Raw genomic sequence first — 1,153,433 nt, 5'->3', positions numbered from 1 at the left:
AAAGAAGAATCTTCATGCTTCTTCCCCTGTTAGAGGTCCATCCTGAGACCATGTGAGCTTTAAGTAGAATTGAGACTGTTATATGAAACTGTACATTATTTATCAAAATGACACAATTTCTGAAACCATAAGTGACAAGAGGACATTTTGTGGTCTCTGACCAGAAAATTGATGGGCCCACCTCTAGGCTTTTTACAGGAGCTGGGAAAGAATTGGCCCCACAAAGTGGGTTTGAATGGGCAAATGGGGAAAAGAAGAGGGTTGTGTGTTGAAATCTAACTGAGCCGAAACTCTTTTTGAATATAGTGATTTGTATATATATATATATTACATGTGTGTATGCCTTTAAAATATACAGAAAACATCTATGAATCTGTCACTCCAAAACAAAATTAAAGCATTGAAATTAAAGCCAAAGCCCCCTTTGATTCCTGCCACTGTCTTCAGCACCCCAACCTATGCTGTGAGATTATACCTTACATTCATATAGGGCATTTAACTATGTAAATTGTTTTTTTCCCTTTTCTTCTATCTCCTGTTATTTGATCCTTAGGACAATTCCTTGTAATACTAGGAGCAAAATGGTCTATGAATCCATTTTGCAGTAGGTAAGGCTGAGGCTCATAGATGTTATAGTTGTGTCCCTCCAGGTGCTCACATTTGCTTAGGGGCATCAAGCGCTCAAGCCTCAGGCCATGTTGCAGTCAGGATGGATTTGTTAAGCAGCCCATCTCCCAAGGACATCAAGGTTTGTCTTCTCGTTCTTCCCCTCCTCCTTGTAACTCACCCTTCAGAAGGGAATCTTTGCTTCTTGGTATGCTGACCCTCTCTGCAGCCCCTGCATGCCTTCCCTGTTAATGAAAGGGCTGGCATTCATACACCTTAGTCATTCCCAATTCATTTTAGTGGACCAGGTCAGCCAAGCCAACATTTACTCAGGCCTGAAGCCATTGGGCAGAGTCTTTTACAACATCAACAGCAGCAGCCAATGAGAAGACTTATTTAGTTCAAGTTCATTGCCTTTTGGCGTTGCTGCTCGAGGTCTTTGGGATGGGTCCATGGCATTCCTTCATAAGGTACAATGGCCACCTCTTGGGCAGCTTGGGAATCCCACAGATTCATACAAGGCCACTTGGTGTCATTTCATTTGGCACTTAAGCCTGGAAGTGACCCCTGGGCTTCTTGGAGGATTTGGAATCCTCACCTTGTAGCTCAGAGTGGTAAATTCCTCATTATGTCCTCCAGCCAACTCCATCATGGTCTTTAGAGGAGAGAGGCGTTAAAAAAACAAAACAAAACAAAACAAAACAAAACAAAACAACAACCACTGGGAGGATTCAGGAGAAATTTGTTCAGGTTTTTTACCTTCCTTTCTTGCCTTTTACAATTCAACTTAAAATTCTAACCAGTTGAGGAAATGTAGTGTCCACAGTTAGAGCCATCATAAAACATACCATCTAAACCAAATGAAGCATCTAGGACTGTCTGGAGGAAAATCAGGACAGGACTTACCTCTATTCTGGTGTATCACCCATGCTGCTTTTTGGCTGAATTCATTCACCTCTTCCATATACTCAATTTATTAAAAAAAAATCCAAAATTTGAATTTCCCTCACACTGTATAACCAAGTTATTTGATTGATGAATTTGTGGTTGGGGTATCCTAAGGCTGTCAGAATACTATTATCCTGTGAGCAAAGATTTGGAGTCAGTTCTGAGTCCAAAATCTGGATTTGGCATTTCTGTAAGTGAGATCTTGGCCAAGATATTACTTTTTCAGAAGAGGCAGTTGAGAGTAATGGGGAAGAGAAGGGGATCTGGAAATAGAATGGCTGGGTTACAACCCTGGCTCCCTCACTTACTAACTGTGTGACTCAGGCAAACTACTTAAGCTTTCTGTGCTACCATTTTCCCATTTTTAAAATGGGGATACAAGTAGCACTTAACTTTGGCAAAGTTAAAGACACAAAAATCATTTGCATTTCCATACATTAACAGTGAACAATCTGAAGAGGAAATTGACAAAACAACCCATTAATAGCATCAAAAAATAATAGCATCCAAAAAATACTTAGGAATAAACTTAATCAAGGAGGCCAAAGACATACTGAAGTTAAAATGCAAATACCTGGAAAGACATACTGTATCATGGATTAGGGGGCTTACTATTTGTGACATGGCAGTATTCCCCAAAGTGATCTATAGATTCAATGCAATCTTCATCAAATCCCAATGATGTTTTTTACAAAAATAGAAAAATCTATCCTAAAATTCATATGGAATATCAAGGGACCCCAGACAGCCAAAATAGTCTTCAAAAAGAAGAACAAAGTCAGAGGTCTCATACTTCCTGATTTCAAACCTTCCTACAAATCTACAGCAATCAAAAGAGTGTGGTACTAGCATAAAGACAGGCATAGAGACTAATGTAATCGAATAGAGAGCCCCCAAATAAGCTCTTGCATATGGGTTTTCAATGAGGCACCAAGATCATTCAATGGGGGAAAGGAAAGTTTTTTTCAACCAAAGATGATGTGCACATTGGATATCCACATGCAAAAGAACGTAGTTGGACCCTTACCTTACACCTTTCAGAAACTAACTCAAAATGGATCAAAGACCCAAACCTGAAAGCTTAAACTACAAAACTCTTTGAAGAAAACACAGAAGAGAAGCTTCATGATATTAGATTTGGCAATGATTTCTTGGCTAGGACACTAAAACACAGGCAACAGAGGAAAAATAAGTTGAGTTTCATCAAAACAAAAACTTCTGTGCGTCAAAGAACATGATCAACAGAGTGAAAGGGCAGCTGATGAAATGGGGAAAATATTTGAAAATCATATATATGGGAAGGAATTGACATCCAGAATATATAAAGAACTCTTACCACTCAACAACAAAAAATAACCCAATTAAAAAATGAATAATAGACTCAAATAAACTTTTCTCCAAAAAAGATACCCACATGGCCAACATGCACCTGGAAAGATGCTCATCACTGTCCATTAGTGAAATGTAAATCAAAACCACAGTGAGATATCCATTAGGATGGCTAGTATTTAAACTAAACAAAACAAGCAAAAACAAAGCAAAAATAAAACAAAACAAAAACCCAGAAAACAAGAAGTATTGTCAAGGATGTGGAGAAACTGGAGCATGGGTGCAGCGCTGATGGGAATGTAAAGTGGTACTGCTGCTGTGGAAAACAGTATGGTGGTTCCTCAAAAAATTAAGCATAGAATTATCATATGGTCCAGCAATTCCACTTCTGGGTGCAAACCCCAAAGATTCAAAAGCAGAGATTCGAACTGTATTCATAGCAGCATGGGGAATATTGTGAATACACAACAGCCAAAGGTGGTAGTGACCCAGGGTCCATCACCAGATGAATGGATAAATTACATGTGGCATATACATAAGAGAGAATATTATTCAGCTGTAAAAAGGACTGCAATTGTGGCAAGTACCACAACACGGACAAACCTGGAAGACAGTATACTAAGTAAAATAAGCCAGACATAAAAAGACAAGGACTGTATGATTACACTTATATGAAGTATTTGGAGGACTCAAATTCACGGAGGCAGAAAGTAGAATGGCAGTTGCCATGGGCTTGGGCTATAGGGGGAGAATAGGGAGTTATTGTTTAATGAATATAGAATTCCAATTTGGGAAGATGAAAAGCATTCTGGGGATGGATGGTTGGATGGATGGTGGTGATGGTTGCACATCAGTGTGAAAGTACATCATGCCTCTGAAGTGCACACTTAAAAAGAGTTCAAGTGGTAAAATATCTGTTATGTGTATTTACTGCAAAAAACCAGCACTTACATGTAGTGCTGTCACAGGAATTAAATAGTTTAATATATCTAAAGCAAGTTTAAGCAAACTTCTCCTATAAAGGGCCAGAGGGTAAATATTTTAGATTTTGTGGGATGTATGGTATCTGTTACAACTATTCAATTCTACTTTTGCAGAAAAACACTCATAGACAAACATGCATGGCTGTGTTATTAAAACAGGTGATAGACCAGTTTTCGTCCACAGGTCGTAGTTTGCCGACCCTGGTCTAAAGCATTTAGAATAGTTCCTGGCACAAAAGTCTTATTTAAATATTAGATATTACTGGTACTGCTATACAGTGTCGCTGTGAGTAATTAAATAAAATAATGCATAAAAGTGCCTGGCACCCAGCATATATGATCTAATTTATAGCTTTTGAATCGGGACATATTGAGGATACGTCATGCCGAGTTTGAAACTTGAGATACGAATTAGCACTCGGGGCTGACTAACAGAAGTGAGGCAGGGCACAGGAGGACTGAGTGAAGTGTGAGTTTCCCTTAGATGGAGTAGTCCCCCCACAGCTTGGATAGACCCTGCCTCTGAGCCTGTGAGGTTCTTCACGTTGACTGCTGGTCCACGTCATCCCTCAGCGATCCAGCAGACCCATCACCAGCGGCTGACCAGCCTTAGTATGCTACGTGTGGAGTGGTTCTCAGGGTCCTCTAGGACCCGCGGCTTCAACATCGCTGGGGAGTTTGTCAGAATTGCATGCAGAAATGCATGGGTGCCTCTGATTCTGCCAATCAGATGGGAGAAGTGATTGCCTCCCATCTTGCCTAGATAGGGTTAGAGTTTATGGTTTGCCAGGGGACAGGCTGCTTTTCACCACTCTGACCCGACACCTCTCCCCCACCACAAGGGCCGGTGCACGTGAGATGTTAGAAACGTATGTCCGAGGGCGAGCACATAAGTGAAGGGTGGTTTGTCCACATCTTTGATGTCATTGCTGCGCCGACATCTTGTAAGTGATTGGGAGATAGTCCCTCCGGTCCCCTGGTGGGGGTGAGGGGACTTCTGATGGCGAAAGGCATGGCAAGATGCTCAGTGAAGTGGGGTCGCTCAAGGTTGAGCAAACCTTCCAGTTGTGCTCAAGTCTTAAAGCAAACCTGGCCGTGGCATGAATTAGGCCTTCTGGGACCTTCTTACGGTGGCCATCTTGCCAACATGGGGGGAGTGGGGGTGGGGTGGGCATCTTGCTCTCCCTGTTCTCTTTCTCTCTGAACTTGGTTTGGTGGTGGTTTTGGCAGGGTCTTCTTGGTGGGACAACTTCAGGGTGGAGAATTCTTCAGTTGGCCGTATTCCTCAATGAGCATTGAACACATTGACAGATGGTTCTCTTCGCGCTGTCCAGGAGCACCCTGGGCCGTGAGTGTATCACCCCTGCATGACCACAGCCCTCTGTAGCAACAGGGTCACCCCTGCAGAGCAAAGGCCTTTTGCTTCTTTGCAGAGGCGCGGCCCGGCAGGGCAGAGAAGCCTGGAAACATGCTGAAATTAAGGGCACTCTGCCTTGAAGGAGCTGGAACCTGGGCCCCCAGGTGTCTCCCAGGTAAACTGCAGAGCACAGAGGTAGGAACATACCAGGCGAGGCTCACAGACCTGGTTATCTGTGATGCAAGCCGGGTCTGTCATGGGAGGCAGCCTCCCGCGGGCCTGCAGCAAACGTCCCTGGATCTCTGCTACACTCCAGGAGCCAAAAACACAAGCCAAGCCGACAAGAGCAGGGCCTTTGCACTGAACTCATCTTGTGCCTGCTGCCAAACACTTCACATTTGGAAAAAGAAAACATGCTCTCCTAAGACCTTTTGCAGACCACAGTCAAGATCCCAAAAGAGCAGAGGCAGAAGAGGGGACTGTTTGGACACTTCCATTTGGATAGATTTCCCTGTAGGAGAGCAAATTACAGGGGGACACAGCAGATACAAATGCCCGCACGCGTTACTACCTGTGATAAAATAAGGGGTTTTTGCTGATTTCTCCTCTTCCTGTCTTTCTGGAACTTGGGTTATGCATGGGTCTCTAGTGGGTCTTCCAGATCTTTGTGTTGGGATTCAACTGTGATTGTTTTTTCATGTATTATTGTTGATAGTTTTGTTCTGGGGAGGGATGAAAAATGATGATTGTCTTTAAAAGAAAACTTACAAAGCAGATATTGGTTCCTTTCTGTCTTGGCTAGGGCAGTCTCTATTTCACTTTGGAGATTCTGGAAGGAAGGAGTGGGAGAGAGGAATGCAAATTAAAAAAAAAAATGATCCAAATAACGAGTCCCACTTTTGTGACATGTGAGTAAGAAAGGACTGGTTGCCACTCTTAATGTTGCTAAGTGCCAGTCACTCGTCCTGCAGAGGTGGGCAAGGTGGTGGTGATGGGGATCCTGAGGGAGAAGTTCGCTCAAAATGAATTCCATTAACACAGCTACTGCCAGTCAAAAGGACTGAGCCCCCCTCCCCCTGCCCCTCACTGGCACTGCATTTAAAGACCTTCTGATTCACCAAATCTCCCTGTCTTTTGCTCCCGATGTCTGGTGCTCCCGATGTATGGAATGTGGCATGATGTTTTTCATTTTTCTACTGGAAAAAATAAATAGGACAAAGTTTTAACTGCAAGTGAGACAATATGACTAATAGCAGTTAATACATAGTTGACTAATAGAGCATCTTCTGGCTAATGAAGAACATACCAAGTCCTGAACTCAAGGTGAAAGGCATCAAGATGCCCACACCTCAGACATTACTGACTTACCACTAGTCCCTGGGATTGATGCCAAGTGCTTACCTCTGTTCTGGGTGTTCTCAGGGATTCAGACTTAAATACACTGTGGTCATTCTTCTCTGTTGGCCTCCTTGGAGACAGACATTCTTAATTAACTTGCATAAAGTCTGGACTCTGAGGAAGCCTGATGGGCGCATACACAAAGCACTGTAGGACAGGAGGCAATGGCTCGAGCAAAGGTCTGGAGGTGAGAGTGAGCAGGAGGTGTTTCCCGAGAGGAGGTGATTCCAGTGTGTTTGGAGTGAGGATGCTGGGCATATAGTGGGACAAACATGGTTGGCTGGGGAATTGGAATTTTATTGCCTTTGAAAGGGGGAGCCTTAGAAATTTCCTGAGGATGATAAGGTGAGATGTGTGTTTTGGAAATGAAACCCAGTGTAACATGTGGAGGGGGAACTGGGAGAGGCTGGCAGGCAGTGGACTGCCTGCATTATTTTAGGCAAAAATATATTGACAGGAGGCAGGAATATATTGTGCAGCTGTTGTGGGTTCACCGTGCGGCTGTGTTGGGTGGTGATGGTGAACAAGTTGTTGATGGCCCTGCCACGGGTGAGAGCTTCTGGTTGTTCATCTCAAACCATGATTTGTGAGGATGAGCTCCTGAGGGTCCTAGCAGGTCCTCCCCATAACCTCCCCTGAGGGATGTGGGCAGCTGAGGCATCTGAGGAATGAAGAAGGATTGCACAATTGGATTTTTCACCTGGGTCCAACCCAAGGTCTGGTACCTTCAGTGCAAAGATCTAGCTTCTAATTCCATCAAGGAAGAGATTTCTGAGCTGTTCTCATTTACAGCTGGAGTCCTAGGCCCCTCCCAAAGGGGAACAGCCTGCTTTGGGAGCCGTGTCCTGACCAAGGTGGGTTTTGATCAGAAATTCAAGGGCATCTCCATTCATTGTCTCACCAAGCCCTTCCTACATTGCTTGCCCTTCATAGATGTAATTTCCTTTCCTCTATACTCTATTTTATCACCAATTTACTGCTGACAAAACTGGGGCTCAGAGAGTTTCGGAAACTGCTTTGTGCTGGTTTTGCTTCCCAGTTTTAGTAAAAATAAATCCATTAGTATTCTATTCTATTAGTATTTGCCATTCTGTTTGTCTCTCTGTTAACATGAGCTTCTCTCTCTCTCTCTCTCTCTCTCTGACACCTGTTAATCCCTTCTCTTTATCTGAGTGTGAATGTTTGTCTCATTCAATATTTTGGGCACTCTGTGACTCTTTCAATCTGGAAACCCATACTATTCAATTTTGTTGACATCTCTTGTTTGTCTTTGATATCTTGTTCTCATGGTCCTGCCGGTTGATGGCTCCTTACTTCCTTGACTGCCATTTTGGATAGGTTCAGTTGGGAAGGAGGTCATGAAAGTGCATGTGTGTGCCCAGGCCCTTCTGTTATACAGGAGCTCCTTTAAGCTATTTTCGGTATTTTTCCAAAACTCTATCAGAAATTGTTGGTTGTCCAAGCTAATGCCAGATAGGCTATTTGGAAATAATAGGCTAATTAGAAGGCATCAGTTTTCCAGCTGCGTAGAAACCCAACTCAAACTGGCTCAGGCCAAAAAGGAGGATTTGCCATCTCATGTAACTAAAAGGTACAGGAGTTTCTAGCTTCAGGCTTTCAGGCATAGCTGGGTCCAAATGCTCAAAAGTTGTCTTTAGGACTCAAATTTGCTCCCAGCTCTGTTTTGCTCCTTGTTAATTCCATTCTCAGATAAGATGGCTGTCAGCAGCTTCAGGCTTACAGCAGCCCTTCTCACAAGCCCTGTGGAAATGATGCCTCTTTTCAACAATTCCCACAAAAGTTTTAGAGTTAAACCTCTCATTGTCTCTGATGATGCCATTCCTAGGGCCTTGGTTGCCAGTCTGTCCACATTAAATCATGTTTATTGAGAGAGAAAACAAGTTTCCCCAAGAACAATCAAAGTACTGAATTCAGAAGATGGGGAAAGGGATGCTGAGCAGTCAAAAAAGAAAGATATCCACCCATGGAGCTCTAGGGAACCCCTTGAAGGGTTCTGAGAGGTGGTGGGTCAGAGGGCAGGGATTGAAGCTGGATGGCGAGGACTCAGGGGAACCCAGGCACCCAAGTTAAGAACCAGTGAATCGCACAACTCCAGGGGGCATTCTTCATGTTGTAGGCTCTGTATAGATAGGCCATTCACCCAAGCTCCACTTCAACTAGGGCAACTCAATTCTTATTCATTTTATGGGGGCCACCGTGGGAAATTTTAATGCAACAAAGTTTGAAAACCATTGTGTTCATCTAAAGTGATCAAACGCTGGAGAGGCGGGGATCCTGGGAAGTTGGCGATGTGAGATCCATAAGCCTTGGAAGGGACCATCCATTTTACATCACAAATGGTGGGTGGGGGCAGAGGGTTTATAAACAGAAAGGTGGAGGGGCTGGGAGTGGGGTTGGGGATTCATGGTGGGAGCTGAGACAGGTAGTACTGTTGGTGGACAGCCCTGGGGCACTGATCCTGAGCGTCACCAGCAGGCTCAGGTGGGAATTCCCACAGGAGCCATGGGCTTCTTATATGGCTGTGTCCACAGCATGATTTAGAACATCTGCATCAAATTACGAGAGGCCTGTTTTAGGGCCTTGGAGGAGTTATGTCTCCCCTCGCCCCTTGGGAAAAATAAAGAAAAATCAGAGGATATCACTTGCAAGAGAAACACTAGGTGTGGTTTGAAGCCACCGGAAAGCATCACAGAAAGTTTTGGTGTCCTGTCTTGCCTTTTTTCTGCCCCTTAATGAGCTCTTAAACATCTGCTGAGTTCCTGGCCCTGTGGTCAGCACTAAAGGGGAAGATCTAAAACTGCATGAATGTTTTCAACAGTAATTACCAAGGTGCCCTCTGCAGAACTTGCCCTTCGTCCAGTGGTATGCTGGTAAATGATTAAAAACCATTTATTTGGGGGGTGGGGAGTGTGTGGGGGGTGGGGGAGGGAGCTCTGCTTTGTAGCTTTTGCTAATTTCTGTGGTGTAAATACCCCGACCACGGCTCCTTTCAGGTTACTGATGTGACATCATTGGACACAGGGTTGAGAAGGGAAACACAGCAGCATACCATCTGACATATCTTCACTATGTAGATACCCCCAAATGGTTAATAACCTCAAGTGTAGATAATAGCAAAATGTACAAAAATAACTATGAAGTGATGATCTTGAGTATTCACTATATTTGTTTTTAATTCAAGTTAAATATAAATGTTTATAACTTAATTTATAATAATGAATTGTTGAAAAGTTGGTTCACAGAATTCTAGAAAAGTTAACAATGGGCTCTCATGAGTCCTTCGGGCCCAGCTCCAGCATAAGAATGCCTTGTTCTACTCATTCTGGCAGGTCCCAGGGTTTCAGCCTATTTCTCATTCATCTTTGAGAAGCCTCACCCCGCAGCAGATTCATTGCCCAGATTGTAAGTGGTCAGTTTCTTGGATGTGCTTTCTGTAACGAAGGCAGGAAGCCTGAGTTGTTCATCTGTGTCTCCCCAGGGTAATCCAGAAAGGCGTAACGAATGTTTGATGAGTGAATAAGTGAGTTGACAAGTGAATGAGTAGCTGCTGGCTGCAGGGATGTTGTGAAGGCTTTGGAGGTGAATCCCAGGTTCCTGTGCCACATTGTTACCACTCTAGATGCCTCTTAGTCCCGGTAACCATCATCTGTGTGACCATCTGTTTAATGGCTATCTGTATGGCTGGACCATCCTTCCATGAGGACAGGGACTGTATCTGGCTTTTCACTGCTTCAGCCATAATATGTCTGGCACACAGCAAATTCTCAATCAATACTTGTTAGTTTTGGCTGACTCTACAAAGTTAATGACGCTTTGTTAAATTATAAAAACAATACACAAATGCATACTGTTGGAAAAATATTCTAACATTACAGAAAAGGCTAAACACCTGTTGAGCAGCCCCTAATCTAAAATATTTCCATTTTGGCAAAGCGACCACAGAAAGCAGTATGATATATATCCTTTTTAGTTTTGGGAGGTTTTTTGTTTTCATTTACTTACAAATATATCTATGGAAATATATGACATTGTCTTGAGATGTGTACCCTTCCCCTGGTTTCCTCCAGTGGTTGTGTCTTATATAAATATACTACAATATCAAAACCAAGAAATTACATTGGTAAAATGGGTGTGTATAGTTCTAAGCCATTTTATCACGTGTAGATTTGTGTAGCCACCACCATAATCAAGATACAGAATTATTCCATCGATACATTATTCTAATTGTTCCGTCACCTACTCCTTTCAAGTCACACCTCTTCGCCATCCACTATTCCCTAATCCCTGCCAACCACTAAGCTTTTCCCCATCTATAATTCCGTCATTTGGAGAATGTTATTTAAATAGAATCATACACTATTTGATCCTTTTGATTGTGTCTTTTCATGCAGCATAATGCCTTTGCAATTGAGGCTTTGTGTTTTTAACATAAACAATACTGTGTTGCAGATGCTTTTAAACTGGACAGTGTGGGGGCGCCTGGGTGACTCAGTCCGTTAAGCATCCGACTTCAGCTCAGGTCATGATCTCGCAGTCTGTGGGTTTGAGCCCCGTGTTGGGCTCTGTGCTGACAGCTTGGAGCCTGGAGCCTGCTTCAGATTCTGTGTCTCCCTCTCTCTCTGCCCCTCCCTCACTGCGCTCTCTCTCTCTCTCTCTCAAAAATAAATAAACATTAAAAAAAAAACTGGACAGTATGTTGCATAACCTTCCCCTTTCAGGATATTCAGATGTATCTAACTCATTCTGTTATCCTGTTCTAGTCTCATCACACCGTCATGGTTTCCCTATGAGGGGAAGCCTGTGCGTTTGGCTTTCCCTCAGTGCTGCTGGCAGGGTGAGAGCTTTCTCGCCAGCACCTTCCCGCAGAGGCCATCACCTGGGAGTTGTGCATAGCCACCTCCTGGAGGTAGAAAGAAGGGCATCAGGGAGAAGGTATCTCAAAGACTCTGTGGAGGAGTGTCACATCTGTGAGAAAGTTCTCATGGTTCTCTAGTCTCTTCTGTTTAAATCTTTTGCTAGGAGGTGACTTTTCCTACCACTCAAAAACAAAAATGAGCCAGAAGAGGAGGAGGAAAATGGATGAATGTTTTTCCAATTGCTCACTCTTGTCAGTGGGTAATTCCCATGGCAGTGATTTCTGCCTCCAGTGCTCCAGAAAGACCCCCTACACACACACACACACACACACACACACACACACACACACACACATATTGAGGGGTGTAGGAGCAGGTGATGAAATGCCAGTAAGCCTTCTTTTGCTCTCTCTGTAGTAATGAGACCATTTCCTGTGTGGTAAGTGGGTGGGGGCTTCCTACAAGCACACGGTGCTGACTCTCAGGACCTTGGGTGTAAGGTAACAGGGTGCAAGTGAGACTCTGGGAACCCTCCTGTGAGCCCCACTGAGCCAACGTGAGCTACCAGTGCTTGGCTGTATCCTGAGAGGACCCTATCATGGTTTTCAGGCCAGAAACCTTTGGCAAGCTTCATGCCTCAAACTCTAGGACCCAGGCAAGCCTGATTTGTAGACGCCAGGCCTGGGCCTCCCACAGATTCCTTCTCTGCCTCCCCACCCTTCTCTTGCCACGCTCTGAGCCTTTTGTACAAAATCTTGAGCCTGGGAAACTCAGAACTTTATTTAGAGTTTTCATATTCTTTGGAAGAATAAAATGGAACTCATTTTAATAGACTAAACCAGGAATCTAAACTGAAAGCAGAGGCCATGTAAACAAAACCCTTTTATGTGGTGGCTCCAAATGAGTTTACTTTAACAAAAACAGGACAAGTAAATAAGTGAGGTTTACAAATATAAACTGCAAAGTTGCTGAAGTGTGAGATAAATTGTCTAAGGCCCTTCTGTTTAAATTCTATGGCCTGGCATTTCTCCTTTTGAGCTCCTATCAGAGGGAATCAGGGGAGGAGAAAATGTTCTGTACAAAAGAATTTCCCATAGAGGGCCCAGCCAATGATCTGATTAGGGGACCTCGTGTAGGGGCCTGCCAGGGCTAGTCCCTCCTCCATCCAGGACTGGTGATATCACCTGAATGTCCCCACCATGTAGAATCGACTCTTAGAAACAGCCTGTTCTGTGACCCAAGAGAGCAACTCAGTGGTGGAAGGGGCTAAAGAGTGGACCTTTAGAGGGATGACAAGAAAAATTCCATTAGGTATCCCTGTTCCTTGAGGGGAGACTTCCCTTCCCTATCCACCAAGAAGCATAGGTTGTGCCTAGCAGGTGGACCTCATTATGAAGATGTGCGTTCTTGCCAGAGGGATTGCTGACCTGGCATTCAACCACTCTCCCAGGGAAAAAATCTAAACATGGCATGAGATTTCATCTGGGTGGTTCTGAGCCAGTCAATTTGATCCGGAGGGGTAGGGATCAAAGCAGTACAAACCTACGGGAGAAGGCAAAGAACAGAGGAGGGGTGGTAAGAGGACCTGTGTGCCATGGTGTACTACTGAGCAGTTAACAACTGGCTTTTGGGCTTGGGTGGAGAGCGCTGATTTGTGATGTTTCTGGATTTCCATGGTGTAATATTCCCAATACAGGCAACTATCAATGAGAAATCACTCAGCTCACAAAATTTGAAAAGTATATTGAATAATGGGGCTCTCCCTAGCTGGTATGAGCTGTCTCCAGCACACCACTGCCTGCATGGTTTAGGAAGGTGGTCTTAAAATGGGAGACAATGCCGGAAGAGAGATGTCTGGATCTTTTCCCTAGCGATTTAGAGAAACCTACTCTTTCGTTTTTGTGTGATACTTAAAGTATTCAATGTCTGCCTGCCCTTCTAGACTTGCTGGCAGGATGCATCCCTCTGGGTTATTGATGTATTATATCTACCACAGTGCCTTGCACATCTGAGGGGCTCAACACATTTTTTGACTGGTTCAGAAGTCTGTTGAATGCTAACAGCACCTACTAGATGCAAAGCACTGAACTAAGACCTTGACGGAAGCACCTAACTGTATCTTCATGGCAAGCTTCTCAAAATATGATAGTGCATCACATGGAGGGTTGATTACAGATAAGGTTATTTCATCTCTACCCCAGATCTTGCCCAGGAATCTTCATTTAAACAAACTTCCAGATGGATTTTACACAAACTCAAATTTTAGAACCACTCTCTAATGTGGTGGATCTTATTTTTCTTATTTTAGCCAAGGAAACTTGGGCTGATTAATTTCAGTAGCTTCCCCAAGGTTAAACATTAGATGACTGGCAGGTCCAAGAAACCAAACTGGGTCTACCAGATGACAAAACTAACTGGTAGGCTAAATGGGTTCCCGCAAAATAAAATGGGAGAACTGAATGAATGAATGAATGAATGAGTAAATGAATGAATGACAGATCTCTCTAGTGGGTATTCACCATTTGAGAGATGAGAGCAGAGACAGACAAAGCCAAAAGGAGTCAATTATACTAGTTTTGAGGTGAGGTGATGAGGCCAGGCTTAGAGTAGAGATTGTGGACACAGGTTGTAGGACATTGTAATAATGGTTCAGTGTTTTACTGTGTATCTGGTACTGTGTTTTACATCATAACCTCATTTAATCTGATACCAACTAACAGGAGAGATACTATAATCCATGTTTTACAGGGTGAGGCTCAGGAAGAACAACTCACTGAGTTCACCATTGGGAAGCAGAACAGCTGAGGTTGAAACTCTAGTTTTTCTGAGTCTATGCTTCTTGGGCTCTGATAAATTGGGATTCAAACTTATGCACTGTAACTAAAAGAGAAGGTGAAATCCATCTGGAGGGAGAGTGGAGGCCAAGTCTTAGGTAGCCGGCTTCCTGCCAGTCCCAGTGAGGTGAGCTTTGGCAATGGTTGGAAGAAACACAATGGAGGTCCACCAGTTGTCACAACTCTAGAAAACATGAGCCTGTGTCTGGTTCCTGGAAAATGTCACCATAGCTGGGAGCACTCTCAGTGCTGTGTGGACAGATAGGTATAAGCCGGCAAAATGATTTTCTTATGACTCTTCAGTAGCCCAATTGGCTACATTCTGTCTTCTCATGGCCATGTACAGGTCAAATAAGCCAGGAGCATCTCTTCTCAGAACTAAGACCATTTCATCAACAGTAATTAAAACTTCAGACTGCAAGGGAGGTGGCTTCTAAAGAATGTTACATCATCTTTTCCTCTTCATTATCATCTTCCCTACTTAGAGCTTTGCACAGAGCTAATGACAAAGCTATGAAAATAAATGTCTTGCAGGCTAGAAGAGGCACGTATACGCTTGGTGTGGGGGAATAGAGTGGGAGAGTCTACATCCCACAAGGAAGATAGCCCTTCTGGGAATCATTCTTGAATCCAAGTTTGGAAGCAACATGACACAGTATAATTAATAGACAGATCAGTGTCTGTAGAGGCTTTCCTGGGAGAACATCTGGGATTCTTTGGGTGGGAAGAAGGTAGGACATGAGGCTGAGGGGAGGGCATCAACTAAATGCCTTTGAAAAGTACATGATTTTAAATGACCTGCTCTTGCCCTCTTTCTTCCTAAAACATAAAAGTGTGGGGGAAATGGGTAGCTGTCCTGGATCACCTTTGGGAATATGAATTGGTATAATCTCTCTGAAGTGCATGTTGGTAAAATGTCACAATGTTTGACTACTGACTGTTCTAAAGCACTAGGGTTTTGGAGTTGTTTGTTACTGCAGCATAATTTATATCCATCCTGACTAAAACACTAGGTAGTAATTTACATTTAAGCAAAAGTTATTTGCACCCTACAATAGAACCCTATGCACCTCTAAAATAAGGAGATAGTTGCACCTTTATTGATATGTAAGGCTGTCCAAAAATATGTTTTTAAGTAAAAATGGCATGACACCATATAGCAAGCATGGCATGATTCCAGTTTGGTAAAGTTAGATAAGCTGTAAGGGGTCATCTACGTTGAAACACTGTGCTGTGTCTTACTAATCTTTCCCTCTTGTGGCATCTCTAACAGACATTGTCTCCATGCTGGCCCCAGGTCTCTGGTTCTTAGGTGGACTGTTTCACGGGTTTAGCTTCTCAGCAGCTCCCGTTTGTATACACCATAAGCATGCAGGAAGCCAAAGCCTATAAAAGTCTGATCTTTGTTCTTGCCTCATGACACACATCATATGTGGGTTCCCGGCACCACAAAGACCTCACCGCGTGCTGAGTTGTGTGAAAAGTTGATGCATTTGGGAAGACACCCCCCCCCCCCAACTCCTGGTGTGGCTCATTTTCACTCTGCCGTTCATCACAGTGCGTGGTTGCCCAGGATTTGTGAAAAGATGTTTTCCATGTTTGACTGCTTCACACAACTCTGTTTCATGCTGTACTCTAATACCACCACTGCCAGTCAGAAAGTGAAAACTTAGTCTCCAGCAATCTCACTGCTGCCTACTGGTACTGATTGCTGATGTGACTGGCGTGTGGTTTTACATGGCTTTCCCAGCTCTCTTGGCATCATGTAGGCAAAATCCAGGGTGGTTCCATCAGTATTTGCTTGTGCAGCCAAGCATCTAAGTTAGTAAATGTGGGTCTCCCAGTCTTAGGAATACTTGCGTGAATACTCATTTAATACTAAAACTGCTACTACTGATAACAGTAACGACGGTAGTTATCTATCACTTATTGAGTGTTGACTGAGCAGGGTCCCATGCTAAGCACTTCATGCGCACTATCATATTTGATAAGAGTAAGATAAACTGAGCTTCATGGGTGGAGATGCTGAGTTAAGATGTAAAGTCAATGTGCCAGACCCATTGAGTTTGCAAGGGGCAAAGCTGACATTACAATCCAGATATCCTGGACTCCAGATTTTGAGCTAGAATTTCTCACTCTTGGTCCATGGCTTGGTAATGGTGTGGCACATGCTTTAAGATGGTCCTCACCCCTCACCATGACCTCCCACTGAGTCCTTAACATCCTGGATCTGAGCCAGTGAAGGGAATGAGAGAGAAGAGATTGAGCCCATCAGTGCACACACACAAACCTCAGCATTGCTTTCTGTTGATACCTCCCAGAGATCACACAGAGCCTGCCTGGCTGCTTCAATCACTCCATTGATTAAACCCATCTTCAGCCGTGCCCATCAGGTATTCCACATCATTATATAAGATGGCTTCCAAATGGAATGCCCAGGGGCCCATTCTTCCCCTCCAGCATAATAAGTGCTTTCCTTCTCCCAAGAGGCTGCCAAATGAAATGGAGGGAAAACACTAGTGACTTCACAGCCCTGCAGGCAATTGGCTCATTTCTCTTTGGCCTGAAATTTTCAGTGTGAAAAAGAGCAGAGGAAACCATTATTGTAGACAATTCCACCTTCCCTCTAGCTTTGCTACCTCTTCTATAAGGCCACTTATGCAGCCCAGTTGGAACATCCTGGTCTCTATCCCACCAGTGAAGTTAGAACAGTAGTTTCCTTCTCTTAGGACCAGACCCAAACACCTTATGATGTCTGATGGGGTCCTTTATAACCTGGCCTGTGTGTTCAACTTTTACCATCACCACCGCCTCATGACTATTATCCCCTTTGTTGAACTGTTTCATCAACATACCATTTCGTCAACATACCAAGTTCTCCCCAACCTCTGAGCCTTTGGCTGTGTCATTTCCCTTCCACCTGGAACACCCTGTGTCAAAACTGTATCCTCTTTACTGGGTCAACTGAGCTCATCCTTTAGGACTAAGCTGTATCACACTTCCTATGGGATGCTTTGGCCAACTACTGCCCTCTCGAACACCCTTGTCTGGAGGAAAGGCACTCCCACCCATGTCCCCAGCTCCTCTGTGCTTTGTACTAAAATTATAGGGCTTATCATACCATTTGACTCTTTGACCCTTTCCTGGTGCTCTCTGACCTTTTGATGATTCCAAGTAGATCTATACAAATTTGTGAAAGGAGTCTCTATGCAAGAAGAATTTTTTCTAATAATGCCTCTGACAAGTGGACCTGACTTTTCTGTAAGGCTCCTGGATTGCTGGCAAGCTATGGTGGTTTTCTATTGTATGTGTTAACTGAATGGAGGAATGCTTTTAAATAAAGGTTATTTGGTACAGATTGTTAGTGCAGTGGAAGGCGTAACTTGGGATTCTGGACTGTAGCTTCCTTTTTTGTTTTCCATCCCCTGCAATGTATATGTACTTGAATAAAACTTTCTCATTGTTGAGAGGGAGAGGGAAAGAGGGAGAGAAGAAGAGAGAAGGGAGATTACAGATTACATGTCAATCATTTTCACATATTCACTGTGTACTGCCAGCACCTTAGGTGACCAGCAAATGATGGACAGCATGGTAAAAGGGAGGAGTTCAGTTGTACAGGTAACTGAGCCATCATCAGCATTCGTAGACATTTCAGTTCTGCGGTCTTATCTTTGATACTTCCTGCCTCTGCAGGGAAGATTTCTGCCCCCATCAGCCACGGCAAAAACACACACTGGTTATCACTAGCCTTGTATTTTCTGATACTGAGTTTTCCTCCCTATTCCTGCTGATGAAAACTTTTGCTTTTCTCCTGGGTTTCCAGCCTCCCTACTCCCACACTGACTCTGCTTGCTGCCCACACCACCCCCCCCCCATATCCTCTCTCCTGTATCTGTTCTTGCTTTTCTGTGAATGCATCACTTTTGGCAAAAGCAATGCTCCTGGCCACCCTCACGTTTCCATCATGCGGAAGTTCCCCTTCCAAATGTTACAGACACAGGGTCATTGAGCACACCCCTGTCTTTTGCCCCAATCTTACACAAGCCCAAGCCACCCCTGAACTGGTGGACCACCCCAGAACCCTCTTGGATGGTCTCACTGTCCCTGCTCCCCTGGGAAGGACGACACAAAGAAGGCATTATGCCAGTCTTTGTCTGAGTATGTCCCTCCTACCATATTGCTGCTGTTGCCATAAGGACCAGCTAAGAAATGTTTATATTAATTCAAATGCTCATTGGGGTGGGTGTGCAAAACCAAACAACACACGCTGTGGAAAAGTTGCAGGTGTGCTGTGTGAAGAGGATTAAGTCTGCTGTGTACAGCCTTGTTTCTGTGGTGACCACATGCACTGCTCTCCTTGGAAACGTCTGGATTTGGTTTGATTTGCTGTGCTGGGTTTGTCAGAGTGTGGGCCATTTCTGGAAATGTCAGCATGGTGAATGTCCATCCTTTGGTCTGCTGTGCCTCTGTTTCTCTCTCTCCTTTTCTTCTCTCCTCCTCATTCACCACCCACCCCCCACCACACACACAACACACACACACACACACACACACACACACACACACACGTACACACATGCAAATGCACACATACACGCACTTATTTTTAAGGATAGCTTCAGCCTCTTAGGGAGACATAAACATAAAGCCCCCTCTACAATGAGGAGGCTGCATCTGAAAAGAGCCGGCTGGGCACTCTATGCTGCACCAGAGAGTTAACTGAGTCTGAGTGGACAAATATTTGAGCTCAGTTATGGGCTGAGGCATTTTTGCGGGGTAACTTGGAATGCCCATGGGATTCTCTTCCAATGGTGCATAGCAGCTGGAGTGTGGCCACTGGGGAGCTGGGACCACCTCTGGGGAAATCTGCCCACTCCTTAGGTTGTTCTACCAAATGCCCATACCAAGGTCTGGTCCCTGCTGGGTGACCCTGCACACACTTCATCCCATCAGTGAGCATCCAGTCTCATTTATGAGTCTTCTCATCCTGCATATAGCTGGTCTGGGTAATGAGGTGTGCCCCTCGAGGGCAGGGTGCATGAGTGTGCCTGGGTGTATGTGTCCATGTGTCAGTGACTAACTGAAGTGCTCTTGCTGGAACAACTCTGCCAATTGGCAGCTTTTATCCTGGCCAGGTGTGTTTGTCCTTGGCCATGCCCACAAAATGTCTCTCCTTTAAACTGGGAAGTTTCTTCCCAACTTGGTGAGAATGGAAAAAGAGCCCCAGTGTTCTGAGGGCAGGGGTGAGGGTCTTTGGGCCCTGCTTCCCCCAACCCCCCCCCCCCAGAGAGGAACAGTCAGACCTCCAACCCCTTGCTGGGGTGGGGGGCTTCAAAGGGCTGAGGCCTGAGGGCCTGTTCACTCATCCCTAAGCGTCCATGCACTAGGACCTAACAGCTGAGGGGTGGTGGACCCTCCTCCACAATGACCTACTCTTCAATCCAAAGCCCCCAGAGAGGCAAGCAGGAGCAGAGCAAAGGCAACCCCTTCTGTAGGAAGATGAAAGCCCACTCCCTCGTCACCCTGACTGTGCCTCCTGCCTTCACACTAAGGTCGCCCGGTGGAGGTTCTCTTCTTTGATGAAGCCGCTGGCACAAAGAACATTGTATGGGGCTCACAGAGGCAGAGTCAGGGCGAGACCCCTCTAACATGAGAGCCTGGGAATAAGAAAGTGCCAGGAACTAGGAAGGCCCTTTCAGTAGTTCGCCTTTCTCAAAAGAAGTCATAAGGACAGCAGAAGACATTTGCGCCCCTCTTCCTAGGAAATCAAGCTGTGCTATTTCATCCATGCTGCGAGGGATCTCACCCTCAGTGGCTGCAGGGGAGTGCAGGGGGAGCAGAGTTCACCTCCAGCATCCCCAGCCCTGTCTCCATTCCTCTGTCTCCTTCTCCCTGAAACTGAACTCTGCTGAGTTGGGGACCATAGTTCTGAGCAGTCTGTGTCTCATCTGCTTTCCTCTGTGCACAGATCCCTCCTAACCACCCCCCTGACTTCTGGTTGTGGAGTGGGTCTCTGGAGAGAGCAGGGGGAGAGTCTTTGTTTACCCTAGTTACAGCCAGGTGAACGTCCATTAGCCCTGTTGGGTAAATGGGTCCTTTCAGACTTCTCCAGAGCTTCTCTTGTGCCCCATCTCTTCTCAAAGTGTTGTTGTTATTTTTTTTTTAACAATCCAGCTCTTGGATTCTTAGGAACCTCTAGCTTCCCTCTGTTCCAACCAGTACAATCTACCAATCAGAATCTGCTCATTCTCAAAGTCAGAGGGTGTTCAACAATCATCTATGGGGCTGATTCCCATGTCTGGCAGGACCTGGGAAGCTCTGGTCCATCAGGCCCTTCGGTGATTCTCTATAAGTGGTCACCAGATCCTGCTGGGTGGGCCATTGCTTTCCTGTAACTCCAAAGCCAGGAGGTTTGGGTTTGGAAGTGTCTGTGCCGCTTAGTAGCTGTGTGATCTCGGGAGAGTTACTCAAATTATCTGAAAGTCAGTTGTCCCTTCTAGAAGCATCTTGAAAATCATAATACCTCTCTTCAAGGATTGTCATGAAGATTTGTCAAGGATTGTCACAAGATTTGATGTGTATTAAACCATTAGTGTGGTACCTAGCACCTAGTACCTAATAAAAACAAATGTCACAGGCTGCCATTATGAATATTATGGCAACTATATTGATGAGTAGATCCTTTGATTACTTCCTCTCAGCCCTAGATCACCAGAATTTGAAAACCCATTCCCCCTTGTTCCTAGAATTTCTTGATTTTTTTTTCTGCTTTGGTCTGTTACTTAGTGTCTCCTCCTTCCTAAAAGAAATAGCTTTGCTGCCTGTTATTTTCTAGTAAGTTTACAGTAAATCTCTCTGCGCTGTCTCTACAAGGTTTATCATAGCTGTATATTCACTGAACCCTTTCTAGAACATAGTTTGTCTTCTACAATGAAGTTTTCATTAGGGGCACAGACTGTGCCCCTAATATACACAGAAATATGAGCTTAACACAGAAATATAAGCCTAACAACCTTTCAGCCTCCTTCACCTGGGGTCAGACTTACGCCCTTGACTCAAGCTATTTCCACACTTTCCTGGCATCTACCACTTCATTCCAACCCCATCTCTCTCAGTGTATGACCACTTCCACGGTTACCTATATTAGGAGGCAAACTGGATTAGTGTAAAGGACTTGAGAACATCCCCAAATTCTAAGGCTCACTATATGCCCGCACCCTCCTGCTGGGATCTGTCCATATGTCAACTTCTGGCGGGGGAAGTATTGGCTTTTCCATGATAGGAAGGTGCCCAACAGCTGCTGTGGGTGGTCCCACTATCCTGGTCTGTAGCTGGGAAGGTTGGGAAGGGCACTCTCTCACCCTCCAGCAGCTTACATGTGGGGGAGGCCAGTTATGTGGACATGCACACCCACACACCCTTTCTCATTCAGTACCTCAGTCCTTTGTTACTGGCAACTGAGCTCTTCCTTTCCTTACACTGAAATGCCAATGTCAGTACCTGAGTTTGGTCTTTCCAGTAGAATGCTGTTTGTCCGTTCAGACTGGCTCTCTTCAGGGAAAGGGTTTTTTTCCCCCAGAGTTCAGACTAACTCTCTAGGACTTTGTATTGGGTTTGGAGACCAAAGATTCCAGAAAGTAGGGTTGATTTTCCTTGCTTTACTCTCTGTGATTATAAGTAAACTTCTTCCACTCTTCATCCTTCTACCTTCACCTTTCATTCTCAATGTCATTATTGTCTTCATGGACTTGTTACTTTCCTACATGATTATAATCACTTGTGAACCCGCTTGATGTTTCTCTCCCCTCACTAAGCTGTGAACTCCACAGGAACTTTTACCTCATCTGGAGTTTTGTTTTTCATTTTTTTTGCTGCTGTTTTATTGTACAGAACTGGCTGTGATACATAGCAAGCAGTCATTAATTTTGAATAGGAAATGAATGAAACAAGAAAGCAAGCAGGATTGGATATCTATGAATCCCCTGGCCAAATACCATGTTTAATATCCTCACTAATATCCTAATATCCATTCCCTACAGGGATTTTGTGCAAACAACATCCCAGAGTGAGCTGTGAGGGATACCAGAATCTTCCCAGATAGATATATTAACTTCACCTTACAGGAAAAGTAAACAGACAAACAAACAAACAAACAAAACATTGTGTTCAGGGGCAGAATAGGTGTGACTGGAGGGACACTAAGAAATATATCTGACCCTCAGGGTAACTGCCCAACCTTTCTGGGAAGGGTAAAACCTTTCAACTACTAGTGAGAGAAAACCTTATCAGACGAAGTGTTGACTTGAATTTCTGCTGAGGGACAAGAGACAGAGAGCTGGTTTGAGAGTAGGATGTGTTGGCGAGCCAGATTTTCAGAGCTCATCAGTGCAAGAGGCGAGGGCAGTATGTCACTGGGTGGAGGCTGAAAAGGTACCCCCCAGTGATAGGGTACAGAGCCAACCCAGGGCTTGATACACAGCTTGTCTGATGGAAATGCCCCTTACGTTATCTTGCTGACGAATGCCTGAATTCATGTTGCAGACGAGAAAGGAGCCCACAATCAGACCCTGGCTTGGGTCCAGAAGCCAGTTAGGCATAGGAGCTGACTGTGGGAAGTGGGGCAAAGGGGAATCCCGGACATTGGCCTGGAGAACCAAGGGATGGTGCTGGAATAAGTTCCAGGGATGGGTGAGGGCATAGGAACAACCCAGACCCAGAAGATCAGCCATGGGGTGTGGGCTCCATCCTGTGAGATAGAGCCCAGGGGTTGGGGAAGGCAGGGAGGAGGCGTTCCTTGAGGCCTTGGATGGAGGGGTCAGTTTATGGGGCGCCTGTGGCTTTGCCTGTGGGTGGAGAGGGAGCTGTTAATGGCACTGAGCTGATTTAGACAAATAAAGATTCCTTTCTGAGGCTTCTTGTGTGTTCTTCCTCCCCAGCAAGGTTGCCTCCCCCTGGGTGAACCTCCTCCTTGCCCCATGGTGACCAGTGCAAAATTCTTAGTACAGAAAGCACTTGGTGTAGAGGTAGGCACCCCGCGGGCTCTGTGGTCCTCCATTCCAGATCCTTCCTCGGCCCCAGGGGCCATCCACCCTGTGACACTTTTTCAGGCTCTGAGATAAGTCACCTGAAAACATTTAGTTGGGCACGGTGGCTGTGAAAAACTCCAAGGCAGTTTTAGCATTCAAAGAGAGAGACACATTTCTAGTGCGTGCAGCCCCGAGATCCATGTTTTACAAGATAGCTGGGCAGTGCCGAGAGGGGCCTCCGTGTTTTTCATATTTTGCCTCTCCCACACTCGTGGCCTGGTGGGCGGCTTTTACTTTAAAGTTAGAAAACATTCCAGCCCTTGCCCGTTAGTGTGACTCCTGATACGCCTCATAAACTATTCATAAAACAAAATGATTCCAGTCCGAGTTGCTTCCCCGTCTTCCTCCTCCTCCAGATTGATTTTCCCCAGCCTGCTGTGCCCCTCCACCTTCCTGGTTAACCCTTGGGGGCCTCACTTAACGAGGCATTGCAGCCCAATGCGGGGTAATGTGGACACAGCTCCACATGCCTTCACGTGAAACCTCCCCTACATGTCAGTCACCTCGTTCCATGTAACCTTGTCCTTCCCTACAGACCCTGGCCAGTCCCTTCCCTCTCGTTCCTCAGCATCAGGGGTATGCAGAACGCTTGTTAGCAAGGTGGCCCTCTTCTGTGCTCCCTTGTCCCAAACACATAGGGCCTGAGAAGTCCTGAGAGGGCTGTGTGGCCATGGGCTGTCCCAGGGTCTTCTGCCCATGGCCACAGGGTGTGACTTTTAGAGAAAGGCCACTCGTGGTGACTCACAGGGCTAGAAATGAAGATGGAAGTTGGTACATTCTCCCTTAACCAACTGTACACTTGGTGAATGGGACACTTTGCAGCAGATCTGGGTTCAAAGCCTGGTTTTGCCACTTCCTTGCTGGATGGCCTCCCTAAGTTTTAGCTTCCTGTCTGTCTAATCCTTCCATTCATCCATCCATCAGTCCGTCCAATAATTAATGAGTACCTACTATGTGCCAGGCCCTGTTTTAGGCACAAGGACTTAGAAGTAAATAAGTTGATGAGTTCCTGTCCTCATGGAGCTGACCTCCTAATGAACCAGGAAGAGGAAGAGGATCTGCCTTATGGATTTAACTGTAAAATATCTATTAGGTGGAGCCACAAGAAATCGCCTTTTTTTGGAGGCAGGCTTTTCTTTTTTTTTTTTTTTTAATTTTTTACTGTTTATTTAGTTTTTGAGAGAGAGAGACAGAGTACAAGCAGGGGAGAGGCAAAGAGAGAGGGATACCCAGAATCCAAAGCAGGCTCCAGGCTCTGAGTTGTCAGCACAGAGCCCGATGTGGGGCTTGAACTCACGAACTGCGAGATCATGACCTGAGCCGAAGTCGGATCCATAGCCAACTGAGCCACCCAGGCATCCCAATGGAGGCAATCTTTTCAAGGCTGTTTGCGTATCAGTTACTTTATATGAATCAAACATCTAGCACATAGTGGGGCCTCAGGGAAGGGCAGGAAATGAACATCTTCTGCACAAAGAATTTACATGCTCCTCACCGAGGGTGAAACTGTCTCACAAATGCCTAGTTCATTTGATGAAAAATGCAGTTGAAATCATGTATTATTTACAGCTCATGTTTTTTTATTAAGTGTTATGAGCCCATGAAGTCTTGCGAAGCAGCTGACAGGAAGTAGCTTGTTGAGTTTTACCCTGTGTTTTAATGCTCCCGTCCGCTAGACCGTATGACCAATATTTCAAAATACGCTGATCCTTTTCTTGAGTAAATCAGCAGAGCTTAAAACAGACTTTGCATTATTCAAAGCATCCGTAGGGGAAGAGCGGGTGAGGAGGAAGACCCTGTGTTAAACATTTATGTCTCACGGCCGAATCGCAAACGTGACCCATCTTTACTAAAACCTCTCCAAATGGCTGAAATACATTTCATACAATGAGTCTATTTTTTCCCCTCCAGAAAATATACAAAAGCAGGTGTCTAGACTTCCTGGTGTGTTAAAAAAAACAACAACTCAGTTTGTAATGTTTTCTTGTTTTCAGGTGCAGTTAGGGTTGTTAAGAAAATATTGACAGAGCTTCCCAGGGATTCACGTTGCTGTGGGATTTGGCTTTCCAGGACTGCAAGGCAGGCACCGACCGCTGCTCCTATGACTCAGGGCTTGGGAGCAAGGGCCCCACAACCAGAGGACTTGGCTTTGCATCTTGACTTTCATACTTTCTAGGAGTATGACTGTGGTCAAGGGGTGAGGAAATAAGACTCTGCTTCTTTAGAGAAATTTTAAATTCTCATGGCCAACTCATGCATAGAGAAGAATGAAATCAGAGATAGTGATAGATCAATCTATGCCACTTCAAGCTGACTTAATCTTAGAAGGTTATTATAGAAGGTTTATAGGGACGCCTGGGTGGCTCAGTCAGTTAAGCACCCGATTCTTGATTTCCACTCAGGTCATGATCTCGTGGTTAGTGAGTTTGAGCCCCACATCGGGCTCTGTGCTGACAGCGCAGAGCCTAGTTGGGATTCTCTCTCTCCCTCTCCCTCTCTGCTCCTCCCCTGCTTGTCCTCTCTCTCTCTCTCTCTCTCTCAAATAAATAAATGAATTAATTAATTAATTAATAAAAATAAAATATTTAAAAAGATAAGGCTTATAGAATTGAGAAAACTAAGGGTAGTCTAACTTCAGTCATGACTGAGTGCAGGTGCTCAAATAGTCCATCATAAGCCCTCAGCTCTGCTTTCCATTGTGTTGGTTTCTTTCTCAAGCAATCTGTCCCCAAGTGATGGCAAACATGATCCCAAACAGGTCTAGACTCATGCACTAGCTTCACAACCCAACACAGAAAGTCCTAGGGTCAGTCTCATTGGCCTGGCTTGGGTCATACACCCATCTATGAACCGGTCACTGCAGCCTGGGGGCTTGAATGCTCTTACTAGCCAGATGTGTGCAGGTCCACGAAGAGTGAGAGGGAAGGGACAGATGGAGACAAGAGAAAATATGGCTTCCTCTAGGAGAAGTGGTAGGCTCTTCCCAGAAAGGGGTAATAGATGCCAGTAATGGAATGATAGATTTCTGCTGCAGGATGGCTTTGGGAAGAGGTTATGTGTGTGTTCCATGCCAAGATGCTACAAGTGAGGAAACACAGAACTGAGAGCTGGCACAGGACCCTGGAAGCTCTGAATGAAGTTTTAGTTTGCAGTAGAGAGTGGTAGATTCATGGTAAGCTTGAGTAAGAAAGGGACGGAAGGGACTACAACGAAGGGAAAGGAAAACAAAGGCAAAGAGGAAGTGAGGTGAGAGAATGGGGACATGGAGAGAAAAGAGCAAAGGGAAAAAGCAGGTCAGAGAAAGAAGAGATGTGAAGAGAGAGGAGAGAGAGCGAGAGAGAGCAAGCACAGGATCGGAATTATTTGTCATGATATTTTTTGTTTCCCATTCTTTGCTTTCTCCAATTCAGGACTGTTCCCAGACTCTTTCAAGTCTTTCCACCAGTTACCACAGTTCTATAATAGGCACAAAAATACCTGTCCTGCCTGTATTAGGGAAGCCATTGCAAATAATCTAAGAAATATGAATCGCCCTCCAAAAGCATTACATAAGTATGAGGTGCATGGTGGTTTGTGGGAGAGAGAAGACTTCCAAATAAGAGCCCCCACAACACTCTACCTCCAATGCGTGAGTCCTACGCTGCTTATAAAGGGGCTGCTCTTGGAAGACATTGAAAATAGTTTTTAAAATATCCCCATTCCTAATTATCCTCTACTTTAGTAGTAGATGGGGCTCCAGTAATGTGCCTGGAAGTATAATTCCATGAATTTTTACTTACGTGTGTGGATAATTTTTTTTTTTACACCTGCTTGGTAACATACAAAACAAAATACAGAAGATTTCCAGCATTCTGGATGGTTCCTTTGGGCCTGTTCCCAGTCAGTACTATTCCTAGTAATATAGTCCCTCTTTTAGCTTCTGTCACCATTGATCAGTTTTGCTTGATCTTGAACTTCTTACAAACGGAGTCACACAGTAGGTACTCCTTTATGTTTAGTTTTTTCCCAACATAATGTCTTTGAGATTTACCCGTGTAGTTGTGTAATGTCAGTAATTTGTTCTTTTTTTTTTTTAATCGCTATGTAGTAGTCTTTTTTTTTTGAGAGAGAGAGAGAGAGAGAGTGAGAGAATGTGTGCAAGTGAGGGAGGGGCAGATGGAGAGGGAGAGAGAATCTTAAGCAGGCTTCACACATAGCATAGAGCCCAACACAGATGCAGGACGCATTCTCATGACCATAAGATTGTGACCTGAGCCGAAATTAAGAGTCAGACACTTAGCCAACTGAGCCACCCAGGCGCCCCTGTAGTATTCTATTATATTGATATATGATGCTTTATTTATCCCTTCTCCTGTTGATAAACACTTAAGCTGTCTCCAGTTTGGGGCAATTATGAATAAAGCAGCTGTGAATTTTCTTGTGCATGTCCTTTGGTGGACATATATTTTTATTTCTCCGGCATGTGCACCCAGGCATGGAATTGTCAAGGCCTAGGTTAGATTTACATTTGGTAGGAATAGCTAAATATTTTTTTTTCTAAAATAGGTTATTGGTTTAGGCTCCATCTACACTGTGAGTTTTACTTGTTCTATTATCATCACTGACACTTGGTATTTTCAGACTTTTATTTTTAACCATTCTGGTAGGTTGGTAATAATGTCTCTTAGGGATTTTATTTTTCATTTTCCTGAAGAGTAATGGTGTTGAGCTCTGTTTAGTATGCTTATTGGACATTTGGATGTCCTTTTTTGTGAAGTCCCTCAACTCTTGCCCATTTTTTTTCTATGTTCTCAGACTTTTTTTTCTTATTGATTTGTTGGAGTTATTTCTGAGTATATTCTGAATATAAGTCCTCGGTTAGATTTCCATATTTTGTATATATTTTCCCACTTTCCTCATTGTTTTGATGGTGTCTTCTGATAAACAAAGTTTCTTGATGTCAATGAGATTCAGTTTATCAATGTTTTTATTTTACGGTTAGTGCCTTTTGTGACTAGTTTAAGAAATCTTTGCCTATTCTAACCATTTAATTTTTCATAACTTGCTCCCTTGCTGCCTTTAAGCAACAATTGCCACTAGAATGAAAAATGGTTTTCTTAAACTCAGTGGATTCTAACATAGGCCCAGGCCCCAGGGGTAATTATTAGAAAGCATTACATTGAGAGAAGCTTGCCCATCAGCAGGGTGGAATAGGAGTGTATCAACCCAGACCCTGTCAGCTGTATGTGCTGAGACTCCCTGTGAATGGATGTGAATGGAGCTAGCTGGCCTCAGAGATTACTGGAGGCAAGGACTCAGATGACCTAGACTCTGTGGTTCTTTTTCTTCACTCTTCATGTTGACTTCCTCCTTCAGGCAATTTGGAGAAAGGAGGGAAGGGAAGATATGGTACTTATTTTCTTGTGTTAACATCCTAACAGGTCTGTGAGCAGGAAGGAAATCCTGGCCAATGTCTCTAGCCTGACTTGGGTCATGTGGTTGGAATAGAGGTGTAATATGATTGGCTCAACCTGAGTCATGACCCCACCTCAGTAGCCAAGGAGGTAGGTTCTGTGACCAGAGGAAGAGGCACTGGGAAATCTGAAGGGATAGCCATCGGTGGAGCTGCTAACAAAGAGAAGCCCAGTTCAGCCATTGAAATGCTGAATTATGCCACTTTGTTTTTAATCAACCAATGGCACAGATTGTCCTTGAATGACAAGCCCATCCCTTCATCTGTCCACCCATCCATCCATATAGTTATATTCTGGTTGGTTCTTATATTATTTGTGGCTTCAGACATAAACACATACCAGTTGATAATGATAAAATTGAAGCAAAAATAGGGAATCAGGCCCAGGAATAATATGGAGAGACATATGATGGTGATGGTTAAGAATATAGGAGACTGTGAATTCCACAAAGACAGAGAAGGTCTGTCTTCATCTCAATTCCTAGCCAGAGCTTGGTGCCATGTGATAAATTGGGAATTTATTTCCAAATGAAAAAAATCAAAATAACTACAATCTAATATCTCCTTTATCCTAGGTAGTTTGCATATTTTGTTTTTTCTTAATGTTGTTTCTAATATTTTATTTAGGAAAATTTTCAAGTGTCCAGAGATGTTGAATTGAAAACATGGTATACTGATAGTCACAGACTCACCACCTAGGATAGAGAACCAATAAGAGTGGCCTGTTGATTTGTTCTGTTTCTGTTACACACGTCATTTTAAATCATTATAATAATTTGTTGTGAGGTAGCGGCTAGTATTCCCATTTTAGGGAGAAATAGAGACTCAACAAGAAGCTCACAGTGCTATAAGCTGCTTGGACCTAGGTTTCTTCAACTCCTAAACCTGTTACTTTCCATATGCAATATTGCCTCACACTGAATGAACAAACCTGGATTCCACCCCTGGCCAATGGTCCTCTTGCCACATCTGTTCCCTCCTTCGTACTCCATGCTCATCTTCTCAGAAGAGATACCTGGGTCCTGGAATGTTCTGGAGTCTAGAAAAAGGCCACCATTGCAACCCTTTATTATCAGCATCATAATGCAGAAGGACTGCAAGCTGGCTTAAGCCCAGAGGCAATTTTTCTGTCTCTTCTAGTGCTTCTCACACAGCAGGTCCTGTAAAGGTTTGTATGCTGGAATGAACAAATCTGGCCACAGGCAGGATCACTGGGGAGGTGAGCTGGAAGTCTATTATGTGAATCCTCACTGCATGTTTGTTGACTGACTGCCATGTCTCAGGCACCATGGTACATGCCCATCGCCCGAATCTTCATTCAGGCCTTGGTTGTATGTCCCCTGCTTGAATGGCCTGCACTTCCCCTCATCAGTCAGTTCTTTCACCTCTCCTTATTTTTTATCACAACTTGAAATATCATACATATATATTTTTTGTCTACCTGTTTATTTTGTCTCCCCTCACTCCCCTGACCCCAGCCTCATACACTACAAAGTATGTATTGGAGGGGAAACTATACCTGTCTACCACAAATGCCTGGGGCAGTATCCAGAAATAATAGGTTCTCAATAAGTATTGGCTAAATCATCAACTGAATTGGCTTACGTTTTTTTCTAAACCTGTAATGTGGACTGAGTCTTCTACTAAGCTGTTATTATTTGCTAGGATCTAAGCATTTACTATTTGCTACATACTAAGCCAATTCAGATAAATTTGGCTTATCTGATTTGTATCTCATAATAACTGTATGAAGGTAGGGTGATTTGAGGAAAGTGAGGCACAGGGAGGGTAAATAATGTGGTTGATCTTACACAGCTGGTAAATAGCAGAGTTGGGGCTTAAAATCAGGTTCTGACTCCATATTCACATGTACTTTGGCTCCCGTTCCTGAAAGCTCTTGGTCTTGTGAGCAAGATTTGGCCAGTTGGCTACCAAGGGAGGTTTGCCTGGCAGTGGGCACCACCTTTCCTGACATCTGGGGAAGAGGGTAAAAGAGGAGCTCCCATTTGTGATCCTTCTAAGATTTCCTTGTGAGAGGCTCAAACCACAGGGATGGAATGAAGGAGATCAGAGGCAAGGATGCTAAGTAAGCTGAAGGAAGGATTTCGGGGACCTTCCTGGGTACCCCTTGAAAAGAGAACTCTTGGGGGAGCTGGAGGGCTTGGACTTGATTTTGCCGTTTTCTCCCTGTGACCTTGAAGCAGGTTCCCCACCATCCAAACTTTGGTTTCTTCATCTATAAAACACAATATAGTAATCCCTGGTACATACATAATAATCACTCACTATTGGTCCTTACTTAAATGTTAACAACATTACTTTAGTTATTGATGCTATTAATAATACAGCTACCAAGACTAGTCATGTACATTGGATAAGAAACAAAATTAGATACCCAATTTTGGCTCGGGCACTCTTTGCCAATACTTCTCTATGCCTTGGTGGCTTCACCTGAACTCTGGGCTTACTGGCACCTGCTACTGTATGCTGACCTTGCAGGGCTCAGTGTTAGACAGAGCTTATGGTATTTAGAGAGGGCAGAGGGAAGTACACAATGAAAAGTTTGTCATTTTCACTACAGTTGATATGAGAGGGGGAGAAGGAAAGGGAAGGCAGGGTCTGGAAGACATGCCCTTGGCCAATCCAAGACCTACCAAGATCTGTAGCAGTTGGAAGTGTTCAGGTAATGGTCCTGTGTCAGGGAACATCTTGTAAGGGAAGTGCCTTTAATTGATCACTGTAGAGCCAGCCAGTTCTGAGAGGCTGCCTGCTGGACATAGATTATTTTTTGTTCTGGCAGGCCCAGGTCTGGTTTGATAAGGCAAACGACAGATGAGCCTTTGGACAAATTCCGAAAGAGCTTCTCGTTGGTAAGATGCCATGGAGTACAGCCTGCACCAATGGTGCAGAATTTTTCTTTAACGTCCAGTGTACCTCATGTTCAAAATAGTAATTGAAATGTATGCTGTTTATTACATTCACATATGTTTGTAATCAAGGTACAACTCTGGTGGATGAGAAGCAAAAAGCTATAATTTGCTGCTTCGCATCATAGCTGTCGTATATTCATTTATATAGCTTTATTTATCTTCTTCTCCATAAAGAACCTTCCATATTGCAAATTTATTGAATGGTTAATGGCCTAAAAGTATGGGGTTCATTACAGAGCGATGTATTTATTGCAGTGTTAATTAAATAAAAGCATTGTAATCTTTCCAAATTGAACAATTATGTTCATTTAAACATCTTAAACAGAAAAATCTTTTATATACTAATTGAGTTGCATAATGAAAAGCATGTGTAATGGAAATTTAAATCAAAACAAATACTGAAATAATTTGAACAATTTTTTAAAAAAAATAAAATGTCTACCTCCATCTTTATTGGAGATACTCTAACGGCCAACTCACTCTCAGAACTCATGACCTCTGAGCAGAGTATATGGTTACAGAGCCCATCGGCCACCCTCACATACCAGCTGGCCAACCCTTAGACATCAAAGTTCTGGTTGGCTACCAGCCGCAGCCCCTGACACTCTGGCTGTTAGCCTAGATCCTGACAGGCTGGCTTGAGGCCTATAGGCCGAGCTGACAGCCTTTTCTGCAGAGTCTGATGAATGGTTTCTGGCAATGGATGGTTATGTTCTGACTGCCTGTGAGGGCAGTACCCCATCTAAAAAATGTACACTGTCTCTCCCAGCTTGCCTGGGGTTGGGGCTTCAGAAGTGCTTGGTGATGCTGATTTTTTACACCCAAGAGGGGTCTTTATTTGCTCTTGGAATCTCAACTCCCTCCCCATCTCTGTCAGGCTGTGAGGGTTGGTGACAAAAATGGGGTCATCGTCAGCATTAAAGGGATTAGCTTTATTGGTGCACTCCAGTAAAGATTTTTCGCTGCCTATATTTTGTGGCTCTATCCCATGCTTCAGTTATTTAGGGCTAAATCTTAAAGTAACATTAAGATGGTAGGAAGGGGTGTGGAGAGAGAAAAACAGGCACATTTTTCAACTAGATGCTCATTTCCTGGTTCCACAGAAGGATTTATGTGGGATCCTTGGTTTGCCCACGTCTTATTCTCCTGTTTTGAAATGGTCTTTAGTTTAGCTAGACTCCGTTAATGCCGTGTCTTGCATACAGGGCAAAATGCAGGAGGGTTGCCTTCCATTTTCTGACACCTAGAGGTTGCTGGGATTATCAAAAGGCTTAAGGATAAATCACTGTACTAAAACCTTCAATTATTAAAAGGTAGCAACAGTAAGTTGCTTTGGAAGCAAATTCTTGCCTGCCTTATCCTTGGGATGAAGATTTAGAAACAGGAATATCTAATAAAAATCTTCAAACTGACTAAATACATTAATAAAAAAGGCTTATAGTGGCATAAGTGAAAAAAATATATATACTCTGATTAGTCATTTGGTTCAGGCACATTTTTCTTCTGTCTCATTCATGAAAACTTGCCCGGACTCACTCAAGCCAAAGGGATTTAAGTGGATCCTAAAAGAATGGAGGTCAGCTCACTATGTCCAAGGCTATAGTGGTGAGGTTGACTGAAGGGAGGTGAATGCACTACACAAATGTATATATTTGGCTCTGTCAAAACTTGGATAAGAGAGTATCAAGGCTGGATTCTGTTTCTCAAGAGAGTCTGGTCACTTGTGCTACTTTACAGATAAAAAGGAAGAGGCCATTCAAAGGAGAGCCATGTTAGAGCCATGTTAGCATGCCCTTCCCCAGTAAGGCTCGGCCAGGTTCTAACTTCCGAGTAATCTCGGGATGGAGTGGGCTCCATGCCATTGATAGGTGGGAGCGTGGACACATTAATAGAAGATTCTGCCCTTTGACTACCTTCTCTATGTCTCTCACAGACCAAGTACTGATGCTCCCTGCTCATTTGGCACTTAACTTCTTTTCTCATGTTTTGGTCAAGTCCAAGCAACCATTGAAGGGTGCCATTTTGCAGAAGGTGATAAAGAACTAGCTCCAGGTTGAGGATGAGAAGGTCCTGAGATATTTACCGAAAGTCTGACCCATGTTTTACTTCTAGTAGCATCCTCATTTCAGCTATGAAGTTTTGTCTGGAATTTGCCATAAAAACTGTCAGGAGCTTGAGATATCTTTGAGGAATAAAATTATTATTATTGTAGTAGTAGTAGTAGTAGTAGTAGTAGTAGTAGTAGTAATGACTTACCTAAGATCAAATGGCTAATAGATAGCAGAACTGAGATTACTACTTAGGTAGTTTAGATCCAGTGTCCACACTCTTGACTCCTATTCTAAACTAGTTCTATATCAAACTAGTTCTTTGAAGACTAACTCTGTTCTTATGTTGTTACTGATGGTGCTGATGATGACATGAGCAGCTCCTTATGGATTTACTTGTGTTGCTATTTCATGGACAGACACACTGAGGCTGCGGGGGTGGGGGGTGGTTCCCAGGTCATATAACCCATAAGTGGTAGTTTCCAACCTGGGCCCAAGATTCATAATATTGTACGTTTTCCCCTTACCATACCTACACCTCCTCTCCTCACCTGTAAAGGGAAGAATTGACTGATTTAGTCAAAATGAAACCCCCACTGGGAAAGTTCACTGGTCACAACTACAGGAGAGGAGGTATTTTTCATCCCAATAGAATGGATGCCTAGATCATTTGCATTCAGGATTTCCAGAGCCAGGGCATTTCTCGGTTGGCACGAGTAACTGGAACATGACCAAGTAGTTTTGAGAAACAATACCCATGCTGATCATGATTCTAGTCATGCTCATTGTGCACCATACTCTTCATCCAGCTCCAGGGGAGTCAGAAACACTGCCTTCCAAAGCTAAGGACATCCATTCAGTCAGTCACTCAACACATTTATTGAACTCTTACTAAGTGCCAGTCACTGTTCAAGGTGCTACTGACAGAAAAAAGAAGGCCTCTTGGAGCTCACATTCCAGTTGGGGGAACAGATTCTAAACCGACTGAAGCCCTTGAGCCCAGATACATTTTTCTTCTCTTTCACATTCAAGATTTCCATCTTCAAACTAGGAATAGTATTACCTGCTTAGTTTTAGTGTTGTGTGCAGTCTTTGTGCCAGGCAATGTGCTGGGTGTTGGGGATAAAACAGACAAAATCTTGCATACCTGGACTTACAGTTTTGAATTGAGAAAATAATAAATAAGTAGAAAAAATTATAGAATGTATTCAATCTATAGAACAGGAGTCAGTAAACCTTTTCTGTAAAGAAGCAAGTAGTAAATATTTTTGGCTTGCAGGCCATATGTTCTCTGTTGCAACTACCATTGTCGTTGCTCTGTCATTGTAGCATGGAACCAGCCACAGACTATGTGTAAATAAATGGATGTGGCTCTGCACCAAGAAAACTTCCTGAAACCAGGTAGCTCACCAGATTTGACACTCAGCCCATCATTTAGTGACTCTTCTCTAGAAGATAACAAGGTGGGAACCACTCAAGAGGGTTTCCGGAGAACTGTTCCCTGTGGAGGTTGACTTTTAAATGTAGTGCCAAGAGAAGAAGAGTTGGTTATGGGAAGCAACACTCCAGGCAGGGGAATAGCAAACACAAAGATGCTGAGGGTTAAAGAGAATAAGGCCTAGCAATTGGCTGAAGGCTGAGTGACAGGTATACCAGAGGTGTGAGAGGAAGGGAGGTGTGAAATGGGCTGAGGAGATATGCAAGGAACCAAGGACAAGGAGCCTTGTAGGCCCTACATGAAAGACAGAGGGTACTTATTTGTCTACTGAAATTGGGAGATGGGCTATGAGCATTTCCTTCTACAACAGGGGTCCCACTTGACCCAAAGAAGCCAATCTGTCCATGGTTAGAGGGGGTATCTTCTCTCTCTCTCTCTCTCTCTCTCTCTCTCTCTCTCTCTCTCTCTCTCTCTATCTCAGAGGGTGATGATGTGGAAGAATATGCCCAGGGTCAACTGCATGAACCTGATTTCACTGCTGGGGTTTCAAAACCCCAATCAGTATTTTGGCCCAATTCCCTTTCCGTGATGGCTGCTATTTAGAGCTGATAATTGAGCACAGCTATTATTACCGAGGATGAGCAAATCTCAGCGGTTCACAAGTTCAGCTCAGATAAGCAGTTTAAGATTTTGTTTCTTAACCTTCCCTCTTGAGCCGACGTAATACTCCTACCTTCCCATCTTCCTTACTGCCCAAGGCCAGAGCTGCAAATCCTCCAGTCTTTGGACATTTATGTAGCCACCCTAGTTTTGTAGTGTAGCTACAGTATGTTTTCTTTTCCACTGCATTGCTTACTGTGAGTATTTCTCTAAGACTCCTCATTATTGGGTCCTCCCCAGACCAGCTTCACACGTACCCCTCCCTCTGAGTTGCACTTCTGCAGTTAGCTTTGTACTGTGGGGAAAATATTTCTAATCAGTGGATCACTGGGAGGAAAGTTGTCAGAACAACACAAAAGATTTTTGAGCCTCTGAGAACTTTATTTTCCCCCTGGGATCTACTGAGATCTTGCCTTCCTGCCCTTTATGGGATTTCAGGGGATAATGAAGATGTATCCTGCAAACATTTTCCAATCTTATGTGTCCCATGCTCATGGCATGTCTTCTGTTGCCCGGGTATATTTTTTCTGGATTGGGTGAAATTTTGAACAAAGATTCCTGCTTTTATTTCCGGAAGTTTTGTGCGTCATTGTAAATCATATGTAATTATGTGTATAAGAACCAAAAAAAGAAATATTTGGGTTGGAACTCTGAAGCTTTGATTTGGCCACTTTAACCAGTTAGAGCCAATTGAATGGAGTCATTTTCAATATCCCCCTAAAGGTAGTTAAGTAATGGTAATGGGGCTTTCCCAAGGGGATTGAGAGAGTGAGGTTCATTAAGGAAACAAACTAATTATCTTCAGTGAATGGATTGATCCAGGACAACGTGGTGTAAAAACCTTCTCATCTTTCTTTGATAAACAGAAGTAGCTTCTGTATGTGTGCGTGTGTGTGTGTGTGTGTGTGTTTGTGCACGTGTGTAGCTACAGTATGTTTTCATTGTCATTCGAATGAATGGATATTGTCATTCGAATCAGCTTTTAAACAGTTCTCAAGGAGATACCCCACAAAACAGGCAGGTGATGTTGAGGGGCAGCTATTCAGGCTGGCATGTGGGCACGTTTCCATAGAGAGCACATCTCCTCACCTGTATAAGTTGTGTTTTGCAACTGACAGGAGTAGTAGTTCTTGCCCACTGCTCTTGCCTTCAGTGGTTGCAGTGCATGTGGAATCAGAGCATGTAAAGAACACTTCTTCCTGAAGCATCTCTTGGTTAGAAGTAATGGTTGCTAGCAATGTAAACAGATTTTGGTGACTTGAAGCCTTGGGGAATTTATTAGAGGCTACTGGGGAACTCACAGAGAGCAGGATGAAAAGCTGGAAAGGTGGGAAAGCTCCAAGAGCTGGTGGAAGTGCCAGAAAGATGGGAGCAGGAAGGGAAGCAAAGCCAGGTCAGCCTTATCAAACAGGGTTGCTATTCTGGGGTCTGACCTTTGGCCCTTGAGTCCCAAGACCAAGGTTCAAGGTCCCAGGAGAGAACCTTGCCCTGTCTATGCTGGATCTGTGAAAGGTGGGTCTGTCTCTGGTGCTTTGAATTCCCTGGAGGAAGGTGGTACTGGCATCACACTACAATGGGACCATGGGAAGAAGTTACTTCCTGGTAAGATATTAGAGTAATTAGGAAATTAGTAAATTAGGGAGAAAATAGTTGGTGAGCAAGTGGGCAGAGAGAAGGACAAGAGAGAGGGATGTTTTGTAGAAGTCTTTTCTGTTAAGAGAAAAACTCATAGGTAGATGCTGTCTTGACCTGATATCTCCCATCTCTACCAAGAGAGACTGCAAATTCCAAGTTTCATAATTACTTTGTCATTCAGTGGTTTTCTATTCTATCTTTCCTTCTGATAATGGCAGTTGGGATTAGGGGATTAGAAGGAGAGATTGGGGGACACAGACAAGAATGGTTTGGCCACATTAAAGTTTCAGAAGGTAATACATTGATGTCAATATAAATTGATGTTTCACACTTAATTCATTCTTTTTTTTTTCATGGCACCCTGGTTCACACAAAAAATGGAATAATTCATTAATTCATTGTTATTGAACACTGACTTTGTAAAAGGCAACCCTCTCATATTCTCGAAAAAGGGGTCACTAGGGATCCATGAGCTCATCTCCTAGATAGACTGTCAGATCTGCAATCACCCATAATAAAAGGCAGAGTGGAAGAAATAGCAAAAGGACAGAAGTAAAAGGAAGGAGAGATAATGCCCAGTTGGAGAGAAGCAAGAGACCCTGCCTTGAAGCCGGGGAGTGCCAGGCATACTGTCTATACTACAGGAATGGAGATGCAGGTACACGGAGGTACATGTGCATGTGGAGGTCCACACGTGTGGGTCCATAGATGCTTTCAGAGAGGGTGATAGTCAAAACTTCAAACTGGTACAGCAAGGCCCTTTGGACACTTAACAATTACAGGTTCCACTGGCCAGTCCAGCATACCATTGTGTAATGACTAAGTACCAGCCATGCTTATAAAGATATCAGAGGTATCTCTCTTATACAGGCTTAACTTAGTCAAATTGAACCATGCCCACCCAGATAAATTCTGGGTATCATTCCCTTCAATTGGGCTATGTCATAGGTATGCATGGGTTAGGAAATGATGATTCTGATGATTCCTTTTTCTGTCCTGGTTCTGTAGTCTATCCCTTAGTGTAAGCATCAGCCTATGGTGAGGGCAATTCTGCTATTTAAAAATCTATATGGTTTGAACAACATGGCCGTTAAGTTCAAGCCAACTACTTTCTGGGGTGCTCCACTGAAGAAACAGAAATCTGTTTCCTCACTGTTGGATAAATTGGCTACATTGCCCTCACTTGACAGAGCTCCATCTATGGATTCTACTTCGTGACCAGTTTGAGGGATACAGAGGGAAAGGTCAACTCTTGGCAAGTTTCACCTTGCTACCTTTAGAAACAAGCCCCCCGCTAGGGGCAGCTGAGTGGCTCAGTCAGTTAAGTATCAGACTCTGATTTCGGCTCAGGCCATGATTTCATGTTTCATGAGTTCAAGCCCCACATTGGGCTCTGCGCTGACAGCGTGGAGCCTGCTTGGGATTCTCTGTCTCCCTTTCTCTGTCTCTGCCTCTCCCCCTGTCATGTGTGTGTACTCTTTCTCTCTCAAAATAAATAAATAAATAAACATTAAAAAAAAAAGAAACAGGCCCCCCTAATGTAAGCTTTACTATACACAGCGTGATACAGGCATGCAGATAGAATTAACAATAGGTCCAGTATGCAACTTATGTTTTCCGGTGGACCATAGACATGGGTTGTGAGCCATTTTGATCTTTGGGGCTATAGCTTTTAGTGGCATTTCCCTTTTGCCTCCTCACTTCTTACCCTCTGGAACCACCCCTTTACTTCCAACCAGACTTTTCTACTTATGTGACCCCACAACACCTCGCTATGTTGGTGCTAGACAAAGAGGGGAGGTTGGCCTTCTGTGGCTTTCCTTCATAGCCAAGTCCAACATACATTCTGATTCTCCTCACCCCTATACCATATGGCTTTCTTTTCAAACTCCATGTCCAATCAACTGAATGGAGTATTCCCAGCCTTCTTGATTACGTATTCACATCAGTAAAAAAAAAAAAAAAAACAAGCAATCAATCAGTCACTGGTCAATACCCATCATATATATATGGTTATTTGTAAATGTGTGTATTTTCTTTCCTCATTGCTAAGTAGAGTCAAGTGGTCAGAGCTTGGACTCAGAGCTGGGACTTGAGTCCTGGTTCCAGTCTTTGCTGACTTTGATCATAAGCAAACTAGAAGAACCCTCTCTGTGTCCTGGGTTCCCCAATGGTGAATGTGTAGAATAATAGCACTTACCTAATAGGATTATTGTGAGGATCAATTAAGTCAATATGTGTGAAATGCACAAAGTCAGTGCTAATCGTTAGTGCTTCTTTTTATTATTTTACGTCATGGCAGGGTTCATTGCCAACAACAGGGAAATAGGGGAGTTCTTCCTTCAGAGGTTTGGGACAGTGTGTTTCTGGTGTTACCACTGCAAGAAGAGATTCACTGCAAAGGAGCCACAGTGAATTATCCCATGGAGTCCTTGTGATGCATGGAGGTAAAGGGCTGGCACTCTTGACCCATGAGGCATTGCGGAGACAGAAACTGGGAGCCTAAGCAACTCTGTGCATTTCCTCCTGGAAAAAAGCATTTCATACTCTGCCCTATCAGCCCACCAAACAAGACATAGTGTAACCTTAACTATGATCCTAGCTGGGAAGGTGAGGCTAGAGACCCAGAGTCAGGGTGGAGGGAGCAGAGACAGTAAGATCTTCTGGATTAGTTGGCAGTGATCAGTTCTGGGCTCTCAGTCCCCTCCAGAGACTCTGTTTGAGGTGAGCGTGACCTGGGCTTGAGGGATAAGATCCTTAGAGGACTGTTATTTGAATCAAGTAAGAGGCTGTAAATGAAGGTGCAAAGTCCAGAGCAGGGGGGTGGTGACCTGACTCTAAAACACAGCAAAGTGTCTAGCAATGGCATTAGTAGATGGCCCATGGATCCCTGTTGTGTAAGCAGTTATCGTAAAGGACAGAGCTGGGGGTGGTAAACTGACTCCATAGCCCTGTACAGTGTCTAGCAATGGACTTTAAATAGTCCATAGATTCACTAACATGGTAAACGATTATTTGTGTGTTTGAGTTGTGTATCTCAAAAATGGCTAGGACCCATGGTGATGAAGAACTGTGCAGATTTAAGGTAGGGATCTCTTTCAAGGCATGCTTTTTAAAAGATAGGGGATAGAGTTGTTTGTTTGTTTCTAAATCATAAGATAACATTGGATTATCTCACCAAGCAGTGGAATTTTAATCAAAACATTGGCTAAGATGTAATTCAAGAAGAAACGTAATATTCTAGAAATTAAATAGAGCATCATCCCAATATTGTGCAGGCTGTCTTATACCACTCTCCAATCTGCAAGATGGTGTGTTTTTTTGGCCTCAAAAAAAAAAAAATGTTGTGTCCGTTCCCATGTTGCAATTTCTTCTGGAATTCAGTTTTAAAAGAAGACAAGCATTTATCTTATTGAACTATTAACACCATTTATCTCCAATTTATAAAATGTCTGCCTTTATCTACCTCCCTTCGGCAGTCATAGCTATCACCCCACAAACACACACGTATCACAAGCTGAACTGCTGAACAAACTTATACAAAAAATGTCTGGGAGTTATAGAGTATTTTATCTGAAAGCTTTCCCTGTTGCATGTTGAGCATTTTTTACTATCTGGTTATTATATTTAGTGGTCATCTTAAATGACAGATCACTAGAATTGTAGTAATTGCCTACACCAGAAAAGATCAGACATCACTGGGAGGTTTCACGTTTCATTTGTATCCATGTAATTGAGTGAAGTCATACAAAAACAGGGACGAACTATGTGTCCTTTGCTCCTCAGTGTGGACAGGGCTCTCATCTCCAAATAGAAAATTCTTGCTTCAGAAATCAGTTAAGGGTTTGATCAATATTTGATTCAGAAGCTCGATTTAAACCTCATGGGATCGAGTGTACAAAATCATTTTAATGTATCCAAAACGCCTCCGGGTTATCCCAGGGGCAAGCAGTGTCCCTCCCGGGGGAAGCTGACCACTAGGCTTTCCAAGAGCAGCTCTTGCATTTCTCTTGGTGAAAAATTTGGCTTGACTGTTTCCCCAATAGCATCCCCTTTATGAAATGCAAATTCACACTCTCATTTCAAATCCGGGTGAATACTCAGCACATCGAATCACTTGTTTCAAGGCCAGGCATAGAGTAGCAACCTATCAAGTGATGACATCTTGTAGATGTATTGGGTCCCGAAAAGGTGTTTGAAACAAGAATCAAATTAAAAAATGAGTGGTTACATATGTGTAACCGATTCTGTTGCAAGCCATTAAGATGGAATGTGTTGAGGCCGCCATTTGCCTCCATTCCAGAGACCCTTTCTCTGCAAGTGTGAATGGAGGCCGGGCCATTTTCTTGGCTGTTTGGGTGGGAGATTGCCTGTTCCATTTGAATTGGGGGCAGGACTCAACTTGGAATTCCAGTCCAGGGTTCCCATTTGTGAGAAACATGATCGCAGAGGTAATTATTTGGCTGCTGAAATATTGCTTTTCAAACGTGAGCCCTCCTTTTTTGTTCTTTTCCTTCTTCTTCTCTCTCTCTCTCTCTTTTTTTTTTTTTTTTTTTTTTTTTACAAGATCTGTATCTATTTTATCTAAACCAGCAGTAGTCTTAGCAGCCATTTCTCTTCTCAGGGAGAAATGAACTATCAGTTTTTCTCAGGCTTGAGCATTCTCCCACCTGTCCTCAATTTAATGCACAAATGAAAGCACATAAATCTTTGTGACATTTTGGCATAAAGCGCCTACTTCAGATGACTCCTTTAGGAAACTCTGAACCCAGGTGTTTGGTTTTTGCATAAACTTTGCAAAATGAGAATTGTAACGCGACTGTGTACACACACACACACACACACACACACACACACCTACACACACCTTCCCAAAAAAGTGGTCACATTTGAAATGTGGGGAGCTGAAGGGATGTAGGTGGGGGTAGGGGAATAACATGTGTGCAAACTTAATATATCTTTTCCTCACCTTAAGTTGGACCCAGACAGTTAAATTATAATTACAGCCCCATCTGGAGGGGGAGAAAGTACAGTCCTCAAGTGCTCCAAGCCTTAGCCATGGGTACTTTGTCAGGTAAAATAAACACACATCCCATTTTCACCCTGGGGTCAAACTCAACAAAGCCATGAAAGATGGGACACTCATCAAGGACCAGATTGTGAAATGGTCAGAATGACAGCAACAACAGGAAGAAGGAATAAAATGGTTGGTTACTTCTCTCAAGCCAGATGGCTCAGGAAGTCTGCTCACAGCTTACCTTAAAGGGATATAAATCCTCAGCAAAATGCATGGTGGATTGGTACTTCTGCCGAGTCTGGTGGGTGGGATGAGAAGGGGGCCTTCCTTGTCCAGAGAAATTAGTTCTGAGAAGGGCAACGACCCAGGCTGGGTCATGGTCTTCCCCGGAGTGTTTTAACTGGATCATCTTCTCCGGTCACAAAATGGTGAGGCTATAAAACACTTGGTGACTATGTTCCCTGCCCTGTGAAAGACGCCAGTCTTGAGAATGGAGGTGACACACAGAGAAGCAGAGAGGAGAGAGACAGAGAGAGTCCTGGGTGTATATGAGTCTATGGTTGCAGGCATCCTTGAGGCCAACTCATGCCATGGTTTCCATGATGTTCACAAACCAGTATATTCTCTCATTTTGCCAATCTAGCTCTGAGTGTCTGTCACCTGCTGTCCACAGAGCCCAGTCTGAGACATCAATCAAAATGAAATTTATGAGAAGGTTGTATTTCTTTGATCTAATAGTATCAACGCTAACAATAATAACTGCTGACATTTACTGAGGACTTACTATGTGCCAAACCCTATTCTAAGAATGTTATATTTACATATTATTTAATCCTCACAACCTCATGAGATAGATACAACTATTATCTATATTATACAGATAAGGAAATTGAGGCACAGAAAGGTTAAGAGACTTGTCCAAGGTCTCACAATTAATAGGAGGAATGAACTTCAGACCCAGGCCCCAGAGCCCACCCAGTCTTTTAACCATCTCCTACTCTACCTGTGTGCAAATCATAATGATGGCTCACACTGTCACTCACACCAACTTGCAATTCAGATACGTGTTCCTGAGCGAGAGAGGAGTGGAATTAAAGCCAGAGAGATCATTCCTAAATCTGTACACAATTCTATCTATGCCATAGCCAAAATACCACAATTAACCGATCTCCTGTTTAATGGAGACTTTGAATTACTGTAGCCTTTTATTTTCCCATAAGTTTTTCCTTTTGTTTCTTTGAAAACTGTGTGTGTGTATCTTAGGGGAAGACGTTGTATATGAATGTGCATGAATGAATGAATGAATGAATGAATGAATGAATGAATGAATGAAATTGATAACACGTGGATCCTCTGTGGTTCACTTAGTGGTCCTCTGACTTGAGGGGGCATCAGAAGCTTGTTAAAACCCAGATTGCTGTTTCCTGATTTGGTTTCTGATTTAATGGTTCTAAGCTGAGTTAGAGGATTTGCCTTTCTAACAAGTTCCCAGGTGATGCTCATGTTGCTGATCTGGGGACCACTGACCTATGGCAACTGCAGCTGACTGATTTGTAAGCACGTATGAAACCACCGGTCAATTCAATAAGATGAATCAGCCAATTTGGTTATTTAGGTACACTGCTGATAGTTTAGCCTAACTGGTTTGTGTTCCAAAATGGGCAGATCAAGGTGAACACATTTCAGGAGTTCTGAGATTAATAAAATGGCATATGAAAGTATTTGACATTTATATAGGCAAGGAAAATATTAAACTATTATCTTTTTATCCAATAACTTATTATATAAAAATAACTTGAGGTGGTGTATTGCTATATGTTGTCTAACTGAAATCATAGCTCTTCATCACTATGATTGGTGCCAAGTGGTTGTAAAAGGCTTTTGTATGTGGGTACTTCCTAGTATGTGATTGTCTGCTTGTTTTCACCTGCAGCTCCTCACAAGCATACAACAAGGAATGATCTCACTGGTAGCATCCTTTGTGTTAGCAGATACTTGTCATGCACATAAGTTTTGGTGAGCTGAGCTGATTGATGTCCTTTTACTCTCTTAATTTGAATTATTTTCTTTAAACAGACCAAAAGATAGGTTTGATCCAGAATTATGATGAATTGTGTCCTGGGGAGACAAATATATCTTCGGGGATATCAGGCGAACTACAGGCACCTACTTTTTAATGCAAACCTCCAGTATGAGGGGTGCCTGGGTGACTCAGTGGGTTAAGTGTCTTACTTCGGCTCAGGTCACGATCTCACAGTTTGTGGGTTCGAGCCCCGTGTCAGGCTCTGTGCTGACAGCTCAGGGCCTGGAGCCCACTTGGGATTCTGTGTCTCCCTCTCTTTCTGCCCCTCCCTCGCTCATGCTCTGTCTCTTAAAAATGAATAAACATTAAAAAAAATTAAAATACACTCCAGTTTGAAAATTTCCTCTCCTGAAGTGTTTCTTAGAGCCAGCGAAGGTGTCCCGAGTGTACTTACGAATTAGTCTAACTGAACAAAAAAGACACGAAGCCAAGGAATATGTTAAGGAAAATTTGCTTTTTAAAAGAAATTATTATTATTTGTTTATGAGAGGGATTGGCCTGTAGTTTTCTTTTATAATGGCTTCGTCATGTTTTGGTGTCAGGGTTATCCTGACCTCATAAAATGAGTTTAAAAATGTTCCCTTTCTTTTAACTCTGAAAGAGTTTACATAAAATTGCTATTATTTCTTGTTAAGTGTTTGGAAGACTTCACCCTTGAGACCATCTGAGCCTGGAGTTTTCTTTGTAGGAAGGTTTTTAGTTAAAGCTTTAATTTCTTTAACAGATTTCTTATTTCTTCTTGTGTTAGTTTTAATAAGTTGTGTCTTATAAGAGTTGTATCCATTTCATCTAATTTGTCTAATTTATTTGCATGATCTTTTAATGTCTATATAATCTGCAATAATGTGGCTTTTTAAAATCCTGGTATCAGTAATGTGTATTCTCTCCTTTTTTTCTTGATCAGTTTTGCTAATTGAACAAAGGTTTATCAACTTATTTTTTCAAAGAATAACTGGCTTTGTTAGTTTCTCCTTTTGTGTATCTTTGTCTATTTCTTTGTGTTCTGCTTTTGCTTCTATTATTTCCTTTCTTTTACTTTCTTTGAGTTTAAGTTGTTAATCTGTTCATTGAAAGGAAGCTTAGGCAATTTATTTTCACTGTTCTTTCCTAATGTATGTATTTAAAGCCACAAATTTACCCCTAAACACTTGTCAAGCTATATCCCCCACATTGTGATATGCCACATTTCATTATTCAGTTCAAAATATTTTCCAATTTTCATTTTAATTACTTTTTCAACTCATAGGTTATATGGGATCGGGTTGTCTAATTTCCAGGCATTTGGAGGTTTTCTAGTTATCTTTCTACTATTGATTTCTAGTTTAACTGCACCGAAGTGGAACACATACTCCTTTGAAATTTGTTGAGATTTGCTTTTGGCTCCAGCATATGGTCTATTTTGGTGAATGTTCTATATACACTTAAGAAAGAATCTGTATTCAGGAGTTATGGAGTGTAAGAGTTTTAGATCTATTTAATTAGTGAAGTTGGTAAGAATCTACTTCTTGAAAAAAGTAGATGAAGTTATTTCCCAAAGTTTAAGGGGTAAGAGAGCCATATTTACTGAGTTTTTATTCCTGGAATTACACCCATCAGCAACAAATCATGGATATTTGCCTCCCTTCCATCTGACTGCTCAGTGTTGCTATCTTGATGTGTAAGGAGAATTTCAAATTAATATGCCTTAAAAAGAACTCCCGATTTCCTCTTCAGATCTGCTCCTTTTCCTGTCTCCCCATCTCAGTAAATGTGCCCAGGTGCTCAGGCTGGAAACAATAGAAATTGTCCCTGATTTCTCTCTTCCTCATACAGTCCTGTCTTCACCAGGAGGTTCTGTTCCCTCTGCTTTAATATAAAGATTTTAAATCTCTAATGGGATTGCTCCTTGTGACCCACTCTAAGCCCCTGCCATTTCTTTAGAGGATATTAGAGTAGTAACTTCCTCATGGGTCAGTCTGGGCTTTTTTTTTTTTTTTTTTCTCTTCTCCCTTCTCCACAACCAGACCCTGCCACCTCTTGCACCAGGACATGCAGCCTCTATTTCTCCTGTAGCAATTACAGGCATTTTCAAAAAGGAAATCAGATCAAATCACTTCCTTGCTAGAAAACAAAGAAACAAATATATATAATTAAAAGGTTTCCCCTCACACTTAGAATCAATTATCAAATCCTTACTAGGACCTATGAGGCCCTTGGTGACATGGCCCTTCCTCCCTCTTGAAGCTCATTTCTTCCCCCTCTTGCCTTGCCCAGGGCTCCAGCCTCAACAGGTCTCTCGTGCTTGGAACATGTCTAGTTCATTCTCGCCTCAGAGCCTTGGCCCTTGCTCCTCCCTCTTCACAGAATGCACTTCCTCCAGATCCTGACACAATTCATTCTTTCATTTCCTCTGTGTCTTGGCCTATGGGTCACCACCCTCTTCAATATCCAACCTACCTCCTCTAGGTTGTCACTCGTTCTCCAGTTCTTCCAAATAGAATTTTCTTCCTAACACTTAGTAATACCTCTTGCTACTTGGGGGTTTATTTCGTAATCGTGTTTCTCTGTCTTCTGCACTAGAATATTCCAGGCGGTCAGTATCAACTTGGTCTGTTATCGCTGAAACCCAACCATGTAAACCAGTGCCTGATACAGAGCAAAACTTCAGCAAGTACTCTTGGTTGGATGAATGTAGAGATGGACACATGTAGGATCAATGTTTAACGGAAAAAAATACCTGTTTTACATCCATTTATATGTACTGGTTAAGTTCATACTCCTTTAGATAACATGAGCTTATTCCTGTTCTAATTAGAAGGTTGGTTTATAAAAGGTTAAACCTCTTAAAATCATCTGTGGATTTTAATGTTTCTAATTCAGGTGGGAGTTAGTCGCCAGTTAGTTTGAGTTGGTTTTCTTAAGTTTCTTAAGAGACTATGTGCATAGACATTCATTTCGGAAACAAAAGTAAAGAGAATGTACCTAATCCATGAGTAGACTGGATGGTTTTTTTTTTGGGGGGTGGGGAGGGGGTGTTTAGGGGAAGTTTTTCCTTCTGTTTTCTGTATAACTTTGTGTACATTACTATCTGTCCACCACTATCAGCAGGATGGGCTCGGCCTTTATGAACATTGCCACAACTCTATAAACCAAGCACGGATGTTTCCGTTTTCCAAGTGTACGGATTAATTCAGAGAGATAATAGATGTAAGCTGGCATAGCTGGAAAGTTACAGGCCAAGACTTTGATTGTCATCTCTCTGTCCCCAACATTGGTGCTCTTTCTGCTGAGATACGTATTGCCTCTCTTTTTTTATGTTGATTATGAAAATAACCCCAAGATAATATTTAGGAGTTAAGGGTAGAGACTTCCTGCATATAAATACTTGGGTCTCATGTAGTAACTTGCCCATCGCTTTTCATTATGACTAGGCAGGCCTAGAGTTTAGAATTTTCCTTCTTATGTGTCCTTATGCCTTCCCCTTTTCTGTGTACCTCACTAAATTTCTGCCAGCCTAGTGGAAGAAACAAGATGTTTCCAATTATTTTCATCACTCAAGTACAGTTGTGCAATGGATGGTTCTCATCTGATTGTCATTGTGTGATGCTGCTTCAGACCAGAAAGCCCTTTGGGATCTTGTCAGATGTCAGTGGTCCCTATTATCACATAGTGTGTGCTTTTACTAAATTCAAGAATTTGTTCAAATGTTCCTTCCCCAGAGAAGCCTTTTCTATCATCAGCACCTTCCCCTCTATTGCCTCGTCTTACTGTATTTTTCTTCATAGCTCCTATTGCTAAGTGACCTTCTATTACACTCTTTTAAAAACTATCTTTCTCAGGGTGCCTGGGTGGCTCAGTCAGTTAAGTGTCCGACTTCAGCCTAGGTCATGATCTTGCCATTCCCGAGTCTGAGCCCCGCATCGAACTCTGTGCTGACAGTTCAGAGCCTGGAGCCTGTTTCAGATTCTGTGTCTCCCTCTCTCTCTGCTCCTTCCCCACTCATACTCTGTCTCTCTCAAAAATTAAACATTACAAAAAAAAAAAAAACTATCTTTCTCTTCCACAAGAAGAAAATAATTTCTGTGAGGACAGTGACTTGGTCTAATCCCCACTGTCTTCCCAGGGCCTAGGATAGAACCTGGCACATGAAAAGGCCCCGAGAGACTATTTATCAAATAAATGAATGATGCCTCCACCCTCTGACCACAAGACTACACTGAGCTCCATATGGAGGTGGAGATTCATATTTCTGGCTTCAAGGCATTGCATAACTACACAGAATCACTTCATAATAATGCCTTTATTCTGTGGTCATTAATTGACATAAATCAGTCAAGCTGGGGATCAAGTTTCCTAATCTGACCTGCTAGATAAAATAATCTTATTCTAAATACATGTTCTCAGCAATGTCAGAACAGGTTAGAATGATGACTCTCAAACTTTGTTCCTGCCAGTTGCTGGTGTTCAATAGAGGTGAGCCTCAGAAACACCTAAGAAATAACCACCTTTAAATGTTATGATGGTTGTCTTCTCCCAATGCAGAGGATGTATTGCTGAATATCATTTTCTTAATTGCTGAACATTAATCTTAATATTTTCTTAATTGCTGAGAATTCTCCTCTCTCACAAATTCTATTTAAATATCTATTTAAATATCTACCTGTTTCAGTTACCAATTCAATAGTAGCAAATACAATTTCTGAAAGAACTCCGAAAGGTCGAGGTACATGTATTTTGACCATATGGTATTTCTGAGGAAGTTTGTTCAGGCCCTGGGAAGGCAGCAGTAAATGAGATTAAGTCCCTGCCCTCATAGATATCATTTCAATCCTGTTGGATAGAATGACAGTTTTTCAAAAAGTACAATATTTAGGGTTGAGTTGTGAAATCGCATATCCGTAACTAGCCATCGTTTTAGCTAGAAAGATTGTTCCTAGGTCATGTGCTGGAAAAAATGGTATCAGTATTTCCTGGGGTTCTCTAGAGAGATCATAACTTCCAGATGTTCTTTTCCTGAATATGTTGGGGAGCACTCATGTAAAAAAGGGGTCTCTTCAGCCCTGGGCTCTGGTGTTCTAAGCCGGGTGGTTGGGATTCATGATGTCGACCCTGCTGCGGGTATTTTAGCTACAAATTTCACCAAACCTCTGTTGCATATATTTGTTTACTCAGTCTGTAATAAATAGCTCAATCTACAGAGATTTCATCTGAATACAAACAGTCCCAGCCTTCAGAAGACTCTCCAGCAAAGCTCTGGGAGTGCGTGTGTATTTTGGAGTAATCATCTCCAGGCAACACTGGTCGGTCCTAGAAGTTGTCATTGCTGTCATCTTCCTGAGAAATTCTCCATCCTTTTGAATGCTCATAAATGGGCATTTTCATGCAGAGTACATCATTTTGAATTGAATTTCAATAACTCTTCCAGTGGCTGCCTGCCAGCCTGACAACGTCCGTCCTTGTGAAATGAGCCTCAGTGAGTCTGTTTGGAAGCATGTTGGCTTTGGTTTTAGCAACAGACGAGGCTGAGTCCAGAAAATATTTTGTGATATTTATTTTTATAGCATGAATGAGCAAAACATTCAAGAAAGTGCTGATGGGTCTCTAATTCTCAAACTCTAGCTTAGAAAATAGAAATTCGGATTCTCCATTTTACCTCCCAGCCCCACCCCATTCCTCCTTTTTTTCCAATGGGGGCTGATCTTGCTGGCTTTGGCAGAAGCAGGGATGTGTTGAAATGCTCTAAATTACAGTTAATGTGATATGATTCTGTTTATCCTTGTCCAACACTGTTGAACCTACCAATTTTTCCCTTCTTGGCGTCCCATGAATTAAGGCAACCAGAGGATAGCCAGTTGGAAGACTGGGCCATTTTCTTTTTCAGTCAGAGTAAAAGACAAGCACAACTGATGAATGCTGGCCCTAAAAAAAAGGATTTTTCACTTTGACAAGATGTTCAGAAAAAGCCCAAGATACTGCCCTATTTACTATTGAAGGAAAAGGGCTATGTTCTGGGATGTGAGGAACTGAAAGCATGACTTAATTTCCAAGGGGGGATTCACACCAATAAAGTTTAAATGGAAAATGTTGAGGGCTTCACAAGTATGAACTGAATACTAAAGAGACAGCTGCCATCTTTGAATTTTCTCATTCAGAACTGGAAGGATCACCTCAAGCAGATAGTCACTGATGGGGTCTGACTGCCTTACATTTGGCTTATAAAGAGCACTGTACCTTCGAGAGCAAGCATCTTGAACATAAGTGACTCAGACACTGACTGTCATAGTGCTAAATGGCCAGTGTGACTAAATTATTCAGCTGCCAACCACTGGGTTTGTTGGTAAGATATGGAATTTATCAGATTTTTATTAGAAGTAAGAGAATTGATAGAGTTTTGCTTTCATGTCAGTTGATGTTTTGAGAAGGGGTTGTACTTAGAGCTGTGGAATTCTTTTGGGAGAAGGTTAAAAAAAAATCCACATATGTGGTCAAAACTAATAATCATAAAAGAAGAAAAGGTCCAAACTGAGCATTTTCAGATCTGACTTGCTTTGACCGTTTCACAATCCAATTTCGGTTTGATTAAATGAACAAGAGGGAATGGCGATGGCTTTAAAGAACAGTGGAGAAAATTTTAGGGAAAAATCCATTCTATCCTACAGTTAATAATTGGCTTTAAAAATGTGTAAGGGGTGGTTAGGAAAATGAGATGTGAATGTAAGAAAAGAGGTCAGGGATGAGCACTTTAGGGTTTTCTAAAGCAGGGACCTATTGCTATCTTGTGTGCTTAGAGAGAAATGACCAGTCCTCCAACTCCCCTCTCCCCTCCACACAAGTTTTCTGTGATGGTTCTGATGACTCAAATTCTTTACATTTGGCTGGTGCCTTGCATATTTGCATATATTCAATGAACAAGCAGAGAACTTCACAATTTGCCAAATGCCGTTTTAGGCGCTTTGCAAATATCAATCCAGCTAAATCCTCATGACCGGCCCAAGAGTTAGGTGCTCATATTTTCATCTTGCCACCATTTCCATGAGGAAATAGAAGCACCTGATGGTTAAACAACTTCATTCACCTATTGAAGCTCTCACAGCCTCACTGCACACTCACTGAGACCTTACTGAGCACAGACACTGAACCAGGTGCTGGAGGCTCCAGAGGACTGTGACTTAGCCCCACCTTCAAGGCATTTTTGGAATGGTAGAGAACAGGCTTCTAAATAAGAACCCACACTAGAAAATGGTAAGAGAGTGATAAAACTATGTGTAAAGTTCTCTCCCTGACATAGCAGCAGCTTGATGCACCGCTAGCATGGAGTACTTTTGCTTGTGTGATGCCGTTCTTCAGCCATGCCACGTATTATTTCCTCTACTCTGACATTAACCCAAAGGGGTATTCATTTTTCAACCAATACCCACTGAGTGTCAATCCTAGAAGAGGCACAGTGTCTATGGTTATGAGACTTGAGTCTAGTCAGAGAGACAAGCGTTCATCAAATATCGCAAAATATCGATGAGATGGGACGACTGTGGTAAGTGCTACCAAAAAAGTGACAGAGCTAGAGGAGTGCACCCTGGAGGCGGGGGGGGGGGGGGAGGGTTGATCTCTCAGAAAAGGCAGAGGGGGCTTCTCTGAGGATGTGACCATCTGAAGGGCGAAGAGGAATTAAACAGGTGAGATGCGGGAAGTATTCCAGCAAGAGGGAGAAGGACAGTGTGCAGAGAACTGGATGAGCTTGAAAGCAAGTCAGGAGAATGTGGTATGATGTGAACAGGAGAGGTCAGCCCCAGAAGGCCCTTAGAAGCCATGTGGGGAGGGATGTCATCCTCACCACAGCACTGAGAAGCCATTGGAGTGTGTGGCATCTGGAGGGGCACAGTGCTGATGGGCATTTTAAAAGATGGCTTTGGCTGCATTGTAGAGGGTGCATTATAGTGAGCCCAGGATGCATTATAATAGATTAGCTACTAATCTATTATAATTATCAGATACAAATCTAGATAATATTGGAAAGAGATACTAGCATGGTGGCTGTGGAAATGTACAAAAAGGCAAAGACCTGAGAGATACTTTGAAGGTCAAACTAACAGGCTTGCCCTGTGGTAGATATGGGAATTATTGGAGGATGAGCCATTTTACAGATGGGAAAGCAATGAAGAGAGAGAGATTGATTAACTCTCTCAAGGATGCAGAACTGCTAGAAGAATCCATCTTCAGAGCCCTTGGGCTGCTGAGGGAGTACTTTTACTCTTTGTTCTTTGAGAACAAAGAAGAGGGAACTAGGAACCTTGGCTGGGGAAGCTGAACCAAATTCTAAGAAGGAAAGAATATTTGATCTGGGTTTTGCAGAATGAGTGAGGGACAGAAAATGAGGCATTTGGGACAGAGGAAATTGTGTAAAAGCAAGATAAGGGGACTTTAAGGGGTGAAGAAAACTCTATCTTGATTTTGGTGGTAGTTACAAGAGTGCATACATTCATCACAACTCACCAAACTGCACTTAAAGCGGGTCTATTTAATAAGCATTTTTGGTGCTTAGGCCTTGATCTCTAATACCTTTGTCCACTGAAAGGAACCAGGGTTCTTCAAAGACATGGCTGCCTCTGGGACTGGAAATGGTTTGTGTAAGATGAGCCTGGAACATTTTGTTGTCTTAGAAAGTAAAGAAGTGATTAAAAAAAAAAAAGGCAGGCATATTACAAGGGAATTATAGCTGACTTGAAGGGGTTCTGTTGGCCAAATCTGGGAAATTTTGGGCACCAAAATAATTAAGGATGGTAATGAATTATAAATCATGGAGAAAAACAGGAAAATGGGAGTCTGTGCTACTAATAAATACATACATGGGGGAGGAGAGAAGACCTTATTTACAAAAGAAGGCTGAATGTGGGCTGGTATATGTGGAGAGGGTGCTGGGAGTTGGGAAATCATTACTTTGCATCCTCTGTGATAAAGTTTTGTTCATTCAAGAATCATCAAAGGGCACAACTAAATCCACAGGGATATTTTGATGAGGAGCAGCATATTTGAATGATCTCAAAGAATCTTTCCGTGAATTGCTTAGGAGTTAGTTGCAAGGGACAAAGTAGTGAGTATACAGTGGAGACACTGGATAATGTTTTGGGTGATTAACATGAGCATCCACAATAAGGCGGATGTGATTGTGTCTCCAGATGTAATATTCATATCCATAGTTCCGGTTGTTGAATTGAAATAGGATTAAAGCAAAGGATATCAAGGTGTAAGTTCAGATGAAAGGGAAGACAATAGCCAATGAATTTATTTTAAAAAAATGCTCATCCTAGTAATCAGGAAAATGCGATCAAAGCAATGCAGTATTGATTTTTTTCAGACTTCTATTATTTAAATGACCAATGATTTGGAAAGGGCATGGAGACAAGTGGAAATTTTCATTCGGTTTGCATGAGTGCAACTTGCTAAATCTTTTTAGAAGCTAATTTAGTGCTATTTATCTATGGTAAATATCCTTACCCTTGGGGCAACTTCAGGTCTAGGACTTGATCCTAGAATACTCCACTAATTATATGCAGAAGAACATTTGTTCTAGTGTTGTTTGTGATAGAAAGCAATTAGCAACTGTACCAATTATCTATTGCTGGATATAAAATGTAGTGGCTTAAAACAACACACATTTAGTATCTCGGTTTCTGTGGATCTGGAATCCAGGCACAGCTTAGCTGGCCCTCTGCTTCAGGGCCTCTCACAGGCTGCAATTAAGGTATTGGCTAGGACTGGAGACTCATCTGAGACTCCAATAAGGAAGGATCCGCTTCCAAACTCACATGGTTGTTGGCAGGATTCCGTTACTTGTGGGCTGGTGGCCAGAGGCTGCCCTTAGTTCCTTGCCATGCAGGCCTCTCTATAAGCCAGCAAAAGAAAAGAGTCTGCTAGCAAGAGTCAAGTTGCAATCTCTTCTAACCTAATCATCTCATCTCCTTTGACGTCTCCTCTCCTTTGCTTTATTCTGTTGATTAGGAGCAAATCACTGGGCCAACCCACAGTCAAGGCAAGACAATTACACAGGGGCACAAATACCAGATCACAGGGGACCATCTCAGAGTCTGCCCACCATGATGCCCAACTGTCCAACAAGAAAAACTAAGGTTTAATAATTCATTGCAGTGCCACACCATGGGAAACTCTTCAGTAGTTAATAAGAATGATGTCTGTCGCTATGTGTGTGCACAGGCTTGGAGAGATTTCCCAAACCTATTGCTAAGGGGATAAAGCAAACAAAGCTATTTTTCCAAAATGCAACATGGTTATGTGCACATATACATGCATCCAGATGCAAAGGGAGAAGCTTGGGAGGAGGCAAATCCAATCCATCGATGGCGGTTACCACTGAAAAGAGATGTGGGTTCAGAGTGGAGGTGGGGAATAAGGAGCAAGTTTCTCATTTTATTCATCAGACTTATTTATTGTTTGAGGGTTTTTCTTTTCATAGTGGGAATATATTTGTGTATTGTGTATTTGTTTCTAAAAAAGAACTTGTACTGGGAAGCTGGGGCTTGGGTCCAAGAGCGTTAACTTTTGAAAGTGTAGCATGCTATGCATCCGTGTGTCCCAGCAGTGCCTGTTTATTGTGCATGTTCTAAAGGTTTGCTCAGTTTTCCATCACAGCTTTTTCTCAGATGTTTGTGACTATGCTCACAACAAGGAGGCTAATAAGGGCTCTGTTGTCCCAGACCCGGGAGCTGCTCTGGAAATACGCAAGTAAGGAGGCAATGAGCTGGCAGCTGGATCCTATCGAACACTCTTCTTTCCCAGACACAAAGGAAGAACCACAGTAGCCACCCAGAGCGTAGCCTGGTGCTGTGGGCACTTCTGGGAGGCCACAGGACGGGATGTGGGACAAATAGTCCCTGTTGTGGTTTGTCTTTTTGTCGGTTCCACGACCCACGTTATCATCAGAAGATGAGCCCAGGCTCCCGCGGTGGAGGCGCAGTTTAAGAGCCATCACTTGCCGGTGACCTTGGGCCAGCTTTCTCATCCCTTTGTACCCCCGTGGCCTCATCTGTAAAATGGTGATGGTGATCATCCTGCTATCCAAGTTTTGCTGTGAGGATTAAATGAGCCAGTACAGCCGAGGCCCTTGGCTTAGTGCCCAGAACATGTTAGGCATTCCAGGAAGGTTAGCAGCTGCTCTTGTTGATGTTGTTGTTTATGGTTATCAACAAAACTTGGCATTTACTAAAAACTGGGTTCCCGTTCCTAGCTCTGTGATAAGTGCTTTCCATGCTTTATCTCATGGAAGCTGCCCAACTTTCCAGGGTGGAAGCCACCCTAATCTCCCTATTTTGTAGACACAACTCTGAGGCTCAGAGAGGTGAAGGTCGTTCCCCAAGTTCACAGACTGGGAAGCAGCGATGCCAAGATTTGAACTCAGGTTTGTGTGCCTTGGAAGCGTCCCTTGACAGCAGTTCTCCATTTCTTCCTGAGAACCATATTATTTTGCTCTTAGGCTGTGAGGAAAGGTCCTTCAAGCACTAGAGAGCTTCGGGATGGACCAGAGCACTTAGGAGAGGACTAGACGGGAATCTCTGCTGTAGAGATACAACAGAAACATGAGGAGAAATGGATGCATGAACAGTTGATGTGGGATTGGTGGGGAAACCAACCAATCAAGGAGATCAAAAAGTAAATAAAGATCAATTGAATTTGACTTATACATTTAGCATGCTTGATGTGTGTATATACAAAATATTTGCACGGAACAGAGAATACCCATTCTTGTCACACAGATGGAATATTTACAAAAATTAACTGAGATTTCCCCTTTCATCTGTTGGTGGAGAGGCAATGCCACAAAACTATAAGACTTCAGGGAGAACCACTCAAAATGAACTTTCTAGAGTATGCCTACTGCATTCCGTGTGAACTTCCAGATATGTTTACATATACATGTCTTGTTTCATTTTAATGAAGAATGAAAATACCACCTTCATTTTACCTCTGAGGCAACCAAGGGCCAGATAATAATCTACCAAAGGCACACCATTTGCAAATCATGGCACTGAGTAGGAAACCACAGGGGGCTTCCTTGTTTGGAGGTATAGCAGCTTTTTTCTTTCCATGTTTCATGTCTGCTCAGGAGTCAGAGGTTCAGGGAGATCGTAATGGAAAAAAGTTTCTTTTTTTAATATATTTTTAAATGTTTATTTTTAGACAGAGGGAGAGAGCGAGCAAGCAAGAGAGAGAGAGAGAGAGAGAGAGAGAGAATGAGTGGGGGAGGGGCAGAGAGAAAGGAAGAGAGAGAATCCCAAGCAGATTCCTTGTTGTCAGTGCAGAACCTGACACGGGCTCAATCCCATAAGCGTGAGATCATGACCTGAGCTGAAATCAAGAGTCAGACGCTAAACCAGCTGAACCACCCAGGTGCCCCTATGGAAAAAAAGTTTCTTGAAGTTTTCCAGATACCCTTCTTTTCCTCAAACTTGTTTTTTGAAATAAAGCTTCAGACTTTTTTGAAATGCAAGCCTGATGATCAAAAAGACAATGACAAGTGTTAGCAAGGATGTGCAGGTGAAACCCTTTTACATTGCTGGGAAGAATGTAAAATGGTGCAGCCACTTTGGAAAACAGTTTGGCAGGTCTTAAAAATGTTAAACATGAAGGTAACATATGACCCAGAAATTCCACTCCTAAGTATCTACACACATCCGTGCAAAAACTTGTACAAGAATGTTCACTACAGCATTACTCATAACAGCCAAAAAAAGAAACAACCCAAATGTCCATCAACTGGTAAATGGGCAACAAAGGAGGTATATCCGTACAAGAGATTAAAAGGAATAAAGCACTGGTACATGTTACAAAATGGACAAGTTGAAAATATGCTAAGTCAAAGAAGCCAGTCACAGAAGATCAGATATTGTACAAGAATGCTTACATGAAATGTCCTGAATAGGCGAATCCATAGAGATTGGTTGCCTAGGGTTCTGGGATGGGCAAACGGGCATGACTGCTGATGTGTGCTGTGCATGGGGTTTCTTTGTGGGGTAGTGGGCAGCGTCTAAAATCAGATGATGATGACGGTTGAACAAATGTGAATGCACCAAAACCTACTGAATTGTTCACCTAAAAAAAGGCAAATTTTATGGTATGTAAATTACATCTCAATAAAGCTGTTAACACCAACACAAAGGAATGTAAGCCTGACTTGCCAGGATGCCTTGCCTTCTGAACATGGAATGGAGCCACTCCTGTGATTTCTTATGTGAGGGTGTGCACCCCCTGGGGGAGACGCCTTTGGGTGGAGAAATCAGCAAAGACCTAAGAACAAGGCATTGGAGCCTAAAAAGCTGAGAGCCTCAAGTGCGCCTTGAAAATGAAACAGATTTGGGCATATGCAACTAGGATATTCTAGATGAAAGGAATGGTGTGAGCCAGGCTCCAGAGGTGAAAAGGCAGGAACGGAAAACATCGATCAATGTCGTTTGAATTAAACAAAGGAGACATACCGCAGTTTTTAACCATACTTGCAAATACAGATATAAATGGCTTTTGGATAACTTTTGTATTGGAAGTCAAAGGAAAAATAATACAAAAACTTAATAGAAGTTCATGTCATCAGTTGGTAGGCAACGTTTATTCTCCCCAGCAAAATGTATCGATAATGGCTTCCATGGAGAAATTAAATATGGATCTGAAATTGCTAGTGGCCCTTTATTTAATTTAATCCTAGTATGTCTGAAGACAATTTAATCCTAATGGGTCTGTTTTCAGTAATCGTATGGCCTTTCTCTTTGGCTGGAAGTCTAATATGAGGTGGCCACAAGCAAGCCAAGCTCAGATTGGTAAAATGTCCTGTAGCATTTCTTAAGAGCAGACATTTGCCCTCTCAGAGAAGAGCCTTCACAGGACAGGTAGCCCAAGCAATGGCTGTCTTAGAGCCTTCAGTGGAGATGATTCATTCCAAGCCCAGGGCAAACCAGGAATCCTTTAATAGAAAGATACATTAAAAAGCTTCGAGATCCTGTCCCCTCCGTTGACATGTCTCAGCAAGCTTAATATCCTATAAATTTTCTACTTTTGATTCTCTGCTCAAAAATTCTATGGTTTTCCATGTTGAGCCACTAAAAGCAGCAGTGAAGAATAGAATATTTCAAGGTCTCATTAAATTTCCTACCTCGATATAGGACTGGAATAAAGCTCACTAGGTAAGGATGAGTCCTGCTCTTTCCAGAGACTGAATCTGGAAAGAGAACACAGGTATGGTCACCAATTAAGAAGAATTGAAGAGATCATGAGTGAGGAGAATCTTGAACCCACCAACCATGAGGTCTTGTGTAAGCAGAGGACCACGTGGATGCTTCAGGTGTGCAGGCAAAGGTGGAATGGGGGCAGCAGGTAAGTAGACGGGGGGGCGGGGTGCTGAGAACAAACACTGTCGCTTCTCACAATCAGACTTTGTGGGAGCAGAGGTTTGGGTTCCTCCTACCCACAGAGAAAGACTTGGGATCAGCATTCAGAAGGCTGGCAGCTGGGGGGTGTTTCATGAAGATGGTCTGGTGGAAAACTGGGGAAGAGAAAGTGAGGGGTGATACCTGGTAGGGCCATATGGCCCAACAGGAGGCTTAGCTCTTTTAGGGCAACAGTAAAGGAGGGGCCACCCCACCAGAGCCCCCTCTCCACAAAAGAAGCAGACAACAGAGAGAGAAGGTCAGGTTTTATATGCTTATCCAGGATGTTGACATCAGAAAATGGTATTGAAATTTTAGCATAATATAGGTTTGGGGAGTGAGTTTGGTTTGTATATGCACATGTATGAACGTGGCGGATGGGTGTCTGTGACCATGAGTGAGAGGAGAGCATGGGTGAGTTATGCATATGGACTGATGTGTGCATGCATGTGTGTGCCCAGGCAAGGGTGTGAAGGTGTACCTGGGCACATGTATGTGGGTATGTGTGTATATACGTGGCAGGTGTGCATGTGTGTGTATGTATGTATGTGTGTGTGTATAGGGGTCAACAGAGCACCATATCCTTTTTATTGCTTAGGGTTCCTGAGATTCTGCTCCTGGTGCAACGTCTGTGGCCAACATCACAACTGCCGCCCCAATCAGTGATAAATTCCACCTATGAGGGCCTATCCAAGCCAGGCGCTTTGCACACGTTATTTCTGCACAAGTCCTCACAAGCTGCCAGGTGATGTAGATTGTAAAATCCCAACTCACAGCTAAGGAACATGAGATCTGTGGTCCCCCTCAGCTGTGGGGCTGGAATTTACACCCTGTGTTGCTAGACACTAAAGCCTGGCTCCATCTAGGGCACCAGGACTGGATGACAAAGGGGTTTACTGAATTCTTTGATGGGCAAGAAGTGAAGAGGACCCCCTGAAGGGAAAGCTTGAAGGGGGAGAGGTATTTGGATTGGGAAACCAGGGATAAAACACCGTTGTTTTATTTATTCCACATTTGAGTCCCATAACTGGGCCAGTTGGTTTGGGCGTTCCTTCTTCAACAGTAGCTGAACTGCCTCGAGTATATGATAGGGAAAGAGGAAGGGGGGTGGTGGCAAGTCCTCTTTGGCCTCTCAAATCAGAGAAATATGGTTTTCTCTGACTCACACAGACAGGTTCCTGGGGCTATCTGGGGATGGAGCCTCCAGGCAGGCTGATTTGAACTGCTTCCAAACGGATATCATGCTTCAAAGAGTGGCCCCTGTGGGGCAGAAGCTGAACCTGAGCTCGGGAGGGGACAAGAGGGCTGGAATTCAGGCAGCCCTCCCCTCCCCCAGGCCCTCGAGGGTTTGTTTAACCCCTCAGGGGTGCTGTGTGCCTTCCTTGTCAAGGTGGTTTGTGGCTTAGTGAAGCGATATTTATAGAGTGCTCTGTGATTCTTGGGCGAACATTCGTTTTATAAATGAATGATCAAATTTATTAGCAATGAGTAACTAACCCGTCTACATTTATTTTGTTGATAATACAAATTTACAAGGTTTTAATTGCCAGTTTTAAAACCCCAAAAACCCATACATAAATACATGGGTAATAAAATATCTTCTCACTGTGCCCTTGACTTCTGTAGTTACATGAGGGCTTATGAGGAGGGTCTTGAAGGAGGTTTCACATGTAATCACAAAACTTGCCATAAAAGGATGAAGGGCCAGAAACAGTCTAATTTAAACCTGGTTGGTGGTAACTCCATGTGTTTTAACCAGAATTCTCCTACCTATAACTATTATTAACAAATTTCCTTGTAATGCTTATTAACATAAATATTGATCTCCCTTGATTTCTCTTGTTATCTCATGGAATGCCCTACAGTGTTGCAGCTTGGAGTTTGGTTCCCAGACAGCAGCATGGGTATCACCTGGTAGCTTCTTAGAAATACAGGATGTCAGGCCTCGTCCCAGACTTACTGAGTCTGAATCCGCATCATAACAAGATCTCCAGGTGATTTGTGTACACATCAAAATTTGCTATCTGCTGCATTGAAGTGGTTATATCCTCTCCCATTTCACAGTCAAGGACACTGAGTTTCAGAGAAGTCCAGCCCCACAGCCAAGCTGGATTTGAATCCAGTCTGTTGTAGTCTACTGAGCCATCAGCCAGATGCTGCAGGTGCACAGTGTCCACACAAGAGTCCAGAAGCGTGGACTTGCAAGGACAGTGATGACAGTCCTGGGCCCCCAAGGTAGTGACTTCACTCGGCACTGGTCCATGGGTTGTATACTCAGCTGCTTTTACCTTCATCCTTTAGACCTGCTGTGGGAGAAGCTTGTGATGTCCAATCTCTGCACAGCGCACCTCAGGGAGACCGAGGGATATCTTAGAGTTGTGACCAAGGGTGGTCTCAGGTAACATTCTCCTTCAATGGCAGAAACGATGGTCGACTTGTTGCTTAAAAAAAAACAACAACAAAACAACCTATTTTAGAACAGTGATATGAATCCCAGAAAGTTAGACAATGTGTGGGGCCAAAGTGGAGTGGTAAATTGATCATATTCATTAATAGCAATTTAATAAATATTTATTGAGTGTTTACTATGTGTCAGGCACTATCCTGAATGCTGAGAGTAAAGGAAAGGTAGAAAGAGGAAGGAAGTTTAACAAGTGAGATGATTTGTACCTTCCCTGTGTCTCTCCACCAGACCCAAAAGGAAGTCAAATCAGTTCTCTGCCTTAATATAGAGTTGATTAATGCAATTGTCAATTAGAGGGGAATTCTTTCCCTCACTATTTTCCTCTGTTATGAGCTCACTATTTCCCTCTGTTATGGTGGCCTTCACTTAATCTGCTCTCACTCTGAATGTATCTACTTAATCTAAGACAAGAGGTCTCCATTTATGAGACTGAACATTTTTGATGTCAGCCGAGGTCATATTCTAAATATGAAGAGATACTAGAGTACATGGCCCATATTGGGCATCCCCCAAGGAACCCCAGACTCACTTTGCCTACCTGTTAAGTGGGTAGGTAAATACCCCCTGTAGTGATGCAAAAAGATATGTGACTTGGGTGACCAGAAAATATGTGGATGCTTCAGGAAATAAACTGGCCTGCATATTCTCCAAGAACTGTAAGAATGTCTGCAAAGCTGCAGTTGCATTGCAGTAATGGAGAGGAAAGCAAACTGACCTGGTGTTGGAAAGGAAGGAAAGATCTAGATCATGAAGTTTACGTGGTCCATCCATGAGCTATTGACAGCTGAACCTCTCCATTCTGAACACTCTGGTAGCAAACCTCTCCTTCTGCACCTTATTGAAATCATTCAGGGTGCCTTCTGAGACTGGGGCCTTCTAAATTTATGACCTGTCATCTGAAACTTTCCCCTAAGGGCAAAGTTCCTCTGCAAGGAATGCCCTCATTGAGTGCCATTTTCAAAGAGTTGCATGGAGGCTGGGGGAGGAGAGACTCACTTTTCCAATGGAACCACAAACAATGGGACTTAAATGGGCCAAACCTCATCCAAAGCTCTGAAAACTACCCCTGGAGGCTCTCTGAGGAGTGGGGCAAACAGACAAAGACCCTTCACAATTGCTCTTTGTTTCTAATTTTATTAGAAATTATTTTAGGATTATTGAATGAATAGGCATTTAGGGATTTAATTTCATCTTTCTGGGTGTCCTCTTATTAGATTCCTGGAGCCTAAACCAAACCCAGGCCACCCAATAAACAAAACTTGGATGTCTGGGTCACTACCTGGCTCTGTCCTTCCACAGATTCAAAACATAATTATGGGGCAGCATTAGTTGAGGGATTTGAAAATGGGCAAAGTCCCAATGAGATCCCTGCCCTAAAGGTATCTTGGATAAGGCAATTGATGACAAATATCGGGCTCAGATGGTGAGACTGGATCGTGTCCCATGGTTCAAACACGGAGATCTGGTCTACTCTTATGTTTGGGGTATTCCTTCTATATGTACATGGATTTTGTGGAAAAGGTAGATACAAAAAAAGGTATATCTATGAATATGGTTTAGAATTTCTAACCATACAGAGTGAAGGGATATTTGGTGTGTGTGTGTGTGTGTGTGTGTGTGTGTGTGTGTGTGTGTTTTCTCTAGCACTGACAAGGCAAACATTGTCCCCATTCTCAAAAGAACTTATACCACATTAGAGAAGTGGCATAACAACAAAAAGTAAAATAACAATGTGAAATGTGGTAATTACTAGGAAATGACTACAGTACTGTTTTCATTGATGTTTCCTTTTTTACAAAAATTGCAACTTCTATGTGTGTAAAACATACATTAAGTCCAAGTCTTCAGAGAAAGAGTAGGGTTAGAGAGCAGAGCATCAGGCTGACAGAAAAGGTGGGGGTTGAGTGAGTAATCCAGGAAGACCTCTCTGAGGAGGTAGCAGTTTGGTTGTGATCTGGAGAATCAGTTCTTAGTCGTGAAAGGCATGGGCAGCAGACTTACAGGGAGACAATAGAACATGTGTGAAGGCCTTCAGTGGAACCAAGATCCAAATATTTTCCAAGAACTGGAAGAATGTCCACGAAGCTACAATTGCATTGCAGTAATGGAGAGGAGAGCAAACTGACCTGGTGTTGGAAAGGAAGGAAAGATATAGATCATGAAGTTCACATGGTCCACCCATGAGCTATTAACATGATCTGCCTTTAAGTTTTAATAGCACCCTTCTTGTGGCTGTATGGGTAACAGAGCTTGGGGGTTGACAGAGAAGCAAAGGAGCTTTAAAAGTTGTTCAAGTAGTTGAGACCAAAAATGGCCCTGGTCCATCATGATGGAGTTGAACCGAAGCAACTCAGAATTTGCATTGGGTATTAGAGTGCACAGGATTTGTTGATTCTACTGGATACTGGTAAATTTTCAAGGATGCTACCAGGCGTTTAGTTTGAGTTCTTGAGTGGATCAGTAGACCACAATTAACTAAGATTGTGGGAAGACGTGGTTTGGGGGAAAGGCAAAGTGCCAACAGAGGGCCCATTATCCTAGAGTCATGACTATGCAGGCTGCAGAAGAGCCGCCCTGGTCAAGATGTTACTGTTGCTCTGTTTTGGTTCATCAGGAAAAAGCCATTCTGAGTGATTATTGATGTCTGTGGTGAGCACAGGTGGAGTATGGCCCAGTTGGATATTTGTCATCTTTACCTTATCAGATACAGGACACTGCCCAGTTTATAGGGCTCGGTCTGTTGACAAATCTGTGTTGAAGCCCTTCTCTTGCCAGGCACTGTTCTAGACGTTGTCAGGACATATCGAATGACTAGGTAGCAAGAACCAATTACAACGATTTCCTTCAAGTTTTTTTTTTTCCTTCAAGGTTTAATGCAGGCATCATCGATGGAGCCAAAAAGCATTCTGTTTCTTTGAGAGTGGTTATGTGCACTATTCTTAGATGGTGTGCAGATGCCCGTGGCTGGGAAGACTCAGACTTCCTCTAGAGTCTGGAGTTTTATACACGTGGCAACTCCCAGTTAAATGGGGCAGACATGAAAATTTGCAACAATGGGATAAATACTCTCTCCACAAATCTTTTTCACCACTTTAATACTTGACTAAAAGTAGTCTTGATTTTTGCACTTGGAAGGTCTTAGCTGTGGACTACTAAGGGTAACACTCTTTTGATAGGAATAGGATCTCAATTTCAGAGCTTATTTCAAATATCATTGGGTCCAAGGCCAAGTGCCTTGTGTCATTGGCTGGTCAAACCATACTGAGAACGCCCATTACAAAAAGATCTTTATTGCATTTTATCTCTTTAAAACAGCAACCCTTTTTGGCAGCTGGAGCTGTGTTCTCTGGATGCAGTTAGTCCCTATAAAGGAGGCTCAGGTTTCTGACAGTCAATCAGGACACAGGTGGAGCCGGTCTGTCCTCCCCCCTCCCCCCTGCCCCCCCCACCCCCAACAGCCTCCTGGCCTAGGCTAAATGGGGATTTAGTGGACCTCCTTGGGATTTGTCAGGAAAAAAAAAATCACATTTCAAGTGGGAAGAAAGTCAATCCAGAATCCAGGAAGGGAGAGGCAGCTTATAATAATAGGCTCTTACCTCTGTACTGGGCTTTACATTTCACAAAATATATACCTGATTCTATTTGGTTCCCTCTCCAAAATATCCTGCAAGTAATATATTAATTTTCTCATTTTACAGATTTGGAGGGCAAGGCTTACAAAAAGAAAGTGATTTGACCAAAGGTGTAGACTAACAAATGGGACTTCTATTCAGATTTGACTTCAAATCTGACCTTTCAGGGCACACTTTATGGAAAGTAGAAGAGAACTAGAACTTACTGCATTTTACCTTGTGCCAAACACAGTGAGTACAGTGCTGGGGCAGAGAAAGTTAGTGTTTACAGCTGTATTTGTCTTAGCTGATACTACTCAAGGGGTGGTGTTTAAAACAAACAAACAAACAAACAAATATAAACCAATGACACAAGAATTGAAATTGATACTGGAATTTACATGTGGCCTCTATCATAGAATGATTTAGAGCAAGGGTCAGCCCATGGGGGCAAATCTACCTGTTTTTGTAAATTATAGCTGATGGAAACATAGCCTCGCCTATTCATTTGGGTGCATCTAAACCACCTTTGTACTGCCGTGACGGTACTAACTAGCTGCAAAAGAAACCCTCACAGCCTAAAGTGTTTACTATGTAGCCTTTACAGAAAAAAAAAAATTGCCCACCCCTGATTTAGAAGACTTTTTTCATCTTGACTTCTCATCATAAACTCATTCCTTTTTTTAATGTTTATTTATTTTTGAGAGAGAGAGCATGACAGAGAGAGGGACAGAGGATCTGAAGCAGGCTCCACACTGACAACAGAGAGCCCTGTGTGGGGCTCAAACTCACAAACCATGAGATGGTGACCTGGTCTGAAGTTGGACACTCAACGGACCCCCCCAGGTGCCCTGATGAACTGATTCTTCAAGGCCTTTTCAAATAGGGATTGTAGTGAAGGGTAGATTACAAACTGGCTACAAATATAAATTTAGTATTTAAAATCCTTGGATAAGATCTCTGGGATATCCTCTGAATGTGAGGTTAGAGGTGTCTGAAGCATGGCATAAATGTCTGAGAATAGTAAAAAGAGAGAATTTATCCACATGGTATCTGTTAGTGTCACCTTCATGGATGGAACAATGGAGCAAAGGAGTTATAGACTGAATGTGTGTGTATCCCTCCTCAAATTCATATGGGGAAATCCTAATCCACAGTGATGGAGGTGGTGCCTTTGGAAGGTGACTAGGTCAGAAGAACAGAGCTTCATGAATAGGGCCAGTGTCCTTATAAAAGAGACTTCAGAGGGGTGCTTGAGTGGCTCAGTCAGTTGAGTGTCAGACTTCAGCTCAGGTCACGATCCTGTGATTTGCGGGTTCGAGCCCCACGTTGGGCTCTGTGCTGACAGCTCAGAGCCTGGAGCCTGCTTCAGATTCTGTGTCTCTGTTTCTCTCTGCCCGTCCCCTGCGTGTGCGCGCTCTCTCTCTCTCTCTCTCTCTCTCTCTCAAAAATAAATATTAAAAAAATTTTTTTAAAAAGAGATTCCAGAGAACTCTCTCATCTCTCTGCCATGTGAGGACATGGCAAGAAGACCACCCTTGATGAACCAGGAAGTGGGCTCTCCTCAGACACCAAATCTGCCAGTATCTTGATCTTGGATTCCCAGCCTCCAGAATTACGAGAAATGTTCATTGTTTAAGCCACCCGGTCTATGGTATTTTGTTATGGTAGCCCAGACAGACTAAGACTGGAATGTATTATTCAGAGCTGGTTAAGTGTTTGGGAACAACCCTCATCCCTCGGTGTCCTACCTCCCTTTCTCACGTCACAGCCCAATATAAAGGGGGACCCAGGTGCTTCGTGTGTGGCTGTACCATCTTGCAGGGCCTCGGAGACCTCCACTCGATCCTTTGCATGTATCCAGCAGGAGAAAGGGGAGGAAACCTGAGCAACAGGGCAGGAAATTTTAGGGGCCGTTCCTAGAAGTAACACACATCCCTTCTGCTGACATTCCGTGGGGAATTAGCCACATGTCCGCACGTGAAATTGGCAAATGCAATTTAGAAGTATGCCAAAGATGAAGGGAACAGAGACACTGGTGAAGAACTAATCAGATTCTACCTCGATGATCTGTAGGAGTCAAGTTCAGTGTTTTTGGTTTACATGCCCCCTACATGCGAAGGAGTCTACTTCTTCCTTCTTTCCTCCTTCTCTTCCTCTTTCCCTCCTTCCCTCTCTTCCTTCCTCCCTTCCTTCCTCCCTTCTTTCCTTCCTCCCTCCCTCCCACCCTCCTTCACTTCCTTATTTGTTTATAGTCTTATATGTATAGTCTGGTCCTTGGTCATGATGACTACCAAAAAAAAAAAAAAAAAAAAAAAAGAACTAATCCCTGTCCTATGCTCTGTGTTCTTAAGTTTACCTAAATTGACGGAGGAAAAAATAGAAACAAATAAATGCAAGAATCCTACCCTTACTATAGCAACAGTGATGGAGAGCGGGGCTTGGACACCGGGCTTGAGGGCGGAATGGATTGAGAACATTTGGCTTATGCATGTGTGAGTTTAAAGTGGTATTTAATTAAAAAGTTGCAAGCTCATGAAACAAAGGGTTTTGTTTGGCTCTCCCTTATATAATCCCAGTTTCTAGGAAACAATAACTTGTGATTTATAGGTTCCCTTTTCACAAAAGTATGGAAGTTATATGTAGCTCATGTTTAAATGAGAAAAAAAAATTCCCTGATGGTAACTCATTATCTGTCTGGCTAGCAAAGGACAAAGGACAAATCCTGGAACATCTTTCTTTGCCATTTTATATTTATGACACATCCTGTTGGTAAAACATTATTCTCAAGGCAGGCTCTGGAGTTTATTATTTTTTGTCTTCTCATTTCATGACTGCATCATTTTTTAAAAATGCCAGGCCAGATGGAAGCTTGCTTCCTTTAGGATCAGGGGTGGAAGAGGGACAGTGTGAAACCATGGATAATGAACCCTGCAGCATGCTACCCACTTTTAAGGGAAGATGGTCTTGTCTCTTTACAACTCATGGGCTTTGCGTGGCCTTATTGGAGTTTATTTTAAGGAATGTTCTAGTTGGGGGTACAGATTGGTGTAGAGGCACTTGGAGCTCCTCTGAGAGTCACTTCTTACCTCTTCATGGACATTGCACCATCTGAAGTTCTTTTTCGTGATGTTGGCCATTGTGTATTGTCTGTCCATCTCCTGCAATGAACCTCCGAAGTCTGTGGGTGGGGGTGGGGCAGGAGCCTTGTATGACTTATCCATTGCTATCTCCCTTGGTGCCTAAAACAGGGCTTGGCACATTGTGTGCGCTCTTTAGTATTAGGGGTGAGGGAGACGGCACGGATGAGTGAGTGAGTGCATAGTGGTAGGGATGGATGACAGGCACTCTATCCCCCCCACACTGTTGTGTCTAGAGGAGATGAGAAATGCACCCCAAGACTTTGTGCCTCTCCCGGCCTGAGAGCGGTCAGCTACCATTGATCAGGGCCCGTGGATTCGTCTTCATTAATCACTCTGGAAAATTCCCACCAGAACATTAGTGACAAAATTGTGTTCCATTGACTGAAACCCTAATGAGGGAAAGCGTCAATAAATTCTTAATTTGTCCCTCAGGGAGAAAGTACAGTGATTGTCTGTTTAGAAGCCTTAGTTACTACAGTTTAATCCTGGCCTGAAGACATTTGGTCGCTTTCTTGGAGTGCTGTGGAAGGGGAAGTGTTTTCAGAAAAATATTTGTTCTTCCAGATTTCACTAATGAGAATCCCTTCTGAATAGGAACCAAGTCAATAGGATGCCTGAGAATGAACATTTCACTACCCTCCCAGCTGCCTCTATGGATATGAGTCCACCATGGTCCTGGGAAGGTCTCAGATGTGGAATGGGAATCTTTCCTTGTTCCTGTGAATTGGTGGGGCTCTGCTTATTCTCCCCACGGTCATTCCTAGAGGCAGCGAGATGCAGGTTACCCCTAGAATTGGAATCACAGGATCAACACAAACCAGCTGTCAGACCTGGGGCAGGATTCGAACCTTTGCTGTCAGTTTTCTCATCTAGAAAATGAGGATAATGGGAGCATGAGTCTCCTACATCGCTGAGGGAATTAGATAAGACAGGGCTCTGTGAAGTGTTTAGCATAACACGCAGCACCTACTAGAAGCTTTGCCCGTGCTATTTGCTGTTGCCACGTTTATTATTATTCCGGCTCCATGAGGAATGCCAAGAAAGACTGAACTTTTAATAGAATGTTATAGAAGAAGTTGAAGCATCACAGTAGGTTGAACTGGAGAAACGAGAGTATCTGTAAGTCATAGAGTTTGTCTTTTTGATCTTCTGCCCCATTTTAGACAGGACTTCAGAAAAAACACGATTTTAAGATTCTTCTTCCTGGCAAGTCTGAACACACATGGCCTATTACATCTATTACACCTAATGGCATCGCTGTAAATCCCAGCAATTAGAGTGTCATCATGGTCTAAGGAGGACAATGGATGTGCGGCATGGCAGGTCACGCCCCACATCCAGAGCACACAGCAGACATGACTAATTGATCAGGGCCCTCTTTCTGCCAAGCCTAGACTCACTCATGCATTCGAGCACATCACTCCAGAATCTCTCTGGTTAATTAGATAATGACACATATTTCCCTCCTAAATAAAGGAGGCCATACAAAGCACGGGTTCTGGTTCTGGTTGAACCACTAACCAGCTGTATGGCATTTAACTTTGTTTTTCTTCATTATAAAGCTTATGTTTTATTAAAGCTCAAATAAACATTTCCCCATCCTCTTCACGTGTACTTGGGGAGATTGACAGGAGAGAAAAGCCGACGTTTAATGGCAACTTAACCCACATGGAAATGCCCTTTAAGCTCTGGAGAGAATTGGCTCAAAATCCCACCTCATGACTCGTGGTACATCTGTTCCCCTGAGCCCCCGGGGATGTTTGTGACCATGGGGCAGGGGGGCGGGGCTCTTGTTCTCTATCCACATTTGTCTCAAAACTGCTGCTTCTACTTAACATTGTCTCATGCACACCGTCCCCTGTGGAGTGTGCTGACCTGGCTGAGGGGCCTTTCTAGGCTTTTTTCTAGATTTACCCCTCCCCCCATAGCACCCACCCTCTAGCGGGGATTTGTGAATGTAGTAAGTTTGGGCAGCCGGAGGTGGGTTTGCGTATTGGCCATCCCGGTTCTACAAATCCATTTAACTACTTTACCGCTGAGGTATTTTTTCTTCCCCTCTCCTCCCCTTTTCCTTTTTCTCCTTCTTTTTCTTTTTTAAAACTCACCACACTACCTCTCAGAGTTCTCTGACCCCTTCCCATATTCTCGGTGACTTATCTTCTTCCCACTTCTTTCCTGGGCACAACAGCTAAAGTCAGAATCTTTCCATTTGAAATTCAGCTCTACTACAGACCTCCCCTGTGTCTCCAGATCTTGCCTTATTGGTACCCTGTGGTAACTTGGTAGTGACAGCCCCTTCCCTCAGAAGAACTTTAATAAGTCATTAAAGTTATGTCTACATGCATTGGTGTGTGCCTACATGTTGCCTCTTAACATTCTATCCATCCTCCCATTCCTCTTCATTAATAAGGGCCCTGATTTTTAGCTGGCTCGTTACCATCTGGTTAAAAAAACAAAAAACAAAAAAAGCCCTGCTTCCTCTAGCTTACCTTGTAGCTTATAGGAGCCAAGTAACTAAACTGGGATTTAGAGAGAAGGTTTGTGTGGGATTAATGGGAGGTCTCCAAAAAAGGGAGAGAAGGTCTCCTTCTATTCCTTCCTTTACTCTGCTCTCTGGAATGCTGACAAGATGGCTAGAACTCCAGCAGCCATCTTGTACCATGAAGAGAAGGGCCCATCTTAGGGATAATGACACGGTGTGTCTGATGACTTTGTCAAGCTGCCTAAATGCTCTAACTTCCAATTTCGTATCTATTGAAAATAAAACGTCTACCTTGTTTAAGCTCCTTTTATTCGGGCTTTTACATCAACACACAATTCATTATTTTCAAAACTTGTATCCTCAGGCCTCTCACGTTTTATGCCAAAGTACCTATGAGATGCACTCTTCCCTCTATAGACACACACTCATTTTTATTTCTAAACTTGAATGGGGGAAGCTGTATTCTAACACACAGATGGGTTGAATGGTAGAACAGAGATACTCTGAGGGACATAAGAATATGGGTGCTACTGACAGTCTTCTGCCCTGAGCTAAACCTCTGACCCAGGGCAAGAAGATTCAAATGGCTTCCGGAAGACAGTGGCAGGCAGGACATTCCAACGCTAATGTCAGCCTTATAAAGAAGACAAATGAATGTGGTACTGAGGAAGGCAACGAACCCCATTATTCCCACGATGGGCTCCTGGGGAAACCGCAGACAGTTTTGTGGTTCGGATGACAGACGTCACCCAAAAGTTGAGGAGTTCATATCCACTGAAGTGCACATTTAAGAATAATCAAAACATAAAACAGATGTCAATATCAAAATACTGAGTGTGTAGTCCCCAAATTAAAGTCAAACGTGAAAAATACGTTGAACTTAAAGCATGCATTCTTTTCTTTCTCAAATATTCCACTGCTTTTCCCGATGGGAAAGGGTTACAAACATCTAAGAAATCACTGGTTTTGCAGTGGAGTTTTACCACTGCATGTACCTCCACCTGGAGCCACACAGGACTTTCAGCTGGTGGCTCCTTCACCTCACCTGGAGAAACGTGGGTTATTTAAGGCCTCCTAAGAGCTGTAGTCAGTTGATTTTTTCATTCATCTGTGGATGAGGGAGACTGAGAAGACTTCTGGATTCGCTAAATCCAGACACAAGATTTTGTGTGAGAGTCATTGTATGTTCCTATGGGTGGTCATATTATTCTCATTTTAAATTTGGTAAACAGTGATCACATACTGATCGTAATGGGAAATACTGCAGTCTCAATGAATGCAAATTCTACCCTTATTTTCCAGCACTGCTTAAGCACCCAAGTCCACCATGCTCTCAACCACGAGTGATTTCCACACCTCTCAGAAAACAAATCATCCTCCTGATTAAAATAACCAGATATGTGCATTTTGAAACTATCAGTGCAGAGAAATGAAGAAGAAAGTAGGAAATTACCCCAAATCCTACCAAATACAGATAACTACTGTTCGTAGAGGGTGAACATTTTCCTCAGACATGTGCTACAGGCCAGTGCTGGCTTATGCTTTTATTCCAGTGTCGATGAGGGCAGGAACTTTCTCTGTCTTGTTTACTGGTGCTCCCCACCATGCCTGGCAGGATATCTGGCACAGAGCAGGTATTCAAAGTACTTATTTTTGAATTTGTAATTTCACATTTACATGCTGCTGCTTTTTTTTTTTTTTTTTTTTTGCCTCACATGTTGTAGATATCTTTCCAAGTCAAGAAATGCAAATCTACAACATAATTTTTTAAAGGCACATGTTTTATCGGATATTAAATATTAAGTTTTGCTCTTTGTGCCCCACGTGGGCATGTGTGTGTCTGGTTATCTTCTTAAAACATATTCCTGTGAGTAAAGGTATTTAGTCAAAGGTTACACACATTCAAAAGTCTGGCACATATTACCAAACCATCCTCCAGATGATGTGCATGGATTTTCACCCTCACCAAGTTAAAAAATGGTCTCATTGTCCCCCATCCTCCCCTAAACTGGATAGTGACATGTCTTTGCCTAGCTCATGGCTAAAAACGTTATATCAATGTTAGTTTGATTTGTATTCATGTGATAATTTGTAAGCGCGAACATCTTTTCACGTCCTCATTGCTTCTTAGTAGTTTAAATTTGTTATTTCTTTTCTCTCGCATTCCTAGTTTGCGTATTGAGCGGCCTGTCCGTCTTTTGATCATTGATTAAACTATGCATTGGTTTATCTGTTTTCCTGGGCTTTCAAAGGATCACTTCTTGCATTTTCTACTATACCAATCCTATTTTATCTTTATGGATCCCTCCCTGTGCTTCCTTAGTTATTTTTGTAGTGTGTTATATATATATTTTTATTTTTTAATGTTTGTTTATTTTTGAGACAGAGACAGAGTGTGAGTGGGGAAGGGGCAGAGAGAGAAGGGACACAGAATATGAAGCAGCTCCAGGCTCTGAGCTGTCAGCACAGAGCCCAGTGTGGGGCTTGAACCCACAGACTGAGAGACCATGACCTGAGCCGAAGGCAGACACTCAACCGACTGAGCCACCCAGGCGCCCCCCCCCCAGTGTGTTCTACTTTTGAGGAAATGCTCATCTTGCTGTTTCTACAGTTTTGTTCTAATAACGACTGTGTGTGAGGAAGGACTTTTACCTTACTAGTTTTTGCTATTTCCCTCAGAATTTGGGGTGAAATGTTCTCATTTTGTTTTCCATATGTTTTGCATTTGTGGTTTTGATGTTCTCTTTAACGTTAGAGATGTTGTAGAGATTTTTTTTAATTTTATTTTTTTTTGTTGGACAGGGAGTTTGTTGTTAGCAGTTTTTGTTCTTTCATGTATTTTGTGTTTTGTTACATGTGATTAAAGAGTGCAGCCTGTACTATTTTTTACTTTCTGGAATTTTTAAAAAAGTAATTTGGAACATTTTTATACATGCTGCCTGAGTTTACTAATATGTATTCTTGGTTGTAGGACAGAAAGTGGATATTTATCTAAATGATTACACTATTTAAATCCACTTCTGCCTCTTTTTTTTTTTAATGTCTTATTTATTCTGAGAGAGAGAGAGAGAGAGAGAGCGCAGTAGAAGAGGGGCAGAGAGAGAGACACGCACAGAATCCAAAGCAGGCTCCAGGCTCTGAGCTGTCAGCACAGAGCCTGACGTGGAGCTTGAATTTACGAACTGTGAGAACATGACTTGAGCCGAAGTTGGACACTTTATCGACTGAGCCACTCAGGTGCCCCTCCACTTCTGCCTCTTAATTTCATTTCTTCTTGACCCCACCAGAGGGGGACTAGAGAGGTGTATGAAGTCATCTTTCCTCTTATTTTCTTGAAGTTTCTCCTTGTATTTCCAGCAATTCTTACTGTGTGTATTTTGAGGCATCGGCGGTGACTTCTTTGGCTTCTATAAGTTGACGGATGGTCTGTCTCTTCATGACCTCTCTGAATTGAGAAGAATATGCACTGGCTGATTTTCTTATACATCCTTGAGTACAAATGAGGAAACTGAGGACCAGAAAGTTCAAGTAAGTGGTAGGAGTGCAGGGTCGCCCAGCAAACGTATGGACAAGCCAGGTGTTTCTGCCTTAAAGCCCACACAGCCTTAACCTACTGCTATCATCCTTTCCTGGTATCTAATTCTCTGAGACACCTACCTGGTCTCTTTTCATTTCTTGAGTGACTTGCCTATTCTGCATAGATGCTTGTACAATTCTCTTGATCATTTAAGTACAGTAATTTTACTGAACTTTTTTTTTCTCAACATTGTTTGATATATATCAGTTTTTCCTAGGATCTGTCAGCCATCTCTGTGCATACACAGGTCTTCCTCACATGAATATTTGTTTTATTCTAATAAAAACAATCACCTATTATTCATTTTTGGATCTAAAGGATATAATATATTAAATTATTATAATATATATTTAATGTGCAGAATATATATGTGTATGTGCATTGCCTTTCCCTGTATAGCTACCATTCTTCCTTTTTAACATCTTTTTAAAAATCTGGCTATTAACGTTTCCAGTCTTTTTATTTTTCAGTATATTTATTTATTTTGAGAGAGAGAGAGAATCCTAGCAGGCTCGGCAGCTGTCAGCCGAGAGCCGGACTCGGGGCTGGATCCCATGAACTGTGAGATCATGACCTGGGCCAAAATCAAGAGTCGAACACTTAACCGGCCGAGCCACCCAGGATCCCCTTCCTTCTCACATTTCATTATTTGCTACATTTCATGTGTTTTCCAAGCCCGTTTCCTGCAGCAGTGATTGTGCTCCTTGCTTTGCATGTGGTTTTATGTCCTATAAAAGCATTACTTTTCCCTTATTTCTTTCCTAAATTTTGCTAAACCCTTATTCACCATATCATTTCATTTTCTTACCACATTTTGGCCATTTATTTCACCCACGTGCTTTAAAAATTATTTGAGAATTCAGAACAATTGTCTTTTTTTTTTTTTCAGTTGAAATTCTTCTAAAACAAAACCTTTTCTCTCCCTCTTTCCCCTGTCTGCCTGCCCTCTCTCACTCTTCATGCTGCAGCCCTTTCCTGTAGGGTACTGGGGGTGGGATGCAGCATTTTCTTGTAGGGAAATGCCAGTGTTTCTTTCTTCTTTTTCTTTCATTCTTTTCCTTTTATTCTTGTCCCCCATTCATTAAAAAAATTTTTTTTAATGTTTATTTAGTTTTCAGAGAGAGAGACAGAGACAGAGTGTGAGCAGGGGAGGGGCAGAGAGAGAGGGAGACAGAATCCGAAGCAGGCTCCAGGCTCTGAGCTGTCAATACCGAGCCTGATGCAAGGCTTGAACTCATGAACTGTGAGATCATGACCTCAGCCAAAGTCAAACACTTAACCCACTGAGCCGCCCAGGTGCCCCTTCCCCATTCAGTTTTTAAAAGTGGGTCACAACTCTTGTACCACGTGCGATTTGGGTTGGATGTTGTTATTCCTTCAATTTCTCAAGCAAGGCAGCCACTGCAGTTGGTAACTTCGCCTCGGTTTGATTAACCTCCCATTTTGTTCAAATGCGTGCACCAGAAACCACCTCGCTTCTTGATTGGTTTCCATCCCAAGGACTGGGTATCATTCAGATTTCAGTTTTTCCCATCTGTGGTGTGAGCAGGCTCCTGTATGGAGTCAGAGTTTCAGAGAAACCCTGCAGCTAGCCAGCATCTGATTTGGTGTGGTTACAAGCATTTTCCTCCTTTTAATATGACTCTTTTGCTGCCAGGCATTGGTTAAAACACTTGCTGTTGCAACATTGTTACTTACTTGGCTTCTGCCGTGCCAGGCTAGAGAGACGTTTACTGAGTTTACCTACTCCTCCAACTCCGCCCCTGTGACCTCAGCATATTGTTTATGGGCTGAAGAAAGGTGACCCTAGAGGGCACATTGAGGAGTTTACTCTCACGGGGTCTTCCACTGTCCCCAGTACCAAGCCTTCTCTACTTTGAGACATTGGTGGATATTTTCTGAGATTCCTTGGCTTGTTTTCAACCAAATCTGTTCATTCCTTCCAGAAGGAAACAGTATGATTTCCAGAATCTTCTTTGCATGTGGTGCCAATAGTTTCATACCTAAGTGATATTTCTGGATATTTAAACTGTCACATTGGGACCATTTCTACCATTAGTGTCAATAATAATGTCTTTGTTACATTTATTTCTTTTGATTAATCTTTGTTCCACTTGGAAAGTGAAGTTGCATCATTTCTAGGCTTCCTGTACCTTTGCACCCACGTTTTCCAGAATTTTCCTCCCCTCCTGTGTAACGTTGAGCTACTTCAGGTTTTCAGCATGTTTGTTTTTATCTGCCTTGTATTTTAATCACGTGTATATTTGACTGGTGTTGCTCAAACTGTCGATGGTTAAGGACAAGTTGTTTCTTAGTTATAAAACACTGAGGACCCTTACCTTTCTAAAATACAGTAAGTATTGCATTTGTAGAAATGAATGAAGAATAAGACATAAAATGAAAACTTGAATTTTTGCTATTATTCAACAACTATCACATTATTTGCTATACAACTTTCTTTTTTTCAAGTTTATTGTTTTTGAGAGAGAGAGACAGAGAGGGAGAGAGAGAGGGAGAGAGCATGAGCAGGGGAGGGGCAGAGACGAAGGGAGAGAGAGAATCCCAAACAGGGTCCACACTATCAACACAGAGCCCAATGTGGGGCTTGATCCCGTGAACTGTGAGATCATGACCTGAGCTGAAATCAAGAGTCAGACACCCAACAAACTGAGCCACCCAGGCACCCTTGGGCACAACTTTCTAAATGCTTCCTCTCATTTTTTCTTTCTTATTCATCATGGAGGGTCACAAACAACCCATAGGCCAAGCACAGTCCATGGAGCCCCACTCTGAGTAGCTTCACTGCAAGCCGTTCAAGAGCAGGGTCAAGGTGTTGTTAATCCATGTGTCCTCCTTAGTGCCCACTGAGCTCTATGCCCCTAAAATAGCTTCTACTGAAAAAAACTGTTGACTGTGTAAGTAAGACAATAATACAAGTAGCAAGTGCCTCTTGAGGTCAAAACTCTTAAGTTTATTCATGACCCGCACAACTTCCTTTTGCATTGGAAAGATGCAGGTGCTATTGCTTGGATTTATGGCCGAGGCCCAGAGAAGAATGGGTCTACACACAGGAGGCCCTTTTATCCATGCTGTTTTATTTGACCCACGGCGTTTTCCCTCATATGCTGTTTCATATCTCTGCAGGGAGTACAGAGCATGGTGTGAAAGACGAGGCAGGATATTAACCGGACCAGGGCCTGGGCCAGGTGTGAGCATTCTGTCTTCTGTCCGTCACTTTATTTATCATCCTTCTCTTGAGGACTTTGTGAGGAGCCTCTGATTCCCAGTCACACAAACAGACTCTGCGCTTGAAGAGCGTGTTGTGATGAAACACTTATCGGGAGTATTACCGTCCCTGAACTAAGAAATAATGATCAAGCCGATGTGTTCTGGGGTATTTCTCCCCGGGGCACTGGTTTACTAACTTGGGGAGAGGGCTGAAAAACTAGCCCCAGTCAGGGTAGCAGCTGAGCCACAAGTCAAACATCCTGGGTGGGGAAATCACAATGAATGCCATAAACAGGAGTGTCAGTCAGAGCCCAGCTCTGGTACCAAATGCCCGATGGGTCAGCAAGGGCCTGCCCTTGACTGATGGGGAAGAAAAACAGAGAGAGAGGTCTTGATAAGGTAAGGCAGCATGTGTAAAGACCACAGCAGGCTTACATTTAAGGAGCTGGGGTGATTCAGAGGAGAGAGGACCTTCAGGGGCGAAGGGCCACTTCCCAGAGTCTTGACCTACACTGTCAGCCTCAACTGTAGGTGTGCACTCTAAGTATTTTGTCTGCGGTCCTCTCTTGACTAGTTAGATCCCTCCTTTGTCATGCCAGGTGGCAGTCTCGTTTCGCATGTATTTTTCTCATATTTCTCATGATTACATTTATGGTTTCCTCATCTGTGAGGTTGCTAAGTTTTGGTCAAAGTTGTTGCTACTGTATATGTAATGCATGGAAGAGTGTCTGGCAAATAGTAGGCATTCAATCAACAGTTCGCCCTTGCTTCCAGATTTCTGGACCGCACTATCTGGAGAAAGGCTGTCCATTGTGATCACTGCAGAGCTTCATGTTGAGTTCCTATTAACACAGAGATGAGAAGGTACAGCCCCAAAGGGCAGAAAGGTGATTGAGCCTAAGGATAGTAAATGACCAAATTATCCAGAATCAGTACAGAAGAGCTGATTTGTTGGTAATTTCAAAGCATTGTTATGGTTTTCTTTCCTTTGAGACAGGAAAGGGACTTTATTTCGTAAGAAGCTTCATATGAATCTTTCCAAAACTCTATAACCTGACATATGGTTTGATAAAAATCTGTTGGTTTAATGAGTGACCCTGAAGAAGCCATTCTCATGTCAACATTTCCTCCAGGGAGACATTGGGTCTGTTGCATTCAGTGAGTTTGGCTAGTTTAGAATGATTTGGTGAACTGGCACGAGGCTTAGGGAGAAATGCAACCAACTTGGAGTCTTGAAAAAACAGCCAGATGGGGGTATCATCAGGGTTGCTCGGGCTGTATTTTGAGGGAGCTTTCAACACTAGGTTTCATTTTGTAGCTGGACATGAGAGTTACCACTGTCTAGACTAGTGGTTTTCAACTGAGGACACTTTTTGCGCCCCAGGGAACATTTAGTGCTGTCTGGAGACATCCTTGATTGTCACCACTGGGAGGAGGAGGGTGATGCCACTGGCATCTAGTGGGTAAAAGCTGGGGATGCTGCCAAACATCCTACAATGCACGAGACACCCCCGTGACAGAGCTCCATCAGGTAGTTTAAGAAAACCTACTCTGCACAGATTTACAATATAAAAGGCAACTCTAGGGACGTTATTCCTAAAGGCTTTTCTCTGAAAGAGAACTTGACAATTATCAGCTCAAAGACCCTTTGTACTCAATTCCAGCCTTTAGTGACTGCTGGATCTTTGAACTACGTCTCTGTATCTGTGCTATCTGACTTGCAGGCCCTGGATCGTAAGCTCCCTCTCCATGTACAAAGCAGGTGTAGGCCAAGTTCTTTAAGTCCCCTGCCCTAAGGCTACTAACTGTTTAGCTGTTGCCAAGCCTTGCTGGCAAGCCTAGGTCTTTACAACACAAAGCACTTGAGATTGGTGCAATCAGAAGGGGGCCATAATCTGATTGGTCGCTACCAGGGGGTGGGGGGTGGGGGGGGTGTGGATGTAAGGCAGTGTGGGAGGGCTCCAGGTTCAAGGTGTAAGGAGCCTGGTGGCTTCACCAGCTGACAGTGCTCAGCTACTCTCCTCACCCTCTTTGCTGCCTTTTGACATGCTCTTACCACCCAGGGATTCTATCACACTAGCTCCAGGCTACCGAGGCTTTGCTCTTGCCAATTTGCAGAGAGTTCTTGGCCTAGCAGACCAGTTGGATGAGGGCCCCTGGAGCTAGAAGGTGACTTTCATAAGGTGGCTTAGTGCTCTCCACCACCACCTCTGGGATGTGCTTTAATTCTGCTCTGACTAAACCACTTCACATATGGCTAACAAAAGAAGGCTTTTGTTAACATTCACTTGTGGCCACTCTGAGCAATGACAGAGATGTCACCAAGACTTTTTTTCAACAGGTTGGCTTGTGTGTTAGCTGCCTACAACTTGGAGGATGTGAGGTCGTCCCCAGGACGTGTAGACTCTTTTGTTTACACCCTGGATCTGTGAGAGGTGCAGAACCTTCTAGCAGTCCAGTTCAGCAAACACTAATGGGGCTTCTGCCACGTGGCCAGCATTCACAGATCCAGGCCAGGGCAGAGGAAAGCATGGCCAAATGCAGAATGCACAGGAGGGGAGCTCAGCTCAGCTCAGCATGGGGCAGCAAGGAAGGGGTGGAAAAGAGTTCCCGGCAAAGGATCTGAGTGGGAGGCTCAAGGGATGAGAGCAGGGAAGACTCCCCTGGTCATGAAGCGCAGAAACCATTCAGATGAGGAGGCATTTTGCCATTGACGGTAAAGAGTGAACACCCCCATTTGCTCTGTTCTTCCTTTTAGCTTCTTGCATGCTTATCCTTCCTTCCCTCCCTCCCTCTCTTTTGCTTCACCTTCTCATCTGCTTTCCTTTGGCTACCACTTCTTGGAATTACAAGATGCCTGCCCCAGCCAAGCCCCATGCCTCCTCTTTCCCAATCCTCAGTAAAGCAAGCACTGTGGACTTAAATTGTCGAGCTTACAGCACCCACAAACTATCAAACTCAATGCAGTGAAGTAACTATAAACGAAACAGATACTCCATTCGGGACTTTATAATCAAGTAGTGGAGAAATACACATACGTTACAATTATTACCAACATTATAGCACAAGATACCTATTGTGGACCAGGCCTAGAGGAGACATTTTATGGCCATTATTTGAAATTGTGATACCACTCTTTAAGACAGGCCTGTTTTTATTTTAACAATGAGTTATTGAGGCTGAGACATTAGGGGTAGGAAAGAACTTGTGAGACACTAGCCCGCAACAATCTGAAATACAATATTTGGTAATAGAAATCTTTTTTTAAGATAAAAATTTAATATATTTTTCTGAAGCTTTGAGGGCTACTGTCATAAGGTAAGAGAAAATTTTGATAATAGTTTGATAAAAATTTTGATAGGATATAATTACAAGCCCATAAATCACATATTTTGCATGTAAACATTTGGTATATCTCACCGATCTCATTGCTTAAAAAACTATATTGGAGTTCATGAGGGAAAAGAGACAAGAGATAAGGAAGAGTCATAAAGTTAAAGATCCAAAGATTGCAGGAGCTGTGGCAGATGGATGAATTTCTTCCTGTGGAATTTTCCAGTATAACCATTGGGTCCCATAGGCAGTGTCTGCCCTTGAAATTGGACTTGGAGGAGGTAGAAACATCTTGTATAGTGTCTATCGGCTGTTCCTATTGTTATGAATTACCCCATTTACTAATTATTATTAACTGTGATTTGGTGAATGTTACATAATTTTCTGAACCTTGTCCCCTTATTTAAAAGAAATATAGTTTAAAATAATGACAACCTTTTTTTAATTTTGAGAGAGGAGTGAGAGAGAGAGTGTGTGAGCTGGGGAGAGGGACAGAGGGAGAGAGAGAGAATCTCAAGCAGGCTCCACACTCAGCATGGAGCCCAATGTGGGGCTCAATCCCAGGATCCTGGCATCATGACCTGAGCTGAGATCAAAAGTCAGACGCTCAACCGACTGAACCACCCAATGATGACCTTTTGATTCGTTGTAAAGATTTGCTGTAAATAGACATACAAATGCTTAGCACAGTGCCTGCCATGGAGTAAGTTCTCAAAAAGTATAGGTATTATTACTGAAGTTTGCCTGTTTATGGCTTGCCCAAGCCAAGAGAATTCATACAGTGGATTCTTTTTTTTTTTTCCAGGAAGGTAAAAGTCATAAAATTCCAAGTTACACTTAAGTATGGATTTGAGACCCCAGTCGTTAATATTGATGTCTTGATGTCTACATCCCTCCTTCTTACACTTGCCCTTCATGCCCCTCCCACTCCCATAGCTTTGCTGCGTTTTCTGAATGTTAGGTTATGAAAGTATTTTGTTGCTGTTGTTTTTTTTTGTGTGTGTGATATGGAATCCCCCCTTTTTTTCCAAATAAAGTTGCAAGCAGAGGGCTCATGTATAAAATAGACTAACGCAGATCTGCTGTCTTTGAAATGGGGTGAGTGTCTGCTCCTGTTTCCTCCTCATTTTAATATATATTTCCTTCTCCATTCTGGGAAACCTGGAGGTGTTTCCAAAGGAACCTTAGGATTTCACTGAATGTACCTTAAGAACCACTCATCCAGTAGAAACTATGCTTTGAAAAGATCATCTTGATCTGAAGTGCTAATATTAATAAAGTGAAATTTTTGACATAGGACAAAAAGAACCACTCAGCTCTATGAATGAGATACTAGTATTAGTTCTGAGATTCCCTGTAGAAATAGTCCTGGCTTAGCTGGGAGTGGGGGAAGGGAGTGAGAAAGGATGGATTTCCCTATGGTCCTCCCACTACCCATACAACATGCACGAGATAAATTTCCCTGGCCAGTATCTGGCTGTTTAGGACTCCAAACGTCTACGTGGAACCGGAGCATGTAATTGAGTCACCACGTATCTCCAAATATTTTGATATTTTGGTAATTTGCCATCTCCCCAATCGTCTAGCCATCCAACCCGCCTTTCCAACTACACAGCACAGTTTCCATCACCATGCCCTTGTGCTGAAGATTTCCTCCTCCTGGAATAATACCCATCCTTCCATTTCGGGCTCTCTGACTCACCCCTCCTCCAATGCCTTCTCCATGAGCTCCTCCCCAATTTCTGGGGCCAGATTTTGTGTCTTTTGTGTGTTTGTTCATTTATGCCTCCCCCACATTCTTCTATCTCCCTCACATTCCTATCTTGCCTGGGGCAGTGTCTTACACAGAACACACAGGGAAATGCTCACTGAATTAAACTGAGCAAATGCTATGTTGATCAAATCTTGGGTCAGCCGCCTGCGTTTTTCATCTGGCATTGCTTAATTAGCTTTTCTACAAAGTCAAACCAGGGAAGGACCGTTCCCAAAGAAAAGCCAAAGCTTTTCTTTCCTAATTCTTCCCTTTGGGTGTCCAGTGGAGACTGGGCAAGATATAATCATCCAGTTTCCTTCTTTAACAGCCCAGTTTTATTCAGCTTGATCCTAAACTTCAGCTAGAGGCTGTAAAATTCCTTTTTGAGTGAGACCATTTTCATCTTGGTTCTCAGTGATTATAATGAACTATTGACCATCTGTTTGTTCCTAAAAAGTTAAGCTAGCTAGTTTGGGTGATCTTATCTATTCACGATATGGCAGATCTTCTTAAGCCTGGTATTTCCTGTGCAAATGCTTTATTTTGGATATTTCAGCACCTCTTGCCTGCGTGATTGCAGAACTGAGGGAGAACTGTTGTTTCAATCAAGGACAATGCTGAACAAAACTATTTCAGTGGGATAAATTATAAATACAAACAATTTGTTGAGAAATATATTGCATACAATGTTGAGTATTAAGACAAATGCAAAAATAAATACCATATTCTAATGAGGGAGACAGAACCCCTGTCCTCAAATAGCTAATCAAATACAAGGCAAGAAATGCTGGCACGCGATTAACTAGAAACATCCCTTTGTTGTTTATATGCAGTTTTGTGTTAGGAATTTATGGCATCTTACAAAAAAAAAACATACAATGCTGGGGGGGCGGGGAACATGAATAAGACAAAAACATGAATAAGAAAGATCAGGGAAATAGAAAACAAAGTCAACTAGAGCCCAAATCAAGGCCCGTTCATGAAATATACCCCCTGGAAACTACAGGAAAGCAAGGCTATCTCTGTGGCCCACAGAAGGTATACCCAGTGAATGGCATCTAGTAGACAGACAAGTAAACACGAGATGAGAAAGGCACATTTTCCACAACAAAACCACATTTGGAGAATCCAAAATTTGAGGCCACCTTCTCTAGACCAGACTTTACCCAAAAATTGGAAGCTGAAGACCCTGCTGCCATATCTTTCCACCTGGGGTGATTGTGTTTTGTTTGAAGAAAGGAGATGGCGAATATGTATTACAGTCTTATTGTACTACTCTAGTGGCTATGAACTTTCTAAAACATTTCTCTTGAATTACATCGTTGTTACATTTTATTTTGGAAGATAGGGCTTTTCCCCCCCCTTGTTTATAATTTTCATCTTTCCAACCGAAGGCACATAGAGAGCAGGAAACAGGTATTGTATGTCTTTGTAAATTTCTTTGTTTCTTGAGCATAGAGTACAATACCTTGGGTGTAGTGGGCCCTTAATGACATTTGAAATTTTTATTTAATTGGACATCAACAAGTGCTAACTCAGTTTGAGATAGGACTCTACTGTACAAACACAGATGATTTGTGACAAAGTTTCATTTACATATTAACAGCAGTGGAGTTTAGAAAGCCAGGGTGGTGGGGCGCCTGAATGGCTCAATTGATTAAGCATCCGACTTCGGCTCAGGTCATGATCTCGTGGTCTGTGAGTTTGAGCCCCGCGTCGGGCTCTGTACTGACAGCTCAGAGCCTGGAGCCTGTTTCAGATTCTGTGTCTCCCTCTCTTTCTGCCCCTCCCCCACTCACGCTCTGTCTTTCTCTCTCAAATATTAAAAAACACTTAAAAATTAAAAAAAAAAAGAAGAAGAAAGAAAGCCAAGGTGGAGAAAAGATATGTCACTGTGCATGTGCGTCTGCCTTACCATTCCGTCAACCAAAGTTCATTCTTCAGCAACATGATTCGGACTTTTGTGATACCAAATTTGGAGTAGGAATAGAGGAAATTAAGACATGAGTATCAGGAGGAAAGAGGGTCTGATGTAAAAGGCAAGGACTAAGGGCTCTGGGACATTGGATGCAGCTTTTGATGGAGAATATTGATGGAAAGAGAAAGAAACTTTCAAGTATCCATGGGGCAAAAATGAACAGAAGAAATAGGATGATTTTTAAAGAAATATCATGAATGATAAATTATGTCTTTAAAAAGTGTTCTTTAAGAGAGACAAGTCAAATTAGATATACATTTTAAACATTGTCATTAATTTTGGCTCCTGTTGCATGTTTATTTGAACATGCTAGACTAGGATTTGAATCAGACTAGGATTGCATCTCATGTGGGAACCAGCTAAGTTACAAAAAAGTGATATATTTTTACTTCAATACAGGTACTCTTGGTTATATCAGTCATAATGAGAGAATTAGGAAATCATGTGGCCAGGAAGGAGTGGAACAGAGCAAAACTCTTTATGCACTACCCCAGTTTCTTTGAAAGACTAACTTGAAAGCCTAAAAGTAGTAAATTTCATTAGTCAGTTAATTCAAAGAGCAATGAGAGAGTATTTTCATCTAGTAAATGAGCAAATGTTTTGAGAAGTATCCGTATGTATGAAACGAATTCTGTTATGAGTTTTTAATCCCCAAACCCCAAACATTAAAAACCCATATATAACTGGTGAGATTATAAATTGAATCAGGGGCACCTAGGTGGCTCAGTTGGTTGAGCGCCCAGCTCTTGATTTTGGCTCGGGTCATGATCCCAGGTTATGGGATAGAACCCTGCATTGGCCTCCAGGCTGAGTATGGAGCCTGCTTGGGATTCTTTGTCTCTCCCTCTGCTCCTCGCCCCTGCTTGCATTTTTTCTCTCTCCCTCTCTGTCTAAATTAAAAAAAAAAAGTGTGCTGTTTAATTTCAGCAAATTTGTGAATTTTCCAGTTTTTCTGTTACTGATTTCTAACTTCTCCCTCTGCGCCTCTCCCCTGATCACATGTGTGCTCTCTATCTCTCTCAAATAATAAAATCAGAGCTTCTGGAAAATAATATGGCAATGTATATCAAGAGCTTTAAAAGTATTTGTACCTTTTGGCGGAATAATTATTCTAAAGCAGTAATAAAAAATGGAGTCAGAATATGGAATATTATATACTCATTAACATAGATTTTAATGAATATATGAAGAAAGTAAATATTCATATATAAAAAATGACTTCACTTTAAAAACTTGCATACTAATACACCCACATGACAAAAGGCTATGAGTAAATGCTCCAAATATCAGATTTTGGGATTATGGGTGAGTGGTTTTTTTGTTGTGGTTTTCCTGTTTTTTTTTTCTTTTAAAAATAAAATCTATATGGATGGGTATGGCTTTAATAATGTGACAAAAATAAACATTTTGGGAAAAAACTAGTTCATCACCTAGGCCAATCTCATTCATTTTGCCTAACAAAGGATTCTGTTAAAATTTCAACCAAAAAAAAAAGTTAACATGCAGACCTATCAAATAGATTTGTCACTGTCTCTTCAAAGAAGGAAATTCTGTTTCAAATTCATCCTTAGCCCAAAGCAGCTAATTTGATTTTATCAGTCATCAGCAAAGCCCTTACAGTAAATAATTTATGCATTTTTGTAGCTCCATCCCTACAGGGCAAGGTTCAGAATTTAATGGAAACCATCACACCGTTAGACTGCTACAGCTCATCTAAGAGCCTGAAGCCTGAAGTATTGAGCGGTCACCTAGAGCATGTTCATTTGATCTGACAGCATTAGAGAGGAATGCAGCAGCGGAAACAAGGCAGGGGAATCCCACTGTGCACACGTCTGCCCTGGGACAGAAGAGTTGGAGAAGAGACGCACGGATGCCAGTGGCAAAAGCAGGTGCAAAGATGATTCTCCAGCAGATGCCCGTGGGTGGGACATTTTCATAAAACGCTGAGTAATTGTCAGCCCCAAAGTACCTCTCCTGCAAGACCTGCCCAGCTCAGCCCCCTTCTCCTGGGCGTCTGCTGTCGCAATGACCCCTCCTATATCTCATTAACAGTCCCTCATCTCTGGCCTTATCTAAAATCATGCCTGAGGGGTGCCTGGGTGGCTCAGTCGGTTGAGCGTCTGACTTAGGCTCAGGTCATGATCTCGAGGTTTGTGAGTTCAGGCCCCACTTCGGGCTCTGTGCTGACAGCTCGGAGCCTGCAGCCTGCTTCGAATTCTGTGTCTCCCCCTCTCTCTCTGCCCCTCCCTGCTCATACTCTGCCTCTCTCTGTCTCTCAAAAATAAATAAATGTTAAAAAAAATTTTAAATCATACCTGTGCTTGTCTTCTGTGGCTTTTCACTTTGCTTTCTTTCTGTTGCTTGGTGTGAGAACTGAATTTAATTTGTTCATCGTTAAAGGCCTTTTCATCACTAGATTTCTTGGGAAGTTCTGACACTTGTTTATTCCCCTGACAAGTCAGTTTTGAGGATGAATCGGATGTGGTTTGTCAGACGCTTTGAAAACAAATCTCCTGGCAGCGAGGGAGTTGCTACGAAGGGTGTTCCTGGCTTTGTTTCAGTACCCAGTTTCGAAGACAGGTAGAGAAGGAGGAGCTGTTTTATTTTTAGAAATATCGTCTCAGCTTCATGTCTGTTGGTGAGAGTAACAGTGGTAAACACAGTGCAGGGATGCCTTTAGAGATACAAGGGCTACAGGGATTCAGGCGATGGTCTGTGTTAAGAGAGATTTGTGAGATGCTAGGATAAAATACAGATGCTGGAATGAAACCTTCCTGCAGAAATGGTGGAGAGGAAAAGGTCTATTAGACTCCTTAAGGCGCCAGCTCTCTGCATCATCTCCAGTCTGCTCCCCCACCCACCTCCTTTCACCAAGGAGTACGAAATTAAAGAAGGTGGGGGTGCAAACTTCCGTTTAGAAGATGAATAAGTTCTGGGGGTCTAATGCACCACATTGTGGTTAACAATAATGTATTATATACGAGAAACTTGTTAAGGGAGTAGACCTGAAAGGTTCTCACCACCAAAAAGAAATGGTAATTATGTGATATGATAGAGGTGTTAGCTAACACTACTGTGCTAATCATTTTACATTTTATAACCGTATCAAATCAACACACTGTATATCTTAAACTTACACGATGTTATGTGTCGATGATATCTCAATAGAGCTGGAAAAAAATTTTATACTAGACAAGGTGAAATCCAATGTTTCACAGCTTTTATCTGACTAGGAGAAGGAAGCAGAGACAGCAGGTGACAATCTCATGAGTACCATAAGTCATGTTCTAAACACACCCAACGTACAGAGATAAAAAACAAAACACAGAACCTTGCTTATTATAGGACCTCTCAAATTTCAGGTGTCTTTCAGGTATTTCCCAGACTGACTGCCCGTCTAGACTGCCCTTCAGGTTGGCACTGGTGGTATAGGGCGTGCCCCACCATCTATTGGCCACCTAGCTGTGGAAGCATGGCAGAATGGGTGCTGTGCTCACTGCCACTGATTACAGCTTCATCCAGGGGCCCATGTTGTCAGCCTACACCATGTCTTAGTCATTCATTCATTTGCTTGTTTATTTAGTACAGGAGTGAAGGGATGAGAGACATCACCTTATTCATGATCTTTTTATTTTTATTATTATTATTTTTCATTTAACCCATGCCATACCCATGCCTGGCTTTGGGCCAGGTAAATCTATGACTTGGGTTCCTCAGGGAGCTAACCTTCTTGTCAGTGTTACCTAAACATATCCAGTTACCGTGGCCATTCCTACCAGTGAGTAGCATCCTCCTAGTTACATTCTGGTGCAGAATTTTTCCCTAGCTGTAGAGGGTCCCCTGGTCAATGATGGCTTGTTAAAATGATTCTCAGGGCTGCCCCGGGATCCAGAGTCCAACAGCATTCCCAAGTGATTCTAATGCAGGCATTCTCTTTCATTCACTCCAGTATCAGCATAGTGGTTGGGAAAGTGGTTTTAAAATCAAATTTTCCACTATTCTTCCGTTTTATCCCGAGAGCATTTCTCACCGTGCCTTTGTTGCCATTGTTCTACTCATCTCTTGGGGCATTTTTCCGCAATCACTGGGCTCCTTAACCCCCAGGAATAAGTCATGGTCTTTCCTCCCTTCTGCATGTGGGCATTTCTTAACCTTGACTCTGCCCTGCTCTTCCTTTCTACTATCACCGTGGAACTTGAGAAAACTAGCGGATCAGAGAGCCCTGAATTCAAATCCCAGTTCCACTCTCAAGTCGAGCGAGGTGGGCACGTTTCAGAACCACCTTCAGTTTCCTGGTCTGTAAAATGGAGATTAACAACACTGCGTACCTCATAGGGTTGTGCTGAAACATAAAGAGTTAGTGCATGCCAATATCTGCTAAATGGATAAAAGTTTAGCGCAATGAGGACTCGAGGTGCTAACTAATCATTTGCAATATTCCTGTTGTTTAATTCAGTAGGTGTATATTCAACGTTTACTAGGCTTATTATTGCTTTTGAATCACCCATTAGGGGAATTTTTCATTTTCTTCCCAGACAGAAGTGTTTTTAGCCTACATTAACATTTCCTCTTTGCCTTAATGTCTCCCTTTTGGATCATTGTAAGCTGTTTCCATCTTCTCTTACAGCTTTTCCTTTAAACAATGTTGCTAATATTTTTGCTTTTTTGTTTTTTCTTTTTTCCTTTCTTCCAGTTCAGCATATCCTGCTTCTTGCCACAGGTGCTGGAAAGAGAGCAGCAACCTTTAGTAAGCCAGTGACTATGACATGGCCAAGGTACATGCTTTCCCTTCAATCAAGAGGCACTCAGCGAAGGCCACCTTCTAATAGGGAGGTAAGTCAGCCATGTTTCTAGGGGAGAAACAATTAATTCCACTAACATTTTACTTGAATTTTCACTCCCCCCAGGTTTATATATGTTGCCTACCACTTTCCTTTTTGTTATCTTGTGCTTAGGTAATATTTTCCCCCTTTCCCCCCTTTACCTTCTCTATTGATTTAAATTAAGCTTGGTTGGTATTGCTTTAAAAAGAAAACGCAAGCTTGCTGGGTTGGAAGGTTTTTCCAAGGCCTCTCTGCTCTAGTAAAATCCTATATACGTAGGTCTTGTGAACCAACATTATTTTTGCTGTACAAACACCACGTGCATGTTCTAAGACATGAGTCCTCTGTGTAAGATCCTTTCACACATGCAAAAACAGCTGACATGTCAGCACTTCCATAGAGTGAAAACAAAAGAATCCTGGTTCAGAGAGGTCAGGGCTGCTCTACTGGGGCCAGTGCATGACTTACCTTGACCTTCATCCCCTGCATGAGCAATATGATGGTGGATATTCCAATTTTATAATTTCTTGAGCATAGTCTGCTCCCAAAGATGTGCCTCAAATTTTCAATTCCTTCAATGGAAAAAGTGTTTGTTTTATATTGTTATGTGATGATATTACCACAAACTTAATGGCTTAGAACAACACATTTACTGTCTCACAGTCTCTGTGTCAGGAACTCAGGCATGGCTTGGCTGGATCCTCTGCTTTGAGCCTTGCAGGACTTCAAAGTTGCTGGGGCTGTGGTCTCATCGGGGTGAGAACTTGCTTCTAAGCTCACTTACCTCATTGGCAAAATTCAGTTCCTTGCTATTGGAGGGCTGAGGGCTTCTTGCTGGCTGTCAGCCTAGGACGTCATCAGCTCCTAGAGGCTGCCCACAGTTCATTCCCACATGGGGTTCCCCAATTTGGCCTCTTAACTTCTCAAAGCTAGCAACGGGGAGGGAAGGGGGAGGGGAGGAAGAGGGAGAGGGAGAGAGGGAAGGAATGAGCTTTGTGGTAACAGAGCAGGGAGGAGATCTTAGGGAACCAAAATAGGGCCATCTTCTTGAATATCAGCTGGGAGGAATTTTGTGGATTTAGCACAGCACTGCCCAATGTGTGTATCTGCTTTACAGATTAAAATACAATAATGCCTGGCTTACAGGGCTATTGTGATAACCAATCAGATAGCAGAAAGTTCTCTGTAAATTATGTAAATCGCCTTAAGGACACACATTATTTCCATGCTTATAGACTCAAGGGAACAAAATTTACCCTATTTTGTAAAGACTTACATATAAAGGAAGGGATATTTTAAATTTCATAAGAATATAGCAATTTGACCTACTCTTTGTAAAATATTTAAATATTTTGGAGAAAGTTATAGTTCTCTTGATGACCATCTCTAATCCTGCCCCTTCTGCAGAGGTAAACATTGTGGTCAATGAGTTGTGTGTTTTTATTTACCTTTTAAAATTTTGTGCATTTATTTACAGATTACTATAAATGCACTTAAAGAAGTATTTCTAAAGCTAGCATAAAAAAGTAAATGAGATCAGTCCCTGGATATGTTTTCCCATGCTTTTTATTATTGAGGACTGAGTTAATTAATTTAATTAACTTTTAGAATAATCTTAGTGTGTGTGTGTGTTTAATGTTTTATTTATGAGAGAGAGAGAGACAGAGCACAAGTAGGGGAGGGGCAGAGCGAGAGAGGGGCACAGAATCTGAAGCAGGCTCCAGGCTCTGAGCTGTCAGCACAGAGCCCGACCTGGGGCTCGAACTCACAAGCCTTGAGATCATGACCTGAGCCAAAGTTGGACGCTTTACCGACTGAGCCACCCAGGCGCCCCTCTTAGTGTGTTTTTTAATTCTCATATAGCATATTTTGTCCACTAAATACTACTTTAAGAATCTTGGTGAATTTTGGGGAGTCTGTCCTAAGGAAATGGGTGAAGGGGGTCAAAGATACAAACTTTCAGTTATAAAATAAATAAGTCCAGAGGATGTAAGGTGCAGCATTGTGACTATAGTTAATAATACTGTGTTGCATATTTAGAAGTTGCCAAGAGAACAAATCCTAAAAGTCCTCATCACAAGAAACAAACATTTCTTTAATAACTATGTATGGTGATGGATGTTAACTAGACTTATTGTGGTGACCATTTCACAATATATACAAATAGTAAATCATCCTATTATACAGCTGAAACTAATATAGTGTTGCATGTTAATTATACCTCAATCAAAACAATACAAATAAAAGGATATTTAGAAAGTTTAAAAACATTACCTATTTAAGAATCCCTGTCTCGGACCAGGGTGGCTCAGTCAGTTAAGCATCTGACCCTTGATCTCAACTCAGGTCATGATCTCATGGTTCGTGGAATCAAGCCCCATGTGGGACTGTGCTGACAGCACGGAGCCTGCTTGGAATTCTCTCTCTTCCTCTCTGTCTCCCTGCCCCTCCCTCATGTGCTCTGTCTCTCTCAAAATAAACATTAAAAGAAAAAAAGAATCCCTGTTAATTTTTGGGGGGTATATCCTAAGGAAATAATCATCAAAGCAGCAACTATATATATATGAAGATATCTATCAGTACACCATATATAATGATGAAAGATTGGAACAAGGCAAATATTTAACAAAGAGGGGTGCCTGGGTGGCTCATGGTCAGTGGAGCACCTGACTTGGGCTCAGGTCATGATCTCACGGTTTGTGACTTCGAGCCCCACATTGGGCTCGCGGCTGACAGCACAGGGCCCACTTTGAATTCTCTGTCTCCCTCTCTCCCTGCCCCTCCCCCACTCACTCTTTTCTTCTCTTTCTCTCTCTAAAAATAAACAAACATTAAAAAAACAATTTCTAAAAAAATATTTAACAAAGAAATTGTTAAATAATCATATATCATATCTACACACCCATGTTCACTGCAGCATTATCCACAAGAGCCAAAATATAGGAACATGAGAACAGCCTTAATGTCCTTCAGGAGATGAATGGATAAAGAAATATATATATTATATATATATTCTATCATAATTGTATATGTTATATATAGTTATATATATGACATATCATATATATGATAGAATATTATTCAGCCATAAAAAGGAGGAAATCCTGCCATTTGTGCTAACATGGATGAATCTGTAGGGCATTATGCTAGTGAAATAACCCAGAAGGAGAAAGACCAATACCGTATGGTTTTACTTAGATGTGGAATCTTAAAAAAAAAAAAAAAAGCAATTTCATAGAAACAGAATAGAATGTTAGTTGCTAGGTGTTGGGAAGAGGAGTTTATAAAGTGATGTTGATCAAAGGGCACAGATTTTCAGTTGTAAGAATAAGTTCTGAGAATTTAATATACAGCATGATTGTGGTCGTTGTTAATAACACAGTATCCCTTATTTGAAAGTTGACAGTAGATTTTAAGCATGCTCACCAAAAAAAACCCAAAAAAACAAACAAAAAAACCAAAAAACAAAACCCATGTTGACTATGTGAGTTGGTGGATGTGTTAATTACCTTCATCTTGGTAATCACTCTACAACATTTATGTATATCAAATCACCACACCATACACCTTAAATATGTACAATTGTATCCGTCAATTTTCCCTCAGTAATGTTTTTTTATTTTTTAATCTACAAACTGGTTTGGTTCTCATTATTGCTCTGAAAAAAGTTCTCTCATCAACAGGCTTTTAGCATTTTTTGTTTGGCTGGTTGATTTGATGTGTTTTTGCAGAAATACTGCAGTGACCGTTCTCGAGCGTACTTCCTTGCGTTTATTTGTAAATTTTCTGTGCGGTAAATACTGTACAGTAAGCGCTAAGGTGCAAAGTAGAATGTCTACACCATAGGGTTTGCACAGTTTCAAAGTTCATGCAGAAAGTGTATGCTTCCAGTCTGGGGTGAGGGGAGGGACCCAACATAACTGCATGATTTCGTTCAGTGCTTAATCACAACACATGCTCACAACCTCATTTTGACAGCTTCTCTCATCCAGTTTCTGACTCTCTCTTCTGTGGAGGAAAGAGCAGGCAGAGCCAGTCTATAATCTTAACTCTGCTGCTCCCAGATGCAAGAGTCTCTCTGAACTTCAGCTTCCTCCTGTGTAAAACAAGAATAATATCTACTGCCAAGTGCTACTGAAAAATTAGAGCCACATCTAGCACAGTACCCTAGCACACAAAAGATACTAAAAAATATTAGCTCCCTTCCCTTAATTACCACTTGTATGCATGTAGAGATCATGGAATTAGCATGTGTGGTCAGAGACGCAACTTAAATCCACACCCTAACTGGAGCTGGGATCTACAGTGATCCTGACCAGACCTGAATCTACATGTCAAAATCCCAACATTCCTTGAAGGTCATCTAGGACCTACTCCAAATGCCATCCCAAGCAATAAAGCCTGGTCAAGTTCCTTCAGAGTAGACATCTCACTTTGCATTTCCTAGCACTCTCCTACCCCTGGCGGGTTTTGGGACTCTTCCCTTTATACCCCGATGGAGTTCTGTGTATCTTAGATCCAGAGAACAGCTTCTATTCCATGATTCCTTTTCCTGTCTCATTATCCATTCCATTTTATGAAGCTTCATGACATAAAGTGAAAATGAACTACATGATTATTGCCTATTCGATTCTATCACAAGTCAGGTAACAATTCTTTCTTGGGTACGTGGTAGTTTGAGTTTGGCTTTGTAAAGGTAAGTTCTTTTTATTTCCCCTTCCAGTTCTTTTCTTCCTTCCTTCCCCTCTTTATGATATTGGACGAAGTGCAGCCCTCACTTTGCTTCTAGTTCTCAGTCCCATGTCCCTGGTAGGGGACAACGTGGAGAGAGTATGGTGGCATCTTGCCTGTTTGCTGCTCATGTCTCTACATCTTTTCATCGACTTTGCCACTCAACAGTGTTCATATAGAGTCTAGCAAAGGAACAAGCCTCCTGCAGCCCCATGTTACACCTGCCTTTAGTGATTGTTACTTATCCCCATGCTGAGGGGTCCTCTCTGACATAAACAGGCCAAACCAGAGCAATTCCTGTAGGAGTCCTAGGGAAGGTTGCAGATCAGGATACACAGCGAGGGTGAGTGCGCAGTGACAGCCTGGCACCGACTCGATCACATGTCTGTGTTTCTTGGCATAACAAGCCCAGTGGGATAACCTTACTATTTCTATCAAGTGTTTTAGAAAGCAGTTAAAAAATAACTCGGTACATGAAGCTGAGTCCCAACTCAATGTAAACTGACGCACCTTGTCTATGTGATTCATCACTTGGGAAAAATTTACTGAGTCACTGCTTGGTGTCAGGAATTGCTTGTGGGGTTGAGAGACCTTCGTCCCTGGTACACATTCCTCCCTGTCTATTTCTGCTGCAGTGATAAACACTTAAGTTCTAGTTTATAAAATAATAAAAGTTATAATTTATTGGACATTTATTATTCCAGACACTTTGACACGTACTTTGGCTACTTAACATATGTTATTTTCTTCAGTCCTCGTTTAAACTCCTTGAGACAGTTACATTCACTATCTCCATTTTAATAGATGCAGGACCTGGTGTGGAGAGAGGTTATGTCACTCCCCACAGACACACAGGTAGGGAGTGGGGACACCAGGGTGAGCTCCTAGGAAATCTGCTCTCACTTCGTGCCTGGAACGACCATCTGACTCCCTGCCTCAAAGCACTAGCCTCAAGGATCCCATTCCTCTTCAACACTGAAATTAGAAGGATCCTGTTTAATCTTAGGGCTTGTTGTCTTTTCCCAAGTTCTGCCCAGGGGACAAGTTTCTCCCAGAATCCCCATTTCACTCCTTCAGATGGCAACCCCACTTTACCCAGGTTGCCTGTCCTGTTCCACCAACTGCCTGCCGCCATACGTAGACCCGGTCCCATCTCCCTTTCCCCAAAGACCAGACCATTGATTCATTGATTTAACAAGAGATTACGAAAGCCTTTGGAAAACAGAAGGGGATTAAAATGCACACAGCAGAACCTCTCCACAGACTTCCCACAGCACCTCCCCTGCTGGCCTGCCACAAGCCATCGAACTGAGGGGCTACCTTTTTTCAACTGTTGAGAGATCCCCAGCAGGCACCTCTGCCCTGGGCCGCCATTCTACTAAAATCTGTAACAAGCAAACCAACCATGAGATCTTCCTCCAAAAGGAAGCATAATCTGCATCTCTGTCTCCGCCCCCAAAGGTTTTACACTATTATGCAGAGTCCTGTGCTGTGCGAACATCCACATTAGAAAAGGTTCTGAGTTTCTTTTTGCAGAACCAAAATGCTCTCTGAACAACTGTCCATGCCCTCCACTGGCAGCTGCTCCACAAACACAGGTGAATTTAAGGCTGCTGTCTCTAGACACAAGGATCCACCTGGAAGCTTTAAAAAACCATTTGCCCCATTTCTAGCCATAAAGCTTTGAAAAAATATTAGGGCTCAGTGTCATTCAGGACGCCCAGTTTTACACTGATACAGTATTTCTCAGCTGTGAAAAAACGTTTCCCATCTATTATTTCCTTGTACCTAGATCAGTTGTCACACCTGGGGAGACCATGCCACACCTTTTCATGTCCCTACACTGTATTGATACTAAGTTCAAGTAAGGCTGTGTTTACCTATTTTCCTAGGTTTTTCCTGGATCCTTTTCCCATCCCAGAGTTATTTCTTCTCCAAACTTCCTCTTAGCTAAGGCAGGATGTTCGACTGGATTTTGGTAACTCATGGGGAATCTCATTCTTAACAAAAACCATGACGGTTCTTTATATAGGATTTCCAGGAACTGACGAACATTCTTTTGCTAATAAACTTCTTGACCACAACTGGTTCTGTGCAGGTGTGCATTTTTAAACAATGAACTGGCAGTTCAAATGGGCTTAAACCAAATCCCACACAAAGAAGTATAGTTTTATACACCGAGATCACTGTGTTGTTTGTCCTCTCTGCTTTGTCTACAGCGAAAAGGCTTTCAGAACTCAAGCCTGGGGTGTTTCCATAAATCACCCTCACACAAAAGGACTGCACTTTGAAATCATTCTGGTTCCTCTTCATTCTTTACCTGGCTTTCAGGGTAGAAGGGGGCTGAGGGGAGAAAAGGAGGAAAAACAAATCATTATTGATTCATTGATTTGTTTCAAGGCATATAGGCAGAAAGGCTAGGCTTGTCTCTTTCCCATGTGTGGGACAGAAATAAACCTGAAGCCTAATCTTCAATCTTATAAAATGGAATTTGTGAGCCTGCCATTTGTGAGGAAAAATGAACATATGGTCCATTGAGATATGCCCCTAGAAGGTGCATAAATTCTCTCAGGTCAAAAGTAATAGAAAGTATGTTACAGTGATCTCATTTTTTCCCCTTGTATGTGGGTGGAGCCTGAAAAGAGACAAGAAAACAAAACACACAAACAAAACAACAAAAGTTCACTTGATAGCCTCTGTTCCACTTACCTGTGGGAAGGTTTGGGTAAGTTTTGCCTGGTTATTCACATTAAGGCTACTGTATTTATTATCTTCATTATGAATCCAGTTTTAATACACTTGCCCATCTCCAAGAAGCCTGTCACTGTGCCTAATAGCCTTTGAGAGTCCCAGGTCCCAGGGCACCTGATTTTCAATCTTTGCTTTTTCCTCCTGTGGCATGGGAAGGGTGGCTCTAGTCTTTGGGAACAGAAAAAGCTTCCAGAGAGAGAGAGAGAGAGAAAGAGAATGAAAATGATTCTTTCCCTCCAATAGCATAACATCTTGGTTTAACATTACTCATGTAGGGAAACAGGAAAGAAATTAATGGATGAATTTATTATCACAGTTATTATCAAGTAACCACAAGCCCAGGTCTGGTTTCATGACTAGCACTAAATCTGCCCTTGGCAGTGTTTCATCACCAATGGGAAATCTGACAAGCAGGCAGAGAAACCAATAGGATTTTAAAATGTTTTTTGAATTATCCTTTCGATATTCAAAACCCAGTTTCTGTAAAACATAGCAAGTCTTATCTTATGTGCAAACTTGTACTCATGACTTATTTCCCGTACACGTAGTAAATTAGCAAAGCGTGCTCTAAATTTGCTGACCTTTATCAAGATAAATTCTCCAGAAGGATAAGAATGAGCTCTCTCCTTTTAAAATCCATTCCTGGGTGTCTTCTGGCCTGGAATGCAAATTGGGTGCCTCTCACATTTACATGCAATTGTATGTGAGGGCCCTTAATCAAGAAACCCAATCAAAGAAGGAAGTCTTATATCTATAGAGACAGAGTCTTGAATTAGCATAATGCTATACTATTTCTATACTGTTAGAAAAGGAAAACACATTTTTCCTAATTTTCTTCATTTTTCATTGTGTGTGTGTGTGTGTGTGTGTGTGTGTGTGTGTATACACACACATATATACTTCCCAGTGAAGTCTGGCTGAAAGATCTCCTTACACATTAAGTGAATCCAGCGGGGAATAGTCTGGCTGGAATGCTTGCTGGAGTTTTGATAATGACACCGCTGCTGTGGCCGCACTTTGTGAGTTTCATGTTGAGTCTTCAAACTTACAACAAGCTAAGTCACCTAAAGAAATAACCTCAGTGCAAGTACAGCTTGAAGGACTCAAGCTTCAAGGACTTGAGCTTGACTCAGTGCTTGAGGACTCAGTGCTTGAAATTTGCAGGATATATGTGCATTCGTTGCTTATTTGAGTTTCCTGTCGATTCTCTGATGTAGATGCCGCAGGAGTTGTTTTGCGTGTTTTACAAGGGAGGGAGCTGTCTGAAAGCGTGTGAGTTTCTTGCTCCGGACCAGCTCTGCCGGTGGTGACAGAATCACAGCGAGAACCTGGGTCTCTCATCACAGATGTTGCAAATGCCCAGGGGAGGTCTTTGCAAACCCAGCAAGAAGGAGCAACCATCTGTCTCATTCATCTTGGTGTCCCCCACTTTTGGTCTGGAATAGGTGATCAGAAAACAGTTGTTAACTAAATGAGAGCACCAGCAAACTGGAAAGGGAGAGAGTAGAGCAGTCATGGCCATGGCACGCTGCATTCATGGGTCGCCCTCCCCCTGTAGCAGCCTAAGCCATTGTCATGTGTCCAGATTCAGGAAAGGGTAGCCAGGCTGATGTGTTGTGGACTTTGTCATAAGACAGGCTGCTCCTGGGCTTTCTTCTGCTGAGTCCAATTCACAGGCTTTAGGCCACTTCTGTACTGAATGTGAACCGACAGTGCCATGGCTCAAGCTGGAAGCTGTAATACTCATTAGCAGTTACTTCCATAGCGTTTGCATCAGCCAAACAGAAGTGCTAAAACACATTTGCACCTAAGTGACTATGGGTCCATCAGTTCAATGTCAACAGGAAGTATCAGACAGGGATTAACGTACTACAAACCCTAAGCAAAAGATCATTCAGATTTCATGAGACTTCCCATGGGAGATACGATAGCTATGCCCTGTTCTTATTTATTGCTCAGCAATATGTACTATGTGATCCCATTCCTTGAAAGTGATGCAGGTCACACACTCTAGAAACTAAACTGTGTGCAGCAGATACTATAGTTTGCTGGAATTTTCACTATTCATATATTTCCTGCAACAGGATGGAAGTTTGAAGCTCTTTACCTGACACCGGTTCCATTTTCATTAGTATACTGCCAACCCCATTACCTAAGGGTAATGCTATTAGGTAATGAACCATAAGGTAAAGGTGGGCTGTACAAATAAAGAAAAGTATCCTGGGATGAACTGTTCTTACATTTAAATATTAACTGAATCCATTCCTTTTTTTTTTTTAACCTCTAGACCATAGTCAATTTTTTTAAAGTGACAGGTAACAAAGATTATTTTAAATAAGCCGGTCCTTGCTCAATAGTCTAAAGCTTCGGCTGTACGACCCAGGCATGCTCATGCCCCAAATTCCAGGCATGAGCTCAGAATATATTATATTATAACTCACAGACCTCTCCCTTGCCCACCATTAGAATTTTAAGTCCCAGGCTAAGACTAGGTCTCTAGCTGAGTACAAATTTCAGTGGGATTTGGAAAAATCCTTTAAATAGATTTTTATTGGTTTTTAAGAACAGGGTTATTTTGTGTTAATAATGGGCATACATTAGGCTTTAGATAATTGCTTTATGTAACTTAGAGTTTTGGCTTTCAGCTAAATAAACACTCTATGTGTTCACAGGTGTATTGTCCTCAAGGGCACTCGGCTTTTAAGGGTGGCAGCTGTTGCCAAGGTGTGGCTGATACAGTTCTGCATATAATTTATTGGAAACAGGTGCTGGCTCATGATGAAGATAGACAGGAAACTAAAGCAGACAACATGTTTAACCACCATTAAAAAAGTTCAGGTTCAGAGAGACAATGTGTCTGAGATGTTTGGAGGATGTTGCCAGCATCCCAGTGCGAGTTTAAAAGCTCCTGCAGATCAGCATAAGGAAGAAATTGTACATGAATTTCAAGCAGCCTAGCCTAATGAGTGCCTGATGCTATCCTGCCAGATTTAATTGATTACATGAAATTTTTTTAGTTTGTGTAAGGCTAGCAAAAAATTATAAAATACTTTCCTAAGCTAATTGTTAAAAATTACTTTCAAATGAGGTAATAACTGTTAGTTTTCAATTATCTGGACAGTGGATTAGGCTACAGTGTGTTTTCTTTATGCTCAGAGTATTTGCTTTGGATTCTGTCTGTGGATCCTTCCATGTCGGGAAGAGCTGGGGATTAGTGTCCACAGGGCGTTGGTGCTGGCTAGGGCATTGAGGCAAGAGACAGGATCTAGCAACGTGGGGTCTGGATGCTCAGCCTCTCCCTTTGGATATTAATGTGCTATGGAGTTGGTTAGCAGGCTGGGGCATGGCCATTCTGCCCCGTGTGTCTTCAGGCCCCATGGAGGAGTAGAAATGGCCTGGAGCCTCCTCACTCCAGGAGTGAGCCCTCAGAACCATGGCTTGCCTCAACTCTCCCCCTTCCCAGGAAAAAATGAGGAAACATGTCAACTCATGCTCTGTGAGACAGTCCCCCCTGCGAAGAGCCGTTTGTGTATTTTCCCAACTAATCTCCAGTCTATCGGCATGCTACCTAATACACATGTGCAGTAAATATGCATACTAAATACAGCTGAAAAAGAAGTTGTTAAGAGTGCGTGCGCAGTTTTTCAACCTCAAAAATCTAAATATCTTGGCCATTTACATGTTTAAAAAATACCCACAGGCATTAGACCACATTACGTACTAATGGCCTGCCAAATTTCGTTTTTGGGAAAAGAATCTACATTTGAGTTACAACACACGAGTGTAAAAAAAAGCAACTGAAACAACAAAATTTGGTTAAAAACATTTTTCGACCCCTGGGCTCAGAACCTATGTGCCAAAAATGTTGACAAAACTTTATACCAACACCAGCGGGCATGAACGGTTTAATATCTGCTTTATGTGAAAAATCATTGACAATTTAATGCTTGCATTAATTTGAAAGAATTTTATGCAGTAGGTAGAAACTTTTTACATTACCATTCCTAATCTCTACCAGGCTTCTTATTCCCTTCTCAGGGGGAAAGTGACTGACAGGGCTGAAAAAAGCCAAATCTGCTGAAGGGCCCATGCAGCTGTTTTTATCACCTTCCAGCAGCCCCATCCCTGCCTGAAACGCAGGAATTTGGTTTGCATGCTGCTCAGAGCCTTCAACGGAGGTTTAGCATAGGAAAGCAAATAGCTGATGTAAAAATAAACCTTTTATTACAAAAAAAAACTTTATAAGGCCCCTTTATTTAGAAGGAGAGCCACTCAAATAAATACACCGTTAACAAACTTATATAATGAATAATAATATATACTGTCGCAAGTGATGAAATGGAATCCTGCAAAACAAGTGCTGAAATCTGATGATTGATTATCAAACCTATAGGATAAATAAATCTTCTCCAATTAATAGCTAGACTCGGGGATGGGTTTCTATAGAAATACCCCACAAGAAAAAGCGCCAGGCACAGAGTTTCAGGGAGAGTCGAATCCTGAATGCAGCAGGACTGGGCTTGCACACAGCCCTCTTTCCAGTGTAGTTATGAGCCTGGAGATCGTTGTAAGATGAGTCCACCTTGCTGATGGAGAAATATGGCGCTCTCCATCAGAGCTAATGAATTATCCAAGCCATTTGGCCCCCACGTGTCCAAGTATCAGAAGAAGGTATTTTTAATTTATTAAAAAGGGAATTGAGAACCAACCTGGTTTCCTTGAATGTGTTTCTTGCCAACAAACCAATGAAAGCACCCATTCAGAAGTTTTTATTCTCTAGTTTTGGTTTCCTAGCTTTGTATCCTTATTCTTCTCTCCGAGTCAACGCGGATAGCCCAGTCAAAAGCTTCTTATTGATTTTGGAAGGGAGCTGACTTCATGTTTGTAACTAGCCGTGCTCTGATGTCTAGGCAGCAGAGTTATGGGGAATAACGACTAATGTGAAATCCCGAGGGCCAGCTGCACGCCTCCAGCTCTCCCTCCACGTCATTTAGCAGTGTCTTCGTTTTGAAGCAATGGAAGAAATGTCTATCCAGAGGTCCCATGAATGCTGCTTTGTGACTGTGCTTTACCCCTAATCTTGCACTAGAGAAGTTTCCATGGAAACGACCATACGTGTTGGACTAGTACTATGGTCAGCAGGGAGAATAAACCTTACAGATCTGTTGGTCCATCTGAGCAGCTCTCCATCCATCCATCCATCCATTCATCCTAATCATGTCCTGTCTGCTTGGTTTCTTCCTATGAGGATACTGCTAAGTCTGTTCTCTTCTAGGGTAGTGTATTTATTAAGCATGTCTTTTTATTTTGATGCTTTGACATGTTGGCACTTTGTTGACACTGGAAGAGCTGACCCTCCCGGGGCTAGCTAATTTTTAGAGAGAGCAAATAACTCACTAGGGAACGTGCCTTTCACATGCAAACCAACCCATCTGAAACCCAAACTTCAGCCACCTCTCACACTGGGGTCATTATCTTCCTGCCCAAATCACCCCAAAGCCAAGTACCAGATAACTTGGGACAGCCCCAGTGCTCCAGAGTCCACCAAAATGACTCAAATTAGCCAATCTAAAATCTGTCTAGCCTGCTTACCCTGCTCTTCCCATTCCTTCCCTTGAAAGCACCAATAAAGGTTCTCGCTCATATTCTCCTCTACGCCCTCTTGCCTCCTAACTGACCCTGGCACTTCCTGGAGTGGGCCTGCATGATGTGGCATTGTCCCCTCCTCTTGGGAGCTGTAACAAACTATCTTCTCCATAGCAGTTGTCTCCTGATCTATTGGCCTCATTATACCTGCATAATAATAAAATCTGCATTTCAGTCAGGTGGAATAAATAAAGAAACCTTCCTTCAGAGCCTCTAAGCAGTTCTGGTACAATGAAAGTAGCCCTGAGATTGGAAGTCAAGAATCAGTCCTGGCCACATCCTGTGCACAACTGGGTGGCTGTGGCCAAGCCATCTGACCTTTCTAAGGTTCAGTTTCCACTTCCATCAACATGGACAGTTCCCATTTTGCTGGATTTTTGTAAAGATCACATAGGTGCTCGTGAATAAAAGACCCAAGTGTGTGATCGGAACAGAGTTGGACCTACCGTCATTCCCTTAGGTAACTTCTTCTTTCTTGCTCAAGTTTTATAAACCCTACCTAAGGCCCCTTCTCCTGTGCATGATCCCCATTTTGCTGGTGGGGCACGGAAGCCCACATTCTCACTCTATATGAGTGATAGAGTGGACGGTAGTGGTTGAGAGCACAGAAAGCAGAGTCTGATTTCTTGGGGGTGACAGCTTCACTCAATGACTGGGTAGTCATAGGAAAGTTACTATTCTGTGCGCCATGGTTTCCTGATCTGTAAGATGGGGTCAGTTCCCTACTCCATAGGATGTTTTTGAAGTGAGTAACACACTCAGAGAATCGTGGGTGTCCTCTTACTGTGAGCAGCTAGGAATAGGGTCAGGCACGGGGTGCTAGCAGTATTCCAAACACAGGTACTGGCAGACTTCTCATGACCGTGATCCTTGAGATACCGTTGCAGTGACCTCCTATTCTTGCCAAATGCCATCTCTCTGCTCATCTGCCTTCTAGCGATGGGGTGGCTAGTTTAGCCAGGCTGCTTCTGACCTACATATAAAACACCTTTAGCTAAACCTTAAACGAGAATTCAAATATTATGTGCTGATGGAACTTGAAACCTGAACAACTTTACTGTTATGAATGAGATGTTAAAAACCAGCAAGCACTAGGTCCTGCAGGTTTATGAAACGATATAAACTGGAACTCTGAATAGGTTGTAAACCACCCAATATTTGAGGTGATTTCAACTGAGGCCAGCCTGAGGCTGAGCTGAGACTTACGTGTCCTTCCATTCAATGAGAGTGAGGTTCCTTCTCTCTTGCCCACCGTTTAATTCTCTTTCCCCTTAAGCAACATTTCCCGGTGGATATTTGCAAAGCATTGCTGGGCAACAATGACAAATAGTTCTCATGAATACTGGAATCATAATCAATCAATCAATCAATCAATGATTGAAATGCTGATGTAGCAGAAGGCCACGGGCTTCAGAGCCAATCTGAGCCAGCTTTGAATGTAAAGGCTAGTAAGGGTGCACATTTGCCTTCTTGAGGCCGTTTGCTCATCAAGGGAAGGAGAGTAGCAAAGTAACCTTGCCAGGTTATAAACCCTGGCTACATAATAACAGCAACCATGACAGTTAATACTTGTTGAGCACTGACCACTAGCCAGGCACTATACTAATTCATGTTCACCCAAGCAACAACCCTACACAATGGTTGTCACTATTATTATCACAGTTTAGAGATGAGCACCCGGAGGCACAGGCAGGTAAGGTGATAGGTGGAGAGGATCTGAACCAAGGAGGGTGTCTTTAAACACACGGTTATGGGGTCTTTCAGGAATATGTCCTCAGAGTGGCCAATGCACATTTTTCTTTGGAGTCTCTGCAACAAGGAGTCTCAAGACCCCTCCCATCTCATCCAGCTCTTTTCCACTCATGAGCCCACTGCCCACCCAGTCTCGCTGCCAAATCCCTTCTGTTACCAGCTCATATCTCTGAAAATGCAATATTCCCTCAACTCCCAAATTCAGGCTTCAGGAACTGGTGGAAATGGAAGAGTCCAAAAGGCCAGGGAGGGGGCCCGGCTGCCTAGAGAATGGGCCCAGGGAAACTTGGAAGCGGTGCTGGAATGAGTCAATCAGTCAGCAAGTATTTATTTAGTGCTAGGCAGCTTGGGGGATATGGAGAAATTATAAGACGCCATCCGGTCCCTGGCTGGATTTCTGGCTGGGTTCCCCACATAAGAACCGGGCCTGGAGCTGGGGCCTGCCCAGCCTGTGGAAGGCTGCCATGGCTTGGGAGACCGGCTGCCTTCTGGGGCAGCAGCGGGTGGTAGGGGGAGCTGGGGATGCATAGGCCAAGTCCCTGTCTCAGCAATGCTGCTTGCCACAAAGGTTAATGTCACCACGTTGGACCTCAGTTTCTACAACCATGAAATGGGTTGTAGACTGGTCAGTGCTTGCCCAGTCAGGGTGCAGCAAGGTATTGAGAAAGTTCACACATGGAAAGTGGTTAGCCCAGTGCCAGGCACATAGTCTGCTCCACAAATAAGGGCTCTTATTAGGAGGCATTGGTTGCATTAGACAGTGAAAGGATGTGTGTTCTGACTCACATCCTTTTACTCCAGTCCTTGCTGTGGCAGCCACTCAAGCCAGATACACCTAAGAGCCTCTTCCTCACATTCTGTCTTGGGGCTCCTCTGACAGGGGAGGGGAGGGGGTGGCAGAGTTCCCAGGAGCACTCTCTGTGGGCCTGGGAGTGGGAGAAAGTTAACATCTTTGGGGACCCTCGACCAACAGGGGACAGAGCTGGTAGAGAAATACCCCACCCTTCTGTCTTTCAGGTGGATAATTCTGAGATACATTCTACACAGCTCCTGCAAAGGTCTGGCTAGGTGGGACCAAGACCCACCATGGAGGCCAGCTGGCACACACCCTCATATTTGCTTTCCCTCTGTCCCTATTGTATCCTCCCCACTCCTCCCACCTGTTTACTGGGAGTACTCTCCAGAATAGTGGAGAGTGTCAGACCCTGTCTCAGGTTCTGCTTTGTGTTAGTGGGTGAGGAGCAAGGAGTAGAGGGGAATGGGTGCAAAGAGATGGTGTAGCATAATGGCCAAGAGTTGGGCGAGGCTTGGGTTGGAACCATGGCTCTCCTTACTACTGGCTGCTTGAAAGAAACCAGATGTCTCTGATCCTATGTGTCATCATCAGTAAGATGGAGATACTATGGTACTGGCCCACACAGTTGTTTTGAAGATTGGAGAAAACAATACATGACAAATGCTCAGCCTGTGCCTTGTGCAAAGAGCTTGGTTCTCCAGAAGCAGCCCTGGAGAGCAGGATTTATGGGAAAGTGATTTAGTGGGAGGCGATCCCAGGAGAAGCCAGATAAAAGTGGGAGAGGGAGGGGAAGGCAGCTAAGCAAGGATATCAGGCAAAGTTACACCAAAGATAATTTTGGCTGAATTCCCTGAGGAAGCTCTGGAGACAGTGTGGTCACATCTCAGAGAGAAGTGGCGGCTAAGTGAGGTCAGGTGCATGGACTCCAGGAGGCTGAGGGCAGCCACCCACAACAAGGCTCAGGTGCAGGCTGCTGGGAGTGAACACACACTAGGAGCTGTGTGCAAGGAAGTGAGAAGGGATCCAGGGAAATATGGTGGACACTGACCATGTCAGCCACAACATACTAGTGGCGGTGGTGTTTCGGTTATTATACTTTTGTTTTTTAAAATATGTCTTCTCGAATTATAGAAGAGCCAGCCTTTAAGAGCATGCAAAGCACCAGCTTCCTCAACTCCCTTGGGCCTTTCCTTCCTGGATCTCATCTTCACTGAAGTTCACATGGCGATAGCCTCTCTGAAGTCCCAGTCTCCTGCATGGACCTCTTGCCATCTGTCAATAGTGGCTCAAGAATTTCCCCGGCCCACAGGTCATCAGGAGGACTGCTGGGAGATGCCCTGGGGATGGAGGCAGTCATTCTTGGTCTCTCTGAAGCTCCGTACATTCAAGATCCTCTCCAGGTCTCCAGTGGGGACCACATGGGAAGGGCAGGTGGGTGGCTGGCAGTAGGTGCGGCAGGGAGACCAGGCTGGAGTTGGAGGTGGTTAAGGTTTTACAGATGAGACATGATGGTGGTACCAACACAGGCGGAGGTAGGAGGAAGAGAGACAAGGGAGTGGATTGGAAAGTTATTTGTTGATTGTTTGGCTATGGGACACGAGGAGGGCAGGAGGCATTGAAAACGAAGCCCTGGCCCTGTTTTCTACTTGGGCATGGAAAACCAGAGGAGAAGTGGGTTTCCTTGTGAAAGACCATAGCAGTTTGGGTCCCTTTTTATTTGAAAAGTATTAGGGACAAGCGAATTGAGCTGTCACTGGGCAGATGGGTCTGCAGCTTGGTATGGCTGCAGACTGGAGCCCAAGCTAGGATTCCCATCATGGAGGGGCAAGCCGGTGGTGTGGCCTGGCCCACTGGATGACTCGTGGGGGAGCACGAGGCACCAGTGACTCACGTCTCTGCCCTGGACAGTATAGACTTGGTTTCGCATCACTTCCTCCACTGTCCTTCCAGTCTTACTGCTCCTGGCAATGGAGTATTTCAGACATAGTGTTGACGGGCGTCCCTTGGGGACAGAGTGCTCAGGGCAAAGGGCAACGGGCTACTGCTGTCTGCTCCCCAACTTCCCCCAGCCCGGCTCTGCCCCTGACACTGCTGGCAAGAGTGGCTCCTCCTGGGTCTCTCTAGCAGGGAACCCTCAGACTCTTCCTGACTCCTAAGACTGGTCAACTTCTTTGATTACTGCCATAGGGCTTTATTGCCTTTCTTAAAATCATTTATCTCAGCCCATAATTCTATTTTCCTTCATCTCATTATTTGGTCACTGTGCACACTAATTTTTAAGCTCTGCTTTTGTTCACTCTTACATGCTTTCTGACAGAGTAGAACTTCAGTAACTATTTATTGAGTGAATGTGTCCCTCCTGGTCCCATCTCTGTCTTTGATAACTTGGGTCCAAAACTGAGAATGAAGATTCTCAACAATGTAAACCATCCTCCTTCCTCTTATTCTCTTCACTAAAACCATGCCAAAAGTGTCTACACTTCTCTCCCAGTTCTCTGTTCCATTGTATGTGTGTTCTTGGTTTCCAGTATGTTCTGAGTTTCCCACTGGGCAGCTTTAAGGTCTATCTCTCCTCAGGTAGCCTTGTGAAGCCAGTGGGCTTTCTCAGTGGCTTAGGACACGGATCATCGAAGCCAATCTACTACACAGCTGTCAGAGTCTGAGGAAACTTTAATTACAGAAAACATGGACGTTACGGAAGGCGTTTCTAAGCTTTTCAAACTGTAGGTTCCATCTGGAAAATTTCAAAAAGGTTGGCCACGTGGTGTATTCCACATTACATAACCTATGCCCAGCTCCCCTGCTTATGTTCCCAGACGCTCTGAAAAAAAAAAAAAAAAAAATGTTCACGACATTTTTACCCCAAAGTATCTGGGGTCCTTATGGAAAACCTTCTCAAAATGTTCATGTCTATGCTCAGATTCAATATGTGAACCCTTTGCTTTCTTCTTTGAACGCTCACGTGGGAATAGGATCTTGGGCTGTCTGAAGATTCCTTTAGTCCTTGGCCTGCCCCATGTCAGGTGGTAATCACCACTTTAAAACATTGAGATTAGTGCAGTAAAAAAGATTTATGAATATTAATTCATTTTATAGCAGGTCATAATGTGAGCTGGAGAACAAACAGAGTATGGTTTCATTCCAATGCTTTAGCGCAAACAAGAATGGGGTTGCGTGTTGTGGAAAATATTAGTTGGAGATGCTGGTTTGAAAACCAATTTGTTTAGAAGGCTTTAGCTATAACTCGCCAGACACCCTGAATTTGTGGGGAGTCTGTTCTGGAAAGTAAGGATCATGAATTTTATAGCTGTCATGTTTTTCATAATCGGCAGCATTATCCAAAAAAAAAAAAAATTTAAGTTATATTCTTAAAATGCAAACCACAAAATGCTCAAGTGGCTGCTATTAAGAAGAAAGATGAGTCCTTTTCACACTTTCTAGAACTGGCTGTAGTTTGAAAGGTTGAACAGTCTTGCTGGCTGGTCACTACTCCACAAGCCTACCGTGCTCACCCTTCCCTGAAACTGCTTTCGGAAGTCCCTGGAGTGTCACATTCAATGGCTTCTCCTCACCATCCTTCCACTATTGGGCATCCTTGATCCTTCTTCCCTGACTTGCTTTTCTTAGCACCAACAAAGAAAAACCTGAAAGACCATGTAGCCACAATTAAGGGGACAGACTGGATTTGGCCAGGTTACGAGGGTTCAAATCCTAGCCCTCCCCTTTACCAATCGTGTGATTTCATACCAGTTAGTTAACTTCAGTGTCCTCATCTGTAAAGTAGAGGTAACAATAGTACTCAGGAAGAGTGAATGATTCCATGTACGTAAAGTATTTGGAACAGTGCCTGCTACATAGTAATTGGTCAGTTAACTCTCATTGTTTGTAACATTGCAAGGTGGAGGGTAAGTCTCACCTCTGCCTGAGAACTTTGTCTATGGTATACTTTTGAAGGAAATGTCTTTCTTTTTAAATTTTTATTTATTTACTTTGAGAGAGAGACAGAGACAGAGACAGAGAGAAAGCATGAGTGGGGAAGGGGCAGAGAGACAAGGAGAGAATCCCAAGCCCGCTGTATCGCCCTTACTCCGCACTGTCAGGGTATAGGGTTCAGTCGCACAAACTGTGAGGTCGTGATCTGAGCCAAAATCAAGAGTTTTGAGCCACCCAGGAAATAGATTGAGCCACCCAGGAAATCCATGGAAAAAATTTTTCATTTTTGATACCTGAGCCATTAATCTATCTGTTTAGGGTTTATGTTTTGGGGTCTTAATTAATAAACCTCTCCTATCTCAAGGTCATAAAGACACTGTTTACACTGTCTTCATTAATTCTATACTTTTAACTTTTGCATTTAGTTCTTATTCCACATAGGGCTTCTTTTTATTTGGTGTGAGGTTAGCAATTTAATTTTTCTTTTCCATAGTGAGGCTGTTTTCCTGATTCTTTTTACCAGATAATCAGTCCTTTTTCCCACTGATTTGTGGTGCCATCTTTATGACACTCCAAGTTCCCTGCGGTACCAGTAGTCAGTGGGGGTGTTCTAATTTGCTTTCTTGGCCTACTGGCCTGCTCCTATTCTATTGCCACACTGTCTTCATTACGATTGCTTTTTAATGTGTCTTAAACCTTGGCAAGAAGAATCTCCCTACCTTTCTCTTTCAAAATGTTCTTTGCCATTGAAGAACCATCATTCATTCATATATATATATATATATATATTACATTTCTAAAAAAAAATCACGTGGGGCGCCTGGGTGGCTCAGTCGGTTAAGCGTCCGACTTCGGCTCAGGTCATGATCTCACAGTCTGTGAGTTTGAGCCCCATGTCGTGCTCTGTGCTGACAGCTCAGAGCCTGGAGCCTGCTTCAGTTTCTGTGTCTCCCTCTCTCTCTGACCCTCCCCCGTTCATGCTCTGTCTCTCTCTGTCTCAAAAATAAATAAACGTTAAAAAAAATTTTTTTTAAATCATGTTTGAAATTTTTATTGGAATTGCATTAATTTTCAACTACATTTGGGGCATACTAATTGATATAATTTCAATGTTAAATTACCCCAACCTTGGACAGAATATGCAAGCCTTCTTTTATGTCCTAGAATAAACTTAAAAATTTGTCCATAAACATCCTGTGCAGTCTTTATTAAATTAGCAAATAGATAATTCATAGTTTTAAAATTTTTTAAATTTATTTTGAGAGAGACATAGAGAGAGAGACAGACGGCATAAGCAGGGGAGGGGCAGAGAGAGAGAGAGAGAGAGAGAGAGAATCCTAGGCAGACTCTGCACTGTCAACACAGAGCCCTGTGCAGGGCTTGAACTCATGAACTTGTGAGATCATAACCTGAGCCGAAACCAAGAGTTAGACACTTAACTCACTGAGCCACCCAGGTGCCCCATAATTCATACTTTTAATTGCCATCATAAATTTTCTTATTTTCTTATCACAGTTTTTCTAATAAGAATTTGCTTTAGTAGGTGCACAATACTTGTTACTGTTACTAGTTTTTAGTACTTAATCTTGCTTACCATAAACTTGCTGAACTCCCTTACAAATTCTAATGGTTTTCTCCTAATTCCCATGGATTTCTAGGTAATGAACATTTTGTCTTGTCCTTTTCAATCGAATACTTTTGTTATTTATTTTTATCATGTTACTGATTTTCCAGATATTTGGAATAGCAGTTGTTTAAGTGGTAAGTTTTATCTTGTTCCTGACCTAAAAAAAAAAATGCTCATAAAATTTCTTTATGTAAATTATGTTTTCAACGGATTTTGGTAGATAAACTTTATCAGATAATTTCTAGTTTTCTAAGTTTTTTTTTTCAGATAGGAATAAAAAATACTATATTTCTAGTTTTCTAAGGGTTCCCTCCCCACAGAAATGGTTGTTAAACTTTATCATCCTTTAATTCTATTGTGACCTTGAAGTCTTTTTGTCTAAAAAGGTGAATTATGTTGCTCATTTTCCTTATGTTGAGTCATTCTTGAATCATTTTAATATACTTTTGGAAATATATAGATAATTTTTCTTTTACACTTTAAAAACTAAGTACAGAAGTTAAATTGACATTATTATTATTATTATTATTATTATTATTATTATTGTCTTAATCTCTTTTTATCTGCTTAATTGAGCAACCCAGACTTCCTACATTTTCAGCTTTCTAGGACAATATGTGTGTGATAGGAATTACATATTACTCACCTCCTCTCTAAAACCTTCCATGTGTGTCATTTATCTTCATACTACGATCTTTCTTGTTTCTTTAGATTTACTCTGTTGTCCTTTTTCTACCATCATTAGATGACCACCTAGCTTATTTATTTCTCAGTCTTCTTTATTTTCAGAATGTGTTCATAGCTATAAACTGCACTCGAGAAACTTTGTTGGCCACATCCCACAGATGCTAACATGCACTGCTTTCATTATCACTAAGTTGTGCAATTTCCTTTTTTGTTTTCTATTTTGCCTAAGGTCTGTTTGATAGTAGATTTATTTTTTCTTAGTTTAGAGACACATGGATTTTTATTCTTAGGTAACTCAATTTTATTAAGTTGAAGTTAGAGAACATTGTCTGATATGGAGCCTTAGAAATATATTGATACTCTCTTTTTTATCTATTATGTAATTTCTTTTTATGACTGATCTATTTATTCCAGAAAAAAAAGTGTGTATTCTATGTCTGGGTGAAAAATTTTATATACATTTATATGTATAACTTCCTAATTATTTTATTAACATCTTCTATATTCCAACTTATTTGTATTGGATTTAGTATTTCAGTTTCTAACAGCAGTGATTTTAAATCTCCAATAGCATTTTATTTCTGTCTTTCTCTTAATTCTCTTACCTGTTGCTTTATGTATTTTGCTTTTGTGATTACGAGTGCCTCTGGATGGATGGATATATATATATATATATATATATATATATATATATATATATACACACACACACACTTTAAAGCATACATATATATACTTTTTAAATGTTTATTTTTGAGAGAGACATACAGAGCGTGGGTGGGGGATGGGCAGAGAAAGGGAGACACAGAATCCAAAGCAGGCTCCAGACACTGAGCTATCAGCACAGAGCCCAACACAGGGCTCAAACTCAGAAGCTATGAGGTCATGACCTGAGCTGATGTCAGACATTTAACTGACTGAACCACCCAGGCGCCCCTGTTTTTGTTTTAATTCAATTTGAGAGTTTCTGTCTTTTGACCAGTGTGTTTAATTTATCCCATTTATATTCATTCTAATGTTGAATATATTAAGGCATTTTTGCTATTTAACATAATTTTTAACTAACCTTTTTTTGTTTATACCTTTAAGATCTTTTTCTACTTTTCATTAAACAGTTTTTAAAAACAATTACTAATTCTATTTTTATTTTTCTCTGGTAAGCTCTAAACTTTTTAGTGCTCATACTTTTATTTCTTTTTAAAACAATGCTTGAAGCTTATAAATATTTATATATTCTTCTTTTATAAGTGGCTACTCCCCTGTCACCTAGTTTAGTCTCTCCCAATTTCCACCTTTATATCACCCCTGTAAGGATCTGCAACTGAAGAATTTTATTAATTTTGAATTTATAGAGCACAATATTTCCCTTTAGACTCATCTAAGTCCATAAGGGAAAATTTCTATTTAATCTTCCTTTACAGTTTAATCACATATTACATTTGATTAATAAAAGTTGTTATGAGAATAAAGTAAGAAAATTTATATAAATTGTTTAGAACATCTCCTGGATTCCAGTAAGTGTTCTCACAACAGTTTATCAGTATCAAATGATGTATAAATGTTTTAAAGCATATAATGACTGAACTCAAAATTTCCTTAGACAACAAATAATAGATATTCCTAACGATAATCTTCTCTGGTCTTACAAAATTATATGTAAAACTGTGTATACGAGTATGTGCTATATATTTAGGCTATGCACGCTTTTGTGAGGAGCATGGCTTTTCATAGTATTCTCAATGTATTTCATAATTCAAAGAAATATTCTAATTAACCCACCCTCATTGTAAAGATCCTGAAGCGAGAATAAAAAAGGACAAAGTGATGACTAAGATGCAACAGTGAGTTGTTAGAAGAACTTAGAATTGCACACTGCTACATGTTTAGGTCCTGGAGAACAGTTGCTGTCTGACCATCTCAAAGTTGAATCTCAAGAACCTAGCATAGAGCTTGGACAAGGTAGACACTCAGTATGTACTTGATGAAGGAAAGAATATTTGAATGAAAGAATAGTGCCAGAATCAGGACATTGCTGAGCTACTTAGATCCCAGGATGCAATTTATGTCTCAGCACTGAAAGCTGCTTTGTTTTTATTTGGCATTGATAGACACCAATATGAAAGTGACAGAGGTGTTAAGGTTCTCTGACAAAGATTTTAAAGCAGCCATGTTAAAAATGCTTTCAAGGAGCAATTACAAACATTCTTGAAACAGATTTTTAAAAATAAAGTGAAAAGTCTCAGTAAAGAAATAGAAAGTCCCAGGAAATAAATAAAAGATATAAAAAATAATAATAAAATACTATAACTGTAATTTTTAAAAAATTCAATGGATGGCCTTAACAGTGAAATGGAAGGCATAGAGGAAAGAATCAGCAAACTTGAGGATAGAAAAATAGAAATTATCCAATCTGGGCAATAGAAAAAGAAATAGACTTAAATAAATAGGCCCTTAGGACTTGTGGGACAATAACAAACAATCTAACATTTGTGACATCAGGGTCCCAGAAAGAGAGGAGAGGAGGAAGGACCAACAGAGTACTCAGAGAAATAATGACTGAAAACCTCCCAAATTTGGCAGGAGACATGAGCCTATAGATTCAAGAAACCAAGAGAATCCCAAACAGAATAAACCCAAAGAAATTTACAGCAAGACACATCAAACTTCTGAAAACTAAGATGAAAAAACTGTGAAAGCAGCAAGAAAGAAACAATATCTTACCTATAGGGGGAAAACGTTTCAAATGACAGTAAATTTGTCATGAGAAACAATGGAGGTATAAGAAAACATCTTTCAAATGCTTAAAGAAAAGAATTGCCAACCTAAAGTTCTATATCCAGCAAAAATACTCCTCAAGGAATGAAAGGGAAATCATACTTTTAATTTGAAGGAAAAACAAGAGAATTTGTCACCAGAAGATCTACCGTAAAAGAATGAGTAAAGAATATAAACAAAAAGAAAGTGATAAAAGGGGAAATGTTGGAACAGCAAGAAAGAACAACAGAAAGAGTAAAAATATGGGTAAATAGAATTCCTTTTTCTTCTTAGATTCTTCACAGAATTTATGAATTATGCTTGGCAGTAGAAGCACAAATTCTAACACTAATATGGGTCAAAATGTATGTACAAGAAATATTTAAAAGAACTATGTTATATTAAGACAATTATATTATAAACAGTGAAGGTGAAGGGCAGTAATGTTTCTACCTTTCACTAGACCTGGTAACATATTAACACCAATGGATTGTGATAAGTTATGTATATATAATGTAAAACCTCAAGACACCACTAAAAAGCCCTATTTAAAATACATTCAAAATACTATAGATAAACCAAAATGGGATTCTAAAAAAAAAAAAGAAGCTTAAAGTAACCTATAGGAAGTCATATGAAAAAATAGAAAAAATATAATGAAAAGCAGACAAGTCAAACACAAAACAAAAACAAAAATTACAAAATGAGCAAAAGATATGCAAAGACATCTCACTGAACAGGTTATACACATGGCATATAAACACAAGAAAAAATATTCAACATCATTAGCCATCAATGAAATAATACCACACACCTACCAGTAAAATGAAAAAATAGTAACACCACCAGATACTGCTATGGATGTAGATAAATTGGATCATCTGTACATTGCTAGTGGGAATGTACAATGGTACAGCCATTCTGGAAAGTAATTTGGCAGTTTCTTAAATGAATAGACACCTAAACAGTCAACTTCCACTGACCCAGCATTGCATTTCTGTGCTTTTATCCTAGAAAATGACTGTATCATTGTCAATACCCTGGTTGTGATATCGTTTTGCAAGATGTCGCCACTGGAGAAACTGGGTAAAGGGCACAAGGGATCTCTTTGCATTATTTCATGTGGATCTATAATTATTCCAAAATAAAACGTTAAGAAAATAACAAATGCAACAGCAGCCATTTCTCATCAGATAAAATGTAACTAAATTTTGCTTTACTTTGTTTCACTAAATTAGTTTTACTAAATTAATTTACCTGAACTGAATTGGTTAGTTAAGACATCTGGTTTGCTGGCCTTGCTGTACTTTCCGCGCCCCCCCCCCCCCCTCCGTCCACCGGCCCCAGCGCTTTCAGGAGAGTAACCCAGGCACCTTCACCCTGCCCTGCTGGGTCAGACTTCCTGACCTCATCCTCAGAGCCTTATTCCCTTAGTCATTTAGCACTGGCGGGCATTCTGGGTGAGACCACCTGTCCGTAATGACTCAGTCTTACCCATTTAAATTAAAGGAATTAAAAGAAACAGACACAATCCAGTTTCATTAATGGGAAATGGTGAAGCCATCATAGCATCCTTAACAGTGATGAAATACAAGAAATAGAGTGGAAATCTAGTTTGACCAGCCAAGGAAATGAAAGACTAGTAAAGACAAAATGCAAAAACAGTAATGATCCATTAAAAAACTGTGGTTTGGTGAAATAGTGCTGTCTGAGGTTTACCATTAGAGTTGAGAACTTTCAAGAACATTTATACAGAACAGCCATCTAAGACTGAAAGAACCGGGCTGCATAAAACCGGTTCTATCTTCCTAGCATTCCTAGCCTGCCTGCCTCCTCAAGTTAGTCATGCCATAAAGCCGTGGACCTCCTACCACTTTTTGACTGTTTCAAACTCATTTTGTTACAAGTGTGAGACTCATTTCATGCAGGGTTTTTATTGAAATCTTGCTCCTAGGCAACTGGCCATTTATAGCATCCCTGAGTTTCCTGCCTTTACATACATGATCACACAGCACCTCTGGCATGAAAACAATTGGCTGTGAGATCTGGTGGGCAGATTTTCTCAACCACAGAATGGCATTTTGGGTCCTTGCAAAGTAAAACTTAGCTTTGAGGGACCAGAAAGATGAATACAAGAATTCTGATACATTCATATGTTAATATTTATAGCCAGTTTTTGGTTTGTAAAAATTAAATAGGTTTCCTACAGTACCTACCTTTGACTCCACACCATCAAAAGTGGCTTATTTAGATTTGTCTAACGTCTGATATTTAATTTATATATCCCTTTTTAAATATATATAATATATATATATATAAAACATACTAATACATATATGTAATCTGTTTTTGTGTATATATCATACTCATATGTAATATCTATTGATGATGATTCAATACACACAAATTATTTATTGAACCAATATGAAGCCAAACCCAGATATAACTTGAAATAAATGCTGTACCTTGACCTTGTTATCATCATAATTTGTCTTTATTGTTACAAAACCCTATACATCACATGGCACATGTAAGAAAGGGAGAAGAGAAGTTGATTTATAGTCTCTCCAACAAATCATATTCACATCCTTTCTTGGAGACCCCTTGACCTCTACAAACCCATATGTTATCTGTCCCCTGTCCTCCTAGCATGTGGTCACTGGCTGTGGGCAAGGTCTACACTGGGGGGTTTGTTTTGATTAATGTAGGGTTGGCTCAGATTCCATGTGGGACCCGTTGAGGCTGAGCCCTCAGGTCTCTGAAACTACTGAGAAGCGCGCACACACAGTCAGGGGGAGGGGGGAGGGGAGTTGGGGGGAGTGGAGAGAAGTGGCCCTTAGTTCCAAGCAGTTTTACGGTCTCCGTAGTTGGAGCTATTTGTTCACAGTTAAACAAATTGGGTTTTCTGGAGGGTGTGGCTTAATGAAGATGGGATTACTTCTGAATGTCCCTGATTCTTTGGAGTTTGTCTTAGGAATTGTCTTAGGAAATAAGGAATGAATCAGAGGGGCAGGTAGTTGGAGAGAGTTCTTTTTCCTCACTGCCTCCAGAATCCAGCACCACTGAGAGTGAGGACAGAGGGAGCATCAGGAATACCATCTCTGGCTGGGACCCTGATGGCCTAATAGCAAGGGCACAGGTGACACTGACAATAAAGTAGAGGAAAACACGGTGGACACTACCTGACAGAGGATCCCTCCTGGAGACCGTCTCAGACCACTTTGTTTATGTATGGGAGACAGCAACTGGGGAGACTTAGAAGAAACTGCAGAGCATTTTGGAAGGGCAAACCTGGCCCCAGAGGTCCTACCACTTGGAGTCAGAATCATGGTCATTTGGGAGTTAAATACAAACATGACCCCATTTTATCATCACTGGCTGATGAAGCATGAAAATTTGGTATATGACTACATGTACATTTATGATTTTTTTAGTAGCTACACTATTTCCAGTCACTATAATCCTTACAAAAGCTTTGCAGGGCAGATATTGTTCCCATTTTACTTATAGGATTATCGAGGTTCAGAGTATCAAGTAGTTGGCATTAGGTCACTCAGCTGGATAAGTGATAGGTCTATCTGTCTTCAAGGGTTGGGATGCATTTCCTCACTAGCTCTCCACCAGATGTCCAATTCCGGGCTTGATTCCAAAGAACGTGGGAATCCTGCAGATTGATGGGCATGCAACACCTTGAATCCCACTTTAAAGCTCACTTGAGTGGTGGCTCTTGACTCAGGCTGGCCAGTCATCATTCTTTGTCCTGTGGGATGAGGGGAGAAGTGTGTCTATGGAGTGGGGGAGGAGGAGTTTCCTAAACGTGGTGATGTTCTGGATGGACAAATCCTCACCTTTCCACTGTATCTTCCCACCTGAGGAGAAGTGATGTGTAACTGGGGGGGTTGGGGGAGTGAGTGAGGAAGATTGCATTGTGCCCAAGCAGAAGCTTCTGGAGGCTTGCCTAGAAATGATTCATTGCAATTATCTCCAGAGCGTGAACCCCTGGGATCGAGGTCATCAGCCCTTGACAAGAACAGATAACAAACTTGTTTCTTCCCAGACCTGATTCTTCAGACCAGTCTCAAGCAGACCACCCCTTCCTTCTTCCTTCCCCTGACCTGGAAAACCGTCCTCATTGATGAGTAACGGGATTGCCACTTCCAGGGACGCTGATTCTAATCTGCCTTGTCAGGTCAACCTAGACCAATTTCTTTGTAAGAAAGCTGCTCAGAAAGTTGATTTCTTCAAACAATTATATAGCAAGTATTTGCCATTCCCTTAAAAAAATGATACGATAACACAAATGATGTTAGAGAATGGGGACCTACATCATTTTTACTTCCCCTGTGGCAGGCAGTATGAGACAGAGATTAGGCTGGGGTGACGTGCAGTGTGTATTGCCCACATAGAAGTGGCAAAATCCATTTAGCTTGAAATAAACGGTTACCATTTATAATTAAACTTTCAAAGGGTTGTCCACTGATTGAAAAACATTATCCCCTGCTCTTGTTTCCAGCTGTATTTGGAGCTGATTGGCTAATTTAGGGGCAATATGCCTTTGATATTTGAGTCGTTGTTCACTTTAACTTGAAACAGACATGCTGGGAAGAGGAAGTTGGGCTGGTGATGTGCTAATTCTTGTTTGTGATTTACCCCCGAGGAACTATAAGAAACCTGCAACTTATTGTACATTAAGAACTGAAACTGGAGACGGCCACATCTGGTTTGTTGGATGCCTCCCCCACCCCTTTTTAAAAATAAAACAGCAACTCAAAATGCTTAGGCTAGATAGTTTGATTATAATGGTTAATTTATCAGGAATAAAAGTTTGGAGGTGAAAGTTCCCCAGAGAGAACCTGAGGAGTTTTGCAAGAGGGGCTGAAAGCATTTGTAAGTAAAGGAAAAAAAAAAAAAAAAAAAAAAAAAATATATATATATATATGTGTGTGTGTGTGTGTGTGTGTGTGTTATGGAATTTCTCAGAAATGTTATCCAACAAGGTAAAGCTTTTTAAAGTGCATTCATGTGTCACAGTTGAAGGGACAAGGGGCTCTGAACTGCTGTTAGGCCCACTGTTTCGTATAGTTTTGGTCTCTCATGAGGCCTCAGGGTCCTGAGGGAAAAGTAGGGTGTGTTGGATTGAGGTAGGAAGTAATCAGTTAATAGGGGCCAAGTTAGGATATTCGTGGTCTCCTTTCTCCATTAAAAAATAATAAAAATTATATTTTTAATATGTTGGTATAAAGACAAATATATTAACATTATATATAACATTTTATTTTTTATTTTTTAAATTTATTAATTTTGTGCAGGAGGGGAGAGAAAGAAAATGAGAGAGAGAGAGAGAGAGAATCCCGAGCAGGTTCTGTACCATCAGTGCAGAGCCCATCACGGGACTCGAGTTCACGAACCATGAGATCATGACCGGAGCCAAAACTAAGAGTCAGATGTTTAACCGACTAAGGCACCCAGGCGCCCCTATATATGATAACATGTTAAGAAACTCAGTCATCATAATGTTCTAATGCAATATTTTTTTTAAAGAGAAAATCACTATTCATTCAAAATATCCATGATGAACAAAATATCAATAAATACAGGATCAGCTGTATGTTGAAGTTTTCTGAAGCTCCCAGCTGTAACCTCGAGACTCTAGGGAACACACATGACACGGGAGAGAGGCTAATGGCACAGAGGGAAAAGTCTGCAGTGAGAGCCCTGAGCTCTGCATTCTAGTCCTGCCTCTTTCTTCCCCACCCAGAAGTGTTGGGTATGATCCAACCTTTTTCTACTTCGTTCAGTGGATGTCTCTGAGCTTGATGGAGGACGATATTTTTACCACCAGCAAAACATTAAACAATTTATTGTAGGTGGTCAACTAATTAATCTTTTTATTTTATTTTACCACTTTGCACTTGCTTTGATGTGTTTTGTTTCATGTGTATTAGAAAATCTGAAATGAGCACATTAAAACCATAGTTTCATAGATAGTATCAATGAGGACAAGAGCAAATAAAAAGAGAAAACAAAGTGTGGATGAAAATAATTAGCCAGTCAATATCTATTTACAAAAATAGCTGTCAAAAATTCTCTGAGTTCTCCTGATGACGTTCAGGTAGGACTGCCTGGGACAGGGCAATGACTTAGTCACACCTGTGGCTTCTTATCTTAGCTACCCTTTCTCAAATGGAGCCACCTCATGCATGTGACTTAGCTTGGTAAGCCTCCCTTTATGTCCTCATGTGTAAAAGGAGGTCCCGAGTGACTGTATCTACTCCATGGAGCTGTAAAGATGAAACAAGATAACCCCTCCAAGACCTGTGGCCCAGACCCGGCACAATGTAAGAGCACAATCCATGTGAGCTCTATTGTTATCATCATGGCACCGAAGTCTGTATTACTTGATTTCTCTACAGTGAACATGCCTTGCCCTTCTAGGAAGAATTAGCAAAAAAGTTATTTTTAACCTCTTTCACCACCACTAAAAATTGAAATGCATAGATGTAGCCCAAGGTGATGGGATAGATTAGAAAGACCACGGGCTTTGGAATCTGAAATGGTTTGGTCTTGCTCTGCCGTTTGCCAGTGCGTGTTCTTAGGGGAGACATGTAACATCCAGCTTCTGTGACCCAGCTGGAGATTGAGGAGAGTACCTGCGCCTAAAGGAGAGCCGTGAATATTGCCGGTAGAAAATGAGTTCACGTCATCTGATGGGGTTTGGCAAATCCACATTTCCCTTTCTTCCCTGTCCTCCCTTCCCCCACTTTTCCCCTCTCCCACTCCTCCCCTCCCCCTGCCCTTGCTGCCCTCTTCCTCTCCCCTTCCATCTTCTTTCCTTTCCTTTTCTTGCTTTCAGTTTTTTTCTTTCCATAACATTCTACACAGTTTCTTATCCTAGTCACCTCAATATCTTGCCTGCTCTGTTTTTTTCACTTGCCTTTGAGATGTTCCTTTGACTTTAATTAAACTCAAGAGCCTGGAAAATGTATTCAGTCCTGTCTTTTTTTTTTTTTTTTAAAAAAAAGGCAAGTACAATTTCCCGGCCATTTTTTTTCTTTTTTTACTGTCTACACTCTTTTAAAGCTCTCAATGACTGTAACCTCTTATTTCATACACCTTTTTTTCCCATAGTCAACCAACTTGGCCTCAAGTCAATTAAATGGTGATTTTTTATTATTTTTTTTAATGCTGGGGATAAAGAGGCTGAGCAGAATGAAAAGGATCCAGTGGCAATCAAAACGAATGGCCCCACATTTTTAGCCCTTCTGAAAATGATGTTTCATTTAAGAGATGCTTTTGACTCTAGTCCAGACCAAAACAAAGCAAGGTCAAAATTTCCTGAGAATCACAATGTGGTGAAGCCTGGGATTTATCAGAAATATCTTTCATGATGAGATTTCCAGTTCATATTTCCAGGTGTGCAGAGTGTTTTCCCAGAAGTTTAATGACAGAGCCAACAGGGTAGGTGCTTGCCTGATTCAAACAGGTAAATAGATTTGTGGTTTCCCATCACACGTGGGTTTTATTGATTCTACTGTTGTTAGTGACATGGGATTAAAAAGATGTTGAAATGAACTCACCATGCATGGGTCCTAGAGAGAAAATCCATGACTCACATGGATGAGTCTTAATGAGTGTGCCTAACTACAGGATTGTGTATCTCCTGGGAACTTCAGCACTTAGAAAAGAAGCAGTTCCTAAAGAATGGGGGCAAAGCCATTTATGAAAACTCCAGCCATGATTTAGGAGCATACAAGAAGATGGTGAGGGAAGAAGGAGAAACCAAGTGGAAAATGCAAAGAGAAGAAATTAACATTCTCTGAGCTTCCATGGCATGCTGGGCACAGCATCCATTTCATGGTCTCTAGAGGTCCACTAGGAAGGTATTGTCTCTGAGCAACCCCTACCACAACCACCACTCACTTCCTAGATGAAACTAAGCTGGAAACCCCAAACAGCTTGCCCGGGTTTTTATATTCAGTTATAGGTGGCGACGGTGGGCTTTGAGATCAGGCTCTGAAGGGTAATATATGTACCTTTCCACCTCATGTCCTATACATATTGAAGAAAAATACTTTTTAAAATTATTGGGGATTTTATTAAGGTGACACAGAACGAAAACAAGAAAAATAGAAACTTATAATTCTACAAAATATATATTTGACTGTAGCTAGGGTGGAAATATATCATAATGGTCAAAAGAAGATGCAGTAGATTAATGCAGATTGGTTTGATTCCTTGTTGTGCTGCTTAGGAGCTCTGTGACTTTGGGTAAGACAGGTGACCTTCGTGAAACTAGTTTTCTCATACGTGGAAAAAGGTGCTAATGGTACCAACCTCACAGGCATTATGTGGCAGTACTCCTGGTGGTCACGAATGCAGGAGGAGCACCTGGCTGGCTCAGTTGGCTCAGGTCATGATCTTGCGGTTTGTGAGTTCGAGCCCCGTGTAGGGCTCTGTGCTGACAGCTCAGAGCCCGGAGCCTGCTTCAGATTTTGTGTCTCCCTCCCTCTCTGTCCCTCCCCTGCTCACACTCTGTCTCTCTCTGTCTCTGTCTCTGTCTCTCTCTCTCTCAAAAATAAATAAACATTAAAAATAGATATATTTTTAAAGAATGCAGGATTTGGATGAGATCTAGATTTCCCACTTATTCCTTATGTTGTGTGTGTTCCTGGGCAGGTCACTTAACTTCTCTGGTCTTAAATTTTCGTGGTAAGTAAAATGCAGATAATAACACAACACTTTTATGGTTAATGTAAAGATTAAATAAAATGTTAAATGATGAGCCCAGTTCCTGGTATATAATAAGTTCTCGGTAAATGGACACTAATATTCTGATTTTAAATAAAGATGGTTTGCATAGAAGAAACCAGAGTCCTGTGACACAGCTTTCATATACTGGTGTCTTCCTGAATTTTCCATGATTCTGGGGAGTGAGGGGCATCTTTGCCTGTAACAATAGAAAAATCACATTTTCTGAAAGCAATTTTCTTTGGTGATCTTTTTGACCTCAAACAAGATAGTGTTCCACCTCCTCTACTCAACAGACTTAGGAGTAGAAGCTATTTTACATGAGGCCTCCCAGAAAACCAAAATCAGTATTTGAAATGAAAATACTAGCATTTTGTTGGAAGCTCCAAGGTTCCTGTGGGGGCTGGAGGGCGGGATAGGGGGTTAGGAAAGGGTATGCCAGGGCCAGGGGCCAGCCCTCAGCAGTTCGCACTGCACCTTGTCCCTAACTCTTCTGGGCTCAACATTACAACTGTCATAGCAAAGTCCTTCAAGGCAACTTAACATCATAAAGTTGAAATCCCTCCTGTCGCTCCTTAAATGAAAATAAACTGGGGGGAATTAGTAAATATTGCAATAGCACATAAGCGGCGTCTAATTTAGGATTCACCGTAGACTAAAATCACTGTTTACAAAAATACTGTCTAGGTGCCAGGTACTTTCAACAAGATTCCTTACATGCAGGAAGAACACAATAAGCATGTTTTCTATTTGAATGCCAAACTTGGAAAGGTTGCCTTATTAAAAATCCCAGTTCCCATGTTTATATAAATGCCAGGTGTTTATAAAATATCATAGTTCATAAATATTGTTCCTCCTCAGATCATCTCCTACTCGGCCTATGTCTTCAACATGGTACCAGGAAAAGTGTCAGAACTTGCCAAAGTACTTTGAATATGAGAATAACGTGTGTTTTGGTTTTTAATCAATGTATAAACTCCCAAGAACAGTGGAGACAAGCCAAAAAAATGGACTTGTCTTTTTAGGAGCTTCCAGTGAGGAGAAAAATCCTCCAGAGAGGCTCCCAACTGGGTGAAAAATGGTTGGAAATGAAACTAAAGTTTAATTGCTTCTCCAGGAGCAAAACCAGGCATGGAGGATAAATGGGAAATGGTCTTTGAATCAGAGCATCTATACCAAAGGATCCTCAAGAGGTGTGGGCTTGTAGGATCCTTTCCCCTCCTGGAATGTATTTCTACTTCCTATGTCTCCTGTCTTCCTAACCCCTACTCTAACCCATCTGCAGGGTGGGGAAGGGGGCTTCCTTTCAGAGCCAAATTTTGGCCCCAAGAAGGAATTTACATAAGAATAAGGTAATTTTGGGATTGTCTCATTAGCAACCTGCAAATTAAGCCTCATCCTGTCTGCCAAGTGGAGAAAAATTGGGGATACTTTGAACACCAACTTAGTTAACTGGTTTGTTTCCTAAGCGTGTTTCCTGGACCAGCGGCATTGACATCATCTGGGAATTTGTTAGAAATACAAATTCTCAGACCTCCTCATCAGACTTAATCAGATACTCTTGGGTAAGACTCCATGACGATCTGTGTTGCAAGCAAGGCTTTCTGGTGATGCTGATGCAACTAGAACTTTGTGAACCACTGGCCTGGTTCATTGGGTCATTGTAACACCCAGGGCCATTCCTGCTGAAGATCCTAGGGTTCTGTTTATCAAGTGCTCACTACCCTTTACATGTGGGATTTTGCTTAATCCTTCCTGCAGCTTTTGCGGTTGGTACTAATATTTTGTCATTTTACAAATGAGGAAACTGACATTCATGGAGTTCAAAGAGATGACTCAAGATCCGTCAGTTAGTAAGTGGGGCAGTTAAGACGTAAATCCACATCTATCTCCTAACATTCTTTACATGCATGATGATCGTCTACACAGGAACTCCTGTCCCATCAGAAATATCTGCTTTATAAAAGGGAACTGCATGAATGACGTCAGGTCTAAGAAAGAATGTCAGATTATAGACTTAGAAGAAATTTCGGAATTCACTCTCAAAGTTATGTGTGAATTCTCTATAGCAGTGTTTCCCAAAGTGTGCTTCACGGACCACTGGTTCAAAATAAAGTGTCAGGGCCAGATAAGTTTTGGGAAATGGTAGTTTAAATTTTGCTAATTCAGTTTCTTAACAGCAGCACTTCTCAGCGCTGTTAATGAATATGATCAGGTCCAAGGCGACTCCCTGAGGGTACTGTGTATATGTCATGTCTCCTCTCACCAACTACAGAACTAATTTCCCACAGACTATTTCTTGGATCTAAAAGGCCACAGAGTAGGATTTTGGAAGCCCTGTTCTATACTATGCTTTGGAAAGCAGCATCCAGGCTGAGGCCTGCCTGGAAGTTCTTTATGCTGCGTGGCAACCTCTTTCTCAATCAGCTTCTAGCCACTGCTACTTATTCTTTCTTTGGCAAGATTGAGGGACTTATTCTTTCTTTGGCAGGGCTCTTTCTCATGTGAGCTAGTTGAATATAGAAGCTCAAGTACTGCATCCTGCACTCAGCCTCATTTCTCCAGGGTTCAATTCTCTGGTCTTCCTGCCGTTCTTCAATGGCTCCATCCATCCCCTTTAGGGTGGACTACTGCAGTAGCCTCATAACCAGCCTCACCTCTTCTGATCGTGGTGCCGCTGCTCATCCCAACAGTAGCCCAAACAGAAAATATAAAAGTATCCTATCCCATCCCTGCTTAAAACCCTTTGATGGCTCTTTACTGACCTAAGTGCCCTTCCTACCTGAAAATTGAACAATCCCTTTTATTTAGGAAGCTCCAATTACACTTGCCTCTCAGTTCCTTAAATGGCTCTTTCCCACTCCCGGACCTTTTACTTTACTGTCGCCTCATCCTGGAATGATCTCCCACTGTGTGTTGACACACTGTCTCCCACTAACCTCTTGGGTCTCACTTTAAATGTCACTTTCTTGGAGGCCTTCTGAGAGAATCGATCTCACTTAAGAGCCCTGTTATTATACCTCGCCTCAACACTTTGTCCTTTCCCCTCATGGCACAGCCCATGCTTCCTAACTCGGTGCTTGTGTGATCATTGATTTAATGTCTGTAGATTTAACATTCAAGAGGCAAATAATCTGCATATCTAATAAAGACCCCTGTGCCTTGCATATGGTAGGCTCTCCAAATTTTGAGGTGGATGTATAGTTGTTGGTCTCTAGAACCCCTGTGCCCCATTCTCCACCTCTGTCTTCCACAGAGTGCACCTGGTGCACTCTGCCTGAGGTAGGTTAAATGCAACTATCACCTCTCATATCCTGGATATCATGCTTCAGTTAATGTAACCAAAGACCAAAGTAGCTTTTCCAGTGGCTGCCTCCAACCTTGGGCTCACATTAGACTCACATTAAGTCCTGAAACACACCTAGCTCTTTCCATATGTGTTCTCCTATGGTATAACTTGCCCAGGCTAAACATATGCTGTGAACCCCTAGGCCTCAGCACAGATCCTGTCTCAACATCTGTCATCCACTTCTCTTTTTTCAAGTGGGAAGTCCTGATCACTTGCACAAAGCTAGGGGGAGGAGTGGAGACCAGGGCCTGTGACTTAGAGCCTGACAGGCTTCCCACTAGCTCAGCACCACCCTTGGATGGCAGTTCCTGTCTCAGTTGCGGGTTCCTGGTGTTGTACCCCTGATGAAAGGAGAGCTATTTGGGCAGACCACCCACGTAGGCTGACATGAATGGGAGCCCAGTTTGACTAGAGAAACACCATGATTCCATTCTTACCTGTGCTTGATTCTGCCCATTTTGGGGTCCCCTATCTCCTTTTAGAGGACATATATCCTCATCTCCATATTCTGGACCTTTCTGAGTTAAGTGGATTTTCTTCTTCTTCCACGTAGCCTTTTTTTTTTTTTTTTAATTTAAATGCCTCTGCATTAATTTCAGTATTTAGGGATTGAATTAAACAGAGAGGAGAAATATGATGTTATGCTTATGAAATATGAAATACATGTGATGATTAATGATTAATGATTAAAATTGTAGTCTTTAGATCCAGACAGAATCAGGTTGGAATTCTTGCTTTGTCAATCAGGTGGTGTAACCTCAGGGAAGTTATTGAACCTCCTGTGAGCCCCAGGATCCTCACACACAGAATAGTTCAAATGGGCCGTTCAGAACTAGGGCAGGGTTCTAACTGGCACTGTGCTTAGCAGGATAAAGGAGGGCTAGAGCTCTTGTTGTTTCTTCTTATTACTACCAGTCAGTCTCTGTTATGTCTTTCTTCCATAGCTAATTGCTGTATGAGAGGGGTCAGCAAACTTTCTGTGGAGGTCTAGATACTAAATGTTTTAGGCTTTACAAGCCATGCAGTCTCTGTGGAAACTGCTCAGTTCTGCCATTATAACATGGAGACATGTAAAGACAACATACAAACCAATGGGCATGTCTGTGTTTCAGTAAAACTTTATTTGAAAAAGCAGGTTGTGGGCCGAATTTGGCCTGTAGGTTGCAGTTTACCAACCCCTGTCCTACAACTTCACTTTTAGTTGCCTATTTGATTGCTTTGAAAACTTCACTCTTGGTTTCCATGCTTTTTGACTTTTGGCCTGAAGGAAAGGCAGGAATCCTTGTCACCGTGACCATGGAATTTTTAGTTTTGCCAGATGAATCTCTGTGCTATTTATGGGAAAACCTGCAGATAGTCCAGGAGGAATGATCCCAGTCAGCCAAGAAAATATCCCTTCTTGGGAAATATCATGGGGATGACACAGCCAGTTTGTGGAAGGAGGACAGGAAACTTGTCCAGTCAGTTGAAATGATAAAGATAAGGTTCTGCAGCAAATGCCAAATTAGAAGAGGTTCAAGTAGCAGTTTGTGAAGAGGAAGGAATCAAATGTAGTTTGCTAAGGGGTGGCTGGCTGGCTCAGTCAGTAGAGCAAGTGACTCTTGATCTTGGGGTTGTGAGTTCAAGCCCCACGTTGGGGGTAGAGTTTACTTAAAAATTAAAAACAAATCAAACAAATGTAGTTTGTTGAGTTTCTCAGCCAGCTATAAATTTTCTCCATTAACTAGGATTGCATTTGGCTGCTTGTAGCTAAAATCTGACTACAGTGGCTGCATCAAATAGATTTTATATTGATAACCTAATGGGAAATCTGGACACAGCCAGCCTGCCAGGGAGTTGGGGGGTGGTGTAGCTAGCTGGTCAGGGTTTCAAAGACCTTGGATCCTTCTAGCTTCCCTTCCTGTGATCCTTAGAGGATGGTCCTTGACTTCATGGCCACAAGATGGCTGCTATGCCTCCACACAACAAGTGCAAATTTCAGGCTAGTAAAATGTTTCTGTCTTAGGAACCATATGCACATGTCTACCCTTAGCTGCAAGGGAATCTGAGGGCACACTGACACCTCAGACAAATCTGGGGTTCTCTTTTGATGGGAAAAGAAGAGTGGATTTAGGGGAGGCAATAGGAACATCTGCCACATTCTCCAAAATGGCGACACTATGCTGCAAGGTGGCTAAGAGGGGGCTCTAAAATCAGGTTGACTCGGCCAGGTCATCATTTCTGAAGGGGAACCACAGTATCTCTCTCATAGGGTTGTTCTTATGAGTAGACAAAATAATGCATGTCAAGTGTCAAACATTTATTATCATTATTATTTTTAAGCTACTGCCCCCCGCTCAGAAATTGAATTTTTCTTTGAACTAAATGATTCTGTAGCAGCCCACCCATGACCTTCCCAGTGAAGGAGCCAGTGCTGACACCATCCAACCTCTTAGTTGTTGTTGCTTTCAACATAGAATGGTAGAGAATGATTGAAAGCCTCGAATAATTCTGTTTGCAAGAGTCCCTCAGAGACACTTGAACCAGTTTCTGAAAAAGAGTAAGCATTTGCCAGGCAGAAAAGAGAAAACCAGAAAGGGCGTTCCAGGAAAAAGAAACAGAACAGCATGTTCAAAAAAGGATGACATGAAAAAAGAGCATGCTACCTCATTATATCACCTGGCAGCCATCACTTCTAACTGCAGGATGTCAGTGGCATCTTTCCAAGGATCCCAGAGGCATGATGAGAGGGCTATGGGGCAAATACAGGGCTGCCGCTAAGAAAGATGAGCTCTTCTTGAAAGATGTATGTGTGTCAAATTCGGGGCTACCTGTTCAAGAAGGATTTAGACTATGTTTTATTCTGCACTTGCTATCCCTGGCTTGGAGTCAGTGCATTACGCTAACCCTCATGTGGTACTATTCCGATAACTTTATGAAGGAAGTGTCATAATCCCTATTTCATGTGCGAGCAAACTGGGGGTCAGGCAGGTGAAGCTGTTGCCCAAGTTCACCCAAGCAAGTGCGTTCGAATCTTTGGGTGTTCTCTCAAGTGTGCATCTGTTATCTCTCCGAGCAAGCCAGCCACCTACCCCCTCTGTCAGAATTTTTATATCATCTTTATGTGGGAGATGGCAATGAAGTTTCTCAAGATTGAGAATTTTAGGGCTAGAAGAGCCTAGATCTGCATCATCCAACAGATTAGGGGCAAGGGGCTATGAACATTTGAAATGGCTGTATAGCTAGTGCTACTGATGAACTGTGAATTTTATTTAATTTTAGAAAATTTTAGTTTAAAAATGGATGTTTAACTCAGGTAATGGAAAACTTTTTTTTTTAATGTTTATTTATTTTTGAGAGAGAGAGAGAGAGAGAGAGAGAGAGAGAGAGAGACAAAGACAGAGCATGCATGAGGGAGGGGCAGGAAGAGAGGGCGACACAGAATCCCAAGCAGGCTCAGGCCCCTGAGGTGTCCGCACAGAGCCTGATGCAGGGCTTGAACCCACGAGCAGTGAGATCATGACCTGAACTGAAGTCCAATGCTTAACCAACTGAGCCGCCCAGGCGCCCCTGGAAAACTTTTTTTTTTTAAATGATTTTTTTTTAAACGTTTATTTATTTTTGAGACAGAGAGAGACAGAGCATGAACGGGGAGGGTCAGAGAGAGGGAAACACAGAATCTGAAACAGGCTCCAGGCTCTGAGCTGTCAGCACAGAGCCTGACGCGGGGCTCGAACTCACGGACTGCGAGATCATGACCTGAGCCGAAGTCAGCCGCTTAACCAACTGAGCCACCCAGGTGCCCCCCTGGAAAACTTTTAAATATGTTTGCCATCACTTGGGTATGGGAATCTATTTTTTTTCACCCATAAATATCATGAAATCTAAATGCTGATCAAATATGATTGATGAAAACCTAGCCTCTGAATTGATAAGAATAAGACACACCCTGGATTTTGAAGACATAGTACAGAAGAAATAATGTATAATATGTCATTAATAAATTTGTATGTTGATTCCATGTTGAGATGATAATATTTTGGATATATTAGATTAAATGGAATATATTATTGAAATTAAATTTGTCTGTTTCTTACTTTTTCAAACATGACTACTAGAAAATTTAAAATTATTTACATGGCTAATATTCTATTTCTATTGAGCAGTGTTGTTAACGAGAACATAAGTCCAGGGCACCTGGGTGGCTCTGTCGATTAAGCGTCCAACTCTTGATTTCAGCTCAGGTCATGATCTCATGGTTTGTGGGAGTGTCAGGCTCTGTGCTGATAGTGCAGAGCTTGCTTGGGATCCTCTGTCACCCTGTCTGCCCCTCCCCTGCTTGTGCTGTCTCTGTCTCTCAAAATAAATAAATAAACTTAAAAAAAGAGAACACATTTCACCTTTCAGGCCAGGAAAACTGGCTTCACTGTGTCTGGAAGAGAAGTTGACCACTGGACAGCAGCAGATCCCATCCACATCTTTGTCTCAAGTGGTGCAACCTTGGGCAGGTCGCTACACTTCCATGGACCCACTTCTAAAAACGGTAGGATTCTTGGGGCGCCTGGGTGGCTCAGTCGGTTGGGCGTCCGGCTTTGGCTCAGGTCATGATCTCACGGTCTGTGGGTTTGAACCCCGCATCAGGCTCTGTGCTGGCAGCTCAGAGCCTGGAGCCTGTTTCGGATTCTGTGTCTGCCTCGCTCTCTGCCCCTCCCCAACTCATGCTCTGTCTCACTCTGTCTCAAAAATAAAAAAATAAACGTTAAAAAAATTCTTAATGGTAGGATTCTCTCACACACCAAGTATGCATGATCCCATTAAAATCTTCAGAATCTCAAAGATATTAACCATTATAGGTCTATATAAAGAGGGAAATTGGAGTTTAAGATCTAATATAGTTTAAGATCTAATTCTAGTATAGACTTGTTTCAAAAGCTAAATAAATTAGTAATTATTCTTATTGGATACGGTAAAGTATATATATGTATGTGTGTGTGTGTGTGTGTGTCTGGCTATACACACACACACACACACAACACACACACACACACAAACATATATCTCACATGCACAAATATATGGCACTATTCTTATTTCCATATTTGAGATAGGAAAACTGATTTAAGTAACTTGCCTATAGTCACTTAGCTTTAAGATGTAGAGCTGGGACTTAGAGTGTAGCATGTTTGATCCGAAAGCCTGTGTTCATACAGACTTCCTGTGATGTCAGTGCCCAGAGATCCTATGTAACAAGCCCCTTCAAAATGCTCGTTCCTTTTTTTAGTCAGCTGTACACACATGGACAACAATTAGGTCTGTGCTAAAATGAGAAGGAATTCAAAGTCTGGATGCCCAGAAATCTGCACAAGATTCAGGGAACTTTGAGGTGGGAGGCTATGAATTAGCCTCCCAGACCAAAAGGAGTGCCACCCATTTGTTAATTTGATTTTGTTTAGGTTACTGAGCCATGATTCATCCTTAATTGCATTGTTTCGAATGACTAAATAGTCTAAGTATTAACCAACTGCTAAGTGGTTGCCCAGTCTCAGTTTAACTAGGACATCTTCAGCTTAGGAGTCATTAAAATCAAAACACTGTTGGCGCTCCGTTGGGTATTGGGTGATCTGCCGACTGAATGGTGGTCCTGGTGCCTGGAGAGGCAGAGTTCCGGCAGATGAGGAATTGTACCCCTTCTGTCACTGTTGGCCTGGGTAGAGTTTGCACCCCTGCCCCCCGCCTTTCATCTGGTGTTGAAAATTTCAATTGATAGAATGCCAGAGGACACATTGATTTGATTCAGCAGATTGACCTTCTTTCTGACTGTGGACCTTTGCAAAGTATTCTGCCAGAAATATTTTGAAACTTGATAAAGCACAGATAGACTTTCAAATTAAAGGTATGATTCTCAGAACTTAGTCTACTGAGCCTCAGAGTCCTTATTTATCGAATGGGAATAATAATGTGAGATTGACTCTTCTCTAAGTATTTAAGCAGAGAAAATGAGATGATGGTTGTTGGAAGAGTTTTTAAAACAGCTTATCAAAATGTAAAAGATTGTTGGTTGAATATTAGTCATTTCCAGCACATTTGTGGGTGTCATTAGTCTTTGAACATCAAGCATACCTATGTTAAACCCCATATCACCTTTCTAGCCCTATATTTAAACTAGTAATTTCAAAATACCCCAACAACTTGTGAGAGACTATCAGGAGCTGAGAAAGGATGTGAACTTGGGATCCAGATATGGTTGTTTTCAGGACACATGGACTGAAGGTGAAAGAGCTTATCATCAGGATGACAATACCAGGTCAACAGGCAAGCTTGGTTTTGACTATAGTTTGAGGGTCCAGCACACCCCACATCTAAGACTGATATTTCCCACATGTTAGTACGCAAAAAAACCACCTGGAGTGAGTGCTAAGACACAGATTCCTGGGCCCGGTGTCCAGGGACTAATTCCGTGGGTCTGGGATGGGCTGGAAAAAGTCCATCTGTAACCCAGTCCCGGTAGATGCTGATACTACTGGTCCACAGATGGTAATTGGGATAGGACTGTCCCAGTGAATCCTGTATATGGTCACAGCTACCAGGATGGTTCGTTCTAGCCAGCCTCAGATCATTCATCTACCTGGACAGCTGGCTAATGCACCAAGGCGCTCCCTTATCCAAGAAATAGCCAGGCCCAAATTGCCCCCTTTCCCATTCATCTGAGTGAGTGCAATGGCTCCTTGAGCAATCTCCCTGTCTCAGAATGCTCTTATGACCACATGTAAATTTACTTATAAATAAGCGCAGGTGTGAACATGCAAGAATCCACTTACCATGAAGACGGACAGATTTCAGAATAATGTCCTTATATGACAAATACCCCCACCCCAGGACGGACTGTAGAGGGCTTAGAAAGGAAAGCCTGGATGGATATTCACATCTGTGAGCAAGCAAGAAAGAAAGCCTCAGTCATTCTATCCCCCTCACAATCCTCAGCCTGCTTATTGTGAAAAGGAATGGTGGGACAGTGGATCCATGAAAGGAGCCCTTTGACCCCTTCCACACACTGAGCTCCTGAATCAGGCTGGTGTGTTGTAGACCCAGGAACATCCTGTAAGGCAGAACATCTGGATGGGGCAAGAAAGGGATTGATCACATGTACTTGTGGCCTGCTTCAGCTGTCTGGAAGGAATAAAGATACTCCCTTCTGGAACATCAGAGGAATCTGAGCATGCTGCAAAATGAGTTTTATTTTGAATTCGAATCTAGGTAAAACGTCCTTAATTTCAGGTGACAACACAAAGACCTGCCACCAAGAGACTATGACAATAAAAATTTGTGTGGAGGACGGTGCCGGGGAGGAGACATTTGCAGCAAATTACAACAATGTTAGGAATGTCAGGCTCCTGGTTAGTGGAGCATTTGGTTGTGGGTTGTTTTAATCCAACTAAATACTAATATGCATATCTGAGTTCATTCACTCTCCGGATTAGCACAGTATCATATTAGCCTAATATAGCTTTAGCCTAATTTAATGTGGAAATATTAACTCAGGGAATTCCTTTCATGACATGGTATTATTTCTATAGCAATTTAATATTTTATTGGTCTGAGACAATGCAGTGCCAATTTACTTCCCTCCCAAAATACACCCTAATAAATGTGGGATTTTTTCATTCTAGCTATGGTTTCAGGGCAGCTATTGGACAAACGGAGGCTCAAGTCTTGGTCCCCACAATCAAACATCTGTGTCTGCATCGCCACCCAGGCTCCCTGGGATTGTTGATGGTCTGTTTGCATACCTTTATTTCTTGCCCAAGGGGAGTCAGATGGGATGGCTACGGACTATCCCTACTCCCAGATTCTAGGATTGAAAACAGAGCTATAATGTGCCTGCTGTATCCCAAGACAGGAGATGACCTCACCCTTCCGGGCTCCCTGGAATCCCCATGAAACTGGGCTTGAGACTCATTTAAGTGGAAAAGTACAAGCATGACTGAAAAGGAAAATGTCGGTTGGGGTCATGTCGATGTCAAGGTCCTAGAAAAATGCTGGAAGTCATATAGTTTTGCCAGAGCAGAAACTTGCTGACCCTTTTCCTCAGAGCAAGGCCCCGTCCTCTTGCCCCCAACCCCCAAATACGCTGGAGTCTGAGACTTTGAGAGAGGCCATGCTGGCCTTGCACGTGATAGATGGCTGCCACTCAAATACCTGTCTCCCATCAGCTCTGTCTCCAAAAGAGACTGCTGTACATCTCCTCCTTCCAAACCCCTGACTCTGATCTTGATCATGCCCTCATTAACTCTTGCCCAGGCTTTCGAAGTTCCCTTTAAATTGGGTGTCTTTGCCTCTAGTGTTTTTCCTTCCAATCCATCTTCTGCCCTGCTGCATGATAATCAATTAATAATATAGTTGGGAATAAGACACTCCTCTACTCTAAAGCTTTCCATGGCTCCCCATTGCCTATGGAACAAAGTCCAAATCTTTATGGTTTTTAAGGCCCCGGCTGCTTTTCCAGCTCCCCCCTACACTTCCTCCCTCCTTCCCTCTAAGACTCATGCATTTTCTTTTTCTGCTTTAGCAAATCAAGAGATCTCCAAATGTACAATGATTTTCCCCATCTTTGGTCCTTTGCTCATCTTGGTTCCTGCTGGCAGGAATGTGGTCCTTCATGCCTTTTGGGCTACTGTTCAAACTTCAAAGCCAGGTTCAAATTCCATGCTCCCCAGAACATTTTCTCCATGCCCCCTATTTAGAATTAGTCAATTTGGAGCACTTACATTTGATTTGTATGCTGTTTATTTTTGTGCCTATCTGGCTTCTCCAGTAGCCTCTGCAGTGTTAAGAAAAGAACCCTTTCTGGATTATTTCTCAGTGAATCTCCCACATAAAATGCTCACAGTAAATCTATGGAGACACAAAGCCCTTTACCTGCCCCACAGAAATTATTTGTATATGCCCGTCCATTCTCTATCAGCACAGATTTCAATTACTTCCCACGTTCTTCTGGACACTAGCCATGTTGAATATTGAAATCATTAATATAGTCCCTGATGGCTGTTTGTAGGTGTTCAACCATCACTAGGCAAAATCTCTGAGATTATGAAAGGAAAATTTCTCTATTGTGTAGAGGGTACCTCTGGATAACTTCTACCTGGCACAAGAAAGGCTTTGTGGCCAGCCTGAGTAATTATTTATTATCAAAATAGTGACCTTTGTGCATGAGATATGAGGGCAGGGTAAGAGTGATGAATACTGAAAGCCTGGTTAATACTGTGCCTTAGTTTGTATTACAACTCTGCCTACACTTTCTAGCTGCGTGACCTTGGCCAATTTATTTTACCTCTGTGGCCTATTTCCTTGTTTTAAAAATTGGACTATAGGGGCGCCTGGGTGGCTCAATCGGTTAAGCGTCCGACTTCGGCTCAGGTCACGATCTCGCGGTCCGTGATTTCGAGCCCCGCGTCGGGCTCTGTGCTGACGGCTCAGAGCCTGGAGCCTGTTTCAGATTCTGTGTCTCCCTCTCTCTCTCTGACCCTCCCCCATTCATGCTCTGTCTCTCTCTGTCTCAAAAATAAATAAATGTTAAAAAAAAAAATTTAAAAATAGGACTATAATAGTACCTGCCTCCAGGGCTTTTCTGAGGAATAAATGATACAGTGTATATATAAAACACAGTAGAGGGCTTGGTACTTAACCGATGTTCAGTAAATGCTAGCTGTTGTTGTGATTATTTATCATGACCATCACCATTATGGATTATTTCCCCCTCATTCTCTACTGCTGCTCTGTGAACATACAACTATCTTACTACTCAGTTATAATGTGTTCAAATAAATGATCCATAAATGTTTCCACACAGGCCATTTGCTAAATACCATGACACTTAATTTATTTAGAGTCTCTTATGCCACTTAGTTATTGATAGTCTGTAGCCTTTTATATCTTTACATCTTGTAAAAATTACAAATTTTTTCCAAATAAAGGTTTTGCCTACACAGACTCATAGGAGGGTAAGTAATTACATCTGGACCCACATCCTTCTCTGTCCCCAAGGCAGACATTGATGGTCAGTCATGGTGCCCTTGCCACTGACCCCAGATGTGACTTTCCTGTCCTTCCAACACAGTGCTTCGGCAACAGCCACCAGTCAGAGCTGACATCCATTTGCCATCCTCTCTAGTCCTCAGCTTTTATTTTCTAGTTTCCTTCTCTATCATCTTTATGGCTGACACTGCACAGAATTTCTCTGGAAACCTCTGGGGAAGGTCCATATTGTCCTAGTTGAAGTTTTTGCTGTTCTCTTAGAAGCTGTCAGGAACTAGATAGTTTGGAGTTTAGACAGAAGGTTGACATTCTTCTTTGGGGATGATTCACCTGGCTCTCCTTTAACTCAAAGAAAACTCAGCCAATTTTCTGCATTAATGAGGCTAAAAGAAGATGATCCAGACTCATTTTCAACTGAGATTAACTTGAGCTCATAAATACCACCTTAACTCTTAAAATACTGGAGATTAGGCAGTAGTTTTCTCCTTGGATATGGGACTGTCAGGTTTCTAATAAAGAAGGGAGCCACATTTAAATGAAATTTCAAAAATATTCTTTGTCTTTTCTGAAATTTCTGAAAATTCTATCTCCATGTGTGGAAAAAACCCAATGCTAGGAAAAAGCCACTTGTGATCTCACAAGTCAGGAGGGTTGGACATACTCATTGGCTGGTGGCCTCTGTAAGCTCCCACGAAGCCAAGGTCTTTTAGGTACCATGGTATGATCAAGACCAAAAAGAGGTATTTCCCCAAATAGAGATTTAAAAACAAATTTTAAAAATGTTTATTTATTTTTGAGAAAGTGAGACAGAATGTGAGCAGGGTAGGGGCAGAGAGAGAGGGAGAGGCAGAACTCCAAGCAGGCTCCAGGCTCTGAGCTATCAGCACAGAGCCCTACGTGGGGCTCGAACTCACAAACTGTGAGATCATGACCTGAGCTGAAGTCAGATGCCCAGCTGACTGAGTCACCCAAGCCCCCCCCCCCCCCCAGAGATTTTTTAAATCACTTCATGTGGTGGTACAGGGGATAGAAGATTCTAGAAAATCGTTTCCCTTTGTTTTGGCAAGCCTAACAAAAATGAATCATATTCTAACTGTACTCTATAGATAGCTATAGATAAAACTATAAAACTATAGATAAAATTAACTCTATAGATAAAACTAGCATTCATTGATCCCTCAGACAAGGTTGTATATCTAGAGTTATGGCAGTGATTTGCCCCAGAAAATTCCCTGTCGGTAGGAAACCTACAACCACTCCATCAATACATGTGCAAGTGACATGCACATTCAGAATTTCCAGAAAAGGACAAAGAGATATGGATTCTAACACTGCTGCAGTATTAGCTCCCATGGAGGTGAATATCAGACTACCCCTACACACACTGTGCTGCCTAGCTCCTCACCTCTCCTTCCCCTTGCTAACTCCTGTTCATCTTGAAAAGTCACTGCACTTTTTTAAAAATGTGTATTAACATTAAAAAAATGTTTTAGAGAGCATGTGTGTGCATGCACACATGCAGGGGAGGGGCAGAGAGAGGGAGAGAATCTGAAGTGGGTTCTGTGCTGACAGCAGAGAACCTGATGGGGGGCTCGAACTCATGAACTATGAGGCCATGACCTGAACCAAAGTCGGATGTTCAACCTACTGAGCCACCCAGCAGCCCCATGACTGCACTTCTTACCATCTCCTAGTCACCTCCCCTGCTACCTCCTGCCTCCCAGACCTGATGAGGGAGCTCTCACCATCTCTATTCCTTCCCCTGATTTCCAAACTCCCTTGCAATACTCTGCTGTCCTTAAAGCAGCACGTTTACTATTGACTGTTGTCACTCCATCATCAATACACTGCTGAAGCATTGCAGTTGTTCAAGAACTATTTGTTGGGTGAATTATTTGAATGAAGCTATTTGGAGAAAACTTTAAGTCTAGGGGGAAAACATTAACGGAGCTGCAGATCCCCGAACTATCTCACTGCAAGAACCATCTCCTTGCAAAAGAAACACAAAGAGCACAACACAGAAATACTTCTTTATGTGAAATTCCTCTGGAACTTGACAATGTGAATTTGATTTTATCACAAGTGGTCAGGATTACCCTTTCATCTTACTCAGTTTATCCAGTCTTCTGGGCCAGGTTGTGTCAAAGTCAGGGACTAGATACCTCATTTTACCCACAACATGTGTCTTCTTGCTCCAGAGTTCTTGCCATTCTCTTTCTCTGTCCACACAAGGATCTCGTTTAAAAAGCAAATAAAATGTGAGCATTCAATCCTTTGGCTGGATCCGTTGACTACGTGGTGCCAGGCAAAGGGCTTAGTGTTTTTTGTTTTGTTTTGTTTTTAGTTTGGTTTTGTCTTTTGTTCTCTGAATTTAGCATCATGTGAAGGCAGAGCATAGCCTAAAGGTGTACTTAAAATGTTGTCCTGTTCCTGAGCTTATTCAGACAGGCCACAGAAAATGGCACCCTTGATAATTAATGCCCTTAAAGAAATTCAGCACAGGCAAGCAACTATAAACAAGAAGTTATTAGTCAGAGAACATGCTTGCGACATGAACATGGAAATTCCCATGTGTCTTCAGAAGGCAAGAGAAGGAAGATGCAAGGTTCTCTGGATAGTTTCATTATTATCTTTGTTGGTGGTTTTATACGGAAGCAGAATGCCCATCGCCATCATTCCAGCCCCTTCAGCTAGCTTGAATTCCTCTTCATTTATAAAATAAAGTGTTGACTGCAACCTTTAAAATAAGCCCACATCTTTGCTTAATTACAGATTCTATATAAATTAGTTTAGCATTACTGAAGGTATCTAAGAAAGAAGTAAAAAGATTATTATCCTGTTAAAATGCCAATTAAAGATAAAGAACAAGTGTGTAAATGTACATCCATATCTTGGGAAGAATCTGTGTTTAAATCGCCCAAACTCACAAAACTTTTTAAGAATGATGCCAGTGCACTGCAGAAAGAAAAAGTCAAAAGTGGTTGAACATAAGACGTGAGTGGTTGAAATATGGTTTAATTTTTTCCTCCTAAATCTTCCCCGCCACTTTGGAAACTGATAAAAGATTTGGGTTTTTTTTTTAAGAAGTTGACCTCATTTTTAGTTTATTTTCTAAAAGTAGAGATGTCTTTACATGTGTTTGAAAGTATGTCTGTCAAACCTTTGGAGGACTTTTCAGAATGAAGAAAACTACAACGCATATCTTACCAAATTGTTTGGGGATTTTCCGCTTTTATGTGTTTGGGCATTTTTCCCTCTTAAACATCAAAACCTAATAATCGTGGCGGAAGGTTAAATATTTTCCATACTTTGTTTCTGAAATTTGTTCCTTACAAAGAGCATATGGGGGAAAGAAATTTGCACACCCAATCTATTACCAGTGGTTACCTCTGGGGTTAGAAAGTAGGATCTGGGGTTGGAGGCAGCTCAAGGGGACTGTTGCTTCTTTTTCCATTTTACTTACAATGAAAATGTACTAGTGGGCCACTTGTATAATTTTTACAGCCATTTGATAAAGAAAAAAACCCCATCATATTTAGAGGAAAAATATCTATTTGGATAACTGTAGAAGTTCTATGTATCCCTGGTTTCAACATTGCACATAGGGTTCCAACACAGAAAGTAGGGGCACATTCCTATCTGCTCTGCTGGTAACACCCCCCCCCAAAGCATTTCTGTACCGAAAGTTTAAATAGAAGAATTTGGGGGCGGAAACGGGAGGGGTGGGAGGCAGAATGAAGAATCTGTTATCCAGAATGGAAAGTTTCTATTTGGGAAAACTTTAGAATTAATACTTTGATAAGTCATATCAAGATCATATTGAATTCATTCTCCCTAATGCCAGTTTGCTTTAACTCAATATCCTTAGGAAAAACAAAACTATGCTTTCACAACATTATCAGTCCATTTGGGGGGGGGGGCGGGCTTTAAAGTAGAAACTTAATTTTGCACGTAACGGCTACATTCAAGAGAGTACCTTGTTTAAACTCCCAAGTTTCTTAGGGGCTAGGGGTGCAATGTAATGTTCATTTAACTTAATCTGTTCTCTTTCTACCAAAACACACTATCCTTTCTTGTCGGAGTTTCACCCCACCCCAGCCCATGTCCCTTTTCACCAGGATGTGACGGGTTAAAAGCTGATTTGAAGAGCAAAGTCCATTTGCATCCCAGACCCTGGTCTCCAAACATCCAGTATCATGCGGTGTTTCATGACCATGGCATGCCCGTCATCTCATTCTCCAAACAAGGGACGTGGGGATGAATGGGGTGGAGCTTTTTATTCTTCCAGGATTTAAAACTATGTATACATACAGCAAGCAGCTGGCACAAGTCCTCTGTAAGTGTGTGTGTGTGTGTGTGTGTGTGTGTGTGTGTGTGTGTTATGGAGAAAGAGTTGGATCAAACGAGTCGTTTCCTGTTCAGAACAGGACATAAGTTTCATTCCATGAAAGGAAATATAATTGATTCCACTTCCATCAGCACATCAAGAGGATGGCCGGTAACTCACTTCCTCCGGGCCGGCTGGGGGATGATGCAGTCCAGGGGAAATGATCCCCTCCCCAGGCCTGAGACGGGGCCTGGCTGGCCTGGGAAAGCACACACCCGCACAGCCCCTTGCCCCTTGTGGTCCCCCTGGAGTCTGTCAACGGTCGAGTTCTGTCCTTTTTCCACACTTGGGAGGACACATGATGTCCCTCCAGGTCCTGCAGTCTGGGTTTGATTAAATAATTATAAACTCCCAGCAGCAGATCTATCATTTATGTTCCGAAACATGCCAGCATGTGTCTTTTGTGGCCATGCCAGCCAATCGTCAAGCTGCTCTCGTTATTGTCACTGAGAACACAGTGGTTCAATGTTTGTGCTAGTGCCTGGATTTTGGCGATAGAATGTTGCCCAGCAGCGTGCTGCCCGTGCCAACATCACTACAGAACTTCATAATAAATCCTTTCTATATTTATTCAGTCTACCACTCTGACACTGAAATTGCCTTTTATGAGCTTATGATTGGAGGCTCCCATTTTCCACTCCTAACTCTGGGTGATTACATATTCTAACAGCAAAGACATCAAGGCTGTTGTCTGCACATGCAGCATAGCAAGGTGGCTGTGGTGGGTTGGGGGAAGGCCGGGGACTGGAAGTGTGCAAGAGCTGACCGTTCATCCCACACAAAGGAAGCACAGAGGCCACCTCTTGAATCCGTTTGCTTAACATGCTTAAAATTTTCCACTTCCTCCACAGCGAAAGCCCAAAATAAAGTTGTCAAAATAAAGCAGTAATAATTCATAGTAATATGTTATCTCCCACAAAAGTGCAAAGGGAGGTGGGAGGATACCACCTAATTGAGTTCAAGGAATATTTAGAGATATTTTTAGTTCTTGGCTTAATTGAGCCACAAATGATCTCTAAATTGTCCCCATTTGAAGCATATAAACTTGGACAATAACTGAAATACCTGAAGGGAAATTGCCTACTTTCTGTGTACACGAATAATTTTGTTAGTAATAATGTACATGGCCAGAATGATCTTCCTATTCTGTGATTTCACTAATGATACCATACGAAGAAGCTTCTAGAAATCATGATGAATAACAACAACAAAACACAAGCTACGTTTTGGAAAGAGAACGATGTGTCTTCTTTTATTTTACATAGTTCTCTACAAAAGAGTTCAGAAAAAGAGGAGTATACATGGCTTACGTGTGTTTTCATTTTTTGGAAAATGATCAAAGTCACTCATCTGGTGAGAGAAGTGTAATGAAATGAGATAATAATGATAGTGAAAAGAAGCTGTATAAACTGATGGGAGAGTACTGGAGTCACGAAATAAAATTCATCAGCCACTTCTTTGTCATCACTGACTTTCATTTGCACTTACCTTTACTAAAACACCGAGGACTTGGATTGGGATGTAGATGAAATCTGAATCTCAGAAGAGCTCCTTTATACAAAGGTAGAGTCAACTGAGGGTTGGGTGTTTTGTTTTTACCTCTCCTTTATATGGATGTATATTTTTTTATTTTGAGACAGAGAGAGAGAGAATGCATGCACATGCCTGCATGCTGGAGTGCCAGAGAGTGGGGAAGGGGCATCGGGGAGGGCAAGAGAAAGAGAGAAAGAGAGACAGAAAGAGGGAGAGAAAATCTTCAGCAGGCTTCACGCTCAGCACAGAGCCCAACATGGGGCTCGATCCCACGACCCTGAGATCATGACTTGATGAGTCATGAGTCAGATGCTCAACCGACTGAGCCACTCAGGCGCCCCTTTTACTGCTTCCTTTAAAAGGATGATCTAAACATTTCCATCTAATGCAGAAATGCAATACTTTATTCTACCATCATGCAAAGGGCTCCAGATATGGCATTTTATTAAGAGATTGGGTTTTAGAAGGATAAATATTAGTGAAAGATATGTTAAATGTGTATAATTCGACATCTTTTTTTTTTCAAAGTGAAAAGGTCCTATTTTCCAAAAAATATAAATTGAGTTATTGCTTTGTTTTTGAGATTCGAGATAGAACTTTTCTCAAATATAATTCTTCGTGATACCACATTCACCCTGACACTACTTAAGTAGTGTATTAATAATTTTGAAAATGAAGTCAAACCTTCTTTTAAATAAACTAAAACTTCAAAATTAAATCACTTCCAAGTACATCAACTTGAAAGTATGCTACTATTCTACTGAGGCAAACTTAAGTTGGAGAAAAAGGGATAATAAAGGTATTCCAGTGTGTATTGTTCCGTAATATATAAGGGCGGTTTCTTTAGGTGAATGTTTCTGGGGGAAAGTTAGGGAAAAGCAAAATCTTTGACTAGACTAATAGTCATGACATGGACAGAAATATGGTTTTGTTCTCCCTTAGCTTTGTATAGTTCTTATGCTTGTAAATGGAAAAGACAAACAATTCTTAAAAGAATACGTATTTTACATGTAGAGCATTTAGCCATTTGTAAGAAAAGCTGAGTTTTTTTAAGTGTTTCTAATAGTGCTTAAATAGAAAAGCATCCGTGTGTAGGACTCTTTTTAGCCAAGCATTTGGGATGTGCTGACTCACATCCCAAATTGTGCAACTGGCCACTAGGGGGCCTTCCTATCGGTTCTCTTCATAAAACAGGGAAAAAAATTAATATTAAAACAGACTGCAGAGATGTACCCCAATATTTTCTACAACACCCTTAGAAATGGCTGGTTGAGAAGTGACAAAAATGCCATCATCTGATTATTCAGGTAATATGAAACTATTGATTGATTCTTCCCCTTCACTGAACTTTTTTTTTTGGAATTCAATTGGCTTTTACTTAAGTTTTTTTTTAGCTCAAACAATGGTTGTTTTTTCTGCTTTTTATAATCTTCTTTTGCTGATTTATCCCAGAGTTTGAAGTTAGGAATTTAATATAATCCAACCAGTGCACTGATTCAGTCGGGAGGAAGAAATGGAGTCTGTTGAACCTAATGAGATGTGCATGGTCGCCTGAGCCCATTTTAGTCTCCACAAACGTCTACACTGCCTCCTCAAGACAGGGAGACCATGGTGTGATGTTCACCTGGCAAGCCTTTGTTGAGCACTTAGATATTCTGGGTGCCGTGCTTGGTGCTGGGCTACAGATGGACACCAACATGGTGTAGCTATCCTCACAAAGACAGAGAAGCACATAAGCCTTTCCAAATACGAAATACTGAGCAGCGGGAAAAAGTCGTTCGAGAAAAAATAAGATAGAAGGTGAGAGGGTCCTGGTGAGAGATACTGGGTGCCGAATGATTCAGAAGAGGTCCCATTTGTACAAGGGAGGAGGCTGTGGGAGGCTGGGGTCCAGCAGGTGGGGCGGGGGTGGGGGCGGTTATAATCGGATCCCTGGGGGCAGGCCGTGCCTCCCTGACCCAAGCAGCTGAGTGTGAGTTTGGGAAGCCCTGGACACATTGAGACTTCCCTGAACCACCCATAAGGTTGGATTTTAACCATGCTGGCTTCTCCTCCCTCACCAGATTTTGAGAATGCTTTATACAGGGACATTCAAAAGTTATGTGATTGCTCAAAAAAATCAATGGTTTTTATTGAGTGGGTTTTTTTTTCTTTTGAATGCTTATTTATTTTTGAGAGAGAGCACGAGCAGGGGAGGGGCAAAGAGAAGGGGACAGAGGATCCAGAGCAGGCTCTGTGCTGACAGCAGAGAGCTCAGTGTGGGGCTCAAACCCATGAACTGTGAGATCATGACCTGAGCCGCAGTTGGACACTTAACCGACTGAGCCCTCCGGGGACCCCTATTGAGTGAATTCTTGACCAGAGTACTTTGATAGATGGCATTTTTGTCCCCAGGTTTTAAAATACCTAATGATTTATTAGCATGAAAAATCTTTCAATATATTAAGTTAAAAATGTTTTTGCAAAATAGCATCTTTCTTTTTGTAATACAGATATCTATATGCATAAGAAGATGGGCAAGACAATCCAAGGATGATATTGCTGGTTAAATTATGAGAATTTTAATTTTTTTCCTTTTTACTTTCTGTAACTTCTGATTGTCTGCAGTGACCCTGAAATGCTTTGCCATAAAATAAAATTGTATACATTAAGCAAACTAATAATAAAGAAAAAGAGATACTGCTAGCCTCAGTGGAAAAATTCCATTTTCAACCGAGATGAAATTTTTCCTTGTAAATATTTTGTTAAACATTCATGTGAGGAGACTTTCATCAAAACCCTTAGATAATTTATAAATACCCACAAAACCACTAATATCAAAATATTTTAAAGACTAAAATTGAATTTTCCTTTTATAAACAAAATCTCTTCCACCTATCAATTCATCCCAAAAGGGAAATTTATAAAAATAATACGTCATTTTCAATGTAAATATGTATCTATTTATTGACTTCCATGTTAAAACATGTTCCTTTAAGATTTGTTTTTAAAATCGATTTAAAAAAAGTTTAAAAAGGGGGGGGATGGGCACCTGAGTGGCTCAGTCGGTTAAACGTCCAACCTCGGCTTAGGTCATGATCTCATGGTTTCGTGGGTTCGAGCCTTGCGTCAGGCTCTGTGCTGACAGCTCAGAACCTGGAGCCTGCTTGGGATTCTGTGTCTCCCTCTCTCTCTGCCCCTCCCCCGCCCATGCTGTCTCTCTCTGTATCTCAACAACAATAAGTTAAAATCCATAGCTCTTCTGAATAGCACTGCTTCCTAATTTGGTACAAATTGGGTGACTTCTAACTTACATCAGCCCTCCAGAGTACATTTGAATAGCACACAGCATCTGAAAGTGCCCCCAACATTACCCTTCCCCCATCGCTCAATTGTTCTTTTTTTTTTTTTAGTGTTTTTATTTATTTTGGAGAGAGAGAGACAGACAGAGTGTGAGTGGGGGTGTGGGGGGAGCAGAGAGAGAGGGAGACACAGAATCTGAAGCAGGCTCCAGGCTCCTAGCTGTCAGCGCAGAGCCCAACCCAGGGCTCGAACCCACGAACCTTAAGATCATGACTTGAGTGGAAGTCAGCTGCTCAACCAACTGAGCCACCCAGGTGCCCCTAAGATCTTGTTTTGAGCGGCATTTTGAGAGCTTCCCCCTTGCTTTTGTGAGCTGTGCAACTTTGATCTAACTACTTGTTTTCTCTTTCTGAATTCCCTTGACGTTTGATCTTCCACTTATTTGTTTATATTTAAGAACACAAGTATTGAATAATAAAGTTGGGTTGTTAAAACTACAAACATGTCAGATAATGGTAGGTCCCTTCCCTCTATTTTCTTTTCTCCCTGAGGTGACACCGCTGTCGTATTATGTGGCCGCTCTGTGGTGGCGGTTTTTCTATGCGTTTACATCCAGAAATATATATACCTATGGAAACCAATTGTTTGGGGTTGTTTTCTCTTTTAAACAACATAAGCGGAATCATATTGTAAATATCGTTTCACACTTTCTTGTCCTCAAGAGTGTATCTTAGAGATCGGTGTCAGGGCACATAGATCTATATCATTTAAAAATATTCTGTCTTGAAGACCAAATTCTTAGCCCTTTTTGGGAATCTCGAGTTTGTAAGGAAGTTAATTATCAAGTGATCCAAATATGCCATTTCGAATCAGGTCAGACAATGTCCAACCCTTGCTTTGTGTCAATCTGGAGAGAAACAAGGTATCCTCCCTGCCCTTGAGGGAAATGCAGGGTATTTCTTAAAAGGGGTAGAGAGGTACTAAACCCAGGACCATTAACTCGTCTGCCGTACCATACATTTAATGGCAGAGAAAAAAAGCAGTTTTACTTAAGAACAAAATAAACTCCGGGCTCAAAGACACAGAAGCTGAAAGGAACCTCGGGAGGTCATCTGGATTTATCCTCTACCTGTAAACAATTACCCAGCATGGAAAATTAAGTCTCAGAAAAAAAAGGAACACCCAACTGAAACCTTGTACAAACCCCCTAAAAGTCTACTATGTTGCCCCAGACTCTGTCATTGTGTTGCTTCCTCCGCATGCTTTCCGTATCTTGGGTTTTCTCCATGGCTTTAGTAAGGAAGAGTCTTCTTATGTTTTCGGAATAAAGGCTTGCTTGGTTTACCAACCCATAAAGGAAAGTAGGCAGCGAGTTTGTGGAAACACCCGTGAAGAGGCGGAATGTCCTGAGAGGAGAGGCAGGGCGGATGTTTGCTTGGTTCTGAGACCTGCCTCATGGGGGAGGCAGCGAGGAGTTGCCACGGTTTTAGGGATCTTGAGGCGAGCTCCCACCCCTCCATCTGAGGCTTTCCTTCATTCAGGTGCTCACACTTCTCAGAATACTGGGCTTGGCTTTCTAAGAACTGTCAAAAATGAAAACTCGTGGGTGTGTTCAGTGTGCTACGTTGGCTTGCTAGGAATTGGAAATAGGATGAGGGTCGGACTCCAGGTGAGGCATAAATGTAACAGTAGGACGAAACCCCCACAAAGCAGTGGGCAGCCTGTGAGCAGTAGGCAGTACGTTCAGTTATGACTCCAGTGTCCCTGGATCCTGGCAGACAGACGGGTGCTTGGACCACAGGAACAAGCCGGGAGGAGCTTTCACAAATCCTTCTCCGGTCTCCAACAAACACTGAGCTTCAAAAGAATGATCTTTGGAATTAAGGAGGAAGTTTTCTTCCTGAGAAAATGAAGGCAGTTTTTTTTTTTAAATTAAAAAAAATGTTTTAATTTTGAGAGAGAGAGAGAATGAGCACAAGTGGGGGGTGGGGGGCGGACAGAGAGGGAGACACAGAGTTGGAAGCAGGCTCCAGGCTCTGAGCTGTCAGCACAGAGCCCGACGCGGGGCCTGGAACCCACGAGCTGTGAGATCATGACCTCAGTGGAAGTCAGACACTTGACTGAGCCACCTAGGTGCCCCAGTAGGTCCTTATTTCTGACTGCAGAAGTTATATAGATTTTCCCAGGTCTCAGACTATTCATATCTAGTATGTCTTATCAAAATCAATCAGCCTGATTTACTAACAATAGTAATTTTCATTTTAATTGATGAGCAAATGGTATTTGCAAATTAGTTACATACAAATAGAATAACACTGAAATTTTACTTAATGGGAAGACAATTCTCCAAACCAGAAAGCTTTCATAAAATCATGTTTAATATATTTGTTTCAAAATATGACAATTCTTTCGACATTAAAAAAGTGAATGATATACAGATGCCAGATTGATTCTTAGCATCTTTCTTACTATGTTACTCTGAATTTATTATTTATAAAGCATATTTGTTTTGAGAGACAGAAAGAGCATGAGTGGGGGAGGGGCAAAGGGATGGGGGAGTGAGAATTATTTTTTTAATGCTTATTTATTTTTGAGAGAGAGAGAGAGCATGAGCTGGGGAGGAGGAAAGAGAGAGGGGACAAAAGATCCAAAGCAGGCTCTGCACTGACAGCAGCGAGCCCAACGTGGGGCTTGAATTCACAAACGGAACCATGAGATCATGACTTGAGCCGAAGTCAGGTGTCAGATGCTTAACCAACCAAGCCACCCAGGTGCCCCAACATATTCTTGATGCAGCTGAGAATTTAAGATTTATCACTTATAGGGGTAGAGAGGTAAAAGTTAGATGCATCTACTCTCCAAAATGCAAAATAGGGCTTCCCTTAACTTGGGCTCAGTTTACCTCCCTCAAGTAGCAACCTGGATATACCTTTGCTCACACCAACCACTCGCTTTATGAATTGTCCGTACTCCTCTGAGCCTTAGTTTTCCAAACTTGATTTTCAAGCCTTATAGAGGCCGAAGGGATCCTGAGGGACGCTGTCTGGCAAAGGTGGACTGGAGACCCTATACGTTGAACCATAGCCCAAGCCAGGGCACCCTTGACAGGGAGTGAAGAGTGCAGGACTTTGAAAGGCGCATAGAACAAAGAGTCCGGAAAAGGCTTTGGAAAATAGCAAAACCGTCTACAAATATTTTAGTTTTATGTGTGTTTAGGGAAGGACGAATATCAGACAGGATGTGATCTGACATTTAGATTTCATTCTGTTGATGAACTGCAGATTTGGGAGCATGCAGGCTACAGTGTCCAGTGCCATTGGCAGCTGGCTTTACATAGGACTGATGCTCGCTTAGAAAAGAACTGTCAAAACAATTTGCTGGACTTCCACACTCTGGATCTCGATGAAAATGTAGTGGCAAGGTGTTCTGGATAAAAGGATCCAAATATGAGAAGCCAACCTAGATTTCCACCTTGTATTGACCACTGGTGAGCTGTGTGACCTTGAGCGAGTGACCTATCCTCTGCGGTCCTCTGTTTTCTCACCTACAAAATGGTGCTAATATCAATAATGACAGCTATATTCATGAAGGGTTAAATATAGGCGAGGCATTGATCTAGAAAGACTTATTATCTCAATCCTCACAGAAAGTTTTAAGTTTGAAATTGCTATTTACCAAAATCTGAATGGGTCAAGTGGCTCCTAGAGCTAGAAAATACACGGTCAACCCCAAGATGAAGTCGCTCAGGTCCAGAGAATGTCCTCTGACCTAGAACACCAGGGGAATCAGGCGAACCTAGGTCAGGACTGGGTCGGCTTCAGGTTTCCCACAGGCTCTGCTCCCTTGCTACGGTGCTGAACAGAATTCTTTCTCTGTGTCCCACATTCCCCATGGACAAACTAGGAACAATAATGGGAGCTGCTGTGTGGCATTGTTGGGAAGAGTTAATGAGTTAATGCATGTTAAAAACTCACGACAGTGCTTGGTGAGGACTAGATGTGTGCACACATGCCGTTATTAGCACGTTAGAGCTCATACTCTTCAATGATGGGGATAGGAGCAAGGATTAATTAATATGTGTAAGTTACCTGCCTGTACATAATAACTACCCAATACATTATTTTCTTCTGGGAGATTTTGTGCTGCATGATTTAGATGCTGGAGAGGCGGGGACCACAGGATTCATGCTAGGGGAAAGAGGAAGAGTTTCAGTTTTCCTATCTTCAGGTATCAGTCAGAAAGTTCTGTCTTTAAGCAGCTGATCATACATGACTTCTCATCTGCCTATAATAATGGCTCATGTAATGACACAAATGAACTGGGGAGTGTTTAAAAGCCCATCTTCTTCCCCAGCCCAGAGGGAGAATCCTGTGGGGGGAACCTCTGTTTCTTCCCCTCAGTACTGTCTGTAAAAGGATAGGGTGGCTTAGAGGGTGGGAGAGGCTGAGACAGTCTCCATAATATACTCAGTGTAGGGAGAGGAGAAGGAAAGACAGCTGCCATTCTCAGAACATTGCAGGGCTGTGTGCACGTGTGCATCTGGATGGATACAGTGCGCCCATGTGCATGTGGGTGTTGTGAGTGCGTGTGTGTGTGTGTGTGTGTGTGTGTGTCTGTTGGGGCTGGGGCAGTTCCAGTACAGCTGCAGGGTCTGGGGGAAGGTGGAATACAGGAAATGGGATTGCAGTCAGTATTGCAAGAACAAGCATCTTCTTTCTTGTTTTCAAAATACAGGAGTAAAGGAGCTCCAATCCTTTTTATTACTGTTGGCTCATTAATTGTGTTTGTGCAACCTTGCTCCTTGGAGACCAAGTAGTCATGTGGCTCAGTAGGGTCTGGAGCCCCTCCCATCGGCTGGGAAGTGTGCGAGGACCTCTGGGTTCAGCAGGGACTGTCAATTCTTCCTATCCTTGGTCAGGCCCTGTGGCAAACGGTGTCTCAGGGAGGGCTTGGTCTCAGGGGACCACAGTCAGCAGCTGGCAAGACAGGCCAGAGAAGGAGGGGGCAAAGCCAGGGAGGCAAGAGTTCAGAAGCGAAACGAGTTTTCCCCACAACCCAGGCTTCTTCCCCACTGCCCTACAAAATGACAGCAGGCCCACTCCCTTGCTCATCGTTATTCTATGTGTACACCAAGGAGCGGTGAGGCTGCTTCTGTTAGCACTGAGCAGACAGCCCTTTCTTTTTTTTATGTTTATTTATTTATTTTGGGGGGGGGGGAGAATGAGCGAGCAGGGGAGGGGCAGAGAGAGAGAGAGAGAGAGACAGAGAATCCCAAGCAGGCTCCGTACTGTTAGCGTGGAGCCCGGCGCCGGGCTCAAACTCATGAACTGTGAGATCATGACCTGAGCCGAAATCAGTAGTGAAACACTTTACCAACTGAGCCGCCCAGGCGCCCTGACAGCCCTTTCTGATGGAAGTGTCACTTGCAATGGAAGCAAGCTGGCTCCCAGTGTGCAGATGAGCTTGTTAAGGATGGCGTTTTAACAGGGAGGAGAGAAGGCTGTCAAGGAAGAGGGAGAGACTCAAGCAGAGACAGGAGCCAGCCTGACTGGGCTGCCTGGTCCAGAGGGAACAAGGACAAATGGGGGAGGAGGGGTGAAGGGCTTTGGGCTGCCTCATCCACACCATGGAGGTTCAGGCACATTCTGTCTGGAGCACTGGTTTGGCCACACAGTTTTGATTTTCCAGAGTCTTTGTGGGAGAATGGCTCCTCAAGGGTTCCTTGGGTGTGCAGGTGGATGGTGAGGATGGCTGGAGTAGGCTCCTGACTCAGTCCATCTGGGAAGCTCATCAGTGGATCCTTTGCTGTGGGGATTCTAGCCTTCCATGCACTACTCAGGAGAAGGGTCTCAGATGGGCATCATTTTCCAATCTTGGACCACAGTGTCGTCTCCAATATATGGTAAGAACTATTGACATTATTCTGGACAGACTCCACAAACATGAGTGCCTGAGTTTTCCCAAGCTACCCTGATGATCCAAGTCCCATGCCGGCCTGTTGAAAGTGTTGCTTCCTGAGTTCCGCCTAGATCTCCCCAAGTAGGAATTACAGGGGGGAGAGGTCTGGGACTATGGATTTTGAACAAGCATCACAGGTAATCTTTATCTGTACAGTCTGAGACAATCATGTGGATATTTGCGGCATTATAGCTGCTCCCTGCTGTCTTCCCTGACGGGCACACTAGCCACCTGTGGCGGCTAAAGTTGGAGATAAGACATAAGGGTCCTTACCCTGAAGTAGGCGTGTGCAACATCTAACCCTCTTCCCCCACCAGCTTAGCGACATCACAAATCAGTAATTTGACACTTACTTGGATTACTTTGGGCAGAGGAAATCTACACTGCAGACACAGCTCCAACCCAGAAGCCTTCAGTCTGCCTTGCTCTTCCCCTCCATTCTCATGCTCCTCCCTGGTCCACCTTCCTGCTGCCTCTGGGCGCCCTACCATTTTTAACTCCAGAGGTTGGCATCTTTCACGTGATAGCTCAACCTCCCACCCCAACCTGAGCTCAGCACTCTATCTCCTGAGAGAAGTTTCCCAACAGCACACGTCAGCATCGTGTGGCTACTGCACCATTCTTGGGCCACCTAAAAGAGTGTGGCCTTATTTTGGAGGTTACCTTACAAGTTTGTACTAAGAACCTGTGAAGCTTTGAGTGTATTTTTAATTGGAAAATATTGTACAGTTTTATTAGTTTTCTATTGCTGTATAACAGTAACAGTATCAGCACAAACTTAGAAGCTCAATACAGCACATATTTATTATCTCACAATTTCTGTGGATCAGAATTCCAGGCATGGCTTAGCTGTGTCCTCTGCTTAAAATCTCAAAAGGTTGCAATCAACATATTGGTTGGGACCATGATATCATCTGAGGCTTGACGGGGGAAGAGTCTTTCTCCTAGCTCACTCGGATTATTGACAAAATCGTTTCTTGTGGTCTTTGTAGGACTGAGAACTTAAATTTCTTGATAGTTGTTGGCCAGAAGTCACCCTTGGGTCCTTGACATGTAGGGTCTCCCAACACGAACAACCTGCTCCCTTAGAGCAATTAAGTATGGAAAGACTGAAGCAAGATGAATGCTACAATCTTATACACATGCAATCATATACATATGATCACATACTTCCCATCACCTTTGTCATGTTATATTGGTTAAAAGCATGTCACAGGCCCTGCCCACACTCAAAGTCATGAATACCAGGAGATAAAGGTCACAAGGGTCTCCTAGAGTCTCTCTGCTATAGTAGTCATCACTGATTGAAGTGTCTGCCCAACCCCGAAACAATACTCTTTTTAAGAACTGGGTCGACCTTGGCAGCCATATTTGTGTGATGGGAGTCTGCACTGTGATCAGAGTTGACTGAGGTACATACAGGTAGAGATCTGACCCAAACTGAAGTAATCAGATCCTTCCAGGATTTTGGCATTGGGATTTACAGACAGCCCATTAGTCTGAACTGTTTCCTTTTAAGGAAAAGGGCAACCTGTTGTTGGGTGACCTTCTTCCAACACGTGCATATGGGAGGAACAGAGAGAATGAAGTTGAGCAGAAATGAGCATGAGGTTGAACTGCAGAAAAAAACAGTAGGGATGGAGAGAAAATTTTGTCTGCGTTTCCAACAGCTATGCAGAGGCTTGTTCTAGTTCCCCATATAGCCCAGTGACTTTTGAGCTTCAGGTCTCTTCCAATACACTGTGAGTAAATTTTCTACTTTGCTGAGGCTTGTTCATGTTGGCTCCTGTTACTGATCAAGGTAAAGAACTGTGACTGAGTTGAGATGTCACAGTGGGCCCGAGTATCCTTCACTTACCATCTGTCCATCATCCGCCCACCTGCCAGGTACACTTAACATGAAGGTTCTGAGGTGACAAGAGCAAACTGGACTCAGGATCCCCACCCTCACCAACTCACAGCCCATGGAAGCACCAGGTAAGCAGAATGACAGGTGGGAGGTGCTGAGGAGTACTGTGAGGGAGCACACCCCTGAACCCGTGAAATAGGTCTTCCAGGAATGCTTCCTGGAGGAGGTGACTAAACCAAGATCCACAAGGTGCAGAGGAACTAACCAACAGCAGGAGTGAGGAGAGAAGGTTGTTCTGGACAGTGGGGTACGACATGTGCAGAGGGGACAGGAGCATGGCAAATCTGAGAATCAGAGAGCCTCGTGTGTGTGAAGAGACCTTCCATGGAAGTAGATAAGGAGGCTCACATTTTACATGTCTGTCCCTCAAAACCATTACCTCCTTGAAACTAGGGACTGCGTGTTTTTATTATTATTATAAATGTCTAGCTTGGCACTTAGGGATTTATTAATTAAAAATTGTGTCTGGGCATTTTGTTTACTTTTTCTTTATACAAATTAAAATCTATTCCTTTTAGTGACCAGAGCTATGACTTTTCACAGATGCATACAGCTATGTAACTACCACCACAGAACAGTTCCACCTCCAACAAATTCCCCTCGTGCTGCTGTTTGTGGCCAACCCCTCTCCTTGCCCTTGCTGGTATTTACATACATAGTATTTTGTTTGATTTTCATATCCACCTCCATGGTCTAGATAGTATTCTCTCTATCTGACACATGAGGAAAGCAAGGCACAATGGAGTTTTCTTCCTTCTTTCTCTAGTTTCATTCTGGAAACTGGGTGATTGGCGTGTGAGTAAGGGGTTCCATTCTCTCAGATCTCCAGTTAAGACACTCAGATTTCTCAGGTCACACACAGGAAAAGACCAAGTCAGGTCAGAAAAAATTCATTTCCCAAGACTTGGGCTCTGTGCTGAAAGGATAGAAGAACAAAAAACCAGCATTATCCCTGGGTCAGCTCTGTCTCTCCTGGCCTTTTGCTGAAGGGCTAAAGGCACACGTTTTCACAGAACCAGTAATATGCAACCTTCTTCATAAGAAATGTTAGGACAGCTGGCTTCCAGATCCTCCAATTGTTATATCCTTTTCAAGAAATATCCATTAATTATTTTTAATCATCTCTTGATTTTACCAAGAAGGTCATTATTCTACAGGCAATACACTGATAACTTGGGGGAAGGTTTTCATGTTGCTCTCTTCGTGTGGTGTGGTGTGGTGTAACTTTCTTTGTCATCAATACATACGTCAAACAGACTAACCAGAATATTTCCCCAGCCACAGCATATGGTTGGGTCATGCAAACAACCATCGTAAATCCTCTTTGACAATGGCCCAAAATGATATCGTGACCTGGTCCCCTTGGAATCCAGATTTATGAAGATCTGAATGTGCGAACAGAATGTTAGGAGCATGGGTTTTTAAAAATGTGCCACGTGACTACGTCTGTCTCTTGGTATGGCTACTTGCCTCCATATGTGGCAAGTGAATGAAAAATACGTGCAGAGGTATTCGAAAAATTCTTGAGGTGCCTCTAAATAAGCTTACCTAGAGTTCAGCGCAGAGTAAGCACCCAATAAATATTCGTGGAGTGAGTGCAGGAAGGAATAGATGAATGAAGTGGAGCTTGACTTACAAAATCATCTCATTTTTCTAGGAAGCAGCTCATACTAGGAAGGCATACTTGGTTGCCTTTCCAACGCCTTTCTCCCTTTCCTATTTGTCAATGCACACCCAATTTTGGTTCAGAAAACCTCTCTATCCCCAGCTCCAGGGGTAAATCTTAATTTACTCTAAGCCAATCAGAGCATGGCATTTTTTTTTTTTCATGGAGCTTGTGATTGGTCTGGGAATAGACATGTGACCTTCTTAGCCCAATCAGACTGAAGGAGATGAGTTCAAATTATGACATGGGGGAAAGTTTTCCGTTCCTTCTGAAGGGGATGGGCAAGGAAGCCAGTTACTGTGTTTGCTGCTCTAGAGTTTTCTCTCCCATGTAAACAAGACTCTGCATGGGCCGCCCTACTGACCCTCTGACTTTGAAGGGAACTAGATTTGGTTTGAGGCTGGTGCCGTACAAAACAGAGTGGGACAGAGCCTCTTCCTTGATAAGTAGTTGAGCTCCTGAACCTTCCTGGAGAACACCCAGATTCTGGACCACTTGTTATTTGAAAGAGTGATTTCTTTCTGATTTAAGTCAACTTGCGTTGGGGTTTCTGCTGTTTTCCCCTGAAAACAAAACAAAACAAAACAAAAATCAAAATAAAACAAAAAAAAACTAAAGCAAAAGCTTGAACGTGAGAAGAGAATAAGAAAGAAAAGAAGAATGAGCTTGGTTATTTTGTGTGCTTTAAATAAGTAATAACATCACCCTTTGCGCATACAGCACATGTAAATGTGAAGATCACTTTTAGAACTTTATGGCAAGTACCACGGGGAGAGAGAAGTATTGTTATGCTGATTTCACTCAGGTCCTTCAGGGAAGCCTTACCCATCTGGAAAAGAAGTCCTCCTTGTCTAGTTGGAAGAATTGAGTATTTTTCTTTCCCTTGCTAGTTTTGCTCGGTTCTTCTGGCAACATGGAGAAAGAAATTTCTATCCTCACATACCCCACAACCCTCCCATGTTATCAGCCATTCATACAATTGTCCCTCTTACTAGTCAATGAAACTTAGAAAACACCTTACCAAATATTCCTTTTGAAGTTACTATAAGCAGGGTGCCATTCAAGTTACACACAAACATAAAATGACTCTTGGTTACAAAGAGTTTATCTTCCCATTGGAGTGACAGGGCATAGTGTTGGAAGACCTGAGTAAATAGAAATACAAGACTGTGTTAATCATCAAAAGACCGTATGTCATGAATTCCTGGATGAAAGGAAAACAAAGTAGCTTGAATTCAAACACATTTTTGTCTCTTTCCTCATCGCCATCCTTTGCTTATAGGGCTGCAGTGGTTTTTACGTCTACCTGCCTCTACGCCATGTGTGACCTGATCCGTTCTCCACACTGAAATCGGTGAGATCTTTGTAGAGAAGCAAAACAGACCATGGCATTTCTCTGCTCTTCCTGTTGTGAGGGCTACAAAAATGCCTGTCCAGCCTCTGCAGCCCAGTCTCAAACTGTGCCTTATCCTATGTTTTATCCTATGTTTCTGTCCCTCTGGGGGCTTCCCAGTCCCACCCAGCAAAGGCCTTCATGTATGCTGTTTCCTGAGCCTGGAACACACTTCCCCCTCCTCTCAGCTAGTCAACATCTACTCTCCTCGTTCCAATCTTGGCTCAAGCATCTTGTTCTTAGAAAAGTCTTTTCTGACTTGGCTGAGTAGGACAAACAAACCTGCCACAGGCTCTCATTGCACCAGGAATCTTTCCTTCACATTCGCCCGGTTGCAGTGCTATGGTTTGTGTTATCATTTGAAACATCACCTATATCCTATGCACGCCTCCAGGTGGACAGGGGTTTTATCTGCATTTACTCACCATTGAATCTCCAGAGTTTGACACAGTGTTGAGCATGTATATGTATAGTTGCTCAATAAATATTTATTAAAAGAGCGAGTATATAAAAGTACAATTCACACTCACTTTGAGTCAGACACCATGCGACAAACCTAGCCACATCATCATTTACTCCTTGAAACCACCCTATGAGAGAGGTGCTATTGCTGTCCCATTGTATAGCTGAATATACAGAGGCTTAGAGAGAAAATAATGTGCTCAAAGTCATATGCCAAGTAGGTGACAGAGCTGGGATTCCAGCTAGGCGCATGGCTTGCTTCAGATACTGAATTCTTAACCATGACCTCCACCATGCCTCACAGATGAAAGAAAGCTTAGAGAGTTTGGAGGGCAAGAAGCTTAATGAGTGCAAGGAGTTTGGGCTAGTCCCATGTTGCTCAGTTGGTTGAGCATCCAACTCTTGATTTCAGCTCAGGTCACGATCTCATGATTTGTGAGATCGAGCCCCACATCAGGCTCTGCACTGATAGCACGGAGCCTGCTTGGGATTCTCTCTCCCTCTCTCTCTCTCAAAATAAATAAACTTAAAAAAAAAAAAAGGCGAAATGGCTTTGGCCAGAGAGAAAAGGTGCATAGCAACACTGCTGGCATAAAGATGCCTTTGAATGGAGCTTCCCTGCTGACTGTGTGAATTAGAAGATGACAGCCCATCCTCCCTGCTGATGCAGCCCCATCCCAGGACACACAGGATGATGAGCCAGGCACTGGCTCGATGTTGGGTCCTACTTCCCCCCTCAGCTGGGCGCTTTGGGGCAAGGCACAAACCACAGAGCTGTTTGCAGCATCACGCAGGCATAACAGCAAGGAGTAAAAAATCCATTTGGCTAGAGTGGATGCCTTTTGGGGGCAATGCAAATGTCTAAGACTTGCACTAATATAGGAGCTGCTAGCCACATGTGGCTAGGTAAATTTAAATGAATTAAAATTAAATTTAGCATTCTGTTTCTCATTCTACCCACTTTTCAACTGCTCGTTGGCTACATGTAGCCAACAGCTACCACACAGCACAACACAGAGAACATTTCCATGATTGCAGAGAGTTCGGCTGCACGGCACTGGTCTATAAAGCAAGCCGGAGCCAGGGTTTACAAAAGGGAGCTCAGCCTTCATGCCATGGGCCATGGGGAGTCACGAAGGAGCTGTGAGCGACGAAGTGGTCTGACTGAGGTAACGGCGCTGGGAACAGTAATAATTATCATTTACAGAGAGACTCTGATGTGCCACATAGAGTATAAGGACCTCACAAGCACGATGTTACTTCAGCTTCATGAGAGCTCTACAAGGCGCATTTATTATCTTCATTGCATAGGTGAGAAAACTGAGGCCCAATAAGGCTAAATAACTTACAGCTGCAGGTCTGTCCAACCCCAAAAGGCTTTACTTTGCACCAGGCTCCTACTCTGTACCCAGATTAGGCTGATCGTGGGCGTGTCTCATTCAACAAGGCAGAGAGGGAGGGCAGGGCAGCCTCTGAAGTATTCTAGGCAACAGATGATAGTGGCTTCAATGGGGGGTCATGAGCTTCCTTTGTAGAAAGCTTCAGATGTTCCTTGTTCTCTGTTCCTGGCCTACAGTTTGCTATGGTCTCCCTCCTTTCCTCCCTAGCCATTAATCTCAATGGGCTACATTTTCTTTGGAATCATCTTTGCTTATCCTTTTGCTCCTTGTGTTGGTGTTTTCAGAGAAAATTGTGTTTGCATTAGGTTTTAACCTAATAAATTTTTATCCCTGGGAGGACGCCTCCTGCCTCATCCTGCCGTTAGGCCTCCCCCTAGAGATCCCAGGACACAGCTGGAGAGCTTGTGTGGGCCCCACCATGAGCCAAGCCCAGAAATCCCATCTGGAAATGTACGTGGCAGAATCCTTCTTTCTTCTCCCGCACCACCCCCCCTTCCATAAATGGAAATGCACCAATGGATCCCACTTCCTGCTGGGACACCGGGTCTTTGTGCCTTTTGCCTTTTAGCATTGAAGGTAAAGGTTTCACATGGAGTGGTTTTCTCTTCATTGCAAGCGATAGCACACCTGAGTTTAAGTGTTTCAGCTTCAGGTGAGTCCCGTCTAGCAATAGATATGGGTTGGCCTTCCCCTAGTCTTGTAGACAGAGCTGGTTTCCGGTATTTGGTTTCACAGGTAATGGGCAAGCAGACCCCCATGAACTCCTCCAGGCAGTCTATGAGAGGAACTGTTGAGCACCTCTGTGTGACTGCTGGGGAAACTGAGGCACGGGAGGAAGGAGAGAATTCCACATGCATCAGAATTAAAGAATGAGAAAGAAAACCATGACATCCAGGTTGCCTGGTCATGCTTAAACCACAACCCACACTTGCCTATTTAGTTACAACAAACACAAAAGAGATAAACATAGATGTAAGTTAGTCTAAACACCAAATTATAGAAGTTTTTCCTCTGATGTCTAGTCAGCCATCCTGACCCTTATTGAAGGATAAACCAACTCACAACAGCTGTGGACAATTATTTACTGTAAGTCAGAGACTAAAGAACTTGGATAATGAAGTGAATTCAGCATTAGGAGGAGAGCAATGGGCTTGGTACCAGAAAATTACCTTTTAAGTCAACTCTTGAAACCCAAAGATCAAGGTACCGAGTTCACGACAGAAGAGGTGTGAGAAAAGCCTAGGATGTGTGGAGCAGTGGGCTTTGCTCACACGTGAGGGGGGTTACAAAAATGCACAGCCACACCTGCACCTTCCTCAGCCTAGAATGGTCCGGGAAGACACTCTGTGCAGATGCTACCGGAATGATGTGTCCCTCGCTGTCCATAAAAGTGATCTACAGCTGGCTGTGGAGTTACCCAGCCGTCTTGGCTACTCAATAAGAACCAGATTTGGATTCCCTCACTCGGGCTGTCAGATTTTACAGCCACCTGATGGTCTCCCGGCAGTGTGGCCTCTCAGCAAGACACTGAGAAGTGGGGGCTCAAACATTTGGCATCCAAAAAAGGGACAAAAGCTTTGCATAATTCGGGAATGAGTTCAGAGCCAATAGCATTTACGCTCCATGCCAGGAGAGCATTTTAAAGCCAGTGAGGTGCCTCTAAGCCAATAAGGTGCTATTACCTTTAAATACATCGCTTTGGCCCTTTGATAATAAGTGGTATTTTAAAGTATTTGAAAAATACCATCCACAATTTCAAACAGGATATGTCACCTCTGCACTTGAAACTTCCAAGAAAAAAAGAAGCTTAGCTTGAAGTTGATGTACTTAATTAGAGACATATAATCTCTCTCTCTCTCTGTCCCTCATCCTCACCTGTGCTGCAAAATAATGGAATCTGGCCACCCTGAGTGTGGCAAGAGAAGCAATGAAGCTACTGAATTTCCTCTCCAGGGGCCTCCTACCTAGAGGCCAGCCCACAGTGCAGAGAAAAAGTTGTTATAAACACTCTGCATCCACTGAATGGGGCTCAGACCCATGATGCCTTCCAAAGCAAGCTGTCACCCTGAAGAGAAGCTGAGGACTTTGTGTTCTAGAATTTTAAACAGACCACAAAAGCCACTTGCTCCCAAATTGAATTCTGTGTCTGAACTTGAGAACGACTGTGGTCCTTATGATACAGATGACAACAAGCAGGGAATGTCATCATTGTCCTGGGCAAGATAGTGAGCATAATAGCATAGCAACAGAATAAGGTATAACCCACCCCCCAAAACAAACAAACAAACAAACAAACAAACAAAAAACCAAACCCACAAAACATAAAAGACTAAGAACAAAGTCTAGAACTAGATACTGAGGTTCAAATCCTGGCTCTGCTCCTTGCCAATTGTGTGTGACTTGGGCCCACAACTGGAACTTAAGTGGTTGATAAATCCTTAAAATTTTGGAATCATGACTGAGAACTGGAAGTAACGTGACCGTCTTGTTCAACCATCATCCCATTAGCCTCACCCATGATGGTTCAATAAACTCCAGAACTGACAATCCTAAGCCCTTCTCACTATTTCTGCCAGAGAAGACCATGCTTGTGTCCACAGTGGCAGAGGAAGGAAGAAGAGAGGAGGGGGGGTCTACTGTATCTCTTGCCAAATACATTGTTCTACATTGGGAAGTATCTGAGAATCACCCACGTTTTGAGGGTGGACAAGAAAGTAGGCTTAAAGTTTAGGAGCTTAGAAGTTTAACTGGCAACTAAGAAACGGCTTATTCTCTCTCCCTCCTTCCAAGATGCAAACTCCTTGTTTCTGGAGTACGACCATGCTGCCTTTCACTGTTTACTGTATACAGCCTGAAGTTTATGGTGGAATACAAATTTTCCAACTGGTCTACCCTATTCATCCAGTCTCAACCCTTAACTCACATCTGACCACACTGGCCATCTTCTGTCTCCTAGCATGTCACACATATCCATAACTCTGGGCTTTTTATGCTATTCCTTCCACTTGCAAAGGTCTTCCCCCCTTTTCTACCTAGCAAAGCCCTTCTTACGATTCAAGACCAAGGCCAATTTTTAACTCCTCTGTAAGGTTTTCCTAGGCACTATCACTAATTCTAATAATAGAAAAGTGGAATACCAACTAAGTGTTGAGCACCATGCTGAATGCTTTCCATGTTTATCTCTCATTCATGAATTCTCTAATTCCATGAAGTAGAGACCACTATTATCTCATCTTCAGATGAGAAAACCAAGTCTCACCAGAGTTAAAGAACTTGCCAAAGGTCACAGCTAGTTAGTGGCAGAGCCAGCATCAAGTCCATATCTGTATGACTCTATGACAAAGTTCTTCCCCATCTGTCCATACTGACTCTCCCAGTAAACTTTACTAACATTTTGGGTTACATCATTTTCCCAGTTTAACTTTGTATCTTTTTCTCCCCTGATACATTAAAACTCTGGTTGTGTGTTATTCTGTTTTGTGTCTTTAATACTTAACTCAACTCTTGGCCCACACCAGATGCTTCACAGAAATGTGTTTAATGTATTGGATGGAGAAATGGATGCATGGCTGAAGAAACGAATGGATGGAGGGAAAGAAAGAATCAAGAAAGAAATATTCAGCTTCCTCAATAGGTACATATTCTGAACAAGCTAACCCCTTCCAAGTACACCAAACATTGTGTTCCATAAACGAGAATAATACTGCCTGAAAAATGTACCTAGATATTCAATGTATATTTTACATTGATCTTGGACCTTATTAATGGCAGGGTATTCAAAGGAAAGTCAAATCCATACTATGTACACTGATGGCCATGGAAGAAGAGCCTAAAAATGTTGGACAAAGCAGAAAACATCAAGACCAGGTTATGACCTTGAAGAATGAAGATACATGCTCTCTGAGATCAGTATTTGAAGTTAAAAAAAAAAAAAGCCTTTATGTATTTCTCATGACTTGAGGGCCTTGTCTTTTGCCATGTTCTCTAAGGAAAAAATCTCACCCACAGATTTCAAATAGATAAGCTCACTGCTGCTACAAATTCAAGTGTTTAGACCACATCAACTTGCTTTTATTAAGGATGCATAAAAAGATCTAGAGAAAATGAGAACAGATCTTAGCCTTAGGAAAAAAATATATAGGGCACCAAACAGACACATTAGGGCAAGTTCAGAAGTCAGTACCTGTGGCTCAGTGTTCGACTTGGCCTGGCCAGAGTGTAAGCCTCTTCTCAGAGCATCTGAGCCAGTGTGGTTTTCATTTGGTGTTTTCAAAGTGTGTAGGCAACATGAGAGGCAAATGTGAGTTTCTGGGTAGGGATAGAGGGAAAATAAGAATTCTGAGTGATATATTAAAATACAAATCTCATGGTCTGCAAGGACTAAATGCTTTGAAGCAGCATCACATTTGGAACCTCCGTGGGGTGGCCATGTCCAGCTATGATGTAATTTCAGGTTGGCCTGTGAGGGAAAAGCCCGGGACCCTGCCTTGATGTGCTCTCAGTGTGGAGAGGCTGACCACTTGCCTGATTGCAGGCAGATGGGAGGTTTGGAAGCTGGATTAGGTAGAAGCTTTCTGTCATTTGACCCCCAAAGGAATAAGTTGAGACAATGTTGTACAAAGAAGTCAATGATTCAAGCTTTGTAACCCCTATGGATATCTCAGAAAAGAATGTGCCTCAGTTCTGAGTATATGCCAGTGCTTTGGGTGGATGCCTGAAGGAGTTTTCTACCTTGATTTTCTCCAGCTAAATTTTGGAAGAAGTGTTTATAGGTTCAGCAAATGCCCTGTACATGCTCCCACATCCTAAATATGAGAAATAGCCATTGCTTCCAGTTATGGAGGTGTTCATTGAGTGTGAGAGACTCTGCCAAGGGCTTGATGTGATACTGCCTCCTTTAATCTTCACAAGAAACTCTGTGAGAGAGGTGCATGTTTGGCCATTTCATGGATGAGGGTAATGAGACTTGTCTAGTCCTTCCATAGTAGAGGCAGGAATTACACGTGGGCTTGTGTTCACACCAAGCTTCTCTTTTGCTCCTACCATAATGCAATACTAGCCACATTTTCACACATTTATTCAGGTCTCCTCTAGGTTCTTGATGGCCAGGACTGTGCTTCACTCTCTTGTGGGACCAAGCAGTGCAATGTACATACAAACAGCTAAATAAATTGATGAAACCTTTTTTCTTTTTTTAAATAAGGACAGGTATAGCATTTTTCATAAGGTTAATGTGACCTATGCACCGAATCCAACACGAATGAATTAAGAAAGGAATTATGGAAGACTCGGGTGGGACCATGTGAAGGTACCATTTTATATCAAGATATGTTGAACCTAGGAGCCAAACAAAGGGTATTTGTTGCTGGAGGATAAATGTTCTGTTCATTCAGGAACCAACACCACTTCAAAGACCATTTGTTGGCTCAGTGAGAAGCTGTTGCCAAGGTGAAGAGTCCCTATGTCCCAACTGCCCATAAACATGTCTTCAAACAGCAGGAAGGAGCCGTACAAAATGGCTGTAGTAGCCAGAAGAGGCAGTGGAGACTCAGGAAATGGATGCGTCTCCCTCGGTAGCACTGACTGAGCCAGGAAGGGTTCCACGTGCCGACTGGCCAAGACAAACACAGCCCAGCACTGACAGAGAGGCAGCCATTGGGGAACAGCTGAACCACCACAGTCATGCAGCCTCTCAAAAGATTGTTGCCGCAAGAGCAAAACCATGGCCTGTGGCTTCCTGCCGTCCTCTCTGGTACACAGCTTGGGCTTCCAATGACTCATGGCCAGTGGTGTGCCAAGATTTCACATCTCATCTCTGATGCAGCCCAACCTGCTCAGAGCCATGGCCCTTCCCACCGCTTCCTCCTCCTGAGGAGCTTAATGAGGGGGTTAACGATGAGCAGGATGTGAGTGGACATCTTCACACGAGCAGCCTGGTTGTAAAACTGACCGTGCACAATCACGGAAGGACAAAGTGGGGGGTCAGTAACTATCAGCTGTGCTGAGCCAAGGCTGCTATGTCTTAACTCTGCTGGTTGTGTGGGGAGGAGAAGAAACTAACATTTATTAACTTCAGGCCTCTAGAGAGATGGTGCGGTTCATTGGTTAAGAGTGTGGGCGTCAGATTGCATCTGGCTTCACCACTTACTAGCTGAGTGATCCTGGGAAGTTACTTATCCTCTGAACCTCAATATTCCCATCCAGCAGAACAAGGGAGAATAGTAGTATCTACTCCACCAGAGAGTTCTGAAGATCAAATGGAGATGATAAATGTAAAGTTTGGTAAATGTTAGCTTTTATCATTGTTATTATTGCCACTGATTAATCAAGTCTGGTTGGTGCTGGAGCTGAATAACAGAAAGAATTATTTCTGAGGAAATTAATACCTGTTATTGAATAGAATGCTTTATGGAAGTTGAACGCTGGACTCCAATCGGAAGTTGGACGAGAGCCTCCACCCCAGCACTGACTGTGTTCTATGGGTGATTAAGCCCAAAGACCTTTTGGGATCTGTGTATACTTCAGGAACAGAATGACCACAATGACCATCTGACTCCCCACTTGACACCATCATTAATGATCCAAACTCCAGTCACACATGAGCCTGCTATTCAATTCTGCCGAGACACATTGATGGCTTATCACATGGCAGGCACTTCACTAGGCATTGGTGTTGGGGAGGAAAAGGGTAGGGAATATAACAGTGAGGGGTAAAGCACAGCCCCTGTTTTTTGAGATGTTAGTGGGAGAAATGGACACATGTACATTCGACTATTATGAGGTGGGTAAATCATTATTCAAGTGCTGAGACAAGCTACATGGTGGATACCTGTGAAGTCTTCTTAGGAAGGTATTTTGAGATGGATTTCAGAAGTTGATGTGAGGGGGAAGAAAGCAGATTAAAGAGATTATCTCTTGTACAAGCAGTAGCCTATCGTGGAAGGAAGGGATACACTGGAAAACAAAGTTTAAAAGGTGGGGAAAGACCATGTTCTGTAGACTTCTATCAGGCAGAAAGACTTGGGACTCTGTTCTTTGTTTTGGGAATCAATATGCATTGGGAATATAGGCCCAGGCATTGACACTGAAGAGAATGTGAATCATGGCTCTTCCGGTGTATACAGGGTGGCCTTCAGTCTCCTCATTGTGAAGATTTCAGAGGGTTGTGGGTGTACACAGGCTGCTCAGCACAGCATCTCAGTCCGGTAGCTCTTGCTATCATTGCCAGCAATCAAGATGCTGTTATAAAAGCTTAGGGTGAAATGATGAGGCTCTGGACAAGGACAGTGGAAAATAAAAGAAAGGAATGTGCCTTTCAGAGGCACAATAGGGAAGGTAACAGCCTATGGGGGTGTGAGAAGTGAGAAAGGAGGAGTCAATACTGCCTCAAGGATTCAAGCCTGGGAAATGAGGAGTTTAGGATGGCATTACCAATGTAATGGAAAATTCGTGGAAAAGGATCTCAGTTTTGGGTATAGTGAATCAAAACTGGCTGGTAAGTCCTTTAGGTTGGTCTTTCCCAGGGGAATTTCAAATGCAAAGGTCTAAATTTCAGTAGAATTTTTAGGATAGGTGACTTAGATTAGAAGATCTTATATGTAGATGTAAAGTCCAGCTTGAGAAGATGTCCGTGTAAGGGTCTTTAAGAGCAAGAAAGTTCATGGGGAGTAGAGAAGGAATTAGACAGATACCATGTACCAGAAATAGAATGAGGTGGGTTTTCAAAAGGGCTGCGGTGGTCTGCTCTGCAGAGAGAGGTGAGGCCGTTAGCTTGTGATGGCTTACTTGAGCATCTCAGGCGAGTGCAAGGAGGAAGCTAGTTTGTAAGGCATTATGGAAACCACAAAGGAGGGGCATGCTGTGTGCCTCATTTACAAAGAAGATCAGAAGTGAAAGGAATGTGAGAGCCTGAGAGAGGTTAAAACCAATCTACAGCAAGGCAAGAGTGAGTTTTGAATGGCAATTATTGGAACAATTTGTAGGAAATGTCCACTGGAGAAAAGAGGAAGATGCATAAGAGGAAACAGGCTCTTGATGATTTAAGGAGAAGCAGGAAAGGCACTATGGTGTCAGGAGGGATGTTAGCTTTGGAGCAAACCAGGACCACATCTTACATGAAATCCAGAGCAAGGAAGAAAGGCTGTGTTTTAAGGCAAAGATAATTTTAGTTGGGTAGTTGGTAGAGTTTGGTTTGATGTATCTTTCTTTATTTTCTAGTAAACAGTATATTTACCTTTAATAATTTAATGAACTTACATAAGTTAAATACACACACATACACACACACACACACACACACACACACACACACAAACATGGAGTGTGATTTTCTCCACTTAATTCTCTTGAAAGGCAGAGCTGGGGAACAGAAATAACCACAAGAGTTGACCTGGAGTCAGGAGACCAGGCTAGTCACAACCTCATTAAATCTCGGTAATCTGACCTACACGAGGAGAATGCAGAGCACACTGGGGTTCAAATGAGATAATGTATGTTTCTGGTCTTATAAAATTGATCTGTAATTAGCTAGCACTTGTTATTTTGCTCATGACTTGAAGAAAGAACCATGTCTGAGACATGAGCAAGGTGGAAAGTTTGTGCCGTGCTTTGTGCTATTGGTAGATAGCGTGTGATACAGAGGAAAGCGAGGCTATCTAGAAGTCAGTTCTTGTCACATGCTCTGAGAAATGTGCCACTATAACACTGGGGAGACTTCATGAACTTTCCACTAAGGAAGGCCCCTTTTCTCCCGACTTTTTCCAGTGATGTCTCCAACATGGTTTGGAATGACTCAAGCTTTGGGACTCTTACCACTTCCCTTGTCATGCACGTTTGCCATTTCCCAGATTTCACCATTAGGGCATTTCCTGAAATTCAACCCAATGTGTTCCTTTTTTTTCTGATTTCAAAGAGGATTCTGTTTCAAACCTCAGCTGTCAAATGGGGAACCCAACTGTGAACAGTAGCGAATTTGACTGTGACATCAGAGTTTCCAATGGGAACCCGACTTTCCATCCTGAGATCCAATACCCTCCTTGATTCAGTATTTTAAGAATAATGCACAGGCTTCCAGACCTCACTGAGGTGCCATTGCTGGAGCCAATAGCAGCAGGACCCCAAATTTCCTTTGAGGTTGGCAGCCTGCAAGGACTGCCTGCCAAGAACCCCTTGGAACCTCATCACCTTTCCAAGACCCTGTTTTTAAGAAGATCAAAGTATTCTCCTCATACTGGTGAAAGCCAGAGGTCCAGGTCAAGGTGAATGAGTGTGGGACTCTGAAGGAAGCTGGCAGAACATCAAAGAAGGATTGGGTGGGACCTGAGTCCTTTCTTTGAAGACTCTTTTGCGTTGTTTCTCAGACTTTTTCAGTCTGACACATCACTGAACTTGCCTCTGCTTCCATTATAGTCTTTACAACCCCTATTCAGCTGCCCATTAGTTGAGTCACCTGATGCTTGAATTCCTCAGGTATTTCCATGTTCCAAAACCTAATGAACATAGATACTGATTTATACATATAGAGAATAAATACCCATGTCCACCCACATGCACCAAACATTTTATTGTAAACCCTGAACTCACAATTTAACTTTCTTTCCTTTTATTCTGGAAGTGCTTTGCTATAGTCCCCATAGCATACTTAGTTGCACATCTCCCCCACAAGACTATACATGGCCTGAGGGGTTCTAGGTAGTTTAGCTGAAAGCATCTTTGCTGCAAGCATTTTCCCCACAACCATTTTCACTGCATAACTAATTGGCCATAAGGCAATTCTGGTAGGAGTCAGGGAGAGGGAAGAAGGGAGGGAGCTGTCTGTGGCTATAAAAGGCTATAAAAGGGTAATGGAACTGTTCTCTATCTTGACTGTGGCGGTGGCCACACACATGTGATAAGTACCATAGAACTAAATACACACAAGCTCACACAAATGAGTGCATGTAAAACTGGTGAAATCTGAATTACATCAGTATATTTTATCAATTTCCTGCTTGAGGTATTGAGTTGTGTAAGATGTTACCAGTGGGGAAACTGGACAGAAGCTGTAGGGGATCTCTTTGTATTATTTCTTATAACTGCAGGTGAATATGCAATTATCTCACAGTAAAAAGTTAAGCAACAATGGGCTACTTCTCATTTGTGCTGCGTGTCCTACGTAGTAGGATTGGTGATTCTAGTTCATGTGGGTGGCGTGGGATATTAGAGCCTCCACCATCTGGGGCATCACCAGTCACCCCGTCAAGGAAAGGGAAAATAGCAAGTTACTCTGTGGCTCTTAAAGGCTTCCAGCTGGTAGTGACACACTCCTGTTTCATTGGCCAAAGCCAGTCCTTTGGCCCTCCTAACCTCCAAGAGGTAGGGAGGCTTAGTCTTGCCATATGTCTAGAAAGAGAAGAATCAAAATATTGGTGACAGTACCAATGATCACAGCTGTTGTTTAAGATGAAATAAATGGTTAAAATATTCATAAAATATTTTGCATTTGCCTCATCATGTGACCAATAAGTGACTTCTGCTGAATGATAAATCAAATATAGGGAAACATAAATATGAATATGACACCAGTCACTGTGTATAAAACTTTGTATTGGGCCTGAGTTTCATTTCTTAGAGAAAGTATGAGCTTTCTGAAAAAGACAATGAGAATATTAAAATATATTTTTAAATGCATCTGTATAACATGACCATTTCTCCTTGGCTTTGGCTCTTACTTCCAAGTGCATGTGAAAAACAACTGCCTTTTACATTTTCATAGAAGTAGTGCTTGAACTGACCTTTAGTTTTTCAATCTGAAGGCACAAATGGCCAATTTAAGATGTATCTCAGATGTACGTGAAAGTTTCTACATGTTGAGGGAGGCCACGTGGAGGGCATCGGGATGGGTGGGCACAGGGGGATCAGAATGACAGATTTCAGTGGACATAAGTGTGGGGCAAACACCAGGAAGGCCAGGAATTTGCTAGGAAAAGGATAGTATCAGTCAACAAATAACCAGATTGCTCTGGAAATGACCAACTGAATGGTGTGGTTTTAAAAAATTAAATCAGATACCTCGCTACTTGTACGTATACCTAAGATATGGCCTTTAACTTATACTTTGTCAGAAGATAACTGTATTGATCAGTGTTGCTTAGGAATAGAGACAAAGGGAAACCTACCTTTATGGAGTGTCTATTCTATGCTGGTCACTGTCTATGGCAGCCACCTTTCATCTGCACAATGCCGCTATCAGCACTGTATTTTACAAATCCACAAAGAGAAGAGTGAAGTTATGCACCTAGAGCTGCCAATGGCACCCAAGACTGCCTGACTCATTCATCACCAGTTCCCTGGGGGCAGGACTGTGAACAAGAGCACCATGACTGTGTTCAGGCTCCTTTTCCAGACTTTGTTAAAGTGCTTCCTTCCATGATGCCTAAGCTTCAGCCAGAGGACACCTGTCACAGCTCCTCAGGCCTAACCTTCAAAGCCTGACCTCTGCTCTTTTGAGAATGTTGTTCCTCCTACCTTTTCTTCCTTCTGTACCCCAATTCTTATTTATTTGGAGTCCTTGCTCATGTACTATCTCCTTCAGGTCTTCCTACATCATTGCCTTAAAATATTATAAATACAATGCAAGAAAGGAATGAATGAGTATGTGGACACAGAATATCTTCCCATAAAAGCAGTGCTCCATTCCTTCTTTCTTTCCACAGTGATACTTCTCTACTGGAGGTGAGTAGCTATTTCAGCTCAATTCAGAAAACATGGATTGAGTTCTTCCTATTGCAAAACTCAGTGCCCAGAAGACTGGAGAATACAATGGTGGGTAAGACTCAGCCTAGCCCCTGTTCACAATCCCACAAATAGCAGAAACTTTCTGTGAAATGAGCTCGGATGCAACTTGAGTGCCCCTGCCAAACTCTCAGCTCCTTGAAGAAGGAACTACATTTTCAGAGCTGGGACTCCACTTCATGTCTTTTCTAAGAGAAGTCTGACTCACATCCACATCCTTCATCAATAGCAAAGCCCAGTGCAGAATGACCCCATTTGTAGCCAAGTCAAGACCCGCCAGGCTCTGGGATGGATGGCCTCATCGCCCAGGATTGCAAATAGCTTATTGTGGCTTCAGCTGGTCCAAAATGATAAGGTTAGAAAACCAAACAATATTGTTCTGAGTGTTCATAAAAATAAGCAGAAATTAGAGAAGCCTTAACATTAAGAGTTATCATTTATTATTATAACCTTGCTCATTTCAAAAGTGATCCCAGAACATTTAAAAAAATTATAATAAAATAAGATGGCAACATAATACTACTATTTAAAATAAAATCATAGATTAATACCAGAAAACTCCAGACTATTCCATTTAATTTCATGTAGGGGAGTCTTTGAAATTAGGTTAAGTGACTCCAGGCTTTTTATTTATAGAAGCAACTTGGATGTTGGTCTGAGAAGTGAGATACTCAAGTTTTTAAATAAACTCGAGTCACAGAGAATTGTAAATAATGAAGAACCATGTGGATGAAAAAACAAATCTTTTAAATCCCCTATCTAATTGATAGGAAAAGCATTTCATATTAGATAAAACCTAATAAAAATATTTAAAGACAGGATGTAAAAATTACACACACACAGACACACACACAACCTGTACCAGGGTTCTGTATATTGACGGATAAAAGAAGGAAAAAGGAAAATGGGAAAGAAAGTTGCAGTGCTATAATAATTTTAAAAAAGAAAAAGCAAATCCCCTTCCTTCCCCAAGAGGAACCATAGAAATGAAGCTCAGGGTACAGCCTGGCTGAGGGCCCAGCCGGCCTGTAGTGTCCCTTTGTTTGGATTAGCAAAAGGCGCCCCCACTGGGTGGACATGGCACTTTGAACACATGACTTGGCATCTGAAGAGACTCTATGCTAAGAAAAGGTACTTCAGCCTCCAGGGGATGCAGTCTCACCCGTGTGCTGAGCGCCTCAGCCCCCAGCCCCCTTGAAGTCCAGAGTGAATTTCACAACTGCCCCTGCTTGCCCAGCAGCATTTTGCATTAAATGGCTGGAGTCCTCATTCTAGATTTTGGGCTAAACCTCACCTCTCTGAGCTGTTTCTTCTGCAAAGTGAGAGGGCAACGCCCGCTGGGACCTGCTCCTAGGCAGGAATCAGATGAGCTTACGGATGCCATTCGTGGGAATATGCAGACGCACTTCATTAAATAAGCCGTGTTCCATTTACCTTTCAGGGAATAAAATGCTTTCCCTTTTTACCTTCTAATGCATTCTTATTTGATATTTTAAAATGTATTCACTCTCGGAGCACCTGGGTGGCTCAGTCGGTTGAGCATCCGACTTCGGCTCAGGTCATGATGTTGCCGTTCATGAGTCCGAGCCCCGCGTCAGGCTCTGAGCTCTCAGCACAGGCTCTGTGCTGACAGCTCTGAGCCTGGAGCTTGCTTCAGATTCTGTGTGCCCCCCACCTCTCTGCCCCACCCCACTTGTGCCCTGTCTCTGTCTTTCAAAAACGAATAAACATAAAAAAATTTTAAAGTGTATTCATTCTCACGTTTGTCTTCAGTTACGTTTGTTTCTTCAAGTACAAATAATAATGATAAGCCCAAAACACGATAATGATTACCAGTGGCTGACGACTTCCTGGTGCCCCAGGCATTGTGCCAAGTGCTTCCTATAACTTTCTGGTCTCATGTCATCTTCACAAGGTGGGAATGTCATTTCCTCCGTTGTACAGACATGAGAAGTGAGACCGAAGGGTTAAGTAACCAAAAAAGCACAACCAGGGTTTGAATCCACATCTCTGTGATTCACAGCTTCTGCTCCCAACAAATGAGCCTCTAGATCTGCTCATTGTGGAAAATCCGATAAGAGATAAGCAAAGAAGGAAATCGCAATCACCCTTGCTGTCACTTCACTGTTACCATAATGCTGTTACCTTCATGACACTGCTCTAACATTGTAGGATGGCTCCTTTTAGTCGTGGACTCAATAAAAAAGAGAATGAGGTTTTTTTTCAACAGTTGAGGATGTGACTATTAATAGCTAGCCTTCACCACCAGTTTAAGAAGGAGGGAGAAAGACTAATATTGTCTGCATTGTAATTGCTTCCTCTTAGCCTCTGCAAGTGCCATTATTATAATTCCTAACATCATTCCTAGAATCATTTGTTCTTGTTAATAATTGCAGCAATAACCATTCAGAATCTCTGCCGCTTTGGCAAAGGCAGTCGAGGAAATATACATTGTATTTAATTAAGTCTCTATTAAGAATAAGTAGAAGGTGCTTAATCATGTTCATAAGCCTGTAACTACTCTCCCTTATCAGAGACTCCACTCGGGAGGCCTGTCGCTTCTTACAGTTGACAGGCTACACATCACGCCCTGAACTGCCCCGCCGCTGCCTTTGAAAAATATCGCCAGCAACTCGTGCACACCATACCTCCAGATGTTGGGCTCTATTTATGGAACCCATCATGTGCAGTTCATCCTGATTTCAAAACACCTTCCCAATGTCAGAGCACGGACATCTTTCTTCGGTTCAAAATGTCTGATTCCCTTGGTGTGAGCAACGCCAAGAGTTGCTCGTTCAAAAGCCCAATTGCTCTTCCATTGTTTTTGTCTGGGGATGGCCAAGAGAACTTTTGAGAGATTACTATGTGCCAGGCAGTGGATTGGACATTTAAAGATGACCTCTTTTAATGCACAAGCCAATCCTTTGAAATAGTTAATACCCTCATTTTATTAATAGGGAAACAATCTTAGAGTGATTAAGGGTTCTATTTTTCCTAAGCACACAAGAATCCTAGTAGCACATTTTTAATTACTAAACGATACTACCTCCCAGGTTGGGCATTAGCCCCAAGGAGAATAGGATGGCGGAGTCCCTGCTCTATCACCCGCTCTCTCTTCAGTGGCCTTCTGGCTCCAGTGAGTCCAAAAAGAGCACTCCCCAATAGTATTTTTCTCACAGAAAAAGAACAAATGATTCTAAAATTAATATGAAACCACAAAAGACCCTAATTAGCCATAGCAATCTTGAAGAAAAGGAAGAAAGCTGGAGGCATTACTCTTCCTGACTTCAAACTATATTACAAGGCTATAGTAATCAAAACAGTATGGTATTGGCATAGAAACAGACACATAGATCCAAGGAACAGAATAGAAATCCCAGAAATAAACCCATACATATATGATCAATGAATTTGTGAAATTGGAGCCAAGAATATACAATGGGGAAAATAGTTCCTTCAATAAATGATATCAGGAAAACTGGACAGCCACATTCGAAAGAATGAAAGTGGACCACTATCTTACACCATACATAAAAATCAACCCCAAATGGAGTAAGACTTGAATGCAAGGCCGGATGTCTTAAAATTCCTAGAAAAAACATAAGAGGTAAGCTCTTTGATATAAGTCTTGGTGATGATTTTTTGGATTTGACACCAAAAGCAAAGGCAACAAAAATCAAAATAAACAAGTGGGACTACATCAAACTAAAAAGCTTCTGTAAAGCAAAGGAAACAATCCACAAAATGAAAGGACGACCTATGGAATGGGGAAAAATATTTGCTAATTATATCTCTAAGGGGTTAATATTCAAAATATATAAAGAACTTATACAACTCAATAGAAAAAAAAAAAAAACCCAACTAAAAAATGGACAGAGATATGGAATAGGCATTTTTACAAAGAAGACATACAAATGGCCAACAGGTACATGGAAAGGTGCTCAACATCATTAACCATTAGGGAAATGCAAATAAAAAGCACAAGATATCACCTCACACCCGCCAGAATGGATATTAACAAAAAGACAAGAAAGAACAAGTAGTAGTGAGGATGTGGAGAAAAGCAAATCCTCGTGCATCGTCAGTGGGAATGTAAACTGGTGCAGCCACTGTGAGACACAGTACGGAGGCTCCTCAAAAAACTAAAACTAGAATTACCATATGATCCAGTGATTCCACTTCTGGGCATTTATCCAAAGGAAAGGAAGTGACTATCTCAGAAAGATCAGCACCCCTATATTCATTGCAGCATTATTTACAATAAAGTAGACACGGAAACAGCCTAAGTGTTAATGGGTAAGTGGATAAAGAAAACGTTCTATATATCTATAGATATCTATATCTATATATCTATAGATCTCACATTTTCTTTATCCACTTATCCATACACACATATATATTATACATATACAGTGAGACAGAGAGAGGAATACTACTCAGCCATAAAAAGAAGGAAACCTTGTTCTTTATGACATGGATGGAGCTAGAGAGTGTAATGCTAAGTGAAATAAGGCAGACAGAGAAAGACAAATGCTCTATGATATCACTTATATGTAGAATTTAAAAAACAACTAAATCTATAGATACAGAGAGCAGGTTGGTGGTTCTCAGAGGCAGGGATGGGGGTGGGCAAAATGCGTGAAGGCAAAAGATACAAACTTGCAGTTATAAAATAAATTAAGTCCTGGGATATAATATACCCAGCATGGTGACTTTAGTTTAAAAATACTGTATCGTATATTTGAAAATTGCTGAGAGAACTTTAAAGTCCTCATCACGGGAAAACTATGTGTGGTGACGGATGTTAACCAAACTTATTTTGGAAATCATTTTATAATATACATATACATCAGATCATTGTGTTCTATAGCTAAAAATAATACAATGTTATAGGTCAATTATGTTTTATCTGAAAAAGAGAGGGTGAGAGGGAGAGCACTCACTTCAGTAGAACCAGAATTAGTTTATTGGTCAAGTCCATTATCTTCATATTTTACCATCCCAGATCTGAGCCATGATCCACTTCTCTGTGCCATGATTGGGAAGTATTTTGGAAAGTAAGGGAGAATTCACATAGCAATTCCAATCAACCCAACACAGCTTGTTGAACAATTAAAGGAGCTGAAAATTACACTGTATTTGTAGAACTCTTCTAGAGTTACGTGCAATTTGGGAACAATACCAGAGATCAGATATGACTCTATAAGGGAAAAGTGGCCCCTGGCACTATTTTTCACCCAGATACATCAAGGTAAGCTTGTATTACATCCTCGCTTAAGCTAGTCTCAAAGGGAACAACCGGAGGGTTGTGGCCATGCTTGCCTGGTATCACAACCCTCCCAGGGGCAGGCAGCCCTTGGGTCCTCGTGGGAAATTCACATGCTCATGATTCCAGCTGCGCAACGGACGTCATTCTCACTTTGTCTCCGCTGGTGTGGGATAGCTGAGGAAATGATACACTTGTCATCCTTACTTTCAAGGGAAAAAAAGTCTCTATTACAAGGCTATCTATAGTTTTCCAATGTTTTCTCAAAGAAGGAAAAAGAGGACGTGTTGAAAGACACGGCTGCCTGTGGAACTGCTGAGTAAATTTTGGCCAGTTTAGCATAGTCATGAAGCTCCAAAAATATATTTTTTCCTGGTCCAAGGGAGAAGGAAACAGCTCCACCACTCCGCGAGAGATGTGCTGGACTTGACAGACCAAGAGGAAACCCGCTTTTGCCGCTTTGCTCTAAAGTGTTTCCATAAGCCCAAATTTCTGGGTGGTTACAAGTAATTTGCTTCAACTTAATTTCTTTCATTCAAATCTATGGAAAAAATGCCTGTCATAGGGAATGGAAAATAATTAAGACATTAGCCTTAGTGTTGGATGTTGAGACGGCAAGGACCCATTAGCTTACATGTTGATGCTGAATTCCAAGACTGTCGAACTTGAAGAACCCAGTGAGCCCCTGTCCTAGTCCACTCTTTAAGCTCCTCACCCCTCTGTTCTGGCCTTCCTCTTCTCCAGGGCTCTGCTGCTATCTCTTGAGTGAATTAACTTTGCCAATTCTGAGGATCCTCCTTAGTAATCTATTCAATATGTGCACTCCCTTTGGAAGAAATACAGTAGTCTGTGTGCGTTTCCTATCTGCTCCTAATTTCCTATACTGTGAATTATGTCATCTAGTTTTTGTGCCGTTGCCAGTGGGAAAAGGCTGTCTAGAGCAATCTGGTCAGACTGCCTCATACCCCGAGAAACACCAATTAGATCACCGCAAAGTTGACTCACGCCCAAGAAGACCAACCCCAATTTCCTCTAGTGTTCCTTGTCGTTTGAACATTGAGCCCTAGGAAGGCTCTTGGATAAGTCATTTGACCCACAGTGCTTCTTCCAAGATCTCATGCTATGGTGGGTCAGATTTGTACACATCTTACAAAAGTAATGGAAATATGCTGAGATAGTAAATCTAGGAAGAGATCTATTCAGATTATGGAGGGTGGCTTTTGATCCAGGCAGGAGATAAAGTTTTATTGTTTTTTGTTTTTATTATTATTTATCTATTTAAAGTATAATTAACATACACTTTATATTAGTTTTAGGTGTACAATATAATGAGTCAGCAGGAGGTAAAGGTTTTGGATTCTCACACTTCTGAATTTAATCAGAGCAGCTGTAGAAGTGGAAAACCCTTGTGACTTACAGACTCAATAGGTTAGGAGTAATGTAATGTCCACACCTACACAATCAGTGAAGAGTAAAAACGCCTTCACATCAAATCATGTGGATACTTGTTTCCATTGTTTAGTTTGAAGCCCATGGGCAAAACACATAATTTGAAGCTTTTGAGAAGTATTTTAATCCAATCTTGTCCCTTGCAGAATCCAGTTAAGGGGGCAGAAGATTAATCTCCAAGACTCCCTCTGGGATCCCTCTAAGATCCCAAGAAGTCACATACACAATCTGGTCATGTCATCCAGAAAAGTGAGAGCCTCTTTCCTACACCTCACCAAATGCTTCTCCCAAAATACAACCATATACGCTTTTCAGTTTCTTGTGATTCCATCCAGAAGCATAAAAGTACCCTATATGTATCTGCTTTACTGTATAAAGATAATGTTAATATATTTTCAACTAACAGGAATGTACTCAACACAATATTTTTTACTTCTTTTCTTTATTAATTTAATAACATATCTATCTATTATTTATTTATTCATTTTGCTAGACAGAGAGCGTGAGTGGGGGCAGGCAGAGAGAGAGGGAGAGAAGCCTGAGCAGGCTCTGCACTGTCAGCATGGAGCCAGACATGGGGTTCAATCATATCAACCATGAGATTATGCCCAGAGCAGAAATCAAGAGCCTAACGCTCAATTGACTGAGTCACCCAGACCCTCCCATTTAATAACATATCTTAAAGATCTTTTTAAAAGAGCACACACATATCTTCATTGTTCTTTTTAAAAACTGTATGACATTCTGTAATGTGACCGTACTTTCATTAATATTTATTAAAAAATGAATCATTCTGAAAGTATTGCACGCACATCGCTAAAGTGCACAGAATTACAGAAGGACACATAAGGGAAATTAACATGTTTCTCTATTTCTCCATACCCCCTGAATTCTAATTCTCAGATCAAATAATTTTAATCCTTATACCAATTTCTTCTCCATAATTCTGAATTATATAATAACATAACTATCCCTTGATGTTTCAACCTTGGATGTTTTCTCTTGAATTCCTGAGAACTCAATCACTTACTTGTCTTTTGAACGCCAACCTTATACCACAGAGCTACTCACCCCTTTCTCTGATGAGCTCCAATAAACCTCTCTTGGATATCACCTGGATTTCCATTTTACTGCATAGTATGAGATGGAGTGAGATCTGATCATAATAAAACGAGATCTGGCCAAACAAACAAAAAACTGAGCTTGATTTGCAATTGGCTGGGTGATAATATGAGTAATGCAGAACAATAATAATCACTAATATCAAAAACATTTAATATCATGAAAAGAAAATCTTGGTCCCTGCTTATGGGAGGCAGAATGAGGTCCCTGCAAAATGTCCTCATCCTAATCCCTGGAACCTGTTACTATGTTACCTTACATGGCCAAAAGGACTTTGCAGACATGATTAAGGTTATGGACCTTGATGTAGGAAAACTATCCTGCATTTTCCAACAGGACTCAATCTAGTCACACGAGTCCTTATAAGTGGGGAACTTTTCCCAGCTTCAGGCAGAGAATTGAGGCGAGGAACAGCCTTCCTGTTGCCGGCATTGAAATGGATGGAGGCACGGGGGCCCGGTGAGACCCATCCCAAACTTCTGACCTACACACTTGTGAGGCTACTTATTAAAACAGCAAAAGAAACCTAATATATCACTCTATGTTGTTTATGGTCCAGAAGGGGGAAAAGAAAGCAAATTGGCAGTGAAAATACAGCAGGGAATCTTAGGGGGTGCAAGTGATTTGGCCCTGGCTTCATACTCGAAAGGAGCCTCAAATCTAAATTTGACTTTGTTGCTAAATGACAATACATATGCATATATGGTCATTGTTTTATGAGTACATCTGCCTGGTTTAAATAAACCGATTTTTAAGTGTATACAAGTAAATAATACAATTTTGTTACCTTTTTAAAAAGGCTTATTTATTTTGAGAGAGAGAGAGAGAGAGAGAGGCAGAGGAGGGTGGGGAGAGAGAATCCCAAGCAGTCTGTACGCTCAGTGAGGAGCCCAACACGGGGCTTGATCTCACAAACTGTAAGGTCATGACCTAAGTGGAAATCAAAAGTCAGACACTTAACCGACTGAGCCACCCAGGCACCCCAGTTTTTGTTACCTTTTGAAGCATTTCTTCATGTTTTAATATATTGCAGATCCTCAAAGAAAGTGATCTGAGCTTCTCTCCTGACCTCGTGGTGTGTAGGGGGAAGGTTTGCCTCCTGCCTACACTGAAGTGCTTGGGAAAACAGCAGCATGCAAAAAGCTGCTGGGTGGAAGCAGGATGGTGTGTTCCACTAGGAAGGAAGGACCATGCGAAGGTCAGTGGTGAAGACAGACATCATGGGCACACAGGACCGGAGAGGAGACCACTGTTTCTGGGGGTACTGATAGGGCATGTGTGTATAGATGATGCTGGAGACTCAGGCAGGGCCCGTTGGTGTAGGTCCTTAGCGGCTGTGCTTGGTGCTTGGACTTCCCCCTAAGGGTAGTGGGGAGCCATGAAAGGTAGAAGCAGGGAGGGGAGGGAAGGGTGGCGTAACAGGAGCCACACACTTGTATCCTCTCTGGCATTACTCCCTGGTTGTAAATGGATGTTGCCATTAGCTGCTCCTTCCTTCTCTACATCTTGCCTCTCTTCTGGGAAATGCTCTTGTATTTTTCCCCACATTTTATGATGTTTTATTTTTAAAATTTTCTAACAGAAAAGTAACGCATGAGATAATGAACACCCACAAACCCATTTCCTACATTTAGCAATGCTACCATTTTGCCATTTTGAATAATCTACTTTCTTTTCCTGATACTGAAGTCAATTACAGACATGAAGACATCTTGTCCTACAAAAGTTCAACATGAATCCTGAAGAAGGACCTTGTTCTACATAAGCCCATGTCAGCGTCTTGCCTAACGTAACTGACAATGGCCCTATTATCATTTAAGCCCAGTCTATGTTCCCATTTCCCTCATTGTTCCCCAAAATCTCTTATAGCTGTTCTTTGTCTAAGATTCAATCAGTCATGCATCTTATTAGATTATTATTTCTCTTGAGTCCCTTTGAATCAGCATAGGCCCTCATTAGCACCCTTAGTTCATTTTCCCAAGACATTTCAACTTGTTAAAGAGATCAGGCCACTTGTCCTGTAGAATGTCCCACCTTCTGGATTTGTTTAATTGGTTCTTCACGGTGTTGATAAACTCGTTGCCTCCTCCTCATTTCCTGTAACCGGGCTTTAGGATCCTTAACACTTTTGCCATGAATACTTCCTTAGTGATGCTAGGTACTTCCCACTGCCTTCAGTTAGGAACCCATTATGTCTGGTGTCCCCACCACAACACATGGTCAAATCAATCTCTACTTAAGGCAATGCCAGAGACAGTTTTTCCACTTCTGAGCTGCAAGTGTCTGTAATAATAATACGTTAGCACCATGTGTATCCATTCTTGATTTATATTTGAATAGGGTTATTTTATGGGGGTTGCAAAATGGTCATATGCTTTTTGATCCAGAGGCGGGCTAAACCGTGGGAGTGATCAAATACTTTTGTCCAGAGGATCAGCTAATATGGAAAATCTCTCATGTCCCCCATTTTCCTTTCTTATAGTTTTGCTTCTCTGGGTGTTGTCTGGAAGGGGCACGTTCAAGGTTGTCAGGCCTCATGTCCCTCCCTGCAGCCCATGCACACGCACACACATACCTAACCAGCAACTGAGGCTGCCTTTCAATCATTGACAGAATTGCAGCCAGACAGCCAACTTCCAAGAGTAGAAGGTGTAAGAGGCCGCAGGAAGCATGGAGCCCCCAAGGGGCCTCCTCTCGCATGCATGGCCCTGTCACGAGAGTAGTCAACTGCCCATCTCCTGTTTGTTTTCTGGGGATCACCCAGCCGAGGAGGAATGGGGCATAAGAGATTCATTCAGGCCTAAGTTCACAGCAAGGAAGGAGGTCCTCACTAGAGACCCCAGAGACTTCTCATGACAACGAGAAATATTTCCAGTGAAATGCAGAGGAAGTTAAACTGACAGATGGTTCTTCTTCTCTTAATGGAGTTCTCTCCCAGTCAACATCTCTGCCTTCTCTCCATGACACACGCGCTTGGCAGGGCTGCCCAGAACTTTCTTGTGAACGGGGATTCTGTTAATTAAATACCACTGTGCTTCCGGGAGACGTTTTCTAGGCAATTATTGATTCTGATTCAACCTTGTGGAAAGGTTCCCCCACATTCTTGGGAGACCTCCCTGAAATGGTAACCTTCCCCCAGTCTTTTTTTTTTTTTTTTTGCTTTTACTATTTTTTTAACCTTCTTTGTACATTTGGAAATTATATGATCCTCTAATAAAACCAAAATGAAAATAATTGGGTTTCTCAATGGATTCAAGTATTTGTTCATTTCCAAAACTGGAGACATTTTATCATTTTAGCTGCTTCTATCCCCTCTGCAATTTTAAATTGTATACCTATTGGCTGTTATTTTCTCCAGTTCCTCAACCACTAAACAATTACAAATACAGGGATGCAGCTCAGGGGGCTTTCATGTGGCTCTTTTCTCTGGAAAAACCACTGGCTTGGCATCCATTGGCTCAGCATGTTGGCCTAATATTCTGTCTGCTAAGGTAACATTGTGGTTTAGCAAAGGAAAGGGAAAAAAAATACAGGGGAAGTGGAATGCCACACTATGGTGTAAAAGACTTGCTTTGAAAATCATTAAAGATGCCTCAAGGTTCGGGAGGTCTATGATTTCAGAACCGATGAATGGGGGTCAGTTCACAAACCCCTGGACATGATAAAGGCTATTTTGTGGGCCTTTGACTTGTGAATTTTCCTGGGAAGAAGGGGCATGACTTTCTCCAGCTCTTTAAGGGGTTCATGATCCAACAGACGAATGCGATTTTCAGTGCTCCAGAAGACAGAGCAAAACACACTAAACAGAAAGGAACTGAAGAACAGAACAAACCTTACCGTGTGACCTCCTCAGATGACAGCCCTCGTGTTGCCTGCTGTCTGAGTGAAATGAGCATCACCCCCTTTCACTCTTAAAGAGTCCTCCTGTGGATGGCCTCCCTACTTCTCACCACTCTATTGGTGTAAAACCCCCACTCCCCTCCACCGACACCATCCTTTTCCCAGTACCTCTGCTTAATGAGACTTCCTACTAAACACAGATTATGTCTTTTTTGGCTAAAACTGTCTTAGAAATGGTGATAATGGTCCAGATTATCAGATCATAAAATCCTGCAGGGTGAGTCATGCCAGGATGTGGGGCACAGTCAGGGCTATGGGAAGACTGTTCTATAACATCGTCATCCTGCCCAGAAACCACCTTGGGTGGGGTGCAAATCAGGTCTTTCATGGGGCAGGTGAGGGCAAGGGGGACAGTGCAGAGAAATGAAGCCTCCTATTCACAAAGGATAGTCTATCTAGACCTTTGCCATCATACCATACAACCTTGGGGGCAGAAGGGATGCAGGAGACTATAAAAATAGTTCTTGGGTACAGGACATATTTTCTCAATGTTTTTAATATACAAGAATTTGAGGAATTAAAAAAAAAGAGAACATCCTAGGTCACTCTCAACCTCTGGAAAGCCTCAGACCCAAGATATGTATTCATTCATCCATTTAAATATTACCTATGATGTGCCAGGCACTGGAAGTACATTGTGAGCAAAGCATATGTGGGTTCCTGCCCTCCCAGAACTCACAGCTGGTCCTTGTGTGGGGCACACAGAGGTGTTTTAGAGGTGACACCAAATGGCAAGCCCTCAGCACAGTGTAGGCAATCAATTAATGGTCTTTATTAATGTTATCCATTTCTGGAACTAGCACAGCCTGGCTCTTTACTTTGAAAAAATAGCAAATAGTTTAACGTTATTTCTTTTATAAGACATAGTTAAATAATTGATATTTAATTGCTGATATCTACTTTTAAAATGAGAATCATCACTACAAAGAATTGTTTTTACTGCCATTACAATAATGCATTTACAGCTAATTTCCATCCTATGAATGCTTAGACAGATACATTAGTTTATATATATATCCAAAAAGTCAACTACACACACACACACACACACACACACACACACATACACACTCACACACATCTAAAACAATGGAAAAAAGGAAAGACAGATATCCACACATCTTTTTCATAAGTAATATTAACAATGGAGGCTAGCTTCTGGGTTTTTTGTTGTTGTTGTTGTATTTTTGTTTTGTTTTGTTTTTCTTGTTTTAGAAAATGTTCCAATTACTTAAAGAACTTGACAATTACTTTAATGAAATATAATAATTCAGGAATTTTCATTTGCTATTGTTAGTAGTAACTGGGGCTGCTTAATTAATGCCTACCTTTAAAATCAGAGTGTCATTTTGAAAAATGGATGGGAAAGGTTTTTGAGAGTATTATTTTCAGCAATTCATCTTTCTCTTTGGAAATAGCCACTTCAATAATAAACCTGATCTGAAATGTGTTGTCTGCACTTGGTCAAAGTACTTTGGGGGGTCAGAGATTTCACAACTCTCTAATCTCTGCAAACTGCAAGATCTTTCCCAGCCCAGTGTGATAAATCAAATTAATGTCTGTAATTACAGCCCAGGAAAACGGGAGACAATTGGTTCAGAATGAGCTGGCCCCTTTGCAAATCATGACCCTTCTATTTATTGTATATATCATGCTTCCTCTTAGGCGTTTTTATTTGAGGTGTCTGTAATTAATGATATGGTTCATTAGTTGGAGAACAGCTCATGCATCTCGGTAACACAGTAGTTCACAGCATCGTGGGATTTAACTGATTCCACATGGCCCCAAATATTTCCTTAATAAGGCCCTAGCGGGAATATTTTGATGTGTACATAGCAAATGACATATTTCCAACCAAGAGCACACAGCGAAGATATGGTATGCTGAACGGTGTTATTTTTGGCTGATACGTAATTATTATCAATTTTTGGCTGATACATAATTAATATCACAAGCTGCTTCTACTAGCCTTTTTTCCCCTTTTGACTTTTTTCAGACTCAGGATGATGGCATTTTAGGCTATTGATTAGAATGTTTTTGTGCTTGAGTTACTGTGGGTAAACTGAACACCTGCATCGGTGTGAGCGGCTTTAGTCTTTTTCCTTTGTATTAAATGCAGCCCAGACAGCAGGGAAAAAGCCTAGTCCTGCCCCTTGCTGTGAGACATCCACTTTGTTCAGTGGATCCCAGCTCTGGTTTCACAGCAGGGCACTCCAAAAACACCCTATCGCAGAGAGCTTAATTTAATTGGTCTAGAGTAGGGCCCAGGTGTCAGTATTTTTTAAATCTCTCCCTGTGTAGGGGCGCCTGGGTGGCTCAGTCGGTTAAGCGGCCGGCTTCGGCTCAGGTCACGATCTCGCGGTCCGTGAGTTCGAGCCCCGCGTCAGGCTCTGTGCTGACAGCTCAGAGCCTGGAGCCTGTTTCCGATTCTGTGTCTCCCTCTCTCTCTGCCCCTCTCCTGTTCATGCTCTGTCTCTCTCTGTCTCAAAAATAAATAAACATTAAAAAAAAAAATTTAAAAAAAATAAAAAAATAAATCTCTCCCTGTGTTAAGAGTGTCTTATGTATCTTGACCCTGAAGCCATCTTTTAATTTTATTTTTTTTTATTTTTTAAATATTTATTTATTTTGAGAGACAGAAAGATAGAGAGCAAGCAGGAGAGGGCAGAAAAGAGAGAGAGACACAGAATCCCAAGCAGGCTCCACACTGTCAGCACAGAGCCTGATGCAGGGCTCGAACTCCAGACCGTGAGATCATGACCTGAGCCAAAATCAGGAGTCAGATGCTTAACCGACTGAGCCACCCAGGGCCCCCAGTGAAGCCATCTTTTTAAAACATTAGGTGGGTTAAGCCTTCATAGCTTCCCACTATATTCACATGGCATGCAAGCCTCTTGTACCCTTGAGACCCTAAATGGCCCAGCCCCTGACCTTGCCCCATCCCACTACCCTGGCTGTGCTTTGTGTGTTGCTACTTCAATCACAGAATTCTAGTCTGCCTCAGGCCTCCACTCATGCTGGTCCCTCTGTTTCCTGTGCCTTCTATCCTCCCTTTGCCAGATCTGTTCGCTGTTTGGGTCCCAGCCTAAATATCACCTGGCAAGGACAACCTTGCATCTCGGTAAAGTACGTCCCTATGATTCTCTTTGCAGCCTGTGACTCTCCTCCTCGGCATTTGGCACCGCTTGTACTCAGGATCTGTTTGTGACACTTTGTGTAACATCATCTCTCCTCCCAGAATGTAGTCTCTGCAGGGCCAGGGACCCAGCCTGGGTGGCTCCCTGTTGCATGCTCACCGATCAGTGCTTCATGTGACAAAGAGGAGACAACAAGCTCTGAGGCACCGACGGAATGCACGGATGCCCACAGCAAGGGCAATGCAACATCATTCAATGATGTAGAGCCAGAGAAATTGAACATATATACCAACTTAGCATGAATAGTGAGGACATGGCTTAAGTGGTGACTCATTTACAAACATCCTGCTTTTCTCCAATAAGACTTTCAGAAAGCTGAGTGCAAGTTCTAACAGTTTAGAAAATCAATCCAACTTTAACCTCTTTGAGTTTTAAGACATTTTAACATAGTTGTTAGCATGTCAGCATTTCAACTATGAGAAACAGAAAAGTGAAGGTTTGGGAGAATGTGTTTTTGCTGTATTCCTCTGTTGGAATTCCCCCTCCCAAGTCATAAAACAGGTAAAATTAATTCAGAGCATCTACTTGAGTGGCTAGGTGTACCTCTCAGTGATATTTATAAGCATTTGAATTTCATCCTTACTGGTCCTCCACCCTCCAAAGGGAATGTAAGAGGAACAAAGGATTAATTCAATACAAAAATAAAATCTAACTCCAAGGCTTTGCTACTTCCCTGGGAATAGGTGTTTGTTTGTTTGTTTGTTTGTTTGTTTGTTTTTAAGAAGGAATGCTTGCACTTATTACGGTATGATATGACAGCTGTACCTTTCATCTGAATTCTGGAGAAAGCTGCCTGATTTTTCAGGAAGAGGTACAGAGGAGGAGAGAAGAAACCTACGTCCTGGCCTTGGATCTGCCAGTGAACAGCTGTGTGACCCTGGACCAGTGCTGTTGGTCCCAAAGCAGAGAGAAGAGGGTTGGACAGAGAGGCTGTCAAATCCACACCTGCAACATGTTTGGTTTTATTGCTTGAGATAAGTGGTCTCTCATGAGAAAATATGAAAACTTAGCTCCTCTCTTCCTAGTAACCATCAAGAATGGACCAGGAATAGGGTGAGGAGAGGGTGGCAGTTGCCCTAGAACCCGGAACTTTAACTCAAAGTGTTAGGTTTAGCCCTTGGGTGGGATGAACTTGAGTTTTTTGTCTGCTGAGACCATCTGGGAATAACCCTTCAGGGAAAAGCCCTCCAATGTTACTTGGTGGCAAAATGCTTTCAAGAGTGAGGCCCACATTTCTTTTCTGTCCCCAGTGACTCCAAAGGAAACTCTGGAGTTATTTTGTCGAAGTTCAAACTTAACATTTCCCACATTTGCACGTAGTCCATTTGAGTGCTTCTCTTTACCAACATGCTTTGGCTGGACCGAACATGCTTCTCTTTACCAACATGCTTTGGCTGGACCGAACATGATGCACCTTCAAAAATGTTGGAAAAATAAAATGATTGACTCCAAGTGATTTCAAATTTGATCCCTTATTATTACAGCTATTTAGATAACTGCCTTGATCTTCACAAAGAAGTGTGAAAAGCCAGAGATGTAATTACTCTTCTCATTTATATTTGGGGAAACCGAGATCTCAACTTAATAGTCACATCTGCAGGAAGGCCACCTTCTCCAAAGTTCTGCTCTCCATCCTCACCAATGAGTCTCCTTTCTAGGAGTACCTTTTAAAGGTACTATTAAAATTAATTTCATCTAGTTCTTTTTACTTTCTTAATGTTACTATTAGAAAATTTTAAATGGCAGATGTGGTTAGTATCTGTGGCCTGCTGGGTTAGAAAGCATGTTCTTTGGGTTCCAGGACCAGGTCTTATGCACGCCAGCTCTTAGCCATCAGTTCTCACACACCATACCCCAGTTCTAAGCTTAGGATCTGATACACATTCAATGCCCCTCCACGCCCAAAACAAAAACACTACTGATGAAATGAACGAAGCAACAACCATGTCAAAAAGCTTTGTAGAAATTTCCATATGGATCCAAATGGATGTAAGCTGTTAACTAAAAACAGTTCATTAAAAAGCTTTAAAAAGTTTATTTTAGAGTTTGCTTGGGACTGCATCTATCAGATCACCATTTGTCTGAGACCCCTTCCATGGCATCTCAGAGCATCCATGGTGAGACTCAAAACCATGGCCAGAAAACAAATGGCTTCCAGGTACTCTGTGTACTTTTCTGCATGTTTCTGAGACTAGCCAGAGGAGACTGAGGAAGTTAAGGCTTTTGCTGTAGGCTGACTATGGTTTTGGAATCTTGAGAGGTTACTACTGGGTCAGTATCGTAAACTGCTAGCCAGGAGATCTCTTTTACTAATTGTTTATCCCTCTGGCTTGAGACTTTGGCCAGCCACTGATTCTTGGTGTTCCTGGTTTCTTCCTCAATGAAGGACACATAACAATATTTGAACTGAGTCCTTTAGGGGATTGTTGTAAAGCTCCCTGGTGAAGTGATAACCAATATAAGGCTGTTTGGAAACAAGCAGCATTTGTAGTACAGCAATGACAAAGTAAAGAAAATAAAAGTGCCTCATTTTGAGGCACCTGGGTGGCTCAGTTGGTTGAGCGTCCAACTTTGGCTCAGGTCATGATCTTATAGTTCTTGGGTTCAAGCCCTGCATCGGGCTCTATGCTGACATGACAGCAAGGGTCCTGGAGCCTGCTTTGGATTCTGTGTCTCCTTCTCTCTCTGCCCCTCCCCTGCTCACCTCTGTCTCTGTCTCTGTCTCTGTCTCTCTCTCAAAAATAAACAGACAGCAAAAAAATTTTTTTGAAAAAGTGCCACATTTTGTCAATAGTAACTCAAAACCTTTTTGCATTCACAGAGGATATTCAGAAACTTTTTCTCAGGGATGAAAACAAAAGTTATTTCTTTTCTAAAAATTTAATTTAATTTGAGACAGAGAGAGAGAGGCAAAGAGAATCTTAAGCAGGCTCCACACTCAGCACCAAGCCTGAAGCAGGGCTGGATGTCATAACCTTGGGATCGTGACCTCAGCCCAAATCGAGAATCAGACACTCAACCGACTGAGCCACCCTGGCGCCCCAAAAGTTATTTCTTTAGGGGAATCACACTCACTGCAATTTCTTTTCCTGTTTCCAAGAAAATGTCTTTGAAGTTAATAAAGAAAGTGTCAAGAGTACTCCCAGACAACTCTGATGGACACTGGCTGGGAAAAGTTAGCTAGTGCTGATGTAGATGAAACTGGAAAAACCATTCTTTCCAGACTCTTCACCCAACTGAACAACCTGCCAGGGAAGCCACTTCAGAGATTTGACTTTTCGGTTCTCTACCTTCAGTCCATTATATATATTTTAAATGTAATCCAGCAAAGTGTAACAAATAAGACTGTTTATTGCCTTGATGTTTGTTCTTTACGACTCATTTTAGACACACCGACAATGTAAGTTTGTGAGGAAATATTGGGTATAATTTTAAGCACCCAGATTTTTCAAATAAAATTGCAAACGTTAAGACTGGTATGCTTTGCCTATGTACACATGTTAAATTTGGCAATAGATCCTGTTTCCAAGATCTCAAACATGTGTGGCAATTTTTCTAGTCTCAAAGCCAAATAAAAAAATCAGGGAGAGGGGATAAATATATATAAATTCTTCCCATCATGCAGATATTGTTTTGGCTTAAATTGCTGTTTGTTAATGAAAATCTAATGCCTCGGTCTTCCATGAAAGAAAATGCTTAATTTATATCTCTAATTTTGAAGAAGTATTTGTCCCTCACCCACACGTACCTGTATAGTCTCTAGTCTGACCTGAATACTCTGGTAAGAGTAGGAATTATTTTTCCTAAGAATCTATGGCTTGCTTAGAAATGCAATCCAGACATTTGCCCTTCCTGGATTTCAGATGTGTTGGTTGATTTATTTGCTCTGCTGGAATTTCACCTAAAGTCCTTGAGTAATTTTCAAAGTTATCTTTGTCAACTGGTGATGTTGGAGTAACATTGATATTGTGTTCAAGTACCCCAGCATTCATCTGGGGCAACTAAAACATTTAACTATAACTCTTTCAAGGGTTTAAGATTTTGCGTCGACCCTTATCTTCAGCAAAGGTCTTTAAGACAACCAAAATGATCCTAACATAATTGATATAACTCAAAGAATACATTTCAAATCAGATGAGCAGGTGTTGGATTGGACTTGGGGGTTCTCCAAGTCTTGGTGGTAAAGAGATGGTGAATAAATATTTTATAACCCAAACACTGTTGCTTACCAAGTGGGAAGTTGACAATGTGCTATAGACAAATACAACTGGAATAAATGTTTGGGGTGATATAAAGCTCAAATAAAACTGACTTCTAATTTTTAGTCCTTCATTTCTACACTTTCCTAGCTCTTTATATAAATGCAAGATACAGCTTCGTAAATATTTATTCCATGGATAAATATAAACAATGAATTGAGCGTCCTCAGAGCTGGTATCCTGTCCTAGTACAAAACTGATCTAACACTAGACGTGCACTGTTTTCTAGTCACATCTTGAACAAGTGGTGAGTAGGCCTTGGTCTTCCCCAGCTGGGGAGGAATGAGCATCCCTAAATCTGTTTTTTTCTTCTAGGTAGCTGTCTCAACCCTTGGTTCTCATGTAATGTTTATTTTCCAGATTTGAAATCTAGATTACCCAACTCTCATCCTTTGCACAGTAAAGAGGATCATTTTCTCACATCCCCCAAGTTTTTTCTGATGTCCCCAGACCTGGACCTGAGTAATGCCTTCTACTTCAGGTTCCCTTTTGGCTTGTTTCCTGGTAATTCCAGGGCTGCTTCTTCAGGCATTGTTAATGGCGATTAACTGCCATGGTCCCCTCTGTCATTTTTTTTGACCCACTGGCCCTAGCTGAGTCTCTCATTAATTCTGGACCCTCTCTTTTCAGAGAACAGTGTTGCCTCCATTGTCTTTTTTGGGCATGGCTTTATAAACTTGTGAGAAAGCTACTTTTCTCTTAACCTTTATTTTGGAGGCTTTCTCTTTGGGTGACGGTAATCCTATGATGAATATCTTCCTTTTGCTGAAGGAAGCTGGCTTCTGGGCATGTGCCATTTGTCTCTGTTTCAAGGTCTCACACCCCTTTGCAGTAATCTTTTCCAACTGAATTGGCAGTGTTCTTATCGTCAATGAAAACAATAAAGATTAATCGTTGGTCCCTTCATGCTCTTTGGTAGATCATTAATCAACTGAGTTTCTGTATTGTGTAGCATCCTTGGACCCGACCTACCTATTTCCATGGGACAGATCAATCATTACTGCTTAGTGAGTACACTCACTCTTCCCCAATGACGTGACTCACATGGCGCCATCTGCTCTGGGCCTGACTCTAATCTTAACGATTTATTTCATATGAACTTTTCCTTGCTACCTGATATAGACAGAGCGTGCTCTAGGAATGAATCGATGAGACACCCTCCGTAGTGTCTGGCACATGCTGATCTAATCTGGATTTGAATCCGGGTGTGTGTCATCTATGCTTAGGCCTTAGGTCTTCTTAATTTTTAGACCAATTCTATTATTTCCAGTCACAAGAATAAAAAGGGCTTCTACTGAAGGAGGGCTTATGACTTGCCCTTTTATATGTATACGTGTTACATTCACCTCTTTGTTCACACTTCACAACACTGTGAGGTGTGTATATTACTACTGTACCATTTTGCAGATGAGGAAGTGAAAGTAATGAAGAGGTAGAGTGATTTGCTCAAGATCACAGAATTAGCAGTGCTATGTTTGGCTGTTGTTGACACAACAGCATTTCACAAGGCATTTGCAACTGACCCTGGACCTTCTGTAGATTAACTGATGTGATTAAGGTAGCCATATTGTTCTCATTCCTGACCTTCTGTCCTTCTCTCTTTCTGAAACTCAGAGAAATGGGTCTTTATTCTTCCCTTAGTCTTGATGGTTATCTCCCTTCTCAGCTAAAGATATTAAGCCAGCTGACTCTGAGCCATCTGCTCATGAAATTTTGCCCATTGCATTGGCCAGAGAACTTATGCACAATTGTTTCTCAGGACTCCAGGTTTCATAAAATGTAATGAGCTTCAAGGCCCATTCAGATCCAGTCATTCATATACAATCAACGTTTGAAATGGGCACCAGCCCACGAGTGCCAAAAAGTCAAGAAGATGCTTGTGTGGGTTCCTTTAACCCTTTTCCAGTAATAAAAATTTTCATCTGTGATCAGTTTTGTATTATAATTTTTTTTCCTTCCTTTTTTCAAAGTAAAACTGGTAATAAAAAGCAGAAATGTCATCCGGACAATAAACTCTGCCTAGTCTTCAAAATCACCCAGTAAGTTAAGGAAACAGTTAATGTATTAAACAGAGTGTAGGAAGTGGACATACATAAATTAACTAAGCTTCTGTATTTTGTTTTAACTTTAAAGGATATTATGAAGGCTGTAGGCACCCAGGAAAGAAAACAGCCTGGCAAGGTCCATTCCCCGTCCCCAGCCCCCAGCCACCCTGCATTCCAGGGGAACTTAATTAAAGTCTCTCGTGTTACTCTCACATTTGCCGCCTCCATCCTGACTCTGTTGAAAGAAGTTCTGCCCCAATGATGGGTCAAGGCATGAGCAGGCATAAATTAAATGGTAACCAGCAGCTCCAGGTCAGAATGGGGGACCTTGGCCCAGGCATGTCTTTCACCCCTGGGGATCCTGAGGTGCACCCTGTGCCTCTCTTGTCCTTGGGGCAGGAACTGAAGCCCCAGCGTGAGGAAAAGAAGAGCATGAGAGGTGATGGGCAAATTTGGAAGAGCCTATGGCTCATGGCCACTCCCAGTGGGTGGCTGCAGGGATGTGTTGTTGGAGGAGAGAGACATCCTTCCTGATGATGTCTTTTGAAAGTTGAGGACGTTACTGAGTGGGAAGACAAAATAATCCTCCCTTGTGTAAGAATCTCAGATATCCCGAAGCCCCCTTAAAACAACTGTCTGAGCCCTACTACAAGAGGCTTGTTTATTTTTTATTTAATATTGACTTTATTTCACAAATAATACATATTCATTGTTGAAGTATTAGAAAACTCAAATGAGCAAAAATTAAGTACATGGATACTACCTGATGTCTTGCCCTCCTCCCCATTCCACCTAGATAACTTCTGTCAGCATTTTGTTGACTGCCTGTCACGTCTTATTGCTTTTAAGTGGGTGGGGGCAGGGAGGGGATACATATACTCCCAGAATCCTCTTCACACACCAATGGGATCAAATGTTTTAGACCCTTTTCCTCTTAGTAGAGCTTAAAGCATCTTTCCATTTCAACTGTTATGACTTGCTCCTGATTTCTGTTAAAATGAAATTGGGATGAGCAAGCTTTCCCTTAACATGTGTGGATCTGTAGCCTGGTTCATCCAAGAGAGCAATAGCAGGCTGACACAACACACGTCTAAATATTTTAAAGTTGTTAAATGAGAACTCTTTTGTCCTCTGATCTTAGTGAGCACGACTCTAGGAGAACCCAGAGCACCATGTCCCAGTTTAGATTCCTCAGTTCCTTGAGTTCTATGTTAGAACACAGCGATGCAGAGTGAGCTGGCCTTGGTCCTGGTACCCCACTTCCAGCCCCAGCTCATCCTGTACAATAAGGGGACTCTCACACTCCTGTGGTCACTGCCTGCTGTCTACACTGTCCTATGTCTACACTGCCTGCAAAGAGACAACCACTAGGCTCAGGGGTGGGCATACCATTGGCCTAGACTGCCCTCAGGCAATGGACCTGGGAGCTCAGGACCCTTCCTAGAATCTGGGTACCTGGCATGTGGTCTAGAGGGAGGGGTGCAGGGTAGCCACCCCATTGGTTTGGGCTTCTTCACCATGAAAGAAAGGGCAAGGCTGGCTAGAGGAGGGCCAGAGGAGGCCACTGAAGTCAAGGGCCTGAGGCAGGGTGGAACTTGTAATCCGCATCCTGGTGCACTATTTGCACTTTTTCCATTGTTTCTACAGGTGAAAAGTGCATGGGTCATATCAAAATAATGACCATTTTAAGGCATTAGTAATGATGTTTTTGAAACATTTTTTTCATTATGTCCATTATTAGATAGAAAAACATTTCCTGAACATTCCCCCAATAGCTAACGATCTTGAGAAATTCATTCTAAGTTTGTGGATTCTTTTGCATTCTATACCTGTATATTTAGTTATCTGGAAATTCTATTAGCATTTTCTTTCTTTCGCTCATTATACATTTGAATTATTTATCTTGTGTCTTTGCACCAACCACAGTGTATAGGACAAACAGAACAGAGTGGTACTAATCTGTATTGCTGTCTCTTTCCCCATCACATAAGAAAAGCTTTGAACATTGTGTCATTGATGACACTATACCTTCTATGCCTTTTGCAGAGACTGGGCTGCAATCTTCCTTTCTAGAATGCTCTTATTAGGTTTTGATATCAAGTTATTCTGGTCTCATAAAATGAGTTAGGAAGCACACCCTGTCTGTTCTCTGCAAGTTCACATCCCATTTTTCCATCTCTCTGGGTGTCATTCTGGTTATTGGATCTGGCTTTTCTTCCACTTCGCTTTTCAGTTGTGTCCAACATGCTGAAATGAACTATTCATTTCAGTTCATCTGTGGTTCATCTTAGTTTCCATTGATTTTATTTCTTAACTTCCTATTGTCTCATTGAAATTATTTTTTGAACAGAAGCTCATCCTTAAGAATCCCATTATCTAAGCCTCTCTGGATTTACTTCTATTATCTGTTATTTCTCTTGGTTTTTTATTCTATTGTCCTGTCTCCTTGCCTGGGAAGGAGAATCAGACTAAGTCACAAGACCAGCCCAGATTCATGATGTGGAAAAATAGACTCCACTGCTTGATGGGAGGGGCTGCAGCCACATTACAAAGGATAAGGATCAGATCAGCAAAGGTGTAATCCGTCAACATTTTGATGGATTGATTCCTAATTGGGAATTGATCTTGTATTTAATTCCCACTTGTCTTAATACTGAGTAACATTTCCCTATCATCCACTCTCATATTAACAAGTATCCCTCCTTTTAACACTTATCACTCTTAGAAATTTTAGATTTATATAGGAGTTTCACTGGTTCAGAGGCATCTTTAGCACCACCTTTAAAAAAAACTTTTTTTAAGTTTTATTCATTTTTCAGAGATGAAGAGATACAGAGCACGAGCAGGGGAGGGGCAGAGAGAGAGGGAGCCAAAGAATCCGAAGCAGGCTCCAGGCTCCCAGCTGTTAGCACAGAGCCAAACACAGGGCTCAAAGTCACAGACTACGAGATCATGACCTGAGCTGAAGTCGGATGCTTAACTGACTGAGCCACCCAGGCTCCCCAGGCACCACTTTTTAAATTAATAGCATTTTTAATAAGCCACAAGGTGTAAGTAGGTAGCACCTGGACTTGCCCACTGTGTACCGCCTTCTCAGTCAGCACATGACGTGTGTGAGGTGCAAAGTAAATATCAATGGAGTGAAAAATAAAAATGAGTATATAGCCTACCACGGGAGAAAGTTACCACCACATATTCCCATTTTTCAGGTGACAAAACTGAGGACCAGGGAGGTTATAGAGCCCATAAGTGATAGTTCTGCAATCTGTCTGATTATAAAATCAGTGCTGTTGGCTACTGCACACCCTGCTGCCATGACAGACCTCATGGGTTATTTGGTAACACAAACATGGGGTATTTGGTAACAAGAAAACCCAGCAGCCCAGAGCTGGCATTTTCATGTTAGGCTCCTTTGTGGATTGGAATCGGATCTTTATGAAAGATAAGACATTTGGACCACTACTGGACCACCAACCATTACCCAAGTCATTTAAATGCTCTGTCTTGTTTTCAGTAGGTACTACCAGCTGAGAAATACACCAAATGTATTACCTTTGGAGCACAGGGGGCAGAAAATGGCCAATTTGCCATCTCTTTCTCTCTCTCTTTTTTTTTTTTTTTTTGACTCATGAATGATTGCATGTGGCAGAAGGCAGTTTACATTCAGAAATTTCCCTTTCACACCTGTCAGGTCAGTTTCTCAGGGTCATTAATCCCTACCAAACCACAGCAGCACAGTCTGTTCAGCTCATTCAGTCTGTTCTCAGTATAAAGTCAGTGGGGGACAAAGTGAAGATGGTCACAGTGTGGCCCGGTCGGCCAGTCAGAAGTCTACAGAACAGCTGGCCGCCCAGGCTTGATCCTCAAGAGCCCTGTTATAGAAAGCAACCTTGACTGAAATATTCTTTCACTGAGGTTTGGCTTTGGAGGAGTTGTGACCATGCCTTTTACTAGCTGGGAGAACTTGAAGAAAGTTACTGAACCTCTCTGAACCTCCATTTTATCATCTGTAATATGGTGATGGATGATACCATCAACCTCTGAGGGTTAATTACAGAATCATAAAATATTAAGCTTCCTGGTCGAAATGAGTGTTGTTTTAGCCTGATCAGCATCACTTCCCTCTTTTCAGGAACAGTGCCCCATGTCACCTTTGGGGGAACATTATTCCTTGACACTTGGGCTGTGGGTTTTGGACTGGCCTATGTATGCATGGCTCCTGGGTTAGGACATATGATTCATTCCTGGTCAACCAGGAAATTCTATCACCCTGACCACATTCCAAAGTGACTGCTTCACAGACAGGCAAGTGACCAAATACAAGGAGACAGAACCCAGAAGAATGCAGGTGGTGAGCTGCTGTCTGACCTCATGCCATCAACAGGGAGCCTGGACATGAAACCAGCAGAGAAGACAGAATGTGAAGATGGACCAGAGAAATCCTGTTGATATCATTTCGGGTCCTGGATTCAGCCACACCTGAAGGCTATACCTGGACTTTTCTATTAGCTAAGCCAATCAACATCCATTTTCAATTAAGTAGTGCTGGTGGAAGTTTTTCAAAGGGAAAAAGTGGATCTTCATATCCTTACCTCATTTCATAGAGGAGGAAACTCAGCTTCAGAGATGAGAAGTAGCAACATGTATCTGGGCACTTGGTGAAATGTGAACTTCCTGTATAATAATGGCCTTTGTCATTGCCAGGCCCTCTTCTCTTCTCTACACCTGCCCACACTCTGTTCACCCTGCTTTGCTTCCCTTCTCTCTTGGTCCCACTTTAATTCAATTCACCTGATCTTCCAAGCACAGCTCAAGTTCTTTCCTCTGGAGATGTCCTTGCGGACCTTGCCTCGTGATGTGTCTCAGGCAGGTTAGCCACAAATGCACAGCTTTCTCTCTCTGACCTGTTTCTCTTTTGAAGTCTGGGTGCCTTAAGAAGTTTGGCCAAGTTGCTCAGACACATTAAAGGAATTGGAACACTATAATTCTTGGCTCCTGGTGTTCAAATTAGGCATCTTTTCCTGCTGATGGACTGAAATGTATCGGTCACCAATGTTAAAATGCTTTTTAGCAAAGAGAGTTGATTAAAAGTTAATTCATGAAAAACACAAAATGTTAGTACAATAGGGAATGTGTATTGAATCTGGCCTTTTCCCCATTACCTTCATGCTATTTTCTCTTCCTGTTGCCAGAGAAAGAGATGGCTGGACTCCATCTTGCCTTTTTTGATGAGCAATTCTATGGAATTTCAAAGTATCCTGTCATTTCTTCACTTTAAAAAATATTAATGACAAAAATAAGATGAATGCAAACTGAACTATAAAGGAAACTCTAAAACAATAGGAAATAAAGGTGACCCTCTGACTTTGGGATGGAGAGGGCTTTCCTCAGCATAGGGACAAATGCAGAAACCACAAAGAAGTGTGACATTATAAAGAGGTATGTATATACACTTGGTATATAAATAAAACTACTATAAGCAGAAGTAAATGACCATGATAAACGTACATGATAGATGAATGGTATAACTTTTCCAGCATCAAGTTCATTAACCAACTGAAAGTGAACAAAGGACTTGAAAAGGAAATTTACAGTAAAGTGGGGGGAACTATTGATGGCCAATCCCCGTAGTTAAAACACATTCATCTTCACGTGGGCTCAGGCGAGCCAATTACAAAAAAAACCTGTAGTCATTTCTTTGTGTCTAAAATTGAGAAAAATGTGTTAAAATGATATCTTGTGTGGTCGGAATGCAAAGGATGAGCATCCAAATATGTTCCTGGTACAGACTGTGAAGGGTAATTGAACAGTAAATGTCAACATCAGAAATGGACGTGCATTCTCTGTGATCCTGTAATTCTGGAGGAATTTATCCTGAGAGAACAATCAGAAAAGATTCCTGCACAAAAAAAAATTTTTTTTTTACCTCAGCCATTTATTATCCTGCAAAGTTGAAAATGACTTAAAAGTTCACCGGTTGCACATTGGTTCGTTAAATTATGATAAATGGTCCATTCACATGATAGATATGATTAACAAGGGTGATGAAATAGATCTGTATTCATCGATTTAGGAAGTTATTCCAAGTGAACTTATGAGTGAACAAAGGAAAGCCACAAAAATCTATGGGATGTCAAATTTTTAAAAAAGCAATTCTATTAAATACTTGGAGAATCACAGAAACATATATAAGAAGGTGCTAATATTGTTGATCTCTAGATTGCAACATCATGGGTGATTTTTGCTTTTGCTTTCCTGTGTTTTTCAAATTTCTGTAATAAACACGTTACTTTAAAAATTACAAGTATTTTGGAGGTGCCTGGGTGGACTCCTGATTTTGGCTTAGGTCATGATCCCAGGGTCATGGGATCAAGCCCCATGTCAGGCTCTGTGCTGAGTATGGAGCCTGCTTGAGATTCTCTCTCTCTCTCCCTCTGTCCCTCTCCCCCACCCCTCTCTAAATACACAAGTAAGCAAGTAAGTAAATAAATAAATAATTACAAATACTTTTTAAACATAAGCTGCATGCCTTCACATTTATTTCCACCAATGCATCTGATGCCTGTGTCTGACAGACCGCATCCAATAAGGATTTATACGCCGTCGGGCTTGCATCACATGCCAGCATATGGACCACTTGGGCCTCCTCTTTTTACCAGGACTGGTATTTGGGGGCACAAAGAGAGATTTGCTACCTACTCCATCCATCCACCAACTGGGTACAGGCACCATAAACATTGTCATTTCCCAAATGGAAGAAGGTATGGCTTTGAAGAGCGGAGCCTTTAATCAGACAAAACATCTCACTTTGCCCCAGTCATTAAACTGACTTCAGAGACAAAGGCCCAAGGCCTTCCATCTGTTCAGTTTGTGTAAAGACAGTCAAATGATGCTGAACACTAGGGATACCGAGTGTTTATATTAGAAGTAATGAACTGAAAGCAGAGCATCTAATCCTTTCCCTAGCCAGGAGGTACTTCCAACATTTTAAAAGTCTTTTTTAAAGAGTAATAGAACTTTATAAGCATATTGGTCCTTTCATCTCCCAGAAAGTATACTCAAGGCATAATTCAGACCTTTACATTAGATCATATTAAGCCTAATTTGGTTCTTCAGCTCAGCAAAGAGCCCGGGGGTCTTTAGGAAGTTGTAAGAGTCACAGAAGTTAAAGAACCTGACTTTTTAAACAAACATGCATCTTTCCCATATGATAATGAATGTGTTGAATGTACTGCCTGGGGGGTCTTGCCAACAGATTGAAGGGTGTGGGTAATTCCAGCAACAAAGGAGGGGGGAGTGGAGAGCACACCCAGCTGGTTTCTCCCACTGGATTTCCATTTTAGTAGGAGACCTCAACTTCCTCCTTTTAATTTTCTAGGCAGTGGTCATCCTGAGGCCGTTTTTGGCGAGCCAAGAGTATATGGCAACTCTGGGCCCCGAAATTCCCAAGCGGCTTGCCATGGGGACCTGACATTTGATTCTCAAACCAGGGTGACTTTCATAATCTTGTATTCCAGACACATCTGAGATCTCAGATGATAGTCATGATCTGATTTTTTAAAAGAAAAATGTGAGAGCACAAACCTCGCCAAAGGTACATTTGTCACTTGTGGCATAGGCTCTAGGAAAGCACCAGGCATGGGCTCCTGTGACAGGCCTGTGTTCAAATCCTAGGACTCACATTACCTCACTGTTGTGTTCTGGGATGAGTCGTTCAACCTCTCTGAGCCTCAATTTCTGAGGGAAGAGGTGGTAATATTTGCCCGGCCTCCCTCACAGAGTAGGAAGAGATGAGCTCATAAATGTGGAAACATTTTTGAACTGCAAAAAAGCTGTATGTCACGTCTATAATGCCAAGTTTTGCTGTTTTGCCAACTTCTTAGGCGGCCAAGTAGGAAGTGTTGGAGACTGAAGAACAACGGTCAGTGAGCCACAGAGATGCTCAGAGCTGAGCCTGGGGTCCTGCAAGCAGTGTCTCTGGGTACACTGTAAGCCTAATTCCACCTGCTGATGGAGTCATCAGTCACTCTCCCAAGCAGCAAGCTCCCAGGACTAAGTGCCTGTTTAATGACCTGAAGTTTTGTTGCAATGACTATTGCTCAAGTGCACAAAAGCTGGCTGTTCCTCTTTCCGGGATGGGGAAATCTTTCCAGAGAGATTCTGTTGGCTAATGGGATCTTCTGAAGGGGACTTGGCCCACAGCCACCTTCATCTGCCTCCCCTCCCCAGGTTGACTCTGCATCTATTAGCATGAAAAATGGGGAAGTGATTGGGCTTATATCATCCATAAGTTAGCTTAGCTGAATCGAGATCATTTGTCTAGTGCGCACATTCCCGAGGCCAAGGGAGGGTTGCCATTCTCTTTTCCAGTGAGGTCATCCTCCTTGTCTGCAGCTTTGACATCTAGCTAACCAGGGCCCTCACCACAGACTGCGTGTTAGCAGAGAAAACAGCCTTTCATCCAGGAGTGACAGGCCAACTTCGGGTTTCCTTCCCTTTTCTCCATGCTGTTCCCTTGGGCTATATGATCTCCGCCTAGGCCGGGTTGATAAGACCCTTAAGCCTCAAACAGGGGCTCCTCTCTAGGCCCTGAAATGTTCTTCCCCAGGCCGGCCGGGGAACACATTTTCCTTTATAGCTCATTTTGTTTTTCATGTGGTGTGGCTTGCAGAAAGCTTTTCTTTCATGATGGGCTGGCTGTTCATGACTCTCAAAAAACACAAGATTTGATCAAAAGGAATGGAAGCCATATAACGTCTGGTGCCCTGTATTCAGAAACCCAAATGTGCCTCAAATAGAAAGGAAAGCTCATGACGCTGGGATCCTGATAAGCTCCATGCTAATCTCACCGTTCCAGGTCCCAAGTTGGACGGGAGATTTATCATCCTCCTATTGTGTGCCAAGCTATACTGATGTGTGCTGGAAACTTCACTATCACCCTATCTGGTGGGTCCTCTCAGACCACTTTTGAGATGAGGAACCTGAAGCCCAGAGAAATGAAGCGGCTTGCCTAAGGACACACAGCAAGAAAGTCAAAGCCAGATGGGTAGTGCCCACGCTCTTTGCACTGTTCTCAAATGTCGCTGGCTTGTTCCCTTATTCACTTAGTTCACACCCACTGAGCACTGAATGCCAGGCACACGTGTACATCCTGGGGGTAGAGCACTGAACAAGAGACTGGGTTCCTGCAGAAATGAACAAACCAAGGATGTTGGTTTGCAAGGCTGGTAGGGACTTGAAACCCCTACAAACAAGTGACAGAAAAGAATGGACGGCTGGAGCAGCACCTTCAGCTGGGGTGGTTCCGAGACAAAACACAGACCCCAGACCAAAAAGTGAGAAGTCAGCCATGCCACCTCCTTGAGAAAATGCTCGGCAAGTACAGAGCTCTGAGGATGGGGCAGGGGCGGAAAGAAGGCCCGAGGGTCACCAGGCCATAGAGAGCAGGGCTGAGTGGGAAGAAATGTGTTTGGAAAGGCAAGCAGAGGTCCCGATTATGGGCTTGTGGTCGGCGATCGAGTGTTTGCATTTTATTCTGAGTGGGATGGGACCCCATCTCAGGGTTTTGGGTAGGGGACTTATCTCATGTTCTAAAGAGATCGCCCTAATCTCTGTAGGGATAGTGGCTCTAGGCAGACAAAAGGAGGATAGGAAGACCAGGAAGGGATTTGGCAAACACCGGTGGCTGAAGATTTTATACATTTAATTAATTTCACATCTGTGAACTGCTTTTCCTCCAAACATACAGCTATATATTCTCTATTCTGGCATAGGGCTTGAAATCAATATCCACTACTTCATTGAACACATAGTGTATCGGAAAATGAGAACATCCTCTCTGGTTATGGATAGTCGGCATCAGAGCCAGGCAGGGTGGGGATGATGTCCCTGTGTTGATATAACTGGGACTCCTGGCAAAATCAAAAGGGATCTGAGGGTTAGATGATGGGATGTGTGCTTCCTGACTTCCTGATTTTGAGGGTTTTATCGTGGGTACGAAAAGAACATGCTTAATGGGCGGAAAGGCACCATAGGGTGATGGAACCTCAGGTAGGCAACTTACTCTCAAATGGCTCCGGGAAAAAGTTCTTTGTACCCTACTTGCAGCTCTTCTGTAACTTGAGATTGTTTCAAAATTTTTTTAAAGTAAGGAAAAACAGGGACGCCTGGGTAGCTCAGTTGGTTGAGTGTCTGACTCTTGATTTTGGCTCAGGTCGTGATCCCAGGGTTGTGGGATCAAGCCCCACGTTGGGCTCTGCACTGACTATAGAGTCTGCTTAGGATTCTCTCTCTCAGTCTCTGTCTCTGTCTCTGTCTCTCCCTCTCTCCGTCCCCTCCCTACACCTTTCCCCCACTCACATACTCACTCTCTAAAAAAACAAATAAAATGTAATATAATAAAATATTTAAAAAATAAAGAAAAACATACATTTTAAAAATGTACTTCTCATCTCCTCAGATCCAAAATCAAGCTGAATCTTAAACCCTGACAGATTGTAGTTTCAGTTGCCTTTTTTCTTATTTGTAGGCTGTCATTTGATGGAAGAATTGTCACTTTGGGAGTAACTGCTTTCTTCCTTTGATTTTTTGCTTTATCCCATAGAATGGAATCCACTTGACCCCCACATTCAGCTATGACTTAAAAAGAAATTCCACAACAAGTCAGAATGAGGATTACATGTCAAGGATAAAGGCTAAGAAACACATTATTAAATCCTAACTTTATTAAATCTTAACACTCAGACAGTTATCTCATGAAAACAAAAAGAGATTTGCAACTTTCTAAGCCAATTGCAGCTTACTTCAGGACTGTAGAATGAAGTCCCTGGAGAATAGATTCTGATTTTGTGGATATGTAGAGGCTCACCTCTGTGAAGGAAAACAGTTATTGTCTTGGGAAAGCTATATAAAGTGGGAATAATTAAATTGTCAGTCTTTCGATAAGAATTACGAAATTTCGGGGTGCCTAGGTGGCTTGGTCAGTTAAGTGCCTGACTTGATTTTGGCTCAGGTCATGACAGAGCCCCGTGTCGGGCTCTGCACTGGGCACGGAGCCTGTTCAGGATTCTCTCTCTTCCTCTCTCTCTCTACCCCTCCTTGACTCAAGCTCTTGTGCTTTCTCTCTTGCTCCAAAAAAAAAAAAAAAAAAGAATTATGAAATTTGAACAGTACAAAGAGATAACTTTAGACAGTATTTATGAATTGGCTACACCTAATTGAGAATAAAACAAGCATAATTAACTGCTTTACAACTTAAGTAAAAAAAAGAAATCATTCAGAAGTGGATGTTTCTCTGACACTTTCATCTGAAGCATTCTGGTAACTACTGTTAACTTTAACCACTTCAAATACTTTTAAAATTATATTGCATCATGTTAAATTACTTACATTTGTTGAATGCATACTCCTATAAACTAGGAGACTTATTGGATGTGTACATTTGAATGTTTCTTTCAAAGATTATTTGGTATAGTGATCTCCAGATTTGGGACTTTTCTGGGTAAGGAACAATTCAACAATTTAAATTGGGAGAACTGCAGAAAGTTTATGATGTTCAATTTTGCCAACCAAGGGCATAAAATACAAATAAATTAAAGTACTACCTTTACACTTTTATAATCTCAGAATAAAGGTAGTCCTTTAAATGGAATACGTTTAATTTTGTGAAAACTTACAAGAGTTTCCTTAGTTTTCTTTCAAAACCAGGAACTGGTAGACTCATTTTCATTACCAGCCTTGATGGCCCAATGAATGTTTAGAGATTCCTAGTTTGCATCAGCTACCTGATTCTGCAGATGCTGGGTTCAGAGTGGGGCTGGGACTTGCCTAAAGCGAGGCTGCCATTTAAGAGAAGACCAAGATCTTGCACCCAGGCCCCGTGAGTCCTAAGCCAGCGTGCTTGTCACTAAGCCCACCAGTTGGCTTTACATAGTTCTATTGGTTAGATTTCCCTAGGCTACACTCAACAGAAAACTAACCTAAATTGGATTAAATAATAATAAAGGAAATGTGTTGACTCTGGTAATGGAAAAATCCAAAGGATAATTTCAGGCAAGGCTTAATCCAGGATTTCACTTGCTTTATATTGTCATTAACCCTCCTAACCATTCCAGAGAGTTCACATGTGGCTACAGAAAATCCTGTTCTTATGCCATTAAGTCCAGGGCAATGGAAACTACCTCTTTTCGTACTTCCCACACATCCTGAAAGTGATTTTCTTAGATGGACTCACATGCTTCTTTTTAAGTCAATCATTGGTGCTACGTGGGGGAAATTGATGGTTTAAGTCAATCAAGGCTTGTTCTGGAGCTTAGAGTTGAGTCAAAGCCCCATAAACTATCCAATTGACAATGGGAAACAAGTGGTTTCCCAAGGAGGAATCAAGATACTGTTTTATTTTTATAAAGGTGAATTAACCTTGGACAAAAAGATAAACACAGATGTGTGTTACATTGGGTTAGATGGAGACACTATTCTTAAGGAATTACTTTAAATTAATTTTTTTAATTAAAAAAAATCCTTTCATGCAAAAGGACATGGACTGTGCCCAGCTTGTTAATGGCTGTAACTTCAGCACCTACCGTGGTACTGGCACGTGGACAGACTTAAATAGAAAATGATGGGAAAAAATGGAAAAACTAGAAAAGTACAAAAACGTTTCATATGAAAAGTTACATTAATCCCAGTTCATGTTAATGTTCATAATTCCAGTCTAAAAATAATGACTCTTGAAATGTTGGGATAATTCCTTCCTCTTTTTATTCCTATGTAAGGATGCACATAGCTACTTGTACTTAGCAATATAATGTTCACTGGGATTTTACCTCAATTTTATTTTTCCACTTAGTATTACACTATATACACATCCTAAGTCATGAAAATAACTTGAAAGCACAATTTTTAACAACAGTGTAACATTCAATCATAAGGATTTAGTGTGCATTTTTCAAACAATTCTTGTCTAAGAGATAGTTGTTTGTTTCTAATTTTTCACTATTGTAAATAAGGCTGCAAAGAACGTATGTCTACCAAACCTTTGTGTCTTTAAGAATTGTGAGTAATGCTCATAATTATACTTTTTCATAAACAAGAGCATTTCCTCCCACCTTGCATTCTTGTGTTTTTGCTGACAAGGATAAGGACTAAAGACAAGAATTAGAAGAAGAGAAATGAGCTAAAATCATTTTTTAATTTCACTTTCACAAAAATTAACTTAAAAAAAAGACAAGTAGGTGCTCAAGAGAGAAAATGAGGGAACATTGAGTGTTGCTGATCAGAAAACAGAAACACTGGATTTTGGACGGGTGACTCTCTAGGAGAGGAATGGCACAGCACAGTCAGAATTCTGTGGTGAATTGCATAGTGCAGTTCCCCCTTTGCCTTCTCTCCCTGAGGCTCCAAAAAAGCAACACATTCTATAGTTGGGTGTTTTTTAAGTTGGACTTATTTTTCTATTGGAAGCCTGAATTTGACAGGAGATGAGGAAAAGCTAAGTCCCACTTTTTCAATTAGATATTCATAGGAAAAACAGCAGGAAGAGGGTAGAAATGTATACTTCCACTAGCAGAGAAGGCAAGCGCGCTGGGTGCTTTTTTTTTTTTTTTTTTTTTTTTTAATGTTTATTTATTTTTGAGACAGAGAGAGACAGAGCATGAGCAGGGAAGGGGCAGACAGAGAGGGAGACACAGAATGTGAAGTAGGCTCCAGGCTCTGAGCTGTCAGCACAGAGCCCGACGCGGGGCTTGAACTCACGAACTGTGAGATCATGACCTGAGCAGAAGTCGGATGCTTAACCGACAGAGCCACCCAGGCGCCCCTAGGTGCTCTTTTGATAGAAGCTCTTAACATTTGCGAAAAGCAAATGTCCTTGTGAATTTCCTTCCAGGCATTTTGGTGTGGAGGATGGATTTTATTGACAGATGGCAAATTCTAAAGTAGGGCACCATATGTTTCTCGTAGGTCTTGCCCACCCTGGTCTGGGCCAAGATCAAGAGGCAATGTGGAGAACTTACTATGGCTTCCACAGTTGAGCTGAGCCTGGACTGCACCACCTTACACACTTGGGTTCAATGTTTTTATTTCCTAGGGACAGTTTGCACGATTTTCCTGAGAAAAAATCACATCAAAGCAGCGTGGGGAGGGGAGGGTGTTCCAAGAATATGATATGGATTATGTTCTACCAACTGTCCACACAGTAAGGATGGAGGAGGAGGGTTATGGGGAAAGTGTCCACCTGTTCTTCTAAGACCTCAAGAGCACCTCAACCTGAGTGTGCTGGGGCTAAAGAATATGGCACATTCTGTGAAACTAAAGGGAACTACAGAAGCACACTGACAGAGTTCACCTTGACCTGTTTTTCTGTCACTTCTATTGCCTGATCTCTAGTAAACCCCAACATATCCCAACAGGCCAATGATACCCACATATTCTCCCATTTTTGGAAAAGGCCAAGCAAGACCACGTATTCCATTTTACGGCCTAGGACATCTGAGTCACTAAACCTTATCCTAACATAAAACCTCAGCTGAGAATGTATACCTCCTTCTAATCTGAAACAGTTTTGCCTTAAGGCTTCCTTCTTGAGACAAAATGGGTGCTCATGAAGCTCTTAGCCAGGACTAGTCTTCCTGAGACTGTTTCTGAGCCTTGCTTGCTGCTAAGTGCTTCTTGTAAAATATGGTAAATGTAGGGCCTCAGAAATGCTTTCCTTGGGGGAGGGAAGAAGAAAGTATTGTGCAAGATAGACAGCTGAGCACACATAATGATTGCCATATGTCAAAGAATTTCAAGCCTTTAAAATGGACGTTGGCAGTACTTTGCTAAGTGTTCCCATAAAACGACTGCTTTTATAGGTTTCTGAGGTCTTAACAATGGAAAACATGGAGTCCTGATCTTTCTGTATCTTGGTTAGTTTTACCATTCCTTTGTTCCAAGGACTTGGGACTATCTCCCCTTGGCACCAAACAGACTCTGATCTGGATCATCCAATTACGGGTCACGAGTTACAATGAAGCATTTTCCCATGATAGTCTCAATTTTATTTAGCCTTTAAGAAGTAGGGAAAATTTCCCTTTAAGTAAACCTTAGAGCCCTTGGAGCAGAAACTGATAAAAATCATGACCAAATGAACAGTTTGTCTGGCTTCCTGTGTGTTTCTTCCTCTTCAGTGGGAAAATGAGGTGATTAATTTGATAATGAGGCAAAAATCCTTAGGTAGGAGGAATGTCCATAAATAACTTCATTTGTATTTAATCCTCAATCCTGGAAAATTACCTCTGAAGCCCTCCACACAATCTAAACTGTCCAAGTTGCTTTCATAGAAAGAAGCAAAGATTCTTTTGATGGCCCCAAGGAAGAGTTTTGATTAAATTCTTCAAATCAGGGAAATTGAGTGCTCTTTATTTACCTCTTTGCAACTTATAAACCACAGCTTTCCACCTCACAAAGACTAAGAAAGTTTTCTTTTCTATGTAAAGGAGAATCCAGCAAAGTCTTTGTTCTCCTGAAACTTATGTCCTGACCTCAGAGACAGAAATAAGAGAATAAACAGATGGGATCTCTATGTCATTTACTAAGCACTGTTAAGGAGATACGCAAGAGTGTGTGCAAAAGGTGAATAAAAGGAAAGTTTCCTTTTGAGGTGAGGTGGTCAGCAGAGGACTCTTCAAAAAGCTGATATTTTATTGACACCTGAAGGATGTGAGCCATGAGAAGGGTATTCAAGATAGAAGGAACAAAAAGGACAGGACAGGGGCACCTGGGTAGCTCAGCCGGTTAAGCGTCTGACTCTTGATCTGGACTCGGGTCATGATCTCACCGTTCTTGAGTTGGATCCCCACATCAGGCTCCACGCTGAGTGTGGAGGCTGCTTGGGATTCTCTCTCTCCCTCTCTGTTTGACCCTCTTCCTCTCTTTCTCTCTCAAAATAAATTATTAAACTTAAAAAAAAAAAGCAAGATTAGGACAGAAGTCCAAAGGCCAGAAAGGGCAAGGAATAAAGACTACTGATGTGGCTAGAAAGCTGTGAGCAAGGTGGGAAAGCATGAGCTGAGGGTGAAGACACATAATGGTGCAGCTGCTAAGGAGACCCTACTGGTCCTTGTTGGCCATGGAAATGAGTTTAGCCTTCAGCAAAATCTAGGTAATATTAAAGCCTTCAAGGTAACCTGAAAGACTGAATCTTTGTGCCTGGGATTTGGAAAGCCATATGCCAGTAAAGAAAAGCTGTGCCATAAGAGGTACAAAAATGATGAGTTTGCACAGAGAAGGCATAGCACAGAAATGCCATTTACAGTAGTCCCCTCACACAGCTTTTATATCGTAGAAAGAAGCATGGGTATGTATCATCAGCACCTGTCCCAACCCATCCAGTCAATGTCTTATCAGTCTGTCTCATGTTGATGCTGTAGTGTAAACAAGACAACACAGAGCAAATTCAAGGCTAAATGACTGCTAAATGAAATTGCAAGCTTTGCAAAGGTCGAAAAATTTCTTGCATTCCTTAAAAGTTGAAGAATCCAGTTAACCGTATCCAAAGCCATGGACCAGGGAGGATTGGGAAATAAACCAAAAGAGAAAATCAACCACTTTGAGGCTATAACTGGAGCTTTAAAGAGAATGATTTGAATATCAAAGATTAAGGGGGACCCTTAGGAAAATTTGTGAAATCCTTGAGTAATTTTGAAAAAAGAGAGAAAGAGACTTTATAACAATGTTGCAAAAGTTCAAGGCCAAGTTGACTTTTGCTATTATACAATTTTGTCAGAACAACTGGAATAGAAACCACTCGACTCATACTGTATATTTTCTGAGAGGGCAGAGTTTTCATCTAGCCCTCTGTTTTGATCTATTTTGTTAAATAGTAAATAAAATAAGCTTGTTTTCATAATTGCTAGCTTTGTCTTTCAAGTTAAAGCCCCACGTAACATTTTTTATAGTTTATTTTGAAAATTCAGTCCTTATTTTTGATGGATTCATGTTAAGTAGCATTTTTCCAGCACTAATTATCTTTGGATAATGAAGACCTTCTGTGCACACAGTTAGGAATGTGCTGCCTCTGCAGATTAAGATGGCAGCCATGAGTCACTTCCCCATGCCCGAGTACCTTGAGTTACTTGTTGAAGAGGAAGAAGACACTTCTGAGTATTCATACTCTTCTCTGGTCCTTCACCGTGTGTGAGGGGCTGTCTGGGAAAGGAAGAAACCTGGGTCTAAGACTCACTGGCCACAGTCCAGCCAGCAAAGGAAGACACTTACTCTGAGGGAGACATAGTTTTGCTTCACAAGAGCTTTCAGAAACTACATTTAAAATTTCCCTGTCCCAGGGATTTTCAGATGTCTGGATAACAATGTAAAGGCTTCCCAGATGGAAGATGTATTCTCTTCAGGAATTACAATTATGAAATAAGTACTTGCAACTCCTTCCCACACTGCCTTTGAGAATGTCTTTCTGTGGACACCTCTTCAGAAAGTTTCTGAGGCAGGGCCAAGAGCTCAGGGCATGGTGTCCAAAAGATTTGGAATCGGATCCAGTTTCTCTACTTCCTAATTGGAAAGCAGATGTACCCTCTCATGTATCACAGCTAGGAAGCTGGGCACTGCAATACTAATCCCTTTAGAAGGCAGATAGGGAAATGCAAATCAAAACCACAGTGAGATTATTACTTCACATCCACTAGGATGGCTATAATGAAAAGGACAGATGATAACGAGTATTGGCAAGGATATGGTGAAAATGGAATATTCATACAATGCTGGTGGGAATGTGAAATAGTACAGACACTTTGGAAAAATTTGGCTGTTCCTCAAAATATTAAATATGGTGTTACCACATGACTCAGCAATTCCACTCCTAAGTATCTACCTAAGAGAAATGAAAACATATATCCACACAAAAACCTGCACACGAATGCTCACAGCAGTATTGTTCGTGATAGCCAAAATGTGGAAGCAACCCAAGTGTCCACGAACTCATGAATGAATAAACAAAATGTGGTATATGCATAGAATGAAATATTATTTATTAACAAAAAGGAAAGAGCTACTGACACATGCTACAACATGGATGAACCTTGGAAGCATTATGTTAAGTGAAATAAGCCAGTCACAAAAGACCATGTGATATGACATGTGTTATATGATTCCGTTTACATGAAATGTTCAGAACAGGTGAATCTATAGAGACATAAAGTAGATTAGTGAGTGCCTAGGGATAGGGGCAAGAAAGTGGGGGCAGGGGGAGTGACCACTAATGAGTATGGGGGTTTCTGTTTGGGCTGATGGAAATATTCTAAAATTAGATCATAGTGACAGTTGCACAGCTCTGTGAATACACAAAAAACTATTGAACTGTATATTTTAAATGGGTAAATTTATGGTATGTGAGTTATATCTTAATAAAGCATTTAAAAGAAATCAATTGGGTATGACAATAGGACCAGTTCAAAAGTGTACACCTGTAACTGAATTATGGTGTTTAGACTTTGAACCTTAATTGACACATCAAGGGCAAATCCTACTTTGTCTTTCCCTGCCCCCTTCCTCTATTATTACTTACCATCACTGCTTTCAGCAATGGATACACCAAGTTCTGCCTTCTATTTCTTCCAAATGGGTTCTTTGAAAGACTCATGAATGATATATATGATTACAGACAAAGCCCCAACTCTCATATATTGCTAGCAACCAGCAAGCAAATGAATCAAATTAATTTTAAACCGGCAATCTCAAATATTTACAAAGTCTGTCCTTTAATGTCCATCGTGTTTAAAAGTGGTGTTCTGAAGGACTTACTGAGTCATGATTGCATAATGAATCCAAGTGTTAAGTTACTGGTAATTGGAAAGGACCCAAATGAAATTAATTCTAAACCCATAATCTTATGAGTTTACAAACAAAGGTTGCACTTTAATTCTGGTGGGTTTAGAAGTTTTCTCCCAAAAACCTTGTTCTTTCAAGAATAGCAGCACCTTTCACCTTTCCCACACCAGCTTGTTTATCGTCAGATCTCAGAATAATTTCATTCTTTCTAAAACCCAAAAAAACAGTCCTAGTTCCAAACTGCAATTCATTAGGAGAGGTTCCATGGCATTTGTCAGACCTCGTGCTGCGTGCTTTCACTGAAATGGGGCAATGGTCTGCATTCACTTAAGATGGCTACCATGTGGTTGGGAATTTTTAATTTGAGATTTGGAAAGGGAGTAATGTGAGGTCCAGACGAGGACCTCTCTGCTCATACTTGTGTCGATGGAGGTACAGATGGGAAACACAAGACCTGGTTCTGATATGAATCCTGGCAGTGTAAAGTGAGTCAGATCATGACTACAAGCTAAGGCCTTTGAATTTTATTTGGTGGACATAAGCAAGCCCCTTGAGGTTTTTAAATAGAGAAGTGGAATAAACCAAGATGGTTGTTAGAAAAATTTATTTTGATCTATGCCATCCGTTTTGAATAACGGATGATTGTAGTGAGTGTTTCCTGTATGCCAGGCACCATCTTTACACCTGACCACCTTACTCACTATCATTGTCCTGTGAGGAGGCCTTTTATTATCCCTGTTCACAGGTGAGGAGAATGCATCTCAGGTTAAGAAATTGACCTGCAAAGCCAGGATTCAAATTCTTATCTAGCTACTTCAACAATTTATACATCCTTCCTGCCCCAGAGGATGGTGCTGAGGCAGCAGGGCCAGGAGGCTGTCCTTTCAGTGAGACGTAATAAAGGCTTGAAGCAGATGGAGGTAGGGCAGATGGTAAGGGAGATGCCAGGTGTGGGAGACAGGGCAGGAAAGGGATGAATGGGGCTAGGTGATTGACTGATGGGACCTTGAGATCTTTCTCTTTGTTTCAGCTACTGTGTGAGCAACAGGAATGCAGAACCAAGATTCTCCCCTCTCCTCAAGCAACTTCCTCTCTAGTCCTGGGATGGGATCCATACCATCAGACAAAATCAGGGCTGGGTTCACTGGATGGTAAACCCACATGACTGGCAGAGATGGTAAAGCTGGAAGGGTGGGTCAGAGTTCCACCTGTGAAGTTGGTATAGGATGTGGGTAAGATTGCTCTTGCACTCTTGCAGATAGAAGGTCTTAGGGACTGAATGTGTGTGTCCCCCCAGAATTCATATGTTGAAGCCTTACCCTCCTCCATACCATTGCACTGGAGACAGGGCCTTTAAGGAGAGGATTGTTAAATTAGACCATATGGTGGGCTCTCATCTGATAGGTCTGCGGTCCTTATAAAGAGGAAGAGACACCAGAGATTGCTTTTTCTCCACCATGTGAGGACAAAGTGGGAAGGTGGCCGTCTGTAAGCCAGGAAGAGAGCTCTCACCAGAAAATGGGTCTTGATCTGGGATTTCCAGACTCCAGAACTCTGAGAATATGAGTTTCTGTTGTGGCAGCCCCTTAATCTATGGTATTTTGTTATCACAGCTCAAGCAGACCAGCCCAGAGGATTCCTTCAGTGCCTGTCCCAGGAATGACCTACCTTCATGGGATGGGCAACCAAATGAGGGAACTGAGGCATGTGGCTATGCTGTGTACCTGATGCTCTGGCACTGAATGAAAATATTTTAAGAGTATAATCTTTAATATATGTTAACTAGATTTGTGTTACTGGGTTAATCAGAACCTGTCTACTCTTACTTTTTGTCCACTTAACTGTCATATTCTCAGAGAGGTCAATTCAAGTCCCTCTGCCATAATCTTTATTACCAATCGTACTCCCTATAGTTCTGATTTATTTTTTTAAGTTTATTTATTTATTTTGAGAGAGTGAGTAGGGGATGGGCAGAGAGAGAGAGAGGGAGGGAGAGAATCCCAAACAGGCTCTGTCACATAAGGGGCTCAATCCCATGAACTGTGAGATCATGACCTGAGCTGAAATCAAGAGTCAGATGCTTAACCAACGGAGCCATCCAGGAGCTTCCACAAGTGACACTTCTCAGTGTCCCCTTCCTTTTCAAAGCATACACATCTCACGGCTTCTGTAACAGGGCCCTCTCTTATTTTTTCCAATTGTTCTGGTCACTACTTCCCATCCCCTTTGCCCATCCTTCCTTAGCTCTTCAATGCTGGAGTGCCTCATGGTCCTAGACCCTCCTTTTCTCATGCCATAGGTCTCCCCAGACTCACACTGCTCCCACTATAAACGGATGCCTTTGAAATGTGATCTTCAGGTACAACTCCTTAACTTGTGGACTCATTTTTCTATTTACTGGTTGTACATCTTTATTTGGGTACTTGGCAGTGATCTTAAGCCAGGTAAGCCCTTTATGGAACTCATCCCTTTCCACCCACTTCTCCCTTTACTTCCCAAATTTACCCTTTCTTCCATATTCCTTATTTCAGTGAATGGCACCGCCATGAACCTGTCTGCCAATCCAACAACTCAGATGTCATTCTTGACTCCGTTTTTTCCCTCACCCCCACAATTGGACCATAACTACATTATAAATGTGTCCACTTCTGTCAGTGCCCACTACTAGGTTACTGCAATACCTAATAACTACTTATTTTCCTTTTATTCTTGGCACCTCTGAACCCTTCTCTTCTCTGTGTCCAGAATGAACTTCCATAAACTTCATATCTAATAAAGTCACATCCAGAACTGTCCTAAAATATTGACCATTGATTTATTTGGTCAAAACCTGAGCTTTATTTGTTTCCCACACTCATATACCGCCTCCAGGCTCTGGCAAATTCTGTTTCCCTTCATAAAACTAAAGTCAGATCTGTACACAGGCTTTGGCGATATGAATGTGGGATCAGAACTGAGATACATTCCGAGTGTACAATTCCCAAAAAGAGGTCAGTTTGGTAAAGACTGGTGTCACGTTAACACGATCCTGCTCTGAATACATAACTAAACTTCAATATCTTAACCTGGGGGACTGTATGGGGAATTTTGGAGATTCATCAGGGTTATCAGATGTTTAAATGTTTACAACCATGAAATGTCTACGATGCTGTTTGACATAAATGAATTATATTGGGACTTAATAGAACTAAAATATTTTAAGATATATTAAGGCCATCTCATCATTAAGTGGCATAGTTAAGCACAGAACTGTTCTGTTACAAAATTAGCAATACAAAGAAATACTGTTACTAAATTATATGAAGAACAACAACTTTCCCCAATCAGTATATTTGTTAACAGCATGCTAGCACAACAATGGTGCTGTTACTCAATATTGGCTGGCAATGACTTTCTACTTCTGAAATACTTAAGCTATAGGCAGAAGGCTGTAGAATGTCATGGCATTATTGTTAGCAGTACTGGAGATTATGTCACCAACTGGGCAATATAGTAGCTCACAGGACAGCCACTTTATTATTATCACAGCTGAGATCAGGGCAGTCAGCTATGGTGATATTGTGCTATCATTGCTATCGTAATTACAGGTAGAAGAGCAAGGAACGATTATTGTCACTGACGTATAATCCATTGAATAGAGGAGAGCACAGTGTGGTGTGGTTATGATTAAAAGTATACATTGTGTGACACTGACTAATGACATTGAGACTAGTATGACCAGTAGTAGGAGATAGAATTATTGTACCTATTCTGTTAAAAGTGATGAATGTTATAGTCTACCAATGTGCACAATGGAAGATTGTTATTTCTGTCACCATGCTCATATGGGACACAGTGTAGGTTAGTATAGAATATGGCACAGAAGAGCCATATCAGTGTTACTGTTCAGAACTAAATTTTAAAATTAAAATAGGACAATCTGTAGGTTATGCTGTATACTTTTTTTTTCTTTTTGCCAGCTTAACAGCCAACGTAAAGTAACCAAATCCCAGACAGCCCAGGATAAGCAGTAACTGCCACCAACAGAGGCATGGTGTAATTTAGGATGGAATGGTTTGAAGTGGTGGGCAAACGAGTTAAAAGTAGCATTAATAGCATTAAACAGAAGAAAGCAGATAAGGTCAATGCAGTATAGGATGATATGCAGATTTGCTTTAACAAAACTGGTGCAAGTAATTGATAGCATATAAGGTAGTAGTATTATCTCGAAGTACCCCAGCAGTATGATAATTGCCAGAATGAGTATAAGGTATTAATAGTAAAGATAATTAACACAGTATCAGCTTATAACTATCGAAATCACCACATCCTATGCAATCAGAAGGACTCCTCTTTTAGATGGATGGTCTCATTGGAAGCACAGAAGAACACTGTGACATAGGTCCTGACATTAGCTCCCCCCACACAGATGAGAAAACAGGGCTAAAGCTATCAGGTTCCTTGAGCAAAATCACATGAGAAGTAAGCAGTGAAGCTGTCACTCGAGCCTAAGTGTGACTGTCTCTGACTTCACAGACCTTGTGTTCTATCCTATTCATGATATTCCCTTTGGTAATGTCAGAGTAGTATGTAAAATATGGTATACTGTAGGGATAGCAACACTGACACTATAATACTAATAAAAACTGAAGCAGTTCTGAATTATGGGAGGTTGGTACTTGGTTGTTACAAGTTAAGAAACGGTGCGTGTTATATTTTAGTACACGTTGTCTAGTAACAAATTGATGCTAAGCAATTGTGACATAGCCCCATCGAATAGAAGTGTTGCTGTCCATTTTGAAGGTAGCGATATATTATGGTACCAGTGTTGTTTCTGGATTTACAGAAATGAAAGGAAACGTGTAGATTACCATGTGCCCTGACAGTAGAGGACGTACATGATAGTAGAACACTATGACATCCCTGATTAATAATGTAAAAGTGTAGGTGTCGTCACGGCGCACTATTCGTGTATTATTGCACTGTGTGTATATGCACTATATCTTCTTGCACTGTGTCTACTACATGCATTATATCTATTAAAGAACAATAACATGGCTGATTGTAAATAAAGGCAGCACAGCACATCTACTTGTATAAAACCATACATTACAAATATTGAGATACTCATACTATGTGTGGTCACTCAAAATCCTGTTTTATCACTGTACTAAACCAAAATGCATTCTGGCGTATCAATTTTGTAAATATTTGAACACTGTATCTTGTCAGTGAATACTTGCTATTTGAATGTTAGAAAAGTTAGGTTAGTATCTTTTGCTAAAATTACGGCCATCACACACTAGTTACTGTAGTGACAGAATCGCTCCCAGCTCGTAAGCAAGTATGACATGGTTGAGCAGTATCATCGCAGATGCTGAAATTATAGGACCATCGGATACAATGGTCCAGCAAAGGTATTGCTTTCAATATCAGAGATGGCAGAGAGCCTAAGTGACTGCTCACAGTGTCAGGCACTTTGCAAGGCAGTAGCGATAGAAAAATTAGGACGTTACAATCCACTGTCCTGCTTTGAGGCACAGGGATGTCTGGTTAATGATTTCACTGTAAACACAAAGCGACAATGGTTGATTTCCAGACACAGGATATATGATAGTGTCGACCAGTGGGCTCCAAAGGGCACTTTTGTTGTTGCTACTAAAACTATTGGCCGCATTAGCATAGTAGCTATGTTGTTTTCATACCTAGAAATGAGGAAGGATTCTGTACAAGGGAGGCGAGTGTTACTGTTATAAAAAGTAGAAAGACTGTAATTGTGCTGTCACTACAGACACTGATGAAAGTATTGTAGAATCGTGATGTGTCAATCTTTCTGTTAAGAGAGTATAACAAAACGACACAGGCGTAAAGCTGTGCCAGCATTACAGACAACATAACGCAATGTGGCTCTGGAACTGCTCTTAACCGAGGCTCGATGATGGCACGTGGTGTGAAAAAAGCCACGTGGTGAAAGTTGACTTGGTGCCAGAATGAATGGAACACAGGCTCTAGGGTCCATTGAGCTGCCTTCAAATTCTGGCTTTGTCCATTAGAACCTGTGTGACGTGGCCCAGTAGTATAATTCCCGAACTTCACACCTTTCGTCTTCAGGGTGCATCTCTCCACAGCTCGCACCTGCTCTCTCATCGTGTAAGGGATAGCGTGGGCCGTGGTCACCAGGCAGAGCCGTCCATGGCCAGCATGCTGAAACTGCCCCATCCCCACCCTGAGCCTATCGCTAGAGCTGGCAGGTTGTGTGGCAGCATAACTGAATGGCACATTCAAGGACAATGTACAATTATTCATAAATAAAAGGGCCGTGTGACTGTAGCTTAGTACTCGTCTTGATGCTAAGGTCACTAGTGGCATATCATGCCACGGTGACAATATCTTACTAAAAAAGATACCACTCGATGTTTCTGTCTCATAACTCACTTATCGTTACCTATTTGGAGCTAGGGTAATTACAACGGGGTTGTTGGGAGTGGGATTTTGTGGTAGGTTTTTTGTCAACAGGATTCTTGGCAGCCTACCGCATGGGATGCAGCAGTCAGATCATGCACCATGTAAGAGTTTAGGGCTGCACAACGCATCCTAGGCTGAGAGGAGGGCCTGTCCTGCAGACGGCACCTGCTGGCACCGCTACGTGATTCTATGCTTCACTTTATTGCATATAACTGTGGGAATAGAAATGACAGTACACTGTGCTGACCTGCATTATGCCAGCCTATACCCTTCATCTTACACTCAAGTAGCAGGATGGCCAGCACACTGCAGTGAGCTGCGCTCTTTGTATTTGCAGTTACGTGAATATAAAGACATCAGATTATACTAAGCTACTCACAGGGCTTGAAATAGTGCTAGCCTGCATGACGTTAAAGTAAACATCATGCAGTCACATGTGCCCCACAGTAGCTCCGACATGGATAGCCCTGACGCTTCTCCACACACATGCCTGCAGGCCGCAGGGATATTTCGAACTCACCGCACTGCAATAGCTTCAGAAACTGTCAGCGGCGATACCGTAAGTCTGGGGGCTGACAAACCATGGCCCACATGTCAGATCCAGCCTTCCATCTGTATTGCACAGTTTGCAGGCTAAGAGCGGCGTTTACGTTTCCCAAATGTTTGGGAAAAACTCAAAAGAAGAAGAATATTTTGTGGCATGTGGAAATAGAGGAAATTCAAATTTCAGTGTCCTTAAAGAAAGTTCTGTTGAAACACGGGCTCTGAGGTGCTACAGTGGCAGAGTTGAAGAGTTGCCACAGGGACGATATGGACCGCAAAGCCTGAGGTATTTACTCTGGCCCTCTGCAGGGAAAGCTTGCTGACCCATGGTTAAGCCATTCTGCATTACCCGAATGTGTACGTGAGTACAGACTACTGTGTTTTGAATGCAGAGAAAAAAAGGTAGCCGTGGTGTCTTGTTACCATATGCTCTTTGTAATCATAGTTAACAAAAATTTTGCTCTACCGGTGCAAATTGCCTTTGTGTGTCCAAATGCTGCTGAATTATAATCTCCCAAAGTAGAAAGCATTGCCATCTTGACTTACTACCTATCTGAGGGGGCTGGGGTCTGCCGCTGTGGAGACCTATGGTACACAGGATTGGTACCTATGTATATGGTGCGTAGTATGGCCATGGTTAAGGGCAAAGGGCATGGAGTAAGGCGCTGCCTCGTACTGGCTCTCGCACCTTTAAGTAACTTGCTTGTTGAGCCTCAGTTTCCTCATCAGGAAATGGGAACAATAGCAGGTGCACAAAACAATGATGACAAGCGCTCCACGTAGTACCTTGTAAATAGGAGGCTTTGACAGATGTGGGTGGTTTATTTATGCAGGGTGCCGCTACTTCCTGGGCGTCACTGAAGTTGAGGAGTAATTCCAAGCATCGGAAATACTGCTGTGGACAGGACAGGCCTCCCTCACAGGGTGTGGGAGGGGAATCTGACAGTAAACAGGACCGTGTCAGCTCTTGTGAGTGTCAGGCCATAAACGAAAGAGAGGTGAATGGACGGTTAGTAGGTGTTGCTGGGTGTTCACTGGAAGACCGCTGGGGTCTGGATGGCAAGGAGGATCCTGCATCTGAGCTTTGTGAGAGGTGACATAGCAGGCTTGCTACTGAATTGAGTCTAAAGTGTAGCATCTCACACTATGTAAGGGATTCCTGACATTGGTGGGGCCAACATCCACAATTCTGATGCCACACTCCTTCTGATCCAGAAGGAGTCTATTAATTTGTAAAGACAAAACCCCGTGACTGCTAAAAGATGAGAGCAGGGTTTCTCCGCTTGAGCCCTACTGAGATACCTGAGCAATTCTTCATTGTGGAGGCTCTTTTGGTCTTTGTAGCACGTTTAACGGCATCCTTGGCTCTACCCACTCGATGCCAGCAGCACCTTCCCTTGCCTTAAATTTTGACGAGCACACAATGTCTCCAGACATTGCCAAACATCCCCTGGGGACAAAGTTGTCCAGGGTTCGTAATCACTGGCTTAGGGGAAATGATGGCTGCAAAGCCCCCAGCAGGAATTACGGTTGCTGCAGCTGGACACACGTGGCTGTCATTTACTGGAAACGTGCCCTTGTCTCTCCCCAGCACATGTGCACCAATTGGGAGCGTCTTCACAAAGCTCCCAGACTGCAAATGCTACAAACACCCCTCAAGTGTCTGTCAGATTATTCCAACCTCCAATATTGATAATCACTAAAATTGTGCTCTTCTGGGGCGCCTGGGTGGCTCAGTCGGTTGGGTGCCCAACTTCGGCTCAGGTCATGATCTCACAGCTCATGGGTTTGAGCCCCACGTCGGGCTCTCCGCTGACAGCTCACGGCCTGGAGCTTACTTCGGATTCTGTGTCTCCCTCTCTCTCTGCTTCTCCCCTGCTCACACTCTGTCTCTCTCCCTCTCTCAAAAATAAACATTAAACAATTTTTAAAAATTAAAAAAAAACTGTGCTCTTCTGTCTATAATTATAATATTTTACTACATGTCTCTTATAACATGACAAATGGTATTATCCTCTGTAGTGCAGTACTGTTCATAATTTAAGTAAGAATGCTACATTATTACTTTAGAGTACTACGTTGTTCCTAAACCTGTGTTCTTGTCTGTGCTGTGTTTTACTATTCTACCCTCAATGTATATTGTAAGTATTCTACTATATTTTTATTAATTTTATCTATTCTATAAATATATTTTGTATGTAATTATATATGTATATCCATGAATATACATATGAAAACTTTCTACCTTTTTGTAAGAATATTGCTACCATGTTACACTATAATTTGTAATAGGTGCCTTCTAAATCTGTTACCAATTACAGGAGACTCCTGAACAACATGGGTTTGAACTGTGCAGGCCTGCTTATATACTGATTTTTTTTAAATAAATACTGTACATAACTGTGAATGTATTTTCTCTTCCTTGTGATTTTCTAATAACATTTTTTCTTTTTTTTCTTTAAAAATTTTTTTTAACATTTATTTGTTATTAAGAGACAGAGAGAGCATGAGTATGGAAGGGGCAGAGAGAGGAGGAGACACAGAATCTGAAGCAGGCTCCAGGTTCTGAGCTGTCTGCACAGAGCCTGATGTGGGGCTCGAACTCACAAACCGCAAGATCATGACCTGAGCTGAAGTCAGATGCTTAACCGACTGAACCACCCAGGTGCCCCAAAACATTTTTTCTTTAGCTTATTATAAGAATGCAGTTTATAATACATATAACATACAAAATATGTGTCAATCAACTGTTTATGTTATCATTAAGGCTCCCAGTCAATAGTAGGCTATTAGTAGTTAAGGTTTGGGGGAGTTAAAAAGGGGTTGGTGCCCCTAACTCCCATGTTGTTCAAGGGTCAGCCATATACTGAATGTCAAAGCCTATAATTTCAGTAACTAGTTGTAAGAAAGGAAGGCATGAGGAGGAAAGTCACTTTCCCAAGGTCATAATACTATATAACCCTATTGTTGAGATGAGACTCTCTGAGTGATGGGCTGAGAAGGAACAAGCAGATAAGAGAGTCTCTAAGGAGTTTGGTTTGAGAAGCTGAGTCAGTCAGAAGGAAAGAGGTTGGTGGAGGAGGATTGAGATTTCTGCTCTGGACATGTTATGTTGGAGAAAACAGATATACAAATAGATAAATGGAGTGGCCAGTCGACTGGAGTCACTGAGAGAACTGAGAATCTGAGGCACAAGGTGGGTGGTTCATTCACATGAAGGTGATGCCTGATGATGCCATAAGCCAAGAGTGTGACCCAACTATGCCATCTTCATGTCACTAAAAATGATGCCACACCATTGCTGAGAACAAGGAGTGAATTTATAGATAGTGAATAGTGAATACACAGGGAGTGAAATTATAAATGTTTATTGGACACTATTTTGTATCATTAGTATTCAGCTACGGGCATTATTATATATTCGATCTACTGTTGCCAGTTCTTTAGAAATATAAAGGAGAATGGTGGGTCATGTCACGTTCTTGTTTATAAAAAATACACTATGGTTGTTTAGTGTACATATAGTGCATTTTGATACTTGTGAGGGCAACATATGAATTTATTCATACACTTAGTGCACAGAAGTGAATAATATCAATGACCACGGTGGTTGTAATACTAGATAGCCCCATAGTTGTTGACATTTTGACAGTCAACATGTTATAGTATTGTTACATTGTCAACAATATGGGAGGCATTAGAGTTTCAGGAAATAGAGCAATGTAGTATTATTTTTCCTATAAATACTGGCATCATTTCAGGAGAAGGCAGGGTAATCACATCAGTTTTTCTACAATATCAACAGAATAATGTGGGCTTTTTTTTTTTTAAAGCTTAAGTGGCATTCTCCCCATGACTTTTAGATGTCTGTCTCATAAAATAAGGCATTCTCGATTCTAGTGAGGCATGGAAATTATTCCACTTTATTTGGTAACCACGATCCGGTGGAATCTGTTTTCTTTGGTTCAGGATCCAGTGTTTTAGGAATGCCTTACACGTCTGGGTAGTTTCACATCTTGTAATATTTGAGATCTAATTTCATCCCTTGTTTATGGGGAAAAAGCCAGAAGCCAAATGCTCAAGCAGAAGCTTGAGAGTCATTTGTAGTCATTGTTCTCTTCCTCCATCAAATCTTTTCAGAATGAATTCCTCGCATTTATGACTTTATTCCTCTTCCCACATAGTTCAACACTCGAGTATCTTGGGAGCTCGTGTTCCCATCCAAATTATGATTTCTACTGAAGTTTAGTTCAAAAAAAATTATTCAGGGCTCTTTGTAATAAACGCTTCCCATGAAGATGATAGTTTGGTTTACTTCTGTAAACATTTTTATAACTGCGAGTGAAGCACCTAAACAATTGTTAAATATTTGTCTAGAATCTGCTTCAGAGCAAAGTCTCTGCCAACAACCGCCCTTTCCCGGTATCTGGAATGGGTGACTTTTCCATGCGGTTCTGTCTGTATTCTCAGCAAGAAAGCAAAACTCGAAAGATTATGATTTTAATATACTTTATTTAAAAATTACACAGTTTTAAATTGGTTTCAATGGGTTTCAAGCAGAAGGGACACTGCCCACTTGCAGCCCCGTTTCTGATGAAGGGTGATTATCATGTAGCAAACTCACATTTGCATGACTGGCAAAGTAAAAAGATAACTTTTTTTTTGTCAACAGATCTTTAAGAGTTTATATCACGCACAGTTTAAAATCATGAGATGCTGATGGTTGGACTATATTTCATGTCTCCTATGTCGCACCATATTTTGGTTCACAGTTTATCCATAATTTAGCATGCCAAGAGAACATCTCAGTGTCACCTTGAAAAGAGCATCAAGAGCAGAGGGAAGACGACAAGGACCATCTTGGCCTGCAGGCTCGGTGCACCCCCACACTCCCTTGCATTCTCCTACAGGGAAAGGCAGGGTCGGTTAGAGCGAGATGGATTCCAAGACGCCTTCAATTTTCTGAGCTACATCGAGTCCCCAGACCTCTCCCCGCACTCTCCAATGGAGGAATCAAGTCTTTTGGAAAGTAGATAACACAAAGAAATGGACTTGTCTAAATTTCATCAAGTTTGTGATAAGAATCTCTGATTCCAGTTGTTAGTGCCTAAATGTTCAAACTTATTCTGTGCGTATTATTACACAGAACATTCAAGAGGCAAAGGGCTGGTGGTGGAGCTGTCTGTTGTGATCGAATTAGAACAGCCGAATGTTGCCCTTCTAATGTCTTCCTGTCAGAATGTAAGTAAAGGTTGACATCCAAGGGGCCTGATCATTTCAGCACCAGCTGTAAGAGGTTTCGTGGGCCTTCTTTCTTTATATGTGGGGAAAGGAGGGCTTCGTTTTATAAAAATGAAATCACATTACGTAATCCTTTCTGCAGCATGCTTTTTATCCACGGGTTGATGGCAACTCTTCTAACTCCATTTTTCTAGCTCTATTTTATTATCGATGGGCATTCATTATCTTCTCTGTTCTCTGTTGGTATGAACAGTGCTGAGTGCAGGTCACTACCAGTCCATGGTCCAGGCCTGGGCCCCTGCCTATGGTAAAGATGCCCAGGAGTGTGAGTGCAGGGCGAGGGGTATTCTTGCCTTTCATGGCTGTAGCCGGATATTTCAACATCACCTGTCCGTTCTGATCACCCAGTGACTTTTAGCTTTCATGCCCTTGGCTTCCTTTTATATGTACTTGTTTGACTTTTCAATTTTAAAAATTTCTTTAATGATTTGGCTTATAAATGATTTTCTAAGTTGTATAAATTGGCTATTAACTGTAAATTCTCTTTTTCCATAAAAAATTGTAATTTTTATATAATTAGATAAATTCTGTTTTTCTTTCACAGCTGTCTGGTCTTGGATAGGAAGATTTCTCCAATTCCTAACATTTCTTGTGAGACTATTATTTTACCATTTAAATCTAATGTGTATTTTCCGCTTTGAATTGAACCTTGGTTATATCTAAGAATTTCTATTCTGTCGTACTGACCTCATCTTATTAGGTTTAGAAACTTAGAGAAAAAAAATACTAATTTTTGAATACTTACATCTATTTACCGGAGAAAATTATCTCATTAACCCCAGAAGATTTCTACTCTAGTGATTTTGGTTGTCTACATAGACAGTCCTGTTTTTAACTGAAGTGACTTTAGTGTTTGGGGACTATTAGTTTTATTTGAATTTTATATAAAGATTTTTTTTATTTGAATTTTATCACTGAGTTTTACCAAAGACCTTTCCAGCATATATCTGTATAATATGTTGCTAGTGAACTTTCCTTTGAACATAGAAGCAAACATTCTCAGTCAATTCCAAGTTCTTATTGGTCCTATATTGACTTTAACATCATTTGCTAGGACTTGGAGAGTTTAGGAAAGATGAAAATTATTTGCTATTTAAAGGTGGACTTAAAGCCAGTCCATTGGCTTTGGTGGCATTTTTAAAAATAGAGATTTTCCCAGTATCCCTATAATAATAATTGGTCTAGGCTAGCTTTCCATTTCTCAAAGTGGGGTGGAGTTAATTTTTAAATTTCTATTATTTTTGCTAGACCAGAAAGGGTTTTTTTTTTTTTTTTTTTGCCTATGGCACTTTGGGGGGTATTCCTTTTTCAGGTTCACCTTTCTCGGTGCTGAGTTTAATTTTCTTGTGATCGTCGCTTCTGGTGTCAATGGAGGGCCTTTGTAGTTGTGCCTCCATGCGGTGGTTATCATCCCCCCGCAGAAATCGTGACTCTTAATCTGGTATCAGTATTGCCATTTCTGCTTTACATGAATTTCTCATCAATAAAAGGCTGTCTAAAAGTAAGCAGGGGAAAATAATCTGAACTGCAATTTGAAATAAGTAAACCAAGATGGTCAGAGCCACGTTGCGTGTAACAGTGTGAAGAGAGAGAACTACGGTACGTTCGTAATAGGGAAGAGAATAAAGAGGCTTTGAAATATGTATACGGACACAATAAGACCCTTAAGCACAGACTAAATAAGAAGGCACTGAGGGACTGAAAGTAAAGTACCATTAGCCTTCCTTTGATTTGCCTGAAAGGATTGTTTCTTCACAAGTAAACTTCTTAACTAGAGTTCTTTGCCAATTGTGAGATTCTCATGGTGAACCTGGTAGAAAAAGAGAACAGGAAGGTCTCTCAGACTTACCTCAGGATGGAAGCCATGACAAGACTCGGGACGCCTTCTGATCTTCTGGGCCTTTAAACGTTCACACTTAAGGGATTCGTTATGTTGACTGAAGTTAAGGCATATTGCTAAGATGTCATCACTTTCCCTTACTCTGCATTTTGAAGGTCAAACCTTGGCACTGCACTCCCTTCATGACTCCTCTCTTTCCAACAGTGGAATGGCTGTCATTTCCCCCTAATATTTCTCCCCCAGGTTTCCTTCCCATAGATCCCCCTCCCTGGCTTCAGCAGCAGTAGCTGGACCTACACACAAAAGGATATACCTGATTTCAATGGGGGCCATGGTGATGGGGGTCACGGACTCACACAGGCAGCTGCTGTCCACCACCACCATGAACAGATTGCTGCTTGGGATTTGCTGGATGACAAAGGACCTGTTGGAACATGAAGCACAGACAGTGGGTGGTCATTTACCGTCCATCAAATTAAGAATCCTGAGGAAAACTCCCCTGGGGAGTTAACTACTATAATATTTTAGAAAACAGTTTTCAGAGACTGCCTTACTACTAAAGTTGCCTCCTTCCACAAGGTTCTTCACGGTTAAATACCAAGCTTCATTAAGACAACAACAGTGCAGGAAGTGTAAGAAGACAACCTATGGCTATGGTGACACAGAGGTCATAAAACTCACCCTGGGAAGACTGGAATGTTGCATGTGCACAACAGGACAGTCAGAGTTGGCTAAATCATCTCAATTTCCAAGGCCTAAAGGCTTGGGCTTTTCCAAGCCTTGCTTCCTTCTCCCAGTTTGCACCTGAAGTTCCCAAAAGGATGAATAGAATATCCTAGACCCTTCCTGTACTGCTTTGCACAATGTCTGCCCAAAATAGAGGTACGGTACTGGCATGAGATGGATGCTGGTTGTTGGGGAGTTCCACAGTTCTGGGGCCACGTGTGCCAGTGCTCAGGCTGTGGAGCAGCTTTGACATTGGGTCCATCAGTACAGCTAGTCCAATGGAAGTAAGCCTAATGGTACCTCCTCTCTCATCATCCAACACAGTGAAATGACAAAGTAACGCCACCGTAAAAACACTCCTGGAACAACAAATGCTACTGGCTCTGTGGAGGAACAAATTAGCAAACAAAATCCCATATTCTTCCAGAGCAAACAGAGTAGCTAAATATTTAGCTACAAGCCTAGAACTCCCATCGTATAATTTTTCATGACATTTCACTAAATTCAGTTCAGTCAGATGAAATAGACTGTAACATAACAACATAGTCAATTTCCCCATAAGTTTTTACCTCCATTCATCTTTCTCTCAACAAATTTGTTCTATTCTCATCACAGTTTACTAAAATCATGCAATGAAAAAGAATCCTCTGTTTTGTGGGAAATTATAATGAGGAGAAAGGACTACCTTTTCATTTTACCCAATACCACTTCATATGTTGAATTATCCAAGAATGGCTTGGAGATTATAACACAACCCGTTTCTTGTCTACAAATGCCTTCACCTGTTTATCTAATATCCTGAAATTATGGTTATTGTTTTTCTTTCTCCATAGGAAGGAACAAGACATGACTTTCCTCAAAGATGCTTCCTCAATGCCTACACCATACTCTGGAACATGAACTCTCTGCCCTCCCACACTCTCCACAACTCTGTCTGGCTTGAGAAAAAAGTTTGACTTTGCTGTCTCATTAAGGCTTTAAAATTGTTGGCTTTACCTTCCCCTTTTAGCACTGGGTACCTTCTCACCACTGCAATGACACTGCCCTAGCAGGTGGCCTCTTTATAATGGATTATGCCTATGAGAATAAATATAACCTACCTCAGATGGTGCTCATCAGAAAACCAAAGATTTCCATGTTGGGGGCAGGCTAATAGAGTCTAAATGACCAATGCAAAACCAAGATCATACAACTCTTTAAAGAACAAATGATTGACTAGAATACTAACCCAAATGAATCTACCAGATGGCAAATAAAGGAAAAAGAGATTTAAAAAAAGCTCCACAGGAAGAGAGTATTTCCCCATTAAAGAAAAATTTGACTTTTCTTTTATTAAAAGGGCCCATTCAAGCATGAGTGAAACTTTAGATCATCAAAGATACAGACCAATCCTAAAATCTTCTCTAGGAAGAAATTACTTAAAGAATGAGAATGACACCAACTTCTCAATGGGGGACTTTAGATGAACAAAACAGAGCAACAAAACTTAAAGTTTTGAGGGAATGGAAAAAAGAAAAATAAAAGGTATGTCAGAGCCCAGAGGAAAATAGATTCTAACTAACTTGAGATACAGGTAGAAAATTGTGTTTTAAAATTTAGGGATAATTACTGAGAAGAAACTAAAGAATGAAAATCTGATTAATCCAAGATAGCATGGTAAATAACACACACACGTGCAAACACACACACACACACACACACACACACACACACACACCACCGCCAGTATAAGATTATTACCAATCACAATAAATGTCTGTCGGTTAGATTCACTTATCAAAAAAGCAGAGACTCAAAAACATTAATTTAAAAAAAAGGCAGAGACTCTTAAGCTGAGTTTGCCAGAACATCAGCATTATGCAGTCTATAGCAGATACTCCTGAAACAGAATGACATGGGAAGATGTGAGGATACACCAGAAAAATACTAATGACAAAATAGAGGGACAGGTTTAGTAAGATTCTCCTACAAATATTCAGAGGGAAAAATCTTTAAGATGTAATAAAGAAATAGTTCATATTGAAAAACAGTATAACAGTATAACAAGATAGGACATGAACGTTTACGATCAGAGTGTACAGATTCATAGAAAGGCCGCAAGTGATTGATGAGTATATGATCTATTAAAAAATGGAGTGAAGACTCTTCAGATCTAAGCAACAGAGCATATAAGCTAATTTCAAATACAGGGAACAACTACACAGTCCAAAGAGCTGAAAGCACCAATTACATGTTCTTCTCTCTTTTTAAAAAATTTTTTTCTAATGTTTACTTATTTTTAAGAGAGAGAGAGAGTGCACGCAAGTGGGGGAGGGGCAGAGAGAGAGAGGGAGACACAGAACCTGAAGAGGCTCCAGGCTCTGAGCTGTCAGCACAGAGCCCGACGCGGGGCTCGAACTCACAAGCCGTGAGATCATGACCTGAGCTGAAGTTGGATGCTTAACTGACTGAGCCACCCAGGAACCCCCATATTTTTCTCTTAGGGTAAAAATACAATCAGAAATTAATAGCAAAAAATATATAAACAGTGGAAATTAAAAATAAAATTAAAAACAACATTCCATTAATCTTTGAGAATTTAAGAACAGCCCAGACTCAAATCTGTGCAGTATGACCTTAGATATTTTGTTTATTGGGAGGGGGGAGGAAGTTTGCCAACAAATGAACTAAGGTTTTGGATGGAGAAGCTGGAAAAAATACGAACGCAAGCCTGCACCTGTGCCCCTATACTTGGTCTTCCCTCTGGTACCCTGGGTTGAATACTGATGCCTCTCTCCTAAGCCAGCCCTCAGACTTCTCCAAGGATGGGGCTGATGGAAGGGAAGAGAGGTGATCATTGCATAGTTACCTTTGACTACCTGCCATTCCCTTCAGTTCACAAACATGCTATCACATCTCTCACCTCAGGAAAAACAAAACTCTCCCTTGACCTCACCAGAGCCCTATTTCTCCCTCCCCTTTTATAGCACAGTCCTGAAAAGAATTCTCCAGAATCTGGCCACTCCCCTGAATTCCTCCATTCACTGCAATTCTTCTGTAGTCCTTACCATTCGACTGAATTGGTCTTGTGAAGGACCCATGACCTCACCACCTTTCTTTTCCCGCTCCAGTGCCTCTGCTTCCTCCTTCCTTGCTTACTGTCTGCCCCTCACCACGGACTGCAGTTTCCTTGGTAGGGAGGCTGCATCTGCCCATCCCCCACCCCTAGAGACTTCCCCCAGCACCCAGCACTGGGACTGAGCAGATTCTCAGCAAAGATTTGTTGACTCAGTGACAAAAGGAATTTGTGAAGATAAAAGCAGAAGAATAAATGCAAATAAAACTGTGAAGATAACTGAAAGACCCAAATTCTGGTTTAAAAGAACACTGACATAAATCAGCCTTTGGCACAAAAGAAAGAAGTCACAAAGTCACATTAAAACCCAAAAGATCCAGAGGCATTTAAGCATTTTAAGTGACTATTATGTACACCATTGTAAACAATTTGAAAACTTAGAGCAAACACACCTTTGGGGATAAAGTATAAATTATCAACATTTGGCTAAGCTGTAAAAACATAAGCAGACCGACTGCCATGAAAAAAACCCTGAAATGTTCATTGAGAATCTACCCACAAGTGCATACGACCAAATGACCCACAGAACGGATATCAGTGTGTTCATAGAAAACCCATGTGAACCCACTGACCAACTATTGGAAGAAAAGAACTCAGCAAGCTGACCAGTTACATAATTAGCATATAAAACCACAGCCTGTCCCTGACACAGGCAGTAACCAATGAAAAAAACATTTTTGAAATAAAGAACCATTGAGCATATCAATAATGACTATGAAATGCCTAAGAATAAATCTAGTAAATGACTTCTTTATTAAGAAAATGATCTTCTTTACTGAACATAAGAAGACAAACTGAGGGGCACCTGGGTGGCTCAGTCCACTAAGCATCCAACTCTTGATTTTGGCTCAGGTCATGATCTCACACTTTGTGCGATTTAGCCCCATGTTGGGCTCCGTGCTGACAGCACGGAGCCTGCTTGGGATTCTTTCTCTTCCTCTCTCTGCCCCTCCCCTACTCACTCTCTCAAAAATATAAATATAAACATTAAAAAAAAGACAAACTAAGAATTGGAAGGAAGTACAATGGTTGTGGAAAGGAACACATATATGAAAGATGTCATTTCTCTTTCAATGGACCTTTTAATTCAAGCAAAGGAATTCAAAGGGATTCCTATTGGACTGTCGATGGTGTTTGAAGTAATGACCCTAAGATTCATTCAGAAGAGTAAATATAAAGAACAGTCTGGACAATCATATAAACTTGTTTTAGAAAAAGGGAAGCAAAGCCAAGGTGCATGCCCTAACCAGTATCAAAACCCATGAGAGGATTTACAGAAGAGGCAACACAGCTGGACAACTGATACATAAAAAGGGGTTCGATCTCACTCAAAATGAGAGAGCATAGAAGTTACAGTGAGACTAAAGTAACGGAATGCACTTTCCACTAGTGGATTGGCAAAAATTGAATCTATGGTCATGTCATGACGGAGTCTGAAGAAGTGAACATCCTTCTATACTGCCGGTGGGAAAGTGAACTTCTACAGCCGTGAGGAGAAAATTTGTTATTACTGCAGTGGACATGAAGTAGAGCTCATTTCTTCAGTACTTTTACTTCTCAGTAAGAGCCACTCTTGTGCCGGAACCAGCAAGTCATGTGTAAAGATGCTCTTGGTAACATTGTTCATTGAGAAGAGAAAACTGTGAAACCCACCTCAACGTCCATCAACAGAGGGAGGATTAAGTAAGAAGCAGTGTGTCCAATCTGTGGTCTACTTGGCACCAAAAGAAAGGGAAAAGGAGATTGTTTATTGCTGTGAAAGAATATCCCCAAACACAGTAAGTGGGGAAACAATGTTGGAAAACTATAACAAAGTGTGGATATTCAAGAATATTTAGAAATATTCATTTAAGAGTATTTAATTCTGCTACAGAGAACAAGAAAAAATAAGTGGGGTGGATCAGATGTATCCAATGTGCCAGTGGTAGCAGATCAGTAAGCAATCCACGATTCCAGGTAGTCACAGAAAGAACAAATGGACGAAACAAGTAGACCCTCGTGAGTTGAACGCAAAGAGAACAGTGCATATGAAGCGTCTTCCTAGCAATATGAAGAAATGAAAGTATCAAATGAAATGAAATATTTGTAAGACATAAACTATGTCATCTCAAGAATTGACAGTTCTCATTTATGGCATCCTTAAATCAACCCATTGGCAACTCCCATTCTCTGCCTGAGCCACGCAGACAAGAGTCATGGCGGCTCGGTGGTTGGAAGCAAGCTGCAGACCCGCTCTCTCTCCGATGAAGCGAGCAGGTACCGGTCCGAGTCACCTTCTGTCTGCTGAGCCCCTATCCTCACCCTCAAGTCTGGCCCTCTTACCATGTCATCTATGGGAGAGAGAGCAAGGGCAGTGGTGAGAGGAGGGGAGGAGGGGAAGAGACTAACAGGGTAACTGTCAAAGCAAATGAACTTAATCTCTAATGTTAAAGTTCTTTAGAAGGAGACCGTGTTCCTGTAGTCTTAAAACATTTATAAAACAGGACATTATGTGAAGGGCAGAGTATTGACACTTTTGTTCTACAAAGGAGAAGACTGGGACTCAGAGAGGGTAAGCAAACTCTTACTGAAGCTATGTGAATGTAGACCTGCTTGTGCCCATTTGGAGATGGGGGAACAGGAAGCTGGATAACTTCCTGGATCAACAGGGGCAGACTGCAAGCCTCGGGGCCGGGCCCATGGTGGGCCCCAGAAGGCGGCACACCTCTTGTCTTGTATAGGGACTCTTAGTGCTCAAACTCCTTGAAGGCAGACCGAGTGACGACTCACTTAATGACAAGGGTAAGATACTGGTTTTAGCACACTTCCCCTCTTAGTAAAAGGCTCCCCAAGCATTCTCCATGAAGTCCCATGGCAAACTTCTCTTTTTCGCTCAAATGCTAGATGATTCAAAGCCCTGCATGCAGCTATCCTGAAGCGGGGGAAACAACCCCCTACAAAGGATTTGCCAGCGGAAAGATTAACTGCTTTTCCATATTTTAAAGACTTACTGTCTGCTTATTAACATGGTGCTTCGGAGGGGTCTGGGCAATGTTAGCTGTACATTTATGTGCACAACGTGTATTTATGGCCCAGGGTGCAGGGTTGAACTTCATAAAACACACCTCCATCCAGCTGGGCCCAGCAGCCAGACTGACATCATTGTGCAGGGGAACTGTGGCCTGGTGGGTTTGCTTGGGGGCCAAAAAAGGCAGCAGGGAAATGCCTCAACAGAGAATCACAATGGCGGTTTCTAAGCAGGGATAGGTCAAACTGTGTGAAATAAATTAGGTCCTCCAGGGAAAGAGGAGGGGAGAGGGAGGCAATTTTGATGTGTCCATTGCCGGAACTGAAATAACGCAGTCCTCCCTTTTCCACTGGCTATACACTGAGAAGGACTAGCGGGGAAAAATGATGTGATTTCAAGACAGCTTCCCCTGGCAAGAGAGACTATTAGCTGCACGCTGTCCACTAAGAGGGGCTCTGCTGACCACATGAGGAAAGCGACCTTGCAGCTTCCCTAATGCTCTCCCCGGACAAACACGCGTAATGGGAAGGGCTCAGGGATAAAATACCCAGAGGACCCACAATGCACATTTGGAGAACTTGGTTGGCTTGTCTTTTATTAATTGGGTACAAAACTGTAGCTTGACAAATAATTGGGGCAGGATAGACTATTTTTTTTTAATTTTTTTAATGTTTATTTATTTTTGAGAGAGTGAGAGAGAGAGAAGACAGAGCATGAGTGGGGGAGGAACACAGAGAGGAATCCAAAGCAGATTCCAGGCTCCAAGCTGTCAGCAAAGAGCCTGACGTGGGGCTCAAACTCATGAACCACGAGATCATGACCTGAGCTGAAGTTGGTCGCTTAACCGACTGAGCCACCCAGGTGCCCCCAGGATAGACTCTTTAAAAAAAAATTATTTTATTATTTTTTTAATAAAAGTTTTTTTTAACATTTATTCATTTTTGAGAGGCAGAGACAGACAGAGTGTGAGTGGGGGAGGGGTAGAGAGAGAGGAAGACACAGAATCCGAAACAGGCTCCAGGCTCTGAGCTGTCAGCACAGGACCCGACACGGGGCTCGAACTCATGGGCTGCAAGACCATGACCTGAGTTGACTTGGGACGCTTAACTGAGCCACCCAGGCGCACCTAAAAAAACATTTTGAAGTCTTTCACCCTTTATAGATTTTCACCATTGATACAATTCCCAGATTTTATCCTGACATGAAATAAAAGACAATGAAATAAAAGACAAAAGTCACAGGGGATTCTCAGTCACAGTACTATTCTCCAGATGGCCTGGGTACACAATTCTGGCTCTCCAACGGGATTTTACTCTTGTTAGGGGTAGGACGATGCCTATCCTCCCCCAATGTACCCCAAAATGCCCTAAGTGACCTAGGCCCATAACTTGTGGAGAGCAAACATTTGGTGACTGTTTAAATTCAAACCAGAGATTAAATATTGAGGATGTGTTCCAGTAGAACTCCAGAGCCCTGCTATGGAATAGCATGGGGAGGGGCGGGGGAGCACCAGCACCTGCTCATGCTTAACCCAAGGGAGGTAAAACAATGAATAGCAGCGCCTCACCTGCTCACCCCCAAAAGTGTCAGGACTTAATAGAAATGTGAAACAGTTCCCTCCTTCCATCCTTCCTTCGTTGGCTTGGTTTTCCTGCTATGTTGAATTCCTGCTTTCTCATCTCTAAATGATATCTTGTACAGACTCCATAACACTCTGACCATTTTAGGTTAGTACAATTAGGCCAGTCTAGTTAACTGCTCTAATTTCACTCATAGTTCGAAGCTCTACACTATTCTTCCTTCAAGTTTCTAGGTTCTAGCCTCTTCAATAATTGGGGTGGGAAAATAGAGCAGTAAAGAGGCAACATCTTCTATTTACCAGGCTGCCGGGCAACCATCTCACCACGGCTTGTTTTCTTACAACACAGCCTAGCCTTTGGTGTTCTCGGTGCATCCCAGCATCCAAATGTTGGCTCTCTTGTGAGGTTATGATGGATTCTTCAGAGGACCAACAGCTCCTCAACATGCCCCAATGGGCCCACCCATGCAGCTCCTACCACCAGCAATTACTGCCAAACTTCTTGCCTTGTGAGGACCTCCTCTGAAGAGCAACCGTCTTGTTGGGTTTAAGCAAGATGACAGCTACTTTCCACACTGCCCACCTGACCCTTGGGAAACACGTATCTTTGCTGGCCCAGATATAGGCCACTTCAGAGCTGCCCCTTCGCCAACCCTCACCCTTTCCCTCCAGGTCTCTCCCTGTTCAGACAGACACAAGGATATATTAGTACATCTATCACCTAGAAGACATTTGACCAGTGCTGGACTTGCCCTTCTTCAGGCACCCCCAAAATATAGAAGAGTGTCTTGGAGCATCCCCCCCACCCACTGCCCATCTGACTCCCAGCAGGAAACAGCGCCCCCTAGAGCACCACTTTCCATGAACCTGATCTCTCATTAGGCCCTTCATCAGTGCTCACATGGCAGACCAAGGCAGGCCAGCTGTCTGCCCTCAAATGGGCTTGGAGGTGGGGAGTGGGGGCAGGATTTCCAACTCTAGTGCCAGCGAAAAGGCTGTTCTCTTTAGAACCTGCGGTGCCTAGTGTCACTTCGTCCTCACCTCAACCTGGGGCTACAAGGAAACCCCCACTTGATATCCTGTTCATATCCCCTGTAAATCTATTCATGGGAGGCACCTTGCATGGAGTTGGAAAAAAGCCAGTGCTGTGGGATATGTTCTGTAGGTGCCCAAAAGACACTGAACAAAAATCTTGTCCCTGAAAACAATCTTTAAGAAAACAGGAATAGGCACTTGATTGAGAACCAAATTTAGCATCAGGTTCAGGACAAACTGCCCGGAGCTGTCTAATTAGAGTTGGAAGAAGGCATGGAAGCTCACGGTCCCTCCATTATTCATCCTTGTTCTGACAGTGCCAGCCTATGCAATTAAACCAGACAGAAGAGGGCTGATTCAATGTTGGAACAAGGGGAGGATTCACAGGTACCTAAATGTCACCTCTGCTCCCAAATCCAGTAATTCTTGCCCCTTTCCCCCCAGATCTCTTAACAGTACCACCATCTATCGAGTCACTCAAACCAGAGATCTTGACATAATTCTCAGCATATTCCTCTTTGAACATCGCCATGGGCTCATTTGACCGTCTCAAGCCCACCCCCGCTGCCCTCCTGGGGGAGCATGTGTAGTCACGCAAGGACGTATACTCAGGAGGGCTTGTCACTTAGGGTTTACTACTCTGCAGTACTATCTTGAAATTTATTTCATCTTTACATTTATGTTCTTTACTTCTCCAAGTAGGACATAGCACCTCAGTCCAGTGATTAGTGTAAGGGAGAACCCACCAGCCACTGGGCTGCGCACCCCAGAGTAACAGGGTCAGGACCTGGGGGTGCCTATGAGGGTCTGTGCTTGACCAGTCAGAATCCATGTGTCTAAAGGGAGCACAAGATCAGACAGCAAATAAATAGTATCCTGGCAGGTCAAGAGATAACACAGGAAGCAGGAAAATGTCTTACCTTTTAGGTAACTTTAATGACACTTTTTTCCTGCTTTTTGAAGAAGCAGCCCACATTTTCATTTTGTACTAGGCCCTGCAAATTCTGTAGCTGGCCCTCCCAACCTGCATCATTTGTAGCACACCTCCTAACCGGCTTCCCTGCCATCAGCCCCTTTCCATTCTTAAGGTGACAGTGCTTCCCAAATGCAAGGCTGACCACACCATCCCCCTGTCTACACTAACTGTCCACGGCTCCCTTAGCATCTACCCAATGGTCTGCACAGGAGGGAAGCAAACAAGACCCAGTATGATCAAGGCTGGCCCTCCCTCCAGCCTGATAGCTCTAAGCCAACCTTCTTTCCCAACATCCAGACACGCTCCCTACCCTGGGCCCTTGACTGCTTCATGCTTCTCCTCCCTCAGGGCTGAGACCCAGACGGAGCACGTAAGAATCACCCAGGGAGCTTCCTGTTTTGTTTTTTTCAACTGATGCCTGGGCCACACCTAAAACATATTCTATTAGAAGCCTGGATGTAGGGCCAAGGCATGTATATATTTTTAAAGCTACCTAAGTGATTCCAGTGTGTTGCCAAGGCTGAGACCCAACTACTGATCAAAAGGAGTGCTCCTCAAACCTTAGGTACTTGACAAATGACCGGAGGATCTTGTTGAAATGCAGATTCTATTCTGGGGCTCTAGAGCCAGGTCAATGATTCGCCCTTTCTCACCTGCGTCCAGGTAGTGCTGATGCTGCTGGCTCAGGAACCAGCAGCCACCTTTTCCCCACCCTTGGAGAACCCCATTTCAGTTCTAAAAGGCTTACTGAATGTTGCCTCCTCCATGAAGAACCTCCTCTCTTAGCGAAGCACGCCCTCCATGCTCCTATGGCATACTGTAGATACCTATAGCATCCGTGTAAGACACATACACTTCTACACACATGTGGAATGAGATACTCAGAGCCATTTTAACCCCCCTGGTGCCACCAACTGGAAAAGGAGGGAAGGATAGATGCTTTCCTCTAGGCTACATTTGGAATGGTTTGAAAACTGTAAGCTATGGAACTTGTAGAAAATTCTTTTTTGGTAGCCCAGGGAAATACATGGAAGTTAACCTCTAGAGCAGCTAAAAATGAGGTTCAAGAGGCCTGTGTGGGTATCAGATAGGAGGCACAGGACACACACATTAAGAAGCCAGGAACAAACAAAAACCTTTTTTCTAGTATGAGCTCAAATCAAAAGTCAGAAAGACAAACGCTTCAAATGTTAGGAGTTGATTGGCCACTTGGCTGTTACTCCCCCTCGGGCCCCTTGATACAGCTTATTCTAGGGCTGGTGGCAGTAGAGATGAACTTACTCAACAATACAATACCATGAGTAAGCCAACTAGTGTCTTTTCTCACTTTCTTCTTTCCTCCCTCTCTCTCTAGCTCCTCCCCTCTCTCATCCCCTTCCTTTGTCCCTCTAGATGGCCAGACAAGGAGCTATCTTATTTTTTAATTCAGGGGATTTTGTCTATTAGACTTCCAAGGACAAGACACAGACTTTTGCTTTCCATGCATCAGCTCAGTATTAAAGTTCACTGAATAATGATGGAAAAATAGTCAAAGATAAAAATATAATCCAAAGTAGCACAGGTTCCCTGGCAAATGACTTGTACAGAATATAGTATGAGGTTTAAGCAGCCCAGAATGGTTTATTCTAAGGATTCTGCAAGAGCCAAGCCTCCTTGCTTCTGATTGATTTCAGAAAAGAGGGCCCTGCCTAAGTGCTCTAAAGCAGTCTTCTTTGATATCTAATCTCCCTTCTTTTGATACCAATATCCTACTCTGTTCAGGAATCCACCCTTCCTTCAGGCAGCCCAGGTGCTTCTGAAGAACTAGCCCTGCCCAGGCATGTTACCTGAGCCTAAGCTGATTGGTACAACTCCTTCCCCTGAAGAAAGTGACTGGTTCAGAGATGGGCATTGGACCTAAGTTATTCTAATCAGACTGAAACCCAGTATGCTTATCTCTATTCCCAATACACAAAGGAGCCACTGATAGCTTTTCTTTGCCCATGGATCCAAGTGTCTGCTGGAAAATTTAAAGAGAAAACCCAAGTCTTGGTGACTAACCTTTGGGAAACTAGAGTAAGCCTTACCCGAAGGCTGCATCTCAACTTTTCACTTTATGGTTTCATCTTGCTTGAGTTGAGCCTTCTTTTATTTGTAGTAAAAGAATACTAGGTGATGCACACCTAAATTCCTTACGATGCTCAACATGCTGCCTGATCAAACTGTAACTGGAAAATTCAGGCTTTTGGGAGTTGAGCCCTAGAAGCCATCAGTTTGGTTCCCACCAAATGTACCTTGGATGGCCTTCTAGGAACCAGACTGGTCAGGCTTCTCTTGCTCCATTTCACTAGCAAAAGAAACGTGCTACGTTTTTATAGTTAAGAGCTGAGATTAAATGGAGCAAACATGCTGTCTTTGTTATACTTATTTATTCAAAAATGTATACAATGAACACATTATGGCATTCCATTTGTGACTTGCTGATGAGGACAGCACACAAAAAGCCTGAGGCGTGCTTTGTCTACAAGGCACAGTGTCCCGTGGAGATAATTATTATATTGCAGACAGATGAGTCAAAGAGAGCCATGACAATGACTTCCACTCATCCTCAGAACCACCAAGGATCCGTTGAGATTTTTGGTGCCAACCCAGAGCCTGTAAATAACTTCAGCAGCAAATTCTTTGGCATTATCAGCCCAAGGCAGGTGGCAAGGAAGGGTATTTTGTGTCTGAAAAATGGGTGAGAGAGCCCCATAGAATAAAAAGAAAGAGGGGCCCCAGTTTTCTCATACTAGAAGAGAATTTCAAAAGAGCTAACAACAAGAGAAATTTTCAAACGTTGGCTATTTTTTTTTGTTGTACTAAGGTCTTCCATAAATCCTCTTAATTATGACATGAACCATTTTCTTCTAATCCCTTAAGAAGAGTAAGGAATTTATTAAATATCTTCACTGCAACTATTAGTGTCTTTTGTTCCAAATAATGAGAGTAAGAGCTAATATGTATAGAGGGCTTGCCTTGTGCCAAGCTCTTTCTCAAGCGGTTCCCCTTTAATCTTAATACCTACCCAGAGAGTTACCATCTTCATTTATTCAAGCTTTGAGACGTTACACATTTCCAAGTATAAAACCAATCAAGTATCAAAGTATCGAACCTCTGTTTTAAACCCTACAGTATGACTACTCACCAACACCATCATCCTTCCTACCATCCCAGTCATCACCATCTACTGCATACCTACTGTGTGCAGTGTGTGAAGGTCTTTTACTGAAAACTAACTACAGAACAACTCCATGAACCATCCAGGTGATGTTATTCCTAATATCAAAAAGGCACCCGAGGCTTACAGACCTTCAAAAGTTTGGACCCATAGTGGTTTAAGGAGCACAGGTAATAGGCTTCAGAGCCATGGCCAGGATTTAAGCTGTCAGACTCCACAGACTGCCATCCACCCACCGAACATCAAAATTTCCTGTGGAAAATGTTTGGACACAATTCACCGATAAACTAAGAGCAGAGACTTTGTCCTTAGACCTTCAGGGGCCAACTGAACATTCCCTCGGACTCAACATTTATAATTTTCCATTCCCTAGCTCCATACTGTCTTCCACAATCCCCCTGTGAACTGCCATGTTCATTTAGCAAAATACAGCAGCAGCTGTATGAACCATCATCCTCATGAACCATCAGGAGGCCCAAACAGACTCAAAAGAATAAAGCATTCACTGGGGAATTAAATATCTAATTTTAAGTAATCTGACAAAGTCAGACCTGGACCAACAATACTTGCTTTCTAAAAGACTGGACATCTTGCACTACATGAAAAAAGCACTTTGTCCAGCATACTATGTTGAGGGCAAGAAAATAAATAGGCTAACTATGAGGCTAGTTTTGCACAGGGGAAAAGAAGGACTGGAAGGAAATATAGCACTCTTTAAATCTCCTTACCCCCCAGTTTACAGATGAGGAAACTAGGTAGCTTCCCTGAAGTTATTAGGCTAATCAGATCTGGAGCTGGGATTCCAATCCAGGCCACCTGGCTTATTTCTGAGTGGTGAGATTACGTGTGATTTTACTTTATTCTCTATGCATTTCTCTATTGTTTAGTTTTCTACAATGAGTAGGAATTGCATTTTAATAAGAACTAAGAACCGTGAATAACTTTCTATGTTTTAGACTACAGACACACATATTTGGAAAACTAAGTCTCTGTGATCAGCACTTTGCTTTACAATCTCAACAGTGAACCACGAAAAATAATAAAAATCAGAGTGGTATTCCTCCAAAAGCATTCATTGAAAGAACATGGAAGCACCTCCTTAGTTTATAATCTTGCTGTTCTACTCCATGTACCCAATGTATATTCTTGGGGTGAGTCCCATCAGGGAAGCCTCTCTGAGTCCCTCTATCATATCAGCTTTAAAACTACTTGGGTCTATAGGTGGAGATGAATTCATTTCTACTGATTGAAATAAAGGCTGCATCCATGTCTATCTACTCTGATTCTAAGCCTTCTGAATTCTATATCACCTGGCTTTGAATCAATGTCCCAGGGACAGAGTGAGACAAACCAGGTAGCATGCTATATTTTCTGATCTAACTTCTGAATTCAATGCTTCTAATAATTCCCACGTCTATTCAACAGCCCCTTATCACAAAATAGCAAGATTTTCATTTTGAAGAGTACAAATACTGAGGTGGGGACCTACAGCCATAGGGAAATTTCAAGAGAAACAGATATATCCCAGAAACACTGCATGAAAGGCAATGCTCTTGATTTTAAACATTGATGTTCACAGAATTTTTTTGTGATGATTGGTGATCTACTCCAACACAGAGGGGAAAAAAGTCTCTCAGAACAAAAATCAGAACTAATCTCCCATATCCACACAGAGAATATCAATACAAAATACAGGGTAGGAATAAAATGGAGGAGGTGGGAGATAATAGGAAGGACTAGAAAGCTGACTGGTTCAAAAGTCAGTGGAGTTAAATCAAGCTCCCCGTGTGAAACCACCTACTTGTCACCTATTGTTCCCTCCTTCTCTCAGTCCTAGTTTTCCTATCTCAAAAGTGATTTGCCTTCCAAATGTCACATTCTAAAATCACATCCTTGTTTCCACCTTGCACAAAACTCTTTAATTTCTCCAGCCTGAGATAGCAGACATGGGTTATTGGTAACCCCATCTTTCTCTCCCTTTAGCTTCTACTCTGCCAAAGGGAAGTAGATCTTTCTTTTAAAAAGGAAAAAGCAGGGGCGCCTGGGTGGCTCAGTTGGTTGAGCGTCCGACTTCAGCTCAGGTCATGATCTCGTGGTCTGTGAGTTCGAGCCCCGCATCGGGCTCTGTGCTGACAGCTCGGAGCCTGGAGCCTGCTTTGGATTCTGTGTCTCCCTGTCTCTCTGCCCCTTCCATGCTCATGCTCTGTCTCTCAATAATAAATAAACATTAAAAAAAATAAAAATAATAAAAGGAAAAAGCAGTTCAGACTCAAAAGTTAATTAAAAAAAATTCTGAATGTTCAGTTAACCTAGGGTGACACCTCTAAACCATTTTTAACTAGCACAGTCAACTTCTACACAAGACCAAAGTGAAAAGTTTTAAAGGGTAAACACTATATTCCAGAGCTAGGGGCAAAACGAAACAGACTCACCTACAAAAGCCTAAAACCAAGGCACCAAAAGAGCAAAATGATCCCTGGTAATTTAAATGCATAGTGCAATAAAACTTACCATTTTCCAGAAGAAGATAACAAAACCCAGGGCATCTATAATACACAATCCACACTATCAAGTGTGCAAAAATTGCAATACATGTGAAGAAGCAGTAAAACGTGACAAAAAAGTCAAAAGAAAAATTACTCACTAAATACAAACTACTATATGACACAGGTATTAGACATTGCAGATGTGTAGGTAATATGTTATATTCTTATATGTTAATGAGCCTAAAGCCATGGGCATATTGAGCAGAGAGATGGAGGAAACTTCAGTAGAGACACAGAAACTATGTGAAAGAACCAGATACAATTCCTAAAATAGAAAGAATAAAATATCTGAAATCTAAAATTCCAATTTGAGTAGCATTAAAATCATATTGTACATGTTAGAAAAAAAGATCAGTGAATTTGAGGTCAATAGCAGCCATCCAAACTGTAGAACAAGAGAGAAAAAAAATATTGAAACAAAAATGAATAGAACCCCAATAAGCAATGACATAGTACCAAACAGTCTAACAAATGTGTATTTGGAATCCCGGAGTCAAATAAAGAGAACATGGGTCAGAAAATACATAAAAGAAATATTGACTGGCTTAAAATGGGAGAGAGGAATAGGGAGTATATTGTCATAATGCATGGACACTACACATGAAATCATTTAATATTATGTGAAGGCAGACCATGAGAAATTAAAGGGGTAGACTGTAAACCTTACTGCAACCACTGGAAATCCAAAAATGGTATAAATAATAAGGCAGTAGCAGGAAAAACTGGAATCGTAAGACAATATAAAATAAGGTAGAATAAAAAAGAGGAAAAAAAACAAATAAGAGGAACAAACAGAAAACAACCAGGAAGATGGCAGATTTTAAGCCAAACATATCAATAGCTGCACCAAAAATAAATACCTAAATAAAAAGCTGCACAGTGAAGGAAACAATCAACAAAACTAAAAGGCAACCTATAAAATGTGAGAAGATATTTGCAAATGACATATCTGATAAAGCGTTAGTATCTAAAATATATAAAGAACTTGTAAAACTCAACACCCCCAAAATGAATAATCCAATTAAAAATAGGCAGAAGACATGAACAGACATTTCTCCAAAGAAGACATACAGCTGGCCAAAAGACACATGAAAAGATGCTCAACATCACTCATAATCAGGGGAATGAAAATTAAAACTACAAGGATAGATTACCTCACACCTAGCAGAATGGCTAACATGAAAAACACAAGAAACAAGTGTTGGCAAAGATATGGAGAAAAAGGAATCTTCATGAACTGTTGGTGGGAATGCAAACTGGTGCAGCTGCTCTGGAAGACAGTATGGAGGTTCCTCAAAAATTAAAAATAGAATTACCTTATAATCCAGCAATTGCACTACTATTTACCCAAAGAACAAAAAAACACTAATTCAAAGGGATACATGCACCCTGATATTTATAGTAGCATTAGCAACAATAGCCAAATTATGGAAAAAGCCCAAATGCCTGACTGATGAATGAATAAGGAAGATGTGGTTTATGTATACAATGGAATATTAGCCATAAATAAGAATGAAACCTTGCCATTTACAATGACATGGATAGATTTAGAGAGTATTATGTTAAGTGAAATAAATCAGAGAAAGACAAATACCATATGATTTCACTCATTATGTGTAATGTAAGAAACAAAACAAACGAAACAAGGGAATGAGAGAGAGAGGCAAATCAAGAAACAGACTCTTAACTATAGAGAACAAACTGATGGTTACCAGAGAGGAGGTGGGTGGGGGATGGGTGAAACAGGTAATGGGGATTAAGGAGGGCACCTGTCCTGATGAGCACAGGGTGATGTATAGAAGTGCTGAATTATTACACTGGACACCTGAAACTAATATAATACTGTATGTTAACTAATTGGAATTAAAATAAAGACTTAAAAATAAATAAATAACCTAAACATAGCAATTAAAAGATAAAAACTGACATATTAGATAAAAATGTCAGATCCAACTATATCCCGTCTACAAGAAACCCACTTTAATTATAAACACAAAGATAAGCTGAAAGTGAAGAGATTTTAAAAGATATACCATGAAAATGCTAAAGAAAAGGAAGAGGGGTAGTTATATTAACAACCACCAAAGGACACAAAGTATACTTCCAGTGCAAGGAATAGTACAAGCTTAAAGAGGGACATCACAAAATGATAGGAGTCAACTCACCAGAAGTCATAACAATCCTAAATGTATATGTACCTAACAACCAGATGTCAAAGTAAATGAAGCAAAATCTAATTGTGGACTAAAAAAAAAAATGCTAATCCAGAATGATAGTTGGAGACTGCAACATCCTTTTCTTGATAGCAATAGAGCAAGTAGACAGAAATTCAGTAAGGGTATAGAAAATAGCTTTACCTATTGATATATATAGAATAGTCAACAACAGCACTGCACACACACACACCTCTCTCTCTCTCACTGTGTGTGTGTGTGTGTGTGTGTGTGTGTATATATGTGTGTGTGTGTATACACATATATATGTGTGTATATATATATACACACACATACATACATACATATATATATATATATATATATATGTATATATATATATATACACACACACACACACACACCATATATATATCTTTTTTCAAGTCCATATGGAACATTCACCAAATTAGATCACGTTATGGGTCAAAAAGCAAATCTCTGCAAATTTAAAAGAATGAAAATTATACAAAGAATGTTCCCAAACCATAATGAAATTAAATCAAAAATCAATGACAGAAACATTTCTGGAAAATCCCCAAATATTCTCAAATTGAATAACACACTCCTAAATAACCCTAAGGTCAGAAAGGAAACTGCAGGGAAAATGAGAAAATATTCCGAATTTAATGAACAATAAAATACATAACACATAAATATTTATCACAAATAAATATCTGTGGGATGAAGTTACAGAAGGGCTACAAGGAAGATTTCTAGTAGTAGATGCTTATTTTATAAAAGAAGAAAGTGCTTACATCAATAATCTAAATTTCCATCATAAGACAAGGAAGAGAAAATTCAAAACACGAAGGACAAAGTAAGTAATAAAACTAGAAGAACAATAAAATTGAGAACAAAAAACAATAGGGAAACAATAAAACTAAAAGCCAGTTTTTAAAAATGATCTACAAAACGAGCAAATCTCTAGTCTGTTTTTTGTTATCAAGTAAAAAAAGAGAGAAGATGCAAACTAAAACTATCAGTTATGAGAAAGGAAGCAAAGAAACTATCAGTTATGAGAAAGGAAGATATTATGATCTATAATAATACAGATATTATAAGGATAATAAGAGAAAACAGAAAACAACAGCCCGTCCTTAAAATTGACAACATAAACTAGACAAATTCCTTGAAAGATGCAAACTACCAAAGTACATTCAAAAAGAAGTAGTTAACTTCAATAGTCCTATATTGATTAAAGAAACTGAATTTGTAGTTAAATTTTCCAGGGCACCTGGGTGGCTCAGTTGGTCAAGGATCCAACTTCAGCTCAGGTCATGATCTCGAGGTTCATGAGTTTGAGCCCCACATCAGGATCACTGCTGTCACACGAACTCTGCTTTGGATCCTCTGTCCCTCTCTCCCTCTGCTCTCCCCAACTCTCTCTCTCTCTCTCTCTCTCTCTCTCTCTCCCCCTCCCTCCATCTCTCTCTCAAAAATAAATAAACATTAATTTTTTTTTCCTACAAAGAAATCGCCATGCCCAGAAGTCTTCACTGGGAAATTCTACCAAACATTTAAAGAAAAAATAAAACAGACTCTGCCAAAATTTTCTAGAAAATAAGAGAAGGGAGAACATTTCACAAATCTTTTTATAAGGCCAGAATTATTCTGATACAAAAACCAGACAACAATAATAACAAGAAAAGGACATCACACAACAATAGACCATAATAACATAGAGCAAAAATGCCTCAGCACAATAGTAGCAGTTTGAATCCAGCAATATATGAAAAGAAGAATACATTTTGACCAAGTATGGTTTACCCCAGGAATACAAGGCTGGTTCAAGATTCAAAAATCAATGTAATATACCATATTAAAAGACTAAACTAGGCAAACTGTATGATGGATTATCAAGAAGGATGACAATTTTTTTTTACAAACCTTTGTATCGTTTTGTGATAACAAATTAGGAATAAAATGGAACTTCTTTAACCCAAAGAAGGGCATCTAATGAAGCTAATACCAGCCCTAATAATAAAATCGTAAATTCTTTCTGTGATATGACATGAGAAGGTTGTCTGCTCACATTCTCCCACTCAACATCACTCTGGAGGACCTAATCAGCATAGTATGGCAAAAAAAAAAAAAAAAAAAAAAAAAAAAAAAAAGAAAAGAAAAGAAAAGAGATAAAAGCATACACATACAATTGTCTCTATACACTTATGACATCATTTTTCTACATAGAAAATCCTAAAGAATCCACAGGAAAAATAAGTAGAAGTTAACAAATTAGCAACGTGCAGTATACAAGCTCAATCTGAAAAATCAATCATGTTTCTATATACTAGCAATGAAGAGTTGAGAATCAAAATGAAAAAAGTATCATCTAACATGGCGGCTAAAGAACAGGAAATATTTTGATATAACTATAACAAAATATTTGAGGGTCACCTGGGTGGCTCAGTCAGTTAATTGTCTGCCTCTTGATTTTGGCTCAAGTCATGATCTCATGGTTTGTGGGTTTAAGCCCTGCATAGGGCTCCATGCTGCCATCATGGAACCTGCTGGGGATTCTCTCTCTCCCTTCCTCTCTGCCCCTCCCCTGCTCTTGCTCTCTCTCTCTCTCTCTCTCTCACAATAAATAAGTAAACTTAAAAGAAATAGTTGTTAAATCTGTAAGCTAAAAACTATAAAACACTGATGAAAGAAATCAAAGACCTAAATAAATAGAGATATACATATGTATGCCTATGGACTGAAAGAGTGACTGGCATTATGATGTTAACTCCTCCCAAACTGAGTTATATAGTCAACCTAATTTTAAACAAAATCCCAGGAGGATTTTTGAATAGAAATTGACAAGTTTACTTCAAAATTTACATGGGAAGGCAAATGTACTAGAATAAACACAGGTATTTTGAAAAAGTAAAAAGTAAAAAGTAAAAAAAAAAAAGGTTAAGGATACTTATTACCTGATTTCAAGATTTAATATAATGCCACAATAATCAATACAGCTTTATACTGGAGAAGAGATAGACACATGCATCAACTGAATAATATAGAGTCCAGACATAGAAATATAATAATTTGATTTTCAAAGAAGTACAAAGGCAACTCAGTGGAGAAAGGATTCTTTTCAACAAGTGGTAATGGAATAATTGGATATCCATATACAAAAAAAAAAAAAAAAAAAAAAAAAAAGAAGCTCACTCTACCTCTCATCATGTACAAAAATTAATTCAAAATGGGTTACAGACCTAAATGTAAAGCTAAAGAGCATAACAATTTTATTTTTTTAATCTTTTTTTAAAGTTTATTTATTTTGAGAGAGAGAGCAGCTAGGAGAGGGAGAGACAGGGAGAGAGAGAATCCCAAGCAGGCTCCACACTGTCAGCACAGAGCCTGACGTGGGGCTTCAACTCACAAACCATGAGATCATGACCTGAGCTGAAGTTGATTGCTCAACCAACTGAGACACCCATGCACCCCATGAGCATAACAATTTTAGAGGAAAGGATCAGAGAAAATCTTTGTGGTCTTGGGTTAGGCAAAGATTTCTTAGACATGAAAAAAAATGCATGTTCCATTTTAAAAAACCAATTAATGGAATGTCAAGAAAATCAAGTGATTTCTGTTCTGTGAAAGACACTGTTAAGAAAATGAAAGGACAAGCCACAGGCTAGAAGAAAATATTTTCAAATCACGTATTTCTACAAAAGACTTGTATATAGAATATATTTAAAACTTCTCAACAGGGGCGCCTGGGTGGCTCAGTTGGTTGGGTGTCCGACTTCGGCTCAGGTCATGATCTCACGGTCCGTGGGTTCGAGCCCCGCGTCAGGCTCTGTGCTGACCGCTCAGAGCCTGGAGCCTGTTTCAGATTCTGTGTCTCCCTCTCTCTCTGCCCCTCCCCTGTTCATGCTCTGTCTCTGTCTCAAAAATAAATAAACGTTAAAAAAAAAAAATTAAAAAAAACAAAAAAACTTCTCAACATTCAAAACAATCAGTAAAAAAAGAAAACAACCCATTTTTTTTTAAATGGGCAAAACATTTGAACACACATTTCACTGAATATGTGGATGGCAAGAAGGCACATGTAAAGAAGCCTAAAATCATTATTCATTAAAAAAATGCTAAACCACAATGAGATGCTACTATGGTACTCTTAGAATGGCTAAAATAAAGATAAAAAAATATTAATGAGAAAACCAAGAGCTTGCAAAGATGGGGAGAATGCAAACTCCCATACATTGTTGGTGAGAAGGCAGAATGGTACAGCACCTTGTAAAACAGTTTGGTGATTTTTTTACAAAATGAAACATACATTCCATACAATTACCATATAATCCAGTAATTCGACTGCTAGGTATTTATTCAAGTGAAATGACAACTTTTGTTCATAAGAGCACCTCAATGTGAATGCTTATAGTGATTTATTTATAATCACTAAAAATTCCAAGCTGCCCAAATATATCTAGATTGGAGAATGGATAAACAAATATGGCACACCCATACCATGGAATATTGTTCAATAATGAACAGGTACTACTGATACAAGCAATAACATGAATAAATGTCAATTACATTATGCTAAGTAAAAGCAACCAGACTGAAAAAGTTACATTGTGTATGATTTCACTTACATGACATTCTGGAAAAGGCCAAATTATAGGGATAGAAAACAGATCACTGTGAGCCAGGAGCTATGCTTGGGGATGGGTTGACCACATGGGCACCTCAGAAGAATTTTCTAGGGTGATGGAACTGTTATATCTTCATTGTGATGATAGATATACAACTATAAATACTAGTCAAAACTCACAGGACTCTACACCAAAAAGGGGAGAATTTATCATATGTAAATTTAAAAAATGAATAAAAATACAATAAATATATCATTAAACATCAACAACAAAAGAACTAAAAAGCAAAACCAAAATGTATATGTTTCCAAGAAGTGTATTTTTTTCTAAGTTTGTTTATTTTGAGAGAGAGAGAGAGAGAGAGAGAGAGAACGAGTGGGGGAAGGGCAGAAAGAGAAGAAGAGAGAGAGAATCCCAAGCAGGCTCCAAGTGCAGAGCCTGATGTGGGACTTGAACCCACAAGCCAAGAGATCATGACCCGAGCTGAAGTCAGATGTTAAACCGACTGAGCCACCTAGGCGTCCCCAAGAGGTGCATTTAAATAAAAAGTCACAGAAGATTTGGAAGTAAAAAGATGGTCAAAGATACAACATGCAAATACTAAGCAGAAGAAAGCTAGTTTGGTTATATTAATATCAAAGACAGGGAATATCACCAGCAATAAAGATGGCCATTTACTAATAGTGAAAATAACAAAGTTCATCAAAAAGACATAAAAAATCTAAGTGTATGGAAACCAATTTGACAATAAGTTATATTAAAAAAGTCTAAGTGTATGCAGCTAATAACAGAATCTCAAAATAATGAAACAAAAATTTAAAGAATGAAGGGAGACTACTCCAACCCCAAATTGCCAAATATGCATTCTTTTCAAATGCATGTAAAATATTCACCAAGATGGCAATATAATAGGCCATAAAATAAGTCTTAATAAATTTAAAAGGACTGAAATCATACAGAATATACAATAGAACTGAAGTAGGCATAAAATATTAAGAAATCTAGAAACTCTTCAAACATTTACAAAATTAAGCAGTATACTTCTAAACAACACATATGGCAAAAAGGAAATTATAGACCAGAAAATATTTTTAACTAGAAGACTGTAAAAAAGCAACCTGTCAAAATCTGAATACTGTTATCATTCTTAGAGAGAAATTTATAGATTTAAATATTTATATTAGAGGAGAAAAATGTCTTAAAGGTAATGATGTAGGGCTTTTACCTTAAGAAATCACAAAAGAGCGCAAATACACCCAAAGAAAATAAAAGTAAATATAAAGATGAAAACAATAATCGATGAAACAGAAAATGAACAATAAAGAAAATCTCTAAAAACTAAAAAAAGATGGTTCCCTGAAAAAGGCAAAAGACAAACCTTGGAAAATTATTTGCAACATATTTTACTACAAGTAATATTTCTAATACGTGTAAAAATCTGCAATCTCACTTCTAATAAGGGAAATTGAATTTTATTATTGAAATTGAAATTTATTATTAAAACTATAATAAAAACACTCTTCATGTGTATTGGGGAAAAAACCCTGAGTTTGACAATACTCACACTGGCAAGGCTAAAAAGTAACAGGTTCTCACTCTCATACTTTGCCGGGAGAAATACAAAATGGTACAACCTCCATGAGAATTTGGCAATATCTAGAAAAATTATATATGCCTTTTCCTTTCATCCAGCAATGCCACTTCTATGAATCTATCCCCAAATATTCTGCCAAAAAAGTTGTTATGTATGTGTTAAGCTACTTATTGCAAGATAATGGTAATAAGAAAAGACTGGAAACCACCCAAATGCCAATCAACAGGAGAGTGAATAAACATCTATAGCCACACAACAGAGTCCCACTAAGTAGCTGTGGGAAAGAATAAGGGAGATCTCACTCCCCAAACTGATGAAGAAAGATCTACAGCACATATAATATAGACAGTTAGGTGCTTAACAGCATATGCTATGCTTCCTTTTGTGAAATAAAGGGAAAAACCTGACTACATTTCTTTTTTTTCTTATATTAAAACAAAACAAAAAACAAAACTGGAAAGCTAAACCAAGAGCTAACAAAAATGAGGGAGAAAATGGGTGGAGAATTGGGGATGGAAGTGATGTGCCTCTGAATTGCATCATTTCATGGCTATGACCTTGATACCACGAGCACATTTTATGTAACCAAAAAAAAAAAAAAAATCTTCCTCAAATTTAAAACAAAATCCCTTATTGTATATGAAATTGTTGGCATTACCACACAAAGAAAAGAAGCATTTCAATTGACTTTAAAACACAGTATTTGCAGACTAATTCCATCTTGGGATCTAGCCTAAAAACAAAACAAAGACCACAAAGAATTCTTAAACAACACATGGTCATGCTATTGTTAGCAATAATATTGGTATTGCTATTTCAAAGTAATTTTATGTACATTGTAGCTTGAGCAAATGATTAATATGTTAATGTGGCTACGGGCTGAGATTTTTAGTGTAAGAGTAAACCAAAGTAGCTAATTAAAAATCATGCAATTTTGAATTGGAATCGGAATTATCCAGGGTAGAAGCCCTGGATTTATTTTCTCTTTCTAAACAAATATATGTTTCCTGGCTCTTATTCCTGAAAAGACTTAGAAGATTTTGGCAAAGCCATGGTAATGAATAGTTGGGCCTAGACTGTGGTCTCTAAATAATATCACCCAATAAACAGAACCAAGGCTCCCTGGAAAATAGCTGATTCCAGATCTGAAGCATAAAATGTATAAAATAAGTCTAGAATATCTTGTTTATGCAGAAGCTAAGGAAAGTATCAGAGACTAATGAGGTCTTGTCACAAAGGACACAGGGATCAAACTGAAGGGGCTCCCGTGAGCCAAGATGAAAGTTATAAATCAAAACGACTTTAAGTCTGCAAAGAATTAAAATACATATAAGTACATCTAAATCCTTAAGTTTGTCATGTTATTTTAAAAGCTAACTTGTTCATCATTAAAGTTGCTAAGGCACCAAGTCATAATTCTGAAAACTGATAGACACAATCAAGAATGTATCCTGCTATCAGTACAAATTACATTTTTAGGCAAGCAAATCATTCATCATTCAGAAAAGACTGCAGAATCACCGTTTACAAATTATTTTCAAATCTTCTGGAGAAACAGTGGATCCAGGAATGGATCATCAGTGGATCTAAAAGCGACTGAGGGCAACTTGATAGGGTCAGGCTGACACATGTGAACCCAAGGATTAACCTCAGCATCGCTAGTGTGATGAGGGTGTGGGCCATGTGTGCCTCCTGATACCATGTAATAGGAAGTAAATGGCACTTCCTATAGAGTATTTATTCCCACTGAAAGAAATTTGATCAGAATCTAATCAGTGTCTATATCTAACCACCAATTTACAGAAACTACCAGGAAAAGAGACCCATTAAACAACACCCCCGGAAGCAACAGGTCAAGTCCAGAATATATAGAGCATCCTACAGGACAAATGACCTCACAGCCAAAGGCACTGCATGCAATTCATTTGGTTTTGCTTCCAACAAAAATAACTTTTATACTTTTTTTAAACTTTTACACTTACATGAAAGCAACAGATCCCACTTTAAAAAACTGGTGAATCTTGAATATAGACAGGTTGTAAGATAATATTTAAGAGCTACTATTAATTTTATAGGGTGTTATAATGGCATTGTGGTTAAGAAGTGTTTTTTAAGTCCTTTTATGTAAGAGATACACTATAAATACTCTAAAGTATTTACAGATGAAAAAATATGATGTCATGGATTTGCTTTCAAATACTCCAGCAAAATAATAATAGCAGTACTACTAATGATTTAATAGTCATAAGAAGAATGTAGATGGGGTTACCTGGAACAAGATGGGTAAAACATCGGTAGTTGTTGAAGCTGTGTCCTAGATGCATGGGCTCTTTATACTATAATTCCTCATTTTGCATGATTATCGTATTACTATTGAAAAGGCTTAAAAATTAATCTTTTCCAGTGAGCATTAAAATGTCAAAAAGATTTATATGTCCATGTTTTTTCTGAACTCTAGCACTTTCTGCATGTTTTCCCCTTAGTTGATCTACAAACTATCATTTGTGACAGATAAAAAGAATACCACAGTCCCACGCACTGGGGCATTTTCTAAAGATGGACACTGTTGAGAAGGTCCTGGTACTTACTGTTCTTTGGATTCTAAGGGTAGAGTGATGAATGCTTAAGTTTTTTTTACGTTTTAAGTTTCTTTTAATGCCTCTTTTAAGTTTCCCTATGGTCCTATTTTCAAGAAATGTATTTTGGGAAGGTGCTAGAAGGATCTTTCAGTGTAGCCAATGTGTCCTTCCAGTTTTTTTTTTTGTTTGTTTGTTTTTAACTAGACAGTCAAGAGTAGCACTTCTACTTTATAAACCCAGTCGGACACCTGATGACTCCTTCCTCTTTGACACAAAGCTCTAGGTTACTATATCCTACAAAACTTCCTGGCTTAATAGTTGCATCAATATATTAATATTTATGAATTCAGGATATATATTCAGCATCCTAGCTATTTCATTTTTCTCAGCATTATGTCCTTGGCATCATCTTATAAAATCCCAAGTCATGATGGACTTCTATCTCATTCAGTCTGTAATGGAAATTATTAGCCTAAAAGAGTGGCTCTCCAGATGGGTTTTATGAAACTATCTTGCCAAATATTGATGAATGCTTGGTGAATTCCCAGTTAAAAAGAGCTCAAAAGCTTTATTCACTACAGGATTTCTCAGAGCGTTTAACAGGCTAACATGAATTCTAACTTTCTATGAGGAATAAGGAATAATAGCATTTCATACTTGTCAATGCGTATTAATATATGTGTATACCACATTCCATATCTCTAAATATTCTTACATGGACACACATCACTTAGCTTCATGCCTATAGATAAATATTCCTATGTCCACGTACAGCATTTTACCGAATGCTATAGATGAAAATTTACATGTGTACATACAGCATTTCATGTCATATTTGTCAATACACGTTCATATATGGATATATAGTATTTCTCAAACCCACTGGACAAACATGGCCTGAAGAAGCCCAAGGATAAAAAAAAAATTGTAGGGTGAAAAATGGCAACTGGTATGATCACCGTAATAACTTAAAGTGGGTGGTGGGTAGACAAAAGGTTTAAAAGAAAATAGGACACATTCATAGACCTTAGTATGGATTTTACTCTGACTCTTCTAGGCACCATGACCAAATTGTTCAACCTTAACAGAATTTGATTGCTTGAAGTTTTTATGTCTATTTGTACAAAACAACCCAACTTTTAGAAGCAACTACTTTACCACAGGTGGTAGTGAGTGGGAGAGTCTTCAAAATCAGGCAAAATAAATTGTTACAGGGATGCAATGACTTCTTGGGAAGGTCATTCAACTGGTTACAAGGTCAAGGGCAAGAACCTAACTGACCTGATTTTAATTCCCTGGTGCTTACCACAATGTCTGTCACCACACAGGTGCACCGGGAACAAATTATTACACAAATGGAATGCATTTAATAAAATATATTTAATCTAGAAGCAGCAGAGTTGTACTTTCCAGTTTTTGGCTTTAAAAAATATATATGTTTAATGCTGGAGGGGGGAAAAAAGATTACTTCAGAGGAGGAAAGTGACATCACAGATGATTTAGAAAAAGAAATAAAACCTAACACTAAAATGAGAGGGGAAATGTCTGCCATGATACACTAAGCTGTTAATTTTCTCATCCTTTAAAAATCATCGTGGTGGTAATCTGGAGAAATCCATTCCTGTTTACTTTTTTCCCTTTCTAAATTGACGGCGATGACTGACTTCCTGCATCCTGGCTTCTGTTGTTTACAGTTGGGCACACCCTCTTGCAGGGAGGTATTACCTGCTTTCTCCAAGATCCTAGGATACAAGTTCTAAAATTCCTTCTCTCAAAGATGCCAATGATGTCTGGGTGGATTCTGTGCAGATTTTCCTGAAGCCCTTGGCTCACAGCTCACTTATGATTCCTCATCCCTTTTCAACTGTCGGTCATCTTCCAAAAATTCAACTTAAACACTAGGTTAGCCATCTTTCTCTGAGTCCAGTTGTGTGATAACAACACCTCTGGGTTGCAGCCCTGAGCACACAACAGTTGTATGTACATCACTACAAACCATCTCTGAATCTTTGGGGAGGGTGAAATGCACATGAAAGTTTTGTTACTACTTCATGCTTGGTTGCAACTTCTTTTTTCTTAGTTATTTCTGGCTTCTTCTTTGTGTTTGCCAATAAGAAAAAAGAGAGAGGAGTCAAACTTCCGGCAATGGAGTCAGGAAAATACTGTCACATCCTATTGTATTTATCCTCGAAGATGCTCCAGAAGCCTCCCAGCCTGGCTGTGCATCAGCATCACCTGGAGAACCTAGCCAAAATACAGATTCTCAGACCCACCTCCTGGACACTGGGAGTCAGCAGGTCAGGGTGAGACCCAAGAACATCCTTTCCCACAGGCACCCTAGATGATTCTGATGAGCCTTGTCCTATGTTTAAAAACTACTGCGAAATATTTAAAAAGAAAAAAAATAGAACAATGACATCATTTTAGAAAGTGGGAAATAAAATTCCTTTGCTCACTGTGACTATTAAAAATAAATCATATGGGATGTTCTAAGAACATAAGATGGAGATAATCATAATAAGGAGAATTGGCTTGTTATGTGGTTAATAGCCTACGCCAAATGGTTTAATCAAAGTGCCCACAGGTCGGGCCCCCTGAAAAACAGCCTGTCGAATTTTACTTTAAAAAAAATTTTAGGGGTGCCTGGTGGCTCAGTCGGTTGAGCATCCGACTACGGCTCAGGTCATGATCTCGTGGTCTGTGAGTTCGAGCCCCACGTCCGGCTCTGTGCTGACAGCTCAGAGCCTGGAGTCTGCTTCGGATTCTGTGGCTCCCTCTCTCTCTGCCCCTCCCCCGCTCATGCTCTGTCTCTCTCTCTCTCTCTGTCAAAAATAAATAAAACATTTAAAAAAATTAAAAAAAAAATTTAGACCACTGTTCAGAAAACACTTGATGAAATCGATGTTACATCTCCAGAGCAAAGTTAAGTGGAGAAGTCTAGCTAATGTGCATTGAAGATCTCTCTCCCCAGTCAGCTCCATCACTGGGGCTAACATAGTTCAACCTCTATCCTAGCCCATGAATTACAAGATGGTTACCTGCATTCACTGCTTCCCCTAATGTAGCGATGTGGAAGGAGAGCATTTTTAGATTGATCCTAGATACCCTGACCATCCATCTTTCTTTCCTGGCATGCAATTTGCAAGCCTAGAAAACAAGGTTGCATATTATTTGTTTTGCCTCCTTTCTTAAAAGCCAATTCAATTTTCCAAGCTTGATAGGCATGCATTTGAAGGCTGTGCAGAGACACAAGAGGTGATGAATAGCCTAGTCAGGAAATGGCTGGAATCAATAGCATTAGCATAATTTATTTGAGAGACGGACTGTAGGCTAAATAAGCATTCTGGACCACAGAGGCCAGCTCAGAGAACTGTGTGAATTTATACACCTGAGCACTTTATCCTGTTTTCATCAAGGCTCATTAATCTCAACAATTTTTCATGTTGCTTTAATTTTTCTGATTGGTTGTACTTACAGCCATGCTCACACATTCAGAAAGTGTTTCTGAAGCTCATTTTTCTGTGACCCCCCTCCACCAGCCTGTGTAACGTCATTTCAGTGTTGCTTATTAAGTTGAAATAATTAACTTGGCACCCCACTAGAAGTTGATACTTTTTGTTAAAAGTGGCCTTAAAAAAATCATCTAAGGAGGTTTATAAATGATTACTAACAAAAGTATTAACTGTGTAAACCTGTCTATCACTACTGTACTTTCTGTTTTTCTTATGTCTTAGGCTAAATTGCAAACAGGCTTCTCCTCTATCACCTTATAAGAAATAAAAGCTTAAACCAAATTAAGTTTCCACCCTCAGCTGGCACCACATCTTCCCGGAGCCGGTGTTTTGGAAAGTAACTTCTCTCTATTATCTATTCTTTATAAAAGTTACATCATATCCCTGAAAATAAGCAACAGAAAAAGGAATCAAAAGAAAAATAAACATTTATATATCTGTAGCATGAAAACTAACTGTCATCAAGATTTATCTTCACAAAGAATGGTTCCGGACTCTTTTACTTCTAGGAATTGATACTAAAAGTATCATTACATGGATACATGGAGTTTTAAGAGTAAAGACATTCATTTGTGATGTCATTGCTTATACAACAAATATTATGAACAGCCTAAATGGGGCTGGTTAAGGAAACTAGTAAACCTACACACCGTGTCGTTATTTTAAGAATTTATGTTGCAGATTTATTTCAGGGCAATAACATATGCTCATGATGTTTCAAATTTTAAAAAAGCACGTTATAAAATAATATTTATAATATTGTGCCATTTTTGAAAAACAAAATAAAACAAAAATAATTTACAGAAAACATGAATGAAAGCAAACACAGCAAACATCTATCAGTGGTTTTGCTTCTGGAGGATGAGACTACAGGTAATTCTCTACCATTTCCATAAGGCCATGTATGACTTTGTAATGACAAAATCATTATGATGAGCTCTGTTTTTCACATGATACGTGGGCTAAAAAATAGTTAATATTGTTATTCTATAAGTTCAATATAAAAGTCGAATATCTTAAAAGAAGAGAATACCAACAGACTAATAAGAGGAAAAGAGAAGTAAGGGCACAATTAGAGAACCCACAGAGGGAGAAATGTAAGTGGCTTTAAAACATAGAAAATATATTCGGCCTCAGTCATTAAAAGCAGAGTTAAGATAACAATGATATTCCATTTTTCATCTCCCAGAATGGCAAAGGACACAACATTTTGGTAATGCGCTATGCCGGTAAGAGTATAACTAACGTAAATCCTTTATGAGGATTTAGGAATGCAAATTGGCTTCACATCACCACAGTGCATTTCTGCAGGGTATATCAAAATCACAAATATGCATACACTTTGACCCATCAATTCTTCTCATCATTTACCATACAAATAAATTACATAGTGCATGAAAACATTCCTTTCTACTCTGCTTCAAGTAGCCAATGTTTGGGGTCTAATTGGGGTTAAATGAAAATATCCCTCCCAATGGAATCTCAGGTAACCCCCCCCTTTTTTAATAGAAAGACAAATCTATGTAATGATGTAAAGATAGTTTCAGATATATCAGGTGGAAAAAAAGTGAAGTATAGTATGTATACTATGTTCTCATTCCTGTAAAAAAAAAATGAGTGGTATTAAAAAATGTGTGCTTTTATTTGCATAAGACATCCTTGGACGGGTGCACTAGGACCTAGAAAGAATGGCTGTCCTCTAGACAGTATTCAGGGGTAATGGGTGGTGGGAGATTTCATTCTCACTGCATATCCTTACACTATTTGAATTATTGACTATATTTGTATATCATACTTTGTATAATCGCTTATTTATGTGTTTAGTTAATAGTTATTTTAAAAGTTACCAGCTATGGGGGAGATCCAATTCTCACTGCATATCCTCATATACTATTTGAATTACTTACTATATTTGTATATCATATTTTATTTATGCATTCAGTTAGTTAATAGTTATTTAAAAAATTATTAGCTATTGGGGTGCCTGGGTTGGTCAGTCGGTTGAGCTTCCGACTTCAGCTCAGGTCATGATCTCGCAGTTCGTGAGTTCGAGCCCCGCAATGGGCTCTGTGTGGACAGCTCAGAGCCTGGAGCCTGCTTCAGATTCTGTGTCTCCCTCTCTCTGCCCCTTCCCGGCTCATGCTCTGTCTCTCTCTCTCAAAAAATGAATAAACGTTAAAAAAATTATAAAAAATTATCAGCTATGGAGAAGAAGCAATGTGACAGAGAAAAATTCTTAATAGGCTGTCGCCTGGGCTTTGCATCTGGAATCAGCTGCTTTTTCCCTGTGGGACATTAGGCAAGCACCTTCCCTTCTCTGGACCATCCTCTCTTTTCCTAAGGAGAATCACAAAGTTCTCTTTTCGCTCTGGGTATTCTGAGCTTTTAGTTGTTTCCAAAACACACACATATTTGTTTTCAAATATCATACAAAATAACAGGTGTCTCAGCTACTGGAATTACAAACACACCCTGTCCTCTGTTGCTCACCTACAAGGCTCTTGGGAAACTCTATCTCAATCAACACTTTTCTGAATTCTATTTTATATGCAAAGCTGTATTTTAAGTGCTAAGAATACAGGAATTAACATGACATGCCCCATCTATATTGAATTCAGTAGAAGACTGAGCCATTGAATACCAACTAAATGCCAGGGGCTGGATGAAGCTTTTTAAAAATAACTGTACCTTGTAATAGTCATATCAACCCAGCCCCCCTGTAGACACTATTAGCATCGTCATCTTTCAGATGAACAGATGGCAACTAAGATGGGTAATTCACTCACAGGCAAAGGTCGCCCAGTTAGGAAGTCATGGGATTAAGAATTCAAACCCAGGTTTGCATGACGACACCAAAGCCTGAACTACTTTTTACCACTGTTCCAGCCTATTTCACCTGATTTGGTGTGTGAGGAAGACAAAGAAACACATGCTTAAACAGCAATGCACTAGGCACTGCAAGAAACCCTCCAAGTAGGTCAGATGGAGAAGTGCATGAAACTGGTATTCAGGAAGTATATGGCTCTTGTCAAATTGGATGTTTGTAATTTCTTCCCATAGATCAAAAGAATTGGTAGAATTGTCAGTTTCCCAAATAAACCTTCATGGTGAGATGAACTCGGTCTGACATAGGTGACTTGGTACTATGATGGAGAGGCTTTTTCCTGGATGCCAGAGGAATTCTCTATCAGGCTTAAGTGTCAGGAAGATGCTGATCTAACCCAAATCTAGAATTTAGCAGCTCTGTAACACTGGTCAAGGGCTTAACTCCTCTGAGCCTCAGGTTTCTACTTGGCAAAATGCAGAAGAAATGAACAAATGGGAAGAACAATATACATGGAAATAGATATGAAGCCCTTAGCAAAAAGTAGACATTCAATAAACAGAAATCATGTATAAATTCTCATGCAGGCTGGGAGGTACTCAAATAATGCAGGACTGCAGGGGCAACCTACTTCAACAGAAATGGAATCATTCCTGAAATATATAATTTGTTTTCTAAAAGTCAGTAGCAGAGAGTTTTGTTTGAGAAGCATCTGCTATAAAGATTCTAGCCTGAGAATTTCTCCCACATCACTCTGACTGATCACTTACACCTCTAGTTATGTGGACCATGGGTGATTCTGATCCTCATCTTATAACCTCTCCACCCATTTTTCTTCCCAATGCGCAAAGAACCTTGGTCATTAACCAGTGGCTGATGTGTTTGTTAAGGATCTTGGGCTATATCTTCCTAGGCATGAAAGGTGGTACTGAGGTTAATGCTTGCCTCCACCCTAGGTTGCCAAGGGGTTTTCCTGTCAAAATCATAAGCAATCCTAAAAAGGTGGAAGTGGAGGTCACCTGAAAGAGGGAGAGAGAGAGAGAGAGAGAGAAATGCCAAGTCTCGAAGAAAAGCTGATCATTAAAAAATGAATTCCCTTCTTGAGTATACAAAATGTCCTGTGAAAAAGTGGTTCGTGTCTAGAAATTTTATGTCTATATTCAATATGCTGCATTTCAAGCAGCATTTCTGCTTTGATCCTTTGAGCTCCTTTAATACATCAGATGGGTTTTTAATACCCATAGGAATATATAAACTCTTTCCAAGCTAAACAAATGGAGGGCAAGCTGGAGAGTTAATAAACACACATCTATAGGGTTTTGGCAACTTGCTAAGCCACTTCAGGTGCAGCACCGGGCAGCCCAAGGGAGGAACACAGACTGCTCTTTGAGGTGGGGATGGTGGGCGTCACAGCACAAACAGCCATTGGGATGGAGACAATGCACCGCAGAAATGCAGCTCGAAAACGTCAATGGTGTGGACACAGCTCTGCACTCCTCCATTCCCCATGCAAATAAACATTCTAAAAATACTCCTTGGCTATGCTGGTCTCCTACCCTCCGGCATGGAAGAGGAAAGCCTCACTGTGTTGTGAGCCCAGCCAAACTTACATATGCTCCCACCCCGCTTTCCCACACGTTAAGAAATGCACAAATGGGAAATTGTGAGACTCATTCATGTCAGGTAGAGACCTGCCTACTCATTACAGACATGCGCCCCTCTCATTTTGCATCACGGACTAGGGAGGGAAAACAGTAATTTACAACATTTCCTGTACTAAAACCTCTCCAAATACTGATTATCAAAGGGCAAGTAAAGATAGCAACATCTACACAACCACCATTCTATCTGGAACCTCAAAATTGTAATCGTCCTTGTGTTTGCAATAGGGCACCTTTCTTCCTTTGAGCATCTGAGAAAGAATCAGTGAAGTCCGGTCTCCACTAAAGTACCTCATTGAGTTGAGATCCAGAAGAACTGGTAGGAAATTCAACCAGAGGTTTTAATCCCAATTATTCTAATGCCTCCGGGACATATTTTCATCTTCCGGCACTATTTCAACAATTCAAAATACAGCTCCCACGATAAGCATTTACCTCCCTTTCCCCTTTTTTAAAGTTTAAAGCCAGCATGTTTTTAGCAACCACACACACACAGCACTAACTAGGTTGTTGACTGTAAGAGCCAGTATTGAATTATTCAAACCTGGCACCATACCCGTAATATGAAAAGAAGGCGGCCCTTTATTAAGGGTAAGGGAGGAGTGGCACATTCTCAACATTAGATGACCAAGTGTTGAGAAGCTTCTAGATTGCATATTCATGTTTTAAATCTTTTGTGTTGGAAAGGAATTGCTTTTAGGATCCAGAAGTTATTCCTACCACCTTTCTGAGCTGTAGAACAGGAAGCCAGAACCTAGCAAGGAGGAGGTGGCTGGCTTTCCTCCACCATAGCTGGGGTGTGACACTGTAAAATTCAAAGGGACACAGCTCTGTATATTACCAGCCAACATGGCAAGGTGTAAGTGAGTAAATGACACCAAGGGAAAATTTGGAGAAAAAAAAATGCACCACTCTCAATCTCCAAAGGGAAGAATTTGACCTTTGGTGTTAATCTCATTGTAGAATGGAAAGTTGTCTTGTTTAGAAGTGAACTAAGCCCGTTGGAAAGGGCCAATGATTATTTCATGGGAAATTGAATCACATTTATTTACACATTTTAAACAAGATTGAGTACAGTAGTTTGGCAAGAATCTATAGAGCAGGAGATACAAAAATATTTCAACAAATTAGTGTATGCTTGCAAATTAAGTGGTTAAAACTGTTACATTTTAACGCCTACAAATTACATTATTCATGACACTAATGTACTCCCACTGGCAAAGTCTGTGTCCAATTTGTGTAATGAAGTATCTGATCACTATTGAATATGTGTAGTCCTTAATTCAGATTTCCAAAAATCTTTTTTTTTTTTTTTTTTTTTTTTTTTTTTTACGAACCAAGAGCTCAAGTAGATCCAAGAAGTGGCAAAAATCCAAGATCCACTTTATCTAGGACAGTCTCATTGGAGCAAAAACCTCACCAACTACTTTTCCTGATTGAAACTATTAGTTTTACCTTCCGGGCTAAGAAATCTGGAAGAAGAGCCTGACTGGAGTTCTGTGGTTTTCCTACATCCCTGTCAACACAGATGGGTTTGTGGATTGTGCTCCATAAAAATATCTCCCATTTATGCAGCATTTACTCTGTGCTGGGCACTGTGCTAACTATGAGGGTTATACTTTTTTTTTTTTTTTAACCCACACAGAGATCCTATGAGGCAGGTCCTTGGGGAGATGAGCAGAGACCAGAACATTTAAATAACTGATTAAAATCTTTGCATGATTAAGTGTGATAGCCCAGACTGTAGTCCAGCCCCAGAGCCCAGTCTCTTAGCCTTGACTCAGGAAGGCACCGTGTCTCCATTGTGCAATGGATCCATTTTACAGGTCGTTTCCAGAAGGCCCACTGGTAAGAACACCTGCAGGGCATTTGCTGGGAACAGTCTGAAGACTTGCGGTAAAACACCCACCCAGTGTGAGACCCCAACAGGAAATTGGAGAAGTTTGCAGGAAAATGGAATCCCTGAACGATGGTTCTCTGAACTGGAGCCCACGAAACATGTCAACGCAGCTTCGAGACCAATTACTTTCTTTCAGTTTAGCGGACAAATGAAAGGCTCATGGGGAGAAGTGATGAGAGAAGGAAAAGTGTAGCCACAGCTTTCGGGGCTTCCAAGAAGATGAGCAAAGCTTGCGTTCTGATCCCAAAGTGAAACTGATGGCAACATAATTTTTATGAAAAGCGATGAGTGATACGACCCCCCCCCCAAAAAAAAGGACATCCGCACACATTTATACACACACACACACACATACACACCCAACAAAAAAAATCTAATTTGCCTTAAAAAATGAATATCTTGCCAGCATTGTAACGTGACAAGGTTTTTAAAGCTCAGGCGTTGTATGCATTACACATGTTCCCCTTTACTCTTGATTAATTATTTTTCTTAACAGGCTAGAAGTAGTTAATTTAGCCATTGATTTTCATTCCAAGTGGATCCCCGTCTCAGCAAAGGCTGGGAGGGTATCAAGAAGGAGAGAAACGTATCGGAAAATAGTAAAACATTACATTCTCTTTAGATCCCCAATTTCGTTCAACTTGTTGACAGTCACAAATGCCCAGAAAATATGGGCTGAGTTGTTTTCGATTGCTGTTTGAATAACAGATTAATTTAATAATCAGTGGGATATTGAATGACGAAAATTATTGGTTAACGCAGCCAAACCACCAACCCTAATGACATTCTTATGTAAATTCTTATTTTCTTTTAGGCTCCTGCATTCTTAATAAACCCTATATTTTTGAAAATCCTTTTTTAAACATTGCATACTGTCCTTCTGTTATACTATAGCTGTCTATGGCATTGACGGCTAGATGTCCACTTCCAGAGTTGCCAATTTGAAGGTTTCTATGTAGAGCAACTGAGTCACCTCTTGATGTATTTTCCATATAAAACCATCGAGTGATTCTGGAAACAGGCACAAAAACAGGGTTAGGAGCAGTCGGTCTTCAAAGATTACCGGAGACCAGAAAGACTTGGACGATACGGCCAGAACCACCTGACATGGTTTCCTGAGTTCTAGCAACATGTTTAAGCAGCAAGGACATCTGATTGCTTCTAAGAGATGGGCAGATTGTTGGTGACAGTCCACAGCAACATGCAGCATGAGGCATGTTCCCGTGGGAAGCGCACAGTTCCCTGGGATCGCTACTCTATGGTTTGCCATTGCTTGTGGAGGAAAGTAATCGCTGCCTTGAGAAGGGTTTGTAATGGACACAGTTTTGTATGTTCCATTGCGGGAGGCGAGATGTTTTTCTTTGAAAAAGATCTTAGTGCGTAATTTCTGAAATGCTATAATTTTCACCAAACTCCGTTTCCAACTCACTCCTGGCCAAAGGCTGCAGAATTGTGTTATTTTTGAATGTCACTGCCCCTGACCTGAAGTTACCTACAAAGTTGGTCAAGAGTTAGTAATTGTCTTAGAGAACCAGTCCTGTAGAATCTCACTCTTTCCAGGCAGAGGTTGACAAATTTCTACAGGAATTAAATGTAAAGCAGACATGTGAATTCAGCTTCCTGGTTGACAGCAAACGTGTAGGCCATTGTCCTGAAATATCTACCAGCTGTCACCAAGGGAAAAATGACAAAATAACATTATTTTTCTCCTTAACATATTTCATTCCAAGAAGACGAAGATAATTTAAAATGTAAGTTGTTATCTTCATATATACTTTGAGAAATACTCAGATATATCTTCTAACAAATTTCCTTTCATAAGATGGGGAAAGGAAAGAGGGAAAGGGATATGCAAAAGATAATAAAAGACTCGGTCCTTCAAGAGCATCTGAGACTATTGTCATGAGCCTGTTTTGTATGATATGAGAGTTATAGGATGATTTTTGGATTAGAAAAAAAAATAGTCACAGATTGGTTTCTCACTCAACTAGTTACCCCAGCTGATCTGTCGATTTCTAACCCTTAAAAAGAGGAGGAGATGGAGGAGGGGATACAAATGGGTTTTTTGCTCTATCAGGACCAGAGTCGGTATGGGTGTGTGTGCTGTGCAGGGGAATGGTGGGCAGCATGGTCCTTCTGAATCATGACTTCCTGCCCAAAGAGATCACCACTGCCGCTCTTATTGCTGGCATTTTTCCCATCCCTCCTCACCTTCAGCTCTCTGTTCCAGCTTCCCTGAACTTCTAACAATCTGTGAACAGACTACTATTCCTCTTATCTACACATGGCTCTTCCCTCTGCCTGGATGTTCTTACCTACTGACTCCTTTGTATCCCGGTGGTCTGACAATAAATGCCACTGCTTCTAAGGAAGCCTGTCTTGACCACCCCAAGCCTCCCTTCTGTGCTTCCATGCGACATATACTCGATAATCCTAGCCCTAAACATGGAGTGTTGACATTGCCTAGTTACCCATCTGTAAACTCCATGAGGGCAGGAATTGTGTGTGCCTCATTTGCTTCTGGTCCCCAACAATGTGGCCCAGTATCTAGGACAGAACCAACAATAAAGAAATGCACGCTGAAGTCCTGGGCTATATATTTTTTCCAAGGCCTTATTTTGTTCTCTAAGCTGATTCCTTAGAAACTCCCCTCAAGGTCACTAATCCGTCAGCCCTCCTATCTTATGAACTGATTGCCATCTCCCAAGTTAGACGTGAGAAACAAGTAAAAGCAATCACTGACGTTAGAACTCAAGACAGTGGTTGTCATATGGTAAAAAGGAGGCTGCACCCAGCAGGGGCAGGAAGGGGTCCTCCAAGGGGCTTGCAATGTTCATTCCCTTCTCAGCCTGAGTGCTGTTTAAGTTAATTAATCTGGTTTGTACACTTTTCTGTATGTGCTACACATCAATAAAAAGTTTAATAAAAAAGAAAGGGAAAGCACAAGTCCCCATTCTGGTCCCTCAGAGAGAGAGAGAGACAGAGAGAGAGAGAGAGAGAGATCTTTCTTAAGCAGGCTTCATGCCCAGCATAGAGCCCAAGACAGCGCTTGAACTCACCACCCTGGATCAAGACCTGAGCCAAAACCAAGAGTCAGATGCTTAACAGACTGAGCCGCCCAGGTGCCCCTACTTTAATCTTAATCAAACGGCATTTGTATTTTTGGCTTTTAATTACAAGTCAATAAGGAAAAACATTACTTGCCTTAGCAATCATCTATCTTGGTTCTATTTGTTTTCTCATTTAGAATGGAAATGAGAAACCTAAGTTAGTGCACTAAATCTGATTGCCTATCATGCACTAAGAGATGCTGGCCGCCAACTGAATCTGGAGTTAACAACTACTAAGAATATAATATCCCTCTGGTCAAAAAGGTTTGTAGTCATTATAAAGTCAGTGGAGTCTACTTCACAGAGCCACAGTGCCATGACTTGTCAATAATCCTTACTTAAGTCATACATGAACTTTGGCCATCAGAGGTATATATATGTTGTACCTTTTTCTACAGGAATTCTACAGTAGTGAAGTGATGTTAGACTATAAAAAGGAAACCCCACATTTTAACAGAATACCTAACGGGGGTTAAAATCTTTGCATACAGTTAGTATAGCATTATGCTAGTATTAAATGTGGCTGTTTATTGATAACTTACTCTGTCCCAGGCACCATACTAAATTTGCAACATAAATTTTCTCACTTAATTCTTTAAAAAAATGTTTTTGTAATTTTTATTCTTTCTTGAGAGACAGAGACAGAGCGTGAGTAGGGAAGGAGCAGACAGAGAGGGAGACACAGAATCGGAAACAGGGTCCAGGCTCAGAGCTGTCAGCACAGAGCCCGACGCAGGGCTCGAACTCACTGACTGTGAGATCATGACCTGAGCCGAAGTCAGATGCTCAAATTACTAAGTCACCAAGGTGCCTCTTCCCACTTAATTCTTATAAGGCTATCATATGCTTACTATTACTATCCCCCAAATTACCCAGGAAGAAGCTGAGTTTCAGAGAGTTTAGGTTTTTGCTCAAGGTCACACAGCTAGTGATTACGGGAGTTAGGACTCACACTCTGAGCTCCCTGATTGCACAGCTCCTGTGCTAAACTGCTATACGTCCAGGGTTTCTTGTGGAGGCTCCAGAAAGTCCTCAGTCCGAACAGTGAACTGGAACATGGTGGATTAAGCCAATATGGAAGCCATTCTCTTTTAAACACAGAGACATGCTGTATGAAACAGTTAAACAATACAAGCATGTTTAAATACAAAAGAATTTACAAGACAAGATACCAAAGGCCAACTTGTACATTTATAACTAAGTATAAAAAAGCAGATAATCTGGTGCTTCTGGGGTCTGAACAGGAAAAACAATTATTAGCATGAGAAATCAAACTTTAAGCCGAAACTACATGCTGCCTAGGAAAAATATTTACCGTAATTATATGATGCAGAAACTCCTAAACACAAAAACTTACGTAACGAGAATTCACAGGCAGTCAATACTAACAGGATGCGTGATTAAAGTCCAACTGTAAATCTACTGTGAAGGGAGACTCGAGCTCTATTCTGTTCCCACAAAAATAATAATTAATAGTAAAAATCAGTCCATGGTCAAAGATGACAGAATACATGAGCAAATTATCTACCAGGAAAGAAAGAAGACACAAGCGACAAGGAAATTGGTGCCCTGCCCCCAACACCAAGTTTAAAGTGCAAAAACAAACTTAAAAAGTCTATCATTAGGTACAGAAAATTCAAGAATAAGACTCTTACGTCTTATTAAAAATACACAGATATTTTAAAGTTCACTTTCTTGGGGCGCCTGGGTGGCGCAGTCAGTTAAGCGTCCGACTTCAGCCAGGTCACGATCTCGCGGTCCGTGAGTTCGAGCCCCGCGTCAGGCTCTGGGCTGACGGCTCGGAGGCTGGAGCCTGCTTCCGATTCTGTGTCTCCCTCTCTCTCTCTGCCCCTCCCCCGTTCATGCTCTGTCTCTCTCTGTCCCAAAAATAAAATAAAAAACGTTGAAAAAAAAAATTAAAAAAAAATAAAATAAAATAAAGTTCACTTTCTTAGCGACTTTAAAGCATGTGAGAATACACAGATTTTTAAAAGAAACAAATAAAACATGGAGAAATAAGGAGAAAGACATCCATATCAAAAACTCAATGGACTCTAAGCGGTGGACTAGGCACAATCAGAAGGAAATCAGTGAACTGAAGTTTAAGGAAATTACTCAGAATAAAGTACTCAAGCACACAGAAGTAAATTTCTGTCTAGACACATGATGGTGAAACTTCGGAATATCAAAGAGAAGCCCTTTAAAAGCCCTCTGAGGGGGGAAACACCAGAACACCTATAGAGGTGCAAAGCTAACACTCAGGACACAATGGAACAGTATCTTTAAAATATTTCAATTTAGATAGCATGGAGTTAAATGATCACTGCAGAATATAGAGCACATAAAGCATTTCAGACAAAGAATGAGATAATTTACCACTCCTAGATCATTCCTGAAAAGAATTTCTAAAGTACTGTAAAACAAGAAGCATGGTTTTTAAAAAATAGGGAGTAAACAAATTGGCAAACATCTCATTTACTACAGGCAATAATAACAACATATTTGGTCGGTTAAAAACACAACATAGTTAAAATGTTAGGAAATATCACAAGAAAGAGATGGGAGTTAATCCAAGTTAGAGATTTAAGAGTTTGTTCTGGAGGAGGGAAGAGACCCTGAAATATGTACCAAGGTTATGGATAAATATCACAAGAAAAGAGTGTGTAACTTACACGCCAGTAAGGGAAAAATGGAATAGAGAAAACTCAATAGATCCAAATAAAGGCGAAAGAAGAAAGAGAGAGAAAGAAAAAAGAAAGAAAGATAAAGAAAGGAAGGAAGAGGAAGAAAGGAGGGAAGAGGAAGAAAGGAAGGAAGGAATAAAGACAAAGAAAGAAAGACGAAGGAAGAAAGAAAAGAAAAGAAAGAAAGAAAGAAAGAAAGAAAATGCATGGGGATAGAAAGCCTATAAAATGATGGTAGAAATAAATTCAAACTTAGCAGGAAGTATAATAAATCATAATATTAAATTTCCAATAGTAGAGATAATAAAAATGCCAAATCCAGCTCTATTCTATTTATAAGACAACATCCTAATGCAAAATGACAAAAAAGAAAGAAAGAAAGAAAGAAAGAAAGGGGGGTGGGAAAGAAGGAAGGGAAGTTGCAAATGGAGGGAAGGGAGAAAACATGCCTAGGAAATATTACCAAACAAAGAAACACTGTACTTGTGCTATCAGCAAACAAAATAGACATTACTTTCCCATAGAGTGGGTGATCACATAGTGATCATAGCAATGATTTACCAGTCTTGAACAGGGATGTCCATGATAATAGCCTCCAAATATAAAAAGCAAAGTAAAATGAATGACATGAAGGAGAGTAAAAATCCATAAGCCTGGGGAGAGCCTGATATCTAAAACAGAACAACAACAGTTTTGAAGCACAGTTAACACATTTGACCCAATGGATCTATATTAATCCCTGTCCTGAGCTATCAAAGAATGAAACTTGCTTTCAAAAACACTAGGACAAGTGCTAGAAATCAAAGCAAGTCTCTGCACAGACTGAAAACCATGTGTTATACAGACTGCAATGTCATTTAATCAGAGATCAATTAAAAAAAAGATAGTTTCAAAATCCATATATTAGGAAATCTTAAAACACTATTTAAAAATTTACAGATCAAAAATATGGTAAATATTAGAAAATTATCCCAGCTGAATAATGAAAGCCCTATATAAATTGAAATGCAGAGAGAAATTATACATATATATATATACATATAATATATATATATATATATATATATATATATTATATGTATATGAATGGAGCTGCAAAAGCTACACATCAAACACAATATGATAGAAAATAAAAAAAAAACAGAATAAATCCCAAAAACACAGAAGAAGGATAATAATACAGATAAAAAGCAAATAAATGAAATAGAAAGTCAAAGAAACAATAGAGAAAATCTAACAAGCTAGATGATAGTTCTTTGAAAAGAGAAAAAAAACAAACATCTCTATTAGTAAGAAGAGGGAGGGAGCAAAGGAAGGAAGAAATGATGGCAGGAGGGAGTTAGGGAGGGAGGGAGAGAGACAGAGGGAGAGGGTGGAAGAAAGAGAGAGGAAGAGGGAGATAGAAAGGGAAGGAGAGGGAGGGAGAGTGAAAGAGAAAGAGGGAGAGGGAGGGAGGTGGATGGAGGGGAAAGGAGGGGAAAAGAAAAGGAGGGGGGAAGGAGGGGGTGTTGAGAAGAGGAGCTGTGGGGGGGTATAAGAGAGAAGAGAAGGGAAGGGAGAGAGATTGATTTAAAAGAGGGCAAAATCACAAATACGGCAGCATTTTTAATCAAAAAAGAACACTATTAACAAATGCATGCAATAAACGTGAAGAGCGGTATGAAATAGGCAATTTTCTAAGAAATATAATTACCAAAATTGTTTCAAGAAGAAACAGAAATTCCAAAGAGATAGCTAAGCACTGAAGAAACTAATTCAGTAGTTGAGAATTTACTCACACAGAAAAGCAATCAAAAAACCTATCAGTCGTTCATAGTTTTATGGGTAAATTTTACCAAACCTAAAAGAAGCAGATAATTTAATCTTACACAAAATGTTTAAGATCCGAGTAATTTTGTGACAATAAAATGACCTTAATAGCAAAGCCTAATGACAGTATATGAAAGGAAAAGTATAACCCAATCTTCTTTTTGAGCACAGATGCAAAAGATTAATATGACATGAACAAATGGACCTAGCAAGATAGTTTTTGTTTTTGCTTTTTTGTAATCATGACCATGAAAGACCACCCTGGGAAAGAAAGCATGTTTTCACACTAGATAAGCCATCTACCATTGAAGATACTACAGGGGTGCCTGGGTGGCTCAGTTGGTTAAGCATCAGACTTTTGACTTCTGCTCAGGTCATGATTTCACCATCGTGAGATTGAGCCCCATGTTGGGGTCTACCTGGAATTCTCTCTCTCCCTTTCTTTCTTTCCCTGCTTCACTCATGCTCTCTTTCTCAAAATAAATGAATAAACATAAAAACGATATTTATAGTATATACGATATATTTCACAGTTTAATTTTTTAAAACATTTTTATTATTGTAACTCAACATCTTAAAATTATTTTAGTAATGGATGTAGAAAAATGTTTTGATAAAATTAATATCCATTCTTTTTTTTTAAATTTATTTATTTTTGAGAGAGAGAGAAACAGAGTATGAGCAGGGGATGTGAAGAGAGAGAGGTAGACACAGAATCTGAAGTAGGCTCTAGGCTCTGAGCTGTCAGCACAGAGCCTGATGCGGGGCTCGAACCCACAGACCATGAGATCATGACCTGAGCCGAAGTCAGATGCTTAATCGACTGCGCCACCCAGGTGCCCCAACCTCCATTAAAGTTCCAAACAATAGCAATGAGAGCAACAAACACCCCTGAAGAGGTTTTCTTTAACTTAATAAATGGTTAACTACCAAAAATCTAAAGCAATTCAGGAAATGGATAACTGTTATGGTTGCATAACATTGCAAACATATTTAATGCTCTTGGACTGTGCACTTAAAAACAGTTACAATGGGGGTGCCTGGCTGGCTCAGTCAGGGGAGCATGGGACTCTTCATCTTAGGCTGGTGAGTTCAATCCCCACATGGCTACAGAGATCACTTAACAAACAAAGAAACTTAAAAAGAAAATCACCATCAAAATCTCTTTAACAGTTACAATGGTAAGTTTAATAGTATTAATATTTTACTACAATCTAGAAAACTCAATAGCATACCATATGATATTACTTACATGTGGAATCCAACCAAAAAAATAAATCAACAAAACAAAATAAAACTCATAGATGAAGAGAACAGATTGGTGGTTGCCAGAGGGAAAGGGGGTGGAGGGGGATGAAATGGGTGCAGGGAATTGAGAAGTATGAACTTTCAGCACTAAAATAAGTAAGTCATGAGAATGTAATGTACATCATGGGGAATACAATCAATGACATTGTATTAACTTTGTAAGGTGACATATGGGGGCTAGCTTTATTGTGGTGACTATTTCATAATGTTTACACATGCTGAATTGCTAGGTAGTACACCTGAAACTAATATGATATTGTGAGTTATACCTCAATAAAAAAAAAAACAAAACATAGCAAACATCATAGTTAACACGGAATTATTAGAAGAAATTCCTTTTAATTTTTTTAATGTTTAGTTTTATTTTTGACAGAGAGACAGAGCATGAGCAGGGGAGGGGCAGAGAGAGAGGGAGACACAGAATCCGAAGCAGGCTCCAGGCTCTGAGCTGTCAGCACAGAGCCCAACGCGGGGCTCGAACTCACACTGCAAGATCATGACCTGAGCTGAAGTTGGACGCTCAACCGACTGAGCCACCCAGGTGCCCCAAGAAGAAATTCCTTTAATTGAGGAACAAGATACAGTTGTCTACTTTCACTGCTTCTAGTCAACAATCCTAGTTACTTCTAGGCAACAAAACAGTAAGTATGGAGGTTAGAAAGGAACATTTTCACAAATGATGTTAGTGTGTATGAAAAAAAAGTCCAAGAGAAGCCACACACAAACTATTAAATCTAAAAGAGCATTTAGCAAATGGATACAAGATATTCAACATACAGAAATCAGTGATGTTCTCATATTCTAGCAATTACCAATTAGAAAAGGTAGTTTTAAATGTATGCCATTTCTGCTGGAAGGGAAAACTATAAGCTTTCAAATTATAAATCTAACATAAAATTATAAAACTGTATTAGAAGACCTGTAACTAAGGAGACATACTTAGTTTATAAATGAAAAGTTCCAAGATTATAAAAGATAGCAATTATCTTCAAATTAATCTATAACTTACAGCAATTTTAATCAAAATCATAGCATAATTCATAGAAATTAACAAGCTGATTACAAAACTAATATGAAAGAGTAAAGAGACAAGAATAGCCAAGACAACTTAGAAGACTATATGGAAAAGGTATTTGCTCTCTTAAATATCAAGTCATACTATAAGCTATAATAATTAAAGAGATACGGTGTTGGCATCATTACTGACAAATCATAAAACCTAGAAACAGATCTGTGTAGAACTAATCCTATGACACAGGTGCCATAATAAATCAATTAGAAAAAAAAAAAAAAAGACCATTCAGTAAGTAGTGACGGTCAATGGGGCAACTATATTGAAAAAGATGAAATTAGACACTGCCTTATGCCACACACACAAATAAATTCCAGAGGGATTCAAGTCCTAACTGTGAAAATCAACACCTTGAAGTGTTCAGAATAAAAATACATGAGAACACCATTATGATAGGAGGGCAGTGACTAATTTCTTAAGGCACAAAACACACAGATCATAGAACAGAAGAATAAATTAGACATGAAAATAAAAGTAAAAGAAAATGTCTATGCATCTAAAGACATTATAAAAAGTGAAGAGTCAGATGAAGGAAAAGGAAAACACACATATAAAGCATACAACTGCAAAGAAATCGTATCCAAAACATATGACACCCAAATCAGTAAGAAAAGATTCACCACCCAATAGACAACTGCCAACAGGAATGAAGGGGTAAGAAACTCAGATGATCAATAAAACCATTAAAAAAGGCCCAAACTCAGTAGCAATCAGGGAAATGCCTAGTAAGCTACCAAATTTCATTCCCCATACATCAGATTCTGGTGAATCCTGAAGATTTCGTGCCTTCAGGAAAGACATCTAAGGATCTTTTTCCAATAGATAGCCGAAACGGACAAATGTCAACTGGGAAAACACCATCAGGACTTTTTCCAACCAATGACAAACCTGACTAAAAATCGTATATATTCTAGGATGCATTCGCAAGCACTCTGAATGCTTCCCAGATTCTAAATGATCTCTCTAACAAAGCCAAATGATGTTTCCTCCAAGCTGGTGGAAACGCTTCCTCACACAAGAGGGCAGCCATGTTTCCATCTCTCGCTGTGATCCTGACCACGCCATTCACACTGGCCCATCTGGGAGAGCTCTACACTGAGCAGAAAGGAGGCGGGAGGCTTACTTAGAGCAGTCTTCACAAGCAATGTTCCCTGAGGTTTCCTTGATGGTGCGCTCAGAGACAAACGCTGGATACTCTGTATCACAAGGTTCCAGGGTCTGCTTCAATTTCTGGGCTGCAGGGATAGGGGGGGGGAAAGAAAAAGATGAAGAACACAGGCACAGGCTTTATTGTGACTGGCAGCCTACAGTAACTCAGAACACAGTTCCGCTCCTGCTACGCTGTGATTTTTCTAGGCACAGCATAATGCATTATTTTCTAATTAGTCAAGTGATTTCATCTGCCAAGCAACTCTATAAGCTGTAATTCCTCAAGCAGTGTGTTGGCTTCATCCACTATCATTTATGCATCACTAGAATACTTTCTGGGACAACATCAGTCAACGGGTCTCTGCCTTCAGACGTACTTGAACTTAGCAACAACACATATGTATATCTGAATAAATGTATAAAATACAAGTTACACCATATTATTCAGGGTGAGACAAAGGTCATGATGCAATTGTGTGGTTTTATTACAGAAACAAAATTGAAACATGGAATAGTAAAATACGTAATGTCTTTGAACCACAGCCATGAACCTAATCCTACTATTATGAAGTTCCTTGTCCAGTAATATAGCACTAGATAAGCCTGGTACATAGATGAGCACACAGTAGGCACTTGGTAAAGTCTCTGTGGTTCGTAAAATAATAAACAAGTTATGTCCAGTGGGCACGTTCCAAAACCTCTTTAAGTTTCCTTTTTTTTTTTCAATGTGCAAATTGGGGATAATATAGTTTCTCTATCAGTGAGTGATGTGAGAAGTACATGAAACAATATATGTTGAGTACTTAGTACAGTACCTGGAACATAATGGGTGCTGAGTATCAGTGAATAATAATAAATAGTAACAACAGTAATAGAAATAAGAATAACACTAGCATTCTAGTGAAGCCATTGTAACATTAAAATGATAAGGATGCTAGATACTAGAACACAGCAGTTAAGGTGAAGACTCTGAAGTCAGAGGAGTTTGGCGTACAAATGCCTGCTCCAATGCTCCCAGCTAATCCTCCGTATTCTCATCTATAAAATGGAAATGCTGATAGTACAGGTTCTTGTCACTCATTAACATCTTACCAGTAGAATGCTCCAATAACCAATAGTTTGGAAACGAAAAGTTTCCAATAACCAAGCTTTGTGCAAAGTTTTTGGCTGATGTCTATACAGAAATATAAACACATATTTATAAATATCTAGAATATATAATTTATGTTTTCAACTCCAAAACTCAATAAGATTTTAACAAAATGATGTGTTGACAAAGTCTCAAGTTGTATTCCAACGACGGTTGGATGTCAGAAGCACGGGTACATGTTTTGTGGAGTGTCTATGTGGAGGCAGCTGGCACTAAGCAAGGCATCAAAGGATTACTAAATGCTAAATGAGCATTTGGTAACCACTAGCTATTTGTTGGGTGACCAGGAAGCCATATTCCAGGCATGTATATCCTAACGTGATTCTTTTTCTCATATAGACTTTTCACTGAGCTTTAATTATTTTGAGGAAATTGACTGGGGGCTTGGGGTTGAAGCATATGCGTTGTAATTTTTCTTTTTTCTTTTTCTTTAATTTTTTTAAATGTTTATTTATTTTTGAGAGAGACGGGCAGAGAGGCAGAGCACGAGCAGGGGAGGGGCAGAGAGAGAGGGAGACACAGAATCTGAACCAGGCTCCAGGTTCTGAGTCGTCAGCACAGAGCCTGACACGGGGCTCGAATTCACGGACTGTGAGATCATGACCTGAGCCAAAGTCGGACGCTTAACCGACTAAGCCACCCAGGCACCCCGTAATTTTTCTCATCTAAAACAAAACGAAGTAGATTAAATCAGCTTGTTTATGTAAAACATGTAATTTCTAGAAACTGGTCACTGATATGAAGACAAAATGCCCATATAACTCACTGAGTTGTTCTGAGTAATAAACCGACTAAAGCAGGTACAGCTCTCAACCGAGGGATACATGCACACACTTCCACAAATATGCACGCGCATACACACACACACAGCCTTCACGAAATGCTGGCTGCTAGAGAGTGTTCCTATCTACATACCAGGAGTTGGACTAATTACATAGTAACTAAGGGCACAAATCAGGGGTCGTGAATCTTGCCACTGCTGTGTGACATCAGGTGAGTTTAATCTCTATACCTTAGCGTTCTCATCTGTAAAATGGGAATAAGAACACCAACCTCATGTGGTTGTTTGGGGATCAGATGAATTAATACATGGGAAGTGGCTGGCACAAGGTGAGGCCTATTTAAGTGAACATGCTGACTGCCACAGGACAGCATGTTATTAGATGGAATCCTCAGAAACTGATGGCCTTTTTGAACCACTGCTTTTTGGTTAGAAAGAGCCGATGGCTACCTTCCCGATGTCTGGCTCCACTGCCAGTACAGCACTGGCGAGTGTCATGCTCCCAAAGGCGTAGGTCCGTCCCCTGTGCCCTGCGGTGCTAGCTGATAGCAAGTGTCATCACGTGCTTGCTGGATAAATGAGTAATTCTCCTAAATGGTGCTTTTCAGGCAATCAGACAAAGGAGATGTAAGCGTCTCAGGCCCGCATGACAAATTGCCTGCCTTCAGGCGGGAAAGCAAGGTCAGTTTAGGTGGCCAGTGCCCAACAGCAACAGCACAGAGAGGCACCTGGTGGGAACGCCATTCACTTCCCAGTTCTCTTTCGGTGCCTCTGATTTCCTCAGGGGAACATCTTTGATGGTAGGGAGGTTTCCCCACCCTCCTCTCATTTTCATTTTCTTTCATTTGCTCTCCCCCCCCCCCCATTTTGTTTTGTTTTGTTTTGTTTTGTTTTACCTAGGAAGGCCACACATAAAGCACAGAGATACGGCTACACTTCCCTGACGCTTTTTATTTTCAGGATTCTTATGTTTACAATTGATTCCTTTGTATAGCAAATGATAGTGACTTTTGATTTGGGGAAACTTCCTTTTAATGCTTAAATTGTTTGAATTTCAAAAGGTAAGGCCATTAAAACGAAAGAAAGTAAAAAAAGAAAACAGCACAGATGATAAGAGGCGACAGCACCCATATGCAGGTGGCATACAGTCACTGAATGACGGTAACGGCCACGTTTATTAAGAAAGTGCTCCATGCCAGATGCTGTTCTGCTTTACATGTTTTAATCTATTTAACAGTAAAACATGACAAAAAAAAAATAAACTATAAGGTAGGAACAATTGTTTTCTCTGATTAGTGAAAGGAAGAGAGAATTGCATAAATCGCCCCAATTCATCCAGTGAGTGTGTGAGTGGGTGAGCCAAAATTTGAACTTGGGCTGTCTGCCTCCAGCACACATATATTTAACTGCTCTGTGAAGTTTGGCCAATGAAAGAAAGGAAGAAGGTCTGTGGGGCGGGCTGAGATGGGCAGCACACATGATTTAACTAAGCCCAATAATTGCACCATCTCTAATTGTAATTGTCTGGGCCCAGTTACAATGGAATGAGTCCAGCGCTCTCAATGGTGAGGCTCATTTGGCTCTGATCCTTCCTGGAGATGAAATTCTTGTTCCTTTGACAATTGTAGGGCACCCATACTGATGTGGCCACAAACTGTTGAATCCATGTGCAACACAACTACAGACTGGCTGGAAGTTGCTTGATGTGCTTTTGGGAAACGTGTGAATGATCATATAAAACCATGGCCATATTTAATCTAAATAAGATGGTTTACTACGAAGACCTTCCTTTGTCTGGAGTGTTATGGACACCACATATATTTGCCAGTCACTACCATTTATCTATGGAATTTCGAACCAATAGCTAAGGCTGCCAGTAATCTAACGGGCGCTGTTTTAGCCATTAGGCATTTAAAACTCATTAGCTTACAAAGGCAAAGGTAGAAGCAGTCATGAAGCTCAGCTAGACTGATTCCTTATTTTGCAGAAAACCGGGGTTCAGAGAGCAGACATAGCTTGCCTTGAGCCTCACAGAAAGTGACTCACCATGACCATCATTTACTTAAACACCGCCAGCAATGGGCCACCTGGGTGGCTCAGTTAAGCGTCTGACTTCAGCTCAGGTCATGATCTCAAGGTTCGTGAGTTTGAGCCCCGCGTAGGGCTCTGTGCTGACACCTCGGAGCCTGGAGCTTGCTTCAGATTCTGTGTTTCCCTCTCTCTCTGTTCCTCCCCTGTTTGTACTCTCTCCCTCTCTATCTCTCTCAAAAACAAATAAACATTAAAAAAATAAAAAAAAATCACCAGCAGCACGTTCACAGCCAATACTCAGTAAGCACTTGCTACACCCCAAACACCGTGCTGGGCCCCTCGTGTGGAATTGGTCCTCACCACCAATGCGGAAGGTCTGGGGCTCTCCTGTTCTACAAAACGAAGAAACTGTAGTCCAGGGAAATAAAGTCACACCGCCGTGAGTCAGGGAGCCCGGATCTGCTTCTGCATGGTCACGGCCCGGAGCGTCCCTTCTGTGCTGCCACACCGCTCGACGTCCCATCCGGCCAGGACCGGCTGGCTCCAGCTGGAGCCATGACCTACCACTCACTCACAATGCAGCACCGAATGGAGCATCCACACAATTGAATTTCTTTAATTTTCCCTTAGCAACAAATGTCCCTGATGAGAATAACTGACTTGGGTTCACAGTAATTATGGACAGACAACTGGGAATGAATAGAGTTGCCATTTGAAAAGCTCTCCTCGTCTTTTGTCTCTGTGAATGCACCCCCATTCACACTCGGTGCCAGCAAGCTCCATTCTCTCTGTGCAACTTCGCCAAAATGATACCTTTGTGATAATCAAGCAGAAATGGGCTTCCACAGTCCCCTTCATTAAGGAAATGAAGCAGATAAACAGTGTAATTATGGATTCCATTTTTAGCTAAACAAAGATGTATGTCTCAGCACAGGGTCTTTGTCTAGTGAGGGAGTGGTAAATTTAGAATGAAGAAACCTTGCAAGTCAGTATTTCTGTGAAGCTTGAAACTTTTCTCTCCTTACGCTGGGTCTCACATTTACATTTATATTTGACAAAGATCTCCAGCAGCCCCGAGGACGAGTTCATTCACCCGCTTTGATTCCATTTCTTCATCTATAAAATGGAAAACGTCAGCCACGTCCAGCAGAGGGCTATAGGCCTGGATGAGACAGTTCATGTGCTTCACACGGGGGTTCAAGGAAGGCAGGCTGCCTTGCTCGCTGCCACCTAGCTGAGCCCTTGGTTTAGGTCTGAGCCCTCCGTGACCCAGTAGCTGTCTGACTGAGGGAGCTCAGGAAGGTTTAGTGACAAATTTCAGAGGTCCCCACCGCTCAGGAATGCTGAAGGGGTCTGAAGATCATCCAGTGCCAGGACTCTGGAGATGGAAAAGCACTACACTGTACACGGGCTCACCGTGTGGTGATGATAGAATCATGTGGCAAGGTCTTTCCAATATCTGGGGGAAGGTCTCACGGTGCAGCACAGGGTGACATGACTTGGAAATACCTATTAAAGAACTTGTAGAAAAGCTTCTAAAACAGAAAATGGAGAACTGAGGCATCACATTAGTCCTGTTTGCTAACATTTTGCCCACTGTTGGTCCTGGTACAGGGGGAGCAGGGGAGAGGGGGTGTGGAATTTCAGAATGGGAAACTGCATACATTTCCCATGAGTGCAAAGACCATATCCTCTTCCTTATTCTTCACCCCCTACCCTCTACCCTTCAGTCTACGCCGGGGTTTTGCAGCAGTGGCACTGATGATACTCTGAATAGGATGATTCTTTGTTGCCAGGGACTATGCATCGTAGGATGTTCAGCACTATCCCTGGCTTCTACCCACTGCATGTCAGCAGTATCCCCACTCACCCCCACTTGTGACAACCAAAACTGCCTCCGAACATTGCAGTGACTCCTGAGAGAAAAAACTCCCCCGCCCCAGGTTGAAAACCAGTGGTCTAAGCAAGGATTACAGTGACTAGCACACAACAGAAATTCTAAAACTGACCGTCAAATCTGAAGGACCAGAACAAGAGCGTGGGCAGGGCCTGTGGCAGCAGGTCACCGGGAAGGGGAGCAGGCTGCGGTCAGAATGGGGGCCATGGTGATGCAGGCTGGCATGAAGAAGTGGGGCATCCTCACACTCACCGTGGAAGCTCCTTAGAGAAGGTGGGCAGGCACCCGGTTGTGAAGAGGGCGCCAGGAAGCAAACCCTGAAGACGACTGGCCACTGCCCTCAGCACTGAACGCACCCCTGAGAGCGAGCCGCGGTCTCAGCCAAAACAGCCACCATCGCCCCACATGGGAACACCACCTACCATGTGTGGAGCACTCTGCTGTGTGCCAAGTCTGCCCGTGTGCTTTGTGTGCACCAACCAACCCATCATTGTCTGTGCTGACCTGCCGGGACACCGGAACCCAGAGAGACTGTGCAACCTGCCCAGAACTAAGCAGCCAGCGGGCAGCAGGGGAAGGCTGCCTGATCCCCGACCAGAGCACTTCACCTGGGCAGAACCGCCATGCTCTGGCCTCCCGGAGCCAAGCAGAGGGGACTTGTCCCCGGGAACTGGCGGTGCCGTGAGGGCAGCCCTTTGACCCACTTGTGATCCATTCTTTTGGCCTCTACTGATCTTCCTTCTTCCATTCCTCTCTTTTAATCTCATTTTACTTTTTTCCACTCCTAATAGTAAAATTGTGGAAAAACTAGTGGAATAAGAAGAGTAAACAGAAAAAAAGATAGCAAGTGCCCATTTAGCAGGTCCCTTCCCAGCCCTCATTCTCAAATCTGGTGCAATTTTAAACAAAAGCAGGTTCACGCTATAGGTAACATTTCCTTTGGGGGACATAATAGTCTTTTCTTCCTAATTCATATTTTGTTCTGTGCTTACTGAGTCCCCACTGGCTGCTCACCCTATTTATTTAACTCCCTATGCCCCCGTTCCCCCCATCATTGGATGCTTGTCCGGGGTACACACTGTTTAGCATATTGTTTATCTTGGTATGTTAATTTCATGAGCAGTTTCGATCTTCTTAAAAAGTTTTCAGAAGCAGAATCTTGGTAAAGGTTCTCTCTGCCTCTCTGTGGATGGGCTGTCATTTATTTTGAAACGTCCTTACTGTTCACCTTTAAAGAGTTACCTGTATTTGCAATCATCACTTTCTTAGTGATGATCATCCTGTCATACATCCTTTGTTCCCACCCCAGTTTATTTCCTTAGGCTAGATCTCTAGAGGCGATGTTATGGACATGCAAAGCAGGTACCAAGCCAACAAGAAGGGGCAAGTATGGAGCCCACACACTGAGGGTCACCAGGACAGCGTGTGCATACGTGTGTGAGAAAACAGGGCACAAAGGTGTTGTTCCACTGCGCTGTCAGCTTCTGAGAACAGGGTCAACCCCAAACATGTTTGGGTCAGGTGCACTGTAATCAGAGCTCATCGAGTGCAGCTGGATGCGTGCACCTCTCTGCAGAGGTTGCCCCATGTCATCCTCTAACAAGAAACTAGGGAGGTCCTGGATTTAGGACACATGGTCCTATTTGTAAGTCACAAAGCTACGATGACAGTGGCTAGAACAGTCATACCCGGCAAAGGAAAGATTTGCCAGGGTATTCAGTAAGTAACCCGTGGCATTGAGCACCTACTATGTACTGGGCACCAGTTAGGTGCTAAGGGATACTGATGCCATCCAGAAACTCTGGTTTAGTGTGAAACAAACTGGGACAAGAATGGTGCAGAAACGCTGGGGAAGTGTGTGAGCTGACCGGGACGAAAACAAGAAGGAAATGCTACTAACTCTTCCTGGAAGAACTGAGAGAATCCTCACCGACTGGCGTCTCAGGGGATGGGGGAGGAGATGCCAGCATCTGGGGAAGGCTGCTGCATTACTCATCTACCTCTATGAAAAAGACAGATCATTAAAATAATAATAATAATAATGATAATAATGGCAGTAGTCTAGCCTAATTCTGGTTCCTTGCATCCCAGGGAGGAAAACAGACATGAATGAATGCACACAGGAAAGGAAGAGCAGAGCATATCTGGGAAACAGCAAGTGCCTGAGCAGGTGGGGCGGATGGCTGTGAGACGGCCCTCATTAAAGAGCACGGGTTTTGTAGGGCCCGGGGACTTGACTGTTTATCCCTGTGGTCAACACTGTCTGCACTGTCTTCATAGTTAATTACAGCTACCTGTTTTGAGTCACCACGCTCAGCAGATAGCATGATTTATCATTAAGCACACACACATACACACACACGTGATAGGAGATAAATATTATTTATTATGTCTCCCATTTTGCTTAATGTAGGGAAACTGAGTCTTGAACATCAGCTAATTTGCCAAAGGCTAACCTCGGAACCACGACTCAAATCCACCTTGCTCTAATTCCACAACTCACACCTCTACAAGAGTTTCCATGAATCATCAAATCGCTGAAGGCTTTTGAGTGGGGAGACTATGACTAGATTTGTATTTTACGAGGCTAATTGTAGCAAACAAACAAATAAAAAACTAGAGTGGTTATCCATTCGCTGAGACTGAAAAAGGCAATGTGTCTCCCTTAGATTCTGAGCACTGCTCGCAAGCTTTTTGAAGAATTCACACGTGCAGTGTTTGACTGCAAAGTCTTAGTGAAGGAAACAGGTCAGGGTGCACATTCAACACGGGAGGAATGAAACCCGTGGCATTTCTGTCAGACTAGATGGTGCTGCGGTCAGCACAAAGGGTGCCTTTTGCTGACTGAGCTGAAAAATCATCACTGGGTCCCAGGTGGTTTATGTGAGCACATCCTTGATGAAAAGTGGCCAGTGACCCCAAGGCTTATCAAGTTGAGCTGGGAAACAAGAACCGGCTGCTACTTACCTGTGGCTGTCGTATCTGAGTGCCACCAGCTGCAGAGGTTAAATTCCACCAGAAACCTGAACAGGTAATGCAAAAACCCAGTGTTACTCGGTCATCTGCCCCAGACAGAACAGTGGCATTGCTCCCCTCATTTGAAAGAGGAACATCATTACCCGAAGCTATCAGTATGGTTGGTTCTGTTACTACCGAGTTTTCACTGGGCTTTCTCTTCCTTGGGAAAGGCTATTTTATCACCGATGCCGGCCCAACACTGAAAGCGGGTTTACCTAGACTTAATAACTCGTTGAGAAATATCCCGCTTGTAGGCAGAAATAGTTCTCCAGTTATAGTGTGAGTCTATAGTAAAAAATCAACTCCGAAGGGCTTCCTCTGCCTTGGTGCAGAAATACAAATAACATATTCTCTACCTATACTATGATCTGCCATAATAAAGGAAGCTTTCAAAATTTATACTGCAATGCAAACTTGTTCAGCCCTGTGTGTGTGTGTGTGTGTGTGTGTGTGTGTGTGTGTGTGTGTGTGTGTGTTTGAGTGTGTGTAGGCATAAATGGAACAAACTTCTCTTTATGAAATTACACCACAATACAACTTCAGAAAAAAAAATCAAAATCTCTCAACTGCCAGTACAAAGAAATGCAAAAGTAATATAAACCATTCTCCAAGTGAATAGAGATAGATCAAAATTCCATCATTTCTTTTTCAGGCTCATGGCTACTACCTAGAGCAACTCATAGTCCATCAAAATCTCACTATTCTCTGTTACTGTTGTTCTCTGCCTCTTAGATACATAACAGAAGTGAATTTGAATTTGTAATGTTGTTAAATTAATATGGGCTACAATAAAGCGATAAAGACAATGGCTGTTCATTAAATGATAAGAAATCTGCCTCCAATCCTCAGAAAGTGGAGCCTTACTGGGGAAAATAAGAATCTGAGGGTCGGATACAGCTTGAACAATCTGGTTTCCATGCTCATCCATGGAATTCTTCCCTTTTCTGGAACACAGTGCTTCTGTCATGTGTCCAATACGTCTTCTGGGAGTCAATCAAGGCTTTCATCTTTGAGCCATTTCAATCTGACCTAAGTCACAGATGCATCCAGCATCCTCCAAATAGGAACACAGTTTGACAGGGTAAACAATTAATTCACACCTGAGCAAAGCCCCCACCCGCTGGATCATGACTGCACAAAACCCCTGTCCGGGACAAGCCCCCCCTCTTCTGCACATGCCAGCACATCCAAAGGAGCACAGTGGACAGCCCCAGCAATTTGTCCTTCTGACCACAGCCCACCCAGGCTGCATTAAAAACAGCCAGACATCTATGTTAAATTTAACACTAACCACAATAAATAAATTTGGTTTGTATATTACAAGCTGTTAGTCTGCTAAACAATGACATAAGGGCATAAGCAGTGACCATGAATAACTTAAAGATAATTTTTTGGTCTCAGCTTTCAATACTTGGAGATATTCAATGAGGTTATCTCAGAGTATTCTGAATCCAATGCTAGTTGAAAACACGGAACAGTCTTCCACTTCGCTTTATGATACAAAAGACAAGCAATATTACTTTTAAAAAATGCAGCAAATTATACTTACAAGACAAGTTCTGTCATTATCCATTTTACTGCAGCAAGGAAGGCATGATAAGGCTGAAGAGAAGAATTCAGTACATTGAAAACAATGCATCACATATGAAATGTGTAGTTTAACTTAAGGCTTTACATAAAGACAATGTTATTCTTCTAGAGAGATTGATATCATGTTAAAAAACAGTGAAGCTCTAGCTAAAAGAAGAAAATGGTTGGATACTGTATCCTAAAACTAACATTTTAAAACTTTGAACTTCCCTGTAGTGAGATGTGATTTACAAGTAAAATAAACATGATCTAATATAGGGGTTATCTCTGGGAGGAAAAAGGAAGTTCAGCAAATGATGTTTAAACCTTTACCCTCCAGGGGCTAATATTTTGCAGCCTGATGCTGAAGGGCTCAAGTCATATAACTAATTTCAAATGGTAATTCACAGATCTGCCTCTCAGAAAGGTGATTCCCTGTTCTCCATCACTGGATGTCATTCACTGAAACTAGCAAAAGTTGCATATACTTCATTTTAATGTTGCCCATGAGTTATGTAGGGCTTAAGCTGCCTTTTCTCACACATACATATTTGGACTTGAAAAAAAATGACAACCATATAAACATGTGATTTTATCCTTGCTGAAAATCCCCTGCAACTCTCTAAAGGACGGCAACGACAGCCCAATCTTTATTTGAGAATATTTTAATTTAAACAAGCAGTTGTATTGTTTACTCTGTGATATTTTCTATGTGGATAATTCAATTTCCTGAATTCTGGAAAATACCAGGCCCCCGTCTCAGTTGGTTCTCTGAATCTACATGTGCCAGATATTTGATTAGTGGGTGCACTTTGAGAGGCAATGACACTGGCAAAGCCCTTGCCACAGAGGGCAGGTCTAGAGAAATCTTGGAACCTTTCGTGGTTGCGTTCAGGTGTCAGAGAATTGAAATGACAAATCCTGCTTTCTGAAGTTATGGCTGTTTAATCCTACCCTCTGAGCATTTGGACGGTAAAGACTACAACTAGGAATGGGGGAATTATCCAGCTTTAAGTGAAACAAAAACCGACTTACATACCTCTAACCATTTTTTTGAAACTTCCCTATTTCAAGCCAGTAAGTAAATGAACAAAACAACAGTAATGACAGTCTACTGGGTTATTCTCAGCCCACAGGGATTTCAGACTGGATCTCTTGCTCTGATTTAATTGAGCATGTCAACATCATTCGGTGAATCACAGGGCTCTCAGGATTAGGGTCAGATAAGGATGTAAACTATTAACTATTTCCTAAAACTAAATGCAACTTGCTGTCTTATGGCTTTGTTATATTTCTTATTGCTTGAAAAACAACCATCTTTTTTCAAAAAGACCCTGGTGGTCAGGCCCTGGGATAGTTCTGTGCCTTTGTACCTGCTGGGATGGGTAGTGACATTTCTGCAGTCCTTGGGTCCCTGGGAGGAGGGACTGAATAGAGGGATTAGGGAGGCTCTGGAGGTGGGGAGGGGTGGGGGGGGGGCGGGCAGCTCCCCCAGGGGCCAGGGGGAAGAGCACTCAAGCATTGTGTGCCAGACGCTGGCTCTATGTATGGGCACACAAAGGGATTATGTAAATACAGGATTAAAAATTTAAATGGCACATTATCATTCAGAAGGGTAAAGCCATTGAGCTTTTAAGCCTAATGATGAAAACATATCTTGGGAACATTTTAGGTCTAGAAATAGTCCTGCTAAAGCTAGCTAAGTTGGATTTGGAAAGACATGTTGATTCTCACTAAAAAGTGGTATTTTTTCAAAGCATTCAACTTTCAGTTCCTAGTTGCCTCTCAGAAATTTTCCAGCTCCAAATCATCTCTTACTCCCTCAGTGTAGGAGAACTGTGTTAAATACTGGGCTTTTAAATAATCCCCTTGCAAGATCTTACATCTGCAAATGAGAAGGTGTGTGTTTATATCCTAAAAACCAAAATGGCTCATAAATTTTGTGTTTCAAACCAGATTTTAGGTTAACTTTTGGAATTTACAAAATGATAACATGTGAAGCTTCTATTTATACACATAGGTCGGGTTATATTGAAGTATCCTGTAACTGTTGTTTTTTTTTTTCCCCTGTGTTTTCAGGTGATGGGTGGCCAAACTTACATTGCTTGTACATCGTAAATTATATTTTCTAACTGGGAGCAAATTATAACGGTTAATTTCTGGCAGTGTGAAAGCCTGCTTCTAGTGATACAACAGCTATATTGATTGGTTCTCAACTGTGACACCACTGATGGAACCAGCTCCAGCAAAAGTGACAAGGAAGCACACCAGCATCCTGATTAGGGTAGAGAATCTATGATCGGAATGTGAATTTACCCACAGGCTCCTCCTAGGTCTCTTCCAGACCCGAGGGAAGATTTCTGCTAAACCAAACTAAATTCTCTTTCATATGGGAGAGAATCCACAAATCTTCTCCTCTTTTCTAGCCATCAAAAGGGGGTTGCTGCATTCATTCATCAGTGACTTCAGACCTGCTTGTCATTCATATAATCAGTGGGTTTGGGTTTGAATGGAAGTGGTTCTTCTTCACCAGTAAAATCAGGAAGCACTTTAAAACATTCATGGTTTTGCAAAAAGATGAACTTGATTACCCCAAAGATAAAGACCTGCTCGCACACAGAGACAGATACAAACGTGCCACTGTTTTGTGGGTGACCACACTGTACTTACATCCAGTAGCCCGCTGGCACTGTCACTGCTGTCCTTGTTGGCCCTGCACATGGCTTGATAGTCATACAGGGTAATTCTGTAGGAAAGAACAGAAAGGAGGGTCACTAAATGGGAAGCTGTGTGTGAACCAGCACAGTGAACTCACCACACCACCATCAAGTGCAGCAGTGACAAACACAAATAAATACAGGCCTGAAACAGATGACAAATCAGGAACATGCAAAGTCTAGGACTGGAGACACAGGCACATCACACTTGGAACTTGAAGAGGAAGGGAGTAAAGGTACTGGGGTTGAGGGGAGGAGACAGGGATGAGATGAAACAGTCATTTTGGTTTAAACAAGGTTGATCTGCTTGGACTAGGATACTCCAGAGGGACGATGCTGTTCTGAACTGGATTCTGGGCCCTGGAGGGAACCCACTTGGGCCATGTGTCCAGGATTGAGGAAGGCTGGGAAGGACCACTTTGAGTTCAGAACTGGCAGGATCCTCTGTCTCTCTTAAGCACTAGGAAATATCCCTGGACCAAGATAAGCACTTTGACAACTAGTTGGAAACTAGTTGGCTCCTTGGTTGTAATCCCCACCACTCTCCACTGCCACCACTATACCAGTGACTGTATGCTTGCTTTGGAAACAGTGCCATTTATGAAACAAGAAAATGGATGTTTTTTTTCAATTGGTGATGAAAGGACAGCTCTCATTCCCAGTTATGACCTTAACTCAACTGTCAAGATATTTCACTCTATAATTGTTCCAGATATTTTAATTCCTCATCAATAACTTTACAAAGAAAGGAGAATGGCACTTCCTGGTAGCAAGTTAAAGGTTCTAGATGGAGCAAACACCTTATCCCACAGGCGACATGCCTTCTCTCCTCCTACCAGCTCCCCTTCCCACTACTCTGGTGTCCCAAAAAAGAGACACTTAAGGTCCAGCCTGAATTACATAACAACTGCCAGGTGACATGTTAACACTGCAATACAGGAACTTCTAAATGGCTGCAAGGGATGCTCCCTACAGGAATTCCTTTCTAGAATAATACAATGCTAACCATGGAGCGTACTTAATGCTAGGCTGGGGACGGGCCCTAGAATAGAAGTTTCATGCAGCAGGACTATTGCTGGCGCAGGGCACTAGCCCAGCACCCAGCACAGAGAAGGCATTCACTTTCAAAAGGGTGAATGCCTGAATGATTGTCTGATTGCATGAATCTTGAAGAGATGCCATCACAACTAGATAGAAGAGGTCAAGTTCAAACTAAGAGGAAAAAGCTTCCTCCTCTAGACAATAAGCTGGAAGCATCACACAGATAGATTAACAAAGAACCATCTACGGACACCAAGTAGAAGACCGGCCATGTGTGATCAAATCAATATGGAAACCAGCTCCTGACCAGCATCACATAGGTGTCTTGGGTAGCAGAGTCCAAGAGGGCACCAGTGGTCAACACAATCTCCCAGCAATCTCCCCAAAACCTCTCCCTCATCAAAACATTTCTTGCAGTCTTGCTCACTGTCCTCTGGCTATTTTCTTTACAGCAGATGCCAGAAGAAACTGTGTTTATTGAGACAGGAATGAAGCCCATGAACCAGCCAAGCACCTGGCTCAGGGAAGTCCCCAAACAACCCTGATGCTGCCCCAGCCACAGAATCAACTGCAGACCACAATGGACGATTGCATTCAGTCCCTGACTTCCCCACTATGCCACAGTCCACACTTCATCTGCAGGATTTCTGCAGGTGTCCCTGAAAGGGCTTTCTAGGACTTGGCAAGAATTATCATTGGCTTCATCCTTTTCATACCTCTCAACTCCGTCTCTACAGCTAGAACTCGGGCCAGAGCATGGTGAGAGGCAGCATGGGTTGAGTGGAACGTGCCTGTGTGTGGAGTCTTGTAGACAGACACACAGCATGGCCTTGGTTTGCAAGGTTAGTTTCCAGGTGCCATTATCCAGGGTGTAATCTGAGCAAGATGCTAACCTTCTTCTGAGGCCTCATTTTCTCACTTATAAAATGACTCACAAAGATGTTCTGAGATTTAAATAATCAGACATGTGCAAATATACTGAAATACACTATGTAGTATGCTAGATTTGTTATGATCCTTACAACAAAAGGCCTTATTTTGTTCTTTGTTGGAGTTTGGGACCTTTTAAAAATTTTTTTAATGTTTATTTATTTTTGAGAGAGAGACAGCGTCAGCGGGGTTGGCGCAGACAGAGAGGGAGACACAGAATCTGAAACAGGCTCCAGGCTCCAAGCTGTCAGCACAGAGCCTGATGCGGGGATTGAACTCATGAACCATGAGATCATGTCCTGAGCTGAAGCTGGACACTTAACCAACTGAGCTACCCAGGGGCCCCTGGAGTTTGGGATCTTAAAGCTATGTTATTCCCAAGGGCTCAAGCGATTGGCAGTGTGGCATAATGGTTAAAACATTAGCTTTGAAGTCAACATCTGAGTTCAAATCCTAACTCGGTCACTTATTACAATGTTGTTTCATCTTGTTTCGCTCTCTCGGTGCCTCAGTCTCATCTGTAAAATGGTGAGAAAAATGGCTACCCTATGGGTTGGTTGTGGAATTAAATGAGATGATAGACACAGTGCGATCAGCCCAGTGTCTGGTACAGAAGAAGCATTCAACAGAAGGCAGGGCTGCAGCTGCTGTTATAATTTATTAGTCTGGTTTTCATTGCCATGATTAATTAATGGGGGTGGTGTTTAATGCAATGGGAATTGACTCAGGCTTTACCCAGCGGGTTAGAGGATGGGCAGGCCTCCGGATTTTCTTAGCTCATTGGCACACACGAGGCAGCATAAAACTCACACTTCATACTGCAGTATAAGACACCTTCTGGTGCCGTACTGGGGTTATCGAGGGATGATGTGGGAACTTCTGTCTGTGGGCCTTACAGCTGAGGACCATCATAACAATAGCTGATGTCTACGGAACTCTACTTAGCAACCATGAGCAAGGTACTCTTGGAAGCACGTTCCTACCAGATAGATTCTAATCATCCCCATTTCACAGAGGGCCAAACCAAGTCTCTGCTAGCCTAAGTAATGTGCCCAAGTTCACACACCTAACAAATGGCAGAGCCAGAATTAGATGGGGGTCAGGCTGAGTCCCCTCGTTCTGCCTTCTGCTCAGAAGCAGTGATTAGAATTCAGCCTGGTGCCCTCTCCCAGTCTCACTGGAATGTCACAGAAAATGCTGCCCAAGATAAGGTCTCAGGACCAAAGTCCAGAATCAACTTTCAAGTCAAGCTGAGGGGCTGTCTGGGGTCATCGGGCCAGGACAGACCAGCTGGCTGCGTTAGCGAGAGCCCCCTTGGTAACCACCCTCACAGGAAGCTCGGGATTCTCCTGGGATCATTTTCAAAGGCTCTGGTTTACTCGGTGAGGCCAAACTCAATTGCCGTGGGGCGGCCTCCAGGCCAGAGATCCTGCCTTTCATTTCACAAGGAAGCTTTCCTGATCCGAGTGCCATTGGGGAGGTTACAAAACAAGCCTTCCCTGTCTTCTCCACGCTTAGACAGCTTTAACTAGATGTTGCAGAAAGAGAGACTTCCAGATTATTACCCTTTTTGAAGTGATTTTGTTAGTTTTAAATAACTCCATTTTGTGGCTACCTGTATCCTGTTTGGCTGATTAGAGCTAAAGAACATGATAATTGCCTGCTTTCATTCGGCTCTAAAATAAGCCCCGAGCATCGTGCCCAGCTGAGACTGTGCTGCAGTGCTGCGCTCGCAGTTTATTCTTATTACAGATGGCATGCTTTGGTCCCCACGACACCCCCACGCAGGCTGCCCTTGGAGCTTATCATTAGCATCTCTGTGCCCCTGACGGGTCTCTCTGAGACTCTGGCGGAAGGCAGAAGCAGTCTCTGAAGAAGAAACTCAAACTGATACAAAGAAAACCTAGACAGCCTGTGTGCCCCTGTGCACTGTAGGGCCGTGGATGACAGGCCCGTGACATGGGGACTTGTTGAAAGCTATTTTGCTGATTCTGCTCCTTTCCAAGTAGACAAAGATCACAACCAAGAAAAATATTTCTTCTAAGAATTAGAAGTTTCCATTTCAGGGGCGCCTAGGTGGCTCGGTCAGTTAAGCATCCGACTTCAGCTCAGGTCATGATCTCACCGTTCATGGGTTCGAGCCCTGCACCGGGCTCTGTGCTGACAGCTCAGAGCCTGGAGCCTGCTTCGGATTCTGTGTCTCCCTCTCCCTCTGCCCCTGCCCTGCTTACACTCTGTCTCTGTCTCTCAAAAAGTGAGTAAACGTTAAAAAAAAAAAAAAAAAAGTTTCCATTTCAAAGGCATGAGCACAGCTAATTTAGACTTGTTAGTAACTGTAGGGACCAGCATTTATTAAACACCTACTGTGTGCCCATGAGGCCGGGTTCTTTACCTGTGATGGCTCATAGGATTAGCTCTGGCTACACTATCTGCCTAAACACCAATCCTGAAACAGCTGAATGTTTGCAAATACAGCCCTAAAAACAGGACAGGGAGGCATTCGACATAGACACTCACTGTATTTACACAATTTTGAATCTAAAAGTGTACGAAGCAAAGTGAGTGACTTGCTAGGGCAACATGTAAAAATACATATTCTTTGTTGAACTATAAAAGGTGGTCTCGGGCAGCTTCCAACTTGCAAGTGATAGGGCACGGAGCAGAGACCCAGAAAATGCTTAACAAGGCCACTGTCACCATGGGAAGCCTTACTCGTTCTTACATCTCAGAAAACCAAGAGAGTGGAAAGCTCAATCTGTCGATCTGAGTGTTAACAGAAGGTTCAAAACGTGCTGTCCCTCCCCTCCTTTTCACACTGGTGGCCGTGTCTTCCCACAGCAACTTCCTACAGAGACTGCACTGCTCCCCAAAGTCAGCCCAGCACACGGAACACAGCAGAGGCGTGGAACCTACATGACCCTGGCCCTACTGCTTTTGAGCCCCTGGCTGGAAATCACTGACACATCGAGTTAATGAGCACCCGTCATTAGCAGAGAATAAGCGCCACGTGGCCACACCGGCCAGGAGCCCAGCCCACAGGACGCTGGGGCCACCAGAGTCCAGGGCAGAACCCTGAGAAGCGAGCCTCCTTCATCCGATAGATTAAGCAGGTGATCTGCCAGCACCAAAGGCTTTTCATCAACAGGTGCTGATAACATAAAACGAAGCAAAGTTTCAGAGAGTGGTCGTGCCAGCATCTCACCTAGGTAATAAAAGCAGTAACAATAAGAAATAATCAATTACTTTCTGCAGCATGGAGGCATTACCTCTTGTGTCAGGGGCATGGTTACATTTTATAGGTGAGGGAACAGGCTCAGAATGTGCAATCACTGCTCCGAAGTTATCACAGCTCTACTAAATGGAGGAACCGCTTCGGTCCTGAGGCAAAGGATAATGGGTAGGCACGGTGGTAAGAGCACGTAACTGGCAACTGGTTTGTCCATTCACCTGCCCCTTCCATGAGAATTAGCTCAACTGAAGGGGAAAACGGAATCTCGATGAATGCCACATAGAAAAGATTAAATTTCTTTGGCCTCTTTGTTTAAGAAATAGAAGGAAACAGCTGAATTCTGCTTGGGGAATGAGTTGAAGCAAAACCCATTTGCGGCAAGAAACTTAGATGCTGGGGGGGGGGCTTCCTTGGGCTCTGCCAAGTTCATGAATTCACGTCCACATTTCACAGCACTGCACCACAACAATTCCTGTGCTGCACACAGCATGTCAGGACCTCGGGGAGTCGGTGTTCCTGGTGCCATTATTGCCATTGGTCAAACGCCACGGGTGTTATTGAGTGTTGCTGCTTGTATCGCTCGGGGTCAGGCATCATGGACAGATGAATCAGTTGGTGGCTACGACCATTTGTGTTTAGGACTGCACTGGGCATGTGAGGTGTGGGGAGAAATTGGGGAGTTGTAAACAAAGCCTCATCTTGGGAAGATTTTCCAAGTGGATATCACCGGAAACCAGATTCAGTATTTAGAGGGTGTTATGTGGGCTGAAGGAACCAGGCACGCTGGATGTGGCTGAGACTATTAGAGTCTCCCAATGTCCATTCTCCTGTTTTGCCAAGCAGAGCCCCGAGTTTTTGCTATGTACATTTCCTAGGTTCCTTTGTAGCTAGGTGAGGCTGTGTGGAGTGGGAGTATTGTATGGGACAAAATACTTTATTTTTTTGAAACTTTTTAAATGTTTATTTATTTTTGAGAGAGACAGAGTGTGACCAGGAGAGGGGCAGAGAGAGAGGGAGACACAGAATCCGAAATGGGCTCCAGGCTCTGAGCTGTCAGCAAAGAGCCCGACACGGGGCTCGAACTCACGGACCGTGAGATCATGACCTCGGCCGAAGTCAGATGCTGAACCGACAGAGCCACCCAGGTGCCCCTGGGATAAAATACTTTAATAAATAAACTTTATTTTACTTTAATAAATAAGATTTACTTCTTAAAGTAAGTTTTTCTTAAAGTTTATTCATTTATTTTGAGGGAGAGAGAGGGAGCAGGAGGGACAGAAAGAGGAGAGAGAGAGGATCCTAAGCAGACTCTGCACTGTCAGCACAGAGCCTGATGTGGGGCTCAAACTCACAAACTGTGAGGTCATGACCTGAGCCAAAACCAAGAGTTGGTTGCAACTGACTGAGCCGCCCAGGCACTCCTTATTAAAATAAATTTTAATCAAGAAATTTTATTTGGCCTTTTGGACCTCCCTGGATCCTCATTCTGCCAGCAGAGATTGCAGATGTGATGGCTGGAGCTAAGCAGCTATCTTGGACCATGAAGTAACCTTGAGTTTAAATGCCAATGGAGGAAGGTAGAGAAAAAAGATATGGTCATGGGTCTGTGATGACAACAAATTTGTATTTTCAGACTTCCTTCATGAAAAAGAGAAAAAGGCTCCCATGTTCTCTAGCCCCTTGTTATTCTAGAATTTCCTATTATTTCTAGTAGAACTAACTCCTAACTGATATATTGGACTCTAAGTTTGAAAAACTTTCTTTTACTACCTCTTGGAGCAGAATAAGCATAAATGTGAACAAATATTTCCATAAGAAATACTTCAGTTTGCTCCAACTAGGGGAAAAGACATGTGGGGATTAGGTAAACGTGGTCTGCCATCTGGAATCTGAGAGACAACAGTTCACATTCCATGTCCCCCACTCACTACTGTGGGTGAACTTGGACAAGTTACTCACATGCTCAGCCACCACTTGCAGGTCTTCATGGTCAAAGGGAAATAATGACAGTAGTAACTTCGTGGAGTTGTTATGGGGATTAATTAAGGTAATACACGTAAACTCCTTGGAATAATGCCCGTCCTGTAATTAATATTCAGTAAATGAGGCCTGCTGCTATTATGATGAGGACGAGGGCAGCGTTCTTCCTGTTGTCATTGGGGATGCTCAGGCAGGCAGCTTGAGGATTTTAAAGAGTGATGCACTGGAGTTCTCATGTCTCTGCCTTCCAGAAAGTTTGGCTCAGAAACACACTTGTTCAAGCCAATCTGTCTTCTTGTTCCCTTCAATGCCACCTCTGACAAAGCATACTTCTGTGGAAACGGTCAGGTCAACAGGAAGCCGGGAAGCCATTACATTCATTACATGAGTGTTGAGTATTAGACATTGGGGGGGCAGTCGGCATGAGAGAGCAGCCATCCAAACATAACAGGCTTCTCCTTTCACACTCTCTAGACTGAAAGGCCAGGACATTGGCTGAAATGCAACGTGATTACCAAGGACAGGGAAAGCTGCAGTCACCGGCCACGGAGCCTCTACGGTTCCATCATGTAGAGACAGGAGAAGAAACGTCCCAAGTCCTGAAGTCTACCTGACATGTCACCTTTCTAGAAAGGCAATTTAGAGAGCAGAAGGAGCCACCACAGGGAATTCTGCACAAGCCAACTATGTTAATGAATGTGTGGGGCGAGGTGAGGAAGACATTCACCAGGCCCCATAGGGAAAATGTGGTGGTGGAGGGGTGAGAGCTCAGGCATGTTGCACCAAGCACATAACACAAACAAAACTGTATAAAGCAAAACACACACAGCCAAGACAGAGAGGACCTATCAGTAGCTCCCAAAGCAAAAACAGATTATTAGCAAGCGGTCCGTTTCTCTGCAAACCAAAGGCCAGGCAGGACTGATTGGTCTTTGCTTCCTCAAGCTGAATTCGATACACAAATAAAGGAAGACCTTTTGGCAGAAACCACAAAGATAAAGTTTGGTAAAAGTACGCATTACTCCATTTAACCCCCACCTGCAGGTATACACATCCTTCTTTCAGTTCTATCTTGCTACTGAGAAAACTGAAAGTTAGTGAGTGAATGCTGACCAATGTCAGACAACTCCAAAGTGGACAGCACCTGGAATGGTACCCTGGTGCTCTTAACTTAGTATGTCTTGACCCTAGCCATGCATGAGAAGCACATGGATACTTTCAAAGAGCATAAGTGCCTGGGCTCCATCCCCAGATGAATTTCATATGAATCTTTGGGGGTACAGCCTGAGCACAGGCATGTTTTAATAGCTCTCCAGTGAGGGGTACCTGGGTGGGTTGAGCAGCTGACTCTTGATCTCAGCTTAGGTCATGATCCCAGGGTTGTGGAATCTAGCCCCACATGGGGCTCTGCACTGAGCTTGGAGCCTGCTTGGGATATTCTCTCTCTCTCTCTCTCTCTCTCTCTCTCTCTCTCTCCCCCGCCCCTTCTGCCCCCCTTCCCTGCTTGAATGCTTTTTCTCTCGAAAGAAAGAAAGAAAGAAAGAAAGAAAGAAAGAAAGAAAGAAAGAAAGAAAGACAGGCACCCAGGTGGTTCAGTTGGTTACATGTCTGACCCTTGATTTCGGCTCAGGTCATGATCTCAGGGTTTGTGGGACTGAGCCTTGCACAGGGCTCTGCGCTGACAGGGTGGAGGCTGCTTGGGATTCTCTGTCTTCCTCTCTCTCTGCCCCCCCACCCCCCGTTCATTTGCACATGCACGCACATGGGCACACGCACACGCAATGCACTCTCTCTCTCTCTCAAAATAAATAAGCATTAAAAATAAATAAATAAAAGCAAAAGCTCTCCAGGGATGCTGATTGAGTCCAGGCCCACAGGCCCATCCCCAAGGCTGTGCTGTGGAGGTTAACTGTTGCACAGTAACCAGCTCTGGGGAGTTTTAATGATTAAAAAAAAGAAGAAAATGAAAAAAGAAAAAGATCAGACATTTGGAGCTATTATCTAAGAGCTAATCTCACATCCTGCCCGCAATACTCTGCAATCTGCCGAGCAATTTCACATACTTTGTTTTAGCTAATTCTCACAAAATCCCGTAAGGTCCATATTTGGGTGAGGAAGAAACTGAGGCTGGGAGACGGGGAGTCTGTGCAAGGCCACACACGGCGATTCTGGTGCTCAACCTAGAGTCCTCTTAGCTCAAGTGCAGTGTGTCAAAGAGGCCCCATCAGGAACCATGGATACTCTCCTATCTATCTATATGTATATAAAATATCATTTTATATATAAAACATATATACATACATTTTCAATTCTCCTGGATATTTGACATTGAATTTGAATCACTGGGGACAAGAAGTGGGGGAGACACATGAATTCTAAGAAAAATCCTTTGAAACGAGGTGTTGTCTTAGTAATCCGAAGAGGGGTGACATCACTGCCAATGACAAGAGAGAGAACCATGGGGTGTGGATTTTGAGAAATAGGAATGCAAGGCTCTTACTGGCTGTGAACGTGAGTGCAAAAGAAAAATAGCTACGCTGGGAAACCCTACATGAGTCACCATTCCGGGGAGTCTACTTACTCTCTGTGATAAGAACGAAGAAGTATTTGAAGTTCTCTGTCTGGATTTCAACGCAAAAAGCTGACCAGGCACATGGTAGATCTCATGAGAAAATACACGAAGCCTGAAAACATGGTTTGGTTTAAAGATTTATCAACTTCAGCTAAAAGAAATCTGGGTGATGCTATCACTCAGCTGGCCTCCCATCCTCAAAGTCCTGCTTGCCCTGATAAGACACTGCTGAGCCAACATCTTCCTCAAGCTCCCCTTCACTTCTCAAACAGAACAGGAAGAAGCTCCATGCACAACTCAATGCTACTCTACACAGAACCAGGTTAAGGGCAGACACTAGAAAATTCTCTCTGAGCTCAAACTGCAGGCTGTTTGAATCCAGCTCTGTTACACAGAGACTTAGGGCAGCTTCTTAACCTTTCTAAGCCTCATTATTTCCATCTGTAAAATGGGTATATTTATACCCAGGGCCAGCGTCATGGGCATACAGCCTGTGTCATTGCACAAAACCCTGTACTTGGAAGGGCCCCAGGCTTCATTGAATATTCTGCTGTTGGCGGTCTTGAAATTCTTAATAGGTTTTGAACAAGGGACCCCGGATTTTCAGTTTGCACTGGACTCTACAAATTATGCAGCTGGTCCTGTTTATACCTGCCCCACAGAGTACTGGAAAGTGCTGCAAGAGGTAAGATCTGTCAGGTGCAGCTCAGGTCTGGTGGGGGGTAGGTGCTCCTGGAAGGTAGCCACTGTGACCATTACTTTCACACTGCTGAAGCTATTAGTATGTTATTTGGCCCATCATACTATGTCACACGTAAGCTGGGTAGACAGAGTCAAGTCAAAGACTGAGCTAAAGTGACAACGAATGACCATTTTGTCTCTTAGATTATCTGCACACACTGCCATGGAACCTTCTTGAAGCTCCCTTGAGTTGGTAATTTGCACAAATCTGTGGCTTCCTTCCCATCCCCATGGTGCTGTAGACACAGAAGCGGATATTCTTTCCCTCTGATGATGCTGCTAAGTAGAACGGCCATCCGGTCACCAGATAAGTGAATACACAATCAAGGCAAGAGTCCACTGTCATGTAAACAAGCATCATCTTGCTTTAGAGAGAGAGGTGGCAAATCTGGACCAGGGGAGAGAGACAAAGGGAAGGAGACAGAGGGGGATGGTGTTCTCTCCTGTGAGCTCTTTCTGGAGAAGGTGGTTTGTAGGGTTCTTGTCCGTGAAACTCATGTTTTAGGACTGGATACAACCAGATCAAATCAAGAAACCTTGTGCCATCCTGGCACTGTCCAAGACACTGAGAGGAGAGAAGATGGGAAGTCAGTGAATTCAGGGAATGGGTCCTGGGCTTTTCCCCGGGTTCAATCACGTCCCCAAAGCAATTCAGCCTCCAGGCATCCTGTGTTCCGGGGTGGGGCTCGCTTTCACGGGGACCACAGCTTCTGTTCCAGAGCACCATCAGGTACTTTGGGCTACCTCTTTTCAGTGCTGCTGAAATACAGGCCTTCCCTGAACAAAACGACTGTCACCCTTATGCTCTGAGGACACACTGCTTGCTGTAAAAGGCAGGGGCACCGCAGCACCCCCAACGCTGGAGGCCCCCTCGCCAGGCAGCGTGGGAAGCCTTCTGTGAGGTGTGTGGATGCAGAAGGAGCACCACCTGGTGCCAAGCAGAAAGCGAAGCCAAGACTGAGCAAAGATCCGCAGCGATACAAATCACAGCAGCAGCTAGCCATCACTGAGCCCTTAATATATGCCAGGCACTGGGTACGGGCCTTCTGCTTATTATTACCCCATTAACTCTGACAGCATCCCATGGAAGTAATTATTATTATCACCTTCATTTTCCACATAAGGAAACCAAAGCTTGGAGAGGTAACTTGACTCAGTTCTAAGGCACGCAGCTAGTAAATGTCAGAGTCTGGATTTGAATCCAATCCATCTGACTCCAAAACATAAACATAAACTCTCATTGCTCTGGTGGCCCCTGTGAGGGCCCCTTCAAAGAGGCCCATGATCACTGTCAGCTAACTCCCAGAGGACAACAGATACTGTTACACTTGTGTCAAGTCCCTACTCCTTCCCTTTTCTCAAATATGTTAGCTACTCTCACAGCAAAAGAAAGTTCTAGATTCATGCCAACCATGCTTCAATCACATGAAGGAGAAGACTGGGGATTTACAATCCTACTACGACCTTTCTCTTTCTCCCACCAAGCTTTTTGAAAGGAATATCCAAGAGGGAAAAGGAAAAAAAAAAAAAAAAAGATTTTGTTAAAGAAGTTGAAAAATATGCTTTCGAATGAGAAACACGTGTGTGATTATTCTCATCTTTTGTCTTCCCCCACCACCGAGTCGAAAGCAAACTAACAGGACACAAATGCACACACATCCACGTCAAGATAGGAACAACCAGTGGTGCCCTGCAGGGCAGACAATCCAGACGCTGCCCTGGGAAGCTTTAAGAAGCGTTGGAAAACTCCACAGCAACCCAAGCCCAGCTCCAAGCAGGGTTTTCAAGCACGTGTAGCAAAAGAGGAAAACACTGCACTTGAATTTTAAGAAAGGGAATTGAACACCCCACGGCAGGCAGGCTGGGGGCAGGCAAGTGAGTGTCAGAGAGCGCAGAAGTGCTGGAGTTACGCCAGTTTTTTATATCATTTCTTTTTTCCCCTCCTTCTGGCACAAACAAGCTATGGAATCTCAAAAATTGGGTCATCATTTTTGAATTCCCTGCTTTCAGCACAGCGCTCAGTTGGTCTTGTTGACTGGCTCAAAAGTCCGATTTCCTGAGCTAACACTTCCTGGCCATTCAGCTGCACGGAGTAATGACTAGGGGCCTGCCTTTCCCACCAGCAGCAGTGGTTCTCACAGGCGAGCTGAGGTCCATCCTTGTAGTGCCTGCTATTATGTATTTAACGGCATCAAATATGCCCACGAAAGCACCGCTTCAAAGACTGTCATTTCCTGTTGACTCTGGGGTGGGGTGGGGGACATTACTGACATCCTGATCTCCTTGGGGAGATGGCTTTTCCCATAGGCTTTGGTGTCCCCCAAAGCATGGCCATCCTGCCCAGGAGAGAGTGGGGCCAAGCGGAAGCTGTCATACACAAGCTTCACTTAGGGTCAGTGACAGCGCTCACGACCGAGGTGCCAGTAGAACTGGGCACCATCTGGGTTTTCTTCTAGCAGCAGATTTTAACTTCCCTCCATCTGGGGGCAGGTTTTGAGACCTTTCACTTGATTTTCCAAAATTATATCGGCAGGTGTCTGTCACTTTGTATCCCCCATTTCCAGATTTCTAGCAGCCTTCCCAGTTTGCCAATGTGAGACAAAATACAGTCCTCCTTTTTAGCCAGCGGAAAACATTTCCTATGTCTTTGCAGCCACTTGCTTGAGACTGCTATCATTGCGTCCCAGCGAAGGCTCTGACTCCAGTATTGGCCTCCAATAAACCCTATTCTGGGTGAACAGGAAACCCATTGTGAGCTGAGTTTCTGTGACTCTTAACACTCATGCAAGAGGCATCGAATTTCAGCAAGATCTTCTGAAGTATGAACACCCGTACAAACCAGGCAGGGGTCAAGTCTGGGCTTGCTTTATTTGACCTTGGTTCGTTTTATTTTATTTAGGCAAACTTTTCCAGGGGGCGCAGGGGACCATAAAATCCTTACCTTTTAAAGGAGCCCATTGTTAACAGTTTGTTCATCACGGCCCCTTCGACCTCGCCAAAAAAGTCTCCAGTCTGCGGGGAAGAAAAGAAGACCCAGGAGGAAGTATAGATAAACAATGTGCCCAAACACCAGAGAATAGAAACGGGCGCAGCTCTGTGTTCTGGAGCAAAAGGCGCTGTCACATTAAAGTGGAGTATGTCCTCACAATCAGTAGAAGTGGTGGGATTACGCAGCAGACTAGAAAGCTGACGGGAAGGTTCCACCGTACGCAGCACGTGCAAAGAGCGCCGGCTTTGCAAACCGCATGCGGAGCGCTGGAACTGAAATGCACACGCATGCGCGCGCACACGCGCACAGACATGCGCGCACACCACCCCCCCCCCCCCCCCCCCGGATGCAGTAAGCCTTCATCTGCGCTCAGTCTCTTGTGATTAAAACCCTACTTCGTAGAAAGAAACAGGCTATGAGAGGGCTTCCCAAGCAGTAATAAAAAGAATTGTTTATAATTCCTGGATGACCTGTTTAGGGAAATGTAGCCGTCCCCTTCATCGGCCCTATAAATCTCCTGCTGTTGAGAATGCATCTATTCTCAAAATCACTTTCTGAAGAGCACTCGCAATTGTGTCCCTGGGCAGTTACCATGTGGACAAATCAGGCAGCCCAGGGTCCAGCCCCTTGAAGAGGCTTAATCAGACCTCTAATGGCTCACCCCTACGTCCCCAGGGCATTTAGGGCGTAGCAGCCCTTCCCCACCACCTGATTGATGTTTTTGCCTCAGACCAGCAGCTCTTGGTGTTGGCTGAGATTTGCATACTCTGAATGGTGGGATGAAAAATTAACGTCCTTGCCCATCCCTCCAGGCTCTTGGAGCCACAGTCCTCCAGGTCTCCTGGGAGAGGGTGTAGGCAGTACAGCTGAAAAGAGCTTGGGACAACAGCCTTCTTCTGCCAACACCCTGGAATGAGCCAGTGTAGACCAGTAGAGAACCCCCATGTCTACGGTGGGTGCTCTAAGGATTTATTACTTCTGTGTGGGGTGAGTGGAGGGCATTACCGTCAGAGCCTGAATTAATAAATTCCATAGGCTTTGTATTAGCTAAATCCCGATTCAAATTACAACTGAGTGACCTCAAGCATGCTCCTGGGAGTTTTCAGGCAGAAAGGCATAGAAAGACTTTGTCAGAAAGTCACGAAAGAGAAGAGGAAGAAGAAGGAAATGACATTTCACTGACTAAATATGGAGCATTGCCTCTTTCATTCCAGGGACAATCGGAATCTTTTGCAAAGTCTATGAGTGTGTGCTGCAGCGAGGAGCTAGGACATTTGTATTTTGTGTGTGTCAATATGCCAGTGTCAATGGAACTGGTTGTTAGATGAAGAACCACCCTAATTGGGGTGCAGGAAACCAGACAACATCAAACAAAGTCAGGCAGAGCAGGCCAGCTGGCTCCCTGGGCAACGCTGCAGGGCTGTCCCAGGGAGAGATCCAGCAGGGAGCAGAGCTCACGTGCAGGCCTGGACTGGGTAGGAGTGGGTCACACTGTGGGCCGGTCGAGAACCCCCAGGGACCAGGCTCCTATCTCAGCCCTCCATCATCCTGGTGGGAGGACAGGGTTCCTCCTCAAAGGTGGTTAATTTGGATTCCTGCCCCACTGACTCTTGAAAGTTTGGGTTTTTTTTCTCCCAGCCAAACAGGCATATTACCATAGGCCTCTGGGCTCTTGCACTCTCTCAGACTGGCTTTACATCATGGGCTCACTCCTATCTGATCTTTACCAACTGCCCAATGTCCAGTGATGGTGAGCATCCGAGGAGACAGGCTGTGGGCAGTTTAATTTCTAACATTGTAGCTTTTCTCTCATCACAGGTGCATTTAAGATTCCCACAACATTTTGGTGGATAAGAAGGGAAATTCAAGCACAATTCCACATGTGACCCAGAGCCAGTTCTGATAAATTAACAAGGCACTGAGGTCAGACTCCTTAGCAACTTAAGGACAATTAACTAATTTATTTAGGCATTAATAGCCCTATCGTAGTGTTGACTGCTAAAAAATTTCAAATGATTTAAATGGGACTTCATTATAAAATGGCTGTCAATCATCCTTTTACAGAGCCCACCAGGAGGCTCAGGCAGGTAATGTGAGGCGCCCCCACCCCCAAACTAGTGAAGGAAGAGAGCACGTCCCAGAGACCATGCACCTCCTTCTCTAACGTTCCTTTATCATGCCACCCTGCTAAACACATCTGTGTTTTACCATCTCTGAATAGGCTAATTTAATTTCTAATTGCAGAACAAGTTTTTCTGTGCATAGTTTTAAAGGAGAAACCTGGGGCACGCTGGCAGCTCAGCTGGTTCAGCATCTGACTCTTGATTTCTGCTCAGGGCATGATCTCATGGTTAGTGAGTTCGAGCCCCGCGTGTGGCTCTGTGCACTGACCACATACAGCCTGCTTGGGGTTCTCTTCCCCCACCCACCACCCCCTCAAAACGAATAAATAAACTTTAAAAAAGACAGAGAAACCTGTTTTCTCCATTACAATGCTATTGTTTTGAACTCTTATTTTGATTTCCAAACACAGTGGAGATTTCTGGAGATTTCTGTTCTTGGCCCCATTGCTGAGTGTCTTCCCATATCTTTTCCCTTGCCTCTCACACTGTGTACAGCTCAGTCAAATGAAGAAAATTTCTTCTCTCTTTCTGGATCCTTTTCCCTCAGTGTTGAGTGTTGACAGCCCAAGTTAATCCCTGAACCCAGATAACTGATTTTTAAAAAGCAAAAACCAGAAAGAAAGTCATAAGGAATAATTATGCTGGAATGTGTGTGTGTGTGTGTGTGTGTGTGTGTGTGTGTGGTGTATATATATAGAAAAAGTATTTAAATATCAAAAGGAGGAAACCTCCTTCAAATTGTCCAAACTCTTTAAGGCACCTCTACTTTTGAGGCAAAGTGTTCTACAAATTGAACATTTTATGAGTGAGAAAGCAGACCCTGGGCTCTGCCCCACCCCCACCCCCCAACTGGGAGGTAAAAACTCTTTGGGGCCTGTTGAGAAGCAGGCTGTGATATTTTTAGAGGGACAGAAATAAGGGTTAATAATCTCCTGCTATTACTTCTTAAATATAGATCATTTTCTCAAAGTTTTAACACCATCCTTTGTTCCCCTCACCTACGCCCATCCTGAGCTCCTTACTTTGAGTTGGTTGAAATTTCTCACTCACCTGGGTGTAGTCTTCAGACACCAGAATAAACCCATTATTGTCTATGAGGTAACAGTTCACAGTCTAGAAAAGAAAAAATACCACAGTTTCAACTTTGGATCCTCCGACTGCTTTTACACAAAATGACGTACTTCCAACCTGAGAGAAACCTACTGTAGGTTGTTTGGGGGGGAAATTGGAAATGCCTGTTGGCTCTAGGAGTTGAGGCCATGGTTAAGCTAACCCCAGTGTTTACTTTGCAAAACTGACAAACAAAAACAAAACACTAAGGAAGCCTTGAACATCCCAGATTAGGATAAAAAGAATACATGTTAAAAAATTAATTACAGTTTATCTTCCTTCCCCCACCCCCCACCCCCACCCCTTTCTATGACCTGAAGACTATTTCCCAGGAACAAAGTGTTCACAGGCCCCGAGCCTGCATGCGTCGTGGCTGAAATGCAGGCTGTTTTGAAAGCAAAACGCCAGCACAATGTCATTACCCTAATGATGTATTAATGAAAACACTGTGTCGGCTCAGAAGACCATCAGGGGACCAGGTAATATTTTTTAATTTGTTCATAGACTTAGGCAGGGGGGAAGGGGCAGACTTCTGTTAAAGGGGCCCCTCAGGCCTCCTAAAGGTTTTCAAACTGTGTTTTTAATTGGGAGCTGGATTTGGGGGCAGGGCTGTTAGCTTTTGGTAGCTCAGACTTATGAATTGTAGACAGCAAGGTAAACCCAAACCTCTGCTTCCCCCACAGTACTTTAATCTCAAGTGAATGATTTGCTACAGGCTAAGTTTTAATTACAGTGCTGTGGGGTTTAAACTTAAGGTTTAATTCCATCCTTGATGTAACTCAGTTTCTATTTATTGCAGCTTTACATACCGACTGCAACATTTAATTTGTAACATATCTTTACCCTGAGCTAAACTCCCCCTAGCTCCGGGCCACCACAGGGCTGGTGTTTTCTGGGACATTTGCCTATCTGTGGAGTTGTTTTCAGGCAGGCACAAAAGTCCAGCAATGAGTTGGTCCGAAAGTTTCATCCTTTATTACTAGGTCGTGGTGGGGAATCAGCAGAAACTTAAAAGCCATGCTGGCACCTTTTATAAAAGAGTTGGCTGCTTTGGTGAGTAATCGGGTTTTTCTCGGTTGTCCAAAGAAGGTTGAATGAATGACTTGGGTAACCAGGTTCCACTCTTGCTATTTGAAGAAGCTCTTTAGCTGTATGGACACTACTTGGGCCCTGTTGGGCGGGAATCTTGAGAAACCTTCTCCATCTTTTGAAGATAGCATTATGAAAGCAATCCCATAGAGCTGCGCCATCCAACATGGCAGCCGTTAGCTATATGCAGATTTAAATTTAATTTTTTTGTGAATTAAAACTCAATAAAATTAAATATCTAGTTCTTTGGGTGCATTAGTCACATTTCAAGTGCTTTGCACTACCTTGGCTGGTGATTATACCTGTGGACATTTCCATCACTGTAGAAAGTTCTCTTGGACAGCAATGCTGTAGATTACACTAGTACTCCTATGAGTTTTAAGCCAGGCTCCCCTGGGTCATGTTAGACAAATCCATATCTTTGTTTATTTGAATGTCATGATCCTTTACTGAAGCAAAGGGAGGCTAACCTCCATTCCATTAATAAATATACAAGAACAGAATTGGCCTCCACGTGTGGGTATTGACTAAATCCTCCCAGTTCAGAGAGAATCAAAGTCATCATACCCACCTCCACCCCTAATTATAAAATTAGTTTCCACTCAAACATGCCTAGCCAATGAGTACTCTTGCTATTACAGGGTGACTACCTCTCCGTCTAATGTTGTAAATAATGGATAGTACAAAGCAGGTACAAGGCCAATAGATATAAAAGTCAACTGAAAATCTTGAGAAAGAAGGATGCTTCCATGAAGTCCATGAAAGTGATGCTGGCGGTAGCTCCAATCACACGGGAAGACACTGGCAGGTTAGACTCTCCCAGAGCAATCTCCCAGAGCTCTGCTAGCCTATAGTCTACACATGCACTACTGATCCAGTCATGTGGGTCACATTAGTCTACATCCTACCAGAAATAATTGAAAGAGGAACAAGAGGGCCAGCCAAGGCTCCTGGAGGATTATATGCTTCAGCTTCCACTTTCCTCACAGGTGCCTCAGATTTTGCTCCAACATAGTGGGTGGGCTCCTGGGTAAGGACTGAGGTATGACACTTGTTTCTTCTACACCAAGTACAAATTGGCATTTACTTCTCGGGCTATGTTTCCATTTAACATTTTTTTTCATTCATTTCTCCCCCCCCCCCCCCCCCCCCCCCCCCCGCTCCAGCTCCCCCTTAAGTTAGGATTCCATGACAGGAACTTGGTGGCAGAGAAGACCATGCTTATTGATGGGTAGCTTTGAATTTCATGTTTGCACTGATTATAAAAATACTTGGTCACCCTTTTAAGCAAGAAACAGAATGGCCAAGGTTGTGATACAAATCACTGAAAAAAAAACCAAGGTCAAAATCAAGGATGCTGTGTCATTAATGTGACTATGATGATTTCCTGAAGAGGCAGCCTTACCAGCAAGTGCTTAGATTAAATGATTACTGGGAAGTGTGGTGTAGGTGAGTTGGCCCACGGACTTAGGTGAGCAGAGTACCAGGTTATGGGGCAGTAAGGACAGAATTGCCAGATTCCAGTCTGATCAACTGTTTTCTCTATGTCTCTTTACAACAATTAATATTCAGTTGTCTTCTCCATACTCCTTTTCCTCCAATAAAAGAAAATAGAGGAGATATTTTCTCAGTTTTCTGTCACTATGCTACTTTCCCCACAAACTAAGCCAAGCATCTTAGAAGGTGTCCACTTATCACCCTGTCCTAAGGGTGGACAGTCAGACAGAAGGGCTTGGAGGAAAGAGCTCTACATTTTGACAGATATCGTAAGTGCCTATTCAACAGCCACCTTTGATAAAACATGTAGGGATGAGGTTGTTTGAAAAAAAATGCAGACAGGGAGAAAGAGAGGCAGAGAGAACTTGATTTCCTTAAAAAAAAAAAAAAACAAAAAAAAACCTTTCTTGATGATGATTGGATAAGTCAAGATTGCTCAGAGAGGTCTGATTCCTGTCCCAAAGGCAGATCAGGTAGATACCTGAGGTTAGAGGCCATGGGAATTGGGCAGTCACAGGTGGTAAGGGAAGGCAATGAGGAAGGGTACTTGGGAGTAGGAAACACAGCACCAAGGCTGTGTTAACCGGAAGGTGGTTTTAGCCCCCAGGCTAACACATCCACTTCAGAATCAGAGACTCCGACCAATTGCTATCAGTTGACCTTGAGCAAAGTCTTTACCACTGTGAGTCTCAGGTTTCTTACCTAAAAGGTGGAGCTAGCAAGAACCCTTTGTTAGGTTGCTGAGAAGATTAAATGAGAGAGTGCAAAGTGCTGAGCACAGTGTAAGGTGCACGGGGCACAGTAAGTCGTCAAAAACCTGTGCTTGCATCCACTCAGCAAACAGTGTTTATTGATCACCTACTATGCGCCATTTTTATCCTAATTAGTATCCTAATGCTATGAATTTAGAGTTCCTCAGAAAGGGAAGCTGTTCCATTGTTCATAGCAAGAGGTTGTGCAGGCAGGTAGGCTGAACTTTGTTGCTTTCTGTTTAACCTTTTTCTTTTGGGGGATGCCTTCTGCCTGGTTTGGTTGGTGCAGGCTGAGCAATGATTTGAAACAACTCACTTAGAAGCCCAGTCTCATACTGCCTGTTGTTTTCATTTGTGGGGAGAGAGAGGAAGAGAGACAGAGGGGGAGGGCTGGTTCTTCCATCTGAGGGTAGGGCCTGGGTCTCTGCATTCCAGGTGTGCACTGTAAGGGGTCACTCCTTACTACTTTTCTCCACGTCTCACAATTTCAACCCTAATATTTCAGCTGTAGAGCAGTCTGACCCTTACTTCACACCACATGATGTATCTATTCATCACTGGCCAACTATCTTTATCAAGATACTGTCTTTTAAACAATTTGTTGCAAAGTGGTTATTTTGGAAAGAAGTGCTTGGTAGGATCCCCTGTGCCCTTGCCCTCAATAGCTACTGCACTGACTGTCAAACCCCCTCCTGACTGGAGTCGTTCTAGACATGGAGGCACCAGGTGGCTTGGATTTAGCCCTTCCCGAGTCTGTCCTACTTCGAGGAGACCCTTCAGATTCCAGAGGAAATGCCTACAAGGCCTTACAAAATCCAGTCATTGATTATTATCTTGACTCCTCTGGACAAGCAAGGGTAGCAGCTGCGCTGGAATACGAAGTTTTAGATCCACTCACTGCCCCCAACATCTCCTCCAAATTGCCCCAGTAGGGGAGAACGTTCTCATCTTCCACTCTCCTTGCAAATATTCTGGTGCTCTCATTAGGAGAGGGAGGCTGTTGGAAAGATGAGTGGGAGAAGAAAATGAGAGTGTGAGACAACGGTGCCACAGGTCAGGCTGAGATTAGAGGTGGGCAGGACTTTCCTTCTCCATTTCCATCCGAATGCCAACCACGCTTGCATAGAGTGCAGTAACCTCGGCCACGCCAGTGCCTTGCACATGGTATTCTCTGCCCGTGAAGCTCTTCTCTGGCTTCAGGCACTGTCTTCAATGTCATCTCCTCCCTCTTCAGTTGACCTACATGTTATCTCCTCAGAGAAACCTTCCCAGATCCCCCCTTTCGTTTAATTCACAGCACTTATCACAGTGGATAATCACGTACACTTGTCTCCCCTGCTAATCAGTCAGTTCCAGTAGGAAAGAGGCCATTTCTGACTCTACTTCCCATTGGATCCCCAGGGGTGACATAAAAGGGCTTAGGAAACATGTCTGGAGGGAATGAATGAGTGTGTGAAGTACTACCTCTGGATCTCTAAAGTTGACATTCACCCAGGATGGAATGGAGCTCCTCCAAAGTCTTCAGTCAGACCCACGGCCAGGCCCTCCAAGTCACATGGCTCAGGCACCGCCTGGGCCAACTAAGGATGTCTACTCTTCCAGATGGGAAGATATCTGGCCATACTGACTCCACCCAGCAGCCCAGGGCACTCCAGCCAGGGCTCAGGGAGTCTACTGATGGAGGGAGACAGAGGGGCTGGAATGGGTCCAAAGCAAAGCGTGTCTGATAAGTCTGAGGGAGTTGGGCCAGGTCTTCAGTGCAGAGGAGAAGCCAGAGCATGTGAACTTAATGAGTCCCCACAGCTGTTTTTAATGGGGACCTCATCACTTGAGGGCAGTTGGGGGAGAGGGAGGGACATGGTCTCAAAGGCTTAATTAAAAGTCATGAAAGGAGAATGAGACATGGAAAGAGTGTGCTGAAAGGTGGGAAGGGACTTTGGTGGGAAAGCAGGACTGGCATTTCCATGTGAAACTATGTCAACTGGTTGCCTGAAGCCAAACTTAGAGTCAAAAATGGGGAATGGATGATAGTTTCACAGTGCAGGATGACGATATTTGAGCATCAGATCAAGTTCAGAAATGAGAGCAAACTCAATGTGTCATTTTCCAAGTATGTGGGCCTTTCCATGACATTCATAGGAGGGCTTATCCCAGTGACCGCTGAAGAAGATCATTAGCGGTGAGGAAGGCATATGTGCTGTGCTCACTGGGCCCAGGGGAGGCTGCCAATACTCCTAGAGGGCATATGCCATTGCTGTCTGAGGTTTTAGATTCAGGGGAGCCACTAACTCTAAGGGAAGAAAAAGTCTGTTGACATTTTTGGTTTATAGCTGACCTTTATTGAGTGTTTACCATTTGCCAGGAACTGTACCATGCATTTTCCATGTATTATCTCATTCATTCCTTGCCATTACCCTGTGAGGTGGATATTCCTATCCCCACAGAGAGGTTCAGAAACTTGCTCAAGGTCGACAGCTCATTACTGTCAGAGCCACAATTTCAAGCCGGCTGTTCTAACTCTGCAGCCTGCTCGTTTAACCACCGTGCTATATCACCTGTGAATTCAGTCATTGAACAACAAATAGATAATAGATGTTTCTAACTCTGGTTAGTGGCACCCATTCCCACTTACTTTTATATGTGAGGATGCACAGAGGCAGTGAGGATATAGGAAAATGACTGCCTCAGGTTTTATTCATCAAATTATTTAACTATTCATCCATCTATCCATCCAACTACCCAGGAACCAATCAACCAATCAACTCTCCAAAACACCATCCATCCCACCAGCCAACCAACCATCCATCCAGTCACCCAACTAACCAACAAACTATCCTTAGTTCTCTTGCCATAAATTGGGATTAGTAATTGTACCTACTATATGAGTGAAGGGCTTAACACAGGGTCTCGTGGCACTGATTAATCAATATTATTATTGAGCTATGTTGTCTTGAGCTGAGTACCCCAATATGATAATAAATGTCTCAAAGGCAGAGGAGAGGTTTGAGGCTTCTTGAGTGTCTTCTGAATGGCATTCTCTAACTTACTAGAGGGCATAGATCATAAGGTGTCACAAAATGTTCTTTCCTAAAGGAAAATTATTTTCGATCTGATGGTCAAAGAAAATTGGACTTCTGCTCAAAAGCTAATTGATTGGCTTTTAGTCTTTGGATAGTGATTCATATAACAATGATCTTTGGGGACTGAGCCTTTTGTGTTTAACTTCATCCCGGTTTCCCTTTTATACTTCTCTCCTTGTTTTTGCCTACTTTTTTGAAATATATTCCTAATCTATGCTTTCTGTGTTGACATTATATTTGGTTAGGATTTGTTGAATCCCTGTGGTAACCAGAAGGAATATAAATATGATTATTTATAAGTCCTGGTTTATGTATTGACTAATGTTTTAGTTACTGCAGCAAAAGAAAGGCTACCTGAGCCACCACGGAAGGCCTCTACATACCTGCTTGCTCCAAATCATGGGGCAGAGGGTGCACAGGATTAAATGCTGTGAAAACATAAGTCTGAGGGGTAAATTTATGGCAGTGGTACATTTTTTTCTCTTATTGCTCACGGGTGGGATTCAAATTCCTCTTCCCCAAAGAGCAACAGAGAGAGAGATAAAAAGAAAGGGAGGGAAGGAGGTATGGGAGAGAACACTATGCTAGAATAAAAAATCCTGAGTTTTCAACTCCTTACATTTTCATCTCATTTATTACATGAAATTAAGCAAGCCATTTCTCTGATCCTCAGTTTCCCCCTCTGCCAAATGGGATGATCATTCCTACCCATTTGATTGGGTTACTACCAGGATGAGAAGAGATAACATATGGGGCAAAAGCTTTGAGACTTGTCATATGAGCTTCAAATGGCAGCAATTTGTATTATTTCCTATAAAATGCCAAAATTCCAAAAGTGCCATCCGTGGGACATTTAAGCACATTTTTCAAAGTCTTATAAACTATTTCATTAGGGGAAGAAAGAAAAAAAAGAAAGAAAAGAAAGCAAATGTGCTTGAGTTTTTGGAGCTTGGTCCAGAGCAATCTGTCAGACATGGCTCCTTTTACAGAGGCACTTCCTCTTTGAGAAGGCACCCTCTGTCACCTCCCCTTGACCAGGGCAGACACAGGGCCAGGGGCCCTCTTACCTCGTCATCACAGCTGATGGAGCATTTGCCATCCAGAGAGGCACACTGTGGGGTGGGGGGAAAGCAAGGGGAAACGTATTGTTACTTGGACATTCCAGAATTTGCTATGGCTGCCACTTAATTATTCAAGAACAAGCTATTTCCTTGCCTTTTATGCAAAAACCAAATTTCATCCAAAGGGAATGCTCCAATGGGGCACCTGGGTGTCTCAGTCGGTTAAGCGTCCTCTTGATTTCGGCTCAGGTCATGATCTCATGGTTCGTGGGGTCAAGCCCCATGTTGGGCTCCAGGCTGAGGCTGAGATTCTCTCTCTCCCCACCCCCACTCTACCCCTCCCACATGCGCCCGCATACTCTCTATCTCTCTCTCAAAAAGAAAGAAAAAAACAAACAAAGGAAATGCTCCAAGATGAGTATTGTCTGCTTTCCCTAGAATCAATACCAACTCCAAATAGTCATATAAAAGACAATTTTGGGGGGAACTGACTCGTTTTCATTTTAATTTATGTTGCCTATTTTAACTTATGTTGCCATTCAATATTGATATCTTTTTAAGATCTCAAATCTTTGAGTAACAAAAAATATCACTGTGTGAGTATTTAATTTACAATTTATAAAGGCTAGTGACTCTTTAAAAACACTCCTGTCTTAGTCTATAGTTTCCTAAAGTGTTTATTTAAGTATTTATGTAAGAAATAATATATTACCCCAACATTTAGAATTGGGGAAAAATGGCCATTTCCACTGAATCACTACACAAATACTACTGAGATTGCTCGATACAGAGAACACAGTGCAAAGAAGGAAGCCTTCCAGATTTTCCAAGGCATAGAAGCCCTCTCTGGTCAAAGAAGTCAGATGCATGCTTAGTCAGATCTAGTTATGCAAAGGCCTTCAAAACTGCAATAAGGAAATTCACAAATAGATAACCAGGCACCGCAAAGTTAGAAAAAAATCACTGTGGAAATTCATAAAAGTCACCAATAGTTAAAAGAAAAACTGCTCCTTTGGAAGATGACTATCTTGATTTCACAATTAAAACATTTTGTAGGAGCAAATTGCCTTCTTTCCCAGCATGTGCTGTCTAACATGCTGACAGCCTTTTATTTTGCAGTGAAATGAAAGGTAACCTGAGCGGCCAGCAGTTCATTCTACAAACATTCATCGGAAATCTGGCACTTTAGGCTCCGGGTCCCCAAATGTGAACACCTGTATAATAACAGTGTCGCTAATGCTTCAATACGCTGATTATAACTTACCTGTCTGCTGGCAGTCCAGAACTTCCTCTGGAAAAATTCAAGTTTCATCTGAATGCCTACAGCTGGGACAAATTATAAATAAAACAAGGCATTAGAGATTCCTTCCCACAATTACTTAAGATTATCATTGAAAGTTATCTGTCACGGGGAAAAGCTGATGCAAGCATACCAGATAAGAACTTAAAAACTAAATTTACAGTGAAGCCTACAACTAAGACATTTTACCTTTCAGGTAAGGAATTCTCAAGGCTAATTATATGCACAGAACTGTTGATGACTCTTTGGAGACACGTTACCTGTGTGTTTCTAAAATTCATACACTTGTGGTCACTCCCCTCCCAAACCCAGGCTAAAAACAGGAATGAAAAAAATAAAGTCTATTTCGAAAACGATTGCTTCTTCTGGGTTCTTGTTTCAGTTATTACTGTATGAACTTGCATGTGTAAAATGTATACTATGCATGTGTTTTTGAGATACAACATTTGGAAAGCACTTGTCACGAGGCTGGAGTTTGGAAGGGAGTCACTTTGCTATGATGTGACTTAGTTAAACTGGCCCCCAGTATCCACATCTCGATGATTTTCTCTCCCCAGGAACTTTGAGGGAATTACGCAATTCTGTTTGGCCATGAAAAGCTCCCTTGAGCAACAGTGCATGCCAGTTCCAGTGAGAGAAACATACAGAGAGAGAAGTTAGGAAAGTGACTTGAAACTTTGGGAAGTAACATTTGGTGGAACCTTAGAATCAGGACATGAACAAGCTCACACTGTTTCTCTCCCTGAAGCCAAAATGATGTAACTCTTGAAACCATTTCGGAAAGTGCTCAAGGCAGAGCAGAAGGCTCATCAGATGGTAAGAAGATGTTAGAGGAGTTTGGAAAGAAAGAATGCGATTCTGTGCTGGAAACACTGGATTCCACGCGGGACGCCATTGGTCCCAGTGCAGTTCTGCAAACTTCAGTCTTTTGCACACCAACTTCCCTATTTTTGCCACATCTGCACACCACCAGTATTGTTATTTATCTTTCCACACGTTTTCTTTTACTTAAATACCTAAAGTAACTTCAACCTAAATAACAGTACCCATCAAAGGAAAGACATGGTTGGGGTGTGGGGGAAGTTCACTCAATACTCTTAAGATCCCACATGCCACCATGTTTAATCCCCCAGTTAGGTAATCATTGCCATACTAACTTCAGGAACCTGAAGATTTATGAAAGTCTTGGCCTGTTACTCTTATAACCATCAAGTGCATTCCTACTTATTAGAAAAATTGTTGAAGCAAGCCTGAGAGTCAAGGTTGACTGAGGTATGCACATTTGGAGGGACTCATCTTCTACCTTTGGACTTAGAAACTCAGACTCTAGGATAAGGCTAGAGTGAACATGGCTGCAAAATGCAGAATGGGAAGTCTCTGGAATGCACCATCTCAGCACTCTGGATTCACGTGGCTTTGCTCAAAGCATTCCCCACCTTCTGGACCATAAGCTCTCAAAGGACAGGCACCTGATCTTGCTCCCCATTGGATTCCTGCCCCCCCAGCAAGGTGCTGAGCATGTAGATGACCCATCGGTAAATGCTTGCCTTTTAAAAAACCTTTCAGGTGACATTACAGTCAGTAGTTATTGAGAAAAAAGAGTAATATCAATATGAATTATAATCACATCCAAATAGAGGCTTTGCGGTGGTAGTTCTCCACATGTTAGAACCCAGGGAACTTTTTTAGAAAGGACTGATCCCTGGGGTGCCTTCTCCCTCCACACCTAGACCATTTAAACTAGATTTCCTCGGAGTGGTGTCTAGGCATGGGTAGCTGAATGAAGATTTTTTCGTTTAAAGTTTATTTATTTATTTTAAGAGAGAGAGAGAGAGAGCATAAGCAAGGGGAGGGATGGAGAGAGAGAGAATCCCAAGCACGCTCTGCACTGGCAGCATAGAGCCAGACGTGGAGGTCAGTCTCATGAACCGTGAGATCATGACCCGAGCCAAAATCAAGAGTTGGATGCTTACCTGACTGAGCCACCCAGGTGCCCTAGCATAACTGAAGAACAGCCTCTAGTGATTCTAATGGGCAGCCAGGGTTGAGCACGGCCGCTCCACAGGCCTTAGTAAACCGGCTGTGGGGGACCTGCCACCACGTGGACCACTTTGTCAGACTGCAACACAAGCTGCTCTTCCTGGCCCTAGAGAACATTTCAGAGAACACCTCAAGGAACGTGATTTTGGAGGTTGGAGGCTGTGTGCTGCTATTTCCAATAAATCTGACCTTCCCAAATGCCTCACAGGCCGTATCCTCGTTGGGGAGGGGCCAACCGAGGGCACTGCAGAGCAGGCTGGGCTTTGCTTAGATCCACAGCAGGCAGAGGTGAGGGCCTGCCCTTAAGAGGCGACTTGGAGGAGTTTCTCTGGTTCTACCAACGACAGGGAGGGTGCGGGCAGCAGAGAGCTGACTTCAGGACAGAGGGCCTCACGTTGCGACATCCACTCACTGGTGTCTAGGAGGAGAGTGGAGGTGAGTTTCTCTCTCGTCTTCCGTGTGCTTTTCTGTGTGGCTTCTCCTTGGCATTGGTCCCCAGCCAGCTCGTCCCAGGCTGGCAGTCAGTAATTCTAAGGCCACTTGTGAGGACCATGGCCAACAACCATGGCAGGCTTCTAGATGCTAAAGGATAAAGCAGAGGGCTTCCTGAAAGCGTCACCCCACAGTGGCCTTTCCATGGTGTCTCTTGTTCCGGTAGCCCAGAGTTGCCCCTGGCCCACCCATCCTCACCTGGGTTCCCCATCAGCAGCCCGTGCCCTTTCTGAGAACCCCTTCTATCCTTCTGATGGACGCCCCCCCCCCCAATTTTCACCTCCCTAATGAAGCTTGCTATTCCCTCCTGGGTGTTTATCCATCTCACATTCCTGAAGCCTGCTATCATCTGCCCCTTTCAGCCTGCACCCCAGTTCCTCAGAGTGCTTTAATCTTTCCTCCTGAGTCAGCCCCTCCATCCCATTAATCATGTGGGCTGCTTCTCTCTGATCCCCCTCCAGCATGCTGTGTCCCTTCCCTGCTCCCGATGCCCTAAACTAGACACCGCTTTCTTTGCTCCTCATTCCTCGCACCCCCATCTGGGCCGTGAGGTCGATGCCACAGGGCTGTCTGAAGTCCTGACTGCCACATCTGCTTGGTTTTGCCCTGGCTGTGTTTTTGCTGGCTGACCCCCTCTGCCCCTGTCAGCAACTCTGGCCCCTGGCTCCCGGTAGCACATCTGGTTTCGTAGCATTTTCGCCTACAAGCTAACGTACTTCGCTATGATTAAGAGAATCACAAGCTCATTGGCAAGTCAACTCCATGACCATTTGTTCAGTGGTCTTCCCTATGCTGAGCTCTCAGTTGGGTGCTCAGGGGAATGAGAACACATAATCCCATGGTGTCTAGCTGTGGTGTAGCCACATGGTAAAGGCAACGTCAGAGACTTCACACAGGGCTGAAGAGCACAATAGATGGAGCGGGTTTGGCCTGGGAGAGCTGGCAGGAGCTTTGTGTAAGGTGACACCTGGAGACCTGACTGGCAGGAAAAGTAAGAGCAGAGGCAAGATGGTAATCCAAGCACGGAAACAGCGCAGATGAAAGGATGCAGCCTTTTAAAAGACCACAGTCTCTTCTGAGGCTGAAGGAATGGGAGTGGGGGACATGCTTGTGCAGGTTGAGGTCAAACGGCTGAAGGTCTTGAATGTTGGGCCCACGCATCTAAAGAGTCTCCTGTAGGCCTTGGGCCAGATCCAGCCTCTTTTTATAAATAAAGTTTTATTGGAACACAGCCACATGCATCTGTTTCCACACTGTCTATGGTGTGACGGCAGTGCTGAGTCATTGTAACAGAGACTGAATGGCCCACAAAGCCTAAAATTCACGTTATTTGGCCCTCCACAGGAAAAGTTTGTTGACACTTGCTATGGGGTCTGAGGAGCCATTTAAGATTAAGCAGAGATATGGCAGGACCACAGATCGATATTTTAGAAAGTCCATGATGGAGGCCTTGAAGAGGAAGTACTAGGGAAATGGTCCAGACAGTGGGAGACGAGAACAAGAGGTGTTAGGCACCTCCAGCCACTTGGTACATTTGGCTAATGATCTTTTAAGCATGAAAATGATTTAAAGCAGAGAGAAAAAACACACACAAAAAAACCCCACAAAAAAACAAAAAAACCTAATACCACCCCTCACCAACGGCCACTTCCCCGCCAAACAGACAAAAATGCTTAAGGAGCATCCTCTAGCCGACTCTATTCAAGAAAACAAATAGGAGCTTCCACAAACAGAAATTTAGATTCCTTTCACTATTTTCCTTTATCTTTGTTTCACATGGGTTTTTTTTCCAACTCTTATCAGAAGAAAATCATTATTACTTCAGCAAGTCCCACTCTCTTCCCCCACCCCCCACATATCCCAAATGGAACCCAAGATATTTGTCATGCCTGTCTATTTTGCTCTTTCAACAACATTTTAAGCCATAACAGTATACTCTGATTCAAGTCAATCTTGCTAATTTAATAAGGAAAACAAGGACAGAAAATGCTTTAGTGAAACCCAAGTCCCAAAGAGAATGCAGAAAATAAAAACACCATTCCTGGGGTTTGAAATTTTTTAGACAGTCCAGAAAATCATCAACATATTTCTCCTGGAGCTCATGGTTCTCCTCACTTCCATTTGAGTACAAAAGCTCCCAGACCCCCTGTCAGGGGCTTTCACCATGACCATAGAACAAGAGCCCCTTTTTCCATGACAGCATCGGGTGGTACCTTACTCACCTTCAGGAGTGGAATAGACCCAGAAAAAGGTATCCTTTGGGGCCCTTCCCAATGTGCCAATATTGTGTGTGCCTCTAGGACAGTAACGCCCAGATACTGGGATGGTCTTTGGAAATCAGCAAAACAACAAAACCATTTTTGCGAGAACTGCCATCCCAAAGAGCCCCAGGCCCTTTCACAGGAGATGATTCAGGCATCTGGAGTACTGACATCACTTTTGGTTTGAATTACTCAGGTGACTTTTCCTGTAACTCTCCTCAGTACTCCAGGAGGGCCTCGGTACAGATTTTCATCCCAGCAATGCAGACCACATACCTTCAGTGAAGTATCTTCCAGGCTTCCTCCTTCCTCAACTTTGTAACTTCCTTACTACCTACTTCCTCCTCCTTCTCCTCCTCCATATTTATCAGAAACCCAGTATGTGCGAGGGGGTGGGTGTACTGATATGAAGACAAAACAGCCAGGGATGGGGACCTGGAGAGGGCAGTCAAATCACTGAAAAGAGGATGGCACTTCAGGATTCCCAAGTGGATATAGATGAGCACAGAGCATCATCCATGCACCTAAACATGTAGCCATTTCACGTGGGGATGTCAGTGACTAGTGTGCTTGAATCAGGACAGACACCTCAAATGCTCCAGTTCTGTGCTGTCCAGATTGGCGGCTACCAGCTACATGTGGCTATTTTAATTAAAATAGAATAAAATTAAGAATTTACTTCCAGAGTTGTGCTAGTCACATTTTCAGTGCTCAATAGCCACATGGGGCTAGTGCTCCCGTAGTGGATCGTGTAGCTCAACAACATTTCCATCATCACAGAGAGTTCTGTTGGACAGTGATCACTGATAGCAGGAGCATCAGAGAGGAACTGGGTATTAGCACTCTTTAAGGATCAACGGTAAAGTTCTCCACAGAGCTGTCCACGCTACCCACTCCCTGGAGGTGCAAGAAAGGAGGATGACTTAGGTATGGAGGATTTAGATCATTTAGAACCGCCAGTGTGAGAAGACCTGGATTTACAAGGGGAAGTTGGTAATTAGTTTGAGAGAAACCCAAAGAAATCAATGCAATATGCTCAATGTGGCTACCACCCCCAAGATTTATTTATTTTGCTTTATAAAATTTGAGAATACAAATTACATTTCCAGTGCTATTATATTCAAATGCATTCAAGATGAAATCATGCATGCATCTCATATCAGGTTAATAGACATGCATTCAAGTGTAATCCGAGACCCGCCAAAGAACAATGTTACATGTAAAATTAGAAATAAAATAACTTTTTCATATTGTACTCATTTAGAAATAATTTTCTGTGGGCTTGGCCTCAACTTGCAACATACCCCTAGGAGCACAAATCCGGTTTGTAAAATAGTGCTCACCATGCCTGGCACGCAAGCTCACACAGACACCCCTGCTTCCATTTGCCCACTCTCCCAGCCATACCGTATATTCAGATACACATTGAGAGCTCATCCAGGAGACAGAAGAACAATCCAGCCGCCAGCAACCAATTATAACCAGGAAAAGTTTTACTGAAAGAACTGGATGTGAACCCTGTTTCTAAGACTGCTGTGTGCAAAGGATGTATTACTTCACCTCTCTGTCCCTGAAAAGACAGTCATACCAGCTTTAGCTTCTGCACAGAACTTTTGCGGGATGGGGGGAAATGGTACAAAATAAAATGGTGTGTATTCGAACACTCTAAAGGCTTGATAGTGTTGTCAACCTTCCTGCTATGATTTGTTCCCAGAGTTTTTACCCGTTATTCTTGTATTTCACCACTACATACAACTTTTCGTGCCAATATATTGAGACTGAACAAAAAAAATCCACCCAGGATAAATCCATCCTGTTCACTGCTAGAAATGTCTATGGTATAATATTGGTGGGTAAATACTGTACTAAATTATGATTCCAAAGAAGGGGGATAGAGACCATATGAGTCCTGGCAAGATGAAGCAGAAAACACAAGGTGATGATTCTCTTTCAGTTGAGCAAGCTTTTAGAATGGATTCTGCCCCCCCCCCCTCCCCAACATTAAGGAAAGCTGTGCTCTATCGTTCAAGCCCTTCATGCACCCCTTCTGGAACTGTGATCACTTATGCACACTCAGGACAAGGCTAGACAGGTCTGCATATAGAATCCAAGAAGTTTAGTGTCCCCAGTCTGGCAGTACCAGCTTCATGTGTTCATCCAACAGGGTACCTAACAAACAAAGCTTCTCAACAGACTGGTCACTGATGGCAGCATGTGACAATTATTTCATCCCAGTGCTCAGGCAGAGAAAGGTTCCAGAGTGACCCTGAGTTAGTGTGGCCCATAAAGAGAAGTCTTTTGTAATAGATCCAATCCATTGATAGGGATATGTAGACAACTGCATCTTTATCAGAGAAAATTGAAACTATAATAAGTTAATAAATAAAATATCTGCTAAGAATACCCCATGTATTTCATTACTTAAGAGTGGGACTTTTATTTTGCTTTTTAAAAAAATTAAAAGTTTTTTTTTTAATGTTTATTTGTTTTTGAAGGAGAGAGAGAGAGACAGAGAGTGAGTGGGGGAGGGGCAGAGAGAGAGAGAGAGAGACAGAGAGAGAGAGAGAGGGAGACACAGAATCCAGAATGGGCTCCAGGCTCTGAGCTGTCAGCACAGAGCCCAATGTGGGGCTTGAATCTGTGAACTGTGAGATCATGACCTGAGCTGAAGTCAGACGCTTAACGGAGTGAGCCACCTAGGTGCTCCTAAAAATTTTTTTAAATGTTTATTTTTGAGACAGAGAGAGCACGAGCAGGGGAGAGGCAGAGAGAGAGGAAGAGAAAATATGAAGCAGGTTCTGCACTGTCAGCACAAAGTCTGACACGGGGCTCGAACCCACAAACTGTGAGATCATGACCTGAGTGGAAAAGACACTCAACCGACCGAGCTACCCAGTCGCCCTGAGTGGGACAAGTTTTCTCAAAACCTACATTCTACAAATATATGCTGGCCATACGTTTGTTATCTCTTCCAGAAAATGAGCTCCTGCTGGTTACACTTCTCAAGCAAGGTAGTGACTATTTTTACTCAGCTGGCTTAATATCGCCCATTCTGTCCTCAACCCCCTTTGACAGAGCCCCTGATTTTTCGTTCCTTTGTGTACAATGGCAATGATTGCTAGCGGTGACAGTAACAAGGGCTGGCACATTTGGATTCCAACTTGCCTTAATTAACGGTCAACTGTAATAGCTGTTAGCCAGGCCACATTTGTTTAAATGTTTTCTTCTGTTTATTTTCAACATAGTTAATTGCAAGCCGAACTAACAAATGAATCTGCATGTCACTTTTGGGGGAATATTTCACGATCAACGGGGGGTTTGGAATAAGGCCACTGTTCTGGGGTGTTGAGGAAAAGAATTCTAACCTTCCTTACATCAAATACAAGCCCATTCCAGAGGTCTGCTAATGTCCAGGATAAATGACTTACCACATGAATAACAATTTAGAGCCGTAATGTGAATTATGACATAACTCATCTGTTAAATATTTCATGTGAAGATTTTAATGAATTGCATGATGGAATGTTGGACAAAAAAGACAACTGAAATCCTGGGACTAATTTGTGTGAAACTGAGAACAGAGTATCCTCACCATGAGGGGGAAGGAAAGGCAGCTGTTTTCATGTCCCCCTGGGTGTCAGACAGCCAAGTCCAAAGCCTTTCTTAAAAGATTATAGGGGAGAGAGAGCAATCAGCAACAACCGTTTGAAAAATATTTAGATCAAAGCAATATTTGTTTATTATAATCTTGGTAAAGCCTGAACATTAATCTCCAAGGTATGGTATTATTTCAGAAATTGGGGGGGGGGGGGCGGAAACAACATCCTCAGAGCAGTAGACACACCTCATATTTTAGCCTATGCCAACTGAAGAAATACAATGATAAAAGGGGAGGAGGTGTTTTAAATACATCCCCAAACCGAGTGCATATTTCACTTCTGAAGTGTTCTGTGTGGTACAGTGCGGGAGGGGGGAGGGGTGGACTGTCTTGTACATGCTTTTAAGTAACAAAGAGCCCCATGATGTACGCCTGTGGTAAGAGAGAGGGAGTGGAAACAGGATTCATTATCACTCGATTGACAATGTGATAGCAAAGATTTTCTTTGAAGACTCATAGCTGTGGAAGCCTCTTTTAATCTGGAACCATCCCCACCCAGTCTGTGGCTGGCTTCTGGGAATGTGTGTAGGAAGGCCTCATCAGTTGCCTGCAGATTTCTTTGGTAATCGCTTTGTTTTCGTCCTGCCGAAGCTTCTCGGGAGCAGTCACCTCAGGGAAAGTGTAATAAGTGACAATTATGAATGTTTCCTCCATTTTGATTCTAATTACTTGACAGAATCAACGCTGAAAAGAATTAGCGGGGCCGTGGGATGGAATCATAACTTCCTTTTCACTCCTGAGGTAATCTGGAAGCATTTTTCCAGACTCCATCTGAAGAAACCTATATTCCCTCAGCTTTCTGAGGCCACGGGAGCTGGCATCGACTATTTTTTGTCACATTGTTTTATGCTCACAAAACTCTTCAAATAATATTATTTCAATAAAGTTTTGGAGCCAATACATTTCTAGAGTCAATTCCCATCTTTTCAGCCTTTCAGAATAAAACATTTAAGCCTCAGGCTTCATTGTATTTTAATCAGGTTACACAAATCAATGTCCATTAAGAAAATTATAAGCTTCCAAATTATAGCTCCCCAGTTAATAATTTCTTATTAGGTCACCACCTAATAACAGTTACCAAAGAGATTATAACAAAATCAAGGGTCAGATTTCCAAACATTTCAAAACCCATAATAGAATGGTCACATTTATTTGCCAAACACCTCTGAGTTGGATGTTTGTGACTGTATTTAATGCAAAGCAGTGCTAAAATATCCACGTGGGTGGCTCACAGGGCTGGAGGGACACATCCAGCTCCTCTGAGCCTTCGGCTCATGTTCCAGGGCACAGGGAAGGAAGGGGACTTGGGTAAGCACACCCAGCTCATTTGAGCGAGCCTGAGTCCATCCCAGAGCTCCCCACCTCAGATCTTTCCAGGACTGGGTGGGAAGGGCGGTGAATGAGAAACAGCCCTGTGCTGGTATGAAGGGAGCAGCTCAGCTCAGCTGATGCCTTGTGGGAATATAGTCTGGATGCTATAGGCTATTCTGATGCTGAAGGAGAAGCTGAAAATCTAGATTTCATATGCAGACAATTCACTGAAAAATTCACAACGGTCTCTCATAGGGTCGCCAGGTAAAATACTTCTGATTTGCGACATCTGGCAACCCTACACTGAGGGTCACGCGGCGCATCCCAGGCAAAGACCTGGGGTGACCTCTGTTGCAGGCTGAGCCCTGAGAGCACTGAGGTACTTGTGTCCTGCAGCAAAACATCAGGTCTGGGAACCAAGGCCGCCTCCATCAACATGACTTTCGTGACTTTGCTCTTTGTTCCAGAAAATTCTTGCCCAGAAATGTAAGGCCGTAAACAAGTAAAAAATACCTCATGATTTGCTTGAGAAACTTCCCCCAAAGCAATTTATCTGAGCAACAGACCACTCCTGACCATAGGGAAAGTGCTCATTTATCAAACCAAGACTTGAGAAGTCCACCATCCTTAAAGCAGCCCAATCCCAATCCGATCCCACACTGAGAGACCCTCCAGACCCCAGAACCCTAGAAATACCTTTTGACCTTCCCTTATGGGGGCATATTAAGACCCTGGCAGGGTGGTGTTCTCCTTCACTGCAGGAGGGAACAGCACTGACTTTTCTTGGTCTACAGGATATTCCAGTGTTTTTTTTTTGTCTACACAGGCAAACCTGCTTTATTTTTCTTCAAAGCATTTATCGATTCTTGGCAGTAAGTTATATTATGTGCTATTTATTGTGTTTCATTCCTACCTGATGAGGGGTAAGCCCCTCGAGGGCAGAGGATGTTTACACCTGTATTCCCTGTATCTAGGAAACGTGCCCAGCCCAGGCAGGCCTTGTGAATACGCATCAGTGAATGATTGGACAGTTGGATGCGGTGCTGATGGTGACGTCAGCTACTCTCAGACAGTTTACTCTCTCAGGAGACCCACCTTTGCTATTCAGGTGGTTTGCACACTGTCCTGAGGGAAACGGAGAGCCACGGAAAGGTTCTCAGCAAGGGACAGGTGTGAGATGTGAACAGATCTTGCAAATGCCGGCAGGTGAAGGTGGGGACCGCCTGGTTTCTGTGAGGAGGTGAGGGATGATGGACTCGTGGAGCCAGGGGCACCGGGGATGGGACAGAGAGGTTTGGTCTTGTTGCTGGCTGCTCCTGACCCAGGGAAGTCTAGAACCCGAGTTTTGCCATCGGCACGTCAATCTCATCTACATCTTGCCAGATACTGTCTACCCCTCAACCTGAAGGCTCTGTCATTTTAGCTTAGTAAGTGTCAGCATGTTGTGATTTTGCTTGCATGTGAATCATTTCATGAAACATGTTCCCCTGCTCACCAGACATGTCTTGGAATTACACACAGTATATTCCATGATGGAAATTAGTTTATAAATCAAATCATAGGAATTATATCACATAATAACCATAGGGGCACCTGGATGGCTCAGTGGGTTAAGTGTCCCACTCACTCCCGATTTCAGCTCAGGTCATGATCTTATAGGTCATGAGTTCGAACCCTGCATCGGGCTCTGCACTGATAGTGCGGAGCCTGTTTGGGATTCTTTCTCTCTCCCTCCACCTCCCTGCCCTTCCCCTGTTCATGCTCTCTCTAAGTAAATAAATAAACTTTAAAAAAATAATACCAGTAATTGAAGCTTTAGATACTGCACAGCCAATCCTCACGGCACTGTACAAGGTGAACAGTACTCCCAGCCACACTTTACATGTAAGAAGACGGAGAATCAGAGAGGTAAGTTACAGGTCTAAGCATCCCTGTCAGGAAGTGATCGTCAACTTTGTTTTCGCCTCACGGAGCAAAGCCAAAGAGGTTTCCACAACTGTGAGTTCTAGCACCTTCTCTCTGTGTGTTTTTGTGGGTGTTTGTTTATTTGTTTTTCAGACAAAATGCAGACTGGAGGTTTCAAGAGAAGTCACCCATCATTCTCTATTTAAACAATCCAGAATATTTGCACAATTATCAGAATGTTCAAATTGGTTCTGTCTTTTCCAGATATCGATGACCGATTTGTTTAGGTGATTGGCCCATTACCTTAAAAGCCTCTGAGAACACACTGCTTTCTCTGCAGGTACAGTTAGGGGAAGTATTCAGTAAAGAGGCAGGACCCAAAGATGAGCAGAAATTTATGAGGACCCAGGGACCGGGTGAAGAGGGAGTGTGGAGGGAGCATTTTGGACCACATGCAAAATCCCAGCTGGGGAGGAGTTTATGGAGTCCGAGAGCTGCAAGAGACCACCTGCAAGGCCAATGCAGGTGAAGAAGCTGAACGCCCCTGGTCTTTCTAACAGGGGCAATGAGCAGGACTCGATGATGTTCAAACGAAAACTGGTAATTATCCTGGGGATATCTCATCATAAGCAGAATCGCACACTTCATGACGCCCTCAGAGTTGTGCATCAACAAGACCGTCATTCTCCATCTGTACCCAGTGTCTCCAGTTCATCTGACATAAAAAGGACAATAATGGAAACAGTCAAAGGAAAACCATGTACTTATTGAGTGAGCTCCTGCAGCAAGGCAGCCTGGGAAACAAGGCCAGCATGCCACTGGGCCTCCTTCCCTCCAGCCATCTAGGTACCGATTCCAAAGTCAGACACCTGGGTGGCAGATGGTCTGGCTGTATCAGACCTGCCCAAGGCAGATAGGCTTCCAGAACAGCTGTGCACAAGGTGCTTATGAGCAGGGAGGGAGAAGAGAACGAGAAGGCAGACGGCATTCTGGAGTAATGAAGCACTATTTTTCTTCAACCACTTGGAATCTCAGGATCTTAGAATATTTGGAAATCAGCCTCGGAGTGAAGGATACAAGTTTTGTACTGTAAGTTAATCAGGTGGATGTTGAGGATGGAAAGGCCATCTTCTGTCATAAAGTGATTGCTCCCAAGCACGTGGCTGGCTACACCTGAGTCTCTCATCTGGGTTCCTGGACAGGTTTTCAGAATAGGGTGCACTGGTCAGATCCCTGTACGTGTCAAAGGGGGGCTGTAGGGAGTGGGGGTGGGGGGCAGGCACCTCCTTTTCTGCTTTGGTAGGAAAATGCAAATCCTTCTCAGCAAGACCCACACCCCAGAGCCCTCTCTGTAGAGCCCTCTGTGTAGACGGGGGTCTCAGTGGTGAGCCGGGTCCCTCGACACAGACCTTATCCTTTCCACGAAGGTTTCTTGGTGCCTGCTACGCTTTTAGTAAAAACTGAGTGAATGAATAAATGAATGAATGAACAAGCAAATGCACTGTGTTCCAGGCACTAGGCAGTTAATCATTTGCCTTTCATGCTTTCTTTGAGGGATAACAGTTTGAAACACAGTTGTTACCAACATTCTTCCCAGTTTCCTGGCACCCCCTGGCTCTTCTCATTCCCTCAGCTAAAGCATTCCATGCTTAGGGCCTCAGGGAAGGGAGGGCACAGAGAAACTCAGAGAACAAAGGAGTAAATTCTGGATTTTGAGTCTCAAAAATGGAGGCCTCGGGGAATCTCAGGGTGGGAGGGGTGGCTTGGGAATTGCCTGGGCTGGTGCCTCTCCCTTCCACCCTGCCTCCAGCCCCCCAAACAGACCTCTCAGGAAAGATGACCTGACCAGAAAAGGGAAGAGAATCCAAGGTGCCCGCGGCCTGAAGGAAAGACTCACGCTATGATGTCCCGCAGGTGTCTGCCTTCCCCTCCTCTACCCTATTTCTGAAACCAAGGGGACTCCTGGAGCACAGACAAGTACTCCCCAGCACACACTCCTCTCTCGAGGAGGCCTGGGAAGAGGCAGGACACTGGAGCTTGGCCTCTTGTAGCCTTGCTGCTGCTGGGAATGGGAGGGCCTCACGGAGGCCACAGACGGCCAAGCCCAAGCCTCCCCACAGGGCCCAGGGAGCTGCCTGACTCCGGGATGACCCTTGCGTGGAATGAGGCGGCCACCGTGGCACTGACCTGTGCACAGGCCGATGACAGAGGACCAGAATGAAATGGCCGCGTGATTCATGATTAAGCCTCCCCCAGCCTTCGATCTCAGATGAGCCCTGGGGGAAAGTGGAGAGAGAAGCTGGAGCCACTGGAATCTCTCCCAAGGGGGTAATTGAGGCTTCTGTCCAGATAAAGCTGCACTGATGGCTCACCTGAAATACACGGGCTAGAATTCACAGTCCTTTCTTGTTCATGACTCAAAAGCACAAGCAACGTAACAACAGCTGGGGACCTCAGAGAGCGGGGGACCTCAGGAGTGCGATCTGATGCAGGTCTGAGGCCTCTCCCCATAGCTGCTCAGGGCTGGGCTCCGTGCCCCTTCTCACAGGGCCCCTCACCTGTAACGGTGGCCTGGGCAGGTGTGCGAGCCACCCCAAACTTCCCAGCTGCTTCCCCATGGGCAAGGAGAGCAACGGACATAGCAGCTTCCTGCTTACCTCCTCCCTTGCTCTGTGGATACTGGACCTTTCAACGTGGACCCCAGTCTTTAACTGAAGGGATTATGGATGTTCCTTCTACAAGAAGTGGCTTTGGGGGAACAGGGTCCTCTGAGGGCCCCACGGTAATGGCCAGTACCTCTTCTCTCTCCATTGTGGGCCATGTGTCCACCGTGTGCTGGGGGCTCAGCGCTGCCCCAGGGCCCCGGTCCCCTCCTGTGTAGATTAGTGCTGGGGTAGCTCATGAGTCCCACCTCTGCAGGGGAGAAGCCTCAGCAATGTGGTTAGGCCCATCATTCTGGTAGTTCCAACTGATTTCTTAGTTGCCATCTGTGTCTGTTTCCTTATACTCATATCTGGGTTGGAAAATGTCAGATGAACTTGGGTCTGAGTCCTGCCTGGTGGAGTGCTCCCTCCTCCAGTCTGCACAATGGGACAGCAGTCGTACACCCTTCACAGGATTGTTGTAAGACTTACATGTGCTCATGCGTGTCATGAGCCTAGCACAATACCAGGCACACAGTGACTACTCAGTAAGTGTCATGTAACTACATGACATACAGTAAGAGCTGTGTAGATTCAATATGCGTGATATTTAATATAGTAAATATCCTGCATTATTGCCCTGGAGCTCAGCCTCCCCATAGGTCTTCCAGGACTGACACACTGCTGTCACTTGACAATACGTCAAGGAGTTCTGGCCGCTCTAGCAGAGGCCCCCGTTCATCCCATTTGCTGGCCTGGACCCCTTGCAGGTCCCATGTTACGTACAGGGACACAGAGCTTCAACTCCCCATGTGATGTTTTATCTTTACGGCTAAAAGTAAGTTAAGGGGACCTGGTATAATCACGACTACCTAGAACATTTTCAACTCTGCTGAGAGCTTCTAACATCTGAAGATTTGATAAAATCCTCCCAGGCAGATACTGTCCTTGTCACCTTCTGTTTTATAGCTGAGGGCACAGAGGTTTCTGAGTAGCCAAACTGAATGATTCATAATAGACAGTTCCACTTTGGAAGCTGGGAGGGACTCCGTGGGGGAGCTTGGATTTGAACTCCCATCTTCCTGACTTCAAGGTAGAAGACAAATCCCTAAAATGAATGAACCGGAGAGAATTGCCTGAAATGACTTGAAACCCCACTAGCATTATCCGCCTTAACTTTTCCAGCAATTTCTTAAGGGACGGGCTGTTCTGTCCATTTTAAAGATAAGATGCAGGCAGTTAAGTGACTTAACCAGGGCTACACAACTGCTATGACTGGGTGGACCCAGGATTCAAGCCCACACACCTGACCTGAAGCCTTCAGCCGTTTCCCCTTAGTTCTCAATTGGGCTGCACCCACCCCTCCCTGCCCCGAGGGGTCTGTTTCGGAGGTTTGTAGTTTGTCAATAACTGGAAGGCCCACAATTCACGGGACAGGCCTCCACCCCTCACCCCAGTGCTTGCAAGTGCTGTACTGTGATTGATGCGCTTGGAAAGCATAATCCATATCTGGGCCTTGAACTGGATTCCACTTTACATCTAAATACGAAGACTGTCTTCCATGTGGAATTTTCTAGAAATGTAACTACAGTTCTGTGAAAGAGAGAGATGAGTGCATTTTGTTTTGCCTACGACTTTACTATTTCAGAGACCACCCCCCCTCCCCATCACCAGTGAGGCAGGGTTTGGGGCTGAGATGTCCCTACAGCAGCCCTTGCATTTACCTACAAAGATCCCATGCAAGCTCTTGACTACTTCGTTCTGTCTCTTCCTGTAATTATGCCCAAACATTTACATACTAAAGTATATACTATCATATTATAAACTACGGTTCTTTCATTTCTTGATACTAGTGTTGGAGCGTGCTTTAATTTTTGTTTGTTTCATTCGGCAGCATGTGGGGAAACAGGTTCTATTTTCTATGCATCTCATTTTGGGATAATAAAAGGGATATTACAGATTATTAGTAAAAGGGGGCCTTGGATGGATGGGATAGATTTGAGAGCTGTCCTGGCTTCAGTTTCCCTTCTACCACTGGGTCTGGTGATGATTCCCCCTTCCTCCCCCTCACCCCAGGCCCCCACGACCATTCTGTCTGTGGCTCCCCTCCCCTCATCTTGCCTTGAAAGCACAGACTTGGCTGGGCTAAAACCTCACATGTCGCCAGAGCTTCCTCTATTGTTTCCCTTCCTTTTATTTTGGCCTCCATCAAGGTGCAAGATACTGATATCTGAGGCTCAGTTCAGATGGATTTCCCACCTCTGAGGCGAGCCGTGAAGGAATAGCTCCTTCCGTGCTTAGAGAATCGAGGTCCTAGACAAGGGAAAGCTTCTCTGGGGGTCGCTTTGCCAGAGTCTGGAGCTGGGCAGGTCAGCTCTGCGGCTGGTTCATCCTCTGTATCAAGCAGCACTGTCTGTGAATTCCAGGCAGGCCGTGCAAAGGAACGGAGCCCTGCACACTGCTTTTTCGGGCACAAGGCATCTTAATTATAATTATTGTCAGCACTTATGTCTCTGCCTTAGGAGACGAAGAGGGAAGGAGGGAATACTCGGCAATTTCACGGCATACACCAGTACCCTAGAACGAGGAGGGGGTTGCAGAGTGAATGAGCAAGGAATCGAGCCCCCAGTAGATGAAAAGGGGCCTTTGTAGTGGCTACAACTGTACATTAAAATAAATCTCTCCTAGCACTAAAATAACATCTACATTCATTTGGGCCAGTGCCACATTCAGCATTTAAGAAATTTGACAAAACATTGCTTCAGCATGTCGAAGTCTGCCAGCTCACAACAAAACAAGAAAGCTACCTTGGCTGCATGGAAATGCTTCTCCCGGTTCCCTACTTTCACTTATGACTCCCATTTTCCGGCTGCACTTAAAAGAGAAAGACTGTGCTTTTTTCAGGTGCCAACCACTTCACGTGGCCCTGAAATGGGCAGCAAATTGCTGCGGGAGGTGGTAAACTTCAAGAGGAATCTTTCTCTTTTCCCCTGAAGGAAACTACCAGAGACTCTGCATGCCTGATAAAGCCTTTAATAGCTAGAGAAGCGTTATTTGGGGTGGCCCTCAGGTAGACTAGACGTGAATAATGCCTCGTAAAAATAATTACCTCTACCCAGAGCAGAGTGCACCAGATGAGCTTGGCGGAGGCCCTGTTTCCAAGAGAATTGCAGGCAGAAGGGATCTTCCACTGAGGATCCAACAGGGTGTCTTTGTCTGGGGCAGAGACCACAGTCACTTCTGTGGAGTATGTCCCTTCAAAACCAGTTCTGCATTTTTCTGACTGAGACCCTAACAGTGCTGGGAGATTTCTCAAGCTGCCTGTTGGTGCTTTACAGCACAATTAGGCCTGAAATAAGTAACTGATCCACTTGTTGGGACTGTTGCTAATGGACCCTGCTCCCAGTGTGGTCCATCTGGTTGTGGATTATGGGTAGATTTGTACAAGTTTAGAGCTGGAATGGCAGAGTGAACCATTGAACCAAACCTACTCATTACACAAATGAGTAACTAGAGGTCCAAAGAAGTTAGCAACTTGCCTGAGATGATTCAGAGATGGCCCAGACTGATCCTGACTCCAGCTGGGCTGGAATAACAGCTGTTGCTTTTGTCAGCTGAGCATCCACGTCCCCTCTGATGGCTGGCAGAACCCTCCCCTCCCCCCACACCCACACCATTTTCTTTAGGGAGCTGTCCTGCCTCCAGTGTCAGTCCGTGGGATTTGTGTAGGGTTTGCCCCCTAGTGCACGAGCACAGGAACGCATCCTCCCCTCCTCTTCCATAGTCAGGTGGGCCCCGATCCAAGCTTTGCCAACGACAGCCAGCTCCCCAGGACTTTGAAAGGACACTCTCAGGAAAAAGGAGGCTTCTTTCCATTGAGTTTGCCAAGCGGGGCAAATGAGAGAGTCAGGGGCACCATGTGAGGAGGGTCTGCTTGAGAACAGGGCTGACACAAAGACAAGGGAAACGAGAGACTGAGAACCCTGGTGAGTTCAACTGAGCCCTAGATCCAACTGCACCTGAAGCCAGATATAGCTCTAGACATTTCAGTTACGAGCCCATGAATTTCCACCTATCCCAACCAACCAAACGATTAACTTCCTTTAACTAACTGATTTTGCTTAAGCCGCCTTGAGTTGTGTTTTTTGTTTTGCTTGCCATGGATGGCATCCTGACGAATGCAGCTGTAGTCCAGGTTGGTGGCTCCTTCTGATAGGAGGTGGGCAACCAATCTTTAGGTACAGAGATCTATCCCATGAGCACTTCCACACAGACTGTCAACTACCACAGCTGACAGCAGCACTGGTGTGGAGAGCAAACCTGTATCATCCTGTTGTCCTTCCTGATTTCATGTCAGGCATCCCTAATGAATCCTGCTAACTCCTTCCTAAGGACGCTCACAACACACCCCACGCAGCTCCCCAGGCAACCACGGCCACCATTCAGCGCAGCCAGGTCGGCATGACCACAATGGTGCTCATGACAGATTCCTTGCGGGAGACGTGGTACCTTTTCCCAGACCAGGTGGACACACGTGGGCCCTTTAACGGCTCTTAGTAACCACACTGTGGGCGATGAAGAAGGCAAACACATGTGTCTCCATGAAGGGCCTCATTGCCAATTTTGGGGGAGTATTTTCATTTCTTCCCATTGACAATTTATCAAGAATCTTGCAGTTTTTCCTGAGGCAGGGTGGGACAATGAGACACTGAGTCGTCTGAAATGGCCCTTCACCTCACACCGTTCTGAAACTTTACCAGGTAAAAAGTTTCCCTGTCTCACCCCCTCATCCAAACGACAAGGGAAAAGTGGGAGCGGGGACAGCAGACTGGATGACAGTGTACCAATGTCACAGGAAGTTCCAGGGCGCCGATGGGTGATCCTCAACCGGACATCACCACTTCCTCCTTAGGAGGCCTGTCCTGCATCCAGGAAGAGACGCTAGAACTGCATTTCCCAGAACGTCCCCCACGCTCGGTTCCAGGTGAGAGTTTGCCAAGAGAGGGCCAGAGCCAGATGCGGGAGGCAGCAACGAGACGGAGGCCACGATGACCTGGAGGCAGCCACAGACAAGATGTGCAGTGGGCAGCTCACAGCATGAGCTCTTGGGAAACATCCGCATCAGTGCTTCGTGACCCGCATCTCCTCACCCTTCAGTGACTGTGAAAGCTTCTGGTTCCCTGTATTCAAGCCCTTAATACTTGCAAAACCTCGACTAGCTTGTGTTTGTTCGCAGGACCACATCCTGGCTGATAGAGTCAGACGTCCTATTTTCAGGGGGATAGCCAGCAGAGAGACTCCTTGTGCACACTGCTAAATGTCTGCCACCTCTACGTTGTCAGCAGGCTCCAGGTGCCCTGGGGGGCCAGCCAGCACTCAGGATGCCTTGGATCCATGCTGCTCTCCCACAGACACAACGGCATCCTGCAGGTCTTTGAGGAAATGCCCCAGCGACTCCTGCAAAGCTCTATCCTGCACTGGTACCCCCAGCCTGACTCTGGGACTCCTTCCTTCCTCCCTGTCCAGCCAGTCCTAGCTAGAGTCTCTGGTGTCCATTGTTTTTCTGTTTCTTAGCACTGCTTGGAAGATTACTCCAGCCATTTTCTGTTCCTTAGTCCAGTGGAAAAGTTGAGAGGCAACACAGAGTAATGGTGGGCTCAGGATTAGAATCCAGCACCTAACTTCTCTCGGCTCAGTCATAAAAGCTGTGATGTAAAGTTCGATCTAGCATGGCATCCGGCACACAGTGAGAGCTCAGTAACTGGTAGCTTATACTATTGCCCTAAAAAGAAGACCATTTTCCTTATGGGGTTCCAGAAAGGGTTAATCATGACCCTTCTCCCAGCCAGAGTTGGCAATTTACTGTCCTCTCCCGAGCAACAGGCTATCAGACCCACAAAGTCCCCTCGGAACCGTCTTACTACCTCACTTCTCTGTCACCAACTGCTTCTGGAACAAAACAGTGAAATCCTCCTCGAACTGATGCCGCTTAGAGCCAGCAGCAGCAGAGAGCCGCCGATTCTCTGCCTAAGGCTCTCCAGGTAATCTTAAATGCCCCCTGGTCACAGGCAGATGGATTTCTCACAACGCTTGGCTATTTTTATCAACAGAGTATTACATTTACAGCTAAAGATCACTCACACCAGAGCTCCGTGCCTTAACAGTAATCTCAACTGGGGACTAACTGGTCCCAGGGACTTGTTTTTTCTTTTTTTTATAAACTGCACCTGCTTCCAAAGTTGCATTTCTTACCTTTTATCTCTTTGTTTCACATTTAGGAAAGAATTGGACCTTTTTCATTCGGTGGAGCAGAGGCAAAAATTAACATGCTTTTCCAGTATTGGGAAGAACCCTTACTCCCCCTAGGTTTGGAGCGGGTTCCCATGAAAGTTTGTGGCCCCTGTCCTTGGTGTTCTGCAAAAGGTATCGGGGCAGGTGAACCTGCTTTGCCTCTTTGTTAGATCAGACTTTAAATTTTTCATATGCACCGGAAACCTTATTTGTAAAAGGCTTCATCTTTTCCGCTGTTAATGGTAGCTCACATCGCCTCTACCTTACACCTTCTCCCCCTTCTGTACCTCTTTTCCTTCAATAAATAGTAACTGAGCATCCCTGTGCTGGGGGAATAGAGCGAAGGGTATGACTTGCTCAGCCCTTGTGTTCTCAGGGTTTACAGTAACTTCTAAAGCTATACGATTATCACACAACCAGTGACCATTGTGGGTGGTTTGAAAGACACGTGCGGAATGATACAGGAGGATAAAAGGGGGTGCCCCGCCAAGTCCTGGGGGTCATGGGAGAGAGGACTTTCAGTCTGCAGCCTGGAGTGGGAGGGGGGTAGGCAATAACAGGCAAAGAGAAGTGAAAGGGAGGAACATTTGAGGCTGAGATCCCGAGGTGGAAGTCTGAAGAAGTGAGAGACTCTCAGTACACGTTCATCAATGTGTATCGCTTTTTATTCGTGTAGAGGCTCCCACTTCTATTCATGGCAACTTAGAATCAAGGGAATGTGATAATGAGGCAGGGTAAAAATTCTCCTGTTATTTGGAAAGAGCTGGTGAAAGGGAGTGGGGCGGGACCTCTGGGAGGAGGAAGAGCTGCAACGTGGGGTCTGGGCTACAAGTTAATGGCACCAAAGTTTGGAAATGATAGATAAGTTGCCCCAGGTCACGGTGCTAATAAATGGAAGAGCATGGAGTGGCCTCTGTTCTCTATCACTATATACCCATGTCATTGTCCATGTTCTGTAGATGTTCACAGGCTCCTGGGAGAAAGAGAGATATACTCCTGAACTGGGTGCAGAAGAGAGGGGCCCAGAGAAAGGATGGCATCTGAGTATGGGTAACTGGTCCCACTTGGTCACTTTCAAGGCCAAGACTGTGGAGTAACACTTAGAGAGCCAGATGCACTAGCAGTTTTAATCCATGCACTGCCATGGATAGGCTGGAGGGCACAATGCTAGTAGTTACCAACATACATATTCTATTTCACACGTCACTAGTATGGTCTTATATGGTCCTGAAAACTGCTAGTGTCCAGATGACGTAGGGGTGAGGAGCTGAACCGGAAAAATGAAAACCTGCACTGAATCCCACTGATTCACCCAACAGTAAAACCCATTTGTGGGGAAATTTTCCAATAGGATTTTAGCTTTAGTTATTAAGAGCCTCACTTTTAAATAAGAACTAAGGCACACCTATGTGTGAAGGGCCTTCGGCATGAAAAAGAAAGACAAAAAGCCGTCAGAAAAATTAAATGACTTAGAGTTAGCAGCACAGACAGCAAGAAAAAAACAATAACTTTAACTACAACCAATATATTCAGAGAGATCAAAGACCAAAGACCACAGTGTATCCTTGGAAAAAGACCATGCTGCTCTAAAAAAGAACTGTTGGAAATTTGAAAAAAAAAAAAAAAAAGCATCAAAATAAACACATAAATTTAAGAGTAGAAACAAGTTAGAAGGAGAAAATCTCTCAGGAAATAAAACAAAAAGACTTGGAAAAATAACATGGGAAGATTTCCTAGAACTGAAGGGTATGCATTTCTAATACAAAAGCGCTTGTAAAATGTCCTGCACAATAAATGAGGAGGAGAAGAAACTGAATCAAGGAGTCTCAGGACACTAGAGACAAAACGTACGTTCTAAAAGCTTCTGGGATGAAGGCTGGGCAAGCCTGATCATAGCAAAAGGTCCGGAATTAGAATGGCATCGGAGTTTTTAACAGGTTAACACTGGAAGGCAGAAGAAAAGACAGCAATGCCTTGGCCATTCTGAGGGAAAACGATCCCACCATGGAATTCTATATCCAGCCAGACGATTGTTACGTGTAGGAGCAGAATTAAGGCATTTTCAGAGCTACGAGGACTGAAAACATTTTACCTCCCTTTCTTAGAAAATGAGCTGAGAATGTTTGTGAGCAAAAGGAGGCGTTCAGTCAAGGGAAAGGAAGGCATGGGTCTAGGAGAAAGAAAGAAGACGACAATAGAGGAACGTGGAGAGGAGAAATCACAGGAGCCCAGCAGCTGGATTGGAACAGGACCCTCCGGATTGGAACAGGATGGTGGAGGGTGCCAGGAGCAAATTCTCCCCAAATACTGGTGGATAGTTAGCAAATAGTAGTAACTGGCACCTAAGATGGTTGATGAAATACAAAGAGAAAAAAAAAGGGGCTCCTGGGTGGCTCAGTCGGTTAAGCGGCCGACTTCAGCTCAGGTCACGATCTCGTGGTCCGTGAGTTCGAGCCCCACGTCAGGCTCTGTGCTGACAGCTCAGAGCCTGGAGCCTGCTTCCGATTCTGTGTCTCCCTCTCTCTCTGCCCCTCCCCCATTCATGCTCTGTCTCTCTCTGTCTCAAAAATAAATAAACATTAAAAAAAATTTTTTTAAAAAAAAAGAGGAAAAAAAATACATGGGTAAAAGGAAAACAAAGCAAATAAAAAGGACATGGGGATTTTTTGATCCAGGGAAAAAATACTGTAAAAAAGGAAACACACAGTAGCACACTATTTATCACAGTAGGGGATACACACAGGTAGTCCTCGTGATATAATCACTATCTAATTGATAAAAAGCTATGAGATAGGTATGCAGCTGTGGACTATGGACAAGGCAAGAGGAGATGATGTAAGAAGTCCAAAGTACCACGTATGAAAGGAAGTAAATAAGTAATGTCTGAAATTCAATAAAACCCAGCAATCTCAACTTGCTAATGAGAAATAGAGATGCTAAGAGAGGCAGAAGCTTTTGCTTCTAGGTAGCAGGACTAGGGGCTGGGAGTAGGGGGTGGTGGAGGGTCGGGGCCTCTTTTTATTCTTTGCAAACTTTTATAATACTATTTAATTTTTAAAATTTGTGTTCATAGATTACTTGGATATAAAACCAAGTTGATTAGAAAGTGAAGTGTTAAGGGGAGTAAATAATCCAGCAGATTTAAGCTCCTGGCGCCAGACTCAGGCCTGAACCTCTGTCTCTTGAGTGTATTCCTCTCTGTGCCCAAATAAGGCGTGTGTAGCCGGAAGGCATAGCCGCTCTGGGAGCTGGATGGAAGAACACAGGGAGAAGTCAAGTCCTGCTCCCTCTTTGGGCCAGGGTCCAATCTCTGAGCTTTGCCTGACCCCACATAGCATATCTCTGTCTGGAAAGTGAGTCACAGACACTCTGTGACCTTAGGACCCACAGACCACATATCCAGGGACCATGCTGGCAGGAGATGTGTAGATGCACCTGGGCAGGGGCACGTTTGCCTATCACTGTCCCGTCACACAAGTCTTTCTACAGATGCTCTGGGATGCCATGACTAAGGTGTGAGTAATTGGCAGACTCTTGCTAAGAACTATGCGGTAACCCCCATCTGATGTTCGTACACGACTGAGGACATATTCTTGCGAGAAGGAAACTGAGCCCATGAAGAGCACATCTGCTCTTTTTTGGGTGGAATGGTTTCCAAATGAATCAAGAAGTTTGCTGACAGACAGCTGTCCTTGCTGTCCCACCGGGCTGAAGTGTATACCATGGTGAGCAGTTTCCATTTTTACCACCGCCCAGGCAGGTGCAAGCTGAGCTGTGGAACTGTGGGGTGGGGAGACTGGTGCGTGGCCCTGAAGCTCCTGCCCAGGGTCCCGGGAACGCTCGACCCAGCGCCTCGCCTTTGTGCCCTTCCCTCAAGAGGTCAAAGGCATCCATGGGAAACCTCATAGTTAGAATTCTACCAAGATCCCATTAGCAGGAAGAAATTATGACCTTAATAAAACTTAATCTTGTAACGTCCCACAAACCGTTAAATATTATGGGTTACCTTCTCTTGTCACAAAAGACAATGAGAACAATATGGGGTGTTGTGTGGGGAGCAATGATACATATTGAAAAATCCAAATGTCATCGAGACTTTATTTACTGCTCACCCACATAATCCCAGCATTATAAAACCGATGAACAATGAATGGAGGGGGGAAAAAACAGACAGACAGAACCCAAGTCTTAAAGCTTCATCTCTGTGCCAATAAGTAGTTTGAAAATAGTGTCCGTCAGGATCCATATGTTTTCTGCATGTGTAAGAATACTCTTACACAGGGGGCTTACTTCATAACTGAGATTCTTTTTCATTTAATTCAGTCATATTAGATTATGGGGCTGATTATGATCATATCCACAAATCAGTATTTTAACAGAGTTTCCATGGAAACACTATATGCCCCTGTTTTTTAACTTTTTGGACAAGGCTTTGCCTGTTTAACAACTTGAACAAGTTTGACGAGGGCAACATGTTTTGTTTAAGTTTCATTAACTGGGGCCAATATTTCCTAATTGCATTACCAGGAGAAACATTCACAGCATTACTTGTACCATGGAAAACCTCTTCTGGTCCAGCGTTCGATTTGCTTTAATCACTGGAGAACAGGAAACATACCAGGATTGCCTTGTCTTATCAAGTTTTAAATGTGTTAACTGGTTTTAAATCTATGAAATAATCTCCCTTATTAAGTGACAAAGTTAGTCTTGTTAAGAGGATCGCCATTTATGGCGATATCCATTTATTTCCCCAAATGCAAACATACAGGTACCTTTGGCTCCCTGCTAGAGAGGTGAACTCCTTGTGTATGAACGCATACCCTTTTCTGCATATGGATTTCAGAAACATTCTACACTCCCTGAATCCTCCCCCACCCCGCCCCCCACACCCACAATGGTGAGAAAAATAAGAGTATCACGCAGAGAAGAAATGCAAAAATAATGTCCAGGAAGCAAGAACTTTTCATAATACAACTTATTTTCCTTTCCTTCTTTCTTTTTTTCTTGTCTTTTTAGACATTGACACCCATATGACCAGAGACATTTACTTCCAACAGTCCACAATTTGGAAATGGCCTGTAGGAAAGTTTTTGGAAATCCGGTACTATATAAAGACATGGGGGAAGGGAGCTTTGTGGACCGAAGTCAGAGTTCACCCTGACAGCATATAAAACATATGGCCCGAAGCTCCATGAGATGTCTGAGTCTGAAATGCTGGTGAAGCTTAATAAAATATCAGCAAGGAATAGTTTAATTTTACAGCATTAGGCACTGAGGCAGTAATTTGAGTGGGGCAAGCTCTATTTCAATACATCAAAGTATACTATACTATAGGGAAGCTGAATATATTTTTAAAAGACATACATTCCCTACTCAGAATTACTTGACTCAAAAACTTTGCTTTCTAAAGGAGGATAAGTAGAAAACAGTTATGGTCTCCCAAGAGCTACCTGTCTTACTTTTTAAACTATGGATATATCTCCAAAGCTAGCTGATCTGTTTCCAGGCTGATGCCTTTTATTCAGGGCATGCGGTTTCAGACAGACCAGAAACCAGCATGGTGAGTGTGTGTTTCCTTCCCGATCACAGGAGTCCAGCCACCCAGTGGGTTGGGTCCCTTCCATCTGTCTTCTGCCCTCTTTCTGAACTGTTTATCTGAGTCCCAGCATCCTCTCCTCTGCACTGTGACCTACAAGTCCTCAGTATGAAGGGGGCTGCTATTCTACCTTCCACTTTGTTCCATGCTCTGTCTTCAGTCTAGCTGTTCTAAAGCAAGCATGGCCAAGGGGCTTTGTTTGCATGGCTGTCCAAACACTCGCCTGGGTGGAGGGGCAAGGTGGGGGGGGGGGGGTCCATGAACTGCCATGCTTCTCCTGCTACCGGTCTACAGATCAAAGGAAACTCTCCCCTTCCTGCCCAGGATGAACAGAGGGTGGGCCTGTGGGGGCGGCTTCTGAACAGGGGAGCAGCCATGACGAATATGCCCGAGATCTGACTGATAGCAGTGTTCTGGGGATGGACCAGATTAGTGCTAACTCCATGCACAAAGTAGCCTGCTTTCCTCACCTCTGCCCCAGAATGCTTTCCCCAACCCATGGTCACAGCAGAGAGGCGGCAGGCTCGCCCTTTCTTTCAGTGGCCTTGAGAAGCATGGGGCAGTGGGGAACTACAAGGGAGGCCATCTTCCCTGGCGGGGTGGATGCATTCTTTCTACCCAGTCTGTTTTGCATGGGCTGTCTCTTTTAGGGCTTTTCCTTGGCTTGTCCCCTGGTGAAGGGAGGGGTCTGGGAAAAATAAGTCCAGATCAAAGGGCACAGGAGTTGAAAGGCTTTGAAAGCGGGCATGTTGGGGGTTCAAGTGTCAGCTCTACAACACACAAACTCATCTCTGGCAAGTGACTCACCCCTCCTAAGACTCGAGTTTTTCCACAGTCAGATGTAGAAGATCACAGTTCCACTCCTGGATTGGTGGAGGAACTCATGATCATCTCCAGGTAAGCACCCTGAGTTGGAGACTCTTTCTTTTTAGGGACTTCCTATGTCTGTCAGAGCAAGCAACTTCTAGACATAGAAAGAACTAAACAAAGAATAAGCTGCTAAGTAACAGCGCCCGTCACCGCCCATGTGACAGAAAGGAAGGACAAAATGGGGAGGCAGAGTTAGCTTCCTGCTAATCCCAGACTGCCGTCTGCATTTGTTACTCTTTCTGATGGACTTCCTCTGGACCAGATATCGTCTTCTTGAGCCTGTGGGCATGCTCTGCTAGAGCGTTTCATGAGACACCCTGTATGAGGCCACTGCTGGCCTGCCGCTCCCACAACCCACACCCCCCCCCCCCACCAGCCCTGCAGTCACAGGGAGCTTTACCCGGGGGTTACTCGTGTCCAAATGCAGGAACACAAAAAGCCTGTGCCACCCCGCCACCCTGGCCCCCGACTTTTCTGAAATCCCATTTCTAGTGCACACCATCGTTTTCCTGTGCAAATGCACAGGCCACAACTTAACTCCTTCCCGATACGTCCTAAAATTGTGTTTCTGTTTTTGCAAGGCCATTAAAAAAATAATAATAAAACATTTATTTTTATCACTGTAGAAAAATTACCATGTTCACAAGGACAAGGAGAAAGCAGCAAGTTTACACAGGATGTAGAAGTCTGGGGGTAGTGGGCTGAGTCCGTAGCTTCCTAGGACACGCTGTAAGTGTTCTCCTCAGCAAAGTGGCCCTTGGCATTGTGTGCCAGACTTATTAGCCAAGTTTGCACAGGGCAAGGCTCTACTTCAGGAATGGCAGCTAGGATTATGTTAGCATGATGCCACCCACTGCCTGCTGCTGTCCGCCTTTGACCCTGGGCTGAAAAGGATTCTGAGGTGATGCTGGGCCCCATGGGGCTGCTAGTGGGGCCACTGGGGCCTATAAAGCAGGTAACTGTGGCACTTATTTACCACCCCTGGTCTGTTGGGTATTACATCCACAGTGACATACACACGAAGCTCAGGAGAGGAAGTTCTGTTGCACCAAATGTAGCCTGTGAGTGTCAGCAGGGCTGGCTCGTCCTCGATCACCCTGGACTCAGGAACCGGGGCGGGGGGGGGTGGGGGGGTGGGGGGGCGGGGATGGCAGTTCCATTCTGCCGCCTCTCTGGCACATGTGGAACAGACTTGCCACGATCCCAAACTGTAAGTAACGGCTCAGGATTTGATGAACTTGTACTGAGATTTCGTAATGCTTACAAAACCCAGGCCCTCTCTACCTCCTCCAAGAAGCATTCTGAGGACGGCGGGATGCGTCTGTCGAGTTTTGAGTTTCGGTAAAGTGGTATAGCTGTCAAGGACCCTGCGTGGGAGGGGACAGCGCCTCCCCAAGTCATCACAGTGTGTAGTGCAGGGCCCTAATCTCGCCCCCGACCCTGGGCAGCAGTGTTCCCACAGAGGCACGTGTGTCTGAGGCACAGCTTTTCAGTCTTATTAAAAAACCCAGTGGAAGGTGAGGCGAGGGGCTCAACACCAGCTCTTCACCCCTCCTCCAGCGTTTGTTCGCCGGAGGCCCTCCCCTCCCCCTCTCTGCTGTGGCCACACTGGCATCCAGGATCTCCTCAGGCTCTGGGCCTTCTCTCTGGTCTGTCGGCCTGAGGCCGTGTCTTTACCCGGAATGGCCCTGGTCCCTTCCCTTCTCCACCCTTCAGATTGCAGCCGGGTTATAACATACAAAGGGTGTTGCCCCCCGATCCCCAATCAGATCCCCTGACTCTGTTCTATGACAGCACCATGTATCTCCTCTTCCCGGCCCTTTGCAGGGCTGTGGTTTCTCGGATATTTGTGTGGCTGTGTCACGGATGTCTGTCTCCTCGCTGGACCAGAGGGGCATTGGGTTGCAGGTCTACTTATTTTGTGTCTTATTTTCAGGCCTAGAAAATCCCTCAATGTGGAACTTAATAGGTAGGGAGCACTCAGCAGATACGCTGGACACGAAATCGGCGGCAGACTTTCAGAGATGAGACGAGCCAGGGGTCAAGAATGAGAGTACCTCTAATACACCCTGCTTTTAACGTAAGAGTGCTTTCACCTTTTGGAGACATTTAAAGCACCAATAGGAATAGAAATTCCAGTCTCTGAGAAGTAAACGTGTACACTTCCCATTCTCAGGACTGCCTCCGTCGATTTAACCATCTTAGCTCTCGTTCACACCCAGCAGTGGCACACAGCTGCTTTTCCAAATGCCTTCCTGATAGACGCAACTCAAGGCCATGGCTAGAAACTTACAAACATCAGCTGTAGCAGTGGAGAGCGGTATGCGGAGTTTATTTTCTCCTCCGCCCTCATTAGAATCACAAATGAAATGCTGACAACACATGAAGGAGCCTGCTTGTTGAACACAAATGTTTCCACTCCTATCAACCTCGAAACTCCGATAGTCCTGCTTCCTGATGAAAGCTAAGCGGCTCTGGGGAGCTGACTGCATGCTTTCTCTAATTACACAGGGATGGGGTTAGGGGCCTCCTACAGGGCGGGGTGGAGGGGCACTGGCTAGAGGAAAGATCAGTGGACAAACCCCTGAAAAAGCAACAGCACAAGCATATAGCAGGTGGCCCGAGTGGGCTTCTTGAATGAAGTGAAAGGAGAAGAACATCACTCTTGCACCAGAATGGGGAGTTGCCCTGCCCATTATAAATGTGGTTGGAAGCTGCACGGATGTCAACACAGGACCTTTATTTTGCAAACGAACGTCCTTCCTGAAGGTGCAGTCACGTGACATCAAGAACCGACTTCCTTTTGTCTGTGGGGCTATATTGAGGACAATGAGATATGTCCAGCACAAACTCATTTAGATTGAACTGATTCTAGTCAGATAACACATACATATGCGTGCTTCATAATCCAAGAAGATGGTGAACTCTGTCACACAAAATGCTCCTTTGCCTTAACTTCCTCATTTTTATTCCAAATAGATTAGTGTTAAGTGCTTGCAGCCTGAGTTTCTAGTTGGTACATGCCATACAGACAGAATAATAGAGAAGATAATAGCTAATGTCTATTGCTATGTGCAAAGCCTTTTTTTTTCTCTCACATTCTTACATAAAAGTATTATTTAACCTTCCCTGTGAACCTGCCAGTTGGGTTCCTTTGTACAGATGATGAAATTGAGGATCAGAGAGGTTATATGACTTCTTTAAGTTCTCAGAGCCAGTAAATGTTGGAGGCAGCCTTTGAACCTGGATGGTTTCATTACATAGTCCATGCTTCTAATAGGGACACTGTTCTAAAATGAAATAATGGGGCAGGTGAAGTCTGGAATAAGGAAAAGGAGTTCTGAACAGTCCCAGATCTAGAACTAGCGGGTTACGATGTAAGTCCTGCCTGAGACAATTGTGTTTTCTAGAACATTTCCAAGCAACAGGTATCCAACAGTTAACATAGAGCGAATCTTAGAAAAAGGCAAAACACAGACTCATTATTGTATCATAATGTACACACACTAAACTGTAACTTGAAAATATGAAAACACATTGCCATCTATTTCAGAACCTGGACTATCATGTTATCATAGAAGTACAAAAGCAAATATAAATTCACCAAGAAGAACTGCACAGAACACTCATTTTATGTGTATAACGTGAGTAAACAATCTAACATGAACATAAATTTGATTCCAATTTATATTCCTGGGGCAGAGACAAAAGCGGCCCATCAAAAGATCTAAGTAAAACAGTGTGTCAGTGCGAGGCTTTGGCCAAGCTTCCTAAGCTGCCATGTTTCTTGGTCTTTTTGTTTCTTTGTTAGCTTTCTATCAACCAGCATCTGTCTGTGTTTATTCCACCAGCCGCATGAGCTCACTAATTACCTTTAATCATACTTATCTCAGATGCATCTTTATCTTTGCATACGTCCCAAATGCAGGCAAACTGAGTGCTGGAAGGCTGAGGTTTGCAAGACACTGAAATGTGAAGTCTGATCTTCCTCTAACCTTGGCAATGCAGAGTTGATGGGCCAAAACCAAATCAAGCCAAACCAAACTAAACCAAAACATCATCTAGGTCTGCCTCTGCTACTAGCCAAATGACTTCTGAGATGTGGTTCCTGGAGACCTGGACGGTGTTAGGGTCCAATAAAGTCATGTGCAGTCTTCTCAAGGGTAACAGATTCAAGGTGATGAGATGATTAGCATTGACTCTGATATAATAAATAAAGATTGCTCAATAGCACCCCACAAACAGGTAAGTTCTTTGAAGGCCAAGGGTCAACGTGCTATGTCTTTTCTAGTTCCCATGGCACCTTAGCTCAGACCTGGGTTCTGTGGACAAGTGGACACTGGAAAGCAGTCTCATACACTTGGCCGTTGTCTTCCTTAGTTTTAGAGAGGTTGAAGGTACACATTTCATGTCTACTACTCCACCAATATTATCAAATATGTCAAGGCCAGGTAAAGAGAGTTTAAACTCTATGGATAGGCACATATGCTGAATGACCCTAGGTAGCCCTATGTAGGAATTTTTACTTTATCAAAAGGCAAGACAGAATGAAGAGGTATACGTATCCTTCCCACCTTTACACTAGAGAAACCATGTAACAGCCTTGATTTTGTTCTTATTTTCTGAGTTAGGTAGGGCTTCCGGATAATTAAATTTGTAGCTTACTGTCAGAAAAAATGGACTGTATGAAAATTAACTCAAGGCAGTAAATACATAAAAGTTTAAGTTCCCTGATTATTTTACTTAACACGGCCACTCACAATCTGCATATTTGCAATAAATATGTTGGACACCTTGAGCAAGTTACTTTTATGAGCCTTCGTTGTTTTTTTTCTTTTATTTATTTACTTAGAGAGAGAGTGAAAGTGCTAGTCGGGGAAGGGCAGAGAGAGGGAGAGAGCGAATTCCACACAGGCTCTGCAATGTTAGTGCGGGCCCGATGTAGGGTTCAAACCCACAAACCATGAGATCATGACCTGAACCAAAGCTGGACGCTTAACTGACTGAGCCACTCAGGTGCCCCTACTTTTCTGTGCCCTAGTTTTATCATTTGTTCCTTCAACATTCAACATTTATTTAATGAATTCATTATATTTAATGAATTCATTATATTTAATGAATGGTATTGTAGAAACTATGGGAAGAAATCAAAGAAACCATCTTAAGCTTACAGGCTAGTGAGCTGTTGTCACCTTTAAGTGAGATATTGCAAATAAAGTGTAGAGGCAGAGATTGCTAATGCTCTAGGATGCCTCTTCTTCCAAGGCACACAGTGAGACTACATTACCCAATCTCCCTTGCTGTTAGATATGGTCATGTGATTTCATTCTGGCCAATGGAGGGCAAGCCTGGTGAGAAGTACTGTTTCTAGGCAGGGCCCGTGCCTGATTCTTTTCTTTTTCCATGGTCAGCCAGCTGATGGAGAGGGTACTGACAACTAAAAGGAATGCACAGTGACAAGACCAAGACAGAAGGAGGCTGCATAACTGCATAAAGCCTGGCTCCCTGGTAACCTCAGCACTAGACTGTGATAAGAGCAATAAATGAGTCGTGTTAAGCCACTGAGATCTAGAAGTTTACTCATTATAGTAGCTGCGTTACATTAAGGATTTGTATTTAATCAGTGCAAATCTTCAGCAACATCTGGCCCATTGTAAGCACTAAATAAATAATATGATGGCCATTTAAAAATATATTCCTAGTTCACTTGCTAAATGTTTTATAAGACCGAAGAGAAAAAGAAAAAAAAGAAAGAAACAAGGAAGGAAGGAAATAATACTGAGGTCTTTTATATAGATCTGTATAAATTTTATACATGGGTGCCATTTGGTCATCTACAACCCTAGGGAAATATTTCCAAATGCCAAATTTCTTCCCCAACCAAATGAAATTTCTGTGTGAATTTACGGTGCCAAGGTCTTTCTCTGAGCTATACTGGGAAGCAGCTGTCACTGGCCCGGGGGCCTCCCCCGCGCCAGATCACTGCAGCACCTGCTTTGGATGGGGGCCCACTGATGGGGACGGGGGAGTAATTTGCCACAACTTTTACCAAAGCAGACATTAAAACTGCGAGAAATATTCCTTGTGTTATAAGGTCTGTTCACTTGTGGCAATCACTTAGCAGAGAAAGACACGTATCACTTTTGGGGCTAATTCTCATGGAGTGAGGCAAAGGGAGATCTAGGGACACCTCACTAGCACACAGAACTCAGCTGGTCACTGAGAACAGCCATCTCAAATATTCCAGGAAACAAGATGCCCCTGTACTTTCTGCTTAACAAAAGTCAGCTCTTCTCCTTTGTATTTTTAAAATCACAGATATAACATGTTTGTTGTAGCAAGTTGAATACGCAGAGGTATAAACAGAAAAAGTTAATTTTCCTCTCTTCTTAATTATCCCCACCTTCTGGGCAATTCATATTATTAGTTTGGTGTCTGTCCTTCCCCCACTTATTCTTTCTTCAGACAATCAATGCACATCTTTAGGGTTAATCTTTCCACCTCTGCACCTCTGACTTTTTTTCTTTTTTTGCAATATAAATAGCATTACATAATGCATATTCCTGTTCAAATTGCTTTATTTAACCTAACAATTTATTACGAATACCCTCCTGGGTGAGTATATTTAGCTTTAACTTATTTCTAACAAATAGTTGTATATTACCTGGGAGAAAGAGCTGTTACCCATTTGCTGATTTCAAGACATCACTAATTCCAAATGTTAATAATTGTTGTTGTTTTTTTTTTTTTTGGAGGAAGGTGAAATGTTAAAAAGACCAATTTATATCATATGGTCTTTAAATCATTAAATTCCTAACTATATTAGGAAATGTTCTGACTTACAACGGGCTAAGCATATAAATATATGTATATCTTAGCTTTATATAAATGTGAATGTATAAATTTATATATAATGTATAATAAACGTATAAATTTATATTTATATATTTTTATTTATATAAAGCTAAGAAATTCTTGACATCTCAGTGCAGCAGTAATGAGAATATTATTCCGAGGGTGTGTCTGAAGCAAGTTCCTGCGTAGGAAACTGGGCTCTCGACTGGGTGTCTTGGTACCAGGAACCCTGCTGGTGGAGCCCTCCCCTCTGCAGAGCAGCCTGGCCTGACCTGACATCTGGCATCTCTGTTAGTCTTCTGCACGCACAGTTGTCTTGCCACCTCTCAGATCTGGCTCCCCAAGGGAGAGAAGGCCCTGCAGGCATTAGCATGCCAGTCACCCTCCCTCCCTTTGTTCTCTGGGCTGAGGTCAGACGGAATAAATCAATCAGACTCCGCATCCAAGTCCTTCAATGTCCGAGAGGCTTCCCCTCGAAGTGTGCCCTGCCCATCTTTTAACCGCTTGTTAGAGTCAGCAGGAGCAAAAAAGAACCAAGGAGCCCCTTTGGGTGGTCAGCCTCTGCTCCTAAGAACCCATCAGCTGTGTGGGTTCTCTGTGTGTTCCCAGGGTATTGACATTTTAGGTGAGAGCAGCCAGTCCAAACTCTGTGGGGCTAGTAGGAGATGCCACTTTTGCTCATTTTGCTCTGCCAGACCTGTGCTGTGCACTTAACATGTATCACTCGATCCTTCTTGTGTCATATGAGGTAGCCACTATCTGCCTTCTACAGATGAGGAAGCTCAGGGTCAGAGAGAACCTGTGGTTTGCCCAAGGTCACCCAGCTCCAGAGTAGAAGCAGCATGAAACTGTGCTTCCTCGCTTAGCCACACACCCTGGCTTTACCTGCAGGTTTCAGGACTGTCTCCCGTTTCTCTGCAGGTGTCCTGGCCCCCTATGCTCAGCTGTGCTGGCAGTGGATTCATCTTTCCCAGGCCCCTGGAGTCCACGAGACTGGGACCCTAGTTGGACCCTGCAAGACACAGCTAAACAGCTCTGCTGTAACCCAAAGAGTCAGTCAAACTCTTTGTCTGTCCAGGACCCCTAACATCTTTAACTACAGACTCTTTCAAGTCCACTCAAGCATTCTGATGAGAATGACAAGGTTTCAGACATGAGAATGCCCTAAAAATCATCCTTTCCAGCCCTCTCAGTTTGTAGATGAGGAGACAGGCTGGCGGGTATGTGCAGCTGAGTGGGTAACCTTGGTGGTGGAGGAGAGTGACGGCAGTGGCTAGGGGATGGGTTCGAGCAGGGCTTGCAAACTATGACCTGTGTGCCAATCCAGTGCTCCACCTGGTTTTGTAAATAAAGTTTTATTGGAGCACAGGCACATCTTTTTTTTTTTTTTTTTTTTTTTTACAGACTGTCTATGGCTGGCTCTGCACTACATCAGGGTTGAGCAGTTGTGACAGGGACTGTATGGAGACTGTATGGCCCTCAATGTCTAAAATGTTTACTATCTGGCCCTTTACACAAAAATGTTTGCTGACTCCAGGGAAAGACAGAGACACACAGGTTGATGCAAATTACTGGTAACTTTCTAGTTCTTAGAGTGAGAGTTAGGTTCATAGGTGTGTGTTATATGATGATGCATCAATGACTGAATGCTACACTGGTCACAGATCATCTAGGAGTGATTATTATTAAATTCTGTGCACCTGAAAATACATAGGAAGGAGGGAGGAAGGAAGGATTTAGCCCTTATTAAGATTTAAATGGCTCTCTGTTACCTACACCTGACTTTCCTCCATGGTATCACCGGTATTCCAAGAACGTTGTAGAAAAGGACAAAAGATAGCAGGCTGGGTAAAGTGGACTTTTCAGGGAGGGGGCAGGATGGTTATATTGGGTTCTGTGAGACTGGAAGGGGCATGGCCAAAGGAGGCAAGGGATTCCCAAAGTGCAGGCTCTTAAGGATGGTCACAATCCGGTTTTTCAACTTCATTCACAAGGGTCCTCCTCCCTCGGTCCCACCAGCGTGGCATGAGGGCCCAGATATCCTGGTCTTTGGTCAGCGTCTTCCTCCTCCCTGTCGAGTCAAGGCTGTGCTTTGGACGCTAGCAGCATAGAGGTCCTGCCAGGCATTCTCATGGGTAACCGTGAACATTTACTAAAGCATTCAGGGCCATGACACGCATTGCTTGCTTTAATTGAATCCTTGGAGCAATCTTGTGAAGCCAAAAATATCACTATCCCTGTGTTAAAGATGAGGCTATTAGGATCCCAGAGGGAGACTCACTCGCCCAGAGACATCGGGCTGGTGAATGGTGAAGCTGAATCCAAATCCAGACCCATCTAATTCCCAATCCCACACTCAACTGCTCTATTACACTGCCACTTCATGCTACATCAGTAAAAGCACGGTTTTCACCTTCCTTGCAGTCGCCTTGGGCGTGGGAGCATTTTGGCCTCGCTGAGGAGAAGCCTCAGACACTGAAACCCCACCTCAGCAAATGACGGGGGGGATTTGCACATTCAAAGAACGTTCCAGTCCCCAGTGGGAAAGCTCCCAGCAGCTTCAACTAGGGAACAGCCACAGTTCATGGACACCTGGTGCTCATGGGGCAGCTTTATTGTTTCAGACGTGAAAAATGAGGGAAGGGCCAGAACCTCAGCATCAGGGAAATGATGAAAGACTGAGAAGTATTTCCAAAGTCAGGCGAACCGAAAGGTCAGTTCGGGGGGAGAAAGCAAAGGAGCAGCTGAGAAGTATTTGTGGCACCAGTGAGAAGAGACTGTGATGTCCACTAAAGGAAGCCATGACTATGAATTTCAGAGCATCAAGACCCTGTCAACACAAGCTAATCCCTACGGATGTTGGCTGAATAAGACGAAACGAGTGCACTGTGGAGACCGTGTCAGCCTCCAGCAGGCCAATTTGTCCTCATATTACACACTCTGCTGGCTCTGTTGCTAGACCCCCAGATCGAGGAGCCACGGCGAGCGTCCCCCAACCCGACGGGGGTTGACACAGCATGGTTAATAAGTCAACAGAATTCAGAAGCCACCACCGGATTAAGAAGGCAGTTTTATTTCAGTGCCCTGGACTTCAAGCAGATTAAATAATCAAAAAGGCTGAGCCATCGAGGTCATGTTTGAATGCTACAGCTGTTCACTGAGGTTTGACAAACATTCTCTCTGGGGCTCGCCATCTGAATGGGAAAAGCAAGGGTGATCTTGGGGAGGCCGACACTTTAAGAAAGAAGAGGGGTCCAATCAAAAGATCCTCTTATGGAAAACAATCCCAGCCAGATGGAGACGGTGGAAGCATTGCTTCAATAAGCAGTCTCCTGGAAGCCACAACCCTTTGCTGCATTGAAGATAAAGCACAAGCGGGATTCAGAAAAAGTGAATGACAAGCTGGGCTCTGGGTTTGCCATGCCCTCGGTTTGTTGATCTGCAGATTAATAGAGGTGGGCCACGGGTTCAGCAAGGAAGCTTGCGGAGATTCAGTCATGAAAGGTGAGCCATGATGAATCCCCTCCTGCTTTAGAAAAGTTCTCTGTCCGTGAGAGGAAAGGGGTCCCTTCTGCAAGGTATCTGTGGGAAGCCTACTTCCAGGTTGTATTTCCCTAAAGACCAAACAGATTGAGAAAATGTCTCTAGTGGGGAATGTATATTTGTGCCACATTGGGTCCAAAGAAGGGTGTGGGGACAAATGTGCTCAGCTATCGTTGGATATGCAGTCGGCATGCTGCAGGCCATTTCATAGAAAATACAGCGCTTCAAGTTGGAGTTCACATATCGTCCCCTTGGGCAGGTGGGGGAGTGGGACCTAAGGAAGAAGGAACAAGCTGGATACAAGCTCAGAAGGACAAGGCTTTCATTAATAGATTAGTGGACTCTGTGGAAAACCTGTTCTCTGGCTTCAGATTAGATTTTGTGCAACTAATTGATGCCTGAGCCCCATAGCCCTCTCCCAGGAAGATGTGTTGGCTTTGAAAAGAGTCATTTAGATTATTTGCAAAATTACAGAAAGGGAAACAAGGATTTTGCTCTTTTATATTTTGGAACAGGGAAGGGGACTCTGATGTTCTATATCCCTTGAGCTAAACTAAATGAAGCAGAATTTTCAGAAGACTCTCCACATATCTTCCCTGTTGCCCTAGGCACTGTTCATATCAGTAGAGAATTCAGAGGCCCAGTGCATTGGACAGCCACATTGTCTATTTCCCTACTCAAGGCCCAAAGCAAACAAACAAACGACCTCTTCTAAGAGCTCTCTCTATACGTAGAAAACATCTTGAGTTTTAAATATTATTGTGTGGCCTTGTGAATTCCTCTGCCAATTTAACAAAATGTCCTTGCCATATTTTGAAATTCAAATCTCTGGAACAAAACAGGAAGAATTATAGCTACTCTGGACAATGATCTAGCAGTATCTAAAAAAATGTCAATCCAGCATCCTCTCTGAACTTTGTGAGGAAGCTCCTGTTGATTCCAGAGACCTCTTTGTAATTTCTGCATGGTCAGGTTGTCCCGTGCAAGGCCGCTCTCTGCAGCATCATCTGTAGTGAAGGCAAGCAGCAGAAACTCAAATGCCCACCAGTAAGGGAATGGCTAAATATTAAATCTGGCATGGTGTCACCGTGGAATTGTCTATAGCACTTAAAAGGAATGAACAAACCCTCTAGATATCTGTATGGATAGGTCAGCTTTGAGTGAACAGAGTAAATTGCAGAATGAGATGTGCCAAGGACTATATTTATGTAGTCTTAAAACACACTATATAAAACATCATGTAGCGTGTGCGTGGGGGGGGTATAAAAGTTTTACAGGTGGTAAAACATAGCAGATAAGGATCCTGGCAGACTCTGGAAGCAGACTGGGTTCAAATCACGATTCTGCTACTCATTGTCTACGTGACCTTGGACAAATGATTTAGCTTCTCTGTGCCTCAGTTTCCTCACCTTTATAATGGGGATAATAATGAAACCAGATTTACAAGGTCATGAGGATTAAATGTATAAGATTATATATATAATGCACTTATAATGGTGCCTGGCTCAAAACATGGGATACATGACTGTTTGCTATTGTTGTTGTTATGAAGTATTGTTTGTTAAAGGCCTAGAGGGATATATTGGTGATGGTAGGGGTGAGGAGGGTTCATGCTGGAAAACATCACTTGGGTGCTAATCAAAGGGATTTCAGTAATGCTTTGTTTCTTTAAGTTAAAAGAAAAAAGAGGTGAAAAATATGACAAACTATGAATGATTGACAGAACTTTGTTATAGGAATATGGGTGTTTGTTACATGCTTTTCTGCATTTTTAAAATCTCTTGAATAAAAAGTAGAGATGATAATCATTCATGGAATTATACCTGCAAACACGACATCAATATATAGGAATACTGTAAACCTACCCTATCCAATATGGTAACCACTGCCACCATGTGGCTATTTAAATTTAAATTAACTAATGGGGCGCCTGTGTGGCTCAGTTGGTTAAGCGTCCAACTTCAGCTCAGGTCATGATCTCACGGTTTCTAAGTTCCAGCCCTGCGCCGGGCTCTGTGCTCACAGCTTGGAGCCTGGAGCCTGCTTTGGATCTCTCTCTCTCTGTCTCTCTCTCTCTCTCTCTCTCTCTCTGGCCCTCCCCTGTTCATGCTCTGTCTCTTTTTCTCAAAAATGAATAAATGTAAAAATTTTTTTTTAATAAATTTAAATTAGTTAAAATTAAATACAAATAAAAATTCAGTTCCTTGGTTGCAGTAGCCACAAGAGCTCAGTAGCCACATGCAGCTAACAACTACCATACTAGACAGCAAATACAGAGCATTTCCATCACCACAGAAAGTTCCATTGGATGGCACCGATCTGGAGCATACCTTTTGGAAATATGAATATCTGACTGACCCGCTATTTTTCTAAACTTCTGTCCTCATGTAATTCTGCTGCACCCTACAACAGGCATGTGCCCCCAAGACTTTTTTCACCTTTCTATTTGACAGCCTTCCATCTCCCTATTACTGAGCCACCAAGAAAGTATTTTTCCCGAGGCCTCTGACCATAGTTAGCACAGAGTGTGCAACAGCTGACCACGCTGGGGAGGAACCCAGCCCAGCCCGACTTTCCTAAGTATGGGGAGTGACAGAATGTCTCGTACAGGTTTGTAGATGTTAGCTGGCTCCGAGTCACCGTCCTTGTGATTTCAAAGGGGGGACAAACACTGACATCACTTGCAGATTGGTTCTGATCTCAATTTCTTTTTGTTGCTTGCAGGTGAACTGCTTCTGCTTTCCAGTGTGATCTTCCTGCTCCGGGTGGTGTGTGGCTGCCCCACGAGGTGCCACTGTCACTCACCCTCACGGGCTGTAGACTGCAGCCGGCAGGGTCTGGCCGAAATCCCTCCCGATTTGCCTCCTCAGACCCTAACGCTGCACTTGCAAGATAACCAGATACACCAGCTCCCTGCTTTTGCATTCAGGTCGGTGCCACACCTCAGGACCCTGAACTTGTACAACAATTCCCTTTCAGATCTGGCCCCTGGAGTCTTCCATGGACTTCAGCACTTGCAGGTCTTAAACCTAACCCAGAACTCCCTGCATTCTCTGGAAAGCAGACTTTTCCATTCCCTCCCACAGCTGCGGGAGCTTGATTTGTCATCAAACAACATAAGCCACCTTCCCATATCCCTGGGTAAGCCTTGGGAGAACCTGACGGTATTTGCAATTCAACAAAACCAGCTTCAGCAGCTTGATCGAGAGCTCCTAGAATCCATGCCCAACGTGAGGCTTTTATTTCTCAAGGACAACCTCTGGAAATGCAATTGCCACCTGCTCAGTCTTAAACTCTGGCTGGAGAAATTTATCTATAAAGGTCAGTAACGTCTATCTGGAACCTCTCATCTGTGTGTTACCGGCTTAGGATGAACCTCATCTGTTGTCTGCATTAGAAGGAACATCGAGGAGTGTGTGAGGGGCCAGTGTAAGCTTTTTCACACTGATGTCATTTCATGGTATGGCAAGAGAGGCAGTGAGTCATTAGAGACTGTTTAAATTCAGGATTTAAATGCATCTACAAACATGATTCACGGAGACAACTTTCCACTTTTTGATTAACAACATTACTTATCTGAGAGCTGCAGGCCCCTAAGAAGGAGGGAAATTCAATCACCCCCTCAATAACTGCTCAGCTCCAAAGTGGCACCAAACTCTAATTTTCAAGTGTGATCCAGCCTGGTCTCTCCTTGGGAATTTCCCCCTGTGTATGCATCTACCAATTTGATAGCTACAAATCTTCCCTAAGATTATCCCTTCTGCTTTAGCAAATACCACTGTTATTGAAATTGGATGCAATAGGGACCCCTCTCTAAAGTTGTTTACTATTTCTTCACCAGATGATAAAATCAAGGAAAAAGAATCTAAAATATTAAAGATGGGGGCTCTGGAAATCACCCAGAGGGTCACCAAACTACAGCCCAAGGGCAAAATCCAGCCCCACTCCTGTTTTTGTAAATATTTATTGGGAGACATCCAGGCTGATTTATCATGTCCTTAGCTGTTTTGCACTATAAAGGCAAAGCTGAATAGTTGTGACAGAGACTATTTGGCAAAGCTTAAAATATTAACTATTTGGCTCTTTATAGAAAAGTTTTCCAATCCCTTCTAACTCAATGCTAGCCTATAATCAATGGGAAATGGAGGCCCAGAGATGATCAGTGACTTCTCCAAAATGACGGAGTAGAAGCACAGATAAGAATAGCATGAATGACTGTTGGGTCTTGGCCATACATTCTTTCCTCTATAGCACAATGCTTCTTTCCTCTTAACCTTCAAGCATCATTCATTCATTCATTCCTTCATTCCTATACTTGAGTGCCACTTATGTGCCAGGCACTTTTCTAGGCAATGAGAAAATGTGAACAAGAAAATCTCTACTATCATGGAGGTTACAAGCTGATAACAGAAACAGATGTTAAATAAGATGGCCAATAAATATCTAAGTTCAGACAGCACTTGGCACTGGGAAAACAATGAGGCAGGGTGAGGGGAGAGACAGTGATAGGATGGGGGTCCCACTGCAGACAGGAAGGACAGGAAAGACCTCTCCAAGGAGGTGACATGGGTGAGCAGAACCTGAACAAGGAGGAGAAATGAGCCATGAGATAATTGGGAAAAAGGATAGAAAGTGCAAAAGGTCTGACAGGGGAGTAAGCTTGGCTTGACTGAGAGACAAAAGAGGGACAAAAAGTGGCTAGAACAGAGGAAGGGGCTGAGAGAGCAGAGAGATGAGGCAACACAAGTACTCAGGGGCCAGGTCAGGTAGGAATGTGCAGAGCGGGCTGAGTCATTTGGATTTTATTTTAGATGAAATGGAAATCCCTTAAAGAATTCTAGTCAAGGGAACAATATCTAATTACATGTCAAAAGGTGACTCTGGTGACTCTAGGGAGAACAGACAACAGGCTGCAGAAGCAGCAGCAAGGGGATTAGGGGAGAAACTGATTTCAGTCACCCAGGGAAAAGAAGATGGTAGCTCAGACCAGTGTTATGAGAAATGACCAACTTTGGGAGATACTTGGAATACTGAACAGATAGAAATTGCAAATGGACTGGAATGGGAAATGAAGAAAAGAGAGTTTATTATGGGAAAATCAATTTGTATTGTCCTGTAAGATTGACCACATAAATAGTGACGCCAGGGGCTGATAAGGGACAGACCTCCACTTCCCATTGATTATAGGCTAGCATTGAGTTAGAACAGGTTGCAGTGCAGGTCTTGATGCTGCCTTCTTTGGCAAGTGGGCTAGTATATGGGGGAGACCATAAATCGAGAGTTGAATTTGGGGCGAGTCAAGTTCAGGATGCCCATTATATATCCAATATATACCCATATATATTGTGGGTGCTGTTGAGTTGGTGGCTGTATGTTTGAGCCTCTAACTCAGGAAGCTATCAGAGCTATAGACATGAATTAGGGGATCAGAAAAGTCTGGATGGTTGTAGCTGTCACATAGAGGGAAGGGGGATAGAACACAATATGAGTTCAGACATACAATACTGATACTGAACTAAGAATCCCTCTCAACAATATAACAGCAAATAGCCTATCACTAGCCAAATAATCTTCAAGTTGACCTACAACAGGGGGCATGCAATGTGGCAAAAGTCATTCTAATAAAAGGCTGCAATTAAAACTTTTCACACCTAGAGGCAAAGTGGCTTTAGCAATTGTGTTCTGACTAAATTCTAAGCATACACTAAACCATCACAGAAAGAAAGTTTTCATCAAAGAACATTTCTTGACAAAAGATAGTTGCCAGGTCCAGGATACTAGAAGCAGCATGGGCTAGAAGAAAGCTCCCCTACTCTGCCACAAACTCACAAACTTTGACCTCTGGGCACATTAATGTCCCTCCCAACCTCTCAGCATCACCAGGTGGAAGCTGACAGAGTTAAGCCAGAAAGTTCCTGGAGCACATTCTGATTCTCAGATTGCATCATGAACAATAGATACTGAATAAGGCAAAACAGATATTGGTCAAGACCTTATTTTTTAAAGGCTACATAAATAAATACAAACACTAACAGTATTAGGACGGGCTGGTGGATATGACACCCGTGTCAGTGATGAGCACAATTAAAGTCTGTTGCTTACTCTCGTTAGAACCAAGGGGCGAGGTGGGGCTGGGTCCCATGCAGTCATTCATGGACATAAGCCCCTTCCAGATTCTGATGGTGCCACTTTACCATGTGGCCTCTAAGGTCACCATCAAGTGGGAATAGATCACATGGAGGATTAAGCAGGTGGTTTTGTGGCCTGAAAGTGGCATTCATTATTTCCATGGGCCAGAACTAAGTCCCCAACCTGACTACAATGGGCGGGGAAATTTTGCCTTCCTGTGGGCTCAAGAGCCAAAAAATGTGCTTTCATGAATACCTACTAAACATCTCCTTCACAAAAGGAGGCACATAGATTTTGTAATCTGTATTCCTCTCTCTCCATTCAAGAGTATTCAAATCATCTTCTTGTCAATAGCTAACTGTAACATTTACAGTTAGGTATTGTGTTAAATACTTGACATACTTCACCCAACTGAACCTCAGAGTGATCTTGTGAGATGAATTTCACCATTACCCTCCCCTCCCACTTTCCAGATGAGCAAGCAGAGGCAAAGAATGACCAAGTACTTGCTTATGGTGGCACAGCTAAGTCACAGACTCAAAATCTGAATCCAATTTCTTCCAAGACACTGGTTAAGAGTTACCGGTGGCCAGATAGGGGATAATGAGGGCTCGGCAAGCTGCAGCTTCTTGCATTATCAGCTGCTATGAATCTAGAAGGGAGGGGGCCTTTCCCTTGATGACGCTCAAGCTGTCATCAGCAGATTTGCCTTTTGGGGTCATGGCTGAGGAGATGGTAGTGGAAGGCTGGGAGGTGAATCCCAAGGACACAGCTGCACAGGTGGCCAGGGAGCTCTTGGCAGCCATAGCCTCTGACTTCCAGGATGTCCCTGGCTCCAGCCTGTGTATTTCCTCAGCACTCTGGGTCCCAAGGCCATGAGTCCCACCCTAATATTGATCATAAGGAAGCTTTAAACTGGAGAAGATACTGTGTAAGCCTGGAGTGATGGGGTGGACCACCCCAGTCTAAGAATGGGTCAGCTGGTAGAATTGCTGGTCCCATGGCTGGCAGCCTTTCTTTCCCTGGGGGGCGTCTCAGTGTTCTTTGGCCAGTTTAAATGTCATTACTTCTTCTTAGACTTCATTTCAGTTTCTGTGGCCTTCTGTCTTATAACAAGTTGCTGGGCAGAGGCATGAAATGGTCCATGAGGCAGGGATCTATAGTCTCAGCATAGCCTAAGGACACCCAGGGTTCATCAGGAGCAACCACCCTGTACCTCTGGCCTCCTGCATATGAGCTCAGGAAAGGAAGAAATACTTCTGATACCTTTTTGCTCTAGAGTTGGGGCTCTTGCCTCAGGGGATTACTGAAGAAGCCAGGAGGGACCTAAGAGACACTAGTCATAGGCCATTCAGTTTCAAGCAGTGGTGACCAAAAAGTATGGGTTGAATTTTGCCATAGCCACTAATCCCAGTGTGACCTGGGCCATGATAATGCTTGCACTACAAAATGGCCCCATCTACTCACAGGGCCTTGTAGGACTCTGCTTATGAGACCCAGACAGTGGACAGAAGCTGTGCAACAGGTTATAATTACATTGAAGTGACCATCTCCTGCATGTGATTTTTCTCACATAATTCCATAATCCACCTGTGGTGTGTACAAAGAACCTAACTTGGCCAAGAGTGGTGCCAGGCTTCACAGCCATCCTGGGGGAGGAGTTCATGGCAGCTGGGGGAGCTAAGCTGGGGGAGCTGAGGTCATGCAAGCCAAGTTCTGACTGGTCAAAGGGCCTAACTGAAGGTCATTGTGTTTACTCCACTGACCTCAGGAGGCTCCAGAGGAGAGGGAGAAAAGGGAGGAGGAGGTGGAGAGAGGCTGTGAGTGCAGTGGGAAAACTGGGATCAAGAGGAAGGGCAGGGTTTGAGTGCTGATCCACCCACTTATGGCCTGGGTGACCTTGGACAAGAATTACCCATTAGAGCACAGTTGTGAGGACTTCTCTAGCAGCACTTTGTAAACTATCGAATCAGATACAAATACGGTGTTTTAATGGCAAAAGATCTAACCAGAGAAATCAATTTGCCAGAGGTCAAACAGTAAATCAGTGGTCATATGTGGCCAGAATGAAATCTGTTAGCTCAGTGCTCTTTCTAGAAAACAATTACTGGTTACCCAAATCCACCCCCCACCCCTGAACAACACTAGTCTACATACCTGAGGAAATCAATCACCTTACAGAGAATGGAAACTGGCTCTAATAACGCGCTGGAAAGTTCGGTACTCAAATTACTGAATGTTCCAAGGCCCGAGGAGACACATTAATTGTACTTAATCCCATGAATTAAACTAATATTACTGTCAAAGACACACAAACACTCAAAAGGCCATTGACCTTCCCTTTTGGCATCACTGAAGACAGGTGGTAGACACATGGGGTCTTTGTAATTAACACATAACATCACAGCAAAGGACATTTATTTCATTTACCTGTTGTTTCAGATTTCTGGTGGGAATTTGGTACAGTACCTGTCTCGTGGGGCGGGGTTCTTTGGGGGGTGGTGGTGATGAGTGGCAGGCATATTGTGCCTCAGGTTGGCCTCCAGTTCCCCTTCTTGTCAGCTTCTACAGGGCTTTTCCCTCAGCATTTATCAGGTAGCAGTGACTTGGATTCTAACGAATTCTTGGTCATACATAATTGCCCATTTAGTGTGTAACGTTTCTAGCATTTAGCCAACTTAGAAATCCTAAAGTCATAAAGTCCTTTGACTCCAAAGATGGGGAAAAAGGTGCGTTATAAATCATATCTGCCTAAGCTTTTGCAGGCTGAGGATTTTGGAATTCAGTCCTACCAGACTCTGTTGTCAGCCTTTGCTTTTGTTTTTTAAAGGGGGAATAACAGACAGTGTCACCTGTGTGTCACCCGACACCTGGAAGGGGAAGGACCTCCTGAAGATCCCTCATGAGCTATACCAGCCCTGCCCTTTCCCTTCTCTGGGTGTGGGGACATGGGGGGTGCAGCAGCTGGGTTCTGCCCACCGGCCGGGCCCCGGGTCTCCTGAGAGCCCCAGCACGGGGCAGCGAGACCACTCGGAATGTGAGCTCAAACCCAAGCCGAGGCCGGTTAACCTGCGTCACGCGGTGGCCACCGTCGTCATCACCGGGGTTGTGTGTGGGATCGTGTGTCTCATGATGCTGGCGGCCGCCATCTACGGCTGTACCTATGCGGCTGTCACAGCGCAGTACAATGGGGGGCGCTTGGCTCAGACGGACGAGCCTGTGAAGATGGAAGGGAAAGGGCCGCATGACCTCGCACAAGCCTGAAAGCCTCCACCTCAAAGAGGAAGAATCACGTTAGGCCAGAAGAAGTCGGGCTGATGCGTTCACTGTGACGGTCTCATTTTGCTTTTTTCAAAAGGAAAACAAAAAACATCCCCAGGGAAAAATTATGTTGAGATTTAAAAAATACCATGTTGAAACAGAGACAATACTTGTGCTCTGCGTCTGAGAAGTTACTGCAGTTACTCTGTGTGGGGGAAGGCCGTACCCTGCGAAAGGGAAGATCTACCTCTCAGGTACTCTTCCCTGACTTACGTGGCTTTAAAGAGCATCAGAAATTCAAACACACGCACTAGTCCTCATTCCCGGGAGCTTTATGGTCCACTGGAAAACTGCCCAATTTTGAGTGCCTGGGAAGAAGCTGGCTATCTTACCCGAGGGGCACTGAATGCCTCTATAATTCAAATTCATGTGAGATCAGTGATACTTTTAGATGTTCTGCATGTTATATATTTAATGGGAGAGTCTGTTGGTTGGGAATTGCATAGCTTGCCACAAGAGTCAGATTATATTTAATTTTCTAAATCAGAAAACCATTTGGGGCTTTCGAGGCCACAGAGGAAGAGGAGGGTTCCATGTCTGGATAATGGGACTCAGGCTCAGGGTCTGGGGAAGTTTTCTGATGCAAGGGTAAATAACATATAAACAAACACTAAGAGGATGGGGAGCTGGAATCCAGGGCACATGTTACCAGAAGGCTGTATCCACCAGGCGATTGGAACCTTCCATTTATAACTCTTACAGCAGGAACAAATTTAGGGTGGGCTGAGAGCAAGATAATGGCTTGTGTGTATCTGTATCTACATACATAGTGCACTGAGTGCACAGACTTGTACAACCACACCCACACATAAACATACTCGGAGCAATCAGTTTACCCACTAATGAAATGCAGCCGTGGCAGGGTGGAAGCCAGCAGCTGTTGACCACCACCCAGATTGTCTACTCAACACTCTGGGGTAGGAAGTAGGAAGGAAGTCTGGGGAGAGTGGAAATCATCAAGAGACTCAAGTTAGGTGGCAGCAGCCATCCTGAATATTGTTTGGGCCTAGGTTTAAAAAAATCAGGTGTGGCCTGCTTTACTCCATGGACACAGTCCTGAAGAGTTGCATGCAAAGTGAATTTTTGTAAATTAAATCATCATTTTAATGCAGTAGGGGAGCTCGCTATTTAAAGGAACCTTTCATGGAATCTTTCTGTAATGGCAATAATTGGCTCCAGATTTATGTATTTTGTAAATTTGCATTTTCTCATGTTAGGTTTTCTTAAAATGTCATCTACCTGCTCTCTCTCATGAATCCGTATCTCACACTTAGAGTCACCTGTTAGTATTAAAATCATTTTACAGAGAGGAGTTAAGGACATGTCAAAAGCAGAGAATGGCAAATATAGGGTCAGCTGTCCCTCCAGAGGCCTTGACAGACATCGCTAATCAATCCCAGCACTCCTCCCAGCTGAGCCTTGATGCAACACAGATGCCTTCTTAAGACAGCACTGTAGGCAACCAGAACTAATCAATTGGAATTGGTTCAAAGGATAAAACACATTTGCCATTCAGGGCACTGGCTCTACATTCACTCCTTCAGGCCATGTAAAACTCAGTTTGGATCCTAAATTAGTAGTCCATTCCCTAACCTGGAATGTGAATGGGAGGTCCACACAGGCAGGAGTTATTTTCTCCCTGTCTGATGCAGCCAGAGCCTTGGCCAATAGTATAAAGAGGCCAAGGGAAATACGGATGAACCTACCACAGCCCACCCTGCAGGACACACACCTATGCACCCCTAATCATCACAGAGGCCATCTACACCTGCCCACAGAGACTCACAACTAGTGTGGGCCCCACATACCACAAGCTAAAGATGGACCATCTTCTTAGAGGAGCAATTTTGCTAAATGATTTTCTGGGGGCAGTGGGGGGGGGACGTATCAACTTTGATGTTAATTTTTTTCTGAATGTTAAAATAAACCTCGATATGTTGAAAGTAGATTGAAAACTCATCATGGATTTTAAGATCAAAAACAGACCCCAGAGAAAGCTGGCTGTTCTAACAACTCCATCCCAAGCCCTGGGGCCTCTTTTCTGCTCTGCCTTGGGAGGCACTTCAGTGGGCAAGGCTAAGCATCCAGTCTAAGGACACAGTGGTTATTTCCAAGTGAAAAAACTCATTCTTGCCCTTGTCCTGGGCTGTAAGTCCTTGGCCAAGAAGGCAACACAAGAAAGGAAATTTAGAAGATCTTTTCATATGTCGTCCCAATTTCACCAAACCTTTCCAGAGCTTGCACTAGGTACCAGGCACGGTGAGAGGTGTTTTTGTGAGCATCGGTCATGTAATCCTGGCAACCAGCTCCGAGATACTTCAACAAGTGTTACAAAAGCTGGGTGGTACCCAGGCCAATAACACGTGCTTCTTCTCACCACTGTGACTTAAGATCGCGAGTGCACAGTGTTCTGCCGGAGGTTTGGTGACACTGCAGGTCAACCCCGATCCCCCACCCACAGTGGTTACATGAGAGAGCTTCCAATACGCTGCAGAAAACCCTGAATGTGGCTAGAATCCTCACTCATCAACACCCATGTCCTACTAGATTTCTAAGTACAGACGATAACTCAGGCAAACAGATTCCTGTTTTATGAATAGTCTTTAAGGCAAATGATTAAAACAATGCCTATGTATATTCAGATTTTGATCTTTTGCCTACAGTCACCACAAACAGCAGTTGGCAATGAAAATAATTACTTACCCTGAAATGTCAACAGCCTCTCAGCACAGAAAAATATAAATCAAATTGTTTAGATTAACAAATGCAGAGTTATCACTTGCTAATATGAGAAATGAAATGTTTCAACTACAAAAAACATCGCAGATGAAAGACCCAATTTGCAGGGTATTCTGTGAGAACCACAAATTATCTTTCACAATGACTACAGCTCATGAGGGGTAATTTGAAAACGCCTCATAGATTATTTTCAGCTGCTTATTGCTGCTGTCATATTCATAAATCCCCCTATACAAATGCCCTTCTATCATAGAGCCTTGATAAAGGCACGTTGTGGACAAAATTCATGCATGGTATGGATGGATTCTGAGAAAACCGTCTAAAATATTGTTTTTCATCATACTGAGTGGAACAGTATGACTACAGACTGGTGATTTTTGTCTTGCCTGAGATCATAAATTTACAATAGCAGGACCCAACGGATGCTATGGCTGTCTGAAGTGAGGCATATAAAAAGGAAGTATAAAGAATAGACCCTGCCTGCAAATAGAAACTGTAGAGAGAGAAGACCTCGCGGGAAACTGATACCTGAACAGCTTTTAAAATTAAGGCAAATACCCCTGACTTGCAGGGAGAATGTTGTGCTTACGATGGATAAACTGTCCAATGGACAACTGGGTGTTTTATTCTTCCTCACAAAATTCCAAGACTGAAAAGTGATTCACATGATTTCCTCCTGAAGATTCATAAAAGTCCAGTCCCATTGCCCGAGTTAACCAAGTTACCCCAGAAATAAGACACTCTTGTCTTAGATCCTAAATATCAAAGGAAGTAGATAAATCAATTTCTAAAATAATCTATGTGTAGTACACATTAATATAATTATATGACTGCTAGAAACCTATAACTTTTAACTGGAAATCAGGAAATAACTCTTTCTGGTTTGGTTAAACCTACTGTTAATGGACAGAAACCTACAAGCAAATGATGTTCCAAACCCTACATGGCATCACTGGGATGTGGTTTATATGCATAACTTTAGGGAACTATCAAGAGAGGGTGCATGCTCATGAGCAGGGAAGGGGCAGAGGGAGAGGGAGAGTGAGAATCCCAGGCAAGCTTGGTTGCTTTCTTTCTTTCTTTCTTTCTTTCTTTCTTTCTTTCTTTCTTTCTTTCTTTCTTATTGCTCTAATTGCAATGAAGTCTCAAAGAAACTCTATTTCCATTTGGAGAAGTGGCTTCATTGTCTACCACTCTCCTTTCCGATTCTTAACTTTTCACTCCACTGATAGTAAATATCCATTTATTATCAGGATGTCACCAATTACAAAGGCCCATCAAGAAGACCCAGAAAAGGAACTAGAGGATTGGGAGTTGAGACAATCCCTAGAGAACATTTAGTTTAGACCTGACAAATTTGGGATAGCTGTGACCAGCCTCCCTACCCATGTTAGGCATTGAGAATAGATCACGGAAAATTTATCTCCTGAGCCCAGCCACTGCCTCAGAATCCTTTTAAATCTGTATTTTCAGTCCCCAGTACTGATTACATAGAGTTAACAATAAAGATTAAACCTGTTTTCTACCCTGATATAGTTCTGTGTCCTTAGTTTACAAATGGGAACTAGAAGCATGGAAAAGGAATGGGACTTTTCCAAAGTCACACAGATAATTAATTATTGGCTTGACAAATGCAGGTGCAGGAGCATGGGGTTAACATGGATTATACGACCAAACCCCCATTATTCTTCATGCATTCTGTGTGAACCACAGTATCAATATGAACTGATATCAAATATCAGTGTGAACCACAATAACAGACTACGGCATTATCATATTAATTATAGTCCTGCACTCAACCTTTATTGAGCACCCAATTTGTGCCAGTTGTTTCCCAAGTGTAATGCTTTCATTTTCCCTAAGCCTTGTATTGACCAAAACATGTAGGCATTTGGGGCGCCTGGGTGGCTCAGTCAGTTGAGCATCTGACTTAGGTTCAGGTCATGATCTCATGGTTCGTGAGTTTGAGCCCTGCATTGAGATCTCTGCTCTCTCTCAGTGCAGAGCCTACTTTGGAGCCTCTGTTTCCCCCTCTCTCTGTAACTTCTCTCTCTCTCTCTCTCTCTCTCTCTCTCTCTCTCTCTCTCAAAAATAAATAAACTTAAAAAATGTGGACATTTTACTGCTACATTACAGATAAAGAAACAAAATCACTGGATTTGGATTATTTGTTCAAGTTCACACCATTAGTAAGTAGTGGAGTAGGAATTTGGATGCAGGATCTGGACACTTTCTGGGATGTGACTGGTTTGAAGAAGTCACAGTTGAGATGCTTTCCTGGCACTGCTAGCACTGACCTTAAAATATGGCAGAGAAAGGAAACCGATCCACCAGCCAGTGTGTCACTGCCAGAACTCTGGTCTCACCAAGACCCAGTAAATCAGATGAAAAGGCTGAGGAAAATGAAGATCCTTATATCACCCATGACTCTGCTGAGCTGGAAAAGATGTTCTTAGAATGGGAATGTAGAAATTCAGCCACACTCACTCGCAGCTACTTGAGAAAATGATTAAATTAGACGCTGCCTAATAAGAAGTGTTGCCCATTGAAATACTCATGAATACAAAAGTAAAAAAAAGTTATGAGGATCTAGAAACTGAGAATACAGGTCAATGAGATCCAAGCCTCCAGGAGGGATATCCAACATCCAAAGCAGAGATATGGCTCATCAGATAGATGAGAGGGATGCAAAGGAAGACAGTCTATGTACCACCTATCCTTATTCTGGTATCTTTCTCTGAGACATGGACTTCACAAACCAGACGGAAACCACTTCCTCCCATATAAGATGTCTGAGAACATTTAAGTCCTACAACACCTGCCATTAAGACCTTGCTGTCTTCCTCCACTAGAGATGAAGAATCTCAACAGTGTAGCATATAATGGGATGATAAAATGAAGAGAGTACAATGAGATAAGCACAATGTAGGGGCTACAGCTTTTATCTATTGTTTCTTACAAGGAATGAAAACTACAGATGACTTTGGTTTACCTAAGTAGACAGATCACCAGGCAGTAGGACATGGCGTTTCTCACTGGTCCTGCAATGCCACTCTAGATGGAGGACACCTAGACACTGGACATTTGTTTAGGGGCTGTGCCTATCAACTAGCCTTCTATCTTAGTCTCCAAGGTGTGATTTGAAGTCAACAATAAGGGACCCCTAAGGGGAAGTCATTCACTCTGTCCATCAGCAAACATCCCATATTTAAAAAATTTTTTTTAAAAATGTTTATTCATTCTTGGGAGAGAGAGACAGAGTGTGAGCCTAGAAGGGGAAGAGAGAGAGGGAGACACAGAATCTGAAGCAGACTCCAGGCTCTAAGCTGTCAGCATAGAGCCCGATGCAGGGCTTGAACTCACAAACCGTGAGATCATGACCTGAGCCAAAGTTGGATGCTCAACTGACTGAGCCAACCAGGCATCCCGCAAACATCCCATATTTTAATGGTGATTAAAATTAACAAAGAAACCTAAACAGAACCTCCTGAAAGATATTTTTTAAAAAGGAACAAAGGCAGCATTGCCCACAAGATGCAGAAGAAGCATGAAAGATCTATTTCAAAAAATATCCTAGCACAATTTTTAAAGTTTCTGGTTGGATTTGGTGTACATTATACCCATTCACATTCCATTGGCAACAAGATGTCATATGGCTAAGTTCAGACTTAAGGAGCACAGAATCATACAGTGTCCAGTAGGATGGCACAGGGAGTGACCTAGCAATAGGCAAGGATATTCAGTCCCCTTATAAGAAAAGAAGGAGGGGGGCTCTTGGGTGGCTCTGTCGGTTAAGCGTCTGACTCTTCATTTCAGCTCAGGTCATGATTTCACAGTTTGTGGGTTCAAGCTCCATGTCGGGTTCCTTGCTGACAGAAGCCTGCTTGGGATTCTTTCTCTCCCCCTCTCTCTCTGCCCCTCCCCTGTCTGTGTGCGCATATGTACTCTCTCTCAAAATAAATAAACTTTAAAAAAAAGAAAGGAAGGAGTAAATAATTGCAAACAATCATAAAATAATGACAAATAATAAAATAATAATGGCTAATAATAGTAAATAATAAATGAATAAAATCTTCCATAGTCACCATCAGAGGTACAGAAGAAACATTAGGACATATTGAATCAGTGATATAGAACACTATTACAGGCATATTCACTCCTGGAATTCAAAAGAAAAAATAGGGATGAAAGCAACAGAAGATGATAGAAATGAAGGAGAAATGGTAAAGAACTAAAATATGGATACTTGGTTTTCCCAATAAACAGATTAGAACCTGCCAAACAGAAGGAAAGAAAATCTAAGACATCTTTCCTGAGCTAAAGAAAAACTCCAATTATATAGATTGAGAAGGGCTTCCTATAAGAGAGATAAATGGAAAAAATATTAAAAGTTAGTCTAGCTTATTGCCTGGTACATGAAAGTCTCAATCAGTATAAATTAGAGAAAAAAACACATAAATGAAACAAACGAAAAAATTAAATATTCCAAAGTCTAGAAACCAAACAAAAAAACGACACTTAACAAGGAACCAGACTGAGCTTGCAATTCTCAGATACGCAACCGTTTAGGGAGCATGCCATCCATGCATTGTTTTTGAAGAAAAATGACTCAAGACCTACTTTAATTGATCAAGGGATGAATTATAAAAACAAGGGGAAGGGGAAGGGGGAGGAGAAATGTGAGAAGAACTGAAAAATGTGGAGTCCTGCCATTCAAGTGCCAGCAATAAGCACCAAATCAGTTAAAGTCAGGGGTATGTCTGGTTTAGTTAATATGGTTACAAAACAATGCAAAGTCAAATAATTTGATAAATTTCTAAGCACCTTCTGCATGCCAGGCAATTTTCTAAGTATCAGAGATGAAGGTGGGAATAAGAGATATAAAGCATATGCCCCATGGAACTTAACATCTCCCAGAAGGAGAAGATAATGACATAAAATCTATGTACATCAAGTGGTGGAGAAGTAGGTATGACGGGCACAGAGTACTGAGGATATGGGAGAGGAAGAGTTTCTGTTTTATACTTGGTGATCATGAAATCCCCTCAGAAAATAGTTGAGCAGAAACCGGAAGGAGAAGATGGAACCAGTGGTGAAGATATCTGGAGGGAAACTGTCCCAGGGAGAAGGCACAACAGGTCCAAAGGCCCTGACATATGAGCACATTTAATGTGTTTGAAGAATAATGTAAAGGTAATGTGGCCAAGTGAACAAAAGTCGAGGCAGAAGGAGCTGAGGTTAGAGGGTAACGAGGAGTCCAATCATGTAGGACCCTGTGGGTTGTGGCAGCTTTTCAGATGATTCTTGAAGGTACTCATGCCCTTTTTGAACTGCCTCCCCTTGAGGGTGGGCTGGAATACACAGTGACTTGTTATAGCAAAAAGAATATGAGGTACACATCATAGAATATCACTTCCAGGACTAAGTAACAAAAAAACTCTGGCTCCCATTGTGCTCATTCTCTCCTGCTTGTTCTGAGGAAAGTCAACGCCTGTGGAGACAGTCACATGGCGAGGATGTCAGGACGGTGGCTGACCAACAACCAGCTGCTAAGCTTCTCATGAGTGACTGCAGAAGCATTTCCTCTGTTTGCTGAGCCTTCAGATAAGACCACAGCCCCAACAACATTTTCGCTGCACCCTCATGAAAGACCCTGGGCCAGTACCTTGACTGCAGCCTTTGTGAGAGACCCTGAGCCTGATGACCCAGTTAAGCTTCACCCAGATCCCTGACTCGTGGAAACTATTAGATAATACATATTTGTAGCTGGATTCCATAATGTGGAGGTTATAGGTGACCTTGAGAAGTGCTTCACTGCGGATGAAACTTGTCTGGGGTGGGTTCTGGAGAGAATGAAGGAGGGGACATGTGGAAAAATCCTATGGCATAAGAGACCGAGAAATGCATGACACAAAATAATTCAATAACAAAAATAATTTTGGCTTAAAAACCTGACTATATCAGCACAAATCTGGAAGTTGGTAGGAGTAGGCTAGTGAAGCAAAAGCATGGAAAATGACCACAAACTATGGTTTCATTCCAAAATTTTCTTTTTTTGTTTAAAGACAATCATACACTCCCATCGGCCTCACCCTGTTCACATATAATTTGTTCTTAAAGTAGGAATGACAATTAGACACTTATCCTGGTATCATGCAGAAATTTTCATCCAGAATAGAACCTAGGAGCTCTTGGTGGGTGCAAGTCTCTGATCCGCATTGTCCCCCTTTCCCACCACCAACCAGCCAAAGCATTTTCCATGAGTAAGAGAGTCCTCAGACTGACTGGCAGAGCATTTATGCTCCTACTGCAGACTCTGCTGATGTCCGTCCTTCTCCTCCAGGAGGGGAGATTCAGGTCAGCTCACTTTTCCTCTGTGGGCACTTCACTTAGCATGAGTCACATATTCTAGTCTTAAATAAGATCAAGATCCCAACAAGGTCACTAGGAGATTTTCCTGGATAAAGGCAACTAAATAAATCCCCAAATCTCTCATGATCCATGCTGGGGGGGAAAAAATCCCATAAACTGTTTTCCACCAAAGCATGTGAGGGCATTTCCAATGCTCTACCGAGCATTATGCTGATTACACTGTTCAGAGGTTTATAAACTAGAGCGAAGATTAAGTAAATCACTGTCTTGACTGACAATGAGAGCATATATTTTTAGAAAGCTTAGGATCTTTGATTGGGATTTCTGTGTAACCACATATACAAAAACATTAGGCACAACTGATGGGCACCTTCTGATACATGAAGCTCGGTCTTCAACATTTACTTACATAGCCTCTGATTTAAATACCCACTTCATTTTTATAAAATAAAAAGATGTTAAATAAATGAAGGAACAAATCAGTGTTTTATGTTTTTTTTAAAAAAAAAATAGATTGTGACATATTTTTTTCCAAAGCAAGAGTTGGCAACTTTTGTCTATAAATAGCCAGGTATTAAATATTCTTGGCTTTAAAATACACATTAAAAAAAAAAAAAAGGGTGGCTCGGTTGGTTAAGCGTCTGACTTCGGCTCAGGTCATGATCTCATGGTTTGTGAGTTTGAGCCCCGTGTCTGGCTGTTCTGAGAGCTCAGAGCCTGGCACCTGTTTCGGATTCTCTGTTTCCCTCTCTCTGCCCCTTCCCCACTCACACTCTGTCTCTCAAAAAATGAATAAATACACATTAAAAATTTTTTAAATATTCTTGGCTTTATAGTCCATATGGTCTCTATCCAACTACTGAGGTCTGCCATTTTAGCAGAAAGGTATCCATAGACAATAAGGGCATGGCTGTATTTCAATAAAATGTCATTTACAAAAACAGCTGGTAGACATCAGACAAAGTACTTATATCCAGAATATGTAAGGAACTCATACCTCAATAATAAAAAGACACATAATGTAACTTAAATATGGGCAAAGGATCTGAAAATAAATTTCTCTTATGAGCAAATTCAAGTAGCACATGAAAAGATGCTCAGCATAATTAGTTATTAGGGAAATGCAAATCATTTCACACCCACCAGGATGGCTAAAATAAAGAAGACAGACAATAGCAAGTGTTGAGCAAGATGTGGAAAAATTGGAACCCTCATACGTTGCTGGTGAGACCGTAAAATGGTGGAGCCACTCTGGAAAACAGCTTGATAGCTCTTCAAAATATCAAACATAGAATTACCATATGATGCCAAAATTCCACTCTTAGGTGTCTACACAAGGCAAACGGAAATATGTATCAACACAAAAACTTGTCCATGTCCACTGTCCATGAGTGTTCATATCAACATTATAAATAGCTAAAAGGTGGGAGCCCAAATGTCCATAAACTGATGAATGGATAAATAAAATGGTGTATGTACAAACAATAGAATATCATTTGGCAATACAAAAAAAACCCCAAAGTATTGACACATGCTACAATATGGATTGACCTTGAAAACTTAAGCTAAGTAAAAGAAGCTGATCACACAAGGCCATGTACTGTTGTGATTCCATTTATCTGCAAAGTCCAGAAAAGGCAAATCCATAGAGACATAAAGTAGATTTGTGGTATCCTGTGGCTGGGGTAGGGAATAAGATATCAAGAATGAGACTGTGTGTGTACAAGGGGTTCTTTGTGGGATGTTGAAATTGTTCTAAAATTAGATTGCGGCGATGGTTGCACAACTCTGTCAATACACTAAAATCCAATAGACTGTATACTTTATGTGGGTGAGTTTTTACAGTATGTGAAATATATCTCAATGAAGCTATAAGAAAACCAAACAAAACAGACTGCAGCCTAGATTTGGTCCCATGGGCTGCAGCTGGCCAACCTCTGGGTACATGGGGACATGAAAGTGTGAGTTTCAAAGTTTTGTGAAACATGTCAAGATACTGTAATGGTATTTCCTATGCAAGTTCTCACAGAGAACAACACATGACAATAAGCCCTGGCTAGTGAGTAGTGGCGGGTGTAGCCAACCATCATTCTAACAACAGAAGCAATAGTAATGACAGTTTAGCAGCTACTCATGATTGAGCACTCACTGGAGGCATTTGCCAAACACTGTACGTGTATTTATTTATAAGCAAATTTATTTCTCTCAACAAGAACCCCAGAGGTCCCCCAAGACAGCATCTGGGTGTAAGTAATTCTCCATTATCAGTCAGTTCTTTCCTTTTCTGTGATGATGAAACAAATCCCCATCTTTAAAAACTAGGCTGTTAGAAATCCAGCTGAAGCACCAGTCAACCTCATTTTACAAGAGGGGTGAAACGGCCCTGGGCTCACTGCCAAACCCTCAGTTCACATTGGCTTTAATGCCCAAATCACACCATGACCTCAAAAAGAAGGGTCTTTGCTTGCTGATTCAGAACACACACAAGCAGAGGAGAGAACCTGTTATCCGAAAGTTCTGCTGCTGATTTTTGGGTGGAGGACATGTTGGAGCTTTTGATAAGGTTTATAAAAGGACGGTGACTCTTGGCAGTGAGTGTCCTGGAGAGTTAGCACATGGGATCCAGTTTCTCAAATTTCTGGGCTATTTTTATTCCTGGAGCAGAAGTCCTTACCGCGCCCCCATCCCTGGCTACCGTGGCATGCGGGGCAGCTGTTCTCTGTGGCAGACTTGATCTATGGCATAATTAGTAGCTACATCATTAATCCATTTCTATGAGGTTTGCCGTTGTCAGTCATACTGGCTTAGACCTCTTTTTGCCCCTGCATTGCTCATGTTTGTCAGCTTAAAAAAGGAAAGAGACAGAGAGAGAGAGAGAGAGAGAGAGAGAGAGAGAGAGAGAGAGAGCCAAATGCCAAACACATAGAAAAACCCTATCTTATAGCTAATATTTAGAATGAAGACCTGCCTTGGGTCCCCCACCTCTCCCTGGGTCATCTGCCCACCTGCCCATCAGTCCTGCTTTAAGATCCCAGCAAATACCCCTGAAACCCGAGAGGCTTGTCTGTGTCTCAGAGTACCCACCTGGAACGTGGCTACAACATGTGTGAGGGATCTCATTCAAGATTCCTGGACAAGTTTGTTCTGTCTGCCTGGAACGCCCTGCCCACAGATCTTTGCAGATGGCTGCATCTCACCATTTAGGACTCTGCTCATGTTGGTCCTTCCCTGACCCACCCTACCCCCTGATCTGGAGAAGCACTGCCCCTACCACAGAGCCAAACGTACATGTGTGAAGATGGGCACACATCCCTGCCTTTGCCACTGCCAGCCTCACCTCATCTCTTTATCCTGGTCTATTCTCTATAGAGCATTTACCACTACCAGTCTGCCTGGCTCCTTCCCCCCTCCTTCCCTCCATTCATGCGATACTTGTCTGTGGTCTATATCTCCTACACATATGGAAGCTCTCCATTGGCAGCAACTTGGTTTGTCTCAGTGTCTTCAGGGAGTGCCGTGGCATCTGGGTGGAAGGATTCTTCCTCGGGCAGCTGTCCCCCGGCCTCCGGGTACAGCATGCCGACGGTGCCCTCCTATCGTATCAACCAACAATCCCTCAATACACTCCACAGTGATGTCTAGGGTGGCTGTTCACAGCTGTATCCCCAGCAAAACATACACGGTAGATGCTAGATACACATTTACTGAATAATTTAATTACACAATAAAAAAATAAAACAAAATCATTTATAAAGGAGCCCAAGAAGGGAAAGCAGTGAATTTGAAAGCACTAAAAGTTGACGTTTGCCTGTCATTTCTCAATCTCTCCCCTCCTGACATTTTGGACCAGATAATTCCTTGTTGTTTGGAGGGGCTGTCATGAGCCTCAGAGGATACATAGCAGCATTCCTGACCTGGACACACTAGAGGCTGGTAGCACCCCCCCTTGAGCCAGTTGTGACAAAAATGTCTCTGCATGCAATCAACTGCCCCATGGGTTTGAGGGAAATGCCCCTGGTTGAGAACTACTGGTTTAATCAGTAAGTACTAAATGTCTGCCGAGATAAAACACTCCCTTTGCTCAGATCTGACAAACTAGAGGCTTATCTACACAGACTTGACTCAATTCCTCCCACACTAGATAACTCATTTATATCAAATATGTGAAATCCCATCAAAGGAATGTTGTTAAACTAAGTATCTACCTATAACATTTTGCCAACATTATTCATCCAGTTCTAATGAAGAGTACATATGAAATAGTCCGTGCAGTTTAAATATCATATACCTGACAATAGCTAGTGGTCAATGGGAATTTCATCTCTTTCCTAATTAGCTGGTTAAAATGAGATCATCTGTCCTAATATCAAGCATTCCCCTTACTATACTGTCTAGAATTATGCAAATTAGATCACATAACTCACATTTTCAAATTTCCCCCAATGAATGAATTTAACATGACCTGTGTTTCTTGCAGAGAAGCAGACCAGGAGGTCAGAGCCCTGTTCCCACTCATTTATTTACTAAAAATAATCCAATTTTACACTTGAAATCTGTTTTAAAAACTGTTTCTGTAGGAAAACAATGCCTCTGTGGTCTCTAATCTATTTTTCTTTATGTTGATGATCAGATTGGCTATTATAAACATCACTTTAATGCTCAGACCTCAGAAAAGACATTTACTGACATAGAGATTAACTACTGGGCCAGCACTGCTGCCATTAGGATGGAGTGCTACACAGTTTTTCTATTTCTTAAAATATCCATCATGGTCTGCATCATATCACCAGGGCATGGATTGGAGTTTTAGCTGCTGCCTACTTCTCTTAGAGTTTCAGTCAAATACTGTGTTCCCGTCATGTGGATGGTAAAACTCGTAAACTTATGGACCTACACAGAGCAGATGAAAATGAAGCCCATTTTCCTTGATTCATCTACTGTTTTGACACATTTACCACATGTCAACCTCCTTTGTGCTCAGCGCTAGGGATAAAAAGGTAATTGGGACAGTCCTTGCCTTTGGAGAGGTTTTTCATTTCAGTTAAGAAATCAAACTGGCACATTTGCAGAAGAGGTTTTAGAGTTTGATGTGCTAAAATTTACATTTTAAAGCAAATGCAAAAAAAAATCAGAATTTATTTTCTGTTATTTAAAAAATCCCCAATCCTGAACTTATTTAGAAAAACTGAGATTATGTACTGTGTATTGTCAGAGTCCAGAAGGACAATGGGGGGTGGAGGGGATCAGACAAGTTCCCTGCATAGTTACACCTTCCCTGATGGCTCAATTCTTCCCTCTGTGCGTTTCTTTCTCTATGTCATTTCCATCCCCTAATGGTAGAATCGGTGCCTGTGACTGTTGGCCGATATGGCCCAGTGTCCCACGAAGAACAGCGTAGGGAATTAACACCATGATCTAAGTAATTTATGGAATTCAAGTCAGTAATAACAAAATGAGGGCAAAACAGGTTTCTACAAGTTCAACTCAATTTATAGAATTCTTATTGAGGATTAATCTACTATACTTCAGAACAGGGGTTCTGTTCTGAGGAACAGGAGGTGAAAAGAACAAAGTTTTTTACCTCCAGGACCTTCTAGGTAATTATCCAGCTTTTCTCTTCACCTGTCCTGTGTGGACATGGCTTTAAAAATAACTGCTATTTTACATGTGTTTGGAGGGAAGAAGAGAATGTCATTATGGAGCCTGGATCTTATTCATGTATATCTAGAGTGCTTGGTAAAGGAAGGAGTTCAGGAAATACTCAGTGAATAAATGACTGAATGAATGAATAAGCTTGAAGGTAAAAATAGGTTCCCCCAAATTCTAGCATTTTTTATACTTCTTCATAGTCCAGTATTTTGTTTTCTCATTTTACCCCCAAATCAAGCCAGAGTAAGGTGAAAGAGGTAATGATCCCAATGTTATTTGAGATAGACCTTCGGAGACCCAAGACCACATATTCAGTAAGTTACAGAGTGAGTGACAAACCTATGTGGACTTTACAGTCCAAGGTTTGCATTGCTAATACGAACAGAAAAATGGAGGAGAGGTTTGTCATACACAGGAGGCTCCAGGGCTCTGGAGAGACTTGGTAAGCCAAAGAGAAAAGTCCTACCATTTCTTCCTTTGCAGTGGGAAAGCAAGTAAGAAAATTCAGCACACTAGTGGCAGCTGGAAAGCTGGCAGATCCCTCCAGAGAAGGACTGTAAGCAATGTCATGGGCCAAAAAGATGGATGGGGCCCATTTATGCACCAGGCTGATGTATAAATGGAATCCTTCCCAGTTTGACTGCCCTTTCTGCAAAGATGTCATTGACAGATGAGTATCTAAATGTTTTTGTTTAAAAAAGAAAACAAGACAAAAGAAAGAAAGAAAGAGAATAAAGCAAAAACAAAACAAAACAAGAAACTCTTTCTGTCCCAAACAGACACTGAGAGCCAGTGAACATGAGAACACCCGAACAGGCTTGAGAGCTGGCCTTTCAAAGGTATCCTTGATAATCATTTGCAAAGTTGTACACCTTTCCTTCCATATACTTTTCAATTGAACACAAGGATTTCATTGAGACCCCAAATTACTGCCAGTTGGCCGTATTCCATCTGCAGTTGGAGGCACACTGGTGGGGAAGCAGGCCTGCTCACATATTCATCCTAAGTTGCCAAAACAAGGCTTCTTCCCCAATTAAAATGACCTTTTTTTACTTTAGAGTAGTAAACAATGTCTACTTAATTTGAGGAAAACACACAGAAGAAAGTTACCGAAACTAATCACACAGTGACAGGATGGGTGAGTCAGAGTCAATGCAATCTGTGGGAAGTGCTGAGGAGGCCACTCTGCTTTTGGCGACAGAAAGGTCCTCTTGAGGTCATTGCCTTCATGGTGCCTCCTCCATGGCAGCCTTCAAGATCAAACTGAGCAAATCTGTTTTATCTTACACCTACCAAACACACTTTTAAAAAGAAGGTTAATAACTACCAGTTTTAAAAGGTAAGTACTAAATACAGCTCCTTCGATAACCTTGCTTCTTCGTCTTGCTCTGTAATTATCTTGTGAAGACAGGGACCAGGTGACACACACTGAGTAGCAGTAAACAGGAGGATGTCTCTTCCACCCACTCACAGCTGGACAAACCGTGTCTTGTAAGCTGCCTGTGTTCTCTGGCCATCTGTGTAACTCAACAGTAGACCAGCATAGACAAATGAACCATTTTGGAAAACTCACGTTCTTCTCCAGACTGGATACACGGTACCCAGGCTGAGTCCACATTTCATCCATACTGAGCCAAACAGACATTTACAAAACAATAGGCATTTGGAAACATTTGAGCTTAGTTTGCAAGCTTAGACAAAAGTGGCTGGGATGGGCACCACCACCTTAGGGCTGACACAGAGCATCCCTCATGATGACTGAATGAGAAAGCTAAGGAAAAGGTTTTTTATTTCTTTAATTTTTTTTAACATTTATTCATTTTTGAGAGACAGAGAGAAACAGAGTATGAGTGGGGGAAAGGCAGAGAGAGAGGGAGACACAGAATCCGAAGCAGGCTCCAGGCTCTGAGCTGACAGCACGGAGCCCGATGCGAGGCTCAAACTCACAGACCACGATCATGACCGGAGCCAAAGTCAGATGCTTAACCAACTGAGCCACCCAGGCACCCCATGAAAAGGTTTTAAGAAACTTCCAAACAGTTGGACAGTCGCTTTGGTCAGGCCACATCTTTGACAGCTGCTGCACGTGGCCCTGTTCCAGGGAGATAACATGCCTCTAGAACTAGCTGGCTGGGTCACCCTAGAGGTAAGGAAGGCTGACTTCCTTTGAGCAAAAATAAACCCTGCTAAGTTACATGATCCTGTCTCCTACTTTCTTCAAGGAACATGAGATGCTAAGTGACAAAATTTAAAGACAGAAGCTGTGAATCCTCAGAGCCCTTATCTCCTGGCTGATTAGTTACAGGTCTGCCTAGTTCAAGATGATCTACAGGTCAGATACATAAGATAGTCTTCCTTGCCATAGCCAAAAAGCCAGGAATAACCAGGGAAATTGCCCCCAGGTCTTTCAATCCCTGCTAATACAATGATGACACATAGACTAAGTCAGAAATAAAGTGGGGAAAGAAGCCTGGTGTTTTCCAGCCAGAGAACAACCACACTCAAAACTATCTGCTCCATTTGCAATCCTTCCCACAAATATTCACAGTGTACAGACACAGCAGTTGATGTTCAAAGTCCCCCTACAGTACAACTTACTGAGAGAGGTTGTCTGGAAGCAGAACAACTCCCTTTGGTAAACCTAGCCAATATCAGGATGGAATTTGGAGGGTCTCATCCACCCTCCGCCAATGGATACGACAATGTCAGAAATAGACGACATGCCAGACAAGCTTGTAGACTCCATTTTTGTCAGCAGCTGTCCCCAGAGGAGCGCCTGTGGCAGTTTCCAGCCCTTTAGGCCAAACACCACCAATGAAAGCCCATCGCCGGCCACAGATGTCTACCGACATTCTTGAGAGTGAGAGAGATGGCAAAAGCCAGAGCCAGGGTTTCTTTGACAATTTAAGACCCTCCATCATGAAATGGTTTGGCGTTCACCTGGTCCCAAACCTGGCACCTACAGATACATCTAACTTCAATTCCTCAGCAGGATGAGAGAGGTAAAAATCTCAGGCTCTCCAGAGAAGGCACATTTCGGCTCGTGTGTGCCTAAAACAAACCCACAATTGCCTAGTATGCCCACTGTTATCCTAATGATGTAGCAGTGGGAGATATGGAGCTTACTTTAAATGAGCACACTGCCAACTTTCAAGAAATTCTCCTCTGCACGCACGAACAATTTCTTACTAGTTTGAGCATAAGAGTACTGGGAAAGATTTCTGTTGTCACAAAAAACACAACCAGTCAGAATCCTGAATTGGTGAAGATAACACCAAGCTAAGGAAGAAGTACGTGTTAGCTTTTGGTTCCTTTCAAAACTTATTTTGTGAAGAATAAACATGCTGCACAGAAGCAGTTCATTGGCCAGATAAATGGATGCCATGCTTATTTCCATTAATTGACTGAAATCCATCCTTTACCTGCTACCACAGGAGATTTCCGTTCATCGAGGAGCTGAATGGAGGTACTCGCTGTCACCACATTGCTTTTGTTGACTATTCCTGAAAGAAGAAAAACCATCACAACAAAAATGGAGATGGTTGTGTGCCCAGGTTAAGAGAGTAATCATACTGGCCCATGGCCACCAATTCTGCAGATTGTGTTAGTACATGGTTCCCAGACTCAGAGTTGGCCAACTCTGTTAGGCCACAGGTGCTGTGTAGACAGTCCTGTCAGCTGAAGGAATCAGTGCACTGAGTTATGACTGCCACACTGGGGGCGGGGGAGGGGGGTATCCAGCCTCTTCACATCAAAATTATTAAGCACCACTGGAGGGACCACATTTCTCTTGTGATTTGTGGTTACTAATTACAGTGTTTACTTGTGATAGTGATCATATTTACACTGCCTCTCTAAATACGGCTGTGGAGAGCTACATGAGATAAAGTTTTGAAACTGTTTTACAAGTTGGGAACTTTAGTTTTGGTTTGTTCGTTACAACTTTACTGATTTATAAAATTCTAATTTCAAAACCAGTTTTTCTTAGCAAAACCATTCCAATCAGGGATAGACTTAGAATTTAATCCTTACTCCAAACTCTTATTAATGTGGTAACAATAAGGCATTAGTATGAAGACATTTTCAATTACTAACAATGGCTCCAATATCCATAAATTAAAAGACCCTGAGCACAGGTTTCAACCGCCTCCCCCCCTTGGTTGATAATTGTTAGCACAATGCTTGCCTTATAAAAAAAGGTGTTCCATGAATGGAATCCAATATGAACTGGGAAATGGAGAGGGCAGACCTGAATTTGAATACGCTTATGACTGAAGCAACTGAGAACCTTCTCCTGGCTCAAGCCTAAGCAGTAATAAAAACCAGCTTGTTTTCCAATATGTGCAGGTAATCAACACATGGTAGAAACAATAAGACAGCTTCATCATAACACTTGTACTTGGTGATGTTACATTCTCCGAACCAAAAGGAAGAATGAAATCTCCTAAGATGTGAAGTCATCCTTAACTTTATCACGAACAAGGTAAATTCCTTTGACAAGCCCGCTTGCCAAAAACCAATTCTACAACAGCCTCAATTAGCCAGAATTTGTTTTTCCCAGACATAAGTCTCTGTAGGGAAAATGGTGAAGAGTAAAAGAAGAAACCCATACAAGGGGCCATCATTCATAAGCACACATACACAGAACACTTCGGGGATTGCTCTTTTTTCTGACTGCTCCTTTTCTTTGTCCAGTTTTGAGCAAAATCCACCCTGCCGGAAAAGAAGAACTTCATGCTTGCTTCCAGTCCAAATCTAGCAAGCTAAGTTCTTTTTTTTCTTTTTTTTCTTAGAATACCAAGACAAAGAAAGGAGCATGAGATTGCATGATAAGAGAAGACGTTGACAGGTTTGCAGCAGAATGAGAAAGTTCACTGTTCTCTCGGTTGGTATTTTCAGCAATAAAGTGTCATACAAACAAACATAAAGAAAGAGTCTTAGTCACCCGGACATTTGTATCTGAGAACACACGTGTGTGTGGCCATGGGTGCAAAGGAGTACAGACTCCAAGAATTTCAGTTTTTCCTGGAAGGAAACTAATTGATAATCTTCTCTAAAATTCTACCTGCTCAGGGAATTTCTACAGTAACATTTGGCCTTTCCTTGAATATCTTCATGAATGAGAGACTCTCTTCCTAATGAGTCCATGCAACTAGTTATTAGATAGCTCTTGCCAACGTGTCTTCTGCAAATTTTGAAAGCACTCTTTCTGAAGACGTTTTCATTCATGGAAATGAGCAAGTGCTAAGAACCAAGGAAGGGGCTTTGACACTAAGCACCAGAAAACCGCCACTAGGGCTGATTTCAGAATGCTTGAAAAAGACTAATATGGTGGCTCTAATATAAAACATAAGTATAGACTGAACTGTCTAAAGCAATCCAAGTTTATAGAACTAGGTCTTATTCATCTCTGAAGTTGCTACAAGGCACAGTCAGAGCCTTCCACAAAATGAGCACCAAAAACTATCAGCTGCGTGAGACAAGAAAAAGCCAAGGACAATCGAAAAGTATGTTCAGTGTGTTTTGCTTCTAAACATGGTTGAAATAAGATGGTGTTCAGTTCTTTTTTGGAGGGAGGCAACCTTAGTTTTTTTATAATATAAAATCTTAGGACTAGAAAAATCACAGGTTATGCGCTTTTCCTGGGTCACCGCAGCCCTCTGTCAGGAGATCACAAGTCTACACAAAAATCTCAGCTCTCACTCCTGCATGTTGATTTGAATCAATTTAGTTTCTGATGGGGGGACTGTGGGCCTCCAAAGTGATGTGATTCACTGAAAGTTCTGGCAAAGGATGTTATGTCTGCATGAATTTTCTCCAAGTGGGGCCATGATAACATTAAAAAAAAATCTACTGAGATGTTTGTATTCAAATTCCACACAGTAAAAAGTACCAGTCCTGCTTTGTGAAATGCTCTTTTCACACTTCAGTTAAGCAAAAGCTTCATTTTACTTGGGGCCATTGTATTTATGAAACAGGTCAATGGTTCAGTGCTGGGCCAATATTCAGCATTGGTCCTCAAGACAGAACTTGGCTCCCTCCAGCATTCAGATGGCCCCCACTACACTCTGCATGCAATGCCCGGGCCAGCAGGACCAGACAGACAGAGTCCCAACTCTAACAAGGACCCCCACCTGTGCTGAACGGGATGGAGTAGACGAAGCTCCCTGGAATCTGCTCCGCAGCTCTTCGGTACCAGAGAGGGAAATGGTCTGCGTTAAAAATGTTCTCCTTGTCTCCAGCTTTCAGAAAATCCCTGGAAATGGAAAGGAATAAGAACATGTCAAAAAACCACAAATAATCCAATTAAAAAGTGAGCAACGTACTTTTTCATTTTTCCAAAGAAGATATACAAATGGCCAACAGGAACATGAAAAGATGCTCAGCATCACTCGTCATTAGGGAAATGCAAATCAAAACCAAAATGAGATATCACTTCACACATGTTAGGATGGCTATCACCAAGAAGACAAGAGATAACAAATGTTGGTGAGGGTCTGGAAAAAAGAGAACGCTGGTGCACTTCGTAAATTGGTACAGCCAGCCACCATGGAAAACAATATGGCGGTTCCTCAAAAAATTAAAAATAAGACTACCATCTGATCCAGCAATTCTACTGGGAATATATACAATGGAAACAAAAACCCTAACTCAAAAAGATATTTTCCATTCACTGCAGCATTATTTACAACAACCGAGATATGGAAACAACCTGAGTGTCTATCAAAGGATGAATGGATAAAGAAATGGTGGCATATATACCACACATTCCACACAATGGAATATTATTCAGCCACAACAATGAGAAAATCCTACCATTGGCCACAATATGGGTGGAACTTGAAAGCATTAAGCTAAGGGAAATAAGTCAGACAGAAAAAGACAAACACTGTAGGATCTCACATGTGGAAGCTAAAAACAAACAAAGAAACAAAGACAAACAAGCAAAAACCAAAAAACCACCAAACTCAAAAAAAAGAGATCAGATTTGTGGTTACAAGGGGCAGGGGTTGGGGGATGGGGAATGACAAGAAGGTTATAAGACAACCTGGGGACTACAGCTAACACTGCCGTGTGACCTACAATCAAGCTGTGAAGAGAATATTTCCTAAGGGTTCTCATCACCAGGAGAATTTTTATTCTTTTCTTTTTATTGTATCTGTATGAGAAGAGAGATGTGAAGTAAACCTACTGCAGTAATCATTTCACAATATATGTAAACCAAATCATCATGCTGTACGTCTGAAACGTATACAATTATACGCCAATTATTTCTCAATAAAACTGGAAAGGAAGAAGAAAGAGGGGGACGGGGAGGAGGAGGGAGGAGGTGGGGGAGGAGAAGGATCATGTCACCACTCAGCAAGGAAAAGCCGGATGTGGGTATGTCCCAACCACCTTTGTCAGGTGAAAACAGTGTTGGCTTTCTCAGTGCAGAGAGAATCTGTGTAGCATCATGCACCCCAGATGGCTCAGAATTACCCTGTAGAACTCCAGCAGTCAGACTGTCTGTGGGTGAAATAATTTTTCCTAGTATGTCCAGTGAACGAATCATCTTAGCATCTAACGCAAGCAAGCAAAGCCTCCAGAAATCGTATCACAAGACCAAAGAAAGGGTAGTCGGAAAGCTGTCTTGCCTTACAATCCATACACGATCACATACCCTTGGAAAGATCAAATTAAGTAGATTTCACTCTTCTGAGAAAAAGTATAACAGAGGTAGCAGTGGGCCCTGTGGATATCCTTGCTCCCTCCCTCCCTCCACCACCTGCTCTCCAGCCAACAGGACTGCTCCAGCTGTCTGTAAATCCCTTACCTTGCCCAGCCTCCTGCGCCCACTGCCCACAGTGCTTCTCTCTCTCCTGAGGCCTACCCGCACTCTCTTCCCCGTTTCTTCCTTTCAAAATCATATTCCCTTCACAGTGTGCCTCAAATCCCACCCACCACACAAATCCACAGAGACATTAGCAAGTTCCTGCCCCACAGCCTTGGTCTCTCACACGGCCTTCTCCTTCCTTGGTCTTACCTGCTCTGTCATGTCCCCGTCCCAAACCTCCTGAAGTCTCTGAGGAAAGAAGCTTTGGTTCCCATTTTGGCTCCCTTCACAGAGACTTACACATCCTCAAGTTCCAGCGAATGTTTGTTTGCTTCACTTATCTCCAAAGACTCATGTTTACTCTCCCAAGTGCCTCATCTTGGCTGAGACAGTATAACTCGGGGGAGGAAATGACTGCCTGGCCAGTCCACAGTCTTCAGAGATCTTGCAGGAAGGGAGAGCAATCAAGGGATGGAAAGGACAGCAATCAGGGGACAATGTGTATGCAGGGAAAAGGCCACTGATTGAACCAGAAATGGCACCATGTTGTATCCATCAGTTTGCAGTGTGAAGTTGGATCACACAGACCATGGAGAGAAATACTCAAATATTCTCCATTGTTATAGCAGGGTTGAATTTATATGCTAAGTTGTAACAAGTTGGGTTATTAGAAACTACTTGAATTGTCTTCTAGCTCAGGAAAGCATTCTGTAGTTTTAGGGTATGGCCAGGCACTGATCTCTTGATCTCTTTCTAAGATGCAAAGCTACCTCCTAGAGGAAGCCCGTGCCATTGGAGGCCACCCTTGAAGTTCTCAGCATAGAAATACACCTCCTTCTAACTTACACTAGTATGTTCTAATTCCTCTCTAAGGGCAGAGACATTATTTTTCTTGACATTTCCAGGGCCTGGCACTCATCAGGCACTCAGCGTGTGCTTAATGATCACATGATAAATCAAATCTCATATTCAGATAAGAGCTTCTCAAGTATTAAAAGCAATTTGCTGAAACTTTTCTAAACAGTATTTCTCAATTCTTTCAAATTGCCACATCAGTATGGCCACGTTCCTATGTAAAGGCTCTCTGCTGTCATTCAAAAGGCCAACTGATGATGCATGGACCTCTGAGTTATTCAGTGCTGGGCGTAGGGAGTTCCAGGCTTGAGGTCACAGACAAGCTCCTCCTGGCACCGATATATTCAGTGGTAATGTTTCCTGATCCTAAAATCAATAGGACTCACAAATATTGAAATGTGACCTTTTGCTTTTTTTTCCCCCATCAGACACGAGATTTTTCATAAACCTGACTGCGATAGGTGTGTGAAGGAGACTCTGCTATCTAGTCCTCGGTGGGATGAACAGCTGTATTCCACACTGGGCCATGGCACAACCAAGCATTTTCACTTGTGGCATTCCTATTTGGTGGTGGGATGCATATAACTACGGGGAGGAAGGTGCCCTTCTTATGCAGCAGTTAATGGTACGGGGGGCCCCTTTCCAGTCCTGGAAGGTGAGGCTAATAGCTTGGTTAGGAGGTGTGAGGTGGTTTTCACTTAGACTGATGGAGACATTTGAGGAAGGCAGGCGACAGGCTTGGAACACGGCATTACTGAGTGCCCAGTGGCTGCTGCCCAGGACCAGACCACGCTGGCACCAGGGCAGCGAGCAGGAGCCTGCAGGGCATGATCTCCATTGGCTTTGGTGTTCACATGAGAGGGTCTGGTTGCCAGGAAACCCTGTAGGTCCCTGATAACTACCAAGTGGTGATTCAGAAGGAAGTAGAAGGAGAGAGTTGGTTCTACAGAATCTCTGAAAATGTTCTTCAGGAAGATAGATCTTTCTAGGTAAGATGAAAGCCTACCTGTAGATACTAGGGGCTGTTGTGGTGTTGTGTGAGACCAGTCTAGGTTTTAGGCGCAGACGAATGACCTTGGGTGAATTACTTGGGTCAATCACTGAATCTCTGAACCCCATTTACTCATCTATAAACTTATACTCACTGCGATTCTATCAGAGTTATGTATACAGTATGTAAACTGAAAATGGCTCCATCAAGTATATGGGATTTTTAAATCTCGGGAGCTTCTTTTGTTCTCTGTGGGTCACATGGAAGCTGTGAAGCAGTCATCGCTTAGACTGCCTTTGTGTGCTACAGGTGTTCCAAGAGGCCACACGGAATGCACAAGATTCACTGCTGACATTAACGGGTGCAGAGGCAGGGACAGAGCCCTTGGACTAGAATCCACGTGCTTCCAAAGCAGATGGTGGTGACAGGAGGTGGCACCTCAGTGTAGCAGGCTGATGCTAGTACCAGTTAGTTCTGCGGCAGGGACTTTATATTCTCTAGCACTCTCCCCACAGCTTGGCACTTTTCTCGGTATGCCTTATTTAAAAACAGAAATTCGAAAAGCTTTCTAGCCCTATCCAAGAGTATATCTGGACAGTTGGACCTTAACAAATGCCGTCTTCTTGGACAGGGTAGGCAGGTACAAGACCCTAAGACAATGGAAATTTTGGAGTGCCTAGGTGGCTTTATCAGTTAAGTGTCTGACTTTGGCTTAGGTCATGATCTCACAGGTTCATCAGGCTCTCTGCTGTCAGCACAGAGCCTGCTTTGGATCCTCTGTCTGTCTGTCTCTCTCTCTCTCTCTGCCCCTCCCCCACACGCTTTCTCTCTCAAAAATAAATAAAAAACATTTAAAAAAATAGAACTCAAGGTTCTGAGTTCAATATGAGTCAATGGCATGAGTTTCTTGAAGACCGAAGAATCATCCAGATAGCCAGTGTCTACTCACTCTGGGTCACAGTTGTGTCACAGGGAGCAGAGCTAACCCTTACTTGCAGATATTTTTAGCTTCTCAAACTGGTTTTACATCCACAATTTTTTTGATCCTCACAAGAACCCAGGGAGATCATCACTGCCACTTGCCAGGGACACAGAGCAAAGGCAACCAGTGGGATGGGCCAGACCCTCATCCCAGCAATCCTGAGCGTGACCTACAGGACAGACTAGCAAGGTGCATTGTCTTGTTGTGATTGTTCTTCTGGTTTGTCTGTTTTATCTCAATACAAACAACAGCCTTCCTCTTGAGCAGGAGAAAGTCAGTGCCTACATCTCCTTCTGCCTCTCTCTAGGTTCCAGAAGGAGAAGGTGATGTGTATCTTGTAATTTCTAGTCCTTCTAGGAACTTGCCCTCCGGAAAGACAATTGAGCAGGGCTAAAGGGCTGAAGAGGGCTTGGAACAATCAAGTCACAACTGTAGTCAACTTCCTAAATGACAAATTTGAGATGCTGAGAAAGAGTCCTCAAATGGGCCAGTTCATGAACCATCTAAAAATCTATTGATTTCCCACTTACCAGACTTGGTGTTATAAGATCATATGGTTGGGACAGGGCCTCACCTAAGAGGCAAGAACGCTGCTGACCGGGGCTTGCTGGGACAGGAGTGTCCCCTCCTCAGGTCTCTGTGAGGTTGCCCCCTTTCAGATTGGTTGTCAGCCTGTGGCCTTGTCATTCACCCCCAGGTATCCATACATCAGGGTGTCTGAGGGCCCACAGTAACGTCTGAACCCTCCTCACATGCACTTGGCAAACTGTCTGAATCTCGGACTCCATTTGTCGCTCGCCTAATAATGCCTCTTACTTCAGAGAAAAAAACAAGCAAGCAAACAAACAAACTGAGAAACAGTAATCGGGCCAGAAAGGACTTCCCAGGCCCACACTAGCTCTGGTTCAACACCAGTTTGAAGAGTTAAGACCCTGTTGCTCTCTGAAGATACAGAGGCTGCGCAGTGATTTCAAGGACATCTGGGTACTGGACGCTCTCCCCATTGTCCATCTGGGTCTGTTTGGCAACACAAGGAAACACTGTCCAACCCGTGTCCCACTGGACTGCCCACTCCTGGGTGTGGGGCTCTGCAGGCCCTTAGGCACAGTGCAGAGGCACCGAGGTTTATTAAAGCGCACACAAACAAATAAACAACAGACTTGAAACCCTGATTCTTGGACAGGCAGGAATCCCTCCGCAGAGCTGCAGAGCAGCTGAATGCCCTGGAGCCATCCATCAGGAGTCCTCCTTCTGGCCGCTCCCCCAGCAACCCCTGGGTCGCCAGATTCTGCGGTGACTCACCAGCGCGGGAGAGGACTCCAGGACAGTGGGCGGAAGCCAGCAAGCATGAAGAAGAAAGGGTTGCGGAAAGGCCAACAGGCAGGCGAGCACACACGCCGGGGCCTCCGTGGTAGAACAGAGAGGAACCATGTCAGCATGCCTGGGGTGGCCTGAATTTTGTTTCTACTGCTGGTAGAACCGAGAAGCTTAAGCATCCCTTGAATTTCCCATTTCAGGAGCTCCCTGGGCCCCTGCAGGGGAGCCTTCCTACTTACTGATTGGTGAGCTGCTCAGCCCCAACAAACAGGTTGATCCTCGAGAGGCCCGTACGAGTGCCGAGGAAGGCAACCTCCACGCCCTTGTCAGAGTTCCTGAAACACAGCAGCAGACAACAGGAGGTTGCGTCCAGACAGTAAGGAGAGAATGGCTTTTGCATTTTAAGACTCATGGACTGCTTTATGAAAAAGCAGTTTTTCATAAAACCTGAAATTTTAAAAGAAATTATAGAAACACACACTCACACACACACGTATGCACACCCGCACCAAGCACGGAATGCAAACTCACCCCTTACAAAAGCATTTTTGGTAATTCTCGCAAGAAAAACTAAGAACTCCATTGAGTTCTGAGAACTCCAAAGCACCATGAACAAATGCACCCCCACACTAAATAGGTACATCTTTATCTCAGGGTTCTGAGTGCAAAGTCAGAAGAGCAGACAGGAATGGGAACGGCTTTATGGAGAGGAAGAAAATCATCACAGGGAACTTTGCATTGATCTACCAAGTCCATTCTTGGTCCTGAAACCATTAGTGGAATCTGCCATCAGTGAAAGTACCAGCTGGGCCACTGGGTCAAGTCTGTAGTGACCTGCAGCCTGGAAATGTCTAGGACCTGAATTCTATGCTGTTTGAAGTCACTGACTTGTAACTTCTGCCAGAGCACAGGCCTTCTTCTTACCACCATCCCCAGAGATGATTAAAGAAATGGCTTCTTTAAATCCCTGCAGGATACCACACATAGGACCCCTAAGAATGGCCTTGGCAAAGGAAACTTATTTTAAAATCCACTGAAGGAATTTTTTTTCAACTTTCAAGGCAAATATTGTATACGTTTGAGCGTGCTAAGGATTTTCTCAATGCCTACCTCTTCACAAAAAGTGAGTGGTCTTTCTCCACAGATACATAATTTAATTCTGTGATAAAAGTATGAAGAGAATACTGTTTCTTGAGTTTGCTTCCCTTCCCTCAATGCTAGTAGCCATTTGATGCGAAGCACTATCCATGTCATCTTCAATATAAGATAATTTGGTTACTTGATCTTTGATGGTAGTCAAAGTGGCTGGTACTACCTTTAAGTATTTAAGGGGTGAATAAAAACCAACACTATGCATTTGTTTCTGCTTGCAGCCTACCCAAATTGGAAAGCCAGGCTGCCCAATCAGTTACAGATGTGGACTACAAAGCAAAGCTACCATTTTGGAAATCTTTAGCATGTGTTAGGAGTGAACCAGCAATCTTTGCACGGGATTTTGAGTTTCATGAGAGCTTAAAAGAAACATTTCCACATCCACCAGAGAAAGCAATCGCTGGAAAGGTTTTGACTCTTTCCCAACCTCCCAGGGAATAGAAACCATGTTAGTAAGCAGTCTAAGGACACTTCCAAGTATAATGAGAATGGTGATCTCTCTTTGGGGCTCCAGACTCCTGTATTAAACTGTCTACTTGGGAGACTTAAGCTTAAAACATCTAGAAAAGCACTATGGACACATTCAGTTCCAAACCAACTCTTCTTTCATTGTCGTCTGTCCTAGGAAATGGTACCAGTATCTGTACAGGCATTCGTGTTGTAAATCTGAGAATGACCCTTGAGAGCTCAGTCTCCCTCCCTTCACTCAGTGGACCATCAAATCCTCGGCGGCGGCGGCGGTGGTGGTTCTGAAGCATGCCACAAGTGGATCTTTCCTCTCTGTGCCACAGCCACTGCCTTGGTCTGAGTGGCAAATCCCTTGGAATGCTGTAGAAGCCTTTCTTATTGCTCTTATCCCATTAAACTATTCTTCACATAGCAGGAGGAGGATATTCTTTAAAAATGCAAATATGATCATGTCCTTCTTAACATCTTAAAATGTTCTTAAAATCATTCAGTGGCTTTCCAACACTTGTAGTATAGTAGCCGAAATCCTTCACCTGACTCCCAAGGTCCTGAGCCATCTAGCCCCTCTGCACCCTCATCTGCCAACATCTTCGAGCCTACCTTCTATATTTCAGTTCCATTGGCCTTCTTTAAATTCCTCAAATGTGTCAAATACTATTGTACCTCAGGACGTTTGCACAGTTGTTCCATTTTCCTTAGAATGCTCCCTAACCCTTGAACTAGTTTCTGCTCAGAAAGGCCTTCTGTCTTTCATCTCCACTCTAGGTCTTGTCACAGTCTGCACATCCTTACACTTCTTTCAAAGCAGTTATCAAATTCTTAATAATCTGGGATGCTACACACCACAGGTAGCAAGGACTGTGATGGCAAGGACTGTGTTTGATTGAATTACTCCATTTCACCAACACCTAGTCCAGCGCCTGGCACACAACAGATATGCAATCGGTGATGCATGGATGAATGAATGATAAAGGAATGACAATGAGAACAGAATGAATGATAGGATAGAGAAGAGGGTATACAAAAGGCAAGGTAAATGAATGAATGGAGCTAACGAAGAACAAAAAAGGAGAGAGAACTAAATAATGTCTGACATGAAGGTATAAGGAAAAAGGAATGCTTTTTCTTTCTATTTTCAATCTTTAATAACCTACTTCAATTAGTAAAATAATAATAACATTGATAAGCTGCTGAAGACTTTGACAACAGCTACCACTGCCCAGCCCCCTCTCCCTGCGTCCTCTGCCACAGAAAGAAAACCACAGGGTTATATCCTGACACCCTCATGAAACAGAGCTCTCACTTCCCCGTCCGACTTATAACCCGGCCTGGCCCAGATCCCAAGTCCCCTCCAGACTGTGAAGTACAGGGGGCCATGCAGGGCAAGAAGCTAAGCCCTCCTTCTGCCTCCCTCTCCCTCGCCAGTGCCCCCCACCCCAGCACACCAAATTTCATGTAACGCTAACGCTCAAATTATATGTCAAACCCGGGAGCTTGCCACCCAAGCCCGAGCCGCTAATCTGCTCTAGCTCTTGTGGTTTGGAGCTTTGGGAAAAATTAAAGCACTTTAACACCAAGCTCCCCAAACACTTTAGTTCTTTAAACCATAACCATATTTCGGACGGCTTGTGGGGAAATGGCCAGGAAAGGGGGACACGTGCAACCACTTACTCAGATTTGTTGAGGGCAAGACTGGTCCAATATGCTTCAATGGGAGCGCTCACCACGGCATCAAAAAGGACTTCTTGTATCAATTCTTTATCACCTATTGGGAGGGACAGACTTGAGAAGATGGCTGTGGCTGGGCCCCAAACGGGGGCACGAGAGGTCTCGCCGCGCTCATTTGCAGTGTCTGCAGGCCACTCTCTCCTGTGATGTGTCGCGTTAGGCATTAACAACCTCCCACCGGCTGAAAATATGGGTCAGTTCTGACAGCTGATATGCCCGCAATACAGGGCCCCCCAGAGCATCTGGATGAAACGATAGTAAACAGAGAGTCTCGGGTGTGTCACACTTCGGTTTTCTGCTTTCTCTTCCCATCTAGGAGTTGATGCCATAGACCGGCATGTCTTAGAAAGTTTGCTCGGTCCATCCGCACTTCTGTCCTCTACCTGTGGTTCTTCAGGGCCCTGCTCCCAGTCGTTTGTAAGAAGAGAGAGGGATGTGATAACTAAACACTCCTGGGACTCCTCTATTTTGTGACACCTTCCATCTGGTAGGACTGTTTGTTTTTTCCAATTTAAAGCAGGAAACCTGCCCCTATCCAAAGAGGGAATCTTGCTGGGGCTCTGTGGAAGAGGCTAAGGAGTCAGGGGGATATCATGAGTGCAGCAGAGGCATCCCAGAGCCCTCCAATCACTCTGCAGAGGGGCTAACTGTCACCTACAGCCGGCCAGTCCTCACCTTGATGCTGGCCAACAAGACAATGGCACTTTGCTCTAAAAGCAAAAACTAAAAATAACTCATCACCAAAAAGACAATGGACATAGTGAGACATAGTTACGTCTTGGGATACCATATAGTAATTCAAACAAATGCATCACAGGTAAATGATCAACATAAGTAAATCTCAACAATGCAACGAGTGAAACACAAGTTATAGAACAATACACACGTTATATCGTAGATAATATAATATACCACATATAAATTTTAATATATAAAATAATGAAAATAATGGCACATACTATTCATGGATACCTATATATACGTATATACATATATATGCACACATATATACATCTGTATATATTACTATATATAGTAATAGTATAATATAATAATGTAATAATAATATAGATAATATGATAGTATAATTGCCTAGGAGTGACAAATACAGGAGGGTAGCTTTTTCTAGGAGGGAAACGGGACCACACGGGACTCAGGGGCTTCAACATTATCTGTAATGTTTCATTCCTTAGAAAGCACCTGAAGGAAATAGGGCAAAATATTAAGATTTGATTAAGCTGGATGGTAGATGTAAATTTTAAAACATATCTCTATCCCTTTGTTTTTTAAATATGTCCTTCAGAAAGTCAAAGAAAATGAAACAAAATAGGCTTATATGATGTCCATCTGATCTTTTCTCTACTAGAGCATGTCCCCAAAAGTAAATCCATTCCATGAGGATGCACTTTAGAAGCTAGATAAACGTACTTCCAGCTCTCACAGGGCTGCTGTGGTTAGTCTAGGAAATAATATAGGTAAAGAACCGTTCACATCAATGAACAAGTGCTACCTGTCGGGGGTAGGGGCAGGTGCTGTGCTCACTGCTGGCAAATCTCTCCTCGCCCAAACTAGTCGCTGTAACTAACTTAGACCCCAGTCCAGGGGCTGCTCTTGTACTTGGTGAGCATCAGGCCTGCTGCTCTCTCCCTGCCCCCTCTGCACTGGCCACGGGCCATTTCTGACTCACTGAGCTCCCTCAGAGGCCCCGTGGTAAGAGGAGGGGCAACAGCACATATACATCATGAGGCAACATGTGTCCGTGATGATTCCACTCTGGAGGGAAACAGACCTCGAGTAGGCCCTGAGATGCCGCCAGTTCTGTTTCCTGCCCTTGTTTCTCATGTAAAATAAGGGAACAGATATTCACAGTCCCCTCCTAGTGGTAGTTTCCATCTTACTCAGGTGCTTGACTTAAATGGTCCAGTAGGGGGGCAAATCCAGTGCAAAAGGCTAGAATGAGACTGGGGTTTCTGCATGGTTTCCAGTGGCCCACATTCTTCCTCCTGCTTCTCTAGGAAGCAGACATTTGACTGATCATCTCTACTGGAGCAAAGCTTCCCTTGAAAGCTGAGGGGAAGTACGGTTTTTGGTTCATTGTGTACTCTGGTGACACGCACACACAGCACACTCACATTGGAGCAGAGGTTCTTTGCCTTTGAGGTAGAGCTTGATGGCTTCTAGCTGAGATAGATGACGGTGCTCCGGGTGTAGGTCAGTGTTGCAGTAGGACCTGAGAACATGACATGGGCCAAAACAGGAACACGTGAGTATTTGTGGCATCGCCTTCCTTTGCCTTTGAACCAGTAGAGGTAGGGAGGGAGTATAGAGGATTTGAAATCAAAGATGGCAACAAATATCCATGCTGATGAAGGATGGTTTAATTCTTACCATTCATCTGCCAGGGATACGTCAGGGTGCTCTAAGTCATGCAGGCCTGGAGATCAAGGAGAAGGAGTTAATGAGTAAGGATCACCTGCGTGGGGCACGGACACCCCTCAGCTTTCATGTGCTCTAAATGCTTGAGGACAGGGCCATTGAGTGGTGATGGGTAGGCACCAATGCCAAAGATATCTGCCCATGAAAAGGGACACTGGACAAAGGAAACCAGGCAGATCTCTCTCCCCACTTCCATCTCCCTAGACCACCACTGCCGCCTTCCCAGGCTGAGTGTCCCAGGAAAGCCTGAACTCCATGAAGATAAATGACACACCAGTGAGTTCCGGGGGACAGGTTTAGTATGACGGTGGAAACACTGGCATTGGAGCCCTGCACGGCCTGAGCAGGGAGCTGGGCTGGACCACTTAACTCGTGCGTGACATTAGCAGGTTACTTTACTTTTCCAAATGACGGTTTCTTCCTGTGCAAAACAGGAATAATAATAGTCTCTAACTGATGGTTGGTTGTGAGGGTGAGATGATAGGTTGAATGATATGCAATTGTCAATACTCAACTGTTTTTTTTTTATTTTTTTAATGTTTATTTTTGAGAGAGAGAGAGAGAGACAGAATGAGCGGTGGAGGGGCAGAGAGAGAGGGAGACACAGAATCCAAAGCAGGCTCCAGGCTCTGAGCTGTTAGCACAGAGCCTGACACAAGGCTCGAACTCACGAACCACGAGATCATGACCTGAGTCATCGTACGTTCAACCGACTGAGCCACCCAGGTGCCCCAATACTCAACTGTTTTTGACCAGCAAAAGTTGCTAGTTGTTACAGGATCCTAAGTAAAAATGTGCCATCAGTCCAGAAAGGTAGCTGGGACAACCGGGGCTTGCAGGGAATTGGGGAGTTTTTACAGAATGCTCCAGATCACTCTAGCTCTGTGAAATAACTCTTTCATTGTATCTTCATGTGAGTTCATTTTGAAGGCTCATCAGCAGACACACACTTGTGAGTGATGACCTCAGGAACTCAGATGATGCTTATAGTCTGTTTGAGGATGTCAGAGTTTCCCAAATGGCCAGCAGTATCTTACTGCACTCAGGATTCCAGCTTCTTCCTCAAATACAAATGTAGAAGTAAATAGCCAAACACTAGATCTAACTATTGCCCACCCTGCTTGATTTTACAGGAAGTAGGGAATACATTGGACAGAATATCATCAGACAGAACTAAAGTGTCATTTCCTGGCTCCAACACCAACTGGTTGAATGACCTTGGGGATGTCACTTCAACTCTTTGAGTTCTATTAGTCAGAAGATGTATATGACAGAGTCTACCTCATAGACTCCAGGAGAGGGTTAAGTGGGGCAGGGATGAGTCCCTAGGACAATCCATGCAGCCATGCATGCATCTATCCATCCTGTCTTCCCTTTCTCCCTCCCCTGCTCCCTTCCTTCCTTCTTTCCATATATGTACTGAGCATCAACTCTGTGCCAGATACTATTCTAGGCCCTGAGACTATACCAGTGAACAAAACAAAATCACTGCCCTCACAGTATTTGTTTTCTAGTGGTGGAAAGAGAATAAAATTAAAAGACATAACATATCAGTTAGTGATAAGGGCTATGAAAGAGAGTGGAATAGGATAGGCAGCACCAAGAGATGAGAAGTAAAAGAGAAAGAGTTCCAATTTTGAGTAGGATAGGCAGGGAAGGCTTCACTGAGAAAGTGACTTTTAAGCAACGACCTGAAGGAGGTGAGGGGCCGAGCCTGTAGATAATGGAGTGTGTGCTCTGGCAGAAGGAATAACCAGTACAACAGCCCTGGGATGGGCTCTCACCTTCCTGGAATATTGGGTTAATGATGTCAATTCTATTTTTATAGTTTCTGTTCTCATCAACCTTCATCCACAAAGCCCACTCTGCCTCTATTTCATAGGACCTATAGATAAATCTCTGATGGGAAGATTGTTCTGATTGTTTCCTCTATGAGTTCCCAGGCCACCAAGGAAACTGAATTGTTCTCTAAGTTGCTCATCTCTGATTTGGGTCCTTCTGACACAACCACATCTACTGGTGACTGACAACATGGACAATAATGACATAAGCTCTAATTTATTGAACGACTACTATGTTCTCTTTCTCTGTGTATGTATATAATGGCATATATGTATATATATGCATGCCAAGGAGATTCAGAAGAGAAACAATTTCAGCAAGTGGAACTATAACCCATACCTTCAGCCTCAGTAGCAACTCCTTACATTTTGAACAATGTCTACCTGTTGACCACCTTTGTAACATATGACAATGGGAAAGCATGTTGAAAATTCCCACATTCTGTGGGGCAGCATTTCTTTTTTTTTTTTTTTTATTTTTTTTTATTTTTTTTTTTATTTTTTAATATATGAAATTTACTGTCAAATTGGTTTCCATACAACACCCAGTGCTCATCCCAAAAGGTGCCCTCCTCAATACCCATCACCCACCCTGTCCTCCCTCCCACCCTGCCCTCCCTCCCACCCCCCATCAACCCTCAGTTTGTTCTCAGTTTTTTAACAGTCTCTAATGCTTTGGCTCTCTCCCACTCTAACCTCTTTTTTTTTTTTTTTTTTTTCCTTCCCCTCCCCCATGGGTTTCTGTTATGTTTCTCAGGATCCACATAAGAGTGAAACCATATGGTATCTGTCTTTCTCTGTATGGCTTATTTCACTTAGCATCACACTCTCCAGTTCCATCCATGTTGCTACAAAAGGCCATATTTCATTTTTTCTCATTGCCACGTAGTATTCCATTGTGTATATAAACCACAGTTTCTTTATCCATTCATCAGTTGATGGACATTTAGGCTCTTTCCATAATTTGGCTATTGTTGAGAGTGCCGCTATAAACATTGGGGTACAGGTGCCCCTATGCATCAGTACTCCTGTATCCCTTGGATAAATTCCTAGCAGTGCTATTGCTGGGTCATAGGGTAGGTCTATTTTTAATTTTCTGAGGAACCTCCACACTGCTTTCCAGAGCGGCTGCACCAATTTGCATTCCCACCAACAGTGCAAGAGGGTTCCTGTTTCTCCACATCCTCTCCAGCATCTATAGTCTCCTGATTTCTTCATTTTGGCCACTCTGACTGGCGTGAGGTGGTATCTGAGTGTGGTTTTGATTTGTATTTCCCTGATAAGGAGCGACGTTGAACATCTTTTCATGTGCCTGTTGGCCATCCGGATGTCTTCTTTAGAGAAGTGTCTATTCATGTTTTCTGCCCATTTCTTCACTGGGTTATTTGTTTTTCGGGTGTGGAGTTTGATGAGCTCTTTATAGATTTTGGATACTAGTGGGGCAGCATTTCTTATGGAAGATCCCACAGAAGTGTGGTTGCCATCCCCAAGAAACTCCTACCTTCTCCAAGAACAGAGCAGAACAATAATTGTGCCATGGCCCTTATGATCAGGACCCTCTACTACTTGGCCCAAGTGGAAGTAGCTTTCTCAGGCTCGGGTACTCCAAGTTGGCAGGATTGCAAGCCCTCTTATTTATAGAGAACCAACAAAGAAAGCAAGATCTGACCTCATTTGTGTGGATAACCAGATAGTCTCCCCCTTGCTTGGGTTCAAACTAATTTCTTGCATGGTGATTATAGTTAGCTCTGAAATTCTATGACCTCTCAGCCTCACAGCTGTGGAACATACAGGGAGAGGTGATGGCTAAAGAAATGACCCAAAAGACAATGCAAAACAACTGTGTGTGTGTGTGTGTGTGTGTGTGTGTGTGTGTGAGAGAGAGAGAGAGAGAGAGAGAGAGAGAGACAGAGACAGAGAGACAGAGAGAGACAGAGAGACAGAGAAAGAGGTAGGCCCATGTACTGAGGATTGGTTGAGGAAATGGACACATGAGATGCAAATAACCCATTAATAATCTCTCTCTCTATTGTTCTGACCATGAGCTGTTCCCTCAGCTTCACCTCAGATAGTTTAGACACGTATTTTCTGGCTTCATGGACAGTGATATCCACAAAGCCACACATGGCTCATACAACCAGAAAATTCTAGAAGTTAAAAAAAAGCAATTTCTGAGAACACATCCTTTTAAGTATCTTGCCCAAGTAACAAAGTTGTCTGCTCTGTCTTATGTGTCTCTGGGAAAAGAGGCCATATGATTGATTAGCTCTGAAATGGGCACAACGAAAGCTTTCAATATTCTTTCGAGTCCTTAAGATCTCACAATGACTTGTGAGACAAAGACTCACACCTGTAAAACAATGCATGCTAGTTGGCAGTAGACCAGAGGCTGGCTATGGAACTTGGCATCTCGGGATCGCCAATCTCTTCACTCTCCACTACATCATTGGAGAGAGCCCCAGGGTCGTCCAGCTTCTGGAAGTTCACCACATGCACTTGTAAGCAGCTCGAACCAATTGGAACTGGCTTGTAATCAACCTTCCTGCTCTTCACCATACTTTCTGGGGACACCCAGAAAGAGCACTGGTCTGGTCCTGCTCCTTCTGTGGAGATGCAAAATCTAACACCCAGATTGGGTGAGTGACTTACTCAGGGCCACTTGGGGAGTGGAGACTTTCAGAGCTCAGCCTCACCCCTCCCTGTGAACTGGTGATACTGGGGAAGGCAACTTCTCTGAGCTACTGGGTTGTTGTAAAGGGCAGTACGGGTGTGGCAGTGGTTTAAAAGTTTCAAGGGCTGTAACAACTGCTACCGTTCATTGGGAGTTTGAGTACGCCTATGCTTTATGAAGACAAGAGGACCTGGGAATCTAAAGGTGCTCCTTATTCTTTCTGACCTAGCTATATCATTTAAATGATCATATTTTCCCCCTTGGACCTGGGCTGCCTTGAAGCACAAATGAAATCTGTGGCTCAACTGTAGAAGACTAAGGCTCGCATACCGTTGTTTTCATTTTATTCCTCCTGGGCTTGAATTTTTACACTACTTTGTATTTTTCTTGGTCGTGATTTTTTATGCATGAGAAGAAGATAGTTGGTGGATGATCCTATGAGTTGGCTCAACAGGTTTGTGGATTAAAGCAGAATATAAACAAATGAAACCATAAAGAAAGCCACCCCTAGTGGGGGGATTCCCACCGTTCAGAAAGCAAGCTCACGTCAAGTGAGCAATCAGTTGAGTCAAATGCCCAGGGATTGGAGAGAGGGTTGAACAGATGAGCAAGATCTTTTGTGAGCCCAATGGCTGGGTCTGGGGCCTTTCCCCCATCCTAAAAGATAAAACGGGTCAAAGCATCATCTTACCTTCTTCAATGGTTACATTCCCTCGGAAGAAATATTTCCCATGGCCTCTGGAGAGCGCCACACCTAAGCTGTGCAGAGAAACAAAGCAGACCTTGAAATCCATGGCATTGACTGGAATAGACTTGTGGGTTAACTTTTTATTTTCCATTTTCACATTTCCACTTCATGTTCTGTAAACAATTTTTCCAACAGTTTACTTTCAAAACCCCACTGATTATAGTTGGTGTTCGTTTTTCTTAGGTTCAATCAGCCGCTTCAAAGCAATTTCTGATTGGAAGTGCCAGCAGCCATTGGCTGCTCTTGTGCATCTTGAAAGAGGCGTGGCAAACTGCTAGCCCTTCTCTCGGATGCCCTCGAGAGAGCCATACGCCCTGGTCCTCACCACTACCTTACATACTCCTGCCCTACATTCAGCCACAGATGGGTCTTTCCAGACCCTAGAGCTTAGGACTAGGGAACCTTCCAAGGGTGAACATAAAAATTTCCACTACCACTAGCATGTGGCCACATTATTGCATTGTGGGCATCTGTGCCCAACCCTCTCCCTGGTCTAATAGATTTTTCCCACTCTCACGAGCTTGATTTAAGCTCCTTTCTAAAGTAAGAGAATCTATTTTGAAAACACAGTCTCTTCATTTGGCGGTCCCGTGTTCCCTCGATTGCTCTGCTTCCAACTGCAATTAAACTCGGGATCCCTGGCAGTCTATGACAGCGATGCCATCGTTTATTTTTCAGGTTAATCTATAGTCAGTACATTCTTTCTCTCCTTAGCTCTGGGAGGCACCAGCTTGGGAATGTGAAGCAGCCCCACTGAAATAACTTCCTACAAAAGTGTTACAGCAGTAAGGTCACAGGAGCAGGAGACTATAGAATGCCACATGCATGTCTGAAAGCAGGCAATGGGGCAAAGCCATTTTTCAGGACTGTTACAGAGAAATAACAGGATTCAAAGGTAGACAAGCACAGAAGTACACTTCAGAGAAATTAAAATGGAAGCACAACACGTAAGGATGGATATGCTATTTCCTAGTTTGAAGGCCTGTTTTTTGATCATGGAAATAAAAGGTGAAATGGGACTCACTGGGCAGCAAGTTAGATAGATGGTTAAGGAACCTGGTAACCCTCTGAACTGGTCTCTCCACCCTTAGTTGGAACCCCCAAAGCTTATTTGCTCGATAATGAGATGCAAAGCCATGACAAATTGAGTGAGTCTTCCTAGGTGAGCCTGAACCATCTTCCCCCTTCTGGAAAACAGAAACAAAAGCAGCCTGGGAAAAGCCCCTTCCTCACTCTTTCCAGCCTTTCGGCAGGGTGTTTGGTTATCTTCAGATGACGAGCTCTGAGAGCGTCAGCAGGTTTTGTACAAACACAAGTGATGGATCTGATGGAATGTCCATGTATTATGGTCAGCTCTACCTGAAAGGGGTACCCTTGATGTCTGTATAATAGTAGTCATTTGTCATCACCAAAACCCGTTTCTAGATTGAAAAAAAAAGTCGTAGAGAGAAGAAAACATGGTTAGTCTGCTAGGTGACGTTTTCAGAAATAAATAAAAATAAATGGACACGCTATGATCACGTTAACAGTACTACATGAATCTTGTTTGAGATAAGTAAAGACAAGAGAAAAATGATCTCAGTGAAAGATATTTATTCCAGATAGAGCTTTCAAAGCTAATTTTTCACAGTGGTTTGTTTTAAAGTAAAGCGGCTAGAATGTTTGAGAAAAATGTACCCCTTTGTCCACTGTCTTCTTCACCTCCATAGAGAACTTCCCAGTCTTTCGGTTCACCATGGCGTTTCTTAACTGAAACGACAGAAGGAAGCTGGTATTAGTCCTTTCCTAGGTTGCATGCCCTCTGGGCATCTTGCGTCCTGCAGCTAGGGAGCACATTTGGTGGTGCATGCCAAGCACCCGCGCTCTAGAACAAGGCTTCTCCAGAGTACACATCCAACAGCCGCTATACCAGGGGAGAGAGGCTAACAGCGTCAAATGACTTTCGACTTCAGTTTGGGGTGCTCGTGTAAACCTCGAGGCAGCCCCAATGAAAAAGCCTGGGCTATGTGGACGACGCCTGAGAGTCAGAGAATGGAGCCCCAACGACCGCGAAAACACTCATGAGGGCAAGAATGTCTCTGGGGACAAGTTGTGTTTTCAAAAAGGGTATTAGTTTGTCATGAAGAAATCGTTTTTCAAAACATAATCAAGTTAAAGATATTTTCCTACATGGTATTTTTTTAAGCCAACCATTTGGAAGACAGCGATTCGCTTTCTATGGCATGAAGCATCTTCAAATGCTCTCGGAGAAATCTGAGCCAGTTAATGGTCTCGCTTACGGTTCACGGGCAGTGACAGGGCAACCCGGTATCTGAGTTCTGGAGGTCCCATCTAGGGACAGTGAGCCTCATGCTCTCCTCCCGCCCCTGGCTGACCTCTTCTAATTATGTGTGGCCCTTCTGTGGGTTCACAGAAGGACAGCAGACACAGTGATGAAAGACATGGGCACCAATGGGAGACGAAGGGTATGCCATTTAATGGAACAGGAGCAGATGCTAACATGCCACAGCCTGTCAGGAGAGACTCTTTCCTGGCCTTGTGCTTGTTTTTTTTTTTTTTTTTTTTTTTTTTTTTTTTAATTCTTTCCCCTCTTCTCTCCTCTGAGGAGCTTGACTAAGATCTGGCCGATAGAAAACTGTAATGTTTGCAAGCAACCTAAATTTGATTCGGGGCTGTCTAGATTTGGGTTCACATTCCCGTCTTCTGTGAGAGAGAGTCAAAAGCATAATTTTTAGCTGGAGGCATGTATAAAATAAAACATATATTTTACTCTAGATATTTTTTAACAACACATAATGGGCATTTCTGGAAATATTTTCCCATTTTAACTTTTGTGGTTTTGGATGGGGAGAGCTGGTCCTAATTAAGTCTACTTTCTAACTTTTAAGAACGGCTCGATTTATCTTTAACATGGTTTTCATTTTTCCTCTTTCTGGTGCCTGCCTAAAGCCATTTGGGACCCTCCCCTCTCACATTCCCCAGGCAAGTCGGAGATTAGGTAAGCTTCTCCATGAGTCCCTACCACCCCGCCCCCAACCCCCAGTAGCACTGAACAATCAGCATCATCCCCAGGCGGCTCCAAGGCCAAGGTCACTGATACTCTCTGGAGGCAAATGGTTGGATGATTAGTCTGGTCTTTTTCTTTTCTTCAATTTTAACAAAAACAGATTACACTTATTGAACACCTACTTGTACGCAGAATAGCACTATAGTTAGGAAGTGGACTCCAGAGCTTACGATCTTGGACAACTCGCTTACCCTCTCTGTGTCTCAGTTTCCTTTCCTGCAAAATGGAACTAACGACAGCACCCAACTCACGGAGTTGTCATGGGAAGTAGATGCACTGATATTTAGAAGACAGCCTCGTCCACCCTAAGCACCAAGCACATGTTTGTTGTCTACCGTCATCACCTCCAATCACTGTCATTACCATCCTCCCCCTTCCCTTTGATGTCAGACCCCGGTCAATAGCTTAAGGAATCAGAATTCAAGCTTGAGTTTGCTTGACCACAGATGCCCATGCTCCAAACCGACGTCTTTCCAACTTTGACTGTGAGCCACATAAGAAATACACCTTACTCTGTGATGCACTCTGATGTCTCTTAATAGGTTTCATTGCTTGGAAGTGCTGCTCATGAACAAATAACGGATTATGGGAACCCCCCCTGCACCACGCCCCCCTCCCCAGTTCCGGTGTTAAAATCGTGGCTCTTTACAACCTGCAGGTCAGCCCAGAATGAAAAAGGGTCAGCCCATGGTAAAAAGAAATAACCCAGGATATCAAGACTCAAGTCTTACTGGTGACACAGACCACTGTTCTGTGACCTCTCTGTGGCTACGTTTACTCCTCTTTCATTCATCCCATCAAAAGTGTTCTAAGTGAGGCCTCCCAGACCCCAGGATCCCATCAGGTGCTGCATAATGGTGTTGATCAGTCTTATAAAGCCCAGACAATACTTACTTGTCTACTAAGCTCTTACTATGTGTCAGGTACAGGTTTTAAAACCCTCAAAATAAGGCACAATTATTATCCCTGTTTTATAGGTGGGGAAACTGAGGCACAAAATGAAAAAACTTGTCTACGGTCATACAGGCTCTCTGCCCCTTAAACCCATGTCATTATTTTTGTTTCTCAAATCAGGAGAGAAAGCATTTGGACAAATGTAAAGCATTCATATACAACTGTAGAGCATGAATATAAAAATAATGTATGTTATTTCTGGATTTTTTTTTTAAATCAAAGAAAAGTTTTAATTTAAACTTGACCATGAAATGTCTGAGGTGGCTTTTTAAAAGATTATTATTTAGAGAGAGACAGAGAGAGCGCACGTGAGTCAGGGAAGGGCCGAGAGAAGGAGAGAGAGAATCCCAAATGGGCTCTCTGATGACAGTGGGGCTTGATCCCACAAATAGTGAGATCATGATCATGACCTGAGCTGAAATCAAGAGTCAGATGCTTAACTAACCAAGCCATTCAGGTGCCCCACCAGTGTGAGGTTTTAATTTTCCAGTAGGCTCTCCCATTTGGTACTGTGAACTAGGGCTGACAGGAAGGTGGTTTCTGTCCTTGTTGCCACAAGAGGAAAGGGGGTTTTGTACTTTTTCAACGGACTGAGTGATGGGAACAGCACTGTAAGACTGAAACGGTCTAGAAATGTCACTTTTCCATCTGAGGAGACGGAGGTTTGACCCCGCACATCCTACAGTAAGTACAGCTAGCGTACAAGACAGGATGGCAGAGGCATACGCGGAGCAGAGACCAGAGTGGTGGGGCGGTAAGGAAGCTATATACCCCAACCAGGCCAGGAAGGGCGTGATCGACGGTGCTGCTCAGAGCTGTCCAAATAGCCCTTGAATTTGCCACTACCTGGACGAAAGCGATGAGCAACTGGAGGAATGAACATGGCCTGGTGGAGGAAAGTTTCCCAACAAGTCTGGGTGTGCCCATATGTTAGCATATTATGTAGTCATTAAAAAAATCACCCGTGCAGATGTTCCACTTAATGGTGTCAAAGAAGAGCAAATTAAAGCATCAATGATATACCTTTCTTTTTTCCTATCTGATGCAAGTGTGATAATGCAGTGGACATGAAAGCAGCTTTCATCATAGTGTAGCTGATAAAATAAAGGTCAAACCTCTCCGAGCTGAAAATAGTTTTCTGGTGATGGTGATCAGGCTCCCCGGTCGATGAGAGCCATCCTCCTTCCCCTGGCCCCTGCGTTATCCAGGTCACATGTGTTTCCCAGAGCCCCCAGTGAGTCTGTCTCTCTCGCCTGCACCCTGAAGCTGAGGCAGCTTTGCTGACCATTCAAAGCACCCATGCTCAAGCTAGTGGTCATGCTTCTGGTCCCATTGGGAGCCTACAGCTCTTCCTCCTGTGTTAAAGCTCACTAAGGAAGTTTCCCTCATGTAGATGCTCTGGAAAACAGTGTGGAGGTTCCTCAAAAAATTAAAAATAGATCTACCCTATGACCCAGCAATAGCGCTACTAGGAATTTACCCAAGGGATGGATACAGGAGTGTTGATGCATAGGGGCATTTGTACCCCAATGTTTACAGCAGCACTTTCACGAGCCAAATTATGGAAAGAGCCTAAATGTCCATTGATTGATGAATGGATAAAGAAGATGTGGTTTATATATACAATGGAATACTACTTGGTAACAAGAAAGAATGAAATCGGGCCATTTGCAGCAACGTGGACGGAACTGGAGGGTATTATGTCCAGTGAAGTAAGTCAGTCAGAGAAGGACAGATATTGTATGTTTTCACTCATATGTGGATCTTGAGAAACTTAACAGAAGACTATGGGGGAGGGGGACAAAAATTACAACTGGAAAGGGAAGGAGGCAAACCATAAGAGACTCTTAAATACAGAGCACAAACTAAGGGTTGTCGGGGTGTGGGGGAGAGGGGAAAGTAGGTGATGGGCACTGAGGAGGGCACTTGTTGGGATGAGCACTGGGTATTATATGGAAGCCAGTTTGACAATAAATTATATTTAAAAAAAAGGAAGTTTCCCTCAAATATTTGTTGATCACCTTAGGTTTTATGCATAAGTATATAATGATACCTTATCCTGCTAATGGTGGTTTGTTATCCACATCAGAACACGAGCCTCACCTTTCCTGGTGCACAAGTGGCATGCACATCCAGGCCCCCAAAGACATGCAATCTGGGCCACTCCAACAGATTAAAGGGGAAAGGAGAAGCAGGAGATAAACAGGTCTATCATTTCCAGTAAGCATTTACCCAGAATATGAAAACAGACTCGGGCACAGAGCATCTGTACAACAAAATCAAAATCCTCTCTCTCTCTTTCTCTCTCTTTCAGGTGGGCTGTGCTTGGTTTGGGGTCCTGGGCTCAAGCATGAACTGCAGAGACACTGGAGTAGGTATAAAAAAGAACAACCTAAATGGGCACAGTTCTCAGAAATTTACCCCGGGAGAAGAGGTTTATGGGGCTTTAGAAAGAAGACACAAAGGACATTTCCTCCAGAATCATCCTAGGTAAGGAGAAACATGAGTTGATTGCAGGACTGTAGACAAGGCTCACATTGCAACAAAAGGATGTCAGTTGGACCAGAGGCAGGATCTGACAGGCTGGTAATTGCAACAACCCCCCATGGCAAGCTTTTGTTTAGCATCTGGGTGCAAGGACCCCCATCTTTGCTGCACCACTCAGGGGAGGATACTATGAGAATACTGAGGCACTGATACAGTCTTCAAGGACTCTTGGACGCAAAGGCTCTCTCTAAGGCATACCAATGTGGTCAAGAGCTTTGGGGCCAGACTTCCTGGGATGGAATCCATACTGTGAGCCCGTGGACCAATCAGTTCTCTGTCTCAGTTTCCTCACCTGCAAAATGAGGATAGCAATAACACCTACTTCAAAGGACCATTGTGTAGAATAAACCAGGTCATCCACATATAGCACTTATAGGAGAGCTGGCTTGCAGGAAGAATTCAAATATATGTCAGTTACTATTATTTATATTAGTTTTTTTCCTCTTTATAGGAATAATAATGTTCTCTGTGGAGAGTTTGGGAATGACTAACAGGTAACAGAAGTAAGAAAAATATCCTCACTTCTTTCAACCTTCTCTGGGAATTCATAACCAAAGAATAAATGCCATTTTAAAAGCTATTTTTTCCTTCCCAGAGGTGATCAACACCAGGGATTCAGGCTGGGCTATGGATGGCTCAGCCTCGCTTCTTGGCTCACGGCTCCCTGAAGGTCTGTTCTACTCACTGTGTTGTTGATGTGATGCCTAAGTCACCTGGAGCCTGGGCCAACGGTTCTGCTCATCCTCCTCTAAATGGTTTCTAATTTCTTTCTCTTTAAAAAATTTTAAATTTAGCCAGTCTATTTTGCACGTGTTTTAATAGTTTATGTGACCTCACATCTTTTTTTGGAAGGACACAGGGTCTATGTTATAAATACCGTTATTTTATTCAACAAGAGCCGAGCTGCCAAGAGAAGTAGGATGCACCTTCCAAGATGTTCTCTGCAGCTGGGCAGACTCAAGCTGCTTCTTCCTCAGTTGGCCCTGCTTGCAAGGTGCTTTCCCAGATCTTGACCAAAAGCCTGCCCTCTGCTACTCACACGCAAACCCCAGTGGTGGACATATGGGCAGGGTGGATCCTGTGTAGACTTCACAAAGATGCTTTGTATGGGTTCCAGCATTCTCCAATCAATGAAGTGCAAATCTCTAGGAGACAAATGGTGACCTGGGTTTCCCCAGACATGCTGGTGATGAAGGAATTGACACTTTGAGTATGCCATGTTCCTCAAAGAGACGAGGCAAGGGACCCGAACCAGGAGACAACGAGAGACCACTGTGAGCAGAGTAAGAACACTGAACGTGTAGGAGATGTGGGAATTCTGAAGGTGGACCCCCCCCCCACCCCGCCCAGTCCTATGAGTCAGATGGAGGTGAAGAACACGCTCAGGAGTCTGGGAATCTGGGAAAAAGATGATAGGGCAGGGAAACCACTATTAATAAGAGGAGATATTAGCTCATTGAAAATTAACTGGAGCATAGGTGATGGATAAAGTGAGCCAAGTAATAAATCGCTTCCACGCAAAGGAGAAGTGAGAGCATCATCAGCTCTGTGCTTAGGAGCAGAGGACCTGCTCCCTGGATGGGAGGACTCTGAAGTAAGAGCAAGCATACTCCAGTTTGCCTCCCACGTTAATCAAAATGGATGAGAGGAAATTGATGGAGAAGCATGTTGACAACAAGGTTCCAGCCTTCTGGGAAAGGAAACAAAAAGGTCCAGGGAGGTCAAAATAAAGCAACTGATAAAGTAAAGATGGAAGAGGAAGGAAAACAATGGAATGCACCCTTCAGACACTCACGAGACAATTTAGCAGCTGTAAGTCCACGGGACCTTCATTAACGAGAAGGTTCCCTGAGGATTAATGATGATGAGAATGGTATGAAGAATAGCCACCACTCATGGGCCTCACCATGTCTGCACAGTGGTATAAATACCTTTTCATCACTTGGCATATTTACACATTTAAGATTCACAACTGATGTAGGTACTATTATCATCATACTCATTTTACTGGGAAAAAAGAACAGAACAACAAAATTGAGGCACGGAGAGGATAATTGCAGGCTTGGGACCAATAGCCAGCAAATAACTAACGTGGGATCTGAACCTAGGTAGGCTAATGCCTGGAGGGGTGCCCCTCACAACTGCGCTAGCCTGCTTCTTGGGAAGAGCAGGTTGAAAAGGAAGGGCATGGGCATCAGGCGCAGTACAATGTAAAGACCCCAATGACCACGTTTAAAAGAACAAGGAGATGTAAACCGTACCAGGTCATTGAGCTGACTTGACATCAGGCCACCAGCCCCTGGGAAAAGAGGGCAGGTTAGGAAGTAGCTTTTAACCAATCAGCCATTATTTTGTTTTAACTTGAGTTTAAAGAGTCTTAGTACAGATGAAGAAGGAAATTGGCTAAATTTCTAAAACAGATACACCTCTTGCAATTTATAGGCAAGGAAGAGAATCCAAGATTTATGCTAGCTGAGATGTCCAGGGAGTAGAGGACTTGAAGAGAAGAAAAATGACAGCCAGAGAACAGTGATGCTGGCCATGTTTCTGAAAGGCCCGGGAACCCAGCTGGGGAGTCCAGGTGGTTCCCCTCAACAACCCTTTGGGAAATAGGACAGACTGAGGGACAGAAACATTTGTGTCTCAATGGTGAAACTGCAGAAAGAACCCTGGACAAATCAGGGAGGGTGAGGGCAGAGAACCATGGCCCTGCACGGAGATACCACAGAGAAAGGAAAGAACAAGGATCAAGGCAGGAACTCATGGGAAGTGACAATTTAATTAAGGACAGTCTGCCTACATTCATGCAAAGGCAGCCATGTCGAACAAATCTGATTTATTGAGGAAGTAACAAGAAGACAGACGGGGTTAAGTCTTGGGCATAAGGAAAGCTTTTGATACAGTGCCGAAGGCTGAATCCGCGCGGGAAAGAAGCGTGTGTGCTGTTGGCAGTGTGGCCAGGATGGGGAAGGCTGAGACTGCCCAGGAAATGCACTGCCAGCCGTGCAAATGGGAGGTGGGCCTGCTAAGCCCTGGGCTGCTCTTTAAAAAAAAAAGGCTGGCCCATGGTGTCCCTACAAGTACACTGTGGCCCTGACTTTGTGGTGGTTAGAGCCTTCTGCTGTCTGGCCAGGCTCCCCTGAAGGCAGCAACACCCCACAAACGGCACTGAGGAAGGGTCTGGATTAATCCACAGCAGAAGGGACCAGACAGGAGCTGGTTTTGGCCAAATGCACAAAGCAGGCCTATCTGCAGTTTTTCCAACCAGCAGGAGAGTTATAAACCCCAAATGCCATCAAAAGGGCCCACTGTCTCCATGTCCCTGCAGTGGCCACCTCCTAGGATGGCCTCCAGGTACAGAAGTGGGTACAGTGGAGCTCCCTCCTCATCAGTCACTTACCACATCATCCCGGTCTTCCCACTCTACCTCCGAGAGGTCAACGCTACTGTAGTTAGGTTTCCTTCGCTTTTTTCCTTCCTCGTACTGGCAGGGAGAAAAGGAAAAGAAAACAAAATATTTCCATGAGATCAGCAGCCAGGGCAGCCTTTATCTCCCCAAGCCCCGTTTCTCTGACAGGAACCATGAGTAGAGAGATATTGATGAGAAGCCCGGCAGGGCACAGTCCTAGGGGTTTTAATAGCAGGGAAACCGAGGCCAGTCGCTCTGAGCTGGGGAATAACAAGTCAACTCTACTTGATATGAATTTACCTACTGGACTCATTGGCTCCAAAAACGCCAGAAACCAAGCAAAATTTCCCCTCTGCCTGGATGGTATGTGTGTGGAATGGGGGAGATCCTTCTCTACTCCTAAGTTTTAAAGACCACCCCTTCATGACATAGGAAAGGGCTTTGTAGACAGTTTACCAAACATCTAGTCATAACCCTTTGTTTTATAGTTCTCCCACCCCTACCTCCTGTCCCAAAGCTACCCCCTAATTCCTTGGCTAGGAAACAAAAGTACTGATCTCCACAGTTGGGCTCAACATCCTGGTACCATTTTGTAGACACACAGAACCTTCTACTTCGTATCATGCTGTCTATAGCAGTACTGAGCTAAGCGCAGCTCCTTTACCTGGAGTAGATGTGGGTACTGGGAATCCCTGTCAGATTTAACGGCCATTAGGGCATTTTTCTGGAAAAGCTGATGAGTGCATTAATAACTGGGGAAGTGGTTTTCATTTTTTCTCCCTAGATCACTGGTGTTAGTCACCCTGCAAGCCTACCATTTTACCAACTGGATGTTCCTGTGTGTGGATGGTCCTGTGCCTCAGGGCCTTTAATGCTGGTTGTTGGGATGTTTATAATGTAGGAAAGTCTGCCCTCTACTGCAGGCTAAAGATAAGCAGCCCCTTTACAAGTTCATAAGATGTGGCTGATGGCATACTAGAAAAAAATATGTATGTATGTATAGCCTTTTTCTTTTTTGATTTTGTCTCTAAACTGGTCATCTTTGGATTGAATTGGTAAGATTTTAAATGAGATGCAGTGTCACTGTAAGTGTGTTAAGACCATAAAACCACAGGTTACCATTTTGGACACTGCTTGTCTACTGCAGAGACAAGGTGCTGAAGGCACATGGGTGTGAAGGAGAGACTCACTGCCAGTGTGTTGAACCAAACAGGTCTAAATGGGCCCCCAGTGGAACCCAGGGAACAGAGGCCAGACAGGGTAGTCACTGTAGAGCCAAACAGGGCCCAGTGGCTTTCCTCCTCTCTTGTTTTCCCTGTCAAGTGTATTTCAGGAGCGCTGAGACCTCTCTGGAAAGTGCCCACTGCACCACTCAGGAAGGCTGCATTGGCTCCAAGGGGCAGTGGGCTCAGGTCACCCAGGTCAACCACCCTTCCTCTCCCGGCTCTCAGGCTTTCCAATGAGCAGCTGTTCATGGCCAGTTTTACGACATTGGATCCACTGCAGATGAAGAGGGAGGGAAGTGGTTCCCTGCAAAGCTGCTGTAAATGACAGCAGATTCATGGCTGGATCCTGTTACGGAAAGTTCGTGTGCTCACAGAAGCTCTGACCCTGGCAAGTGTCAGACTGGGGCCAAGTGGGAGGAACAGGAATGAGGTCCATGGGGTTGTCACCCACAGCTTTCAGTGAGGAGGTGTGATGGGGAAGGGGGCACATGATGCTAAGTAAGACTCCACATGTCCCTTTGAGCAGCAAGAGTCAGAAACTCTTGGGCCTCTGTTAACTGTCTAACGGCCCCCATGTTCCATTTCAGTAAGAATCCTACTCCTAAGAGCCAGGAGGAACGCCAGAAGCTCATGCAGCCCAGCCTCTGGCCACTAAGGGCAAAGCCTTTACAGTTTCTTGGGCCATGTAACACTAGGTCTACACCATCTTTTTGTGAGAAGCACTTCCTTTGGTCATTACAAAATTCTCCTTTATTTATTTACTCAAATACATTTATTGGACCCCTAGTGGGGACCAGGTACTAAGGATATAAATAAAGCCAGCTAAATAGGCTTTCTTTCTTTTCCAAGGACTGGCTCGCAGTTCATCACTCTTAATTCTGCTCCACCCCCCCGAAGGTCAATGTATTGCCCACCATGCATATTGGAAAAGAGCCCATCACAAGTTCAATAACAAATTCCATGACACATTAGATAACATGATATAACCAGAGTGTGCAGGACATCCCCACTCACCACCAGCCCCCGACCAAATTTTCGTGTCTGAGCATCATGTTATTTCAGCCACTCCTAAAGAAACTCAGGAAGACTGCTGAGGTCCTGAGCACCAAAAGTATCCACTTGTCTTTTGTTAGACAAAGTGTTTCTGCCACTCACTGGGCACATGATCTTGCACAAGGGGCCCAGTGGCTTCATGTTCCCCTTTTCTCACTTGCAAAATAAGAGAAGCAATAGTACCTCCGTGGCAACGGTAGATTGAGAGAATGAACTAGATAGTGTGTATAAATTGACAAACACATTTCTGGCACAGAATAAATCCTTAATATGCTAGCATGATTCCTGAGACCCATCATCTTGGCCAACAAGATCATGGGTCTCGTTGTATACAGTTGGCTTCCATGTCATTTCCTTGAAATGAAGGAGACCCAGTCAGTGATCCTGCTCTGCAAACCATAGGCAGGAAGGAGGTGTTTGTTGAAGATGGTTGTGTCAGAGAGTTACAGTCATGCACCTCCTCCTGGTGTGTATCTTAAGCACCAAGACTTGCGTACTATATACCTCAGCTGGGACTTGAGACTCTCGCAGCAGAAAAATCCATACCTGTGATAAAGAACCCAAGTCCTTTTAGATGGTATTTGGCAATTTTCTAATGCTTAGAGAAGCCTGGCCTTCTGACCACTCCCAGCTGTCAAACACTCAAGAAATTCAGTACATTGCACTTTTGATATTCAGAGAACCTGGAGAGTTTAGAGCGTGAGGTGAAGAAGCATTCCCAGTGTATTGGTCCACAAGCCAGTGAGTCTAAATAAGTTAGTTTCATTGAAGGAAACAGGCAGGACTGGGGATACTTGCTCTGGAACTCCATTTTAGGAATAACTCTCTCTCTCCTCTCTCAAAAATCAATAAACACTAAAAAAAAAAAAAAAAAAAAAAAAAAAAAGAAGGAAAAAATAAAAGAAAAAAAAAAGAAGGAAAAAAAAAGAAAAAAAAAAAAGGAATGCCCCACCACAATGTCTGCTTAACCAGGTATGTGAAACCAGTCTGAAAGACTTCCCATTTGGGTCTTTGTTAATGGTCTCCCATTAAAGATCAAGCAGTAATGTAGAAGAGTGATTACTCTGAGCGAGAGAAGAAAAAGTCAGTGGCTGTTGCATAAGACAAAACAGATTGAGGGTGGTAAGTAAACTCAAGCATAATGACCCTAGATCCACCTTTATTTTTTCTCCCATTTAGAAAGCACATTGGAAGGCTAGAGATTAGACTTCCACGAGGAAGACATCTGTGCTGTGCACTGCCCCCACCCATCCCTCACATTTTCCAGGGCAATCACCTTGCTTTCTTCCAGGGGAAGATCTTGGGCCCTATGCCCCATAAATATAGTTCTTGGGAAAGCAAGACCATCCTGGTTCAGAGGTGGGCAAGTGACCTGAGCATGTAAGGAGACCCACATCTCTCCAGGACACAGAGATTGGTTCAGAGCTGGGTATATAACTCATGCCAATCCAGATGAGACCCAATCTGGGATGCTTTCTTGGATTTATCTGGATAAAAGAGCTGTGCATCCACTAGCATCATTAAGGTGGTAGGACGTGAACTTGAGCTCCTCATAAACATCTCTGCTTCTGCTTGGAGAGAGCCTTCCTGAGAATGAAGCCAGTGCAGAGAAAGCAGAGAAGAGACAGGAAGAGAGTCCTGAAAACATGGTGTGTGTGCCTGGATCAAGCTGTGACTGAAATCTTTATGCCCTTAGATGTTTCAGGTACCAACACATTCTCTCCACATTACCCCCTTCCCTTTCTAAATATGTTGTTTTAAAGCTGGTTTGGGTTTCAAACGTAAGTAGTCACTGGAGTTGTGATTTGTATATATTTAATGCCTTTATTATTTTCCTTGTAAATGAACCACTTTTAAAGTACATTTTAAGTGAAGTGTTCCTAACGGCTCTTTAGGAACATGTGATTTGCAAAATACCTCACTGTTAATCAAGATAGACTACTATGTTTGAGCATGGCTGATCCCCTACTTTCTCCCCGAGAGGACACATGGGAGGCCACAGTGTAAGAGTGACAGAATGAGAAGTAAATCTGACTCCCAGGCCAGATCTCCCCTATCCCGTGGGATTCAGCCTGTGACACATCCCGGATCCACCAGCCCCACTCCCTGCTTCCCTGCGTGAGGATCTCGTTACTGGGGCTGAGGCATCGGATATGGCATTTGTTAGTGTATCTATAAACTGTAACTTCCTTTGAAAATGTGATTAACGAATTGCGAACGGTTTCCAAAGGTTTATAAACAGATACTTTGAGAGCCACGGGTAGGTTTGTAGTTTTTGGTGCCTGTTTTATGAAAAAAATATGTGGGGGAGAATTTAATAAGGAAAGATATTCTGTGCTATGAAATACTTTGAGGTGGAGTTTCAAATAAAGGCCAGATGTGGTGAACACACAAACCAGCCCGTGGCCTAGGAGGATGGGACAAGATGGGCACCCATCTGAGGGGCAAGCTGGAGCCATACAGGAGCTGCCTTATGTGCCTGAACCTGACAGGTGGGGGTTAACTGGCTGCTCCTGAGTGTTCTTGTGGGTTATCTAGAGATGGACTTTGGAAGCATAATGGGATGGGCTGAGGTGATGACCATGTTCATGTGAGTTTGAAAAAAAAAATGTCTTTGCTTTTTTTTCTCTGTGTGTGTGTGTTGTGGGGGTGGGGGGGGGGAGGGGAGGAAGGGCCAGAGGAGATCAGCTACACACATCCACACAGCCTCTGCTAAACAAATATTGTGTATGCTAATAACTGATAAATTGTACGTGCTGCTCCACACTGCCAACAGGAAGGAAGGAGATGGGGTGGGAGGCCCACAACTGGAGAGGAAGAAATCTTGCCCAAAGCTAATGCCATCTGGTACAGGGGTGTGGCCAAGGGCAGGGAGCCAACCATTGTCTGGGCAGATGTTCTCTCCCAAGGAAAGCATGGTCCTCAGCTGGTGAACACCTTCACCATCTCCTCCGAGGCCCGCGTTTCCTCTTGTCTGAGAGGCCAAAGTGGTCCTTTCAAGGAGAAGGAAAGGAGGCACATCTTCTCTCCTCCATGCACAAGACAGCAGGGCCTGATGGCCACCAGGCACGTCATTCCTTCACTCCCTCAGCCATTCGTTCCCTTATTTGCTCATTTACACACCCACATACCCCAAAATACTGTTGGATACTGAACATTTATCAGGTCCTGAGCCAGGCCCAGGTGAGCCTGGGGAAAGCATGGAGAAGCTGAGAACGGTCATTTCCTGCACTCAGGTTGTAGACGGTGGTTCACTGCTCATTAATCAGGGTGGTCAGAAAAGCAGTAGAGAGCAAGGCCCTAGAGTCAGACTCTGGTTCTAGTCACACACACACTGTGTGCTCCAGGGCTGGTGTGCATCATTTCTCTGAGCCCATGTTGCTCATCTATAGGATGCAGGTAATAGCATTCAGCTCACAGGGCTGGGATGAGAAGCAAATGGGTACACACATGGTTGAGTAGGGGTATGTCTTGACAAACAGTCTCAAGAAATGCCTACTCGGCAAACACCAATAACTGCCAAGGTCATTACTGACACCTGAGATGTGGCAGCACCTGCCTCAGCCCTGGAAAGTATGCTCATGGGATCAAAGGTTTCTTAATAGTACGGTCCTTTTAAAAAGAGGCAGTTCAACCTGACATCGTGGTCCATTCTTCTCAAGGTCAAAGCAAGGGTCTCAAACACAAGGTCTCCGGTTGCCATGGCACATAGCCTTAGAGGAGGTGGCCCAAGGGAATGGGAGTCTCAGTGGAAACAGAGTATCGGTGACTCCTGTCTACAATCCAAAAGGTTTAAGCTTTGGCTGTTTTTTAAGGTGTTTTGTTTTGTTTTTTTCTCTCTCTCCCTTGATTATCCATGTAACAACTGCTCACTGTAGAAAATTTGGAAAATACTGAAAAGTGAAGGAATTGAAAAAAAATATATTGTGTTCACTATCACGATACAGCCATGCAGGGATCCCCACCCACCATTCTGCTATCTGTTCCAAAGGGAAAGTACTTTGAAGTAGTTACAGCTTTCAGTCTTCTAAGTTCATTGTTTCTCCAACAAGGAATTCATAAAATGTAGCAACCAATCTGTTCTGCTTTCCAAGTGACTGCCTTTAGCAAAAAAGAAAAAAAAAAAAGCAAACGTTTTCTGACAGCTACCTTCCCCCTCACCTCCTAGCATTCCTCAGGAAGAGTGAATGCCCTTCTTCCAGGAGCCGTGCTAAATGGTGTGCCTATCTCCATGGAAGGATAACCACTTCACAGACGCGCAAACGCAGAGCCCAGGGATGCAGGCCACGTGGTGGCATGGCTAACTGGCAGTGGAACTGGGATTCCACCCCATCTTTGCCTGGTTGCCCAGCCTCGGGTCTTCACCACATTTTGTACTAGGCCTCCCTCGAGGGTGTCTCAGCTCAGATGGCGACCACCCACAGGACGCAGTAGGCGTATTAATGGATGCAGAACCATGCCGGAAGCCAAATCCCACCAGTCCCTTGTGCCTCCACTGGACGCCAACTCATTCAGGCTACCCTGAAACTGGCCTTCGCGGCCAGGGGTACACCGATTCAGTTTTAGATTGAGAACAACTACAATATACTGAGTGCATGGAACCAGGATCATGGCACATGCCCAGTGTACACAATACAAGGCCCAATAGCCAACACCTGACTCAGACCCTCAGAGAAGCCTTGTAGCATCTGATGGTACCATGGTATCTAGGATTTCCTTCAAAATGGTGCTGGCCCTTTGGTTGCACCACCCCATGCGGCTCAGACCTTTCTAGATAAATTTGATGACCGGATGACATAGACATGCCAGGGGACAAATACCAAGGAGTTTGTACGTAGGGATGAAATCCTCCATGTTCATGGGTAGATGAGAAGCCCAGATACACTGGAGGGAAGCAGGGAGGGCGTGTCCAAAAGCAGCCGGAAGGTGGGAGAGAGGCAGCAGGGCATGTCGAGACAACAAGCCTTTTCCTTTTTCTACCAGGTACCCTGCTCTTATTAATTAATGTTTTTAAGTGTCTCAAAGATGAAAAGTTCTACATGCTCTCCTAGTGTGATTACAAAATCCTTTTGATCGCTGTAAAACTAAAACAGCCTTGGTATTTTTTTAAAAAACAACAATTAACAGGCTGCTTTGAAAACCCCAATGACCTTTATCTTAATCAGTGTCCTCTGAGTCGTGGTGAGTCACCCCCATGGTGTGTGGGGAGGAAGTGGTCTCACTCCACCAGCGGTTTTGTAGGCTTCAGTGTGGCTGATACATGGCGGCTGGATCTAAATTCCCATTCTCAGAAAGCCAGTCTGCCTTGTAATAGCAAGAGAGTCATGAAAATGAAAAGCGTGCTGAGTAGTTGGGGCAGGAGGAGATTTGGTTGCCAGCAAAGGGACTGGGAAGCGGAGACTCTGACCCAGAGAGAGGGGAGCTGTCTGCAGGCGTCTGAGTCAGGTGAAGGGCTTTTGCTAAGAAAATACCAGCCTTGAGCACAGAAGAAAGACCATGATGCTACCTGCAGAGGAAAGGTGAGTGTGGGTACCTGGAAGTCCGCCCCACTGATTGGTTAGAACACTCTGGACAAAACCCACACTACAGTCTTCTGGGCAAAGGTTAGATGCAGGACAACCTTCAGAATGAATGCCCAAGTTCCAAACAGAGTTGCTCCGAGTTCTCGAGCACAGACAGTGCCATATTCCAAAGCTGATTTCACATAAAGCTTTCAAATAGCTGGGTCGTTAGGAAATACTATCTAGGATAACAAGAGGACCTCTATAATTTGAAAGTATGTCTGTGACAGTTGACAAGCAAACAATTTTTTATGCATTTACAGAACTTTATTTGGCATTATTCCCCTGAGCACTTAACTGCAGCAAAATACCCTTGGGTATTGAAATGTGTCAGACTGTTTTGAACATGTACTATAATTGGGCACCAAAAACTGCAGAGACAATGCATTTTCTTATTCACCCAAGTGAAATAAAAAACAAGCCTCAACCAACAGTGCCACAAAACTGTGGCACATTTGCCTTCCAGAGGTGCTGCAGCTGCCCATTCACACAGAGAGAGCTCTCTGCTGCAGGGTTTCTGCCTGTGGTCAGGGACATGGGCCTTCCTTGCCTGTCACCCCTGTTCCCATCACCTCTCCTGGCTCAGTCCCTGGGAGAAATATTCCAGTCCCATTGGCTCCACTTGGAGGGATGATGTTTGGAACAGAGAGGCCTCTCTCAATGTTAAGGTTTCTGTGCTAACTGGCATGAAGTGCAGGAAGCTGGCAATGATTTGCAAGTGAAAGAAATGGAGGGAGGAAGAAACTAGGGAAAGGAGTCCTTTCTTGCAAGCCAGCTACCATTACCCTTGACTCTGGTTTATGCCTGCGATGATATCAACCTACATCAGATAGCTAAGCCTTCACCAAACGTGTGTGTGTATACGATTTTATTAGAGGGCTATGTGGCGTGATAGTTTTCTCTTTTTCTGCTAAAAGTTTTAAAGATACTTGTGAAGGAGGAAAAGACATAAAGCGATCCACCTCTGTGCCCACATCTTCCATGGAAGTTTCTCTGATCCTTCAGCTAGAGTCTGTCTCCCTTTTCCCCTGGGGTGGCCCTTGTTTGCACCTCCCTGAGGACACAAGAGTTTTTGTGATATAAACATGCACATGTCCATCTTTTCAACCCATCTGCTTTCTGCCCCAGCCACATTCTCATCACCAGACTGAACAGGTTCTCATTCATCACTGATCCATCCATATCCCACTAGACTGGTGACCCAGCAAAATGTTTAGGTTTGATTTTTTCTTTGCAGATGATTCTGATATACAGTCTTTTTTTTTTTTTTTAATTCTGGATGCATGCTGGTCTGAATAAGCCCAAGGGACTTCTGATGTCACTCGTGACTCATAGGAAAACCAAAGGTCCCCCGCAAGGCTGACTCAGTCCTCTGAGTCTTACACTTGTCTGTGATCATGGAGATGTGGGCAGAAGCTAAAAAGGCAAGTAGAATCAGAGAAAGAGGCCAGTGGGCCAGGCAAAGCAACCAGGGCTCATCAAACTGCCATATGCAATGTTTCTATCTTTTCCTTGTCTTTTGAAATAGAGTCATGTCTCTCCATCCCTCTTGCCATCAACTTAGTTTCAACCACCATGATACCTACCCACCTTGATGAAGGTGAGTGTCTTCTAAGCCTTTCTGCATGGAATTTACCTCTCTAGTCCATGCTCCAGGGTCCAGATGCCAGAAGGGAAGATTCTTCTGCAACCCAAATCACCACTTGGCCCAGAATCCTCATGGCTCCCCATGCCCTCTAGGATGATGTCCAATGTTCGGGAATGCCACAGTCCCCATCACTCTGTCTGTTTGCTGCTCTGACCTCTCTCTCTGTACTTCCTGCCTGTCTCTCTATGACTCCCCAGCTAGGCTGAGCTGACTGCTAACTGTATCATTATCGTCCTTGCCTCCAGGCTCTGTATCAACCACTCTGTTTCCAACAGCCTTCACCCCAACTCAACATCCAGTGGCTCCTCAGGACTTGACAGAGACATCAGCTCATCTGGGAAGTCTAGTGCAGAGTTGGTTCAGGTCCTTCCTGTGTTCTCCTGAGCCTCCTGTGGTCTCTCTGTCCACACCCATCACATCTCCCCAACTAGGTCCCAAGATCTCCAGGAAAGAGGCTATTTCTCATTCAAGATTGAACCTGCAATGCCCAGGAGAGTGCCTGGCAGAAGAGATTCACCATGAATATTTGAATATTTCAATGAGTGAAGAGAGTCAATGAACAAATTAGGATGTGAATATAAGCGAATATACTTAATGAACACATGTAGAACCCACAGTACGTGTCTGGCCAGTTCTAGACCTTTTGTGAACATGAACTCATTTAATCCTCAAAACACTCTCAGATAGTAGGCACTATTTTTGTACTCATTTTGCGGCACAGGAAAACAGAGGCCAGGGAGGTTGAGCAACTTGTCCAAGGCCACACAGCTGGCAGATGAGGCTGAGGGAGACGGCTCTGCCCCACGGACAAACATGTACCTGAGGCTGCTGTCTGGTGCCTACCTGAGATGTGTCCTGTGATGGCACAACAGAAGGATGATGATGGCAAGGTGACGTGGGATCACAATCAACCAGCTCCCTGCCATTCTACACGGAGCAGAGCTGAGCTTCAAACAAATTATTAACACTCAAAGGAATCTTTCCATTAAATATATATGAATGTACTGTTCATACTTGTATTTGAACCTGGATGCAATGGGCTCCATGGAAGGAGCATCCCAGCCGTATGACTCTCAAGCCTGCCCCAGTACTAGGGAGTCAGGTAAATGCTTGCACCTGCCCCACTTACTCCCAAACCCTCCTCCCGGAATGCAGATAGAAATTTAGAAACTCCAGGTGAGACTTTTGGTGAGAATCAAGCATTTGGCTCCTTGGGTTTTTGATTTGATTTGGAGTACTCAGTGTGTGTGTCTTCCCTCTAGATGATGTTCTAGACTTGACTCTGGCAAAGTACATCCGCAGGTCTGCCTAGGGTGAACTATGTGCCTCAGTCAGACTTTGGTTTTCTAGTCACGGGGTCCAAATGAGAGAAGCCTCTGTGGCTACCGTAAGTGGAAATGGCCAGTGTCTCCTTGACTTGCTCCTCAGGGGGTCTCTGCCCTTCTGAGAGGAGAGACAGGCACAGAAAGCCTCACATTTCAAACTTGAACCCAGAGCTTCCTGGGTTGAGGCTGGCAGGCTAGCCACTCATTTGGGATTTCTGGCTCTGGCAAGCTGCGTGAGTACCCAACCTTGTGAAATTCCCAGCTATGGGCTAAAGAAATTCCAACTATTGGGTGCCATTCTACTATGCCATCATCTACTGGGGGGCTCACTGGGGCAACAACAGGGGTAGATCCCATCCCAAGGAGAAAGGGGCAGTGAGGTTGAGAAGGGTTTGAAGCAAGAGCCCTACCTGACTTGGCCAAACTACTTTCTTGCCCAACTGTATTAGTGTTCCCCCTCACCCTGCAAACACCCACAAAGGATGTGGAAGTGGCACCCCGGAAGTGTGTTCAGAGATACAATGATGTGCGATGGTCAGTCCAGCGGTGGTGGGCATTATTAAATTATGGTGCCCAAAAGCCCATGGTGTCAACTGTTTTATTTGCATTCTTTGGGTCTTATCATTTAAGATCATGTAAAAATGACAGCTGCTTATAATTATTTGGAGGTTGGAGCTGCAATAATTAAAACCATCTGCCTTTATCTTACCGCTACCAAACTTAACCCCAAGAGGTTGGGTCTACTGAACTTCAAAGAGGGAAGTAAGAAATAAAAGAAAACTCCGCACATTACTAACAAATTTCTTGTGATTCATTTAAATGTATAACCAGTTATTCCAACAGCCTTCAAACCTTTAATTATCTTTTAAATATATATAATTTGGGACTGCTAATTAGATAGCAATTTAATGCTCTCATGGGGATTCAGATGCACTGTCTTTCTAAAATGTAAACTCCGGGAGGAATAATCATTGGCATTCAAATGATTGAATTCTTCAGTTATTCAAATGAGTGTGGGTATTTTCACTGTTGGAATCATTTGAATATTCTGCTGTCGGCCCAGCTGTAGGGTTTAAGGGACTCCTGGAAGAGCAGGGAATAAGGCTAGGGTTTCTCCCTGTCCAAGTCCAGCCCTCTGGAGAGAAACCAGCCAGGCTCCTTGGGAAAAGCCTAACAACACTCAAACAGCTCAGTTAAGGCTCCTCTGAGATACAGATGGTTCTGTTTTCCTATTTTAAGGAGGAGCAAACTTTCCGGGAATTTACAGTTATGAAAGCTTTAATGCTTGCTTCGCAGGCGCTCTCCATGCTGGTCTGCCTGCTATTGTCTGGGCAGTTAACATTTTAATTAATAACTCCCTCCCGGCAACAGGCTGCTGCAGACGGAGGAGGTGAGGGCCTCACTCTGCCTTGAGCTTCCACTTCCTGTGTATTCCTACCCCCGTTGAGATGGTCCTTTAAATTATATAAAGATGTGCATCACATGCAGAAAAGCAATTGATCAATTGATGACACTGGGTAATGATAGAAGCCAGCTCTCCCATCTCAGACTCACAATATGGCTAGGGTTTGCATTCCTGAGCGGGGGGCTAGTAGCTAGCAGCTGAGGCTCATTTCCCCCACGAGGGGAAGGAGGTGCAGACAAATCTATAGGAATTTTTAAGAGATCATTATTCAACACATTGCATGTAATTACATTTTGATGAGCTTTTTATTGCTAATTCATCATCCAAGATGGGGCACTCTAGATATGAAATTAATCTAGTAAAACAAAGGTCAGAGTGTGTCCAGTGTAAAGAAAGGCTTTGTCCTCATCAAATCCTTTTGCCAAACAATAAAGCAGTTGAGAATGTTATCTCTAAACCGAATTCCTTTCACCTACCCTTGATTAGTAATAGCACAAAGCCAAGGCTCCCTGGTACTTCTAAGCACAAATGTGGATTCTGCAAGTAAGCTGGTGTGATGTGAATTCATGTGCAGGAGCCCGAAATATAATGGAAAATGTGTCTGATGGCATCGTGTTAATGCAAAAGGCCATGGGGGCACACGCAAAACTACATTCGAAGCTCTAGTCTACAGCAAATCAATTTTTCCCAAGAAATAGCAGTCCACTGGTATCCTGGCTTGAGTTCTCTCTGAAGCGGTCCCAGAGCCCTGGATTCAAGGGCAAGGTTTTTTACTTGGGAGGGGTTCTCAGGAAATACCTGTAGGGATGCGGCAAAGTGACCCAGAGACAGAGACGGGCAGGTGGCCAACACAAGGCACATCATCGAGCACATGAGCACTGTGGGCACCCAGAGCCGAATCCCATGGCCAGGCTCTGGGAGCTGCTGTTGAGGAGCCTTCTCGAGAGAGCCCACCTGTGAGGGGCGGGGGGAGGGGGGGTGCTCACCAGTCTCTGGTGGGGGGTATGCTAACTCCCTGGCACATCTGGCTTGCTGCCTCAGAGGAGTGCACTCTGAAAGCCAGAGGAAGTCTTCAGCCAGGTGCTGGCAGCAGGAAGCCAGGCTGGCATGTGTGGACATGGCAGTAACTGAGGGGACATGAGCAGAGTATTAAAGGCAAGTGCTTCACTGAGCTTCTTCCCAAGTAGGACCCTATCACTCCCCAGTGACCCAGTCACTCCCCCTTGTGCTTTGGAAGTCTGTCCTAAATCCACCCAAAGATTCCAGACTCCGACACACTCAACATGCCACACCTCAGCGTCTTTGCTGACACTCTTCCCTCAGCCTGAAAGAGCCTCCAACATCTCTGCACAGTGATTCTCTTTCCTCCCTCAGGGGCTCAGTGTAACAAGCCATTCCCAGGAAAGGCTCTCCCCGACCATCCAACCAAGGGAGGTGCCTCTCCCTACTTTCTGTTTTCTCAGATCCTTGTTTCTTTCGGAGAGTTTATCCGAAATGTGTAGTACTTTTTATTTATTTGTTTACTTACGAACTTTAAAAAATGTCCATGAGATTGTAAATGGGTAACGAAGGGGAATTACGTCTGTCTCATTTTATCACTAGATCCCCAGCCTCTAATAGAGTGCCTGGCCCAGGAGTAGCGTCCAATGAATGCAGGCCAGATGAGGGAGGAATGGGAGGGAGGGGGGAGAGAGGGAAAGGAGGTGGGAAAAGAAGAGAGGGCAGGGAGGGAGGGAGGAAAAGAAAAGAGAGAAGAAAGGAAGGAAGGGAAGGACCCAGAGAGAGAGGAAAGGAGGAGGGAGGAGGAGGGTGGGAAGAGCGGGGGAGGGCGGGAGGAAAGATTCACCACTCCAGCAGTGCAAGAATGAGCTTGTTATGCATCTGGTGTCTAAGGGCCCTTTGCTGCTCCCAGCTGTGCTGGACTGGATCACAGACTGTGACCTCGGGCTTATAGGCTGCAAACCGGCTCCCCGCAGCCTTTTCCAGCCACCCCTTCCCTTCCACAGCTAGACACCAAGTCCTTTTATAAATTCCACTTCTTGTCAGTATTTTCACCCTGGTGCCTAATAATATAGTGTGTCATCAGTTTCCTAGATGTGAGTCTTCTCTCCCCACTTATTTACCATTCCATCTCTTCTGCGAGGTACCTCACGGGGCCGTGCATATACAAGGGTGAACAAAACACAATGTGATCAGCATTCAGGTTGCTGGTCATGCAGATGCAGCAAGGGGCGGATGTGTCCAGATATTTCTATAATGTAGTGCTGAGACCAAACTCAAAGGCCTATGCAAGAAGCCTGGTTGGACAGGGAGAGACCTCTTTGGGGAGGGTGGCGGGGGGCAGGGGTGCACACTGTGGGTTCCCTGAGAGCTGAGGCCAGGCCACACCCAGCAGAGGCTCCCAGACTTGGGGATTTCACTGCTGTAGCAGCTAGGCTGCTGTTGCTGTAAGCAACAGATACCCATTCTTTTTTTTTTTCTGATTTTTTTTTAACATTTATTTTTGAGAGAGAGAGAGAGAGACACAGAGAGAGAGTGGGGGAGGGGCAGAGAGGGAGGGAGACACAGATTCTAAAGCAGGCTCCAGGCTCTGAGCTGTCAGCACAGAGCCCGATGAGGGGCTCGAACTCACAGATGGTGAGATCATGACCTGAGCCAAAGTCAGATGCTTCACCGACTGAGCCACCCAGGAGCCCCACCAGATACCAATTCTTAATCACTTGGGTAAAAGGGAAATTTACCGGAAGGTATAGGGAAGCTCTTTGCTCCCACTGCATTGAGAGATAAATACATAAATGAATATGAATGAATGAATAAACAAGGAACTGACAGAGTCTCTTGTTCTTCTTTTTCCTTCCCCTTCCAACCTTCCTTCTTCCTTCTCTCTTCCTTCTTTGGCAGAGTAAAGACTTAAGAAAAACAAACCTTCAGTCTACCCTTACCTTTGTATCAGTGGGGCCCCAGCAGGAAGCACATGGCATAGTCACGCTGGCTAATTAAGGAAGGTTTAATAAAGAGGCTATTGTAACGGTGTGGGCAGGGTGTGGGAAACTAGAAGAAATGATGCAGTCTCCCGAAGCCAGCAGTAGCGGGGACCCTTCTCTCACTCTTCCTGAAGGGACAGAGGAAAGGGCACTGTTCATGTCCTGAGAGAGAAAGCCACAGAGACAGGGAGGCAAATGTGACTTTAGATTGGGTGCGGCCAGTCCCGGGGCCACAGGGCTGAATGTGCACTCCGACCCCACCCGCCTGTCTCTACCTCTAGTGGGTGCCCCCCAGGAGCCAAACCCCAGCCGCTGCCCAGCGCAAAAGAGCCCCCGCTGAGTTCAGTTCAGGGCAGTGTACGGGGCGGCCTGAGAGCAGAGACAAAGGGGGAAAGTGTCTGCAGGAGTGCCGGGAGGCTCTCCAGCCCAACTTGCATTCTGTGAGGGATCCTTATAACGCTGCTTCACAATTAATTTTACGAAAAATGACCAGGCACATGTCATTGTCCATAGTCATCCTTTGGTTTTCCCCTGAAGACTGACCCAAATTTGCTGTCTGACCGACGGTCCTTGGCCTAGGCATCAGTTATTCCCTTTGAGATGGGTACCACCGTCATGCGGGGCAGTATGAGGACTTAAGAAGGCAAAACACACGGAGGTGCTCGGCCCAGAGGCTGGGTCCTGACCCGCTAAGTAACAGCTGCATTGTTACCACCAGGTCCCTGTCTGCTCAACCCCATCTACGCCCTGAGTGTCCAAACACACACGCAGCACAGAACTTGGGGGCCCAGAGCCTGTTGAGTCCTTGAGGTCTGCACAGCAGAGGGCAGCTCCCAGCCCACAGAAATTCTGGCACCCCACGACCTGGCATAACCCCCAGGTTCTCTCCAGGTAGAAGCATCCCCCACTCGCGGCACTTCTTCCACTCAAGTGTCCAGACCAGGGCAGTTCAAACAGTGCCCTCAACAATTTCATCAAGAGGAAAGCCATGCGGGGCTCTGTTTTCTCTTTGGCCAAATGATGTATCTCAAAACGAACAGGCTTGCTACACGGGGGTCACACAGCCTTGTTCGTTTTTTCTCAGAGAACACACTCCTCTGAGCAGATACACTCACTAGGCAACCCTTAATTCTTTCTTTTAAACTAAACGGGATAGATTCAGACCAGGAAGCCGGAGTCCCTGGGCTGCGCTCTGAGAATGTGCCGCTGGCAGGGACGCCATCCACGAGGGGACCCGGCACAAGGCGGTGCCCGGGCGCCACCTACTGGGGAGTCTCCTTCAGTTCATCTGCTGCCTGAGCGGAGGGCGAGGAGGCTGAGAAGGAATTCCGGCACTTGGGAGAAAGGTTTGTTAGGCTAGGCCCCCACTTCAAACACCCTCACGGGAGACTGCATGGTTCTGAGACCAGAGAAGTCGTGTGTCTGGCCAGGCCTGAGGACAGCGGTCCTGGGGAGGGTGTGGGGTCCCAGGCTGAGTGGGGTAAAAATGTCCCCTCGGGTGGACTGTGGATACAGTTGATGTGCATACCACCTCCTCTGGGAAGCCCTCCTGCATTTCAGGGCAACTTTCCTTGAGAAAAGCAGACACTCCCACTGTGAGCCCATAGCTCTTCTTGACTTTCTCACTGTCGGGGAACTCTTGCTTTGTGCAGTGAACTTCTGTGGGCAGAGACACCCTTTTACCTATTTCTAGGCCCCTACTAGCTAGCACGGTGCTTGACTCTAAGAACATCTGATGAAAGCTTGCGGGCAAGCAGGAGGGCAGAAGGAAGGACAGAAAGAGCAGAGGGCCTGACCAATCACGTGTAATTCAATTTCTGTGCCTGATGCAGGAAGGACTCGAGAAATGTCTGATGGGTGAGTATGTGGTATCTGCACTTTTCATTGATCGTGGGAAACTGGTACCCAGACATGTAATCACCAACATCATTCAAACACCATCAAAGTGACTCAACAAATAGTTACTGACCATCTTTTCCATGCAGCAGAAAGATCCCAGGAACCCACAGGGACAGTAGGGGAAAAGCTGAACACATCAACCTTTCCCACAAGTGATTAGTGATCTAAAGAAACTATAGCAGGAGACACGATGGAAAGGTGATGAAGGAAGGGTGTGGCTCCTCTGGTCCAGGAGCAGGGGTGACATCTAGATGAGGCCTGGAAGGTGAGAACAAGCCCGAACAGCCACGAGTGTATTTGGGATGAGATTCCAGGTAGAGAGAAGAGCGGGAACAAGAAGGGTTCAGAGCAGGAAGGAGCTTGGGGTGTTGGAGGAATGGACAAAAGGGCCAGAGTGTGGCCAGAACACAGGTGAGCACTGTGGGAAGCCACACAAGCTCAGGCAGAATGGGGAGGTGGAGTGAGATCTGGCAGGGTGCTGCGGTCACAGCCAGGAGTTAGGGTTTTACACTGCACGCCAATCTGAAGCCCTCCCATGACTGATGTCTCTGAAAGCAGCCCCTGACGTGCAGAGTGAATAATGCCACAGTGAGCAGGCGGTGGGGACGGGCAAAACCAGGTGCCCAGAGTGGAGCAGAAAGGGGACAGAAGCCCTCTGGGAGAGACAGAACAAACGGTGGCCTGACCAGGGGGTACAGACAGAGAGAAGGGGGAGGGCTTGGAGCACATTTTGGAGCCAGATCCGACAGCATGTGAGGGGGGGATGGCATGGGGAGGCCACACCCACACCCGTTGAACTAAAAAGAACCCTGAGCATTTGCACTGAGTAGGTGTGGCTGGGCAGAAGAAATGAAGGAAAATGCACTGAGGTGTTCTGGTATAAGGATTATCCACAGTAATAAAACCAGGAGATGTGTGGGATGGGAGTCAGCCCTTGCATAACCGAAGATCTACACAAAGATAGATCACATTTGAACTCCGCATGAACGTTTTTTGGAATGATACAGAATCTCTTCACATGGTCCATTGCTCGTGCTAGATCAGGTGGATCTGGACAGGGGTTCTAATAGTACCCCCAACTTTTAAGCTCCTATTTAAACTGGTGTTTAATATGCACCGTCTCCTTAGCATTCCACATATATTTACATGTGCCTGTAGGAATGTCCACTTGATTCTTTAGGAAAGGGTTGCAGTACAAGAATGTTTCTATTTATTAGCACATCCACATGTTGATCCACGGATTCAATGACCTTCTGCAAGGGCCCATCTATTTGTGCAATAGCAAAAGGACAAAGAAAAACGAACTGCCCAGGTGGCCACAAGAACAAAGCAGCAGGATCAACATCGAGAGTGGGACAGTCAAGGGGTGACCCAAGGGAAAGGCTGGTGAGATCAGACAGACCTCGGGCTGTGGACAGTCGGTGCCTAGGACAGCAGCACTGAATCCCAGAGAGCATGGAAAGCTTCTGTCATCGGTTGGGAAGATGACATGGCTATCTGCACAATTTGGGCTCCTTCAAGGTGACAGAACAACAGAAATGGTTGGGGCATCTGAGTATTCTGATTTAGAAAATCTGACAGCTCAGGCTCAGCCAATGCGGCTTGCACCCCCCGCCCACTGGCCTGTGCTTCACAGTTCGGTTTAGGAAGTCTGCGTGGCTTAGGAGTGAACTCACACGGCTGCAACTGCCAGAGCGGCATGGCCAAAGCCAGGAGCCCATCTGCCCTGGCCACCAACCTCATGCTCCTGAGTTCCGAACAACTCCCTGCTTCCACTCTGCAGCTTGGGAGGGAGGGGCTGAGGCCACAGGGGAGGGGGCTAACTGGCCATCCACTGTTTGCACAGACCCCCAGGATGGAAGAGCCATAGGAGATGGTGGTGGTAGTGAGTTTGTTCCAACCCACCTGCAGGAAAGGGGAGGATCTACCATTCATTCTGTGTAGAAGGGACCAAAATGTCTGGTCATACTCCAGACCTGTGCTGTCCCATACGGTAGCTTCGAGTCACACGTGGCTCTGGAGCGCCTGAAATGTGGCTCGTCTACATGAGATGCTCTGAGAGTGTACAATACACATCAGATTTCAACAATTAAATTTTTTTTAACGTTTATTTATTTTTGAGACAGAGAGAGACAGAGCATGAACGGGGGAGGGGCAGAGAGAGAGGGAGACACAGAACCCAAAGCAGGCTCCAGGCTCTAAGCTGTCAGCACAGAGCCCAATGCGGGGCTCGAACTCACAACCGTGAGATCATGACCTGAGCTGAAGTCGGCTGCTTAACTGACTGAGCCACCCAGGCGCCCCAATACACATCAGATTTCAAACACTAGCATGAAAAACAATGGAAAATAATACTTTAATAATTTTGTATGGATTATCTATGGAAACTATAAGATTTCAGATATATCGGGTTGACTAAAACATGTTCTTAAACTTAATTTCACCTGTTTCTCTTTTGCTTTTTTTAGATGTGGCCACTGGAAAATTTCAAATTCCATAAGAAGCTTCTGTTTGTGGCTTGCATTATATTTTTACTAGACAGTTCTAGTCTAGACAGATTCTAACTATAATCGTCCAAAGATGAACATGTTATTCATCCATGTGGCCTCCTGGTCACTGCCACCTTCCAACCGCTCTGTCTCCCATTTCCTAAAGATCCAACCAATGGAGCAGAATTCAGCACATGTGACTTGATCTGGGCTAGGGCTCCTGGTTCTGGAACTTTCTAGTCACCTTACCACTTTATCATTGGGGCCTCAGCTTCCTGTCTATCACATGGGGATATCTGCCTTCCCCACAGAGAACTGGAGCTCCTCAGCCTGGCACGTACAGTTATCTGCAGTCTGACTCCAGGCTGCCTTCTCTATACGCCTGCCCAGGATTGTCCCCACAGACACCCTCCCTGTGAGCCTCTGGGCCTTTCCACAGCACCTACTCCTCAGTTTCCTATCAAATTAATTAATGATTGAAAGCTTTAACACATATAGAACACTTAATAGAACAATAATAGACATCAACAAATGTTAGAAAAACCCACTAAAACCCAACAACAACGATAACAAACACACAAGAATGCACTTTTTCCTAGGAGTGTCTATAGTTACTCACCCACCCAGAGTATACAATCTTATCCATCCTTTTAGATTTTTGAGTTCCTGGAGGCGGGACATGTCTTTGTAACCACCCCAAGCAGCTTGCTTGGGCCTAGAACTTAGTGGATGCCTGCAAACACCGAAGGAACGGCTGAGGGTTTCTCTCCGTCATTCCCACCTCCTGTCCCACCCACCACAACACCTAGTGGCTGATGCGATTGGCAAATTTTCTTACAGAATAGAAACCCTCTAGCATCCTTCCCCTTCTCCTGGGCTCACAGACCCAGAGCAAACAGCTTTTGGCAGATGTCAACATGGTCTCCGTGGAAAGGAGTCCTAAATTTTGCGTGCCCCAGGCTTCTCTGTGGAGCCCTGCCTGTGCTGTGGCTGCTGGAAAGGAGCCTTATTTGTGTTCTTTTGGTGGTTTGACCAGGTCCACATTCCAGGCCTCCTTGGGGAAGGAAATCAACTCAGTTGACCCTTTCGTCTAAAATGTAGGGGCAGATGGATCGCTAAAATCTCAGCAAAAATCGGGTCATGTTAAAGGCGGCACCTTCCCAATTTTATTCCCCTCAATGCCCTGTTGGGCAAGAGAAAAAGAGATATAGTCAGGGTTCCACGTTAAAAAAAAATCCACAAATGTTTGGAAAATAAAGCACAAGAAAACTAAATCTAATGTTTATTTATTTTTGAAAGAGAGAGACGGAGAGAGAGAGAGAGAGCAAGAGAGGGGCAGAGAGAGAGGGAGACACAGAATATGAAGCAGGCTCCAGGCTCTGAGCTGTTAGCACAGAGCCCAACAGGGGGCATAAACCCACAAACCATGAGATCATGACCTGCGCCGAAGTCAGATGCTCAACCGATTTGAGCCCACCCAGGTGCCCCAAGAAAACTAAATCTAACAGCAATTCTGCTTTGAAAATATTTTTAACCTGAATGTTAAAGAGTGGTAAAGATCCAGAAAAAAACTTCCAGATGTCTAAGAACTACTCAAACAGCATTCCCCAAGGTCTAACTTGAGTCCGTCTTGCTGTGGTGTTGGCCCACTCCCCACCCAGAGGGACCTGAAGACAGACACAGCAGCCCCCACTGCCACACGGGACCCAGCACACCTGGCAGCAGGTAACATCTGTTGCGTGAATGCCAGTCTATCAGAAATCACAAGGTGGTAGCAAGGATAGAGTGGCTGAGAAACACTTGGAGAAAGACCAAGGAGAGCCCAGTTATCAACAGAGAAGTATTATTTTAGCAGTTTTGCCAATTAAACCAAAGCAAGTCTGCTGAGTGAAGGCTCCTATATCTGAGCTGTTTTTGGAGACGCTTCATGATTCACACCCAACTCACACAAGATTAAAGAAAATACTGGATAAAATCAAGCCAAGCATTAAGTTCAAGGGGAAGATTTTATTGGACAAATTAGAAAAATATTGGTATTGTGCTTCAGAGAAACCCACTTCTTTCCTCTGGCTACAGGGGCAGAAACAGCCCCCGTGGCAGATGGAGAGGGAATCGGAGTTATTTTAAGTGAGCTTGCGCCATCCTCCTGTGCTGGCCACAACCCCACGCTCACACCCACCGTGCTAATCTGGCAGCCTTGGCCAGAATCACGGAGAATGAATAAGGATTCGATTATGTGGCTGGGCTGGGGAGAGACGAGTCTGTTCCCTGCCCCAGCTAGCCAGGGTGGCTGCTGGCAGCTGGCTGTCCTTGGCCATGCGGGAGCAGTCTGAGCAGGGCAGATGTATGGCCTGGTGCAGATACCAGGTTTCCAAGGCAAGCTCACAAGTTACGTTTTTCAGAAGGACCCAAAATAAGTGGCAACGAACAGTGGCTCTGTCCAGAGTCCCTACTTTGTGCTGAGTGGGCTGGTGCTTAGAGAGAAGGTGGGAGAAAGCTTTCTGCTTCCTTTGTTGGGGTAAACAAAACTGAGACGGACAGGTCACTTGTTCATGCCAGAGCCAGTGGCATCCCCTCCATGCAGATGGATGCCCAGCTAGGTAGGGCTCACAGAGAACCTCATAGTAAGATTGTTGTCTACCTGCCTTCCGGAGCTGGCCTTGAAAACAGAGTGTGTGTGTGTGTGTGTGTGTGTGTGTGTGTGTGTGTGTGCGCGCGCGCGATCCCTCGCCAATGTTTCTCATGACAGTCTGAAGCAACTGAATAATCAAAAAGGGTCCTTTAGATCCTCCTAAGCATCCACCACCACCACATTCTCCCAATCTTTCTAGGAGCTGAGCACAGATCGATAGAGCCCATATAATATGAATAGGATGTGGGTATAACCATCACTGTCCCCACCATGTCCCAGGGCCAGCTTTGTCACCCAAGGCTTTTGCATGCATTATCCCATTTACTCTGACAACAAAGCTGTGATACATACATTATGGTTATGGCACGATTACAAGAGAAGATGAAGCTCAGAGAGGCTGTGTGACTTAGTCCAAACCACACAGCTAGGATGTAGCAGGACAAGAGTCAAGGGGAACCTGAGAGTTGCTAAATTTGAGTTCCTCCCCCTTCACTGCCGTCTTTTGCCCAGGAAGAAAATGCAAAACTCGAGGCAGAGTCAACATCCACTAATCGATCACATTCAGATGGATGAGTTCAGATAATCCTCAACGGCTGGCATTACTCCAAACCTCTTCTAAGTATCCCAGGGCCTCAGGGTCAGAGATAGATAAATGGCTTGGCCATTCCTTATGTTCTCATCATGGATCAGTTGCAAAACCATTCATCTGGTTTGGATTTTCACAAGTGAGATGCTGGGGCATTTGCTTGGGCCATCCTGCTTATGGGAACTTGACCTTGGCTATCACTTCTGGTGAAACCATTCAATACAGTGTTTCAGCAGTGACAAGAACAGAAATGATTTGTATCTGTGAGCATTTGCACTGTCACGGGCTGATCAGTGCTGACTGGTTGCCCTGCGTTTCTAAGAGCGTTTTGGCTGCCTTCTCAGTGGCCACAGCTCTGGAAAGTGCATCAGATGTACTATTCGCAGGCAAACTGTTTGCTGCATGACCAGGGGATATAAAAGACCAGGAAGGCATTGTGAGTCAACTGTGCTTATGGGAGCTGCTCATTGCCATTGCTGCAGAGAGAGAGAAGTTACCTTGGTGACTTCTGACGTCTGGTTCCATTTCATCCCTTTTTAGAAAGCTGATAAATAGGAAGCCAATTCATTCACTGGCAGAGGATCCAGGTTTGATTGTTTTATTGACTCTGCCCCACTCCAATTGGAATAAAGAAGCACGAGGAGCCCATACTCAACCACAAACACATAACTCCTACCACCCCAACAGACAGCCCTGAGTGGCTTGGAAATGGGTAACGGGCAAAGCATTTTAGACTTAGCTATATTTTAAATATCCTTAAATTAGTAAGTTTCCCAATCAGACTTTTCAGTAATTCTGAGTTCCATTTGGAATTAGCTGACCAGTTAATCCTTTTCTGATAAAAAGTTTGTTGAAATCATATTTAATTACTGAACTTATTACCATAAATCCCATCTTAAAGCATGCATATGGGATCCACATGATATGGCCAGAACTCCATTAATACCAGGGAGATTAGAGCAAAGTTGGATGATGATGCCGTTCAAATATGAGCTCTTTCCAGACAATGATCCACGCGAGAAACAAACCGATCCCCGTGATGCTGCACTGACAAACATTTGCATGGCAGGCAGTGCCGCTATCTGCTGAGCACGATGAAAGAAAAAAAGGACGTGTGCAGTGGCTGGGTGCGAGCAAATGCATGTGTATTTTGCTGGAGAAAACCACCTACACCTTCTTATCTTTCAAAAGCAGAGTTTACAATACTGCCTTTTATGATTTTACATTTTTTGTAAAATTAGCTAAATACACTCAAACCCAAAGGGTTGCCCTTTCATCACGTTGCATCTGGTCCAGGGACAACGAACACACTCATTGCCACTGCCCCTCCAGAGTCCACAGGGGATACCGCCAATGGACTGGGGCCTCCCACCAGATGAGCCTGGCTGCCCTTCGGACTCCTCCTCAACACAATGCTCCAGGCAGCCTCTCCCCGGGGATTAGGGTGGACAACGACACCATGGGCTGTGCTGGATGAGGTCGGACCTCACTCACTTCAGAAAGAAAACGGTTCACACATCAGGTCACCAAACAATGCTACTGGATATGGCTTAGGCAGGGAATGGGAGAAAATCTCAACTGCTCCAATTAAACAAAAATGGTATTGTCGAATACCTTCAACACAGGAGGCACTGAGCTTAGGCCATGTGATTTGGGGGCAAATCCCACCGTAATGAATTTCTAGGGATCCTGGGTCTAATTTGTTGTGTCCAATGTAACGTGCAGTAAGTGCATCTGGTTGGAGTGAGAGGGAACATTTGTTATATAAAGGGATCCATTATGATGGGTTTTGGGCTGTCCAGAGTTAAAACTTTTTCCATGTGTTGGCAGGTGTGAAATAAATAAATAAATGCACTTATTTATCTATTTATTTATTTATATGTAAAAGAATGATCATAAATATATTTATCCCACATTACTAATGTATTATGCGTCAAAAAAAACTAGTTATAACCTATTAAAACAACCTTTAGGAGACCGTGCTATAAGTTAAACTTTTAAAGTAAACACCACTGCAAAGTGTCATCACTGTAGAACTGAAGAAAATCTTTTAAAATCATAAGAGGAGAAACACAGAAATAGGTACTTCTCTTACCAGTGGTCTGAGTTCTGGATGCGTCAGGATATATCCATTATTTGTGATCGCAAAGGCATAACCATGAATCCCTAACTGTAAGAAGTGAGAAAGAAACCTTCATTAGCTGGCTCCCTGGTGAATTCACAAAGCATAAAGCAGCCCGGCATTTAGTAATTTACAGCTTAAACTTGGCATTCATAACCCTTATCAGCACAATATTTCATTAAAATGAATGCAAGGCGCTGATCCTTGACATTTGGTAGAAATGAAGACCTGTCACAGGATAAGCTCAGCAAATAGCACAATTTAAAATGTCATATCCTCATGTTGGCATCCAAAGGCCTTACTTTGATTTATTTAAAACAAAAATAACTCCTTTTTTTTTTTTTTTTTTTTGTACAGAAAGTAGCTGATGTTTCTGGTAGGACCCTCTGTCGAAGCAAACAGAGTTTTATCAGCCTGGGCGTCTTCCGCCTCTTGATAAGGAAAGGAAAGAGGAGGCCCCATCTGATGCACATCTCGACTTGCTACAAGTCAACACCCATGGGGCCACCTCGAGCATGCCCCGAGGGAGTCCTCTTCCATAAATCTTCAGGGAGAAAGTGTCCCCACCAGCCTATCCAGGAGCCTGCCAACTCCTTTTACATCCTTTCGTCTTTAAGTTTCGAGGCTGCCAAGCTTTTCCATGCATGCTTCCATCGACACAAAGCCTGGGTAATTTTCTATGCAGAGCCTCACTTAATTTATGTTTTCTGACCAAATGGGACTATGAGAAATAGTTTGAGAGCAATGAAATGTTTTATTAGCTTTAAAAAGTATGTAATCAAATTTAACACTGCACTTATTTAAATAATAATCCCGGCTTTTTGACAATATTTCTATTACACAGTTGACTGCACCCATTGGCTACAATAAATTTACCTACAAATCATTCATGTATTAAAATGGCCCCTGGCATAAAACCCGTACTGATCTCTCTCTCTGAAGAAAGAAAACGTAGCCCACTTTTGCCAGAGCAGTGAAAGGAGAGAGGAAAAAATATCCTCTATTTTTTTTTCCGACAAGTTATTTCATAGTTCTGAGCACTCATTGTTACCTTTCTTTCAAATTCTCTGCCGCTCACATTCTTGAATATGATACTATTAAACGATCCAGACAACACAGTTTACAAACCAGGAATGACCCTGTCTGCTTGTTAGCTTAACGTCAAGGTGATGTGGAATTAACTTCAGAGAATTTAACACCGACAATTAAAAGTTTCCCTTGCATTACATAAAGCAAATATGCACGTGGTAGTCAAGGGCAACAGACATTTTCTCCTGGAGTTACCTTGCACAGCAAGTCTTAATAAGATTCTACAAGACTTTAATGATAAAGTATATTTCATTATGCTGTGAAAGATAAACCAGAGATTTCCTACCCTTTGAGATGTATATTGTCCCTTTCATCTTGTCTCTTGGAAAAATGTCAGACACAGTCAACACTGCATTAATTACCATTATTATGTCTCAGTGTAATACAGACTGAAGGGGTCAAAAAGGACTCAGAGAGTTTGACTTTTTCCATTTAAAGGCAAAAGTGGTATTTGATGGGAAATTCAAATCCAAAATTCGACCAAACAAGTGGTATTTTATAGTCCACTAATACATTCAGTGCCTTCTAACGTACATTACTTTAGTTCTCGGTTTGCTTGTAAGAGGTGATACTCAGAAGAAGGCAGAACTCCTTGTATGTGCTCTCTTAACGCTCTTTACTTTTCTCGGATAGTATTAATCAAAATTACAATAATTATTTGTGAGGCTGATCGTAAGGAATCAAGACATCCGTCAAGCAAGACCTTTGATTATTTAACGCCTGCCTCCCTACCTGAATACAGGTTCCATGACGGCCAAGGTCAAACCATGTGGCCAAACTGGTGGTTGGGATGGAGGAATGAGGAGCAGGGAAAGGAGAAAGAGGAAAAGGAGAAAGCGGGAAACAATGAAGGGAACTGACTGGAGCACAGATCACACAGAGCCGACCTTCTCATCCAGGGCCCTCCCCCATCAACCAGCTGCTCTCTCTGCCTCCTCCTTGCCCGTGGGTGCCCACTTACCGGAATCTGCCTTTGCGGTGCCCACGCCTCCCACCGAGATGCCACCAGAACAGAACTCCCTTCTCTACCGTAGCCAGTGGCCTCCCGACTGCTGGCCTGCCCTAGAGAAAGCTCTCTTGAATCTTCCCAGTTGTAGGACCTGACCACACTCCCTCCCGACACTCTGTATTCCTCGCCCCATATACCCAGCTATCCTCCTTTTCATAGGATCCTCATCCTCTGTCCACCCTCAAGCACTCTTTTCCCCACAAGTTTCCAACCCCAGTACCCCTTGTCTGCTTTAGCTCTCTCCCCACTGGCAGATCCAAGTGTCCAACTGTGTGTTGGGCATCTCTACCTGGACATCCCCCAAGTACCTCGGAGTCACCCAGCCCAACATGGTGTTCTTTTCTGCTCCTCTCTGTGGGGGTACCACCCATCCACCTGGACTCCTAAGTTAGAAACTGGAGCATCAGCCTTAGACTTCTTTATTTCTTTCAGCCCCAACTTCTTGATCCAAGTAATCACTAATTTTTCTTGTAGAAATTACTCATATTCAGGGCTGCTTCCCTACCCCACCATCCACGTAGGTTTAATGTGACAGACTTCCACAATGGTCCTAACTGTTCTTCCTGCCTCAAACAGAGGCCCCAACAAAGCCATGCTCCAGACTGCTCAAAGTCAAAAGTAACGCCGACCCTGTAGCTCCCCTGTGTAAAACCCACTTAGGACCTCTTGGGGCCGGGCCCCTACCTAAGTACCCATCTCTACCTCCTTCTACTCATTGCCTCTTAGGGCGCATGGCACTGACAGTTTTCTCTTCCACCCACACCTTTGCTCGTACATGCCAGCTGTCCAGAGCACCTGTCCTTCCCATCTCCCCCAGCTAATGCTCACCCATGCTGTAAGCCCAGCATCAGGATCATGTCCTATAAGAAGTCTCTCCTGACTCTCCCTATTGTACCCTCCTTTCCATACCATGTTTCCATAAACCCTGAGAATCTTCCCATTACTTCCTTCATCCTAATGCATGAATATGGGACACCAGCTTTTTCTGCCTCTCAGCCCCTAGCTGGTTCTTTCTCTCCTCTGCCTTGTTCTAAAGGCAGTCCCCCGACCCCCATTATGATGGGCCCTTTGTGGGGATGGACCATCTCACTCATCCTGGACTTCTACAGCCCCTAGCATAACATCTGGCACATGGCAGGTGCTCGAGTTGAGGTTCACATGTATTTAAGACATTTAGCGCTTTACCGAAACATCTAGTTCATCTTTAAAGTTTGAACTAAAGTAGATAATAAAAATGAGCCGAAAAGGGGAAGCTGATGTGCCATGGCAGGTGCAGTTCAGTCCTTTGCAAGGCTGTACCTGAGAAAGTCTTCCTGACATTCAGAAACTATCTGGTGAAAATCCTTCTCAGGTGGGTGGCATGTGGCTATAACCTAATGGAGATGTAAGAAAAGAAATCCTAGGTAAGCCTCGAAACACATTCTCTGGATAAACTTCTCAGAAAACCAAAAGCTTATAGTTAAGACAATGTCCAAGCTTTGTTGCTGGCCACGCATCAGTATCCCGATGAAATCTCTAGTTTTTGTCTCCTCTGAAATAGAACTAGTCTTCCGGTCCGCTCTCATGTGCAGTCCCAGAGAGTAGCAGGAACGAGTCAGACACAAGGCCTTCCAGTACGTGGGGCTGCCAAAGGGCCCTCGTCCTGAAACATGCTCTCCTGGAGGCCAGGAGCCTCGTGGTTCAGCACCCCAGGGAGCGAGGTGCTTCCCTTCCAAGAGCACAGACTTTGGGCTAATGAAGTGAACCCAATTATAAAATGGCTCATTATGTTAACAGAGGCTGTGGTGTCTGGAAGTTATTGCTGGGGTGTCTGGAATTCTTAATAAAAATTACAGGAAGTCTGATTGCTTGTGGGAAAATCTATGAAGCTAAGGGAAAAGAAAGAATTCTATCTTCTGGGAAAACCCCAAGAGCCAAGAGCTGACTCATCTTTACAAGGTGTTAATCAGGAGGAAAAGGTGTGAGCCACACTCTGCTCCCTGGAGCTCTCCTCTCTTGGATGAGAGAAGCCTGTTCGGCTGTGGCTGTCCCTGGCTGACGTACCTCCTTTTCCCAAGGCTCTTTGTGGGAACCAGAGAAGGGACAACCTAGGTTAAGGCATGTCGTACCTGTGTCTCCCGTTCCCAGGGGTCAGGCTGGGAAATAGGAGTGAAATAGAAGTACCTGTATTTCAGGCCCTGTGGTTAATGTTCTGCAGCTGATCTTCCTCTAATCTATTGTTCTATTTCATTTCATTTATCTTTAATTAGCTGAGTTACGTTGAGAAAGTTATTGTAAGTATCCTCAACTAACAGTGGGGCCAAGTGGTACCCACTTCAGGGAACCATAGTAAGGATTCAATGGGAATAGTGCATATAAAGCCCTTTCACCATACCAAACACAGTAAAAGGCTCAATGAATGTTTTATTGTCTTATTTTATTCCAACTATTATATTATTTTTAGTATTTTAACTATCATTTCAACTACTGCTATTATTACTGCCCTTTATTGTTCCTAATGGTTTTAGGGCAATGTGGCTAAAATCATGGCTTGCTAGCTGTGAGACTTGGCAAACTACTTAAGCTTTATGTGCCTCAGTTTCTTTAGCTATAAAAGGGGGGTAATGGCAAGGTCTACCTATTAGAAGGGAGATGATGCTATAAAGAGCTCAGCACATTGCCTGGTAGAGGAAACTGTGAGGAGAAATTGAGGCACAGGGTCATCATTATTACCTATTATGTTCATACTGTCTTTATTGTTGGGCATCTATCAAGCAGTGGCCCTGTACTTGAGTTTCTACATCTTCTCATATGAAATAAGAGATGTCAGGGGGCACCTGGGTGGCTTAGTCAGTTAAGCATCTGACTTCGGCTCAGGTCACGATCTCACGGTTTTGTGAGTTTGAGCCCTGTGTCAGGCTCTGCACTGGCAGCATGAAGCCTGCTTGGGATCCTGTCTCTCTCCCTTTCTCTGTCCCACTCCCACTCGTGCTTTTTCTGTCTGTCTCAAAGTAAATACATAAACCTTAAAAAATAAAAAAAAAGAGGTGTAAGAAATGTTTGCAAACATTCTGTAAAGGTGGGATGCCCTTCCTTAAACACTGAGCCATAAATTCTGGGCATCTGGGTTTTGGGGTTTCAATAAAAGTAAGGTCCACTATCTTTCAGCGCCTCAAATCCCTCCCTCATTCCTGTGGCTTTCTGTCTCTGGGGGAGCTACACAGTTTTCAACACTTGATTATGTGGGTTTCGATCAACCAGCTGTCCTATCATGCCTCTGGAAACCTAACTCCAACCATAAAAACTTTGGTGGTGGATGAAGCTGGTCGTCAGTGGCCCAGGGTGGCAGGAGGACAAAGGGCCTTTGTCATCTCAGTAAAGCCAAGCAGGAGTGTTCTTTTGCTAAGGAGGTCCCCTTTTGTGAGCCTGAACACCTGATTTTAGCTCAGAGTTCATTTCCTCTTGTTAGAAGGTGACTTTTTTTTTTTTTTAACGTTTATTTATTTTTGAGACAGAGAGAGACAGAGCATGAACGGGGGAGGGGCAGAGAGAGAGGGAGACACAGAATCGGAAGCAGGCTCCAGGCTCTGAGCCATCAGCCCAGAGCCCGATGCGGGGCTCGAACTCACAGACCGCGAGATCGTGACCTGAGCCAAAGTCGGCCGCTTAACCGACTGAGCCACCCAGGCGCCCCTGAAGGTGACTTTCTAATTTTATGAGCTAAATGGCATCAGCATATGGGAACAGACATGACTTCCTTGTTCAAAGAAGTTTCCTCTTCTAGGAATGGAGCAGATGCCAAGGACAAGACAGGAAGTGCTGGAAAGAGTCAGACCCTCCAGTCTGGGAGAGCACAGGACATGGGCTTATGCATGGTAGCCATGGTGCTGGTGTCCATGCTGAGAGGAACCCAGAAGGCAGGAGTGAGGCAGGGGCGTCCATCGTCCCAGGCTGAAAAATCCCCATGGTCCTCACTCCTCAGCTGCCTGTCATCTTCCCATGCACGATTTTGCTTTCTTAAAAACAAAACAAAACCCAGAGTGTGGGTTATTTATTTTATGTGGCATGTAGAGCTGGTATGCAACTTACTAGGCCAGGATCACTAGTGAGAGCCAGCCCTTTCAAAATTTCTTCCATCATTCCAATTTATCAAAGAGAGTTGCCACTTAGTATATCTTTAACACTTGCCTTTCATACTACCTTAAAAGAGAAAGAACAGATCTCAAGTCCAGAACCCTATATTATCAAGCAATCATTTAATACTATTTTTTAATTAAAAAATTTTTTATAACATTTATTCATTTTTGAGGGACAGAGAGAGACAGAGCACAGGCAGAGGAGGGGTAGAGAGAGGAGACACAGAATCCGAAGGAGGTTCCAGGCTCTGAGCTGTCAGCACAGAGCCCAATGTGGGGCTCGAGCCCAAGAACCATGAGATCATGACCTGAGCCAAAGTCAGACACTCAACCGATTGAGCCACCCAGGGGCCCCTATTTTTTTTTTTTACAATTCTTTAATATTGGCCAATGACACTTTGTTCTTTGCAAATGGTTAAATGGTATTTCCCTTTACAATTTACTTAAGTGAGGAAAGTTTTGAGTTGATGTACAAATGGACTGTTATGTAAATAATGGTGTAGATGGTATATGAACAAGGCAACAAATCATGAAGTATTACATGAATGGCTTAGATCTGCCCGAAGCGCATGGGTCTAGGAGTGACACAGACCTGGTTCAAATCACACTCACCACTTCCTGCTCAGGTGGCCCGAGCTCTGTGAACAGAAGCCCTATGAACACGAGTTTCCTTATGAGAAGAATGGATACAACAGCACTGCACTCATCTGAGGGGCATCTGGTGCCACGATGTGGGTAATGCACTTTGGACAGTGCTGAGTACTTGGCAAATGTTATCTGCTAATATTATACCATGAGACTCTCTGCCTGGTACCACAAATGGTGTTTTAAACAGCCATTTTATGCATATCTCACTTTGCATCCAACCCTCTGAGAGATGACATGATCATTTTGGCTGCAGTCATCTGCTCAGCTGATTTTCTGGGACAAGAGTTTACTGCGATGCCTGGTGACTGGCTGAGCCATTGGCTTGCTCTTATCCTGACCCTCTGTCAAAAGGTAAGGCTGTCCTTGTTGTCAACTGCCTACAGCACATGACCTCGTATCATAAACTTTTCCTCAGGTCTTTTAAAATTCTTGGAAAACCCCACTGTTAAAAGTGGCAGAGGATCCCAGAGTATGCTCAGCTCGTCATTCAGTTAAACCATCGTTTTGTTGGCATTCCATTTTAGCAAAGGTCCAATGGATGTGAAGCCCATAGTTGCTTGAACCTGGCACGGAAAAGATATGAACAGCACTATGCTGGCAGCATCCCACACGAAACAGGGCCAGGAGGCCAGGAGTCATTCCCATCACCTTGACCACTGTGTTACCATTGTTCCCAGTTAACAATAATGGTCAATGCTTCACGCAAGTCTATGAACAGGTTGTATTGTTATCACTGGACAGAAGAACTAAGGATTTGAGAGACATGTCCACCCAGAACTCCTCAGGGATGGTGCTGGGACCCCAGTGTATCTGCCTCCAGAGCACTAACCACTGCCTTCCTCCTACTGAGGTCCAAGAAGATCTCTGGGCCCCTCACAAGTGTGGCTAGGCTAGGAATGGACCCTAGTGAGAAGCTCAGCATGTCAGAAGAAGGTGGTAAGGAAGGGGGACTGTTAGCCAGTTAGCAATCTCAGACTCCTGGCCCAAAGGAGCTTGCCTCCCTCCATACTGGGGCAAAGGGAGCTCTTGTCAATCTACGAGTGGGCCAAAGTAGAGACAGGCAAGCCAGTCTGCTTGGTGCTGGGGAAGAGGGGACGGGTGTGGTTTCCATCCTCGTGCAGTTAGGGGAACTGTGTCAGTCCAAGGGACGCCTCTCAGGACTGGGGGTGGGGCCGTTCTCTGTCCCCTCCTGCACTCCCACACCTGTGCACACACCGAGATAGCTCTTGGGCAGTTCCAAACGCATGGCTGTGGTGGGGCTTGAGGGGACTTTCGTCTCAGCACCTTTACATTTGCTTCTCTGTAGAACTGCCGCCAGAGAACAAGTGAGCTTTTTCTATATGGGGTTTAAGGACTGTCTGGGCCATCTTTTTCAAAGGTCATGTCAGTCCCTGGCTCACTTGTGTATCAGAAAAATATAATGATCACATCTCAACTTACGACTTCACACGTGACTGTTCAGGCTGGGGTCAGAGGAACTCATTAAGAAAATCAGCAAGTCCACTTAATGAAAAAGTACCCGTGTTGCTCAGTACCCATGCAGGAGGTTTAAGGACAGGGCAATGCCACTTGATAGTGGCAAGCAAAGGCTGAATTAGGAAAACACATTAGGAAGTGGGGTGTGGAGCCTGGCTGTATCGGAAACCAGGCCCCTGGTAGGTCTATTGCTCTGATTTCACTAACGTGCTGATTTAACCACAGCAATATACCTGGAGCAGCCAGGGAACATAAGCAACAGTTGGTGTCATCCTCAGGGACCCCGAGATGGCTACTGCCACTAGTCACCTTCTTGGTGACTGCCCGCCCTCTGCAATCAGCCCAGGTGGCAGTGCCGTCCACCAGCTTTGGGTGGGTGCTTGTGCCGTGCTGGCCTGCCCCAGACACAGCAGACTCTGGTTTGCAGATGGCTGGGAGGTCACTCTGGATAGAGCTGGGAGGCCTGTCATGGAGACAGGGGTAGGTCTAGCTGAGGGTGGCACTGTGATGGCCCATGAGAGGCCCTCTGTTCCCAAATGTAGAAGCACTAAGTAAACTGAAGAAATAGTGCCTGTAATAGAGTGCTGGGAAGTGCAGTGTGGGCCGGACAAAGGGGCAAGCATGGCCGGCACCCTCATCCCAATGCAGGGCTGGCCTCTCATGTGGAGTGGAGTTCTGGCATTTCCACCCCAATCCTGAGTCCCTTCCATCTGAGCTCCTTCTCCACTGCCCATGCCTTACAATGCTCTTATGCTGGTCTTCACTCCCAAAGCAGTGGCTCACCAAGGTTTGCTGTGTCCTCTTTGCTCCAAAATTACCTACTCCACTCCCTTAGTTACCCCCAGAGTCAAGAAAAAGAAACTTATAATTTTCTTAGTGCCATGGATTTTAATTTAGCATTAAGAGCATTAATTTGCATGTACACCATCGCCTTCCAGGATAGAGGGTATGCGTACGCAAAAGCGTCAGAGACCATTCTCCTTTGTGCCCCATTGGGTTCCTGCTAAGAAGTAACATATTTTAGAGGGGTCTCAGATTAGGGTGAGTTAGAACTGGTTTAGAGGACCATCAGAGATGTAGGACCCGTGTAGACCCATATAAACATATAGACTTCCATGGACCCACACAAACCTGGGTAGCATGTGTAGACCTAATCAGATCTGCGTGAACTGTTACTGTTCTTACCAAAAAAAAAAAAAAAAAAAAAAAAAAGCCTACCAGAAAGAGAGTAGAGGGGCCTCTTATTTCATGTTTCATTACCACTATGGCAGGTTGTGAAATTATCTTGGACACTTGGCCCTTGACTATGAATTAGGTGATGCATTACCTTGTATTTGGGGATGGTCTTCAGAAGCTCTTTCACTGGGACATCTGTGCCAACCACACCCAGAAGAATGCCCTTTGATCTCTGTTGGAAAGCAAACATTAAGCAATAACAACAATAGTAAGTTACTTTGGTAGAAGGAATAGAACCTAGTGAGAAGCCACACACCATAGATCACTGTCTAGTACCTTCTGTAAGCTTCTAGAAATCAAGGATTAACCCAGATCTCTACAAGGCCCCTCTTCTACCCGCCCCCCCCCCCCCCCCACTCCATATTGCTAGACAAGAATGGTAGCTTCTCAGGCCAAACACTCATTACCATACTTCTCAACACACGCCTATACCAGGATGCCCTAATAGCCATCTCTTCTCGCTCCTGAAAATTCAAAATTAATGTGAAGTAGCACAAAAGTTTCAGCAACTAAGGACTGTGACCATTAACCAGTTTATTTTAGGGGAGCTTTCTACAGGAAAGACTTAGCATGTTAACCGCTTTCTCAATTTACACTGCCATCTGGTGCCCAGAGGAAAGAGATAATAACCCTCACATTTGTAGCTGTGTATTGGCACCAAGGACCAAGGTGAAGGAACAGGCCCCCAGGACGGGTCCTCGTTTCCAAAGTCAGTGTGATGCATTGAAACTGTCCAGGTCAGAAAGACCTTCTGGAAGAAGAGACACATTGCTACTGTCTATTCTTTCTCCCCAGTTCAAGTCCACCTGGAACCTCAGAATTTGACCCTTTCTAGAAATAGGGTGTCATTGCTCTGAGGTGAAATCATCCTGGATTTAGGATGAGCCCTGTATCCAGTGACTGGTGTCCTTATAAGAGGACAGAGAGACCCACGAGAGGAGGAGGTCACATGGAGATGTAGGCAGAACTTCCACAAGCAAAGGAATATCCAGGCGCTGGAAGGATCTTCCTTTAGAGCCTTCCAAGGAAACGTTGTCCTAGCGACGCCTTGTTTGGGGGCTTCTAGAATCCAGAATGATGAGAATAAATTTCTATTGTTATAAGCCACCCATTTGTGGCCCTCTGTTACCACAGCCCAAGGAAACCAACACGAGGCTGGTCACTATAAATCGGGGAGGGGTCATTCGATTCTCTCCGGGTTTTTCCTTCCTCTGGTCATTGTTCACTTAACTTCGGGAAAAGTGTTGCATCCTATAACATGACACCTGCCGGAATTCCTCTCATCTATTCTTGATTAAAAGTGAGGACAAATGATATATCCCCTATCCTCAACACAAATAAAGAAAGGTCACCAGGGCTTGAGTCAGAGGGTATCTGAGATAGCAACCCTCTTAGCATCAAGCAGGAGCACAGCCGCTGTACTCACGGTTTCGTTCTGCTTACTAAACACAGGCATGGCGACCGTGGTCATCAGGACGAGGCCCTGATCATCGGCAAGCTAGGTGGAGAGAAAAGCCAGTTACCTGGGAATGATCTGGAAACCACAGATGGCTGGAGGCCACGGCCCTCGACCGTCTCATCCTTTCCTGACCAGGGGCCACTGGGAATGGACCAGTGCCCACTCAAGCCAGTAGCCTAGAAGAGAATGTAACATCTCTCTACTCTGACTCAGAGATAAGGATCCCAGTCCATGGCTGCAGAATCAAAGTCAGTCGCCATCGATCAGTCCAGATATCTATTACCGTATTCAGCCATTTGGGTTCAAATAAAGCCTTGTTTGGATCATAGTGATTCATTTCATTTTATTACCACAGATTGATTTTATTCTTTTATACTGCAGACGTTTATGTGCAATATGTGCAATATGAATGCTTCTCCTTAATCTGAAAATTGAGGATCAGAAAACACGAGCATAAGGGTTTTATGAATTGCCCCTGCTGGAAACAATGGAATCTGGAATCATTTATTCCCCCCAAGGTAGCCAAGTCAAGGCCCTTTGGTAGCTCTACACATCTCTGTGTGCCAGTCCCAGACAGAAAACAAAACAAAACCAAAACACAAAAATAACTTGATCATCTGATCTCTCAAATCACTGCTAAGAGGCTAACATTTCTCCTGAAATAACAACCCTTGAAATACGGCAAACGATACACTTCCGTGACCATCTGAAGTGCATACAAATGATTGAGACCCACCGTCACATCTGCTTTTCACATCATGTTGGGAGGCAGGCAGAAACCCTGACCCTGCCTTAATAACAGATGGGGAAACAGAGTCCTGGAACACAGTAGGCATTGGTCCAAAACGACCCTGGTTTTAATTCTCAGCTTTGAACCTTTATTAACTGTATTTGTTAAGCCTCCATGTCCTCATATGAAATAATGCCAATTATTCCCCAGCATTGTTGCCATGATGATAAAATGTGAAACTTCCCAGCATTGTACCTGGCATAAGGACATGCTCGAAGGATGCTGGTTTCTTTTCCCTGTCTGAAGGTCACATGGCTAGTAAGTAGCAGAGTCTAAAGTGAGATCAAGGCATGTGACAGTTCTGACAGGGACCAAAATTAGGATGGAAAAGTCTGGTGGGAGAAAGATCCCTTCTGGTTTCGCAGTCCATTCTAGCCTCAAATGAAGCAATCTGTGAACGAGAATCCACTATCTTCAGTTTACGGTGCTTTCTGATGTGTACTTCTCCACAGCTTAGTTCCGTAGAAAAATCAGGTATTATTCCCTCAATCTTCTTGGGAAGAGGCATTTTATGGAGAAGATTCTAAAATCTAGGGGTTCCCATGGGCTGAGGTCTCCATGGACTGGCTGGCCTTTGGAGAAAAGGTCATTAAACTCAGTACATCTTCCACCAGTCTTGTTCTTCCAATAGATTCCTTGAGCTATAGGGTCTCAGTACTTGCAGTGTGGTTCACAGAATATCAGCAGAATTAGTGTCTTAGAAATGAATAATCCTGAGCCCCACTCCAGACCCTCTGAATCTGAATCCTTATTTTGATAATTGGTATCCACATGAAAATTCAAGGAGCATTATTATAGGGCAATCCTTTTTACCATCAATACTCATGATAGCCAAAGAGAAGCCTGTAGGAGTAGAGAAGAGCTCCTAACAGAGACATATGGGGCCATGTTCTGGGTTTACATCTCCAAGGTGGGACCTGTATTCCTCCATTGCGAGATGAGGCAAGAATCTCATGTTCACTCAAGGACTAGGAATTCCTGGCGTGATGGTTAATTTTATGTGTCAACTTGGCTAGTCCACAGTGCCCATTGTTTTGGTCAAACACCAGTCTAAATGTTGCCATGAATACATTTTTTAGATGCGATTAAGCAAACTCTGATAAAGCAGATTACCCTTCATCCTGTGGGTATGTCTCATCCATCAGGTCAAGATCTTAGGAGAAAAAACAAGTCCCTCATGTAAGGAAGAATTCTGCTTGCCTACTACCTTCTGATGCAAGACTGCACCAGCCCCTCCTGCCAGAATCTCCAGCCTGCCAACCATCCTACAGATTTCAGATATGCCAGCCCCCACTATCGTGCAAGGAAATTCCTTACAATAAATCTCTCCCCCCCCCCCATACAGATGATATATATCCTACATATAGAAAAAATAACTATCTATCTATCTATCTATCTATCTATCTATCTATCTATCTCCTATGGTTCTATTTCTCTGGAGACCCCTGACTGATACACATGGTAATCATGTAATCTATTATTTGGGGCAGCCTAATTTGGGTGTAAGAATAAGAAAACAAACTTACTACTATATCATAATATTATTAACTAAATAATATTGGCCATGAGATGGTAATGACAGTTTGTGAAAACATGGTTCCAACATCTTGCTAAAAATACTTAAAGTATCTACGACCACCACTGGGGGTATGGAAGGCCATTTTCAAAGGCAGAACCAACACACTATAAACATCTCTCTTAGAATCAGAGATCTCCCATATTCCTCCTCCTTGATTAATCCTTAATGCTATACAGAAAACTGATTTGAGCTGATCCATAACCCTGGGCAACTTCCACTTTGCAATTCAAATCAAAATTTCAAGTGATGCCAACATGTATCATGGATGAAATCAAAACACACCATTGACAATAATGAGAAATGAAGCTTTTTCCTGCAACCAGTAAAAATCAGCTATAAATCACTGGTAATTGTTCTGGCACAAATACAAGATCGTGGGAAACTAACTTCAAAATATTAAGTCAGAATACAGTATCAGCGTCACTCAGAGGCTAATTCTAAAAGTAATTACGGCCTGTCATTACCTTAAAAAAAATCCCCATAATGTTGCATGTGAAAAACCATTCATTTTTTTTAACCAAACCCTGGTAAACAAAGGAAATGCAGTGATCTCAGTCTAGCCACTATCTGTGAGCATATGTACTCTCTCCCCGGTGTAGTTATGGCCCAGATTTGGACTGGCTTGGCCAGAACCCTAAACTGTAGTCTACTTGATGTATATAGCTCACTAGTGTGGCCATAAAGGCTGGCGGGGCCTGAAAATATCACATGCATGACACTAAGATGTTCCTCTGCACCCACCAGCTCCATCTCTCCAGTCTCCACAGATCTGGGGTCTGCGAATCTTAAACTGTCATGGAGAAGAAAGTTAATTTGTGCTGTGAGCACTTTATGATTGAAAGGTATTCTATAGTCCTGCCATAGGAAATAGCAGCCATTGGCAAACGCTTTTTGTCCAGACCACCAAGCAGGAGTTATGCAGCCAGCCACAGCCAGACACCCTCTGTCCCCACACACTAGGGGGTCCTTGCTTTTCTGTGGCCCCCTAACCTGTAGTGGCTGCTGAGGCAAGAGCTGCTTATGATTCATACACATGGCTTCCAAGAAAAATGCAGATGTAGAGTCAACATTCATTTTCCAAAGGGTAGGAACGGGAGAGAGAGGTCACCATGGTCCATCTGGGAAAAATCCCATTAACTCAAGTCCAAGTGGGAATCCTAAAATGAACTCCCATTCAATTACATTTGCCCAGGCTTTGAACGGGCCTCTGAAAAGCTTGGTTTTGGTGCTCTGTTGTATAATAAGTGTATATTATTCCATATCCTTCATTTCCTATGCTACATAATGGGGACCGTTCTGGTATCAAAGGAAATGATGAATAATAATACCGAACATCTGGTTTATAAAACACAAACTTGCTCAACAGATTGACTGCTTCCTGTCAGCTTCCCAAGTTAATCATACATGTGGGCTCGTATGAATATGCATTTGGATTCATGTGTGAGGTACATGTAGTGATGCCAGTCTTCTACGACTAATGCTTGATTAGTTTCCCACCAGTGGCACTAGCTGGCAGTGCAGACAAGTCTTGGGTATGGCCCCAGATAGAATAACCACCAGAGTTCTGGTCTATTGCTGTTGCTGCTGGTCTACTCATTGATTCCCTTGATAAACATTCCTTGAACATTGGCTTATGGGCCAAGTTCCATGCCATGTGCTGGAAGATACCTAGGCATGAGATAGAGGTCTTACTCTCCAGGGACCCTAAGTCTTCCAGAAGAGACAGAAAAGCAATGGGACAGTGGGAGAAGAGCTGGCTGAGGTGGCCACACTGGGTCTCACTGCATGAGCAGAGAAGCTATCTTCTTCAGGACTAGCCTGGACTGAAGTAAAAATGTCCAGCATTTACTGATGTCTGTCAGGGTTTATGTGACAGATTCAGAATGCTTCCTGAAATTCAGTTTAACAAAACCAGGCACAAATCCCTGCTACATAGCAGTTTCATCCAGTTGCTTTGTAAGAATATGTATCAGTGGAAAAATGAAGGGGGAGACATTTTTCAAAACTGCCCAGTACTTTTTTTTTTCTTTTTTTCCCCTCAAATACTACTCCCTTTCTTTAGAGAAGTCCTCTACATCCCTTCATCAACAAGGTTCTCTTGGCAACTAATGTCTCCCATCCCACATGTCACTGGGTATGGAACCGAGGCTGAGCCAACCAGGATACTACACACCCACACACACACACACACACACACACCCCGCCCAGGCCACCTGGTTTTTTTTTTCCTCCAACATGGAGCTAATAGGAGAAACTCTCTACTTCCCTTCGTGGATAGTTATAAGAATGTAAGACTGACAACCATGTCCTTTCCCCATAGAGAAGGGACTGAGAAAATAAAGAAATAAAGTCAACCTAGAGACAGGAGGAGAGGTGTGTGTGTGTGTGTGTGTGTGTGTGTGTGTGTGTGTGTGATGGGGGAGAAGGAGAGGCAGAGAGGGAGAGGGAGCAAGGAAGAGGGACAAGGAGAGAGGGAACCAGTCCCTGGATGCCTTCATCTCTAAGCTCAACCCCATTCATGCTATTTTCCATTACTGGGGTCCCTGGGGCAATGTTTTGTTTTTGCCCAAGTGAGTATGGATTGGATTTGTAACTCTAATAACAGAAGAATCCTGACTTGCACAAGTGCCAATATTGACTAGAGAAAAACCTAGGTAGCTACAGATACTCAGTGAAGTGGTCCCACGTACCTTGTACAACCCACACAGGGAGACATTGCAGAAGCCGAAAGGGCCAAAGGAAAGATAGTCCCAATATGATGAGTGGCTGTGTGTCCTTTCCACAAGGGAGGAAATTTAGGTATCCCTAAAGTACCCAAATACTGAATGGCAATAGGCAGTAATGGGTAGCCATCTGGGGAAATGATGACTCTTTATGATGGTATAAAAACTATTGTCATTGGGATTTTGTGTAAAACTTTCATAACAAATAGACGTTTGCCTGCTTTGAGAAAAGAGCCTGCGTGAGAAGTTGCAGAACCAGAGTCTGCTTTGACAGAGTTGCAAGAACCCACTGAGAAAGAGGACAGGAAGGGAGGCAGGTTGCAGGCACTGCCGGGCCCTGGCAGGGCCCTTTCCATTGGGACAAGTTGTGGCTCCAGGGATGTCTGGGCATCCATTTGAAAGACACCGTTACGCTGTCTTCTTCATGTCTCCACTCATAGGAAGTTTGCCAGGATCAGTGGCAGGACTCTGAGTCCCCTGCAGCTAGAGATCCCTGAGGGTGAGTGCCAAGCCCTAGAGGAAGGAGGAGACCTGGACATTGGGCCCTAGAAGGCATTTGAACAAGTGAAGGGCAGTCCTCAAATGGGCTGCCAGGTGGTTTTCAAGCACAGCCTCCTGACATAGCTGCTCAGCCCTGAAGGCTTGGGCTCAAAGAGAAGTTGGTGCAGAAATGGGGAGCTCAGCTCAGGAAAAGAATGGCTCTAAGCCAAGAACAAAAGCCAACTCATCAACTCTTCTCAAAGATTATATTTCTTCTATACTTTGCCATTCTTATGTTTGTGTTTTTCTTTTTCATTAAAGCCAATCAACATATTGACTATGTTAATGGAGTACCTGATATAAACGTATACCCTAATAATAGACATTTTATCTATGTGTACATAATTTGTGAGTACACAGCTGCATTTCTGCTGTGTCTTCCTTCCAACACCTGGGATTAACACCAACTTGCACTCCATGAAGGGACACTGCCACCATCTAGTGGCAGTCCGGGTGAATTACAGGCACAACGTCCTGGGAGATGAGCCATTTCCAGAGGGTAGTCTTTCAATAAAAATGTATTTAAAAGGCAGGCAATGTCACTTAGTTCCCCACCCAGTGGAAGCAAAGATAGCCTGTCTCAACTCATGGTTCTGTTAATAAACTCCACCTTGACAGGGAAAAAAATAGTACCAAGGTGGAAAAACAAAGCTTTGTACATCTTTAAATAGAAGATGAAACATTTTAAAAGACAAACTATTGATTCTTTAAGGTGCATAGGATCTGATAATGTGTCAAGGGAGTGAAGGAAGGGGGAGGTCTTCTCTCTCCTCTCTCCATGAGCTTAAGTTTACCAATGACCTAGGAATCCCCAAGGGCCACTCTTTCAGTAGCACATGATGGGGGGCAATGGGAACAAGATGGGAACAGACGGCAGCTATGTCCTCAGTTTTTACACTCCATAGCAAGGGGAGGGTAGATAGTAGAAAACCACCAGAAAAACACTTTGTACAAATTAGTGAGAGCACCAGGGAGGGAATCGGGGAAACACAGATCCAGAAAAGGATATGTGAGCAGAATATGTGGCCATGTAGAGACCCTCCACAGAAACAAATCCCTGGGCCTTCCTTTTTATTCCAAGACCAAAAAGTCCTCTATACCTACCCTTTCAATGCCTGCCTATGGCCCCTTCCCCAATTCTCCCACTCCTTCCCTCATCCCAGCATCCCTTATCTCTAATATTGAACTGAGATTGGGAGAAAAAAATCTAGTATGAGCCACACTCAATGATGGGTCTTAACTACTGTCCTGGATACACACCTCCTGCTGGAGATGCAGACACTTTACAGAGGAAGAACGAGTGAAACCCACTGAAACATGAAAACTAAACCCTATTGGTGCATCTTATGCCTGAAAAGGGTGCATGGTATCAGCATTACCTGTTTGGCTGATGTTAACATCATCTGACTCCATGAATGTTACTCTTATTTAGATTTCCACAGCTGTTAGTTATAGTCATTAAATTTACTGGCTGTTTCAATAGTGACCAGTTTTAAATGAGAGGCTTTACACATGTATACATATTTAAAAATACAGTTGCTCAATAATCTGAAATGCCATTTTGAAATGAGAAGAGAAAGAAAGAATAGCTTGTTTCTGTGATAAAGCCAAGATTTCTAAATCACCTTGCTGTACCTATGTATCTTTGATCTTTTTTTCTGTAAATATCTTCTTTGTATGGTTGAAAATTTTAATAAAAGGAACATTCCCAAGAATTTTCATATACATAAAGCATTTTATAAATAAAACCACTCAACAGCATGTTTGCAATGAATATTAGTGCCTTAAAATAATAATAATAACAATAGTAATAATCCTATTCAAACAAATCTTTTTTATAAAGATCAAAATACTCCATTAAACAAACCATGGTAACACTGACATGAAAATCCTATGAGAATAAAGTTTTTATATTCTGGGTTAAACATATTATGCTTGATTATAAGTATTTTAGATGTTCTTTATAGTAAAAGGTTTACAAAAAGCAGGCATTACTATTTTTAATTGAAGGAATGGTTCTTTCAATGTAAGCGATATGAACTGTCTGCCTTTTATGATACTATGCATGTGAACTGCTTCCTTTTTAAAATCTAGACAATTTTAAGAACACCAATCATTGTTTAGATTCTCATTTTGCACTGGCATCTTTCAACATTTTTGTAAGATGCCTGAATCCTAAATAACATAAGGTATTAAAAAAGTAGCAGTGGAAAATAAAAAGAAATAAGAGTAAGTCAATCTTCCAAGTCACATTTCCCCTTGCTTTGCATTCGATTGTCTTGGTAAAGTGCAGTCACTCAGTCCTCAAGAATGCTCCACCAATGACATTTTCCTTTTAGCTGAGACATTTCTGCTTCTTACTGAATCATTATTCCTTGCATCTGAGATTTGGAGACCCTGAGTTCTTATGAGATTTATTGCACTTTAAGTTGTCTCAATACAAAAGTCAACAGATTTCCCTCTCTAAACTTTGCATCTTGTATGAACTCAATTGTTGAATTTGTTTGTCTTCTCTTTATTGTTTTAACAACCTGAAGACAACTTTGTGAGAGATAGTGCTGGATAATGATGGAACATCTGTATGATAATCTCAAAATAATGGTCTTCTAATAAAGTTGTTATTATTTGGGAAAATTTTTATGTTGTTTCTTCTTTTCCCAACATTTCTGAGATATGTCATTAAGCAAGGAATATGTTTTATGAGTAAATATCTAAACAGAGGGAAGATGTGGTCTTTGGCCAGGGACACATATATAAGTAAACCCATGGGCAAGAGAATATTACACATCAACGTATCTGAAAGCTATTCTATGAAACCGCTTTGTTTGTTTATTAGGGTACAACACGTTTATTTCAAGAATGCTCCAGAATAATGACAATAAATATTACCATAGGGCACTGGGTTTTGGCTAATATTCATGATAAGCTTTGACACATACCTGACCCCGCCCCCCCATAGCTGAGCATTTATATTTTCACAAACGTGGTTTAGACACCTCCCAAATAGATGCCTGAAAATACAGTCAACTCTTGGAGCTTTGGGCCCCTGGGATAAAACCTTCCTCTTGTTTAAAGACCCCCTGAAACGTCGCTTCCTCCATAAAACCTTCCCTAACGAAGTGGAAATGGGAACCAGATGTTCTCAAACTTCACTACAAAGATAATCATATTTATTCTACAACCTAAGATACCATCTAGGACCAAATTTGTGCAAACTGTTAATACAGCAGTTACTGAACACTGTAGCTAGAAGAAAAACTGAAAATTCGGTAGAGCTTGTAAACTCCAAGGGCAGAAGTTGGGAATGATTCCTCTTTTTATCCATAGCATTCAGCACAGATATGGTATATAAGAAGCGCTCCGTACATGATCCCAGAATGAATTTATTTCAACCCTGCCCTTTTATTTATTTTATAAGTGAGGTCCAAGGGGGAAAAGAAGTCACAGAGAATTGGTACCAGAATGTGGACAAGACAGTCCTTTTATATTCTGTGGCCACTGCTCGCTCATGGCTCCTTCACTCAGTATCTTTGTGCACTGTGCCTGTGCTAGTGTGGTGACAGACTATGAGAAGGTTCTGAGAAGCTGCTGCTTACATGCTGCTGCTGCTACTGGTAGGGACGGAATGTTCGTGATGTCCAGCCAATGCCACAGAGATAAAAGAAAATATTTTTTTGTTTTCTTTTTCTTTCTTCTTTTTTTTTTTTTTTTTTTTTTTTTTTTTTTTTTGGTAACAGCTTAGTTGAACACTATGACTTCCTTGGAAAGCAGCACAGAGAGGAGTAATGAGCTATAGGTGCACCTGGAATTAAATCCCAGAGCAGGTTACCTAAACTTATGGAGTCATTTTTATTTATACATCCTTCCATCCAACCATCCATCCATCCATCCATCCATCCATCAATATCTATAGCCAAGCACAGATTGCTATTACCAAACATTGCTTTAAATGTTTTTGTATTTACATAGCCTTAAATTTAACCCTGACATAGACCTTGCAAAGTGTCCATGCCCATTTTGTAGCTGAAGAAATAAAGGCACAAAGTACCTTGCACCAGTTCACAGAGAGCAACAGGATGGGGATTCAGGCTTTGGCCCAGGTGATGCTAGAGGCCCTGTCCCAATCACTGTGCCCTCAACTTCCTTTCTGTAAAGGACAAAGACAAAGGTTGTGTTTTGCCTTAAGGAGACTGGAGTGCAATAAAAGAGGCAACCACACTAATCATCACTAAAGCAGGAATACCCTCCATAGTTCTTGGGAGGAATAAGTGCAATTATAGATTTAAAGCACCCAGTACAGTGCCTGGCACATCCAACAAATGCTCTCCTAAGGACCATTCTTGGCTAGGGGAGAGAAGTTCATTAGCTTCTTCAGAATTCAGCCACTGCTCTACTAAATTAGAACTCCATCCATCTCTCCATTTCAATTGCATAAACACAATAGAAAAATATTACTCCTTTGTCCCATGACAGAACATCATGACTTTCATAGCTAAACAAAATGCCTCAGAACGCTGTTGGGGGTGGCGGTTATTGTAATTGTAAACATTGAAGGAGGTTAGGAAGGAAGCATACTGGGAAGGAAACTGTCAGGAGGAAGGGGCTGGGGAAGAAGGAGACAGATGCTTCAGAAGCACCCAGCCTCCAAATGATCTACTGTGTCCCAGGCCTGGGCAAACATGGATGGGGCCAATCCAAGCACAAGGGTTCATGATTCAGCAAGTGGTTCAATTCTGTGAGTCATTTCTGGAAAAAGAAAATCCATACCATGGCATTAGTCCTTTGCCTGACATTTTTCTACTTTATGAAACTAGGTTGGGTTTTCCAAAATCCTTCCAGTTAATTTGAAGGGATAAACATCTAACTTTCTGTTTGTGAACTTGCTAGTCGTGTTGCTGTGCAGGATTGCACAACTGCTCCAGTTTACCCCAGAGGGCATTTCAGTCGACTCCTTTGGCATGAGTTATCTGAAAGCTCACACAGAGCCATCCCTGCAGTTCTCAGGGAACCGGGCTACATTTGGGTTTGTAATGAGTATACATCCACTAATCTGGGGTCTGACCAGCCAATAATGTGGAAAAGGGATCAGGCAGTTGAACTATGACCAGACCAACTAAGTGACTCAGTTTAGAAAGACAAACTGAAAAGACAGTTGTTTCATTAAAATTAAAATTAAAATCAATTTTTATGGGCAGAAACAATACAGGTAGATAAATTCCGCAGGCAAAAATTGTAATGGTTGGTATCAAAACATTATGCTCCCCAAAAGTAAAGAAAGTGAAGGCTATGCCTATGAGTGTATAGTGTGTATGTGTGTGTGTGTCTTTTCTCTTAAGTAATACATGGCATTTTTGTACCACACCTGCCACACAGGAAATCCTTACCTGTGAGGACCCACCAAGGAAAGTTAGCATCAGTGATTTGGCATTGATTTCATATAGACTTGGCTTAGATTTACATTTTGATATAGATTTGGTTTCCAGATGAATAATTGAATTGTATTGACTTTCATTAACCCTGTGTTGGAATGGTGTTCTTTACTGGGCCTTCTCTCTCACTTCCTCTTTCCTATAGAACTAATGGAAACATAGTAACACAACCAGAAAATAAATGATTTTCTGATCTAGTCCATACTCTCTGGGCTGCTGATTCTTTCCTTCATTCAGGTATTCCATGAAGCTGCCCCCTAAATGATACTCTCTCTTCCAGGGCCTTGACCTATAAAGTGTACATTCATATGCTGCTTTCAAGAAACACATCTAGTGTGTCAAGTGATAGATACAGTTGTCCTAAATCTACCAATAAATACAGAGGAGACCTCACAACAGCAATTCTTTGAGCTCATTATCACCTTTGGGTCAATAAGTATGCCCTGTGGAATGGCATCTAGAAGCAAGGAAATCAGAACATCAGGTGTCCTGTGATATCCTCTCTTGAAGAGGAAGCATAATGTCAGTTATGGTGACATTAATGCCACCATAGCCCACTTCATTGGCTTTTTTATTTATTTTTTTATTTATTTATTTTTTATTTTTTTAAATTTTTTTTCAACGTTTTTTATTTATTTTTGGGACAGAGAGAGACAGAGCATGAACGGGGGAGGGGCAGAGAGAGAGGGAGACACAGAATCGGAAACAGGCTCCAGGCTCCGAGCCATCAGCCCAGAGCCTGACGCGGGGCTCGAACTCACGGACCGCGAGATCGTGACCTGGCTGAAGTCGGACGCTTAACCGACTACGCCACCCAGGCGCCCCTTCATTGGCTTTTTTAAATAGCTCTTCTCAATCATCTGCCTTCCTTTCTATGTAGAAGGAAAAAGAGTGTCTATACTTGAGGAGGTGAGAACAACTCTAATGAAAACAATTTTTTAAATTACATTGTTTTTATTCAGATGTTTCTTCAATTTTTGAAAGAAAAGGCTGTTTCATCTTAGTAATGCTATCAGTAGAGTTTGTATTTTTCCACATCTCAAGACAGCCCTATTTTATAGTTGTGCTTGATTTAAATAAATAGTAGAAAACATTCACATACCTTAAATACATGAGAATTTTTTTAAAGAAGAATTTGAATTCCTAAGACACTAAACATGAAGTCTGGGGCTAGAAAACATTGAGATAGTAGGGATTTTTGAATCAACTCTTGGTTCTTGGCTTTACAAAAATATCTACTTTTTTGCTCGTTTTTAGAACACCAGATTACATCAGGGTTTCAAAGCCATTTCTGCTTTATTTGTATCAAATTTGTCTCTCTTAAACAACGTATACTACTAGCATAATGGGTAGTATTGCTTCTGCCATGGCCAGCCCGCCCTCTGGTTGTGTAGTCAGTGTGGATACCCCTGGCAAGCACCGTTCATGTGCTTCTCAGGAGAGTCCTGCAAAGGGGATGTTTTCACCCCATCATGACAAGGAGAAAACCAAGGCTCAGGATGATGGTGTCCTGGTCCCAAGGTTCCCAGGCAGAACTGACAGGGCTGGGCCTCACCTCCATCTTCAGCTGACACTGAAGCTGGTCTTTGGACAATTGGGCTCTCTTCCCTCTGCCATAAGCAATGCAATGGCCCCATTCTGTCATGCACACACACCACTAAGGCCTGCACTGCGCAGTAACAGCACTTTCCAAATAGCAACCGGGGCAGAAATCACCCTTACCTGCTCCATTTTTCGCTTTTGAAAGCCAAGGGAGTCTTTCCTTTGAATCAGCCCTGACTGAAGCATGAGTAGGACAGGCAACACCTCCAAATGAGGTTTGTAGAGCGTAGGTAACCCCCAGGGTTCAACCATGCACCTGCATTTCCTTGGATTGCCCAGACTCAGATCAGTGTTGCTCTAAGTATCTGATATGGACTGGGCCTTAGACTAAAGATCAAAAATGACTTCTTTCTGTTAGAAAATGAACGTTTTTTGATAAACAAAGGCACTTTTTAGATTGTCCCATGTAAGACAACACATCATTGATAAACTGTCCATCTTCTGTTTAGAGCTGTTTGTACCAAGAATCAATGTAATTGTATGTGTGTTTTTTTAAAACCGAGTTTGGATTTCCCAGTTTTTTATATGTTTCTGGAGTGAGTTAGGTTTACCAAACAATTATTAGGCTAAGCCTTATTCGTCCATTTAATGTATTTATGAGTAATGCATTTAGTTCACTGTTATTATAAATATAGCTAATTACTTATAAAAATACATGCTCACTGCACAGAGTTTGAAAAGTTCAGAAATGTATCAAGAATAAAGCAAAATAGGGGCGCCTGGGTGGCGCAGTCGGTTAAGCGTCCGACTTCAGCCAGGTCACGATCTCGCGGTCCGTGAGTTCGAGCCCCGCGTCAGGCTCTGGGCTGATGGCTCGGAGCCTGGAGCCTGTTTCCGATTCTGTGTCTCCCTCTCTCTCTGCCCCTCCCCCGTTCATGCTCTGTCTCTCTCTGTCCCAAAAATAAAATAAAAACGTTGAAAAAAAAATTAAAAAAAAAAAAAGAATAAAGCAAAATAAATACTTGTTCTTCTCCCAAGAGAGAATATCCCCTATTAGACATGCCTATGCATTTCTTTCCAATTATTTTTTTTTATTTTGTTAATGTTTATTTATTTTTGACAGAGAGAGAGAGAGCAGAGGAGGGGCAGAGAGAGAGATGGAGACACAGAATCTGAAGCAGGCTCCAGGTTCTGAGCTGTCAGCAAGAGCCTGACATGGGACTCCAACTCACAAACCATGAGATCATGACCTGAGCTGAAGTCAGACACTTAACTGACTGAACCAGCCAGGCACCCTTCCAAGGATGTTTTGTACATCTGTATGTTTACACACACACACACACACACACACACACACACACACACACACACACAGCATAATGTACATAAAATGTTATATTCTGATTTTAAAATTAATTTGTTTCTTACATTATTAAATTTCATTTTGAGCACAATTTTATAATGGCTACCTATCCTTTGGAACCTTGGTAACTTTTGTCACCACTTTCCTATTGCTGGGTATTTTGGCTCTCCTTTTCCTCAATATAGATAAAATTGCAAGTCACTGACCAATTTAGGTTAGATTCTTTCTACAGAAGAGGATTACTGGGTCCAAGCCTGCAAGTGTGAAAGTTCTTTATATGTACTAGCAATGTATTTTTGGAGGTTTTTTGTCTTGTTTTGCTTTTTTGTTTCTAACCAATTTTTATGCCTAACAGGGTAAAAGTTAAAAACTAAAAAAAAAAACCTATTTTTTCATACTGAATTCTGGTTCTTACCTTGCTTTATCCTTATTATAAACTATAACTTTCCCATGAAAGTTCTCATATACATGAACATGGGATGAAACCTGAATATTTTTTCCAGATACATAACTAAACACATTATGAGGTTGTTTAAAATGAGCCAATTAGCTTTTTAAAACAAGAAATGCAAATAAGCCTCCTGCTTCTGAACGGGGGACCCCATGGTCCCCCACTGGCCCACATGGGACTTCAATCGGAGGAGCTCTTGTGTGCTGCTCTGCTGGCCATCCCAACCATTGGGAAGCCATGCACTTTGAATCTGAGCATCTTGGATTCCTGTATTTATAGTCGCAAACACAGAGTTGGAGAGGACCACGGGAGAGTGGTTGGCCAAGACTCCCATGGGTATGAAACTGGCAGAGTACATCTCCTTCCTCAGCTGGTCTGGACTGCCACAGATAAACCCACACAGAACTACAGTGGGGAACAAACTACTGGGTTCTGTGATCACCCTTCTGGTTCAGCAATATGCTGTGACTCTGATCTCCACAGAGTTCCATCACACTGGATACGGGAAGTGGCAAGACTTACTGTGGTTTCTGCTTCCCTTTCCTTATTCACAGAATGGATCTACCAATGTGAGTGGTAGCCCACCGTGCTACCATCTTTCAGACTCAGCGTTGTCAATCTTGCCAGCCCCAGCTTGGGAATACATATAAAAGATGCCTGTACATGTTCCTCTAAAACAGTAAATGATAAGGGGGGAAAATAGGGTTATCAAAACAAGATATAATAATTTACACACAAAGCAAGTAAAGGTAAAAGCAAATGAGTCATAAACCAGAACCAACCGTAAACTGTTACCACCTCTCAGTTTTGCACTTCATTTGCATGGATTTTGCCGGTTATATAACTATAATGAAACACTAAAATCACTAGACCTACAGTTCTATGAAAACAGCAGCCTTGCAAACTTTCAATTTTCTATTTTCAATGACAGTTAATTCAACATTTCAAAGTACGGAAGTTAAATGAGGCGAAGAATGATAGATGATGCCCCCGATTGCTGAAATCTGATTACACAGAGATAAGAACAGGCCAGATTCTACTTGCACAAGTTTGTACCTAAAGAACGAGACAAATGAGAGAAAGAAGGGAAAAAAGTAAAAAGGGAAGAAAAACTTGGCAGAAATGAATGCTTCCATTTATCCCTCCTAAATAGAATATAAACAAGGACACAAAGAAAATGCAAATGGATTCAGGATCCCATTGACACTCAGAGGGGGATATTAATAAACCAGTTCCATCCTGAAAGAAAACCCAAAAATCGACCTCCATTTAAGAAGCTAATTTATGCACTCCTGAGTCCTCATACAAGTTAAGCAGCACAGAATATCACAGCAGGCCTAGAACAACAGATCTTGAACCCTGCTGTGTTTGTTCAAGAAGGCAAGTTAAGCTATTCCTAACAGGAAACAAAATATGCAGTCGGGCTATTAAACAGGGATCGTTTTGCCATACTGTGCAGCCCTGAATGCATCAATTGCTGTTCCAAACAGGATTAGAGATGTGGTTTTCTTTAACTATGGTTTTGAGAAAAATGCTTATGCCTGCTCAGAATTCTCAGACGGATATTAACTAATATAGTGCCGGGCAAGACAGAGCACTTTGGAAACCTTCAAGAAACTGTCTCTGGCAAACTCCTAAGTGGTGTGAAAGTAGCACAAAAAGAAGGGAAGCAGGTACCGATGTATGGAAAAGTTAACACACGTAAACAGCCAAATTTGGAATTGCCCAAAGAGTATTTTTGCCTTTAAGTATTGAAGGTCTCAGTCTACAGTGATGAATCATGCAGTGAACAACCGATGTTTCGTTCCTATAGATAAAACCTACCTGAATGAACATGCAGCTTGAAAAATGGACTATTTTTGCTATGAATGACTATTGAATGTACATTTGCAAATGGTTTTGGGTAATTCTGCTATGTTATTATTATAAGATAGGACCTCCCAGATATTTTTGTAGAAGTCAAGAAGTACCATGTAAAGAAAAAAAAAGGCAAACCTTTCTTACATATGGACCTTTCTTCATTGTTCAAGAACAATCAATCAACTGGTTTAGAAAGTGGTTCAACTTCCACTAAAAAGAACAGATTTGTGATGGCTTGAGGGTGTCAGGTCTGTATTGCTACATCGTTTTTAACCAAGACTTCAGGACACTTCACTGCATTTGGTGAAAATATTTAATATTGATCAGGCATTTCACCAGTTACTACTATCCCAATGTGGTATCAGGGATTGAAATTTATGGATAGAGTCTAGAAATTATCTCAGAGGTGCTTAAGAATCACAGGAAAAACAAAAAAAAAATTCTTTTTTGCAAGCCACTCTTCTAGAAAATAGTCATAAACTAGAAGATAAGTCTTGAAAGGTCCTCCAAATATCAGAATTATGAAAACCATAACATACAGACAACAATCATTAATGACTACTACACATATGAGGGACACCCAAATGGGACATTTTTAGTGATAGATCAGCTAAGAGATTAAAGTAAACATGTTTACAGAGACATAATCATTTAAAATATTTATGGAGAAAACAGTTGCAGATGATACAGAGAGATTCCAACAAAAACACAGCACAAATGCAGACACCATATGGTCCAACGTATACACCCATGACCTCATGTGAAAAGCAGGCCAAAGACGTAACAGCTGGAGATGTCTCCCCTTTACCCCCAGAACAACAAACTCTTGGGTTTGGAAGAGGCTCATTATAATCATGGCCATGGATGGGTGAAATCTATGGATAATGTCAAAGACTTTGGGAAGGAATCTCTCAAAACAATTGTCCCTGGAAGCCTTTGCTTTGTTGAGGTTTCAAGCCCTATCCACATTTCCTGCTGACTCCATGTAAAAGGTGAAGTCAGGTAATGCAGAGATTTTAATGAAATAAGAAGAACGTCACATATCTCCCAGGCTCTTTTGTCATCTCCTGATTATTCATCAGGCTTGAATCAGAACCACAAATCACTGCAGAGGCCCAAGACCACCACATCACATATGATCTGCTGCTCCAAATCATACAAAATGGTAATAGAAATTCTAAGTTGTTGAAGGCCAAGACATGCAAATGGTAATAGAAATTCTAAGTTTGTGAGTGTCTAGCATATGTCAAGTTCTATACTAGGCACAAGTAAGAGAAATAACTCTCATAACAAAACTGGAAAGCCAGTCTATCATTCTTGCTAAATAAAAGAAACCTAAAGCTTAGATAAGTTAATTAACTTGCCCATAGTCACAAATGGATGAAGGCTGGAATGGAACCCACCATATTCCTTTGTTGCTCAAGCAGCAAGACAATATTTTGAAGGGGGGGGTTGCTGGTGCTCATAAGAACCCCATCCTTCTAGCAAAGTCCTCTGTACGTGTCACTGAAGTAACACTGGGGAAGGGAGAGGAAGAACACGAGGGGCACAGATACTCTTATATCAGCAACTGAGACTAGAAGCCCTGAGGGAGGATGCCTTCCATCTGCAGTGTGACTTTCCTCAACTGCCCTCACCTTCTAGCCCAGATACCAGAGGTTTACATTGAAACTCCTTCTCCAAAGAGCTGAATTGCCCAAAATGACTCCAAGGAGTTCTGAAACCATTTCACACAGGGCTCTTAATAAATTTTAAGGTAAGTACCTTTCTTAATTTTAATAAAAAGGCAATTTGTAGCAATGGTGAGGAACAGGGGGAGGAAGAGCTATTCCTTGTGACACAGGGCTGCAGAGCAAGTTCTTGGGCAAGTCCAGCATCTTTTGGAAAGGCACTGGGGCATCCTACTCAATTCGAAGTTTCTATTTGCAGGGCATGTGACGTGAGTGACAGAAGGAAAGAGGTCAGGGAGCTAAGTGCTATTGAAGAACCATATGTCCCAGCAACCTTTATTCTTACCATATTCTGTGTTGGTTTGTTTTGAACCTTGTTTTAAAATTCCATGGCTGATGGCACCTCATATTCATGAGGAATCTTCTACAACAAAATGCTTCTGTATATAGATCAGATTAAATTTGATGAATAAATGCCAGTAAATTGAGGCCAGTCCAGCTTTAGGCACTGAATTTGGTAAGTCTCTTTACAAAGAAATTTCAAATGTGGGCAATTAAGAAAGCATGACCTATTAAAGATGCCAATCCTTCCAGATAATGTGGAATTCTGACCATATATTTACCCTGGAAGCTGTTGTTCTACTCAAATACTTTAACTTTTAATGAAGTGTTCAGTCTTTTTGTGATGGCACTGAAGTGTAATCAAACATTACCACAAGCCAAGTCACACACTAGCATGTCTCGCCTTGTTTAAATATCTCAAATATATTTGAGTAATTGTGTAATGATTTCTAGGCCTCTGGTTGTCCATATGGTCTGAACAGACTGCCTTTTGTAGAGCAGTTGTGCTATCTCTCTCAACAGGAAGGAATCAGATCATCTTTGCTCCAAACTGGAAAGCTTGGGAGGTACTGCTTACAGTTCGGGGAGGCGTCTTACCTCAACTCTTGAAACAAAACCAACCCACATCTGGCCCCCAGAAATCACTGTGTCTTCTGGAAATCCTGCTTGTGTTTGTGAAATGTCCCAAAACAATGCAGCAGGCATCATGTGTCATGTTCTTTTCCACAACTGTCCTTAGGATATGATGACATACCATGGGGACAACATAGCAAAGCCAGCATGGCAATCACATGGAATCTTAGTAGACAGAGAATATTCTAGATGGTGGAACCAGATCATCTCAGACAGACAATGAGGACCAGTGAAAGGGTCTGACATTGGCAAGAACTTTGTTCTAATGCTCTACATGTGGTACAGGCAATGACACAGGCAAAGGAGCTACTGATTTTGCAATTAATGAAACCCAAGAGGAGTTTTCAGAGATTTGCCTTAAGAGCCCAGAATCTAAACTTAGTTACTGGGCCTTACAAATTTTCACATTAGCTGTATCCCTAGGAAAGTACCTCAGGGAAGAACTGGAATACCATGTTTGGAGGAGTGTGCTAAACTTACTCTTGACCTATTATTTGAGAATTCTTAGCAAAATGGTTGGGCATAGAGTTGCCCCCAAACCACTGGTCACGAGAGGGTTCTCTGATGGGACTAATTTGGCAGGGAGACAGTGGACCGATGAGTCTGTCGGCCTTTCTGCTCCTGCCCAGCTTCAGGCTTTTGAAGTTGGAAGAGGAAAACCATTTCACTGGTCATGAACAGAACCAAATGCACAAAATCATGAAGACATGCACAGTTCGCGAGTTCTGGGGATGACTGAGATGTGATGGAAAAGAGTTTACCTTTTGTGCCTGAGGGAGCTGAAAAATAACGGGAGAACAAAACAAAAAGAAAAACAAGAAAAAAGCAATCATTACATACAAAGTCAAGATTAACTGTAAAACTTCATTTGGTTCCCATTGGAAAATGGGAAAACGAATATTGGGAGAAAAATAGGGAAATAAAACTAAAACCAAGTCATTTTCCCAAATTAAGCTACGGTGCTGATTATTTGACCTGCTATCTGAATCTGTAGTATCAACAGATAATCTGTGAGCACAAGCTTTGGGAGTCATCATACTCAGGAAGTGAGTTTAGGTTCTTCTGTTCAGTGGCCCCAAACACACATTTCTAAGACCCAGTTCCTTTTTCCTGTGCACCAGTGGTTCCCTAGTGGTGAAGGACTGTTTGGAGACATTTGTGATTGTCAAAGCCAGGGAGAGGGGAGGGAGCCAGAGCTATTGGCCTCTAGTGGGTAGAGACCAGGGATGCTGCTAAACATCTTACAATGCACAAGGCAGTCCCCACAACAAAGAATTATCCAGCCCACATGTCAATTGTGCCAAAGTTGAGAAACCCTTCCCCATGTAAAGGTAAGACAGCTAGAAGCATGTTCTGTTTTTAAAGTCAATTTTTCTTGCTTTGTAACACATTAACTGTTCCCTTTATTGGTGGTTAAGGAAGCAGGCACAAGCATTTGTGCATTTGAAGTAAAGCTAATATTCTAAGAACAACGAAAAGGCAGTCAGTCAACCCATAAAATAAGACATAATAGCTTTCCCAATGGTACAGGCAAGAAACTGAAATTATAGATATGTGGAAAAAAGATGAACATTTACAAGACATACTTGTCTACTTTTCAACATTGAGACCATTAGGCTGTGGTTTAATGCCACCAGATTTGTGACTGCCATTAGAGTATGCAGTGTTTTGAAAAGCATTTTTCTAATCTGAAATGGAAATAACATTATCCATGTATTAAATACTGAATCTAGGAGTTACATAGTTTTCAAGACTTCCTTCTCATCATAGAGCCTAACATTTATTGTGTGTGAACTTGTCACCAGGCACTGCGTTAAACATTTTATTTGCATTATCCCACAAATCAAAGTGTCCCAATACTAGGTACCCTTATTATCCCCATTTTACAGATAAAAACAAAATGGAAAATAGAGAGTAAGTCATAATACACTGTCCCACAGATAATAAATTGTAGAGCTGTGCTAACTTTAGAATGTGTAAATTCAACCCAACGCACACAGTAAAGGCCACACTCGCTAGGAAATGAGATGGCCAACTTTTCTCTCTGTCTCTACAGAGTTTATAACATTGGAAGTGCTAGAAGATTCAAGATAACTAAACCACACATCCTAGGGTCCCATTTGAACCTTTTGTCCTTCCCATTCATTCTGCCCTGGGAAGAATGCTTTCTCTTCATATGCACTAAGACGAGGGCTTCCTACGGCCCTGTGCCAGCGGATGGAACCCAGCAAAGGACAGAGGGATAGACCCATACCAACAAGATGCCTTGTGTCTCAGAGACATCTCCAGAGTGACTTGGAAAATGTCCATAACTCTCCAACACTCATTTTTCAAGTAATTTTATCCCCAAAGGTCTCCCAATTTAAGAAAAAAGGAATAGCATAAGCATGCTTTTTTGATTCTTTCCTCCTGGTTATGGTGACCGCTATTGAAAAAGGAAGCTCGTGAGTTCCTCCAGTGTTTCTTAGGGGTTCAGAAAATAGGTATCAAGTGGTGAGAAATTAAGCTGAAAATGAGGAATCACTTCAAGTAAAGTCTCTGAAATATTAAACATTTTTTCATATGACGAAAAAGAAACCTTGGAGACGTGAACATTAAGGGAATGATAAATGCATGTTTCCTTAGGAAAGCATTTGTGTTGAATCACAGCTTGTCATATGAAATGCACGGGGGGCCCTGAGGATTACAAATGTTTGATGAACTGAAAAATAAATACCAAGGTTCAGTCCTGCACAAACTGCTGGACTTGACAGGCCTCTGAAAGGAGAGCTACCCTTTCTCTCTCTCTTTCGGGAAGCTTTGTCCCAGTCAAGCAGGAAACACCTCTTTTTGACTCACCCATTTAAGCACATGGGAAGGAAAATGAGAGACTAGGCCTTTGTGGTGATGTCCTCAGTTTAAGACTGTCCTCAAACTCTCCACAAAACATATATTTTCCTCAAGAAATAACTCATGAAAACAAAGAGGCACTTTCCTATCGGAGCCTTAAAGGAACAGAAATTACAGCTTGCAGTGCCCTCAACAGGTTGCACCTCTGAGAAGGAGCTTCAGAACAGAACACAACAAATTCAGATCAGATTAGCAACAGTCACAGATGCTACTACTTGGGAGCCGGCTCTCCTGACGGCACATCATGCACCCAACAGTCACAAACGGTATACACAACCCTGAGCTGGGAGCCTGACCAGCTGGACACTGGGGCCTCTGGCTGGAGTCTTGAAGCACATGCCTTCCAGCCTTTGGCCAGATGCTTGTCTGTTAAAAGGGATGGTGGAAGGAGGGCTGGGAAGTGGGCCAAATCTTGGATGGCCAATAGGTTCTGTCTTGAGAGCCAAGACTGACTGATTTGTAATGGCTGTCTGGAGAGCCGTGTTGAGAAGGATTCTGAAGTTATGTCTGAGTTTTGTTGGAAAGAATGTAAGAGCCAAATGGCAATGTCCTTTGTGGGCTAAAAATTAAGGAATGGCAAACCATATCCCCGGACATGATGATCTCTCAAGGTCCCACAGCACTTTTTTCTTTGTAATTCTGAGCACATCTATGATTTATTTGTACATAATCTATTTGTTTAATGTCTCTCCCTGCTGGGTCACAAACACCATGAAGGCATGAGGGTATTGATCCTATATGTAAGTCCTTATTATGTTTTCTATGCTGTGCCTGTAACCGGTGTTCGCCTTGTTAAAGAAGGTAACGTGTTACTAGGGTATACCGAATGCAGATGCTAGGGAGAGAGAATTGGGGTAACTGCCTTGGATCCACACGAGCCCCACAAACACACCAAGTTGATAATCAAAGTTGACAGCTTTCAATAGAAAAAGAGATATCTCTGCCAGAAGGGTAGACGTGAACACTCGGATTCCCATATGCCTGGCATGGATGTCTGTATACATACGGGCTGCCTTCCTGGTCCACGATACACGTAAAACCAGGCTGGGAATTTCTCATCATCATGTGGCCTGAGGTGAGGCAATCTCTCTTTTGCAAAAGCCACCTTGTTAGGCATTGTCAACCAGGCTCTGTGTCTCTGGATCTGTTTCTTCACTTAGTACATAAGGGTTTGCATGGGCAGCTTCAGGTTCCCTCCAGGCTAAACAACCCCAAGCTGTATGATTCTGTATCTAACCACACACACCCTCAAGCCACTTTTTAAAAGGAAGGGCAGAGAAAGAAGTATGCTCTGGGCTCACACATTCCTAGAGAAAAGCTTGGTGCAGGATGTATCCATGGGACACTTGGTATTTGAATGTGGGAAAACTGAGAAAGTGTCATTCAAAAGAGAATGAAGGAGAGGGAAGGTGATGACGATGAAGGTGGCAGTAATAATAGAATAAGCCACTCTTTAGTGGATACTCTCAGTGGACCAGGTACTTGGTTAAGTGCTTTTTATCTTGAGCAATGTTGGTCCTCACAGCAGACCTCCGGGTTAGATAGTAGTATCATCTTCGGTTTAGAGATGAGAAAACAGATAATATTTAGAAGGGCTAAGTACCTTGCCAAGGTCACCCAACCAGGAAATGCTTGAGCTGGTGGTCAAAGTCAAGTTTCTCTGCAGCCCTGCCTCTGCTTTAGCTATCAGGCTCAAAGTGCTTCTTCTCATGTAGACAAAGGGTATCAGCACCAACCCAAGCTCTTGAAGGACTTAGGGACTTCTCAGGCCATTCCATCTGGGCATCTCCCATACTGGAAAGCGGGATGAGAAATTCCAGCACCACCCCTTATGGGAGAGCCTGGATGGAGACAGAGAATCCAGCTTACCATATTTCTCAGCATGTGGTGCATGATATACCATGAGCATAGATACTTACCATACCCTCTCCTGTCACAGACATTTACGCTTGTTCTTGCCTCATCCTGGGACTCTCCCTCATACCCCTCCCTGCTTGCCTACTTCTCTGGTCAGTTGTCATTACCTCAAAGAAGCCCCGTCTGACCTCTTGCATCATATGCCCTCGTCCCACATAATACCACATGCCTCCCATTCGCAGTACAGTTACTTACAGTAACTGCCGCTCTGCCCTTCTGTTTTGGTTAACAGCAACCAAACATTTAGCCAGAGTCAGCTAAATGACCCTGTAAGAGCTTGATGTGGCTAGGTGATTCAATCATGGTCAATGAGATATCCATGGATATGACTTTTCCAGATAGTGTCCTTAAAACGACTCCTTCCATCCTGCTGCCAGTAAGACAGATGTGATGGCTGGTACTCTAGCAGTTATTCTGGACTATGAGGTTATCTTGAGGATGGAAACCACCCATTAGGATGGTGCGGACAGCAGTAATGACAGGCAATTATAACAGCTATAGCAAGCTATCCACCATTCTAAGTGCTTCAGCTATATTAATTTATTGAAAACTCACAGGAACCTTTTTGGGTGGGTTCTATTATTTCCCCAGTTTTGTAGATGATGAAACTACAAGGTCACATGGCCAGAAAGCAGCAAAGACAGGATTTGAGAAGGGAGACCAGTTTGAAGGACAGTGGACAATCCAGGTAAAAACAAAAAAAAAATGGAGAACTGAATCAGGGTGCTAGTGGTGGAGGTGGCAGTGGTCTGACCCTAGATCTATTTGAAAGTAGAAATGATGGAGACAGAAATGAGAATATAAAAGAAGAGGGGCAACTGGGTGGCTCAGTCAGTTAAGCGTCTGACACTTGATCTCAGTTCAGGTCATATCTTGAGGTTTGTGGGATCGAGCCCCACACTGGACTCTGTGCTGACAGTGCAGAGCCTGCTAGGGATTCTCTCTCTCTCTCCCATCCCCTGCTCTCTCTCTCTCTCTCTCTCTCTCTCAAAATAAATAAACAAACTTAAATTTTTTTTAAAAGGAGGGACATCAAGGGTGCATCCAAGGGTTTTTGGTTCAGGGAAATGCAAAAATGGAAGATCCATTTACTGAAAGGAAAAAGACAAAAGGAGGAGCATATATGAGGGAAGCTTTCCAGATTGACAATTTTAGCATGTCTCCTAGATTTGCAGGCAGAAGTAGAGGCTGGGCAGCATGGTCACTGACAGTATGCTGATGAGGTCACTGACAGAGTGACTGCAGATAAAAGAGAGCTTGTGTTGGGGACAGAATCAGGAGCATCCCACCAGGTAGAGGTCTGGGAGCCAAAGGGAGCCAGTGAAAAGAGTGAGGGGTAAGGAGCCAGGGGGCAGGCAGGAGATTGGAGAGGACTGGGAGTCCCTGAAGCTACATAAAGGTGCTTCAAAGCGAGACAGTTCCTCCACCACGGCAATGGAGTGTTTTTGTTTTAACTTTCCTCATTCCCTTCATTTCTATCTCAGAGTCTGCACAGAGTCATGGGGCAACGGAGGGGATGTGCATCCATCACTCCCACTCAACGAAGTTCCAGCATTGAATGGACTCCTTTTTAAAAATAAAACTCCAATTAAAGATCTATTGATCAAAACAACACATTTCACTATGAAATATGTAAAGACCAAATGAGAAACAAAGTATTTTCCTGCCAACTGTGTAAAACAAAAAAAGCCTGGCTTACATATGTTTCTTCCATTTGTAAAACTGGCCTTTTGCCTCAGGCTTATGAATGAACGATAAATCCCTGCTAGCTGCAAAGGTTCCTTGTGTTCGTTTATTTCTCTTGTGCGTGTTTGCATTTAAAATCTTCCATTCTTCTTCATTAAGCAATGTGGATAAAGATCCCTATTCCTCTTATATATCAGCTAATTGGCTCAAACTCCAAAACCCACACACCAAGAAGGGAAGGTCTCTGATGAGCTAAGTAAGATCTGGTGGTGTAGTTCCTGTCCCACATCCATCCACTCTGCCACCCCACACCGAGTCACCACTGTTCTCATCCATCTCTTCACTTTGACTCCTCCCCAGCCCCGTGTCTATACTGCATCCAAAATAGTCTAAAAGTATAAACCTGGTACTTTGCCACTCCTGTTGTCCACACCTCACTTGCCTCAAAGCCTTTGTGTGCCTATTTTCTCTGAATGGCTGATGCTCTTGTCCCCTGTCCATGTCAGTTCCTTGACCACCCCCCAACAAACCTGGCCTCACCAGTTCCTACCCATCTGTCAGATTTCAGCTCTGGTGGCACTTCCTCTGACTGAAGTCCCTATCTTAACCAAGTGTCTTGCTATGACATCATATTGTTGATTCCTGTCTTAGCATGTATCACCTTCTGTAATCTTCTTGCTTACTTTTTAGTTACCTCTCCACATGAGCATTTAAGATCCATTCAGGGGCCATATTCATTGTTTTGTCACCAGGGACTACACCTGTACTGTATGTGGCCCTTGCTACTAATTCAGTACATGTTTGTTGGAGGGGTAGAAGGAGAAAAGGAAGGAAGGAAGGAAGGAAGGAAGGAAGGAAGGAAGGAAGACAAGGAAAGGAAATTTAATGGAAGGGAATGGAAGGGAAGGGAAGGGCAGAGAAGGGAAGGTGGTGAAAGGAAAGGAAAGGAAAGGAAAGGAAAGGAAAGGAAAGGAAAGGAAAGGAAGGAGGAAGAGAGGGAAGGAGGAAGGAAAGAAAGGAAAGAAGGAAAGAAAGGGTAGGGGGACAGGAAGAAAAGAGAGTTGAATAAAGGAAGCAGGAATGAAGGAAGAAGGAGGGAGAGCATTAGAGTATGATAGGCCAGGTTTCAAATCCTACCTCTACCACTTAGTAGCCACAAGAACATGGACAGAAATATATTATCATTGAGTTCCAGATTTCTCATCTATAATGCTGTAATAATAACATCATTGCAAGGGATTAACGTGAGGATTAGGTAAGAAAAATGCTGAGAACCTACAACAGCCACTGGCGCACAATAGTTGTCATTTTTACCCCTTGACCTTGTAACCTCTGGAGTTTTCAGAGTTGGCCCAACCTTACAATGTGTGAGAGATTATACCAATAACCAAGTACCTCATGGTCCACAAATGAGCCCACAGACCTGAAATCACAATCTCCCTCAGTGCTTTATATGAAGTGTTATATGAAATTATATGAAGAAGTGATAAGGCCTGGATAAGGTGTCTTAGGTGTGTGACTCTTAATGGATGTATGTCTCTTTGCTCTCAGTAGGAGCCCCTTCCTTTTGTAGTAGTCCCCATTCTCTGGGTAAGGCTCTGCACGAAGCCCTGTCATGTGGACAGTACCAACCAATTAATCACTCTACGCTGGCCATAGCAACTGGCTCGGAGTGGACATGTGATCTAAACTAATCTAGTGAGGACTTTTATAGAAGTAATCAATAATTACATCCTGCTCCCCATTTCTCTCGTCTTCCCTTTCCTCTCTTCACTAGAGTGTGAGAGGACACACCTCTGGGACCAGTGCACCAAATGGGGCTGAAGAGTAAAATCTATGGAAGGTGTGAAGTTATAGGGACAGAACTTAGTGCCACCGGTGTCATTTGAGCCCATGCCCATCCATGGGAGTTAGTTTTCTAGTGGCTCCCAGCTTAGTAGGAGGTATGAGGACATCCTGAGTGAACTGAGTTCTCATTATTCCCATAGATACTTGCAGCTGGACACTTCTAGTATACACCATAGCTGCTCACAACTAGATTTTACTTATACAAATCAAGGGAGTCATCAAAATATTTCTGGATTGTTTGTTCAACTTCAAAAATACTCGGGAGCAATTTCCTCAAAAGATTTCCAATGACATATGTGAAATTTCCTTTCAAAATTACAGGGCATCATATTTTGGTCTTATGAAAATGTCAATTAAGTCAGAAGACAAAAGGTGGCTTTTTGTGTTCTCGTCCTGCTCCACAGAATCTCCTCCCCACTTGGCACCCTGTTACTCATCTACAATCCCTTATTGAGGCCACCCCTCCAGCCTCATGGCTTTGACTAATCCCTCCTCAAGGTGGTGATGATAGGGGAAGAGGAGGAGGGAAGAAGGAGAGCAGTGATGGAAGTAGACAACCCTGCAGAGTGGAGGGCAAGACTAAAAAGAGGGCTAATAAAAGAAAATAAATATAACTGCTTTTTCCACCTTAAAATCATTCAAGTCCCTATTGGAATTTTTGCTTCATATTCTACAAGTCCTTTAAGCCCTGTTAGAAAGACTCATTTGGAAGAATGGTTCTCTATGTATTCCAAATTGTCTTGCTTTTATCAGTTTGAGTGTTATCTGACCATCTACAACTTAATGATTTCTCAAGATCTAGTTTGGGGTATAGATGGAATTTGAACTTATTTTTCAAACTGTGTTTAAAAGCAAGACAAACATGGACAGAAAGACCTTTCTATGCAACACATTTCCTTTTTTAAAGTGTTTCGTTAGAACAAAAGTCATATAAGCAATGCATGTTCCTTGTAGAAAATCAGATATCAAAAGAGAGGTAAAAGGATATTTAAAGCCACTTATGATGCTAACATCCATTATTTCCCTTGCATCCGTTGTTATTCTTAGTCAACATTATTTTAAATGACTACACGGTATTCCATTATTTGAACAGATGATAAATTACTGATTGGTTTCCTTAATATTGGCTACCTAGGCTGTATTCTCTTTGTCACTAATGCAAATGACTGCAATAAACATCCTTGTAGTAAAACTGTTACACACACTATCAACTTTTAAAGGAGTTGAATTATTAGTTAAAGGGCATTGCATATTTCAGTCCATGTACTTTCAAGAATGTTGTTCTAATTTACACTCGGAGCAGGATTCTCTCTTTCCAATATCCACTTCACCACCCCTAAGCCAATTCTAGGTGTTATCATCTTAAAAAAATCTTCCAGTAGTTTTTAAAGGTTAGATTATAGGGATGAACTTTTTCCATAGTCCAAATGAGTTAAAGACAGAGAGGATATTCAACTTTAAAATTCCTGAATGGCCAAAGGGTTAGCTCTGTTGCGGGTCTCCAGAGAACACGGCACTGCTTACTGCAGACTAGCACCTTCAGGTTATTTAGTAGAAAAGAAGTGGATTGATAACTAAAGGTCAGATTTTTCAAACTTAATTTTGGATCAAAAAAATCTGGTGTTTTTGTTGCAGCAGTAGACCCTTGCCTACATGAAAGGCAAGACTGCATAAATTATTCACTTGATGGCAGACATTTTTGGGGGACGCTGGAAAATGTGGATTATTAATGGGCAGACCAGAACAATTCTCACATTACATATAGCTAAGGACTATCAGCTGGGGGAAAGCCCCAGACATTTTGCTTGTTATAATGTTCTAAAAATTCTCACAATAAGAAGTCATTTCTCATCAGACTTGAACTCTGCATTGTATCGGAAAAATAAGTTTCCAATTAAAATTGTCATTCCTCAGCCTTATTTTGTGTGGTCATCTTGCTGAAAAATTATCTGGAGTTCTGGCAGTGTGGGGGAGCCCAAGGTCCTGCTGGTTTCCTGTGAGAACATGGGTTGGTAGAATCAAAAGGAAATTTGGCAAAGTACAGATAAAACCACCACCATGATGCATTTGTATTTCCTGTTTGAAAACCACATTGGTTCACATGGCAGTCCAGGGATCCATGTAGATTAAGGAGGATCTTATAGGGAAGGAAGCTCGTTTCTGCAGCATTCACTTTGGAAATATCTGAGCAGGATGCAAACCAACTCAGACCTTCTCCTGAACTCCCACCCTACCAGTGTCACTTTTCAACATTGTGACTGCTTCCAGTTGGATGCTCTAAGCTGCTGGTTTTAATTAAAACTTAATTTGCAAAAATGTTTCATAATTTATGCATGTCATATAACTCCTCTGAGACTATGAACTTGGAGCCAACTCAGGGCCATATAAGGAGATGTTGTACTGAGAAGGTTGTGGGAGGAAAGGGATGTAGGAGGAGAAGTACCAACAGGGGTGCAACAGAGGAAGGTACTGATACTTTCTTTCAGCTTCCCATCACCTGGATCTGCAGCCACCTGGGAGAGACATGGGTCTTGACGTCTGGAAGCAGAGAGCCCATTTGGCAGGTCACAGACTTAGAGAATCTGAAGGGTCAGCAGTGGCCAGAACGGTCCTCCAAGGAAGGTCTTACCAGGGGAGATGATGAGCCAAAGAACTTGAAACCCTCCAAAAGAGACGAATGGGTTTCCACCCTCTCCACAAAAGGAGACACTGAAAACCCACAGAGGAAAAGTAACGAAAACTCAAGAGTCTGCAGTGAAGCCATTACTTCACTCAACAGATGTCTTCCAAGAGAGAATTTGCAGGGATCTGCCAAACTGTTGAACCACAAAGAAATCTGTAGAGCAACTTAACTAGATATATTAGGCCTCCAAGAAAGATGACCAGAAAGACCCTCCCCTCAATACACATCCTTTGTTAATTATAAAGTGAATGACTCTCCAGTCACTCTCCACATCTACTGTGGAAAAAAATATATATACATATACAGAATTTAACACAGAAAAAATCAAAGGGGACAGAAATGAAAGTACACATGTATTCTGCACACTTACAAAGAATGGGCCGCCGTGTCAGTACTATAGTCTTTAGTGGCCAACATGATAAGCAATACATTTCACTGATAGATGATCTCTACCTCTAGCTATAACTCAAAGGTCCTTCCATTTCCTGCTGCCTATGAAAAACATTATTACCTATCAAGCAAAAGCAAGAGACTATATAGTTTCTCTATCATGCTTGCATCTCACAGATGTGAACACATTAAATAAACATTTAAGAAAGAGTAAAGGTGTGAGCTGTGGGTGACAGATAATCCTCTGTTGGTGTTCTCAGTTAGGGGATCCTTCAGGAAACTCCCCACTCGGTGATTCCAGCCTGTGAAAAGTCTGTGATTCTAGTTTATGAGTTCTTTTCTGTGAAAACATCTACAAGCATTTCCTTCTCTTACATATTGTTTTCACCTTGGCCCAACACCTGCCAAAGCCATGTGTTGAATGATACTAGTTCTCTTTGTGCATCTGGGCACTTTGCAAGTCAAGACTGGATACTATTTACTAACAATGAGAACTTGCACATGCTGAGTGGGTACTTACTCTAAGCCAGGCCAGGAGTTAAGGGCTCTGAATGCATCCTCATGAGAAATTCTCCCACAACTCTAGGGGCCAGATATAGCCATTTACATTCCAAAGACAGGAAAAGGAAGACTGACTCCAAACCTTGTTTTTTGACCCAATAGGATAAACAAGTCACATAATCCAATTAGTCTTCTTCTAAAAGCTTAGAATAATCTATTGATGGATAATGAAAGGAATACAATATAAAAATAAAAATTAAGTGGTCTGCTTGGCAGTAGAACAGAAGGGAGCTTTGTCCTCCACTCATGCCTGCTGACACACTGACTCCCATAGTACTTCAGGCTGATATTGGTTATGTCTAGGAAGAAGGAGACCTATTAATATGCTGCAACTGCTGACCTCTCAAAATACATTTTGCTCCTCACCCCCCAAATCTGGTGTTTGGCGATCTTTAAGTACTTTTTGCCAAACACATGTTCCTACAATTTTGAAGTCCGTGTGTATTTACAGTGGAATTTTTCTCATGGTCTTTATTAGCTTATAATTAAATCATAAAACAGAGTAACTCTTATCAAATATCTTTACTTCCTAGTGCCTTTTTTGTTATTATAGGATTTTCTTTCTCTTAGTTAAGAAAGTCAGGTCTTACCACTGACACTTGGGCCCAAATCTCAAAGAGGCTAATAATGTACTTCTGAAGTTCACATTTTTTTAAGTTTATTTATTTATTTTGAGAGAGAGAGAAAGAGAGAGAGTGGGAAAGGGGCAGAGAGAGAGGGAGACAGAGAATCCCAAGCAGGCTCCGCACTGTCAGTGCAGAGCCCAGTGCAGGGCTCGAACACATGAATTGTGAGATTGTGACCTGAGCCAGAGTCAGACACTTAATCAACTGAGCCACCCAGGTGCCCCTGAAGTTTGTATTTAAAAGCAAGAGGAATCCAAATGTTAAAAGCTGAGCTACGATGCTGTCATTTATATTGAACTCATAAGTTAGGTAACGTGATTAAGGAACAAAAAAAGCAGCATAAATAAAATAAAGAGGACTATCAGGGCGCCTGGGTGGCTCAGTCAGTTGAGCACCTGACTTCAGCTCTGGTCATGATCTTATGGTCCATGAGCTCAGCCCTGTGTCAGGCTCTGCACTGACAGCTCAGAGCCTGGAGCCTGCTTTGGGTTCTGTGTCTCCCTCTCTCTCTGCCCCTTCCCCACTCATAGTCTCTCTCTCTCAAAAAATAAACATTAAAAAAATTAAAATAAAAGGGACCATCTCACAATTAAACTGACTTAGTATAGTATTACATTTAAATAAAAATGATCTCAATGTCATTTCCAGTAAATTGTTACTGTCTTAAGAAGTTAAGAAAAGATATGAGCATTATTCTCTGGTAACAGTAATCTAAACCCAATATGTTTGTTAATTGTGAATACAAATAAACAAGTGAAACAATTAAATTAAGGGATCTTGAAGATAAAAAAAAACTAATCAACTAATCATCATCATCTTTTATTTCTAAACTTCTACTGTGGTCACAATAGAATAACTAGTATTGGATTAGCCCTCTTGACACAAACAAATAGGTGGAAAGAATACATACACAAAAAAGTCCTTCGATATTGGTCAGCAATTGGTCACTTTGCTTCCAAGAAGGCAAAAAAGTGAGGTGAGACTCATGATCACTCCAATATTCTTCCTGGTGGCAGTTATAAGACCCTAGGGTAGGGTGATTGAGCCCATGTAAAGCCTAGTAGTTGTGCTGAATTGAGGAAGAATTAATCAGAGTTTATTGAGGCTGAGGTGGCTGAATTTTTCAAGGTAGAGAACTGGAGAGAGAAAGCTATACAGAGAAAGAGCTCCAAAAACTGACAGGGAGGTCTTCTTGAGTCTTTGATTTAATGCTAAAATAAGTATGTATAGTATGAAACTCCACAGGACTGGGCAAAACACAATTATGGGGGTGAGGGTAGGGTAAGGAGGGGAACTCCAATAAATTTTAAGTTAAAAATAAATCTGTTGGTCTTCAACCATGGTTAGAAATTTACAAGTTCCAGCTAGTCAGAAGAGAATTCTCTGTTAAATACCTGGAACATTTGGTAGGAACTCCAGGGAAGTTGTTCCTAGGATTACATCTAAACTAGCTTTAGACTGAAAGATACATCATACCTGCCTAATCAAAGCTTAAAACAAAGCATTTAAAAGGCCAAGCTCAGACATAAGTAAATTAACTGGCCACTAGAACAGAACTCAACACTCTTTAAAGGAAGGCCACAAAATCCAGACACTTAATACCACATGCCCACAATCATGATATCATTATGCCCAACAGTTAATAAAAAGAAAAAAAACCTACTAAATACAGAAACAGGAAAATGTGACTCTTATCAAGGAAAATAATCAACCAATAGAAATATACCCAGAAATGATGCAATTGGGAACATCACTTTAAATAAGTTATTAAGGATATAATCAAGGATTTAAAGGAAAACTTGAACATTATGAAGAGAGAACTAAATAGTAAAAACAAATTCTAAAACTCAGTAAAAATCAAAATGAAATAAAACCCCTAGACTGGAGAAACATAGTACTTAAAAAAGAAAAAGTCCACTGGATGGCCTTAAGTGCTATTTAGATATTTCAGAAGGAAATATCAGTGAATCTAAAGACATAACAAAGGAAAAAATTGAAATTGAAACAGAGAGATAAAGGGGGGGGGGGGAGTTTAAAAGAGTTTTAGTAACCAGTAGGAAAATATCAACCAGATGAATATATGTGCCATTGAAATTCAGAATCATGTACAGTGGAGGACAGACCAAAAAGAAATTTAAAAAAATGTGGCTAAATATCTCAAATTTAGTAAAATTTATAAACATGCCACTGCAAGAAGCTTAATAATCAAGCAAGGGGTGCCTGGGTGGCTCAGTTGGTCAGGTCATGATTTCACAGTTCATGGGTTTGAACCCCATGTCAGGCTCTGCACTGACAGTTGGAGCCTGCTTCAGATTTTCTGTGTCCCTCTCTCTCTCTGCCTCTCCTCTGCTCTCTTTCTCTCTCTCTAAAAAATAAATAAACATAAATAAAAAACCTCAAGCAAGAGAAACACACACAAAAAACTGATACCAAGGCACAGTATAATAAATTTGTTGAAACCAATCAGAGCAACAAAATCTTAAAATTAACCAAAAAATAAATTTACATATGTATAGTACAAAGATAAGAATTATCACTGGCTTCTCACCAGAAACAACAAAATCAGATAATAGATCCACTGGTTTAAACTACTGTAATAAAAAAAAAGTACATTTAAAATTCTATATCCAGTGAAAATATCCCTCCAAAATAAGGTGAAGTAAAACATTTCAGACAAAAAAAAAAAAAAAAAAAGGAGAAAATTCACTGTCAGCAGACTTGCACTTTAGAAAAGATGTTTTAAAAAGTTCTTCAGGCTGAAGGAAAATGATTCCAGATGGAAGCTTGATTCTATGCAAAAGAATAAATAGGACCAGAAATGGAAAATATGTGGATAAACATGAGATTCTTTTCCTCACTTTTAAATTAACTATTTTAAGCAAAATAAAAACAATGTATTGTGTGGGGTTTATAATATATGTGGGAGTAAAAAGTATGATAATAAAAGCACATAGAATGGAAGGAGGGCATGGGAATATACTGTTGTAAGTTGCTTCCATTATGAGAAAGGGAGACTGTGAAAAGTTGAAGATGCAAATTGTTATATTAGAGCAACCACTCAAAAGACACAACTAAGAGGTACAGCGTAGCTAACAGGCAGATAATGGAGATAAAGTAGTCAGGGGCAACCAACCTCCCATACAATCAGAAATCCACATATAACTTTTGACTACCCAGAATCTCAAATATAAATAGGCTACTGTTGGCTGAAAGCCTTACCAATAACATAAACAGTTGATTGACACATATTTGTATTATATATATATACACATAAATATATACCTATAATATGTATTATTATATATATACATATATATATAATGTTCTTTATTCTTATAATAAAGCAAGCTAGAGAAAAGAAAATGTTATTAAGAAAATCATCAGGAAGAGAAAATACATTTATAGTACTGTACTATACTGTATTTATTGGAAAAAAGCTGCATATAAGTAGACCTAAACGGTTCAAACCCATGTTGTTCAAGGGTTAAGTATATACATATTATCTATATTTATGTGTACACATATGTACACCTATAAATACATATAATACATACACTTATTTATGACAATATGGCAGATTTAAATGAAAAGAAAAATAAGAGAACAGATTAGATACCTATTTGTAACAACATAGGTAGACTTGAAACTAAACAATAGAAATAATTACTTTAAATGTAAATGGATCAAATACACCATTTAAAAAGCAAAGATTGTTAGACTGGATAGAAAGAAAAAGAGATCGAACTATATTTTGCCTACAAAATATGCCTTGTAAGTAAAAAAAAATGTAGATTAAAGGTAAAAAATAAATGGAAATATATATACCACAATATATAAATAAAACAATATAAAGCAATAATCACAGAAAGTTGAATGGCTATATTAATATCAAACAAAATAGTCTTTAAGATGAGGAATACTATAAGAGATAATAAAAATATTCATAATAATAAGTTGGTCAATTCATCAAGAAGACATAATGTGTTCTCCTCATAATAGAGCTTCAAAATACATGATGCAACAATTGACAGAATCAAAAACTGAAACATATGAATTTAGAATTTTCACTAGTGATTTCAACAATTCTCTCAGCAATTCATAAAACAATAGTCAGAAAGTCAGTGAAGATATAAAAGACATGAACAACATTATCAACCACTTTCACCCAATTATTATTTCTAGAACAAGATGCACAACAATTGTAACATACATGTTGTTTTCAGGTACAAATATGAAATATCCACTGAGAAAGTCTGGGCTATAAAACAAGTGTCAGGAAACAAAATTATTGAAATAATAGGATACATTCCCTGAACACAAGAGAATCAAAATAGAAATAAGTAACAATAATGCATCCAGTAAAATCTGGAGGTATTTGGAAAATAATACACTTCTAAATAACCCGTGAGTCACAAAATCCTTTCATCACAAGAAATATTAGAAAATATTTTGAACTGAATAAAAACAGAAATGCAACTATCAAAAGCTGTGAGATGTGGCTAAAGTAACTCTTAGAAAGAAATATATGGCTTCAAATGCTTACGATAGACAAGGAGAAAAGTTTAATATCAATAGTCAAAGCTTTACCTTAAGAAACTAGACAGAAACCAAATTAAACACCACATACTCAGAGGAAAATAAAGAAATAAACAATAAGAACAAAAAACAATGCAACAGAAAATGGGTAAACAAAAAGTAAAATTGGTGAAACCAAAGGCTGGTTCTTTGAAAATAACCCCCCAAATTGAAAAATATATAACTAGACTGAACAAATTTCCAATATCAGGAATGAAAGAGGTGCTGCCACCATAGATCCTAAATACATTAAAGGTACAAGAGAGTATTATGAACATCCTTATGGTAATAAATTCAACAACTTACATGAAAACAAATGAGCAAAGCTGATATAAGAAATATAAAAATCTAAAAATCGCTAAATCTATAAAAGAAAATGAATTCAGAATTAAGACATTCCCCACAAAGAGAGCTCCAGGCCCAAATGGTTTCATTAGTGCCTGTAACAATATTCAAGGAAAAACAGAGCAATCTTACACAAGCTTTTTTGTAAGATAAAGAAATACTTCTCAAATCATTTTTAGGTGGCCATTGTCAAAACTTGACAAATTACAAAAATAAAAATCACCACCACCACCACCACACTACAAACTGATATCCTTTGTGAACATAAAAGCAAAAATCCAGCAATATATAAAAAGGAAAAAATCATGACTGAAAGTGCTTCTCACAGGAAGGCAAAGTTATTATGATATTCTTACAACTGATATCAATCGGTATAATTTGCCACATATAGAAGATTGCATTTGCCAAAGCAGACCATAATAAATATCTCCCATGCCATACTCTACTTACAGTAAATTTTTAAAAATTTAAATCCAAGTTAGTTAACATATAGTATAATAATGATTTCAGGAATAGAATTTAGTGATTCATCACTTACATATAACACCCAGGGCTCATCCCAAGTGTCCTCCTTAATGCCCATCGCCCATCCAGCCCATCCCCCACCCAACACCGCACCACTAACCCTCAGTTTGTTCTCTGTGTTTAAGAGTCTCTTATGGTTTGTCTCCGTCTCTATTTTTATCTTATGTTTGTTTCCCTTCCCCCATGTTCATCTGTTTTGTTTCTAAAATTCCACATACGAGTGAAATCATATATTTGTCTTTCTCCAACTGACTTATTTCACTTAGCATAATTCACTCTAGTTCCATCCATGTTGTTGCAAATGGTATGATTTCAATTTTTTCATTGCTGAGTGATATTCCATTGTTGTGTATATACCACATCTTCTTTATTCATTCATCAGTTGATGCACATTTGGGCTCTTTCCATACTTTGGCTATTGTCAATAGTGTTCCTATAAATATTGGAGTGCATGGGGCCCATTGAATAAGCATTTTTTTTTTTATCCTCTGGATAAATACCTAGTGGTGGTTGCTAGGTCATAGCTGGGTCATAAGGTAGTTCTATTTTTAATTTTTTGAGGAGCATCCATACTGTTTTCCAAACAGTATAATGTTGGCACTCCTATAAAGTCTATGTCCCCACCCCTTTGTGATTGCCTCAATAGAGAGTACAGGGAAATGGTACCATGTGACTTCCATGGTTAGATTATAAATATGCACTTCTGCCGTGCTCTGGAAATCCAGGCACCATGTTGTGTGGAAGCTCAAACTAGCCCACACAAAGCGATCACATGGAAAGACAATGTAGGTGTGGCTAGTAGAAGTATCTGGCAGACAGCTCATCTAAGGTCCTAGTCAATAGCCAGTACTAACCACCTGACATGTAAATAAAGATGCTTCCATGTGATCTAGTTCCCAGCCACTGAGTTACCCTTGTGGTTGAGTCTTCGTAGTGTGAGGACCCCAGATATTGTGGAGTAGTGGTGAGTCAGCCTTGATGTTCCCTGGCCAGATTCCTGCCACACCATTATGTTCCAGGGTGTTTACTAAGCAACAGGAGTAATAGAAAGTAAGTACCATAATCCCTGTTTTACAAAAGAGGAAACTTCACCTCATGAGAGTGACTTGAACAAGCTAGTGTGGGTGGTAAGTGGCAAAGCAACCCAAAGACACTGCATGCAACTGATCTAGACAAAAGGAAGTCTGAGTGTGGTACCACCTCATTTACCAGGGTTGTAGAACAGGGCTAGAAGAGGCTTTGGTGCCATCTTCACAAAACCACGATCTGTCCCCAGTAACTCCTCTTCTCTCAGGAAGACATCTGAGGTCAGGGTTTGGTATGTATGCATGCAGCGAAAACCAACTCACTATTAAACCTTTAGCAAAGATATATCCCCAGTGTCTACATTTTCAAAGCTCAAGTAGCTCAATCAGCCATGAATTCTGGGCATTTATACAAGACTTGGTTGAAACACGAGCTTAAGGAACTCTTGCCAAACAGCTGCAAAGAGTACAGGAAGTAGAGGAATAAAACCTGTTACAGTCTTGGCTCGAACTGCAGAGCAGCACAGGAGATATCAGGGGGTGAACCAGCAAATATTCATGATAACAGGGCAAATATAATTGATTCATTTCCTTCCTAGAAAGATGACTGAACTCAGGACGGTTGAGATGGGTTGGCATTTTCTATTTTCTGTTGCCCTCTCCTCTGCTCCTCCCCCACCCGGGGAGTCTTTTTCCCCTTGATACAAACATCAGTCTATTATCCACAGAGATACAAGTCCTCTAGCCCAGATCTGAACAAAATCTCCACACTGCAGAAAAGTAGCAGGATCTGCTTAGATTCATAAGGCTGTTAGATCTAGAAGGGAGCTGGACCAAATCGCTGCCTTTTGCCTGAACAAAATCCATCCCTTCTTTGGTAATAGCACTTTGGTTGGCCTATGAGACAGAAACCATCCCCTATTCTCAGTCCTGGTGGTGAGACTGGGGCTGACTCCCTGCTTCCTGCAATCCAAGGGTAGACATGTGACTCACGCCTGTCCAATCAGAATGCTCCATCCTGATGCCCACTGTGACTGGTTCAGGCACGGGGTTGAAGCCTCGAAGAGTCAGCACCTGAGCCTTAGCTAGAACTCAGAAGAAAGGGATGATTTTCTTCTGGGGACAAGGGGCTCCACTAGTAGGATGTGAAGGAGCTACTGGCGACCGTCTTGATATCACAAGGTGAAGGGATCTCACCTGAGAATAAAGCCACACAGAGGAAAACAGCCAAGAGACGGCAAGAGGCAGATTTCTAAGAACATTTGGGCACCTGAGAGCCAGTGATGTCTGAAGAGATTACACACTGACTCTTCAGTTTTATGACGGAGTAGACCCTCCTTAATCATACAAGTCTGGCTGAGCTGGATTTCTGTCACAGCCAAAGAGACCTGTTTCGCTATGACAGCATATTATCAATTATCTACACCAGCGTTTCATGAAGTCAGCTCTGTGGAGCCCCCAAATTCTGTGAACCAGAGAGTGATCAACAGGGGCTTCTGACCCCAGTTTTGTGGGAGCTGCTGTTTTTTTACATGTGGTGGATATGATGATTTCATTTAAACAAAAGAGTTTTGCTAATTAAGAGTGAAAAAAAAAAAAGACAGCTATTCAAGTTCAACCATCTTATTTTGGAGGTCTGAAAGACCTGAGTGGCTTTGACAAAGCAGTTTGTGACAAAAGCATGCCCGGTCTCTACTGATCCACTCAGCTCACCTCGCATTATCCCCTAATGCCAAGGCTGAAGACACCACTTGTATCAGCTTTGGGTCTTGCTTCTGGGGTGGAAGCCTATCTGTGGCTTTCAGGTACTTCGCCCGGGCATGCAGGAGGGCCTCACACGGACTTCTGGCATCAGGTTACCTCCACAACCCTGAATGCAGAGCTCCATACTGGTCATACCCAGGTGCCACGCTTGTCAGAGTGTATCATGGATCACAGATTCTCAGGGAACTAACCAGTAAAGGAAAGAGAGCCCCATCCTGAAATCTTGGTAGGCTTCTGTCACTATGGTGGAAGAGCCTCTTTAAGTACAGTGAATGGTGTCACCTCCAAAAGCACCAAGCAGGTGTGGTGTTTTTGTAGTTTTAAAGATCACAGTATGGGACAGCTTTGATCAGAACCATCTTCTTTGACTTCTGCTGGGCTCGTGAGGAAGTCCTGCCTGTTTGCCAGGGAACAAACTTATTTTTGTACCCACTGCCTGTCAGAGTAAAGGGCAGAACTTCTTTTCAGTGTTCTAAAATAGCGGTCTGGTTTTTGAAAAGGCTTTTGGAATCTATCATCTTTAAAATTAAAAAAAAAAAAGCAGAATCTGGTCACTTTTGAGACAAATTAATTAAGTCCCATCTGTCTCAATGTGGCTGCCCTCTATTTTGAAGTGGAAAGAAAGAGAGAGGATCCAAACTGGCAATAATGTCCTTTTAATTGAATAAACCAACACTTTTCTCATTCTAATGAGCATAAACTGCTTACAGAAAAGATTTTATTTAAATTACCCAGAGTGATTACTTTAAATGCACAGTTTGATTAAAAGCTACAGTCATAAATAATTAATTTTTCTTTTTAAAAGAATTATGTAAATTTAAGCCATGAGGCTAAAAATGGAAAGTGTCTAATCACATGTGAATTGCACTTGTATTTCTCTTCTTTGCCACTTCGTCACTATGATTCTGTCTTCCCACCTGCTCTGAATAGAAACAATGTCTGTCCTCACTCACCATGGTCCAGGGTGGTTCTCATACCTTCTGCCAGTTCTTCATATTCCTATTAAACACTGAGTGAGATCAAGAAATGGGTGAAAATAGCTTTGTGTCATGGCCCAGATAATGCCACATGCACATGAACATTAGTAAATTTGTGGTGATGGAGGGAAAACTGAATCAAGTGATCTGGACGTGTTTCCTGAGCATCTATCCTGTGCAGGAATTCTGCTGAGTAGAGCGCAGAGGAGTAAACTCCTCTTTGAGGAACTCCATAGACTATCCGTAACAGAAAGTGAAATAAAGGCTAAATAAAGGATAAAGACCAGACATAAAAATCTTCAAATGCCCAGGGGCAGTGACCAGTTAACAGTGCACAGAGAGAAACACCACAGAAACTAGGACCTTGGGCTTCCGATGAGGGTTTTCAGATCAGACAGTCTGAGATTCCATAATCCCTTTCACCTGGTGACAGCAACAGACACCTCTGAGCACAGCCAAGAAAGAGAAGCCCTGTCCAGATGATGGGCTGTGGCCACAGGACTGCAGGACACAGAGAGCACTGCCAGCTCTCTGTGGCAATGAGCGCACAGTGGCAGGCTCTATAGGTGCAAGCCTGGGGGACATGAAGGGTGAGCCCTACCTAAGTGCAGAGAGACTGAGATGGGTTCTGCTATTCTAGCTGCAGGAGTTCTTGTGCACAGGAAAGCAGGTGCCAGAGGCTTCCATAATTTGAGGAAGATGGAAGTGGATCCTGGAGGGCAGGAGGTGAAGGGGGCAAAGCAAAATTGTGAATGGCACAGTCAGGCAAAAGGCATTTCCAGCCTCTAGCAGAATATTCCCTTAATTTCATTTGGCCATCAGCTACATTTACAGTATTGAAATGCAAACCTCTAGGCGGTATGTGCACCCTATGGGTCACTGTAGTCCCCCCACCCCCACCCCAAGCACTCCTTTTTTATACCCAGAGTCCTCCATGCATATTTCACCAGCCGGGTCCCTCTAAATATTTACATTGTGCCCCTGGATGATAAACAATATGTGGGTGTTCCATTGTCAGCCCACAGTAGCAGCAGGCAATCCTGCTTCGGCTGCCACAAAACCAGCCGGTGGGGGGTGGGGGGTGGGGGGAGGCCGTTTCCCAAGGAAGGATGCTACATCAGTTATCCCTACAATACCCCAGCAGGGCAGAACCTATCTTTATCCCTTTTGTATATGATGAAACTGGAAACACAGAAGGAAGGGTTAAGCAAACGGTCCCAGATGACACATCTAAGCGACAGAGGACATTCGAACCCAGACCCGCTAGCTCCAGCGCTCTGTTCTTAACCGGCATGAGACACCCCTCCAGCCTCTGTAAGTGGTACAAATACCTTATTAGGAAGGGAAGTGAAAACATTCCTCACTCTCAAAGAAGTTGGACTCCTTCTCCAAACACTCCATACTGCAATTTTTGGGGGAGACCACAGTGGGTCGATGTCAAAATGCAGAGGGATAGACACTGATGGTCTGCGTGCCTTCACTTCTCAGCCGGACAGAACTCTTGAGCCCTAGCTCCATTCACTTTAGATGGGACTCAAATTGGCTTCGCTGAATGTGGCCATAATCCACTTTTGGTTTAGAGGAGCTTTAGAGAAAGCTCTAACAGCTCATATAGCTAGAACTAAATAGCAATTTAATGAGTAATGAGTAAATGAATCAGAGGCACAGATTAAATTTCCATCCAAATAACCATAGGTTTCTCAGTTAAGGGGAGAAAGCATGCTTGGCAAAACAGTTTGACTTTGGCCATGGCCATGTGGATTGTCACAGTCTGCTTGCTGAATATGGTAGTGCATACAGATGTGGGAGAACATGGACCTCGGATGTGCTCACAAACCTCCTTCAAAACCAAGCATAGGATAACTTTACAGTGTCAGGAATCACCACATGGTTATCAGAAAGGAATTCCAATATCACACCACTCTTTTTTTTTTTTTAATTGTTTTGTATTTCTTTTTTGAGACAGAGACAGAGAGCAAGCTGGGGAGGGGCAGAGAGAGAGAGAGAGAGACAGAGAGAGTCAGAGAGACAGAGAGACAGAGAGAGACAGACAGACAGACAAACACACAAACTCTGAAGCAGGCTCCAGGCTCCGAGCTGTCAGCACGGATCCCAATGCAGGGCTTGAACTCACAAAACTGTGAGATCATGACTTGAGCCAAAGTCGGACGCTTAACTGACTGAGCCACCCAGGCGCCCCAATATCTCACCACTATTAACTGTACATAGAGAGCAACCCAAGGGTCTTTAGGCACAAGGCAAGTGTCTTCACGCTCACAGAACTCACTGGTTTTACCTTAAAACATTCACATTCTACCACAGAAAGGACAGTTGTTTTTTGTTTTGTTGGTTTTGTTTTTGTTTTTTAAACAAATACCGCTAAGGGATATTTGGAAAATTATTCATGGTTTCAATGCCTCTGTCTCATCATCTGCAAATGGAGATAACAATAACACCTATCTTGTAAGACGGTTATATTATCCTATGTAATGATAGATTTAATTTTATATTTAAATACATTATTAATGTTACATGATTTAGAGATAATGTGACATAGAGTTATGTGTCAAGCTTTTTGAAGTGTGCCTGGCCAATGGTGAGCATTCAATAAATGTGGATGTATTTATTATCATTATTTTGGGTTGCTCAATCAGTACTGCATGCACCTAGGCATGTTTTTCTTCATTTAACAAAGTTTATTGGGGTGCCTGGGTGGCTCAGTCAGTTAGGCATCTGACTTCGACTCAGGTCATGATCTCACAGTTCATGAGTTCAAGCCCCACGTTGGGCTCTGTGCTGACAGCTCAGAGCCTGGAGCCTGCTTTGGATTCTGTGTCTGCCTCTCTCTGAACCTCCCCTGCTCGTGCTCTGTCTCCCTCTCTCTCAAGAATAAATAAACATTAAAAAAACAACAACAACAAAGCTTATTAAATGTCTTCTACATACCAGATACTAAGAACTGATTGAGAAGTCTTTCAGCACTAAATATCTGGAAATACTTGCTGGGGGTAAATTCAGTGTACTGAGTCAGTAGTGCAATGGCTATTGTAATGTAAATATTTTTACTATCCATAGTATCACTGCCTTAATTTTGTATTACATATTATAGTTTATATAGCATCTGGGCCTACAATATAGGGAAACTGAGGTCTAGGAGAAGGAAGTGATTCACATTGGGCACATGGCCAATGAAGGGCAGAGCAAAGATTAGATGTTAGTCTTTAAACTCTGATTCAGTGATCTCTTTCCCAATAGCCTTTCAGTTGTCAAGAGCTTCAGAAATTCGGGGGGGGGGGGTGCACAGTGTTGAGAAGGACAAAGGTCAGTTCCTCAGTATCCCTACACTTCCCATTCCTTCTGACTTGGGGAATTTCAAAAGTGATTTTTTGAGACACCACTGACTGTTTCCCCCAATGGATACTAAGAATAAGGCAGTCACTACAGAGACATTAGGAGTCTTGAGGGCACTACAGTGTCTGGGCACTGTGACAGATGTTCCCCCACATGTAGACACTGAGTACTTGAGGACGTGGGACCTTCCTAAGCAATCAGGGAAGGAGTATCTGGGTTTAAAGCCCATATGGAGATTCAGCCAACCGTAGTCACCTCAGCAGATTGAGAAGTGGTTCATGATGACTCATTGTTGAGTAGCAGCCTTCTTTAAGATCATAAAAGCCCAATGCTGGTAGGATCCTCAAAGGCCTTATGACCCACAGCTATGTCATGATTGACACATCAGATCAGATGGTTAAAGGATTAAAGAAAATATGGAGCCAGAGAATCCAGCAGAATGCCCATTAATAAGGAAGTTCACGGCAACTGCAGTAACAGCACTGGGGACAGTCTAAAGTGGTTGTGATCTGAAGCCTACGGTAGAGAGCAGGGAGTTGCTAAAGAAAAAGAAGATGGTAAATAGCTCCCTTCTGGTTTCAGAGATAGAAATCAATTGTGCTTTTGGCCCAAATTTTTAAGAGAGAACAAAAGATTGGTGGGTGATTTAGATTTCTTAAAAAAAAAATCCTAAAGGTGCCCTAATTAATGGTAGGGGTTTGAAAGATTTTATGAAGCAATGAATTTGAGCTATTAAGTTAGATTAACCCAGAGATTCAGATCGTATTGTTACCTTGATACTGTGTTACCCGTAACTAACTCAGATGAGCTATTTCAGAATTCAATTACTCTGAAATTCAAGGCAATCGTCATGACATGTGTTGTGAGTTTTGTATACTTCCTTAAATACGTGTGTGCAGGAAACACCCAAAAGGGCTCTGAAACATGTGGGAATGGTGAGATTTGGTTGTTTTTATCTTTCTTTCTATTAACTATTAATGAATAAAAACTATAGTTCTTTCAAATAACAATGCCTTCTGCATCTTAATATATGGAAATCTGAAAAACAAATCATGTATACTAAAAGATCACAAGTTGAAGTCATATATTCATATGAACATTTATATGAGTATTGGATATGCAGGCCACGTGCAAAAATAAATCCGATACAAGCTCTCTGAGAGATCACCCACCGTATGGGTCCCTAGTTTTAATATTCATATGTAGAATCAGTTGCGGGGATGAATGTTTAATCACGCATGGATCATATGAATGCAAAACTGCAAATGGTTTATCCACAGTGTTGTAACTTACTGATAAACTCATCACATTCACATCCTTTTTTTTTTTTTCAGTTTTAAGCCTATCAGAACTAATAATGCAGTCCTTTGCTTTTTATTTACTTACAAAATATCTACTAAGCATCAGCCCCTGAGCCAGGGAAGAGTACTAGGCATGGTGACTTGGTTATTACTCTGGGCTTGGATGGTACAAATTGGGAAGGCATGGAGGTAAACTGAAGATAGCCATACTGTGTAAGCGGGCCATGAAGCCAGAGCAGGGATGGATGGGTGCCTGGAAGATGAGCTACTTAAAAAGAGACTTATCAGGGGCGCCTGGGTGGCTCAGTCGGTTAAGCAGCCGACTTCGGCTCAGGTCATGATCTCGCGGTCCGTGAGTTCAAGCCCCGCGTCGGGCTCTGTGCTGACAACTCAGAGCCTGGAGCCTGTTTCGGATTCTGTGTCTCCCTCTCTCTGACCCTCCCCCGTTCATGCTCTGTCTCTCTCTGTCTCAAAAATAAACAAACGTTAAAAAAAAAAAATTAAAAAAAAAAAAAAAAAAAAAAAAAAAAAAAAAAAGAGACTTATCAAATGAGTAAGTGTTAGGCAAACAGATTCAACTATAACGAGAATCAAATCATGTTGCCCGAAGTGGAGATTATTTTACTTAAAAGGCATCAGAGTACACCATTCCCAAATATGCTCCTTTGGCATCAGGATTATTTTGAGCCAAAGGCAACTGAGAAACAGCAGGTGCGGGAAAAGCTCTCCACCTTCCCCCCTTTCTGCCTAAAGGTAGGAGGTACAAATTTCCCTCTGTGAAGGTGTCCCCCCTCTCCTTTCCCATACCAGGAGCAGGAAAATGGCTCTTAATCATGGGAGACACTCTCATCACCCCAGAGGCCGCATCAGATTGCAACTGCAAAACAAACTTTACCCAAATAACCCAAACTTCCATTCCTTCCGGTATATTTTACCTTCCCACCATTTATCGCCCATAGAAGCCCAAAGTCATTTTCCTTTGTCTTGTCACTTCTCCACAAACATATCACTCATTGTTACAATGGTGTGTAAGCCCCATTTCCATCTTCCTACCCCCAGGCCTAACTGCCTGTTTGAGTCTTTACCTCTTTTCTCTGAAGGCCTCCACGTGCACACATAGTAAACCTTTCTTCCTACTGACTTACCTTTAGTCAGTTTAATTTGCAGGGTCCATATCATTAAACCTAAGAGGGTAGAGTAAAAAGTATTTTTCCTCCGCTATATACCATTAGTGTATCCCTCCTACTATTTGTATGATATTGTGATGGATAGCGGGAATAAAATGTCGCCCCCCCAACTCAGAAAATGTCAGTCACTACCATGCATAATTCAGTGTAAGCCAGAGAGACATAATTTTAAAAATAGCCCAAGCAATGTGTAATAATAAGCTGTGTGAAATACTATCAAGGAACAAGAACTGATTCAATGAGAGAGTAATAATTTGGCAGTTAGGTCAGGGAAGGAATCTGTAATTTAAGACCCAAAGATTTTTTTTTAAGTTTATTTATTTATTTTGAGTGAGACAGAGACAGCAAGAGAGGGGGTGGGGCAGAGAGAGCGGGGGAGAGAGAATCCTAAGCAGGCCCGCACTGTCAGCACAGAGCCCACGTGGGGCTTGAACCCACGAACTGTGAGATCATGACCTGAGCCCAAGTTGGATGCTCAACTGACTGAGCCACCCAGATGCCCCTGAGACCCAAAGATTAAGTGAGAGCCAGCCAGGAAACAAGCAAGGGCCCTGATGGCGAGTGGTAGTGGGTGATCACCTCCAAGGAACTGAGACAAACTCAGGGAGAGAGCCTCGTGGTGTACAAGTGGAGCCAGGGGACCAACTGGGAGTCTACAGGCATGGTCTAAACAGGAGAGAGGGTGGAATGCACATTGCAAATGATGAGGGGAAATCTGAGATGTACTTGGGGAGTAGAATCAATAAGACTTGTATCTCAAACCCAGTGGCATTCACTGGGTATTCGGGCCACTATTCTTTGTATCAATCATGGCTGTCTCCAGTAGGCCCATCCCTCTCCTAAGTCAATGGCATCTTTGTATAATATGACATGCAAAGCAGGATCTGTGTTTGGGTTTATTGGCTTCTGAATGTCCCCACAACAATGATTAAGTATTTTGTTTGCCATTTAGGTAGAGAGAGGCAATGCACAACAAGAGAAAACTAGAACAGGCTCATATAGCTAGACTAGACCTCAGACATCTGGTCCAGCAGTTCTTAACATTTGTGGGGAATGATGGAAAATTATACCTGTTCATGTACACATTTTGATGGGAGGGATCACAGACTGCCTGAAATTCATACATGGCTAGATGCAGATTTTGAGGTCCCCTGTTCTAGACCAATCTTCCCATTGTTCAGGTGGAGAAACTGAGGAGTAAATGTTCTATAACATAGACAAAGAGGGAAGACCAGAAGTGTTACCTCCTGACTCTTTCGCTGAATTGTGTAACCTATGGAGCTTCTGGCAGAAACATACATTTCAGCCAAGGTATTCTAACAGCGGGGCTTAGATTTACATGATCCATGGGGAAGCACCATGGTTCTGCTGGTGGCTGCTGGAATCTTGGGGAAGGAGGGGGCTTCCAGGTCTCCAGCCACCACTGATTCTGATCTGCTCCTGTTGGATTCATTCCATTGCAGACGACCTCACCATCCTACACCCCCTCCACCCCTTCCCAAGAGTGTACACATGTAAAAAACTAGAACTTTCCCACGGTTTCCCCTCCAAAACTACTCCTCTGAGGCCTTTGAGAAAATGTGATGGGCTGCAGCATAGAAAATAACTTAGAATTAAATAAGAGCTATCCTTGCCATTGAAAAGGTCTTCAGTTGTTTTGTGTCTCTGGGGTCAGGCCCATGCCCTCTTGCTAATAAGCTCGCTGGTCCCTGTCTTCTTGCAGGAGGCAACACTGCTGTTTTTGCATTTGTCTTATTTTCCTATACAGAGCAATTTTGTTCTGCCCCTCCTTCATTCCAGGCACTGACCTGGGGCTGCTCTTTCACATCCTCTAGGCTTCAAACCTTTCCTGAGGAATTCTGATTTGGAGGTGAACATCTGACAGTGATTGAAGGTCAAAGGAAGAGGTTAAATCTGACTGTCTATTCTTAAAAAGTAAAAACAACTTAAGTTTGTTTATTATTTGGGGGGAAGAAAAAGCACAGTTCAGGAATGAAATGCCTGACCCCATCCAAAGTTGCATGTGAGCAAAGGTTCAGACACAGCTAAGGACTCAGCCCCAAGGTTAATCGGACCCCCTCTTGGAAGGTCTCCAGCAGGAGCCTCATGTCCTGTTGCTCATGCAATGCAGGGGGCTCCCAGACTGCTCAACTTCCTAGAGTTCCAAGCATAAAACGCTCTGTTATGGCTTGCCTTTGGGACACCTTGGCTTGTTCAATTTCATACTTGAAGTTTAGATCTACTTATTAACCCACCGCCTGACTCACCTGACTACCTATCAAGGTGGCCAGACCTTCCAGACAAAGTCATTAAAATTGCCCCCAAGGAGTTTGATTCAGGACCCTTAATTTCCTTCAGGGGAGAAGCTGTGTGCGTATCAGCAACAGCATATCATGATTTTTGACATAGTGATGGCAGGCAGTTGGAGTTATATAAATTATAGGATGTGATTACAGGGTTGCTGTGATAACACCATCGAAATCCTTTTGTGATGCATAACATTCAAAATGCAAATTCCAGGATATTTATAAGCCCATCAAATAGAATTGTTACGACTCCTTTTAAACCCGGGAATGCTGGGTTTCTTTTACAAGGAGGATGAGCTGAGTTTTCCTTCTGTCACTTAATACAGCACAGAGAACTCTCCATGTGAGACATACATACTGCAAATTTCAAGTTTCCTATCTTGTGCTGCCAACACTATGAAACATGATTCAGGACAAATCAGGCTCTGGTGTCTTCATATCTTAAAAGCAGGCACTGTGAGCTTTTCAAAATTCACGAGAAGCAATGTAACTCAGGCTGGTGGGAATGGAAAGGCCATTTCTAATCTCACATCAAGCATTGTAAAGACTCTGGCACTCTGTAATGCAGTCCGTTGGGCTTGTGCCTCCTCACAGCACATGTATATGAGATATCTGCCCACATCCCATGGGAGAGCAGAGGCCTCACATCCACGCAGGCGAAAGAGGGCTGAATGAAGCCCATTTGTTCCATTAATTATCTCAACTCTTCAGGCAAATTCCTCAGTCTCCCTAAGTCTTGGCTTCCTCATCTGGAAAATGGAGACAGTAGGACCCACTGACCAAGGATGCCAAAGCACACTTAGCAGGATCTGGGGTGCATGTTAACTGCCCCCATACTTGCACCCATTTATTCTTGCCATGCTGCATGGGAGGCCTGGCCTACTGCACTGCAGAAGCATCAAAAAGGATGCTTCTGAAGATCACCACTAGCTTTTACAGTTCAACCATTCCTCCCGGGCTTTCTGGTTCACTCCTGCTGGCCACAGCACAAGAACAGGACCATGGCAGATTCCGTTACCATAATTATGCCAACGCTGGTTGTTGCTCTAGGATGCTGCCATAGAAATTTCTGAGACAGTGACGGCCAAGGGCATCAGTAGAATTTTTTTGTTTCCTTTCTCATTCCCAAGAATGGAATGGAGCTTCCAGGCAAGACACATGGATATACCCCTTAGGGTAGAGAGAGTGGCTTCAAAGAATGGGAGCATCCAGGGATTCCTCTCTGTTGGGAAGGGACACATATACATGACCCTCTTTACACCCTTTTTTTAGAATGTCAAAATTTGGGAAGTCTAAAATGAAAAGAAGGTAGAATTCATTCCATAAGACTCTGTGTACAGAACAATAAATAATGCTACTCTGAGTTTCTAGATAAAAATGATTAGCATTTATATGGAGCACTTGCTATGCACCTGGCATGGTGCTAAGCAACATTATCTTTTTTAATCTTCACAGTCTATGAGATCGGCACCATTACTATTCTCATTTCACAAAGAAGAAACCTTGATTGTACAGTTGACCCTTGAACTACATGGGTTTGAACTACACGGGCCACTTCAACATGGAAACTTTTGATAAATATTAGAGTACTGTAAATGTATCTTCTCTTCTTTATGATTTTCTTAATAATATTTTCTTTTCTCTAGCTTACTTTAAGGTAAGAATATGGTATATAACACATATAACATACAAAATACATGTTACTTGGCTATGTAAGTTATCAGTAAGCCTTCTGATCAACAGTAGGCTAATAGTAGTTAAGGTTTTATGGAGTCACAATTTATACATGGATTTTTGACTACAAAGGAAGGGGTTGGTGCCTCTAACCCTGCATTGTTTAAGGGTCAACTGTGTACAACACTATTATGTGGTAGGTAACTTACTGTAAAATACTTTAGCATAGATGATGTGAGTGCATATGCTGATTTCTAAAAAATGTTTATTGAGAGAGAGCAGGGGAAGGGCAGAGACAGACGGAGAGAGAGAATGCCAAGCAGACTCCATGCTGTCAGTGCAGAGCCTGAGGTGGGGCTTGAACTCATGACCCTGAGATGATGACCTGAGCTGAAACCAAGAGTGGGACACTTAACTAGACTGAGCCACCCAGGTGCTCCGGATTTTAATCTATGTCTTAGAGAAAGTCAACTGCCTTAACCAGAAATACATATTCTGGCTAGTAGTTAAGCAAAAGGCAACACGCGCTACCATTTATCTCTGACCAGCAGCAGAGGTTTTGTCAATTACCATAACAATGGACATTAGAAAGGATTTTTCATTGGTAAATTGGAGATTTCCACTCTACATGGATTGGTTAACAGATTGCAGAAACCCCGCCTTCCTCTGCACGAGCCCACAAAGGGTTTTGGGAGCTCAGCAGATTCCATCTTGAGAAACAGCATGTCAGGTCTTCTTGTTAAACAGACTTAGCCTTCAGCTGCTGACTCAGGCTTCTCAGTCACCTGACTCCAAACAGAAGGTTAACTGACACCTGCAAATAACACGTTTGTTCTGATGCAAGATGCCATCAAACATCTGAAAGGATAGAGATCTGGGACTTCCTGGAGCTTTCAGAACATTTAGTTGACTTGTTCAGGATGTTAATAAATGTTTGCAGGGATGGCAGAATTTGCCCGAGACTTGTTTTCACCATAACGTGGTAACAGGATTGCGAGAAAGACAAAGTACGACCTTGCCACTACATGTTGGAAGCTACCGATAGCTTTAAAAAAACATCTAGTAATTTTAAATTACCTGATTGGCTTGTATTATTCACTTCAGAGACTTAGACTGTATTTCCTAGAAATGACACCCTGCTGTCTAGCATAGGGACTGACCCTCAGCTAAGTAGGTGTTTGCCTAATAAACTAGGTAACCTACATCTGGTTTCATAGGCTTCCCCAAACGATGGCCAAAGAGTAGACTCTCCTATCTACTGACACGACAGAAAAGGAGCAGTTCAGCTGGATACAAGGGCCATGAAGTCCAGACACCCTCCGTGCTCCTAATTCAGCCCTAGGTTGGATTATCATCACAAGAGAAATGGGAAACTGACAAACTTGATCTAGATTCCATGAAGTCTGGGGAAATCAACAGACCTTACAAAAATGTGTGGTTCTGCCAACATGGCAAAGGGCTGCTGTGAACCTATTGGCTACGGCCAAGACACAGCTCTCAAGGCATCCCTGCATTCCCAGCCACCAGTTTTCTTTTCCAAGTTTATCCTTGTTTGCATTCAGTTCAACTTGGTCGAAAATCTGTTCTTAATAATATTAATAGTTAAAATTAAGATTATTTTAACCTCTAAATAACTTATGTTTAACAAAACCACACTATTTTCTAAGTAAAAAGACCCACACATTTTAATAACAAAACAGAGTCAGAAATCTCACTTTAAAAGGAGAGCTTTTGCAACACAATACGGTTTGCTACAAACGTATTGTCATGCAGTGATCGATATTTCTTGAGAATTCCAAGCTTTCACATAACAGAAAACTAAATAAGAAGCAGATTGTCAAGTGCTATGATGGTGAACAGCTGCCAAAAATCTCTGTTTTTTTCCCCCTCATTCCGTTAGTATTCTGTTGCAAAAGTTATATTGAAACCGTAATTCATTAAGGATTTCTCAGCATCTTCTTCAGAAAACACACTGTGATTCTATCATATCAGACTTTCTGGGAATTTTCCTTTCCAGTGCGGCCCAGAGTAATTAACTTGGCCTGAATAAAGATGGTAATTAAAAGCAGACAGCATTTATATTTTGATGGAGAATTGAATGCTAATACTAAAGAAGCTCCATGGACCAGAATATTTTTCCCAGCCTCTCCCAATATCAAATGTCTTTGGAGTCCACCTAAATTATGATGATGCCCTACCAAGAAAAATCACATTCCACTCTTCATCCATAGACCATATCTTCAGCAAAAAAACCACTGTTAGGAACTTTTCCATCAGACCTAAGTAATGTAGTATAAACAATGTGCCTTAAGCAATCAACCCTTTCCCCAACATATTGCTCTTAACAATATGCATAGAAAGGGAACATTGCAGAAATCTGGTTCACTCCTGAAAGTTCCCTGTTCTTCCATCTAAAATCAGTGATTTCCACTGAGTAGATGAGGCTGGCATTCATATAAACCAGCTGTTTCAGACCTGAACTTGACAAATAAGACAGCCATATTTTGGGGACAGTATTTTAAACTCTACTTGGTACAGCCATCCTCTTTGTAGCCAATATTCTATACTATTTCTTTCCTACTTCTTGGTGTCTCATTGGATGTTTTTAGGAGAAATACAGCGTAGAGTGAGAGAAAAAAGCTCTAGTGAGTAGTAAAAAGAGGCTGGTGGTATATGACAAACAACATGCTACTTTATTTCACTTTCATCCACTTCCTCAAAGAGTTTACAGTTCAGGGAGATAAAAAATGTACATATGCGGAATTTCTGATATAGTACAAGATTCTGGGATGGTGCCAGATGATTTAAGAGCACATCACAAGACCAGAGCACCTGGGTGGCCCAGTCAGTTAAGCATCGGACTCTTGGTTTCAGTTCAGGTCATGATCTCATGGTTCACTGGGATCAAGCCCTGTGTCGGGCTCTGTGCTGACAGCACGGGGCTTGCTTGGGATTCTCTCTCCCTCTCTCTCTGCCCCTCCCCTGCTCTCTTTATCTCTCTCTCAAAATAAATAAATAAACATTTGTTTTTAAAAAAAGAGCATATCACAAAAGCCCCATTTGAGACTAGGGGTGGATCCAAGGAGATCAGGACATGCTTCCCAGAGGAGATAGTGATGGAACTGAAAGTGAGGGATAAGCCCAAAAGGCTCCCAGCTGGGGTGGGAGGAAGAGGCTGCTTCTTGCGTTAGGTAGAAGAACATCTTAAGACTATGAATCTGTGGGTAGGGTGAGGCTGCACAGAATGGAGAAAAGCCAGGTTGAAACAGAAGAATGACAGGTGAACAGGGGTCAGGTTATCAAATGATTCAAATTTAGGTCCCCCTTGAGGGTTCTGAGCCAGTGGTGAGTCAATCCACACTTTAGATCCTCTAACTTACTGGTTGATAGCTAACATAGCTCAACCATTTGTGAAGCACTTTGCAGCTGGGCCTTGAAATACTTTCTGAGGCAGACAGGAAAAGTCATCTAATTTAGCCTCAGGATGGTCCTCGAATGTGTGAGGACAGTCCTTCCCAAGGGTCCTTTCTTAGAAAACCATGGGAGGTGAACTGATGAACAAGCAGTGCATTTGAATCTGTCCTCAAAGGAGGATCCTTGACATGGAAACAAATGCTCGTTTACACGGTGCTAGGTGAGAGAGAAAGAGACTGGGATGAATACTTGCTCCTGCTTCATCTTGGGTCACCGTCAGTGTGATTGCTTTGGAAGAGAAATCAATTACAAGAGTGTTGAACAGTTGTTTCCATCAACCAGCAAAGATGTTGATGTTCCAGATTTTTTGAGTAAACATAATGGAAATTGATTTGAAAACACGTTCCTTTTGCCTGAATAAACCATGTCTTTGTTTTTCCTTTCTTTGTTCAGAACTAGAGAGAATTTCCCCTGAGGCACTGAGCTTCCTGCTTGGTCTGGACATTTAACAGTAGTGTGTATCATCGGCAGAATAATGCTGAAGGAGCCCCCAGTTGCTATATCACCCACAGGCAGTTGTGAACAGCCAGGAAGGAATAATGTTTTAAAGTCAAGAGGCAAAGAATGGTCCTCTGCCATGTTTCAATAAAAGTAGCTGAAGAGCCCAGCTAGGTGAAATACTCTCATCTATGGTATCTGTGAGCCACGGTCACAGACAGTACATCTGCATTTGGCACAGCAATGCTTACGGAATGAAAGTAAAAGAATTACATCTTTTACATGGAGAAAACCCTGTGTGCAGCAAGAGAAGAGAAACTGGCAGCTGATATCAAACCACAGGTTGATTCTCTGGGATTATTTTAATTATTCTTCATGCTGGTAATAAGAGGAATGCATTCGTTTTAGTTTAAACCAGGTCGGTGCGTGAGAATCAGCTCTGAGAATCGAAGGTGCCCAAGTATTTGGGCCATTAAGGGGGAGAAAAGCAGTACAGGTTTAGTTGTGGTGGCCAACATACCTCCCTCAGCTCTCAAAGGACACAAGGGAGAGGGATTCCTATCCCCCATGTAGCAGACAGGTGGATGGAGGAAGGGCGATGTCAAGATGTGGGAGGCAGGGAAAGGACTGGGAGATATTTGTTGGAGCAGCTGGAACTAAAAGGAAGCCATGAGCCTGGGGCTCAGAGAAGAGGAATGAAGATACAGTACTGAGAGTTAGTATTAGAACCTAGTTGGGGATGCAGCTTATGGAAACTGTGGATAGAAAGACAGAGGTCTAGAAATGTTACCTCCTCCAGACTCTGGTCATTTCCTCTTGCTTAAAAATCTTTCCTACAGAATCTGTGATCCACAGCTCTGGCTGATCTGTTTCCATCATATGACCCTTCCCTAGCCACAGCTGATTGGATAAGTGGTAGACATCTGACCTCAATGGGATGGTGGGATGGTGGGTTAGAGTAAGTTATGCAATTTGCTCAGAAATGAACTCATATCACAAACACTGAGCCCATCTGTGTCAGCTTTGAATTGGGATATCATGTTAAGCAGGACTTAAAGAAGACCGTGTTTCACCTGTGAATAAGGGTGGCCAAGGGAACTGGTCTCCAGAGAATATAAAAAATACAGATATTTGAGGGAAAAAGCACAGGCAATTTGGTTTTCTAATACAACCATGGGCACAACCTTCCAATCCCCATAACCATCTCTCCTAACTGGACCCAACCCAGTACCTTGATATAAGCTTAGCGGCACAGCAGATAATCCACAGCAGCGAATTCCATTTTGCCATTTTCAGAGACTGATTCACTTATTACTCAGAATACTACCTAGGTTCTTCAGTGCCAAAGAGAAGCAAAACAGTGCTTTGGAGCTTCCCTAAGCATTCAGGAGGTGGCCAAGCAACCAGGGCTCCATGGCCCTACTCCCCACATCCACTAGAGCAGCTTAGCTTCTATATGTATTATACACCAAGTGTCCATGGAAACATTTCACTAGACAAAGAGCTCTACTGCTTAAAAACATGGCACCATAGGGCACCTGGGTGGCTCAATTGGTTAAGTGTCTGACTCTTGATTTTGGCTCAGGTCATGAACTCATGGTTCATGAGATTGAGCCCTGCATCAGGCTCTGAGCTAACAGCATGGAGCCTGCTTGGGATTCTCTCTCCCTCTCTCCCCCACCACCCACTCTCAAAATACATAAGTAAATAAACTTAGAAATGAAAACATGGTACCATAATGAATATCATACTGATGGAATACATGATCTCAGGCATAGATTAGTTTGGGAGTCTACAGACAAAGTCTATGCAGGACTCTGTACCTTGCAGCCCTCCCAGTATCAACTACCTTTGGGACTGGTTTCTTCCCCACTCTGTGAGATTCCAGCCATCAGTTAGCTCCACCTCACCTCTCAGAATGGGGTTGTGACCCAAACAGACATTTTATGGATTTGATATAGATGCTGGAAGAGAAAGGGAGAAATCAAGGGTATCAAACAATGAAAGCTAGTGGATGGGAAAGGTCGTGTTTGTCATCCTAAAGAGTGGGAAACTGCCTTCCCAAGAACTAAGCCAAGAAATCAAGCAATTCATGAGATTCATTGGAAGTTGAAAACACAGGAGTGATTTCTGAAGCTAGTCATGCCTCAGGACAGAACTACACAGGTATCTTGATTCCAGGAGCTCACGAATTCCCTTTTTGACCTTTGCTACTTTGAGTTGAGTGCTCTCACTTGTACACAAAGAATACTGAATAATCTATTATGCTAAATGATTATTCGGGCTTAATGGTCTTATCCATTTCTATAAGATCTTATCTATTTCTAGAGCCTGTCCTTTCTTTAGGGACAGTTACAAATTATCATACCATATAGCAGAAACAACCATAAATCTAAAAATAAAAAAAAAAAACTCTTAAAAACTAATTTTTTTCATTTTCAGCTCTAAGCATTTCTATTAGTTGACAGTCATCCATAATGTATCAGAATATCTTTCCTGAAGATAGTACTTTTATACTTTGAATTCATAGTTTCACAACATGAACTCAAAGAAAAAAACAAGGTTGAGCTAAAAAAACAAACAAACAAACAACAACAACAACAACAACAACAACAACCCACTATTTAATAGAGAAATCTAGAATCAAATGGAAAAGAAAAATATTTGGATAAATATAAATGACACTAGAAATCAGAATGCACTCTTTTTAACATCACCATCTCCTGGCAAAAAAATAATTATAATAGTAATCTGTTTCAATGGAAATAAAGTACTATAATATTTATAGTCTGTGCCAGAGTTATAATGACTGCAGGGGCAGAAGTGAAGTGTCACAGCATGCTCCACATGTTTTTAACACGGTTTCTAAAGGCTCTGGAGGCTATTAAATTTAATGAACCCATCTGCTATGAAATAGAGGTCCCAACGTAATCAGTTTTCTCCATGCCATGTAATGCAGATGGCATTCTCTGTTCCACGACCCAGCAGGATGGTTTATGTTTCTCTATACGTGTGTCTTTTTGTTTTGACGATTTGAACTCCTTTGATATGCAGCGGTGTCTTGGGAAAATACTGTAAATTCAGTTTCCAAGCCCCAACAACTTCTTTATGATGGCTTCGACCCCCTGAGTAATTGCTTCTAGGCAGTACGATGTAGCTTAAGGCAATCACCCAAACGACTCCTAAATGGCCTAGGTACCATTCCTAGATGAGAAACTGAAACAAATGTGCAATCTATCAAATGCGAAGCATTTTCTCCCAAGTTGGACTTAGTGGGGGGTGAGGAGGAAAGATACACGTCCAATTTGCAAATGCAACTAAATTGGTTTGAAAGTTCCTACAAATTGCATACTGAATTGCATTACCAGCAACAGGGAGGGGCAGGAGGGCTTGGTAATGAATTCTCATTATTTTAAATGGTCACATTCCCACTGTTTCTAAAAGACTTCTTTGCTTCCCTTCTGCTTGTCACCATGGTCTGTGGAAACTCCCCTGGAGGGGTTGATCAGGGATGCTGATGCTTCCTCAGTTTAATGCAGCGTCTACCCTGCACAGCAAGTTGGGTAGCATTCCCAAGATGATTAAGTCCCAACTGGAAAGCACAAGTCATTTGCTTACAAAATGGAACAAATTCCATTGTTAATGATTTTTTGCTCTGCACCTAAGAGATAATGACTGTGCATGACTTGTATTCTGATAAGAAGCCCATGAATTTCAGAATTCTGGTGTTTGCTGTTTTGTCAATTAATACATGAGATCTTATTAGATTAAACATAATTAATGTTGTTAACATTAATTCATTTATTTGGGCTTCACCGGGAAAGCAAATTGAATAGAACAGCCAGGCAGGAAACAGAATATTTAATCAGACGGGTAGTAATCAGCAGAGAAGACAGGCCCTGAAAGGAAAATTCTGTCAGTCCCGATTCTAGATCAGGCTTAGTTAAATACAATCCTTGACTCATGTGCAAGAATCTATATTTAGGCTATATAGACTTTTATCTTTAGCTTGTCCAGACCCCGAAATGTATGAATCAATACATAATTAATAAAAAGGGAAAGTACCACACTCACGGGTCATTTTAAGCTATCCATTTAAGTATTAAGTCAATTACATGATTATATTTGTTGCTGCTGGGTCTTCAGCCATAATGACTGATGAGTCAACCAACAGGAACTCCTTTTGCCTTAACTTCCAGATAATTAAAGAGAAAGAAGACTTTTAAGACCATGTTAAGCCAACTGGTGGAATAAAGTGTCTATGTTTACTAGATAATCAACAAATACCTACTCCTTCAGTATTTGGTAGAAATGATATTAATCAGCAGGTCTGGTTAATCGTATCTGAGTCCGAAACAAATCAAAGCCACTTTCAGACTACAATGTCACAAAGAGACTCAAGGCTCTTAGAGGCATTAGTGGTAAGCAGCAGTCTTATGATGAAGAGCAGACATGGCTGCCTTGAGACTTGCTTTTAATAGAGAGTTTGCAGGAAGGAGGAGGTGTTGGTTGTATTTCCTTCCAGCATGATCTTTCCCTCTCAGACCACAGCATATGGGCAGTCTGTTGCAATAGGCAGGATTCTAAGACAGCTCCCAGGATTTCTGCCATGGTAGGTACATGACCCTTACAATTCCCTCTCCTTGAGTATAAGTATGATGGGATATCATTAGCGTGATTAGGTTGCTATCAATTGACTTGAAGTTAATTAAAAGATTATTGTGGGTGGGACTGACGTAATCAAAGAAGGTTCTATTTAGAGGGATGCACTCTTGCTGGTCTGGAAAAGAGCAAACAGCATCGTGAGAACTGCCTCTCATTGACCATGTGGCAGGAACTTTGGGTTCTAGGAGCTGAGAGCAATTCCCAGATGATAGCAAGCAAGAAAACAGGGACCTCAGTCCTATAACTGCAAGGGATCAATTCTACCAACAATCCAAATGAGCCTGGAAGAGGCCCTGAACTGCAGATGAGAACTATAGCCTTGGGAGACCCTGAGCCAAGGGACTTAGCTACCTTGTGCCCAGACTCCTGACCAATGGGAACCCTGAGATAATACATTTGTGTTACTTTAAGCTGCTGTTTGTGCTCATTTGTTACATAGCAATAAAAACGAACACAGCTATCCCCATGATGCTGATCCATGACACAAGAGCATGTGGGTCATTCTAGCTGGAAATCAAAACTCTGCACATACCAACTGCTGGCCCTCCTCTCTGTATTTGGTAAGGTCACTGTCCACAGAGCTCACAGTTCCCAGAGGCTACCAAGAGGCAATAAGATAGGAAGCAGATACTAACCTGGCCATCAAACCTACCACATCAACCTGAGAGAGAACAAACAAATCAAGGTAAACTTACCCTTAATGAAAAGGAAGGAGAGAAGGAAGAAAGGAAGGAAGGGAGGAAGCAAGGGAGGAAGGAAAAGAAGAGGAGGAAGGGAGGAAGAGAGAGAAAGAAAGAAAGAAAGAAAGAGGAAGAAAGGAAGAAAGAAAGGGAGGGAGGGAGGGAAAATAGCTAAGTACCAATTTCCTCTGAATATATGGAAGGCTATTTCTCCCCAGTCTTAGAGATACATGGCCCACAGTTGACACATTGTTATTTTCAGCAATAATCTGTAGAGTCTTTCCAATGCATTCATTTACATATCCACAGAAGTAACAATTTTCTTTTAACACTCATTAAGTTATGGGTTTCAATAATAATTAATTTATACAATTATGATAAAATAACAACTAGCATCAACAAGTTTGGGAAGTCTGAATATGAAGACAACTAACTTTGAGTAAGCTCGCAACTCAACTTGGAACAGTTGTGTATAAACTTCTTCTACCAGTATGGCCTCCAGATCCAGTGTCCAGTGTGCTTTGGGCAAGAGGCACGAACTGTTTCACTGAGCCCATTATTTGGTAGCCAATTGAGAGAGCTCCTACCGTGTTTCCCTTGCCTTGGGAAATCGGCCAGTACTTACTTCCATGAGGCTGTGGGGACTGGTCTGGATGGTGCAGCACGGCTGCTAGTCCTTCTTGGGGACAGTGACCCTAGACATCAACCCCAGATATTAATGCCCCACCCACAGTAGGTAATTACAGTGAAATGAATTCCAAGGGATTAAAGTGCATCTCTAGACGAACAGTGCTTCCAAGGGACTCATTATACCTAAGTGCCAGATTCTATTATCAGAAGGGAATAAGCCGTATTGTAGTTACCAGCCCAAAAAAGGAGAACATTTCCAAAACTTCCTATAGCCAAGGAGAAAAATTCCCACTGGGCTTCCTGAGTTTGGGAAAGGATGATAGGTATCATTTATTGCATTCTCACCATGCACAGATGTTTAATCCTTAATGTCAACCCTGGAAGTCAGGTTTTATCCCCACATGGTAAAGGAAGAAAACAATACTTGAAGAAGCTAAGGGACTGACTTATGGTCACATAGCTAGTATGGTATAGACATGGAATTCAGACTGGGTCTCTTTTAATGATAAATTCAATGCTATCAGTTAATAAACTAAGGTAGATTGTAAATGCTTAAATATATATACATATACATATATGTATATACATATACATATATGTATATACATATATGTATATGTATATACATACATATACATATATGTATATATATATAGCCCAGAGCTGCCAATGCTACCAGAACATTATGAAAATGGGGTCACCAGTTCCAATGTCAAGTGCTTCTGAATTTGGTGTCTTTCATTATTCCATGGTGGGACATATTAGGGCACTGCTGGCTTGAGACTGTCCTGAACGTGTCAGGATGGTCACAAACTTGTCTTGCTTATGCTGCCTCCCTGCCATTTATCTTGTGGGTGGTTCCCAAGTTGGACTCATCTCAGAATTTCCACTCTACAGATAAGTTCAGCATGCAAATCCTCTTTTGAGCCCACACACAAACAACAGGGGCTTTTGTTCTTGTCCTGGCAGAATCCAGGCCCAGACAGAGTTTGAAGAGATTGTTGCTTCCTGGCCAAAGATGCAGCCATGGGAGCAACAGCTTCTTGTCCTCACTGAACAGCGGTAGAAAGAAGGAAGATGGAAACCCCAGTGTCTCCCCTGACCCAGCCGGTTTCTCAGCCCCACCAAGATGAGAAGAGACTCTCAGAATGTTCTACTGGGGGAATTATTTCTCAGGGCTATTTGCAAAGACACGACAGAAGCTTGGAAAGCACAGAGGTGGTGCTGAGCTATCATTCATAACGGCGGGGGCGGGAGGACGCTAGTTTTATGTCTATCAAAGGATTCTTGAGGAGGTAGAATAAATGAGCTCTGTTATCTTGGCATACCATTTTACTCAATTATGAGCGACTTAAAGCAGTATTTTATTTTTAAAGTAAGCAAAGATGATTATGGAGAAGAAATGCAAATTTCATAGAATGTTAGAGATAAAGCACAAGACTTCAAAGACATTGCCTCTGAAAACTTCATGTCCAGAGCTGCTCCCAGACCATTTATTTTTGCCTCTGCCATCCAGAATTCTTTCATGGAAAAGTTGGAGTAGCAATGGGTTCTCCTGATCTCTTCATTGCCTTTCATATGTAAACGTATATATGTATGTGCATATACATATGTGTATGTAATTTAATAACTCTAGAACTATTGATTTAAGTGATTAGCATTATCTAAAGCAAGACATCATATTAATAAAAATCTTTGCCCTCTTCCCTGACCTTCCACCACCATGACTTTCAGGTTATGTATCCTCAGCCGGCATACTCTATGAGTATGATGTGTCCTTTCCAAAGGCACGCCATGCCTATTTGCTTCTCATTAGTGACACTAGTATTTTTAAAGTTTATTTATTTATTTTGAGAAATAAAGTGAGTGAGAGAGCAATAAAAAATGAATAGAGTGAGAGAGCAAGGGAGGGGGAGAGAGAATCGCAAGCAGGCTCCATGCTGTCAGCTCACAGCCCAGCATGGGGCTGGAACCCACAAATTGTGAGATCATGACCTGAGACGAAACCGAGTCAGACGCTTAACTGACTGAGCCCCCCAGGTGCCCCTAGTGACACTAATTTTGATGACCCACGCCAGATTTTATTTGGATTCTCCCACTGTGTAGAGACTATTTTTTTTCCCCTCACACCTAGTCAAAAATCTCTGGGGAAGATCTTTGAGATGATGAAAATATCCTGCTCCAAATCTCCCCCTTGGTTTAACTTGCACCGAGGCCCTTTTCCCTCACCCAGTCTTCAATACAATGGCAGGAAAGTGGTGATCTTCTGTCTCCATGGTTCCCTTGACATTTATCAGTCAGCGGGGCACTGTGCACCATGCCCCTGCCCACCTACTTCATCTGTTCAGTTCATCTCATTGACATTTGTTTATCTGTTCACTATCAGTAAGAACACATGGCTTTCCGTTTTACTCCACAGGTTATACTCCACTACTGTCCCTTTTATTTTGAGGCTCAAACTGTCCCAGAGCTGACCAGTGAGGGCCCCTTCATACTGACTCCTGTGTCCTTGTGAGATGACCTTACTGTTGTTTTGAGCACTTCTTAGTTTCTGGCATAAAATATTCTAGGCTCTTTGGTGGGGGGTGGGGGGGGAGGGAGGGGGGCAAGGGGTACCTTCCCCGCCCAAGCCCTGAAATTAGCAATTTCTCTAAGAACGCTGGTTTGTTTTAGTGGGGAATGGTTTTAGGAAGCTAGGATCCGGGTTCTAGATGTGCTCACTGCTACTGGGGTGCCACTGCTTAGTCTAGGCCCTTTCAAGGGACAGAGTTGGGGTTTCATTCTGAGACCTCCCATCCCGTCTTATCCTGCAGGCATCTGTTTTATGTTCCTCATCTACACATTTGCTCAATCCTACCATACTCACAAACCAGATTCAGATTTGCTAGGCCCACATGACACCACATGACACCAAAAGGAGTTTGGTGTCAGTTCTCCTTCCCGCCTAGACTGAGGGTAGTCTGTTCAAGATTTAACATGGTGCCTAAGTTCTATATTCAAAAGCGTACTGCTTTTTCTCCCCTTTTTTGGTAATATTTTTAGTTCATATGAAATTCAGTTGGATTCATTTGGTTCTGTTTGCATTCACTATTAGTTTTCCCCCCATTCTTGTCGATTGTAATTTTTGAATGCATAGGACATCAACCTACTTTCAAAAATCCAAGCTATGCAAAACGGTGTACCCAGAGGTGTCTCACTCCGTTCACTATCTCCTCCTCTGCACTTCCGCTTGTCGTAGGTAACTGATTCTATGCGTTATCCTTTCTGTGTTTCTTTTTGTAAAATTAAGCATATATACCTATACCTTCTACTTCCTCTTCTTTCTGATACAAAAGGTGGGACTCTGTTTATACTCTTACATTTTATTCTTCTTACTTGGCAATATATCCTGGAAATCCTTCTATATCTACCAGGAAAACCAAATCATCCTCATTCCTGTTTTTCATATTAAGATCCATGATGTGTATGTACGATGGTTTATCGTAATCTCTCTCTTATGCTTGTGTATTTAGGTAACTTTCAGTATTTTGAAATGACATGCATTTCTGTAATGGACAAACCTGTGCACATGTATTTTCATATTGCTGCAGGTTCGTCTTCAGAGTGCATTCCTAGACGTGGAATTGCTGGGTCCAAGGATAAATGCAAATGTCCCTTCATAGAGCTGTCCCCATTCTCTTCCCACACACAATCTAGGAGTGTTCCTTTTCCCACAGCCTCATCAACAGAGGGTACGGTTAGGCTTTTAATTTTTGCCACTCTGATCGATGCCAAATTGTATTTCACTAGGGTGTGCTTTTCATTTTTCTTGTCTTTCTACGAGTGAAACTGTACATCTTTCATATGTGGAAAAGCATTGTTACTATTTTGTAAATTGTTTACTGTCTTTTGTTCATCTTTTAAAAATAGGAATATTAAGGTATTACCCTCAATTGTGAAAAGTTCTTTATATATTAGGTTATTAATGACTTAAGTGTGCTCTATGTTGCAAATATTTTCTCTCATGTTACCTTGTGCCTTTGACTTTGCTTATCGTGGTTTTTGACTTATCAAAGTTGGTTTTCATTTGGTTTTGTCTTTAAGGAGTTAAACTTATTCATGTTTCTTTTCATTGCATCTGGATTTTAGAGTCATTGCCAGAAAGATTTTCTCTGAATCCAGGTTATAGAGGGATTCACCCAGGTTTCGTTCAAGTGCTTGCATCATTTCATCTTTTACAGTTTGGACCACTGCTCCACTTGGATTTCTTTCTTGGGTAGGATGTGACAAAAAGAACTAGTTTCATCTTTTTCTAAATGGCCATCTAGTTTTCTCAAAAGCGTTTATTATGAAAACCATCCTGACCCCAGCGATCTGAGATGACACCTTTATCTATACCGAATTTTCATATGTAGTTGGATCCCTTGTTTTTTTTTTTTGGACCTCCTATTCTACTGACCTATCTCTCGGTTGCTGGTACCACTATGTTGTAATCATAGAGGCTCTGTTTTATAGGTCTTAAATTGATGAAACAAATAAAATGCCTGATCAAACTGGCTGATCAAACCCTGTTCAAACCACTGGGTGACTAGCTCACTTCATTCTTGGCAATAGTCACATGGCTCCTTTTCTTTAAGGCTTTTTCCTGCCACACTCAACCACACATAAGAGCATCAGTGCTGTTGCTGTGGCTGTTGTTGTTAGTATGGTGCCCACATAGATGGGGCAGCTTAGCTATTTCATTGCCGTGATTTTAAACCAAACTGGGGTCAGACTACGGAAATGATGAATGCCCCAGGTCTCCCTGGCAACCAGAGAGGGTTTTTCAGCTTAGCATCCATCTCTATGCAAGGTGATTTCTCCCAGGGAAGGGGCAGGCCACCATGGTGTCCCCCAAGTTGGGTCCCCATATGCTGTTTTTGCCCTGCATTCACCTACAGCTGCCAGAAATGCAGCAAGAATGAGAGAGCTCATGGAGAGAAAAGCCGGCCCACCGCAGCCATTGAGATCACTCCAGAGGACAGCTGTGCCTGGGTTACAGTGATTAATGTGATGTTAATCCCAACAAAAACGATGGGAGAGAGGCCCTGTGAGAACATTTACAATCAATAAATGAAAAATGCCACTCCCATCAGACTCATTATCACTCTGAAAAATCACCCTGAAATTACACAAGAAACCTGGCCATTGAGCCATTACTAGATGATTGGCAAAGCTCCTCCTTTTACACTAATTCTACATCAGATTTTTTTTTTTTTTTTTTTTGCTTGGAATTTGCTTTAGAATGAGTTCATGGCCAGAGTTCCAACATCAATCCAGTGCCTGTGTAACCACCATTGAAGCATATTCTCACTCGTCTCTGGGAAGAGAATGCAGCTGTGGCCTCTACGGCGGCTCCAATTCGCTGTTGGAGCTAAACGTTGGTCACTTTCCCAAGCTGAGACCTCAAGATTCATCATCAGGACTGGGCCTCTCAGATGGCTAGCACTGAATCTAACAAGCCCATAATAACTGCTACTGATAGAATCTGTACACATATGGGAAGGAAAACAAAGTGCTGACCAGACACCTGCCAAAAGTGCTGGTTACATTCTGATGTTATGATTTTTCACCAACCTTGCTTGCCCAGAGGACCAACACAACTGTACCACAAAGGAAAATGTCATCAAACTCCATTATTGAGGAAGAGTTACAGAACAGCCATTGTAAAATTAATGAAAGAAAACCTCACTCAAGTGGACTTGGATGCTAGAAAGGGAGACCGGTCAGAAGAACTGTCAATCACAGACCCAACAGAAGACTACTCAACAGGAAAGGATCACCAGTTACAGGCCCCAACAGGAAAAGATGTACATTGCATCTTCTACAAGAAATCAAGCACCTTTGCAACCCAGCCAATGGGAAACCATCATCACCTTGAACTCTTGCTTCTCTCCAGTGGATTTTAGTTCAAAACAACCCCTCCCAACTTTTTCCTTTTTCTTCATAAAATAACGTTGGACTTGCCTACGGTTTTGCTGTAGCTTGCTTGTCCTGGATTGCAATTGTCTACTATTCCTGAATAAACGCATTTTTGCTGGTCAAACAACTGACAGTTTTATTTTTAAGGTTAACACCATCTTCTGGAATTCACAGAGGAAAACCCTCAGGCTCTCCCCCAAGGGCCCCAGGGACTCACAGTGCTGTCGATGTAAGCTTCAGTCCATACCACGTCGTGCTCCTGATCGATGACTTTGGGCCGGCTGAGTACATGCAGGTATTCCATGACATTTTCCTGCACATCAGCCAAGGTGGAGATCTGGGTGAAAAATCCTGCCGAGAGAAACAAGCTTAATAGCAGGAAGAAGTACACTGCAGAGCAAGCATAGGCCATTCCTTCTTGGCCTCTAGTTAACTTCTTTCATTTCTTTTCCTTTCCTTTTTATCTTTTTAATTTATTTTTTCAATGTGTATTTGTTTACTTTGAGAGAGAAAGCATAAGTGGGGCAGGGGGAGAGAGAGAGGGAGAGAGAGAATCCCGAGCAGGTTCCACATTATCAGCAACAGAACGTGACCTGAGCCAAAACCCAGAGTCAGATGCTCAACCGACTGAGCCACCCAGGCACCCCTTTTCCCTTTCCTTTTTAAACATCGTATCTCATCTCTCCCATCACCCACTTCATGAGTAATATGTTCATGTGATATTGAAAATATAATCAAGCAAAAGGAGTAAAATTAAGATCAACCATAAACCCATGTCTCAGAGAAAGCCCCTGCTAACCCAATAAAGAAAGTTCACCTGGACTTTTTCCCAACACATCCACATATACACATCCACATGCACCTTCTCTGTAAGAAATGGGAGTCCTCTCTACATGCCATTCTGGAGCTTTTTTTTTTTTTTTTTTAACTTTAGTGACTTTATTTCCAATGGGAAAACTATGAACCACAAAATTTAAAGGCCATCTCATTTTTATAACTGTAACAATAGCTATGCCGAATGTGAAGGGGCATAAAATCTACTGAACACTCGGTAAACAAACTCTGTCTTGTTTGTTCTTGCAACATGAGGAAGTGGGCATAACTGTGCCCACTTTCAAGACAAGATGACTGAGGCAGACGAAAGAGATGTGCTTCGCCCAAGTTCTCACAGGTATCAGGCAGCAACCACCGAAGGTGCACCCAGGGTTAGGAGTCTCTTCATCCGCTCCTTCTGCTCCAACAGAATTTGGCCCTTTGTGTGTTTGAGGCGGAAACTCCAGCTCACATGCCTCATGTGGTCACCAGACCTGCGTTTTGAATAGGCTGGCTTGACATGGTTTCTAAGTACCAAAAAAAGTCTTCAATGTGCTATCATCTCGTGATGGGGACACCGTTTTGATTTTGAGCTCCTCTGAGTCCTGTTGGTTTCGCCATGGGCTAGGAGATGTTAGCAGAGGAGGCATGAGCTGAGCAAGGTCTGGGTCGCCGGAGTGGGGGGCTTTCATTCAAACATTTCTGAAAGGCTTTTGTGGTGCCCCGCACTGGAGAAGCAGGGATTAACAAGATCAGCACGACCTCCTGGGGCCTGGCAGGTCTGAGTAAACAGACAGCTGCAAAATAGCACGGTCAATATTATGCTGAAACCCACACCAGGGACAGTCCACTAAACCCAGCTACCCCAAGGAATGGTCAGTGCAGCTGGCCCCTGGAGGGTGAGGGCCCAGTTAGCTAGAGGGAGACTGTATCCATCACAGCAAGGGGTGTGAGTGAAGACCTAAGTGGAGAGTCAGGCCCCTTCTAGGAACTGAAAATCACTCCGAATGGGTGGAGTAAGGAGCTGGGGGGGGGGGGGGGGCTGGAAGTCAGATGCTGTAAGATCAGAGATGAGTGGGGGGGGACAGTTACATAGGACCTTGGAAAGGAGTTTAGACTTTATCTTCCAGGCAGGTAGTCATGAGAGAATTTTAATAAAGGGGACACTGACGGACAAAATTTATGTTTCCTCCCCATGCCTTTCAATAAGGACCCTTACAACTAAGCTCACGCCATGTCCTACTTGCTAGCAAATCAGAGAAGGCTATGTATGCCCCTGAACCAGATCCGTCACAGCACTTGCTACAGTGTTTACAGAACCTCTCGTCTAAAACAGTGCCCGGGGTAAGGAAATGCCTGCCCCTCTGTTGTCCAGAATGGGCTAGAACACTCCCAGGGCATTTCCAAACAAAGGCCAGCTGGTTTGAATTTGCTGTGCCAACCCCAAACCAGGTTGGGACCATGTGGCTTCTGGCTTCCTGATGACAGCTCTGCACAGTGCTAATTAACATGCATTGTCACTCCTGTCCAGGGCTGGGGCCTCTCCCACCCCAGGGGAAACAGGGCCCCAAAGGCACAGACCGTGAGTGCCTGTTCCAGCTTGTGGCCTGGGAGGGGGCCCATGTGCACCTTGGCACTCCCTCTGAGGTCAGGCACTACAGTTAGGGACATCCATCTGGGATGGTGCTCCCACAAGGCTTCCAGGTGGCCCTTTCTTGGAGGCAAGGTGGGAAAGGCAAGATTAAAGAGGGCTGCTGGGTGACAGAGCATTCATGCTATCATCCCTTTATGCACGGCAACTGCAATCACAGTGTGACTGAGCAGAAAGCATTTCATCTCTCCTCTAGCAGGCAAAACTTGGGCTCTGAAGGAAGGGTGTTAGGTCCAAAAACAAGGCACAGGGGACAAGCTAAGAGAAGTATTGCCACATTGAGAGGAGAAGGAGAGAGCTGAAAGTTCTGGACCATCAGGGCACATGGGCGAACAATTCACAGTGTAGAGCAATTCCAATCGGGGATCCTGTGCCAAATGTGCACTGAAGACAGCATCTCTTAGGAGGAATTTTTCTTAGTTGTCTGTATTTTCATTCGAATGCTCAAAGCCAACAGTAAAAAACCCTGATTTGGGTTTTCCGAAATAGGGCCAAGAGAAGAAAGGGAATGAATGTAAGGAGGAGGATGGGAGAGAGATCATTAGCATAGGAGGGAGTAGGAAGGAAACACAATCACACATTTGGAAGGATATTGAGCTGGGACACCATACTCACTTGGCCTTGCTTATCATACTTAGAGCTCTGAAAAGCTGGCTTCTCCCCAGAGCTACAGACCCATAGCCAACTGTATACCTGACACCTCCATGGGGATGAGTAACAGGATTCTCAGGCTCAACTTGTCCAAAGCCAACTCCCAATTTCCCTGTCCAAACCCATTCCTCTCCTGGTGGGTCTTCCCCATCCTAGCAAATGGCGCCACTGCCCAATTAGGCCAAAAACATAAGAATTATCTTTGATAGCCATCATTTCCTCACCACACCCCATAGCTAATCTATGGCATGTTCCTCTGGCCCTGCCTCTAAAATATATTTAAAATTCTGTTTCCCATCTCCATTGCTCCCAAGACTCCATCATCTCTCCCCCAGAGCCTCTCACGCCTCTCCCTCCTTGTTATCTATACTCCTCATGGCAGTTGTATGGAATGTCTGTAGGTATAAAGCAGATCACCAACTCCCTTCTTAAGGTCCTAACATAGATTCTGTTTAGAGTTACAGTAAAATTCAAATTCTTACTCTGACCACCAAGACTCCCCATCAACTGGCCCCTTCCCACCTGGGTGATGGAATCCCCTTCTGTACTCCCATCCTTGCCCACTGTTTCACCTCACTGGCCTTTTGCTTCCTCTCACAGAACATGTTCATCATCAACCCCACCTCCGGGGCCTTTCACTTGCTGCCCCTTCTGCCCAGCATACCTTTTATCCTCTTTTGCCATGACTGGCTTCTGTTATCATTTGGAGATGAGCTGCCTGAACTTATTTCTTTCGATTCACTCCACCTTCCCTTTATTTGTTTTACTCTGTTCTCTTTCACTGGAATATAAACTCCATGACATGTGACAAAAATCTGGTGCCTATCTTGTCCAGAGCAGCATTCCCCAAACCAGGCACAGGGGTCTGGGGGAACCAACAGTAATGTAGGGACATTCATGAGGTCCGAGTGTCTCCCTGCACCTGGGCCACACAACAGCCTAACTCGTGTGCTCACTGTATACAGAGGAACTTGAGCTCAGTAACTTGTCCTGGATCAATTCGAATCTAGGTTCATCAGATTCCAAAACCTTTGCTCTTCACCACAGAAGACACTGCCTCTCCCCGTATTGGGAAGGGTCAGGCACAGCTGCTCAGAGGTCCTGCCCCAAGAGGGTGACTCTCGTGGGCTGTTTGTGTCTCAGTGGCTGAGAATTTGAGGATGGGGATGGGAAATGTATAGCTCTCCCCTGAAGTTCCTGGGAACTGCTCAATGATTAGCACCGAAGATCTACTGAAAAGGTCACACGTCACAGTTCTAACTTCTATCTCAAAACATAGACCAGGGATGCAGATGTATAAAATGTAAGAAAAGCTGAAATTATAAAAATACTACTAATAATGTATACTGCAAAGCTAAATGCAAATTTATCATCTAGCCCCAATTCATTAAAACTTAAAAACTTTCTGAAGGCTCTTTTTTGTTTTAAAATGTTTTCATATAAGTTTTAGTTAACAAATGTACCTTTTGATGGATAACAGGAAGTCACTGAGGGCTGGCCGCTTTGGCTGTAACCATAGGTGCTTCCCTTGTTTTCCCTCCTCATTCTCTGGACTGGCCACCTGCCCTCCTCCCTCCCCTCACTTTCATTTCTTTTAAATTCTAGCTCGTGAATGTTTATTCTCTTCTTTAATGTGCTTTTTTGGACTTCATAGATCATGTAAGAAAACAGAATCAGCAATCATTTGGTAATTACCAAGGACTAATTAATGCTGAAATTAGCCATCTATTACAAGTGGTCTGCTCATTTTTCTACATAACATCAATTTATTTACCTTATTCCCTTACACAGCCTTCTGTGAACTCTGGGTTACAACTACTCAATGCGATAAACCACAGGCAGCCTGGTGCTTTGTGTTTCTGAGATTTTACCACCCTTACTTTGAGATTTCTTAAGGGTCCTTGTCGAAAAGATGCCTCTGCGTGAGATGCTCTGTTGGCACATCACTTGATACTCAGCTTTGTGGTGATGCCAGAGGCGAGGGCCCTGTAAGTCAGTCCTCAGTGGGAGACTCTTTCTGTGCACATCGCATGCCGGGGTCCCTGTTCCATCTTTGGTGTGATGGACACTGCTCCTAGTGAGTCTTTTCAGAGGCTTCTCCCCGGCCCGCCTCTTAAATAAGACAAGCTGAAAACTAGAAAGCCAAGATTCCAGTCTTGTCAGAGCAATAAGGTGGGCAGCGAGGTCGATGGTGTGACCTTGTGTGCATCTCCTAAGGAAACAGCAGTGTTCTCGGAAGACCCTCGCAGTGTTCTATCTCCCTCCTCCCTGTCAACAGCACACACTGCTGAAAAAAAACCCACTTATTTCTGCAGAAAAATGTAGTTTACAAAGTGCTTTCTGTCTCCACAGTTCTTTGGACTTTCACAAAGACCAAGCAAGAGGTCTACTGAGCCCTGAGAGACGAGGGCTCTTCAAGGAGTTGGGAAGAACCCATTGGGAGAGAATGCCCCCCTGGACAGGGAGCCCAGTGGCCCTGGTGGGCATCGTTGTCAAGTGTGAAGCCATCGGAATGAGCCCCAAACCTCAGATTTAGGAGCAAGCCTTTTCCTTTGTGAATAAAATTACATTTTTAATTTCAAATCTCATGTTAGAAAAAACTAATTTGAAGGATCATGCGGTAGAGCTAGGAATGCTGGCTTGTCTGCAGCTCTACTGCTGAGCCAACTCTTCCCACCTCATCTCCTCTCAGAGCCTTAATGTCCCCATTTGTAAAATGTCAGGAACTGGACCACACGCCTGCACAGGCTGAGGCAGGATCACTTCTGGGACGCACAGGCTGAGTATAAATCCTGGTCTAGCCTTTATGCGCTGTGGCATGTTAAAGTCCTTCCTCAAACTCTAAATTCTGTTTTCTAGATTCTCCCATATGATGGGAAACAAGCACAAGTCTTCTGTGAAACAGGACTATCATCCCCCCAAAGAGAGGCAACCCTACAGCCTGGTGAAGAGTTAAGCTTGGGCTTTGGATCAGCTGGGCCTGGATCCTGGCTCGGCCACCTGGTGGTTGCTAACCCAGAGCAAGGTGCCAGTCTCTCCAAATCTGCTTCCTGCTCACGCACCTCCCAAAGCTTTACGAGGTCAGAGATAACACACCAAAGTGCTCTGCATTCTACCTGGCATTGAGTAAGCAGTTTGGTGTGCTTAGCTGTGGTTTAACAACAGTAGCCCTGTCTTCCTCTTCATCACCATTACCCTCTCCCCTCCAATCCTCATGTTTATAGAATGTGCACAATGGAATATTATTCAGCCATGAGAAAGAAGGAAATCCTACCACTGAGACAACATGGATGGCCCTTGAGGGCACCATGCTAAGTGAGTAAGTCAGACAAAGAAGGACTAATACTATATGATACCACTTATACATGAAATCTATGTGGAGTCTAAAAAAAGCCAAACTTGTAGAAGCAGAGTAGAATAGTGGTTACCAGGGGTTGGAGGAATTGGGAGATATTGGTCAACAGGTATAAAATTTTTAAAAATTACATAAATGTATCTGAATGACATTTTTGCCTTCTCCCACCTGCTCCAAAATGGCAAAAAGTTACAATTTTCATTTTCCCCTCAATCCCACCTACAACCATTCTGGGCTCATAAATTTAACAATCTTTTAGGGGACAAGACACTTGGAAAGGTATGGCGAAGCTAAGGATTTGGGGATGGAAAAAGACTGTGGGTCTGAGTGCTCGAGGAGGTCTTAGGCCACCAGTTCTCTCTCAGATCAGGAGAAAATGACCATTAACCCATCAAAAAGGGACAAGCTGACCAGAGGGACAACCAAGAGAGACTCATGGGGCATTTCCATTTGACCTAACGATGACTGATGGGTTGAGAACCCAAACACAGAGCCCCTTCTTTATTTGCACAGCTGGAAAACACTCCCTCCACCACGATTTCTGAAGGAGAGTCAGGCATTGCTTATTTAAAATCTTGGCACACTGAACATTAGAGAAGGTCATCACGGCTTTATGGAGTATCTGGGCTAGTCGGTCCCTCTTTCCAGTTTTCCCAGCTCACTTGTTTCTCCAATAGTGTGAATACAGAGCTTTAAGATCCACAAGCCACCCTACAGTGGCAATGATTATTTTCAAGGGTTTAAAATGATTTGCCTCTTTGCCTCATTAGGGCTGGTTCCCTCAAGATAGGACCTAGTTATGCATAAAATGAAACAAACCAATGAGATCCAGGCCTCTCTGGAGTTTGCTAGTAGATTGGACAAGACAGAGAACCCCTGCAAGGGGCATGAATGTCCCCAGGAATCCGTTTCCAGGGGACAGTGTCTGAGGTGCACTGACTGAGAACTGTCTCCATGGTTACCAGACTCTACTGGTGCAGATAGTGGGTCCCTGACTACTGACCTGGGGAAGAGGTGCTGGCCCTAGGACTCCTGAGTCACTTCGGTCAGTCAGCCAGCAGACTTCTCCTTGGGCTCCCCTGGGCTCCCCCTGTGTCTGTTTTGGTCCCCAAATGCTAATGCTCCATTTCACTGAAGAACTTGGCTGACTCAGGGAGAAAATATGTAAGGGGGAGCCCCCTCTGGACCTCATGTCACTTGAGATGAAAAATGTTATGCTGCCTCCATACTATAACAATCTGAGACTATAAACAATGATTTAATTAATGACCAGAGAAGAATACTTGCTCACCGATGTTACATGGTCTGAAACCCCATAACTGACGCAACGTGAAGCCAATGTTTATATGGGCACAGATGACTGGAAGCTAACATTTTGGTGGCGACTGTTACTTTGAAGAGTGGCAAACAATGACATTTTATTCACAAGGCCCTTTAGAAAAGAAGCAGAGTGAGGAAGGCAGACGTCTTGAGACAGACTTGCTTTGGCAGGGAAGGAAATGACTGGATTTGTTCAGGAAGAGAAGGAGAATCACTGTGGAATCTGATGGCCCAGCCAGCAAGGCAGCTACTGTTACCTCCTTGGGTTTTCCAAGTTGCTGTACTCAGAACTTATAAATCTAAAGGCCTATATTCTATATCCAGGCCCTGGAATACTCTGAGTTGACTAAATTGTCTTCAAAAGGATGCCTCAAAGCTTCTTATAAACAATGGCTAAAACTGAATTATGGTGTAATATTAGTTGATTAAGACAAGACTTCAATTTGAGTAATTTTCATCAGCTGGACACAGACAGATACAAACAAGAACCCATGACTAAATGCATCCTAGCTGATGGGAACAACTACAATCCAATGTGGCAGGAATAACAGCAACATTTTTTAAAAACTTGAAAATGGAAAGGAACTCTTTCTTTTCAAGACCACAAAATAAAGGAAAAAATGGGAAAAGTGTAGTTCGCTCAAGGTTTTCAAATGTCAACAAAGTTCCAAAACTTATTTCAAGAATGGCCTCTTCACTCAGAGGAACTCTGGGATCCACTGAACCCCCATATCTTCATTGCCTATGTTTCTCCTATACTTTGCCCCAAGTGAAGCCAGATGCATTATCCTGAGACAATCAGAATTGTTGATACCTTTTAGTGAGGCCAGCCAGCCACTAAACTAAACTAATTGTAAAATGTGTTATGTTAGTGCTTCAAGGAAATGTTAAAAACCTTCCATGCTGTTCTCTCCTTTTAAGATGAGGGGATTGACACGGGCTTAAAAGACTGTTCCAAGTAGAAGCAGAGAATTCAAGACAATGTCAAGCAAAGGGAAAGGCGAGAAAGGTTTATTTGGTTGTCCATGCACCTTTTCACCACTCATGTCCCACACCTGCCCATTCACAGTGCTAAGCCCCCGCAGAACACATGTATTTTTCTCTATGGGATTACCTCCACCCATGCCCAATTCAGCTTGGGGAGACCTGCTCCAAGCTTGGGGTCATCATCTTTTCTGGGGGAATGAAGGGACTTGAAATCAGAATTTAGAATGCTGACCAGTCTCAAGTGAAGAAGATACAAACTCTTCTTTTGAATATCATGTCTTGCCCACAATGTGTTGTGTGGACAGAGGAGTGTGCACGGCATGGTGTGGTCATTTCTAGATGTGCACACACCACAGCGGGCAGAGGGGGGTGGTCTGTCTACAAAGAGGAAGAATGTCATGGGGTGCAGAAAGAAACCAAGGAAGAAAGGAACTGAAACCAGCCTCCTGGTCCCTCATGAAACATGAGCTTCTCTTCCCGCTCTGGGCTCTGAGTCACTCCTTTTCCTCTCCAAAACACTCCTCTTTTTAATTTCAGAGAGCAACTTCAGCTGCTTGCAACTAAAATAACTTTGTCTTAAGAGCTGGGGTGTGCAAACTCTTCATGGAGTCCTCCTTCCTCCACTAACGTACAAACATTGGAACTTTTTTTTTTAATAAAGCATGGCTTAAGAGACAATATTAAAAAAGACCACCTAAATCTATCAAGACTAGTTTACTATGTGATAGGACATGCCTTCCTTTGTAAATGTGTATAGCCAATTTACTCATTTTTCAAACATTAAAGGAGCACTCACTCTGAGTGAGATAGGAGTCTGGGCTCTCCCCAAGTGCTCATGATGAAATCAGAGTAAAAGCCTGTTCTCATAGAACATGTAGCCTCCAAGGGGAAATAAGACATGCCTACAGATCAAAATGGCACCAGGAAATAATACAGGACATGTATTTGTGAGGCACTGCACTACCAGTTTTACCTGCAGAACCCCATTTCAGGCTCACAACAGTGTCGGGCACGTGTCATCATTACCCCTGCTCTGTAGGTGACACAACTCAGACCCAGATAGGTCTGGTAACTTGTCCATGGGTGGTGGATGGTGGAGGCTAGATCTGAACTCAAGGAGTCTGGGTTAAGACTCCAGGGGTTGGACTTGACCAGCTATTTGCCTCCTCTGTTTTGCCTTTTTGATTGTGTGTAGCATGAAAAGAAGCCCTTTACTGACTAGTGGGCCAGTTACCTCCCTCCTTCTGTCTTCCCCAAAGCATTGTTTCTGACACACAACAGGAGATTATTAAATAATAAACCTCGGAGTATCGAAAAGGCAACAATTACTGAGCATTTACCATGCCTCAACATTGAACCAGGTACCTAATATACACCATTTCATTAATCCTTACATTTAAAAGGAATCAAAGGAAGAACTATTATCCACATCCTGATTTTGGAGATTAGAACATTGAGGCAGGTTAAAAACTAATTCGATTAGTTAAGTAGGCTAAGTTATGCTATGGGAACATATCAAACTGGAAATCTCAGTAGCTTAACACAAAGGGTTATTGATTATACTGGCAGCATGGGCTGGCACACAGCCGGGGGCAGGGGGAGTAGAAAGGCCTCCGTCCCTAGTGGTCACTCAGGAAACCGGGCTGATGAAGTCATCTCATGACTATTCCATCCAGAGCATGGAGTTTCAGAGTTCACAAGGGCAGGAGAACATTGTATGGACACTATCATACTAGCTCTAATGCGCTTTAGCCTAGGAATGATGCAGGTTGGTTTTGCTCACGGCCTACTGAACCTGTCTTGAGGCCCCAGCTAACTGCAAGGGGACTAGGAAGGTGGAGTGAACACACGGGTATCTGGTGATCAGTAAAGTACTATGCCATCGTAATCATCCCAAGGTCACCCAGCAACTAAGCGGCAGAGTGTAGAGGGTTAACCATTCCACATGACAATGTCCTCAAAATTTGTAAATGTATTTCTGGAGATGCTATTATAAGTTATCAAAACTCATCTAGAAACACCCAAACATTGTCTTAGAACTCATAGCCTTCTCTTAGAACTTTCTACTTTCTCAGGACCATCCCAATTTTGGCACATCCGAGGGGAAGTTACTCAGAGCCAAGCACACAGGGGGAACCTACCTTTGTTGGCACAAGCCATCCACTTGAGATTGTCTGCAAAAGCAGCCTCCCGTCCAATGAGGTAGGTGAAGATGCGGACCTGAGAGGAAGAGGAACACAGGCATCAGTGGTGTTCACCTTTCACTCTGCTGCCCCAGATCACATGCGTGGCACACACACATGTGGTTTACCTCTTTAATGCCCCAGGCTTCCCATCTGTAGGAACATATTTAAGACATTTGAAGTACAGTCAGCTAGAAATATATTCAAAACTCAGGCCTTTGATCTTTTAAACCATATGGCACTGGTGGTGGTTGTTTTTCGGTGTGCAACACACGACAGAGGAGAGCAACTTGAAATGGGAAATGGCAACATCACGGGTCTGGGTTTGCTACAAACATATGGACAAGGATCGTCCAGGCCTGGACCAAATCCGCAACCATTTTCCTCATCCACACAGGAAATGCAGGGTATGCTCTTCCTGGGAATAAACGCCACCAAAAGACCCTCAACATCCCTCTCCCCCAATGGTGAGGACAGGCTGCAGAGAGTCTTACCATCTGTGGTGTCTGGCGTGATTTTAGGAGGTAATTAAGTGGGACCAGAGGCACGGCCTGTAGCCAGGAGACCAATGGGGACTCTTTCTTGCCTTCTTAAGCATTTGGTTCCCAAAGAGTAGAAAACACATGTAAAACCCTGTCTCTCTCATTTTCTACTGCTTTCTCAACTCTCTCCCATGAGGCTAGTATTCTCTGAAATAGAGTACAATCCATCCCCCAAAGTAGTACTTGAGGGTAAGATGGAAGAAGAGGAACTAAAAGGGATACAACTCTTGAATTCAAATTTAAAATGGTACATGGCTGAAGACTGCACAGTCCAAACAAAAGTCTTCTGGTGGGCCAAGGATGGTGCTGTGGCTACCTCTTTGTGGCTCAGTTAATGAAGACACACTATCGGATGAAGACACTGGATATGTGGTACGAGAGGCTTTACCAGCTGGTGTCCCCCCAGCCCGCTGAAACTGGCTCAGGCATCCCTATTGCCCCTTCAGTGCCTTTATTATAGTGTAGATAACTAGTATCTTGTGTGGTTATGTCTGTGAGGTTGATTCCCGCTAGCCTGTCCACCTGATGCAGGGAAGGAAGAGGTGTGCCTCTTTCCCCTGGCTATGTCCTGATGGAGCACAGCTCAATATATGAATGGGTAAAAATACACGAATGCTCCCAGCTGAGTAAAAAAAATGCAGATTGTGCTTTCTTTTATTTATTTAATTATTAACTTTTTAAGTAGGCTCCATGCCCAACATGAGGTTTGAACTCACAACCCCAAGACCAAGAATCATGTACTCTACCGACTGAGCCAGTCAGGCGCTCTAGATTTTGTTTTAATTATAAATACCCTCTTCTCTGGGCACTATAGCTTGAAAGCTAGTTTAAAGAGGTGTGTGTGTGTGTGTGTGTGTGTGTGTGTGTGTGTGTGCGCGTGTGTGTGTGTGTGTGTGTGTGTGTATTTAAGTTTTTATGTATTTATTTGGAAAGAGAAGGAAGGGGAGGGGCAGAGAGAAAGAGAGGGAGAAAGAAAATCCCAAGCAGGCTCCGTGCTGTCAGTGCAGAGCCCAATGTGGGGCTCAAGCTCAAACTGCAAGATCATGACCTGAGCCGAAATCAAGAGTCAGATGCTTAACTGACTGAGCCACCCAGATGCTCCTAAAGAAATGTTTAAACACACGTTATCATTACATAACCTCAGCCTGTCCTCACTTGTGTGCACGAAGGCAGTCATTTCATCCATCACAACTCCTCCAAGGGTGCTTCCTGAGTGGGTGAGCAGGCAGAGAGAGATTTGCCTCTCTTCATTCCCCTCACTCTCTCCCACACTATTCCCAATGGAGTCACACTGAGAGAGAAAGGATATGTCACTTATTTATTATTATTATCATCATCATCATCATCATCATCATCATTATTATTACTTAAATTGGGAGATTCTGGCTTCTCTTGGAGGAAAAAAGAGAAGAGTCAGTTTCACGTGGCCAAAAGTGATTATCACTGACCAAGCCCTACATAAAGTCACTTTCTTGTTCACTTTTCCTGCCTGGCCACTGTGGGCATTTAGCTGAAGATGTCTGATGTAGGTGGTAGCTGAGGTCCAGTTAATTAAAATGATTTGCTTAATTTCATCTAGTCCTGGGTCATCTGAGTTCAAGCCCCATGTCAGGCTCTGCGCTGACCATGTGGAGTCTGCTTGAGAGTCTCTCTCCCTCTCTCTCTCTCTCTCTTTCTGTCCCTCCTCTGCTTGCACTCTCTCTCTCTCTCTCTCTCTCAAAAATAAACAAATAAACTTAAAAAAATTCATCTAGTCCTGCCTTGGGATAACACTGGGGCCTCCTCTCAATCTCTTCAAGATGCTGGGTCTGTCCACATAGAAAACCCCAACCAGCCCCATGGCCCAGAGCCAGCACCCAGAGGAGCCAGCACTGGAATACAGTGTTTTGAGACCCAGACCCATGCTTTTTTTTTTTTTTTAATAAGTCCTCACCTTTCATTTCAAATTTAAGCTGTTTTAAGGGAAAACCCTAGATTGATAAAAACTTCCATCCCCACTGGCTTTTAATGAAGCAGAAAGCTTAAAAGATAGCTCTTCGTAAATGAAGCTAGGGGTCTATCTTTGCAGGCAAATAGGAAAAGATGTGGCACAGAGCAGCCCGTATGTTCGCATGCACCAAACCTCCTCTGCCATGCAGATTAAGAACCTCAGGATAAACTGAGTTCTCTCTCAGCGGCATGGTTAAAGCTCCAGCACAAGGCTGTGAACCACTAGCAAGACTTCTATAATCCCTCACTTAAAAAGATGGCAACCCATTTGGAAAACCAGCAGGATCGTGCCAAACTTCAGGCCAGACATGACTGCTCAAAGAACTGTGCTAACAATAACCACAATAATGGAATCCAGCATTGCAGCCCCCACACCCCCGCCATGGCTCCTATACCACTGCTGTGACCCCTACCTGGCCCTGGGAACGGGGCCCTGGGTCAGGTACATGCTAAAGGATTTATAGGCATCATATTTATTTTGTTAGTTTGTATTTTATTTTACTGCTTATGAAAGAGGATCAGAATCATGTTCAATCTTTCCATTTATGTGGCGCCCTTGGCTCCCTGGGGGACTGGCCTCCTTATCTGAGTAGAAACGGCATGGAAAGGACTTGTCACATCTCTGCCTATAAAATAAACATCATCAAACAATACTAGGTCCACACCCTGGATTTCTCACAATGATGCCTTTCAACTGGCAACAAAAGAGAAGGGATTTTTACTCCAAAATAAACATTTTGGAGAGCAATTTAACAATATCCATAGTATTTTTTATTTGTAATTTTTTCAGGCCCAGTAATTCTATCTCTAGGCATTTATCTTATAGCCAAGATAACAACAACAACAAAAATACCTGTAGGAGCTGAGCAGGTATCAAAGATGACAGGAAGTGATAGGCATATGGAAAAACTATAGAGTTGAATGTCTTCATAAAGCCTTGTAATTTCATTTTATACATTTTCACCAATACACAAAAATGGTAAAGCTACAAGATTGTTCACCTTCATTATTTGTAATAGTCAATAACTGTTAGAGCTTAAGTGTCTCTTGATAGCTGAATGGCTAAAAAAAAAAAAAAAAAAATTACAGTCCATTCACAGAGCCGAATACCCTGTAGATATGTACTCATGTAGAAAGACATCTGGTATAAACTGGTGAGGGGAGCAAAGGCAAGTTGTAGGATATGGTATAGCACAGAATCCTATTTTTCTTAAAGGGGACTTATACTTTTTATTTCACAAATGTCTCTCTCATTTGAATGTTTTTACAAATGAACAAGTATTGCTTTAATAATTGAAGATCATTCTAAATGAGCAGAAAGTAATCAGAAGGCAACTTCTTGAACCATTCTACAAGGACCTAGGAAAAATCAATGTAGCACTGAAAATCCAACACAAGAGATGAAATGTGGCCATTAAGACCCAGCCCTGCATTTTCCATGGGGGGCTGCCATAGTCCACCGCTCAATTAACTGAGTGCAAAAGCTGGAGAAGTAACACAATCAAATCGCTCATTTCCATCATTAGCAGATTCTGTAATCTGATAGATATTATTTCCAACAATTAGAGATTTCTTCCCCAAGAAGCACCTTTAAAGAAATGTTCACAAGTCTGCCTTGAGGCCAACTACTTTTCAGATCAGAGGTGGTCTTGAAAGCCAGGTTCACAGCACAGAATATCGAGGGACAGAGGCACCACACAGTTCAGACCACAGCAGGAAGGACACACTGAGGCTCCCCAGAAAGCCAGGCCTTTGTGTTCATCATTTGCAGGCATGAAGGCACCACTCTCATTAATGCAGCACAAAGGCAGCGGGGGAAAGTCTGCATCAACCTATTAGTTCATTTTGATCTCCCATTTAAGTTTGTATGGTCTTTAAGTATTCTATAAACCCAATTAAGCTTAATAAAATTTAGAATGTGGACATTTCTAAGTTCAAAGTCACTTAATTTAATCTGCTTAGTATAAAATTTCCCAAGTGAAACAAACAAAAATCTCAATCCAGTTTTCCCAAAAAACAAATCATGCTTACTCATGTAGATGCAATTCCCACCAGAAAATGTGAGAGGCACCATTCCTCTCATGGTGAATATAGGTAGTTTGAGTTTATAATAATAATGAACCAAATCTCTTCTTTCTATAGCCGTCAAAATAGGGGACGAAGAGTGTCTGCCAGTACACCTATCGTGGACACGTTTTACAGCCAGAAAACAGGCGGCCGCCAACTCCCCCACAAGTCCCTTTGGTAATGAATGGGACATGGTCAATGACCATGCTTTTGAAACAGTCTGAGTGTAACAGGTCATCCTCCATCTGTCACAAGTAACTTCTGAGCACCTACTATGTACCAGGGACCTTTCTTGGTGTTGGGGATAAAATGGATAAACCGTTAAAACAAACTCTGTCTTTAGGGAGTTTACATTTTCATGGGAGTAAAACAGATAATTAATGGCAAATTCATATCTAACATTTATTTGTTGGATTAAATGCTTATGAGGAAAATAAAGCACAGTAAGGCAATGGAGAGTGATGAAAGCTGCAAGAGAGGAAGGGAAGCCCCCCCCACCCCCTCGATAATGTGACATGTCATCAGGGATCTGGACAAAATGGGGTGGGAGAGGCAGAACAAGACACATGGCTATTGAGGAAGAATGCTCCAGGTGAAGGGAACAGAAGGGAACAGAAAGTCCCAGCCACTGGGACTTTGAAGGCACCAGTGGAAATGGAGTGGAGTCAATTAGCAGAGGTTGTAGAGAATGAACTTGGATAGACAACAGGGCCCTTGCAACCACTGTTAGAGAACAGAACCACAGAAGGGACTGAGTCGGAGTCTGATATGAGCCACATATAATCTTGTAAAAGGTAAGTGTGTTTATAGTGTAGAGAATGAGAATAAGCCATGAGAAGTCATGCTCAACTTGGCTGCTCATTTGATTTTCCTGTGATGTTCTTACAATTCTGAAGACCCAGGTCCCATCCAAGCACAATTAAATAAAACCCTCTGGAGCAGAGAGTCTTTTAATCTCTCTTGGTTCCAATGTGCAACCAAGTTTGAGAACCACAGCCATAGGGAGACAGGGTAGAGCAGAGACACAAAAGTAGGAGGCCACCAAAGTGGTCCAGGTGAGAGATGACAGTTGCTCTGGCCAGGGTGGGGAGAGTTCTTAGACTTCACCGAACATCAGGATCACCAGGGGCCTTGGATCACATCTTACCCCAACACCCACCCTCCAGAGATTCAAATTAAGTAAGCCACAGATCTACATTTTTAAAACAGCACCCGTGGTAGGTCTGACATAGGTAGACCGATGCCAACTTTATTTATTTATTTATTTATTTATTTATTTATTTATTTATTTATTGCCAATGTTTTAAAATAACAGAGAAGATGAGCCTTGAGCAAAGGGAAGTGGAAGCAGGAATTAATAAATCAGTGGAGCCATTTCCAACAAAGGTATTTCCATACATTGCTAAGGATTGAGGCTAAACTTCTAGTTTATAATTTGTATGTGGTTTAAAAAAGATAGAGGAGATGGATCAAGAAGACATTTTTTTTTAAGTTTGTGTCAATCCAACAAGGCAGGAACATCAGACACCAACCAGACTGGGCAAACAGGACCAGCCATATGCAGTTTCTTTTTTCCCAAGAAAGGGCAGATCTGTGCCCACATATCTGTAGCTGATCTTTACACCCAAAGCACTGCTCCTCAGAATTACAATAACCCCATTCTTGCTCCCATGTACAGAGGAAAGAGCTGAGGGCAGCACATTTAGGAACCTCCAAATACATACTCTCCACATTTATTTTTTAAAAAGACTATGTTTTATTTTAAAATAACATTTACTACAAATCTAGTACTTATAAAAAACTTATAAAACATGGATCCTGAGAAACTTAACAGAAGACCATGGGGGCGGGGAAGGAAAAAAAAAAGAGAAGGAGGGAGCCAAACCATAAGAGACTCTTAAAAATTGAGAATAAACTGAAGGTTGATGGGGGGTGGGAGGGTGGGTGATGGGCATTGAAGAGGACACCTGTTGGGATGAACACTGGGTGTTGTACAGAAACCAATGTGACAATAAATTTCACATTAAAAAAACATGCAATCTACATGGATTATATGTATAAATGGCATTTGCTAAAAGAATCATCGAGTACCTCTGGGGGCCCACATCCATGGGTTCCAAATTTTAATTCAACTAAGTGGCGGCCTCTGCAAATGAATATGTGCACTTACTTTTATGTCTTTGCACCTGCTCATGCCCCTTCAGACTCACTGCCCAACTCAATTATTCCCTAAAATACCTTCAGGATTTCTTAAAAATAGTCTATGACTTCAACTTTAGAAAGAAGTCTCCTGATGTCTTTATGTCTTAAAGTCAACTTACTATTACTGAGTATGTTCTTGCTCTGTATCTTCACAAGATATATTCCTAACCAACTTCTCTTATTTGCTCATTCCTATGAATTATGGTGCAGAGAAGCACCTCTGAATAAAATCTTTAACCTCTAAGCAGAAGATGAGGGCTGGAGCTTGATTATTCCCCAAATGCTTCATAAATGACTGCCAATATTGTCTTCACGGAAGCACTGCAAGAGTAGAGGCAGCCCTGGAGAAGGCTGATGCCAATGGACACAGTTATACTGAGCAGGTCGCTTTAATCTAGAAGCCATCATGTTCATAATAAAAGGAGAAACATCCTTATCCAAAGGCTGAGAGAGGCGCATAAGGTAACACTGTCCTGAGCAGCAATATGAGGGGACAAATTGAATTAAATTACAAAAGTAATAAAATTTCAACAAATGAGTATCATAGATCATTATGATAAATGGACTGTCATTTGGGGGATGCTGTAAGAGTCTGTATAATCTCTTCCCTCTCAAGCACAGTGCCTGATACCTCATGTGTGGTACTGAAATATCACAATTCAGAAAAAGTGCAATTTGGGAATCTTCTGAGCAGGAGGATGCAAGTCTGGTTTTATGGGCATGTGTTTTTTCAAGGTGGAGAAGGTGTGTCTGAATCGCCCAGAGGCTGAGCTGAGTTAGCACAGCAGAGCACAGGTGCGACGACACACTAATCACAGAACAACAAGTAGTCAAGCTACAAACATCCTCAAAGGTGGGTGACACAATTCATTAGACTATCCAGCCCCATGGACTTCATTCAGGAGGCAAAGCCAGTGTATAAACTGTCTTTTTATGTTCTGTGCTTTTGATGCTCTGGGGCGTTGCTGCCTTGGAGGAACTACCCCTCCCCGGGTTAGCTAATTCCTGGAGGTAGCAAATAACTTGCCTGCAGGTGCACCTCTGAATGCAAATAAACCAATCCAGACCTCCTCTTTTTATCAGATGTTCACACTCTGGACCATTCTCCACCTGTCCTAACCACTCCATGGCTGCTACCAGACAATTAGGGACAGTTCTTATGCCCCAAAGTCCACTGAAATTATCCAATCCCAACCCTGCTTTGCCTCTTTCTTACATGAAGCCACAAAAAGGCTTCAGCCCTCTAGCTCCCCTCTCTCTCTCTTTCTTCACACTTGCCTTGCCTCGGTGTTTCCCTTGGTGAAGCTCCATGTGGTATGGCGTGCCTCTTGCTTGTAGAGGACAACAAGTATAATAAACTTCTTCCTTCACACCAGCCACTTCTATGCCTGCGCACCTTACCATATCTGATTCAAATAAATACTAAGTACCCTCAAAAAATCTAGGAATCAGGAGACCTGGGCTCCAGGTGCGCCCAGCTCCACACTTACTGGCTTGGTGGCGTTGAGCAAATTAAACCCTCAGAATGTACTTTCCTTATGTGTGGGCAACATGTGGATCACCTGCCCCACTCCCTGTGATCAATGGGGAATGGGATAATGGATGCAAGGACAGGTCAGAGGCAGTGAATCTGTCAGAGTTGCAGCCATGTGTGTTTCATACAATTTGCTGCAGTAAAACTAAACAAAGTGAGTTGAGGAAAGCCAACTCTCTTATCCATAGACACCCCCCCCCTTCCACCCTGCCCAGAGGTCTGGTTAAAGAGGGAATTGATGGTTGTGGGTGAATAAGAGATTCTTCCTAGGGGAGGGTTTTGAGCAGCCATCACTGATATTTGTCATTACCAAGGATGATGGGATTGAAGTCCCTAACACTAGAGGTACAGCAATGACAACTTCTGTTAACCTCTGCAGAGTCATAAGATCAATTGAGACATTGGCAAAGGCTATGGACCTTCCCCCTACCAAAAAAAAAAAAAAAAAAAAAAAAAAAGAGCCCAAAGCTGTACATTCACAATTTCAGATAAGATTTATGAGATTTGGGGCACCTCCTCACCAAAGACCCAGATTCCCTAGGAATCTCTGGATCCCAGGTTAAGAACCTCTGTTTTACAGACTTCTTGTATTCTGTACTCTAAATTCCTCAAAAACAAATTGTATTCTTTGGACAATAAAAATGGGCTCTTAAGTGCTTGCCAAATTGAGAGAGAAGTTCATTTGTTCATTTATATGTCCATTATCCAATGATTTGGTGAGGCCCAGATATCAGCCATCCATGACCAGATCCAGACTTCACATTGGGAATGAGACCTCAATATGTAGGAGCAAGGTGGACACACCAGGAGCCCTGAGACAGAATAGGGACAACTACAGACCTTGAATTTGCACATTACAACATGGAGCCTTTGAATGGCCACACCTAAAGGAACAGGGATGGAATGGACAGATAGGACCCCCGTCATTCATTTTTAAATCCAGAGAATCCAGTGCAATCGTTGACATGAAGCTAGCACCCAAACATGTGTTGACTGGTAATACATAAAAATCCTTTTCTGATGATATGAAGGCTCTTGAAACAAATTCATCACCAAGATTGAGATTGCTGGCCACCACAGGGCCTACAGATCTGTATGGCTGGGAGGTCTCTCCCTGCTTCCCTTGCCCTCTCAGACCTGGAGATCAAGTGGTAACAGTTATTTGTTTACAGGTATGCCCTTTCTTCCAAGAAGGCTCACAGATTCAACACCATGAACAAAAACACAAACTCGTGTGTAAAGCTGTTAAATTCAGTGGAACAGGTCAGAAGGTCTACTTACGTAAAAGGGAAACTAATTGTTCTACAAATGGGGATGCTCATACTTACACTTGTGAAACATCTTGGAATCACGTCCCTCCCTATCTTAGAGCCTTCCGATGTCTTCCCATTGCACTTGGAATATATTCCCAACTCCTGATCACAGCTACGATGCCTTGGAAGACCCAGAGACATGAAAAATTCTTTTTTGGCTTTAGGGTCTTTGTCTAAAGACCCTGTCTTTAGGGTCCTGTCCCACTGCCTAGAATGTTCCTCATTCCCTCACTTTCTATGGCTAACTCCCTCTCATCCCATGTGTCTCCTTCATGATACCTGGTACGTTTTGTAGGTATCTTAATGACTTATTTCCTTGAATTACATCGATTTCGTCCTCCAAACAGAAATGCAGATGTGGGAGCAGAATGAAGCCACTACACCCAGCTCAGTGCCCGGGATGTGGTAGATTCTCAATGAATATCAGTCATTCACTTTCTCTCCATTTCTTTTCATAAATTTTGTAAGTCAAAATAAGTTGGCATGGGATGCTCATGAATTTATCAGAGTTAGAGCTCTTTCCTTCACTACCAACTTCGTTTTAAATGCTTTCCTATTTTTCCAGATTGATATGCTATCAATCAGCTGGAAATTTCACTTTCCCCTACAATAAGTTCCCATGATTTCTTTTCACACTGCAGTTCGGTGATAAATAGCAAGAAATGGAGGACGGAAAAGTTCCCGTCTTTGTTACTGCCATCTCATCTTCAGGAGCCAGAAAATGGTGTCTTAGTTGAGGCCTCACATGGGTGGATCATCAGTTTTATAGCATATTTCTTCCTAGGTGCTGCCCCTTGATTCTAGATGGAAGGCATACAAGCTGTAGACTGAAGTCAATTGTATTTTAAATAACTGCCTGCTTCAAGGATAACCTAGCAGGGAAAAGACAACACTTTACAGCGATGATGGGACACTCCAAGCAACTTTCAGTGCAAGTCCCTTCTTCCTCCTGCCCCTTGGCACAGTTTGAACAGGCAGCAAGATTTCATGGAAAACAGGAATGACTGGGTGGACAGGTGAGAAGAATACAGTGGATACAAGACAGGGTTGAGAACTGGACACACCCAGTTTTAGCAGCTGGGTCTTCCCCAAGTGAGCCAGGCAACCTGGGGGGAGTTATGTGATCTTTCTGAGCCTCATTTTCCTTACCTGCAAGGCACTATGGTTAACAGAATACCCATATGGCAGGATTGCTGTTAAATGGTAGGGTGAGGGCAGGGTTTGTGCTACTAAAGAGTGTGTGGGGGGTCCTTTCTAAGAGGAGGTCTCCAATGGGACATCTTGCCTGGACCCTAAAGAGAAAACATGTAGGAAAAGGCCCAAGGGTGTGAAGCCTGAAGGCGTGAGTTGGCCTGTCAGTCTGGACCTTAGTGAAAAGCTCCTTTTCCCTTAATGGTACCGCCCACCCCACCCCCCACCCCCCCGAGTTTGTGTTCACTACCCAGATGAGGGTACAGGACCAAGACTCACACGGCCTTGGGCACAAATGCAGCCCTTGTGTGGGATGTGGGCCAAAGCCCGTCCCCACCCCCTCACCACTCAGTAAGAAGCAGCATGCGTTTGGATAAAGCAGTCCCTCCACAGACCACCCTAGTGAATCAGCACAGTGCAGGTTATAGGTCGAGGATTTAGGGGTTTGGAATTCTGCCCAAATCATTCTCAAACTTATTAAAACCAACAGCTGTTGTGAACTCTAAGCTAGCACGGTTCTTGTCACTTCTATCTTCCCCACCAATCCTCCCTGTCACTAAGAATTAGTCTAAAATAGCAGTTTCTGCTGTCAAATCACCTGCCACCTTCTGGGCTTACTGTCAGAAAGAAAAGTCAAGGACTCATCAGACAACTGCAAGGATATTGTTGAGGACAGCGTTCATTTCATTTTAGCTGTGACTCTCCAAGAGGCAGACAGGTAGGAACATGGCTCAGGGTTGGGAGGGAAGGACTTATCAGAATCACCTGTGGGGTTTCGGCAATCGATACATGCTCATTATCAGTACCCCGACCTCTGCCCCCTCCAGGGATTCCAGTGCTCCCATGACCCTGAACATCCACTACGGGAGCATGCGCCCAGCTGAAGACCGTACTATCAAGAGCCACTGTTTTGACATCAACAAGTACCATAGGTGGATGAGGCAGGAAAGTGAGAGAAAGTTCCAGGGGGCAACTGGGGGGAAACATATCTTCTTTCTGAGAAACCCCAGAAGAAAATTTATTTCTTGCCTTCAATCAGTTAGAGTTGTATTTATCCTAAGAATTGTTATCTTACAGACCGTAAGCCTTAAAGTTATCCAGGTTTCCTCACTGGTGTTGGCTGTCCTCATCTCCAACAGAGATTAAGTGTTTTGTTTGGCCCTACTTTTATTATGTTCTGGTCATATATTTGTTCAATGTTCTTGTCATGAAGGAGGGTTAAATTTTGTTAAAAACTTTTAACTGTAAAGTCCCTGTATTTCTTCTCTTAGCTTTGTGTCCCTTTGGAGGGATAGTTTAGGTCAAAAGAATCCTTCCTGATCTTCCCCTCGGCTCTCTGCTCCTGGAAATGAACTCTCCAGCATTTCTCACATTTTCCCCACCACGTTTTACATGTAAGAGAAAACAACAGGAAATTAAGTAGTATCAATCATGCCAGTAAGTTGGTGAAAAAGGCGTGGTGACCAATAAACACTGAGGAAGGGGAGGTCATGCAGGGCGACAGATCATCTCTGTCCTGCAGGAGCATTCTTGTAGTGGAGAGAAGCTACAAACCCAGTAGAACCCACATGGAATGCACGGGATGGTGGGGAAAGATAGCCTGGGAGGCAGCAGACAGATCAGTGAAATGCAAGCCAAGAAGAGCAATGGGTTTTAATAGAAGAAAATACATAAACTATGGGGCACCTGGGTGGCTCAGTTGGTTAAGCAGCCAACTTCGGCTCAGGTCATGATCTCACGGTCTGTGAGTTCGAGCCCCATGTCGGGCTCTGTGCCGACAGCTTGGTACCTGGAGCCTGCTTCAGATTCTGTGTCTCCCTCTCTTTCTGCCCCTCCCCTGCTCATAGTCTGTCTCTCTCAAAAATAAACATTAAAAAAATTTGTTTTTAAAAACAGATTTAACGCAAAGTTGGTATTCCTGAGAGCTAGAACCTATTTTCTTTCCTCACCATTATGGCTTTATTTATTTGTTGGTTTGTTGTTTTTCTGGGGTCAGGATTTTTCATGAGGATTGAGGGAAGAGAAAGATAGATACTGTGTCCTGGAACTGAGTTGTTTGTTTTTCCAAAATATGTTTCTCCCACTGGAGAGCCTGAAGATTGGTCAAAGCTGCTGGCTCTAATATGAGCAACAAAGTTCTCCAGTTTTCCATCTTAAACACCACCTTCCAGGAGATGAGGGGTTTTCCTGGAGGAGTAAGCTTGAGGATATGAGGCTGCATGGGAGGAAGGGTCCACAGCATCTGCTGCAGCCTGGAAACCCTCTCTTTCAGAGCGCTGGGTGACTTCTAATGACTTCAGTGTTAAAAATGATCCTAATTAATGACATGGAATGGGGAAATAAATAATTTCTTTGGAAGTTTCTTGCTAAATACAATTCTTGTGATTTTCATCTCCTCTGCCAATACTTAGTCTAAGCTACCAACACCTCTCATTTGGATAAACAGCCAGGCCTCTTATCTGAGCTTTTCCATTGCTATCCAGTCCCAGAGAAAGCTTCCTGTAGTAAAAATCAGAAAATGTGCCTCCTTTGCTAGAAGTTCTGCAGGGGCATTGCATTCATATATAATAAGAATCAAAAGCCACCCCTGGACCATGCTCTGGCCCCTGCCTTGTTCCACAATCCCACCTCAGGTTGCCCCTCACTATTGCCAAATTCCCAGCCATGCCCTTCCTCCCACATTAACCTTTTTCCAATTCCCCCAACACCTCAAGTCTTTTTCATGCCACAGACCCTTTACACATGCTCCCCTCTCAACACTAAAACATTTTAGCATTGCTGTTTCCTTTCTATCCTTTTGGTCTTATCATAAAACTCCCCATGTCCTAAAGTCCCTCCCTCCTCTTGTCACCTAAAATAAGTCTCCATTTTATGCTTGGCCTCAGTCCCTATTGCTTTTCTGCACAGCATTCAGTGCTACTTACAGTTATTTTATTTGCCACTTGACTATGTTCTACTTCACACACATACACACATACACACACACACACGCACACACACACACACACACACACTGAAGTGTAAGCTTCATGATGGAGATACAATGTCAGTTTTGTTCACTATTGTTTAACTCCTAATCTAGAACCTGACCTGTAGCAGAAGCCCCCACATAACTTTCAAATAAATGAATTAATGCGGTTATTGCAAGAAATTATAAGGTATAAGCACAGGCTAAGTAGGGATAATCCATCATAATGTCTGCAGTAGGAACATGGTAAGAGAAATAGAGTACTATTACAGCATTAAAATCATGTTGAGCACCCGCCCATTGTCACATATCATACATGGCAGGATTGCAATGAGGTGGGCACTATCATTATTCTCATTTAACAGATGAGCAAATTTGGGGTCTTTTGTGGTTCCATACAAATTTTAGGATTCCTTATTCTAGCTTTGAGAAGAATACTGGTGCAATTTTGATTGGGATTGCATTGAATGTGTAGGTTGCTTTGGGTAGTATTGGCATTTTAACAATATTTATTCTTCCAATCCATGAGCATGGAATGTTTTTCCATTTCTTTGTATATTCTTCAATTTCCTTCATAAGCTTTCTATAGTTTTCAGCATACAGATCTTTTACACCCTTGGTTAGGTTTATTCCTAGGTATTTTATGATTCTTGGTACAATTGTGAATGGGATCAGTTTCTTTATTTCTCTTTCTGTTGCTTCATTATTGGTGTATAAAAGTGCAACCAATTTCTGTACATTAATTTTGTACCCTGCAACTTTGCTGAATTCATGTATCAGTTCTAGCAGACTTTTGGTGGAGTCTGTTGGGTTTTCCATATAGAATATCATGTCATCTCCAAAAAGTGAAAGTTTGACTTCATCTTTGCCAATTCTGATGCCTTTGATTTCATTTTGTTGTCTGATTGCTGATGCTAGGACTTCCAATATTATGTTAAACAACAGCAGTGAGAGTGGACATCCCTGATGCTCAATGTCACTCCTCATCAAGGAAATACAAATCAAAACCACACCGAGATACCACTTCACGCCAGTCAGAGTGGCTAAAATGAACAAATCAGGATACTATAGATGCTGGCGAGGATGTGGAGAAACAGGAACCTTCTTGCCCCTGCCGGTGGGAATGCAAACTGGTGCAGTCACCCTGGAAAACAGTGTGGAGGTTCCTCAAAAAATTAAAAACAGATCTACCCTATGACCCAGCAATAGCACTGCTAGGAGTTTTCCCAAGGGATACAGGAGTGCTGATGCATAGGGGCACTTGTACCCCAATGTTTATAGCAGCACTTTCAACAATAGCCAAATTATGGAAACAGCCTAAATGTCCATCAGCTGACGAATGGGTAAAGAAGTTGTGGTTTATATATACAATGGAATACTATGTGGCAATGAGAAAGAATGAATTCTTGCCATCTGTAGCAACATGGATGGAACTGGAGGGTATTATGCTGAGTGAAATAAGTCAGGCAGAGAAAGACAGATACCATATGTTTTCACTCATATGTGGATCCTGAGAAACTTAGCAAAAGACCATGGGGGAGGGAGAAGGAGGAAAAGTTACAGAGAGGGAGGGAGCCAAACCATAAGAGATTCTTAAATACTGAGAACAATCTGAGGGTTGATGGGGGCTGGGGGAGAGGGGAAAGTGGGTGATGGGCATTGAGGAGGGCACCTGTTGGGATGAGCACTGGGTGTTGTATGGAAACCAATTTGACAATAAATTATATTTAATATAAAAAAAAAAAAACAGCAGATGAGCAAATTGTGGCTTGGAAAAGGTAGGAACCTGTCCTAGGTCACACAGTAGGTAAGTGGCAGCTATCAAACCCTTTTAAGGCATATGGGACTCCAAAGTTCATTTCTTTAATTGCAACACTTTGACATGAGAGCAAAATAATGGGTCACAGGATATGACTAAAGTCACTTTAAAGGAAAAATACAAATACAAATTAAGAGTTTGGGGGTATTTCTGTTTTTTGGGAGGTGTTTTTGGGTTTTTTTTCTTTTTCTTTTTTTGCTATGGAATTGAAAATGGTTTGTTAATGACAATGAGAGTATTGGGAAATAGCCTTCCTGTTGGTGGGAATATAAATGGGCATAAGCTTTCTGACAATAACTTGATCATATCTTTCAAATATTTAAAATTTACGTAATATCCAACACAGCAACCCACTTATAGGAAATCACCTCCAATTTTTTTCCCCACCAAGTTGAAATTTTTCATTTTGTTAAAATGTACAAATAGAATTAATATAACAGTCCACATTCTACAGTTTCTAAACATTTATCCATTGATGATGTCCATAAGATGCTGTTGCCCTTCATTGTTCAGACCAAGTTCAGATGTCTGATATTTTGCCTTTCTTTCTACCCACCAAAGCAATCTGTCTTTTCAAAAGTCTTGATGGATATTTTCTTTGTTTGACTCTCCACATTGCCGAAGGAAACCATCATGCAGCGAAACGATTTAACATAAAGGATATATGTTGAAGCGCTGTTCACATTAGAGAAAAATTACAACCACCTAAATGTACCCACAGAAAGGGGATTAAATTATAGTACATTCATTCAATGAACTTTCATAAAGCCATTACAAATAATGGTCAGGTTGATCGCGTAATGACTTGGAAAGACATCACTAAAAGAACAAAATAGGCTCCAAAACGCCATGTACAGTCTTAGCCAATCTATAAAAAAATAAAAATATATTTTCACAAAAATAATGGAAAGATATATGCAAAGGGTGCCTAATGCTATAATCTCTGGTGGTTGGAGAGCAGATGATACTTCTTGCTTGCTTGCTATCTGTTGTTTTTTAATTTTCTACAGTGAACATGAAACACTTTTGTAATAAGAAAATATTTTTTAGAAAGAATTTAGGTAAGAAATTTCCACTAAATTCCATTCAGCTGATATTTCCAGAACACCTACTGAGTGTCAGGGTCTGGGCAAGGTAGGAGAGGTGCAATATTGATCCAATACCCAACTCCATGCAGAAAAGATCCTGGTAGGAAAATTCAGATTATTGCTTAAGGATTATGGACATGATTAAACAGGTCTCACAAGGATGTCCTACTGAAAATTAGAAGCAGCACCATTCGCCAGGTCATCAAAAATGGACTAGGCCAAGACCCGTGTGAAAGATCACTCAGACCTGTCGAGAACACACAAGAAGTCATGCTTTGTGTGTTTGCAGCAGAAATCTGATTTCCATGGGTATTAAATCGTCATTTCATTTCATGCTTCTCCCCTTTGGAAAACATCTGACCTGAAAGATGTCTTCAGCTCAATGTGACATGTCAACACTAAGCGTGAATGTGGGTGCCTGCAACATTGTGGCAGATCCTCTCGGAGGCTGTACCCTCTGAAGTCCACCATCCACATTTATTGTCTAAGGTAAGCTAGAGAACAAAATGTAGACTCCCCAAAAGTGCTGGGAGGATCCCAAAGACGTAGGTCTGTCATTAAGAGATCAGAAAATGAATAAATCCATTTCAATGCAGCTTTATACCTAACTATGATCAATACAGCATAATTTGATTCTCTTTAGAGGCGGAAGAACAGAGAAAACACTGGTGTGATACTTCTCTGTCTCCATGCTAGGGCAAGGATGGACCTGAGCTAGTGGCTTAATAGTTACAGACAACTACAGCCTTGCATCCTCAGGCCTGACGCCAGCCTCCTGCCTCAGCAGATAATGAGTTTGGCAATCTCTGATAGTCTTTTCTGGATGCTAATCCCCATCATGGAACTTCTATAATGCATGATATAATTTAATACACCTGGCAGACTCACCATCAGTTCATTCTTTTGTTATGTAATAGCCCAAAGTGAAGTCGAGGGTGGTTAATGCTCTGACAACCAGCTATTATCCCCAATAACAGGCGATTTTCAAAGGATTATTGCCGTCAGAAACCATTTTATGACAACTGGCAACTGGAAGCCAATGTAGCAAAGTAAGATGGTTTTTGGGAGTCACCTTTTTTTTTTTTTTTTTTTTGTACAAATCTACAAAGATGCTTCAAGCATTCCCCAAATGAAACCACTGGAGTAGTGATAGGTTTCATAGGGCAAGATAAACCCCCTCACCAGAACAACTAGAGGGACACAGGCCTTAAAGTTACTCAAATCTTTCTATTCTTACAAGACTTTCTATCTTTCCCCCCATCTTTGCCCTTTTATAATATTCTCGTGTCCCAGAAGCCTGCTTCCGGGTAAGTTACAGAAGTCCTGAGAGCTTTCCCAGGAACTGATTTCACTCCAAAGATGTTTTACTCTGTGCTGGGCCCCGGAGGGAAGTCCAATCATGGGCCCCATCAGTTCTGAGGGGTTTCTTCCTGATATGCATGTCCTGACTTAACTGAATCTCACTTTAGGAAGGTAATTTGGGTTGGGTTATGACAAGTCATGAGAATGACTTATTGTCTTCAGCACGCAGGAGTTTGGGTATCAGTCTACGGCAAAGTCAGACTTGATTCAACACAAGGCTGCTCGTTACCGAGTAGGCCCTGCCTCTTGGAGGAAGATTTTCTTTCAGAGAGTAGTTTTGTTAGACACGAGTCCTCTCTTGAAAGAAATGCCCGTGAATGATACATCTCCTTAAGGCAGTTCCCCCAAACGCACTCATATCCAAACTCAAAATCCAAACTCTGAAACATCAAGAAGGTGGTTTTTATGTCACTGCTATGATAAAAATCATCGGGTTCTTTGTACTCTACGCAGATTGCATAAATCCCAGCTGTTTGAACTTGGGAAATGTGTTCGGTGATGAAATTAAATCGACATCATCTTCCTTTATCTTGACAGCTCAGGCGACTGGAGGCAATTGCTGCACTGGCTGTCGGGAAAGGAGAGTCAGTGCTAAAATTATTATACTGCCTTTAAGTTTATCTTTGATTAAAAATTAAATTTAACTTCCCTTTATCATTTTCCATACTCCAACAACATGCATGTGTTCTCCAAGTTAAATCAAGATGGACTAAATATTTAATACCCTGTACTAATTAACTACAACTGTTACCTGATTTCTCTCTGTAAATGAATGTGAAAGGGCCCGTGAGGCCTAACGTTAACCTTCATCCACTCTCGTTATAGGAGAGAAATTACAGGCTCTAATTAGATGCTTCAAATTGCAAAGAAATAGAATTTTCATAACCAGCTTATTAAAATCCTAGGGCCCCTTTGGGATAGGGCAAATTTCTTCTATTCTGATCTGCTTATCCTGGTACAACACCATACAGAAGACTCGTGTTGTCTGCCATACACAGCTCATATTTCTCCCAAATTAATGAGTACTCAAATTATTCCAGCTGCCCTCTTGGCACAAGAAAAAATTGAAAATCTAAGGCTGCCAAGTGATGTGGATAACTCAGCTGCTAAATAAAATGTGCTTAAGGGGACACAGCTGCTGGGGTGCCTATTTACATTAAATTTACTAAATCCATGAACACAGAACAAATGTCCCAAGACAGCTAAACAGTGTTCAATACTTGGGTTAACCCTTTTATTGTTCCAGGACCCTCAAGGTGAAAGTGTCCCACACAGTGGGGCAGAAACACAAAGTTTTTACCAAATGACTCTCCCCTCCCCAGGACACATCCCTAAGCATTACAGGGGGAGGACCAGGGAGGGTGATCCTTAGTGCACCCCCACTTTGGAAAGTTCTAAAGAGTTTTACTTCTTTTGGTGTCTTCATACAAGCCAGTCAAAATTAAGTATAGACCTTACATTTGTTAAATTTTGACACTTCACAAATCTTCAACAAGATTGTCTCTTCTGTGCTCTGACCTCTGAATTATTTAAAGGGTCCAATTTCAGATGACCAAGACATGGAGGTCTTCAGAAATGATGTTCCAATAGTCAGCAGTCAATGAATTGTATCTCAAATGGAACTTCTCAGCCATTTGGTGAGAGTTCCTAAAGAGACCCCTGAATAACCAATTCAGACAAAAAGAATGAGACAGTATGCAACTTCTTCCATTTCTGTCTCAAAATCACAGATGTTAAGGGATTTGATTGTCTCCAAAATCTTTGATCGTTGATATCATCAGTGACCTAGTCTAGATAAAAAATTTTACCCCACAGTTCAAAGGCTCAGCCTCCATCCAGATCCACATCTCAACCACACACAGCATTTAGGCAACCCTTCAAAGTCAGTCTTGGGCCACCAAAGGATGTATCAGTGAGGACCATATTTTCTCATAGGATTTGTAAGTGGATTTTTTTTTAAAGAATCACAAGCATAAGAGATCTGTATGCTGAAAACTATAGAAAGCTTATGAAGGAAACTGAAGAAGATATAAAGAAATGGAAAAACATTCCGTGCTCATGGATTGGAAGAAAAAATATTGTTAAAATGTCAATACTACCCAAAGCTACCTACACATTCAATGCAATCCCAATCAGCATTGCACCAGCATTCTTTTTGAAGCTAGAACAAGCAATCCTAAAACTTGTATGAAACCACAAAAGACTCCGAATAGCCAAAATAATACTGAAGAAGAAGACCAAAGCGGGAGGCATCACAATCCCAGACTTTAGCCTCTACTACAAAGCTGTAATCATCAAGACAGCATGGTATTGACACAAAAACAGACACAGAGACCAATGGAATAGAATAGAAACCCCAGAACTAGACCCACAAAAGTATGGCCAACTAATCTTTGACAAAGCAGGAAAGAATATCCAATGGAAAAAAGTCTCTTTAACAAATGGTGCTGGGAGAACTGGACAGCAACATGCAGAAGGATGAAACTAGACCACTTTCTTACACCACTCACAAAAATAAATTCAAAATGGATAAAGGACCTGAATGTGAGACAGGAAACCATCAAAACCCTAGAGGAGAAAGCAGGAAAAAACCTCTCTGACCTCAGCTGCAGCAATTTCTTACTTGACACATCCCCAAAGGCAAGGGAAGTAAAAGCAAAAATGAACTATTGGGACCTCATGAAGACAAAACTTCTGCACTGCAAAGGAAACAATCAACACAACTAAAAGGCAACCAAAGGAATGGGAAAAGATATTTGCAAATGACATATCGGACAAAGGGCTAGTATCCAAAATCTATAAAGAGCTCACCAAACTCCACACCCGAAAAACAAATAATCCAGTGAAGAAACGGGCAGAAGACATGAATAGACACTTTTCTAAAGAAGACATCCAGATGGCCAACAGGCACATGAAAAGATGCTCAACGTCTCTCCTCATCAGGGAAATACAAATCAAAACCACACTGAGATACCACCTCACGCCAGTCAGAGTGACTAAAATGAACAAATCAGGAGACTATAAATGCTGGAGAGGATGTGGAGAAATGGGAACCCTCTTGCCCTGCTGGTGGGAATGCAAATTGGTGCAGCCGCTCTGGAAAACAGTGTGGAGGTCCCTCAAAAAATTAAAAATAGATCTACCCTATGACCCAGCAATAGCACTGCTAGGAATTACCCAGGGAATACAGAAGTGCTGATGCATAGGGGCACTTGTACCCCAACGTTAACAGCAGCACTTTCAACAATAGCCAAATTCGGAAAGAGCCTAAATGTCCATCAACTGATGAATGGATAATGAAACTGTGGTTTATATACACAATGGAATACTACATGGCAATGAGAAAGAATGAAATATGGCCCTTTGTAGCAACATGGATGGAACTGGAGAGTGTTATGCTAAGTGAAATAAGTCATACAGAGAAAGACAGACACCATATGTTTTCACTCTTATGTGGATCCTGAGAAACTTAACAGAAGACCATGGGGGAGGGGAAGGGAAAAAAAAAGGTTAGAGAGGGAGGGAGCCAAAACATAAGAGACTCTTAAAAATTGAGAACAAACTGAGGGTTGATGGGGGGGGGGGTGGGAAGGAGGGGAAGGTAGATGAAGGGTACTGAGGAGGGCACCTGTTGGGATGAGCACTGGGTGTTATATGGAAACCAATTTGACAATAAATTTCATATTTAAAAAAAAAACCACAAGCTATAGCCTGGGTTTTCTGGGTAATTATAAAAACATGTCCTGTTTGCTATCCCAAATATTCTACCCTGTGCACTTTGTATTGTCCAAATCATGTAAAATTATAGAGTGATGTCATCAAATAGATCAGGCTCAGGGGAAGCAGATGAAGATTCTATAAACACTTTTCGCCCTTAAACATGTAGCCTAAACAGAATGCTTCCTCTCCCTGTAAAAGGAAAATGGCAACAAATGAGATTTAAAAAACAGAATGGGGACATGTGAACACCAACTCACAAACATTCGAAGACGATTAAGGAAAAACTGACATAAATAAAGATAAAAAGGAAAATGTTGCTCTCAGAAAGAAATAAAGAGAGTCTTGACACTGAAGGAACCCAATACAAAGTCAGTTTCAATTACATGGTGATGCTTTTGATCTATGCCATTGCCATATATACTTTTTCTGGTACTGAAATGTTTGCCTAAATACCTGAGTGTCTCCAAAGGAGACATAATCTGCCATTAAACAGCCCTGCCTCATTTAGAATCTGAAGGCACAAATATTTTAACTCATAGTCACAGAGTCCTGGGTCCTGCTGAAAACCAAAAATTTTGGAGATACAGGCTTTGCAGTTATTTTCCTAGTATGGGAAACTCCTCCTAAATAATACAGAATTCTCCAAAATCGTTCTGATGAATGATGTCAGGTAAACGAAAGACAGATCAAGTGTCAGCTATTCTCGCTGGTAACAGAAACAGTGCCATGGGTAATATAAACCATCATAGGTTCTAAGTGTTCCTTTCATAAGGCAGCACAACTTTGCATGAAGATATGCCTTTCCTAATTATCTAAGAGGAATATCAGCCTAGGAATCTGAAAAGAAGTATGTATATACAGGTGTATGTATATGTCTGTATATGCAGTCATTTAAATACATAACTACATAAAATCACAAGACGGATTTACATGTGATCATTGACTGACTCTTCAGATTCTCTGATTTCTTGCCAAGTTGACTCTTTTAGGATAATTGCCAACCTAGTTCTGTATGGTAGATCAAATGGGCTGATAGTTTTTAAAGCACAGTTTCCTATCTTTCAATGTAATGACACTATTATTTGATCTCTTGACAGTTTTAATTTAGAAAATCAAACCGAAAGATGGGTTTAAAGAGAATTTAAATTAATTTTGTTTCAGTAATGCAGCAATGGTTGTTGAAAAGTGTGACAATGCATAGCCAAGAGTCAGACTCACTGTGGTAAATTAAAAATTCTGTTTCAATCTGATACATTCCCTAGAGGAAGCAAAACACTCCAAAATGACCACTTCCATTAGACATTCTTTCATATTGACATGCTCTAGCTAGCCTTTTAAAAATAGAGTCAGTGACCACTGGAAGCAGAAATAAGGCACAGCAGTTATCCGTAGAGATTAATCCAATTCAGTGTTTCATAAACATGTCTTCTGTACATGGTCCTGGTGCCCCCAATGTGGATTGCAAAGGAAATTTCAGTCCCCTCTAAGGATTTTTTTCTGCCTTGTTCATTACTATAGTCTCAACATCTAGAGTAGCAAAATTATATGCATTAGTGTGAAAAATGCTGGTCTATGTCTTTAATATGCTAATACTATAGGATGTATATTTTTTCAAGTGAGAACTAAGACTTTTTAAGCTTTTCTAAGTGGCCCACACATAGTAAAAAAAAAAAAAAAGCTTCTATAAACATCAATTTTTAAAGTGTAGAGCACCTTTAAAAATTGGAGTTCATAGAATTTCATATGCTAGAAAGAACTACTTCATAACCATACTGAGATAAAGGCAATACTCCTCTCAACAACCCCTGAGTGGAAAAAGCTGGTATTTCTGGGCTCAGCATTTCCTCCACAAAGCTGTGTCTGGACGCCCATCAGTACCTGGTGACTCTGTACACAATCAAATAGCAACAACACACGGAGTCCAGCTTCTTGAACGAAGCAACCTTTATAGCCAAATTAAAAAGCGTTAACTGGAGAAATTCTACTGGTGGCTATGATAGACTAGATGCTGTCAGATGAACGCACCCTAACACTGAGAACATCCAATGAGACTGGATAAGGTATAAAACAGCTACACGGAGGCATCAGAGAACATGATAATCAGAACTTGAAGGTACTAGATCCTAGAGGGAGGAGAACTGCATGGAGTGAAGCCCTACATTTACTGTCCCTTCCCTGACTGTGGAATTTGCCAATTCATGGAGCAGGACACAGAACCCAAACAGAAAACAGTAACCTGGGGTTAGTGGCAGTCTCACTAGGATAGGGAGACAAAACTGGGTTCCGTGCTACAGAGAAAGCCATAACATGAGGGAAAAGATCCCAAATAAAATGGAATGCCGGAGAGGTAATTCTATATTTTGTAGGCAATTTCTCCTTAAGGCATTTTCTAACCCCCAAATTGGGCAAGACTCCATGAAACCAAGCAAAGAGCAGCTGATAAGAGACTGAAACATTAAGCATGGGAAATCAAAACCTGAAGTTAAGTGCTCACCAAGGAGTGGGGGCACAGGTAGAAACAACAGGCTTTCCTGTGGAACCCCTAAAAGGGCTACACCTTGGAAGTAAGGACAAATCATAAATAAGCCAGCCATAATTGGATCAAGGTACTTTGCCTGTATTCTATCTGCCTACCATAGCATTTATTCCTTTCAAGAGGAATGTAAAGATATCGAAAGCCTCAACAACTGCCAGGCATGCCAAGAAACAAATAATTGAAAATTAAAAGAAAGAAAAAAATAGACTTAAAAGTGATACAGATATTAGTTATCAGGCATGGACTCTAAAATACCTACAATTAAAATATTAAAGTAAACAGATGAAAAGATGAAGTATAAAAAAGAAAAAAATGGAATTTCTAGAACTGAAAGTGACTGAAATTAGGAATTCCACATATGGGTTTAATAGAAGATTAGACACTGTACAAAAGAAGGTAAATGAACTGAAGAATAAATCAGTAAAAAATATCCAGATTAAATGGCAGAGAAGAAAAAAAAGGAAAATAAAAAAAAAAGTATGTAATCTGGTCACAAGTTCTGATAAATGTAACTGAGATGCTAAAGGAAGTAAGGGAAAGAATGAGACAAAGGAAATATTTGAAGAAAATGAGCCAAAAACTTTACAGAACTGATAATAAACATCCAGTTACAGATTCAAGAAGATATACATACTCCAAATAGAATAAATACAAAATAAAAACACATTTAAACATAAAAAAATTCTAGAAACTAAAGAATAAAATCTGCAAGCCAGCTAAAGAAAAGAAGACAGAACTCTCTAGAGATCAATAGTAAGACTGAGAACTGTCTTTCCAATGGAAACCATGAAGGGCAGAGACAACAGAACACATATTTAAAGGACTAAATGAGCCTAAGTCTCCAACTAGAATTTTATAGTCAGGAAAAGAATCCTTTAAAATGAAAGCAAAAATTTGGGGCGCCTGGGTGGCTCAGTCAGTCAGGCATCCGACTTCGACTCGGGTCATGATTTCAGGTTCGTGGGTTCGAGCTCCACATTGGGCTCTGGGCTGACAGCTCAGAGACTGGGGCCTGCTTCAGATTCTGTGTGTGTGTCTCTCTCTCTGCCCCTCCCCCACTCGTGTTCTGTCTTTCAAAAATGAAGAAACATTAAAAAAAAATTTTTTTTAATGAAAGCAAACTTTTAACATTTTCAGACAGCTTTGTTATCAGCAGAATTCAAATACTTCAGGCAGAAAGAAAAATGACCCCAGTAGTTAGCATGGTAATGTAGGAGGCAATTAATAACATAGAAAGGGGGGGGGGGGAAGCTATATGAGTAAATCTAAGTAATTATCATCTGTTTAAAAATGATAATAATCATTGTTTGGGTGTTAAATAGCATTAAGGGCAAAAGGGGTAAAATAGAGTTAAACTGCCCTTAGGTACAATATCTGGAAAATGGTAGGAGTAATAATCGAAGAGTGTTATAATGTCTAGGATAGCCACCAAAATAAATACACAGTAATGCATTACTAGCAAGCTAGTAGAGAAAAAAACTGAAAATAAAACGTTTTTGCCTTCTTTCAGATTAACCAACTAAAGAGGAAAAAAGAAACAAAGAAGCATAGATGGGACACATAAGCAGGAGGGTGGTTAGCTCAAATCTGTCAATAGTTACACTGAATATTGACTATTTTTAGTATATCATGTGTCACGTTTTTACTTTCACATCTTGTAATCCAGTGTAATTATAAATAACACTATCTTTTAATAGATGTAGTTTTTAATAGATGTAATAAAAAGGTTGATTCAACAGGAAAATGTGATAATCCTACATTTACATACTGAGAATAATGAAGACACAGCAATGTGTTAAACAAAAACTGACTGAACACAAGTGAGAAATAGAGAAATATATCACAGTGGGGGACTTTAAAAACACCTATTTATAACTGACAGAATAAACAACCAAAGGAATCAGAAGAGAAATACTTCTGAATATCATAGTTAGCCAATCTGACCTAACTGCCATTTATAGAACAGTATATCCATAAACTACAGAATGCATTATTTTACAAGTTCTCAAGATCGTTAACCAAAACACATGTCTATAAAGCAATTCTAAATGTATCTGAAAGGACTAAAATCATACAGAAGCTATTTAATATTTCAGTGGAATAAACTAAAAATCATAAAATATTAACTAGAAAATCTGGAATCCAAATTGCTTCAAAATTAAATAATACACTTTGACCCATGGGACAAAAAAAAAAAAAAAAGAGTCCACAATGAAAATTAGAAAATAGTTTTAATTCAATGATAATGAAAATATAATATTTAACAACATGCAGGAGGGGTGCCTGGGTTGCTCAGGCTCTTGATTTTGATTTTGGGGTCCTGGGATTGAGCCCCACATCAGGTTCTACACGGAATATGGAGCCTGCTTAAGATTTTCTCTCTCTCTCTTTCTCTCTCTCTCTCTCTCTGCCCCTCTCCCCTCTCATGTGCCTGCTCTCTCTCTAAAACAAACAAAAAAAGATAATAAAAATAAAAACATGCAGGATATTTCTAAACTACTAGACAAAAAACAGCTCTACATACATATAATAAAAAAGACAGAAGGCTGAAAATCAATGATTTAGGATTCCATTTTAACAAGCTATCAAAAATGTCAAATTTAACCCAAAGAAAGTAGAAGGAAGGAAACAAAAAATAAGAATCAAGTTAATGACATAGAAAACAGACGTACAATACAAAAGTTGCTTTTTGAAAATTCAATAAAATTGATGAATCCTTAAAAAGACAGATTAAGAAAAAATAAGTGAAAACACAAGTTAACCACATTAAGAATGGAAAAGGGAAAGTCCTATAGATCTTTTATATATTTTTTTTAAAAATGAGGGGACTGTATAAACAGCTGTAGGCCAATAAATAATGAGAATTTGAGAAAAATGGACACATTCCTTGAAGAGTACAACTTACCAAAACCGATTAAAGAAGAAATTTAAAAAATTGGACTAGCCTTACATCTATTAAAGTGATTGAATTTATAATGAAAAATCTTCCCTCAAAGTAAACTACAGTTCCTTGTGGTCTCAACATTGAATTCTTCCATACAATTAAGGAAGAAAGAACAATCTTACACAAATCCTTCCAGAGAATAGAAAAAAGAAGAAACACTGCCCAATTCAAACTCAACTTGAGGCCAGGATACTCAAAAATCTGAAAAAAGCTTTTTAAAAAAGAAAATTTTCAGACCCGTATCTTTCCTGAACACAGATACAAAAATCTTAAAATCATAGCAAATCAAATTCAGTGAAAGATAAAAGCTTAATACATTGTGACAAAGTTGGTTTTAACTGCAACATTTCATTTTTAAATGAAAAGTTAGTTTAACATTTGAAAATCAAACAATGTAATCCATGGCATTAAAAAATTAAGAAGAAAAAAATAATATGAGAATTTCAAAAGATGCTAAAGTACTAGATAAAATTCAACATCCATTCAACTAAATTCTTACCAAGCTAGGAATAGGATAGCACGTCCCAACCTCGAAAAGAATATATACAAAAATAAATAGCAATATAATATTTAATGATGAAAACATTACCATTAATGTTCACCCTGAGATCATGGATGAGAGAAGACCACCCTAATCCCTACCTTTGCAACATTGTACTGGTGGTTCTAGCCAGGCAAGGAGGTAAGGAAAAGAAACAAAGGCATACTGACTGAAAAGGAGGAAATTAAACAGCCATTATTCAAACACAAAATGGCTACGTATGCTGAAAATCAGAAAGGATACATAGATTATAACAATTACAGTTAGTAAATGAATTTAATAAAGTCATGGGACAAAAGGTCAACATAAAATATCTATTGTGTCTTCATATATTAGCACACAAAATCAAAGGCTACCTCATTTACAATTTTAGAAAAATCCATCAAATACCTGGTAATAAATTTAAAAAAAAAGGAAAAGAAGCATAAGACTTTCAACACACACACACACACACAAACTACAAAATGTTACAGAAAGAAAATAGATAAAGGGATGGACCCAGTTCACAGACTGGAAGACTCACTATTCTAAAGATGTGTCTGTTCTTCAATTGATTTTCATAGTCATCTCAATCTCAGTCAAAGTCCCAGCAGGATATTTTGTGGAACTTAATAAGCCGATTACAAAATTTGTATGGAAATGGATCTTATCCATGTGGAGAAAAATAAACCTTAATTAATTCCAGATGGATCTTAATAACAAAGTTTAATAATGAAGCTTAATAATATAGCTTCTAAAAGAGAATATGGGGAATATCATCTACCATTGGAGTAGGGACATAGGTCTTAAATTGCTCATAAAAAGTATATGCACAAAAGTATCTATAAAGGAAAAGACTGGTGAATTGAACTTTATCAAAATTAAAAAATTTATTTATCAAAATATAGCATTATAAGAGAGACAGAAGAAGCCACAGAGTGGGAGAAGATATTTGCATTATGCATATCCAATAAATAGCCAACACCTAGAATATATAAACTATTATAAATCAATAAAAAGATAGTAAATTTTTAAATGAGAAAGAAGCTTGAACAGAAACTTCACAAAGGCTTCCAAGTAGCTAATGAACATATGAAAAGCTGATACATAGGCGTCATCACAGAAATGCAAAATTAAATGACACTTAGATACTAACACACACACACACACACACACACACACACACCAGAATGGCTAAAATTAAAAACACTGAAGATATTAGGTGTTGGCAGAGAGGAGCTAGGACTCCCATGGTTGTAGTCACTTTGGAAAACTCTTTGGCAGTGTCTACTAATGCCTAACATAGGCATACCTGATGATCCAGCAATTCTACTGTCACATATATCCCCAACATAAATGTACACCTAAGTGTGCAATAAAAGACATGTGGAATAATTTTTATAGCAGCATAATTTGAAAGAGCCCAAACTGGAAATAATCTACGTATCTGTCTATAGTAGAAGAGATAAATAAATGATGATATATCCATATCACAGAGTACGATATGACAATGATAAGAACAAACCACTGGCAACCACAACAACCTGGATGAATCTCACAGACAAAATATTGACCAAAAGAGGTCAAATACAGAAGAGTATATATCAGCCAAATACAAAAGGGTATACAGCAGTAGACACCAATAATAGGTAAAACTAATCCATGGTGATAGAATCCATTAAAGTAATGATGTTTGGGGGACATAATGATTGGAAGAGTGTGATGAGAAAGGCTCGGGAGGCGCTGGAAGGTTATCTTGATGTCTGTGATGTTTACGTGAGAGTGGTCACTTGGTAAAAATATAAAAAATCATAGAGTTGTACACTTAAGCTTTTTGTACCTTATCCCATGTATTTTTGAAATTTTCATATATAAAGTCATTAAAAAGTTAATCAACTCTGCTTATATAAGATTGTATTACCAGAGGAAGTTAGGGGAAGAGTGCATGGGTTCACACTGAACTATTCTGCACTCGTTATGAGTCTAAATTTTTTTCAGAATTAAGTTGTTTTTAACTCCACACCTGAAAAATAAATAATCCAGTGAAGAAATGGGCAGAAGACGTGAATAGACACTTCTCTAAAGAAGACATCCAGATGGCCAACAGGCACATGAAAAGATGCTCAACGTCTCTCCTCATCAGGGAAATACAAATCAAAACCACACTGAGATACCACCTCACGCCAGTCAGAGAGGCTAAAATGAACAAATCAGGAGACTGTAGATGCTGGCGAGGATGTGGAGAAATGGAAACCCTCTTGCACTGCTGGTGGGAATGTAAACTGGTGCAGCCGCCCTGGAAAACAGTGTGGAGGTTCCTCAAAAAATTAAAAATAGATCTACCCTATGACCCAGCAATGGCACTGCTAGGAATTTACCTAAGGGATATAGGAGTACTGATGCATAGGGGCACTTGTACCCCAATGTATATAGCAGCACTTCTAACAATAGTCAAATTATGGAAAGAGCCTAAATGTCCATCAACTGATGAATGGATAAAGAAATTGTGGTTTATATACACAATGGAATACTACTTGGCAATGAGAAAGAATGAAATTTTGCCATTTGTAGCAACATGGATGGAACTGGAGGGTATTATGCTAAGTGAAATAAGTCAGTCAGAGAAAGACAGATACCATATGTTTTCACTCATATGTGGATCCTGAGAAACTCAACAGAAGACCAGGGGGGAGCAGAAGGGGAAAAAAAAGTTATAGAGAGGGAAGGAGGCAAACCGTAAGAGACTCTTAAATACTGAGAATAAACTGAGGGTTGATAGGGGTGGGTGGGAGGGGAAAGTGGGTGATGGGCATTGAGGAGGGCACCTGTTGGGATGAGCACTGGGTGTTATATGGAAACCAATTTGACAATAAATTTCATATTAAAAAAATATAAATAAATAATAAAATAATAAAAACAAAATTAAGTTGTTTTTGTTTTGCTTTGTTTTACATTAACAATATTTGTGATAATACCGTGCTCCCATCATCCTCATGACAATAAGTATAAATGTTCCAGAGCTAAGAAGCTGGCCTGATGAGGAAAGAATCTATGGTTGCAATATTTTTTTTTTTTTAACGTTTATTTATTTTTGAGACAGAGAGAGACAGAGCATGAACAGGGGAGGAGCAGAGAGAGAGGGAGACACAGAATCTGAAACAGGCTCCAGGCTCCGAGCTGTCAGCACAGAGCCCGACGCGGGGCTCGAACCCACGGACTATGAGATCATGACCTGAGCCGAAGTCGGACGCTTAACCGACCAAGCCCCCCAGGCGCCCCTATGGTTGCAATATTTTTACCCAAAGTGTGGACATATCTGGAACCTGGACAAGTGGGGCTGAACCACAGTAGCTCTAGGTGAGACTCACTGACCTGACCAGTTTCCACTTTCCAAGTATGGCCATTGCTCTTATCATTTGAAATCGAAAGAATCTCGGGGTACGGCAAGGCTATAAGGAATCCTGACCGTGGCTACGAGGCAAGCAAAGGTGGCCTCTAAGGTTTGTGCTCTGGGTAAGTCATCCTGTAAAGACAAATCACTCAGAAGGATCTTTGGCCACAGAGCAGGGCATCAATGCCTCTCCACCCTGGAGTTAGTACAGTGTGCTCCTTAAATGAAAGTGCTCCAGCTTTGACTTTCCTTCTGAACTATAATCCTGAATAAATTAATGCCATGGCTAATCTCACACGGATGAACAAAGGCTGTCTGCAAATAACAGCACTGTTGTTTCTTAGCCTGTTGACATTAAAATATCATCTTGTCTTTCATCATCTTTGTCTTTATCTTCAGTGATTCTTGTTGTGGGATGAAAACCGCCCAAGATACTACTCCTGCCGAGTCCCGGTCCTACAACACATTTCTTTCCAACCAAGAAATTGGGGCTTTCTGCTCTCTGTCCCTGGCCCAATTGTCATAATCCATCTCAACCAACAAATCCTTCCTCCTTCCACAAAGAAGATTCAAAAACTATCATCACCTATATAAAACTTGAACAATGGCTACTTTCATTCTCCAGACAACATTTTCATCTCATAATTGCATATGATGCAATCTGGGGAAGAATGTTTAATGGAATAAACATTCACTCTGAGATTTAACTACATGAGAATAGGATTTTGGAAATAATGCTCAGAATCCTGCTAGCTTTGCCCCAGACTAGCAGGAGAATGGCTCTTTCAACTCTAATTATTTTCAACAGGATTCTGAGTACATACAAAACATCCCAGACCTATCCCTGATCTAGCACTTAGTGCCAGGCCTTCCCTGTGCCAAGCACTTTGGCTATATTAGCTCATCCAGCCCTCATCTCATGCTAAGGTAGGTATTATTTTTATTCACATAAAACAAGTGGGGAAACTAAGGCTTGCGAGACAAGAAGAGATTTCAATTCCAGAGTCTATTGTCTTAAGTACACCCTGGACTCCAGCTCCTACACGGACTTAATAACATCCTGGGGTGGGTGGCTCCTTACCTTCCTACTGGCTATTTTTCTGTGAGGATAATGTTATCTGCTTGGATCTTACCCAATTTGTTTCATTCTTGCTACTCATAAAATTGGCTTTGTCCAAACCACACGTTTTCTTTGGAGAATCACACAATTCCAAAGGGATCTCAGGCCTTGAGCTTTGGCCTTGGAAAGCAAAGTGTAGGTCTCGAGGAGGAACTGGCTGTCTTATCTACACGCTTTTATCATCACTTCTACCAGCGAGGGAGGAAGCATGGATTCCTCCTGGAAACCAAACTGCTGGCAGCCTGCCCCTCTTCAAAACAACTTCATGAAATGGTACGACATAATGGGGTCATGTCTGACATTTACTGAGCATGTGCTTATGTGACTGGCACTGTTCAAAGCCATTACAGGGGCCATCTCTTAAAATCATTATATAGGAGCCATTACATATAATAATTATATTGTAGGAGCCATTTAATTGTTACAACATTCCTATATGGTAGTGGGATAGGCAAAGTAATGTCACCCCCTCCCCCCCATCCCAAATTTGGTATCTATATCCTATTCCCCGGACTTTGTGATGTTATGTTACGTGACAAAGGGGAATTAAAGTTGCATACGGAATTGAGATTGTTAATCTGATGACCTTAAAATAGTAAAATCATTATGAATTATCCTGCTGGACCAATACCACCCCAATGGTCCTTTAAAGTGGAAGAAGGCATCAGAGTCAGTACTATAATGTGAGGAAAGGAAGACTCAACTGGCCACTCTGGCTTTGCAGATGGAAGGAGGCCACGAGTCAAGAAATGGGGACAACCTCTAGATATTGAAAAAGGCAAGAGAATAAATTATGTTTTAGGGTCTCCAAAAAGGAATACAGGCTTGCTGACCCTTTGAATTTAGCCCACTGAGACCCAGGTCAGATTTCTGACCTACAGAAATTTGAGATGTTTGGGCCACTACATATGTGGTCATCTGTTACCACATAAATATAAAACAAATACAGGTAGGTTTTATTATGATGATGATCTCGATTTTACAGATGAAGAAACTGAGGCACTGAGCATTTTAGAGGCTTGCCTATGGTAACCCAACTGGTAAGTAACAGAGTGAGAATCTGAACCAGGCTGTTGCGAGCCCACACTCTTATTACATTTTATCTTCTTCCCAAGGCCACTCCTCCTACTATCAAAATCATTCCTATCATTTGTTTCATTAGAACAGAGGTTTTGTTCAACAAGGTTAATATTTATTGTGTTAAACTGAAAGGAAAGGAGGGAGAAGGAAACAATCTTTACAGTTTTCAGCATGCAAGTCTTTCATCGCCTTAGTTAAGTTTACTCCTAAGTACGTTATTCTTTTCTATGCCATTATAAATGGGATTGTTTTTCTTTATTTCCTTTTCATATAACTTGTTTCAACGTATAAAAACACAACTCATTTTTGTAAATTGATTCTGTATCCTGCAACCTTGAACTCACTTATTCCATTTTTTTTTACTGTCTATTTATTTTTGAGAGAGAGAGAAACAGAGAGCAAGCGGGGAGGGGCAGAGAAAAAGAGGGAGACACAGAGTCCACAGCAGACTCCAGGCTCTGAGCTGTCAGCACAGAACCTGATGCGGGGCTCAAACTCACAAACCACGAGATCTTGACCTGAGCTGAAGTTGGACACTTAACCAACTGAGCTACCCAGGTATCCCTCACTTATTAGTTCTAACAGGATTTTTTTTTTGTCTTTAGGGTTTTCTACATGTGAGGTCATGTCATCTACACACAGATAGTTTTACTTCTTCCTTTCTGATTTGAATGACTTTTATTTCTTTTTCTCACCTAATTGCTCTGGCTAGGACTTCTAGTACTATGCTGAATAGAACTGGTGAGAATGTGCATCCTTTCTTTGTTCCTGATTACCGAAAAATTGACAATAATTCTTCTTTAAATATTTGGTAGAATTTGCTAGTGAAGCCATGAGACCTTGGATGTTTCTTTGTTGGGAAATTTTGGATGATTGATTCAGTCTCCTTACCAGTTATTGGTGTGTTCAGACTTTTTAGTCATGATTCAGTCTTGATAGGTTGTATGTTTCTCAGAATTCATTCATTTCTTCTAGGTTATCCACTTTGATAGAGGATAATTGTTCAGAGTAATGTCTTAGGACCCTTTTCGTCCTTGTGACATCACATCACATCACATGTCTCCTCTTTCATTCCGATCTTAAGTCTTCTCTCTTTTTCCTTAGTCTACCCAAAATTTAATTGCATTTATGTTTTCCAAAAATCAACTCTTACTCTCATTGATTTTTTTCCTTTATCTGTTTCCTTCATTTCTACTTCAATCTTTATTATTTCTTCCCTTTTGCTAATTGGGCTTAGTTTGTTCTTTTTTTCTAGTTCCTTGAGGTGTTAACTTAGGGTGAGATCTTTCTTCTTTTCTAATATAAGTATCTATCACTATAAAATTCCCTCTCAGTACTGCTCTTGCTGCATCTCATAAGTTTCGGTATGCTGTATTTTCATTTTCATTTGTCTCAAGATATTTTCCAATTTCCTTTTTGATTTCTTTTTTGCCCCACTGGTTGTTCAAAGTGTGTTTAGTTTCCACACATTTGTGAATTTTCCAGTTTGTCCTTCAGCTATTGATTTCTACTTTTATTCCATTGTGGTTGGAAAAGATACTTGTTATGATTTCCATCTTCTCAAATTTGTTAAGACTTTTTCTGTGACCTGCCATGTGATCTATCCTGGATAATGTTCCACATGCACTTGAGAAAAATGTATGTTCTGCTAATGTGGCTATATTTAATATTCTAATTACTGGTGAAAAGTCATATGTATGGAGATCGTCTAAAACCTCTAGTCTAAACGAAGTCTTCCATTAGAATAAAGATGATCACCATTCCCATTTCCTCCTTCTGGGCACTCAGGGAGACTGTTTCCTAGTCTCACTCACTATTAGGCTAGATTCTGGCCAATGTAATACAAGCAGAAATGATATACCCATTTCCTAGCTGGCCCAAACCATACCTATTTAATACTCTTCAATCTTTCTTTCTCTCAGCACAACTGTGGAAACCACATGTTGAAGTCAGTGGTACCGATGATGGAAGGAGGCTGGATAGATACCTCCCAAAAGAACTAACCAACCTCACCATATGGGGATGCAAAAAAAAAAAAAGAACAAAAAACAAAACCTACAACTTTGTTTTTGTTAAGCCATTTAATTGTATTATGCATAGTTACTGTAACATAGTCCAGCCTAACTTTATTAACACAAATCTCTTATGAAGAGATTTGCTTTTCCTTTATCATGCTTACCATATTTGTTATGAAATATATCACTTGGAGTTCGCTTGTTTATTTCCTGACTCCTCAGTAACCACTGTTCATCTCTGTTATAATTGACCAGGTGCTAGTTCAGTGTCTGGTACACAATAGATGCTCAACAAATACTCGTTCAATGAATAAATGGATGTTTAGCTAATGAATCAATCTATTCTATTATTTTTGTCTCTCACATCTCTGCCTGGTTTTGTTTGTTTGTGAAAACAAAAGGCATATATTCTTTATGGAAGACAGCACCTCTACCAGGTGTTAAGTATTGGACTTTTTTTTTTTAAGGATACAAGTTTAAGCAGTCTGCAACTAGAGTTTAAAAATGAGGACAGGGTGGAATGAGACTTTAGGGTTGATGAATAAATGTAAACAATAGTGAAGACTGGTCTCATTTCATCATAACAGAATTATTAGGAAAATAAAACCATGTTTCTTCAACTGATGAAGTTGCAGAAAAAGAGGAAAACTTAAGATCCAATATTTAAGTCAAAACCAAATTGGGCTGGTGGGAAGTCAATGTGTAACTAAAAGCCAAGGTAAGCTTGTTAGGATCTCACTCCTCCACCAGGAACTGAGGTGTTGGAGGAAACTGTGGAGTCTCTTGGGATGTGGGCACTTAAATTACAGCTTAACTTACACATTTGCATTTAAAAGCATTCTTCTTTAAAAGAGTAGGCTATCTGTCTCTTTTCCAAATAGTCCCTGCCCTCTGCCTCCAGCATACTTGGGCCAAGGCTACGGTATTCAGTGCTAGGATCCCAGATTTCATACATCTCTGCTCAGTCAACATGTACCATTATAAACAACTCAAAGTCCAGTTTGGCAGTTATCCCAAGGCCTCTAATCAAAGGATCTTATTCAATTCCATCCTTTCAAAAAAGTATTTATTTATTTGGGTTGTTTTTCTGTCACTTTGTCTTCGGTAGCTCTACAGAGTAGGCCAAATAGCTAATAATCTAAACCTTAAAACTTGTCTCATTGAATCGAAATTTCTATTTTTTATTAGAATCTGCAGGCTGAACAGTGGTAGCCTGCTATCAAATTAGATAACACCTTTGTATATATGAGATGATACTATCCAGCAACTTCTCATGCTCAGAGATAGTAATCAGTGAACTGAAATTAATTACTTAGAAAAGTTTCACTCGATGGTTTCACATGCCCTTCAATCAAATCAAGGCAAGAAATATAAGATCCCTTGGGCTCTTTAAATTGTCTCGCACATCCCTGACTTTTGGCTTCATATAAGTAATTACCTTTTCAGGCCTTAACCCTTATCCATTGCTCAACATGGGTAGGTAGTGCTTCAAAGCTTTAAACAATAAAGCTTTTGTGTGGATACAGGTAGACCTGAAGTCACACACTCAAGCTTTGATTATTATAGCCAGAATATGATTCTAATCAGAAAAAGGTAGTGAAAATAGGATTTGAAGGTGCCTTTCCATCAGATAATTGTTTCCTTGGACAGACAAACAGAACATACTACTTACTGTTCTCATCTCACCTCCCTGCTGAAGTCAAACAAGCAAACAAAAACTCATGCAGTGGTATGCCTCGGAATTTCCCGCCTCATTCTATCTGCCCCACATAGTGAAATTCTTAGATAAGCAGACCAAGGAAATTCAAGAGGTAAGTAAGAATCCTATGGAAAGTTGCTCTCACTCACAGGCTTTTTCATAGTACGGTTTCCAGGTAAGCTTTGGAAACATTAGCCATTCCTAGTACTGGGACTGCAAAGAAAATTCTGCAGATGAAAGACAGAGTCAGGATTCTTTTCCAGCCAACACAACCAATGTCAATCTTAAACCATAACTTAGAGTCTCTTTCCCACTCAAACTCTAGGTTGTTCTATGAAGGCTTTTCATGTGCTGGTACAAAGGTGTAGATATCTTTTGCAATGAGGCATTAGATTGATAGCATAAAAAGCCAGAGTTGACCAATGTATATGAACTTTGTCCAGAAATTTAAAGGCAAGGGGCACATCCAATGAATATAACAAACAAACTTAAATATAACATGGGGGAAACACACATGACAAGCTTCAAATCAGATCTCTCCTCTGACCTCCAAAATGCCAAGAATATCCCCCTTAGAACTGGACTGGACCATGGCCAATTAGGTCTGAATGCACTACATATGTTTCGGGGGATAGGGTTTTTGTCTGGACTCACTCTAATGAATCATTGGGCCTTCATGGAAATGCTCTAATGACAACAATTTTCAGGAAGTTGCTGGTTCTTGCCTTCTTTCACTTGTTACCCCTTAATACACCTTCTATGCATTACTCAGATTAAGGACTTTGTAAAGGAGGCCTTTGTAAGAGAAATAACTCAGGCAACAGTGCAGCAGAGCATGAAATCCCAATCTGGATGGTTGGCTGCTTCGTAAAATGTGACCAAGAATGGAGAAGCCAAAAACGGAGGTAGGGAACAGAGTGATGGAGTTCACAGTAGCTGATGGAAAGCTTCCCAACCATATCATGACAGTTGGCCTGTGCAGGGTTCTGAATGAAATCCATTATGTTGCCCACAGAGCATGGGATTCTGGCACAGTCAGCGAAAAATGTTTCCCTCTGTGCACTGTAAAAGTTATCAAAGCCTCCCGCTGCTCTTCACCTTGAGAATGAGGGTCTAAAGCTGGACAGCTTCAGTTCTCACAGTGCCCCTGACAATCAGTTACAAGATCATTTTTAAAGGCAGGCAGTCACACAGTGCTTCAGTTGAAAGTACAGTCTCCAGAGGCATCGCTGCTCAAGGGCAGTTGGGTCTCAATGGCAACGTGCTGTGGGTCATGGGTGGTTAGTAACTGATGACAGTCCAAGAACCTAAGTCTGAGAATACGTAATATTTTAAATAAATACAGATTCCAATCATGCTACTAATAATGTCACTGCACCCACTTACATTCTAAGGCATGTTCCTGAACGGGAGGGAAAGAGGTAGATGCGTAATGCCAGGCAAGTATTGGTATGTGTGTCAAACATGGCAATGTCATGTATCACTTACTCCATGATGAACACTGTTGAGGTCTGCCATTACTTTGAGAAGAAAATGTCATTTTAGGGAGCGAGGCATCCTATGCCAACCATCTATTGAAATGTCAGTCTCAGGAAGAGAACCAGTGCTTGGCTTTACCCAAACTCCATTTCAGCTGGGGAAAAAATGGAGGATGCTCTGTCCCTGTGTCAAAAGTTGGCTTTATTGGATACAAGGAAATAAGGCATTGCTGGGTCTTCATGGGCATGCTACTTGTCAAAGAAATGCTGGAACGTGAAGGAATAGGACGCAAACGTAGTAATGAGGATCTAGTTTATCTGGCTGTACAGTATGCGAACGGGAAGATGCCTAAAACATATGGAAAAGCTACTGGTGCGATCTTGAAAGAGGAAGAGAAACCAGAGCAGATCAACGTATTCTTGCATGAGGGCTGCCTGATGAGAAAAGAGGCCGTGGTTCATCGCTGAGGAGGAACTTCAGTATCACTGAAGTGACCGTTCAGGACGACATCCATTTTCAGGTATGAAGGGAAGCAGTGGTCTTCAGGCACAATTCCTCACACCAAATTGCAAACTCATGAAGTCAGGATCAGCACTTCATATGAAGCAACTTACAGTCCTCTAACCAGGAAGATACCTTATTATTTTATTATTATATCAGATAATCCCAACAAGGTTAATGCAAAGGTTTTAGTTATAGAAACATTTTGAGAGGAGGCTCAGACTGTTGAATGAAATAACAATACTGCTCTAAAACACCCATTAGAGATACTAGTCATCAGTGAGAAGGGAGAGTGTTAGCGTGTTCTCTGCAACTCTTGAGTTCACTGATTTTAACTAGAGTCATCCACTCCCTCAACACACACACACACACACACACACACACACACACACACACACTGACAACAAAACTCTTGTGAGAACTCACTGCAGGGCTAAGTATGTCACCAGGGGCTGAGGGACAACAAGCCGTTGAAAAAGGCTAAGTTATTGTACTCAGGGAACACGCAATCTAGTGGGGATACAGAGAAGCTACCTTGTAACTCTCATTCATAGCAGAATTCCCAGGACACTGATACAAACGATAAAATTTGGCCGCACTAAGAGCTACCTCTCCCTCAGGAAAGGAAATGACTTGACCCCTGGAGAAGGAGAAAAGGAAGGACTTAAAATAAGGCCAAAGGGTTGAAATAAAAAATGGTAAAATGTGAATATTTGCTGCTTCCAGACAGTGAGCATTCAGTACATTTGAAATACATCACCAACTAAAAACAATGAGCACAATCTTTTGGTGACTGAGCCATTTTTAGAAATAAATGGGAAGAAGTACCTGTGAGGGTGACAGTTCAGGAGCTGTGTCAGCAACACACAGAGGGTCCACGGTAGCCCTGTGCCCAGATGGGTGGGGAGTGCAGCGGAAGCCCACTGGGAATGTCCGTTGCTTTGACTTCAACTCACTCAACAGCGATCTTTTCCCTTGAAATTATCTTCCACTTGGTTCAAAGAAATAGAAGTTGCTGGGGTGGGGTTGATGGAGAGGACTGCCATGCACTTCAATGAGTAGATCTGGATCATTTATTTCCAGATCTTAAACAATGAGAAGGGAGTCCCTCACTTGGGTCACTGCCTTGCATTAGGTGAGTTATGTCTGTGTCTCTTGGCCTAAATACCTCTTGTTAAAAGAATTCCTCCCCAGTACAACTATGTGCTATTTCACCAACATCTGGGTGATCAGAAAGACTGTTTCTACTAAGTCAAAAAGGGAAAAGACTGGCTCAACAAATTTTCATCAAGACACAGAGCCCACGGAGATCACTGAGCCTGCAGGAAGCAACAGGGGGAAAGATGAAAATCCATTTGCCAGGTATCACAAATTAGGCAAAAATAAAGGCATGGAAACGATTTACAGACAGGAGATCCAGCATCCACCTCCACCCCTTCCAAGAGAAGATTTTAGCTGTCCTTACAAGTCAGTTAAAAATGTTTAAGGAACGTACTTGGACTGCAGCATTTCTAATGCGGCTGTCACACTACATTTAATGCAGAAAAGATGTATTTTTAAATGATCCGGTTACTCCGAGGGCTTTGGCTTATAAAAGCCTTTTTTATTGAGATTCTAAATTCCAGTCTGAATAACCTTTCAATTTGTTCCAGTAATTTTTTCCCCTCCTGCATTTGCATTGGCAATACAGCTGGAGTCATTTCAAAGCCCAGGCCCTGAGCACTGAGCCTTTTGTACCAGGTCTCCCCCCTTCAGCATAGACTGTGGAGGCCAGATTTGACATTTCTATGAAGCTGTTTGCACAAGAAAAACCATTTACTTTTCAAAGATCAAGATTAAATTGAGCTTAGGAAAAGAAAGAGAGAATGTAGTATTTTTCATCACTCCAGTGATTACCTGGGGGCTGAGGTAGGGATTTGGACAACGAATTAAGTCACTTCAAGATTCCCGGAGTAGTTAAAAGTGCTGCAAGCAAACATGGCTCTCTGTTAATAACTCTGCCTACACCCCAAAGCCCATGTTTCTTTATCTCTAACCATCACTTCCCTTTGGGCTCTATTTTGAGCCACCAACTGGAACGTTTTCCAACCTGGGACATGAGTGACACCTTTGACGAAACTTCAGTGCAGAGATATGTACACTGTGTGAAGTCTACCACCTTTTGTTGACATCTTCTTCCTAAATATTGACAGGAAAAGGGTACCCTTGCAGAGATGGGAACACTGTCCAGGGATTCTGGGTAATTCTAAACAAAACTTGGTAAAAGAATAACAAGTATCGATGAGATCTCCGCTACATGCCCAGCCCAGGAATCGTTTTGTCCAAATTTCTTTTTTTAAATCTGAGTAACAGGCCACCACCATTCCAACTGTGGGAACACTAGTTATCTTCAAGAAAATTTAATACTATCCAAGAATCTGGAAACTGCTCTTGTATTTTTTTTGTTGGAAGAGAATTAGTCCTGGAAGATTCTTCAAGGTAAATTCTAGTCCCAAATGGCTAAAATGAATCTTATGTAGGTTACCTGGAACAAGACAAACTTCATAGTGCCTGGTCCAACCTAAAACTTTTAAATGACCTTGTACAGGGAATAAACTTTCACACCATTCACATGTTTCAAGCACATCCTCCGAATAGGAGCTAGGTATGCTGGGTAGAGAGAGAATGGGCAAGGAAGTCCAGTAGAATTCTTACAATTTCTTGCAAATAGCTCTTGGCTTCTTACAGTCAGTAGGGCTCATTTTATTTTCATTACAATCGCTAGTTTTCAGGGGCGCATGGATGGCTCAGTCGGTTGAGTGTCCAACTTCAGCTCAGGTCATGATCTCACGATTTATGAATTTGAGCCCCGCATCAGGCTCTGAGCTAACAGCTCAGATTCTGCTTCAGTCTACTTCAGATTCTGTGTCTCCCTCTCTCTCTGTCCCTCCCTGCTCACACTCTGTCTCTCTCTCTCAAAAATAAACATTAAAAGAAATCACTAGTTTTCAAAACCTTGATGACATAATCAGTTTCCCATATAATTTGTTTCTGACCCATTTTTTTTTTTAGCAGTAGCTAACATTTATTGAATATTTTTATGGGTGATTGGCATGAATTATTTTACTCAATACTCACAATGATCTATAGGGTCTATGTTATAGCTAATCCCATTTTACAGATGAAGAACATGAAGGCTAGAGAGGTTAATTTGCCCAAGGTTACAGAAGTAGCAAAGTGGTGGAGAAAGTATTTAAAGACTGTTTGACTCTCAAAATATGTTCTTAATCAATTTGTCTCTGTTCATCTATATGTTGAATGCTTAATTTTTTTTTTAGCTTTTAACATTGCTACATTGCTTTTGTGATTTTTGATTTGAAAAAAATTACCACTGAAGTAGAATTAACATACAGTGCTATATTAGTTTCAGGTGTACAACATCTTGATTTGACAATTCTGTGCCTGGCTCAGTGATCGACGTGGTAAGTGTAATCACCATACAACATTATTACAATACTATTGACTATATTCTCTATGCTGTCCTTTTCATCCTCGTGAGTTATTTGTAACTGGAAGTTTGTACCTCCTAATCCCCTTTATCTCTGATCCACTTTTGAATATCAGATGATCTATTTTGATGGGCTGCACATGTTTTCATTGGTAGAAATGAAGACAATATATAGGAGTAGAGATGATTTTCAAGGCCTAGAAAAAAAAAATTTCAGTTCAGTTGCCAAGCTGGTTTCTTTAAGGAATCAGAGGTCCGTAGGAATGATGAAAAGATTCCGACTTCTTTCACCCACCATGGCCCAGTTCCATTTAAATTCAGAACAGAGAATCCTGCTGCCACTGTCTTTAAAATCGACAGCTCGTACTTATGAGAATTGGCCGTGACTGGCAGGAGGCGATGCGGTGGCTAAGGGCCAGAGCTCTGCGGTCAGCTTCATGTTCTTCCACCGACCAGTTCTGAGACTTCAGACCAGTGACTTCCCAACCCTGTACAAAGGGACTGGTGATAGCGCCTACCTCAATGGGCTGCTACAACAATTACATGAGACAGCTCACAGAAAGCACTTTTCATAAAACCCAACACACAGTGTAAAGACCATTAAATCAAAATGTAATCTTCTTATAACTATTTGCCATTCTCTACCAGCTGGTTAGCCGGTGTCTCATAAAGTATAAAACACTAACGGTATAAAACCCTGTGCATCAGAAAAAATAAATAAATAAAGCCCAGCATCTTGCCTGTTATTTATTTGAGGCAATTCTCAGGAGTAGAACTTTCTGCAATGATGAAAATATTATATATCTGTGATTGCCACGAATGAAATGGAACTGTTGAACACTTGCAATGTGGCCAGTGTGATCGAGGAACTAAATTTTGAATTTTATTTAATTTTAATTAACTTGAATGTGAATTTAAGTAGCCCTATCTGGCTCACAGCCGCCAAACTGGAGGGCACAGTCAGCCCGGGAGTAAGGGAAAACAGGCTAAAGAGCACAAATCAACAAAGAAAGAAGCTTCAGTGGGAACAGTCACTTTGGGATGAGAATGATTACTTAACACTCGCTCAGCAAACATCTGGGGGGGGTCACACGGGGTTAGGCAGCTGAGGGGGGAGTTCAAATGCTAAATCCCCCACTTACAAGTTGTGTGAGTCGAGGCAAATCTGTGAGCTTCCCTGAGCCTGGGTGGCCCCTGGCTGTGGTTAGCTGCTACAGGGAGATCATAAAGACTAGGAAAGGGTTCTGTCCCTTAAAGAGTGTGCCTGCATCACCACGCACAGGTGACAAATACACAAGCATCTCCATAAACACACAATTTAACATCATGGTTGATATGATACTTTGAGTTGGCACCTTTTTGGTCATTCATTCAAGGAGGGCTTCAAGTGTCTTTATAAAGCACCCTTGCTGTGTGGTGGGAGTGTGTGGTGGGCAAGAGAAATAGCCAAATTAACATGACTTAGCGCATGCTTAAGTGCTTTGCATACATCTCATTCAATCTACTGGCAGCCCAGGATGAAGTCAGTATTGTAATCTGCATTTTACGTAGACTATAAACCAAAGTACCAGTGGTTGGTTAAACAGCTCACCCAAAAGGCACATGGCATGAAAGGGGCTCATATCCAGCTTGATAAAGTCTCCATTCAAAAGAAGTGCTGCTAAGAACCACATCCATACATGGAGTACCACTTATAACAGAATGCTACAGGGTGCCTGGGTGGCTCAGTCAGTTAAGCGTCAGACTTCAGCTCAGGTCATGATCTTGTGGTCCATGGGTTCGGGCCCTGTGTTGGGCTCTGTGCTGACAGCTCAGAGCCTGGAGCCTGCTCCGGATTCTGTGTCTCTCTCTCTCTGCCCCTCCCCTGGTCTCTCTCTCTCTCTCAGGAATAAATAAAACATTAAAAAAAAAAGAATGCTACTAGCCTAGTAGGGAAGGTAAGGCAGATACAAGACCAGGTAAAAAGTGGTACATATACTGTCACAGGGGAGAGGAGAAGAGGCACAAGGAAATGCTGGCTTCTGGGCAATGTGGATGTGGAGCAAATAGCTAAGGGAGCAAACAAGTCGTTTTCTAGCTTCTCCCCGTCACCCCATCGCTGTCTGGCTCTATCAGAGATTGGCTGGTGTGGGGTCAAAAGGAAGGAACAAAAATTTAACAATTGCAAACGAGATACCACCAACTACTTATGTCTTGTTCCAGTTACGTTTTTACACCCTTGGGTTTTGTCATTCCTTGGTGCCTTTGTTTAATTTTTACCTTGAGTCTTTTGGGCAAGTTCAGGGTCTTCTGTTGTTTCTAATGAAGCACACTGTCAGTATTCAGTAACTGTTAAATAATAACAGTAAGTGCACTCCTCTTACCCAAATGCTTCCTATGGTTTCAATAATCTTCATTATCAGTCTGAAAACCCTGGTGAGCTGCCTGCATTTACATGGTTGTTAGTGATCTGTACAAGCTCTCACTCTGTCCCCCATACTTCTTTGCACTTGCATAAACGGTTATACTTGGGGGAGGGGACCCTCAGGGCGGGATAAGAATATATGCAGAACACTGCCCGTGTATCACTTTACAAAATGCATCATAAGAGATGAAAGTCTTAGGCAAATGTATTTATTATCTCTATGCTGTTAACATTTTCCCCAGTCACATCACATCTCCTTCCCCAAACGTTCTAATCGTGTTTCATTCTGTCAGAATTCTGCTCACTTGAACGTTTTCATCTCTTCAAAGACAACAGTAAGCAAGAGGCAGAGATTCTGTTTTAATCCTTTGCTTGCCCTCCCCAATGTGAAGCATTTGTGTTCAGCATTTTCAAAACCAACAGCGACCAAAAACATACCAAAATGAATATCAGATCATGCAGAGTGGAATATTACATGTTTCTTAATGTTTTTCTACATCAACTTTTAAGCATAGGACGGGCAACAGAACAAGCTGAAAGTTTATGAAAACAGACAATGCCTGCTGTATTCTATCTCCCATTGTCTAGAAGCCAGTTGTTCTGAAGGAGTTCAAAGGAAAACAGGATCATGACTCATCTTCTAAACAAATAACATCATCCCTGGATGTCAATAAGTTAACCTTTCCTCTGGCTCCTGGCTCCTGATGTCCAAACCTATCCCCCCTGCAACCCCCCTCCGCCCCGATTTGCCACCAGCATTCCTGAGACTGCTCCTTGGTTACAAATCCGCTGTTGTTGGCATTTAATTCTACATCCACGGGTAGTCTCCTGGGAAGCACCACAAGGAATCAATTGTCACTATGATCTGACAATAGCTTGAAAACATTGTTATTTGGATTGTCTGCAGTTGGTTGTCTTAAACAAAGGTAAGGAGGGAGCAGAAACAGTGACAGCAGAGTTCAAAAGGGGCAATAAACATGATTTTCTGTTTGTGGAAAGTTGCTAAGATAACATATTGGGCGTAATTTAGAAAATAAGAATGAACAACAGGCCAACAATGCAGATCACCGTGCCCATCAGAGAAATGAGACTCTGGAAGGAAAAAACAAACAAACAAACAAACAAACAAACAAACAAGACTCAGTGTGGCTAAGGAAAAAAGGAATTAGCTGCTCTCCATCTTAACGATATTTAGCAAATACCCTTCCTTCGTCTCCTCCCCCATTCCCTTCTCAGCAGTGGCTTTGGCATTTGTTAAAATGGGTGATTTGAATTCATGGAAGGTAGTTATGAAAGGACCAGAAGTATCTCGCCTAAGCACTCTTGCTCTGACTCCCTCTCTCTGGAATGCATGAAAAATAAGTTAAGTGTGCGCACTGCTCCACTCCTTCCCAGGCCATAGGAGAGGGGGCACCTTGCAGCCCGGACGGGAGGAGCAGGAAAGAGAAGAGGCTGAGAAAGCATAACACACATGCAGGACCTTGAGCAGTGTTTCCATGCAATCGATGGAGAGGGACTTGAATCCACAAACTCAGAACCTTTACTTGTCCCCCGAAACTGGAGACAGTAGCTACTACAGCCATCAAGAGCCCACCCTGGACTGCAAGCTGTTCTCGGGCCTGCTTTGAGGAAATTTCAGGGGAGGTTGCTAAGAACCTCCTGGGAGCCCAGAGATTCCTACTTCTCTTCTGAGTCTCAGGGGGGATTCATGGAGGATGCCATGGGATCAGGCTCTCTCAGGAGGCACCTCCAACCCCCACCCCTTCCAAATTGGAGTCTCTCTCTCCCATGAGGCTGTCTCTTCCCCCAAGTCCATGGCCTAAGCCCTGTCCTGTTGGAGGGTGTGAGAAAGGGGCTGCACGGGCCAGTGAAACTTAACTGCTGAGTCACCAGGCTAAGAATTGGTCCCCTGTAGTCCATTTATGGTTCCACATACTTGTGAAATGCAGAAAGGAAGCATGAGAAGAGCCACATGTCCTGAGAAGCGCCAACCTGCCCAACTGCCCTCCCAGAGTACACTCCTACCCTCCCCAAGTCCTCATCACCCGCCCGCCCGCCTTCCAGAGAGGACTCTGTTGGGAAGGCAGTTACATCACACGCAAGCTTCACGGGGACAAGGACCTGAGTCTGAAGGGGCCAGTGGGGTGACTGGGCTGTGTGGTCCTGTTCTTGCCCACATGCACCTTACGTGTGAAATGACAGTGAAGAAAACCACCCTCTCCAGGCTTAGCTGACTGCACAGTGGAAGCCTGGGGAGGGGGTGGCCACTGGGCTTTATATGCAGATGAAGGGAATTCTCTAAAGCAGGGGGGTCTCACACTTCCTTGTGGGTAATAATCATCACTGGCGCCCATTAAAATGCAGATAACCTGGGACTGACCCCAGACTCAGAGTTACAAACTTAGGGGATGCGGCCCTGGAATCTAACTTTTGAAAAGAGACTCCAGGATCCTCCCAAGCTGGGAGCCCTCAAGTCACAGGTTCAGGGACACTGCTTCTCATCAGCGGGTCCCCCAAGCAGAAGAACTCTGCAGACACACAGGCCGAGAGACACTCAAAGTCAGAAAGGATGGTTTTTAACATAATATTGCCCGCTTATTTAAGAGACCACACTCATTTTAGCATCCTTTAAAATGTTATCTGGAGAGATTAGTCATGGGCAGAGAACTGGGATCCTCTGTGAAGTGCAGGAGTAGGAAGACCAGGTCTGCCCAATGATGGGGTGATGGTTAGTACATGTCCTGCCATCAGTTGGATGAATCCTACCAGAGAAACAAAATACTCTCCCAAGGAAACAACCTACGACAAAGGAAAGCAAACAATGTAAGTTATAAAATCCGCTGATGAAGGAAGACAAATGCATTTCTATGCTTTGCAGATAGCATTGAGCCTCATAGGCATTTGAAAAGAGTTCCTTAATGTCAGTGCAGCAAAAGCAGACTCCTCTTAGTCCACTGCAGAAAGTCACTTCTCCAGGAATGGGGACCTTCTCACCAACCATCTCAGGATGAAATGTGAAGGCGGCAGTAGCCCCCCCGTCTGTTGACTTGGGGAGGGACGGGCTCAAAGCAGGGATACCACTGGTAATTATTTATAAAGCTGCAGCTGTCAGCAGCTATAATTGAAGCTACTAAGAAGATTTTATCTGAGTATAATGATGGAGTTACTAGAAGCCAGAAGCACAGAGATTTGAGAAGAAGCAAATCCCGGAATGGTAGAGGAGTCAAACCAGAGAGAAAAATAACAAGCAGGAACACATCCACTCCTCAACCTTGGCCGTGCCTCCCACTTCTGTCCCCAGCCCCTTGGACCATGCAGGGACAGAAGTGAAGAGAGAAAAGAGAAAGAGAGGCAGAAATAAAAGGAAACAGGAAGGCAAAGTTGTCCTTTTCAGGAACATTAGCCAAAGAAGAAACCATAAAGGAACTTAACAAAAGCTTTAAATGTTGACATGGCAAAAGCCACCATGAAGATCAGAGGGCAAATAAAGAATTGAGAAAAGTATGTGCGGATGAGGACTAAAGTTAATAACTTTATATAAAAAGACGTCTTATAAACCAGTAAGGAAAAAGATGAATTCCTTGATTTAAAACAGAAGGAAGCAAAGGCCCTGGTAAATCCAGAGAAGAAAACACAAATGACTATACAAAATCTTATTAGTAAGGAAAGAAAATAAGTGGAAGTCTCACTTATTCTGCAGTTGATTAAGGTATTTTATTTTTAACAGCTTTACTGACGTATAGCTGATATTCAAAGCACTATATTTGATAAAAGCCTATATTTGATGAGTTTGGACATTTACAAACACCTGTGATGCGATCATCATAATCAAGGTAATAGACAAATCCAATAGCTGAGGTTTTTTTCAAGTCTCATCTTAGTCACAGCTGGTGGGTGGTGGGAAGATGTCACGGTAAGTGTGCAGATGGACATGTGCATTGGTCGGCTTTCCTTGAGAGCCATCTGGAAGCAGGTAGCTACAGCTTTAATATGCTCTTAATGTGGGGCACCTGGGTGGCCCAGTTGGTTAAACATCCGACTTTGGCTCAGGTCACAATCTCATGGTTCGTGAGTTTCAGCCCCACATCGGGCTCTGCACTGAGTTCAGAGTGTGGTTGGGATTCTGTCTCTCCTTCCCTTCCGCCCCTCCCACCCCCATATTTAAAAATAATAATAAAAAAGTAAAATGTTCTTAACTTTGGATCCAGTCCTGCACTTTGACGTATCCTAAAAACAGCTTGTGATATGCACCAAGATTATCCTTTTTTAAAAAGGCAGAGAGAAAAAGGAAAAATCTGAACTTGAATACTACTCTATCATTGAAATGATGCTCCTATAAACTACTGCATGATATGACAAAGCAGTAATGATGTAATAGAAAGGAAAGAGCGATCAAAATGCAAAATTATTGCAAAGATGGAGGATCCTCATTTTGTGGGGAAACATGTAGAGGAAAAAGGCTAGGAAAACTACAAGAGGAATGTTAGCCATGGGCTCCCTAGGAGATACATTACTAGAAAAAGTTTATTTTTCTTTTATATTTTTCTGCCATCTCTTAGAACAAAAATAATATGGCAAAGGTATACACCCAGAAAGGAAGGAAGTGGAATCAGCACACAGCAGCCGAGTACAGGGTGGGCAGAATCGATCCTCTCAAAGGGAAGGGACTCGCCTAGCAGAATCTCAGATTCGTTCTCAAAGTAGCTCCTTGAGTCTGTGAATTTTGGCATTTTGAGTGTGCGGACTACAAAGCATCCCCTAGCTGTCTTGTCACAGGATCTGAGTAAGGGACCGACTGATTCCCTTGGTTAACGGGTCCTGTCGTCATCAAATGCTGGCAGGTGCAGCAGTCTCTGAGAACCCATCATCACCAGTCCCAGGGAAATGGGGGAAATAACAAGAGTGTCCAGTTTCCCATGAAGTTAAATGTGTTCTATTCAGAGGACTGTCTTTCACTCTGAGATAACATTTTGCCTATACTTGAGTGTTAAGATGTGCATTCTTCTATGAGATGACAGATAACAGATAATGGTCATTCTGTTTTGTGTTTCTTCACATCCTGACCAAGCACAATAAAAATGTGCCAACCCCATGCTCCTGTATATTTTTCCCTTCTGACATTTTATTGGTCCATGAAATCCAGATATCTGGCAGCTAACTCCCCAACCTATAAGCCCTAATTAAAAAGAACTAGCAATTTCATTTGTGGGCACAAAACCTAAATGGCTTTTTTCTTCAGGCCCTTGCTGGGTAAATCCTCAGCAGAGGATGATAGATAACCACATTAGAGTTGAACGGTTTGGCCGGGCAGAGACATCTGTGAAATAAGAGTAACTCTTTCTAAAAAGGCTGCTAGAGACACACAAATCTGCCTGCCTGTGCCTGAATGATCGAAAGTGGTAACCCGGCCGCAGCCCATCCTGGCTGTTGGTGAGTTGAGGCGGGTAACTGGGCTGGGGTCTGCTTATTGATGGGCTGTATTTACAGAGCTGAGGCCTAGTATTTTCTAAGAAATTCTGAGAAGTTCCAGTGTGGTGACGGAAGCTTACTTCTAACCACTGACCGGTTGCCTGACTCACCAGGGGAGAAACAAGGCAGGGAGCCTGTGAGTCCGGGCACCCACACCTGCACCCAGCTCACCTGCTCGCATCATAGGCTCAGTGCCCGGCAGTGCGGAGGGGCGGGGGCGGGAGGGAAAGGGGGTGTGGGAGCTGGCATTCTCCTGAAAAATGGTCCTTACTGCTTTGGCCTAAAAGGGATTCTTATGGAGGGCGGGGGAGGGAAAAACAAATCTGTAAACAGTGTCAATAGCAATTAATACTACTAACTTAACCAGCTATCAGCTGTTTGTGATGGACGGCATCATGGTAACATGTGGGCTGTTCACAGAGCCAAAATTAAAAGATACAGAGAGACTGCTGGAGGCCTCCACTGCATTCTTATTTAAAAAGCAGCTCTTGGGGCGCCTGGGTGGCTCAGTCTGTTAAGCATCTGACTTTGGCTCAGGTCATGATCTCAGAGTTCATGAGTTCGAGCCCCACGTTGGGCTCTGTGCTGTCAGCTCAGAGCCTGGAGCCTGCTTCAGATTCTGTGTCTCCCTCTCTCTTGGCCTCTACCCTGTTCGCTCTCGCGCTCTCTCTCAAAAGTAAACAAACATTAAATTTTTTTTAAAAAGCAGATCTTGAAGCCAAAAAACAACAAAAGACAAGAAACTGCCAACATGAACACCTTGCTAAGCACATTGTAAACAAATTGAAGCTACATCCTTCAGGCAAAGGCACTGCACCAGCAGCCCCACAGACCCTAGAGCTGGCCCTTCGCCACGCTGCTGAAGTCTGAAGGAATTCAGCATTTGCTCATTTTCATGTTAATAAACTAAGGACTTTGAGCTAGAGATTACTATAATTACTTTTCTTTCTAAACTGTCTGCTGGGAATACACTTTCAGCACCTTCCCTTGGCATTCTGATAACCTCTTCTCAGCCAGGCGAGCTAATATGGCCAGGCTTCAATCCCACGGCCCCCCGTCCCCTTTCTCGCTGAACTGAATGCTGCCGCCCCGTGTGACTAGAAGCTAACCAAGTGAACTCCCCACAATATGTTCCTTTGCTGATTATACACATCAGGCTATTTATATGGTGTCCTGGAGCCAGTGGGGAGTCACCTGGTAGCAAAGTGACCAGCTGCTACCAAAATCTGGACGGGATACCCTGGGGAGGGGGTAGGAGAGTCAGTCCAGGGTGGGATCACATTTTAGCTGCCAGGGAGGCTATTTCTGTGGCCTGCAATGGATACTTCAAAGACATGTATAACTAGCTCCTTCCGGGTGCAGCTTCATTTTCTTTCATTCAGGGGTCAGCCATACAGGACTGGAGAGAGCGCTGGATGGTTGGGACCGAGGTCTCTCTTTTCCAAGAAGTGACAGAGCCCAGCCCATTAGGGTCGAGGGCTACAATATTTATAAAGTCATCCTTAAACACACTAAACAAACAAACGCAATAGAAAAAAGCTTAACCGACAAACTCTCCTTTCTTGCCACTCGTGGGCCACACACCATAAAATACAATCAGTGGTCGGGTGAACAGGAAGAGCAGCTCCTCAATCAAGTGGGGCTTTGCTGCATTACCCCTAAAAGGTAACTTTCTCCAGGAGACTAGACTGCATCCCTCCAGAACCAGCTTAAGGGTTTCCCTTGTTATTCTAGACCCAACGGAAATGCAAAAGGGAGACAAAGAAATCAACACCAAATCTATTCGTGTCCTAACAAATTATATCTATGAAGTCACATTTTCCTAATTTTCCATATGATTTCTCATCATTCATATTTGTTCCTCAATCAGATCTAAATCTGCTTTCCAATCACAAGCTGCCTGGGGAAAAGTATACTTGGTCTAACTACCTGTCCATAAAACAATGCCTATTCAATTCTAATACCACTGGCCAGGTGACCTACTCCATGGAGTGTGTACCCAAAATGAGCTGGGTAACATGAATGCAATGATAAAAGTTATGGTGGCGGTGATGGTGATGATTTATTCAACAAGGATGTATTGAATGTTTATTATGTGTTGGGCCCTGTTTGGAGCGCTTGGAATCATCAGTGACTAAGCTACAAAGACCCTCTTCCCAGCCAGGTGAGCCAATATTCCACTGGAGAGGAATAAACAATAAATTTTATCAAAAGTTTAGTATGTGAGAAGGTAATATATGAGATGCTATGGAGAAAAAAAAAAACCTACAGCAAATTACGAAGTATTAGGAGTTACTGAAGCAGAGTCAGTGGGGAGATATAACTTTAAATAGGCTATATGGAGACAGGAATGTCCGGGCAAAGACTTAAAGGAGGTAAGAAAGTCAGCTGTGCACAGATCTGGAGGAAAAGTGTCCCAGGCAGAGGGAACAGCCAACACAAAGGTCCTGAGGCAGCAGAGAGAGAAGGCCAGCTGGGCTGGAGGCACAGGAATGAAAAGGAAAATGGAAGAAGTCAGAAAGCTACCAGGTGGGCAGGTAGAGCAGGGCAAGTAGAGATAGGATTATTTATAAGGAATTGGCTTCCTGTCCTTGAGAATGGGAACCACCAGAGGATTTGAGTGGAGAAGAAACATGAGCTGACATACATTTTCAAAGAATCACTCTGGCTGCTGTGTTAAGAATAGATTACAGGGGAAGGGGTGCCAAGGAGGCAAGGAGACTGGTTAGGTGGCTGCTGTTGTAGTCCAGCTGGCTGGACCGGGGAGGCAGTCGTGGGGGTGGTGTGTGTGTGTGTGTGTGTGTGTGTGTTGGAGTCTGGGTATAACTGAAGCAGAGCCAACAGGATTACCAGGCTGACTGGATGAGAGGTGGGAGAGAAAGAAAGGCACCAATGGTGACTCCAAGATTCTGGTCTGTGCGACCAGAAGGACAGGGTTGCCATCTAACATGAGGGTAGTGACTGAGGGGGCAGCAGGCTGGGAGGCAGGTGAGGAGCTAAGCTTCTGGCAGGAAAGATCTCCCATGCCCAGGAGACATCCAGGTGTGGAGGTGGGTCAGCAGTTGTAAGAATAGGTCTGGACATCAGAAGAGGTGCAGAACCTGGAGATACACATTTGGGAGCTGTCAACATGTACATGGAACCGAACATGAGATCACCACCTAAGGACCAAGTGTGGATAGAGGAAGAATGCACCTGGGGCATTCAAGGTCAGAGGAGTGAGATGAACCAGAAAGGACATGGAGACGGAGAGGCTGGTGAGAGGGGGGAAAGCAAGACACCTGAGCTCCTTGGAAGCCAAGCAAAGAAAATGGCCAAGGAGGAGACAGACCAACTGTGTCAAATGCTGCTGCTAAAGAAGCAAGGGAAGGCTACAAACTGCAAGATTTAGCAACTATCACTAGAATTAGTAGCATTCGTAAGAGCAGCTCTGACTGTCCGACTGACTGACTGTTCTCTACATCAGAATGTAGGTCAAGTGCTTTATGCATATCACCTCCTTCAATCCTTACAGCCATCCACAGAGCCCACTTTACTGTCACCATGACACAGGCTGAAGACTGAGGTCCGGAGAAGTAAAGTGTGAGCAGCCAAGGGGGGAGAAAATAGATATAAATGCAAACCCCATCCAATCCAACATTGGTGCTCTTAGCAGCTGTGCGACCTGCCTTTCTCCTTCCTCCCTCCTGCTTCCCTCCTCCCTGTTCTTCCTCGACATTCAGAGGAAAAGAGACAGAAGGGAGGAAGGAAAGGAGAAAGAAAAACAGGTAACAAATAAAAACTGAGTATGGAGAAGAGGGAGGAAAGAAGAAAATAAATCAAGGGCTCTTTATGGATACAAATGGCTTCTATTTGGGCTAACATCAGCAGGTAATTTGCAAGATGCAGGATATTTATAATGAATATCTGACCAGTTAATGGGAAATAAGGAATGAGAGCTTCGTGCTCTTGGGGACAAAGAGCCATGTTTGACATTAATTAAAGATTTATCTGCTAATCCTTTTCTTCTTTTGTTAAAGGCCAGTGTGATTCTTATAAACAACAAGAAAATATGAAACATAAGACGTTGCCTATACAATACAAAAGATAAATAAAATTAAGAGGGAAATCAATGCATGTCACTGAGGGAGAACATTCTGGTTAATGGCAGTGCAAAACAAAAGATTCACAGTGTATCTCATGGGTCAAAAAAAATAATCTGTTGGGCAAGGTGTTGAGACAAAGGGTGCCTGTGGGGGTCTGTATATAGAAGAATCACTCTCAGTAATAAAGTTTTTCTCATGATTGCATATATCTAACACCAGTGTGATTTCTCTGGAGGAGCAGTGTTCAAAAGCACTGTACCCAATATCCCCTTTGAAAATCAAACTCAGCTGGGTGTGGAAGAGACTCACAATGTTTAGAAAGCCAGACTGCTTTGTCAAAATGATTCCTACAATGACTCCTGCAAGCACAAGCCTTTCTGTTCAACGTCATGTCTCCAGCATATAATAAGCATTAAATTATTACTTATTGAAGAAGCTGAATCCAAGTGATTCCTTTTGGTTTAGATATTTTTGGACATATTACACTTTCGGATATATTAACCAGCGAGTTTTAAGATGATCGATTTCCTGTTTTCCCTTCCACCAGCACTTTTTATATCCTTTAAAAAAAAACTTGGACACTGTTTTCCCAAGAAAAAGAAAAGTCCCAATTGAATATCAGAATATATTGAGTGTTTCTCCTCGACACTCAGATATGCATTTGTAAAGGCCACAGTAAGAGTGTTGAAACTTCCATGATTTCCAGCAACTCTGGGCCACAATATCTAAGAGTCCTTCCTGTTTATTAAGTAGCTGTGTCCTAACAACTTAATGGGAATTTGAAAAAAGAATATTTTATATCATTCTTAAGCAAGGATATTTATACCTGATGGACCAGACACACATCTCAAGCCTTGAAGCCATCAGGCTGGATAGAAACACTCTCGTTTCCTGGTCTGCACTGATTTTCACGTGGTACTTGCTTTTTCAATCACAGCAACTGCCCAAACCCATCCTCACAAACATGTGACACTACTGAGAGGAGGTTGCATGACCCACTGAAGCTATTAGTCCACGCAATACGTCAGTGCTGAGGCTTACCGCACTTCCCTTGGAAATTTAAAATATCCTGCAGACCTCTTAGGATTTCGCTGCCACGCCCTGGGGTGCCTTGGCGCACAACTTGGGAACTGCAGCCATGTACTATACAAATTTTAGTATGTCTGAAATCCAATACAATGTAAATTGGGAAGACATAAACTTAAATCTGGTAATTGAAACTTTCTTCTGTTAGTTTGTAGATTCAATCTTTTTTTAAAGTTATTGAGAGAGAGAGAGAGAGAGAGAGAGAGAGAGAGAGAGAGAGAGAGAAAGTGCTAGTGGGGGAGAGGCAGAGAGAGAGAATCCCAAGCAGCCTCTGCTCTGTGAGCTCAAAGCTTGACGCGAGGCTCAGACTCCTGAAAGGTGAGATCATGACCTGAGCCAAGATCAAGAGTCAGATGCTTAACCAACCGAGCCACAGGAGCCCCTGTAGATTCAATCTTAATACTTTAACACTTGACCATGAGTCTTGAGAAAGGCAAACGACTTTGTATCTCTGTGGAGTCTGAAGTACTAGATCTGAACCACCTGCAGTTTAATGACAAGGGTTAGGATACTAATGAAGAGTTAGCCCGGGGTCAACAAACTTCTGTAAATATATTAGGCTTTGGGAGCCATATGGTCTCTGTTGCAACTGCTCAACTCTGCCACCCAGTGAAAAAGCAGCCATAGGACAATATGTAAATGAATGAGTATCGCTGTGTTCCAATAAAACTCTACTTATAAAGTAAAAGTGGCAGGCCAGATTTGGCCCATGGGTTGTATTTGGGCAAACCCTGGTCCAGCTAGATAGGGAGATTGCTCTATTTCCTGATTTGAATTAACACCGTGGTGCTGTATGAAAAACAGGACAATTGAAAATGTCATATAAAAAAGCATTTCTGTAACAGCCAGGTAATTCAGCAAGCATTTGATGATCACTATTTGGGGCAGGTACTAGAGTAGGATCGAGGGACATGAGGGCCCTCCTTCCCCTCTAGCTTTCCACAGACTACAAGAATGTACAAGTATAAGTTAATAATTACAGCATAAAAGCACACAAGACCTGAAGACATAGAGGAAGCAACTGAAAAAAAAAAAACCCCAAAAAACACAAAATGACTCATCTAGGGGTGGTCTTTACGAACAAGAAGTCTTTCTACACTTGTTTGTAGTAAATAGCTAAACACCAACAATTATTAAGGAGTTATTATGAATCAGCTACCATACTAAGCACTTTATATGTATTATATTATTTTCCCAGAAGAATAAACATAGGTAAAGCTTACACTGTAAGTGAATGGCAACCGCAGGATTTGAACTCAGGTGTTGTTTCTCTAGAATCTGGCTCTTAACCACTGCTGTGTCCAGCTTCTAAAAAAAGGAAGGAAATGAGCTTCTACAACATGGAATTTAGGAAATAATTTCTGGAAATCAGAAGGAAAATAATAAGATGGGCTGATTCATCCCAGGGTTTGGCAAACTATGGCCTATGAGCCAAATCTGGCCCCCCCCTAGCTGTTTTTGCAAATAACATTTTATTGGAACACTGCCATGTCCATTTATTTTATATATTGTCTGTGGCTGCTCTCATGTATAGTAGTAGAGTTAAGTTGCTACAACAGACACTGTCTAGAACATTTACTATCTGGTACTTTGCATAAAAACTTTGAGGACTCCTGATTCATTCACACAACTCAGGGTTTTTGTTTGCTCGTTTGCTTTAGTTGTTTTTCTTCTTTCTCATTTTTCAGAGCCAGTACATAAGCTCTCGGCCTTGTGGCGTCTGTCCCTCTGTACTTTCTGCTGCTGAGCGGGCCTCTGAGATACACCTCACAGGCCTCTGTCCTCTGGAACACTGACATCTTCCACATCTGGCCCAGCTTCCAAGATGCACATGCAGGAGTTGATAGATCATAAGGTGACATTTAAACAAAGTCAGGGCTTTCCAATCTTGCTAAATTTGAAGGTAAACAGATGTCTCTGCTGATTCCTATGCTCCAGGCAGATGGGACACATGCATCAAGCAAAGGGATTGAAGGGATTGAAGGGATTGAAGGGATTGAAGGCTGAGGCGACTTTGCAGACCCTTCCCTTATCTGGCTGAGTTTCATACTGTTCAGCCAATACTCACCCTTATCAGACAGCACCCACTGGGCTGCTCTCACCGTTCTGTGATCAGCTAAGAGCTTCTCAATTGCGAGATTTTTTTTTTTTTGAACATGACAAACATTTAATAATGGTTTTCAATTTTGTATGCTGTCTCCTGGGCCTCACAGGAAATGAAGAAGGTAAGAGTATCTCCTGCCATTTTATCAAACATCTACAATACATACTCAAACCACAAAATGCATCAAGGGAAAACAAGACACAACAAGTCCCATGAAGAAATCGCTAAACAAATAACAATGCCGTCAGCAAGGTCCACTTGTGGGCGAAGAGAAGATACAGCAGTTAGCAAAGCAGGTGACTTTAGAGGATGTGCCTGATCTAGGATGGAGTCAATGCTTCCTCAGGCCTAAAATAAAGATGGTGTTTGTTGCAGGCTGAATTCTATCCCCCAAAAGTATGTCAAAGTCCTAACCCCTGGTACCTGTCGTTGTGGCCTTTGTTGGAAACAGGGTCTTTGCAGTTGTAATCAAGTTAAGATAAAGTCATACACCTAATTCAATGACTGGTGTCCTTGTAAGAAGACAGAAATTTGGGCACTGAGGAAAGACAATGCAGTAAAGACAGAGGTGGAGATTGGAGGCCAAATAACACCAAAGACGACTGGCAACCACCAGAAGCTAGTAGGGAGGCATGGAACAGATTCTTCTCTAGAACCTCCAGAGATAGCATAGTCCTGCCAACATCTTGATTGCAGACTCTCAGCCTCCAGAACTGTGAGAGCATACATTTTTGTTGTCTCAGAGCATGGTATTCTGTGGTATTCTGTGACAGTAGCCTAAGATACTATACATGTTGATGGTGGCGGTCAAAAAATGGAAGAGGGAGAACGGCAGTGAACACAGAGGGAGAGATTTCCATGCCCCAAGTACCACGCTAGGTGTGTTGCGTACATTTAATCCTTACCATTTTCGAGATAAGTATTGGTTATCCCCATGTTACAGTTGAAGAAACTCCCAGAAAGTTGATCCACGGTCTCAGGGCTAGTGAATAACAAGGTCTGGATTTGAATGCTGGTCGCTGGACTCCAAATCCATGTCTGGAGCAACTACTTCATAGTGTTGCCCATAACCACACGGAAGGTTTTTGTCCGTGCGTCTGTTTTTGTGATTTTATTTCGGGACCTAGCAGGCCGCTACACACAGAGAAGCTGGCTCCCAGAGTCTTCCACCTCATGCATTAATCCCCAGGAATGAAGCTGGTGAAGGCAGGTGGCCCCCTGAAACTCATGGAGAAATCCCATGCTGAGTGTTTCATCTCAGAAATGAACGTCCAGTTCTCTCTTTCCTCTTTATTTCTGTCAGCGAGAAACTTTGTAGAGAGAGTGCAAATGAAGAGGATATGATCTATATGGGTTTGTTTATGGGGACCTTTATCTAGTTGCCTTTGCGAGATAACCAGGATTCAATTTTCGTTTTTCATATTTTCACTGCACTGTGTTGTCATACAATTTAATCAACCCAGAAGTTAAAATTAATAACTCAGCCTCAGAGATGTCGTCAGGGCCGACCCAGCAGTGAGGCAGACAGTGCATCCTGGGGTCGTAAGTCTCCAGGTGGTCTCCCCAAGCAGTGCATGACCCAGCCCGATACCTCTGGCTGCTCCCCACGCCTGCTGCTTTGGCATCAGTATTGATGACCTTGTGAGAAGATACATCTGCATTTTCAGGTTTCCAGACATGTTTATGAAAAAAGATATATTTAAAGAACATTCTACGAGCATTAACATTTGCCTTCTGAACTTAAAATTCTTTAATTCTACTCCTGATTGATTTCATTCTCCATGTGCTAACAATATAAAACAGAGGAAATTTTGGTCCAGACACTTAATTCCACTTCTCCATTTTCTTCTCATCTTTATACTGAAATACTTACTTTTGTTATTATTACATTACTTGGGTTTTCGGGTGTGTGTGTGTGTGTGTGTGTGGTGTCTTTGCTTTGCTTTGTATAAATGAGACACAACAAGGAGGCAGCACAACACAATAGCAACATAACACGTGGCAATCATGCCAACATGGATTCAAATTCTGAGCCCCCGTATAGTACTTCTGCAGCCTTGGGCAAGTCGCGAATTTTCTCTGAGACTAAGTTGTTCATGAATTAAAAGCTTGGATCGTATAGGCATTTAAATGTTAATTCACCTTCTCCTACCCATTCAATCTCCCACCTTCCTCTATGTTTGCCGTGTTTCATATTTTAACCATCTTTTCTATCTGCATACATGATGACACAGTGTCACAGACTTAAAAGATACAGTCAGGAGAGGTTAGGGCTTTTGTCTTTATTTTCCCTCTCACCCCTAGATAGCCTTATATACACGAACAGAAAGGAAAATGTTCCCAGGTAAGAACTCAATATACCTAGAATGTTGCGGGGAGGGGGGGGGGAAGCCATTAGATAACAACCAACCAAACAAACAAAATATGTTCTCTCTTGACAGCAGAGCTCTCCTACTTAGACGCAACACTGCGTGGACCAAGGCATCCCTACCTTGGCCATGGCCGCACAGGGAGTGAGTGTTCACTACATGCTTGGGGAGAAACAGACCCAGAGGAATGGCTCTCTCACCTCTACCCCCTATTGATTACAATTCCATTTTTAAAAATGTACCAAAATGGCTATAACTCCCCCAAACCTCCCGAGCATTCAGAGGTCCTGACTGCAATTTGGAAGTCGATGTTCTTCTCTGTAGACAATGGCCTCATGGATGCCCATGGAGAACCACCTCAGCTGGGTCAATTCTTATCATCTGAAGGGAAAACCATCAAGAACTAATCTACCATCTCATAGTCTTGACACTAAGCTTACAGGAACCATTTTTCCCTCTCAAATATCTTAATTATCGTAGCATGTGGAGGAAAAGTTCAGGGAAACCCTGAGAATACTAAGAATAAGTTTCCTCACACAAGACCCAAACTGGGGGTGCAGGGCAAACTGAAGAAGCTTGAGCACATTTTTACTATCTGAAAGCTACATATAAATTCAATAAAAACTCCATTCATCAGCACGGCCTCAGAAACTTGCAAACATATAAACACACCCAGAAAAATTAAAAACATGTGTGCAGCCAACAGAACAAAACCTTCAAATAAAAAGGAAACGTTGTTGAGCTTGGGTAAGATTATCAGCTTCTCCTTTTCCACAATTATGTGAGGGCATATCTTTAGAAGTATCTACACACTACGCATTTGATCGTGGGGCGTAGCTGGTGATTTTTTTTCCCCCTGGTAAGCGATGCTTTTAGCCTTGAATGAATTTGGAGGCTATTTTACAATCCCAGCCTTCTCAGTCACGCCCTACACCCACCCTTGCAAAAGTGATTTGCATGAGAAAATTATCTTTTCTTTTTACACGAGAGATGAACTAAAGTATCTCTTTCTACTGCTATCAGTGTTCATAGAGTATAGGTTTTAGAATTTAAATTGATAGCAACAGAAGCTCTATCACACTGGTTCAGGGTCAGAGAGGCAATAAAAGATTTGATTCTGCATTTCAGAAGTTTCAACATTTGAATTAATTAAAAGAATTGGCAATTGGCAAAAAGGTAATTTTATTCACTATAGGAAATATTTAGCTGTGATTTGCCGTTTTATTTCAAAATAAGAAATGGCTTTTCCTTTGACTCTAATTCACCCTCTTAATGCTGGCTGGGTCTCACTTTGTTGACCGTGAATCCACTGTGAAGCACATTTTTACGTAATGGTCTGCCTGGACTCCTGAATCCATTTAAGTCAGCAACTGCCAACAACGAGGGCATTTCTGAGTGGAGACTTGAAGGATGAGTAGGAATTTGACAGAGAGATAAGGGGCCAGCTTAGGCAGAGGGAACAGCACTGAGCAAACACACAGAGGTACACCACATGTGGGGAAACCACAAGGCACCTGAGCAAGGCTCGGACCCCTGGCTGTTCCAGCTCCCTAGGGGGTTAATGCATAGAGAGAAGCTCCCAAGTCTGGATTTGGAGTTCTTGGTCTCTGCCTCAACAGTCCCTGAACTTCTTCCTACTCCTTAAACCTCTCTCCCTGGCCTACTATCTAAGGCCGGGTATTAAAAGTGTATTTTGAGAAGACCTAAGAAGAGTGGAGAGCCTTTGGATATAATAATACCCAGGAATATGCTGAGAGCGGGAGCCTTGGAAATCTGATTCATTTGTAGTTGCTACAACCTCAAGATTGGAGCCCCAGAGCCCCTTCCCTTCCAGTGTGGAGCCCAAGAGGCTTAGGCAAGCTCAGGAAAAGGACTTAAGGTACTCTAGGGGAAAGAGACCCCAGAGAGAGAGGGATTGGTTCATGTGTGAGCAGGAAGATATTCTCTACAGAGCATGGCCAACAGCTAAGTCTTGAGTCCTTTTTATCCATCTTCTGGACTCTGTGTATTTGGCTAGCCAAAGGTAAGGGTCTTCGATCATTACCTATACCACCATGCAATGGATTTTACATACTTGTGTTTCAAAGAACCAGTTTCCCTGAGATCCTAATACAGCCCCTCATGTGAGCTGCCACTGCCTATTTTTCCCATCTGATCTTAAAGCCAGCGTTTTTGCCTGTAATTCTCTGCCAACTGCAGGAAACACCATCATTTACATTTTTAAACTTAAGAAAGAAGCAGTTTCCCGAACACAGAAATGTTTATGCAGTTAATGGGCTTGTTCATTTACTTTTTATTTTGCTCTTTTCCCTCATGTGTGATTTGGTTTCTGGGATTTCCTATATGTCCCTCCTTTCCTACTAAATTCTCTCTCTCTCTTGAATTCCTCAACTGGAAGTCTCCCTTCTTGCCACCTTATTCTGCATGGGCAGCAAACTTAAAACTTACAGACACTGAATCTTAGAGCAGAAAGACTTCAACTCCTGCCACGGCCAGACCATGTCACTCTTGGAGACGTATAGCCAACTTACAAAGACCTGTCTAAAATGGAAGGCAGGACTACTGTCCTAGGATTCTCTCAGACCCCTCCATCCCCACTGATCTAAGACCCTCACACATGTCTCAGATTCCTCAGATTCAGATCATAATATGCAGAAGTCTTCAAAAACAGGTTCACCTACAGCTACCTCCATCTACCCCTTGCATCTTTTTTAGAATTCTGTGTATTTCTGTTCTATGAATTTCCCTCCTCTTGCTTCATTTCTCTGTCTTGTCACAAATGCATCACTCAAGATTCTAAAGATAACCTAACTTTCCCTTCTAAATATCGTGGGCCTATCTCTGATGAAGATCTGTTTCTTAAGACTAAAGTTCCTTCCCCTGCCCCGCATCCCTCTAGCTTAACAACTAAACTCTACTCCTATGGCCACCATGATATGATTCCAACATTCTCTTTGGTTCAGAGATTTGACATTTTTCCCACCCAAATAATGAATCAACTGGGATGGAAATGATAGTATTTCATAATCCTAAAACATGGTTTATAACAGATCCCTGGGACAGAGTAGTAAAAGAGAAAGTACTTTGGCTACAAAAGGTGATTCTTTAAATACCACTAAGTTGTCTCAAACTGTTCATTGAATTTTCATCTAGTCACTCTGTATGGTTCATAATTAATGCCTTGCTTCGGAAGGTATGTTAAACCTTGATGTGTATGTGAAGTGAATTCAGATCTATTTGTCTTGAAATAGGCCAATGAAGCCAATTCTTCTTACTAAAAGATTATCATTTGTTAGCTCAGGTGATGAGAGTTAATTTTTTTTCCTGAGTTCAAATATCCTATCAATCTTGCCATTTACAGCTCTTGGCCAGAAAATAAGAAAAAGCTGAAAGATAGCGTGTATGCTGAGGTCCGCCTTCCCTTTTTATTTTTCACCCTCCTGGAGAACTATCAAAACTAGGCTTCTTTGTATCAAATAAGCCAGGTGAGTTTGCCTTCTAACAAACTGGCTATAAGGCTCATGGTACCAAATACTTTTACTATTTCACATTCAAGATTAAGCAATATTACAACAGTTTAAAGTTTGGTACGTAAAGTTATATATTGTGGGGTGCTAAGAAGAAAACACAAGGCTTCTAAAGTAGACTGGATAAGTTTTCTCCCAGGGACATCTATTTTTGTAATTGAGGGGGCTGTGCTCAAGGGCCCAAATATATCAGCTCCTTTCTGATTCTCAAATACCACACATTTGAGTTTAAAACGAAAAAAAAAATGTTGTAACTAGGAGCTCCCTAAATGTGTTGAAGCAGAACTAACACGGTGTGGACGTCACACTACCTACCTTGTGCCAAACACAATTCCTCTTCCTCAGTCCTTTTAAGGGGTCAAATTTAAGTGCAAGGGAGATGGCCTCAAAATTCTTAGGTCTGGCTAATCTATCTTCCCTCCACCTGCAAGAGCAATTCCAGTCAAGGTTTATTTTTAGTTTTAATTAATCCACTCGGTCCTCACTGTGGCACGTGGCTGGCAGCACCCCTCTGACCTTCTCCAGCTAACAGAGCGTCGGGGGGACTCCTTGGAGAAGGTGGGTTGGGTCTCCGCTCCCGGGAATTCCTGCCAGCCGTGGGAAGGACAGTCCTAACGACCCAGATATCAAGATAAAGCAGAAGGTCATTTCCCCAGATTCTGTCCACCTAGCTCATTTATCTGCACCCTTCTAGCCTGCGAATGGCCCAGCATGTAGGACCCAGCATACACGCTCGTTCGCCACCCCACGACATATACCCTATCGCAGGAGGGACGGAGCAGCCCCACAGTGCCCAGGACGGAGTCAGCATCTACCAAGGTCCTAGCGAGACTCAGGTACAAGCTGCCGATGAAACCAGTGCACCCATTCCAAACCCCCATTTACCATTCCCTCAATCAGCTCAGTTATGTGTGAAGAGCATGACTCCTCCAGCAAATAGAATCTGTGATATAAGTTCTGCTATCAAGATACCACAGAAGCTGCTGGGGAGCAGTGAGGAAGGGGACTCTCAATTCCTGAGGAGTGGCTATAAGCCAAGCCATGCTGTCCTAGGATTCTCCCAGACACCTAGGGTCAGGGCTTTTACATGTGTTTACTCATAATTCCTACACCCTGCAAGTGGTCCATGTTGCCAAAGGTGAGACAGTGGAAGCTTAGGAAAGTAAGAGATTCAAAGCCAGCACTTCCAGAGGCATGGTCCAGAGAAGGCCACCTCCGCAGAACACCAACAGGGGCTCTATGGAAGAAAGGAAAAACGATCCAAAGTCCAGGACATAACCATGAAGCAGGTGGTTGAAGTCGGTAGAGGACACCATCTTTGGAAGGGATGGTGTGTTAAGAAATTCAGAAGCCAGGATGTCTGATGACCCATCTGTGTGGATGTTAATGTCACTAAGAGTGACAACAGGTAGATGGCGGGGACAAAGGCAGTGAGCCCACTGCTGAGGTATTCGTAAGTGATCAGGGGATCACAGGAGCAACAAGAGGGCACCTGGATGTTCCGGGCTGATGGAAGGTTGTTATCACTGTCGACACTTCATTACTGTCAATACTGTGTTACCTCCAAAATCTCAATTTTATGTACTCAATTATCAGACCACCAGCTCACTTCCCTCCACTAGGATCCCAATGTAGTAGATCCGGAGTAGACCATTGCCTGTCATTTGCCTCTTATCCTCACCTCCCTCCTTATGCACCTCAGATTCTGAGGCACGTTTCATTCTCTTTGTGCTCTCAATGCCATCAACTCTCCTTCCATCTAGCTTGCACCCCACCCCTGATTAGATCCAACTTTCCACCTCCTCTGGCCTGTACTGAAGCAGCTAAGTACATTGGGAGAAGAACACATCACCGTGTTGACCAGGCCCACTTTAAACTGATAATTAAAAATCCCAAGTGGGTCCTCCCATAGCAGGGCATCCTTCTGTGTTATCCTAGTCCATTCTCTGCCCAAGCCTCTTGAGACAGCTATTGCACCTGTCCCTTCCCCCAACCTCCATCCTCCTTCCCCTTCTCACTCTTGATCTCCAACACTCCCCTCCCCCTCTCACTCACTCAGGAATGAATGAGTGAATGAACGGAAGGGGCTTGTGCTCGGTGGGACCCCTTGGGGGGAAGTAATGCTCTGTGTCGCCCAGCAGAAGAAAGGAACGCTGGGGACCATATCTACATTCTAAGCACATTCTCGGATTTTGCTTGCTAACAGAGACCAATTACCCAAAGTTGCTGTACAGCATCACTGATACCAAAAAATGATTTCAACAACCTTCAGAGATAATACAAAAGAGAAAGCTATTTATTGATTACAAGTGAGAAACTGTCAGTGCCATAAGGGTGTTTCCTTGTTATTCCTCACCCACCATGGAAAACACACTAACCGGAACAAGTGTAAAAGGCAGACTGAGGCTTCCCTTTGCCTGTCAGGCAGCTTAGACCGGCGGGCGAAGTGACAGGAGTCTAAGGCGGAGAGAGAGAGTGCAGCGTTTCTGACCCCACAGGTCCTCAATGTACACCAGCCCAGAAAGGAAGGTCAACTATTGAGAAAGAAGGCAAAGAGTGGGCCAACGCTTCAGGATGACTTTGCAACTGAAGCTGAGATCCAGGATGAAGTGTTTCTAAACGTCAAAGATTAGTGTTATACTAAATATCACCTTTGGTATTTTTCAAAGGTGTTCTAAGCCAGTGGAGAACCATCATTCAAATGTGGCTTTTAAGAAAGAGCTGCACTTTTGATAAGATAGGAAAAGCTCATGGTGGGGAGAGGCAGTCATTAAATTATCTGAGTTTTTGAGACTTAACAGCTTTCCAGACTTTGGAGAGAAAGAATGGACCTCAGGGATTCTCTCATTTCACTGGTGTGCAACACAAGCCTCTCCAGTTGCTACTGTTGTGAAAACAAATGTGTTCATGATCAGGTAAGGTTGGAAAGAATGTCTTCTCTTGGAATTTTTGGCACATCAGGGTTCTGAGAAGTCCTGCAATAAAAGACCCACCTTAACTTGTTAAATTATACATCACATTTCCAAAACCTACCCAAAGAACATTTCCTACCCCTGCCCCCAACATCTTCTGACATTCAGCTGAACACTTTGAAGAAACCTGATCTGGCCCAACCACCCCCGTTCTACGTATGGGTTAAAAGACAAGCAGATTCCAAGAGAAGTGGATCTACCCCAGATTACATATTCAGGGCAGTAGCGAAGTATTAATGAGATAGCAAATTCACTGTGTGTGGCATCACCCTGGTTCTACCTCTAAAGGCAAATATCCCTAACTGATTTCTCACTGAGCCCATATGCAGGCTCAGAATCTTGCTCAACACAGCCATCCCATCAGTAGAAGCTGGCACGTGATATTAAATCTATTGCTCATCCGTAAACTAGCTTCCAGGTCTTTGGGCTCTGGGTTCCCAGGGTAATGATGTCATCATCTGCGTCACTCTCCCGTCACTGTCATCACAACTCTTCCTTATGGAGTATTTACTTTGTGCTAGCCACTGTGATATGGGTTGACATGCCTATCTGTTTCAACCCTCACAACAGCCTTGAGAGAGTTAACACGACAATCTCAAATCACACACGGGAGAGTCGACGCACAGATGCCTTATACATCTTGCACAAGGTCACCCAGTTTGGAAGTGGCTTTGCTGGCATCGTAGCTATGCCAAGTGTGTCACCCCCAGGATACATCCTCAGTCCTGACCATGCCATAAGTGTGATACTGAGTTAAACAACCACCATGTTCAGGCCTGGGACAGCAAACTATCCCCAACAAACACTTTTTACCTTTCACTTTTATTCTGGAAACAAGTACCTAAAATGAGGCCACAGTCTCCAACAGCGGATTTTAGCGAAGAGAAATGTGACATATGAACAAGTTCTGGGATCTGCCCAGATCTCAGAGGAAGGAATGGCCTAAGTGGGGTTAGAACACGGCACTGAGGGGTAGGGCACTGAATCAAGACCCTTTGTCCGCTTTCTCAGCTTGGCCTCATCCCCTGGGACACACAGCATGCCCCGCTCATTCTGGAGCTCTCCCCCACCCCAAACCCCACCTCGACTCTCTTACCAAGAACCGCAAAGCAGTCAACTAGTATTGGTACCGCCTGCTCCAACAGCAAAGGTGCTAATTACCTGCTACGGCTCAGCCAGTTTCAAATGCAAACCTTAAATCAAAGCAGCCATGTGTGTTCAGCATCCTGTAGCCCATGCGGTCTCCTGACACACACTCAGTCTCAGAGTGAAGCCCCGGCCAAAGCCGGTGCCTCACTGGGTGCTGGGATCTTGATGAAGCAGGATGATGAGGGCGTTTTTATTTCACCTGGAGAATTTCACCCTTTGAAGGGTAGACTGTTTTCCCCCTTGACACAGCGTGATCCTCTTGGTCTATATATTAATGTCCCTCTGTGACCCTATCAAGTCTTACCAACTTTCCCATTACAGCAGGGCAGACAGGCAGACCCACTGTGGGCAATTGCTAACTCCTCCAGGATTTGACTCTTTCCCCCAGTCTTGGGGGTTGGGCTTTGGCAACCTCCCAATTTGCAAGCAGCACTTGGCTTTGAGTCTATATTTCCAGGGCTTCTTCAGCTAGAGAGTGACTTTGTCTCCTCCCTCCCTCCGTGTGGACCATTGCATAATTCTGCTCAGAGAGAGCTCAAAGTATCCCCTGTGCCTGCTCCGGACCAGCTGTATTTCCGTGCAGAGTCCGTGAACCTTACCTGGCCATCTGCTGGGGAAAACACTGGAAGGAAGGTGTTATGTAAATATGAGGGTAGCCGAGGCTGATGGAGGAGCTCTGTTCTCCTTGTCACTTTTGATAAATCGCGCACTCCCTTGCTTGCTTCTCCTCTGCCTTCCCAGAGGCACCAGGCAAGCCTTTATGGAATAGAAATCGGTGAGGCGGATACATTCCACTCTCTGAGGGCCCCCAGAAGCCGCTCTATAAACACAAACAAGCGGCCCAGGCACCTCCAAAGCTCTTCTACAGCCCCGCGAAGGGCAGGAGCACAGACCAGGTAGGGTGAAAAGGCAGGAAAAACAAAAGAACTTCTTTCACTTAACTAGACGCAAATTTTTCTCCAAGGAAATGAGGCCACAGTTACTAAGTACAAAGGGAATGATCAATATTTGTTTACTTCCAAAATGGGTGATGGGTTCCATTGTGAAAATACATAAGCATTAAAAATAAATTCCTCACTTATTTCTAGGCACTGTTTTTAACATGATTCATACCCTTATTATTATTATTATTATTATTATTATTATTATTATTTTACATCTGGTAAACCTCCACCAGAGACGAGTTGGTTTCCTAGCCAGAATAACGCATTTCTATCCATCACCACGTAATTAATAATAATTTCCATATTTACTTGGCTCTCAACGCACATCTCTTTGCACTGGTGAGGGAAGGCGGAGGGAGAAGGTGATCCCCCCTCTCTCTGCTTGGCAACCATTTCCAGGTAGCTGGGAGCACACCTTGTTAAGATAATGCAAAGTAAATCAACGCAAATAAGTCCACACACCATGCTGAGGGTGTGTGTCCTCTCGTGTGGCTTGCAAGACAGCAACCAGGTCTGGAAATTAAACGTGAAAAATCAGCGAAGACCTGAGGCCCATCACGAGAAGGGAGAACAGGACCCTGACAGTCCAGCTAATGCCTATAATCATAGTGATAAAGGCTTGTAAATGGCTACATTCCACTCCCAGCCCTCACTGCACACCCCCCACTCCTGCTACCGGCAGTGACCTTTGTCATGCTTGAGAAAACAGCTCCCACTGTGAGTTCTCTCTTACAGAGTGGCCAGATGGGGCAGTTTTGCTCCATTATTTGTGCCTGTAAAGGGAAAATGCCAACAGAAAGATTCATTACGGTCCAGCCCATCTCTGCAAAGCGTCTCTGATTTATTAGGGCATAAACTGCTGTACGGGCTGTAATGAGACATAAATGTTCTGGAAGGCCTATGAACTCCAGGAGGAAACGCCTTGCCATCACACTTCTGTGCACCTAATTTATTAACAGCGTGTGCTGGCACAGCCTGGAAAATCCTGCCAACCCCACAGTCTGTGGGAGTCACCTTTGGGGTGGGCAAGGGGGGTGGAGAGGAAAAGGTGTCCAGGGCAGACAGCTGACAGGGAACGTGTGGGCACTCTGCAGAAAATGGTGAAGGCTTTGCATTTTCTCCACGACTCCTCAGCAGACATTTGGCCAAGCTTACCTGGCAAGAGAGCAACGTTTCCCCGACTGTATGATGGGAAGATCAAACTGGACATTTGGTTATTTCAGCGTTTCCGTGGTCCTGAATGGACACAGGGGAACGTGTTTATACCTGCTTCAGAGGAGCAGCCACTGTCTCAACTTCCTCTATCATGTCAAGGATATACTGTCTCCCACGTGGTATTGGCCCCGGCTTATCACAGCACCCTTTGCAAGACAATTTGCATCTTTGCTTTCTAAATGTCACCCTTTTGGTTCTAAATTTAGAACAAAAATGAACAACAGACTGGCCCATTTTTATACTTCCTGTGGTTTGCAACCAATTTTTGTTCTTAGATCATAACACGCATGTCTCTTTAATTCAATTTTGGTTGCATTTGCCAAACTTTACGAAAAGAGTAAGATTAGGTAGTGAGCTGCCAGGAAAATAGAGACCATCCTGACTTGAAATTAGGTATTAGGCATTTTATACCTTGTGCACTGATGAAACGAGAGCAACCCTTGTCACCGAAACAGTCATTTTCAAAATGCTTCTTGAACGTACACCACGTGCTGGAGATCTGACAGAAACACACATGGCCCCAACCCGGGACACGATTTGCGGGGCCTCATGCAAAATGAAACTGTGGGGGCCCTTATTCAAAAAGTATGAAGGATTTCAGGAGAGCAACCGCAGAGCATCGAGACAAGCAAAGGGTCCTTCTGAATGTGGAGCCCGGAGCAACCATGCAGTAGCACGCCCAGGAGGGTGGCCCTGACTCCCGTGGAGACAATACAGTTTAATGAAGGAGCTAACCGGTGAGACAAAACCACTGGGAGGATGGAAGTAGACACTAATGCTCAGAGGGAAGGGAATACTTCCCATGTGAAAGCAGGACAACAGAATACGGCCCAGGCTGGGACACAGGAGACAGGAGAGGCAGGTCTGAGTTGACATTTGAAAGTTGTGTGTGTTATTGAGCAACAAACAGGAGCATGGCAAGGGGACCGGAGCAGCAAATGCAAATGCCCTCTGGGGGAGAACGTGGTGCCCTGGTGCAGGAAAAGGCCTGGGTTTGAGGTGAAGCCTGAGGCCGACTAGATGCCAGACCTCTGCAGGGCCTTACAGGCCACATGAGGAGTGTGGTCTCTAAGGAACATTGATTGCCAGCACACTGTCGAGTGGTTCTCTGTCATTGGTATGGGTCCTCTTCCAGGGTCCTGTTCCCTATACCCAGTGAATGGAGTAACAAACTGACTCACCACTGGAGCAATCTGGGCAGGCTTGGCAAAGATATTTACTTTCATAACCCCAGAAGGAACAGAATGATTTTGGTTTTAATTTAAAAGATGAAGAGCTCCCTTTGTTGTAGAGCGAATGCCAAGAGTAAGCTCAGAGTGCATTTCTACACCTGAGGAATAAGCCTGTGTCAACAGCGACCAAGATTTTGTCACTGTTATTGAACACAGCAAAAGGCCAAGGACGCCTCCCTGAACAATGGCGGCGCCCTGCCCACACATTAACTTCATCATTTTCCGTCCCCAGAGTGATGGGCCGGTTGTCGCAGTAGCACCCGTTGGCAGATCCTGGTCCTGGCCTCTGCCAGGCTGTTCACACTCCCATTATTATGAGAAGGAAGAACAAAGGCTAGGGTCTTCTGCCTCCCAGACACATACTAATGACTGACTCAGCATGGAAAAAGAGTAGGGATTCCAGGCACCGTACGTTTGATTGATCCACTATTTTTTTGTTAGACCTAATTTATTACTAATAGGTAAAGCATTCTCTCCCACACTCAGAAGATTTGCTTTTTGGAGGCCTACTGACATCTGTTCTTAAAACAGAGTTATCCTTGGGGCGCCTGTGTGGCTCAGTCAGTTAAGTGTCCGACTTCGGCTCAGGTCATGATCTCACAGCTTGTGGGTTTGAGCCCCACGTCGGGCTCTGTGCTGACAGCTCAGAGCCTGGACCCTGCGTCCGACTTCAGCTCAGGTCATGATCTCACGGTCTGTGAGATCCCCGCATCGGGCTCTGTGCTGACAGCTTAGAGCCTGGAGCCTGCTTTGGGTTCTGTGTCTCCCTCTTTCTCTGCCCCTCCCCCACTCATACTCTGTCTCACTGTCTCTCTCTTAAAAACAAAATAAACAATAAAAAAAGTTAAAAACTAGAAGTTATCCTTAAACACAACGTAATAAGATAGTTATAATAAATCATAGCCTTTTGCATTTTTGAATAAGAAATTCTTTCTTCATGCCAAATCTACTTGTTTTTGCCATCTCAATTGATTCCAAAAGTCAAAATTAAAATGCCTAATTTGACTCTTAATATATGGTCCAAATATTTATCACAATTTTTCAAGAAAGCTAGACTGTTTCTGTTCTTGTAACTCATAAGAAAGTACACCGGCAGCGTGTCCATTATCAGGGTTCAACACCCTGGCTTGAGCAAAAGTGAGCTTGCTGTCTCTGAAGGAACAGAAATAAAATGGAAACATGTTCATGTAATCATCACAAGCACACGCATCTACTACAAATGCCATCTGACTTTACTACTATTGCTTCCTTTCAACCTCTGCCTTAGTTATGATGATTGATCATGCTTACTGAATGTATATCCAATTAGCACAAAGCAAAACTGCCCTGCAGATGTCATAACTTAGTCTTCAAGACCAATTCATGTCTTTCACTCTATTACGTGAGGTTCAGGGGTTCCAACATTCTATTGGAAAGAATAGTTCAAGGAAAGGTCCTATCATGTGAGCGTCTCATGAACGGACCCAGCTCAGGGGTTTTTAAAACAATGTTCACACAGCAATTACACGGTGCCTGCCAGAACGGAGATGAGTAACATGAGGGAACTTGATCTTTGGGAATTTAAGCCGGACTGAGTTGCTTCTGCTAAAGACATGACATAACAAACCCTTTGGTCAACAGAGTTCACAAATGGCTTTTTTGATGGGAGGAGAATCCAACCCTACAGCCAAAGAAGTGTTCACAGGTGCTCCACTGGAGTTCAACCACCAACCACACGGGCGGGTTCTTGTAAGGATTCTTCCACCCCGGGTGTTAGGCCAGACGGAAGGTGTTTGATGGGGCAAAGTATTTCCTAGTGTGCTGGGGATAATGCAAGCCTAGGCTGCCCTCACAGGTAGTCCCCAGTCTCCCTGCATCACGTGTCATAAAACAAGACATCTTCTGTCTTAGGAAAACTTGGTTTACTATCTTCCCAGGGCTTTTCTTTCTACATGTATTTCAAGGGGCATCTGGAAAGGAGGTGACTTCATAACAAACAGCAAAAACGCCTTTGGTGTCTGCGCCCATCAGAAGAGATCCATGACTGCTTAAATTGGGAGAGGAAAACCAGTAGACATCCCTGCATCTTCTCTATGCCTGTGCCAACATAGGGTTGGACAGGGCATCTTCATTATTAAATGTAAAAATCGAGGCAGAAACACTCCATAAATGTCACCCTGAATGGCTCCTTCTTGGCTTGGGTTTCATTCACTAATGTGATTTGGAACAGTCTACTTTTCAGTGAAATTTAAGCAGAGATTTGTTCTAATTTTGGTTACGAGTGACTTATTTATAGAGAATACATTTTTATCTTCTATTTTATGCTATTGGAACATAATACTTTCTCTTAGCTGGTTTGTCTCAGAGACATTTCTTCTAATTTTCCTCCCGAGTCAACTTTCCCTGCATCTTTGCTGTTACCTTTCAAAGCTATCTATTGAGCAATTAAAAGAATTTTGAGCTTCCCTTTTACAAATAAGAAATTATTAGAAAAAAAAGTCCCTCTTTTTCTTCATAATTTTCTCCGACAGTCAAGTGCAGGATAATATATGCAAAGGTAGAGTTTTGTGCATTAGCTCTGTTCCCACTATATCCCTTCCTGATTAAATATTCATCCATCTGTTCAAATACACATCTGCCCTCTCATCTCACCATCCACTCACTTAACCACCCACCCATCCACCCATCTATTTAACTCTTTTCCCAAGTACTTATGTTACAGATAATGCAATTCGGAGTCAAAGAACTCATTCCCTTTGGCCTTGTCATTATTCTCTTCCTATCTCTGGCAGTTTTTCTGGTATTAGGAGACTCAGTGATGCATTTGGGGGTGGTGGGGGGAGATCTTTATGTTTGGGGATTAGTACAGCTACTTTACACATGGCCATTCACACAGTACAGAAAGCTAAGAAAAACTGATGTTCTTAGAAGGAATAAAAAAGAAGTACATAATAAAATAACTTTGTATTTCATTTCCAAGTTCTGTGGCTGTAAATAAAGCTTTGCTCCCGGAGCTAGAAGGCGAACCCCAGAGGACTGACTCGGAGCTCAGTGCTAAGCAACAGACAGCTTGCCAGAGAGATGAATGTATTTCATTATCGTGAGCTGATTCCATAGGCATAATTAGAACTCCTTTGAGAAGTCAACTAATTATGTAATATCCAACAAAATATGTGAGGATTTCATTTTGGCATTAAGCAGAATCTATCAAAATCTGTTTTAATTTATGATTTCCTATTAGAAGGGGACCAAACAGGGCAAGGTGTTTCCACAGCAATGGTTTCTGATGAGTACCATCGGGTAACATAAAGGTAGAGTATGTATCTTCCCCTTGGGTCATCGCTGGAGAAAAGGCAGCTTAGATCAGCCCGATATATTATTAGATGTCCCCGTTGTCCTACAGAAACACAGCTGCAGGTATATTATTTCTGGCTGGGAAAATGGTAGTGTGAAGTATCAGCAGAGACATCAAATGAACAACCCTTACTAGCTGGCTCGTTTTTCCTTTCTATACTTAGCCTGTATGGAGCAGGGCGATCCGGCCCCCAGCTTCAGGGGTCCAACTGAAGCCTGATGCCCTACCCCATAGCCAGGGTCTCCGTCTCCAGCTGTCCACTGTGATGAGGAACGCCAGCCATCTTGCTGGCCTCGGGGAGAAAGGACCAGTCTCTGGACCCTCCTACTCCACCTCTGCCCATCTCCGGGGGTCTCGCCTCCCAGTCTAGGCCCAGGAAATGGCTTTGGCACTTTTTTTTTTTTTCCTCCAGGAAATAAAGGTGAAGGAAATAATGTTGCATCCCTTTAAACTGCATTCCTGAGCGTTTCTCAAGTTTGTGTAATAAAAGGCAAAAACGGAGTAACTAAGACATTTTTCAACAAGAAGAAAATGAGAGGCAAAACCAGGCAGTTTCATTTACAGGTAACATAAAAAGAAGGTGACTTTTTTTTCCCCCAAAGCCCAAGTTACTCCTGGATAAATTAACTTCAGATGATGCTTGAAAAAAAAAAAAAAAAAAAAAAAAAGTTGGGGAAGTAAGCAAGCCGCCAAAGAAATGGTTCAAGAGATTTTTGAAAATTTCTAATGACAATTTTTTGGAACATGTACATTTAACTTCCCAGGTTCAGAAAGGCAAGGCGGCTGGGCCTTCAGGATGTGGAGAGACCATGAGGAGAGGGATGGCAGACGTGTGGCACCAGGGCCACTGCTGGCCTTCTCGTGCACGGGGATACTGCTTCCTGGCCATAGCCCTGTCTCCGCCCAGCCAGACGCCAGCCCCCACCCCCACCTCCACCCCTTCCCAAGTGAGCACTCTGGTGAGCCCCTCCCCAGGCCAGGAGCCGGCCCTCCAGAAGAAATCCCTTTGCCATCTCAGACTCGGCGCAAAACAGCTGGAGTTAATGAAAGAGTTAATGTGATTTTCCACTCTCCCTGCTTGCTTTGGGGACTCTGGTGGGAACTGGCCTGATCGAATCACCTTTAGGGAATGGAAAAATCTAACTCCCCACACATGAAGGCAAGCGCAGGAATGCTGGAGATGAACCAAGAACAGGCTGCATGTAACTGCACCAGCAGGACGCAAGGAAGGAAAATACAGACTAGAGGGGGAGAAAAAGGTGGCGATGAAGCAGCCATCTTCCTAACTGTGTATAGCCAGCTCGCTCATATGTCCAAATCCCACCCGTGGGGTGCGGGTTCCAGGCCTGGCGTGCACATGGTGTGGAGAGGGCTCAGCCCCCATTCCCTTGTGCACCTCACAGATGTGTCAGCTGGTATGAGTTAGCAGGGCAGTGACCACATTTTGGGGAGAAATCATCCATTGATTTATCACAGGGGCATAAATCATAAATGCATTTACTTGTCTTCATCGCCTTTCTTGTTATCCTGCCCCTCTGAAGTGAAATTAAGAGGCAGATGTATTATCTGGGATCAATTCCAGATCCCATTTGTGTTTTTTAAAAAAAAAAAGAAAAGAAAAAGAAAAAGAAAGCCAGGAAGGGTTTCACACAAACCTTCTGCCACAGGTTGATCAAAGTCTGTGGGCCCTAAAGACCAAGTCACCGCACAGATAACTCCATGAGGCCCGGTGACGTGAGGGGTGGACCCTTAGTTCACACTTGCCCCTCAGGCCCAGATGGAGCCAAGGACAACATGGCTCCTGCACTGTCCCTAAATGCAAGCCAACCTGTCTCGAGCTCATGGACACTGAGGCCTGCAGAGCGCTCCCCCACCCACCCCCCCAACCTGCTCTCAATTAGCTAGGCAAGGTCATAGAGGTAACCTAACAGCCGGTGGTCAGTCACAGCTGCAAAGTGTAGAATTCAATGAAAACTGGCCATAGCAACAGTAGAGAGGGATTCTTCCAGAAAGGTCTAAAGGACTCCTCCTAAGTGTTTTTGCATTCTCAATATCTCAAGTTCCATCTAGGTCTCTTCAAGGCTCCTGGCTCATTTACTTTGTTCCTTTTCATCAAGAGTTTTGTCCCACTTCCCTCGCTGGATCTGTGGACCGGAAGCACCTGCTAGGTGCCCTTTCTCATGGTTTTTGCAAGAAAACTGGAAAGAAGCTCCTATTAGCAAGGCCATTTTATAAATCAGAAGCTTGGAGGGTTTCACCCCTTTCCCCTGATGTCAGGGGGCCCACTCTACATCCCTAGCTTTAGAGAACTCTCACTGGATACTGTCTTTTAAAGGGGGACTGTAATTGTTTTTAATGAGAAGAGCTCGTAATAGGCAATTTCTGAAGTCCAGAGGAAGAGAAAGGATCCATATTTTTAGGAGGGTTGAGATAATTATTCTACGGAGAGAAAACACATTTCAGTAAGTATCTCTTCGGCTCACACAGAGATCCTTTCGTTTGGACTCTGAACTGGAACATGCTTCTTAAAAATTCTGAAACCATAATTTTTGCCTCTGGCCCACTGAGGCACAGACACAAATCAGGTGAGAGCAAAATTAAAATGATCCAAATATTAAAAGCCTTAAAGTTTCTATGCATTCTAAGGATCAGATTCATGGAACCAAGGATCAGGGAGTGCCAAAAATTCAGGCTTCTGACCCAAAAGGTGCCAGACTCTTGCCCCCAGGTAGGTTAACCCTCTCCAAATCAGAGGGCACTGTGGAAATCTGTTCCAGGGCCTGATGTGGCCCTGGAGGCTGCATGGCTAGTTGGCTAATCCTCCCTCTACACCTCACCTTCATTTGGTTATTCCAGCATGATCTCTACATGGGCCTCTTGCGTTATAATAAAGTGTGCAAGGCAGCAGTCTTCCCACCAGGCAGTTAGCATGCAGCTCATACCAGCCTCCCCCGAAGAGGCCCCACCGGTCAGCACCATCAGCTGTTTTAATCTAGGTAGGAATCCCAAAGGAGTGAAGGGTATAGCACAGAATCTACGATGAGATTATGAAACAGTGAACAATGGACAAAAGTCAACTTTGCTATGATGTGGAGAGGGAGGGGAAGGGCCCTTTGGGTGGCTCGGAGCTGAGAGCAGGGCCCACGGTGCAGGCCACAGTGATGGAACATATTCAGTAAGCCCTATAAATCTCCTCCCTTAGTGTTTTTTTATGGACAGGATTAAGCCAAGGGTAGCCAGGGAGATACCAGGTCGATGGCCAAAATCATATGGCATTGGGAGCCTCAAGTTTTGTCCCCAGTTGATTGAAGAGATCACCCTATGGAAGATAGTGGATTTCCCAAAATCTACTGGAAAAAGTAATTTCATTTATGAGGAATAAGGGTGATTTCTCTACCAACAAAGTTAGCTGAAAAGCAAAGGGCTTCTCTATGATAAAGACCCAGCAAAATGAAAACAAGTATGAGCTACCAAGGGGTGCAGGGCTCAGAGTCAGGCTGGAGTTGGGGACCCTTCCTGTTGGGCTGTTGGGATCGAGTTTGAAGGTTGAGTCAGACCTCTGTGCACATGGCATTTAAAACTCAAAGCAGTTGAGGATTCACAAGGGGGATGCAGAAACCTTGTCTTTTTTGTTTTGTTTACTTATTTTGAGAAAGAACAAGACAGAGTGTGAGCGGGGGAGGAACAGAGGCAGAGGAGACAAGAATCTGAAGCAGGCTTCAGGCTCCAAACTGTCAGCACAGAGCCTGACGCGGGACTCGAACCCAGGAACCGCGAGATCATGCCCTGAGCCGAAGTCAGATGCTGAACCAGCAGAGCCACCCAGGTGCCCCCCAGAAACCTCATCTTGACCTAAATCTTCTTGCTCTTCCCTCCCCTCCACAAATGGTTACTGAGTACCTACTATGCATCCAGCACCATGTCTAGTACTAAGGGATGAGGAAGGAAACAGGAGCCAATCTTGTGTCTACTGGAAAGATACTTATTGCAGAAATAATGACACCAATTGTCAATTAGCACTGCATTTAGTGCCACCAAAACGTTTGAGGTGCTGGAAATTCCCTTACCTGGAAGCCTTTCAACAGGTCCCTGGGCACCCTCTGCCTTCCCAGAGAAGCTCAGCTGGAAGTCCTCAGGTGGCTCCTGTGCTCTCTTGGTCCACGCCAGGGCCTCAGACCAGAAGGGGGTTGCTGGCAAGCAGGCTAAAGGTAGGGCTTTGGAGAAGAGTTGCTTAACCTTCTCTGAGTCAGTTTTGTCACCAATAAAAGGGACATACTATAAGCATCTACACCGTAAAGGTGCTGCCAGGATCAAAGGAGATGATACTTGCAAAGCACTCAGCCAAGTGCTGCTCCAGCACCGGCTCCCTCCTTCTGGAAAGGCTTCCTGAGCACACGTGTGTGCTGGGCACTGGTCTGGCCACTTGCGGCACACAGAGGGACAAAACAGACACAGCACCCTGTTCTCGTATAGTCATGTTTCTAATGGATGGGGCACCAGGCACAATTTGCCTCCTTGGGATATTTATATGGTATGCTATGGACCCAAAGTGCTGCCATTAAAAGGAAAGCAATAACCAACCAAGATTACTGGTGGTCAGGGCTGGGGATAACATTAGATCAGAGAGTCAGGGTAGGTCTCATTGAAAAGGTGGTGTCTGGGCAAGGACATGAAGAAAGTGAGGAGGGAGCCAACTGGAAATCAAAGGGCAAAGTGTCCTGGGCAGAGAGGGCAGCAAGTGCTGATGTCCTAAAGTGACCGTGTGCCCAGAGCCACTGAGAGCAGTGGATTGTGCAGAGGGCATGAGGGGACAGCAGTTGAGAGGAGGCTGAGATGAATGGGCACTGGTCTCTCTCTTGGGACATCAGCTGAAACTCAGCACAGCCTGGGGAGCCAGTCAGGTTTGGGGGGTAAATTTTGCCCTGATTTTTGGCAAAACCAGCCTCCATTTTTGAAGTTCTGGCTGCTGTGTAGAGAACAGGCAGTGGAGTGCCTTCTATGAAGCCAATCTATCTGAAGCTTGGGATGAAATGTGATTTGATCAAAATTTAAGTGCAGGTATCAGAGCAACAGGAGCTGCAAAAGCACAGTTGGCTTCTAGACCTGCAGGCTCCTGACCCCCAGCACACCAGGGCACCTTTCTAGATAGTGGGGGGAGGGCTGCTCTGCCCTCCTCTCAGTCCTGCAAAACACCCCTGCCCCAGCCCATCCTAGGAAGGAAACCCAGGAAAGTGGGCAACACTGGTGAGATGGCGAACATACAAGATGGGCTCGGTGTGAGCAAGGCTCTCCCAGACGGCCACCCGGCAGATCCCGCTAGCAGAGGCACAGAGCCTCTGCCAGAGGACCCCTCTGTGGACTCAGACAGATCAGCTCGCAATCCAAGGACTCCCACAAGCAGGTTGTTGTGAGGTTTCCCACCAAACAGTCCATGGGGGAGTGTTTTGGCCAATGAGGTCGGGAAGCGGATACAAGGCTGCTTAAGAGAACTAAGCACTTCCAAACCCACTCCACCAGCCACACGTATTCCGGAACCTGCTGTGCCAGGTTCGGATCCTCCTCCCTCACAGCAGGGCCGGCTGCCTGAGGACGTTTGTTCCGAGGACACACCTGCAGAGCCTGGCCCAGACTCCTGCAGACCCCAGTCTCTTCTCCATCACTGGCATTAGCCAAGCACCTCCCACCTGCTGGACAACCCTGCCCAGGCAGCGTGATTTCTGCACCACCCCCTCCCCTTTCCTAGATGAGGATGCTAAGCATGAGATTCAGTCACCTGCCCAAAGTCGCCCCACTCAGAAACAGTAAAGCCTTAACCACCACTCTAGAAAAGACAGAACTAATACAAAAGCAACACTACTTTTCAAATCTCCTTTTTACGTTTTGCCAATACAGACAGGCTGCTCATCTGAACTGAGGAACATTAGCTATTAACAAAGACTAGTTCATTAATGATTGTGAATGACCAAATAAATCTCAGTGTATTTTGCTGCGTGCCAGAAGTTTACTTCTGTGTATATGTTTATTCATGAAACAGGTAAAAGGAAAGGCTTAAAAACGTTTTTTTTAATGCATCTGAATACTTTAATCTTCTTATAAGTCAACCAAGACACTACATAAGATTAATCCATATTCAGGGATAAAAAAGTACTTTCTATTTTCCACATGTGAAAACCTATTGCTACACCGTCTTGAATTCACCCAGTACAACTACATTTTAACTACAGCAGAGGATTTTCACCGTACGAGTAGTTGTCAGTCACGGCGACAAGGATGAGGATATAGCATCATGTCCCCCGCCTACTCTGTGCCCAGCCCTGATCTTGCTGGCACATCATCTCGTTTCGTTCTGAACAACACAGCAAGGTGTGCATAATTAACCCTGATATACAGATGAGAGGGACAGATCTTCCGGCACCCAGACGCCATCCTCTTTCCATCAGGTAGCACGGCTTCCCTACGCTTGCCCACTCCCCAAGAGCCCTACTCAATAGAGCAAGAGGAATAAAACCCAGGAAATAAGAATTTGATGTGTCATTAGGCTGCAAACAATACTGAACTCATTCAGCAAGTTTCCAGTTATTGCTGGGTGTGCCTCAGCACCAAATCCGCCGGGCTTAGTGAGGCTGGGGCTGGGGCTGGGGATCCGCAAACCACGTTTCTGCTTTGCCAGCTGTTTCTGGCCAGGCTCTGCCAGAAGGGCCAGCAGGGGGAGGCTGTAAGGATGCAGGAAGGATGTGGGACTTGTTCCCTCCTGTTTGGTTCCTGTTGGCTTCTGGTTCCCAGCGCCATGGCTCCAGCAAGGCTCCTTGCCCCGGGCAGGGACAGCTCATTCCAGTAGCAGTGAACAAAGCTAGTTTACAGTTTTCCTAACACTCACCAAATCAGGTCCATTCACGTCAGAGACCCCAGCACCCGCTCCTCAAAACCCTTACCCCCCCCAACCAGTGTGCCCTTCCCAGGGGTCTCTGTGCGAGCCCCCCAGGTCCTCTCCTCTCGACTTCTAAGTCTTACCTAAAAACCTCTCCTCTTCCCTTCCCCTCTCCTGCTTGCCACCACCAGCTGTGGGGTAGCATCTGTTGCCTGACATTGCTACTTCCATGACATCCTACACTTCTCTTTTTGCCCTTTGTGGTCAACAATTCTTAACATGAAGTTCTCTCTGTTAAAATGACTGGCAGGCTTCTGTCCCTGACTGGACCCTGCCTGGTCCACTGGGAACACAACCGTGTTGAGTGGCACTTCTCACTATGCTCCAGTGTGGACAGTCTTCACCCGTTGAGCCACAGAGGGGTCCTAAGACCCTCCTAACTCACCAAGTGTGGTCTGTGAGCTGCCTATCAAAATGTCAATTCCAGGGCTGCCCCTACAGATAGTGGGACCCAGGAAACTTTTTTTTTTTGCAAGTGCTTCCAACTGCCAACCCCTCCGTTTGGACACACGGGTGTGGAGATAGTCTGACATGAGTCAGGATCAGAGACTCCCGGGTTCATAGCTGTGCACTCTGAGCAAGTGACTTAATCTCTCTGAGCCTGAGCTCCCTCACACATAAGATATGATGGCACTAGGAGTATCCACCCATAGGGCAGAGATAAGAATGAAATGAGCAGAAAAGCATTTGACTCTGGGCCTTGCGTGAGGATGGGTGGGGATGGGGGGGAGGGACAGGAAGGAATGCACACTGTCCCCTACCTGCCTTGTGAAGACAGCGGTGTCCGGGTGGAGGCCAAGACCCCAGTGCCAAGCCCAGGAAGAGGAACAGCACTCGTAGCTGCAGGGACGGTGCCCATGAGGCTGTCTGAGTCCCTGACATGAAGTGATTTTTCAATGGCTGGCACCAGCCATGCATCAGTGGGCCTCGTTCCCAACTTGTCTCGTCATGTTCTTCTTGCTGGAGTCACACGATGTCTAATACCAGCAGAAGTAATTAAAAATAAACTGGGAGACAGCGAACCATTTCAACCCTTCCTTCAGCGGCAAGGAGGGCCCGCGTGAGCTCTTCCCGCAGAGACTGAAAATGCCTTTTCCTGTCACACCGTTGACTGCCCACGAGAAATGAATGTTCCTGCTATTTTCCTAAGACAGCTTTAGGATTTATCACCCTTGAAAAAATACAGCAATGACACACACTGACCCAAAACTTTCAGACCAAAATGCGACTTCAGACAGGGAAGGAGTGAGAGATGGAGGGAGGAAGGGAGGAGACAGAGAAATGTAACCCCCCCCAACTGAGCCTTGAAATAGAACAGCTGAGGGACACAGGGGAATTTTGGAACATTCAAAAGAAGTTAAAAAAAAAAGGTCTACTACCTGCCTATTACCTACTGCCTCTCCCCCACAATGACATCAGTTATGATGAGCAGTCAATCCCAAAACTGCATACCTAGCCAGGTCCGTGCCTCGTGCACCAGTTCCCCATATGGTAGTCAGCACTTTGGAAAACAGCTCACGTCTGTCCCTGTTCAAGAGCCTTCCGTGGCTCCCCACTACCCTTGGATCACAATCAAAACTCTGTACTGTGCCCATCGAAGCCTGGAGGCGCTAACACCTGCCTGTCCCGCCTCCCTCCCCCATGGCACTGCCCCCATGCCCACCAGGCTTCAGCCACCTGCTCTTTATCCAGTTCCTCATGCATGCCCAGCTTTTCCTTTGCAGGGCGTTGGAAATACTGTTCCCTCCACCCTTCCCTGCCCAGCTCCTTTTACTCACAGGTGCTCTCTGTAGGGAGACCTCCCTTGGTCACCCCATTCTCTGTTGCAGGGTATTGTTTGTCTCCTTCAGAAAATGCATCATGGATTCTAACAACTGGTCTTTTTACTTGTTTGTTATCTGTGATCTGTTATCTGCTCTCTAGGATCTGCCTGGAGCTGTCACGTCAGCCCCTTGCTCCTGGGCTCTGGTACAATGGCCTGGGACATGGGGGGCTCTTGGTACACATCTGTTGAATGAATGAATCTCCACCCCACCCCCACCACATGGCTACTCCTTTCCCTTTACTGCCCTTGCCACCCTTAAGCCCCCACAGTAATCTGGTTCTGTGGCATGAGGGACAGAGCTGGAGTGCAGGTGGGGTGGGGACAGGAGGAGCACCTTGAGACCTCCTCTACGAGCAGTATGGCCCAAACTCCTTCCCCAGTTGCTATGTTTTGGGTAAACCCCTTCTCCTCCTGACCAGCTCAAAAGAAGACAAAGAAAGAGTTTTGTAAAATCACTGGAAAGTCAGAAACGGAAACAATGTAGTTTAGGAAAAAAAAAGAAAGAACAAAAAATTCCTTCCAAGTTGCTTGAGACTATTTAAGGGCTGGGTTCTTAAAAGGATAAGGCCTGACTCAGCTCAGAAACTCTGCTCCCCAGAGTGGCACATGTCCCGTGGAAAGATGAGGAGAGAGGGGTGCTGGAGCTTTCCAAAACCCCCTCAGAGCCACTAAGACAGAGCTAAGCCTTCCAGCATCTCCTCGAGGCCACTAGGATATGGCTGGGTTGAGGCTTCAGCTTCCAAATTATGCCAAGGGAGGGAGGCCTGGGGCAAAAGCCCCAAGAGATCTCCTTCTTGGGGATCTTTGTGACCCCAAATCAAAGGACAGTGACTTCTAACAGTGTTTCCAAAAGAGTTCCAAAGCCAGACCCCCAAACTGTTCTGTGATCAAGAGCTTCCCTTGGACCCCAAACCAGGCGCCATGTTTGCCCCACCCCTCCATGCCATCCCACCAGGCCACCAAGGATCCTCCACGGACCCTGAGCCCTGGTCGTCTCTCTAAGGGCCTCAGTGCCACTGTCCTCGCTTTTGTTCTGGACGTAACCGATAATAGAACACATAGCACACATAACTGAAATAGCGTTCACCTTTGAAATTCTTTATAAAGAGGAAAATCATTTAGTTTCACCCAGACAGCTTCGTCCTGAGGCCACACATTTGCCATCCGCTTCTCCTCTGCCTGTAACCTCAGTGGGTGGTTCTGTGATCCCTAAATCTCTAACATTCTGCAGACCACACCCCCTATACTTGGGGGTGGGAAGGCCAAGGAAATGAACTTATTTTCTGGGTGACAATGTGTGTGGTATGGACAGCTACTCCTGGGACCTATGGTTACTTTGTTTTGCTTTTTCCCTCAAAATGTCTGCATCCTGGTTCAGGGTACAGCCTCAGCGCTCGATGCTGGGTTGACACTCCACCAAATGCTAGTCATGGAACCCTGAATCATTGGGCAGCCTCGGTTTCCTCCTTTGTATAAATGGGATACAACAGTACTCGCCTCTTGGGTTTCTGTGTGAATTAAATACATGTCCAGCATGTAGAATGGTGTCTGATGCTTCGCATTCGGTGAGAATTCGCTCTCATTAGCTTTGTTTACACATTTCGGCACAGGAAACCAGCTGAGGGCACACTCTTATTGAGGGCGATTCAGGCCCAGGGAAGCAGATGGAGCATCCTAATGCTGCCTGTGCTTCTCATCACAGACTCAAGTGAAGGACAGGTCGTGCAGGGATGTCTAACAGGCACAGAAGGGTCACTGGTTCTCCGTGCACCCCCAGGCCTTCCGTGCACGACCACTTCACCTACAGAAGAAGCGAGTTGAAACGTGGTCTGTTATGTGGCAGCTGCAGCCAAACATCCCTCCGGGGGTATAACACCAAGCAAATAGAGCGATTAGCCTCTAAGCAGGTTGATTTCGACAGGGATTCCAAGGATCCCATTTTATTTGGATTCGGGGAGTCTCTGGCTTGCTGGGTCTCAGCAAAGAGGGAACGTGATTCTCTCCAGGGTGTTGCCATTGTTACTCGAGTGACATGAAAGCTGTGACACTGCCATGTGCCCCTGTCACCAGCAAAACAGGGTTCAAGGGGAGGTTAAGTCTGACATGTATGGAGATCCCACATGCTGGGCACTGGGTCCGGCCCCAGGCTGCGTGCCTGCAGCTCAGCCCCCTTCTGAATGGGCCCATCATTGCATCCTATACTCCAGCCCTGGTGCAGCACTGACATAAAAGGGGAAAACCAGAAACTGTTCAGGACAGAAAAGTAGAAAGCATGGCTCCGAGCAGAGGAGACACCCCACAGCACAGAGAGCGGTATTTGCAATCAAGGTTTCCACCCCTCTGCCATTGATTAGTGCAGTTATTCAAGTGGAAAAAAGCAGTGGAAAGGAAGGGGAAAGCCACCACGACCATCTTCTGTTGGTTAGCCAATGCACGGATTTCCAGAGGCATCTCAATGACTGAACAACACACTTAATAATTTCCTTAGATCAGGGGTTGGCAAACATACTATACTCTTAAAGGGCTCGACAGGTCTTCTGATAAGATTAGATTCTTTAAATCAGTTACCTGCCATTTTCTTACCCATTCACTCTGTCTTATGCATCAGGGAAGGTAATGATAAATCATTCGATGACCTTTTTTTTTTTTTTTTTTGGTTCACTTGGAACTATATAGGTGGCAAGTATGACCATTTTTCTAATTTAAATGTAGGCAGCTTTATTTCTTGAGCAGGTCCTGCAATGAGTCCCTTCCACGTTGAAGAGTTCATATTTTATTCCAAGTATGTAAGAGGTGCTGTTAAGCTGCTAACCAATGGATATTAGGCAAAAGTAAATGGCACTCAATAAATGAATAAATAGCTCCTCATTTCCGCTCTCAGAAATAAAATGCTGGCAAGGGACACATTGCATGGACAATCATGATGCTGTCTTCAGACTCATAGTTAAATCACCAATAACACATTCCTTCTTCCAACTCATTCTAAAATGTTTTATTAAGCAGTTGCCTTGAGCAAGGCCCTGGTTAGGCAGTAGTTTTAAAAAATGACACCCATCGCGGTGCCTGGGTGGCTCAGTTGGTTAAGCGACCGGCTTCGGCTCAGGTCATGATCTCGCAGTTTGTGAGTTCAAGCCCCACGTCGGGCTCTGTGCTGATAGAGCCTGGAACCTACTTCAGATTCTGTGTCTCCCCCTCTCTCTACCCCTCCCCTGCTCACACTCTGTGTCTCTCTGTCTCTCAATAATAAATAAATGTTTAAAATTTTTTTTAAAAAAATGACACCCACAAGTGCCCTCCTAGACTGCTCCCCACTTCCTTCTGCTTTCCCCTTCTGGGAACCCAACTGCCATATTGTAGTCAAGTCCAGGCTACTGCACTGAGGGGAGTGGCCTCACAGTGTGGCCCTGGAGGACTAGCCCCACATGGAGAGAGAAGCCTTCTGGAGAAGAACCGAGACAGCCCCGCCAAGCTCCCAGCTTCATGCAGCTTCAGCAGTGACTCTACCTGACACCATGGAGAGCAGAATCACCATCTGGTTAACCCACAGAATTGCAAGAAATAATAAATTGTTATTTTAAGCCATTAGGTTTGGGGATATTTTACAGTATTGCTATGATAAATTATTTCCTTTCCTTTTCCCCTTCTCCTCACCTCTTCTGTTAATTCTCTTGCTACGTAACATATTACTGCAAACTTGGTTGCTTAACTCCACATTTGCAACCCCACAGTTTCTTTGGGTCAGCTAAGCACAGCTTATCTGGGTCTTCCGTTCATGGTTTTACAAGGCTGCAATTAAGGTACTGATTGGGCAGTGTTTTCATCTGGAGGCTCACCTGGGGAAGAATCTGGCTCAAAGCTCATTCAAACTGTTAGCAGGAATTATTTGCTTGTGGCCATAAGACTGAGGGCACGGTTTTTTGCCGGCTGTTGGTTGGAAGATGTTCTCAGGTCCTAGAGGGTGTCCTCAGCTCCTTGCCAATGGGCTTCTCCAAAAGCTGCTTACTTTATCAAACTGCCATGAAGAGTCTCTGCCTTCAGGAAGTATCCAGTCACTCTTTAAAGATTTTCTGTTAAGTAAGGCTTACCCAGGATATTCTTTTTGATTAACTCAAACCAACTGACTTGAGACCTTGATTACATCTACAAAATTCCCTCACCTTCTTATATTCTATTGGTTCGAATGCAGTCACAAGGCTCACTCATATTCAAGGTGAGGAGATTATACAGGGGGTAAACACCTGGAGGCAGGAATCATGAGACCACCCTAGGGTCTCTATGTCACACTTCTCATCAGGGCTGGGACATGGCACATGGTGGTGGCACTGTTAGGAGATACAGAATGTGTCCCCAAGGACTCACGAAACCAATGAAGATGAAAGATAGGCCTAGAGGTAATTATCATGCTGGACATGAATCTACACTTCCCTAACAACAATCCTGAGGGAGTCTGAAGTTTAGGACTCAAGCAAAGACAAGATGACCTCTGAGGAGAAGAGAAGAGGGAAAGCTCGGGGCAAACCCAAGACAAAAGAACAAAGCCCCAGAAGCTGGGGAATACAAGCCATGGCTGGGAAACAGCAACTACCTGTTAATCCAGAACTCCACACCTGTGGGCATGTAACACACAGGAGTGAAGTGGGCTGGGTGGAGATGACAGAATGGAGAGGTCATAGTCAAAAGCAGCACGCATCTGAGGGGGCCATCTGAGGGGGCAGCCATTTCTCAGCTCCAGCCTTTTTTTTTTTTTTGCTATATGAGAATGTTGGATCCAAAGTGCCAAGTATACCCCTTTATGAGAGAAACTAAAACTTTAAAATTTTACATACTCTCTAAAGGAGTAAACATTTTAAAGTTTATATATTTATTTATTTATTTATTTATTTATTTATTTATTGAGAGAGAGAGAGAGAGAGAGAGAGAAAGAATGAGTAGAGGAGGGGCAAAGAGAGAGGAAGAGAAAACCCCAAGCAGGCTCCACACTATCGACATGGGGCTCAAACTCACAAACTGCGAGATCATGACCTGAGCCGAAATCAAGAGTCTGGTGCTTAAATGAGCCAACCAGCCGCCCCAACTCTCTCCAGGTTGATGGATTGATTAATTTATTTTTATTTTTATTTATTTGTTTTTGAGAGAGAGAGAGAGAGAGAGACAGAGCATGAGCAAAGGAGGGACAGAGAGAGAGGGAGACACAGAATCCCAAAGACTCCAGGCTCTGAGCTATTCAGCACAGAGCCCAACGCAGGGCTTGAACTCATAAACTGTGAGATCATGACCTGAGCTGAAGTTGGATGCTTAGCCAACTGAGCCACCCAGCACCCCCTCCAGATTTTTAAATGATGATCAGGAGTTGGCAATTTTTTAAACAAAGTATGAGTCAAGAAACACATACCTGTGCACTGGATTTGCCCAAAGGAGCAGGTGCTCATAAAATAAGCAGAGGGAACAAAAGTATCCCAGCCCACAGCAGAAGCAAACACTGTTCCTCAGGCTGTTTCCCATGGTAGCTGCTCCCCAAGTGTGCAGCATCCATGTCACCTGGCAATGTGTGAGGAATGCTCATTCCCAGGCCCCAGCCAGCCCTACTGGATCAGAAACTCCTGGCAGGAGGTAAGCAATGAATGTTGGAATAAGTCCTTCAGATGATTCTGATGTTTGCTCAAGTTTGAGAACCACTGTCTTATGGGAAACACCTTCCAGCCTTAAGATCATTTCCCTCTAGACTGGGTCGGAAGATGGCGGTGTAGGAGGATGCTGGGCTCACTGCGTCTAGCTGGTCACTTAGACTCCACCTACACCTGCCTAAATAACCCAGAAAACCACCAGAAGACTAGCAGAATGGATTCTCCGGAGCCAAGTGCAGACGAGAGGCCCACGGAAGAGGGGCCCCTCCCGAAGCGGATCACCTAAGGATAAGCGAGCTGAGCCTGCCCCTCCCACCCCTGTGCACCTTGCCGATCCACCCCAGCTAATACGCCAGATCCCCAGCACCACAAGCCTGGCAGTGTGCAAGTAGCCCAGACGGGCCACGCCACCCCACAGTGAATCCTGCCCCTAGGAGAGGGGAAGAGAAGGCACACACCAGTCTGACTGTGGCCCCAGCGGTGGGCTGGGGGCAGACATCAAGTCTGACTGCGGCCCTGCCCACCAACGCAAGTTATTCAAGACAGCACAGGGGAAGTGCCCTGCAGTTCCACACCACTCCAGGGACTATCCAAAATGATGAAACGGAAGAATTCCCCTCAAAAAAACCTCCAGGAAATAACGACAGCTAACGAACTGATCAAAAATGATTTAAACAATATAACAGAAAGTGAATTTAGAATAATAGTCATAAAATTAATCGCTGGGCTTGAAAACAGTATAAAGGATAGCAGAGAATCTATTGCTATAGAGATCAAGGGACTAAGGAACAGCCAGGAGGAGCTATTAATGAGCTGCAAAATAAAATGGAGATGACCACAGCTCGGATTGAAGAGGCAGAGGAGAGAATAGGTGAACTAGAAGATAAAATTATGGAAAAAGAGGAAGCTGAGAAAAAGAGAGATAAAAAAATCCAGGACTATGAGGGGAAAATTAGAGAAATAAGTGATGCACTAAAGAGAAATAATATACGCATAATTGGTATTCCAGAGGAGGAAGAGAGAGGGAAAGGTGCTGAAGGTGTACTTGAAGAAATAATAGCTGAGAGCTTCCCTGACCTGGGGAAGGAAAAAGGCATTGAAATCCAACAGGCACAGAGAACTCCCTTCAGACGTACGTAACTTGAATCGATCTTCTGCACAACATATCATAGTGAAACTGGCAAAATACAAGGATAAAGAGAAAATTCTGAAAGCAGCTAGGGATAAACGTGCTCTAACATATAAAGGGAGACGGATAAGACTTGTGACGGATCTCTCTACTGAAACTTGGCAGACCAGAAAGGAATGGCAGGAAATCTTCAATGTGATGAAGAGAAAAAATATGCAGCCGAGAATCCTTTATCCAGCAAGTCTGTCATTTAGAATAGAAGGAGAGATAAAGGTCTTCCCAAACAAACAAAAACTGAAGGAATTCGTCACCACTAAACCAGCCCTACAAGAGATCCTACAAGGGGGATCCTGTGAGACAAAGTACCAGAGACATCGCTACAAGCATGAAACCTACAGACATCACAATGACTCTAAACCCGTATCTTTCTATAATAACACTGAATGTAAATGGACTAAATGTGCCAAGCAAAAGACATTGGGTATCAGAATGGATAAAAAAACAAGACCCATCTGTTTGCTGTCTACAAGAGACTCATTTTAGACCTGAAGACACCTTCAGGTTGAAAGTGAGGGGATGGAGAACTATTTATCATGCTACTGGAAGTCAAAAGAAAGCTGGAGTAGCCATACTTATATCAGACAAACTAGACTTTAAATTAAAGGCTGTAACAAGAGATGAAGAAGGGCATTATATAATAATTACAGGGTCTATTCATCAGAAAGAGCTAACAATTATAAATGTCTATGCACCGAATAGGGGAGCCCCCAAATATATAAAACAATTACTCACAAACATAATTAACCTTATTGATAACAATGTGGTAAATGCAGGGGACTTTAACACTCCACTTACAGAAATGGATAGATCATCTAGACACACGGTCAATAAAGAAACAAGGACCCTGAATGATACATTGGATCAGATGGACTTGACAGATATATTTAGAACTCTGCATCCCAAAGCAACAGAATATACTTTCTTCTCAAGTGCACACGGAACATTCTCCAAGATAGATCACATACTGGGTCACAAAATAGCCCTTCATAAGTATACAAGAATTGAGATCATACCATGCATACTTTCAGACCACAATGCTATGAAGCTTGAAATCAACCACAGGAAAAAGTCTGGAAAACCTCCAAAAGCATGGAGGTTAAAGAACACCCTACTAACGAATGAGTGGGTCAACCAGGCAATTAGAGAAGAAATTAAAAAATATATGGAAACAAACGAAAATGAAAATACAACAATCCAAACGCTTTGGGATGCAGCGAAGGCAGTCCTGAGAGGAAAACACATTGCAATCCAGGCCTATCTCAAGAAACAAGAAAAATCCCAAATACAAAATCTGACAGCACACCTAAAGGAAATAGAAGCAGAACAACAAAGACAGCCTAAACCCAGCAGAAGAAGAGAAATAATAAAGATCAGAGCAGAAATAAACAATATAGAATCTAAAAAAACTGTAGAGCAGATCAACGAAATCAAGAGTTGGTTTTTTGAAAAAATAAACAAAATTGATAAACCTCTAGCCAGGCTTCTCAAAAACAAAAGGGAGATGACCCAAATAGATAAAATCATGAATGAAAATGGAATTATTACAACCAATCCCTCAGAGATACAAGCAATTATCAGGGAATACTATGAAAAATTATATGCCAACAAACTGGACAACCTGGAAGAAATGGACAAATTTCTAAACACCCACATGCTTCCAAAACTCCATTAGGAGGAAATAGAAAGCTTGAACAGACCCATAACCAGTGAAGAAATTGAATCAGTTATCAAAATCTCCCAACAAATAAGAGTCCAGGACCAGATGGCTTCCCAGGGGAGTTCTATCAGATATTTAAAGCAGAGATAATACCTATCTTTCTCAAGCTATTCCAAAAAACAGAAAGGGAAGGAAAACTTCCAGATTCATTCTATGAAGCCAGTATTACTTTGATTCCTAAACCAGACAGAGACCCAGTAAAAAAAGAGAACTACAGGACAATATCCCTGATGAATATGGATGCAAAAATTCTCAATAAGATACTAGCAAATCAATTCAACAGCATATAAAAAGAATTATTCACCATGATCAAGTGGGATTCATTCCTGGGATGCAGGGCTGGTTCAACATTCGCAAATCAATCAACGTGATACATCACATTAATAAAAGAAAAGAACCATATGATCCTGTCAATCGATGCAGAAAAGGCATTTGACAAAATTCAGCAACCTTCTTAATAGAAACCCTCGAGAAAGTCGGGATAGAAGGAATATACTTAAACATCATAAAAGCCATTTATGAAAAGCCCACAGCTAACATCATCCTCAATGGGAAAAAAACTGAGAGCTTTTTCCCTGAGATCAGGAACACGAGAGGGATGTCCACTCTCACCGCTGTTGTTTAACATAGTGTTGGAAGTTCTAGCATCAGCAATCAGACAACAAAAGGAAATCAAAGGCATCAAAATTGGCAAAAATGAAGTTAAGCTTTCACTTTTTGCAGATGACATGATATTATACATGGAAAATCTGACAGACTCCACCGAAAGTCTGCTAGAACTGATACATGAATTTAGCAAAGTTGCAGGATACAAAATCAATGTACAGAAATCAGTTGCATTCTTATACACTAATGATGAAGCAACAGAAAGACAAAGAAACTGATCCCATTCACAATTGCACCAAGAAGCATAAAATACCTAGGAATAAATCTAACCAAAGATGTAAAAGATTTGTATGCTGAAAACTATAGAAAGTTTATGAAGGAAATTGAAGAAGATATAAAGAAATGGAAAGACATTCCCTGCTCATGGATTGGAAGAATAAATATTGTCAAAATGTCAATACTACCCAAAGCTATCTACACATTCAATTCAATCCCAATCAAAATTGCACCAGCATTCTTCTCGAAGCTAGAACAAGCAATCCTAAAATTCATATGGAACCACAAAAGGCCCCGAATAGCCAAAGTAATTTTGAAGAAGACCAAAGCAGGAGGTATCACAATCCCAGACTTTAGCCTCTACTACAAAGCTGTAATCATCGACAGCATGGTATTGGCACAAAAACAGACACATAGACCAATGGAATAGAATAGAAACCCCAGAACTAGACCCACAAACGTATGGCCAACTCATCTTTGACAAAGCAGGAAAGAACATCCAATGGAAAAAAGACAGTCTCTTTAACAAATGGTGCTGGGAGAACTGGACAGCAACATGCAGAAGGTTGAAACTAGACCACTTTCTTACACCACTCACAAAAATAAACTCAAAATGGATTAAGGACCTGAATGTGAGACAGGAAACCATCAAAACCCTACAGGAGAAAGCAGGAAAAAACCTCTCTGACCTCAGTCGTAGCAATTTCTTACTTGACACATCCCCAAAGGCAAAGGAATTAAAAGCAAAAATGAACTACTGGGACCTCATGAAGATAAAAAGCTTCTGCACAGCAAAGGAAACAACCAACAAAACTAAAAGGCAACCAACAGAATGGGAAAAGATATTTGCAAATGACATATCAGACAAAGGGCTAGTATCCAAAATCTATAAAGAACTCACCAAACTCCACACCCGAAAAACAAATAATCCAGTGAAGAAACAGGCAGAAAACATGAATAGACACTTTTCTAAAGAAGACATCCATATGGCCAACAGGCACATGAAAAGATGCTCAACATCGCTCCTCATCAGGGAAATACAAACCAAAACCACACTCAGATATCACCTCATGCCAGTCAGAGTGGCCAAAATGAACAAATCAGGAGACTATAGATGCTGGAGAGGATGTGGAGAAACGGGAACCCTCTTGCACTGTTGGTGGGAATCCAAACTGGTGCAGCCACTCTGGAAAACAGCATGGAGGTTCCTCAAAAAATTAAAAATAGACCTACCCTATGACCCAGCAGTAGCACTGCTAGGAATTTACCCAGGGGATACAGGAGTGCTGATGCATAGGGGCACTTGTACCCCAATGTATAGCAGCACTCTCAACAATAGCCAAATTATGGAAAGAGCCTAAATGTCCATCAACTGATGAATGGATAAAGAAATTGTGGTTTATATACACGATGGAGTACTACGTGGCAATGAGAAAGAATGAAATATGGCCCTTTGTAGCAACGTGGATGGAACTAGAGAGTGTTATGCTAAGTGAAATAAGCCATACAGAGAAAGACAGATACCATATGTTTTCACTTTTATGTGGATCCTGAGAAACTTAACAGAAGACCATGGGGGAGGGGAAGAAAAAAAAAAGAGGTTAGAGTGGGAGAGAGCCAAAGCATAAGAGACTCTTAAAAACTGAGAACAAACTGAGGGTTGATGGGGGGTGAGAGGGAGGGGAGGGTGGGTGATGGGTATTGAGGAGGGCACCTTTTGGGATGAGCACTGGGTGTTGTATGGAAACCAATTTGACAATAAATTTCATATATTGAAAAAAAAAAGATCATTTTCCTCTCTCCTGAACACAATTCCTGTATCTACGATCTTGAAGACTGTCCACTATGGCATGACAGAGTCCTCTGCTAAATATCTCATGTTCAGAATAACAGAGAAAGAGGACTGCTTAGACACTGCACATCTCCTCACTTTAACACAATGCTAAATCACACTGGGATCCATGCAAACTTACTGCACTCAACTTCACAGACAAATCGTCAAGAAGAGAATGTGTATGTGTATATATGTGAACACCATAAAACTCTCCAGAATGCAGCAGGAGAGATGGAACCCTGCTATGAACTTCTAATCACAGAAAAAGACTGGGGGTACCTGAGTAGGTCAGTTGGTTAAGCATCTAACTCTCGATTTGGGCTCAGGTCATGATCTCGCAGTTTGTGAGACTGAGCCCCGAGTCAGGCTCTGCGCTAACAGTGCTGAGCCTGCTTGGGATTCTCTCTCTCCCTCTCTCTCTCTGCCTCTCCTCCACTCGCATGTGCTCATATGTCCACTCTAATAAATAAATAAATTTTTTTTTTTTAAAAGAAGACTCTCTTGTTACAAAAGTCAAATCTGCTTCTGCTTGATAATACTTTATAAGTCAATGAAGCTCCTTTATGTAATGTTGAAACTTCCAGAATCCTGGTTCCAATTAATCCAAAAAAGCACCTGGTTGAAAGTCAGTATTGTATCTTTGGCAAGATATATTGACATTTGTGTTTTGTCTGAAGAACTGTGACTTTGAAGCCCTCATTCTATGCCTCTCCTCACAAGTAAGGATATTCAAATACCAATATTATTGAGCAACTGCTATCCATCAAGTATCACCAAATGGGACAGATTCAGATAATTCAGTACGTGAGACTTGTCTGATAACACATTTGGTCTTAATGAAGCTGCTTATGAAAAGACCCTCTTACTTTCTTATGTACGATGGTCCCAAATAAGTCAAAATACCCTTCAACATGTTATGAAACGTCATGGCACCTGCAAACATTCCACATGACTGCAAAATGTCTGTGGCCCTACCCATGTTTACTAGCACTGTGGCCTCCCACCCTGCCGGGCCCCTGGGTCACTCAGCCACACCTTAGGACTGTGCATTAGGTACCGGCCACATGCCCAGCATCGTGCTGTATGCTCCAGGGGTGCACATGTATCCAGCACGTTCTTCCCTTCACATGACTACATCTATCAAGGAATTACCTGTGGCCTCCACCTGTCCCTGAAAACCCTCACCTGAAATCCTACATCTAAAATCTCCTTGTCCAACAGTGAACTGCCACCTTATACGAGGGCTAGGTTCTAAGGTAGTGCTTATTGTGGGAGCTGCAATCAGCCACATTTATCTCTGGGCATCCCTTAAGCCATATCACAGTCCCACATCCCCTGAGAAAGCCCAGCACAGCAAACGTTTCCTCCAGCTTCAGAAGTGATGGCTCTTTCTAAGGTTGAGCACCAGGAGAAGCAGTTGGCATCCATTTAGGGACCATGTTGTTCGAAACGTATGTATCTTTAAAATACAGACGCACACTCAGTGAGGTGAGATGTCAGTGTTATCAGAGCAATGTGGGGACCAAGAATGACTAAGGGAACATGGGATGACACCTTGACATGTCACGCTCCCTCAATGGCACACACTCTCTGGATACAGCTGAAGACACAGCAGTCATTTGTCTTCTCTTTCTTTTTGCCAAGTGTGTGTGGTTAGTTTGGTTCCAGGAAATTAAATACACAAAATAGGTAAAGTAGGACAGACTTGGTCTGAATGGTCTTACGCACTTATAGAGACAGTCAGAGTAATGCCACTGGCTCATGGGACAGGACAGTGCCTCTGTGATACCCCTGGGATAGCACCTTCTCTGACTGGCCTTTTTCCTGTGAAAATCCCACCATTCAGGTGAGATAGAGACCACCAACTGCTAATCTGCTGATTGGTGCCCACTAGAGGAACTTACTAAAAACATGGATTACCACACTACATCCTTAGAAATCTTGATTCTGTAGGCATGGGATAGAGTACAAGTATCCAGAATTTAAAAGATCTCCCCGGGGAATTCAAACTGGCTAACAGCTTGAGGAATCTCTGGGTTTTGGCACTCAGACACACCAAAAACATTAACATCCATCATGGACACCCTAACATATGGGTTCAGCAGATAAATAAACGTCAACTTGGAAAGCAAAGAAGTAATTAGAACAGTGTACAAGCTTTGACAAGGATGGGGAACAGCCCTGGGAGATGGAGAGAAGCTTCTGGGTGGTAATGAGGGTAATGAGGGTGGTGAACGAGGAGCTAGAGAAATACAGAAACACACAAGAGAGGACTGGGTGGCCGCCATGGCCAACTTCACCATCTATAGATGCAGGACTCACCAAGCAGCTCTGGGTCCACGGAAAACAAAGGTGCTGCCCACTATGGACAAAGCACGCTTCACAGTGAGTCTTTTCACTGAACACGCTGAATGTGTCTTTACAGGTTTCTTCTCTCCTCCAAAAAAGTGTCATTTTGAAAACAAGGAAAGCTATAGTATTTGGCTTGGTCAACCAAAAACTACAAGCCTGAGAAACAGTAGTCTTTATGAGATTCAGTCCAGATGGGGCACCCACCCCTGGACAACCTGGGGGTTACAGCACAACACAGATTCTCCATGGACCACGCTGCATGGCATCAGCACCAACTCACCTTCCGATCTGGCCAGTTGTACTTCGCAAAGATAGTGTCATAGGTGTCCACTGCCCCATCGGTGATGAGCATGATGGCCTGGCTGCAGACGCTGCCTTGCCCAGTATGGTTGAACTGCGGAAGAAAGAAGTTCAGACTAAAAAACACACCAGAGTTCTGTACATCCGTGAGACTTCAGAGGCATGAGGGCTTGGGTTTGGGAAGCCTCTCAAAACAAGAGCTCATTCTACTTCAGCAAAACACAACCTACACCATAAGCTTCTCCCCACGCATTCACCATATTTGCTTTGACAAACTGGAACTAAATTCAGACGGCAGAGAGGATTTCTGAAAAACACACGCAGGGTGGGAAGTGAGGTTCGAGGACACATAACCTCTCTTACCTTCAAGCACAGATACTGCCTCATGATACAAGCCCCAAAGGCACTGGCACAGTCACTCTTTAGGAACACCTGACATGGGCAGAGCATAAGTGGCAGGCAACATCTCTTTTAAAACCTAAATGAATCTGGTTTGATGGGTACAGACTGCACTATATAATAAAATCAAGGAGGTTTTGGACACATAAAGTCAGAAACAGGCCAATTCAAACTAGAAGCCTAGGCATCCTTTTGTTAGGGTTCGTTTTAAATACGTATTTGTTAGGGGTGCCTGGGTGGCTCAGTCGGTTGAGCATCCGACTTCAGCTCAGGTCATGATCTCACGGTTTATGGGTTCAAGCCCCGCGTCAGGCTGTGTGCTTACAGCTCGGAGCCTGGAGCCTGCTTCAGATTCTGTATCTCCCTCTCTCTCTGCCCCTCCCCCGCTCACACTCTTTCTCTCTCACTTTCTCAAAAATAAATAAATAAACTTAAAAAAACTTTAAATATGTATTTGTTAGCAGGTAACATTACATGTTAGTTTATTACATATTTATTTTGTCACATATTAGTTTATTAACATATTATGTATAGCAGGCTGAAATTCCAAGGTTATGCCCACTGGTGTGTAAGACCCTAAATTTCTTCAACTTTCAGTTTTACATGGCATTTTAAAAGCTCCCAGTCTTTGTGAGTGGTAGATAGGGTGACCAGACTGGTTACCAGAGCTTAGTGTCCTTTCCTTGAATCAGGGTTGAAGAACTCCCTTAACCTTAATGATTGCTATTAATGCTACAATTCAAAGCAACACCATGTCTGTTAAATACCCTATAATTCCGTGACAATGCCGAGGCATGAAAATATACAAAAAGTCTTTAATTTTCAATAGTGAAAACTCCCACCATTATAGTTGGTGAAATGTATTCATTAATTCTAAATTATTTACTAGTGCCCACACAGAGCTGGGGCTGAAACATATAAAAATCCCCTCCCTTGTGTAGTTTGTATTCTATGTGGGGAGACATATAAAAACAAAGTAAAAAGTAAATTTTGTTGTATGTTGTGTGATAACAGCAATGCTAAGAAACCAAAAAAGAGAAAAGAAAGCAAAGTGGGGGGACAGGAAATGGGGAGGGGGCAGCTTTAGAAAAAATGGGGAAGACCTCACCAAGAAGGTGATGTATGAGTAACACCCGGAGGGGAGAGTACCTGTGGGGAGGGGGGGGCGTCTCCAAGAGGGCAAAGAGCATGTGCAAAGGCACTGAGTGGGCATGTTTGATCTGTTGACCATGGCACTGGGGAAGGATGGAGACTGGTCTTAGATTTGCTGCTGGTTCCTGGTGAGCCAGAGAGCTAATAAAACACTCAAGTTGAATGTTTAATGTCTAGTCTCTGTGCACTTAGAATTCTCATGTGGAGACTGAAGTTGTGACTAGAGAAAACTATAACTAGCTGGATGAATAAATGGATAGAAGGATGAATGAAAGGAGGGATGGATAGAAGGATGATGGATGGATAGAAGAATGGATGTAGGGAGGGATGAATGAATGGATAGATGGATAGATGGATGGATGGAGGGAGGAAGGGATGGATGGATGGAGAGATGGAGGGAGGGTTGGAGATGGATAGATGGATGGATAGAAGGATGGAGGGAAGGATGGATGGATGGAGAGGGATGGATGGAAGGATCAAAGGAAGGAAAGGAGTGAGGGAAATGGGAGGGGAGGAAGGAGGGAAGGAAGGAGGGAAGAGAAGGAAGGAAGGAAGGAAGGAAGGAAGGAAGGAAGGAAGGAAGGAAGGAAAGATGGGCAGAAAGAATTTCTTGGGGCCATATTGGGATAGAGCAAAGCCACCTAAAACATACATGGACTGCCATAGTATAGTGAAAAGCACTTAATTCCATCCCAGCACCACAAGCCATGTGCCTGCAGTAAGTTCTCATATCAGAGTATCCTTTTCTTCATTTATAAAATGAGACTACCATGCGTTGTTACAATGCAGGTTAAATGTTCATTATATGGCAGGCAACAAGTATTAACTTACTTAATCTTGACTAGCCTCTGAGGTAGGTACTATCATTATCACCACTTTACAGGTAGGGAAATTGAGAGATGAGTTAACTTGCCCAAGGTCACACAGCTACCCTCTGTAGTGGCCAGGATATAAATCCAGGCACTCCAGCTCCAGAACCTACTCCCAGATTCAGCGTACTCTATGGCCTCCCAATAAAGAGATGAAGGTCCTTGAGGAGATGGAGATACATGGCAAGGCTCCATAAGCACTCATCTCCTTCACCTGCTTCTTCCTCCCTCCACTCTTTCCAGAATTCTAGGGCCACATGACAGTCATCAGGTCCTCCACTCTGAGAGTGAGTGAGTGCTCCTCAAATTTTGTGCCTTAGGTTCACTTTAGTCCTGGCCCTGGCAGCCACTCCTGCAACTCAGACCAGACCAATGCCCTTGAATTAATGAGCATACATGGCCCATGATGGAATATCATAGAAATTCTCAGGTAGGTACTAATACTTGGGAACTAAAGCCATCACACATAGCTATGGTTCTATTGTCTTTATCAATATAACTAACTATTCCAGAGCTCTCTTGCTCAGGAAGATAAAAATTGCAAATAACTTTTTTGCTTATTCCAGGAACGTCTTGAAAGGCCCATCAACTCCTCAGTAGAAACTGTCACAGGACAATTTGTACCCTAAGACTCTTGGGGAAAACACTAACCTCAAAATCTTCTCTCTGCTGCATCCACCAAGTCTAAACTAGAATATTAGGATTCTCACCCAGTCTTAACCAAGCCTCTTCCTTCCCCTCTACTCTGAAAGACTCACATTCAACCAGACTTCATAGTCTCCAGTACATGACTTTGTCCCTTCCACTTTGGGACATTACTAACATTCTATGGTCATAGTGCATTTTCTTCCTTACTGCAGTAAGAAGAAACATCTCTGCAGTCTTGCCCTATCAACAAGTTGTTCTGGAAATGTTCTGGGGAGCCTGCATTCAACATTGTCTTCAAATCACTGAATAAAGCCGGCAGCAGACCACTGAATAAAGGTGATCTATGCTTCAGTTCAAAGAGGGCTGGAGTTCACCCTGGGCCTGTTGTTCATGCAACTCATTTGAAAACATCCTGGAAAAAAACTCTCCCAAACAAAAGGCAAAAAAGAGTGGGAAATGAAGATATCTGAATGATGCAGACTGGAAGACAGGGCTGCCCTGAGCTGTTTATTTAAAAACATCACTTTCCTCTCTGGCTGAGCCCCTGGTATTCTCTGCAGCAATCTGCAGTTGGAGAATTTTGAAGAATGCAATTAACTTCAAATGCTTTGATGAGTAATATCTCTTCTCTGCATATTTGTCTAGAACTTTTTTTTTGAATAGCGGGAGTGATGAAAGTGTTTTCCATAATAATAACAATGACAAGGGCCTGATGAGGAACTACAATTAGCTCAGTGATTCATCAGTTAGCAGCGAAAATTTCAATGCATCCTGACATTTAGAGCATTTGGTTGTGATTAACAGCCTTTGAAATGTCACCGAATTTTATTTAATTGGCTAAGAAAAATTTTTAAAAGGTAATCACTGCAAAGATCATATTCATCGCCAAAAACGATAATTGCGGGTGTCACATGACAAGGTAGATGCTAACTACTGTAGCAAACTGGCTCTGTGTTCTTACAGAAACTAATGAATGCAGCAGAGATCAATAGCTGGAAGAGTCTTAGAAGTTTATTTGAATGCTCCTTTCAAAGTCCTTTGTGCAACAACTGCAAGCCTTTAAGTCACCCGAGCAAATACTGACACTGAAATGCAGGTAATTGCAAAACAGAATTAATTTCATCTAGTAACCCCTGAACCACTCTGAGCCCCGGTCACAATCACAATTTCAAGTGTGTGTGTGTGTGTGTGTGTGTGTGTGTGCGCGCGCGTGAGCGCACATGTGTGAGGGAGAGAGACGGACACAAAGACAAACGCACACAGAATGTGTGTCTGTGTAACTGAGAAATAACTCTTTGTTCCTATTGGCTTGCAAGGGCAGGCATCATGCACAGGAGAGAATTACATCACTTAAAGGTCATACTGATGAAGTGGAAAACAGCGAAAGAAAGCTTCACTTTCATGGGAGATTAACCAGCTCTGTGTTTTTCAAAATGTTTGGCTATTTAAAAGCCTAGCGGCTAGAGACAGGATGGAAATGTTTCTCTCTCTGAGATAAATGTGCACTCAAAATATGGTGCCAACCGTCAACAATCTCTTATCAGGGACATTTTGTAACATTTCTGGTCCTTCCATTTCTTGCTATCCAGAATTTACACCGGACCCATTAGGTTTTCTAACTGGCCAGACCCCAGAGGGTTTTTACGGGTGAAGGCAGAACACAGATGTGTGGAAGATTTCCCTGGTTCACAAATACTTATGTGAATGAAGGAAAGAAATCCACTGTGTGTTGGTGATTTTTCTGGACCTGAGAGATGCTGGGAGGTTAATAGACCCTGCTGGAGTATAAGACACATTATGCCTGAAGGTGTACTTGGTGAGCTGTGACTTCTATAAGATTCTAACCCTGAGGTTCTGATATGATATAAAGAGTTCTTGAGTCAGTAAGTTTGAGAACTGGTATAAATACATTTTTAAAAGGTCTGTTCCCTGGAGGACTTTGAAGACCTTGAATATGCACAGGTGTGTTGTGAGTCTCTGGGACAGGAGGATGGCATCTCCCCACCTCAACAACACCTGGGGTAGAGTATCCTGGCAGACCAGCATCGGCTGGGCATGCAGTGGGAAACACTGGCTTGGAAGTGTTTGGGAACAAAACTGGTAAGTGGACAGGGTGGGGAGAGAGAAGTTACCAGGGCAAGAGAAAGGAAAGAAGGGAAGATAAAGGGAAGTGGACATTCCCAAGGACGTGGGCAGGAAGTAAGACCAAAGCATCAAGAGCTCCGGCTGCCTCTAGAAGCCACAGGCAGCCTGGCAAGAGTTGAGGTTGCCCAGTGACTCCATGGTCATAGACATGACACTTCCCAGCCACCCCAGCCCTGCTGGAAGGGAGGCAGGTACTGCTTCATTGTGCTGAATCCTCAACCCTGGTCCACCAGGGCCAGCTTCATGGGTATATCATGTGCACAGCAGTACAGGGCCCTCACTCGGGGCAACCCTCTGCTGTCACTCTCTTAAGATTCTTAATGACTTCTGAACATTTTCATTTTCATTTTTTCTGAGTATTTTTAATTTTTTAAAAATGTTTATTTATTTTTGAGAGAAAGACAGAGAGTGAGTGGGGGAGGGGCAGAGAGAGAGATACACACAGAACCTGAAGCAGGCTCCAGGCTCTGAGCTGTCAGCACAGAGCCAGACGAGGGGCTTGAACCCACGAACTGTGAGATCATGACCTGAGTCGAAGTCCAATGCTTAACTGACTGAGCCACCCAGATGCCCCTTTTCTGAGTATTTTTATTTTGCACTGGGCTTCACAAGTTATGGGTCTATTCCTATCCCCATTTTACAGATGAGGATAATAAAGGTGAGGCAAAGCAGAGTTTTCTCAAGGCTTCACAGCAAGCTCTGACCAAGTCAGGCTTCTCAGCCCAACCTGCCTGACTCCAGAGGCCACAAACTTCACATGACAAGCATTCCCTAACTCCTGCTCCTTCACCACTTCTGCCAAAGAGCCAGAAAACAGAAATCCACGGCAGGACACATTTCCAAACAAGGGATTCACGAGTTCGGAGTGCCTCCCGCTGCTCTAGACACTAGGCTTTTGAGATAAAAAGAGAACCAATTTTATAATTGTGACAAATCCTTTCAATATGACTTTCTAGAAAGAGCCTGCCAAATATGCAGAGCTTGGCATCTCCAAGCCCTGAGACGGTGCCTATCCAGGGTTCAAATCAGAATTTAAAGATGTAGCTTGGCCCCCTGCTCTGACCAGCTACGTTCGCAAATTATTAGTAAGCTGTGAAGAGGGCTGTGCTGTCCCAAACACTGAGCCTTACACAAATGTGAATTATCTGCAGTCAGCAGTCTCGTGCAGCCAGGTGGGAGGGAAGAGCCGAGGGCGATTATGTGGCACCTTCCCTTCCTTATCTCTCCCTCCTCTGCAGTCCCAGCACAGGCTCAGGACCGAAATCTCAATGGCCTTCTGTGTGCCAGTAGATATTATTGGTAAAAGAAAGTCTAGAATTAGGGCTTGAGAGGCTAGTGTAGCTGAGTGAGAAAGATTCCAGTTTTTGAGCTGGGCACAACTGAGCACCAGGATGAGCCGTGTGATGTTGGGTGGGTGATCCTATGCAAACCCACACCCGGGGCCCCACCGAGCGGCCTGAAGACTCGGTGCAGAGGGGCTTCTGGGCCCCTGGCTGGTCTCCCAGCTCCTGCAACAGCTTAACGTAACTGCTGCTCCGTTTAGGGCTTGTTTGCCCTCAGTTCCGCCCCGTGACTTTCCCTGCATTCCACACTTTCCCGGCTCCCCAAGAGTTTGGACAAGGCTCATCCAAAGAACACTAGAAGATAAGCCAACGCTTTTCTAAGCCATCTCTCCCTTTCTTCTGATCTGGGGGCCTGGGTGCTTTCTGGCAACAGCTGCACCTCTTCCAAGGTACCAGCTGCCACAGGACAGGCCTCCCCCTGTGACTCTGGCTTTTCCCAGGCAGCCCTCCGTGGCCCCATTCCCATCTAGATGGCCACTAGGAGGAGGCTCCGATGGTGTCCCTTGCTCCTGTTTTCCCCCCTACCTTAGAAAGGAGCTGCTTCCTGCTGCTGCCCATCTGAGGATGGTTTCACTCTCTGGTTTCTGAGCTTTTCCATCCCCTATGCAACCAATTCCCTGAAGTAAATCCCTGCTGTTTGAAACACCTAGAGTGATTGCTATTTTTCTGCTTCTTAACCTCTTAACCTACCTCCCTGGTCCAAGCCACCAGTTATGCATCACCCAAATAATTTAATGGCTCCCAGCTATTGTCTTTGTTTCTCAATGCAGCAGCCAGAGAAATACTGCTAAAACTCAAGCAGGTCATGTCATTCTCTGCTCAGACTCCAGTGACTTTCCATCCCACACAGAGCAAGAGCCAAAGTCCACCTCCCCCCCGCCAGAGTCTGGAGGGCTCCATGGGGTCTGGCCCCTGCTACCTCCATGATCTCATTCCCTTGCACTCTCTTTCTCCCCTGCTCTGCTCCTCACACTGGTCTCTTATGGTAACTATGCCAAGCATCACTGCCTCAGGTCTTTTGTACTCTGTCCTCTTGCTGGCAACTTCTGAAGTGACTGTTCCCTCACTTCCTTAAGGTCTCTACTCCAACCAAGGTCACCTAATCAGAGAGATCTTTCCTGACCTCACTGTATAAAGCAGCAAGTCCTTACTATGCTGGCACAATGGGGCTCTCCATAGGCACTTCATCTGTCTTTTCCCATTAGACCTGAGGTCAGCAAACTTCTTCTGCAAAGTCCACACAGTAAATATTTTAGGTTTTACAGACCATATGGTCTCTAAGGCTAATCAACTCTGCCACTGTAATGCAAAAATAGCCATAGAAGGTACGTAGTCAGGTGAGCATGAATGCATTCCAATAAAACAATATTTACCAAAATAAGATGCAGGCTGGATTTGGCTCACGGGCCATAATTACCCAACCTTTACACTAGTCCATTAAGGCAAACCCTTTGTGTAGTCTGTTCTCTGGTGCATTCCCAGTGTCTGATATTAAAAATTACACAACACATACTAGTTACATAAATGATACAGAACCTGCATTGATAAAGATTGCCATTATTTTCCTACTAGTCTCCCAGAGTAATAAGAACACAAAAGTCACATGTTCTTCTAACTTAACACACTTGGATTGGAGGGGCAGAACCCCCAGCCCAGCACTCCCCAAAGTTTTTCATGGAATGTTAACAGGTGCTACCTGAAAAACTGATTCTTGTTCCAAGAAGTGTGGGAAACAGTTGGTTCAGTGGCATTCTTTCCTGTAGTACCTACTGGAACTTTGATTATGTGACTGTGTATTAGGAATCTCCAAGGGGCTGGAAGAAAGGCAGGGATGGGTACGGCACTCCCTAAGCATAGTGCACAGAGAAAGTTTTTCTTCTGCTAACCATCACCACAAGCAGGGATTCAGTATGAAACACAATGAGGGATGAGTCTACTCTATGAAGAAACTGAAAGTTTCTGAGGCAAAATCTGCACTGGAAGGTATTTAAGTGTTGGTGGTCCCAGAGTCAACAAGCATGGTGGGTGAGTGCCCTGATCAGAGGGCATTTTACACTCCGCTCAGCCTCACTGGCTGGACCTGGGTCCCCAGAGGACCCAAATAGCCAGCCTCACCCTCCCATCTGATACCTATGGATGCCACTCAATGACAGCAGGAGCTAACTACTGTTAGCATTATTTGCTGGTCCATGATCGAACAATTTTTAAAAAATCCATCTATTCTCCTGGACAGAAGAAAGGCAAGTCAAAGAGGAGCTTACATCACTGAGAATGTTGAAGGCCTCATTCAGAGCTATATCCAGCATTCCAATTCCTTTGGCAAACAGTTTGTCCAGATGCTCCCTGAAGTGCTGGAACGACAAAGTAGAAAATTCATTAGTGTCCATATGGTTACGTGATGCCAACCTTGGGTGTACACCAGGACCAGTGCATCCCAGGCCCAAATGATCATAGTGTGTTCTTCTTCCCTTCAGAATTCAAAACATAAGAACTTATTCAATATAAAATTTACCTGCCATATGCATTTTTAGCTGTGATCACATTCTAGGGAAAGAATTCACTTAATTCTGGTGAAAAGTACTTAATTTATCTAAAATTCCTTCTTTCCTTTCCAGTTTCATCTCTCAAAACTTACTTTATCCTCTTCTACCCTCAATTTTTCCACTTCTGATCACTGCTGAGACTGTACGTGCTCTCCTCACTGGGAATCCACTCTCCATCCATTTCCTGGCTCCCCTGCCACACCTGGTCCCATCGACTTTGGAGACCTCACCCCCTTCCTGCCTTGGAAAATTTCCTAGACCCCCCATCTCTGACAGTGACTTAGAATGCTTCCTCAGTTGGGGCGGGGGGAGGGGGGCTGGGTGGCTCAGTTGGTTAAGTGTCTGACTTCGGCTCAGGTCATGATCTCATGGCTCATGGGTTTGAGCCTCACATCAGGCTCTGTGCTAACAACTCAGAGCCTGGAGCCTGCTTCAGATTCTGTGTCTCCCTCTCTCTGCACCTCCCCCGCTTGTACTCTTTCTCAAAAAATAAATAAACATTAAAAAAATTTAAAAAGAGAATGCTTCCTTAGGACCCCATGCTGCACCCCATGCTCAGATATACCTTTCACTTAGCACTCCAGGTATGTAACTGCCTAGTTAGATTCTGCCCCCACTCGAGACAATGATGTTCTGAGACCAGGCATGTCTTGTGGCCTACTCTATCTCCCATGACGACCACATATCTGATACACAAAAGGTGCTCAAACCATCTCCAAAGAGCAAGGATAAAGACTGGGTCATGAGGTAAGAATTGTGATTACAGCAAGAGAGACACAGGCTAGAACTCAGAAGAGATTCAAGGAATTCACAAAAAGGGACCAAGCCTCTTCATAAACATCCCTAAGGCCCATCTGGCTATGTTGGATCGACAGAAACCCAGCATCAGCTGGAGAGGAAAGGGGGCAGAAGGAAGCAAGCCTGGAGCCCATTATGTTTCTGCTTCTCAACAAAGAGGCAAGAGCAGGTCCAGGCACGTGCTCAGGGCCACATGAGCTTGTGGCATGTCCGCTGACCCAAAGCCCGTGTCCACAGTGCCATAGCTGCCTGGCATTATTTTCCAGTTGGCCTATTCCAAAACCACTTCTGTTCTACCGAAATGAATTGGGCTCTCCCCAAAGGCATCCACACCCTCGTCTGCTAAAGAAACTGGATGGAAGAGTCACCCGGGAGGGAGAGGGGCAGGAAGGGCGTGCTCACGGAAAATGTTTGCTGGCGATTTCCTGGCTGAGGAATGGCTTTCTTTCTCTTCCATGCCCTGGGACCCTTCAATGCCCTAAGAATTCCATCAGCATTCAGATAGTGACACCAGCTCGTGATGTGTCTGCCCGAGAACCCAAAAACTGATCACAGAATAAGAATAGATCATAGAGACCGATCTTAGGACACGCTGATGGTCTAAGATGCTATTCTCCCTAGGCCCCCACAGGAGGCATCAGGGGCCACTGGTCATGCGAGTGGCTGCAGATTTGCTGGAAAACTGGACTGGGAAGTTTTGGTGGGCTCCTCACGGTGGTTCAGCTTTAATGGCACCCAGACCTAACACAAATCAAGGCTGGATTTGAAGTTGGCTGCTCACCCTAGATATATTCACATAACCCATAAGACCCCTGCCCAGGTCCATCCTTTCCTCATAGCAATCATACTCTCATGCTCACCAGAGCATGGAGTCATGAAAACCTGCTTCATAATAGGTCCTTAGCAAATAACATGTAACTGCATCCTCACAACAACCCTGTAAGGTTCCATCAACCCACTTTGCAGATGGGAAGAGTGAGGCTCAGCACCAAATTCACACACCTCCTAGCTGCCTGGCCCAGGTTCTACCCAGGTCTGCTTCACCCCTTCTAATGCCTCCTTCTCTCTGCTATACATTTGCTACTTTTATATATATACACATATGTATACATATGTATATATGCCAGGTACTGGCCATGAGCTCTTAATCTCTACACCTGCGCTACAGGTGAGTCTACAGGTAACCATCAAGTGGCTTGGGTGTTGGGGGAGAGGAATGCTGAGGGCCATGGACCCAGACAAACCACAGGGTCAGGAACCAAGACTTGTGCTTCTCTGTTCTTCCTGCTGGATGCCCAACGCCCAGCAGGATGCCAAGCACATGGCATGTCCTTCACAAGCACTGACTGTACAAATCCAGACAGTTAACTGAATCTGAGGAAGCCCAGGTGTCCCTGGCTCCAGGTGAGCAGGAAGGGATCAAAACAGATCAGTCTGCCTTCTCCAAGAATAGCCGCTTATGGAAACCTGACTCGTAGGCAACTAATGTCTACCAGGAAGGACTTAGGCTCAGCAGGCATCACCTCAGGGTGGTCCCCACACACCCTACAGGACGCAGAGCATCATGACATGCCCATCACGCAGCTTGTAGAGAGGCTGGGCTTTAACCTGCCCTGGGTTCACATTGCTGTGGCTAGACCTTGCCTTCACAAGTTCATTCTATTCATCTGATGTCATTTCTGTCAACTGCATTTCATTGTGCTCGGCCACACAAGTTTACGCAGCATTGTTTTTTTTTTTTAATAACATAGCAACCCCGTTTAATTTTTCTTTAATCCATGTGCAACTGAATGTCATGTGCAGGAAGATTGCTTCAGACAATGGTTGTTTTTATTGTCGGACACTTAGAGTAAAATGCAATAACATGTCACGGAATTCCCCTCAACCCAATTTTATAACAAGGTCCGTTCTGATTTTCTTGCTTTTTGGTACAAATCTGGTCCTTATATTACATGGAAAAAATATGTCCCCAGGTTAAGGGTTTCCAAACAACATCACAGATTAAGGACTCTCTCTTTGTGTCTTTCCCTCTCATGTCCCTCATGTCTGGACTCCGTTTTCTCCTGTTGTATACCTGGACCAAATCTGCTTCATCATCCTGGTCTTCCAATCTTCATTTAATCCTTGGCCCACCTGTCATTCTACACAAAACTGAGGCCTTGCCTTCCAGGGAACTATCTCCAGTGATGTGGCTCCACTAAGAGCTACTATGGCAGTCAAGAGCTATAGGTAGCCATCTACATTAAATTTAAATAAAATTTCCTAAAAACAAAAACTCAGTTGCTTGGGGTACCTAGGTGGCTCAGACGGTTAAACGTCTGACTCTTGATTTTAGCTCACGTCATGATCTCACCATTGTAAGATCAAGTCCTGTGGCGGGGCTCCTCACTGAGCATGGAGCCTGCTTAAGATTCTTTCTCTCCTTCTGCCCCTCCCCTGTTCTCTCTCTCCACCCCCCCCCCATAAAAACAAAAAAACAAACAAAACTCCATTGCTCAGTCCCACCAGTCTCATTTCAAGTGCTCAACAGCCCCATGTGGCTAGTGGCTACTGCATTGGATAGTGATGATCAAAGAACATTTCCATCATTGCATAAAGTTCTACTGGACAGCACTCATCTGGAGACATTTGGGCAAGACTGGTTCTTTCTCCTCACCAAGCCACTGATCAAGAGTGAGTCAGAGGAAACTAAGGCTTATACCCACTGGATATGGGTGGTTTTTGCCTGTTCAACATCCATTCCCCTTCTTCCGATTTTCCTTCTCCACTAGTGCCTCATGTCATTTGGGTGAGGTTAACATCTTTCTTCTTCCTTTCCAGATCAAAGGGTAAACCCATTTATCAGGCTTGACCAATTTGTGAATTCCATCCTGAATTCCATGAGGCACCATCAGGCATGGGCGTATGACCCAATCCCTGGGCCTCTACTGAAATGTGGGGAAGAAAACTCTCTCCACTGAGACTACTGAGAGGTAGGGAAGAAGGCTGAGCTGCCAGCAGCCATCAAGCCTCTGGGGAGGAAGAGCTCACCTGAATAAAGGTAAAGCCAATGAGAAAAGAGCCCATAATGGAGGAAACAAGGCAGAATCATGTGGCTTGGGTTCCTAGAACCAGGAATGCCTAGCTTTTTCAGGTAAGTGAGCCAATAAATGTGGTCCTTTGCCTGACCAGATCTAGCTGGATTTGGGCCGCTTAACTGAAAGGAAAGGACTTTAATGACCACAACCATCACAATGACTCTGGCTGGGACAATGCTTCCAAAGCCCTGCCCTTGGATTACAATGATCCCCTTCACTTCCTCTGTCCCCAGCCTCCCGTTTTTAATCACTGGCATTACACTACACGATTTACCTATGTCCTGTGAGTACTCCTGCCAGACAGAGTCAGGTACTTCATAGCACTCTCCTGGTGCACGTGGATTTAATGGCCACTGCTTTCACTACTCAAAACCTGGAGGAATTTGCTAAGGAGGAATCCTACCCACGTGCACTCCAAGGGCAGTGTCTGGAAGGGAAGGAAGGGGCCTGGCCGACTGCTCTGAAGCGTCTTCATCAATTCAGATTTTCTTTTCTCCGTCCTCAGCTGTGGTTGCTCTAAGATTCAAAATGTGTCATATTTAATGCAATCACATTATAATCACTGTTTATAAGCAATTAGTATATAGAACCCATGGACTCCGGAAGAAAAAAAAACTGAACTGAAATTCAGGAGACTGAGTCCTAGTTCTGGTTGTACTATTTACCAGCTATAAGGCCCTGAAGCAAGTAGCTTTGGCTCTCAGGTCTCAGTTTTGCTGTCTGTGAAATGGGGATGAGAAAAGCCGCTGCATGGTGGGTGGAAGAGTGAGCTCGCATTGGTGCCTCCGAGTAGCAGGCAGAAGCAGGTGGCCTGAATTACAAGTCCTACACTGCCACTCACCCTCCTTGAACACCTGAGGAAGACATCACCTTTATCTGGGCCTTCGACTCACTCTTTTTTTTTTTTCTTTTTAATGTTTACTTATTTTTGAGAGAGAGGGAGTGTGTGAGTGGGGGAGGGGCAGAGACAGGGGGGTGATACAGAGGCTCTGAAGTGGTCTCTATCCTGACAGAAGACAGGCCAATGTGGGGCTCGAACTCATGAACCATGAGATCATGACCTGAGCCAAAGTCAGACACTTAACCCACTGAGCCACCCCGGCGCCCCCTTCAGCTCACCTCTCACGCAAGGGGTATTGGGCTGACCTCCCCCTGATAATACAGGAAAAAAGTCATCTGAAAGAACAGTGATGACAGAAAAATGTGAGACTATCTCAATTTCACATTCACTAAAATAAATACGTGGAAAAAAAATCCTACAAAGCTTTATACTCCAAATGCCTTTGATGCCAACTTCCTGGTTTGCAGCGCTACCATCTAATGGGCCTTGGAAAACGACTTCTTTTTCCCTGTGAGGGCCAGGTTTGATTACATGGAGAAAGACATGTGGTTGATTTCACCAACACCGAGATCCGAACGCCTTCCAGAGCCAGCTACAGAGAACAGAAGGTTCAAGAGTGCCCGAGCCAGGAAGACATGCCACAACGGCATGCCAGAAGGTGGCCAGTTTTCGTTATTTTTCTAAATTAAAATAAACAATTTATTGGAAATGGTGACAGTTCCGCTTTATTATTAAACTTCAGTGAAGGAGGAGGAGGGTGGCTCTTTATCTTTGCTCCACGCACTCAGGCAGCATATGCTGCTGCTGCCCGGGAAAAGGCCTCGCTTCCAAAGCAATTAGTACAGCTTTATGCCTGGGGAGATAACCAAGAGCCCCACAGCCTCCCTCGCCTGAGTGCCAGCAGGCCCAGCAGGGCTGCTTATCTCCGTGAAACAGTCACAACATCCAGGCCAGCAGAGGGTCCTGGAGCAATAATCCTCTCCCTCCACCAGCATTTGATTTAGTTGAATCAATACTATAGTGCTCTCTGTGATACAGCAATCATGTTTTTCCTGTCTACATAATTATAACGAATGCTTGAGTCCTCCCAATTAAAAGCAGGGGACTGATATGACAAATGGACATGAGGAGACAAAACCATCCCCCATCCACAGAGCTGGGGGTCCGGGCTAGGGGGACTTAGGGGGAAGGCTAACAGCCACCAATCCACGATGCCCATCAAAGTCACTGGCATTCAGCAGACCTGAATCATATACCCACTAGGTGTGGAGGAGGTCACTGCAGCACCCCCGCCATAGCTTTGAAATTGCCTCACCCAAGTCCTCCAATGGCAGCCAACATTGGCCCAATGACAACCGTATGCTGGGCACCAGGTGTTTTGCATGCATTATTTCGCCTGATCCCCCTAATGACTCTAAACGGTACTATCAGGTTCCTGTTGTACATATCAGCAAATGGAGTCCCAAAAAGTGCAATGTTTGCCCAGGATAGCAGAGCAAGTGTGAGGAAAGGGAGCCTCAAAGTGTGAAGCCCCATACCTGAAACCCTGTGCAACATAACCCCCCCCCCCCAACACTGAGAGCTCAGCTCCCTACATCCCTGACAAAGTACAGTCCTCAGGGGTGGACAGAGTCTATAGGGTCATGTGCAAAGCCACGATCCCATTCAGGGCTGGCTTCATGGGCATGTGACCTAGGCAGCCACACAGGGCCCCCTGCTTGGTTTAATGCTTTGCCATCACTGTCTTGAAATTCTTAATAATTTTACTTTTGAATTTGCGACTTGTAAATGAAGTCCCATGGACTAAGAGCATGCGTGTGAACAGAGCAGGTATAGGAAGCATGTGCGTGTCCGCTATTCCTCACTGCCCATTCACACCTAGCATCCATAATGACCGGGGGCCCAGAATCCTGGGGGACAGCTATGGTGCAGGCCTTTATCAAACATGCTTGACTTTATTAGGTCACTTAGCACAGTGCTGTCAGGTAGCTTAGGGTACATGTTTATTGACAAACTAAAATTAAGAAGCTAAAAGTGAAGGTACCCTGTACAGGGTCTTCCACTGTCAGTTTTAGCAGTAATAGACACGGTACCCCTTGCCTTCTAAAATAGGGACGGAGCTCATGTCAGTCAAGTCAGCCTGAACAGACAAGCAAAGACTGTTGCATTCTCTTTTTTTTTAAATTTTTTTTAACATTTATTTATTTATTTATTTATTTAAATTTTTTTTAACGTTTATTTATTTTTGAGACAGGGAGAGACAGCATGAACGGGGGAGGGCCAGAGAGAGAGGGAGACACAGAATCAGAAACAGGCTCCAGGCTCTGGGCTGTCAGCACAGAGCCTGATGCAGGGCTCGAACTCACAGACTGCAAGATCATGACCTGAGCCGAAGTCGGATGCTTAACCGACTGAGCCACCCAGGTGCCCCAACATTTATTTATTTTTGAGACAGAGAGAGACAGAGCATGAGCAGGGGAGGGTCAGAGAGAGAGGGAGACACAGAATCAGAAACAGGCTCCAGGCTCTGAGCTGTCAGCCCAGAGCCCGATGCGGGGCTCGAACTCACAGACCGCGAGATCATGACCTGAGCCGAAGTCGGACGCCCAACCGACTGAGCCACCCAGGCACCCCAAGACTGTTGCATTCTGATGTCAGACTCCTCATTGACATCTCTGTGGTCCACTGCCACTGAGCTCTGAGCGCAAACCACAGAAGCCTGTTGGTCAGAGACCCAGAGACACCTGACTTCTGACCTGACTAGGATACTAGACCACATGATGATTTAGTATAAATATGGACTCTTCATCCTAATATAATTCCTCCTGACAACACCCTTTCAACTCCATCCCTGAGATGATCTTCCCAGGCTCCAGCTGAGGCTGAGAAATCCCGTGGCTGAATTACGACTGCATCTTTTGGGCACCCACACATCAGGGACCTAGGGCAGTGCCCACACAATACAGTTTACAGGAAAGGCACACGTCCCGTGGCATTGCTACCTCAAAGCCCAGGCTCCAGTGAATCAGACTGTCATTTGATTCCAGCAGGGAAAGTAGACAGTGACATGGTGTTTCTCAAACATGAAAACAGAATGGCCCAAGAGGCTCGTGGTATTAAAGAGCAGACCCAGATGTTTGCAATTTGGGGGAGAAAGTACAGATACTGAGAGAACCTTGTCTGAGCTGGTCCCAGTTTCTCCTTAACGTTGTCTATAACAAATTGAAGTGTCTGAAGATAGCAGCTGTTCGATGCTAATGCCGAATTGGAGACAAGATAGATCTCCTGGACGTGAACAATGAACAGCATTTCAACATCATTTTGAGGGCAACAGCAGTATGTGTGCCAGGTGAGATGGTGGTGACGAGCCCAGAATTGGTGACTCTCTACAATCAGAAAACACCTGAGATGGAACAGGGGCCTGGAGCAAAGCCATCGGAGGCAAGGCTGTGTCCAGGACCACTCACTGCTGTACTGTGTCAGTTCACTGTCCTCTTTGTTAGGGTTCGAGGGAACCTGCTCAGGGCACCCCTGAGAGACTGAAGAAAGCCACAGCCCAAATGCTACTTGGACAGAAATATCTGCTTTGTGTCTCCATGCAGTACAATGGTGTGTGTATAAACAGCAGGCCTCACTCTTCGCATCTTTCTGACATTTCTGAAGGTCCAAGTTCATCCTCTATAAACTTTATGAAAACTTTGATTTGATTCAGCTTTGCTTCTTGGGGGAAGAATGCTTGCATCAGTTTCAGTGTGCGAGAGCAGACAGAAGTCACGGTTCCAGTTAATTCCAAACATGGTGCCAAGCTCCGTGGAAGCTTTGACTCTGAAGAGATGTGTATTTATAGTCAGCATCTAGGGAGAATGGAATGCAGATGTGGCCCCAGGGATGCCGAGGGCTCATCTTCACCAAACCGTCCCCTCCCTGTCAGGCTGACAGTCCCGTGCACACGGATGCAAAGTCACAGCCCAGAGTGGAAGCCGGTAGATGCCGGGAACACACATCTGGGGTCACCGTGCAGGGGATGGTGATGGATGTGCCCTGACCCACCCCAAGCTCGCCCGTTCAGTGATAGCAACATTCATTTCTGGAAGAGCCTGGCAACGACAATGTGACCCCATGAGACAACTACATGAGAACTTTTTCTGTAGAATCACTTGGAAGATTTCCATAGTTTTGTAAAACTTGTACTCAATTAAAGTGTATTTGTTTCAATGATCTCTGTAATTTGCCAAATTAATTACATATGGATATCAAACTTGTCTGATGGAAATCTGTGAATAAGCAAATACCCTGTATAGCATTGTGACATATTTTTTTAGGGATGTATCAACATTTGACCAGTCAGTCCCCTGCTGATGAAAATTTAGTTTTTCAGGGTCTTACTGTTCAGACGTTACTATAGTAAATATCCAGTACACATACCATAGTGACACAATGCGTATGTATATAGTAATAGCAGTATAACAACTCACAGAAAGGAAGTTATTAGGTCAATAATTTCTTCATTTATACCATGCAGGGTTACAACGAGAATTTAATGAGATAATCAGACAGAGTGCTTAATCCAGTCCAGCATATATACTAAGCAGTCAGTAAAGGTTAGGTTTTCCTAGTAGGGCACCAATGGCATTGCATTTTGAGGCTATGAAAGTATTTAAATCAAATTCTAAAAACAAAAACAAAGCCCCCCTACAAGTGTGCCTACAAGTGTGCAAAAGGAAAGTCATTGGCTCCTATCAGGGGAGGACCAGGAGCAAGGACTCAATGATGTACTCCAGGCTGGGTTCCTCTGTGTCTATCTCCCGGAACCACTGGGCTTCGTTCTGCCAGGTGGCTCTCAACCACACAGCTGTCTACATCACTGGTGTCACACTTTCCTGGCTCAGTCTGCCCAGTGGCCAGAGCTAAGGGTGCCAGATAAAAACAGAATGCCCAATCAACTTGGAATTTCAGAGAAGCAACAAATAATATGCTAGAAATGTATCTAATGTTTATCTGCAATTCAAAGTTAAGTGGGTTCCCTGTTTATCTGTTTTGCTAAATCTGGCACCATGACACCAGACCGATTTCCACAATATTTTTTAGCAGAAAAGTCCCCGGAAACACACTGATTAGCCCAGCTTAGGTTATGTGTCTGGGGCTGAGCCAATCAGGTGGTCAGAGAATGGGACTATTGACTTACCCAGGTCTGGATCATGCTCCCATTTCTGAACTTGAGATTGTAGTAGCAAGAGCTGGGGAAAGTCCTACTTAAACTTCACCAAATGGGTTTGGTAAAGACGGAGGGATTTCACTGATAGGAGGGAGGAGGGGGTGCTGGACAGATAAGAACTGCAGCACAGTGAATGTATAATCAGCTGTGGGAGAGGTGCAGCCCTTCACTGGCTTAGGCCACATTCTCAACGTACTGACACAGCCAGGAAAGCAAAGACGTGTCCACACATGCACATGCGTGCACGCGCGCACACATACACACACACAGTTTCCACGGTGAGCAAGGTCTTTACTCTGCAGCATATTGACAGGAAACACATGTAAAGAGGAGATAAGAAACAAATGGTAGCTTTTCCAGAGAAAATCACAATATGCCTCTAAAATGTTAAAGGGTTTCTAGAAAAAAGGTGGTCCTGCGAATGGTCCTGCGAATATCTCAGCAGAAAGAATGTCTGAGATAGAAGAAAAGATATTACTGCTGATAACTAGTATTTATTGCGTGCTTTCCACACACCAGCCTTGGCTTGAGCACACACGAGTAGTGTGTCCTTCAAGCCTCATGGCAACCCCCACGAGATACTGCATTCTCATTGCTCCCTTTTTATAAATGGAGAAACAGATTCAGATGGTTCACATCACTTGACAAGATCTCACAGCTAATAAATACAAGGGCTGAAATTTAAATCTAAGCATTCTGTCTTTAAAATATATATTTCCTCCCATCCCCCCCAAAAACTTATTACAGAAATTTTTAATTGTCAACTCATGGTGAATATTATTTTATCAGCATCCCACCACCACTTTCCTCTAACTCCCGTATGGCCTCCAAGATGGCCTCCAATGATCCTCCCCTCCTGATATTCACAGCCTCATGGCGGTGGGGGGGGGGGGGTCCTCCAGGGTTGCTGCTCTGTGATCCAGAGTTGGGCTCTGTGATCAAGAGAATACAGCAGTGATGATATGCCACCTGCAAGATCAGGCTGTAAATGACACCATGGCTTCTGTCATGGTTGCTTTCCCAATCTCTGTTGGATAATTCACTCTAGGGAGGCCAACTGCTTTGATGGAAAGAGGCCTATGGATTGCCCACTGAAACTGAAGCTTCCAACCAACAGCTATAAAAGAACTGAGATCTCTTCCCAACAGCCACATAAATGAGTTTAGAAGTAGATCTTCTATCCTAGTCAAGCCTTCAGATGATCACAGCCCTCAGCTGACACCCTGCATGCAATCTTGTGAGAGACCCTGAGCCACAACCATCCATCCTCCTACATCCCTGACCCTCAGAAACTGTGTGAGACAATAAATGCTTCTTGTTTTAAGCCGTTAAATTTTGGGGTGATTTGTTCTACAACAACTGATCATTTAGATTATTGTGAAACATCCCAGACATCACATTATCTCATCTGTGAACATGTCAATATAGGTCTCTGAAAGAAAAGGACTTTTAAAGACAAGAGCCTAACAGTCATCCCACATTGTGCCAATCACAGCCACCGTTTGAATTAGGATCCAAATAAAGCCCCCACATTGTGCCTTGTTGAGGGGTTTCTTAATTCTCTCATGCTAACTCCCTTCCTTATTTTTCTCAGTTTTTCGTTAAAGGAACCAAGTTGTTTGTCATGAAGAGTGTCTCAGAATCCAAATTTCACTGATAACAATTCTCAGGTGTCATTTGACATGTTCCTCTGTCCCCTATATGTGAACTGGTGGTTACCTTTAGAGGCTTGATCAGATTCAGGGCTGACTACTTATGGATGGATGGATATATTTACTTCATTTATGCTACTGTTACTTCCCTCAGACAAATGTCTGGTAGTCTTCTTGTGATGTTGACAGCCATTGATGCTCAATGCCTAGATTTGTTCACTAGGGGTCACATTTCAATTCTATCAACCCTCATCGTTTATTAAAAATTTCCAGAAATTTCTAGAAAGAAAAGGTTCCCTTCCTGCACTTTATTTTTATTTTGAGAGAGAGAGAGAGAGAGAGAGAGAGAGAGAGAGAGCGAGCTGGGGAGAGGGAGAGGGGCATAGGGACAGAGAGAGAATCTCAAGCAGGCTCCATGCTCAGTGCAGAGCTTGATGTGGAGCTCGATCCCACGACCCTGGGATCATGACCTGAGCCCAAATCAAGATTTGGACACTCAACTGAAGGAGCCACCAGGCGCCCCACTTATTGTACCATTTAGCTGACAGAGGAACCATTTGTAGAGGAATGTTGGATAAATGCTTGCTACTCTTCATTTTATATTGGTTTCCAAAATAAATATTGGACCAATGGTGACCCTCTTTTTTTGGGTACTATTTTGAATTTGTGGTTTTGCTGCCTCTTATTTTTATTATCAGCATGGATTGTAACATACATCATGTGTTTTGATCTGTTGCTAATTTTTTAAGGAGAGACTCCCAGTAAATCCATCTCTGGTCAGTGGAAGCCTCTTCCCTTTAGGGTTGCAACCAAGTCCTTTCACAAGAGTCGACAGCTTCCTGCTCTCACAATGGGCAATATGTGCCAGGTTAGTCTTGTTCATTTTCTGCCCTGAGCTAGAATCGGCCATTTCTTCAAGGAGCCCAATAAAACCCCCTTTGTAACCACTCACACTCCACAGCATCTGTGTTTTCCTTGGGTAACACCCGGGTAATGAGAGGGATGGAGGGACAGAAGAAAAAGCAAAAATGGGCTGACTGAAGAGTCAGAGAAGGAGCAGTCAGGTGAGAAGCTCATGAAGGGCATAGAATGTGGGATGAATCTCACTCCAATAACATGGACAGCCCATGATTAAGAATCCTTGAAATGTCACATACTATACTTGATCAATTAATAAGCAAGAGCAGATCTGGTGTATAGACAGCAATCAGTAAGTGACACCAGTATATGCAAGAGTAACAAAAGCCATCAAGGAAAGGCTTACAGTAGTTTGATGCTACACAGTAGGAGCACTGAGGGAGGGCCCAGAGACAAGTTGACTAGGACATGAGAGTCATAGGTAGAGAAACAGCATGTGCCAAGATCCTGTGGCAGGATGAAACAGCTCACACTTAAATGATTGTAATAAACTCACTGAGCACAGAGAGGGAAAAGAAGCTTGGGCCTGGAGAGCCAGGAAGGAGCCAGACATGGTAGGAACTTGTAGGCAATATCCAGGACTGTTTTCAATGAATTATTAATTAGAGGCTGTTAAGGATCAGAACTCAGAGCTAAGACAGAATGCCATAATATGGAACAAGAAGCCTTTCCCAAGGACTCCCAGATCAGTGGCAGGGGGGCCATGAGAGTAAACCAAAACACAGACCTCAAAGAAGAGGTGACAGAGGCCCAGGGCCATTCACACACTGAAAAACAAACTGCAGTAATCCACAGGAAATGGACACATGGATCCTCATCACAGGACATGAGGTCAACACAGAGCTTTATAGATAACATGCATCTTCATATTCCAGGAAATTTAAGATTCAGTCACTGGCCAGGTGAACAAAATAGCAGAAGAAATCTCTCTAGCAAAGAATTTTAAGACATGAATAAAGGAACTTTTTAGATTCACTGTCATTGTAAGATTAAATATCCAAGTTGTTGTTTAAATATCCAAGTTCTTTTTCCCAAAGAAAATGCCTCTTTTACAAATGTGCAATCTACCAGACAGGTAAAAATGCAAATTAATAAACATGTATATTATAAGAAACCTTGTGGCTCAAAGTGACAGATCAACAGAATTATCAACTGTGCTAAATTCTACTACTTTGGTCTCTTTCCTGGGGACAGTCTCACAAGGTTCCTTATCTGTATCCACCTGTGCAGATCACCCATGCTGCTCATCTTCATGTCCAGCCACAGAGGCACTGAGGCCACTGCCCGTGTCCACCAGCCACCGAGGATGCGGGGGCCCATCCTCAGCACACAGACGGCTGGTCTGAAGAAGGCAGGGTTGAATCATGTCCTACCTGCTGCTGGCATGCCAGTCACTTCAGCTGGCTCAAAAATGAGTTTCTCCGGGGGCGCCTGGGTGGCTCAGTCGGTTGGGCATCCGACTTCAGCTCAGGTCATGATCTCACGGTCTGTGAGATCCCCGCATCGGGCTCTGTGCTGACAGCTCAGAGCCTGGAGCCTGCTTTGGATTCTGTGTCTCCCTCTCTCTCTGCCCCTCCCTCACTTGTGCTCTGTCTCTCAAAAATAAATAAATGTTAAAAAAAAAAATAATAATTAAAAAAAAACAGGTTCCCCAAACTGAGGGTTGCTGGAGGGGGGTTGGGGGGGGGGTAGGTATGGGCTAAATGGGTGATGGGTACTAAGGAGGGCACTTGTTGGGATGAGCACCGGGTGTTATATGTCAGTGATGAATCACTAAATTCTATCCCTGAAATTATTATTATACTATATGTCAACTAACTTGGATTTAAATTTTTAAAAAGTAATTAATTAATTAAAAATTAAGAAAAACAAAAAGGTTCTCTCGTAGTAATCAGCCAACTGGGTGTCCTCAACCTAATTAGCTGGCCTCACCCCTTCCTGCAGCTGGTTGTCCTCCCTGGTTGTCAGAGCATTTTCTTGGTGCCCTGGAGGTTATCTGCTTCTCCTCCTGGTAGGCAGTAGGTTTGATGAGTTTAATTTAATCTCTATTCACCTCTAATTGAAATTAAAGGGACTCTACGAAGAAAATCATTATTCCCATCAGGTAGTGAAAAAAGCAAAGTATGTTAATCACCTGACATCTGGATACTGTGCTTCACAAATATAATCAAGGCAGGAGCAGAAGGAGGTCCATTATTTGGGGTTCAGGCCCTCTCTGGACCACCCCTGACTTTACCTGCACAAAGTCTATTTGCCATTTTCCTCTGTTGCATCGGGTCCTTCGGCCGCTTCTGATTCCAGGTGAGCTATAATTACAAGTCCCCAGCACTAGTGATTAATGTGATGGCAATATAGGAGAGGGTCTCCTGGATCAATCTAGAGAGGGCCCCTGTAGTCTGCCAAGGTCAAAGGTGTCCTGGCCAAGAAAGGTCTGGCCATTAAAGAAAAGAAGAAATTCTCTTCCAACTGGGAGCTCTTTAACACAAGCCACCTTATCAGCTCTGCAGGTTGTCAGGGTGTGAGCCCTGCTTCACTCCCCGAGGAGAGCAGAGGAAGTAGGGGAAGGAGGCCTGCTGAGAGAGGGATCAGGCTGGCACGACAATAGGACAAGACGATGGGGATACCAGCATGCTTTCTTTAAACCTGTCCTTTTAATGTGAGCCTTCAGAGAATGTGCTACACACTAAGAGCAAGTTAATACGATGCCTAATCTTCTAAACAAGATAAAACACAAGCACCCTTCTAACATTATGTGTGCTGAATTCGTTTATTTCAAAAAGAAAATGCCACATGACTCAAATAAGGAATTCTGCAATAGGCACTGACTGATTTGATTTGATTTGATTTTTGACTCTTCTCCCTCTGCACCCTGCCAAAATCCGAATGTCCTCTTCAGGGTAGCACCATTTATTACATACAACCTTCCTTAAGATGGTAATTCTGGTCCAAGTCTACAAAGATTCTTCTGAGTATTCCAACCCTTTTAGAGAAAAGAATGGATGGCCACATGCCTCGGGCCTCATCCTTCCATGTTTCTAGATTTATGGAAACTTCTTTGAGCACAAGAGCAGGCATACTAAATTAACAAGCTGGCCTCTCTGGTCAGCACGGTAGATGAAATATGACTTCATTTGTGAATGATTTGACTCAAAGGGGCATCCTAAGGATCTTGAGGACAGAGACAAAAGACCACCCAGCTAAGGTGGTGCCAAGAATTTAGAGAGAGTCATTTAAGAGCTGCTTAACAATGATCTTTCAAATAACTTCCTGAAACAGAAATACAGTCTGAGAAGTGGTCAACAATTAATCTTCACAGATGGCATGATACTCTATGTGGAAAACCCAAAAGGCTTCACATAAAAACTTTGAGAACTGATACATGAATTCAGAAGAATCTCAGGATATAAAATCGCACAGAAATCAGTTGCATTGCTATACACCAATAATGAAGCAGCAGAAAGAGAAATCAAGGACTCGATCCCATTTACAATTGTACCAAAAACCATAAAATACCTAGAAGTAAACCTAACCAAAGAGGTGAAAAATCTATATACTGAAAACTATAGAAAGCTTATGAAAGAAATTGACAAAGACACACACACACAAATGGAAAAACATTCCATGCTCCTGGATAGGAAGAAAAAATATTGTTAAAATGTCGATACTACCCAAAGCAATCTACATATTCAATGCAATCCCTATGAAAATAACATGAGCATTCTTCACAGAGCTAGAACAAACAATCCTAAAATTTGTATGGAACCAGAAAAGACACTGAATAGCCAAAGCAATCTTGAAAAAGAAAACCAAAGCAGGAGGCATCACAAGCCCAGACTTCAAGCTATATTACAAAGCTGTAAGCATCAAGACAGTAAGGTGCTGGCATAGAAACGGACACACAGATCAATGAAACAGAATAGAGAACCCAGAAATTGACTCACAAACATATGACCAATTAATCTTTGACAAAGCAGGAAAGAATATCCATTGGAAAAAAGACAGTCTCTTCAGCCAACGGTCTTGGGAAAACTGGACAGCGACATGCAGAAGAATGAACCTGGGCCACTTTCTTACACCACACACAAAAATAAACTCAAAATGGATGAAAGACCTAAATGTAACAGAAAGCCATCAAAATCCTAGAGGAGAGGGGCGCCTGGGTGGCTCCGTTCCACTTCAGCTCAGGTCATGATCTCTCGGCTCTTGAGTTCAGCCCTGACGTTCATCATGACGTCAGCTCTGTGCTGACAGCTCAAAGCCTGGAGCCTGCTTCCGATTCTGTGTCTCCCTCTCTCTCTGCCCCTCCCCCACTCACACTCTGTCTCTCTCTCCCTCAAGAATAAATAAACATTAAAAAAAAATTTTTTTAATCCTAGAGGAGAAAACAGGCAACAACCTCTTTGACCTTGGCCGCAGCAACTTCTTACCTGACATGTCTCCAGAGGCAAGGGAAACAAAACCAAAAATGAACTACTGGGACCTCCTCAAGATAAAAAGCTTCTGCACAGCAAAAGAAACAATCAGCAAAACTAAAGGGCAAGCTATGGAATGGGAGAAGGTATCTGCAAATAACATACCACATAAAGGGTTAGTATCCAAACTCTGTAAGAACTTAACAAACTCAACACCCAAAAAACAGACAATCAAATGAAGAAATGGACAAAAGACATGAATAGACACTTTTCCAAAGAAGAAAACCAGATGGCTAACAGACACATGAAAAAATGCTCAACATCACTCATCATCAGGGAAATAAAAATCAAAACCACAATGAGATACTACCTCACACCTGTCAGAATGGTTAAAATTAACAACTCAGGCCAACAACGGGTGTTGGCAAGGATGCAGAGAAACAGGAACCCTTTTACACTGCTGTTGGGAATGCAAACTGGTTCAATCACTCTGGAAAACAGTATGGAGATTCCTCAAAAAATTAAAAATAGAACTCGCCTATGACCCAGCAATTGCACTACTAGGTATCTGTCTAAGAGATACAGGGATGCTGTTATCAAGGGACACATTCACCCCCATGTTTATAGCAGCACTATCAACAATAGCCAAAGTATGGAAAGAGCCCAAATGTGCATCGACTGATGAAAGGATAAAGAAGATGTGGTTTATATATATAATGAAGTATTACTCGGAGATCAGAGAATGAAATCTTGCCATTTGCAACAACAGAGATAGAACTAGAGGGTATTGGGGCACCTGGGTGGCTCAGTCGGTTAAGCGGCCAACTTTGGCTCAGGTCATGATCTTGCGGTCCGTGAGTTCGAGCCCCATGTCGGGCTCTGTGCTGACAGCTCAGAGCCTGGAGCCTGTTTCAGATTCTGTGTCTCCCTCTCTCTGACCCTCCCCCGTTCATGCTCTGTCTCTGTCTCAAAAATAAATAAACATTAAAAAAAAAAAAAAAAAAAAAGAACTAGAGGGTATTATGCTAACAGAAATTAGTCAGAGAAAGTCAAGTACCATATCATTTCCCTCAGGTGGAATTTAAGATACAAAACAGATGAACATAAGGGAAGGGAAGCAAAAATAATATAAAAACAGAGAGGAAGACAAACCATAAGAGACTTAAATATAGAGAACAAACAGAGGGTTGCTGGCAGGGTGTTGGGTGGGGGGAAGGGCTAAATGGGTGATGGGCATTAAGGGACACTTGTTGGAATGAGCACTGGGTGTTATATGTAAGTGATGAATCACTAAATTCTATTCCTGAAATCATTATTATACTATGTGTTTACTAACTTGGATTTAAATTTAAAAAAAAAAATCATGTGACTCTAGGGTGCCTGGGTGGCTCAGTGGGATAAGTGACTGACTCTTGGTTTTGGCTCAGGTTGCGATCTCAAGGGTTCATGAGATCAAGTCCCAAGTTGGTCTCTGCAATGACAACGCAGAGCCTGCCTGGGATTCTCTCTCTCCCTCTCTCTCTGCCCCTCCCCTGCTCGTGTACTCTCTTTCTCTCCCTCTCAAAATAAATAAACTTAAAAAAAAAAAAAAAAAGAAAGAAATGTCATGTGACTCAAAATCCCAGCTCAGCTCCATGTAACTCCCACACATGAAATGCCATGCACAGAGCACAATTTTAATGTATTTAATCCAGTCTGGCTGTGTCCATACTTTGCCCTGGCCCATAGTGCCTTGGAGAGAAAGCTTTCCAAGTTATTGCCGCAGGAGGCTTGGCCGAGCCACGGGATCAGACTCCCAGATGCATCCCTCACCTACACATTCTTCCCTGTGCTCTGGGATGAGACTGGGCCATCCCACGCATCATGACCACATACTTGCAAAGTATAGCAACGCACTTTTGGGGGAAGGAGAAACCGTGAAAAGTAGATATCAGAGGTGTTTGAAAAGAAGATCCACATGTAGGCCCTGAAAAACTCTGGAACATAGAAGACAGACAGTCACATCTAGTGTCTCAAATGCAGCAGTTTTCAAACAAGCCTGTGTTAAAGTCTATCACACAAGCCCCCACTGGATCAGAATCTTGAGTTGGGCAGGGGATGGAAACAGACTTTTTTAAAAGTATTACATGTGGTTGTTCTATGCACTTTTGATTAAAATCTGTTGCTTTAAAGAACGTAAAATTTAAATGAGCAGCTTATACCGAAAAACAGACAGACAAAATCAACAAAGTAAAATTTAGGGTATTTATTACCATAGTTGTAAAATACTTCTAAGAGCTACCAGGGGTTAAATTGTGTTCCCAAAAAGATACGTTTAAGTCCTAACCTCTAGTTCCTTAGAATGTGACTTTATTTGGAAAGAGATCTATTGCAGACGTAATAGTGAAGATGAAGTCATTAGGATGCGCCCCTAATACAGTCTGGCCAGTGTCCTCATAAGAGACACAGACACACACAGGGAGAAAAAAAGACAGCCTTGTGATGAGCGGGGCAGGGACTGGAGTGACTCACACATCTACAAGCCAAGGGTGCCAAGGCTTGCTGGCCACCATCACAAGCTAGAAGAGACAAGGAAAGAGTCTCCCTAACTGGCTTTAAAAGGCCCATGGCCCTGCTGATGCCTTGATTTTGGACTTCAACCTCTAGACACGTGAGGCAATAAAGTTCTGTTGTGTCAAGGCACCCAGTCTGTGATACTTTGTTACAGCAGCCCTCGCGAAGGAACACAGCACCTTTTCCCAAGCTGTCACCCACAAACCTTACTTGATTAAATGGTGTTCCTAGAAAAAGTTTGGAAATGCTATAAAATGAATTATCTAACGCTTCTAAAGAGTCACAACCCACGTATTTCAAAAGGCTCTGGGCAGTCTTGCAGCAAAGAAGTTTATTTAAATTTGTTTAATCTGTCGTTTCTAAGTTTTATTTGATCACAAAACCTCCACCTCCCTGTTCCCCATAAGCACCTCTATTCACATCTTGTCACAGAACTACTGTTTCCTCAAATATATTTTTAAGACATAGTGGCTTGGACAATTAAAAACACGGGAAGTATGGTGCAGACTTGTGACAAACAAGATTGGGTGCTAGATTTCCATGCCAACCTCCTCACCTGACATGCAATCAGCACTTAAGACTTTTCTAACACCTTCAGATCCTACAGGAGTTATTCTCTGTATGTGTGTGCTAGGGCTGTGTGATATTGTGACTTCAAGTAAGAAAGAGATATTTGGCCTTCATTCATCACTATTGTTGGCACAGGTCCCCTAAAGCCATTGGCATTTCCTATGTGATAAGAGCTACAAGGTAAAAAGAGTTTCTTTGTTATTCATTATAAGCCCCTTTCAGCTACACCCAAGTTTATGTTAATGAGGTGACTTTTGGAAAGCCCCAAAAGATGGGGGCTGGTTGTCAGGGAAACCAACCGAAATTAGAGGGTTGGAACTGGAGCCTTCCCACACCCAAGACCTCCAGTTCAGTCACCAAGGGACAATGACATAATCAGTCGTATATGTATATAATGAATCCTCCATAAAAGCGCAAAAGGACAAGATTTGGAATTTGGAGAGCTTCTGAGTTGGTGAACATGTGGAGGTGCCGGAAGGGAGGGAGGGAGGGGGAGAGAGAGAGGGAGAGGTTCTGAGAAAGTGGGGGGCAGGGAGAGCATGGCCCCTTCCCACATACCCTGCCCTGTAGATCTCTTCTACCTGGCTGTTCCTGAGTTGGGTCCTTTGTAATAACCAGTAATCTAGTAAGTAAACTGTTTCTCAGGAGTTCTGTGACCTGCCATCAAATTAACTGAACCCGAGGAGGGTGTGATGGGAACCTCTGATTTATAGCCATTGGGTCAGAAGCACAAGTGACAACCTGAACTTCAAACTGGTGTCTGAATGGGGCAGTCTCATGGGACTGAGCCTTCAATGGGAGGTTCTGATGCTATCCCTGGGTAGACAGCTGCATCTGTGGGACACCCGGTCAGTGTCCAGTGAGAACCGGAGAACTGCTTGGTGGTGGAGGGGCCGCCATGACAAAGCGCCACAGACTGGGCAGCTTCAGTAACAAAAGTGTATTTTCATACAGTTGTGGAGGTCGCGAGTCCTAGATCAAGGTGTGAGCAGGGCTGGTTTCTCCTGGGGCCACCCTCCTTGGCTTGCTGCTGGCACCTTCTTGCCGTGTCCTCACATGGCCTTTTCTCTGTGCGTGCATCCCTGGTGTCTCCTCCTCTTCTTAGAAGGACAGCCCTCATCTCAGATTATGGCCCCACTCGCATGACTTCATTACTTTAATTACCTCTTTAAAAGCCCCAACTGAAAATATAGTTACACTGGGAGTTAGGGCTTCAACATAAGGATTTTAGGGAAACACAGTTCAGTCTGTTACACCTTCCAGCTGTTCAGTCAGGGGGCATAGGTCTCTGTTTTGCAGGTAAAAACAAAAACAAAAACAAAAAAAACCAAAAACCAAAAAAACAGACCAGAGAGGTTAGGTAAGTTGCTCATGGTCACCAGTAAATATCAGAGCCTAGATCACAACTCAACAGCCTCAAAGCCAAGGGTTCCTTTTCTTTCCCCACACTGCTCTGCCCCCTACTCCCAGCAAGCTGCTTCTGTGGTAAGGGAGACTCTAATAACGTGTGATAGATTAAGCATCCTCTTTTATGCATTCTTATTGCTTTCTTGTGAAAAGAAATTTGAAAAAGACACTTTTAAATCTGCAAGAGCCAGTTCATCCCAGCAAGTCAAAACCCACATCTTGCAGCAATACCATCGGGATTCTCAGCAACGTGGTCTATTCAGTGTGGTCTACACTGGTGTTTGTATCTCAAAGCTTGGCAAGGGAGGAGGAACCGAGTTAAATGCACAGACTCTGGAGCCAGGCCACAGGTGTTCGAAACCGTGTTTGCGTATGATGTTGGTAAAGTCTTTTCACCAATAAACGGGGAAAAGAGAATGTACCAGCCAGGGCTGTTTGGGAAAGTCAAACGAGATTATAGACGTCAGGTCCTGAGCAAAAGGCCTGAAACTAGTCAATATTCAGAAATTGTTAGCTGCTAGTAAGGAAAATTTTAAAACCTTTTTACTCTTAAATAATTGCAGACTTGCAAGGAAGTTGCAAAAATAGTAACAGAGTTATGGAAACTCAGCTATGGAAGCCTTCACCCAGCTTCCTCCACTGATAACATCGGTCCCACCGCACAATTACTGAAACTAAAAAATGGACAAGAGAGAGATAATACTATTCAGCTAAACCTACAGGCTTTATGTGGAATTCATCCATTTTTACAAAGTGCCTTATTTTTATTGAGTGTATGGTCTTATGGAACTTGATCACATGAATACACTCTTGTAACTACCACCACAGTGAGGACACAGCTGCCCCAGCACGAGGAACAAAGTCCCTGGAACTGGCCCTTTATCTTGACACCCTTCCCGCTCTCCGAACCCCTGGCAACCACTGATGGTTCTCGATCACTGTAATTTTACTTTGAGAATGTCACACAAATGCAATCTTACAGTATGTAACCTTTTAAGATTGTTTCTTTTCACCAACATAGTACCCATACCATCCATCTTTCTGAGTTGTCACAGCATCCACAGGTCTTTCTTTTTATTCCACTATATGGAGGGATTAGCACTTGTTTACTGGCTCACCTGCTGAAGGGCATTTGGGTTGTTTCCAGTTTGGGCAATTACCATGAAAGCTGTTACGAACAGGTTTTTCTGGAAATGAGTTTTCATTTTGCTGGGGTTCATATCCGTGAGTGGAATTTCTGGGTCATAAGGTAAAGTGTGTGTTTCAACTTAGGAAAAATTGCCACTGTTTTTTAGAGTGGCTGTTCCATTTTATATCACCACCAATGACCTAGTTGCTTGGCATCCTGATGAACATTTGATATTAGCTGTATTCTTCTTCTTCTTCTTTTTTTAATTTGGGCCACGCTGATAGATATGCTGTGCTATTGTGGGAGTATCAAGCCCTCGGAGTGTGGTGCTGGGAGACTCACAAGGGGACTACCGTGATGCAGAGTGTGAATAAAAACAGCCTCGTGCCAGGAGCCACTCTGCAATAAAGACCTGCTGTGCTAAACACTCAGAAATGGCTGCTTTGCACACCGATGGATTTAGGGGTGCTCAGCAGGAGTCAGGGAGAAACAGATCTCTGGGGAAACACACATGCCACCGAAGGTACAGAAGGTGTGCCCTCAGGCTGCACAGCCCCAATAACCCTGCCCAGGAATTTCTCCAGTGTGGCTTAATCTCAGTGGCAGCAAGAAAATACCATTTTAGTAAAAACCTTAAAATTGGGGTCTTTGTCTGTTTTTCTCTTCTGGCTCCAAGGACCACACATGGGAAAGACTGTTAAGTTCATTTCTAAGGCAAACTCAAACTACACTTTCCAAGAACTCATGCAAGGGAGTGAAGAAGGTCTGAAGGCATTAGAGCGACGCTAAGCCAGGCATGAAGCAGGCATCCATAGCAAGGGACTGCAGGCAAGTGCTTTTTGTTTTAAAGGATGCAGACACCATGTAAGCCTTTTCGTTTTCGCCTTTCATGCTCTGAGTTGATGTAAAGAAGGATCAGAGACGAGGTATAAAGAAGGGATCAAGCCATGTCTCCTTCAGGTCCCATGCCCAGGGGTCCAGCTCCCCTGTTTGTGCCATGTGGGACTGTGTCTACAGGGCCACACCACTACCAGGGCAGGCAGCTGTGTCCTTCTAGTATGAACGACAGAGACTGGGACCAAATGAGCTTAGAAAGTGAGTCCACACTGGGACAAGATACATGGTGAAGAGCTTGAAACTTCTTGTAACCATCATGGGTTTCAACCAGGGTTATGGGTTGCACTGTGTCCCTCAAAAGACAGAGATACCCCCAATACCTCAGAGTCTTATGTACAAAGGTCACCGCAGGGGTAATTAGTAAGATAAGGTCGTAGTGGAGTAGGGTGGCCCCCTAATCTAACTGACATCCCTATGCTATAGACTGAATGCATCTCCCCAAAATTGACATGTTGAAACAATCCCCAGTGTGGTGACATCTGGAGGTGGGGCCTTTGGAAGTTGTTTAGGAGCCTTATAAAAGCAGCCCCAGGGGCACCTGGGTGGCTCAGTCATTTGAGCATCTGACTTCGGCTCTGGTCATGATCTCATGGCTCTTGAGTTTGAGCCTCGTATAGGGCTCTGTGCTGACAGCTCAGAGCCTGGAGCCTGCTTCGGATTCTGTGTCTCCCTCTCTCTCTGCCCCTCCCCTGCTCTCTCTCTCCCTCTCTCTCTCTCTCTCAAAAATAAATAAACATCAAAAAAAGAGGGTCCAGAGAAATCCCTTAGTCCTTCCACCATCTGTGAAACAGGAAATGGGATCTCGACCAGACACTGAATCTGTGGCACCCTGATCTAGGACTTCCGAGCCTCCAGAACTGTGAGAAATGAACGTTTGCTGCATAAGCCATCCAGTCTATGGTGTTTTTGTTACAGCAGCCCAGAGGAAGACGCCTTACAAGAAGAGGGCCACAAGAAGACAGAAACACAGGGAGAGTACCATGTAAGGATAGGAAGGAAGTGATGTAGCTGTAATTATTGCTGGCAAAGCCACCAGACACTAGGACAGAACCCCCTACAGGCTTCAGGAGGAGCATGGCCCTGCTGACACTCTGATTTTCAGACTTCTGGCCTCCATCACTGCGAGACCATCAGTCCCTGCTCTCCCAAGCCACCCAGTGTGTGCTGCTTTCTTAGCAGCCCTAGCAAACCACTGCATACAGCAAGCTGTATGATTTTCAAGGTCTCCAAGATCAGTGAACTCTACCAACAAATTCACTGGCTTACAATTCTCTGAGGGCTTGAAAAGCATACAGCTTGAGGCATCTGGTTGTATTCTGCACTCTTCAGCTGTAGTCTTAGAGGTTTTACATGTGAGAGGCCCATGTCACACGTGCTCAGAAGCCACACTCTGGGGCACACACTGAGGCATAGATGCAAGGAGTCGGAGCCCATCCCTCTCCCTCCAGAGATGCTATGGCCATGACACCCTTCAAGTGATAACCATGCACACGCTCAAACTCACTAAAACGCTCACTTGCTGAGGCACCAGCATGCTTTGGTTGCAAGCAACGGAAACTAACTTCGTCCAGCCGGCTGTCAGATAGCTTTCAGAATCCATGGGAAGAGTCAGGTGCTGGCTGCAGTCAGCTGCCTCCAACAGTTCTTTCCTGTCTTCACTTCCCAGACTCCTGAACAGAAAGTCTCATCAACCTCTATGGGGGGGGGGGGGGGGAGGGGGCGGTGTAGACCTTGACATAACAATTTCTCCTGCCAAGGCACTCTAAAAGAGGAGGCTGCATGCAGGGCAGCCCAACCCCACAGATGACCCCGCATCCGACTTGTAAAGGAGCACAGGCCATGGGACACAGTGTCCCGCAGCTGTTGGCTCCATACCCAACAGACCTTGATGACACTTACTCATCAAGTTAAAAACTCAACTAAGTAAAAGGAATCCTTAATATTTTCCTCTCTTGAACGAACACCATGACTCCATGACAAACTGGCAACATTGTCTCTTCTGTTCTTCTATAAAAATTATGGGTCCTCCTTTGTGGGCCCTTCCCTTGTTTGTTTGTTTGTTTTTAATGGTTCTCTGAATTTCTTTTCAAGCATGATAACTCCTTGAACCCTGTTTCCCTGTGACTATAAGGCCCTTGCTTCCCTGCATATCATAAGCATTTCCCTGCATATTGTAAGGAACAGTGGGCATCTGGGGTCATCTCCGCGTATACAGGAGAACCTGTACATTGGTATGTCAAGAGCTGAGGTGGGGTGGCCCCAGCCTCTGGCTAGTGAGCCTCTCATTGCTTCCCATATATGGATCTTTAATAAGTGGCCAGAACCATTTTTCAGATCTTCAAGCCAGGGACCTTTCTTCCACAACACTGGTGATTGCTTTTCTATAAACTTACAGAGATTTTCATAAGTCATCACTAGCTCTTTGCAAATGAACACAGTTGGTCTAATTAATAGTACTACAGTGTTCACACATTTAACAAATTGAGAGATTTTTTAAAGGCTGTTTTAGTAGATAAAAATGAACCTTTTTCTGACTTAGCAGGGTAAAATGTAAGTGCTAAATGTGTCATACCTATTTCCGAAATCCCTTCTGAAACCCAAATTTAGTTATAATCGTGGCACCAGACATTTTCCTGTGGGAAGCTGTCTCTCACAGAGACCCAGGAAATAGTGAAATCACCACCATTGTTTATTTATTTATTACAAGATGTGCCCCCCACAAAAACTGCAGAAGAGTGATCTGCATTGGTGTAGTTCTTCACAATTTAGAGCACCCTTTCATATATCTGGTGCCTTCAGGATGCCTCTGTGACCTTTTCTGCCCCTCCAAGAACCAGACCCTCATGTTTACTAACTCATTGCTGTATTCTTCTCCTTCAACACTATCCTCCTTCTTTCATGTTCTATTTACACAGAGAGAGAGTCATATTACTTACGAAAGCCAGCTCTCGTCTGTCCCCTTCCCAGAGAATTTTGAGGGTGTTACGATCTATCTGGATTGCTTCTCTTCTCCCTGGAACTATGCCAACATGGACACTTCAGAACAATTTAAATCCTTGTGGGGAAGAAACAGGAGGACCCCACACAGTCCGTCAAATTTTATAAGCACGCTAATCTACTCTGACGTTCCTTTGTAGGTCTTCAGATAGCGCACTGTAGGTACAGTATGTTCATAGAGTACATGGGTACTGCATGGTATATATTGATACAGTATATGCATGAACAGTCAACCTCACCGGTCATGGGCACCCCCATATATGGCCACTGAAATTAACAGAGTTCCCCCGAAGAGTACACAGTTTCGTAATTTCGTTCTATCGTTGTCCATTTTCAAAGCACTAGCAAATCCTGCCAACTCCATTTTCAGAATGGAGCTGAATTTGTCCCCTCCAAGGCTCAAGGCACCCCTCTTCTGCACTGAGAAAAACGCTTCTTTAAGGTCTTTTGCTTCTATTCTGACCTGATAGGACCATTCTCCTCACAGCACTCAGAGATTTTTTAAAATGTACGTTGCACCAGGCCACTCCCCCACATGATGCATCCCAGAAGCTTTATATGTGGAATGCGACCTCCTCAGAACCCCAACATGGCTGTGGCCGGCCTCTGACAGGGCAGCTAGAGGCAGCCTTCTCTCACGCTGGTCCCCTTTCAGTCGGCAGCTCCTCCCAGACGCCCTCCCTGACTGTGGCCCTGTCCCCACCTGCTTGCTCTCTGCCACCTTATTCTGCTGTATTCTTTTGCAACACTTAGCTCTTTATTTCTGTGTGTGTTTGATCACTTCAACAGACATGTATCAGCACCTGTTATGAGCCAGGCCCTCACAGAGTTTGTACTCGGGTGTGTGAGGGAGACAATCAACGACCAAGTACAAGACAGAATTCATGGGGTAAGTTCTCTGCAGGACTGTGATGTAGGGGAAGAGGATAACAAGGCTACAGTTTCAGAGAGGCTGGGAAGGTGTCTCTGAGGAGGCAGATCTTGAGCAGAGACCTGAAGCAGCCAGGGATCTTGTCACACGGCTGTCTGGGCAGGTCCCTGCAAGCAAGGAACACAAGTGCCAAGACCCTAGGGTGGCAGGCAGTTCTGTGGGTCCCAGGAACAGCACGGGGCCCAGCGTGGCTGGAGCTGGGTGAGCGGGAGGTGACGGAGAGATGAAGTCTGAGAAAGGAGGGGTGACCAGTAATGAGATCCTCGTTGGCAGGAGTCTAAGACCCTGAGCCACTGTGGAATGTTACACACACAGGGGGTGTGATCTGACCTTTGTTTTAAAAAGATAAAGCACCACTCTGCCCACTGAGTGAAGAATGGACTATACTCAAGGAGAAGCTGGGGGTGGAGAAGCACGAAGGCAGGGAGACCAGTCAGGAGACCTGTTGCCACAATTTCAGGGAAAAGGGTGGTGGCTCAGCCCAGGGTTCAGTGGAGGAAGACACAAGGTGAGGGCACATTCCAGTTCTGAGGAAGACAGAGGTGACAGAACTTGCTGGGGGTGGGAGGAACCAGAAAAACAAGGACGATGGCAGGTTTGGGGGCCTGAATCTTGAGTCTGGACCGCCATTTGCTGAGATGAGGAAGACGATAGGGGTGGGGTTTGGATGCAAGAAACCTGAGACTCCTGGTGGATATTCCAAAGGTAGGGCTGAGATCACGGCTGGAGGTGTGAGTGTTGGTATTACCGGTGTCAACAGTTCTGGTCTAATAATCACTTTGGTTATTATCCTTCTTTCTCCTCACACCAGAAGTTACCATCTCCACAGGAGAAGGGACTTCATGAGTCTCACTCACATTATGCCTCAACGCCCTAATGGTGCCTAGCCCAAGGCAGACACTCAAATATTTGTTGAATTAGTGAGCAAACTAATACATATAAAAAGCCTTTACGTGTATGTAAAAGTTAAATATTATTTGACCCAATTTCAATTCTATATATTTATTCTAAGGAATTAATTGGGTACTCAAATGTTTATACATAGATTTAAATACCAAATATTTACAGCACAGCATTGTTTAAAATAGAAAAAAACAAGGGGGGCACCTGGGTGGCTCAGTCGGTTAACGTCCAGCTTTGGCTCAGGTCATGATCTCATGGTTCGTGGGTTTGAGCCCTGCGTGGGGCTCTGTGCTGACAGTTTGGAGCCTGAAGCCTGCTTTGGATTCTGTGTCTCCCTCTCTTTCTGCCCCTCCCCCACCCATTCTCTCTCCTCTCTCTCAAAAATAAATATTTTAAAAAATAGATAAAAATGGAAAGCAAGCTATATTTTTCAACAATGAGGAGGTTAGAATGCTATGTAGCCATCTAAAATACTGTAGAATACTTCAAGGTCTGAAGGGTTATCATAATTTATTAATTTTAAAAAGCACTTAAAGAACTTACAATCTACCTTTTTACCTGAAGCACATATACTTGATATGATGGCCTTCAGGATAAACACAAAAATATAACAGTTGTTTTGTTTTTGTTTTGATAATAGGACTACAGTGCGGCTGTGAAAATTTTCCTTTGTTCTGTTTATCCATGTTCTTGATTACTCTGTGCACTAATAAATGATAAAAAAAAATTTTTTAAATAATATGAAAGCATCATTATACAGACAAAGCCTCACTGCTGCGAAGGAGCCTCTCAGCCTGTCTGTATTTGTGGAACAATTCTATATTTTGGAATCTTGGCCTCAAAGCCACCTTCCAAGTTGCCAGCAACACCCGCCTGCTCCGCGGGATGACGGACATGTTATCAAGTGCCCGTGGGGTGCCTGACCCTGGGCCTGGAGCAATGGGGACAGTGGAAGGGAAGATGGCACCTGCCTCTGAGGGAGCCAGAAAGACCTCCTGTGATCATTGGGGGGGCAGGCCCTTGAGAGGAAGAGAGGATGGAGGGGTGGAGAAAGGCTGGCAGGTAGAAGGAATTCTAGGAAAATAAAAGAACTGAAGACAGTCTTGAACCCAGCTGAGCCCTGGGGCCCTATGTAGGAGGGGGCGGGGACAGAGCCTCCTCCTGGGAGAAGCCACCCACAGGCGCTCTGGGGGCCTGCTCCCTAATTCATTCTGCCTGCACTGCAATGCAGCCGACGCGCCAATTAAGGCAGGGCTGATTGAAGCCTGCCCGCATCTCCGGTTATTTCTTCCTTATACACGTTTGTTGATAGTGACACCGAACAGAGGGAGACCACCCACAAAAACCTTCAACTTCAGACAACAACAATGTCTAAACAGCCACAGACACTGCACTACTTCAAATCCGAGACTATGTGGCTGGTGTGTTTGAAAGGGTCCCGATACGGGCCCTTTCCAGGGTGTGGGTAGTAGACTTGCCTCCTCTAGTGGTCAGATGAGCTTTCCTACCACCACAAGTGAAGTGGAAACAAATTTCGTATTGGCTAAAATAATACTGACAGAGCCCTAAAACTCAGTCTACCTACCTCAGAAATTTCTACAAAAACTCAAGACTCTCTTATTTACCATGTAAATGCTCTTTTTAAATGTGTATTATTTTTTTTTTGAGAGAGAGAGAGAGCGCACATGCACACAAGTAGGCAAGTGGCAGAGAGAGGGGAACGGAGCCCAAGTGGGCTCCATGCTAACGACAGCAGGGAGCCTAACATGGGGCTTGAACTTGCAAACCAGGAGATCGTGATCTGAAGTCAGATGCTTAACTGAGTGAGCCACCCAGGAGTTCACAAATACGCTCTTTTGAAGGCATCTTATGAACAGGTAGAAAAAAGGAAATATTTATTCTCAGGACTAATACATTTGAGATCAATCCCCGGGTTGGTCTTACAGCGGAACTCATCTGTAGAAGAGCCTGGCTCTCAGCTTAATGCTCTGTTGTCACCATCTTGAAATTTTTAATGTTTGAACAAGAGGCCCCACATTTTCTTTTTACCAAGGCTGCAAATTATGTAGCCAGTCCTGATGACAGCCATGGCTTAGGGCAGACATAAGGACAAAAATCTGACACTGTGTTAGAAGACTGTATCCATTCATGGCATTTCTGCCCTATGTAAAGTCAACCCGTGTTCACCAATGCCTGGTTTTACTTCCCAGTGTCCTGAAAGGCTAAAATAAGAACACAGAATTTTTTCCTTAACCAGTAATTGCTCACAGAGTCCTTTACAACTATAAGTTTGATGTGCTAGCCACTAAGATTAACTGATGTCGAACATCAGAAAAAAGAGATTTAGAAGGCAGCTCATAATCATGAAAATATTTAATATTTTAACTCCAAGAAGGAGTCATACATTTAAACCAGGCTCCAAAACTTGGACCGGCAATAGCAATGAGAGATCAGAAGGTGTGTGCTCAGAAAGCTCCTATATTCAGACAAATCCAAGCAGAATTGCTACTTTCTATAGAGTGGCCAGAGCAAACGTTTTGGGGGTCATACTATATCCCAGTGATGTCTAATGGTAGGTTCATGGGCTGACTATAATAGAATTCTCTGAAAACTTGTTTTAAAAACATCCTGGGGCTCTAGGCTGAAAGGTTCTGACCTAGAAGATTTTGCATGGGTGGCTTGGGAATCTATACATTTTTTTTAATGTGATGCATGAGATTCTTAGGCCCAGCTGCCAAGTTCTGATTATCCCCTATCTCAAAGACCAGAACGGAAATTAGAAAATATTTAAGTCAAAATGCTCTTAGCCAAATGTAACCAATCTCATGCAGTATGATGCATCTACGATGCAAATCTGGTGAGCGTGTGGTCTTGGTTAGCTACTCCGATCACACAATTCCAAGTGCATGTGACCTGGGTGTCACCAAAACAAACAAACAAACAAACAAACAAACAAACATCCATTGGATCCTCAGTGAAAATGAATCAGAAGTAAGAAAACCTATGGGCAGGAAGATCAAGGGCAGCATCCCAGAATGTAATGAAGGGAAGGCTCCAGATGTGGGGGGTGGGCTGTATTTGATGAGCTGCTCCTTCTAAGACCTGCAGCTTCCAAGCACGGCTCATTAGATGTACACACAATGAAGCCATCGTGTGGGAGGCTCACATAGCTGGCGAGAAAGCAAGCCAACAACAAGTGCAGCGGGAGGGCTCCATTTACGAGGCGGCTCCCTCTGTGCCTCGCAGCACACTACATTATCTTGGTTACCCCGCAGTCTGCACTTCCACAAACCTGTCCTTGAGGAAAAGCCAGGCACGTGGCTTCTGAGCCCCTCCCCCCCACCCCTGGCCCCATGGAATGATCATGAAAAATCAGTTCCAACCAGGGCACGCTGATCTGCGCTGGATGCTCTCGTTGAAGACCCAGCTAGCTGTTAAATGAGCTCAGTCCAGCTCAACTCGGCAAGAGCTTGCGGCAAATACACAAGAAAGCTTCTGGATTTAAGGTGAATATTTTAAGTATTATCAATAGAAGGACATCTTCTCTCTGTAAAGACAAGGAGAGGCAGAGACACAAGTGGAAATAGTTTCTGCTTTGTGCAGTGGGTGTGTTTCATGGGAGAAGAGACGGCTCCTGAAGAGGAGACGGCAATGGGACCCGAGGACAGAAGCTCAGTGGGCTTAGGGAGGAGGGAGAAGGCTGCAGGAGGTTCCTTCTGTTACTGTTGGGCCTTCTACCCAAACGGGCCATTGTATCTCATCACCCCTGCTCTCCTGGGAGGCGACAGGCCGCATCCCACAAAAGCTCAAGGATGCAGAGCTGGCCAGGTTCAGGTGAGATGGCAGCTTCTGCCTGGGAACTGCACTCAGCTCCCCCTGGTCCTGGACTTCAAAGTTGGGGGACTGCGCAGGGCCCCTGCCAGCTGGCCCACACCTCCAGAGCCCTTGACGGGCAGAGTGGAGGGTCCCGGCCTGGCGTCTGGACGGTTCCTCCCTAGGCTCAGAGGTCATGCTCGAGGCTGAGCCAGGGAGCCTGGCAGCCAGCCCCTCCCCAGGCTCTGCCTGTGTGGCCAGGGGGCCAGTTAATGCTCAGATTGCATCCAGACCCAGACCTGAGAAACAAGCGCAAGGTGAAGTCATGTGGCATCAAAACCCTGGGTGATCTCTCATAGCTCATTTTAACCAGCTTGGGCAAAAGCAACAGGCTTAATCCCCCCAGAAATGACTGAAGATAGAGGGCAGACTACAAGGCTCCTTTCCCACACTGGCAGGGTAACCTTCACAGGAAAGCCCATTGTGTTGCCTGCCATGTTGGTTTTTTTAAATTATTAATTACTTTACTTGCTTGTAGGCTCCTGCACACTTAATTAATGCAATTGATAGTGATATTAATTGAATCTGCAATACAACAAAATTGGGAGCACATGAGCTAATAGGTTACATCTGAGGTCACCTCCAATTAACAAGGACTGGCCAGAGCAACATCTAAGCGAAACTCTGAAGTATCAGGGTGGACTCACAGGAAATGGCTAACATTCGTCCATTTTTTGATCTACAAAAAGAGCAGTATAAGACGGTCCCTCCTAATAGCTTTTTATTCTGAACAAGTCCCTGGATGAGACTGCACGGTGTGATTTCCTCTCCCACGGAGTCGGTGATGACCAAATGAAAGGAGAGATAAGACGAGGGCTTAGAAAGTAAGGAGTCGACACGCAAGCTTGAGGGAGGCATGACTTGTGTCCCCATTATCTTGATCAGACTTGTGATGTTCTAGCCAGTTACAACGAGAGGAGCCAAGCTGCCTACCCCTGCGAGCCACTCAATAGGACAGGATTTTAAAATGCGTGGTGGGACCTCTTGCCAGCTGCACTTTCTTGTGTATCTTCCTATCCATGGCACCTGCCATAAGAATCACATGGATTTCAGCGTAAAGCGAGGGTTTTTCAGACATGTGATGCTAGCCAAAACTCCAGCCTCTCGACTACAGTCACAAACAGTGTTATTCAAACACATCTCTGGCATGGCCTGTAAAGTGGGCTACATGCTCTGGGTCGCTTAGTCACATTTTACTCAAAGACCGTTCTGTTTACTGATGGCCAAAAACATGTGTGCATCCAACCGTTGGCCTATTTCTGTGGCACATTCTAAGGTAAAATTCCCATCGTCATTAACTAAACATTTGTGAAATCATGGATGGCACATTCTAGCTTAGTGGGTGTTGCCACTAAAAAAGGCAAAGGGGAGTCTGGGTGGCTCAGTCGGTTAAGCGTCCGACTTTGGCTCAGGTCATGACCTTGTGGTCCATGAATTTGAGCCCCACGCTGGGCTCTGTGCTGACAGCTCGTAGCCTAGAGTCTGCTTCAGATTCTGTGTCTCTTCTCTCTCTGCCCTTCCCCTGCTGATGCTCTGTTTCTCTCTCAAAAAAATAAACATTAAAAAAAAGTTTAAAAAAATGTCAAAGGGTGGGTGGCTGGGAGGTCATTTATGCACTTGAGAACCTGATGCAGAAGGCTCGTTCCTCTGGGAGAATGCTCCGGAAAGTGTCTCATCCTGGAGAGTGCAGTTTATCTTTCATACACTGTTTTTCTGTATGTCAACCTTTTGGGGTGAGAGGTATAGGAAGGAAGGGTACCACTGATTCTGTGGATGGAAAGGGCAGCCTTCAGAGGTAAGGTGGCCCACTGCCCCACAGCCAGTCCCATGGCCAAGACGTGCAGCTACGTTCACCTTGTTCTCAACCACCAGGCACTTCCACCTCTAAAGTCACCTCCTCTCTCTAAAATACAGACAACTGGGGGCGCCTGGGTGGCTCAGTCGGTTAAGCAGCCGACTTCGGCTCAGGTCATGATCTCGCGGTCTGTGAGTTCAAGCCCCGCGTTGGGCTCTGTGCTGACAGCTCAGAGCCTGTAGCCTGCTTCAGATTCTGTGTCTCCCTCTCTCTGACCCTCCCCCGTTCATGCTCTGTCTCTCTCTGTCTCAAAAATAAATAAACGTAAAAAAAATTTTTTAAAATACAATAAAATACAGACAACTGAGGATAGTTTAAATTCACCCCAGTAGCTCAAACTGCCAGGCTGAACATTAATGCTAATGGATATACGTATATTACTGTAACTTGCCCCCAAATACCAGACACGCCAAGTGGCTGCCTGCGTCTTCCTGCCTGTTGTACCTAAACAGGTTTTGTTACCCCCCTCCAACCCCTGCTCGCAAACATCAGACTGTCATCTCCCATTTTTCAACCGTCACTTTGCCCACTTCTAACTTCTCCTTTTACTAAAGACTTGAAGCTCCATTTTTAGCTAGAGCAGGATGAGGAAACTAATATCCCTTCTTCCCTTCACTCACCAACAGAGCAGCTCTCTTGGGCCCACGATCCTTCTAAGAGATGCAGCAGTAATAAAATGCAAAGCGTGAGAGTTTGCAGAGTAGACTTCAGGTTGTGGTAAAGGCGGGTAAGAGGCAGGCAAGTGGACAAATAAGTAAAAAAGAAAGAAATCTCTGTCACAAGAGCTTCAAGAATGGGAGCAGAGTGGCAAGGAGGAGGGGGTCAGGGAAGGTGACCTTTGGTCTAAGATGTAACAAAATGAAGGAGCGTGTCTCTTTCTTCCAGGAGAAAGCTGGAGGCAAAGAAAGGGGCAGGAGGCCCTATGCACCCAGAGCACGGGGACAGTGCAGACAGGCCGGCAGGGTGGTATCCCCCGAGGCTGCACTCACCTAGAAAGGAGGCTAGATTTCATTCTAGTGCTGTAGGAGACCTTGACAGGGTTTTGGCCCAAAGACTGGATCTGGTTTGCTCCTTTCTTCCTTCAGTGCTCTTTAGGGGCAGCCTGTTCCAACACTGGATGGGCTGGAAATAGGAAGAGCATGACATCATCCAGGAGGCCCCAACCGGTGGGGGGGCAGAGAGAAGCCAGGTCAGCACACAGCCTCACGAGGAAACTACAGGGGTGCAGAGCCCTAACGTGGGTGGGAAGGAAGGTATCCTAAAGAGAATGGTATTTTATCTGAGATCAGAGGATGAAAACAGTTCACCAGGCACAGGGGGTGCAGGGGAGGAGAGAGATAGTATGTCCCAGGGAGCGGAAACAGAATGTTATATAAAGGCCTGGTTTTAAGAAGGTGCACGATGACCTTGAGAATAGAGGGACTTCAACATGGCTGGGTCAGGAAAGAAAGAGGGAAGAAGGGAGGAGAAGAGAGAGAGAGAGCTAATAGAGAACAGGGAGTGGGGAAATGCCATAAAAGCAAGAGATAAAAACACAGGGATTAAACAGGAGGCTTATAATGGAAGACTGGATAAGGAGGGGCCTAATAATGCAATCATCCAAGTTGGGGTGCTTCTTACCACTTAGACCTTGACAGGAGGGCCATACAGATACTTGCTATCTGGCCCTTAATACCAGGGGATGTATCCCCCGTGGTTATGAGCAGGGAGTTTGCCCTTATCCCAAAACAACAGGGGGCCATGAAGGGAGGTAAGCAGAGAAGGCACAGAGCAGTTTTGTTGCATCACCAGGCCCCTCTGCCTCCGGTGCAGAAGCAGGTGTGCTGTAGGGAGGACCTCAGGCAAGGAACTCTGTATGGAGGCCACTTCTGAGATGCAGAGGAAGACAGTGATCATGGGGGCCAGGACCAGGAGACAGGCATCTGGAGCAGAGGTGTGGGAGAGAGCAGAGACTTGAGGAAGAAGTGTCAGTATGGGGTTTGGAGACTGAGGAAGGGACCCAGTGGGGACCTTGTACGTTTACATTTTGGGCATCTGGATAAAAGCAGGAACCATGCCTGGGATGGGGAATGCTGAAAGAGAACAGTGTCTCCAGATAGTTCTGCTGGCCCTGCCCTGCCCACCCAACTGCTTTCCCTTCAATGTCAGCTAACACTCAAATTGGTTAAAACTGTGTGTCAAGTGAGAGTCAACGGTCTCTGAGGGTTGAAGGGGTCCCATATAGGGTAAGTAGCTTTGGTCCCCCACTGTAGTCTAAGTAGTGAACAGATCTATGTTCTTTGAGTAAATGAGGTGCGCACGTTTATGATAAGATATCTGAGCGTATCTGGGAAACTACCCCCTGGGGTCTCAGGGTTTGATAGTTTTTATTCATGCCACCCCAAAGCCCCACACAACTTGAGACATCAAGACGGCACCAGAGAAGAAGCCTCGGGAAGAGGGCCATCTATGTGTTTAATGGGATGCTGAAATGAAACACAGACAAGGCCACTGGGGCCCAAACAGCTGTCACTGGGCAAATCAAGGCACGGTCAGTGAAAGCATGGGGAGTAGAGGACGGAGTTTATAAAAGGTGGTCTCCATAGTGTTTTCTGGCTGGGGACTGGGGAAAATGGCAGGGCACAACCACCAGGCCACCCCCAAGCAACCACAGGACACCATTTTACTTCAATAGTCAACTCCTTAGCTGAGTGGTAGAACCAAGAGATGGGAGCAGCACACACACACACACACACATGCACACACACACGCACAGGCACACACACAGCTTGCAGCAGACCTGCCATGTGCAGCCACAGAGAAGGTCAAGATAAAGAACTCAATGGACTCCCACATGGGGAGAGAAAAATGATGAACAAACTTCTGGATTATCATTTGCTTTACACTTCATGCAGACATGTGGTTCAGCCCTTTCTAGTAGGGCGGACACTACAGCTGCATAAGGATAGCTTATCACACAGATACCCCCAACACATCGTATTCAATGGCATTCTTTTAAAACCTAAATCTGAATTGGGCTTTCTCCACACAGCAAGACTGTAGTAGCATGAAGTACTGTTGAACCATGTGAGAAAGATAACCCTACCTGCTCAGGTAGTGAGGGTAGTGGAAGGATCTGGAACATAAGATTGGTACTGGTGATGGGATTCTGTATATACTGATTGCATGTACCTGTGAGAGACATTCACACACTCTCTGCATCCCCCTCTACCATTCCTCTGCCAGCTCCGCTGACCATATGCATCTCAGCCCAGGGCTCCAGATGTATATGTTGGGAATAACAAAGGTAATACCCACGAGAATCAAAAGAGAAGTATTTCTGAATTGTAAAATACTGTATTATTGGTGGTATTATTTTTTATATTCACCATTACTCACAACATATATCCATGTTTTCTTGTCCTTAAGTCAAATAGTTCTCAGCTCACACAGAACCGAGCAATAGAAATCAGTGAGCTGGCCAGTCTATTCAAAGTAAAAATTGAGCCAAAGGTTCAGGTTGGCTCAACCCCTCGTTTACCACAACAGTTAAATGAGAAGACCAAATGAATATGACACAGTCTATTCCAGCTCTCAACCACCGATTTCCATGTGGCCCTTTCTGAAAGATTTTAACCTGATGTAATGTATGTTCTTTATTCAATAACAGACCTCTTCTAGTGTTGTCTACAATCTAGACCAGTGATCAGCAAACTACAGCCCATGGACCATATGAACCTGTGCCAATTTTTGTAAATAAAGTTTTATTGGAACACAGCCTTGTCCATCTGTTTATGTATTGCCTATAGCTGCTTTCATGCCACAATGTCAATGCCGAGTCATTACAGCAGAGCCCACATAGCCCACAAAGCCTAAAATATTTATTATCTGGCCCTTAATAAAAACATTTGCTGACCCCTGATCTAGACTCTTACGGAACTCATAATCAGCACGTTATACTGCAGTGGAGATTAGCAAAAAAAAATTGTGCTAAATTAATGGTTTTAACTCAAACTATGTAGCAGTAGTTTGGCTATTTTCAAACAAGTGAATTTTATCAAATAAATATAAATATATAACAAAGTATAAAGGTGGAAATAAATAACTGAGCATTATTTCTAGGATGCATCTCCTATAGAAACAGGCCTTAGATCACCATTTTCATATGTTTAACTCTACAGAGCTACTACACAAGGAATTTGGACAACTAGTAGCAATATTCTAATTCATGTAAACTCATAGGGAGATATGGATTTAAAATATGGCTATTATCTCTTGACCTTGATAAGCAGAAATCAGTCCATTTTCAAACGGAAAGATCTATCAAGAAATTAGCAAAAAGGACATTCTCACAACCATAAGAAGATAATTGGACTTGTATTTATAGACCTACAGAAATACTTTTTTTGGTAAAACATTTGCATTAATTTCAAGGATAGGGAATTAATTATTAAAAAATATTTTATTTCTGATTGCAAAAGGGGCTCAGTGTGGACATTTGCTATTGAGTGGGTATGAAGTCTTAGTTATGCCAGATGAGTACGTTCTATAAATCTGCTCAGAACTTCATACCTACAGTTAATCTAATCGCACACCCCATTACTCTTTCATGCTAATATGCATAAACATACCTTATTCTTGTTTAAAGCTGCATTGTGTTAAGTTATATTGGGTCTAGAAGAATTTCTTTACATTTCAGTTGTTCCCAATCTTTCTCTGTGTAAGTTATTTTTAACGTACTCATGACACAATTCACACTACCTTTTATTAGTTCTGTGTTGAATGAAAGTGGGTTGGTATTTGTTCCCTCTGCAAACTTGCTCTCTCTTGGCGTGGGGGCAGCCACCACTCAGTGACATGCAGAGGGCTACTTTCTGCTTACAGCTCATGACATACCTCTCACTCCCATATCACTGGCAAGTGCACTGGAGGCCCATAAAGCCATGGGGGCAAGTTTTAAAATCTCGGGTGCCCCTTTTGACGGACCACAGGCTAGAAAACAACGGTGCTGGGCAAAATTCAGTGATTCTGATGTGTACTTTCATCAATGCACAGAAGTTCAATGTCTGTTGATCCCACAGGAAAAGGTCAAAACTGCCAAAGATGAGAGTTACATGGGATTCTCCGATGGGTTGATTTTGCAACAAATATTCACACGAGAATCTTAAACAGAGCCATGAAATTCAGTGGATTTCAGAACATCTTCATTGTAAAACCAGAGAAAGACCATACCACTCTCCTTCCTCCCTTCCCCTGCAGAGAGACCACAGGAGGTTCATTTTTGGGTCTGATGAATGGTTCAGAAGGTCTGAAGTAGATTAGGATGAGAGTTTACTCATTTGAATTCTATATTTGAGCTCCAGGCTCATCCAATTGGTCATGGTTCCTTTCTCCTTAAAGAAAAAAAAGTCAGTAATCGGTACATAAAGCAGCAAAGCAAAATTCTCTCCACACAGCAAACAATACCTTTAAAAGACAAAACCAAAAACTTAGAACCTGGAGATCACTTGTTCAGGGAAGATGTGCCATAGGCTACTTCAAGCAAAATCACAGGAGGTCTGTGAATTTAGTTTGACCAAGGCCAGCATTTTTACCCTAACCTCTCTTCTATTTCAAGACTCACTAAGATGCTCTCCTCTTTCAAAAATTTTAAATGAATTTCATCAAATACTGTTTTACTTAAAATCATCTAGCTCTGGCTTCTCAGGATGTCACCAGCATATTATATGGTAAGACCAGAGCTTGAGATCACTGAACTAAAGGTACATGACATAATAATCCCAGATGTCACCGTCGAGAAGCCCTTTCATTAGCTGGAAGTCACACTACAGTGGCCACCAGGGAAACAGCCATGAGATGAAAAGGTACGGGTAGGAAAGGATCTCAATTATTTGCTGTCATGAGAACTCGTCAGGAGGCACATGGACATTTTGAGTGAAAGATGAAGCATCGCAAAGGACCTGGCACGCTGCAGTCAGAATTACTGAGCTCAGAGGACGGAAGGCTAGCATCACTGTGCGCACTGCAAATTCCACACAGGTTTAGACAGAAGGTCACAATCCCCCACCCCCATTTCACACACAACATGAGAGAATGGTTCCAAGCTGCCATTCAGGGGATTTCGTCTAAACAAATGAGCACTGTCGACCTGGAATCCGGTAATTTCAACCGCAATCTAATTCAGATTGTTCTAGTTATCTTAAAAGGGAATGAGCTTCACGCTTTTGTTTTTAATGTTTCATGGATCTTCTATTGAAACAAAAAGAAAATCTGATTTTCAGTGAGAATCCTCTCCCAGTGGCTCATCTATTCATTCATTCATTCATTCATTCATTCCTATATGCTTCTACGGAGCATGTATGTATGCTTCTACTGAGCATGTACCTCATAGGTACTGGCCTGGTCACCCACAGTCTTTTCGTTCTGGAACACTAAACAGGTCTGTCCAACAAAGGCCTGCCTTCTAGCCACAGTTACACAGGCCTGGACCATGCTGCTGACTGGGCTGCCCCACACACTGCAGATGGCATTATGCATCCAGGATGGGCATCTGGCCTAACAGAATCCATCAGAGTCCACAGAAGACACAGGGGAGGCAGCCAGGGAGAGGGGGGTGACTCCTGACATCACGTTTAAGGTGCAATGGGTATATATTCTTTCCACCCCAGGACTCTGCAGTTAGGTGAACTGACATAAATTCTCATTTTGCTTTACATGAATTTGTCAGTCTTTGTCACATGACACTGAGTCCTGAACGCACAATGGCCTAACATCAATTTGATGGTAAAAATGGAAATTGGTTCAAATTCACCAAAGGAACACACCTTTATTTTGAAATATCCGAATATTTCAATGAAATAAACGATTTGTCTTCTGAGATTTTCTCCAAATAAAAAAGCCTGTAAGGTAAAAACATTGTAACCTCTTGCTATGAGAAACTGAATTACGACTAGTACTTTTTAAAAGATATGGGGCGCCTGGGTGGCTCAGTCGGTTAAGCGTCCGACTTCAGCTCAGGTCACGATCTGGCCGTCTGCGAGTTCGAGCCCCGCGTCGGGCTCTGGGCTGATGGCTCAGAGCCTGGAGCTTGCTTCCGATTCTGTGTCTCCCTCTCTCTCTGCCCCTCCCCCGTTCATGCTGTGTCTCTCTCTGTCTCAAAAATAAATAAACGTTAAAAAAAAAAAAAAAAAAAAATTTTAAAAGATAAATAAAGCAACCTAACACATTGGATTCACACTGATTTGATAAAGCCCCTTTTAATATCTCCTCATATACTGCAGATTATTTTTAATTAAACTTTCATTTTAAGGTAATTATAGATCCAAATGTTGTCAGAAATAACACAGAGAGACACCATATACCCTTCACCCAGTGTTCTCCAATTACATGCTGCAAAACTACAGAATAATATCACGACCAGGATATCGACACTGATGCAGTCTGGCTATAGAACTCTTATGCTACAACAAAAATCCCTCCAGCTGCCCTTTTATAATCCCTCACCTCACCCCTGCTTCCACCCCTAACCCCAGGCCACCACTAATCTACTCTCTATTTCTATACTTTTGTTATTTCAAGAATGGCATATGAATGGAATCATGCAAGATATATTATTTGGGGATTGGCTTTTTTTTTTTTTTATATAACTCAAGATAATTCCCAAAGATTCGAAGACTCATCCAAGCTACTGCGTGCATTACTGGTTCTTTTTTTTTTTTTTTCTTTTTTAATTGCTAAATACTGTTCTGTGGCATGGATATATTAGTTTGTTTAACCATTCACCTCCTGAGGGATATCTGGGTTGTTTCAAGTTTGAAGCTATTATGAATAAAGGCTGCTATGAATATCTGCACACAGATTTTTGCGTGAATGTAAGTTTTCATTTGTCTGAGATAAATGCCCAAGGGTGTGATTGCTGGAACACAAAATAACTGCATGTACAGTTTTTATGAGAATCTGCCAAATGTTTCCCAGAATGGCTATACCATTTTACTTTTTAAATGTTTGTTTATTTATTTATTTTGAGAGAGAGACAGAGACAGAGAGAGAGGGAGACAGAGAATCCCAAGCAGGCTCCCTGCTATCAGTGCAGAGCCTGACACAGGGCTCAAACTCAGAAACCATCAGATAATAACCTGAGCCGTAATCAAGAGTTGGATGCTCACCCAACTGAGCCACCCAGGTGCCCTGAGAATGGCTATACTATTTTACATTTCTAACAGCCCCGTTTCTCCACATCCTGACTAGCATTTTGGGGCTTTATTTTTTTTAATTTAAAAAAAAATTTTTAAGAGTGTAGTGATATCTCATTGGGGTTTTAATCTGCATTTCCCCAGCTAATCATGTTGAATATCTTTGCATGTACTTACTTGCCATCTATCTACCCTCTTCAGTAAAATGTCTCTTCATGTCTTTTGACCATTTTCTAATCAGATTGTTTGTTCTTACTGTTGACTTTGGGTTATTTATGTATTCTCTATATACTCATTCTTTATCAGATATGTGGCTTGCATATATAACTGGAGAGGATATTTGCAGGCCACATTCACCCTTTCATCAGGGTCTTTCACACAGCAAAAGGTTTTTTTTCTAATTTTAATGAGAGAGATCTATTGTATCAAATTTTCCTTTTATGGATTGTGCTTTTGCTATCAATAGATTCTGAAGATGTTCTCCTATGTTTTTTTAAAGTGTCAAAGTTGTCCACTTTACAGTGAAGTCTTTGATCCATTAAAGTTAAATTTTGTTTAAGTGGGGAGGTTTGGATCGAGGTGAAGTGTTTTTAACTGTTTTTTTTTTATTTGTACATTTTTTGTTTATGGATGTTCAACTGCTCCAGCACCACTTATTAAGGGTAGTCTTTCTCCATTGGATTGTTTTTGCACCATTGTCAAAAATCAGTTGGGCATATTTGTGTGGGTGTATTTCTGTGTTCTTTCTTCTATTCCACTGATTTATATGCTTACTCCTTCATCAACACAACACTGTCATGATTACTGTAACTATAATAGGCTTCAGTGTAGGGTATATTGATTCTTCCTACTTTTATTCTTTCCATGATGGTTTTACTATTCTAGGTCCTGTGCATTTGTAAAATTTAAAATACCCTTGTCTATGTCTACAAAAACCTTGCTGGAATTGATAGCAATTGCATTCAACTTACAGATCAATTAGAAAAGAACTAACATCTTTACTATATTGAGTCTTTCTATCTATGAACATGGTAAGTCTTTCCATTATTTAATTAGGCCTTGATTTCTTTCAGGATCATTTTGTAATTTTTATCACACAGAACCTGCACATGTTTTTTTTTCAACTTTATTTCTTTGGAACAATTGTAAATGGTATTGGTTTTTAAATTTCAGTTTCCATATGTTTATTGTTAGTATATAGAAATAGGATTGGTTTTGGGGTGTTGATCTTGTATATGTAACTTTGTCTAACTCATTTATTAGTTCAGGTTTTGCCTTTTTGGAAAAGTCTAGGGAATTTTCTACATATATAATCATGTCATCTGAAAATAGGGAGAGTTTAATTTTTTCTTTTCAGAACTGTATGCTGTTTAGTTGTTTTCCTAGTTTTATTGTACTGGCTAGAACCTACAACCTTATGTTGAATAAGAGTGGTAAGTGTGGACATGCTTACATGTTCCCAATTGTAAGAGAAAAGGCTTTCAAATCTTTACTGTTAAGTCTGATATGAGCTGTAGGTTTTTGTAGATGGTCGATACCAATTTGAGGAAGTTACCTCTGTTCCTATTTTGATGAGAGGTTTTTGTTTTGTTTTGTTTTTTAATCATGAATGTGTGTTGGATTTTATCAAATGCTTTCTCTGAGTTAACTGCTATGATCATATGATTTTCCATCTCTGGCCTGTTTATATGGTGAATTACATTGATTGACACTGATGTCAAGCCAGCCTTGCATATCTGGAATAAATCCTACTTGGTGGTGGTATATTATTCTATAGATATAGATATATACATAGTTAGATTTGATGTGCTAAAATGTTGCTGAGGACTCTTGCTGTAAGTTCATGAGGGTTATGGTTGATAGGTTTCTTTTTCTCATCATGGAGTCTCCCTGGAAGGTAACTATAGGTTTCTTTTTCTGCACCATTTTTGTCTGGATTATCAGGGAACCACTAGACTCATAAAATCAGTTGGAGGGATTTCCCTCCTCTTCTATTTTCTGGAAGAGATTCTGTAAAATTCATAGTAATTCTTTAAAATATTTAGAATTATCCAGTGAAACCATCTGGGACTTGAGATTTCTCTTTGGAAGTTTTAAATTATGAATTAAATTTCTTTAATTGTTTATAGGATTATTCAGGTTATCTATTACATCTTGGTTGGATCTTAGTAGCTTGTAGTTTTAAGGATTTGGTTCATTTCTCCTAAGTTGTCAAATTCATGAGTGTAAAGTTGTTTGTAATATTCCCTTATTAATAATTTTTAATCACTGCAGTTCTGTAGCGATATTCCCCATTTCATGCCTAATGTTGGTGATTTGTGATGTCTCTCCTTTTATTTATGTCAGTCTTTCTAGAGATTTATTAGTTTAAAAAAAATTTTTTGGGGCGCCTGGGTGGCGCAGTCGGTTGGGCGTCTGACTTCAGCCAGGTCACGATCTCGCGGTCTGTGAGTTCGAGCCCCGCGTCAGGCTCTGGGCTGATGGCTCAGAGCCTGGAGCCTGTTTCCGATTCTGTGTCTCCCTCTCTCTCTGACCCTCCCCCATTCATGCTCTGTCTCTCTCTGTCCCAAAAATAAATAAACGTTGAAAAAAAAAATAAAAAATTTTTTTTGAAGAACCGGATTTTGGTGTCATTGATTTTTCTCTGTGGTTTTCCTGTTTCAATTTAACTGATTTTTGCTCTTTATTATTTCCTTCCTTCTGTTTGCTCTGGGTTTAGTTTGGTCTCCTTTTTCTAATTTCTTGTGGTGTGAAGTTATATTATTAATTTGAGGCTTTCCTCTTTTTAATATAAGGATATAGTGCTGTAACTTTCCATCTCATCACTTGATTGCTTTGTGCTTCATCTTTTGATATATTGTCTTTTCATTTTCATTTGGTTTTATATTTAAAAAAAAATTTTTTTTTAATGTTTATTTATTTTTGAGACAGAGAGAGACAGAGCATGAACAGGGGAGGGGCAGAGAGAGAGAGGGAGACACAGAATCAGAAGCAGGCTCCAGGCTCCGAGCCATCAGCCCAGAGCCCGACGCGGGGCTCGAACTCACGGACCGCGAGATCGTGACCCCAGCCGAAGTCAGACGCTCAACCGACTGAGCCACCCAGGAGCCCCAAGGTTTTATATTTTTAAAATTTCCTTCAAGACTTCCATTTGTTCCATGCATTACTTAGTGGTATACTTAATTTCTAAGTGTTTGGAGATTTTTCTGTCATCTTTCTGTTATTGATTTCTAGTTTGATTCCATTATCAACAGAAAGCATGCTCTATATGATTTCAACTCTGTTAAAGTTATTAAGGTTTGTATTTCGACCCTGAGTATGTTTTATCTTGGTGAATGTTCCATGAGTGCCTGAAAAGAATGTGTATTCTGCTGTTGTTGGGTAGAGTGTTCTATAGATGTTATTTAGATCTTATCGGTCGTTCAGTTCTTCTATATCCTTGCCGACTTTCTTTTCAATAGTCTATTAGTTACTGACTGTGAAGTGTCCAAGTCCCCAGCTATAATTGTAGGTTTATCTATTTCTACTCTCAGTTCTATTAGTTTTTGCTTCATGTATTTTGAAACTCCGTATTTGAAACTCTGGTCCAAACACATCTAGCATTGTCATGTCTTCCTGGTGGATTGATTCTTTTATTATTATGTATTGTCCTTCTTTGTCTCTAGTAATAGTAATTTTCTTTGCTTTGAAGGTGGCTTTATCTGATATTGACAGAACCACTCCTGCTTTTTTTAAATTAATATTTGCATGATATATCTTTTCCATCCTTTTACTTTCAACATATCTATGTCATTGCATTTCAAGTGAAACTCTAGTAGTTGGCATATGATTAGACTTTTTTTTAAATCCACTTGCCAACCTCTGTCTTTTAATCCGTGTGCTCAGACCATTTACATTTAAGATCATTAGTGATACGGCAGGGCTTAAGTCTGTCAATTTATCCTTTTTCCTGTTGTGTCTTATTTTTTACATTCCTATGAGTTACTTTTTAAGTACACTCCCCCCTCTATCCGCAAGTAGAACATTCCTATGAAACTTGTCATAAGCTAAAATGGTGTAAAGAAAAGAAGCAATTACCAATAATTTATATGGAAACTTTTTTGAATGTTCCCAGACCCAAAAATAATCTCCTAGGCTTTTCAGACACCTTAGGACACATCTTGCTAAGAGACACACAAAATAAATGGAGATAAAGCACAGATGCTCACAGACAAGGTTCAAAGCTCTGGAGGCTTCATGCAAAGTTGCGAAGTGTGATTCCTGGGGAAAGAGCTTGGCAGGACTGCTCTCACTGTTCAGGGTGCACCCTGCCTCTATAATAACTCACAGCAAAACAAATGCTGGATGCTATTTTTGCTTTTTGTCTTTCTTTATAAAAGTAAAAATCCTCTTCAGATATCTTTCGGTTAGCAAAAACAGGTGTTAACGTAGGTCTTTTATAAAAGCAAAATGGTGTAAAGTGAATTTTCAAAAGTGGAGGATACCTGTACCTCTTTTCATTGTTTTCTTAATTGCTCTGGGTGTTGTAATATGAATATGTAATGTATCACTGTTGACTGATATCAGCACTTACCACTTTCAGAAAGATGTAGAAATCTTATTTCTAATTAGGTCCTTTTACCCTCCATACTTTAAAAATATAATCGGCTTAAGTGTTTCCTTAGCAACAGTGGCCTCGACATCAGATGATGCTATAATTTCTGCTTCAATTATCAAGTATGACCTAATAATCTCTTGATAATTACGATACTCTATTACACTTACTCCTATTTTTACCCATTCCAATATCTGTCCTTTTTGAAGATTCAAGCCTCTTTCTGTTATTTCCCTTCTATTTAGGTAACTTCTCTAGCCATTTTTTTTCTGGGTAGGTTTGCTGGTAAAAAATTTTCATAGTTTTCTTTCATCTGCATATGTCTTTATTTCCTCTTCATTCATTAAACATATTTTCACTGAATACAGAGTCCTGGATTGATGGTTGTTTTCCCTGAATACTTAAAAGATGCTATACCACTTCCTTCTGGCCTCCATGATTTCATATGAGAAGTCTGCTGTCATACAAATAGGTAATCTAAGCAATGTGCCCCTTCTCTCTGTGACTATCAAGTTATTTCTTTTCCCCTTTTCTAATTATATTTATGATGTGCCCTGCCATGGAGTGACTTGGGTTTATCCTATTTGGAGTCTACTCAGCCTCTTGAATATGTCTGTTTATGCCTTTCACTAATTTTAGGAAGCTTGCAGCCAACATATCTAGTCTTATTCTGCCTCTCCTCTGCTAGGACTTTTGTGCTATGAATGTTAGCTCTTCTGTTATCACTCCACATGTCCCTGAGACTCTGTTCATTTTCTTCCAGTTCATTTTCTCTCAGCTGTTCAAATTGGGTAATTTCTATCGATTTGTCCTGAAGTTTACTGATTTTGTCTTCTGTCATCTCCACTCTACTACTGAGCTGGTCCAGTGAGCTTTCTATTTTGGTGACTGTATTTTTCAGTTCTATAATTTCCATTTGGTTCTGTTTAATAACTTCTATTTCTTTGCTGAGTTTTTTTTTTTTTTCGCTTGTTTCAAGAGAATTCCTAATTGCTTGTTGAAGCAATTTTATAATTTCAACATCTGATTCATGTCAACATTGGCTTCTGTTGATGGTCTTTTCTCATTCATGTTGTGATTTGCCTGGTTTGGGGAATGACTAGGGGTTTTCGACTGCTTTCTGGGCACGTTAGGTTTTATGTTACAAGACTCTGGATCCTATATAATCTTTTTCCTAGCAGCCAGTCTCTGTGTTGAGGTATAGCACAAGGGCCCAGTGGATGTGGGTGAGGTGGAAGGTCGATTCCTCATTGAGCCCTGAAGGGGTGGAGGGCTGCCCACTACGGTCATCCCACTGGTGTTTGTGTGCAGTAGTAAAGGTATTGTCAAGAAGGTTTTCTGTTTGAGGCTACCCCCTTCCTGGCTGTTAAGCTAGAAGGAACAGGCTTTTCTTGAATTTTTTTTTTTTTAATTATTATTTTTGGTCTCTGCCTATTGTAGGTATGAGAGGGAGGGTCCTGGAGTGCTCCATTCAGACAGATGGTGGGAATCAACAAGAAAACCCAGGCAACTCAGCTCATTCATTTAAGTCCAGGAAGCTCATCTTCCTTTTTCACCTTCCAGAGTCTTCCTAATCTTGTTTACTGGGTTACCTCCAGGGTTTTTTAGTTGTAAAGGGAAGAATCTGATTGGAATGTGGCTGTTCCTCATTGGCAGAATTAGATGTCTAGATACATTTTTATATTCAAAACTGCTCCAGTCTTCAATATTCACACATTTCCAAAGACAGGTTTAAATAAATGCTTAGCCTGCTTTATCTAACAATCTTTTTTACCTTTCATAAGACTCCATACATCCAAATATCACACTGCTCCTTGTTTATTTGGGAAGCAATCTGAAGGGAGGCCATGACCATTTTAAGCATCTTTTCTAAATTTTTATTTATTTACTTTAGACAGGGTGGGGGGCAGAGTGAGAGAGAAAGAATCTTAAGCAGGCTCCACACTCAGCACGGAGCCCGATGCAGGCTTGATCCCACAACTCTGGGATTATGACCTGAGCTGAAATCAGAAGTCGGACACACAACCGACGGAGCCACCCACGCACCCCAAACATCTTTTCTATTTAATGTTGCAGGCAACATCACTGGACACCTATCTGAGGCTCTGGAGGATATTCCAAAGCTATAATATTGGGAATGGGGCAGAATCCAGACCCAGGCAATGGTCAAACAAGGGGAAGGTCCCTAGGAAAGTTTGGCTATAGGTTTAAATCATTCATTCCCTACAAAGTGGCCATGAACAAACATTCCCTAGATACACCTGCTCTTTGAGCTACAATGCACTTCTTCTACCCTCCTAACATAAAGCCTATTACAGTGTTTCTTGCCCCTCAAATTGAAGCTTGGACATTAGCTCTGGTATAATTTTTCCTTCTCACTCTGTGTTCTAGCTGGAATGAATTTCTCCTAATCCTCTGTTGTTCACTCCCTCAGAAATGCCACCTGCACTTAAGATGGCACCAATGCCACTCCCTGCCCACTTGAGCCACGAGGGGTCTCCCCAGCACAGGCACAGCACCTCACAGAAACCTACCCTGGCAGTGCCCTGAGCCACCTCGTGGGAATCTGCTCTCCAGGAGAGGAGCAGCCCGTCATGGCAAATACAACGAAACAACACGAGTAATGGCAGCTGTGTGTCCTAGGAGGTGTGATATTGTTGCTACACAGCTAATTTGACCTAAATTGTCACCCGGCCCTGTAGGGGGTGCTATGGTGGTAGCTATAGTGGTCTGTACTCCTAAGTTTAAAGATGGATAAGGGGAAAAAGGATTTATTTTATAGAAACCTATTCTGGGCATTTTCCCAGAAGGCTCCAATAGGAAGAGAAACTTTTACCCCATTTCCCAAGGTCCTCCTTTAACACATCCTTCATTTGTTCCAATGCTCAAAGCACTGAACACACAGCAGTGAGCAGACATCATCCCTGTCCTCATAAAGCTTACCTTCTAACCTGGGAGACAAGTTACCCCCATAGATACCCCAACGATTATTTAATCAACTGTAGGAAGAGCAACAACAGATTTAACAAGTGGGTTCAATTTTCTTTGAAATCTCAGCAAAAGCTATTTTCTTTCAATGGTTTCAACATAGGTATCAAGCATGACACAGGACGTACATAGAGCAAGAAAAAGTAAATCAATGCAAGTATTTCAGAACTACTGAGCTTCTGAACTCAATGTAATTATTTTATTGCCATGATTAAAGGCAATACATTTGATGAGTTCCTAAAAAGTAGAACAGAATTAGCGTCAGCCACTACCGTGAGGGAGAGTAGGCCATGCCATGACCCCTGATGCACCTGCCCAGCCACAGACCCTACCTCCTTGTTTGTCCTGTCAGCTTGCACCAATGTCCCGTTCAGGCAAGGTTCCACGTAGTGAAGCTCCTCATTATACTGCAAAGAGATGAAATAGCCAAGAGAACACAATTAACCATTTTAGTGGTACCAAATAACTTAAGGATACATGCCAACAAACAAAGAAGCAACATAACTAGGGGTTCGATTCGTTCACATAGGTGACTTTCTCAATCGGTGCCCCTATATAAAATTGTGCTTAAGTGCCCAATATTCTTTCCTTGTTTGAGAAAGGAAGTTCTAGAGCATGTGCTGATATATGGCAATGTTCAGGGTGTAAACATATACAGTTAACTGACAGTCCTTCAGGAGTGGCTCCAAACACTGGGGCTCCGTGGTCATGACTGACAGTGCATAATCCAGGTGGGATCTAAAGAGCATCCCAGACTTGGGTGGATATAGCTCCAACTCCTGTCTTTGGTTTTATGGAGCCAAAGGACCCGTGTGTGGGTCACACATGAGTGACAACAGAATCGAGGAAAGGAAAGGACCTTGATATTCCCCGGTCACTCTGGGAGGCTCTGTGAGTATGGGTCAGAGCACTGCTCATGAGCAGTGACACCACCTTCCACACAGGCCAATGCCGACCTTCCCATTATTTTTTATCCCAGAATACCCAGAATATGACCATTTGTTTTTGTCCAAACTCACAACTAGGGAGTGGAAATTTGAGTGCTCTTATCTTCACTTCTCTCATCAAGCATGATTCTCTGCACTGTGGCGAGGCTGGGTCCTTCTAAAACACAAATCGGATCATGCCGCATCCCGCCAATCCCATTCACACTTTCCACTGCTCTGCAAATCAGCCTTCCCAGGGTACAGTAGGGCTCTGGACACTTGGCGCTGTTGACCTTCCCAACTTCACTCATTCATTATCCCTCCCTAGAGACTTGGCACTGGCAGCCCTAACTCCCTTCCTGTCCTCTGATATATCCCATCTTGTCCTCCCACACAGGGCCCTCTGCCTGGAGCCTTGCTCCAGCATCTCCCAGCTGATTCCCATTCATCCTCTGGATCAGCTCATTCCTGCCTCCTCTGGGAAGCAGCATGTGGTGTAGGTGAGGCTCCTCTCCTGTAAACTCCCAAATCCTAACAGCCTGGTGCCTGGATCCCTCACCACAGGTGGGGCCACACCGTAAGGGTCCATATCCGGTTCCTCAGTATGTCCCCTAGTGACAACGACAGGGGTGGGCCCACAGTAGGTGCCCAACTACAACGTATTCAAATGAGTGTCATCATGTTTCCACTGCAGCGACCAAAAACCCAGCCCAGAGCTCCAGAGGAAGGGAACCAGAACCACCTCTCACAGGCCCAGCTCTCAAGCAAAGTCTGGCTAAGGGGTTTGGACTTGAAGTGTGTGGAGTGAGGACCATGGAGGGCTATGCACAGGGAAGTGGGGGAAATAAAGAGATGAGCTTGGGCCCACCGCTTCTGGACACACTACAGGGACAGACTGAAGAGGGCCAGAACTACAGCTGCTACAACAGTGACAGAGATTATCCTGTTTCAGTGCCGAGGTGCTTGCTAATAAGCAAGTAGGAGCAGTGATAATACTGATATATGCAACTCACTGTTACTGAGCCCTGACTCCACCTGGGCACAGACTAGACTTCATTCACGGGACAACTCAACCTCATGTGGTAAGCCCTTCCAATTACTCCCCCTTCACAGATGGGGAAACCGGGGCAAACCAAGGATGGCCAACTTGCCCAAAGTCCCTGGGGAGTAAACAAGGGGTGCAGTCCTAATTCAAACCCAGGTAGTCTGACCTTATAGCTACTGACCTGAGGACCTGAAAGCCCCCAATTTCTCTTCTCTGGCCCCCAAGATTCTATGCTTTCTATCAGTCTGACTTTTGCTCCCTCTTTAATCTTTGTTCTTAGTCACAGAAAAGCACTTGAAAAATTGTCGCTCAATGGTCATAGAGCTTAGATCTCCTCTGAGGAGGCATGGACTAAAAAAAAAAAAAAAAAAAAAACAAAAACACATTTACACGATTCTGAAATTAGCCCTTGACAAATGGGACCAAGACTTTCAGTCCACAAATGGAACATCATCTGAGGATCCAGGAAGCAATTCACAGTCCAACCTGAAGAAGAGTCTCTCCAACGTTCTCAGTCCATATTGGACTGAGGCGGGCAGGTGTTGAAAAAAGCAGCTATTTCCCCGTCCTCTGTCTCCCTTGCTGACTGAGCTGGTTGAGAGTGACAAGATGCCCATTCTTAAAGCCTGAAGCAAAACCAGACTTAGCCAATCACATCTATCCCATCCTCCTCTGCTGAAAGCATGCTTTCCTAGCTTGTCTTGAAGCTAGAGATGGTCCCTTGATTCATTCCCAGCCAACAAAATGTAAGGGTTCATTTTCTGCAAAGTTTAATGAGTTTTTTTCTTGTCATTACGGGAAAACTCTCCTCTACCCAATGCCTTCCTTCTCTCCTTCCTTCCCACTTGGGATGCCATTGTGGGGTTGTAGCAGTCATTGTGCAACAATGGGGTGACCAGATTAAGAATGGAGAGCAAAGGTCAGGAAGATAGAGCCAATGTGGGTCCTTGAGGACACTGTTGAAGCATCGTACCAAACCTGCAGCCACCCTGCTCCACATCTCTTCCGTGAGATCATATGAGATGCCTATATGCTAAAGCAGCCTTTATTCAGGTGTCCTATACCTTGCAGTCCCAAACTTCCCAGTTCCATTTTCCACGTAAATTTTAAACTTCATCTACATTCTGCCGAATACATATCATCAATATTGATTCCTGGGGTTGTGTACTCAGGTGGGAGTCAGGACACTTGGGTCCACATCCTGCCCTGCCATGTACTCCCTGTGTGGCCTTGGGAAAGTCACTGAACCTTGGGTCCCAGATTCGTATACATAAGAAGGTGCTAATTCATCTTCTGTTTACCCTCCAGGGGTTCCTGTGAGGATCCAATGAGGCAACAGACCTGAAACAACTTGGCTAGTGTAAAGGTCCGTGCATGTGGGGGGCTGCAGAGGGGGTTGGAAAGTAAAGAAGACCAAAATGTTCTTGCCCTCATCAGGGAGGAACATGTGCAGTAATCAAAACCATGCTCGCCATCGCTGTGTGAGCCGTGGCCACAGTGGAGGAATCTGCTCTTCTGAACCCCCGCCAGCTTGTTAGTGGCATCATCCAAGCTTGCAGTTGACTAATTTCCCTTGACTGCATCAGGATAAAGCTATGCTGAGCAATCTGGTGTGTATCACCAAAGGGAGCTGGGCTCAGCCGTCCGTGTGAGGGAACGGTGCACACCAGGCAGCTGTGCCGAGGAGGCCCATGGGCCGTGCGTGCTCACCATGCTCGCCGCACTACCCACTGCTCCTCCCTAGGGGAACGCCAAGGGCGCCCTGTATGTGAAACTGCTTCCACGCTCCCAGCAGCTCGCCGTTGGGAAACCTTCCAGTTCCTACAGTTTAATGGATGTTCTCTGGATTTCTACTTTGTGAAACGATGATGTGGGATGGCCAGATCAATTCACAACTGAAGATCTGGTCAACTCCAGCCCTAAGATCCAACGGCCTGATAAACAGCTCTCCTTCGCCCCTACTTAAACAATCAGACATCATTAGTCTAAAAAAGAAATGGATGCAGTGCACACCGTCATCACTGGCCAGGTAGAATTCTCTTCTGCCATTTGCTTTTGCACGCTCCCACTGCTAGGAATGAACCCTAGAGAGGCGCTCAGCCATCTCTCTCTCTCCCCCCAAAGTGGGTAGTCCTTCCTGTAAATCTCGGGGAAATGGGAAGAGTGTCTTAGCACGGTGGGAGAGAGCTGAGGCAGCCCCGGAGATGGTCAAGCCAGTCCACCAACTACGTACTAAGAAGGTAGACAAAGAATTTTCACCCCTTAAAGAGCTAGGACTGCCACATGGTCACATCTGTTTATTTCTCCCCTTCTCCTTCCTTGCTGGCTCTCCTCTTCTGATTCACACAAGGGTAGAGCAGTAGAGCTAAAGCAACAGAGGCAGACAGCCCCGAGTTCAAATCCTGGCTCTGCCACACACCAGCCGGGTGACCTTGGCCAAGGCTTCTCAGCTCTCTGAGTCTCAGTATTTGTGTTGGGGAAATGGGAATTGTAACTGGATTTCCCCCCGTGAACTCACTGTGAGGATGAAAAGAGGTAAGTGGGTGAAGAGTCAACACAGAACTCAGCATATAAGAAAGAGGAAGACGGCATCTGGATGCACAAGCACAAGGAACCAAGAAAATATATACGTGAGTGTCATGTGTGCTACGAGAGAGAAAGACCAACAGATGTGGCCTCCAACTGGAGCTGACATTTGCTGAGTAGGAAGGGGGTGTTGAGGACAGGGGTCACAGGCCCCGACCTCCCCTGGAGAGCGAGGCGCTGCGTTCGTTGGACATAAGTGCTGCGGCCATAGGCCCACGTGACTGTCTAAATAAATACCCAAGATGGAAACCACCACGGTGCATGGCTGCACACTGTCCCACTCCATGCCACACTCTGAACCCTCTCAGTGACGGGGGTCTGTGGCAGACATGGAGTCAAGACAGTGCAGCTGGCTTACTGCCAAATCCCCTCCCAGGAAGGCATCTGGCACTGGGCCCTTTGTTCCTTTGTTTGTTCACTGAATAGTAACTAACCTGCTAGGTGCCATAAAACATAAAACACTGACTAAACTTGCACGTGAACATCATTGCAGAGTTCTCATGAGCCACTTTTTCCTACTTGTATCCATAAAAGAATATGCTCATTACATCCAAAGATATTGCTTTGGAAGATACTGTTTCTCCTTTTCATGATAAAAAGTGCATATCTATGATGCTGCCATGGTCCATCCAAAAAACAAAACCAAGCTTGATGTAAACCCGTGGTCTTCTTCAGGGATTAGACTACCACCCACTCTTCTCTCCTCTCGGGAACTGTTCCTCCCGTCCTCCCAGGCCAACCACACAACTCTGGGCTCTGACAGTGAGGACATGTCACCACCTGCCTTTTCCTTCCTTCTGCACAATCCCGGTAGGCATTCGTTACCTCTGTCATTTTAAAGACACAGCAAAATCCTCAATGGGAAGTTTAATGATCTGAAATAGGAAAGGCGAGGTTTAGGTTTCATTAAATGAATGGCCGGAATGTGCTGGAGGAGGATCTAAAAATAAAGAGTTAAGTGGGCCGGGCTCGCCCACCAAGGCTCACACAAGTTTTGGCACTGGTGTAGGATCGTGCCACATGTTGGCTCACGAAAATCGAAGCCTAGAGCCCAGGAGTGAAAACCAGCTGACTCTGGGCTCTGGATGATATTGAGAACTCAACCCTACTTCGTGCCGGAAGCTGGGCTGGAGGATGAAAGCAATGGAGCTTCCAGGCCTAACAGAAGAAGACCATTAACTGCCTAAAAAAGAGGATGAGGGGAGACCTAATCAAGAAGGGGAAAACTTTAGGGGGATGTCCCTATACATCACTCTGCAGCTGACCCTCCACGTCCTCCGCTGCCTCCAGGTAGAGTTCCAGTTCTTCGTGTGGGTTGGTCTGGCCTGCCTCTCTCAATCCAGCCCCGTTCTTTTTATCATCAACCGCCCCCCCCAGCCCTCACCCCAGCCACCAACTCCACCTCCCACATTCCCCACCCCCCTTCCAATGCGTCCAGAAAATAAGCTCCTTTCAGGTGTTCCCACCAGGCCCAGCCCTTCAGGCCCGTACTTCCTGGGGGTTGGAGAGGAGTGACTACCTCCTGCAAAGAGCAACTTCCTCCTCACCTGTGCATTCTCCCCGCCTATCCCATCCCCTGCAGAAGCCCCCTACCTTATTGTTCCCTTAGTCATCACTTTTTCTAAGACACCATCACTGAGTCCCCAGCCTGCCCAGCTCTGTGCCCTCCTAGAGCCCCTCACTGCACCCTCAAAGATCACACTGCTCCGACTCTGCCCTGAGCACCTGCTTCCTGGATGTCTCTCTCCATACCCAACACTCACACACACAAAACCTCAAGGTCCACAACCTGTCTTCTTTAGTTGCAAAGGCAGCCTTAGTACTTAACACTTCACTCTTAGCACTCAATAGTATTTGTTGAAAGAATAAATAATCAGAACAAAGAGATGAAAGACAAAGATATAGAGAAGATTATGGAGGGAAAAGAGGCACAAACCTAGGGGGTTAAAACTGACACAGAGGGGGGCGCCTGGGTGGCGCAGTCGGTTAAGCGTCCGACTTCAGCCAGGTCACGATCTCGCGGCCCGTGAGTTCGAGCCCCGCGTCAGGCTCTGGGCTGATGGCTCGGAGCCTGGAGCTTGTTTCCGATTCTGTGTCTCCCTCTCTCTCTGCCCCTCCCCCGTTCATGCTCTGTCTCTCTCTGTCCCAAAAATAAATAAAAAACGTTGAAAAAAAATTTAAAAAAAAAAAAAATAAATAAATAAATAAAAAAAAAAGAAAAACAAAAAAAAACTGACACAGAGGAAACAACAAAAAACAACAAAAAAAGAGAATCTCTATCCCTTTCAAAAAACAGATAAACAAAAAGTAAATGAAGTAAGTGGGTACATTTTAGAGAATCCTAAGTTACACACACACACACACACACACACCCCAAACCACAGAATTACAAGGCTGGCATGCTCATGCAGGGCAAGAAACTGATGCAGAATTGCTGGAACTCCATTAAATATTTATACGGTTTTATTATTGGGCGCGCTTTTGATTAAATAACCTTTTGAATGAAAATGTGTAGGGTTTATGTAATGAAGCAGATGAGCCCACAGTATTTTCAGCAGTACAGGCATCCCAGGGATCTTCTGCATTAGAGGAGCTTCCTGTGTAATTTGAAACACAACTGGACGTAATTAGTAGTACAGAACAAACGAGCACTGAAAGAAAATACCAGCCTCATACTTTTAATACGGAATCGATTACTTGAAAGAGTAAATCTGTAGCAGACAAAGCACTGGAGGAACGGTTCTAAAGAAAATTCTGCAAATTAAAACCAGGGCACCAGAAAGTTCTGGGTTGAACTAACAAATGGTGCTCTTCTCTATTCAACTCGGCACAAACACAGGCTGCAGGAAGCATTTAAATTGATTTAACAATATCAGTCCAGTTAATACTGTGTTCGTTTAATGCATGGCTTAGGCTTCTGTAAAACCATTTTTCAAATTTCAGCATCGGACAGAATTAGCACCCTCATTTTTATGATAATATTGTTAATTTAATGCATGGCTTGTAGTTAGACTTCAAAGCAAATCAGAAAAATATGCCTTTTCTCTTGTCAGTGACATCTCTCTTCATGCACCAGTGGTTTGACCTTAAATTTTAACTTTGGCTGCACAAAATCACTCTCTTATTTCTTATATTCTTTTATAATTCACCCATTTAGTTCATCAGTCTTAGATTTTGCAATACCCTGTCCGTGAAAGCTAAAACAGTTTCTAACATTATCGTTTCACATTTACTCTCTGGAAAGACCTGAATTGGAAGCTTTTCAGTATAATATATAAGATGCATTTAGCCAATGAGCTTAATACAAACACGCACACGTGCACACAGGACTGACACAGCCAAGGAAAGACTCTTACTATTTACATCTTCTCCCCCTTTCCCTTATTAAGGCACTGAAAACCAAGTGGCAACGATGAAGTAGATCTGTATAAACAAATACCTAGGATGCACATGGGCTTCCAACACTGAAAAACAAGAGTGTATTCTTTACTTCTCTCTGAAACTCTGAAATGTCTCCTCAAACATCTACCCAACGAGCAGGAGAAAGTGGACAGTGTAATGAAGGGTGAAATGATCATGTCCTCTCCCATAAATGGACTCCAGCTGACAAGAACAGGGCACTCAAACAGATTTGCGGGGCATTCTGGATGGAGTTTCAAACCTCCCATCGTCCTGCACGTACAAGAATCTGCAGCAGGGTCTCCCTCTAGGCGGAGGCAAGTAACCATTCTCAACAGACTGAAAAACCTACATACACCATCTTACTCGAGCAATTTTACCAGCGTAGAAACCGAAGGTAATGGAGGAAAAAAACACCACCATGATGTGGCAAGGCAACATTGGTGAAACATATTTAGGATTGAGAGAGACAATTCAAGGGAATGAACATGGACGTTTGCCAATTACAAATCCACTATTTAGAACTCTCAAAATGTTGGCGTCATGGACTGAATGTTTGTGCGCCCTCCCCACAGTTTCATGTTGAAGCCTTAACCCACAATGTGGAGATGGGGCCTTGGGAGGGGATTAGGGCTAGGTGAGGTCATGAGGATGGGGCTTCGTAACTGGCACCTGCGTGAGAGGAGACAGGATAGAGCTGGCTCCCTCTTTCTCTCTCTCTCCAGGAACATACACCATGAGAAGGTGAATGGCTGTCAACGAGCCAGGAAGGGAAGCCTCACAGAAACCAAACCCTACTGGACCTTGATATTTGACTTTCCAGCCTGTACAACCGTGAGAAAATAAATTTCGGTTGTGTAAGCTACCCACATTATGGTATTTTGTTACAACGGATGGAGCTGAGTACTAAAGGCATACCTTGTTTTATTGTGCTTCCCAGAGTCTGCGTTATTTTCACAAGGTTACTTTCTGAAGGTTTGTAGCAATTTTCTGCAGGGCAAATCTGTGGGTACCATTTTTCCAATAGCATTTGCTGACTTTGTGTCTGTCTGTGACATTTTGGTAATTCTCGCACTATTTCAAACTTTATTATTACTATTATTATATTTGTTATGGTGATCTGGGATCATCAATGAAAGCTCAGATGATGGTTAGCATTTTTTAGCAATGAAGTATTTTTAAATTAAGGCACATACATTGTTTTTTAGACCCAATGCTATTGCATACTTACAGACTACATTGTCATGTAAACATAACTTTTATATGCACTGGGGAACCAAAAATTTGCCTCGTTTTATTGCGATATTCACTTTACCACAGTGGTCTGGACCCAAACCCGCCATACCTCCAAGGTATGCCTGTGCAGTTTCTAAGTGTGTAACCATTATAAGACCCTACTTAGTGGACATTCTCGTAATACCTAAGTATATGCATGCCTCTTGGTGCAGCAATTCCACTTCCAGATATTATTCAATAGAAGCACACCCAACCCTGCAAGAATCCATGCCCAAGTCCATTCTCTGCAGCACTCTCGAGCAGAAAAGAGACCCAGAACAGCATGACGTCCAGCAAAGGGGGACTGGTTAAATAATTAATGTCAACTACAGGGTGATGAAATGCTCTGCTCTTCAAATACACTTGCTTACAATAAAAGCATAGAAGCAAGTTGCCGAGTATTCTGGAAAACAGGATTCTACTGCTGGGGAAAAATTACGTATGTTCATATACTTGGAAAAACTTGGAATATGGGCAAACAGCAAGAGAATAGCAACTTTTCTGATTGTTTAAAATTTTTACATAAGTTGCCTGTAATAAAACAATCAACGTGTAAAAGTCACTGTTAATTAGTGGTTCCTTTTCTCATCCTGGGGCTTTTAATATAAATTCACTAAAGAATTTGATCCATTCTCTTACCCCTTAGGGGGACAGCCTTCACAATTTTAGTATCGAGGCTTCAAATAAAAAAGTTCAGAGTATCTTCCTAATTGTCCAAATAATTATGTAAATGGTCTTGAAGTTGATCATTTATGTTGAAAACTAACAAGCAGATGTACAGTGAGGGTTAATGGGACCTCTAATGGGTTTCTTTATATAAGGGGACAATTTGGGGTAAAAAAAAAAATAATTAATTTTCTTCCTTAACTATTCTATAATAACTAGCATGTCTGCTTTTAATTATCTTAATCACTCCGTCTTCATTATTGGGTTGACACTGTTTGTATATCTTAATGAACTTACAGAGATTATTTCAATCGATTGGTTTTGTTAACAGAACAATAAATCCTGACTGATAAAGGATCCACAATGTAATTAGTTAGCACTTCTTATTATGCTAATTTCTGATACTTCTGTAATGAGTAATTAAAGATTAATAAGAAAGATAGTCCCAAATTAGCTGCTTCTTATCTGTAAATGCTTCAGGATGTGTGGGGATCAGGCTACATTTGCATATTCACAATGAGACTGGTAACTAGAGTAACTTTTCTGAATTTAGAAACCCAAAGTTCTGTCTGAAAGTTTCCTTAAAGAACTGTGCCCTGGGGCCATAGAATTTCACAGCAAGATGTTTGAGTCACTCAACTATGATCTCTTCACTTCTGCTCAGGAAGCAGGATGAGGTAAAGCCAGACAGTTTCTGAGTTTTTACTAGGCCACTTTTTCTGGCTGTGTGACCTCTAGCTGGTATCTTCTTTTTATTATTCTTTTTATTATTATTATTATTATTATTAAACTTATTTTAAGAAAGAGAGAGCCTGCACATGCAGGCAGTGGGGGATGGGCAGAGGGGGGGGAGGGGCAGAGAGAGAGGGAAACAGAGAATCCTAAGCGGGCTCCATGCTGACAGCACAGAGCCCAACGTGGGGCTCAAACTCATGAACCATGAGATCATGACCTGAGCCAAAATCAAGAGTTGACATTAACCGACCAAGCTGCCCGGGCACCCCTAGATGGTAGCTTCTACCTGTCGGTTCCTCTGTGTCCATGCCCCAGAGCTGGGGCGAAGATCCCATGAGATCCCCCACATGGGGCACTCATGAGAGCTGGCATAAGGTGGGCGAGGCAGCTGCAGGGATTATCCTTTCAGCAGTATTTACACTCTTACTATTTCCCAGGCACTGTCTCGGGCACTGGGTATAGTTGAATAAATAAACAAGCCTAACCCCTGCTCCCATGGAATCTATTGTTCTCCTTCTCTTCCTTTTCTTCTTTAGGGCTTTTAAAAATCTGAAGCTACAAATCATGGTGGCCCACAGCTGTGCCTTCCTGCTCAGTCTCATCAGAAGCATGCGGGCAGGACACTAATTCGAGCCATTTAAGTGCCATTTAAACACCCATGCCCTCTGCCTCGCCAATAAAAGTAGGCTCTGTGCCCATGCAGAAGGCTGCCTAGATACAGGATCCCATGATGACACATCTGCTCAGGAGCCTGGGGAAGCCACACAGACCACAGCAGGGGCATGCTTGGAGCCTGTCTGCACTACTCTTCAAACAACACCCTTTCTTTCATGTCCTGCCATTGGGGGGGGGGGGGGGGGCTCCTGTGCCACAGCTCAGGTAGTCCTGGCAGCAACTCTGCAGGTAATGTGATTACTCAAGCTTCAGCTGACAGTTTGCCTCAAGATGTGCAGCTTGCTGTATGGGAGAGAACTATTCAAAACTAAGTCCCGACCCCAAAGCACACACTCTGTTCACCACACCATGCTGCCTTGACTGACTTTTGCAGCCACTCAGTGTCCTAGGCAGAGGTGGGGCGGCAAAGCACAGGTGACTACTAGGCAGGAGCTCCTGGTAAAGTACTCAGGGAAAAGAAGCAGGCTTGTTGTGGCTATAGTTTTTGGAAAAAGAGTAGGAGGGACATAAGGTGCGTGATGAGACTCACACCAGAGAATTGGGGAGAAGAGGAAAAAGAGCTGGAGATGGAATTCAGAAGCCATTGCTCCTTTCCAGGAAGCATGTTATTACTATCCTGTTTGGGTCCCGGGTCTCCCACCTCCCCGTTCTATAACCCTGGGCAAGTCACTGACCCTCGCAACCCCAGCAGCCTCATCGGAGAAAATGCAAAAACCATGCTAAAATTGCCGTGAGGAACAAAAGATCATGCAAATATGAAGGGTAAGCGAATGGCATTCAGTATGCACTTAATAAACACACTTTTGTTTATGAAGCTGAGACAAAGGGTTCTGTGAGCCTTAAACAGCTCTCTACAGTGTAGTTGTTTTGTCATCGTGATTAGTATTCCTACCATGGTCTTCAGACCAAACCAGCTTAAAGTTAATCTCCACTAGCCATCTGAGGAATATCTTGCAAGACCTAATTCCCCAAGGTTCTGAAAAGGTTGGCTCCCCAGGAAAACCAAATCTGGTGCTACTCTTCCAGATGGCAGTGCCTGAGTGCGAGGTGAGGAGAGGAAATGTGCTCAACTGCTTTCCCAGACTCTGAAACCCATTCCAACATCGTGATTCAGGGAGCTCACATGGGGCTAACTGGTCCTCATCTCGGGCAGGACTTCTAATGTTGTGTGTACAAAAGCAATGAGAATGTGAACCGGTTGCTGCTAAAAGATCAAATGAACCCAAAGCGCAGAGAAAGCACAAAACAGCTGCACTCACAGCAATTATGTTGAAAAAGTCATCATCCCCCAGCGTATCCAGAATAGATGAGACAGTTTGCTTCGCAATAGTCAGACGGAGCCCTTTCATGCTGCCACTGACGTCCACTAAAATGACCACATCTTTCGGAGAAGTTGCTGCTTGGATGTACCTAGGTCAGGGGAAAATTAAGCAAAAAATGAATTACGAACCTCTCCACAAGTTCTCTTTAAAAAGTAACTAAGAGGTTTGACCATTTCCTACCATTTTCGGTTCCTGCAGTCAAAGGCAATGACTCCATTCTCATCTGGTTCCCATTTAATCCCTAGAAGAAAAATAGAGTTATGAGAAACCCAGGAACTCCAAATATTTATTCATAGCATTTCAAGGCTGCTCTGCTTTGCTGATTGAACAGACAGGGTGAAAAATCACATGCAATGACCAGCTCATCACATGCTCCATCACCGGCTCAGGGAAGGTGATTCAGGGCTAGAACACTATAGCAAACATGGCCTTAGCTCAGTTGCTTTAAGGCCTGCTGGAGAGTGGGGACATCTTCAGTAACGTTTGTCTCTCAGGGAAGGACAGGACTCCAGCCCCTTCCCGTGGCTAATGATGAAATTAGCCAAGGTCATTTCTCACTGTCCCGCAAGTTGTTGAACCTGGCAGCATCACTCATAGACTTCGGGGCAGAGTCAGGCCATGTCTCTGGGTCCAGGTAACGCAATGTGTGTAGCATGGCAGGTAGGAGCTCAATACATTTCCATCTTAGAATATACACAGGCCTGGGGCGCTTGGGTTGCTCAGTTGGTTAAGCGTCCAACTTTGGCTCAGGTCATGATCTCATGGTTTGTGAGTTCAAGCCCCGCGTCGGGCTCTGTGCTGATAGCTCTTCAGATTCTGTGTTTCCCTCTCTCTCTCTGCCCCTCCCCTCCCCTGCTCGTGCTCTGTCTCTCAAAAATAATAAATAAACATTTTAAAAAAAAGAATATACACAGGCCTGTCTTCCCCTCACTCTTGTATTTACCATCAGGAATACTGGCCTGGCTTTCTACAACTGAAATGGGAAAAAATGGTCCTAATTATGCTGCATTACAAAGTTTGAATTTCAGGCTTTGAAGCCCGGGGAGTTTTCCCCATGTGTAAGATAGGATCCCATATCCTTCATCTTGTGGTTTGCAGACTGGTCGGGATACATCCAAGGTTAACATTCTCTATTTACTACTTGGTTTTTAAGAATAAAATTTCATTTAAAAAGAAAAGTGCTCCCTAAAAATAAGATAGCAAATCATTGTTTTCAACCATTAATGCTGCTCAGGAATGGATTTGAAAAACAGACATTAGAGTTAAGAAAATAAAAAGAGAAAACTGATTTTCACAGGAGGAAATCCTGACTCAGATGGTAGCAGTGGGAGTCTCCTTTCCAGTTACTGATGGCCAACTTTCTGGACCACACTGAAATAATAATATGTGTCTGAGATAACACTCCCAAATTATTACTCAGAAAACCATGAGATGGCCGTTTGTTACCCAAAAATCATTTTATTCTGTTCTCCTTGTACCTACATGTCCCACCTACAAATGGGCCTAATGTAAAGAGTTTCCTGTACCAAATCAGAAAACAGAAGTATGAGAAGCCCCTGCCAATTGAAGGTCATTAGGCAATGAAGGTAAAGTAAAACTGACATGATATTGCACACCAAGGGACAAAAACACAATTTATTTAAAATATAATGGAAGGGCACCTGGGTGGCTCAGTAAGTTGAGTGTTTGATTCTTGATTTTGGCACAGGTCATGATCTCACGGTTCATGAGATCAAGCCCCAAATTGTTCTCTGCACTGACAGAGCAGAACCTGCTTGGGATTCTCTCTCTCCCTCTCTCTGAGCCTTTCTCCTGCTTGCACATGCTCTCTCTCTCTCTCTCTCAAAATAAATAAATAAACATTTAAAATAAAATAAAATGAAATAAAATAAAATAAAATAAAACGGATACACTGCTTTGTGTAAAGCCAAGTATAGTTAGGATAGCATGGTCTTAACACACACTGAAATTCTACCCATGATGAGGCCAGGTAATGTTCCAATTTATAATTTCACAAAGAGTTGGCTTTAGCCCAAATAACGATAATTATTTTATAACGTGTTGACCCATGGTAGACCTTCAGCGGATGTTCGTTTCTCAAATTAAATTGTGGTGACTGTTCTTAGACAAGGACTGTGTCTGATCCTGCTTCACTCCTCCCCACTTTGCTGTCCTTCCTCCCCATCTCAGCCCCATCTCTGTGTGCCCCATTGGGACAAGAAAATGTGCAATTCTTTTTACAGTTCCAGCATTTAGGCTAGGGCCTGGGAGGAAGGGATTAATGACACTCAGTGCTCTCCTTTTGGATTGAGATCATTCCCCTGCACCTGCACGTGGGCTTGTAACTCCTTCTAAGCACTGCCCTACTAGGTGCTTTTTGAAAAAGTTGACATGAAATGAGTCTGTTGGGAAAACCTTATAAAGGATATAATTCCAAGGAAAGTGGAACAGATGGGACAACCCCAGAGCCTTGACTGGGAAGGACAGGCCTGGCCCCTGCCTGCCCTCAAGAAGCCTCATGCTGGGCAGGGAAGCTGGCAAAGGATAAGAAATCCCAGGAACCAGAGATGTCACAAAGGAGAAGTGCCTGAGGCTACATTAGTGTACAAAACGGGATTCCAATCTCTAATGGGAAGAAGGATCTTCTTCAAATTGAGAGCAGAATGATGGTATATTAGTTTTCTAGAGCTGATATAACAAAAGTCCTATAGATTGGGTGGCTCAACAGAAAAGAACTCTCTCTCAGTTCTGGAGGATAGAGGTCTAAAATCAAGGTGTCGACAGGGCCTAGGGAAGACCCCTCCCTGTGTCTTCTCAGTTTCTGCTGGCTCCCAGCAATCTTTGGTGATCCTTGACTTGTTGCTTCATCACCCCAATCTCTGCCCCTGTCTTCCCTCTGTGTCAGTCCTCTCCTCTTATAAAGGTATCAGTCATACTGGATTTAGGGGCTACTCTAATTCAGTGTGATCTCATCCCAACTTACTTATTTACATCTGCAAAGACCTTAATTCCAAGTAAGGCCACATTCTGAGGCTCCAGGAGGACATAAATTTGGAGGGAAATATTATTCAACCCACTACATATGGGTAGGACTCATAAAACAAAAGTGGTGGCCACAGGGTGAACAAGAATATCCCAGGCATAAAGAATGAAATGTGCAAAGGTCCTGAGATTGAAAAGAGCATGTCAAGTTCAAGGAACTGGAGGAATTCTGGTATGGCTGTGCATAGAGAATGTCTCTGACAAAGGAAAGGAGCCTGGGTGGCAGCAGGAACCATGAGACCCAGGCCTTTCCTGGTCAGGACGTGAGGTATACATTGAGTGGGGATTAAGACAGTACCTTGAGACAGTTCTAGGCATAGTGGCCTAAGGTAGAATAAAGGTCATAAGTTGACTCAAGTCAGGACTGGATGAGCACCGAGGAGACATCTTGCCCAAACCAGGCACTTGGGTCAAAATTTTCAACTCATAGCAGGGACTCCAGTCTCTCAGAGTTCAAAAGATTTTCCTGAGATTGCCAGTTATGGCCATTGGCCTTATTTCCCAAATGCCATGTCACCATGCTCTTCCTTACACAGGCGTTACGTGAAGATGTCCTATGAGAAGTCCTCCGGGATGTCAGCATGAGTTGAATGAATAAAAGTAAAACCGGTTTCTATGCCATGGGATGGATACTGTGGGCCTTTAATCTGTTTATAGCATCTTGAATCCCATAAGTGGCTCAGCAGAGGCAGCATTTACCAAACTAATTGGACCACTGAGCCCTTCCTTTCCCAATCTCAAAACAAAATGTGTTTTTGGAGGCAAACATCAGGCAACCCTGTCTCAGCTGGTACTATCTCCCCTAGGATATATCAACTTTTCAGTATATAATTTTTTGTACACACAGATATTTTGAAACTGTTCAAAGAACTTTAAATCACCGAGAAATAACAGTTGGCTCATCTTAAATCTTTGAGAACCAGGAAATTGATACGTAGCCAAGAAGCACCCCATGAGCTATATAATTTCTGGAATTGCCACTATGCCTTTTGGGATCCCACCCAGGTTGGTTGGGGAATGAATCTCAAGATAAAAGGAATTATGTAGTCATTGGCTCAGGAAGACTTTGAGGAGGGAAGCAATAGAGAAAAGAAAGGGAGCATAGCTTTGTAATGTATTTATGCCAGTTCCCTACTTAGTCACTGTGTCCCACCGACTATAGCCAGTGACCAGCTTCTCACAGAGGCAGTAACTCTACTGTATCTGAGGAGGCAGGGCTGCTACTAACAGTGTGATGAGACCAATATGTCTGGTAGATTTTGGTCCACTGAATGATTCATTCATTCAAAAATATGTACTGAACACCTATACAATATGTTATTGTTGATGATGGTACCAGAGTGATAGCCAAATGTCTCTGTCCTCCTGGGGCAGATATCTTAGCAAAGGAGATGGGGATTGAAAGCCTGATGGCTCAGGATTACAGGCCAGAATTCATATTTTATAGATTAAGAACTGCCATAAGAACAAAGCATGAAAGAGGTGCTGAAAATATTAACACCATTACCAACTCCCTCCTATCCTGCTGGTGTGGCTTGGTCAGTTAACCCCTTGGTCTGCTTTCTCATTGGTAAAGTGAATTTTATAGTAGCCCCAGCCCATAGAATTATTGAGGATTAAACCAGACAATGCTTGTATAGACGCCTAGGACAGTGCTCAATAAATGATGGTCACTATCACTATGATCAGCATTAATATTAATATTATATTAATATTAACCGTACTCCCAAAGACGTCCAAGGATGATAATGAAATAAGCAGAGCTTTGATAAGGCCTGAGTAACAAATCCTGCAGAGCTCAAAGACCCGTTATCTGTATTTTGTTGCTGTTGTGGCTGTTGCTGTTCAGAAGAGCCTAACCAGAGTTCTCTCTCTGCTCAGTGAGACCTTTTTGTAATACAGGATCTAAAAGTAGGCCAGTACCTTGGAAACTGGGTATCAGACTACAAAAGTCTTTACCCATAGAGTTACACAGCTGAACATGCCAGCTACTAGCCACATGTGGCTGTTTAATTTTAGATTTAAGTTAACTGAAGTTAAATAAAACTCATATTTTAGTTCCCCTGTCTTTGCTAGGCACATCTCACATGCTCAATAGCCACATGTGGCCGTTGGTTACCATAACAGGTGCTATAGATATAGAACACTTATATCATCCAAAAGACAGCACATGGAAGTGTTGTCACATGGCTAAAGGCCCTACACTGAACTTGTAAAGGCCTGTGTAAATCTATTCAGAAAGAGACAACATCATCCCAGATACTTTATTAGGTTGATGTTGACTAAAATCCCCCTTCGGAGAACTCCATGCTCCCACCTACAGAAGTTGAGATTGTCCTCCTTCTTAGTGATCCTCTAGCACCTTCTATTTCCCCCATGTTAGCATTAAACACACTGTACCATCATGACCTGTTCACCTGTCTGTCTCCCTCATGTTCCCTGTTCCTTTCTTTGGGGATCCCCGCCAGGCAAGGCCACAGTAATGTAATCCTGATCAATCCCCATGGTTTCAGATGGCTAGCTCTACCACTGTCCAGTCTCCCTCACTTGAGGCTGTGGGCATGTGACCCAGACCAGAATAATCCTTGGTCTTACATCTAAGCCACTAGGACAGATGCTCTCTCTTCCTCTGGGACCATAGTGAGAAATAATCCTGCAAGCACACAGCCATATTCCCCATCACTAGGAGATCACCTGCCAGTGAAACATGGTCAAAATAGAGGAAGGTGGAGAGGAAAGAGGGAAGGAAAGATTCAAAATCCAAATGACAATGCTGAATACTGGATCCAACCATGTCTCAAAACAGCACATTCCCTAGAATTCAAGTTACCTGAGCCAATAAATGTATTCCTTGCCAGAGCTAGCTAGAATGCAGTTTCTGTCACTTGCAACCAAAATCCTGAGGAATGCATTTTCCCACAAGAGGGAACTTCATGAGGGCAGAGACCTTTTCTATTAAGTTCACCATTTTAGCCTCCCATAGTGCTTAGAACAAAACAAGAACTCAGCACACACTGAATGAAGAATGAAGAAATATCCCTTCTCTTTAAGAACATGCAGACTTACCACTGATTCATACTATTATACCACTCTAAACATGGAACGAAGTTTCCTGAAGATAAAAAATCCTAGCAAAAAAATGTCCATGAGTCATTCTTCTAACAATCATTTTGTGTCCAAGAGACAAGAGGTGTGTTTTCTGTTCAGAACCAAGCACTGAGTGACCACAAGACATTAATAGGGCAGTGAGACACCACAGGACCATGACTCGTGTCTTTACTAGCACAGAAAAGATGCAGGAATTTTACAAAGTTAAAATTCTGCCACAAATGTCACAAACATGGTAAGTATTTCTGAGTCGATGGCTCTGACTGATTAAAAACCTTGTACATAAATTCATTTCCCCTGTTAGACACACCCTTCATGAGGATGTCCTTTTGTTATGAACTGGATGTTTGTCCCTGCCACCAAATTCATAGGTTGAAAACTAACATGACCCTGTGTGACAGTATGCAGAGGTGAGGCCTTCCGGAGGTACTTAGGTTTAGATGAGATCAGAAGGATGGAGCTCCCATGGTGGGATTAGTGCCCTTCTAGGAAGAGTAAGAAATACCTGAGCTTTGGCTCCCTACCATGTGCAGCTACAAGGAGAAGGTAGCCATCTGCAAGCCAGAAAGAGGGCTCTCACCAAGAACCAAGTCTGCCAGCACCTTGATCTTAGGCTCCCCAGACTCCAGAACTATGAGAAATGAACACCTGCTGCTTAAACCACCCAGTGTGTGGTATTTTGTTATGGCAGCCTGAGATGTCTACTGCACCCCCCCCCCGTTTTTTTTTTCAAATTTCCTCATGACCATAGTTTAAGGACTTCCTGCTGGCGGAGACAATAGATGATCTATGGTTTCTTCTTATTGGCTCCACCCTCATCCAAACACCACGTGGTAAGATGGTAAGAGGTCCCTGTAGCTTCGTCTATGGATCAGCCCTCCCCTGCGCTTTATTTTCAGCAACATCTGCGTTAAATTTGCTCTCTGTTGAGTGTATCAAAACAGATTGCAATTTGGTGACACTGGAACTTTAATAGACCACTGTTTATTATAACATTATCTTTACTAGGATGCTTATTGTTTAAATTTCTGTGAGCTCCAGGACGAACCACGTGTGCCCCGCTGAACACAACTCTTGGGAAATGTTGAATAATCTGGCAAAGCAGACACTTGGCAGGCAAGTCTCAGGGGACAGATGCTGTGTGCAGGGCAAACGGCTCCTCGAGGCGGAGGCTGGCGGTCTCTGTGCCTCAAAGTGGGAAGACATCAGGTGCCTAGTCTTACTTAATGAAAACATAAAAGTCTCCACTTAATTGCTCCAAGATTATGCCGAGAGATTTTTCCTTCTTTTAGGTTGAGCTTGTTAATTTCTGCAGCTGTGATGTTGGCACAATTGCAGCCTCGAGTCCTGTTTTCACAACTTGTGAGCAAAATTAAAACTTCCCTTCTTAATTAAAATTCAAACCAAGCCAGAATTAAATTCTTATTGCAAAGCGGAGGTCTGGGGAGGCCTCAGGAACACCTGTTCCAAAGGTATGATGGACAAACTCTGATGAACATACCATCTGAGGGTGCTTTTGGCGGCCCTGAAGATGAGCTGGTGCCATCGGCGGTGCTTGGGCCAGTCCGAGCTCTTCCTCCGAGGCGGTCAGCTCTGGAGTGGGGAAACCTCAGTTCATAGTTTCCATTTCTCTTTTTTTTCTATTTTTTTTTAACATTTATTCATTTTTGAGAGACAGGGTGCAAGCAGGGGAGGGGTGGAGAGAGAGGGAGACACAGAATCCGAAGCAGGCTCCAGGCTCTGAGCTGTCCGCACAGCGCCCGACACAGGGCTCAAACCCGCGAACCGCGAGATCATGACCTAAGCCGAAGTCAGACGCTGAACCGACTGAGCCACCCAGGCGCCCCTCACATGTTCCATTTCTTACCCCTTTGGTCAGAATTTAAAATTCAGCCCAATTATGACTTGTTCCTTTCCACGGTAATAACAATGATGATAGTAACTATAGTAGTAGTAATAGTAATAAAGCAAACTCTTGTCCAGAAAGATCAAATATGGTGTGTCTCACACCCCAACTCCTCACTTTTGGTGCAGCTTGATGAACTGCTCTATCGAGAAAGATGTGGAAACCACATGCAGATCTAAATGCCTGTGTGTGTGTACGGATGCCATGCTACCGCGCCTATCTGGACCATGACAATAGATATAACAGATTTGAATTTAATCTTTCATTTTCTCCTAATGGGAGAGGGAAAAATTTAACCCTGAACATGAAAGAAAAGTATCACAGGGTCATTAATCTCAATCGTAATTCTCAAGGCGGGGATACTCACCTGGATACTGCCTAAAAAAGCCCTTTGCACTTCCAAAGTACTGCCATATGAGAGACGGGTCACGATCAAAGTTATCTACGAAAACTTTGTTTAGGGATTCGGACCAATAAACCCCATTGACGATTGCTGGGTCTGAAAAGAAACAGAGAGAAGAGAAAGTTACAAACCAAAGTGAGAGAGAACCCCGGCTGGCGTCCCTTGGAGCTGGCAGATAGCAGCAGCATGAGACTCATCTTACAGGAAGCTGTGAAGAAAGTTATAGCTTCCCAAACATTTAGCTCCTGGGAACTCCATACATCAGGGATTCCTCATCCTGCCCAAGCCCCCAGAGCCACCCAGGAGCCTTTATTGATGACTCCTTACTTGAAAAATACATCCCTTTATTTGTAACTTTCAACCTTGTACAGCACAGAGTTCTTGAGAAAGCAGAGAGAGACCTTCTCAGCATTATTTTCCACCTTTTGCCTCTCCTGGGTCAGAACCCAGCAATAAAAACAGGAAAAATGTGTTTTCTCTCACTGCAATGACCTCAGCCAACATGGTCCTGTTCCAATTCTCTTCACCTCTGACTTAGAAGTTTGCTTTTTTTAAAAATAAATAAATAAATTGCAATTACATAACTACATCTCTCTACCTCTTTTGTTCAGCAAATGGTGAACTCCAGGAGGGCAGGAACCATTTCATGTGGTCTTCTGCTGTGTCCCTTTGACTAGCACATGGCAGAAATTCCAGACATTTATGGACACATGAAGAGATGAATGGATGGGGGTGTCTGGATGGCTCAGTTGCTTAAGCATTGGACTTCAGATCAGGTCACGATCTCACGGTTCGTGAGTTCGAACCCCACGTCAGGCTGTGTGCTGACAGCTCAGGGCCTGAAGCCTGCTTCAGATTCTGTGTCTCCTTCTCTTTCTGCCCCTCCCCTGCTTGTGTTCTGTCCTGTTCTCTCTCTCCAAAATTAACATTAAAAAAATTTTTTTAAAGAGATGAATGGATGGATAGATGAATAAAACAAAGGTTGCTCATCACAACCGTCTACTCTTCTTCCCTTGTGATCCCATGAATAAATCTCTTTTCTTCACCCTTGGCAGCCCAAAGCTAACTCTTTGCCTTCTGTCCACAGATAAAAATTAAGGGCAAAGGCAAAGAAGGACAATAAGTATTTTTTTTTTTTGGCATAGTGGTTGAAGAAAGATGGATCACTAAGGATGCTTGGTGACCATCCACTTTTTCTTAAACTTCTTAAGATCCTGTTTCAAAATGATGCCACATAAAGCATAATTCTGTTAAGAGGGGAGATCACCATCCAGTCCCAGCATGATGAGCGTAAGAATGACAACAGGGTGAGCATGTTAATGATGAGGAAGAGGAGGGGAAGGAGCAGAAATCTTTATTGAGTCTCTCCCATGGTGCAAGCACGTACTTAGCTCATCTCCCATTGCCTCTACCACAGCCCTCCAAGACAGGCGCCATTAGTAACTTCCATGCTCCACAAGTAGAAACGGAGTACCAAGAAGTTAGGTTCTTTCCTAAAAGCATCCAACTCATCAGTGACAAAGCTTCTGATCTGTTATTTATAAATGGGATAATAATACACATCTTAAAGGGCTATTTGAAAGGCTAAACAAATCTACAGAAGACGACAAACAGCAAAAGGCATTCAGAAAGTCATCAATGGAGCAATTCCATTCACCTGGATTCCAACACCCTCAACAGAACTTCCTGTGGGACCCCAAGTCACAGAAATCCCACCATGGCATCTTTATTCCAAAGATTCCTGCATTCTACACCAGGGGGATAAAGACAGATTTGGTCACTCTAGTCCTCAAGTTGCATAGTAAGCCAATTAGCAAAATAATGCTAGAAATGGTCATGTGAATTAGGTACAGTGACAAGGAAACTCACTGTTGGCACAGTGCACCCCATCCCTCCTCCACAGTGGCCTGCCCGTTGCCAGACTGCTGCCCCCAAGATGCCCATCTGAAGAGGTCTGAGAAAGAGCCCACAAAATGGCGCCTAACCCAGCAGGCAGACATGGTGTCTTATATTGTCTTACCTCCAGCCTGTCTTATTCTTTCAGATTGCTTACCCAGATTCCATAGACAAGTGGGATTCTGAATCTCACCTCAACATAAGTGCTCAAACTCTTATAAACTAGAGTAAACCACATCATAGGCTCGGAGAGTGAAAATGACCAATTCAACCTTTTACCACAAAGTAATTTTGAGAAAGACTTTATCCTCACAATCCTGGAAAATGGAACCCTTTTTTGCTCCTGTACAAGCTTGACAATAATTACTGTGACTCACTCCTTGTTACAAAAGCCACTGAAATTAATCCACAAAGATGTAAATACAATAATGACACTGAAAACTCCATGGTTCTTGCCTCCTCCATCAATGGCCTCAATTATGTTGCCATCATATAAAAACTTTCCACAATTAGAAGCAAAAATTCCATTTCCCTCACTCACTGTCTCAACATGTTAAGCAGTCAAACAGTTTCCAGTTAGAGATTCTTTTTTCTTGACTGTGATTTCTTTGGGGGTAGTAAAAGGCCACTCATACCCCAAGGTGGTCCTAGAAACTTAGGGTTGCCCCTTGGGGACCTGTGAGCACCTTCAGAAATGCAAAAAGAATTGTGATGGTCAGAGGTTATTTCAACAATCATTTTGACACTAAATGTTGCTCTGAAATTATGCCTCTTTAAGAAAAGGGGGCTTTGATTTTCCCAGGGCACGGTGAACAAGGGCAGGAGAATCACTAAAGAATATGGTCTAGTTAAAATGAGGGCTGTGTTACACACACCTATTTGATCAAATATTTGAGATAACATGTCCTCTGGCTTGTAAAACAATCACAGTATATTGATTTCACAATCTTGCTTAGCAAGCAATTTTAATAGAAGGGAAAATCTCGAAATGCTGTCCATTATTCATCATCTAAGAGATGAAAAGAAACAGGAAAATGCTAACGTTATAAAATGGGGCCTGCATCTAAATATCTGGGTTAAAACAGACACTAAAACATAAGTTAAAAATGGTTTTCCCAACATCACTGGCAGAGAGCAGAAATGAAAGAGCCCAAAGGGTCAGTGCCACCCATCATATCCTGCTTACCCAGGTCCTCAGATCCTTCCACTGTCTACTGAGGAGGAGGTGAACATGACACTGTGGGCCGCATCCCAGCCAGATGTTCCCTCTATGGCTGCTGAGCAGGTGTGCTTTTTTAAGGTCACTTGCAAAAACGACAGCATCCTCCTAAGCAGTAGGTTTCCCTTCTACTTGTGTGTGTTTTGTTTCTAACTTTGTTGAAAAGCCCTCCCCCTCTGCCTCATTTAGCATTCTTCAGGAGTCTCAGACTAATCTGAGCGTGGGTTTCACTTCCACCCCTAGTCTTCTTAGGAGGTTAATGTATTGTATTAGTTTCCTGTGGCTGCTATAACAAATTACCACAAACCGAGTGACTTAAAACAGAAGAAAAGTATTCAGGAGGCCAGAAGTCCAAAATCAAAGAATTGGCAGATTGGGTTCCTACCAGGGGCTCTCAGGGAGACTCTGTTCCACGCTGCTCTCCTGGCCTCTGGTGGTCATCAGCAACCCTTAGTGCTTCCTGCTTTATAGACACAATCGCTCTAATGTCTTCCTCCATCTACCCGCGCCTTCCCTTTGTGTATCTCTGTGTCATCTCTTTCTTTAAGGAAACCAGTCACTGGATTTAGGGTCCACCCTAAACTCCAGATGAGCTCATCTCAAATCTTTCACTTAGTTACATTTGCAAAGACTCTGTTTCCATATAAAGTCACATTTGCAGGATGTACTAGAGGTCAGGACTGGGGCATATTTTCCGGAGGCCACCACTCAACCCCCTGCATGTATTCAGACTCCCTTAATTATGCTACATAATATATCCATATTTCATGGTTTGTATATGTTCTTTTTAAAATCTGAGTTTCATATGGGTAGGCCTTTTTCCTAGTGAAGGATCCTTTTAATGGAAACAGTTCAAATTTTCACGTCTGCATTATAATTTTACGAGCTTACCATTCTTCTCAATCTCTGTTGATAGGTCCTACCTACAAGGCTCTCACTTGGACTAAACTCATTTCCCTTAATGCCTCATGTAGGTGTCGATGCCCAGTTTTCTGCTCAATACAGTGAGCTCCATGTCACATGGTCATTTTCTCCAATGTCCCTGTCCATTCGGTGTCAACTTATTATTCACAGTGGTCAACGTGAAGTCCGGCAATAGCAGTTCTGCTTCCTGCTTCCTCTACCTTCTGAGAGATTAAATTACCTCCAATGCCAGTCAGAAATTTATCAGATGTTCAGCTTTTTAGTAGAACAGACTACAAGCAGATGTTTGGAGAGTAAGAGTCCCACACCACCTTTGCGATCTATTTGCAATTTGTATCTGAAAAGCAGCTCACACGTCCCTGCTCTGTCTTTATAATGTACCATATAACCCGTAAAGAATTTGTAGTTTCCTTCTTTTATTTCCACCCAAATAACTGCTCTCACCTGTGCTTCCCCATCCCTCAACAAGTTTGCACTTCGCTACATGGGGGTTTTCTGATGTTACGGATGGCCGATGTTCTCTCTGCATCCTCCCCAACACACTCACACACTTTTCCATTTCTGTTCTGTATCTTTGAGTGGGTAGCCCCTCTTGTCATCCTCAGTCAATCAGCCCTTTGGGTTCAAGCAAATTAACGCACGTAAAGCACTCAGCACAGCAACTGGCACACACAAAATGGTCCATACACATTGGCCATTATTTATGCCAGGCGTGAGGAAATAAATAAGGTCCCAAGAAGATCACCCCACTTCTTCTATCCCTGTTCTCTGCAGCAAGAGTCCCTGCACAGCATCTTAATACTACAGCATGCCAGTGTGAAATGCAGGCTTTGGAGTTGGGAGTCTTGGATATGAGACCTCACTTGGCACTTGTCAGTTAGTGGCCTTGGGCTTGTGACTTAGCTTCCCTGAGCCCCATTGTCTTCTTTGACCAGAGTGGCTCTCACTCAAAGGTTTCTCAGAAAAGGCACATAGGGTGCTCAGCAGAGGGAGGGCTCTGTTACCATCAGGGGGTACATCAGTAGTCACAGCTCTGGGGTGGGTCCCCTGCTCCCCATCCCAGGCAGTTCCGCTCTCCTATAGCTATCCAGATTAAACTTCACCTAAGCCTCTTCCTCCCTTCCTCCAATTATCAGGGCAAGGTACTCTTGACAACTCTTACATTCATTTGTTCATCCAATGAATATTCACTGAGTACCAACTACATTGGGCATTCAGCAGTGACCCAGGCAGACCATGAAGTGGACATTTCGGTCTGAGGAGGGGTGACAATGGGCACATAAATGAAGGTTCCAAACAGAAGTGGGTGTCACAAAGAAAATAAAAAGGGATGATAGGCTTGAGAGTTACCAGGTGTGGAAAGGGGAAAGGGGAGTTACTCTAACTGGGTGGTCCAAGATGACCTCTTTGAGGAGAGAGCTGAATGCTGAGAAGGTGTCAGTTTAAAAACACCTTGGCCAGCAAAAGCTTTGAGGCAGAGTGAGTAGCAAGGGCAAAGGCCCTGAGCCAGGAAGAAACCTGTGTCCTGGGAAACAGCAAAACAGCGAGTGTCGTTGAGGCCCCGTAAGCAAAGGGGAAGAGGTTTGAAATTGGGCTGGCAAGATGGGCAGGCCACGGTGAAGGTCTTAGCAGATGGACAAAGTTTCCTGCCAAGCATACATTTTCTCACAGACATAATCTGTGCTCCACCAGTGCCAAGGTTCACTACGCTTTTATTCATGGTTCCAAAATCAAATTTCTTGTCTTATGAAATCTATAGCCAGCATAGCCTACTTCCTTCAAGCAATCAGGATCTTTACGGATGCCTTAGCACTTGGGTTTCCTCTCCAGACCTCAAAGTCACCTGATACGCTCACCATCTTTTTTCTCAATATCATTTATTCTCCAGTGAATTAGCAGCATCACTGTATTAATTTAAACTTGACATTTTCTACCACAAAATATGGGTCCATTTCTAGTGAATCTGAGTGTCCATGAATAATTACAGGCTAATCTAGAATTACAAACCACTGTTAACCCAAAAACCATTGAAGGGAACGGTCTGAATTCATGTTCAACTGGGTTTCTGAAGCGTGGCCCTTGTAAAGAAGGTTATTTCCTGCCTGAACAAGCTAGAGGAAGGGTCTTAGGTTTGACTAAAGGTCTTTGAAGAGGTGTGACTCCTGGATGTGAAATCACAGCAGGCACAGGGGACTGAGTCCACACAAGAGCTCTTCTACAGTGTCGCACATTGAACCACACACAGAGGGAGAATGGCTGGAGAGTCTTTGTGTCTCCCATTTCAGCAAGTAAATGCTATCTCTCATTCATTCTAAATAGGTCATAGATTAAATAATGAGAAGTTTTGATGCTAATTATCAAGCACTTATATATATTGGAAAATAGCCACTAATGTGTGTTGAATTATAAAATAGACTTATTTGCCAAACATTTCCCCTTCCTCTAAACTTAGTGACGCGCTACATATTAAATGCAGGTTGCTTTCCACAAAGCTGGAGTCAATTTCTGGCAGTCCTGAAACCAAAGGGATGAGGAGGATTCATGGTCCAATGCTGAATCACTCTGCATGGATCTGGAAAGCAAAATGAATGGGAAACACACTTACCAGTTTGGCAAATCCCAGAAGGTGCTGGACACCGTCTCAGACTACTGCCTCAGCATGATAGATGTCAGGATTAATTGCCCAGTGAGATTTCACATCAATGACTCCACTTGTTTGTGTGATTTTTTGTTTCTTTGTTTTGCCTTAAATATATCAACTTTAAATGGCCCTCCTCCCTTAACATACTTTAAATTTTGTGGAGAAATTCCCATTTCTCCCTCCTCATCACTCTTATTACCCTGGAATAAATCATTTTCAAGTCTTTGTTGGAGATATTAAGAAGAAGAAAATGATATGACAGAAATCAAAGTATAACGATGATGATGACAGCAGCAGAGGCTGCCATTTCTGGAACACTTGCAACGGGCCACGTACTATGCAAGATGGCTACCAACTGCTCTTCCTACCCCATTTTCCACATGAGGAAATTGACCCTTGGAGCACTGAAGTTCATTTCCCCAGGACATCATCACCTTACCCACGGGAGAGATTAGCTACGTTCCTCATCTAAACTATTAGATGAAAGATGACTTGCGTGGAGGCGTTGAACTCTATTTACTGCCTACCAGACAGTAAGTAGAGGGAGGGAAAAAAGGAAGGCACAGGACGTGTAGTCTAGACACCAGGTAACAGGTGGCTCACAGCAGGCTGCCTGTCCCCAGCTGTCAGCAAATGAATGGAGTGGGTGGTCCCTGGAGAAAGGGGCTGGGATCAGGATGTCTTCAGGCAGGGCTGGACACGGCATCTTTGCACCTAATAATGCTCAGGATGTGTGCGTGAGCTCAGGAGGACACGGTGAATGAAGAGAGGGTAGTGCTGGGAACCAATTCAGAGCTCTCTGCGAGAGTCCCCTTATGCATCCACCTTGGGTTCTCTGCTGCAGAGCCAGAGCCACCAGGGAAGGTCTTCTGTCACCACCTGCATTTGGATTTGGGGTCTGCTTGCAGAGGGGACATTTACAAGGCATAAAATCTTGAATAACACACTCTAGAGTGAAGATAAGCACATCTCAAGAGGCTTCTGATTCTAAAATGGCATTTATGATAAATTGTAATTAAGCCAGTATTCACTAGCTAATTTAAAACACCTCTGTCTTCAGAGATCATTTTCTCACTAACCAAGTCTCCCTTCAGGTCTGTAATGAAAAGCCGAAGAACCAGAGCCTCATTCCTTCTTGGGGATTTACTCTGGTTGGAAAGGGAACAAACCTCATCTTGCACAGGTTCAGAGATGGAGTGAGCACGGAGGCACCATTTTCCTACCACAGTACCAGAACAACAACAGCCTTGCAAATCCCTCATAGCGGTTCCCTGGAGCTCAGCATCCTGCTTGAAAATCTGTGCTACGTAACACAGCTAGACCACTCAGCTTGCTCCAGAAGCATCAGTCGTTCCTGCTAACCCATCACACGGAGACTGTACCCCACTGCATGGTGCCCCAAGATGCTCTGGTCTGGCCCAGGATCGCTTTTCAAATCCACTTCCCTTCCAGCCTCCAGCATCCACCCACATCTGCCCCTGGCCAAGCTCACTAAGGCTTCTCCGTTCTTGTATTTTAATTATTCCATTTATAGCAACTAGTTCTACTACCACTGGACAACCTGGTTAAAAGGTGTACATCATGTACTCATTATAGCATGGATTGTTTATTCATTCATTCAGAAAACATTTGCTGAATGCCAGGAACCATGCTAGGATTTAGGGATAAAATAGTGGGCAAAACCAGACATGGCCTTTAACCCAACGAAGCATACAGACCAGTAGGGGAGGCAGACAACCCAGTAATTACCTAATTGTGTATAAATTTACAGTCATGATTAGTATAAGAAGGGAAAAACACAATGTTAGGAAACATGCTCTTAGGGGAGGTCCTGCTAGCCCAGATTTGATGGAGCTGGAATCTTCAGAATGAATAGTCATTCAGAGGGGAGGGGCAAGGCACTGCTGGCGTTGCCAACTCTAAGTTTAAATACCCACAGTGCAGAGGACAGAAAGGAGGCTGGGGTAGGTGGGAGGAGTCAGGGCCAGGGGACCAGGCAGGGCCTTGAAGACCCTGGCTGCAGTCAGCTGTCAATCTCAAGAGCCATGGAGGCCCCTGGAGGGCCCAAAGACGGGGCAGTAACACCCTTGCCATTTGAAGAGGCAGGTGGTCGAGGGTGGAGGGAGTGTGTATAGAGGCTCCTGACATAACAGTGCCTGCACTAGAATGACAGAGTGTGAGAAAGTCAGTGGTATGTAGAGAGAAGGAGCTCAGCAAACATGTGAGGGTCCAGGTTTTGCACTCTGAAAGCCAAGGTAGAAGCCCTCTTCGTCACAGTCCCAGTATCTAAGCGGGGAGTCCCCAGCAGCAGGGAGCCTGGACAACACCCTCCTGAGCACCGCACCGAGGGGGAGTTAGCCCAAGGGGAGCTGGCATGCTCCTCACATTGCACACAAATGGGAAAATCTATTGATGGCAACAGGGAAAACTATGTCCCCAGACAGCTAGACCGTCCCAGATTTGCTACCACCGACTGTTCTGTTGTAACAGTCCTCGGAATGTACGTCCTTGCCTCCCATTCTTGCAGCACGCCTCTCACTGACAGACGTTATTCATAAGCAGCATGAAAGAATGGGAACCAATAAGAATGGGAAATCCTCGACCACCCACATCCGGGTATTGCAAACGTTCAGTGAGGCTCTCCTTCTGGGTACAGCTATGCATCCACATGGCCCCAGCTGCCCTCACCCTCATTCTCCATCTCATGGCTCCTGGGAAGGCCCATACTGTTTCTGAAAGATGAGGCAACTGAGTCCGGTGAGGGGAGGCCACGCAGCCAGGGAGGAACTAGGCTGTCCCTTCACCTAAAGTGTTCCTTAGCAGTGGGATTTATGACGCTCAGCCCTGGGCCTCTACCCCAAAATCACTCCTCTTCAAAGTAAAGCCAAATAAAATCTTACCCATCAGTCAATAAACACTTAAAAAAAAATCTAGGGTATTTGAAACCTTGTCCTATGTTCTGGGGCTCAGTAGGGGGACATAAAGAAACAATTCTGGAGAAAACTGATGTTATGACAAGTCACATGCAATAAAAGACAACCCCAGTGGGAGAATATATAGCTGTCATCCTTTAGTAAGAACCCATTCCTGATATTCACACAGAAAGTCTCCTCTAATTTCAACCTTTGGGAAGAGAGAAAGAAATTTAAACGTTCCTTCTTTCCATCTTCTGGACAGGCCTGGCTCCCAGTAAAATATGATTTTGTGGAGCCTGCCATCTGTACTGATGCTATCAGCTTTTTATTGATATTTAATATAAACAGAACCCCAAGGCTAGCAGGTACCCTGACAGGGTCTGAAATATAATTGCCAAGGAACCATACAAATGCGTGTAGCAATTAAAGAACTGTCAGGGATATTGCTGGTGTGGACACAGAGCTGCGGGCTGGATGAAGGAGGGATGTATGCAAGCAGGGAGGCAGAGAGAGCAGAGGGCTGTGGGAAGGAAACGGGTGGGAGACTCGCACATCCCTCCTGCAGCAGGCCCAGAAATCCCACACAGGGAGATAAGGGGATTATGGACATTCAAAAAGGGAAATGAAGCTGGGTTTGACTTGGTGTTTGTTTTCACCACACAAAGACCAAGAGCCAGCTCTCCTGCCTCTGCTCTGAGTTTTATACTGCAGAGACAACATGCAGCCAGTCTTGAGTCCGGCTTGGGTGGGGGAATCCCAGGACAGGGCATAGGAAGGAATTTGTTTTCTGCACGGCTTTTAAGAGTTGTCATAGTGGCAGAAGGCTGAAAAACTGGCTGTGGCTAAGAAAGATGGGGTGCATGGAGATGAAAGGGGAGTTCTGAGTGAGGAAGAAGGAAAGACAGGCCAGTTGGAGGGCCAGGGCCAACAGAAGAGGAATCTGAGCGCAGCCTTGAGGAGGACCAAGGAATGCTTTTTGCCAGTTCTGGTTGCAAAAGCCCTGCCCACACCTGTGGCTAGTACTGACTTCACAGGGAACCCAGCGGTGGTGGGGATGGGGATGGGGACGGTCACGGGGATAGAGGTGCAGACACGATCTCCACCCCGTACCAGGATCTCTAGTCATCCTTTGAGGGGCCCTGGAGCTTTGGCTTTCGTGACTGGAAGACATGGGGTGAGAAAGGGAGTGGTACTTAATGAATGGCTTAGTTCGGGGATCAGAAGAACCAGGTTTAGTAACAGAACCATTTGTCATAATTTGCTCTTGAATTCCTAGGAGAGGAGCACCTTTTCAAATGGAATGCTGCTGCCAGAGATCTGGGCTGCAAATAGCCAATGGGGTAGTAGAATAAAGGAATCTTAATCTCCTCCTTCTTGAACCATGGATGGAGAGGGGTTTATGCCCTGCCCTCACCCCTTCCCAACATACACGCACACATATGAGCAACACGTGCACACACACACACACACCCTACAACCCGCCCTAGACAAGCGCTTTTGAGTCGAACACTAAGGAACTTGTAAAGACTTTAGTAGTTAACATATTTCTTGGGGTGCCTGAGTGGCTCAGTCAGTTAAACACCTGACTTCGGCTCAAGTCATGGTCTCGCAGTTTGTGAGTTCGAGCCCCGCATCGGGCTCTTTGCTGACAGCTCAGAGTCTGGAGCCTGCATCAGATTCTGTGTCTCCCTCTCTTTCTACCCCTCTCCCACTTGTGCTCTGTCTCTCTCTCTCAAAAATAAATAAACATTAGAAATGAAAAAAAAACATATTTCACAATGTTAAAGAAGTTTTAACCAACACATGGAACCACAGATACTCAGATCATTACTCAGAATGGGGTTATTTTTACTTAGTTAGAAACAAAGAGTTGATTTAAAGGAAGGCATTAAGGAATCATACAGGTGCTGGTAGAAACAGGTGAAATCATGAGTGTGGCCTGGGAATGACCGGGGCTGGGAAAATGCAGCTCCAGTGGCTCCAAAGAGCAATGCCCACCATCTCCCACATATCCCCATGTAGGAAACTCACCTCAAAGCCTTAACAGTGTGTGGGATGACAGGGGACATAGGCTTCCATTCCTCATTTTAAAAAGTTGTGTGGGGTGCCTGGGTGGCTCAGTCGGTTAAGCGGCCGACTTCGGCTCAGGTCATGATCTCGCGGTCCGTGAGTTCGAGCCCCACGTCGGGCTCTGTGCTGACAGCTCAGAGCCTGGATCCTGTTTCAGATTCTGTGTCTCCCTCTCTCTCTGACCCTCCCCCGTTCATGCTCTGTCTCTCTCTGTCTCAAAAATAAACGTTAAAAAAAAATTTAAAAAGTTGTGTTTTTTTCTTCAATAAAATATAAATACATCCTTTATGTATCCCTTCTCTCAACCTGACAAACTCCTGAAGGCATTCAGACCCAAGAATATAAAAATGTAGATGTGGCCGCATCATGAAGGGCATTCCAAGTTCTACACCCTGAGAGTGTGTAAGCAGGAGTCAGAAATCATCTGAGAAAGTGCAGAAAGAAGCCCCAAGAAGCAGATCGTGTTCTCTGCTCGTAAACTGCAGGGAAGATCCGCCCCCCGCCCCCACACACTCCACCCCCCGAGCTCCTGGGAGGAAGCCAATTTCATGCCAAGGTGGTTTTGATGGATATGGCACCAGGGGGCTGGGTTCACATGGCTAGAACATTATAGGAATTTGCTTTTGATGCCCAATTTCATGTGAAGATCGCAGGTCGTAAACTCCCCTGGACTCTACCACTGGAAGTTCAGACTACTCCCCAAAGCATGACACACACTGAGAATAATGCCAGCTGCCAATAATGTTGACCAAGTACTATTAACAATAAGGTTCCAGCTGTCTTTCCACCCGGTCATCCTGCAAACACTTTCATTGGTTATTTCTTGTCTTGCTGAACAATAGCATTTGGACTCAATTAATTGAGACCAAATGATTGACTTTATGGACCTTAGTAGCAGTGCTCACTGACTCCCAAGTGGCCCCTCCTCTTGTTATGAAACATCGCAGGGAATAGGTTTAATTCTGTTACGTGATTTATCACTAGAATAACCATACTGTTTATCATCCAAACCAAATCCCTTTTGATAAGGGGGCCCCTTTTTATTAATATAGAGAGATAAGCAGTATCAAGTAGGTCTATCCTTGGCAAGCCAAAACAGACAAGTACCCCATTTAGAACTCACCCCATTCCACAAAGAATGGAACTGAGTGACTGTGTGTGTGCCTGTGCGTGTGTGCAATTTGATCTCTGATGTGATCATGATTGCTTAAGCAAAAAGGGTTAGAAGCAAGAAATCATTCCTGAAATAATACATCAAACGCTTACTTTTAATACTTGGCCAATCATTGCATGTAGGATCATGGCCTTTTGAGCACTGAGGCAGTTTGCTAGCAGTGGGCATTCAGCATGCTTTAGACACAGCCAAACTGTTTAACTGATGGGAGAAGAGCTGAAGAACATTCATTAACCCACTACATTGCTTAACTGGAGGTTACTCAAGAGTGTTCTACTGTAATTAAATCAATGCACCCTCTATTTCTTCAAGTTGGGAATCTTTTCAATTTAAAGAACCAAACATCCTACTCAAAATACCTTAAAAGATATTGGCTTCTAGAACTAAGAAGATGACGGGTAGGAATGGTTAAGGGGTAGACTTATCCCAAGATGGCCAATTATTTCACCAAGGACCCAGTTACTTTCTTTCTGTCCTGATTCCCACTGAGTTGGCTGCATCCTCAGACCCTTCCTCTCACACAACTGGCCCTTCTCCCTACAGCCTTTGCCCCAGCATCTCCGGCCGTTCCTTTCATAGGGTCACAAAACTGCTGCAGCACTTAGAGCCATCAATCGTTTCCCCACTCTACTCAGGGGTAGAACGTGAAATCTCCAAATGTCTCCTTACATTTATTGACTTTGAATATTGTAAACCCATCCCCGAACCAGTCAGCATGGGATGGGGATGGGGCATGCTGATCCACCTGCTTGAACCTGTTAAGTCCTGGGTCTGATTTCAAGTCCAACATCCATAAAGGATGGGTCCCAAAAAGAAATTCAGGGTGCCACTGGCAACAAGAGGAAGGTAAAAGTGCCAAGCCATAAACATCTCCTCCAAGGTTCTGATATGGTCACAAACACCCAAAAAATCAACTCCGAGGCCACAAAACCCATGTGACTCAGTATTTCCCCAACTACTAATTCACCTAAAGAATTTAAATTTGGAGGGACCATTTCCCAAGTGAAGCATTTCTATACCATAATGGTATACAAGAGGTATGTTGAGCATTCTAAAACTGCGTGGCAGACAGAAGGAACTTTATCAAGGGAAGTTTAATGCAAAAAGATAGATCTCTTGGGATGCAAAGAAAAAAATCAAAGAAGAGAAAAAGAAGTATTTCATGGGAAATAATGCTACAAGTCCAGCAGATTACATGCTACAAATAACAATGAAAAAGAAGAATATATTCCTACTAACATAAAACCAACAAGACCAGACATATTTAACAGGAACTGCACCCAAAGAGGAAGAAGTCAGTTGCTACAAAAATGATGTATGATCTTTGGTTAGGTTTATTCCTAGGTATTTTATGGTTCTTGATGTAAAAGATCTGTATGCTGAAACCTATAGAAAGCTTATGAAGGAAATTGAAGAAGCTACAAAGAAATGGAAAAACATTCCATGCTCATGGATTGGAAGAATAAATATTGTTAAAATGTCAATACTACGCAACGCAATCTACCCATTCAATGCAATACCAATCAAAATTGCACCAGCATTCTTCTCGAAGCTAGAACAAACAATCCTAAAATCTGTATGGAACCACAAAAGACCCTGAATAGCCAAAGTAATATTGAAGAAGAAAACCAAAGTGGGAAGCATCACAATCCCAGACGTTAGCCTCTACTACAAACCTGTAATCACCAAGACATCATGGTATTGGCACAAAAACAGACACACAGATCAATGGAATAGAACAGAGACCCCAGAATTGGACCCACAGATGTATGGCCAACTAATCTTTGGCAAAGCAGAAAAGAGTATCCAATGGAAAAAAGACAGTCTCTTTAACACGTGGTACTGGGAGAACTGGACAGCAACATGCAGAAGAATGAAACTAGACCACTTTCTTATATCACTCACAATAATAAACTCAAAATGGATGAAGGACCTGAGCATGAGACAGGAAACCATCAGAACCCTACAGGAGAAAGCAGGAAAAAATCTCTTTCACCTCAGCTGCAGCAATTTCTTACTCAACACTTCTCCAAAGGCAAGGGAATTAAAAGCAAAAATGAACTATTGGGACCTCATCAAGAAATAAAGCTTCTGCACTGCAAAGGAAACATCAACAAAACTAAAAGGCAACCAATGGAATGGGAAAAGATATTTGCAAATGACATGTCAGACAAAGGGCTAGTATCCAAAATCTATAAAGAACTCACCAAACTCCACACCCGAAAAACAAATAATCCAGTGAAGAAATGGGCAGAAGACATGAATAGACACTTTTCTATAGAAGACATCCATATGGCCAACAGGCACATGAAAAGATAGATGCTCAACCTCACTCCTCATCAGGGAAATACAAATAAAAATCACACTGAGATACCACCTCACGCCAGTCAGAGTGGCTAAAATGAACGAATCAGGAGACTATAGATGCTGGAGAGGATGTGGAGAAACCGGAACCCTCTTGCACTGCCGGTGGGAATGCAAACTGGTACAGCCGCTCTGGAAAACAGTGTGGAGGCTCCTCAAAAAATTAAAAATAGACCTACCCTATGACCCAGCAATACACTGCTAGGAATTTACCCAAGGGGTACAGGAGTGCTGATGCAAAGGGGCACATGTACCCCAATGTTTACAGCAGCACTTTCAACAACAGCCAAATTATGGAAAGAGCCTAAATGTCCATCAACTGACTAATGGATTAAAAAAAAAAAAAGACGTGGTTTATATATACAATGGAATAGTACTTGGCAGTGAGAAAGAATGAAATCTGGCCTTTGGCCATTGGGTATTAGGCTAAGTGAAATAAGTCAGGCAGAGAAAGACAGATACCATGTTTTCACTCATGTGGATCTTGAGAAACTTAACAGAAGACCATGGGGGAGTGGAAGGGGGAAAAAAGCTACAGAAAGGGAGGGAGACAAACCATAAGAGACTCTTAAGGACTGAGAACAAACTGAGGGTTGATGGGGAGTGGGGGAGAGGGGAAAGTGGGTGATGGGCATGGAGGAGGGCACCTGTTGGGATGAGCACTCAGTGTTGTATGGAAACCAATCTGACAATAAATTATATGTAAGAAAATGATGTATGACGGGGCAAGCCTGCAGAAATGGAGGTTGACCTCCAAAACCTTCAAGGACAGGACTACTTACAGATTTTCAGCTGAAAGTGTTTTCATAAAAGCGTGCTTATAAGTCAAGGTTTGAAAAATCTTTTCTTAAAAATTTTAGTAGCCCAAACTTTGTTATTTTCATATTTGTAGAAATACTTGTTTGGAAAGATCTCCTAGTCATAAAGATGCTAAAACTTAAAAAAAAAAAAAAGGATGCTAAAACTTTTAATATACTGATGCTGATCTATGTAACCAATTTGATTAAATAGCTTGGAACATATTTTAAAGTGCCAGAAGTACAGAGTAAATCAAAACTCCAATAACATTTTGGAGTCCTAACACATTTGATGACTAATTTTATTACAGCAGTTCACTAGAAATAAGACAGGCCATCTCTGCAGCTAGTATCCAATTCCATGTTCTCATTTAATCCACCCTGAATTTCACCCTTTGGTCTGTTTGATTATCTTTAAATGGCTTGTTTCTCTTTTGTATGTGAGTTAAAGGACATGTAAAATTAAAGGTGTTGCTATTCCAATACCATTTACATTATTAGAATATAACAAAGTGTAAGAACTGAAAGCTGTGTTACTCATGGAGTGTCCCAAAGCAAGGGTATCTGTGATACCCAGTCAACGTTCACAAGGTCAAAATAAAGTCTAGCTTGGTTGCTGCATGGTCAGGGGATGGGTGGAATCAGCAACAACAAGAACAACAAAAGATGTGAAGAGAGGATGATAAAGCTTGTTTCAAAATAATAGCCCATCATAAAAGGTAGAAATATTTAAAAGAAAACATGTTACTTAAAACAGATATTTAATTTAATTTTAAATTGTTCAAAATTCGTTCTCTAAGACATATTATGTATTTACCACATATACATATATGGAGATCTTATCTCTTACAATTGAATTAGGGATAAGACATAGTTAATTAGCATATGGAATCAGTAAAAATTCATACCAGAGGGTCAATCCAATCCTGAAGTCTATTTAAGGAGAAAAGGGAAGAAGGGCAAGAACAAATGGGCCATTTCGTCTTGAAGTAGCTGACTACAGTGCACTGAAGGGTACAAAAAAATTAATAACTTTCTGGGTCCTTAACTTTCTCCAGACATTGTCTTTAAAGCAAGAAAAAAAAAAAAGGTTCAAATGTTTAAAATCTCTCCAAAACTATTAGCAAAAACAATATGGAAATATATACCAGATGCACAAAGGCATCTTGGGATGAATATATTAAGGACCCACAACTGCAAATTCTAAAATCTATTTAATTGTGCCAAAAAAGAAAGACCTTTCGATAAACAAAATGCAGACAGTGTTTCAAAAAAAAATCTTGAGGTCTTGAGCCAAGACTATTCCTCAGCTGGATATTTCAGACTCTAACTAGACCACCAAAACAGACTTTACTGTCACGTTGGCCACTTTGAGAATAGCGATAGAGCTCCAGCCTCAGTCTTACCTGGGGAGAGAGTGGAATAATAAATGAATTCTGCAAGAAGTTTCCACTCGGGGCTTTTTATCTTAGACCAAACATAGAGCTCTTTTGTAGGGGGAAGAGAGTGGGAATCACCCTCTAAAAATAATTTTATTCTTTCCCTTAAAAAATAACTTCTCAATTAACCAAAAACCAAATGACCAAAAAGAAAAAAAAAAGAAAAAGAAAAAGAAAAAGAAAAGAAAAAAAAAAGAAATTCACCCCCATCCTGTAAATAATCACTGTTAGCATCCTGACATAAGGCCATCTACTCCCTTCTCTGTATGTTTTATTTGTATAAAATGGGAGTGGGCTATATGCACTCCTTTCCAACTAAACCCTCCCTCTCTGTTCCATTTACTAGCTTCCCAGACCACACACATTGCTGTCCTCAGTAATAGCAGTATAGCATTCCATTTCAAGTGGGGAGAAGGAAAGGAGGCTGTTTTCATAAGTGACATTCTTAGCACCCAGAGAATTTGCAGGGATTTGATTTAAAATAAATAAATATACTGGGCACCTGGGTGAGTCAATTGGCTGAGCATCCAACTCTTGATTTTGGGTCAGGTCATGATCTCAGAGTCATGGGATCCAGGCTCGCATCAGGCTCCATGCTGAGTGTGGAGCCTGCTTAAGATTCTCCCCCCACTCCCTCTCTCCCCCTCTGCCCCTCTCCCGCACTCGCACTGCCTCTCTATATAGGAATGAATGAATGAATGAACAAAAACAAACAAACAAACCTTCTTCACAAGTATGGGAAGAAAATTGCTGGTGTGCTGAGAAGCAATGCCTGTGTCTTCACTGCAGTAATGTGGACAGGAGCCAGTTCACAGTCCTCACCATATCCCAAATCATCCCCCACACCTCTTGCTCACCCTCTTGCTCCTATACATGGTATCACTGTTTTAAATTTTCATTATGAAATACTTTCAGACTCTGAAACAGTTGCAAAAAGGGGGGGAATCCAAAATACCCTATATCCAGCTTCCCCAAATGTTAACCTCTTACTTAACCACAGTCCAATAATCAAAACCACAATACTCACACAGACACAATACCAACACTCTTTACAGATCCGATTTAAATTTCATCAACAGCCCTGCCGCTGTCCTCTGTCTGGGCCTGAAACCGATCCAGGATCACACATGACGTTAGCTGTCCTGTCTCTTCCGCCTCTCAGCAAAGGTCCTCAGCCTTTCTTCGTCTCTCCTGACCTTGATGCCTTCCACCCGCCCACGCAGCCCCGTGTAGAGGTGACTTGAGAGACTGTAGAAAAGGACTTAGAAGGACCCTGGCAGGTATGTCACTTTCCCAGTGCTGCCTCTCACACTTCCAGAAGTCAGAAGTCTGAAGTCAAGCATCGGAGGGCTGGTTCCTTGGGAAGACTCTGGGGGAGAAACTGTCCCATGCCCCTCTTTACCTTCTGGTGGTTCCTGGCAATCCCTGGCATTTCTACACATACTCCAAATCTCTACATCTCTCTTCACATTGCCTTCTTCTCTGTGTGCCTCTGTATGTCCTCCTCTCTTCTTACAGGGACACCTGCCATTGGATTTAGAGCCCACCCTAAAATCCAGTACGATCTCCTCTCCAGATCCTTAAAAAGTTGCATCTGCAAAGACCCTATTTCCACATAAGGTCACAGTTTGAGGTTCCACGTGGATACAAATTTTTGAAGGGAATATTATTCAATCCACTGCAATGTCCTTCAATTTGGTTGTTTCAAAATATATATTCGGGACAATGACTAGGTTGAGCCCTGTTCAACAATTTCTCACATCACCTTATTATAAGACAGCAGGAGCAGGTGAAAGGATTATTCTATTTCTTAGACTAGTTTCAAACAAGCTCAAAACACCCATAGGATCTTGGGGAAGATAATGGCAAATTATATTTAGTTTTACATTTGGCATTTCAATTATAGCTACAACTCAGCAGCGGCTTCACAGCTCACTACTGTTTCTTACTCTAGCTGAAAACATACCCGCAATCAGTCCGTTGATGAGAGGAGAAATGTAAACACTTTTGTCTAGAAGGAAGCCAGAGTTTGAAGATGCTTCTGAATTGGATGCTCTTGTAAGAGGTCATTATTTCCAAGAACTGCCAAGACTCTAGTTCTCTGCCTCACAGGCCCCGTGAAAAGGACAATTGGGACAATCATCATGTTCAATAGCCCGGCCGCCACTTGATTAGGGAAGGAGATGAGGTTGGCTTGGCAGGATTTATTCCCGGCAGAGACTCACTAGGGGAGAGACAGCAGCTTGTCTTTTCCAAGATGTCTGCAAATTGAGTTGACGGTAATTTTGCTATGACTCGTAGGGTTTCCAGGCTCACTTCTTTTTCTTCTTCTGAGTAAAACGGACCATGGTCTTCTTTTCCAGCACAGCAGCAGAGCCCACTCCACAGCCAAGATGCCCGGTCACAAGCTGGCTGACCCAAAGAATACTCTCCAGCACATCTCATCAGACGAAGAGTCTGACGCATTTCTTTCTTGGCAATTTCAGTATTCAAGCAGAGGAGACCCCTCAGGCTCACAGTCTGTAAGCCACTGTCCCAGCGCCGAGTTTACCAATTTCAAAAAGATAAAGCTTTGCAAAGAGAGATGAGGAGCATCTGGGTGCTCAGTCAATTAAGCATCAGACTCTCGGTTTCGGCTCAGGTCATGATCTCATGGTTTGTGAGTGTGACCCCTGCATCAGGCTCTGTGCTGACAGCGCAGAGCCTGCTTGACATTCTCTCTCTCTGCTCCTCCCCTGCCCACTCTCTCTCTGTCTCTTTCTCAAAAATAAATAAACTTACAAAAAAAGAAAAAGAAAAATGAATAGTCACAGCGCACATGCGCACACACACACACACACACACACACACACACACACTTAACTCACGTAAGCACCGTCATGCATGTGTCCACATGGAGGTTTATTCTGGCTGAGATGTCTTTGGTCAGGGAAGACAAAGAGATGCAAGTCTTCCCATGGCAACTGGATGCGTGCCACACACATGCCCATGTGGGAAAAAAACCACTTAATATGCACTTACGTCACACATACACACACTCAAAAACAACAGAATATATGCGATCTTGGTGGTCCTGGAAAGGGTACCATGAACTGTTCACCAGGCATTATCTGAGTAAGAATTAACACAGGAAAAGGGAGAATGGGTTCAATTTCAAAAATGTATCACACTGAAAATAATGACAACAGCCTTGTATGCGTACTTGGCATTTGCTAAAGCTCTTTTCATCCTTTGGTCCACTTTTTCCTATTATAGATCCTCCACGCACATTTACAAAGGAGGAGCCTGGGGCAATAGACAACTTTAGTCATTTACTCAAGGCAGTACCTTTAAAAGGCTGTGGAACATGAATGCCATCAGCAAGGACTGAACACCTTAGTTTGTTCTAAGACATCTAACATTTGATTCTCAAAACAATGGCCGGGTGGGCACTCATGTACTCCCCATTTTACAGATGTGGAAACTGAGCTCAAGTGGCCGAGTAACATGCCTAAGGTCACAGAGTTAGGAAGAGCCCTTTAGGTAAGTCTTCTGGACCACAGTTTATTGGCAGAAACCAATGCAAAGAGAATAATTACGGGGGTCACATTTCCAAAAGCTCAAAACAATCCATGCATACAGAACATGGACCCCTCTGCTCCTGATGCACAAATAAAGCGGCAGCCTCAAGAGAGGTGGGCCTGGGGTCTCACACGCATATGGGCAAGCCTTGAGAAGAAGCAGATAGAGGACCCTGCAAGCTCTGTGCATCTCTGTACCACGGCCAAGGGGAATGAGAACAAAGCAGCGCAGGATGACAGCAAATTCCTCAGAACACTGGCTAAGTGTGTCAGGGTAAAGCCGGTCTTCCCTGGAGGAAGCAGTGATGAATGCCCAGAAACTTGGCAACCTCTCTCCCTGCTCCCCCGAATCCTCAAATCCCCTCCGCATGGTCAGAGGGGGATTATGGGCCTGACAGGGTGTCCTGATGACAGAGGAGTCCTCCAGGGGAGCAGAGAGGAAGGGGAGGGAAGAAGGGCTGAGGGGAAAAAGGAAAAGGAATATCGTTGTGTATCCTGGGAATGTATATGCAGCACGGTGGTGCTCGATTCATCAAGGGATGAGTTGAGATTAGTGTTCACATCATCTAACTTGCCCAATGTTGCTCTATGTCAAGCCCCTCAGAATGCTGGAGGGCAGCCCACGCTGAGGACAGAGGCAGCAGCACAGGCATGTCCTTAATTACCTGAAAGGTCCAGGGAGGTGATGTGACCTGTGCAGAGCCAATTCTCAGCAACTCAGAGACCAGAGCCCAGACTGCCTCCTGGGTTCTACTCCGCAAGTGGACACAGACTGGATGGGACACGTGCGGGTGTGGATGATGGTGAGCGAGGAGAGCATGACCACGATCGGGGGCGCGGGTCACAGAGAGGAACCAGTGCTGCCCACTGCACCGCTCTACCCCCCTGTGTGGCGGGACCAGAACCGGGGAAGGGGTGGGCGGGGCGCCAAGCTGCTTCTCACCAAAGCGATGCCACAGCAGCTATCGATTCAGGTCAGAAGCCAAGGCAGAGGCGACGTTCTCCCAGGGCCCTGGGCGCCAGCTCAGGTCTGTCGCCACTGTGGTGGCACCCTCCCCATGTGCTCTGTCACTGCCTGTCTATAGGTGCTGCCTGCCCCCAAGAAGCAGGGACCTCACGTACCAAAATCAAATCCCCACTCGATTCAGGTATGAAGCCCCTGGATCTCTGCAAAACAGAGCACACCGTGTCTTTTGTTCTCGCTGTGATCGTGAAGTTAGGGACGCCTCGGGGAAAAGCACTCAGCACAGCGCCTGGTCTATGGCAGGCACTCAAAACATTATTGCTGCTATTAACGTCTAGCTTCTGAGGTGCCTTTAAGGAGCAGTCTACACTCCATGTGGGAATAATTGCCATGCGCTGGTGTTCCAAGGGGGCGGTGCAATCTGAGGGCCGAGCTGACTGCTCAGGGCCAGGCTTGTGGAGGAGACTTGAAGCTAAAAGGGACGGAGTAAATTTTGCTGCATGGCCTGGGCTATACTCCTCCCCATGACAAATCAGTATAGGCTTGATGCGAGGAGCTCTTGTTCAGGCTGTGGGGAAGGCCTGACCCTGGCCTTCGGGCGGGCCGCCCCCCTGCAGGGATCTGGCCACCTGGGAGTTGTAACCATCATCACCAGGATGTGCTGCTTGCACACACTCTTAGAAAGTGAGCCCAGGAGCCAGGCCAGCGTGGTGTCAGGCTCTCTAGTCCACGCGCTCAGGGGCCAGTGCAAATCCTCAAGAAGCCTCTTTGGAAACTTCAAATGACTGTGTGTGTGCTCTAGATGGCGTTTTGAAATTCCAGAACCAAGGCTGGCAGCAGGGTCGGGGGAGCAGGGGAGGGGCGTCAAAGGATCCCTTTGCTAAGTGCTTGCACACAGTGGACAATGGTATGTGCTTTAACACATTACCTTGCCAGCATCTGCCTCACTTGGATTTATTCATTTATGTGTGCGTGTGTTTGTTTTTCATCCCCCTGTGAGGCTGGAAATTCCATGAGAGCAGAGAACCAAGGTCATTATCTTTTCCAGCGTGCACAGAGACTGTGGCTCGCTCAGTGCTGTCAAACTGCACAAACAGACAAAGCAAGTCAAAGCCAGGGCCTGTCTGATCCAACAGGGGGAGATACAAAGAGCCACTTTTAGATCTGGGCAGTGTGTCGCTTACCTAGACAGAAAAAGGAAGCCACAGCACCAGCCAGGTCCCTGTGGTTCTTGTTCCCACGCAACAACAGGAATGACATGAGATAAAAGGGCCAGATGACTGCAGCGCAAGTCATTGCTGAGGGGCCCAATGTAGGCTACAGCCCGGTGGCTTTATATTCTGCAGCTCTATTGGGGGCGGGGGGGGGGACAGAAAGCCCCACTCCTCATCAGAACCCAGGGGAGATGGCAAGATGGCAAGTGTCTCATGACAGCCTCCCACGGAGACAGCAGCTCCTCACATGCGCACCCCTCCCATTCTCTCCTGTTCCAGGAGGATCCCAAGGCATCCAGCCAAGACTCAGATTCACTGTGGTTCAAGCCTTTGCTATTGTGGTCTATTTAAGTAACAAGCAAAGTCGCCAGGGCACCCTGGTAGGGCTAGTCCCCTAAAAGTGTAAATGTTCAAGAAACATTTGTTAACTAAGTGATTCCTACGAGGTGGTACTATTAACACGCCCATTTTACAGAGCGGCAGGTCAGAGTGCCAGGGAAGTACTCTCCCAAGGTCACGCAGCAGGAGAACGGAGAATAAGAGCTGACCCACGCCCCGGTGAAGTACCAGCGCCCACTTCCTTCCCGATGACACAGTACGTCTCTCAGAGCCAGGGCTTGAGAACATGGGCGTGCCAGGGCAGGGTGACCCTCGACACTCACACGGCCACTCCAGGAACTCTTCACACGTGCTGATCCACATGCTAGCATCCCTGCCTGTCCACCTCTCTGTGCCCGTCTGTCTCTTCCTCCTTCCATCTGTCTCTCTTTCTCTCTGCCTCACTTTCCTCATCTGTAAATGAGGATAATACTCAGCTGATAGGATTAGAGGGAGATTCTTATTATTAATAGGAGTCATACCCATTTGTTGAGCATTTATTAACACACGCCAGTCTCTCGGGAGCCAGCACTACCTCTGTCTCACTGAGGCGTGGCCGCGACAGCCCCATTTCACAGATGAGAGTGCTTACGTGCTTCTCCAGAGTTAGCGTGGTGCTGTGCAGCTGTGAACACTCAGTGCGTGGCGGCTGCTTATAATATTAATGATAGCAAAAATAATAATGATAATAATGGAATAGCTTTTAGCTAGCTATTCTATCAAGTAAGAGAAAAGAGAATGAGACAAAAAGAGTTAGGAAACATCCTTCTCAGAAACGCCCAGCGTCCTCATCTTGTCCTGTTCTCGGCCAGGATCTCTCCCCAGCACATGGCGCTCTGTGCTGCCCAGGGACAGCCTGTGCCCTGACCACCTACCCTAAACTGGGTCACAGAGCAGCAGGCAACGTGAGCCAGGGAAACAAGCGTGATATCGGGACGCATGGTCACCCTGCAGAAAACATATTTACTACTGGCCGGCAGGCATGGATGGTTTCTGGAGTGGTTTCGTCAGGGGATCTTGGATGATCCCTGGTGGGGTGGGTCCAAACTGTCTTTGAGATTGCCCGGCTCCCTCTCTGAATACCTTAGTTCACACACAAATGGAAAGTGGCCCAGCCTACCCAAATAGTTTTCCAAACACACAAGATCTTTTAAAAACGTTCACTGTATGATTTCACTCATATGTGGAATTTAAGAAACAAACAAGCATAGGAGAAGAGAGAGAGAGAGAGAGAGAGAGAGAGAGAGAGAGAGAGACAAACCAAGAAACAGACCCTTAACTATAGAGAACAAACTGATGGCTACTAGAGGGGAGGTGGGTGGGGAGATGGGTGAAATAGGTGATGGGGATTAAGGGGTACACTTGCTGTGATGAGCACTGGGTGTTATATGGAAGTGTTGAATCACTGTATTGTATACCTGAAACTAATATAACACTGTATGTTAACTGGAATTAATTTTTTTTATGTTCACTGTAGAAAATCCAGAAAGCACAGAAAGAGAGAATAAAAAAAAACCCAGCAACCCACTATCTGAGTTACCCACAAGATTACCACCTGTAACACTGGGAAACGCCTATCTATTTTACCACCTGCCCAGCCCCACTACGTAGAACAGGACAATTAGCGCATGAAACATGCCAACATCAGCTTGGCAATTTTTTATTAGCTCTATACCATAGGGTTAGAGGTAGAGGCTGAAAACTGGATGTTTTTAATAACTTTTATTTCTGCTGTAGGGTAATTCAAATGGAAAGCCCACATTTTTAGATGGATTACTTAAGTATAACCACAAATACTCATATATAAATAGCTCTTAGCACTAAAAACCTCCAAAAGATTCTCTCCAGGTTGAAACTTCTAATTTTCTAACAAATAACCTTTTGGTACCTTTTATTTTGGCCATTCTACCTGGTGGCCACTTCATCTGTTCTCCAGACAAGAATGAATTCAGAACTGACACTGACAAATTGACCAGCAGAAGTTCTGGTCATGCCAGACATTAGTCAGCATCCTGACAGGTGACCTGTCCACCTCAAAACTTCTACTTTTAGCTGAGCAGTGAGGCCTGATATGAATCCCAACTTGGGCTAGCTCACCAGCTCAGGACACAGCTTGCCATCATATATTCTTTCAACAAACACTCGGCAGCATAAAGTAATAGCTCTATGATCATTCATAATTTGATATTGTTTCCCCAATAGCAGCCATTATCAAAAATGTAAATCAAGGAGTAAGAGCTTAGCATCAGCATAAAACCAAGGAAGAAGTAAGGACAGAGAGAATAAAAACAGAAGTCATATTTTGGCCGTGGGTCCTTATAAAGTCCAAGGTTGAAACACTGTTATAATGAAAAACTTATGTCTTTATAGACTAGAATTTTAAGGTTCTGAACCAAGAAGGTAACAGAAAGTGGACATTATAACACAGACAGGCACCAGATATTTGTTTATTCATTTAAATATTTCTTAGAATTTGAGGCACCGGTGTGGCTCAGTCAGCTGAGCGTCTGACTTTGGCTCAGGTCACCACCTTGAGGTTCGTGGGTTCAAGCCCCACCTTGGGCTATGTGCTAACAGCTCAGATTCTGTGTCTCCCTTTCTCTCTATGCCTCTCCCCTGCTCACACTCTCTGTCTCAAAAATAAATAAATACTAAAAAACATTACAGTAAATAAATATTTCTTAGAATTTAATGGATGTGAGGCATTATTTGAAAGTAGTGATTCTCATATTTTAAAATGCATCAGAATCAATTGGGGGGCTTGTAGAACACAGACTGCTGCTACCCCCTCTGCACCAGAGTACCTGATTCAATAGATCTGGGAAGGACCCAGGAACTGGCACTTCTAACAAGTCCCCAGATGGTCTTGATGCTGCTGTTCTGGGACCACAGTATGAGAACCACCGTTCCAGGCTATAAAAATACAGCAGAAAACAAATCAAAGCCCTTCTCCCAAGAAGCCTACGTTCTATTAGTATGATAACAATGAAGCATAATGTAATTTCATTAGTCACAAACTTATCTCCACCATGAACAATAAAGCCAGAAAAGAACCGAGGATGATCAAGCAGTTTTAAAAGAAGATGGTTAGAGAAGGCATCTCGGAGGGGGTAACCTTCAAACAAATGAAGTGAATGAAGACAGAGGCCTTGCAAAATCAGAGGGGAAAGCACTACAGGCAAAGGAAGCATCTCATGGGAGGAGCCCTGTGTGGTAGCAAGCTTCAAACTTCCAGAACAGCAAGACCAGTCTGAGTAGAGACATGCAGGAGAGGAGTTACATGCAGGCAGAAGGGTGGAGTAGATAGGCAAGATTTACTGGAGGGGATGGGTGGAAAAATGATGTGACATGATTGCTGATTAAAACAAAACAAATCAAAACAAAACAAAACAACCAAAAAACCCTTGGCTATTCTGAGATGTGGAAAGAAGGCTGTCTGGAGGAGAAGACCAGCTGGGAGGCACTTAGAGATGATGTTGCTTGGACCAGGTGGTTACCCACAGTTCTGGTTGGAAAGGAAGATACCCTGCAGGGGGCGCTGAGAGACTTCCTGTGGGACGTGAGGTGAGAGGAAGAGAAGGCTTAAGGATGACCACAGTGTCTTGTCTTGTTTTTATTGGGGCTAGGGGAAGGCAGATGGAAAGAAAACATTTATTTGGAAACATTCTCAAGCCTACAGAAAAATTGCAAGAATAAAAATAGCATAAAGAGGGGTGCCTGGGAGGCTCAGTCGGTAGGGTGTCCGACTTCGGCTCAGGTCATGAACTCGGGGTTTGTGAGTTCAAACCCCACATCAGGCTCATTGCTGTTGGTGCAGAGGCTGCTTTGGATCCTCTGTAACTCCCTCTGCCCATCCCCTGCTTGCACTCTCTCAAAAATGAATAAAAACTTAAAAAATATAGCATGAAGAACACCTGTAAACCCTTCTAGATGCTCCCACCCTTAACACTTTATTCCATTTGCTTCAACATTTGCACACTCTCCCCATAGACAGACACACACACACACACACACACACACACACACACACACACACACCCCTTTCCTTTCCAAACCACTGAAGAACAAGCCACACACATTGTGGCCTTTCCTCCCTAAATACCTCAGAACCACAATGTTCCCAGCGTGTTATGTCCAGTTTTACACATGTGGCTGGTTGGGGTGGTCATGACACTGGGCTCAACAGAAAACACAGTATCAGCCCATGATACAACCCAGCTAGGAACCAGCACAGCTGGGACAACATGAGAAAGTCGGTAAGCCCCAGATAGCACGATTCCACCAACACGTTGTGCCAGAGCTCTGAGAAGAAGGTCAACAGAATGCAGGAGGCTTTCAGAAACACAGCAGAGCTCGAAATGAGGGTCCATGCACAGGATTTTAGACACACGGGAGAAAGAAGGGAAGAAATGCCCAGCAGCGGGGAGGGCAGTCTGCACAGACCGTGAGGAGAAAATAGGCATTGCACACACAAGTGATAGACAGAAGGCCACCGTGTGCTGGCAGGAACTTGACGACTGGGGCAGGAAATGGGGTCAGAGACGCAGGATGGGCGCATCAGAGAGAAAAGACACTGACAGGCAGCCCAAGGATGAACCAAAACAGACAACAGCTCTGGGTCTGCTAGTTCCAGGAACTCCAATCACTGGTGGAGGGATTTTACATTTCCAAGAGGAAAATTAGCATGACAAGGACAGTGGCAGTAGGGCAAACAAGCTGACCACAATTCCCTTCCCTACATTTTCCCATGTTGCAAATTTCTTTTTTTTTTAATTTGTTTTTAACGTGTATTCATTTTTTAGAGAGAGAGAGAGACAGAGTGCAAGCAGGGGAGGGGCAGAGAGAAAAGGAGACACAGAATCTGAAGCAGGCTCCAGACCCTGAGCCCTGAGAAGTCAGATGCTTCACCACTGAGCCACCCAGGCGCCCTTGCAAATTCCTAATATTATCTCCTATGGACTCCTATTGGTCAGTGTCCCACCCAAGCAATTCAGGTTTCTCAGTGGCCAGCCAATCCTTCTGCCTTTGAACAGTGACATCTGACATTCCCACAGAAACACACTGAACTTGGCCACTCGAACTCTGCAGCTCAGCAAGCAATGGGGTCCTCCCCTCAGTGACATTTCCAGAGCCTGGCTCTCACTGCCATGCTCAAAGACGAGCGTATTCATTCCAACTTGATAAATGCAGGTAGTAATCAAAAGTTCTGCTTGTACAAGAAAATCTTCTGAGGGTATAGAGGCAGCTCAAAATGAGATGGAAATGAGATGGAAATGTGATGAGCCACTGCCATTTTTTTTCTATTAAGCAGGGTTTTTCAATTTGCCACTCAAAGGGAGCTATGAATATGCTTCCATCATACACCCCTATCAACTTCATCCAAAAGGCAACTGGGCCAAGAATACCTGTATTCCTGAAGCACGAGAACTCCCAACCCAAGTTTATCCCCAACGGGTGTGGAGTGATGATAATCTACAAACAGCAGATATGTAAAAACCCTCTTCTGAAAGGTACAGAATGCAAAAATATGAATCAGACCAACTGCTAGAGCATGTCCTCCACTCCCACAGCTTCTGATAATCTATCCTTGACCAGAACACAAGGCAGAGTAAGAACATCTTGAAAGCCATGGCAGCTGCCAGACTATGTCTCTACAGGCTCTTCATGGGCTTTGGTTCTGGTGTCCTGAACTCTGTTGTTTAAACCAAAGAGGACCCATCTTCTTAGGACTATAGCACAGAAGGAAAGTATTCTCTGGCCTGCTTGGCCCATTTGGCCAATCCAGGTGATAGTGGAGTGTGTGTCTGGGGCAGGGGCCACAACAAGGCACATCTATTCTTTTATTCAGCTGGGACAACGCAACACAATTTGCCAGGTGTCTATGTCCTACAAAAGATTTCACAGGCAGGCAATATTGTATATGGTTGAGTATATTCATAAGCTGTGTGACCCCAGGAGAGTTGCTGGCTATCTCTGAGCTCCATTCTTTATCTATAAAATGCAGATAAAACCACAGCTGATCTTCAGAGAGGTGCTGTGAAGACTGAAGGAATTATGTTCAAAACCCCCATGCCTGGTACAGAGTACGTACTTCAAAAATGTTAACGGTATTATCAGTTGAGTCCAGATTTCCTATCTTACTCTGAAGACACACAGACTTGGTCTGGGCTATTCTTACGAGGTACTGAAGAAGGGAAGGAAGAATTTCCCCGGGGTTGCTTCTGTTTTACACTATCCACAGGTGTGTCTAGAGTCTTTCAGAATAGAGAAAAACACTCCTTTCTTATTCCCTTCCAACTTAATCACATGCATGGAATATGTGCCATTTCCTGCTTCTAGGGGCTCATCAAGTCTATCTGTATCCTTCAGCCCACAGCTGTAGAGCGCCCACCAAGTGCTGGGCTGGAGACCTCACCGCCGACAGGGTGGCAGAGCAGCCCCGAGGTGATAACACAATGCACAGTGCCTGCAAGACCAGAGCACTGCGGGTAGCGCAGGAGGGACACCTGGTCTCATCTGTGCAATCAGAAGGGTCTTTCTGAAGCAAGTGACCAAGGAACTGAGTGATGCTGAGGCCCTCTCAGAAATGAAGCCTTCCTAAAGGAACCTCAGCCTAAGGTCCTATCATTCTCAAGTCTTTGTCCTGGGCATTGTCATGCCTTCCCTGAAAGCATGGTAAGAATTCAGGACCCTGCCCAAGGCCAAGGGCAAGTGTCTATACCCAGCATTGAGGAGGCCTGGCAGTCAGCTAACTCTGTTTCCAACCCTGAGATTCTTACAGCCACAGGGGCTGTGCCCTGCCCACCAGTCTACCCCACATACCCAAATGCACAGCCCTGTATTCCTGATGACCACCTGTGAAATCTAAAATATCCAAAGTAAAGCAATTTAAAAAATTATTAGTAAACATCCCAAACCAGATAAGAAAAAAACAAAAATCAGGGGTGCCTGGGTGGCTCAGTCCATTGACCATCCACCCTTGATTTTGGCTCAGGTCATGATCTCATGGTTTGGGGATCGAGCCCCACATCGGGCTCTGTGTTGACAGTGCAGAGCCCACTCAGGATTCTCTCTCTCCCTCTCTCTCTCTCTCTGCCCCTCCTCTGCTCACATGCGCTCTCTCTCTCTCTCTCTCTCTCTCACACACACACACACACACAATAAAGAAACTTAAAAAAAAAGAAAAAACAAAAATCAGAGTTACAAATAAAGTAAGATAATCAACTAGAAGGATACAAACCTTTCTTTAAGCTCAAAACTTACTAATTCAAAGAAATAATAGTTTGGTTATTATTATATAATACATTATTATATTGTATTTTTATTTTTTTTATTTACATGTTTTACCACGTTACTCATTTACTACAACAACCTTCTGGGGTGGGAACCATTCTCACCCCTATTTTATAGATCAAGAAACTGATCTTTAAACAACATGGTACCTAAGATCACAAACTGTTAAATGTCAGGGCTATAACTCAGATCAAAAGCCCACGCTCCCATTCATTCATATTACACTAGTAACCCTAACCCTGGATGCACCCAAATCTCCTGTGGTTTTCCAAGCCCTATCCACATCTCAGACTTTCTAATTTTCCAGAGGGAGAATAGGCACCTGGTTATTTAAGAAGTACCCTGACGGGTGCCTGGGTGGCGCAGTCAGTTAAACATCTCACTTTGGCTCAGGTCACCATCTCACCATTGGTGAGTTTGAGCCCTTCATCAGGCTCTTTGCTGTCAGTGCAGAGCCTGCTTCAGATCCTCTGTCCCCCTCTCTCCCTGACCCTTCCCCACTCACGATCTCTCACTCTCTCAAAAATAAACAAATATTAAAAAAAAAAAAAAGGACCCTGAGAGGTTCCACTTTTGGCACAAAACCATGTGGAGCTTCTCAGACATGCTCCTCAGTGAAACTGGTATAAATTATTTTTAATAATAATAATTTAAAGTTTCTAGAATTGTCCTAATGGCATACAGTGCTTTAATAAACAATTTGTTAAAGAAAATCCACTAAAAGTCAGAAATGCTAAAGTCTACTCTGTTTGAACCAAGATGTACTTTCTCCCTCTCTTCCCAGCTCAGCAAAACACAAATTCCACTGCAGACTGGTACAGCCAAGATACAGGGTTCTCTCTCTCTCCCAAACTGGCAGTTGTAAGGCATTAATCCTTAAAGGGGCACAGTATCAGCTTACTTGTTGCTAAGGCTAAGTTCTGAGCTTGCACAGATGATAGGTAAGGGGGCCCTTCTTCCACACTGCCTGTACCCATAGGATAAAGGCTTACCTTGAGCTCAACACACAGAAAAAACTGGGGCTCTCACTTTCCTTTACTGGACTTCTAAGGTGAGGGTTCTATGCCAGGAGAGGCCAGCTGAAAACACTCAAGGGTACTGCTTCCCTTTCCAGTGAGCATTTAGCTCCTAAAGCATAGGTGTCACTTAGAAAGAATCACACCATTGTCCCACCACCAGCCTCACAGCCATGACTCTGGGTTGAAAAGTGACGAAAAGCAGGTCACAAAAAATTTCTGAAATCTCCTCCCAAAGGAACTGACTTCATTTACAACAAAGTGTGGGGAAGTCCAAGCCTAAGGAATTCTCACTAACAGCAGAGCTTATAGTGGAGACAGTTGGTAGGAGACAGACACACTGGAGATAGAAACTAAACTGTAGGCTGGTTAAGTTTGCTGGAGAGAATCTGAGGAAGAAACAACTAGGAGAGAACAGTCTCAAACACTGACCTGCTGTTCACAGGAGGCACACTTTAAATTTAAAGGTGCAAACAGATTAAGAGTAAAATGATGAGAAAAGCTATTTCACGCAAACAGCAACCACAAAAAGCTGGAGTGGTTATAGTATTATCAGACAAAATAGACTTTAGAGTAAAAAATGTTATTAGAGATAAAGAGGAACAATTCATGATGATAAAAGAGTAAATCCATTAGGAAGATATAACAATGTACACGTATACACACTGAACAATAGAGCACCAAATTTTATGAAGCAAAAACTGATAGAAATGAAGGGAAAAATAGATACCTCAACAATAATAGTTGGGAACTTCAATATCTACTTTGAATAAAGCATAGGACAAGTAGGCAAAAGATCAAAAGGTAAATAAAAGATTTAAACACCACTATAAAATAATTAAACCCAACAGACACCTACAGAACACTCCAACCAACACTAGTTGCACACATATTCTTCTCAAGTACACATGGAACATTATCCAGAATATATCATAGGCTAGACAATAAAACAAATAATAAATTTAAAGGAGTATAAATAATAAAGAATATATTTTATTACCATAATGAAATGAAATTACAAATCAGTTACAGGAAGAAACTCAGGAAATTCACAGATAGGTGGAAACTAAATAATACATTCCTAAATAACCAACGGATCAAAAAAGAAATTAAACAAGAATACTTTGAGATGAAGGAAAGTAAATATACAACAGACCAAAACTCATGGGATGCAGCTAAATAAGCACTAGAGGGAAATTTATAGCTGCAAATGCTTATGAAAGAAAGATCAATCTTAAATCTAAATCCCTACCCTAACACAATGCAAAAAGAAAAGCAAACTAAACCTAAAGCAAGAAGTAGGAGGGAAAAAAGAACGGGAATTAATAAAATGGAGAATAGAGGGGCACCTGGGTGGCTCAGTTGGTTGAGCATCTGACTTGGGCTTAGGTCATGATCTCGCGGTTAGTGAGTTCAAGCCCTGCACCAAGCTCTGTGCTGAAAGCTCACATCCTTGAGCCTGCTTTGAATTCTGTGTCTCCCTCTCTCTCTCTCTCTGTCTGCTCCTCCTGAACTTATGCTCTGTCTCTCTCTCTCAAAAATGAATAAAGGTTTAAAAATTTAAAAAATAAAATAAAATGGAGAATAGAAAAACAATTGACAAAATCAATAAAACCAAAAGAATATTCTTTGAAGAGATCAATAAAGCTGACAAATCTTTAGCTAGATTGAATAAGAAAAAGAGAGAGGGAAAGTCAAAGTATTAGAATATAAATGAAAGAGGGGACAGTACTACCATTCTTATAGAAATAAGAAGAATAAGAAAAAATACTATGAATAATTATATACCAATAAAATGGATAACTTAGATGAAATGGACAAACTCTTAAAAGGACATATACACCTAAAACTACTCAAAAGGAAACAATCTGAACAGATCTGAAGCAAGTAAAGAGATTGAATTATTAATCAAAAATATATTTCAGAAGGAAAAGCCATGGCCAAGATGGTCTCATTGGTGAAACATTTAAAGAAGAATACCAATTTTTCAAAAACTCTTTCAAAATAATAGAAGAGGAGGGACCTATTCCCCACACATCCTTTGAGACCAATAATAACCTGTCAAAGACATCACAAGAACACTACAGACCATTATCTCTTATGACTATGGATTTAAAAAAAATACTAGCAAAACAAATCCAGCAACTCTTAAAAAGAATCATACACCATGATCAAGGGAAATTTATCCCAGGAATGCAAGGTCGGTTTAATATCTGAAAAACAATGTAATGCACCATTACAAAAAACAAAAGTCACATGATCATCTCAACTGATGCAGGAAAAAAAAATTGAAAAAAATCCAACATCTTTTTGTGATTAAAAAACACTAAATAAACTAGGAATAAAAAAAGAACTTCCTCAACCTGATAAACAGCATCGACATAAAACCTACAGCTAACATCACACTTAATGGTGAAACACTGGATGCTTTCTCTTAAGATCAGGGACAAGACAAACATGTCTGCTCTCACCACTTTTATTCACTGTTGTATTGGACGTTCTAATCAGGGTGATTAGAAAGATAAATAAGTAAATCCATAAGAAGAAAGAAAGAAAGAAAGAAAGAAAGAAAGAAAGAAAGAAGTCAATCCAGATTGGAAAGCACAAAGTAAAATCATCTCTTCACTGATGGCATGAGCTTGTACACAGAAAATCCTAAAAAATCAGTTAAAAAACTATTAGAACAATAAACAAGTTGAGCAAGTTGAAGAATACAAGATCAAATATATTAAAATAAATTACATTTCTATAAATGTGCAATAAACAACCCAAAAATGAATTAAAATAACTTCATTCACAATAGCATCAAAAATAAAATACTTTGAAATTTATTTAAGAAATAAATGCAAAACGTATATTCTTAAAACTACAAAACTATGTTGAAAGAAATTAAAAATCCAAATAAATGGAAAATATCTCATGTTCATGGACTAGAAGACTTAATATTGTTAAGATGGTAATACACTCCAAAGCAACCTACAAATTCAGTACAATCTCTATCAGCATCCCGGCTGACTTTCAGATAGAGTTGCAAGAAATCCAAAATAACCAAAACAATCTTGAGAAAGAAGAAAAAAGTTGGTAGATTCACATTTGCCTATTTCAAAACTTATTACAAAGCAATAGTAATCAAGACTGACATAAGGATAGGCATACAGATAAATTGAATAAAATTGAAGATCCAGAAATAAACCTGTTTGTCTATGGTGAATTGATTTTCCACAGAGAGGCATGACCATTCAATGCAAAAAAGAATAGTCTTTTCAACAAATAGTGCTACGACAACTGGATAGCACAAGCAAAAGAATGAAGTTGGACCCTTATCTTATGCCACATAAAAAATGAACTAAAAACAGATCAAAGACCTAAATTTAAGGGCTAAAACTATACAGCTCTTAGGAGAAAACATAGGACTAAAGTTTCATAACCTTAGTTGAGCAATGAATTCTTAGCTATGATACCAAAAGCATGGCAACACAATTTTAAAAATACACAAATTATACTTGATCACAATTAAAAACTTTTGTGTTTCAAAGAACACCATCAAAAAAGTGAAAAGCCAACCCATAGGAGAAAATATTTGCAAATTATAACTGATATATTATACACAAATCATATCTTATATCTAGAACAAATTAACAACTCTTACAACTCAATAATAAAAAGACACCCAATTAAAAACAAAGGATCTAAATAAACATCTCTCTAAAGAAGATACACAAATGGCCAACAAGCATATGAAAAGATGTTTAAAATCATTAGTCATCAGGGAACTACAGATCAAAACTACAATGAGGGGGCGCCTGGATGGCTCAGTTGGTTGAGTTTCTGACTCTTGATTTCAGCTCAGGTCATGTTCCCAGGGTTGTGGGATCAAGCCCTGTGTTGGGCTCTTCACTGAGCATGGGGCCTGCTTGAGATTCTCTCTCTCCTTCTACCCCTCTCCCCTCTTGAACACTCTCTCTCTAAAATAAAAACAAAATTAAAAACAAAACCACAATGAGATTTCTCACACATCTATGGTTATAAACAAACAAACAAACAAACAAAAACCCTGACAACAGGAAATGTTAGTAAGAATGCAGAGAAATAAGAACAATGCTGGTGGGAATGGAAAATGGTGCAGCCACTGTGGAAAACAGTCTGGCACTTCCTCAAATGGCTGAACACAGAGTAACCATAAGATCTAGCAACTCCACTGCTGAGTATATACCCAAGGGAAATCAAAACATGTCCACACAACACCTTGTAGTTGAATATTTATAGCAGTATTACTCGTAAGAGTCAAAAGACAAGAACCTAAATCCTATCAACCGATGAATGGATAGATGATATACAACAAACTGTAGTATATGCTACAGATGAATATTATTCAGCCACAAAAAAGGAGTGAATATTGAATCATGTTACAACATGGGTGGGTCCTGAAAACATGCTAAGTGGCATAAGCCAGTCACAAAAGATTACATATATACAATTACATTTATATGAAATGTCCAGAAAAGGCAAACCCACAGAGATGGGAAATAACCTAGTGGTTGTTTACGGCTGGGAGGCATGGGGAGGGGGTTAGGTGGTTGATCCCTAAAGGATACATCTGAGGTGATGAAAACGTTCTCAAATTGACTGAGGTGATGATCGTACAGTTCTGTGAATACACTAAAAATACAGAGGCGTACACTCTGAATAAGCAAACTAGATCTCGATAAAGCTGTTGTTTGTTGTTGTTTTTATTTAAAAATCTTTTTTAATGTTTATTTATTTTTGAGAGGGGGGGGGTGGGGCAGAGAGAGAGAGAGAGAGAGAGACGGAATCCAAAGCAGGATCCCGGCTCTGAGCTGTCAGCACAGATTCCAACACGGACTCGACCTCATGAACCATGAGATCATGACCCGAGCCAAAGCCGAACGCTCAACTGACTGAGCCACCCAGGTGCCCCTGTTGTTGTTTTAAAAGAAGCTCTCTGACTGATTTTTGATGAGTAAATGGCGTGAGGTGAGAACCACTGCCCCACCCTCTGCTGCCTGGTGTCCCCAGGGTCTCAGTCTAGCGCTGAAAATTACTTCTGGCTCTTTTACACCTTCATGATGCTGGCTCTGGACTCAGTCACTTCTGGGCTTTGTAAACTGCTCATGCGTTAGAGCCAATACACTGACAAACCAGCTATGTGAAGCCCCAGGTTCATCTGCCTCTAAGATCAAACACTAAGGCCAGTCCTCCGGCTGCTGGGCCAAGACACGGACCCCTCAGCTCTCAGGCTGGGAGAAGTGCCAGCCCAGCACCTCTGATGGATGCAAGTGGCCTCTTCTTGGTAGCCCAGCGTGTTACCATATAAGAAAGGCTGTCGGCGGGGGGGGGGGGGACTGCGTGAGCCATTTTTGAATTATCAGCTGTTGCACATGTAAATACCTATACAGAGGGTTACTGAAGCCATTAGGAATTTCACTTGTCCTTTTGTGGACCAGCCTCCTCACTGCCAGCCATTGCCACTTCCACGGTATTGAGATCTCTCATCTTGGTATTTTTAACTCAGACACACCAACCCCTAAGGAATGTGTTCAGACTCCTTGCTTCTCTTCCTGGCTGGGACTGCCCTGGCCCCAGCAATCTCCCCTCTACCATCTGACACTGGACAAGCCCCCCAGTGGCCTCTGCTTAAGCTACTCAGCACCAGCACACAGTTGTACTTCTCAGCAAATAAGTTAATAATCACTACCCATTTAAAATCAGACTTTGATCTCCATCCTTTGTCAACAGAACGTCTGACTTAGATTTCTGTCAGTTGAGCTAACATAAACCACATCTCTCCAGACGCAGAGTATCTCTGAAACCGTTCTTCCTAAGTTGGCCATCCATTATCCAGAAATATATGCCACAGGCCTGGAAATGGAAGATAAAGCTCTTTTTGGCACAACCTGAAAGTGTATTACATGTCTCCTATGACTAAGCTATTTATTAAGAAGAGGGACTTCTTAAAATGGGAAAAACATATTACCTTTGTTAACGCGTTCTCTGAAAAGGGGACAGAGCTCAGCAGAGGCTCCACACCACTGTTTGGAGGTCTGACTTCATCTCAGATTCACGCTGGTGTGGGTCTGCTGGTCTCCAGATTCTGATTCCATGAAAAGAGCCATCCCTGCCTGTCACATACTAGTATGTATGACCAAGAGCACATTAAGACTCTGGAGGATGGATGGGAGTGTCCACCCCGTGGCCTCTGGGCTGACTGCGGTCCAGGCTAAGTCCCCATCTGTGAAGCCCCCTTGCTTAGCAGAGTCACCTCTGTTAACACCTAGGGATGAACCTCTAATTTATAAATGGCCCGTGAGGAGTGCCCTTCCTTAGCGATAACTTCTTGGCAAGTGGGGAACAATGGACCTTCATAACACCCACACTGCACGTGTGTGGTGCCATTTCATTTCTCACCTGTCACCCGATGGAAGCCAGCAGGTGGAAGCCCGTCCCCGCAGACAGGCTGGCTCGGAGCTGTGTGAGTGTACCTCGCTTGTGCAGACAGCACATTGGGCTCCTGCACCCGGGACGACCCATTAGTTTTCCACCCTCCTCCTCTGAGTCCTATGTTTGCTCAAGTGATAATGTACTTGTCAATTCCTAATATTAGCTAATAAATGTCATTTCCAAATACTTTATGCAACTCTGAATTTGAAGGATGAAGGTGGCTTTTCCTGTATAAGTAAAAAATAACCATCAAACCCCCAGTCCTGTCTCCTTTTTTATTAACTTGAGTGAGACTTGGGAGGGGAAAAACGGGTGAAAAGTGTCAAAAGGTATTTCGTATCTTGACAGTTGAAACAACTTCTGGTCGTATCTTCTTCTTCAAACTCTTTAGAATGAGCTACAGGGGCAAAGAAATCTCAATTCTAGAATGAAATGTGTCAGCATAAGCACAGAACATTTCTGGAGTCAGACTCTCAATAATACCAGCCACTAAAATAACCAGCCAGGTGGCTGAGGCCAAAGGGATCCTGGCATGGACTCTCTCTCTCTCTTCCTTCCTTCCCCCTCCCCCTGTCCCTCCCCTCCTCTCTCCCTCTCCCCTCCTTTCATCCTTCTCCTTCTCACTCCTTCTTCCTTCCCCCTCCCCACCCCTCCCCTTTCCTCTCCTCCGCCATCCCTCCACTGCTTTCTTCCCTCAACCCTCTCTCTACTGCTCCTTTCCAGTCTCTCAGGTAGCTTCTGGCCATCAGACTATGGGGATCCTGGGCCCTGTGTAATTGACTAACTCTCACAGAGGTTACCAACTGGTCCAGTCTGGCAGAGCAAGGATTGGACCCCAAGCCTGCACTCATAACCACCCAGACACACAGCAGCTATGGTGCTGGCACTACGCCTGCCAGTGAAAGATTCTACCCCATCCAACCCACCCCAGTTTAAAACCAAAAAAAAAAAAAAAAAAAAAAAAAAAAAATCTCTGCAGACCCTGAAAAGATTCCATCAAGAATAATTATGGAAGCCACTCTGTTTCATTAGAAGGAAGATTCACCCGAGAATAAGAACCCCAGGGATTCTGAGGGCTATGAGCTGGGGTGTAGGCTGCCATCCTCATCGTCTCTGCTGGGATACCCAGGGAAACCCTAGGCTCACTCCTTAGCTGAGCGGGGTTCTGGTCCCCGGGCTATGGGAAAGCCCCAGAGGTCCTTAGCCAGCTCTAGGTGTGTGAACCAAGTAGGGAGTCAGAGCAGCTAGAATCTGGGACCAAAGCCAGGCAGCCAAGGGCTCTCATCAGGAGAGATGAGACAAAGGTCTAGATCTCTCAGAGGAGAGTTAGAGCCCCCAGGCATCCAAGAGAAGACATACATCTACCCATTGCTGAGGTCACTGCCAATGAGCCATGTTAAACTGCAGCCAAAAGAATGCAGAGCCACCACACCTGGGTAAATACTCGGTGTCCACCTGGCAGGTGCTGACCAGGAACGATGGGCATAAGCCTCAGCCCTGAAGGCTAGTCACCAACTCCACACGCTGTTTCAACATTCAAACCACCAACTCAGCCACACTGATGCTTCTCGGCTACAGGTCGGCCTGGCTGTAGAAACTGTCACTGAGAACAAAGCCATGGAGCCATCATGATCGGGCTGTGACCAGGCTGAATGTCAGTGAGGAAGAGCCTGGGTGCTGGGCTTCCCCCTGACCCCTCCCTTGGGAGACTCCCAGTACTCATTAAACCATGGCAGATAAGATGACAGGCTTTGGAGTCTGGCAGAACTGGATCTGAATTCAGACTTGGACAAGTAACTGCACCTCCCTGAGCCTCAGTCTTCTCATCTGTAACATGGGTGAAGAGTGGCCATAACAGTGGCTAATCCTCTCTGAGCCTTCTGATATGCTAGAGTATCTGTCTTTCTCTCATCTCGTCCCCACAAAAACTCCACGTGTTGAGTTGTGCACAGTTATTCTCCCCTGAGGCACAAAGTGCTCAAAGATGTTGCCTGAAATCACACAGCAGCTGAGTGATGGAGCCTTGATTCAAGGCTGTTTGGCCTCACAGCCCATCCACTGAGCCACCAGACTTGATTATCTCCTCCTCATGGGGGTGGCTGTGCGTGTCTGGGGAGACAGTGTAGACAGAGCACTCCAGGCAGCACGTGCCCACAGTCAGCACACAGACATGGTGACTGCTGTCCTCCTTACCCATCGTTACCCCCTCAGGAAACACGAGCACCTTGATGGAGCTTGTGTTGACACTTACTCGGTATCAACTTGTCTCCCTCAAAAGAAGTAAAAAGAATGACGCTTCTCTGTGAGTTCTGTGTTTCTTGCATGCAAAGCTGACAGTTCTGTTCTTTAGTGCCCTTCTTTTCATTCATCACCATGGCCCCAAACAATACTTTAAAAACTAGTGCCTTTGGCAGCCTGTGAGGCTCACTCAGCCATTTGTGAGACTCCGTTCACAAAGGAAAGGGCAGAGCAAGAAGAGCAAAGGAGAAAGACCATTTGGGCTCAGGGAGAAAAGGTGGTTTGGCCACTTTTTTTTTTTTTTTTTTTTTTTTTTTTTTTTTTTTTTACTGAAAATCTTTGGGAGGAGAGTAAACTGGCAAAAAAAAAAAAAAAAAAAAAAAAAAAAGGATAAACCCTTATATAAGCTCATCTATTTGAGCCAGGCAGACATCCTGTGAAGGGAGACATGGCTAATGAGTGAAGGATGGGGAAGGATCCCGAGGCAGGTGTTGCCAAGGGATGCGGGGGAAACTAAAGAGACGAGAACAGAGAGTGCGACATCCTGTGACACCCTGTTCTTGAAATCTGAGAGATCATTCCAGGAACACTGTCAGGCCTCACTGAGCAAACAGCTTCTAAGCATTCTTTAAAGTCTGGTTTGTGGAAAAACAAACGATCACCACCCCATTCTATGCGTACCACAGGAGGGCTCAACCAAGTTCTCCCTTTCCTCAGGGCTCCTGCTCCCGCCAAGGAAAGCTGCCCGCCACCTCCCTAATGCTGACCTGTCATGGGCACCTGACTGGTCCTGAGCCTGTGCCCCAACAGCCAGGCCCTCATCACCTCATCTGGGTTCCCGAGGCCCTGTGCCCTGCTATTTACCATCCTCCCTGCTGCCTTCGATGGCAGTGAATGGAGGATATGAAAACCCACCCCAGAAGAGTCTCTGAAGAATGAGAATGATCCAGCTTCCTTGGACCCAGCACCGTGCCTTGAATAAAGTAGACCTGAGGGAAGATGTGTCCACACAGATTCAACTGTAGAGGCTCTGCTTCAAGCTCTAGGGAGGAAAGCGCAGATTGAGAGCTGGAAGACTTTTTAACTCCAGTCCAAGTTTTGCCACGTAAGCGTCTCATGGCTTCAATCTCTCTGGGATGTGGATTAACCCACCTGCCAAAAGGTAAAGTCACAGTGTGTTGTGCCTGTCTGCATATGGAGATAGACAAACATCTACATGTGGACACGAAACAGGGCAGTGGCAGCTGATGAGGCAGAGGACACTCAGGAATTGTACTGTTGTGACGCAAGAGGGGAAAGAAGAGAGTAAGATCAGCAGAGCGGCTCTGCCACTTCAAAGTGCAAGAAGAATAGGAGACAGTGGCCTTTGGAGATTATGAAAGGGAGCTTTCCCCATCGCACAGAGAATCATGTGTTGAAAAATAAGTAAAGCAACCAAAGCCACTTTTACTAGAGACCCGCCTCAAATATCTGAGGCACATTTTTGGACATCACAACCTCACTAGCAGGCATTTTGAGGACCTGGTGGCACAGAGCAGAGAACACACCTGCGAGTGGGTGTCCTGTCCCCAATGCCTACCTGTGCCATCAGGCATCCTTCAGGTAGTGAAGATGCCACCTCTGATCCCAATCCCCATGACACATGTCACCAATGCTGGCCAGGCTTGATGAGGGGACCTGACACAGCAGGGGCTGGCTGGGACACACCATTGGCCCCCGTAGCCCTGGGCCTCCACCAGGGACTTTCTCACCTCTGAAAGGTACACTGAAGCCCAGGGACAGCTGACCTCATGGCCCTTCTGCGAGTTACCTGAGATAATGCCCACGAGGGAGCACAAAACGAGACTGCACGCTGCCTGCCTCTGCCTGGAAACCAAAAACCCTCACTTCTAATCCTGGTTTTCCATCTGACCCTTGGAAGCACTGATACATTTTTTCCCCAAGTGCAGAATGTTCTTCATATTTGAGGTAGGGCATCCCCATGTCTGCAACACTCACCAGCGGGTGACTGGGGTATTATGGAATCACTTTAGAGGGAGCACATTTCTCTTTTCCGAGGCCAACATCGTTTGTATGAAAATAACCACTTCCACCATAAGGACACAATATGACACTAAATACAACCTTCAACGAAGGCAGCGTCCACGCACAAACAACTTACTCAATGGTTGTCCTGCCTCAAACAAAACCATTGTCAACCATGGCCACCACGAAGCCAAAAGAACTATCAGCTGGAAAGCCGGTAACAAGCGACATGCAGGTGTTTTCCCACATACCTGAAAACTACTTGTAGATGAGTAGCTTTTGTAAATCAAGTTCTTTTGTTCTCTCGCTTTTAATTGGCCCCAAAAAACACATGTTCATGATAAAACATTCAATATGAACAAAAGGGTGAAAAGTGGAAAGTAAGTACTTTAATTTCCTGTACATCCCTCCAGTAATGTTCTCTATACGCAACCATTTATGTATATCCTTCACACACACACACACACTGTACTATGCATTTTCTTCTACATCTTTTCCTCTGCTGCACCACTGGGCCTTCTACCTGGGCACACAGAGCTCCAGCTCACCAGCATCTCCTGATCCCAGAGAATCCCATGCCTTCTGAGAAACTGGTGGCTATTCCATGGTAACGTGATGCCCAAATCAACTAAATTTGGAGAAAGCAGACTCATACAACTGAACGGCCTTCTCTGTGGTAGAAACACATGTTCCTTGAATACCTCACGTACACAGTGGACCACCAAGTGTGACTAATGTTACACAGCATCTCCTTCCTTGTTTCACCCCAAAACATTTTCTCAAGGGCCCCTTAGCAATATATTGTGCAACCTGATCCCTCTTCCTGCAACACCCCCTGTTCTACCCCTCCCACCCCAGCCTGCCATCAAACCATCCTCCTCACCCTTCCCCAGGAAAATGCCTTCTGATCGTGGTCATCCCTCACCTCTACATCACCATGGGCCCAGTGTGTCCCCCACCTTGGGCCACACTGTCCCTGGGCCACAGCGTCCCTGGGCCACAGCCCCCTTCTCACAGCAGCCCTCTGGTCTCACCAAATGCTGAGTGGAGGGCTTACTTCCCACTTGCCTCCCGGCCAGCCTCTGAGCTTCACGAGAGCACGGGCAGCGTCTCCCCATTCTTCACCAGACCTCACGTCACCTCTCACGCCTGAGATCTGCACCCAAGAGGTGCTCTGTGAGTATCCATTAAATCAATATATGGTGGCAGGGTCCCCGGGTCCCAGCTCTGCAAATGTTACTCCAGCCACTACAGTGGAGGAATTTGCTTCTCCTGAACACGCTGTGGGGATCTTTCTGGTGAGGTGAAGAGCCTTTCTGCATTGCGAATCATTATCTCCTCACCCACTTGTATGCATTCTGGCATGGCAGGTTTGCAGGATTAAATGTGGAACTGTCTCATCCCCCGACAGAAATATCCCTAACGTGTGAGCAGTTGGTACCCACTGACATTCCGGTGCAGAATTTGCTTTACATTTTTAAAAAGGCTCTCTGCCGCAACATTTATTTTGATCAGGGGAAGAGATTGGGAGTGTTTATGTAAAATAAGACTGGTTTTCATTTATGGAGCGTTTTTGCACGCTGAGAAGAAAATCGCACACTTTGACAAAACAGGGCCTTGCATGTGCTGCACATGTGAAGTGTGCCTGTAAGCAGGCATGACACGGCTAACTGAACACTGGGGCACAGCCTGTGGGTGCACTGGCAGTACACAGGACACAGTATGGAGAGGCAGGTGTCCCAGTGGTTCTGAAGACAGGGCCAGGGTTACATGCTGACTTGCCCATTTCTCTCACTGACTCATCCTCAGCAGGTCTCAAAGCTTCAGTATTCTTACCTGTAAAGTGGAAACAATAAGGGCTCCTACCTCACTGGGTTGTGGGTAGGACTGTATTGCATCCGGTCATGCATGTGCCTGCACGTAGTATGTTATCTAGAGGGGACATACTGACAGAGGGAGACATCAGTGGACTCACAGGCAGGTGAGTGTCTCCAAGGACAATGGGTAGGGCATCCTGGACAGAAGATTCCATTAACTGGGAGCTACAAAGAGGGGAACCAGTGTGAGACGTGAAAAGGAAGAAAGCTTGCTTCATGTCCTTTCTAAGGGTAGTGCCACCAAACAGCTGAGGGTCCCCAAAAGGAAAGCAAAGAGCATTATTTGAAGCCTTATAATTGATATCTAATTGACATTGACATCAAGGTTCCCGACAGCCACGTGGCCTGAGCAGTAGGGCCTGGACTTACAGAGGCTGCCCGTGTCTGAATCTGAACACGATGAGGCAGAGGAGGGCAGGGGTGAGGGCCGGGGACCCGAGGGACCCCACCACATACGGAAGGTGCTCTTGGGCTTCTGATACCCACAAGCAGCTCTGGGTCCACACAGTCTGCTGTTCACTGAATTTTCTTGATGTAAACTCCAGTAATAAAAGGCCTTGCAAAGTGCAGGAGAAAAGAGAATATTACCTTGTTGGGTGTCAGAGATAATCCCAGGAATAAGCCTCACCATCGTGGGCTTTTCAATACCTTTCTTATAGCAATACTAACAAAAGTGACTCTTAAGCTTTTACAAGGTACCAGCCACAGTGCCGGTTTCACAGGGCTTGGTTTAACCCTCCCCACCCCCTGGGAGATAGGTGCTGCCAGAATGCCCACTTTACAGGTGAGCAAGCAGTACAGCCTGAGCCCTCGTGGGGGGGCCCAGGTCTTCACTGCGGCAACAAACATGTGTCACCTTCACACTAAGACCAACAGCACGCCCCTGAACAAGCCCCACCCTGAGCCAGCGCCTTGCAGGGAGGGCTGTTGAGGAGGCCTACCCACATGTTTCCCCTGCTCTTCCCCAAATCCTGGAGGCTCTGCATGCATTTCCAGCAGAGCGGTCCCCTTCTCGCTCTTGGGGACCTGCGGCATATCGTGGTTGGCTGCGTCAGTCCAGGGACAGTGGTCCTACCGTTTTCCTTCCTGGAACACACCTGACTGTCAGCAAGGCTCCAACACTCACTGCTATCACTTTCGGAGTGTGGAAGGTGGCTCCCTGTCCCAACCAAAGACAGATCAGAAAGCAAGCTCCTATGAGTGGTGTTATCATAGGAATGACTTTGAATTCCAAGTAATTAAAATTTAAAAAAAAAAGTCACCTTCCAACTCTATGATTACTGTGACATTTCATAAATGTGGAGACACCAGGTGAAAAAAAAAAAAAAAACACAATTAGCAATCACTCCTGTTCTTACAAAGTCCTTTACTGCCTGGGCACTGGCTTGTAGACTTCCTCTTAGCCCAGATTCAGCTCCTATTCCATTTCAAGCCTGCATCTCAATTTCTATTATTCAGAAAAAAAGAGAGGGATTACAAAATACAAAGTAAAAGACCCTGAAAGTATTACCTCATTAGACATACATCTAAAACTATTGTCTTCAAAAGCAACACTCCCCTCAGAAATCAAATTCAAACAGAAGTAGAATGTACAGATCAACAAGCAGGAAAAAAAAACAAAAAAACAGAAAACAAAAAATACCAATCCATTTATGATGACCTGTGGGAATGTGGGAACCAGGTAGTAATGTGGGAATGTGGTGATGTGGGAACCAGGTAGTAATGTAGTAATGCAGGATTCAGGTAGTTATGTAATAATATAGGACTCAGTTCAGTTCAGTGGACAATCTCTCCTATTCCATTCCTTCTGCTAGGTTCCTAAGGGGATGGAAGAAAACAAACCAGCCTCTGCCTTCAAGTTCAAGGGGAGAGAGTCAAATGAAAAAGGAACCACTACACTGGGGATATAAGGACAAGTGGCTATTCTGGAGAGCAGGGTTGAGGCCAGAAGAAAAGACAAGTCACTAGTGAAGCTCGCAGAAAAGGACAAGCCTGGCTTGGGTGGGGGCGGGGGTGGGGAGAGGGGGCGCAGGGTGAAAGCATGCTGGTGGGGGGCGGCGGGGGGGGGGGGAGGACAGAGCCTAAGGGGAGGCTGTTAGGAGAATGGAGTCCTAAGTCCATGACCAGGAAGAGGAGGGAGACAATAAATGGGCATGCTTATCAGCCTATTTGCACTTCACCCTACAAACTAAGCCGAAGGGAAGCACAAGGCTGTGCCCGGGTTTGGGGGCAGGGCCACTTTAGGAACCCCGCTAGGGAACATGGGGCTAGAAACTGCTTCGGTGTGAGAAGCCAAAGTGTATCAGTCAAGTGTCTGCATGTGCCAGATGCTATGCTGGGTGTTGCACGCTTATCTCCTGTAATCTTCAAATGACACTCCACACCTTACAGATGGGGAAACTGAGGCTCAGGGAGGTCACTGCCTTTCCCTAGTCCACCAAACTGGCACCCCTAGACTGTGATGCAAGCCTGGGCCTGCCGTGCTCCAAAGATGCCCTGATGGCTCTGGGAAGAGCCTGGAAGTGGACCAGAATGGAGACAGCAGCCTCTGCCTGGGTCAGTGCCCAGGGCGAAGGAGACCGAAGGAATATCAAAATGTTTCAGAGAGCCTCAGGCAGGGGCCCTTCCCACTTGCTTTTTAGGGTATGGCCCACGAGCACCCAAAGTCATGTGTCGAGTTTTACCCTGTTTTCGTGTGCCAGACCCGACTGTAGCACAGAGGCCATGGAAGGCGTGCCCTGGAACGCTGTCATAGTAGGTGGTGAAGGACGGTGTAGGTGTGCTGCCTACCACACAGGGCTGGTGGCAGACGAGATGATACAGCTAAGGTGCTCAGTACAGGGTAATCAACTCATCTGTTTGTTCATCCATTCACTCAGCCATGTATTCAACAAGCACAACTTCTGGGTTAAGCCTAAGCCTAAGCATTAAAGGGCATTGTGGGCACAGGACACCCTCCTTCCATTAACACCACTTCTGAGACACAAACCCATCACACACACATGCACACATCTATGCAGACCTATGTTGGTGTAATGCATGTGTGTGCGCACACACACACACACACACACACACACAAGTGTGAAGGAACTTCTAAAAGAACTTGTACTCAGCCACTCAAACCATGAATGTCAAGACAGAGTTAGTTATTCTGTGACATGAAAATATGACATCTAAACTAGGAGAGAAGAAATGTGAGTACTTCAGGGTGACAGCTGTGGAGTCACTCCAGCACCATTATCTTGCGTGCATCTTGCCAAACACTTTGGTCCTGCTGCTCTCGAACTGACAAAACAGGGGTCGGGAAAGTTCACCTGGTCTTGGTGAGGATGCAGGTGCCAGAGGGCCATGTGGCGGGGAGGTTCCCTCCCTAGGACCAAAGCAATGTGTTCAGGCCTGACCTCTGATCTTGACGCCTGATTCAAATTTCTGGCCACAGCACCAGCACATTCACTTAGTGTAGGGAGACAACATGAAAGCAAGATTCAAGCCTATTCCAGAAGCTTCAGTTCAGAATTTCTAGGAGAAAACAAACCGCGTAGAGTCTAAATTTGTTTCTGATATCCTGGAATCTGTCTATCTCTGTCTCTCACACACACATACACATGCAAAAACAAAAGTAAAAAATTTTAAATCCATCTTTTTTTCTTGTTTGGCGCTCTCTTTTTTTCTTCTTTCCCCAGTTTTATTGAGAAATAATTCACATACTCCATTATATCCGTTTAAGGCATAGAGCAAGATGGTTTACCCATACTGTGAGATGATTACCACGGTAAGTTTAGCTAACATCTGACTTATTGCGAGCCTTGATTCCTTACACTAGTATTTGCACGTTTGAGTAATGGGGCACCTCCTCCAGACGTTATAGGTTTGCCTTGGCAGACTCAGTTCTTCAGCAGTCAGCCCAATGGGGGTTTCTGGGTGTGACTGCTGGGAATGTGTTTGGGCAGGTGGGACCTGCTATTATGGTCTCTTTTCAGGAAAGGCAACTGCGAGAACTCTGAGGACAGGGGTGGGGGTGTGCCTGGGTGGCATTGTTGGCCCAGTCCCCCACCCAAGTGACTCTGTAGGAAGGGCGCTGTGCTGGCCTGGATTCTCTGGTCAGGCTTCCGAGACGGGTGGGCCTGGGCGCTATGTTCAATGTTAGGGGGGGCTATGAATTAGCTTCCCTGCCCTGGCAGGGTCTCAGGCCACGGCCCAGGGCTTGTACAGCTCATTGTTTGGGGGCCCGAGTCAGGCCCGAGTGCGCACCGATTTCCCTGGTTAGGGGAGGCCACCGGTTTTGCTCTGCAGACGGGGGAAGCCGTGGCCTATGCTCTGTGTTCAGAGTGCCACTGTCTGTAGGGCCGCTGAATGGGCTCTGCAGCAACCCCTGTGCTCTGTTAGGTTCCCGGGTCAGACAGGCCGAAGGCTCATTTCAGGGAAGGTCACGGCCACAGAGTAGACTCCCTGCCTGCCAGAGGCCGGGGGAGGAGCAGCTCTTAACCCAGCAAAGGGCTTGTTGTCCTAGCTCGGGTCAGCTCGCAGCCCAGTTCCCTGGCTGAACGGGGCCACGGGCCTTGCTCCGTCTGCTCTTCCCTCAGCTTGAGTGCCCCTGGGCCACACAGCTTCCAGGCGTGGTGCCAGCCCTCTAGTCAGGAGGGGCCTCCACGGTGGGCGTGGCTATGTCTCAGCCCCCTTGCCCGGGTGGGAGGTGGGGCACCATCCAGCCTCCTCTCAATTTCCCAACAGGCTCTCAAGATAGGAGGGGCCAGGAGCTCAACCTCAGCCTTGGCTATGCATCAGCCTTCTTGCCTGTGCACAGCGCGGAAGCCCGCATGCCCAGTGCTGGCTGTGCCCTGGGGGCGAGGGGGATCAGCTCTGCCATCCTGCCTCTTGCACACGGCTGCCAGGAGTTGTGGCCAGCCCTTCTGGTCACATGGGACCAGAGCAGCTGGGGCTGTGACTCAGCACCTTGCATGAGTGGGGGCAAACTGGTCTCTGGACCACCCCAGAGCCCACCCCACCAAGATCTCCGGTCAGAGTCCGCCCCTGACTCGGTTGTGCAGAGGAGGAGAGCCGCCGGCTGGGGTCACCGCTTGGGCACTGCGGGCGGGAACTCGGTCCACACGTGCTGGTTGTTGCCAGCCCCTCCCCTTCTTCATCACAGTCTGATCCCCAGCGTCTGGGCCCTGAAGATTCCCCTGAAGTCCCCGTAGTGTGAGATCAGGGTAGGGGCTCCCCCAAAGTGACCCACGATGCTGGGGAAGGTTGGTTGTCACCCCTGGGCTTTCCTTTCCAACCGGTAGAAACCGGAGGCTCTGGGGGATCTTCCTTGGGGTGGTCCTGCACTGGCCCGGGGGAGGGGAACGGGGTGCACGTGGAACTGCTCCTCTTACCCCCTAACGCTGTCTGTCTTGGTCTCTGTGGTGCGGGGGTGCTTCCGCTTCACCCCCGCGTTCTGGGTTTCTCTCAGTGGTGTCTTGTTGGTGAGTAGATGTTGGCCGTTCTCACGAGGGGAGCAAAGTCAGGAACAACCTATATCGCTGTCTTGGTGATGTTACTTTTAACACAGCTCTTTAAAAGGTTCATGAGCCTTCCTGCACATCAAATGGCTCTTAGAAAACATTTAAATGATTTCCGTGTAAACAAATCAGAAACATATGGATTAAATCTCCCTTAAAATATACACATGTAATTAAGGGGAGAAGTGCTTGGCAAAGCGTGTTTTGCGATTTATCAAACCCAACATGTGAAAGACAGGTTGTGACATCTGACAAATCCAAACCCAGCAGTCCTGCTCATCCGTACAGCAGCAAGCATACTCTGCTTCCAAGCCAGGGACCCAAGTCCCCCTCACCAAACCTCTGTCCTTCCCTGGGCTTTTTAGAAGAACCTACTGGGTTGTAGCAGACAGACTGAATCCTTGGGTTCTGCCATGTTGGCTATGGGTCTCACTTTCCTTAGGCCTGTTTCATTTTCAGGGGTTGGACACTCTCCCCGGCCCCAACACGCGCGCGCGCGTGCACACACACACACACACACACAGACACACAGGAGAGGTGTGCAACCCAGTCCACTTGACCAGACACCCTGCCAGGGAAACCAAGAAGAAGAAAAGGTAGCCTAGGTCATGCCCCTCTCCCACCTCTGCCAGGCAGACCACCGCTCTCTGCTATCTCCCCCTTTGTATCCTAAGCCAACAGTTGGAGCCTTTGTACTTCTTAGGCCAAAAATGTTTGCAGGGCTGATATGCAAAAGCTACCTGGGTCAGCAGCTCACCCCAGCTCACATGGGAACTCAAGTCATTGAAATCATTAGGCTGTGTGTCATGGAAGAAAGAGGGAGGAGGGCTGGCCAGAGAGTGGCCAGAGACAAGACTCAGGAGAAGGGTCTGGGGTATCACTACCGTGGGGACTTGTGCCCTGGCAGTGCCCAGGGAGAGTTAGAGCTTCAGAGGAAGGCTGGTTATAGGCCTAGGGCTGAGGTTCCAGCCTGAGCAAAAATTCCTATATCCTAAGGTGGCCAGGAAGTAACTGAGCCCCAGACAGGGGACCCTGGGGGACCAGGTCCTTACTTTCTCAGAGCTCATGCCCAGAGAGGCATCAGAGGAAGCTGGACCCCTCATCAGAATGTTGAGGTCCACCCTGGCATGAGCCTTCCTACCTGTGTGACCTGGAGCAAGTCACGGGGCTTCTCTGACCCTTCGTTTCTTCATCTGAAACACAGACACGAGAACACCGCCTCAGTGCCCTCACGGGGCTGAAGAGGGAAGAAAACAAGGCCAAGGTGCTAAAATGACGCAAAAGTTTAAACAGATTAACTTCTAAGATTTGCATTTTTTATCCAGGCTAAAACTGCCAAGAAAGAAGCTGTGACCTCTGCCTCTCTGTTGCTTGGTCTAAAAATACTCGGAAGCTATAGGCTTCGTTCCCTCCCTGCTGACCCCCCAGCCGAATCATAGAGTCATGTGTGTTTAATGTTATCTATGGGCACATATTGAACCCGTCACCTTTTCTATTCCATAGTTATCTTCTGGCTTTCCTCTGACTCAGAGGCAGCGCCACTGTTTCACAGTGATGGAAGGAAGGAGGGAAGTGTGGGAGCAGAATGGGACAAGGAAGGCGAAAACTCTCAGACTGGCAGCCAAAACCCCAAAACAACCCAGCATCATGGAACTGCCCATTTGTGTTCTTCCGCAGCTATGACAGAAGATGTAAGCAGAGGCTTACAGTCCAAATTCTGGTCTATATCCAGGTCTTGGGTTCCAAGCCCTTGAGAAAAATGGCTCCCAGTCCACCAGCCCAGGCACCGAGGTGGTGGGGGGTCCAGACAGGACACAATGAAAATGCCTGGTTCTAACCCTGCCTCCGCCTGAAGGTCCTCCTCTCTTAACCATAATTGCGGTGAGAATTGAACAAACTCATATGGTCACAATAATAGCAGAGTGCATTGGCCTTCGTCAAGTACCAGGTTCCCTGACAGGCCACGTGCTTTACCTGTCTGTGCTATCTGACTGCAGCCCCATGACATGGGTTGTACTTTCCAGCCAGCAGGTGACAGGAGCCAACATCAGTGGGTGAGCCACTCCTCCCCAACCCACATGGGCATCGCTGTTGCCATGCTCCCAGTACTTCCATAAGGTTAGGATTGTTATTCCACTTGCTGTATAGCTAAGGATGCTGAGGATCGAGGAGAAGAGAAACTAGCCCAAGCTTGTGTACCAGGCAGTCACCATGCACCAAACATCCTTCTAAATGTTTAACTCGCACCGCAACCCCCTGAAGCAGGTCACTGGGATTATCATCTCCAATTTAAGTTTGAGGAAAATGACGCACAGACACTTTATGCAGTCACAGGGGCACTGGTGGGGCAAATCAGTGCAGGAGCCTCACCAGGCTGGCCCTGGGTGTGGCTCTGACCCCTGGCCACCCTCCTTCCCCACCATTTTCCAAGTCTTATTCTCTAGCTCTCTTGGAGAGTCTGTGAGTGACCCAATGTCCTTTCAAAAGGTTTCTTTTCCATTTAAATCATCCAGGATATGTTTCTGCTGCTTGTGAACACCATGGGAACACTACAACCAGGGTTGACTTCTCACAGCCCAGGAGGCATGGGCACTGGTATCTCCCAGCTGATCCCACATCTCGAGAAAACCCAATAAGCAAGAAGCATGCTGTTTAGGGCAAAGTGGGGCACCAGGCTGAACCAGCAGGGTGCCCTGCCCTCAGAGAACTCCAAGTGGAAAAGGAAAAAAAGTATGCAATGCACTCCTGGGACAAAACAATGCTAAAACCAAGGAATAAACCCAAGTCACGTAATATAAGAGCGAATGAAAGGTTTACTGAACTGGTTTTGAGAAGAACATTTGCGTAAGGAGGAAAGAGGAGGCAGGGATGACAGAAATGGAGTGAAATAGGGCATCATGGAAGAAAGACAAAGGTATACTCCATGAACTCTCACCTGGGTGCACAGAGGTGCAAGTGGGAATGAAAGCGCAGGTTGAGAGCAGAGTTTTTCTTTCATACACACATATATAAACACACATACACAAACTGTACACATGCACACATGCACATATGTAGGCATGTGTACATGCACATGTGTGCATGTGTGTGCGTGTGAATTTTACACCATTTCAGCCCAAAGAGGACTTAAAAAAGAATTTGGTTTTATCTGAATCTACTGTCAGACCATCAGTGGTCCTCAAACAAGCATCCTGCCCCATGCTTTACTCATCCAGGCAGCGGAGTTTCCAGAGGCATGGGCAGCCATTCTTCAAAGAAGTGTCACGGGCAGCAAGATGCACAGGCTGGGGGTGCCAGAGTAGCCACTGAGCAAACCTCTACTGAAGAAGGTTCGTGAAGAAGCTGCTGCATAGGGCACCACAAGGATCCTAAGACACGTTTCTAAAGACTTGGAATGTGGCTCTTTGAATTCTCATGGCTTGCCCACGTGCCATGCACTCTGATGCCCCAGTCTCTCGCAGTGCCTGTAAGAAAGGCACCTGGAGCAGGGGCATATGCTGACCTGGGTGAACGGCCTGGTTGCAAGGCCCAGCCAAGGAGGCAAAGAGCAGACTGCGACAAGCAGGTAGTGTTTACCAGCTGTGTTCAGCTGTGACAAGAAGTTATGCCAAGAGCATAGCACGCAGCAGCTCGTAGGCAAGTATCAAACCACCCTGCTATGAGCCCACTCGGTTATGTCCAAGCTGCCCAGAAAGCGGACCCTGTACCGGTTTCCTCTGTCAGGGCAAGATTTCTAACCTAGGAATGTCACAGGCAGTCAGCGATCAAGCTCTGAGCACGTGTCCCACATACATGTCATCAATAACTAGATCTGAGCTGGCAAGCCCTCTTAACATGAAATACACTTCTGCAGCTTGAAAAGAAAAAAAGACTGTTTGAGGCTGGTTTGAATTAGGTGGAATGGAGACAGGAATTTTCCTAAAGTCCCTTCCTCTCCCCCTTGGGCCGCTAACTACTCACTGCTTGGCAGAGAAAAGATCCAGTGCCTGGCTGACCTCAGTCCGTGACCCCAAGACCTAGCTGGGGGACCAGTGAGTCTGGGTAGGGGTGGTAGGCAGGCCCTACAAGGGCTGCTGAGGTTGACTTTAAATATTATTACCTACTTCCACGGCTCAAGTGATCTATTAAGATTCTGCCTAGCAAGTCTCGTAGCCCTGATTCTGCAGCCTGTGTGATCAATGGCAGTGCTGGTCCCTTATGTGTTGCTGCCATCGAAAGGTACAATTATGCCTTTAAAGCTCAAGGTGCAATTAAATCTCTATAATGGTGCTAATGGTTCGAGCAACCTTGAAGCAGCTGCCATATTTTAAAAGATCATTCTGAATTGTTTTATGCCTGAAATTGCTCTGTAAAATCTTGTTAATTTTTCATCTTCAGTTGAGAATGTATTTAATGCTGAGAGGATGGCTTTCTTCCAGCCACACTGCACAGAAGGGGGTTTCCTTCCTCAGCTAACGGGATCACCCTGGAGGACTAGGACAAGGTCCTCAACCACTGGACGAGGTTGAGCTCAGCCCTCTAAGGAGGCTTAGGCTCTAAGGGATCTGTCCTAGGGAAGAGTCCAAAGTAAAGATTAGGTCACAGGATATAGTCCAGCCCAGAGCCCACTAGGGACAGTTCAGCCCAGCATCACTGTCTCTAAGAGAGACAGAGAAAGACAAACACGTGGCTGCCCACACGAGCACATGGTCAGGTTCCGTCTTGGAGCTCCCACTGCCCCCAGATGTCTGTAACTGTAGCCAGCAGGTGACACACACAGCGTTCTAACGATCTCATTACCTATCCATTTCCCCCAAATAAACTGTGACCCCCTAGAGGGAGGGGCTCTGTCTGGTTCACCATGGGGTCCCCAATAAATGTCAGGGCAGTTAATAGATGGGATACCGCCTCCTCTGAATTTTAAGGATGGGCAGTAGGTAAACCGGGAAGGGAGCCATTAGTAGCACGGCCACAAAAGACAACCACGAGAAGAATGTTTCAGGCATTGAGTTAGAAATTCTTTAATCATCGACCAAGCTCTTCAAACAGTGATCTAGAATAATTTAGAAATGCGATTTATATTCACGGTACTTCCCGACAACAACAAGAGCAGCTCAGATGCACTGAGCACTTTCCATGAGCAAGTCTCGTCGCAAAGGCTGTAGACACATCATTCCATATCCTCACAACAACCCCCGGAAGGGAGGTGGTATCCTTGTCCCTATTTTACAGAAAGGGAAACCAAGGCTTGGGAAGGCACAATTACCTGCTTAGGATCACAGAGCTGACAAGAGGAAGAGCGGGACTCAAACCCAGAGCCCTTCTCTTGACCACTGCCCTCTGGATATGACACTGAAACTGGGTGGGTGGTAGAATCCGGCCCCCAATGTTTTAGAAAGCTCGGCGGCAGACAATGGGGCAGATTTTTACTTTGAAGATGCCATGGTTCTCTGACTTACTTTTCCAGGAGGATGGCTCTTTTTGTAGGAGCCTCCCAGGCCTGAGAACGCAGAGCAAAATCCTACTCACTAAAGGTGTGGATGAGGAAGGCAACATCCTGAACTTAACTGCATTATTATGAGATGGACACAATTATTATCCACATCCTAGATACGTGGAAACTAAGATCTAAAAAGACAAGATGGTGCACCCAAGGTCACAGTCAGTAAGCGACGGATGCAGGACCAACCAGAGGCAGTCTGAGGCCAGAGCCCTGTCTTTGGACATTATAATCTCAGGTTCCACAGGCAGATGGGAATTTGGGGGAAAGAACTCTAGAGTCTACGTGAAGGCTGGATTTGAGCAGATTCTATATTCAAACCTGAAAATAAGGTCCATTCTACTTTGTATTCTAGGCAAAGACCACAGCTGATCCTGTCGCAACCCCAGGGGCTTCTGATCCACTAAAGCATTATAAGAAATGGAAGAGAAGAGAGAAAAACTACACCTGGGGTCAGTGAACTACAGCCTGCAGGTCAAACCCAGCCATCTGTTTTTGTAGATAAAACGTCTGACTGGAACATGGCCATATCCACTGATTTATGTCGTGTCTACAGCCGCTTTGGTGCCAGAACTGCAGAGCTGGGTAGTTGCAACAGAGACTCTATGGCTCACAAAGCCTAAGTTAGTTACTATCTGGCCCTTTACAGGAAAGGTTTGCCAGCCCCTGGAATCCACGTTAGACTGCTCGATGCACACACCAGCTGGGGAAACAGTGAGCCATCTCCAGGCACAACAGGCATGCACACCTCACCTATCCAGCTCCTGCTGACACGGCCAGCTTGTAGTTGTGTTTTTTATAAAACCCAATACCCAAACCAGCCGGGCTGTCCCTCACAAGCCCTGCCCTTCACCCTCTAAAAGGAGCCACAGCAGTGAGCCTTACCTTTGTTGTACATGTTCGTTGGCACCTGGACGTCACTCAGACTGATGTTCACAGGCAAATTATTAAAATGGTCATTTGGGGCTAAGATGAATTCCTTCCCCAGCTCCAAAAAATTCCCATCTTTGTCCCTTTCGTTTATCAGCACAGCATTGAAGTATTCATACTGAAAGAGAAAGTCAAAAGGCATTACTTGTGGCTTAGGGCATAAGGCTGTGAACTCAGACAGACGTGGGCACAGGTTGCGGGCGGTCCCCTACACGCATGGATCCTGCTCTGGTCACACTATCTCTCTTAGTCTTCCCTACTGTCTATGGCTGCTTTGCACAGATATGATAGCGCCATATAAATATTCCCGATGTCATAAAATATTCTTAGAAAACCTTACTGCAAGGAGCTGCACAGTACTTTTTTATATGACTATAGAGAAAACTGCCCTAAAAATATTTTAATTCTTTAAAGTTCGAAGATAGACCCTGCCCTTATGCAGCCTACATTTAAGTTGAAGGAGACGTGAAGTCAACAAAAAGTAAGTAAACCTATAGTTTGTCGGGTAACCATACTTGCTACAGAAAATAGCAAAACTGGGCAAGGGGGAGAGCAGTAGCGAAGGGCTGTGTGTTTATATACGGTGTTCAGGAAAGGTCTCAGTGCTGTGGTGACACTCACGCAAAGACTGACGGACAGGAGGAACAGGTTGTGTGGGCACCTGGAGGGAAGCACCCCAGGCAGAGGAGAGATCCCAGGCAATGAATGGCCCTTGGACGGGAGTGTGCTAGCATGTTGTATATATGGCTGTCTCATCATCAACATAGTCACCGTCACTATCGGCATCATCTAACGTATACAGAGTGCTTACTTTGTGGCAGACATTATTCTAAGTGCTTTTCACATGCTAACTCATTCAATTCTCCTAACAACTCTATGAAGTAGGTTTTGTGAGTATTCCCACTTCACCAATGAAGAAACTAAAGTAGAAAGAACTGACATATCCTGTCAAAGATTACACACCTGATGAACAGAGCCAGAATTCAAACACAGGCACTCTACTTCCAGAGTCTGTGCTCTTATCTACTGAGCAGTATTCCAAGATGGTAGGTATGGCTGGAATTATGACAGAGAATTTGAAACAACTATGATTAATGGGGCACCTGAGTGGCTCAGTCAGTTAAGTGTCTGACTTCGGCTCAGGTCATGATCTCATAGTTCGTGGGTTCGAGCCCCGTGTTGGGCACTGTGCTGACAGCTCAGAGCCTGGAGCCTGCTTCGAATTCTGTGTCTCCCTCTCTCTCTGCCCCTCCCCCACTTGTTCTCTCTCTCTCTCTCTCTCTCTCTCTCTCTCAAAAATAAACATTCAAAAAAAACAACTATGATTAATATGCTAAAGGCACTAATGGAAAACGTAGAAAATAGGTAAGAACAGATGGATAATATAAGTAGAGAGATGGATATTCTAAGATAAGTGAATAGGATTTATGGATAAGTGAAATGAATGACAGCAGTGTTATAGGAACAGGAGCAAGAAACTGGGAATACTGGTAGTTAAAAGCTACCTATAGTACCCATGAAGTAATACAAGATTATTTAAAAGTGGACTTGAATTAGCTGTAAATGTATATTGCAAAATATCAGGCAACCACTAAAATAATATTCAAAGGAAGTATAATTTGTATGTTAAGAGAGAAGAAATACTAATTCATATAAGATGCTCAATTAAATTGAAAACAGGAAATCAATAGGCAAACAATCAAAGAAGGCAAAAAAAAAAAAAAGTAGAAGACAGAAAATGAGAGAGAACCAGACGAACAAATAGAAAACAGTTACAAATATGGTACATATTAATCCAACTATATTGATAATCACTTTAAATGTGAATGGTCTAAATGCACTAATTAAGATGCAGAGACTGCTAAGAGTAGATGAAAACACAAGACCCAACTATATGCTATCTACGAAAAACCCACCCTATACATAAAGAACAGACCAAGTAGAAGTAAAGAGACAGAGAAAGATATACCATGCTAACACTAATCAAAAGAAAGCCAGAGTAGACATATTAATTTCAGACAAAGCAGACTTCAAAGCAAGACTATTACCAGGGAAAAAGATGGGCATTACATAATGATAAAGGGATCAATTCTCCAAGAAAACATAACAATTCTCAATAGTATAGACCTAACAACAGTGTGTGAAAATATGTGAGGTAAAAACTGACAGAACCACAAAAAGAAATAAATGAATTCACAATGATATTGAATACTTCAACACCCCTCTTATCAGTAACTGACAAACCCATCAAGCAGGAAATTGGTAAGGATACAGTTAAACTGAACAGACCCATCAAGGAGATATAATTGACATGTATAGAATACTTCATCCAGCAACAATAGATTACACATTCTTCTCAAGCTCACAGGGAACAATCACCAAGATAGATCCCATTCTGGGCCATAAAACACACTTTAACAAATTTCAAAGTACTGGAATCACACAATGTCTGCTTCTATATTATACTGGAATTAAACTAGACATCAATAACAGAAGGATAGCTGGACAAATCCCAAAATATTTGGAGATTATGGAACATAATTCTAAGTAATACACGGGTCAAAAAAAAGAGTTTCAAGAAATTTTAAACTGAATAAAAATTAAAATACAACTTACTAAATTTGTGAAATGCAGTAAGAGCTTAAAAGAACATTCACAGCATTGAACACATGTGTTAGAAAAGAAAAATAATCATCTAACCTTTTACTTCAGGAAACTAGAAAAAGGCGAGCAAATTAAATCCAAAACAACCAAAAGAAAAGAAATAATTTTGTTTTATTTGCAGAACAGAAGTCAATGAAATTGAAAACAGGAAATCAATAGAGAAAATGAATAAAATCAAAGGTTGCTTCTTTGAAAAGATTCCTTACAGTGAAAAGATATAAAGCAAAATCAGCCAAGAGAAGAGACTAACTACAGGGGGCAAAGTCCAGAGGAATCCACATTCAGGTTTTCAAGAGTTCTCTCCTGGTGCAATCGCGTAAGATGCACTAATTCTTCCAGTGATGAGCTGTGACAAACATCTGAAATGCTGCTCACCGGGGAGGCTTGATAAGACTCAGTGCTAAGGACATTTATTGCGGGGTGGTCATGTAGCAACACTATTTACCAACATAACTTCACTGAATTTATAGAACTCTACACCTAATAACTGCAGAGCACATATTTTTTTACCAGATCACACACTGGGCTACCAAACAAGTCCCAGTAAATTTAAAATGAATGAAATCCACATATTATGTTCTCTGGTAATAATGGCCTAATTTTAGAAGACGATATATGATAGTGATATGAAAAATATCAATGATATCTAAGAAAAGATGGTGTCTAGAAAAACCCCAAAGATTTGGGAATTAAACAGCACACTACTTCATAATACATGTGTTGAGGAAGAAAATGACATGGGAAACTGGAAAATAGTTTAAAACAAACAATGAAAAAATATCAGTATTTGTGAGATATAGCTAAAACACAGTTTAGAGAAAAATTTACAGATTTAAAAGATTATAGTAGAATAGAAGAAAACTTTAAGATGAATAGTCTAAAATACTCCTGTAAAAAGAAAAAGAAGAAGAAATGAAACTCAATGTTGAAAGAAGGAATAAAATAATGGAGATAAAAGGAGAAACCATAAAATGGAAAAAAAATTAATGAAAAAACACCAATGATATCAACAGTTGGTTTTTTAAAATGATTAATGAAAATTTTAAACCCTAGCTATATTGATGAAGAAAAATGTAAGAAAGTACAAAATACCAGTAGCAGGAATAAAAGAGGAAACACTATAATAGATCCTACAGATAATGAAATAAGGAAATATTACAAACCAATTTATGCAAATATTTGGTAACTTGAGTTAAATGTCAATTCCTTGAAAAACAGAAACTACCAAAACTGACACAAGAAGAAATATAAAATATAACTGGCTCTATATATACACAAAAATGTAAATTCACAATTACTAGCCAAGCTAATATCAACAGCCCCAGGTTCAGATGCCTTAAATGATGAATTCTATCAAATATGTAGGGAAAAAATAGAAACTATCTGATATACACTCAGAAAACTAGAGGAGGGAATACTTCCCAACTTATTTCATGAGGGCAGCATAACCCTGACACCAAATCAGACATGAATATTTGAAAAACTGTATTACACACCAATATTTCTCATTAACCTAGATGTAAAAATTCTAACACAATATTGAATCAAATCCAACTACAATTAAAAGGATAAAACATCATGACTAAATTATATTTATCCCAGGAATTTATGGTTGGTTTATTTGAAAAATCAATCAACACACTTCACCACATGAACAGAATAAAGAAGAAAAAATTGCATGACCACATAAATGCAGAAAAAGCATTTGAAAGAATTCAACTTTTGCTCATCCTAAAAACTCTTAGGAAATTTGAAATAGCATAAAAAGTCCTCAACCTAATAAAGAGCATCTTAAAAAAAACCCTACAGCTAACATTATATTTATGATGAAACACTGAATATTTTCCCCCCAAGATCAGGAACAAGGCAAGGATGGGTTACTACATCTATGTAACAGTGTACTGGTGGTCCTGGCAATTGCAGTAAGATGAATGAATGAATGAATGAATGAATGAATACTTGAATGAATGAATGCCATAGGAATTGGAAAGGAAAAAACTGTCTTTATTTGTGGGCATGACTGTCTATGTAGAAAACCCTAAGGAATCCACATAATCTACTACAACTAGTGAGTTTTAGCAAGGCCACAGGATAGGAAATTAATAGACCAAAATCAATTGTATTTCAATATACTAACAAAGAACAAATGGAAATTGAAATTCAAAGAACAATAACATTTACAATACCATAAAAAGCATTTAAAAATTAAATATAAATCTTTTAAATTATGTGCAATACCTGTATACTAAAAGTTACAAAATATTGCTGTGAGAAATTTTAAAAGGTTTAAATAGATGAAAAGAGATGCCTTACTTAAGGATTAGAAAACTTGGTATTAAGATGTTAATTCTTTCCAAATTGATCTAAAAATTCAATGAAATCACAATCAAAATCTCAGTGATCTTTTTCTAGGAGTTTCCAGGTTAATTCTAAATTTTATAGAGAAATGAAAGGGATCTAGAATATCAAAAACAATTTTGAAAAAGAAGAAAAAATGCAAAGAGTCACATTTCCTGATGTTAAGTCTTACTATAAACCTAATTAATCAAAACAGTGTGGTATTGGCATTAGAATAGACAAACAGATCAATGGAACACAGTCCAGAAATAAAGCTGTACACATACAGTCAACTGAGTTTCAATAACGGTACCTACATTATTAAATGGGGAAAATATTTTCAACAAATTGTGCTGGAACAAGTGACTTAACCATAGGAAAACATCCTCACCCCTAATTCACAACACACACATTATTAATTCAAGATGGATGATAGACTTTGATGGAAAAGCTAAACCTATAATATTTCTTAAAAACAAAAAATGATAAATATCTTTGTAGCCTTCGGGTAGGCAATGGTTTCTTAGGACATACAAAGCACTTATAATTTTAAAAATTGAGAATTTAGGGGCACCTGGGTGGCTCAGTTGACTGGACGACCAACTTCGGCTTGAGTCATGATCTCACAGTTCAGGGTTCGGGCCCCGTGTCGGGCTCTGTGCTGACAGTGCAGAGCCTGGAGCCCGTTTTGGATTCTGTGTGTGTGTCTCTCTCTTTGTCCCTCCCCTGCTCATGCTCTGTCTCTCTTTCCTTCAAAAATAAATAAACATTTTAAAAAATTGAGAATTTAGATTTTAAAAATTTCAAAACTTTTGATCATTAAATCCACTATCAATATAAAACAAACAGAAAAACCATTATTGAGGAAAAACAATTCATAATACACATCTGACAAATGACTTATACCCAGAATATGTAAAGAACTCCTATAATTTAAACATCAGTGAAAACAGAAGGCCAAAGAGGTGAACACCTTCCAAAGGAAGGTATTTGAATGACCAATATGCAAGCCAAAGTGTGTTCAACGTGATTAGTCAACAGGGAAATGCAAAATAAAACACCAACCAGATGCAATTTTGCATCCACTAGAAGAGCTAACATTAAGTTTTCTGAAAATACTAAATGTTCACAAGAATGTGGAGTAAGCAGAAATCCTATACATTGCTCACGGATATATCAAAAACTTTGGAACAACATTTTGCCATTGCTTGTAAAGTTAAACTTGTATCTACCCTATGATCCAATAATTCCACCCCTAGGTATCTATCCAATGGAAACACAGCCACCAAAATATTGTGTGAATGTTCATGGAAGCGCCATTCACAATAGCCCAAAACTAGAAGTCAAGTGCCCAACAACAGATGAAAAGATAAACAAATCTGTGATACATTCATATAGTGGATTGTTACTCAGGAACCAACTACTGATATACTCAAAATATGGGTGCATTTCATAAACGTTTTGAGTGAAAGAAGCCAGAAACAAAAGTGAACATATGTACAATCCCATTTATATGAAGTTCTAAACAGGCAAAATTATTACTCAATAGTAAGAGCAATCATGGGTTGCTTCTGGGCAGGAAGGTGGGGAACCACTTCAAAGAGACATAAGAAAACATTGTGGATTGCTAGAAATGTTCTATATCTTGATGAGGTATGGGTAACTCAGGTGTATTCATTCATCTGTCAGTACTCATTGAATTGTATGCCAAAGAACTATGTATTTTACTGTATAGAATTTATGTTTCAATAAAAAAATTAAGTCACAAAGACTTCAATTTTTTAAATTATTAAATACAAAACTGTACAAAAACATTAACATTAAGTGGGGGGGTGGTAGCTCAGTCAGTTAAGTGTCCAACTTCAACTCAGGTCACGATCTTGTGGTTCAAGAGTCTGAGCCCTCCATCAGGCTCTGCTAACAGCTCAGAGCCTGGAGCCTGCTTCAGATTCTGTCTCCATCTCTCTGTCTCTCCCCTGCTCACGTTCTGTCTCTCTCTTTCTCAAAAAATGAATAAAACATTAAAAAGAAAAAAGCTTTACAGAAACAAAACTCAGTTTAATAAGTTCCACCCACGATGATTTTTTTGAAACATAATTTACTATGATATAACACCCAGAAACAAAAGAAATCATACCTTTCTGCTGAAACATAAATCCAGGGAATGCCTTACCAAGCAGAAACACCTTGTCTAGCCCATGAATTGCCTGCACCAAGGGGAGACCCCTTCTTCTGAAAGGCTCTGCTTTGTAGGAAACTTGTCAGTGGAGAGTCCTCCCACAGCTCCATGTTAATTGAGATCTTAACCTTCCACAGACCCAAGTTCTTCACATAATATTACAATGGTTTTAAAAACTCAAGCTTTCAATGCCATCGTTTCATTATAACTGAATGCTAAATTAACACACAAAGTCTCAGGCTGCTTGGTGAAGGCCAGTGCAATCATGGTTCCTGCACAAGGCTCTCTGGAGGCAGCTTCTAAACTGCCATTTAAATGAATAATTCACACAGCCCAGAATGCAAACGAAGAAAGAATGGATGCACAGGCAGGATTTCACTCAATGTTGCTCATCATTCACCACCGATGACTGGGGGTTCCGTGCCTCCTCCCCAAATCCATTTGTCCTTCCATATTGATTTTGAAAAGCCTGACTCAGTGCAAACAAGAATCATTTCTTGGCCCTTCGAATTCATCGCTATAATTATGGGGCTCAGTGGCTTTGTCCATATTGATCAAGGAAAAGATAATGTTTAATCCATTTCAGTATTTCTGAATCCCTGTAACCCATGGGGTCAAAGTAAATTAGTTCTTTTGTGAGTAAATCTGATAGCCGACTAAGTGTGAGGGGGCAAAAAGGACACTAACTCAGGGGACAAAATGTAGTAAAATATACCAGGGGCAAAATGGTGGGTGTGCTGTTCCCCAGAACCCAGCACAGCACCAGCTCAGAAAGCAGTGGTGTCTAAAAGTGATTCAATAAGGCAGGGGTAAGCATACTTTTTTCTGTAAAAGGTCAGGTAGTAATTATTTTAGGCTTTGTCAGCTATGGAGTCTTTACTGCAACTCCTCAACTGTGCTATTGTAACGTGACAGCAGCCACAGACAATATATAAAAGAATGGGCCTGTCTGTGTTCCATTCACACTTTATTTACCAGAAATTTACAAAATTAAAAAAAAAAAAAGGTTTGGCCTGCAGGCTGTAGTTTGCCAACTCTTCAAAGGAAAAAATAAAATTTTTGAAATAAAAAATTTCCAGCTTGACTAAATCAAGCATTTCTTTCAATAAAAATTTTGAGCACCATGCTGAATAAGAACAAAGTTGGAGGACTGACACTTACCCAACTTCAAGACTTTCTACAATACGACAGTACTCAAGACATCAGTATTGGCGAAAGATCAACAGAACAGAAGAGAGAGCCCAGAAATAGATCCACACAGATGAAGTCAACCGATCTTTGACAAAGAAGGAAACACAGTCTCTTCAACAAATTGTGCAGCAACAACAGGTCATCCACATGCAAACAAATGAATCTAAACACAGATCCTTCAGGGGTGCCTGGGTGGCTCAGTCGGTTAAATGTCCCAGTTAGGCTCAGGTCATGACCTGGTTCATTAGTTCAAACCCTGCTTTGGGCTCTGTGCTGACAGCTCAGAGCCTGGAGCCTGCTTTGGATTCTGTGTCTCCCTCTCTCTCTGCCCCTCCCCTGCTCATACTCTGTCTCTCTCTCTCTCTCTCAAAAATAAATAAAACATTAAAAAATAATAACAAAAAAATAAACACAGACCCTTCGTAAAAATTAACTCAAAATGGATCAGAGACCTAAATATAAAATGCAAAACTATAAAACTCCTAGAAGAGAACACAGGGGAAAACCTAGATGACCTTGCCTATGGTGATGCTTTTCTAGGTAAAACGCCAAAGACGCGATCCATGAAAAAAGTAATTGATAAACTGGACTTCATTAAAATGAAAAACTCCCTTCTGTTCTGTGAATGACACTGTCAACAGTATGAGAAGACTAGCCACGGACTGGGAAGAAACAATTGCAAAAGACACATGTGATTTGGACTGTCACCCAACATATACCAAACATTCTTAAAAGTCAACAATAACGAAACTAACAACTGGATTAAAAGATGGACTAAAGACCTTAACAAAGAACTCCACACAGGATATAAGCAGATGGCAAGAAAGCATGTAGAAAGATGCTCCACGTCATATGTCATCAGGGAAATGCAAATTAAAACAACGAGACACCACTACTTGCCTATTGGAATGGCCAAAATCCAGAACGCTGACAACACCAAATGCTGGCAAGGACGTGGTGCAGCAGGCGCTCTCTTACATTACTGGTGGGAATGCAAAATGCTACAGCCACTTTGGAAGACAGTTTGGCATTGTGTTTTGTTTTGTTTTGTTTTTAAACTAAACATACTCATACAATATGATCCAGCAATCACGCTCCTTGGCATGGATCCAATAGAAATGCAAATTTACATCCACACAAAAACCTACACACGGATGTGTATAGCAGCTTTATTCATAATTGCCACAACTTTGAAGCAACCAAGATGTCTTTCAGGAGAAGAATAAACCATGATACATCCAGACAATGGAATATTATTCAGCACTAAAGAGAAAGGAGCTGTCAAGTCATGAAAAGACAAGAAGGAACCTAAATGCACATTACAAATTGAAAGAAGCCAATCTGAGAAGTACTATGTAATTCCAACCATATGACATTCTGGAAAAGGCAAAATTCTGGAGGTGGTAAAAAGATAAGTGGTTGCCAAGGATGGGGGTGGAAAGGGATAAATAAACAGAGCATCGAGGTCTTTCAGGACATTGAAAATAGTCTGTATGATATTTTAATGAAAGATGCATGCCATTAAACATTTGTCAAAATGCAGAAAATGTAAGACACCAAGAGTGAATCCCAAAGTAAACCATGGACTTTGGGTGATTAGGTGTCCACGCAGGTTCATCCTTGGTAAAATGTACCATCCTGGTAAGTGATGTTGGTAATGGGGGATGCTATTCACCAACAGATGTGTAGGGGAAATCTCTGCACCTTCCTATCAATTTTGTTGTAAACCTCCAACTGCTCTAAAAATGCAGTCTTTTTCAAAAAAGTTTTGAGTAAGATCTGCCTCTATATTTATTCATAATTCATGGGTACTACCTACCACCTATTATACTAACATATGAACGTTATAAGACAAACTGCACAAATAAAAATAAAAGTGAATAGGAAAAAAAGTGACATATTCTCCTTGGGCATCTCAGTGGCTCACTTTGTGCACCCCTGGGTGTAGGATTTCTCAGCAGTGCTCCAAAGCAGCATTTCCAAATGATGACCTGTGCCACAGAAAGCCACTCCGTGGATTATTCATAAGGAATGTTATTTTAATGTGCGCCATGGTGAGCAAAGTTTGGGAAACACAGGAAGAACTGGGGTTTCTTCGTTTCAGGACTTCTCAGGGCCTTTAACTCATTCTGAAATCATACTATGTGCACTTTGAATATCTGGGCTGAGAGCTGTCCTTTACAGCACTCCTCAAACACAGCCGATCACGTTAAGTGTCCTTCTCAGCATTTACCAGGGTGACCCCTTTACAAGTACCTGTGTGATGTTTTACTAATGCAGTTCCCCCATGGGACTTGTTCTGCATCTGCAGGAACCTGTGTTTACTCACTGTTGTATCCCCAGCGCCTAGCACCTGTTGGCAGAATAACTGATCGAATGACCAACGTCAGAATCCATGTGGTCACCAGGCCTCTCCCTGGAGCTACCTTCCTAAGACACATCTTTGCAGTTGGCTCTTCCAGGCCCTGTGGTTCTACAGAATGTTCTCAGCAGGGAGCTATAGGAGCCACGTCGTATCGTTGCACAACCTGTGTCACAAATTCAAACAGGAAAGGGTATCCAGAGTAATGGGGTAAAGGTGATTCCAGAAGGGGCTGGAATTGCTGGTCTGTGCTGATCACCATAAGATGAGGAGGACAAGGCAGGAGCTCTGTGATACCTCCACAACCATGCCTGCAGCTTCCCCGGGGGGCGGTCTGGGCATCCCCCTGCTGGCAGAGTCCCTCTCCTTCAATACACTGTCACAGAACATGTCCACGTCAGTTCTGACATCACCACTGCCAGGGAAAAGAACTCATTGCTCTACCACTCTGTCAGCTATAGAATCCAACAGCTCAGGCCTTCTCATTGATTTCAACTAGATTCCTGTCACCATGCAGAGTCAAGTTTCAGATTCAACAGGGAATATCACTAGAGGGCAAAAAGGTTTCGGTTGGTGTGAGCGCTCCAACTGGTTGGTGGTGACTGCCTGTATGTATTGCAAAGGCTTCTGAGGCTGTATCTCAACGCAAAGACCGTATGCTTTTCTGGTAAGGGTGGCCCAGCCTCTCCCACACCACCCACATCCTTGAAAATTCATCCCTTCCTAGTTTAGGGGTTGGCAAACTGTTTCTGTAAAGAGCCAGATAGTAAATATTTCAGGCTTTGCAGGCCAGACAGTCTCTGTCACAACATTCAATTCTGCTGTTTTAGCAAAAGTAGCCAGCCAACGGCGATCCATAAACAAATGGGTGTGGCTGGGTTCCAATAAAACTTTATTTACAAAAACAGGCAGCTGGTAGGACATGTAGTTTCCTGAACCCTGCCCCGGTTCGCTCTTTACTCCTTCCAGGTGAGAGGGACCTAATCTTCTAGTCAAGATGTCCTAAGGCAGTGCTTCTCAACTCCAGCTGGGGAGCTTTTCGACATCCAGATGTCCAAGCCAAACCTCAGAGAAATTACATTTGAGTCCCAAGGCGGTATTTTTTCAGCCTGTCCCGAGCAATCGCAATGTGCAGCCCAGGCTGAGACACACTCTTTCCAAGGGTGACTTCCGTTTCCCCTTCCTGCGGGTCAAGTTGCATAACAGAACTACAAGGCCCCACCACAGAGGGCTTGCTTCATAGGCGGGAAGTATCTGCTCCACACATTTTGGCTTAAATTAAATCCTGCCTATAAAGTTCTCCAGTTGTCTCCTATGCGTGTGTCCTGTCGAGCCGACCGACTGTGAATGCCCTGGAAGCTGGGCCTGTGTCCCTCTCACCTACTTGCCAATGATCCTGAGGACAATTCCAACTGGTACGATCCAGCCCTAGGCCCAGACCGCATGGTCAAGCAAAAGTAAGTACCCAATGAGTAAGTGAATGGATTTGTCTGGGTTCCCCAGAGAAACAGAACCATTCGAAAGAAGAACTTGGGAGAAAGAGGGAGATATGGATTTATTAAAGAAATTGGCTCACTTGACGAGCAAATCCAAAATCTGTAGGTTAAGCTACTACAGTCTTGAGTCTAGGTTCCGCAGGGCAGGCTGGGCAGGCTGGAAACTCAGGCAGGGTTTTCGTGTTGCAATCTTGAGGCAGAATTGCTTCTTTCTCAGGGAATCTGTCTTTGCTCCTGAGGTTTTCGGCTGGTTGGGTGAGGTGTCCCTCATTATGGAGGGTGATCTGTTTTTCTCAAAGCCTACTGACTGTAAATGGTAACTGCATCTGAAAAATACCTTCATGGCAACATCGGAACTGACGTTTGACCAAACAAACAACTGGGCACCATGGCCTAGTCACACGGACGTATAAAATTAACCGTCGCAGTGACTGTCCCCTCACAATGGACTGCGGCAATTGCCTATCAGCTGGGCTCCCAGCCAGCTTCTTATCCCCTACCATCCATCCAGGCAGCAGCCAGTGATCGTTTAGAAATGTGAATCAGACTGTGTCACTCTCCAGTGGTTTCCTGCCACCCTGCCACCCTGCCACCCTCAGAATAAGCCCTTCCCTGGGCTTTGAAAGACTCTGTTCTTTGAAAGGCAGCCGCCCGCCTGGTGCACCTGGTCTCCTGCACCGAACGGCCTGTCATCCCACTCCCGCCACACAGCCCTCTGGGCTTTAGCCCCAGTCCCCAACTCTTCCGGGCAGGTAGCAGCAGTGCCCTGGGATTCCCTAAGGCACTCTCTCCTCAGTCACTATAATAAACTCTGCGGCTGGCCTAAGCTCGCTTGAGTGGGCTTCTGTTACTTGCAAGCACTGCATCCTAAATGGTACACTCATCCCATCCTGATGATCAAGGACCTACCTCCAAGAATCTACGAGGAAGACTTGCCTCAGCACCCAGGCTCCACATGGATGTGCGCCTCCAGCCCGGTTGGGTTCCTATTCTGTGCACATTCCCCACTTGGCCCGGTCACTGGTTTCAGTCTCTACCCAGCCCCAGTCCCATCCACCCAATCATCACCGTCTCTCCCTACCTGATCTTTATGTGCTTCAACTTCCTCACCTGTAAAGTGAGGCGACTGTGAATTCCTACCAGCTACACGTCAAGCTCCTCTCACAGGCGAGAGAGCTCAGTCAAGGGCAGCTATTGTTAAGGACTGAACCTCACCGGCAAGATCCAGGGCTCTCCCATTCCTGTGACACCTTTCTCCTCCCCAGTCACCCTGCATCCTCTAATCTCCTCTCCCCAGTCAGGAAATCAGTGGCAGTTTGGGCTCTTTTCTTCATTGTATTTGCTCCTCTGGAAGGCCTTAGAGGGTTTGTTTGGGGTGGTAACCCCCCTAAGGGCAGGCAACACCCATGCATCCCAGGATTTCAGAAGCTTCTGTCCTTCCCAGAGACACAGCACCTTTACCACCCCCCCACATCCCCGACAAACACACTGCCTGGAGGTCCTAGGTCAGGTGGTAGGATGAGTGAATGGCTACAACACTCCTCGTCTGTACTAATTAGGGAAACATTTTCATGTTTCACCAGCCCCTAGGAAGAGCCTTCCCACTTCCTGCCTGGAATTTAGTTCCCAGCTAGGGAAGCAATCTGGGTGGGCCTCCTGATTCCTGTCACAGGGACCCCTCTTGTCTGGATTTCTCCCTGTGCTCTGTTCTAGAATCAGGAAACCAGCCGGGTACAGTAAGGAGAGGAGGGGCTTTGGAGCCTGATGTCCGGGTTGAAACCATGTTTGCTTCCTAGGGGCACTCTAATGTCTCTATCACTCAGTTTCCTTGTCTGTGAAAAGGCAATGGTGATACCTACCTCTTTAGGACTTTCTGCAGATTGAATGGGATAAAATATACGAAAGCAATGGGCACAGTGCCCAGAGCAGGCTCTTAATATGTTTTGGTTCTCTCATCTTTTCCTCATTTTTTTCCCCCTTCTCTGCTCTGGGATGATGGCCAGATTTTTACAACTTAGATTAAAAAATAAAAATTACTAGGAATATTAGTTCCAAATGAGCCAAGCAAATACCAAACTCCCAGTGCATGTGTATCCTGTGGGGAAGTGACATCTATCGCTACTCATGTGTGCCCCTCTCCAAAGGTCTAGTGCTGTCTGGTTACTACTCAATAATCTCATCTTCTCCTCATGTGTGAAAATTGATTTTTTAATGATCTGTTCCAGAATATTTCTAGGTATTAATGTTACGTTAACTCATTTATAATTCCCCAAGTGTCACAGTTGTTTGAAAAAAAACAGATAATGAATATGCGTCTCCCAGCCATCTGGAATCTCTGGCCTCTTGAGAATACTCCAATACGAACAAATATTAACGGCCTGCTTCACAAGCTACTTATGCAGGCCTTGGACTGCAGCTTCTTCCTGCAAGCTCATTGGCCACTTGGCATTTAGTTTCAAGAGACCTGGAGTGGAGCATTTCACTCTAGCATGCTGGGTTCGAGTCCCAGCTCTGCTGCTTAGTCACAATCTCTCAGTTACTTCATCCGTAAAATGGGATCACAACCACCCACATTACAGTGGAGTCGTTGTGAGAAATAAATAAATAGAGGGGCAAAAAAGAAACAGCACTCAGTTTAGAGCTTGACTCACAGTAAAGGACTGTGCTGTATAAAGCTGCCTTCTTTTGTAGGTCAAACACCGCTGTTTATTGGTAATTTCATAGTTCCAGCTAACAGGATTTTGACAGATGGTAGAAGCCACTACCAGGTGGAGCTGACTGGCAGACAGAGGGCAGAGGGAAGCATTTGAAAAGGCAAGGAGAGAACACCATCATCTCTCACCCCCCAGTGGTGGGCTTCCCAGCTGGTCCTCGCTTACCCACTCTGCCCAGCCCCCCAACTTAGCACCCCCTCGCCTCTGTTCCCTCCACCCAGCCTCACGGGTCTGTTAGTCAATCCACTGCTCCATGGTCCATGTGGCCTCTGCCCATGCTGTTCCCTCCATCCAGCTGCCATTTAGAGAATCCTCATTCCTCCTGAAATCCAGCCCAATTATCTCATCCTCAGTGTAGCCTTTTCTGACCTCTCTGACTGGGGACCCCCTGATGGGTATTCCTGAACCACTTATGTATAGCACTTATCCCAGGGTCATCACACAATTACCCACATAATTATCTGGTTGAGACAGCCTCCATCTACAGTGTGAGAATTGTGTCTGCAGGGACCATTGTGTTTTTATCCTGTGCCACTTTAATCCCAGCGCCAAATACAAGGCCTGGCCCACAACAGGTACTCAGTAAAGATGAATGAAGGAACAAGAAGGGATGAATGGCCCATGGAAGCAATGCCCTACACTGGTCCCCAAGACAGGATAGAAGCTTTGAAGAGCTGAGAGCAGCCACCAGTGAGCCAAGCACTGGCCTTGAGAGACAGGGGGTACTGTTGGAGGAACTCACATGCTCTAAGGGCCCAGGACCCTCTAGGGCTTATCTGGCTGACCACTCGGTCTGACACCATGCTGGAAACACCTCCATGAGCTCCATCAGGGCCTAAGCCCTTGCAAGGAGATGTCAGACTAATGGACACCTCAGTGTGGCTGGGCCCTTCCATCATTCTTTCATTCATCAAATGATTTCTGGAGGCCTTCTATGTGTTGCCTCCAACCTTGCCATTCCCCTCTCCCATCAGCAGCCAGAATGATTCTTCAGAAATTAAACAAATTTGTCAATGCTTACGCAATGGCTTCCATTGGTGCAGGATAAAACCCAAGATGCTACTTGATCTAACTCTTCCCTGCCTCCCTAACTCAATCAGAAACACTGGCCATCGCTGGATCTTGAAATAGCCAAGATCAAGACCACTTCCATCTCAGGGTCTTTGCATTTACTGTCCTCTCTGGCTGGAATGTTATTCCCTAAGACCTTTGCTTGGGTGGCTTTAGTTCCAAGCATAAATGCCAGCTTTGAAGCAAGCCTTCCTAAGCAACCCCCCAGCTATAGCTTTCCAGTCACCGTCAAGCCCAGTGAAACAGAACCCTGTGCAATGATGGACATATTCTATATCTGCACTGTCTATATAATAGCCACCAGCTACTTGTGGTTACTGAGCACATGAAATGTCACTGGTGTGACCACAGAACTGATTTTTAAAATTTCATTTCATTTCACTAAATTTTAAATTGCCATACATGGGTAGTAGCTACCATATTGGACAACAACAGGCCCAATACCCCCGTTTTATTTTCTTTATTGCACTCAATACCTGAGGTTCTTTTTATTTGTTCATAAGTTTATGTACATCTTCCCCCATTAAAAACTTGAGCACCAGATGAATATAGTGACTTTTTCTATCTTGTTCATAGCTGGAAGCCCCATGCCTGCAAAAATGTCTGGCTGTTGGCAGGCACTCAAATGTGTTTTGAATACATAGGCTTGTGTCAAATAAGGTATTGATACAAAGGTATCAATTGATACAAAAAAGGTATTGATGGTGTTATCTTCACCATCAATCTCAGGTGGGTCCAGATAACATCCATCTGAAAGCAGGGGTTTCCACCCCAGAATGTGTGCCCCCAGCAATTGTGAGATGTGTCACATTTGTTACTACTAATGATGGGAGAACTCACATTTGCAAAGTACTGACTTTTCTAATTAGTTAGAGTAGATTTAAGGTTATCTGAATAATAAGCTGCAATTATCTGTATCTAGATTGATCTTCTTGAGTGGGAGGGAGGGGAAGTGACCAACAGCTGGAGGAGAAAAACTGCATATGGGAGTCTGTCACACAGATGAACATCATCTTTCAGGTAGGAAAAAAACAGCAAATGTGATGAACAAGAATGCTTTGGTCTGTTCAGCATCTCTTCTCCCTTATTTCAGTAATGGAACCTCAGATCTCGGACATAGGGGGAGATGTCAATCAAGGGGGTTGTCACACTCCAGCATATGACCCAGGCTGACCCATCAGAGTCCTTTCTCAGGCAGTGCAATGGTCACTGGGAGACTGACATCCCCACACCCTTTAGCAAGGGCCACAGGTCACAGTGTTGCTGCTTCAGGCTGCCAGTGGCCATCCACACCCCCATATAGAGATCAGTCTTCTGGGAATAAAGCCACAGAGAAATAGAGCAAAGGAAGAGTGAAGTTTGATCAAATGATTCTGGTCAAATCCTTGACTCTAGTCATGCCTAGAGGCAGCGTCACATCTTGGGATTTCCAAATAAGTGAATCAAAGATCCCCTTTTGGTTTTTGATTCTAATTTGACTTGGATTGCTGGAGCCCTGACCAAGAGTTCAGAAACACTGACATCAACTCTCCATAAGACTGACTTCCCTGAGTCTCAGTGAGGAACAAAAAACATCTACTCATGTTAGTTTTTTGTGTTTTTTTTTTTAAGAAGTAACAAAATTTATCCTATGATATAAAAGTGCCTGATGGAATTCAAGGGACTGAAAGCAGCCAGGCCTCAGGAAAAGTCTGGAACCGGAATCAAGAAAGCCTCCAGATTCCTGGGCCAAGGTCTCTCATTTCTCCTCTCTGTTCCTTTCCAGTCTTCTTTCTACAGACTGGCTTTCTTGGCCACTGGATCACAGAGCAGAGTAAGACCCATAGATTCTTCATGTTTCCATCTTTCTACTCAGACATGAGCTCAGGATAAACTGAAATTTTTGATCGAATTCCCAAATCCAAGGTGAGGGAATGTAATTGGGTCACCATGTGTACGGTGGTCCTGGGATGGGTGAAAAGGTGATGAGGTCAAGCTACACAAACATGGTTCTTGGGGCTCACCCGCATGAATGAAGGGGCTATTGGGGGGAGTGGTCATTGTTGGCCTGGCAGAGACCTCAAAACTTGTATACTATACTACGCTATAGAGGTTTTACAAGGACTTACTGAGCTCACATACTGTACGTGAAATCATCCGTAAGATATCGTTGACTGGGGACACCTGGGTGGCTCAGTCGGTTAAACACCCGACTTTGGCTCGGGTCAGTCATGATCTCGCAGTTCGTGGGTTCGAGCCCCGCATTTGGCTCTGTGCTGACAGCTCAGAGCCTGGAGCCTGCTTCAGATTCTGTGTTTCCCCTTCTCTCTGACCCTCCCCTGCTTGTGTTTCTGTCTCTCTCTCTCTCAAAAATAAATATTAAAAAAATTGATAATTTTATAGCTCACACTCAAGAACTGATGGTTCAATAAGAACATGTGACCTCTAGGTCCAAATGAGCAAAACAGCTTACAGGACTAATCATCCTATAATGAGCTCCTTCAGTGTCCAATAAGCAGACTTCTTGGTTAAAGTAAAAAAAAAAAAAAATCACCTACGAATTTGAATACATAACTGAGTAGTAAAATATGGAATAACAAGACTCAACCAGGGTACTTGGGTCTTAGATCATGTGCTTTATGCATGACAATATGTCCTGCCTCTAAGACAAATCCATATTTGGGGGGCTGCCTATTTATAGTATTAAACTATATTTAAAATTCTCTACCTAAGTTGTTCTTTTTCAAAGGAACTCTCACAATTCCCAATAAACTAAAAAAAGTTTCTTCATAAAGCTCAAATTTAAGTACGGAATGAATCACTCCCTAATCTCTACATCATGATAACTTTGCTCTTCTTACTCAGAAGAGTTAAGAAGCAATGAAAAGAGAAAACACAGAATATGTGGTCTCATTATGAAGATTAGTACTGCAATTTAGAATGTTCCAGCACTTAATATCACAGTGGTCCAGTTGCTCCGATGATTTACTTCTGCATTTCTCACAGGATATTAATTAGGGGATGAGAATCCAAGGCCACAGCATACACACCGCAAAAGGAGGTGACATCCACTGCCAGTTTCCAAGGCAACGAATTGTAACAACGTCTTTCCCATTACTACCTAGCCATTTACAAACTGCTTCTCAGATAAAGAAAAAAATAAGTCATAACTCAACAAGTGTAGTTAGCACTGGTGTGCCTAACATGTAGTGCTGGGTTCCCAAAGGCTGACTTAGTGTATGCTTGGGGCGGGGATATTTGAAGGATCAGGGTAAAGAATGGAATGAAGAGAAACCATGAGCTTTTCTAGGCACATCGAGGGTATATAGAATTTTGCAAAATCTAGAAAACAATGTTATATTTTCAACACACAGTAAGTTCTGTGTCATTTCATAAAATGCCAGTGTTAAGTGAAGCTACCTGGAGGGTGATGTGCCCAGGTACGATACTGTGTCCTTGCTTTGGGTCTCTTAAGGTCTTTCTCACACTCTCCTGTACCATCTTACCCCATGAGGAAACTGCAACTCAGCACAGCTAAGTAACTGCTTGAAGGTCCCACGGCTACCTACAGCGAGGAGGTGGCAAAAGCTACTTAGGAAACCTGATGTGACCAAGTCTAACACCTACGCCATTTTTGGTTGCTCTGGGCTACTTCCCAGAATTCCAGCTTAACAAGGTATCATGGAAGAGGATGCAGTTCTCGCAACATACCTATATCACATGTTTTCTTGTATTTAATGAGTGTTCTGAATATGTTTGAGTGAACTGACCTATTTGAATTACAGTAAGTTGAGGAAATGAGAGGTCTTGAGTCAAAAAAGGGAAAACAAGAAATTAAATAAAAGGACATTCCTTAAGGATTCTGCAACAATTACTCAGGAATAAGATGGATGATTGTGAGGTTGTGATCTTTTCCTCACCCAGCCTTCCCTGTTTATTTCTGTTATTGTTTTAACTTCATATGACAATAAATAAATGGGATAAAAAAAACTGAACATCAAAATAACAAATAAGGGAAGACGGTAAATCCATTTAGTGCTCTGACACTTCATTTGAGATAATGTTTTAGAGAAAATGGATAAACTCTTCCGTGCTGACAATACAGATCGGGAACGGCTCTGTGGCAGGAGAAAGTGACTTCAATTTCATCTTGTCAATGGAGGTTAATCTTCTCTGTAACCTTAACAAGGTCCATTCCTACCAGGCACACTACCAAGGCTCTAAAACACTTCTACCTAATACACTACAAGATACTATTTGCTTTAGAGGCCTCTAGGATCAAAAAATGGAGTTTTTTCAGGCTGCCTCTGTGGGTACCTTGAAAAAAAAATCATGGTGGGGCATAGTCGAGCTATCTAGACTTCAAACCGGCAACCCAATCTTACAGCTGTTGTGATGATGCAAATATACACAAAACTCCCCTTAAGGTTAACATTTGCCCAGTGTTTTTCAGTCCCTTCTCTATCAATTTAAAATAGCAATAGCATTCTCCAACTGCCAGGCAGTTTAACGGGACTCATGATTCGTTCATTTGCTCTCTCAGTTAACCTTTGCTAGGCACCTGTTTGAAACAGTAGTGCTGAGTACCCCCATGTAATCTCCTACATTCTCTAGCATCCTTTATAGTCTGTGTAGGCCATGTAAGTAGTTTGGCCAATGGGTAGTGAATAGATGTGACCAAGTGTCAATATCTAAAGTACTTGAGAGAGAGCTCGGTATCACACACTGTCTTTTCCCCATATAGCAATTCCAGTAGCTTCATATTCCAGATAACATAATGGGAGGTGCCTGGGTCCCTGAGTCTCCCTCAGGAAGAGAAATGCCCTGGAAGCTCATGGACACACAGTGGCATTTACATAAGCAAAAAAATAAACTAACCCCAGTATTTCAGGTTATACTGACAAATGCAGTTGGACCTCGGGCTAGGCATGTGAAAAGATGAGAAATAACAAATTCCTGCCCTCGTTTATTCAAATCAAAGAAAACTGAAAATAAACCCATAATTTCTATGGGTATCAGTCTTTTATAAAAATATGAGATTGGTTTAAACCACCTCAATTCACATTCAGATCTCCCTGCTCACTAGTAATGAAGGCATTCTATTTGGTTGAAAGCCTTCTATTAGTTTAAAAGCTCCAATTGTTGAACTATCAACATCTATACGAGTGTAATAAAGGATGGAATAACTAAATGTTATCAAAACGGAAGCTATAGCCAGATTAACATTCATGAGTTTACCCACCACCGTCCTATTCATAGTCATTTAGAAATACAAATACAATAATAAAAATTTCTACTTACAAAGAAGCCAAATGCTTCTTATTCCCCCACCCCCTCCAACAAATGACAACGAAGTCTGGAGTTTCTTTTATGGCATCTCAATTCTGCTCTAATTATTATGGAAAGAAACAGCATTGGAGAGTTACCAAATACAGCAAATGCAGTTTGTTGGGAATTGGAGTTATAACTTACATACTTATTGATGCATATTTCTCCCAAGTGTTTGCTCTAAAAAGGAGAATATATTTAACCCGCCAACGCAACCCAAAGAAACGTAAATATACGGCTGTTCAAAAGGAAAAACTCATTTTCGAAATCCCCATGTGTATATTTTAGCATCACTTAATGAAAATTTTGTATAAACCAATAGACCTGATATGGTAACGTGGTATGAGGACGTTTGCACTCATAAAGATCCATTTATATAAACTAACACAGACATTGCTTAACCCCTCCAAGCATCACTTCCTTCTCCTCAGAAAGCTACACATTAATTCAAATTTATTCACTTCATAAGGTCTAAGCAAATGGAATTCAGATAAACTCATCTAGCAACAGAGTTGCCTGTAGTCGGGGGTGGGATAAAATGAGAATGTCTATTAGCTTTCAACTGCTCTGGAGGATGAATGCCATGTACGATTTTTGGAAAAAGATGTAAAAGCTGGGCTTTCGAGAACAAATAGCTGTGGAAGAACTGAGAACAGTTAACAATCATTTCACATGCTTGAGCTGTTCTGAAGTCTTTGATCTGCCCCAGAGACGCCACAGAAGCCAGGTCACTGAGAAGCTACCCTAGATTCCAGGGCCATTGTGGAGTGTTAGCCACCAGTTCTCCAGAAGGTGGTAATGGAGATCACACAACGTATCCAACTGCTTGAGGTTTCCGAGAAATCCTGCAGGCAACCCAGGAACACATTGAAAACACAACTCAACTTTGGCTGTGCAAGTGAGACACCAAAGGGAAGAGAAGTTTTGGAAGAAGCCAGGGATTGTCCCAAAGCCTTGGAAGACAAAATACATGTGTGACTTCTCATCAAATGTCTTTCCTGTTTCATTACCCAAGGGTGGCCTAGCCAGAGGCCATTCTTTCATGTTTGACCTCTACATTCCCCTTCTCAGAAGCAACAGCAGAAGTGCTAGCCATCTCCAGGGATCTCAAATTCCAGGAAGCCATCGAGAAGCAAGCATCTCCAGACCTCAGTGGTTCTCCCCGACAGAGGCAAAGCCACACCCATGATCCGAAAGTGTCCCAGGGCCCAGGGATTCCTGTGGTCATCACAAACAGGAACAATCTCAGGCCGGAGTCAGAGGGCTTGGATGTTCTGCTCAGGGTTGTTTCTGCACCTGGGTGAGTCTTCAACTTTTTGAGCCTCTGTCTCTGCATCTGTCAACCAGGCATTTCCATCAGATGACCTGAGAGTTTACCTCCCTGCTTCCATACACTTCAGATTCTGGAGTTTGTTCCCAGGATTTTGAGGCTTTTAACACCAGCCATTACACGGGTATGTGGAAGCAAAAGTCCACATTTTCCATCAAAAGTGCCCCAACTGGAGAAAGAATTAAAGTGTCCTTGGAAATCAGGAGGCAGCCCAAGGTGACTAGCCACAAGCATGCAATTCCTGAAAGTTCCATGTTTAAGCTTACAATTTTCACACACATTTTATTCTATGACTTATTTGTTTGCAACCCTGCTTTTATGATTTTTCTTATTATGAGACCTCCATTTCACCAACTAAAACCTGTATTTTCTACTACCCAGGAACTGAAACAACACTGGTGACGGGACAAGGCAGTAAACTAGGATAAGAGAGCATAATGAAGTGATCTGAGACACAGAAAAACTTTTTTGATTATGGGATGCGGGCTCAGTGGCTGCAAATCCCCATGGTTCTGTACCAAGTGACAATCTCAGCAAAAGCACTTTATCTTCAAAACCCCAAGAGAAGGCATGATGAGAAATCAAAGAAATGCATTCTCAGGGTCAGCAAACTGAGTGCAATTGCTTCAGGAGTGCATGTAGTATCAGCTGAGAGGTGAGGAGGAAGTGTTAAGTCCTATCATAGACTTGACTTGTGTGAGCCTGTGCAGACACATGAGATTTAGGGATGAGCAGCTTCCTGCGAGTCTTACATTCTGATGAACAATTAAGGGGAGAAGAAATTCTCCTGGATTGTTACAGAATTAACCCTAAAACAGAGAAGACAGCCTGCTGAGGCAGAGCTGGATTTCCCAGCTTCTGAAGATGATACGATGTCGGACTGAGTAAGTACCTATAAAAAGCTTGAATAATAGCTGCCCACTGAGCATCCTAGAGCATTTATTCCTCCAAGATCTGAAAATACATTATTCAATCCTGTGCTTTCAAATATTTGACCATGTTTAAAAACATGGCTCATACAACATCTTCCTTTAATGAAAATTTTTAGTAAAATAATGTGTGTCATTGACAGTCCTGTGGCTGCAGGGCACAAGGATTAATGTGGGGCCGTCTAGCCTACTGAGCTCTCATGTCTCTGAGTAGGCAAGGGAAGAAAGGTGACAGCTGATGCACAGGACCCCACTTTCAAGAAACAAACCAAATGATGGAAATATGGGAGAGCTGAGTCCAAGGAACACAGGCGGGGAGCAGTTTCCAGAAAGTGCTATAACTAAGGTTCCCTGAACTCCAGGCTTTCTTAAGCCATGATCAATTTTTGCCGTACTGTATCACCTTTTCTGTTCCTTAATTAATAGTTTTTATATCATGCTGTTATTTTAAAATTTAAATATACTCTTTAAAAGGTAAGTTTGGGGGCACCTGGGTGGCTCTGTCGGTTGGACATCTGACTCTTGATTTCAGCTCAGGTCATGATCTCACAGTTCCTGAGTTTGGGCCCCACATCAGGCTCTGTGCACAGACAGCATGGAGCCTGCCTGGGATTCTCTCTTTCCCTCTCTCTCTGCCCCACTACCAGGTACATACTCATGCTCTCTCTCTCTCAAAATAAATAAACAAACTTAAAAAAAATAAAAGATAAGTTTGTATCACTACTATAACTGGAAAAAGTTGTATTGTGAGCCATAAAGTAGAAAGTAACCATAAAATTACAATTAAAAAAAAAGCAGTGGTATTAAATTCTAACTACAGCTGCTTTCTCTCTCGGTTAAAAAATGAAAATAATCAAGAATTTAAAAGATCTTGAAGATGTATTAATACTAAATTGAGACTTTCTTCCTAAGGTTGTCAGAGGCATTAACTGAAAAGGAGTAAGTCTATCAATGCTTATCCAAGGTCCCTCCCTGTGAAAGTGCCCTCAAACTCTTCTTGAGTAGCATCCATCAAGTGATCATGCAGAAGAGGGCACGTGTGGGGAAGACAGCTCTATGTCATGGGATGGAGGGTCCAACCAAGGACTTTCAACCTCAGAAGAGGGTCCAATTTGAAGTCCAGAAATCTCTAGGAACTACAGGGATCAGACCGGAGGAGAGATGACCAGAAGACAAGCTAGCAGACTAAGCCAGACACCCATGCAAGAGACCAGGGCACCTTAGAGCAGGACAGGGCTATGGTGCATAGGGCCAAAGGATCAGGTGAGATAGTGGAGATGTAGAGTTTGACAAAACGTGGTGATTGATTGAGGTGGGCAAGGAGGTAGCAAGTCAAGGGTATTCCTCAGATGGCTGGCTGGTGCAAATGAATGAATGGTGGAACTATTCTTAGAGAGAGGAATTGCAACAAGAGAAGTAGGTGGGGGGAAGACGGCCGTACAATTTTAAATAAGTAATCATGGGAGACAGAGAGCCTGGCAGGGTGGATAATCCCACAGGCCCTGGAGTTGAGCTGCATGGTGTCAAATCCTGTTCTGCCACTTACACTTACTAGGTATTACTGTGATGACCTTGGTCAGGCTGCTAACCTACATAACTGTGCCTCAGTTTCCCCAACTCAAAAAATTGAGGATAGTTGTTTCCCCACAGAGCGAGGTACTCCATGTCAGGTACCTATCTAATCCCTTTACATATGAATCAGTACGCTCTGAGTATTAGCTATCAGTATCATTCCTAGAAGACCAATTTAGCCAGATATATCTGCTGACCAATGAACATCCTCAGAGTGACCAATATGAGCCATGGCCCTGAGCTAGTCTCTGCTGACCTTCCCTGACAGGCCCAAGCCACCCCCATGTTGTCCCTGATGGGGACATCCAGCCACTAAACTGCCATCCTATCTACTGCTTCTTGACAGCCAGACTTAGAGAGAGATGCTCATGTTACCACCCGCCTCCATCTTTATCAATAAAGAGAAAGGGATTATTGATTGAAACCTTTACAAGCTGTGAAACTGCCTTAAAATCGAGGCAAAGGCATTAGTTATAAACGAAGAGGCCCACTTTTTATTTGGTTTGATTCTCAAAACAGGGTTGAAAGAGAGACAAAGTTAGCAGTAGAGAATAATAGTTGATCTTGGTGGCTCCCCGGTGACGCCAAGAAGAGCCCAAGGAAACTGATGGTACCTCCCAAGTATGCTGGCTAACTTTTTTCAAAGGAGATTTCTTCACTTATTCTAAGTGAATGGATTTCAGTACCAAAATCTCAAAGCAAACCAAAGCAAAAAGCCCTTTATTCCTGTCTCTCCCCTTGCTGCAACTGAGACTTTCCACATCATTTGCAACTTTGCTGAAGGAAGTGATTCAATTATCTTATTCTCCAAAGAGCAGAATCACTGGCAGGCCTTCGAGATATTCTGCCCAGATTAAATGAGGACTCTGGTGGTCGTGAAAAGTGCATTCCTTCCTTTGCAACTCACAAACAGACAGCTACAGTGGCAGTGAACCCAGAACAAAGCTAAGCACTGGGAGAGGAACATAGTTCAACCCTTCAGCCTAAAGCTCCATGGGGACAATCTCTCCCCTGAGCTCCTTCATTCATTCCCAACTGGCTCCACTATTCAAGGCAATATTTTACTTAGATTACAGTTCTCCTGAGATTCTGTGCTCGAAGTCACAGTGAAAAGTTTTGATGCCAACATTTTCAGTGTAGAGTAAGTTTACAAATAAAGGCTTATGGTTATAAAATATTTCCTGAGCTCCACTAATATTACCACTGGATTACAGAGGCATCCTGTGGGCTATGTTGGCCAGTCCCTTAAAGCTTCAATCAAAGAATAGAGAAACTCAGCATCTCAAAGGGATGCACACAGTAAACAGTGTTCATCCCTGGAACTCAATCTCACTTGGGCAATGAAATATTCAATTTAAACGTATTCTTCTGCATGCATTGAATTCTGGTGACCTAGACTACCTTCCCTCTTCTGTTTGCCCTGAATAGTTTCATTTTAGCATATTCCCTTTCTTCCTTCTCTTATTTCTCTCTTTCTCTCAATCTTTCCTGCTTCCTTCTTTCATGAATCTCCTTCAATTACAGCCAACATTTGCTAAGTATTGCATGCCAGGTCCCCTGCTAAATGCTTTTATGCATCGCTTGTAATAATCACCCAAAGATAAGAGGTATTGCCTTAGTTCATTTGGACTGCTATAGCAAAGTATCTTTTACGAGACTGGAAGGCTTATGAACAATAGAAATTTATTTCTTACAGTTCTAGAGACAGAATTCCAAGGTCAAGGTGCCAGCATATTCAGTGTCTGGTGAGAACCTGCTTCCTATGTGACTAAACCTCTTTCTGCTGTAACCTCATATGGCAGAAGAGTTGAGGGAGCTCTCTAGGGTCTCTTTTATAAGGGAACTAATCACAGTCATAAGCCTTCCCCCTCATGACCTGATCACCTCCCAAAGGCCTCACCTCCAAACACAATCACATTGGGGTTAGGATTTCAAAATACGGATTTGAAAGGAAGGACACAAATATTCAGTCCATATCAGGTATTACATTATTATTAATCTCTATTTCACAAATGAGGACCCTAGAGTTTGAAAAATTAGGCAACTTGCCCAGAGTCTTACAACTTGCCCAGCTCTCCTTCAAGCTAAGACTTGAAGCCCAGTCTGGCTAATTCCATAACAATTACTCCTCAACCACTGAGCTTCTCTCTCCATCACCTCCTCCTCCTTTTCCACGATCCCAAGTGGGTTCAGGCAGCACTGATGTATTTCCAAGACTCTTCCCAGGTTTACAGTTCACAGCACAGAAGGGAGCCCACATTGGTTGTCAAGGGCAGCCCACAGAGTTACACCCCCATTCAGATGCCATTTGGTGCTTTGCTTTGAACTTATTTTCCTGGAGACAGATCAACTGAGGCAGTGGTCTATAACCTTTTGTCAACGAGGACTCCTATTGTTGTTTATTTGTATGGGGAGGAAAATGCTGCCCCAACTGCTCACTTGAAGACAACGGACCAAAAAAGAAAGAAAGAAAGAAAGAAAGAAAGAAAGAAAGAAAGAAAGAAAGAAAGAAAGAAAGGAAGGAAGGAAAAAAATAGCGGTTTTTCTTTTAAAAAGTTAATTAAAGTTGATTTTTAGTATGGAGGACTTTATGGGGTTTCTAGCAAATAGGCTATAAGCCACAGTGTGGCAAAATCCACCAGGAATCTCTGAACTTTTCTTTTTATATGATCCTTGTTTCTCAACCCAAAGATAACACCACAAAATGATGAAGCAAACCTTTCGACACTGGATTGTCTGCAAAATCCCAACCAACTGTCCCAAACTTTTGAAGGGCACCCACTTTCCTAGCTCTACTCATAATTATAGTGTTGAGCAACTATCGAAACTCAACACGGCTCAGAAATCACAACATTATAATGAAGTGGGTCCCTTTTTACAACTATTTTATATTGATTGTACTAACCTTCTTCTTTTAAACTTTTCCACATGTTTAAATCCATTTTTATTTTAAAAAAATAAGTAACTTTTGTTTTTTCCCAAGACCCCAAAATAAATAAACACTATATATGAATAACACTTGTAATGTTACTAAGCGGTGCCAGCCATTGAGGGGAAAATGTTGGCCCAGATCAGCAATTCTCTTCCTTCCAAAAATAAAAAAGGCAACAACATCAGCATAATTACTGGTTTGTTTGGGTTTTTTTTTCTGTTAGGTTGTGGTTTTCTTGGTTACAACAATGGGCAATATAACCAGAGTAACACTAATATCATTATTAAAGGAGTCCTGAAATTAGCAGAGGTAAAACTCAATTAATTTGATACTTTACTTAAAATTTTTGTCTGTTCTCTACTTAATTCAATACCAAAATAATGACAATAATGATAATAATAATAATAATTTTACATGACACTGCTATGGTAATCAGAGTTCTAAAGATGGCCCTATCCAAAATTCCTGCCCCCTAATTATTCAATTAAACATTAATCTGGGGCTATTCTGCTGATGGAATTGAAGTCTCAAGTCAGTTGACCTAAAAATAGGAGATTTGGGGCTGGTCCAGTCAGATAAGCTCTTTAAAAGCAGAGAGTTTTCTTTTTCCCCCTGCTGTTGGCCAAAGGGCAAGTCAGCCATATCTGAAGCACAAGAAGGTTTCAACCTGCCCTTGATGGCTTTGAAGATGAAAGGGCCACATGTTAGGGCCAGAAGGCAGCTTCTAGGGGCTGAAAGCAGCCCCCAGCCAACAGCTAGAGGGTAGGGACTACAGTCTTACAACCACATGGAACTGAATTCTATCAATAATTTGAGTGAACTGGACGGTGGATTTTTTCCAGAGCCTCTAGATGAGAACCCAGCCCAGCTAACATCTTGATTTCAGAACTGTGAGACCCAGAAACCAAGCCAAGCCTACCCAAATATCTGACCTACAGGAACTATGAGATAATAAATTGGTATTATTTTGGGGCACCTGGGTGGTTCAGTCAGTTAAGCATTCAACTTATGCTCAAGTCATGATCTCATGGTTCGTGGATTCGAGCCCCGCATTGGTCTCTGTGCTGACAGCTCAAAGCCTGGAGCCTGCTTCAGATCCTGTGTCTCCCTCTCTCTCTGCCTCTCCTCTGATCACACTCTGCCTCTCTCTGTCTCTCAAAAATAAACATGGGAAAAAATTGAATCGGTATTCTTTTGAGCAGCTAGATTTGCAGCAACTTGTTATGCAGCAATAAAACAGCAACACACCTACTATGTGCGTAGCTCTGTCCTAGGGGATTCCAAGAGGAAATATACTCACTTTTATACGGTCAGTTACTGAGCAGTCTTCCTCCCAAAACATGAGCAAAGAGCATCTCTTCCTTCTATAAATCCAGAGTTGTGTGGCATCAAGTCCTTTTGTGAAAAGTCAGAAGCAAATGAACAACAGGAAGGGGTGCAATCAAATAACCAATAGCAGGCTGAAAACAGCCTAGCACTCAGCAGATTGGAGGATGGCAGAGCATCCTGGAAGAGTAACTGTGCACTGAACAACCAACCAGGTTCCTTAGAGAGCCATTTGAGGATAAAATAAAATAAAATAAAATAAAATAAAATAAAATAAAATAAATCTGGGTCAGTAATTAGATTCTACCTGACATAAACAATGGAGAATTGTATTATGGGACATAACAGGAAGTCCCATGTTAGGGCAGAGCATGGCTGGTTCAGTCGACAATGACTTGGAAGACCCAAGTTCTTTCCACTTCTATCCTTTGCCAATCTGTGATTATTTTGTTTCCTTGTGGGTGGAAGATGGGTATAGCTGCTTTGGTCTTTGCATTCAGAAACGATGCTGTCCAGAAGCAGAAGGTTAGGATCAAGGGAACATTTTCCCAGAGGCGCCACGAACAGATTTCCCCTCAAGTTTCATTGTCCAGAGTTTGGTCTCATGCCCAAACCTAAACCAATCATGTGCAAAGGAAATAAAGGAAGGATAAGCTTTCCCCAAAGGGAAGAGACCCCTGGAAAAACATACAGGATTTCCAGAGAAGTAGATTCCTAAACCAAATCAGGGTTCTAGTAGGATGGAAAAGAGGGGTAAAGATGCTGGGTGGGCAACCAATAGAATCTAGTGTAGAAGTTCTGAGCACAGGGCTGGCACAAAATACACACTCAAATGTTGGCTGTAATGTTCATTATTTGTGCCTTATATCATTTAATCCTCATAGTGATCCTAAGGGAGAATTGTTGCTGTTGTTATTTTCATTTATTATAGTTAAATAAACCAACTTTCAATGAGATGCAATTATCCATCTTCAAGGAAACTGCCCTAATACGGAGCAGAACAAGAATTCAGACCAGGATCCGGTTGATACTAATTGATCCAGAAATTGTTTCTGCTGGAAAACTATAGCCTGAAGAGTCTAGTGTAGATTTTTCTAGCCTCTTTCAACCAGGCTGGGTGACTGTGACACAAATCTGGTTGAGAATTAGGACTAGGAAGTGGGGACAGGTCACTGGTGAGAACCCATGCCACACACCCAGGCTCATCAAGAGAAGAGAACACTGGAATAAACTGAAAAGGGAAAATACAATTTTTATTAGCCCAAGTCACTCCCAAGTGGAACCCTGGGGGCTTTCTTAGACTGCTTCCTTGATCCTCTCTTGCCCTGGAAAAATAGGAGATGTGATGATCCATACTACCAAATATTTTTCTTCTACCACTGATGTTCCAATGTTTCTCCAAAGCATATTATAGCTTAAACTATAGATTGAAGCAAAATGATATTTTTTTCTCTCTAAAATGTTTGTGTCTCATCTTAGAGAGAAAGAGAGAAAAGGACAGAAAGTGTTAGATTTTTTCTTTGTTGTCAGGTTCAACCAAGATAGAAGACTTCCTTTTTTTGTTGGTATTAAAAGGGATGCATTCTTAAAATGATTTTGGTTTTGATGTCCATTAAGTACTTATTTTAAACAATTTCCAGGGACAGGATCATGCACTTATCTCTTTGGGATGGCATGCTATAACAGACAGGACTCTGCAGTTGCAAGTGACAGAAAAAAATACAAGTCCAACTGATATAAGCAAAGAACAGCACTGACTTATGTAACTGAGATATCTGGGAATATGACTCTAAGGCACAGCTGGATATGACAAAGCCTCAAATAATGTCACCTAGATTCTGTCTCACTCTTTGACTCTCAGCTCTACTTTCTTCTATATAAGTTTGCTCTCAATCAGGCTTTCTCCACAGAGTGGCAGGATGGCTTTCATAGCCCTGGGCTGAAATCGTTGTAGTAGAAAAGAGCATGTCTTCCTCAGTAGCTCCAGCAAAGTCCTAGTGTTGGGTTCTGATTGGCTCTAGCAGGGTCATGTGTTCATCTGTGAACCAATCACTGTGACCAGTAAAATATCACTCTTCAGCCAGACATGGGGCAAGGCATAAACCCTGTGGACTGATGGATCCCCAAGGAAAATCAGGGGATATTACTAAAAGAGGAAGAATGGTCACTCAGCAGGCAAATCACTTTCAATAATAAAGCTCCCTTCTTACAATGATAACACATTCTTGGGGGCACCTGGGTGGCTCAGTCGGTTAAGCGTCTGACTTCGGCTCAGGTCATGATCTCACGGCTCGTGAGTTTGAGCCCCACATCAGGCTCTGTGCTGACAGCTCAGAGCCTGGAGCCTGCTTGGGATTCTGTCTCCCTCTCTCTCTCTGTCCCTCCCCCACTCACACTCTGTCTCTCTCTCAAAAATAAACAAACATTAAAAAAATTAAAAAAAAAAAACAATGATAACACATTCTTTATCATATTACACCAGGCTAGATGACAACCCAAATTCCATCACCAAGCAAAAAGCCACACTTATCAAATGAGTAAAAGACAAGGCACATAGATGGTTGACACCATATTCCCTATGCAGCAACCATTAGGAGTAGTTTGAGTGACTTCTTTATCCTACTCTTACCAGACTGAACCCTACAAAACTGCCACTTTTCATAGGTTAAAATTATTCAATATCATCAGTGGCATCTGGTTCATCCTCAAATGATGAATGGATTCTCTTTAATTTCTCCAACCCATTCATAAATAAGCTACTATTTATGTAAAACTGTACCAGGGCTTCAACTCTAGCCATAAAAGTTAAAAACCAAGTACTTCAGTGGACTATCTTAAAAAAAAAAAAAGTAACTATGCAAAGCTATAATATTAGAAAGCAGATCATAAATTATCAGGGATGAAGGATGACTTAAGGAGACTATCAAGGGGTACAGGAGAACTTTTGGGGGTAAAGGAAATACTTTATGCAGTGAATACAATTACTGTAAGTGGTGGTCACACAACTGAATGCATTTGTCTACACTCATCAAACACTTAATTTTTTTAAGTTTATGTATTTACTTTTAGAGAGAGGGAGAACGTGAGCAGGAGAGGGGCAGACAGAGAGGGGAGAGAGAGAATCCCATGCAGGCTCTGCACTGTCAGCACAGAGCCTGATGCAGGGCTCGAACTCACGAACCGTGAGATCATGACCTGAGCTGAAATCAAGAGCTGGACGCTCGACCGACTGAGCCACCCAGGTGCCCCCAAACTGAACACTTATAATTGGTAGATTTTATTGTATGTAAATTATACTTTATCAAAGCTGACCCTCCAAAAAATTAAATTTAAAAAACCCACCTTATGCAGTAGTGTTCTATTGGCAAAGAAACTAAAACTACCATATATAACGATCTGGCCAAGAATCGGCGGTGGGGGGGGAGGGGGGAGTGGGGGCGGTGAGAGCTGAAGGGCCCTCAGAGACCTGTTGGTTCAGCCCCTTCCCATACTGACTGAGATGGTCATCTATCTGTGCCGGCACCTGGCGGGTTCTCCCTCTCCCTTTGGTAATGGCAGCTTAATTTCTGTGATCTCAGCCCATGTGGCTGACCACACCTCCGGATGCAGGAGAGAACCAGTGCACAAACTATGCAGCAAAGCGCATGTCCTCAACATGCACGGCAGGCACTTTGCAGAGTGAAGCTAATGACAGGAAGGCCTAGGACTTTTGTGAAAAATTCTGTGATAAGAGCAGCCTTTTCTCTGAAAAAGAAGCAGAAAGGAGAAAAACCCAGCATGGATTACCTGAGAATGAAGATAGCACAGAGGAACAGGGAACGGAGAAAGAGAAAGAGTGCCCAAGCCCTGATGACATCTGAACTACCCATGAATATAGCAGTTATGAGAGCCAAACAGGCTCTTTCAGACTAAGCCAGTTTGATTGGTGTGCTCTGTCACGTGCACCCGAAAACGTCCTGTTTTTGAAAATGTGGAAAGTGAAAACCCTCAGAAGGATAGCGTTGTGAGTTGAATTATGTTCCTCTAAAAGATATGTTGAAGTTCTAACCCCAGGAACCTGTGAAGATGGCCTTATTTGCAAAGAGGATCTCTGCAGATGTAGTAAATTATGATGAGATCATACTGGATTAGGGTGGCCCTAAATCCGATATGACTTGTGTCCATGTAAGAAGAGACACAGAGATGTGGACCCACACAGAGGGAAAATGGCTACGTGAAGACAGAGGCAGAGATGGGAATGTCACAGCTGTAAACCAAAAACATGACAAGGATTGCTAGTGAACCACCAGACGCTAGAAGAGGCAAGGAAGGAGCGTTCCCTAGAGCCTTCAGAGGGAGGTCAGCTCTGCCAACAACTTGATTTCAGACCTGTAGCCCCCAGAACCATGAGATAATAAGTTCCTATGTTTTAAGCCACCCGTGTGTGGTACTTTGTTATGGCAGAGCCCTTGGACATGGACACTGATTCTGGTACCGGGAAATGGCAGGTTGCTGTGACAAACACCTAAAAATGTAGAAGTGGTTTTGGAATGGGTCATGGGTTGAGGCTGGAAGGATTTTGAGGCGCAGGATAGAAAAAGCCTGGATTGCCTTGAGGAGACTGTCAGTAGAAGTAAGGACATCGCAAGCAATTCTGGGAAGAGCTCAGAAAGAAGAGAGAGCTACAGGAAAGCTCCTTTCATCTTAGACAATAAATATATCATTAGGAACAGAATGTTGCTAGAAATAGGAACGTTATCAGGTTCTTCTGGTGAGGCCTTAAAAGGAAATTATGAACGTGTGATGGACAGTGGAGGAAAGGCGATCCTTGTTTAGAAAGTGGCAGAAAACTTGGCTGAGTTATGTTCTTCTGTGGACTGGAAAGCAGAATTTGTAAATGATGAACTTGGATATTTCACTGAAGAGACTTCAAAGGAAAGCATGGAAGTTGTGGCCTGATTTCTCCTTGCTGCTTACAGTCAAATTTGAGAGGAAAGAGATACACTGAGAAACGAATTGTGAAACTAAAGAGAACCAGCACTTGGTGATTCAGAAAAATTTTCACCTATCCAAATAACAAAAAAAATGAGAATGTGAATTCTGGAAAGAATACCAAGAGTGTGGGTGAGCCAACTTTTGGTTACAGAGATTATGGGTGTGAGTCATGTATCCAATCAACCACCTCAACAGGAGCAAGGAATAGAGATGGGATCATCCAGGGAGAATCTGTGCAGAGCCCTCTGGCTCACTGTCACGGACCCCCCTGACATTCATGGAAGACTGTTACATCAGTAGAAATATCGTCAGTCTGGATTGGAAGAGACAAGAGATGAGACAAAGGGAAGGAAGAGTGACTCAAAGGGAAGAGCCACAGATTCAGAGGCCAAAGAAAGTGGGACTCAAAGAGTGGGGTTGCCACCTGGTCCCAGGGTGAAGCCTGGAGCTACAGATTATTCTCAGGGCTTCAAACCTAATGAAACTTGCCCTGCTGGGTTAAAAACTTGCTTAGGATTCCTGATTCCTTTACTCCTTCCAATTTCTCCCATTTGGAATGGGGATATATATCCCATGCTGGTCCCACCATTATATTTTTGGAGGTAGATACCTTGTTCCACAGGTCCATAGATGGAAAGGGAATTTCGTTCCAGGATGAGTTGTATCTAGAGTCTCACCCATACCTGGTTTAGATGATTCAGAAGATGAGAGTAGGGGCCTTTGGATTCATTATATGTTTAGGGGAGATTTTTGATTTACAGTCAATGCTGGAATGGGTTAAGATTTGGGGGATGTTGGGATGGAGTTGAAAATATTTTGTATGTAGGAAGGATGTGAATTTTGGGCAGACTGTTATGGGTTGAATTGTGTCCTCTGAAAAGATATGTTGAAGTCCTAACAACAGGTACTTGTGAATGGGCTTCTGTCCTCCAGAATCATGAGATAATAAATCCCCGCTATATTAAGCCAGTGTGTGGTACTTTGTTATGGCAGCCCAAAGAAACTAATACAAAGACTCACTCAGCTCCCCAGAGCCAATCAATGGCAAACCTGTGAACTCTGAACCTGATTTGTAGATTGATTTAGCTTACAAAGAAAAAAACCCAGAATTACATAAGTAAATACCTTCAGAACAGTTTCTTCCATAAACAACTAGTTGTTACAATTATTGCATTTACAGATAGAATGCCCAAAGAGGAAACAAATAGTACAAGAGCTTGTGGGTGTATATTTATTTAGATACAGAGTGACATAAAATTGGCACTGAGTTTATTACTTTCCTTGATATACGGAAAAGCAAACTTGAAACAAAATTAAAATGCCAAATTAGCAAATCTTTTTCATTGAAAACATGAACACACTATGTTCATTGAGTGGAATAAAGTTCACTTGCCCTATATATTCAGCTACATGTAGAGACAAACTCCTGTATTTAACCAATTCTTCAATAGTAGCCAATGAGAGCAATTCTTTTCCTTCATACTGCTTATATCAGAAGCCAGAGCACTCTCTCTCCTGTGTTTTGTACTATCCACTCCCTACGAAGTATTAACTGAGTGTGATTAATAACAGAACATGTACTGATTCTTGGATCCAACTCCTCTGTTCCATGTTATTCCAAGGTAGCATGCATAACTGAAGGATTCAAAACTATGGTTCAACTATCACATTAAAAGTAGTTTGCTTTTTCTTGTTTTTCACTGAAAGGCTGATTGAGTGATACTGACCACTCTAAAATATATAAGACAAAGTCTCATATGGCTCCATTATTAAATTCATCCTAAGTCAAACTGAGACATGAAGAGGCACAAAATACCTAAAGATGAACAAATCTCTTCAGAGATGACATATGACCCCCCCAGACAAATAGAAGAACATAGCTCACCTTGCAGCTGGAAAACTAAGATGCTCTAATTATGAAATAATGCAGAAGTGAAGCACCTGTCACTAAGACCTGAGTTCTGGACAACAGAGACAGCTGAATCCATCTGGTTCGCAAACACCCTGGAAGTCTGGGGTGGTTTGATACACGGTTCGGTGATGACCAACGAGGTGCAGACAGACCACACTGGTAAGAACATGAGGTCTGCTCATTCATCTTCCCTCTTGTTAGCTCACTGGCACTTTCTGCAAGGTGTGGGCCTTTCAGCAGCCCTATTTTACCTCGTTTCAATCCTCCAGTTTTTTTCATAGAACCAGACCTCTTCTCTCCTTTTGACCTAGGGAGGACATAACTTATCTGAGAGTGAAAACAACCCATGGGGAAAAGAAACTGAGAGAAGTTCCTGATGGCATTGTTCAAATGTGTCCACATCCTGATGGCAATTGTTTGAATCCCTGGATGGAACATGGTCTAGACTCTGGGTCTAGAGGAGATGGCTCCTCCTGTTCCAGGGGAGAGGCTTCTGACCCAGGCCTTAGCAACCAGTGCTCAGTGGCCATCTCAGAGCTGGACATGTGACTTAGGCTAAATTTATCAGGCCAATCAGAGGTAATGAGCCTCAGTTCTGAGATGCTTAGGTTGAACTCCCAGGGAAGAAGATTCTTCTTTTCCACTCAGCTTTGGGCCTGGAAAATAAAGCTAGTGCTGTGGTACCTCAGCCTGCCTGAGAATGGACTAGCCCAGGAATATGGGGCTGAATCATGAACACAGGATTCAGGTGTTATTATAACCTCATCAGAGACCCTGTATTCATGGTCTTATTCATAAACTTCTATGCTACTTTGAGTTGATTTTTCTGTTCTATCTAATCCACTAAAAGGCATTTTCTATTGTTAAACTCAGTGTGAGCTGCTTGTTTCTGGAACCTTCTCCCAGAGGTCTTACTGAATGACCTGAATCCATTACCAAGGGCTCCAAGGCCAATAGTAGAATGCTCCTTCTTGGAATAATCAGAAGTGTCATTTGAAATAGCTCAAAGATTAGTTCTCAGTAATATGTCACTATAAGAAAGACTAATCCTGGTACAAAAACAGACACTGAAATCAATGGATCAGAATAGAGAACCCAGAAATGGACCCACAAACGTATGACCAACTAATCTTTGACAAAGCAGGAAAGAATATCCAATGGAATAAAGACAGTCTCTTCAGCAAGTGGTGCTGGGAAAACTGGACAGCAACATGAAGAAAAATGAACCTGGACCACTTTCTTACACCATACACAAAAATAAACTCAAAATGGTTGAAAGACCTAAATGTAAGACAGGAAGCCATCAAAATCCTCGAGGAGAAAGCAGGCAAAAACCTCTTTGATCCTGGCCACAGCAACTTCTTACTCAACACATCTCCAGAGGCAAGGGAAACAAGCAAAAATGAACTACTAGGAACTCATCAAAATAAAAAGCTTCTGCACAGCGAAGGAAACAATCAGCAAAACTAAAAGGCAACCGACAGAATGGGAGAAGATATTTGCAAACAACATATCAGATAAAGGGTTAGTATCCAAAATCTATAAAGAACTTGTCAAACTCAACACCCAAAAAACAAATAATCCAGTGAAGAAATGGGCAAAAGACATGAATAGACACTTCTCCAAAGAAGACATCCAGATGGCCAACCGACACATGAAAAAATGCTCCACATCACTCATCATCAGGGAAATACAAATCAAAACCACAATGAGATACCACCTCATACCTGTCAGAATGGCTAACATTAACAACTCAGGCAACAACAGATGTTGGTGAGGATGCGGAGACAGAGGATCTCTTTTGCATTGTTGGTGGAAATGCAAGCTGGTGCAGCCACTCTGGAAAACAGTGTGGAGGTTCCTCAGAAAATTAAAAACAGAACTACTCTATACCCAGAAATTGCATTATTAGGTATTCATCCAAGGGATACAGGTGTGCTGTTTCGAAGGGACACATGCACCCCCATGTTTATAGCAGCACTATCAACAATAGCCAAAGTATGGAAAGAGCCCAAATGTCCACCAATGGATGAATGGATAAAGAAGATGTGGTATATATATATACAATGGAGTATTACTCGGCAATCAAAAAGAATGAAATCTTGCCAGTTTCAATTACATGGACGGAACTAGAGGGTATTATGCTAAGTGAAATCTGTCAGTCGGAGAAAGACAATTATCACATGATTTCACTCATATGAGGATTTTAAAAGACAGAACAGATGAACATAAGGGAAGGGAAACAAAAATAATATAAAAACAGGGAAGGGACAAAACAGAAGAGACTCATAAATATGGAGAACAAACAGAGGGTTACTGGAGGGTGTGTGGGAGGGGGAATGGGCTAAATGGGTATGGGGCACTAAGGAATCTATTCCTGAGATCGCTGTTGCACTATATGCTAACTAATTTGGATGTAAATTTAAAAAAATACAATACAAATATAAATAGATATATAGACAGATAGACAGACAGACTAATCCTCATGGCTTTCTTCTACCATTGCCAAAGCATCATTGTCAAGAGAATAGGGAAGCTGGACTCTCAGGCCCATATTTGCTCTGATATATAACTGTGACTTAGTAAGAATCAAGCGATGTCTTGCCTGAGTGTCAGCAGAAGCAACAGATGGGTGCCTTCCTGTCATCGTTCAAGGCCAAGAAGACTCTAAACAAACAAAAGCACTGTATGGCTCCCAGGCCACAGAGGCCCCACCACATCACATGAGATATAGAGTCTTCGCTTCTGTGGTCTGGTTTACCAGCCTTGTGTATTCTACATTTGACTGACATGAAAACAAAACACCGGAAATAGTTCACTTTCTGGAAACTTCCTCTGACAGCCACTTGAGGTTCTGAGATTTGAACCAGTCTCAGTACCCCTCCTGAAATAGCCTTTGAAGCCCCCAATGTTCTCCTCAGACAAGTTGCTTTTCCGGGATTCCCCTTTTATTTTCCTTCCATACTTTCCCCATGCTCATCATCTTGGCAAGGAATTCAGCATTAATACTCTCACCCGGCATAATACAATCTCTCAGATTTTTCCCCCCTCAGATAGAGGACTTTTAAGAAAAACAAAAACCTGCAGCTGCCATTCATGTGGCGGTTTTAATCTATTTTGAATTGGAACAGATGAGCATTCAGAAAAGTTGTGTAATGCGGATCAAAGGAAAAATGAGCTTGGAACGTCTGGTTCACAACATTTGCAAACAAGGACGGTCCTGTTGGCTGGGAAAAGCGCCTATTGTGTAACTAACTGAGATGTCAGTGCTCAGCTTAAAAAAATGCTCCTCCCGAGGTGTCCTTGTCCCAGATCCCACCTTGAAGAATCTGGAATGTAGAAACAGCCTGATCTCTGGAGCACACGGTTCAGACACATTCTGTTCCGGGGGAGTCAGAGGTGCGGAGAATACTGTGCGGGGCTGGCACGAGCAGTCACACCAGACCACACAGGGCAGGCAGCCCAGCACTGCGGGAGGGATGAGAACGTCATCCTCAGCCTGGATTCCAGGATGGCTTAGACCCACCGTCTGATGCCTCCTTAAATATCACCATTTAGGAATCCAGTCGTTTTGACTATACCACAAATGGGATTGGATCAAGAAGGCACCATACTCCTCAAGGAAAGGAAACAAAAGGACAATGAACAGAGGGAAAATACCCATTAATTCTGGGTGGTAATCTGGATATTTGTTATATTGCTTATTGTCCTTTTCTGAACGTTTTTAATCTTTTTTTAATGTTTATTTATTTTTGAGACAGAAAAAAACAGAGCATGAGTAGGGGAGGGGCAGAGAGAGAGACAGGGAGACAGAATCCTAAGCAGGCTCCAGGCTCTGAGCTGTCAGCATACAGCCCGATGCGGGGCTCGAACTCACAAACCGTGAGATCGTGACCTGAGCCAAAGTCAGATGCCTAACCCACTGAGCCACCCAGGCACCCTTAAACATGTTTAAAGAAAAACAACAGTGCAGTGTGGAAGAGGCCTGACTTGTAGGCCTAAACACCTGGCCTCTGGCCTCTTCCCTCCTCCTTACCACCTGTGGGGCCTCCCCTGATTCAGGTCTTTCTGGAGACTTCCTTGTTCCCTTCTGTGCAGGGAGTCTTTCTTCTCTCTATGCTGCACAGATTTTCCTCCATGACAGTTCTTGACCAAATTCGCCAAAGTTTGGGAACGGAGAACCTGAACAGGTAAGGGCATTGATTCTGATCGTGTGCAGGTACGAGAGGAAGTCATCAGGTCAATCAGGAGACACAGAGGGTGTCAAACTCAAAGCATCTTGTAAAACTACAGATTGGCAAAGACATGTGGAGCAAGACGTGAAAATGTCTCCTCTTCTATGAACACAGGTGGATGAAACCTAGCATTGAGGCAACTATACAGTGAATGCTGGCAGCCCAAACTTGCCCTTGACCTTCTTCATTACTAGAGCTGTTTCTATGACTCCACTGCATCCACTCACTCAGTCCGCTCAGAGAACACCAGTGGTCACCCACATGCTGGGACAGCTTCTATGATGGGCACTGCAGGTCAACAAAAATGAGGCAGCTCCTGCTGTCAGCCAGCTCTGGACAAGCAGGCAGAGGCCCGGGGAACACTCAGCCTTTGGAACAAGGGAGTGGCTGCAGTCACCACACAAATACAGCACCATCAGGCTCCCACCCCCTCCTGCCATGCCAGTTGCATCCTTTTTGGCTTTTCTGACTACCAAAGTAAGACAGGTTTGAAACTAAAAGCTTACACATAATAGAAATGAGACCCAGAAGCTGTAAGCATCCCAACGCTCGCCACCACCCCTTTCCTCCAAGAGATGATCATTACTGACAATAATAATCACTGATGTACATTCTCTATTTTCTCCCCATTCATATATAAACGTGTGTGTGCATGTGTATTTATATACATATAACATATATATATAGATATCTGTCCCTTTATCTATACATTCCATACACACATATCTATATAAATATACAAATGCATATACATACAGCCTATACATATTCTTCTGTGTTTTGCTTAGAAAGTTGCTTTTTTTCTATGAATTAATATAGTTCAGGCCTTGTTACCTAATAGTATGCAGGTCAAGAGTTCTAGAGACCAGAGGCTAGGATCAGTCTGCAGGTCTGTTCTGTTGGGCCAAAGTAGTAAGGTCTGCACAGTGTTTTAAATTTCAATTCATTGCCAACACTTTTTTCAGTGAGGTGGTTCACTTCAAACTATGGATTTCCAGCTCTGACCACAGTGGACCTACCTCTGCACACGGCAGCAGTGGTAGGAGCTGAGCAATGGTGACCCTCCCCTCAGAGAGGACACGGGTTGTGCTAGTCGCAGCCCCTTCCCCTGCCATTGTATTCCTCATGTGAGGTTGAGAATCACCACTGTTTACCATCCAACACCTGTCTGGCTCAGGTGGATTCTGGGGTTTGTATCCTATGGCACATGAAGTTCTGACTCATTTACGGCAGGCGGAGGCCCACTGCTCAGGGACAGGGGTAGAAGTGAGAAGAGGAGGATATCATGGAGGATGCAGGATTTTAGCTGCACTTGGGGAGGTAGACTCTTCTCCGAAAAAGAGGATATCTATCTTTAAAGTAATAGCAAACAGGATTGCTATTTTTAATAAAAGAAAAAACCCTAAAAGCAGTCCTGAGCAATGAGCCAAGTTCTGAGTAAGGAATCGTTAGCCCCTACAGCCATGTTATTCAGAAACATATAGCTCTGAGGGTCTCAAAATTCAGGCCAACCACTAACTTAAAGCCAACCAAAGTGACAGCTACATGCTGCTGGCAGCTCCAAGCGCCCCCTGGGGAGGAGAGGTTCAGCATTATGGGGCTCCAACTCATGTTACTTGGTCCCCTTGATTTGTTTACCATCTCAGGAGGCAGTTGTCTGTGGACAATAGGAAGTGGGAATGTGCAAGAAAAGGAATGTGCTAGGGGTACCTGGGTGGCTCAGTCAGTTATACGTCTGACTTCAGCGCCCATCATGATCTCACAGTTCATGGATCTGAGCCCCCATCAGGCTCTGTGCTGTGAGCACAGAGCCTGTTCCAGATCCTCTGTCTCCCTCTCTCTGCCCCCCTCCCCCCCCCACCGCTTGCACACACACACACACACACACACACACACACTCTCTCTCTCTCTCTCTCTCTCTCTCTCTCTCTCTCTCTCAAAAATAAACATTAAAAAGAAAAAAAGGAATAGGCTAGTTTATGAAAAGGCCCACTGCATCAGGCAGCGTTCTTTAGTTGCAAGCAAAAGATACTCACTATAGCAATTCAAACCAAGAGAGAATGTTTTGAAAGCATACAGGTCACAGAATCAACAGGAAGACTAGAGAATCAAACTTGAGAAAGAAGGCATGAGGGCCTCCATGGATTTCCAAGTGGCAAGAAGTATTCACCTTATAGTCAGGAAAATGACAGAGAAAGAGGGGGACATTCTGTTCAAACTGAAGTCCTGAAACAGTTTGACAGGCCAGGTCTGGGTCTAGCTTCCCTCTGGCTAAGGGAAAGCTGGGAAGCTGGTTACTGTCTTCAACCAAGGGCATTCACTAAGGAAGCATCCAAAAGAAGACGGAAATAGATGATAGAGGGGAAACAGGGCGTCACACTCACTGTCTGTTACACCACACGTGGACAGGTCTCCACTCTTTCCTTGCTTTGGTGGCAGAAACGGGGCATCACCTGGTGGTTTTGCATCCACCATCAACATTGAACAGCACAGTGAAGTCCGGAAGCAAAGAGAACTAGAGTACATAAAACCGAAATCCTCAGTCTGCTCTCCCCAACAAAATAAAACAGCAGCATGTTTGAGAACTCTATAAAGCAAAGATGACTTTGTGGCCACTTTGATCTGTGACCCATGATGCAGATCAAAAGAAGAAACCGTGAAAGTTGTTTTCCTTCCCAATCTCTTCTATCTGCCTGGATTAAAGACAAGACACGGCAAGAGACAAACACGAAGGCTGAACACGACACGACCAACCCTGTGAGGAAAGGAGGCCAAACCCCTGCCGGCCGGCCGCAGATGGAGAACAGAGCCCTGTGCCAGGGGGTCCGTGGAAGCTCTGTCTCTCTCTTCCCAGTAAACACTGAGCAGACCTGTCAGGTGAGGGGAGGAGAGCATCCCAGTGCAAGAGGTCTCCCCCCCCCCCCCTCGCCCATCTTCCTAATTCCTCCTAGCAAAGAAGCCTTAAAGAATTAACAATCACAGACAGGGATACCTTATATGGTGATCCAGTATACAGAAACCGGAGCCTGCCAGTCATGAGTTTTGCAACAAATTTACCACAACCTAAGACACTGCCTAACATGAACTGTGCCTCATTACCATGCCTGCCCGCCTGCCCGCCTCCCCACCACACACAGACACGCATATACTTAGACGACAAAACTAAACAACCCAGGAAAAGGCAGACAGCTGGTGGTATGGAAGAATTCCTGGTCTAGCCTGAATTCCCTGGAGGCTGGTTCTGGCATATAAAGCTGTCCCTAAAACCTCTGCCTGCACGTAGTCTCTTTCACCAAAAAAGTAAGTTGATTCACGGTGATTTTCTTCATCGACAGTTCCCCTTTGCCTTCTTCCCCACAGACTTTCATTCAGTACCTGTGTGGTGTGCCAGGACATACATTATATCATTAAATGTTCCACACGGCCCTTGTCTATAAGCAGCTACGGATGGCCATTTCTACAGGAAGGCAGGCTCAGGGAGATGTAGATCATGTTCACGTTCCCAAGCAGCTAGTTCCACAATGCATCCAAAGCCCAAGGTCTTTCTCCACTAGGTCTCTGACCTTCCTTCATCTGTGGCTGGCCACAAGTAAGATGTGAACCCTGTTTCTCAGAGAACATGGCCCAATGCTGCACATACAGTAAGTAGCCCCTTGTTCTGTTCATATATATTGAATGGACATGCAGATGATTGGATTAATGGATGAATAAATGATGATTAAACAGCAACTGAATTAAGCTAGATCAACCAAGCAGAATGGTTCTTCTAACTCTTCAGCTGAAGATCTGATGATGCTGTGTGGATTTTAATTCATTGACAGTATATTCAACTACAAGGAATGGAAAAGCCACCCAACAACGGCTTGAATAAGCACGAGCTTTGCTTTCTTTTCATGAATAATAATGTCCAGAGTGGGCAGCTAAGGGCAGGTGCAGTTCAAGAATACCATCGAGGTACCAGCTTCTGCCATCTTCCTAGTCTACCATCCTTAGCTGATGGCTTCCATCTTCATGGTAGTAGAACGGCTGCTGCACCTCCAGGCATAGATAGCACATGTGTTCCAGGTAGGAGGGAGAGGAAACAGGAAACGCCTTCTCTTTACAAACCTTTATGTTGTTAAATGATGGGAGAAACCTGCTCCAGGAGCATTTGTCAATACCCCATCAGTCAGAGCCAGGTCACTGGACATCCGTAGTTGTACAACAGGCTGAGAGGTCACAGAGAAGGCAAGGGAGAAGGGGGCTGAAACAGGCTCTGTGAGATATCCTGTAGAGTCTACCGCGATGGGTTCATGACTTAAGTCTGTATCAATAATTCAAGCAAATTCAAGCAAAGGGAATAGTTCTTTGTGGTTTTCTTTGTTCAAGAGTCAATATAAAACAATGCAGAATTAGAGACTTGAAAGTAAAAGTTTTTGTGCCATTACCATGCCAATCAAATATACCATCCTTCGTAATTTATTCACCCCATAAGACCTTGTTGGGTCAAGGATAATTTTTTTTTCAGTGAATGATATCTGGCACATTAAAAGGCACTTAAAAACATTTATTGAGTTGAACTAGATCACATTTGTCTAACAATGAAGAAGAAAGCATTTCCTGAGTGCTGAGTGCAATGATTCAAAAGAAAGAGAAGGCACAGAACTACCTTAAAGACTTTATAATCCAGCAAGAGTGTTCAGGAACACAAGCATGTACTACAGAACAGTCACTTGCTAAACCATGGTAAGGTAGGAAAGAGAAGCATGCTCAGAGTGGGGTTTGACCTGGACCTGACAGAGAAACACCTACCACTGCTGACATCACTCCTAACACCACCGTCAGCCCCCAGGACAAAGGCTCAATGCTGGCTGCTTTGCATACCAATCCCTCAAGTTGGTATGACCCCTCCACGCACACAAACTCCAGATGCTTAAACCCAAGTCTGCCTGGGCTGAGCTGGATCTCCGGAAATGGAGAGAAGACAGGTTGGGGGACACCCCAGAGAAGAAGCAAAGCAGGAACACGGGTCTGCAGTGTGAGTAAGAGGACAGTGGGTCACAAGCCTGCTAGGTGCTGGAATGATCTACAGGGCAGTGAAGATGAACCTGGCCACACAAGGTCAGAGAGCCATCTGAATGCAAGAGGAGGTCTGGACTTGTGAGTATCAGAGTATCAGAAAGACCCAAGTGTGACAGTGGTGTGACATCATTGTTACCTTGGAAAAGCATATCACGCAGCGTGAGGAGGGGAGAGAGGAGGGACAGATGGGAGGGGAGGAAAACAGTGAGGGCTGGCTCCACCCTTCCTAATGCAAGAGGGTGAGAATTTGGTCTCCTGTGGCAAGGAAAGTGTACATCTCAGGGGTCAAGCGCAGACTTACTTTGGGTGGTTTGCCAGCCACCAGCCTTCTCTGCAACTACCTCCCTTGAGGTGTGTTTTGTGACAGAACCTGTCCTCTGGCCACAGCTTACTGAACCGGGGCTTACTGAACCACAGCATGCTGACAACAGAGCCACAGCTTCTCCCTACTGGGAATGTGGGGTTGGCACTCAAACCTTCACTGCCAGCACTGGCCTCAGAAAGGCACATAAGTTCAGGGCTGGGGTCCATGCTCCTGGCAAAGCCAAGAAACCGGTGCTGAAAGAGGCTGAAAGGAGAGCAGCAGATGCTAGTGGGTGGGAAACAGAGTGCCTTGGTTTCTAAGAACTTCCCTTGTCCTGCCCCAGGCCCTCAGGAGACCTTGTTATTCTGCTGCCCAAGGTTTCAAAAGCTGACTCTCTATCCTGATGTTTTTTAAAAATTAATCTCATCTGTGGAGGTTAGCGTGAGTGGGTTTATTTCATTTGCAAGCACAGTAACCCCAATGGAGACAAAGACATTTCAAAATAAGACATGAGAAGGGCTGGACAAAGGTGACTCCAGGCTGCTAGCTGTGGTGTCCAGAAGATGGGAAGTGGGCACCTCCAACTGCCATTAGACCAATGTGATGGAGGCACTGGGGAGAGTGATGAACCTACTTTTGTAGCTGATGATCTTGAGATGATGGCAAGGTTTCTCACCCATGGAAGGTGGAAATATGGGGCCAGTCAATCAATGTCATCAACCCATACCTGGTCAAAAATTTGGTACTGGTATTCCCATGAATCTTGTACAAAGTTACGGCACAGGCACAAAATTTGTTTCCTCATTAATTCCAATATTCAATTCTTGAAAGAAGCTACCAGAAAACAGAAACAAAATGTATATTTGACCAAAGTAAAAATGGCAGATTAATCTTTTTGGTGTTATATAAAGCTTAGATCAAGTACATCATTTGCAAAAATGATCACCAATCTACTAGTGCCTCCCTTAATGACTGTTAAATTACCCCTTTAATAGATAATTAATGCATTTAATGTCTCACTATAATGATTACTTTTATGCAAATTTGACTAATAATAGCTGACAAATACAAAATCCCCTTTATCATAATTTAGCCATCTACATGCCCTTACTACAGAAGACAGGTCATCTTAAATGCTTTTAATAATAATCCAGTTCAGTTTTGCCTTTAAACAAAGAAATATGCATTAATTACACACTGATTTCTCAAAGAGTTTTCCCTCCTCCCAGAGAGTTGCTCTGAAAATCTGAAATAAGAGGTCATCCTCACTTCCCAAACCAATGTTTTCTTAGGAGAATTTTCAGAACTTAAAATTATTTGTAAAAGTCTTCATGCCCTCATGTGGGAGCTGATAAAGGTACATCACCCATCCTAAGGCATATCATGAAACATAAATTAGGAACTAAAATTCCCTACATGTCAGCTTTCGAATTATTTTACAGTCATATTTAAGAAGTAACCCACAAGGAAGTGAAAAAGAAAAAATCACTTAGAAACCAATAGATTTTTCCTCATGCAAAGGGCATCATGATAACAAAGCAGTGGCTCCATCCAGCTTCCTATCCCCTTCTCATGGAGTTAACAAAGCCCTTCTTGTCCTCAGAAAATCTTTAGTTAGTCATTCAATCATCACTAATTTATTATAATTCTTTTTGTCTCTAATATTTTCCTGAACACAACCACTACAAAACTGACATACACACTCTGCAACTGATGTAAACACTATGTACAATTGACATCAATGTATCCTGTCCCCACTCCACCAATGATCTGTGGGCCATCCATACTGTCTGTCCACTTCTGGCCAGTGAGTGCTAGTGTACCAACCTGAAAACACTCTTAGCCACAGAGTGTCTGTTTCCCTTGCTACCTGAGTGCAGCACTGGCCTCTCTGGCTGCCATTTACTTGGCTTACTGACTAGTTTAGCCATCTTGGCTGACCAGAGAGGTACAAGGGGTCATGTCCCTCCATACCTTAAGGAATCAAGAAGAGAACAAGTTTCCTAGTTCCCCTAGGAATCCTCAAGGAAATGGATCTATGAGCAATCCGGGGTCTGTGGACATAATGACAATATTTCTTGAACATCCTTGTGATTTGGGAGGGGCAACAAGCAATGTCTGAACCCCTAGGCTCAAGGCCTACTGTGATGCAGGCACACATTGTCTGATTTCCTTAGGGCTTGCATTTCCAGGAAAGCAATGGGATCTGCAAGAATCTAACTCAGCATATGGGCCAGAGTGAGCAAAGGAAACAATACATGAGAAAATACCCAAGGGGTTTTATTTCAATTAGAAAAATTCAAAAACAAACACACACACATACGCAAAGAGCTTCCAACAAGCATGTCCATTATGCATTGCCTGTAATGGCTAACCTGAAAAAATGTCTTGAAAATCATCTCTCAATAAAAGAACAGAAAAATAAAGTGGTGCATTCATAGCTAGCACAGTAGTTACGAGGAATCGTTGTAAAAAGTATACTGAATAAAAAATAAAAAAGCAAATTGCAGAATACCATGTAGACTATGGAACCAATTCTGTAAAATGCTCCTAAGCCAACACTGTGCATTTTGTAAGGTACATACACAGGTATTTAATCATGTTTTGAAAAACCTCAGGAAGGAGAATGACCAATTTGGAATAGTGGTCGTTGCAGGTATTACAATATGGACACATGACTTATGAGAGTCTACTGGTAGAGAAGCTTCTGGTGACATGTGGAAAACTTGAGGGCCCTCTACCCTCCCCGCCTTTTCCATTTAATTGTCTTCTATGTACTTCCATATACACTAAGCAGCACATTAGGGTTTATAACTTTTACTTCAACCATAAAACACGATTTAAGAAAGGATAGTCTATTACATTCACACCTGTTTTTACCCATCCCAATGTTCTGTTCTTTCCTTTCTGAATTCAAGCCCTTTCATTTAGAGAATTTCCTTCAGCCATTCTTTGTAGGTAGACCTGATGACAACAAAATCTTTCAGTATTCCCTACTCTAAGAATTCCTCTACTTTGCCTCATTCCTGAAAGATATTCTTGCTAAACTTGACAGTCTCTTTCTCTCGGTATAAAAAAAAATATATATATCATACCATTTCTGGCCTCCTTGGCTTCAGAGGAGAGACCACAGTAAATCAAACAGGTAATTTCCCCTATAAGTAATGAATCCATTTTTTTCTTTGACTTTAGTGTTTAGAAATTTAATTTTGATGAGTCTTCGTGTGAATTTCTTTTTGTTTATCCTATCTGGAGTTTACTCAGCTTCAGCTCATTGGATAAGAAGTTTTCAGCCATTATTTCTCTGAATACTTTTTCAGTGTCACTCTCCCCTCTCCTTCACTGTCTCTGCTAATACAGATGCTACTATATTCATAATATTCTGTATTATATTATGTTCTTCTGTTGTTGTCCCCAGACACCCCCCAACCCCCAGGCTCTATTCTTTCTCTTTTCCCCAATCTATTTCTTTCCGTTTTTCAGACTGGGTAAATTCCTGGATGAGTTCTACTGATCTGTTCTCAAGTTCCCTGACTCTATCCTCTGTCATTTCTACTCAACTATTGAGCCCTATCTAGCAAGTGTGTGTGTGTGTGTGTGTGTGTGTGTGTGAGTGTGTGTGACAGAGAGAGAGAAAGAGAGAGGGAGACAGACTATTTTTCAGTTCTACGATTTTCATTTGGTTCTTGTAACTTCTATTTGTTGGGTGGGATTTTCTAATTTTCATTTAAGAGAATTTGTAATCGCTTTTTTAGTATTTTTATGATGGCTTCTTTAAAACCCTTGTTAGATCATTCCAACATTCAATTCATTCTTGATTGATGTTAACTGTCTTTTCTCAATCAAGTTGTAATTTTTCATTGTTCTTGGTATAATGCGTGATTTCCACTATGTACTGGACATTCTGGATTTTATATTATGAGACTCTGGCTCCTCTTAAATCTTCCCTTTTAGCAGCCGTTCCCTACTGAGGTATAGCAGGGGACTGGGTGGGTGCGTGTTGGCTTCCCACTGGACCCCATCCACACTATCTCAGCAAAAGTGACACACCGAGCCATATGATTTTATTGCCTTCAAGTAGGGTGGCAGTTCAGCTGTCCTCTCAGCCCTGCTGACATCTTTCTGGGGAAAGTGGGACTCAGGTCACGTCACACCATGGCCTCTGAGTAGGCATGTCAGCCTGACTCCCTGTTGGACTCTACCGCCACTGGAGGAGGGAAGGATTGGAGAGAGGAGTGGAACACCGCTCTTTTGCTGTAGAACAGACATGGACACTCGGCTCCCCACTGGGACCCACTCACACTGAGACTGGAGGCACTGGGGAACTGACAGCCCCACCTCACGCCATCTTGGCTGGTCTCACTGACGTCAGAGGGGACCCGACCGGCACTGATGGAGGTGGGCCGAACCAGAGTGCCAAGTAGCTCTGCTTCACACCATCTCATTCAGCCTCATTGCTGTTGTGTGGGCATGGAGGGGGGAGGCTAGCGCCACCCTGGGGTGGCAGAAAGGAGAATGCAAACAACCCTCAATTTGTATTGCCTCACTTAGTCTTGTTGATGCCAGGCAGGGGTGGAGGCTCAGCTCACTCTGAACTGCGCCAAGCAGGAGATGGGAGACCAGGTCCCTGCTCAATTCTGACCAGTGAGACAAGCCTACACTGCCTCCTTCAGTTAGGCAGGGAATGGGCGATTACATCCTTGCTCAGGTCTCCTGACACCACTGGGTAGGGGGGCTGAAGCACTTCAAGCACTGCTGCGTGATGCTGCTGGTTGGGAGCACGGGGCGGGGCGGGGGGGGGGGGCGGGGAGAGGCAGGTATGTGGGAGATCAGCTCTCTTTGGCCCTGTTAAAACTATAGGGAGGTGAAGGATGATTTTTGCCATTAGTATTTGGCTGGTGTAGGGTGAATATTGCCAAAGTGGCTTTCTGCTATTAGGCTGTCCTTTTATTGGTCCTCCGTCTAAGGGAAAGTGACTTTCCTTGTAGTCTGTGCTTGTTGAAGGTCCAGGCGGGAAGATTCTGGAGTGCTCTGTACATGACGTATGACAAGAAATAAGGAAACCCAGGGGACCTACAACCATGTGGTTCCTCATGTGTGAAGGTCCTTAAGCCATCTGTCTTCTTCTTTCTACCCTTCAAAATCTTCCTATACTCGTTTTTTATGTGATTTCTAGAGTCTTTTATTTGTAAGAGGGAGGACCTGGGTGTAATGAGGCTCTTCCATCTTTGCTGCAAATGGATGGGTCATTAACATTCTAAAATTTCTCAAGGAGGAGGGATTACTCTGCAGAATTCAAATTTTAATTTTTCAAAGGCTGAGGAACATTTTATTAAAGGAAAATCAACTCCTGGCAAAAATACTTGAAGAGGACAGCTTCGCCATTTCCAGAATATATTCATCTAGTATTTATTTATTGAACATCTACTAAGTTGCAGGCACTGGCTAGTTCCTGGAGTTACAACAACAGAGAACATAACAGACACTGTCTCCATTCTCACAGAGCTTATGTAACTGGAAAGAGAGATAGACATTGAACAAGTACATGAATCCCCGGCTACTTACAACCCTGATAACTATCCCACTAATCTATATTCCTTCCTGCTTTCCCCAACCTCCAATGCCAAATTAAGCTCAACACAGAGTTATTTTATTATCCATTTCATAAGTGGATTTGTGTGCATTTTTTTTGCTTTGAATCAAAATGTCAGCTCCACGATACTCTGATTAGAATGTGTTAGTCTACCCTAATTAAAACCTTTTGAGTTTTTTTTTTTTTTAAGAATTCCTCCACTTAATTATTTTAGCCCAAGCAAAAGGCTACGTCATCAAGCAAGACCCAGTAATCCTTGGTTCTTCATTTGTAATTGGAGCGCAGAAGATACAATGCAGACAGCCTGTTAGGAGAACCTCCCAAAGTGTCAACCTTTACTTCTTTCTCATTTTATATTTTAATTAAAATAAATTGAATCCAGGAAGGCTTTCTTAAAATTAATGCCTGAAGTGATTTAGGAAAAAAAAAAAAAAGTAATAAACAGCAACAGAATTCCGTATGCCAAAAGCCTCACATTCCTAATAAATGTGTAATGTTTCGATAAAGCCTTAGCAGAATCCTAACCAAGACTGGATAGAAAGAAACACATGAAATGGGTCTACTGGCACGGGACACTTCAGGAAAGCGATTTCAGTGCTTTTGTTTCCAGGGGAAAACTCACAGATGGTAAGGAAAAGAGCATGTTCCTCCTTTTTTGAAATGAATTACAGTATCTTCGAGAATGACACCATAGTCTAGAATTCACTTTGTTACTGAAATGCATCTGCATTTTCTGCTCTAGTTATGTTTTGATATTGGCAACTGAAAACACCCAGTGAACTGAAAGATCTAAAATAAATACGACCTTCGTTTATCCCCTATAGAGTTTTTTCCTTATTTATTTTCTGACAATAGAATATAATTTCATCTGAAAAATTAGAAGACACAAGAGAATTAAAAATATTTAAATAGGTGTATTTCTACTAGTCTAGTGGTATATAGAGATTTTTACACATGCATCTATAAATACACACATTTACAAAAACGGGACTACAAAAGCACAAGGCATTGCACTTTCTATTTCATTTTGTTTTGCCAGAGAATGTGCATGGCCAACTTTCCACATTAATAAACATTGACCTTCATCATACTTTTTATGGCTGTAATTTATCTGAGTCCCTTATGGATGGACATGAGGTTTGAACAACCAAATTTATCAATCCATTTTATAAGCACATATTTTGATAAAGCTACAAGGTTAGGTTTATTTCAAGGACATAAATTTAATTTATAATATTTTACACAATGACACGGTATTCTAGAATTTACTTTGCGACAGAAATGCATCTACATTTATACATATATATATATAATAAATATATATTATTGTATGAAAGAATGAGTTCTCAAACAAAGTTCCATATTACTCAAAAAGTGTAGAGAAATCCTCCATTGACCGAGTCTTCGTAGATTTAAGGTATTTACTCTAGTTTGAAAGTGCTGGTCTTACCAAGGTTATTACAGATCTGGAACACACCCAAGGGTCAGGCTGGTTTGAGAACTTCCTGCAGCATGGACCTTGCAAACATCTGAGGGACCCAGAATACCTAAGACCCATCAAGAAACCAAACCATATTTAGGACTAGGTCAACTTCCGAGTATGTTGAATAGGAAGAGGAGCTTTAATCAAAGACATAAAAAATGGTTACTTGGTAGTTTAAATTCCAAATGTTGCCTCCAGGGACAAAGAGTTATAAATTACAAAAGTCAAACAATTCACTAGGGATCTTTGTAATATATGCACAAATAATTCTAAGTGAGCCCAACAACTCGATCAAAGCTGTATTGCTGACCCAACCCCACTACTTTTAGCACTTTGATTGAAGGGGAGGGAAAATATCAGTAATTTTTCTGAAAGTGAAAAATAGCGACACCACATCTTGGTAATTCTGCAGAGAACAATTTGTATCGAAAGGGACATGTAGCAAAGAACAAATTCACATGTACAAGCTCATTTTAAAACTTGCTTGGGGCTTGGAAATGTTTTCACATTTTCCCACAATTTACACAGGAAGTTGTTGTGTAGCAAGGACATAATTAGTATTAAATATGATTAATTCATACTGTGGGGAAACTCAGGAAGTATTTTGTGTTTTGATACTGCATTGCGGCTTCTTTTTCCCCAATCTCGATCCACAGTACAGTCAAGTAGACATTTACAGGGCATTCATTCCCTGAAATTCTAAACAGAATGTCAGATTATAATCAGGGAACATGGGTCTTTCTCTTCCAATGACTGGGAGATCAAACCCTCTTATGATTACATTATTCTTATTTCATGGATGTTAAATTTTCTGCAATATAATGAAATGCATAGAAGACTATGTAAAAATTAACTCAAGCAAATACTCCATTCCACCATTCCAATAACCTCCATGGAAAAAGACAACTACTTCACGTTTTAGAGGACTCTGTATTGCTGAGTACCAAGGTAGACAGGGGAGATGGACAGTAGAGGTTAGCAAATTACCATTCACTACACAGTTGTCCATGAAGTATCACTGGTATAACCCCCAGAAGATCTCCTAGTCCTTTTATTAAATCCCAGCAACAGCTGAAAAGCATAAGACTCTCTTATAGGAGGTACTACAATAACAGGGCTCTCCTGTAAAGACAGGATCTAGACCAAATTCCCAGTCGAATATAGGGTTCTAACATCCCCCTCCAATCAGGTGGTTTGCTATTTAAGAGAGGAGACTACTCTTTAACAACAAAAAGAATAAAAAGGAAAAAACTGCTTGTCATTATAATAGTTACAAAAGAACTTTCCATGGGTCTCCAGCTTTTCTGAAAATTGGTTTTATGATTTTTTTTTTTTTTGGTTGATTAAAGCTAATCTTACTCACTTTCAACATTCCTTTTTTAAATCTGAGGATCCCATTCCATATTAGCCATGCTCTGGGGGAAAAATGTCGTTCATTAGGAGTGGAAATCTATAGCATCTGCTAGTCTTTCTGTTTTTGTTGTTGTTGCACAGTCTAGAACTTGCTCTGTGTACTAGAGGGACTGGCTTCATAACCCCTATGGCCAATCATCTCGTCTTCCTCCGGGAGCATGCACCCCTCCATCCTGAGTCTTTAAGCCAGAATGGCTGACCAAAGATTCAGCCTCTCTGGACTGCAAGAGGTATTTGACCTGTTATCAGGGGCATTTGCCCAATGGCAAAGACATATTTTTCCTTTCTCAAAGTAAATCAAGCAAAGATCCATGAAAGGAAAATCACCTTCACTGGATTTAAGAAATCTGCATTAACTACATACATTAAGCGAATACACACTAACCAAACTGAAGAGCTTCACAAAATCCTGGAAAACAACATACCCAAACAGCAAGATGGTTTCAATAAGACAGCCTTTCTTATCCTCCTCAACTTGCTTTTTGCTAAATTTAGAAAGGTAAAGATCACTGAAAAGAGAAAGGCAGCTCATTTGGATGAACACAAAGAAGATATTAAAAAGTCAAAGGTAAAAAAAAAAGAAAGAAAGAAAAGAAATACTTGGAAATTCCAAATTTTTAACTCTGGCTTGCCAGTTTTAAGGACTTTTTAAAACATCCATAAATGGGCTTGCAGGGGCCCTGGTGTGAGTCAGCAGCGACATCTAGTGGATCGTAATGTTATGATGTCTCCTGCAACTTCCAATTCAAATCAGATCTTGGACCAGAGTGCCTCACCCTATCTTAACATTTTCTGTTTGCAGGAAGAAAAGAAAAAAAAAAAAAAAAATAGGTGACCTTGATTTACTTTAATTCAATAAGTCTGTCTGGGTTTGGTCTGAAGATATGAACACGGAATAAACTAAGTTGCTTAGTCAACCTGGCAAGGAACAAGGGTGGGAAGAACCTGAGACTATCTAACTGATGTTCATGCCGAGACCTGGGTTTTAGAAAGCTGTACTGTTGCTCAGATTGATTTAAATAATTCAAGTGGAAGAAGAAAGGACTGCACCATAAACAAACACTGAGGTAGTAATTATGTGACTATGGCCAATGCTATTTCACCCCTGTCAAGCGTATTATGCTTCAGACATTTTTCAAAATGACTTGACATTTTTTCTGTGTGACATGTTTTGGGTTTGATACAGTGAAAACAGCTGGTTGCCTCCTGCTGCCTAAAAAATCCAACAGTGGGGAAGTAATGTTGAAGGCTCTTCACTTCTCGGCAAGACCTCTTAAAACCCTGCAAAAGGAGCTCACTGCTGTCACATGCTGGTCAGAAGGCAGGAGGGTGTGGTGGGGGAAGGGCAAAGCCTTGGCAGGTAGCTGGACCTGATGTCCTGGTCCCCATTTCCCACCTTGCCTGCCCAGGTCCTAATGTCTGACCTTGGGGAGGGTATTAACCTACCAATTCCCCACTGCTAAGTTGGAAAGCACCGTCTACCTACCAGCATTGTCCTGACAGGTGGAGTCATCAGGACAGTGCCCAAGGTCAAGTCTGGAGTTAGGATCACTAGACTGTAAACTCTGTGCTGGCAGGGAGCATGTCTCATGTATTTATGAGTACAAATAGGGCTGCCAGGAGAACAAATAAAAACAAAGCATGCCCAGTTGAATTTAAATTTCAAATTTGACCAGGTGCCCTATATTTTACCTGGCAATCCTACCATTTTTGCCCAGGGTAGTCCAACAGTAATTATCAAAAGCTCCTCTTTCACTTGCAAAAGTATCTTGACTTGGAGATACAGTAACTACTTTTGGATCCCGAACTCCAAGCCCACACAAGCACATGGCAATAATGGAAGAGGCCCTCCACTGTGCATCTTACGCAACCAAACGAACGGCTGATTGTTGGATGTGAGACCCAAGGGAAGCACACCTGTCTGAGACGGTTGCTAATTTAAAAACCGCCCTCTGGGCACCTTTTGGGATGAGCACTGGGTGTTGTATGGAAACCAATTTGACAATAAATTTCATATATTAAAAAAATATAAAAATAAAAAAGACAAGAATAAAAAAATTAAAAAAAAACCGCCCTCTGTTATACACTTTGGAAAATCTGTTTTACAAGAAATTTTACTCATCAACAGATATGTACTGATGACCCACAAGCACAGGACTCGGGGACATTCTACAATGCCAAGTGACAAGGCAGTAAAATCTCAAGTTCACCCTGAGCTGAGTACAGTATACAAATAAACAAATAGTCCCCAACTATTTGGGGACTGACAACACTGAAACAAATAAAGAGGGTAAGAGAACACGAGGAGAGATAGGGAGGAGGGAGGGAGGGAAAAAGGGAGGGAAGAAGGATGGGGGGAAAAGAGGGAGTGAATGATAAAGATTGAGGAGGGATGAGAGAAAGGACAGAAAAGGGAAAAAAAATCAAGAGTAAAAAGAAGACACAGAGGTAGAGAGAATATGGGCAGACACATAAATAAGGAGCTACACGGCATATCTTTGAATCAAAAAAGGATTTTCTGACTTAATGGAATGGAAAGAAATCAAAGGGTAAGATTTTGCAAACAGACATCACTGCCAACTGTGGTTACAGATTATTTTGTAAAATGAAAAAAAAATCAAAGAATGCATTTTTTCACAAAGAAAACCATTAAGAATTCAGATGTGACACTTGACAAATTCAGTTGTTCCCCAGGGAAAGACACACCATCTACTCTCTATTTGCTGCACATACATTTCACTCCTCAACTGATTTCACTTCTGCACATTAATTGGGGCTGGTATTTATGATGGGTTAATGACAGAGCCAGTCAGGAATGCCAAAACACTATCGTTAATATCACCAGGGAAGAATAGCTCAGCAGGGATGTGCATCATAATTAATGTCACCTAAGAAATTATTTTCAATATTCAAAATATTTAAGGAAAGAATTGGTGGTTATTTAATGTGAGAAACAAAAGCATTGCGTAATTGATTCCAAAATATCGCAACCCATTAAAAGGAATGGAAAGGCAAATATTATGACAGACACGTAAAGTACAGTTTATAACCAAGACGGAAGGCTGAAAAAGATCAAAATAATTTGGAGCTATAAAATTATTGCTATTTTATGGCATTCTTGGAAAATAAGTATATTTTAAATGAGACTTTGGTGTCTGAAGTAAAGTTTGCAAACACCCTGCATCTTTAGAATACAAATAAAAATGTGTCTACCAGCTCTCTCCAACTAGCAAATCGATGACACAGACATACCTCTTGCCCACTATATGCCAGAGATCAACATGTGCCTGGAGAGTCGTCCAGGATATATATACTCGTGTTATAGTCATTAAATTCAACTGTCTGACCAAGAGGACCAACTTAACTCTCACTTCAACCAACCAACCTCCAATGTGCCCTGGGGTGGCTAATGTATCCAAGGTTAAGAATATGCTGATTTTAACTTCTCCATTGAAACCAGGGTTCTCAAAGAGACCATGTGTCCATCTCCAGTCTAGGTCCATGGAAGAGCAGTGAGGATCACTCAATGAATCACATCTCCCAAAGGCTGGACTCTATGCTGGGTAACAAAGCAGAGCTATGGGATGACCTGGGGCTTGGGATCTCAGTGTCGCTTGCAGCTCAGGATTTGTTCACTAAAACTACAGAACACTGGGGATTGCCTCCTCAAGCAGGAGGAACAACCATGGGTACATCCCATCTCCTCCTCCTGCGTCCCCTTATCCAGCTCCATGAATAAGATAGATGGGATACGGAGATGCAGGAAATGTAGGGGTGTGGGGTGCAGAGATGCAGGGATGAGGGGATGGAGACACACAGAAGTATGGAGATGCAGAGATGTGGGGGTCCAGGGATGCAAAGGATGTGAGGGAGGCAGGGATGCCAGGATGCAGAGGTACAAAGATACGGGAGACGCAGGGATGTAGAGATGCAGGAATGTGGGGAGATGATGGAAATGGTAAACAGTGGCCGTGTGGAGAAATCCAAGTGCGTGGACCACGGCAGTCCAGAAGCTGCTGGGCATGCGGCAGAGGCTGCCTCCTGGCCGCTGGCCCCGTCGCACAGCGTGCAGAGCCCGCCGGAGGTCCTGGTTCCGTCTGCAGCTCAGGACCTGACTGAAATGCAAACCAGAGACCTCCACTGGCTGGATGAAAGCCTCATCATCGTCATCAGCCATGGAGTAGAGCCTGCCTTCAGAGAGGGGCAGGCCCATCAGGAACTGTCCTCATTTAACATGCGTTCAGGCACAAAAGGGGAAAGTGGTTGTTGCCCTCCGGGTGAAAACACAAACAGATTCCGTGGTCTCCTTTGAGAAACATGAAAGTCTGGGCTGCCATAAAGAGCTCCTTTTGTTGCTTCAACATCAGAGCTGTCTGCTTTTTCTGGGGCCATGAGCCAAAAGCTTCTCTTCCAACCAGGGTCCAGGGTTCTCATCAGGTGTACTCCCTGCCTGGCCAGGGGCAGGCACCAGAAGTCGCTGTAACCACAACTGGCTACATCATCGGGAGGGCACAATGCAAAAGGAAAACGCAGGCCTCTCATTCAAAATTTATTAAGACTTTTAAGGGTAGTGACATCACTAAGATGGTGACATGGCTTGTTCCTGACTTTGCTCCCCTCGTGAGAACGGCCAACATCTACTCACCAACAAGACGTCACTGAGAGAAGGGGGAAGCACCCCCGCACCACAGAGACCAAGACAGACAGCGTTAGGGGGTAAGAGGAGCAGTTCCACGTGCACCCCGTTCCCCTCCCCCGGGCCAGTGCAGGACCACCCCAAGGAAGATCCCCCAGAGCCTCCGGTTCCTACCGGTTGGAAAGGAAAGCCCAGGGGTGACAACCAACCTTCCCCAGCATCGTGGGTCACTTTGGGGGAGCCCCTGCCCTGATCTCACACTACGGGGACTGCAGGGAAATCTTCGGGGCCCAGACGCTGGGGATCAGACTGTGATGAAGAAGGGGAGGGGCTGGCAACAACCAGCACGTGTGGACCGAGTTCCCGCCCGCAGTGCCCAAGCGGCGACCCCAGCCGGCGGCTCTCCTCCTCTGCACAACCGAGTCAGGGGCGGACTCTGACCGGAGATCTTGGTGGGGTGGGCTCTGGGGTGGTCCAGAGACCAGTTTGCCCCCACTCATGCAAGGTGCTGAGTCACAGCCCCAGCTGCTCTGGTCCCATGTGACCAGAAGGGCTGGCCACAACTCCTGGCAGCCATGTGCAAGAGGCAGGATGGCAGAGCTGATCCCCCTCGCCCCCAGGGCACAGCCAGCACTGGGCATGCGGGCTTCCGCGCTGTGCACAGGCAAGAAGGCTGATGCATAGCCAAGGCTGAGGTTGAGCTCCTGGCCCCTCCTATCTTGAGAGCCTGTTGGGAAATTGAGAGGAGGCTGGATGGTGCCCCACCTGCCACCCGGGCAAGGGGGCTGAGACATAGCCGCGCCCACCGTGGAGGCCCCTCCTGACTAGAGGGCTGGCACCACGCCTGGAAGCTGTGTGGCCCAGGGGCACTCAAGCTGAGGGAAGAGCAGACGGAGCAAGGCCCGTGGCCCCGTTCAGCCAGGGAACTGGGCTGCGAGCTGACCCGAGCTAGGACAACAAGCCCTTTGCTGGGTTAAGAGCTGCTCCTCCCCCGGCCTCTGGCAGGCAGGGAGTCTACTCTGTGGCCGTGACCTTCCCTGAAATGAGCCTTCGGCCTGTCTGACCCGGGAACCTAACAGAGCACAGGGGTTGCTGCAGAGCCCATTCAGCGGCCCTACAGACAGTGGCACTCTGAACACAGAGCATAGGCCACGGCTTCCCCCGTCTGCAGAGCAAAACCGGTGGCCTCCCCTAACCAGGGAAATCGGTGCGCACTCGGGCCTGACTCGGGCCCCCAAACAACGAGCTGTACAAGCCCTGGGCCGTGGCCTGAGACCCTGCCAGGGCAGGGAAGCTAATTCATAGCCCCCCCTAACATTGAACATAGCGCCCAGGCCCACCCGTCTCGGAAGCCTGACCAGAGAATCCAGGCCAGCACAGCGCCCTTCCTACAGAGTCACTCGGGTGGGGGACCGGGCCAACAATGCCACCCAGCTGTTGTCACCCAGGCACACCCCCACCCCTGTCCTCAGAGCTCTCGCAGTTGCCTTTCCTGAAAAGAGATAATAGCAGGTCCCACCTGCCCAAACACATTCCCAGCAGTCACACCCAGAAACCTCCATTGGGCTGACTGCTGAAGAACTGAGTCTGCCAAGGCAAACCTGGAAGAGGAGGCCCATTACCCAAACAAGCAGATTGCAGATACCAATGTAAGGATGACAAAAAATCAGATGGATGTTAGCTGAATCTATTGTGCTAACCATTTTACAATACACGTAGGTCAAACCATCATGCTATATGCCTCAGACTTATACAGTCAAGTATGTAAATTATTTCTCAATGAAATGGAAGAAGAATGAAAATTGTAACATTTTGCCAAAGTACATAATTTAATATTTTCAGTATATTTCTATTTAAGTCACCATATCCTATTTCCTTTTGTCTTTTATGTAGGTTGATGTATAATTTATACACACTAAGTCAGGCCCAAATGTACAATTAACAGAAAGAATGTGCTGTGGGCTCAAAAACAAATAAACAAATTAATTCTAAAAAATAATTGCAATATAGCAACAGCAGAGCATTAAACCAAGCTTGGGGCCCTATGTGCCCAAGAATTCAGCTCTGGCTGTAACACTCCCTGGCAGGTCACAGAGAGCCCTCAAACAAAGGGGCAGGAGGCCCCTCTATTACACAGACTAAGAGACACCCTGCTCAGGAAAGCAAATGCTTAGGTAAACCCAGACCTACATACAGAGTGGGCTCTCCAGAATCAAAAGCCAGGACACCTCTGACAGCAAGGCAGATGACAATAATCTATCACCGGTTACATGCCTGCAGCCGTGGTCAACAAAGCCCTCCACGGCAGATCTTCACATTCGCTGCCAACCCGATACATAATGATTCAGGGCCAGCCTTGTGCCAGGCACCATGCTCAGGGCCCAGGATGCAGGGGAGGGCAAGATGCACACAGATCCCGTTTGATCTTTGCCAGAACCCTCCAGGGCGGTGGGATCCTGAGGCCTTATAAAGAGAATGAAAAGGAGTGGTTTCAATGGGAGCTACTGCAAGGCACGCAGCACAACTAATGGGTCTTTGCCCACCAACCCATCTCTTCTTTCTCTCTTGAAAGAAAACTTTACAATTCAACTTTGATTATCCCAATTTTTTTTTTTTTGTAATAAAATAAGAAGCATCCCAGATAACAATCACATCCCCTTTGACTCCAGTGCTAATACCAGGCCCCTCCCCAGGTGCAACCAACAGACCTTTCCTCTATAATAACAGACATATATTAACACTCACTATCTGTATGATCGTTTTCTTTTTAACCTAAATTATATCATATTGTACACATAGCTCTTAACCCTGTCTTTGATTTTTAAAGTTAACCTATGTTCTGGACACCATCCTTGCAATTACCTGTATATATCTGCTTCATTCCTTTTAGCTACCCCTTAGAATCCCATTGCACGGATATGCCACTGTCTCAGCCTTTCCCGCACAAGTAGACACGGCAGTGTTTCTATAAGCAGACACAAGATGTGGGGTCGATGGCTCGTAGGGTCTGTGCGTTTTCAGTTTTATAAACTTCCGCAAACCCGACCTGTCGGGTGGCTGTACCAGCACAGCCCCGCTGTTCCTGGCCTTACCCACTCTGATATCATCACCATCACCACCACCATCATCATCATCCTCATCTCCATTACTTTGCCAACTGATCAGTCAAAATGGTATTTCACTGCTTTAATTTGCTTTTGCTTATCAGTGAAACTGAGCACCTTTTTTTGGTCCATGTGATTCCACTCCTGTCAAGTGACTGTTCACGTCTTTTGCCCATTTTTCTGCTCCTTCTTTACAATGAATTGATATGAAGGAGTTTTTATTATGACAGAGTTTTTATTATATCTTTGTTATCGGTATGAGGAGCTCTGTCTCTATCCTTGATACTAGTCCTTTGTTGCCTGTACTGCAAACATTTCTTTAAACATTTCAAAACTGAAAAACGTTCTCTTCAGAAGTCCCTAGCACGAGAGACCGGTACAAACCCAGAAAAAAAAAGGTACCGACGTTAGTGCACTCGGGGTCTGCAGCACACAGACTCCGATTTGCTATTTCCCGTGGGAAAGTCCTCAGGGTCCCAGCACACGAGATGCTGGAAACCACCATGAGGGACAATGGACAGGGATGAACGCAACCCCAGGGGATTTCTGACAGTAATCGTTACCAGGTTCAATTATCTGCTTGACAAAAGCAGGGCTCATTCTCTCTCTAGCCAGTGAACCCTGACATGCACACACTACAATTAGAAGCAAAGAATAAATTAAAAGCACATCTTCTCTGCCATGTGGAATAATGAACACAAGGGCAGGCCTAATGATATTTTTTAAAGCTATAAGTGAATTATAAAAACAAAGACAACGGACAAAACTGAGAGGTGATGCACAAGGTTGTCAGTGACATGCACCACCTACCTGCTGTTGAAAACGCAGATGAGAATGTATCTCTCACCCCAATGCCCCTTGAATATTTTTCCTTCCATGATCATCTGAAATTTACTCCCCTAAATATCTCACCAGCCTGAAATGGGAAGTGGCCTAGGGCAATGTGCTGCTCAGTGGCCTGAATCTCCTCTTCTCATATGTATTCATTAAATCCTTATCGCCAACGTGCCTGGGTTCTCAACCCTCAACATGATAACCATACAGCAGAAAATGGTTCCCTCTCTCAGAAAAGCAAATACGACAACAACAGCTCTCCCCTCATGGAGTCCAGGTGAACTTTTCAAATTAGAGCTGGATGCTGCCATGTTGGAAGAACGTACATCAGTAACCTGAATCCTAGCAGCAGACACTCCCAAGGGACGCCGAAGGACTTCCTTGCTCAGGAGCAGGAGTCACCTGCTCCGCCTTTTCCCCATCTTTAGTCTATTAGACTTAAAGATGAGAGGAAAAAAGGCAAGGGAAAGAAACAAAGAGAGCACAGCGTGTCTGACAGACTGCATCAGGCACCTCCAATTGCTGCCGGCTTCCTGCCTGCTCTCACAAAGCTCAGAGGAAATATTCTGAAATCTTTTCCTTGGCAGGTGGATCCAAGAAAAGAATGAATGAATGAATGAATGAATCAGTGAGTGAGTAAATACTCAGGGCCCTTGGTACAGAAATGCTGTAGATTACAGATGTCCCCACACACCATCAACAAGCTCACTGCAGCAACATCTCTCCAGAGGTGCCTCTGGCTTCATCTGAGAGCAGAGCTCCGTACCCCCTGGGGAGAGCATCCCGTGGATTGTAAAGGGTGACCTCAGAAAATGTAGGAACAATAGCAACAATAGCATCAAACACTGCAGAAGATGTTGTACATAGCCCAGTGGAGCAAGGAAATAAAAACAACACCTACCTGACTCAACTGAATTCAACCTATGCCTTTGATAGTCTGCTTTCCAAAGTCATTACAACTTCCAATCACTCAACACCAGCTCTAAGAAAGACCAGGGAAATAAATATCCATAAACAAAGGATGCTTTCTAGAAAGTGTTAATACTCTGTTCATGGAATCAAAACCAGTTAATTTCCGACCCTAGGTCCACCACATCGTCCCATGTAACCGGGTAATTTATTTAACTTTTCTAACCGTCAGTTCTATCATTCATGAAGTGGAAGCAATAATAACACCAACCTCCCCCAAACGTTACCTCACCCGACAGGCTAAAGTTTAAGGCACACCTCTTACTCTGAGTCAAGATCCTGTGACTCCTCTGGAATGATATCCTGAGGCAGGATGTGGACCTGGCAGGGGGTGTGATTGAGATTCAAGGTTAAAACCTGCAGTTGAGGTTATGACATAAGAGACGCACAAAGTCCATTTAGGTGGCTCCCAACTAAAGAGAATTTTGCTGAGTTTATTAACCTGATAGTTAATGTTGTCTCTGAAGTGAAATAAATAAAGCCATAGATTCCAGACATCTGTCCCTGCTAAAGACATTTCTAAGAGCATGGTGGTGCTTCTGGAAATTTAAATGAGAAAGGCATGCTCCCAGAAAACCACCTGCTCTATAGTTCAATGTCATTTTTTATTTAGAAGGTCACAGAAAAATTTGGCACAGAGAGTCAAAAAGAGGTGTAGGATATAAAAAATGGCTGGTATTTAATAATGAAGACAGAATACTCAAGGTAGTTACAAGAGAGATTTCCTTTAGAGCTATTAATGAAACTAGAACAGGAATATAAAATATGTCCTAGCAGCAGTCTCCTGTTTGTTTCTCATCTGACATGTAAGGAAACTTGTTTAGACAACAATGAAACCAAACTGCACAATTAGTTAGCCTCGTGCTCCAAAACCGACTGATGATTACAAAGGGATATTGTTCCACGTCTTTTGCTCTCCCTGCTTCTGACTATCCGCCATGCGTACCCAGGAGGGCACAGGTATGGCCAAAGGTGATCTGAGTTCAGCCCCTGGGTGGACACAAAACACCCAATCCTGTGATTCACCAGCCTCCCAAAGAGGCTGGAAACGGCTCAGATTCTAAGCCTGGGCAGCCTTCCTGCTGCAAAGTTACTACCAATTCCAGCAGCACTGCATTTTTTCTCTTTGCCAAGTGATGCTTTTAACCTCCTTCCTAATGGGTATCTAACTCTTGAGATGATCCTTCATTTTTCTCCCCCAGTCAGTCACTCTTCAGGTATTTACTGAGTGCCAGCTGTGTGCCTTAGCCCAATCATAATGCCGGAAAACAGATGTGGTATCTGCCTCACAGAGCTCACGGTCCTCAAAGGAGGCAGAGACCACATATGCAATTACAAGTGGGATAAATTTCTCTGCATTTCAAGAGTATTGGCCAAAATAATAATCACAATGATGCTAACGGTTACCCCAAACTGGGATCATCTTCTGTACTAGACAGTGTGCTAAATACCTCGTGTGGTCTAAACCCCTATGGAAGTTTGATGCCCTTAAGGAGAGTATCACCAACCGAATTATGCAGAAGAAGAAACTAAGAGTCCAACAGGCTAAGGAATTTGCCCTTGGTCTCATCACTAGTAAAGAAAAAAGGCCAAGACTCAAACCAGTGTCTTTCAGCCTTTAGAAGACATTCTCTGGACAGCTCATCCAGATTCTTAATTGTCAGATAATATGAATCTTCTTTTATTTCCTCATAATCAAAAAAGCATTTTGACCAGATGAAAGTAGGTTGTGGCTCATTGTGCTCTTGACCTGAGTTTCAGAGAATATTACTATGAAAATGTAAATCCATCTCCTCCTCTCCATTCTTGCTTCCTTGAATCAGAACTACCACTACATGTCAGCCAATCTCATGATGTAGAATGATGACAAAAGCTTCTAAAACCTAGAAAAAAGTTTTCTTCGTGGTGGTTGTATGTTCTCAGCCACCTGAAACCTTTTAGGAAGAAGTATAAATTATGAACACATTCATATGCACAACATAATCACTTCCAAATATGTCAGAGCAAAGGTTTGATTTGGTTCTGAATTTCTTTAACTCTACAGAAAACTAAGGTGGAGTGAAGCAAGTCATTTCGGTTCCACAGTTAGGTTCCTAAAATCACACCCCTCCACACACACATACACATGCATACATGCACATGTGCACATATACATACACACATGCATACCCAGTATACAAACATATATACAAATACACACATAAATGCACACGCATACCACACATACATACATACATGCAATCGCACATGCATACATACATGCATACACACATACACTTGCACACATGTGCTCCTACATACACACACACACACACACACACACACACACACAAAGGATATTACTCATAAGAACCTCTTTAAATCTAACATAATTAAATTATTTATGGGGGCATCTGGAAATAATCCAATCAAGCTATCTTTTCTTGAAATTTCTCCCTTTTTCAAGTTTAAAGTACAAAGTTTGTATCTATTTAGAAGGAGGGAAAACAAGAAAAAGAATTTTATTCTCAGAGATGTTTCCCTTACAACAATGGTTATGCTTAGAAGTTGCTGGATTCCCTAAAAGAATGAGCATGCAACCTAAGGACAAATGATTGCTATCCTTCTCATGTGAAATGTCACAATCTTATTGACCTAGGTAGTTCTAGATCAGGAAGGAAAATCAAGCCAGCAACACCCCTGTCCCCAGTAACACGAAGTAACATGAGGTCTGGCAGGACACATGACTTTCCCAAGGTCACACAGCTGATGAGCAAAACTTCCAGGCTGCTGGCTACCTAATGAAATACTTAAAGGAAGAATATTTTTTCCCACCATTAATGACTACCCCAACATGAGAAAGGTTGTTTTGTTTTCAATTTTACTTATTTATTTCGTTGCTATTTTATTTTGCTATGGACAAGTGCAACGAGATCTAGGATTTTTCATGAGGGGCTGGCTAACTGTTACAGCTATTACAGGTATTCCAAGGAGATGATAATGTTAGAAGTTCACTTTCTAGTAGACACAAAGATTCAGATGATTTCCTTTTCAAAGAGGAAACCCAATTTTAAGAGCATGTTTCCCTTCTAAATTTTCTCCTTTCCAAGTTTAAACATGTTTTTCTACAAGTACATACCTGTTTAATAAAATAACTTGGTAAGTATTCGTTTAATACAATATTCAATAAATATAATTAATTGTCTAGTTTATACTTAATTAGCATATTCATATATTTGTAACTACATATTGAATGGCAGAAAACTATTATTTGCATGAGGAAAATTAGCAAATTCATGAATTTATTACAAGTGATATCAAAAGCCAACTCTTTCAATAAATGGCTGCCATTAATATATGAAAACATCTTTGAATATTACAGCAATAATTAAATCACTTCTGGTCAAGCCATTAGTATTTATTTGAAGAAAGGATCAAATTTCTTTCCAATGAAAATAAACAGATGACAGCTTCAAGAATTACTAAGAATGCACAAGCCTAGTGATCACCAGTCAGCTGTGGATTTTAGTAATTATATTACCATTAGAAATTTCCATTAATTCTAATCAGTACTTGTGGACATCAACCACAAGTCAGGTGCCTGCCCTCATGGAGCTCATGTTTTTCTGGAGGAAACAGAAAACAAACAAGCAAACCCTACTGGTGTGCTCCAGGAAAAGAAGAAAATGAGTAAGGGGCAGAGAAGGCACAAAGACACAGTTGGAGGTGCCTGTTAATGCACATCTCGAGTAGAGTGTGTAGTACTCTGTAGGTACATGGAGAGCTCATTTTGTATTCTAAGTATGAGAACAGTGTAGGCGTAATAAGCAAATATGTATTGACCCTATTTACATCTTAAAAGGTCACAGCGGTTACTGTGCAGAGGATAGATCTAATTTCCAGGTGAGGAAGGATTTCCCTTATGTATATGTTTCTAACAATATCAGTAAAGTTATGTTTGATCATTTTTATTAAATCCTTATATCTTATTAAGAGATTTTTTTTTCATTTCATAAGTTTCTGGGTCAGAATTTACCACTCTAAAGTATTTCTTTTTGAAGAATTTGACAGACCTTTTCAATAACCCATGATAACTTTCATCTTAAATTTGTTGCCTTACAAGATGTTGTCCAGTGAAAATTAAGGTCAATATTAAAACCTGTGGCTCCATAACCCCACATAACTTACTGGTCTTTAGGGCCATCAGACTTGGGTAGGAATTCTGGCTCACTCACTCACTGTTGTAAAACCATGGACACATCACGTCATCTCTCAATCTTGGTTCTCCATATATTAAACAGAGATCATAACAGTATCTATCTCACAGAATCATGGAAAGGAAAATAAATGAAATAATGCCTGTTAAGCACTTAAGCCAGTGCCTGCACTTAATACATACTTGTGTCTATTATTCTTATCATAGTTAATATATTCTATTCATGTTTATTAACCAGCAAGGAGAAATGTCCTAAAGTTGTCAGTCATGTAAGAAATTTCAATTTGAAGAATTTGGATTACCATATCCTTTGATAAATTCTGGTAAATTCTGACCCAGAAACTTATGAAATGAAAAAAAAAATCTCTTAATAAGATATAAGGATTTAATAGAAACCATTAAACATAACCTTACTGATATAGTTAGAAACATATACAGAAGGGAAATCCATCCATGTTGTATGCATTATGAAAACCACATCACAAACTAACCTGAAAGTATAAAAGGTGAGAATTAATTCACCTGTGTATATATTAGGTGCTTAATCAACAGGCTTAAGTGAGATTAGAAAATTTCTGTTGAGTTGCCTACTTTCTGGATTGCCACCAAGTTCAAGTTTTACTTTAAAAAATCGATAGCAGTTGCCAAATGCCTAGACCACAAAGATCCTTGGTGAAAAATCAGCAACCTACGGACACTGCCACTGCTGCCAAAGAATTTTCTGGAGAAAGATCCAAAATAATTTCTGGGTTCTGCTAATGACCTCTGCAGTTAGCTATCTTAATGAAAGACACTATGGTTTCTGTAAATGTTCTGTGGGACTCTGAATATTATGATTAACAGAACCACCAAGTGTCTACCTAACATTAATGTGGATATACCAAGGTGGCCCTAGTGTCCCAAAATGTCCCCTTTAGCCAAACTGGCTGATGTCTGAAACACCACAATCAGATTGTGCATGTGAAAATAATTAACTAAATTTTAAAAGTACTTGTAAATTGGAATGGTCAATAAAGTTTAAACTGGTGGTGTTTCATGTGTTTAAAATATATTATTTAAAACAAATGTGTCTTAAACAAATATTTATCTTAAGTAAATATTCCCAGCTTTGAGAAATGCCAGTTGAGAAAATCCAAAAGTTAAAAGAATCACAAAAGAACCAATGACTTCGGTATGAAAGAAAGTGCTCTCAAAAGCAATAATTCACATTTCTATAACCATTATTACCTACAATTTGAGATATAGATGGTCATGATAGAAAAAAAGAATGTTGTGACAAGGAAAACTAGGACAATGAGGAAAACACACAGGCATTTTACTAGATTGTTAATGAAATTAAATTAAAGACCCAGAGTTTCTAAACACATAAGTAGCAAAGAAAAAAGAAGGTCACTAATATGGAAATGTACATGCAAATAAAAAATAACTTTGAAAGGAGCAAACAATGCAATATTCCCCCTCTGATCTATAAAGTAAGATGAATGGTCAAACAAAACCAATTATTTTTGCTATTTAGTTGCATTTTTTTGTCTTTAAATTTATTAACACCTTTATTTGGATTTAGAACACATAATTGTACTAAGATAATTAAGCTATAAAAATGATAAGGTTTTGAGAAACAAAATTTACAGTTTAATTTTATCAACAAAAATGCACTTATTCTTTCAGCTAGAAAATGATCTTTTGTGGTACTTTTGGAACAAAGAAGTCTTTGTACTCACTGTTTAGGTGATGTTAGAATACAGAATATCAAATCACTGGAGGCTTTCCTGCTATATGATATATAATTTTGTCTCTTTATCTCTTCAATAAGTGTTTCCTACTAATTTAATCAAATTCAATAAATTTGCTATTTTTAGAACACCTACCACATGGATCGAATTAAGTTATGATGAGAAAATTCATAAAAATCAAAGATATAATTATGATGTCCAGCATACAATGAAAAATCACCAGACACATGAATAAGGGGGGAAAAAACCCTCACTTCAAAAGAAAAAACGAGTCAACAGAAATGACTCAGGTGCTGGAATTACCAAAGAAGAAATTTAAAACAGCTCTTAGGTATGTTTAAGGACTTAAATAAAACAACAACATGACTATAATCAGTGCATAGATTAGGAATTTCAGCAGGAAAGAGAAATTATAAAAAAGATTTCGTGAAAATCCTCAAACTGGAGCACCTGGGTGGCTCAGTTGGTTAAGCATCCAACTCTTGATGTTAGCACTGACAGTGTGGAGCTGCTTGGGACTCTCTCTCTCTCCCTCTCTCTCTGTTCATCCTCCACTTGTATGCTCTCTCTTTCTCTCTCAAAATAAACTTAAAAATTAAAAAAAAAAAGATAATTCTTGAACTAAACATACAACATATAAAATCAATGAAAGAGTCTGACAGCAGATTAGAGAATACAGAAGAAAGGGTTAGTGAACCTGGAGACTAATTAATAGAACATGGGTTGGAAACAAATGATAAAAAGAGCTATCATGACCTGTGGACAATATTAAGCAATCCAACATAGATGTGACTTAAGTGCTAGGAGGAAATGTAAAGAGAATGGGGTAAGTAAAATTTTGAAGAAAACATTGTTAAAAATTTTTCAAACATGGTGACAATATTCAACAGTCTCAGGAAACTCCAAGGAGAATAAATACAAAGAAAATCACATCTAGAAACATCATTAATTTATCATACTATACAGTACACTGAAAATCAAAGATAAGGAGAAAAGTCATGAAAGTAGCAAAGAAAAATGACTTACTGTATAGAGGAATAAAGGTAAAAATAGATAAAAAAGATAAAAAATAAAGATAAAAATGGTGGCTGACATATCATTAAAACATTAAAGATCAGAATAAAATGGGATTATATCTTCAAAGTGCTAAAAAAAACGTAAATAAAAATTCTATAACCAGCAAAATTACCCTTCAAAACTGAAGGTGAAATAAAGATATTTTTAGATGAACAAAAGCTGAGAGAAGTTGTGGCTCCCAGACCTGCAATGCAAAAAAAGAAATTTTTTTTTAATTAAAAAAAGCTAAAAGAGGTTCTTCAGCCTGAAGATGATAACAGATGGAAACTCAAATCCATTGGAAGGAATGAAGAGTGCCAGAAATGGAAAATGTGTGGGTAAATATATTGCTATCTTTCTTCTTATTTAATTTTTTTTTTTGGAAATAGCTGATTAAACCAAAAATAAAACAAAATAAAAATAACATTTATTATGGTATTTATAACACATAGAAGTACAATACATGATAATACCATAAAGAATGGTAGTTAAGTAGAATTACACTGGTGAAAAGTTCTTTTTCCAGGTGAAGTGGTACTTCATACACTAAATTAAGTCTAGATACACTGTACACTTAAGGATGCTCACTGTAATCCTTATAGCAACCATACATACACACACACACACACACACACACACACACACACACACTATGCATACATACACATGCATACATTTAAAAAGATAGATTAGAATTTTCCTGGGTTATAAGGGTCACATCTCAGTTTGTGGAAGTCCCGCAACCTAGAACAGGGTCTAACATGTACCCAGTCCTGTACTCAGTCCTAAATGTTAAGTTAAGCAAAAAATAGACATACGTGAATAAAATTAACAGAACAGAAAATGGTAAGCATCAAAAAAGAGGCAAAAATAAAGTATCATCAGAGTTCAGAAGTGAGAAAAATTATCATATGGAAAACAGATCAAATAATTTTAATTTTGCACTTACGGAAAATAAAGATATTATGGGTTCTCTGTGTCTGGAGACATTTCTTCTAGCTGTGATGGAGGCAAACCTTGAATCTCCACTCAATCAAGACCCACTCTCGGATGAGTCTTTGCTCCAAGGTCCCTTGAACTAGGTGCGCAGATTAGGGGAGGTCTGCTAGCTGTGCACTGCGATAATGCCCTGTACTTCTCTTTCATGTCATTTATCAGATTCAAATGTAATAATTATTTATGTCACCACAGTTTTAATATCAGTCGCTGCTGTTAGATGGTGAGCTATGTGAGAACAGGGACAGCATCGGCTTAGCACTCGTGGCCATATGCATAGCACAGTGCCTGACACAGAGGTTATGGACAACTACTTGTTGAATTATCACAGCCCACGAGAGATGGATGAAACCTTAGAAATCATCTAGACCTTACAAGTACATCATTTCATGGATGAGCAAAGAGACCACAGTAGCAGATCTTTGAGCATGTAAATGGTCTGGGTAGACAAGAACTACTAGAACCTACATTTCAAGATCTCTAGGCCAAGGCTCTCTGTGTTGGGTCAAGCTGAGGCTCCACCTGCCACCCCTTCTTCCACTTCCACATGACCAACAGTCGGGGTCCTGTGCATAACATGTGACTACCAGACAACTGATCAACACAAAGCTCAATCATGCCCTGACCTTATGTAAAGTCATAACGTTCTAACCAAATGAACAACTACAATTGTGTACACAGAGTGACTTTGATGTTAGAATGTTCACATTTAAGGATTCTTGGGAAACTATTTACACATCAGTCTTGTGCATAAACGACATGTGGCCCCTAAGAAACATCCCAATGTAATATCTTAAAATGCAGACTGTGACCCCCTGCCAAGCTGATAAAAAGAAAGAAAAAAAAAAAAACAATAGGCATGTTCTCAGAAGTTAGATCAGAAAAAAGTGGCGGAGGTGGGGGGAACACTTATTTTAATAGGAAGTGTGAAAATCTCCTTCTGTTTTCATTTATTTTCCTATAGATGTGACCCCTCTCCTTCTTGCTTATGCACAGAAAGTCAATTCGCTACCTCTATGAAAAGCACCATTTTCTAATTCCGGGGCCTGGGCTTCTGTGCTCCACCTCCTCCCTCTGCAAGGAGCCAACCCCTTGCTCAGGCAAAAAGGATGAGGATAGACTGGGGCTTGTCAGGAATAACTATAAAAGCCCCTGAGGACTGTGATTTCCTCCGCTCGGGAAGAACTTCTACTAAAGGCGTCCTTGGCTTGCGTCCACAACGTGCGGGTTTCCCCAGGGCAATGCCTCACTGGCCAGCAGGGAAAGACTGTCAGGGAAAAGGACAGGTCTGCCCTGATGCTCCACTGCCCTTCCTAATCCTTTCCAGGAAAGGCTTCCTCCTCCCAGTGAATGGTGACACAGGTGGCCTACAGCGGAGGATGTTGGGGCTCCCAAACGGGCCCCCATCCTTCACCTGGGTCTCCCTCAACAGGGACCTCATGCTGCACCAGGGGTGGCCAGGAGGTGGCCGTGGGAAGCGGCCCCACAAGTATGGAGGCTGGCGTCCCACCAGCCCAACCGCTGGGAGATTTCCCCTCATGGTCTTTGCATCCTTCCCACTCCAAATCCCTGACCCCAACGTTGAAGTCAGTCCACGGTGTTTGCAAGGTAGGTGTCTGAGGCTTGAGGATGACAAGGAGGGACGTTCAAGACACTCCGTTCCCCAGTTCCTTCCCACTTACACTTTTGTTATCCTTCTGCATATCACCAGGCTTTTTATTTTCCTATTACTTACAAAATAACAAAGAAAAATTATTATAGAAAACTTTGCAATGGAAAAGGCTTCTGCAGGATACACAATTCAAAACCACATTTTTTTTCTGCTGTGCACCAGCTCTGTGCAATTGGCACTTATTGGAGACAGCTTTCAAAGAAAATATGTTTGCGGTTCAAAGATAAGCAGGTTTTTAGTAAACTGTCAAAAGGACTTTTTTTTTCCATCTTCTTCGCTGCCAATGGAAAAACCCAAAAAGAAAGAGTAAGCAAGGTTGGGGAGAAGCATTCTCTCCAAGTTCTACTATATATGTAGACCTAGTTTTCTGGAAATTCATTAGTAGCTAGGATAACCCGGCCTAGGGTCTGCTCCCACCACTCTCTCCCTAACTCCAGTTGGGTTTGGCATCAAAATAATGAAACGCTACAATAATCACATGTGATAATTAAGACACAGGTTCTTTTCTTCAACTCTTCACATTACAATTATCAACCTCATATAAGCTTTATATTTAAAAAAAAACCTATGTTAATTCAAAGCACAAAATAAAAAAGCAAAGATGCCATTTTAACACAGCCTCTGTTCATATCAATTATAAGTTGCCCAAAGGGAGAGATACCAGAGAATAAAGGACAAAACCAAGGTAAGGCCCATCTAGAACCCACAGGCCTCCCATAGAGAGGGACAAGCCAGAGGGCTGAACTGACCCCAGTGTCAACAGTCAAGTTTTCCAGCCACTAAAGACGACCAGGCAGGTCTGGTTTCCATGGAGGACACTGCATTGTGGGCTGTTCACACATGCTACCCTTCCAACGTTGTATTTTACCTGTTGCCCCAGTACAGTTTTTGTCAAGAACGGTTAATTCTATGTTTACGGACCTTACAAAGGACACTGATGATGTGAAGGCCATAAGCCCATGAGAAAAATGTTAAACCTCTAGAGAAACTGTAAGACAAAATTTAAATGAAAAATAAAATCCTGACAATAAAAGACACATGACTTTCTTGTGGTAATTTTTGATGATTCTACCAATGGAAAACAAACTCTTCACTTCCAAAGCTCCTGAATGGTGCAACGAGGCAAAGGCTCCAATTTAACCTGAAATAAGAGGCAGACCTTATCACTTCTTTTCTATGTAGGGAACAAAGAGGAGGGAGCTACAACTTGAAGCTACAAAGTTGAGGAAATTTCACAAAAGCACTTTTATTTTTTCTGTAGGAAAACAGACCCCCCAGCTCCCTCTGCTCTTCCTGAGCTAATAGCACAGGGACGTCCTTAGCATTATCTCACTGTGAGCAGATGGTAGTCTGAAATTTTTTTGATAAAAACAATCCACTGGCAGGGGTTGCCAAGAGGTCAGTGGAACCCAGATTAACAATTGATCAGCTCTAATGGACTGTCGTAGCTATAAACCCAGAGCCCGTACACGGACCTGCTACCTCGGTGATAGCAACAAGGCTGACATCCAAGCTGTTAAGACTTGCACTTAATAGCACTGAAGCTTCCCGGCTTCAAAACCTTCATCTCAGAAGACACACATTCTTCCATGCACATCCATTTTCTCAAAGGCCTCTCTCTTACAGGTTCTCGCAAAAGCACACATGGTTTACTATGAGCCAGAGAAGATTTCACCAAGGTCTGAGGTCCAGGTAGTAAATGATACTCTGTAATACTGACAGATTTTTTTAACCTCTACTCTAGTTCAGACCACAAATGTAGCCCCTAATATTTCTGTTGTACCTTATACAAAACAGATGACCAAGGGAGGAAAAACTGGGCTCCCCTTCTTTGTTCCCAAGAGAACAAAAACTGTAACACTCCAAAGGCTCTTTTCTCGGTCGCTCTTTTTTTTTTTTTTTTTTTGAAAAGAGATGCCAATGCTGCATTTATCCTTACAGCACCACATTTGACAAGGGAATCTGTTTGCTACACCAGAATTCCACTATAAAGCTTCCTAATAGGAAGTCAGAGCACTCTTGAAGGGAACACTAGCTTTCAAGGGACAAAAAAGAGTGTCTCTAGGTTAGTTGACCTAAACCACACAACATTTGTTCTCTGCTGAAGGATAAATAACCCTCTCAAGTCATTAAATTATTCCCTCTCTTGCCCACTCGTGTTTTGTAGACAACTGATCTCAGAATAAAATTGACTGTATGAGCCATCAACACCAGATTTTCCAAACAAGTCCTGACTTCCAATAATCTTTTTCACTCTCCTACAAACTCATTTCTTGGACCAGTGGGTGCAAATGTTTGCTCCAGAAAAACTCAAGAAAAGGACATTCTCTTATATAAGCACAATACACAGAAATCAGAAAATTCAACAGAAAATTGATACATTATTATCATCTAATGCAGGGTCCATTTTCAAATCTTTGCTTCTGGGTTCTGAATCTAATTTAGGATCAAGCATTGTATTTCATTGTCATGTGTCTTTTGTGTCCTTTAGTCTGGAACAAGTCCTCAACGTTTGTCTTTTTTTTTTCTCATGTTTATTTATTTTGAGAGAGAGAGAGAGAGAGAGAGAGCAAGAGAGAGAGCGAGCAGGGGTGGGGCAGAGCAAGAGGGAGAGAGAGAATCCCAAGCAGTCTCCACACCATCAGTGCAGAGCCCAATGCAGGGCTCGAACCCATGAACCACGAGATCATGACCAAAATCAAGAGTCAGACACTTAAACTACTGAGCCACCCAGGCGCCCCTCTTTGTCTTTCTTGACCTTGGAATTTTTGAAGAGTCTAGCCAGTTGCTTTGTAGAATATTCCCCAATCTAGATTTGTCTTATGTTTTATTATAATTAGATTCAGGTTACACATTCTGGGCAAGAATTCTACATAGGGATGCTGTCCTAAGGCTCAACACACATCTGGAGGCACTTGATGTCCCTGTGTCTTGTCATCAGTGATATTAATTTTGATTACCTGTTTAAGGAAGTGTCTGCCAGGTTTCTCCATGTAAAGTTGCTATATTCCCCTTTGTAATTAGTAAGTAATTTGTGGGCAGATACTTTGAAATTGTCAATATTCTGTTCTTCATCAAACTCTTTCCTACTAGGTTTAGCATCCATTAAAGTTTCCTGTCTGAATTATTACTATAATCTTCTATCTCCACTATTTCTTCTATATTAGTTGGTATTCTACTGTAAAAGCTTTCCCTTAGCATTTATTTATGTATCTACCTATCTATTTATATCTTCTTGTTTATTTACATCTTATTAGAGTGGATTCAGGGACTCTTATTCAACACGGTAATCTCTTTTGAGTTGATATGAGTTTCTGTAATTTACAACCAGAATATTCCCCAGGAGGAGACAGTTTCTCTTGACAACACATTCAAGAGGTCCTTACAATCCTCACAGTTGCAAAGTTGCTTCCTGATGCTTCCATTCAGTCCCTCTGGCCCACTCTAGGAACTCCAAACTGTGTGAAGAGGAGGCACGCTGAAGATAAATGTGGCCAGTAAATAGCCTCTGGACCTTCCTGCGGCTGCCATGGAGGTGTGACTGTAGGAAACAAGGTGCTTCTTGCCCCATTCAGCTGACTCCTCTGCCCCTTCTCCTGCAACTTAGCCCAAAGAGCTGGGCTGGCCTCTCCACCTCTATCCTACTGTTACTGATCGTCCCCAGCACTTCTCCACCTCTCCCTGGAATCTCTTTTGTTTGGCTACCGTCCTGGCTCTATTTACTTCATATGTTGGTGTTATGCCTGAAAATGACTACCAAGTGGTGGGGGTTGATAGTTTCTCTTTCCCCTGCAGACCAATTCTTCACCCTTATGCACCTAGCTCAAATGCTTCAGAAGACAGAACAACATCAACCACTTCAATAGCTGGATTCAGTCAATGGTGGGTACCAGCAAGATATCAGAAGGCTAGATACTGTTATTGGGGTATTATCCCCCCAAATTCCACCCTTCTAGCTCACCACGACTGGTCGCACCCCTCTATCAAATAACCTTTCCATACAGCTACTCTTCCTGGGTTTTGGAAACCACTCCCCACTCATGTTCCTCAGGCTAGGAGGGTGGCTTACCCTGGGGTAAAACATCACTGCTTGTTGGTTTCTCTATAACCATACCTTTGTAAATAATCCCATAGAAATAGAACCATACCTTTGTAAATACTTCCTTTATTAAGCTTTCCTCCATTACCCCCATTTGAGTGTGCATTTTTTTACCCATAGATGGGGAGTGATGAAGAGGGACATCCATGGAACAGAGATACAGCCAAAGGCTACCTTTGGTATCACCACCTCTTTTGTGCTTGAATACTTAGATCTGCCTTTGTCATTTCCAACAAATGAAAACATACCAAAATAAACACTACTTCCTAATTGTGACCACATGCCACTAGAGGAGATGTACTCTAGCAAAGTACAGATTTAAGGATTAAGATTCATTCCTTCTGTCTGCTTAGCAGGGGGTAGTAAACACCACTGAACTCATTTTGACAATACAGATAAAATTTCCTTCAAGAGGGACCAAAAGGAACCTCCAGGTATTATTCAATTCCCTTGATGCCTTTTAATATGCTTTTTATATATATATGCAACATCAAAATCCTTCTCTGCCAGATGCAAGTGTGTCATAGTTGGATACAAAAGCCGCTGAAAGAAATTTATTAATTAGATGTTCAAATGCCATGTCAGTGAATGATTTAATTTTTAGATATAATATAACAGTCAATTCAAGATTACATCCGTCACAATTTTGCGTTCAGTCACCTAAAATGCAGCCAGGGAAGTGGGATTTGCTAATATTCTGCTGTCCAAAGCTGTCCATCTTATCAATATACCATTAGGAGTTCTGCTTATTATTGTTAGTTGACTGGTTAAGTCCTCCAGAATTGGGGAGGGGTTTGTCAAAATCTGGTTACGTGCATGTACGTGAGTGTGTGTTATCATTCACTATAACTGTCAGGGTAGAAAACTGTCGAGGATCACCACCCTGCCCTGTCAAGAAATGGACAGGCTTATTTTTAACTGCATAGCATCCTCCTGAAAGTCTCTCTCACTGAAAGCTGGTGTTTTGCTATACCTAGTGTTTCTCATTCTGCAGCCAACACACAAAAAATTTAACTCAACTATAATCAGTTACCTGCAAGTCTGCATCAAATTCATGTTTCAGATGTGCCTCTTCTGCAGCCTCCACAAGACGCTGAAAAGAGAGAAGGCAACGTGAAGGATCAGAAATGTGGCCCAGACCCCATTCCAACAATGTAAAAAGGCAAATGCTTCTCCATTACCCCCAGATGACAGACTGCATCATGGCATGTACACTATGACTTGGTCCCTTTGCTCCCATGAAACTGGAGACAGTAACATCAGTGTCAAAATCTGGGTTTTGCCTTCATCATTAAATCAAATTTTTCCAGCAAACATTTACTGTTATATGTGTATAAATGCACACGTGCTCTGCATCCATTTTCATAGCAATTTGTAACAACTCAAAGACACTGGTCCTTGAGGCCCAATAAGAATGACAAAACCTACCTAGAAGAGTGATTCCTTAGATATAGATGTCTCTTCATCACAAGATTTATTGAATTGAATCGAGTCCAACACTACGTGGGCTAACTTTCTCCCCCTTCAGTTTGGGAAATACTACTGATTTTAATTCCCTCACTCATTCAAAGCAATTATTTCTGCACCCAGTTCTAGTGTGTAATTATCAGGTGGCAATTATTTGGATTTATGGCACATCAATGCCACTGTGACCATCTGCATCCCAGTAAGAAAATCGCTGAAATTAGATCAATAACCAGAACCTTTAAATATACAACTCTTGTTACTCTTCTTAGCCAATTAAATTCAACCAATCCATATTCTTATGAAAACAATTTCATGAAATGCCATTCGAAGGCAATTAGTCAACTATCAAAATCATGTTTACTTTAATTTGAATTTGCCAACATTAAGTTGAAAACGTAGGTTAGAGGATGTTGCAGAAAACTCACTTAGTGAGATAATATTTCACGAAAATTTCATCGAACTAAAAGCAAAACCTTTAGATCCAAGTAAAAATCCAGCCATTTCTGTTTTCCTTCTGGTTACTCTTGTAACCTGCGCTGTCTTCAACTTGTTTTTTCTTGGCATAACACAGACCTGAGTTTAATAGGCCATGTTTGAAACATGGTGACATGGGTATTAATCTCTAAATGATTACAAATCAACAGACAAATGTTCCATGAATAATTATTCAATTGGATATGGAAATGAAGAGGTTGAAATATATGTGGGTAACATTAGGCACCAATACAGACCACTAAGCTCTCTCCATAGAACATGCAAAGAGATAGGTCAGCCAGAGACAGTGCTGCTCACAGACAGGAATCTGGGAGGGCAGCAAATCTGGCTTCCCACACTTTCTTTAGACAGTCAGGAAGGGGCTTCACCTTCTCTGGAGAATCAAAGAACAGATCCCAGGAGAACACTACAGAGCCAGAGCCAGAAGACCCAGTTCTCACCCTAGCCTAGATACAACCCACTACATCTTACTCAAGCCCCTTCCCCTGTCAGGCCTTGGTTTCCTCATTGGAAACACCTGAAACGGTGACCCTAGAACAGGGCTACTCCAAGGGCAGTCCCCCACCCGAGCATCAGTTTTACGAGAATGTGTTAAAAATGCACGTTCTCATGCCCCATCCCATCTTACAGAATCAGAGGCCCTGAGGGTGGGCCTAGAAATCCATTTTAACAAGCCCTCCAGGGGATTTGGAAGCCACTGAAGTTTGAGAACCACTGGCAAAAAAAACAGCATTCATCTTAGAGCTTGAATACATCCCTGCTGCCTTGATTAATGATATGCACCAGCTCTCCAAGTTTTCTCAACTTTCATTCGTCTTTTTAAAATCTGTGTATATGTGTATTTTCACTATAAGACAGTATATGCTTTCTAGAGGAGAAGCATACAGTTGAGAGGATGAGAAACAGAAGAAAAGAAAAATTAAGAAGAGACACTATTTATGTAGATTGGATCCATTGGCCCCAAACTTTCATTGCATCACAGTCTTCCTAGAATCATCCTAGACAGTGAAGTATGTCAGCCGCCGGGAATCACATGACCCAGTCTGCAAAGGCACCCGTGTGGATTTCGACAGATGAGTGACAGATAGTGATACAAGAAATTGATGTATTTGTGAGAGCTTATTCTTTTTTTTTTTTTAATTTTTTTTTAACGTTTATTTATTTTTGAGACAGAGAGAGACAGAGCATGAATGGGGGAGGGTCAGAGCAAGAGGGAGACACAGAATCCGAAACCGGCTCCAGGCTCTGAGCGGTCAGCACAGAGCCCGATGCGGGGCTCAAACTCACGGACCGCAAGATCATGACCTGAGCTGAAGTCGGAGGCTTAACTGACTGAGCCACCCAGGCGCCCCTAGAGAGCTTATTCTCTTAATCTCTGTAACAGATTGGGGCACCTGGTGGTTCAGTCGGTTAAGCTTCTGACTTCTGCTCAGGTCATTATCTCATGCCTTTGAGTTTGAGCCCTGTGTTGCACTCTATGCTGACAGCTCAGAGCCTGGAGCCTGCCTCGGATTCTCTGTCTCCCTCTCCCTCTGCCCATCCCCTGCTCACGCTCTGTCTCTCTCTCCTTCAAAAATAAATAAACCTTAAAAAAAATTTTTTTAATCTTTGTAACAGATTTAGATTTTCTGTGTATGTATCATGAAATCAGTTTCATATTGAGGTTTACAGAACGTGTATGAATATATATTTACACATAAATATACATGTCTGAGCACTTACATTATAAAAAAAAACAAACTCATGCATTTTGATTATGTATTTACTTAAACACACAGAAGTGGTTGTTTCATGATATCTAAATACTCCGAGAATCCAGAGAAGAAATGCTAATGACATGTACAAATGACAAAAAGAACAAATAAAATTTCATGATGACCAAGACAGAAAATATTGAAAGAAGTGAACAACTGGAAATGAAAAAAACAATAAGGCAGCATAATACCAACAAATAAGAGAACAAGATGGAAATAATAGGTAGTTGAAATTATCACGAAAGAACACAGCATGATATGTATTTCACATATTTAGTAAAAAGCATTTCATTTACCTTTGTGTATATATGTATATCATAATACCATTTAACATATTCATATATAACATAACATGAAATGTAATACAGTTCAACCACAAACACTGCAATATAAGTCATAGGGCACGAGGAGGTAACAAACTGGAAACAATTCAATACTATTGTACTGACTACTAAGATAAGGCAAAGCACTGTTCTCTGTGTGGTGCAGCGAGTACCCTGCTGGCCAGTTTTTACGTTCATTCTCAAATTAAATTTGCCACGTGCTTTTTTTTTTTAACTTAATTTATCTCACATATTTTTTGTTTCCATGAAGATATTTTACCATCAAGCTCACTACAAGACCTTAAGAAATAAGATTCAAAAACAGATGGTCCACTGGCAGCTACACATAATAGTTATCTCATGGAAAGCAAGTTAAGTACTTTCAAACAGGGCTCTTTTTCAAAGGATACATACTTCATGCAGTATGGGGCTACTGGAAGAGAGGCCTACATTTTATGGGAGAATTCAGGGGAAGATCCTCAAGAACAAGCTCATCGGTTATGCACAATGGTAATGACAAACAGCACACCAAGAACTTGTAGCTTTTGGAAAGAATAAAGGATAGTTGATCTTTCTTCTGAAATACTCTTATAAAGACACACAAATTAAAAGAAATGTTATTTAAGAAGGATATCATGCACCGGGGTGCCTGGGTGGCTCAGTCAAGTTAAGTGTCTGACTTCAGCTCAGGTCATGATCTCATAGTTCATGGATTCAAGCCCCACATCGGGCTCTGTGGTAACAGCTCGGAGCCCAGAGCCTGCTTCGGATTCTGTGTCTCCCTCACTCTCTGCCCTTCCCTGCTCATGCTCTGTCTCTGTCTCTCAAAAATAAACATTAGAAAACAATTTTAAAAGAAGGATATCATGTGCCATAAATTTACCTAAAACAGAATCCTGGGGACAAAAGTTCCTTTTATAAAAATAAATTGAATCACCATTTCAAAAAAGTCAAGACCATTCAACTTCCAACTCATGCTTGCCAGTAGAAAAGAGCAGCTTCTAGTGTCTCTTTCCTAAGCAAATCCCTTTATCACCTAAATCAAATTAAGTATGTTTTAAAAATAAGTTTGATCACTGCTTGCAGGTAAGAAAAATCAATTAAAATTTGCTAATATTTTAGTTATTATATAAGGAACCACTGAGCCCGAGGGAAACTGTTACTCTATTATACCTATTGGAAAGGCAGTGTGCTTTTAATAATAAGGAGTTAATTTTCTCTTGTATGAATTCCCCTTTTGGATCTGCAGATGGGATTACAGAATTGTGAATGTGGTTTTTAATTAAAACTGAACACTGGAAATAAAAATGGCTTTGAAGACTCGTATTCAAAACCGGGCTCTGAGGCAAGGAAACAGCAGTGTTGTCCGCCCGCGGATCCTCCCCACTTTAACGCCAAAGCATTCCCTCGCTCAACAAAAATGATAACAATGTACTAGAATATACATGCTGGCCTTGGAACAAAGCATCTACAAGCCAAAAAGTTGCCATTCAGGATGTGATGTATGTTTCAGCGACTTTATATTTCCAAAGAATGCTTCCCTTTTAGTGAAATAAATACAAACAAAAGCCATCTTTATAAATAAGAAATGCTAGAAGCCATGGACCATGGACACTATTTACAGCTACGGTGAAGGCAAAACTGCCAAGGGAAACAGTGGGATATTAAAGCGTTTCATTTTAAATCACATCTTATTTCTTCTTACAGTGACCCCACGTATAATGAGTACGATGCTACAGGACACACAGTCTCCAGTCTCCTCCTCCAAAACACTTAAATCAAGATGACAGCTATGGAGGTCAAACTTCCTGTCATGGTTGAGGAGGGGGGAAAACAGGACACCAAGTCACCGTAAAAACTGGATCAGAAGAAGAAAATGATTTTTTTTTGTTGTTCTACTTGTATTTTATCTTTTATTTTTTGTTTTTGTTGTTCCTGATCATTTTGGCTTAATAGGGGAAAAGACAGTACAGTGAGAGGCGGGAAAGGTAAGAGAAAATGTGATAGTAACTTACTACTGGACTCCTACCGAGTCTATCAGAATGAACAAATTATGTACAAATGAAAAGAAAAAAATTTTAATAAGAAGGGGGAAAGGCGGAGGAGGGAACCATTATAGGCAGAAATCCTTAAAGCAAAACAGAAATATAAAAACCATATGGAGAAGCAAAGAAAAATGATATTTTTATTTCTCATGTTAAAAGTAAAAAGCTTTGGCTTGTAAATGCTGTTATAATGGGATATTGGAATTTAACAAAGATTTTAAAGCACTTAATGTGCTTCATTTTGCAACAGTACATTTAATAATCTTACCTGCATTTTTATTGCCTTTTTTTCTGGAATGAATACATAATTATTTTTCCAAAAAAAAAGGGGGAGGGGGTTACATTCGACTGAGGGGATTATTCTAAGGAAAACCTGTAATCACTAACATGGCTTTGGGCTATACTGATGACTCGCTTGAAGCTAATGATTGAATTGTCAAGAATACCAGGGTTAGAGATCACGCGAGACTTCCTTCAAATCCAACAAGCACTAAACTTGGTGTAGAAGAATAACCATACAGAATGACCAGAAGACAGTACCACTGCCATCACGACCATACCCAGTGTCACATGGTTCATGTTTTCCTTACACTAGATTCAGCGGCTTTTGCTTGAAGAGCTAGTTTGATGCAGGAAGAGTTACACCTTTTGCCCATCAGTGTGCACCTAGGGGTAATGCTACCCTGGCACCATTTAGGGCAGGGCTTGAACTCAGCATGTTGACGGTCTACAGCAGCGAAGACAGAGGAGACCCTGGTCCTATCTGCATCCCAGATTTCAAATTCAATTGATCCCAGAAATAAAATGAAAAATCTCTACCCTCATTAAAATGCTGTCAGCACATGAAAATGTGTCTCTGAGAATCTGGACAAAATGGGATTGATTTGTTCCCAGGGCTAATTTCAAACACTCCTTTCTTGTATGAAGGGTCAGAAATCAGGGTGCCTGGATGGCTCAGTCAGTTAAGTGTGTGACTCTTGGTTTCAGTTCAGGTCATGATCTCATGGTTCATGAGTTCGAGCCCCGCACTGAGCTCTACACTGACAGCATGGAGCCTTATTGAGATATTCTCTCTCTCTCTCTCTCTCTCTCTCTCTCTCTCTCTCTCCTTCTCTCTCTGCCCCTCCCCAGCTCATGCTCTTGCTCTCTCAAAGTAAAATGTAAACTTAAAAAAAAGGGGGGGTCAGAAATCAATAGTTTAAGACCTATTAAGTTGGGGGGGGTGTAAGATGTTCAAACTTACATTTTCATTCCTTCTGGCATGGAAATCCCTTCCCCTTTGTTCTTGGGATGGAGTTTTTACTACTCTGTCACAGTATTGATTCATCTTTGCTGCTTTTGCACTAGAATAGTCAGATCACTACTTCCCAAAGTGTGGGGCTTGCACCACCAGTGAGCCATGAAACATGAGGTGCTTTATAGAAGGGTGAGGGCCACACACGAGGAAAACAGCAAGTGCAACATAAAGGGACAAGTGACAAAGAATACTGCCAGTAGGCTAGGAAGCTTCCCAGAAGAAGTGACATCAAGCTGTGCTCTAAAGGAAAACAGAAGAAGGAAAGGTGCTGAACCAGTGTTCCAGCCCATGGGAACATTGCACACAAAGTTCTGGAGGCAAGAAAATGTGCTGGTAGCAGCCAGATCTCAGAGACCTACACAGAGGCCACATCTATGAAAGATCTTCAGGCAATAAACCAGGGCCAAAGGAAATTACCTGGAAAGATGGACACAATTAAAGAAGAACGCTTTCCCTCCCAGTGAGAAATGCTGAAATCCACAGTTAGAGTCATATCTGAGAGCTTCACAATATTCAGTAATCCTTATTGATACAAATGTTTTTACTTTTCAATTCCGATAGAAATGACACATATAAATCACCAACTATCAAGATGATCATTTCTTTACAGAAAAACAGCTTTTAAGGAGCCTTCATTATTTCTTTGTTCCTGTAGAAGAAATAAGCTTTGTTGCACACGAATGAACATTTTGTATAAAATGACCTTCTGCCTGAAAACTGCAAAGATTGCTTCTGCTTTAAAAACAGCAAACATTTCAAAGTAGATTATAAAAGCTAATCTATAAAGTTTCCAGAGAAAGCAGGTAACGGAACAAAAGAGCAAACACATCGAGCATGTACCTGGGGCTCTCTCCTCCCTTCCTCCACTCCTCCCCCTTCCCAGCTCCTTCAGATTACATAAGCCTACATCAGACTTTTACAAGACAAAATAAGCCTAGACCTTTCATCAGAAGACAGGATCACAACCAAAGCAAACTACCTTTGTATCCACAGGAGATAGCTGTCATCAATTTGAGGCTGATTAAATTAATGCCTGTTATCAACAAGTGTAGCCAATTTCCAAACCAAAGCCACCTCATTCTACAGATAAGGCTGCGTTTGCCCAAGTGCAACATGTGCGAAGCCTCTACAGATAGAAACAGCCAAGCTTTGCTCAAGGGGCTGCCCAAGGACCATGGCAGCTGGGAGGAGTTAGGAAGAAAAGACAAGCAACGTTTTCAGATGATCCGGGATCTTATGGAATGGCCCTCCGTTTACATAGCCTTCTTGGGAATGGCTTACTTTATTACCAAAATCAAGTCAACTTAACCACAAACCTTGAAAAGTTCCCTCAGAACTCTTCAGTTGTGGGATAACTGGGCTATTTCCTTTGTGGGGAATGAAATTATCATTAACTTCCTAAGGAGGCAGTCCAGGATGGAGGGGAAAGTCCAAGATGAACAGGATTATAGAAGTTTGAGGATAAACATTTGTTTTCCACAACCAAAGGAAATCACCTATCCCAGAGGACTCCTAACAGTAAAAAAAAATCCTGTTCCAGCCCTTAATTACATCTTTTCCAGGACTTACTCGGAGGTGTGAAACCCACAATGGCAGAGTATGGAAGGTACCATCCAGATAGCTAAGGATGATGGGAACATCTACATAAGACAAGGCACAGCTAAGTTAACAAGGTGTTATTGCCAGTGGGAAAATCTGTCCTACGGAGTTTCTATTCTGAGTTGTAGTTCCCTTCTGTTCAACTTACTTTAACAAGTGTTTGATGAGAACCTATCAAGTAACCAGAATGGTACCAAGAACTGAGTGGGACATCAAGCAATAAATAACTTAGTCCTGACCCACAAGAAGCTTTTGGTCCAGCAGAATGAGAACAGGTCTCAGAGCCCAAGGACAAAGGTTTAAATCCAGATCACCCTACTAATTAGCTGCTTCTTCTGGGAAAAACCTTAACTTGTCTGAGCCCTGATTTTCTTATCCGAGGCCCTGAAATAATACCATCTTTCCTCTTACTTCGGTGTGTGAACTTGGTGAGAATGTAGACACAAAACATTTCCTAAGGATTCCGCGCAAGTGCAAGAAATTATTATGATGGGGCAGGAGAAGAGACAAGATGTTCAGGCATAACACAGCTTGACTGTAACAAGGAAAGCTCACAGAGTCTATGCCTCCCACGGTTGGCTCTCATATGGGGAGAACTTGGAACAACGCCTCAAGTTCACAGTTACATGGAGGTTATGAGAACGTCGATTCTGCTGCCAAGGAGAGGACTCCAAACCTTGTGTTCACAAACACAAGGCTGTGCACCTGCTCCTTAAGGACTGGTTTTCAGAATCCACCAGTCTTTTCCAGCTTCTGCAGCAAAATCCGTGATCGGTGAGGCTGAAAATGGAATGAGGCCAGGGCCTTTATTGAAAGGTTTGACTGATGTCCTCAGAATGGCACAAACACAGAAATTAAGCTGTTTGCCAAAGCAAGCTCCTTTGACGGATGGCACCTGAGACGTGGAGCAGGCCAATAAGTGTGGCAGGCAGTTCCCAGCCCCTGGCCCCAAACAATGGCCAGGGAAAGAAAAGGTTCTTTCAACTTGAAAGCAGAAAAACACAGAGCAACCTTCACGTCCATTCAGACTTTACCTACTCAAGATGGAGTTTTACATAAATTTGATGCATAGAAAACCTATCCCAGTTCTCTTTTTATTCTTTCCTTCTATCTTTCCATATAAGTATTTACCAGGCAACTTCAGCTGGAGGTCAGGGGGCAACATATTTTGGTCCAGAGAGCAGGCTCTGGGGTCAGACAACCTGACTTTGAATCCTGGCTCCAGCTACTTCATGAGAGAGAGTACTCTGGGCCAAAGTCCTGGAACACAGTAAACATCCATTGGTGTTAGGTCTTCTCATTGTTGATGATGACACCAACGGCCGTGATTAGGATGATGACACATATCAGAAGAATTATGCCAGGGCTTGGGCCATGAAGACAACTGGCACCTTTGTTGTCTAGTTGGGAGGAGAAGGAAATCATTAGACAGTGTGGTGTGGGCCACAATGGGAGGACCACATGGGTGACAACAGCAAATAGCTGTTGGGTTTCACACCTCCTGTCCCCATGTGAAGCTGCTCTAAGCGTTTGAGTCAATCAATCAAGTTAATCCTCACAACCATCCCATAAAAGAAAGCACAGAGAGTATCCCAAGTCTACACATGGGGAAAACAAAGGGCAGAGAGAGTAACGTGCAATGAAAACTCAAAGCAGGAAACAGACAACCCTGCCAGGGCATGGGACACCATGGGGAAGGTTTCATCAATGATGGGACTGTGAGCCTGGCTTAAAGGATGAGTGAAAGTCAGCCACATGGCCAAGAGAAATGACGGGGAGGGAACAGCAAAGGCTCCACAGGAGACCCGTGTGTCTGCAGAGCTGCAGGTGGTCTGGAATGGGGGAGGTAAAGGGGAGGAGGGTGCCAAAAGGCAGGCAGGTATGGCTCAGGTGAGCAAGGACAATGAGCTAGGTGAAGGGATCCTGTGTCCCATGCACAGCGGGGACAGGGCACTGAAGAGGTCCAACTTGGCAGAAGAGTGACATGACGACCTCTGGACATTAAGTCATCTTTATACTAATCCGGGAGCACTGCTGAAAAAACAAGTTATAAGCGGATAAACCGGAAACAAGAAGATACTGATGCAGGGAAACTGCTCAATTTAATGCCACTGATTACACAAATATTTCAACCCATCAGCGAGTCCTCTGGACTATCCCTCTAAAATATACCTTATGTTTACCACCATTGTTATCATCTCCCCATTAGAACCTAGTCAAAGCCACAACCATCTGTTCCTAGACACCAGCCTAACAAGACCCCAGCTTCTGCTCCAAGCCATCTACACTGCCAGAAGGACCTTTTAAGAGTAATTCTGATGGCATCCCTCCCCCGTTGAAACCCTCTGATGACTTCCCATTACTCATGACCATGACTCACAGGCTCTTCATGATATGCCCTGCACCCTCAGCGGCCTCCTTCTGCACTGGCTCCAGATCACCACAGACTTGTCTCTGTCACCCTTCCTGTTCTCGTGGCTAAGGATCCTCAGATGTTTGCCCCCTCCTCCTTGTCATCCACGCTGTAGCTCCCATGACCCCTCCTCAGAGATACCATCGCCATCCCACCTCGCACAAAACAGTGACATGCTGTGTTCTTAAAACAGCACTGAGCGCATGGCCAATGCTCAAAATGCAGCTGTTGCACAACTTAACAAAGATCCGTTATTTACCCTACTATGCGCCAGGTACTGTGTTTGGCTGGGACTATAAAGTTTATAAGATATACCTCCTTCCCTTGAGGACATTAGAGTCTAGGGAGGGAAAAAGAAAACCAGACAACCAGAACTCAATGTGATAAAGGTTCCAAGAGGAGGAAGCCCACTGAGCGATCAACTAGACCAGGCTTACAGGTGCAAGGAGGCTTCTCATCTATGTTGACACCAGAAGGACAAGCGATAGCCCAGGAAACAGGAAGGTCCTTTCAGGATCAGGAAACTGCATGTGCAAAGACCCCAAGGCAAAAGACAACATGACAGACACACTCAGGCAATCACAAAAAGTTCAGTATATGGACACATGTAGAGGTGGGATTGCATGGAGCGAGGTAGCACAAAAGGAGGCTGGAGAGTTTTAAGCAGCTAAGTATTATTGAAGTTATATAGATTTTTAAAAATTTTTCAGAAGGTGATCTGACGCAATGAAGAGAAAGACTACAGAAAAAGCACGTTAAAGCTATTCAGAAGAGTGAATCTGCAAGACTCGGAGGCCAACAGGCCAGAGAGAATGAGGGGACAGAGTAATGCTAACTGGCTTGGTGCTGTTAACCACTAGCCAGTACCACCCCCAGGAGACACCAAGGAATGGTCAGAGAGGCAGATGGAGCTCAGAAGGAACACTTGAGAAAAGAAGGCTGGCAGGTGTTGCGAAAGCTCAGAGTGACACCAAGTAACGTAATGATGGAAGATCTGCTGAAGAAGGGCATATGCTGGATGCTGCCTGTGGATTCTCAGCATCACTGAAGCAACCCCTTCTATGGCAAGGGCTAGAAGCCTGAAAACTACCTGTTCTAGAATCCCTTACCAGCAGGGATTCAGATTAGATTCGGAGAGACCTACAAGGCAAAAACGGCAGATGCCAATGTTCTCCAACTGAAGCTATGGGCAAGTGTGTGGGCATCTGCAGATGGCACAGGTCTTTTGCTGGTGTCATCCACATGCCCTCCTGAGAATTACCCACTGAGTGTACAGAGGCTCAGGCCGCTGGTGGTGGTTCCCCGTGACCATGGCACTTCCCGAATCTATGCACTTGGGCAGCAGCTTCCCTGAACCTCGTGCCCCCCGGTTCTGCCAACTATCAAGTGAGCTTTAAGCTCCTTATGTTAATCCCTGCCTACTTAGAATACCTAAAGGCTTTTTGGCTTTTCTGGCCAAACCTGAGTGAACTGGAGGGTTAAGTACGCAAGAACCATTTTAGAGCAGAGGTAGGAGCAGGGTCCAATGTGCAGGGAACAGAAAAGTGGGAGGAACTGAAGTCTGGGAGAGTAATCCAGATTCCTGTATGAAAATACTAGGAAGGAAGGAAGGAAGGAAGGAAGGAAGGAAGGAAGGAAGGCAGGCAGGCAGGCCGGGGGGTGGGGAGGAAGGAAGGAAAGAAAAAAAGGAAGGAGGGAGGGAGGGAGGAGAGATTTAGGCCCTGGCAGGAAGGGAATTCAGGGAGAAGGAAGGTTTGAGGATGAAAACATGCTTACGGTAACAAAGGCAGTAATAAGAACTGTCCTGGGAATCTCCCTGATGACCCAGCTCAGGGAAGCTCTACAATCCTTTCCAGGCCCAGCCATTGGACCCAGGTCTCCAATTCCAAGGCCCTTAAACTTAGACTTTCCACTTTATCTCCTAAGGAGATTCCAGATGCAGTCAAAGAGAAGCCACTACACTGGAGGGAGACGCTGTTTCATTCAGTGCCTGGACCACATAGTCTATGATACATTACTACTTCTTTTTACTATCTTTTATTTTCTTGGGAAGAGCTCAACTATATTGTATACATTTGTTAAAAAGCAGTAATTTGTTCAACGTAAATATTTAAAATATGTCACAACTTGAAATATGCTTTGTCATTTCTTCACATCATAACATACTGGGAGCTTTAGAGGAAAAAACGTCCAAATGGCCTGGGTCACCCCTGACTTTTGAAGGACCTTGGGTAAATAGGCCCAAGCTGCTTTTTACTCCTCTAAGGTAAAGTAAAACACATGTACTTATGTGTGAAGCTTATTCCAAATGAAATCAAGAATGAATAATGAAAAATAAGACTATTCCCATGACCCTGGTCCCCAAATGTTTTACACAAGCCCCCTGCTTCAATGTCCTCAGGAAAGGCCCTCCTCCCACAATGTAGAAATAAAATCCTGACGCCAATACTCTGAACCTTGTCCGATACTTTCAAGAAGATGATGGCTCCAACTCAAAACACGGGGTGGCGAGGGAACCGATCCTGGGGTGCCCGTGGAGAGCTGAGTAAACCAAGGGGGATAGGCTCTGAACGAAGTGTATCTTTCAGCTCATTTTCTGTTATTTGTCCCTTCTAATTCTCGTATGTTCCTCTGTGTTCAAGAAATGACATTTTCACCCTCCAGAACCAAACTTCACATTTTTACATTTCCAAGGATGAGATGCTAGCTTAAAAGATAAGCTGACTCTCCCCTTTTTAATGCCCAGGTAATGAACTGAAATTGCATATAAAGTTTGAATTTTTATGGGAAGTTATTTTTATGTTTTATTCTCTCGGTTTCAACTCTCTCCTCTGTCAACCCTTAATTATAACTTTATTTCAAAATGGCAAGGAAATACGCAGATATAGAAACACATGATAGTGGTACAAGATTTGAGGATTTCCTTTTTAATGAAGAAAAGACGGAGCCCATGAAGGACTCAATCCATTTTCCATAAAAGTAAACTAGGACCAAAACCTTAAATTCTCTCGACGTCTATGCAATGCCTCATTTGTAGACCGTGCTTGCTCCTGACATTCGTCATGCCTTGCTCACACACAAGCCCCTCCACAGCCCCGCACGCCTTGCAGTTCGGGCTCTTGTAGCTCTCCAGTGCTCTTAAGGACCAAACAGAATGGAACCTTAGGTTCAGCACAAAGCACTGAAGGCACTGACCCTCCATGTTCACCCCTCTGCTGCCCTCCCCGCCTGCGTTTACTGTGAAATAGACGCACACAGAAGTAGTAAGTTCAACCATACCAAATTTCCATTTTGTGAATCAAAAGGAGTTGAGTATCAGCCATTCTACATAGTTTAGGCAAATTCATAAAACATATTTGAGCTTCCGTGGTTTTCAAATTCCCACAAATGTTCCGAAGGAGTGAAATCGTTTTGAGCATATCAAGCAATCCTAGGCAGATGCTAAAGAAGGGAACGGACATGATCAAGACCCTCCTCTGTGCCCAACTTTACAAATGGTTGTCCATTTAAGCCTTACCATAAACCCTCGGGGGGCTATCACATCCCCACTGCACCAACCGGAAACAGTCTCACAGGGATGGAGAGACCACCCCAAAGTGACGCAGCAGGTGAGGTATGAGATTAGGAGTGGAACTCATAACACTCTCACTTGGTTAAACTTTAGGAAGACTCAAACCGTTGATGCCAACATGGAGGCACTCTGGAGTGACAAGGGCCCTCGGAACCATGGCCACAAGCAGCTGTCTCAACTGGTCCTTCAGCAAAGACACTTAAATCTAACAAGCAAATAAACTGAGGCCAGGATTCTTGCCTAGACCTTGACTTTCACGAGTATTTTGCTGTAAAACCAGGTGTAAATTGAGGGGCGAAAGAGCTAGAACAGAAGAAATTACACATTCTGTTACCTTGTGTGTTATATCAGAAAGCATGCCCATCACCTAGTTATCTGACAAGAGACGAGAGAATGAGCAGACTGATTTTGGTTACAACTTTCTTCCTGTCCCAAAAACATGGATGAAAATCTAGATTTGAAGAAAAAAGAAGATAATCTGAAGGCCAGTGATTGTCTAATATCTCTCACTGCTGAGGGGTCCTCCCTTTGGGGCCTGGAGACCACTCCGAGAACTTTCTGCTTCCATCTCCATGGTGACAGGCTGGCTGGCACAAGAGTGAAGACCAGACGTTTAGTTTTTGATGCTCTGGGAGAGGCAGCAGCCTTAGGTAGTCTGAGAGCAGCTCTAAAGCACTGACTGTTAGGTCAAGTCCAGCTCCCTCCCCATGGGTGAGCCAAGCAGAATTGGCTCAGTAGCAGCAGACACTCCAGCAGGGACAGGCTGCAACAGCTGGGGGGTGTGGTCTTCACGCTGTACCGCTCAGTGCCTTTCAGCAGCGTCCCCGCAAATCAACAGCTAGGATCTCTGATTTTATGGGACTTAATGTTGGATGAGACATAGATAGCAAGCAAGGGGACAAATATGTTAGATCACAGTAGGTGAGGATAAGTGTCCTGAAAATTATAAAACAAGGCAACACAGTAGAGAATGACAGCAGTACAAATATTTGGGGTGGTCAGCAAGGGGATCCCTGCAAAGTTGATACCTGAATAACAAAAAGGACCCCAGAGGATATCTGGAGGAATAACCTTCCAGGAAGAACAGCCAAACAGCAAGTGCAAAGGCCCTGAGGTGCTGGTTGCTGAAAGCAAAAATAGGTCCATAAGACCATCTAAAACCGTTGGGGCCAGGAAACACCTGGGTGGCTCAGTTGGTTAAGCATCTGACTCTTGATTTTGGCTCAAGTCATGATCTCACAGTTCCTGAGATTGAGCCCTGTGCTGAGCTCCACACTGACAGCACGGAAACTGCTTGAGATTCTCTTTCTCCCTCTCTCTCTGCCCCTTCCCCATTCGTGTTCTCTCTCTCCTCTCTCTCTCAATAAATAAACTTAAAAAAACAAACCAAAACACTGTGGTGGGGCGGGGTGCGCCTGCATGGCTCAGTCGGTTAAGCACCAGACTTCGGCTCAGGTCATGATCTCACAGTTCGTGGGTTCAAGGCCTACGTTGGGCTCTTTAAAGACAGCTCAGAGCCTGGAGCCAGGCTTCGTTTCTGTGTCTCCCTCTCTCTCTGCCCCATCTCCGCTCACACTCTGTGTGTCCCTCTCTCTCTCAAAAATAATAAATAAACATAAAAAAAAACCATTGGGGCCAGTATGCTATGCTAGTTCATCTGGATTTTAAAAGATGAAAGAATACACGTATCTGTATTTATTACAAATCCCCAGTGAGAGCTAGGGCAGCACCCCATAATCAAATATTAATATTTGTGTAGTAAGACATGATTATTCACATTAAATAGAACAAATAAATATTATACATATCCACATGTCATTTCAGATCAAGCTTTTCCACCAAATGAGTTATGAAAAATTCTCAATTTTCAGAGAGTTCTGGATTTCAAAATTGCAGTATGAAATTGTGAACTTGGAAAAAATTAAGTTGAGGGGCGCCTGGGTGGCTCAGTTGATTAAGTGTCTGACTCTTGATTTTGGCTCAGGTCATGATCCCAGGGTCATGGGATCGACCCCCGTATCAGGCTCCATGCTGAGCACAGAGCCCGCTTGGGATTCTTTCTCTCTCTTCCTCTGCCCCTCTCCCCAACTAGTGCTCTCGCTCGCTTGCTCTCTCTCTCTCTCCCCCCCCTCAAAGGAAAAGAAAAGAAATAAAAAATTAAGTTGATATAAGTGTCTCAGTTTTATGTTGTTAGCCATGAAGTTTTCTCAGCCCTTTGGCCCAGCTACCACCTGGGCCAGCAAATGACAACATTAAATGAGTAAGGACAGATCAAATAAATGGGAATGGGAAGAGAGGTCATATTGCAGTGAGGAAGATGTCCAGACAATGTGATGTGCATCAATTACCACATTATAGTGATATGCACACAACTTGGCAAATCTACTAAAATCACTGAATTGGACACTTAAAATGGGTGAATTGTACTGGATGTCCATTATACCTCAATAAAGTTGTTAGAAAAAAACCATCAATAGGAAAAACTCTGAAGTGTGAACTAATGTACTAGTTTGCAAATGTAGAAACCCTCTTATATATTGCATGATGCTAGTTTCTCACAGTAAAAGTATTCTTAGTAAGGTAAAACAATACAGTCACTTTGGAAAACAATCTGGAAGTACCCTGAAAGGTTAAAGGCAGACTTACTATAGGACCAGTTAATTCCATTCCTACGTATATACTCAAGGAAAACAAAAACTTACACACAAATGTTCATAGCTGTGCTATTTGTTAACAGCCAAAAAGTGGACACACCCAAATGTCCACCAAGCAATGAATTGGATAAAATGTGGTACATCCATATAATGGAATATTATTTGGCAATATAAAAGAATGAAGAACTGATTCACACCACTACACGGATGAACCCTGTAAACATCAAGCTAAATAGAGGGAGTCAGTCACAAAAGACCATGCAGTGTATGGCTAAAGGTATTGCGGTTTCTTTATGGGGTAACGAAAATGTTCTAAAATTGATAGTGGTGATGGTTGTACAGCTATAAATAGACTAAAATCTACTGAATTGTACACCTTATAAGGGGGAAAATTATATGATATGTGAATTATATTTCAATAACACTGTCACCAAAATAACAAAGAGGTGTTTTTAGTATACCAGGGTGGAATTCAATACGTTTTGTTGTCTGATTTCCTTCAAAGCATACAATGACTCCTCGGCACCTGCCACGTTAGTGAATACAACCTGCCAATCACCATCAACACAGGGAAAGTTCTCATCCCGAGCAAGTGTGTGGAGAGATTTAAATCTCCTTTAAAGACTTATTTACTTGGTTCTTAATTGGGATCTTTTATGCGTCTTTAGCACAACAACCCATTTTAGATTAACTAGCTAAATTACTATCATTTGCAATAACTGTGACAAGAAACACTAAATAAATATTATTCAGATAATAGTAAGTTAAATACATTAAAATGATCCTTAGAAGTGTGTTCTATTGTGAACATTCAACCACTGGAGTCTAAGAATTAGGCTTCAATGGCATCTAGCAGAATTCTAAGGTCGATTCACAGCTCATATACAAACAGCACTAATTAAAGATTTTCTCGGGGCACCTGGGTGGCTTGGTCGGTTGAGCATCCGACTTCAGCTCAAGTCATGATCTCGCAGTCTGTGAGTTCGAGCCCCGCGTCAGGCTCTGTGCTGACAGCTCAGAGCCTGGAGCCTGTTTCAGATTCTGTGTCTCCCTCTCTCTCTGCCCCTCCCCTGTTCATGCTCTGTCTCTCTCTGTCTCAAAAATAAATAAACGTTAAAAAAAATTTTTTTTTAAAAAGATTTTCTCACTTTTTGGGAAAGTAAACACCAAATGGAGGAAAAGATCATCGGTTAACAATAACATTTTGGAATGCTTATAATAATTTATTAGTGTTTATTTATATCCCACCTCATCCCCAAAAGATTTTCCCAGTTTGTATGCTACATTAAAAAGGGGGGGGGGCTCTATTATTAAACTAATTAAGAGCAGCTCATCTTAAGGGACACGAAACCTATTAGTCAACAAATATTTATTAAGCATCTACTGTATATAAAGAACCAGGCAGTGCCAGGCACTGAAGGGAGCTAAAATAACCCTGTCTCTGCCCCCTAGGAATTTATAGCCATATCTGGCAATAATTAATAATTACCCCTGATGCTATGTGCCAGATTTCCAACTCACGAGGTGGAGGAGTTGAGGGAAGAAACAATGACTTCCACTACTGAAGCCAGGAAGACAGAGCAGACAGGTTTTCTTCTAACGTTAGAAGGTGTTTAGGACGTACACAGATTCAGAGAAAAGATAAGCTTCAGGAACAAAGGACAGAATAGTCTGGGCACAGAGCTAAGTATGGCAAGACAGCAGATCGGGGGCCAGCTTGGGGCAACGCCTGGACCATCAGTGCAAGGCTGAACTTTATACCACCTGAGTCCAAGGAGGTGCCAGAGGAGAAGTGACTCAGGGTGGTGAGAAGCCCATGGCGGATGGACACAGGGAAGGAGATTAAGAGGAAAGCACAAGGCCTAGGCTTGTCCCACAACCATGCAGACAGCTCCCCAGTGCAGCCGCGGCTCTCCAGCACAGCCAAGTCTAACTGCATTCCACCAACAGAATGAACTTAGTCCTACTCTAAACCGCTATTTAAAACAAAGTTTGTGTCATTAAAGTATTTTACAGATTTTTTTTTAATAAAAGAACAATGTTTTTTCATAAAGTTTCAGGCCTGGGGGCATTGGGGGAGGAGAGACAACACTTTCAGTGACCTATCATAGCCCAGAGATATTGATGTTATAGATATACATATCTGTGATTATTTCTATGCTGTTAATTAAGCTGTCCTTACTTGGGGAAGTGTAAGCAGGTTGAAAAAACATAGCAAGAAAGGTTTTAAGGAAACCACACCCCCAAATATTAGCTTGCTTCTGGACACATACACAGATTAAACTGATGACATCATACAAGCTGGTTATATGCTGAAAATTAGTTTATACAAACCAGAAGAGACCAGTGACTTTCCTGGGTTCTGTCCCTTTTACTTTTCTTTCCTTTCCTTTCTTTCTCTCTCTCTCTCTCTCTCTCTCTCTCTCTCTCTCTCTCTCTGACTCTCAAAAGAAGTCCAACTATTATTTATTAAGCAAAAACTAATAAGACACAGTCCCTCTTCTTGAAGATCCCCCATTGAACAAAATTATAAAGGAGACAAATATCTAATCAAACTACTATTGGATATGATGAATGTTAAAGGTAACTCAGACATGGTAATTTTAAATAAACACTAAACAATCATAACTATTAATAAAACAAGTCAAAACAAGAATACTAACACGTGCCTATGTATTCTAATAAAATCTTGTTCCTCATATAACTTCCCATATTTGCCAATACTTCATGAAGGCAAACCACTTAATTTATTCTGTTTAATAAATCATAGCTTTTAACATGCTAACTCAATGCATACCATCAATGGTACATCTCACTTTGCTAGTAACCTAATACATAACCAACATACAGCAATGGATGGGGAGTCATGGGACAGACCAGTACCAGAGGTCAAGGTGGGCAGGCATCTAAAGCATGCAGATGGCAGGTAACACTTTACAAGGTCAGGGGCAAGGAAAGGGCAAAAACAGTGTTACAAAGTCCAAAAGGGCTGGTGGGAACATAACCCAGGACACCCTGGGAAGACATGATGCTGAGGCAAGATCCTGGCCTGATTAATGATTAAGGTAGATTTATACAGAAAGGCAAGCTTTAAAGGTTTAAAAAGGGACTAAGAGACTAGAATGAGCTCTTCTAGGTACCAAGTTAGGGGGCAGGGTTTGCCGTCAGGGCTCTTTCCAGACCCTGTAAGCCTGCATGTCTCTCTTGCCTTAATCCCCTGGGATGATGTTTTTAAGCACTCAGAGGGGCAGTGTTTCCCATGATGCCTCTGCTCCCTCTGTACCAGGGACTTTGACAGCTACTTCTTGTGATTAGATGGTGGTTGGGGGGTCAGAACTAGACTCTGGGGCTTCCCTCTCTCTGGATGCTGACCCTCAGGGAGGCCACTCAGGGCTGGAAACAATGTCTCTGGAGACAATAAGGTGGGAGGCACCTCGTACAAGGTTAGGGGCACGTGAGTGCCGACGAGCAGAGAACCTCCAGTACTCACAGCAGGCTGGGGCAGAGCTGACGCTCACAGGAGTGGTCTGCTCTTTGGTAATTTCATTGATTTTAAAGAAATCTCTTCCTTGATGAAGGATCAAGGAAGTGAGTTCACTGAATAAAATTTAGGGCACAGAAATATTGGCTAGTCTGGTAGTTAAAAACAACAACAAACGACTGTAAACAATATTACTGGACAGCTGTTGGAGGACAAATTATTGGAAAAGGTGAGCTGGTACTAGGAGAACTGGACCTGGCAGTTTATCAAGTGCGAACAGGGGAGGATGCATGAGTTCTATGTCAATAACCGTTTCATCACTCCCGAGGACTTCAACCTGGCAGGTGCCTGGATTCCCGCCACAACATTTGCTGGCAAAATGCATTTGCCTTGTCTCCCCATTTTCTCTGCTGTCTGCTTTGAATGTGCAGCACCCTTCCATTTGGAGGCCACTTTCCTCTTTATAAGCCTGGTAGCCTCTTCCAAGAACCTTAACCATAATTGCAAGATTATTTGGAATAATGCAAATATGCATGAGGTTAAACAGCTGCCTTTTTCTCATCAAGAGGCATCTGGGAAAAGAAGGAAAAGGAAGGAAGGTTAAGGAAAACTGAGCCCAAAATCCAAGATCCGTGTCTACTGAATGTTTAAGCTCGTGGTTTCCAGGGTGAAATGCACAGGCCCTTCTGAGTTTCTTCTCCTGATTTTTCAGTTGTATCAAGAAGCTTTACTCTATGGGCAAAAAGCCTGTATCATTTCAGAAAAAAAAAAAAAATCTAATACATATGTGGGGCTGGCATAGCTCCTGCGAATCCAATCTAAGCCCCTAATCTTTGCATCCTAATGGGTTTAAACATTTTCTGACAAGGGGAAAAATGTGTTTACATTTGCTTTCCAAGTTTCAGAGCAAACTATTTTCGAGTCCTAGGGTTACTAATTTTCAAAAGGAAAGCCTAACTCCTCTTTCATTTTGGTAGATTTTCTAAACAAAGTACAGAGTAGTGGAAAAAGTAAGTCCCACGTCATAATCATTGAACACCACGTGCTATCCAAACCAGTAACAAGCAGGTGTCTTCTCCACAGGTGGTGTCTCTGGCTACACTCATCTCACCCCGCTCAGCAAGCTCCTATTTCTCCTTCAACACCCTCATTGAATACCCTCTGCTCTGTGAAACTTTTGTTAAACCCTCCAAAGCAGAATGAAGAGCTCCTCACTCTAAGGCCCCAGACCCCTTTCAAAAGAATATTTCACAAATCTATACTGAGCGGAGAAGTATGCTTCATCTGTATTGTACTGTAAGCATCAGCCACAGAACTGACCCACCCCTCCTTCTATCCCTGGATACCTTGGGCTTGTCCACAATAGTATGCTCAGGGCTTAGGTGAGTACCCCCTGCATGGTGATGCTCCATCAGTGTCCGTCCATCAATGAACAATTCTTCCCATCTTTCTCTAGCCCACTCCCCTTCCTCCTAGCAGGCTGATCTCTGGGACAGTAGACTATCTTGTTACTCAGGTTTTTGCTAACCTCTGGCACACAGTGATCACTCAATAAGTATGCGCTGACTGTATGAGCGAATGAATGAATGAAAAAATATAAAAGCATACAGTGCCCAGTCCCCACCAGGCATTTAACACAGGTATTGAATTAATGGCTCCCTACTCTGGACTTCTTTATCTGCCTAGACCTCCTGTCACTCCACATTTTATACCTTGTATCTTATCTCCTGGAATAGAGGCTCCCTAGGGTCTAGAACTTGCTTGATTGATCAGTGCACTTAGTGAAGCATACTGAACCCAGAAACCACTCAAGCGACTGTTGACTATTTAGCAAAGAGTACATGACACTGTAGGATACTTGGGGTAGCCCCCTTCACTCAAAGAAGGTCCAACAACATGAGTTGGTAAGTTGAGCTCGGGTTTGTGAAACACAAGTTTCACTATCTAATTACAGATCACAAAACTCGGTGACTGCTGCCAGCTCTCTGCTTTCTCCAATTCTTTATCAGACAGAAATAACATAAAATTTTTCTTCAATCTACTATATAAAATAAAGGGCAATGCATGAGATGGGACACATTAAACTCAGGTTTCTCTGACAAGGGAGTTCAATATGTTATTAGTCAAATACAATGCTTGGAAAAGCTAAATATGATTATTTACTCAATGGTTATTCATTGATGTCAAAAATGCTACTTTTCATTCAGCACCTTCCTCATTCCACTTCCTTGCACTTATTTTTAGTTTAGAACAAATGCAGTCTGTGAATTATGATCTATATTGTAATAAATAGCTGAGGAGAGTCACTGTATTCAAGCGAAAAAATAATCAATATTGGGAAATGCAATGGTCTTACTTCAAACATCTAAAATTGTTATATAATTGGCTTTCTTCCATTTGTCATCCTTTTTTATTCACAATTTTTTTAGACTGAAGGAGTAACTTGACCTACATGTGTTAAGAGGAAAAGAAATCACTTAAGTAGCAGCAAATGAGATACTATTATCACAGTTCAATATAAAATTGCCGTCCATCATTTAAACAATTTGATCTGTGGCAGGGGCAGGAAATTTCCATAGACATTCTTAAAGACTACAAACATTTTTCAAGCTATCAAATTAACAGGCACAGGAATAATTAGATGTTGCCCAAGGTCTTTCTATTCTGAAGGGAGAGATTTTTCAGGAAGATAAAATTGTGTGTCCCTGTTGTTTTGGTATTTGGTCTTAATGAAAACAGGACCATGTTTCAGACAATGATTGAGCTACAAAGGGTCAAAAAGGTCTTCACTAATTATTTTTTTTAGGAAGTTAATCAACATACCCTCCATGGAGAGAATGTTAATATGTCCTCTTGAAGTCAACACATGGGCCGGTATAAAAGGCATTCTGCAGTGTCTGCTCTGCCCATGCTTCCCCTCTGAGAGCTGGTCAAAAACCCTCACACTGAGGGGACAGAGATGCCATACCGTACTAATCAATCTGTCTCAAGAGTGGACATCTGACCAAACTGGGCTCCTCAGATGCTTCTCCCTGCGAACTGGGACTTAAAGGTTGGTGATACTCATCAGCCTCTATGGCACATTAGAAGTAAGCATGTGAATTTGGGAAAGGGGTCATAGCTGTCATCGTCAACAATGCACAGAGACCCAAAGAAAGCCAGGGTTCGGAAAGGACAGTGAAGCGGGAGGCAGAGCGGCAGAAGTCAGAGACCAAGAGCAGCTGCCTCAGCTCCTGGTCACCGCCTGGCCGCAACCTCACTCTGCAGGCTCCGTCAAATCGCCATTTTCACCAGCACTGTTTCCTGTGGGCTCCGGTGACCTGTCACAAAAACAAGCTTGAGACAATCTTGTCAACCAAGCTTGAGCATTCGGCAGGACAGCTTTTCTATAAACTCCAAAAACAATGACACAGCAATGACCATCAGGGGCTTCTGAATATTCCAATTCAGAAGGCACCCAAAAATGTTGGAAATTTGGTTGGAGTTATTTTTAGGCTCAGCTTAGCAAGAAACAATGTGCAAGAGCACTGGCCAGAAAAGCTTCAAAGAGCTTAGCTACTATTTTAACCCAGGAGATCGAGGTGGTCTTATTCCCAGGTGCATTCAATTTTCAGCTCTAGAGCAAGGGGCATCGGGGCCCCATTTGATGACAACCGGACCAACAAGCTGTGTTCTTGACACCAAGATTCCTCACACTATCAATGGGGGTTTATTGGGGAGGGGGGTTGTTTTGTTTTTATTCTGGTGTGTATGCGTTTGCCAATCTATTGGTGTCCAGCGCTTCTGTAAAGCACAAAAGCATAACGTGCTCAATGTGCCAGCAATGTCCTATTGTTATAAATATTTCTAAACACTTGCTCTCAATTTCTTAACTCGCTGCAGTAACAAACAGTTCCTGAACCAACACCAGCCCATGGTCCACACTTTCAGGAGCTGTGGTCTACAATGCAGTTGTCTCAAGGCTCAATATGCACAGCTGTTCAAGTGTCCTCACCCAGTGCTTTCTTGAAGGCACCGTGCCAGCCCACATAATATAACATGAAGGCGCATCCTGCCTGGAAGGCTATTAGTAATCAAGTCCCTGCTTGGTAACTGCTGGCTTTGTGACTCTGGGCGAGGAATGTAACCTCTCTGAGAATTTCTCTCCATCCCCAAAATGGGGGTGTACAGTAGGCAGAATTCTAAGATGGTCCCCCAAGATGCCCCTTCTCCGGTCAATACATCTTATCCCCTTCCCTTGAGCATGAGCAACGCTGGTGAGTGTGATGTGATCACCACTCTCTTAATGAGGTTAAAGATGTTTTGTAAGCAGAAATGGAAGAGATTGATTCCCTGCCGGCTTTGAAGAAGTAAGCTGTCATACCGTGACAAGGTCAGGGGGCTAGGACCCGAGGGTGGTCTCCAGAAGCTGAGTGCGACCCTGGCTAACAGCCAGCAAGAAATGAGGACTTCAGTCCTGTCACCTCAAGGGACTGAGTTCCGTCCACAACCTGAATGAGCCTGGAAGAGAACCACGAGTCTCCGATGACACTGCAGCCCCTGCCAACACTTTGGTTGCAGCCTGTTGAGACCCTGAGCAGAGAGCCCGGCCATGCTGTGCCCAGATCTCTGACCTACAGATAATAATAATAATAAATGGGTGCTGCTTTGCTATGCAGCAATAGAAAACTAATACAGAGTGCCAGATCTACTAACCATAGGGTTATCGCATGGGTTAGAAATCCCCTGTGGACGATGGTGTTGAGCGCGTCTTAACTGTTCAGGCCACAGTAGCAGTTATGCCATATTGATGTTTGGTTTTCATCAGCCATAAGCAAGCCTACTTATACCGTGACTGAAGTATATGTATGTACAAACACACACGTTCGCATACATAAAATTCTAACACGCTTCATAAGCCTTCCCACAGAGAACAATCTGCCTCGCATTTTCAAAAACTAGCTTGTCTCCCTCTTGCATCTCTGTCTTCTAATAGTTGTCATAAGCCTGGGAGGTTGGTAAGACAAATACTACCATTTCCATTATACCAGAGAAAACTCTGAGACTCAGCTCCACCCAACCTCATATAGCCAGCTGGCTTACGGCAGAATCAGACCACAAGCCTAGTCTTTTCAAAAGAATCCATGACAACCTTATCGTTAAATGAAAAGATTTCCTTAGATACAATAAGCGGCCTCATACAGCTTTTCAAAACAAATTTTGCAAACGTCATGGATGCCATCAATTGTACTATAGGTCTCTGTCCATCCTGAAATCACAGAGTAAACTATATTTTCTGGTTCTCAAATGCGAAAAAACTAAAGTGGATATTCCCATAAGCAAAATCCCACAAGTTGAATGGGGCTGAAAATTCATCATTCTTAGAATACTGCCTTTTGCAATGAGAATTAAAAACCAGCCCAATCATGTTGGGCATGTGAAGACACAGGGTGCACAGACCAAAGCTGCTCTGTCTGACCTGCGTGTGATTTCAGAGCTTCTGGCCAGGTACGTGACGTTTTCAATTCACTTCACAGGTTCTGCATCAACTTTTGCCTTTCATTTATGACCGCCTATTTTATAAGTTGTGGAATTCTTTGTTGGTACTTAACTTGCTGTAAAAACAAATATTCAAATCATGATTAGATGGTGAACATTTTTACTGGCATGTTTCACAGCTGAGAAACATATATTTTATGTTTTGTGTGCAGCTATCTGAAAATATGGGATTTTTTTTAAAGTACCTGCTACCACAAATAAAGTGACAAAAATTAGCAATTCTTACAGACCTTCTTCTCCTCCTCCTTCTTCTTCTTTCACTAACTTTCGTAGACTCTCAAGTACCACTGAAAAAAATACATTTTCAAACTTCTGGATAGCTGTAGGAATGAGACAAGATAAAATAAAATATATATTGGGTGTTGGGCATCCCAGGCCTTGAATGGAGCGCATAAATCTGTCTTGCGGGAGTGATGGAGTTGAATGGCACCAGTCTACCTTTATGGAACAACACATACTTTATCATCACAAGACTTTACATTATAAATGGAATGAGTATAAATATATGTGCCCCAAGAAATATATGTAGAAAGTTGCTCTCCAAGGGAGAGCAGACAACATCTGCCAGTATCAACATTATATAGAGGCAACTGGGCTCAGAGGAACCAGAAACAGCAGTTAGATTCCTTCAGGGTTGTAACATAGCCTGAGATAGTGCCAAAGGTAATGACTGATAGCTTACAGGGCTCGACCTTCGAGGATACAAGTGGCCTCTTACAACAGCTTCGGCCCCACCAGACAAGGGATAACGAAACTCCACCAGAGAGGAAGGCAGGTCTTCAGTTCTCTTGGATCTTCAGAGCTAAAAAGGCTTTCATTCAACATTCAAGTTAGGGCTGGCTTCTAGAATTTGATTTTTGGGATTCTGTTTGTATCTATTTTTTTCCCATTCATCTGTTTGAAGAAAATGGAACTGAAAAATCAAAATAATTCTCTTACCCTTGCAAAAACGAAACCAGTCCAACCAACCACCCATACCAGGACTCAACAAATGTTTCTATAAAGGGCCAGATGGTCAATATTTTTGGCTTTATAAGCCATGTGGTGATCTCTGCCGCAACTGCTCAATGCTGTTGTTATAATGCAAAGACAACATGTAAAGGAACAAGTGTAGTTGGATCTGCGTTCCAATAAATCTTTACTTACAAATATGGAGCAACCATTGTTGTAAATGGTGGATCAACCAGATTTGGCCCATGGGGCATCATTTGCCGACTCCTGACCTAGGTCTCTAAAAACATGTCCAGGGCCCTCCTAACTTCTGCACTGGTACATCCTTCGGCTCACGTAATGGTATTCTGATACATGTCATTCCTTCCACTCCATCCTCTACCTGCCACCAAATTTCTATAGCACAGATATGAGCATGTCCCTCTTCTCTCAATCCTTATGTGCTCCCATGGCCTAGAGCAGCACCCCAAATCTATCCCAGGGATACTGTGATTACCCAAATAATCATGGGTAAGTTACACACAAAAGGATACTATCTTCAATACCATGTGTTTGAAAAATGGTAGTTTCAACTTTAGCAAAGTTAAAGATTCCTTTACTACAGAACATCTGAGGACTCTGCACTAACGGCATCATACAGCTATACTGGAGCTACAATCTTTTCTCAAATGTGTTTAACTATGGAACCCTTCATTCCCGATGTATCACTAGGAACTTGCATTCCAGGGGATACACGCTGGGAAACATTCCCACGTGATACATTCCTTAGTGTGACATAAATTACCCTTTATAATCTGGCCTGAAGCCCACTCCTGCTCTGTCTCTGTCTCTCAAAAATAAATAAACGTTAAATTTTTTTTTTTTTTTAAGAAGGGGCGCCTGGATGGCTCTGTCGATTAAGCGCCGACTCCAGCTCAGGTCATGATCTCGCAGTTTGTGAGTTCAAGCCCTACGTTGGGCTCTGTGCTGACAGCTCAGAGTCTGGAGCCTGCTTCAGATTCTGTGTCTCCCTCTCTTGCTGCTCCTTCCCCACTCCTGCTCTGTCTCTGTCTCTCAAAAATAAATAAATGTTAAAAAAGAAATTCATAATCTGGCCTGAAGCTACACAGAGTTCCCATTCGGCACCTGCCAGGACCCTCCCAACTGCACCTGCCAGGACCCTCTCAACAAATTCTTCTACCCCTCTCCCGGGAGCTGTGCACCATGTCCCCAACACGCCAGAGTTTTTACATCCCTGTGCTGTAGCACACACCACAACGCAATCCTTGCCTACCAAATTCTGTTTTGCAGGGATCAGTACAATGTTTAAGTAGCCTCTCCCATTACGTTTATCTCCCAGGTCTTAATGCCTACAGAATACTGGAAGTAGTAACTCAATTATGCCGTACGGTGCGATGTACTCCTAACCTGATGGGGAGCAACATAACCCTAGAGGAAGAGATACGTCCCATTTAAACTTATGACAGTGGATGACTAACTTGAGGAAAGACCTCAAATCCTTGTCTACTGGTTTCTGTAATTGGGTACAGTGCATTCAGTTTAAAACGAGGTGATTTCTCCCCTAATGCATATGTCATGAATATACTAAATACACTCCCTCATCTCTCTCTCCACCCCATGTTATGTACTTGGGACTCCTCAGCACAAAGAGATGAGGGAGTGGGAGGAGATGGAATGTTTATGGGAGGAAGCAAAGGAGGGCAGGAGAGAAGGAAACTATCCTAAAACACACCCAACAAATACCAAGTGTAAACTATTAAAATTAATTCTCTTATTTGATTCTCCAACCTTTCCCTCTACCTTTTGACTTTCAATAACTGAATATTGGTCCTCTAGCTTGCTTCTGGTTGATATCCAATTCACCGTGTTGTTGATTCATAGGCAATTTCACACGCTAAGTAGCAGATAGGAATGGCTGAACGGCCAGGGCTGGAGAGAACAACACGATCGTTTTTCAGATAAGAGAGCCATGAGCCAGCAGGGAGGCGCCTTGCCCCAGCAGCTCTCCTGGGGATGCCTCATGTTTCAGGAGATTCTTCAAGGGCCATGAGGCACCCCTCCTGTCGTTCCACAGGCCTCTGATTTTAAGTATCGTCAGGCATTACTGTCCTAATTTTACAGATGATGAAACCAGAGCCAGGAGAAATTGAATGGCCTGCCCAAGCGAACCACTTAAACACTGAATGTTAATGCCAAAATGCCACCATCGGGGCTTCTTGCCATCATGGCCTCAGAGAGAGGACGTTTCCTTCACTGACATGAAACCACGTGTTCCTTTTCACAAAGAGACACATTAATGAATTCTGTATTCAGATACAAGTAATATTTTTCTTTGATGACACCAATGACAAAAAGACGTGATCAACCCTCTCCTTGCAACCCCTTATGTTTCTACAGCACATTACTTTTCTAAAGATAGATTTTATTTCTGAGAGCAGTTTTAGGTTTATAGAAAAACTGAGGGGAAAGCACCAAGAACTTCCACCTGGCACCTCAACCCCCACCATACAGACACACACCCAACTTCCCCTCTTATTAACATCTTGCATTAGTGTGCTACGTATGTTACAATTGATGAGGCAGTACATCATTAACTAATGTTCATAGTTTACATTAGGGCTTATGCTTTGTGCTGTACATTTGATGGGTTTGGGCAAATATATAATGACATCCATCCACTATTATAGCATCATACAGAGTAGTTTCACTGCTCCAAAAATGTCCTGTACTCCACCTGTTCATGCTCACTTCTCCAAACCCCTAGCAACCAATGATCATTTTACTGTCTCTACAGTTTTGATTTTTCTAAAATGTCATATGGCTGGAATCATGCAGCATGGAGTTCTTTCATATTGGCTTCTTCTACTTTACATTACACATTTAAAGTTCCTCCGTGCCTTCACATGGCTGGACAGCTCATTTTTAAATCATGAAATAATATCCCATCGTCTGAATATACCCCAGTTTATCCACTCACTATTGAGCAACATCTTGGTTGCTTCCAAGTTTGGGCAATTATGAATAAAGCTGTTATAAATATTCATGTGCAGATTTTCACATACACATAAGTTTTTAACTCATCTGACTCAATACTAAGCAGCACGATTTCTGGATCATATAGTAAGAGTATGTTTCATTTTGTAAGAAACAGCCAAACTGTTTCCCGAAGTGACTATACCATTGTCCATCCCCACCGGCAATGAATGAGAGATGCCATTGTTCCATGTCATCTTTATCGCTTGGTGTTGAGCAGGTTACATTTTTATAAAAGATGTAAATGGGACAGCCTCAACTTACAACAGCTTTTATGGAATATATCCGTTGCGCTCCAAGGGACATGATTTTGATATTTGATATACCTAAGCCCCTTTGTCTATTCCAGGTTTCTGCAGGGCTAATCGTATTCCTTGACCACACTGCACTCACTTTAATAAATATTCATTAAGGCCCTCTTCCATACCGGGCGATGTGGTGGCACTAAGGACAGAGTGACTAACGAGACATATGGCTCCTACGCTCACAGAGCTCATGGTGTGGCACAGACCAGGGAGTTGACACTCACGGTCATGTCACATCAAGATAAACAGAAGGTAAGGGAGGAGCTGAATGTGGCCTCCACTCGTGGTGAGCCCTCAGTCACGACAGCCCACAAGGAAGGGGTCCTACATTCATCTCTAGGATCACAGAACAAAGGGCCTGAACCTCCCGCAACTGCGTTTTTGCAAAGCTGCCAGAAAGAATTTGCTCTGCCAGAAAACCCAGGGACAAAGGTGATACAAAAGCTAAAATTAAGGAAGAGCTGCTGGAGGTTTCTGAATTGAGAGTGCATATCATCCCTGAAAGTGTTTGCACAAACACTAATGCTTTAAGGAATGTTGTTGTTTTTTTAACTAATACCACTGTTAATAGATGTTTTAGATCCATACGGTCCATTTTTCAATAAACTGCACTAACAAAAATTATTCAGTATTTTTTGGGGGATACTCATTAACATTTAATACTGAGCGCCTCTTATATTTCCAGGCTGCCTTTCTATCTATCCTCTTTTCTTTAGGGCTACTTGTAGACTCTGCTGTGCTGGTGGCATCTCTGAGCCAGCCACATTATTTACAAAGGGTTTCACAGAGACGGGAACACAGTGCCTGACGGCTGCTGCCAAGGCATAACTCACCACACTGTGTCAAGGTTAGACCTCGATGCCAATGAAGATTCATTAGGTTCAAAAAACTGAATCAGCAGTGTCTTTGCAGTGACCTGAACGTTCAAGTTGGCACACAGCTCTGGAAGTTTTCAGCACAAAGAAAAAGTAAGATGAAAAGACAGCTTTTAATGTGTGTACCACACGACAAAGATGGGGAACAGTAGGCCACACACACATGGATGACCAAAAAAGATTAAAATGATTTACGAAACATCACCCCATTAGCTCAGCTCCGGTTCTGTCCATGAGCGCTCTCTCTCTCTCTCTCTCTCTCTCTGAGGAATGGCAACTAACCTACACTGACCCGTCTTGTAAAGAGCTGTCCAGATTTCATTCTGAGAACCCCCCTCCAGGTCTGGACGTTGGGGGACAGTCATCACAGAACACATCAGTCTGTAAGGAAACCAGACCAGAATGATCCAGCCAGCCCTTGCAGATCTCCAAATATCCTGTGGACAAATAACTGAGCAGTTCCACGGTCACTGGCCCCAGGTTTCAGAGCAGTCAACGAGAACAGAGCAGTAAACAATGTGGCAATGTGTGCACTTGCACATGGACTTTCCAGTCTAACGACAGAGAGCAAAGTAAAAAGTGGATGTGGCCCAAGCGGGCTCCCTCACCATTTGTAGACTCTTCCTATCGACATGACTATGTTACTATAACATACCATCTATATGCCGGTCCCCCCAAGCTTCCATCTCCAGCTTGGACTCCTGCCCTGGGCTTTAGTCTCATGGAGCCAACGACATCTTTTATATCTCCACTCACATGTCTAACGGACATCTCAAACTCAAGGTGGCCAGAGTGGAACTAAAGGCTATAAAGCAAAATCTAGAAGTTATCATTTGTTTTTCTTCTTCCCTCAACCTTCCCACAAATACTCACTCCCCTGTGGCCAATCTGTGTGCAATTCTTGATGACTCTAACTTCAAATGTACCCTGACTCTACCTCTCTCCATTTTTGTGATACAACCCCATTTCCTGATCTCTTTCACTAATGAGTGTAGACCTTAGTTTTCAACTCACTGGAAACTGACAAACGTTAAGAGCCCCCTCGCTAACCTCGTCTCTACTCTCACTGGCTACAGGCTAGTCTCCCTGCAGCAGCTGGAGGAAGCAGAGCATAAATCAGATTCTATCTCTTACTGCTTGAAATCCCTCAATGGCCTTGAGCTGTACTTCAAATAAAATCCCTACTCCCATCCCTAGCCTGCCAACCTGTATATAACCTGAACCCTGCCCCTCTCCTCAACCTCATCCTTCATACAGATCCCAGAGTCACACTATAACTTCTGCAGAGACTGTCCCTAATCCCCACTCTAAAAAGAACACCACTCACTCTCTCATAGCCTCTTATTTCCATTCTCTGGAGCATACTTACCATTTTTCATACACACACACGCACACACAACTATAAAGTCTGTTTACAACAGTATCTCCACTGCCCAAAACGGAGAATGTCCTCCATAAATATTTTTTTGAAGTAATGGAAACTGATAAGCCATCATTCACTAAGTCCAACATAGTCATTTTCCTCTCAGCTATTGTAAATGAGTTTAGTTTTTGTTATTGCTGCTGAGTAAAAGATGAAGTAATTGGCTTATACTTACGGACCGTGTTGCACGAAAGATATGTATCATTAAATGCTGGAATCCCACCCCAGCCCGAGGAGAGACACGTGAGAACCAAGTAGCCTGAGGGGTCCAGCAGACACAGGTCTTAGATCTCACATTCCAGCCACTGAGTAGAATGACAAGTAGAATTAAATTTAATATTTAAATAGTTTCCCCCTTTTTTGTTGTTGTTCCTTTTGGCTGATTTTGCATGATTTAAATTGGCTTTGTTGAGAAGCAAAAGCACTGACAGAAAACCCTGAATGCACAATAAAGGGACTCAAAGACACTCAGGAGGGGCCCAAGGATGGAAACCACTGGAACCCCATTAAACTTGCAGCTCACCACAGCACCGTTCGTCATTTTTTATTACACTTGCTTTTTTTTTTTTTTTCTTTTTTGGTTTTAGGCCTTTTAAAAAAAATCCTTCATACTTTATCAGCTTTAAAGTAATGGAAACACTAGTCATTGTTGACTTTTGCCCATGCCTGAAATTCAATTTAAAGAGATACCATCGGGGGGGCTAAAAGGCCCTGTGCCGCACTTAAAACAACAGTATACTGGATCGTGTCTCCTTAATTCCCTGTGTGAGTGTGTTTGCGGCAGACTTAGAAAGTGCACACCAGTGCCAATAATTCTAAGGAGAAAAATTCTTCCACTTCCAAGATCTAATCCAAAGCAAACACTGCACAGCACGTATGGGTAGGTGTTGAGGGGCTGGAAGGCGGAGATTTATGTGCAAAAATGAGAAGGCTCTGAATGTGTGTAGCTTGGCTAAAGAGACATGATAACTGCCCTTAAGTGTCTGACAGAGTAAACACCAAACGGGAAAGGAAATAACGGCCAAAGCTAGACAAAGGAGGTAATTAGGGGTAACGGGAATCTTGGGCAAACTGGATTAAAAAATGTCCTGGTGAGAGGACCTTCTAAATGGAAAAATAGTTCTGTTTAGTCCAGGACGGAGCATTCCCCAGAGGGGCCTGTCCTGCGGCTCCCCGACCCCGCCTGCAGCAAGGCTGGTTGGCCTGACTTTCAAATCAGGACGGGGTGGCAAGAAGCCCAAGTCTGTGGGGACGCTGGCTTGGCTAGTTGCTCCAGCAGCTCTTGTCACCCCACTCCACTGCCCTCCCTGAAGTTCGCCAGGAGAGAGGAATGTGTTTCTAAGGGGTCACTTCAGGTCCCAGAGTTGAGGCTGGCATCTTTGTACATTACGCTGTCTGCTGCATTGCTGAGGGCGACGCTGGATTACTCATCAAAAGGCCCGGCCATTGATGCCACCTTTGTTTAGAGCTGTGGTTCCCAGTCTCAGCTGATAATCAAAACCACCTGGGAAGCAGGAGTAGCATGTTGGCTTTACAAAAATACCATTCCTAGACCTCCCCACACCCACACCTGCTAAACCAGGGCTACAGGGCTGGTATGGGGCAGAAGTGCGATTCACGTCGGCATCAGTCTGGCTCTGACACTCTGCACTTAGCTACTGGTCGTGGACCATGAGGGGATGGCTGTGTTTCCCAATAATTTCAAATTTCTTTTTTTTTTTTTTAATTTTTTTTTAGCCTTTATTTATTTTTGAGACAGAGAGAGACAGAGCATGAATGGGGGAGGGTCAGAGAGAGAGGGAGACACAGAATCTGAAACAGGATCCAGGCTCTGAGCCATCAGCACAGAGCCTGACGCGGGGCTTGAACTCACGAACTGCGAGATCATGACCTGAGCCGAAGTTGGACGCTTAACCGACTGAGCCACCCAGGCGCCCCAGTAATTTCAAATTTCAATATCTGTGTTTCTTTCAAGAGCTACCCAGAAATTCTGCTGCCCTAATTGTCCTGCTGTCTCTGACTCTGAGGAAGCAGCTATATCAGTAAGTTAGCCACATGACTTAAATGAGAGCAGAAAACCGCCAGATTTATTGGCCAGAATTTTTCAGGATTTACAACCACAGCTGTATGCCCCAAAGTTCTGGAAGTGACTATTTCTAACATTTATGGATATGTCCTTAGAATAGAGTACCATTGCCTTTCTACACACTCATATTTGAAATTGACATTTTCAGAATAACCTCAAATTGCTGGAGCTGTGTGCCATCTGGGATGGGCTCCCCTGTTGCCCCAGGGACCAGGAGATGCCTGATTTGGATTAGGAATGACCTTTAAAAACCTTAGTAATTGCTGATTTTTGTTTGTGACCTTTCTACACATGGATTGTGTGTTGGTGCCCCCATGAGTTATAATCAACTTTCCCCAGGTTTATGTCTCTGATTGGTACAGATACATTTGTTCAATTTCAAGTCACCCGAACAAGTATTTATTGAATATCTTGTATGAATAGGAGTAACAGTACTACTAGGAGTAGTAACAATAGCACAACCACCAACACCACACCTCTTTCTTTAATTGTATGGAACCCTGGGACTCCATCTTTACAGTGGTTCTATGAGGTAGGTGCTACTGTCACTTCCATTTTGTAAATGGCTCAACAGTGGTTCATGGAAATTTTAAGTAGCCTGCGTGCGGGGGCAAAGAGGCAGAGCCAAAACTACAAGTCGGGTACACCTGCTGTGTTCTGACACCCATGCTGTATGACCTTCCATTATGCCAACTGCAAGGGGATTAGAAGAATGGCCTGGCTCATATAGGGCCCGTCACCCACTGGGGACATAAGACCAGCATATGTACCCATGTATCAGTGCAGTACAGGTCATCAACCCCAAAGCACCAAAAGCCACAAGAACTTCGAGGAAGGAGACTTAGCTGCAGGCTCTGAAAGTTCAGCAAAGGCAGAGTCAGACTCTAGAAAAGGAGGGGTTCAATATGAGTTAAGGTGAATCAGATGAGTAGCTTGGGAACACTCCGTGGGACGCCAAGAGGGAGCTGAGGAAGGCTTGATATAACTGGGAGGCACTTTAGAAAAGTCACCTGGTAGCAGGAAAAGAGCCTTGAATACGGGGCAGTAGGCAGGGAGACCAGTGCTCCCTTCCCAAGAATAGTCTCCACTAAAAGCAATGTGCTTGGTGAGGACAGTGAGTGTAAAAAGGAGGCTGCCAATTGGCGTGTTGAAAGAGCTTCTCCCCCATAAGGTGGAATCACATGAACTGTTGAAATGAATCACTCTTTAAAGATATTACATCCCAACAACCCTTGAATACCTAGAATGCTCAAACACGGAGACGAAGCTCAGGACTAAAGAGCTGTCCAAAGCAAGGGACATGAACATATGAAGGTTTTTGGACTCTTAGCTTAAACACCATTCCAGCAAAATAGAAAATGGCACTGAGCAAAATAGAAAATCAGCAACAAGCCATCATTGGCTATCAGACAAGAAGAAAAGGAGACAGAAGACGTTTAAAAATCAAACTCAAAAACCCAAAACCCATATCAGCCTGGGAACATTTGACCCAAAAGCAAACACGTAAACAAGCCCTGGAACTGTGTCACAATTAACGAACATTAAACGTGACTGATGAGACCGCAAAGGAAGCATTAAATGATGATATCACTCAGGTAGGCAGACAGGTAGGGAACACATTCAAAACACAGGTCCCACAAAACTCCCAGTATTTTACAAGGCTTGATGCTCCACGTATCTGGAGAGCTCTCTCCTGCACAGTGTTCAGCTGGGACATGAGCAAGAGGGCACAATGTGGCTCGCTTGATAACTGAAGTGTTGAGCCAATCATCCGGAAACTTCTAGATGCTTCTGACTGCGTTCCAGTAAAGCATGCAGAAAATGCGAAACTGTGAATTATTTTAGAAGAATCTACAATACTCCACACCTTTGGGACAGAGCCTCCGTGCACTGACCCTAATGAAGTCACTGACCCTGCCAACACCCAGACCTTAAACTCAGTGAGAGAAAGGCCACGTCCATCTTGCTCACTTCTCCACCTCAGGGCCTGTCTGGCACAATACCTGGAGTGTAACAGATGCTTAATAAAGAGCGCATTAATTAAAAATAAATAAAAAAGGGGTTACCTCAATCAGGAAAATACTACACTTACCTGAAATGTCCATTTAAATACATAAAATGACAACTGGAGTTAAACTGTGCATCTAGAAACCCATTTGAAGTTTCTAGCAAGAGTGCAGGTATTGAACATCTTAAAACAACAACAACAACAACAACAACAACAGGGGGAGGAAGGCAGTCCATTTCCCCTTGAAAGGCCATTCTCTCTATCCCTCCCAATACAAGCCGTGCAGAGACAGATACTAAAGGGAAGGGGGAAGGAAGCACTGCCCAGTGAGAAGCCCACTCTACCCTACCAAGAAGCCAGAGCTGGAGGCATAACTGAATTCAGCTACTCTGGTTGTAAAATGTCAAAAGATGCACCAATAGACAAAACGTAAGACAGCTGCACAGGCAACATATGAACCAAAGGGCTCTCTGTCCAAGGAATGTGTTAAAAAGAATTTACATCCTGGCAGCCCGCATTTACAGACACATCACAGAAGGCAAGCAACTGCTCTGAACAATGGGGTAAAGAACAGAAGGTTCCGGATGATGCTCAGACACAGAAAGGAGGTTGGAAACTGAGGTTAGGATTTAAAGAAGTCATGATTGGACAGACCAGGACATTCGTCCTAACAAAGAAGAGATGCTGAAACAGGGCAGACCGTCCCCTAACAAAGCCACGCTATGGGCTGTACTTGGTGGATGGATGCCCTGCCTGGGGTCGTGTGATGTTTCAAGCAGCTTTGTGGACAGAAGAGGCTTAAAGATAATTAAAAAGAAAAAACGAAGCTGATTGGTGATTTTAAAGATAAGGAAGCGAATAATGAAAAGTTAGACAGACAAAAATTACAGGAGCATAGTGAAATAAAGATAAACACAGCAATGCTCTGGAAAGATAAGGAGGAAACAGCTTGGCATGGAGTCAGGGGAGCCATTAAGGGCTGTGGCGAGGAGGAGTGGCAGATGGAGCTGGTACTGCTGATGGGCTCCGTGAAGTCTTTGCTTCAAAATTCCTCAAAGGAGCTGCCTCTTAGGAATGTCTCCTAATGAGAGACTCCTAATGAGAAAGTGCAATGTTCAGAACAAATGGCTGCAGAAAGCCAGGCCGGGACAGACTCCATGCATAGGCTCGGTGTGCTCAGGGTGTGTGGGCACGCCCCACTTCGCTTCATGCCATCCTCCTGAGTCTCTCTCCTTGAGTCCTGCAGTGTGGTTGTGGAGGTGAGAGCTTCGACGGTGAGAACAGCTCGGAAACTCAGCACCCCACTCTCTGAAATGCATTCCTTTCCCGGCCCCCACCACAAACACCCCGAGACCCACTCTGCCCCTCCCTCCCTGGGACAGAGCCTGGAGCCTCTTATTCAGGCTGCAGGACGCTAATTGAAAAAACCACAGTCACAATTAGGTGTGTTTCTGAAGGGAGAACCTCTCTATCTTAACAGAAAAGAAAGATGAGCAAGTAATTTTCATGCCATGCGCAATAATCCACAGGATGAGGAAAAAGTTGAGTAATGGGTAAAGGAACAGCAGTGTTTCTTCAGAGAACAAGAGATTCCTGAGAATGTGCTCTGAATTTCCATTCCAACGGAAGTAGATGTCTCTGTGAGTTCACTGTATGGAACATTTTCTAACTGAGACATAATATTGCAGATATCAGAGAATTAGCAATAAAATTACCAGAAAATTATCCATTTTGACTTGCATGTGGAGATTTTGTCAATTAAAACATATTTTATCTTGCAGTGAAAATGTTTCAGTGAATGATGGGTCACAGTGCTTTCAGCAGCAGTGCCAGCCAATGAAATAAAAAAGAACCCCATCAAAATGCATCAATATTTGCTCAGGCTGAGAACAAGGGCCACGTTTCAAAAGGAACAATAGTTGGTTATGCTGAACCCATTCACAAGGCAGCAAAGGGGTCTATGGTTAAAGAGCTGGATTATAGTCAAGATGCAGCTTAATCCCTGTGGCTGACACACTGGGTGTTCTTGGTCAAGCCATGTGCTGCAATCAGCTCAACACTCCAACAAACCCAAGAGCAGAACAGTCCAGGAATTTTCTTTCAAGAGACACTAACTTCTTTACATTCAGTCAAATACATGTAAGCTGTGATTTTCTGTACGTGGGCCTGCTTTGAAATGCATATGACGTTACATAATTAATTACATTCATTAAATAAACATTTACAAGTCCCGACAGGGTACTAGTTGTCATGAGAGACTCCTGTCTTCTAGGGGCCCCTTTCTAGGGGATAGAAAGGTGGGCCCGCAGACCAGTCAGCACATGGAAGGGCCCTGAGGCTATCTGTGCATGCGTAGTGGACCCCAGGCAAGGAGCACCTCCCAGTTCTACCTGGGATGGGCAGAGGGGAGCCTGGAGTCATTTTACCAGATCCATAGGATCACCTGACAAACAGACCCCAAAAAGAGCTTTTATGAAGAAGGAGCAGAGATTTAAAAAAAACAAAATTCAGCCAAAACAAGTTATTTCAGATCCTGACCTAGCATAATCTCATTCTTTCCTCTGTGTGCCCACAACCTTCTGATGTTTAATACAGAAATGAGCAGGTTTTGTATTAAGGATGTTTATTATAAGGCATATATCAAATCTGATAGAAAAACAAGCAGGAGAAAGACAAGGATCATCTTACATCATCATCTAAAGGACCTATTACTAAAGCAAAACAAAGATCTCCATCTCAGTTGGTCTCCAATGAAGGAGTAGGTATCACAATCCTAATAGAGCATCTAAATGGCCTCTTCCTCAAGTTCCCACGCCAGCAGGAAAGTGCACTCATGAAAGTGGGAGCTTTGGAATTGGGCAAACAGAGATTTAATCCCAACTTTGCCATTTATGGGATCAGCTACTGGCCTCCCAGCCTCTTCTTCCTTATTCCTAAGTGTGAGTGGGTGTAATAACTAATGGGATTTAGTGCCTTTATAAGAAGAGGCCAGAGAGCCAGCTTGCTCTCCTTCTACCACATGAAGATTCAGCAAAAAGTCTGCAGTATACAACCCAGAAGAGGGTCCTCACTAGAACCCGACCATGCTCGCACCCTCATTTGGGACATCCTGCCTTCAGAGCTATGAAGAATAAATTTCTGTTGTTCATAAACCTCCTCCTCTACACTACTTTGTTATAGCACCCTGAACTATGATACTTTATAACTCAAGGTGAACCCTAACATAAACAACTGACTTTAGTTAATAACAATGTAACCACATTCATTTGCCAATTTTAATAAATGTACCACAATAACACAAGATGTTAATAATAGGAGCAACAGTGCAAAATGGTATGGGGCCGGGGGAGAAAAGAGGTATACGGGAACACTCTGTGCTTTCTGCTCAACTTTTCTGTAAACCTAAAACGGCTTTTCTATGTATTATTTTTGTTTGTTCGTCAATTTTAAAAAGATGCATGAGAAGAATAACAGGTAACAATTATGCTATGTCAACAAATTCACAGAGATCCCCAGTACAATTAACATTAAAGATTATGAACAGAAAACAGAAAACTCTGGCAAGGGCTATTGAGTATTCTAAAGGAGAAACAGATCCCACGCCAGGTTCCCTGATGCACATCAGTGTGACAGCCCTAAAGGATCTCTTCAGACAGCTGCCGTCCCTGCTGTTGAGCTGGACCAGACCGTGGAGGTACGTGTCACCCAGGAGGAGCCTTCTGGGTCTTCACCATCTCTCTACACTGCCACGCATTGCATGGTCATCTCAGGAAGTGACACTTACAAAGAGGTCACTATAAATCAGGCCTGAACAATCAATACCCCAGCTTCAAAGCAGGGTCATCAAACCTCTGGAGCCAGGATTTGGCTTCCCCCTCCTCAAGGACAGGAACCTTTTTTTTTTAAACCCTCTTGCTTACTCCCAGCACCTAGCAAGGGTTGAAGGCAGGAAGTAAGCCCAGCCCATAGATATGGGCCAGCGCTCTGTAACTACTGGCATGGGTGGACAGATTCACGATGCAAGTGGGGTCTTCCCAGCCCCCTAAATTTATTTAAAGTGAAAACAGCTATAAGAGACACCTGGTTTCCCAGGAAACTATGATTCAAACATGGCACTTGCAGTTTTGCCAGATAAATAAATTAATAATGGTAACAAGAGAGACCCAGTAACTAACCTGGAATCCTCCAAGGCCAAAGGTAGAGGCCAGTGGGGATGCATAAGGTTTAAGACACTATGGGGAGTGACAGTGGGTAGTCACTGGTCACCCTACTAAACACACTGAACTTCCCAGGAAGAAAGGTATTTCTTTTCTAGTTCTCCTGCAAGCCTCGTGACTGAGACAAGGAGAAGGAAAATCTCTGCAGGGTGTTCTGGGCCCCAAATGCCTTTCTGATCCACACTTGTGTCTCCTCTCACCGCAGGCCTCGGGCTCAAAGCCCTGCAGGCCCCGGTGAAGAGCTGAGCAAGGCTGTTTGGGTTTCACTCTACCTCTTCAACTACCTTTTTGTATGACCAGCTGGTTTTCTTTCAACAGTAGTGATTTAAAAGCTACTTTTTAAATAAATTTAAGGAAAAAGGAAATCAATGCGAAGGAAAACATCCTGTTAAACATTTCTACAGGTGCGGCTCAAATAAGGCAAAACATCATGAAGGCAAAATTGGAAGAGCTGAAGTTTGGGTCAATACAGTTCCCATTTTTCACTTATTGGGGGAAACTGAGACCCAATCCCCCCCCCCCCCACCAAAGGAGGGGAAACTTATATAAAGGCCATAGAGATAATAAGCAGCCAAGTGGGACGCAAACCAGGTCCTATGAGCCTATGTATCCAGTCAAAGAGACATTCTCTAAGGAATAGATGCCTTCTGGTCAGATGGCATACTGGGCAGAAAAGAGGGATAAATGATTTATTATTACCAATTTGCTCTTGTTATGGTTCCCAGCATGCTGAGTACAATGAATAGGGGCCTTCCTAACCTTCCCCCACTCCTTCCCCACTTCCCCCCCTCCATCCCTCCCTCCTTCCCTCCCACATTCAGTCACCACCATTCAGGAAGCCAGGCACTGTGGTAGGGGCAAAGACACAGACTAGAAAAAAAGACACACCAGCTCTGCCCTGGAGGAATTCATAACCTAAGAAGGGGTCCGGCTATCAGGTAAGAAAGCACTCCCTGCTGCAACTGCGAACTCCTGGAAACACACAGGCAAGAGAGAGGCCTGGCCAGCATAAGGTAGCAGTGTGCCTTACTTGTTATTCACTGATTGTAAGTGAAATGTAATACTTTATTACTACTTCTTGTAATTGTATGTGACACAGTATGCCTGGTCTGTTTCAGCAAAACAAATCCTAAAACCTTCCTTCAAACTGTCTGAATTTTTAAAAATGCATTTCGTATCAGCTAAAAAAAAAAAGTGAGCATATGCCTGCTAACAGGTACATTTATATTATATACATTAAAAAAGTTACAGATAGGGAAGGAGGCAAACCATAAGAGTCTCTTAAATACTGAGAACAAACTGAGGGTTGATGTGGGGTGGGAGGGAGGGGAAGGGGGTGATGGGCATTGAGGAGGGCACCTGTTGGGATGAGCACTGGGTGTTGTATGGAAACCAATTTGACAATAAATTACATTTTGTAAAAAAAGAAAAAAATATATACACATTATATAAATATTACTATTGTGTACATCATCTTAATGTACTATTATTCTACTAGGCGCATTATAAAAGATATACAAAAGTATTTTAGAAGAGACATTCTAATATTTTCTTCCTGCACCACAGAGGAGCATTTTGTAAACCTTCCTTTAGAAATTACTGATTTGGCTCAAGTCTTCCTGAAATGAGAGCCCAAGACCTCCAGGCTGGAACGTGCCAGGGGGTTGGCATTGGGGGTGGCACTGAGGATGCTATTAAAAGCCCGCCTTCCCAGTACTCCTCCCAGCTTACAGAGCCAATCCTGTGCGTGGGGCCCACGGATCTGTATTCAACAAGCTTCTCAGGTGAGTCTTAAATTCACTTAAATACATTTTCCCAAGAAGAAAACAAATGTTTAAAAACTTCTTTAATGCAATACATCTGTTTCAAGGACTCACTACGCAAGAACCATCACCCAAACATCAGGGATAATAAGTTGTTCTGATGTGTGGCAGTGTCTGTCCATAGGCAGCCACACCGGAAGTGCCATCCCCGACCCCCATTCTCCTCTGGCTGGAGAAGGCTCTCTGCCAAGCCCCAGACAACCAGAGAGCCTGGGTGGGGTGCCTCCCCTTCCAGGCAGCTCCAGCCCAGATCAGGCTTCTGTGGGCACCTCTCCACCTTCACCAGCAGCCAATCATCCACCCTGTCAACTTCAAACCAGTCTGGTGGGCCACCCCAGACACTCTACTGATGTCAGTTTTATCTCCTGGGACCCAAGAGTGTTTTTGAAGTATAAACTGGTCAGTCATTTGTTCAATGCAGTTCTTATCACTGATTTGTCATCAATCTCTGGTCCTGCAGAAAACACAAGGCTCCAAGTTCTGAAGCATCAGCTTCACACAGGAAGACATCCTGCTTCTAAATCACTGACCATGGTTCCTCTACCCTGCATCTGCCCCACTCCCGCCATTTCCACCACCCAGGATGCTCCCAGCCAGCCCACCCAGACCTCTTCTCAGAGCCCTCTCCTGGTGCACACACCAGCACCAATCACCATCTCCTGTGTATTTCAACACAGTGTTATGTCTTTATCATAACAGTCCCATCACCTCACAAGATAGCTTTGTGCATACCTTCCTATCACTAACTCGAGACTGCAAGCTTCCGAAGATCCTAAAACTGACTTACTCATTTTAAATCTCTCTAAAGCCTACCATTTACACATAAGCACGGTTCCATAAATGTTCAGTGGATAAGCAGCCTATGATACTCTGTCATAAGCATTCTCATATATGTTTAGATGACAAAGTGACATTATATGACTACCATATTATTATATATTATTTCTGCACATTATTAAAATAAACATTATTTAGGGGCGCCTGGGTGGCTTGGTCGGTTAAGCGTCCGACTTCGGCTCAGGTCGTGATCTCGCAGTCCGTGAGTTCGAGCCCCACATCGGGCTCTGTGCTGACAGCTCAGAGCCTGGAGCCTGCTTCGGATTCTGTGTCTCCCTCTCTCTCTGCCCCTCCCCTGTTCATGCTCTGTCTCTCTCTGTCTCAAAAATAAATAAACATTAAAAAAAATTAAAAAAAAATAAACATTATTTAGATATTGATGGGCTCACGTCTGAGCTCATCTACGTGCCGGCTGTGTGATCTTTGTCAAGTAACTTAACAACGCCTCAGTGAGCAGTTTCCTCATCTATAAGACAGGGTAATAGTACTCCCTGACCCCTTAATACTGCTGCAAACATTAAATAAGTTTATACATGTAATGGGACTAGAACAAAGGGCACTGTAAACACTCAATAAATGTTATTTCGTATTCTATTAATTTGACAATTATTGAGTACTATTATTGACTTAGGCACTATGCTATGTACTTAGACTACAAAACACACACACACACACACACACACACACACACACACACACACAGAAAAAAAGAACAGAACAAAAAAGACCTCACTGTAGCTTGGAAGGCAGGGGAAGTGCAGTTAATTATGTACACTCGACAAGTGCCACACCAGGAACTAAGACAACAAAGAGATTTTGAATCTGTTGTAAGAATCAGCAGGTGGATAAATGAAAAGATGTTCTCAGTACCTAGTGGCTACATATTGCTGGAGATGCCCCAGCACCTTCAGCCCCTCAGGGCTTTGAGCTCTTGGAGAAGGGGATGCTAGTGGCAATAACGGTGAGCTCCTTTCCCAGCTTCCGCTATGTGCTGTCATCCCATGCATGTGTACCAGATGACAGGATGAACCAACCTTCATGGTCCCTTCAGGTCAGAGGAGACGCTGGGCACCAGGACTGATTTTGTGTCTATACCACACTTCTGAGTCTCCTCCTCTCTCCACACAACCTCCAACTAATCTCCACTGACTTACCTCACTGGGGGTGAACAGACACCGCTGCTCCGACTCAGGCACCAGAAGGTCAGGGATCTACCCGGGGCTCCACAGTGGGGATATGGGATCCACCACTGCCAGAGTCCGAGCTCTGGGAGTCTTGGAGAACAGTGAGAGCACACGCTGCCGGAGTCCAAGCGCTGGGAATCTTGGAGGACAGTGAGAACACACACTGAAGGAGCCTGAAAGAAGGCGGCATCATCACCTGGACCTCTTCAGTAGGAAGGAACAGAGCCTGACTCAAAGGTGCTTACACAACACGGTATTAGCCAGAGGTGCTTTTAGTGAGGATGAACAGGAAAAGTGCCTCTAGGAATTGACATTTGAACAGAGACCGAAATGAAGTGCAGGGCAAGCTGGGTGGCTCTCCGGGGGAAGAACGCTCTGGGCAAGGGGGCTGCAGGCACAAAGGCTCAGAGGGAGGAGATGACCCACAGTGAGGAAAGGAGAAAACGGCAAGAAGTAAGATCAGGAAGGTGACGAGGCCAGAGCAGCTTGGACCCCACGCACCACGGTAAGGACTGTGGCAACCTATCAACTGCACAAGCCTTAGCCTCGTGCCCACACCTGCCCCTCAAACCCTGTGGGATGGGGGTCAGGAAAGGGGAGATTCCAGCAGAAAACCAGAAATAAGGTACCAGGAAATAGAATAATGGATGTTATATATATAAAAAAAAAACATTAGGGGGAAAAAAAAACATGGAATCCATTACCAGAAATACACTGAAATCCAAAAGCCAACTTCAGTTAATACAAGCCCCACTTTCCCAATGACATTACATTTTACAGTAACTGCACAGCCTGGCGATGATTTGAGGGGCTTGGAATCATAGCACAAACAGAGATCTCCTTCTATGTAACACAAATCTGAATGAACCAACTCCATTGCCCCAAATAGCACGGGCACACACGCGCACGCGCACACACACACACACACACACACACACACACACACACACAGTCTGACAAAAATAAATTGGTGAAAGACACTAATAAAAGTACACAGTGATTCTTGCATGCTTGTAATTACTCTGCAACCCTGTTATAGAGGCCTAGAAGCAACATATATTTATGTCTGTTTCAATTTGGGCACTGTTTAGTACATGATATGATCATGGGGAGGTTTAACACTAGAGATTAGAAACAAAGTGATTTTGTGCATGTGTGATCTAAGCCAGAGATATCAAACAGCAAAAGGTTGGCCAAGAGTCCTGTTAGCTTGGTGTTCATGATGGAACCAGGAGGTATACAAACCTTAAACAAGTTCTAAGGCTGAGGTGGCCTGGGCAGTGGACCCTCAGGCAGGCAAGGGTCAGTCGATGGGACCCCTAATCTTTACTGACCTTCACGCAGTCACATCCCAACGATAAATCCTGAAAGCTGGGGGAGTAGAAAGGAGGAAGAGGGCTATTCATTCATTCAGAGCAGACTCAATTCCTGCCGTGTGGAGCTTACTGTTTTATCAGGTATGGAAGAGAAACGTACCAGGCCTGTTCTCAGGGGATTATAACCCAAGTGGACACCAAAGAGGGAGGAAGCAGAGTGTCAACGCAGAAACATCTATCCAAGTCGGTAAGAGGTGCCCTAATGTAACATCACAGGATAGTCTCAGGCTTTAGTTTTGTCTTGTCTTGTTTTGCTTTTTGTTTTGTTTTATGAGTGGTGCATAGGACATATTTAGTTGCAAGTGACAGATACAGAAAACTGGCTCACCTACAAATAATTGGCTGACAAAAGTAAAATGTCCAGGCTAATGGTAGCTTCAGCCACAGCGGGATTCACAGCATCAGACCGTGTCATGGTGTACCCCCACATCAGCACGTGTGAGACAGCACACATGGCCTGTATCAGTGCTGGGGTATGTTCTGGGGCAGAACACCCCCACCCCCACCCCCACCCCCCCGCAAGGGAACAGAACAGTGGTAAGTCCAAATTATATCCTAGCAGCTCAGCCTCTCTGGTGAAAAGAGAGTACTGTTGTCTTCATCTTTCCAAAACAAGTAACCTGGTGGGAGTTTTCTTTGGGCTGACCCAGGTTAAGCACCCATCCTGAGACAAATGACAGAGGAAGACTGTCCAGGCCTGAGTCATGTGTCACACATCATCCCCATTCCTGCTCCTACCTATAGTCTGGAAGGAGAGAAAGTCAAGGTGTGGCCACCTGAGTAAGGGGAATGGCCTTATGGAAGGCAGAATACAGCAGACATCCATGCCAGAAGGGCCAGGTGTCCTTTGAGCTAAAATCCACTCAAAACATGTATTAACTTGATTGCGCAGCTCTAACACAGAATCCTGAAGAACTCTTGGGGGTAGTGGTAGGGGACTTAAATCCAAAGCCACGTAAATGATTTCATGGGGCTCCAGGCCAGACACTCCTGCCCAGTAAGCATAACTCCATGTTGTCAGTACATCATTTCCACTTCATTCCTTTGCATTTTGGAAGGATCCCCACCCTTGGGCCCTTAGCAGACCATTTGAAAACACATATACTTTGGAGAGCCATCATTATATAAGTTCTTCTTTCACTAGTCACTCATCCATCTGTCCAAACACATTTGCTTTGGTCAGGGTGAATTTATTAAAGTTCCATATGACAGAATACAAGACATGAATTTTAATCCCAAACATTTATAAAAGCAAAATACTATTACTTGTATCTCCAAATGACACTAGGATACTGTACATGGTACCTAAAAACATAATATATAAACATAATACATAAAATCCTATACATAAATATTCTGGGTATAGAGTTCTAGGTATAAAATTTCTTGGTTTCTGATAAAAGATTTGGTAAACATGCTTGTGTAGATTGTTGGTCATGTGCTTGCCTCTGTATGGCAGAGGCTGGAAGCCCAGGAACTACATTTCCCAGAATCCTCCAGGCAGGTCCAGGTTAGATTCAGCCAGTGAGAGGTCTTCTGGGGAGATAAGGAAGAGCTAGAGAAATGGAGCACGTGTATTGCCTCCAGGGCAGTCAGGAGCAGGCACACGGGCTTCAGCTCAGGGTCACAGGAGGCTTTGCCAGCAGCTTCTGGGATACTCCAGCAAACTGCCAACTTTAGTGTTGCAGACAGCTGAAATCATGGGTGGAGTGTCCCCTGGGATTCCCCCTCCCCGCACTTCCTGGTTTCCTAAAAGCTACAGTAAGCTTTTCCTGATGTCTGTTCCCTCAGCCCTTCCATTGCAAGCCTTGAATTCTCTTGTGTTAAAGCTCTTCTCATTTTAAATACCTGTTTGAAAGCCCTTCCTCATACTACAAAAACTTCAAAATTTGTCAATAGCGTATTTGTCTAAAATAGTGCATGTGATTAATAACTGGTCATGTCAAACCTAAGGGTAAAGCCCAGGAAAGACTTGGGTTCTGTCTAATGAAGCTGAATATTTTACTAATTCCACTTCAAGTTTTTGCATTAACTATATTAGACATATGTATCAGCCCAACTTCTACAACACATCTGTTTCTTTTTCAATGACAAATGGAGCACTGAAAATACTATCAACAAGTCTGCAATGTCCTTTGAGATGCATAAAAAAAACATGTATTAGTGGACAGATAGAGGGAAAATAAAATAAAATATCGGGAGCATTAACTTGCCCATCACCTAAGTTTTCTAAAATAATTTCTCTCTCGATATCGTCACTTTCCTTTGTCCTCTGTCACCCTTGAGAGTCAGATAACCATGTGACTCAACACCTTGGGAGAAATCTTTCTTTCAAAAAATAACCTTGTGGTATCATCAAATAAATGCATATAAAATTCATAATGAATTATTCAATAAATATTTACAGGTCGTCACAAATTATACTATTTAAAGCCATGAGAAGATTAGGGTTTGACGATTAAATCTCATATTCCTCTCCACCCTGTAATTACCAGGAGCTGGAGGTGTCATTACAGTTTTAGTTCCACCCACTAGAGTGCATCTTAACAACCCTCTCCCGAAGAACAGTGTTTCTGCCTAATACACTAAAAGGCTATTCGTTAATAGCGATTTATTTAAATGTTTTGAGTTTCCAATATTTTCATAGGCAAAATATTCCAATCTGATCTCCTCCACACCAGGAAAACATCTGTTCCTTCCCTAATTTGACGAATACCTTTTGCTCATCTGTGTCATAGGAATGAGGGTGGCATTTGGAGTGGGAGGGAGGGTTCTGTCTTGGGTGAGGTAGCCAAGAAAGGCTGCCTTAAGAAGGGGAATCGGAGCTTAACCCTGAGCAACGAGGAGGAACCAGATCTTGGCAAAGAGGATCCCACTCAGAAGAGAACACCTCACACAGGGGCAGTGAAGAGAGAACAGGATGGGCATTGTGAAGGAACAGGGGGAGAGGACCTGGCAGAGGCAGGCAGGGCCAGGATCATGCCATGGCCTTGCCAATGAGCTTCCATTTCACAATAAACGGGATGGAGGGTGATAATCTCTCTGCAACAACAAGATGAACTCTCAGGAGTTAACTGGGTTGCTTTTACATATAAATTCTAAAGACTGCAATATAATCCCAAGATTAGTGAAAATAACAGGGCTACGGGAATACATGCAGTGATGTGCTCATCGCTACTGCCGCGTGACCATAATTATGTGAGGGAGCAATTATTGGGCACCTACTGTGTGTCCAGAATTGCAACACATCTTTTGCAGCCCCCGACCCCACCTCGAGTGAGGTAAGTCACTGCTCTCGTTTTATATCTGCTCATTCTGAGGCTCAGAGAGAGAAATGATCTGCCCTGTGTCACACAGCGTTCAAGAGGCCGACTCAGGATTTGAACTTGGATTCAGGGAGCTTTTCTAAAGCCCATCTTCTTCACCACTGAACCAAGTGGCCCAAAATCTACAGGCCTTTCAGGATGGCATGATGGGTAACTTCAGAAAGATAGCATCTGTATGCTGGGGTGATCACTGGGACAGGCATTGTTCTCTGGTTCACTTTCTCTTAGCCCACCAGAGCCTGACACACACACACACACACACACACACACACACACACACACACAGAGTCATACATACATACATACATACATATACACACATATCCATATACACACATACACACATGCATACATAACATGCTTACACACACTTACACTCATACATACATATACACATACATACTTACATACTTACACACACACACATACACACAAGAGTGGAGGGGAATAGAGGATAAGGAAAGAAGTCAAACATAGCTGGAAGTTGTCTTCCAGTCAAGTTTAACTTCTTTTCCTGTGGCAACAGGAATGCGCTCACAACCCCCTTGGTTCATAAAAGAAAAAAAAAAGAGAGCGCCCACCTTGCAGTGGCTACAGCTCCTATTTTCTTTTCTGGCCTGTGGTAAACAAGTAATGGTGTTTTATTCCTGTGCACCCATCACCCAAGCCATAGGAGAAAAACATTGTTCCCAAATGTTTTCTTACTGCAGCGCCTTTGTGCGCCGATGATTGCTGTAATTTAACCTCCATAATAAAACAGAATCATCCCCGGATGACAATTTATAGCACAGTTTCAGAACTGTTTACCTCTTCCATTGTGCTCCATTGTGATTACGATTTATGGGCGTTGTCTGCCCCTGGGAGCACTCACAGAGCCCTCCCAGCAGCCATCAGGCCAGACCAGGCGCTCGCTTAAGGTACCCAAATGCTTTGCATGCAAGAGCCAGACTACATCTTAATGACCAGGAAGGGCTCCATGGCTTCATGTACTTGTGTGGATGGTGAAGTAAACCATAAAGCGTTCTGGGTGATTCAGCTGTCGACCGTAGAAGTCATGCATCTTCCTGGTAAATCATTTTGAAGATACACACATGGAAGCCCATGTTATACACTCGCCTGCTATAGACAGCAAGCATGAAGATGCTATTTGGAATGAAGCCATTTGCCTGGCTGGCTTGTGGATGGGGGAGGAGACAGCATTATTGTTGCAATAATGCAAATGAACAAGAAAGAAAGGAAGAAATAAGGTGGTAAGACCCGGGACTTCAGAGGCACAAAATCAAGAATCAGGAGGAGCAAAAGGGCTGCAACAACGAATCTTCCTCCACCTGAAAAGGTCCAACCTAATACCGCTTACGGGGCCTTTAACTACTGTTAGAAGGACTGTTTTAAATAATGTACAGACAAAAGAACTCAAGCCATGCAAGTATTAACCAGGGTGGGGGTGTAAAGGTGCACCCATTTTATTTTTTTTAATGTTTATTTTTGACAGAGAGAGAGAGAGAGAGAGACAGAGCATGAGCAGGGGAGGGGCAGAGAGAGAGGGAGACACAGAATCTGAAATCTGAAGCAGGCTCCAGGCTCTGAGCTGTCAGCACAGAGCCCAACGCGGGGCTCGAACTCACAAACCGTGAGATCATGACCTGAGCCGAAGTCAGTTGCTCAACCGACTGAGCCACCCAGGTGCCCCAAGGTGCACCCATTTTAAAAGCATCTTTGGCTGAAGGAGTTTGTGCGTAACGTGAATGGGGGGCCTGGACTTTGGGGTCAGATGCACTGGGTCAGCACCTGCTCTCCCATGCTTTCCCTCCATGACCTTGGACCTGCCTCAGTGTACTCCACAAAGAAAGGGTAATAATATTACCTACCTCACAAGGTTGTTGAGAAAAAGGAGTGCCGTCGTGTGTGTGAAGCACAAATGGTGGGCCACATACAAAGAAAGTTTAAGAGAAGTTCACTCTAAGTGTTATCATTCTACCTTTGCACCATGGCTCCCGCTCCCTACATTTGCTTGCTGCCAGGGCTACCTGCCAGTTCAGCCCACCGTCCCGCATGCCGACGGGGACCGACACGTCCATCTGCAGCTCACCCTACGCCTGAGTGTACAGCTACCAAGCACACACAAGACTGAGTTGTTCACACTCAGCGTATGATCGGCACTTGTCCATGCAAGCCCGCCCTCTTCACCTACATGTTCCCTTCCCACCCTGACCTACACTCTTAGCCCCCGCCCCCACTGGCACCCGCTCTAATCCGGTTTCATAAACAGCGTTAACTGTGCTGTCTTATGTGCTTTTAATTTATATAGATGCCTTGATGTTAGAAATCCGATTCTCTCTCTAATACATTGCTTCACTCAAGATCAACCCCAGTTGTTTTGCATGCATCTATTTCATCACTTACCATGGCCACAACGAGCACATCTGGCCTGTCCTCTTCTCTAATGGTGAGGCCCCAAGGAGTGTCCAAATGCCTCCCCCCAAAAAAACATGTTAGGCCTGGCCTCAACTCACCTTTCCTTATTACATTTCTTGAAAACAACTCACATACCTTATGTAATTTTGCTTTAAAGTGTGGCTATATTTCCTCTAATATAGAATAAAATACACACATAACTGTTAAAATTGTCTGTGACCCCTGGGTTCCCCTACGTGCATCACCCCATTAAAGGCTGGCCTAATGCTGCCCACACCGGACAACCATCCTACCCTTGGCTGAAAGGCAGGGACTGATGAGCTCAGGTTATCAATCTAGTTTTCTTGTTTAAACTGTTCTGTTCAATCTGCAGCGCTTCCTCCTCGCAGACACCAGGCTAATGCTGCACTCGTGCTTCCCCTTGGACCTTCATGTAACTTCCGGTGGTGACTTCTGCATCAGTGTCTCCGTTTCAAGAAGGGAGCGATCTGGGCTCAGAGTTTGATGGAACCAGCTACAAACCTAGCTAGCCCTGCCCCTACCCTGAGAGTCACAATGCCCGACATGCTATCATGTCCATTTCACAGATGAGAAAACAGAGGCTTAGAGAGGTAAAGGTGTCACACTCAGTAAATGATGGCTAACCCCAGGTCTCCAAGGCTCCAAAGCCCAGGCAGACGTGCTACCTCCCAAAGAAGAAATGAACCAGGGTCAACTGAGTATCTAGTGCATCAAAACTCCTCAGGCAATACAAACGGTGTTGGCAAAGGCCCCGTGCTCCTACTTCTACAAGAGGCGACCATTCCCAAAGCAGGCCTTCTTCAATTGCTAGGGTCACTGAGACAAAGGGGGCATGCTTCCAGAAGCCACTGATGAAGGCACGCAATTACATACTGTCTCCACAAAACTGCCTTCAAAGAGGTGAGCCCCCCAGAGGAGACAAGCTTGAAGAATTAATGGGTGAGTTCCCCTCCCGGGCTGACCCATAGAAGGTGCCCGCACCCACTTACTGCCCGAGTGGTGGGTCAGACTCATGAAAATAGGACAATCCAGAACGGATCCATCTGCTAAGTGTAGCTGAAATTTTTCTAAAGCTCTGTTCCACTGAGAACAGACCTCAGGGTTTCTCTCAGCACAAGAGAGGCTGCAGGGACTTTTCAGCCCCTTCCTCCCGAGTGTTTCCTGGGGACTTCTGGCTCCTGGGGCTGTACAAAGGATCCGTTCTCTCCACTCCTCAAAGTACACTCAGCTAGAAGAGAGGGGCGGGCGACCAAGGAACTGAGCCTCCCGCTGTGATCTGGAGGAGCTGCTTCCCATTACTGAGAGGAGAAAAGACATTTTTGAGGAAAGGGGTGGGTGGATATAAGTCAGGTGCACAGAGAAAACATGGCAGCATTGCCCTAGGGACAATGAGAGAGGGAGACAGCCTGAGAGCAGTGCAGAGACACAAATGCAAACCCTCCCATTGCCTCCTGCATCTTTAGCTGACACCCAAATTCTTCAGTAAGCACCTTCTGCCCACGGAGCCAAGTGTGCAAGGTGCTGAGGGTAACACAGGGGCACAACGGACCCAACCGCCGCCCTGGTGGGTGGCAAGAGAGGCATTCGAATAACCACACAAATCCACCGCTTCTACCCCACCGCACCAGCCTCTGCCCCACCCCCAGCACCAGCTCACCTCATGGACCTCAGGGCCCCTCATCTTGCTCTCCGCACTCCAAGCCAACCCCTGCTCTGTTCTCCTTTCAGCTCTGTGAACTTGCCCCATTCCCAGCTCCCTCTCCAGCTTCAACCGTGAATCTCCTCGTGCCTGGAGCCCATCCTCTGCCATCTCTGGGTCCCAGGCTATGCTCCTCATCAGTCCTCGGCTGCCCTCGTGGCCCCCTGCCTCTGGGACTTCCTGCCTCCAGGCCTGCCAACTCTTCTAACTTTGGACTCAGCATCCATCTCCCCCAGTGACCGGTAAACTCCATGTGGATTGGGAACCGACTTCTTCCTCATGGCTGCAATCTAGTCCCCACAGCAGCCAACTCAGAGACCCAGGCTGTGCGATTTAGAAGACACGGCTCATAGTCCACAACGTGGATAGGATGGTAAAAGCCCCTGTGGCCAAGCGCAGTCAGGGCAGGTGCAGTGAGCCCTCAAGGCCACTCAGCCTTGTAGGGATGAAGGCACCTTAGGGCAGGAACAGCCAACCAATCAAGTGCACGGCTACTCTCGACTTTTATCTTCTCCTTAAAATGGCAGGAATTCTCAAAGAAAGGAGCACTTTGCCCACTCCCAGCAAGTATCAGTTTGAAGCACTGCTCATCCTGTCCAATTCTGTGAGGAAGTAACCAGATAAATGAGAGAACCTGAACTTGATTCATAGGGACTGGGACCTCACATCTGGGTCAGTTCAGAGCAGCAGGGAGTGAAAACGCATGCATATCCCTAGGAGAGATGGGAGGTCCCTGTGTGGGAAAGTGGGGGAAGGAGTCGGACAACCCTGTGTAAGGGCTGGCTCAGGCCAGGGTCAGTCACCCACTTCACTCAGACTCCTTTTCAAATTGACTGTGATGGGGAGGCAATCATAGACCACGATGAGAGAGCTGGGAGCAGCCCTTGCAATCATGCCTGGACTGGACTCCCAGCTCCCCTGGGAGTCCACAGCCTAGCAGCTGTGTGACCTTAGGCCAGTCAGGTAGCCTCCGCAAGCTGGGAGCCTCGCCTCTCAAAGCAGACTCAAGTGCCTACCTGTGGGGCTCCCTGAGGGGTGGAACGAGATAAATCAGTGCTGCTCAGACCTGGTTGCACATTAGAACATGCTGAGGAGTTTCTGGAAATCCCTGCGCCCAGTCCACACCCCAGACCAAGTCAACTAGAATCCCTGGGGGAGAAGCTGGGCATCCCTATTTTCTAAGCCTCCAGGCGATTCCAACGTGCCCCTGAGTCTGAGAACCAGTGAACTAATTAATCTCCTTGTACTTGGAATGTGATCCCCTGACCAGCAGCATTCGCTTCTCTCAGCTCGCTGGAAACGCAGACTCTCAGCCTCCGGAAATGGAGTCTTCATTCTGACAATATTCCTAGGCTATTCTGGTGAACCCTGTACTCTGAAAAGCGCTAACATGTTTCACCTGAAGTGCTTAGCTAGGTTCCTGATCACTCACAGCCACTGTTTTTGAGATGTTAATGTAAACCCAAGAAGAGACAGTACAACACACAGGTTGAGAGGGAAGATGGCCTGGGTTGAAATCTTAGCTACCTACAGTGAGAAACGGCCTCAGCTGCTTTACCTGTAACATGGGTTCATAACTGGTAGTAACGCTACCCAACTCAGAGGAGGGTCGTAAGCACTAAACCAGATAACACATGAAGAGTGCTTGATATATGCTTATCAGAATCAGTATAAGAGTGCCATTGTGATCACAGCTATAGTAGTGATCAGATATTCCGATGGCAGCATTTAGTTGATTACATGTCAAAGTTGAAAGGAACTCACCTTGAGTGGCAAGGGTACTTTTCAACAGGTGGTGCTGAGACAAGTAATCTACACATGCAAAGAACAAAGTTGGACCCCCACCTCACACCATATACAAAAACTAACTCAAAATGGATCAAAGACCTAAATATAAGAGGTAACACTCTAACTCTCTTAGAAAACAGGCACAAATCTCTATGACCTTGGATTAGGCAATGACTTCCTAGATATGATGCCAAAAGCACAGGCACAAAAAAGGGACAAATAGATACATTGGATTTTGTCAAAATTAAAACTTTTGGCTACAAAGAACATCATCAAGATAGCAAAAAGACAACCCACAGGATGGGGGAGAATATTTCCAAATCATATATTTGATAAGGAACTAGTAGCTAGAACATATAAAGAATACATCCAGCTCAATAATAAGAAGACAAATAACATCATTTTTAAATGGGCAAAGGAGCGGCGCCTGGATGGCTCAGTCATTTAAGTGTCTGACTTGCGCTCAGGCCATGGTCTCACGGTTCGTGGGTTCAAGACCCACATCGGGATCTGTGCTGAACACTTGCTCAGAGCCTGGAGCCTGCTTCAGATTATGTGTCTCCTCCTCTCTCTGCCCCTCCTCTGCTCTGTCTCACTCTGTCTCTCAAAAATAAACATAAAAAAAAAAATTTAATGGGCAAAGGATCTGAATGGGCATTTCTCCAAGAAAGATATACAAATGGCCAATAAGCACATAAAAAGATGCTCAACATTATTGCTCGTTAGGGAAATGCAAGTCAAACCACAATGAGATATGACTTTGCACTCAGTAATGTATGTAACAGATAATAACAAGTGTTGACAAGGATACGGAGAAATCGGAGCGCTCAAACATTGCTGATGGGAATGTAAAATGCACAACCATGTTAGAAACAGTCTGGCAGTCCCTCAAAAGGTCAATCCTGGAATTAACACGTGATTAGCAATTCCACTCCTATATATACCCAAGAGAAATAAAAATATATGTTCATGCAAAAATATGTCTGCAAATACTCACAGCAGCATTAGTCAATACAGGCAAAAAGTAGAAACAACACAAGTAGCCACCAACTGATGAACGGATAAACAAAAATGTGGTAATCCATGCAAGAGAACACGATCTGACCATAACAAAGAATGAAGTATTGATACACGTTATAATACAGATAAACTCTGAAAACATTATGCTCAGTGAAGGTAATCACAAAAGACCATACACTGTATGCTTCCATTTATATGAAATATCCAGAAGAGGTAAATCTATAAAACAGAAAGTAGAATAGTGAGGTTTTGGGGTAAATGGAGAGTGACTGCCAGGTATAGGATCTTCTCTTTGGGTTGATGAAAAGCTTCTGCACTTGACTGGGGTGATGGTTCTACAGTCCTGTGGGTATACTAAAAAAACACTGACTTGTATACTTTGTTATTTTTCTTAATGTTTGTCTTCTTCAGAGAGAAAGAGAACATGAGCAGGGGAGGGGGAGAGAGAGAAGGAGACACAGAATCCAAAGCAGGCTCCAGGCTCTGAGCTGTCAGCACAAAGCCTATCATGGAGCTCAAACTCACAAACCATGAGATCATGACCTGAGCAGAAGTGGGACTCTTAACCGACTGAGCCACTCAGGCACCCCAAATACCTTATTTTTTTATTTCTTTAACATTTATTTATTTTTGAGAGACAGAGTGAGACAGAGCATGAGCAGGGGAGGGGCAACAAGAAAGGGAGACGTAGAATCCGAAGCAGGCTCCAGGCTCTGAGCTGTCAGCATGGAACCTGACGTGGGGCTCAAACTCACGAACCATGATATCGTGACCTGAGCCAAAGTTGGACGTTTAACCAACTAAGCCACTCAGGCATCCCAGATACTTTTATTTTTAATTTTTTTTAACATTTCTTTATTTTTGAGGGACAGAGAGCACAAGCAGGGGAGGGGCAGAGAGAGAGGGAGACACAGAATCCGAAGCAGGCTCCAGGCTCTGAGCTGCCAGCACGGAACACGATATGGGGCTCAAACCCACAAACCATGAGCTCATGACCTGGGCCGAAGTCGGACGTTTAACCCACTGAGCCACCCAGGCACCCCTGACTTGTACACTTTAAACGAGTGAATAGTATTGTGCATGAATAGTATCTTACTAAGCTGTTAAAAAGATTGCAAAGGTAACTCAGTGCTGGTGTGGTTCCAGGTTGGGCCAATGATTAGATAACTGTTTTTTTAAATGCTAACAACTCAGTTATTAAGACGAGTTACACACATGACAAACATCAGAGAGGAGATGTGAGAATCTAATTTAAAATCATTGACTATGCAAATGTGAAATTTCAAAATATGCAAATGCACCACACCATGATAAAAAGGAAGGATACAGGGGGCTAATTTCTTCCTGTTAATTCTGCTAAAATAACTCCTTTATTGTCCCGTTCCTACCATGGTGAGCCCTTGATGTTGTTGTTGACGAAGATGTAATGTTCTCTTTTCTTGAACGAGGCTTGATAAATTATTTTTCTATAAGGTGCCTGCACAGAGAGATAAGTGCCACATATTCAAATGTAACCACTTTGAGCATTTTTCATTCCCTTCTCCCCGTGAGAGATATTGTCTCCGCCATCATTCTAGTAGGAAAGTGTGCGCTGTAGGGAGGGGTATTGGAGGGAGGGGGTAACTTCTCATTTTTGTTGCCTGATTCTATGAATGAGACCAGATTGAGAGTTATTTACATAGATCTAAGTCTTCTTTGAGATGGGAGAAAATACACAACAAAAGTAATAGGACTTCTTATGCATAAAAGCCTAAAACAAGGGCTGCAATTCTAAAATGTTAAAGGTGAAGAAAATCTCAGAAAGAGTCCCATCCAGTGGTTCACAAACTTAAAGACACACACACACACACACACACACACACACACACACACAGAAATCCCATGTCCCCGTACAAAGCTTTCTTATCCTGTGAACATCCCCTCTCCCCAGCCAAGAATTGTTCAATCCCACTTCACAGGGATGGAACATTTAAATGAGACCAAACACAGAGAGCACAGCAGAGCAGTGTGGCTGAGGAGAAGCACTCCATAATGTGCTGATGCTGGTGACCATAACAGGGACAATGTCCAGCATGACTTGTGAAAGCTCCGAGTACTTGCCTAGGAGCTTTCAAGCTTCACACACTCAAACACTCCTCCGTGTCCCCTAAAGAGGTTGTGGCCCTCATCGGACTACTCCAGAGGCTGCAAACTCAGCCCTCTTTGGGGCCAGAGCAGCCACATACATGAGCAGGGGGCAGCATGGAAATCAACAAAATGAACATTCATGCAGACTGTTGCCATGTGGGGATGGGGGACAAGGGAGTGGGGGGGAGTACACCTCTCAATTTGTAAAGCTTTAAATCTGGATATTTTTTTTACATTTTTTTAACATTTATTTATTTTTGAGACAGAGAGAGACACAGCATGAGCAGGGGAGGGTCAGAGAAAGAGTTCTTTTTTTAAATTTTTTTTAACATTTATTTATTTTAAATCTGGATATTTTTATATCACTTCCTATTTTTATATGTGATTTCACTTTCTTTCTCAAAGCCCACACAGATCAAGCAAAACCTGTCTGCGGCCAGGACTGGCCAGGGGCCACTGCTTTACAACTGTGACACCGCTGCTTGTTTTTGACCTCCGTCTCTCCACTGAAGCAATTCCTGTGAGAGCAAACATTCATGCGTCACCCTCCACTCCCCAGCTCCCATTCCCGACACCGTTAGATGCACTCAGGTGTGTACATATGTGCGCGCCCACACACACACACACACACACACACACACACACACACACTCAGCTTTAGAAGAACACCCAGTCGGTCCACCCTGTGTTCATTTTTGCCAAATAAGGCAGAACAGGGGCGCCTGGGTGACTCAGTTGGTTAAGCGTCCAACTTTGGCTCTGGTCATGATCTCACAGCTCGTGAGTTCGAGCCCCGCGTCAGGCTCTGGGCTGATGGCTCAGAGCCTGGAGCCTGCTTCGGATTCTGTGTCTCCCTCTCTCTCTGCCCCTCCCCACTCATGCTCTGTCTGTCTTAAAAATAAATAAAAACATTAGAAAAAAAAATTAAAAGAAGGCAGAACACACTTCCTTGGAGTAAACTCATCTCCACCATGTCTGCCCTCAGAGGCTACCTCTGATTTCCTGTTGTGGACTACACTGTCCCCAGATGATACACAGACTACAAGGACAGACTCCCAGCACGGCAAAGGAAGAGGTCCACCAAGCTTTTGGGGGAAGTCCTCTTGGAGATAGGCTGTCTAAGAGAGGCCAAGACTCCTCTAAGAGAGGCCACCATTTAACGGTCCAAACAGCTGCCCATGGGCCTTGCCCCCCCCTCAAGTCTGGCCCTGCTCTTGCCTTGAGCTCCTTCCACTGCCCCTCTGCAGCTGGTACCCACCAGCTCACCTCTCGGTAAGTGCCGAGGGCCAGCACCTTTGCCTGGCCTGAAGTTCTTCCAGAGATACCTGCTTGAGGGGAGGAGACTCCTCCTCACTGGTTGGCGTTGGAGTGTTTACAAGCAACTCCCCCTGTGACCAGGATGAGGGTCTGCTTTCCGATGGCCACCGCAGCCTTCTAGAGACCCCGGGAAGGACGGCTCTACGAAGCCCATCAAACAACCTGATGAGATGCTCCAGAATCACTGAACGCACACAGTGAGAGAAGCTAAGTATATTCCTGAGGATATGATTTTCCTCCCCAACTGACACACAGAATCAGCTAAAAGGCACACCAGAAAAAAAAGAGAAAAAATCCCATTTGCCCCTGATCGTGCAAAAGCATTATATGTTGTCTGTTCAAGCAGCCAGTATGGTTCGAGATGCGTAGTCAATGATATCCCAGCTGATTTTCAACAAAGACTCTGATTACTCAAAAGGGCTGTCAAACCTCTGCTGAATGCAGTGTAAATGAAATGCCAATGAATCCCCAACTACCTTTTCATTTTCCCCTCCTAACCTAATTTACAAAACGTAAATAATCTCGCTGTGTTTGTAGGACGAGCTGCTCCTTACCTCCATATGGGAAACTGAGCAGAGACCAGAAACAGACAACTGATGTCACCAACTCATCCCTGGTTAAACATACTAACTATGCATTCAAAATATTACTGAAAACCCTTAATTTGTTGCCAGTAATTTATACAATTAAAGCCAATGGTCTTTTATTATTATTATTATGGCTTTATTCTGTCATTTTGATCTCTTGATGGTGACACTTCAGTGATTCACCATAATTTCCTCCCACCCACAAATCTCTTAAGATTTCTTTTGCCTCGCCTGAGTATAAATTAAGTGGCATTATTTGCTACCTGGTCTGGTGTAGAAACGATACCAATCTTTGAAAAATCAGCAGAGGAACCAGCACCTTGGTATAACACTGCTGTGTTGAGCTGTCCCCACCCAGCCACTCGGGCTCAGATAGTGTCTTGCACATCTTCCACCTGCAGACGAGGCCTCCCTCTTTTAGTTCTAGTGGAGAGGCAGTCAGAGAGCGCAGTGAGGCGAGCTCAAAGCCTCCATGTGGGCGCCCTGATGGGGCATAATTGCTACTTAGGCTAAAGGCAGGGATCAGCACTGTAATTTCACGCAGGTCTCCATGGCCACGAGCCTCTGTTCCCCAGGCTGTTTGGTCTACTTGGTCTTGACCAAAGCGACAGGAAATCTTTCAAAACCGGATTTTATAAAGGGAGAATAAAAATAGGCAATGAAAATGGGAAATATGATTTTAAATGATGTTTCACTTTGGATGGGAAAGAAATTTTTCTCTTTCTTTTTCTTTATCATCGTACAACATAAAGCAAATCCAAACTTCTGAGACAGAGGAGAAATGGATCCTCTGGTGGGGAGCAGGGGCCAGGGCAGGCACAAACACACAGGAAACACCCAGGAAACCTTACCTGGCACCATGTCCTGATGACCAGATGGTCTTCCCAGGCATGGGGGCTTACCCCATGACAGCATCATCACAGGGGTAGCAAGTTCATTCATTCACAGATACTTGCCGAGTGCCCAGTCTGGGTCCCGGGGCTACAAGGGGAGGTGTGACCATCGCGGTCCCCACCCTCATGACACTGGGGTTCTAGAGGACAGACAGCAATTCTCAAGTCAACACTAAGCAAAACAGAGTTCAGTACAGCTTTCAAAAGTTTAATAAAAGGAGTAAAGAGGATGCCAAGATGCACCATGCTGGCGGGATGGGGTGGGGCTCTAGATAGGTGCCCTGACCCAGCCATGCTACAGTTGAGAGAGCAACAAGCCCAGAAGTGGGGAGCCTGGCAACTACTCTCAGCATCACTCCAAAACTCTCCTTCATGACATCATACTCAAATTTACGAAAAGCCCCTTGAATCTGCTCATACATCAGTGTGCTCCATTTCTTGTGGGTAGTGAGCTGCCCATTTTACCACCTGCCACATGAAGAGAAACATCTGCCAAGCCTGGGGGCACACACCCTAGCTCTAGCACCCAGCTTTGCATTATGACCAGAAGATCACCCAGCCAGGCTCAGAGAACATCAGGGAAATTATAGTTATTCTGCTAAGTCATAGCCTCAGAACACTGACATTCTCCTCCCCTGTCCAGGAAGCGTCTTCCTTCATTGGTTCCAACCAAATGGGAGGGTGGGAGGGAGGAAGGGAGGAAGGGAGGAAGGAAGGAAGGAAGGAAGGGAGGAAGGGAGAGAGGGGAAAAAGGAAGGAAGATGGAAGGAAGGCAGGGAGGCAGTTCTTTGATTCCCTCGATAGAAATTGTTAACTTTTATTTCCACTCTGAGCAGCTGGCCTGGTTTCTGCCCATTTCAAGTCCCCTATTCACCTACTTCCAGGAGAAGGGCCACATGGGGAGGGACTGGGCCGAAGCTGAGGATTAGAGTCTAAGCAGGCCGCAGTCTGATTTGGGACAGCATACATAGGACTCATTCACTCAGAACACACAGTGAATTTCTGGAAGGCCCGTGAGCCCTGCGGTTTCTCTGCAATTAAACTCTGATATTCTTCTTTCCCCTTCATCATTCAGGACATCTTTGGTCAAAGGGAAGAGTTGTAACTATGATCACTCTGACTTTAAGTTACCTGACGCCAAGAGGGAAGGTCTGTAAGTCAGTCAACAAATGTTTAATGAACACTTAACTGCAGACTCAAGATACTGTGACAGATACCAGGGCTTGAGTGGGGACAAGGAAAGGAAGCAAGTATAATACACACAATGGAAAAGGACATTAACAGGCAGTTTATAAGAAAAAAAGGAAAAACAACTGACCAATGAACATATAGAAAGATGGTACCCTAAGGAGAAATGACCCAAAGTGACCGCTGGCACCCAGCAACAAGCCAGCTGGAAATAGAGTCCTTTCTCAGTGAGAAGGGCTATACCAGGCTCAACTTCTCTTGGGACTAGTGACTTTTTCCTTCAGTAGGAGGGTCTAAAACACCCAGCACCATGGCCCTCAGGTGCTGAACCACTGGGGTTCCCAGAAAACTCTTCCAAACTGGCACTCCAAACTGGCAGTCAGTGTCCCACATCCCCACCCCTACAACCAGGCTGTTATTATGATACAGTCCAGGAAGGAAGAGGAAAGGGGTAGGGAGGGCCCTCCAAGTGTGTCCAAGAAAGTTCCTGGGCCTACACACTTCTTTGAGAGATGATAAAGGACCAGCACGGACGTTCTCTATGCTGTAACACTGATGCCCGTGCTCCGAGACATTGTGTAATTTGCCACAAACCTTGGTGCAGGGCAAGTGAGGAGCCAGAGAAGATCCTCCATGCTAAACGCTGAGCAATTAAATAAAAGAAAGTAAAATGAGATACTACTTTGTGCCTGTAAGACTAACAAAGATCAAAAGTAACAGCAGCCAAATGTCAGAGAGGACAATGGAGAAGGAGAGCCTCTCCAGCCTCACAGGTGGGAACACGAGCAGGCGGATGCTGTCTGGAAGACAAGCTGGCAAGGGATACCAAAAGCCTCCATTTTGTTTCCAAGAATACGTCCTAATAAATGCATCAAATAAATGGACACAATTTCTCTGCAAGAAAGTTTTTCACGTCATGGCTTATCATAGGGAAATGCTATTTCACAAGTAGTATTTCACCAATAACTTCAATTACTCACCAAAAGAGAATTTCTTGATTAGAACAAATAACAGGAATATATATATTCGTTGACATGGGTTGATGTCCACAACATGTAAAATTAATTTTGTAAAAAACCTGGTTACAGGTAAGAATGATTCGATGCACGTAAACGCATATACAAATGCACAAATAGAAAAAGATCAGGAAGAAAAGAAATTAAGATGTTTAAAAACAAAAGGTATTGAAAGATACCAAGTGCCTCTTAATCCCCTGGTGTTGTGATCTTTACTTTCTCCTTTATCCTTTTCTGCACCTTCTGTTATTTTTTTACAACGAATGTGTATAATCAATGAAAACAAAACAAAAATAGAAATAAAGCAAATATGGGTGAGGTGAGTTACAGAGAAAACCCAAAACTAAGTCTTCCATAAAACTTTAAAAATGGAGAGATTTTAGAGAAACGTTTAGGAATGTACCTAATAACTTTGAAGTTGGCAAGAGCTTCGAGCGGTGATTCTACGCACAAAGAAGAACGCCTAAGGGCCAACATCTCCAGAATAAGCAGGAGAGTCAGGATACAGTTCACTAAGCCAACCCAACTTCCCGCATGAGGAGGGTGATGGAGACAGGAGATGAAATGTCACCTACAAAACGTCCTTTCTTCTTTGAGCAGGAAACTTATCTCCCCCAGGAGGCAGGTGAGCTGCTCAACGTAGGTTGGAGAACAGCCTTCTGGGCCTCTCTGTGAGGCTCAGGTGGATACAATCTGAAGTATGTTACAGGAGACCCAACCCCTTTTGGAATAAACCCAAGAAGACTTGTGGTTTTCACCTCAACCATCAACCAAGAGTGGTTCACTGACTTCATCAAAACTGGTGAATCCAGTTTGTTGCTATTTTTTTTTAATGTTTACTTATTTATTTTGAGAGAAGGAGAGATCGTGAGTGAGCAGGGGGAGGGGCAGAGAATGAGAATGAGAATCTCAAGCAGGCTCTACATGGTCAATGCAGAGCCTAATGTGGGGCTTGATGCCACAAACTGTGAGATCATGACCTAAACCGAAATCAAGAGCTGGATGCTTAACCGACTGAGCCACCCAGGCACCACATTGCTACTTTTTAAGCTTTTTCTGGTGTGAGGTTTCTGCTGTAAATTTTCTTACACATATGCATGGGGTTTTACAACCCAGTTTGTGGAAGGAAGGGAAAAAGGGAGGTAGGAAAGGAGGAAGGGAGGGAGGGAGGGAGGGAGGGGTGGGCAAAGAAGCAAATAGACTACAAGATACAATAATGTAACAAACAGTAGTCTTTTCATTTGTGACTCAAAACACTATATTTTTGCCTGAAATAAATTTACTCCTCTTTTAAGAAACATGTTTTGAAACTCTGAGATCAGATGAGAAATGAACAAAGGCAGAAAAATCTTTTGAATGTGTCCAGTTTCTTCTTCTTTTGGGCAAGAACTAAAGGGCCTTTTAGCAATGTTAGGTATATTCAGCTCCTAAGACTTCTACAGCTCATTTTGGACTTAATATGTAAAGAGTCCTTACAATCTAAGAGCTTTTGTATATAGGAAGAAACAGTCTGTCCTATGAACCTGCCCTTCATTTAGAAATTCATAAATCAAGTGGTTGACTTCCTTTCCAACTTAATGGGTATCCTTTTGAAAATATTCCTCACCAACAATTTTCACAATGCCTACAGATATAGATGAGTCTTTAAACTGGAAGTATTCATATAGTCTCTGTAGATATTATCCCTTATATCATGTATATGTGTGGTACAGATCATGCTTTCCTTAAGTGCCTCCTACTCTCCATGCCTCAGCGTGTGTGTGTATGTATGTATGTGTGTGTGTGTGTGTGTGTGTGTGTGTATATATATATATATATATACACATATATTTACATAAAGACATAGATGCGTTTTATAGTCATACATATGTAGACACCAGTCAAAAAACAGCTAGAGGAAGTTGCTTTAATAGTACCCTCTAGCTTTTTGGAAGATTGGCGTAAATCTCTTCTGCAGGGGGAAAAAATCCATTTTTCTGAGAAGGTAAATGTTTATTAAATGCAAATACTGATATTCGTTACCTAGGAAAAACGTCTTGCTGCATGTGGAATTTCTCGATAAAAAGCTTTCAAGTCCCAGGTTTCTCCAGATAAACCCCTATCGGTGAACTGATGTGTGAATGCACTGAAATTGAATTACTGTACAACAGCAATTACTTCCCACAGTACAGCTATAATGGGAATCAGTTCTGCAGCGAACAGCAGGTAGCTATAGGAGGGGAGAGAAACTTAATATATAATCTAGTCTCTTTTAGTTTTTCCCAAGAAGCAAGGATGTTTATTTTTAAGCAATACACTCTTTTTCAAGTGCATGATTTATCATTTTATCAATGTAAATCAGAAACTAAGTAAAACAAAATTAAGTTTATTTACAGGTCTGAGCTTCAGAGTGCTATCAAAATTATTAACTATCTTATCCAAGGTTGGAAAACAAGAGACTCTTCACTTAGAAAGTTTAGGTACAACCTGCTTCCTGTGCCTTTTCATACTCCCCAAGGAAGTTGGTTGTTTTAGACATTTCTAATTAATTGCTTGGGGGAGAAGATGAATTTGAACAGCAAATAAAATACTTAATGTTCTGCCTGATATGCTACCAAACTAGATAACATCCTATAATCCTGTGTGTGTGTGTAAGAGAGAGAGAGAGAGAGAGAGAGAGAGAGAGAGAGAGAGAGAGAAACGTGTTTAAGCTATTGGAGATCTGAAGTCTGTCCGGTAGAGCAGTGAAAGCCGCATGGATGGATCAGTACCTGGCCCTGGAAGCAGGTACAACCTCAAAGCCTTCCGGGTCCTTTGGAGGTTACAATTCTAGCCAAGATCAGTGTGATGAAGGCAGTGGCTGCCCCAGAGCTGTTCCACAAGATCAAAGGCAATACTTATTCTGGAGAACTCCCCCTCAGAAAGCCATTCTAGAGAATGCTAGTATATATGTGCAAATTCTCCAAAATCCTTCTGTTTATTATTTCCTGGTGTATCTACTTTTTCCAGGTTGTGCTGCTCATCTCAATTATATGGACCATTCCAAAATCACAGCATCATTACATCTCCTGGCTGTGTTGGAATCTGTCCTAAAAGCATATGCCTATAATCAGAGATGCCCACAGTTACTCAGATTTACTTCCTACCGATTCCCCTCCAACTGTAGGTTTGTCTGTGCCTGCTCAGAGCTCCCCAGGGCCTCAGATGATCCTCCCCGCTGTGTAATAGCTTGTATTACTCCCAGTGGAGGCTTGGATTTTGAAGACAAAGGAAATGCTGGGGCAGCCCATCTGTATAACAAAGCCACTGAACACAATTCTTTTGCCTTCTTCCCTCAAGTCATCAGCAACTCAGGATAAAGGGGAGCTAGGTCAAAAGTGCTTCGGATGAGCTCTCTTGTGACACAGTTGAGCATTTCCAGGTGTCACTTAGGCATGGCCCAACAGGGGTCCACTACTGGCGGAGGATTGATGTATATCACTTCCCCTGCGTCCAGCATGTGGAGTATCTTCCTTGAAATGTTAATGAACTAAAAACAAATTGATTCCATTTCTTGTCCATTTATAGGGACTTAAAACTTGATAAATTGCTCAGTAACATCAATTGAGGGCTTGGTAGCTTGAATACGTTTGAACAAAGAAGGTGGGAGATAATGCTTTGGGCACAATGAGCTTGTACACGAGCGAGTAGCAGCATCACTGCATCAAGCCCAATCTGGCTCTTAAGTTAAAATAACCTACACATCAACCCACCGAGTGAATTAAAAAAAATTATTTAAACCACCGACAGCATTAGAAAGGTGCTAGAAAATATTAGTTAAGAAATGCTACCATAATGATGGCACCATTATGTTAATGGCAATTACCGAAGCTAAGGTTATTTGTAATTTGCTAGGCCGGGGGGGAAAAAAAAGTTACGTATAATCCATTACCAAGCAGAGGACAGAGGTTATGTAATGGGCAGGCCACTCCGGGTTTCACATTTACTCCAGACATCTGACGGGGAGAAAATAGGACTTTCTGTGATAGGATAATTGCATAGTGGAGAGTAATTCAAATAGGGGACGAGTATGATAAAATCACTCTGATTCAACTAATCACTGGGAAAAGTGATGGGGGAATGATGAAATCAAGCCAGAAGAGACAGAGAAAAGATCAACATTGTTTAACGGCCAAGACATGACAGGCGGGTGGGGCGGGATTGTAAGTGCTCCTTTGTTTCCGAGCCCAGACTGACTCACTGCACCTACTTTCACAGACCAGAGGGGGTATGCCCCTTTCGAAATTGCCAGCACCCATCTCACAAAGATTTTATAGACATCAATGGAAATTTTAACAATCTGTGTCGTTTGTGAGTCAGTTATTTCTTATGTATGTTCCTGAGTCCTCCCGGCCATCCACCATCCGACCATCCATGAGCACTCGGTACTGGATCAGTTACTGTCAGGAAGGCACTAGGACCTCTGACCCAACTCAGGTTGCTGGGGGTGGGGATGGAAGCTTGGAAACAGGATTTCCAGGCATGGTACCCCAGAACGATGGAGCAAATTCTAAAATCCACTTTTCTTGGGCCATTAGAGAAAGGGGTCGCTGCTCAGTGGGTGACGCGGAATGGGACGAGAAGGGCCCTGTTGCACGGTGGTTCATTCTAGGGCCACCTGGCAAATAAGGACTCCACCTGCAAACCCACAGGCAAATTTGCATTTGAGGTGTCTGCACTTCAAAAGCTTACCAATCCCAGGGACAAACAGCAACCTTTCCTAGTTGAGAAGTGAGGTGTCATTATAATATGAAAAACAGTCACACCCACTGCTCCTTGGCCTCCACATAAGGCAACATCCAGGGACCCTCTCAGTGGCCACCTGCTCTCATCCCAAATGCCACATGGCTCATGACTGTTGTCAGTAGTGCTGCATGGCTCACAGCAGGACCAGGCCCATCTCAATAGCAAAACTGCCTCCAAACCAAACCCCAACTTGACATACAAGCCCTCTTTTCTGTTTAAAGATTGGAAGCAGGGACTGCCACGTATCACTGGACCAGCTAACCTAGATTTTATGGTATCAAGTGTGTTTACAAAGGGTCTCCTACATCTATTTTAAAATACACAGTTCAGAGAATACTGGATGCCTTTAGTCTGGGTACATTTCAATTTAAATAAAGCACCCTTTTTTTTCCTTCTCAGAGGAACCACACCAACCATATCAGTTCTTTTTTTTTAAGTCATTAATTTAAAACAAAAGGTTTCAAAATTAAGTTCCCTGCTGTCAATATCCTTGAAGCTTTTTAAAGCTTCACGACTCTCTCAGTTATTAAATACTTACACACTGAAAGGTCCCCTTGCCAGCAATTACAGCAAACATTTACCGAATGCTTCCTGTTCGCCAGTCACTGTGCAAAACACTTTGGTCAGCTACACCCAGAGGCACTGCAATCCTACCTTCTGGTGCAAAAGGAACCCCACTGAGCCCGTCCATGTGACCTGGGCCTGTGACTCCACCCTGCCAAGCCTGTGTGCTCATCCTCTGAGCCAGTGATATAGGAACGGTGTCTCACTCCCAAGGCTGATGGCAGGTTGAAATTAGATGACCTATATAAAGTGCTTCACATGGGGCCTGGTGCATAGAGACTCAATAAACATGAGCACAGATTAGTAAGTCACCTACTCCTCCTGGCATCTTCACGGAGGTGAGTGAGGAAAAGAGGTCCTTTGGTTCTTTAGTTTCTCTCACCAACCTCTCACTTGCCACGTGGGCCCCTGCCTCTGAGCGATGAGTCCAGGTTCTGGAGCTGGCTGGACCTCTGCATCACCCTGCTATGTTGCACAAGCCCCCCAAGGATCAGGTTCCCATCCCGGGCTTCCTTGTCTGTCAATCACAGAGGTAGAAGCTAAAGAGATGTAAGTCCTCTTCTGCTCTAAAATTCTGTGATTCACAAAGAAACCCAAATTGAAACAAAAATAGCACTTCCTGGGGCCTGGGTGGCTCAGTCGGTTAAGTGTCCGACTTCAGCTCAGGTCATGATCTCAGAGTTCATGAGTTCAATCCCCACATTGGCCATCAGGCTGACAGCTCAGAGCCTGGAGCCTACTTCAGATTCTGTGTCTCCTCTCTCTCTCTGCCCCTCCCCCACTCATGCTCGCTCGCTCTCGCTCTCTCTCTCAAAAATAAATAAACATTAAAAAAAATTCTCTAAAAATAGCATTTCCTTCTCTCAAACTGACAACCGTTGTTATTTAAAACAAAATAAAACATTGTCATTTTTCTGTGAGGATTCAGGCAAATGAGCATTCACGTGCCACTCCTGCTGGAGGAACCGTGAACTGGCACAACCTTATCTGAACACGAATGTCGCCGCAAGCAGAAACCTTTGAAGATGGGGTTAGCGTCTCTACACTGTCTTCTGTGTTCAGGTATTCATCTGAAGGAAATCAAAGTAAAGGACTGATGCTGAGGGCACGGATGTGATGAAGAACGTGGACTTGGGTCCATAGACCCATCCCCCACCCCCCATGTGACCCTGGAGAAGTGACTTAACCTCTGCCTCTCTGTCTTCTATTCTGTACAAGTGGGATAGTAATAATACCTTCCTCTGGGGGCTGCTCTAAGGACAAGCGAGTACCTGTAAAATCCTAAGAGGAACACCAAACATATAGTAGGTGCCGAGGCGTCTGATCTGTTATTAATATACAAGAAGGTTCACTGCAGCATTATGTATACCAAAACTTGCAAACAACTTAAATATCCAGATTTGGAGGAATAGTCAAATCATGTAGACACGTTGTTAAACTCAAATGTGATGCAGCCATTTAAGAAAATCACGTAAGGTACTGATGCCAGGAAAAGCACACAGAGCACTGGTGCAAACAAGCGCAGAGAAGTCGGACACCAAAGCAAACAGGCAGTACACCTGCCAATGTGAAAAAGAAAAACACACAAGTACATGCACAGAAATGCAAATTTAAAAGACTAGAAGGAAGGAAACCCAAGAACACAAGCCTGACTTTCAGGTGATTTTTGTTCTCTGTTTGATACTTTTCAATATATTCTTCAAGTGCCACCAAAGGGGTGTTCGTTTTATAAGCAGAAAACAGTAATTACTGTGGGCTTTTGTTTTGTTTTGCATTTGTATTTCAGGTTCTGAGTGTGAGATGCGGATGGCTACCATGTCTGTAAAGAACAGCACTTGCTTCGAGGTAGAGACATAAGGACACGCAGGGATCACCACGAAGCTCCCAGGGCTGGCTGTCAGGGCAATACTTCTGTAGCAACTAAAAGTAATGTTTTTTTCTTCTAAGATACTTCAGACTTCCTCCCTAAAAGTCTCTACTTACGTCAGTAACGACCATAGTGGCGGTATAAAGCAGCCATTCAATGAGCATGGCTTGTGTGCCAGGGTCTGTGCTCAGTCGCTCAAAATCATGACTTCGTATAAGCCTCGTTCAGCCTGTGTGTTTTTGCCATCTACAGAAGAGAACATTGAGGCTCCCAAGGGCAGTTTTACTAAAGGTAAAAGCTCAGTAAGTGACCAAGGCAGGCGCAGAAGCCAGGCCAAACTCATGTTCTTCCCTACTTGGCTACAACCCTCCTCCCCGCAATCCAAGTAGCACAAAAATGTTTTAAGAGACAAGCACTGGAGTGGCACTGTCAGGTCTAAAGCAGGAATAATGTGTGGAAATTTTGTTGGGCCAATGAATTGTGGGAGAAGTGAAAGTAGAAAGAGGCCTTTTAGAGCAAAGTGATTCTGGAGATAATTAACAAAACCAAAAGGTAAGCAAACTATAGGTTAGAGATAAAGAACTCTTCAGACTGCCATTCCTTCCCATACCCTCGTGCCAACGGAGCACAGATGTGGGATGTGTTCTAAAGCAAGAAGGTAAGATTCACTGCTGAGCTGGCAACAAGGAATAAAGTTGGAAGCCACCTTGGAAATCCAAAATGATACTTTTCCATTCATCCTGATGACAGTATGAAACCTCAGGGAGCTCTAACTGGTGGAGAGAAACATTATAATTATAGTAATATTCCAGTAGAGGTAAGGGAAGCCTCCAAGTTCATCTAGATTCCATTACTCCATTGAGATTTTCAACTCCACATTTCGGCAAGCGTGGCTTAAATTTTTTATAGTTGCTTAGTTGAACTACAATGTGCCTTTGAATGATTTTTGGTTAATTAGTGAATGTATCGCACAGTCATAAGCCATCCTCTGAGACTGTACAATCAGTGGCACTTACACTGAAGACATAAAATTCTAAGATGAAAACTGTCACCTGAACCCTATTGTGCCCCTACTAACTGCTTTTGCTGGTTAACTAAAGAAAGTAAAATGTTTACATAATAGCTGAGTCAACTTTGATCTTTGAGAGCTGGAGTCATCAATGCCAGCCCCTGAAGGTGCCTCCGTGTCTTTGGGCAATACAGAGAAGATACCAGAGGCACTTACCCGCACTGCTTCAGACTTTTTGTGAAACATCTCTTCCATGTTCTTTGCCAGCTTTTTCACCAGTTGGAGGCCATCGATTTCTTCTATGGCTACGTCTTTCTCATACTCTTTGTATTTCTGTAAGGAGGGAAGGCAACAAGAAAGGCATATAACAGCACACCTGTGATTCTGGAGCATACCTACTTACAAGGCATAAATAGGACCATCTCTCTTGGGTTTGGGGAGATTGGACTATATTTCGAAATTATTAAATCAACTAAGGAGAAATGTGAAAATTGGCTCTGGCTGTCTTAGAAACTTAACTAGCACCCAGGAAAGAAATGAAACAAAACCCTAAAGCAATCAAACTCTTTATCATCCGTCCTCTTCAGTTCTTGAAATCAACACTCTACACTTCGGACTTGACCGCACTCAGTCGTCCTGGAGGACTGCCCAGATTTGCTAGCTATCACACAGCCAACGCCACTAGAAACTGACTGTTCCAAATGTGTCATAAAATAAAAATGAAGAAATTCAACTCGTGTGTGTGTTTGTTGTGTGTGTGTGTGTGTGTGCTTTTTCCTTTGAACATCACAAACTTAATTTTTTCATGGCCAAAGACCAGGGATTTAGGGAAAGAGAGTTTCAAGGCTATGACTGTAATGTATAACTCCTGCAGGAGTCGGCAAAATATAATCCTTGGGCCAAATCTAATCCATCACCTATTTTTATAAATAAAGCTTTATTGGGACAAAACCACACCCATATGTTTATGTATTCAATCAAGTTTAATACTAACAACAGAGACCAGATGACCCACAAAGACTAAAATATTTACTGTTTTTTATAGAAAAAGTATGCCAACTCCTAAACTGGAATGGGAACTGAAGAAGGTCACATGGCAGAGCATCTTATAAACATTTTATAATGAGAGAATCCTTGCCATGGATTTTAGCATTTCAATTCCCTCTACTAAATGTTCATCGTGGACTTCTTATGTTATCCCCAATGAGCTCACAGAAAGGAGAATGTATCATAAGTACAAAAACCATAAAAACAATACTTTATATAAGATTTCATAATGTGTTCATCTGTTCATAAAAGACTGATTTAACCCATAATTTACTCAAACTCTCAAAGACTATTTTTCACTTAAAGCCTATCACATACTCTAGTGATTTATCTGTTGAAAGCAGCAGTTCTCAAAGTGATCCATGATCCCTGAGGATTCTCTGAGACCCTTTCAGGGGTCCCTCAAATTTTCCTTTTCCCCAACAGCATATCTATGTGAAGCCAGATTTTCTTCATAGATTTAAAAAAATCACAACAGACTGAAACAGAAACTGATATGAGGATCTACCTGTTTTCTCGTAAACCATTAAAAAGATCTGCAAAAATGAAAAAAAAAAAAAAAAGAAGTACCACTCCTCTTTCTTTTTTTTGGAAAAACACAATTGTTTTTCATAAAATATGTTACTTATGTTAATATGTAATGAGTTTTTATGCTTGAATTCATTAATTTTTAAATGTCTCAGTTTTAATTTCTAATATGCCAAATATCCATAGATACAACCCACATTAGCAGAAGCTCTTAGGGGTCCTTAGTATTTTGTAAGAATGTAAAGGGGTCCTGGGACCAGAAAGTTTAGTTTAACTAAAGATTTAATTTCATCCCCACTGGAAAGAAATATTGTTTATTAATAAATACCTCCCAAATGGGGTTTGAAATAACTTCAATGGCAGCAGGAATTTCTCACATTTACACAGCTTACAAAAGACTGGGAAACTAAAAATACTGGGGGCCTTACATTCACTTGTATTTGTTAGGAGAACCTGAACCACTTACTAGCCCCTCATGCCAAACTCCTACTTAGAAAAAACGAGGGGCTCCACATCTTATCTCAGCTTTAAAGACCTTGAGAGTCATTTCTGAAGAGGAAGATAGACTGACATTTTTAACAGAAGGATAATTTTTGAAATAAAAGTTTAGATTTCCTCCCCATTTCCTCTCTTTTACTTTAAAAAATGTACACTGAGAGGAGGCTGTTGTTCCTTGCCCAGAGAAAGGGAGTGTGTGTGTGTGTGTGTGTGTGTGTGTGTGTGTGTGTCACACAAAGTACTTCCCTTCCTAGCTTAGATTTCCAAGTCGATTGAGGCAATAATACTGGGTGCCGTGAAAAGACAAGAGCAGAGTTTGAGGACAGAGGGAATGACCCTATGGGAACAAACAGAAGAGAGAATTCTTCTGATCCCTCAGACTAAAATGAAGTCCCTGGAGTCTGAGGGCATCTGGCTCGTGTCCCCAGAGCCCAGCACTGAACACTGACAGAGCAGAGGTGAGGAGGGCAGGAAGGGACCCCCAGACTGGGTATTGGGAACTCTAACCTAAATGTCAGGCCTAAGGGCCTGGTATTTCTGAGAATTAAGGTGAGCCTAAGGAAATATACAAAATGCTATTTAGACCACCTGAGTCTGGACCAAGACAGACATCTGCTACGTTATTCATAAGATGCTCAGTGCTGCTCCGCACTGTCCTATAATGTACCATGGGTTGTAAGTAACACATTTCTCCTTGCTGCCTGAAAATATCCATAAGCATCTTACATGTTTGTCTTGAGAGTCTCTCTTGCAGCTCACCTGGAAAACAACTCCTCCTTCTAGCTTTCCCTTCCTCTTCGACAAGTCTGTATTGGTTATCCAAGATGAGGGGGCTGTACCCTTCCTTTGAGCTCCAGAGCACTCTGTCCTCATCTCTCCTGGCACTATATAGCTCATGTGGCCTGCGGGGCAAGGACAGGCCCTTGCGATCACCCACAGCAGACACTCACAGGACTTCTCCGAAGGAAGCTTAATGCGAAACAATTTCAAAGTTACAGTACAAGGAAGATACAGGCAAGGGTACGGCTGCATTGTGCTCTGGTCCCATAAATGTGACCTCTCCACCCCTTGAGAGTCTAACTGGATTGGCGTGAGATGTGGGGCTCCAGCCAGCAGCCCAACTCCAGCTCAAGCTAACAGCGTCCTCTGGTGTACGAATAAAACTTCAATGACAATCACTGGAAACATTCCCTAAGTTCAAATGTAAGCCAATGCTTTTGGAGCCAAAAGTCCTGGGGGTTCTCTGCTGCCTGCCAGATGTGTTCCAAAAGCCAACAGCTGAGGCCAGCCTATACCCAAGGCTGATTCACTACCAAAAGTGCAAAGTTCAAGAAGCGAGTAAAATGAAACAAAATTGTCAATCTATTATTTACAGAGTCAGTGAAATAAATCTCTGTCTCCTGTAATTCTGTAACCGAAGGTGATCTAGAGGCTAAAGAAAAATAACACAGATTTCACAATGAGCCTTTACCTGAATCTTTTTTTACATAGGGCTCCATTATTCTGGCCATATCTGTTCCTTGCATGTGTTTTCTCCCAAGAGTCCTCTAGAAGGGAATGGATTTAACTCCACCAGCCCCCAAGTTTTCATGAGATCCTCCTACATCCTCTCTCCCTCTGAGTCTGCTCTGTGAAAAGGAGCCAGTCGCATTACGGAGGGCTGTCAGTCTCCCAGGGCCACTTGTGCCTGGTGACCTAGCTAAACAATCTCATAGAAAACTCTCTGCCGAGCTCAGGACGCCAGATCTGGGACAAACGCAACCACTCACTGGTTCCATTCCTCTGCCAGCCCAAGTCCTCTCCCTTCAGGACATGTGACAATGGGTCCTCCCTGCCAATGAGCCAAGCCTGTACTACTTTTGTTTTTGTTTTTTTTTTTTTGTAAGTATAATATTGGTATAATTTTTTTTTAATATATGAAATTTATTGTCAAATTGGTTTCCATACAACACCCAGTGCTCATCCCAACAGGTGCCCTCAATACCCATCACCCACCCTCCCCTCCCTCCCACCCCCCATCAACCCTCAGTTTGTTCTCAGTTTTTAACAGTCTCTTATGCTTTGGCTCTCTCCCACTCTAACCTCTTTTTTTTTTTTTTTTTTTTGTACTACTTTCTCCCCACCCTGGGGAAGTTCTCCCATAAGCAAAAAAAAAAAAAAAAAAAAAAAAAAAAAAAAAAAATCCTACTTTTCAAGATGTGTTAATGCCTGTTGGAATTGGGTCAAACAACGTAATGCCTTACTCTTACCAGGAAACGTTACACTTTGCTGGAATCAAAGGATTCTGAAGAACAGAGAGAGTAACACAGTGACAGCCATTAACCAGTTGTAATAAGCACTTAGTAGCTTGGGATGGTCATGTGTATCAGAACCTTTAAGAATGTGCCTAGAGTAGGGCGCCTGGATGGCTCAGTCAGTTGAGCGTCCGACTTCGGCTCAGGTTATGATCTCGCGGTCTGTGAGTTCGAGACCTGTGTCAGGCTCTGTGCTGACAGCTCAGAGCCTGGAGCCTGCTTCGAATTCTGTGTCTGTCTCTCTGCCCCTCCCCTGCTCATGATCTGTCTCTCTGTCCAAAATAAATTAATATTAAAAACAATTTAAAAAAAAGAATGTGCCTACTGTATAAAACCAAGCAATTTGACCTCCAGCAACTAGAAAGAGGAAGCTACAACAGTACAAGAGAATTCCACAGAGCCATCCCAAAATGTGTAAAGCAACGTAGGAACTGTGCACCCAGTATATTACAATATGTTCCAGACGATAATCAGTACCTTTTTGTTTTAAATTACTAATCTCCTGTATACACCCATACACAGGAACACCCTGCTACAAGGATACAGACATATGCCATGTATTCACAGCTGGCTATATGATTACCCAGGATTTTTTTTCTTCCTTTTCTTGCTTACCTGTATTTTCTAATTTTTACAATGAACATACTATTTTGGAAATTAGAAAATATAAAAGTTGTAGTTATGTGCGAACAGCATATGGACACCTAATAAACAGATTTCTTTAGGGAAATGTGGTCCCAATTAGAATCTGTGTAATTAAGCGGCGTGTCTTCATTAGCAGAGCCTAAGGAAGTCAGTAAAATGAGTCCTCTGTGTACCACAGGCTCAGCACGGTGCCGGAAGCTTTTCACATATTAATTTGTCTAATACTCACAGCCACCCTGAGAGGTAGGTATTATCCCCAAATTGCAGATGGAGAACTGAGGCACGGAGAGGTTTAGTCAGGAGTTGGAAGCCAAATGGTCAGAGTGAATTTTAAACCTATTGAGGTCTGACTTCTAATCTCTTGGTCTTTTGAACTTGGGGATAGGGGTAAAGGACAGGCAGTCTAAATATTTGCAAACTTATTTCAGAGGGCCCATTTGACTGTTGTGCTAACCCCCTGTCTCAGTGCTATTGTAGCCAAAGGTGGCTTGGACTCACCAAGAGAGTCAAATACCAAACCCCGACGACCTGCCCTGTCCAATGACAGCTGCAGCTCTTCCCAGGTTCCCCCAGGGGAGCAAAAGCCATGCAGCCAGGGTACCCTGGACACCACAGCAGGGGGCTCTGTCCCTCCCAGGGCCCCTCAGGGGGTGAGCTTGGAGCCCGGCCTCTAAGGAGCAGACACAGCTCTTGACAATGAAAATATCTGGAGAGAGAGAAGCACGCCCACTCTGAAATGAGCCCCGGAGCCTTAATTATGAATTACTCCTTGGCTGTGTTTGGGTTACAAAACGTCTTTTGTTCTCCAAGGTACCAAGAAAGACCTGGAGGCAAATCACCCCCAAACTCCTTTTTCTCCAGGGTCTGCCTCCCCACACAGCTGTGTAGGCAGTGGCACTTTATTTCCTAGAGCTTCAAGGACTGCACCAGCAATTATATCTGTTTCATATGAAAGCAGCAGCCCTTCAGCTGGGAAAAGGAGTCAGGGAAGGGTCAGCAGTTCCCTGTAAACACACAAAGGAAGGCAGAGGAAAAGACAGGACACAGAAGAGATACCATGCCACCTCATTAAAAACTCAGGCCAGGCTGGATTTGAATCCTGTCTCCAGCACATTTCATTTGTTCTGCAAACTTCTCTTTTGTGTCTCTGGTATGTCAGGCAGGGTACTAGACACCAAGCACAATGATGAGTAGAGCCAAGTTGCAGAAAGCTGGCAGCCTATTGGTCAGGAGTGTTCTGCTGAGTAAACAGGTTAATAAGACACATCATGGTAAGTACCCGGATGGGGAGGTCAAGGCAGTGACTCCCTTCTTGCTGGGCCTTTAATGGATAGCAAGGCTGGGAAGGTCGGAGACAAAACAGGCGATGAGCATGCCAGGAAGAGGGAGTAGCAGGGATGGAGGTCCAGGGACAAGAGGCTGCCTGGAGCTCAAGGAACCACCCACCCCCTGCCCCCTATTTCCACTTCACTGGTGCATGGGTGGACAAAGAAAGGGCTCTGCTGAGAGACGAGGCCAAAGAAGTAAGCACGGCCGGGCCATTAAGGGAGTGTGCTAGGATTAAGAGTTTGGACCTTATTCTCATTTGGGGAGGTGGAAGGTACATGAAGGTAGGTAGGGTATGGAGACAGGCTAGAGCCCACCCTGGAAGGATTCAAGGGTGGGAGGGACTCAGCAATTGGATGTTTGCTTTTGAAAAACTTTAGTGTGCAAAAAGGGGAGGAAGGAGGTAAAACTGAATGCAGAAAGGGAGTTGAGGGGCTTGAGTGGTTGGGATATGGGAGACAGAGCTGCAAAGAGGCCACAAGAATCTGAGGGATGGAGAGACGTGATCCCTGGAAGGTATCAAGAGGGCTGACGGCCGGATGCAGCAGCAGCCTGGTCTGGCTGGCCACGTCACTTCCAGGAAATCGCTGAACCTCCTGGGCTTCGAGTCTCCTCCGAGTCTCCTCAGAGAGCCCGGAATCCTCATGCCCTTCTTCCAGGGCCGCTGGAGGGGCCTACTGGGAGGAAGTCTGTGAAAGCCCCTGGAGCAGTGACTGCACATAATACCCACTCCAAATCCTAATGCTCCCCTGGTTTTCCCTCTTGGCATTTCTGCTACAGAAGACAGTAGCGTGTGTTGTATTTTCACACGAGCGCTTTCTGGAACTGAAGTTCTTAACGTAAGAAACAAATTTCAACAGGTTGGTTGATGGTATCACGACTCTTTGCTGGGCCACCTCCAGCCTCTGGGTCTCCTCCTGGCTTGAGGGGGTAGCCAGAGATGCCTGAACAACACAGCCTGTAGCTTTAGCCAAGACCAGGGTGGAGGCAGAACACAGCCCTCCCCCAAGAACACCTCTCTGCATTAATGTCACAGAAGGAGAGCAAGCCTGAGACTTTTTATTCCCTCTGTCACAAGAGAACATCTGAAGCTTCCATTCCTTCTGTTAGCAGAATCAGCATTTGGCAAGAAATCTTGTGATGAGCCAAGAACATTCATCATTTGAGAAGGGAGACACAGAAATGCATTATTTCTGCAGCATCTATTTTGCCAGATCATTTCACACAAACACCAGGAAGAGAAAAGCACTGCTTCACTGTCAGAGCACTTAATGTTGTTCATACATTTAGGTCATTTTTTTCCTACGTGACAACTGCATATCTAGAAGTGAGTCACCTGGAACAGCCCCCAAAGAGGGGGCTCCAGTTAGGAGACTTCTGGCCAGTCACGTTAATTGGGATAAGAGCCAAACATGAAGAGGGGCTCTGAGTACCTCTGTAACACCAGCAACAAAATGGCTCACGCAGAAGACGGATGTAAGGGATTGCCCTGGGCCAAAGAGCTGGTGCATCCGAACATGGTCTCTTGGCCAAATTTTCTCACCAGACACTTGAGATTCCATCTCTAGTTCAGCATAATTCAACCACTTGATGAAGACTGGCAGAATGTCCAGGGGAGGGGATGGCAAGAGAATCTGGGGAGCTTACTCAAGCTCATGACTTGAGAGAAATTCTGAGAAACTGGCCTGCTTCTCCAACCCTCCCCTCAGCCTCCAGCACTTCCCTTGAAATCCCCTGACCCAGATCCCCCGGTAAACCCTGTTACTTGGAAAGCACCCTGGAGAGAGGCTAAGCCCAGAACCCTTCAAGGTGACTTGTTAACATAAGAGCAGAAGATACTCTATGTTCCTACCGTAAGGTTCAATTCTCGATCTTATTCTCATTCCTTCCAGCTCTGAAACAGCCACAGTACAGGAGCTAAACTCATTAAACCAATCATTTAAATAAGGATCACACCAACACAAAAAAAGAACCTCAACTGAACTCACTGCTATTTTCATTCATTCAACAAATATTTGGAAATAGCCTACCATGTGCCAGGCGGGTGGAGAGAGTGGGGGACTATTGACAAATGCATGTGTTCCCTTGGGGTATAAGGAAGCCAACTTTTGGTTCATTTTCCTAAAAATACAGAATAAACAAGTTGGAACTGAGCTGCATGGGTCATTTCAATCTAAACTAGAGCCCCGATAGCCCACCTAGTCATTCTGTGCAGGTCTCCATCCGAGGTCACACTGTCTGCACTGCAGCTACATCATGTCTGCTGTATGTGGGAGGGTGTTGTGTGTCTCCTACTGAGCCCATAACAGTCTATAAAGCACAAACATATATTTCTCCTTGAGGAGGGAGGGTGAGTACCAGGAAGTATGCACAAACCACAAGTCCTACAAACAATGAAAGCTTGGCTAGGAATAGGAAGGACATCACAGTCATCAGGGAGGAGAGAGGTCCCAGGGAAGGATATAAAACAATGCATTCGCCCAGGGTCACAGGCAAGGGATGACTGTCCAGCATGTATAATTCCTTGCCTCTTGAGAAAAGAAGTCTATGAAGTATGCTATTAATGCACTGAGACAGTCATGAGCTGTCACAAGATGGCTGATAAACAGAGGCAGGACATCTGTGACCCAGGTTGGATGCATAGTGGAAACAATGGTAGGTTGGGGCGGGAGGGGAGGGAAGGAAAAGTCTCTGTAGACTGTATGCAAACTCATCAGATATCCCTCCAACGGGAGAAACTGATTCAGCTCCTGCTGTCTCCTCAGTCTTACTCGCAGCAAAGATGGAGAACCACGATGGGATGGGTAAGAAAAATCTACGTGGATTTTGCTGGACTACTCTTGATTTTGGAACCTGGTAGCAGCATCCTGCTTGGCTTAGAATCGCTGGCTGGGGTTTAAGACACAGGAAGATCAACAACACGAATACCACTTGCTAGACAGTTTGACATGGGGCTAGGATCGGGGATTTTCCAGCCAGGTGCACTAGGCTCTGTGCTAATGTTACCACTCACTGGCTATGTGACAAGCTGCTCAGTCTCCATCAGCTCCATTCCTTCATCGGTAAAGGGGATGATACCAGACCTCATAGTGTGCTTAGGGTGATCAAGTGGGGTCAAGTGTGTAAAGCACCCAGCAGGATGCTGGCCACAGAGGAATGTACTCAAAAAATGGTGATGGTGTTGGCAGAGGTGGGAATAAATTCTGACATTTGCTCTATAACTTCTGCAAATGATCATTCTCTTGCCTCAACAAGAAGAAACTCTGAACTGACATTCACAGTCTAACCGATGAACTAGCCCTGAAGGCTGATCCGGGCAGTGGCATTTTTCAAACACCTTCCCAAGGCACTGAGGGGTCTTCAACAGTAACTCTTTGGGGAATGGCTCCCTGCTGGCAGGAACTAGATGCTTGAAGTCTATTTGCATAGTGGAAATGACAGTTTCAGATATGTTACTAAAGGTGTTGCAATAAAAACTAATCATCTACAATTTTTGGATTCTCTCCTTATAGGCAGTGTCATTTTCTTATTATGACATAAATGTACTTACTATTCCTCTCGACTCAATTATTGCATACAGAAGTGTCACTTCAAAATACAACACTCCAAAGTAATTATGCTTCCAAGTAAATATATCTCCAAAGCCTTTAAGCTGATGTTAGGAACGCTTCTTCTTAACCATAACAACGAACCCAACTGAATTCATGGAACTCTAGGTCGCAAAAGGATATTTTTCTATTTGAAAGTGAAAAGTGCCGTTTTGTACAAATAACTCTGTTTCACACAGGTATTCCAATCAGTGTCTCCAAGGTCCAAAAAATACCCACGATAAATGCAGTGCTCTTCCAGACCTAGGTAAGTGAGGAAAATGCTTACAGGATACAATTTTTTGCTGTCAAAGCCATCAGAACAAGAGACAACTTGCATAAGAAGAGACCCTGTTTAGGAAGTGACAGAAGGAGGGGAAGACAGGGCACTAAATTACCACCCAAAGAACAAAATAGAGAGCAGGCAGGGAGCAGCTGGCCTCCAACGTCTGCAGGGCTGCAGAAAACAGAGACCACCTGTGGGATCGAACGATCACCTGCACGTAGTTCTTGCTCTCTGGGGAGAAAAGCATGGCTATGGACCGCCACTGAAGGCAGCAGAGTTTTCTCAATATGTTATTAAGAACCTCCAGCTGGGAGATGGAGGTTGTGGTCTGGTCTAAATTACTTCTCAAGGTGCCTTCTGGTACTCACCTCAAAGAAGCACTGCCCAAGAACTACCAGGGCCCCCCACCTGAGTGTCACTGGAGTCCCTGTTCCCAGCTAGCTGTTTGGAGCGCCCTCCATTAAATCACAGAGTTCTGGAGACACTGCTCCTTAGAACAGCGGCTCTGCAGTGGGTGGTCTCTGACAGATTTCTCGTACTTTCAGACTGTCAGCTCCTGAATTAAAAGATGGATATCTCTCCTCTCCCTGTTTTACCGTCTATGCTCCTTTTTTTTTTAACCTTGATAAGTCTCATAAGCTTTTACTGTTCAACACAGTCAACTGGACAAATGCCACTGATAAATTTTAGCTCCGTGGTGATAAAACTGAGTGTGAATGCTGCATTAGATTCCTGTTTTATATGAGGGAAATTAAGTCAGAGGCAAGCTACTAAACCAGCTGTTGCTATGACTGTCCTTGCCCTAGCATGGTGGCATAACATACGGCTTGAAAAATGGGAAACTCACCTGTCTACTGAACAAAATCAAATGGACTCAGTGCTTATTTTTAAAAAATCCAGTTCCTGGGTATTTTCTGGATTATTGCACGGGGATCTGAGGCTCTGAAATGCAAACATTATGCTGCGCCTACATCCTCACAACACTAAATGCCAAAATGATGACTACAGGTCCATGTGTGTTAGAGAGAAAAATCTCATTGTATGCATTCACGACTGTTTTATGTATACCAACGAATTTAAATACAGCCAAGCCACAAATAATACATTACTTTACAAAGCCGGACTACTTGAGATAGATTATTTTCTCCAGCCTACTCTTTTCAAACACAGTGTTCTAATGTTCCAAGTTAAAAGAATTCATCCTTCCTGCTCCCCAAGGATCAGAGGCAATAGCAACAACAGTGACAATAATAATAATAATTTATTTTTAATAATAACAACCAGCATTTATTGAGCACTTAACTTTCAGTCAGATTGGTATTGTTCTCTCCCACTTTACAGAGACATTAGCCAAGTTACCAAGGTTATACTACCGGTAAGTGGTTGGATGAATTAGAGGGACAGGAGTAACTATAACAAAAATATCTCAAAATCTCAGGGGCTTAACGCAATAGACATTTATTTCTTGTTCATGTAACCAACCGTTCCTTGTCTTCAGTTTTCCACGTAGTGATTTAAGGACCCAGGACCCTCCCATTGTGCGTCTCAGCTCTCCCCTCAGACCTTGGAGTCTCCTGCATTCAGCCAGCAGATGGGAAGAGAGGGTGTGGAGAAGGACACGCCTGCTTCCTCACTCCGAAGCCTGGAAGCGACATGCATCAGCCCTGCTCACCTTCCACTGGCACTTACTGGCCATACAGCCCACCCCGATGTACCAGAGCCCGGGAAACGAACTGGTGGCTTCGGAGCCATATCCAGGCTTTAAGTCGAACTGTGGAAATGGACGCTTAAATCTTCCAGGATCTGTGAGCTCTCTGTGCTGCTGTCACGGAGCCAGGATTCGAACCCAGGCAGCATGGCCCCAGAGTCTATACTCTCAACCACCACACTTCAATTTAAAAGCTTGATAAACTGGAAATAGATGAAACCTCCGATTAAAACTTGGCTGGGAACCATCTACAAGATGGATAATTTGGAGCTGGCACGATCAAGTCACAATCTACAGAAAGGATAATATGACCCAACCACTTGTATGTGTAATTACGGTCAGGCTCAGAAGTTAAAGGCCAAGATATTGCAACACAGAAAGGAACACACTATAAACAATTCTTAGACCTTCTGTCCGATTTCCTTAATCCCAGCTCAAATAAAACTGCTATTTGAATAACACCAGTGACCTTCTCTAGCATATGATATTAGTTGTCCAAGCACCACAAAAGTTAATTGGCTTAACTAAAGTCTCTTTAATTCTATATCCAAGATGTCCTGGAAATCGAAGGCAATCAATGAATGAGTCTGCAAGATCTGTAACAAGCTTAGAGCTAATACTATTTGCAGCTGCTCAAGTGGTTTCTGTACTTAACAGAGCCAGAAGCTGGAATGAGGGTTAGGACGCTGCATCCGAATGAACCTTTAACTCCATCAACTCCAAACTGAACACAGGCTCTGGTTTATGGCACAGCTAGACCCTAGCTCTTCATTGGGGAATTTAGAGAACCGTGGTGGGATCGTGCTTAACAGTCTGAACCAGCCCTCTGTCCTGCTGAAAGGAAGAGCTAAAAACTCAGTCTCCCTCTTCATGGTGGAAAGCTTCCCCTGTAGAAAGGTTGGGGAGATTCTGTTCCCTACTGCTGAGGTCAGACGCTAAGAGAAAACGGTCCAGAGCATCAGCATTCTCCGTGGAAACATCTCTTTGCCTCACATTTGCCCACAGATGCTCTACGAGTTTGCAGCAGGTGACACCCCATTTTATCCACCATAAACAGTTTCAAAAATTGAAGGTGTCACAGCAGAACCACCCCTATGCTGAAATGCAAGACATAATCAGAGCCTTTGAGGAGTTTAGCTGTCCCTAACTTCACCACCACTGATTTTTTTTTACATACTTCGCCAAGCCCGGCACATAGCGCTTCTTTCCAATATTTTTATTTTTTTTATTTTTTATTTTTTATTTTTTAAAATTTACATCCAAATTAGCATACAGTGCAACAATGATTTCAGGAGTAGATTCCTTAGTGCCCCTTACCCATTTAGCCCATCCCCCCTCCCACAACCGCTCCAGCAACCCTCAGTTTGTTCTCCATATTTATGAGTCTCTTATGTTTTGCCCCCTCCCTGTTTTTATATTATTTTTGTTTCCCTTCCCTTATGTTCATCTGTTTTGTCTCTTAAAGTCCTCATATGAGTGAAGTCATATGATATTTGTCTTTCTCTAATTTCGCTTATCATAATACCCTCCAGTTCCATCCATGTAGTTGCAAATGGCAAGATTTCATTCTTTTTGATTGCTGAGTAATACCCCATTGTATATATATACCATATCTTCTTTATCCATTCATCCATCGATGGACATTTGGGCTCCTTCCATACTTTGGCTATTGTTGATAGTGCTGCTATAAACATCTCCCCAATATTTTTAAACTCACAGTGTTAGAATCCGACAGAAACTGAGGAATAATCCGTTTCAGAAGCCACTAACTCAAACGTTCCCAGAGGAACGGGTCATATCAGGTGAGGGAAGGAAGGTAGGCTGGGGTCTGTGGCAAAGGGCAGAGTTTCTGTCCCACCCTTAAATGGTGGTTACATTTCGGCTTCTGCTGATCTTTGTGGGGAGAGGGGCACCCTGTGGTTACCCAATCCTGTATTTGTTAAGAGATGCCAGAAATCTATGTTTTTATGTGAAATCTGCCCCTGACTCTGTTTCTTCGAACACTCTGAGACCCAGAGAAAACATCTCTAACTATCTTCCTCCCCAGACATCTTCACGTGAGGTGACCGAGACAGAATAACAAGGGCATGCATCTCCTACAGGCAGTGATGTGCTAGAGTGTGCAGACTATTTCCTGGCATCTATCACTAACCCTTGAAGCAGGCACTGATATGATCTCTACTGTAATATGAGTGTGACGCACGGACACGGCAGCAGCCAGCCCAGGCTCATAAGGGACAGATGTCCACCTCCTGTCTTACCAGCATATCAGCCAGGGGGGACAAGAGCTAGGGGTCCTCCTCCTCACCATTTGGGTCCCCTGGGGCTCAGAACCTGAGGCTGGCTTACCTTAGAGATCCCCATTTATGGCCGAAAGCATTGGATTCCTCAGGGTTGCTAGGCACGGAAATGAGGCCCTGAAACTGAGGAATCTAGACAGGATGAAGGAAGCCCACACGTTTCCTCCCGAAATAGGGGTTTTTCCCGTGGTGGTTTGAAGAGTCCTAGAGAATGTTAACTAATGTTTCCTCTCCTCTCCCTTTCCCTCCCTCTCTCTCTCTCTCTCTCTCTCTCTCTCTCACACACACACACACACACACACACACACACACACACACACACAATCACTATGCTACCAGTATTTTCTCTCCTAAGATGTATTTAGGAAAATATAAGGAAATCAATCAATACATCCACCTCACCCACCTTATTCTTATTGCCATCATATGATGTGCCTTTAAGATGGAGACTTGTAGTGGTTTGGTGGGGGGGAGGGGGGCGGGGAGTGCTGCGCTAGCATTTGGTGAATCCCACTGACCCCCTTCTCAGAATGATACATTTAGATGAGAAAAAGAAAACACACAGGGAGGAAGCCAATGATATGGATTTTCAGTTTTCGAAATGTTTACAACATAAATTTGTGATGCAGTAATGCCCGTGTTTCTTCATCGGTGCCTTAAATAACAAGATCTAGTGGTGAGTCTGTAGCTGTCATATCATCAGTGTCAAGAATGAGTGCCAACAGCAAGGAGATATCTGCATGGACTATGATATAAAATGAAAATATCTATGATTTCTGTCAATGACTAAGTCACAGGCACCACTGTGGCTTGTTACCTACACTTGTAAGATAAAGCAGTACATTTCAGTTGGAGGTTAGTGAAAATAAAAGACGTCTCCTTTTCCACCTAAGTTCAGAGCCTCCTGCACTCTCTCTAAGGCGTGAACACAGGTTAGCACCTGTACATACTACTCAAGAGTAGCAAGAGGTCCCAGGCAAGGTCAGCTGATGTGCAGCTGGTGACAGGGCATCTGCCCCAATTCACATGCAGCATCAGAACGTACAATCCCTGTTGACTGCTAGTCTCTGTCACGTGCATGTACCGCCTGGTCATTAGCATATATTTACAATCCAATTTAAGATTTCTCTATATTAAACATATACATCAAATTGCGGGCATTTCCTGTAATGATTAATTCTAGCAGATGGCTCTGCTGTCTATGTAAGTGAAGATCATAGTTTATGAGTTTCTCTGGGTGCTCTGTCAATAAATGATGATTTCTCAAATGGATCAGGGAAGGGTAAACACTAAACTGGAAACAATATTTATCTCAGGCCATGGTGTTAGAGCAGAATTGATGAGAATGATAATTTTCTTCCCTATATACTACTGGGTTATTAGAATTCTTCACAAAGACCATATATTCATGTATTATTTGTGTGATTAAAAATATATAAAGTGTCAAGTTCAAAGAAATTTAGTAATCACTGACATAAAAGTATAATAAATGCCTCATAACATGCAAAAGGGAATATGACTAACTCAGAAGGCTGCATGCAAGACATGAATTAAACAACCCACTGGAAAAGCTGGCCTTTGTGCACAGCTACAAGATGCCTATGTCAAAAACTATTTCACCCAATGTGTACTATCATAGAAATCTGCTCATGAACTAATGCTAAGTGAAGTGAATGATGTTTATAACTAAAGTCATGTAAAAACCCAAAGCAAAAGACAGTCAGAGGGGCCACAACAAAATTTTAACCATGGCTGGGGTAAGTGGCAGAGTTTTGGTTCAATTTTTCCAGTTTTCTAAATTTGTTACATGATACTCCTTTTCAAATGGGAAGAAGCAAAGTCTAAGATGGTGAAAAAATAGACAGGTAAGGGTGGATTCCAGTCCAGGCAGGCTGGCTCCAGAACTCATGTTCTGACCTCCCCAAATCACTCTCCTAACATAGTTGAAGGTAAAATGAGACTTTTTCTTATTATAAAAGCAAAATGTTCTCACTGTAGGAAGATCAGAAGGTAGACATAAGCAAATAGAAAACAAATAAACAGACAAAACAAACCCTTAATCCCACTATCCCAAAATACCACGGTTCCACAGTGTAGCCTGTGGTTTATATCCTTACAGATTCTTTCTTTCTTTTTTTTCTTTCTTTTGTTTGAGGGAGAGAGAGAGAGAAAGAGCATGAGCGTGCACAAGAAGGGGAGAGGCAGAGGGAGAGGGAGACAGAGAATCTTAAACAGGCTCCACACTCAAAGCAGAGCCTGATGCAGGACTCCATCTCACAACAGTGAGCTCATGACCTAAGCAGAAATCAAGAGCTGGATGCTTAGCTGACTGGGCCACCCAGATGCCCCCTTACAGACTCTTTTAATGCAGAAGTATAATTGTTTCTTTACAACCAAAGTGAGAGCATCCTGTAGATGACAACAGGATATATTTTCTAATTATTCCCCCAGAAATCTTAAGTATAAAATAGTTCATCCTTTGAACCACCAAAATAAAGAAGGGGAGTGTTCAGGGGTCCGACAACCCCAGCTCTCACTGGAATACATTGGGACCCTCGGGCCCTTGGGGTCAAGATAGTGAAATATGGGCCTCTCACAAAAGAGGAGGGTTACATTGAGAGCAGTGGTTCTAAACTAGAGGCCATTTTGTCCCCCAGGAACATCTGGCAGTATCCGGAAACACTGTGTGTTTTCACAACTGAAAGGGGGTTGTAGGAAGATGCTGCTACTGGTAGCCAGCGGGTGTAGGCTAATATGCTGCTAAACATCCTACAAAACACAGGGTAATCCCCACAACAAAGAATTATCCAGACAAATACGTCCACACGAAGAGGTTGTAAAAGCCTGGATTAGAGAATTGTTTTCAATATGAATGCATGTAATGCAAATCCTGATGACCATCACCAAGCCCAATCTCCCTCCAAACGCTGAATTTCCATCCAATGCATCCTGGACAAGTGGCCCCTGGACTCTTCCAAGGAGCCTCTTGCAGCCCACTTCTGGGCAGCGCTGAGCACAAGCAACAGAAAATGTTCTCAACTTGAACTCTCTCTGCCCCTGCTGTAATAGCTGCCTTTAGAACCCAGTTATGCTAACTGGTTACACAAACCAAGTCTCATCCTGCCTTGAAATATTCTAGAAGAGAGATGAGGAGGTCGTATGGCATAAGGGTAAGAGCACAGACTAACTGGAGGAGAATCCCAACTCTACCACTTACTCTCCACTCACTCTCCATGGGCCCTCAGAAAAGATGTCATGGCTATCCTCTGCCTCAGTTTCTTCATCTGAAAAACGGGGGTAATAATAACAATGATCTCATGGGGTTGTTATGGACATGACATGAGTTTCCTTATATACAGTGTTCATAGCAGTACTTGGCACCATCTGCTGCCTGTGTCACCTGTTTTTTCACGGTAAATACAGTCCCCATGATCTGTCAGGGGACAATGGACTCTAGACTCCTCTTGCCACCCTGTTTGTCCCTGTCCCTCTTCAAACCTGGAGCCTGCATCTTCCGACTGCACGTCTTGGGTCTGGTCAGGGCCCAGTGCAATGCTGTCTTCTCTGCTCTACCCCATTAGCACCATCAGGGCACCTTGGACAGCACTAGTTCTGGGGCAGCCGCTGGCCTCACCACATTTTATAGCCCCATGTGGGCACAAAGCAGGCACACCACAAAACAGGTGAGCTGCAAAGAATCTTCAGAGACCTGTAAGCTACTAAGTCAAGGCTTCTTGGAAGCGACTAGCCTTCAGATAGGCTCTTATGATAAGGACCGTGAATGGCAGAAAAAAGACAGAGAGCACCTGGATTCCTGGAGCAGAGAACCTGAAGTCACTGACGAGGCTGACAGCAGATGAGCTGACTTTTTGCCCCAAGTCAACCACCTACTCAATCATGCTAGCAGCTAACAATGGCCGAGCGCAGCCTCTGAGCTAGGCCTCCTGCCAAGTGTTTTCATGCCCCATTGCCTTCTCAGAACAACTCTTGAGAAGCTGCTACACTGGGTGGGTAAGAAAACTGAGGGTCCAGGAGCCAAGACCCCAGGTGTGGGCGTCATAATGTGAAACTTCAGAAGGGCCACCAAATGGCAGACTCAGCAACACATTTCATAGCACATAGCACACAGCACAGTACATACATGTGAACACACTCTGCCATGACAATTAGAGTTTTGAAGACGGCCCCCAATGAGAGAGTTCCTACAGGTAATTCTTTAGGAGAATATGGGACTCTGAATTAATTTATTCTTAGGAAACACACCAACAAAGCAGTGTCCATTAGGAAATCAAGTATAATTAGAAGAAAACCAATGCTTTCAACAAGATCAAGAGAGTGTCAGGAAAGACTATCAAATCAAGTCAACGACTGACTATCTTAAATATTTAGGAAATACTATGTGCCAGATACTGTGCTAAATGGTGGGACTATTCTAAAGAGTGGAAACAATAAACTCTCCCCCCTCACAGAGCTAAGAGTTTACTGGGGAGATATCAGTCAAATAAAAGCACAGAACACACGTGTCATCATATACTGCGACAACTAGCACCAAGCGCACCCAACAAGGGAGACCCAAATGAGATAGAGAAAAGACCTCTCCAAGGAACTACTACTGTTACAACAGAGAGGTAAAGAATGAGTTGGGGCGCGCGGGGGGGTGCTACTGAAAGGGAGAAACTAGCAGGCGAAGAGAATGGCACGAGCCCACACCCTAAGCGAGGGGAGCCAAGGAACAAAGACAGCACTGGGAACGAATGACCTCACTCACAGTAACAGAAGGCAGAAGGCAAAGGAAAGAAGAGCAGGAGAGGGATCCCAGGACCAAGCCTAAGCACATGCTTCTACATACAACTGGATGAGGAGGAAGAGGAGGGAAACAGATGAAGGAAGAGTGGACAAACAAGATAGGGTGAGGTCATGGAGATCAATCATAAAAGGCCATCCACCCTGATACCCATTGGTACATGGACATCGTCTCCTCATAGCTCATTAGACTTTGTGAAAGCCAGTTCCATTTTGAGCTTTTGCAATTATTAGGAGGTCCTAGTGGGTGGGAGAATACGTATGTGGATGAAGAATGCATACTCAGCTGGAGTTCTTGGCGAACAGCCTGGAAACACTAAACTCAAGATGGAGAATTAGAAGATCCAATGAGTGCTGTTTCCATTCTGTACTTGAGCCCCTTCAGAATTTTTCCATGGAAGTTTAGTCATGTTCTGAGAAACACATTCCACTGAAAAGGCCACCTTGTCAATATCGGAAAGTCATGGTAGAGAATCCTCTTCACAAGCAAAAGTTGCTTTGCAAACAGGCTCCTAGAACCATGCCAACCACTCCCATATCTCCATCCCTGAGCCCTCACATAGAGATTCAACTTTCTGGGGGCCGCTCATCAATTTTACTGTAGCTGGGAGATGCTGGAACTGTTCTCAGCAGAGAAATTATAAGGCTAGAAGCCTTGGCTGAAAGATTTTACGTGAAAGGAGAATGTGCTGTTCAAGTCCACAGGTTTGGTATAAAACCGAATACAATATTAAGAGCTCTCAGTGAATCTGAGCTTGGTGCAGTCAGATGTCAATGCCAACCTGTATGTGATCAATCAGAAATCAAAACAATGACAAAGTGAGACAGGAACTGTTAAAGTTGTGTGCGTTATCTGTTCCACAGGCTTTCGTATTCAATTTCAGGAAGGTATTTTCTTTTCTTCCCTTAAATTACATATTCTGTAATGTACATTAAATCTGCATAAGGAATCTTAAACAATGGTCAGGTGGGAGACATAAGTCCGCTTGAGTCATAGGACTCATCTTTTCCAAACATGGGCTGATCCAAGGGTATGGCTGCAAGGGAATCATCCTTCTCTCCCCTTCTCCCCAAAACCTGGAGTGTGTGTGTGTGTGTGTGTGTGTGTGTGTGTGTACATGTGCACGCTGTGTTTCATGAGATGTATATGGGTCCACCTGTGTAGGTGTGCATGCCGTGTTTCGTGGAACGTATGTCTGTGTGTGTGTCCATCTGTGGATGTGTGTGTGCTGTGTTTTGTTGGCTATACAGAGATAAATGTGGGGAACAAAGAAAACTAGAACAAGGAAAGGAAATTAAGGATTCTTTCAATTGGCAGGATGACCAAGCTTTGTTTGAAAAACCCTAACTAATGAATGCAGTACATTGGCAATTTTAACATAGCAGTCAGTCTCCCAATATCCACAGGAGATGCCTGAAACCATAGAGGGTACCAAACACTATATATACACCATACACTATGTTTCTCCCTACACATACATACTTACGATATACTCTAATTTATAAGTTAGGCACCTTAAGCAATTAACAAAACAATAACAAAGTAGAACAATTACAATAACATACTGAAATAAAAGTTATGTGAGTATGGTCTCTCTCAAAGTCTCTTACTGTACTGTATTCACCCTTCTCATGATGCTGTGAGATGAGAAAACACCTACGTGATGACGTGCAGTGAGGTGAAGGATGTAGGCACTGTGACGTAGCCTTGGGCTACGGCTGACCTTCTGACAAAATGTCAGAAGGAGAAGCATCTGCTTCTAGACTGTGGCTGACCACAGGTAACTGAAACCACAGAAAGTAAAACTGATATCAGGGGGACTACTGTAACACATAATAATTTCACATGAAAATTATTATATCTGTACAAGATCTGTATGAATTATTAGATCTGTAAATATGATCTGTATGTTTTTAAAATATGTTTTCTTTTCCTTTTTTCCTATCTCTGAACATTCATAATTACAACATACTTTAAGATACCAATTCACCCAATGGGCCATCAAAAATAAGAACTGGTAACAAATGACATTGTTGGGAACACTGGTACCCAAAAAGCAGCATAATCAAAAGCCAAATATGCAATCAGATATCCATTTCTTCCACTAACAGACAGAGGGGGAAAGAGGCATGAATAAAGAATAATGGTAGGGGATTGGAATTAAGTCAGGGGCTGATGCACACAGTCACTTTTGTCTTCTAACAACCTCCAAACAACCTCCACCCCCTCTCTGTCTGCAGCACAGCCTATATCCTGAAGGCGAAGAAGCTATAGATCATCAGAAAATCAATAATCCTTTGTGAATTAATGAGTCAAACAATCCAACCCAACATTCTCTGGAAGGGTCAGAGACAGGAAGGCACGCGAGGGCCATTTCAGAGAACGGGCCATGTGGCAGAGATTGCCCGCGGCATTTCCTACATTCAGTTCATCACCTGACGACAGGGCATCACATCCTATAAAACCTCCATCAGGTAAACTGCCATGTTCTGCCGTCAACAGGCAGATGGGTCTCAGGACACTCCTCTGAAACCCATGGAAATGCTTTCATGGAATTCAGGTGACGTGCAGGGAGAAATGAACAAAAAGGTAATAGAAAGCTCTTAATAAAAGAATTTCCTCTGTTAAAGATATGATTTAAGTTTCTGGTTCCAAATTATTCTCAGTAAGTTTTAAACTAGCTCCTCTGGTCAGAGGGGAAATCCTCTGAATTGCTAAAACTGAAAAAGAAATTATCTGAAATGCACAGAGACAAATACCAAGAGAGAAAGAGTCTGGCATCCTTTTTATAGGGTCTACATCACTCCGTGCTGTAGGATTTTAGCCATAGGATTTTCACTGTGGGCAAAGCTTCCCTGGGTAAAAACCAGCAACAAAACACTTACAGGTTTCAATTACCAAATATTTATCTTCCAACTAAATCTTGTGTCTTCTAACCCTTACAAAAAATCAATTTGTTAATTCACTTGTATCTCATTGGATAATGTCTCCTTTTGTTAATCCTCTTTCCCTGGGGGACTCTTCAAATCTTGTCACTTACCCTTTACTGAAAAAGTTCTCTTTAACCCATTCATCTTTCATTAAATACAGTGGTGGGCTACATAAGGTTAACCAGAAAAAGGAAAGCAAAAGGGAAAAACTGGCACATCAACCGAAAACGCAAAGGGAAAAGTAGCTCTGAAAACGTGATGTACACATTTGTTGAAGAAGCACCCAACGTAAGGCACTTACTTGGGCAAACACTCTTCTTACAAATGAAATAGAGGGTAACTCTCCATGGCCCCAGATCCAGGAGTGCAGTACATGACTCTATTCCCCCCCTCACCACCTTTATTATGTTTCAGATAGGCTATAAAGCACTGACTTAAAAAAAAAAAAATAGGAAACCACATATCTGAAGGTCAAGAAGCATGAATTTCATGACTCTCATTACAAACTAAGTTTTCCCAACAGGCCAGTAAAGTATCCGAAGCTACACGTCACAAATAAAGACTCCAAGATTTGCAGAGGCTACTAACTGACCCAAGTTTCTTCCCACAAATGGCAGAGTCTGGATCCAGACCCAGATGGAGGACTCCAAAGCCCACCCATAACCTCCCCTTCTAATTCCCAGGGAATGTAAGTACTTCTGCATTATTCAAAAATTATTTCTCATGACCCAACCACATGCCCCTGTATGAGTGCTAAAAAGGATCCAAGAAATGATAAATACCAAATCGAGAAAAGTATTGTCAGGTCAAATGATCTTGACGTCACTGGCTTTGTACATCCATTTTTTTTAGAGGCCCCTCCCTCCTCTACTTGCCCTCATCCCACCCTCTCCCAGCCAACTCCTACTCCTCAGTCAACCTACCTGTAGGAAGTCCCCTCATCCCCCAGCGCCAGACTTTGGTCCCCCTTGCTGGTATTTATACTTTGACTTACTGGGACATCTTCCCACTGAGAGCAAGATATGCACATGAATCTCACCAGGGGTTTTGTTAAAATGGAGGTTCTGATTCAGATCTAGGGTGAGGCTGAAGATTCTGCATTCCTAACAAGTCCCCAGCTGATGCTATGCTGTGGGTCCATGGACCACAATCTGAGTTCTGAAGAAAGAGACTAGATTTCATCCCCATATTCTCCATGCAGTGGAGCAGCAGGAGAGAGGGTGAGAAGGGGAAGTTCTTTGAGGGAATAAGGAATTCCTGCCGATGTAGATCAGGAAAGCTGTTCAGCGGTGCCACCATTTGTCTGGCTTTAAAAAGGAAAAATTCTACATTAACACACAAAGTACTCTGATTTGAGAAGACAGAACTTCTGAATCAAGGCCCCAGACTAACTTCGAAGTTATTTCCTACCACATTCAACAGACTCAAAATATGACAGCATCTTGGGCAGCTCGGGGAGCTCAGAAGTTAAAAACAACAGGTGAGAAAACACAACACTCTGGGGGAAAATAAATGAGGTTGTCAACGTTCTCTGTAATTTGTGGCTCCAACATGCCGACTCCCTTTCCCTGAATGCAGACGGGGTTATGAAATAGCAACACTGCATCTGTCCTAAAGCCTCCACGAGGACTCTCTCGGAGGCTGATATTAAGAGCAGTAATAACTAGGCAGTGGCAGCAGCCCTGAGCTTCACTGAGACTGTCCATGCACCTTCTAAATGCTTCACATAAAAAGTCAATAGTTTAATCCCAGGACAACTCTGTGAAGTGACTGCTATTACCACCCCATTTTACCTGGAGCTACAAAATGCTATGGCTTGCTCAAGGTCACAGAGCTGGTTCCCAGCAACGCAGGATTTGAATCCAGGCTGTCTGACTCTTAAGGTGTGCATCTTTGAGACAGGCTGTCAGATCTTTTCAAGGCAGAGTGAAGGAAAAGGTGACCCCAAAGACAAATTCTGAGACCTGGATCACAAGTCCGGATAGGAAGCAGGGGACGTATTCCCTGGCATGTGCACAAAGGTCCCCCGACCTCGAAAAATGCTAAATTCAGTCCAGAACCAAGCCCAGCTCTGCCCAAGTCAGCCTGACCACTGGGGTGTCCGCCGATCTCCCGTTTTACTCCTTCTCCCCTTACTTTGCATGAAACGCATTCCTGTCCTTTTCCCCCACAACGCAATTTGTCTCTCTCTCACTTGGCTTTTTAGTTAAAAACAAGAGAGATGAAGCTTGAAACCTAATTAAGGAAATGGCCCATGTACAAAGAAAACAGCCAGGGATCATTATTCAAACGGCAGCCTCTCTTTTTATTTTTGAGGGAAAGCTAATGGCTCCTCTGCAGCCCAGTGGCCTCTACATCATATCATGTACACATCCTGTTATTAGAGAATAATGCCAGCAATTGGAAAACACGGTGAATAAAAGCATGCACAGATCCCTGTTCTCCCTTAAATGCTGTTTTGATGATTTAAAATAAAGACAAATGTTATCCTGGGAAATGCAGAATGCCCCATGGCCAAACCCATCCATCTTATGTTAGTAAGGCTCCCTCTCTAACAGACCTGAGTCTGTGAGATGGGGGTTGAGGGCAAGAAAAGAGAAAAGCAACTTTCCTGAGAAACACCAAGAAAGAAGGGGAGGGAAAGGAAAACAACAAAGCAATCTTCTGGAAAAGGCTTGATTGATCTTCCCCCATGATTCTGCTGAAAAATGTTCACTTTTAACCATGCCAACCAAGCCAACTCCAATTCATACCCACCTACCTCTCTACCTCAATGCCTCAGGCACCTTCCCAACATCCCCCCAGCCTCGCCGTGCCCAGTCCTCCCTCCTTCAGGCCCTTGGAACGCACACCTGAGAACACATGCTCCTCCAGGGCTGGGCAGAGACAGAGACAGAGACAGAGACAGCCCATTGGGTGTCCTCCACCTGAACTCTGCCAACCTCTCCTCCATCCGTCATCCCACCATCTTGCACTTGTACTCCAGCCACACTCAACACCTTCCTCTTCTGCCAAAGCCTAGGAATTCCTCAAACGTGGGGAGGGCAACCCCAGAGTTCACAACTACTGGAATGTTCTCCATGCTCCACACTCCCCAACACCTACTTGTCAAGTCTATCTTGGAGCACCACTCCCTCCACACAAAACTCCTTGCCCCCAACTAGATAAATCCCGCACCGTGACCATGCACCTTTGTGGACCCCAACTCTTTCAACTCATCACAGCCCTTGCCACCCATCCAGGGTTTGGACTCTTGTGAATAAATAATAATAATAAAGCTGCTATGACCACTCAGGTACAGGTATTTATGTGAGCATAAGTTTTCGTTTCTCTTGAGTAAATGCCTAGGAGTAGAATGGCTAGGTCATCGGGTGGGTGTATGCCTGACTTATAAGAAACTGTCACACTATTTCTTTTTTTTTTTTTTTAATTTTTTTTTCAACGTTTTTTATTTATTTTTGGGACAGAGAGAGACAGAGCATGAACGGGGGAGGGGCAGAGAGAGAGGGAGACGCAGAATCGAAAACAGGCTCCAGGCTCCGAGCCATCAGCCCAGAGCCCGACGCGGGGCTCGAACTCACTGACCGCGAGATCGTGACCTGGCTGAAGTCGGACGCTTAACCGACTGCGCCACCCAGGCGCCCCTGTCACACTATTTCTAAAGTGACCGCACCATTTCACAGTCCCACCAGCAATGTTTGTTAGTCCCATTTACTCTGCATCCTCTCCAACGTTTGTATTGTCAGGGTCTGTTGTTTTGGCTTTGGCGGGGGAGGGGGGGGCAGGGGAGCGGGGACAGAATATCAGTTCTTCCCATAGGTGTGTGGTAATATCTGTGTTATTAACTTGCATTTCTCCAATGACTAATGATGTTAAGCACCTTGTCATATGCTTATTTGTCACCTATATAATTCTCTGGTATAATGTCTGTTCAAATCTTGCCCAATTTTACAGGGGTTGTTGTTCTCATTCTTGAGTTTTGAGAGTTCTTTATATATTATAGATACAAGTCTTTTGTCATACACATGAATTGCAAATATTTTCTCCCAATGCATGGTTTTCTTTTCACCTTTTTAATGGTATCTTTCACAGAGAAAAAGTTTTAAATTGTGATGAATTCCAATTTCTTTTTTTTAATGTTTATTTAAAAAAAATTTTTTTAATACTTATTTATTTTGAGGGAGAGACACAGTGTGAGCAGGGGAGGGACAGAGGGAGACACAGAATCCAAAGAAGGCTACAGGCTCCGAGCTGTCAGCACAGAGCCTGATATGGGGCTCAAACTCATGAACCACAAGATCATGACCTGATCATGACCTGTTTGTTTGCTTATTTATTTTTGAGAGAGAGAAAGAGCATGCCTAGGTGAGCAGGAGAGAAGCAGAGAGACAGGGAGAGAGAGAATCTCGATCAGCCTCCACACTCTCAGTGCAGAGCCCAACATAGGCCTCGAGCCCATGAACTATGAGATCATGACCTGAGTCAAAACCAAGAGTCGGATGCTTAACCAACTGAGCCACCCAGGTGCCCCATCTTTTTTTTTTTTTTTTAATGGATCACGCTTTGGTGTCCTAACACTTTTGTGCCTAATCCACAGCTACAAAGTTTTCCTCCTCTATTTTCTTCTAAAAGTTTTGTACTTTTACATTTTACACTTAGATCTATGATCCATTTTTATTTAATTTTTGTAAAAGATGTGATGGTTGAGATTCATTTATTTTATATATGGATTCGGATTATTCCAAGCCTCATTTGTTATAAACTAATGCATTTAGTGCATTACAAAATTTAATGTTAGCACATTAATAATATCAGGAGCTCACTTTTTGTTAGAAAATAGAATTAACAAAAGTTCTTGTAATTACCAATAAGTTAACCATATTAAGTGAGAGACTTTAGGACAAAAATCTGTCTTGGAAAACTCAAGATTCCTCTCATTTTATAGGTTATTTTTTGTGTATGCAGTAAAATATACACAACATAAAATTTATCACTGTAGCCGTTTTTGAGTGTACCATTCAGTGGCATTAAGCACATTCACAATGTTGTGCAACCATCATCACTATTCATTTCCAGAACTTTTTTATCATCCCAAACTGAAACTCTGTACCCATTAAACAATAAAGCCCCACTCCCACCTCCCATCCCCAACCCCCGCAAACCTCTTTTCTATTTTCCGTCTCTATGACTTTGCTTATTCCAGGTACTTCATGCAAGTGAAATCATGCAGTATTTGTCCTTCTAGGTCTGGCTTATTTGACTCAGTATGATGTTTTCAAGGTTCACCCATGTTGTAGTGGGTACCAGAACTTCATTCCTTTTTATGGCTAAGTAATATTCCATTGTGTGCATTTACCAGATTTTATCCATTCATCTGTTGATGAACATTTGTGTTATTTCCACCTTTTGGCTGTTGTGAATAATCCTTTTACAAACATTGGTGTACAAATATCTGTTTAAGTCCCTTCTTTCAATTCTTTTGGGTCCATACCGAGGGAGTGGAGTCAATGGGTCATGTGGTAACTCTACGCTCACCTTTTTAAAGAACCACCAAGCTGTTTCCCACAGCATTTGCACCATTTTCCATTCCTACCAGCAATGTGAGAGGGTTCTGATATCTCCACATCCTTGCTATCACTTATTACCCGACATTTTGGTTACAGTCATCCTCATGGGTGTGAAGCTGTGTCTCGCTGGGTCTTTGATTTTCATTTCCCTGATGACTAATGATTTCAAGCATCTTTTCATGTAACACTTTCATGTGTTTATTGGCAATTTTGTATATCTTCTTTGGATAAATATCTATTCAGATCCTTTGTCCATTTTTAATTGGGTTATTTGTCTTTATGTTATTGCATTATAAGAGTTCTTTAGGTTTGTTTTTTTAATATTTATTTATTTTTGAGAGACAGAGACAGAGCATGAGCAGGAGAGGAGCAGAGAGAGAGGGAGACATAGAATCTGAAGCAGGCTCTAGGCTCTGAACTGTCAGCACAGAGCCTGATGCGGGGCTCGAACCCATGAACAATGAGATCATGACCTGAGCCGAAGTCAGATGCTTAACTGACTGAGCCACCCAGGCACCCTGAGTTGTAAGAGTTCTTTATGTATTCTAGATACAATCCTTTATATGATACATAATTTGCAAATACATACTCTCATTCTATGGGTTGTCTTTTCACTTTCTTGATGATGTTCTTGGAAGCACAAAAGGTTTTAATTTCAATGAAGTCCAATCTACCTATTTTTTATTTTGTTGCTCATACTTTTGGTGTCATTTCTAAGAGCCCATTGCCAAACCTGAGGTTATGAGTATTTAGCTCTCTGCTTTCTTCTAAGACTGTCAAAGTTTTAGCTCTTACATTTAGGTCTTTGATCCATTTTGAGTCAGTTTTTGAATTTGGTGTGAGGCAAGGTTCCAACTCCATCCTTCCGAATGGGGGTATCCAGTTATCCCAGCACAATTTCTTGAAAAGACTATTCCTTCCCCATTGAAAGATGTGGCACCCTTATTAAAAGTAAACTGAGGGGCGCCTGGGTGGCTCGGTCGGTTAGGCGTCTGACTTCGGCTCAGGTCATGATCTCACGGTCCGTGAGTTCGAGCCCCGCGTCAGGCTGTGTGCTGACCGCTCAGAGCCTGGAGCCTGTTTCGGATTCTGTGTCTCCCTCTCTCTCTGCCCCTCCCCTGTTCGTGCTCTGTCTCTCTCTGTCTCAAAAATAAATAAATGTTAAAATTTAAAAAAAAAAAAAAAAAAGTAAACTGACCATATACGTGAGGGTTGCTTCTCTGGCCTCTGTATTAATTTTTTAAATATTTTTTGGTCAATAATCACTCTATTAGTTATCTGTATGCTTATCTTCCTTCCTGGAATGTGTTACATTCCACAATTTCTAGCACAGTGTCCTGCACATAACATGAACTCACTCAATAGTTGAGTGAATGAATGAATGAATGAATGCTCTTTCCCCAGAAATTATGATGAATCTGTCCAACATACCCCTTGGGATTAACCATGTCCACCAAACAGCCCCTGCTCCAAGGACAGATCATAATTTAGGTTTTAGGAAATGTTAGACACCTACCAACAAGCTGTACCAGGTAAATAGGGTGCACTATCAATAAAAGTTACAGAAAACCAACTGCTTCAGCCAGATTCTGTTATGTACAATGTTTACCTCTTTTTTTAAGATTACAGATTCATTGAAGCATTCTTGGCATACAATGTTATATTAGTTTCAAGGGTACAACATAGTGATTTGACAAGTCTATACATTAAAAAAAAAGATTACAGATTCAGATCATTTAGTGACATAAAACATCACTGGCTAAAATGACAGGAGGTTTTGATGAACAGTGGTTTGAGCTTTCAGGAATAAGAATACAAGCCAAAGGAAAAAAGATGATGTTTCAGGAAAAAGGAACCTTAAGGGTAATATTTAAGGGACAAAATTTGGACAGTGTTTATGTATGGGCATGTCAGTTTTATTGCCTAAGGTAAAGGATATTAATCATACCTACAACTGCTTTTTAAATTCATGTACTGATGGTGGGACAATTAATTTTTTTCTTTATTAAACAACTAATACATGTTCATGGCAGGTAAGGTAGGAAATGGACATAAGCAACATATAAATAAGAATCATTCATAACCCACATGCTAGTTATAAACAACAATTTATATTTTGGTACACAGCCTGCCAGAATGTTTTCTATCATCATTTATATGTAGTTACATATTGTATCCACATACTCCTTCATGACCTACTTTTTCCACATAGCAATAACGTTATTAATGTCAAACATATTCAATACCATCATTGTTATTGCTGCATAGCATTCAAAGCATATTGAAAGCCCATTATTTATTTAACTAATCCCTTATCTGGGAACATCTTTTACTCTTATAAACAATACAACAATGAACATCCTCTTCTGATTCCTATTTTAGAAAAATTACTGAGGCAGGCAATCTGATGACTGTTTTCATTAAGATGCTCTAACGTTGAAGGATCTTTCTTCCCACCAAATTTATTTTTTACGCCGTATGCTCACACTTAAGTTGTTCATTAAGACAGAGATGGGTGCTGCTCAGAATATATTAGATATCATCCTTACAATTAAAAGATATTTTAATAGGGGCACCTGGGTGGCTGAGTCGGTTAAGTGGCCAACTTCAGCTCAGATCATGATCTCGCAGTCTGTGAGTTCGAGCCCCGCGTCGGACTCTGTGCTGACAGCTCAGAGCCTGGAGCCTGTTTCGGATTCTGTGTCTCCCTCTCTCTGACCCTCCCCTGTTCATGCTCTGTCTCTCTCTGTCTCAAAAATAAAATAAACATTAAAAAAAATTTTTTTTAAATAAAAAAAATAAAAATAAAAGATATTTTAATAAAATCTATTCCTTAAATAGATTTATTTTGAAATAATTCTAGATTTACAGAAAAGTTGTAAAGGAAGTAGAGTCACCATATAGCCTGACCCAACTTCCTCTAATATAACATTATACAAAACTGTGTTATTTGTCAAAGCGAAAAAATTAACATTGGTACAAAATTTAATTAAGCTTTTAATGATTTAAAAGGAAACAAGAAGACAAGTTTTCATATAGCAGCTATCTATGTACATTCACATCTCAGAGCTGGAGTGAGGAAATCAGTAGTCTCTCTCCCTGCAGATATATCTATACACAGAAACCCCTCTGGTTGGAAGATCAAGAACACTGCCATTATCAACTACCACAATGTACGAAGGAAACATGATTCACCAGTGATTATCCCAACTCATGGAACTATGCACACACACAACACTTGCTTTCTGAGAACACTGATTAAATCCTATCTTCAAAACATCACTCTGGACAATGAAAGCCGGGTCCATATAATAAGCCACTAAAGCAATTTCCTTCCCTTGCCAGGACCACTCTCTTAAAAAATTTACCTGCCCTTACAGTTAATAAGTATCTAAACTCAAGACACTTACCCATTAAGAATCTCGTTCTCATGTTTAATGTTTCGGATAAAATAACCCAGAAACCCAATCTTCACATTATATTCTGTGACCATAAATACCACCTAACACCATGGGCTACCTTAAAGCCTACCTCTAACTAGTCAGAGGAAAGACTCTGACCCCAGAGACAGGAAGGATTTACTCCAGAACAGTTGACAGATGGTATTCCTGACTGGATGAAATCCAAGAACCTGGGACAGCTGGACTGGCATCTTTTCCACTACCTGACTCCACCTTTCCTATTAACTCTCTTTAGACAAGATTTCTTCTCGCTGAAATTCTGCAATTTGCATCCTACAATTATAATCACATTTCTAAGTCCTGCTTGCTCAAAGTATAAATCAATCCTTTTCTTTTTTTTTTTTTTTAAGGTAAAAATTACATTAGTGTCACGTAAAGCCACATCCTTCAGCACACAACTGCTTCATCGCAAACTTGCCTTCAGAAATAAAGACCTATTTCTCGCATACATGGCTCCCTATTTGATAACAGACTTTAATCTACAAGCACAAACAATGCTAACTACCATGATATGGTTTGTGATTCAGTTAATAATGACTGCATTCAGTGGCAAAGAAGCCAAAACTGAAAGTCTGTGCTCATCTTAGTGGGCTGATTCCCAGGGAAAGGGATGGCTCTTAATCTCTCATTTTGCAACCTGTTTTGTTTCATAATACCTATCACAGTTTGTGCTATGTTTACATATTTACTTGTCTAGTGTATTCTCCCTCAATACGCTGTAGCTCATGAAGGTATAAATGATCGCTGCATCCTCAGACACCAGCACACAGGGTGGTGACTTCAGAACTGAGAGGAGAGTATACCCCTTGGCACGGTCACTTCTTTTCCTAGATCACTGTAGAGGTCTAGAAAGGCACAGGATATTGACATGAGGTCTCCCACGCTCCCATTCTTCAGCTCCACAAGCACATATGACCACTTTCCACAAGGGTGTGCATGCCCCAGAAGCATACACACAGCACCCCTCTGTCTCTACAGTGACATATCTATTCTTCATACCTAATGATCTGTTACTTAACTAATGGCTACTATCCAGTAGGGCTATTAGCAAGTCAACCCAGCCTCACAAGGCGGCATAAAGGGCTTATGTTTGCTCGGTTTCAAAGTTTCATTCTCCATTATCTTTGTTAATTAAAAACTTTAATAAATGTTCATTGAAAAAAAATTACAGATAACCAAAATAGGAAATCCTGTGATAATGCCACCAACCCTACCCCCTTCCACCACCAAAAAAATAAAAACCAATATTTTGGTTGTGTGTCTTCCATTTTTTCCCTCTATGTTGAACACATATTTTAACTGACTGGAACTATACCATCTATGCCACTTTATGAAGTATTTCTACATATCATGTGATGAAGAGTTTTCTATGTCAATGAATACATTTGTTGTCACCACTGTTAGTCAAACTTCGATTTGCTGAGACCACCTAAGGAATAAACGCTTTCTGTTTAATATCATAGATGTTGACAGAGAGACAGAGCAATGAATGGTTTTCCTTAACACATGGAAGCAGGCCTCCACCCTGTGCAATTCAGTGAGCAGTGCTGGGTCTGGACAACACGGTAGAAACCCCCCATCAAATGGCCACATAAGACCCACTGGGAATGCACAGCCTCCAGAGGCAAATATCTATTCCTAACTGCCAGGAAATTCTATTGATCCAGACAGGCCTCACCTCCTAACATGTTGCACTAACACAGTGTTTAAGCTCCTTATTTGAGGCCTTAATTCTATACAACAAACTCATCTCTTCCCAGCAGAATCTGCAGAGAACGGAAGACACCAATAAAATATAACCACACCATCTGGACATTCCATGGGTTCTCGGAGGAGTGTGAGGCTGCACGTGACCATGTGTGCTCAGTAGTTTAAGGAGTGAAGAATTACCTCATTATAGAGCTGCGATGTTTGAGTGAGCTCTGGGGTCTGGGGTCCACCTCCCCTTCTCAGAGCCTAGCCATTCCCTCGCCTCATGGTCCATCATGACGCAGGGAGGAACAGGAGTAGGTTTACCAGAACTCCCCACACTTCAGCCACCTGGTCTTTCAAACACAGTTAAGTAGCCACATGCTTTTTGGCTACTTGGATGAACCATGGAAGAAATTAGGGGTCACAAAATATATTAAGAATCTACGCAAAAATAGTGATGCCTTCCTGTTTCAGAAATCACGAAACATTCCCACTAGCTCAAAGCCAGGGAGAGGGGGCACGGCTCTTAACTCTGTTTGAGTCTACACTGTTTTTCCCATACCTGATTGAGACTGGTGAATTATCTGCATGTGCTTTCAGACCTCTCACTATGCCCTGTGTGCTGCCCTCCTGCCCTCAGCTCCAAGACCGGCAGGAGCCCAGCCTCAACCAGCACCCACTCACACGTGCCTGAGTGTGCTGGTGACGAGTGTGGAGGCCAGAGAGGGAGGGATGAAGGAGACGGTCATGGTCCGTGCCCTCTGGGAGGTTATAGCCTCACAACGGAGGAAAGCAAGACAGCAGCATGCTCAACACCATGAAAAGAGAAGCTTGAAATACGCATGCCATTTCCAGGAGTGGTACCCCTTCCACACTCGAGAATCACAAAGGACTGTCCAGAGGGAGCGTTGCCTATGCTTTGGCCCAAAGGATGAGCCACACTTGGGCAAGAAAGAGAAGGCATCAGAGGATCATGCAGAGGGCTCAGCAGTGCAAAGGCAAACAAAACAGGCAAGAGACTGAGGGGCACACGAGGGAAAGCAGGCTGGGAGGCCATTCTCGTTGAGCTCAGGGGGAAACTGTCAGTGAGAAGCACTGAGGCAGGCCTGGTCCACATGTCAGTCACCTCTCGCCCTCCATGTCACCTCCTCTCAGAGGCCTGCCCTGATTACCCCCTCTTCTTTCTCTCAGTACAGCTGTTCATGGACTTCAAAGGACCTCACACTTCATATTTACCCATTTACTTTTGTCCCCTCCACTAGATTAGAACTTTGGCAAACAAGAATTATTTGTGTGTTTCTCCCCACTGCACACCAGCACCATGCCTGAGTTCCAAGAGGCACCGGTGTGCAAGAAATACGTGTTAAATGAACAAACAAATCATCCTTGCTGGTTTCCCTTTAGGCCTACTTGTCATATTAAACAAACCACCGTCAAAACGCTCTGTAAGTGGAGCCAACCTTGGATTGCCTCTACTACTGAAAACTCAGGGCATACAATGTAACTTAGGGAGACTCCACTTCAGGCTCCACCAAAACAGAACCCTTGGGTTATACCCTGATCACACCTCCTACCACCTTGAGGACTTGTGTTACACAAAACACAAGCTCCCACGCCGGGGTCCCCAGTCCTCAGTCAGAAGGCAGAGAGAGCTCCATGCCCAAGACTCTATGGCTCAAAAAAGAGTTTCAATCGTTAGGAGTAGCCCAGAGTTCTGCTCACACCTCCGGGTGTAATGGTGCTCACATGACATAGTGCAGATAGCAGGATGGAGCAGAAAAGTTCTAGAAAATCAAGCCTCCTCCTGCAATAAGCAGACAAGGCCTCTCTGTAAAAGCCACACCTGCAAGGTGCAAGCCAAATGCAGTCTCAACATAGTCAAGGTCGTCTCTGGGCAGGGCAAATTACCAGAGAGCCAGAGAGCAACAGAGCTTGTCAGGATTCCAATATTTCATAAATCCGCTGTCCCTGGGGAAATTACTTAGCTCTACTTGGGTATGCATAATAGCAGGGTCATCCTGTTCGGTTCACCCTCGTGCGCACACAGCGGAAGTCACAACTACCTGCCTGCAGCCAGGGCGGAGAGGTGCCACCGAAATCACTTGCGATGTTTCAATTCCTTAGTCAGAATCCGCACCTCACCCTTGCCTTGGACTTGTGCATTCCACTCGTGTAACTAGAAATTAAATGAGTCATCAAAGTGACACAGCCAATCTCTTCATCGCTGGAGCCTCACAGGGGAGGGGCGAAGCTTTGGGGAGTGAGGAAACAAGTCCATTTATAGCAGTGAATTAGATATCTTCACAGAATCCGTGTACATTAAAGAATGCTAATTTGATTCTGTCAGCTTTGTCGCTGGGCTGTCGATACTAGCATGTTTTAAAGAGGTAACAAAAGTGCAGAAGTTTTTTTAAACAGCGGTGGCCCAGTCCCGCAGGATGGCTTAGTGCAGGGGCATGATCAGAAGGCCAGGGCGGCGCAGGGAGTTCCCCACTGGGTCTCTCTCTGCAAGCGCCACCTGCAAGCCAGGGAGCAGCGCCCAGGCAATACGGTATCTGGGAAAGAATTATGCCCCACCTTTGAAAACTGGAGCTGTACAGGAACAGGCGGCAGGCCAGCTTTGGCCCTCGGGACGTGGTGCGGCAACCCTGGTCTCCATAAATAATCGCAGGACAGGGTCGTGCATGAGCAACCCAATCCAAGAACGCCACCTCACGGTCTAGCTCTAGCCTGGAGACAAGCTTGCAGGTGCAATGGTCGGGCAGCCAGAAAACACAATTTGAATCTTTACCTCAATCTCACAGAAATACGTAGGGCCATACCTTCCCCATCCCATTCCCCCGCCCCCACACTGTGTCACACAGGAGCCCGGCAGGCAGCTATGTTCCAGCTCACCCAGTCTCCACTCTCCCTGCAGCAGAACACCAAACTCCCAGCTACATGATCAGGAGGGACTCTTCATTCGCTTGCATTTTCTGATCAAACTGCCCTTCCCCTTCTCTTCACGCCAGCCTCATGTTCCTGATGGAAACCTGGCCAGCCACGCCACTCTGTGGCAACAGGTCAAACAAGTTCCCCTTAATCTGGGGGGCGGCAGGGGTGGAGCCATGGGGAAGAGTGGGACGTCCATGGAGGCAGCGAACCCATTCCTCCAGGTAGGGGTTCTTAATCAGGGGTTCAGGATGTCCAAAAAACAATCGTATCATGATTTTAACTAATGTCTCACTGAAATTTACCATCCCCTTGAATTCTGAATGTAAACAAGTCATATGAGAAGAACCTGAGACTTTATCACCAACAGAAATCAGACAGTTTCCTACCAAATCTTAGTTGCCGCTGGTATCTCAAAACTGCACTTACTGTCATCACTATTTTGAAATTAAACCCACTACTGGATCTTGCTATTTGAGATGTTCATAAATAAGCCCATAAATCACTATACCATATATCCAGGGGATTCTATTTTGGTAACTGTATTTCATTATAATTGGGCTTTCGTATATCCTGTTCAGTTTACTTCATGAACTTGAAAATGTATTTTTCCAAGAAAGAGTATGTGTCAGACTGTCCAAGTGATTGATGGCATGACAGAAGTTAGAACCACCCACCTGGGAGAGGGGTACATGAGCTGAGACCTGCAAACCTTAGAAGCATTTCCCAGCAAGGCACAGCGGTAAATGGGGCAGAGGCCATTAAGAGGAAAGCACATGCTCTGAGAGCCCAAAGGGGCAGGATTCTGAGAGCCTACCTCAGGGGCAAGATGCATTATCTGACTCAACTGTGATGGGTAGAGATACAAACGAGATCAGGCAGGGCTCTGCCCAAGATGCCAGAAAGTCCAGTGTGGGAGAGACAGCTGCTCATAACTAACCCTGTCTGCAGCAGGCAGCTCCCAGGGTGGCCCCCACGGTCCCATCCTGCTTTCTGGTGTTGGTGCCTTTGCAGAACCACCCTCCAAAGAACATGGTTGGACTTGGTGACTTCTTTCTACTGAACAAGGTATGACAAAAGTAATGTGACGCCACTTCCAGAATTAGACCATAAAAGGACTCTGGCTCCTCTCTTCCTTGCCTCTTCTTGCTCTCTCACATGTTCCATCTGATGCAAGCCTGCCGCCATGTTACGAGCTGCTCTACAGAGAGGCTCACAGGGCAAACACCTGAGGGAAGCTTCCAGCCAACAGCCAGCAAGGAACTGAGGCCTTCAGTCCGACAACCATGCATGCAAGTGAGCCTGGAAGCAGACCCGCCCCCAGGCGAGCCTTCAGAGCAGACAACAGCTGACTGATGCTTTGATTGTAGCTTGTAACAGATGCAGAGGACTCAGGCTCTGCTCTGATTCCTGACCTACAGAGAATACCGCAGAATAACAAATTTTGCTGTTGCTGTTGTTTTAAGCTATTGTATTTTAGGGTCATCTATTACACAATGACCCAGAGCACACAGTGATGAGCAGGAACACCATCATTTTAGGGATGCTGAGGAAGATGCCATCCCTCTTAGCTGGGAGTGACTGTACACAAAGGAATCTGAAGAGTCCTGCACTTGAGGTGGACTTCAAAATCAAGGGTATCCCTCAGACAAATTTATCAGACTTTCAAAAAAAAAAAAAAGAAAAGAAAGGAAAAGAAAAAAAAAAGAAAAGAAGAAATCAAAATGCTTATAACTAAGTGATAAAGTTATGGGGTTTTGCTTTCTACCTTACAATTCTCTATATTTCCTAAATATCTCCGCATAGATAGAAATAATTCTATAAATATAGAAATATATATTTGTACATTTTCCAGATTTTCTACACTTTACACATACTGCTTCATACAAGATTTTTTTTTATTTTTAATGGGTAAGATTGGGGCAGCTGGGTGGCTCAGTCAGTTGAGCATCCAACTCTTGATTTCAGCTCAGGTCATGATCTTACAGTTCATGAGATTAAGCCCCACATCGGGCTCTGCTTAGGATTCTCTCACATCTCTCTCTTCGCCCCTCTCCCACTCATGTGCGTTCTCTCTGCCTCTCTGCCTCTCTCTCTCTCTCTCTCTCTCTCTCTCTCTCTCTCTCAAAAATAAATAATGGGTGCCTGGGTGGCTCAGTCAGTTAAGTATCCAACTTCAGCTCAGGTCATGATCTCACTGTTCGTGAGTTCAAGCCCCATGCTGGGCTCTGTGCAGAGAGCTCAGAGCCTGGAGCCTGCTTCAGAATCTGTCTCCATCTCTTTGACCCTCCCCTGTTCATGTTCTGTCTGTTTCTCAAAATATAAAATAAAACATAAAAATATTTTTTCAAATATAAATATTTTTAATGGGGGCAAATTTATACTTAAATGCCATGAGAAGGTCATTTCCAATAGACTGGATAACACGAAGAGGAATGAAGGGACAGACAGTGATTTAATTTATCCAGATGATTGGCAGGTTAAAGAAAGCTGTGGGAAATAAATCAGGGAAGCTAGAATGGGATCGGTGATGGGTGTGGGGGTTGGAGAGGGGGAAGTGTGTGGGAGAAATACAGATAGAGACAGAAAGAGAAGGAAATGGAGATAAACAGAGACAGAGAGGGGAAAACAGAGAAATGGAGAGAAAAATCTCTTTGAACTTATGAACAGTTAAGAAAGGAACAAGGACCCAGCAGCCAAGAGTAATGAGACAAACCCAAACCCTCCTCCAGCCAATAAGCACAGCTGGACAAGAGGAAAGAACAAACCTGAGACCTTCACAAATTCCACAGCAAGTTTCCTCACCAAAAGATATCCTTGTGTTGGGCATGTGGAACCACAAAAATCTGCCCTCCCTTCTCAAGTGACATGTTTACAGCGAGCGAGACAGAGTAAGAATATGAAGAAGCAGAGTAATCTTTTAATGGATTAACCAGCAGGAGAGACTGGTTCTCCTCGCAGCAGGACCCAGAACAACGGAGTTTAAGGCTTGGGCTTGAACTTTCTCCAACAAAGACCTCAGGGGTAAACTAAGCCTGGGAAGAATGGGGTCAGAGGCAGCAGGAGCCACTTCTGCCCACTCCGCTGCTCACCTGTGCTCCGCAGTGCCCATGGCGAGAGCCAGTCTATGCAGGCTGGAAATGCTGGTGAGTTCTCAGAGGAAACCAAGGGGTGCCCCTGGGAAGGGTCTGTGGGAAGGAGCCCTGAGTCCCCACCACCCCATGTTGGCCGAGTCAGAGGACAGGAAGAAGCCCAAGAAAGTTTTAGGGAACCTGGAAACACCTGCGTCTTCTGGTCCCACAGTGATTTCACAACTATCACTTTTTATAATAGAACAAGATGTTTACTATTCCAGCTCAGTAGTTCCTAGGGGCCTTGATGTCATCATACATAATTCAAGAAGTAGCAGAAATCTTCTTAATCTCAGTGGCCATCGTTAACACCACCTCTACAGTGGTTTTATTGCCAGGTGGTACAGGTAAACCAGTCAGGAAGCCCCCATAACAAAGGCTGGAATAACCACTGATCTGTGGTATGAAGGCTGCTCCTGAGGTGGGTCTCTATCAAAATGTAGTGGTGTCAAAATCACCAGCATCTGACTGGCTTTTCTAGCATATCCAAACTCCCAGACAATGTTATGGGCCTCAAAATCAGTTTGACATAAAGTACTAAGTAACCCCACTGTCAAGAAAGTGGGCAAAAGACATACATGTGTGGTACAGGTGGGCTGAAGACCACAGACGACCCCAGCACTTCCCCAAGCCCAGAGGCATAGAAGAATAGACAGCTTCCCTCACTGGGGGAAAGCGGCTTGAGCACAGGGAGCTGGCCACCTGCTCAAGACTCGCAGGGAGGAACAGAAAATGTAAAGCAACTCAAAATGAGTCAACGACTGCGGTACATGGCCGCAGCAATTGCTTGAGATCCATGTGTCACATCCCGTCCCCCACACACACATTTTCCAGCCCCATCCAGGGATGGGCGGGGCCATGTGTCCAGCCACAGCCAATGGATATGGGAAGGCATGGGTCACATCCAAACCAACATAGTTAAGAGCTACCCAATGACCTTCCAGCTCTGTCCTATCTGCCTGAGGGACTAGAGGCTTCATGCTGAAACAAGACAGAAATAGCTTAGTCCTTGATCACTAGGTAGATGAACAATGCCTTGGATAATTGTCCCAAACATGGAAGATTCTTCCTGAATAAGAAAACAACTTATGTATTACTAGGTTTGGGGGGTTAATTAGACTCTCCTGAATAAAATCAAAGACAACTGGGAGCAAGAATGTCTCTACAGGCAGGTGACAGCAAAGCACCAGCAGCCCCTCTACCTCTATGCCTGGGCTCTATGTGAGTCCACAGGACTTAGAACAACCCCAAGGAGAGCCAAAGGGACTATGGTGAATTAACTGCAATTTCATTTCTACGACTTGGCAGAAGAGGGGCTCAAACTAGAAATGAAGTTCAATTAGAAGGAAAGAAAGTGACTTTTTATGCACACCTCAATTTGTGGCTAGAAAACTGAATCCACTCCCCAGATGTCTGTATGACAAGCAAAGCCAAGGCCAACTGGCTCTTCTCTGGCTGTCTGCAATTTGGCCAAGGAAATTGATAATTTCTCATTTCAGAGAATCATCGAATTTCAGATGAAATGGGACCTCCAAGTGCTAGGATGACACACAGGTTTCATCTCCAGTGCCAACTCCAGTAGCTTGCTGGTGACTCCCCAGAGGGCCATGTCAAAAGGATTCTAGGACAGCGTCCAAGCTCAGCAGGGAAGACTAAGATGGTTGATTAATGAGGTCTGCCAGGGGAAGGCAGAATGAGAGTGAAGAGAAAAAAGGAAAAGGAAGAAGAAAAAAACTGACCCTAAGAGCCCAGCTATCTCATTTTACATATGATGAGATCAAGTCCCAGAAACTGTGCCCCAAGCTCTCTAGACTCATGGTCCCAGAACCAAGACTTGAACTCCCATCTCTCAGTTCCCGTTTATTGTAGTTCTATTACCACCAGCTGTGGCTTAAAAATAATTACTTCTAAAAATGCAAATGAGATACAGCTCTTTTACTTTTCTCCAGTGTCTCTTGGTAGCAACACTGTTCCTGATTTTATATGAAAACCATGCATTAAACTAAATAATCTCTTAAAAGCAGAGAGCTTCCTCTGACTGGCAACAAAGGGGAAAGCCAGAGAGACTTGAAGCTTGGGAAGGCTTCTATGCATTACTGCTGTCTCTGAAGACGCAGGGACCACAGGAGAAGTACTGGGGGTGGCCGTAGGGAGCTGAGAAATGTCCTCAACTGAGAGCCAGCCAAGAAGTAGAGACCTCAGTGTTACTACTGCAAGGAACTGTGTCCAGTCAACAATCTAAATGAGCTTGGAAGCGCATTCTTCCCCAGAGTCTCCGGATCATAACCCAACCTAGGTGGCACCTTGATTTCAGCCTATGATACACTGAACATAGACCTCCCCAGAGCTCACCTGGACGGCTGACCTGCAGGACTATGAGATAAGAAATGGCAGCTCTCTTAGGCCACTAGGTTTCTGCTAAATTGTGCAAGAAGAGAAAGCCAATACATTTGGCAGCTGAAATGGGCCTCCTGTGGATGGCTGGCAAAGCCACATTTGAGAAATGAAGATTGTCAACATCTTGTTGAGCAACTCATGTGGTAAACTCAAGAGAAGCATTGAGGCAATGGCTTGACCAGGTCAATTAATTCCTATGACACTCAACATACAGTATTTCTATATTTTATATTTAAATAAAGCAAGATTTGTATGGTAACAACAACAACCAATTCTAAAACATCTCCAAAGAGGAGGGTAAACAAGATGGACGGACGGACGGACGGACGGACAGAAAGAAGGAAGGAAGGAAGGAAGGAAGGAAGGAAGGAAGGAAGGAAGGAAGGAAGTCTTTTTTTCATTCACATTTGCAAATTCAGCACATAAGAACGTTTGCTAAAAGCTGCTCTAACAATTAAATCTCCAGTACACTTGAGGGGAATGCTAAATGCAGAGAGAATAAGGCAATTTCAAGAACACTTTCAAGCTTAAGATCACAAGATCTGAATTAAACGGTATCCACATATGACCTTGCCCAACCTCAAACTCAGACTAGCTGCTTCCACTTCTGGTATGCCAAGCCAAGAAAAGCTTTTATTTGCCTGTTCTCTGAGCCAATATTTGACCGATGCTAATATTATTATTACTAAACAATGGCAACCCAACAGATACCATATACTGAGGTCTTTCCTCATGTGTCAGGCACTTTCCAAAGTATCTGACATAGTTTTAAATTTCCTTCATCAATCAAATTCATGAAAGAAAAAATAAATGTTTCCAGAGCCACTGACTCCAAGGTTACAGTTCCCAAATACTCTACTTCCTTTACCTATTTCATAATTGTTAGAATACAAAGACTAGCCCAGCTTCAAGTCCCAGTTTTGCCAAGCTCAGAGACCTTGGACAAGTTCTTTTTCCCTTCTCCAAACCTCAGTTTTCTCATCTCCAAAAGGCTGACAATAATTGTCCCTAATTCACAGGGCCACTGTGAGGGCAAAGTGAAATCAGGCACACATCTCCGCTTAGTGGCAAGTAAGTGGTCACAGGTCAGTAATGGCAGCCACTGGCCACCGTATCAGCAGAGATGGAACGACGCCCTGTATGGCCGCTCCATGAAGGCTGTCCCATCTGCAACAGACAAGCAGTATTTCTTATACATGAGCAGCAACTTCCTTCCTATTAAAAATCTGTCATATGAGCTTTTTCTTTAAACCTCTTTTCCAAATTCCCATGCCACAACACAGAATATTAATATTCCCCAATTGCCAAAGTCAGCTCACTGTTCCAATTCTGAATATAAACACATACCAACCCCGGGTTTCAGATCATTAACTTCTTTCCTTTTCTTTCTTTCATTTTATCATTCCTAACTTAGAGCAGCCAAAGAGATTCATATTTTAAACATCATTTAAAAAAAAAAATTCCCTTGCTCCCAAGCTGAAACCTTTTTGTGCCATTAGCTTTAGCCCCAAAATTGATATATGAAGGAATTTGCAGCCCCCTGAAAACCACACATGTTTAGAATAGAAAAAATAATTCAAGAGCAGTGGACTCTGGAATAATCACTGAGAATACCCTGCCCCACTGCTACCAAAAAATTATAGGTACCCATCTTCCAAATGTCATTAAGGATATACTTTTGAAGGCCTACGAAAAGCTTAAGGCAGTCTGGGATGAGGTATTCTTCACCTCCAACATGTGCCCTCAGTATAAAAAGCATCAAATGATCTCAAACTCACATCCAACTTTTGACTCCTGAGGAACAGTGGCTAACTCCTTTCTGGTTCAGAAGGGATACCCTTAATTCTTTTTTTAAAAAGTAAAGTATGGAGTGCTACCTGAAACTTGACAAGCGCTCGTCCCAGTGACTGGAGGAGAGGGGCCACCACGCACCTCCAATGGACACTCACAAAGTCCCTAAAACCATCTACTTCTGGACTGAGCAACCCAGAACAGGGGGTTCCAGTTTGTCTGAGCCTCCTTTGCAACTCCAACAAGCCACTGTCATTAAAGAGTATTCATGGAGGGTTATTCAAGGAGGCTGAATATATATATTCCTCGCTGAAAACATCACATCACAAGACCCTAGCAATGGAAGGTAAACACACACCATTGAGTATGAGCCAGTATGCAAAGATACTGTTTCCAAACTATTAGAGTTTTACGGTCACAACTGTAATGTCTGAACACCACCTGCAATATTTGTTTTTTAATAAACTCACATTTTCTTCTTACTGCTCACGTTAGCCTCATCCTTAAGCCAAAATGACAACGACATCATGGTTGTGCTAGTTATGTTTCCCCGATTTCACATTAAGATAAATACAAACTATGGGTGACTGGGTGGCTCAGTCAGTTAAGCATCCAACTCTTGGTTTGGCCTGGTGGCTCAGGTCATGATCTCATAGTTCATGAGTTCAAGCCCTACATCTGGCTCTGTGCTGACAGTGCGGAGCCTGCTTGGGATTTAGGAGTCTCTTCTCCCTCTCTCTCTGCCCTTCCCCTGCTCACTAGTGCTCTCTCTCTCTCTCTCTCTTCCCCACTCTCAAAATAAATAAACTTAAAAAAAAAAAAAAGATAAATACAAACTACTGAAATGTAAACCATCTGTGGTCCATGCTCAGAGCAAAGTTAAGATGAAGTGTGTAAAGGATCAAGCAGTGTTGCTTAAAAAGAAGCCTCTGGACTGTCTCCATGCTCTTTTTACAAGGACCTGCCCTGCCTGCTCTCGTAAACCATCTTCATGTGCCCAAGTTTCTGCTGATGGGGTCACTTGGTTCCAAGGGCCACTGAAATGACAGTGGAGTAAGCCAGTCACAGACTCATGGTTAACTGAAGGTGAGCAGGAGGTCTGGTCAGGCTGGGTGTCATCCCATGTCATCACCTTGCCCTATTATCCATTGTGCCTTGCCAAATTGGAACCTAAAGGACATGGTCTGGTTCTGCCATCATCACTCCCTGCAGCCTTGAATTCTGTTCCGTCAGCCTGGACCACGCAGCTGTTGCTACCCTCCATCATGCACTCACTCATTCAGCAGGTACCATTACCCCACGAAAAGCCTTTGTGTGAGAACGGACACCTAGGCGGCCAACAAACCGGCCATAATGCCCTGTGATGTGCAAGAATAAGCTGTTTCACCGGGCACACCCACGCTTATGTTCCTGAAGAGACAGCCCACTTTGGGTCGGCCGTGCAACAACAGAGTCCTCTGTTCTCCGCAGCCATAATCCACCACCTTTAGCCAGAAGGCAGGGGAGCATCAGGCAACGTGAAACTCCCAAATCCAAAATAAGTGAATTCAGGAAACTGGCACTCTTAGGAAAGTCTGATCCCTCACTTGTCTCTCTCAACCTTGATCCCTCACTGTGTCTCCTCTCAACCTTATTTTCCCTTTCATTTATCTAGAATGACAGCCAGAGAGACATGGGCACATTTGTTATGGACAGCAGCTAGCAGGAGATCCAATTCCAGGGTAAGCAGCATTACCTCGACCTCATATTCCAAAATCTCTTGTGTTAATCTCATACATCATAGAGATGGCTAAAGGACTTCTCACTTCCAAAAGGCTCAAACCAAACTGAACCATTTTCTGGGTTTGGCAACAACCAGAATTTTCCAAGAGTCACTGAGTTAAGTCCCTGTCCTCTAAGAGCTAAGACCTTTTTCCACTGCTTTTAAATATGATTATATGTAAAGAAAAATTGGCCCATACTTTTCTAATTCCTGTGTCCTTCACTCATCAAATGTTTTCTCTGAAAGCTATTTGGTATCCAAGAAGGCTTTTGAATATCTTATAAGTCTTTAAAATTCCTCCCCTCTTTGAACTTGGGAAGCTGCATTTTTTTTTGCTAAGAGCAAACTAAATTTGAACCTCAAAAGGTTTTAGGTCAGTCGGAAATTTAAACCTCCTCCAAGTACAAGTGGGTTGTAACCCAAAATAAAAATTAAGCTTTCTTATCTTAAATATATATATTTTTTTCCCATTTTCCCCTTCACATGTCTACCAAAATGAGAAAGGTGTACTCAGGAGGAGGCTGTATCTCTCAAAAAAAATGTGGTCTTGAAGCAGTTTGACAGCTTGACAGTTTTTGGTTCAATGGACTAAAAAGTAGAAGACTATAATTTAATGTGGCCAAGTGTACCCAAATAAATAAGAAAGTGTAACCAAATAAGAGTCATGTACCTCTGACAGCAGTTGGTATAAATTCACTAGTACATCGAGCCCATTATAAACTAAAGTGCTAGATAAAAAGTCTGGTCACCATCACCTATGGACTGCCTTTCCACTTCATTGCTGGTAGAAAAAAAAAAAAATCAAGAAAAGGAAAAGAGTGAAGACTTTAAACTTTTTCCACTCCTAAACTGAAAGATGATTGTAGGTCCAAATGAAGAGAAAAAGATGAACACGCCCCCTTCATCTGAGCCTTCAGGACAATTAATGCATCTCAGAGTTCAAAGCCAGGTGGCTTACACTTCCTTCTGTCCTTCGTTGTTCTGATTTTCAAAGAAAAAAATCCTAGGCCCTGTGATTATCTTTCATCATTATACAAGACACATTAAATATAAGAGAACCTTTCCCTTACTTCATTTTTCAACACTAGAGCAGCAAAATCAACCCCCAGAAGTGATATGAGGACAGGAAGTAAGAGCCGTTTCCTGAAATGCCTGGGCTACAATCTTTGTAATCAGCCGAGGACACCACCCACCACATCTGGGTGGGCACCAGAGCCCATTATGCTAACTATGATTGAGCTGGATGAATAGCAAATCTGTCATATTGTGGCTGGGCAGCAAGTGGGAATAAAACACCAGCATCCAGGATGTGCTGCTGCATAGCATAGAAGGCAACCATGTCACTACAGAAAGGCTAGTCTCCTTCCAAATATGTCAACCGGCCCACATTCATGATGCAGTTTAACAAATGCCATTTTAACATGCAAGAAAGTGAAACAAAACAAAACCCAGCATCCAGACCACAAAACCCCAAAGGGGCTGAGATTCCCACTCTACAATGGACAGACGTCATGCCTGGCTTTCCGTAGGTGGCCTCAACATTATCCTAGATCTCTGAGATCTCTGTGAGCCTTGTGAGGCAGGGCTGTGCATTTTCTCTGTGCTCTCTGCAGGGTACTCATAAAGCACCTGGCATGCCAAAGGTGCGCAACAGGTATTTGCTGAATCAATTTGTCTGCACGTTGACAAAGGCACAAACCAGCCAGTAGGCCCCTCAGTGAGTCCCTGGTGAATAGCATACCATCCCGCCACACACTGCTTCCTTGGTGGCATTTAGTATCTAACTTCCCGGAGACCACGGGTGCTCAAGAGAACTGAGAAACCCCGGGCTCTGCTGTTGCAGTACCTGACTGCAAATCTTGGCATCCCTTTTTAGCTGTGTGCAAATTACCTCATCTCTCCTTGCCTCAAATTCCCTCTCCTGTAAACTGACAAGAAAAACAACACTTCGCCCACTGAGGTGCTCTCGTGATTAAATGAGATAATCCACGTGAGAGACTTAGTCTAGGAAACATGAAGTGCTCAATACATGCCAACTAGTTCTTTACTTTCACTATTGTGGGTCAGTAAACAGTTACCAACGTACACGCTTCTAACAAACAGAACTCTTAAATTCAAATTAACAGTCATTAAAATTAACAGACTATATTTCCAGGAATCAACATAATGTAAAAATCATACGACAGAATAAAAGAAGCAAACTGCACATATGAGTGCACAGCAAGTGCTGCATTTGTGTTAGAACAATGGCAGTAGCTTTCAAGGTGAGTGAACACACACACGTGTGGAAATATAACAAAAATTCTCTACAAGGCCAAGTCTATCATAGTGCTCACCTGGAGGGGGGTGGGGAGTCTAAAGGAGCTTAAGTTTTCTTTGTAATGTTCTAATTATAAAGCAAGTGGATTCCGGAATCATTTTCTTAAGTTATCATTAAAATTTTAAAACACACGTTTAAAATGTACACCAAAAATAAAAGCAAAAATGAAACACACACACGCGCGCATGCACACACACAAAAACTCATCTCCTCTGGCAGCACCAGGAGGGAGCTCTCCATGTGGTTGCTGGAGGAGGGAACTGTAATTACTTAAATAATGGCTTCTTGGCTAGATCGCAGGCTCTGCCTGGCAAGAAACCCACTTGCCTTATCATTCCACTTGTGTCCCCAGCACTGATCACAGCACTAGGCACACAGTGGGTGTTCAGCCTGTATCTGTAGACCAAATGGATGCCTTTAGGAAAAAAAAGAATTCCAAAAGCCTTTAAGCAACTGGATAAGGTCTTTCATTTTTCAGTATCTTCCTTGAAATTCGAAGCACATTTAATTATTTAACTTTCAAACTAGGAGAAAAGACTTCTGGTCAGCCAAGGGTTTAAGAAGCATGTTTAAATCACAGATATTTGGGGAACTCTCCTTGCCAAAATGGTGCTGTTTTTATTGTCCCCCCACCCCCATCTCATGTCACGACCTTGGAGGCACAACAAAGAGATTTTGTAGGTGGGTCCCACACGGCCTGATGTTGCGATACACTATGCAGACATGGTCTACCAAGTCTTGTGGGCCGAAACAAACACGTCAGCAAAATCTACCCATCGTTGCTATAGATTTATGTCGGTCCAGCAATTATACAGGCTGTCACGGGTTCTGGGAACACGCTAAAGTGAAATATAGAAGAACTCCTTAGAGAGTAGCAGCAAAAAAATCGAAACTGCTGCTCCTCCACTCCAACCCCCTCTCTTTCTAGACTGATGTCACCACCCTCCCTCCCCTCAGAAGAAAAACCATGAGAGCTGCAAAGAGCCACCTACTTTAAGTGGCTCATTGGTGGGTCATATTAAAGCACCGTGGAGGGAGTCATGGAATTCCTAGGGGGAGTACGGGACACTTCAAATATTCCCCTCTGTAAACCTACGATACGGTATCACTAAACACACAAGACCGTGCACGTTTCTGAACTTGAACTGTCTGTGTTGGGGAGACGGATTTTATACTTCCTTCACCCTCTGCAGAAGAATGGGTGAATGAGGAATTCTTTTCTTCTAGCCATGAGAAATCACAAAATGTTCACAAGGAGTTCTGTGGTCATAAAATCCCGTGTCCAGACCAGGCAGAGTAAGGATTTCAACCAGGAACTGCCCTCCACCCTCATTATTAGCACCAAGGCCTAGAACACCCACTCTGTGCCAAGTCCACCATAAGGATCAGAGGGTCCAACAGTGGACACAGCAATCCTAGGACCACACTTAAGGGTCCAGCAGAGAAAGAAGAGGGACACATATGATCACAAATTCAGTTAATCCACACAGTAGCAAGTGTCAGAAAAAAAATCTAGGTGCCTAAAACTAAAACCAGACTGCAGACATGGAGAGAAAATGGGCTTGAGTAGTACCTCTGGTTCTGAAGATCTTTGTAAGGATTCAATGAGATCATTTAATTACAGCACCCAGCTTAATGTGGAGTCGCAAACTTGAGTACCCCATTCTACCGCCCTCTCTGTATCAGAGAAGCTGGAGAGAGATGCTAAAACAAATTGCTTAACTTACTTGAATGAGCTCACTGCTCAGAGGAATGAGTAAACTACTCAGCCATTTATTCTTTCTGGAAATATAAGTGACCATTACTGTGTGCCAGGACACAGGTGCCAAAAATACGGCAGGGAATAGGTCAGACTATCCCCTCACTGCCATGATGCTTATATTCTAGTGGGAAGACAAAACAAGGAGGAAATGAGTTCAGATCTCAGAGAAAGCTATTAAGGAGAAAAGGAGGCAGGGTTATGCATGACAGAGTCAGTAACTGGGCAAAGGTCTTAGATCACCCGGTCAAGTGCAAGCTCCTCTACAAAGATGACATATGAGCTGAGACCTGAGTGACAAGCCAGGTACATAAAGAAAAGGGAGGGAGGAGTATTCAAGTCAGAGGGAACACGAGAGGAAAAGTCCTGAGCAGAAAGAGGTTGGCATGGTTAAAGAGGATAAAGAAAGCCAGTATGGTCGAAGCCTTGTTAAACACTGGGGAGAAAAGGTGGGTGACCCAGTGGGGAAGGAGACACATCTTGGTGGCTTTGTAAGCCAAGGTGGGAATTTGAGGCACTCAATTCTAGGAGTCTGCTCCCCAGAGAAAAAGCACTATGTATGGCTCCAGGGAGTGACAGCTCAGCATGTATACAATAAGTACAATTCCATTAGAAAGCAGACGAATTTGTCCTGTGGCCAGGTCCATAGAAGGAATGGCTCACATAACTAAGTAAACAGCTGACATCGCTGTCAAACATCAAACATTACTGGGTTCACTTGTTGGAAGATGTTAGGATTAAAGACCCTGGATTCCCAAGGAGGAGGAGGAGGAAACATCTTCCTTCTACCCATATATTACTGAATCTCCACAGAACAGCTGGTCCGTAAACGCAACTGAAAATCCCTTAGCACCGCAAAAGCTGAGCAGCTAGAACCCAGCACTTTGCGTAAGCAACCGAAAATTCTGCCTCTTCTCAGAAGCCCCTATTGTGCAGCTACATAAATGTATTGGCAGGCTTCTGTTTTAACTAAACTGACTTTTAATTCTGTATGTTTCCTTCACAGAAAGCCCTGATGATATATATTTATGATGCTGTCCTCATAAAAGTTACTTAGGAGGACTCTTGGCATCACAGTAAATGCTTCCAGAGGTGACCACATGGCCTTGTGAGTCCTGAAAAACAGCCGCCAGGTGTCAGCTTGGCCATTCCCTCCTGGAGAAGGTCTTTCAATCCTACTGCCTGGCTCTCCATATAACAGAAATGAAATCTCACCAGTGCGGCTTAACTAAGTGGAGGCATATTTCAATTTTTTGTTAGTTTTTGGAGGACTTTTTTTTCCCATTAAATATGCATGTTGGTTTAAGCTAGGCAACCTGAAGAATCAAGAACTCACAAGTGTGGATTATATCTACATCGGCTATGTTTGTTTCTCCCTGCATTACGGCTCTCGGCCCAACTGACTTGCTTCCAGATAACTACTTCCTAAGTGTCCTGTCAGGTTCACATCACCATGCCAGACTCATTCCCTCAGTTTAGCCACCCTGGTAGAAAGAATGTCTTTCTCACTGGTTCCTGGACAGAAGTCCAAGGAAAGCTCTCATTGGCCTAGTGTAAGTCACAAGCCCTTTTCTGGAGCAACTCATGTGTCCTAGGACCTTGGCAGGCCGACACTGGGCATTCGTTCCATCTTGTGGCTGGAGCTTATAGGGTTCCAGCAACAAAACGGAGGAGGAGATGATCCCCAAAGACACCCCAAACTGGGCAATGGGAAAGCGTGATGACCAGGTTGCTACTTCAGCCACATCAGTCCACTCCAGCAGAGGTGTGAGTTAATGAGGTTACGTGTTGCATCTCACCATATGCAACTGAATAATGTGGAATCCTCCTTCCTAGCCAGCATCATCTGGAGTTTTATAATTCTCTGAGTCCTGCTTTCCTAGGCTATTTATTATTAATCAGTCCTGATCCCTTCAGGTGTTGTGAAAGTGTTCAATCAATACTTTCAAACACTTACATGACTGAGCAGAAATAGAACTACTTACCTCTAGAGCCATCCCCAACATTCTCAATTGGGTATTTTATATCGGCTCTTTCCCCTGACCACTGATAGCATAAAATCTCTTCCTTCCAAGGTGTAAAAGGAAAGCTCTGACACTAGAATGTCTCAAAGACAAATCAAGTTTAATGGTAAAGGTGGTTTCAAGCTCATGAGCTACAGTGGAATCAAACCTACGTTACTCTTTCTTGGCCTTCGTTCTCCAACATCAGGCAGAGTGGCCACCTTCCATCATCTGCCATCCCAGACGCTATCTGACACAACCTGCCATATTTGAGTGTACAGTTATTGTCTATCCCACAAGAATGTAAGCTTCAGGGGTCCAGGGCCTCATGTACTAGGGTAGCCCCAGGCCCTAAACAGTACTTACACATGGCCAGCACTCAGGAATTACTGTTTGGCTATAGGATAAGGTGTCACAGAATCCCTTTTTCTTCCATAAATTCCCATAGTAGCCAATTTGGAAATGCTACAATAAACAATGATTAAATTAAAAGGCATTGCCAACCCAGCAGAACTAACTTCTGACTTATCCCTAGAATCTAAGCCATCCTCATCTTCAGTAGGATATCCAGCTAACCAGGGTTCCAGAAAGCCCTTAAGCCATGAAGGTTACTGTGCTTTGATGCCCCTCTGTTTCTATAGCCCTTTCACCCTTCCTGGCACCACTATGAACTTGCATACTTGATTTTCTTATAAAAATATTTTATAATACTTTCCTTAAATTGTACTGGGGTCTTGAATTATCCAACACAAGTTGGTCAGCTGATGAGGACTGAATGACAAGCCACCGTGGGGACTATCCCCACTTTCCAACTTCCTCAGTTGTCCTTGACTTGTCATCTCCAGTGGCCTTATCATTTCTCCAGCTGTGGGCCTCTGATGCCAACTGTATTCAGAAGATTCTCAGCAAAATGATCACACATCTTGAATTCGCCTATTGCAACCATGAAAGAACATTAGACTCACTGCCATTTGCCTAATTAGTTCTATACCTTCCAGAAACACTTTGAGGTCTTCTTGCCTTTGTGTTGGCCAACAAAACCCCCTCTTTTTATAAACAAGCTTTTCAGAGAAGAAATTTACTCTAGCTGCAATCAACCTTTCTAGAAGGCAACATTCTCTCTGACATGACAAGAGCCACTACAAAACAACCACGGCGGGAACAGCAGCTGTACGATACCGCTGACACCTAAAAGAGTCAGGGGAAAAATAGCTGGTGGGGGAAAACACCAAGTCCATAAACATTGCAGAGAGGCGAGGCTCCCCAGCTCTCGTGCTACATGCAGCAACCAATTACTCTCTCAAAAGAAGAATGCAGGTCTTACATGAAGTGGAACAATTAATTTCACGCTTGTCATCCTGGCCTCAATAGTAAGTTGATTTGAATCAAATATTTGCGGTACATTACGGCTTGCAGGGGACAGTTCTGGTGCCTCCTGAGCTGACGGACTGCCTTGATGGCTACCATTGTAAAACAATCCATCAATAAGAGTAATTATGGTATTGATCAAAGCGGTTGCCTGCCTCAGATTGGAATCAATTCTCAGGAGTTGCTGGGAACAGAAATGTCTAATGGACTATTCCATCACTAGTCACTGCAGCAACTGAAACAGCTAATATTCTGGAAAGTTCTTAATAATTACTCATTGAATCTGCATTTCTGCTTCAGTGCTCCTAACTAGACCCTGCTTACTGTAGCCTGAAAGTCGGTCCAAGTGGGGGAAGGAAGGGCCAAATGCAGATGTATAAAGTGCTGGCATTGACCAAAAAAAAAAAAAAAAAAAAAAAGAAAAAAAAAATGTAGAACAAATAATGTGGAAAACTACCTTCAATAATTTTATTGTGTCCTGTTAATCAGAGAAGTTTTTTTGTTTTTGTTTTTTTACAGAGTTTCTGGGTGAGAAAGTATACTGGGAAGAAAACTGTAACTCATAGATGCTGCTCTTAGAGAGGTCCCGGGCAGAAGAAGAAAATTCTGCATTTCAATGGTGATGGCATCAGTAACAGAGTAACACATTATCATTAATGTGAAACTGGCCTGCAGGTGCCATTCACCATTTCCTAGATCATGTGGGAAAATCTGGGAAGCAGCATGAACTTGGGGAAACCCATATTAGCACATAAGCCTAATAAACCTTTCTTTTTCTCTCACTCAAAAGCCTTTTTGATTTACAATCAGGCTCTGCTGTACCCAGGGCAGCCCCTACATGGAACACAGGAAGAGGCCTGAAGCTGCTACACTCCTCACCAGGTGGTCTCTTGACCCGCACAGCTGGAGAGAGGGTAGCTGTCCAATCTTGAGGACTTCCTTCTCTGGTCCTAGCAAGACCTGGTACCCAGCACAGACTGCACATCTCTACTAACAAGATTACAGATCTAACAGAAAAGGTGTTGCTGTCTCAGGTTTAGAGGCTTCCCTTTCAGGTTCTCAGCACACACAACCTTCTTTCAGGGTGCAGGCCAGTGATTCATCCTCGCAAAGTCTTACTTCTTGCCCCTAAATTTGACATTGACATTCCCTTTCCAGCTACAGCTTTTGCGTTTTCATTTTCTCATTATTTCATTGCTTGTCCAGCTCCGACCCTTAACCTCTCTGTGCTTCCATACATCTATGTCTACTCCTGTAAAGGGGGAGGAAATGATTAATTCTGAGGGTACAGCGTTCAGAAAAGGCTTACTTAAAGACATCGGATGTGACTTGAGGGGTTCCCCAAGTACCAAAGTACCTAGCAGTGGAGATAGGGGAGAGGTTTTCAGGCAGAATAAATAAAAATAATATCAGCAGAGGCCAGAGAGGAGAACGGGGCGTCAGCTAGTGTTGTCTACAGCACAACAGTATTGTGGCAGAGACAACCCACGTAGGGTGGGATGCACACAGGGAAGGGCCTGCCATACAGAGCTCCAAGCATTATACTTCCTTAGAGGTAGCAGGGAGACAGCTGATGGAAATATTATTGTACAAAAGGGAACCCAGAATTGTTGTGCAAGATGAACTGAGAAAAGGAAAAGGAGTGGGAAGACCAGTCAGAAGGAGAGATGATGCTAAAACACCAAATTCTTACAAAGTAAATCTGTAATTGGGATACTATTTCAAATAGCAAGCGGATTAATACTCACATGGACATTTCCCAATGCACAGCATCACCCTGCATTTCATCACCCTGCATGTGGCTGCGAGAGTGGCCACAACATTATTAGGAATTTACAGGATCATTAGCCGCCCTCCTATTTATCAAAGCCCTATAAGACGCCTGAGTGGATTCTGAGTTCAGTTTGGAAAGTTTCAAGATAACAATATATTTATTCAGAGGCTTAGACGGTTTTAACGCCAGAATGACTCTTAACTCTGCTTAGCACTGCAAACATTACCATTAAGTCAAACATGATTCCATCTTAAAAGGGGGAAATCAGGGTTAAGGCAGGTTTTAACCTGAGAGAAAAATGTGTGCAGTAGAAACCAGGCAGCCACTCCACCAGGGAAAAGTTACAGATGTTTGTCTTTCCCTCAGCAACCAAATATTAATTTCACTGATGGCGAGATTAAGGAGGCAGACAATACTCAACTGAGATTACGCCAGTGCTTTTATCTGCAATTGGCAGCACCCTGAAGCTGGGGCTGGAGGATGGGAAAGTGTCCCATTAATGCTCTGCACAGCAGATAGGTTGATAAAGCCTCCACATTGCAGATAAGGACTGTGCTCGTCCTAGAAATCCACAGACTCCCTTAGAGCATGCAAGCCACTGGGTATAGGGTTCTCCCATATCTTTCTTGTTGCTTCCTATGAATTTCTGATGGGGAAGAGTTTCACATCAATTCAAATAAGTTAGTAACAACAGTAACAACAATAATAGTAATAGCAACTGACACTGATGCAGCACTTATTACATGCCAGGCTGTATTCTCAACATTGAACATGTAATCTTTACAACAACCCCGTGCATTAGGTACTATTATTACCTCCATTTTCATGCAGGGGAACTGAAGCTCAGCGAAGTTCAGGAATTTGCCCAAATCCTTGTCTTCTCCCATTAACACTCAGGCATACATACGTAACCACCTGGAAGCTACCAGAAGGTTGCATTTGGTGGATACCTCGTCACACTCCTTCAGAGTGAATACACTGTGTTGTTCCCAAAAACAACAGTGGATTATTCTAAGCTACTTAAAGGTTTTAACTGGCTCCTAAGCCACCCGACAAAGGGGAAATGGAAGTGTGGGATGGAAGCCGATTGGGAGATAAAGAACCACCACTTAACCCAGCTCCTATCTGGAAATGGAAAATGACCCTCGAGAGATCGGACACATCCCTGACAAACCCAAACCTGTCATTTGATGGGAGAGCATCGCTCCTCAGAGAAGTGCTTCTCAAGTGGTCTCCAACTGCATCAACATCGCCTAGGAAAATGGAAAAAATCCGTATGTCGGAGCCCAGCCCCAGCCCCGTGACTCACTGTGAGGAAACACAAGGAACTGCATCTTAAACAAGATCCCTGCGTGATTTTATGGAGAGTCCTGGATTAGAAACTGAAGTCATCCCGATCTTGCTACCGTGGACTCCTCCAAATTGCAAGCACACATACACGAATATGCAAATACCTTCCTTCCTATCAAACATGTGTAACAGGAATAAAGAGACCCGACCACAACCTCTTATTCGCAAAGGAATTAATGCCGCAAAGCTCCTTATGCTGAACAAAGAAACACCTTAAAAACACACGCTTGCTATAGTATTTTGAAATATGTCACACCAACAAGAAGATGCTCTGGGCAACATTGCCTGAAGCAGTTGGGTCAAACCCAGGGCAGTTTTTTATCTTTGCTATTATATTAAAGGTCTAATTTCAGAGCCACCAGTAAAAAAGAAGGCCACGGGATGATTCATTGAGAAAATGAAATCAAATCCCAATCTTTAAAGACCAGCCAAAACCACAGGATCATTCAAAAGGCAAAAGTTGGGTGACTCTAGGATGGCCAGCAAAGTCTCAGAGAGTACGGACAGTTGCTGAGGCCAGGGAATGATTTCAGGTGAGAACCATGCTGTGTGGAAGCTGAGATCCACTGTGCTTCCTTGGGGCCTATTCCTCCTGCTGGCCACACTCTTCTGGCCACCCCAAGACGTCTCCACCCTCTCGCGGAACCCGCGGTCAACAGCAGGCTCTGGAAGAGTAGGAACACGGGAAGTGTCACTCAGATCCCTGGCACAAACGAGCTGGGCGACCACAGCCAGACAGCAGGGCACAGATGGCAAATGCCTGTTCCCCGGGTGACAACAGAATAGAGAGCAGAGAAATTCAGTTCGGCGTCCCTGGGTGGGCAGCCTGCACGAAGATACCAGAATGAAGAGCAAGACCATGGAAGCCTTGGTGTGGAATGTGCAGGAACTCCTGGAGACAAAAAAGTCTGCTTTTAAAGACCTGAAGCCAAGTCCTAATTACAAAATCCCTGGCCAGGTAAGTCTTTACAGAATCCACCCCCTCAAAGACTTCTAAAACAAAGAAAAAGTAAAAATAAATCCTAGTAGACAGGAGAGAGCCAAGACACCGGCCCACTGCCCTTGACCACAGAAATGAGACAGCTCCCTGTTCATGCTTGACCCTGAGACAGACATTTCCTTAATAGGTAGGGCTGATGTTATCTACTAGTAAATCTATATACACCCATTGTATAATTGAGGTATTCTCAAATAACTTTTGGTGTGCAATCCAGTACACAGAGCTCAACCTAAATCTAGCGCTATTTTCCTGACAATCGCATTATCAGACCATCCTTGGAGAAAGCAGAGGTTTTTCCTGTAAGGATCTGCTTGTCCTTGAGCAAAATTGTATAAAGGGAATTTTTATTTTTTTAAACGAGATTATCGTACTAACAAGGCAGCTCTGCAAAAACAGAAATTGGACCCACTGGGATCCAGGCACTTTACATACATGTATCTTGAGGTCCCAATTAAGGAGTATTTCTAGAGACATTACTACAGGAATAAAATCTTTCAAAAGCTGCTAATAGACAGTACATAAACACTGGAACCAAGCAGAGTTCAACAGGAGAGCTTGAACAGTAAAACACCAGGGCCTCGCTATAACCCAGCACGTCCTCAAATTTCACACTATTGTTCTGTCTTATCAACGGAATCATTTTATGATAATATCATTTTGATATTTATCTAACTAGCCCCTTGGAGCCAGGTCACCTAATAGTACTTCTGCTCCTTATCAGTGCCACACTTAAGCTCCAAAGGAACAATATGTGTTTAGATTCAAGAGAAAAAATACAGATTTCAAGGACCAGAGCAGACACAAGGCAAACATTGTTGAGGGAGGCAATAAAGCTACTCCATTTCTGAAATTGCCCTAAAAACTAGATGGTGTGGGATCAATGTGGACGGGAAGGCTGCAAGAGCCCTTTTTTGGCCAAAATAGGTTGACAGTTGAAATTTCCACCCATTTGCACTCACTACAATGCCACGGTCTACAGATTCTAAATAAACAGTGGCAGATGGCAGTAACGATGCTTCCATGACGAATCCCGCATTTGTCACCTTATTCCATCCTAAATAATCTATGGTTTCAAATTAAGTTGGTTATGCAGATATACTTGTCATCTCTTAACTTCAAAACAAAAAGACACTGATTCTCACAGCAGAGTTGGAGATGCTCAGCAATTATGCTTCAGAGGCTGACTCTACTTCCCCACCTCTTGTAGTGACTTGAGTCTATCACTCTCATCCTTTGAGGAATCCTCTTCCCTCCTGTGCCCCAAGCCTATCCTTGCCCCCCCCTTTCAAAACCCTGTAGCAGGATCTATGCCATGCAGGAGCCAAACCTGGATTGATTTCCCACTGGGTATCCATTTCCCAGCCTCTCCACTTGATCTGGCCCTGATTGCGTCTACCCATCCCCCTCACCATTCTCCCCTCTACATTCTTCGGTTGAGACTGTCCATACCTCACAATCTGCAAGCTGTGCTGCCTTGGCACATGTGCACCTGCTTCTGCTTCTACCTAGAATGCTCTCTGTTCCTATCTCCATTCCTCCTTGTCATCAGGTCTCAGATTGAACGTTATCTTCATTGCAGAATAAATGATCCCTTCCCTGGACACAGAGATGGAATCACTACCTAGCAGCACACTAGCAGATGGCCTGTTGCTCTGCCTAGTTCTTACTTGCATCTGAGGACACTTTCTTGCTCATTTGTTTCTTATTTCCTTCCCCCACAAGACAGTAAGCTTCCTAGAAGCAGCACCTTGATAACCTTTGTAAATAAAATGGATGTATAGTTCCATGTAACCACATGTTCACCACTGACCACAAAACAGGACTCTGCCTGATCCTAGTATGTATATCAGAACAAAATAGCCAGTCATGAAAATCAAATAAGAAAAGTGGTAAGTAATATTCACTGGGCTAGTAAGACTCTTGCTGATCATGGCTGCTTTCTATCAAACTTCAGACTTCACAGATATTGTATTCCAAGAGCACATAATGATTTGTAGAAAAGCAGGGTTCTCTGAGGACCTTCACAACATGTACATGCCCAGTGCATTTCAGAGAAGTCCTGACCAGTTCACCACTAACTGGTAACACAGGGCACTGACACTGTGATATGAAAAGCATCAGAATATGATCTTTTCAAACACCAAAAAGGCAATTAAAGAGTCACCGGTAGCTATTTGGAGTCGCTATGGACCACCTTTATATTATTAAGAGACAAGAAAAAGAATGGTCCTACTCACCCACCCAAAAAAATCCACAGTTTTGGTATACAATGTTGAATGCTTGTATATTCATCAGGGTTGTCCAGAGGCACAGAACCAAAAGGATGCATATATATAGAAAGTAGAAGATCTATTATAAGAAATTGGCTCACGCAAGTATTGAGAACAGCAAGTCCAAATCTGCAGTGTGGACTGGCAGCCTATAGACCTAGGAAAGCCAGTGGTGCAGTTCCAGTCCCAAGGCCAGCAGGTGGAGACCCAGGAGAGCCAATGGTACAGATGAAGTGTAAAGGTAGTCTGCTGGAAAATTCCTTCTTGATCAAGGAGGCCAGTCTTTTTGTTCTATTTAGGCCATCAACTGATTAGATGAGGCCCACCACATCATGGAAAACAATCTGCTTACTCAAAGTTCACTGATTTAAATGTTAGTCTCATCCAAAAAAAACCTCTCCAAGTTGATACAGAAAATTAACCATCACAAGTCCACCCCTTGCCAACTTGGCATCCACATGCATTTCCTTAAACCATACCTAACCTCTAAATAAAGGCAACGACAAGGTCATATCCCACCTGATAGAACTATTCTGTGCACAACCAAAATGCACTAACCCTTTCCCCAGAAGAGGGTGTGAAATCCCTGGATGATGCTTACTCTTCTCTTTAATATCCAGTAATTTAAATTCCACAATGTAAAGTTAGTAATACTTAAATACTATGATATAAAGTCAACACATCTTATATTAGAAGGATAACACAGGGAAGAAAACAAAGATATTTGCTACATACATACACACATTCATAACAAAATAAGGAGGAAATACTCATGACAGTTACAGTCCTCATTTCTGTGACCAGTTAAGTGGTCATAGTTGTGCTGCCTTGGGGCATTTGCACCTGCTTCTGCTTTTACCTAGAATGCTCTTTGCTCCCATCTCCATTCCCTCTTGTCATCAGGTCTCAGATTGAATGTTATCTTCATTGCAGAGTAAATTATACCTTCCTTCTTTATATCCACCCTCTTTCCACCATCCATTCTGTATTCCCTTTGCCTTTAGCAAGCACCTCATACTGTGGCTCTTTACCTGATGGAATGACCAAAGCTTACGGTCTTAAAACTAAGGCAGCCATAACAAAATGCCACAGACTGAGTAGCTTAAACAATAGGACTTTGCTTGCCAACAGTTCTGGAGGCTAGAAGACCCAGATGAAGGTACAGGCAGGGGTGGTTTCTAGTGAGGACTTTCTTCATTTGCAGGGGCCACCTTCGTGCTGTGTCCTCACATGGCCTCTTCTTTGTGTGTGCACACCCCTGGTATCTCTTCCTCTTCTTATAAAGACACCAGTCCTAATGCTTTCATTTAACCTTGATTACCCCTCCATTAAGGCCAAATCTCCAAATATAATCACATTGGAGGTTAGGGTTTCAACACATGAATTTGGGTGAGGGAAAAAACATAATTTAGTGCCTAACAGCTTGCAATAATATTCCCAGTCTCACCCAGGTTCATATGCAACAAGTAATAGTTACGGGAAATAAAACTATTACATTTTCTAGACATTTTAGAGAATATTCTATTTATTCACCCAAATTTAATACATTTGGCCAACAGTTTGAACACTTTTTGAAGCTAAGAGATGACAAGTATATCTGCATAACCAACTTAATTTGAAACCATAGATTATTTAGGATGGAATAAGGTGACAAATGCGGGATTCGTCATGGAAGCATCGTTACTGCCATCTGCCACTGTTTATTTAGAATCTGTAGACCGTGGCATTGTAGTGAGTGCAAATGGGCAGAAACTATGTACTATGTACACTGTTCTAGGCACAGCAGATACAGGCAGTAATCAAATGAGACACCAGAGTACGTCTTGGTGTCTTGGCTGTTGGTCATTGTGGCCCACTCCTCTCAGATATGAGGTCCCAATATGGAATTAAATCCTTTCATTGCAGGTAATTTTTCTTGAATTATAGATTCAGTGTTAGTTCTGTTTCTTGCTTTACTTTTCTTTTTCAGGGGCTCCTATTAGTTATATGTTAGATCTCCTTTGTCTGTCTTCAATATTTGTCCCTGTCTCTTGAATTATACTTTTGCTACTTAAAATGTTCCTAATTTTCACCTTCTCTTTCTTTGAAGGCATTTTTGTTGTGTTTATTTGCTCTTGTGTTGCTTCCAGTTTAATCTTTATTTCTACAGGATTTTTTCTTCCATTTCCAATGGCCTTCCTCACTTGTTACTTCATTTCTTAGATTTTTTTCTATTTTGATTTATGTTGCTCTGATATCTTTTATCACTTTGTTAATGAATTTTAGTTCATTCTGACAACAGTAAATTATAGTGTTAACCTGTTTTATGGGTTCATCTATGTAGCGTGTTATATGTAGAGATGTTACTCTGCTCTTTATTCTTTTTATCTCGCTTTATAAGATTTTACCTCCATAGTTTTCTATGGCCTATATTTATGTGAAATTAATTTTCCTGAACTTTCAGGAAGGAGCATGGCTCAGAGTGGCTTTTCTAACTTCAGAGTTCCCTCTCCTGTTGTTTTCATAGAGTGTTAAAAAAATGTATGCTGGTTGTTTTCTGAGATATCCTAGCTCTATTTCTACCTTCACATTCACTTTTATTACTTTTAGAAAGAGAGAAAAAAATTTCTGTAAGCATCTGGGCAAAAGAACAAGCGACTTACAAGGGAAAATTGTTATAATCAGACTTTGAAAGTAACATTTAAAACACTCAAGGAAAGAAAATATGTGCCAAGGATTTTATATTCAGCAAAATTATTTTCAAGTATAAGGGACATAGGTTACATGTAAAGCCTCAGGGAATATAGTCCCCTTGAGCCATTTCTGAGGAATACACTAGAAAATAAGATTCAGAAAATCGAAATGGCTAAAGAGAGGAGATTAGGACTGGTGGTAAAGATGAAATGTATAAATTCATATAAAATATATATGTGGAATAAATATATAAATGAAAGATATATAAATGAAAAATTAAAACTAAGTGAGTGCTACAAGGGAAGGTATAGTATGAAATGGCTACATGCCCTCAAAATGTAGATACAGTACAATAATTTTTAATAAAGAGAAGAGAAAAACAAATTTTAAAATATGTTTTAAGTATTTTGAGAAGTCATATTCATGAGATCTTATTCTGAAACGTTTTATAAATAAGACCAAACAAGTGAATTATTAAGAGTTATGAGACATTCTAATTCTATCATCCCTTTGTCCTTGGAACCTAGTTTCTTTTTTAAATTTTTTTTTTAACGTTTATTTATTTTTGAGACAGAGAGAGACAGAGCATGAATGGGGGAGGGTCAGAGAGAGGGAGACACAGAATTGAAACAGGCTCCGGGCTCTGAGCTCTGAGCTGTCAGCACAGGGGCCCGATGCGGGGCTCGAACTCACGGACCGCGAGATCGTGACCTGAGCCGAAGTCGGCGCTCAACCGACTGAGCCACCCAGGCGCCCCGGAACCTAGTTTCTTGATGGAAAGACAGAAGATACGGACGTAGTATATATAAGGTCAAAAACTCTATGGCCCTATCTTTGAATTGGAAGTATCAATATGAAATCATAATTTTTTTTAATTTTTTTAATTTATTTTTATTTATTTGGAGAGAGAGAGAATCCCAAGCAGGCTCCGTCCTGTCAGCATAGAGACTGATGTGGGGCTCAAACTCACCAACTGTGAGATCATGACCTGAGCTGAAATCAAGAGTCAGATACTCAACTGACTGAGCCACCCAGACGCCCCTAAAGTATTTTACACACACACACACACACACACACACACACACACACACACACACACAGAGTTATATTTATACATCTTTATCCTTGCCAGCTTTGAGCTTTGTCCCCTAAGTGGACCTAGAAACAAAGACTAACCAAGTAACACTGAGCACTTCTAGCGCTCAGACCGTGGCCTTGATATGCTTATTTCTCACTAACAGAAATCAGAACATCTTGCAGAAATGGCTGATTCCAGGTGTGCAGTAGGAAATGTACATGAAAAGCCTAGAAAATCTTGTGTAGCAGGGAAGCAAAGACTGTCAGGGCCATGTCAAATGATGCCCTCGTGAAGAGGCTCTCCCAAGGCAAGGATCTGAGCTTCAAAAAGATGATAACTGTAACTAAGTGAAACTCAGAAAATATGTTTAGATCCATCTGTTCATGATAATACTAACAAAAAAGCACACAACCCATTGGTTCCCTTCCAAATACAATAGGGGAGAGATTCCCTACCTTGAACCTGGTGAACGAAAGCAAACAATCAAGGATTTCTCCTGCCTATCTTTACAAATTATACTGAACCAGAAATCAACAGAGGCAAGGAAACACTTCCTTATAGAAATATTCCAGCTAACAAATGAAAAATAAATGATACACCCAGAATATCACTGCTTTGCAATCCTAGAAGTGACGGATCTAGGCATCAGACACCAATAGCAGTGAATGACACAGAGAGAGCGGTAGGTGCCATGTGCCTCCCAGCAAAACAGCACTCTGCCACTGCCCAGAGTCCTGCCAAGGAATTAGACTTGAGTCTGGTCAAACCTGTCAACAGCAGCTGCCAATTAATTTACAGGAAATTCCAAGGACAGAAGAACAGGGTGAACTCCATTATGACTGAGCAATCAGCAAAATACAGTTAAATGGCCTGATTTTTAACTAATAAATTGTAAGGGAGGAAAAAAAAACAACAAAGGGATGGAGGAGGAGATAGCAAACAGAGAGGAAACGAGTGAAACTATAGTGTGTCTGAGATGCACACTTGAGTGGCCAAACTGCAAAGAAACACAAGAAGGCAACAAAATGAGAGACTATCTCTGCCCTTAAGGTGTGGAGAGGATGACAAAAATAACTTAAAAAATACATAAATTCCCAAACCAATCAGGTTTATTTATAAAAAATTCCCTACCAGGTGACAATGACAATAGAGAAGCAAACCCCAAACTCATCATGACCACTCTCCTCTTTAAAAAGTATCCATTCTTGTGTTCCATTTCCATTTGGAGCACTGACAACAGGTGGGAGCATTGGTGACGGCTTCCATTTTCCAAAATCAGCATTCACTCCTGGTTAACAGTGGTAAGGGAATGAGAGAAAACAGTGTAAACCCACAGAAGAAGGCTTTCTGAATAGATGCTGTTTCTTAAACTCTGTATTATGCTGAGTAACAATTCCATTATATAGAGTATCAAAAGTTGGCCGATGAAATCCATGCCCCAGGCCAATTGCCACATCACCAGAGTGGGAAGCAATCCAACATACCAGGCTCTAGATGAAGGATGGGAAGGAAGGCCTGGCCTAAGGTCAAAGGCCCTAGCCTTCAAACAGAAGCCAACCTTAGAACCAAAAATCTATTTTCTCTCTGGTTCAGCACAAGCTACCTTTTAAGTCCCCAAAGGAAGGATCATTCACTCACTCACTCACACACACACACACGCATGCATGCACGCACGCACACACACACACACACATTCTCAATCATTAAAACAAACATACAAACAAAAATCCTGTGTTCTTTGACAATCCAGCCACCTGTAGGCTATGACCATAGAATTTATTGTTCAAATGAAGACACCATTAAGCTTGATAGGGAGTGACATTAATAATTATGCCAGACAACTGGTATAAACTGGCATTGTCCTGGACAAATCAGGACAAAAAGATTACCTTAGGTATGACCCACCCAACAAATTTTAAAGTGCTCATATGTCACCTAAATCCTTCCAGATTTCTAGTTTCAGCCTTTATACAAAAGGTAAAAGTATGTAATTACCAAACTATCAATGGATCCCCAAAGGTAGGAAGAAGATCATTTTAAGAGGTACTTGGACAAATATATACTGTTTATCTTATTAGTCAAATATTTCAATGTGAATTGAATAATGTATAGATAGCATCTTAAACATATGATTTCAAATATTTTATTGCTTACAATGAAACTAAAGTCTTCAAAATGTCCACTGATTTAAATTAAGAATGACTAGTAAATGCCTCTGCATGCTTTTTTTCTTCCTTCAGCCAATAAGTCAACAAGTCTTTGCTGAACCCTTACTATGAGTAGGGCATTATCCCAGATCCTGGGGCCACAGTGGTGACTCTGGTCTCTCTTCAGGGAACTTATCAGCCACTGAGTCTTTGCAACAATTGATGTTATGTTTAAAGCTAATGAGGCATATGATAGTTTGATTGACTCTGTTTTACAGTTAACAATTTTAACATAGTTTTATTCAACTAATATTTACCAGTCAGTTTAGTTTAAAGCCCAAGAGGAAATGTTCTTTTTTCACAATCACCTCCAACGTCTCGGCTACTTCTGGTTCACCAGCTGCTCTCCCCAGGTCAAGATTCAGTGCTTTTCCCCACTCCCTGACTAAATCAGTCTTGCTCATCTATAGCAGGTGGGGCCACTTGACTCAACAGCTGAGCTAAGCTTACTCAAAGGACACCCAGTAGTTGTGCTCGGATGCCACGATTTCTCAGTTCCTCCCCAGTGCCTCCTAGGTTGAAAAGGACTGAGGGGACACTATTGGGCTCTGGGCAGCATGTGCTATAGAATTAGGTTGCTCTCCAGCAGAAGATGGGGAAGCACTGTCACCTGAATCTGTACCCCCTACACAAAGGAAGCAGATTTACTCATGTGCTGTATCTAAGACACACATGTCAAACATTACCAGTATCTTTTCCACACACTATTGTGGGCTGACTATATGTTATACGTGCCACACAGGTATACATCATGGATGTGCTAACCTCTGTGACCTTGGGGGAAAAAAATAGAAGAAACCAAAACTAGCATTGCACAATTTGGAAAGGACCTCCAGAAACATTCTAATTTCAGTATCTACAAATCCAGTAAGGAAGGCAAGGCAGGTATTGTTATCCAAACTCAACAGCTAAGGAAAAAGGTTTGGAAGGATCTGTGACTTGTCCAAACTCATGCTGGTAAAAAGTGGCCAAGTTGAGTCAGAACTCAAGAACTTTCTGTTTGGCTGTTTTTTGGTTTTTTTTTTTTTTTTTAAGTTTTATTTATTTTGAGAGTGAGAGACAGAGAAAGAACACAAGCAAGCGGAGGAGGGGCAGAGAGCGAGGGAGAGAGAGAATCCCAAGCAGGCCCCACAGTGTCAGCACAGAGCCTGACGTGGGGCTCGATCTCATGAACCATGAGATCATGACCTGAGCCGAAATTAAGGGTCAGACGTTTAAGTGACTGAGCCACCCAGGCGCCCCTCTGTTTGGATGTTTTAAGTCTGGAGTCTGGAGCCAGATAATAGGTGGCCGACTTTGGGCCCCAACCCCCCCAGGATTGTTTTATGTGTGTGCAGGAGGGGATGTTTTGTTTCTGTTTGACTGGTTCTCCCTTTTGATTCTAAGTAATCTTTTTTTGTTAAAAGTATCAAATGCTTCACTGACCTGAAGAATAAGTGTAATGAAAAAAAAAATGCTATCATTTATGCAGAAACGTAAAAGACACTCAGTTCCTCATGCAATATGAACAGTCACCAACCCTAAAGTTTGTGAGCGCTGAAAATAATGAACCCATGTGAACGTACAACAGACTAAATACTGAATATGATCAAGAGCACCCATTCCATTTTTGGCCAGATTTGTCTGGCATCAACCGGCGTTTTTCAAGCATCTAATGGCTCCCTTGGTCTTGAGTCTTCCCACACCATCCCCTGTCTCCCTAGGTAGTGAACCCAAGGTCTCTGCAGGCTTGGGTTTCCAGAACTCCACAAGAATGTGGGATAGAGGGGCAAGCACTGCTGAGCTAGAGAATCAATGAACCGGAGGCAGAAGGCACAGTCTTGAAGGATGTCTGGAATCAGAGGGCACCTGGTTTATGATGAGAAATTGGGACTCAGGCTAACTGTTGAAGCTGATGGCGATTCTCCTGTACCCCAATCTCTTCCGGCCTCTCTGTTGGTAGGAAGAGTTTTGTTTGGTTTGTTTTTTAAGTAGACTTCACCCCCAGCGAGGAACCCAACATGAGTCCCAACACTGGGCTTGAATTCATGTCCCTGACACAGAGGCCTGAGCTGAGATCAAGAGTTGGACGCCTGACTGAGCCACCCAGATGGCCCAGCAAGCGTATTTTCTACAGAGCACTTAAGCGTTTTGACAACAGGTAAAAGTTGCTTCACTGTCCATTGTATTCAAAACTTCCTCCTTGCCCTCAAAGCAACCAAAGCCAGCCACCACTGACCACACACTTACCATGTTCCAGGTCCTGCATAACAGCTTTCCCATGTTTTCTCTCACTTAATCCTCAAAGCAACTCTATTTCATAGGTACTCTTATCATATTTTGGATGGAGAAACTGAGGCCAAGGAAGTTAACATAACTTGCCCAAGATCACACAGTAAGCAAGTCTTGGAACTGCTAACCAGGTACCAGTACCCTCCATATTTGGAGCTGGGTGCATGTGTCCCCAGAAGCCAAACCCTTAATCACTGCCCCACACTGGCACCTTCTGTCACAGGAACTTGCTAGAAATTGCCAGCCTGCCATCCACTTTGTCCACCTCCCACTTCCAAAACAGCCACGAGACCAGCATACAGGTCACACACCAGCCCACGGTCCTGTGTGAAGTTTGAGTCAGGTGTGCCCAGCTTGGTCTCTGTGAGGCCCAATTTGGTCAGGCTCTGCTCTGCAGGCCATGTCTTCATCTTAAAGTTGCCCAAAAGCTCCTTGGTGATTAACAGCCTTTCTTAGACTGTGGACTCTGGAGTCAGGTGGCCGGGGTTTGAATCTCTGTTCCACAACTCAGGAGCTATGTGGGCTTGGGCAGCACATTTGGCTGCACTGTGCTCCTTCTTCTCCTCTCTAACACAGGTACTCATGCCAGCATAGGACCCATCGCTCAGTATACTAGGAGTTTTATATGAAGTTCGACTTCTCAAGTGCTTATGCTAGTGCCTAGCAAGGAGGAGGCCCTCAGCCATGGTCACCTGGACAATAGCCGTGTGCAAGTCAGCACTGAGATTTCTGGATAAATGTTTAGCTTCTTCTTAGAAACTGAATGTTGGGCAGCAAATAAAAGCAAAGATACAGAGTGACCCAAGGGGCTGTCTCTCAGCTATTGGACCCATTTGGCACTAGATTCAAGCGCCATTATGAGGTCACCTACAGGAAGCAGACCTGGATAAAAGAATAAAGACTCCCAACGTTATTTTTAGAAAGCTTTTCTCCAGGGACTTGGATGATAACAACTGGCACCAGGTCCTTATGTATTTTTTTTTCTTTGTACCAAGGTATTTCCAAGCATAACAGCACCTCCAAAGTTTCCAAGGGAAAAGCCAGTCTACTCTGTGCTGTGCTTCCTCCAAGCATCTCTTTACAGAGCCAACAGATGAGAAGAATTAAGAGCCTGAAATCAATGTATAGAATCCCATCAAGAACCATAAATCAGGTAAGTCAAATTCTTCCTCTGCTACTTCCTATCTCATCTTTACTGACTGGAGGGAAATGCATTGCTCAGCTGCTGATTCATATTCCTTGTACTTCACCTAATTAGCATTCTGAGTGGATGCTTCTCGCAAGGAAAATCATCCTGCAACTTCTGTCGTTCTGATTATGCTGAAGCAGCAGAGGGTTTTCAGTAACCGCCTTTGACAAGCATTATTATATCTGGTAATTACTGTTCTCTTGGGTAGGCTGGAACAAAACAGACTAGCTTATCGTGGCTGATCTTTTAACCTAGGCTGCTGAGGTTCTGACCTGCAACAACCAACCTACAGGATCTGCTAGCCCCCTTTCTGGCCCGTGTCTAGATTTTTTTTCACGCAAAAGAAAAAAAAATCCACCCAATATGATCATCACTAGTCAATTCTTTTCTCATATCTTGGTGGACTAAACATCCCAGATTCCCTCTTACATAAAGAGCCCCTTTAACATCTTGGACTGCTCCAGATAGCTCTGGCATAAATGCCAAAAGGATATTTTAGATTTAAAAATTAGAAATTAAGTTCCTTAACTATGTGTTCTATTCCCTATCCTATAAACGTTATTCCTGGCCTCAAATACTAGTCCACAGGTGTCATTTACACTGATTCTTATAGCAGCTGATGTTTAGTGGGAACTTCCCAAGGCCTAGCATAAGGTAAAATTGTTTTCTTCTACAAGCATTATCTGATTCTATTTCATAGAAACGATGTCGGTAGTTACTACGCTGGTATTGTATTTTCCCTATCCCTACTTTAATACTGAATGAAGGGAGGATTGGAGATTCAGATAACCTGCCCCAAATGCCACAAAAGTTTGCCTTCTTGAAGCCCTCGTTTTTACTCACTATACTCTATTACCTCCTTGCCATTATTCTGAGCAAGGCTCAGATTTTCTGCTTTTCAGGCAGATTTTCTACATTCTGAACCACGGCAGGCAGTGGAGCCACGCCTGTCCTTCCCACACCTCTTCAGCATACAGTGATTTTCCTTCTTCTGACCCAGCCCTTTGGACTTGGACTCCACGTTCAGCAATGAGAACCACAACACACATATCCTAAAGCTTTTTGGTTTTGGTTTTGGGGTTTTTTCGTTGTTATTTTTAAAATAATTTATTGTCAAATTGGCTAGTGTGTACAGAGTGCTCTTGGTTTGGGGGGTAGATTCCCATGGTTCATTGCTTCCATACAACACCCAGTGCTCATCCCAACAAGTGCCCTCCTCAATACCTATCACCATTTTCCCTCTCCCCCACCCCTCATCCACCCTCAGTCTGTTCTCTGTATTTAAGAGTCTCTTAGGGTTTGCCTCCCCTCCCTTTCTGTTTGTGACTATTTTTTCCCCTTCCCTTCCCCCATGGTCTTCTGTTAAGTTTCTCAAGATCCACATGAGTGAAAACACATGGTATCTGTCCTTCTCTGACTGACTTATTTCACTCAGCATAATACCTTCCAGTTCCATCCACATTGCTACAAATGCTTTTCTAGTGCAGCTACTGAAAACCTGGGGCTGCTTCAGCATCCTTCGAGAATCTTATATTGTCAATGGACTTTGTCAGTGAGTTTACATCTCATCTGTCTGTCTGAATTACAAAATATCTAAAGGCTAGAGACATTAGGTTTCTTGCTGCACACCCTTCCTTTTGCACAGTGGTTACTCCATAAATACCTACTAACTGACTTATTTCCCCACTTAACTCATGCAGTAACTGCATTCTTTCTTATAGGGTTGAAAGCAAAGCATCTAAAAAAATTCAACCCCTACTTTTTTCCTGTTCTTCAAGAACCTTTGAAAGGTGTTGACCACTCTCCAAGCCACGCCCTGCCCCAGAGCTAGGACTCAGCTGACTCAATGATTACTGTCCAATACTGCCTTGGGTCCTATATTTTGGTCACGGAGCCAGACACCCACTCCTTTTTACATATCAAATAATAATATTTTGACAAGCATTAGGAATAAGGACTGATAATGAATTTATAAGCGTCACAGCCCCAATATGGTTATGGTTCACAACAATAAACACATCTTTTGGTTTAGAAGTTGCTGAGAAATAAAATATTCAAGATGATCTAAAGACCTTAAATGGGCTTATGAGTGCTGTCGCTTACATTTTTGGTAAACAACACTATGGAGGCACAAGAAATTAATTTCCTTGGGCCACAGGAAGAAAGATAGTTGATGTGAATCACTGTACCAGGCCCCAGTCGGACCCATCGTGGGCAGTTCAGATTGCAACAAGGAGGTAACAGCCTCATGTTTTGGTGTCAGTCTTCCCAACAGCTCTTGAAATAGTTTTGTTTTGTTTTTTTTTTTTATTCATTTAGACTTAAGAATGAGAAAGAAAAGCAGGATATGTTTGCTTAATTGTATCCACTTCTCCACCAGGTACTGCCACATATAAAAACTGACACCACAAAAACTAGATGTCTTGATATTTACTGTTTTCTCCCCAATAATAAGAAGGTCTATGAAGACAAATGAAAATACCTTAGCAAATGCATCAATGTTTTCAGCTTTTTTTCTACTAAAGTAAGTCCACAATGTGGGGCTGCCATAAGAAAACAATTTGGATTTTTTGCATAATCATTCGAGGTGATTTGCTCTACCTCCGGGTTCAGCAGCAATTTGCTTCCACCTCCTTAACATGCACGGATGACTGACAACTCACTAATGCCAATATAGGCGATTATGTGACTAAAATAAACCCCCCAAAGTTCTACAGAAGTTCAAGTATGCTATTTTAAAAATTATATATATATATATACATATATATATATATATACACACATATATATATATACACACACACACGTATATATATGGAGAAAATGATGAGGAAAATTTAATAGCATGTAAATTTTGCTACATGTGACTAGTTGTTATTCAAAAAAGAAAGAGACAAGTCTGATGAGTGCAAATAAATTGAAAAAGAGTGTGGAATGGTGTTTTTTGAGTATACACCTAAAAGCACGGATCTCTCAGCATCAGGCTCAACAGACACTGCAAGAAGGTAGGTTTCATGAGAGTTTGGAGATGAGCCATACCACACACATTCTGAAAGACTCCCAAGGTGTATATCAGGAAAGTCAAGGCTCTGAAAAGGTGTGCAAGTAAAGAAACCTGCTTAATGTGGCTTAACTCTGTATTTCCTAACCCTATTTACACATGAAGCCATTTTTATTTTTCTACAGAGTATATATTAAAATGTGTTGAACTCTTATGGCTTTGCAGGAATCCTGCAGTGGAAAGGGAAAAACGCTGGGAAATGCAGCCAAGGGGGGAGTGAACCAAAGCCAGCATGCTTTGCTGCAGCACATGCCAACAGCAGAAACACCCGGGTTTTCAATCAGAGTAAAAGATGTTGATGTAATAATTCCTGAGAGGCAAAAAAAAAAAAAAAGGCAATTAGAAAGTTGAATCCATTAAATGAAGTCTTGGTGGGTCAGCTGGTTTTCCTCTTTGTAACAGTCAAGTTCCAGAGATCCAGCTGCTTGGGTAAAGATTAATCTTTACCATGAAAATCTATAAAAATGCTTTTGACCTACATTTCATTTGTATAACTTGGATAAATCCAAACTTCTTGTATACCTTGATTAGCAGGAAATATAAAATATTGTAGATAAACAGCAACGGGGCCATCCCTGGGCAGATGTAGGTGGATTTAGGAAGTCAATGGGGCACCTTCACTCTCTTCTCTGAACCTTTTCTCCTCTCCAGATGTTCCAAGGTCCCGGTGAGCTCGGTTTCTCTCGCACAGCAAATCTTGTAAGCCCTTTCATGCCAGATGTGTTATCCCTTCAAGGGACATGAGCAGCTTGAAAGAGGTATGGTGATGTTTAATACAAGTTATTTAACATAATTAATTCTTCCAGGGGGAAACAGAGGTGTTGATAACAGATTTTTGCAAGGAAAGAAGTTCCTCTTACCCTTGAAATCAGATCAAAGTAGCCACTGGCAGCATCTACTGCCATTAAGCAGAATCACTCAGACTGTGTTAATGGAATATTTTTTGCACATTAAAAAAAAGAGAGAGAAAGTTATCAGCAACAAGAGTACTGCCATTTATAGGACAGCTAATGAGTACTGAGAACTGTGCTAAGTGCCTTACAGACACCATCCCCTTCATTTCATCCCTGAAATGTCAATGATATGGTGTTACCATGATATTCATTCCATTGAGGAGGAAACCAAGGTTTAGAACCGCTTGTGCAAAAATCCCTTGGCTAGTATACTTCAGGGCTGGATTTGAATCCAGCAACAGTGTGGCTCAGCCACTATGTTGTACAGCCTGCTTGGTTTGGCCCACTTGGAACAATGGTCTTTCATATGAGGTTTGAATTATTTTAAGTGTCACCCAGTTGGTCCTGGCAAGAAGTTTCCACATCCCTGACAATTTCCATGCAGAGTCGAGCTAGGTTTTTTAAGCCATCCCTCAACCTTCATCTAAGGAACATATAGTGGCCTGTTGACTTGGCATCTGATCTTCAATCAAAAGTGACAATAAACCAGGGTTTAGCTTAATGGGTATTTTTCAATAAACTTTTTATCTTAGAATAGTTTTGGATTATAGAATGCTAAGATAGTACAGAGTTCCTATACATTCCCTGCCCAGTTTCTCCTATTGCTATTCACTTATACAACCATGACATATGTGTCACAACTAATGAACCAATATACATATATTACTATTAACTAAAATCCACACTTGATTCGGATTTCCTTAGTTTTTACCTAATGTCCTTTTTCTGGTCCAGGATCTCATCTAGGATATCACATCACATTTACTCATCGTCTCCTTGGGTTCCTCTTGGCTGTGACAGTCTCTCTTAGACTTTCGTTGTTTTGATGACCGTGGCAGTTTTATAGAGTACTGGTCAGGCATTTTGTAGAATGTTATTCTGATGGGATTTTTCTGATGTCTATCTCATGGTCAGGCTGGTGTTATGGGAAGAGTGGTTGCTATCGCTTCATGTGACTTATCACTGTTGATGCCCACCTTGATTATCTGGCTGAGGTGGTGGTGACCAAGTTTCTCCACTGAAAAGTTATTCTTTCTTTCCTCCCTGTCTACACTGTACTCTTGGAAGGAAGTCACTATGTATAGCTCACATGTGAGGAATGAAGTTATGCTCCACCTCCCTGAGGGCAGAGTAGCTACATACATTACTCTGAATTCTTCTACATGGGAGACTGGTCTCTCCTGCCATTCATACATATCATTTATTTACTTTACTTTTACTTTATCTTATCTTTTAGATTGCAATCCAGTACTGCTTTATTTTGTTACTCAAACTATTCCAGTGTGGCCACTGGGAGCTCTTTCAGTTGACTCCTGTGTGTCTTTGGCATATACTCACCACTGTGTTTTTATGTTTGTGTTTTGAGCACTTGCTTATTACTTTCTGACAGTGCAAATTCTCCAGGCTCATCGTATGAATTCCCTGCCACAGTCCAAGAATCTTCTATTTCTCCGAGAAGCCCCGGTTCCTTTTATTGGGAAACAGTATTAGAAGCCAAGACCTGGTAGAATAGATATTTTTTTTTTATGTTCAAAGAAACCTGCTCAGTTTTATTTTTCCCAATGGTCAACCCATCCTTAATCTTCTAAATAGAACCAATCCCTGTCTACACAGCTATACAAGACAACGGAAAACAAACTGTATGATAATCAGAGAATTTAAATCCTCCATTCCTAATGATTACCAACTTTTCTTTGAGCTGAGAAGGGATCCAGATCTCCTCCTTAGATTAGATTGTCAAGTAGCCCGCCAGGTCCAAATTGCTCATTTTCTCAATGCTATGAGAATTTGGTCCCAAAGAATAAACATTCCCACACTCTTTCAGAAAACAGAGCACAAAGAGCCACTGCCCTTAATCAGTGCTGTATCATTTCATGTTTCCAAAGATGCAGAAGGCCACAGAGGCCAAAATGGCAAGGCAGCCTCTTGAAAAATATGCACTCGGGACACATCCACCTATGGTGTCTCCAGGCTCTGTGCCTTTGGATAAGCTGATCCTGTGGCCAACAATGCCTTTCCCTACCCTCTGTGTAGAGCTCACCCTTGTCTAATGGGTAACCTCTTATACACTGTCCACAGCCTTTAAATGATCATTCTGTGCCTCCTAGTTACTGGCTCCCTTTATCAACCACCCATTCCACACTGGATTGGGCTGGCCTAGGAACTGGGACCTGGGATATATAAGAGCAAATGCTAACAGGGCACCTGGGTGGCTCAGTTGGTTAAGCCTCTGACCAGCTCAGGTCATGATCTCACAGTTCATGAGTTTGAGCCCCACATCTGGCTCCACATTGACAGGGATTCTCTCTCCCTCTCTCCCCCTGCCCTTCCCTGATTTGTGCTCTCTAAATAAATAGATAGATAGATAGATAGATAGATAGATAGATAGATATTGAATAAATTTAAAACAAAGAGTAAAATGCTCACAGACTAAGGTCCTGTTCTCAGATTTGACATTCCATGGGGATGTGTGGGGCAACAGAAAAATGGCAGGTGGTCTTAAGTGTTAAGGAGAAAATTGGAGCAAATGAAAGGACACCCAATCTCCATTCCAATGCCTCATCAGAGAACCTTCCTGAACACACCCCCACCACTCTCCCTCGCCTTAACCTACTGCATTTGTCTTTCTAGCACTATCCAATCATTCACTAGGTTGAGTGTCATGATGTCGAGTGGAACTGTTTGACTGACAGCTCCTGGGGAGCAGAGATGGTGGTTAGGTTTATCTCATCAGTCCAGCATTGTGCGGAGAGCCAGCATCCAGAGAGGATCAGACTGACTCCAAGGCAAACTGATTGGCATGAGACTTTGCAAACAATGAGGGCATGGACTGCAACACGGCTCTGTACCCTAATTACATAACTTGAAGTCTGCATCTTGTGCTATCGTAAATCAAAATGCCCATGTGTTCTACATCTGCATTCCAAAAAATAAGCTATTCAGTATTAAGAAAAGATTTATGTAGAGCCACACAGGGAAAAATCCAAAAAAACTGATGTGAAAAGAACAGACCTTGAGCGCAAGGCAGGGTGGGGGAATATGTTCGGTGCGGGGGTGGGGGTCAGAGATTGCCCGAATATGATATTTCTAGAAAGGAAGCTCTTTTGGCCAAAACAAAGAACAAAAATCCTCATGCAATTCATCACTTGTGACATGTTTCCTCCTGGGCTTAAAAATTCACCTCATAGTATTGCTACAAAAATTAAGAAAGATTATGTGTGTATGACTCTAAGCCCAGGACGCAGCTCCTAGTAATCCTGCACTAAGTGGTACTGATACAAGAACAGTGACAACTAGCACACTCTCATATGTACTACCACTCAATTTGCTAAACCCTCTTATGCACAAACTCATTTAATGCTCAAAGTAACCCTATGAACCAGGTGCTATCACCATCTCCCTATAGCTGAAAACCCCAAGCTCCAAGTGATTTGGTAACTTTTCCAAGAGCATGAAATAAGCAAATGGCTGACCCAGAATTGGAACCTTCTAACTGACTCCGTAGCTGAGCTCTTCATGTCAGAACAAACACATGCATCGTGTCTGTGTGTGTGTGTGTGTCAATACATATACATATCTATATTAATATCAATATCAATATTGATATAGACGTTATGTGTTATATATACACACACATACACATATTTACAAAGCTGAGGCCACCCCCACCACAGCACAGAGGAGGTCACTCCTGTGAAACACGTCTATGCTTCACATGAGTCTGTAACATCCGATGCTGTGCTCGAGTACCAAGGCAGTGGACCCAAGAGACGGGTGCTGTCATGCCATGTAGGAACAAGGAACCCCAGGTGTGCCAAGGACAAGGGGTCAACATCCAGGGCAACAGCTTTGGCACTGCTACCTGAGTTCATGTGAATTCCCCTCCCACCCCACCCTAGGACCACTCCTTCCATTCATCATACAGCTTCTTGACATTAGGCAGCTGTCTGTCTCCATGGAAAGAAATGTAACAAATATATCTCCACAACCATGAAACCTATAACCTTGCGCTTGACAAAATCACGTACTATTCACTGTAATACCTGTGAAAAACATTCATTCATTCATTCATTCATTCATTCAACAAATGTTATGGAACCATTAGTACGTGCCAGGCACTTTATTACACACTGGAAATATATGGGTGAACAAACTGGACAGAAATCCCTTTCAGCTCCAAGATAGCATTCTAGTAGCATCTAAAAGAATTCTTACAACACAGCTACATATTAGTTACATATATGTGCAAAAAGGCTAGCCCAGTACAAGGCCTGCTTCTCTTGCAGATGCTTACCAACACACTAACAAACTGCTTTAGATTTCTCAAGGAGTGCTGACAGTCCCCACTTCAGAGGGCTCCCTATCTTTACCCTGAAAAAGGTTGAAACAAGTAACACAGCCCCTGTCTCACAAATGGTGGATCTATGGTTCCACGTGGTTAGCTATCAGAGGGAGGACCAGAGGCAGGCTTTTTAATCTGACGTAAGAACTTCTTCCGCTCAACCAAGATGCTGCATTTCAACAAATGGTTAACACCCTTACAAACACGCAGATATTTGGGCAGCTATGACATTCCAGCCACATTAGAGACCTACGCCCCTGACCAGCGAGCATTCCCCCTTGTCACGTCAGTGTGGTAGCACCCTAAAGATATCACATGAAACCACTGACCACCGAGCCCTGGTTTATGCATTGGTGGAGTGGATATTGTTTGTAGACCGCAACCTGTGGCCAACACACTCAGGCAGAATCCAGAAGTGGAGTCTATCCAAGTCACCATGTGTCCCCATCACCATCTATCATGTTTACCAGAACTGGGTATCTTTTGGCAAGAGATTCAATTTATGCAATTAAAAAGAAGCTTGGAAATTTTAGATCATTTAATTAATCTTTATGTATTTTGTCCTATTAAGCAGTAGAGAAAATGTTTACTGCTCAATGGAATGAATTAGCATTTATAATTCCTCCTCCTGCCAAGAGATGTATCTACATCTATCTGTATAAAATATTGTTGAAATAAAAATGTCAAATCTGGATTCTCTGGCAAGATAGAAGGAATTTTATAAGACTGTGGAGGTGACATGTGGCCTGAATAATCTCTCATACAAATTTATTGCCTTTCTTGAGCTGTAAGTGTAACATGCTTAATGAAGTCCCACATTTTCAACCTGTCTCCCACAGAGTCCGGCAGACTTTGCCTTTAGAATCTCCTATGTCTAACTGTGGCTCAGAAACTATTTACATGCTAAGATGAGTTTTTCATTCATAGATCATAGGATATACTCTTCAAAAATCACCTGCAAAAATTATTATGCCTTTTCAGAAATTAACGACCCTCACAATTTACCAATTTAAACATGTATCAGCTTAGTTAATTCTTACGAGAACTGAGAAACATCTTCTTGAATACAAGTAAGGTACATCAGTGTCTCAGTCAGAAATCCACTATAAATTGGGTGGCAGAAACCAGAGATTGCTTACTTTTTCTCACAGTTTGGCCAACATCAAGGTGCCAGCATGTTCAGTGTCTGGCAAGAGCCTTCATCCTAATTTGCAAAGGCCACCATCCTGTCATATCCTCACTGCAGAGAGAGGATGAGCTGGCTTCCTGGTTCCTTTCTACAAGGATTCCACCCTCATGACCCTCAACTAAACCTAATCACCTCCCAGAGGCCCCAAATACTATCACACTGGCAGTTAGGGCTTCAACACACGAATTTGGAAAAGAGGACACAAAATTAAGTCCAGGGGCACCTGGGTGGCTCAGTCAGTTAAGTGTCCAACTTCGGCTCAGGTCATGATCTTGCAGTTCATGAGTTCAAGTCCCATGTCAGGCTCTGTGCTGACAGCTCAGAGCCTGGAGTCTGCTTCGGATTCTGTGCCTCCCTCTCTGTCTGCCCCTTCCCCATTCATGCTCTGTCTGTCTCTCTCTCAAAAAATAAGCATTTAAAACAAATTAAATCCACAGCAGTCAGAAAGGAGGATTTCACAGACTCTTGGATCTTCATCTTTTGGGGAGCCCAGAGAAGGGACCAATAAATACTACACTGGCAAGAACGGAGGGAAAAAAATGAAATCTGGCATAATTTCCCTACAATATAACTATACTATCTTTTAAACTCATGTTTGTTTTTAGGAGCAGAAACTGGGAACACTAATAGGTTAAAAATACTTTAAACCACAAGGCAAAGGAAACAATTAAACCATCTTACAGTCAGCCCTGTGAGTAGGCCTGATTTTTTCTTCTTTATTTGATCACATTTAAAATAATTTTTTTTTTATGGGGCACCTGGGTGGCTCAGTCGGTTAAGCATCCGACTTCAGCTCAGGTCATGATCTCATGGTTTGTGGGTTCAAGCCCCGCGTTGGGCTCTGTGCTGACAGCTCAGAGCCTGGAGCCTGCTTCAGATTCTGTATCTCCCCCTGTCTCTCCGTGCCTCCCCCACTCATACTCTGTCTCTCTCTCTCAAAAAGAAAAATAAAATAGGGGCACCTGTTTGGCTCAGTTGGTTGAGCGTATGACTTCAGCTCAGGTCATGATCTCACAGTCCATGAGTTTAAGCCCCGCGTTGGGCTCTGTGCTGACAGCTCAGAGCCTGGAGCCTGCTTCACATTCTTGTCTCCCTCTCTCTCTGCCCCTCCCCTACTCATGCTTTGTCTCTGTCTCAAAAATAGATAAAAAAAAAAAAAAAAAAAAAAAGAAAATAAACAAACATTAAAAAAATAATTTTTTTTGCTTAAAATTAAACTTACCTTTGACAAAGCTTCCAGCTTGCATAATATTTCACCATGATTGGAGTGCCTTCTACAAGGCACTTATAGAAGCGTCATATGTTGAAGTGGCAAAGAATGGATGACAAGAAGTTACATCAGGATAAAAAGGGAAGGGAGGTACCTGTAATCTTCGGCCATCCAAATGATTAAAATTTCCCTCTCCACCGAAACAAGCACTTTGAACAAGGTAGAACAAAATGAATCCCAGAACAGTAAATTTGGTGCATTATAGGAAAAGCTTGCCAAGGCAGCTGGTACTCAGGAGGAAAACTGGCATTTTTATAACTGGGTTCCTGCCATATGAACACAACAAAGCATAAGAAGAAGGAAAAAAAAAAAAAAACAGAAACGAATCCAGCCAACTCCATAGCCTTCAGATTTCCTTAACTTATCGATAACTTTCAAATCCTGAAAATCACTAGCCCTTCAGGCCTTACAAACACCCAGTAAAACAGAATCATGTTATGGAACAAAAGGCCCACAAAAAAAGAGAGAGAAAGAGGATCAAGTCTCCCCAGACTGGCCGCTGGCAGCAGTGTTAGCCCAAGAAATGTCTGATTCACTCCTGATGTTTCAACACAGCACGAAGAAAGGTCTGGCATGTTGAGAGCAACACACAGCCATGGAGGTGCCTGAGACACACAAATCTTCAGGTGCACGTGGCCTCTAAAAAGATCTCAAGGTATTCAAAAAAATAAAATAAAGTGAGCTCCTTGTAGAAAGAAGAGCAGCTAAGCCCCATATTGCTGTATCAATATACTCCTGGCATATCCGAAACCCATATGTGAAAACTCAAACTGAAAACCCAGATTCCGCTCACGACAGCATACGCACAATGCCACACCTCTGCTCCCCGGCTGCGAAACAGTGATTCTGCCATCTCTCAATCCAGATGATGAGGATACCGTCTGGTCACCACAGTGAACATCTTAGTAAAAATTGGTAGGGACCTGCTGAGAGCAACAGTGGGGGCAGGATAAAACTGCAGGTCAAATAGATCACAGGTCCTCAGGGTTCCAACTTCAAGGTCTGAATTCCATGTGTGAAATAAAAGGACTTGAACTAAGTCTCAAATCCTTATGAACTTGCTAAAGAGATCACCGCTACACTGTGGCCACCTCCTCAAGACAGGGCCCGGGTTCTCACCAAGGCATCTGGTCAGAGTCAATAAATATTAGTTCAATCTCTTTAACACCATCTAGTGGTGCCCTGGGCTAGGTGATCGACGTACATGATGCCTAATTCTCAAGGCAAGTATTATCCCACAGTACAGATGATGAAATGAAAACCCACAGAAATCAGATCTCTCCATAACATCACACCCAGTTAAATGGCAGGGCTAGGTTTTAAACCCAAGGCTTCTGTAGCCCCATCCTGGTAAGGAAACCAAACGGGAGATCCGTTAAAGCTCAAAATGTAGAACTTTGAACAGGTCTCCATTTTTTAATCTATAAAATCAGGAGAACAGACCTAAACTCTTTGTGCCCTGGAAGTTCTGAAAGTGCACTATTCTACTGTCCCTGGTGTCTGAGCTACAAGGTAGAAACACAGTCTCAACAAGGTCGCACGATATCCTCCAAATTGCATGAATTTCGAATCAAAATAAAAGCAGAACCACAAAGAGCTCCTGGAACAAAGTTGGACTAAGAGCATGTAAGTCAAAAAAAAAAAAAAGAGCATGCAAGTCAGTTCCACCTCATCCAAGCTTTGCTGGCTCAGAAAAACAACTTCTTTTAAGACTGGTGACGGCGGGGCACCTGACTCTTGATTTTGGCTCAGGTCATGATCTCATGGTTCATGCGATTGAGCCCCACATCCAGCTCTGCACTGACAGCACGGAACCTGCTTGGGATTCTCTCTCTCCCTCCCTCACTGCTCCACCCCAGCTCACGCAAGCTTGCTCCCTCAAAAAAACAAACAAACAAACATTAAAAAAAAAAAAAAGATTGGAGAATGTAAGTAGGAGAGCAGTAGCTGAACTGTTTGGCTTTTTGTTTCTTCCTCTTGTAAAACTCTGTGTAGCAAAGGCTGAGAGAACTTAACAGAGATTTGCGTGTAAAGGACAGATCAAAATCAGCATACCATAGCTCAGAAGGCTGGACTGAGATCTGGACCACCATCTGCCAAAGCTGAGGCAGAACTGACAGTCTGAACCTAATTAGATTGACTGCCTGATGAAACAACTAAAAAAGTCAACATTTCCATAGGATTCTAACTAGACCCAGTGCTTTTACAACATAACATTCTGAACATCCAAGATACAATCTGAAATTCCTTGAGGAAAAGTATAATCAACAGATGCCAACCCCAAGATGCTTCAGACATGAGAACTATCAAGCAGAGACTTTAAAAGAGCCATTAAAACTACAGTTCAGGGGCACTTGGATGGCTCAGTCGGTTAAGTGTCTGACTTTGGCTCAGGTCATGATCTCACAGTTCATGGATTCACAGTTCATGGATCTCATGGCTCATGGGTTCAAGCCCCGCATCAGGCTCTGCTCGGACAGCTCAGAGCCTGGAGCCTATTTTGGATTCTGCGTCTCCCTCTCTGTCTCTGCCCCTTCCCTGCTTGTGTTCTCTTTCAAAAAAATAAATAAGCTTAAAAACAAAACAAAACAAAACAAAACAGTTCATGAGCACCTGGGTGACTCAGTTAAGCATCTGACTTTGGCTCAGGTCATGATCTCACAGTTCATGGATTCAAGCTTTGCATCAGGCTGACCATGCAGAGCCTGCTTTGGATCCTTTGTCTGCCTCTCTCTCTGCCCCTCCCCCACTTGTGAGCACATGCACGCACACACTCTCTCTCTCTCTCAAAAAAAAATTTTTTTAAAGAACTACCGTTCATGAAGTGAAGGAAAAGACAGTTGAAATAAATAGAATGAGAACATTCAGAGAACACGCAAGAGAACAATAAAAAAACAAATGAAAATTTAGACACTTACAAAAACAACATCTTAAATGAAAACTCACTGGATGGGCTCCATAACAGAATGGAGACGACAGAGGAAAGAATAAGTAAACATGAAAAGAGAAAAATTACCTACTATGAAATAGAAAGATTGGGAAAAAATAAACAAAGCTTCAGGAACCATGAGGACGATATCCAAAGGTCACTGGAGTGACAAAAAGCTAGGAGAAAGAGATCTGGGCAGGAAAATACGGCGAAAAAAATAACTGTCAAATTTGTTCAGAGACATAAGTTTACAGATTCAAGAAGCCCAGAGATTTAGAAACAGGATAAACTCAAAGAAGACCACACCTGGACACAGCATAATCAGATGGCAGAAAACAAAAAGAAAACACTCTCAAAAGCAACGGAAGAAAAATGACACATTACATAAAGAAAGAAATGATGTGAATCACCACAAATTTCTCATCATATCCAATGACTCTCATTAGAAATTATGGCGACCAGAAAACAGTAGAACAACATCTTTTAAATGCTGAAAGATAAGAACTGCCAAGGTGCCTGGGTGGCTCAGTCGGTTGAGAGTCCAGGTCCTCATTTTGGCTCAGGTCATGATCCCAGGGTCGTGGGATCAAGCCTCATGTCAAGCTCTGTGCTGAGTGTGGAGCCTGTTTGAGATTCTCTCTCTCTCCCTCTGCCCCTCTCCGCAGGTCATGCTCTCACTCGCTCTCGCTCTCTCTCTCTCCCTCTAAAATAAAAAACGAATGGTCACCCCAGAATTTTATATCCACTGAAACATCCTTCAAGGATAAAGGCAAAAATAAGACATTGGCAAATGAAGGAGAAATGAATTTGTCACCAGTAGATCTTCTCTACAGGAAGAGCCAAAGAAAGTTCTTCAAGCCAAAGGTTAAATGTTAATAGAGAAAAACCTGTGTCTTCAGGCAAAAGGGAAGAGCAAGAGAAATGGTTAAAAAAAAAAAAAAAACTGATCAAATGCAACAGATTGCCTTTCCTAGTTTTAAATACTCTAAAATATATTTGACTGAAGCAAAAATGGTAACATTGCCTGTTGGGGTTTACAGTGCATGTAAGTATACTACATATGACAACTACAAAGATCAGGAAGAAAGAGGCTGATACAATTGCAAGCTTTCTACATTTTACATGAAATGATACAACAGTCACATTAAGTGGACTATGAAAGGTGACATGGTTGCTTTGGGAATTAGAAAATGCAAGAAGGAGAGAATAAATGAATCAATTAATAAGAAAAAGTTTTCTTCTAGAATTATAAACTGCTTCATATGCCAGTAGCATAGCTTTACAAAATATGTTGCTGGGAAAAAACTCATAAAAACTAGCCTATAATATGTCCATTTAACAATTAACCATATTTTAGTGGATTTCAATTTAGATTAACTCTCATACAGGTGTATATATGTTTCAAACAACCCCAAATATAACTCTCAATGAAACTAGACTACCAAGTTAGAAGCTCGAAAGTACAATGGTACCATACAAAAATACTCAATTGTGAGAGAGGTTGAATCTACCAACTTTAAACACATACAGGAGAATAAACTACAGTCATAAGAAGTTCTCCTTACCCAAACTGGAAACTAAATCATTAATGGAATTTTTATTCACCACTGTACCATTCTCAAGATCCTAACATCTTAATATTCTAACATTTTAATATTTAAGATTTAATATTTTAATATTTAATCTAACATCCTAACATTTTAATATTCTAGACTGTGTGCCCCAGGAAGGCAGGGATTCACTGATTTCTGTCTGTATATCCCCAGCACCCAGCAAAATGCCTGCCACGTGGTAGGTACTGCAAAAGAGCATTCAAAATGAAGTAAACATTGCTAAGAATCAACCAAAATAGAGTCCAAAGGACACTGAGGAAGTAATTTCTCAGGACAGTAAACTTGTGACTTCGGTCAACTGCAGCCTATTGGTTGCAACTCAACCACCACCTGGAAGACATCCTTCCACTTCGCACTAGCATAGGGATGAAGGAACACTTGTTAGCTAAAGAACCAACTGTGTCTTAATCACTTTAAACTCTTCCAGCACCAACCATAATCCTTTCAGAACAACTTCTGTATCTGTGCCGTTTTTGCCTTTATAAGTCTGCACCCCCCACCCTCACTTGGAGCAGGTCAGCTCTGTGTCTCCCCAACTACAATCCCCAAGACCTCAAATAAAATCTTTAGTTGCTTTACAGCCTCGTTGTCTTGATTGCACTACTAATATTGGCAGGATGAATTGAAGAACACTTTTTGGAAGGGTGCAGAATGAAACGCATAAGTGTACTTAAAGCACTCCACCTGGTGCCCAGCATAGAGTGGGTGGATAATGTTGGCTGGCTGAAAGGCAAACTCTTCCTCACCTTCATCTTCTCCTGTCTCCGCTCTTACCTAAAGCCTCTCGTCCACAGGGCCAGTATGTGTGGCCTAGCTGGGCCTCTAAGCCTCTCAGCCAGGAAGGGGCTAGGGTACAACAGGAAAGACAAGAAGTGGATGCCCACACACCTGGGCCCTCAGCCTTGTCCTCCAACCAAAGAGCCCTTTTGGACTCAGTTGTCCCATCTTAGAGTGGCTTGATTTTCTAAGCCAATCATCTGCCATTTTTTAAGGCTGCCTGAGTATCAGACCTTTTGAAAATTTGTAATATTTTGGTCAACCTTCATTTTTAAAGACATTCTTAAGAAACTTATCTATAAAGGGAATATTAGAAAATAATCACACATCTAATTAATGAGGCTTTCCTGAGAACCTAACTGATAAGAGTAATCGTGCCCCAAACATGGTAGCAATCTGTGCAACAAAAATACTGACTCTATCAGAGCACTGACTGAAAACAAAGATGGAAGAAATATTCAGAGCAGTCACCAAGAAACAAGTAACCAAATGCTGACATAAAAGGGGAAAACTGTAATTCTATAGTATTTTAGAAAGACCATTGTACGAAACTTCTTGATCAAAAAGTTGCTTGAAATCCCATTAGAAAAGAGAATAGCAAATACAATTTTAGAGATTCAAAAGGCACAGTTAGCATGATAAAATGCCAAGTACAAAAACAAGCTTCAGGTTTTGTTAGAATGTTTACAAGAATCTTTCAGTAAGGAGAGAGAGTTTTATTGAAAAAGAATCATTAATTAATTACCCCACCTTGTCAGGATGCTTCAAGATGTGCCCTATTCTATCAGGTTCTGGTGATTACTAAGGATCTTATAATCACCAAGTTTTTAGCAGGACTGTACACATCTATGAAAGTCAAAACACCGGGAGGGACACTAACAGTCCCTTAACATTGGGACATACAAGAAATAGGTCCAATATGAAGGGAGGAAGTCATTTATTTAAGGACAGCAAATATTGAATGTTTCCTTTATATGAAAAAAGGGGGACTGTAATGCCAGCTAGGAATGATCATAAATCCTCCAGATTCCTTTGAAGAAAGGAAAACCCAAAGGGCACATGGTTTACTTTTCAGACCTATAGAGTTCAAACAGGTATAAATAACGGTCTCCACACCAAGATCTCCATAATGCTTCTGAGGCATCCATATCCACCTCCCCAAACGTGAGACAATAATCCATAGAAAAGTGGGTAAGGTGTCCCAGAAAACAGGAATCTTAGACCAAATGGGGTAGGTGGAAGTCAACGGCATGCTGATAAATGTTTTGATATCCAGCTCTCTGGGACAAAGAATGGAAAGAGGTGGGGTGGAAAGCCCTGAATTATAACATTTGCCAATATCTATGGTGTAAATATTCTACCCTGGCCAACTTCAAGCTACCAACATGAAGTCACTGAACATAAAATTGGGAACTGACGCATACAATGGGCCCTTGAGAACTGGTATCAGCACAAATTAGAATGGGTAAGAGGGAGACAAGGCAGTCACAGGGGTCTTTCATATGCAGGGCATAGAGATCTACAGGTAAGTACTGGTTACTGACTGACTATGGAAGGCATTATAATGGCCCAAAGAGATATCCATATTCTAATTCCAGAACCATGTAATTACCTGACATGGCAAAAGAGATTCTGCAGACATGATTAAATTAATGATCCTGAGGTGGGAAAATTATGTAGTCACAGGGTCCTTAAGGGGAGAAAGAGAAATGATAGAGAAGGAGATATGACAGAGGTTGGATTGTGCCGTGGAAGGGAGCCATGAGCCAAGGATAACCTCTGGGAGTTAAAAAAGGCAAGGAACAGATACTCCCCAGATCCCTCAACAGGAACATAGCTCTGCAAACACCTTGATTTGAGCCCTATAACATCTATTTCTTTAACATTTATTTATTTTTAGAGAGAGAGCACGTGCATGCAGGGGAGGGGCAGAGATAGAGAGAGAGAGAGAGAGAGAGAGAGAGAGAGAGAGAGAGAGAGAGAGAATCCCAAGCAGGCTCCACACTATCAGCACAGAGCCCAACATGGGGCTCAATCCTCCGAATCATGAGATCATGGCGTGAGCCAATCAAGAGTCAGATGCTTAACGGACTCAGCCACCCAGGTACCCTATAACATCTCTCATTGATTTCTGAGCTCTAGAACCGTAAAATACAAAATGTGTATTGTTTAAAGCAACTAGGTTTGTAATTCCTTGTTACAGCAGCATTAAGAAACTAATACACTGATTAAACCCCAGGCTCATAAAAATGGAGGTGGAAAATAATATGCTAACATTAGGGACAAATAAAAACTATAAGACAGAAGTCACAAAATAGAGCCTTTCACCTCACCCCGAGTCAAATCAGATGTGCAGCTAAAAACCAGCTTTCCATAGCAGGAAATTTCATGTTTTAAAAAAATCTGATTTTTTTTTCAGGCTTGTCTGAGAAAACCAGGGCATCTGACCCCACTGGCCCCACACATCAGCCAAGGGGAGGTGCAGCTGCCCAGGGCATGTGCCAAGCTCCCTGCACACTGCCCTCCTCAACAAGGCATGGCCGGTCTGATCCCTGGGGTATGAAAGTGGGAAACCCCTGCTCTAAACTGAGCTTGGCTGGAGCGTAAAGAGGGCAGATATGAGGGGACAGTCCCACACAACGGGAGGGTGGTCTCTCATCGCCCTCAACCTTTCTACTCTTTCCATGCCCGCCCACCCTGCGTGGGTTGGAATTCCAAAGAAGAGAGGAGATGACTCACATCTCCATCCCCCCATTTCTCCCTGGAGCCTAGGTTGGTTTCCTGGGACTGCTGTGACAAATTACCACAAACCAGTGGCTCAAAACAAGACATCGATTCTCTCAGAGTTCTGGAGGCCAGAAGCCTGAAATCAAAATGTCAGTAGGGCCACATTCCCTCCAAAGGCTCTCGAGGAGAATCCATTCCTTGCCTCCTCCAGCTTCTGGTGGCTGCTGGTATTTCTTGGCTCTGTCTTCACCTCCTCCCCTCCTTGGGGAGTCTATACCTTCCTTTGTCTCTCTTTTGTAAAATGACATTTAGAGCCCACTCGAATAATCCAGGGTAATCTCCTCATGTCAAAATCCTTAACTACACCTGCCAAGACCCTTTTTTCTAAATAAAAAGCATACAAATTCCAGCAATTAAGACTTGGTGTCTTCGGTGGCCATTATTCAACCTGCTTCAGTGTCCATCAGCTCCCTAGCCCAGGAGCCCAGGGCAGGGTAGGGGGCAGCAAAGACAGAGCCAGGGGAAGGAAGTCTGCCACTGACAGAGGCTGCCAATATGAGGAGTGGGGGAGACTCAGGAGCTAGGAGACCCCGCCTCCCTCTTAGTCACTGCCCTGCTGGAAAATCCTCTGGCTGCTTTCCCATGGCACCAGAAATAAAACCCTGCCTCCCTCTCAGACCCCAGGGCTGCCCCCCTCCCCTTGCCTCACCCACCCACTCCAGCCAGTCTGTCTCCTCCTACTCCCCAGCAGGGTGGGCTCCCCCTCCTCTCAAACCCAGCTAGGACCTCCTTAGAAAGGCCGTCCCCAACCCCCTACTCAGCATCATGGCTGTCTGATCTGCCCTTCTTTATGGCACTTGTCACTACCTGGAATTGCTCATCTTGTTCTACTTTGTTCTTGTTTGTCTCCCTCCACCAAACAGAAGCTCCAGGAAACCAGGGAACCTTGCCCAGCTAGATCTTGCAGCATCCTCCAAGCCCACAGAGCAGGTGCTCCAAATAATCAAAGCTAAATAAATGGTTTCCGCAATTCACACCACTATGATGATTTCAAGTCCTGCCTGGGTACTGCTGTCTTCCACCTGGGCTTATTTTTGACAAAAATAAAATAGTTAATACATTATTCCTGGGTTTCCTTCAAATGTGCTCAGTTAAATCACTCATGTTAAAAAGCTTTTCTAACCAGACAATTAATGGTGCTGCCTTCCAGCTGGAGTACAAGAAGCCATTATGTTTTCTTTGAAATGCATTTTACCTACCTAATTAGTTTCAAACGTTGATATTAATCCAGAAGTTCATTAGTAGGTGTGGCCCTTTGGTACTCACAACTGACCCCATACAACTTGGGGGAGTGGGGGGACAACTGGGTAAAAACCTATCAGTGCCAACTTCAAAGGAAAGCAGGACATTTCAACAATTAAACAAATATCAGCTTTTGTTTATTATTATATGAAATACATATATATTTGGAACATTTAAACATCGTGAAAACATAAATTTTTAAAAATCACTAAACGTGAAGAAATGTTTTATTGCACGATCAATACTAAAAAGCCTAAAAGTTGGGAATACAAAGATCCCATCTTTCAAAGCCACTGCTTCCTCAGTTGGAAGCAAAGGGTGGATGTCAGGCTTCTTTTCCTTCTGCAAAGGGTGGATGTCAGGCTTCTTAAATTGTGCAGCCCCTCTCCCATCTCCCAAAAACTGAAAACGGGAAAATGAATATAAAACAGAGAGAAACAGAAGCACAGCTCTCAAATGGCATCCACAACCCAAAAAGGTGAGGAAAACCTAATCTGAGGGACCAGCACAGGCCTATTGAGATTATATTTAACAAAGTAAGGAAATTAAAGAGGGAATGAACACACACATGAACACACACACACACACCCCTACCACTTATTATTACAATCACTTCTTTAAGGATATTTTAAATTTTTTTGATGTTTATTTATTTTTGAGGGAGTGAGAGACAGAGCGTGAGTGGGGGAGGGGCAGAGAGAGAAGGAGAGACAGAATCAGAAGCAGGATCCAGGCCCTGAGCTGTCAGCACAGAGCCCGATGCGGGGCTCGAACTCACGGACTGTGAGATCTTGACCTGAACCGAAGTTGGACGTTTAACCAACAGAGCCACCCAGGCATCCCTCTTTAAGGATACTTTAAACGCAAAAAGAAGGGCAAGCTGAGGATAAATAAGCTTAGCCCCTGAATGGGATATGTTTGCATGCATGAATGCCCCCTGCATTCTTCTTAGTTCTTTTTGGTTAATTGAGAATGGAGGAAACAAATTTACACCCACTGGCGCTGGGCTATGTTGAGTTTGGAAATTACTTGTGACAGGCCGAGTGGCAGAGGAAAAAGTAAAGAATGCGTTATTCCACCTCCCACCCTCACTAGCTTTACTCATTTGGAAAAGAGGTAAGTCCCCCCCACACACACACACCCAGGAAGGCATGGCAAAACCCAGCAAACGAATACAAGATCAATCTTGTCTTCTAAAATCAAAAAGGTCAAGTCTACACATACACAAGAGTATCTGAAGGGAGATGAAGCAGGGCGGAAATTTTGGCTCCCGCTTCAATCCAGCGGGATTGAATCCCTGTAGCTACTAGGGGTTGACATCAGCTAAGAGAGAGGACAGGGAGGGTACAGCATGCGTGGGAGGGGGCCGAAGGGGACAGAATGAGGTCCCAGTCACATTTCAGCTGATGGACGCTTGGCAGATGTCACCTCTGTGGATCCCTCTTCCAGGGCACCGTGCTTCATGTAGGACTACCTGCTCTCATTGGGCTTGTTGGAAAGACTCCAGCCAAAGAACAGAAGGTCTGGGTCCTGCCCTCCAGCCCCTGTTGGTGTCAGCATCTGAGCACCAAATGGTAAAAACCATGGTGACCAATCTCACTTAGTCATCAATATGAGTATTTAGGTATTACAAGACATAAAAACACTAGTGTTGCCATTTTGGTCTGCTACTGTCAACTCTAGACACTGGCATGGGGACACAGATCAGAGCTGCTTCTTCCTAACTATGGTGGGGTGGCCTTTGCATGCCCTGGGACGTTACATGGCTACCTAACTGTGAGCTGTTTAGAACAGAAGCACCAACCACACCTCCTTAAAGCTCTAACACAGGCACTTTGTGAGGTTCCACATAAGACCTACAGTAGAGGGGTACCTGGGTGGCACAGTTGGTTAAGCATCCGACTCCTGATCTCAGCCCAGGTCATGATCTCACAGTTCATGGGTTCAAGCCCCGGATCGGGCTCTGCACTCATAGTGCAGAGCTTGCTTGGGATTCTGTCTCTCCCTCTCTCTGCCCCTCCCCTGCTTGTGCACGCGCGCGCGCTCTCTCTCTCTCTCTCAAAATAAAGAAATAAACTTAAAAAAAAAAAAAAGACCTACAGCAGAAAGCACTGGCTCATCAATGACAAGGACCACAGCAGAAAAAAACCCATTCACTTCTCCAATTCACCTTTAGTGACAGCCCACTAGGCACAAACCAGGTCCTGCCCTTTGGCTACAGACTGTGCCCCTTAGAGACCAGAGAGGACGCGCCACCCAATTGTCTCTCGATGTTGTGACTTAAAGAAGTTTAGAGCTCTTCTGTGTGTTTACTAATCAAAACAAAGGTATAGAAAATATTAGCAGAGTGGCACTTGGAAATACTTGCAAAAGACAAAATGTTAATGTTGGATGCTTGAGGCATGGTAAATGATGGGTCTAACGAACTGATTAAATCAGCCAGAGTCTTCTGGAATATGAGAATTTCCCCACAAGAATTGTTAAATTCTAGTTTCCTTCCTGCCAGAGGCACCTCATGTTTTTATGAGGCATTACAAGATGCTCCAAGGCACCATTCCAATAAGCTTGAACTCCAGGGTCCAAGGGATCTCAGTAAATACCTTTATCTCAGCATTTCCATTTAAAATCCCAAGGCTCAGAGCATTCCCAGCAAGGAACGGTTGATCCAGTGGGCAGACCAGCCACTCATCTGATTCTTGGGGCCCCACTTCTTCTGGCATTTTGCTACTGAATGGACTCTGTCAACAGCAGGTGTCACAGAGGGACCCAAAGTCAGAGGCATCAAAGGCTTAAGGTTCCCCCCACCCCTCTCCCTCTCAGACATCAAGATAAATAAATATCCCCACAAGTGATTTCATTTTTACTTCTATCCTAATGTCTTCTGCCATTAATATACAGTCCTCATTTCTATCTTTCCCCATCATTAGAGGAAAACCTGACAACTGTATGCCATTTGACTCTGTAGCTAGAGGTGTAAATCAAGACTGGTGATTCTGTATCCAATCCCTGCACTTGGCCACATGATAGAAGCAGCCACCCCCTAGAATTAGCATCATATCTCCAGGAATTCCTTAATTCAGCCTACATCTCCTGAGCAGTGCAAGGAGGACAGGAACTATCCTTGCAGCAAGGGCCACAGAGGGGAGAGGAACGCTGTTATCTTCCACAAGCAGACTCTGATGGAGACATCCATTAATGGAACAATAAACTGTGACCCAGGAAAAAGACCAAGGGAGCAATTGTTCCTGTATTATTGATGTTCCCCGGGGCTTGGGCTGGGGGTGGGGCTTTAATGGCCCAAATCCACGTAAATAGCCACACTAACATTATAGAAATACACTAATTAATACAGTCAGAGAGGGCCTGAAGAAAAGAGGTTTTATCATTTCTATTGAAACAATCCCATTAACAACCTTTCAAAAGGGTGAAAAATAAGGTTTTTAGGAAGCAAATGGCTTGAGCATTTTCCTAAAGGAAGGAAATGTGACCCGGTTTCAGAGACCAAGGGCCACACGTAGATGCATGTGTTAGTCCTCGGCCCTCTTCCCGGCCAAGAAAGCAGGTCATCTGGAAGCTCCACAAGGAACGACTGACAAGTGGATAGTCTCACCTTAGATCAACAGCATCCCCAGTACATGCACAGGTTACAGGCTGTTTGTGAGGAAGCATGGAGACAGGAGTGGTGAAGCTGCAAGAAGGGGTAAGGACGCACCCTGGAGGGCTTCCCGATCCCAGCACCTGCTCTAATGGCATCACACATCATCTCATTAATCCAAGTAGAACCTTCCCTGAGGAGGGCACTGTCATCATCCTTACTTCAAAGATGAGGACACTGAGCCTGGGGCCAGATACTGACCCCTCCCACTGCCCACACCTACCTGAGCACAGAACAGACTCGGAGCTCTAAACTGGCCTGTCTGGGCACTATTTGTAAGGGGGTTTTCCCACTCCCTGAGCCTTAAAAATGTAAGACTCCTCCATGGGGCACCTGGGTGGCTCAATCAGTTAAGCGTCCGACTCTTGGTTTTGGCTCAAGTCATGATCTCACAGTTTGTCAGTTTGAGCCCCACGTAGGGCTCTGTGCTGACAGTGTGGGCCTGCTTGGGAGTCTCTCTCTCCTCTCTCTCTGTCCCTCCCCCACTCACTCTGTCTCTCCCCAAAATAATAAATAAATAAACAAGCTTTAAAAAATTTCTTTAATGAAAGACTCCTCAAAGAGTCTGAGGGACACCTTGGCAAGACAGAGGTGAGTGACCCCAAGACTTCTGTAGTGTTCACTGCGGTCCTCCTAGCTAAATAAGTTCATCTGGCTTCAATGTGCCTTTGCTTCATTGTGCACCTCACCTCCATTTTTTAACAAATACAATGCCTAAAAACCTACAATGTAAAAAAAAAAAAAAAAAAAAAAATAGAAAAAAGTGAAGTAATTTACATCTTACAAATACATTTTCATTAAACGATTTGTGAGTATCTTTTTTTAAATAACAGGTTCCCTTCCGTTAATTAGGCTTTAATTCATAGATGACTTATCTGCTGCAGTAGAGAAGCTAATGGCAGGGAAAGTTAAAACTAAAGAATTGAGTCACTGTCAAGTAAGACAGCAATTAAGAACACCTAGACAATAGGAGGAAAGTATTCCATTTGTGAAAAACAAAGGGGTCTGAGTTTTGCATAGAAATTGAAGGAATATGTGTAGCATAGAGCAGGTTATGGGGTTCAGGGGTACGGTTCTGAAGTGCTGGTCACCTGCTCTTCTGGGAGGATGCAGAACAGAGAGGAACTGGCCGTCCAGAGGGCACAAGGGCATTCAGAAAACCTCTCCTTCTAAAAACAGCATCCTGTTTTGCACATTAGGTGGGCAGAAGCTTGCTAGCACACAATCCTGGCAAGACTGTAGGGAAACATGGTACCATTCGTGGTTGCTGGGGCACAAACTGACACCACCTCTCTCAGGGTTAAATTCGCAAGACTTTATCAACATCACCAATGCATAGAGCCTTCTTCCCTACACAACCACTTCTAACCTGAAATAAAGGTGCCACACGTGAAATTATGCTTGTGCAAGGTATTCACAGTAGCATGTGTGGGTGACAGCAGAAGGCAGGTCTCTCAAAGACACCTGGTTAAAACCATAATGACCCACTCATGCAATGTCCTACTGTGCAGCTGTAAAAAGAACCGAGGAAGTATTTGTGCTCTAATATGGGAAGACCTTCAAAATGCATTCTTAAATGGAAAAAAAACAGAGCTGAGAGCAATATATATAATGTGCCATAATTTATGTAAAGGAGAGAGAAACAAGAATAGATACTTGCAGTGGCTTGTATATGCATAAACATAGATCTAGAAGAATAAATTAATATTAGTTATTACCTGTTTGGCTAGGGAGTAAGAACAGGGCACATGGAAAACAGGTGAGAAATAAACTTTTTCTGTGTTCTTTTATACTTTGTTGATGCTTTAATCAAACGTATTGCCTATTTTAAACCCTGAATGAGGGGTGCCTGGGTGGCTCAGTTGGTTACACGTCTGGCTTCAGCTCTGGTCATGATCTCACAGCCCAGGGGTTCGAGCCCCACATCAGGCTCTGTGCTGGTGTGGAGCTTGCTTGGGATTCTCGCTCTCTCTCTGCCTCTCCCCTGCTCATGCTCACTCTATCTCTCTTGAGATAAATAAACTTTCTAAAAAAATATATTGAGTGATACTCAATAATCCCTTCCCATCATTATATATCCATTTCTATTAACATATCCCTTCTTTAAATCATCAGTCCCCTTCTCAGGATACAGCCTATCAGTCATTTACACACTATCAAGAACTACTGGAATTCACTACCTCTGTCTTATGCCTGACTTATAGCCTCAGCAAAGGTTAGAAGATATGAGGGTAAACTTGGCAGGGAAAGCTTCAGGGAGCAGGCCAACTTGGGAGAAGGGTACATAAGGAAACAATGGACAACAGAAGGCCTTGACAACAGAAACCTGGTGGGTTTACTATATCCTCCCCCAGAGGCTTTCATGAATTGGCTGTGAATCCCACATGGTATCATTCCAGGACATGATGAGGTACATTTCACCATCTTTTCATGTCCATTATCTCATCTACTCTCCCAAAACCCAACTTATATCTGAATGATGAGGAAACAGGGTCTACAGAAGTCCTGTCCTTATCAAGTTGACAAACCCATATAAAAAACACACATCTTTTTTCTTAGGCAAATTTAAGCTATCTTACATCATGAGCTACATATTTTTGCATGGTAGATAAACAGATTTTTAAACTATATTTGTGAGTTTTCCTATAAAGAAATACACTAGGTCCTTTTATTACCTAGGAAACAACAGGTGTTTAGTTAACCTTACAGACTATTTTTTTAAAAGTTACCTCATTGTTAAGAAAAAAAAAACTAGAAGTTATTTCTCAACATCCTAATCTTACATGATGGAAAAGTCAGGGGCTGAGAAGCTGGGTCACAAGTGTGACCTCCAGCCTTCCCTGTATAAGGGACCCCTAATCTTCCTTACCTCTCTACTTTTTCCAGATCACTTATCACCTGTTAACAAACTTTACGTTTTTCTTATTTATCGTCCATCTTCCCCTCACTAGGGTATAAGTCCTACCAGGGCATGGATATTCTTTCCTATTCACTGATGGATCCTAAGGGCCTAGAATAGTACATGGTGTATAGTAGGTGCTCAATAAATACTTGCTAACTATATCACAAAATCAATGATCAAAAGTCCCCACTGGGTAAAAGATACACACGTGCATCATTTACCTCGAAAGGGTCCCTGATTTTTCAAACAGACGTAGATATCTGATAACGTAATGGAGGCAAGAAGACCACGGAAAACTTACACAACAATATAATAAAAAGTTTAAGATCAGAAGTGCTTAGAGAAAGTGAACTCATACTTCAGGTTATCCTCTGGAGGGCTCTATTAAGGTACATTCCATTAATATAATCCATGGGACTGCCTGAGTCCAGGTTTTAAAAAGATCTTTGTTCTCAGAACAGACGATCCGATGAGAGATTCTACCATTACTAACTAAAGCTCCTGTCTTCCTTCCATCAGAGTTAAAAGCCTTTCACATTACGCTTTCTTTAAATAAAGTTGTAAAGGAGCATACATTGGAACAGAACGCTGGAAATGTAATTTAATGGGTGAACTCCCTTCAGCCTCACTCGGTACAGAATGGATACAGGAATAATTACTTCTGACCTCTATTTTCATTAGTTAAAACTTCTGTGCAAAGTTCTCTCACATCCCCTGAGATGCAGCCCCAGTCTGAGCTTTAGTCTGCAGTAAGATCACCAGGTACAAACAAAGGGACGGGCGGGTGAGGCGTGATGGACAACTGACCTTATTAAAGGGCTTGTAAAGGGCCAAAATTATCTCCAGTCTTCTCTTGCTGCAGCCTCAGGGGTTGTCAATTATTTCAATGCATATCTTGAAATTCTCGAAAAAGTGTGTGAGCCCTCAGTCCAAGATGGTAAGCCCAATATACATGGAAACTTCCCTCCCCACTTCATTCTCTACACCAAATATACTGGGATATTTGGGGGGGGGGGGGGGCTTATAGTAATTACCACCCACGCAGTGATGCTCTTAAACAAGGAAGGGAAATCTGTATAGACCATAACTGGATATGCCTCTCCAAAATGAAAGAAGGGAGGAGCCCACTGGAGGAGCCCCAAATGCTACTCGCTACCAAAAGCAGAGATGCTGGTGGAGTGACAGGGGAGGAACACCAGCAAGCCCACTCTAGGACCAGGACCAGATACTCCCTCCCTGGTGAAAGTGGGCATGGGGGGAGGCGGAGGGGCCACCCAAGTTCCCGGTCGGCACTGCAGGCTAACAGGGCCAGGTGGGGGCCATTCAGGGACCAACAAAGCTGACCCTTCCTTCCTAAGCCATTTAAGTAGGCTTGTTGGGGAGCGAGAGTTCCCCGGAGGACCCTTGAGGCAGACCAACATCTTGAAAGGCAGTTGGTCAACAAGACCAACCAACTAAAGAAGTTCCAGAACACAGTCAGCACTCAGACTTTTTCAGAAAAAAAGTAGAGGAAATGCATCACCAAATCAAGTCAATAACACTGAGCTACCCCAACTTCAAAAGGGGCTGTGAATCACTGGGCTGGAGGGACAGGGGGCATGAGAAGCAGGATTCATACTAAGGCAGTCACTCAGCCAGCTGGACAATAGATCACTTTTCTGGATACTAGATAAGTGTCACGGGTATAGATGTAACCCAGGAAAGTTAATCCAAAGTAATCTTGTGGAAATGCTTTCTGTCAGGGGGCTCCATTTCACAGCTCTCATGACGAGGCTACAGAGGGGAGATCTGTCACTTTCCCTTCATGCCATCAGCACTTTCCCTCGCTCTCTAGTGACCACGCTCCATGGCCCACTCCCCATACGGTGCAACGTGCAGAGCCTCGTCCCTGACATTCCTGAGGTAACTCAGACAAATGCAAGTTTCTCCTCTCTGCTGGCCTGGAAGACTGCCACCAGGAATCTTATACCAACTTCCATTCATCCAGAAAGGCTGGCAGTGGGTTTGTGCACGGGAGAGAAATGCGTTGTTCCAAGCTTCAGACACAGTATGGAAACGAATGTAAGAATTCATCCAAAAGAAATTTTTAAACATGGCCTAAATTTGTTCACGGTGCTGTTTCTTTTTTTTTTTTTTTTTTTAATTTTTTTTTTTTCAACGTTTTTTATTTATTTTTGGGACAGAGAGAGACAGAGCATGAACGGGGGAGGGGCAGAGAGAGAGGGAGACACAGAATCGGAAACAGGCTCCAGGCTCCGAGCCATCAGCCCAGAGCCTGACGCGGGGCTCGAACTCACGGACCGCGAGATCGTGACCTGGCTGAAGTCGGACGCTTAACCGACTGCGCCACCCAGGCGCCCGGTGCTGTTTCTTTTTAAATAAATGATTAAAATGCAAGAGGACTGATCAGGATACAGTATTGCCAGATGATGAGCAAGCCCTGCTCTCTCACTTGCTGGGTGTGTGACTTTGGCAAATGGCAATGCTTCTGAACTTCACTTTCCTGGTGAGGAAGAAAGATCTTAGAACACATCTCCCAGGATTAGTGAGATAGTGCATGTACATGGTTTAATACATCGTTAAAGTGTTATAGTGAGAGCTCAGCACATAACAGCTCTCAATGGCAGACAGCGCCTAGAGGCTTAAACCTGTTCTTCCTACGAAATCAAGAGAACTACATTTCCCAGCCTCTTCTGCGGTGAAGTCAGTGCCGTGTGACCAGATTCTGGGCCACTGAATGGAAGCACAAGTGATATACATCATGTTCTGGCCTGGCCCCTAAAACATACTCTTCTACCCTGTGTCTAGCCCTGTTTGCCCACAGCTGGCCTATACAGTGAGTCCTGCTGAAGGTTCCAGTAGGAAGCAGTGGAGCCACCAGATGAGAGGAGCCTAGGTCCCCAAGTCACTCCTTGCAAACACTGACCATGAACACACTATTCACTGCTAAACCAAGGAATATGCCATTATCACATTTCCTCTCTCGTGGACCTTTGTTTCTCCTAGTGTTAATAGCTGTCTTATATTTTCATTTGCTGATTCTTTTGCTCCTATCACATCACATGATCTACCAGCCTCATCTCCTTTTTCTTTTGGAGACTCCACTCTGGTTCCCTCATTCTTTCTACTCCAGCCAAAATGGAGTCTCCAGCTCATCATGCTGAAGCTTCCTGGGCCCTACAGTGGATTGAATGTCCACTAGATTGCCATCTTCCAGTTGATAAAGAAGAAAAAGGATAAGCTTATGCTCCAGTCATTTCTGAGTATTATTACTCTACCCTTGTTCTTGATAAGAATTTATTAGAGCACAGAAATCTAGATTGGAAGTTATATTTCTGGTAGATTATCTACTAGCTGCCACTGTTACTGTTGAGAAGTTTGGATGCCAATCAGATTCTGGATTCTTTCCCTGGAAACTTTAGAACTGTCTTTCTATCCCTGGTGTTTCAACCCTCACTCCAACATGCCTTTGTATAGCTCCCTAACTATTACTTTCCCCTATTATGCTAGGTGAGATTTTTCCCATCTTGAGACTCCTGTCTTCAGTTCTGGAAAACTCTTTTATATCTGTGATAATTTCTTCCCTTTTTTTTTTTTTTGTGCGAGAGAGAGTGTGAGCCAGGGAGGGGCAGAGGTGGGGGGGGGGGAGGGTGCTCTGTGCTGACAGTAGCAAGCCCGATGTGGGGTTTGAACGGCCCATGAACCATGAGATCATGACCTGAGCCTAAGTCAGATGCTCAACCAACAGCCACCCAGGCAGCCCCCTCCCCTCTCTTCACTGTGGGGCTATGGGTTAGTCAGATGATATATCACCTAGATCAGTCTCTTGACTTTCTATTCTTTTCTTACCTGTTTCTATATCTTTGCCATTTTTGTCTACTTAAAGGCAATGTTCCTAATTTTATCTTCCAAACCATCTATTGAATTTTTTATTTTGGCTATCATTTTTCATTTCCAAGTATTTTTTCCTTTTTCTTCATATTATTTTATAGCTTCCCACTCTTTGTTATCCTAAATATATTCTTCTATCCTTGATAAATTTTTTAAATGTTTTCTTGTCTTCCATCTCTGCATTTCTCCAGTATTTCTTTTTTTCTGGTTGTGTGTCCTCTCTCTTTCATGTCAGTGGTTTTCTTTAACTCTGGTTATCCTTGGATGTCTATCCATAAAGAACTGGGCCCCCAAAGTTGGCTAGAAGCTCTGTGTGTGTGTCAGCTGCTGGGTTTCTTTAGGGTCAGTCTTTTCACCAGAAAACAATTCTCCCACCTTCTACCTGGTGAGCTCATTCTCTGCACTTAACATATACTCTCTCTTAGGCCTGGCTTAATGGTATAATTTCCTATCCAAACAGAGACTCCTCAGAGAATAAAGTTTGGGGCAAGAGAAGGGACACTATTAATAACTACAATTGATAACTATTCATAACTACTGTGACATCAGGCATAGACTGGGACTGTCCTGGGACACCTGGTCTTCTTATCTGTATCTATTTTCCCATTTCCAGTTGCCTGCTAGGAACTGAGAAATCAACAGAACTCTCACCTTGTACATATTTTTTTTCAACAAAAGTGAATCCATGTGCTTGCTGGATAATTAAAATATGTGTTCTGATTAAGTGTTCTGATTAACAGACCACCTGCACTTTTCTCCTCTTCCTGAAACCACATTAAAAGACACTAAAGGAATAAAGTGGGTATATAAACTCACAGCATAAGGAATGGGGAGGGGACTAGAGCAAACAACATTCATGTATTTTAGAAGACGGCATGGTAACTTGGGATTAGGGCTGGATTCCTCCACTCTGTTAACTGGCTGCAGCGTGATTGGGCCAGCTGATCCTGCAGAACTTCAGGCAGATTTAAGACACAGAGGTGCCCTGTTTTCTAGGAGCCAGAGATAAAGTGCAGAGTGCAAAAGGACAATTGGTTGAAAGCCTAGCTGCAGGGCAGTTGGACCCCGGGTCCTTTCTCCCCCATGCCCAACCATGTGACTCTCCTTTCTCCTTCTGCATCCTGGGGGTTGAAAGTCTCAGGCCTAGGGTTGCCAAAAAAGACACCGGATGTCTAGTTAAATTTGAATTTCAGATAAACAACAAAAAGGTTTTAGTCAAACGATGTCCCAAATTCTGTGTGAGACATGCATATACCAAAAATTGTTTTTTATCGAAATTCAAATTTAACTGAGAGTACCATATTTTTATTTGTTAAATCTGACAACCATACTAATGACCAGATGACTGGCAGGAACAAGGCCTGGAATTCATAGCGTTCTGATGTCCATTCAATGTGGTCTTCTGAACCTTGTATCTTCAGGGGGTCAGGAGAAGCTGAGACAAGTTCTGTGTTTTCATACCTGACTCGTTCACCTTTTTAATTCTATCTGATTTCTTTTAAAGAATGGAACCCAGTTTCTCTGTTGTCGACTCCATTTTTCCTTTTACAATTTCTTCTACTGCTTTTATTCTGAAATCAAATATACATTTCACTAGATGATGTTCTGGCTTCTCTCAATAGTTTCATTTCTTACATTTACTTCCTTAATCTATCTAGAGCTTATCTGGAGTTCAATTATAACATGAGGTTCAAACTCAAATCTTTTACCAAATAGTTAACCAGCTATAGACTATTTATTAAATAATCTGACATTTTCCTAGTGATCACAGGCCACCTTTACATTTACTGAACACAAATATGAGCGTTGGTTTCTAAGCCAAATGCTTCGTGCTATGAATCTATGATTCTTGAGCCAATAATACACCCCTTTGGTTAGTTTCAAACACTTCAGCAATATTCTTCAGCATCAAATAAGTCAAGCTTCCTCACCATTGCCTGAATTGTTAAAAATTTATGCATTCTCACCTTAATACTCAGCACTTCCCAAAATAAATACATGATAATTACATGTGTGATTTTAAATTTTCTATTAGCCATATTAAAACAATTTTTTAAGTGTGATTAATTTTCAATAACATACCTGGTTTAACCCAATACATCCCAAATATTATCAACATATAATCAATACTTTTAAATTATGAGGTATATCACATTCTTTTTGTTGCGTTACCTTTTCAAAATCCAAGATTTATTTCACATTTATACAGTTTCTCAATGGACACCAGCCATATTTCAAGTTCTCTGTAGCTAAAGGTGGCCCAGTGGCTATCAAATCAGACTGTGCTGTTCTAAGTAAACCACAGAATCATTTTAGCAAGTTGCATCTCCCACAATACAATAATAATTTTGAACTATTAATGAAGAAAAAGATTTTCAAAATCTTGGAATCTCAACCAGAAAATATTCCTATTTTCCTAAGCACTTGCCTAAAATGGGAAAAAATCAGCAATGTCTATGGGGCAATATAATCTCATGGCTACTGGACCCTAAGTAACACAATGATGTGAAATATAACACCCGGGAACTGTTCTCCCTACAGCATTATGCCTGCTCTAACAATTATGGCAGGAATGAGAAAATCACAAGTACATGCTAGAGATCTTTTACATTTTATTTTACCTGGTGCTTTCCTCCCAGCTGGATATCTGCCACAAAAGCTAGGAGATGAAATTGATATCAGAGTTAAATCAGCTCAGCATTCTATGTTCAGAAACCCTCAGTGTATTCTATTTGGTGGTAAATTATTCAACTTCACAAATACTCTACTTATGTCTTTGCAATTAGTTTTCTCCTAGTCAGTATAATAATTTGAGGGGCTACAGCAACACAGACTTAATACAAAGCATTTTGTCCTAAATTACTCAAAACTAGAAATTATGTCTGCTCCATAATGAACAACTGCCCAACATGAGACCAATGTGAAATGCTTAGAGATGTTAGCACAAAGCCTGTGGCAGGATGTTATGATGGGAAAAGCCCAGGCATGGGAGGTGAGAGAGTAGGGGTGCAGGATGTACTTCCCACCCCATCCCCAATCGTGTGACTCACAGCAAATCCCCTGCCTGAGTCTCAACTACATCAGCTACAAAGCAAGCTATCTGATCTGACTGGCATTTCCCACACTTCAGCTATTTATGTGCCAAGGTCATGATATATGCTCCATCCACGTACTTCCTATACCATGGGTCAGCATTTTCCTGTGAAGAGCTACAGAGTAAATGTTTTCAACTTTGTAGGGCAATTTCTGTTACAACTCAACTCTGTCTTCACTGAATGAAAGCAGCCATAAACAAAATATAAACAGTAAGAGAGACCGTGTTCCAATAAAACTTTATAAAAAACAGGCAGCAGGCTAGATTCTGTCCTCAGGTCATAGTTTTCTGACCCTCTGTCCTCTACTAGTATTTACCTAATATTTTTATTTTAAGATTGATTCACTTTATTGATGTCAATATCACAAGTGGAATAGCAGTATCATGTACCATAAAATAGAGCATATTCAGGAAAACAACTAAATAGTAATTTTTTTTTAACTATTACATGCCACCTCAATCACTGCACTTTGAGATACTGCACTTTGAGAAACGCTGCTTTTAATGACAGTTAAGAGCCTCTGAAGAGCCAAGCTTCTTTGATGTTCTCCTTTAAGATTCTTTCATCCAAAAAAAGAAAGAAAGTAGGGGCGCCTGAGTGGCTCAGTTGGTTAAATGATCGAGTATTAATTTTGGCTCAGGTCATGATCTCACGGTTAATGAGATCAAGCCCCACATCGGGCCCCGTGCTGACAGCATGGACCCTGCTTGGGATTCTGTCCTCCCCACTCTCTCTCTCCCCTCCTCTGTTTCTCTTTCTCTCTCTCTCTCTCTCTCTCTCTCTCTAAAAATAAATAAGATAGATATTTTTGAGAGAAAGTAAGAAAGTCTTCCTCTTTTAGAGATGTGCACTGAAATACTGAGACATAAAATGATGTTCTACATGAAAATTGCTTCAAAATATTACAGGGGGCAGAGAAGGGGAACACTAGGGTACAGATGAAACCAGACTTGGCCAAGAGTTGATAACTGTTATACCTGGATGATTCTGTGTGTGTTTAAAGATGTCTATAATCTAAAAAAAAAAAAACAAAAACAAAAACACAAAAAAAAATTCAAGAGTAGACCAAAATAGGGAATATAATCATTAGCCTGAAGAGGAGGTCAAGGATAAGGTAAAGAAGGAACAGAAAGGCTTAAAAGAGAGAAGAGAGGGGGAAAAAAAAAGGTAGGGAGATAGGAATGAGAGAAAAGCAATAAATTTCATTAAAGCCAATGGCCTTCTATTCCACAACAAATGTATGGAACCAAGCACTGAGGAGCCCCTAGCTATCACTTAGTACAGGAAAATCAGTGGAAGAACAAAGGCTTTGGTGAATGGCATCAACCAGACCTATGCACTCAGGGTCTACCTGCAGGGAGGCCTCTCTAAGTCTGGGCTGCACCTGAGGCCACCAGGCAAACCCAGAGCCAGGCAGCACCTGGGCCCGAAAGGCAAAACCACAGCCTTGAACTGACAGATATGAAACATTGAATTCCACTGTGCTCCCAAGCAGAGAGCCTTCCTTTTAAACAATGCCACATGAGGCTCAGTGCCACAGCAGGAGAACAAAGCCATTTAATGCGCTAGAAATGGGCCAGTTTAATTTCATTGTCCAAACGTACTGGAACTGAAGCATAAAAAGTGAGCAAATGGTATAAATTAGCAAGAAGAGCCCCACAGAGCGGCTGGCCCATCAATACTCTATTGAGGAAGCCTGGCCAGCAGCCTCCAGCTGGTTTACAGAAATACCCGGGGCCACAGGAAGCTAGAGGCTCTGGCCTCACACCAGGCCAGCAGGCCCTACTTGGTTCACATGAAGAGGGTTCAACACACATTAATATGCTCTTGGAAAGGCTACACCGCCGGCAAAGAGAGTCTTGCCTTTCCGACAACAGTGGGTTCAGGGCATCAGACCTCATGTGGTCCGACTGCTAGAGCCACAAGGAGCCTATTAGGATGGGGGCTCTTTCAGCTATTACAAAGACAAAGACACACAAAGAAGCACAAAGACAGTGATTCACCCTCTTTGTTATGCACAGGTGAAGAACAGAACCAGCCTTTCAGATCTTTTAGGTTAAAAAAAGAAAAGTCTGATAAGAAAGAGGCACCAATTTAGTTTCTCCTGTCTCTCTTTCCTTGGAACTTCACACATGCTGCTCTGACTTTCATCCTGAATGTGTCCAAAGATACACACAATATCACTTCACTAATCAAAGCCCAAACCCAAGATTCTCATCTCATAAAGAAAGCGGTTCTCAAGTGAGTGTCTAACACCCCAAAGGCTAGACGCTTTTAACTTCAGGTTGGAGACAGTGAGGAAATGGGAAAGGAGGTGTTCCAGACATGGCCCATCAAAGAAACCAAGGAATGGAGGAACGAATATGGAAAGGATGGGCTCAGTGATGCTCCTGTTCAGCCCCATTCCCTCGATGGCCCACACACACTCATGTGACAGTTCCTTCCAACAGTCTGTGGATCAAAGACCCTCACACATAGAAGCAATGCTGAAACTGTGAGATCCTCAACAAGTGTAAGACGGTATCATGACGACTTCCCACAAAAAACTGACACGCAGCTCAAGGAAGGAATTTTATCCTCAAGCTCATCCTCCTCACTTCCCCCAAGACATCAATGTACAACCAGGGGGTGGAAGATGGTACCTGAATGAATGAATGAAAAGAACTTCTGATAAGTTCTGAACTGGACAAAATGCCAAAGGTAGATCCACACTGGAGTCTGGCATACCGTATTTTCTGGGAATTGAGGAAGGATGAGGACATGCCGCAGATTGCATCAGCATCCTGTAGATGCTCAAGGAACCACCACCGGGGCCAGGGGACTTGGGCCACAGTGAGGATGTTTCCCACCAGGCCCACATTCAGTCTCTCCAGGACTTCACTAACACTGTTAACAGATCCCCTCTTCTGCCTTATGAGCTCATGAATGGAGACGAGGACAACCTGAGCTAGAACTGTTTTTCAAACTTGGTCCTTTGTATAATAAATTTTAAACCTGTTTACTAATATGTCCCACAATGGGTTTTATATAAACATTAGTGGGGAAAAGTGAAACACATTTTACATTGGATCTCATAAATAATGCAAAAGGTCTAATTTACCATAATCCACGTCTGGCATTTATCTTTCGTCGATAATGTATCGGGCACTTGTGTTATTCTCTATTGCAAGGCAACAGCACCTCATCTGTGTTTGAAATTTGGTAAATTCTGATGTCCCTGGAGCCCATGTGCAAAACTTGCCATCTCTGAGGACATTCACCTAGGCAAAGGCTGGAAATGTCATTATTTTCTATGTGAAATTAAGTGGGAAATTACTGAAAATGCAATTTAAATGAGGAGTTTTTTTCTGAGACATAAATATTCATAACTCGCAAACTGACAAAGCCCTGCAGATACCATAGGAACCACTTTATAAGAAGGGCTGATTCTTCCAGATTCCGTTTGTCAGTGACAAGATAATTTTCATAGCAACAAATTAACATCTCAAAGAGAACTGGGAGGGCAATGATGTGTAGGCAGGAGGCAAGCTGAGGTCTAGCGAAGGCATTCCAGGCTCGAGTTTTATTTTAACAACTTTCCTATGAGGATCCACCCATTTAGTGTCCTTGTGTCTGTCCTGGGAACTCACTGCCTTCCTACCCTTAAGAGGCCACATTATATATTCTTAATCTGATGAGACAAAAGACCTCCTGATTATTTATTAAAGTTTTTATTTTTTTATTTTGAGAGACAGAGAGAGCACAAGTAGGGGAGGGGCAGAGAGAGAGGAAGAATCCCAAGCAGGCTCCAGGCTGTCAGCACAGATGCCGATATGGGGCTGGAACTCAAGAACCGTGAGATCATGACCTGAGCCGAAACCAAGAGTCAGACGCTGAACCGACTGAGCCACCCAGGTGCTCTGAAAGACCTCCTTTTTAAACAATCATTTTGTGATGCCTCCTCTACTACCATGAAATGAAATTCAGATAATACCAACATATAACATTTTTTAAAGTCACTAATATTCCTGACCTATCACATAAAAGAGAATCAAAGGCAAGTGGTTCATAATAAAGTACTACGTATTTCAGTAGGTAAACACTTAGGCACAACTACACTAAAAAACATAAAAGAGTCAGATACTTGGACCCCTACACAGAATCACGGAAAATTCCACAGCTAAAAATGCAGGTGGGCACAGGTATGTCTTAATGGCTATTCATATTGCCCTCAGTGATGGGACACCTCCAAAACACTGAATAATTGCTGATGGTTTACAGTGGTCATGCTCCAGGAAAATTCAGTGCTTATTAAAACCGTGAAATGCTTAAAAAGTGTGTTTAGATTAGGCTCGGATCATTATGAGCAGGTTTATCATCTGCACGAACATCAAGCAGAATGTCTGCTATTCATGAAGGGCGTGGGACAATGTCTTCATAAACGGGGTTGCCCTGCTCTCTGCAAGATGTCTGGCATCCCTAAGCTGTGCACACTGAAGGCCACCAGTGTCCTCCAATCAACGTGACACTGTGACGATCTGAGCCAGCTCTGCAGAAGCCCAAGAGAAGGTGCCTCCACCCACCCTCCCAGCTGAGGCCTGGACTGCCTGGGCTCCTTCCTCGCTCACTGGCCACAGGCAAGCCCTGGAATAAGTTACTCATCCTTCTGACACCTCACCTTTCTACATCTACGGAAGTGGGGACAATAACAGCATTGAGCTCTGAGGGCTATGAGGACCAAATGGCTTACTACTGATAAAAACTTCCATAGGCATAGGATAAACCTTCCATGAATACTAGATAATATAATGATTACCTCTGTCATTACATCCTTGTATCAGTCTCTCTCAAAGTTAAATCTTAAAACACAGAAGCCAGATGGGAGGGGAAGCAGAGGCAGGGAACAGAGTGGATGGCTGAGCAAAGACACATGTGCAGAAATAAGCCAGGCTGAGGAAGTGTGTTAAGGAGCTTGGATTTGATCTTCACGGGTCAGTGTTCCAGCCCAGATCTCGCACATCAGAACCACCTGGGATAACAGCCGGACAGCCCAACTCAGACTTGCTGAACTAGAAGTCTGGGGTGTGGGGCCCCAGGATGCACATATTAGTTGACTTCCCTAAATGATTCTGAAGTCCTGTGAAGTTCAACAACAACTGGCTGTAAGTGACCAGGTCAGATGTGCTTTGCTGGCAGAGCAACCTGGTGATCATGTGGGAAATGGATCAAAGGAGACACAACCTGAGACAGGGAGGCTGAGCAGGAGGCAGACCTTCCACACGAGACTTAACTGGTAAAGGCCCCATCCATGTGGTAAAAAGCCAGGAGGAATATTCCAGACAAATGTTGGAAAGATGAAGTGGAAGAGAGGCAGGAAAGAAAACTGGTGTGCGTTTCTCACTTTGGCCACTGGGAGATATTCCCACCATCAGGCCTTTGCTTCTCAGTTGTGAATTTAGTGATAGTTCCTGTATATCGTGAGCTATAGGTCAGACCCTGAGCTGTCAGCATCCCAGTGAGGTAGATACCCTTCTCCCATCTTAGATAAGAAGAAACCAGGGCACAGTAAAGTAATATCTTCCCCATGGCCACATAGCCAGAGACCCCACAGTGGCAGCGATGCTGGGACCTGGGACTCCAACACTCAAAAGCACGTGCTCACTGTGGACTGACTCCTGCACATGCCTTTACGTCTCTTGTTTTTAAATACCCCAGGAGTCTGTTTGGGCATTGCTGTGGTTTCCATGTTTTTATCAAAGATTAATGTGCAGATCACACTAGCCCTACCTCAGTCAGAACTCCTCACCCACATGTTGCATGGGGAAAACTCAAGTGTCAAGCCCTGTTTGCAGAAGAAAAAATAAACACTGTTTGTAACAGCAAGCATTTCCCGTTTAAGCATAAACTCACCACAGTAATATATTTTTGTCAAAACACATCATGTATGTTAAAAAGAAAAGCCTTCCCCTCCACCCCCAAGCAGGCTTTAAAAGAACTTTCTGGAAGTGGGAGGATGAAGGGCCACCCACTCTTGAATCACTTGGCACTGCTGACTGACAAGGGGGGGGGGTGGAAACACTGCATACCAGGTTTTGTCATTATCGATGGCATTCAACATTCTAAAGACAACTTGCAGGGAGAACATGAATGCACTTGAAGACAGCTGACAGGTCCCAAATAAATCCAAATCTTCTCCAAACAAACCCCCTCAATGCCGATGCATCCTGGAACCCTCCACTTCCACATTCAGGGAGGAGACAGCAGATGAGGTATAGCTGCATAATAATATCGGCAACTGCAGCAGTTAATGTCTGTGGGGCCCTTCATCGCCTGCCCACCAGCACTGTGTTCTACATACATTCCCTCCTCATCTTCACCACAGCCCTATGGAGGTCAGCACCATAATCCATCACCATCCCCAAGTATCAGGAAACAGAGGCCCAGAGAAATTACAAAACTTGTCCCAACCGCAAAGCCCTGCCACCCAAACCTAGCTCTTCAAAGCCAAACTGGCCAGAGTCAGGCTAAATACACAGACACACAAAGACACAGACACACGGACACCACACAATCAGGGAATGTGTCACCTAGTTCTGTGTACTCGGTCAGCTCAATGTGAAAACAGACAAAAAACAGTACATGTCTTTCCAACAAGCTCCCTGGATACCAGATTGTGAAGTCCATTGAACGGTTTGGATGGCTCAGCATGATTATAAAACCAAAAATACTAAATGAGGTAGTATTATGATAATATCGCTGTTGATGATGTTTAAAAAAAAAAAAAAAGGCGTTAGAACATTAAATATGGCCAGAAGGCAGAACAATACTCATTTTAAAATCATTAATCTGATGGGATCTCTCATTACAAAAAGACATTGAAGATTACATGTTTGTCCCCTAACCCAGCCTCTGCTTGTTGAAGCTGCCTGAGTTCTGCTTCTCATTCAAGGAATGGAAATGGCTGCTGTGTCTAAAGCTTTGGAGTTCTGCTCAGTTTCCCCAGAGTAGGATGTGTTTGGGCTCCCTGTGAGTCCTTCACAACTATCTCTGAGTTGGTTCACTGTAACTAAGACAAATCCAACTCAATAAAAGAACATTTTCTTCAGCTTCCACCAACCTTGGTCAAGCAGCAATCCATACCAAACACCAAACACCACACCAGACTCTGATATTCTCTGCCTTGGTCCCACGGACAGTCCTTGAAGGGCTTTTCTTTTCTTTTTTCAACAGTGGTCCCCATTTAACAGATGGGAAAACTGAGGCCCAAGGGGGTTAAATGCTTTGCCCAAGATCACACATGTCTACCAAATGCCAGGGTCAGAATGCGAATCCAAGCTCTACAGATTCCAACCCTGTGTTCTGTCTACTGGACCGTAATACTGAGGTTACAACAGACACTGATAAAATATCTCTAGAATATTTTACTTACAATCCCATACGATCTTACAAGGAGGGTAAGAAGAAAGAATTTGCTTTCCCTGGAAGCAAAATGGCTTACCGCCAATGGTGTCATTGGGAAAAAGAAGATGAGAAAACACACCAGGAGGACCACTTTGAGGTTCACATTCAAAGCTTTCTATAGACAGGAACTCTGATAGTGACATGCTTGGAGATTTAAGCTGGAGCTAACATCAAAGTTACAAGGATTCGGGTTTTAGATCCCTGGATTTCAGGAAGGAGGAAAGTGGCATGTGCATCACTGGCAGGGCTAGGAGAGGCAACACTCAACGAGAACATAGCCTTTTAACCACTGACAGTAGGTCCTAAGCCTTGTGTCCGCCCATTACCTCTCTGCCTTCTATACAGGGAAGAGGTTTTTCAGACACACTTGCCCTTTCTTTCTGGGTACTTCACCTTACCTGCCACTAACACTTCGTGTAATAACCCACCTCCAGTGAGGAATACTGGGGAAAGAGCATTTATGAGGATGGATTGTTACACGTGAAGACTAAAAAGTAGAAAATTATGTGTGTGCATTAACCTTCACAACACAAGAATAAAAAACTCTTTGTAAACCATCTAAGGGGAAGAAGGCACAGAGGTCCTGAATTCAGCTTAATAGGGAAGAAAGCCTGCCCATGGAATCCAGCTGCTGGGTCGGGCCTCTGACTTTCCTGCCTTTCCTTCATGCCCAATGGGATGGGAAGGGCTTCCAGCAGGCCCCCTCAAACTCTCACAGCTCCATACAACTTCCTCCTAAAGCTGGGTAATGGTCAGCCCGCATTCTACCTCACACAGCACATTCATCTAGTGAGTGCCACCTGGCAGGGCCATGACCCCTCCTTCTTGCCTCCTGGGCTCTAGATCTCAAAGGATGAATAGATGTGTGGGGGAGTGAGGAATAAGGCCACTAACTGCCTTTGTCTTCCAATCTGGTTCTGCCCTCCACTGGCCTTATGCTAAAGCTGTCTACCACAGAGGACAGTTATGCAATCTTTATTATGGACAGAACACCTATTAAAACCCCTTGTACCTCTATGGACTCAGAACTCATCAAGTCTCTACAAGGCCCTGGTACTCTAGTTGTTATTCTCTTGCTGTTATTCTGTTATGCCCAGGACTGATGACAAATTTGTGGAACTGCATGAGAAATAAAAATGTAGGGCCCCATATTCAAAAATTATTAAGAATTTCAAGAAGGCGACCGCACAGCATGAAAGCAAAGATGGGCCCTTCTCAGTGTAGGGCTCTGTGTGACTGCACAGGACACATGCTCATGAAGCTCTCCCTGATTCTGCCACACCACTAATTATAATGTCCATAAGCACAATGAACTCTTGTGAGTTCATTTTGAAATATTCATATGAAATTTTATTTTAAAGACACAAACCCTTTCAGACCACAGATACCACACATAGGACCAGTGGGCGGGTTTCAAGTAAAGCCTCTTTTTAATCCTTCTAGCTATGACTATCCAAATATAAATTTCCACCGGGTCATTTTTTTTTTAATATTTCATTATTTTTTATTTATTTTTATTTTTTTTTTAATTTTAACGTTTATTTTTATTTTTGAGACAGAGAGAGACAGAGCATGAGCAGGGGAGATGCAGAGGGAGAGGGAGTCACAGATTCCGATGCAGACTCCAGGCTCTGAGCTGTCAGCACAGAGCCCGACATGGGGCTCAAACTCACGAACTGTGAGATCATGGCCTGAGAAGGAGTCGGGCACTCAACTGACTGAGGCACCCAGGGGCCCCTCCACTGGATCTCTTTAGGGAACCAAGTACATACACAAAGGCTTCCTAGTCAACGACCTGGCCTAACAGGAATGGAAAAATCAAAATTTATGATCCCAAGATCTAAGAATTCTTTCAACAAGTTTGAGCCTTCATTTCCAAAGCAATGTAAAGGGGTTACTTTAGCTAAAGTTTCCAACAAAATGTGCAGAGTGGTGCTGGAGGCACAGACACTTCGGTTTCACTTCTGGCTGAGGCTAGATATATTGGGGGAGGGGCAGAGAAAATTCTATTGACTTATCAAAGTCAGTCAAAGGCCGAATCCATTATCTTGAGTTGCTGAGGGGACAAACACCACAAATGACGTTGGAATAGCCTGCCAAGTGCTAAATGAGTGACGCTCTACAGTCTACACAATCTGGCAGCTAATATCACTACTAATGTCAATTAACTGATAAATAGAAAAACTAGCCATTTTGGAAATTTGGGATCTGTGTGTCTTATAAAAGAGGCCCTTGTGTCCATTATCCATGACCTGGAAAAGGCATGGAAATTCCTCATACATTAAGGAATTGAGAGTGTAACTACTACATTGGGCCAACTGTCTGGTAGAAAACAGCAAGCATGAACTTCATTTGTTTCAGGAGCAGGAGAACCCTTAGGGTCACATTCCAACTCTAAGTGGTCTTACCAAGGGAATACAGACTCAGGCACTTGGCCTCCAAAACAGGGGTATCACAGCCTCACCGATGACAGACAGTCAAATGTGGCTTCAGTACAGTCCTGAGGGCATGGTGAACATAGACTCTGCAAAGAATGCCATTCCTTACTACATTCAACACCCATGATATCAACAACACGATTTACCACTTCCTGGAGCTGGCCAGGCTGTGTGTCGCTGTCCTCGGTGCTGAATCATCACTGTTCTCCCCAGCAGTCTTGTCCCTTAGGGGTAATCCCTGCACAGCCTCTATGGCTACTCCGGTTTTTCTTAGTTCATCTTTCACACTTGATAAAAGTAAGTGTAACAATGAAAAAGGTGTAAAAAGCACAACCATGACCTGTGTTTAGAAATCTGTATAATGAGTTCCCAGTACATATGCTCCACAGCTATAAATGTTCTTCTTGAGTGGCTGGTTGGGGAAGCAGGACCACCTGTTATAACCCCAATGCTGTATCTGGGGACCTTACAGTTATGTGGGAATTCAACTTTCTTTGTGAGGAAAGTATGACACCCGGCCCCTCTATATTGTGAACATCAGGTCACCCTTAAACACCCAAATCAACTGTGACCTCACCTGCAAAGCTCTTCCTGACTGCCTAGTTGCCATTCCAAACAGACAACCAGTCTGCCCACACCCCCACAGTGCTTTATACTTTCTTTTTTTTTTTTTAATTTTTTTTTAACGTTTTTATTTTTGAGACAGAGAGAGACAAAGCATGAACGGGGGAGGGTCAGAGAGAGGGAGACACAGAATCCGAAACAGGCTCCAGGCTCTGAGCCGTCAGCACAGAGCCCAACGCGGGGCTTGAACTCACGGAGCGCGAGATCATGACCTGAGCCGAAGTCGGCCACTTAACCGACTGAGCCACCCAGGCGCCCCGCTTTATACTTTCTATTATCCCCTAGCCCTGCAGTTCTTAGTTTGTGTGTCCACTTCCTTTATTCAAATATGAGCTCCTTGCAGAAAGGACCTATAAGAACACAAATGTGGTATCCAAATATTTCAACTGTCAAGGGTAAAATCTCTGTAGTTGCATTCTACCCACTTCCTGTAAGATCAAAGTAAGACACGGACATGGTGGTATTTAATATTCAACTGGGTACACAGAGTTTTATTTGCTAACATCGAAAACAACCCAGGAGGACAATCAATCACTGCAGACACAGATGGAGTCATCCAGAGGCTGAAGGCCAAGATGTCAAGTGACTCTCCCAAGGTCACCCCATTCATCAGCACTGGCATCCAGATAGGACCTGCCCTGCTTGCCAGGACTCTGAAAGTCACTACACCCTGCAGTGTTCCTAGGGACAGCAGCAAAAGGGGGCCAAACTGCTGAAAGATTACTGGATTCCCAGCAGTGGACTCTGAGACAGTCATAATGTCTCTTCTGGATGAATGCAATTCAGACTCTAGGGGATGTCAGTCCAGCCTTCCTTTCCACTTCTCTTCAGGCCAGCTCAGGGTCACAGACATGCTGAGAGGTCAGTAGAGCTTTCCATCAAGGAGGCAGATGAGAGCAGGGTTATCTTGACTTCAGAGATGGAGAAGCCAGTCATTGAATGAGCACTTGGGCTGGATCTGAGATTTTAAAGGCTCATTCCCTTTTAATTCACCTACTTTATTTTAATATTAACTCAGTTAAATTTTTTTCCGGAAGGCGTAAGGAAGGAGAGGTATCATAAATCCAGATACGGCAGAGAGCACATTAAAAATGCAGTTCTATTATCTTAAAACTAGAGATGTAATTAGAGCAGTCATGTAATATGAAGAGAAATTACCACAAAAAAATATTTTAAGGGCCTGGGTGAAAAGAGAAAAAGGTCTATATCATTTAATCTCTAATACATGGAGAAAGAAGGAGAAAAATACGCCTTCAGATCTTTCAAATACTTCCCCGTTGCCCCCTAAATTATCATTTTCACTTGGCTTTTCTGTTCCACATGCATAATTTACCATAGTGCACAGCAGCCTCATTTCTTCCTTTCTTTGCTCAAGAAGCCTATATCCTGGGAGGATGTGGAATTCATCCCAGCTTCGTCCAAATGATCCATATGCTTGGGGATACTTGAAATTTTTGTTTGGAAAGAGCATTTCCTCCTGTTGTACTTACTATTAACTCTAAGAGTTCCCCCAAATGAAACAAAACACTGTATCAAGTTATTATAAGATCATATTCATCCAACAAGCTCCCAGTCAGTGCCTACAGTGTGTCTGGTACACTGTCCTCATGGTCCACACTGAGGATACACACTAGTAATAAGGTCTTTGCCCCAAGAGCTCACAGTTGGGCCAGATACACACTAGTAATAAGGTCTTTACCCCAAGAGCTCACAGTTGGGCCAGAGGCCGGGAAGGAAACAAGTGATGACAGCACATTGCTTAGGGCTATGATAGAGAAGGCCACAGAGAGCTTCAGGAGGGTGGGTCTTAAGCTGTCCTGGGTGTCCAAGAAGGCCTCTAGGGGGAGAGTGAGTAGGAGTTGCTGTGTTGAATCAAGATATGCATTACAGCCAGAGAGACGGCACGGAATATGCAACAGAGTATTCTGGAGAGCAGGGATCTACCACAGATGGGCAAACTATGACCCACAGGCCAAATCCAGGCTGCCAGCTGTGTTTTTGTAAATAAAGTTTTATTGGAACACAACCATGTCAATTCATTTATGTACTGTCTCTGTCTGCTTTCACACTATAATGGCAGAGTGGCAACAGAGACCCTACAGCCATAAAGTCTAAGATATTTACTATCTGGCCCTTTAAAGAAAAAGTCTGTGGATCCTTAGTCTAAAAGATTTGACCTTGAACCCATAGATTAATGTGCTTGTGAATAAATCTAATTTAACCTTTAGATGTTGTGTGACTGGCTTCTAAGTATTTAAAATTCCATTTCTAGAAGTGTGCTTCAGGCAAATTAAAATTTGGGGTAGTAAATAAGGTTGAGAAAAGCCAGGGGGTAAAATTAAATACATTACTTTTGCAGGACTTTTCAGAGCCTTTAATATGCAAATGCACAACTGCCAAGAAAAAAAAAATTGAGAAAGTAGAATTTCCCAAAGTTATTTGTTCGAAAGACTCCTTTTGTGAAGATCCTCTCTTCTGCAAGAGAATCCTTTAATTCTAATGTAAGTGTTTCTTTTTGTATCCAAAACAGCCTTAGTGTCAGGACACAGCATAGCTTGGAAACCTCTGGATTAAGTGAGCCATTTGGAAGAACTATAACCCTAAAAGCACAAGAATCACAACTTCGTGTTACTGAGACAGGTTTTTCCATTACTTCACCTTCCAAACCAATGGGTTCATTACAGCCTTGTGGACAGAAGAAGTCCAACATCCATGAATAGAATCTACTGGAAATATACAAAACCCCCTCCTCCTTCCTCTGGCTCAGACCCTTGGGGTATTAATAATGCAATGCCAGATGAATGGTCTCTATTTAGAATTTCTCTGGTTAAGTCATCTACAACTTAGGAGTCATTCTCCTCACTAGAACTGGTAATGGCTAGGATTCTTGCCTCACACAGAATGTTGCTGACAGAAACAAACACCACAGCATGCTGCTATTAGCTCTAGAAAACTCCGGAATCCCAGTTCCAGAGAAAACCTCTCCCCATTTTCACCCGCATTCACTACTCTCATCAAAGGAAAAATAGAAATGCAAGCCAAGAAGGGATGAGAACATGAAACATGGTTAGGAGAGGCATTCATCTCCCAAAATGGATTCAATTCCATCTGGTGTAATAATAACCCATATAAACCATCAAGAGCTTCCACATGTGATAGTTCATTTCACATAGGAATCGACCATGAAGGCAAGGGAAAAATGAGGCAGGGAGAGGAAGGGATTTCTCTAGGGGGCACGAATGTCCTATTCTCCTATTGCTGGCACTGGGCACAGCCTTGGTTCTAATCCAGACATACAGACTTGGGGCTGGTGACACAGACTCTTAGATGTGTCTTCATGCCTCTAAAACTGGAGAAAGAAGACGGGCGTCTGGGTGGCTTAGTCGGTTAAGCATCTGACTCTTGGTTTGGGCTCATGATCTCACAGTTTGTGAGTTCAAGCCCCACTTCGGGCTCCTCACTGACAGTGTGGAGCCTGCTTGGGATTCTCTCTCTCCCTCTCTCCCTGCCCCTCCTCCACCCTCTCTCTCGCTCTCTCTGTTTCTCTCTCGAAATAAATAAACTTAAAAAATTTTTTTAATAAAATAAAATTGGAGAAGAGGAGAGGGAAGGGATCATAAGGCTTTAGTACAGAGCCTGGCACACAATGAACAACCACAGGAGTGGACAGTATGCACTCAAATAGGGAATGAATGCCTAGCATATCCTAGGGATGGGGTAAACACCAAAGCCCCAGCATTTGTCCTCAAGGGTTTGATGCATACGACAAATGTTCAGAAGGACCTTTTTAGGGTTCTGTCTTTCCTCAACTAGCCAGAACCTCTGTTCACTCTATTTCCCCAACTCCGTGAGAACACTTGTTTCCTACACTCAGAGAGATTGCCAAGTACCTATTCTTGTGCTCAGGACAGCTACGCCGCCTTTGAACTTGACCTTGGAGAGCTGAGTGTCCTCTAAGATGACCACCACAAATGCACAGGGACAGATGCCCTGGAAAATGCAGGTGATTCTACAGTTGAGGCAATCCCATGTTGCCTAAATTGAAAGGAAGTAAGTCCAAGACAAGAGAAGTGTTCCCATCAGTCACTGCCAAAGTCTCTGCTGAAGAGTTAGTTATTTTGTGGCTCCTGCTAAACTCAGGCAAACGTGAACCTAGAAACTGAGAGAACACCATGCACTGAGGTATTAAAAGAAGTCTACAGGCTTCTCAAAAAGAAAAGTTTTAGAGAGGCAAAGGGCACCTTGGCAAATAGCCTTCCGAGTACATGGACCACGATGCAGACCCAGTCCTGCCCTCGACCACCCATGTGGCTCTCAGCAGGCTGCCTCTCCCGGTTCCTGGCTCCCCTCAGCTGAACCAAGAGAGAGAAAGAGAGACCACCATAAACTCCACAACTACCCACCACCTTTCACATATACCACACTATAAACCAGAAATGGGTACAAACTTCTATGGAAAAATGGGGTCTCCCTGTATCTCCTTCAGCAAAAAAATAATTTTCCAACAGCAAAAAAATTATTCATTTTTTAATCCCCAATTCTCCCAAACCCAATTTCACTTTCTCACTCACTGGTAACTGTGGTGGTTTTTATTCCAATTTTGCTGGGTATAAATAAATTACATTTCACAGTGTGAAAAACGTTCTTTGGGAGGACGAGGTCAACTTCAGGGGGGAAAAAAATAGGAAAGCTTTGTCTCTGATTATTTCCCATGAGAACATGTAGATTATATCTTTGAAATGGAGATGAATTGTGATTTAAAGAAATGTTGTCATAATGTGCTGTGAAATAAAGTCAGAAATAGGCTTTCCAACCAATGCCTGACAGATTAGTTCCTCTGTTTGTTAACTGAATTTGTGTCTCGGCTTCTATTCACTGCTCTGATTGTTATTTTCAAATTGTCACTTGAGCTCTATGGCGCTTCCAGAATTTATTTTCTGTCCTGTGCCACGATAAGCAGTTTCTGTCATCCCAAAGGAAATCTGCAGTGGGGAAGAGATCGCCAAGGGCCCACTTCCCAGTAATCATCCCCAGCATGCAAAGAGCATTCAGCTATAGCAACAAGAAACCCAACCAGAATTAATTGTGAAAGTTATCTAATTGTAGCCACTCTAACTCAAATAAAGTGGTGGCATTCATTTCACACTCCAGCCTCTGGATTTTCAAAGGCAGCATCAAATTCCTCCAGAGTTACACCAACATGCTCTTCCCCTCTGCCCATTAAGAAGGATTGCATTTATTTATGCCAGCATCAGATTTTTATTTATTACACGATCTCACTGCAGAAAGCTGTGTGTTACCTCTCCTTTACACTTATAATAAAGGTGACAATATGTATCAAAAAAACTCATTATTATGTGAGACAAAAAGTTAAAATTGGATTTTCAAAATAAAAATAGCAATCAAGCAAAATCTCATTTAAAGCAAATAGACTTTTCCACTCTGACGGGGTTATTGAATGCTGATGAGCTCTTCTCAGTGAGCGCTGGAAAAGGTTGTACCCGCTAAGTGGCTTACCCAAAACACCCTCATTTTTCATCAGTCCCTGGCATAGAAAACACAAGTATTTGCATTAAAATTACTTTATAACCTCAGTTTTTGGGCAAAATAAAGCCTAACTTTGATAAATTTTGTTGCCTGTAAACACATTTCCAGAAGGGTTTATTTATCGACCATTTCAAGCCCTCCAGATTATTCAAGGTATCAAAACCAGCTTCCAAATTCAGATATTTGTTATCAAACTACCAAAAATATCATGTTAAAAGTAGCTTGCATGTTCTGACAGTTTACTATGTGCCAGACTCTGTGCCCAGGACATCCAGAGTTTCATTTTCCCTCACAATCCTGCCACGAAGGGCCCCTATCACAAGAACACAGGGACACGTGACATAAATAAAATGCATGTGAAACTTGGGCCAACTCTCAAGGATTGTTTTAAGAGTAAATAAGATAGTTTATGGCAAAGCACTCAAAAAACATTCCGAATTAGAGGTGATGGGTTCATATCCTAACCCATCAGCTGTGACACCAGAACAAGTCAGATGACTTTCTAGATTAGGACAGATTTTAAAGGAGCATACATTTAAAGCCAATAATTTATTTATAATTAACTGAAAATAATTAGCAATGTCTGTTGGTGTGCCTAACCATAACTATTGTTTAAATGCAGAGCTATTACTTTTTTAAAAGTCTAACTGTAAACAGCCAGTGTTCTTAATGGGATGCTAATCATTAAATGGTATAATTCATCCTTGGGGAAGTTTATTTACTTTTACAATCCCTCACGGTAGCTGTTACTGCTAAATATGAATATCTTGATTAATAGCAACAACATAATTGGTGTCCAATATCTATTCATCACTACAGCTCAATTTCTTTATAAAGTACCTCCTTATACAATAAATAAGACCTTCATGTTCTACCTGACAGCTTGATTAACGACCCTACAATCAAACCCTTTTACACAATAAGTGGAGGGTGAATATTGTAAGTGTCAGCTGTTCTGCTGTTTCCACTCAGGCTAGAACCATCCACTGGTCACAGAGAAGAGGGACAATTCCAGCTATAAAACGTAGGGGCAGGGACACTAGGAAGCCTATGTTATTCATCACTATGGGGTCAACTGGATGGTTTGCTACTTCACAGAATCTACTCAGAGTTAACATCTAAGGGGGCCACAAACATTTACTGAGCACCTGCTGGATGTAAGGGTAGAAGACACAGCCCTAGCCCTCAGGGGCCCCTCAGGCTGGGAGGTTGGACAGACAAATACAGACTTAGTGCACACCATACCCCCCACCCCCATAGTCACTGACCACACACACTCCAGGACATCAGCAAGAGAGCAGACAGGCCTGCCGAGGCAGGAGTCAGACATGGTTCCTGGAAGACTCCAAAGAGGAAGCAACACATGACCTGGGCCTCGAAGGACTATAGCTTCAGAGAGAGCTGCTAATGATGACTGGGGGTGGCAGCAGCAGCTGGTAGACAGAAGGCCTGGGTCCCAGTCTCAGCTCTGGAGCCAGGACCTCCCTGGACTGAGGGAGGCCTAGGTGGGACTTTAGCAGTGAGGTCACCTATCTCAGGGACTATGGGGCTCTGAGGTTTATACATCTGGGCTGATGCCAGTCAGAGGCTTAAGTTTCTCTATCTGTGAAATGTAGATGGTAACATTCATCCAGTCACGGGACAGGTCTTTGTCGCATGTCCACTCAGTGCTGTGAGCACTGAGCAAAATCACGCTCAGTATCCCACCTGGCACGGAGCAGGTGTCCAGCACATAGAGCTATGCATGGCCCCATCCGAGAACCTAAGAGTCTCCACACTCCCCACCCAGCTCCCAACACTGTCAACCAAGGGTCTCAGAAAGGTAGTCACTATGCCAAGGTAAGGCTGTTCTTCATGTTATACTCACATTTCTAGATGATTTTCCTTTCCTTTCCCAATCAAGATTTAACAAAAAGGCAAAAAAGAAAAAGTAGTTGAAACATAGAATGGGAAAATAAAGAAAAGAAAAAGAACCTCTGAGAAACTAAAGCTAAGAAAATCCAAGGCACACGTAAAGTTGGCCCTGGTCAGAAAGAGGCCCAACCTGCAGACCCAGCTGAAGAACCATGAAGGATCTCAGCAAAACTCCACCAAGGTGAGGTTCCTGCACCTCAGGCAGGAGAGTGGGAGTGCAGACCGCTCGACCAAGCATCCTGGAGAGTCAACATCCACTTGGGTCCGAGTTGAAGAATGGGGAACACACGCCCCAAGAGCAACACGGTTCCCACAGAAGGGGCTTCCTTGGGGAGCAAGAAGAGAACAAGGCTGCTGGAAGGCCTGCTTCCTCAGTTTTTCTACACACCAGTAATGCGCACACAACTACTAGGTGCTGACAGAAGATGCAAGTGTTAGCATTCCCACTTTGGGTCCGTTTAATCCTCAGTGGATTCATGACTGTTTCTCACTCCCCTCCCAGGATGAGCTACGCATAGCCTCTCAGGGGAGAGCTTCCAGCCATTGCTCTCCCCTCCTCTCCCAAAAAGGGCTGACCGTGCAGGTGGACACAGTACGAGTACCATCAGCCACCAAGTCAAACCAATCTGCATGCTAACGTTTAGGAAACAAGCTTGCTGTGCAAACAATTCTTCAAGACCAGCACCTGAACTGCCATCCAAACAGAGGAATCAAGAGATTCTGGAAACCAACCCCTCACCAGGTAGCCTCATGGGTTAAGGTCCCACACTCTGACCGTCTGTAGCCCAGAGCCAAATGCTCCAGATCCAATAGAGGAGAAGGCCATTCAGACATCCCATTTTGTCCTTATTTATTTTAAAATTGTTTTCTTGGGGCGCCTGGGTGGCTCAGTCGGTTGAGCGTCCGACTTCGGCTCAGGTCACGATCTCGCGGTTCGTGAGTTCGAGCCCCGCGTCAGGCTCTGGGCTGATGGCTCAGAGCCTGGAGCCTGCTTCTGATTCTGTGTCTCCCTCTCTCTCTGCCCCTCCCCCGTTCATGCTCTGTCTCTCTCTGTCCCAAAAATAAATAAACGTTTAAAAAAAAATTAATTTAAAAAAATTAAAAAAAATAAAATAAATAAAATTGTTTTCTTCAAAGGACATCATTTTTTTTATTTTGACAGATAATTTCTGTTAATGGTATCAGTTAGGGGCTCCTGACCAACTGTTCTGCTAAAAGTGTGGACCAACTGGACTTAAGTAAAAGCATAAAGGTAATTCCATAATTTCCAGGTAGACAACCAAAATAGCCCTCAGAAATTGCAAAATGCAGTTCGTGACAGTGCCACTCAACTTTGCCTTTTTGTTCCTGTATCTGCTTACAAAAGGAGTCAGACAATCTGAAAGCTTCTGCCAGTCTGTGGACTCAGGGAGGCCACACTCCTGGCAGACAAAAACTGGTTTTTTTCCTCCTGATTATCTTGACAGACCAGAGATACCAAAATTGCCGGGCAATCAAGACCTGATTGTCTCAACTGCTTTAGAGACAATTCTAAAAAGAAGGCAGTTGTAAGTACCCAGGAGAGGCAAAGCTGCCTCTAAAGCTTCTAGAAGATAATGGGAAGTATGGAAAACATCAGAGCCTCTCATGTCAGGGTGAAGGCCATTTTCTGGGCATTTCCTGAGCTCCCAATAGATACCAGCATCACAGAGAGTTCATGACCAAACTGTGCACACAGCAACCCGCATAGAAGGGTCTGGGCCACAGTCCCAGGGCAGCTCGTCACTTGATGGAATCTTTTCTACCTTGTCTTCACCCGTTTGCTTCCATCTCTATGGAAACTGAAGTGGGAATCAGGAGCCAGCCCTGAAAACGATCGTCAGAAACTATCTCCTAATTCTATTTCCATGGAAACAGATGACAGATCAGTAGAACTAAGGTAATATTTTTAAATAAGGTAATCCTTTAAAAAAAAAATCTTCTCATCTAATTCTCCACCGCTTCCACTGAGTTGAAATTTGAGAGTATATGTTGCTCATAAGCCACAGAAGCAGCAACGTGCTCTTGAGGTTAAAGACAAACGTTGGGACAAAGAAACAAGAATCCAGCCCCTCAGGAGACCCATGAAATTAAGAAAAGGCCACCCTGGCGGCAATCACAAGAGCCCAAAGTCGGTAGGATATTCCATGCCTGCCACACAGCGTGGTCTTGGCCCTTCATCGACTTTACAATGGCGTCACCACCATGCTGTATGGTTTGCACTAAAGAAAGTAAAGGTGCTTCCTAAAAACTATGCTCTCATGGAAGCTTTACAACAGGAAGGATCAAGTGCAAGGGCAGGACCATCTTCCGATAGCAGGCACTCCCCAAAGCTAACCATCTCGTAAAAGAGCCCAAGGAGCCGCCATTATCAACAGGATTGGGAAAGCACCCCTCAGATGGGCAGCAACCTGGCCATGAAATGTGACTATTGCACCTACCATTTTTGTTACAGGGACTGAGACTGAGGAGACAAGACATCCTGCCAAATCCTTCCTGTGAAATAACTGTGGGTCCAATACCCAAAATAGCGAGCCACAGAGAAAGAACCTCAATTTGCAAGCTGAAAACATAACGAATCACAGCATTCCAGGTCGGAAATAGGCAGGGCTCACAGGAACTGGCATAGTCAAGAGAGATGGCGTTTCTTCTTCAGTAGATGGGAAGGGATTCGGTTGTGGAGCAGAGAGAACAGATTCATCCACATCTCCTCGTTATCATGGTAACAGCTCCTGCTTCTAGGACACTGGCTCTCTGGCAGGCACATGCTAACATTTTACATGCATGCGATACAAGCCCCTCCCTGAAAGGTACTATCAGCTGTGCTGTTGCAGAGATGGGGCCTTGGGCTACAGGTAACTCGGGCAGGGAGTCCGGGCTACCCTGAGAACCCAGACCCTTCTGACTCCTGACTACCAGCCTCCTAAGCCCTCACCAGGTTGTGGCAATGCTCACCCCAAAAGCTTCCAACCACAGGAGAAAACACTACCTCTACAGAACAGGTTAAACAAAAGTCTGTGTAAATGAGTGGAGGGACATTTGTTGCCCAAAGAAATGTGTAAATATTTTCTGGATGAAACATAAAAATATATTGGAAAGAAAAAAATTTTTGATCAAGAGAGAAAATGACATATAACAGATGCATAGCATAAACGTTCATATTTTAAAAATATATAAAAGCCAAAGTTTTTGAAAAAATAAACAATGAACTAGAGAAGTCTTTAAATCTCTTTGTGATACATGAATGCAAACTAGTTTTGGAAGTGGGTATAAATATATCAAAAGAAAATGTTCTTGTATTTGATAACACAAGGTGACAATGACATCGCAAAGCTACACAAGCTAATGACACCATAATATACAGACTGAAATCATGTGGGAAACAGATTTTAAGGTTGAATCAAACAGAATAACTCAGGTGTGTGTGCCATTATGTTTCCAGCTGCCGTGGGAGCGTAACGGAATTAAAACCTCATAAAATGCACAAATTGGCCACCATCATTACCCCTTCAAAGGAAATCAGAAAATAAGATAATAGCAAGGGATTGCTACAACACAAAGGAGCGGGGCTTCACGCATGTGAACAGAAACACACTCTGAAAGACGCATTAGCCCATGCATTCATGGCTGTGGTCCAAAGGAGCAATTTCTTCCTTAAAGGCATAAAAAGAAAACTTGAAGCAAACTATTTGGAAAAACAGAATACTGTTTCCTGGAAGCAGGAAAGCTCAGTCTGGTTGGATGTATGCGGCTGGGACAGTCAAACCCCACACCCAGCATAACACAAGGAAGCACGCAACAGTACATTCTCTAGTGCTCAGGACTAACACCAAGAGAACAGGACCCCGTCACATCAAAAGCCTTCTAAACACAATGAAAACTTAGCTGCGACAGACATAACACAGAGCGTACCATGGCAGTATGTGAAAACAGCAAGGAAAACTCACGCTGCTGGATTTATGTGCACCCCCGAAGAAGAGTTCAATGTTCTCTGAAATAGGGGCACAGACACAAATCCAGTTCTGAGGGTGGAGAGGGTCTGCCTGGCTCCGAAGGCCAGGTCCAAGAGACAGAGCAGGAAATCCCTCAGAAGGGACAGAAGCAGCAGTGGGGCAGAGAACAAGAAGGGAAACGGTACCTCTCAAACTAGCCCCCCTGCCAACGCCAAACATCTGTCTGCTCCTTTAAGAAAAACCTGAGGCTTTTCTTCAAAACAGATTCAAGTTCATCTGTTCACTTCCATTCTAGCCCCACAACCAGGAAATCACCTTATCCACAGTTAGGATGAGTGGTAAGGAGACTCCTAACCCACTTCAAAACTCATCTCGGCAAATGTGGTCATCAGAACCCAACCAGCAAATCATTTATAATTCCCTCCCCACAAACCCCACCAAAGGCACATTCTCCTTTTGCCCATCTCCAGGCCGGACTGAAGTGGGTATCGGGACGAGTGGTTAACTTTCGGCACAGACACCGTCAAAAGCAGGAGTCCCCTTACGGGTGCAGCACTCCACAGATCCTGGAGCAAGGGTCAGTACAAACGATAGCTAAGGGCCAAATCCTCCAGCGCCTGACGTAGAGTGAACCGAAACACAGCCACGCCCATTACTCTACGTACTGTTAAGGGCTGCTGTCATACTACAATGATAGAGTTGCAAAGCCTAAACCATTTACTACCTGGCCCTTTCTAGAGAAAGTCTGCCCTAGCCTGGAACAAAGCTAACTCTAGTGAGCAAGCACTGAACTTGGCTAGAGGGCTTGTTACAGAATTGAATTCTGAGACTTCCCCAAGACGTCTGACTCGGCGGGTCTGGAGAGGAGCTGGAATCTGCATTTTCACAAGCTGGAAGAAGGTTGCAAACCTTCTGAGAAACTCTATAGGCTTAAGAGATGCCTTTAAAATGTTTAATTTTAAAAGCCAATTACCATAATATTAAAGAATGACTTTCCTTTTTGAAGTAAGGAAAGACTCAAAGCCTGAACTTGATCGGGTATTTCCAAATTAAAATTTTCTAGGGCTGTCAAGTGCAAAGGCCAAAAAACACCTGTTCAATCTTTGAGGCTTACCTGCTCTTTGCAAAGATTAATCATTTCCACTAAAGTTTGCTCAGCCATGCTCTCTAATTATTAGCAAGGCGCTGTTCTCAGGCAGGGGAGACCATTTCTGTTTCCATAACAACTTGGTTCAGCCTTCAGTGCAAAAAACCCACTTGCAGAAAGAGGTGAGCAGCCAGCCAGACTCTGTGTGTGTCAGCCAGAAAAAATAGCCTTGCGGTAACTCACGACCCTCCACAGCACATTAGCAACCCTTCTGAAAAACCTTTTAATCCCAAGACTGCATTATTATTACATTTTCTTGTGATGGGCTATTTAAATACTAATTGTTGCCCGAATCATGGATAAGACTAATAATATAAGGCAATAATGTGCACTTTAGGACAGAGAATGATGCAATTTTTCCCCAAAGGACAAAGAGGGGAGAACACAAAGATGTTCACAGGATGTTAAATATAAAAAGAGTTCCCAAGTCAAATAAGTTAGAAATCTCGGTTAAACAAATTAAACAGCTTTCCCCACTGAGACTTCACAGAGCCTTTATTTTCCTAATATGCTTTTGAACTCTCCCTGGTTGGAGGGGGTGGGCTTCGTTTCCACTCCTAAACTTCTTTAATCACAGAGTTGTCCTTTTTTTGCACAGAAATATAACTGCCACTCCACAACCCCGCCCTCACGCCCTACAGGAATATGATCCATTTCCCCAGGACTTTCAATTAAAACTGGGACAGTCTGTGGCAAATGGAGACAGTCACCCCACCGTGCCCTCAGCACACAGAGACTTTCCTCAGCACCCCTGACAGCTGGACCAGAGTGAGTTGAACATGGTCCTCCTGGGTAGAGGGCAGGGGACAGACTCCATCTCTTTTTGTAACCACAACACCTACCAAAATGTTTAGAATAAGAAATGCGCTCCATGGGTGTGTCCCGAATAAACGAATTCATGAAAATAGAAAACAGGGAATCCTTTTAAACAAGGCTCATTCTCCCTATTCATTCAATACTACTAGGTTGATCTGTATGAAATTACCATTTTTATGGGTCAAAAATATTGGCAATTTCAAGTTTCAACCTAATGTACAAACTTTTATTCTAGAAATAAAGGTTTTTATTCTCATTTCATTCTAGAAATGAGGTTTCCATGTGCAAAATATATAGAATCCGTAGCCACTTTCTCCATGTACCTAATACCATTAGGTATTAAGCCCACAATTAGGTACCAAAAGCTTTGCCTGGCTGGGTTTACATCACCTTCACCAATATTTATAAAGGACAATACTAACAATGAGACCACCCTTTATTGTACAAAGTACGGAGAGGAGGTCAACCTCTAGGGTCCAAAGAGAAAAACCCCATAATATTTCAACACACAAGCTGTACTATGTGTAGGACCAGGGTTTGCCAAAGACTACATGTCAAAGGCTCAATGGAAAACAAGCACAAGGGCCTGACATAAATAACAGGTTTTCTGCCAAAGTAAATAAACACCTTTCAACGTGGATTTACATTGGCAGCCCAAGGAGTGTAAAGGCATCGACTGCATTTGGAAAGGAAGAGTGGAGGTAGAGAATGCCTGAAGAGAGGCACTGGGGGGCAGAACTGCAGGATCGCTTTGCTGTGCAAAGGCATGGGAGCAGTGGGAATGTCTGATGGACCAATGATGCTTTCTCAAAAAAGTAAGTCATTAGTGGAAGCAAGAGGGAGCTTTCTCATTGACCACACAAAGGATATGGGAGAGGAGGAAGGATCCTCTCTGGACTCTAGTTGAGGAAGGAAGGACAGCCAACAACAGACAGAAATGAGTGTTAGAGAGGCAAACAGATGAGAACAGAAGAGAGAGGAGGATGGACAGAAAGAGAGAAGGAGGAATAGACAGACAGATGCATAGGGAGAGATACAAGCAAGGATTTCAGCCTAGAATAATTCAAAATTTTTTAAAGATTTTATTTTTATGTAATCTCTATACCCAACAAAGGGCTCAAACAATCCCAAGATCAAGAGTCACATGCTCTTCCAACTAAGCCAGCTGGGCACCTCTAGAATAATTCAAATTTTAATGTAAAGACTCGTGGAAGTAACATGCCATTTCTTCAACAACCAACAGTCGTTGACCACACTGGCTAAACATTCAGAAGTGCAGAGAAAGAGCTCTCTCCTCAAACTCTGGCTGGCAGCCTGCATGTTTTAAGCCTTCAAGCTGTTTGTGAGTCCATCCTACCTAATCATTTGTGCTTCTAAGTGCCACGAGACTTCTGAGTGTCTTTAATTAACCTTCATTTTAGATGATCATTTCTTCAATAGTTTTGGACATAAAACACCTCACATCTAGAATGTGGTGTTGGGGAGCAAATGTTGCCACCCCAAAATATGCCTACTTGGCATATTGGTTTTGGGTAAGCTGGTTATTTTTAAGAAACTATCAACACAAGAGAAACTCAGAAAACTGAGTATAGAAGTTACCTTTTGTAAAACACATTTACATGTATAAAGGAAATCTCCATTTGTAAGGATATCTCTCTCTTGCACTAGGAAGAGGGGGATGATTCTGAATCTCTAGAAACTCTTATCAGTGGAATAGGCAAGGACTTAAATCTGAGTAACAATCTTATCCTTATTTACTGTGCTTTTCCTGGTAACCTCCTATTTCTGACTCTGTACTCACAACATCTTTTTTTGTCTTTAGCTGAGGATGGTATTTAAGGTGATGGCCTCAGCTATTTGGGAGTTTCTCAGTTTTCCTGGGTCTCTCCCATGTATGTTATTAAACTTTCGTTTGATTTTCTCCTGTTAATATGTCTCATGTCAGTTTGATTCTTAAACCAGCTAAAAGAATATTGAAGATGTAAGAAAGTGGTCTAGTTTCATTCTTCTGTATGTTGCTGTCCAGTTCTCCCAGCACCATTTGTTAAAGAGATTGTCCTTTTTCCACTGGATACTCTTTCCTGCTTTGTCAAAGATTAGTTGGCTATACATTTGTGGGTCCAATTCTGGGGTCTCTATTCTATTCCATTGGTCTATGTGTCTGTTTTTGTGCCAACACCATACTGTCTTGATAATTACAGCTTTGTAGTAGAGGCTAAAGTCTAGGATTGTGATGCCTCTCATTCTGGTTTTCTTCTTCAATATTAATTTGGCTATACAGGGTCTTTTATGGTTCCATACAAATTTTAGGATTGTTTGGTCTAGCTTTGAGAAGAATGCTGGTGCAATTTTGATTGGTGTCGCATTGAATCGGTAGATTGTTTTGGGTAGTATTGACATTTTAACAATATTTATTCTTCCAATACAAAGCTACAGAAAGGGAGGGAGGCAAACCATAAGTGACTCTTAAGGACTGAGAACAAACTAAGGGTAGATGGGGGATGGGGGAGAGGGGAAAGTAGGTGATGGGCAGAGAGGAGGGCCTTGTCAGGATGAGCACTGGGTGCTGTATGGAAACCAGTTTGACAATAAATTATATTTTTAAAAAAGAATATTGAAGAGCAATAGAAAAATTTTCCTTCCAAGCATAAATTTGTAAACAACCTGCCCTTCCTCTCTGATAACAATGTGCATAGATGTCAGAATGACCTCTGCCAGAGGAAATACATCCCGGCATGAACTGTCCCACTACCAGGAATTAGCCTTGCCCCCAAGCAATTACAACCACAAAGACTACAGGGCTTCCAGAATATACCCTAGAGTCTCAGAGTAAGAATGAGTAAGCCTTCAGTTTAAGAATGACTAAAGATCTTTCTGGGAATTCTTTCACAGTAACTCAACATCACTCACACACAGCAAACTAATTGGTATCTCCTGACAAACATCAAAGTATACGTTACAATTACAGAATTCACAGAAGTCCCCCAAAGTAACTTCATTCAACATTTAGCTGTTTCTAGTGATGTGGGAAACAAAGGCAATAGAAAAAATTAAATTTCCTTACTGCCTACAGCCCACTGACAAGTCCCTAAGACAGGCAGAGTGACCTTCCTCTGGAAACTCTGCTGCCTCAATGATGACACTTTGCTAAGGGCAAAAGGTGATCTTAGCTTAACATTATCCCAACCTCCAGGATCCTCTAAGTCTACTTTAACATATAAAAATTCCCTTGGAAACTTCCTTTATCTCAATTCCCCCAAGGTAGATGCTGGCAATCACACTCCAAGTTTATGGCCCCCTGATATACATCTGAAGGGTCTTATGACTGAGTTTTTACTCACTAAACAGTAAGAAATGACCTTTTCCTAACAGTAACTAGCTCCTCAAGGTCCTGGAAACCTTGTTTCCAAAATACCTTAGAGACTTACACTATCCCTAACTCCCTTCCAACTTGAAGGTATATAATCAGCCAGCCATCACAAGCTCAGGGCAGCTCTTTCTGCCCAAGGGTCCTGTCCCTGTGCTTTAATAAAACCACCTCTTTGTACCAAAGATGACTCAAGTATTCTTTCTTGGCCATCGGTTCCAAACCCCAACACTTGAAACCACATCACTAAGAAATGGCTATATTCCTTAAAAAGTAAACAAAAGGCTTCTGAAACAGTTGCACAAACATGCCTAAAATAGAGAATCATCAAAGCTCCACAACTGTAAGGTCCTTTAGGAATTTTGGCTCTCACCCCAACCACTCTGTCAGATCACCTGTCCAAAGTCTTTCCGTCAATACATAAAGTCTCTGATTATTTGGTCTAAGACTTTGATAAAATTACTCCATCTATCCTTTTTTTTTTTATTATTTAAAATATATGACAAAGCCAAGAGAAATTCTGAAATCCATTGACGGCAAAAATAAAATCTACTCATCTTTCCAGCTGAGTTGAAGTTTGACAAAAATTTGGTTTAAGTTGAATAGAAGCTTTAAAATGTACACTTGCCAGACTTCATATAAAAAGCTTTTACTGAACAAAATTGATTCCAATGCAAGAAAGGTTTACTCACTGATCTACCCTTGGGCAATACTGGTGAACAGCAAGGAAGAGGGAAGAGAGAGGAACATTTCTTGACTCTCTTAGAGCAAAAGTATCAGTACAGAGGAAGTTCACAGCAACAATATTCTTAAGTTCCAAACGGTGCCTCAGGGTGCCCTCAAATCCAGTCATTAAGATTTATCTGTATAAGGACTATTTTTTATCATGTCGTTCATCGTGTTGTTTAAATTTTAATTGTGCTTTGCATTTTATTCATAATCTATTTTTTACTAGGAATCAGAAAGCTTCTGCTCCTAATGAATACAACATGAAAACCTCTGTGTGAAGGGCAGACTGTCCAGATCCCCTTCTCACCGGGTCCCTAAGCAAAACCTGTGGCTATTCCTAGACCACCTTCTCCCCGGCTTTTACTAGGAGAGCTCATTCTCATCATTCCAATCTTGGCTGAGTTGTCCCCTCCTCAGAGAGAGGTCTTCCTTCACCACCTTATATAAGAAACACATCTCACAATACACCACCACACAGGCACACGCACACACACGCTCATTCTCTGTCACTGTTCCACTTCCTTTATTGCATCTGTCACAATTTAATTTCAAAATTTTATGTATTTATTTTGTTTTTTTTTAATAGACTAGAAGCTCCTAGTGGGCAAGTGTCCAGCACATAGCAAAAGCGTAATAATTAACCATAAAATAAGATGAACGCACAAAAGAGAATCAGAAACGAGAGACCATGGCCTGCTGAGCAAAGTGTAACTTGGGTCCTAATCCGTTTCCACAGACCATGAGGCATCATTTTCAGCTTTTAGCATCTAGGAAATAGCTCTATATCCTAAAAATAAACCCCCTTTACTTGAGCTGGGCTTGTCTCTGGCCCTGCCACCCAGAGAGCACCACCCTCTCACATAGGCTGCTACTGTCTTTACAGGTTGAGGATCAGACACTGACTATTTTTCAGTCTTGATACTTCTGCTGAAATCTGAAGAACTGTTTTGTTTGTTTTGTTTTTTAGCCTTTCAGTTTTGTATTTTTAAGACCAGTAACACTTAGGGGCTCTCTTCCCACAACACACTAACAGCTTACAACTACTGTGTACCACCAGCTTACAATCTCCCATAATAGGCAACTTGCCCTCTGATGGTTTTGAAGCTTATTCCTGACCATGTTCCTGACGGTCCTGAAACGTCTATTTCAATCTCAGTCTTGGACATGACACTATGTATACAAAATTAAGAGGGAATTTCAGGCCAATGCACAGAAGAACATCCTGGCAAGGCGGTGACTATTCAGAATCAAGCCGCGGGGAAGCAGTGCTTGTAACATCAGACTTCCTGACGCTGAACATTAAAGTAGGTAAGGCCCCCAAAGTCTGCTCTGCTGAGCACCTGGACTCTACAGAGTGCTGGCCCAGGCCACCAGATGGGGTCTTTCCTTCATTTCTCCTTTGCATCAATTCGTGAATTCATTTGCATAAGCAAACTCCAGAGAGTCAACAATCATGCCCTAGAAGTATGGCCTTGGCCAGGTGCTCCCGGGCCAACCACAGCAACGCGGGCAGGAATGCTGAGAAGGCCGCAGACCTTGGCAAACAGGCCTGGAATTTCATTTTGATTGTAAACGGAATTAAGCCAGCCTTCATAAAGTGGCTTCTCAGCACCCACAGCATCGTGGGAGGTGAGCATCTCTGCATTCCAAATCTGGGCTCTCCACTTAAAACCACAAACAACTTCCACCCCAAATCATCCCAACTTGTTCAACATCACCTCTAGAGTATTCACTGATCTTCCCATTTTATAAGAAAAGCACCCCCCATCTGGAAGAAAATTCAAAGGGTATGTTTGCATGAATTAACAAAACAAAATGTACTTGCCATGATGCAAATGTGAAATAATGTCATTACAAGTGAATAAAAGCTACAAACTCATTCATTGTACAAGGCTTTATGGAGAACCTACAGCGTCCCAGATTCTGTACAGGAGGCTCCCACTGACCTCATTTTCCCCACTTGCTTTAATCCTTCCCCTTCTCAAGACCTCTTCCTTCAATCACCAGGAGTCAAAAAGAACAGTCTCGCATTTGCTCTGTTAAAGGGCTCACTAACAAGCAAAATACAGTAAAGGAGAGAAAGAGAGAGAAACGAAGATAAAAATAAAGAAGGAAGAAGTGAACGAAAGGGGTTGGGGTAAATGAGAAGAGAGTGAATTGAAGAACACAAAAAAGAGGCTGCCACTTACAGAGGGAAACAGTGAAGGACAAGAAGCATCAGCAAACCCAGTACTCATCCTCTCATCAGGCAAAACTTGAGCAAATTGTTCAGAAGCTAAAGAGAATCCTTTAAGGTCCTCTGCTCCAGTCCCCCTCCCCACACTGCCTCACGGCAACACCGGAAGCCTCTTACAACAGGCACAACCAAATGGGCTTCCCATCCCAGTTTCTGCCTGAGCCTCTCCAGTGAGAGATCTTCCCTCTACCACTAGGCAGCTCTGTCCCACTTTACCTCCACTGGGCACCCATTCCCACCACCAAAGGAAAGTGGACAACAACATGAGCTCAAGGGTCCGTCCCTTGCCTCCCATACTCTCTGCTTCTAAAGGTTGGCTCTGCATTTAATCAAAACCCACAGACGTGAACCAAGTCCTCCTTTAACTTCACCAAGGCTCTACCATTATCTTGAACACACTCTCTTCCAAATGTGAGCTGTCACTGAACATCTCCATAGACTCCACTATGTACAACAACAACAAATGCTACATGGCTGTAAGGAATCCACTGGAAGATGCCATTTCTTAATGAGAGAAGGGCAGAAAGTTGAGGATGAATAGTCAGAAGTGGAGGGTATCAGGTCCAAGCTGATAGCTGGTACACACCAGTGCCTTGGCAGGGTTAAGGAAATCATACATTTTTTCATTTGACAAACCTTCACTGAAAACATTCTGCTGTGGACCAACTATGTGCCTGGTCTGGGAACACCTAAACACCGTCAGAGAACTTACCACCTAGTGCGAACATAGTTGTCTCAATAACCAAAGGGATGAAGTAACTCAATGAGAACACAAGAGAATTAAGCATAAAGACAGGACACACTGTGTAAGTAGAAATGCTCATTCTATAAAGGGAACGAGAACGTTCCCCCTCAACCAAAGACTGAATCACAACTTTTTTCTCCAAACCTAACTTACTAGATAAGTAGTAATGCAGGCAATAACTCATAAAATCTTCTGCCAAATGTTAACTTTCATCAGGATATCTTTGATAGGAGAAAGGGCCAAAAATCTATCATCAGTCAAATGTAAATAAAAATGTCAGAATTTTTCAGACCATTAAGTTAGCAATCTTCATCTCTCTGCACTAAAGAGATGTTGAGAATATTGTCAAAGAAAGTCTCATAAAAACTCATTAAAAATGTTCCAAAAGGTTCATAAAATTATCTGATAAATGCAACAAACTCTTCAAAATTCATCTTTTATAAATTAAGCACCACAGAGGCAGAGGCATCACTGAGGATGCTTGTAATGAAAGGTACCAGGGAAGAAAGGAAAACCTTCCCCCAGATTACCAAATTTAAATAATTTAATTAGATGAACATCCAGGGATAAAATAAAAATAAAAAGGGGCAACAAACTCTCATCTCTCAAAATTAACGACACTCTCTGTATTCTTCCACCACATATTCAATTAATAAAGGGCTCTGGACAGTAGGGTAATTTTCTTCTCTATTCACAGGATTTCAAGGTGAGCAGCTAATAACTTGCAGTAAGTTGCTTGCTTAAGATTAATGGTATTCAGCAAGGGGCATTATAATTTAGGGCTGTCAAGCTCAGGAGAATAAATGGGCAAAGGGACATGACGGACTCAAGCTGCCAGTGATCCTCACGACCACAAAGCACCAGTTGGAAAAGAAAAGTCCACCACGGTCAAATTTCCAGCCTTGGACTGCCTGTTTGAAATGTTGAGACAGTCTGAAAGGAAACAAAGCCAACTCCACAGAGATCCACACTGCAAATTCCAAGGGTTTTGCACAAAGCCCCTCCCCATCTGGATGGCTCTTGGCAAACAGGGCAACAAGGATTTCAGGAACTAGGCTGCAGTCTGTGTGCCTGGGCCCCTCTCTTAACAGAGCACTCAAGACACCTCTCTCTGTGGTTCCCTGTTCTGAGCCGCATACTTCAGGTTATACGAATAGAGGTCAAATGTATTTCCAGTGATCATACGGTCACCTCTCCATTGTCCTAGGAGAACATCATATATCAACTTCCAAGAATGTGACTAGGGGACAAAGAGTCATCCTTAGAACAGAACCACGTTTCTGTTTTCATTTGTTGGAAACTCCTTCCTTCCTCCATATGTGGCGGCCAAGAAGCTTCTAAGTCAGAGGAAATTAAGCTGTCTCAGAATCTCAAGAGTAGAGGGCCCCCGTGAACTATTCCTTATCTTACTGCCCTGCTAGATCCCCACTTTGCCACCCACACAGGATGTCAGACAGAATCAAAGTTCAGGATGAGCTTGTTCAGCAGTTCCTAAGAAGTACCATCACCCACCCCAGGGGACATTTAGAAATATTTGGTGACGGGTGCTATTTTGGGGTGTAACAGTGTAGGGAAGCAAGTGGCATTTAGTGTAGACACAGAACTAGTAATTGTCCCTCCTCAAATGCCACTAAAGTTTCCATTAAAAAAGGCTGATCTCCTTCATCCATCTTGTTTGACACAGAAGAAAGAGAAGATTCAGAGAAGCACCTTGTCCTAGCTCAGCCAGCCAGCTAAGAGGCAGCATTGGGACTAAAACCCAGGTTTATTGGCTGCTTCTTCCTATTCCACCACTGGGAAAGGTGGAAATAGCAGTAATAGAGGCAATAGGTATTATTTGCTGAGCTTTTGCCATGGCTGTGGATTAAGTGCTTTGTATTTCGTTGTATTTCATTGAATCTGTGCAAGGTTCCTGAGAGGGGAATCTAAGTCACAGAGAGGGCAACTAACTTGTTAGCGGCCACACGGTCTGGAAGTGGCAAACCCAGGTGAGGCTCTCACTGAGAACACTGTCCTGTTCAAGAGCTGGGCACACAGAGGAATGATGGGTAGGAGCTGAGTATACACCCGGCCATCCCTCCCCTTGTCACACAGTGCCCACCTCCTAAGGCCTTCGGCAAATGCAGCATGACCTGGAAGGTTACCATGTCGTCCCTTCCTGAACTTTCAAATGATTTGAAAACTGAATCCAGGAGAGGAAAAAAGTTCCTTTCGATGCTCAGGAGCTGACTGGACAAAGATCAGATACATGAATCTAAAAGGAAACTGCAGATCCAAGAAAGCAAAATGACAAAATTTCAATTGAATCTCCAGGAGGAGGAGAATGTGGTAGAAAGCCCAGTCTCGGGATGAGCTCTGCTTTCACAGCGTGTTAGTCCTTTGCCGTGGCGGGGAACTGTTTGTTCCACACTTCAGTAGTGTGGGGGTATTCCTAAGGTTGAGACTTGCACATTTGCTGCAAGTGGAACTAGGATGTCTACCAGACAGACATGTGGACCTCTCCTGGAGGAAGAAAGAGGAAAGACAGGGTAGAAGGTCCCACAGGAAAGGCAGAGGGCACCCAGACCTTGGCTAATTCCCCTAATACAGAGAGAAGATAACATGAAGCCACGCTTCTCACCTAGGAAACATTGCTGATGCTGGTCCCTCTACTTATCCCCTATTCCCGTCTCCACAGCATCTCCTCCTCACTTGGCTAAGTCCTACATAATGTGGAGCCTCCGTCGAGGGGTCTTCTCCTGTCCTGACATCCTGACGGGATTGGGTACAACACTGGATGCTGCCATAGCCCTCTGGGCTGACCTCTATCCAGAAACCAACCCCACTATACTGAAATCGCCTTTTCACTAGTCTTTTCCCCATATCATGTGGAAAGCACCTCCTACAGCATCTGACATTGTGCCCAACATGCTGGGCATTGACACCTCCTCTGCTGCCGGCCTCTGCTCACCTGTCACTCTAGGGGCTACAGCACCACACTCTCTCCTACTTAGCTCTCATTTCAACAGCAGTGTTCCATTTGTTTCTCCAGAGGATCTTCTGAAACAGCAAGATGTCATTATCCACTCAAAAATTCCAAAGACTCTTAGGTAGAACACGTTGCTTTTTCATAACTGTCTTCTACCCCTCTGTCTGGGAGAACTGTCACCCCCATCCCACTGACATCAGGCTTGACTGTAAGACTTCCTTTGGCCAATGAAACTTGAATGGAAGTGACATGCTCACTTTAAAGCAATAGCTTTATGAGCTATCACAGATTCCGCCATTACCCTTTCCTTCTTCCACCAGGACAGTGCTCTCCCAGAGAAAGAGGACTCCCTCAGCTTGGATCCAGGGATGAAGGGGATGTGGAGCAGAGCCACAGTCAACCCATGAAGGTAAGTAACCATAATGGTCTTGGTTAAATGTTTGAAAGGTGAACTATAAGCCACTCCCTAAGGCTTTCCTACGATTTTCCTTCACAGAACTTATCACCATTAGTTGTTGTCACAGGTCACTGAGATTTGGTTGTTACTGCAGCATAAAGCTGACTCTTACAAACTCCCAATGCAATCAGTGACAAATCCAAAGTCATCACTGTAGCTCGGACCCACAACATCTGACCCGTGACTGTTTCTCCAACTTCATTTTCAAGCACTCTTTTCCTTGCTCACTCCGCTCCAGCTGTACGACCCTTCTGATCATTTTCCAAACATGTCAATAGTATTTCTGCCTCTGGACCTTGCACTTATCCTTCCCTTAGCCTAGAAAACACCTAATCAATACGGCCTTCTCTAATAACCCTAATTAAAACCTGTCCCTTTACCCTAGTTTGCTTTATTTCACCTATCGCTATATGACAATACCTTATATGTTAACTTTATTTCTTATCAGTTTTTACCATCAGCAGTTAAGCTTCATCATCAGAGAGTATATCTATCTTATTTTTTTTTAATGTTTATTTATTTTTGAGAGAGAGAGAGAGAGACTGAGCAGGGGAGGGGCAGAGAGAGAGGGAGATACAGAATCCAAAGCAGGCTCCAAGCTCCGAGCTGTCAGCACAGAGCCTGACGAGGGGCTCAAACTCATGAACTGCAAGATCATGACCTGAGCCAAAGTCGATGCTTAACCAACTGAGCCATCCAGGCACCCCAACATCCATCTTATTTATATCTAAATCCCCATCACTTAGGACAAAACCTGGCAAACTATAGGTGCTCAATAGGTATTTATTGAATAATTCAATGCCTGGCTGCTTTACCCACTAGGTTGTAAACTCCATGAGGGTAGCACCTAGAGGTGAGGGTGACCTCCATGTCTCAGCACCCTTTGAGACAGACTGTATTTCCCAAAGATGGCCATGACAGCATTTTCCATCCCACATGTTCTTTTAAAAATCTTATTATCCTGGGGCACCTGGGTGGCTCAGTCAGTTAAGCATCCAACTGTTGAATGTGGCTCAGGTCATGATCCCAGGATCACGGGATCGAGCCCCATGCTGGGCTCTGCACTGAGCATGAAGACTGCTTGGAATTCTCAATGTCTGTCTGTCTGTCTGTCTGTCTATCTCTCTCTCTCTCTCTCTCTGCCCCTCCCCAGCCCCTGTTCATGTGCACCTATGTGCTCTCTTGCTCTCTCTAAAAAATAAAAAATAAAAAATTCTTACCAGTCCTTCACCTTGAATGTGAGTAAACCTTTACTGAGTCAGCCAGTGTGGCAGAAGAGAAGCCAAGTGATGCCAAGACTTTTCAAACAAGGTCCTAAAGTGCCCTTCACTTCAGTTCTCTTGGAACTCCACTGACATTATAAGGAAGTCCAAACCATCCCACACAGAGAGACCATATGGACAGGCCACATGTAGGGCTTTTATAGGCCAATAGAGATCCCAGTATATACACATGAGTGAAACTGACTCCAGAAAACTCCAATCTCCCGCTTCCGAGTCATCCCCAGTCTTTAAGCGTTCCCAGATGAGGTCCCAGCAAAAAATAAGCCACTCTGCTGTGTTCAGATTCCTCACCCCAGAATCCATGAGTATGCCAATGGTGTTTTTCACCACCAAGTTTTGGAGTATGTTGTCACTCAGCAATAGTAACTGAAACATCTCCATGCCCAGCACGTGACCCAAAACCAACATACAGTAGGCACACAATAAATATCCCTGAGTGAAAGAGTGAGCTCTGGCTCAGTGTCCTTGTCTTCAGATTAAGGCTACATTCCATCCTCTGCCTGTCTCCAACAAGTGGTGGGGAAGAGTGCTGTGATCTGGGCCCCTCCAAGATTCCTGGGGCTCCATACACCTCAGAAATGGCCAGGACCATGGATGGAACCCAGATTATGAGCCAGTGAACCTCTGCACCTGTGGCTGGTAAGGTATAAAAATACACATTGGCTACTCCCCAAGGAATGATCTTCACTGTCTTAATGTCAGGGAATAACAAGACTCAGAACCTTTAACCAGGTTGGCTTTTTTGTTCAGTCTTTGCTGTATTTCCTCAAGGAGCTTCTCGTCAAGGTACACAATGGAAACAGGATGGCAGCCTAAGAGTGATGATTTTCATATCATGATATTCCACAGACTGTAAGGCTGCTGCCTCAAAAAGCAACAATCATTTCTCATACAATGAAAGCGGAAGGAAAGACACAAAGTCTGAACAGTTTTTGAAGGTCCTAGGGCTGAAACTTTGTCATCAGTAGCTCTTTCAGCCCCACAAGCTTCAATCTAGCCCACATACATGACATTCAGTCACTAATTCACATGCCAGAACACAGGTGGGTGAACTGTGAAGCTAGAGACTCAGCCTCCAGGGACCTTCACTGGCAGGGGTCCCTCCCAGAAGACCCAGCACTGTGCTTACATGCATATGTTTTTGGTGGGTTAACAAAAAAGATGTTTTAACCTCAACTGGTTAAGACCACTGTCTCCTTTCCACCACCTTGCCCTCTGTAATGCTTCTCTTCCTGGCAGGGGGCACTGGTGCGGCCAGGGGCTTGCAGGGATGCAGTAAAAGGCAAGTGGGGTTGGAGATCTGTTCAGATTGGGTGTAGAGGGCTATATGTATGTCCAGTTTCTATGGATAGTCATTACTGGTTAGTAATTAGTAATGTGGAATTCACCCAAAGCTTTGTGGTGCCTCTGAAAGGAATAATCTTTTTTTTAATATTTATTTTATTTTTGAGAGAGAGAGACAGAGACAGACAGACAGAGCACAAGTGGGAGCGGGGCAGAGAGAGAGGGAGACACAGGATCCGAAGCAGGCTCCAGAATCTGAGCTGTCAGCACAGAGCCCGACGCAGGGCTTTGAACTCACAAACTGCAAGATCATGACCTGAGCCAAAGTTGGACACTTAACCGACTGAGCCACCCAGGCGCCCCTGAAAGGAATAACCTTAACACTCCATGGTACTATCTTCCATATGCTTATTGATCCCTTAAACCAAAAAGCAGAGTGTCCATCCTCCAGCACTTACCAGCATGTGGCACTTTCCCACCGGTGCCCAGGCTCCCTGTATGCCCAGCCTCCCTGGCCTAGCCACATGGCCCCCAGCTACCCCACCCGCCTATTGCCCGCTATCTACACTGCACTTGCCCACAGGACCAGCCTGGCCTTTGCACACATTCTTCCTTCCAACGGTCTCATCCAATCATATTTCTTCAGGCCATTTAATTTCTAATTCCTTTGACACAAACTACTGATCTCATTGAAAAACAGCATAAATTTCATAAAATGCCTAGATGAAACGAGGACACCAGTGACAAACTGTTTAATGAGTGTCTTGAATTCAAAGAACACTTAAGATTAGCCACTGCACACAAAATCTGAAATGTCCCACAGCCTCACAGCCCCTGTATGAAAGAGATTTGACAGGGGTTTTCCCAAATTTGACAACAGGCCTAAAAATATACGTGACAATACCAGTAGCAGGTAGTTAAGCTGAAAGATGGTGTTCTAAACCATCAATAATAAAACCACCAAATTTCCACCATCTGTTCTGGAGCTCTCACCCATGCTTCTACAGAAAACCAATACCTGTGTCCCAGCATTCTGATTTAATTGGTCTAAGGAGCACCCTGGGCTTCAGGATTCTTATTAGTTCCCAAATTATTCCACCAGGCATCCCATGTAAAGAACCACTGCCAAAAAAAAAAAAAAAAAAAAAAAAAGGATCATCTTTCTATTCTCTCCAAATAAAACGATATTACAAAGCCATCATCACATGAAGGACAGAGCAACGAGCATTCAGCCAAAACTGTAAGGAGATTACGGAGTATGCCAGGCAGTTAATTAAAACAGTAAGGAGAATCAGAACAATTCTGTATTATCTTCTGGATTTCACTGTGTCTGTGGTATGTTTGTTTTACACTTTTAACTTTTAAATTAAATACCATGCTGTGATTTCTATTCACAACTTGGTGTTCTCTTTCATAAAGTGTACTCCCCAAATTGGAGAAGCTTGAGTCCTCCCCCGGGGAAGGGGCAATTTTTGTGTGTGTTGTTTTTCAAAATAGGTAGATTCCATTAGCCAAGTTAGACAAAGAATTCAAGTGGATAACAAACCCAAACTAGTCCCAAAAGGATTAGAAATAGAATCAACATTTATCAGCATCAGGCCCATGAGAATGTGAGGATTCTGTCATATTTGCCTCCAGAGCCAGCACAAGCCTGGTACACGACAGGCATGGGTGAGAAATGTGTTAACTCTGTTTTATTTATTTAATTATTTTTTCATACATCCTCCTCTACTACTGGATATATTACAAGTATACAGAATATAATTTTTATGATTTTGAAATTTAAAAATCTTTTTATTTAAATTGCATCCCTGGGGGTGCCTGGGTGGCTCAGTTGGTTGAGCATCTGACTCTTGAGTTCAGCTCAGGTCATGATCCCAGGATCATGGGATCGAGCCCTGCATCAGGCTTGGTGCTGAGGATGGAGCCTGACTGGGCTTCTCTCTTTCTCTCTTTCTCCCTCTCCCTCTCCCCCCCACCCCACCCCTCGTTCCCGCTTATGCTCTCTCTCTAAAATTAATTAATTAAAAAAAAAAACTGTATCCCTTATTCCACAGCCATTAAAAGGGAGGGTGTATAAGAACACTCAGAATGATAAAATGTTCATGAGAAAGGAGATAAGACTATACATACCAAATGGCTATACCCAAGTCAAAAAAAAAAAAAAAATCTGCACTGGGCAAGGAAAAAAGTCATGGGGGAAAAAAAAGGAAGGTCATGTTAATAGTAGTGATGTTTGGTTATAAAATTATGGATTATTTTTTCTCTTCGTTCTCCATTTCTCCATTTTCCAAATTTTCATGAGCAATCATGTACTAGTTTAATAATGACTGAACCAGCAGGGATCCTAACAGGAAATAAATGACACAGGTAGATGGGATAGTCTGAAGAGGATTTGGTTCGGAGGGATAATTTGAAAGATGACAAGTTGACAGAGACTCTAAAACTGTCTGAAACATTGCAGTTGCTATACTGGCTGATCAGACGCGTGATTCCTACAGGCTTCTCCCTGGAAGGAACACGCATCGCCTCTACTCATAGTCCACTGGCCAAAAAGCAAGTTATATGGCTACACTTAACTTCAATGGGATGGGAAGAGCGATTCGCCATGTGCCCTGAGGAAGGACAAATGGAATATCTGTGAAGAGCACTAATGACCAGCACAGCGCAAGGACCCAGACAGCCAATTTCTTGGCCGAAGCTTCAAGGGGCACAAATTCCTGAAGTTTTTGCTAAGTTCACACAGGAAAACCATTCCCACAAGAGGACGCTCTCTCTCTCCACTATCTCCAATAACACAGAAGCAGGCACAGCAGGTGGGACCTCTGTCAAGCCCTTGAAAGGAATAAGGGGAAACCCACCCCCAACCATGGAAAACTGAGCATAGCTGTCTGATTCCAAGAAACCAATAGAGCTTCCACACTCCTGTTATTCAAGAGATTAGATTTTATGCAAAAAAGGAAATGTCGGTTTATCCTAGAAAGAAGATACATCACATGATTCTGCCTAGGAAGGGCTGGATGCAGAGGTCCTCCGGTCCTCTCCTCCCTCCCTCTCTCCCCACTTCTCCCTCCACACTGTTCTGAAAGCTCAGATGAGCTCCTTTTTTCCTGGCAAGTGGTGGACTTGGGTATATTGTTCAAAGACAGAATCAATACTGAAAACATTTTCAAGTTTGTCTGGAACAAAATTTCCACAGAAGGCATCTGAAATAAAACAGCTCACAAAGGGAGCTAAATTAGCAAGTATGGGATCTTCGTGCTGCAACCAGGGTGACCTCAGAGCTGCCACCGGAAAATACACCCCCTAGAGAGGCCAAATAAAAGTCCACAGAAATAGCGAGGTAGGGGGCTCCTAATCCGCTCCCAGCCCCTGCCAGAGAATCACAAAGCTCTAAGTAGCCCACTGCGGGAACCAGAGATTACAGCAGAGATTACAGACAGAACAGCAGAAGGGACAATCTTTGGTGCTTCCAGCAACCCAGAGCTGCTATACTTCTCACCCTGGGTAGTGATTTCCTTTTGAAATTATTTGCTGCTCCTCCCTTCTCCCCCCAAAAAACTTCTGAATGTAATGGTTACTAAGAAGTTGCAACTGAAAACGGCCTCTGTGAAGAGATTTTCTCCTTTCTTCTTTCTTCGCCACTCAAGTCACCAGCTTTGTTCAACAGGTCCATCAACCCTCACTCAAAGAAGAAATCACCCTAGGGGCACGTGAGTGGCTCAGTCAGTTGAGTGTCTAACTCTTGATTTTGGCCCAGGTCACTCTTGATTTCAGCTCAGGTTTGGGAGATCAAGCCTCGAGTCGGGCTCTGTGCTGATAGTGTGGAGCCTGCTTGGGATTCTCTCTCTCTCCCTCTCTCTCTGCCCCTCTCCCCCTTCTCTCAAAATAAATTTTAAAAAATTAAAAAAAGAAAAAGAAAACACCCGAGCACAGGGGCATTGAAAAGCACTCAAAGACTGGTGAGCATGTAAGTTATCTATTGCTGCATAACAAGTCAGCCCAAAACCTAGTGGATTAAAACAGGAATGATAATTTCTTATCTCTCATGGTTTCTGTGGGTCAGGAACAGAGGAAAGGCTCAGCTGAGCACTTCTCATGTGGGGTCTCTCAAGTGGTGCCATCAGATCTCAGCTGGGGATGCCCTCGCTTGGAAGGGTACCCAAGGTCGTTGGGAAGGCTCCACTTTTTTAAAAAATATAATTTATGACATATTGGTTTCCATACAACACCCAGACAAGTGCCCTCCTCAATGCCCATCACCCACTTTCCCCTCTCCCCCACCCCCCATGAACCCTCAGTTTGTTCTCAGTATCCAAGAGTCTCTTATGGTTTGCCTCCCTCCCTCTCTGTAACTTTCAATGCGGCTTGTTCACCTGGCCTGCAAGTCAGTGCTGGCTGTCAGCCAAGGGCTTTAGCTCCCTTCCACTTGGGCCCCACATGGCATGGTGGCTGGCTCTTCCAGAGCAAGAGATCCAAGACACCACAGTAGAGACCAAGCCTTGGAAGTCACATGTCATCACCTCTGCCAGGAAAGACCAGCCCAGATTCAGTGTGGGAGAGGACCATTTAAGAACATGAAGATCAGGAAGCAATGGGGGGCCATGTTGGAGTCTGGTTCCCAGGGAGTCAAAGAGACTGACCATTAGGCACTACGAGTGTAGCAGATATAATTGATGTCCCACCCACAATCCCCCCAAATTTCAACTGGATGGGAAGCTCTGAGGACTGACCACCTCCCAGGAGCAGCCCTCCACCAATGGCTGGCAGGCACTGGTACCCAAATGTCTCAGCTCACTCACCCACTGAGATGGATAATTCCATAGTGAGTGTACCACACTGGCTCCCAGAGTCCCCCCAGCACACTACGCTCCAATGGCCCACATGGCGACTGGCTTGATAAAGCACCTTTTACCGTCTGCCTTCGCATCCCTTCCTCACTTCCACAGCCCCCTAATGGAGTCTCCTGGGTGCATCTTATCACTAACTCAGGGTCTGCCACTGGAACCCAACCTAAGGCAATGAGGGAACTAGAAAGTTTCCTGTATTCATGGAGCTTTCTTTTAGTTGGGGAGACATAACATAAACCCATAAATCAGGCTGCACAGCCTGAAAGAACAAGCTAGAAACTAATATTACCAATTATGTTCCGAAAGTGAATACTATGTTGGGCAAGATAACGTGAAAAGCAGAGGATTTTCAGTGGGGTAACAATAAAAATGACATTCTATGTATTTTTAAACTACAATAAATAAAACTCGTGGAATGTACCCATTTCTAAAACAAACAATTCGTTTGAATAAAAATCCGTTCAGGTTGAATCTTTGCTCCGGAAAACAGCCCTATACCTGAATGACCTTCCTCCGTTGCCCCATAGCCACAGCTCTGGTGCTGGGACTTGCTAACACAGTCTTCCTGCATGCTGGGCATGAGGGATGACCCAACAATGACTAGCATTCATCCACACCATGAGGGAGGGAGTTTTCCTCTTTATGACTTGCTTTTCATTCTTTTGCTCATGTTAAGAAAAACTAGAAACCTCAACGTTGTATTCAAGGTTACCTTTAACGAAACATCCATGTCCCCTGCACTAGACTGAGGCCATGTAATTGGTTCTGGGCAATGGAGACGAACAGAAGTTATGTGTATCCCGAGGCAAACCAAGGCAGGCAGAGCCAAGGTGCATCCTCACTCTCTCTCCCCCTTCCCTAGCATCCTGATAGGCCATGACAGGTGCTGGTAGAACCTGCATGGAAGTGGCCTGCAGGCCTGAGTAACATTCACGACGGACAGTGGTCCTGGAGGGTCAGCTACCCTCAGCAGGCTTCGTGTGCGTCACAGGTAAAGCATTGTTGGAGTGAGCCGTGGGATTCCAAAGTGTATTTATTACTGCAACACAGCTTAGCTTGACCAATAAAACCACTCTCCAAAGTCCCTTTCTAAAGGAGAGAACGGGCCTCAAGCAAAGAGCCCTCAGCAGGCAAAAAATAGCCAGTTAGAATGGAATACGATTATTTTGTTTTCATAGCAGCTATTTCCACTACTGTAGGTGATAATAGTTTGTTATTTATTTATAGCACCAATGCCAGGCTTCCCTTTAACTAATTTTACTGAAGTTAAAAAAAAAAAAAAAAAGTAAGTCAATTTATGGAAAAAACAGTAAATATAAGGAAAAGGCAAGAAGGTAAAAAACCAAGTGACTGAAATGTAGGGAACGTGGCATCGACCTCGCAGAGTCGGAGAGGGAATCACAGAAGCACACTCTTTTGTGGACGGCTCTGAACTACACATCCACAGCTAAAATCAGGTTGGACAAAACCTCAGTGGGCCGGGCATTACAGGACAAACTAAGTAAATAAGCCCAGGGTGCAGCATTAAGGCAGAGGTGACTGGAGGTTGATGGCTGTCCTGGGGACAGGCAACCTGGAAGAGAAAAAAACTGAACAGGCATTTGACACCACGGCAGAGGAAATGATAATCATTTCGAGGGGAAAAAAAAATAGTGCAAGGCATTCAAGGCATAGCGGGTACGTGTGCTGCTTTAACAAATACACTAGCAAATAGTACAATGGTTAAAAATACAATCCTAATGGCCAACAGGCACATGAAAAGATGTTCAACGTCGCTCCTTATCAGGGAAATACAAATCAAAACCACACTCAGATACCACCTCACGCCAGTCAGAGTGGCCAAAATGAAGAAATCAGGAGACTATAGATGCTGGAGAGGATGTGGAGAAACAGGAACCCTCTTGCACTGTTGGTGGGAATGCAAATTGGTGCAGCCGCTCTGGAAAGCAGTGTGGAGGTTCCTCAGAAAATTAAAAATAGACCTACCCTATGACCCAGCAATAGCACTGCTAGGAATTTATCCAAGGGATACAGGAGTACTGATGCATAGGGGCACCTGTACCCCAATGTTTATAGCGGCACTCTCAACAATAGCCAAATTATGGAAAGAGCCTAAATGTCCATCAACTGATGAATGGATAAAGAAATTGTGGTTTATATACACAATGGAATACTACGTGGCAATGAGAAAAAATGAAATATGGCCTTTTGTAGCAACATGGATGGAACTGGAGAGTGTGATGCTAAGTGAAATAAGCCATACAGAGAAAGACAGATACCATATGGTTTCACTCTTATGTGGATCCTGAGAAACATAACAGAAACCCATGGGGGAGGGGAAGGAAAAAAAAAAAAAAAAAAAGAGGTTAGAGTGGGAGAGAGCCAAAGCATAAGAGACTGTTAAAAACTGAGAACAAACTGAGGGTTGATGGGGGGTGGGAGGGAGGGGAGGGTGGGTGATGGGTATTGAGGAGGGCACCTTTTGGGATGAGCACTGGGTGTTGTATGGAAACCAATTTGACAGTAAATTTCATATATTAAAAAATAAAAAAAATAAAATAAATAAAAAAAAAAAAAAACAATCCTAAGCCCAGGAGCTCTGGATTCAAATCTAACTCCATCATTTGATGGTGGGCACATTATTTTACCTCCTTGAGCTTGGTTCTCACTTGTAAAAACAGGAGGAGTAAGAGTACCTCCCTAATCAGGTTATCCAGAGCATCAAATGAGTGATTTCATACAAGTGCTTACATTAGTGCCTTGCACATAACAGATGCTAGGAAGTACTAGCTATATATTTTTTCTTTTTTTATAAAACCTGGTATATAGTAGGACCTTAGTAAAATCTGAATGAAAAAAAATGATGACTTGAATGAAAGTAGCATTAAGAGTAGCTATATATATATTTGTATACACATATATTTATATTTACATATACACACATACATATTTAATCTCTAGAATTTCTAGAATGGATGTACAAAATAGATCTTTTTATATATATACTATATATACAATTAATATTAATATATGTTATATATCATATTTGTATGCACATATACACACATACATACACATATCTCGTAACAATATTGCACTGACACAAATCCCCGTATCTTGTAGCTAAAAAGCTGGGACTAGATCTAAAATTCAGTATTTGTAGTCTACCACGTTACTTAGCTGCTCATTCTTCACTGTATGATGTCCATGCTACCCACCATAGAGGCCCTGAAAGGATTTTAGATTGCATTTCATTTTATGGTTAGACATGCACCAGCCAAGTCCCAGCAAAAAAAGGTTAAGGATTTTTCCACAGAAGTTTTGCAGGCTGCAAGTGGCAATCCAATAGCAGGTAATAAAATTAATTTAGTGGGCTGGAACTACCAGTTTTTAAATAAGTAGAATAAAAATATCAACATAATGCACATATAATGAAAAGTAATTGCTACATACACACACACACACACACACACATTTACGATGTAAATATATTTCTTACTGTGAGTCACGTTAAAAGTTCTAAAGATGTACTATGGCCCTTTTAAGGTTTCTCTTCATTAGTCATTATATATGTATTCCTTTATTTAGCATCTATCCACCCAGCCACACTCCGCCAACCAGATATCCTGAGGTCACAACTGCCTCGTTCGCCGTTCATAAATAACAGGACAAGCATGGTGTCTGATACACGATACATACTCAATAATGTTGATTAAATAAATGAGATTCAACTTACTTCACAAGCCCCACAAGCCCTAGAGTCCACCCATTTCTCAGCACATTTATTTGGACTCCGAAGTAAATATGTGTGTATTTCTCCTTTGTTGTGTCCTTTCAGTGTCTCCAACTAAGGGATTCAGGTAGGCTGCTGACATTGATCTGTTGTTCTATCAAGTGCAGAATCAGTATTTACATATGTGATCCTAACCTTCCCCCCAAAAGAACACTGCCCTCTTTCTACACACGTGATGAGGCCCAGAGTAGTGACTTAACCTGCTCAAGGTCACAGAGCTACCGCGTGTCTCTATAACCCAACACGCTATACCCGCACGGTTATGGGTATTCAACACAGAGGAACCTCCCTGTGTTCTCCTCCAGAAAGAGACTGGGGTCTCAGTGGGGTTCGTTTATACAACATAATGAACTTATGAGGAAACTGAGTGTGATGAATCTCTTCCAAAACCCTGGATTCCTGGCTACCTCCCCAGTGTCACTTGTATGAGTCCAACTTAGAGAAAATCTCCTCCCCATGGGACATCTTTGCTTTACCAGCAGCTCAGGAAACAGGAGCTGCCTCAACAATCTGCTCACAATAAATAAGCACCAACTCACACAACCATACATTTTTTTCTCATAGATAAAAATTCTTCAAGGATTAAAAAAATCAATCATAGGTTACAGTTAAAAGTATCTATAAACGTCTCTTTAAAATATTTTCCCATGTGTTTCTGTTCTATAAACATGATTAAAAATTAAGAAGGGAAAATGGGACAGTTACATTCTGGGGTTTCATTTTGCCTTTGTCTCTCCCCTCTCTTGGGCCTTGAGGGATTCACTTCTCTCTCAGTTTATCCATCTCCCAACCCATGGTTCCCTGGCCCAGGCATAGACAAATAACCAACTTCTGAGAAACACTGATATAATCCTTAAAAAATATCCGAGGCACACCAGTATGTGCTACATTGTGTGACATTTAGGTTCATATGCATTTAATTGATGAAGGTTTTGAAAAGGAGTCGAACTCTCTCTAATGGACTTTCTTTAAGTGAGCATCACTTAAAAGTCCCACCAAATAAGGGATCCATCGACAGAAATGCTTTTAAAGAAACAGACCCAAACTCAATGGCCAAAACATCCCAGGTGTGGCATTTAGTATAAACTCAGACTCAGAACAGCATCCCTTCTCCTGAGAGGAGAAGGTTTCTTTTAATGTCATTTGATTCAAGGACGGAATACTAACCACAACATGTTGGTGCCAGGCCATGTGGGGGACAGAGGCGAACCAGAGGGTCCCTGCCCCCTAGAAGCTCAGTGTCCTAAGACGCCAAGGGCAGAAATAACCAAACATAAGTCAAACTTGAATCAATGCTCCAAAGTGCCTGTGACAACGGTTTACAGGAGTCCTGCAGAAGCACAGTGATATAAGCACATTTCTAATTCTAACCCCTTCAAGGAATCTAGCGAAGGTTTCATAGAAAAGGTAACATTTGAGCAGAGCCTGCAAAGATGCCAGGAATATTAATAACTCTGAAAGAGTTTGCCAGGAAACAGGATAGGTGACAACAAGCAGAGGGGAACATATATAACCTTTTAGGGGAAAATGATTTCTTCCCAGGGATAGAATTGGGGTTAAGGAGGTAAAGGCAGAGGGATGGAGGTGGAGGCCACAAAAGAAGGCTGTCTGTGGCACTGTGTGTGGCACCCTGACTACACAGGGAAGATCCCAGAAGAATACACATGCCAAGTGCTGAGGCCAAGCATGTTCCCGGTCCATGGACTGGTCATTCTATTAGCATTGCCTCAGCAAAACATGCCTCTTAATGGGGGTTACACTGCCCCTCATGACTTTGCTCAGCACTGGAAAAGTAAGTGGATATATCAACCTGGATAGGGGAACAGAACAACTGCCCAGGAGAAGGGCCAAGAATTCCAAAGCCCCTGAGAATACCAGAACACAAAGTTGTTTGAAGAAGCTATTTGTGTTGAAAACTTCATTCTGCCATCCCTCCCTCCTTCCATCCATCCACTCACTCACACATCCATCCATCCATCCATCCATCCAACCCATCCAGTCATCAATCTATTCACTCATCCTTCTATCTCTCCCTCCCTCCATCCACTTATCCATCATATATTAAGCATCAATTATGCAGCTACTTCAAGAACTATCTCATCTTAGAATACTCCCCAATCCTGGCTGAATTATCACTTTATTTATTCCTCTGAAATATTTTTGTTTTAATACATGACTCATGCTTCTCCTAGGGTAATGTGACAATAAACTCTACCATATAAGGGAACTAAGTTACAGTAATTACAACAGTAGAAATAATAATGATGTTACCATTTGCTGAGAATTTACCTTGTCCCAGACTATTTGGTGAACCCTCACAATGGCTCCCAGAGACACCAGATTCATCCCCAGCTTAACCCCAATGGGCATGCAGTGTTGAAGAATCAAGGCCAGAATGGAGTGCCCAGGCCTGTCCAGCCTCTGCCCATATTCTCAGGAGAGGGAAGGGGTCCAGGCAATTATGCCTGGCTCTCATTCATTCCCATCTCCTCGGCCCCTGGAATAAGGCTATCCCATCTGCCTTTTTTTTCCACTATATTTTCCCTTTAAATTTCTCAAAGGATTTCCCAGAAAGCTTAGGCCTTTCAATAAAAACTGAAAGGGAGAAACTAGACACTAGAAAATCACAAATTCAGTTGTCAGCAGGCGGGCTACATCTTAACGCATTGGAGTTTTAGGGATTTTTCAGATTGTTTTTGTTTTTTTCTCTCCAAGAACCACCAGAAATCTTTTTTATTCCTATGGAGGGAAGCAGACCCTCAAAACTGAAGTTCCCCAGAGAAGGTCAAATCTGCTTCTCTTCTTTGTGTATGTTTTTCTGTATCTCCATATGACATACACACAGAGAGGGTGGGGGGAGAAGGAAGGGAGAAGGGAGGAGGAGGATGGAGGGAAGTTCTTTCAGGAACTTTTACTAAATAATATGTTAATAAAATAATATGAAGTACAGCACCCATTCAAGAGCCTGACACAAATTCATCTACCTCTTAGCCAAACTTCTGACAAACCCCAGAGGACCACCAAGCATACAAGGATGTCCTCTGAGCAACCAAAACTCATCATGTCTGGAACCAAGCTTGTCATCCTCCCCCTATAACCTGTTCCTCTTCCTGTGCTCCTTGGTTGGCTCATGAGACCATCTAATCAGGGAAGGCCCTGCCCTGGGCTGCAAGCGTCAGAGGGTCTCCCTCTAGCCTTCCCAAAACCATGTCCCCCCAAAACAGAGAGGGGTATACAGGTCCAAGGGAATGTGCTCACCCAGATCCAAACCGACATTCTTCCCCTTTTACACTCAGCTCCAGGTACCTGGGATCCTGAAATTCTCTGCCCAAAAGCCTTCCCTGGGCCTGCTTCCAGGATCTGTGTGGGCCTCTTCCCCAAGTGGTCCTCCTACGGGCAGACACTACCCTAGTGTACAGCTCCAGGCTGCCAAGAGATGCTGGTTGCAGAAAGGGGGTGTGGAGGTAGCTAGGGTGTTCACACGTTTGCGTGAGGCCCCTCACGCTGCCAATTAGAGTCAGGAGTGGGCAGAGAGAGCAAGGAGTCAGACCACAGGCTGGGGGCCTCAGTTTCTGCTCCTTCCCTGAGTCTACAAATACTAGACACAGGTCTCGATTCTGCCTCTGAAATGTCTCCCCTGGTGCCCATTCTCCCAGTCCTCATTGCCCTGGTACAAAGCATTCATCACCAGACTTCTTGCCTCTCCCCAGGCCTCCCCGTGTCTTCTTACGACCTCTACTGGTTGGTGCGAGAGTTTCTTAAAGTGTAAAATGGATCACATCCTGCTCTCATCCTGTACCAGACCCATGGTTAAAGCCTCTCACTTAGCATAGAAACAAGCCCACCCACTCCTTGGCTCCTGCCCACCTCTCTAGCTCCATCCCCCTTTCTCTGCACCCCCATGTAGGGCTCAGACCACAGCAGACTCCTTATCACCAGCCCCAACTCCGGCCCTGCAAACATAGCAGTGCCTAGGTGCCCCTCAGCCTGGGCCCCAACTTCCAATTGGCAGGCCCATTCCAGCTGCCAAATGCTTGTTGGTTCAACCATCACCTCCTTTTTGGGTATCTTGCACCCCAGGGTCTCCCAGGAAAATATATCCAGGTGGCTTTTCTCTCTGAGGATCCATCTGTACTGGGAAGCATTTCTGGCTATTCTGAAGTCTGATTCTGTGTCTATGCATCCCTCTGCACTGTGAGCCCCAGTTTGGGCTCTGCGTCCCAGCTCTGTGTGGGGCACATGGAGGGACAGCAAGAATGGAGGGGACATTTGAGGCTGGGCACTTCAAGGATCATACCTGGCACACTGTGGAAGCTAGGGGTATAAAAGCATTCCCATCATAACTATTCCCGAAACTTTTGGAAAAGCTCACCTTGGCCCTCAAGCAGAGAGCCAAGCCGGACAATAAAAGCATACAGTAATACAATGCTCACCGTTTGCCAGATTACCTATATTAACTCTGTAATCCTCACAAAAGTCTTACCATTATCCCCATTTCACACATGAGGAAACAGAGGCACCGAGAGGTTGTGTAACTTGCACATGACCACACAGGGGATGGAAGAGTCAGGATCGGACCCAGGTAGTTTGGCTCCAAATTCTGTTGTGTTTTCTTCTACAGGATATCACCGACAGTAGCAGAGAAGAAGAGAGAAGGAAGGGTCTGTTGTGGTCCTTGTTTTTACCAGAGCTTATTGGGAAATTCTCCAAGCAAGGGCTCCCGTGATGTCGTTCCCCTGCTAATGTTATGTCCACCAAGTTCCACATTAGTTCTTAAAGAATGAGAAGAGCTAATGGTTCCTCCATGCCAAGCACTACGGTGATTGCCTTAAACTCACGTTTCTTACTCCTCACAATGATCTCATGGAGCTGAGGGTACTTCCCCATTTTACAGATGGAGGCCCTGAGGCCCTGAAGAGGAAAGCCACATGCCCAAGGGACAGGGCCAGCAAATGATGCAGGGGATACTCGCAGCTCTTCCCTCTTACTCATACATTTTGCTTCCCACCTTTTTTGGTAGCTGTACCCTGGTTCTCTCGGGAAAGTATGGAAGTCAAAGTCTATTGTTAGTATTATTCACTAAAAAAGGTGAATTTTCATTCTTTCCTCAACCTGCAATGCAGGTAAGAAAAGGCCACGAGTGACGCTGAGCCTGGCCTGAGGCCGTGCCTGGGACGGTGGGTCCCCAGAGCCAGGAGGAGCCGGCTGGGTCCAGGGCTACCCAGAGCCCAGCTGCAGCCTCGGTGTCTGACTCTTGCTGCCACCCTGTGACCAACAGCAGCAATCACAGGCGGGGCGGACGGCGGACCAGATGGGTCAGGGACAGAGGGGGCACCCTGGCACTGACTCCCCCGCAGAAGCCCTCAGCATCTCCCCCCTGCAGAGCCCAGCTGTGGTTGGGAAAACCACGTGGCCAAGCCGGCTGTGGGAACGGAGTAAGACAAGAGGGTGCCAGGCCCCCAAGGAAGCCCTAGGCTCTTACGGGGGCACCTGAGCTCAAGCCATCTGAAGGGTAACGTCCCAAGGCTCCCAGGCAGGCTCCTGGTTGCAGAGCCAGACACCATCACCCGGACCTTGGTGACCCCATGACCCTGTTCCCGCCTGTCCTACGGGGGAGTGAGAAGGCCCCCATCACCCTCACAGAAGATGTGGGCATAGAGGATGCACCTATAACTGGGCCCACACCTCTCTTCTCCTGCCACACTCTCCTAAATGCACTCCGTGATACAGACTTATTTTTCACAGTGTGAGGAATTAGACATTATTTACTTTGGAGGCAGAGGGGAAACCCAGAGCCCTCAAGATCAGGAAAACATCTTGGATGTAGACAGAGCACAGAACAGCATGGAACTGGACAGATGCGAGTATAAACTCACCCCGGGGATCCTTCCCTGGGTGACCCAGGCCAGCCAGCTGCCCTCCCTAAGCAGAGCTCCAGGCCTGTATGCTGGGGGTTACCACACCTGCTCCGGGGGTCATCAGGAGGATTCGGTGAGAAGAGTGTGAGTGCCCCTCGCACAGCAGTAAGTGACTACAGACCCGGCTCAGTGACCCAGATCACTGGCTGTTATCCTAAGTGCCGCGTCTCCCACCAACCCCGCGTGCTCCAACTCCAGGCTGATTAAGTTGCCCTCTTGCCTCCCCCTCTCCAGAGTCACTTAGTGACTGCAGGACATTGAGCAAGTGACTCAAAGTCTCGTGGCTCAGTTTCCCCATCTGTAAGACAGGCAGGATAGGAATAGGGCAGCTCTCTCAGGGGGATGTGGTGAAGACTAAATTAAACAATGGAAGTTCAGGGCAGAGCACACCGTCCTGCTCAGAGAAAACTTAACCAATAAACGTTCACTCTGATGGAGAATGCTGCCCTCTCGGAAATGCAGGGTGCAGGAAGAGGGCTGCAGCTGGGAGAGAGCCTCAAGCCAGGCATCCTCAGACGTGCCTCACAGGAATCCCTCTGCAGGGAAAGTGGGGTTCCGGCTTCAGGTCTGCTCCAAAGGGGCTTCTGCCAAGCTAACCACGGAGGTCCTGGATTTGTCCTCAGCAGGAGAACAGAAAACCGTCTCCTGCCAGGCTACAAACTGTCTCCCTGGTAGTCTCCTTTGAAAAGAGAGAAGAGATTTACATAACAGAACAGCAGACACAGAGACTAGTCAAAGGCTGATCCAAGCAGCAAAAGGCATCAGGCACCTGGAGGGGACCAAGGGGTGGAAATCAAAAGCGAGGCTTTATACCATCCGTCCCCTGCTCCCTGGATTTCTGCTGTTTGATCCGTGGCAATGGTTTGAGAAGCAGCCGAGCGCTCTGAACGGTGGCAAAAGCAAGGGCTCTGACATGTTCTGAGGTGTCTGGCGACCACCCACGAGCCTTCCCACTGGGCAAAGTGGCCACACAAGTCCCGAAGGGCTGCAGATGTGGATGACCACCACCGAGGTCTTGGCCCCCAAGGACAGCTCACAAGGCACCACTGAGTTGCTTCATCCTCATGACAACCACCTTCCAGGCAGGTGCAACCTGCACCTTATTTCTTGAGATAAAGGAAACGAGGCTCGGTGACTCCTCTGAGGACAGAATGCCCCCTCGGGCCCTGCTAGATGTGTGGAGGTACTGTGGTTCACGGAGCTCACTCATGAAAAGGGACTAGAGTCACCTGACCACACCAGGCCACTCTCCCTCTCCCCACAGCCACACATTGGCCCAAAGATCAGGAAAGACCACCAACCACCGGATTCTCCAGCCTCACCCTCCCTGCCGCACCGAGGGGTCCCTCTTCCCGTCAGTGTTCTGCTGCTCTGCTCGGTCAAACTCTTCTCTGGAGAGCCCCAAGGGTACAGGGATATTCAGTGGCAGAACTAGGCTCCACTCTCTGTGACCACTAGCCTTCAGACGGCATCTGGATGGTTTCTCTCCTTTCTTAGTGATAGGAAATGAAAAAGAGCACACATCCCTAAAAGAAAAAATGCAGCTCTTTACAAGTGTCTAGAGCCCCGGTTTTCAAGCTAGCAGTACACAGCTTCTCGAGTAGCATCCAGACACCAGAAGTCCATACATAAGCACACCCGCTGCTTTTATTATCAAAACACAAACCCCTGGCCTCCTGACATTGGTGCAGTGCAAGCTCGCATCTGTAAATACCTCCATTTACTCTGGGGTTTAGTATATGTGCTGCCGAAGCGAGCACATTTACTCTGGGGTTTAGATACCACTATGTAATTGGCAACATAACTCATTTTATAATTAGTCATTGTTAATTCCTATTATTACTGTTACCCTTAATTTATTTGACTGCTAAAGCAATTGCATTTGGGAGATTAAGGAGGCAGCTTGCGCTCCCCCAGCCGACACTCAGATCCTGGTCCATCTTTTTAAAGCCAGTCTTTTAGGGTAGACGCCAATCCAAAATCTCAAATTATTTGGGGGATCCCAAACACTTATTTAAAGTGACACCCAACACCCTGAGTCCACCCCCTACACCACACAGAGAGTAGCTAAAACACGCGTACAACTCTGGGACGTTTTAAAGCTCTATTTGTAAGAATAACAGTTTCTAAAATGAATCAAATTCCTGTAGTCAAAGTGTGACGATTAGAATAAATAGTAAAAATAATAAAAATGACATTTGTCATTACAGAGTCCTTTCTATGTGCTGAGCACCTGACACATATTATTTTACTTAACCCGCGTGGTAACTCTAATAAGTGGATATTATTTTTCTCTTAGTAAACTGAAACTCAGGGTGGCTGGATAACTTGCTCAAGCCCACACACCCAGTAAGTGGCAGAGCTCAATTTGAACCCAAGTATGCCTGACCGCAGAGCCTTGCTTTGAGCCCCATGTCGACTGTCCTGCACATGGAGGGAAAAATAAAGGTCATTTAGTCCAACTGATGCCATCTGATCTCCCAGGCAAGCCTGAGCATAGGACAGAGCTGGGTGCTATGGGAAAACAAGAGGGCAAATAAGCACAGGCACACATACACACGCGAATACACACAAGCAAGCAAGCAAGCACGCACGCACGCACGCGCGCACACACACACACGCACACACACACACAGCATCAGCAAGAGAGAGTGCTAACAAAGCTCATGCTCTCTGGTACAGTGACTGCCCCCCCGCCCCGAAAGGATGGCTCCAAGGGCATAACTAGGAGTGGGACAGACGGACAGACAGGGATGTTCATCAAAGCACTGTTTATGCTGGGGTAAAACCTGTGTTGGAAAGCCTCCTCGTTGGAATAAGGGGAAGGTAACATAAGTCACCCCACATTCACATGACAAAATGTTTTGTAGAGGGAAAACAAATCACTTTGAAGAATGCTAAATTATAAGAGGACATGTTCCTGCCTTAAAGTTAGGAGAAAAATAAGTAACTTCATAGCTACAGTTTAATTCTAATTTCAAGCAGCCCAAAAGAAATGCTAAAAAATTTTAATGTGGTTATTCTTGTATCTATTATGTCATTCGGTACTTTCCAATTTTTCAAAGAAGAGAATGGATTTGATTTTTCATAGGGAGAGAATCATTGTAAGTGGCCCTACCCTGCCTGAATCCGCTTGGAAATGTCTTGCCATTATAAAATAGTTCATATAATATGATACCATTTACATAAAGCATATATGCATACAGGCACATACACACATATTCAAAGGAAGACAGGTTAGAATAAATGCACCCAAATATTAACACTGATCACACTGGAATAGCAGTTGTTTATAATTGTTCTTTATCTGTACTTCAAAAAATGTCCACAGTAAATAGACAACATTTTGTAATTTAAACAATTTTTTAATGTTTTATTTATTTATTTTTTGAGAGAGAGAGAGAGAGAGAGAGAGACAGAGCACAAGCAGGGGAGGGACACAGCAAGAGTGAGACACAGACTCCAAAGCAGGCTCCAGGCTCCAATCTGTCAGCACAGAGCTTGACGTGGGGCTTGAACTCATGAATCATGAGATCATGACCTGAGCCGAAGTCAGACGCCTAACCGACTGAGCCATCCAGGCACCTCAACAACGCTTTGTAATTTAAAAAGTGACAGCTTGTCATAGATATTATTTCTTCCTAGGTAGTCATCCAGGATCAAGGCTTGAACGTTGCAGTGGAAGGAAACTCCTGTCTCTGGCACCTTTTGAAGCCTGTGTGGTTGTGCAAAGGATCTGCACCTGTAATAGTAAACTGTTGAGGGCACTTCTGTTGAGGAGCAGTCACCCACCCAACAGCTGGGTCTGGTCTAGGGACTTCTTCAATCCTGGGAAGAAAAGCAGCTAGGGGAAAAGAATCTGGCCAGAGCCCGGCAGGACTGCAGGCACGACAGGCACATGTATCAGCTTTGCTCCCTACTTCCTGTGACGGGAACAAATTCTGGAGCACAGAAATCTAGTCATGACTGGCTTCCCATGGTACCCAGGATACCAGTATTAGCCAGCTGGTTCTTTATCACTCAGGATCACTATCCTCGTACAAACACTCTGGGAGAAGGGCACATTGTACCTGTCACTAACTAGCACAGTCAGCTCACTGTGCAACCTGCCAGGTGCAGGCCATGCCAGGAAGGAGATGCAGAGCAGTGGGGCCCTATCACTTCCTAGCCAAGTAACTTTGGGAAGATTACTTAATAGTCTCTGTGTCTCAGTTTTCTTCATTGGTTAAACAGAGATAATGATGGAGTAGCTTGCATACAGGGTTATTGCGAGGACTGGATACGTCAGGATGTATTAGGTGTTCTGAATGCTGTCTGGCTTGTGGTGAATGTTCAAGAGCATCAGTGAGTTGTCATCATCACCACCACCATCACAAGGCTTTGCCCTGGGAAGCCACAAGGAAAACGAGGATGAGAAAGACAGGAGGCCCTCATAAAGCCCGTGGAGCTGGGCAGAAGAGCTTATAGTGATGGCAAAGCAGTAATTAGAAACCAACTCAACTCTGATAACCACAAGTGACATACAAATGGCAAACGAGGACAGAGATTGGGAAAGGCTGCCCCGAAGGCAGTAGCAACTGAGGGTCCAGCACAGAGCCCCTGGCATAGCAGAAGCTCAAAGGTTGGTTGCTGGATTAAGAAACTAGGCTGTGAAGACTGAGAATTCAACAAGCAGCTGGAGGGACAAGAATAGGAGTTTATGGCAGTGGGAACAAGTAAAGCAAAGGCCAAGAAGAAAGCATGGGATGGGTTTCTGAGACCCAGAACTCACGTTTAAGGAGCTCATGGGTGCGTGTACTTGGGTGGTGAGGGTATGGCTGGGCCAGGACAGGTGAAGAAGCATCACAAAGGATCCAGCCAGCCCTCGATTATGAATTCCTGCCAGCCCTCAAGTCTCAGCTGAAGCCCCTCCCTTTGCAAAGCCTCCTCAGACCCTGAGCCAAAGCAGGGCTTTAAGTCACATGCTGTCAGCACACCTCCATGGCACCGCAGGGAGACTTGCATGTGGTAGTCTAATTCTTTGAGAAATACCCAATTTCTGCACTAGACTGTAATCTCCATGAAGGTGCAGCCTATCTGATTTTTCTTGTCCTACATCCCCAAAGCCAGCACCATACCCAGAACAGAGTATCAAGATATCTGTTCTGTTGAATGATGAATGAACAAATGACTGATGAATGAATGACTGTTTCCTCGTGTTCCTGCCAGGGACCAGCCACGGCCCGAAGCAGCCACGTGTGCTATCTGGAGATGCTCCCCACCGCCTCCCTGCATGTGAAATGGAGAAATGGAGAAAGAACGTGTAATTGATGTATTCTGACATCCTGGACTAAAAGCTGGCACACAAGAAGCAAAGCAGTACTAGCCGTCATCTCTCAAAGTTATACTGCGCTATTCAAGGGCTGAATTCAAGGACTTGTCAAAAAAGAATAGAAAGTGACTCTCTTCACTCTTCAGCCCTTCTGCTGCACCTTCTCCTCCACTCTCAACCCAGCAATCTTGCCCACAAAACAGATCTAAGAAAGACAGTGCACAGTGAAGATTCATAGCCCATGGCAATGGGAGTGTGCAGGGTTTGGTGGGTGAGCTGAGAGGTCTAAGTCACCACTGCAATACACATGAAAAAGATGACACACACATAGGTAGATCAGCAGGGAAAGCTTTCTCTCCCCAAGTCCTAGAAAAAGCACTTTGAATGGGGTCTTGATGGGTAGAGGCTATTTCAACATCCTAGTGGGACTTTGCAGCTAATTCAGAACACGAGAGCTTTTAAACAGCTTTTTTCCAAAAGAGATAAAGGGTACCCAGCCTGTCATTTTACCCTAGAATGAAAACTAACCAAATAATTAGTTTCAACACAACCATGAGGCTACATCTAATATGACCTCTCTTCTTGAGATGCCACCCTGGAAAGTTCACGTGCGCACACACACACATGCGCACACACACATACCTCACCTTCAGATAGCGGGGGACAAATGGTGTTTTGCCTGGGAATTTAGGTAACACTAAAATGAGGAAACAACAGCCCCCATTAGCTGAGGGTCATGGCTGAGGACAGAACAGACCAGGTGTGAATCTGTGTTCTGTCTTTTATGATCTGGCTGATCTCTCTGAGCCTTAGAGTTCTCAGCCCCTGCATTCATTCATTTATTCCACAAATGTTTACTGATACAGACTATCACAGGAACCAAAAATAGAGCAATGAAGAAGCCAAAGGTCTTGCTCTGGAGAATGAACGTCCTCTAAATGAAGCAGCACCTCTAACCTCGGAGGTGGGTGTACGAATCAAAGAAGGCAAGAATCACAACAATGGCGGCTGCCCTTCACTGAATTCCTACAGCTGCCAGACACTGAGCTAAATTTTACAGTCATGGTCTAATTTAAAAATCTGTACGACAGTCCAGTGAGATAGAGATCACTTACAGAAGAGGAAAATGTAAAGCTGTTCAAGGCCATATACTACCCACAGGTAGCTTCTGGCACCATGAACTTCACACTCAGCTCCACTGCTTACGTCTGGCCCAAACAGCCGGCGTTTCTGGGATGTGCAAGTTCACCTTCCTGTGCTACTCAGGTTACATCTCAGCCTTCCCTCCCCCAAAGGACCTCAGCTCTTCTTTGCTGGTTCCAGCCTGAAAAGAACACGGCACACTTGTTGAATGAATGCTGGCTTTTTCTTTTTTCTTTTAATTTGGCAGTTTAAAGCAATTAACGTCATCTAGTCAGGCGTGTTATTAAGTCAACATTCAGGGGAGGCTGGATCAGGGGAAATGAGTATACCAGGTTATATAAATGCCAATTTACTCACTGTCTAAAATATCACAGAATTTCATCATATGTCAAATATTTTAGTCCCTTTTATTTTTGCCTTTTATATTCAAAGATGACTCCATTCCCTGATACAACTCTCAGAACAAGTCTGTGGTACAAGAACCCTTGGGAAATACATTAGCAAAAGTGGACAGGAGAATTTACCAGGATGGGATGTCATTTTAGCCTCCTCTGACATTGATGCTGCTCTGTCTTCCCTCGGCCACTGGGCCAAGTCCGCCTCATCGTCTACACCTAATACATCATTTTTGCACTGGTGTGAACTGGTGACACTGCTAGACTCTGCGTACCCTGGTGGGGCCAGGAGTACCTCCACACCCTCCCCTCCCACAGGCACCTGCTGCAGACAGAGGCAGGGCGACAGATGGCGGTAGGATGTACAGACCCTGGCACAGCATGGACAGAGTGCCACCCAGCTCATGGTGGAGCATCCTGGGAGACAAGGTGAGGTCTGCCCTCCCCTAGAAGCAGGCTGAGTCTCAGCACGGAGAGACTCTCCAGCTCTGTCGCATACAGGCCCAGAGAAAAGCAACAAGCTGCCCCAAGTCTGCAAGTTCAGCAGTGTCAGAGCCAGGGCTAGAATCTGGAACTCAGACTTCCAGGCAGGGCCCTGGGACCCTCTAGTCTAGCCACATCACACCCAAATAACCAAAAGGGGAAAAAATTTAAAAAAAAAAAAAAAAAAAAAGAACAAACAGGAAACCCAGCTCAGAAAACTCAGATCCAAATGGTAGGAAGATAAATTCTTGGAAGGAGGTAGAATAACCAAACCAACCTTCCACAAATATGAGCATAATAGTCACATCTGCATCTGGGGGACGGGGTGGTCCTCTACCTGCTTCTCCGTCACTCGCTTCATGATCTTGGGCTCTGTTTTCTCAAATACAGTATGAGGATGGGATACTACTCATGGGCTATTGTGAAGATTAAATCACAAGAGCTCCCTATGCACTTGTCCATTCACCAAACACTCATGGAGCATCTGCCAGGACCAGGTCCTGGCCTTGCCAAGGACAAGGCATCATCCCCAGCCTCAGAAAGACAACACCTGGTCAGAGAAGGAGATGAGAAAGCAAATAAATGCCAGCAGGTGCAATAACAAATACCAGATGTAGTGGATGCTCTAAGAGCAGGAGGCCCATCTAACATAGATGGACAAACTCTTTGTAAATTCCGTAAGTGCTAAGTAAAATATCAGGTGCTTTGAAGACCACTTGGCTCACCCTATGCTTCCCAAACCCGCCTCTTCCACTCTCCTCCCTGTCTCTCACATTTCCTCCCCATCACTCCCCATCATGCCACCCACATATCGCCTCTAGCTGGGCTGCCCACATGGTAACACCTGTGACCAACTGAGCTGGCTGCTGGCAATAGGAAGAGGCAAATGCAAACAGGTAAGAACAGGCATCACAGTCAGACAGCCCTGAGTTCAAGAACCAATGCCACCACTTACTAACTCTGTGACCTTGGGCAAGTCCCTTCACCTCCCTGAACCTAAGTGTCCTCATGTAGAAAATGAGGCTATCAAAGTACCTGTCTCATGGGATTGTTGAGAAGGTAAAATGAAATTTATACAGAGAGCTTAGCATAGCTGATAAACCTTATCTACCACTATCGGAAAACGCAGCATTAGTCCCAGACTCAATGCTGCACCTCCCAGCATGAAAACGAACCAGCCTGTAATTTACCCTAGTAACACTGAGGGCACTGTTATTCTCTTAACATATTTATTAGGCTGTAAAATCAATGTATTGGTTACAGCCAGCCTTCCAAAATGAATAGAATAGAAAGAGCATAGTAGGTTACAAATGAATACAACAGGATAGAAAAGAAAAGAGAAAAGAAAAGAAAAGAAAAGAAAAGAAAAGAAAAGAAAAGAAAAGAAAAGAAAAGAAAATAAAAGAAAAGAGAAAAATAGAATCAGAGTCCAGTCCAATAGACCAGGTTGCACAGCAAGGAAGGCTAAGTAATGTTGCATGAAACTTGCGTTGCACATGTTAAGTCGTGTGCAATGGTTGCACTGAACCATGTATTTCTTTCTTTGGGTCACGGTCCAAAAACTCTGAAAGCTGCAGACTTAGGAAAAATGCAGTTTTGTGCCCAAGAGGACCCTGGGAGAGCAATTCTCTTACCAGGGAGATGAGAAGCAGCCTTTTATGGAAAGCAGACGGCATCTTTCATATTGATGTTCACCAATTTTCTGTTAAAGGTCCTGGTAACCTATTTGGTAGGAAGAAAAGCCATCGGTGACAGGTCAACAAATTTCTCTCCATCTTACAAATTGGAGAATGGCCACTTCAACTCTGCTGAGTGATTTCTAAACAAACTGCTTCAACAATCAGATGTGCTCCTGGGTACCTTCTGACTTAAAAGATAAAATCCCTGACTTGTTCTAAAGTCCCCATCTCCACTGCAGAGAAAATCTCCATTCATGCCATGCCCGCTGAGGAAGCCTGGGTTCGGGGACCGAGCACAGACTTCACACACACAGACACTTAAGCAAACCACGGTAGGAAGATGTGCACATTTCCCCTCAGCAGGAAAGAGAGGGAATGATTCAGTCTCTTTACGGGAATCCAGAAGACTTCCCAGGGGTGGGATTCAAAGGGCATTTCTCAAAGCACGGTCTCTGGACCACCAACAACAGAATTACCGAAGATGTTTGCTAGAATGCAGATTCCAAGGCCCTGGGTCGAGCTTACTGAGTCCAAATCTCTGGGGTAGGACACTGGAATAATGCATTTTAATAAGTTCCCCAGGTGATATTTCAGCGTGAAGTCTGACCTCCTCGAGAGGCAGGGCTCAGCAGTCAGACAAGGGCAACGGGGTCAGCAGTGTGGACGGCGGGAGTTGCATGGGCACAGAGGCGTGACACAGCCTGATGCGTTTGGGGACTGCAAGAAGTGTGCTGTCACCGAAGCACACAGGGCCAAAGGATGCAAAGGTGGCCACAGTGGCAAAGGGATTGTGGCACCAAACACAACTCCACACGCCTCACTGCGTATTCAATGGGTGTTTATCGAAGCAGGAAGGGAGTGAGGGAAGGAAGGAAGAAAACATTTCCAACATTGGGTCAAAAGCAAATGTGTTCTTGTAAGTCTGTTAAGACAGCTAAAGATTTTCCCAAACCAAGATATTCTACCCAAAACAAAGCAATTGGTCAGTTGAACCTCTATTGTGGAAAAGGAGAAGGCTGACGTCTCGGGTTTCCAGATGGGTTTATCAATGCTGAATAAACGCTTTTGTTGACTGTCTGTCTTCTACTCCCTTCATTTAACATAGATTGTACTAATAAGGGGAATGTTCCCCATGATACACTGGGACAAAATATTTGGGCAGTTAAACACAGACACACTAAGGGAACATTTCCTCTACGTGAAATTCAGGCCTACACGTGGCTGGATCAGAGGAGAGGCCGCACAAGAACAGGCTTCCTGCGGGGTCCAGCAGTGGGGCTTGGACAGGCGTGGGCCAGGCTGAGGCTAGAGGCTGTCTCTCTCCATCCTCCAAGGAGCCCACTGTGGGACGTGGAGCCTTCCTTCCCTCTGTGGTCTCGACGCTCTGATCAATATACGAACTGGCAGTAAAAACGCCAGTGCTCCAGGCCTGGCCCATTCTGGATTCACTGTGACATGGGCCATGCCACCAGGCTCAAGCACCCAGGGCTGGAGGGACTGGTCCCCAAGATGTGCCCCAAGCTTGGAACCCACCCCCTCACCCCCCCTCCCCCCACACACACACACAGCTTGGAGCTCATGCCCTTCTGAGTAGTCCGACTCAGCATGAAGGTAGGAGGTAGGCGTCAGATTACGGTCAATGCGTGCCACGCGGCAAATCCCAGGTGTGATGTGACACAGGAGCAAAGACCACCCAAGGCAGCCTCCTAGCCTCCCCGCAGAGTGATGTCCCAGGAGGAGCTGGACGGGAACTCCTCTATAAGCCTGAGAAATGCAATAGTGTCGGACCTGATACTAGGGGAAGTGGGCTGGAGCTTAACATCTTCTGACAAAACTGCCCCTCCATTAAATCCACGTAATTTAATTCCCACTTCCCAACCAGCTGTTCCCCTAAATCTCAGAGGGGCTGTGCTTGGTGCAAGCTTTCAGCATATCCACGGGCCAGGCCTGGGGACGAGAACAGACAACTGCACCTTCAGAACTCAAAAGCAAATGCAAATAACCCCGCCTGGCTGTCTGGCCTCTCCCACCGTGCCTTGCCTTCGTACAGGGAGGTGAGGGGACCAGCCATGCAGGCTGCAGCCAGGACGCCGTCTGAGAGCGGGTAATGCTGCCCTGTGGACGCTGCGGTTACATGCAGCGGACAATAAGCTCCCGATCGCCCACGATGCACACTCAGAAACCCAGTCCCAGTGATATAAAGAATAGGCAAACAAATAAACAAACACATGCAAAATAAAAACCTGCAAGGAGGAGAAACCAAGCCCAGCAAACACTGTGCAGCATCCTGACACCGGCAGGGCCTCGGAGAAGGTGAAAGGGATAGAAATTACAATTCACATTTGTCCCTAATGTCACTGGGAATGTGGCATTCGAGCACTTCATGGAATTAGCTGCAGCAGCTTCCTAATTGCCTTCGCCGAGTTGCCTCCCCCAGGTTGATGGTGGCGGCTGCGGCGGAGGCCCCATCAGTCTCGCTTGGTGCTCTTCATGCACCCGCCCGGCACTGCGGTGCTCCTGCCCGGCACTGCGGTGCTCCTGCCCGGCACTGCGGTGCTCCTGCCCGGCACTGCGGTCCTCCCGCCGCAGCTGCTCGGCTTGGCGCTGCAGAGGTGCCGGGACCCCTCAGCCTGGTAAGGAGGCTTCTGGGCGAGACACGGCCGTGTTTTCGGGATGCGGCGGGGATGCTCCCCAGGGGCAAGGAGGGGGTCGCAGGCTGGAAGAAGTGAGGACCAGCTGGCTCGGATGTCTGGCAGTGCCTGCTGGCACCAAGAGGGCTGTGGGCGAGGGACCTGCTTGCAGGGCTTCCGAGCTGGCTTGCTGCAGCCAGGAGGCTGCCCCCGACTTTTTGCGGCATCCATGCCTGATGCTGAGGATTCATAAAACCCAGTACGAGAGAGTAAATGGGGAAAGAGATGTGAAGGACCTAGTTCTTGGCCTGTGCTCAACAGTGTTCTTATTCTGATCACCAGCATGTGAGCACCAGAAAAAAAGGCCCGGCAAGGTTCTTCCTTTGTTTAATCTGTACATTCCGCCAACAACTCCTGAACCCCACCCTAAAGATAGCTCTGTGCTAAGTGCCTCTCCCATCAAAAAGAGCAAGTCTGCCCTTGGAGAATTTAAGGTCTAGTTACCTGCCTCCTTCTTGACACTCCCCACAGGAAGAGATAAGGGATCCTCAGGATATTGCATATCCCCAGGGCTGCCAGGGGCATGAACAGATCTTCCGGACTCATTCTATGCAAAATAAAACTGACCCTAGTGGGTCTAAGGGCTGTGGCCTTTAAGCTGGTTGTCAATCAAGCATAAAAACAGAACTGTTCCTTCCCCGAGGGGGGGGGGGGAGGGGGGAAGCACCAACAAACACCCAGGAAAGATAGACAAAGAATGAGCACATCAAAAACCAAGGAGGTGAAATCTATTGGGCACTAAAACTGCGAACATGCCAACACAGCTGATTCTCACCATGACCCCATTTTACAGGTAAGGAACCCAAGGCCCAGAAGTGAAGCAAAGAAGGGATACGCTGGGGCTCCAAGCCAGATCCATCTCGTACCAGGGTCCTGGAGCCCAAGCAGGCTCTTCCACAGGATCATCCGTTTCCATAATGGGGAACACAAAAAGGGAAACTGAGCCAAATTCAATGAAGATTCTCAGAAAGGTTTCTTAAGAGTCAGACCTGATGTGGAGAGGGGAGGCTGACCCTCAAAGGAAATCAAAAGACAAGCAGCATCATGTTATTATAATAAAAGAGGAAACTGTAGAAAGCTAGAAGGCTTACTGGGCCCTTCCCTCATTGTTGCTCCTTTTTATGTTTTTTTTTTTTTATTTTTTTTAACGTTTATTTATTTTTGAGACAGAGAGAGACAGACCATGAACAGGGGAGGGGCAGAGAGAGAGGGACACACACAATCTGAAGCAGGCTCCAGGCTCCCAGCTGTCAGCAGAGAGCCCGACGTGGGGCTCGAACTCACGGACCATGAGATCATGACCTGAGCCGAAGTCGGACGCTTAACCGACTGAGCCACCCAGGCGCCCCTGTTGCTCCTGTTTAAATTCTGTATTATGAAAGCAAACAACAATGCATCCACTAAAAATTCCAAAGGGGAAACATTAAGGATGAGGAAGAAGCTTCCACCAACTGTCCGAATGAGCCAATACCAGGCTAGGACCAAAACATGCTGGTCCTAGAAATACCCAGATGCCCCAGCCCATGCACCTGAACAGGACTCACAAGACCCAAGTTCTAAGCCTGCTTTTGCCACTTGGAGCTGGGGAACCTGGGGCAAAGTTACACTCTCTGTTTTGGCTTCTGCATCTCTAAAATGGAGGTGGTGACGGAACCGACCCCAGGAGTGGTGGTGAGGCATTAAATAATGCAAATGAAGCACATGGCACAACATACAAATCACCTGTGTCAGTATTATGATTACTTTCTAAGACACCCTTGTGGAGCTCAGCGGTGAGCAGCTTCAATGGAGGTCTCCGAATAAGGCCTCCAGTGTCCCGATATCAGCACTCCCCCAAGTGGACAAACCACTATCTCCAGCAGCCAGTAGGCCCAGGTATGCGGGAGCAGCTCCTGGGGAATGGTGACAACAGCCCACCTTTTCCAAACGCTTCCTGTGAGCCACTATTGCTAAGCATCTTGTATACATCTTCTCATTTGGACTTCCCAACTCCACCCTAGACGTTAGGACCATTGTGCCCATTTGACAGATAAGAACAGTGAGGTTCGATGACTGACTCGTCAGGGTCCTATGATTAGTCAGTGGTAGCAGTGGATTCAAATCTGGATTAGCCTGACTCAGATCCAGACTTTCACCAACACATTTCTGCCTTCCCAAGACCAACCGCCTCCCTTGTAAGTCGGTTAAGCATCCAACTTCAGCTCAGGTCATGATCTTACAGTTCTTGAGTTCAAGCCCCACATGGAGCTCCGCACTGACTGTGTGGAGCCTGCTTGGGATTCTCTACCTCTCCCCTACTTGTGCTCTCTCGCGCTCTCTCTCTCGCTCGCTCTCTCTTAAAATAAATAAATAAACCTTTTTTTAAAAAAAGTTTTCAATCAATAATCCCTTGATTTCTTTCCAAGTCTATATATTTTTAACATTCATAGGGTATTTGTTTCACATAAAAACTGAAAATCTTGCAATTTAAGTAGAAAATCCAGCTGTGGCTCCATACTTTTGAAATTCCTGTTCTGGCAAATGTATATCGCTGGCTTCTTTCAAAAGATTAGTGAGCTGTGAGCCCTTTCCTGAGAGGATTACATCTTATTTCAGGGTGACCAAGTGACTCCTAATATTCAGAAATACTCACACTTGGCCACAGATCTTGAGATTTTAAAGTAGACACCAGTTTTAATCTACACAGGGAAATAGCCCGTGTATATTAAAACACACACACACAAACACACACACACACACACACACATACACACACGCGTGCATTTGACTGGTTGCCTGACAGTGAGTCCCTTAAACAGTGTCCTCTGTGCTGGTGTACAAAAGCACAGCATTCTGACAGGGGCGCAGGCCAAAATTGAGTAAAAAGAATATTCAAACTTCAGCATTACCATCCAAGAAGCCACATGACTGTCAGTGGGGCAAAAACCTATGCCCACTGAGCTGTTTGCACATAATGTAATCATATTGTGTTAATAGAAATTTCACCAATAATGGAAAGTGGTAGGAGGCTAAGAGTAAAGCTGTATGTTATGACTCGTGGCCAAAGACTACCTACTTCCAATGGATTTATTGCCTCCCACACCTATTGTTCTTTTTACACTATTTTTCCGCCTCTGCCTCAACAAGGCGCAATAGAAAAGGCATTACGGATGGTGCAGGTACAAAGAGCCAAAGCCCTGCCCGGTGTTTCTGGGTCTCCCCTTGCTTTGCAAATTACAGTACAATGTTATAGCAAGAACAAACTTGTGTCCCAAAACTTCCCACCTTTACTGTACGAGGGACTAGATTAGAAGAATTTGGGAAAGAAATCAAAAGGAATCCACCTCCCTGGGGACATAATAAATGCTTTTGTTTGCAATGGTGCCTTTGTTGCATTAAATGCGTATGCCATATGCTGTCTTAATTTTATGAACTCATCATGGGGTCAAAGTGACTAAAATTCCTGAAGTCTCTCCTGCTCTTCATTAAAAATGAAGCGGGACACTACAAACAAGAGAAGCCAGGGAAGTGAGGCTTCCCATGTGCCACATATTGTTCCAAACACTTCGTGTGGGTTATAGCATCCAATCCTCCCCAATGCCTATAACACAGGTGCTTTTATTATTAGTTCTGTTTTGCCAGTGAGCAAACCAAAGGCCCAGGGAGGTAAAACTAGTGACTGGGAGAGCAGAATTCAGCTCCAAAGCCCGTGCTCTTTTTAAAAATCTCTTTTCAGCTGCTCAAGCTCATCGTAATAGAAATCTAGATTTTTCTAAAACCAGACACTTGGCTCCCTCCTGGGAGCCAAGAGTGAGCAGCTGTCAAGAGGGAAATGCAGGGTCAAGTTTACATCAGGGGAAGGTCTAGACTCAGGGCAATTCCACAGGCCAATTACACCTTTCACTCCATTTTAATGCAAAACACCAAAGTCTCAGGAAAATATGTCAAATCAGTAAGTGTATGATACCACATTTGCCATATTTAGAGACCTGAGCCAAGAGATGAAGAGCAGGTTTGACTTTTCAGGGAAAACATGGAGGTAAATGCTCCCCAGTTTTGGCAGAACTGCTCAGTCCTCTTGTCTTAGCTGAGACTGCATCCTGCTTGGGGATCCCACAAGGTCACTCTCTTCCTTGGCAGCTGTGCCCTCCAGGCTGAGAAGAGGCCTTAAGGTGTCTGACACTGCCACCTCCCCCCTGCCAGCCAGGGCCAGACCAGCCAACCCTGCCCACGCTCCCCGAGGAACCATTTCTGTCCCACGGAAGGCACAGCCCACGCTGGAGGTCAGAGAGCCCTTCCTGGCCTCGCTGCCCAAAGAGCAAATATCTCGAAACCCCACCCAAGCACACACGAGGCCTCTGGCATCCCCACCTACCCAGCCCTTCTCATCCTGCTGTGGCCCTGCAGACCCCGCCGAAGCGTGTGCTCAGGTGGGATCAGCCCACACAGCCGGCATGTGTTGTAAAGGAAAGTCAAAGGCTTGGGGGGGTCAACATGAACCCATGTGAGTCCCAGCCTCACCGCGTGGCCACCTGAGCTACAAGCCCCACCTGGGAGAGGGAGTAAGGTGGGCCGCCTCCAGGAGAACTAAGGACCACATCAGATGCCTTACATGATCTGCTTTCATACAAAGAACGCTTGGCTCGTGAACACTCAGAAGAAAAAAAAAGTCCATCTCCTTCCTATCCAGCCCCCATCAACCATCTGTTTACCTAAGCTGGTTATGACCTTGGTGGATTTCAAGAAGCTGCTGGTGCTGTCAGACTCTGATGTTCTGTAACATTTCTGGGCACGAATGGTGCTTGGGCACTTTTCTGAACTACCTGGCCCAAGGGGAACTACCACAGCTTCTGCATGTTCACCTTCATGCCCGACTTCTTACTGATTTTCACTGCTGGTTACAAGGGCTGCGTGCATAAACAATTTTCTAAAGTTACACGTCTACAATAGCACCCCCCCACCATGACTTCCAAGTGTTGGTGCCTATGTCTGTACAAACCGGGGTGGCCCGCGTCACTCCTTCAACATCTTCAAGGAGACCAGCAGAGGACTGCAGAGGCTCACAGGCCAAACACAACAACAGGATGCGCCAAGCAAGCTCTGAAACATAGGCAGGCAGGGCCAGTGGGAAGGGCCAAGGGACACAGAATGCCTTTCAGTGCCTCCTGCGACTTGGTGGCAGATGGCAGTCCCCATGCATCACTGCACCTCCCTGTCCCGACAGGAGGAAAGACCCCCCTGCCCAGTGAGGTGCCCTGTCCCCTGCTGGTCTCCAGGGCCACCACCTAGGAAGCTGTTGGGAGAAGTCTAGCAGGTGGGAGGAAATACCTGGAATGCTCTCTGAGAGGGCATTCGGATCAATGAGTGTCCATGGCTGGCTCCTGGATGTGCCCCCCGCCCCGCCCCAGCGAGGGGATCACTGGGCGCCTGGGCTCTCCTATGGCTTTAGCCGCACCCTGAACACTGGGGCACAGGCAGCCACTCCTCAGCCTGACCCACTGCCCCCACAGCAGGGTGAGCCAGGAAGAAGGTAACAGGGAGACCCTGAGGCAGTTCTTCAAGCCCGATGTGTGAGGGGTTCCACTCATGACCCTCAGGGAGAAGAGAGCTGACCTCAAGGAGAGGAGGGCATGTCTGGGGGGGAGGCTGCCTCCACATAGTCTCCTCCCGCCTCCTCCTGCTGGGGTCTACAAGCTCCTCCCCGTCAGGTGGGAGGTGGGATCACCTGCCAACACGCTGGCACCCAGCACTCACCCACCCATTTGTGCACTTGCTCATTTAGTCACACATATCTGTGAGCCAGGCCCCACGGATGCTCAGGGAAGGTTACCTGAAGACCCTCTATTCATATCATGCAACCAATCATGACCTCAACCAATCCCTGCCGGGAGGCTTTCACATACCAGGCACCATGCTAAGTGTTTTTTGCACTTTATTCCATTTAATCCTCACTACAGCCTACAACGTAGAAGGTGCTGGTCTCCTTTCACGTTTGAGGCTACAGGTTCAGAAATGTTAAACTACGAGGCAACCCAGCTAGGAAATGGCAGATTTGGGACTCCAATCCCAGTCCCTCTGACTCTACACCTGTCTTCTCTGCTGTTATCGAGGCTTTCAGTTCCTGAAGTAACTTCTCAGCTGTTACCTCATTTAATCCTCCCAGACACCCAGGAGGTGGAGAAGCACAGGGATTAGCCACAGTTGTTTCAAACAAGAACTGAGGTTGAAAAAGGTCACACAGGGTCAAAGGGAAACTCCAGCACAGCGGCCAGGTAAGCACACTCCATCACCTTGGAAAGGCTGCTTAACTTCAGTAAACCTCAAGCTCCAGATCTGTAAAATGGGGTGAATGGTAGTCCCTGACTCATTTGGTCACTGGGAGAACTTAGGGATGGCGGATGGCACGTGTGAAGTACTTATCACAATACCTGGAATGCGGTACTTGCAGAGTGGACGCTACCTGTCTTTACTAGGAGATTAAGCAATTTGCCCAAATCCACTCAGGAAACGCCTACAGAAAAGATAAAAAGACAAATGCCGGGGCTCCGAGGCCAGTGACCTTTCCTTTACCAACACTGCATCTCCAAAGGAGTGCGTCTCTGAAAATGCTCCATGCTCTCCACCTATTATGAGGATGAACAAAGACGGGCAAAGGACACCTTCTAGCCTGTGGCGGGAGCGAACGTTCAAGTAGGCTGAGAGGACGAACTACCCAGCAGGGAAAAGAAAAAGCCGAAATGAGGACGGCCTGCCCCGTAGAGGACACCCAGCACCCAACAGGCCCTGTGCTTTAATGCTCTGCTGTCATCATCTTTAAATTCTTCTTAGTGTTTGAAGGAGGAGCCCCATATTTCCCTTGCACATTGGGCCCTGCAAATTATGTAGCTGGTCCTGGTCTCAGAAGATCCTCAGCTTCCAGCTGCCTACAAGATCTCAGGTGCCAGCTGGACTGGCTCTGTCCCAGCACCCTGGTGGGGTCCCTCAAGCCACACTCTCTGGCAGCCCGAGAGGACAAGAGTGGTCTTCTCCATCAGCAGGCGGCATCTGGCACAATCTGTGATAAGCAGCATCCATTTTCACGGGCATATGCACGCATCACGAAGCTAATAAGTGTAATGGTAATGACATGTGCGAGCCCTGAATATCAACTGGCTTCACCTACAACGGATAACCAGAGGTCTGCTCTGTGAACCCACAGCCACTTACGGCCCTGCCCAGCTTGCCTGTCCAGATCATTTACATGGATAACAGCTCTTTTAACCTTCGGAGGCTACTGTTCTCCAATATCAGGTGCCAAGATAAACACTCTGAAGTGCACAAAGAAATGGCCATCTATTTCTTGTCAAACGATAATGCTCTCCTTTCCAATATGTCCTTGAAATGCCCATTAATAGTTTGGCCTCTGAGCTGTTTATTTCCATAATCTTGATTTGGGGTAACCAGGAAGGTATGCAACATACAAATTTAATACACATTATACATTTAATGCCTTAAACAGCCTTGGAATGAGCACCTAATGAGTGGTGGATGTCCAAAGCAAATGGACACTGAAATGTTTACCATTTATTGGTAACACACTGGACTCTTCTCATAGTTTGTATCCGTAAAATAACTTTCTTCTGAAAAGCAGACATGCTGGCTACACACACAGAAATCCCCTAAAAAAAATCAGCGATGCAGATGCCTAATCTGTCAAGGCGGGGGGTTGTGGTCCAGACAGAGGGGTCTCTGAGACTGGCTTTACATTTCAGGAACAACCACCTCAGTCCGCTGGTCACTAAATACTCAGGAAAATCACAGGAAATCAAGCAGCCCTCCTCTTCCTCTATATCATTTCCTTCTCTCGAAGGAGACGCTAACTTTTGTTTAATGGACCAAAGAAGGCTGATAAAGACTCCACCAGTGTTTCCAGAAGCCTGACGTGGGGAACTCTGTCTCTTTCCGAATGATACGCAATAGCATGACTGCAATCACTCGAGATAAAACATAGGCCATTATGTCTCTTGTATAAAAGTTGCATTAAAAGGATCTCAGATGCTAATTCACAGGCTGGCATTTACAGCATTTATTTCATCTTTTCTCTGTCTCAGCCACAGCAAACATCCCAGTCAGAGCAGAGCGTCCCAGGGAGCACAGAATCTGTTCAGAGCCTCTGTCTAGAAGATGCCGTGGGTCTCCACCGAGGAGGACCATTTCAATTAGCACTGTGACTGCGAAACACGGAGGACCCCTGACCAACATGAACACGGACAAAGAAGAAGTTCATTTGTTGCCATCTATGATGGTAAATCTGGATGAATGGCAGACAGGACACAAAAGATCTTGGTGAAAACATACGCTTCTTTAAGCCCAACGCACCAAGTCATGTATTGATCAACCTAAGTGTGAGCGGTACCACCAACTGAGGATCAATCAAAGACTGAAAAGGGCTCAAATCTCAAACTTGCACTCCTGGGACCATGTGCTCCAGGCTGCAGGACAGCCAAACACCTGGTGGGCCCGCAGGTGCTTGGGGTAATGATTCCACATCTCTTTTACTTTTGTTCGTCCTCACACATGGCTAGGTCTTCACCACAAAATGGACACACCAACTGTGCTTGCACATGCCCCACAGATTCCATAATTATTAGGTGATTTGGTACTTGCGTGCTTGCCTAAAAGCACCCTGGTATTAGAATAAGATAAAACATAAAATGAAATAAAGAGCCAGCATGAGATCACCATAGTAATTGATCAAAATTATAACCACACTGAAATAAAAATCTGAGTTTGCCTCCGACAAGAAAATAATGCCTATATTTTCGTTTCCCTTCATTTTGACCAGCATCTGCAAATCCAGCCACAGGGGCTGCAGCGGCTCCTAATGAAAGAAAAGGCAAAGCAGAAATCTATCTGGCAGCAAAGAAATTTTGAGAGAAAGTAGAAGAAGAAAAAAGACACGAACAAAAGAAGTTCAGACAAAAATTTAGCAAAGCCATACAAAAAGAAGTTTCTCTGGTGGGCAAAGGACAGTGTGTGAGTTCACAAATGCAGTTAGATACATGCGTGGGTAAGATATCACTGACTTGCAACTGGTTCACCCTGTTCCACTAATGTTCTGGTGACTGGGATAATGAAACCAGTAAAGTGTCCTGAAAGACTGAAATCTGTCATTTCTGAGATTTCAAGGCTTTTAAAAATAATCTGCCAGAGAAAAGTCCAGTAGCTGAAGTGGCGTTGGGAATTAAATCACTGGCGGTGGAGGCTGAATGCATTCATCTTGCAGAATGACAAACAACTGTGTTTTCTCAACAAAAATGTTCAGCAAAGTAGCACCCCCCCCCCCACCTAAAAAGCAATCTGTACACGCGTCAGGCTTCCTACCCGATTCCTGACAAGTGAATCCTCCTTTTCAATTATTTAAAAGTCCATCGATCTCCACACTGATGAAAAGTCATAACTATCAAAATGGGTGAAAGAACCAACCTTTCACTTTGCGGACTCCGTCTTGCGCAAAGAGACATCACGTTTATGTATTAAAGCCGTCCTCTCAATAAATAGTTGATGACGCAAAAGCCTTGCCACGCATTCCAAGAAGTGCGTGTTTGGTAAGCGCTGCATGAGGCATCCAAGGTAAATGTCAATTATTTTCCTCGCATTAAAGACAGAGACATACCGTACCTGTATTTCCGCTGTGTACTTATCATCACGATTCTAGAAAGTGTAATTGGAACCCTTCATTCCCATAAACATAGCATTGTCTGAATGCAGTACTAAATAGAATGAAAAACCCAGCCTCGACCACATTCTTCCTAAGGAGGATGAAATGAGAATCACACCACTTTAAAACCTTGTATTGTGGATGTTCGGAGTGTGGAGCCCACGAGTTTAACAGCCTAGGTTACCAGACCCACCGGAATGCTGCGCACTGAATCCCCAAATAGAGAGGTAAAAAAACTATACCTCTCCAAAAGAACCCAAACAATGTGCATTCTTTGAGGAAAATGAAGCAAGATAGAGGCAGCTGAATACCGGCATGAATACGTCAAATAGGAAAGTTAATTAAAAGTTGAAGTGAATCGAAACGTCTACAGTACCTGCCAGCTTAGGACAGCAGGATACGGACCCGCAGCAGCACGACACGACTTCCCTTGCAGGGGTCCATGGTTCTGTAACAACTGTAAAACCCCTCAAGCTTAACTCTGGGCCCAACATACAAGTCTCATGTTCTTCCATTCGGTACTGAAAACACGCGACTTTGCTAAAACGCAATGAGTGCATCTTATAAACTCAAAAATATCCTCTTCTTAAAAAACTAATAGGCTGCTATTCCTGTGCTCAACAAAGACAAAAAGCAGGGGGGAAGAAAAAGAGGAAAATTCTGGCAGAGAATACCTACCATATTATCATAAGCTAAAGTAGCAAAAGCCGTGGTATTAAACATAGAAACAACTGAGGACATACTCTCTTTCTTGAAGCCGTGACAATGAAGTACATTGTTAAATACTTGTATTTATGCTGATGAAGTCAGTGATAATACTACCAGCTCAAATTATATTATCTAATAAAAGCCTTACCAAAATGGCAGTTTTCCCAGTCTCCAAACACCTTAAAATAAGTGGCCAATTGTTATTTAACTTATACTCACAATAGCTGTTTTGTAAAGTTTTTGCCCTAGTGCAAAAATTACTAAGCTCCCATTCTAAAAATGAACACACTCCATTAATTCACAACAAGAAGTGTCAACTAGAGAAACGACACAGAGCATGTAAAATTATACACTGGTATACAGTATACCCACTTAACTGAAAACCAAGTTCAAATGTCCATGCCTTAAAAGTGTAATTATGCAAAAGTGTCCATTATGCAACATAGTATTGTCACCTTTGAAGACCCTTAATACAGTGTTCGCACATTTTTCAGCCAAGTTTTTTTTTTTAACTCATTTTGAAAGTATCTTCATTATTAAGGATGAAGTGACGTGATGGGAGGATGCATAGAGTTCTGACTGGAAGAGTGTTTCTTCACGCACATGGGCAGAAACTCGAAAATAAACAAGAGAAAGGCAACTGTCTCCTTGCTTTTCCAAAAGATTTGATGCCTCCCACACTCTGAGCACCTGAGACCTTTCTTATACCTTCCTATACTCTGAACTGTCAAAAATCAATGTTCTCTGCTAATTTAAAAAACACTGTCATATTTGGAGGTAACGGGCCAAGATGACCAAAAGGTACCTACAAAAGTGCCCCCCAAGTTGTCCGGCATGCCTGCCCATCGTTCATGAAAGTGCTTGCCTATCAAGCCAAAGCCATAGGTATCTCAGGACTCCTCAGCAGATGCCTGCATTCCAAATGCAAGAGCAGGTATGCACCCTGGAACCCAATGGCAAGCAACACCCCACCTTCCCCTCGCATCAGATTACAAAAAGCCAGGCAACAGCAAGAAATGACAACAAAGCCATAAACAGCTGGATATAATTACACAATTGTCAAGCTGCAAACATGACAAAAGCAGAGCTAGGCTTGTGAATTCAATATCAGAAAGGATGCTGATGAGAAGGTAAGAGAAGCATTTTGGCTGTTTCCAATTTGCTATTATAGAGTGGCCAATAATATGGCTGATGGGCTTTTGTGCAGCACGTATGTGAGTGCGAGTGCCCGTGCTAACTTCAGAGAGAAGGAAAAAGCGTATCTCATGCGCTTCTACAAAACGTGAGATAAAAGATATGTAAGCGCACACACACACACACACACACACACACACACACACACACAAAACATTCACAGGCTCTGAAGGGATACTTTCAGAGTTGGTACAACCTCACTACAACATGCAGATGAAAAATGTTTCTTTAAAGTTATACAAAACGTTCTCTTCTTTAAAAGCATAAGGAAAACACACTACCAATGCAACACACGCAGTGCAACAGTCCAAAACTTTCCACATAAAACATCTGACACGCAGGCAAAATGCCAAAGCAGAATACAGACTGGTCCAGGTTAAAAGAATGCTAGGAAAGACGCAATTCCTATAAACGGAGAGGTGGGTCACAGGAATGTAAATGATCATCTTCCATAAAGGCACATCGTAGCCTCAAGTTTTTATCAACTGCCTATAATTCAATGGATTCCTTCCCCAAATAGCGGAGTTGAGCAAACAATTTTTTCACGGTTTCAAAGAATATGACTATTGGCAATTTTTAAGAATAACTTCCCTCATTCCATTGTGGGCTGATGCCTTATTACGATATTCGGATTTCGTGTGACAAACTGTTTCATATAATGTCCCCAAAAACGCTACTCTCTGAAGCGGAATGCCATAAATAAAATACGTACTTGGTTACCAGGCAGCATGCATAACACATATGTTACATTGGCCCAAAAAGCACATTTAAAAATGCTTAAAAGTTAACTTGACAATTTAAGCTGTTTGTACCCATTTTCAGAGAATTATCCCCTAAAGGCCAATTTTTATTTTCTATCTTTGAGAGAATACTTGGATTAATCCTGTTGATTTGTTAACTTGAAATTCTTTTAACCCCTGTAATCTCTCCTTCCCAGCCTATATTTTTCCTTTTGCTTCCTTGGAGAGGAGGGCAAAGGACCATACATTTCACAAGGTAATTTTAAGCATAATACTGCCTGTTTGAATTAAAATTGATGCAGCTTCTGATAAAAGCCTAATAATCAATTCTCCATTCTCATTACTCTCCAGAATTATATGGACGCAGACCAATTTCTTAAGTTTGTGGACTACTCTCATAGGTTATTACCCGGCAGTGCAGCTGAGTGGAAAGATAACCACATTCATTCTCCTTATCTGTAATGATGTAATGCATCCCAGCCGTGGGTCTAGATGATTGGGGAATAATGGGATTGTACAACCGCAGGGATGACAAACAATAGTGCAGCGTCTTTCTCAGACACGCCGAACCCCAGTCTCCAACGCAGGCAAGGTGAAAGACATCGTAAAACAGGCGCTGACGCTGCCCCTTGGATGAAGTTAGCATGTTTTGGCCAGAGAAGCATCTGCCCTCACACTGTAACAGCAATACCGGCACTGGAAGGAGAGCCATGCAAAAACACTCAGTTTCTGAGCCCTAGCCAGGACAGTGCCAGTGAGTATCCCGCTTTTCTTTGTGTTTAGAATCAAGTGTCATCTAAAAATAACCAGTTGGTGGGGAGAAGTCATTGCACACTTCATTGCCAAGAAACGAGGGGATCAGAGACACCTCTGATAACTGATGCTGCTCCTCGGGGTTCACGTTTGTTTGGAAAACTAAATCTGCCTCCATTTTCTGTGCTGGAAAAATCATCGCTTCCTGCCACCACAGAAACCTTACCTTTTGCAGAAGCTGGGAACCAGAGTACTTAGCAGCAATGGATTTTATCTCCCCACCAAAAGCCGAGGCCCAGAGCTTCACCCTACAGGGGGAAAGGGCAAATGTAACACCCGTGTCACAGTCAACACGCACGCACACACGGAGCTGTGGCTGAAGGAGCCGGGCGATAGAACATTGGAGGGGGAGAAAAAAAAAAAAAAAAAAGATAGAAAAAGCGCCTGGGTAGAAACTGCCAGCACCAAACTGCAGAGCGCAACGCAGGAGGGGGCCCGAGGGGGGTCACATAGTTCAGAATGCGCAAAGTCTCCCAAGCTCTCTAAAAAGATCACTGGGGGTTATGTGAATAATTCCCCGAGAACTGGACCACGCAAACTGGGATCACCTGGCAAATACTAGTCGGAAGAAACCCACCCATCCCCCCACCCCAAAAGAAGTGAGATGGCAAGATAGCAAAGAGGGAGTAAATAAACGGCCCGTGGAAGTTGGATTCGGTAAACAGGCTTCAAAGTTGGAGGTGTCACTTGAGGTGAGCCTCTCCAGGTCTCCCTCGCCAACCCGAGCGAGGGGGCAAGAGCATCCCACCCCAGCCTCGCCGCCCCACGCCCGTCCTGAAAGGCAGGTGCGAAAGGCGAGGCCGACGCCGGCGGCAGGTCCTGCCCGGCCGCACCTGCAGGCGCCCAAACTTGGACACGGCGGGTCGCGGGCGGCCGGGTCGCCTCCCCGGGCGGCGCACGACCCGGCACTTACACGGAGAGCGGGATCTGCTGCTCCGAGCGCACCACGGCCCCCAGCGCTGCGTAGAGAAGCGCGGCGGCGAGGAGCGCCGAGGCCCCCCGGGACGCGCGCCGCTGCGAGCCCGGCCCGGCCATGCTGGGCTCCCTCCGACGCGCCGGCGGCGGCGACAGGAGCGGCCGCGGGGAGCTGCGCCGAGCGGGCGGTGGGCGAGCGCGCTGGGCTGCCTGCTCCGCGCCGCCCCGCCTGCCTCTCGCGCGCCGGGCTCACTTGGGGAGCAGAAAAAGGAGCAGGGGGTGGGGGAGGGCGGGGAGGAGGGAGGGAAGGGAGGGGAGAGGCAGGCAGGCGGGGGGAGGAGGGAGAGAGCCGCGCCTCTCGCTCGGCGGCCGCCCGGCCCCGCCTCGGCGGCCCCGGGGAGTCCGGCGGGCCCCGGCGGGAGGGCGGGAGGCGCCGCGCGGGCGGGGACTCGCAAACTCCAGTGTCCTTGGCGGCGGCGGAGCGCGCCCTGCCCCGCCCGGCCACTGCGGCCGCCGAGTTCTTTACAACTCCGCAGTCCGCCGCCGCGGGCGCGACTCTCGGGCTGGCCCCGGGGCCGTCCCCCGACCCCGGCGGCCCGAGCAGCGGTGGGGTGGGGGTCGGGGACGCTCGAGGGCGGCCGGGTCCCGGGCGGCGAGGTCTCGTGCCGCGACGCCTCAGAGGATTCTCCGGGGGGTAGGGGCGGGCGCAGAGGCAAAAGTGAGGAAGGAGCCGGGGCTCGCGGCGGCGGCCGGGGTCGCCCGCGGCGGAGCGGAGTGGGGACGGGACTGGGGGCTCCGCGGGTCCCGGCGAGGGCACTGCTGCGTGGCCTCCCGCGGCTGCTCCCCCGGCCGCGGAGCCTGAGAGGGGAGGGCGCGGAGGGCGGCGCTGGCGCGCGAGCGCGGGCTCCGGCCGCAGCGGGGCCGCCCCCGAGGCTCCCGGAGCCCGGGCCGGGGCTTCCGAGCCGCTGGCGCTCGAGCGCGCTGCAGCGCGGGGTCCGCGCGAATGCGGCGGGCGGCGGGCGGCGGGGCCGGACTCTCAGGGCCGGGAGGGGAAGCCTCCGCGGCGCCCTGTCCCTCCTGACCGGCGGACCCACTAGATTTCGGGAAGGCGAGACTCTCCTGAGGCCGGGAGGCCACCCGCTCCCCACGCCGACCCCCACCCCTTGGGCCGGAGGTGCTTTCGGGCCGCGCGCCGAAGGAGGGGCGAGGCGAAAGGAAGTCGGGGAAGCCCTGGGCGCCCGGAGGAACCCCCCGCCTCCCCCGCGGCCTCTCTGGCCGCTCCCACCGGGACCCAGCTGTCGGAGCCCCCGGCCCGCGCGCGACATCTGGGCTGTGACTGGGAACTTTGGGGGGCCCTCGCGCCGACCGCCAGGGAACACCGACCCGAGGGAGGCTGAGTCATCCTCGACCCGCCGAGCGCACCTCGAGTGGCCCCTGGCGAGCCGCGCGCTCCCGACGCCGCGGGGTCTCAGGTGCGTCCATCGCCCGGGCGCGCCTAGTTTGCGTGCCTCCGCAACCCGGGCCGTGCGCTCCAGCGCGCCGGTCGCCTCCAGCCTCCGCGCCCTCGGGCGGCGGGAGAGCCAGTGAGTGTGGGCTGCGGCTGCCGCCCTGGGGTGCCCTGCGAGGACCCAGGCCGGTGCTCCGGCCCAGCAGCCCCTGGAGAGAGTTACCCCAGCAGATGCTGGGCTTGATCTGAGTTGGCTGCGTGGGGAGGGAAGACCCAGGGCTCCTGTGGGCCGGTCGCGCTCCCACCCGTGGCTTGGCGCCCGGAACAGGCCCCACCTGGGAAACGCCAGGTGTGTCCCGCCCACGGGCAGCGTCTACAAACTCCACGGATGACTAACCGGTTATAATGAATTCTCCGCTTCTGTGCACACCTCCCGTCACTGGAAGCGTGCTAGCAGTTCCAAACTGAGCCAAGCGTGGCCTGACCCCGGGGCAAGTGGTCCGGATGGCTTTGCTGCTCAAATGGGGGCCTGGAAGAAAATCATTTCCCTGCCAGACCCCAGAAGCCTTCTTTCTAAATGAATGAGTGAATGCGGGTAGGAGGGAAGCATATTAGCCCTCAACAGTAAAGCACCAGTCCGTTAAGTATATGGTATCTATATGATAATAGCCCTTCACACATTCCCTCACTGAACTAGTGAACTGTCAAGCATCTGTGTGGTGGGATATGTGCTGGAGATCCAGTAGAGAACAAATGACACCTGCCTCACAGAGTGGATGCCCTAGCGAGGGAGACAGGCTCTCCTCCTTATGCATTTAAATCATAAATGCATAACTATAAACTTTAACAAGAGGTCAACTACAGCGCATATGAAGAAAAAGTACCCATAGCATCTATAGTATTGTTATCCCTATTAACTGATGGGAAAATTGAGGCACAGCAAAATAATACAACTTAGTCATATGTAAGCAACCCCTGGACTGCTGGACTATATTAAGGGCCACTTGGGCACCAAGGTCACAATGACATTTTATAAAGTCCTTATGCTCTGTCACCCTGACCTGGGCAAACTTCACACGCATTCTGGGCAACTAGAGAGCAACCAGGAGAGGAGCCCTCACACAGGGCATCACAGTCCCAGGAGGGTGGCATCTTGACATTTATAACCTTGGACCACTTTATTTATTATAACATGGACCACCTTAAACAGCATGATGCACAATATGTTTAAGATGAATCCCACTAAACATTTCTTACTCTGTCAAAAATAAAAATATTTAAACTATCTGCTACCAATAAATTCAGAGCTCGAAGTGTCACAAAGATTTGGGGTTTGTGTGCCACATCAGAATAAGGAACCAGGAGCACCTTGCAACACACCATGTGCAGCATTAGGCACTGGGTCCCACCTGCCATTTTCACCCAAAAGCCTGTATTTCAACACCCGGCTCTCAGTTGAAGCACTAAATCCAGCCAAATGAAACTTTTCACTGGCAGATTTGCATACTCTGTCCCCTCAACTGAGGATGCTGTATTTGTCCTATGACAACAAGCTGCTGTAGGGCTTTGAACAGAAATGAAACATGGTGAAAATTTTTAGAAATGTTCACCTGGTCCTGGTCTATGGAATGGACTCCAGAGGAGACCCCAAAGCAGCAGTTCTGGGTAGGGGAAGAAACATTGCCCCTAGGGGCATACTGGACATTTGGGAGTTTTCCATTTGTCACAATGACTTGGAATCCTGTTGGCATTTAGTAGATGGAGGGCAGACAGTCCCACACAAGGAAGAATTGTCCTGTGTCCCACAGGACTTTGAAATGACCCACTGGACATTCAGGTAAGAAAAAAACCTGCTCATCATTATCTGAATCTAGAACCTAAACTCATTTTATATAAAAATACAAAGGAGTTTTTGCGTGGTTTTAACAAGCACCAAATTTTCCAGAAATGTAACTGATGTGTAAATAAAGGGAAGGCTGTCATCAGTCTTGTTTAGAACCTTAGCCAGAGGTGTGTGTGTGTGTGTGTGTGTGTGTGTGTGTGTGTATTTGCTTTACCATTTTGGAAAATCATTTCTCCAATGGTAACTGTGCTCACAGGTCCTGAATCACCAACAGAGCACATCTGTACCAGTCAACACTTGAGTGTGGCATTCACAGTTAGTCTGCATATAGGTGCAAGCTTCTAATGACTTTATAACATCTTGCAGTGTAATCATGCATGTTTCACACAGTGAAACATCTCTTGTTTTATTATAAATTACTTTTATTTCTCTTCGATATTATCAGATAAATCATCATATTGATTTTTTTTTAATTCTGACTGAGTAGGTGATATTGTCTCAGAATTTCGTATCAGGATGGTAAAGAGGGTGCTGGATCTAACTGGGTAAAGATCTATTGCTCTAGATCAGAAACAGACACCTGCTGAAAGGCTGTAATGTTGCTGGTAGGGACACAAAATGCTTCACCCTGAAGGTGCAGAATGACAAATGCTTTAGCCTTTGACCTAGCAATTCCTTTTGTAGGAATTTATCTTACAGTTAGTCAGTTGCATCCATATACAGTTCTTCATTACTGTATTATCTCCAAGAGCAGAAGACTAGAAACAACCCAACTGGCTATTAGTACACGATTAGTTAAACATACATCTACACAATGGAGTATTATGCAACTATACTCCTTCAGCCCTTGGCTGAAGATCAGCTTCCAGCTCACCATCACCTCCCCCCCCCCCGACACACACACACACACACACACACACACACACACACACACACACTTGCACACACACAACACATCTCTCCATCCCACCACACTGCCTGGCCCAGACCTCTATCATCTCCTTCCTAAACTCCTGTGACTGACCCCTAATAAGACATCCCTTCTCCTCTCGCCCCCCTTCAAATACATTCCTTCTTTCTACAGTAGCCAGAGCCCTCTTTTTAAAAACAAAAATCAGACCATAAGCATTTCCCTGCTCAAGATCCTCCAGTGGTTTCTGTTTTAAATTAACATGCAGACTCTTAACCAAGACCCCAAGGCCCTTGACTTCTGTCTCCATAAGCCTCATTTTCCCTCCCTCTCTCCACTGCTTACTGTGCTCCCGCCTATCTCCTTGGAATTCCTGGAAAACGCTGAGCTTGATCCCACATTGAGTCTCTGCATGTGCTATGCCCTCTGCCTGGACCACTCTTCCCCAGATGACCCCAGGGCTGTTTTGTACTGTACTCAGCCTTCAGTTCAAACATCCCCTCTGTGGGGAGAACTTTCCTGACCCTCCAGGTAAAGAGAAACATATACAGGCACACTCGCACACACACCCGTATGACTCTGCGCTTTTACCTTTCTCCATTTTTCTTCCTAGCAGTTATCACTAACCCATAGAGTGATTTATTTGTTTACATTGTGCCTGCCCATTGGGTGGGTCATGTCCAACTTTTCATCATTGTGACTGGAATGGCTTCAGCAAGGCCTTTGATATTATGAGGGCTCCATAAACATCAGCTGAATGGCTAGAATGGATGTCAGCTTGAAATTCCTTTCTCCTTGGGTCCCACCTATTTCCTTCTTCCTCAGGCTCTAGCATCCACCTCATCCAAGACACAGAGTCTTTTAATAAGCACTAGATTTGCTACGAAAGAGAGAATCAAGGAAACTGTTTTTCTTAGAATTCCTCAGTCACATCTCTGTGGGAGGATGCTGGTTGGACAAAGAAGAGGGGAGATAAGGAAGATTTCTCAAAAGTTTAAAGACACTGGGAAAACACCATACAGAATGCTGTATTTTAAACAATCACAGAAAAGAAACTTATTTGTTGTCTTCAAAATTCTATTTACCATACAACAGTGACCTAACTTCTAGCCCCACAGTGCTGCTCAGGGTGTGGATGTGTGCAAAGGGGACCACTGGGAGCACAGAGGAGTGCTCTGCTCTTAGGAGCAGTTTGGATATGTCTAAAATGCAGCCCTTGGGAAAGGTAGTGTCTGTTCACATACTGTCCATTTACTATGCCAAGGTTCCTTCCATGGAGTAGACTGTGAAGGCCACTTCATCTGACTTCAACCAAACTAGATGATCCTTTCAGACATCTCTAAGTCTCCCACTAAAGAAGGAGGGCTCTCGAATCCACAGCAAAGAAAAAGGCAAAGGATGGGCGGGGGGGGACTTTGCATCAAGATGTGGGAACCCCCCCAATTTAAGAGCCATTCCCAACTCTGAGAAGAGAAGGACCCAGAAAGATCAGCGGGCCATGCAACAGCTCCCCTGAACCTCATGATCTGTCGGCCCACAGATGTTAGAGGCAGCGAGTCCACTCCTCCTACTCAGGGGCATGAACTGAGCTGGCAAGGCTGGGTGCTCCTCCAGCTCTCTCCTCCCTGCCCATCCCAACCCCACCCCCTAGTACACTGCGAACCCTCATAGTTTTTTATTGATTAAAGTGATTCTGTGTATGTGTGTATGTACATACTATACACATACACACACACACACACATATACATTAAATATACATTCTGTGTGTTTATACTATATGATATATAGCATATATTATATATGCATTATATATAACATGTACAATATATAATATAGGTTTTATATATAATGTATATACGCACAGAATGTGTATGTAAATAATGTATATATACACATGCCTGTTCATACAGAATATGTCTTGGTATGAGTATATAATGTTTAAGTATGAATGTGGGAAGGTCATCTATGTGACTGTGTGTGAGTACCTGTATGTGTATGTGATTGTATGTGTGAGTTTTTGTATTTGTTTTTGTTTTATTTTTGTGAGAAAGAGAGAGAGAGGGAGAGACAGAGTGTGAGCTGGGGAGGGGCAGAGAGAGGGAGACACAGAACCTGAAGCGGGCTCCAGGCTCCTAGCTGTCAGCACAGAGCCTGACACGGGGCTCAAACTCCCAGACCGCAAGGTCACGACCTGAGCCGGAGTCAGACACTTACCCGACTGGGCCACCCAGGCGCCCCTGTGTGAGCTCATAATTGAGATTTTTTTGTCCATGTATGTGACTGCATGTGTAAGCGTGCATGTGAATGCAATAACCCTAACCTTGCAGTTGTCTTCTTTGCAAAAAGCAGTCTAAGGTAAGGCAGTTCTAGCATTCAATTGAGTGGATCCCTTTTTTTAATTTTTTTTTAACGTTTTATTTATTTTTGAGACAGGGAGAGACAGAGCATGAACAGGGGAGAGTCAGAGAGAGGGAGACACAGAATCTGAAACAGGCTCCAGGCTCTGAACTATCAGCACAGAGCCCGACTCAGGGCTCGAACTCACGGATCGCAAGATCATGACCTGAGCCAAAGTCGGCCGCTCAGCCGACTGAGCCACCCAAGCACCCCTGAGCAGATCCCTTTAAACCAACTTCTACCTTCATCCCCAGGAATGGTGGCCTCACACTCACACAGCCACACTTGCACACACAGTGACACAGATTTTCAGCAACCATTCTCTGGGCAAAAGAAGAATGTTACTGTGGAAAAAGGAGCGCTTAAAGGAACAGTTGCAACACATGCCATGGCTACTCTTCCGCTTTTGTTTTACATCCCAAACCTCGAGCAAAATGGAGGAAAAAAAGGGAAGTGTTCACACATGACACACTTCTAATTATCTGAATCTAAAGTTGCCTGTTTTCAGAGAGGGCATAGACTGACTTTTGGAGGTTAGGGATATAAGAAAATGTCCTTCCAGGATTGGATCCATTTCTTTGAGAATACCTTAAGAACTTACAAGGTTTCTAAGTGTCCATCAAATAGGAACTGGTTAAATTAATCATCATATAATGGAATTTCATAAAGCCGTTAGAAAGGACAAGGTGACTTCTGTGAACTGACATGCCCACATGGCAAGCTGTCCATGATAATTGGCAGTATTAAGTGGGAACAAAGCAGCGCCTGGGTGGCTGTTTGTTAGGTGTCCAACTTCGGCTCATCTCATGATCTCACAGTCTGTAAGTTCAAGCCCCACGTCGGGCTCTGTGCTGACAGCTGAGAGCCTGGAGCCTGCTTCAGATTCTGTATCTCTCTCTCTCTCTCTCTCTCTGCCCCTCCCCCTCTTGCACTCTGTCTCTCTCTCCCTCAAAATAAACATTAAAAAAAATTAAAGGGGAAAAAAACCAGGTCATAGAACAATGTGTGTAGTATAAACCCATTTCTGTTTTTTTAAAAAACATAAATATAGATATAGATATAAGTATGGGTATAGATATATCATTATAAACCTTCTGAGTGTGTAAGCATGGAACACGCTGGGAAGTCACACGCTGAACTGTTAATGCTGGTTACCTCTAGACAACAGGATGGGGAAACTGAAAGATTTCACTTTCTAATTTCAACAATTCGGTATTGTTTGAATCTTTACAAAAAGCATGGAGGGTAGAAGCCAGTATGTCTGGAGGTATTAATACAGGAAGCATATGAACAACACAGGTATTCCAAGACACCTTGTGCGTGATCACCTATTTTCAACATCATGATAAGGCAGGAAAAGAAGACCCATCAATGCTAATGAACGATCAGGGGGAGGAAAGGTCCATCCTCAGGGCTGAGTCCTGTGTGGAGGAAGTGATCCGTGTCCTCTGGACATGACCACGTCAGCAGGTGCCGCCCGTAGAGTGGCGTGGGCAGTGCCACCCCCCACCCCACCACCTCTAAGGCATTTGTGCTTTCCCCTCACATTTGTGCTTTCCCCTCACATTTCCCCTCACATTTGTGCTTTCCCCTCAGTGAGTTGTTTTCACTGATAACAACTGGTTTTGAAATGCTGAATTGCAATTATGCAAATCTCTATTACATGTGAAAACATTTATTTTACTGATCATGTTTTGGGGACATAAGGTATTTAAATTCCAGGAATATCAATAATCAGAAAAGGGCATTGTTTTCTGCTACATAACTTTTATAGTAAAGATAAATATAATATTTGAAAGTTTGCATGAAATAGGTTTCAAATATATGTTGTAAAAACCTGTGCGTGAAGCCAATTTGGGGATGATCCACCCTCAACTTCTCAGCCCAGGTGAGCCTCCCCACTGCTCACAACTCCTCCCACTATTCAGTAAGGCTACACTTTGGAAAATAAAATAGTTTTTAAATAGGATAAATAAAATGCATTTAGGTTGGTAAGTGATTTATTTAAACACACACACAGGGGCACCTGGGTGGCTCAGTCAGTTGAGCGGCCAACTCTTGGTTTTGGCTCAGGTCATGATCTTATGGTTCTTAGGTTAGAGCCCCACATAGGGCTCTGCACAGAGCCTGCTTGAGATTCTCTCCCTCTCTCTCTGCCCCTCCACTGCTCACATACGCAGGCTCTCTCTCTTTCTCTTTCTCAAAATAAATTTAAAAAATTAAAAAACACATTCACAAATTCGCAAATGTAAGCGTGGATGAAATTAGCCACTGTTTTTGAGTGCTCAGTGTCTATAGTTCTGTCTCTCTCATGGACTAGAGCTGGCAGTAACTTCCTGTTGTGAACATAGAACTCTAAATCCTCCGCTCATTTAGACAGTTTCAAGGTCCCTTCATTGGATAACAATTTCATTCAATCATGATTTTGCATCTAAACATTTTCTATAACATGAGTTGGGGAGGGGTTGATCCCTCATCCCATGAAAATAGCCCAATTAATTCAAATATTCTAAGTTGTCAAATAAACAGTCATTTCCATAGTAGATCTCAGTACTCACATAGTTAAGGAGAAATGTTTTAAGTTAAGGACCATGGGGCCTAATCTCAAACTAATTTGTATAATTAAAACTCATCTGACAAAATTGTTTGTCATAAATTAAAGCATAAATTAAAGCATTTTTGACATAAATTAAAGCAACAATATCAATTAGTCAAAATTTTGTGAACCTTTGCACATTTTAATCTTAAGAATTTATCTTAGAGAAATAATTCATGAACACAAAAATATTTACCTATAAGAGTATGTGTCAGAATATTATCTGATAGAAAAAATAGGAAATCACTGAAATGTCTAAAAATTGGGTATTGATTAAATAAATCATGGTTGATTCATGTAATATTATGCTGATTTTGAAAATGATGCTGAAGGGGGGACCTGGTGGCTCAGTCAGTTAAGTGTCCTACTCTTGATTTCTGCTCAGGTCATCTCAAGGTTGGTGAGATTGAGCCCAACACTCTGTGTGGAGCCTGCTTGGGATTCTCTGTCTCCCTCAGTCTCTGCCCCTCCCCCACTTGTGTGTGTGCTCTCGCTCTCTCTCGCTCTCGCTCGCTCTCTCTCTTTCCTCTCAAAATAAACATTTAAAAAAATGATGCTGAAGACAATCTTAATTACCAAAAAAATCCCATGATAAAAAAGAATAACTCATAAACATTTGTGTAACAATCCAATGCCTTAGAATATTAACTACCAATGAAAACATTAACAACAAAAAAAAGCTCTTGGAAGTATTTATTATCAGTGAAACTGCTTTGGCATTTTTCTCTCCCTTTTTTCTTTAATCGTTTCTTTTAAATGATAGAAGCAATGTGCAAACATAGTTTTTAAAATATTTCAACCAGTACAGAAACATTTAAATATATATATACACATACTTTATTTTAATTTTTTAACATTTATTTATTTTTTGAGAGACAGAGCATGAGCAGGGGAGGGGCAGAGAGAGAGAGAGAGAGGGAGTCACAGAATCCGAAGCTGGCTCCAGGCTCCAAGCTGTCAGCACAGAGCCCGATGCGGGCTCAAACTCATGAGCTGTGAGATCATGACCTGAGCTGAAGTCGGACACTTAACGGACCGAGCCACCCAGGCGCCCTTATCATTGGAACTTTAAATAGTATATCTGTATTTCAACTTTTTTATCTGTTTAGTCATCAGCTTAGCCATTTTTACAGCGCCCTTAACATGCAGCTGAGACTTTAAATGCCAAGGATTTGAGGGCGTATGAAGCAGTCTGTGTCCTGGCGTAGTTTACTGTCTGATGAGTTTATTAACTTGACCCTCCAATGCTGCTTTACCCAGTATCCTTGGACTCACCACAATGAGAGAGGACTTTCAAATTCACGTATTCACCCTCCCTTATACACTTTCTCCTCTTCAAATACGAATATTTGAGAAACATATATATATATAACAATTTTTACATTGTCAAGGTTTATTATGTTTACATCTTATCTTATAAGTCATTCTTCCAGGGCTTATTTACAGACTCATTGTAAAAACTGAGACCCAAAAGTCACATTTACAATAACAGATGGTTATGTACTTTATTATAATCAGTTTCTGTGAAACCATGCAGGGTGTTTGGACCCACAGAGAAAACAGACTTTGGGTAGGAACATGGCTATATCAATTCAGCCTTTTTTAATTTCTCAGAGAAATCATATAAAAAGCAACAAAGATTTTTTAAAATCCACAAACTTCATTTTCATCAAAATTTAAAGACAGATGTAGTCTGGAGCCTATAAAATACAAGTAAAGGCCAAAGGAGCAGAAACACTGCAGGTGTTTATAGGGCATGATATGGGCATGTGTATATGGCATTTATATATGACATTTATATAGGCATGATAAAGGTCATTCACCAAAAACAACTATAGGTAGGTAAGGTGGGCAGGGGGATGGGCTAAATGGGTGATGGGTATTACGAGGGCACTTGTTATGATGAACATTGGGTGTTATATGTGATGAATAACTAAATTATATTCATAAAGCTAATATTATACTATATGTTCACTAACTAGAATTGAAATTAAAACTTGAAACATTAAAAAAAATTAAAAAACCACCAACTACAGATAACATATTAATGGTGAAACACTGAATGCTTTCCCCTTCCAAATGGGAATAGGCAAGGATGTTCACTATCATCATTTCTATTTAACACTGTACTGGAATTCTTAACCAATGCAATAAGGCAAGAAAAATATTAGAAATAAAGAAGTAAAATTTTCATGATTTGCATATAAATTGGTTACATACATATAAAACCCTATAGAATCTAATATATATAACATATCGATAATATAGATATATTATAGATATGTATCTATAGATAATATAGATATGTTACAGATATGTCTATCTATAGATAATATAGATATATTATAGATAATATATATGTATATAATAAAAAATTCCAAAACTAATAAGTGAACTTAGCAAGGTCACAAATACAAAATCAATATATAAGAATAAACTGCATTTCTGTATATTAGTAGCAAACAATTAAGAATGAAATTTTAAAAAATAACACAAACAACAGGGGCACCTGGGTGGCTCAGTCAGTTAAGCGTCTGACTTCGGCTCAGGTCATGATCTCTCACTCTGTGAGTTAGAGCCCCACGTCGGGCTCTGTGCTGACACCTCAGAGCCTGGAGCCTGCTTTGGATTCTGTGTCTCCTTCTCTCTCTGCCCCTCCACCTCTTATTCTCTCTCTCCCTCAAAAATAAATAAACATTTAAAAAAATAACACAAACAACTAGTAATAAATCTAAGATGTGTAAAGTCTCTATACTAAGAACAACAAAAAATTCTTGCAAGAAATTAAGGAAAGCTTAATATAACTAAATGTCCATTTTCCCAAAACTGATCTTTAGGCCCAACCAAAATCCCAGAAGACATTTTAACAGAAGTTGAAAAGCTGATTCCAAAAATGCAAACAAAAAGAACCTATACTAGATAAAATGTGAAAAAGAAGAACAAAGATAGAGGACTTTTATGATCCAACTTTAAAATTTATCATAAAGGTACAGTATCAAGACAATGCTATATTGGTATGGGTGTAGACATAAAGATAAATAGAATAAATAGAGAGTCTGGAAATAGACCTATAGTTACAAGGTCAATTGATTTTCAACAAAGATTCCAAGGTAATTCAACGGGGAAAAGAAGAGTCCCTTGCACAACTGGAATCCATATGTAAAAAAATGAGCCTCAGCCCTTGCATCCCATTGTATACAAGACCAACTCAAGCGGTTTATAGATACAAGCCTAAAGGCTAAAACTAAAATTTCTAGAATATAACAAAAAGCTTTATTAACCTGGTATAGGCAAAGATTATGCACACAATGAACACTAACCAAAAAAGAAAAAGGTGATGGTCTGGACTTCATCAAAATTAAAAACACCTACTGTTTGCAAGACAAGACAAGAGAAGACAATATCTAACAAAAAACATCTAGAATATGCAAAGAATTTCTACCACTCATTATTAAGAAGATACACTATTTACAAATGGACAAAAGATTTGAGCAGACATTTTACAAATGATGACTTATGGATGGCAAAGAAAACATATGAACTAATGCTCATCATCATTATCCAAAGGGAAATGCAAATTTGAACCCACAATGAGAACACCACACACCCACTAGAATAGTTAAAATTGAAAATCCAGACAGTACCAAGTGTTGGTGAGCACATGGTGCAGCTGGAGCTCTCATATATTACCGATGGGACTGCAAAAGAGTACAATGATTTTGGAAAATGCCTGAACAATTTCTTATTCACACAAGCCTTCCCTATAAACCTAGAAATTCCTAGGTACTCACGAAAAATGGAAACACATGCCTACAAGTTATACACTAATGCTCCTAGCCTGGAACTGAAAACAGCCCAAGTGTGTTAATAGGTTATTCGATACACAACTAGTATTATATTCAAAATACTGAAATACTACTCAGCACTGAAAGCAAATTACTAATACATGCTACAAACAACGTGAGTGAACCTCAAAAACATACTTGAGTGAAAAAAGCTGGGTACAAAAGAGTGTATATACTCTCTGTGAAGTCCAAAAGCAAATAAAAACCAGTCAATGGTGACAAACCCATAAACACTTGCCCAGTTGGAAGGCATTGGATAATTTTCCGGAAAGGGCACAAAGGTACTTTGAGGGGTGAAGCAAATATGCCACATTTTGTTTTGGGTGTTGTCTGCACAAGACTACTGCCAAAACTCATAAAACTAAACACTTAAAATCTGTGCATTTTATTGTGTGTAAATTATGCCTCAATGAAAAAAAATCATGATTATTAGATTTCTCTGTATAATATTGTTGCCCAATTTTCAAGAGACACTGATGGACTACCTTGCATTGTAGTAACTGTCTTTTTGTACTATGACTGTTTGTAACCTTATGAAATCTTCATAAATGTGATCCACTGCAATAATAGAGTTGTGAAACATTTAAAAATGACAACCAGAAGATGGGGGGGGAGGAAATATTTGTAACTATCTTTCGGACAAAGGACTAATCACTCTTAGGTGTAAGAATTCTTAAAAACTTATCTTTAAAATACCCTAAGTTACCAAAGTGAAGACAACTTTACTCTAGGAGTGGAGTGCTCTTGTCACAGTGGGTTTTCCACTCTTGGGTGTAGCCACTTGTCCTGTTTCTGGTGTTGTTTCCATGTCTAATGGTGGTCTGGACAAATGGAGGGAGGGAGAGGAAAAAAGATCAGTAAGAAAGGGAGGGAAGAAAGTAAAGAAAAAAAATGGATACAAATCTATGCTCTGAAAAAGTGCTGGATAAAAATATGTCAACATATTTATAACAGGGAGTGATATTATGGGAGATTTTTTCCTTTTTATGGATTATCTGTGTTTTTTACAATGACGGTATATTACTTTCTGCTCATTTATAGGAAATGTTATCATGCAAATGAGAACTATTTCTGGTGAACCTATTATACTTACAAGTACTTTAAATAATTTTCATGAAGTTCAATTTATGAGTTGAAATTTTATTCCTTCAACAGGCAATGCTTTTATTATTCATTTATCCCCACCCACCCACAGAATACGGATGAATTAAGAGAGCTTCATGAACTTTTACTTATAAATGCTGCATAATTTTATATTCCAACAGCAGAGAATATCTTTTAAAGTCATTTAAATTTACCTAACTTATATTTGGAGTTTTATTCTACAGTTTCCATCAGAGATGGTGCTCATATTGGTTTCTTAAAATACATGTAGAAAAGGAACCCACAGAAAATTTATTTGTCCTTTAAAAAAAGCCTTTGTATTATATTTCAAACACACATAAAAATAGAGAATTCTTTAGTGAACCTTGTATAACCATAACCTAGATTTAACAAACATTTTGCCATATTTGCTTCATCTTTTAAAAAAGAAATTAAACATTGTGAGATTTTATCCCCAAATACTTCAGCATGCATTTTTTTTTTTTTTTTTTTTTTTTTTTTTTTTTTTTTTTTTTAGTAAGAGGGAGTGTGAGTAGGGGAGAGGAGCAGAGGGAGGGAGAGAGAGACTCTCAAGCAGGCTCCATGCTCAGTGTGGAGCCCAATGTGGGGCCCAATCCTAGGACCCTGGGATCATGACCTGAGCTGAAAACAAGAGTCAGATCTCAACTGATTGAACCACCCAGGTGCCCCCTGTCCTTCAGCATGCATTTCTAAGAAAATGAGGACACCTTCTTACATAACCACAAAACTATTTTCACACTTAACAAAATTAAATATAATTTCTTAATATCATGGAATACATAGACCATATTCAGAATTTCCCCATGTGTCCCCAAAATGTATTTTGCAGTTATTTGTTAAAACCGAGATCCACATAAGGTCCAACTGACCATTAAATTTCTAAACTGTAGTCTTTTTAAAATCAACAAGAGTTTGCATCATCGCCACCACTATTTTCCTTTAAAAACATTTTTTTTCCATAATGTATTGACTTAAAAACACTTGGTCAGCTGTTCCAAAAGTGTTTTCTGGCAATTTAAACAATGGTTTGAGAAAACCACCAAAGAACTCACTGCAATAATCATCATCTCTGAACATAACATCAGATTCGTATTTAACATCCAAATTTCGCAAATCTTGATCTTGGACATCAAGAAGGTAATGTGGGTGGGGGGAGAGAGTCGGGGAGACAACAAAAAAATGTCTTCAAACTGGTATACAAATAGACTGATTTAGATCTGCTCATCTTTTGTTCTATAAGACCTGATATGGGGAAGAAAGTTGCCTCGCCTTTAGAACCTCTAAACCTGGAAGAGACATCACAATTTCCCTTCTGGCCCAGAGGAACATGAGCTTAATGTAGCTTGCAGGAAGCCTGATTTCAGCTGGCTTTCACACCCCCAGAAGGAGTTAAAATGTGAAAGAACAGCGCTTTTCCTTTTAAGAGGCCTATCTTATCACAGGCAACAGGGGTAGGAGAAAACATTTTAAGCTAATGATGTTTACAGCTAACCAGATCTGGTTGAAGAAATCCGCTGGACTTGAGTTTGCAAGTCTCATTTCTTATAAGGTCCATTTATCTTAGAATGCTCAACTACCAGAAGCACCCTGCCTTTACATTTCTCTGAATATTAAGCTAGACAATGAATTCTTCTCCCAGCTGGTTAACTATCTTTAAACCACCCCCCCCCCCCCCCCCGCCCCACAGGCTGCTACGGTATTGTGTGTGTTAACTCAACTGCATTACAAATTCTCTAATATTGAACAACCACCACAACAAAAGAGACAAATATTAAGTGTAATGAAAGGAAGGTTGCTAGGGAGATTTTTATATGATGCAACCAAGAAAGTCCTCCCTGTATAGAAGGAAGAAACCTTAAGTCATCCAATGCATAATAATTGAACATCCGCTGATGGAGTCAGACACCCATCTCTATACTAGCCTGGAAGACAGTGTGGTCCTCCTTGCCAGACCTGGCTCACACGCCCACCCCGGATGTCAGAGGTGAAGTCAACTTCACCCAAACCTAAAGCTAAGAGTGGTAAACAGAGCCTTCCCAAGGAAAATCAGAGAGCAGCCGCCAGAAAGAAGAAGGGATATTGGGCAGGCAAAACCAACAGATGGGCATCTATAGACCAAGTAGTAAATGAAAACAGGACTCCACAGACATAGAGAAGGGGTCATCATTGGTGTGTGTCCCCTCTTTCCATTCAACTGGCCAGGCTCCTAATATTTCGTAAGTGACTAGCCTCAGCCCTTCTCCCAACAGCATCCATTCTTTTAGGACTCTGAGTCTATCAGGTTTGTTGGCCTATTGGGCAGGTCTCAGGGAGACAAACCTTATCTCCAGCAAAGTGCATTTTATAAAATTCTTAATGGAATGTTGTCATGGAAAGAATGTTTTGGTTCCGATCCCTGGCAACACATCATCGTTCAGCTATCTAGGATGTTGAGTCTAGCTTCGGTGGGAGAAAGCGTTCATTCTTGATTTGGTTTTTCTAGATGTTGGGAGGCAACATAAGGAGCAGCCATTTAATTTTTCAGCAAAAAAGGAAAAGACAGCAGGGAAGTGTTTTCAAAGACTTTATTTTGAGGAGGGAGTGGAGTGTGCAAAATGGTAAAGGAGGTCAAAAGGTACAGAATCCCGTTACAGAATAAATAAGTCATGTGGGTATCTGTACAGCATGGTGACTATAGTTAATAAGACAATATTGCATATGTGCAAGTTGCTGAGACACTAAATTTTAAAAGTTCTTATCACAAGAAGAAACGTTTTCATTATGTACAGTGATGGATAGTAACTGGATTTACTGTAGTGATCATTTAGCAGTACATACAGATAGTGAATCATGATATTGTATACAAGAAACTAATATAATATGTCGATTCTACCTCAATACCAAAATAAAATAAAAATTTTTCAAAAAAACCTTCATTTTTGGGGCGCCTGGGTGGCTCAGTCGGTTAAGTGTCCGACTTCGGCTCAGGTCATGATCTCATAGCTTGTGGGTTCAAGCCCCGCATCGGTCTCTGTGCTGACAGCTCAGAGCCTGGAGCCTGCTTCAGATTCTGTGTCTCCCTTTCTCTCTGCCCCTCCCCTGCTTGCTCACTCTCTCTCTTAAAAATAAACATTAAAACATTTTTTTCAATATAAAAAAAAGACTTCATTAAAATTTTTTAAATTTTAATTTTATTTTTTTAATTTACATCCAAATTAGTTAGCATATAGTGCAACAATGATTTCAGGAGTAGATTCCTTAATGCCCCTTACCCATTTAGCCCATACCCCCTCCCACAACCCCTCCAGCAACCCTCAGTTTGTTCTCCATATTTATGAGTCTCTTCTGTTTTGTCCCCCTCCCTGTTTTTATATTATTTTTGTTTCCCTTCCCTTATGTTCATCTCTTTGGTCTCTTAAAGTCCTCATATGAGTGAAGTCATATGATTTTTGTCTTTCTCTGACTGACTAATTTCACTTAGCATAATACCCTCCAGTTCCATCCACGTAGTTGCAAACGGCAAGATTTCATTCTTTTTGATTGCTGGGTAATACTCCGTTGTATATATATACCACATCTTCTTTATCCATTCATCCATCGATGGACATTTGGGCTCTTTCCATCCTTTGGCTATTGTTGATAGTGCTGCTGTAAACATTGGGGCACATGTGTCCCTTCAAAACAGCACACCTGTATCCCTTGGATAAATGCCTGGTAGTGCAATTGCTGGGTCATAGGGTAGTTCTATTTTTAACTTTTTGAGGAACCTCCACATTGTTTTCCAGAGTGGCTGCACCAGTTTGCATTCCCACCAGCAGTGCAAAAGAGATCCTCTTTCTCCACATCCTCGCCAACATCTGTTGTTGCCCGAGTTGTTAATGTTAGCCATTCTGACAGGTGTGAGCTGGTATCTCATGGTGGTTTTGATTTGTATTTCCCGGATGATGACTGATGTTGAGCATTTTTTCATGCACTGGTTGGCCATCTGGATATCTTCTATTCAGGTTGTTTGCCCATTTCTTCACTGTATTGTTTTTTGGGTGTTGAGTTTGATAAGTTCTTTATAGATTTTGGATACCACCCCTTTATCTGATATGTCATTTGCAAATATCTTCTCCCATTCAGTCAGGTGCCTTTTTGTTTTGCTGATTGTTTCCTTTGCTGTGCAAAAGCTTTTTATTTTGATGAGGTCCCAATAGCTCATTTTTGCTATTGTTTCCCTTGCCTTCCCTCGTGTTGAGTAAGAAGTTGCTGAGGCCAAGATTAAAGAGGTTTTTGCCTGCTTTCTCCTCGAGGATTTTGATGGCTTCCTGTCTTACATTGAGGTCTTTCATCCATTTTGAGTCTATTTTTGTGTGTGGTGTAAGAAAGTGGTCCAGGTTCATTTTTCTGCATGTCGCTGTCCAGTTTTCCCAGCACCACTTGCTGAAGAGACTGTCTTTATTCCATTGGATATTCTTTCCTGCTTTGTCAAAGATTAGTTGGCTATACGTTTGTGGGTCCATTTCTGGGTTCTCTATTCTGTTCCATTGATCTGAGTGTCTGTTCTTGTGCCAGTACCATACTGTCTTGATGATTACAGCTTTGTAATACATCTTGAAGTCCAAGATTGTGATACCTCCAGCTTTGGTTTTCTTTTTCAAGATTGCTTTAGTTATTCGGGGTCTTTTCTGGTTCCATATAAATTTTAGGATTGTTGGGGCGCCTGGGTGGCTCAGTCGGTTGAGCAACCGACTTCAGCTCAGGTCATGATCTCACGGTTTGTGGGTTCGAGCCCCGCGTCGGGCTCTGTGCTGACAGCTCAGAGCCTGGAGCCTGCTTTGGATTCTGTGTCTCCCTCTCTCTCTGCCCCTCCCCCACTCATGCTCTGTCTCTCTCTCTCTCTCTCTGTCTCAGAAATAAATAAACATTAAAAAAAATTAGGATTGTTTATTCTAACTCTGTGAAGAATACTGGTGTTATTTTGATAGGGATTGCAGTGAATATGTAGATTGCTTTGGGTAGTATTGGCATTTTAACAATATTTGTTCTTCCTATCCAGGAGCATGACATACTTCTCCATCTTTTTGTGTCCTCTGCAGTTTCTTTCATAAGCTTTCTATAGTTTTCAGTGTGTAGCTTTTTCACCTCTTTGGTTAGATTTATTCCCAGGTATTTTATGGGTTTTGGCGCAATTGTAAACTGGATCGATTCCTTGATTTCTCTTTCTGTTGTTTCTTTGCTGGTGTATAGGAATGCAACCGATTTCTGTGCATTGATTTTATATTCTGCAACTTTGCTGAATTCATGAATCAGTTCTAGCAGTTTTTTGGTGGAATCTTGTGGGTTTTCCACATTGAGTATCATATCATCTGCGAAGAGTGCAAGCTTGACCTTCTCCTGGCTGATTTAGATGCCTTTTATTTTGTTGTGTTGTCTGATTGCTGAGGCTAAGACTTCCAATACTGTGTTGAATAACAGCAGCAAGAGTGGACATCCCTGTCTTGTTCCTGACCTTAGGGGGAAAGCTTTCAGTTTTTCCCCATTGAGGACGATATTAGCGTTGGGTCATTCATATATGGCTTTTATGATCTCAAGGTATGATCCTTCTATCCCTACTTTCTTGAGGGTTTTTATCAAGAAAGGAGACTTCTTTTTTTTTTTAAAGAGCAGTTTTAGGTTTACAACAAAATTGAGAGGAAGGTACAGAGAGTTCTCCTATGCCCCCTGCCCCACCACACACATAGCCACCTCCATTATCTACACCCCCACCAAATAGGATATTTTTTGCCAAGAATGAACCTATACGGACCCACCATATCACCCAAAGTCCATAGTTTACCTTAAGGTTCACCCTTTTTTTTTTCTATTTCGACTTTGTTTCTAAGTTTATTTTTGAAAGAGAGAAAGGGGGGGGAGGGCAGAGAGACGGGGACAGAGGATCTGAAGCGGGCTCTGTGCTGACAGCAGAGAGCCCAATGTGGGGCTTGAACTCACAAACCGTGAGATCATGACCTAGGCCGAGTCGGACACTCAACCGAATGAGCCACCCAGGTCCCCCTCTGTTTCAACTTTTTTAGAAACTTAAGTATATAGTTAACACAGTTTATGCTAGTTTCAGATGTACAACATAGTGATTTAACAATTCTATACATTACACAATGCTTACCATGATAAGTGCTGTTCCCATCTTCTTGGTGGTGTACATTCCATGGGTTTGGACAGAAGTGTAGTGACATAAATCTACAATTGTATCATAGACAGCATTTTCATTGCCCTAAAAAGTCTCTGTGCTCTACCTGTTCATCTCCATCATCTCCCCTACCCTGAACCCTCCATGGCAGGGAGTTTTGAAATCACTACACAGACTTGCCTTTCTAGTAAAAAGAAATCCCTCCCAGAGCTTTCCAAGCCGTTCAATGAGGTTGTTTGTCCTTGGGGTTTTTGCCCTTTTCCTCCCCTCCTGCAAGCAACACAGAAGCAGAGGGAAAACTCTGTAAACAGGGGCCTAAAGACACCACCAGGGTTCCCCTGGCCGTCCCCGACTCACTTATCAAAGCCCTCCAGTGAGAGCCACATGTGTGCTGAAAGATGCATGGAAAACTAAAGGATGATAGATAAAAAATTAAGAGGAAAATGAGTAATGTTTGCATGTGAATTTATGTTTATACAAAATGTTTGTGGAAACATGCCTTTTCACTTTGGAGATTCTGCTAATCCATCACCATGACACTAATGTGGCAAGAAGCAGATCCGTCAGGCAGCAGTGACCACTGCCTGTTAATAGACCACTCCATTCTCAGCAATCACACTAACAAAATCAGGACACAGCCCGCTCGGCTTTCAGGAGACACAAACCAGAAAATGCTTCACAAATGCTGCCCTCTACACCCAGGGGGCTTGCGCACAGGGAGTCTAGATGTAGAACAGGAGGGGGATGTCAAGGGAACATCCCACACATAGATTCTTCCAGAGCCTGGCAAACATCTGGTGTGGTGCCTGAACACCTGGTACTAAGTGTGCCTTTGTTGTTCATAAAGCTGTTCTCATTTTGCCCAGAAAGGCTCTGCTCAAGGCCTGGGTGTGTGGCCTTTGCTTTTTGATTATATAAGATGCTAAAACACACAATCTGGATTATACAGGTCCAACCAAGTATGATTTTAAAGCTGCTTACCAATGGACACTAAGAGAGCACTTTGTTTCATTTTTGTTTTTAACTTTCTCATGTATTTGTGACTATACTAGAACACGCTTCACTCGCTCATTTGATGACTATCTCCTACGTGGTGGGAAATGGGCTTGGTGTTATGGAATATGGATATTTATACATCATGATTCCTGCTCTCAAATGAGAGGGAAAAGTACAATTGACCATGCTAAATATCAGAACTAATTAAGTGTGAAACCAAAAGTACAAGTAAGGGTCTACAGGAGCATAAAAAAAAAAATGAGCTTCCAGGACGCCTGGCTGGCTCAGTCAGTTAAGCATCCGACTCCAGCTCAGGTCATGAGCTCACAGTTTATGAGTTCAAGCCCCATGTCCGGCTCTGTGCTGACAGCTCAGAGCCTGTAGTCTGCTTTGGATTCTGTCTCCCTCTCTCTCTGCCCCTCCCCTGCTTGTGTTCTCTCTCTCTCTCTCTCTCAAAACTAAATGTTAAAAAAAAAAAAAAAAAAAGACCTTCCTGTGAATCCAGGAAAACTTCAAGGAGGGGATTTTTTTGAATCCTGACTTTGAAGGATCCCTAGGAGCTTTTACTATATTATCATTATTTTCTTTTATTGCCTTTATATGTTTGCATTATTGAAAATATACATAAGCAAAATCCCTATAATTCTATAACTCAAATATAACTATCATTGGTGCTACCATTTTTTTCTAGGAGTGTGTGTTTTCCACACACACCCAAAAAAACATACAAAAACCTGAAGTGATCATACTTCCTGATTTGACTTATAAGTTGCTTACTACACCGTATATGCATACACACACCTGCTATTACAGCAGAGGCTGTCTTACCTGATATAATCAGAAGTATTAGCTAGTCAGAAAAAAAAAAAAATCAGTCAAAGGGAGGAATCACCAAATATAACAAAAACCAATGCTTAAAATCCTTATTTTAACTTAAAGTCATGTGCCTTCACTTGCCACTCTTCTGGTGTAAGGCCCAGGCCTTTCCTCTGGGCGTGACATTGCTGTGAGAGTGCTATGTCAGCATTCTTGCATAAGCCATCATCCTAATGCATCATGGGTAATTCCTAGTTTCAAACTCTTTATCAGAAACAAACAAGTTAGAGAAACCTTCTAGAACTTTACCATGCTTTTCTGGTCTTCCAGTTACTTCACCCACCTAATTCCAGAACATTTTCTAGGGACTTCCTACCTATCCAGTCATCCCAAAGCATTCAACTTCATCTTGGTAGAAAGAAGCAACCTCTTCATGTCCACTCTTACATCCCCAGTTGACAAAATACTTACACACAGATAAATGTGTAATTATGATAGCCAATAAAACTACCTGTCAGCAGGTTTGGGAGCAAACGGCTCACCCAGCAGCATTAGAAGAGGACAGGAGTATCTTCGAGTCGCCAGCAGTGAAGGTGTTCAGGCTGCAAGGGCTTCAGTAAGCAAGTCTTACACATGGAATCTACCAAGTTCAGCAGGTTGGTTAAAAGTAATTTCTACTACGTCTGACAGCCCTCTTTCTTTGTCATTGTATTTATTCTCTATTGTTACTGGAACCACAACTGAACAGCTTAAAACAACATCCACATTTATCTCACAGATTAGTAGATCAGAAGTCTTAGGTGGGCTCAACTGGGTTCTCCCCTTAGGGTCTCACAAAGGGTCTCACCAAAATCACGGGGTTAGCAAGCTGGGCTCTTATCCAGAAGTTCTAGGGAAGAAACTGCGTCTATGCTTCTTTAAGGAACTGCATTGTTGGCCAAATGCAGTGCCTTGCAGTGGTAGGTCTGAGGCCCCATTTCCTCTCCTGGGATTACTTTCAGCTCCCAAAGGCCATCCACATTCCTTGGAATGTGGCCTTCTCCATCTCCAAGCCAGCAAGGATTTATAAAATTCCCGTCCTTCAAATCCATGACTTCCCCTTCTGCTACCAGAAGAGAAAACTCTGCTTTTAAAACGGGCTCATGTGATTAGGTCAGGCCCACCCAGATAAACCTACCAGAGTTAACTGTGCCATGAGACAAAGCACAGTCACAGGAGTGATAATTCATCTTATAAGGGGATTCTGGGGATTAGCGCTATGGAATCTTGAGAGCCATTTTTAGCATTCCACCCGCCACAGTCATTAAAATGGAGACAGAAGGAAAGAACTTTCCAGGCTAAATGAAGAACACAAGCAAAAACACAGGGAAATGACAGAGCACCAGGTGAACGAACACCTTAGGAAACAACAAATTGCTGCCCCCTTCAGTCCCAGCTATGGCCTCCTTCTATTTCTAACGTCCCAGCTAAAAACAGACAAAAGAAAGTAAGGGAACCTGAAAAGCTAAATTCATGCTAATATATCTAGATAATATCTCCCTGGGTTGTTTTCCAATTATTAGTTTAAAAAAATGATGAGTTAAGAATTGAAGGAACTGTCATCACATCATTTCCCCGGAGAGCAAGAGTGAAGACTTGGAAATAATATCCACTTGTCTATTGACAAAGAATGATATAATGACATCAAAAGGCACCCAGTTTCCAGCCATTCAAGAAGAAAAAAATCTTAATGAGAATTCCCAACGCTAACTGGTAAAACTGATAGCATCAAAAATTGCAATGTAAATGAATACAACTCATTAAGGATATAAATTTGCACTCTTCTAAAAAGGGTAAAACTATTCAGATCCTTTGACTTTGGGGACTTTAAACGAAGAAAATAGTCCAAAAGAACTTTTTTATGCAATAAAAATACACTTTGTAGCAATATTTATATACTACAATATACTTCATCTAAATATTCATAATTGAAAAATGATTAGTTCAATTATGGTTTCACCATTCAAAGGAATATTATTATTAGCATTTTAATTCAGATATTAGCATTTTAATTGTGAAGAGTAAAATGAAATACTGAAAAATGTGTATGATACCTTACATTTAAAAGTAAAATGCAGGGCACCTGGGTGGCTCAGTCTGTTAAGCATCAGACTACTGGTTTCGGCTCAGGTCATGAACTCATGGTTTGTGAGTTCAAGCCCCATGTTGGGTTCTGTGCTGACAGTGAGGAGCCTGCTTGGAATTCTCTCTCTCCTCCTCTTTCTGTCCCTCTCCCGCTCACTCCCTGTCTCTCTCTCAAAATAAATAAACTTAAAAAAATTTTTTTAAAAAAGGAAAATGCAAAACCTTATCTATCCTTCTATTGCAACTATGTGAAAAATGCTTCTGTACATGACCAAGATTTAGGAGGGAACTTGAAAAATGAAAAAAAAAAAAAAAATCGAGTAGGATGGTGAATGAACTTTGATTTATATTAACAGTGCTATCAACTTGTTTGTACAATAAATAATAATGATGGCAGGCTTTAAAAAAAAAGTAATATATGAACTCCCAAAGACTCTGACTATACCATGAATGCCACTGCACCCTCACTGGTTTTAAAAGGACCATAGACAGTTAATCAAACAAACAAAATATAGAGTACAAGTCAGGGCCATTGCAAAAGAAGCCCTCATGTCTGAGCTCAATGCCTTGAAGCAGCCCAATAAAACAGAATCGCAAGTACACTTACCTATGCCTTTTTTCATTAAAGGAAATAAGCACATATGGTACTGAAAATTGTATCCTCTGCCACATGAAGCAATGAGGAATGTGAGGAGGTGAAAAGAATCAATACAATTCACAATTGTTGGAGAGAGAAAAAAAATTTGGTTATCTGCAAGATTGTATTATAATAAAGAGGGAGTCAAGCCTCCTTAATGAGACCCATCATCTATCTAGAGAGTTATTAATTAAGAGAGGCTTTATTTTCCACTGACCATCGGTAATTCTTGAAAACATCTATTAAAAAAATTCACATTCCTAACTTAAATTGGGCAAATGATACATTTGCAAAGTGATTTCAAAGGCACACAAACCAAAAATCTTGCTTTTTAGCTGAAAGTCGAAACAAACTAACCTTTCCTATTGTGTAGATTTCATTGCTTGCAAAGACACAGTGACGCCTACCTCTTCCCTTCAAAGATGAAATTTGTTTTCATTCTGTTTTGCTGGGAATTGTCTCTTTTTCATCCCAGGACTGGCACTGTGGTACCTGAATCTAAGGAGAGGGCCTGCTGGAGGGGACATGGCAGTCCCCATTAGGGTCAGCAATTGATCAGGGAGCACTGACCTGCCTCACCCCTGTTGGTTTCTATTCCCTCTGGTTTTATTTCCATCAAAGAAGCAAACATTGGGAGAAGTAGTTCTATTACCATATTTAAAATTCCTCCACTAGTCAGCAGCATTCAGGAAAAATTCATGCCTCTTCCAGCTCTAGGGGATCTATTGCAAATCCTTTAAATTGCCATATTATCCTTTCATTTGCTCCTATTTTAGCAAAGCAAATGATTAAAAATTAAACTTTCATTTAGAAGCATAATTATTTTAAAGGATGTCAAGGCTTCATGTTAAACAAATTTACCTCAGCAAATAGAATGAGGACTTGGAATTCAATTGAAGAGTTAATGAAATAACCATAATTTAGTTAGGTGAATCAACCTACATCATCTTATTTATTTAAACAGATTTCTCTCTTTATTCAGGTTTCATATATGTAGTTGTGTTTTTATTCCTCCAGTAAATGTCTTGGCTACACAGAGTAAATCAAAGGAACATTTTTTGCTTTCAATCAGGAAGAGTGTTTTTTATATTAAAATAAAATAAAATAAGATAAAATAAAATAAAATATAAAATACAATAAAAAATAAAATAAAATGCAAATAAAACTTAATTAATGCAATTTTCCTCAGGGTGAGAATTTATGCATTAGGAAAGTAGCAATAATACTAACCTGAATTTCCAATCCTAAAAAATTTCCCACGAACATAAAGTTTTGACCTGAATCACTGAGATAAACTAGTTTAGCATTATGAGTTGAAAAAGGCCAATGCCCAGTATGCAGAGAGCTCTCGACTGAATGAATGAATGAATGAATGAACTAAATGTGGTAGGCAACCTTCTTCTATTGCCTCCAGTGATCTCTGCCTCCTGATATTCATACTCTTCTGTAATCCCCTCCCGTTGGATATGGGCTGGACCTAGGGACTTGCTTCTAAGACACAGAGGGTGGCAAGAGTGATGGAATGTCACTTTTGAGACTCACAAAAGACCGTAACTTCCATCTTGATACTTCTCTCTTCTTCTCCTTCACTTGCTCTGATAAAGCAAGCTGTTCTGAGCTGTCCTATGGAGAGGTCTACATGCAAGGAGCGACACCCAACACCCAGTGAACAACTGAGACTCAGTACCGTAGCCCGCAAGAAACTAAGTCTTCCCACCCACTGGGTGAGTGTGTTTGGGAAGTGTGTCCTTCCACTGCCACGCCCTGAGATGACCGCAGCCACAGCCTCAGCCAACCCCTTGACTACAGCCTGGGAGCATCCTGAGCTGTGCCCAGATTTCTGTTCTGCAGAAACTAAGATATGATAAACATTTTTCAAACCACTAATTTTGGGGTAATTTGTTACACAGCAATATATGACTAATACACTAACCAATCAATTCATTCAGGGCAGAGTATCTCTCCCAGGGATACATTCATATGTTAATGTCTGGGCTCTACCTAGCAGACACCTCAGAATTATTTCAGATGACATGGCCTGCATGCTAAAATCTATGCTTACCAGTCAACAGTCTAGGCAGTCAGTACCAAGAGCTGGTAGGGAGGGAGCCCATGGCGGAGGTCATGATAGATACATGACAAAAGTGCCACCTCTTGTTTCTTCTACTTTAAAATTGTACCCACTCCACCCCCACCAGTCCAAAAGGCTTCCTAGATTTTGCCAGGGTGGTCAGGGGGAGCATTAGAGAGTCATGGTAAACAAGCCTGCTCCTAAATGTATGGGTACGGACCAAGCCCATATGCCAAACGTTTCTTTCTATATTTAAAAGTTATAACCAAGCTACATTTACAGCAAGGTGCATGTTCTGAGTGCTCCCATATTCCTCACCCACACAGCCCTTTACTCAGGAGGCCAAAGGAGTCTGCTGTGTGCTCTAAAGCCAGCCCTCTCTTCTGATACGCTGGGGGAAGGCAGGGTGGAAGCCAGGCTGGACTCGTCAGCTGTGCCTTGGCTAACCTAGCTAAGGGTGGGAGCGATCCAGTCAAGCTCCCCAGGGAGCCAGTAAGAAGTCTTATCTCAAAGACCAACCGAGGGTGATCCCTGTACCAGCTTGTGTAGGGAACTGTGCAAAACCTCAGTGGTCCTTAGCTGCAGCAAAGCAGGTTAGACCAAGCTCAGTTCATCCCACACAATCACTGTGTGATCACCATCCACAATTAGAAGGCCAAGACCAAAAGGAAAGCCCGAGGGAGGATTTACTCAACGGCAACCAGTTGCTCAGAGTACAGAGTACAGTACAGTGGTTTACAGGTTACAGTGTCCTTTTGCACCTATCAGGCAGATGTTCTGAAGAACCCATACTTCCAGCCTCAAAAGTATCATGCGTAAGTCTACTTTTATTCAAGAGAAAACGGATTTAGAAATAATGACACTGGTAATAGCTAATGTCTACTGAGCCCTTAGCACACGCCAAGCACTATGCTGCCTGCTTCCCTTGGATGACCTCACTGAGTCCTGCAGACAACTCTGCTTCCGGGAGAAAGTACTACAACAAGAGGAAACAGAAGCCCCCAGGGGTTAATTCCTTTTGCCATAGCAAGTGGCAGAGAAATCAGCAGGATTCAAGACTGTGTGTTCTTAGCCTGTACACAGATCCCTTTGGCCAACTGCATTTCAGAAACACAAACTCTCCTTCAAACATCTTGTCTTTGAAGGAAAGAACAGAAACCCTACGAGAAACATAACCCGTTCTAGGTCACACATGTCCCTATCCATGACTCTCTCCTCCCTCCACCTCCCCTGACCCAGCCAGGGGAACAGACTAGGGCCCTTAACACTGAGACCCCCCAAGTCCCCTCTATAGTCAGCTGGCTGAGAGATCCTAGGAAGATTATGTACCCCCTCTTTTCTCTCTTCCCATATCCACCAAATAAGCATGGTAGGATTATGGGTCCATTCACCTAAAACACAAGTATGATTGGTCTTTATGCAAACATACATTCTCTTTTTTACTCATTTTACTTTTGAGCACCAAAAATGTATAAATTCTATACAAAATACATTTATACAAAGTTTCCCCATAAAGCCCCTGAGTGTACACCCAGGCCCTGGGGCCACCATGCCCCTCCCCCACATCCCAGAGAGACTCACAGCCATGGGTGTGGCCACCTTGACTCCAGGCCACAGAAACACTTTTCCCCTCTGAGCTGCCCAGCATCTGCGGGCAAAGCGGCTGGTGATATGGCTTAAAAAAAAATTGGTTTTTGAAGTAATAGCTGGTCAGTCTGGTGCACAGCTTTCCCCCCACTTTCCTTTTCAACGTTTTTCTCATAGTAGTCTCCTTTAGGCCTGTCCCAATGCTCTCTTAGGTGCATTTAGTTGGAGGAAAAATTGACCCACAGAAGTCTCTGCATTGTACTCAAGACAGTATTTGAACTTCCTAATGGCCCTAGGAATCCCCTAAGGGCCTTGCTCCTAATAAACCAAACCTGGAAAATAGAAGAAAACAGTTGTCTAACTCTGCCCACTAGCTTTAAAATTGAGACTCCACTGGAGAGCCCAACTCGGACTTTGTGGTGTGCCACTACGTGCCTCCAGGCTGGGGACCTGTGGACCCCAACAACAGGGAGCTGAGGGAACAAATGGGCATACCAGTCACCCCTGTTGAGCATTTACTAGGGCCAGGTCTCCCTGAGTGTTCTACAGAGCAACCCTGTGTGTGGCGATATTATTAAACCCATTTTGTAGAGAGGAAAGTGAAGCCTGGGACGAGTGACTTACCCAAGGTCCCCTCCCTTGTAAGCTGTGCAGTTAGGTCTGGAATCCTGGTCTGTGGGTCTTCAAACGCTCTTGAACTTCTTCCCGTGCCCAATAAGATTCTCGCTGGGTTATCAGAAATTTTGGGCACTGCTTAATTTAATGAAATCGGCTACAAACAAAGGGACTATCATTTCTGGTCAGTGGCTATGTTAACCATTCACCCTTTGTAGGCCATTTGCAGGCAGGTGTAGTTTCTGGAAGGCCATGATAAAGAAGACTGTATTTCATTCTGTTGACTCCCTGTGGTAGAGACTGGCACTGGTCAATTTTCCCACGAGCTAGTAAATAATCTAGGTGCTGCCTGGCACTCGAGTATGCGCACTTTACATAGAAACCATCTGTCCGCACTGAAATCAGCTCTGCAGAAAGTTTAACATCATGAAAGCATAGCTCCTTGCTTGCATTTTCTGGTGCAGATTTTCTCTTTTTCAGTGTCCTTGGGCTTAAAGCCCTCATAAAGCATTGTAATCTAAAGTCACAATGACAATGTGTATTTCCTTTTCAAATGTGAGAAATGAGAAAAGCCATAATCAGATTAATACTACAGGGTTTCAAATGGAGTGTCTGTCCAAGTCTGAGATTTAGAGCAACATCTTTACCAATTCTCCAGTTTTCCCCTTGAAGAAAATTTTCCATCCTTTTAAGACCTGCTTATTATGTCAGAAGAAAATTTGCTTTTCTTTAGCTGCCTTTCTCCTTTGTTTTGTTTTAATGATGTGGGTAAAAGTGAGATGTACTAATAAAGAAAACCTAGATGTCATGGAAGCAGGAAAAAAAAAAGAACGGATAATCTAAGGTTAAAAATGAAATTCAAGCAAGACTTGTAACTTCTAGGCTCTTTTGCTTTCCCATGTTTATCGAGTCTGTTATGAGCCAGACCCAGGGCAAGGCACTAAAGAAGAAAACAGACTCCGTTCCAGTCTTCATGGAGACTCACAGAGTAGTGAGGAAGACAGACCACAGGTCAAGAGTTACTAATTGTGAATTAAATGATACGGGGAAATATGAGAACATCTAGCAGGAGGATCAAACCCAGTCTGGGGTTAGGGAAGCTTCCCCAGAAAAGGGAGAGTCTCAGGTGAATTGAAAAGAAGAGAGCCAAGCAAAGAGCACGCCATGCCATGGAGAGTCTGTATGAAGACCAGAAAGCAGGAGGAGAGCCTGGCAGGATGGAAGAACTGAGGAGATTCCAGAATGACCCAAGGGGAAAGATAGGGAAGAGAGTGGTGCCAGGTGAGGCTGGAGAGGTCCCAGCCTAGCAGTGGACCTGACCTTTGCCACGGGAACCTCCTCCCATGGTGTAGAGCCAAGAAGAGTAAGCTCCATGAGAAAAGAGAGCAACCCTGCTTTCTCTGGCCGTACTTCGCAGACTTGCTAGCCCAGTGCTAGATAGTAGGTTCCAGCAAAACGGCAGCCATTTCTACACCGTTGTCACAAATCCTCATGCATAATAACCTTTTTCTTCTTTCCTTCCCCGCTTGAAATGAAATGTTGCTCCTGTTTTTCCTGTTTTTCTCTTCCTGACTTGAAGGTCACGGAGTCACGAAGTTTCTCTCTACTTCCCATATTCTTCCCTCTTCTTCCTTCCCATTTTGCCATGTAATGTATTTAACCATTCCTTACAGTGCCAAGCAGAAGGGGGAAATCATCCAGCTAGAGTACTAAGGGGAACAAAGTCCCGGCCACTCTTGTCTCTTCAACAAAAGTCTATTCATTCCAGGCTGGCTCAAATCTGGGCAAGGCTGGTGGATTTTACACAACCAACTGGCAAAATAAGGAGGACTTTCTAGTTTGTGCTTTAAGTGACAGGTCATTTATACCCAAAGGGAATGCTCTAATTCATCATTAAGCTCCTCTTCATTGATTACGATGCCAAAGCTTGAGGTGGCACACAGGAAACGTTGTATGCCCTGAGTGCCAAATTGGTCCCTCTGGGACTAGAAGAGCATTTTGGAAACCATTTTCAAGGCTGATGTACACACATTTTTGAGTCATCAAAGCTCATCTCTCTATTGTGGCAGAAATCGCCAATAGCTTTGGCTTCTCAAAAAAACTGGCACCAGGGACTCCCCAGACACTCATACATATGTTGCATTTTATTTTGTTTTGTTTTCAAGCACTTTGGATTCCAGGAGACCTTCCCAGAAACCTACCTAATAAGCAAGTCATCCTGAAGGTTTATTTGAATTTGTTTATTTGAATTCCACAGCCTTCTGGGACAGTCACCCTTTGCTTCAACACCCAACTAAGATGACCTACATTGTCGTTCCACTGTTGGTGACAGGTCCAAAGCCTTCCCCAAAAGTTCCAGGACACAGGTTCTTGTCCTGTCTTGCTCTGAGTTCCTGCTCAGAGCTCATGCCTCCAGCCCCTCCTTCTCAAGCATGAGCAAAGCCACCTCGCTTTCAATTTCCAGATGTCACCAATCAAGGTTCTGCGTATAAGAGACCCGTATCAATTCTGGAGTCAATGGAAGGTAATTACAGCACAGGATGGAGGTGGGAGAGGGATATCAACTGAATGCTGGGCATGGACAGTTACTGAAATCCATAATAGAAAATGCCCTGACCAAGACTCTCTTACCGGTTGTCATCTCTTTGGGCCCTTGGGTCACTGGTCCTTTTCCTCTCATCTCCAAAAGCTTTTCCCTCTCTTTTTCTCCAGATGAATTCCACTCTTACCCTATCATTCAAAAAGCAACTAGAGACATTTTGTGTTCTCAAATACAAATCATTTCCACCCAGTTTCACATTTACTGGAAACTCTTGAAGAAGAGGAGCCTACCTTTAAACGTTAAAATCTACAAATTCTGTTTCAAAACTTCAACAGCTCCCTGCCCCTCCATGTCTTTCACCCCTTGACAATGATATTTCTAACACAGAGAAGTAACCTTAAAACTGCATTTTATGAGAACTTTCTAGATACCAGGTGCTTAACAAGTTTTATTTCATTTCATCTTTATAATGGCTCTACAGGATTAGCACCATTCTCTCCATTTTACAGATCATAATCATAATAGAGCTAAGATTTATTGACTGCTTACTATGCATGAAGGTCTATGCTAAGCAACTTGCATGAATCACCTTGCTGAATCCTCACAACTCTACAAAGTTGGGATCATTACCATCTCCATTTCACAGATGAGGAAACTGAGATTTAAAGAAGAGAAATGATGGGTGTTAGCAAGAATCAAATAAGAATGGAGCCCAGGTCCCCATAACTCCAAGGACTGGGATTTTTCCCTACACCATAAGGCTTCAGTATGACTGAGCTCCAGGAATTCAGAGAACATTCTTTTAAAAGAACATGGGCAATGATCTTCTCAAACTAGCTCTGAGATCGCTCATGGCATGCCTCAAAGCAGGCCTTCAGTAATTAGTCAAACGATTAAGGGATACTGGTTCTGGATTCAGTCTGTGGACTCCCAGGAGCACATCTCTTGGTTAAAGGGGCTTATTCACAATGGGGTTTTTCATGGCTATCATTGTCATCCCCTGAGATGGTTCAGTTAACGGAGTACCCATCAATTAAGAAGATGCCTCCTTGCTGAAAGTGCAGCATTAAATTTTCATGGGGAGAAAGAGGGAAAAACTGTAATTGGGGAAAGAATAAACTAGGCTTTTTTTTTTTCTAATAAAACTCATGCCATGATAATGTCTGATTTGCTTGGCTCTCTTTAAAACAGGTCGGATTGTGGCATGATGAAAGATCCTGCTGTCACCGTGTGATGTGGAAATCCCAGTTCTCTCCCATCAGCTACCAGGACCTGCACTCTTACTCTTCTGTTTCCATGCTGTGTCAGGAACTTAGCACCGTAAGCTCTCAGGAGAACACTGTCTTGGTACTAATGGAAGAAGGAGGTAATTCTCTTGGAACCTGATACCAGGCAATGAGGTTCCTGGCCTCTCCTAGCGTCTGGGTTCCTATACGGGACACCTGCTCTTCTCATCAGACCCATGTCTAGTAGAAAGCTTTCCTTGTCAGGGAGCTTTATGGGATGGGACAGGAGGGACCGGCATGCCCCCTTGCGCAACACTGTTGGCAAGGCTACACCTTCCTGTCCTTCGGGTGTGCAAAAGAGAAAGAAAAATGGTAACACCCAGTATTGGAGGGAGTGTAGAGGAGTTGGCCTTCTTGAGATTAAATTCCAGAAGTCAGACTGGCACAGAGCTGTGTGGGTCACAGAGCTTTAAAAGCGTGCGTTTCATTTGACCTAGCAATTCCACTTCTAGGAATTTATCCAAAGGAAGTGATTTAAAATGTACAATATTTTAGCTATGAGGATGTTCATTCACTCAGTGTTTTTATAATAGCATATGACTGGAATCAACCTAAATGTCCAACAGCAGAAAATTGGTTCAATTAATTTTGGTTCATCCCTATAATGGCATACTCAGTGGCCATTAAAACAGTAACATACAGCCCTGTTTGTTGACAAGAAAAGATGTGACATAATGTGAAAGTGGATTAAATCAGTACGATTCCATCTCTGTGTGTGTGCGTGTGTTAGCAGTGCTTGTTTCTTACTGGCGGAATCATGACTTTGTTTCTTCTTTATACTTTTATGTACTCCGTGAAAATTTTGTAAGCCCAGAGAAATTATAATAAAAAAAAGAATCAATAATGACATTTCTGTTTCTTTAAAAAGGACTATTTGTCATGAAACTCAAGGACAAAGACTAATCCTAGGAGGTCCCCGTACAGCCTGAAGATAGAAATCAGTTGACTGTTGAACATACATTTGGAACAGAGCCTGCTCCTCTACCCTTTAAACAGTAAAGCATCCTCTCTGCCCCCAGAGCATTGAGTCAACACGAATTGGGGGTGCTGAGGGGGTTCTGTGATTTCTGGCCTTTCTGCCTTGAGGCCTCGCTCAAGGGTTCAGCTATCCTATCTCTTAACGTTACACCCTCCACAAAGCCACGCATCTTTTTGAGATTTACTGAGCACTCATACTGTGCCAGGTGCTGAGCTGAGCATCTGGGATTCACAGGGCAGGAAGATATGGCCCTGCGATTACAAGAGAGAAGTCTTCCCTTGGCGTGAGTGTTCCCCCACTGGATCCTTCTAGCGTATGATCTGCATCTCCTGGGGCACCTTCCCTTCCCACCTTGTTTTACCCTTGTCTTCTGCTTCAAATCCTCTTTCAATCAAGCCATCTGTCCCTTGCGAGCCGCCCCTCAATCTCCTGCAGCATGTAGGACAGTGAATGACACATGGCAGAAGGTCAGTAAATATTTATGGAATGAAGGACTAGATGTAATTGCTACCAGAGAAGCACATTTCCTTTATTTAGATTTATGTGAGCCTCATGTCTGATATCCCGGGTGAGTTGGAACTCTTCAGATGTAAGTGACAAAAAAAAAAAAGCAATCGGAACCGTCTTAAGCACAAAGGGAGATTATTTTTTTTTCCCACAACTACCAAGTGTATAAGCATGGCTTCAAATGGGTCCAAATCTCCAACAATGCAGGATTTGGCCTCCCTCTATCTCTTAGCCCTGTCTTCTCCGTGTTGACTCCATTCTCAGATAAGCTCTTCCCATATGAAACAAAGATGCCTCCCAACGGCTCTAAGCTCTTACAGATCCAAGTCTCGGGGGGAAAAAAAGAAAGAGCGCATCGCTGTCGAAGTCCGGGCAAAAGTCTCCAGCTTGGCTGAGGGGGACCTGACTGGTTAGTTTGAGTCGTGTGTCCATCCTGAACCAATCACTGAGCTGGGGGATACGGTGTCCTGACTGGCTGGGCCTGGGTCACGTGACTGCGTGTTTGGCGTAATGGGGGGTGGTGGTGGCTGGCTCCCCCAAACCCAATCTGTGTGCCCTTACCAAAAGGGTGGGTGGATTTGGGGAATGAAACAATGTCTACTAACCCTCCCTTCCTGGCAGCAAGCACATCTTGCTTGTTTCTTGAGCCCAAACTCAACTTACTCCTTTTCAACCATAAGCCTCTGTTTTCTCTCCCTGCCTGAGCGCACAACTGTATCCAAGTCCACGTGGGGAAGACACAACTGTTTCAAACTAAACCTCCTCGCTCCAGCCAAGTGCTGCCCGTGGCATGGGGTTTGCATCTCCCAAAGCAGTCATTCTCCAGCAACCCCAGCTGCACATGGGGATCATCTGGGATGAGGAGGGTTTTTTAAAAACAGATGCCTCCCCGTGCCCTCTCCCATTCTGGTTCAGGTGGTCTTGGCCAGGACTCCTTTTCTCCCTCACCACCTCAGCTGTGAAGCATAGAGCAGTGAAGAAGAGACAGCTTCTGTTTTCAGCATTCGGACCTTGCTGAGAGCAGGACTGTACCCTTGCCTTGCCCCCTTACTAACAGTGACAGTGGGCAAGGGAACCCATCTCTCTGAGCCTTACTTTCCTCAACTGTAAAATGGGAATGACAACCCCTAATTGGCAGGGATGCTGTGAGGATTAAACAAGATAAGGCAGACAAAATTCTGGCACTAGTAGGTGCTTAGAAATGCTTAGATGTAGGTTCCAAAGGAGACTGCCAAGAGGCATCTAATACTCATCCATGCAGAAGCAAACCTTGCTTTGTTCTGGACTAACTTGTTTTTCAAATGTCAGCCACCCTTTCTATGCTCCCCCAAGGAAGTCAGGATACTTAATTTAAGAAATCCCTCTTGGGGCGCCTGGGTGGCTCAGTCGCTTAAGCGTCTGGCTTCAGCTCAGGTCAAGATCTTGCAGGCTGTGAGTTTGAACCCTCTGTGCGTTAGAGACCCGCATGGGGCTCTGTGCTGACAGCTCAGAGCCTGGAGACGACTCGGATTCTGTGTCTCCCTCTCTCTCTGCCCCTCCCCCGCTCCTGCTGGCTTGCGCGCATTCACGCGCTCTCTATCAAAAATAAACATTAAAAAAATTAAAAAAACAAGAAATCCCTCTTAATATTATCATAATGTGAAAGGATTTTGTTTTTAAAGTGAGTGTGCCATGCTGGGATAGCATGAAGTACAAAAGAGACATGCATATGCAAATTAACCTTATAAAAAAGGTACTCCAAAGAGACTTACTGAATAATGAACGTGAATAATGGCAAGAACACTGGTTACCCAAGCACCAAAACCTGTCTTGGAAGCTTCAAACATTTGTTTTATATATTGTTGACATTATACGAAAGGAAAGGTCACAGGTGAAATGTAAAGAGATTTTACGATTTGAGACCTGTTGCAAGAACAGCCTCCCTCTAACATCAGAATATCTAGAAGGGCTTAAAATGTCACTAACTGTCTCAAAATTATTGTAGTGGATTTGCAGAAAAAAGGGATGTAAAGGGCTTTCCTCATTAAAAATGTTCTTTGATTTCTCACTTGTAGCTTTGGTGGTGTTATTGGCAAGGGAGCAATGGCAGGGGACTGATTCTCAGATGGTGGGGCTGACCAAGTAGGAAAGGCATGGGGGGCAGTTTACACATGAAAGGAGTTTCTGCTCAAAGAGGAAGTGCGGACACTCACTTGTAGCCATGTCATTAATTTCTCCAAAGAGAGGACTTTGAGAAGAATACTTTGGAGCCCTCCTCCCTGTAAGGAAACCAGCTTAAAAGCTCTGACGGCCACCACATCAGGGCTACAACCTGCACCCGCTTGCTCATCACAAACACAGATGAATGTCTGTGTGGGTCCCTGGGTTACAGCAGGCGAGGAGGCAGGGGTGAGAAAACTCAAGACCCAGAGGGGTCTATGCGGTTGTGAGCATAAGCCTCATGCCTCCCGCAGGCTGTGCTCCCAGCCTCACTCAGCCTGGCAGGCAGACCTTGCCAGGGAAACACTGGGGACTCCTTTGACGGCCTGCTTTATCTGGAGGACTCTGCTACAGCATGGAGGTGGTCTGGCTAGACCTTCCTGGTTTAGAAGGTGGCCACTACACCCTCCTCTTCCTCTTGGTCTCTGGGCCAGACTGGCTCATGGTCTGAGGGCTCCCTAGGCTCCCCCCTCTCGCTTCCTATTTTCTTTTCTTTTTTGTTTTTAATTTTTAAAAATGTTTATTTATTTTTGAAGGAGAGAGAGACAGAGTGTGAGTGGGGGAGGGGCAGAGATAGAGGGAGACAGAATCTGAAGCAGGCTCCAGGCTCTGAGCTGTCAGCACAGAGCCCAACGTGGGGCTCGAACTCACAAACCATGAGATCATGACCTGAGCCAAAGTCCGATGCTCAACCGACTGAGCCACCCAGGAGTCCCCCTTCCTGTTTTCTCCCACAGATGTTTCCCCTAATAGAATCCCTGCACACTTAATCCTACCGTGGCATCTGTTTCTTGGAGAACCCAAACTAACACTGGGCTCCACAAGACGTTCTAGAGAAACTGGAGAAGAAAACGCAGGTATGAGGAAAGATTTCTGTGTATCACATGCTGTTGAGGGCTCTACCTGGACCTGCAGAGCCAACGTTCCCCATACCCTCCAAGGCAGCTACTGCTCTCATTTTTGTTTAAGGCCAAGGAACTTTGCCCAGCTGGTAAGTGGTGGCACCAAAGTTTGTGCCCAGACCACCTGGTTCCAGGGCCCACATGGTTAGCTAGAACACCATCGCAGAGCACTGTAGTGGGACATGTGCTGGTTTTCCCTGGCCAGTAAATCATCCCCCTTCATCAGGTAATAGAACTTCTCTTCCTGAGAGAACCCACTCCATATGGAGCTAACCAGAATGTCCCATCATGGGCACCTGGCCCAAGCAGGGCCAATCAACTTCTCTCCTCTGGATTCTCCTACCAGCATTTTCCACTGTCATTACTAAGTTAATAGGATACAAGACTTGCGCTGCCAGCAGCCATCATGAAAACAGCCTGTCCAAGGGATGTAAAGAGAGACAGCTGGAGTAGCATCACTTGATCCAACCATGCCTGAAGCTGGAAACCCTGGGAGTAATTGAGCTTTTCAATTACAGGCATCGCTTGATTCCCTTTCTGCTTATGTTAATTTTATTTAGGCTTTCATCTCTTACAACCAGAGGAGATCAGAGTCAGAAAGGTGCTCTTTGAGTAAAGATTTGAAAGGACACAGGAATCTATATCAGTCTGCTAGTGCTGCCACAACAAAGTACTATGAATCTAACAAAGCACTGCGCACCCAAGTACCTATAAGTTAAACAACAAACATTGTCGGGGTGCCTGGGTGGCTCAGTTGGTTGGGCGTCTGACTTCGGCTCAGGTCATGATCTTGTGGTCGCGAGTTCGAGCCCCGCGTCAGGCTCTGTGCTGACCGCCTGGAGCCTGTTTCAGATTCTGTGTCTCCCTCTCTCTGACCCTCCCTCCGTTCATGCTCTGTTTCTCTCTGTCTGAAAAATAAATAAACGTTAAAAAAAAAAACTTTAAACAACAAACATTGTCTCACAATTCCGGAGCCTAGAAGTCCAAGATCAAGGGGTTGACAGGGCTGTGGGGGAAGGGATTGTTCCAGGCCTCTTTCCTTGGCTTGTAAATGGCCATCTTCACCCTGTCTCTTCACAAGGTGTTCCCTGAGGGCATGTCTGTCTCTGTATCCAAATTTCCCTTTTTTTTTAATTAAAAAAATTTTTTTAATTTTTATTTAACTTTATTCATTGAGAGACAGAGAGAGACAGAGCATGAGCAGGGAAGGGGCAGAGAGAGGGAGACACAGAATCTAAAGCAGGCTCCAGGCTCTGAGCTGTCAGCACAGAGCCCGACGCAGGGCTCGAACTCATGAACTACAAGATCATGACCTGAGCCGAAGTCGGATGCTCAACTGACTGAGCCACGCAGGCGCCCCCAAATTTCCCTTGTTATAAAGACATCAGTCATATTGAACTAGGGCCCCCCCTAATGACCTCATTTTAACTTGTTACCTCTGGAAAGACCTTATCTCCAAATAAGGCCACATTCTGAAGTACTGGGGGTTAGGACTGCTACGTATCTTTTTTTTATTGGTAGGAAGGTGTGATATAAGGAATACCATCCAACCCATAATAGGACCCTGCTTCTATAGCCTAGAAGAGAAGGACAGAGGCATACAGACAGGATGAACAAGAGTGAAGAGTTGATCTCCATCCCCACTGGGGACGGCTAAGAGAAAAGGGGGAGATTTCAGCTAGAAGTCAGGACAACCCCCTTTCCACAAGGTTTGAGACACAAGGGAAAATGTTCACAAAAGAAATGGCATCACCATCTCTAAAGATCCTTTAGCAGGACCTGTTATCTAAAAGCAACCCGACCCAGTGCCATGCCTCACAGAGGTGCTCCATAAATACTGCTCAGGTTGTTTTGGTTTTCATTCCTCTCAAATGCTCTGAAGTAAATATCATATGCCTTTGTTTTGTTCAATCAAATTAAATCTAACTCCAAGTTCCCACTCACCAAGATGGTGAGAAATGTGGTAAATTCAATCTTAGCCATCCCAGAGGCTTCCTCTCAGCACCTCTCTCCCTCCACCAACACCATTTGAAGGCTCTGATCATATCTGGTCTGGAACATTCAGGGAGGGCCTTCTGGCCTTCAGCCACCTCTCATCACCACTGCTACTCAGGGCCAAGCCAGCATGGCCCATGGAAGGCAGAGGCTCCTCTGTTCCTCTGTCTAGTCTGGGCACAGGGATCTTAACTGAGGAGGGGAGACATAGTACCTGGGAGGGGTCCAGTCTTCCAGGACCACCATGCAGAATTCCCCTCTGAGGCTCTGTCATCTCCATGTGTTCCTCAGGGAAACTGGCACAGCCCCCACTGACACATGAAGGGGAATAGTGAGGCTATTCCTGAGAAATCTGCAGGAGGGTGATGTTCCTAACTGCCTTGGCAGGGTGGAGGAGGGTGGGGCTTATACGACCCGGAGATGACCCTGCAGCCAGAAGCCAGTCCAAAACTGCTGGTCAAAGAGCCCCACAGATGGAAAGCCCAGGAGGCTCTGGGACTTGATACTGAACCACTAACACCTGACTTCCTGGGGTGCCCTGTGCAGTGGATGCTGCTGTGTTTCCCCTTCTTTATCCTCTTGCTCATGGTGCTTCAATTTCCCTCTGGTGAACTCTCTCCCACCACAGTCCCTGTGTTTTGCATAGAGTTCAGTTAACTTCTGATCAAATTCCCTGGCAAGGATGATTGGTTCAGGAATGGGCTTGGGAGCTGGTCAAGTCAAAGAGATGTGGTGGGACTTCCACGGTAGCTGACAGAGAAGTGGTCTCTCCTTCCCCACTGGGCTTGAACCTTCCAGGGTACAGACCGAGAGCCCTGGGCAGTCATCTTTTCTGAGAAGGAAGCCAGCAAGGAGACCAGAACTGAGAAACAGAAACATTGTTTGAACACCTGGATCCAACTGAGCCTGAAACCCACATGCCCCTGGATTTCTCAGTTACCTCAAGGAGGCTGCGGTGAGTTTGATCTAACTTGCAATGGAAACCTTTTCAACTACCCAAGCCTTCCCTCCCACATTTAGTCTGTGTCTCCTAACTTTCCTGCCAGACTTCTCATCCTTGCCAAACAAAAAGGATCCCAGAGATCCCTTTGTCTTCCTAAACCCTGCATCCACGCCTGCAGGTAACCAGAGTCAGGTCAAGCCAGCAGCACCTCTGGACCCTGCCAGTGACCACCTTCCAGAAACTGGTGACCTGGGGACTTCAGCCATCCTGCCAAGGAGGCTGAGGCTCACTGAGCCCTGAGGTTCCTGCCAAGACCAGTTGCAGGGATTCCCCTGCTGAAGACTGGGCCCCCCTCCCTACAGATCCCCCTAATACTGGCTATGAGGAAAGAGGACCTAAGGCTAGAACAGCAGGCTACATGCAGGTTCTTGGTTCATGGGCTTTCCACAAATGAGGGCAGGCAAATTTACAGAGCAACAACCCCATGCCAGGCACTGGGCTGAGCCCTCTTCTTCACAAACACCCTGTGATGTTGGTGCTATTATTACCCCATTTTACAGATGAGGTAAAATGACCCTTTGAGAGGAGGGAGATTTGTGGACCTTTCTCATCCTTTTTCCAATTCATTACAACTTTGCTTGTGTAGCATTATTTTTTTTCACCTTAAAAAAATAGGTGATATAAACAAATAATCTAAAAACGTCAGCCAATACAAAAGAATTTAGTGTGAAATGTCCTTCTCCCATCCCTGCCCCTGGCCCCAAGGTACCAGGCCCCCTGCTAAGCTTTTTACATTCTGCATTTAATCCACAGAACAGCCCTATGCGGGTACACAGTAGTACTCCTCCCTGGTTGAGATGATGAAGTTGAGCCTGACTGAGATGGTGAGGACAGAGCTGGGAGGGGAACCCTAACTGCTGGCCTCTACACCCATCCCCTGGACCTCATCTGCATACTGAGACTCCTCCCCCTCGGGCCAGGACTTTTTCACTGCAGATTCTGTTTGCAAAAAGTGCTCCCAAGCCTCAAGGTCACTTGGCTTCTGTGGGTTTATTTCAGAAATAAAAGCAAATTGCTTTCCACTGCACCTGAACAATCCCTGCACATCTGCCACGTGTCTGTTGCCTTACTCCAAGCCATGTCTGTGCCCTTCCTCGGCCAACATTAACCAGCTCCAGGGTGACTGGACACACCGCAGCATTGTGAGGCTTCCCCGTTTGTTGCTCAGGGGAACATACTGGTCTGCAGTGATAATCGGGGTCTTACTTTAAGGCTGCCCATTACTATTTCTACACACTCTGACAGCCCAGATGTGGATATGGGAGATTGCAACAGTCCAGTTAGTTAATATTCTCCATGACATCCCAAGTAATTGCATCCTACCCCTCTGGGAAGAGGAGGCCAGCAGGCAGAATGGCTGGCACCCCTCCAGTTCACAGCTGGCAAGACAGAGGAGGGGTCTGGGCACTGTCATCTCAGTAGGGGGGAGAGGAGCGTGCAATTGTTTCCCCCACGAAGCCCGCTTTGGTCCACAAGCCATCTGTGCGTAGCAGCAAGTGCCCCAAGCACTGAGGACTTCTCTAGTTTCTGCTTAGACAGTGCCTCAGGCGAGCGAGGAGATAGAGAAGACTTACGTATCCTGGCTGCTCCGTGCTAATTAAATTGTAAAGAGCCAAACAGGAATGCAGTAATGATAACAGTCCTGTGGGTGAATCAAGTATATCTGCCTCTTAGAAAGAGGCTGGGAAACCTTTGCTGTGAGCAAATTGTATTAATAAATGGGGGACAAATACAGAACAGCTTCCAGCCCGCAGGTCATGCTGTCTTGCCAGTGGAACTGAGCACGGCTTATGTATTCTCTGATAATGTAACTTCAGGAAGCCCACTTTCCTCCTGTGCCCATGGGCAGTGGTGTGCTGGTAAATGTTTAACTACCAGCTCTCAAGGGGGGAAGCCATGATTTGTAACATTTGCTGATTTCTGAGGTGTGAATACTCCGGCCCATGCCTGATTTCAAGCTACCAACATGAGGTCACTGAATGTGAAATCGGAAAGAGGCGTGCCACAGCGCACCATTATATAGGTAAAATATAAATATAAATAGATATAAACAGACTCAAGGGCGTAGATAAGAGTAAAATGTATAAAATACCTGGGTAGAAACGAGTTTTGATATTTATTACCTTTCTTTTTCGTATTATTTAATGGCAAATATATATAATTTAATGTTTAATAATGACTGTGCTTAGTGACTTCCTCATAGAGTTTCCAAAAATCTAATAATCAGATCTTAACAAGCTGGCATGAGCCAGCCCAGCCCATCACTAACAGGTCAGGAAAGGCAACTGTAATCGAGTCGTTCAGATTTCAAGGAAGAATCAGACATGGATTATCCTAGGAGCAGGGATTTAGAGTAATGATGCGATAGATAGGACGTGAGGTAGCCCCAGACATTCGCTCATCAGCCACAGGCTCACTGGGGTTTTTAGGAGCAGAATGGATATTCAGCCCTTTGGAGAACTGGAATGATCAGCTTGTCATGGCTGTGGAGACAGCCCAAGCCCTGGTGACCCAACGCCGAACACCTAACATTTTGGAACACGTCTTTTGGAGAGTTTTGCATCAAGACACATCGGGGCTGAGCTGGTCTCCCTTAGGCCCAGCCCACATCTGGAAGGCCACAGCTCAGGCCATACCCCCTGTCCAAATGGTTGTGCCTGAAATTGCAGAGTTCCCAGGGACACCCATAGCCTGAGTCTAATGACCTGAAGCAGAGGGAGCCTCTTGGGCCCTCTTTCCTCACAACATGATGTGGCCATGGCAGGCCTTGGAGCGCCACGTATCCTTTGCTCCTCTGAACTCCTTCATCTCATCCTGCTTGGAAAGGGCTACGGAGCCACTTGAAGGTTCTGGCTTATTTGGTTTCTGCACTGAGTTCTTCTCTAGTGCTGAGTACATAGAGAACCAGTTCCTGGTCCTCGATGCCCTATACCCAGAAACTCAGACACATGGAGATAAATGTGTCCTTTCCCATCACTACTGTGCGGTATGTGGGAAAGAAATGCACCAACTTTCAAGTACAAAGCTGCTGCTACTACCTCCCATGCTGTCCCTGCTGCTTGGAAGACTACTGCCCCCTTTCCTCCCTTTCCTGCTTGCCTTTAAACCAACTCCTATTCATTTTTAGGGCATTTTGCTAGAATTGAGAAGCAAGTGACAACATAGTATGTGAACTTCAATCTCAAGTTTGGATATGTCCCCACACACACCATATATCGGACAGGAAGCACACACGTGCACCCAAACGGGATTTTTTTCCCTCTGTATGCTTTTCTATTTGTTCTATATTTTTTCTACTGAACATGTATTAGTGTTACAAACAGTGAAAGGGCTCTTTCTCATTTTCTCCGAGAAGCCCTCTCCCACCCCTGCAGCAAGCACATCTATCCATCTTCTGCACTGTCTCTATCTTGTGCATCGGCTGTCATTGCCCACGCCACCGTGGGTTGGAATCAGCCTTGTATTTCTTCCTACTTCTTCCACTAGACGTGAGTACGTCAAGGGCAGTGACTTGGCTTGCCCACTCCTACCCTCAGCATCTGACCCCGTGTCTGGCACAAAGAAGGCCTGGTGGAATGATTTGTGGAGTCACACTAGCTCGGTGCAGAGCCCAAGATGAAGACCACCTCCACCTGTGCAGAAGGGAAGAACTAACTCTGACTTTCCAAGAGTATTCTGTGGGAATACAAATTACAAGACCCTGTCAAGGACAGACCTCATTCATTTCAACTTTTTCATCTGTGCTCTTCCAGAGGTAAGAAAATTGAGGCCAAAAGCGATCTGGAGACTTTCCCAAATCACATAGCAAGTAAGTGTAGAACCAAGTAATAATCCAGGTCCTTTAATCTTAATATTTTCTATTTCACCAGCTACGAGTGTAGAGAGAAAGTAGAGGGCGCTAAATAATGACAACAAAAGCATTGATTGAGAACTTCCTGTCTACCAAGTCCTCTGCTGGGCCCTTCTCACACACTCTCTCATGTAAACTAACGTGTATGATTATCTTTCTCATTTGACTGATGGGAAACAGGTTCAGAGAAGTTGGGTAATTCTCCCAAAAGGGCATGCCTGGTCCAGCCTAATATATCCTGGGTCCATGCCTCTGTGCTATTAGCAGCTAACGAATCAGAAAATCAAGAGCTGGGTGACATGGAAGTGTTGCCTTCAAGGAAGGCATGCGGCCCTAGGAGGCTGTATTTAGGATTAAGGGAATGACAATCAGGTCCAGGATGGCTGAATCAGACCAGTCAGAGTCCCATTTTTCTCTGACAGAAAAATGCTGAAAAGGACCAATTAAAGCTTCACCACATCTCAAGTGCCTTTCTTGGTCATTCTCTCCTCTGCTTCATTATTTTGCTTTCCTTTCTGATGGGCTGTTCTCCATTGGCTCCTCTCCTCCCCTTCCCTCGGCTCTGCAGTGGACCCCACCCGCCGTGGGACTCTCCTTGCTCCCCAGCTGGGGTGGTGGCCTCTTGTGCAGAGCACCTTCCTAGGGGTGCTGGCTCTTTTCCCCTGCCATTTCTCACTTCTTCACTTAGCCCACAACTCTTTGTTCTTCTTCTGCCTTGGGCTTAAATCTTAACTGAGCATCTGTCACATCACCCCTCCCACAGAGCCGAGGTCAGCACCTTTGATGGCTCCTGGGCCCTTCTTTCTTTTACTAAAACAGTCCTCTCTTTTCATCCCTATTCTTGGGAGCTCAGGATTCCAACAGCCCTTCTTATCTCATCTTCAAATCCTTACCATTTAGGATTCTTTGTGAGTTAGTAGGATGGCGATAAAGAAGCATGTCTAGCCTTTCATATAATAAAGTTACTCCAGTTTACTAAAGTTTTTAAGAGAGGTAAGAATGCCCCCCCACCCCGCCAGAGATAGTTCTTATCACAAAAATGACTTTTCTGTACACTGGAACTTTTTCAGGTACTTGTATCTGGGATAGGGCAGTCTCTACCAAATGAGGCAGCATGGTATAATGACAACTTAACAAACCCAGTTCTGCTACTTCCCAGCTCTGTGATCTTAACAAAGATGCAGCTTCTTTCTGCTGTAATTTCCTCATTTACACAATAGGATGATCGTGTCTGCTCTGCAGGGTTACGTGAGGTCTCAAAATGATGCCTGGCACACAGTGGGTTCTAAAGAAGACCTGCTCTTGGAAAGTTCTTATTCCCTTATTCCCAGTGGTTTATCTTGTGGAAACTACTTCATGTTTATAGGGAATCTTCATTTCCACTGTCTCACTGGGGCCCATATCCCCATCAGAGTTCAGTTGTAGAATATAGGGTATTCTCTAGCCATCATAAGCAGGAAGGATTTATTTCAGGGTATCAGATGGTTTACAGTATCATTCGAGACTTGACCCTCCCCAGCTCCATCACCGTTGCCGTCATCAGATGCTGTGGAAACATGGCCTCTACCTCATTTCTACCTCCCGGATTTCCCCTGAGCATGTGTGCTTGGCTGAAGTTGGAGCGCATCTGGAAACCTAGCCGCAAGGGAGTCTGGGAAATTCCATCTTTACCTTTCCAGCCTCTGCAGTACAGGAAGGCAGACTTCAAAGAGATCAGAATTGATGCAGAGAATCAGTCTTCCATTTCCACAACAGCCTGACAAGTGATTTTCTGGTGGAAATCTTGTAGCATGGCACCCTGTTTGACTACTCTCTCCCTGCTGATGGCACTGAGTGCACTGGGAGCTAAGGGAATCTATGAGCACTGTCTGCTTCTGGAAGCACATCTTTTCCTCAGGTCTCTCAGGTGGGACCTGCTTTATTTCCCAAAGGTGGGGCCACTATCTTCTTTGTTCCTCATTGTCACATCCAGACCACTTCCCCTCCTTGCTCTCTCCAAAATCGCAACTCCTGTGAATCCTAGACCATCCTCTCCCTCCCTTTTTAGACACCTTTTTTTTTTTAGAATCTTTTGACGTTTTTAGACAATTATGACTCTTCATTAGAGATTTTATTACCTTGCTCACTGTCTTCCTCTCCACCTCTACTCTATTCATCATCCTCAGGGACTTCAACACCTATATAGATGATCCTCGAGCACCCTTGCACTGTCCCTTGATCTTTACTTTCACCGACCTTTTCCTCCACCCCACCTCAGTCACCATCTTTCAGCACACCCTAGACCTTATCATTTCCAACATCAGCACCCCCTCTATGTCAGCTGCATCCATCCTACTTGCTGAACACCACTTCTTGAGTCTCCAGTGCACTTATTCAATGATACCCACATTCTTTGAATCTAACAGGAGCTGAAGTCCATTAACCTTTTTGCTTTCTATTATTCATCATGTCCTTTCCGCCTTTACTTCCCAGCTTAGATACCATAGCCCATCGCTATGCTAATTCACTCTATTACCAACTTCTTACCTCTCTACCCCATTTATCAAAACACTTCAGCAAAAGCCCAATCCTAGTTAAACCCAAACCACCCAGCTCTGCACCTGAGCTGCTGAATTTGGCTATAGGGGAATACACCATGTAAACAGGTCTCACTTTAACTACACAACTCTATTTCTTTGCAGTGCCTAGCAATTTACCTAGGAAATCTGCTTCCTAACCCTTGAGACTGTGTTCAGAACTTCTCCTTTCTCTTTATTTTTTTATACTGGGTTTTAAGGGGGAAACGATGAGTTCAATTTTGGAGATTTTGAGTCTGGGATGCCTGTAAGATGTGGAGGCATCCAAAAGGTACTAGAATATACACCTCTGGTCTTAGGAGATGTGTTTGGGTTACAGGTAGACTGGGAAGCATCAGCATATAACTAATACCTGAGCTGTGTTTCCAGTTCTGAACACACACCCGCCCCCCCAACATACACCCAGATACTCATCAAGAGTCTATATAACACTCAACCTTGACATATACCAATGTCAACCCCAGTTGGACATTTGAGGCCACAACGAAGCAAATATTGCTAAGTCCCTTCCCAATTTCTACCTTTTCTCACCCTCAACTTATGACTGTTCAGAAGAGCATTGAGAAAAGTGGGACCCTGTCATTCCCACTTCTGGTCCACCAACCTTGTGAGCTGGACCATGTACACTGCCTTCCTTCTTCCATGGGTGTCCTGCCCCCCTCCTGTCTGACCTATTCTGCTTCCTTACCTCCTGTTGTTCTCTATTTAAGTCATCCATTGAATCTACTCTTGTCAAAGTAACCCATGACCTCCATCTTGATGAATCCACTGATCCATCCACTGTGCTCATGTTACCCATTCCAGGCATGGAATGTTGGAACCTGCCCCCACCCCAGTCAGTAACTTGCCTGTCCTGGGGGATGCTGACCTTGTTGCCTAACCTTAGGAATACATTTCCTCCTAAAGACATTTCAGTTTTAATGGAATAATCCAGCCTTCAGGGTCATGCACACAAAGACGGAGTGAGCTCCACTCTCTTCAGGAGTCCCCTGCAGTGGGGATGGAGAGAGACAGAGAAAAGTAAGCTCATGCTCTCTGGGAGTCATCCCACCAGGGGCAAACTGCCAAACCAAATGTCCCTCCGTGGGCAGAGCCATACAGCTACCTACAAACAAATGAATTTTTAGAAGGTGGAAATATTGGTGGCTCTCAGGATTAGACGAGGTTCTGGCAACCATCCAGTCTATTCAGCTCACCTTTCAGAGAAGGGACATGAGGCCCTATGATATAAGGGACTTACACAGGGTCATGCAGACAAGGCATGGTGATACTGCTTCCCTGGGAAGAATTCATTCAGCCAATCAGTACACTTAGCATAGTGGTTGTCTCTGGTCAGATTCCCTAGAAGCAAAAACCTGAGAGGGATTTGTTTAAAAGGCATTTATTAAGGGAATGATCTCAGGAGAAGCTGCATGGTAGGGAGAGAAGTAGGATAGGAAGGAGAAGAAGTCAAGCAAGAATGTAGTTCAGGTGATAGTAATGTCTAGCCACAGCCTGATTCTGCAGAGAGCTCTAGAGCAACACTGTATCATGGAACTTGCACCACCCTAAAACAAGGTTGCTGGTCTTTTATGTTCTGCTCCAGCTAGTTATCAGCTATAGGCCGTTCCAGGCTGGGCGTTGTTACTGCCAGGTACTTCCAGGCAAAGTGGCTCTAGTCTCGAAAGGCACTACTCCCCATAGGGTTTCAGGCGTGAGCTGTTAACAGCAACAACTCTAGCATGGGGGGATGGGTCAAAGGGTCTCCGGAGATCTAGGTGGGGCACCGAGATGTCTGCTACAGTGGTTGTGAGAAAATTCTCTGGATCCCAGCATTAACAGCTGGGATTTAATGTCAGCTCTGTGACCTTAAGCAAGTCACTTAGCCTCTCTAAGCCTCAGTTCCCACGTCTGAAAATTAAGAAAACAATCCTCCCTCCTAGGGTTGTTGGGAACATTTAGTGAGCCAATGCCTATGAAGTGTACAGCCCAGCAACTACAATTTAGTAAGTCTTATTGTAATTATCAGTGCTTATTATTGATAATTATATCACTAAAATGATCATAAGTAATTACAGCGATGATAAAAATTGACAGCCCAGAAAGTGGAGCTGTATGAAGCCACCCTCTCACTGTCCTACAGAACTGGGTACGCACTGTCCACATCTCAACGACAAAATCAGAATTATCCAAGGAGTGGCATTATTTTCATCCACGATGTGGATGTAAATGTGTGCCTTTGCTGCTCCCAGCTCACCACGGAGATAATTAACCAGAAGCAATTACAATGCACTTGGCAAATTGCAGCTTTGCCCTCTTTGCAAGGGACATGTTTTATTTATACTTCCTCCCTCGTGGCTTGCTGATTGATCACATTCCACGTCCAATATTTAAAGGTGAGCTGCCAACGCAGACTTCACCTGAGTTTCCCTCAGGGTTCTCACAGACTTGAGTCTGGGCGAGAAATTTCCCCTTGTCTTTCTGAACGCAGCCATCTCTCTGACAATCCACATATCCGGGTAGGTCCCGATGCCCCCGCCTCTGGCACATGTACAGAGGATCGCCATTGAGTCAGTGCCATATCCTGAGCGAGACACCTCATCTCCTCTGCTTTAAGGACTGCGGTAAGCCAGCACACTTGTAGAATATTGGATCCACAGAAGGCTTTCAAAGTGGACGTTAAAAGTGGAGATCCCAGTAATGTTATTTCTGGGAATCTGGAGAACGAAACCTGGGATGTGGACCTATGCTGAGATTTCTGTGTGAGATGGTCACCTGAGCATTTCTTATTATAGTTAGTGATGGGAGAGGGAAATGAAGTGTCCTAACAACTGACGTTTGATATGGTATGTCCAGACATGAGATAGTAGGCAGACATTAAAATAATATAAACAAAGACTATTTAAGTATATAGGAAACTATTGATGAATGGCTTTTCTATACAAAATGAATTTCTTCTATATATTATCCCCATGACCATTTGTATTAGTATTTTTTTATTGATAGAAGTTTGATATTAATTCTTTGAAACCCAGTGAGTTGCTAGTATTTTAATAAACAATACTCTTCACATATATTAAAGGTTCAAAGTTAATAAACCCTTTATTTTAAATGTTTATTTATTTTTTGAGAGAGAGAGAAAGAGTGCAAGCAGGGGAGGGGCAGAGACAGGGAGACAGAGAATCCAAAGCAGGCTCCACACTGTCAGCACAGAGCCTGACGTGGGGCTCAAACTCACAAACCATGAGATCCTGACCTGAGCGGAAGTCAGATGCTTAGCCGACTGAGCCACCCAGGTGCCCCTCAAAGCATATAAACTCTTTAATTTCTTAACCCAACACCTGTACTTTTGCATTCAATGAAACAGAAAAAGTAGTACCCACAAGAAATCCCGCATCTGGACTATATTCTCATTTCCCATCAAAATCTATATCCATGGTTTTAGATTCAGATTAGAGAGAAAGATTAGATTTAGATTTAGATTAGACAGAGAGAGAAGATCTACCTTCATCAGGTGACAAAGTAAGAAAGAGAAAAGGGGGTGGGTGGGGTTATCTTTTGTCCCCGTGAGAGCGGCCATAACAGTGCGGTAAGTTTCACTTAACCACATGGTGTTGCCAGCACTTCCTACATCCTCTCCTTCCCCTGCCTGCACATGCTGAGCACCTCCAGTGGTGCCAACTGGAAAACATCCTCTCTATTAGTCTGCAAGAAAATACTTGAAATAAACAGGATAAACACTTATGTTACATTTTGAAGATTATGTTTCATGCTGATACACTGACACCTAACCTCTGTTTAAAATGAGCTTCAGGGGCACACGGGGAGCTCAGTTGTTAAGCTTCAGACTCTCGATTTCGGCTCAGGTCATGATCTTACAGTTCGTGAGATCAAGCCCGACGTTGGACTCTTCGCTGATAGCGCAGAGCCTGCTTGGGGGTTCCCTCTCTCTCTGCCCCTCCCCCACTCATGCTTGCTCTCTCCCTCTCTCAAATAAATAAACATTAAAAAAAAGTAAAATGAGCTTCAATCACTCTTTTGTATTTAGAAATTATTTATTTAGCACCTTACACATTTCAAGCACTGGGAGGCCCAGAAAATAAAAATAATGATGAAGTAATCTCTGCCCAGAGGGAGTCCAGAGTTGGGGGGGGGGTCACATGTTAATCAAAAAAAGATCCTATTCACTAAAGACTGACAATAGCATGTGCTAGAAAGGAAAGAAGGGATTTCACTTAGTAGAAGTAAGTAAGAACTGAGCTGACACTTGGAGGGTAAGTAGGATTTAATAATAAAAAAAAAAAAAAAAAAAAAAAAAAAAACAAAAAAACCAGGAGAGGAGGAAGAGCATCCCAAGAAGAAAGACAGCTTGTGCAAAGGCCCTGAGGTGGAGACTATGACCACCTTAACAGAAATTGGAATCAACAAAGAGGTGGGAAAACATAGCACAAAGTGAGATTAGAAGGTTTGAGTAGGCAGGAATAACACTGTAAAGGGGCCCTTTTGCTGAACAATGTTGGATACCTCTCCAGCATCTAACCCAACTTTCTCAATAGAATTCCAGTTTTGTTTAGGTATTCAACCTCTTGCATACAGCTTATGTAATGCAGGAGGAGAGGACACCACTCTCAGCTCCAGGGATGGGTTCCAACAGGTCTAACTCAATCCTCCCAGATCCCAGATTTAGGCACTGCCATGGGGCCAGAGTAAAAATGTAACCTGAATCAGACCAATCAGACCTCCAAAGGATGGGGAGAATATCATCCCATGACAGGGAGAGGCCTTTCTCTCCCTCTGGGCATAAATAAGGAAGCCTGTTGACCTAATTGCTACTGTCAACCATGGGATGAAGCCAACTGGGTGGACAGCAAAGAGGACAGATGAGAAGAATCTTGGTCCTCGACCATATTCGTATGTCACTAAATCAAGCAACCCTGAAGCTTGAATTACCCCTGGACTTCTTATAATGTGAGATAGTAAGTTTCTTTGCCGTTCAAGCCAGTTTGAGCCAGGTTCTCTCACACCTGCTTCTGAAAGCATCACACCAGATACTTCCTTGTGTGTAAGGATTGTTGCCTTTATCCCAAGCAGAACACTGTTCTGGAATTTGGGTGAAGAGTGCATAATTCTGAGAAAAATGTCAGGGGATCTGGTACATTCCTTACCGCCACTACCCCCAAATATTCCAATGTTAAATGAAAAGATGCAGAAAATGAAATTACACATGATCCCAACTGAGTTAAGCCCCATGTGCACGCACACAGACGCACACACACTTAAAGAAAGACTAGCAAGAAAAGTACTATGTTAAATTCTTGCTCCTAGGTCGGGATTATGACTAGAGTTTTAGTTGTGTTAGGGTTGGTTTAGTTTGGTCCCCAATGTTCTTCAGCGCTTTCTGACTTCCCTACAGTGAATCCACTGTACTTGTTACACATAGACGTCAAAGGCAATAGGTGTGTTTTCCATCTACATTTATACTCCCTGTCACAAAAGAGACTTTTAAATTTGTTTAAATACAATGGCCAAAACAAAACTAAAGAGTAGCCCATCTCACATAATCTACTGGAAAAGGTAAACATTTCTAGTCTTTAGGTACTATATCCATAGTTATGGATTTTTCCTTGGTCATGTACTAGAATATAATATCTTGAGAGCATGAGTATGTCCAATTTTATTTTAAATCCTCAATTTATAAAATAGTTGCTCATTTTCAAGCCCCAGTATATAAAGCAGAGACACTTGCAAATGGTGAGACCCTCAGGGGATATCATTTAGCATCTCTGAGTAACATATTTAATTATCATAGCGTGAGGTACTTTTAATGGCACATTCCAACACCGAGAGTGAAAACTGATTTCTGAGAGGAAAATTAAGTGATATTTCCACTCACATGCTTTACTTAAATACAAACCGCATGCATAATTATCCTTGATTTCCACTGCCATTTAAAAAATAAAATTAAAAAAAGTGAAAATATGACACACTCATGGAGTTTTTCTTTTTCCATAACTACAGTTACCAAAAAAGTAACAATTACCAAATACCCCTCCCAAATGGTTCACGTACTCCTTATGGGTTGGAGAGCCCTATTTGCTCTATTATAGGACTAAAATTCCAAAGCCAGCCTTCCTGCAATCACACTCATTTGAGAAGGTTTCATTCCAGGAAGTAAGATGGTATCACTTTTACTAATTACCTTTAAACATAAAATTTGCATTTTTTGTTCAATCTTTGCTCAGCTATGCACATCTTCCTTTTTTTCCCCCAAAAGTAATAAACTGAACTTCTTATTTTGCATTACCCATTTACTCTCTAAAATGGCAGGGGCATTTTTAAAAAAAATTTTTTTAATGTTTATTTATTTTTTTGATACAGAGAGAGACAGAGCATGAACAGGGGAGGGGCAGAGAGAGAGGGAGACACAGAATCTGAAACAGGCTCCAGGCTCTGAGCTGTCAACACAGAGCCCGACGCGGGGCTCAAACACACGGACCGGTAGATCATGACCTGAGCCTAAGTCAACACTTAACCGACTGAGCCACCCAGGCGCCCCAAAAGGTCTTTGTTTTGATCTGTAATTCTGTAAAGCAAACAGGAAATAGCCAACAGGAAATTGTCAACATTTTGTTTTAATGTTTATTTTTGAGAGAGAGAGAGAGAGAGCGCGCGCGCACACACACACACACACACACACACACACACACAAATGGGGGAGGGTCAGAGAGAGAGGGAGACACTGAATCTGAAGCAGGCTCCAGGCTCTGAGCTCTGTCAGCACAGAGCCCAACGCAGGGCTTGAACTCACAGACCGCGAGATCACGACCTGAGCCGGAGTCAGACGCTCAACCGACTGAGCCACCCAGGCGCCCCTGGCAAGGGCATTTTTAGATAACAAAACCAGACAACCTAACAGGTACATCAGAGGCAGCATGTCTTCCTGCGGGTGCTGCTTCTGTAATGAGGGAGCGATGATGAAGAGAAAGGTAGTGGGCACGAAGGTGGGGCACAAAGATTCTGGTTCTCCCCTCTGTGAGCACATGATAGGACTGTACTGCTTTGAAAACAGAGTGGCTCTTTAACCTTCTGTGGCGAATGGCTTCTGTGCACAAATGATGTGTGTCATTTCTAAGCTGAAGTTGAGAGAGCCCCACACGGGTCATTACACCCCCTTCCACAGCCAGGGAGGTGCTGGAGGCACATGTCAAGGTTAACCCTCCATCAGTGGGAGTCCTCAAGTGACCACAGTGAGCAGAAGGCCACTCCCAACCAGCACTGGAGAAATGCCACTGTGATTTGGGGGTTGTTTCTTAGTGCAACATAACCAGGCCTATCCTGATTGTACAGAAGAAAAAAAAATGGAAAAGAGACTGTGAATTCCTTCAAAGGCCCTTCATGCTCCTGTTGAAACATTCATTCCCCATTTGGTAAACTGTAAGTTAGTGAACTCCATATAAAAGTATAAAATCGTCCTAGAAATGCTTAAAGGTCACTGTATTATAATCAAAACCTTTTCCTTATAAGCCTGAGTTTAGTTTAATTTTTTTTAATGTTTTTATTTTTGAGACAGAGAGAGAGAGACAGAGCGCGAGTTGGGGAGGGGCAGAGAGAGGGGGAGACACAGAATCCGAAACAGGCTCCAGGCTCTGAGCTGTCGGCACAGAGCCCGACGCGGGGCTCGAGCTCACGGACCGCGAGATCGTGACCTGAGCTGAAGTCGGACGCTCAACTGACTGAGCCACTCAGGTGCCCCAGCCTGAGTTTAGTTTAACTCTAAACCTGTATTTATTGGGTTAACAGGATGAATTTATGGGTTGCTGTGAGCTTTCTAAAGGGGAGTTTCTAATTTGGGGTTTTCATGTTGATGACTAAAAAAGTGGCCATCAATACTAGCATATTGTGCATAACTTGGAGGGCCAACCTATGCAAGTCAATGCCAGAGCCCAGGTTTACATCTGTGTTTATACTTCTCTTGGCACCCAATGGGGCTACTTTGTCAAGGGCTAGGGGATAAAGAACCAAATTGGAAGTGCTGCATTTGTGCCAAAGGAATATTCCAAGAAGACACAATGTAGCTCTAGTCTCTTTTTGATTAGATATTGTTCGAGTTATTTCTTTTTGCTAAGCAATATAACTGATAAGCATTAGGTTTTGTTTCCTGAGACCTGTTTCCTCCCTATGCCTAAAGCTACCCGTGCCTAAAGATGTACCTGGAGAACCAGCGGCCGGTGCTAGAAAAGAAGGACCAATGCAGACCAGTGCCTGGATCCCAGCCACATCAGACGGTGAACATGTGTGCCAGCAATAGGACCACAATGCATATGAAAGTACTTAGAAATCAGCACAGCACTATCCTGACACAAAATGAAATCAGTGAAGGAGAAGAAAACGATGACAGAGAAGGTGATGAAGATGATGACAGGCTGGATTCTCTCCTGGGTTCAGAAGCATTTAGCACTGGTGTCAGGGACCAGTGACTCCGGAGAGGAGAAAACCCTGGTGAGACACGCACTCTGGCCTCAATGGGCTTCCAGGCCAGGAAGGAGGCAAAACAAGAAAATGCGTGCATCACAGGAGGAGACTGTAGAAAAGAGAGGGATCGGTTCTGCTCAAAACAAAGGTTCTTAGCCTTTTGCTTTTTTTTTTTTAATTTTTTTTTAACGTTTATTTATTTTTGAGACAGAGAGAGACAGAGCATGAACGGGGGAGAGTCAGAGAGAGAGGGAGACACAGAATCCGAAACAGGCTCCAGGCGGTCAGCACAGAGCCCGACGCGGGGCTCGAACCCACAGACCGTGAGATCATGACCTGAGCCGAAGTTGGACGTTTAACCGACTGAGCCACCCAGGCGCCCCAGCCTTTTGCTTTTCTGGCCTCGTTGGAAAGCAGGCATTGTGACAGAAGCCACTGGGATGGCTAATTTTATGTGTCCCCTTGACTGGCCATGATTTGTTGTTATGGTCACCCCATGCTAGGCAGTGGGCACCCAGTTCTACGGGAAACCTTGAGCTCGACTCAGCCTTCATGGAATTTACAGCAGAGCTGTTTGTGTGGAATTGTTTCCTGCTCTGACCACACTCTTATATGCTCGTGAAGCACAAATCTCACACACTACCCATATTACACCTTTCTTTGATGCCAGTTACTATTAAATAGTACTTTTTAGTTCCTCGTAGCAGGCAGCAGCCGTGCACTCGGCTTTACATTCTATCTGCTCGGTCACTATGCTGGGAATTTCCTCCTCGTTAGAACAAATTAACTCCACGCGTTCATCAAAATTTGGCGGCTCACCTGTAAAGGACTGAGGCCATGCACATCGTTTGAAAAATAATGTTCCAGAAGAGTAGGAAGGCAAATTCTGTCCATACTCTTGAGTTTATTGACTGCCACTCAGTATTCTGGTTTTGAAGAGCACTTTTGAAAAACACTTCCCTCACCACCTTAAATCTGTTCAACTCTATTTTAAAGGGAAAATGCAATTCATCTGATCCTGATTTGTTTGCACTTAACTCATCACAATGTTGTTTTGAAGAAGCTGATGTGCAAAAAGCCTTTTCATCAGCTTTGTGAAGAGCTTTTCTCTTCAAGGGGAAAAAAGAATCAGACAGTGTTTACCAAAGGTAAACAAACCAAAGCCTTAAAAAAAAATCCAAGTTTATTTCTAAAGACTGAACACACCAAAGGTCAAGGGGGTTTGAGACTTACAGTCCCTGCTCCCTCACTTGAAAAAAGGAATGTGGCCCAAAATCAACCACCTGGTCTTCCAGGCAGAAGCTGGCGAAGCCCTACAGAATGTTCCAGAGCTGCGATGTGTGTTTGCTATAGCCAATAAACACTCCTAATGATGCTCTCAACAAAAGCCCATATTTTGAGCCTTGTTTTCTCTTTTCTTTTCATGTTGTTTCTCTCAGTGAAAGGATCAAAGCAATGAGGCTACTTTTTCTCCACTCAATCAGACAGGAGTTCTTTGAAGTAAATGTATTTTTTTTTGCTTTTGCTCTTTTCTTTTTCTCCTTAAGGAAGAATCTTTATGATCAGAGGCTGACTTTGTGAATTTCCTAACACTAGTCCCTTAGCAGGTGCATGCATGTCCCAGGAAGCAGAGCCTGTCTTTTGCTTGGATTTCTCCTTCCTGTCTTCCACTTGATGAGAGCCATCGGGTGATTTTAATGCACCCCAGGATGGTTGAGAACATCTGAAGACAACATCATCCATTCATCAAAAACATATGAAGACAAAGACACAAGAGTTCAGCTGAACAGAAAAATAAATCAGGGACTTTTGAAAAGGCATTTGTAGTTACAGCTTAAGGCTGTCTTGTAAAAAAAAAAAAAAAGTATCAAAATAACTCCATTAATGATCATCTCAGAACACAATGAAGCTGAAAGCTTGTTACTATGGTTCTTGCTTCCGCGGGGAATTCAGAATATCTTATAAAAAATAATGGGATGGTGAATAAAAAAAAAGATGCAGAAGTCAAATTGAACATGACTTCATCAGGAGCCTGACAGTGGCATATACTGTAGAAAACCAGAGAGTCTTCATGAATGGGTAGCTTCTCATGAGTGATAAATAATTAATAACAGTAGCTAATGCAAACTGAGCACTTACTATGTTCTGGATATTGTACCAAATATTTTTACACATTATTTCTTTTAATCTTCAAACCAACCCTATTAAGAAGGTGTTATTTCTAGTCCTATTTCACAGAAGAGAAAGTGAGGTTTAAAATACCCAAGGTTGGGGCACCTGGGTGGCTCAGTTGGTTAAGCCACCAACTCTTGACCTCAGCTCAGGTCGTGACCTCACGGTTCATGAGTTTGAGCCCCACATCTGGCTATACACTGTCAGTGCAGGGCCTGCTTGGGATTCTCTCCCTCTCTCTCTCTCTCTGTCCCCCCCCAACTTGTGTGTTCTGTCACTCTCTCTCAAAATAAACAAATAAACTTAAAAATAAAAAATAAAATAAAATACCCAAGGTCAACATAGGTTGAAAGTGGCTGAGCCAGAACCCAACCCCTGATCAATTTGAGGCTAAAGCCCGAGCTCTGTGGTTTATCATATGTGGCTTATGTGGTTTATCAGGAACCTGTTACTTATATTCATATTTTTGCTACTCAGAGGCTGAAGTCACTTCTATCCTGGTTAAGCAAACTGAAGCAATAATCCAATTGTTTTAGACAAAATTCCTTTTTCACTATTAATTAACTCAAAGAAAGAAAAATCGTTTTATAGATGTTTCCAGAAATTCCCTCCATATTCCCTTTTGTAGAGTGGTAATATAATAAGCCTACTTCCCTGTACATTTTCCTCATCAAAGATGTAATGGATTTAATGAAACCCATCAAACTCTACACCTAAAATGTCAGCATTTTATCATATACAAATTGTATCTCAAAAGAAATTGTCTCAAAAATTAAGATCCCAGAACATTCAATGGGACATGGTCCCAGTATGTCTATGCTTCCTCATGTCCTAGATTTTATGTCAAATTATTCTCAAGCTGAACTACATGACATTGCCACATGTACATGTCAGCCCCATATAGACCAACTTTTAAAAGTTTTAAAATAGCATTCACATGCCTGTGCCATATAATCTGCAACGATTCTCACCCTCTGTTCTAGGAATACGTTTTCACTTAGATGAGTTTCTGGACCAGTAAATGCACCAGGTGAATGGGATTTCTTTCATTGCCTGCCTTCTTTGCCTTGCTTCTAGCTTTCCACCCCAACACTCAGCTGGATTACATTTCCTAGTCTCCCCTGTGTTAAGGCACAGCCTTGTGACTGAGTTCTGCACAATAGAATGTGAATAGAAGTAACATGTATGAAAATCTCCTAAAGGCTATGTTCTGCTCTTTTTCCCATCTAAGGTCTGGAAGTAAAAAATTCTGAGGCCTTTGACTGAGGCACGAGACAGAAAAAACCTCGGTCTCTGAATCAGAGTGTGAGAGATCACCTTCCTATCCAGCACCTTTAAAAGAGCAAGAACTCACTTCTGCTGCGTTAAGCCACTGAAACATGGAGATTCGATCTTACAACTAGTGCTATTTTACCAATAGTCTTTCTTTCAATAATATTTATTGTGGATTGTCTACATCCTTTAGAGACCAACTCAATGTACCAAAAATTAAACAAATACTCTTCAAAGCTATTGAACTTAGAGAAATGAGGATATACAGAAGATAAACTTCCCATTTATAGAAGCCTTCTGTTATCGGTGACCCATCATTCATTCAGCCACTTCCTGGGAATAGTCTCCCCATTTTTCCTTTGGGAAACCACCCTCCTCTGAGCCCAGCCATGTGATTTAGACGAGGCAGAAACCCCATCGGTGTGTGGGCTCACACTGGCTTAAGCCAACCAGTACTCCTGACCCTCTGGCTCCAAGGACTGGCCAGTGAAACACAAAGGCAGTAAGAGGCATTGCTGAGTCCTTCTATCAAAAAAAAAAGATTCCTCTTCTTCTGCCAAAGCTAGTGCAGAAGCCAAAGCTTCTTCTGCCAAAGCTGAGAGACCCTCTCTCTCAGCCTAGAGAGTGCCTCACAACGTTGTTAAAGCCTGGGACTATAGTTTTTTTAAGGAACATTTTTAGGCTCTCAGCAAAACTGAGATAAAGATACAGAGATTTCCCATATACCCCTTGCCCCATACATGCTCAGCCTCCCCCACTATCAACATCCCGCACCAGAGTAGTACATTTGTTACAAACAGTGAACCTATCTTGACACATCATCACCACACAAAGTCCATAGTTTACATTAGAGGTCACTCTGGGTGTTGTACATCCTATGGATTTGGACAAATGTATAATGGCATGTATCTACCATTATATCACACAGAGTACTGTATCATATAGAACAGATTCACTGCCCTAAAAATCCTCTGTATCTCTCCTATCATCTCTCCATCCCCACTGACCCCCAGCAACCACTGATCTTTTCATTGTTTCCAGAATTTCATATAGGTAAAATCATACAGCTTTTAGATTGGCTTCTTTCACTTAGTAATATGCATTTAAGTTTCCTCCATATCTTTTCATGGCTTGATAGCACTTCTTTTTAGAGCCAAATAACATTCCCACTGTCTGAATGTACCACAGTTTGTTTATCCATTCACCTACTGATGGACATCTTGGTTGTTTCCAAGTTTTGGTAATTATGAATAAAGCTCCTATAAACATCTGTGTGCAAGTTTTCGTGTGAACACAAGTTTTCAACTTCTTTGGGTAAATACCAAGGAGCGTAATTGCTGGATTGTACGGTAAGAGTATGTTTAGTTTTGTAAGACACCGTCAACAAAGTGGCTTGTACCATTTTGGATTCTTAGCAGCAATGAATGAGAGTTCCTCTTGTTCCACATCCTCTCCAGGATTTGGTGTTCTCAGTGTTCCAGACTTTAGCCATCCTAATAGGTATGTAGCTGTATCTCATTGTTGTCCTAATTCACATTTCCCTGATGACTTATGATGTGGAGCATCTTGCCATATGCTTGTTGGCCATCTATACATCTTCTTTGGTGAAGTGTTCTGTAGCTGGTTTGCTGCCACCCAAGGGAAGCTGGCCTGCCAGACCTGCTGTGTGAAGCCTACAGATGGAGATCCTGCTCCATGAGGAAAATCTGAGGAATTGGGGGAAATGGGTCATGAAGGACTTCATTCTACTATCTCAGTCAACACTGACCTCACATCTGGTCTTCTGGATTTCTCGGTTTTTTAAGGCTATTACTCTCTTATAGTTCAACCAATTTGAGTTGAGTTTTCAATCCTAAATTATGCAAATTTGCTATTCATTCATTCAACCATTCTGAATTTGGCTGAGTAAGGAAGTATAATGATTACTATGAATTTGAAAATGGACCAAGGAAAACTCAATACGGAAAATACTTATTGAAATGTTCATATTATTGTCTGCCTTATGAAGACTGTTCTTTTTTTCCTTCTTTCACAATTAGTAAAGCTTCCAACTCAAGCCTAACTATAATGGTACAATCACTCCTGTGATGATAATTGAGCCTCAGCATTTGGGAAAAATTCAAGCTGGACCACGGCTGATTGTCAAATAATTTACAGGTATTGCATTTATTTGTACATCCTGCATTATAATATATATTCATTATGTAAGTTAAAGTTGCAACCATTTGTTCCGACACATCACATTTTCAAACATGATATAGAAAACAGCGTGTAGCTCTAGCTGAGGTGGTGTTGTAATCCTAAGACCTTTTACAAGTTGCTCTTGTGTTTTAGCTGAATCTTAGTCTACTCTCCCCACGTCTCTCTGGCCCCTATTACCTTTTATTCATTAGTTCGTTCTGAAATCGAGTGGATAAAGATCAACGATGTAGAAAGTCAACTGCCAGAAGAACACAGGATAGTGAGCACACCACTGAACCCATAGCTGCTTTTGTTTTTTCATTCCGTCCTCTCTCATATTTACTGCCTACGTAAGTCAATATTCTTTTGGTGAAAGTGACAACACCCCTACCCCAAATGACATAATCAAAAGAGGGACATAACCTATTGGCTGGGCAACTGAAACATCCTGGGAAGATCAAATGTGATTAGACCCAGAGCTTGGGTGGTGCCAGATGGTCACACAGTCTCAGGCTCCCTGTCTCATGACTCTGATCTCTATGACCACTTACTCCTCATGTAGTAGCCCTCAGAAGCTTGTGCTCTATCACAGCTTCAAATCTAGCAGAAAAGAGCCTTCCCCAAGGGCACTGCTTGGCTCAAATGCCCATTTCTGAACCAACTATTGTGCCTGGGGGAGGGGGGTGATGCAATGCTCTGATTGGTCAGGACTGTATTATTTATAAATCCTCTGGAACATCTTCCTGTCCTGTCCCCACCATAGCTACTGGCTTGCTGCCATTTGCTCTTATCAAGCATGGGATAGCAGAAATGGGGTTGGTTTTATAGCTAGATGGACCTGAGTTCAAACCCTAATTCCATCTGTTTTTAGACTGAGTGAGCGGTTAAGCTCTATGAGCCACAGTTCACTTATTGTCCAGAAAAAGCATTCAACAAGCATTAGATTCCTGTTCTCTTCTCATTATTTCTTCTTCTTTTTTTAATGTTTATTTATGTTCAAGTGAGAGAGAGAGAGAGAGAGAGAGAGAGAGAGACAGAATAAGTCAGGGAGAGGCAGAGAGAGAAAGGGACAGAGGATCCAAAGCAGGTTCTGCACTGACAGCAGTAAGCCTGACACGGGGCCCAAACTCATGCCATGAGATCGTGACCTGAGCCAAAGTCAGACGTTTAACCAACTAAGCCACACAGGCATCCCTCTTCTCATTATTTCTTATTGCAACACCAGCGATACCTAGAGTTTTCTAGGTGTGACTGATAATTAGTCATCTAAAGGTCCTGGGTATATTTTCCCAATGTTTTGTGGCTAGGGCACTGAAAATGAACTGTACAAGCTCTAAGACTGAGAGAAACCATCCCTTTTAAGAGGTGAATTTGCCTTTGTGTAGTAAACATTTCACTCCCAGAATGTATTTTGCTGACATAGTCATCACAGTTCAACAACTTGGCTAGCTAAGCTAAAAATGAAAAAATGGAGAAATGGAGATAGACTAGCTCCTCTCCAGGACTTGAATGAGGATAGCAATCTTTTCCTGGGAGGAAGTGGCCTCATTTTGGGAGGTAACTGAATTCTAGGTGCTTTGCAAGCCCATGCCCCCCATAGACTGCCACCTAGTGGGAGAAATGAATCTTCCCATTTGCGCACATCAGACCCTAATCCACACTCCTAGGGTGGTAAACACCATGCCTGAAGCTTTAAGCAAACCGCCTAGCTCCAAGCTTCCATGTCCTTTCAAAGGAAACTAAGCTGTTTGCAAAGACAAAGCTCTGACCAGTCCCAGTAAGGCTACACCAGGTGGCTAGCTTGGTTTCCAATACTGGGAATAGCCACCCCAGAATTCCCCACTGTGGAAGCTTCCCCACCCAGGTAGCCCTCCAATCTCAGGGTTTTTCTTCCCTTGCTTAACACATCAAAACTTATCTGGTGTATGGCTCATTCGCTCAGATCTTGGCCAAGCACTCAGTCAGTGAACCAACCTGATAATGTAAGGCATGGCTTGCCCATCACAGCATTTCCCAAATAATGTGTATTTCTTTGAGACAAACTACCTCCCTCAATGCAAAAAAGTACATCTAAAAATTCTGGTGGATTGAGTTTGGTTGAGAAGATATCTCTCTGTCCTGGAAATCTGATCAGTTTAGGTTTGGGTAAAAGTATACCATACAAGAAAAGTTGGCTTCAGGTCTTGAGGCAGTTAGGATTCCACAAGAAATGTGACTGCAGATACATCTAAATTCCCACCATGTTGCATTAAGCTTCTGGGTAGGAGGCATTATAATTGTAATGCTTTTATCATTTTGTGCATTTGCTCACCAGGCTACATAAAACATCATTATAAAGTACTTTTTTTGCCCCCATTGGAAAATTTCTGGGAGGAAGTCTCTATTTTATCAACAGAATGAGAGACATTATGGTTTTGTCTTCCTAACACAAGCTTTTTCAAGGAACTTCTTTTATCCTTTCTGTTTTGTTTTGTTTTGTTTTGTTTTTTTTAGCTGACCTTCAGAGACTGACCCATAAAAGTGTGCCTGAAGTATGGAAAGCCCAAATGGATTTCATTTCACCTTGGGTTATTCTAACACTCTAACTTCTGCTTTTGAAAGGTACATAGCAGTATAACCATCATGAAAGTTTCTATTCAAGATCCTTTCTGATAGACTATAATTCAGGGCTTACCAAAAAGCATTGAGGGAACACTTCTCAGAGGATATTACCTTCCACCCACGGGCCCCAAACCTTGGTATTTGCACCCCAAAATAGCTTGACACACATACCTCACTGCTGCTCAATTTCAGTTGCAGTCACACCTGGATCTTATGCATTTCATAGACACTTGAATATTGAGGTCGCTTCTTAAAAACAGACCTGTTTAAACTTATATTCAGTTGACCAGAGAGAAGGCACTGACATGGCTGGAGCCAAGGCCACTCAGCTTCTGAGAACTGACCTCTAAGAGCAAGGATTCTCATTTTTGTCCAGGCTAGGAGGGATGGAATTGTTTGTTCAAACCTCTGCCTCCCTTCCCTGTGCCATGAGACAGCTCATATGGTGGAGAGAGCCCTGGCTGAGGAGTCAGGAGACTCGAGACTCTGCCAAGAGCTGGATGTGATGTGACCTTCTGCAAACTGTTCTCGAAGGCTCAGTTTCCCTGCTTGCAAAATGGGGTGGGGTATGGAGGGCTTGCCTTGTATTGGACTCAACATTCTCATTGCTGGGACCTGGGAAGGGGGAGGCTTTCCCTTCCAAGAAACAGAGGAGAGGTTTGGACCTTCTCCCTACAAAGTATACCAAGATCCAAAATATTACCTAGAATTGATGGCCCAAGACTATCAGCTTAAAACTTCCAAGAAAGGTACCCTCAAAACTTCCTTCTCCCAGTAAAATGAAAACAAAACAAATAGCTAATTTTTCATTCCAAAACTCTGATGGCCATGCTCGAGTCTTCTCTTCCTGTCGTCTCTGCCCCCACCCCCACATCTCATCTGCCATGATTACCTGTCAACAAACACAAGAGAGATGCAAAGATCCATTTCTCTCCACCTGCCCCACTTCCCCCTGAGTCCAAACCACCATGGTGGCCCTCACCGATACCTCTTACCCTGACCTCCTATGGTCCATTCCTTCACATAGGACTCCTCTGCCCATTGGATGTCCCAGCCCATCGCCCACCACTCTCCGCCACCAGCCTTACCCTCCTGCTTTCTGCCCCTTGTATCTGCCAAAGTTCCTGCCCCAAGGTCCCTTCCATCCAGACCATTCCATTCCCATAGGTTCACATCCAGTCTCAGTGCAAATGCCACCCCACCTCCCAAAGTGGAGAAGCCCACCTGCTACACTTGTTTTCTGTCCTCCTGTCTTGGTGTCTTCACAGCATTTATCATTGACTAGCATGATCCTGTTTCTCTATGGTTTCCTAGCTTACAGTCCGTCCTTCCTCCCTCCCTCCCTCCCCATCCTTGACAACAAAATGTTAAGTCCTACCAGAGGAGGGACCTTGTTTACTATGTATCTGAGCCATGGTGGCTGCTTATTACATATTTGCTGAATTCATTAAATAAAATAATAGTTAAACCATTCCTTTACCATTGTATAATAAAACTAGCAGATTAGCTCCTGTTTTAAAATATTTTAATTGATTCTCATGAAGACATCGGTGGAATGCCATTAATTAGCCCCTAGAATTTATTTCTCCAGATTAAATTACTCTTATTCCTCTGAGCCTTCTCACCAGTATTATTCTCGTCCTCTTAATCACTTTCCAGGACCTTCCCTGGAGGCTCTCCAATTTCTCCTTGTCCTCCTGAGAAGCTGAATAACCTTGGTCTTAGCAGGGCCCACTGTGAACCTGCAGAGGAGTTAGGGCAATAATTCTGCATGGAAGAGGGCTTCAGAGTTTGGTTTTCTTAGCAGGTGTAGCTTCAGATCTGGCCACTTTCTGGCAAGGTGACCTTGAATGAGGCCCTCTCTCCACCTTGGTCTCCTCCTCTGTAAACTAGGAGTGTTTACACTCCTTAGTGTGTAAGGGCTGTCTGTAGTGAAGCTTCATGGAGCTTTCTCCTACAAAGAATGTAGCACAGGGCCTGGGTGCACACTAAAACCTCAGTAAATAATGACTGACTATTGCTAATAATGAAGTTAAACCCTGAGCCACTTGAAATAAACAGGAGAGCCGTGAAAGGGAGCTGAGCTACAGAAGTGATGTTAGATGGCTTTGGATTTTGTAGAGACAAAAAGATAAGTGAGGGAACAGGTTATTTATTAGAACCCTGAATAAAGCAAAAGGGAAATGGAAGACTATCTGCAGCCTGTTATTGGAGCGGCGCTCGTGAAGCAGACATCACTAATTGTAGTGTGCGCAGTGAAAGAGCAAGCTGAACGTGAAACGGAAGCAAGTGTAGGGGGGCAAAAGGTGAAGCTGCTTGAATGGAAATAACACCTCCTTTCACCTGGTGAAAGATGAGCTAATACCAGGATGCCAGCCAGGGTTTCGCACGCTGGCTTTTTCAAATGCAGAGTTCCTCAACCCTCAGAGGAGTGACAGAGACTTGGCTGTGTTCCCTTCAATGGCCCCAGGACCTCCACAGAGATGGGAGCCATCCTTGTTGATGGAAGGCCTCGGAGGCCCCATTTGGTTGTGAGAGTCCTTGGAGAATACGCATGCACCAAACTCAGAAAGACTATTTTGAGGAGGCTTATATTTAGAGCACACACTTCGACAATGACATGGCACACATGGGTTTGCCCTTAGGGCCCCCCAGAAATGACACATTTCAAACGGAGTTGGGTGAGCCTCCAATGATCTGGAGATCAGGTTTCATCAGGCCACCCATACAGTGGACTACTAAGCAGCCACAGAAAAGCATGAATCAGATCCCCATGTTTGGACATAAAAAGACACCCAAATGTATGGTCTGGTGCCATACAAACACCAAGTGCAAGATTCTCTGTAGGATAACAGGCCAGGGAGAACCTTACCTGTCCTCCTCCTCGCAACAAACACTTCCCATCTCTGTCTCCACCCCTGACTCGTCCCGGACTCATGCCTCCCCAGGATGGCTGGCCATCCCTTGCACCATGGTTCTTAAAGGGCAGGGGAGTGGGAGAAAGACCCAAGGCCTCCTAGATCTTGAGCTGCCTGCTACCGGGTGTGGCAGGTGCTTGTCCCATCTCTCAGGGGCCCTTCCCTGGGCTTCTTGTCCCCAGGCAGGAAAGCAGAAGGATAGGACCAAGAGGAGGTGAGCAGACCTGCCCTTCTCTAGCTCTGGTTTAGCTACTCCTCCCACATCAGGGAGTCGGGATCAGGCCCGCCCTGTCCTGCTATAAGGCTGGCCATCTCCAGTTCAAGGTGCCATTCTGGCCTTACCCTGAGCCAAGTGCTCCAATCCAACCATTACCAGAAAACTATGAAAAATATAAAAGTTAAAGAAGCGAGGATGCTCCTGTATCATTGGATACAGGCTAGCCCCCTAAATGCAGCCTAGCACGGGGACTTGCTTGCAATGAGTAGAATATGGCAAGAGCAATGGGGTGTCCCTCTGTGATTAGGTTCCACCAGATAGTAATTTCCAGATGGGCAGACTCTCTCTCTTGCTGACTTTGATGAGCCAGCTGTCATGAAGAGGCCCACGCAGTGAGGAACTGAGGGCAGCCTCTGGCTAACAGCCAGTAAGGATCCGAGGTCCTCCTCAGTCCAAGGGCTCACAAGGACTGCCAACAACCCCATGAGCTTGGAAGTGGGTCCACCCTCAGCCCAGTCTCAGGGGAGCCCCTGCACAACACCTTCATTATGGGCTTGAAAGACCCTGAGCAACCAGCCCAGCAAGTCACACCTGGATTCCTGACCCACAGAACCTGCCAGATGATCAGTGCTCGTTGTTTTAAGTCCCAAAGGTTATGGTAATTTGTTATGCAGCAATGGACAACATAAATAAGTAGCAACAATAATAAAATGAGAAGCTATATGGTCTGGTGGTTGAGGGCCCAGGCTCTTGAGCCCAACTGCCCAGGTTCAGATTCTGCTCCCCCAGCTCAACCTCTCCATGACTAAGTTTCCTCATCTTTAGCACGAAGGTAGGATTAGTCCTCCCCGCTAGTCCTCCCCACTGGCCTTGTGGTAAGGACTTGATGCATTTCAAGCAGGTGAAGTGCTTGAAACAATGTGTCCTGTCAGGGCCCAACAAGATTGGGGCCTGCTGGTTTGTGTCTGCTCATGCTCCTTCCTCTGCCTCCAAAATATCGAGAGCAATTATCTCTTGCGGGGAGTGTTGTAGGAATTTCCACATTTGAAGATAAAACTTTTCTGTTTTTTTATAACAAGTATTTATAATTTTATATTTGGAAAAAGTAACAAAGTTCTTTTAAATATTCATATTAGGGGGGCGCCTGGGTGGCTCAGTTGGTTGAGTGTCCAATTCTTGATCTCGGCTCAGGTCGTGATCTCATGGTTTGTGAGTTTGTGCCCCGTGTTGGGCTCTGAGTTGAAAGCGCAGAGCCTGCTTGGGATTCTCTCTCTCTCTCTCTCTCTCTCTCTCTCTCAAAAATAAATAAATAAACATTAAAAAAAATTCCTATTGGCTTTCTGTTGGGCCCTTCTGAGGATGGGATCTCTCTCAGTTTGCTATAAATGACAAGTATCTGTGCAAACTGGCTTAAACAAAATAGCAAAGGAGGTATAGAATGGATTCTGGAGTGGGGCACAGAATACATCCCCAGGGCTTTGAGGGAAGCTGGGCTGGGGTCAGCTAGTACGGTTGATGCAGCAGGCAAGGGAGGCCTCAGCCTCTCTTTGGCTACATGGTCTCTCTCTGTACCTTTCCTTTCTGCTTCTCTCACCTCAGAGTAGGAGGTGGTGACCCATACTGTTTCTATGACCAGACATCTAATAAAACCGATTAGCTACTCTGTGTCCCAATTCCTAATTCCCTGAGGAATCTGAATGATCAGATGAACACTCATGGTCTCACCAGCAATGATCATGAGAGGGGAGCAGGGTCCATAACACATATACTGGATAGTTAAGACTACACTAGGCAGTGGCAGAACAGGTTGCAAAGAGGAGAGTAAAGAGGATGCCCAAAGGGTGACTATATCAAGCGCATTCCTTCTTTTTACTAAGGAGCAGCAAGGGAATTGAGCAACTTTCGACAAGAGATAGTGTTTGCCATGAATACTGGAAACCAGTAGAAGTATCTCATTTGGAAATGAATTTAATAAGTCCTTTTAATTGGTTGGGTTCATCCTTTTCTCCTCGATACCCTACTCAGTATGTGGTTGTTGCTATCCCATTGGGCACAGAATATCGAAGCAGTGTAAGAAGGTGGCTCTGCCGAGGTGATACTCAGCCTCAGTGTGCCAAGTCCAACAAGGTGTGTGGGGCCATGGGCACTGGTACTTATGATGCCAGTTAGTGGGCCAGGGTGCCCATTATCCATAACACAATTCAAAGAAAAATGTGTCCCACTTGCTTTGTCCTCCTAAAAGTAATGATTTCAAAGTACAGGCCCAGGTCCAAGGCAAACTTTGTATCTAATGCAATAATGCTAAAGATAAAAATACCACTGAACTTGAAATTATACCTCACTTAGTAGAAACATTATCTCCAATTAGCACAATTATCCAACAAACATTCAAAGGGGGAAAACTAATTACTTGGTTCAGAGGTTCTCCGGGTTGGAAGCAAACTCACAGGTCAGTGTAAACGTCCGCCCTCTCCCCTCGCCCTTCCCAACTGGTACAAGAATCCCCTTTATTGTGTCCCTACCAGGTAGAGGCTGATTTTGCTTCCTACCTCAGCCAAAGCAACACCTCCATTCCTGGATACCTACGGCTATCGGGAAATCTTGACTCGAGTAGGACTAAAAATTGGTTTCCTCACAAAGTCCACCAGTTGGCACAACATCTGCCCAAACTCTGTGTTCAGAGCCTCATAAACAAACCCCTTTCCACACACCAAGGAGAAGCATCTCCTCATATTTGAAAAGTAAGCTCTGCCCGGTGTCAGATACATTTGGTGGCCCAGCGACAGCCATTTCTCATACCTCCTCCTTTTGAACTAAGAGGATGCTGACTTTGTTTTCTTCCAAGATGGGCAGAAAGATGTGCATCAATGAAAAACATCCCTTCCCCAGCCCCAGCGATGAGATTTAGTCAGTCTTTGAAACTGAAGGACCAAAGGGACGGGCATCTGACACAACCTGCCTAGTGATACAAGGGAAGCCCACAGAGAAACTTCTGAAACAGTTTTTTTTGTTCCTGATAGAACAGTAGTATGCTTGCAAGAGCCCACTGGCTCTGCCTCTTCCCACTCCTCCGTGCCATGAATGTGGTTGGGTGAAGTGTGACGCTTGGATCTACAGCAATCACCTTGGTTCCTTGAGGTGACAAGCTGAAGGACGAGAAATCTAGAAGGAGCCTAGGCTTAGAAGATAGCAGTAAGTCACAGCTGCTCACCGTAAGGTTGGCCTACATCCAGACATCTTGTTCTATGAGACAATCACGTTTTTATCACCCAACCACTGCGAGTCGAGCTTTCTAGAAGTTGTAATGGAACCAATAACAGCTCACCAGAGCTCTAGGTTCCCTCTGCCTAGATTCATATGACCTTTCGAGCCCTGACCTCAGCCCCACCATCCTCAATACAATCCCTGTTAGTCAGGTGTGGCAAAGAAAGCCCCACATGGGCCGCCCAGGGACAGCGGCCCAAGACAGAGCTGTTTCCTTTCCATTCTCACACCCCTAACTTCACTTTCTTGGTGGCCACCTCACCTCGAGGCTGCCGTTGGCTACAACACATGACGCTTTCCCAGATGCCTAGGCTGTGTCTCTTACCTGCCATTCTTCCTGCAAGATGTCATTTGGACCCAAGTACTGGACTTCGTGTTGGTCTCTGTCATGGACCAGCCTAAAAACATTGCTTTGGCTCAATATTCTTTCATCTAGTCTATTAGCTCTACTCACAGCCCCACGGCAGCCTGGAAATCTGATCAGCATGCCATCAATGTACTCACCCACTCAGCTCTGAAAAAAAAAAAAAAAAAGAAAACAACACTGAATAAGATAGCAACTAGAGACTAAATGCAAACACAATACTAGCAGTTGGTCTGACAACGATAACAAATGATAACTGACCTACCAGTGTCTCCAAAAATACACCAACTTGATACCCATTTGGATTGAGCCTTTTCTGGTATTAATGCCAGCAGGAGAGGAAGGGCAGGATACATCCCACAGGCGTTAACGGTGCTGAGGAGGGAACAGTAAAGGGTGCTCAACACACCCCATGGGTCATTGTCATGGCAGTTGTCAGCCTCTCCATTCTGGGCGCCCTACAATTACAGCTTGTTAGGTTATGTGCAACAAAACACAAGTTGAAAGGAAGTCCTGGAGATTTAAGAGCTTTGTTCTGAAAAGACCACGCTTTATAGAATGCAGCCATTTGTTGCATAACAACAGAACACTGTCATGATTTATAAAGCAAAGCGAAGATCTATGGTCTGCCATCCTAATAATATATATATTTTTATTCTAGACATAATAAGCAGATCCAAAGTAAAGAGAACCCCTAAATGAAGTCAGATACCTGTGATACCAAGAATGCAGGAGATAAAGAAAGAAAAAATGGGTAAAGGAAGATAAATTCTGGAAAAGTAACAATACCTGCTTTTGCATTTCCTAAACTTTACCTTTTGATCTTATTGATGACGTTCAGGTTCATCCTATACCTACCGCCTTTCTCCATATTGCCTCTAGTACCACCTCCGCTAACAAGAGCGCATCATCGCCACCACCAGCACCGCCACCGCCGCCATTACCGCCACCACCACCGCCACAAACCCGTCACTGCTACTGCCAGCAACAACACCGCCATCACTGCTGCTATTACCACCATTATCACTCCACCAACCACCGTGGCCAACCACTAACACCGCTGTTGCCACTCCCATCATCACCACCATCACTTTGCCTCCCACCATCCCCAGGAACAAGACCTGTGATCTTCCCTGAGCATTGCCTCATGCTCTCTAGAGAACAAGAAGACCTGATTCTGCTTATTAATTGAATTGGTGACCTTGGGCAAGTCATTTTACTCCTCTGCATCTCCGATCAATAAATACATGTTGAATGAATGGAAGAAAGAATTAATTAATATTCTATAGAGCTATTTTGTGTCTGTCCTTCATAAGGTCAGCGGAAACGCCATACAAATTGTACTAAAAGCTCATATCTTTCTAGTGCTTGAGGTTTGCAAATTAAGTTTCTATATGTGATACCATTAAATACTACGCATCAAAAACTGTGACTATCTCCCTCAGTGTCCTTTCTGTCAGGGTTGGCTTTTTGTTTTTGTTTTGATCCAAAGTCTAATTGGTACAGCAGTTACTTATCTGCCTCTCTAGTCTGAAATAGTTCCCCATCTTTGCTTTGCATT

At 43.3% G+C, this 1,153,433-nt stretch overlaps 2 protein-coding genes and 1 long non-coding RNA gene across 4 annotated transcripts; 2 read left to right on the top strand and 1 right to left on the bottom strand.

The window, feature by feature from the left end:
- Nucleotides 1-221,561: 221,561 nt before the first annotated feature.
- CACNA2D3 (calcium voltage-gated channel auxiliary subunit alpha2delta 3) lies at nt 221,562-1,081,551 on the bottom strand. Its single transcript, XM_042929688.1, has 37 exons — nt 1,081,430-1,081,551; nt 1,080,683-1,080,764; nt 902,718-902,834; nt 831,179-831,238; nt 752,422-752,584; nt 696,055-696,186; nt 687,812-687,872; nt 687,569-687,719; nt 675,335-675,409; nt 624,940-625,029; nt 616,103-616,216; nt 518,973-519,051; nt 508,272-508,405; nt 441,643-441,714; nt 440,308-440,388; nt 430,617-430,691; nt 405,705-405,788; nt 397,414-397,485; nt 397,096-397,157; nt 395,680-395,747; nt 390,429-390,474; nt 390,173-390,270; nt 387,984-388,077; nt 384,932-385,027; nt 378,866-378,987; nt 376,154-376,234; nt 311,022-311,083; nt 309,764-309,808; nt 302,219-302,281; nt 298,998-299,068; nt 285,517-285,592; nt 282,827-282,879; nt 281,227-281,282; nt 272,375-272,486; nt 224,522-224,634; nt 224,220-224,302; nt 221,562-221,973 (listed from the first exon to the last, which is right to left on the bottom strand). Exons 1-37 carry the CDS (start codon nt 1,081,549-1,081,551, stop codon nt 221,881-221,883), a joined length of 3,258 nt encoding a protein of 1,085 aa, XP_042785622.1. The 3' UTR covers nt 221,562-221,880.
- On the top strand, nt 347,704-377,653 carry LRTM1 (leucine rich repeats and transmembrane domains 1). Of its 2 annotated transcripts, none has more exons than XM_042929686.1 (3): nt 347,704-348,482; nt 351,246-351,842; nt 377,525-377,653. In XM_042929686.1, exons 1-3 carry the CDS (start codon nt 348,476-348,478, stop codon nt 377,575-377,577), a joined length of 657 nt encoding a protein of 218 aa, XP_042785620.1. In that variant the 5' UTR covers nt 347,704-348,475; the 3' UTR covers nt 377,578-377,653. The 2 variants fall into 2 exon arrangements, with proteins under 2 accessions (XP_042785620.1, XP_042785619.1); XM_042929685.1 differs by lacking the exon at nt 377,525-377,653 and adding an exon at nt 357,481-361,772.
- LOC122214468 lies at nt 970,204-990,349 on the top strand. The gene is made up of 4 exons (XR_006199890.1): nt 970,204-970,412; nt 974,161-974,267; nt 980,599-980,684; nt 990,233-990,349. It is a non-coding gene; the product is annotated as an uncharacterized LOC122214468 (long non-coding RNA).
- Nucleotides 1,081,552-1,153,433: the final 71,882 nt, after the last annotated feature.

The sequence above is a fragment of the Panthera leo genome, chromosome A2, assembly GCF_018350215.1.
Source record: "Panthera leo isolate Ple1 chromosome A2, P.leo_Ple1_pat1.1, whole genome shotgun sequence".
Taxonomy (NCBI): Eukaryota; Metazoa; Chordata; class Mammalia; order Carnivora; family Felidae; genus Panthera; species Panthera leo.
This window is presented reverse-complemented; position numbering and strand designations above follow the sequence as displayed.

What these genes read in the sequence shown, in the direction of transcription:
- CACNA2D3 (XM_042929688.1), bottom strand. Translation starts at nt 1,081,551, where the DNA reads ATGGCCGGGCCGGGCTCGCAGCGGCGCGCGTCCCGGGGGGCCTCGGCG. An exon ending in CTGACAGGACAAACAAGGAG is followed by an intron (nt 625,030 to 675,334) that starts GTAGGGTCTGTG and finishes TTGTCGTTCCAG; the next exon opens with CACTTCAGGGAGCATCTGGA. An exon ending in GATGGCTTGTGCCAACAAAG is followed by an intron (nt 508,406 to 518,972) that starts GTAGGTTCCCCC and finishes TTCTCTCGGCAG; the next exon opens with GATTTTTCACCCAGATCTCC.
- LRTM1 (XM_042929685.1), top strand. An exon ending in GGAGAAATTTATCTATAAAG is followed by an intron (nt 351,843 to 357,480) that starts GTCAGTAACGTC and finishes TGTTTTTTAAAG; the next exon opens with GGGGAATAACAGACAGTGTC.